The 869,901-nt window shown below is 42.4% G+C and overlaps 10 protein-coding genes, 9 long non-coding RNA genes, 3 other non-coding genes and 4 pseudogenes across 102 annotated transcripts, besides 108 other annotated features; 18 read left to right on the plus strand and 8 right to left on the minus strand.

Moving 5' to 3' along the window:
* Positions 1-23,056: 23,056 nt before the first annotated feature.
* Positions 23,057-202,503, plus strand: STAB2 (stabilin 2). Of its 9 annotated transcripts, NM_017564.10 has the most exons (69): positions 23,057-23,341; positions 26,681-26,814; positions 30,179-30,294; positions 56,252-56,337; positions 57,826-57,895; positions 67,382-67,477; positions 72,895-73,020; positions 73,800-73,996; positions 75,907-76,040; positions 84,474-84,607; positions 86,280-86,362; positions 88,340-88,489; positions 90,339-90,482; positions 91,035-91,091; positions 91,240-91,365; positions 96,115-96,168; positions 96,467-96,547; positions 98,630-98,782; positions 102,075-102,137; positions 104,427-104,513; positions 105,325-105,411; positions 106,480-106,591; positions 109,691-109,871; positions 111,712-111,805; positions 113,237-113,395; positions 118,989-119,084; positions 120,773-120,868; positions 123,952-123,999; positions 125,630-125,766; positions 126,208-126,322; positions 128,596-128,673; positions 131,334-131,432; positions 131,521-131,628; positions 134,880-135,011; positions 138,932-139,060; positions 140,342-140,398; positions 141,416-141,511; positions 142,576-142,771; positions 144,225-144,320; positions 147,255-147,300; positions 148,151-148,227; positions 149,427-149,552; positions 151,599-151,672; positions 153,554-153,625; positions 160,759-160,878; positions 161,900-161,947; positions 163,051-163,134; positions 164,633-164,779; positions 165,900-166,040; positions 167,360-167,419; positions 168,790-168,966; positions 171,275-171,364; positions 173,418-173,564; positions 175,196-175,252; positions 176,414-176,540; positions 178,189-178,338; positions 180,957-181,061; positions 182,381-182,488; positions 184,747-184,940; positions 186,363-186,504; positions 189,004-189,137; positions 191,086-191,251; positions 191,396-191,502; positions 193,954-194,073; positions 194,917-195,057; positions 197,084-197,194; positions 198,058-198,186; positions 199,276-199,392; positions 202,070-202,503. In NM_017564.10, the coding sequence occupies exons 1-69, from the start codon at positions 23,261-23,263 to the stop codon at positions 202,118-202,120; spliced, it is 7,656 nt and encodes a 2,551-aa protein (NP_060034.9). In that variant the 5' UTR covers positions 23,057-23,260; the 3' UTR covers positions 202,121-202,503. The 9 variants fall into 9 exon arrangements, 8 of the variants coding, with proteins under 8 accessions (NP_060034.9, XP_011536839.1, XP_011536840.1 ...); XR_007063104.1 differs by lacking the exons at positions 191,396-191,502; positions 197,084-197,194; positions 198,058-198,186; positions 199,276-199,392; positions 202,070-202,503 and having other exon boundaries at positions 194,917-195,004; XM_011538537.3 differs by lacking the exons at positions 191,396-191,502; positions 193,954-194,073; positions 194,917-195,057; ... (2 more) ...; positions 199,276-199,392; positions 202,070-202,503 and adding an exon at positions 190,834-190,976 and having other exon boundaries at positions 191,086-191,178.
* LOC124900318 (U8 small nucleolar RNA) lies at positions 27,896-28,027 on the plus strand. Its single transcript, XR_007063621.1, has one exon. It is a non-coding gene; the product is annotated as a U8 small nucleolar RNA (small nucleolar RNA).
* On the minus strand, positions 102,990-106,194 carry LOC105369946 (uncharacterized). Its single transcript, NR_188417.1, has 3 exons — positions 106,105-106,194; positions 104,996-105,188; positions 102,990-104,631 (listed from the first exon to the last, which is right to left on the minus strand). It is a non-coding gene; the product is annotated as an uncharacterized LOC105369946 (long non-coding RNA).
* On the minus strand, positions 156,726-156,828 carry LOC124903106 (small nucleolar RNA U13). Its single transcript, XR_007063643.1, has one exon. It is a non-coding gene; the product is annotated as a small nucleolar RNA U13 (small nucleolar RNA).
* On the minus strand, positions 182,099-277,018 carry NT5DC3 (5'-nucleotidase domain containing 3). Of its 14 annotated transcripts, none has more exons than XR_007063093.1 (20): positions 276,733-277,018; positions 250,721-250,905; positions 242,639-242,713; positions 242,106-242,161; positions 234,371-234,461; positions 232,678-232,815; positions 229,721-229,781; positions 229,194-229,296; positions 228,948-229,049; positions 224,622-224,703; positions 223,225-223,311; positions 221,119-221,259; positions 216,084-216,148; positions 212,828-213,865; positions 211,273-211,414; positions 206,925-207,113; positions 204,591-205,941; positions 202,519-202,697; positions 199,207-199,602; positions 182,099-182,423 (listed from the first exon to the last, which is right to left on the minus strand). XR_007063093.1 is itself a non-coding variant. In NM_001031701.3 (14 exons), the coding sequence occupies exons 1-14, from the start codon at positions 276,938-276,940 to the stop codon at positions 213,613-213,615; spliced, it is 1,647 nt and encodes a 548-aa protein (NP_001026871.1). In that variant the 5' UTR covers positions 276,941-277,018; the 3' UTR covers positions 208,094-213,612. The 14 variants fall into 14 exon arrangements, 5 of the variants coding, with proteins under 5 accessions (NP_001026871.1, XP_011536778.1, XP_047284932.1 ...); XR_007063092.1 differs by having other exon boundaries at positions 204,591-204,665; positions 205,703-205,941; positions 211,273-213,865; XR_007063091.1 differs by having other exon boundaries at positions 204,591-204,781; positions 205,703-205,941; positions 211,273-213,865.
* Positions 193,942-194,442: an enhancer, noted in NCBI's record as "H3K4me1 hESC enhancer chr12:104151936-104152436 (GRCh37/hg19 assembly coordinates)". NCBI's record gives its function as "activates a minimal SCP1, AML or CMV promoter by ChIP-STARR-seq in primed H9 embryonic stem cells {active_cell/tissue: H9 hESC(primed)}" and the evidence as "EXISTENCE:reporter gene assay evidence [ECO:0000049][PMID:30033119]".
* Positions 205,281-205,790: an enhancer, noted in NCBI's record as "H3K4me1 hESC enhancer chr12:104163275-104163784 (GRCh37/hg19 assembly coordinates)". NCBI's record gives its function as "activates a minimal SCP1, AML or CMV promoter by ChIP-STARR-seq in naive H9 embryonic stem cells {active_cell/tissue: H9 hESC(naive)}" and the evidence as "EXISTENCE:reporter gene assay evidence [ECO:0000049][PMID:30033119]".
* Positions 227,085-227,254: an enhancer, noted in NCBI's record as "experimental_23254 CRE fragment used in MPRA reporter constructs". NCBI's record gives its function as "activates a minimal promoter by MPRAs in K562 erythroleukemia cells, with activity observed for the non-introgressed 12:104185164 variant allele {active_cell/tissue: K562}" and the evidence as "EXISTENCE:reporter gene assay evidence [ECO:0000049][PMID:34662402]".
* Positions 232,790-232,959: an enhancer, noted in NCBI's record as "experimental_23277 CRE fragment used in MPRA reporter constructs". NCBI's record gives its function as "activates a minimal promoter by MPRAs in K562 erythroleukemia cells, with activity observed for both the introgressed and non-introgressed 12:104190869 variant alleles {active_cell/tissue: K562}" and the evidence as "EXISTENCE:reporter gene assay evidence [ECO:0000049][PMID:34662402]".
* Positions 234,079-235,278: an enhancer, noted in NCBI's record as "MED14-independent group 3 enhancer chr12:104192073-104193272 (GRCh37/hg19 assembly coordinates)". NCBI's record gives its function as "activates an origin of replication core promoter dependent on BRD2, BRD4, P300/CBP and CDK7 cofactors, and independent of MED14, by STARR-seq in HCT116 cells {active_cell/tissue: HCT116}" and the evidence as "EXISTENCE:reporter gene assay evidence [ECO:0000049][PMID:35650434]".
* On the plus strand, positions 238,478-250,808 carry LOC124903000 (uncharacterized). Its single transcript, XR_007063429.1, has 2 exons — positions 238,478-238,818; positions 249,949-250,808. It is a non-coding gene; the product is annotated as an uncharacterized LOC124903000 (long non-coding RNA).
* Positions 247,021-247,190: an enhancer, noted in NCBI's record as "experimental_23314 CRE fragment used in MPRA reporter constructs". NCBI's record gives its function as "activates a minimal promoter by MPRAs in K562 erythroleukemia cells, with activity observed for both the introgressed and non-introgressed 12:104205100 variant alleles {active_cell/tissue: K562}" and the evidence as "EXISTENCE:reporter gene assay evidence [ECO:0000049][PMID:34662402]".
* Positions 256,943-257,112: an enhancer, noted in NCBI's record as "experimental_23365 CRE fragment used in MPRA reporter constructs". NCBI's record gives its function as "activates a minimal promoter by MPRAs in K562 erythroleukemia cells, with activity observed for both the introgressed and non-introgressed 12:104215022 variant alleles {active_cell/tissue: K562}" and the evidence as "EXISTENCE:reporter gene assay evidence [ECO:0000049][PMID:34662402]".
* Positions 268,127-268,296: an enhancer, noted in NCBI's record as "experimental_23460 CRE fragment used in MPRA reporter constructs". NCBI's record gives its function as "activates a minimal promoter by MPRAs in K562 erythroleukemia cells, with activity observed for the introgressed 12:104226206 variant allele {active_cell/tissue: K562}" and the evidence as "EXISTENCE:reporter gene assay evidence [ECO:0000049][PMID:34662402]".
* Positions 276,585-277,094: a silencer, noted in NCBI's record as "silent region_4781". NCBI's record gives its function as "represses an Ori minimal core promoter by ATAC-STARR-seq in GM12878 lymphoblastoid cells {active_cell/tissue: GM12878}" and the evidence as "EXISTENCE:reporter gene assay evidence [ECO:0000049][PMID:35858748]".
* Positions 277,125-277,394: a silencer, noted in NCBI's record as "silent region_4782". NCBI's record gives its function as "represses an Ori minimal core promoter by ATAC-STARR-seq in GM12878 lymphoblastoid cells {active_cell/tissue: GM12878}" and the evidence as "EXISTENCE:reporter gene assay evidence [ECO:0000049][PMID:35858748]".
* Positions 277,166-284,583, plus strand: LOC107984433 (uncharacterized). The gene is made up of 2 exons (XR_001749292.2): positions 277,166-277,291; positions 279,959-284,583. It is a non-coding gene; the product is annotated as an uncharacterized LOC107984433 (long non-coding RNA).
* Positions 279,533-365,995, minus strand: TTC41P (tetratricopeptide repeat domain 41, pseudogene; annotated as a pseudogene). Its single transcript, NR_027249.1, has 16 exons — positions 365,666-365,995; positions 350,862-351,867; positions 347,102-347,282; positions 341,914-342,136; positions 332,755-332,907; positions 328,735-329,180; positions 325,185-325,414; positions 319,388-319,598; positions 318,316-318,494; positions 306,055-306,194; positions 302,164-302,335; positions 297,928-298,075; positions 296,902-297,054; positions 292,894-293,027; positions 280,295-280,433; positions 279,533-280,203 (listed from the first exon to the last, which is right to left on the minus strand). The product of NR_027249.1 is annotated as a tetratricopeptide repeat domain 41, pseudogene (transcript).
* Positions 294,393-295,592: an enhancer, noted in NCBI's record as "BRD4-independent group 4 enhancer chr12:104252387-104253586 (GRCh37/hg19 assembly coordinates)". NCBI's record gives its function as "activates an origin of replication core promoter dependent on BRD2, P300/CBP, MED14 and CDK7 cofactors, and independent of BRD4, by STARR-seq in HCT116 cells {active_cell/tissue: HCT116}" and the evidence as "EXISTENCE:reporter gene assay evidence [ECO:0000049][PMID:35650434]".
* Positions 312,976-313,145: an enhancer, noted in NCBI's record as "experimental_23502 CRE fragment used in MPRA reporter constructs". NCBI's record gives its function as "activates a minimal promoter by MPRAs in K562 erythroleukemia cells, with activity observed for both the introgressed and non-introgressed 12:104271055 variant alleles {active_cell/tissue: K562}" and the evidence as "EXISTENCE:reporter gene assay evidence [ECO:0000049][PMID:34662402]".
* Positions 316,439-316,688: an enhancer, noted in NCBI's record as "active region_6896". NCBI's record gives its function as "activates an Ori minimal core promoter by ATAC-STARR-seq in GM12878 lymphoblastoid cells {active_cell/tissue: GM12878}" and the evidence as "EXISTENCE:reporter gene assay evidence [ECO:0000049][PMID:35858748]".
* Positions 337,149-337,650: an enhancer, noted in NCBI's record as "H3K27ac hESC enhancer chr12:104295143-104295644 (GRCh37/hg19 assembly coordinates)". NCBI's record gives its function as "activates a minimal SCP1, AML or CMV promoter by ChIP-STARR-seq in naive H9 embryonic stem cells {active_cell/tissue: H9 hESC(naive)}" and the evidence as "EXISTENCE:reporter gene assay evidence [ECO:0000049][PMID:30033119]".
* Positions 352,788-352,957: an enhancer, noted in NCBI's record as "experimental_23539 CRE fragment used in MPRA reporter constructs". NCBI's record gives its function as "activates a minimal promoter by MPRAs in K562 erythroleukemia cells, with activity observed for both the introgressed and non-introgressed 12:104310867 variant alleles {active_cell/tissue: K562}" and the evidence as "EXISTENCE:reporter gene assay evidence [ECO:0000049][PMID:34662402]".
* Positions 360,172-360,241: an enhancer, noted in NCBI's record as "active region_6897". NCBI's record gives its function as "activates an Ori minimal core promoter by ATAC-STARR-seq in GM12878 lymphoblastoid cells {active_cell/tissue: GM12878}" and the evidence as "EXISTENCE:reporter gene assay evidence [ECO:0000049][PMID:35858748]".
* Positions 360,890-360,949: an enhancer, noted in NCBI's record as "active region_6898". NCBI's record gives its function as "activates an Ori minimal core promoter by ATAC-STARR-seq in GM12878 lymphoblastoid cells {active_cell/tissue: GM12878}" and the evidence as "EXISTENCE:reporter gene assay evidence [ECO:0000049][PMID:35858748]".
* Positions 361,257-362,075, plus strand: LOC124903001 (uncharacterized). The gene is made up of 2 exons (XR_007063430.1): positions 361,257-361,522; positions 361,857-362,075. It is a non-coding gene; the product is annotated as an uncharacterized LOC124903001 (long non-coding RNA).
* Positions 361,400-361,449: an enhancer, noted in NCBI's record as "active region_6899". NCBI's record gives its function as "activates an Ori minimal core promoter by ATAC-STARR-seq in GM12878 lymphoblastoid cells {active_cell/tissue: GM12878}" and the evidence as "EXISTENCE:reporter gene assay evidence [ECO:0000049][PMID:35858748]".
* Positions 361,490-361,549: an enhancer, noted in NCBI's record as "active region_6900". NCBI's record gives its function as "activates an Ori minimal core promoter by ATAC-STARR-seq in GM12878 lymphoblastoid cells {active_cell/tissue: GM12878}" and the evidence as "EXISTENCE:reporter gene assay evidence [ECO:0000049][PMID:35858748]".
* Positions 363,027-363,196: an enhancer, noted in NCBI's record as "experimental_23563 CRE fragment used in MPRA reporter constructs". NCBI's record gives its function as "activates a minimal promoter by MPRAs in K562 erythroleukemia cells, with activity observed for both the introgressed and non-introgressed 12:104321106 variant alleles {active_cell/tissue: K562}" and the evidence as "EXISTENCE:reporter gene assay evidence [ECO:0000049][PMID:34662402]".
* Positions 363,941-364,123: a silencer, noted in NCBI's record as "fragment chr12:104321935-104322117 (GRCh37/hg19 assembly coordinates)". NCBI's record gives its function as "represses an EF-1alpha promoter that drives an FKBP-Casp9 reporter gene in an ReSE screen in K562 erythroleukemia cells {active_cell/tissue: K562}" and the evidence as "EXISTENCE:reporter gene assay evidence [ECO:0000049][PMID:32094911]".
* Positions 365,390-365,609: an enhancer, noted in NCBI's record as "active region_6901". NCBI's record gives its function as "activates an Ori minimal core promoter by ATAC-STARR-seq in GM12878 lymphoblastoid cells {active_cell/tissue: GM12878}" and the evidence as "EXISTENCE:reporter gene assay evidence [ECO:0000049][PMID:35858748]".
* Positions 365,660-365,919: an enhancer, noted in NCBI's record as "active region_6902". NCBI's record gives its function as "activates an Ori minimal core promoter by ATAC-STARR-seq in GM12878 lymphoblastoid cells {active_cell/tissue: GM12878}" and the evidence as "EXISTENCE:reporter gene assay evidence [ECO:0000049][PMID:35858748]".
* Positions 366,194-383,710, plus strand: HSP90B1 (heat shock protein 90 beta family member 1). Its single transcript, NM_003299.3, has 18 exons — positions 366,194-366,348; positions 367,305-367,407; positions 368,061-368,202; positions 368,610-368,726; positions 369,740-370,071; positions 373,479-373,590; positions 374,124-374,243; positions 375,293-375,409; positions 377,194-377,331; positions 377,413-377,490; positions 377,616-377,681; positions 378,311-378,580; positions 378,858-379,103; positions 379,522-379,658; positions 382,402-382,480; positions 382,570-382,725; positions 383,095-383,214; positions 383,417-383,710. The coding sequence occupies exons 1-18, from the start codon at positions 366,300-366,302 to the stop codon at positions 383,444-383,446; spliced, it is 2,412 nt and encodes an 803-aa protein (NP_003290.1). The 5' UTR covers positions 366,194-366,299; the 3' UTR covers positions 383,447-383,710.
* MIR3652 (microRNA 3652) lies at positions 366,209-366,339 on the plus strand. Its single transcript, NR_037425.1, has one exon. It is a non-coding gene; the product is annotated as a microRNA 3652 (primary transcript).
* Positions 371,354-371,523: an enhancer, noted in NCBI's record as "experimental_23584 CRE fragment used in MPRA reporter constructs". NCBI's record gives its function as "activates a minimal promoter by MPRAs in K562 erythroleukemia cells, with activity observed for the introgressed 12:104329433 variant allele {active_cell/tissue: K562}" and the evidence as "EXISTENCE:reporter gene assay evidence [ECO:0000049][PMID:34662402]".
* Positions 373,078-373,247: an enhancer, noted in NCBI's record as "experimental_23591 CRE fragment used in MPRA reporter constructs". NCBI's record gives its function as "activates a minimal promoter by MPRAs in K562 erythroleukemia cells, with activity observed for both the introgressed and non-introgressed 12:104331157 variant alleles {active_cell/tissue: K562}" and the evidence as "EXISTENCE:reporter gene assay evidence [ECO:0000049][PMID:34662402]".
* Positions 383,711-385,977: 2,267 nt separating the features above from the next.
* On the minus strand, positions 385,978-401,491 carry UQCC6 (ubiquinol-cytochrome c reductase complex assembly factor 6). 4 transcript variants are annotated; one of them, XM_011538718.4, is made up of 5 exons: positions 392,853-392,999; positions 391,490-392,532; positions 390,659-390,752; positions 389,198-389,318; positions 385,978-387,414 (listed from the first exon to the last, which is right to left on the minus strand). In XM_011538718.4, the coding sequence occupies exons 2-5, from the start codon at positions 391,593-391,595 to the stop codon at positions 387,307-387,309; spliced, it is 429 nt and encodes a 142-aa protein (XP_011537020.1). In that variant the 5' UTR covers positions 391,596-392,532; positions 392,853-392,999; the 3' UTR covers positions 385,978-387,306. The 4 variants fall into 4 exon arrangements, with proteins under 4 accessions (XP_011537020.1, XP_016875406.1, XP_016875405.1 ...); XM_017019917.3 differs by lacking the exons at positions 389,198-389,318; positions 390,659-390,752; positions 392,853-392,999 and adding an exon at positions 401,300-401,491 and having other exon boundaries at positions 392,415-392,532; XM_017019916.3 differs by lacking the exons at positions 389,198-389,318; positions 390,659-390,752 and having other exon boundaries at positions 392,415-392,532; positions 392,924-392,999.
* Positions 392,315-392,828: an enhancer, noted in NCBI's record as "NANOG-H3K27ac-H3K4me1 hESC enhancer chr12:104350309-104350822 (GRCh37/hg19 assembly coordinates)". NCBI's record gives its function as "activates a minimal SCP1, AML or CMV promoter by ChIP-STARR-seq in naive H9 embryonic stem cells {active_cell/tissue: H9 hESC(naive)}" and the evidence as "EXISTENCE:reporter gene assay evidence [ECO:0000049][PMID:30033119]".
* Positions 392,315-392,867: a biological region, named in NCBI's record as "NANOG-H3K27ac-H3K4me1 hESC enhancer GRCh37_chr12:104350309-104350822".
* Positions 392,738-392,867: a silencer, noted in NCBI's record as "silent region_4783". NCBI's record gives its function as "represses an Ori minimal core promoter by ATAC-STARR-seq in GM12878 lymphoblastoid cells {active_cell/tissue: GM12878}" and the evidence as "EXISTENCE:reporter gene assay evidence [ECO:0000049][PMID:35858748]".
* Positions 393,008-393,147: an enhancer, noted in NCBI's record as "active region_6903". NCBI's record gives its function as "activates an Ori minimal core promoter by ATAC-STARR-seq in GM12878 lymphoblastoid cells {active_cell/tissue: GM12878}" and the evidence as "EXISTENCE:reporter gene assay evidence [ECO:0000049][PMID:35858748]".
* Positions 401,447-401,776: an enhancer, noted in NCBI's record as "active region_6904". NCBI's record gives its function as "activates an Ori minimal core promoter by ATAC-STARR-seq in GM12878 lymphoblastoid cells {active_cell/tissue: GM12878}" and the evidence as "EXISTENCE:reporter gene assay evidence [ECO:0000049][PMID:35858748]".
* Positions 401,656-424,658, plus strand: TDG (thymine DNA glycosylase). Of its 6 annotated transcripts, none has more exons than NM_003211.6 (10): positions 401,656-401,844; positions 412,702-412,844; positions 415,615-415,856; positions 416,677-416,746; positions 418,583-418,718; positions 418,920-419,002; positions 419,079-419,173; positions 420,533-420,704; positions 421,387-421,512; positions 422,732-424,658. In NM_003211.6, the coding sequence occupies exons 1-10, from the start codon at positions 401,822-401,824 to the stop codon at positions 422,872-422,874; spliced, it is 1,233 nt and encodes a 410-aa protein (NP_003202.3). In that variant the 5' UTR covers positions 401,656-401,821; the 3' UTR covers positions 422,875-424,658. The 6 variants fall into 6 exon arrangements, with proteins under 6 accessions (NP_003202.3, NP_001350541.1, XP_047285442.1 ...); XM_047429486.1 differs by lacking the exon at positions 401,656-401,844 and adding an exon at positions 408,144-408,817; NM_001363612.2 differs by lacking the exon at positions 412,702-412,844.
* Positions 402,127-402,196: an enhancer, noted in NCBI's record as "active region_6905". NCBI's record gives its function as "activates an Ori minimal core promoter by ATAC-STARR-seq in GM12878 lymphoblastoid cells {active_cell/tissue: GM12878}" and the evidence as "EXISTENCE:reporter gene assay evidence [ECO:0000049][PMID:35858748]".
* Positions 411,208-411,377: an enhancer, noted in NCBI's record as "experimental_23620 CRE fragment used in MPRA reporter constructs". NCBI's record gives its function as "activates a minimal promoter by MPRAs in K562 erythroleukemia cells, with activity observed for both the introgressed and non-introgressed 12:104369287 or rs4135082 variant alleles {active_cell/tissue: K562}" and the evidence as "EXISTENCE:reporter gene assay evidence [ECO:0000049][PMID:34662402]".
* Position 411,293: a transcriptional cis regulatory region, noted in NCBI's record as "Neanderthal adaptively introgressed variant 12:104369287 (GRCh37/hg19 assembly coordinates) or rs4135082 in the experimental_23620 CRE". NCBI's record gives its function as "modulates activity of the experimental_23620 enhancer by MPRAs in K562 erythroleukemia cells {active_cell/tissue: K562}" and the evidence as "EXISTENCE:reporter gene assay evidence [ECO:0000049][PMID:34662402]".
* A 112-nt stretch (positions 424,659-424,770) lies between the features above and the next one.
* Positions 424,771-500,221, minus strand: GLT8D2 (glycosyltransferase 8 domain containing 2). Of its 22 annotated transcripts, none has more exons than XM_017019999.2 (13): positions 499,733-500,221; positions 485,679-486,339; positions 485,207-485,276; positions 457,141-457,275; positions 455,414-455,460; positions 450,797-450,889; positions 438,919-439,090; positions 435,181-435,298; positions 433,235-433,319; positions 432,519-432,631; positions 430,119-430,285; positions 429,176-429,288; positions 424,771-425,361 (listed from the first exon to the last, which is right to left on the minus strand). In XM_017019999.2, exons 5-13 carry the CDS (start codon positions 455,430-455,432, stop codon positions 425,192-425,194), a joined length of 1,050 nt encoding a protein of 349 aa, XP_016875488.1. In that variant the 5' UTR covers positions 455,433-455,460; positions 457,141-457,275; positions 485,207-485,276; positions 485,679-486,339; positions 499,733-500,221; the 3' UTR covers positions 424,771-425,191. The 22 variants fall into 22 exon arrangements, 18 of the variants coding, with proteins under 18 accessions (XP_016875488.1, NP_001371650.1, XP_047285586.1 ...); NM_001384721.1 differs by lacking the exon at positions 485,207-485,276 and adding an exon at positions 488,807-489,152 and having other exon boundaries at positions 485,679-486,072; XM_047429630.1 differs by having other exon boundaries at positions 485,679-489,152.
* Positions 432,962-433,131: an enhancer, noted in NCBI's record as "experimental_23681 CRE fragment used in MPRA reporter constructs". NCBI's record gives its function as "activates a minimal promoter by MPRAs in K562 erythroleukemia cells, with activity observed for the non-introgressed 12:104391041 variant allele {active_cell/tissue: K562}" and the evidence as "EXISTENCE:reporter gene assay evidence [ECO:0000049][PMID:34662402]".
* Positions 450,151-450,373: a silencer, noted in NCBI's record as "fragment chr12:104408145-104408367 (GRCh37/hg19 assembly coordinates)". NCBI's record gives its function as "represses an EF-1alpha promoter that drives an FKBP-Casp9 reporter gene in an ReSE screen in phorbol 12-myristate 13-acetate-treated (for megakaryocytic differentiation) K562 erythroleukemia cells {active_cell/tissue: K562(+PMA)}" and the evidence as "EXISTENCE:reporter gene assay evidence [ECO:0000049][PMID:32094911]".
* Positions 466,513-468,250, plus strand: LOC643576 (phosphoglycerate mutase 1 (brain) pseudogene; annotated as a pseudogene).
* Positions 478,647-478,816: an enhancer, noted in NCBI's record as "experimental_23711 CRE fragment used in MPRA reporter constructs". NCBI's record gives its function as "activates a minimal promoter by MPRAs in K562 erythroleukemia cells, with activity observed for the introgressed 12:104436726 or rs77340806 variant allele {active_cell/tissue: K562}" and the evidence as "EXISTENCE:reporter gene assay evidence [ECO:0000049][PMID:34662402]".
* Position 478,732: a transcriptional cis regulatory region, noted in NCBI's record as "Neanderthal adaptively introgressed variant 12:104436726 (GRCh37/hg19 assembly coordinates) or rs77340806 in the experimental_23711 CRE". NCBI's record gives its function as "modulates activity of the experimental_23711 enhancer by MPRAs in K562 erythroleukemia cells {active_cell/tissue: K562}" and the evidence as "EXISTENCE:reporter gene assay evidence [ECO:0000049][PMID:34662402]".
* Positions 498,349-498,518: an enhancer, noted in NCBI's record as "experimental_23714 CRE fragment used in MPRA reporter constructs". NCBI's record gives its function as "activates a minimal promoter by MPRAs in K562 erythroleukemia cells, with activity observed for the non-introgressed 12:104456428 or rs4340124 variant allele {active_cell/tissue: K562}" and the evidence as "EXISTENCE:reporter gene assay evidence [ECO:0000049][PMID:34662402]".
* Position 498,434: a transcriptional cis regulatory region, noted in NCBI's record as "Neanderthal adaptively introgressed variant 12:104456428 (GRCh37/hg19 assembly coordinates) or rs4340124 in the experimental_23714 CRE". NCBI's record gives its function as "modulates activity of the experimental_23714 enhancer by MPRAs in K562 erythroleukemia cells {active_cell/tissue: K562}" and the evidence as "EXISTENCE:reporter gene assay evidence [ECO:0000049][PMID:34662402]".
* Positions 499,842-500,001: a silencer, noted in NCBI's record as "silent region_4784". NCBI's record gives its function as "represses an Ori minimal core promoter by ATAC-STARR-seq in GM12878 lymphoblastoid cells {active_cell/tissue: GM12878}" and the evidence as "EXISTENCE:reporter gene assay evidence [ECO:0000049][PMID:35858748]".
* Positions 500,011-500,180: a silencer, noted in NCBI's record as "fragment chr12:104458005-104458174 (GRCh37/hg19 assembly coordinates)". NCBI's record gives its function as "represses an EF-1alpha promoter that drives an FKBP-Casp9 reporter gene in an ReSE screen in HepG2 liver carcinoma cells {active_cell/tissue: HepG2}" and the evidence as "EXISTENCE:reporter gene assay evidence [ECO:0000049][PMID:32094911]".
* Positions 500,162-500,331: a silencer, noted in NCBI's record as "silent region_4785". NCBI's record gives its function as "represses an Ori minimal core promoter by ATAC-STARR-seq in GM12878 lymphoblastoid cells {active_cell/tissue: GM12878}" and the evidence as "EXISTENCE:reporter gene assay evidence [ECO:0000049][PMID:35858748]".
* On the plus strand, positions 500,315-542,308 carry HCFC2 (host cell factor C2). Of its 4 annotated transcripts, NM_013320.3 has the most exons (15): positions 500,315-500,507; positions 501,951-502,099; positions 503,731-503,891; positions 515,229-515,437; positions 516,530-516,614; positions 518,284-518,390; positions 518,497-518,685; positions 522,631-522,798; positions 523,770-523,822; positions 529,170-529,347; positions 531,144-531,347; positions 532,144-532,217; positions 534,127-534,264; positions 537,752-537,937; positions 538,743-542,308. In NM_013320.3, the coding sequence occupies exons 1-15, from the start codon at positions 500,345-500,347 to the stop codon at positions 539,055-539,057; spliced, it is 2,379 nt and encodes a 792-aa protein (NP_037452.1). In that variant the 5' UTR covers positions 500,315-500,344; the 3' UTR covers positions 539,058-542,308. The 4 variants fall into 4 exon arrangements, with proteins under 4 accessions (NP_037452.1, XP_047284709.1, XP_016874731.1 ...); XM_047428753.1 differs by lacking the exons at positions 537,752-537,937; positions 538,743-542,308 and adding an exon at positions 533,432-533,475 and having other exon boundaries at positions 534,127-534,203; XM_017019242.3 differs by lacking the exons at positions 537,752-537,937; positions 538,743-542,308 and having other exon boundaries at positions 533,652-534,203.
* Positions 500,552-500,691: a silencer, noted in NCBI's record as "silent region_4786". NCBI's record gives its function as "represses an Ori minimal core promoter by ATAC-STARR-seq in GM12878 lymphoblastoid cells {active_cell/tissue: GM12878}" and the evidence as "EXISTENCE:reporter gene assay evidence [ECO:0000049][PMID:35858748]".
* Positions 514,286-514,455: an enhancer, noted in NCBI's record as "experimental_23722 CRE fragment used in MPRA reporter constructs". NCBI's record gives its function as "activates a minimal promoter by MPRAs in K562 erythroleukemia cells, with activity observed for the introgressed 12:104472365 or rs17192854 variant allele {active_cell/tissue: K562}" and the evidence as "EXISTENCE:reporter gene assay evidence [ECO:0000049][PMID:34662402]".
* Position 514,371: a transcriptional cis regulatory region, noted in NCBI's record as "Neanderthal adaptively introgressed variant 12:104472365 (GRCh37/hg19 assembly coordinates) or rs17192854 in the experimental_23722 CRE". NCBI's record gives its function as "modulates activity of the experimental_23722 enhancer by MPRAs in K562 erythroleukemia cells {active_cell/tissue: K562}" and the evidence as "EXISTENCE:reporter gene assay evidence [ECO:0000049][PMID:34662402]".
* Positions 552,376-552,545: an enhancer, noted in NCBI's record as "experimental_23731 CRE fragment used in MPRA reporter constructs". NCBI's record gives its function as "activates a minimal promoter by MPRAs in K562 erythroleukemia cells, with activity observed for the introgressed 12:104510455 variant allele {active_cell/tissue: K562}" and the evidence as "EXISTENCE:reporter gene assay evidence [ECO:0000049][PMID:34662402]".
* NFYB (nuclear transcription factor Y subunit beta) lies at positions 552,870-573,994 on the minus strand. Of its 20 annotated transcripts, NM_001414523.1 has the most exons (10): positions 573,925-573,994; positions 571,232-571,316; positions 567,538-567,622; positions 566,595-566,673; positions 564,208-564,301; positions 561,898-562,028; positions 559,010-559,207; positions 557,024-557,105; positions 556,184-556,263; positions 552,870-555,553 (listed from the first exon to the last, which is right to left on the minus strand). In NM_001414523.1, the coding sequence occupies exons 5-10, from the start codon at positions 564,299-564,301 to the stop codon at positions 555,521-555,523; spliced, it is 618 nt and encodes a 205-aa protein (NP_001401452.1). In that variant the 5' UTR covers positions 566,595-566,673; positions 567,538-567,622; positions 571,232-571,316; positions 573,925-573,994; the 3' UTR covers positions 552,870-555,520. The 20 variants fall into 20 exon arrangements, 18 of the variants coding, with proteins under 18 accessions (NP_001401452.1, NP_001401455.1, NP_001401447.1 ...); NM_001414526.1 differs by lacking the exon at positions 567,538-567,622; NM_001414518.1 differs by lacking the exon at positions 566,595-566,673.
* Positions 561,020-561,109, plus strand: RNA5SP370 (RNA, 5S ribosomal pseudogene 370; annotated as a pseudogene).
* Positions 572,553-573,146: an enhancer, noted in NCBI's record as "H3K27ac hESC enhancer chr12:104530547-104531140 (GRCh37/hg19 assembly coordinates)". NCBI's record gives its function as "activates a minimal SCP1, AML or CMV promoter by ChIP-STARR-seq in primed H9 embryonic stem cells {active_cell/tissue: H9 hESC(primed)}" and the evidence as "EXISTENCE:reporter gene assay evidence [ECO:0000049][PMID:30033119]".
* Positions 573,147-573,738: an enhancer, noted in NCBI's record as "H3K27ac hESC enhancer chr12:104531141-104531732 (GRCh37/hg19 assembly coordinates)". NCBI's record gives its function as "activates a minimal SCP1, AML or CMV promoter by ChIP-STARR-seq in primed H9 embryonic stem cells {active_cell/tissue: H9 hESC(primed)}" and the evidence as "EXISTENCE:reporter gene assay evidence [ECO:0000049][PMID:30033119]".
* Positions 573,358-573,487: a silencer, noted in NCBI's record as "silent region_4787". NCBI's record gives its function as "represses an Ori minimal core promoter by ATAC-STARR-seq in GM12878 lymphoblastoid cells {active_cell/tissue: GM12878}" and the evidence as "EXISTENCE:reporter gene assay evidence [ECO:0000049][PMID:35858748]".
* Positions 573,548-573,627: a silencer, noted in NCBI's record as "silent region_4788". NCBI's record gives its function as "represses an Ori minimal core promoter by ATAC-STARR-seq in GM12878 lymphoblastoid cells {active_cell/tissue: GM12878}" and the evidence as "EXISTENCE:reporter gene assay evidence [ECO:0000049][PMID:35858748]".
* Positions 573,728-573,827: a silencer, noted in NCBI's record as "silent region_4789". NCBI's record gives its function as "represses an Ori minimal core promoter by ATAC-STARR-seq in GM12878 lymphoblastoid cells {active_cell/tissue: GM12878}" and the evidence as "EXISTENCE:reporter gene assay evidence [ECO:0000049][PMID:35858748]".
* Positions 573,878-574,177: a silencer, noted in NCBI's record as "silent region_4790". NCBI's record gives its function as "represses an Ori minimal core promoter by ATAC-STARR-seq in GM12878 lymphoblastoid cells {active_cell/tissue: GM12878}" and the evidence as "EXISTENCE:reporter gene assay evidence [ECO:0000049][PMID:35858748]".
* Positions 574,562-574,731: an enhancer, noted in NCBI's record as "experimental_23735 CRE fragment used in MPRA reporter constructs". NCBI's record gives its function as "activates a minimal promoter by MPRAs in K562 erythroleukemia cells, with activity observed for both the introgressed and non-introgressed 12:104532641 variant alleles {active_cell/tissue: K562}" and the evidence as "EXISTENCE:reporter gene assay evidence [ECO:0000049][PMID:34662402]".
* LOC105369947 (uncharacterized) lies at positions 576,015-584,369 on the plus strand. The gene is made up of 3 exons (XR_945286.2): positions 576,015-576,482; positions 582,174-582,278; positions 584,256-584,369. It is a non-coding gene; the product is annotated as an uncharacterized LOC105369947 (long non-coding RNA).
* Positions 590,332-590,501: an enhancer, noted in NCBI's record as "experimental_23741 CRE fragment used in MPRA reporter constructs". NCBI's record gives its function as "activates a minimal promoter by MPRAs in K562 erythroleukemia cells, with activity observed for both the introgressed and non-introgressed 12:104548411 variant alleles {active_cell/tissue: K562}" and the evidence as "EXISTENCE:reporter gene assay evidence [ECO:0000049][PMID:34662402]".
* Positions 590,569-590,738: an enhancer, noted in NCBI's record as "experimental_23744 CRE fragment used in MPRA reporter constructs". NCBI's record gives its function as "activates a minimal promoter by MPRAs in K562 erythroleukemia cells, with activity observed for the introgressed 12:104548648 variant allele {active_cell/tissue: K562}" and the evidence as "EXISTENCE:reporter gene assay evidence [ECO:0000049][PMID:34662402]".
* Positions 591,581-591,750: an enhancer, noted in NCBI's record as "experimental_23747 CRE fragment used in MPRA reporter constructs". NCBI's record gives its function as "activates a minimal promoter by MPRAs in K562 erythroleukemia cells, with activity observed for the non-introgressed 12:104549660 or rs61939200 variant allele {active_cell/tissue: K562}" and the evidence as "EXISTENCE:reporter gene assay evidence [ECO:0000049][PMID:34662402]".
* Position 591,666: a transcriptional cis regulatory region, noted in NCBI's record as "Neanderthal adaptively introgressed variant 12:104549660 (GRCh37/hg19 assembly coordinates) or rs61939200 in the experimental_23747 CRE". NCBI's record gives its function as "modulates activity of the experimental_23747 enhancer by MPRAs in K562 erythroleukemia cells {active_cell/tissue: K562}" and the evidence as "EXISTENCE:reporter gene assay evidence [ECO:0000049][PMID:34662402]".
* Positions 596,337-596,506: an enhancer, noted in NCBI's record as "experimental_23754 CRE fragment used in MPRA reporter constructs". NCBI's record gives its function as "activates a minimal promoter by MPRAs in K562 erythroleukemia cells, with activity observed for both the introgressed and non-introgressed 12:104554416 variant alleles {active_cell/tissue: K562}" and the evidence as "EXISTENCE:reporter gene assay evidence [ECO:0000049][PMID:34662402]".
* Positions 599,661-599,830: an enhancer, noted in NCBI's record as "experimental_23756 CRE fragment used in MPRA reporter constructs". NCBI's record gives its function as "activates a minimal promoter by MPRAs in K562 erythroleukemia cells, with activity observed for both the introgressed and non-introgressed 12:104557740 variant alleles {active_cell/tissue: K562}" and the evidence as "EXISTENCE:reporter gene assay evidence [ECO:0000049][PMID:34662402]".
* LINC02385 (long intergenic non-protein coding RNA 2385) lies at positions 605,756-613,445 on the plus strand. Its single transcript, XR_945288.4, has 3 exons — positions 605,756-606,199; positions 607,557-607,820; positions 613,301-613,445. It is a non-coding gene; the product is annotated as a long intergenic non-protein coding RNA 2385 (long non-coding RNA).
* Positions 612,410-612,579: an enhancer, noted in NCBI's record as "experimental_23757 CRE fragment used in MPRA reporter constructs". NCBI's record gives its function as "activates a minimal promoter by MPRAs in K562 erythroleukemia cells, with activity observed for the introgressed 12:104570489 variant allele {active_cell/tissue: K562}" and the evidence as "EXISTENCE:reporter gene assay evidence [ECO:0000049][PMID:34662402]".
* Positions 636,975-637,269: a silencer, noted in NCBI's record as "tiled region #15351; HepG2 Repressive non-DNase unmatched - State 12:CtcfO". NCBI's record gives its function as "represses a minimal TATA promoter and a strong SV40 promoter by Sharpr-MPRA in HepG2 cells {active_cell/tissue: HepG2}" and the evidence as "EXISTENCE:reporter gene assay evidence [ECO:0000049][PMID:27701403]".
* Positions 645,512-645,681: an enhancer, noted in NCBI's record as "experimental_23771 CRE fragment used in MPRA reporter constructs". NCBI's record gives its function as "activates a minimal promoter by MPRAs in K562 erythroleukemia cells, with activity observed for both the introgressed and non-introgressed 12:104603591 variant alleles {active_cell/tissue: K562}" and the evidence as "EXISTENCE:reporter gene assay evidence [ECO:0000049][PMID:34662402]".
* Positions 651,339-651,955: an enhancer, noted in NCBI's record as "H3K27ac-H3K4me1 hESC enhancer chr12:104609333-104609949 (GRCh37/hg19 assembly coordinates)". NCBI's record gives its function as "activates a minimal SCP1, AML or CMV promoter by ChIP-STARR-seq in naive H9 embryonic stem cells {active_cell/tissue: H9 hESC(naive)}" and the evidence as "EXISTENCE:reporter gene assay evidence [ECO:0000049][PMID:30033119]".
* Positions 651,426-651,515: a silencer, noted in NCBI's record as "silent region_4791". NCBI's record gives its function as "represses an Ori minimal core promoter by ATAC-STARR-seq in GM12878 lymphoblastoid cells {active_cell/tissue: GM12878}" and the evidence as "EXISTENCE:reporter gene assay evidence [ECO:0000049][PMID:35858748]".
* Positions 651,563-786,091, plus strand: TXNRD1 (thioredoxin reductase 1). 7 transcript variants are annotated; one of them, NM_001093771.3, is made up of 17 exons: positions 651,563-651,677; positions 687,311-687,462; positions 693,803-693,863; positions 724,715-724,824; positions 747,074-747,196; positions 749,029-749,101; positions 751,561-751,680; positions 754,697-754,839; positions 755,254-755,369; positions 756,875-757,100; positions 761,121-761,213; positions 762,131-762,207; positions 763,299-763,455; positions 767,318-767,425; positions 770,021-770,116; positions 774,923-775,057; positions 784,137-786,091. In NM_001093771.3, exons 1-17 carry the CDS (start codon positions 651,587-651,589, stop codon positions 784,203-784,205), a joined length of 1,950 nt encoding a protein of 649 aa, NP_001087240.1. In that variant the 5' UTR covers positions 651,563-651,586; the 3' UTR covers positions 784,206-786,091. The 7 variants fall into 7 exon arrangements, with proteins under 7 accessions (NP_001087240.1, NP_001248374.1, NP_003321.3 ...); NM_001261445.2 differs by lacking the exons at positions 651,563-651,677; positions 687,311-687,462; positions 693,803-693,863 and adding an exon at positions 722,816-723,215; NM_003330.4 differs by lacking the exons at positions 651,563-651,677; positions 687,311-687,462; positions 693,803-693,863 and adding an exon at positions 722,816-723,130.
* Positions 651,956-652,571: an enhancer, noted in NCBI's record as "H3K27ac-H3K4me1 hESC enhancer chr12:104609950-104610565 (GRCh37/hg19 assembly coordinates)". NCBI's record gives its function as "activates a minimal SCP1, AML or CMV promoter by ChIP-STARR-seq in naive H9 embryonic stem cells {active_cell/tissue: H9 hESC(naive)}" and the evidence as "EXISTENCE:reporter gene assay evidence [ECO:0000049][PMID:30033119]".
* Positions 655,230-655,374: an enhancer, noted in NCBI's record as "145 bp enhancer 194 fragment used in the MPRA reporter construct; PK_construct_3446". NCBI's record gives its function as "activates an SV40 promoter by MPRA in HepG2 cells {active_cell/tissue: HepG2}" and the evidence as "EXISTENCE:reporter gene assay evidence [ECO:0000049][PMID:23512712]".
* Positions 655,297-655,307: a transcriptional cis regulatory region, noted in NCBI's record as "NFE2L2 motif; enhancer activity is reduced when this motif is scrambled". NCBI's record gives its function as "necessary for full MPRA enhancer 194 activity {active_cell/tissue: HepG2}" and the evidence as "EXISTENCE:site-directed mutagenesis evidence [ECO:0005528][PMID:23512712]".
* Positions 662,559-662,728: an enhancer, noted in NCBI's record as "experimental_23775 CRE fragment used in MPRA reporter constructs". NCBI's record gives its function as "activates a minimal promoter by MPRAs in K562 erythroleukemia cells, with activity observed for both the introgressed and non-introgressed 12:104620638 variant alleles {active_cell/tissue: K562}" and the evidence as "EXISTENCE:reporter gene assay evidence [ECO:0000049][PMID:34662402]".
* Positions 664,022-664,191: an enhancer, noted in NCBI's record as "experimental_23777 CRE fragment used in MPRA reporter constructs". NCBI's record gives its function as "activates a minimal promoter by MPRAs in K562 erythroleukemia cells, with activity observed for both the introgressed and non-introgressed 12:104622101 variant alleles {active_cell/tissue: K562}" and the evidence as "EXISTENCE:reporter gene assay evidence [ECO:0000049][PMID:34662402]".
* Positions 670,251-670,477: a silencer, noted in NCBI's record as "fragment chr12:104628245-104628471 (GRCh37/hg19 assembly coordinates)". NCBI's record gives its function as "represses an EF-1alpha promoter that drives an FKBP-Casp9 reporter gene in an ReSE screen in K562 erythroleukemia cells {active_cell/tissue: K562}" and the evidence as "EXISTENCE:reporter gene assay evidence [ECO:0000049][PMID:32094911]".
* Positions 677,269-677,438: an enhancer, noted in NCBI's record as "experimental_23786 CRE fragment used in MPRA reporter constructs". NCBI's record gives its function as "activates a minimal promoter by MPRAs in K562 erythroleukemia cells, with activity observed for both the introgressed and non-introgressed 12:104635348 variant alleles {active_cell/tissue: K562}" and the evidence as "EXISTENCE:reporter gene assay evidence [ECO:0000049][PMID:34662402]".
* Positions 677,744-677,913: an enhancer, noted in NCBI's record as "experimental_23788 CRE fragment used in MPRA reporter constructs". NCBI's record gives its function as "activates a minimal promoter by MPRAs in K562 erythroleukemia cells, with activity observed for both the introgressed and non-introgressed 12:104635823 variant alleles {active_cell/tissue: K562}" and the evidence as "EXISTENCE:reporter gene assay evidence [ECO:0000049][PMID:34662402]".
* Positions 679,664-679,833: an enhancer, noted in NCBI's record as "experimental_23792 CRE fragment used in MPRA reporter constructs". NCBI's record gives its function as "activates a minimal promoter by MPRAs in K562 erythroleukemia cells, with activity observed for the non-introgressed 12:104637743 variant allele {active_cell/tissue: K562}" and the evidence as "EXISTENCE:reporter gene assay evidence [ECO:0000049][PMID:34662402]".
* Positions 692,192-692,361: an enhancer, noted in NCBI's record as "experimental_23801 CRE fragment used in MPRA reporter constructs". NCBI's record gives its function as "activates a minimal promoter by MPRAs in K562 erythroleukemia cells, with activity observed for both the introgressed and non-introgressed 12:104650271 variant alleles {active_cell/tissue: K562}" and the evidence as "EXISTENCE:reporter gene assay evidence [ECO:0000049][PMID:34662402]".
* On the minus strand, positions 698,096-716,627 carry TXNRD1-AS1 (TXNRD1 antisense RNA 1). The gene is made up of 2 exons (XR_007063431.1): positions 716,068-716,627; positions 698,096-698,359 (listed from the first exon to the last, which is right to left on the minus strand). It is a non-coding gene; the product is annotated as a TXNRD1 antisense RNA 1 (long non-coding RNA).
* On the plus strand, positions 701,053-701,676 carry RPL18AP3 (ribosomal protein L18a pseudogene 3; annotated as a pseudogene).
* Positions 702,130-702,299: an enhancer, noted in NCBI's record as "experimental_23817 CRE fragment used in MPRA reporter constructs". NCBI's record gives its function as "activates a minimal promoter by MPRAs in K562 erythroleukemia cells, with activity observed for both the introgressed and non-introgressed 12:104660209 variant alleles {active_cell/tissue: K562}" and the evidence as "EXISTENCE:reporter gene assay evidence [ECO:0000049][PMID:34662402]".
* Positions 707,879-709,078: an enhancer, noted in NCBI's record as "CDK7 strongly-dependent group 2 enhancer chr12:104665873-104667072 (GRCh37/hg19 assembly coordinates)". NCBI's record gives its function as "activates an origin of replication core promoter dependent on BRD2, BRD4, P300/CBP, MED14 and CDK7 cofactors, with strong dependence on CDK7, by STARR-seq in HCT116 cells {active_cell/tissue: HCT116}" and the evidence as "EXISTENCE:reporter gene assay evidence [ECO:0000049][PMID:35650434]".
* Positions 710,121-710,290: an enhancer, noted in NCBI's record as "experimental_23822 CRE fragment used in MPRA reporter constructs". NCBI's record gives its function as "activates a minimal promoter by MPRAs in K562 erythroleukemia cells, with activity observed for the introgressed 12:104668200 variant allele {active_cell/tissue: K562}" and the evidence as "EXISTENCE:reporter gene assay evidence [ECO:0000049][PMID:34662402]".
* Positions 711,734-711,903: an enhancer, noted in NCBI's record as "experimental_23828 CRE fragment used in MPRA reporter constructs". NCBI's record gives its function as "activates a minimal promoter by MPRAs in K562 erythroleukemia cells, with activity observed for both the introgressed and non-introgressed 12:104669813 variant alleles {active_cell/tissue: K562}" and the evidence as "EXISTENCE:reporter gene assay evidence [ECO:0000049][PMID:34662402]".
* Positions 717,855-718,149: a silencer, noted in NCBI's record as "tiled region #5029; HepG2 Repressive non-DNase unmatched - State 23:Low, and K562 Repressive DNase matched - State 8:EnhW". NCBI's record gives its function as "represses a minimal TATA promoter and a strong SV40 promoter by Sharpr-MPRA in HepG2 and K562 cells {active_cell/tissue: HepG2 | K562}" and the evidence as "EXISTENCE:reporter gene assay evidence [ECO:0000049][PMID:27701403]".
* Positions 722,017-723,216: an enhancer, noted in NCBI's record as "P300/CBP strongly-dependent group 1 enhancer chr12:104680011-104681210 (GRCh37/hg19 assembly coordinates)". NCBI's record gives its function as "activates an origin of replication core promoter dependent on BRD2, BRD4, P300/CBP, MED14 and CDK7 cofactors, with strong dependence on P300/CBP, by STARR-seq in HCT116 cells {active_cell/tissue: HCT116}" and the evidence as "EXISTENCE:reporter gene assay evidence [ECO:0000049][PMID:35650434]".
* Positions 722,017-723,602: a biological region, named in NCBI's record as "P300/CBP strongly-dependent group 1 enhancer GRCh37_chr12:104680011-104681210".
* Positions 722,509-723,056: an enhancer, noted in NCBI's record as "NANOG-H3K27ac-H3K4me1 hESC enhancer chr12:104680503-104681050 (GRCh37/hg19 assembly coordinates)". NCBI's record gives its function as "activates a minimal SCP1, AML or CMV promoter by ChIP-STARR-seq in primed H9 embryonic stem cells {active_cell/tissue: H9 hESC(primed)}" and the evidence as "EXISTENCE:reporter gene assay evidence [ECO:0000049][PMID:30033119]".
* Positions 722,582-722,751: an enhancer, noted in NCBI's record as "experimental_23834 CRE fragment used in MPRA reporter constructs". NCBI's record gives its function as "activates a minimal promoter by MPRAs in K562 erythroleukemia cells, with activity observed for both the introgressed and non-introgressed 12:104680661 variant alleles {active_cell/tissue: K562}" and the evidence as "EXISTENCE:reporter gene assay evidence [ECO:0000049][PMID:34662402]".
* Positions 722,706-723,085: an enhancer, noted in NCBI's record as "active region_6906". NCBI's record gives its function as "activates an Ori minimal core promoter by ATAC-STARR-seq in GM12878 lymphoblastoid cells {active_cell/tissue: GM12878}" and the evidence as "EXISTENCE:reporter gene assay evidence [ECO:0000049][PMID:35858748]".
* Positions 723,057-723,602: an enhancer, noted in NCBI's record as "NANOG-H3K27ac-H3K4me1 hESC enhancer chr12:104681051-104681596 (GRCh37/hg19 assembly coordinates)". NCBI's record gives its function as "activates a minimal SCP1, AML or CMV promoter by ChIP-STARR-seq in primed H9 embryonic stem cells {active_cell/tissue: H9 hESC(primed)}" and the evidence as "EXISTENCE:reporter gene assay evidence [ECO:0000049][PMID:30033119]".
* Positions 723,196-723,265: an enhancer, noted in NCBI's record as "active region_6907". NCBI's record gives its function as "activates an Ori minimal core promoter by ATAC-STARR-seq in GM12878 lymphoblastoid cells {active_cell/tissue: GM12878}" and the evidence as "EXISTENCE:reporter gene assay evidence [ECO:0000049][PMID:35858748]".
* Positions 723,603-724,150: an enhancer, noted in NCBI's record as "H3K27ac hESC enhancer chr12:104681597-104682144 (GRCh37/hg19 assembly coordinates)". NCBI's record gives its function as "activates a minimal SCP1, AML or CMV promoter by ChIP-STARR-seq in primed H9 embryonic stem cells {active_cell/tissue: H9 hESC(primed)}" and the evidence as "EXISTENCE:reporter gene assay evidence [ECO:0000049][PMID:30033119]".
* Positions 724,151-724,696: an enhancer, noted in NCBI's record as "H3K27ac hESC enhancer chr12:104682145-104682690 (GRCh37/hg19 assembly coordinates)". NCBI's record gives its function as "activates a minimal SCP1, AML or CMV promoter by ChIP-STARR-seq in naive H9 embryonic stem cells {active_cell/tissue: H9 hESC(naive)}" and the evidence as "EXISTENCE:reporter gene assay evidence [ECO:0000049][PMID:30033119]".
* Positions 724,563-724,692: a silencer, noted in NCBI's record as "silent region_4792". NCBI's record gives its function as "represses an Ori minimal core promoter by ATAC-STARR-seq in GM12878 lymphoblastoid cells {active_cell/tissue: GM12878}" and the evidence as "EXISTENCE:reporter gene assay evidence [ECO:0000049][PMID:35858748]".
* Positions 736,782-736,951: an enhancer, noted in NCBI's record as "experimental_23836 CRE fragment used in MPRA reporter constructs". NCBI's record gives its function as "activates a minimal promoter by MPRAs in K562 erythroleukemia cells, with activity observed for the introgressed 12:104694861 variant allele {active_cell/tissue: K562}" and the evidence as "EXISTENCE:reporter gene assay evidence [ECO:0000049][PMID:34662402]".
* Positions 737,490-737,659: an enhancer, noted in NCBI's record as "experimental_23840 CRE fragment used in MPRA reporter constructs". NCBI's record gives its function as "activates a minimal promoter by MPRAs in K562 erythroleukemia cells, with activity observed for both the introgressed and non-introgressed 12:104695569 variant alleles {active_cell/tissue: K562}" and the evidence as "EXISTENCE:reporter gene assay evidence [ECO:0000049][PMID:34662402]".
* Positions 739,361-739,590: a silencer, noted in NCBI's record as "silent region_4793". NCBI's record gives its function as "represses an Ori minimal core promoter by ATAC-STARR-seq in GM12878 lymphoblastoid cells {active_cell/tissue: GM12878}" and the evidence as "EXISTENCE:reporter gene assay evidence [ECO:0000049][PMID:35858748]".
* Positions 739,361-740,323: a biological region, named in NCBI's record as "H3K27ac-H3K4me1 hESC enhancer GRCh37_chr12:104697445-104698317".
* Positions 739,451-740,323: an enhancer, noted in NCBI's record as "H3K27ac-H3K4me1 hESC enhancer chr12:104697445-104698317 (GRCh37/hg19 assembly coordinates)". NCBI's record gives its function as "activates a minimal SCP1, AML or CMV promoter by ChIP-STARR-seq in primed H9 embryonic stem cells {active_cell/tissue: H9 hESC(primed)}" and the evidence as "EXISTENCE:reporter gene assay evidence [ECO:0000049][PMID:30033119]".
* Positions 739,523-740,989, plus strand: EID3 (EP300 interacting inhibitor of differentiation 3). The gene has a single exon (NM_001008394.3). It carries the CDS (start codon positions 739,719-739,721, stop codon positions 740,718-740,720), a length of 1,002 nt encoding a protein of 333 aa, NP_001008395.1. The 5' UTR covers positions 739,523-739,718; the 3' UTR covers positions 740,721-740,989.
* Positions 739,631-739,870: an enhancer, noted in NCBI's record as "active region_6908". NCBI's record gives its function as "activates an Ori minimal core promoter by ATAC-STARR-seq in GM12878 lymphoblastoid cells {active_cell/tissue: GM12878}" and the evidence as "EXISTENCE:reporter gene assay evidence [ECO:0000049][PMID:35858748]".
* Positions 739,901-739,960: an enhancer, noted in NCBI's record as "active region_6909". NCBI's record gives its function as "activates an Ori minimal core promoter by ATAC-STARR-seq in GM12878 lymphoblastoid cells {active_cell/tissue: GM12878}" and the evidence as "EXISTENCE:reporter gene assay evidence [ECO:0000049][PMID:35858748]".
* Positions 776,600-776,769: an enhancer, noted in NCBI's record as "experimental_23854 CRE fragment used in MPRA reporter constructs". NCBI's record gives its function as "activates a minimal promoter by MPRAs in K562 erythroleukemia cells, with activity observed for both the introgressed and non-introgressed 12:104734679 variant alleles {active_cell/tissue: K562}" and the evidence as "EXISTENCE:reporter gene assay evidence [ECO:0000049][PMID:34662402]".
* Positions 778,860-779,104: a silencer, noted in NCBI's record as "fragment chr12:104736854-104737098 (GRCh37/hg19 assembly coordinates)". NCBI's record gives its function as "represses an EF-1alpha promoter that drives an FKBP-Casp9 reporter gene in an ReSE screen in phorbol 12-myristate 13-acetate-treated (for megakaryocytic differentiation) K562 erythroleukemia cells {active_cell/tissue: K562(+PMA)}" and the evidence as "EXISTENCE:reporter gene assay evidence [ECO:0000049][PMID:32094911]".
* Positions 779,369-779,538: an enhancer, noted in NCBI's record as "experimental_23864 CRE fragment used in MPRA reporter constructs". NCBI's record gives its function as "activates a minimal promoter by MPRAs in K562 erythroleukemia cells, with activity observed for the introgressed 12:104737448 variant allele {active_cell/tissue: K562}" and the evidence as "EXISTENCE:reporter gene assay evidence [ECO:0000049][PMID:34662402]".
* Positions 793,215-793,509: an enhancer, noted in NCBI's record as "tiled region #7710; HepG2 Activating DNase unmatched - State 9:DNaseU, and K562 Activating non-DNase unmatched - State 10:DNaseD". NCBI's record gives its function as "activates a minimal TATA promoter and a strong SV40 promoter by Sharpr-MPRA in HepG2 and K562 cells {active_cell/tissue: HepG2 | K562}" and the evidence as "EXISTENCE:reporter gene assay evidence [ECO:0000049][PMID:27701403]".
* Positions 803,076-803,781: an enhancer, noted in NCBI's record as "NANOG-H3K27ac-H3K4me1 hESC enhancer chr12:104761070-104761775 (GRCh37/hg19 assembly coordinates)". NCBI's record gives its function as "activates a minimal SCP1, AML or CMV promoter by ChIP-STARR-seq in naive H9 embryonic stem cells {active_cell/tissue: H9 hESC(naive)}" and the evidence as "EXISTENCE:reporter gene assay evidence [ECO:0000049][PMID:30033119]".
* Positions 807,066-807,822: an enhancer, noted in NCBI's record as "NANOG-H3K27ac-H3K4me1 hESC enhancer chr12:104765060-104765816 (GRCh37/hg19 assembly coordinates)". NCBI's record gives its function as "activates a minimal SCP1, AML or CMV promoter by ChIP-STARR-seq in primed H9 embryonic stem cells {active_cell/tissue: H9 hESC(primed)}" and the evidence as "EXISTENCE:reporter gene assay evidence [ECO:0000049][PMID:30033119]".
* Positions 807,823-808,580: an enhancer, noted in NCBI's record as "H3K27ac-H3K4me1 hESC enhancer chr12:104765817-104766574 (GRCh37/hg19 assembly coordinates)". NCBI's record gives its function as "activates a minimal SCP1, AML or CMV promoter by ChIP-STARR-seq in primed H9 embryonic stem cells {active_cell/tissue: H9 hESC(primed)}" and the evidence as "EXISTENCE:reporter gene assay evidence [ECO:0000049][PMID:30033119]".
* Positions 808,581-809,336: an enhancer, noted in NCBI's record as "H3K27ac-H3K4me1 hESC enhancer chr12:104766575-104767330 (GRCh37/hg19 assembly coordinates)". NCBI's record gives its function as "activates a minimal SCP1, AML or CMV promoter by ChIP-STARR-seq in naive H9 embryonic stem cells {active_cell/tissue: H9 hESC(naive)}" and the evidence as "EXISTENCE:reporter gene assay evidence [ECO:0000049][PMID:30033119]".
* Positions 810,899-811,410: an enhancer, noted in NCBI's record as "H3K4me1 hESC enhancer chr12:104768893-104769404 (GRCh37/hg19 assembly coordinates)". NCBI's record gives its function as "activates a minimal SCP1, AML or CMV promoter by ChIP-STARR-seq in naive H9 embryonic stem cells {active_cell/tissue: H9 hESC(naive)}" and the evidence as "EXISTENCE:reporter gene assay evidence [ECO:0000049][PMID:30033119]".
* On the plus strand, positions 812,903-834,383 carry LOC105369949 (uncharacterized). Of its 2 annotated transcripts, XR_007063432.1 has the most exons (4): positions 812,903-813,527; positions 817,570-817,736; positions 823,560-823,768; positions 833,963-834,383. It is a non-coding gene; the product is annotated as an uncharacterized LOC105369949 (long non-coding RNA). The 2 variants fall into 2 exon arrangements; XR_007063433.1 differs by lacking the exon at positions 812,903-813,527 and having other exon boundaries at positions 817,106-817,736; positions 823,560-833,441.
* Positions 820,201-820,401: a silencer, noted in NCBI's record as "peak1927 fragment used in MPRA reporter construct". NCBI's record gives its function as "represses an SCP1 promoter by STARR-seq MPRAs in K562 erythroleukemia cells {active_cell/tissue: K562}" and the evidence as "EXISTENCE:reporter gene assay evidence [ECO:0000049][PMID:32103011]".
* Positions 834,384-835,342: 959 nt separating the features above from the next.
* LOC124903003 (uncharacterized) lies at positions 835,343-837,677 on the plus strand. The gene is made up of 2 exons (XR_007063434.1): positions 835,343-836,447; positions 837,405-837,677. It is a non-coding gene; the product is annotated as an uncharacterized LOC124903003 (long non-coding RNA).
* Positions 848,080-848,139: an enhancer, noted in NCBI's record as "active region_6910". NCBI's record gives its function as "activates an Ori minimal core promoter by ATAC-STARR-seq in GM12878 lymphoblastoid cells {active_cell/tissue: GM12878}" and the evidence as "EXISTENCE:reporter gene assay evidence [ECO:0000049][PMID:35858748]".
* Positions 850,113-851,024: an enhancer, noted in NCBI's record as "OCT4-NANOG hESC enhancer chr12:104808107-104809018 (GRCh37/hg19 assembly coordinates)". NCBI's record gives its function as "activates a minimal SCP1, AML or CMV promoter by ChIP-STARR-seq in naive and primed H9 embryonic stem cells {active_cell/tissue: H9 hESC(naive and primed)}" and the evidence as "EXISTENCE:reporter gene assay evidence [ECO:0000049][PMID:30033119]".

Below are 869,901 nucleotides of genomic sequence, written 5' to 3' on the forward strand. Positions count from 1 at the left end.
TAGGGGGCAACACAACCTGCCAAAATGCCCCTTGGAACAAAAGAAACACAGGTGCAGTGCTCATCTCTGAAGGGGATGACACCAGTGTCTGGGAATGGAAATGGAGAGGAGGTTATCTCCTGCTCCCCCCAATCACTGTTGGGAACACAGCAGAGTCTTTCCCCACTGGGGGCTGGTGCAAAACCACACTTGGAGACAGCCTGCTTAATGTTTTTTCATGGTGGCTGCACCCCCACTGAAAGTGAGCTCATTGCTGCTCAGAATTGCACGAAGAAAGAGGCTCATCTCCCACTCCCTACACAGAGCAGCATACCAGCAACAGAGGGCAGACAAGCCACAGAGTTGTCTTGCTCTGGATTAGAAAAAGAGGCTCTGCCTTGAGGCTATTTCAATGGTAGCTGCCAGAAGGGCATTTTGCAGACCTCTGTTGCACAGCATTCAGGAGCCAAAGGACATTGATATAGTCTGTGTATTAGTCCCAACTCAAATCTCATGTTGAATTGTAATCCCCAGTATTGGAGATGGAACCTGGTGGGAGGTGACTGGATCATAGGGGTGGATTTCTCATGAACGGTTTAGCACCATCTGCTTGGTTCTGTCCTCATGATAGTGAGTGAGTTCTTGTGAGATCTGACTGTTTGTAGGTGTGTGGCACCTCCCTCTCTCACACTCTTGCTCCTATTCTGGCCATGTGACGTGCATCTTCCCTTTTTGCCTTCTACCATGAGTGGAAGCTTTCTGAGGCCTCTCCAGAAGCAGATGCCTCTATGCTTCCTGTACAGCCTGTAGAACTGTGAATGAATTAAACCTCAGTTCTTATAAATTACCCAGTCTCAGATATTTCTTTATAGCAGTGCAAGAACAGACTAACACAAAATGTCTATATATACTAAAGGTCACAAGCCCTGCAACAAGGGCATGATAGGAAAATGGATCACATTCCTGCCTAACCAGGATGAGGAGCCAGTACACCCTTGAGACCTCAGTGCATCTCAACAGGAACTCCCCCGACCAGCCCCCAGGGTGGGTGCCTCCACTCATCCTTGGGCTACCCAAGGGCAAGGAAGCTCTTACTCTTAAGCACCACCTACTGAACTGGAGATTGAACCTCACCACCAAATTATAAACCTGCTGTCCAAAGGACATAATGCTAGTGCATAAGATAAGCTTCCTTAGACACTCCCAGTCCAACAATAGATAGTGTGTTGCTCATTTGTCCAGTGCATTCCTATAACAAGCAGCACTTGAGAAAGCCACTGCCCTAAAGCTATCCATAACCAAGGAACATATACAGAGTGTTGGGTCCCCAAAACACCCAGAAATAAATCCAAATGATCATACACAACATACACCACAGTTATACCCTCAAGGGAAAAAAGAATTAAAAATTTAAAAGTCCCATCTAAATGACAGCAAACTCAAAAATAAGAAGTGAAAGCCCATTCAGATGAGAAAGAATCAGCATAAAAACTCTAGCATTACCAAAAAAAAGTGTTTTCACACCTCCAAAGGATCACACTAACTCTTTAGCAATGGACCCTAACTGAAATGACAATTCTCAAATGATAAAGAATTTGAAATATGGATAGTAAGGAGCTCAATGAGATCCAAGACAAAGTTGAAAACCAAAACCAATAAACCAGGTAAACAATTCAGGATATGAAAAACAAGATAGATAGATAGATAGATAGATAGATAGATAGATAGATAGATTTTAAACTCACACAGAGCTCCTGGAAAAGAAAAACTCACTAATGGAATTTCAAAATACAGTTGAAAACTTTAACAATAGACTAGACCAAGAAGAAGAAAGAATTTCAGAGCTTGAAGAATGGTCCTTCAAATTAACCCAGTCAGACAAAAATAAAGATAAAAGAATTTTTTAAAATGAACAAAGTCTTTGAGATATTTAGGATTACTTAAAGCAACCAAATCTACTACATATAGGCATTACTGCGAAAGAAGAAGAAAAAGTAAGCAATTTGGAAAACACATTTGAGGGAATAATTTAGGAAAATTTTATTGATCTTGCTAGAAATGTAGACATCCAGATACAAGGAATACAGAGAACACCTGGAAGATACTACACACACACAAAAAAAAAAATCAACAAGGTGTATAGTTGTCAGACTATCCAAGGTCAGCGCTAAAGAAAATATCTTAAAGGCAGCTAGAAAGAAGTGTCAAATCACCTATAAAGGACATCCTATCACACTAACAGCAGACATCTCAGCAGAAGCTTTACAAGCAAGAAGAGATTATTTTTAGCCTTTTAAAGAAGGAAACAAAAAATGCCAGCCAAGAATTTTATATCCTGCCAAATTTAGCTTCATGAATGAAGGACAAATAAAGTCTTTCCCAGACAAGCAAACACTAAAGGAATTCATCACCACTAGACCAACTACAAGAAATGCTCAAAGGAGGTCTAAACATGAAAACAAAAGGAAAATACTCATAAAAGCACACATAGGTACAACGTTCATAGATCTTATAAAGCAATTACAAAACTGAGACTACAAAGCAACTAGTTAATAACATTATGAGAGGAAAAAAAAACCTCACATATCAATATTAACCTCAAATATAAATGGCCTAAATGCTCTACTTAAAATATATAGATTGGTAAATTTGTTTTTAAAAATGAGCACTCACCTTCTGTCTACAAGAGACCCACTTATCAGGTAAAGACACCCACAGGCTCAAAGTAAAGGGATAGAAAAAGTTGTATCACACAAATGAAAAACGAAAAAGAGCAGGAGTTGATATTCTTACATCAGATAAAACAGATACCAACCAACAACAAAAAACAAAGAAGGACATTATATAATAATAAGGGACTCAATTCAACAAGATTTAACTATCCTAAATATATACACACCCAACACCGGAGCACCCAAATTTATAAAACAAATACTACTAGACCTAGGAAAAAGGGATAAATAGCCACACAATAGTGGGAGACGTCAGCACCCCACTGAGAGCACCAAACAGATCATCAATACAGAAAATCAGCAAACTCTGGACTTAAACTAGACTCTTGACCAAATGACCTAATACAGATATCTATAAAACATTCCACTGAATGACTGCAGGATATATATTTTTCTCACCTTTGCATGGAACACTCTCTACAATTGACCATATGTTTGACCATAAAGCAAGTCTCAATACATTCAAAAAATTCAAAATTATATCAAATATCGTCTCAAACCACAGTGGAATAAAATTAGAAATTGATACCAACAGAAAATCTCCAAACCACACAAGTACATGGAAACTAAATAATTTCTTCCTGAATGACTTCTGGGTAAACAATAATATAAAGGCAGAATTCTAAAAATTTTTTTGAAATAAATGAAAACAGAGTCACAACATACAAAAACCTCTGGGACAGAGGAAAAGCAGTATTAAGGGGAAAGTTTATAGCATTAAATGCCTACATCAAAAAGATAGAAAGATCTCAAATTATCAACCTAACATTTCATCTAAAGGAACCAGAGAAACAAGAACAAACCAAACCCAAAGTTAGCAGAAGAAAAGAAACGAACAAACGCCAAAGCAGAACTAAATAAAATTAAGATGAAAAAAATCATACAAAGGATCAACAAAATGAAAAGTTGGTTCTTTGAAAGGATTAACAAAGTTGATAGAACACTGGCTAGATTAACCAAAAAAGGAGAGAGAGAGAGAGAGAGGATTAAAAAAATCATAAATGATAAAGGTGACATTACAACTGATACCACAGAAATGCAAAATATCATTAGAGACTACTATGAACATCTCTATGCACACAAAGTAGAAAAACTAGAGAAACTAGATAATTTCTGGAAACATACAACCTCCCAAGATTGAACCAGGAAAAGTGGAAATCCTGAACAGACCAATAATGAGTAATGAAATTGGATCAGTAATTTAAAAATCTACCAATAAAAAAAATGAGGACCAGACAAATTCACAACTGAATTTTATCAGACATACTAAGGACTGGTACCAATCTTACTGAAACTATTCCAAAAAATCAAGGAAGAAGAATTCCTCCCAAACTCATTCTATGAAATCCATATTATCCTGATACCAAAATCTGGCAAGGACACAACTAAAAAAGAAAACTACAGGCAAATATCCCTGATAAACATAGATCCTAAGATCCTTAACAAAATACTAGCAAACTGAATCCAATAGCACATCAAAAAGATAATCTATTACAATCAAATAGATTTTATTCCAGGAATGCAAGGATGATTCAACATATACAAATCAATAAATATGACTTACCACATAAACAGAATTTAGAACAAAAACCATATGATTATCTTAATAAATGGAGAAAAAAGCATTTGATAAAATTCAACATCCACTCATGATGAAAACCCTAAAAAAACTAGGCATTGAAGGGATATACCTCAAAATAATAAGAGCCATATATGACAAACCCACAGCAAACATCATACTGAATGGATAAAAGCTGGAAGCATTCCCTCTAAGAACTGGAACAAGACAAGGATGTCCACTCTCACCACTCCTCTTCAACACACTACTGGAAGTCTCAGCCAGAACAATCAGGTAAGAGAAAGAAATAAAATGCATCCAATTGGAAAAAAGGAAGTAAAATTATCTATGTTCACTGATGACATGATCTTATACCTAGAAAAGCCACAGGTGTCCTCCAAAATACTCCTAGACTTGATAAACAAGTTCAGTAAAGTTTCAGTATATAAAATGAACATACAAAAATCAGTTGCATTTCTATATATCAGCAACATTCAGGAAGAGAACCAAAGCAAGAACTCAATCCCATTTATAATAGCCACATACAAAAAATACCTAGGAATATATTTAAACAAAGAAGTAAAAGACTTCTACAAGGCGAATGACAAAACACTGATGAAAGAAATTGTAGATGACACAAACAAATGAAAAAGCATCCCATGCTCTTGTATTGGAAGTCAATATCATTTAAAAATAACCATCCTGCCTAAAGCAATATACCAAATCAATGCAATTCCTATCAAATTACCAATATTATTTTTCACAAAATTAGAAAAAACAGTTCTATGACTCATATGAACCAAAAAACAGCCCAAATAGCCGATGCAATCCTAAGCAAAAGAACAAAGCTAGCATCATATTACCTGTTTTCAAACTATACTACAAGGTATAGTAACCAAAACAGCATGGTACTGGTGCAAAAATAGACAAATGGAACAGAATAGAGAACCTAGAAATAAAACCACATACCTACAACCAACTAATTTTCAACAAAGTCAGCAAAAATAAACAATGTGGAAAGGACACTGCCCTATTCAATAAACAATGCTGGGAAAACTGGCTAGCTATTTTCAAAAGAGTGAAACTAGATTCCTATCTCTCACCACATACAAAAATTAACTCAAGATAGATTAAAGAATTAATATAATACCTGAAACTATAAAAACCCTAGAAGAAAACCTAGGAAAAACTCTTCTGGACGTTGGTCAGCATTTAAAACCTAAGTGCAGCTGCTTTACGGAGGAATGCTGCCTCTAGGATGCAGAGCCTGCCCTTTATCAGGCTGAGCTGGGGTGGCTCTGGGCAGAGGGCACAAGATACTGCTCCACCCCTGAATGCAGCCCTCTCGCCAAATAATTTATGATTAAGACCTCAAAAGCAAATGCAACAGAACAAAAATAGATGAATGGGACCTAAACGAGCTTCACCACAGCTGAAGAAACAATCAATAGAGTAAACAAACAATCTACAGAATGGGAGACAATATTTGCAAACTATATATGCAGCAAAGGACTAATATTCTGAATCTATAAGGAACTCAAACAAATCAACAAGAAAAAAAAAAAACCTCATTAAACAGTAGGCAAAGGACATGAAGAGACACTTCTCTAAAAAAGACATGCAAGAGGCCTTGTTGGCATGAAAAAATGTTCAACATCACTAATCATAAGAAATGCTAATTAAAACCACAATGAGATACCATCTCACACCAATCAGAATGACTATTAATAAAAGTCAAAAAATAACAGATGTTAGAATGCAGAGAAAAGGGAATGCTTATACACTATTGGTGGGAATGTAAATTAGTACAACCCCTGTGGAAAACAGTATAGAGATTTCTCAAAGAACTAAAACTAAAACTACGATTTGACCAAGCAATCCCACTACTGAGTATCCACCGAAAGGAAAAGAAATTGTTATATCAAAAAGTTATCTGTACTTCCATGTGTATCATAATAGTATTCATAATAGCAGTCATGGAATCAATCTAAGTGTCCATCAACAGTTAAAGAAAATGTGGTGTGTATACTAGAATACTATGCAACCATGAAAAAGAATGAAATCACGTCCTTTGCAGCAACATAGATAGAGCTGGAGGCTATTATCCTAAGTGAAATAACTAAGACACAGAAAATCAAATACCACAAGTTCTCACTTGTAAGTGGAAGTTAAACACTGGGTATACATAAACATAAAGATGAAAATAATAGAAACTGGGGACCCCAAAAGGGTGGAGGGAGGAAGGAAGAGAAGGACTGAAAAATTACCTTTTGGGTAGAATGTTGACTGGGTGATGGATTCACCAGAAGCTCAAATTTCACCATTACACAATATATCCATGTAACAAACCTGCACGTGTACCCCTTGAATCTAAAACAAAATAGTTTTTTAAAAGCAGCTTAAGCATAAAATTTAGAACCAGGAGGAAAATTTAAGTAATCTCTATCAGCCTCATTATTTAACAGATAAAGGAGCTGGGACTCAAGTAACTGAAAAGACCAATTCAAGGTTATACAGTTTTTTGGGACAGAATTGAGTCTAAAACTCAGGTTTTCTAAAACCTAGTCATTAAAAAGTCCACTATTTCACTGATAATGTTTGCTATAGCATGCAGAAGAAAGTCATTTGGGGCCGACTTATGTTTGTAGCACTTTAAATTGAGATGAAAGAAGTCCCCTGCCATTCCATGTAGCACTAAATACATGCTCCACCAGAAAGGCAATGCGTTCACAGAACGATTTGCTTATTCAAGGCCAGGGATTTCCTCAAAACATGCCTATGACCCACTACAACCCTCATTTGCAAAATCCAGGAGAATTCATACTCAACATCCATGTTGAGGAGGGCGCACTTACGCCTCCCAAGGCAGCCTGCCCTGCTTCTGTTCAAATAGAGCTTCCTTTTGTTGACAGCAATTGCGCCAGCTGAGCGACTCTTTTGAGCCACACAACAAAAAGACACGAAAAGAGGCAGCTTTCAAGATATAATCTATGGGTAAGACCACCCCTTCCCAGGCAAGCGGGGAGGCTGTCAGCTGTCGGCCGGCCGCGGGACTGCATTCCAGGGTGGAGCAGCAGCGTGTGCCCTCTGCCCAGAGCCACCCCACCTCAGCCTGATAAAGGCCAGGCTCTGCGTCCTACAGGCGGCATTCCTCCGCGAGGCAGCTGCGCTTAGGTTTCAACGCGTCCCATTGTACTGTTGATTTAATGAGGCCTCTCAGGCACTGTGTTTGTAAATGACAGTCATCATAATGCCAAAGCCCCAGAGACACAGACATCTCGGTGTTCTGACCTCTGAGAAGCTTGAACCATTAAAAGAAATTTGTTTTAATTTAAAAATAAAATATAATCATAGTAACACCCACATTACCCTCTGGTGGATTTTATTAATTCTCCTCTGGTCCAGACAAGTCATTATGGCAAATAAGAGTATAAACTTTGGAGACAGAAACAAGTCCTGACTTCACACCTGCGATTTGTGACAAGTTATTAAGCCACTTTGAGCCTCTATTTTCTAAGTCATAAAAAGGATATTAAAATCATACCTTCCTCAAAGTGCTACTGGAAGGCTAAGATAATAAATGGACAACACTCAACATGGCTCCTGGTAAATATATGTGATACTGAAAAACAATAGCCCAAAACGATTTTATGTATCACTATTACCTAAACTTCCTCTTTGCCTTTCTGTACCAGGTCAGCGAAAATAAGTTGCTATTTGGAAAGTGTGATTAGAGCAGTGATTGGCACATGATAAATGATTTATAATTGTCAGCTATTATTGTTGTTGTTGTTATTATTATTGAACAAGAAACAAACTACAGAGCCTTTGGAATCAGAACTGAATTGATTTGACCCATTTGATTAACTAATGGAATTCTCGGTTCTGAAATTTTGAGAGGAAAAGGAAGATGAAACCTTACAAGGAATGGAGATGGAGTATGGTCAGCAATAAGCTAGACCAGAGACAGACAAACTAGCACCTAGAGGGCAAATCCTGCCCACTCCCTATTTTTGTAAATAAAGTTTTATTGAAGCTTTTTGCATTATAGTTACAGAGTTGAGTCATTGCAAAAAAGACTTATGACATACAAAGCCTGAAATATTTACTCTCTTACTGTTTACAGAGAAAGGTTCTTGAGCCCTAGGCTAGGAAGAAATAAACAGGCCTAAAACAGCATCTGGCACATAGTAGGTCATCAGTAACTATTTGTTTTTAAAAATTCACAAATTGAATAAATGACTAGGCAGGAAACAGCTGATTTATCATTGGTTCTGACCTATCCAGGTCTTCATGAAGTTACGACCACTTCATACTGATGTGTCAGCTCTATTATTGTCCTGGGGAATTCTTTGAGCCATTGTTGGGAGTGAATAGGGCATAAATATCACTTGTAAATCAGACACAATGGTACTGAGTTCCTGATAGTCGGCTCCAAGTGTTGCATGCTTTGCCTGATTCAAGCAGGAGAGGGAGAGAGGAAGCTAGTAATTGCAGAAAATACATTGAACTTTATATTGAGATAATATGAAGAGTAGAGAGCAAAGGGGACAGACCGTAGTCAAAGACTCTAAAATAGTACATTTGTCTCTAGTTGTCGCAAAGGAAACAGATATATCTGATCCCAATCCTGCTTAACTCTACAGAGTATAATTTTAAAAAGTGGACCTCTACATTCAGAGAGGTCAATCAATGAGCAAAGAACAAAAACAAGAAAAAAGCTGGAGTTCAGATTTGGTTAGGGTTTGGGTTGGACTATATTCTTAGAACATAATTGTCTGCTGAAACTTCTGCCAAAGTTCCTAGTTCAAACGTGAATGCCTGGCCATCTCCCTTTGATCTCTGTATCTACCCACAGAGCTTAACACATCGCCTAGTACACAGGGGGCCTTGAGCAAGACCAGATGAATGAGCAACTGGAATAAGTCCTCAAAGGCGTCAAAGAAGTGGTAGACCAGCTGTCCCAGATGACTACTGGGCAGTAAAGTCAATGTCTGATGATGTCTTTGCCTAAGTCTGCAGTTTGACTCCTGGCTTCATGACTTGCCCTAATAATTTGTCATTGACTTCCTAGCAACTCTCTCACCTTCTCTTATTAGTAACTTAAATTTTGTCTGATAATTAGCCCCTTTGCCATTCTCAGCTGTGTGGTTTGGCTAATCACTCCTTTCCAGTCCCAGAGATGGATCCCAATTGGTTTTCATATATCCCATCCCTCTAGTCACATTGGTAATCTATTTTACAAGAAAAACACCATAATCTGCATGGCTTTATTATCATAGGTGTTTATTTCTTATTCATATGAATGGATCCCAATTGAATGACCCTGTTCCATGCAGTGATTCTGGGACCCAGGCTCCGTCTATTCGGTTGATCCACCCATCTTAAACATGTGGTTATGGTTCCAAGTATGCCCTGGGAGTCATCTTCACTCCAGTCAGCCAGAAAGGAAAGAAAGCATCAGGATCATGTCACTTCTGCCCACATTTATTAGCCAGAATTTTGTCACATGGCCAAATCTAACTGCAAGGGAGGTTGGGAAATGCAGTCTAGCTTCTGCAGAAGGAAGGATAACTTGATTTGGTAAACAGTGAGTTAGTCTGTGCCACAGATGGGCATTAAACTTAATCAGAGCCAATAATGCATGAAGATAGGTTTGCTGGGGATTCTGGGGAAAATAATCATTGCATGAAAATATGTTTACTAGGGATTATTTTCCCCAGATTTGCAAACTCTCTTTTCCCATTGATTGGGTGAAGGGAGGAAGTGTCCCTTAAATCCTGAGGGCTATCGAGTAGCCTGAGCATGGAGCCAACCTGGAAGAAGCAGAGCTGAGACACAGATACTGAGGACATCATTCAAAGCCTGAGTCAAACCGTGCCTGAAGCCAGACCTATCTCTGAATTTTTCATTTGTGTGAATCAATAAATTCCCTTTTGGTTTATGCCAGTGACTTGGGTATTCTCTCTCTTGCTACTAAAATTGTCTGAGTTATATCATTATTGTCAGCCATCAATGAACTCTACCCTCCTCTCCTCCCAATTCTGTTGATGGCAAAGAGGCAGCAAAAGGAAAGATTAAGAGTTCAGAATCTGCAGCCAAAGAACCTAGATTTGAACCCCAAACTACAGCGCTTGTCCTTAGGCGTGTCATATCTTTGTGCCTCCATTTGTCCATAGATAAATGAGAAATAATAATAGTACCTACCTCATAGGATTGTTGAAGATGGATGAGGCAATTTATGTAAGTGCTGAGAATATGCATGACACTTAACACAACTATAGAAATACTTACGGTTGTTACTATGCAGATGAACCAGAGCTATGTTGCTTCTTTTGCCCTCACTTCAGCCAAAGAAGGCATCTCCCTTTTCAGCTCTGTGATGTTTCCCCTCACCTCTCTCCTCCTTCCCTCCTTCTCTTGCCTCTCAAACCCTCTTTTCCTCCACGCTTGCTCTTCCTCCTATCTTACTGGCATGGACTGTGGGGAGGAAATTATTATTTCACTACCCAAAACAAATTGGTTGGCTCACCCTGGATAAAATGAACTTTCTGGACCCTAGAGATGCCATGTATTAGCAACCAGAGAGACACACAAGCGTAGACAATCAAAGACCCAAAGCCACATTTCCCAGGTGTAACTGAAAACTCTCCCTTGGAAGGTGACAGGAGGGGACCCAAGTGCAAAGTTCAGAATGCCCTCTTCATGCTACTAAAATGTAACTGGCATGAACTGCTCCACAAACCAGAGGCAATTGTTTATTGTCTTAAATCACCTCCCTAGGCCCCATGAACCTTATTTGACAAGAAATTCAGTACCTCTTTTTAGACAAGTACACCTCACCCCACCTTTGGAGAGTTGACAAACCCTAAGGGATTGTACAGTCCGAAAGGGGTTTCAATACAGCTCCCCTGCAAAGGCTGAGAGAAAAACGGGGTGGAGTGCTGTCATTGCCCCTTGCCACCACACGAGGTCACTGTTAAGGACAGATGCTGCCATAGTGCCCTCTGGTCCCCGCTCCAGCACTGGAGGTTTCCTGGTTCTCTGAGGGAAGCCCGCCCTTGTGCCAAGTGTAACTAAGGGCGCCTGCTTTTCGGATGGGCGCTTTCAGTTCACATGCAGCGCCGCCTTCCAGAACGTCCGCCAACCCCAGGCTCACCAAATCAGGATTCACTCTTTCAACTAACTCTGCAGGAACAGAATCACCGTCCACCATTTCCCTGACAACTTTACCATTTTAAAAAGCGGTTGCATTCTAGCCCCCTTCCCCCCTGAGGGTGAAGTGCCCTTCGACGGGCCATTGCCCTCTGTGGTTCCAGGAGGCACCTGTCCCGCTACAGAGAAAGGAAAACAACACATTTAAAATCAGGCAGCTGGTCCCACCACATGGTAGTCAGTCTCCTGCTAACTCCTCCTGGGCAGAAAGGGAAGTGAGAGAGGACAGGGAATGAGGCATCTGCAGCGCGACTTCTGCTCCCCCAGCCACACCCATGGTTTTTGTCTGTGGGCTCTCACTCCAAGAAATTGTTCACTTTGGGAAGCCGAGGCAGGCGGATCACGAGGTCAGGAGATGGAGACCATCCTGGCTAACACGGTGAAACCCCGTCTCTACTAAAGATATTAAAAATTAGCGGGGTGTGGTGGCACACGCCTGTAGTCCCAGCTAGTCGGGAGGCTGAGGCAGGAGAATCGCTTGAACCAGGGAGGTGGAGGTTGCAGTGAGCCGAGATCGCACCACTGCACTCCAGCCTGGGCTACAGAGCGAGACTCCCTCCCCCACCCGCAACGCCCACAAAAAAAAAAAAAAAAAAAGATTGTTGTGCCTGCCGATAGAATCCCTTGGTTTAATTTTACTAAAAGTACAAGACGAGGAAGAAAATATAACTTTTGTGTTTATTTTTCCTAAAGTCTATTGACCTTCCTTTTTGGACTGCACAATCCCCTGGGGTGTGGACTATTAGGGGTGGCTCGTACGCCTTTAAGAGCAAAATCAGCCATTACTCAAAGACACTTCATCTTTTTTTAACTTTTGTTTTCTGCCTAATGTTTCCCAAAGCATGAAGTAAGTGCTTTTTCCCATTATATTTTTTTCAATAACCTCTATGCATACAAAATTTAGATAATCATTAAAATATGCAAGGTATTATATTAAATGCTTGAAATCAGTGTTGTTTTGTTTTGTTTTGTTTTGTTTTTTGAGACAGTCTTGCTCTGTCGTCCAGGCTGGAGTGCAGTAGCGCCATCTCAGCTCACTGCAACCTCCACCTCCCGGATTCAAGCAATTCTCCTGCCTCAGCCTCCCAAGTGTCTGGACTACAGGCACGTACCACCACATCTGGCTAGTTTTTTAGTAGATACAGGGTCTCATCATGTTGGCCAGGCTAGTCTCAAACTCCTGGCCTCAGGTGATCCACCCACCTCGGCCTCCCAAAGTGCTGGGATTACAGGCATGAGTCACTGCGCCTGGACCTTGAAGTAGATGTATTCTTTAAGAGTAGGATTGATTAATCAGATTTTTGCTTTTTCAGCTACCAGAGAGGGTTTTTTTCTTGTTTATCCTTCCCACAGTTTCTACTGTTCTGTCTTCCTCTCTCATTTTTTTACTCTTTTTACCCTCTTGATCCTTCAATTTTTTTGCTACTGTGATTGTTAGCCATATTAAACTGAAATGTTTTAATCAATGTATTTATTTAATAAAATGTAATATTGTCTGTTCTTTAAGAAATTGCTTTAGTGGAACTTTTTTCTACAGTAAAGACACAAAAAAAATACCAAAGTAATAAAATGTATGAGCTAAAACTATAAAACTTAGGCATAACATAACAGAAAAGTCTTGTGACATTAGATTTGGCAATGATTTCTTGAATACAATGCCAAAAGCAGAGGCAACAAAAGTAAAAATAAATTGTACTTCATCAAAATTAAATACTTCTGTGCAACACGGAACACTGTCAGCAGAGTGAAAAAGCAACCCACAAAATGGGAGAAAATATTTGTAAATCATATGCCTGATGAGGGATTAATTCACAGAATATATAAAGAATTCCCATAACAAAAAACAACCAGATTAAAAAATGGGCAAAGGATTTTATTAGACATTTTGCTGAAGAAGATATACAATAAGCACATAAAAAGATGTTCAGTATCATTGATCATTAGGGAAATGCAAATCAAAACCACAGTGAAATACCACTTCACATCCATTAGGATGGCTACTTTCAAAATACAAAAGGTTGGCAAGGATGTGGAGAAATTGGAACCCTTGTGCACTGTTGGTGAGAATGTAAAATGGTACAGCCACTGTGGAAAACAGTACAGTGGTTCCTCAAAAATCAAAACATATCCTTACCATGTGATCCAGCAATTCCATTTTCCAGGTATATACCCAAAATAATTGAAAACAGAAATGCAATGAGATATTTGTACACCAGTGTTCTAGCATTATTCACAAAACTAAAAAGACATTCTACTAAGTGAAGTAAAAGAACACAAAATCACATATATCATATGATTCCACTTACATGCAGTACCTCAAATAGTCAAATTCATAGACACAGAAAGTGGAATGGTGGTCGCCAGCATCTGGGGGAAGGGAGAAGAAGGACTTACTGTTTAACGAGTACAGAATTTCAGTTTGGAAAGATGAAAAAAACCTGGAGATGGATGGTGGCAATGGTTGCACAACAATGTGAATGTTTTTAATGCCATCAAACTGTACACTTACAAATAGTTAAAATAGTAAAATCTGTGTTGTATATATTTTACCACAATAGAAATAGAAAAGAAAATGAATTGCTTTTTGACTTATGTATCCTTAAATTATATTTTCTTAGGTTAATCGTCCTCGAAGAGAGAGAGAAACAAAAGAAAAATGAAAAAAGGAAAGAAATTTTCTCCACAAAGACTCAGAAAAGCTACAATCCTAAGAAGTCAAAACTATAATCGGCTTGAGTTGAAGAATCCAAGGATCTTTACAGTTTTGTGACCTGTCCAAGGTTACACAGCTCACCTTTTCATTTTGCACTGGGCCCAAGTTATGTAGCCAGCCTGCTTAGAGATCTCTACTTACCCCAGTTTTCTGATTTATAAAACAAAAATAATAATAATATTGTTAAATTAAATGAAGCCTAAAGCTGCCTCCCTATGTATTTTTAATTTGGCCTAAAGGTTTCTTCGTACAGAGTGAACTATAACCTGACTAGATGTGTGATCTACTCTTGTGCCAATCATCAAGTTTTAACCAATCGAAGGGAGCCAACTGCTTAAACCATGTTCAAATAAGGCAAATGTCCAGCTGTAACCACTTCAGCTGTTTCTGTGCCTCACTTCTGTCTTCTACACATCACTTTCCTTTTTCTATCCATAAATGTTTTTTGATCATGCAGCAGCATGAAGTTGATCTGAACCTACTTTGGTTTGGGAGACTGCCCAATTCGTGAATCAATTAAACTGTTAAATTTAATTTGTCTAAGGTTTTTCTTTTAGCAGTAGGTTCCCCATAGGAGATTTGAGAAGATTAAATAGTAAAATAGATGGAAACTGAAGAGCACATGACAATTACTTCTAAATTTACCCAACAACAATGTGTTGATTGGCTACTGTGGAGCAGGCACTGTTCTAAGCACTGGAGAAATGCTGTGGAAAGTTCCTCTCATGGACCTTACACTTCCGTTAGGGAAGATTGACAGTAACAAGATACCATTACATTCTATCACATAGAATACGTACTATGAGGAGAAAATGGAGGGGTGCAATGCAGCAGCTTAATGACCACATCAGCTTGAGTAATCAGGAGTGACTGGTCCATGAGGTGACACTTAAATGATAACTGATGCCAAGGAAGGAAGAATCAATCATGCAACAATCAGAAGGAAGAGCATTCCAGGCATAGGGAACAGCTAGTGAAAATGCCCAAAATGAGAATTAACTCTGCGTTTGAAAGACACAGAATAAAGGCAGGGTGGGTCTAGCAGAGTAGCTTATAAACTGTTTCAGGATGAAGCCAGAGAGAAGATTCAGGTTTGATAAAACCAAAAACCACAGACAAGGAGTTGGTGCTTGATTCCAAGCCATGGGAGAGTTTTAAGCTGGAAACACTTGGTCTGACATGTATCTTTAAAGATAATTCTGATGACTGTTTGCAGAATGAATTTTAGGAGGCAAAGTGGAAGCAGGCAGGTCAAGTAGGATGCTACTGCAATAATATAAGCAACAGATGATGGCTTAGACCAAGGGGGGAGGGGCAGGGATGTAGAGAAGTGGTTGGATTCATGATAGGATTCTACCTATTGAAGGTAAAATCAATAGGAATTTCTGATATTGGTGGTGAGAAAAATAGATCACTCTTGAGCAATTGGATGGATAAATGTTCACTATGACTATGTAAATACCAAATCATTAATCTCTGCCCACTATGAAATAACATCCTAACCGGAAAAGTGTCCTGGGTATGGTGAGCCCCCAGTACATGTTGATTGATTGAACAACTGAATGAATGGGGGAGGGAAGATGCTGAAAGGGAAGTTGAGCGGGGAGCTGAGGAGAAACTTTGCCTACTTTACAATTTTGCTTAGAGCCAGACCTGCTGACTGGTCTCCATAAAAAGGAAAAACAAAAATCACCAGAAAAGAAAGTTTGCTGTGTGGAAAGATTTAAACTAACAAAGGAAAAGGAAAGGGCCATGAGGGCAGGGAGACACATGTTTGGACACATCCCCTGCTTGGAAGGCTGACTCCTGAAAAGACCAGTATCTGATGAGTGTGCAGGAAACCCTATTGCCCTGTCAGTTCCTACTAACAACCGGGTGCATTTATGTCTCCTCTCAAAGCATGAAGCAGAGGAACCAGAGAGGGTGCCAGGGCCAAGTAAAGGCATGGACATATATTCATTGGCCCATCTGGCCCTCTCTGCAGGATGGGAAGCATTAAACAGAGGCAGCACACTGGCTCTGTGTACATCCTACCTAGAGACAGAAACATTTCAACTGAAACTGACAGTCTCTTGAAACCCGGTATCTGATTCTCACAATAATAACCCTCCTAAAAAATTCAGTCCCCAAGAAATGGCAATGGACTGAAAGAGTGCCTCTCTATGAAGATTAAAACTTTAGAATGTTTTCTAAAAATATTTTAAAAGTTTAGAAGATTTTCTAAAACTATTCTAAACGTTTAGAAGATTTTCTAAAAATCTTCTAAACGTTTAGAATATTTTTGTAATCATGAACAGTGCTAAACAGGTATGTGTTAGGGTAAACCATAGGAAGTTGCTAGGGTTAGTCCATTTTTTATCTAAAAGAGTAACTATTTCATGTGGTTCAACCTGATCTCTGTCTCTGCAGGCTGATGAAGTGCTTTGGACAAAATACCACCATAACAATAAATCTTACCTTGAATATATCCCCACTACTCCTTCTATCTCCAAATCCTAGAATGTTTCTATGTGTTCTTTGAGAAAGTAATTTTGGGGGATTGAAGCAATTTCTGATTGCCTGGGGGAGAAAATAACAACTATATTCCTCGATGATGTACCCAGCATTCAAACCAACCATCAGATGCTCAAAGCTTAAAGAAATTCAGAGGGGGAGAAATCCCCTTAGCATGGGAAGGATGAAAAGAGTATTTTACAATCCTGTAAATGTGGAAAGGCAGAGTGAAGCTTATGTTGTCCAACTCACTTGTTTTATCATACAAGCTAAGGGGCTTGCACAAGGTCAGGGCCAATAGTTCAAGGCAGAACTGGAGCCAGACCTATCATGTATATTGAACTAACCATTTTCTGAATCAACACACACCATGTATGGAAAGGTAAGAGGACTTTACAGGTGAAAATAATTTCATTTGTAAGATGTAGAAAAATGCTAAACACAAGTTACAAGAATTTGACTTCCCAGATATCAAAATAATAACCCAATAGAATAAGATGTGAAAAAAAAACTCACCAAGAAACACGGAGATTTTAGAATGGTGCATTTAGAAGAAGCTACTACGGCAGGACTGAATGGCAGGAGCAGAAAGAACTGATTTTATAAGCAGCTCGGGGAATTGAAAGAAAAAAGCAGCATGTTTAGATAAATGCTTTTTTGAGGATGGTGGTATTTTACCAGAATTATATAATCTGCTTATTTATGCAGCTGGGAAATTTTCACTTCCATGAGTTATTCTTTGAAACATTTGTAGTGAGTGCCTACTGTATCTCCAGCAGTCTTCCAGGTATCTGGATATATCGGTTAACAGACAAAAATCCCTGCTCTTAATGAGCATATATTCTAACTGGGGAGGTAGACAACAAACAATAAACATAAAACACAAGTGAATTGTATGGTCACTTAGAAAGTGATATGTACCGAGGGAAATAAAAGATCAGGATACTGGGAAGCTGGAGCCGTGAGCAAGGAGGGATGCATGTTGAGGTTTTTAGTAGTGTAGTCTGGGCAGGTCTCTTTGAGAGAGTGGATTTGAATAAGGGCTTGAAGAAAATGAAGGCTGTTTAGGGGAAGAGCGTTCGAGATCTTGACAGGTCACTAAGGCAGAGATGTGGCGGGCAGGTGTGTGTGTTACCACCTGCTCTGTAGAGCTGGTGTCATCCCAGTTTCTACAGCATGGCCAAGTCTTTTACATATAATAAGAAGCCTTGAGTGATCCAATGTGTCCACGTTATGTTACGCCAGAGACGACAAATCCATATAATGGAACTTTGAGAATTTGGTTGTGGTCCAAGTATGCTGTGGTTGTGTGAATCTCAGCTGTGGCCTTTATATTCACTCTTCAGAGCTTCTGTGGCCATGGCCACCTCTCAGTGTAACAACAAAGAGCCCCCAGCTCAGGTAAGGGTTTTAATGACTGAACCCAATGAACCACAGTTAATCCATTCATTAGCTTAGGTATCAAATATCAGAATGGTGGCTGCCACAGCAGGCAAAGCATAAGACTAGAGTAAGATTACTCATCATCTATTACTAGTTCAATCACATACTCACTTATCGACGCTGAATAAACGGCTCAATTTCTCTATGCCTCACTTTTCACATCTGCCAAATCAAGATAATACCCTTTGCTCAGTATATTTCACAAAAGCATAGTAATATTTAAGTTTAATGATATAATAAGTATGAAAGTATGCTGGAAGCTATAATGCACAAGGCAATATGGCTTAATTATCTCTATGCCCTCAGAGTACAGCATAATGAATGGCATTCCATAAGTGTTTTTTGAGTAAATAAGCAGACAAGTAAAACTTACTGTGTGATGACAACCAAGAAAAAAAGTCATCCCATCGGACATAACCTATGTCTACACAATCAAAATAAAGATAATATTTAGCATAGCTACCTTTATAAATCAAGCCAAATAATATATTATTCTAGATTTTCACTTGAAACTTTTTTTAAGCAGGAGTTATTTCAAAACATGATAGAAAACTATAGACTACTCTCAGTTTAGCTTGTTAAGTCCTTTGCCTTACCCAACCAGGAAGAAGAGAAGGACAAAGAAAAAAGAATTGCAATATTGCTCAGATGATCAGTATAAAAAAGACATCAAACAAGGAAGAGGAGGAGGAAGATAATTCCTTTTTAATAATTTCAATATTTGGAATATAAATAGCCATTAATAAGATGTAAAGGAGAGATAAAAAGTGTTTTGGCCTCTAGCCAAGATGTTTCAGGTGCCAGGAATTCTGCCCAATGAGTAGACAAAAGGAATGCTCAGCTGAATCTAACACCAAGCTATTTGTAGAATAAAGCTGGATTTCATTAAAAATGCCTACTCAGCAAGAAATCCACAGGGTGCAGCAGAAACACCTCTCTCTCCCACTGGGAGAGCATTTTTTTAACTACTAGAAATCATAAACGGGTATTTTGAAAGCTTGTTTTGTTAGTTCTGCTTGCTCCACCTTGGCCAGAATCAATTTTATCAAGGTCCCCCATTAGTCATGGCGGGGTCCATGGAGGCATTTCCAAATGGTTCTCACTGATTTATCCTACTGAAAGTTTTTAGGGACTTACTGTTGTTATCTCTTTTCTAAAATTGTCACTTCCCAAAGCACCACTTTCTGTTGGAAAAATTCTAGGAGTTGTTGGATCTGTTGAAACTATGATGCAAATTTTCAATTATCTAGATAGCTATTCAAGAAAGATCTATACCTAGCTGCCGTTTTGAGATCTTTTTCTTCTTCAGTTGGTCAAAAGCTGCCAAAAGAATTTTTTAAAAAACCTTTTTTAACCAGAAAATTGACCTCAGATTTGCAATTTCTAGTCTTTTTTCTCCTGCAAGTAAAAGATACGACGTAAACAGCTAAACTTGTTCTACTTCATAACAATAAACTCCAATCCCATTGGCCATCTCACAAGGTTCGGGAAGACCTTGTTCAAGGTTCATGAAAGACCAAAGCAAGTCAAGTGGATGTCTCAGCATCAACCTCTGGATCCACATTGCCTGGATTCAAATCCTTACCCACCACTCCCTAGCTTTGTGACCTCGGACAAGTTACTCATGGTCTTTCTGCCTCAGTCTTCTCACCTGAAAAATGGCAATAATAGTAATACTTATGTAATTAGTTACTCATCCTTTCTTTGTCTCAGTCTTCTCATCTGCAAGTTATAAATAATAGGAATACTTACACATTAGGCTTATGGTGAATATTCAATGTGTTAAAATTTAAATGTATTAAATCAATATGAAGATTTGGTGACATTTATTTAAAAGATTAAATAAGTTATCAGTTAAAGATCAGAAGAGTGCTGGGCACATGGTGAAAGCTATGTGTGAGTCTGCCATGATGTGATGGTGATCATGATGATGATGAAGGTGGTGACTCCTCTTTCTTGAATCCTTCTCAAAGCACACGTGAACCATGCTATTACCCAAACTGATCAATGACTAAAAACTCAGTGACAAGCATGACATAGAGAAAAGAGCAGTGAAACACTAACAAGTAACAGAATCCTACAGCCACAGAGGATATTCCACATTGTTACCCAGGAACTTTCCAACATTTCCCAATTTTTTTCCTTTTCCAATACAGGAAAAGTCTCTTCAGATTCCAATCAGAAAATTCCTCCTGTCACCCAAGAGGAAACTATAACCTCTCACATTGTCGCCACTGAGGACAGATCACAGGGGCAAAGGAGGTGAGTGCTAATCAAGGATGGCATGAAGAGGAGGCAGTGAGAGAGCAAACAGCAGTCCTGGGGAGAGGACAGCCGCACGCAGTCTTATGTGACTGTCCACAGCACAAGGAGGAAACTGGAGGGAGCACACTGCCCATGGAATATTGCTGATTAAAAACCACTTGAAATGAGACAGAAATTACAACAACCTTCAAAAGGAATATAGACGACAATAAAGAAAGTGACATTTCACCCAACACAGACACATGGATCAGCAAAACTGAGACAACCCAGGACAGGGGAAAATCCAGACCTACTTCAGAGCTACAGTGGGCTCAGGATAGAGGTCTGTATAGCTGCTGTCTGTTGCATATTTTAACTGTAGAGTAATAGTTAAGGGTGACTGAATACCTATTGTGTGCTAGGTACCAGTCTAAGCACTTTACTTGTCAATTGCAGGCACATTTTAGGGAGAGGGGACAGGGATTTAAAATAACATGAAGAATCCCTGTTTATAGCAATCAAAAGAGCCTAGCAGAAACAAAATTAATTAACACACCTATTCAAACAATTTCTAAAGGATGCCATGTGCGTTATAGGCATTTTTTAATGCAACTAATTGATAAACTCTATGCACAGGTCTCTGTGGCCACTGGCAGGCTAACCTCCACTTCTAGGAACTGAAAAATGAAATAATCTACCTGCTAAAGTCTAACATGGCATTTCCCTTAGAGACACTGATAGAACACAGAATCTGGAGGTTGCCAATATAAATTTGCAAAAACAGAAAGCAACCCTTAGTCTAAAAAGCTTGGGAAATGCTGCCTTAAGCAAAGTTGAACTGTTTTTTGTTTCATTTGGTTGCGTTGTTTTAAAGGACTTCTCAGAACTTTCAATGGACTAACAAACATGGCCAATCCATGAGAAAGGGACATGAGAGACAGGCGTCCCAAATTATCTGGCGAGAGAATTCTTCCCCACTACCCCTACAGCATTTTCCATAACTAAATTGTATTTAATAAAACATTATTTAGGAAATGCTAGTATGGGCTCATTTTATTATTTCACCTGGAATTGAGCCTGTTCCAAGCCCCAGATTTTTATCTACATCCTTTAGAAAGAAAAGAATCAGAAAGAAGCATCCAATTTATGTCCCTGTTATATTTTTTAAGGTAACACAGCTGCTGTAACAGATAAATATCAAAGTCTCACTGGCTTCACACAATCATAATCCATTTCTCCTCAAGCAACAGTCCAGCGCAAGTGAAATCACCCAGGAAGCTTTGGAAAATTCTCCTGTGCGCCACTCCCAGGCATTCTGATTTGGTTATTCTGGAGTGGAGCTAAGCATTAGGCCTTTTTTTTTTTTTTTTGAGCTCCCCACCCAGGTTTCTGGGCTGGCCTCTGAGGGGCCTATGTTGGAAAAGTTTCCTAGATTATCGGTCATTATAAATGTTGTTTCAAAAGTTGAAAGGAGTCGGGGGGAGAGAGAGAGAGAGAGAGAGAAACTTTGTAGAGAAATAAAGGATCATTTAACCAAAATTAGTATCTGTAAGTGCATGAATCTCCCATTTAATTTAGTGTCATGAGACATGCCCTGGTTTGTTAATAAGTCCAAACCTTATCCTTCCTGGTGCTGGGTCTGACACGTTTCCATCATGGTTTCCAATAGAATTGAGAATACCATCTATTATTTATTTATTCATTAAATATTGATTGTTTCAGCAGCAGAGGGCAGTGGTTGACAGTACTGGCTCTGGAGCCACATAGTTTGAATACTAGATTTACCACCTATTAGCTGTGTGGCCTTGGATAAATTCCTTAACCTCTCTGCCTCAGTTTCCTCCTCTGTAAAATGAGAAGAATCATCCTGTTTTACCAAGTACTGTGAGAATTAAACAACTAAATCCATGGAGAGGCCTAGAATAGTGACTAGCATGTAGTAAGTTTTCAAAAAGTGATGGCTACTATCCTTAACTGTTTTCATTATTTTGAAGTGCAGGTCTCTGCTCTAGGAATCAAGGGGTACAGAGAAGATGAGGCTATATTCTTCTGTCCTCAAGGCATTCATAGCTGGGCATGGGAGACAGACAGATAGATGTGACCTCGGCTTTCATGGCTTTATGTGCAAAATTGTGGGAGCATCTTCAGGGTCCTGTGGAGGGGCAGCACAGGAAGGCTTCCTGGAAGGGGTGGCTTTAGATCTGGAACTTAAAGGGTAAGATTGAACCTACAGGCTCAGTCACTTGTTACTGAAGTGGCATGGAAAAGAAGAAAGAATGAGTCAAAAACCCACCTGTCAGCATCTGCAAGGAGACTTTTTTTGCAGTAGAGGTTATCCAGGGTGAAGCCACCACCTCCTGCAAGGTTTCTGCAACATTCATTCCATACCTGGGACCGTGCTCACTTATGGGCACTCCCCCAACCCCGCTCGACAGCAAGCTTGGACCTTTGCATTGGCACCAAAAGGCCTGCAGTGTTCCATGGCGTGGTTGTGGAAACATTGACAGGGCCGCAGGGCAGCAGTAGGCAGGACTAGAGGAGGGGGCAGAGTAGAGGAGAGGCAGGACCGTTCTGAGAGCTTCGCAGGCACAAAAATCCCGGGCCAAGCCTCTGCCTCAGCCCCTGCAGGATATCCTGTCATTCAGCAGGATATATAGACCATTTACAGTGGCCAATTTCACCAAGACTCCTGGATTTGCCATTTTTCCTTTCTGAAGGCAGGTCTCACCTATCTCCTGGTTCGATCTAGGAAAAAGGAAAGGAAGGGATTTAAAAGTAAACAGTGAAATGAGAAAGAATTCACTGGGAGTTTATCAAACTAAGTTAAAATAGCTAAGTCAGCCTGACAGGTGCTTGGCACAGAGAAGGAGCAAATATTTCCTCATGATGCTACAACATTTAGTAATTTTTTGTCTTGGATTGGTTGTACAAAATTTCTGCTCCCCAGCTGAAACCACAGGGCAGGTAAGAGGAGACTTACATATTTTTTTCATTTGTTAATTGTCATGATATGTTCAAAAGCTTGTCGTTTTCCTCTGTTGTTATGGGTAAAGGGTGAAATCTGGACTTTATAAAATACAGAGAATGTTTTTGGAGACTAAGTCCTAATTGTGATGCACCATCTTTCCGAAGGTGTGCTAACCCACTTGTTGCTCTTCCTGTACTGAAGCGCCCCGCTGCTGTTGGGACCTCTAATCTTAGTGCTAACGATCCTCTTTCCAGTGCAGCTGTTGGCGTCTTGTTTTTCATTTGTTCTAGTAGTCTCATTACTGTGAATATCTACCATCCCATCTTCCTGACTAGAAAATAACTATGGCTGTGGAGAGATGGTCTGGGGAATTCCAGGGTGGATATCTCACTAAGGAACACAAGTATCAGAAATATTTCCAAAATCATCAGGCCTTCACCCTTTCATCTCTTCTGCCTTCCACAGAGCTGTAGTAAAAGTTCCCAGGGAGGTCTTACCAGTAGCCCCTATGAAGTACATCAGCACACCGAACCCTCAAGCAAGCTCACCGAGGTGTCATCACAGAGTGAGGCCAGCTGTCAGTGAGACACCATGTGATTTCTGATCCATCAAGAATGAATCTTAACCATGATTCTGCACCTGTGCCAGGCAAATTTTTATCAACACCAATTTTATTACAGTTGGCTGCATGCTCTGATAATGTTTTCATGAAAATATGGGAAGATGGCCTAATGGCTAAGTGCTCCAGCTTTGAAATTTGGTAGGGGTGAGTTTGAACTGTGGATCTCATTTTTCTGTTTAACAAATAGGTCTGAGGATCAGTCATGATCGTCCACAGCTGTTTGACCCTGAGCACGTTTTTTAATCTCTTCAAGCTTCAGTCTCGCCCCTGACAGTGCTCCACAAATGGTAGTAATTATCATCACCATCATCATCTTCTTAATCACCATCATCATCATCATCATTATCACCAAGTGTTTGCATTCACACAGAAATCAGACCTTAACTAATTTAAATAAGCTGAATTTACTTTTCAGAGAGGACAACTTTGTCAATACTGTATGAGACAGACAATGAGCCTTTTCATTTGAAAAGGGCAATTTGAAGGTCAAGATGTTTCTTAAGAAGAGGGTTTTAAATCTAGCCCACAAAGAAAGAAAAGACAAAGTACTGTAACCCCACATACTTATCCAAATGTGAAACCCTCATGTAAAGAAAAGCTTGCTTTCAAAAAAAATGTGAAGGTGTCCTGACAATTAAAGGAGGTTAATTCAAACTCTATCTAAGTGTAGCTTTTGTTATTACTCAATAAAGAACCTTCTAGTGCTATTTTGGTTCATGATGATCACCAAATGAAAACTCCTGGTAAAAATAGAAATTTCAGTTTTCTATACTCCACTCAGGTGCAGGAAAGAGAAAGGGCTAATCAAGGAATCACAAGACCAGTAACTCACAGGGTGACCTTGGGCAAGTCACTGCAACACCCCTCACCTCAGTTTTCTTCCAGCTAAAATGAGGATGATGATACCTGCCCTACTTATCTTCAGAGCAGTGAAGATCAAATAAGATAATACCTTTGAATGGATGCATAACCAATAATCGTTCTGAAGATGTAAAGTTTCTTTTTATGCAGGCTTTATATATTTCAATGAACTTAGAAGCAGTGGTGACATTTCCACCACGACCAACCTATTATTAGGCCCGTGGATGAGCTGTGGGATAATACAGAAGCATGAGACACAATCCTGCCCAAGAAGAAGCCTACCTCTTTCTGCTCTGTCCTATGGCCTAGAGCAAACCTGTTCAAAAAGCAGGGCCTCAAAATGTGTTGGTAATGTCTTTTTTGATTGGCAGGTCCTTTCTGCCTTCCCAGGAAATGCCTGGATTAGACTCCTTGCCCTGGAAAGGTCAAGGTTTGGGGTTCAAGAGATCCTACCCCTTCTCTCTACTAACTGCTCTATGCTCAGTTTTACCTCAGCATGTTGGCACAGCATATTTCTAAGAGTTTAGCAAATAAGAATCAGGTGTCTTTTAATGGAGTGCAAAAACCAACAAAATGTGCTCCACTGGGCCAGCCACAGGAAGAGTAGAAGTTGAGAAAAGGAAGAAAAATGAATGTGGTTTTGTGAAAGAGGTGGTGTGAAACAGGGTCTTGAAGGATATGGTTCAGCAGCCCAGTGAGAACATGGCAGTTAGGAGAGGAAACAGGCACAAAGGTGAGTGAAGAGTTACAGCAGCCAGCATTCACCACCTGTGATACTTCAGACATTTTTGCCAGGAAATTTGCACCTGCTTAAGTGACCGTCATCATTTAAAGGTCTCAATAACCTCAAGAGTGGTTATTAATATCTCCTCTTTATAGGTGATGGCAAAGGGTAAGCAATTCATTCAAGATTGTACACTTAGCAAGATATAGAGTTTGACTCCAAACTTAGGTCTTTTGATCCCCAAGTTTAGTCTCTCTTTGTTGTACAAAGCTGCTCCATCTTAAGCTTGATGAGGAAATGAAGAAAAGTTGAGGAAAGGGAGGCATCTCTCGGGGAGGATCAGCCTCGGCATTATGAGCAACAGGGGATCCTAAAGAGTGCCAAATTGGGTCTGGATCATTCAATTTAGTAGTTACATATCCACCACCTTATGTTGCTAAATAACTGTTTCTAGCACATCTGATTTCCCCAATTCATTTGTTTAATCAACAAATATTCACTGAGCACTGCTATGCATCAGATACTATTTTAGGGCTTAGGTACAACAGTGGACAAAACAGAGAAAGATCCCTGCTCTCTGGAAGCCTACTTTTCAGTTGGATTGTAATCTAAAGATTGCAAATATCTCTGAAATAGTAACTGTATCCTCCACGGCACTGGCACAGTGCTGGCTCCAGAGCAGACATTCCTGTGGAATCAATGATGAAAGAACATCCTTGAGATCTGCTGATCTATGACCAATTGACCTTGAATAACCTGCTTTACAAATTTTTCACTTGAGAGTGTATTCTGCCATATATTTCAGGTTCCCCACTTGGATAAATGTGGGTAATAACATTATCTTACCTTGCTAGATTTCAGACTCTATCTCAGGTATGGCAAATGTATGGTACAAACAGTGGCTCTTATTTCACCTACAGCCATGGCAGACATTGCTTATTAATCTCAATACTCTTTCCAGATAAGATTGAAAGGAGCAAACCAGTCATTACCAATCAACCTTATCACCATCCCTGACGTTCCATTGAGATGATTGGAGACATTCCAGTGGAGAAGATTGGCCATGCTAGATGTTTTGCAAGACTCTGATAACAGGAATTAATGTTCTTTTTTTTAATATTTACACAGGCAAGAAGATGTGATAGGAAGTCTCTTCTTACAATTAGGACCGAGTGCCGATCCTGCGCTCTCAACCTTGGAGTCAAGTGCCCGGATGGTTACACCATGATTACCAGTGGCTCTGTAGGGGTTCGAGATTGCAGGTACTCATGAGAAAATAAACGTGATGGAACTATGAATCCAACTTGAAGCTCCCTGTCTCAAAAACTGCAAAGCATTTCCATGACTTTTCTCTTGCTCTAAGACAATAAGCCCAAACTTAGGTAACTCACAATTTATGAACTTAAGTCTAAAATATATAAAATATATATTGTTGGCCAGGTGTGGTGGTTCATGCCTGTAATCCCAGCACTCTGGGAGGCCGAGATGGGAGTATCACTTGAGATCAGGAGTTCGAGACCAACCTGTCCAACATGGTGAAAACTCATCTCTACTAAAAATACAAAAATTAGCCAGGCCTGGTGGCACCTGCCTGTAATCCCAGCTACTCAGGAGCTTGAGGCACGAGAATCGCTTGAACCCAGGAGGAGGAAGTTGCAGTGAGCCGAGATCAAGCCACTGCACTCCAGCCTGGGTGACAGAGTGAAACTATATCTCAAAAAATAAAATATATATTGTTATTCATTCACATTTTAATACAAAATTGACTTATTTTGTATTGCACATAAACATTCTCTTTTCATTTTGCCTGTATTTTGAAAATCTGGGTTTTATTTAATTTGGAAAGAATTCTAGTCTTGAATGTGTTAAAAGCCTTGAGTGTGATAGTCATCTCTTCAGCTATGGACCTTGATACTAATTAGAAGTCGAAGAAGGGGGAAAGATGAATTGCAGCATGGTTGCATTTTATGTAAACTTTGCATTCTTGAAGACCTCTTGGGATTCAAAACTCTGATAACTCAAGGCTAATTCTGGCAAAGGATGACAAGTGGTTCTGCTCACTAGCTAATGGGTGCAGCCATGGGGCTCAACTGCAAATGCAATTTGTATTTGCGCAGCCTGTTTCTTTAGAAATTAGATAGTACTCAATGAGTTTGCTTTTAATTCCGGATGGAAGGATTTTTTTTTTTATTTTGCATGAAATGAAATCTTAACACTATTATATCACACTATTTTAAATTCACATTTGCTTAATGTGACCACACTATATTCTAAAATCAAAATCATCATTTTAAATAAAAGTTTCCCAGCATTAACTAACCTAGAATTAGCAAGCAGTGGGTATCATCAGATGGGATAACTTTTACCTGTTCCTCCTTTTGGAGGTTAGATTCTAATACGATGATTGAAGTTCGTATGATACGTGATTAATGTCTCTGCATAATCAGGACTTGTAACACCTTGATTGCTTCTGATTCTTTCTGAAAAAAGAAAAGAAAAAAAAATTAGCAAGCATATGCAGCAGTTAACACTCAATTGCCAAAGCTGAAAACTTTTTTGTACTGGCTACTTTTTTGTTCATTGCCAAGGTGGACACTTGGTTATGTTCCAATACACAAACACACAAGCACACACACACATACACACACACACAGGATAAAACTTTTGCATTCAGAAATGTTTTAGATTTAATGACTTTGGTCTATCATTCATCTATGCTGGAACAAACTCAAGATTGGTTCTTTTGTTTTATGTTCTTTCGTTCTGTTTGAAAATCACTTTATTGAGATATTACTGACATACAAAAACCTGGACATTCTTGATGTACACAACTTGATGAGTTTGAAGATAAGTACAATCCATGAAACCAACACCACAATCAGTGTCATAAACATACTCATCATCTTCAAAAGTTTTCTCCCCCCTCTTTTTTGTGATAAGAACGCTTAACATAAGATCTCCTGTCTTTGCAATGTTTAAGCATATATTATGTTATTGTTTAGGCACTAAATCTCTAGAATGTTTTCATCTTTCATAACCAAAACTTTGTACCCTGCAAACAATACCTTCCCATTTTCTCATCCTTCCAACCCTTAACAACCACCATTCCACTCTATTTATATTCCTCATATAAGTGGGATCATATAGTATCTGTTCTTCTGTGTCTAGCTTATCTCACTTAGCATGATATCCTCTAGGTTCATCCATGTTGTCGCAAGTTACAAGATTTCCTTCTTGTTGAGGGCTGAGTAATATTTCAGTGTATGTATATACCACATTTTCTTTATCCATTCATCCATTGATGGATGTTTATGTTGCTTCCATGTCTTGGCTATTGTGAATAATGCTGCAGTGAACATGAGAGTGAAGAGATCTCTTTAAGATCCTAATTTCAATTTTTTTGGATATATAACCAGAAGTAGGATTAATGGATCATATGGTAGTTTTATTTTTAATTTTTGAAGGACCTCCATACTTTTTTCTACAGCAGTTATACCAATTTACATTCTCACCAACAGTGTACAGTTGTTCCCTTTTCTCCACATCCTTGCCAATACTTGTTGCCTTTTGTTTCATGCTTTTTATAATAACCATCGTAATAGTTGTGAGGACGTATCCCATTGTGGTTTTGATTTGCCTTTCCCTGGTGTTTAGTGATGTTGAGCACCTTTTTATACACCTATTGGCCACTTGTATTCTTTCAAAATTAGTTCCTGAAGGGATATTTGGTCCTGCCCTTGGACTCTCCTTCTGCCCACCTTCGTGAAGAAGTGTCCCTGCCAGTATTCTCAACCATTCAAAAAAAGTCAACTCTATCCCCAACTTGACTGTTCGTAAAGTATGTGACTGTGCTATTAATCAGCTGTATTTCAAGGATGGGTTTGAGAGGACAACCTTGAATTCATCATCATGTTATTCTTAACAGCAGCCCAGTTGAAAGAAATGGAAAGAAACAACATTTATGAAGGATTGTCTCTAGATACACTAAGTCTAATCCTAGAATAAGCCATGCCTGCAGAGATCCCTTTAAATAGACAATAGTGTTTAACCTCCATAGAATTGTTATTCCAGAACTATATCTCAGCTGGCACTAGAAACTCTTCTAAGGAACTCATCATTTTATCTCCTACAAGGATATTGTGGGAAATGTTCCTTGCTGCATTATACTGCCTTTGCCACAGGCATTTCTACATCTGCAATATCTCCAATAAATATGCTAAGCCTGAGCAATGGGTTTGCTTTAAATCCACACATACTGTGCATTTTGTAACTCATGATCTCTCCCTTCCTGCATTGACTGCTAGGATACTCAGTGATAAGTTTTAGGTATACTTCTAGCATGTGCCTAAGCCTTAATATTTATTTCATCTACTAACTTCACTTCTGATATCACTTTAGATATTTCCCCCGTATGTTCATTGTTCTCTGATTTTTTCATCCAGTTCTTACAATTAAAAATAATCATAATTAAGTTTTATGCTACCTAGAAAGCCAAATGTGTTCCATCTAGATATTTTTAACTGTAGATAAATATTAAGACCTAAATTGAAAGCTAAGGCAATTCTACCACCTAGAGTAACTGCATTGCTCTTATCGTGGGTTAATGTCCTCTCTTTACCCTCCAAGGTACACCTTTGAGGTCAGAACATACTCTCTGTCTCTCCCCGGATGCCGCCATATTTGTAGGAAGGACTATCTCCAACCTCGGTGTTGTCCTGGCCGCTGGGGCCCAGACTGTATAGGTAAGTGGCACAATGCTTGGACTTTGAGACTTGCTTCTTGGTATCTCATTTGGTAGAAAATTGAGATGAAGGAAGCCCAATAAAAAGAAGAATGTTAACATCCGTTTGTAGAAATTTCTGTGTTAGTCTATATGTAGAAAATCTTTCTTGCCCTGTTAGCTTTCACAAAGCAATCTGCTTTACTGCTGATAGAGATCTCTCTTTAAAAGAATTCCCTTATAAGCCAGAAAAAGGGACAATTGAAAGGATACCCATTTTTATTTTAAAAGATATTTGCAAAAGAAAGGAAGTCAAAACCTGGGCTATTAGGACCCCCAAATACAATTTTCTTTAAGAAGAAATTTTGTTACAATGTCTCAAAGACTGTAGTTATTGTTTGGCAACCAAAATAATAATTAAATATTCTAAAAATTTGTCTTAGGATGGAATATCAAACTTTCAAGTGGTAGATTTAAGACACATCAGGGTAAAGAAACTGTGTAAAGTTAATTGTGTAGAGATGCAAATACACATATACATAAAAATTAATTCTGACCAGGTTTTACTGTAAGCAAAACTACTAGCAAAGTCTGAATCAATGGTATAGTTAGATTTCTGCAATCAAGCATAGCATTTGATAGCTGAAATTGAACTTTTATCCTTAGTATAGATACTAACACTCAAATAGTGACTGAGTCATTTCTACCTGTGGAAATTATGTAAAGTCTTCTTTTTTTGGTAGGAAAAAATCAGGTATTTTAATTTATGAATTTGCAATTCATTCCCCATCTTCTTAGATGTAATGAAAACATCTCCTTAGGATCCACATAAAAGGAGAGATTGGTTCTCTTTTGCTTTGTTTTTTTTTCTGATTAAAGTAATACAAGCAAATTATATACACTTGTAAAGTTTACAAAGGTATAAAGAAAGAAAAAATATCAATTTGTATTCTGTCGCATATAGGAAACCTTAAATATTTTGGCATGTTTCAGTCTTGGGTTTTTTTCCATATAACTTGTAAATAGTTGAATCCATACTGTATGTATAATGTCTTTTGGGTTTTTTGTTTGTTTATTTGTGTTTTTAACTAACGATTAAATGAATAAATGCTTGTATTTACTCAATATTGCTGACATTAGGTACCAGAGAGGTACTCAGCTTATATTACCAGATGTAATTTTTAAAACAAATCTTTGAGTTAGACATTTTTATCCCCATTTTGCCTATGAGAAATCAGATTTTAAAATTATATTTTGCCAGTTTCCTTTGGACTGGTAAGTGATAAAGCAAATTCAAGTTCAAAGTTGCCTGGCACCAAAGCCTACCTCTTTCTGCTCTGTCCTACTGTCCAGAGCAAACCTGTTCAAAAAGCAGGGCCTCAAAATGTGTTGGTAATGTCTTTTTTGATTGGCAGGTCCTTTCTGCCTTCCCAGGAAATGCCTGGATTAGACTCCTTGCCCTGGAAAGGTCAAGGTTTGGGGTTCAAGAGATCCTGCCGCTTCTGTCTACTAGCTGCTCTATGCTCAGTTTTACCTCAGCATGTTGGCACAGCATGTTTCTAAGAGTTTAGCAAATAAGAATCAGGTGTCTTTTAAAGCAATTAACTCTGTTAATCAAATTCAGTGTCTTTTAAAGCAATTAACTCCGACTTCCAGATTTTAAGAACATTTTTTGTGCCAAATGTGGTCATGATCATGTCTAGTTCTCATAGACATTTTGATACAATAGAAAGAACTTTTAGATTTGCTTTTCTCTTTCTAACCCACAAAAACAAATCTGATGCTAAGTTACTAATCAGAAACATTGAAGACAAGGAACGGCTTTGTCAAAGATGCAGTACAAAAGTCAGCATGTCCGACATATGAATGTCAGAAAACAGCCAGGAGGGCAAAAGAACACTGGGCCAGCAGCTAGAACTTCATCCCACCATTTACTGGTTGGGGCAAGTGACTTTCTGCCTACTCCTTATTCTCCTCATCTGTCAAATGGGGGCTAAAAGTCCTACTTTACAAAACTGTAGTTGAGATTTTAAAACACTAACCTAGGTGATAAGACTTGGCAAAGTCTATGACAAAAAGAAGGAATTTTGTAAGTGTTTAATGAATAAATGAATGGGTGACTCAAAGTCAAAATAGACCTCTGATAATGAAAGATGAATAAAATGACACTCCTCTGAACCCTTTTTTAACAGTGGGTAACTCTTAAAGCATGAGCAGGCAAAAAGGATTCAAGATCTTTTAGCAGGTTTATGCCATCACACTGTGCTATGTGCAGACCAATGAGGCAAGGTCCACATCTACAACCAAAAGAGTCCAAAAAGGTAGCTGGGCATGGTGGCATGTGCCTCTAATCCCAGCTACTTGGGAGACTGAGGCTGGAGAATAACTTGGGAGGCAGAGGTTGCAATGAGCCAAGATCATGCCACTGCACTCCAGCCTGGGTAATAGAGTGAGACCCTATCTCAAAAAAAAAAAAAAAAAAAAAAAAAAGAGTCCAAAAGGGCTCTTTGAATGTTCAAACATTTCCTTCAAACAGGCCTCAAAGCCAGGGAAGCAAAACATGAAAACTGAGGCCTGGACATTATTTCTACTGTCCTTTCACTGGGGCAAAACGGTACTCCTCTTTATCTTCATCTTCCAAACACACTAGATGTCTCGAAAGGCTTCCTTCCTTTGGCTAGGGAAAAAGATAAAACCTCTACTTGGCAGTATATTTTACCTCTCACATTTTGTGGTGATGACAAGCAAAACCTTGACTATCACTTTACATTTCCGTAAGGATAAGGCCATTTCAGAGCTGCTGACGTGGGTCTATCCTTCTTTCTGAGGAAGCACATTCCCAAGCTCCAGAATGGCCTTGTTTCCAAAGCAAATGGAACATCCACTTCCTTTTTAATGCATTGACAAATACATTCATATGTAACACTTCTGGGTTATTTCAAAAATTAATATATCTCACTCAAATTGGGAAATCACCCTATGGTCAACGCTGAAAACTTGGAGAAGGTAAAGAAGCGCAATGAAAAAAATTACTATCATCTTCTAAAATTAAGAATAAAGCATGAATTCTCACTTGGGGAAAAAAATAATATTATCTTGACATAAGGAAGGTATTTCTACCTGAATGTAACCTGCTTCTCCCTAATTAAAATTTATACTACTTTATCAAATGTGCACATGGAGATCTTTCCTCATTAGCACAAAAATACATTTCTACTTTGAAACTTAATCATGTCTGAACAGCCGATATTCTATTTGGGATGAAATCGATTTTTTAATTTGAACATCTTACTTTTTTTTTTATTCTGCCATGAACGTTAATGGATTTGTGTAACAACTCAAAGTAATGGAAAATGAACATGTGCAAAGGAGTTACACCCAAACTCAGTTGTAGACAAAACAATCTGATTATTTCAAAAAGAAATAGTCTTGATTTTTCTTTTTTAGGTCAATGTCATCAAATTATCTAAATTTATTTTTTATATCATGTTATTTGCATTTCCAGGCCTCTTTTTCTTTCTCACTGCATTTTTCTTGCCATTCACTACCCAGGTTACAAATAATAGACCACAAGGATTTGAAACCATCCTTTTAGGCATTTCCTTTTTTGCTCTGAGTGACAAATAATGCGGAGTTCACTTAAAGAACATATTTCACTTCAGTTTCCCAGGCAGACAAATCCAACAAGAGCTATAAATGGAATATTGGGACATATTTTCTGCCTAGCACTGTTCACCAAGCTTTTAAACAAAGGTGGTGACATGGAATAGGCACCTCTAGAGTTTCTTAGGAGATAAAGTTACAGAGAAGTCCCTGGTCTCTTGTGGGGCAGGAAGTGTATTATCTTCCTTTAAAGAAATAGACCAGCTGATTTGCTGACAGCTTATAATGGTAAAGCCTCCTGCATTAGGAAAGTCAGGATGCAAGAGACCACCAGAGTAGTGGTGACCCAAGGAAATGTGATAATGACCTAGAATAGTCTTATCAGCTTCTTGAGCATCACAATGCATTGGAAACCTGCCCTTATAGCAAATTATATAATATGTCTTTCAAGCATCATTGCTAAGAATGTCAATTTTACCATAGTTTTCTCTAATGGGGGCCTGAGATGATAGAAGATGATATGAAAAGCAGGAAATAAATTACACTTTTTCGTTAAAAATTTTGTTTAAAAACCAAATGAGCTGTTTTCATAAATTGTTAAAACAATCTATCCAGGCCATAAAATGAGGATTCCTCATACCCCCACATTCCTGCTACCTTTTCTCCCAAGTTCCTTCCAGCGTTGGCCAGCTCATAAAAAATCAAGCATTTATTAAGCACCTACTATATGCTGCGTACAATCAGATATATGATAGACCCCATTCCCAATCACATGTATGATAAGTCCCTATCCCCAAGGAGCTCACAGACTAATGAGGGAAATTGACATGGGAGCAGAGGAGTAAAAACAATTGTACCTGTGAGCCCAGGTGAGGACACTGGGACTTTGAGGAGTTTTGCAGCCTGCCCAAAGAGAACCAGCTAACAAGTGTGGAGCCACACACCAGGAAACAGGGACTGTCTCACTGCAGACCCCAGTTCTAGTTCATTACTCTCTCCTGCTTTCCAAAATACCTGGAATATTGGGACATATTTTCTGCCTAGCACTGTGCACCAAGCTTTTAAACAAAGGTGGTGACATGGAATAGGCACCTCTAGAGTTTCTTAGGAGATAAAGTTACAGAGAAGTCCCTGGTCTCTTGTGGGGCAGGAAGTGTATTATCTTCCTTTAAAGAAACAGACCAGCTGATTTGCTGACAGCTTATAATGGTAAAGCCTCCTGCATTAGGAAAGTCAGGATGCCCAAAGCCCACCCCTGGAATTCTTGCTTCCACCATTAGCTGGGTGCCTGCTCTGCCTGGGGTTGGTTCCATGACACCTGAGCTCCCTTCTGAGAGGCAGCATGGTTTTACAGTAAGATTGCAGACTCCAGAGTCAGATTTCCTGGCTTCCATTCCCAGCTTTATTCTATTTCAGTTCTGAGACTTACTCCCTCTGCAGGGTTGCCAGATTTAGCAAATAATAATACAGGGCACCCAGTTCTATTTGAATTTCAGATAACTAACTAATCTGCAAACAATATTAGGGATGTACTTATGCTAAAACAATATTCATTGCCTATCTGAAATTTAAATCTAACTGGGTATCCTGTATTTTACCTGGTAACCCTATTCTTTGGTACTATCTTCCTCATGATGCTAACACACCCACCTTCCAAAGACTGCACTGAGGTGAGCTAGTATGTGGAAAGCACTTAAGATGTGCCTGGTGGATGGTAAGCCTCCAGAACATGTTGGTTAGCATTTCTGTCTTTTGTGTTTCTCAGATCACCAGTGGGCCTCTTTATTTCAGGGAGTGTTTACTGACTTGATTTTATATTCTAAAGTGCTGACCTGTTATACTCTGCCTTCAGGCTTAAGGACTCAAATTCTTAAGTTAGGCCTGATTGCAATGCCAGTTCCAACTCTTAACGACCATGTAATCTTGGGCAAATTACCTCGCTTCAGTATTCTTACCTATAATCTGAGTGATGAAGATAATAATACCTTCCTCATTTAGATGTGAAAATGAGAACCTACATGAAAAGTGGTTGGCAATAGTACATGCTCAATAAATTCTCTCATTAAGCTGATAACTAATTTCCTACATAGTTTCAGCACTTTGGTAAGGACATTTCTGTACATCTCATTTCTTTGTGTAGCTTATGGTCCCATATGTGTATTGTTTTTCTCATGATTGTCTGCCTTTCTATGGGTGGACCCAATGGGTCACACTGATGTCTCAGGCCACAGCAAAGGCCTGTGCTTGAGGAGTGTAAAGAAGGTGATCTCTTAGTCAGCTACAGTTTGCTACAACAAAATACTATAGACTGAGTGGCTGAAACAACAGATGTTTGTTGAATGAGAGAAAGAGAGACAGAGGGCACTCTAGTGCTCCGGTTTTCCTTATTTTTATAAGGATACTGATCCCATCACAGAGACTCCACCCTGATGGTTTCATCTGAACCTAAACACCTCCCAAAGGCCCCACCTGCAAACACTATCTCATTGGAGGTCAGGGGCTTCAACATATGAATTTAGGGAGACACAAACATTCAGGCCATAACAATAAGTATTCACCTTGGCCTTTCGTCCATTGGGTCACAAGCCACTAGGCAAGAGGGCTGGGCCAGGGTGAAGCACCTCCTATAGAGAAAACCTCACATCCATTGCAGAATATTTGATGTTGTGGCTCAAGAAAGCCCCCAGGAGATAGCATATCCAGCCAGCATATGCCTTCACCCTTTGCACAGCTACAGGCAGACACCTGAAGAACTGTGGAACTCCTGACCACAGCAAGAGACAGGCACATTCCTTCCTGTCCTGGCTAAATTTTATTTCACTTTCTTGTGAAAATATGAAGAGAAATTATTGCCAGCTTTGAAGATAATAGTAAGCATTCAACAAATGTTGAATGAATCAATTAAATGAATGTAAAATCTATGCAAAATATTATAAGTAGTCCATACAGAGAAACAAAATTACAAGCCAGAGCTGAATGGGAATCCTTATCTCTGAGCCTAGTGGCTGTGACCTTGTTACCAAACCTTGCTAGGCTTCAGTTTCCTCTTAGATAACAACTTCATAAGGCTATTGTGAGGATTAAATACTGAGATAGTGCACGTAATGTGCTTGGCATGCTACCCAGGGTCTACATTGCTAAAATAACAGCAACAACAATAAAGCAAGGGCAGCACAAAAGAGGAAAAAAAAAAGGGGGAGTCAAGAAACCTTTAAAGGGGCTGGGCGAGGTGGCTTGCGCCAGTAATCCCAGCACTTTGGGAGGCCAAGGAGGGCAGATATCTTGAGGTCAGGAGTTTGAGATCAGCCTGGCCAACATGGTAAAATTTCAGATCTACAAAAAATACAAAAATTAGCAGGGCATGGTCGTGGGTGCCTGTAATCCAAGCTACTCGGGAGGCTGAGGCACAAGAATTGCTTAAACCCGGGAGGCGGAAGTTGCAGTGACCCAAGATCGCGTCAATGCACTCCAGCCTGAGTGACAGAGCGAGACTCCATGTCAAAAAGAAAAGAAAAAGAAACCCTTAAAGACCAAGCTCTGGCTTCTGGAATGTGCTCAGCAATGCTTTGCTAGATGGCTATTTGAACCTGAAGAAATGCCTCCTGAACATTTATTTTCTTGCAACTATATTAAAACATTCAAATTGAAAGATTTCTCGATTGAAAGTAGGAAATTATATAACTTACCTTGTGTTTAAAAATAGACATTTATGAATCTAGTGTCTGAATTTGTTTTCCTTTCCAGTGAGAATAAACTATAGAAAAGGATGTTTCTAAGGTCTAAATAGAAATGGAATTTAATCAATCATTTTTTGGATATTAATTGCCTTTTCCACACCAGTCTTTGAGACACATGATCAGTGCTAATAGATTTTTTAAAATTTATTATCATGATTTGCATACAGTAAAACTCAACCTTTTAAGTATACAGCTATTCAAGCTTTGACAAACCTGAAGAGTTGTGTGGCAACCGCCACAATTAAGATAGGGAACAGTTGCATATCCCCCCAAATTCTGTGTTGTCAAGCCCTCCTTCAACTCCCAATCCCTGGAAAATACTAACCTGTTTTCTGTGTCTATAATTTTGCCTTTATGTCATATAATTGGAATCATACAGTATGTAACCAGTATGTACCTTTTTAAGTCTTGTTTCTTTCCCTTGGCATAATGAATCCGAGATGCATCCATGTCATTACCTGTATCAGTAGTTTCTTTCCTTTATAATCCTTTGCAGTACTCCATTCTGTGGCTAGACACAGTTTGTTTAGCTATTCACTAACTGAAAGACATCTGGGTTTGTTTCCAGTTTGGGGCAATTAAGAATAAAGCCACCACGGACAATCACACACAGGTTTTGGGGTGAATGTAAGTTTTCACTTCATTTTGGTAAATACCTGGGAGCGGGTGTCCTGGATTGTAGAGTAAAAATATGTTCAACTTTATTAGAAACTGCCAAACTGTTTTCCAAAGTATCTATATTATTTTTCATTTCTATCAACAATGTATGAGGAGTCCAGTTGTTTGGCATCCTTGCTAGCAATTGCTATAATCAGATTTTTTATAGCCACTCTAATGGATGTGTAGTGGACTTGCATTTTAACCCATTTTAATTTGCATTTTTTCATGCGCTTATTTGCTATTTATATATTTTTTGGGTTGTTTGTTTTCTTATTATTGAGTTTTGAGAGTTCTTTAAATATTTAAGATATTAGATGTGTGCTTTGTAAATACTTCTTCCCAGTCTGTGTCTTGTCTTTCCAGTCTCGTAACATTGCCTTTTGAAGAGAAAACATTCTTAATTTTGATGAGGTTCAAATGTATCATGCTTTTATAGATACTGCTTCTTGTATCATATCTAGAAATCTTTGACCAACCTCATATCACAAAGATTTTTTTCTATATTTTCTTCTCAAAGCTTTGTAGTTGGCTTTACATTCAGGTCTATCATCCATTCCAAGTTAATTCTTTTTTTTGTTTTTGTTTTGTTTTGTTTTGTTTGAGATGGAGTCTCGCTCTGTTGCCCAGGCTGGAGTGCAGTGGCGCGATCTCGGCTCACTGCAAGCTCTGCCTCCCGGGTTCACACCATTCTCCTGTCTCAGCCTCCCGAGTAGCTGGGACTACAGGCACCCGCAACCACGCCTGGCTAATTTTTTGTATTTTTAGTAGAGACGGGGTTTCATCATGTTAGCCAGGATGGTCTCGATCTCCTGACCTCGTGATCTGCCCACCTCAGCCTCCCAAAGTGCTGGGATTACAGGCGTGAGCCACCGCACCGGCCTATTCCAAGTTAATTCTTGTATATTGTTTGAAGTATGGATCAAGATTCATTTCTTTGCATATAGATAATTTCAAAAACTCCAGCAACATTTCTTGAAAAGATGATCCTCTCCTCATAAAATTGCCTTTGGACCATCGTAGAAAATTAATTGATTGTCTATGTACAGGTCTATTTCTGGACCCTCTATTCTGTTCCACTGATGTATATGTCTATCCTTCCATGAATACCACACTGTCTTGATTACTATGGTGTTACAGTAAGCCTTAAAATGAAGTAGTGTAAGTCCTCCAACTTGACCTTTTTCAAAATTATTTTGCTTATTCTAGTACCTTTGCTTTTCCATTCAAGTTTAGGATCAATTTGTCAATTTCTAACAACAAAATAAGTCCTCCTAAGATTTTAATTCGAATTCCATTAAATCAATAGATGCATTTAGGGAGAACTGACATCTAAAAATATTGCTTCCTCCTGTGCATAACGACCCCGTAGCTCTCCATTTACTTAGGACTTCTTTTATTTTGTTTATCACTGTTGTATAAATTTCAGCTTACAAATTTTGCAGAATTCTTATCAGATTCACACCTAAGTTCTTCATGGCTTTTGGTTCTACTTCTAACAGTTTTTTGAAATTTCAATCCCTAATTGTTCATTGCTAGTTTATGGAAATAGAATTGATTTTGTATATTGACCTCATATCCTGAGAAATTACTAAATTGATGTGTTCTAATAACTTTCTGGAGATACTTTGGAATTTTCTCCATAGACAATAATGTTGTCTGTGAATAGACAACTTTATTTATTTATTTCTAATCTGCATTCATTTTATGTCATTTTTTAACCTTACTGCTCTTACCATGATGTATTTATCAGTTTTGTATATTGCTAGGTTCAGTTGGCTATAATGTTGTTTAAAAATTTTGTGTCTGTACTCATTGGGGATGTTGGTGTATAGTTTTCTTTTCTTGTTATGTATTTGGTTTTGGAATCGGGATAATAATGCTCCCTATATTGAGTAAACTGAGGTATATTCCCTCTTCGATTACCTGGAAGAGTTTTTGTAAAACTGATATAACTTCTTCCTTACATGTGAGATAGTATTCACCAACAAAGCCATTTGGCATGGAATTTTCTTTGTGTAAAGGATTTTAACCTTAAATTCAATTTCTTGGATATAAGAACATTCAGGTTATCTATTTCCTTTGAGTGAGCTTTCCTAGTTTTTTACTTTCAATACATTTGTCCATTTTATCTACATTCTCAAATTTATTGGCATAAACTTGTTCATAATATTCATTTATTATCCCTTTAATGTCTACAAGATTTGTAGTGATGTCCCCTCTCTCATTTCTGTGATTGGTAATTTTCATCTTCTCTTTTTTTTCTTATTAGTCTGGCTATAAGTTCATCCATTTCATTCACCAGCTTTTGGTTTCATTTATTTACTCTATTGCTTTTCTAATTTTTATTTCATTAGCCACTGCACTTTATACCTCCTATCTTCTGCTTGCTTGGGTTTCATGTGCTATTATTTTTCTAACTTCTTTACCTTAAGTTGTAAGTTTGAGTCATTATTTAAAAACTTTCTTCTTTTCTCATATAGTATTTATTTAGTGCAATAAATTTCCTTGTAAGCACTGCTTTAAGTGCATCTCATAAATGTTGAAATGTTGTGTTTCAATTTTATTCAGTTCAAAGTAATTTTTAATTTCCATCTTGATTTATTCTTTGAAATCGGTTACTTTTATGTATAATATTTTACTTCCAAATAGAATAATTTTTCACATATATTCCTGCTATTGTTTCCAAATATGTTTCTTTTATTCAGTGAATGCAAATTAAGATATCAAATTTGTGAGGTTAAGCTAATACCATGCTTAGAAGGAAATTTATCATTTAATTCTATTGTGGTCAGAACACATACATTATTTGAATCCATTTAAATTTATTGACTTGTTTTATGACCTACAATATCTCCTGTCTTTGCAACTGTTTCATGTGCTCTTGAAAAATAGGTGTATTCTGCCACCTTTAGATGCCGTATTCTGTAAATGTCAGTTAGGTCAAATTGATTAATAATGCCATTCAAGTCTTTTCTATACTTAATAATTGTTTATTTTTATTTTTATAAGAAATATGATTCAATATCCTTAATAATTTTAAGACTACTTGTTCTATTGATTATTGAGAGAGAGGTACTGAAATCTCTACTCTAACTGTATATTTACCTATTTCTCCTTGCAGTTCAATGAGTTTTCGTTTCATGTACTTTGAAAATCTCTTATTAGGTCAATACATATTTATGATTTATGTTCTGTTGATGAATTGATTCCATTAACATTATGAAATGAACTTCTTTATACCTGGTAAAAATATGTTAATTTGAAATCTACTTCATCTAATATTAATATGAGCTACTTCAGCTTTCTTTTGACTAATGTTAGTGTGCTTTTTTCTCTCCTTTACCTTTAACATAATTGTATATTTAAAATATACAATTTTGTAGGCAGCATATAGTTAGGGTCTCTTGTAGGCAACATATAGTTAGTTATTGCCCTTTCAACTAATATGACAGCCCATGTCTTTTAATTAAGGTTGTTTAAACCATTTATATTTAATGCGTTAGGTTTACATCCATCATCTTGCTATTTATTTTGTTTGTTCTATCTGTTCTTTGTTCCTTTTGCCCTCTTTGTTTGCCTTCTTTTGTATTAATTAATTCTTTTTTAGGATCCTCTTTTGTCTCCTTTGTTGGCTTATTAGCTACACCCTTTGTTTTTGGCAATTTTTTAAATGTTTGCTTTAAGGTTTATGGAATAAATCTTTAACTTAATACAGTCTACATTTAACTGATATTACACCACTCTATGCACAAGAATCTTATAACAATATACTTCTATTTCTACACTCCTATCCTTGGTGCTATTATTGTTATGTATATTACTTCTATATATATTAGAAGCCCCACATTATATTGTTACCAATTTTTCCTTAAACAATGAACCATACTTTAAATGATTTAAAATATTGGAAAAATATATTTTACATTTAACCACATAATGACGATGTCCAGCATTCTTCATTCTTTTATGTGGATACAGATTTGTATCTGGTATTTTTTTTCTTCCTGACCAATTTTCTTTAACACTTCTTGTAGTGCAGGATATCTAGTGATTAATTCTTCTACCTTTCGTATGTCTGAAAAAGTCCTTATCTTGCCTTTGTTTTTGAAAGATATTGTTGTATATAGAATTTTAAGTTGACAATTTTTTTGGTTTTGGTAATTTAAAGATGTTTCCCTGTCTTTTCAGTTATATTGTTTCTAATAAGATCTGCTGGCCAGGCATGGTGGCTCATACCTGTAATCCCAGCACTTTGGGAGGATGAGACAGGTGGATCACGAGGTCAGGAGATCAAGACCATCCTGGCTAACATGGTGAAACCCTGTCTCTACTAAGAATACAAAAAATTGGCTGGGCGTGGTGGCACACACCTGTAGTCCCAGCTACTTGGGTGGCTGAGGCAGCAGAATTGCTTGAACTCGGGAGGTGGAGGGTGCCGTGAGCTGAGCTTATGCGACTGCACTCCAGCCTGGGCAACAGAGCAAGACTCTGTCTCAAAAACAAAACAAAAAACAAAAACAAAAACGAAAAAAAAGATCTGTTGTCATTGTTATCTTTGTTCCTCTCAGCATAATAAATCCTTTTTCCCTTTGGCTGCTTTTAATTTACTTTTTATCACTGGTTCTAAGGAATTTTATTATAGTGTGTAGTTTTCTTCATACTATTTGTGCTAGGTATTCTTTGAGCTCTTGGATCTATGGGTTTATACTTTTCATCAAATTTGGAAATTTTGGCCACATTTTTTTTTCAAATACATTTTCTCCCTTCCTCCTTTTCAGAGACTCCAGTTATACATATATTAAAATGTTTGAAGTTGTCCCACAACTCACTGATGGTCTGCTCATTATCTTTCAGTCTTTTTTCTCTCCATGCTTCATTTTGGTTTTTTGTTCTTTTTTCTGTTTTTTTTTAATTATACTTTAAGTTTTAGGGTACATGTGCGCAACGTGCAGGTTTGTTACATATGTATACGTGTGCCATGTTGGTGTGTTGCACCCATTAACTCGTCATTTACATTAGGTATATCTCCTAATGCTATCCCTCCCTCCTCCCCCCACCCCACAACAGGCCCCAGTGTGTGATGTTCCCCTTCCTGTGTCCAAGTGTTCTCATTGTTTAATTCACACCTATGAGTGAGAACATGTGGTGTTTGGTTTTTTGTCCTTGTGATAGTTTGCTGAGAGTGATGGTTTCCAGCTTCATCCATGTCCCTACAAAGGACATGAACTCATCCTTTTTTATCGCTGCATAGTATTCCATGGTATATATGTGCCACATTTTCTTAATCCAGTCTATCATTGATGGACATTTGGGTTGGTTCTAAGTCTTTGCTATTGTGAATAGTGCCGCAATAAACATACGTGTGCATGTGTCTTTATAGCAGCATGATTTATAATCCTTTGGGGATATACCTAGTAATGGGATGGCTGGGTCAAATGGTATTTCTAGTTCTAGATCCCTGAGGAATCGCCACACTGACTTCCACAATGGTTGAACTAGTTTACAGTCCCACCAACTGTGTAAAAATGTTCCTATTTCTCCACATCCTCTCCAGCACCTGTTGTTTCCTGACTTTTTAATGATCGCCATTCTAACTGGTGTGAGATGGTATCTCGTTGTGGTTTTGATTTGCATTTCTCTGATGGCCAGTGATGATGAGCAGTGATGATGAGCAGAGCCTCGCTCTGTCGCCCAGGCTGGAGTGCAGTGGTGCAATCTTGGCTCACTGCAAGCTCCGCCTCATGGGTTCACGCCATTCTCCTGCCTCAGCCTCCTGAGTAGCTAGGACTACAGGTGCCTGCCTCCAAGCCTAGCTAATTTTTTTTTTGTATTTTGAGTGGAGACAGGGTTTCACCGTGTTAGCCAGGATGGTCTCAATCTCCTGACCTCGTGATCCGCCCGCCTCCGCCTCCCAAAGTGCTGGGATTACAGGCATGAGCCACCGCGCCCAGCCTATGATAAGCATTTTTTCATGTGTCTTTTGGCTGCATAAATGTCTTCTTTTGAGGAGTGTCTGTTCATATCCTTTGTCCACTTGTTGATGGGGTTGTTTTGTTCTTGTAAATTTGTTTGAGTTCTTTGTAGATTCTGGATATTAGCCCTTTGTCAGATAAGTAGATTGCAAAAATGTTCTCCCATTCTGTAGGTTGCCTATTCACTCTGACGGTAGTTTCTTTTGCTGTGCAGAAGCTCTTTAGTTTAATTAGATCCCATTTGTCAATTTTGGCTTTTGTTGCCATTGCTTTTGGTGTTTTAGACATGAAGTACTTTCCCATGCCTATGTCCTGAATGGTATTGCCTAGGTTTTCTTCTAGGGTTTTTATGGTTTTAGGTCTAACATTTAAGTTTTTAATCCATCTTGAATTAATTTTTCTACAAGGTGTAAGGAAGAGATCCAGTTTCAGCTTTCTACATACGGCTAGCCAGTTTTCCCAGCACCATTTATTAAATAGGAAATCCTTTCCCCATTTCCTGCTTTCGTCAGATTTGTCAAAGATCAGATAGTTGTAGATGTGTGGCATTATTTCTGAGGGCTCTGTTCTGTTCCAATGGTCTATATCGCTGTTTTGGTACCAGTACCATGCTGTTTTGGTTACTGTAGCCTTGTAGTATAGTTTGAAGTCAGGTAGTGTGATGCCTCCGGCTTTGTTCTTTTGGCTTAGGATTGTCTTGGCAATGCGGGCTCTTTTTTGGTTCCATATGAACTTTAAAGTAGTTTTTTCCAATTCTGTGAAGAAAGTCATTGGTAGCTTGATGGGGATGGCATTGAATCTATAAATTACCTTGGGCAGTATATCCATTTTCATGATATTGATTCTTCCTACCCATGAGCATGGAATGTTCTTCCATTTGTTCGTATCCTCTTTTATTTCATTGAGCAGTGGTTTGTAGTTCTCCTTGAAGAGGTCCTTCACATCCCTTGTAAGTTGGATTGCTAGGTATTTTATTCTCTTTGAAGCAATTGTGAATGGGAGTTCACTCATGATTTGGCTCTCTGTTTGTCTGTTATTGGAGTATAAGAATGCTTGTGATTTTTGCACATTGATTTTGTATCCTGAGACTTTGCTGAAGTTGCTTATCAGCTTAAGGAGATTTTGGGCTGAGATGATGGGGTTTTCTAGATATACAATCATGTCATCTGCAAACAGGGACAATTTGACTTCCTCTTTTCCTAATTGAATACCCTTTATTTCCTTCTCCTGCCTGATTGCCCTGGCCAGAACTTCCAACACTATGTTGAATAGGAGTGGTGAGAGAGGACATCCCTGTCTTGTGCCAGTTTTCAAAGGGAATGCTTCCAGTTTTTGCCCATTCAGTATGATATTGGCTGTGGGTTTGTCATAAATAGCTCTTATTATTTTGAGATACGTCCCATCAATACCTAATTTATTAAGAGTTTTTGCATGAAGGGCTGTTGAATTTTCTCAAAGGCCTTTTCTGCATCTATTGTGATAATCATGCGGTTTTTGTCATTGGTTCTGTTTATATGCTGGATTATGATTATTGATTTGCGTATGTTGAACCAGCCTTGCATCCCAGGGATGAAGCCCACTTGATAATGCTGGGTAAGCTTTTTGATGTGTTGCTGGATTCGGTTTTCCAGTATTTTATTGAGGATTTTTGCATCGATGTTCATCAGGGATATTGGTCTAAAATTATCTTTTTTGGTTGTGTCTCTGCCAGGCTTTGGTATCAGGATGATGCTGGCCTCATAAAATGAGTTAGGGAGGATTCCCTCTTTTTCTATTGATTGGAATAGTTTCAGAAGGAATGGTACCAACTCCTCCTCGTACCTCTGGTAGACTTCGGCTGTGAATCCGTCTGGTCATGGACTTGTTTTGGTTGGTAAGCTATTAATTATTGCCTCAATTTCAGAGCCTGTTATTGGTCTATTCAAAGATTCAACTTCTTCCTGGTATAGTCTTGGGAGGGTGTATGTGTCGAGGAATTTATCCATTTCTTCTAGATTTTCTAGTTTATTTGCGTGGAGGTGTTTATAATATTATCTGATGGTAGTTTGTATTTCTGTGGGATCGGTGGTGATATCGCCTTTATCATTTTTTATTGCATCTATTTGATTCTTCTCTCTTTTCTTCTTTATTAATCTTGCTAGCGGTCTATCAATTTTGTTGATCTTTTCAAAAAACCAGCTCCTGGATTCATTAATTTTTTGAAGGGTTTTTTATGTCTCTATCTCCCTCAGTTCTGCTCTGATCTTAGTTATTTCTTGCCTTCTGCTAGCTTTTGAATGTGTTTGCTCTTGCTTTTCTAGTTCTTTTCATTGTGTTGTTAGGGTGTCAATTTTAGATCTTTCCTGCTTTCTCTTGTTGGCATTTAGTGCTATAAATTTCCCTCTACACACTGCTTTAAATGTGTCCCAGAGATTCTGGTATGTTGTGTCTTTGTTCTCATTGGTTTCAAAGAACATCTTTATTTCTGCCTTCATTTCATTATGTACCCAGTAGTCATTCAGGAGCAGGTTGTTCAGTTTCTATGTAGTGGAGCGGTTTTGAGTGAGTTTCTTAATCCCGAGTTCTAGTTTGATTGCACTGTGGTCTGAGAGACAGTTTGTTATAATTTCTGTTCTTTTACATTTGCTGAGGAGTGCTTTACTTCCAACTATGTGGTCAATTTTGGAATAAGTGCGGTGTGGTGCTGAGAAGAATGTATATTCTGTTGATTTGGGGTGGAGAGTTCTGTAGATGTCTATTAGGTCCGCATGGTGCAGAGCTGAGTTCAATTCCTGGATATCCTTGTTAACTTTCTGTCTCGTTGATCTGTCTAATGTTGACAGTGGGGTGTTAAAGTCTCCCATTATTATTGTGTGGGAGTCTGAGTCTCTTTGTAGGTCTCTAAGGACTTGGTTTATGAATCTGGGTGCTCCTGTATTGGGTGCATATATATTTAGGATAGTTAGCTCTTCTTGTTAAATTGATCCCTTTACCATTATGTAATGGCCTTCTTTGTCTCTTTTGATCTTTGTTGGTTTAAAGTCTGTTTTATCAGAGACTAGGATTGCAACCCCTGCCTTTTTTTGTTTTCCATTTGCTTGGTAGATCTTCCTCCATCCCTTTATTTTGAGGCTTTGTGTGTCTCTGCATGTGAGATGGGTTTCCTGAGTACAGCACACTGATGGGTCTTGACTCTTTATGCAATTTGCCAGTGTGTCTTTTAATTGGAGCATTTAGCCCATTTACATTTAAGGTTAATATTGTTATGTGTGAATTTGATCCTGTCATTATGATGTTAGCTGGTTATTTTGCTCGTTAGTTGATGCAGTTTCTTCCTAGCCTCGATGGTCTTTACGATTTGGCATGTTTTTGCAGTGGCTGGTACCGGTTGTTCCTTTCCATGTTTAGTGCTTCCTTCAGGAGCTCTTGTAAGGCAGGCCTGGTGGTGACAAAATCTCTCAGCATTTGCTTGTCTGTAAAGGATTTTATTTCTCCTTCACTTATGAAGCTTAGTATGGCTGGCTATGAAATTCTGGGTTGAAAATTCTTTTCTTTAAGAATGTTGAATATTGTCCCCCACTCTCTTCTGGCTTGTAGAGTTTCTGCTGAGATATCCACTGTTAGTCTGATGGGCTTCTCTTTGTGTAACCCGACCTTTCTCTCTGGCTGCCCTTAACATTTTTTCCTTCATTTCAACTTTGGTGAATCTGACAATTATGTGTCTTGGAGTTGCTCTTCTTGAGGAGTATCTTTGTGGCATTCTCTGTATTTCCTGAATTTGAATGTTGGCCTGCCTTGCTAGATTAGGGAAGTTCTCCTGGATAATATCCTGCAGAGTGTTTTCCAACTTAGTTCCATTCTCCCCATCACTTTCAGGTACACCAATCAGACGTAGATTTGGTCTTTTCACATAGTCCCATATTTCTTGGAGGCTTTGTTCATTTCTTTTTATTCTTTTTTCTCTAAACTTCTCTTCTCACTTCATTTCATTCATTTGATCTTCCAATCACTGATACCCTTTCTTCCAGTTGATCAAATTGGCTACTGAAGCTTGTGCATGCATCACGTAGTTCTTGTGCCATAGTTTTCAGCTCCGTCAGGTCCTTTAAGGACTTCTCTGCATTGGTTATTCTAGTTAGCCATTCATCTAGTCTTTTTTCAAGGTGTTTAACTTCTTTGCCATGGGTTCAAACTTCCTCCTTTAGCTCGGAGAAGTTTGATCATCTGAAGTCTTCTTCTCTCAACTCGTCAAAGTCATTCTCCATCCGGCTTTGTTCCATTGCTGGTGAGGAGCTGCATTCCTTTGGAGGGGGAGAGGTGCTCTGATTTTTAGAATTTTCAGTTTTTCTGCTCTGTTTTTTTCCCCATCTCTGTGGTTTTATCTACCTTTGGTCTTTGATGAAGGTGACGTACAGATGGGGTTTTGGTGTGGATGTCCTTTCTGTTTGTTAGTTTTCCTTCTAAGAATCAGGACCCTCAGCTGCAGGTCTGTTGGAGTTTGCTGGAGGTCCACTCCAGATCCTGTTTGCCTGGGCATCAGCAGCAGAGGCTGCAGAACAGCAAATATTGGTGAACAGCAAATGTTGCTGCCTGATTGTTCCTCTAGAAGTTTTGTCTCAGAGGGCTACCCGGCCGTGTGAGGTGTCAGTCTGCCCCTACTGGGTGGTGCCTCCCAGTTAGGCTACTTGGGGGTCAGGGACCCACTTGAGGAGGCAGTCTGTCCGTTCTCAGATCTCAAGCTGCGTGCTGGGAGAATCACTACTGTCTTCCAAGCTGTCAGACAGGGACATTTAAGTCTGCAGAGGTTTCTGCTGCCTTTTGTTTGGCTATGCCCTGCCCACAGAGGTGGAGTATACAGAGGTAGGCAGGCCTCCTTGAGCTGCAGTGGGCTCCACCCAGTTCGAGCTTCCCGGCCACTTTGTTTACCTGCTGAAGCCTCAGGAATGGCGGGAGCCTCTCCCCCAGCCTCGCTGCCGCCTTGCAGTTTGATCTCAGACTGCTGTGCTAGCAATGAGTGAGGCTCCGTGGACGTAGGACCCTCCAAGCCACGTGCGGGATATAATCTCCTGGTGTGCCGTTTGCTAAGACCACTGGAAAAGCGCAGTATCAGGGTGGGGGTGACCCGATTTTCAAGGTTCCATCTGTTACCCCTTTCCTTGGCTAGGAAAGGGAATTCCCTGACCCCTTGCACTTCCCGGGCGAGGCAATGCCTCGCCCTGCTTCAGCTCACACTAGGTGCACTGCACCCACTGTCCTGCACCCACTGTCTGACAATCCCCAGTGAGACAAACCTGGTACCTCAGTTGGAAATGCAGAAATCATCCGTCTTCTGCGTCGCTCATGCTGAGAGCTGTAGACTGGAGCTGTTCCTATTCGGCCATCTTGGAACCCTCTCCTCTTCATTTTGTATAGTTAATACTGCTTGTCTTTAAGTTCACTAATCTTTTATTTCTCAGTCTTTAAACTGCTGTTAATTCTATATCTTGTATTTTTATTTTGAACATTGTATTTTCATTGGTAGAAGTTCAATTTGGTTTTGTTTATATCTTTCTTCTTTTTTAACTTGCTTATTTCTCTACCTTCTTGAATACATAGAGTACAGTTATAATAACTATTTCTAAATCTTTGTCTACTAATAATATCATATATGTGATCTCTGGGTTGGTTTCAATTAACTGGTGTTTTCCCTCAGTATTTATGCCTAGTAAGTTTTATTGAATTCAGACATTGCAAATATTACTTTGTTGGGTGCTTCTTATTCTTGTACTTTAAAAAATTCTTGAACTTTTTTCTGTGTCCATTTTGAGGTGTACCCTGTGTTAGAGATTTGTTGCCATTGACAGAGGGCTGAAGGCATAGAGTGGAGCTCTTTGAGAATTTTAAGAAGAAATAATATGAATTTTAGCACCTGGTGGATAAGTTTACAGAATTTTCTTTCATTGCAACATACCTGGTGGTACAATTTAGGAGCTAAGTTTCCTGCTGACCTCTAGCCACTGGAGGCTATACCTTTTTACCAAAATAACCTAACTGCTGATTAGTCAAAGTGGCTTTAAGTCAGTGTACAAAATCTCCCTATGAACAGCACTGGCCTTCCACCAGCTGCCCAGTGCTACAGGTTTTTCTAGGCAACTAGAAAACAACTTCTGTTGTTTCTAGGCAAGTCTTGTTCCAGTTAAGTGTTCAGGAACTTTCTTCTTGCTAAGTTCATCCACATCAGAACCTTTCTGAAGCACCAGAAACATTGCCTAGTGTCCAGCTGATACACCACACAACCATCCCATGCAAAGGCACATCAACTCATAGGCATTGCTTCCCAGCAGCCTCCTAGGCATAAAAACCTTCACTTCCTCTCTGTTTAGGACATTCTACATAAATTTGTCGAGCACACCCAGTGGTTCTCAAATATTAATGTGTAGTGGAATTACCTGCCATGCCTATTAAAATGTTCTTTCCTGAGTCTTACACCAGGGAATCCCTATTTGGTAGGTGTTAAGTGTCAGGTTTTGCATAAAATTGTAGCAGGTTCTTATTGCCCAAGGGGATGAAATTGGACTGAAATTCAGCCCATTCTCAGCTTGCCAAACCGTACACTCTAGTGTGGGCCTGGTATACCAAGAGGAAGGGGCACCTTCAATTTATTTTAGTTTCATCTGCTTTCTAAGCCTAGTGTCTGTGGGGATATATCCACAAGAGCAGTGAGGGTAGGGATGATTTTTCTAATTTGCACAAAGGCTGTCTATGCCCTGGCATATTAGTCCAGGGCTTCCAAAAGGGAGATGTCAGACAGGGCTAGAGATACAAGAGATTACTTAGAGGAAACAGGTGTGATGAAAAAAATGAGAAGAAAGCCAGGAGAAGCAGAGGGAGACACCAATGCAGGTCTGACCCTTGTGAACAAGAGAGGGAGTCAAGGAAAGTTGGATGGAAAAGCTTTAGACTATATGTAGGTCTGAGAAAAATTGGTAAAGCTGATGGGGAGTCCTCTAGCCAAAATCACCCACAGAGGAAGCCTGCATCTTAAAGGAGTGGGCCTGCCCTGGCATCTCTACCATGCTCAGTCATGGACTAGAAGGAGTCATGAGAAGTGTAGTCTCATGAAAAAATAGTAGATTTCAAGGTAATTATGCTTCTGAAGTTGGAGATCTAAGAGGTGCTTGTTAATGGCTCGCATACTGTATTAGTCCATTCTCACACTGCTATGAAGAAATACCCAAGCCTGGGTAATTTATAAAGGAAAGAGGTTTAATTGGCTCACAGTTCTGCATTGCTGGGGAGGCCACAGAAACTTACAGTCATGGTGGAAGGCAAAGGAGAAGCAGGCACCTCTTCACAGGGTGGCAGAACAGAGTAAGTGCAAGCAGGGGAAATGCCAGACACTTATAAAGCCATCAGATCTCGTGAGACTCATTCACTATCACAAGAACAGCACGGGGGAAACTGCCCCATGATCCAATTACCTCCACAGGGTCTAGCCCTTGACACATGGGGATTATAATTCAAGATGAGATTTTAGGTGGGGACACAGCCAAACTATATCATATACCTAATGAGGAGGGCCTTGGAAATCTGCCTTTGTAAAAGTTCCCCACTCCCAAGGGATTCCAAACACCTTGTCCAGTGAATCACCCTTAGAGGAACACCTGCCTAAATTTTTTAAAAGAAAGGTATATTAACTGTCCCTAAGGAAGAAGAATGTCCAGACTTCCTAAACACAAGGTCACACTCTTGGGAGCTTGGATTGGGGAAGCTCTCCAATTCCTCTCTGATCAGTGTAGCCCAGAGCATGGTTATATTCTCAACAAATGACTCTGCCCCATGTTCTGCCACATGTGTTATAACAGGAATGAGCTGAGTGGAACAGGCACCAAGATGATGGAAGTCAAATCTGCCTCAGAGGCAGGGTCAGGGAAAGGGTCTTTGAAGGTGGGAAAAGCACAAGTAAGGAATGGAGAGAAAGGCCTGTCTAGAAGAGCAGGGAATAGTCTGTTTGGCTGCATGGAAAGAGTGCAAGATGGGGAGATAAGTTGGTTCCATGCTTGGAGGAACAGATTCAGTGGAATGTGAGTTTGGGAGACTGGGATTTAGGCATCATTGCCTGAAAATGTAAAAATACCTGGGAGGACATTTCTGCAAGGTGGCACTGATTGCTGAGTCTCAGGCTTCAGGAGGCCCTGTGTTGTTCTGAGCAAGCCCAGAAGGCAAACTGGGTGTCACCCAGAGAGCTCCTTGTACACCCATTTCTGGGGAGAGGTACAGGGAACAAGAGAGGGAAATAGTTGGGGAGCTGTCACTACCTTCCTAGCTCTGCACAGGGCTGGCCCTGGCTCCCAAAACACCATCTCAGCTCAAGAGGGGCCTCCTATAAAAAGCAAATAGAAGAACTATTTGATGGTGAACGATTTATGAAGATGCTCTCTTAGCACACTTTGCTCAACAATATGAGTGAACTCAAATGGCTGAGTTGGTTTTCAGATTGGCTCCCAAGTGTTTACCTGGTCCCTGCTTGATTCAGCTCTCTCCCTTCCTCTACATCCTCACCTCCTGCTGCTCATCCTTAGACAAAGACCAAAATCTTTAACAAGGCCCTTTCTTCATGATCTAGCTTTTGCCATCTGTTGAGATCAGATCTAAACCAACTGGGCCATTCAGAACTAGATTATTTTTGGTAAATATTGGTAAGTAACATCAAGTAGATGAAGTGATGAGAGCTCTAGATCTCTTCCCCTGACAACCCTTATCCCAGTCCATCAATCAGTATTACCGGAGTGTCTGTTAAATCCACAACTCTCTCCGCACTAGACTGGTAGGATCATGGAAATAAGAACCAAGTCTGTATGCTCACTGGTAAATATCAAAGATCTTAGATGGTCGGATTCAAACAAGTACGAGTAATTTATTTCCTGAGTGTTTTAACTGTTACAATACCAATCTGAAAAAACAAAACCTAAAGAAGATCCACTCTGAATAATAGCAACTATCATTCGTTAAGCACCTAATATTTCCAATCCCTACTACAACCTACCTAGAAGACAGTATGGTCCCCACATACACCTGAACTGAATCTCAGAGTCAGGCATTGACTTTGCCAAAAGCAAAGGGTTATAAGCAAAGAGTTTAGCTGGGATTTGAACCCAGAACATTCTGACTGCAATGTCCCAGCTCCTCCCATGACACAATCGCATCGCATTTCATGCCACTACTAGCCTAGTTGGTGAGAGCAACCCAAACCAATGTCTTGCTTTTCGAATACTTATGAATATTAGCTACCCATCAGTATTTCTCCCCCTTCCCTTGCCCCACAAACATGCCTGTTACCTGAGCTGTTGTCCTGGGGTGCATACCTGCCTGATAATGGTGGATGTTAGTGATAAATGGTGCAGTAGATTCTGGAGCATCTTTCCAGGTTTTGAGCCTGGCTCTGCCACTGCTGTGGAAATACCACAGATCAAAATGGGCAATTTAGACTGTGTCGTTTACTAATATTCTGGATGCAGGAAGGAAATGGAAGGAGCCCCAGAGAAAACCATCTACAGATGGATATGACTCCCACCTCCATAGTACCTGCATGTTATGAATGTTCTTCTAAAGAACTAGCCTAGTAACTTAATGGAGCCCCCAGGGTCTCTTTCAGAGAGCTGCATTTCTTAGTGCTTAGAAGTCTCTTTCTTCAAGAACTGCTGCTATGGTCTGAATGTTTGTGTCTCCCCAAAATTCATATGTTCATACCTAATCCCCAATGTGATTGTATTAAAAGGTAAAAGTCTTTGGGAGGTGATTAGGTCCTAAGAACAGGGCCCTTATGGATGGGATTAGTGCCCTCATAAAAGAGACCCCAGAGAGCTCCCTCACCCCTTCCACCAAGTGAAGATACAGTGAGAAGTCACCATCTATGAACCAGAAAACAGGCCCTCACCAGACACAGAATCTGCCAGAACCTCGATATTGGACTTCCCAGACTACAGGACTGTGAGAAATAAACTTCTGTTGTTTATAAGCCACCCAGTCTAAGACATTTTGTTATAGCAGCCTGAATTGACTAAGACAACTGCATTTTTATTTTCCACGGATGCTGATTTCACATGCCACAGGGAAGATGTATGGCAGAATGAGCTGTGGCACAGGAAAGCTTATGGCAAAGGTCTTATGTGATGGGGATGAGAGGGAAGGGACAGCAGGAAGGTGGTCACTTCAGTAGAGGAAAGCTAAGTGTGTCTATCATTACCCCTTGCCAGCTGGGTGACTTTGGCCAAGTCACTTAACCACTCTGTGCCTGTTTCCTCATCTAGAAAGTATGGCTAAAAATAAGATTTAACTTCAGAGGATTGCTGTGAGTTGTAAACAAATGCATCCTTTATTATTATTGATATGGCTTGGCTCTGTGTCCCCACCCAGTCTCACCTTAAATTGTAATAATTCTCACGTGTCATGGGAGGGACCCAGGGGGAGGTAATTGAATCATGGGGGCGGGCCTTTCCCATGCTGTTCTCATGATTGTGAATAAGTCTCACGACATCTGATGGTTTTATAAAGAGGAATTCCCCTGCACATGCCCTCTTGCCTGCTGCCGTGTAAGACGTCACTTTGCTCTTTCTTTGTCTTCTGCCATAATTTTGAGGCCTCCCCAGCCATGTGGAACAGTGAGTCCATTAAATCTCTTTCCTTTTTAAATTACCCGGTCTCAGGCATGTCTTTATTAGCAGCATGAGAATGGACTAATACAATTATCTAGAACTTCCCGTCTTGTGGGAGGCACTTACCTTGCTAACTTAAATGGGGGAACATTTCATCTTGCCTCATTCACACAGACACATTTCATGGTCATTGCATGGTTTCTGCTTGGTGCTTGCAGGTCCAGATTTCTAATTTAAACAGTCAGAGCTCATCCATATTGGCAATAAACCCAGGTCAACTCAGCACTCAAAGTGTAGAACAACAGCAAGTATAAAAAGAAATAGAATTTCTTTTCATCCTCATCACAATAGTACCTTAAACTTCTGTCACTTGCCATAATTTTTAATTCTCTATTTGATTGTGGGCATTGTAATTTCTGGCTTTCTAGCTAAATGTCCCCCTGCCCCACCATGAAATATAATGCTTGGCACATATTAGGATATTCCCTGAATGTTTAGTGAATGTCCTCTAATAAATGTCCATAAAAGCTACAATTCAGATCTAGAATATCACAGAAGTACAAAAATTTATGCACATTAGGAATCAGCTTCCGAATAAAATCTAAATTCCTTTGCTTACCATACTAGGCACTTCATTAATTGGCCCCAACTGTCCCATTTTACCTCATCAGCAACGCCCCCCGCCCCCGCCACCCCACAACTCTCACACCCAGCTCCCAAGTCCCCAGCCCCATAAAACTCTGTCATTCCCAGAACAGGTCATGCCCTTTTACAATTCCAAGACCTTGTACTTGCTATTGCCTCTTCCTGAAATATCCTTTCCTTTTAAGCATAGCCAATTCCTACTGCACCTTCAAAAGCCCCATTTAAATAACTCCTCCTCAGGGATGTCTCTCGGGCTCCCTAAGGCAGCATCAATACCTCCCTTCTCTGGACTCCCTCAATACCCTGTCTAGCACACCTATGAAGAGGCCTGGCCTTAGTCAAGCCAAGGGCTGAGCTTAAAGTCCTAGCTTTACAACTTACAAACTGTGAGACCTTGGGTGAGTATATGCAACCTCTCTGAAACTGTCTTTTCATCTGCTAACCAGCACCAATAGCAACCACCCCTGAAGGTTGCAATAGGAGTGATCTAATTTGATCATTGTGAAGTGTATAGCAAACTCTCAAGAAATGGTAGATAGTGTGATACTTTCTAATACAGCACATGACCACATTGCAATTCACCTGTGTTTACTCCTGCCTTTTCTGTAAAACCCTAGATGACACCAACAGGTTCTGCAATTATTTCTTATCCCTGGCAACTAGCACACTTAGTAGGTGTTTAAGCGCATCCTTGCAGAATGCTTGTGTGCAGTCACGAATGAATACATCTGAGCTGTTTGATTCCCTAGAGTGCCCAGGTGGAGCGGGGTCACCCTGCAATGGCAGAGGCAGTTGTGCTGAAGGCATGGAAGGAAATGGAACCTGCTCCTGCCAAGTAAGTTCAAAAATGTGTTCTTCCTTTCCTGGTTTCTGCTCCCCATCTTCTTACCTGTTGATCCTCCTTAAACACACACACACACACACACACACACACACGTGCACACACACATATACAGCGAAGTTCTTAAGCAGTGAAGGTATTAATTTTTTAAAAATGTGCAATTTGCAACAAAATGACCATTTATAGCCTGGGGGCCTTTAGGAGAGTCAATTAACTGCTCAGTCTTAAGCATATCCACTTGTAAAAATGGGTTTGAGGCTGGGAGCAGTGGCTTACGCCTGGAATCCCAGCACTTTAGGAGGCCGAGTGGGGGAGGATCACGAGGTCAGGAGATCGAGACCATCCTAGCCAGCATGGTGAAACCCCGTCTCCACTAAAAATACAAAAATTAGCTGGGTGTGGTGGTGGGCGCCTATAGTCCCAGCTACTCAGGAGGCTGAGGCAGGAGAATTGCTTGAACCCAGGAGGCAGAGGTTGCAGTGAGCTGAGATTGTGCCATTGCACTCCAGTCTGGGTGACAAGAGCAAGACTCTGTCCACCCCCACCCAAAAAAAAAAGTTTGAAACAGTATCTATGTAATAACATTTGTTGAAAAAGTAAAATGAGGCCATATATGTGAAAATACTTTATGACACTATATAGGACTATAGAAATTGCTGTCATTGTTAATATTAATAATCACTATTAGCAGACAAACCTTATGGTGCTATCCTCTGCATCCTTTGTGAACCGTTAGGCTTACCGGTTCAAGATTTTCTTTTACCAGTTGAAGAATTTCTTCGTTATCTCATGAAAGTGACTTTTTGCACATTTCAAGCCCTGGGGGATTTAAATACAAGGAAATCCTTCTGAAAAGGATTGAGCTCAACTGTCTTCAGAAATGCAAAACTGAGGTTGGGCAGGTGGCTCACGCCTGTAATCCCAGTACTTTGGGAGGCCAAGGTGAGCAGATCACTTGAGGCCAGGAGTTCGAGACCAACCTGGCCAACATGGTGAAACCTGTCTCTACTAAAAATACAAAAATTATCCGGGTGTGGTGGTGTGCACCTGTAATCCCAGCTACTCGGGAGGCTGAAGCAGGAGAACCTGGGAGGCGGAGGTTTCAGTGAGCCGAGATCGTGCCACTGCACTTCAGCCTGGGTGACGGAGCGAGACTCAGTCTCAAAACAAAAATGCAAAACTGAAAGCATTTTCCTTTCCCCCTTGGGCAAAGTTGGGATATGGCTGCTAGCACTTGCTATCTATTTATATCTTTGGACTGACAAAGCAGCTTTCTCCTGCAGAGCTTCAGACCCTTAGTACAAAATGACATGGGGATTAATGCATGCAATGATAACACAAATAAACAGAAAGAAGAAGCTCCAGGATAGGCACAGAGGGAAAATATATTTGAAAAACAAATGCTGAGTTGGAAATCCAAGGCCTTCCTTGGTACCATGGGTCACCTTGGGTCTAATGTCAACCACCTGGGGTGTTTTGCAGGAAGGGTTTGGTGGAACAGCCTGTGAAACCTGTGCTGACGACAACTTATTTGGACCCAGCTGTTCATCAGGTATGTCTGATTTTTGTGTAATCACCACATTTGTAAGGGTTGACAGTCCATGAGAAAGATTGCTCCTTGAGGAGAAAACACTGAATAGTTATGTGTGATAAAAAAGAAATTTCAGCAGAATTAAATTTAAAGGAGTTTAATCGGGCAATGAACAATTCATGAATCAGGCAGTTTCTGGAATCACAGCAGATTCACAGAGACTCAGTGAAGCCATGTGATGAAAGAAGATTTATAGACAAAAAAAGGGAAATGACATACAGCAATCGGAAGTGAGGTACAGAATGGCTGGATTGGTTACAGCTTGGCATTTGCCTTATTTGAACACGGTTTGAACACTCAGCAGTATATGAATGATCCAAGTATGGCTGCTGGGATTGGCCAAAACTCAGCTATTGTTACAGGTGCATACTCCTAAGTTAGGTTTTCAATCTCATCTACCTATTAAGCTAGGTTGCAATTCATCCACAAGGACTCAAATATGGAAGTACAGAGTCCTTATCAAGTCATGATTAGTTCACTTTAACATGTGTAACCAAGTCTACATAGAGAAAACAAAACAACAAAGCTGTTAAATGCAGTCATTGAAAACAGAGACAGTGTTTCCTGAGGTTCTCAGCCCTGGCATGTGCAGTCAGCTACTCCCCGGAAATGCTTCCACCCATCTTTATGATTCCCTCTCCCCAGGCTCTAGGATTCCACCACTGCCTGTTCTTTGCCTGCCCAGCTTTTCTCTGGGCTCTTTCTGGATCCTGGTCTCAGCATAGATCCATAGGCTTCCAATTAAACCGTGGGCCCCACCTAATTCTAATGGTTCCCTTCCTTTTGGGAGTTCACAAATAATTCCCTAAGGTGGTCAGTGATTGTTGCTCCAAATTAAAGAAACAAATTTGAGACTGGCTTGTTCACTCTCTTATTTTTGGCTGCCCCCAGAAGTAGACTCTGAGATAGAGATTTGAGTAACAAGTAGTTAGTTTATTTGAATGGTGATCCCAGGAAACACGAGGATGTGAGGAAGTAATATGGGGAAAATAAACAGGATGTTATTAAGCCAGGTGCCACTGTGAACCACTGGAGCCTGATGCCCCAGGGAGCTCTGGGGGTCGGTGCAGAACACACAGCTCAGTCATCTCACCTGAGGGGAAAGGAGCCATAGTGTGGTGGGCAGAATAACGGCTCCCTGAAGATGTCCACATCCACATCCAAATCCCTAGCACCTGGGAATATGGTACCTTACATGGCAAAGAGAAGTTAAGGTAGCAAATAGAATTAAGGTTGCTAATCAGCTGACCTTAGGATAAGAGATTATCCTGGGTTATCTGGGAAGGCCCAGTGTTAATCACAGGGGTCCTTAAGGATGGAGAAGGGAGGCAGAAGAGGAGTGTCAGAGTTACGAAATATGAGAAAGACTCGATCCGCCAATTTCTGGCTTTGAAGAAGGAAGAGCCATGAGCCAAGGAATGTGGGTGGCCTCTCGAGGCTGGAAAAGGCAAGGAAACATGTTCTCCCCAGAGTCTCCAAAAAGGAGCACAACACTGCCAACACCTTGATTTTAGCACAGTGATTTTGGATTTCTGAACTTCAGAAATGTAAGACAATAACTTTGTGTGGTTTTAAGACACTAGGTGTGTGGCAATGAGTTACAGCAGCAACAGGGAATTAATATACATAGTCAAGTGGGGAGAGTTTTTCACTCCCTGCCACTTAGAGTGTTTATAGGGAGCACCCAGGCCAAGCGCTCGTCCTAAGGTTCACACAAAACCCTCAGGCTAAGAGCTGTGGATCCTGGAAGTTAGCTGGAATGCTCACAATCGCAGTCAGTAAGGTCTAAAGAATGTGGGCATGGTAGAAACAGTGTCTGCTAGATCCACGTCTCCCAAAAAGGAATATATTGGGTAGCTTTTTGCCAACACCACTTGGGCCCTGACTTTCGTGGAAAAATTAAACTCAGTGGAAAACTGCTTCGATTCAAATATTTTTGGCAAGAAAACCTATGCACACACAACACATCCCACCCCCATAAGTTTGCAAACTCTGTAATAAGTTTTATCTGCAATTGCAGAGGCATTGCCTTGTTCTAATCCATAAGGTCCTCTTAGGCAGGTGCTGTGGTATCTTTATCTCCAGTACCTTCTACGTGCTGCCTGCCTGGTAGACACTCACTACACTGTTTTTGGATGAATACATGAGTGAGTGAGTATATGACTAGGTGAATCAATGAATGAATTATCTAGCTTGCTCCAGTGATGTTCTCCTGACCCAGAAGCATGGTTTTAGAACCCAGGCTTTAGACTCAGACAAGGTTTCAGCTCTAGGCCTGCTAATCATGGAGACATAGGTAAGTTTATGAAGCATGCTATCTGTGACTTCATCTGTAAAGATAGAAATAATATTGCCTCCTTTAGAGAGGATTTAATGGGATAAGTGCATAATAAATGTTATGATTATTATTCCCTAGCATCCCCTAATCATAGGTGTTTCTTCACCCACTGTCCCATAGAGATTATTTCATAAGACTGTTAGCAAAAGCAAATTTAAAACAGATATTGGAGCTGGGCTCAGTGGCTCACGCCTGTAATCCCAACACTTTGGGAGGCTAAAGCTGGATCCGTTGAGGTCAGGAGTTTGAGACCAGCCTGGCCAACATGGTGAAACCCCATCTCTACTAAAAATACAAAAATTAGCCGTGTGTGGTGGTGCGCACCTGAAATCCCAGCTACTTGGGAGGCTGAGGCAAGAGAATCACTTGAATCTAGGAGTCTGAGGTTGCAGTGAGCCGAGATCGTGCCACCACTGCACTCCAGCCTGGGTGACAGAGCAAGACTCCATCTCAAAAAAAAAAAAAAAAAAAAAGGATATTGGTGTCCCGTGTGTTTTTAAAGTTAAACATTACATTAAAGGACAGCAACTAAAATGTAATCAGTCAACTATATAGAAATAGCATGTCTCCTCCCAAATTTACCCTTCCCTGCCATTTAAGAATTTAAATCACATAGGCTAAATAAATATTGAAATGGGAAGGAGTAAATAAAGCATCCAGCGTTGCTTAGTTCCCAAGAAAGCCTAGTAATTGTCTGGAGATGACAAATTAGGAAGAAGACCCATGTTATCTCCAAGACACTGGTGTTGGTTACTGATGAGCACAGATGCGCAGGGAAATTCCCAACATTTCCAAATAAAGGAAGTATCCTCCCTTCACACTTAGTGTTGTGGAGAAAGGGCAAGTGAAAGGGAGAATGATGGTCTCAACACCTAAATTTTTTTTTTATACTTTAAGTTTTAGGGTACACGTGCACAACGTGCAGCTTAGTTACATATGTGTACATGTGCAATGTTGGTGTGCTGCCCCCAGTAACTTGTCATTTAACATTAGGTATATCTCCTAAAGCTATCCCTCCTCCTTCCCCCCACCCACAACAGGCCCCAGTGTGTGATGTTCCCCTTCCTGTGTCCATGTGTTCTCATTGTTCAGTTCCTACCTATGAGTGAGAACATGCGGTGTTTGGTTTTTTGTCCCTGCGATAGTTTGCTGAGAATGATGGTTTCCAGCTTCATCCATGTCCCTACAAAGGACATGAACTCATCATTTTTATGGCTGCATAGTATTCCATGGTATATATGTGCCACATTTTCTTAATCCAGTCTATCATTGTTGGACATTTGGGTTGGTTCCGAGTCTTTGCTATCGTGAATAGTGCCGCAATAAACATGTGTGTGCATGTGTCTTTATAGCAGCATGATTTATAATCCTCTGGGTATATACCCAGTAATGGGATGGCTGGGTCAAATGGTATTTCCAGTTCTAGATCCCTGAGGAATCGCCACACTGACTTCCACAATGGTTGAACTAGTTTACAGTCCCACCAACAGTGTAAAAGTGTTCCTATTTCTCCACATCCTCTCCAGCACCTGTTGTTTCCTGACTTTTTAATGATCGCCATTCTAACTGGACAATACCTAAATTTTTAAATAAGAAAACTGGAAACTTAAACTGAGACCCAAGAGAAAAACCTCCAAGCTCTGGATTCCAATAGAACTTTCTGTGATGATAGAAATATTGTCTGTTTGCACTGTCCCATACAGTAGCCACTAGCCACATATGACTATTGAGCACCTGAAATGGGGCTAGTGCAACTGAGGAGTTAAAATTCAAATTTCACTTAATATCATTTAATTCAAATTTAAATAGCCACATGTGGCTCGTGGCTACCAAATTAGACATCATAGTTCTAGGACGTAACAATTAAGAGAACAGGCTTTAAACTCAGCCTGACCATAGTTTGAAACAGACCCTAATTGCTGTGTTACCGAGGGCAAGCTATTTAAATTCCCTAAACCTTTCTCATCTATAAAACAGGAATAATAACATCTATTTCTTGGGATTGACAACACAGCAAAGCTCTTAGTATTATGTCACAAGCACTCAATCAATGGAAGTATTAAGTGAGGACAAAAGTAATCCAACAGCAAGCAAGTCACGGATGAATGAATGGATGAATGAATGACTCAGCGATGCCTGGTCATTTCCCACTGACAAGGACTATGGAGACTGCAAACCTTTTCATCCAGGCATCTACTGGGTGCCAGTGTTGTGTCATCCAATGAGATGTTGGTCCCGGGAGGTGGCCATTCTGCCTGTAAGTAGGACAGCTCTATTAGGTGCAGTTTATTTTTAACACTGGCTGTAATCTTCTGTGGGGGCACTCTCCTACCAGACTGCTTGTTGGTTTAGAGATAATTTCGAGCTGCACCAGCCAAAGATTTTCATCTCTGTGGCCAGTGCCCCAGCCTGCTCAGTGCCTCCTTCCCAGCTAGCCAGATTGCAAAGCCCGTTTTCTCTAACATGATCCCCAAATCAATCACACAACCATGTACTGTTAAGAAGAGTCACTAGTATTTGCTGGGCACCTGCTGTGTGTCAGACCATGTGCAGAGGGATTTCTTTGGATCCTCACTATGACTCTCCAAAGGAGGTGGGGGTTCTCCTTTTACGGATGAAGAAGCAGAGAGGGTTGCTCAAGGCCATGCAGCTATTATGGGGGCAGAGGCAGGATTTGACCCCACATATGTGACTCCAGAGCCTGGGCCCCTAAGCACTGCCCCAGTCTGCCTCTGGTGAGTGTCCATCATACATTACACACCAGACAGGTGAAGTGGATCCTAAGAGTGATGAGATTAGGTGCCCAGTCCCAAGGAGCTGGAAATGTGGGTGACAACTGTGATGATGCAGAGTGCACAGCCCAGACCAGATCCTATGGGAGCACAGGAGAGGGAGCAGCTTACTCTGCTATGGGGCATGTCACAGGAGCATACCATCCCTCTGACCAGCACGGCCATGGCTTTCACCACTTTAAAGTCACGCCACCCAAGTTTTATGTGTCTCTAGAGATTTGCTGAGACTGGTTAGCAAGTACCAAGGGCTCTTTCAATGATGATCTGGGAAACCCTCTGCCACTTACGTCTCCTTCCCAAGGGCATGTTCCTGGCAGCAGCTGGCAGCCTGCAATGCAGTGTCAGAGGCTTCCAAAAGCTGCCAGTGCCAGGCAGTCAATCCAGTATAGAGGCTGTAGTGGAAGATAGCATGAAGGGAGAGGCTCATGCCAGGGCCATGGGCCAATACCACACAGCCAGGAGGGCAATCTTAGTGACAAGGACAACACTTGTAATTTGCATCTGAGTTGGGAGCAGGAGCCCTCTGTGCCCCTCACCTTCCTCCACTGGGTGCATGACAACAATTAGGGCAGGAATCATCACTGTATCTCCTAGAGCCTGGCTTCCCACTACACTGTGAGCTCCTGGACTTTAGATATTATCAATTACTGACATGTTGTATACCTAGTGCCTAATACAGTGCCTGCTACTAGGTAGGAGCTGGGTAAATATTTTTGAATTGAATTGAATCTTCTCCACTGAGCCCATAGTACACTCCCTCCTCACCCCACTTATCTCCATAACCAACTTGACTGCTCTCCAGAACTTGTTTATTCCAAAAATCCACAGCCATAGGTAGATATCAAAGTGCTTGGCTAAAATAGAAACAATGTCAATTGAGTTTTGAAGAGAGGATGACACTGCAAATCCAATTTAATTCTTCAGTTATTTGAGGGACTACTTGAGCTAGTTATCTCCCATTTTTTCATGTGTGATACACTGGTAGTAATGATACCTACCTCAAAGGATGTGGTAAATTAGATAATGCATGACAACACACTTGGCAAAATGCCTGATAGATAGTAAGCACTCAATAAAGAGAAGTGTGGGGCCTTGGGTGCAAAATTTAAGGAGGCATCAAAAAAACTCAGTAATCAAGACCAATAACTGCACTGATTTCCTAGGGCAGCTGCAACAAAGTACTGCACACTGGGTGGCTTAAAACAACAGCAACTTATTGTCCCAGTTCTGGAAGCGAGAAGTCAAATATCAAGGTGTTGGCAGGGCCATGCTCCTTTTGAAGCTTCTAGAAGAAGGTCCTTCCTTGCTTCTTTCATCCTCTGGTAGCCCCAGCTGTTTTTGGTTGTGACAGTATCACTCCAATCTCGGCCTCCCTCTTCACATGCCTCTTCACCTAATGTCTGTGGCATCTCCCCTTCTTATGAGGACACCAGTCAAATTGAATTATGGGCTCACCTTACTCCAGTATGACCTCATCTTAACTCATTACATCTGCAATGACCCTATTTCCCAATAGGGGCATTCTGAAGTACTGGGGATGAGGACTCCACCATATTATTTTGGGAGACAAAACTCAACCCATGACAATAATACTTTAAAAATTATTGAACAAAACATCAAAATGCTAAATAACAGCAGGATGCAGCTCTGCACTTGCACAACCCTGTTTCACTCTCCTCACCCTAATCCTGGCCCTGCCAGACAATGTCTTTATCTAAAATTTAGTTGTGTAGTTGTTGGTATTGTTACAGGGCACCGTAAAAGATGTGGGGAAATACAGAGGTGGGGAGGTCATTCCAAGCAGTTCCAATCTAATAGGGGAGAAAAAATACACAGATTGAGAAAGAAAACAGCAGCCCTGACAGCTGTCCCCTGGCTGCTGGCCTAGTTGCTACCAGAGAGGCTGTGGTGTTCTGCTGCTGAGCATAAACGATGTCACAGAATATCACCATCAGAAAAAAGACTCACCATATCCATGGAGGAAAAGACAAAAACTAAGCCAGGGAATAATCATGTCTGAACAGAGACTCAACAACAATGGACAACCATGAGAATTACCCAGCAACTGCCTCTCCTGGCTGATATAAGAGCCTACTGCTACTTCTCCCAGAATGGCTCACCCTTGCTTCTGACTTGGTTTGACCATTGGTGCTCTCCTGGTGGTCTTCAGCTGTCAGGCATTAACAAACCTCTAGTTGTCGTAGGGTGCAATAGTGGACACGGAACAAAGAAAGTGCTGCTGGAGCCAGAGGAGCACAGATTGTTTGGAGACCACTGAGATGGCAACACAGAAGTGGGGGCTTTGGCTGGCCTTGAAGGATTCCAGTTAGCACACAAAAGGGAGCACAGCAGAGGAAAAGCCTGGAGGTGTGAACGTGCAAGATGCATTTCCTGCTGCTTCCACCTGGCATGGTCTTCCCTGGGCCAACCCCACTTTATCTTTTCCTGGCCAGCTCCCATTGGTTGGTCATGTCATAGCATTTATCCCAGTGCATTGTGATTGGCTGTTTTCTTCTGCCATTAGATTTTGATCTCTTTGATGGCAGAGACTTTGTCCTGTTTATTTTTGGGCATTAATCTCTAGTGCAGTACTCTGAACATAATATGTATTCCATAAGTGTTTTGAAGGAAGGAAGATGAATAGTGAATGAATCATCCCACATGCTAAGAATCTAAGATGTATAAAATAAAGTGGTGAAAGATGAAAATGAAATTTTATCAAGGTTAGAGTCAGGTTGGAGTGGCCATTGTTTACCAAACTGAGAAATCTAAATTTTATTTGGTTGGTAATTGAGAGTCATTGAGATATTTTGGGGAAGGTCACCCTGATGCCTTTGCTAATCAAATGAAATGAATGAAATGGAGAGGCAAGAAACTGGAAATAGCAAGACGAGGTATCATGCTACTGCAATAGTCCAGGCAAAACATGATAAAGGCCTCAACAAGAATGGCACCAGTGGAGATGAAGAGCAGAAGATCAAGGTGGGAGACAGAGACAGAGAAAACAAAGGATTTGATGGCTTATTAGATGTTTGGAATACTTTAAACTTTATTCATCCTTGCTTTGCTGGTATTTCTGGTTAAGTTTTTAAGCAGGTGCATCTTCTTAATTATGTTTCATTTGAGCTAACATTAAGTTGGCTTACGTGCACCGAAGACACGTGTAGTAGGCAGAAAAATGAGCCCCCAAAATGTCCTAATCCCTGGAACCTATGAATATGTTAGGTTATATGGCAAAGGAGAATTAAGGTTGCAGGTAGAATTAAGGTTGCTAACTGGCTGGCTTAAGATAGGGAGAGTATCCTGGATTATCCAGGTGAGTCCAATGTAATCACAAGAGTTGTTATAAGTGGATGAGAAAGACAGAAGAGAGAACCATAGAAATGGTAGCATGAGAAGGATTTGGCCTGCCATTGTTAGCCCTGAAGATGGAGAAAGGGTTTCATGAGCCCAGGAATAAAGATGGGCTCTAGAAGCTAGAAAAGACAAAAGAAAAGATTCTCCACTAAAGCCTCCAGAGGAATAGCAGCCCAACTGAAACATCAATTTTAGCTCAATGAGTACATTTTGGACTTCTCACCTCCAGAATTATAAGATAAATTTGTGTTGTTTTAAGCCACTAAGTTTGTGGAACTTGTTATGACAGTGATAGAAAACTAATACAACATGCTGCAGACAGGGCTGGCCATAGGATGACAATGGCCTAGCCTGATAGTAAATCTTGCTACAAACCAACCACAAACTAAAGAGTTGACCATTCACATTCATTTCAAATGCCCTTCATTTATCATCCCTGAAATGATCTGTCACTGGGCTAAAACATCAAGCTAGAAAATATGGCATGGTTATTCTAGACCCTTTGGAATATTTTCCTTTTTTTATCCTTGCATCACCCCATCAATAGGTAGGACTTATTTATATAGATATCTGCTACCAACAGTGACTGAGTTAGTAGTAGCTTTTCTCTTTTAAACGTAACAGGTGTATATAAGACACTAAATTAATTCTCTTGTTGAGGTATCCAAAGATGAAGTAAATAGTTTGAGAGCAGGGAAAAGAACTCCAATGCACATGATATGCCTCATATGCTTTATATACATTATGTTACTTGACTCTATAGAAATCCCAGGAAGTAGGCATTCCTATCCATATGTTAAACTTAAAAAAAAAAAAACCTGGTGCTGATAAAAGAGAGAGGAGCCAAAGTTCAAACAACATGCAGAGTCTCAGCAAAGATGATCTAAAAACACTAGCTTTCCAGAATGTTTAGCAACAGTCTATGTCAGGTAATAAAAATCCCCCACTTTCTGTCTCCAGTGTGCAACTGTGTGCATGGGGTGTGCAACAGTGGACTAGATGGCGATGGAACCTGTGAGTGCTACTCTGCGTACACTGGCCCCAAGTGTGACAAGCGTAAGTACTGCTAGTTCCCTTAATGCCACACCAGATCAAACAGGCACAAATGTATGCATTTCAATTTTGTATCTGTTACTGGTTCTCTGCAGGGGCAAGGTACTACCAAAAGTTTTCTGGAAAGAAACTAGAAATTAAAAAGAGAATATAGAAGAGAAAAGGAAAGAAGAGGAGGGAAAGGGAGGAGGAGGAAGAGAGAGAACAGAAGCAATGTGGTGTCAAGGCTATAGCTGTGTTTTAGGAAGGTTGAACTGGAGGCCAGGTGAAGGGTAGAATGGAGAGAGGGACACCGGGACTGGGAAGCCAACACAACCCATCTCAACAAGTGAGTCACCTAGTAAAGGAGATACAGCATCTTCTCAATTATGAGCCTCAAAGGCGGAACACATTAACAGCCCTAAGGAAGAGGAAAGGGTGCTTCACCAACGCTGAGTGATTCACCAAAGGCCACACAACTAGGAGAGCTGGGACTCAAGTCATTTGAATCCATGGGAAATTCTGAAAACAATCTATTATACTGGGTCCAATCAAGAGCTGGAAACCAAGGGGTGATTTAAACAAGGGAAGTTTAATAGGGATAATTAGTACGCTATGATAGGAGAGCAGCTGTAAAAATGCAAACACAACTCTAGAGAGGATGGAGCATAACAAAGGAAGGAGAAATTTGGAATGGGGTGGCCGTCCCCAAGGCTGGATTTAAACCTTGTTGGAGAGGGTGTGGTGGGTGGCCGAGAAGTTTGCTGTTTTATCCAGGCCAGCACTGGACCACAGTCACCTAGCAGGCATGGGGCAACCCTCCAGGGCCTTGGGGAGCTGAGGCTGGTGGGTGAGGCACAGGAAATCAGGGGCCTCTCAGGCAAAATCCTGGAATACACAATGTCTATGTCGAGAGGGCTGTGGGAAGGTAGTCGCTAGGTCCAGGCCAAGGATGCAAGGTCAGCCACTGAGGAACTCTGGGTGCACCGCTGGGGCAGAGCATCCCTGAACAGACCCTGCAGCAGCAGCAAAGGAACACGCAGCAGCAGCAGCACACTGCACCCTGGAGGCAGAAAGAGGAGTTCCCGCCTCCCACCGTGTCCCGCCAGCGCCCTCTACTGGCAAAACTTAACATCGACCTGTGAAGGAGAAACTCACAGGATGGCAGAGCCGGGGAGCTGAGATGTTAAGAAATCGACCATTCTGCCTCTGCCACTAGCCTCATTTAACTTATCCTCGGGACTTTAGTCTCCTGTAAAATGAAAGGGTTGGGTGAGATTGAAAGTCAGCAAATGCAAACTCATTTTATTGGAAGCGGTTGAGATGCCGTGAGCGGTGGTAGTAACAGGATGAATAAACTCAGCCTCTGCCTTCTTCCTGTAGCTGGGACAGCCATGAAAGCCTCCAGTCCAAATGCAAAGGCAAGTGGGTAGGACAGGCCTTCTGTGGTCCTCAGTCAGCCTCCTTCCTTGGCCACTCCTGCCAGTGTGCAGTGGACTCCTGGGCAGAGGCCTTCTCAGTAAGGCAGGAGACCCAGTCCAGAAGCCAGCCTAAGGGAAAACCCTAATAGATATGCTTCCAAGTAAAAAAATAATAATAATTCTGTCCAGCCAAATGACAAGAGACTAGGACAAAAATATTTAAAATTCACATGGCAGATACATTTTTATAACAAAAAATTGGATTCATGTAAAGTCCAAAATCTAAATTTCAGAATAAGAAATGAAAACAGGCCGGGCCTGGTGGTTCATGCCTGTAATTCCAGCACTTTGGGAGGCCGAGGCGGGTGGATCACCTGAGGTCAGGAGTTCAAGACCAGCCTGGCCAACATGGTGAAACCCTGTCTCTACAAAAATACAAAAATCATCCAGGCATGATGGCGGGCGCCTGTAATCCCAGCTACTCAGGAGGCTGACCCGGGAGAATCGCTCGAACCCGGGAGGTGGAGGTTGTGGTGAGCCGAGATCACACCATTGCACTCCAGCCTGGGTGACAGACTGAGACTCCGTCTCAAAAAGAAGAAATGAAAACCAGCAATAAACATGAAAAAGGTGCTAAGTCCACTAATCGTTACATACATACTTATTAAAATTCAGTCATATTTGGAGTCCTGGAGGTTTATTTTCATTTGTTTTTTTATTTTTGCCCACTATGTTACAAATTTTACCCATCTGTGGGTATGAGAAAAATGACAGTAAGAATGTGGATTCCTACAACCTACGGGAGAAATTTATTTACTAAATTTGAAGGTATGCTTATAGTATGCTTCTGTGTCCCCAATTCTAAGAATTTACCCCGGGAGAGGAGAGGAATTAGACAAAGGTAAGCATATATGATCAAATAAATTTATGGAAATGCTATTTGTAGGAGGATAACAAGCTGAAAACAACTTGAATTCCCACCAGTAGGAAATTGGTTGAATAAGTTGTGGTACATCCTATACTAGTTAGGATAATGCTAGTTGCTATAAAAAATAAACACAAAACTTCAGTGGCTTAACACTATGGTTTTAAAATTGTGCGCCAAGGTGTCCCAAGGTACTACAATCAAATTTACTGGCTACTATTGGTATTTTAAATTTCTGAGGGAAACACAGAGATACATCTGTCAGATACCACATGAACTGCTAGCTTGAGTTGGTTCACAATTTCAACATGAGGTCGCACTAATTCCTTGCAGTGACATCATATCTTTGCAAAGGTACATTTTCAGTGATTGCTATGATAAAAGGCAAGTACCGTGTGAAAATCAATGTGACTGAAATGAGGGTGCCAGTCTACAATCTGTATCAAACTTTAAAGTTTGAGAAGTTGTGCAGTGTCCAACACACTCACATATCTTATACGTAGGTCAATGTGGTTACTTAAGAATAGACATTTTTCTATTAAGCATGTCACTTTTTCAAATGGCTGCTAAGTGATTCTAACAACTAAATAAATGAATCTTTTCGGTGTTTCTTTTGATGTCGGGATACCATGAAAAAATTATTGGGAACCTCTGGCTTGACACTAAAGAAGTGTAGTTCTCACTCATGTAACAGTCCAATGTGGGTGTTCCTGGCTGGCGCCAGCTTCCCCCTACATGGTGATTAGGGATCCAGATCTTTCCATCTTGTGACTCTGTCATTCTCTAGTACCTCAGAGTTCTCTGCTTCCTGCCATCACAGATGGGAAAGAGAAGATGGAGAGGCACCTGCTTATGAAAGTCCAGGAAAAATATATAAAACCTCTACTCAATATTCCATCAGAGTGAACTAGTCACGTGATCTTTCCTGGACGTAAAGTGGGGTGGAAAATGTAATCCTGAAGGAGCAGCCACTTTCTGCCAAAACTTCGGGTTTATGGAAGGGGTGGGGGAATAGTCTCTGTGAACTATTTTACTCAACTAGCCACTGTTGGGAGACAATTCTCCATGCATCTCTCACATGTGTGCACATCTTGAGAGCAATACACTGACTGCTCTTTGTTCCAGATCATCTGTTCAAGGATGTTTGTATACTGAACAGACTTGGAAAACATAGTATCTCCCTCAGGAGCAAAGGGCAGGCATGCTCACTGCCAGTGCCTCTCAGCTCCAAAGCCACCCTTTTTGCCTGCTCGTGATAATGGAGCTGGGCTTTATAAATGATTCTCCTTCACTAGCTAGCAAAACGTGAAGCCTTATCAATGAAGAGTGCCAGAAGGACTGTAGAGGAGGAAGCCGGGGCTCTCTCCCTGTTTCTGGTTTGACTCACTCACCAGGCTCCCGAAAAACAGCTTTTCTCTGTTTCTTAGCCCCACATGGTTTCTCCAGTGCCGGGTTCCTGCAGAGCTCAGCTCCCTCCAGCATTTGGCCACTGCACACTGTCCAGTGCTTGACTCAGGAAGTGGCAGCACAGCCAGGAGCCCCAGACTGCGCAGGCCCATGCCTCAGCCCAGGGGAAGGCTGTTCGGTACTCCTCTCCTCAGCCCCATGCACAGCAAGGCCCCTGAAGAGCTGGTCATCTGGAGAGCTGGACACATCCCCTGAATCCCACACAGCTGGTCTGGAGCTGCCCAGGCCTGAACCACACACAGAGGTGCACTGCATGACAGAGAGGTGGCTTCTTAGCTGCTGCTGCCAGCAGCGCCCACTGGCTAACAGATTCCTTTGGCACCTAGTGAGTTCCAAGGCTTGTGACCTCCCCATGCATGACCTCCCAGCCACCCCAGAGAGCAGATTTCCAGCAAATATTGTCAAGGCATCTCTGCAACTTTGCTATCCAGTGACTAACGCCATGCTTTTTCCAGTGGTATTCAGATCTCAGCCTGGAGGGAAGAAGGTTATACGTTGGGTACTTGTCTCAGCCCTAGTACAGTAGTTGCTCTTTATAGACCTGCTATTTCTTTATTCTTTTTTTAATTTTATTATTATTATACTTTAAGTTTTAGGGTACATGTGCACAACGTGCAGGTTTGTTACATCTGTATACATGTGCCATGTTGGTGTGCTGCACCCATTAACTCGTCATTTAGCATTAGGTGTATCTCCTAATGCTATCCATCCCCCCTCCCCCCACCCCACAACAGTCCCCGGTGTGTGATGTTCCCCTTCCTGTGTCCATGCGTTCTCATTGTTCAATTCCCACCTATGAGTGAGAACATGCGGTGTTTGGTTTCTTTATTCTTTAGAATTATTTTATTTTAAACTCTCACTAGCTGATTTTTCATGATTTTAATTGTTCATAATCCTTTATAGTACAACTTTCCCTGTTCAAATAATTATGTGGTTTCTGTCTCCTGCTTGTCCCTAAATAATACATTGCCCATTTTTTAAAAAAAATAGGTACCCTAAGATCAGGGCTCACCTCCTATAATGAAACCCACTGCATGTACATGTCTCAGTCTAGTCCTCTTTGAATTGCCCCATGGGAATTGAGGTTTGGAAAAACTGGTGCCAAAATGCTGATACCCTGGCTGCTGCCCCTGCTGTAAGTATTAAGCTGTACTTCACTCTAACCCAGAAGTTTTGTATCTTCTACCAGCATCCATGAAACTTTATTAGCCCAACTTGTTCACTTTGCAAGTTGGCTGATGTCAGACTCTTCATAGCTTTTGACAGCCATCTACGTCACACCTACCTTTTGAAATACTATGCAGTTACTAGAGATCAAGGCAGATCCTTAAAGACTTTCATAATATATCGTTAAATTAAAAATTACATTGCTAAATATTTTAACAGGATTCTATTTTGTTACAAAATCAGACAAATAAATGTTATAAATTAATATATTTTATTGATTGATGATATCGGTAAATTTGGGAGACTAAGAAGAAGACAATTTTAACTTAACGTGTTCTGTATTTTTTAAATTATTACAATGAGTTTGTATTGCTTTTTAATAAAAGGGAATACTGCAGTTTGGGGGTCTTAAGAACTGGTTATTCTACTAATGCAAGTACTTCAACAATTTTCCTATGCAGCCATCCCTGAATGTGCAGCCTTGCTCTGCCCAGAAAATTCCAGATGTTCGCCTTCCACTGAAGATGAAAACAAACTGGAATGCAAATGCCTTCCCAATTACCGAGGCGATGGCAAATACTGCGACCGTGAGTAGAATTTAGATTCTGCTAGTTTATTCATTGAGATGTTTAGGTTATTTAACAGGAAAAAAAAATCTCACAACCTCCTTAACACAATGACCATTTCTATTTCTCGCTGTGTAGTTGAGTGAAACGTATATAAAAGGTGCCAAGCAAAATGCTCAATAAATGGCAGCTTCTCCTTCTCTTATGAAAGCACATATAGAGATTTTTATGTTTCCATATCACCTTAATCAATGTTAGAACATTTAATGCTTCTTATTTTATCTTTTTGATTTTATTCACTTTATAAAAAGCTGTATTATGTATCAGTTAAAAACATGGACTCTCAAGCCAGACCGTCTGGGTTCAGTCCCAGATCTGCCTTCTACTGACTACATGACCTTTAACCTGCCGTGTCTCAGTTTTTCTGTCTATGAAATGGGGATAATAATGGTACCTACTTTCAGGGATTATTGTAAAGATTAAATGAGTTAATACATAGCAAATTCTTAGAGCAGGGCTTAGTACATATTATAAATTCTGTAAGTGTTAATGTTTTCTTTCATGCTGTTTTATATTTAACTACACACACAAAATGGCCTACTAATATATCAACACAATATCTGTACAATTTCTGATGGCCATACATAAATCTGTCTGGTTCAGGGGGAAATGAAAGGAAATGTTTGTCTTTGAAAACTGTGAGTTGCCTTTGAGGTTTTGATCCACTGTTGCTCACGGTTCAGTTTTCCTTCTCCATCCCCGTTAACTAACTGCCTCTCATTTTGCTGTTGCCTCTCAAGCCATCAATCCATGTTTACGAAAAATCTGCCACCCTCATGCTCATTGTACGTACCTGGGACCAAATCGGCACAGTTGTACATGCCAAGAAGGCTACCGTGGGGATGGCCAAGTGTGCTTGCCTGTGGACCCCTGCCAAATTAACTTTGGAAACTGCCCTACAAAGTCTACAGTGTGCAAATATGATGGGCCTGGACAGGTGAGCAAATGATGCAGGGAACTGATGTATCTAGAAGTTTGACAAGCCACTATGTGTCACAGGTATCATTTGTCTTCTATGCCATCCCAATTCTCCCTTTCAATGTTCCGCTTGGTCTTCCCCTCCAGACAGTCCTCCATGTGCTCAGAGCCTGAAATCAGTGCCTGCTCACCCAGTCTATCCTTTAAACTCACACTTTCCCAGCTCCCCATCCAAACTTAATTGTCTTACGTTCTCTCCTGTCACAGTCCTATATGGTGTTTGGCAAAATATACACATAATTCAAAATTAGATTAACAAATTAACTGTTGAACATATGATTGACTTTTACCAGCAATCCTCCATTCTGCAATGGCTTTCTAATTTAAAAGGTGCTCTTAGAACCAAAAATACCCTGTTCCAAACGAATGAAACAGATAAAATGTCAGGCAGCACTGATAGATTATAGGGAGCAGTGGGAATATTCTGGGGAGAGACACTGTCCCTCTAAATGACATCAGGACCTTGACTGATAAAAAATCTGGTCAGGAGACCCTCACTGAGGAATCCAGTGGAAAGAGCCTTGGCCCTAATAGCACATTCGTCCATTGAGTATTTATTTAGTGGATGCCTTCTGTGTCCATAACTGCACATCAAGCCTTCAGTGAAGGAAATGTGTCCATACAGAAGGGTATTGCTGCACAGGTAGGAGGAAGGGCTCAGTGCCTGACCCAAACAGCCATGCAGTCTAATCACCTGGATGCTAGCTGATGGGAATATTCCTAGAATTCCCTGCAGAGAATCCACCCAACCTTGCCTCCAAAGAGAAAGGATATATTATGCAACATTTTTCTGCTATCGATTTCTGGGGAAGGATTGCAGAAAAATTCAAGGGGCTAAATTCCCATCTGCAAAATGAGGGTCTTTATGGGAAAATTAATGTTATGCCATGAATGTCAAGACCTCGCATGTGAGATAAAAGATATGCTTTATCTCTGAAAATGGGTTCCAAGACAGATTTTCAAGTCTTAGAAATTCTCCATTGTTCACACAGAAGCAGCACGTGCATGATTCCAAAGCAGGGTTTCTCTACCTCAGCATTTTTCACATTTTGGGCTGGATAATTCTTTGTGGGAAGGGGCTTTCTTGTGCATTGTGAGGTGTTTAACAGCATTCTTGACCTCTGGTAGCACCGCCTCCTCCCATCATGGCACTCAAAAATGTTTCCAGGCTGGGCATGGTGGCTCATTCCTGTAATCCCAACACTCCGGGAGGCTGAGGCAGATGGATTGCTTCAGTCCAGGAGTTCAAGACCAACCTGGGCAACATAGCGAAACCTCGTCTCTACTAAAAATACAAAAAATTAGCTGGGCATGATGGTCCACACCTGTAATCCCAGCTGTCCGGAAGACTGAGGTGGGAGAATCACATGAGCCTGGGAAGTAAAGGCTGCAATGAGCCAAAATTGCATCACTACACTCTAGCCTGGGCAACCAGAGTAAGACCCTGTCTCAAAAAAAAAAAAAAAAAAAAAACACTTGTTTCCAGATATTGTCCAGTGTGTCCTAGATTGAGACTCCTGGTTGGAAACCATTATTCTAAAGCAATAATACCTCCCATTTGGACATCAATTTCTGCTCACCTATAGACAATCTAAAACTGGGACTTATGGAGCTAGGGAGGTCAAGGGTTAGGAAACAAGAAAATTGAAGCTAAACTTTATAAGCAAGGAGTATAAGCTTTCCAGCAGGTGACATGTGTAAACATGATTTCTACTTTTAGATACTTTGACAAATTTTTAGTTTAAGTCCACACTTCAGACATACTCTGAGTGAGTTTTTATGGAAGAATAAAAATACAAATTAAAGAAGAATGCCAGCTGAAGTAACTAACTAGGATCCTATTTGTTTTTCTCTTCCTGTCTACTGAAGTCTCACTGCGAGTGTAAGGAGCATTACCAGAATTTCGTACCTGGAGTGGGGTGCAGTATGACTGATATATGTAAATCAGATAACCCGTGTCATAGGAATGCAAATTGCACCACCGTCGCACCAGGCCGAACTGAGTAAGTCTTTTCAATTCCTCCACCAACATTTCCAAGTGGTGAAAATGGTGTCCAGTCATTGCTGTAAGTTTCTTGAAGGGGAGGAAATGTGTCTTATTCAGCCTTGCATCCACCCCCACCCCACATAGTAGGAGCAAGGATTGTAGTAGGTACTCAATAAATCTTTAATTAATTAAACACTCAACAATTATTTCCTTTATATGACCATTAGAATACTCTGGAATATTGTTGTGGCCTGATAACTTGATATGAAGTGGTCAGAATGTGGGAGAAGGAAGCCACTGCGACTGGGGAAACAAATGGTTGTTGAGATTACAGGGTTATGACCTCTAATGTACATGCCTGTTTCCTCACTCATGACATATTGCTTGTTAGAGGTGCAAAACAAGACTAGGGAAAGTGAATAAGCACTAGTGGTGTTTCCTGGACTCTAGATTTCAAAAGAAGGGGTTTACTGTGAATAAAAACATTTGTGTGAAAGTTTCTGAGGCAAAGGCAGCTCACATGATAGAAAGAAGATGGTATTTGGACTAAAGATCTAGGTTTAAGTCTCAGCACTGATACCTACCAGATGCATGACCAAGGAAAGTGGCACCATATCTCTGGCCTCAGTTGCTCCATGTGTAAAAGGAGCACAATGATTTATACTTCATAAGGTTGTTGTGATGATTACATGAGAGAATGTTTCTAGAAACTATGACACCAGTGTAATGTGTTTTCATTAGTGACTGACCTGAAGCTAGAACCCAAGTCTTTGACTCGCAGACTGAGGTTTCTATCTCTGTTCCATTTTCAATTCTCGCTACCATCAGCATCTGAGAAAGACTCATAGTGCCATTGTGAGCTCAAAACCACAATCAACATCGAACCATAGCATGATAAAACAGTTTCTGTGATTCCAGAGCCCCCTTCATCTTTTGGGAAGTTCACGCCTTTTATAACTGGGTGGTCAGTGTGTAGATTTGCCCCAACAGGTTGTATTATCATCATGTCCTATCTGGACAAATAAATAGATCTGTACTTATTGTACATGGAGTGGAAAGAGCTGGGATATCAGAACACTTAGGTTCAAATCCCAAGTCTGCCCCTTACCTTACCCTCTCTGAACTGATGTTTCTTCAACCATAAAAGGGAGAGAACTATACCTCCCACCAGGGCTGTGCTGAAAGTTAAACAGGATTACATTCGTCAATCTCTGAGAAGAAGATGGCACCTAGAAATCCTTCAATACATGTGAATGCACACACAAATACACCACAGCCATGCATATAGGCACAGAGGCACCCAACACACATATGCATCCAGGCACACCCTCCCCTCAAACATATATTCTGGCAATACTGAGAACCAAACAAGCTGGTGTATGCATGTTTTACCACCCTCTGAGAAAGTCTAAATAGAATACCTTAAGCGAACTCTTTCCTTGTGTTTGAGAAGATAAAATCTAAAAATGAAATGAGAATATCAGAATAATATAAGCTGCTTCCAAATTTGTGTTTAGAATGTCAGATAACCTAACATTGTGATGTTAGGGGTACATGTATCACCCACAAACCTTCCCACACCTCAAATTGACTGTCTTCAGCCAAAAAAAGGCCTAAGTAAAAAAGCTAGCTAAGTTATATTGATAAAATATGAAGTCATCAGTCCTCAGGTAATTTAGTTCATCTGGGATAAAAATTTATTTCATTTATGCCTTCTCAATATGGCAAGTAGCTTATGCAGAATCTTCAAAATCAGACTGCATTTGTCACAGAAGACCACCTGATCGAGAAGGGTGGGTTGAAACATGAACTCTACCACTCCCCCTGGGGTGACCTTAGGCAAGACTAAACTTTTCTAAACCACAGTTCCCTCACCTGTCAAGTAGGTCTAGAGACCAGGAATCTCTGCCTGTGGAGAGCTAATGAGTTCATGTATATAATATGCTTTTAAACGCTAAGCTCCATTTTGATTCTTACTGAGAACAAATAACTTTATGCTTTGCCTTTTTACTTTTACTTATTAATAGATGTAGGAAGTAAGGGACAGTAGAAGAGATGAGCATTTCTCTCTCATTTAACTAAACTCAGCTGAAAAATAGCCAGGACACGGCTGAGTGGGCCTATTGTAATAAGCACAGTTTACATTCCAGTTGTGCAAAAGTACAAACAACAGTGAAGTGTAGGGACTCTTGGAATGCTAGTGACATTGATGATATTCAGTGTTTATATAAGATCTGTACAGGTTGGGATATCCTCAGTGTAAACAGTCTTCCCAAGAGTCCTTTCCAAGGCAACATGGTACAGTGGCAAGAGACATTCTCAGATGGATCTAGTTTTAAATCCCAGCTCAGCCACTGCCAGATGTGTTTCCAGCAGTTTGACCCTTAGACCTGGGCAACAGGAGCCCCTCCCCTGGGCACTGCATGTTAGAAGCTCCCATTCTGGCCCTCTGCTGGCTACTCCAGGGCAAGGAATCTGAACGTCCAAAGGGGCATGCTCCCCAAGAGCCTGGGCCCCCCACTAGACCACACTCGGGGTACTCAGAAGCCTGCAATTTCCTGCCCAAACAGCTCCAAACCAGCTTCCAGGGCCTGAGACCATTCCCAGGGTATGGAGGATATGGCCAAAAGTGGCTGTTCATAGCAGGTGCAGATAAGCCAGCATTATCTCCACCATACTTGTGAATATACCCTTGCCTCAGGTTCTGCTGAACTACTTATTATTTGTCTTGGTCTGTTTGGGTTGCTATAATAAAGTACCATAAACTGAGTGGCTTATAAACAACAGGAATTTATTTCTCACAGTTCTGGAGGCTGGGAAGTCCAAAATCAAGGTACCAGTAGTTTCAGGATCTGGTGAAGCCTGATTCATAGGTGGTGACTTCTTACTGTGTCCTCCCAAGGTGGATAGGGGTAGGGAGCTCTCTGGGACCTCTTTTCTAAGGGCACTCATTCCATTCATGAGGCCTTTACTTTCTTGATTTAATTATTATACCTCCCAAAGGCCATGCTTCCTAATAATACCATCACACTGTGGGTTAGGATTTCAACATATGAATTTTGAGGTGAACACAAACATCCAGTCCATCGCACTGTTCTTCAAACATGCCATGGTGCTCCCCACTCCTGGCCCTTGCACGTGCTCTTCCTTCCACTTAGGATGCCATCTCCGTGCTCCACCCACCTCCTGTGAGTCAGCCTAACACCCTGCTCCTTCAATGGCCAGCCTAAGTATCTCCACCTCTAGGATGCCTCCCTGTCCTCCCAGTGCTCTCTGATGCCCCTCCCTCTGGGCTCCCAGAGCACCCTGGAATGTGTCTATGAGAGAATTTAGGGTCCAGAACTGTGATAAGGATGTAGCACAGTGGCAGTGAGCATAGGCGCTGCCAGTTACAGGCTGTGTGATCTTGAGTGAGATACTTAACTTCTCTGTGCTTCAGTTTCCTTATCTAAAATGGGGCTAATAACAGGACCTACCTTATAGGGTTGTTGCATTAGAAAAGATACCACACTGAAGCCCTTATAAGACTATGTAGCATAAGAGCTATTAATAAATGCTGGCTATTAGCCGCCCCGACCGGGAGGGAGGTGGGGGGGTCAGCCCCCCACCCGGCCAGCCGCCCCGTCCGGGAGGTGAGGGGCGCCTCTGCCCGGCCGCCCCTACTGGGAAGTGAGGAGCCCCTCTGCCCGGCCAGCCGCCCCGTCCGGGAGGTGAGGGGCGCCTCTGCCTGGCCGCCCCTACTGGGAAGTGAGGAGCCCCTCTGCCCAGCCACCACCCCGTCTGGGAGGTGTACCCAACAGCTCATTGAGAACGGGCCATGATGACAGTGGCGGTTTTGTGGAATAGAAAGGGGGGAAAGGTGGGGAAAGGATTGAGAAATCGGATGGTTGCCATGTCTGTGTAGAAAGAGGTAGACACGGGAGACTTTTCATTTTGTTCTGTACTAAGAAAAATTCTTCTGCCTTGTGATCCTGTTGATCGGTGACCCTACCCCCAACCCTGTGCTCTCTGAAACATGTGCTGTGTCCACTCAGGGTTAAATGGATTAAGGGTGGTGCAAGATGTGCTTTGTTAAACAGATGCTTGAAGGCAGCATGCTAGTTAAGAGTCATCACCACTCCCTAATCTCAAGTACCCAGGGACACAAACACTGCGGAAGGCCGCAGGGTCCTCTGCATAGGAAAACCAGAGACCTTTGTTCACTTGTTTATCTGCTGACCCTCCCTCCACTATTGTCCTATGACCCTGCCAAATCCCCCTCTGTGAGAAACACCCAAGAATGATCAATAAAAATAAATAAATAAATAAATAAATAAATAAATAAATAAATAAAAATAAAATAAATGCTGGCTATTATTATAACTTATCTCAATCCCCAACTAGAATATAAGGTCCATGTCTTACTCATCTTTGCTGCAGCAATGCCTGTCACCAATTAACACAGTGAAATGATAGGTACAAAAAATATAAACAGATAGAATGAATAAGACCTAGCATTTGATAACACAACAGGGTGACTACAGTCAACAACAATTTATCGTACATTTTTAAATAACTGAAAGAGTATAATTGGGTTGTTTGTAGCACAAAGGATAAATGCTTGAAATGAGAGCTATCCCATTTGCCTTGATATGATTATTATGCATTGCATGTCTGTAACAAAATAGCTCGTGTATCCCATAAATGTATACACCTACTATGTACCCACAAATGTTAAACATAAAAATAAAATAAGAAATAAAAAACAGTGAAATGAGTGAGAATTTGGAGGAACAAATGAAACAATGAAGAAATGAAATGAACCAGTGAAGAAATAAAGGAAGCAACTGTACTAAGACTTTGAGACACCCTATATACTAACTAAATCTCAACCAGCATTAAGTGTAATTAATTTTAACCCATAACTGTAAAATGCAAATGGCTTCTGGGTGTTTTTAAAGCCTTAAGACAGCAAGAGACATTTACTCCTAATAAAAAGAAAACAATTTCCTAAAGAGGTGATGTTGTGAATGTTCCATGGCTCAACTGAGAACAGTTAAGTCAGAAACTGGTCTCATAACGTCTCAGACTTTGGACTGAGATTTGAAATAAAAATTTAAAATAGTGATGTCTCATGCATTCCATTAGCACTGAGGCCATAAAAATATGATTCTCCTGCAATCCTTAGGAAAGAAAGGCCAAGTCACTTGACACAAAACAGACCATTGGCCACCTAACAACTCAAGAAACTTTTACAGAGAAACATACTCAGTGGTTTGTAAAGGTTACATGTCTTGCTGTTAACAGTTGTCTTCAAATGAAGGAATGTAACTTATAGTAGGATTAATTTTTAAGAATGACTGTTGTCTTATGTCACTTCCCAGAGTTACCAGTCTCCTCCTTTCCATCATTAAATTAGCGTAGCACAGTGCTTGCAGAGGAGGTTGACATTTAAGTAGGAAACTATTATTTGATTGTATTAAATTGTTTCATGATTAGATCTACTTTACTAATTCCTTATAAAAAGGTTTCTCAGCCTCAGCTCTACTGACATTTTTGGCCAGACAGTTCTTTGTTGTGAGGGGCTGGGCTGTGTAAGTAGATCCCCATCTCGGTTGTAGCAACCAAGGATGTCTCTAGACATTGCCAAATGGCTTCTGGGCGGGGCTGGGGAGGGGGGGCAAAATTGCCTCTGGTTGAGAGCCAATTCTTCATAAAAACCCCAAAGGCTTCATCAGTAAATGATCCCCCAAGTGTTTGTCCAGCTAGAAAACTCATAGGCAGCCGAGCACGGTGGCTCACACCTGTAATCCCAGCACTTTGGGAGGCCAAAACTCCAGCTACTCAGGAGGCTGAGGCAGGAGAATCACTTGGATCCAGGAGGCAGAGGTTGCAGTGAGCTGAGATCACGCCATTGCACTCCAGCCTGGGCAACAAGAGGGAAAACTCCAGAAAGAAAAGAAAAGAGAAAGAAAGAACTCATATGCAACCTTCTAGAATTAAATATTACTTTCTCCTAGAAGCTGTCCCCTATTTCTCCAGGTAAAATCAGTTACTTCCTTCTCCATGCCCTATAGCATCCTATTCAATCTTCTATCATGGCACTTACAATGAAACTTCATTTATCTCTCTACGGGCTGTCCTGGTATATCCCAGCACCTCTAGGTCACTGTTGTCATTATAGTCACCTTCCTCATCATGTCAGCCTTGTCCTTGTCGTTATCATCTGCCAAGCATTGAGCTTTTTCTATATGTCTGTCACAGTGCTATTTTTCTTTCCTTATCTCTCTATCAACTATCCTAAAGGTATTATTAAACCCATTTTATAGAAGAGGAAACTGGGACTCAAGGAGGTCAAGTGGCCTTACCATGTTGCTATAATTATTTTGTTTTCAGGTCCATCCTTAGCATGTAAGACTCAAGAAGGGCAAAGTGTCTCTTATTATCATCTTTGTAGCTCTCTTACCTAGAAGGTTCCTAGAATTAAGAAGGTACTTAAATAATCAGTAAATAATCAGTTAAACAATCAGGCACTGCCCTAAGTGCTAGGATATAATGAGGAATTATTATAGTTGGGATCCATCTTCTAGGACAGTATACCATCTAGCAGAAGAGACAATGTCTCCAGAGGTAGTTCTGGTGGATAGGGTTGTGATAGAGGTATCGATGGGATGTGCTGGAAGTGCTCAACACAACTGGGGAGAGGTCACACCAGAGTGATAAGGTGAGGATGGGAAAGCATTCCTGGTGGGACAAACAGGCTGAGAAAGGCATAACAGCCTAAAAAAAGAAGTAGTTTAGCGCTGCTGGAATTTTCAGTGGACAGCAAAAAGAAGACAGAGCAGGATTCTCCTGTGTACACTTTCTCATGTGGATAAAAGGAGTCAGTGAGGGTTTTAAGCACACAGGTGCCAGAATTTTAAAGCGCAGTCAGGAGACTGCATGAAAAACAGATTTCAGGGTAGAACATATGGGCAAAAAGACCAGGTTGAGGCTGTGCAACAATCCAGGCAGAGGGTGGTAGGATTCTGAAGGTCTGCAGCAAACTTGTTGAACATGTAATCTATTTGCCATGGAAATATATTTAGAAACACACGTGGATTAACCATAAAAAAAAAAGAGTGCATAGTCTTTCTTTAGAATGCTTTCCTCAATGTGAGTCACAGCTGTGGTGTGGTGTGAGCACTGCAAAACTGTGATGTAGTCACAGCACATCTTTTGTTCCCTGCATCTCTCCTCTCTGGAATGTTCTTCCCTTACTTCGCTTTGGTTCCTGGCTCATCTCCAAGATGCTTGTGAAAGTCATCTTCCTCATCACCTTGTCAATTTCAGCCAGCTGTCAACTCCTCTATACTGCATAGTTGTGGTCTGCTATAGCCAGAGCTTATGGACTCACAAGAGCTGAGTTTTAAAGTTTCAGAAATTTCACAAGAGGGTTAGCATCATCTTATTAGTTTGAAATTGGTCAAGATTGGCATATTAACCATGGAAATTGGCAAATGCTACAAAGTAGGGCTTCCCCCTCCCCCAGAGAGTTGGTTGTTAAACATTTATCAGCATACCACTGATAGTACATTTTTAACTCTACTTCTGTCTTATGAAACTATTGTACAAAATCTCTGTGATTTTCATTGTTTACATATTTATTTCATAGTTTGTATATTTATTTTCATTGTTTATATACTTCATTGTTTGCTATTTATTTAATTCAATTACTACTTATTGTACAACTATTGAGCACCTATTATGGACCTACCCTGTGCTGGATTCTGGAGTTCACAACAGTGAACAAATACACACATAGCCCTTACCCTCACTCTTTTCTCAAATGTTATAGGGAAGCAGATATTAATCAAATAATCACACAAGTCAGGGTGAAATTGCACTATGATCGCTGCTATGGAGAAGAGGTATGTGGTTTCATGAGAGTATATATAATGGAGACACAGTGAGGGAGTGGAGAAAGAGACAGGCAATCAAGGAAGCCTTTCTGAAAGAAGTGGCAATTGAGCAGAGCTCTCAGCTAGGAAGGAGCAGGGGTGGGGGAAGCATTCTAAGTAGATCAATAATGCTGAATCTTTGCTGTCCTGCAGGCTGAATTCAGTAGCTTATTCTGATTCAGTCATGCAGTGGAGCCCTAGGGTCCACATTTATTATATTAAATATGTTATATTAAATATATTAAGCACTCCAAGTGATTCTGATGTGCATGGTTTCTTGATCACACTTTGAGAAATACTGAGACAAAGAGCATACAAAGATATCTAGTGTTGACAGATACATTTAATTTATTAGGCATCCATTTCTTGAGGAGCTACTAGATGTCAGATACCACACTAGGAATGCTCTCTTGTCCCTATTCAACCCTGGGCATCCTTTGCTCCATCTGTTCAATGAGGGGATTGGACTGTATGATCAAAATACTCAATGGCTCTAAAACCCTGAGGATGTCTTTTCCCCCTCTCTGTAGATGCATTTGCCAGAAAGGTTACGTGGGTGATGGCTTAACGTGTTATGGAAACATTATGGAGCGACTCAGAGAATTAAATACTGAACCCAGAGGAAAATGGCAAGGAAGGCTGACCTCTTTCATCTCACTCCTAGGTACGCAGCTATGGGTACAGATTTCCACACAAAAGTCCTCTTTCAGGAAAGGGCATCTGCAAGATACAATGATTCAGAAAGGGACAGGCGAGCCTTGTCTATTAGAATCAGCCTTTTTGGAGGGGTCATGCAGGTGAGAGGGAAAGGGCAGGCAGCTGTTTCAAAGAAGACAAGCAAAGAGATAGTGCCAAGAGATCTAGCAATGCAAGAATTAGCAGGCAGAGAGCTGAGGACAGGGTTTGGGGGTCGCCATAGACCAACAGAGCTGCAGTAACAGTAAGAACAGGACAGCTACTGATGTGAGGATACAAACTGTCCCCCTCGTCCTTGACCTTCTAGATCCTTCAGGTATGAACAAAGCTTGGCAGGTAAAACTGGGAATAGAGAGGGTGACTGAGACCCCAGGGCAGCATCCTTGTTCCTCAGTGGAGGGGCTGTTTGAATTTTGGAATAGTCTTGGTTGTATGCAACCATCTTAGCACCCTTGGTCCCCCAGTCACTAATTGCCTACAGTGACACATTCACCTCCAGCCCCCCAGGCAAGGTGAGAGCCTAAAACACCCTCATGTATTTGCAAATGACTTCTAAGGGCCATTACTCCACACTCTCTAGAGAATGAAATATTATAACTGATCACAGCATTGGACACAACTTCCAATAAAACACAAATCCAGCCGTTCTGAAAAAAGTAAAACACAGACTTGGCCAATCAACAGAAACTTTAAAAATATCAGCTTTTATGTTGGAATTTACCAGTTGCCAAAAATGATCTCCCAGCAAGAACATAGATAAACCAGTGTAATTGATGGGTCAATGCTGTGTTCTCTGCATAAATCTTAAGGTTAAATATCCCATTTAATGTCTCCTGCATAAACATCCCATTTTTCCCAAGGCATCCCATAGGGCATCAAGTATTAGTGGCATCCCTTGGGCTCAGGGGCAATCTACCAGTTTCCTCACAGCCTTACTCTAAGAACTCTTAGAATACCAAATGGGACCAGACAGGGGGGAGGTAGTGTTTTTTGCAGACCAGGCCCTCCAACATTTCCCTAGACAGAGTCCTGTTGACCTTTCACCTTCCCCATGACAAAGTCCTTATACACTGCCTCTGGGTGTGAGAACACAGAGCCTGTCCTGTCGTCCCAGCTTCCCCAGGTGATGGAAGCAGGATTACCTACATACTTTGCTGGGCCCACTGGAAAGTGAAAATGTAGGATTCTTTGTTCAAAATTTATTAAGCATTTCAACATGGCAACTGCAGAGCATTAAACCAATCATCGGGGCTCTTCTGAGCTGGCCCTGGATAAAAACAAGGGCTGCCTCTTTGCTCACCGAGACAGTGACAACTCAAAGTTAAGCGCAGGATCAGGGACCCTGGGGTTGTGGTAGGATTTTGTCATGCCTGAACTGCTCAGCCAGGGTATCTTTGAAGCTGAGGCTGTCTGCAGGAAAACTCTCACGGCATTATGTGGAATGTATTGAGGCCATGGCTTTAGGGTGCCTTACATTCTTAGAGAGATTCCCAGTTGACACAGGGCCTACACATGCCCATTAGAATAGAGAAGGGCATAAATGGACCGGTCGTGACCCAAGACCTGTTGCCTGATTTTACTCCTCCTGTACCACTGACTCATTTGGCGTTTTCTTTCTTTGTGTTATTTCGACTCCTAAGACAAAGCTTATGCCTGGCCACTGAGTAAGCTGGGACCCTTCACGGTGCTGTTACCTACAGACAAGGGACTGAAAGGATTCAATGTGAGTATTTAAAATGACCCTACACCAAGGGGCTAATATGAAAAGCCTTAGTAGGGAGTACCTTCTTTTATTTAAAGTGGGAAATCCCCATTAAAATTAAACCTACTGATGATAAGGATGGTGATTTTTTGATAAACTTCTTTTAGTGATATATAACATCCTTACAGAAAGTATACAAATTGTAAGTGTACAACTCAGTGAATTTTCCCAACGTGAACCTACTTGTGTAAACACCAAGTCCATTGCCAGCAACCTAGAAGGCCCCCTGGTCCCCCTTTCCAATCATTACCCTCTACAGGTAACCACTGAGTGTTCTTAACATATATCCAGGTGATAAAGAAGATTTGCTTAAAGCAAAACTGCTCACTTCCCACAGGAAGAATTAAATTAATGTATTAGCTAGATATGTGGGTTTTTTAAATCATTATAAATGGTACAAGCGATAAGGAAAAAATAAGAAGAAAATTTTAGTCTTCAGTGTGAGCAGCTGTTGTTTGAGATAATGTCATCCAGTGGGAATGAAACTTGTAGTGCCTGGTGGAGGCGTCCTATCGAGATGGCATCACTAATATAGTTATATTTGGTCTAATGTAAATAATGGACTTATCGATTTGTATACAACTTATTATCTTCACTGGCCTCCATTTTAATCATTGTGTAGGAACTGGTATTCTATATATCTTTCTCCCTCCCACCTTTACCATCTAACATGTGTTTTTATTTTTCCTGATCTTGATTTTTTTTTTTTTTTTTGAGACGGAGCCTTGCTCTGTCACCCAAGCTGGAGTGCAGTGGCGCAATCTCGGCTCACTGCAACCTCTGCCTTCCGGGTTCAAGCTATTCTCCTGCTTCAGCCTCCCAAGTAGCTGGGACTACAGGCACATGCTACCATGCCCAGCTAATGTTGATATTTTTAGTAGAGAAGGGGTTTCATCATGTTGACCAGGATGGTCTCCATCTCCTGACCTCGTGATCTGCCTGCCTCAGCCTCCCAAAGTGCTGAGATTATAGGCGTGAGCCACTGCACCTGGCCCAGATCTTGATTTTTATTGTGTGTTCTTGTCATCTGTCTTAAATGCTCTGTGAAACAGATCAGCCAGAAATAAATAAACATTTAAGTAAATGGATTAACAAATACACATAAAATGATGGAAGCCAATAAAAGATTGAAATCTGGGAAGTGGGAAAAAATAAAAATGAAAAAATAAAATTGAGTTATCTTAATCCAAGATATTTTGTGGTAATAATTTTTGTTGCAATGAATCAAAACCCAGTAAGTTGCCGGCTCTCTAACCCTCATATACCACCACGATTAACCTGTCTGATATTCATCTCTCTATTGTTCACCTTCAGAGATGTCCTCATACCACTCCTGTTGGAAAGAACCAGCAAACATTGTATGCCTCTAGGCTAGGCACTTTGCACGTGGTCTCTCATTTAACACATAGTTTACACAGAGTTAATATAAGCATCTGTTCAGTGTTGACTACGTAGTAATGACAAAAGTAGATTTGATCCCATGGATTTCAAAAATCTTAACTTTTCTATTCAAAAGTACAATCAGCTTACTTGCTTTACCTACTCTTTCCATGAAACTTCAAATTTTATTCCCATCTGCTTTCCATGTTCAAGATAGATTCCTTGTTCCTTGTTCCTCCTGGGGCCATTGCGATGCTGTGCTTTCCCCATGTCAGTTTCAATGCTAAAGCAACCTCCCCTGGTTTGAGAGTAGATTGTGCATTGCCTCCAACTCTCCAGGTTTCTACTCCCTGGAAGGCCTGGCCCAGGTTGATTGCACTGATGGTAATGTATAGCAAGTATAATTGTCAGTGCTTTCATGCATTTGTATTTGCAAAAGCCCAAACCCAAGTTAGGGTGCCCTGGCTTTGATGTCTTTGATAATAAGTAAGGCACAGCATGTGTTACAAAACTCATTTTCTTCTTCAAATAATAGTAAAATTGGCTCTTCTCTCTTAGGTAAATGAGCTTTTGGTGGATAATAAAGCTGCTCAATACTTTGTGAAACTCCACATAATTGCTGGTCAGATGAACATCGAATATATGAATAACACAGACATGTTCTACACCTTGACTGGAAAGTCGGGGGAAATCTTCAACAGCGATAAGGTAAGGGTTCCTCTGATTTTCACTCCCAGAACTAAATTATCCACCAAGCCAATGCCCATATCCTTCTCTCTCTTTTTGTTTGGGGTTTGTGAAAAATTACAAGGAAATTCTTTCCTCATGTATTATTTGTCAAACACCTTATATAGGAAGAAACAGACAGCAACACCAGGGAAGGCCATGGAGGAAGGGTGGAGTGTTATGCAAATGGGGTTACAAAGTGTTTGACTTTGGTCTGGTCTGATTTAGTTTTCAAGGCAACTGTCATTCAACTGCCAGCAGGAAGGAGAAACTTTGCTATAAACCTGTTTCCTGAAAGCATCAGCACAAAGCCAGATCAGCATTCCTCTTATAGAAGGAAATAGATTGTATTTGTTTTAGATTGCTGGAGTTGATCCATCTTCTCCAACCTAACATTCCTCTCTCCCAATGCCATTAGTTCTGTTTGTTTTTTATATAAACCCATCCTCCCCCACCCCACCCCCACTTCTTAACTCTTTCTGTGATTTTATTGAGCTGGGGAGCAGGTGATTAGTCAACAAAATGTGCATGTATATAGGCATAGGACCTATACTATTACATTTTACTGAACATCGATAGTTAATAGATCCTTGAGTGCTTGTTCTAAGCAAAGTATGGGGATAAATCTTTATCTTTGTTACATAAGGCTCACAATAACCCTGTAAAGGAGGGACTTCATAATCCCTGTTGCTCCAGTAAGAAAGAAGAGAGGCCACACAGTAAGTGCCAGAGCCAGGATTCAAATGTGGCTCCAAAGTCCACATTCTTAACCAATCTGCTGCAGTGCATGTGTGAAGATGGATGATGCATGGATGGATGGATGGATGGATGGATACATGGATAGGTCACTGGATGGATGGATGGATACATGGATAGGTCACTGGATGGATGGATGGATGGATGGATGGATGGATGGATACATGGATAGGTCACTGGATGGATGGATGGATGGATAGATACATGGATAGGTCACTGGATGGATGGATAGATGGATGGATGGATGGATGGATGGATGGATGGATGAATGGATGGATGGATGGACGGATGGATGGATGGATACATGGATAGGTCACTGAACAGATGGATGGGTAGATACATGGATAGGTCACCGGATGGGTGGATGGATGGATGGATGGATGGATGGATGGATGGATGGAGAGATGCATGGAGGATGCATGGATAGGTGGATGGATGGATGGACGGATGGAGAGATGCATGGAGGATGCATGGATAGGTGGATGGATGGATGGATGGATGGATGGGTGAATGGATGGATGGTTGGAGAGATGGATGGAGGATGCATGCATGGATGGATGAATGACAGATAGGAAGATGTGGCTTGCTTTCTCACAAGGATATGCATGTATTTACCTGTTCATTCATTCAACCAATATTTACTAAGTCTGTCACTTATTAGGAGTTATATGGGAGGAAGAAGGAATTAGCTTCAGTTATTTATTCCACAAATAATTTTATTGTGTGCTTTCTCTGTGCAAGACACTAAAGTGAGTGATGAATTTATAGTAAATTAAATAGTTTTGTCCTTATGAAGCTTGCAGTCTGCTGGAGAAGAGCTTGATAATACCTTGCCCAGGTTTAGCATATATAGTTGTCAGTGCTTTCACACATCATATCATTTGATCTTAATGAAAACCCTGTGAGGTTAACAAAGCAGACACTTTCATCCCCACTTTAGATTAAGTGACTTATCCAAAATCACATTGCCAATAAATATCAAAGCCCAAGGACTCAAGACTTCTGACTCTACTCCAGTGCTTGCTCCTTCCAGGACACCATAGTAATCTTATTTTATCTTTCTTTGGTGTTTTAGGACAATCAAATAAAGCTTAAACTCCATGGAGGCAAAAAGAAGGTAAAAATTATACAAGGGGACATCATTGCTTCCAATGGGCTTCTGCACATCCTTGACAGAGCCATGGACAAGTTAGAACCCACATTTGAGAGCAACAATGAGGTGAGTATTCAGATAAAAGTCACATCAGGCCAGGTCCATCTTCCTTTGTTCCCTGGAGAGTCACATCCAGAGCATGCCAGCACTCTGTGCTTGTGCTTCGTTTGTGCTAGGATCCCGAGCAGAGAGAAGAAGAGGTGGTTTGTCTGTTTCCAATAGAAACCTGGGAATCTCTGCAGAAAGAAAGCAAGACGTACAGTAACATATGTGGGAAAGATCTGGATTTTTTTTTACCTCTTTTATTACTGCATCAGGCAACTCAGTCCATGACCAATCATCATGAAAATATTTTATAGAGGGCAGTTATTGCTGCAATAAAACTTATTACTTCTGACCTAGATGATGAGGGCCAAAGGATACTTCAGAACATGCAGATCTGAACTACTGTTTCAACGACAGCGAACATTTATATAATGCATTGCAGTTGACCAGGTTCATTTATATAAATCCATACTGACACATAAACTCTGTCATCAGTCTTTAAATGTTAGAATTTGTATTTCCTAAATCACAATATTTTATTTCCTGATTTTTAAGCAAAATGTCTCTTTTTAGCAAACCATAATGACAATGCTACAACCAAGGTACAGCAAGTTCAGATCTTTGTTAGAGGTAAGCACTTTTCATAATTTTCTGAAAAATATTTATGTCAAGACTTTTGTAAAATTAGCAGGGGTGTCAATTATAAATTTCTGGCGAATTATGTTAAATATTTGTCCAAGGTAGGCTGCAGATACAAAATTTCATTTCCCAAATGCAGGAAACCAATTTGGGACATGCCTTAGATGAGGATGGAGTTGGTGGACCATACACCATTTTTGTTCCAAATAATGAAGCATTGAATAACATGAAGGACGGCACTCTCGATTACCTCCTTTCTCCAGAGGTACCGTATTCTGCTTGCTCTGATGGCATCGTGTCAGCAGCACTGCCTCAGTCTGTGTCTAAACAGGTTTTTCCTAAACTAGAGATAGTAAATAAGTTGTACATGTATCACCACCTACCCTCCAACAACCAAGGCAGGCATCACTAATCAATCACAACATTCTGGAACTAAGCCTGGATGTGGCTTCAGTCTCTTCGATAGAATTTCAAGTTGCCATGATCAATTAGACTTGATACAGGAAATGAAATGTATTTGCAATCCCAGGCCTAAATGGTTGGTTTGATTTGTCTTGACTCTTCTAATATTTCTCACTAGTAAAATCAACACTTCAAGTTCCCTACAACTCTAAAATCACCTAGAGAATGAAGCCTAAACTAGGCCATTCAGGGCCAGGTCTAGGCTAAACTTTAAAAAGAATACGTGTTATTTTTAGATGCTTCAGCCTTTCCTTTCCTTTCTATTGCTTTCATCTTTCTCCACCATGGGCTTTCAGTTCTCTCACATTCTCCTCTAAAAGGGCAATTATTGACTTCTTCATATCGGGGTGTCAATGACTGAAACCATTTAAAGTGTTTCCTTTCCCAGAAATAATAGCCTTAACTTGAAGAGGACAGCCTATTGTGGAATTTTGTTCGTTAGAATGTCAAATAGTGGAATTACATGAAAGGTCACATGCTTTCTTTCAGTGCCCTGAAACTATGCCACCATCTTGGTAATGGGGAGAGATGACCTATGACTTCATAAAGATCAGTGTTGATTATATAGAATGTGGAGAGAAGGAGGAAAGGATGTCCCAGTCTTTTAGGGTAGTGATTCCCAAAGTGTAGTGTAGACAGAAACCATCCATGGAGCTTGCTAACTAGGCAGATTCCAAAGCCCTACCTCAAGCATTCTGGTTTAGTGGTGCTGGGATGAGGCCCAGAAATAGACACGCTGGTAACCACCAACTTTCTAATTCAGATAGCCCCAGCCCACACTGTTTTGGGAATGCTGAAAGTTGTTGCCTGTTAGGTTTAGGAATTCACATAGATATATATCCCTTTTTAGAATGCTTTCAGGTATCTATAAGGATATCTTGCTGTCAAAAAACTTAGGATTTTTTTTTTTTTTTTTTTTGAGACGGAGTCTCGCTCTGTCGCCCAGGCCGGACTGCGGACTGCAGTGGCGCAATCTCGGCTCACTGCAAGCTCCGCTTCCCGGGTTCACGCCATTCTCCTGCCTCAGCCTCCCGAGTAGCTGGGACTACAGGCGCCCGCCACCGAGCCCGGCTAATTTTTTGTATTTTTAGTAGAGACGGGGTTTCACCTTGTTAGCCAGGATGGTCTCGATCTCCTGACCTCATGATCCACCCGCCTCGGCCTCCCAAAGTGCTGGGATTACAGGCGTGAGCCACCGCGCCCGGCCAGGATTTTTTTAAAACTTAACAAGGAGATAAATCAAAAGTAATCTCTTACATTGCAAACAGATGTTCAACATATGAAAAGATTAGTTATAAGTTTCCATAGAAAAAGTCAGATTTCCCAGGGTCTTCCAAAATAGAATGATATTTCAAAATATGATTCACACCCAAATTTTATGAAACCTAGCTATTGCAGAAAACTGCTAGACCTCTCTTTAGAACTCACATTCATACTTAAAGTGAGCTAAAAAAAAAAAAAAAAAAAAGGTAATGTTGTTCCCCTAAGAAATTATTAAAATCCTGAGATTATGTGGCCTCCCTGAGTACATAGCTTCTAATTTGATGCACATTTTAATAATAATAATAATAAAGGAGTTCTATGACACACTTAAAATTAAAATAAAACCTTTTAACTAGAATAGGAAAAAATCAACCTCATTGCTTAGTTCTGTCAGCCACCTTTGTTCCAAACATTCTTCTCTTTCTCCTCCCTTGTAACTCCTTCCAGTGGTATCTGGAAATGACTCATTTAAGCTCTCCAGAGTAGATTGTGTACATCTCTTCTGAGCTCTGTTCAATGAGATGACATTTATAGCTTGAAATAAGCCTTTGGTAAGAATACTTACACCACAAAAATGGTTAATGCACGCCACTGCTCCTGGCTCTCAATCTTGTTTCTCTCCAAGACGTATCTTTCTGCCTGCAAAGAACATGAAACTTCAGGTCTCTTTGTTCTGAGTTAAAAACTGCTTTTCCATTTCAATTTCTAGGTGAGAAGTACAATCATTTCTGCTTCTTTCTCAGGTACAGAGGGGTTAATTTTTCTCAACCTATAGGAAGCTCCTTCTGTCTCCATCCATCTTAACGGCTTTATCTTCAAGGAAGAGTGCAGGAAATTCCCCATCGGCTATGCCAATGAAATGGAAAATAAACAGTCCTCTTTAGAAGAAGGGCTTCTAATTCTGACTTTGGAATGCCATGTCTTCTTCCCAGTGTATCTTTCTACTTCTCTCTGAGGCAAAATTTCAGTCTGGAAACCCTCCCATTCCTGCAGAGACCACAGCTTCTGATTACAAGCCCCAGTTCAAGGTTTCATCACTGAACCAGACAGAAATAAAAGCAAAGAGAGCAAGACACCTGCCCTTGCCAATTCACAGACACCCTGCAAGTAAAGTGGGGAAAGGGACGTGAATTTATACAGTTCAAGGTCAAATTATCTCTTTCTGCCTCTGGCACCAAAGAACTTGAGTTTGGTTTTGTTTGATTTTGTTTTTACCTGAAACAGCAGGAAGGAAGTGAGTGCCCTCATAAAAGAAAGAATGTGTCGCACCAAAAGGCTCTTCAACAACGACAGCTCCTGGAAACCTACCCTGTTCGAGCCACACTGGAGTGAATTCGAACTGGGCAATGGCTCCAATAGATCTCAGCCAGATAAGACACAGGCACACACAGTAACGGGAGTGATGCGGATCAATTTCTTTGTCCCTCTCATTCTTCTGCTTCTTGTCAAAAGGATACAATAATTAATTCCTGAGGCTTTGAAAGTGGATTATCTCATTGCTAAATGCTTTCCTATAGAAGCATCAGAAGACTGGAAGGAATCCATACCAGTCCCCTTATTTTGCAGGTGAAACTGAGACTCATGGGTTAAGTGACTTGCAGAAGGTTACACACAAGCAGAACCAGGACTAGATCTCATGTTCCTGAAGGCCAGCTCAGTGCTCCTCCCAGGACCCCTACCCATGCCCTTTAATTTACTGGCACAAATGTTTATGGAAAACTTATTTTATGCCCCACACTGCACTTGCTGGGGACATGGTGATGGGTGGTTAGCAAACCAGACAGACCCAGCCCCTGCCTTCCAGGAGTTTGCAGTCCAGTTTGGTGGACGCAGTCAAGTTTGGGGGATGTTTCCCAACAGTCCCCACTTTGTCTGACTCCTTCAACCACTGGAGCATCAGAGCATGTAATAACATTGCTTCTGCCTGTAAGTCTCCATTTCTGAATACCATGCAGTAACTGAGACGTAAGTTGAAGATGTAAGTTGAGATGTAAAGGCTAGGTGACTTGCTCAAGGTCACATAGTAACAGAACCAGGGCTGCAGAAAGCATCACTTCCAGGGCTGGCTAACTGGTGGTCAATTTCAACATTTTTATTGACAACCCTGCCCTGCACATAATGCTATTGGCTAATAGATATGGTGGCCACATAACTTATCATCCATGCCAGGTCACTTCTGAAAGTGAATGGAGGTGCCAGGACAATAGGCATAGACCAGGATTGTACCAGACAAGCCAGGATAGGTGGTCCTGCTACTAACAGGTAACTCCCTTGGCACAGTGACCAAGGCCAAATGCAGAGAGGAGGCTGGGTGAGGAAACTCAGGTTCAGCAGGGCTTTCTCTTAGCCTGGGACTTCACGCTGTTGCAACCTGTTCTTAGAACATTCAACCTCTTGGCAGTTATTAGGATCTTGATTTGTGATCCTTCACTTTTCCAAGCCAGAGTGACTGTGGCTGTGCTACTTAAATAGCAGAACTTGAGGGCTGTGAAGCTTGTAACTCCCATCTCTGACTTAGCTGGCAGATTGCAGATAAATTACAGCAGACCACTGTGGTCACTGCCTTCTTCTCACAAAGAGTGTGGTCCCTGTGTTCCTCAACTCTGCAGCCTCTCTCCAGGGCACCCTATAGGGGCTGCTCATCCTGTCTATGGTCTCCTTTGTGGGGCTAGGACCCTCTTTTCTCCACTGCTGCTTCAGTTTTATGAAGCTTGAGAAACCTTGGAAAGGGCTTTGAAGGAGAGGGACAAACTTCTCATGGAAGGAAGAGGTGATCGCTATCCCTATGACTCTATAATCCTAAATGACCTGTATGTGGTCTGACAAACAGACGTTTATTTATGGAGCAAATGGAACAGAATAATAAATCAAGACTGTCTTAGAAAATCCAGAATATAGCCTTAGACATTCTGAGAAGTGATGGAGCAGAGTAACTGAGAGCCTGGGCTAATTCTTAGGCTCATATCCTGAGTTAGTTTTTTGACCTTGGACATGTCTTTGAATGTCGGTATTACCACACATAAAATGGGTCAATAGGAGTCCCCACCTCACACGGCTGTTGGGAGGATTAAATGAGACGTGCATATTATGCTTTCAAAACAGCCTCTTCCACAGAGTGGGAATTTGGTGAACGTTAGCTATTTGGAGGTGGGGTTTCTCTCACCCTGGATTTCCCAATAGATTATGGGTCATTTTTCTTGATTGTCTAACGTCATTTGAAGAGGATTCCACAAGAGTGGAAGTGTTGCATTTTCTTCTTTGACTAAAGAAGTATTTGGTTCCTTTGCAGGGATCTCGGAAGCTTCTGGAACTCGTCAGATACCACATTGTCCCATTTACCCAGGTTGGCCCCACTTTTCCTGCTGCTACTTTCTCTCTGCTTCCAAGATAGCTAACTTAGTCTTGAATTCCAATATTTTGACGCTAGAAAATGTCCTTTATCTGTAGCTCTGAATAAACCCTCAGCCATGAACAATGAGTCCATTATCAGAGCGATCTTCAAAGCCACAAAAACTCTTGAGATCAAAACTCCCTTTACTTATTTCACTTTGAAACCTATTTTTTCTAGTGAGGACTTTAAGAACTCAGGGCCCTGCGTGTGGTCCCAAATATCTCTGCCTTTTGTTCTCTTCTTATTGCAGCTTGAAGTGGCCACTCTCATCTCCACCCCTCACATCAGGAGCATGGCCAACCAGCTCATACAGTTCAACACCACCGACAATGTAAGTGAAAACTCAACCACCACCAGCATCACTTGAACACATCTTTGCTCGATAATGATTATTCATCAGGTTATCCTGCCTCTATGCTAACTCATGGGCTTAAAATCTTTATGATTATTTCATTCATTTGCTCACTTCTCTCAGCAGATATGTGCTGAGCAACTACATGCGTGAGAGTCTGCACTAGATGCCGAGAATAAAGGAGTGAAAAAGATAGACTTCTATCCCAGCAGGGAAGACAGACTTTAAATAACTCACTGGGCAATGAGTTAATTATTTAATTACAATGGTAATGAGTGTCCCCAAGAGGAAATTCAGGGGGCTGTGAGAGCACAGAACAGGAGGAGTCTGAGAGCATCTTCAGGCCAGGAGGTCCTCATTGAGGAGGTGATGCTTTGGCCATGCTATGAATAAAGTGAAATTGGACAGGGATCAGTAGAAAAGAGTTCCAGACAAAAAAAAAAAAAAAAAAAAGAGAGAGAGCATGTGCAAAGACCCTGAGGTCAGGGGAACACAATTCATTTTTAAAACTCCAAAGAAGGCTGCATTATTCATCTAACTCCCTGGGGTTGCAATATGAACAAACATCCAGCAGCACAGGGTTGATATAGAATCACTGTTGATGGTGATGATTATCTCATTCTTTCAACAAATATCTATTGAGTTCCTACTGTGCATCAGGCACTGTTGTAGGTCCTGAAGACAGACCAATGAACAAACAGACAAAAGTCCCTGGTTGTATGGAAATTTCATTCTAGTAAATAGGGGATAGAAAATAAGTTAAATGCATAAAATATATCATCTATTAGACAGCAGCAAGTGCTAAGGAGAAAAACAGCAAAGCAAGGAAGGGGGACAGAAGGTGGGGATGGAGCTGACATCTTAGATAAATACTCAAGAAGCCCTCATGGGGAAGAAACATCTGAACAAAACCTGAACCTGAAGGAATTAGGGGAACAAACAGTGTGAATATCCGGGGGACATTCCAGAGGGAACAGCAAGGGTGAAAAGCACAGAGCAGAAAGGAGCATGCTGGGCTGTGTGAGGAACAGCAAGGCCAGTGTGGCTAGAGCAGAGAGAGCAAAAGGGAGAAGAGTAGGAAAGGAGGCTGGGCAAGAGAGAGAGGAGGAGAGTGGGGGTCAGGTCATGCATGGCCTAAGAAGTCAGGGTAAGGATGCAGGCTCTTACTTGGAATGAGAGGAGAAGCAGTTGGAGGATTTTGAACTGAGGAATGACATGATCGGGCATACATTTTGAGAGGCTGGTGAGGAGATTTGATTGCAATAATCTGGAGAATACTGATGGTAACTCAGACCAGGGTGGTAGCAGGGACATGGTGAGGAATGGCTGAATTTTGAATGTATCTGGTTGGTGCAAAAGTAACTGCAGTCTTGCAATTTTTAAAAAATTGCAAAAACTGTGATTATTTTTGCACCAACCTAATATTCTGAAAGTAGATACAGCAGAATTTGCTGATGAGTTAAATGGGGGTGAAGACAGAGGAAGCCAGGATAACTCATGGAGCTTGACTTGAGCAACCAGAAGAATGAAGCTGTCATTAATACTGCAGGGGGTGGGTGGCAGGTTTATGAGGAAAGTGGAGATCAGAAATCTTTGCTAATTGGTTCATTTTCTGCTCCCTCCACTAAAACATAAGCAAGAACTCATCTATTTGTTCACAGATGTATACCCAGCTCCAAAGGCAGAGCATAAGTGAGGTCAATAAATGTATTCAAATGAATGGATCCCTATTTCACCAGAGAGAGGTCAAAGAATTTGCGCAAGGTCTCACAGCAAGTATATTGCAGAGCTTGAATAATTATAATTTGTACTTAGCCCTGCACCTGCAAGAACCATTTCTACAAGGGCATCCTTGCCTGGTGTTAGTCAAGAATTCACTGAACAGATTCAATCTTTCCCTGTCAGCCAAACCCTTATAATAGCAACCTACCCTCCAATGAAAAGTTAAGTGATGTTGAGGACTTTTTAGCAAAGTTGCCACCATTCAGTCTGCCTGAGGATCACTGGCAGTCCTGCAGTACAGAATAGTACAGAATTAGAGATGTCATTTTTTCTTTCCAGGGACAGATTCTGGCAAATGATGTGGCAATGGAAGAAATTGAGATCACTGCCAAAAATGGCCGAATTTACACACTGACAGGAGTTCTCATTCCTCCCTCCATTGTCCCGATTCTGCCCCATCGATGTGATGAAACAAAGAGAGAGATGAAACTGGTAAGAAAACTAGGAAAATAAGTAAGGGCCCCAAACAGCCCCTCAGAGCAGAGAGCATCCCACTCCTCACAATTCTGAGAAAGGTGTCAAAGAAAGTTGGACTTCCAGAACCTTGTCCCCAAAGGGCTTCCGTCTTCATGAAGATGCAGGTGGATCTGAAGTCCCACCTCATAAACTGTGAACCACAGTTCCTTGGGGAATTTCCGCAATGATAGATGCTGCCCAGGAATATTGGCTCCTCAGAGCTGCCATGATGAATTACCACAAACTGGGAGGCTTGCCACAACAGTAATTTATTCTCTCACAATTCTGGAGGTCAGAAGTCTGAAATCAAGATAGCAGAGCCATGCTCCCTCTGAAGGCTCTAGGGAAGAATGTTTCTTTCCTTGCCTCCTTCTGGATTCTGGGGGCTCCAACAATTCTTGGCATTCCGTGGCTTGTAGCTGCAGGGGTCTCACTGTGTTGCCCAGTCTGGAAATGACAGGTGCACACCACCACACCTGGCTAATTTTTTTTTCTAGTTTTTTATTGTAGAGATGGGGTTTCACCATCTTGCCCAAGCTGGTCTCAAACTCCTGGACTTAAGCGATCCTCTCATCTCGGCCTCCCAAAGTGCTGGGATTACAGGCCTGAGCCACTGTGTCCTACCCACCTCTCCTCTTTTTATAAGGACATCGATCATTATATTTAAGGCCCACACTAATTCAGCAGGGCCTCATGTTAGCTTAACGAATTACATCTGCAAAGACCTTATTTCCCAACAAGATCACATTCTGAGGTTCCAGGGGACACAAGTTTTTGGAAAGATATTATTTACCCACTATACCAGAGCTCTGGGATCCAATCAGGGTTTTCCAACCCAACCCCTGGGATTTAGGATCAGTCTCCTGCCTCTTCCTTCCCCTGTCCCTGTCATCTGGGACCACTTGCTCCAGGCTCACAGCTTTACTGTAAGAGGGACTTAAAATAGAATTTCTTCTCAGGTAGCTGCTCTAGCCTAGCCAATCAACCGTCTTTCTGCAGTACTTTTCAAAAAACCAAACTTTCTGTTTCCCTATGAGCTTCTGTACCCTCTAGCCTTTCCTATTTCCATAGCAACTTTTTGGCTCAGCCAGTTTTGTTTTGTTTTGTTTTTGTTTGTTTGTTTTGTTTTATTTTGTTTTGAGACAGAGTCTCGCTCTGTTGCCCAGGCTGGAGTGCAGTGGCAGGATCTCTGCTCACTGCAAGCTCTGCCTCCCGGGTTCATGCCATTCTCCTGCCTCAGCCTCCCGAGTAGCTGGGACTACAGGTGCCCTCCACCACGCCCGGCTAATTTTTTTGTATTTTTAGTAGAGACGGGGTTTCACTGTGTTCACCAGGATGGTCTCAATCTCCTGACCTCGTGATCTGCCCGCCTCGGCCTCCCAAAGTGGTGGGATTACAGGCGTGAGCCACCGCCCCTGGCCAGTTCAGCCGGTTTTAATCAAAGCACCTGAAATTCCAATACTGCTGTACATGCACTATTTCGGTTCCCATGGAAAACATAACCCCAAGTTTTAACAATAATAGGTCTGGGTCTTTCTTTTCAGGATGCTTCAATAATACATTAGTGATTGCTCTGACAATATCCTTGGAACATGAGCATTAAACAAGGAAAAATGGTCTCATTTTATTTATTGTTTTGTTTTACTGATTCCTCTTCTTGTTATGAAGGCTGGAAATAGCTGGCCAAGCACCTGGCACAGGATTGTGGCTGATTCTTTTAATTCTAGATATTTTAATTGATGTAATGACTCTGATATGATTTAGGCCACAGAGGACGGAGCTGATCCTCTGTGCCAGTCAGATGCCATCTGGAGAATTTGATTCCATGCTGAGAACCCCTTTTTTAAGAGAGGCAGAAACATGGTCACTTTCCTAGCCAGTCCCCAGCAGTGATTTATGTTTGGTTCATTCTGTAGAAACAAGGATTGGGCAGGTGCATCACCTGTTCGATTTCAGATTATTCAAAAGCTTATTCTCCACCTCCCTAAAGAACAGAATCAAGATGTGGGTTTGAGCTACAACCCAAAGAATTTTGGTTACATAAGGAAAAGAACTTCCTAATAGCTGCCTTAGAATGAACTCTTCCTTTACTAGTTTCTCTAGGTTTAAAGTCAAATCTATTTGCTCTACATGGTTTAGAATGGTTTTTGAGTGGGTTCATCAAAAGTCCAAATGCATTCTCTGGAAAGTATTTAGGACTAGCAAAGAGTAGAAGCAGCTGGTACCCTCTGGAAGTCTCAGTGTTTACCAGGCTGAATCTATAGCTGCCTTTGGCCATGTATGTTTGGATTTTAGAGGTTTAATAACAACACTGTACTAGTTATGGTCTCTGCAAGAAACAGAATCCATCTGAGATGATCCAAACGAAGAGATTCTGATGAAGGAGCTACTGCAGAGGTGTGGACAGGGCTAAGGAAACGAATAAGTTTTGCTGGAGCTTTGAGGGAGAAGCAGGAAACCACTGCAACTAGGGACCAAAGAGCCCAGGGACAGGACATAGAGTTACCTGAACCCAGTGAGAGCAGGAAGCGTGGAAGAGGTGACCTCCTTCAGGAGCCGTAGGGATGGTACCAAAGCAGAGAGGGAGCAGGGATGAAATCCTTGACCTTGTTGTCCTCCTACCCACCAAAATCCTGCTAGTGACTGGACGTTGGCCAACACCAATCAGAAGCTGGCAAGGGAGCTTGAGAACATCCTTCACGGTCTACCTTCTGGGGCACAGAGCCAGATGGAGAAGGTCAGAGAGGATCTGGAGAAATTGGAGGCACACTCCCAATTCCATCACCCTGAACCAGTAGAGGAGAATCCAGGAGACTGAAAGGCAGAGATTCAGTGTTCGGCTATATTGCTGCTAAGCTAATTGGAGGACATGGCCTTAAGTCTGTAACCAAAGCTAATACTTCATCCCTAGCACAGGTCAATAACTGCAATGTCCCCTCAGGGGCAGGTGCCTCCCTGCATGCAGAGAATTGATCAGAAGCTGGGAGCCCGTGGACAGGCTGGCTCTGAAAGAAGTAAAAAAGGGGGCTGCTCTGAGCAGGCTCAGTTTTCTCTCCTAAACTCCTCCCACCAGCCCCCACCCCCAGCGCTGACTTCACTCCTTCTCCCACGGTGGAGTCGGTGTGGGGAGGGGGTGGGTAGAGAGGCCAGGATCATGGCTCAGTGGGGTTTCCTTCACAGGGAGGGAAGCATGAAACCAGCCACAGGACCATCGCCACTGCTCCCTCTCATAGGGACACCTGCACTGACCTCCTGTCTCTCCCTCCAGGGCACTTGTGTGAGCTGTTCTCTGGTGTACTGGAGCAGATGTCCTGCTAACTCTGAGCCCACAGTGAGTGTGACAGCTTCATGAAAGCACAGATCACCCAAGCAGCCCCACTGGTGTGGTTTCTCAACCTATCTACCTTCCTTCTTTAGAAGATATTAATTGCAGCTGGGGTAATATAAGATGGGCTCGTAGCCTACTATATGGGGGATGGTAGAAAGCGATCCCACAGACCTGTGTTTGAATCCTTGTTCATTGACCCTAGAGAAGTCGTTTAACCCTTTTACTGTTTCTTCATCTGTAAATGATAATAACAAAAAGATTCACATAGATAAAAATTGAAGCACAATATCTAAATCAAGAAGGCACTCAGTTCCCATCTACTTTTTCCCTTTTGGGACTGTAATATTATAGATGTCCACTTTTGGGTGGTACTGGCATATTGTGCAGAACTGTCTGTAAACAAGTCCTAATATTTGTTCTTCCCAAGCACTCTTCTGCAGAGACATACAAGAAAATAATACTGGGACTATCAAAAGCTTCCAAGTTTAATTGAATTCTGTACACATTTATTGAGGATTGAGCATATATCAGACATAGTGCTTGCTTCCAGAGGCATGAGGATGAATAAGAAATCATTTCATTTTGCTTTTATCTGAGAAGCTCCATCTAAAAAGGAAAACAGTTGTGCAATGATCTATCATTCATATGCCAAGGACTCTATTGGTGGTAAAAAGCAAAGTGTTCTAAGGCAAAAATGATGATAGAAATTTTTGCCTATAAGTTTATCATAAGAAAGAACTTACCAATGAGAAGTGGCATTAAACACTAGAATAGATCATTAGGTAAGGTTATGAGCTCTTTAATGTGATTCTATTGTGAAGTATTTAGTAAAGCAAAACATTAAAATTAAATAGATGCAGGTGTTCAGATATTTATTTTGCTTAACAAAGGCATTACCCCTGAGTCCTTCAGGATGCTGTCAAGCAGGGAATGTGAGAGGGAGGAGAAGAGGAAATTGTGTTGGCTGGTGTCACAGTGATTGCTGTGTGCCAGACATTGTTCTAAATGCTTTATGCAGCAGCCCCACGAGGTGGGTATATTATCACCATAACCAATGTATGATTAGGGCACTAAGGCAAGGAAACGTAAACCACCTTGTACAAGGTCACACAGCTGATGTGGCAGAACCATGATTTGTTCTACATGTTTAATCACCATTCTATGATTGTCTCAGCCCAGGGAAAGAGAAGGAAGAGGGAAAAGAAAGGGAAATTAGACACATGGGTAGGAGCCAAAAGAAGCCCTCAAATCACCCATCCCGGGAATCCTGTGACCCACACCTGGTTAATTATCCTGAGATTCCCAAAAGGACTGTAGTGCTCCTTCCTCAGTGACCTCAGAATTCCTTCATATAGCTAATATTTTAGGATTTTATAGCCTAGGAAAGTCTCATTGCCCTCTTCTTGAGCAACAGCCTAAGATGAAGGGATAAGCTTGACATCAACAATTATCTAAAACAAAATTTGAACCAGAGACTAAATTCTCGTGACAAAACTTGAAATCAGCATTATTGTCTCATCAATATTTTCTTGATATTTTATAAATTAGGCAGCTGAGGCCCACAGAGGCTACATGACTGTGATCCTAAAGTCTGTACGTGATAAGACCCATTCTCTAGACCTTATACTTACTATCAGTGTTTCTTGGAAAAAATGATTTAACCTGTCTGGGCCTGTTTCCTTATCTATAAAAAATGGCATGAGAAACATCCACATAGAATTGAAGATTGATGAACTCATCTGTGCAATGTGTCTGGCCCATAAAATGTTCTCAGTAAACATGAGTTCTAGATAATTATGAGTGGGCATTGTTGGTTAGAATGGAAGGATGCATATAAATCTGCCCCACTCCTAAGAGAAAAACTCAGACTATCACAATTTTGTTTGGCAAACCTTTCAATGAAGTGTAGATAGACCCTTTGGGGGCTCCAAAATGTCTCTGTAGGAGATCTTAGGGATGGCTATAGATCGGAAGGGGAGACTAGACCGTATCCAGAATGAACAGAAAATATTTTCTGCTTAGAGACATCTGCTGTGGCATGGAAGAGGGAATAAAGATCTGTGGGCCATGGATGATGCAAACTCTGGCCTGTATTCCACCAACAAGGGAACAGGCCTAAAAAAGGGTGTCCAAGCTCTGATGTAGACCCAGGTCTGCTAGTGTGGTCCAGCACTCTCTCCTGACGTCAGTGGTGAAATGGAAGTACAATGGCAAGTGTCTGCAGAGGGTGTGCAGTGCCTGGAGGACCTAAACATGCTGACTGCCATGCTTTCCCTCCTTGGCTTTCTCCAGGCACTCTTCACACACAGATGTGTCTACAGTGGCAGGTTTGGGAGCCTGAAGAGCGGCTGTGCCCGGTACTGCAATGCCACTGTGAAGGTGAGGAGCGCGTGGCCGAGGCCCAGTCTAGGCCAGTAGGGCCAGGCAGCTCCAGGGCCATGCTCTTGGGTCCTAGGGTCCACGTGGTCACAGGTGGCCCGTGCTTGCTGTTGTCTTCCTGCAGAGGAATCAAAGGTAGATTCTTCATATGGTGGCCAGACTCTGTCCTTTCCTGCATCACAGCCTCCCATGGTTCCCTACCCTCTTAACACAGATCACACTCTTAACACTTCCCCACATGGCCCACCCTCTGCCTGTGGCTCTGACCTGCCTGTCACCCCCATTCCTACCTCAGAGCATGCACACTTGCCATTCCCTCCCTCTGAATGCTCTTCCAGATTTCCCTGAGGCTAACTCATCTTCAGTGTCTCCATTAACCAGCACTGTCACCACCAATCTGCAGTGGCCTCCCTAGTACCCACCTGACTTCTGGCCCTACCTGCCACCACTGGATGATAATACTTTGTTTTCCCAGCACTCACCGTTCTCTGAAATGATCTTGTTTTACTGTTTTTAAAATTCATACATTGACTCTTCCCCAACTTAGAACGTTGGCTCCACAAGCATGAGCCTTCCTCTGTCTGTTCGCACAGTGTTAGAGCCAGTCCAGCACCCAGGGGAGGGGCTCAGTAGAGTTGTGGTGACCAGATGACTGAGCACTAGCCATGCCATCAACTGCCAAAGAAAAGGGCAACCTCATAAGGAGAGGCGAATATGGCTTAGTATAATAATGGAAATTAAAATGCATCCCCTTTGAGGAATTGGTGCTCTACTTGGGGGTTCAAAGGGGAACACGCATTTTGTTTTTCAGATTCCAAAGTGCTGCAAAGGCTTCTATGGACCTGACTGCAACCAGTGTCCAGGAGGCTTCTCAAATCCATGCTCAGGAAATGGACAGGTGAATACTGAAGACTGGCCTTCCATAAGTCAAATCAAACAATAATTTTTAGAACTTCTAAACCAAAATGTGATATAATGCCAGCTACTCTTCCCAGGAAGCAAAAGAAATGACCCCTTACTAAAAGAACAGCAGGTGTCTGCAGTAGAAGGATCTGGGTCTGGGATGGGGGATGGGAGAGAGAGATTCCGGTAATGTTGCCTCTAGTCTGCTTCTCTATTGCGGGCTGCAGGACGTTGGGTAACTCAAGAAGGATCTCTGGGCCTCACGTTCCTCCTGTGGGAGATATCAGGGTTGACCTGCATTGATCTTCAAGACTCCTTCCAGAACTAAGATTTTATGATAGTTAAAAAATAGCTCTGCCTCCTGATTGCTTTTTTGAACCTATGAGCAAAACCTAGTGAAATGTAACAGCCGAAACTTAACTCATCTAGCTTGGAGGCAAAAGTAGCTGTGGTTCATACAGGGAAATTATACATCTGTGCATTTAATAAGCCCGCCTCTAAAACGTGGCTTTTTCAAGGGGAAAGTATCAGCCATGAGTGGGGACACCATGTGGACAAGGAGAATAGGGAGAGGCCAGTACAAATGACTGCGGCCAGGGGTTAGAAAGGGCCCACACCCAACACTGATGTCAATCAGCACACATATGACCTTGCCAGGGCTAGAGAGGTGGGAGGCAAATATGTTTACCACTGAAGAGAGAAAACACTGCAGTTTGGAGTCACAGAGCTGAGCAGGTGAGACTGTAAAGGGAGGCTAGTCACTCATTCTGGAGGCCCCTGTCTTATCACTTATCCCTTAAGCATTGTTGAAAGGTTCCCAGTTCAGCATTGTGATGCCCCCTTGAGTGACTTCCCTTAAAGTTCTAAATCCTGGCTTGGGATTCCCAAGCTCGGCACTGCTTTAGCAGCCTCCCTGATATCACATGACTCCACTTTCCACGAGGAGTCCCAGAGGGTCATGTCAAGTGGGATTTAATCTGAATTCAAAGAAGTCAGGCCATGAAATGAAAACACCTGAGAACTATGTGTCCTAATGGCCCATGGGCCCTGCCTTTGCTCCCAGTGTGCAGATAGCCTCGGCGGCAACGGGACATGCATTTGTGAGGAGGGCTTCCAAGGCTCCCAGTGTCAGTTCTGCTCTGATCCCAATAAATACGGACCTCGGTGTAACAAAAGTAAGTGGCACTTCCAGAGCTTCCTTCCACTCCTAAGCAAGGTTCCCTCTCGTGCTGCAGCAGGGTGCTGGTGCAGGGCTGGTGTCTCAGGACCCCTTTGCTTGGGTTACACCATCATCACAGAGCATTCATTAAGCTTTGGTTCTCAAACTGGAGCGTGTGTCAGAGGGCTGATCCCTGAGCCCCACCTGCAGAGTTTCTGATTCACTAGGCCCCAATGGGTCTTCAGAATTTGCATTTCTAACAAGTTCCGAGGGGGCACTAACACTGCTGGTCTGGGAAGCACACTTTGAAGACCACTCTCCAAAAGTTTCTCCACATTCTTGAAGTGATAGTGGGCTCTATATCAGGAAACAGATTCAGGCCAGACACAGTGGCTCACACCTGTAATCCCAGCACTTTGGGAGGCTGAGGTGGGTGGATCACTTGAGGTCAGGAGTTTGAGACCAGCCTGACCAACATAGCAAAACCCCATCTCTACTAAAAATACAAAAATTAGCAGGGTGTGGTGGCAGGTGCCTGTAATCCCAGCTACTCTGGAGGCTGAGGTAGGAGAATGGTTGAACTCAGGAGGCAGAGGTTGCAGTAAGCTGAGATTGAGCCACTGCACTCCAGCCTGGGTGACAGTGAGATTCCATCTGAAAAAAAAAAGAATCAGATTCACTCCCTACCTTTCAGGCAGACCTCTTCCATCAGCTCCTTTATTTGCAAGGCCTGTGGCCTTGGGCAAGTTACTCTACTTCTCTAGGCCTCAGTTTCTTCATCTGTAAAATGGGGATGATGAAAATAGCAAGTGTCTTTTAAAGTTAGTACAACTTATAAATGGAAACCGCTTGCCTTAGAACCATGCCTAGTACAAAACATGTGCCACAAATATTATTATCTCACTATTTTTATCTATTGTTGTTGCTGTTAGTCTAAGTACAGTGACATAAATATCAAGAAGCTTGTAGAACATGTAGAAAGTTCCACCACAATAGGCATTGAAAAAAATAAAGTTATGCAACCTCAGAAAATGCATTCCCTCATTCTGTTCTTTAAAATGACATCCTGTATATATTTAAATAAGCATATGTATATTTTTGACATATATTTCTAAGCTAACAGCTCGTTGTGGAGTCAGACCATCCTGAAGTCCCCACACTCCAGCCTACCAACCGTCTGATCTCAGAAAACGGCTATTTCTTCACCTATAAAATGAAGATAATAGTGGTACCTACATTATAGTTTGCTGACAGGATTAAATTAGACCATAATTTCGGGCTTTTGGCACAGAGCTTGCACTGAGCAAGTCATCAATAAGCAAAGCCGCTCCTCTTACTGTCGCTACTAACTCCACACATTTCCTATGAAACACACAACCCTTCCGCTCTCCTACCTTATTTGATCTTCACAAATAACTCTCAGGATGGATGGGAAAGCAGAGCACATCAGGGTCGAGGCTACTGAACCCTTTCCAATGTTCTTTTTGCCAAATTAGATTTTCATATTAGAGGAAGAAAAAAATCAGGGTTTATCCCAAGGCCTGACAATGTTGGCATTTGTCTGAGGCCAGCCGGGCAGGACACCAAGGCTGGGATGGGGCGGTGGCCTTCCAGCTGTCACACCTCTCAATCCAGGGCTACGGCTGTGCACAGTCTCATACAGGGGTCTCGTACCTTGCAAATTAAATGCTGACTTCCCTAAAATTGTATAACAATTCTTTTTTGCTTTAAGTCTGGCTGTGATTTTCCAGGCCCGCTCACTTGTGTTGTTCTCTTTCCTGGATGATGGCTCCAAGCACCCACACGAATTCCTCTCCCATGAGTCCCTTCTGGGGTGAAACTCCAGATTCCTTTATTTCTGATCATTTTCCAAGCCCCCCCAGTCCTTGCCAGGTGCCTTTGAAAATCTCCATGTCCTTCTTTCCACTTTCACATGCATAGGAACCTGAGTCTGATGAGGTGGCCCGTGTTACAATTTTTAAATACCTACAATTGAAAGCAAATTCAGCAGCTAAGGTTTAAAATGATAACGGTGATATGGAAATGCCAGTTCATATAATGATCTACGGTGTTTACACAGTCACGAACGGAAATGGACTTTGAATCCTGGTTTAAGTTTCTGCCTGGGAATTTAGCAGCAAGTTGGGCAACTTGCTTCCTCTCTCTGGGCCTCAGCTTCCTCATCTGAAAAATGGGGGATATAAAAGTACCTACCTTCTGGGCCTGGTGACTATTAATGAGATGGTGCATGTGGAAGGCTGACCTAGTGCCTTGAATGAAGTCAGTGCCCAAATATCGCCTATTGGTTATCATTGGTTTGATGTGATAGAGTGAAAAACAAACATATTAGCTACTTATCAGGAGTCCTGCCAGCATGGGAGATCACTTCTATTTATTCCAGAATATCTTCATGAAAGGTGAGAAATTTCCAGGCTAAACTCTCCAACCAGGAAGTAGTTGAAAATGGAGTTCCTTGGCCTCTTTCAAAGCGTCACATCCTCTTCCCCACACCCCACACACATATAGATAAAAAGGAGTTCTTTTTTCTTTTTTTTTTTATTTGTTTTGTTTTTGAGACAGGGTCTCACTCTGTTGACCAGGCTGGAGTACAGAGGTGCAGTCATAGCTCACTATAGCTTCAACCTCCTGGGCTCAAGTGATCCTCCCACCTCTCGGCCTCTGCAGTAACTGGGACCACAAGCACACACCATCATGCCCGGCTAATTTTTGTGTTTTTTGTAGAGACAGGGTTTCACCATGTTGCCCAGGCTTGTCTCAAACTCCTGGGCTCAAGCAATCCTCCCACGTCAGCTTCCCGGTGTGCTGGGATTACAGGCATGAGCCACCATGCTCAGCCTTAAAGGAGTTCTGAGACCAAGTTCTTCCCCTCCTGGGTGGGACAAGCAAGCTCTCCAGGGCTGTCCCAGGCACTCTGAGAACACTTGAGACTCCAAGAAATAGCAGCCTAAGTCTTCTCCCGGCTCAGCCCCGATTCTGCTTTGACAAGAGTGAGTGGGGGGTGAGAAGAGGTGGTCCCTGTCCTCCAGGGTGCTCTGCCTCAGTGCTTGGCTTGTCCCCAAGGCCTGGACGGATGTCCCTCCTCCTCCTCTTTCAGAATGCCTGTGCGTTCACGGAACATGCAATAACAGGATAGACAGCGATGGGGCCTGCCTCACTGGCACATGCAGAGACGGCTCTGCCGGGAGACTCTGTGATAAGCAGACCTCAGCCTGTGGGCCCTACGTGCAGTTCTGTCACATCCACGCCACCTGTGAATACAGCAATGGGACAGCCAGGTAGGTCTGTGAGGGAATGGCCCTTAATGACGCTGAGTCATTAAGTGTAAGGGGATGGCACTTAATGACGCTGTGTTACCTGTAGACGGAGCCAACCCATATCTGAACTCTGAACTGAGGCCTGTTATCTCCAGCTGACAGTGTGGTGTTTGTGAAAAGAACCTCAGTCTGAGCTGGGTTTCAATTGCAGCACTCCCTGCTTTGAAACTTACCAGGTGTGTGACTGTGGGCAAGTTACTTAACCTCTCTGAACCTCACTTTCCTCAACAGTACAGTGAGGATGATGATACCTACCAAGCAGGGCAGTTGTGGAGATTAGCAGAACTCAATGCAGAATCACCTAGCACCGGGGCTAGCACATCAAAGATGTTCCATTATGGAAAAGATAATTATTATCACCACATATGAAAGAAATGAAGATTTGTCCACCAACTTTCTAACCTTTGAAGACACCTTTACTTTTTAAGGCTGTTAATAATTGCTCCCCTGTTAAAGGCATCTTGCAGGAAATTGGGTCTTTAATCAGTAGGTTGCCATTTGTTTCCTTAATACTGTCTAGCATTCTGCAGTGGGTTTGAGGGGGAAAATGCCAGAGGAAATTTACCTCTCTGGAAATACCTAGCTCCAAGGCAGTAACCACCTAAATTATCCTGGGAAATGCAGAGGATGTCTGGAATTCTTGGTCCTCTCCTTGCACTGCTTTTCTTAATTTTTGTTTACATAGTTATTTGTTTTGGTCTGCCTCTCCCACTAGACTATAGGCTATATGAGACAAGAGACTGTCTCTTTTCCACAGTTGTACAATAGAAATGCCTTTTCCTAAGGAGTTAGGATCTATATCGGTGCATAAGGCAAAACTACATGTAATCAACATTACCGCTGAAACCTATGAAATCATCCACAGAGGACTGTCGGCATGGGTCTGTATGAACTATATTGTCTTAGGTAAATCAAACATTATTGGAACAGATCAACCTATTTCTTCATTTGGACACTAGATAATGTATTTTGTTCCTGTAGGAAGCTTGATACATGAAATATATATTTTTTTAATTTTTGTAAGGCATGTATGACTGAATTTGCAGTAAGACCTGGGGGTACAATGTCCCCAGCATCTATCATAGGCCACTCAACAAATATTGGTTGAATAGATGAATGAATGGGCCACCTTTAATAGTAAAAGTGTCATCACGGAACATTTTGAGAGGAGCGTCTGGAAAGGTAATGGGTCAAGAAACCAAGTCAGCTCACAGAAGAGGCACTTGAAAATGTGGTGTTGGGGGAAAAAACCTCTGAGGGGCCAGAGAATGGGAGAGGATAAGTCTCACCTGATTGTCATTTTCAAATATTTTAAGAGCTGTTGCATAGAAGACAGAGTAGAACTCTTCTTTGCTGAACCAGAGGTAATAATTAGTATTGAGCAGGAAGAGTTATAAAAAGGCAGGTTCTGGTAAAATAAGAGCAGAGACACTGTCAGGTGTTGAGATTTATGATCTGCAAGCGCTCTGCTAAACGCTCAGTGTGCATTTGCTCATTTAACCTTCAGCCTTATATGGGAGGTATTAGGCCCATTTTCCTCATGAGAAATAAGATCTCTCAGTTGTTAAGGGACTCGTGCAGTGTCACACAACTGCTAAGAAGTGGGCAGGCTTCATTTCCACCCAGGTGTATCTGATTACAGATCCCAGAAGTACCCCGACCACATTTGAGCGCTGGCTTCCTCCACAGGAGCAAAGGATGGAGCCATTTGGCCAGGAACTGGCTCATCTCTAGCTGGCTGGCTCTCTTCTGGGTCGTTGGTGCTTATTCTGGGGCTGATATTGCACACTCTCCTTTGCAGTTGTATTTGCAAAGCAGGATATGAAGGAGATGGAACTCTGTGTTCTGAGATGGACCCTTGCACAGGACTAACTCCAGGAGGCTGTAGCCGCAATGTGAGTACTGGTCTTCATTTCCACCCTGCCTGGTTTCTTTTTTTTTTTTTTTTTTTTTGAGACAGAGTCTCGCTCTGTCGCCCAGGCTGGAGTGCAATGGCACAATCTTGGCTCACTGCAACATCCGCCTCCCGGATTCAAGCGATTCTCCTGCCTCAGCCTCCCGAGTAGCTGGGATTACAGGCACGTGCCACCACCCCGGCTAATTTTTGTATTTTTAGTAGACAGGGTTTCACCATGTTGGTCAGGCTGGTCTGAAACTCCTGACCTCGTGATCTGCCCACCTTGGCCTCCCAAAGTGCTAGGACTACAGGCCTAAGCCACCGCGCCCAGCCCTGCCTGGTTTCTTGTTGGCTTTTTTCAGTTGATTGTTTGGGTTTTTTTAGGAAATCCTGAGGAAAGACATTCCATAGGTCAATGTCTGATCACTTTTCATATGCATGAAGCATTTGTGTTTAAACCTTGAATTTTTATTTTAACACAGGGTCTCACTCTGTTACCCAGGCTGGAGCACAGTGGTGAAATCATAGCTCACTGCAGCCTCAAACTCCTGGGCTCAAGTGATCATTTTACTTGATTAGGAAACTGGGATCTAGGGGAGTCAAGTGACCAAGTTCTGTTGTTGGTAGGGGTGTATCCAGAACCTACCATTGCTTTCACTAATTCCCTTCAATGATCGCCATCCCCACCTGACCCTAGTCACCTTCATTCCTTACCTATGGTTTAGTAACTGGTTTCTTTGCTTCCTCTTATCTACCCACAGTGCATTGTCCACTCACAGCCAGAGTGGCTTGAAGTGAATCAGATCATGTTTTTCAGGTTTAAGCCCCTTCAGTAATTTCCTCTGGCTCTGAGGATAAAATCTAGATGAAACCACCTGACCCCAGCCTACAGATTCCTTTGATTCCCTTTGAGTGAGCCCCATCCCAACCCCATCCCCCTCAGCCTCAGCTCCGTATCTTGTATCCCTCTCTCCTTCTCATTCTGTCCTCCAGCCTCCTGGTGAGGCTCCTCCTGAGAGGCCCGGGAGCTAGTATAGTGGAGTTTGGGTTGCCACATTATACAGGCCCGGGTTCATGTCTTTTTATAGCTGCATGACCTTGGGCAACACCTGTTTCCTTAGCTGTAAAATAGAGATAATAACAATACTTTCCTCAAGATGATGGTTTACACCTGCAAAACAATATAAACAGTCCCTGGCTTAATAACTAACACAGTGATGTCAGTGGCCATGAGCTGGCCAGTTCCAAGCAATTTTGTTCTTTAAATGACCTAATCTTTTCATGAATCTCAATGTAAATTAAGCATTTCCACCTCACTCAATGCAAATCTGTGTTTCTGGAACATATGTCTGGAAATTCTCTCTTATTTTTGGAATCATGTGGCTGGACTGAGGATTCAGAGGCTTTGCTTTTTCTTTTCCTCCTGCAGGCAGAATGCATCAAAACTGGCACGGGCACCCACACCTGCGTGTGTCAGCAGGGTTGGACAGGGAATGGGAGAGACTGCTCGGAGATCAACAACTGCCTGCTGCCCAGTGCAGGCGGCTGCCACGACAACGCATCCTGTTTGTATGTGGGTCCCGGGCAGGTAGGTTGGATGTCATGAGAGCAAAGAGAAAGCAGGAATCCTGCAGTGACTTTGCTTTCCCCTCAGGACACAGAAGTACTTTGGCTAGAACTTACTGCAGCTTTTTTCAGTCATTCGTGGCAGTGAACATGGGTTCATTGCCACAACAAACCTATGATGTATTATTATCCCATCTTATAGAAAAGGAAATTGAGGCAATGAGAAGCTATTTGCATAAATCACATAGAAAATAAATAATAGTGCAAGATTTGCATCCAGTCTGACTCCAGGGCCGCCCTCTTAGTCACCACCCTGGATCAACCTTATATTTCTATAGCTCTGCAGTGTATTGATCACTTTCACTCACTGTCATTTAATGGAGGACAACGCAGAGAAGGCTACTGCTTAAAAATTAAGGAGCTCCAGGGGAGGGACTACCAACTACACTAGGATTGTGGCAATGGAAAAAGAGACAACTGATAAGGCTCCCTTCCCCCATCCATCCCCACCTGCTTCCACCTCTTTCCACAGGTAGGACCAACAGGTGTGTTTATAATACAAGGCTAAGGAGGTCAGAACACACGGAAGATGGGAACCAGGATTTTAAATCAACCCCCTTATCTTTTGAATCTTGATACAGTTTCTCACTTTTATGTTTTAGGCTGAACTTTTTTAAAGACCTACAAATTATTTTCTGCTCTTTGAGAAATATATTTCTTCCCATGATGATGGCTCTGTTTGAGGAAAGCCTAACCTTGCTCACCATGATATCTCCCACTTGACCCCGAGCCTTTTGGTTCTCAGACCTCTCATTTCTGTGCACAAGTTAATAATCGGAGAAAGCCAGAGCTTGTAGTGGAACTTGATGAGATATTAAAGCCCACCTCCTACCTTCCCTTTCCTTCATGGAGGAATTTACCCAGACAAATGGAGATCTGCCCTATTTTATTTTTTGAGATGGAGTCTCGCTCTGTCGCCCAGGCTGGAGTGCAGTGGCACGATCTCGGCTCACTGCAAGCTCTGCCTTCTGGGTTCATGCCATTCTCCTGCCTCAGCCTCCCGAGTAGCTGGGACTACAGGCACCCACCACCACGCCTGGCTAATTTTGTTTTTGTATTTTTAGTAGAGACAGGGTTTTTCCATGTTGGTCAGGCTGGTCTCAAACTCCCGATCTCAGGTGATCCACCTGCCTCGGCCTCCCAAAGTGCTGGGATTACAGGTGTAAGCCACCATGCCCAGCCAATCTTCCTTATTTAAAAATATCCAAGAAGTTTTTAGGGCCTCCCTCTGTGGCTTTAGGCATCATTCCCACTCACTCCTCCATTCTGCTAGGAATGAGTGATGGAACATCGGTCCTGCGGGCCAGTGCAGGGCTGGACACTTGTGCAGAGACAGTCAGAAGTGTTGGAGCTCCTCTGGGAGCTCATAACTACCAAAGTTAGTGATCTGTACAGAACTCTTTCCAAAGAGACCCCCACAGGGGGTTAAAAGGTGGTCAACATGGGCCGGGCACTGTGGCTTACACCTGTAATCCCAGCACTTTGGGAGGCCAAGGCAGGAGGATCACCTGAGATTGGGAGTTCGAGCCCAGCCTGACCAACATGGAGAAACCCCATGTCTACTAAAAATTAGTCGGGCATTGTGGTGCATGCCTGTAATCCCAGCTACTCGGGAGGCTGAGGCAGGAGAATCGCTTGAACCTGGGAGGTGGAGGTTGCGGTGAACTGAGATCGTGCCATTGCATTCCAGCCTGGGCAACAAGAGCAAAACTCTGTATCAAAAAAGAAAAAAAAAAGGGGGGTCAACATGATTAGGAGCAAGGGTTAAAAAGTGGAACTGCTTAGCTAACAGCATGGCATGCTCTCACCCTAGCCCACCTCCCACTCTTGAAAACTGGTGGGAGATAGAAGCACACTACACCCAGGCAAATCCTCAACGTTGACATGTCTATTTACAGCTAGGGTAAACTATTTCAATAGACCACAGAAGGTGCTTCTCGGGGAGTGACAGTTGGCAATGGGACAGGGATAGAAAATCTGTGTCAGGGAGAAATCTTTCAGTTATAACAGAAAACTCAATTACTTGTGGAAGTGTAAAATGGTACAGCTGCTATGGAAAACAGCACAGCAATTCCCCCAAAAAATTAAAAATGGAATAAGCATATGCTCTAGCAGTTCCACTTCTGGGTATACACCCAAAAGAATCAAAAGTGGGACTCAAGCAGATATTTAAGCACCCGTATTCATAGCAGCATTATTCATAGTAGTCAAAAGATGAACACAACCCAATGGCCATTGGCAGATTAATGGATAATCAAAACGTGGTATATGTATACAATGGAATAGCAATCAGCCTTAAAAAGGAAGAAAATGCTGACACATGCTGCAACATGGGTGAACCTTGAAGCTGTGTTGCTAAGTGAAATAAGCCAGAGACAGAAGGACAAATACTGTGTGATTCCACTGCTCTGAGGTTCCTAGAATAGTCAGGTTCATAGAGACAGAAAGGAGAATGGTGGCTGCCGGGAGCTAGAGTAGGGAGAGGAACGAGGAGTTATTGTGTAACGGGTCTGGAGTTTCAGTCTGGGAAGATGAAAACAAGTTTGGAGAAGGATGGTAATGATGGTTGTACACGAATGTGAATGTATTTAATGCCCCTTAACTATACATTTTTAAATGGTTAAAATGATACATTTTCTCATACATATATTTACTTCAATTCTTAAGAAGAAAAAAAAACTGGTTTAAAAAGAAAAGAGAATGTTTTGGCCCACATGACTCTAAAGGCCATATATGGATCTAGCTGCTGGTACAACATGATTCAGGGCTCAGAAGGCAGCATAAAGGGTCTGTTTCTTGGCTCAGCTTCTTCCCAGGTTCCTGGGGTGAGGGATGACCTCCGGCCACTTCCAATTTATACCATTGCAACTCTTAAGCAGAATGGAGTACATTATCTGGTAACTTCCTCCAAAAAGCCAGGATTCATTCTTTCATTGACTCAGATTGAGTGCATCCACACCCATCCTCATTTCCTACCACTCCCATCAGCCCTTGTGCACAATTACAGAAATCAGGCTGGGGAGGCCCAGGGTGGAAGATGCAGTGATAAGCACAGGCCAAGGCCCTGCACCTCACCCTGGGGTGGAGGAATCAGCCACATTTTATCATGTGGACTAGGAGAGGGGGAGTGATGGTGTCCCCAGAGCCAAATGGCGTGTAGTTTCCAGAAAGTGAGAGAACAGATGCTAGCCAGACAAAATGAAACAGATGTTCCCTTATCTATTCATTTGCTCATTCATCCAACACTTCTCAAGTGCCTACACCCACTCAGCCACTAAGCTCAGTGGTGAGGATAAGAGATTACCGTGGCCAGGGCCCTCAGCCAGACTTGAAGAAATGCGATCTTGTGCGAGGCGACAGACAAACCTATGTATAACGCTAAAGTGATAAATGTTGTAAAAGCCACATAGGGTAAGTCCCATGGTCTGGTTGTTCCACAGCGTCTGAGGGCTGCTTTCCTATTTATCTTTTTGATTTCTCTGACAGCAGAGCCTGCTCATGGGTCTGGAGAAAATTAGCTTTAAAATGTGGCTCCAGGAGTCTTAATTGTGAAAAAGCTCACTGCAGTCTTATGTCTTGCCAAGCACTCAGTAAATAATTGCATTCATTTTTGACGCACTTGAGTTGGCAGATTGCACTTGAGAAAAGGAAAAAAAAAATGACTTGGTGTCTGTATTAGCTTTCTGGGGCTGCCATACAAAGTGCCACAAACTAGGTGGCATAGAACAACAAAAATGTATTGTTTCACAGTTGTAGAGGCTGGAGGTCTGAGATCAAGGTGTCATCAGGGTTGTTTCCATCTGAGAGCTGTGAAGAAGCTGTTCCATGCCTCTCTCCTAATTTCAGGTGCTTTGCTGAAAATCCTTGGTGTTTCTTGGCTTGTGGACACATCACCCTGATCTCTGCCTTCACGTTCAGATGTTGTTCTCCCTGTGGGTGTATCTGTCTCCAAATTCCCCCCTACTTTTTTTTTTTTTTTTTTTTTTTTTTTGAGACAGAGTCTCGCTCTGTTGCCAGGCTGGAGTGCAATGGTGCGATCTCGGCTCACTACAACCTCCACCTCCCGGGTTCAAGCGATTCTCCTGCCTCAGCCTCCCAAGTAGCTGGGACTACAGGTGTGTGCCACCACACCCAGCTAATTTTTGTATTTTTAGTAGAGACGGGGTTTCTCTGCATTGGCAGGATGGTCTCGATGTCTTCACCTCATGATCTGCTCGCCTTGGCCTCCCAAAGCCCCCTTTTTATTAATATAAGGATACTGGTCTTACTGGATTCAAGGCCCACCCTACTCCAGTATGACCTCATCTTAACTAATTATATCGTATCAACCCTATTTCCAAATAAGGTTGCATTCTGAGGTACTGGAGGTCAGGACTTCAACAAATGAATTTGGGAATAAGGGGACGCAGTTCAACCTATTACAGTATCTGTCTCCTCTTACAGTATCTGTCTCCTCTCTGCTCTGTCCTCCTTTCTGTAGACAAACTTGAAAAACATCCTGATGGGAAGATGGGAAGATGGGAAAAGAGGGGGGTCTCTTTGTGGTGTTCTATAAGAAACAGAATGGATCAAAAACCCAGGATTCATTCTCTTTCATTGACTCAGATTGAGTGTGTCCACATCCATCCTCGTTTTCTGATGCTCCCATCAGCCCTTGTGCACAATTACAGAAATCAGGCCAGGGGAGGATCGAGACTGCCCTCCTGTCTAGGATTGCCCTCAGCTGGGACTAGTTGGCTTGGAAACTTTTAGACTTTCCAAATGGACACAAACCTTAATTACGAGGAATGCTGCTTTAAAAAGACAAACCGTGCTGGAGCCAAATGTTTCTAAATTGAACAAAGTGCCTTACAGGCTAGCAATGGCCTCATGCATGCATCTCCACCAAGTGGATACCCCACAGCTTGCTTAACCTTTCTCATTAGGTAGAAGGGCCATCCAATATGATGCTTTTTAGGGCCCAAGTTCTCTCTGAGACTATCTCCATAGGACCCTCTGGAGTAAAGAATTCAGGAAGAGGCTGGGCGTGGTGGCTCATGCCTGTAATCCTAGCACTTTGGGAGGCCGAGGCAGGCGTATCACAAGGTCAGGAGTTTGAGACCAGCCTGACCAACATGGTGAAACCCCGTCTGTACTAAAAATACAAAAATTAGCCAGGCGTGGTGGCACGTGCCTGTAATCCCAACTACTCAGGAGGCTGAGGCAGGAGAATCGCTTGAACCTGGGAGGCAGAAGTTGCAGTGAGCCAAGATCATGCTATTGCACTCCATCCTGGGCGACAGAGTGAGACTCCATCTCAAAAAAAGATAAATAAATATATAAATAAATTCAGGAAGAGAGTACCAAGAAACTATCATATTGGAAAATGTAATGTAGAATATGGAGACTAATAACTCTAGAATCTGAAGTGTATCAAGCAAAAGGCATTAACACTGTTCTCTGGGACAGCCAAGCAGCTTCAGTTTCCATAGTACGTTTCTCAGTGCTGTGTGAGGGAAAGACATGGAAGGCACTTGCTTTCAATAATCCACTTGACTCTGTTCTTAAAATTATAGAATGAGTGTGAGTGCAAGAAAGGATTTCGAGGAAATGGGATTGACTGTGAACCAATAACTTCATGCTTGGAACAAACCGGGAAATGTCATCCATTGGTGAGTTATTTAACCTTGTTTTTCATTACTTAAAAAAAAAAAAAAAACAATGCTTGAGAAAGAAAGATTATTTCCTGTCTGGCCTAGTGATGAACAAAATCTCTTACCCCCAAAAGGGAATCTCTAAGCAGAATGCGAGTAGTTATTGCAACTTCTACTTCATTCCAAAGCTTGGAAGAACCAACATATGACTTCCAGGTAAAATACAGAAGTTCTGGTTAAATTTAATTTTGAAGTAAGTAACAAACAATCTTTAAGCACAAGTAAGTCCCAAATATGGTGTGGGATAAACTTATAATTACTCATTTTTCACCTAAAATTGAAATTTAACAAGTCATTCAATATTTTTATTTGCTAAACCTGGCACCTCTAAACCAACAGTTTAAAGGATAGTTTAAGAGGTAACCGGACTTCCATTTCGAATGTCACAACAGAGTTTTACAAGTTATCGGTGAAAATGCCCATTCAAGGGTAAATGGTGCCTTGCTTCTCAACTTTGAAAGATCAGGCACAGGTATTAGGGCTGGGGGTGGTTATGCTTTCAAAAGAACGCTAAGCACCAAACATAGGAATCAATGAAGTCTGATGCCTTAATCACAGTGTTTGGAGTTCCAGGTAACAGAGTCCATGCAGAAGATAAATTTGCTGGGAGGACCCCCAGGGTAGCTCTGGGAATCTAGAGGCAGGAAGTATAGCTAGACTTCCCAAGAGCCCAGAACCAGGACATGAAGAGAGCAGGATCACCAGAATCTAAGCAGTTTCTTTCCCCAGTCCTCTGAGACAATGTGACCTCTCGTTTGACTTCCCTCTGTGCATTTTCTTTCTCTCTGCCTCTGTCTCATTCCCCGAACTTGTAGTGCTTCTGTGTACATCTTGAGGTAAACGGTTCCCCCACCATCAGTGATGCCCTCTAATTTATTAGCACCCCATGTCCCCGTTCAAAATCATAGAGGAAAGGATCTAACTGGCCCAACTGGGTGCAGGTGTCTACATATGAGTCCGTCAATTGTGGCCAAGAAGTGGGGTTGTTATGAACATAGCTGCCAGGGCCCACCCCTAGTACATGTGCAGGGTGGGGCGTGGGGGACTAATTCTCTGATAGAAGAAAAATGAGGAGGGAGATGCCCCCAAGGTGTCTGTTACTCAAGAATCTCAAGAACATTTTGCAAAGCTGAAGGAGCTCTCACACTTCTGCTTGATTTAAGCCCAACCAAGCCCTGACATTCCAGATGTGAGTAGCTATTGCAAGTTTCATTCCATTGCAAAGCTTGGAAGAACCAACATATGATTGCCAGATAAAATGCAGGATACCCAATTGAATGTGAATTTCAGATGCACAAGTATGTGTTGAAAAATCTTTCAGCACAAGTATGCCCCAAATATTGCATGGGCAAACGTATACTCAAACTTACTCATTTATCTGAAACTCTCATTTAACTGTGCATCCTGTATTTTTTTATTTGCTAAATCTGGCAGGGATGAGAATAAATAATCGTGATTAATAGCTGCATCAAACATGCAGACAGGAGACTTTCACTGCAACACTAAAGGGTCTATGGGTTACTTCTACCATCTTTCAGCCCCAAATTTGCAGTTATCACCTTAGATGGAGCCTGTCGTCTCATAGATGTAACTCAGGTCTAACGTTTTTGTTGGGGTAACCATTTCTTTCATCTTGGTTTTCTCAGGCAAGCTGTCAATCTACTTCGTCTGGTGTCTGGAGCTGTGTTTGTCAAGAGGGCTATGAAGGAGATGGCTTTCTGTGCTATGGAAACGCAGCAGTGGTAAGTCATCGATGATGAACTCAATAATATAGACAAAACCCTTTAAAAACCTCTTAGCTAAGATGCCTTTAAAGTGATCTATTGACATATCTTTTGCTGCAGGAGATTTTACATGAAGCAAGCTGTTTCTCACAGATGACATACATGCTCTGTGGGTCACGTTTTCTACAGGCTGAAGGCAGCTGGCTTTTTGGCAGCTTCTGTGTACCAAGCAGTCCTTACTTCTCTTTCTTGATACTCTACCTGTTTCCATTCTCAGACTTCCTAAAGAGCAACTAACTGGCCTCTGCTGGGTTCACTGGGCTCTCCTGTCTGGGCTACCCTTTGCTTACCCATGCTGTGTGTGTGTGTGTGTGTGTGTGTGTGTGTGCGCGTGCGTGTGTGTGTGCGTGCGCGCATGTGTGTGTGTGTGTACACACTTCTTTATGCCAGGCGTCTTGCTCAGTCCTTACCAGGCAGTAGCACTCCATCTAAATCTCAACAACCTTCTGCTACTATTATGCCCATTTTACAGGCAGGTAAACTGAGAGGCTTAGCAAAACTTGCCCAACACCCTTCAGCTCCAGAGTGAGGAATCCAGCTGATAGCTCTGATAGCTGTCAAGTGCAGAGCCCAAATATTTAACCACCAGTGTAGAACATTCTATCTGTACAGCATGGGCCACACTAAATCAGCATTGCTCCTACATTTTTCTATTTTGACCATAAACTTTTTTTTAATTTATTGAGGTAAAATATACATATATAATTTACCATCTTTACCATTTCTATGTATATAGTTCAGCAGTAATAAATACATTTATATTCTTTATTTTCTTTTCATCCCCTCCCTCCCCTTCCCTTCCTGGTCTCTGGTAGCCACGAATCCACTCTCTGTCTTCATGAGATCCATGTTTTTAGCTCTTGCATATCAGTGAGAACTTGTGATATTTGTCCCTCTACAACCATAAACTCTTGAAAGATGATCTTTGTCTTGTTTCCTACGTCAGTCCTATTGCTTATAAATATTTGTCAAAATGAGAAAGTCAATTGACAAATTTCCTCATCACTTACTTTTTATTCAACTCCCTGCTGTTGAGTTCCTGCCCCTCCTCTCTGCTGAAATCACGAGCCTAACAATTCCCAGGACCCGCAGCCTGCACTAAGAGTCTCGCCCTAAGAACCTTGCCCTTGGGGGGCCCTTTCCACCCTTCCCCTCTCACTGTCAACTGTGCCTTCTACTCACCGAGTCAGGCCAAGGAGCTGTCTCCTGACATGCAGACCATGGCACATAAATCACAACATTTTCTCTGCACTAGCTACAGACCCTGGTTTCCTAAAATTCTAAAATCCTGCTTTCACGACGTCCCTCTCCTCCCACGAAAAGCAAAATTAAGTCCTCAGCTTGGCTCTCCAGGTATCTCCACACAGACTTCACTCTTGTTTTTGGTCTTTTTCTTGAGACAAGATCTCACTCTGTTGCCCAGGCTGAGGTACAGTGGCATGATTATGGCTCACTGCAGCCTTGACCTCCCCAGGTTCAGGTGATCCTCCTGTCTCAGCCTCCCAAGTAGCTGGGACTACAAGAATGTGTCACCACACTCAGCTAATTTTTGTATTTTTTATAGAGACAGGGTCTCGCCATGTGAGATACCTCAAACTCCAAGTGATTCACATACCTCGGCCTCTGAAAGTGCTGGGATGGCAGGCCTGAGCCACCATGCCCAGCCCACTTGTTTTTCTTCTAAACAGCTTTCCGCTGCAGTTTAGCCGCCACCTCCCCAGCTCCAGGTCTGCCATGTTCCTCTCTCTCCTCCCCAACTCTGGCCTTCCCACCAGCAGATCAGGTGCACCTCAGCCCTCCTCTCCCTTAAAATGTCCCCTCTAAGGGATTACTCAGGCATCTCTGCTCTTGTGTTTATTCACTTTCTTGCTAACTTACTTTTTTAACATGTGCTTATTGACTTGCTTAATAACCTCAACTACTAGATGGAATTGAGTCAGCACTGAGACTTATTGTATTCATGTAAATTTGCATAGGATCATGATATTGCCATTTTTCTGGTATTCAGTAGTTTAAAAAATATTTTCACATATATTAATGCACTTAATTTTCATAATCCCTGGAGCAAGGTTTCACCATATTCATTTTCAGATAAAGCACTTGAGTTCTCAGAGGTTAAGTGACTTGCCCAAGATCACACAGCTGGTAAATGGCAGATCCAAGAAGTGAACCCAGTCTTTTTTAATAACTCTGTGTTTAGAGACATTAAAAAAAAAAAACTATAACGCCTTCAAATGTCACTGCTCTGCCAGCAATATTGGTTATCTTTTCAAGGCCGAACTTCCCCTAAACAACTGTAAGTCATAGAGGAGCCAGGGCCATCTTTTCCCTTCAATATCTTACATCCTCTTTCATATCTTATAGCTTCCCTTCACCCCACCCCAGTACCAACTGGGGTGGCTCTATATATAGAGAGAGCCATATGGGTAAATTAAAGATAATAGGGGCTAAAACTTACTGAAATTACTGCATGCCAGCCTCTAATCACTTTAAAAACAACTCCTATTTCTCTTATCAAACTGTGAGTTGGAGCTTTTATTATGCCCATTTTACAGATAAGAAAATTGAGGTCCTTTAGGTAACTGGCCTAGGGAACTAGGAAATGGCAGAACCAACATGAAAACCCATGTGGTTTGCTTCCATTGTTCTGAGCCACTACTCACCAACGGCTCTGAAAGGGGGCTATTTGCTGAGCTCTGTGACCCCCACTTAGCGTCTAGGTAGCCGCGTTCTTACAGCCTAAATTCTGATTTGGAAGAACCTTGAGTTGTTGCTTCATTCGAAGTTCCTGGAATTACTTCCATAGAGAATAACCAAGCCACCTTAGTGTGAAAGAAATGTGCGGTTCTGTCAGCATGGAAATGCAGCTAGCTGGAGCACGCATTCACATCAGCATCAGGGAGGCAGGCCAGGACAACGAGCCTAGCCCCAGGAAGGCTGAGTGCAGGTGACCCAGAGATGCACTGTGATTGCACTTCTCATTGTTCTTTCTCTGTGTTCTCTCCCATCTCTTCTTCCCTCCCTTGCATGATATGAATAAGGAATTGTCATTTCTCTCCGAAGCAGCTATATTTAACCGATGGATAAATGTGAGTACCTTTATTGGGACTTAGGATTGGGAATGTATATATTTTAGAAACTTGGAATGCATACAATAGAAAACCGAAAATGCAGCTGGTAAGGAGTGTAGGCAATTGTGCTGAGCAGTGTTTCTCAACGCTGGCTGCACTGTGGAACCACATGGAACACATTTTTAAAAAATATTCCTGCATAGGTCCCACCCCTGAAGACTCTGATGTGATTGATCAGAGGTTTGCTCTGAGCATCAGTGTGTCGGGGCCAGAAAGGGGGCTTCATTCATCACAGGATTCTTTTTTGTAAGTTAACATGACTCATCATTGTAATTCACCAAGTTCGATTTGGGATTTATAGCTGCAATCTGACATACTTCATATGTGCTTAACTCTCAGCTCAACAAGAGCTGCCAAGCCCAGCCAGCCATTGCAACAAATGGTTTATCCCCTTAAAATAGACACATGCCAAATAGTCCATGCCTGGTCAGCACCCACCCCAGGACAGCTTCCTGTTGCTTCTGTATGGGGCCTCTCTGAACCCCCCATCCCAGCATAGGTGAAAGAAGAGACTGAGCGTGCTCTCTTGAGCATGCTGACTTTCATCTAGACTCTTCATTCTTGGTCTCACCCCACAGGCATGAGCTGGCCCAGTGGTGTGCTGAACCCTGTTCACACTCACTCACGAAAGCTGATTGTGCACATTTTTCCTAACTCCACTTTCGGTACAGTCATTTTGGTATCTTGAAATCAGCCCTGGTGGGAGTATTTACGCCATAGAAATCAGTAAATACTACAAACCAAGTCTTTTGGTTTTTTTTTTTCTTTTTCCTGGAGATCCAGTTGTTAAACATGCCACTGCTTCTACCAAAAACTGGCTCTCTAGGCAAGAATGAAATTTATGTAAGGTTTTATTTCAGCCCTCTACTTTCTCCCATGCTGAAACTGTTCCTGCAGTCTCCCCACCATCCTTACTTCAAAGACGTCCAAGAATACTCAAGGTGGCTGGGCGCAGTGGCTCATGCCTGTAATCCCAGCACTTTGGGAGGCTGAGGTGGGTGGATCAGGTGAGGTTAGGCGTTCAAGACTAGCCTGGCCAACATCGTGAAACCCCGTCTCTGCTACAAGTACAAAAATTAGCCAGGCATGGTGGTGTGTGCCTGTAATTCCAGCTACTCAGGAGGCAGAGACAGAAGAATTGCTTGAACCTGGGAGGCGGAGGTTGCAGTGAGCTGAGATCACACCACTGCACTCCAGCTTGGGTGACAGAGTGAGACTCCATCTCAAAAAAAAAAAGAAAAAAAAAAATGAATGCTCAAGGTTCTCTGCACACACACATACTCACAAGAACCTATTAAGGCTATTTCTTGGCTCTTCATTTAGACTAAAGTGTAAAGGACTTATAATGACTGAAAGTGTGATCTCATTATCAAAGGCAGATTTGCTTTGATAAGACTCATACATTGAATTAAGTGAGTCTCACAAGGGAAAATGAGGCAACAGCCAGTGGGTGGGGTGGATTTGGGAAAGGAGACCCTAGGACCCTTCCAGTATCTTATGGGAAATTGTCATCTCTTCCAAGCATTTAAGGCAGCTCTGTTTGTCCCCTAACATAAGCAGGTCACTTTATTTTCCTTCTGTGGTTCAGAATGCTTCTCTACAACCCACACTGTCAGCCACCTCAAACCTCACTGTCCTCGTGCCTTCCCAACAAGCTACTGAGGACATGGACCAGGATGAGAAAAGCTTCTGGTTGTCACAGAGCAATATTCCAGCCCTAATAAAGTAGGTGTTACTTATTTTATTTTACATCGTATCTGAATGGCATCTGTGTAAACATGTCTTTGAAGTTCAATGTAGGAAAACCACATGGTCCTTCAAATTCGTGGAGCTGAACATGTTCTAGGATTCTCCTTTCCTCCCACCCCAGGATAGTAATAGTCAACAATTGCTGACAGCCAACTCTGCCAAGCACTCTTTTACATATAACCCAGTTAATTCTCTCAACAACCCTATGATAGATATTGTAATGATTCCCATTTTACAGATATGGAAACCAAAGCACAGCGTGGTTGAGTAACTAACTCTAGCCAAGGCTGGTAACTGCAGGGGGAACTTGAATTTTGACTATGGCAATCTGGCTCCAGAGCCTATTCTCTTAACTATTCAATGATACAGCCCCATACATTTATATTGAATTATAGCCTTTGTGGACTATTGTTTCAGGTACCATATGCTACTAGGCACATACAGAGTGGCAGATCTGCAGACCCTGTCTTCTTCTGACATGTTGGCAACATCTTTGCAGGGCAACTTCCTTCACTTGGCAAAGGTGGATGGGGTAAGAGCTCTGGAATTTGTCTGTTTACTTGAAACATAACAGCTTTGTTTATATTGTACTTTTTAAATTTTCATGTTATGGGAACTTCCAAACATGCGCAAAACTACAGAGAACAGAATCCCTCATGTGGGCATCACCCAGCTGCAATAATTATCATCATATATCAATACATACACATATACACGTTACCCTATAGCAGTGATCCTCTAAAATGTGGCCTTCTGCCCACTGATTGGCCACAAGTCTTGCAACAGACCACAGACTAACCCAGAAAGGGTAAAGGATGTGCAATTCCACAACTTTTCTTTTGACGTATAGTTGATTAAGACCTGGTTATTAGTAATTGAATCTGTATAGAGAAATGAAATTGAATCTTTATAGAGTTGAGTCTATATATACTCAATCTTTATAGAATTAAATCTTTATTAGAGAAATGAAATTTTATATTAAGGTAGAGTTAATCAACCAACAACTATTGAGCACCTACTACTATGTACCAGGCACAGATCTAGGTGCTGGAGATAGGGCAATGCCCAAGGAAGAACCCAGCCCTAGAGAAGCTTATCATCTGGCACTTTCTACAGTGTGTCAAAGACTCAGATTCAGAATTCTGTGAGGGAGTCTGGCCGCCCTGCTGCACGGGCAGTGTTTCAGAGCTCTTCCTGTGAATTGCACAAGATGAGAATGAAGATTCCACTGCAAAATGAGAACTGCTACATCCATGAACCATGGGCTACAGTCAAAAATGTTTGAGAATTACTGCCCTAAAACATTTCTACCCTCCCACTCATCAGTGTGAGCACTATGAAAAAGATCTATGCGTAGTAATACCTACATATATGTGACTCATCAGATATTTTCTTTTAGAAAGCAGAAAACAGTGGTCCTATGGCTTTTTAATATCTTATGATAATTCTGGTGACATTGAAGTTATTTTCCATCAGGTTTTAAATTAAAATTGTATGTATTTAAAGTGTACAATATGATGTTTTGATATACAAATACATTGTAAGGTGATTCCTACAGTCATGCTAATTTATTGGTGTTTTAAATCATTGATTATCTTAGCAAGCATTAACTAAACACCCATCTGGGCAGGCATATCCCAGGCCCTACAGATTCAGAGGTAAATCAATCAAGGCCCTTGACCTAGAGGAGCTAACCATTAAAGACACATTTGTAATGAGTTCATTCCTATGTCCTATATAAATATCTCCTGCCAGGAGGGTTTTCTTCAGGTCCTCTGCAGATGTGACTTGGGAGTTGCTCAGAGTGAGACAAGACCAGGGTTTCCAGAAGGGATTTCAACTGGGGAGAAGAGGAGAGGAAACCAGAAAGAGTAGAGTCCAGTTGGTGTTGATTGGTGGCTGAGTGGGTGGGTGGGTGGGTTGGATTTTACTTAGCCCCATTTCTTATGCAATTCATAGCCTCAAAAAGTAGTTGGATTCTGATCAGGAAAGTCAATTACCATCTGTATTAGTTTGCCAACACTACCATAACAATGTACCACAGACTGGGAGGCTTAAACAACAGGCATTTATTTTCTCACAGTTCTGAAGGCCAGAAGTCCAAGATCAAGATGTGGGCAGGATTGGTTCCTTCTAAGGCTTTGAGGGAAGGGCCTGTCTTTGGCCTCTCTCCTTGGGTTGTAGATGGCATCTTCATGTTCACATGGCAGTCTCTGAGTGTAGCTGTCTCTGTACAAATTCCTGCTTCTTGTGAGAACACCAGTCAAATTGGATTAGGGTCCACCCTAAGGACCTCACTTTAACTTGATCATCTCTGTGAAGACCCTGTCTGTAAAGTCATCATCTGAGGTACTAGGGGTTAGGATTTCAGTATACAAATTGTGGGGGCAGGGGGGGACACAGCTCAACCCACAGTTCTGTCTCCAGGGTCAAACCACAGGGTCACTTTAATGAGCCTCGAACAGCACTTTTGTCAATGAAATAGCATGGAATAGAATAGACTTGATGATCACAGTACCTCCCACATAGGGGAAAGTATTATTTCTTTCTTTCTCTTTCTCTTTTTCTTTCTCTCTCTCTCTCTCTGTCTCTGTGTGTGTGTGTGTGCGTGTGCACGTGCACGTGTGTGAGAGAGAGAGAGAGAGGGGTCTATGGGACAACAAGTTAAAGGTATTTCTTACTGTGGGTCTTGGCCCAAAAGTATGAAGGTCACTGCTGCTCAAAAAGCAGAAACCCCAGAGATCATCTCAATCCCAAGGTGCGCTCTATAAAGACTCATCTTCCCACTGTGGTTTGCATTTACAGAATATCACAATTGAAGGGGCCTCCATTGTCGATGGGGACAACGCAGCCACAAATGGAGTGATACACATCATCAACAAGGTACAAGATTCCATTCTCCTGTGCGTGCAGCATCTCTTTTCCCTTTGTTGTTTATCGTCCTATACAGCATTTTTTTTTTTAAATAGAAAAATACTTAGCCTTATATGGAAGTAACCGGTACTGTGCCTCATGACTTTTATTTTAAAACCATCAAGAGAGTCTATTGATTCAATGAGACTCAGTTTCCATTTATCCAGCCTGTATTCTGCAATGGGCCCTTTATCAAGTGTGGTCACATATATTATCTTTCTTGTTTATGGAAACATCTCAAAAGACACTTGAGGCCAGGTGCTGTGGCTCACGCCTATAATCCTAGCATTTTGGGAGTCTGAGGTAGGAGGATTGCTTGAGCCCAGGAGTTCAAGACCAGTCTGGGCAACATAATGAGATCCTCTCTCTACCAAAAAAAAAAGCATGCACCTATGTGGTCCCAGCTACTAGGAAGGCTGAGGCAGGAGGATCACTTGAGCCCAGGAGGTCAAGACTGCAATGAGCTGTGTTCAAGCCACTGCACTCCAGCCTGGGCAACAGAGCGAGACTGTCTCACAAAAACAAAAAAAAAACACACTTGAGCTTAAGCACCCTGGCACTGTGAAGTCTGTACAACCAGATGGGATATAATCAAGAACTGGAGGGAGAGGCATGTGATTACATATCATTTTTCCACTCTCCTATCTGCATTAATGCATCCTAAAAAGATGAGGTAGGGAAGGCCCTAAGGAAAAAAGTGGAAAAGAATATAAAAAGCATGGTGACATTTTTATTTTCTTCTAATACCCAGTATAACAAAGGTATGACATAGGAAAAAAAGAATAATGAGAAATGGGATTGTAAGCTACCCTGCAATTTTCAGTTACCATATTAGGATCTTCATTTAAAATGAAAGTTGCAAGTTGGAATTTAGGGTACATTGGGAACTTTTGTAAGATGGAAGATCAGAAAAAAATAACAATTAATTGTGTTTTAATTAAAATTGTTCTCAGTTGGGCACGGTGGCTCACTCTTGTAATTCCAGCACTTTGGGAGGCCGAGGCGGGCGGATCACAAGGTCAAGAGATCGAAACCATCCTGGCCAACATGGTGAAGCCCCCTCTCTACTAAAAAAAAAAAAAAAGTACAAGATGGCTGTTAATTGATTCAGTTATCTGTGTAGCCTCTGGGCTGCAGGCGCTCCCTAAGGAGCTCCTTCTCTATCTGTCAATTGGCATCAAGGGCATCTTTGTCAGGGCCACCATTGTGCCCTGCATAAAGGTGCCTGGCCAGAGTGGAGGCTAGCTAAATCCCAGCCCACTTCACTCCCCATGCTGTGCACCCCTGTTTGGGGTTGCAAACTCCTAGAGAAAGGAGTGTCTTTTTCTTGATTTTCAGTGGCCCTCATCACTGCCTATTGTTATGTGACATAGACATAGAACCATCAAGTTCTATCAGGCCTTCTCCTCATAGCTCTTGAATCTGCCAAATCCCGTCTAATCACCTTAAGCCCCTCCTCCCCCTTCAGCTCCAACAACTCAGAAATGTGTCTGTCTTCCTCCAACACAGGGGTTGGTACAACGTTTCTGGAAAAAGCCAGATACAATTATTAGACTTTGCAGGTCACATGGTCTCCATCATAGCTGTTCAACTCTGCCACCGTAGTGCAAAAACAGACTTAGACAATATGTAAACAAATTTGCATGGCTGTATTCCAACAAAATTTTATTTTTAAGTACAAGCAGCAGACTGGATTGGGCTTTCTACTGTAGTATGCTGTGAGCTCATTTAGGGCAGAACCCAGACCTCAGTCACACTTGTATACCCACTGCCTGGCCTGTAGTAGGCAAGCAATAAATGTTGGAAAAATACTGATTAGATTAGAAAAACATTCCAGTGTTGAATTCTTCAATCTGACAAAGTTCTAGGTAGAATGCAAAGGTGAAAATAGTGATCTTGGCCAGAAGGTTAATTATGCAGAGCTTGCAAACTCAAATGCCCAGATAGATCAGATGGATAACAAAATGAGTAAGGAGTATGTCCCAAGTAGAAGACATTAGGGAGTGGTGGAGCCTATAATGAAAGTGGCTGCTGCTACTCTCTGCAGCTGTGTGTCTGCAGAAATTCAGACTGATTTTTTTTAAAGGCAATCTAAATTTATATGTAAAAATGTCCTATTATTACATAGCACAAGCCAAACAAAACATTTTTACAAGCCAGATTCAGGCCACTGGGTTGCAGTAGATTTGAGACTTCAGAGAAAATAAATGGAGAACCTAAAGAATAAACACACGAATAACAACCAAGAAGAAAGGATTAGATATTAGCTGCAACCTGCTGTGTTTCACCTCGATTTGGTCTAAGGTCTTCTCTGACAAGGTAGATTAATGCGAGCTGGAATTAATTACTTAGGAGAAGCTGAAAGTCTTTCGTGCAAGAAGAACTTTTCTCTAATCAAGGAGGTTTAACGGTAAGGCATAAAATTGAATGACTAACATCTCCAACTCTGCTCCAGCCTTGTCATGCTGTATCCTGGAATATTTTTATACTGTGAGTAATCTTCAAAAGGTTGTCAATGTCAATCCATTGAACTGTCTAAAGAGGTTAATGGCATTAGACTCTCCTATGTATCGAAAAGCAGTAGGTCCTACCAAAACATGCTAACAGGATTCTGGGGTTTCTTTTTTCAGGTGCTGGTCCCACAAAGACGTCTAACTGGCTCCTTACCAAACCTGCTCATGCGGCTGGAACAGATGCCTGACTATTCCATCTTCCGGGGCTACATCATTGCAAGTACCACATTCTCTGCCTGACCACCATGCTCAGGTTACCCAGGAACAGGAATCCCTCATGCACTCTTGTCTCTTTCCATCGCAGCAATATAATCTGGCGAATGCAATTGAGGCTGCCGATGCCTACACAGTGTTTGCTCCAAACAACAATGCCATCGAGAATTACATCAGGGAGAAGAAAGTCTTGTCTCTAGTAAGTGTCAAGAACTATAACTAGGGAAGTTATTTTGTGAAAATTCAAACACTCAGTGTTTGTAATCCATTAGTTGTGTGCCATTTCACTCCTTCATCCTTGTCCATAGCCACATACTTGACGTAGACTGGTGCAGAGACTCTCTCATACACAAACATCCCCTCGGTCAGAGCTGCTGGATGCTACTCACATGCCCCTGGAATTGCACACTTGAGCCTGTATACACAAGGATGCAGGTGTGGTGCATTAAGGGTGTGGTGTTGGTGTGTATATGTAAATATGAACAAAGGAAGCCCAAACCCACAGGTGCTTGGCCTGTTTAGGATCTATCTATAGAACCATCACTCTGGTTCTAGCCCGAGTGATGAAACCACATGGAGAAACCACATGGTTTCTCCAGAGCAGTGGTGGGAGAAAAGAGTGGGCTCAGGGGTGGCTTCTCGGGGCTTTCAGTGCCACCCCCATCTTATTAACATCCTCATCTCAGCCACCCAATATAAACATGGAAGTGAAAACAGTGTGCTTGCCGTGCAAATCCAGCTTCAAATGTGTCTTCTCATGTGGGGTTGGGGTGGGGTGGCCCTGGGCCCTTCCCGTATAAAAATTCTGGAGCCACTACTGAATATCGGATAAATTATGATCAGCTTATGGTAGTCTTAAATACCTGGAGAGGTCATTTGGACTTAGTCCTGTAAGAAACAGGATCCACAAAAGAGTTTTAAGTCAGATCGTGGCATGATTGAAGCTTTTGAATTAATTCACAAAATCCTTTGACAAACTTTGACTATTTACCCCTAGATGTTAGGAATCAGGGAAAATAGAGAAGGGGAGAAGAGGAGGAAGAAAGAGATAATCCACCCCTCTAGGTCCCTGCTGCTGACATCTTAGCTACTGGAACCAAGGAAAGGCCAGGGACGGGGGGAGGAGAGGAGGGGTGATCATGAGGATTCTTCCAGCTTCCTGGGACACCTGCATGCTTGTTCCTATGAGCTCAAGTGTGTAATTCCAGGGGTATGCATAAAACACACAGCAGCTCTGCTATGGGGGAGGATTGTATATGGGAGAGTCTCTGTGTGAGGCTGTATTAAGTATGTGGCTATGGACGAGAAGGTTTTGATGGAAAAGTGAAATGACACGATTGAACTGAAAACGGTGTTTGAATTTTCAGCAAATAGGGATTTTTCTTATTTAATAAGGAAATAAGGAAGGCTGCTCTTCTTCCTCACCACCTCCTAAATTATCCCTATCCACTCATCATGTCCAGTCCCACCTCCTCAGGGAAGCTGGCCCTGGCCACCTGAGGTGAGCTGCTCTCTCCCGCCTCTGAATTCACACCATGTGTACCCCCTTTCAGCATTTATTATGTATCCCCAATAGGATGAACTGTCTTCTCAAAGAAGCAAGTCTTAGCTCTCCAACTAGATTATAAGCTCTGAAGGCAGGGAGAGTGTCCTAAACTCCTGTAACAGGCATGTTGCACTCCTGGGATGGAACTGGAAATCTTCTACCTTGTCTTTTCCCTGCCCTCTAACCCAACCCATTTCTTTAACCTCTTCAGTGAGAAATGTTATTTTTCTGCCACAGAATGAAACTTCAGACAGTCCCATAGCCTCTCTGCCTTCCCAAAAAGTCCTATAATCACCTTGGAGACAAATGTACTTTAAGTCACAAACTCAGTCTCAGCTAAGTAAAAATAAAGAATCCAATTCCTTACAATAATTAACACTTTGAATTGGATTTAAAACTAGTTCTTCCTCCCTCCCTGCTCCACAGCAGAGCTTGGTGCAGAAAACATCTCGGTCCTTGAATCAAGGTCCACAGGAGATGGAAAACATACCAATTACATAAACTGAGAATTTGATAGAATGAATTGTTTATTGGATATAAAGCTGTATAAATGAAAGGTTAAAGTGAGAAAGAAATATCACAATGGTAGCAATCACAGGATTCACTTATGACCCCTAAAGCTAGGAGAACAATGGGAGGAGGTTGGAATTTCTAAAATGTATAAACCTAGAGCCTCTGAGAAGGGGTCACTATTCAGCTGGTGCTGGTGTCTTTGAGCTTGGATGAGTGGCGAGGGTCTCTGTGGGTCTGAGACCCAGACCTCCAGGAGCAGGCATTGCCTGGCTGGTGTCTTATGAGCGGAGAGGGCAGGATTAAGCTGGCTCTGCGAGTGACGGGAAACTGCCAACCAGATTCAGGTGCCACTGCAGGGAAGAGAAGTGAGGCTGGGTGATGCCAATAGGAACAGGGAGAGAACAGGAAGGACTGAGTTCCTCTTTCCCCTCCAGCCCTCTGACTGTCTAGAGCTTCTCATTGGCAGACCCTAATAGGGAGCCCCTTGCAAAGGAGAAATGTGGGAAACAGCCTCAGCCCCAGCATCATCAAGCAGAGTGTAGGAGGTGGATTTGGAGCTGACAGGCAATCACTTAGGAACCTTCTCCTCTCCTTCCCCACAGGATGTTTCTCTTCCCTTTCTGATCTCACTAAATTCCATTTTGGTTTCACTAGGTTTGAAGTAGCGGGGTAAGAAGGGTTAGTGGTTGGGAAGAGACATCAAGAGGGTAAGAAGGTTAAGAGGGGTGGAAGAGGGCAGGAAGGACCCTAAAACCACAGAGCCCACCCCTAGCTCTGCCCCGGGGAGCCTGCCCATCCAGGCTGACATAGGCTCTCTCAGACACTCCCCATGTCTGAGCCACAGCAAACACCCACATTCTTGTCCCAAGCCAACTATGCAAGTGCAAATCGGTCCCACGCAGCAACAACCCTCCTCACTTCACCAAGAGGCAGCTCACCAGCAGTCCCTGCCTTGGTCAGACCCCATCCAACATGCCACCCTATCTCCACGAGACACAGATCAAGGTCCTTGGAGCATCCTAGTGAAGCTCCTCTCGTGCCCCAGAGGTGAAAGGCAGGCTGGGGTGTGGGGACTCTAACTTCTCAGTAGTTCTGCCCAAAGAATTATCACCTTTAAAATCTACCCCCAGCTCTCATATCTTCAGTCTGGGTTTTAGAATCCTCTAATGAGTTCTTGACTGTGCTATCTGGAAAATTTGTAAGTTCTCTGAAGCCATCTGTTTCACAACTCACTTTCATATTGAATATTGTGTCTTAATACCTCTGTCAAAACTTCCACTTGGACAAGCTGTTGTTCCTCTTTGTAATCTCCACAGTGACAGCACATGGGAGAAGCTGGGTAACTGTCAGGCTGATCTCTTGACTGACTTCCAATTCTGTGTGTGATCCAGGAGGAGGACGTCCTCCGGTATCATGTGGTCCTGGAGGAGAAACTCCTGAAGAATGACCTGCACAATGGCATGCATCGTGAGACCATGCTGGGTTTCTCCTATTTCCTTAGCTTCTTTCTCCATAATGACCAGGTACGATCCTTTTATGTAAAACCCCAGCAATGCCACCGAGAATTACATCAGGGAGAGTATGAGGAATGAGTGTCTTGGCTCCTGTCATCCTTCATCACTTCTGTATTAGTCAGTTTTCACACTGCTGATAAAGACATAGCCAAGACTGGAAAGAAAAAGAGGTTTAACAGACTCAGTTCCCCGTGGCTGGGGAGGCCTCACAATCATAGTGGAAGGCAAGGAGGCACAAGTCACGTCTTTCATGGATGGCAGCAGGCAAAAAGACAGCTCGTGCAGGAAACTCCCCCTTATGAAACCATCAGATCTCATGAGACTTATTCACTATCACGAGAACAGCATGAGAAAGACCTGCCCCCATGATTAAATTACCTCCTACCAGGTCCCTCCCACAACACGTGGGAATTCAGGATGAGATTTGGGTGTGGGCACAGCCAAACCATGTCAACTTCCATATTGGGATCATCTCACCAGTGCTTCCTAAGCCTTACCAACACAAAACGGTTGTCTGTGTTTCACCATAAAGTAAAGCCTAAACCAGACTGTCAAGCTCCCACTCTCCTGCCCAGTTGCCAGCCTTCAGATGATCAGTGTAGCCTTACAAATTGTGGCATTGAATCTCTGCAGTCATAGGCGTCCTTCAGCGCTGGTACAACAAACCCAACAGATGGCCCCCAAGCCGTGCCTAGGATGGGAGGGAACCTGGGAGATCAACCTAATTCCCAGGAAGTGGTGTGGGCTCCAGGGCATAAGAGCCCCATGACATACACAGGAGCCAGCAGCCAAGTGTATTAATGTTATTATCATTGTATAACCATAGAGATAGATTGCAGTCCTAGGACTAACCGACCACCACACTGGTATTCTAGTGTTCATCTCACATGATACCTAAATATTTAAACGTGTTTACAATTCATAGAAAAGAATTCATGAGGCTCAATATTTAATATATTTCAGTTATAAAATTCTATTCACATATTTCAAATATCAAGTAAAAAGATCAGTTTGAAATTCAATAAGAAACTCATAATTTTAATGTAAATTATCACAAGAAAAATTAAAACAAATTATTTAAGAGACACTAAACACTATATTGAAATGAAGGTTTAATCACAGAACTTTTTAAGCGACAATATTTGAACCTTTCTAAAAAGTATAATTTTAAAAACAATTTCTTCAGTGGTGTCACTACTGAATAACAAGTAAATTTTTATGTAAAATGGTTTTTATCTGCTTATGGGGAAAAAAGTCTTTCTGACTCTTGATTGATTAAAGAATAATCTAACTTCAAATATTTTTCTCAGACTCCTACAGATAAGTCTACCTATTGTGTAATAACTTGGAAGAGGCCCTTTTAAATATACTTTTTATTTTTCCAGGATTGGTAATTATGGTATTGACAGAGCTTCGTTTTTGCTTCTGTATGTGTTTGTCACCTTTTATTTCATCATGTAGAGATTAATGCCCAATGCAGTTAGCTGAATCAATTTTAGAGCTGCAGCGTTCATTTTTCCATGTGTGCAGAAATTCTTTTATCTAGAGAAAGAATTCATACAATAGAGGCTTTTATTGATAATTTACTTTCTCTTATGACAATGGAAGTATAGAGAAATGCTTTCTTTTTTTTAATTATTATTATACTTTAAGTTTTAGGGTACATGTGCACAATGTGCAGGTTAGTTACATATGTATACATGTGCCATGCTGGTGCGCTGCACCCACTAACTCGTCATCTAGCATTAGGTATATCTCCCAATGCTATCCCTCCCCCCTCCCCCCTGCCCCCACCCCACAACAGTCCCCAGAGTGTGATGTTCCCCTTCCTGTGTCCATGTGTTCTCATTGTTCAATTCCCACCTATGAGTGAAAATATGCGGTGTTTGGTTTTTTGTTCTTGCGATAGTTTACTGACAATGATGATTTCCAATTTCATCCATGTCCCTACAAAGGACATGAACTCATCATTTTTTATGGCTGCATAGTATTCCATGGTGTATATGTGCCACATTTTCTTAATCCAGTCTATCATTGTTGGACATTTGGGTTGGTTCCAAGTCTTTGCTATTGTGAATAATGCTGCAATAAACATACGTGTGCATATGTCTTTAGAGCAGCATGATTTATAGTCCTTTGGGTATATACCCAGTAATGGGATGGCTGGGTCAAATGGTATTTCTAGTTCTAGATCCCTGAGGAAACGCCACACTGACTTCCACAATGGTTGAACTAGTTTACAGTCCCACCAACAGTGTAAAAGTGTTCCTAAGAGAAATGCTTTCTAAATGAGTAGACACAGTCAAGTCAAAATTTCAATGTGATCCATAATTCTCTGAATATACCTCAGAATGGAAATAATTTAGACTTTTTTAAATGCCAAATCAACAGTATTACAATATCAAATGTTCTTCTATTTTTAGTATTTAAAAATAGCTCAACATCTTAGAATTCTGGAAATTTATTACAATCACCATTTGAGACTAAGGTTTCCTCTTAATTTTCCAAATGTACACAGACCTTGGAACACCTCTGTGGAGTTCAGCCAGACTTATCCCAACATCCAAATGGAAGCTCATTTGACTGCAAGTAAATCATAAGGGACTTTAACATTCAGTGGAAGTTTGAATTAAGCACTTAGTACGGTCATTTTAATATTGCTGTAACATGGATTTCTGGGATAATATATGAATTTAAGAATTTTAAACCATTGTTGGATCCTAACTTGAGTTTTCCCCTCTCCCAACTTCAGCCCTGCTACACACACACACACACACACACACACACACACACACACACACACACCCCACCCCAATTTTTCAAAGAATGATTTGCTTCCAGTTATATATGTGTTATATTAATGAATGAATCCATGGCTTCATTTATTTTTCATTGATTACTCATTAAAGTGTTCTTCCCTAAAAAAAAAAAAAAAAATCAAAACAAATTGCAACTCAAAGTTGAATTTGACTTGGCGGCATTTAGATACAGACTTCATACCCATGCCTTGGTTGTTTATGGACACGCTAAACAAGGACAGATATAAATATACCATTTTTTAAAAAATTATCAGTTATTTTTTTTTTTTTTTGAGACGGAGTCTCGCTCTGTCGCCCAGGCCGGACTGCGGACTGCAGTGGTGCGATCTCGGCTCACTGCAAGCTCCGCTTCCCGGGTTCACGCCGTTCTCCTGCCTCAGCCTCCCGAGTAGCTGGGACTACAGGCGCCCGCCACCGCGCCCGGCTAATTTTTTTGTATTTTTAGTAGAGACGGGGTTTCACCTTGTTAGCCAGGATGGTCTCGATCTCCTGACCTCATGATCCACCCGCCTCGGCCTCCCAAAGTGCTGGGATTACAGGCGTGAGCCACCGCGCCCGGCCTATCAGTTATTTTTATTCTTGTATAACCATCATTAGCCTTTCTGAGGGTTGTTTGCACATTAACCATGAAGCGGAGACATACTGAAAGGAACAGTTGCATTCTTCGATTCTTGGTTATGGAAGGCACTACCACCTCCAGAACCACTGGTCTACAGCACAACTGAGCAAGTCCATGGAGCCGTCTTGCCGGTGGGCACTAACATAATGATCATGGGTGGTATTTTTCAAACAAACATAAGCCAATTAATTTGCTTCATGGAAGATACCTAGAAATTATGTAGAACAACTTCTTCCTTTTACAAAAGAGAAAATTAAAGTTCAGAAGAGGAAAGCAATTGGCCTAAGGTCACACAGCTAGATGGCGCCAGGACTGTTATTCAGACTTCCGCTCCTAAGTCAGAGCTCTTTCCAATACAAGTGACTATTATATCTCCAGGTGAATATTGTAATATCTCCTAGGCAATTGTCCTATTGCTAACCTCCACTTCCTATCTTTTCCATATCTCTTTAAATGTCATAAAAAGTGACATTTAACCCTGTTGTTCACAGCTCTATGTAAATGAGGCTCCAATAAACTACACCAATGTAGCCACTGATAAGGGAGTGATCCATGGCTTGGGAAAAGTTCTGGAAATTCAGAAGAACAGATGTGATAATAATGACACTACTATTATACGAGTAAGTTCTATGGGCCAGAGCCAGTGATGGAACTAATGAATATTGGCTTTTTTTTATATAATTTTGGGGGCATAAGGCTTTTCTATTAAGGTGTATCAATTCAGTCCATAAACCACTGAATGAGTATCTTTGATGTGCCAAGGAGCATACCAGGCTGTGGTTCTACAAAGATACATAAGACATGACCCCTGCCCTCAGTGGGCTTGTGATCTAGTGCAAGAGGTTGTACCTTGTGTGCCTGGGAAAGGCTGCCAGGTGTGTGGGGATGGTGGGGGGGAGTGGTGTGCTGTGTTGGGCAGGATTTTGGACCATGGCTTTCTTCAAAGGGAAAATGTGCCATATCTAGGACAGGCACAGGGTAGGAACCATGGTGCCCCTATGGCAGTTATGGGCCAAGCCTGCTCTACCAGTAGAGAAAATAAGGAAATGAATGATTTCAGTGTATTATGGAATATGATAATGGAGGCTTTTCATGCCAATTCATGGGGCTATGTAGGACCTTTCAACAATAATTATAACCACTGACGTTTATCGGACACTCGTTATATGCCGGGCACTGCTCTAAACATTTTACATGCACTAACCTGTGTAATCCTCACAATACTCTACCAAGTAGGTACTATTACTATCCCCATTTTACAGATGGGAAAAGTGAGCCAGAGAGGTTAACTAATACATGCAGGTTCATACACTACCAAGTGGCAGAGAAGGGGTTTAAATGTAGGCAGCCTGGCCCAGAACTGGAACCCTGAACAACCACATTATCCTGTCTGGTAGGCTTAAGGTTCAGAACTAGACACATTGACCACCTCCTGTTTTAGGGACAGGTTGAGCTTGAGGGTTTCTGTCATTGTGAACTTTTACTCTTTGTTTTGTAATAGCATGTATTATCTCTGGGGCATCTCCATGCTGAACCCCTCATCTTAGCAATGTGCTCCGAAGCTGGGCACTGGGTACAGTAACTTGTGAGTTTCTGAATCTGGCCCAATTCACTTAATAGTTGGTTTTTAATAAATAAAAGTTATTGTTAAAGAATTTGGACTTAAATGAGATAAGGTCACACTTTAAAGAGTTAGCAGAGTCAGAAGAGTGTTTTGGAGAAAAGTGATGCAAATGTGCAAGACCCAGAGGAGTTGAAGTGTTTGTCTCAGAACATTAAAGAGGCTGCCCAGATAATCTGCCTTGATTTTTAATTCAAAAACCTTCATTTCCAAGTTCTGGACATGCAGCTTCATTTTGTATTAAAGTTAATTACATTGATTGCTTTTGTGTTTTACCAAGGGAAGATGTAGGACATGCTCCTCAGAGCTGACCTGCCCATTCGGAACTAAATCTCTAGTAAGTACTTTGTCTGTTTTGATAAAATAGTTTCCAGATCCGAGGAGTCCCAATTAGAAAATGAACCTCAAGATTATGTGATTTGCACTTCCCTCATTCCTTCACTTAATTTGAATTACACTTTACCTCGTTATATTATATGCATCTTTGTAAAATCTTACATCTATTTTTTTGGACCAAGGCAAAATTTAATAAACATAAATGGGTTCATATGAATCAACAGACAGGACAGAAATTTTTTATGCTCTACGTCTTTCATATCCTAGTAGCCAGTTGAGGACCGCAGCAAGAAATCTTGTCAGAGAAGAGAGATTCCATATCCAAAACCATATCCAGCCTGGATATATTCCACCTGCCTGATTTCCTTTTATAGTTGAAGTTGCAACTAACTTTCTCAAAGAAACAGATGGCAGGTACGGGGGAGGTAGACAATCCATGTTTCTTGTTGCTATTTATTGTAAAAGATACTTCTGATTACATTACAAAGAATACTCATGTACCTTCAACAGCATAATAGTTTTTACTAAATATATGATAATTTTTAATTTATGATAAATTTTAATCTATAACAACCATACAGATGTTCTCATTTGAGGTTTAATTTAATCTTGTATATTATAATCTTTGTATGCAGCCTTAATCCTTTCCTGGACCAAAGCAGACTATAAATCAATAGAAACCAAAGTTCAGTTGAGTCAATGTACGGTGCTGGAAGGACATTTTTACCTGGTTTACTCTACAATTCTTGCAAACTTAAGTTGATATTCTAAAGAAATGTTCTTTTCATGGAGTACTACTTTAAAGTATAATTATTGGATTTTGCCACCTGGCATTCCGGCAACCAACATTGTGTTTTCATGTTTTCTTGCTTAAGAAGCAGTGCCAACAAGCCACCACCTTCTCTTCCCACAACACTTTAGTCAGAGAGACAGCAATGCATCACCCACCTACTTGCTTTCGGAGACTGGAAAACTTTTTCCTAACTTAGGAGCTGACGTAGTCATTAATATTTCACAGGGTAATGAGAAGAGGAGATGCATCTATACCTCCTATTTCATGGGAAGACGAACCCTGTTTATTGGGTGCCAGCCAAAATGTGTGAGAACCGTCATTGTGAGTACAATAATTGAATCATACTAACTACTGCAGCACCATTGGGAAAATCCATCATATGGTATCCTTTTCAAAATCCCTGTGCAGGTATGCTTTCTGCCATCTCCTCTTCCTTGTTACCTGCATTATCATTGTCATCCAATGTAGTAGTGGTAGCAGTAAAGCTCAGAACAGCTCTGTAATCCAGAAAATGGGTAAAAGCTGCAATTCAATTCAGTTTCATGATGAAAAAAACTGAGAGTCCGAGAGGCTAATGGGACCACCCTGTTCTCACAACAGGGTAGCTCTGTGAGCATGCTTGTAAGCAAAAGAGAGAAAGTGTCCACTCACATTGTGAAGATAAGGTGCACTTGGTCATTTAGAAAACAGGACCCCAAGGCTAACTACCTCTAGTGGTGCCTTTGGAATTTGCAGGAAAAGTCATGAGAACTTCCTGTGCTGCTCCTTTCCCAGATGACTAGACATAACCTCTGCCTAGCTGGGCAGAGGTGGGGTGATCTGGCCCTTAGGCTGCAGAGCATAGGGGTGGGGGAGATTTTGTGTTTTAATGCACTCAAGAATAAAGGCAAGGCAAACCCAAGCAGACACCCTACGGGGCTTCCCTGAACTGCAAAAGATTGGTTTGTAAAATGCCAAAAGCCTCACCTGCAGAGGCCTCCTCACCTTCAGTAGTAGACGAAATAACATCGATGTGAAGGGGCCCAGATCTGGGTTGGAGACGGCCCCTTGGTCCTCCCACTCTCCAGCATCACAGGCATTATTCTTTAGTTTCTTCTGCTGCCCCTCCTCCTTTCTCATTTTTCTTCATCCTCTTCTCTGACATGCCTTTTTCCTTTCCCTCTTTCCTACCTCCTTAGTGGAGCCCTTGGTCCTGTTCCTAGCACCCCTAGAAATTGCCAAGCCTCACCCAGTCCCCAGAGGGTCCTGCCCCCACCCCTCACCCACTCCATGTGAGGTCGAAGAAACAGGTGCACAAGAAGTCACCCACAGCAGGATTTCTACACCGAGGCTGGACAACACCAGAGGATAGAAGTGCGTTGTCAAGCTTTGTCCTTCTGTTTCAGACGAGAGAATGCTGTGCCGGCTTCTTTGGCCCCCAATGCCAGCCCTGCCCAGGGAATGCCCAGAATGTCTGCTTTGGTAATGGCATCTGTTTGGATGGAGTGAATGGCACAGGTGTGTGTGAGTGTGGGGAGGGCTTCAGCGGCACAGCCTGCGAGACCTGCACCGAGGGCAAGTACGGCATCCACTGTGACCAAGGTGAGCACCGTCCTCTCCACAGAGGATCTTGGGCTGCTGAAACCAACCAGGAATATGCAGGGAAAGAGTGATCCCACACGTGCTCTCTAGCTGGCCTGTCGCCCCAAGTGGGCTGGAATCCCACCTGCTACTATCACTGTGAATTATAAGAGCATCTGTGTTGTCATTTGCATTTGCAGTGTTCCCAAACATTTTCAGTCTCTAACTTGAACCTACCAACTCACTTCCAATTTGCTCATTGACATTCCCAGCCCAAATGCGTTTTTATATTTGCCTATGCACACTAATCATCACGGCTAAACTTTCCATTGTGGACATTGCTTGATAGTTTGAAAAACAGATTTGCACATGTTATTCATTTAATCCACACAGGAACCTTAGGTACATGAGTATTGCTATGCCCATTTTACAGATGAGGGTAGTAAGGCAAAGAGGTTGAATGACTTCCCCCAAGGCTACACCTGATGAGAGGCAGAACTGAGAACTGAATGTACACCTTTCTTGACTCCAAAGCTTGCTTTTAGATCATGCTGTTCTTTACCTGAGGGTTGCTCTATTGTTTCACCAGCAGCAAGACACATGCTTTAAGTAGTTTTTGCAAAAACAATGATCTGTTTGAGCCAAGTCATCTGTATTCTCACATCCAGATTTCCTTGTGTCCAGGAACACACAGCTGTGAGAGTGTTGACTCCAGAGTTTGGGTTTCCTAACAAAGCATTATTCTACCTAGTACTAAAAACCATACAGTTCACTTGGCTATCACTGTTTTCTCCTCAGCTGGTCTAAGCCAGACAAAATTAATGTACAATTGAATCATTATAATTGGGCCATATAATATTTACTTGGAATTACAGTGTTGATTTTTTCCCATGTTATTTGGAGTAATTATCTGCTTGCATTTGTGCATGAGTTCCTAAAATGGGATTTGTAGATGACCCTGATGGGATTCAGCAAACCGCTAAAGCTGAATACATTTTTCTGGGGAAGGCATCTGTAGCTTTCATCAAGTTCTCAGAGACTCATCTGTGTAATTGAGGAAGCAGTGCCACACCAGGCTTATACAAACCCAGTGTCAAATGGGCTTCTTCCTGAAGTCCATTCTTAAGGGGCAAACGTGGTTCCAATCAAAGGAGCCCTGCATAACCCTGGATCCTCAGGTAACCTTGACTGAGGACACTCTCACACTGCTTGGGTCACAGATCTTCAGTGCTACACTGTCTCAAAACTGCAGTCTGAGCCACTTCATTGAAGCTAGAGCTAGTTCACCTGTGAACTTGCTAGATTCTGTCTCCTGCACCCCTGCCCTTTTTGTGATTCAAGACCCCTGTTAAAGACTATGATTCCTAGAAGTAGGTTGGAGAATTAAGTGCAATAAAGCAAACCTAGTAAATGACAAATGAGTTATTGAACATGGGTTAGAATCTGACGATTTGCAGGTGATTTTCCCACTTAGCATGTTCTTGTGTCCATGGGAGATGCAACCAAGGACCCTTGGGAGATGGCTCCTGTGACTGTGATGTTGGCTGGCGAGGAGTGCATTGTGACAATGGTAAGAGTGAGGCCTCCAGTATTTATAATCTGCTCTAAGCTTTGCTTCTCAGCAGCTACATTTTTCTTTCTAAAATATAAATGACACCTTTTTTTACTTCTTCTGGCAATAAACATGATTCTTTCTTGCAGCAAAAAGTTTGTAAAATAAAGAAAAGCAGAAAGAAGAAAATAAAATCACTCATAACCTCAAGGCAGGAAAGAACTATTACTGATATTTTATATTAGGCTACCAACCTTTTTCTAGGTATATAAGCAAATGTGTAGGGAATCACACTTTACATATTGTCTAGTAACCTACTTTTCCACTTCACAATATATATATAGATATCTTTCCCTGTGATTAAAATAGAAAAATATTAATTTGTAATCTCCACAAAATGTTACAGTATGACCATGCTACACTTTTTTGAACCAATTTTCTGCTCTCTCAAACACTGCTACAATAACCATATTCATTTAGTCAAATTCCTAGAGATGAGATTTCTGAGTCAGGGGATGGCACTCTGGGGGAAAGGTCTTGCTACTTATTGCCAGGTTGTCCTCCGGAGGAAATAGCAATTTATTCTCCTGCCAATAGTGTCTGAGAGGCCCATTTCCTTCAATCCGACCACATCACATTGATTTTTCTTAATGTGCTTCAGGTGAGGGCGGTCAAAGAGAAGGGAATTTCAGGCAGAAAGAAGCACCTGGAATACCACAACGACATGGGAAAGCTCAACACATTTAGGGAATCAAAGGATTGCAGAATGAGAGGACTTTAAGGGCAAAGAGGAGGGTTGATGAGAAAAGGCAGGAGCAGTGGGCAGGCGCCGGGCCGTGAAACGCTAAGGAGGTTGGACTTCTCACTAAAGGCAACAGGAAGCCATTAAAGAGTTTTCAACAAGGGAGCAATATGATCGTATTTGGCACTTAAGAAAAATCATTCAGACTTTGGATTGAAGAGAATACCCCTGGAAGCAGGTATCAGAGACTCCCCCTCTTCCGGGTTGGGAGCTGGGGAGGAGATCACAAGTGATTGCTAGCCTAGTGGGGGCTCCATGGATGTGGCATTGACAGAGGGGGCGTCTTTGCCCAAAGCTCCAGGCAATGCAAAAATCAAGGGAATGCAGTTGCCTTTTAATGGTCAGCAACAAGGGGTCAGGGAGGAAGGTTAGTTGAAAAGCTGAATTGGGAAGTCTGAATGGTCCCAAGCCAAAGAAATATCCCAGAGCAGATGTCAAATGTCAGGGTACAGAGCCAGGCTTCTGAGAGCCTGGGAGAGGGAAGCAGGAAGCAATGGGGTCACATAAACAGTAGGACATTTTCGGTGAATCCCCAGAATAAATACAATAGGCTCTCTCCTCTTCTTGCTTTCTCTACTCTGAAGAAAGACCCCACCACCCATGCACCTGGTCACCCAATCTAGGAACCTCCCTACTCAGCTTCCATACCTCCTTGTCCCTCACTAACATACCTAACATATTCCATGTCTCCACATCTCTCAATCCATCTCTTCCTCCTGCTCCCCTCTCACCAGTAGCCTTGTGGTCTCTTTGTTTCCTGTCCTATCTTCCTCCACTCCGTACTCCCCACTACTGCCAGATAGAACTTACCAAAACATAGATCGTGTTTTTCACCCCAGCTCCTCCCCAGAACTTGACAAATTGCTGTGGTTCTTCATTGCCTACAGAAGAAAGTCCTAACTCCTTAGCAGGGTGGAGCACAAAGACTCTTCACCAATGAACACTCACCCAGTTTTCCAGACTTATCTCCCATCCCTGTCTCCAGTGCACATTCTACACAGGAAGTTTCCAGTCTAGAAAAGGAAATAAATGTTTAGTAAAAGGAAAAATTGTGGTATGGAGTACAAAGCAAAGAGCCTGTAGACTATAACAAAGAAGACAACTCCTTTGTGTGCAAACTCCTCGCTCCTAAGTCCACAGCAGACATCACTAATCAATCATGACACTCCCTCCCTCTGTGACCAGCCAGGGGCACCCAACCCTTCTCAAAGTAGCACACCATTAAGCTGCTACCAATTAATTGAAGTTGGCTCAAAGGTTTAGAGCAGGTTCCAGAGAAAAGGACATAAAACATGATTGAAATGCCAATAGGTAGAGAATAGAGAGAAAGGGATTGTTTAGGCTCAAGGAATAAGATACAGGCACAAAATTGCCTCCATTCCAGCCCATTTGAGTCTAAATTCCCTCCGACACAAAACAGACCACTTTTGCAGGCCTCTGTTTCAGGACCTCCTGTATGACTCAGCCAGGATTGGTAAGATTTCTATCCCAAAAGCTCTTAACATGAGCATCCTATCCAAGAGTATTCTTCCCTCATCTCTAATGATTTACTTCTGGATCTTGTCCTGTCAAGAAATAGGTAGGCATCCAAGAGCAATAACCTATGCTGTGTCCAGGAAATTTACATATTAATTCAACAAATATTGTGTACCTGCTGTGTGCAAAGCCCTGATTTTCTGCACATGCAAAAAAATCTTTTATAATTATAGTTTTGCTTGTTTACAGCACTCCATAATAAAATGATGAAAACCGGGAATAAAGTTAGGAATAAACTAGAAAGAATAGCATAGGAAATACAAATAAAAGTAGAAAATCAAAACCCAGAAGAGGGGTACACATCAACACCCAGACCATAAGAGCACATGGTCACATTCCAGGGAGAATTCTGTGTTTTATTCACTCTTGCATCCTCACTGCCTAGCACAGGGCCTGGCAAACAGAAGACACCATCAATGTATTTGACCTTCAGATTTGGCTTTGAGCTTCATGGCAGCCAGTATAAAAAAGGATTGACATGACCTCATAGTTTTATATCGCTCACATGATACATATCACTTCCAAAGAAGTAGCTTTTCTGAGCACAAAATACTAAAAATCCTCAGGTGAGATTTAGTAAGAGGGCTAAGACAGCAACTGGTTCTCTTTTTCAGCAACCACAGAAGACAACTGCAATGGGACATGCCATACCAGCGCCAAGTAGGTAGCCCTGGGCCACCTCTGGGGACAGTGTAAAGGGGATTTTTTCCCAATATTGTCTACCCTAGTCTCTATCCTCAGGGGATTTGTTTCCTGACACCATTTCTGAGGGCTTAGGATAAACTTGAGTATGAAACTAAAAATATCTCTGAAGAGGCCACTATCAAATAGCCAGATCCAGGCTTTCTAACAAGCTGCCATCTGACTTACCTGGCACATTGACGAAAATGCCCACTGTTACCCCAGTCCAAGCTACCAGGACTCATGGAGACTGAGGAAACCCAGTGGGCCTCAGTTTCCATAAACCTTGTTCCTGACTCACAGCAAGTCATAACTTGGCTTCATAATGCTAACTCCCAGAGAGGCTTAATGAATTAAGTACCTAGTAGTGGAGTTAGACATGAATTCAAAGTCAGCCTCTGTTATTTGCACTACCACATGATCTTGAGTCCAACGTTGAATCCCTCCAAAGCCTCAGATTCTTCATTTGTAAATGGGAATAATCCGACTTGCCAGGGCTATTGGATAGTGAGTAGATGACACAAAATAATACATGAAACATGGCTCCTAGCACATCAGTGGCTCTCTAAAGCTTGGCAGCTACCCATCTTATTCCTGAACTGACACCTATATCTATGCACGCTGTAGTTTGCCTGATAAATGAGTACAGTTTTAGCTGCTTGTGGTGGGGTTATGCCAGAATTAGACTCTTCTCCCAAGCCTTAGGCAGGACTTATGAGTGTCTCATGGGGGCAGGGGCCAGGATACTGAGGGTGAAGGGCATTTGTGAGTCATGTGGTGGGAGGTGGAGTATTTTTCTACAAACCCCATTTGTCCTTCCTTGTTGCAGCTGCCTCACCAACTCAGATGGTACAGCTTCATGCAAGTGTGCAGCAGGATTCCAAGGAAACGGGACCATCTGCACAGGCAAGCGAAGGAAGGAATTTGCTGGGGGGGCTGGCAAGGCTTGCACAGGCTATTGAGAGGTTCTTGTTCCTGCAGTCTGAATGGGCCTCAGCAGCTGGTGCCAACCACTGATGGTGAATTGTATGTAATGGGGCAGTTGATTGTGCCTGGGGACAGGAAACCAACTGTTCACAGCCTTGACCACAATTGGGATCACCTGGGAAGCTTTAAAAAACAGTGATTTGTGTTGAGAACCCACATAATGATCGATGTTTCAGATGATGGATATGCTAATTACCCTCATCTATACATTATGACAGCATTACTATATACCCTAGAAATATGTCCAATTATGTGTCCATTAAAAAAGAATTTAACTCACTGATTTGATTGGCCTAGGGTATGGCTGGAGCATCGAGGGTCTGGAGCAGACTAAAAAAGAATTTGAGCCCTGGTTCTTCCTCCAACTACCCAGGTGGCCTTGGATAGCTCATTTGTAAAGTAAACTTAAAACTACCTCCCTTGCAGAGTGGTTTTGAGGTTAAGTGAGCTCTCTGTGTTCAATGGCAGAATAATGCAGCTGTTGAAAACTCAGGTCAACTTAGACTCCCCAGGTTTGAACCTAAATACTTATTACTTACATTACCTTGGGAAAGTTTCTTGACTGCTCTTTGCATTATTATTTTTATCTGCAACTTGGGGATAATAAGAAGACCTCCCTCACTGAGTTGGACAATAACCTGAATTAATACCTGTGAAGTGCTTAGAACAGACCCAGCACATAGAATTCAATAAATGCAAGCTAATATTCTTATGGTGTCTGGTGCTAGAAAAAATGGAAAATCTTAAGGTCATTTTTCTCTTGAGCACTGTGTCCTGGCAGGCTTTGGTCCAGATTGTGGCAGCACTGGACAATGATCATGCCAATCTGCTTTCTAGACCATCTTACCCTGGGGATTCTCCCAGAGGGCCAAGTAGACTCACCTTCATCCCCAGGTGTGTCCTGCAGTAGGATGTGTACAGAATGCTAATAAAAGCAGCTAGAAAGGGCAAATCACAGATGTTTTACTTGCTCTCTGTTTTTGGGAATTGGCCATATTTAATCCAGTGCCTGCTCAAGTAGTTTTGCAGTATGTTCCATTTCTCAATGACTTGAGGAAAAATACATCAATGGCTTTTGCCCTTCCCTCTCCCCTTCTGCTCTGTGTCATCTTCTATAGCAATCAATGCCTGTGAGATCAGCAATGGAGGTTGCTCTGCCAAGGCTGACTGTAAGAGAACCACCCCAGGAAGGCGAGTGTGCACGTGCAAAGCAGGCTACACGGGTGATGGCATTGTGTGCCTGGGTAGGTGTCCTTCCCTCTTCCATCGGCGAAATGGTATAAGAGTCATAGCCCTATTAAATGATTCCAACGTGTGTGCCCTGATTATCAGGACACAAAACTGAGGTCAGTATTCCATTTGCCAGGGCAGGAAAGTATAAGGGCATGGAAAAGTGACCACAGGGTATGAAGGCATGTCATGTCCAAAAATTACTTCGGAAGGGTAAAAGGAGATACATTTTCCAATTAAACATCATGGCGATGACAGAACATTTAAACTTTTATTAGTTCCTTTTTATACAAGTAGCACATGCTCACTGTAGAAAAAGAAAGCACATGTACTGGAGAAAATACTCTGAAGATAGTGCTCTTATTATTGTCATTACCCCATTTTGCTATGCCTACATGTATTTTTTTTTAACAAAAATGGTATCTCAGGATATACAGCATTTACTATGCTTAGCAATATATCAAAGTAACTCTCCCTGAAAACAAGTATACCTCTAACATTATTTAAATATCCACACACTGTTCTACTATAAAGGTATGCCATAGTAAGTTGTCTGAATTTAACTGTTTAGTTAGAAAAAAATTGACATAGAAGAGTTATACAAATAGCACAAAAAAGACCCACTTGTTCTTTACCCACATTCACCTATTAACATTTAGCCCTGGCTGGGCGCAGTGGCTCACACCTCTAATCCCAGCACTTTGGGAGACCAAGGCAGGCAGATCATAAGGTCAGGAGTTCGAGACAAGCCTGGCCAACATGGTGAAACCACATCTCTACTAAAAATACAAAATTAGCCGGGTGTGGTGGCACACACAGCTACTTGGGAGGCTGAGGCAGGAGAATTGCTTGTACCCAGCAGGCAGAAGTTGCAGTGAGCTGAGATTGTGCCACTGCACTCCAGCCTGGGCGATGGAGTGAGACTCCATTTCCAAAAAAAAAAAAAAACCATTTAGCCCTGTTTATCATTTGCTCTCTTTGTATATATACATTTTTAAGCCATTTGAGAGTAATCTGTGTATATTGTATTCCCTTTGTTCCTAAATACTTGAGTGTATATTTCCTAAGAATAAGGATAGCCTCTTACGTAACCACAGCACAGTTATCAACTTCAGTAAATTTATTATTGATGTAATACTTTTGTCTAATTACCATTCATATTCTAATTTTGTCAGTTGTTCAATAATGTCCTTTTTGACAATTTTTCCTCCAGTGAGGGATCAAGTCTAGGGCTGGATATTGTGTTTCATTGTCATGTATCTTGAGTCCCCTTTAATCTGGGAGAGTTCCTCAGCTTTGCTTTGTGTCTTATGACATTAACACATGGGAATAATATCCTCCACCTCGCCAACTTTTTTTTAGTAGCATGTCCTTTATTTGGGGTTTGCCTGATGTTTTTCATTCTTAGATTCAGGTTATACATTCAAGGCCCAAATGTCACACAAGTGATATTGCATCTGTCTCAGGGAACCTTGAGCTCTCCTTCTGCCCTCTGTGTGTGATGTTAATTTTGACCACTCAGTGAAGGTGCTGTGATGTTTCCATTATACAGTTATTTTTTTTTTCTACTTTACTACTGATAAGCAGTCAGAGGAGACACACTTTAACACCAAGCAGATATGTTGTTCCCCCTCAAAATATGCTCCTTAGTTTAGCATCTTTTGATGATTCTTCCCTGAACCAATCTATATTGTGATGGTTGCAAATGATTGTTTTTAATTCCTAAGTCTCTTCATTCATAGCAGTCTTAGATTAGACTCCAAGATTCTATGGTTTCAAGTACTTTGCTACAAATGCTCAAATTTATTCCACGGACTGATTTAAGCCAGTAGACAATCCCTCTGCTGGAACTGGCCTATCCCAGAATAGTCAATCTTAAGAAACCATATACAGTACCCTCCTAGTTCAGTTATTTCTGTCTCAGAACTTCCAGAAAACTGAATCATGCTTTGACACCCGCTCCCTTCAGTCAGTTAGCCATCTTAGCTCATCCCTCAAGCTGGCTTCACTTGGAAACCAGACTGGATTTCCAGGCCAGATGTTGGCTTTTTGTTTTAAAGAAATCAACCCGTGTTTGGAGAACCATGGTGGCTGTGACAAGAATGCGGAGTGCACACAGACAGGACCCAACCAGGTGAGTGCCACCTCTCCCAGGCCCTTAGGTTTCCTAAAAGGGAACTCCTAGGTCTTTAGACACAGGCCTGAGAGAAAGAGGCTGAGAACGGACCTCTAAAGAGCTGCAGCTGAAAATAAATACTTTAGGGGAAATTCTGAAAGAATCAAGAGGCCCTTCTTTGGGAATGAGGTGAAATGGGGGAAAACCAAGGGTACTAGGACAAGGGGCTTCCCTAGAGTGCGGAGAAGTAGGTATCTGCAAATACCATGTGATTCCAGAAGCATCTAGACAGTCCCCTAAAATACTCCACTTTCTTTCAGCATTCTGATGCCCAGAATCCCACACTTTATCTTTGGCTTAAGGCTCTGAAGCACATGTGCCATGGTGGAAGATAATACTGTGGGCACTCTACCAGTCACATGGCCCTGAGTACCATGAGCTTGCAGCATCTGTCTGGAGAGCAGGCTGGGGGAGGTGGGGAAAACATGAGAGCAACCGCATCAGAGAATGGGGGTCACAGGGTGGAAAGATACAGGCAGGGAAGCTGGAGGCCTGGAGACCCAAGTTCGGCCTTCCTCAGTTTCTGCCACATGGTGAACAAGCAAAATGGCCAGACAGGAAATCACATATATCCAAAATTGGATGACAAAGTGAAGTCACCAGTGAATGCTCTATTGACCTAGTTGAGCCATCTGGAGACCTCAGTGCCAGGTCTCTCAATGGGCAGATCAAGCAAGTACCTAAAGTACGCAAAAATAAGGAAAAAAAATTGTCTTGAAAGAACTGTGTGAGCACACATGCACATGTGTGTGGACACATTTAGTCATGGGGGAATTCGGAACAGTCAATGCTGAGCTTTCTTAGACATCTTTTGAGGTTTGGTAGTTTTTATTTCAAACTACATATGAGGTAGGAGATAATCTATAAACTTTTTGGTGCTTGGGACCTCCAAGGGTGCCCATCCAGTCCTAGGGGGCAGTAAAGGAGGATGTGGAGTTGAACTTTGAGAACAAGACGTTAGCTGAGGAGGGACAGCTGGTGATGTCTTGGGAAAGGTTTGCACTGATATTGGGGCCCATTGTGAAGAAAGAGGAAGAGAAACGGGAAAACCTGCCCGTGTAGCCCTAGCTGGCACCAATGATGACTTAAAGTTCTAAGAAGCAGACGTCAACCCAGGGCCCTTGCTGCTACATAGGAGGCCCTTGTGTGAGTTAGAAAAGCTGCCTCCTGGGAGGGCACAGTGGGAGCAGGTGTCTCTTCCTTTGGGGACATCAGTGAATAGAGTGTGAGCTGGGCTTCAGCCCAGTGGCCGGGTGCTCCTGCGCAGACATGGGACATGGGACCTTGTCCCCAGCTTCTTCAGACAGTGTCCCCTCCCTCAACTTGAAGCTTCCACCCAACTTCCTGGGCCAACCAATGGGTTTGATAGATTGTTTCCATGTGCACACCTCAGTGGGCTATAAAGGTCTCTCCTTAGCATCTCCTAGCACTGGTGCCTTTCAGCTCAGCATGGGCGCAGATGAGCAAGATATGAGTATGAATGAGAGTGGGATATAGTTGGGCTTCTTCTCAACTGACCTTTACCAATCAAAGAAAAGAGGTGAATACCTGAAGGCAAGGGACCAAATGGAGTGAGAACATTAAAAAGAAAAAAAACGGTATCTTAGCAACAAAGATAGGATGTGCATGAGATCCCAGTGCTCAAGTGAAGTGTGTCAAGTGCTAAAATATTAAACATAGGGTGACAATTATCATTATAAAATAGATATTACCAACGTCAAATAGAGACTCTCCTAACATTACCATGACCATGATGGAGTTCAGGTCTGAGAGCCAGACCATGCGGCCAGTACAGAACCCACCTGCAAAATGACCCCATGTGCTTCTACTCCTGGACAGGCTGCCTGTAACTGTTTGCCAGCATACACTGGAGATGGAAAGGTCTGCACACTCATCAATGTCTGCTTAACTGTGAGTATGGCTCTAGGGTGGATATCCTTCAAGCCTCAGAGCCCAGGGTGCCTCCCACCCCACTTCTCGGGGATGCAGAGTTGAGGAACTCTTCCTCTGGAGGCCTCAGAGCTGTGTGTTGACCATGAGGCTTGTTTCTCTGGCACACTCCATTGTAATGTTGGGGAGAAAAGAGAGAAGGCACAGTCTGCTACCCCCAGCCTGCCCCTTTGGCTGCACCATATTGAGCTAAGTCTATCCACTTGCTTATCCCCTATCCATATTGCCAACTCTTATGAAAAAGATCCCTTTCCACCAAGCATGTCTCTCACCTCCTCTAGGAAGCCATCTTAGGTAAACCTCACAGCAACTTTCCACTCCTTATTCTCCTAGACTTACACGTAGGAATCCACAGCGAGCGCACTATGAGTCAACAATATAGTGTAGCATTCCAAAAGCTTGTTCTGTCATCACAGAGGCCTAGAGGACAGGCTAAGGAAGATGATTCTACTCTCACCCCACAACTACCCTCCATGGCCCCTACCACCCCCATTCTACATGATAACTCTACCTTAGAACAGAAGATCCAGTTCTAGATGCTCTGCATTGAGCAGGGGTTCATATGGGGATAGAAGCACTGTGTCTCCTATGTCCATGCACACATCATTAGTTCTCCCAGTTCTCTCTCTCTAAAGAGGAATTGGGATGTAGGGTGGAGGCTGCCACCAACATTTCAAGGATTGCCACAAAACAGAAGGGTTGTTCTTGTTCTGTGTAAGTCCAAGCAGTAGGACTAGGACCAGCGGATGGACATTAGAAGAAAACAGATTTCTTTCAACTTAACTCACTTATTTCATTAGAACTGTCCAGACATAGAGAGTTTTGAGAAGTAATGAGCTTATTATAACTCAAGGTATTTAACTATAGGAATGAAGCAACAGATGGGTTATCAACCCAGACAGCCATTTAGATTCCTCCCAGCCCTGATCCACATGACTCTAGGGTTTTCGGTTGGTTTGCTTCTTGGGACCTCAGTTTCCTTGGATGGTTATAAGTGTCCCTGGAATTCCTTTTACCACTAACATCTGGGCTTTGACTTTCTTCCTCCAGTCTGTAGGATATTGTTGACACACTTCTTGTCTCCGTTTGCATGTCGATCCTGGCAGGAGCAGGATCTTCTGATTTTCTTATAACCCTTGACTGCAGGCTGGACCCATGTTATGCAAACGAGGAGTTTACTCAGTCATTAATCACTGAGTCTCAAACTGGGCTAGTCGCCTACTGCTGCTCAGAGCCTAATTGTCCCAGGCCTGGTACCTGCAAAGGGATGAGATAAGCCTGCTGACCCAGCCTGTCACATCCGGAGCAGTTTGTGTGGTCAGCTAGGCCTCTGAAGTCCTGCATCAATGTCACATTCATATCCACTGCTTGCCAGGGGTCAGCCACTGTGCTTAGGGGTGCCCAATCATTCTTTCGTTTAATTTCTCTAACAGCCATATGAGGTAAGAACTGTTATTAACCCCATTTTACAGACAAAGAGACTCTAGCTGTGCCTCTTTCCTAGGACTGCTATAACAAACTGCCACAAACTGGGTGGGTGAAAACAATAGAAATGTATTTTCTCACAGTTCTAGAGGACCAAATCCAAAATTAAGGTGCCTGCAAGGATGTGCTCCCTCTGAAGGCTCTGTGGGAAAATCCTTCCTTTCCTCTTCCAGCTTCTGGTGACTCCAGGCATTCCTGGCCTGCGGCCGCATCACTCCAATCTTGCCTCCATCTTCACATGGCCTTCACTTCTGTATCTGTGTCTTCTCCTCTTGCAAGGACATTTGTGGCATTAAGTGGTTAATCTAGGATGATGTTATCTGGAGATCCTTAATTACATCTGTAAAGACTCTTTTTCTAAATAAGTTGCATCCACAGTTGCATCCAGTCCTTAGGACAGTTCAACCCACTAGGCTGTGAGGAGTGAAGGCCCTTGCCCAAGGCCACAGAGCTAGTATGTGGCATGGCCAGCACTTGAGCCTATCTCTGTCCTACTCAAGACCTGCACCCTTGACCACTTCTTGGGGTGCTTATTCTTCCTACAAGGCCCAATCCCAACACCTTGCTTTCCTGTTTATATTACTTCCCACCTGAGAGCCTCCAGCTGTTGACATGAGAACAGTGCAGACGCCCTGTAATTAAAGCCCTTCTTCTTCAATTGAGGCTCCCATTATCTCCTTGTGTTTGTCTGGCAAGCTCCTCAAGAGATCAATGTCCTCTACATGAAACAGTTATGTAAGGATAATAAAGAAGAAGCTACGGAAAAGATGGGGGCTGAGATGTGAAGCTATTACCACTAGAACTATGGCCAGCTTAATTTTCACAGCAATTCTTCCATGGGCCATTCATGTTTTGTAAAAAAAAATGGCCACCTTGTCTTGGACAAATGACTCCTGATACAGCTGACCTGGGAGATTCTGAAGGTCTTTTGCTACTCTATCTCAGCAGCATATTCCCATGGGAATTAACTCTATTGCAAGATTGTAAAATTATAGGCCATCAGGGGCCAGGCAGGGAATAATATCAACAGGAAGACCCAAATCATATTGCTGCTCTAATGGGGAAATATCTACTCCAACTGACTGGTGCTCTAAGCTATGTCAGCCCAGTGTTGACGGTACTCCTGACATTTTAAAAGATATGAAAATTTATGAATTTGTATGTAAATTTTACTAATTTGTAAATGATGGTAATTCATTCCAAAAAGCTCTTTTAAATACTGGGCTAAAGAAACAAAATAGTCCTGGTGCTAAATCTGGCCCAAGAACAATTATTTCTGCTCAAGTCCTACCAACAAGGACTGTGAAACATTGCCTTTCCTGAGTTAGTCCCCAGTCCAAACTGTTTTAGTTCATTTGTGCTGCTTTAACAGCACAGAGGATACCTGAGACTGGGTAGCTTATAAGCAACAGAAATTTATTTCTCACATTCTGGAGGCTGGGCAGTCCAAGATCAAGGCACTGGCTAGTTCTGTGTCTGCTGCAGGTCTGCTTCCTGGTTCACAGACGGTGCCTTCTTGCTCATTGGTAGAAGGGACAACTGAGTTCCCTTGGGTCTCTGTTTTCTTCTCTTTTCACATCAGAAGGGTAATGTGTCAATGTTGTAACAAGTTTTGAGGGAGGCACATCTCATAGAATAGTGTGAAAACCCAATATCAAGCTAATGAACCACAAAAGGATCTCTCTTTTATAAGGGCACTAATCCCATTTATAAAGGCTTTGCCCTCATGAACCTAATGACCTTCTAAAGGCCCCACCTCCTAATACCATAGTGAGGGTTAGGTGGGGGACACAAACATTTAGACTAGAGCAGGAGGCAAACATGTTGATGGAACAGAGACTGGGTGAGAGGGGAAGGGTCGTAGTGATCAGACAAGGCCTCTCTGCCGAGGTGACTCATTCCTGAATGTTAAGAAGCGGGCAGCCACATGAAAATCTTGGGGAAAATGTATAAGCAAAAGGAAGAGCAAGCCAGGGGTCCTGGGAAGAGGAAGAGCTTGGCATGTTCTGGGAACTGAAGAGAGAGCCAGTGTGAATGCAGTAAAGGGAATAAAAGGGAGGTGGTGAGAGGGGCCAGATCACCTTACCCCATGTAGGCTATGCTGTGGAGCTTATATTTTTTTCCAGTTGTGACTAGGAAGCCACTGGATGATCATGTAGGTCAATGTCAATGTCTGGCTTGGCTCTCAAATCTCATTCTGGCTGCTGTGATGACTATGCAGGATAGGGGTTCTAAAGCAGAAGCAAGAAGACCATGTAAAAGACTAATGATGCTGACCAAGAAAGACCAGGGTGGTATGACTAGAGCTATAGCAGTGGGTGTAATAAGAAGTCGCTTGGGCCAGGTGGACATAGTGGCTCATGCCTATAATCCCAGCACTTTGGGGCACTGAGGCAGGAAGTTCACTTGAGCTCAGGAGTTTGAGACCAGCTTGGAGAGAGAGGGAGATAAATCACTGGACAGGGGATGTATTTTGGAGATAACCAATAAGACCTGCTGATAGACTGGATATGGGAAATACAAGGAAAAGGAATCAAGGACACTATCTAGATTTTTTGTTGAGACATGTTGGTTCTACTCATGAAGATAAGGATGGCTTAGGAGGAAATGTTGAGTGAAATATCAACAGGTCTGTCTTTTTGTTGAGTTTGAGTTGCTTGGTAGCCATTCAAGTGAAGATTTCCAGTGAAATGTAAGCCTGAAGGAGAGATCATGACAGAGGTACAAACATAGCGGTCATTGGCACACAGATGGTATTTAAACACAGGGGACTGACTGAAGCACAAGATGAAAGGTAGAGGCAAAGACGGGGCAGGTGGAGGGGCCCTGGATATTAAGCCATTGAGCAGAGGAAGAAGTACTTACGGAGAAGCCTCAGTAAAAAAGCCCACAATGTGGAAGGAAAACCACTTATCAAGTATAGTGTCAACAGAGACCAAGAGAAGAAAATGTTTCAAGAGGAGTGATTGTACAGGCAAAGGATGTTGAGATGTCACCTATGTTGAGAGAAGAGAACTGACCACTGCCTTCTCAAGGTCTCAATTCTTGAAGACAAGATCAAGGTGGAGGCTTGTGTAAAAGTGGCACCAAGAGCCTGGAAGTAAGTTGAGAAGAAAATTGGAAGTAAGGAAAGTAGAAACATAGACATTTGCAAGGATCTTCCTGGGCAAATAAATGGGTAGTTAATGGAGAAGGATGTGGACTAAAGTAAGTAATGTTCCTAACACTTTACCCTGGAAAATTTTAAACCTACATGAAACTAGAGCAACTAATACATGAACCCATCTGTACCTGACACTCAGGTGAAAGAGTCAACTCATGGTCAGTCTTTGTTCATCTATACCTAGTACGTTCTCTTAAAGGAAAAAAAAAGGAGTTTGGCTTTTTTCAAGATGAGTAATATGAAGGCATGTTTTTGTGCTGGGGAGTATGATCTGATAGAGGGGAGGAAACCACTCCTGAAGGAGAGCAGGTTGTTGTTACAGGAGGGGGTGAGAGGGAGTGGGACCCAGACCCCAGGTGGAGACATCACCCTCAGATAGAAGCAGACGTAGTGTCGGTCAGTATATTAGTCAGTGATGAACTAGTGAGTCCATTAATGAGTCAGTCCATTAGTTAGTTAGTTGTTAGTACACTTGTTAAATAAGGAAAGCACAGTCCGTGAGTTCAGACCCAAACAAGTGGTGAAGCTCAGGATGGGGAGATGAGGTGGTTCTTGTTACCTGTGTCTCTTTTCTCCATGAGGCACAAGTGGGGCTCATCAACTAAGATGAGAGGACAGTAATTGAGAGTTGAGAAAGGTGAGGAGTGGAATGTCATCTGTATTAGTCAATTTTCACGCTGCTGATAAAGACATACTCCAGACTGGGCAACTTACAAAAGAAAGGTTTATTGGGCTTACAGTTCCCCATGGCTGGGGAGGTCTCATAATCATGGTGGAAGGTGACAAGCATGTCTCACATGGTGGCAGATAAGAGAAGGGAGCTTGTGCAGGGAAACTCCCATTTTTAAAACCATCAGATCTCCTGAGATTCATTCACTATTACAAGAAGAGCACAGGAAAGACCTGCCCCACAATTCAATCACTTCCTACCAGGTTCCTCCATGACACATGAGAATTGTGGGAGTTATAATTCAAAATGAGATTTGGGTGGGAACACAGGCAAACCGTAACATCATCTCTAGAGAGAGGGAAATTAAATGTACTGCAAAAGTGCAAGCATCTGTGTACATACCTTTGAAGGGAGTCCAGATAGCATGTATCGTGACTTTCTCAGGCAATGCACCGCCAGCCCGGCAGACCCAGAGAAGTTAGAGTGGGGCCCAGGAGGGCTAGGGATTTGCCAAGCCATAGTGATGGAGGGAGAGAAGAGCCAGGGAGGGTCACAGTGTTCCACCTTGCCAGCTGGCTGGGGTTCGAGGGGACTGAGTGGGTGGGCAGGAATGCTGGGGAGAAAGAAGTAAGCTCAAAGGAGGGGAGGTTCCTGTGGACCAAAGGAGGTTGGAGACTGCAGTATTAGAAGAGATAAGTTGAAATGATAAAAGTTGGTGGCCAGAGAGAGAGGGATGCTTGAAATGGAGCTCTCAGGAGCAGTCAGTGCACTTTAATGTTGACTGCAAAGCCAGGGGATGGGGACAGGGGTGGTAGAGGCCGTTGACAAGGGTATTGACACTGCCACGGACGGCAACATCAAGAATGAAGGGAAAGGCGGTGATCCAGGCAACACCATTAGGACCAAAGAGTAAAAATTGGTAAAGGATTATGGATACTATGTGTTTAAAGGATGAGGGTGTTTGGAAGTGACAATGTACAGTAAGAAAGACACTCTCCCAGCACAGCCAGGACATTGCCACTTCAATCCCTCACCAGTGTGGAGGTAGTGGAGGAAAACAGCTTCACTTGAGGGGCATAGGAAGGGCAATGTTTGCAGGAGACAAAGACCTCTGCAGGAAGAGGTGAAGGGAGCTTACTAAGGTGAGAATGTCAGAAAGTTGCTAATGGCAATGACTTTGAGAAAGCACGGGGAAGGGTTTGTGAGGAAGGGGCCTATGGGGTCAGGTGATGCGTGTGTAGAGGAACATGGGGTGAGTGTCCCTGCAGTGAGCGTTCCCATGGATGTTAGCTTTGAACCGTGCTTTGCTTTGTTTGTATTTTAGGTCTCTGCCCATCTTCCACAACTTATAAGCTCTTTGAGGGCTGGGACAATGTGTTCTATTTTGTACCACCTGCCTTCTCTCTGATAATGGTTACCTTTTCCTATGATCAGAGTTTAGCTTAAAGCTGGGAAGTATCAAACAGGTGGGGTCTTCCTAGTTAATACCTGGATGCTGAGAAATTTCCAATTTGGCAACTCTGGGCTTACCTGTACAGGGCTGGAGATCTGCTCAAAGGGACCTGTCATCTTAGGATACAAGGCCAGGTGAATAAGATGCCCCTATGAGCATAGGGAATTGGAAGGCAAGCTCAGGAAAAGGATAAACAATACAAATGAATCAAAGAGAGTGAGACAAAAAATGAATTCAAACGCAGAATTGCTTTGTAAATATCGGTAGAGCTGGCAAACTAACTGGTCTAATCCCCATCCCTTGCCCCTTGGCAATTTTACCAGAAAAATGGCGGCTGTAGTGAATTTGCCATCTGCAACCACACTGGGCAAGTAGAAAGGACTTGTACTTGCAAGCCAAACTACATTGGAGATGGATTTACCTGCCGCGGCAGCATTTATCAGGTAACGCGAGACATGTTTCCATCAAGTAAACTCTACTTCCCTAAAAATGCCAAGAATCCAGGTAGCTAAGGAGTATTTAAGAGCTTGGTGAAATGTAAAGCGCTATAAAAATATGAAAGGCAATTTTACATAAATCAGCAATGAAAAGAAATTTTGTCTTCCTCTGGGAATTCATTTGACCTGAGGAAGAGTGTAATGTAGGGATTAAGGTGGACCGACAGCTCTGGAGTCAGAAACACTTGGGTTTGAATTCAGTTCTCCTGGTTGGTAATGTGACTTTGAGCATATTATGTCACCTCTCTGTATATCAATTTTCCAATCTGTAAAAGAAAATAATGGTGGTACAAACTGCATCAGGTTGTTAAAATAAGGTAATATGTGCAAAGGACACAGAGTGCTCAATAGCTCAACCACATTACCATGGCGTGGATTGCAGTGTGTGCATGTGTGCGTGTGCATGTGTGCGTGCACGTGTTAATGTGTGTACACGTGTGTGTGCATGTGTGTACGTGTGTGTGCTTGTGTGTGCATGCAGGTGCATATGTGCATGTGTGTATGCACGTGTGTGTGCATGTGTGTGTGTACTGAGCATAGTGGTTGAGGCAAGGTGATATTTGCAGCTTTCTATTATAAAGTAAATGTTCAGTTATTTAAAGAGGGACAAAAATGTTCCGGCTGATCAAATATTGTTACTAGAGTAACCAAATCTGCCATAAACCTATAACTGATTTTTTTTAAATATTTGAAAGTCAGAAAATGCTCTTAAAGTTCAGATACTTCTGGAAATGGCTGAACCTTTCTTTCATAAATCAGATGGCGATTCCAGAAAGGTTATAGAATTCACACTATGTCCACATAGTCATTCTGAACGTTAATTGTCAGCCTACAGATGAAGCTCCAAAAAGGCCCGGTGTTACAGATTTCCAGCTGAAGGGATGGCAGAGAAATCATCCCATGACAACCCTGTATTGTTCTAATATATATTTCACAGGCATTAAGTGAAACTACTCTTTGTTTGCAGGAGCTTCCCAAGAACCCGAAAACTTCCCAGTATTTCTTCCAGTTGCAGGTAGGAAATATACATGTCTGTCTAGCCATAAGAGTTCAGCCTAGGCCAGGTGCAGTGGCTCACACCTGTAATTCCAACACTTTGGGAGGCCAAGGCGGGCAGATTGCCTGAGCTCAGGAGTTCGAGACCAGTCTGGGGAACATGGCAAAACCCCGTCTCTTTTAAAAATACAAAAAAGATTAGCTGGGCATGGTGGCGCAGGCCTGTAGTCCCAGCTACTTGGAAACTGAGGCGTGAGAATTGCTTGAACCTGTGAGGCAGAGGTTGCAGTGAGCTGAGATCATGCCACTGCACTCCAGCCTAGGTGACAGAGTGAGACACTGTCTCAAAAATAAATAAAGAGTTCAGCCTCAAGCCAAATACAGGATAAACTGGTGGCCTCTAGAGTTGGTGAGGGTAGAAGAAAGTCTGGGACCCTGGATTTCTAGAATTTTCTACATAAGAATGTAGTACATGAAAAGACTCCCATCACACTGGTAGAGAAAAAGGTGTGACTGGGACAGCTAGTTAACACTTGGGGTAAAAATTAAGTTTGATCTTTCTGCACATCATACATCTGAATGAGATTCAGATATAAGAATAAAATATAAAAAACTAAAATAAAATCATAAAAATGTAAGAAATAAGATTTTAATAAAATCATTAAAAACTAGAAGAAAATATGCTCATAGTAACCATATGATCTTAGAATTGCAAGAAGACAATTATAACAGTTAAGTATATCAACTCACGTTTTATGTTTGTATTATTATCCTAATGATATAAAATACTGATATGTGCAAGAGACATTGGAAAAAAATACCTGAAAATAGTAAGAGCTGCTTCTAGGTGGTGGGACTAGGGAGGCAGCTATTATTTTTTTCTTTGTGCTGTATTTTCAAAATCTTTAATACAATAAACGTGTTAATTTTATAATGAGAAGAAAACCACACACAATTTCAACGACGGAGAATCTGGGTTTCATTTGAATCCAAGACTGAAACAGAGGTCTCCTCATCCAGTCTTTGCTTCACCCAGGTGCCATCATCTCTGGTATTAGTTTGAGCCCCGGCATGTATTGATGTTAAGTGAGTGATGTGTGAGCCTCACCTTTCTTCCCACAGGAGCATTTCGTGAAAGATCTGGTCGGCCCAGGCCCCTTCACTGTTTTTGCACCTTTATCTGCAGCCTTTGATGAGGAAGCTCGGGTGAGCATGAGACTGTGGGCAGAAGGGGGAGGTCTGCGGCTGGAACATAGTCCTTGGGCCTCGCCCTGGAACCAAGACTGGAGATGTTTCTAAGCAGGAGCTCTGAGATCAGGTGGAACTCACCAGCAATAGAAGGGGCTGCCTCTTGGCACAGGGACCCCTGTCAGGGGAAACATTCAGGTGGATTTGGGGTAACCACTGGCCAGAGACTTTCTAAAGGACATTCCTGAACAAAGTATGAGGTTGGAGAAGATTAACAATTCTCAAGTGATTTAGACCTCCTATAGACAAAAAACAGGGGAGTGGAGGGAGAGATGCTGGGTTAAAGAGATTTAAATAGATTCTTTTCTTGCAGGATTTATCAGAGCCTTTACTGTTCTAATATTCACGGGGGCTCTTCATACTGGATTGCCCATTCATAATAATGATGGGTAACATTTACTGTGAGTGTCCAACACTGTTCTGAGTACCCGGCTTAGAATGACTCATTTGGTCCTCACAACAACCCTGTGAGTTCTGCTGTGATCCTCATTTTACAGCTGTGAATACTGAGGGAAGTAGCTTTCCCAAGATCACATGACTAGCAGGGGGTGGAGCAAAGACCCAAACCTGGGCCCGTGTACTTAACCACTGTACACCCAGCCTCTCCATGCCTGTATTTTGGACACCAGCAAAGCAGAGGCACAAAAATAGTTTTTGAAAGAACTTGACACTTTATAATTCAAAATAAAAAGCCATTAAAGGAGTTATGAAACAATGAGAATTTTGTGGGCTTTTGATTATTTACTTTATGTTAATATTGTTTGATTGTTTGTTTTTGAGACAGGGTCTTGCTCTGTCACCCAGGCTGGAGTGCAGTGCCATGATCTCGGCTCACTGCAGCCTCTACCTCCTGGGTTCAAGTGATTCTCATGCCTCAGCCTCCGGAGTAGTATTTTTAGTAGAGATGGTGTTTTACCATGTGGGCCAGGCTGGTCTCGAACTCCTGGCCTCAAGTGATCCACCCGCCTCGGCCTCCCAGAGTGCTGGGATTACAGGCATGAGCCACTGCACCCAGCCTTGTTTGTATTTTGAATTCCAAATGGAGATACGTCATGATCTTCCCACTACTAAAGGTTTAAATCTGGCACTGATACCTCTCCAAGAGGGCTATATACTATGCAGTGTTTCCCAGCATGTTTCACAAGAAAATTCTTTTTTGAGGATCATCTCACAGAACTTGGGATCTTTGCAACATGTATTGTGAAATCCAGGCCAGAGGAACCCCATGTTCCTTCCACACTGATATTCCACAATGGAGGCAAGAAAGGAGCTAGAGTCACTTCCTCCCTTTTGTCTGAACAGCCTCCACTCTATAATCCTGACCACAAAGCTTACTTCCCAGAGTCTGGGTGGGCCGAGAGGTGTGGAAGAGAGAATGGAGGACAGGAGAGCCAAATGGCACATTGCAGCAAAAGACTCCTGCCTCTGGCTGAAACCCTCTGATCTTCTGTTACAGGTTAAAGACTGGGACAAATACGGTTTAATGCCCCAGGTTCTTCGGTACCATGTGGTCGCCTGCCACCAGCTGCTTCTGGAAAACCTGAAATTGATCTCAAATGCTACTTCCCTCCAAGGAGAGCCAATAGTCATCTCCGTCTCTCAGGTAGATGCCAGTTATCCTTAGGTCCTCTCTCCCCTAGATCATGTCCTTTGCAGGAACCTGGATGGAGCTGGAGGCCATCATCCTCAGCAAACTAATGCAGGAACAGAAAACCCAATGCTGCATGTCCTCACTTACAAGTGGGAGCTAAATAATGAGAATTCACGGACACATAGAGGGGAACAATACACACTGGGGCCTAGTGGAGGGTGGAGAGTGGGAGGAGGGAGAGGATCATGAAAAATAACTAATAGGTACTAGGCTTAATACCTGGGTGATGAAATAATCTCTACAACAAACCCCCATGACACAAGTTTACCTGTGTAGCAAACCTGCATATGTTCCCCTGAACATAAAAGTTGTTTGCTTTTTTTTTAAACAAAGTAAGTGCCTTATCCTTAGGTCCTCTTTCTCTTTTTTTCCTTAAAGTAATATAAGAAATAATAATAACATACGTTAAGTGATTTCTGTATGCAGGCACTTAGTATTTGATGTGTACTAACTCATTTAATCTGCAAAATACTCCCTTGATATAGACAGTGTTAATCCTTAATTTCCGAATAAGAAAACTGAGCTCAGAAAGGTTAAGTAACTTGTCCAAGGTCACACAAAGAGCAAATATTAAAGCCAGGATTAAAACTCAAGGGCAGGCCTCTCCAAGTAGTAAATAGAACTGCTTTTGGTAGCATTAGTCAGAAGCTGGGAAGGTTTGAAAGCTTTTGATCCAAGCCACTTGACCAGACTGGTCCAGTCCCTCCCTACTACAGAGAAAAAAATGGTGACTGTAGAATTCCTTGCAGAAGGAAAAAAGCCAGGGGAGGAGGTATAGAACAAATATAAAAGAGAAGCCAATTTTGAGCTGCTTGCTTATTTCACATTGGAGAATCATATTGAAATTACTGTTTTAGATGATTCTATGTTATAATTAACTTCTCCAGGTGAAAGTTACATTTTTATCTCTGTTTTCACTTTATAATCATAATAAAAATACACTCAAGTATTAACTTGGATATTCAGTTTTTGCTCCTGATAATTTGACACATTGGTAAAGCATTCTGTGAGAAGCAATTTTGTGTCTATTTCACTTTGCACTCATTTCTTTTTTGTTTTTGGTTGATTTCAGAGCACGGTGTATATAAACAATAAGGCTAAGATCATATCCAGTGATATCATCAGTACTAATGGGATTGTTCATATCATAGACAAATTGCTATCTCCCAAAAATTTGCTTATCACTCCCAAAGACAACTCTGGAAGAATTCTGGTAGGTAAACTCTCTGTTATGTTTTCAGCCTGGAGTGACTCAATACATTATCATCTCTATTCTGATTCGAAGTCATCATTTTGAAACATTTTCTTTTTCTGCTTCAATCTCAAGCTATTATTAAAAGCCTAGTAAACATTATTCTTAGTAAGAAATAAATAAGTAAAAGACTATCTTAAATTGATAAGTGGGTTTTATATGTTTTTCTATAGCATCCACAAGGACAGGTAGTCTTACATAGGTTTAGAAAATGGAGAAGATAGATAAAATTAATTCTGGAGTAAAATTCCTTCTAAATTGACAGAAAATGTAATTTTAACTTTTATTTTTATTTATTAATATAGGTCAAGGTCTTCCACAGCAGAACACAGAATCCACTACACTTAGACAAAAAAAAGTTTCTTGAGATAGTAGATACATCATCAAATCTCTGGAAGGGTAGAGCCTAATTCGGATGCTACACAGCTGGGAGCAGAGCAGCCCAAGGAGGTCTACAAAGGGTAGACACCTGGCTAGGTGCAGTGGCTCAAACCTGTAATCCCAGCAATCCGGGAGGCCAAGATGAACAGATTGCTTGAGTCCAGGAGTTCAAGACCAGCCTGGGCAACATAGTGAAACCCTGTTTCTACTAAAAATACAAAAAACTAGCCAGGTGTGATGGTGCATGCCTATAATCCCAGCTACTTGGGAGGCTGAGGTGGGAGAATCACCTCATCCCAGGATCAGATGCTTGCAGTGAGCTGAGGGCAGTGACCTGAGATCATGCTACTGCACTCTAGTCTGGGCAACCAGAGTGAGATCCTGTCTAAAAAAGTTTTTTTTAATTAAACACACACACGAAGGGTGAACACCTAACCTGATAACCTTACCACCAACACCAGGCTGTTCTGGCTGTCCTGGCTGTCACAGCTCTGTGACTGCCACCTGTCTCCAGCCTCACCACCTTGGACACTAGACACTGGGCTATAGATGTCCCCATTGTGCTTGCCAGAGGGGTTGATCTCCCTTCTAGCAGCTGCTGCCACCTCATATTATTTCTTTCCACCAAGAAGCTTTGCACAAGTGCTTCTGCTTGGAGGACCTTATATATCACATTGGGGTTCTAGCTGCAAGGGAGTCTGGGAAAAAGTAGCGCTTAGCCTACTAGTCTCTAGAATGCAGAAAAGCGTGGTCAGAAGAGAGTTGGAGCAGGTGCTGATGAGCCCATCTATGTATCCGTCAGGTTATGTTACCTTTACTTTTTTTCACTTGAGCTCTTGTTAAATTCCTCTTAAACTGTATAAGGAAAAGTTTCATGCCCATTCTTATTATCTTTGCAGCAAAATCTTACGACTTTGGCAACAAACAATGGCTACATCAAATTTAGCAACTTAATACAGGTAAAAATTTAGGGGAAGTTGACTCAGAGGATAACCTGCCTAAAGAAGTTTTGTTTTGTTTGTTTTGTTGTTGTTTCTGTTTTGTTTTGACATTGGCCAGCTGTTGTGGGATCTGCATGGGGAAGTCTCAGTTTTCTGGAGAGCAAAGTCATTCTCTGCCACTCCCTTCTTAGAATGTTATATGGCTTGTTGAGCTATATAATGTACATTGGCTGAGTTAGAAATTGAGGATTTGAGGCTGGGGAGAGGGAAAGAAATTGGAATGTGGCAGTAGTGTACTAGGTGCTTCACATCTGGAATTATCAACTCCATTATAAAGATGGGGAATTTGCATGGGAGAGTTGGGAACTCTATGCCTGTGAGGCAGGTAGAAATTAAAACCGTATCTTTCTGGCAGGCACAGTGGCTCACACCTGTAATTTCAGCACTTTGGGAGGCCAAAGCAGGTGGATCACTTGAGGTCAGGAGTTTGATACCAGCCTGGCTAACATGGTGAAACTCTGTCTCTACTAAAAATACAAAAATTAGCTGGGCATGATGGCATTCACCTGTAGTTCCAGCTACTTAGGAGGGTGAGGCAGGAGAATCACTTGAACCCAGGAAGCAGAGGTTGCAGTAAGCTGAGATCGCACCACTGCACTCCAGCCGGGGTGACAGAGTGAGACTCCATCTCAAAAACAAAAAAGACATATCTTACTGACTCCAGAGATTGTTCCCATGAATTGAGTAGAAACTTCCAGTATGAACAAAAGATTGCAGAGGAGAATAGGGAGGAGCAGGCCAAGCATCTTTCTGAGGCTCCCTCTTCCCTGATACTCAACCCTGAGCAGTCACTGGGGACTCCAGAATTTGACTTTCTGATTTGCTGTCCAAGAAAATACAGGTCAGGATGGGCACAGTTGGCTCATGCCTGTAATCCTAGTACTTTGGGAGGCCAAGGCAGGAGGATTGCTTGAGCCCAGGAGTTTGAGACCAGCCTGGGCAACATGGCGAAACCCCATCTCTACAAAAATACCAAAATGTGCAGAGTGTGGTGGTGCATGCCAGTAGTCCCAGCTACTCAGGAGGTTGAGGTGGGAGGATCACTTGAACCCACGAGGTTGAAGCTGCATTGAGCTGTGACTGTGCTACTGCACTCCAGCCGGGGCAACAGAGTGAGACCCTGTCTCAAAAATAAGAAAAAAAATTGTAGGTCAGAATGGTTGGGGTGTGATGGGCTTCTAGTTTCTCTAGCTGCATCACCCTTGAACCATCCAGAGTCCCAGTAAGCCACGGGCTTGAGCATGGAGGAGAATCCTCAGAGACAGAACCCCTGCCCACATGTCTGGGCCTTGCTCAAGCCAGCAAGGGGCTGAATCCCTGTGTTTCAGGACTCAGGTTTGCTGAGTGTCATCACCGATCCCATCCACACCCCAGTCACTCTCTTCTGGCCCACCGACCAAGCCCTCCATGCCCTACCTGCTGAACAACAGGACTTCCTGTTCAACCAAGACAACAAGGACAAGCTGAAGGAGTATTTGAAGTTTCATGTGATACGAGATGCCAAGGTATTTAGTTTACATGCAGACATAAGTGCAAGAATGTCCCAGGGTGGTGATAAAATTCAGCACCAAGGCATTGTGGCCTAGGAACTGTCAGTGTGTCCCTGTCACCACTGTATGCAGGAAGCCACAGCATCCCCTGCCCCACTGTGTCCTCCTCTGACTGGCCGTGGTTGATTGGCTCCTGCAGTATACCACATTTGGTTCTGTTCCTTGGACCTGCCAATTTTTTTTTTACTTTAATCAATACCCAAGAGCATCATTCCTCTCTCTACTGCAGATCAGCGTTTCCTCCTTCCTAGTTCTCCTGGCAAAATGGCTGCTGAAAACAGTTCTCAAGTTTTTCCAGATGGACTCTTTCTCATCCAATTCCAAAATTTCTAGGCAAATGACTGATTGATCCAGCTTCAATCAATTGTGGCCCCTGAACTGATTAACTGTATCAGAGAAGCACGATCATATAGAAACTAGCATGATCATATAGGAACATGCATGATCACATAGGAACATATGTGATATAGGAATAAGCATGATATAGGAGCAAGCACAATCATATAGGAATAAGCATGATCATATAGGAACATACATGATCATATAGGAACATATATGATCATATAGGAGCAAGCATCATCATATAGGAGCAAGCACGATCACAGCAGCAAGCATGATCATATGAGAGCAGCATGATCATATAGGAGCAAGCACGATCATATAGGAGCAAGCACAATCACATAGGAGCAAACATCATAAAGGAGCAAGCATGATCACATAGGAGCAAGCACGATCATAGGGGAGCAGCACAGTCATATAGGAGCAAGCACGACCATATAGGAGCAAGCATGATCATATAGGAACAAGCGCGATCATATGGGAGCAAGCACGATCATATGGGAGCAAGCATGATCACATGGGAGCATGCAGTCTTATAGGAGCAAGCACGATCATATAGGAGTAAGCATGATCATATGGGAGCATGCACAGTCTCATAGGAGCAAGCACGATCATATAGGAGCAAGCACGATCATATAGGAGCAAGCACGATCACATAGGAGCAAACATCATAAAGGAGCAAGCATGATCACATAGGAGCAAGCAAGATCATATAGGAGCAAGCACGATCATATAGGAACAAGCGCGATCATATGGGAGCAAGCATGATCACATGGGAGCATGCACAGTCTCATAGGAACAAGAGCGATCATATAGGAGCAAGCACAATCATATGGGAGCAAGCATGATCACATGGGAGCATGCAGTCTTATAGGAGCAAGCACGATCATACAGGAGCAAGCATGATCATATAGGAGCATGCACAGTCTCATAGGAACAAGCATGATCATATGGGAGCAAACATGATCATATAGGAGCAAGCACAATCATATAGGAACATGGCAGCCATCCTGAGTCCTCATCCAGGACTCATGTTTCTCTCCAGGACCAAGTCTGCTCAGTTCAAGAATGCCAAATGCCCCAACTTTAGTTCATCCACAGCATCTAGATTAGTTTCCCAGGGCTGCCATCACAAATTACCACAAGCTGGGCAGCTTAAGCCACAGAAGTGGTTTTTTTTTGTAGTAAACAGTTCTGGAGGTGAGATGTCGGAGATGAAGGAGCTGGCAAGGTTGTTCCTTCTGGAGTTTCTGAGGGAGAATTTGCTCCATGCTTCTCTCTCCGCTTCTGGTGGCTTCTGGAAATCCTTGGTGCTCCTGGATTTGTAGTGTATCCCTCCAATCTGTCTCTGCCATCACAGGACTGTCTCTCCCTGTGTGTTTCTGTGCCTTCACGTAGCATTTGCCTCTTCTTTCTTATAAGAACACCATTCAAACTAGATTAAGAGTCCACTCTACTCCAGGATTACCTCATCCTAACTAGTTACATCAGCAATGACCTCATTTCCAAATAAGATCATATTCTGAGGAACTGGGGGTCAGGACTTCAACATAACTCTTTGAGGGGCACAGTGCCACCCATAACTGCATCCTATGTCATTTCCCAGCCTCACCCACTCATTCTTTCATTGGCTTCATACGCTAAGACTGCATCTTCAGAGACTCCCAAGCATAGATGGGAGATGGAAGGGTGATTGAAACCAGTCCACCTGGTCAACTCTTTCCCTCAAGAAGGAATTTCCAACCTCCCAGAGAGCCCCGATTATTCTTCCCATTGGTTATACCTACGGTCATTTGTAAAGCTAAAGTTATTATAACTCGTGGAAAAATTTGCATCTGAATTTGGTTTTTTGGTAAAGCTCCTTCGGGCCGTCCCTTCTTCGGCCCAAATTTGGGGCAGTCACGTGGTGCCATCACTCCTACAGGTTTTAGCTGTGGATCTTCCCACATCCACTGCCTGGAAGACCCTGCAAGGTTCAGAGCTGAGTGTGAAATGTGGAGCTGGCAGGGACATCGTGAGTATCATCATGAAGGGTGGGCAGGGAGGGGTTAACACATTCACAGCAAGCTATTCCCCAACAACTGCCCCTTCAAGGAGATGTTCATTTTTTCCCCTCCATTCATAGCGGGCTCATTTTTTTTCTCACTACCTTCAGAGGTATTTTTCCTGAGACTGCGTCATTGGATATGAAAAACCTGATAAATCCTGGCCAACCCAAGCCCTCCTAGCAGGTGGCAGGAAGCCTCTTACACTGTGGAGAGCAGCTTCCAGTTGATTTCATTTTTTGTGTAGAGCATTTTCCAATGTGAGATACTTTCCTGAAACAGGAAAGTATACAGTCATTCCTTTCTCTTCCTTCCCAGCCCCACCACTGTGACCTCACCTCCAACCCTCTCTTGTCAGTCAGGGCCAGCTCTGGGCTATACTTACCTAGATCAGCCAACTGAGAGGTTTGCAATTTTTACCTTCCCTGGCTAGTTCCTGAACAATTCTGTCTTCCTGTAATTCCATATGATGAATGGGTCTAATGGGATTATTTCAACTGCATATCATGGAAAAGCCAAAATCCTGTGACTTAAATATATAAGGATTTATTCTCTTTCATAAAAGAAATCTTTAGTATGATGGCTCAGTGGAGAGGTGCCTTCTCTTTCTGCTCTGCAGCACACGGTTCAAGCCTCTAAGGTCCAGCATGGTTGCTGGAGCTCCAGGCACCATGTCTACTTTCCAGGCAGTGGGAAGGAGGAAGGGCAAAAGGGATGCATCTCCCAATTGAGTTAATTCCCTTCAAGGAGGATTCCAACAAGTTCCATACAACATTCTGCATACATCTTATGACCAGTATCCCTTTGGTATTTGAATTAGAATTGCATTGAATTTATAACTGACTTTGAAGAGTATTCACATCTTTTCATTCCAGCTTCTGGTACGTTATCCCAGTGTGCACTCTTGGGATTGTCCTGTCTCCCTAGACCAAAATAGACAACTATCAGAGAAGGATAGTAAGAATGCCCTCTGCTTGTTCTGTGTGTTGATATAGCTTTCAGAGCACTTTGCAATGTATTATTTAGTCTGATCTGTATAACAACCCTATATTAGAAATCCTTTACTCTATTTACCTGGTGAAAAAAACAATGAACCTCAGAGAGGTTCAGTGACTTGCCCATAGTCACATAGTACATGAGTGAACACGCAAGGCTTTAACCACAGTTTTCTGGTGTTCCTTCCACTGAGTCACACTATCTCCATCCCATCCATAGATGCTGGGAGTTATCTTGTTTTCCTCTCAAAAGCTTTCTAAAAGCATTTTGTATATTGGAAGAATAATGTATCCATCAACTTACTAGCTGGGTGACCTCAGGAAAGGAAGCCCTGAGATTATTGCCAGCATTAAATGAAATAATATCTCCAAAGCCCAGTTGATTATGCCTGGTACATGTGAAAAAAGAAATTATCATTACAAAGTTAAAGCCTGTCACTTGTACACCCTGGAAAGAAAGCCAAACCGGGCACTTTGCTAGGTGCTGGCACTAAATAAGGAGACTCAGTTACTACACACAAAGAGGGCACATCAGCGAAGTTCATCCCTAACCACAGCAAGGTCATCCTTGCTCCAACCTATCACCCACTGCTGACGTTTCTCCTTTGGTAGAGGAAGTGAAGCAGAGGGTTCAAGGGGGCAGGCTTTGAGGCTGACTGCCTGGGTGCAAATGCCCACACCACCATTCACTGGGCAAGTCATTTAACCTCTCACTGCCTTAGTTCCCTCGTCTGTAAATGGGTACTAATAATAATAGCTACATCCATAGAGACACCTTGGATTTTTGTAAGAATTAAAAGAATTAGCACAGGTAAAGGACTTAGAACAGTATCTGGCACATAATACAAGCTGGGTATTTGATAAATATATGAATACATGGGGTTTTATTAAGTTCTTCCTGAGTCTTGCAGTTACTGGCCATGTTACATGGCTGGGAAAGAAGAGATGTGTGAAAGAGATTGACTGTTTCTCTCTCTCTCTCTCTCTCTCTCTCTTTCTCTTTTTTTTTTTTTTTTTTCTTTCTTAGGGTGACCTCTTTCTGAATGGCCAAACCTGCAGAATTGTGCAGCGGGAGCTCTTGTTTGACCTGGGTGTGGCCTACGGCATTGACTGTCTGCTGATTGATCCCACCCTGGGGGGCCGCTGTGACACCTTTACTACTTTCGATGCCTCGGTCAGTCCTAAAAACAACAGTGTAGTAAGAGAACCTTAAGCCAAAGAATGGCCCTCATGATCCAGTGTGGACCCTGTTGTGAAACCATTAAGGGCCTGTCCTCAGCAAGACTAGGACCCAGAAGACCTGAGGGCCAAATGATGTAGTTCTTTAGACTCAGAAGCAACAGGCATCTACTTAGCCCCACACAGCCTGGAATATTCTTGTTTATCCACCCATCTACTCACCCACTCATTCACTCCCTTATCATTGAGAAAACAGTTTTTGGATACCAACCATATGCCAACTGCCATTCGTTTTCAAACACATCCCTCTATTCAGTCACTCACTCATGCATTCAACAAATATTTGTTGAATGTCTGACAGATTACACCATATGAAATTGCCATATTTGACAGTCTGGAGCCTATGAAAAGGGCAATTTCACATAGTCAGTCTAATATGATATGCCACTCACACCTCTATTCACTTACCCATTGATTCATTCATTTGACAATATTGATTGAACTTCTATCCCAGGCCCTGCACTGTGTGAGGCATTTTTACATTCACTCATTCATCCATCCAGCACCTTTACTGAGTACTCCCCTGAAGCCAGCCATTGTGTTCAATGCTTAGCTTACCCCTACAATAATCCAATAATAGGAACAGTTATCATCTGCCCTATTGTGTAGATTTAGAAACTGAGTCTCAAAGAGGTAAAGTGACTTTACATGGCAAAGTTTGTCACCAGTTGATATCAGTACCTGGCATCCCCTAGGAATTTCAATAACTATCCCAAATTTTTTGGATCCCAGTCAGCCAAAGTAGGAGATGAAACCAGTTGTCCTTTCTACAACAGGGGTCTTCTTAATTTCCAAATTATATTCCACACATATTTTTCATTTAATCATTTTTCCTCATCAATCTTCTGAAGATCAAATAGCAAGAATTATTATCCCTATTTATTATAAAACTAAGGCTCAAATAGTATTTGTGATTGGCCAAAAGTATACCATTTAACTTAAAATGGAACTAACACTTGCACCCATATGTCCCACTGCTAATAGCATATGCCTGTAAGACACTGCCCTGGTCCAGCTCTGTATAACAGATTTTCCCTTCAGAGAACAAAACCACGGAGCTAATGCCCAAGACAGATCTTCAGAATTATCTGTGGCAAAGTTAGTGTGTGTGTGTTGATATTCTTTGTTGTTGTTGTTGTTGTCGTCTTGAGATAGGGCCTTGCTCTGTCATCCAGGCTGGGGTTCAGTGGTGCAATCACAGCTCACTGCAGCCTTGAACTCCTGGGCTCAAGTGATCCCCTCAACTCAGCCTCCAAAGTCGCTGGGACTACAGGTTCATGTGCCACCATGCCTGGCTAATTTTTTTTTTTTTTTACAGTTGGAGTCTTGCTGTGTTGCCTAGGCTGGTCTCAAACTTCTCGCCTCAAGCAATCTTTCTGCCTTGGCCTCCCAAAGTGCTAGGATTACAGGTGTCAGCCACCATGCCTGGCCTGTTTTCATATTCTTGATCATAGCCAGAGTCTTAAGATTAGTTAAGCCCTTAATCCATCCAGGTATTAATCAGGAACATTTCCTTGTGTTTTCTGATATTCTTGGTTTTCAAGTGTTTCTTTTCTTGCATACTAGGGGGAGTGTGGGAGCTGTGTCAATACTCCCAGCTGCCCAAGGTGGAGTAAACCAAAGGTAATTAAGACTGCAGTGATAATGTTTGGAGAGCCATAGGTCTGTTTCATTATCAGACCTGTGTGTGTGTGTGTGTGTGTGTGTGTGTGTGTGTGTGTGTGTGTGCCCGTGCACGTATGTTGCATAAATGTAATTTATGTCATTCTTTCAACAACAAAGCCAATGGGGTAAGATAGATATTCTCAGCCCAGGCAACCTGTCAACCCATGTTCTAGGACCTGTCTAGAAAAGTCATGGGATGGTAGACCTAGAAGGACTTAGAAGATAATTATGATTATAAAAATAGCTGCATTTTGTTGGCTGCTCTCCATGTCCCAGGCTCTGTGCTGAGCCTTTATATACTCATTACTCTATCCCTCTTTATAATACTCATAGGAAGCTATTATTACCTACACTTTACTTATGAGAAAAATGGGTCTCAGAGAGGGTAAGCAATCAGCCCAAGGCTACACAGCTAGTAAGGAGCAATGCTAGGATGAAAGTCCAGAGAGCAATGGAGAGTAATGTTTAAGTCAATGAAATTTGGAGTCCACAGGTATGGGGTCAAATTCCATAATCTTTGACAAATCTTATGACCTATCAGGTTTGCCTCTGTAAAATGGAGCTAATAATGGACTCTCTGTGCAGCTATTAGGAAAAGTAAATTTTAAAAATGTGGGTACACTGAAGTGCCTGGCACATAGTAAGTGCTCATTAAATGCTGTTTTGTATTACTTATTCCAAAGTCAAGCTCTTTCTAGTCTACTAGTAAAACCTATAACAAAAATATCTCTACAAAACAAAATCTAACTCATACCCTCCCTGCCTACAATTTGGGAGCCTTGCCCCACACCCCTTCCATGACAGCAAGCTACCTCCTTCCCACTCCCTCCCCAGGCAACCATGCCACTTGCAGAGCACTCTAAGGGTCTGAAAGTTCTTCCCCTTGAGACTGGGGAGAAATCTTCCCATGGACCCTAGATCTACTCCCTCCCCTATCTGCGTGTTTCTGTTGACTCCCATAGGAAAAATATCACCTTGGAAAAAAAAAGTTGGCTCACACTGGAAGTCCCATTTTTTATTTGGGCAGTACCTAAGACCTCCATGAGGGCACAGACTAGAGCCCCAGAGCCCTAGTCCCTGCAGTGGTAAGTGAAGGGATGGTCCACTCTCTTCCCTTAGGGTGTGAAGCAGAAGTGTCTCTACAACCTGCCCTTCAAGAGGAACCTGGAAGGCTGCCGGGAGCGGTGCAGCCTGGTGATACAGATCCCCAGGTGCTGCAAGGGCTACTTCGGGCGAGACTGTCAGGGTGAGGGTGCCTCTTCCCCCCTCGCAACTCTAAAAGTGGTAATATGCTCCTGCTCGTTGTCCAGTCTTTGAATGTACCAAAATTATAGGGGGATGGGGGAAACACTGCTAATAATGATTCCCAGACCCCAGAACTCTGAAGAGTTGTGTATCATTCCTTCTACTTTGGCATATTTTTTTTATCGAGTTGAGATCCTGCTGTGCATATATTGTAATTGTGTGTCTGCTTTTTCCCTTGACATTACAGCATAGACATTTATTATGGTGCTAAATACACCGTATTTCATTTTTGATGCTGTGCAACATGATTTCCATGATATTGATAAGCATGTTTAAAGACTTTGATGTGACTCTCCCTTGGCAGGTGATGTACTGACACAGTATGTATGGGCCATAATTTCCTGAGCGCACCCCTGTCCCTGGTAGAGGATGTATAGCATTGGCTCCCTCTGTTACCTCATCAGGAAAGGGCTCCTTGCCAAAGCACATTTGGGCCCATTCTGAAACCCCTGTGTTAACTTCTAGCCAACAATACATCAACAGGTGCACGTAACAAATGCCTCAAAAGCACTATCTGCTACATGTTGTTCTAAGTAGGCACATTTATTGAGTTTTATTGAGTGCTTTTTCCCATACATATCAAAACATTTAATCTGGGCAACAACCCCTAGGGAGTAGGTTCCATTGTTGTCTTCCCCTCCCCACTGACTTTTTTTGAGAGAGGGTCTCACTCTGTTACCCAGGCTGGAGTACAGTGGCAGGACCACAGCTCACTACAGTCTCAACCCTCTGGGCTCAAGTGATCTTCTCACCTCAGCCTCTCAAGTAGCTGGGACTACAGGCACATGCCACAAGACTCAGCTAATTTTTTTGTATTTTTCATAGGCTGGGTTTTCGCCATGTTGCCCAGGCTGGTCTCAAACTCCTGAGCTCAAGCAGTCCATCCATCTTGGCCTCCCAAAGTGCTAGGATTACAGGCGTGAGCCGCCGTGCCTGGCCTGTTGACCCCATTTTGTAAATGAGAAAACAGAGGCACAGAGAGGACAAGAAGTAAACCCAAGGTCCCACTGGTCTGTCTTCAGCAGCTGTGATTTTTACTAGCATGCATACTCCATTCATCATAATCTCACTGAGAATACTCTGGGTTGAGAGCCCCCATGACCACCCAGCTCCACCCTCCATCACTAAAGTGTGGACCATTCATGAAAATCAGTATCATTCTAATATTTGTTCAGTGCTTTATATTTTCAAAATGTTCTCAGTTATAATGCCTCATTTGATCTTCACAATAACAACATGGGTATAGGTCAAGCAGACACTGTATCATCATTATTATCATCATCATTTAGATCTAAGAAAACAAAAGCTCAGAGCAAGTTCATTACTCAACCCAGATATCCTCAAATCCAGTGCACAAACCCCCAAATACAGTGCACAGTTCAGTGTATCACCCTGCCAAGACAGAATCATATCAGATACCATAAAGTTCATGTCCCATAGGCCAGTGACGTGCCTTAAATATCCACTGACACTGAAGGCGATGGTCCCTCTGGGCTAACAGAAGTCAGATGCCACAGCACATTTACAAAGGTGCTGAGCTGCTCTGGCTTTGGGAGACTGTTGAGTCACTGCTGTTTCATCTCTTCCAGCCTGCCCTGGAGGACCAGATGCCCCGTGTAATAACCGGGGTGTCTGCCTTGATCAGTACTCGGCCACCGGAGAGTGTAAATGCAACACCGGCTTCAATGGGACGGCGTGTGAGATGTGCTGGCCGGGGAGATTCGGGCCTGATTGTCTGCGTATGTGGCGCCGCTTCTCCGTGCTAGAGCTTGTTTTTTGACTGTGTGCTCCCTGTCCTTGTTCATGCCATCTGCCTGACCTGGAGGCATCCTTTTGTCCTTTCTCTCAGCCACACCCCTCCAATCTGCCTGCCCTATGTGTTTATTTCCTCCTTGGATGCATTCCCAGTTTCCAATGAAAAAGCTTCGCCTCTAGAAGTGAAACTTGTCCCCAGCAGCCACTAAGGCAAGATGTGGCTGAACAATGTTCATTCGATCATTCAACCAATGTGGATTTACTAAGTCCTTACTAATAGTGAATGCTGACATTGATTAAGTGCCTACTATGTGCCAGGCACAAATGTTTTACAATTCAATCCTCTTAACCACCCTTTGAGATAGGTACTGTTATTATCTGCAAGTAGCAGATGAAGAAACCAAGGTACAAAGAGCTTAAGTGATTTGCTCAAGAGCCAGCAATTTTTTTTTCTTTTTTTTTTTTTTTTGAGACAGAGTTTCGCTCTTGTTGCCCAGGCTGGAGTGCAATGGCGCAATCTCAGCTCACTGCAACCTCTGCCTCCCAGGTTCAAGTGATTCTCCAGCCTCAGTCTCCTGAGTAGCTGGGATTACAGGCGCCCGCCACCACACCCGGCTAATTTTATATTTTTAGTAGAGACAGGGTTTCTCCATGTTGGTCAGGCTGGTCTCAAACTCCCGACCTCAGGTGATCCACCCGCCTCAGCCTCCCAACAGTGCTGGGATTACAGGTGTGAGCCACTGTGCCCGGCTGAATATTTCTAATGTCTAGGGATTTGTGGTTTAGGGACTGACAGGGACAAAATTCCAGCTCTCAAAAGGCTTACAGACACAAATTTTTCTAAAAAATAGTTATAAAGGATATAAAAGCAAAGAAGCAGGTAGAAGGGTGAAGAATGAAAGGAGACATTGTTTTAGAAGACACCTCACATAGGGAATATTTGAGTAGAGACCTAACAGACGCAAGGGGACCAAGCATGAGGTATGAAGAGCAGGCCAATCAAACTTTCGGCAGTGCGGGAAAGACTCCATGACTCCACTGGCCAGTATGGTAGCCACTAGGCACATGTGGCTATCGAGCACCCAAAACGTGTGGCTGAGGAAGCAAATGTTTAATTAAATTTAAATAGCCACGCGTAGATAGTGGACAGTGCAGACCAGAGGAACAGCTTTCCTCCAGGTGAGATGAGCAAGTGCAAAGGCCCTGGGACAGAAGCCAGCTTGGTGTGTACAGAACAGCAAGAAGACCAGGGTGGCTGAGCGGAGTGGGCAAAGAGGAGGAAGAGAGGAAGAGAATGCAATCTGAAGGTCACCAGGGGCCAGATCTTCTTGGCCAATGAAAAGTCTTTAGCTCTATGTGTGACAGGAGGCCAGCAAAGGGTTGTGAACAGAGGGATGTTGTGAAGAGATTAGAAAGGATGGCTCTGGGGAGGGTATCTGTAGGAGAACAGGCACAGAAGCAGGGCCCCTTGGAGAAAATAATGCAACAACCCAGGCCAGCGCTAATGGTGACTTGCACTAGTACGGTAGTGCTGGAGGTGGTGAGAGGTGGTGGAATTGGTACATATTTTTTAATGTTACTTTTTTTTTTTGAGACAAAATCTCACTCTATCACCCAGGCTGAAATACAGTGGCGGGATTATGGCTCACTGCAGCCTCAACCTCCTGGGCTCAAGCAATCCTCCCACCTCAGCCTTCTGAGTAGTTAGGACTACAGGCACATGCCACCATACCCAAATAATTTTTTATTTTTTAAATTTTTTGTAGAGATTGAGTCTCCCTATGTTCCCCAGACTGGTCTCAAACTCCTGGCCTCAAGCAATCCTCCTGCTTCAGCCTCCCAAAGCACTGGGATTACAGGCATGATCCACTGCACCTGGCCACAATTTTACTTTTTTTTTTTTTTTTTTTTTTTAAGACAGGGTCTCACTCTGTTACCCAGACTGGTATACAGTGGTGTGATCACAGCTTACTGTAGCCTCAACATCTTGGGCTCAAGCAGTCCTCCCATCCCAGCCTCCCAAGTAGCTGGGACTAAAGGCGTGTACCACGACATCTGGCTAATTTTTGTTTGTTGTTGTTGTTTTGTAGATACGGGGTTGCACCATGTTGCCCAGGCTGGTCTTGACCGGGCCTCAAGCAATCCTCCCACCTCAGCCGCCCAAAGTGCCGGGATTACAGACATGAGCCACCACACCCAGCCAAAATTTTACTTTTAAATAGATTTCTCCATCAGGAAGCCCCAGATGAGATGATCTCCCTAAATGTTCATTGCGTACCCCATGATACTCTCTACTGTGATTATAACATTCATCTCACTTATAATTATATGATCAACAGCTGGGCACTCTGAGACTGTAAGCCCCATGAGAACAGGGACCTTCTCTATTATGTTTTTCCCTGTAACCTTATCGCTTAGCAGTGCCTGGCCTGTGATAGTCCCTGAATAAGTTATTTTTTAGATGTTTCAATGAATGAATGAATGACTGTGACATAAGCATGGTGCCTCCCACAACTGAAAATGCATAGCAAACAAGGGGTCAGGGAGCTGGTTGATTGGGTCTCAACCCCTGATGACTGACCATATCCTAATTTGTTTACAGCCTGTGGCTGCTCAGACCACGGACAGTGCGATGATGGCATCACGGGCTCCGGGCAGTGCCTCTGTGAAACGGGGTGGACAGGCCCCTCGTGTGACACTCAGGCAGGTCAGTCATGGGAGTGGTCAGCTGCTGGCAGCCCAGGGCTGCAGTGGACACTGCCAAGAGCATACAAGTGAGGTTGGGAGTCTGAGTGACATCTGAAAAAAGTGACAAAGCAGGTCCATGTGGTAAAAGATAATTCAGATCTGTAGCCCCGGGCCTCAGGAGGATGGAGACTTGCAGTAAAACTAGATGAAAAGATTTAACTCAAACCTATGAAACTAGCATGTCATCCTGTATGATTATAGGACCCACCTCAAGCACAGAATCCCAGGTTCAAGCAAGGACTGTGCCTTGTCTTGGTGATTTTGGGGCCCAGATGGGTACTGACACAGAGGCTGAGTGGTTTCATGGAAATCACTTTGAAGGCCCGAGACCAGGGTCTGACCCCTGGTTCTGCTACTTACTAGATGAATGGCCTTAGAGAACCACACTCTCTGAGCCTTGACTTGCTTATCCTTAAAAAGAACTCCATGCTACACATTCTGCAACGCAAGGATTGCTGGCAGGGTCAGCGAGCATGGTTTTGAAGTTCCCAGTGTACGCAGATGCTCAAAACAAGCAGCTGCCATTATCACACTCATCATTTATAATCATTGCCATAGCTCGATCCTTACTAGGTGGTCAGTTTTCTGATGTCTCCTTTATACTCGAAGCCCTGTGTTCTGGTAGATCTGAAATGTGCTGGTTGAATTATCCATGTGAATGACTGTCATTTAATCCTCCCTGGGGTCACAGGGCATGGCGAGGCCCTACCTGTGGGCTTTAGCAACCTGAAGTTTCATGGGTTGCAGCAGTATGGCTAACTTGAGTTCCTCCTCCCTGTTCCTTCTGCCTCCTCCCTCCTCCCCTAAGCACTACATGGCCTCCTGCTGCCTGCATGCACTGTAACCCCAGCCAATACCAAAGCTCCAGGCTTCTCCCTAGCTCAGTGGTGCCCTCAGAAGGCCATGGAATTTCTCCTCCAATTTAACCATATCCATCGGGAACCCCTGTCCTTAGAGCCAGAGAGCTAATCTGCCAAGTTCATTCCTGCTAATAAGTTTTGTGGTATAAAGTTTTAATTGATAGCCCCTAAAGAACATTTTTTCTCATATAAATCTCAATGACATTGCAGAGATCATGTCTTACTATAAAAGAGTAATTCTAGAATCCCAGAATCTCCAAGGCTAGAAAAGACCTTAGCAAATCACCCCATCTTCCTGCTGTACAGGGGCACTTATGAACACAGTGGTCGTCCAGAGAGAGTCTTGGAAAGTCTCCTTAGATGGGTTTTAACTCTTCACACCATGGGTACAGAATGAAAGTGGCCCCTTTCTTTGCAGTTTTGCCTGCAGTGTGTACGCCTCCTTGTTCTGCTCATGCCACCTGTAAGGAGAACAACACGTGTGAGTGTAACCTGGATTATGAAGGTGACGGAATCACATGCACAGGTAAGCCACCTTTGTGCACAGGTGAAATAGCAGCATGGTGTGGGAGAGGAGCAGGACTTGCTCACAGTGCCTGGGCTTCATCCTAGCCCTCCTTCCTGTCTGGGCCACTTCAGCAGCACCTACCCTCTCTATGACTCAGTTTCTTTAATGGGTGTGCTCATGCTTGATCTGCTCACCCTCTAGGTCAGGGTTTCAAAATTGTTTTGCAAACTGGGATGCACTTTACTTTAGAATGTTTTTCTTTCTTTTTTTTTTTTTTTTTTTTTTCCGAGATGGACTTTCACGCTTGTTGCCCAGGCTGGAGTGCAATGGTGCAATCTTGGCTCACTGCAACCTCCGCTTCCCAGGTTCAAGCAATTCTCCTGCCTCAGCCTCCCAAGTAGCTGGGATTACAGGCATGCGCCACCGCACCTGGCTAACTTTAGAGTGTTTTTCTAACTCTACAAGTAATCCAGCCTTCAAAAAAAAATCAGAAAATACACAACACCATTTTTTTAAGTTAAACCTAAACATACTCTCACCACTAGGTGAGAACCACTGTGAACACTGCAATATCCCTCTATAGTAGTTAGGATATAGGTTCAGCCATACAGAGGCCCAAATGAACAGTGGCATAAATAAGGCAGATGTTTCCTATTGTCTCATATAACAGGTTGGAAGTATTCAGGGCTAATACAGTTTCACTCTGAAAGCTCATTTTGGGGGCTGAACTCCTTTTCTGAACTCCTTTTATCTTGTGGCTCTGCCATCGTTCACTCACCTCACCTGAGGTGGCCAATACCATAAGCCCAGCCTGGACAGCAAGATGGAAGGAGAGGAAGGAGGCAAACCTCCTTCCCTTTAAGAATGCAAACTAGGAATTGTTAAAAATCACATCTGCTCCCATCCCATTGGCTGGAATCTCATCATTGGTCATGCCTAGCTACAAGGGAACCTGGGAAATGTCGTCTTTTATTGGGCAACCATGAACCCACCTGAAAATCTATTATTACAGAAAAAAAGAGACTAGGCTGGGAGCAATGGCTCACACCTGTAATTCTAGCACTTTGGGAGGCCGGGGTGGGCAGATCACTTGAGGTCAGGAGTTTGAAACCAGCCTGGCCAACATGGTGAAACCCCATCTCTACTAAATCTACAAAAATTAGCCGGGCATGGTGACAGGTGCCTGTAATCCCAGCTACTTGGGAGGCTGAGGCAGGAGAATCACCTGAACCCAGGAGGCAGAGGTTGCAGTGAGCTGAGATCAGGCCACTCTACTCTAGCCTGGGCAACAGAACAAGACTCTGTCTCCAAAAAAAAAAAAAAAAAAAGGGAAGAAGAAGAAGAAAACAGAGACTAGGTATTGAGGAAAAATCAGCAGTCTCAGCCACATGTACTTTCTAATATTTTTCATGGATAAATATTCACAGAGATATATACTTTCTTTACACAAATTAGATCTTGCTATACCTGTTCTTTATTCAGCTACAAGGCATTCCAGAAGTGAGTCAGCATTCAACAATGGCAACAAAGACCTAGATTCTCTTTTCCCACCCTCCCATCCTTAGAATGAGTCTTCTTGTCCTTGTATTTATTCTTCCAGGGTCTCAAGTGGCTGCATAAATGCAGATGGCTTTTCAGCTACTCCTGAGGCTGGAGCTAATCTATCGTTGGGTCGATATTTGGGGGATCATAAAAACAAAGGTTCTAAGAGGCAGCACAGTGAGGAAAGCATGGATTTTTGGAGGCAAACCAACCTGGGTTTAAATCTTCAGCCAGGCCACATTTTAGCTGTTTTAGCTTTGTCAGGTCAGTTAAGCTGAGTCTCAGTTTGTTCATCTACAGAATGGGGACAACAATGTCTATCTCACAGGGTGCTCAATATTGTACTAACTCTACACCACACACACACACACACACATACACACACACACACACACACACACACACACACACACACACACACACACACACACTGTCCTAACATTAAAAATCCAAATTTATTCTGAAAACTGATACCAAAGTCAAGCCTGGAGGTATATGACAAAGGGGGCAGAAGCGGACAGATGTCATCAGGCTGCATCTATGAGGGTGTCACAAAAATATTCATGTTGCAAAGGCCAGCACAGAGGCCACAGGGCATGGAGAGAGAAGCACGAACACGCAGGGGCCCATTTACTCACCCAACACCACTAGTGCTGTGGTGCCCCATACCCTGACCTGAAGCCCTAGTTCCACAGAAGGTGGTAAGTTGAGCCCTCTCTCCTCTGCTCTTGCAGTTGTGGATTTCTGCAAACAGGACAACGGGGGCTGTGCAAAGGTGGCCAGATGCTCCCAGAAGGGCACGAAGGTCTCCTGCAGCTGCCAGAAGGGATACAAAGGGGACGGGCACAGCTGCACAGAGATAGACCCCTGTGCAGACGGCCTTAACGGAGGGTGTCACGAGCACGCCACCTGTAAGATGACAGGCCCGGTGAGTCGCTCTTTCCCAGGGAAATTTGGGAGCAGCGCCGTGGGCTTCGCTCCTCCTTGCCTTTCCACCTCCCATACTCTGCTTATCTCCTGGACTCTTCCTAAACATTTTTTCTAGCACAGTCTGTTTCTTGTTAAAAGTCATTGGGCTAAATGCAAGGTAGTCCCCTAGGCAGAAAAAGGACGTCCATGGAAAACTGGTTAAATTCTTAAGTGTATTGCTTAGTTAACAGTAATGTACCAACATTAATTTCTTAGCTCTGACTAATGTGCTATAGTTATGTTGGACATCAGGGGAAAGTGGGTAGAGAGTATAGGAGAGTTTGCTCTTTGGCCACCCTTCTATCTATCTAAAATTATCCTAAATAAAAGGCTTATTAAAACAAAAAGCTGGCCGGGCACGGTGGCTCACGCCTGTAATCCCAGTACTTTGGGAGGCCGAGGCAGATGGATCACGAGGTCAGGAGATCAAGACCATCCTGGCTAACACGGTGAAACCCCATGTCTACTAAAAAAATGCAAAAAAAAAAAAAAATTAGCCGGGCATGGTGGCGGGCACCTGTAGTCCCAGCTACTCGGGAGGCTGAGGCAGGAGAATGGCATGAACACAGGAGGCGGAGCTTGCAGTGAGCCGAGATCGTGCCACTGCACTCCAGCCTGGGTGACAGAGCAAGACTCTGTCTCACAAAAAAAAAAAAAAAAAAAAAAAAAAAAAAAGCTGGTAAGATGTGGCAGGAAAAGTGCCGAAAAGATGATGCAAGATAATGTCCGTTCCTGGTTATAAAGGTGGTTCTAGAGTCAGATTGCTTTTGCATCTTACCTCCTGGACTGACAAGCTGTGTGACCTGGAGGTGGCTAATTACTCTCTGAGCCCCAGTTTTCTCATTTGTAAAGTGGGCCTCATAATAATGCAGACATCATAGAGTTGTTGTGGGGATTAAAGGAGATCATTCATTGATTCAACCAGTGGTCATTGTGCACCTACTATGTGCTCTTGCAGGTCCCAGGGTTACAACAAAAAGACAGAGTCCCTGCTTTCCTGGTGCTTGTGCACAAGTAGAGAGAGGGGGCAATGCACTGTACAGAAACAAATGCATGGAATTTTTTCAGAGAGCACAAGGAGCCCTGTGAAGAACATAAATCAGGCCAATGTGATAGAAGGGAATGGAAAAGCTACTTATGTAGGGTGGTCAGGGAGGCTGTCTCTGAGGAAGTCACATTTGAACTGAGATGTAAAGGATGAGGTTTCATCATAAGCCTGCATAAAAGCAGGACGTAGCAGTTATTCCCACTGGACAGGAAAGGCACGTTCTCTTGGTCCATCTGAACACCTCCTAGGCTGGACATTGGTCCCATGGGCACTTGGGCATCCTGGGGTCCTAGAGAAGGAACTTTTTCATCTCTTCCCACTCTCCCTCCACAGGGCAAGCACAAGTGTGAGTGTAAAAGTCACTATGTCGGAGATGGGCTGAACTGTGAGCCGGAGCAGCTGCCCATTGACCGCTGCTTACAGGACAATGGGCAGTGCCATGCAGACGCCAAATGTGTCGACCTCCACTTCCAGGGTTAGTGTGACCAGGGCCTATGGCCCAAAGCACCCTCCTCTTCAGGCCTGGGGAAGGGACCCTCAAGGGAAAGAAGAAAAACAAAACAGGCCAAGCCTGGTGGCTCAAGCCTGTAATCCCAATACTTTGGGAGGCCAAGGCAGATGGATCACTTGAGGTCAGGAGTTGGAGACCAGCCCGGCCAACATGGCAAAACCCCATCTCTACTAAAAATACAAAAAATCAGCCGGTTGTGGCAGTGCGCGCCTGTAATCCCAGCTACTTGGGAGGCTGAGGAAAGCGAAAAGCCACATAGAAGTGCAGAGGCATGGGCAATAGGACATCTTGAAACCCAACGGAGGAAGCCAGAAAGGACCCACAAACATAGTTCCTAGCCAAGGCAGAGGGACTTCAGTGGTTCAGAAAGTGACTCAGGGCACTGCACTTTATGGCTAATCAGTATGTACTGGATCTCTCCAGGGTTGGGTTTGTTTGACAGATGTGGTCTCTGGTGGAGACTTCCTGGAGGCTTGAATTGGGCTAGAGGAGCTAGCAAGCCATTTCTGCTGGCCAGGACAGCATGGCCAGGAGAGAATGATCAAGGGTCAGCTGAGAAGGATGAAGCCATGAGGAAGACACATGAAGGCTGTGACCCCCTAGTGGCAGGGTCTGTACTGAGGAGTGAGATGAGGTTGAAAGAACTAACAATGGACACAGAATAGAGAAAAGGAAAGGCTCAGCCATGACATAAAGTTTCCATCCTGAGACCAAATGCAGTGGTGGTGCTGGGTTAAAGCAGCTGGGGAGGGAAGGTGACGAGAGGTTTGAAAGCTTGGTTGGGGATATTCTATGGTCTAGGTACAGGGGCACTTCCAAGCAGAAAGATTTTATGGGCAGTTGCTACTTAGCATGGGGATAAAAATGCACAGCTGGGACCAGCTGATTTGGAAGTTATTTGCCCCTGGGACTGTGAAGTCAAGAAGAGCTTGGCTTTTTCTTTAGGACACAGTTCATTCAGCCTGTCCCACCTGTTCCCAAAGCCCACTTCCAAGTGGAAATCTACCCAGACCATAGAGTGTGGTCCAGCTTCTCCCATGGGCTTTTCTCTTCTGTTTTCTTATGAATGCCAAGAAAATGTTGGCAGTGATACTAAGTGACTGTGCATCACGTTGGACCTCCCTTCTGTTGGAGCTGTGTGGTTACCATTAGCTTGGGAGAATGCCCCAGCTTTCCCTATAGGCACAGTTACAGAACCATCCCACATTCAGGAGGAAGCGCCTGCCCTCACACAGTTCATAGGAGGGCAAACTGCCTTCATGATTTGCAGCCGATTTGGTAATGTGTGCAGCAGACAGCCTTAAAATAACTCATACTGAGACCTGATGGTTCCGTTTCCAGGACCCCATCCTACAGAAATAATCTGAGAATTGAAAAAAGATAAGCATACCCATCCCACCATTATTTAACATCACAGAAAATTAGAAATAACATATATATCTAATAGTAAATGATGATAAAATATATTGATATACATCTACTCAAATTCATTGTAAGGTATTTTGTTGTCTCAATAAAGAGACAAGGAACACTTTTCCATACTTCTCCAAGCTGTTAAATTGGTGTTTGCATTTCAGATATGGCCAAGATCATTTGACTTACGCACTGTGCTACTGAAATATGTTCAAACGAGAAAAACTTAGTCTTCTTTGGTGTAGAAAGTATCATTTTTGTGGCATTATACAATGAACTTGACAATATAAAAATGTGACTTGCTTCTTGAACTATTGCTGGTGTCTGCACTGAATTGTTTGGTTAGGAAAGGTATCAGCTATGAACCAATGATAAAAATCTTCCAGTATCTTAGGGGGAAATGAATTTTTAAAACTTTTTTAAAAAGCACAGCAGGGGTCAGAAAACACACAGCCCTGGGCAGAAACTCACTTTAATGTGTTTTTTATAGCTGTAAAGGTCACAACAAATTTTTCAATTATAAATATGGGGAGGAGGAGAAAATCATGTTACCAGAGAAATTTTATAATTTTGGGATATAATTATGATTTAATGTTGTTTTAAAAAGATTTATGAAAACTACATCGGCAGTATGCTACCACATTTAGAGTATATATAACATGAATAAATAGGAAAGAAGATTGAAAGAATGTCAAATTATATCAAATTAAAAATTTACCAAAAAATAAAGTAAAATTCTAGAAGGAAATGCACCAAAATGTTAGCCATGGAGTAATGATTATTTCTGGAGAATAGAATTGTAGGTGGTTTTTGCTTATGTTTTTACTTTTCTGTATTGCCCTAATTTCTACAATGAACATATGCTAGTTTTATAGTTAGAAAAGAAATATTTTAAATGATGTACTTCAACATAACTTGAAGGGAAAGTGGCTTCTGGAGACACCCTGGGGTATAGCTGGCCTTCATTTTGAAAGTCCTTCAGAGTCCATTGTTGGAAACACTGCCAACCTGGTGGGCTGACCTGGGCGATTCCTCCTCTTCCTCATCCAGATACCACTGTTGGGGTGTTCCATCTACGCTCCCCACTGGGCCAGTATAAGCTGACCTTTGACAAAGCCAGAGAGGCCTGTGCCAACGAAGCTGCGACCATGGCAACCTACAACCAGCTCTCCTATGCCCAGAAGGTGGGTCTTCAGTTAGCAGATTCTGTGCAGACAGAGTCTGCAGGGGCGGAAGTGCAGCCCTTTCTTAAGATGGGGAAGACTTGAGCTGTTGCCTTCAAGCAAGGGAGTGCAGGTAGCTCCTGGAACAATGCTAACAGTCACCATGTCCATTTATTGGGCATCTATTATGTGTCAGGGACTGTGCAGGGTACTTCGTGGATATTATTGTTCATCCTTACAACATCTCTGAAGGCAGAGCAGGTGTTACTTACTATTCCCATTTTACAGATAGGGAAACTGAGGCTTAGAAAGTTTAAGTACAGTGCCTGATGTCACCCAGCCAAGAGGTGGCAGATCCAATATTTAAGGGTAGACCTGACTCTTAAAAGTCTATTTCAACCATGACATTCAACTGCCAAGGCAGAAGTGGAGACTGGAAGTGCATCCCTCACAGCTGGAAACCAGAAAGACAGCAATACCCACGAGCCTAGGGTGGATCTCCCCGAACCCACAAAACAGTGGAGTTTCCCTGGAATAGCTGGGGCTCTCTCTGGCTGGAGGGACTGTGAAAAGAAAAAAGAGACTGCACAAGCTTTCAGATATGGCAGGAAGGAAACGGAGCTCTTTGATCAGGTGCTGCTCTCTTAACCTCTAAAACTAGAAGTCCTACCCATTTGGAAAAGCTAGCAGGTTGGAGTTCCAGGCTGGTGGTTTATCACTGGGAGCAGAGGAGATGAATGCCTAGTACGTATGATTTTAAAGCCCCTTCTCCAACCTCCATCACTAACAAATCTCTACTTTTTCAGACCTGGTATTCCTTTACCAAGGAATAAAGCCTTTGATGCCAGGACCCAGACTCAAGGAGAATCTGAATCTCTGCTCTCCTGCTTGCTGGTCATGTGGCCTTGATATCAAGCCACTAAAATCTCTGACTTACCTGGAATGTTTGTGGAAGGACTAAATGTAATATGGCACACAGTAGGAACTCAATTTTTAAGATTATTAAAAGATCTGGAATAGTAGACCACCTGGGTTTGAATGCCAGTTGCCAGCTGTGTGACTTTGAGCAAGTTACTTCTCTTTGCCTCAATTTTCTCAATTGTATAAGGATTTAAAACGTTCCCACCTCATAGGGTTGATTGAGAGTTAAAGGTGTTGACACATGAAAAACTCTTGCAAGAGAACCTGACCCCAGATAAGCTCCCAATAAGTCTTATGATGATGATGGTGGTTGTGGTGATTATGATAATGGTGGTGGTGATGATGGGGAGGATGACAATAATTATAATAACGATGAGAGCAATGATGATATTATGATGAAGAATTAGAGTTCTAGGCCAGGCGTGGTGACTCACGCCTGTAATCCCAGCACTTTGGGAGCCAGAGGCGGGTGGATCACTTGAGGTCAGGAGTTTAAGACCAGCCTGATCATGGAGAAACCCAATCTCTACTAAAATACAAAAATTAGCTGCACATGGTGGTGCACACCTGTAATCCTAGCTACCCAGGAGGTTGAGACAGGAGAATTGCTTAAACTTGGGAAATGGAGGTTGCAATGAGCCAAGATCATGCCACTGCCCTTTAGCCTGGGTGACAGAGCAAGACTCCACCTCAAAAAAAAAAAAAAAATTTGAGTTCTATCATCAGAGTTCTACCAACCCATTAGCAGAAAAATTTGCACCTAGTATCAATGGATGACAGCAAATTCTTTCTCAAGAGCAGAGAGAAGAGAAATGAGTATGAAAGACCTGGGCACCTACAAGAAAGAGAGGACACTTTTGTTCACCCAGTGGCTCAATCAATCAGTCAACATCTAATGACCACCTACTGTGTGCCAGGCACAGAGGTGCAATAGGCAAAGTGAGACTTTATGGGTTTTATGGCCTAATAGGGGAATCAGACATTAACCAAGTGATGCCACAACACATGAACTTGCAGCTGACCCATGGCCCTGTCTGTATCCCTGCAGGCCAAGTACCACCTGTGCTCAGCAGGCTGGCTGGAGACCGGGCGGGTTGCCTACCCCACAGCCTTCGCCTCCCAGAACTGTGGCTCTGGTGTGGTTGGGATAGTGGACTATGGACCTAGACCCAACAAGAGTGAAATGTGGGATGTCTTCTGCTATCGGATGAAAGGTAACCGCCCCAGCTACACTTCAGGTTCTGGGCCACACAGCTGCTGAGCAATCCTCAGCCTGGCCAGTCACTCCCCAAGCAGAAGCAGTGCAGCCCTGGCCCCTGCCTTACTTGTGTGGGACCCTGTGTGCCTCTGCCCTCCAGATGTGAACTGCACCTGCAAGGTGGGCTATGTGGGAGATGGCTTCTCATGCAGTGGGAACCTGCTGCAGGTCCTGATGTCCTTCCCCTCACTCACAAACTTCCTGACGGTATGTACCATGTCTGCTTGGTTTGCCTCAGGCAGGGAGGGGTTGCCTCAAAGCAGGTATTAGAGGGGTGAGGCCTTAAGCTGAAGGCCACAGTCACAGTTAAGAGCATGGGTGCTGGACCACCTTGCCTGAATCTAAAGCCTAGTTTTGCCACTCACTTGTAAAACCTTAAAGAAGTTACTTTCCTCTCTGGGACTCAATTTCCTCATCTATAAAATGGAGATGGTAGTAGCATCAACCATGTAGGGTCATTGTGATCATTAAATGAGTTAATAGTTGTGAAGCATTTAGACCTGTGGTCTGTACATGGAAAATTCTATGTTCTTGTGAGCTGGTATTATCATCTCTGTTTGTATGTGGAACAGTTTAAGAGCATGGTCTACACAAATGAGACACTCTTTAATCCTCTTCATGGATGTAGTTAGCTAAGCCTGCCTGGTGATCACCCAGTGAGCCAAATTAACATGGAGTCAATTTGCGTCTTGCACTGCACTTAAAGTCACGTCAATATTCTACAAGTCATATCCAGCGAAGAGAAAGCCTCATCTGGAGAAAGGTTTGGTGCTGACTGATCAAAGAACTGACCTAACAGTAATAATGACAACAACAGTAATAACAGCTAACATTTCTTGAGCATTTAAGAGGACATTTCATTCAAGCCATAGAATGTAAGTTCCATAAGGGAAAGGATTTTCTTTGCCTTGACCACCATTGTCTCCCCAAACCCTCAGATAGCAGGTGGCACATGACAGGTGCTCCATAAATACTTGTTAGAAGGACTAAATCCTCCTGCAACTGTATAAGGCCACTTCTATATCCACGTTTTAGATGAAGAAACTGAGGCTTAGCAAGGCCAAGGACACAGCCTAACTCATCAGAGCTGGGCTCAATCTCAGACTGCCTGGTTCCAGCCTCCCCCTCATGCTTTCGAGTACGGAACAAGGACAGCCTGGGCCACTGTTCCGAGTAGAATCTACAGTCAGTGACCGCAGGAGGAAAGGGCACTGAGCATGAGTATAGGGCTTGTAGGATCCATGTGGAAGTTAGACCAAGGACCCCAAAATGGAGTCTCTGTCCACAGACCAAAGATATCCATCTCACTGGTGTAAAAATCAGGACCACCATTAAATACACTAGAGATGAACACCCACACTAATCTTTCTGCTGTGTGGGAGCCTGGCTTACAACAGCATTTCAAAGAAAAGACGGTGTCAGAACAAAACATTTTCAGCAAATTACCTACCTTCTCTGGGCCTCAGTAGCCCAGAAGGAGGGAAAATATATATATATATATATATATATATATATATATAAAATATATATATTAAAGTATGTAAATATATATTTTAAAAATTATATATTTATATATATTTTGTTTGTTTGTTTTCTTAAGAGAGTCTTGTTGTGTTGCCCAGGCTGGAGTACAGTGGCATGATCTCGGCTCATGGCAGCCTCAACCTCCTGGGCTCAAGGGCTCCTCCCACCCCAGCCTCCAGAGCAGCTGGGACTACAGGCACACACCACCACACTGGCTAATTTTTTAACTTTTTGTAGAGATGGACTCTTACTATGTTGCCCAGGCTGGTCTCAAACTCCTGTGCTCAAGCTGCTCTCTCACCTCAGCCTCCCAAAGTGCTGGGATTATAGGTGTGAGCCACCACACCCAGCCTGATCAGTGAATATTTAGCACTTACCATGTGCTTGAGATATATCAGTGAACAAGCAAGCAAACAATAAATGGAACAAACACGTCAATAGTATTGAGTGCTAGAAGATGATAGATCCAGATCCTATGGAAAAAGTGGAGCAGGGCTTGGGGGGCACCCCAGGGTCCCCCTTCTGTCTGAAGTGATGGGGGAAGGCTTTGGGGAGAAAGTGACATGTAAGCAAAGTGTAAACAGGGGAGAGGGAGTGAGCCATGCAGACTTAGGGGAAGAACATTCCAGGCAGAAGGAACAGTCCAACAAAGGATGAGCAGCAGGAGCGTGCCAGGCAAGTCTGAGGAAGAGCAGGGAGGCCCCATATGGCTGGAACAGAGTGAGCAAGAGAGGACAAGCTAGGCCTGGGGTCAGAGATGCAACAGCAGCCACATGCTTTGGGCCTCGTGAGCTGTTATGAAGACTTGGACTGTTCCTCTGAGTGAAGTGGGGGGCCACTGCAGGATTTTGAGAAGACTCGAGATTTGATGCACCTTTCAAAGGGCTGCTCAAGCAGCCACGTGGAGGATGGGCTGTGACGTGGCTGTGTCTTAAACCATAGGATTCACTGAGGAAAGGAAAAGTCCTCAAACTCTCCCACGGCGCAGGCAGAAGACACAGCAAAGGAGCAGCAGGCTGAGTTGGCTCACACCATGAATATTCACAGATGGGTGATGCCCTGGGACCTTCTTCAGCCACCCAGGTCCCTGCACACCAGGGCTGGCCCCTCTGATGACTTCCTTCTTCTCCCCAGGAAGTGCTGGCCTATTCCAACAGCTCAGCTCGAGGCCGTGCATTTCTAGAACACCTGACTGACCTGTCCATCCGCGGCACCCTCTTTGTGCCACAGAACAGTGGGCTGGGGGAGAATGAGGTGAGTTGAGTCCCTGGTGCCTTTGCTTTAGACTAGCATGTTATCTATCACCACAACAATGCTGTGTCACAAATTACCTGAAAACTCAGTGGCTACACATTTATTTAGCTCACAGATCATCTGCAGATCAGTTGGCCACTCCCTTGGTCTTGGCACACTCGGGTCTGAGACCAGCTGTCAGCTGCTCTAGCTGGGCCATCAATGGCTCTGCTCCATGGAACTCTCATCGTCCAACAGGCTAGCCCAGGCGAGTTCTCAGGGCAATGGCAGGGAGTGAGAGAGGCGAGAGTAGGCCCTGTCCCAACAGTGCTTTCTCAAGCCTCTGTTTGGTCACATTTGCTAATGTGCCCCTGGCCTGATAGGTCACATGACTGAGCCCAAAGTCAGCATGGGGGGCAAAGGGCCAGGGGTGCAGGGAGTGGGGAAGAACCAGGGCCACTGATGCAATCTGTGTTCCACACCAACCTTCTTCATATCACGGCACACAGAGGATTGGCGGTATTTATTCAATTCACGCACAGGTGGCTGACCTGAGGCTCCGACAGCCCCACCAGCCACCTGAGGGCTGAGGAAAGCAATACCTCTGCCTACCTCAAGACACCGCTGGAAAGCTCTGCTCTAGACAATACAAATGACATTCAATCCCCCATCCTAGCTATAGGTGGCCTCTGGCAGAGCCCAGACAACCAGAAGCCTAAGAAAACCTTGACATTTCCTGATCTCCACATGGAGGCAGGAAAGCCTAGGCCATGAGAAGCAATTTTCTTCGTCATCCCCATCATTAAAAAGACAAAATATTGCTTGGCCTTTGAAGAGCATTCTGTGTTTCTCCTTTTTTCTCAGACCTTGTCTGGGCGGGACATCGAGCACCACCTCGCCAATGTCAGCATGTTTTTCTACAATGACCTTGTCAATGGCACCACCCTGCAAACGAGGCTGGGAAGCAAGCTGCTCATCACTGCCAGCCAGGACCCACTCCAACCGGTACAAAGTCTTCTGGGCTTCTTGGGGGAACGGGAGATAATGCATGCAAAGTTCCTGGCATACAGTAGGTGCTTAATAGATGGCAACTATTATGCAAACATAAACTCTAAACCTGCAGATAGGGGACGGTGTTAACTGCCCACTACAGCATACCACACTGACAATTGGGCAGCCCCTACCCCTTGGGAAATAGGGCAGCCTCAGAAGCTGGTTATGGGGAAGGATAATGAACCCATTTTAAAGCTGATTCTCCGCCTTCATTTTGGTCAGCTTGTCAGACTATTCCAGGCATTAACATGAGCTCCAAAGTCAAATGACCCCAGTATGAATCCCAGTTCTGCCACTTGCTAACTGTAAGGACTTAAACAAGTTATCCAGCTTCCCTGTGTCTCAATTTCCCCATCTGAAAAATCAGGATGATGGTGATGGTGGTGATGATGATACAGGTCATTATTTTCATGATTGTGATACAAGGGAGGGAAAACTTATTCTACCCTCTTAGGGTCTGTGGCTGGGCCTGAGAATTAAATAGACATACGATAAATAGGAGAGAAGCATACACATTTTATTTAATCTTTTATGTGAATCAAGGGAACCCTCATATGGAGAATAGAGACCCAAAGAACAGTTGGGATCAAGAGCTTATTTACTTTTTAAAGAAATGATACATTTGTGGAAAATTGATCAAATAAAGAGCTTTAGGCTAAGGGCAGTAAATTGTGGCATGACTAAGAAATAGATGGTGGATATGAGTGGAAGATAAGGAGTATTTCAGTAGATTTGTTTGTACAGATCCATTTCGTCATCTACTCCCAGTCTCCAGTAAGGATGTTCTTCTCTTCTGGAACAGAAGGGGCACTTTCTCATGGGAAATTGTATTACCTGCTTTTAGGGAGACAGCAGGTCAGGGAACCCTTCCTGCAACTGCCGTTTCTCAAGTGACTTCTGCTCAAAATAACTAATAATGCCACAATGGTGTGTGGGGGGTGGTTTTTTGTTGTTTTTTAGACAGTCTCTCGCTCTGTCACCCAGGCTGGAGCACAGTGGCACAATCTCGGTTCACTGCAACCTCCCCCTCCTGGATTCAAGCGATCCTCCTGCCTCAGCCTCCCGCGTAGCTGGGACTACAGGTGCCCGCCACCACACTCAGCTGATTTTTGTATTTTTAATAGAGATGGGGTTTTGCCATGTTGGCCAGGCTGGTCTTGAACTCCTGGCTTCAAGTGACATGCCTGCCTCGGCCTTCCAAAGTGCTAGGATCACAGGGGTGAGCTACCATGCCCAGCCCAAAATGGTGTTATTTTGGGGTGACATGTCCTAAGCCCCTTCAGTGTGGATGATGGTGATGATACTGATGGAGATGACCGTGGGGGTAGCGGTGGAGGTGGTGATAACCATGATGTCGGATTCAGGTTCTGAGACATGCAGAGAGTAGTGCCTGACAGGTAGCAAGTGCTTAATAAATATTGGTTTTAAATATTTATCTCATTAAATGATTTCTATTTAAGAGCAGTTTAGACTAGTGTCTCTCAAAATTTAATGTGCATTTGAATCTGCTGGAGATTTGTTAAAATGAAGACGTGATTCAGCAGGGGAGAAGGCACAGGGCCTCAGCTTCTGCCCACACAAGCCAGGAAATCACACTGGGACATCACTTAAAATACAGCTTTTCTAACAGTGTGGTGCGATGTTCAGTGCATGGACGCAGCGTCCACAGGCATGGGGTTTGCTACTTCCTGGGTGATCTGGGTCAGGCCACTTTCCTTCTGATCACTCATCTGTCAGACAAGTGGGTTGGACAAATGACCCATAAGGTTCTCTGCAGCCCTCAGATCAGCTTGTTGGCACAGGACAATTAATGTGTTCTGGGCTGTCCAGAGGGTGAGGAGAAGTCCTGGGCTGCCTATCAGTGGAGACAAACCTGAAACATGGGCTCAGGGGCCTTGGGAAAATTGAACAACTTCCCTCCATGGAGGGCTGCCCACTCGGAGAGTAAAAGCCATCAACCCTCTTCTCATTTCCCTAGACGGAGACCAGGTTTGTTGATGGAAGAGCCATTCTGCAGTGGGACATCTTTGCCTCCAATGGGATCATTCATGTCATTTCCAGGCCTTTAAAAGCACCCCCTGCCCCCGTGGTGAGTATCTAGGGTCCCTGATAACGGGCCAGGAGGAGCCCCGGTGCCCACTCACCAACAGGCAAACCATTACCAGAAGCCCTGTCCTCCTCCCTCTTCCTCCAGAGACTGGAGGAGCCTCCAGCCTCCAACCTCCAAGGTAGCTGGCCAGGACCGCCCAACCCTGCTTCCTGCCATCCCCACTCCCAAGCATTAGCAACACAGCACCAGTCACCATTAATATCTGTTGAATGAAAGGGGGAGGATGGGCCACCAAAGGAAGCGCTGGAAGGGGAGTGAGAAATCCTAAGCTATGGTTTGGCCCCTCCACTTCGTAGCATCTCTGAGTCCCAATTTTCTCATCTGCAAAATGGGGCTCATAATGCCTCCCTCCTGGGTTTTGGGAAGGATTGTAAGTTAGAAATGGAAAACACTTAGAACAGCCCCTGACACACAGTACATGCTATATAAAAGTTGGTGATGGTGGTTGTTAGTATTCTTTTTTGCAAAAGCATGAGGGGAGAGGTGAGCTGCTGGAGAGTTCCACAGCATAGTGGTTAAGCACAGAAGCTCCAAAGCCAGACTGGGTTCAAAGCCCACTTCCACCACTGACTGGCTGTGTGATATCGGGCAAGTGCTTCACCTCTCTGTGCCCCAGTTCTCCCACAATAATAACTCTCCCTATCTCTTTGGGTTATTATCACACTTCAATGGGTTATTTCACAGAAGGGTATTAGACCCTGGCAGTAATAAGGGCCAGATACATGTTAACATGTCAGTATTTTTATCCCCACTGGCTCCAGAATGCCTCGGGCCACCAAGGGTTCCCCTTTTGGGGAGTCAGAAGTTTTAAGAATGGGCCCCTTTCCTTTCTTTGTGTTCAGACCTTGACCCACACTGGCTTGGGAGCAGGGATCTTCTTTGCCATCATCCTGGTGACTGGGGCTGTTGCCTTGGCTGCTTACTCCTACTTTCGGATAAACCGGAGAACAATCGGCTTCCAGCATTTTGAGGTAAGAGAGAAAAATGGGAACATGATGATGGGGTCCTCTCCAAAAACCCAGTCCCTGGACCTGGGCTGCTTCAGTCGGTGGCTGCGCCAGAGTCCTCACCCAGAAGCAGTGTGTCACACAGTAGCAGGGGCGGCCACCCACCCCACGCTTACTGCTGCTTGGATGGGGTCCCTGCTCTTAAGAGGAACAGCAGTGGTGGTTCCAAGCCCCTCCTTCTGGCTGAGACAGGGCTTGGCAAGGAGAGAACCCACCCTGAGCCTCTGTGCCAGGGGTTTGGCCTGGAGGCACATTCACTAGGACCTAGGAGTCTTGTTTACCTTGGAGGATTCACTGCACAAGCACACCCCATGACCTAGCTTGGGCTTCAAGACCGGCTCTGAGAACTGGGGGACAGGGCTAGGGACCCTACACAGCCAGAGGCTTTATGCTGCAGCCAGTGACACTCATTTCTATTTGAACAGTTGAGTCCACATCCCAATCAGCAGCCAGCTCTTGACTGGCTGTGTAAGAATATGGCCGGGGCAGCAGCACAGCGGTTGAGCATCTTTCCTTATGGACTTTGTCCTCCTCTCTGGCCCACCCTCTCCTCAAAACACTCCTGGTAAAGGCTGTGGTGCAGAGCCCCCAAGCAGCAGTTTGCTGCCTTCTGGCAGACAGCTTGTATATTTATAAGCTCCAGGGAAAATCTCAAAATCCCCATTTTTAGCAAAAGTGTATAGGCTGTATGACTGCATTTATATTAAGTTAAAGGATAGGCAACACCACTTCAGGGTGATGGGAGTCAGAACAGCAGTTACCCTGGGTGGCAGGCACCAGCAGGCTAAGAGCATGTGAACACATCCTGGGGTATGGAAATGCCCTATGTGCCGATTTGGTGGTGATCACAAATGGGCAGACATCGGTAAGATGTCACTGAGCTGAATCTAAAGGTTGGTAAATTTTATTATATGTGAATCATCTCTCAACAAAGTACTGTTAAAAAAGGAAAAGCTCCCAGAGGCAAAGGGTGGCTTGCTTTACCTGCCAACTTGGCTGAGACGCTCCTGCTTTGGGGATGCTCCTGGCTTTCATGCTTGTCTTTCCAAACAGTCGGAAGAGGACATTAATGTTGCAGCTCTTGGCAAGCAGCAGCCTGAGAATATCTCGAACCCCTTGTATGAGAGCACAACCTCAGCTCCCCCAGAACCTTCCTACGACCCCTTCACGGTGAGTTTGCATTCTTATCTAGGAATAGGTTCCCTTGGGGTACAGGGGAATGATGTCTTTTAGGAAATTTCAGTGGAGATCTTTGTACCAAAGAAGGTTCATTTCTAGAATGTATGTCAGGTAACAAGCCTAAAAGCCAGTTTTGCAAGCTGACTGAAGCCAGTGTGGTTGCTCAGAGTTCCTGGGTTCTCTTGGGTAGACAGCAGAATCCTTGAACAAACAGAGACAGGCGAGAACAAGAGGTTGTTATCCAAGCCCAATCTCATGACCAGGTGAGATGCCACAGTGAAAAAAAGTCTTGGGCTGAATTCTGCTGCAATCATTTATGAGGTAGCAGGTGCAAAACAAGATGGAAAAAGGATTTTTCCTTTAGATGTCCTTTTTTTTTTTTCTTTGAGATGGAGTCTCACTCTGTCACCCAGGCTGGAGTGCAGTGGCACGATCTCGGCTCATTGCAACCTCTGCCTCCCGAGTAGCTGGGATTACAGGCGCATACCACCATGCCCAGCTAACTTTGTATTGTTAATACAGACAGGGTTTCTCCATGTTGGTCAGGCTGGTCTCGAACTCCCAACCTCAGGTGATACGCCCACCTCGGCCTCCCAAAGTGCTGGGATTACAGGCGTGAGCCACTGCATCTGGCCTTAGATGTCCTTTAAACTTACTTACACTGACATTGTTGTCCAAGATTTTACTGCTTGTTGTCAGAGCTGCTGCTTTCTTGCTTTTGGAGCTACTTTTCTTTGATGAGGCCTTATAGTATATATGGGTGGGTGTTCTGCTCTGGTCTTTCAGAAGGGGACCATTTATCTCTAGAGTCAGTGATGCTTTAGCTTAGCTGGGGCCTCCACTGACATCAATCCAGGGGGACCCCTTGGCAGGGTACCCCATACATAACACATGTGGAAGTACATCCTGCCTGTAGTTTAATACCAGTTCTCGACTGAAAAAAATACATAGGAATAGAACTTAATTTTTCTTTTTATAAAAGGAGAGAAATGTTTTCTTCCACCATGTTGAAGTTTGTATAGTGTAACAGATATTATTTTTCCAAAGTAAATCAAGGTAAATATCTTGTGGTTCTTCATGCCTGTGGTAACAGATTTAATATAAATGCAATAGACTGAAAAATAACCAGATTGCAAATCATATTTTTTTAATCAAACCCATGTAAAGGCTTCTGGTTCACATTTCAAGGGTAAGTTCGGGCCGGGTGCAGTGGCTCATGCGTGTAATCCCAGCACTTTCGGAGGCCAAGGCAGGTGGATCACCTGAGGTCAAGAGTTCAAGACCAGCCTGGCCAACATGGTGAAATCCCATGTCTACTAAATTAGGCAGGAGCGGTGGTGCCTGCCTGTAATCCCAGCTACACGGGAGGCTGAGGCAACAGAATCGCTTGAACTGGGAGGCGGAGGTTGCAGTGAGCAGAGATTGCACCACTGCACTCCAGCTTGGGCAGCAGAGCAAGACTCTGTCTCAAAAAAAAAAAAAAAAAAAAAAAAAGGGAGGTGGTAAGTTCAGCTAAATTACATTTGTTAACTAAGTACTGTTATGCTGAAATCACCTTCATTTAAAAAGCAGAAACAAATGCATACATCCTCTCCAATGCACCCCATGCCTTCCCTGTTGTCTGTCCCCTTCTGAGGGCTCTATCAGCACCATGCATGAAAGATTTACCTGAGGCAGGTGAGAAAGTAGCCTAAATGCAGGATTCAGCTAAACCTACTATTCAGACTACATGGCAAAAACATTCCAGAATCCTAAGCATAAGGTACCAGCTTACAAAGTGACGTGCTACATTCTCACGCCTTTGACACTATTTTTAGTGACTCCAGACACATTTACCACCACTAGTTTTACCCATGAAAAGCCATTTCTAGCATCTATTATGCTAATTGACAAAGCCTGGGTGCCAGTCAGAGCTAAAGTCAGCAGAAGGCTTGGCATGGCCACCTCTAGAGTGTGGCCTTTTTTAGGCAGGGTCCTGGTGTGTCACGCAGGCTGGAGTGCAGCGGCACCATCAGGGCTCACTGCAAGCCTCAGGTGATCCTCCCACCTCAGCCTCCCGAGTAGCTGGGCCTACAGGCATGTGCCACCTAATTTTTGTATTTTTTGTAGAGATAAGGTTTCACCGTGTTGCTCAGGCTGATCTCGAACTCCTGAGCTCAAGTGATCCGCCTGCCTCAGCCTCCCGAAGTGCTGGGATTACAGGCGCGAGCCACCATGCCCGGCTGAGCGGGGTTTCTATTACACTCTCTCAGGCACTCAAGAGCCACCACTGGTTCAAGATGAATTTTCAAACCGAAAGGAGTTTTTATAATATTATTAGCCACCTTTTGTGAGGTGCTTATACCTTGCTAAATGTAGGCTCTAATTTAATCCTCCTACCTCCCTGTGAGGTATATTATGACCCTTTGTAGATGAAGAAACTGCAGCCGAGTTGGGATGATTTGTCTTGGGCCACCCAGCTTCAAGCAGGAGAGACTAAAACAGGTGGCCCTACCCCCAGCCCATCCTGCCTCCCAACACAAGGCAGCAGCACAAACAAACACGCCCAGCACATACGTGTTCACAGTGCTCAGGGAGAGTCATGCCTCAGACCAGTGGCCACCAGAAAGATTCAACTAGGACTCAACACACAGAATGCCCTGCCCCCTTACAACCCTCTCTTTTCCAGGACTCTGAAGAACGGCAGCTTGAGGGCAATGACCCCTTGAGGACACTGTGAGGGCCTGGACGGGAGATGCCAGCCATCACTCACTGCCACCTGGGCCATCAACTGTGAATTCTCAGCACCAGTTGCCTTTTAGGAACGTAAAGTCCTTTAAGCACTCAGAAGCCATACCTCATCTCTCTGGCTGATCTGGGGGTTGTTTCTGTGGGTGAGAGATGTGTTGCTGTGCCCACCCAGTACAGCTTCCTCCTCTGACCCTTTGGCTCTTCTTCCTTTGTACTCTTCAGCTGGCACCTGCTCCATTCTGCCCTACATGATGGGTAACTGTGATCTTTCTTCCCTGTTAGATTGTAAGCCTCCGTCTTTGTATCCCAGCCCCTAGCCCAGTGCCTGACACAGGAACTGTGCACAATAAAGGTTTATGGAACAGAAACAAAGTCAACAGAACAAACCTAGTGTTTTGGGACTGCACCAGAGGAGGAGTTGAACTCTGAAGGCAAAATCCACTTCCTGGGGCCTTTTCAATCAATCAGACACCAGCCTTATAAATTCTTCTGAATTTGGTTGTGTTTGCTTCTTTAAGAAGACATGATAATCATAATGAGATGTCACTTCACACCCACGAGGATGGCTAGAATCAAAACAGTAACACGTATTGGAAAGGATGTGGAGAAAATAGAACCCTCATACATTGCTGGTGGGAATCCAAAATAGTACAGCCACTGTAGAAAACAGTTTGGCAAAAAAATAAGTTAAACACAGAGTTACCATATGACCCAAAAATGCCACCCCTAGGTATATATCCAAGAGACAGAAATCAAGATATGTCCGTACAAAAACTTGTACATGCATCTTCACAGTAGCATTATTCATAAAAGCCAAAAAAATGGAAACAACTCGAATGTCCATCAGCTGAAAAATAAATGAAGCTGTGGTATTCCAAACAATAAAACATTTAGCCCTAAAAAATGAAGTACTGATACATGCAATAGTTCAGATGAACCTTGAAAACATTAAGAAGCCAGTCACAAAGGACCACATATCATATGATTCCATTTATATGAAATGGCTAAAATAGGCAAATTGATGATTGATAGAGACAGAAAGTAGGTTGATTGCCAGGGGAATGAGGAGTGACTGCTAATGGGTATGGGGTTTCTTTTTTGGATGATGAGGAATTCGATAGCAGTGACGGTCGTACTACCTTATGAATATACTAAGAAACACGAAATTGTACACTTTAAAACAGTGAATTTCATGGTATGCTGTTTGTTAGTTATATCTCAAAGAAGACATGATAACTAAATAATACATCATCTTTCCAAATATTACAGGTGAGCTGGCTTTGGGGTCTTTTAAATACAATTAACCTGCCAAAGAATGTTGAAGATGCCCCTCCCATTTGGACACACTGCAAGAGTGATTGATTTGCACCGAGACCCCTTCCTTCAGAAGGCAAAGGGAAACCTTGGCCTGGGTATTAGCCAGGTGTTAGGCACAGTTAAAATTAACACTTGAGGTCGGGCATGGTGGCTCATGCCTGTAATCCCAGCACTTTGGGAGGCTGAGATGGACGGATCACGAGGTCAGGAGTTCGAGACCAGCCTGACTAACATGGTGAAACCCCGTCTCTACTAAAAATACAAAAAAAAAATAATAGCTGGGCATGGTAGCACGGACCTGTAATTCCAGCTACTCACAAGGCTGAGGCAAGAGAATAGCTTGAACCCAGGAGGCAGAGGTTGCAGTGAGCTGAGATCACACCACTGCACTCCAGCCTGGGCAACAGAGCAAGACTCCTTCTCAAAAAAAAAAAAAAAAAAAAAATTTAACACTTGGGATACTACAGCCCATTAAAAAGTTTGAAAATGGCCAGGTGCAGTGGCTCATGCCTATAATCCCAGCACTCTGGGAGGCCCAGGCAGGTGAATCACCTGAGATCAGGAGTTCAAGACCAGCCTGGCCGACATGGTGAAACCCTGTCTCTACTAAAACTACAAAAATTAGCCTGGCGTGGTGGTGCACACCTGTAGTTCCAGCTACTCAGGAGGCTGAGGCAGGAGAATCGCTTGAACCTGAGAGGCGGAGGTTGCAGTGAGCCAAGATCCTGCCACTGCACTCCAGCCTGGGTGACAGAGTAAGACTCCATCCAAAAAAAGAAAGTTTGAAAAAATTGTGTTATCACAAGCAGGGTTTCATACAAACTTGGGGTAGGGAGGGGGAGGGAAAGATGGAGAGATGGGAGAGAGAGGGAGAGGGGGAGAGGGAGGGAGGCGGAGGGAGAGAGAGGGAGGGGGAGGGGGAGGGAGGGAGAGGGAAAGGGGGAGAGAGGGAGAGAGAGGGAGAGGGAGTGAGAGAGAGAGAGAGAGAGGGAAAGAGAGAGAATACCTTCTGTAGAAACACCTGAGATTTACAACCAGAAGAAACAGGTTCAACTGTAGGCTCCCTTACTTAATAGTTAAGGGAAAAACTTCAACATCACAAGTTTGTTGAGGATGAAGTATCAACTGTATGCAGGCCTTACCGTAGCAGACTGAGGACCCGAAAACACAACTCCACATTAGCTTAGACAGCACGGCAGGTTTACTGTTAGCTGTTACTGGAAGACCCAGAAGAGGGCAGCCTCAGGGTTGATTCCACTCAGAGCCTCGAAGACATCATCGAAGACCCAGTGTCTTCCCACGCTGCCCTCTGAGTGCACCTACAGCAGATTTCCTCGAGGGGATAAAGTGGCTTTGTCAGTTCCATAGAGTGTTACACTCAGGAGAGAGCCTCTCATAGGAGCTGGCTCAGAACAGTGAGGAACTTTCTTTCCTAGAAATGCCCTTCCCCCCAACACACACACACAAACTTGCCCTAGAGTCTGAAGATGCCACATTCCACTGGCACAGGCAAAGGGGATGGGGGATCACCCAGATGGGCTTAGCCTACTCAGGCCCACCCAACCAACTTCTCGCAATAACTGTGTGCCCTTGTTAGTGTTCCTGAAACTCCTGGGGCACAAATTATTTTGCACTGTAGCCTGTCACATGAGGTAATATGAGCCAATCCCCAGCAGGCCCTCAGCATGGGGTGCAGTGCACTAGTGTTGAATTACTTCCCCTTCCCACCTCTTGACAACTTGGTTCCCCACTCCTGAGCCCTGAGGCAAACACCAGCGGAAAACTCCGTCCCCAACACACGTGCCCTGCATGGAGCAGGGTCTTTGCTATGTCCAGTTCCAGAACAGCGCAGGGCACAGAGCAGGCCCTAGGCAAATGGAGCTTGGAGGAGTGCCGGGTCAGTGGGACCCATGCAGACAACTGCCCCTCTCATGGTCCAGGCTCCTTGTTACTGCCCAGCTGGTGGACCCAGGATGCAGGGTGGGAGGCTACAGCTGTTGGCCACCCCAGCTGACTGCCACTAACGCCAGAGGCGCAGCTATTCAGAAAGATATATGGACTGAGCCTCTACCCAACATCTCTTCTTGTCTTACGAGCAGGGAGGAAAAGATCACCTCACCCAACTACTTACAAAGAAATTCTGAAACATTTTTAACGACAAATGTGTTAGCTTGTTAATTGCTAGAATTACCTTAGAAGAAAAGGCATGTGAGAGGAGTGACCAGGGATGACAATTTGCCTCAACTTCCCATACCTGATATTTTTGCTGAGGAGGAAAGTAATGCGAAGGATTGGGGCAGGCAGGCTCAGCCTCTCGGCAGGACTTCCTGGAGGGGCCTGCATGGATGTGCAGCCACGAGGCAGTTTCTCTAAATCTGCAGTTCTTGACCCAGAGCACCTGCTCCTTGGCGACATGAAAAGTAATTCATAGAAAACATGGCCTATCCTCACACGATTTTTTTTAATCAGTGTAATATTCTACACTTCCATTCACTGAAAGAAAACAGTTTATAATGCATCTTTAAGGAAGTATGCTTAGATTTGCCTTTTAAAGCTATACATGTAAACCTGTCATTAAAAAATAAATGAGTGAAGAATTAGAAATGTATATATAATGTTCTATAACAGAAAGACAAAGTAACTTACAATAAAATACATACTTGGTAAAATCTCAGCTACAATTCCAATAGAAGACACAATGAAGACAATTATAATTGCTTAAAACAAATTTGGATCTTAGAAAATATTTGACTAATGAGTTTTTAAATAATTGACTTTTTTTTTTTTTGAGACAGGGTCTCACTCTGTCACCCAGACTGGATTGCAGTAGCTCAATCATGGCTCACTGAAGCCTCAACCTTCTGGGCTCAAGTGATCCTCCAGCCTCAGCCTCCCAAGTAGCTGCTGCTATAGGCACCCATCACCAAACCCAACTAATGTGGTTTATTTTTTGTAGAGATGGGGTTTCACTATGTTACCCAGGCTGGTCTCAAATTCCTGAGCTCAAGCAATCCTCCCACCTTGGCCTCCCTAAGTGCTAGGATTACAAGCATGAGCCACTGCACCTGGCTGACATTTTAAAATAAAGGTTAAGTGCTATGGTCTGAATGTTTGTGACCCCCAAAATTCCTGTGTTGAAATCTTTACCCCCAAGGTGATAACACTAGGAGGGTGGTAAGTGAGCCTGTAAGCCTTTGGGAGGTGATTAAGGGGGAGGGGCATCCTGAAAGGGATTAGTGCCCTTATAATAGAGGCCTCAGAGAGCTCCCTCAACCTATCTACCATGTAGAAGTCACCATCTGTGAACCAGGAAACAGGCCTCACCAGACACCAAATCTGCCGGCACCTTGATCTTGGACTTGCCAGCCTCCTGGGCAGTGAGAAGTAAATTTCTGTTGTTTATAAGCTAAATCAGCATATGGTATTTTGTTATAGCAGCATGAATGGACTCAGACAGTAAGTACAGTCTTACATACGTGTGTCTATATAATCTTCATGGAAATGACCAGTAGAAATGCAGACTGACACGGGTGTGATTCACGACTCAAATACCAGGAGTGGCCTCCTGTGGAGGATGTGCTCTTCTGAAATGACGAACAATTCCTTATAAAGCTCTGAATAAGATGAAGTCAAAATCTTCCTTTGGTTTACATATAGCTGCATTCCTGGAAAATTCAGTATGTTAAAATTATGTCACAAAAATTTTTTGTGGTTACCTATAAAAGAGTTTCTAGGCTTAGAAAATTATAAACATGTTTCCACCTACATGAATTGTATCACGTAGATTTATGTGTAGACAGGGGACCATGCTTCAGTGTACTGGGCTCTCCCTTACAATGCAGGGGGTCTAACATGCCTGGTCCCTGCCCTCAAAATACTAGACATCCCCTCCCCATCACTGCAAAACCCAAGCACCCTGCAACCCACCTCTCCCCACATCTCCAAATTGTCCCCAGGGGGCACTGCTGGCCAAGGTTGGGAATCACCACTGGGGACGGAGGGAAAGGCTGGGTTGAGCTGAGCTCAGGCTCTCCTCTCTGCTGCCTTCACTGCCCAAATAACTGCATTCCACATCGTCGGGATTTCTGCTGAGCCAAGCCCAAAGTTCTGGAAGCCCCAAGTGTCTTATAAGCTCATTCACAACTCCAGGAAAGAGAAGCAGCCCATATTTCAGGCAGAGGAGCAGGCTGTCATTTCCTCTTAGATGACATGCCAAGTTTCCAGAAAATCGCCCCCAAAAAATCAATATGGGACAGATTTGCTAGTGAGTCCACCAACACCCACCATCACAGGTACACAAAGGCAGGTGATCGAAGGGAGGAAAAAAAAGATATCCATGGGAGGAATGACAGTCTTCAAGCTCTGAAAACAAGTGGGTGTGCTTGCTGTGGGTGGGGGGAGATGGGGGTAGTGAGAAGAAACCTTTGAGCTTTCCCCAAAAAAGGTTATCCCTTCTCTCAGGGATAAACTTTTTGAAGTCCCTTAGAATTTTTTTTAATCCAAGATCTCCTTTATCTATTTTTGTAGAAATAACCTCAAGTCCTGGAAAAAAATGCCTTTTTAGAAAACGATACTGTGGATTCATCAGAATTTAACGTGGCAGACTTAAGCACACAAAATAGGTGACTGACAATAAACCAGATGATACAATTCAAACTTTTATTTGGCAATAAGTTCAGAGTCACATAACACATAAAATCAACATTTAAAATAAATAGCAAATTCACATCTAGAATAAATAGGTCTGCCTAATTTGCATTAATTGTGCCTGATATCATACAGGCACAATCTGTCATTCCACGAGATAACTGGAAAAGTCTCCAAAGTCAGAGTTCAAACCTGCAGGACTGAAAACACACAGAAGCACTGTCGCAGGTTGGGTTCCCCGAAAGCAGATACTGAGGTGGAGAATGGCGTGCAGGAAGGTTCATAGGACAGTGCTGTGGGCTGAGCCGGCTGGGTACAGGCTTGTCAGGGAGAGGCACTGGGCTGTAATGTGGCCACAATGAGGTCTCACTGACCCCACAAGGGGCTCTGGAGCTGGGATGGCCCCAGAGGGTTTCCCAAGTTGGGGTGAGGAGGCCAGCCCTTTGTACCCCATATGGAGCCGGTAAGGGTTACAGGCAGGAAGGGGGTATGATCTGGGGCAGGCAGGGCTCTTCAGCAGGGGAAACTCCTCATAAGGGCTGGAAGTAAATGGCCAGCCAGCAGCACTCCCAGCTGTTAGGGGAGTATGTCCTTCAGTCTGGAAAGGTCATCCGGGCAGCTGAGCTCAGCACCCAGCACTAGCACAATTACAAACTAATGCAATGAGAGGTATATTCAACAAGTGTCTGAGCCTGATGGCTCAAGTACACACACTGGCCATACATGTAACTATGCCCAGGAAGTAGCTCAGAGGGAATACAGTGCACTTATTACCTACAGAACTTTCTCCTCTCTGCATCCCAGCTATAAGGTTATTCATCTGCATGTTCTCAGCAAGGGAATCTTGCCATTGCCGCCAACACAATCCATTAGAGCAGGGGCTAGCAAGCCACAGCCTGAGGACCAAATACAGCCCACAGCTTGTCTTGGTAAATCAAGTTGTGCTGGAACACAGCCATGACCATGGTCATTCCCACAGTAGTAGTAGCAAAAGCAAACAGCCCAAAAAGCCAAAAATACTTCCTATCTGGCCTTTTACAGGAAAAGTTTGCTGACCCTGCATTAAGGGTACTTCATTCCCTACCCTTTCTTGAACGCACTAGCAGTGTCAAAGGTTAGCTGAACTTTGAGCTAAGCTCCTAAATGACACTAGTAGTGTCAAAGATTACTGTTACTAAATGACACTAGTAGTGTCAAAGGTTAGCTGAACTTTGAGCTAAGCTCCTAAGGCAAAAAAGAAAGAAAGAAAAACCTGGTACAAAAGAAAGTCGATATTAAGAAGGCAAAATGTAGGTTCTCTATTAGTTGAACAGAACAATCAAGGAACCCTGTGTCTGGCCAAATTTCGTCTTAGAGCATTCTAGACAAGGAGCCCCAAGTGGTCTTTGGCAGCAAATGAGCAGGCAGAAAAGTGGAATTCAGTTCCAGTATTTAGCCCAGTCTCTGCTGCTTAAAAGGCCTTTTGAGAAGAGGACAGAAGAAAAGCCACTTAGTTTGCCCAAAGCTAAATTAACTAGGACCACAAGACTACTTTTCAATTCTCCTTTGCAATAATTAAGAGTGCCAATGCATTCAAAGCAACTAGTAATTGTAGTCTGTAATATGCCCAAATCAGTAGCAAGTGGTTTATGTTACATAATATTAATGGGAATAGCAGAAAATAGTGCCGAAGGGTAAAATGTTTTAAAAAACAGACAGGCACTATGTTAGGGGGAAAGTGGGAGCTCTAAGCCAAACAACTAAAGTATTTCAAAAGCCACGTTTCACCCGTAAAAACAACACTGGAAAAAGAAAATCAGCTGTGCAAGTCCCTTCCAAAGGGACCTCCATGGGCCTTGCTGGACTGTCATATTTGTGATGGCTGCTGCCCTGGACTCATCATTGTTCACATAATTCTTAGAAAATCAGTCAAACAATATTAAACAGTAATTTTTAAATGTTCAAGCTATTTTTGTTTGCTTTACAACACAATTTTTTAAATGGCTGAAAACAGATTCATTTCCCTTGTACCAATATGCATTCATCAATGTGCACATCAGAGAACAAAACACCCAGTGCAGTGTGCCAGATCCCAGTTGAGTCATGATAGGCTGGGCACGGTGGCTCATGCCTGTAATCCCAGCACCTTGGGAGGCCAAGGCAGGTGGATTACCCAAGGTCAGGAGTTCGAGACCAGCCTGGCCAACATGGTGAAACCCCGTCTCTACTAAAAATACAAAAAAATTAGCTGGATGTGGTGGTGGGCACCTGTAATCCCAGCTACTCGGGAGGCTGAGGCAGGAGAATCACTTGAACCCAGGAGGCGGAGGTTGGAGTGAGCCAAGATCGTGCCATTGCACTCCGGCCTGGGCAAAAAGAGCAAAACTAAATCTCAAAAAAAAAAAAAAAAAAAAAGAGAAAAGAGTCATGACGAGGCCAGGCATGACAGTGGCTCACACCCAGAATCCCAGCACTTTGGAAGGCTGAGGTGGGCAGAACACTTGAGGCTAGGAGTTTGAGACCAGCCTGGCCAACATGGTGAAACCCCATCTCTATTAAAACTACAAAACTTGGCCAGGCCTGGTGGCATGTACCAGTAGTCCCAGCTACTCGGGAGGCTGAGGCACGAAAATTGCTTGAACCTGGGAGGCAAGAGGTTGCAGTGAGCCGAGATCACACCACTGCACTCCAGAATGGGCAACAGAGCGAGACCTTGCCTCAAAAAAAAAAAAAAAAAGTCATGACAGCGACAAGTTAAAATCTGTCCTGACTGAGTATATACAAGGATTAATAATAAAGTGGGATGTGCCTCCATCGTTCACATGGGAATGACTGTGTTCGGCCCCGTTACCGCCACGACATGGGTCTACAGTCTGCAAGGTACACAGTCAGTGAGCCTTGGTGGCCCAGATGTCAGGCTTCTGTCACATGGGAGATCTCAACACTGCCAAGCTCAATGGCCCAGAGACTGAAATTCTTCTAACTGGGAATTGATTACAAAACTCATTATTCATACCCAAAAATGTTTTTCTCCTTCAAAGCTTAGGTCACCTAACGTGAACACTCATGGAAACAGGTTTTAAAAATAGTTCTACTTCATTCTTGAGTAAACAAAACACCCTATAACTGGCACCTGGTAGGTAATCAATGAATATCTGATTAGATAAAAACCAAGAATTATTTTTAAGCAACACCTACTTCCTGAATCTGCTTCTCCAAAGCAGAAACTTGAAGCCAAGAACACCAGCGCATTCTTTTAGAACCCCGACACCGAGCAGTTCTGGGCGCAACACACACCCATTAAGTGTCAGCCTCCAATACACCCTGATGGCGAAAACACCTAGAAGCAAGCAAACAATAAACAAAATGCCTACCCTGTTCCAAAAAAAGAACATACTACTGTGCCTTACTGTGTTCATAACAAAATGTAGAAGATGGGGAGAAGCCTTATTGGATCTAAAGGGTCACCTTCACCATTATAGTTAAATACAGCCAAATATCACAAGTACATTCCAACTATAACAAGCAGCATTACAAAGGATGCTATATAACTCATTAAGTTTCTGCCATCTGGCAAGGAGCCCATGGAATGCCAGACTTGGATTTCATCAATAGATGGTTACATACATTTATCACAATAAAAATGTTGAATAAGCAAGCACTCTCCACAAGCTCCCCTCATGTTCCTGCCATCCTTTAGATTTAAGAATATATACAAGTTACCGCAAAAGCTTAAAATGAGTTTTAGCAATACTAGATTAGGCTAATCTGAACAGAAGTATTGATATAGCATATGCAATTAAAACAGTATTAGCAGCCCCATAACTAATAACAGCAGACATTCCCATAGCACTCAGAGAGTGCAGTAAATATGCACTTTACATTGAAGGATACTACAAATGCAGGTGCAATTAAGGATTCTTCCCTCCAACAAAAGGAATACATGCCACTTGCATTGCCCCTAGAAAGAAATGAAAAAAGCAGGCCAGGTGCGGTGGCTCACACCTGTAATCCCAGCAATTTGGGAGGCCAAGGCGGGCAGATTATCTGAGGTCGGGAGTTCGAGACCAGCCTGACCAACATGGAGAAACCCCATCTCTACTAGAAATACAAAATTAGCTGGGTGTGGTAGTGCATGCCTGTAATCCCAGCTACTTGGGAGGCTGAGGCAGGAGAATCGCTTGAACCCGGGAGGCAGAGGTTGCAGTGAGCTGAGATTGTGCCACTGCACTCCAGCCTGGGCAATAAGAGCAAAACTCCATCTCAACAAAACAAAACAGAAGGAAATGAGAAAAGCTTGGTTAGCTAGGTCATATCTATTCCTTAGCTTCAATGTCCTTCGCCCTTTCCCATCTTAGACATCTAAAAAAAAACAAAACAAAACAAAAAAAAAAAAAACAAACTACACAAACTCCCAAATAGTCGCACAAACATCACAGGAGTGAAATCTAAGAGAAGGCTGGACATGGCTAAGTTGTGGTGGCCATCTTCCTCCTCCCCTGGCCAATCCAAGCACCTCTCAGTTGGTAACTCATTAGAGAGAAGCCAGGATCTTGTTTGTTTCCATCTAGACAAAGGACTGTTTCTGGTAAATCTCATGTTTTAACAGGATTCCAATTCAACTGGGTGGGTGGCATGGCATAGCATTTCATGACAAAGATGCTTTTTCCTGGTTCATTTTCTTTCTTCCAATGAGCAGATGAAACCAACTCAGGTGGTGTTTCCAGGTTTAACAAGCTCCTGGGAGACCTACCACAAATGTTTTGGTTCTTCAAACCCACTCGTTTCTTGCAGAAGGCTCTACAGAAGGCTGTTCCACTAGCTGGCAGGTTTTGACCAGAGCTCTCATCTCCTCTCTCCTGCCCTCCTCCATGCTGGGGAAGGACGCAGGAACCACACACTGAGGACAAAAGGGTCCAGGAGTTGCAGCTTCTCTTGTTCTTTCTCACTTAAGTCCTTCCAGGGAGGCTGTGTTCTATTTGATGTGATGTGCCAGAATGTCAAAGCCTTAGTACCAAATGATTTGGGAACTGGCCATCACCTGGGGAACCTCTCTGCCACTCACAGCAGCGTTTTACCATTGTGGAGCCCACGAAATCAGCCTTCTGGAAGCAGCTAATCTTTGCCCATCACTGTGCCCCTGCAGTTCCCAATGCATAGCCCGTAAATGTTCAGGAAATGTTCCATGGAGGAGTCAAGAACCGTTTCAAGCTTGACCTGCTAGAATACAGACATGGCATCAAGTGGTCTCACCTATCCCAGGAAACCTGATGTTCCAGGACCTCAGTAAACAAAAAGGCAAAATCAGAGTTCCAATGTGAAGCTTGCCTTTCAGCCCTGCATGGGGGGAAAGGCTGGAGGGGTGGGCTGCTAGCTCCTGTCTTAACCATTGGGAGAATTATTCTCCGTAAGGTACAAAATAAATATCAAAAGGCTTATCTGTATCTTTTCCAAAAGCAACACTCAGACCCACATGAAGTCAACCCCATCATGCCTGCCCAATCAGGGGCAGTTACAGTTTCTAGTTTTTGCCCTTGGCTACTTGGCCTGGGCCTCCTGCAGGAGAGGGGTTCCGAAGGTGGGGGGCCTTTCTGACCAGGCGGGCAGTTCGTGCTGCAGTGGAGTCCTCCGGGGGTAGAAAGTGTGGCTGACGTCATAGTTCAGGAGGCAGCTCAGAGACGCCATGTAGATGTCAGCGAAGCGCGACAGGCGCCTTAGGAAGTAGGTTGGGTTCTGGTCTGTGCGGAACAGGCTTCCAAACTGGGCATTGAAGAAACTCTTGGTCATTTCTCTGAAGAGGCAATAAAAAAGCAAAGCAACAGAGAATGATTCAAAAATCCTTGTTTTTAAACTACTGAAATCAAAATCACTTCTTTTTTTAAAAAAAAAAAATAGGACTCATTTGAGAAACATGTTAGCCTAGAGCAGCCCCAAATATTAATTAAGAAAACAGCCTAGAGCCAGGTGTGGTGGCTCACATCTGTAATCCCAGCACTTGGGGAGGCCAAGGCAGGCAGATCACTTGAGGCCAGGAGTTCGAGACCAGCCTGGCCAACATGGTGAAACCCCGTCTCTATTAAAAATACAAAAATTGGCCAGGCGTGGTGGCGCACACCTGTAATCCCAGCTACACAGGAGGCTGAGGCACAAGAATCATTTGAACCAGGGAGGCAGAGGGTGCAGTAAGCAGAGATCATGCCACTGCACTCCAGCCTGGGCAACAGAGCGAAACTCCGTCTCACAAAAACAAAAACAAACAAACAAAAAAAACAGTCTGGCCTGGGCATGGCAGGTGGATCACTTGCGCCCTGGCCCACCAGCATGGGCAACATAGTGAGACCTTGTCTCTACAAAAATGCAAAAAATTTGACCAGGCATGGTGGCATATGTCTGTAGTTCCAGCTACTCAGGAGGCTGAAGTCGGAGAATCACTTGAGCCTGGGTGGTTGAGGCTGCAGTGAGCTGTGACTGTGCCACTGCACTCCAGCCTGGGTGACAGAATGAGACCCTATCTCAAAAAAAGAAAAGAAAAGAAAAGAAAACAGCCTGCCTATCCATCCATCAAAACGACTCTGGTCACATTTCCCCCTTAACTGTCTCAAGGCTCCAGATTCTTTTGCAAGCTTCTCTAAATACACACGCCCCATCTCCCAAACCTAAACACAGGATGCAACAGCTGCTCCCGATGGTACACAGAGGAATACGGAATGCTCTCAGGAGGCTCCACTTCCCTTACCGAAAGGATCAAGACCCCGTTTTACAAGGTTATTGTGAGAACTGAGTAAGGTAAGCAAAATAAAAGCATGTTGTAAACTCTCAAGTGCTCAGATGGAGGAATTAAAGATTGTTTTATGTGATGTAAATCTCCCCCAACCATTACATACTTCAATGCCTCCCAGCCTCCTCGGAAGTGAGGCTGTTCACCCCATCCAAGCCCCATAACCCCCTGCAGTCATCCTTACGGGCATGTATATCTATATCAACATCCCTATCATACAAACACAGGATGTGCACTCTCTCTGATGGCTGGGACCCTACACACAGAGTATTCCATTAAAATGAATGAATTCTATTTGACTGCTAATAAGTCATTTACAAACACAGCAAAAAATATAATCATTTACACAGCTGTGTGATAAAAGCCACTAGTTAGTTGGTAGCAGTTAGAATAAGACTCAGACAGCCAACACTCTGAGAGGGAGGAGGACAAACTAAATGCAATACAGCTTTGGCTTCTGCAGAATCTGAGGAATGGACTCACTGCCCCCTCTCCATGCCCCATCCACCCACCCACGCACACCACCACATGAACCCTGGAGTCAGGCTGCCCACTGCTGAGAGGCCAGAATCCCACAGTAACCACTGTTTCCAAAGCTCAGAGACGGCTATACCCAGCGGCTGAAGAAAGCCATGCACAAAGTCAGAAAAGTTCATGCAAGTGGTATAAAGCATCCTTCTAGGGAAGCATGATTGTCAGTATGGGTTCCCTTAAGACAGACACCCACCAAACTTTTCTTATGGCAGGCAGGCTTTCTTTATCAGTTAACATCCTGCTTACTGATTGCACATTCTTGAAATAGCTGTGGTTACAAATAAGCACCAGGGTCGTAGGAGCCCTAAGAATTCATTGAGGGTTCAGAGCCCAAATCCAGTGCTGCCCAGTAGCCACATGGTGCTGCCAGCATTATTAACAACTGGCCCACCAGCTGCCCAGATGGGAAGGTCAGGCAGGCAGGAAGGAGGAATGAGATGGGAAGGCTCCGTTCTCCAAAGGCCTTCGATGGCAAGGGCGGAGGAATGACAGGGGTGATGGCTGGCCTCAAGGAAATTTGTCACATGTTACCAACAGCAGGTAGCTGATTCTGGATCCTGGGGGAGGCAGACATACCTGGGAGCTAAAATAGGATGTTTCAACATTATGCCTCAGGCTGGCCCTGGGGAACACATGTGGGCTGAGCACAGCCAGAACAGGGTGGTGGACGCGCACATTCAATACAGGCCTCTCTTACCGCATCTCCTTCCTTTCCTTTTTCCACTCCTGCAAAACCAGCTGTGACTCAGCATCTCTGTGAACCTGTAGGACACAAGTCAATTATTACAACTGTTTTGATTTCAAATAAGCTCATTACGTAATGAGAATTTTTTAATGAGCAGTTTTTCTAGGAGAAATTTTATTCCCTTACATCTCAGAGGCTGGCACCTGAATGAAATAATACATTTTTCAGACCTTCCAGTTGAAACCCTGCCTTCTTCATGAATAAAAAATTGTTTTAAATGTCCAACATTAGAAATGTGGTTTAACAAATTAAGATGTATTATGAAGTTATTAACCTATCAGTAAAGATTACATATAAACATAATGCATGTGTATCCATGTATGTATAACACATGTATGTGATATATCCATTATGCACATGATACATCCATTACACATATATTATATACATGTGTACAAACTATAATGTACAAATACTTAGTACATGCTACCTATTATACATATTATATACATGTGTACAAACGTTATAGTTAAGTAGAAATGGCGTATATACCCACCAATTGCAAGCATGTCAAAGTATGTGCTTACATTTGGAAATTAACATAAAAATTTGTTTTAATTTGTACAGGGGTAGTAGAATTATAAATAAACCTTTTAATTTAATATTATATTAAGTGTTTAATTTAAAAAAACAATTATTTTTTTGCAAAAGGCAAGAAGGCAAATCACCTCAATGAGAAGGAAGAGCAGAGCATTTTCTGGTGGGCCAAAATATGGGCGAAAGGCAAAAAGAAAATGCCAATTGCCCATGATCTAACAAATGGAATCTCACAAGTCCCTCTCCAAGGTTCTTATGGCTAAACAGAAACACTGAGGCCAGAATCCAAGGTGCACATGATCGCAGGGAACAGGCCAGCTCCCTGCAATTCATGACCACAGGGGTAACCTTAGAACCTGGAGGAAAACACCAAGCGGGCAAACCATCTGCTTTTGACATGGGAGCCAAGAACCTTCTGTTTATCACATCTGCCCAGTTCAACAGCTTGACTCTGAACCCTGAGGCTGTTGAAGGGACATGTAAAGGAGAAAGACCCCAGGAATCAGAGGCCAGGGACGCATGCCCAGAGGGGGACCCTGAGCTCTGCGCCTTCACTCGGCCACCCTTCGGGCCTTACCTCCCACGAAGCACCCAGCAGCTGGCTGGGGCGCCCTGCTGGCTGCCCTGCCATGAACCTTTCCCACCATTTATCATCTCTCTCATAGGAACAGCCCTCTCGCCTGCATCCTTCCCATCAGCCATTAAACATGCTCAAGTCTCTCCCATTGAAAAAAGAAGATTTCTCCTGGTGCCCAACCCCCTTTCTCCAGCTCTGTCCCCCTACAAGGCCAAACTCCATAAAACAAGAGCCTCTGGTTCTGAAATCCACTTTAAAATATTTCAAAGACAGTGTGTGTTCATTAGCTATCATTAATCTTTCAAGTGAAACCATGCACTCTAGAGTGGGTACTTAACATTGGAAAAGACTAACCGAAGCCCCACAGAGAACTGATCCTACAGGCACTTCAGCCATCTCCATCTCCAGTGGTTGTTCATGGGCATAATCAGCTCTTTAGGGGCAAAACAGATTGGCTACATATCTTTGCCCTTGTTTGAGAAAGATATTACAATCTAGCCAGTGCAATAGCCTACATCAGTCCAGCCACCGGCCCATTTTTCTATCAGCCTATAAGCTTACAAATGGGTTTTTCTTTTTCAATGGTTGGGGGAAAAAAAACTCAAAAGAAGAATAATTTCATGACAGGCTGGGCGTGGTAGCTCACGCCTATAATCCCAGCATTTTGGGAGGCCAAGGCAGGTGGATCACTTGAGGCCAGGAGTTCGAGACCAGCCCGGCCAACATGGTGAAACCCAGTCTCTTCAAAAATACAAAAATTAGCTGGGCATGCTGGTGCACACCTGTAATCCTAGCTACTCAGGAGGGTAGGCATGAGAATCACTTGAGCCTGGGAGGCAGAGGCTGCAGTGAGCTGAGATCATGCCACTGCACTCCAGCCTGGGCAACAGAGTGAGACTGCCTCAAAAGAAAAAAAAGAGAAGAATTTCCTAACATGTAAAAATTACATGAAAGTCAAATTTCAGTGTCCACCAATAAAGTTTATTGGGACACAGCTACAACCATTCATTCACATACTGTCCACGGCTGCTTTTGTGCTACAAGTGCAGAGGTGGGTAGCTGCAACAGAGCCTACAGCCTGCACAGCCTAAAATATTTACCATGTGGCCCTTTGCAGAAGCTTGCTGACCTGTGGTCTAAATGTGGCCTCTGACTGGTTGGTTACCTGAGAAGCGGCTACCAATGCCAGCACCACCACCATGAACCACAGCCATTTTGGAATGCACTTCAAGGCTAACTAATGAAATTACAACCAAAATTTATATACTTCTATTTCATTCATGAGACTCGGCTCCAAATGACACTCTGTGAGGTCAGGAGTTTGAGACCAGCCTGGCTAACATGGTGAAACCCCATCTCTACTAAAAATACAAAATTAGCTGGGCGTGGTGGCACAAGCCTGTAGTCCCAGCTACTTGGGAGGCTGAGAGAGGAGAACTGCTTGAACCTGGGAGGTGAAGGCTGCAGTGAGCCAAGATCGCGCCACTGCACTCCAGCCTGGGCGACAGAGCAAGACTCCATCTCAAAAACAAACAAACAAACAAACAAAAAAATGACACTCTACTGGCTCTGAAAAAATCAAACCCAATCTCAGAGGACCAATTTTTCTCCTCAGAAAACTGTCCAAATAATGTGCTACATGCTCTGAAAATAATCCCCAAGGGGGAGTTCTAGAAACATCTACCACAGGCTCAGTGGAATAACTTATAACTTTCTAAGGGAACACTGAGGAAGAGGGTGACAGTGAGATAGGACACTGATTTGGATGTTTTTTTAGTTAGCAGCTATACACCTCTATATCCTAGTGAATCCAACCTGACAGAACTCTGTACAAAGTGCCAGAACCCAAGGCAATCAATATAGGTGCACAGAGGTTAAGGGTCTAGAGTCGGTCGGCCTGTGTGTAAACACCAGCATCACCCCTCACTAGAGCAAGTTATATCTCCTCTGCGCCTCAGGGTCTTCATCAGTAAAATGGCAGTGATGTTTCAGAACTACTTCAAAGAGTTTCTGTGAAGATGAAATGAACTTAAAGGTCTCAGTGTCCAGAACACGGTAAGTTCTTACGACATTTCTACATAGCCTGATTCTGCCAACCGAGAACTGTGATTCTAGAAAAGTCACCTATCTCGCTGTCTCAGTTTTCTCTCCTGCAAAATGGGGGCAGCTATGTAAACCTCAACTCCCTTTTCTTCCTTCCCTTACCCCACACCTCATATAATTAATTTTACAAACCACAGAAATATTTTCAGCACTTCCATTCTCTAAAACACACATTCCTTAGTAGTCAACTTTTTACACAGGTCAGAAAAAGGAAAACAAAATAAAACCAAAAAAAAAAAAAACCTCTTTCCAAAGCTAAAATATACTGATACCATCTACGTGCAGTTGTGTTTGTACCTATGACCAGCTGCCAGGGTCACAGAGATTTCACTGAGGGTGAGTCAAGCCTTGCCTATACCCGAATCCTCTAAACAGGAAGGCACATTAGAGCAGTGCTCTGAAGCATGGACTTGGGGACTTGGTTCAAGCCCTGCCCTGCCATTTTATGACCTCAGACATGAATGATACCTAACCTCTCAAAAACTGTTTCCTTATTCTAAAATGGGAAAATTGTACCTACCTGCAAGGGACAGCTGTGACTATTAAATGAGCAAAGTGTATAGAGCCAGCACTCAGCACAGTGTCCAGCACATAAAAAGTAACTATTAGTAGTGTATGACATGCACAGACTCTAAACTACACTAACTCAGAATTGACACTGTATATTTTTAGTAAATCATCTCACAGACAAGCATAGCGAGGGAAACAGAATAAATCCTCATCAGAGGATTCTCATCAGAGAAGAGCCAAGAACTAATGGAGCCCAGTGCATCCTGGAAACAAGGCCCAGGGGGACGTGCAGGGCCCCATGCTCTGGAATGCATGCACCTGGAGCCAGAATCTGGCCTGCCACTCATGGCCCTGCCTGATCTCACTGCTCAGCCACTCCCAAGCAGAGTGCCAGCTGGGGCAGGCAAGGCAATTCCCTGCCCATTTCCAAAGCCAGAGGGCAGGCATGGGCAATAGGCTGTGGCCACAGGTTGCAGGTGTGTTAGCCAAGAGAGCAAGCACCTGTGCCCAGATCCTAAAAATGTCAGCACCCATGCTGAGACGGCTGTAGCCCAGGCAAGCTGGAGCCAGGGAGAAAGCAAGGTGCCTCATGGAACTGGAAAGGAAAGGGGCACATGGAGAATTAAGGGGATACAGCTACAAAAGAGAGGCAGCTTCCATGGGCCAGGAAACGACTGATAAAACTGCCATTCCTCACTTACCAGCCAAAACTGGCTGCCTAACTTAACTTAAGGAAGTAACTGCCAGGGAACTCCAGTAAGCCAGCAAACTGCAGGTATTATCCTCAGAATCAACTGAGGCTGGACCCAGGGATCTTGACTCTTGCTTTGAGACTCTTTCCAGTAAGCCATGGTGCCTAGACTGAAGTTTTCGTTCCAGCGGCCCCTTTATTTCACAGATGGGGAAACTGAGGCCCAGAATGGAGAAGTCCCACCGTAGCAGGTGCAGACAGAACCAGCACAGACTCAAGCACTGGCAGGGCTTCCTGAATCCCAGCATCCCACAGGAGAGCTCCTAGCAGGCTTCAGTGTGGAAGTGAGGACACTGGATCTTCACTGACAGAGGAATGTGAGCAAACACCTGCATTAACAAAGGCCCCACAAACACTGTCTAGGCAAAAGAACCCCAATCGTTATTCTACAGTCTACTGAAAACAACTTAAGCCTCATATTTTATAACAATTAAGCAGAAAATACCTGAAGTAACTTTCTAACCTCAGGCTTAAAGAAAAAGTGAGAGAGAAAAATAATATATCCAAACCTGCATCTGTTCCAATAAGCCAGTCAAGGTCTGCAGCCAGGTCATGGTTTGAATGTATTGCTCCGTGTTCATGATTTTGAGCTCAGATCTCAACTCTGGGATGATTGCACCAGTCCTCCAGCCATGCTTTAGGGTCAAATCCTGATCACAAAGATCACGAAAAGTCAACGTCAGTCTCAACAGAATCTAAACTATGTCATTATTTTCCCAGACATGAGAGGCATTCATTTAATTACTTTTTGATGGTAATGGTTAGTTATTCACCAAGCTGAATTCAATGAATTACATTTAATTAAAACCTATTTGGCCCCAGCCTTTGATCATTTCATTCCAAGAAAGTTTCAGTTCTGGAAATAATTGCCGTGAGTCACAACCCCTGCAGAAACACTAGGTCTGGAATCATTAACCATGGTCTGTAAAAAAAAAAAAAAAAAAAAAAAAAAAAATGAGGTCAGGGGCAGAAAGGGGCTTGACCTAAATGCTACCAAAGGTCTTCATTCAATTCATCCACAGACCTGTGTGTGCCAGGCCCTCTGGGTTATGGAGAACCATGGAATCTCAGATTTGGAATGATCACATACAACATAAGCATGCATGATCACATTTTCCATTCCAAATGCTGTCACCCCATATTTGACAACAGGCCAGAATATCTAGTATCAGCTATGTCCTGGAAAATCTAAGACATATAGTCATCATACTAAATGTGCATTTTCTTATTTGGCAAATATTTATCAAGCACTACTATTTGCCAGGCCCTAAATACTGAGGATAAAACAATGCACAAAAAAACTGAGAAATCCCAGCCCTCGTGGAAAATACAGACAATAAATAAGTAAAATACACAATGGCAGGTGGGGATAAGTACAAGGGACAAAAATCAAGCAGAATAACAGGATAAGGAGAGGAAGCAAGGAGGTTTCCATTTTATACAGGGTAGTTAGGAAGACCAGGCTAATACAAGGACAAGGTGGGGGAAAGTATGAAAATATGTGGAAACAGAAAGATTCTGGCTGAAGAACAGCAAGTGCAAAGGCCCTGGGGCAGGAACATGCTGGAGGGTGGCATGTTAAGAAGCAACAAGTCAGGGAACCTAGAAGAGACAAAACAGGGGGCAGAGGCAGAGGATGTCTTCAGAGGTGGGCTGGGGAAGGGGAAATCCAGTGGGCAACCATAGGAACTCAGGCTTTTACTCAGAGAGAAAGAAAGGCTTTCAGGTTTTAAAAGAAGTGGTAGCTGATTTATAGTTTTAAAGGTTCAGTCTGGCTACTCAGCTAAAGCCAGAATCCTAAGTCCTATGCAAGAGTCTAAGAGGGCTTAGGATGCCCACCTTCCTCACTGGTTTGATTTTTTTTTTTTTTTTTTTGAGGCAGGGTCTCACTCTGTCGCCTAGGCTAGAGTGCAATGGCATGATCTCAGCTCACTGCAGTTTCCACCTCCCAGGTTCAAGCAATTCTCCTGCCTCAGCCTCCCCAGTAGCTGGGATTACAGGCGTGTGCTACCACGCCCAGATAATTTTTGTATTTTTAGTAGAGACAGGGTTTCACAACGCTGCCCAGGTTGATCTCAAACTCCTGAGCTTAAGTAATCCACCCACCTCGGCCTCCCAAAGTGCTAGGACTACAGGTGTGAGCCACCATGCCCAGCCCACTGGTTCAGTTTCTTGAAGCCTTTGAATATTTCTCTTCCTCCTAATAATACATGAAAACCTACAGCACATTCTTTTAAATATTCCCAACGGTGGCAAACTTTCAAAGGTGGATTTTATGTTTTTTGATGCATCGATGAAAGGAAAAAGAACAATGGCATTTATTTCTTATTATTTAAATGGAAAGATTATTCTGATAAACTCTGAGTGAACTTATTTCCATCATTTCCAAAAAATATTTATCTTTTTCACAACTCTGATCCATCCTGTTCTGTTAAAAAAAAAAAAAAGACATTAAAAAAATGCAGCCTACTTTTAGGTTTTATGAAAGCATAAAGATGACCTTAAATAAAAGATATATTCTTAAATAAAAGGTACATCCTTAAATAAAAGATACATTCTTTAGTAAGTGAGACTAACACATCTGTCCCCCAACAAAGGAAAAAAGGGCCCCTCACCGCCAGGTCACTGTATATATGGTCACCAAAATACAACACTCTGGATCCTCTCCATCCAGTAAGCTTCAAAAATTCATATAAATTACCCTGTAATCAGAGAAAACTATAGTTATTATTATTACAGATAGAGATCTGTCTAACCCACAGTACAAAATATAAAACTTTTAAAAATTGTTGTTTTTATAACTTATTTTAAATATCAAAATATAAAGATAAAAGCACCTTCATGGGAAATCTTTCTTCTATGTCAAATGCACTGTTCAAGAAGGATTTATATTATATACACCTCACTGTAACTATCTTTCCACACTTAACATGCTGTGGCCATCTTCCCATGTCAATAGTCTACCATGTAATGATAGCAGCTGGGAAGTACCATGATTCCTTTCGCCAATTCCCTGATGTTGGACAGCTGACATTATCTATTTTATAAGCAACTTCATGATAAACATTCTCATAGCCAAGTTGTATTAGCTATTATCTTCATAATTTTCTTAGGCTAACTTCCTAGAAGTAGAATGGCTTTATCAAAGCTAATTTTTCAAGGCCTAGAAAATACACTTATTGCCAAATCCATCAGATTGTTATATACCCACCAAGAATGTATTCATATTTTTAAAAAATGAACTTTAGTAACATAATAATGGTCACCGATGCAATAATTCATTCAAATATTTGAAAGCCTCATATGACACCAAAATATATTAGAACTGTGCACAGGCTAGGTGTGATGGTTATGCCTGTAATCCCAGCACTTTGGGAGGCCAAGGTGGGAGGACTGCTTGAGCCCAAGAGTTCAAGACCAGCTTGGGCAAAATGGCAAGACCCTGTCTCTACAAAAAATAAAAATTAAAAATTAGCTGGGTGTGGTGGTGCATGCCTATGATCCCAGCCACCTGGGAGGCTGAGATGGAAGGATCACTTCAACTCAGGAGGTTGAGGCTATAGTGAATCATGTTCATGCCACTGCACTCCAGCCTGGACAACAGGGCAAGACCTTGTCTTAATAAATTTTTTTTTAAACTCACAAAATTGTGTACAAAACATGTATTGTCAGAAAATAATTAGTAATTTGAGTGAATAATATGCCATGAGTAAGTGTTCCTTAAAGAGAAATTTCCAAGGTTTACTACTGGCATCTTATATGTTACACACTATGAAAGTCATGCCTTAAATTTTGTTTTTAAAAAAACATTCAATTTTGAGTTAGATACTAGCAATATATTGAAAATATATTGATTTAAACCTAAGTTTACCACCAAGTTATAATCAATCAGTTCATGGGAATCACTCAGAACTGTGCCAGGCATACAGTAAGCCACAATGAACATCAGCTATTAGCATTATTACCGACCACAAAGCAAAGCAACAAAAAGGATCAGCTGGTCATGAGATACCTGCTTGTATATCTGGCCTTTCTGCAACTTATGGATTTTATCCCAGAGTAAGACACCTTTCTCATTCATCTTTCGGAAAGGCCTAACAACAGAAATGGGAAACATTATGACATGGAGTAGTACAGGCTGTCTGCTCTATGAAATACCAGTTATTCACTATCACAGGAAGTAGCTCCCTGCAAAAACCTAAAAAAAACCCGAAACCAAAACTCCACCATCATATTCCCTGGCCTAATTCAATGCGTCCCAAATTGTGTGAAGCCCAGTATCCAAAGGTGTTCCACGAAAAAAAAGAATTCCAGGGGGCTGGGCGCAGTAGCTCACTCTTGTAAGCCCAGCACTTTGGGAAGCCAAGGCAGGTGAATCACCTGAGGTCAGGAGTTCGAGATCAGCCTGGCCAACATGATGAAACCCCATCTCTACTAAAAATACAAAAATTAGCTGAGCATGGTGGCGGGCACCTGTAATCCCAGCTACTCAACAGGCTGAGGCAGGAGAATCGCTTGAACCCAGGAGGCAGAGCTTGCAGTGAGTGGAGATTGTGCCACTGCACTTCAGCCTGGGCAACAAGAGAGAAACTCCATCTCAAAAACAAAAACAAAAACAAACAAAAAAAAGAATTCCAGGGTCATATAAATTTGGAAAACACCATGCACTAAACATGTCCCTCTTAAAAAGCTATTGATGGCTCTGAAAAGCCCTGCTGTAATCAACTTTCTTTCACCCAGATTTCCCGGATTTACTTGACCAGGCAGAAAACCTGTTTATGAAGAAAAGTTTATGGAAATACTGCCTTAGTATATTTTTCTGGCTTTGTACCTGAAATTAAGCCACTCCAGATAAAAAACAAATCAGAAGACCAGAAGCACTAGTTTATGGTGGAAATTGGGAAGTAAGGATAATGCCTCATGCCTCACCCTGGCAGTGTTAGCCCAAAGGACTCACAGTTTGTTTGCCTTAAGGTAAAAATAAGTGTCACCCTAAAAAAATAATTTTTTTACCTAATTGTAATACAGAAAAATACTATGAAAAAAAGGTACGCAACCCAGAATTCTAGACCCACCATGTACACTTAACATTTCAGTTCGTGTTTCAGTCTTTTTATGAAATTTATCTTTCTTTCATGACTATAAAATGAGGATCACTTTGTGTACACTAATTTATATCCTTTTTCTCTAATATTGCGAGCAATTTCCCAAGTGATTACATCTTCTTAAATACATCATGTTTTACAGTAATACAACATCATCTTTTTTTTTTCCCAAATACATTTTTGGTTTTTTTGGAGAAAGGGTCTCACTCTGTTCCCCAGGATGAAGTGCAATGGCACAATCGCGGCTCACTACAGTCTTGACCTCCTGGGTTCAGGTGACACTCCCACCTCAGTCTCTCAAATAGCTGGGACTGCAAGCATGCACTGCCATACCTAGTTTATTTTATTTTATTTTATTTTTTTGAGAGAGAGTCCCACTCTGTCGCCCAGGCTGGAGTGCAGTGGTGCAACCTTGGCTCACTGCAAGCTCTGCCTCCTGGGTTCAAGTGACTCTCCTGCCTCAGCCTACTGAGTAGCTGGGATTACAGTTGCATGCCACCATGACTGGCTAATTTTTGTATTTTTAGTAGAAATGGGATTTCACCATGTTGAACTCCTGACCTCAGGTGATCTGCCCACCTCAGTCTCCCAAAGTGCTGGGACTACAGGTGTGACCAACTAATTTTTTAATTATTTGTAGAGACAGTCTCCCTATGTAGCCCAGGGTGGTCTCAAACTCCTGGGCTCAAGCAATCCTCTGGCTTCAGCCTCCCAAAGTGCTGGGATTATAGGTGTGAGCCACGGCACCCCGGCCCAAGTACATCTTTTTTTTTTTTTTTTTTTTTTTTGAGATGGAGTCTCACTCTGTCGCCCAGGCTGGAGTGCAGTGGCATGACCTCGGCTCTGCCTCCCAGGTTCACGCCATTCTCCTGCCTCACCCTCCCGAGTAGCTGGGACTACAAGCGCCCACCACCATGCCGGGCTAATTTTTTGTATTTTTAGTAGAGAGGGGGTTTCACCATGTTAGCCAGGATGGTCTCCATCTCCTGACCTTGTGATCCGCCCGCCTCAGCCTCCCAAAGTGCTGGGATTATAGGCGTGAGCCACCGCACCCGGCCAAGTACATCATTTTTAATGACTGCATAATACCCCCTCACATGGCTATTCCAAATTTAACTAGGCATCTCCTACTGTAGGGCTGTTAGGTTGTTTCTGACCTCTCATTATTATGAATAACACAAGGATGAATACAGATGGAGAATTATTCAGCTCTTACCCTAGGCTTCAAGAACAAAGACAAAATAGATGTTTGGGGGAGAGGGCTGAGACACCCTGCCTGCGCCATCCAGGGAAACGAGTCCAGGACCCTGCCCCCTCACTTTTTATAAACATAACAAAGCAGAGGAGCTCTCTGGTGAAAAGAGAGACAGGGCCCTTCTCCTGACCACACCCCAGAATCCACTAAGAAAATGGTGAGGGCATCATATCAGCTACTGTAGGGCCCCCAACCTCCCCCACTTCTTCCTCTAGGACAGGAGTGCCTTTGACCACTCTGACCCAGCTAGGTGCATGTTTTCCTCTGCATGCTTCAAAACTCCCAGACACCGATAAAGGTTTTTATGATACTCCCCAAGACACTGGAAGAAACCAGCCCTGGCCTGGAGCCAAATTCCTTAAACCCTCAATAAACTCCACATCCTGACCCACTCCTGGTGGACACACCTAGGTAGAACATCCCTTTCTCTCCTGTCTGCCAGAGCAGGGGTCCCCAAACCCTGGGCCGCGGACCACAGACCAAAACCAGTCCAAGGTCTGTTAGGAACCGGGCCGCACAGCAGGAGGCGAGCGTCCAGTGGGTGAGAGAGCATTACCGCCTGAGCTCCAACTCCTGGCAAATCAGTGGTGGCATTAGATTCTCAAAGGAGCGGAACCCTATCGTGAGCTGCACAAGCAAGGGATCTAAGTTGTGTGCTCCTTATGAGAATCTAATGCCTGATGATCTCAGGTAGAACAGTTTCATCCTGACACCATCACCCTACCCCCACAAACCTGCTGGAAAAATTGTCGTCCATGAAACCGGCCCCTGGTGCCAAAAAGGTTGGGGACCCTGTGCCATAGGATGCACAGCAGCCCACTCTGTAAGTCGGTTCCTCTAATAAGCGCTTTGCACTGATCACCCCAGAGTTTAGTGCTTCTTTCTTTGGAATCCCAACCAGCCCCATCATGGGACGGTTTGCGGCTCTCCCATGTAGGAACTCCCTTGCCACTGTCTTTGGGATGACTCCAGCCGCCAGTCAGTGGGACAAAATAGTAACAAAGCAGCAAGCCACAGTTTATAGCTGTTTTTCATCACACTCATTTTCTTGAGTCCCACCAAGCATTTTTGAGTCCCTGCACATGGTTCTTGGTTTGCCTCTTCTTCCTGGAGTCACTGTGACACGTGGAAAACTGGGACAAGAGGAATTTAAAGCATTAACTGCAGGGCACCACACCCTGATGCTTCAAATCACCTAACAGAGAGGAACAGACTACCTGCTTACCAGCTGCAGAATAAACATGGGGGTAAAAGTGTTTCAAAACTTGCCCATTATTATACAAATACAAGTAATTTTTTTAGAACCCTAGTGCAGTGATTCTCAACACTGTGGGAATTTGTGGAGAACAGCTCTTGGTGAACAGGCCTGTCCCACAAGTTAAAAGATATTTTAGCGTTCCCTGATCCCTACCCACTAAATACTAACAGCACACTCTGTCCCTGTCACAACCTAAAACTTACCTGCTTCCCCATTCCCACGGCTACAGTGGCAGGAAGATATTAAGACGTAATAGAGATTTACTGCACGTGATGCAAAACCTGTGTTGCAGAGCAGCTCTGCAAAATCCAACTGCAATTTTAAACACACTAATGAGAGCTCTATTTACAGAGCTACCCAACAGGCAGTTTTGTTGCTGCTGTTGTTTTCTGATGCTTCACAATGTGTCTGCATCTAAAGATCTAATTTACTACGTGATAATAAGTTTGGCTTTCTCATCACTGCCAATCATTTTCTTCAAGCCTACCTCATGGGTCTGAAGTAGCTCAAGTTGAACTGAGAACCCTTTCAATGCATGCAAACTGTCTGTTACGTGCTCATGTCACTCTCCTCATGATTACTTGCTAGAAGGGTTAAAATTCAAAAGCTATAATCTCACATGCTTATGATTTTGCAACTGGATTTTACCAAGACACACCATCTATATATTCACAGCAGCAAAGGAATAAAATCTAGTCCCCTAGAAAAATAAACACTCACCTCCGCTTATCATTAAAGAAGTTTGGCTTCTCAGCCTGAACAATGACCACATCGAACAGGTCCCTCCAGTCTTTCCCAACGATATAACTCATCCCTTTGTCCCTAGGGCAACAAGTCAGCCAGGTTAGTCTAACATTAAAGAGATTAACTGTGTCTGTAACTTTTTCTTTCCAATTTCCAGCTGCTAAAACAAATGGGATACAAGGAGTGTGCCAGAAGCTAGCAATGAAACACAGAGCAACTTACACAAAGCTACTGGGGCTATTGGTGATGAGAAACATCTTCTTGCCATGATCAGCCAGTTTGGCCAACACTGCGCGGGTCTGCTCAGCATAGCAGATGTACTTTTCTAAGAGCAAGAGAAAAATTCACACACAGATTCAGCATGATATTTGTCAATCTGCAAGTACTTTCTAAATGGGGGTTTGGGTCCAGCACTGTCCTAGGCACAGGAAAGGGAATAAAGGCCCTAAGGAAGAAGCTTTGTCCGGTGGAACACGGGTACATCTGGTGCATCATTCACAAAGACCCTGCCTCCTCGGTCTAAGTGGAAACAACTAAGTGGCTATAGCTGCCAGTGCCTCTCCTTTTAAGTCAGAATTATGTCAAGTTCCAGGACAAAGAGGAGACGGCTAACATGCCAGGATGCCAGGTCCTTACAGAGCACTCATGCAGCCTCTGCTTAGCACCTGGAATGCAAAGTAAAATGCCGGCATGGTTGCAAAAGAAACAGAAAGGCTGAAACTCTCTTCGTGATACTGCTGAGCACATACCAATGTCTGCTTCAATTGCTCTGTACATTATTCCTTTGATGTGGACGTCTCGAATTGAATCCTGCCAAAAGATACATTTTTAATCAGCGAAAATACAACTGAGATAGCCTGAGTAACAGTACAAGTGAAATGGCAGTCATGGTAACTTCTGTCCCTAGAAAGTCTGACAATCCAGGCCCTACACAAAATCTAAATTCTGGTCCATTTTCTTCTTCTTTTTTTTTTTTTTTTGAGACAGAGTCTTGTTATATCACCCAGGCTGAAGTGCAGTGGTCCCATCTCAGCTCAATGCAGCCTCTGCCTCCTGGGTTCAAGTGATTCTTCTGCCTCAGCCTCCAGAGTAGTTGGGATTACAGGCGCCCGCCAGCACATCAGGCTAATTTTTGTGTTTTTAATAGAGACAGGGTTTCACCATGTTGGCCAGGCTGGTCTCCAACTCCTGGCCTCAAGTAATCCACCTGCCTCAGCCGCCCAAAGTGCTGGGATTGCAGGCATGAGCCACCACACCCAGCCAATTCTGGTCCATTTTCATAGGCAGCCCCTTGTGAAAGCCAAAGTTTCCATGGTGATGGTGGCAATTTCCAATGCAATTTTCAAAAGAGTGCTTGGAAGAGGTAATTTCTGTGAATAATTCTGAATAAAGTCCCACATGATAGACAGTAATTTATATCCAGTACTGTGAACAAATGATCCCTGGCCATCTGGACAAAGGGAGTTATTGCTCTTTTATCTTTGTGCCCTTTCTGTCCCTAGACCCCAACGGCAAATTCTATAACACAGAATGAGAGGCAGAGACAAATAGCTTACAAGTTCCTCCTTCTCTCTTTGGTACCACCAGCAGGGCAACGAACTGGCAATGAGATTGTAGCTCAGGCAGAGATGTGGTCCAGGGAGAGGAAGAGGAGGTGGTTAAACCCTTTGTGGGTTCAGGAGTATGGCAGCATGATAGCTGGCAGGTGTCAAAACAGGGTCCCACTGGCAGGTGACACTGCACAGGGCCTCTACGTGGTGACATTCCTAGAGGCCTATGGAAACTTTCTAGAGCCAGTAGCAGGAGACAGGGCTGCAGGCAAAATTGTGTCTAAGCCTTAGACTGTTGCTGGGAGATTTCTGTTAAGAGTGAGCACTTCTGGACTGCAATCTCAACCTCAATTACCTTTCAGCACAAGCCTGATTCAATTTCACACCAGCAGCAGAAGGCAGCAGTTAAATGCAAGTCAGACTGCCTGGCTTAAAATCAAGGCTCTGCTATTTACCAGCTGTGTGACCTTGGGCAAGCAACTCAACCTCACTGTGCCTCGATGTCCTTATTTGTAAAATGGTAAGAATAGTGCCTACCTTATATTATTATGAAGATTTAGTAAGTTAACATGCCTAAAGCACTCATAAGAACAGTGCCTAGGACCTACTAAGCTCTACACAAGTATTTGCTCTTGGTGGTAGCAACACTTGCAGTAAAAACTGAGCTTTCAAATCAACATCTCGCCTTATGAATGCACAAGGCTGCTACAAGTGATTCTTACAGATTTTTAAAGACAAAGTGTATACACAAAAAAGAGAACAGAAACTAAATACCTAAATTCAATTTGGATAATACCACACTGATATTGAGAAACTATAATTTATCCTCTATCTTCCTAAAACCCAGGATTCACGCTGCCAAAACTTACATTTACTTATAAATATATAACAAAAATATTTTAATGTGTAAATATGTATCTTTAAAAAATATATTTAAATAAACACATATTTTTATAAATATGTTATAACTATGTAAATACATACAAAATAATATAAACTTTTTTAGTACTAAAAAGTTCATACAGCTTAAAGAACATATATAAATATATAAACATGTGACCATAAAATACATAAATTTATAAATACAAATGATTTGTACAGTAAGTCCTTAACATCTTCAGTAGGTTCTTAGAAACTGCAACTCTATGTGAAACGACATAAAGCAAAATCAATTTTTTTCCTTGTCAAAACTAAAATGACATCGAATAAATTGGCGTTATTCAAGGACCTGTTGCACACGGTTTCACTTAAAGTCACGGATGCCAAGATCCTATGGGCAACAGTAAGTGAGGACTTTGTATATGCTCACGTAAACATTTACATTTGTCTACATCCCCCGTCCCCCAACTGGATTCTTGCATGACTTTTGCAGGACTTTAGAGAGCCACATGGAACCTTTGTAGGCAAAGGAAAAAGGCATCCCTTCTGGGCAACTACAGTGGCACAGGCCCCCCAGCCAGGAGCTTGAATGTAACCCATGTGACGAAGAGGCACCCTGGCCGGGCGTGGTGGCTCAAGCCTTTAATCCCAGTACTTTGGGAGGCTGAGGTGGGAGGATCACTTGAGGTTAGGAGTTGGAGACTAGCCTGGCCAACATGGTGAAACCTCGTCTCTATTAAAAATACAAAAATTAGCCAGGCGTGGTGGCAGGCGCCTGTAATCCCAGCTACTTGGGAGGCTGAGGCAGGAGAATCACTTGAACCCGGGAGGCCCGGGAGGCAGAGGTTGCAGTGAGCCAAGATCACGCCACTGCACTCCAGCCTGAGTGACAGAGCAAGACTCTGTTCAAAAAAAAAAGAAGAGGCACCCTTGCTCGGGCAGACTCATGGGTGAGTAGGTACAGGCTGGACTTCCATCCCCATCATCCCTTTGGCCAAGTGCACCGGCCCTGGCCTTGGCCTTCTGGTCAGAAAGGATCAAAAATTGAGATAACAGTGTCAGCACCATCTCGTTTTAACAAAACTTTTGACTGATTTCCAATTCTCCTGATGTAACAACATCTTTCTTGTAATGTTCAAGGTTAAACCACATATAAGAGTTCCCAGCTAAGAGACTATTTAAAACACCTAACCTAGAAAGGAGGTTCAAGACTCTGTGACTCCCACTGAAAAGGCTGAAACAGACTCAGCACTGTAATCTCTCACTGTGGATACAACCTTGACATCTTTGTACAGATGCACAGGCTCATAGTCGATGTTGTTCTTGAGGAAGTATTCATTCACGCAGGACAGGAGGGTCATCTCGGGCAGGGAGAAGATGTCCATGAACTGCTTCATCGTGTTTCCATGAGAGCTCTGCAGACAGGGTGGAAGGAATGCTTTAGAAACAGGGGCCCACGCAAGGGACAGAGCCACGAAGCACCAGGAACAGCAGGAAGCCTTTTCCGTGACTAAACGAGATCCCATCATCAACACAAAAAAGGAAAGTTCTAATAATAAAAAAGGACAATGGGCTGAGCGTGGTGGCTCAAGCCTGTAATCCCAGCACTTTGGGAGGCCAAGGCAGGTGGATCAGCTGAGGTCAGGAGTTCAAGATCAGCCTGGACAACATCGTGAAACCCCGTCTCTACTAAAAAATACAAAAATTTGCTGGGCATGGTGGTGGGTGCCTGAATCCCAGCTACTCAGGAGGCTGAGGCAGGAGAATCGCTTGAACCCAAGAGGTGGAGGTTGCAATGAGCGGAGATGGCGCCACTGCACACCAGCCTGGACAACAAGAGCAAAACTCTGCCTTAAAAAAAAAAAAAAAAAGTAAAATGTTCCCCTTGTTCCTTATCATTCACAGCAGAGCTGATGTCTCACTCTAAGTATAACTAGGATATCAAAAGAAATGCCCTGATTTCCCCCAGAGTCTAATCACCCTTCCCCTCCCAATTTCTCCTGTGCTCACTCCCATTTCCGGTTCACACTCAGGAAACACAGAGGAAAGCCAGCAAACAAATTATTGCCCATAATGACATTAAAACTCATGTAATTCTCCTGAACTGGAGCACGAACCTCACGGCCCACATTTGAGCTTAAAAAAGAGCCCTTCTCTGAATACTTGCGATTTACACTATAGATTCTCAACTTATGATGGGGTTACATTCTGATAAACCCACTGTAAAAGATGCATTTATACATCTAACCTACCAAACATCATGGCTCAGCCTAGCCTATCTTAAGCATTCTCAGAACATTTATATTAGCCTATGCAAAGCCTGTTTTATAATAAGGTGTTGAGTGTCTCATATAATTTATTGAATACTGTAATTTATGTTGAAATTGCGATGGTTTTACACCATTGTAAAGTCAAAAAATTCTAAGTAGAATCATTGTAAGTCAGGGGCTGTCTGTACTAAGTTTACTAGCTGACCGAGCATCGTCCATTTCATTTTGACAAAGCAAGTAAGTGAGTGCATCTAGTAAGACAAGAAGCAAAAATTCTGAGTGGAAAGAGAACCACAAAAGATAGAAAAGCAGAGGTTTCCCTGAAGGTAAAAAGGGTGGCTGTGTAGCCATCAACTCTGGCATTTCACAGCCATTCGTCAGGGGAAGCAGTAGCTGTCACACCGACAGCCCCAATCTGTTCTGGAGCCCCACTCCAGAAACTAGGGACATTCCTGGAGATGGGGTGGCAAATGGGGTAGGTATGTGGGAGGTGAAAAGAGCCTTCATCAGGTGGGGAGGAAGTGCTTCAGAAAGGAGAATCATGAAAGAATCTGGGGGTGTCCCCTTCAAACGCTAGTCTCTCTCAACACACAATCTCAAATTTCCCTGTCAATTCCATATAAGCAGTAGGTAAGTTCGACAAGGCCATGTTTCAAGAAGGAAAAAGGCTGCTTTAAATGAATAAAGTGCTTCTCATTACCTTTCCGTAAAAGTCACTCATCTGCTCCAAGGGCACGTGGGACCCCTCGTACATTTCAATGACTTCTTCATCAGGGACAACACTGAGGCCTCTGGAAAAACCAGATGGTGCAGTTAAAGAGCTCAACTAGAGAAACCAATGATTTTCACACCCCTGTGCAGTGCTGGGATTTTTCAATTGAGGTGCAAGGCACTGTCATCATGACGAGGCAAAATGTGCCACAAGTAAATGCCACAAATATCAGGTAAGATGCTACTATGTTTACTACTACTACTGTTCTATTGGTAACAAGAGCAGGAATAATAATAGTTAATATTACATGGCATGTACTATAGGCCAGATATGAATTACACCTAGTCATTCCTGTAATTCTCAACAATCCTAGGAGGGAGGCACCATTATTCTTCCCATTTCCAGCTGAGGTAACTGAAGCAAAGAAAGGTCATGTACCTGTTCAAGCACACCAAAGTAGGAAGTGGTAGGTCAAGATTAGAACCCAGGCTTTCTGGCTCTATGGTCCAGGCTCTCACACCACTAAAGCACAAGGCTTCCTAATGACTTGCTTTGGGGTGGGCTGGCTTTTGTTTTAATGTATTTAATACATTAGGGCAGAGAAAGATTGTTTTTGTCTCCATCAGACATCCTCCTGCCCTCCAATACTCTAGCCTGAGATAGGGGCTGACTTGGTTTGGCTGCGTCCCCACCTAAATCTCATCTTGAATTGTAGCTCCTATAATTCCCAGATTGTGGGAGGGACCTGGTGGGAGAACACTGAATCACCGGAGCTGTTTCCCCCATGCTATTCTCATGGCAGTGAATAAGTCTCACGAAATCTGATGATTTTATTAGGAGTTTCCCCTTTCACTTGGCTCTCATACTCTCTTGCCTGCCACCATGTAAAGCATGCCTTTCGCCTTCTGCCATGATTGTGAGGCCTCCCCCGCTATGTGGAACTATGAGTCCATTAAGCCTCTTTTTCTTTATAAATTACCCAGTCTCGGGTATGTGAGAACAGACTAATACAGGTGCTGAGAATGGGAATTGCCACACCCAACGCTCAGTGGACTAAACCCCGTGACATGAGGCAGGAAGCCCTGTGGCACCACCACCTTGGAGAGGAAATGACCCTGAATGCTTTGTGACACTGAAGGCCAGTTTCCTCATCTACCATCTGCCTGCCTCTGGAATCTGCAAATGAATCCACCTCCTCCACATACCAAAAAAAAAAAAAGATTTGTGAAGTCAGTGGCCAGGATTTCACTCCTGCTTCTGCCACCAGTGACTACAGCAGGTGCCTTCACCTATTCACCTGGACTCATCCACTCTCAAGCGTCAGGAGGGGAAACACCTGCTCCTCCACCCCTCCTGTGGAGGAGAAAGTGCTTGAGAAATAGACACCAATGATTACGAAACAACAGACTGAATAGTACAGGAAATGTCACGCTGTGCTACAACAGGAGTATAAATAATTCAAGAAGAATTTCAGTTACTAACACAACAGGTTGCTTAGCATACAAAACCACATGGTCCACAGTAAAACCTATGTACGATATCATTTATGTTTTGATATGTAACGTTAACAAAAAGATCACTTCAACCTCTTTCCTCCCGTCTCCATCACCCACATTACTTTAAAAAGTTATCTGAGTGGATTCATTAATATTTTGCCTCTCATCTTGATTAACCTGTTACAACTACTGGCCTTTGAAAAAACAGAAACACCGGACTCCCTTTATCTTTGCTCCAGAAATAAGATAAGACACTGGCACTAAGCCAGATCATTCGAGGCAGTGACCTTGGAAATCAGCCCTTGCTGAGTAGCAGCAGTCATGTGTCCACACTGCTAAGGCTCTAACACTGGAGAGAAAATATAAAAAGTCAAGTGATTCAGCCGGGTCAGAGTTATTTCCCTGCCCTTTGGAAGCCACTGCTGCCTCTAAGGCACAGGCACAGCCACCCAGGCTGCATCCACAAGAGCCAAGCAACCAAATGGCGGCTCAGAAGACGCAGTGAAATCTGCCAGCTGAATTCCCCAAGAAGCAGCTGCATCGAATGAAGAGCCAAACACAACTGCAGCAGGCATGGGCAGATTGCCCGGCCACATCTGAATGCAGCCTCAACCAGCGTTGAAATCGAAGTGGAAGCTCCTTTTCCCCAGCTCTGCATGAGAAACACGAGGTTAGGAGCACAGATCTGAATGAGTCTGCCAGGGCTTCCAATTCCCGCTCCCTTCATCACTAGGGATATTACCTTGATAAGTAATTTATCCCTTTTGGGTCTCAAAGTCTTCATTCTTAAAGCAGAGAACTATAAAAGTGCCTATTTCCTGATGTCACTGAGAAGATCACAGGAGCTACCACGTATAGAACAGTTGGTCTATGTAAGCACTATAGAGAGGCTTCACTAGTGTGGCTGTGAAAGGAACCACCCCAGCTTTTCACAAGGTTCCTAGTAAAAACTTAAACTATAGGTACAAAAATGAGGCTGCAGTACGGAACCCCCCTCCACTTCCCCAGCTGGCAGCACTCACTCCTGTGGGCCAAACATCATAAAATTCACCCTGGTGTAGGGACTGGGGACCTGCATCAGGGCTTAGAAACAAACTAGGCTGAGACACTTTGCTTAGAAACAAAGCGTCCCTTAGAAAGGGACACTTTCTTCCCACCTTCTCTCATTCATGGCCCCTTCTGGTGTGAAAGAGAAGAAAAGTGACATTTCTGCATGCCCAGGATCTTAATTAAACCACTAAGGTACAAGACTTCCTAATGACTTGCTTTGGGGTGGGCTTTTTTTTTTTTTTTTTTTTTTTTTTTTGAGACGGAGTCTTGCTCTGTCGCCCAGGCTGGAGTGCAGTGTCACGATCTCAGCTCACTGCAAGCTCCACCTCCCAGGTTCACGCCATTCTCCTGCCTCAGCCTCCCGAGTAGCTGGGACTACAGGCACCCACCACCACGCCCGGCTAATTTTTGCATTTTTAGGAGAGACGGGGTTTCACCATGTTAGCCAGGATGGTCTTGATCTCCTGACCTCGTGATCTACCTGCCTCAGCCTCCCAAAGTGCTGGGATTACAGGCACGAGCCACAGTGCCCAGACAGGCTGGCATTTTTTTTAAATGTATTTAACACATTAGGGCAGAGAAAGGCTGTTTTTGTCTCCATCAGACATCCTCCTGCCCTGTAATACTCTTCTCTGAGTGGTGCTAAGAATGGAAATGGCCACACGCAAGGCTCAGTGGACTAAACCCCGTGATGTGAGGCACGAAGCCCAGCAGCACCACCCTATATTCTGGGCCCTGTGCAGGTATGCTTCATCTTCACCAGCTGCCCCTTAGGCAGGCACTGGAATCATGCCTGCTTTACAGGAGGAAACCAAGGCTTTCAGAGGGTCCAGAGATTGCTCAAGACCACACACGTGTGAGCCATGGAGCTGGGGTTCGCACCCAGGAAGCGTGAGTGACTCGAGTCCACACACTCCCTCCAGAGTCCAGCTCACCTCAACACCCTTCTCAGCAGCGATGCAACAGTGAACTTCCCTACAGCCTCATTCTGAACGCTCCTTCTCCCTGAATGCCTCATACACTGTCCATACTCCTTGACACAATGGACAGTGTATATACAAGAAACAAGGCAATTCTTCTCCTGTGAACCCCAGGAGAAGAAAGAGGAGAAAGCATTTCAGGCTGAGAGGGTGAGCAGAGGACTCACCACAAGTTGGCCATGGAGGGTGGGTAGGATTTCAAGAAGCAGAGAGGAAGGAAAACTGCACGCTGGCAGAACACCAGCAGGAGCAAATGCCAGGTGGCAAGAAAGAAGATGTCAAGGGAAAAGAATCCCTGTGCTGTCTTTGCCTGCCCGGAATCCTGTCTCTCTTCATCATAATGGTTCAAGACCAAACACATGACTCAAGTCATTCTGATGAGATTCAGTCCTGAGACTCCAGTGGAATGTGGAGAAACAAAGCTCCTCTGTTCTTCTTGACCTGGAGCTGGGGGGATGTGGGCTTGGTAGTGCCAGGGGTCACCAAGGAGGGGCTTGCCTGAGAGTGAGCCAAGCCAGAGAGGAAGGCCAAGAGCTGGAAAGAGTTCTGACAATAGCAATTTGGCCCCTGGAGCCAGCCACACCTGCAAGCTCACTCTGTCTGTGGACTGTACCATTAGTTTCTGAGCCAGTTTGAGTTTCAGTCACTTTCAACCAAGAGTCTTGACCAATCTAGTAAGTCAAGGAGCTGTGTATGGAAGAAGAGGAAGCGAAGAGTTTAAAGCAGGTTGATAAAAATCTCAAACCTAAGCCTAAGCATATGGCTTAGCCTTTATTCTGTAGAGAGCAGGGAGCCATCCAGGCATTCAGAGGAGGGGATTATTGGGAGTAATGATTTAGGGAATCAGTCTGGCAAGAATGTCCAGGATGGAGTGCCCTGCAGCAAACCCCAAGAACCCAGGAGAGAAGGGGTAAGTGTCTATGGAGGGGGCCAACAGCAGAAACAGAGATGGAGAGACAGAATAGAGAGACCTGGTGAGGATTCTCATAAACATGCATAACCTTGCCTTCTTCGTTCTCTCCCCCACCCTCACCACTGCAACAATAATTCTGGGAAAACATTAGGAGCTATGAGTAGGGGAACAAATGAATGCTCATTTAAGAGGTTTAGAGAAAGAAAAACTAAAAATTGTAATATGTTAAATGTAGCAACAACTTTAAAATATAAGTTAAAAGTAAGTCTGTTGGGAATGGTACAATCTGGAGGTAAACTGAGCCATTTCAAAAGCCTTAAAATGAATGAACAACATTCACCTGGCAATTTCACTTATCCTAAGAAAATGAGACATGTGCACAAAAATGTATTAATTATATTTAATATACATGTTACTTACAAAATACATGAAAAGTTTTTTGTTTTAACTTTTAGGTTCAGGGGTACATGTGCAGGTTTGTTATATAGGTAAATTCATGTCATGGGGGTTTGTTGTAGATATTTCATTACCCATGTACTAAGCCCTAGTACCCTATCCATTAGTTATTTTTCCTGATCCTCTCCCTTCTCCCACCCTCCACCCTCCAGTAGATCCCAGAGTCTATTGTTCACCTCTATATGTCCATGAGTCCCCATCATTTAGCTTCCACTTGTGAGAACATGCAGTATTTGGCTTCCTGTTCCTGCGTTAGCTTGCTAAGGATAATGGCCTCCAGCTCCATCCATGTTTCACAGCAAGATGTGATCTTGCTGGAAAGATTATTTGTAATTGTCCATACTAAAATAGATTCATTCATTACCACCCCCCCCCCAAAAAAATGTGTTGAGGGACTCCAACTATCCCTTGTACCTTAAGAAAGGCCACACAGCATGGTGGCCAAGAGCACAGACTCTGGACCCAGGCTGCCTGGGTCTGAATTCTAGCCCAGGCAATTATTTGCTGTGTGACCTTGGGCAAGTTACTTAACACCTCTGGCACTAATAATAGTACCTACTTCATATAGTTATTTTGAGGATTGAATGAGTTAAACAAAACCCTTATAACAGTGCCTGTCCCATAGCAAGACTCAATATTTGCTAGTCGCTATTAGTAATATTATTACCATCATCACCACCACCTCCTCTCCATCCTGAAACACTATTAAAGTGACAGTAAAAACAGTCAAAGGAAATGAGAGCAAAGACATCAATAGACAAGACATTTCCACAAGACACTGGAAGACAAACACTGGATGCAAAGAAGGTATCTTGACTTAACACTGATAACAGAGGCCTGCAAGGGGTATACCCATGACAAGAACTGATTCCCCACCACAAGCTGCAGAAAGGCTCAGCACAAGGAGGCACCAGGAGGCTACTGGAGGATATACTCAAGCAAAGTGAGGGAGTAAAGCCAGAGAGAGGAAGAGAAGGGAATTTGAAACAGGGAAAGTAGCAAAGGGAAGTCCCAAGACAAGCAACCAAACCAGATCAGACCAGGAGGGGAGAGTCAATTTTTTTTTTAAAAAGTGACAAATTATTGAAAACATTTGAATTATTGGAAAATAAATACATGCCTAACATTTGTAATGGACTATTTGGAAAAAATCAGAGATACCTACACAGAAAACTAGGCAAACAAAAACTGAGATTATTGTTAAAATCTAAGAAAAACAAAATATTGTACAAGAAAGAAAATAATCGCACGGCACTACCTGGCTTAAGAGTGACCCAGCTGGATGCAGTGGCTCACGCCTATAATCCCAGCACTTTGGGAGACTGAGGCGGGCAGATCACCTGAAATCAGGAGTTCAAGACCAGCCTGGCCAACATGGTGAAACCCTGTCTCTTTTAAAAATACAAAACTAGCCGGGCGTGGCGGCACATGCCTGTAATCCCAGCTCTTTGGGAGGCTAAAGCAGGAGAATCACTTGAACCTGGGAGGCAGAGGTTGCAGTGAGCCGAGATCTCGCCACTGCACTCCAGCCTGGGCAACAAGAGGGAGACTCCATCTCAATAACAAAAAAAAAAAAAAAGAGTGAACCAGGCAAGACCTTCTGAGTCATAATGTAAACAGTGACCAGTACAACCACCAAAAACTGAGATCTGAATGAGATGAGAGGAATGAGACTGGAGAAGTGGGAGGAGGTGCCAGAAAGCTAAGTCCTTATCTACCACAGCAGGGACAATATCCAGAATTAATAAATTAGGAAATAGAAGAATGAGCACATTACTTAAAAAATCTAAAGACTTTAAAGGTTTTAGGGGCAGAGGGGAGCACAGAAGATTACTGCTGACCCCTGTGACATCTTTAATCCTGTTTGACTGTGTGACTCTATCCATGTTTCACTTTGATTTTAAAAATAAACAAGCATTAATTTTAACAAAGTTTGTGAGAGAAGAATGTAAGCTAAGACATACTTTTAAGTATAAGCTGTGCACCTAAATACAAATCACACTCCTAAATCCCCTCCCAAATTGGAGAATAAAAAAAGGCCAAGTTCTCCATTTTAAAAGTTACAAAGACGCCCGGGCGTGGTGACTCATGCCTGTAATCCCAGCACTTTGGAAGCCTGAGGCAGGCAGATCACTTGAGGTCAGGAGTTCAAGACCAGCCTGGCTAATATGGTGAAACCCTGTCTCTACTAAAAATATAAAAATTAGCCAGGCATGGTGGCATGTGCCTGTAGTCCCAGCTAATCGGGAGGCTGAGGCAGGAGAATCACTTGAATCTGGGAGGCAGAGGCTGCAGTGAGCCTAGATTGTGCCATTGCACTGCAGCCTGGGCATCACAGCGAGACTCCACCTCAAAAAAAAAAAAAAAAAAAAAAAAAGTCTCAATATCCAAACCACCCAAATACCATGGTGGGAAGGAGAACCCTATACCCTCACCCCCATAGCCCTCCTGCTCCAAGTCTCCTCATCAGGACCCTCCCTCAGCTTGCCAGCCAGCATCTCTGGAAAACCAGTCCTTCCTCCAGTCCTCCAGACTGCTCCCGACCTCTGAGCACATTTCTATCATCACCTCTGTCACTCTGAACTGCAGTCAAGTTTACTTACATGACTTCCCACCCACACTCTGAGCTCCTTGAGGACATCAAGGCACACCAAGCCCTTAGCACCTGGCATGGTAGCAGGCCTCAACAAATGCTCTTGAGTAAGTGAGTGAATGAATGAATCATATTCACACTGCAGCCCTCTTCATCATTAAACAGTCAGAGGGTCCTGAAACCCAAAGCACCTGGTTACTTCACGTAAATTAAATGTATCTCCTCTTACTCTTACCTGTAGACAGTTCCCAGCTGGATATAATGAAAAGCATCGATCTTCATTAATACTGCCTTTAAAAACATAAACATATGCACATGTAAATAATGTATGACTATTTGCATATTACATGAGCCATCCAGGTGTCATCATATATCCTATCAACATTAGGCTGCCCTAACAAGGAAGCACACTGTATATTCCTGAAAGGGTTGCTTGTTAATTAATGTGCTGTACAGCTCTTTAAAGAAATGGCCTATCTGCAAAAGACAGGGGAAAAAAATAGATATGGCAACTGGTTCCTCCTCCAAACACCAAAATGACTACTAGAAATAAACAGTACCTCCTAAATAGCTAAATGCATTTATGCTTTTCTAATACATAGTCTCTTCCAGAAGATTCTATCCAAATATATGTGAATAAATTTGGTTCTGCAGTCCCAAATAACATAATTTAAAACTAATTTGCCCGTTCAGTAAAGAAAAGTACCAACAGTACATTTCATTTCCAAACATCATTAAACCATAGAAAAACAGGAGAAGTAAACCTACCCGCTGTACATCATAATGAAGTCCACGAATTGCAAAATTTGGGTCATACTCATACTTCCTGATTTCTGCTGGATACTAAGAAAGAAGAAAGGAACTGGTTTTAGCCAACAATGTGCCAAGTGCAGGATCCTGTCCAGATCTGGCCCTTGTACAAAGGCTGAGGTAGTTGATACACCAGTGGGAGGTTGGGGTCAGAAGGGGCAGACCACAGCTTGTCCCTCTGCTTCCAATCCAAGCGCCTCCTAGCAAGCACGCTGGCCAGAGCCTTCCATCCTGCCCTGTACCCTGTCCATCTGCCCAAGCACAGGCTGGGCCTCATTCTCTCCCCTGCCAACTTCTCTCAACTCTCTCCTCTCTTTCCCTCCCCTACCTGTGTCCCTAGACTCCCAGATCCCTAAGACCCCAGGAACACATCGGCTTCAATCTCCACCCATCACTCCCTCCTTTTATCTTCAAGGCTGCTGCAGATAAAAGGAATGTTCCCCCTAATACTGGAAGCACAGCTTTACCCAAACTCATTGTCAACCATCCATTCAACTCATATGTGAGCACCTTGATGTGGCAGGCCCCTGGACGGCCCCATTACCAGGTTTCACGGAGAGCCTTAAGGTGAAAACTTCTCAGAGTGGAGCCTCTCCATAGAGCTTTCATTGCTTCTCTCATCTGGATAGCTGGCCACTGCCCACCCTCCAGCTGGGCAACCCCACGGCTGTCAGACACAGCATTCCCCACACTAGGCCTAGGGAGGCCCTTCCTTGGCACATGGATTACGGTTACTATCCAGCACTCTGTCTCAGAACAGTTGTGAAGGCAGCAGATATGGTTTGGCTCTATGTCCCCAGCCAAGTCTCATCTTGAATTGTAGTTCCCATAATTCCCACGTGTTGTGGGAGGAACCTGGTGGGAGACAACTGAATGATGGGGGCGGCTTCCCCCATACTCACGAGATCTGATGGTTTTATATTCACTTGGTTCTCATTCTCTCTCTTGCCTGCTGCCAATGTAAGATGTGCCTTTCACCTTCTGTCATGATTGTGAGGGCTCCCCAGACACATGGAACTGTGAGTCCATTAAACCTCTTTTTCTCTATAAATTACCCGGCCTTGGGTATGTCTTTATCAGCAGCATGAAAACGAAACTAATACAGCAGCCCAGTTCCCCGGGTATTTCCTATTATCAAGCCATTCCTCACACTATGCAAAATTGCTGGCTCCTCCTTATCTACTGCACCAGGTATCCAAGTCCTTACTTCTCTCCCTAAATCTCAGAATTAGGACACAAGCTACCCTGTGGATGGCACTGATCTGTGGGCACCATTTCTGCTGCTACTACACGGCAGGCCCTACCATCCCCATTTTATTCAGAGGGACATCAGAGGTTCTGAATGAAACAAACTAGGGTATGGTGGGCAGAGAATCAGGCTGGGGCCTTCTCCCCTGCTCTCCCCACTGCCCCTCTGCCCTCGGAGCATAGACCTGCAGGACAGAACATCTATTCCTGAGTCTAGAGAGGCAACATCACTAGGACCTTCCAACTGTGATGCAAGTTGCTTAAGTTAAAACCCAGACAACTATTAAGTGCCCAGGAAACCTCCTTCCATGGCTGAGCGGCTAATATTTCATAGCCAGGGTTCCATTTGTACAAAAACATTTCCTGGGACCAGCAGGCTGACCCGCATGTGGCAATTTTTCAAGTCAAGCTGCACAAAGCACTAACTCAAATGTCACATTTGGGATCATTTATCCACTACCTGCCATGTGTGCCAAGAAATCACCAAACTGACATTTCCATTCATGGGCGTTTCCAAGAATTGAGAACCCTGTGTATGGTCCTGCATTTTTGCAGACATAATTGACAAGCTGACACAGAACCCAACGCTTGGCACCCTGGATCTGCTTACTGAAGAGGGGCCAAGGGACTTCAGCAGCTCTGCAATCTCCTGTTAAACTCATGACTGATGGATAATAAGAGGGCAGACAGAAGAGAAATATTTTAATATGTCACTGAGAGCGGTGCCTTCACTGAGCATATGCTATGTGCCACACACTAGACACTTTCCATGACTTTCTTTATCTTTATCCCTCACTACATCAGCATGAAGGAAGCAGGCATCTCAAGCCTATTTTACTATTGAATAATCTGAAGATCAGGGGCAAGGAATTTGCCCAAGGTCACACAGCTAGATAGTGGTTGAGCCAGTATTTGAACCCAGGTCTGTGTCACACCCAAGTCCACCCCTAACCACCACATAATCAATTCTGAACCAACTCTGAGCCACTATATACTGGACACTCATCGCCTCCCTGTGACAGCAGCACCTGCCACCTCAGAGGGGTTCAACAAGTTTGCTGAAAGCATTTGCAGTTACGAGTGGAGCACCAACTATTTTAGTTGATTGCTGGCACTTAAATAAGAGAGTGTTTACTGCTGAAAAGTCTGGTGGTTCTTTCTTTGAATGAGGCTTATCTGGGCTCCCCAGCAGGACATGCCCTCCACACACTCACATTCCGCTTGCCTCTCACTCTCAATGTTATTCTTGGGGAGCCACTCCTGAGAAATACACAATGTTTATCTGGTCCAAAGACCACAGTGAGTGACTATATGAGTCCGTTCTCACGCTGCTGATAAACACATACCTGAAACTGGGTAATTTATAAAGGAAAGAGGTTTAATGGACTCAGTGTTCCACATGGCTGGGGAGACCTCACAATCATGGAGGAAAGTCACATCTTACATGGCAGCAGGCAAGAGAGCTTGTGCAGGAGAACTCGGCTTTATAACACCATTAGATTTCTTGGGACTTATTCACTATTGTGAGAACAGCACAGGAAAAACCCACCCCCATGATTCAATTGCCTCCCACCAGGTCCCTCCCATGACACGTGGGGATTATGGGAGCTACAATTCAAGATGAGATTTGGGTGGGGACACAGCCAAACCATATCAATGATCTTGAAAACTGACAGACGCAGCTGGAAAAGCGCCAACAGGACGATGTCATAATGAAGAATACAGGTTCCGGGGCTGAGAGACCAGGCATCAAATCCTGGTCCTGCTATGTGCTAGCTGGGTGACCCTGGGCAAGGTCGTCTGTCCCTCTAAGCCTTGGTTTTCTCATCTACAAAGAAAAGATAACAAGAATCCTATCCTTTTGGAATTGCAAAGGATTCAGCCCAAAAATGCGTGTGGCAAGTCAGGGCAGTGCCTGGCACATGGGAAGTGCTCAATAAAATTGAGTGGCTTCGCTGGATTGAGAACTGGCGGCCTGGGGTTTTAGGTCCACCCTACTAGCCCCTGCTACTCTCCTGTATGACTTTAGGTAAGTCTTCTCCAAGGCCTCTTCTAGTCGAACCATTTTGACTAGGGTGATTTCTGTGCTCTACTCCTGCCCCTAAATTGTAATCTCCCCATACAACCAGCCTAGTCAAAAACATCCTCGTGATTGGCCCATTTCCAACACACACACACACAGCATCAGTAGAACACCTGTTAACAGTGACATCCAGCCCAAGAACCAGAGCTGCTCACAGCAGCCAGTTGGTTACAGTCCTCTCCAACGGTCTCAGCTAGATTTTCAGGACTTTTCGTAGTTTAGAAACTTTTCACCACCCAAGGGGGAAAAAATAAAAAGACTCACCCAAGGTGAAGTATTATGGAGATAACTGGTATCCCTAAAAGCAGTCAGAAATATAAAAGATAAAGCCCTTGACTTAGGGTTTTTATTAAAATTCTAATTTAGGCCCAGTCTGGTTTCCTTTAGTACCTTGACTTTGTTCTAATCCCAGTTAAAATCTGGGCAAATTCCTGTGTGCTGATAAAGAGCAAAGTGTCCCCCTGAAAATGCTACAGAAACGTCCCTATAGCTTCAAGCAAAGTTAATACCAAAATGCAGCAGCGAACCCAGGACTTCTCCATGTGTGCCTATTTCCTACAGTCCTGGGTAATTACAGGTCTCAGATACAGCTAGTAACCTCTACGTTACAACACTGCTGTGGGTTCCTGAGGTCCAGAGGCCTATAAACATACCTGCTTTCCAGAGGTCTCAGTTTAATATTTAAAGTAGCCTAAATTACGCATCTAATTAGAGGCAACGCAGAAGGGAACAAAAACTAAGCTCTCTGAAATCCACACAAAACACTATGCTAGAGTAAAATGACCTCATCAGGACGCTGGCCCCACATGAAGCACAACTCTCTCCCTTACCTGCAGAACTCACGGATGCAGATGTCAAATGTTTACTGAGTACCTACTTTGTGCCAGGGCCTGGGAATACAGCAATGAACAGAACTGACAAAAGTGTCTGCCCCTGCAAAGTTCCCATTCTACCTGGGGGGGTAGACCATACACAAATACACACACAGAATATAACGCCTTGGAGTGTATGTTCTAAAAGAAAATGCAATACAAGCATTCACAAATCTGCGGGTGGGCGGGGGCGGGGAAGCAAGCCGGGAGCAAGCCTCATCTGGGGGAAGAAAGAGTGCTCCAAGGCAGAAGTAGGAAAGGGTTTGGAGGTTCAAGGAGCAGGAGGGGAGGAGAGGAGACGGCTGGAGGAGGCTGGGGAGGCCCTCACTATGATGGGATGAAAACCACACTTCACCTCGTGGTCTTCCTCCCCCAAACCCATAACCCAGGCTAATCATAAGGAAAACGCACATAGCACCTAACTGGCATGCTTCGAAACTGTCAGGGTCATTTAAAAAAGCAAGGAAAGTCAGAGAAGCTGTCAAAGCCAAGAGGCGCCTGAGAGACATGACAACTAACTGCAATGTGGTGTCCTGCAGGGGATCCTGGAGCAGGAAATGGACATTCGATAAAAACCAAAAATATGTGAAGGAAGTATGGACTTCAGTGAATAATAATGTATCAAGATTGGTTCTTTAGTTGTAACAAATGTACCTTAGTCAAGTGTTAACACTGGAGGAAACTGGGCATTGGGTGTATACATACAGGAACTCAGTATTTGCAACCTTTCCGTAAGCCTAAAACTATCCTAAAAGTTTATTTAAAGGAAAAAGAGAGCATAGCATTTGCTGAGAGATCAGACATGGACACGGAGTGCGAGCGGTCACAGCCAATGCTTTGGATATGAACAATCAGGTGATCAATGGTGCCAACTAAAGAGAAGAAATGCTGACTAAGGTGTGAAGCTGGGAGATGAAATCAAGAGCTCTCTACCCCTCCCTTTCTATTCCTCGGTGGACAAATAAAATCAAAATATAGACAGTTATTACTCAATTTTTAAAAAAATTTCCATTTTTGTAAAAATTGCTTATTTTTTAAAAAGGGTAATTACGAAGGAGCTGGAAGCTTTTATGTTTGCTTTTTGGAGAGATACTAAATTGCAAATTTACTGTTCTATGACTGTGCGTCTCAAAAGCGATGTCTTTCCATTTCTACAACTACACAAAGTGCATCGGTCTTGGCTGCAAAAATGGCCCTGAACTCAGTGCATCTTCGAAGAATTATTTTGTTTAATCAGAAGAGAAAAATTTGCGTAAGCATAACTGACTCTACTAATATGCCTGATATAATTAGTATTATAACTATAGTTTTATCAAAGCAACAAACAGACATAATGAGAATGAAATTTCAATGATCTTAAATCTAGAGGCTTTTCAAATAATAGTGATTGCAGCTTTTATTTTATCCATCTATTTCATCTCTCTTCCCCTCAAATTTCATAAACTTTTTATGTTCACAAATTTTTTATTTTCATGAATATTTTATTTGCATCTGAACAAAAAAAACCATAGGATGGAAAGGTGTTAGTAACCCCATAAGAGATGCAACATGGAGTCGAGGAGAGAATAGAGTCCTTTGGAAACAGACAGACTTGAGTTCAAATCCTGGTTCTGTCTCCTACTGGCCTGTGGCCTTGATCTAGTAGCTTAATTTTTTGAACCTCAGTTTCCTCAGCTGTAAACAGAGACAACATGTGTGTGCAGGGTTGTTGTACAGATTAGAAACAATAGTATTAGTATTAATAAATAGCTAACCTTTATTGAGTGTTTTCTATGTGCCATCTACTTTACATTTACTAATTCATTTACCACAGTGACTGTGAGGAAAGCACTGTTACTACGCCCATTTTACAGGGGAGAAAACTGAGGTCCAGAGGAATTGAGTGAGTCAATCAAGATTATGTAGGAACTAAGTGATAAAGGCAGAATTTGAACCCCAGCAGTGAGGCCTTAGAACCTGTGCTTTCAGCACCTAGTGGACAATCAATGAACACTGCCACTGGGATCATGGCTTGCTTTTTATAAATGACATCAAAGTCACAGAAAACACTGCAGCTGACCTGGAACTGAAATGCCAGCACCAATATAACACCCCTTTGGATCCACCTTTTAGGGGGTAGTGAACAGATGGCATGGGGTGGCAGGCAGGAACCAAGGTCAGAACCACCTCGTTCTTAGTTGGCTTTCATCTCATGATCCAGGCAAAGGACCGCAGTTTAGATGGAAGAGAGTAGTCCCTTGAACAAACGAGACCTGCTGCTGGATGCCAAGTGGCTAGGTGGTTTTACATCTAGTAAAGTGGCCATAACTAAAGAAAGCAGGCTGCTGGCATAGTGGCAGAAGGGAAGCTTCTTTTTGGCAAATGCCATGACTGCATTTTGGATATGGACAAAATGAGCTGCTTAAATCCACAGATAACTAAGAGCTGAGGGGGATCAGAAAATATGCTGAATCTAATGGTTAGGATCCAAAACTAAGGAGAACTTTGGCTGCATTAATAAAAGTACGGCATCCAGAACCAGGGAGGTGATGGTCTCCTTCTATTCCACTCTAGCCAGACCCCACCTGGGGTAACATCTTCAAGGCCTCACATTTGAGAGAAACAAACCAGAGCACACACAAAGGAAGATGACTAGGACGATGAAAAGAAAAGAGGACAAATGAGAACAGTTAAAAGAGCTAAGAACAATCAACTTGGGAAAAGTCTTAGAGGGCGTAATGGCTGGTCTATACAACACTAGCCCATTATATGTCTGGTACTCGAATGGTTAAATATAAAATAGTAGTTTGCATAATTTGGGTTTAGAAGTTACTCATACCCACCCTCAGCCCTCCTTTGCTGCCAACTCCTTCAAGATTTGGCTGAAATATCACCTTCTTCTTTGCTTCCCCAATTCCCTAAGGCAGAGAAAGTTGTTCTAACCATCACAGTCAGACACACTCAATGTCTAAGGAGACCTCCACTAGGAGGCTGCATAACTGATCTACCCACGTGACCGACGACCCCACTGGGCTGTTGGTTCTCCACGGGCAATGCCTGTCTCCTACTCATCTTTATCTTCCCAGCTTGTATTGCAGGGCTTGGCACAAGGAGGCTTAAGAAACATGTGAAGCAATAAATCAAGGAAGAAAAGAGGTCAATGGTAACAGCTGTATGAAGGCAAAATTGTTCAACCCATGGAAGAACTTCCCAAAAATCAGAACCACCTCCTATGTCAACATGCACCTGTCTGAGATGGAGAGCTGAGCTGTACTTCCCGGGAGGGGTCTCAAAGGGTACGGGCCCACAAGACTTCTGAGGACACTTCTTTTCCTGCTTCCTGAAATGTGTACTCAAATCAGACTACAGAAAAAAATGATAGGGTTGCATATTTTCTTTTTTTCCTTCCTCATTAAAAACTCTCAACAATACTACGTATCAGAAGAAAGACATTCAAATATGCTGTACTCAGCAATTCAAATTGGTGTTGAAGGTAAAACATCTCCTATCATTTGAGGAATTCCTCCTAACCAGAATTCAACAGGCAGGCTGCCAATTCATCAAGCTCCAGGAGACACCGTGTCATTCTGTGAAAGACGAGAGTGTAAATATCTACAGCCAAATCTCCACTAATGCACATCTTGGGAAGGTCTTTTGCCAAAAGACATCTAAAGACTTTTTTTAAAAAAACTATCATCTTCCAGATAAGAGTTACTTGGAAGGGAACAAAATCTACTTATTCATTTAGCAACAATTTATTAAATGACTTCTCTGTGGCAGACTTGGGGTCATGTCAGCTCAAGGCTGTTCTAAGAGGAAAAGGGGAGGGAGAAGCCTGAAATGTCCCTGTGATCTTACCCGGTGTTCATTGATGAGAAGGTCCCGTGCAGCATTAAATATCAGCGTGTGGAGGTGCTTTGAATAAAACACCAAGGTGTAATCATAATCGAAGCCATAGATTTCAATGTCTGACAGGCTCATTTCATTGTTTGAGAAAATGGCATCTGGATTCAACAAGTTGCTCATAATGGAAGGAACCAATTCTGGAAATAAAGAAAAAAAATACATTATACTACATAATAAATAAGGGTTAGTATGATTCCTAAAGAAAAAAAATGAGTAAACTAGACTATAAAAGAGATTTGCTTCACCTTGAAAATATGCTGGTGAAGGAAGCCAGCCACAAAAGACCACACGTTGCATGATCCTATTCATATGAAATGTCCAGAAATGACAAATCCATAGGCACAGAAAGGAGATTCATGGTTGCCTAGGACCGCTCACTGCTAATGGGCACAGAATTTCTTTTTGTGGTGATGAAAATGTTCTAAAATTGATGGTGGTGATGGTTTTGGGGGATTGAGATAAGGTCTCGCTCTGTTAACCAGACTGGAGTGCAGTGGCACAATCACAGCTCACTGCAGCCTCAATCTCTAGGGCTCAAGCAATCCACCCAACTCAGCTTCCTGAGTTGCTGGGACTACAGGCACACACCATCACACCCTACTAATTTTTGTAATTTTTGTAGAGACAGGGTCTCCCTGTGTTGCCAAGGCTGGTCTCAAACTCCTGGGCTCAAGCAACCCACCCACCTCAGCCTCCCAAAGTACTGGGATTACAGGCATGCACCTCTGTACCTGGCCAATGGTGATGGTTGAACACCTCTTGTGAACGTACTAAAAACCACTGGGAGACTTTAAAAGGGTGAATTGTATGGTATATAAATTATTCCTCAATAAAAGAACATTTGCTACCGAAAAGAACATTTGCTTCAACATCACAAAAAAGATTTGTTTAAAAAATATATTTGCAGATTTTAGAAAGTAAAAGTATAGTTAACAAAATCTAAATATCATACATCATCTCACCACCCAGAAAAAAACTACTGACATTTTATGTATTTGCTGCCAACATTCTTCTATGTATGTATTTTACATAGCTAACCTCACACTATATTTACAGGTTTGCATTGAGCTCACTAAATTTAATATTCAATCATGATCCTACACTTTTTGAGAACAAACTATTACATGAGACTTTCATATATATTGGTGTGCCATAATCAACCTACTACAGGTTGAGCATCCCTTATCCAAAACGTTTGGGAACAGGACCATTTTGGATATAGGATTTTTTCATATTTTGGAATATCTGCATTATACCTACCAATCGTGGCTCCCTAATCAAAAAGTCCGAAATTCAAAATGCTCCAATGAGTGATTGGACTATCATGTCAGCATGCAAAAGTTTGAGATTTTGGAGCATTGTGGATTTTAGATTTTCAGATCAGGTATGTCCAACCTGTACTCTATGTTACACATTTAAGTTTTTTCCTATTTAATAAAAATAACACTGCAATGAGCACCTTCATGTGTTAATCTTCACCTTTCAGATGATTTCCTTCAGATGGGTTTGTAGACGTGTGACTACCTTCTACCATCAGGGTCCACTGGATGTTAGGTTTGGGTTTCTTTTTTGAGCAGTTCTAACTATTTGTAAGGACTGCTACTTCATGATTTCTATTTTTTTCTTGGAAGCCTTTCAAAAATTCATTCTACTTTACAATTTCCATGAGTCCACTGGATGCTTTTAAAAAATCTAAGATGTGATAGAGGATGTTGGTGATCTTATTTTTCCAGTATGCTGAAATGCTTTATTATTAGAATTATTTCATCATTACCTCTCAATTATTGCCACCTATGATTTTTTAAAAGACTAAATTAAGAAAGCAGGAGAATAAGAAATTACTTAAGATAGTGCAGTAGTGAAATAAGTCATCACTATGACATCATCCTTCAGTTCTCATGGCACTGCGCAAAGAACTGCATCACTTTCAAGAAGGTATAAAAGAAGTCTGAAGATAACATCTTGGCAGTCTTTTCTTTTTTCTTTTTTTTTTTTTTGCTTTCATGGAACACTGTTGAGAAATCAGTTTTTCATTTTCCATCCATAACAGCAAAAAGAAAAAAAAAAGAAAGAAAGCTAACAGGGCAAGACATCTCACAGTTATCAGATGTGCCAGGAGGTGAATGCAGAGAGAGACAGCAGTTCTCTAGGCCTAATGATGATGGAGAAACTGATCATAAGGGTGACATCTCAGACGACGAGGCCTCCATGGCCATATCCTAGATGAAATTCAGGATCAAAGACTGAGCAATAGATTTCAAAAGACAAAAAAATGTGATATTCTCATCAGATTAATCATTTAACAGGACAAACACAATCATCCAATTTTTTATGACAAAAACACAGACTATCCTATTTTGCTAAAATTATATATGACAGTTTTTTTTTCACCTTTTATGATGTTTATGCACCAAAATTTTCTTGAAATGGCTCACAGGCAGACAAATGCTGAAGGCAGGTGACTTTTTGGAGATAGGTACATGTACATAAAACCTGAACTGTCCATATTTTACTACTTTTCACATTACTAAGGACAACCACCTGACTCTATTATAACAGCTAATATTTATTAAGCACTTACCATGTACCACATGCTATCAAGAAGACTTTACATTCTCTCATTAATCCTTCCCACAACCTTAGGAAGCAAATACTACTTTATCCCCATTTCACAAACGAAGACACTAGAGATGCATGGAAATTACTTTATTTGCTAAGGATACACCAGCACCAAATGGCAGGGCTGGGATTTGAACCTGGGAAGTTTGGCTCCAGAATCTATGTTCTTAACTCCCTTTCAGGTGCATTTTTTCCTAAAATAAAAGAAAGTCAATCCATCATTTCTGAGCTTCCCCTTTCCTTTCTACTCACTTCTTTCTGACTATGAATGGCACATAATATACTCATTCACTCTAAAAAGCCACCTGAAACGTTCAAGAAGCATTCCTCTTGCATAGTAACAGCTCCAGTCAGGGCACTGAGGCCCCAGTCAGGGACCAACCCAGCCACAGTGAGGTATTCTGAGCATTTCACAAGGCTCCTTAACAGCTTTGAGATCTGAATCCCTCTCAAAACCTAACAGAAGCTACGGAATCCTCTCCATGCATGTGCAGATTTTGCAGAAAATTTCATGGGATTCATCCCCTAAAGCCTATTCATGGCTCCCAATTAAGTTCCCACATTGCACCTAGTTTATTAAAACCAAGCCTTTATATCCCTACACAGAATTTCCAGGTCATTATGAAGGCACATGTATGAACCAATAAATTAATTTCACTCACACTGACAATCTAGATGTGACTGAGCCTACTGAAAACCCAAACAGTCAATTCACTGACAGTTCCATTTCTTTATTGGTTTTTCTTTCATCAAAATCAATGAGATAACGACCATGGCCTTTTTTTTTTTTTTAATGAAGTCTCGCTCTGTCACCCAGGCCAGAGTGCAGTGGTACAATGCCAGCTCACTGCAACCTCCACCTTCCAAGTTCAAGCAATTCTCCTGCCTCTGCCTCCCAAGTAGCTGAGATTACAGGTGTGCACCACCACGCCTGGCTAATTTTTGTATTTTTAGTAGAGACAGGGTTTCACCATGTTGGCCAGGCTAGTCTCAAACTCCTGACCTCAGGTGATCCGCCTGCCTCCATCTCCCAAAGTGCTGGGGTTACCAGCGTGAGCCACTGCACCCAGCCACAACAACCATGGCTTTCATTTTTATTTTGCCAATAAGACATATCTGTTACAGACATTTAAGAAACTTAGAGTCAGGTAGTTCACAAGAACTGGTTCTAGGGAAGAGGAGAAGCTGGCAGACCTAAGCTCTTTGATATCTAATACTGAAGATCCTCTGGCCTTATATAAATCAATGGGCCATTGCTGATGATATTTTCTGAATACGACCACGTGGCATCGTCCATATGATGCAAGTGAAGGGGAATCGCTTACAGAATGAGCAAAAGCTCCACTTTCACAAATGACCTTTCCAAAGGAGGTTCAAACAGCCTGCTTAATTAGAAGTTTATATTTAGAAATGGTGTTGGCAAGAAAGTCTCCCTCCCTTCCTGCTACCTCAGAAGACTATGTGAAGCCCTCAAGGAAAAACTACTATGATAAAAAATCGTGACTGGTCAGCACATCTCCAAAAGCTGCATGGGAATTCCCCTGTGGGAGTGAAAGCCTGAGACACGTACATCACATGACACCATCACCTGAAAGCCTGGATGTTTAAAGTGTCATCCTCGAACACGAGGAGCAGCATCTTAAAGGGATCTTGGCACCCCGTGCAAACTTTAGGAAGAAAAGTTAAGAACAAACATGAATAATTACAAAGCAAAAGAAAAAGAACGCCAACCACTCACAAAAACAGAAACAGTCTGGCTAAACTTTAGACTCTAAAGTATAAACTGAATGCCTCTTGACTAGTCACTTACACACTTTCTCAAAGGAGAAACAAGAGTGGGTACCAATTTAGAAAGTGAATTCCTTTGTACATAGTGGATGATGACAGCAAGACTATACAATCAGTACAAAGAAATGGAGAGACAGCTCTGTTGCTGTGGCCACAGCTTGAGCAAAACTCAGTTCCAATGCAAGCCACTCTGAGCTGGGAGCTGTGCACCCTCCAGCACACAGTGTGGCAAGCTGGAAAGCCCCTGGCACTTCCAGTTTTCAGCAGCTTCCAGCTTTTCGTCTGCTTATCCCACAGAGCACTGGGAAATGTGGTGAACAACCTATAGGAAAAACTGGTAAGCTTTCTGTTTTGGTTCTGGTTTTTTGTGTTTTTTATTGTGGCAAAATATACATTACATAAAGTTTACCATGTTAACCATTGCTAAGAGTGCAATTCAGTGGTATTAAGCACATTCACCTTGTGCAACCATCACCACCATCCAGCTCCAGAATTCTTTTCTTCTTGCAAAACTGAAACTCTGTACCCATTAAAAAACTCCTCATTCACCCCAGCTTTCCCAGCAACTACCGCTCCACTTTCTGTCTCTATGAATCTGACTATTCTAGGAACCTCATAGAAGTGGAGTCATATGGTCTTTGTCTTTTTGCATAATGACCTCAAGGTTCATCCATGGTGTAGCATATGTCAGCCTCTCCTTCCTAAGGCTGCACAGTCCATTGTAGACATAAACCACCTTTTGTTTATCCATTTGTCAATCAACAGGCCATTGGGTTGCTTCTACCTTCTGGCTGTTATGAATAATGCTGCTATGAACATACAAGTATCTGTTCAAATCCTCGTTTCCAATCTTTTTGGGTGCATACCTAGAAGGGGAATTCTTGAATCATATGGTAATCCTATTTTTCATTGTTTTAGGAACTGCCCTACTGTTTTCCATAGTGGCTGCTCCATTTTGTTTTGCTTTTTTAAGGCCATCACAGAAAAATACCATTTCTTGTCTAAATTTTATCATTACTGTTGACAGAGAGAGAATATGAAAGAAGGCAGAACCTCATTCTGGTACAGAAGTCAGACACTTTCCACTTATTCAAGGAAACATTTTTAAGCTGTGTAAAGATGTGAGCTTGGAAAGTACAATTTTTGCCAAGTACTTTGTCTTCTTTAATGCTCAGAAATGCTAAATGACTCTCCCTTAGTACAGGCCTAGAGCTTGGCAGAGCTGTCACAGAGCAGTGTGTGGAGACAACACCAAGCAGAAATTCATGGCCTGATTGATGTCAATGAATATTTATTCTTAATGTTTTAAAAAAATATGATGTGCCTGTCACTCAGGCCTTAGGCACACAGTACTGGAGAGCTCTAAAAGTTTACCAAATGCATTACTTGCTCTCATCGTTATCCCAGGAACCAGTCAGATAAAGACAGGAGGGTGCGAAGGATGGATCTGACAAACCGAGGTCCCAAAGGCTGCCTGTGGTAAGCGATGGCTGTGGGCACTGGGTGTCTGGGCCCCTCCAGTGTGGCTGTGCCATCTCATACTTGCTCCCATCCAGTTGGCTCCACTTTCCAGACACATGGGGAGGATCATAATCCTCCCTCCACTCCTCACCCCGACTCTGGCCAGCTCTGGTCACAACAGATCACAGGCAGAAGAGACATGTGTCACTTCTAGAGCTGGGCACACTCCCTTCTCCTACCGTGCCTATCATGGAGATATGATACAGGCACTACAACATGAAGTGGAGGCTGGAAGGCTAAGCCACCACGTGGAGCTGACTGCCCTGCAGAGTTGTGGGGGTCCCCCAGTAGACTCTGCAAGAGTGAGAAATAGGATTTGTTATAGCTGTCTGTAATAAGCCACTGGGATTTTGGTGTTGCTTGTCACTGCAGCATAACCTAGCCTAACCTGACTGATAAACCTTCAATACCATGATTTTGTTGGGAAACCTCTCCTCCCCAACATTCAAACTGTATGGTCTCATGGGGTTCCATTCCTGACTCCAGAAGGAGGGCATGTAACCCAGGCCTGGCCTAACAGAGCACCTGAATTCCCTTAAGAATGCTGACTAGTTTGAGGCAGACATGGGATCCCCTCCAGCCAATCATCATACTTTCTCTACAGCCAAAGTGAACCAATAAGTCCAATCAGGTCAATTTCTGGATTTGTAAGGGAATTTCAGGGAAGAGGCACTCTTTTCTTCCAAAGGTAGATTTAAGAGAACATAAATCTGGAGATGTGAGGGGCCACTGCTAGGAACCTGGAAAAGATGTCAACGGGAAAGAGTTAAGTTTTCTATTGCTTACATCCAAAGGAATTCTAAAAAAGTTTATTTTAAGAAAATTCAGCCACTCAAACTTCTGACGATAAATTTTTAACTTTTTAACCTGGTATCAAAGGCATTCCCTATGTATACTTTAATCCATTTCTCCAATCTTAAATTCTCCTTCCCATGCCCTACTTTCAACAAGATGGGTCATCCACTGCTCTGTGTTCTCCAACATATGCTGTAGCTGAATACTGACCAGAGTTACATCTGCCTGGAATATTCTGTCTCTGTCTAATGTCTATGCATAAACACCAATCAGCTATGTGAAAAGAATGTCAAGTAAGACTTTCCTTCAAATTATGCTATAAAACAAAACACCATGTGAGTCAGAGTTTAAAAATTTTAAACATTAAAAAGGTAGAAAAAGAAACATGCGAGTCAGAGTTTAAAATTTTTGAACATTAAAAACAAGAATATATACCATTTATTTCATCTCTGAATAAAACATAACTTTCCAAATGTTAAAAAAAAAAAAGCAACAGAATAAATCACGAAGAAAACTATTGACAGATTTGCAACATAAGATTTTTTAACACCTATGCATCTAAAAATATGAAAACAACAATTTGGGGAAAGAGGTGAGTATATTAGACCAAAAAATTGAAAAGACAAACAGCAATGGTCTAGTATTCTTAATATTTTAAAAATCCATACAAAAGGAAATTAAATAGCTGGTAAACTAAATGTTCAACCACTCGAATTACCAAAAAAAGCGAATTAAAACAAGTAAACACAGTTAACAGTAGATGTCTCAACAGGTGGAATTGCAAATGTCTCTACTGTCTTTATTTCATTTACATGGTTTTCTATAATAAGCATGTGTTATTTGGCTAAGAAATAAAGTAAGAAGTCATTTTCCTCTTGTCAGATTGCAGCAGTGTTTCTGCTGCTAGTGGTAGTGCTATCCGTGTGTGTTGTTTTGGGGGTGTTCTATTCTTGTTTTGTCTGTAATAACGGAATCTGGTGCCAGGACCTGGGCAGCTTCACTCCTTGCTGTTTAAGAATATAAATCAGAACAAGCTTTCTAGAAAACAGCTTGGCAATATGTATCAAGAGTCTGTTAAAAATATTCATACCCTTTGACCCAGTAATTCCCTTTCCAGGAATCTATGCTAAGGAAATAGAGATATAGGTAAAGATTTATATGCAAACATTTTGTTGCATTGATATTAATAAAGCAAAAACTGGGGGAAAACATGCTCCATTTGGAGGCCCAAACGTACATCTCAGATATTTGAACTCAGAAACCCTACTATGTTAGCAAGAATATGATCAGAGAAGGTGAGATACACTTGAAAATCCTTAAAAGTTCAATTGTATTGATAAAGTAAATCACAATCCCAGAGACACTAAGATGGCATTTTTCTTTAGTTATGATTTTTATTTTTGGTATATGTCCTAGATTTCAAGCTGTTTTTCTAGAAAAAAAGAATATACAGATCAGGAGTCCCTGAAGAAGAAATGGAAGAGGTGAAAAATTTCCCGGAGAATTTTAGAAGTTACAAAAAAAAAAAAACAGAAAAAGCCTCCATTCTCCACTACCCTCCATGTACCACGAGGCTTTCCGTGAATCTCCCCAGTGCTCAGTCAACCAAAAAGTTAATCTAGTGGATAATAATTATGTGCATTTACTATATACCAGGCACTAAGAAGTACACGACCTCACTTAATGCAAGACACTATTATACCCATTTCACAGAGGAAAATGAAGATGAAATTAACAGCTCGAGGTCACATTTTAAATATCTATTTCTATGTTCCTAAATCAACAAAACAGAGCATTTTTTTGGTTTGTTTTCTGGGTGTTTTTTAATTTGCTTTTCCCTAATTGGACCAAATCTCAACTTCTGTTTATATTTCATAATATTCATATACTTCAAGAATACTCCCAGATATTCCAAATACTTTAAGATTTCATATTTATTTAACATGGCTTCAAATTCTCCTTTAAAAGTTCACGTGTAGATTGAAAACATCAAGGTTTCAAAATTTCTTTTAAAAGTATACCTATGGATTGGAAATGTGAAAATAAGCATAGGCATTTTTTGTTTCTACACTGAGGCAGTATTTACCCTTTCCATTAACTCCACTACAGGTGAACTCAAGGTCCTATATCCAAATTTTAAACTTTTAAACTTCACATCCCTAACTGCCAGTGAAAATGACAAGAAAAAGACACCCTAATTCAGGTGTTTTATCTCCTAGTAACTTTCACCAAGTTCCAACTTCCTTCTGCCCAGTCAGGCTAGGCACAGGGCAGTAAAGTCAGTTCTGCTATTAATGGTTGAAACATGTGAACCTCTTCTAATATGCTAGGGAACAAGCTGATCATAATGCAATTTCACATTTGTTTATGTTTTGGTATGTTACACTCAGTGCCAACAAATGTTATTTGATATAGTTGTGTCCACTTAATATCCTTTCTGCTAATAATTCATTACAGTAAAGGAAACAGTTGAATAGAAAGTGTGACTTTGAAGGCCAAGGTTGAGATGACAATTCTTAAGAGTGTGTAACTGTTAGACCTTAAAGAGATTTAAATTTTTACCCAGAAACTGTTTTCTCCAGTATCTCTAATAACCACTCTGTTTTAAGTCATTTTTACTTCTGCAACAGTCCAATGGCAGATGTTGAGACGAAACAAAATGCCCAAGGTATCCTTTCCACGGTGAAAGTGAACACTGATAGGGTTACCTGCCCAGCATGCTCCAATCCTTATGTAAGAAGTGACTCTTCTCCAGTTTCTTCTGGGACCTGCCCCTCCAGTCACAGCTGCTGGTCCAGGGCAGAACACCTGACTCACGCTGGGCCACTCCTGAGGTGGGTACCAGATTCAAGCCAGGCTAAACTGGAGTCCTTCTCTTATTTCTGTATTTTCACTTTATAGTTTTATTGAGGTGCAATATAATAAATTGCACATAAAGTATACAGTTTGATGGGGTTTGACATATGCTGCAGAGACATCTGTGATGCCACCAACACAATAAAGGCAATGAGCACCTAACACCCCCTAGCCTTTCCTCACATTCCCTTAAATTCCAGCCCACCCTCCCTCCACCCCTGCCCAGCCCCAGGCCCTACTCATTTTCTTTTGGTAAGATTCCTTTGCATTTGCTAGAATTTTACATCAGTGAGATCATACAACCTGTAGTATCCTTGTAAATTGGTTTTCTCATTTACTAGATCCATAGGAAATCCTTTTCAATAAGCACTTACCATATCTACAATGTGCCAGACAGTGCACAGGGCACCACATGGGGATTATAAATACAGAGCAATATCACAGGCAGTGGGGAAGACCAACAAACATCACACTGATGCAAGACAGAGGAACTTGGCATGGGGCTGGGCATGCCCCCCCGGGAAGAGGCAATTCAAGAGTCAGTTTCATTGTGTCTGATAATCTAAGAAGAAACATTCATTTTTCCATTAGTTTATATATTTTGCATCGTCTCCGAGGAGAAGCAATCCATGACAAATACAATTACTCATCTGACTAACTAATAATGCACATGACATTTATACTACTCCCACCAAAAGTTAAAATTATACCTCTTATTACCCTGTAAGTAATATCTGTATTTTGACTACTCCACAGAAATCCATCACACTTCTTGAAGTTACAAAAATAAAACTACATACAACTACATTTGAAATAAAATTAAATATAGTAATGGTTTAATGACAACCTAATCTTTAAAAAAAATCTTTAAAAAAATCAACGGAACTGATCAAAAAGAAAAGTACATTCAGCTTCAGGGGAAAAAGTCCTTAGAAAAAGAAAATTGTGCATGGCACAGTGGCTCACACTTGTAATCCCAATGCTTTGGGAGGCCAAGGCAGAAGGATGGCTTGAAGCCAGGAGTTCAAGACCAGCCTGCGGAGCAAATCAAAACTCTGTCTCTAAAAAAAAATTTTAAAAGTAGCCAGGCACAGGTAGCTAATTGGGAGGCTGAGATAGAAGGATCCCTTGAGCCCAGGAGTTCAAGGCTGCAATGAGCTTGACTGTGCCACTGCACTGTAGCCTAGGAAACAGAGCAAGACCCTATCGAAGAGAAGAGAGCCATGTCGAATGATCAAAAAATAGGCAAACTCAAAAATTTTTCATTAGAATATACAGGAAGTAGAAAAGAAATATGTATGCCTATATAAATGCCATCCACATGCTGTGCACCGGGTTCTTCTCATTCATCACCTCAATTAATGTCCCAAGAACTCCATGAAGTAAATACTACAATCCCTCATATGCAGATGGGGAAAATAAGGCTAAGCAGCAGCTGGCCCAAAGTCACACAGCCATTAAACATTACAAGGTAGGTCAAATGTTTGGCACAGTGCTTGGCTCAAAGTAGGTGCTTCCTAACTGTCAGTCCCTTCTTTTTTCTATTCATTCATTCAACAAATAATTTTTCCTAGATCAGCAGTTACCAGCATAATCTGGGAAACCTCCCCAACCTCCTCTCCAGGGAATCTTTGAGATCAAAACTATTCTCATAGTAAGATGTGGCAGACAGAATAATGGCTCTCCAAAGATATCCACGTCCTAATCCCTAGAACCTGTGAATATGTTATCTTACATGGCAAGGGAGAATTAAGGTTGCAGATGGATTAAGATTGGTATCAGCTGACTTTCAAATAAAGTTATTAGCCTGGATTATCCAGGTGGACCCAATGTAATCACAAGGGTCCTTAAGTGTGGAAAAGGAGGGCAGAAGATTCAGTGTGAGAGGGATGTGATTTGAGAAAGACTCAGAAAGCCATTGCTGGCTTTGAAAATGCAAGGGGCTACAAACAATGTGGGGAGCCTCTAGAAACTGAAAAGCTTAAGAAAACTGTCTCCCCCAGAACCTCCAGAAAGAAATGCAGTCCTGCAACACCTTGATTTTACCCCAGTGAGATCTATGTCAGACTTTTAACTTCCAGAACTATGAAGACAATATATTGTACTGTTGTCAATCACTAATTTGTGGTAATTTGTTACAGAAGCAATGAAAATTAAATACAGAGACAATCTGCCTTTTTCACTCTCACCTCTTTTGCCAGAGGATACTGCAATAGACAGAATCAGATTTAAGAATCTGTCTATTAATCCAGACACCACAGAACTTTGCACAAATATAAAACCATGACATTCTTCTAAATTTCTTTTATTTTGGATAATAGTCATTTTTCATAAAAAGCATGTGATTTATGTTGACAGGTAACAGACTGGTATTTTAAATGAATCAATAAATACATATGCCTGGGCGCGGTGGCTCATGCCTGTAATCCCAGCACTTTGGGAGGCCAAGGTAGGCGGATCACCTGAGGTCAGGAGTTCGAGACCAGCCTGGCCAACATGGTGAAACCCTGTCTCTACTATAAATACAAAAAATTAGCTGGGTGTGGTAGAACACACATGTAATCCCAGCTACTCGGGAAGCTGAGGCAGGAGAATTGCTTGAACCCAGGAGATGGAGGTTACAGTGAGCTGTGATCATGCCATTGCACTTCAGCCTGGGAGTCAGAGTCAGAATTTTAAATAAATTCAGCCCGGGAATTTATTTAAAAAATAAATTAATTAAATGAATCAATAAATACATATCTTAAAATTCTCTGGGTTTTAATTTCTAATACAATCACTATCAACATAAGGGCAGAATACATTATTTAAAAGTCTACTTGAGACTAATCTATAAACCGAAACTCTAGGATCTTCAATAATTTAAAGTGTATAAAAGAGTACTGAGGGCAAAACATTTGAAAGGTCTGCTACCTTAGCTAAGGATTAATATTCACTAGTAGTGTTTCTCAAGTAGATTTTTCTGCTCGAATGAGAACAAAATATTACAGTCTATGCAGAGAGTTGCATCTCTACATACAAATTAAAATTATATTCAGGTTTATACATCATTATCTTATCAATTAACTTATCATGAAACAGTTCCTCAAAACCCTAGTGAAGTGAAAAAGAGTTACTCAAATTAAGGACCAATCCTTTAAAGTATAAAAATTTCCTATAAAACCCAGCTTGATCAATCAGCTAGCCTCTCTTTCTCTCTGCATTCTCCTAGATATAACATGTAGTATTTGACTTTTAAAAAATAATAGAATTCTATCATTGTCTTCTAAGTACTTATTTGCAAAGAAGATTTTTTTAAAGCTTTTGTTTTCCTTCTCTAAAATTACATCATGTCAATACAAGAAGGACAAAGTCAGGATTTGGCTGACCACAAACTGAACACGAATTAACTTTTAAAGTTACAGAAGTACAGTGTTTGTTCACCAAGGAAGAGCCAGTTGCTTCCCTCCACCATGAACCAGTCAGACCACACATGGTCAGGAACAAATGGTTCACTTTCAAAGGGATACTGACAAACTAGAGTGAAAGCAAAGTTGAGCTTCCAAAATGATCAAATCAAAGGTGAGTTGCAGTGATGATGCATGATCACCACCTTCATATTTAAGCGACTATCATATGGAAGGGGAATCAAAAGTACTCTCTGTGACTCAGCCATCCAAAATAAAATGGGCAGCCTTGTGATCACACAACAAGCTCAAACAGATGCCAGATGGCCACTAATAAAGTCTATGGAAAAAGGGATTCCTTCTTCCAGCAGAGGACTGAACTCTATGACCTCCAGAGGCCCCTCCACTGGCCAGAGTCTTAGGTTCTCCTATTTTAGGCATTTCTTTCCTATCTGAAAATGTGAAAGTTATGATGTGGCATGTTTCTCCCTTAAATCTTTTTACTACTTTCTTGTACGACCACAGGATCAACATCATATGCCTAAACTATGGGGAAGACTTTTAAAGAATATATCCTGCTATTTCTAAGACATAAAGAAAGGTCAAGATAATACAAAGAACACCCACATCCCTACCATCCAAGTGGGATATAAAATCCCTTCCACCCTCACCTGCAGGCTCCTCCTGCCTCTGACATTACCACTACCCAGATTTCGGTGTTTACCACTCTCCTGCATTTTTTCTTTCTTTTTATTTTTTTTTTTTGGAGACGGAGTCTCACTCTGTTGCCCAGGCTGGAGTGCAGTGGTGTGATCTCAGCTCACTGCAACACTCTGCCACACAGTTTCAAGTGATCCTCCTGCCTCGGCCTCCCAAGTAGCTGGGATTACAGGTATGCACCACCATGCCCAGTTAATTTTCGTATTTTTAGTAGAGACAGGGTTTCACCATGTTGGCCAGGCTGGTCTTGAACTCCTGGCCTCAAGTGATCTGCCCACTTTGGCCTTCCCAAGTGCTGGGATTACAAGCGTAAGCCACTGAACCCGGCCTCTCCTGCATTTCTCTAGACTTTTACCACATACATGTGTGTCCCTACAAGTAATCTATAGTATTTTTATGTGTTTTAAAACCTTTTGTAATTGGTATATGCCTGCAATACTTGCTTTTTCCTTTTTACTCAAAATTATTCTAGTGAGAGTCACCCATGTAGGTATATTTCTGTAGTTCTAGTTCAGCAGACAACACATGTTTTCTATAAAGGGTCAGTTAGTAAATATTTGGGGCTCTGCATATAGTCTCTGTTGCAACTGCTCAGCTCTGACATCCTAGCACAAAAGGAGAACCAGAAACAAATGGGTGTGGCTATGTTCCAATAAAACTTAACATACAAAAAGAGACATCAGGCTACAACTGGCCCATGAACTGTGGTTTGCAACCTTTCTTATAGTATGTATTTCCCTTTAATACCATTTCAATATTTGTTTGATATTTATAACTTGCTGGTTTTCTTTGGTTACCATTTACCCAAGATATCTTTTCCCATTCTATTAATCTCAACCTTTCTACATCTTTGTTTTGGAGTACATCTCTTATAAACAGCATCCAGCTGGAATGTTTCTTGTATCTGATCTGACAATCTGTCTTTTAATCTGAGTTTATCATGATTATTAATATATTTGGAAATATTTCCCCCATCACATTCTATGCTATTTCTTGCTTTTTCTGTGTCTTTTACCTTTTCTCCTACCCACTTTTGGACTGATTTCAACATTGTCAATATTTGTTTAGATTTATTCACATCTCTACCAATTTCTTTTTTCTCCATTTTCACTTCCATCTAAGACCTTTGGGATTTTTTTTCCTGACACATATACATCCTTTAAAAGTTCCTCCTTTAGTGAGTTCCTTGATGGTAAAGCTCTTAGCTTTTAATCAGAAAAAAAAAAAAGGTCTCTTTACACTCTTTCTTAAATGATTGAGCTAGATATACAATTCTAAATTGACATTTTTCTCTCAGCACTTTGAGGTGATCTACTGTCTTGAATGGTCTGCTATCACTGTTCAAAACTCTATCAGTCTCCTAGTCCTTTGTAGTAATAATACTATCAATAATCGTGGTTGACATTTACAAGGAACTTACTACGCAATAGGCGCTATTTTAAAAACTCTACATACATTTACTCATTTAAACCTACCAATCCTCGGAGACAGGTATTATTGTTAGCCCCATTTTACATATAAGGAAACTGAGACACACAGACATCATTTGCCTAAGGTCACATGGCTTATAAATGGTGAAGTTAAGATTTGATCCCAGGTATGTTGCTCCATGGTCTATACTATTAACTACTATGCCTTTGGGTCTTTGTGGCTACTTTTATGATATTCTCTTTGTCTTTTGTATATATTACTTCTTATTCATACTGCTTGGGATTTGCTTTGCATTCTAAATCTGAGGATTCTGTCTTTCATTTGTTTTGGAAAACTCTGAGCAATTTTTTCTTTGAGTGTTTTCTCTCCCCCATTTCCCAATCTCTCCTGCTGGAACTCCAATTAGACATATGTTTGACCTCTCACGCTATCAGTCTGTCAACTGTTTTCATAATATCCATCTCTTTGATTATATTATAGTCTGGGTAATGTTCTCAGAGTTATCCCCCAGACCACTAATTCTTTTTTCTTCTTTTTCTAATCTGCCAATTAAAATCATTCCACTAAACTTTTAATTTTAAAGATTGAAACTTTAATTTCTAAAATTTCTATTTGGTTCTTTTTAAAACCTGTCTGATCATTTTAGTAGTTTCATATTCTTTGCTCACATTTTCCATTTCATCTCTTATTTCTCCAAAAGTTTCAAACACTCATAGATAGCACTACATATATTCTTTACCTAAAAATTCCAATATCTTAAGTCCTATTCATATTAATTGTGCTGTCTGCTGAGTCTGCTGGTTCTCCCTTATGGTGGCTTATTTGTGTATTTTTAAATTTTGGATTGTAAGCTCAGATCTAATCTTGAGAATCCTAGGAGGCCTGGGTTTACGGTCTATTTATCCAGAGAGTTTGCACTGGCTTCTACCAGGAGTCCCAGATCACTATCACTCAGTTTCTCAGTTGGGATTGTGATATGGTTTGGCTCTGTGTCCCCACCCAAATCTCTCCTTGAATTGTAATCCCCATAACCCCCATGTGTCAAGGGCGGGAGCAGGTAACTGAATCATGGGGGCAGCTTCCCCCATGCTGTTCTTGTGATAGTGAGTGAGTCTCATGAGATCTGATGCTTTTATAGGCATCTGGCATTTCCCCTGCTGGCACTCATTCTCTCTCCTGATGCCCTGTGAAGAGGTGCCTTCTGCCACAATTCTAAGTTTCCCAAGGCCTCCCCAGCCATGTGGAACTGTGAGTCAATTAAACCACTTTCTTTATAAATTACCCAGTCTCCGGTATTTCTTCAAAGCAATGTAAAAGAATGGACTCATACAGATTGCCAGACAATACAAGAAGAATAAATTCAAACCCAAATCCATGTGAGGACGAGCTTGTGATTACAAGGTCACGGGACACTTCCAAAACCTGCCCCCCCACACACAGAAAAAATATCTAGAGCAAAGACCAAAAGAGAGAAGTTTCTCTATTGTCTCCCTGCACGGAAGGAAGCACTCTGTGGCCACCAGGTTTTATAGGAGAGTCTCCAACAGTGTGTGTGTGTGCGCCCAATGCCTAGTCTTCCCTCCCAGCAGGCACGACCAATAAAGGCCAACAAGTGTTCCCAGAACAGTCACACCTTCAAGGCTGGTCATCATTCGGGTTTCAGCATCCTCTTTTTTTTTTTTTTTTTTTTTTTGAGACAGAATCCCAATCTGTCACTCAGGCTGGAGTACAGCGGTGTGATCTCGGCTCACTGCAACCTTCACTTCCCGGGTTCAAGCCAATTCTCACGCCTCAGCCTCCCAAGTGGCTGGGATTACAGGCTCATGCCACCTCGTCCAGCTAATTTTTGTATTTTTAGTAGAGACAGGGTTTCACCATGTTGCCCAGGCTGGTCTCAAACTCCTGGCCCCAAGTGATCTGCCCACCTCGGCTTCCCAAAGCTCTGGGATTACAGGCCTGAGCCACCACGCCTGGCCTCGGCTTCCTCTTCATTATTAGTCCTTGAGATTTCTCCAGTTTCTCAGAGTTCAGTTATGACTTCAAGAGAAAGTCCTCTATATTTTTTTTCAGCGTGTGGGTATTCTATACAAAAAGGTTTTTAGACGATCTAGTCTGCCAGACTGCTGAAAGCCAAAGTCCAAAAGAACTCTTGACGGTTAGAGGACATCTGTTTCCACATGTCTTTAAGAGTTCAATAAAAGATTGGTTTCCAAACCCGGCCTGTAAAAATATAGATTCCCGGGTCTTACCTCCACATTTTAGGAATCAGAATCTCCAGGGTTAGGGCCTCAGAATTTCCATTTTTAAACAAGCTTCCCAGGTGATTCCGATGTGCCTATCAGTTTGAGGACCACTGAATTCTTTTTTTTAATTTGTCTTACCTTCAAAAGCTGGCAAAAAAATTATTTAATCTCCTTTTTGTATTTTTTCTCCTTTCACTTCCTCTTTACCCTACCCAGAATTTACACCCTAATGAAAGGGGAAAATGAACTCTAGCTTTCAACTGGTAGATCAGCGAGCCACCTCCACGGCAATTACAGAAAATCATAACACTCAGCAGCAAAAGTCAGGCCAAAAAATATCATTATTCCAGGCAGGCTTCTTGACCCAGCAGCAAATTTAAATCTAAAAAACAGTCCCCATGCTGAGTTCTGCCTCCATAAGGATCATTGAGCATAACAGCTCAATCCTTCAAACTTTCCTAAAGCGTAACAGAAGCACTAAATGAGCACTGGGTCACCAGAAGACACTAAGATTCCCCTGGAATCCCCTGAAGTTATATACAAAATCATTTGTGTGTGCTCAAGTATTATGTGTAATACTGCAAATGTGTCTTTTTATAAAGAAAAAACACACAGCTTTCTCCAGATTCTCAGTGGGTCCTATGACTCCATTACTCTATATCCCTGCTGCGTAGAAAAAGCACATTTCTGGTTGTAAGCATCTTTCAGTATTATCAACATATGTTCTTATTAGGCATATTATTATAACTTCCCAAGTATATTCTGTCAAGCCTCAAAATAGACTTATCACCTCAAAAAGGGGCCTCCACAGTCAAATTTACTTGGGAAGCACTAAACCTACTACCCCCGTCATTCATTTTAGAGATTCATTCATTTTAAAGGCTCTGACTCACTAGCTCCGAAGCTAGCTCTGAAAAGCCCAGCTACAAAGAAGCTTCTTTAACATGTATTTTCTACATCTCTTTAACCACATCTCTCAAAAGATTGTGAAACAGTCTGAGAAATATTGGTCTAATTTTAAAATTATCTCAAGAGTATCTTTAACCCAATGCAGTTGCTTGAGGAACTTATGCTTACTATTACTATTCACTGTATTTAATATTACATATTATATAGAATTATTATTATCCTTGTGTCTTATGCTTATACACGCTAAGCTTACATCATCATGTAGACACAGTCCTCACTAAATACAGCACATAATTTTTGACTGATTAGTAAATGGTCTCCACCCAGAACTTTGAATAAATCTTTCAACACCCTATAAAAGCTTCTAACTAATCCCCATACTTCTTTCCACAATTTAATACAGCCTATAACCCCAGCCAAGTAGTGAAACATTCTAAATAAACCAGGCTCCAAGATTAATTCTAATGAAAAAAAAAAAAAATCCGTGCGACTAACAAAATATAAGGTTGGAGCAACCCGTCTTGGAGGAGTAGGAAGGCTTCCATTCTGTACCTAACAGGACAGGCCAAGTATCTGATGAGCACACCTGGAAGGCCAGAGCTTGAGTTCAAAGAAGACACACGCAACATTAAAGCACAACAGAAAAGAAGAGACCACACATAGGCATATCCAGCCCTTTCAATTATGATCACACGAAGATTTCTTAGAATTCATTTTAGAACGAGGATTCTCAACCTTGGCACTACCAACAGTTGAGGCCAGATAATTCTTTGTTGTGGGATATTGCCCTGTGCACTGTAGGATGTTTAGCAGCAACCCTGGCCTCTAGAGGCCAGCAGCACCCCTCTCCCCTGGCTGTGACAAAAAGGTCTCCAGGCATTGCCAAACATCCCTTGGGGAACAAAACTGCCCCTCCAGCTCCCACTGAGAACCACTGCTCCAGGGGAAAACTGCAGCAGCTAATGTTTTTGCTACAGGTTTAAACCAGTTATTTCTTTTCCTAAAAATATAAAGAAGCTTTTCTTGAGCTGAGTTTGATACAGGATGCATAAACATTCACACATCCAAAAATCCCAAGTTAAAAAAGGAAAAAGGAAAACATTCCAATTGAGGGACATTCTGCAAAGTATGTAACCAGTACTCCTCAAAACTGTAGGTCATCAAAAACAGGAAAAAGTCTGAGAAACTGTTACAGCCTAAAGAAGCCGAACAGACACGACAACTAAATGTAGTGTGCTATCCTGGATGGCAGGCTGGAAGAAAAAAAGGAGGGTAGGTAAATACGAAGGAAAACTGAGTAAACAATGAATAATGTATCAGTATTGGTTCATTAATTGGAACAAATATAGGAATGTGAGAGATTAATAAGAGAAATGGGTGTAGGGCTTACAAAAACTATGTCATTTTTCTGTAAATCTAAAGCTGATCTAAAAAATAAAGTTTTTAAAAAAACTTTTTAATTAAAATGACAAGAAGGATGGGAGAGAAAGGATAAAACAAAGCTTTAAAAAGCATCCTTTCCCTGTGCAGGCTTCACTCTGGGAGCCTTTTAAAGGGAAGACACCTGAACAGATTGTTTGGATGAAAGAAACAGATCAAGTGGCCAGAAAGAAAGTAAGAAAATAAAATTATTTTGTCCTCTTGCAACTGGGGGTGGGGAGATCTACATGTTTTAAATGAATTCATCGGTACTTCTTCTGACTGTGCCTTCCTACAAGACAAAGCTCAAGGGTCAGCCTCAGAGACACATTTCCCGCATCCCTGAGCCCCTGGGCCTCGCTGCTTGCCTCCCCTGAGGTAGAATGTCACTCATCTGTTTACCAGAATCCTCATCCATGCAACACTGGTCCCCAGCTCTGTACAGGCAGTAACTCAGCCGCTGTTGAACCCTCCCTATCAGACTCATCCAACTGTGAACCAGCAGCCTTCAAACCCACTGCTGGGTGCTTAATAAATGCTTGTTGGATGAACTCAAGCTGGGCACATAAATTCACACAGACTTCAACAAGAGGAGAGAAGGAATGGTGCAGTTCTGGACAAGACAAAGAAGAAAAAGCCTCATGAATGACCCCACATTCTCAGGGGTAATAGGGACCACATGCATTTGTGCTGTGGGCATGAAGAGAAGATAGGGTCCACCGAATCCTGTACCTCTAACACGTGAATACTTCAAACACTTAAAAAGACTTGGATATTATTTAGTGCAGTGGCCTCATTTTACAGAGACAGAAACCAAAGCCAGGAGGGATTTGGTGACTTGCTCAAGGACACAAAGCTAGTTATGGCACCGCCCTAATCACAAGGAGACCCAGACTCTAGAGCTAAATAACCCACCTCCACCTCTTACTAAATGTGCTAAGACTGATAGTTATTTCATAATTAATAATAATAGCTACTATCTACTGAGCATCTGCTGGGTGCCAAGCACACACTAAAAATCTCCACCTTAATCCCATATCGCAATGGAGGAAACCAAGGTCAGAGAGGAAAGTAACACGGCTGTCATACTCCAAAATCCTCCTCGGACTGTCACACATCAAAGCCCAAACTCTGGTCCAACGGTATATCAGTCCATTTTCACGCTGCTGATAAAGACATAATTGAGACTGGGAAGAAAAAAGATGTTTAACTGGACTTACAGTTCCACATGGCTGGGGAGGCCTCAGAATCATGGCGGGAGGTGAAAGACACTTCTCACATGGCGGCAGCAACAGAAAAATGAAGCAGCAGCAAAAGCGGAAACCCCTGATAAGCCTATCAGATCTCGTGAGACTTATTCACTATCACGAGAATAGCATGGGAAAGACCAGCCCCCATGATTCAATTACCTCCCCCTGGGTCCCTCCCACAACATGTGGGAAATCTGGGAGATGGTATTCAAGATGAGATCTGGGTGGGGACACAGAGCCAAACCACATCATTCCGCCCCTGGTCCCTCCAATCTCATGTCCTCACATTTCAAAACCAATCATGCCTTCCCAACAGTACCCCAAAGTCTTAACTCATTTCAGCACTAACCATAACTCCACAGTCCAAAGTCTCATCTAAGACAAGATAAGTCCCTTCCGCCTATGAGCCTGTAAAATCAAAAGCAAGCTAGTTACTTCCCAGATACAATGGCGGTACGGGTATTGGGTAAATAGAGCCATTCCAAATGGGAGAAATTGGCCAAAACAAAGGGGTTACAGGCCCCATGCATGTCCAAAATCCAGCCAGGCAGTCAAATTTTAAAGCTCCAAAATGATCTCCTTTGACTCCAGGTCTCTACATGGACTACATTTAGTTGTCATGTCTGTTCAGCTTCTTTAGGCTAAAACAGTTTCTCAGACTTTTCCCCGTTTTTGATGACCTACAGTTTTGAGGAGTACTGGTTATATACTTTGTAGAAAGTCCCTCAATTGGAATGTTTTCCTTTTTCCTTTTTTAACTTGGGATTTTGGGACGTGTGAATGTTTATGCATCCTGTATCGGCATGACATCCAGGTCACACTGATGCAAGAGGTGGGTTCCCATGCTCTTGGGCCGCTTCGCTCCTGTGGCTTTGCAGGGTACAGCCTCCCTCCCAGCTGCTTTCACGGGTGGGCGTCGAATGTCTGTCTGTGGCTTCTGCAGGTGCAAGCTGTCGGTGGATCTACTATTCCGGGGTCTGGAGGAGAGTGGCCCTCTTCTCGCAGCTCCACTAGGCAGTACCCCAGTAGGGACTCTGTGTGGGGGCTCCCACCACACATTTCCCTTCCGCAATGCCCTAGCAGAAGTTCTACATGAGGGCCCCGTCTCTGCAGCAAACTTTTGCCCGGGCATCCAGGTGTTTCCATACATCTTCTGAAATCTAGGTAGAGGTTCCCAAACTCGATTCTTGACTTCGGTGCACCCGTAGGCTCAACACAATGTGGAAGCTGACGAGGCTTGGGGTTTCCACCCTCTGAAGCCACAGCCCAAGCTCTACATTGGCCTCTTCCAGCCACAGCTGGAGCAGCTAGGACACAGCGCACACAGCATGGGGCCTGGGCCCAGCCCACTAAACCACTTTTCCCTCCTGGGCCTCCAAGCATGTAATGGGAAAGACTGCCATGAAGGTCTCTGACATGGCCTAGAGACATTTTCCCCATGGTCTTGGGAATTAACATTAGGCTCTTTGCTACTTATGCAAATTTCTGCAGGCGGCTTAAAGTTCCCCTCAAAAAAAAATGGGTTTTTCTTTTCTACTGCATCGTCAGCCTGCAAATTTTCGGAGCTTTTATGCTCTGTTTCCCTTTTAAAACTGAATGCCTTTAATAGCACCCAAGTCACTTCTTGAATGCTTTGCTGCTTAGAAATTTCTTCCACCAGATACCCTAAATCATCTCTCTCAAGTTCAAAGTTCCACAAATCTCTAGGGCAGGGGCAAAATGCCGCCAACCTCTTTGCTAAAACATAACAAAAGTTACCTTTGCTCCAGTTCCCAACAAGTTCCTCACCTACATCTGAGACTACTTCAGCCTGGACCTTATTGTTCATATCACTATCAGCATTTTTGTCAAAGCCATTCAACAAGTCTCTAGGAGGTTCCAAACTTTCCCACATTTTCTTGTCTTCTTCTGAGTCCTCCAAACTGTTCCAACCTCTGCCTGTTACCCAGCTCCAAAGTCGCTTCCACATTTTCAGGTGTCTTTTCAGCAACACCCCACTCTACTGGTACCAATTTACTGTATCAGTCCATTTTCATGCTGCTAATAAAGACACACCTGGGACTGGGAAGAAAAAGAGGTTTACTTGGACTTATAGTTCCACATGGCCACAGAGGCCTCAGAATCATGGCGGGAGGTGAAAAGCACTTCTTACATGGCGGCAGCAAGAGAATAATGAGGAAGAAGCAAAAGCGGAAACCCCTGATAAACTCATCAGATCTCAAGACTTATTCACTATCATGAGAATAGCACAAGAAAGACTATCCCCCATAATTCAATTACCTCCCCCTGGGTCCCTCCCAAAGTACATGGGAATTCTGGGAGATATGATTCAAGTTGAGATTTTGGTGGGGACACAGCCAAACCATATCACAAGGTGATCTTCCCCATCCCATGCTTCAGCTGTCTCATGCGCCAGGCACTGTCCTAAATGCCTTTCATGGATGGACTCATCCATTGCTCACCTGAACCCTATGATGCTACTGCTACCTGCAGCCCCATTTTACAGATGAAGAAACTCAAGCCTATTTTGACCTCCCAGTTCTCACAGGCAGCAAGCAACAAACCTTATCCATAAATCAGGATGGCAAAAATTTTGCCTGCAGTTTCTTATAAAACTAAACATGCAATTGCCATTTGACCCAGCAATTGTACTCTTTGGCATTTAGAGAAATGAAAATGTATGTTCACACAAAAACCTGTACACAAATGTCTACAACATCTTTATTTGTAACAGCCAAAGACTGGGAGCAACCCAAATGTCCTTTGAACTATGGGTAAATGGTTCAATAGAGTTAATCTGTGGTTAAACAAACAATTAAACTGTTTTATGTACATACCATGAAATAACAGCAAAAAGGAATGCACTATTGATACAATACACATAACACTGGATAAAACTCCAGGAAATTATACTTGGTGAAAAAAAACAACTCCAAAAGGTTACATACTGTATGACTCCATCAGCCTAACATTTTTGAAATGACAAAATTTTAGAAATGGAGAACAAATAGTGCTCCAGGGATTGGGGACAAGGGAGAACATGATGGGGGAGATGGGTGGGGCTATAAAGACCGAATGAGGGATCTTTATGAGGAACTGTTCAGTCCCTTGACTGTGGTGGTGGATACATGAACCTACATGTGAGAAAACTGTACAGAAATACATCTGTGCTCTCATGCATGTGCACACACAAGTACAAATAAAATGACACTCTGATCTGTGGCCTGTATCAATATATACTGTTGTGATAATGTACTACTGTTCTGCAAAATGTTACCACTGGGAGAAATTGGATAAAGTGTATGCCAGATCTCCCTCTATTAGTCCTTTTCTGTTTATTTTTTACACAGGGTCTGGCTCTGCCAACCAGGCCGGAGTACAGTGTTGCAATCTCAACTCACTGCAGTCTCAACCTTCCAGGCTCAAGCGATCCTCCCCAACTCAAGCCTCCCAAGTAGCTGGGACCACAGGTGTGAGCCACGACGCCTGCCTAAATTTTGCATTTTTTTGTAGAGATTGGGTTTTCCTTTGTTGCCCAGGCTGGTCCTGGGCTCAAGAGATCTGCCTGCTTCAACCTCCCAAAGTGCTGGGATTACAGGCGTGAGCTCACACCTGGCCCCTCTATTAATTCTTAAACTGCATGTAAATATACAATTATCTCAATAAGAATTACAAGTTAAAAAAAAAACTTTCCTGCCCAAAAGCTGGGTTTGATAATCTTCTATATTCCTTTCATCTCTTAAGACCTGCAAAATTCCCAATGTCTCCAAAGCCAGTCTTCTTTCCACCATACCACACAACAGCTTCAAAAGCCAAAGCAAAATTAACTCTTGGCAAAGGGAAACTAAGAAAGTAAGCCACCATTTCATAGAATTCTGCATTGCTAGTCATTTTACGTCCCCTCTGAAAATCACTCCAATTTGCTTTTTTCATTAAACTGACTTCTGGCCAAAAAAAATGGAAAATGTGATCCTATAAAACGTTCTTGCTCACCAAATAATCTCTCCCTATCTATGTGCCACCTCCACAACAAGAAGTAACCAATATACAAATTTCGGTTCTGAATCCTCCTTGGAAGCAACAGCGACAATGGATTATTGGTTCCCAAATGGTCAACGGAGCACAGGAAACAGGACAGTGGGTTAGGAGCTGAGACAGTCCCTAAATTCAGGCGTCACCTTGGCCAGGTCATTTAAACCTGAGTCTCGCCTTTCCCATCTATAGAATGGGGATGTGGAACCTCCTTCGTAGATTACAGGAACGATTTAGAGATAATCTACGTGCCCGGCACTGGTATTTATTAGTTCATTAGTAGTAACAACCGAGCCAAGCTCATTTTATGTGCACCTGGCCATGAAGTTCCCATTCACAGCCTTAGAATCCCCTCCTCACCGAGGTTAATGGATAACCCAGAACCTTCCCCACCTGGACCTCTCCTCTTTCAAACACCGCACAGCTCATCTCATCTCATCTCATCTCATCTCATCTCATCTCATCTCATTCCATCCCATTCCATCCCATCCCATCCCATCCCATCCCAACCCACCCCCACCAAAAGGAAAACAGACCAGCCTCGGGATCGGCCACCTCCCCAGCAGCCCCGCTCTTGGGCATCTCTGCGCCAGCCCGACTCGGCTGTTACTATTATTACTATTGATGAGTAACAACACCTAACGGTGCGTGGGAGTGGCCGGCTCCCAAGGGAGGCCTGAGGAACCCCAGCCCCGCGCGGCCCAAAGCCCCTCAGATGCAGATTTCGGGCTAAAAATCCCAAGAATATATACAACAGCTTTCCCGACCGGGGAAAGGCGCGAGTTGTGAAGTTTCTAGAGCGCATTTTTCCCCGTTTCCCCGAGTCGCTCCGCAGGAGCGATGCTGCCTGCGGCTGGGGGTGTGGGCACCGGGGTTCGCGACTGGAGGCCCTGGAGGTCCGCAGCTGGGCTGGTCCGGGTCCTAGGGCGCCCGCTTCCCAGCTGAGCGCGCAGGAGGGGCCCCAGGCGCCGGGGCGGGGTCGCCGCCTCACTCACCTTCTGTGCTTCTCTTCGCCTCCCGGTAGCGCTCCCACAGGTAGCGCTTCATGTCCGGGGCGGTCCCGGGTGCAGTGCACAAGGGCCGGGCGGGGCCCGCACACGGCCGCCCCCGAGCCGCGGTCCCGCAGCCACCCCGCAAAGCCGCCGCTGTCGCTGCCCTCGCCCCGGCCCCGCGTGCCACCACCGCCGCCGCTGCCATGGTCATGCCTGCTGCCTGCTGCCGCCACCGCCGCCGCGCCGCTCTGCGACTGCTGCTGCCCGGCCCAAGATCTACCCGCGCTCTGCCCTGCAGGAGGGCAGCTCCTGCGTCGGAACACGTGGCGGCGCAGGCCTGCCCTCCCGCCGCTGCGGGGCGGGGAGTGGGCGGAGCCGGAGGCGGGGTCTAACGGGGGCGGGGTCGATGGGGAGTGGGCGGGTCTGGGACGGGGGCGGAGACGGGGCGGGGCGGGGCCGGGCCGGGGGCCCCACGCCCAGCCTGCTGCGGTCAATTTCAGGGTGGCGCGGGGGTGGCCGTGTGGTGTGGTGGCGCGCAGGCCACATGGGATGGAATGATGAGGTACGACCCCAGCGCCGCCCGCCCAGCTCCGCCGCACCTTCGTCCTGCCTTCTGGGACTGACCCCCAGCTCTGGCCACAAGGACAGCGCCCCTCCCACCCCAGCTGCTCTGGCCCCGGCCCTAGAAGGTGACCTCTCTCCGCATTAATGGCCTCTGGCAGTCTAATTAATGGCAGTCTGGACCTCCCCTGGATCGTGGGGCCCCTCTGAGACGTCCCCGATCCCCAGCTTAAATTTATCCAGGAGGACCTGTGAGTGGGTGGCTGGGCCGAGGTTCCACTCATGGGCTGATGTCGGCTGGAGGATCCCAGCCCCTTAAGACCTCAGTAAGTTTGAAGGGCCCTCCCATTACACAGCCTGGAAGGCCAATGCCCGCCCCCCGCCTAGGTTTCCGCCTGGCGGCAGAGGTCATTGGAACATGGTCACCCAGCTCCTGCCCCTGCCCACGCTAACGGCTCGGTGCACAGGTCTTCTCTCAAACCTGCTAGGCTCCACCCGTCCTGTGCCTGTGGTTCCACTAAAGCCAAATGAACCGCAACCTCCCTGCCTGGGGGCAATTCTGTGTGGACTGAGTCAGACAGAGCTTCTGCAGGAAAGACTGATGTGGCCCAGCCAGAACCCTGCTGAAAATCGCCGGGCAGCAAGGACTTCCCAAGCTGTCCTGTGGTTACTTAATTTTGAGCAGGTGGAGTAGGGGGAATGGCCCTCAAGGCTGGCACTCTGCCAAGGAGACCATACTGGCTTGTGTGAAATGGGTGGAACACAGTTTAAGACAAATAACCCAAGGCATTAGTGTATGCTCCAGTTGTGGGATGGAGGGGTCTGGAGGTGTTTCATGGAAAAAGGTGGCATCTGGGTTTAAACTACCATTTATTGAAGGCTTGCTGTATGCAGTATCTCATGTAATCCTCTCAGTAATCCTGAAAAGCAGACTCCATAATTTCTCCAATTTTATAATATAGTCAATCCCTCTATACCTGCCGAGAATCGGTTCCAGAACACCTGCCCCATACCTACATACCAAAATCTGCGATGCTCAAGTCCTTTATATAAAATGGCTAGTATTTGCGTTCACACATACTTCTATATATTTTAAACCATCTCGTTTACTTTTTTTTTTTTTAAGACAGAGTCTTTCTCTGTCACCCAGGCTGGTGTGCAGTGGTATGATCGCAGTGCACTGCAGCCTCGACCTCCTCTGCTTAAGCGATCCTCCCACCTCAGCCTCCTGAGTAGCTGACATTACAGGCGTGAACTACTATGACCAGCTAATTTTTGTATTTTTTTGTAGAGACGGGGTCTCGCCATGTTGCCCAGGCTTGTCTCGAACTCCTGGACTCAAGCAATCCGCCCACCTTGGCCTCCCAAAGTGCTGGGATTACAGGTGCAAGCCAATGCACCAGGCCTCAATTACTTTTCATACCTAATACAATATAAATGCTCTGTAAATAGTTGTGATACTGTATTTTCTATTTGTATTACTTTTCATTGTTGATTTTTTTTCTAATATTTTTATCCATGGTTGGTTGAATTCACGAATGCAAACCTGCAGATACAGAAGGCTGACAGTAATGAAACCGAGGCCAAGAAAGATGAAATAACTTTCCTAAAACCACACAACTGAACCCATTCTTCCATTTGGCCTGCTAACATATAGTATGTAGGATTTAGGTGGGTGACAGGGAAGAAAGTAGCCAATAAGTAATCCTTAACAGTTAATGGTTAATGTTTTACAAATCACTGATAAAATGAGACAATAAAATGTTTAAAACATATGATATCAAATACACGGGCTCTGGTACTTTAAACTTACTTTATGGTTTTAGTTTTATGCCAAATTATATATTTTTTAATTCATGTTTCATAAAAAGGGTTGGTGATAGCAATTGTAAATTTTGTTCACATGGAAAATTAATTCATAAATTCAAAATAGATAAACTACAGCAATGCAAAAATAATACAATTAGAATTTTAATAACATTGCTTCTGTATACTTTTGGATATGGAACACTATGAGATCAACATAGAAACATGGAACACTATGAGATCAACCTACCATAGAAATGTGAATCACCTAAAAATTGTTCTCCTTAAGTAAAATGAGCTACAGTGTTTAAGTGCCTAAATAATCATATTTCTAGACCTTGATTATTATCTTTCCTGTGTACTTCAGAACAAAATATCCAATAAAAGAGTTCTAATTAAAGACAAGTGGAAAAAACAGATGTCAAAAAGCCCATGATACATTTTTATTCTTTATTAATATCATTTGAGGTCTTCAACAGTTTTGTTTCAATGTGAAGTCTTCTCTGCAAAAAAGACTTCTGAGATATTGAAATATAATCTGGGCTATGAAAAAGCCACTTTTCTGATATGAACTCAGATTCCCCAGGGTTTTTTGTGCTAACAGGCCATGGCAGGGGATGGTGGTAAATGGTGGTGATTTCGCCTTCTCCACTCTCACTTTTAGCTAACAAAATTCTTTGCCTTGAAAGCTTTATTAAACCATTCATTTTACCCAAAGATAAAATGTTAGAGGAATAGTCTGTCTTTTTCTTTGAGGCTTCCTTTCCTGAGCCATTCCATATTTCAGCATTGTTTTGTGTCTTCCGTTGTATCTTTTCCTCGGCAGATATGCAAATAATGGGTTTCTTTTTCCCTTTTCCAGGAGCACATTTTGATTTATCTGAAATTGTCTGAGGTGCCAAGTCCATTCTTCTAGCCCTGTGTAATTTATCTGCATTCATGCACATTGCAGAGCTCACTGTATTAGAACTCTGAGCACTGTGGTAGTTTAATTTAACCAAGTGCTCCCATAATGAGAAGCCATTCCTAGAACCCTCAGAATGTTGCTGGCTCATACCTTGAGGCCAATATCTCCGGCTCCGGATCCACTCAATTTCTCTCAGAAGGCTGCAAAAGATCAAAAGTTGTCAAGAGGTCATATATATAGCATGAATAACCAGAAGCATATTTCTGTTTGGAACATGAAACAGAAACTCACTGCAGGATTCCATGGATTCCATGGATTGATGAATGAGAAGATCCCAGGTGGATCACCCTTAAATCAACTGATCTGTATAAATAGCCTACTGCCTCAATCATGACGTGATGACAAGAGTCACTTGCCAATAAATGACCTGCTAGATATTTGAAAATAAGATTATTAGACTTTTTATTATTCCTGGCTTCACACATTTAAAAGAGAAGGATAAGAAACATTTATAAAAGGTGGCATTGAAACATGACTTATTTGTAATATTCTGCCAAAAATATTTAACCTGAGTCTCATCATAAAGAAACAATCAGGCTGGGCACAGTGGCTCATGCCTGTAATCCCAGCACTTTGGAAGGCTGAGACATGTAGACTACTTGAGCCTAGGAGTTCAAGACCAACCTGGGCAACATGGCAAAACTCCATCTCTACAAAAAATACAAAAATTAGCTGGGCATGGTGGCATGTGACTATAGTCCTAGCTACTTGAGAGACTGAGGTGGGAGGATCGCTTGAGACCAGGAGGCCGAAGTTGCAGTGAGCCAAGATTGCACTGCTGCATTCCAGCCTGGACAACAGAGTGAGACCCTGTCTCAAAAAAATAGAAAGAAAGAATCAGACAGATACAAATTGAAGGACATTGCGATAGGGATGGGAGGATGGAACCTGACTTCAACTCTTCAAAATAGTCAATGTCATAATGACAAAACAAAGGTACTTAAATCTAGACTAAAAGAGACAAATGCAATGCAAGATCCTCAATAAGTTAACAGGTATAGAGGACATTACTAGATACTTGGGGAAATTTGAATATGGACTATAGTTAGATAATAGTCTTAGGTAATAGTTAAATTTCCTGGGTTTGATTATTGTGGTTATATGGGGGAATGTCCTTGTACTCAGAAGACATATGCTGAAGTACAGTATTTAGAGATAAAAGTGTCATGTTTGCAACTAACTTTCAAATAGTTCAGAAAAAAAAATATGTATATATGTGTCTGTGCCTGTATATGAAAGAGAGAACACAAATGTGGCAAAATATTAACAATTGGTGGGCCAGGTATGGTGGGTGGCTCATGCCTGTAATCCCAGCCCTCTGGGAGGCTGAGGAGGTAGGATTCCTTGAGCCCAGCAGTTTGAGACCAGCCTGGGAAACATAGGGAGACGCTGTCTCTATAAAAAATAATAATTACAATTTAAAAAAAATTGATGAAGATAGGTGAAGGTTATATGACCTTTCACTACACTATTCTTGAAATTTCTCTGAAGGTTTGAAATTTATCAAAATAAAAAAATTGAGAAAAAATTTTCAAACTGCCACAGTCAATAATTGAATTCTCAGCCTGGCACAGTGGCTCATGCCTGTAATCCCAGCACTTTGGGAGGCCAAGGCGGGCAGATCACTTGAGGTCAGGAATTCAAGACCAGCCTGGCCAACATGGCGAAACCCTGTCTCTACCAAAAACACAAAAATTAGCTGGGCGTGGTGGCACGCACCTGTAATCCCAGCTACTTGGGAGGCTGAGGCAGGAGAATCACTTGAATCCGGGAGCTGAAGGTTGCAGTGAGCCGAGATCGTGCCACTGCACTCCAGCCTGGGTGACAGAGCCAGACTCCATCTTAAAAAATAATAATAATAATAAAATTGAATTCTCTAAAATTTGTTAAAATAAAAACAATCCATTTTACAATCTAACTTGCAGATGGTACTTATTTATTCATTTTACCCATTTACAAGACTGCTTTTAAGGGGCTGAACTTATACCATTGATTATAAACATAACGTAAGGCTGCTGTGTGTAAGGCACTGCTTAGAAATGTGATAAAGAGACTGCTGCCTGTGTAAAGGCTAAAAACACTGACAGATGACCCAGTCAGTGTTCCTGTGTTAACAACAATAACAGCAAATATATATAAATACCATCTGTCAGGACTGTGTAATCTTATAAGGTATAAATTATCATCACCTGTCCACCTGGTTCAAAAATGAAAATGTATCAAACTGTAAAGTGAAAAGTGTCTTTCCCTTCTCTGTCTCCATCTGTGCAGTCTTCTAAAATGGAATCACTGACGTTAGTTTCTAATGTGTCCTTCCAGAGAATTTTTAGTGCCTGTTTCATTTTACTTGTCTTTTAAAGATGAGCATGCTGGATGAGCTTAAGGAACTTGTTCTAGTTCATGGAAGAACAGTCCTGGGTCAGCCTCATCCCCAAGTCCGTGCCCTGCACTGCTACACTAGGCTGCCTCTTCCCCATTCTGGACTGTGCTTCTGAATATCAGCCGTGGCTTCTGCTCGCAGAGATGTTCTCTCTCTGTGGCTCTGCTTCGTGGATCAGACTCTGTATCTCACATTGCCTGAAGCTTTCTCTGGAAATCCTATAGGAAATTTCAGCTGCTGTCTCTGCTTAGCGATCTGTGACTATGTTTCTTCTTTTTGAACTATTTTCATGACTCCCTGTGATGTTCCCAGGTGCCTCAGTCTAGCTCAGCAGAAGACACTTGTGAATTACCCTGTTCTTGACGACCAAGTTGCATTGGCCTTAAAAGGAAAAGTGGAGAAAAATAGAAACTGGATGTGTCATGTGGTGGCAAACACAGAACCCATCCTCAGAGATTCTCTGGGCACCAATAACCAGATTCACAGGTGTGACTGACTCTCTTCATTCTGCCCAAGTCCCCTGAAGAGAATCTGACTTGCTATGGGATTGAGATTTTCATGCGGACAAGTTTCTGGTGCCCTTTGCATACACTACTTCATGCCTTTGCTACCCGCCTCTCTCTTGGCCACACACAACTCCTCATGCCCCTTTTCCCTGGTGACCCATTCTAGACCTGACCTATAGCTTTGACCTCAGAACTTTCTTGGATGCAATCTGACTCAGGCGGCAAGCAAGCCAGGGAAAGGACATTCTTGCCTCATCCCCACCCCCAGTTTATTCCATTTTTCTTGGAGCTGGTACCAGTTGGGTCAACCCAGTCAGTTCTCCCAACCCAGGAAAAAGGAAAGACCAGAATGGGTGAATTTAAATTGGAGAGATGTCACTGAACCTCTTCCCACCTCAAACCTTTGCCCTGGATGGGGAGGGAACCTAACATTTAATTTTGTACTCTATTGGCTGTTCTGTGTATATTATATCATTAAATCTTCACAATTACCCTATAGGTAGACTATATTATAACCACTTGATTGGTAAGAAAATTGAGACTCAGAGAGTCTCAATTGTCCACAAGCCAAGAAGATAGCAGAACTGGGATTCCAACTCAGGTCCCTAGGATCCAGGACCATAACTTCTAGAAGTGAGAAAAGAGAACACTATTCTTCCTGTTTTGTTGGTTCCAGGGAAGATTTTCCATAAAAATACATCTAGAAAGAAAGCATCAGTTACCTTTTCTATGTTGTACTTCTGGACAGAGCCACACCCATCTTATTTCCAGTGGAATGTGAATTGGGGGTGGGGATGGGGGGAAGGTCCGAGGAACACTCTTACGAATCTGTTCTCAGATTTTAAGTAGTAAGTTTTCCTAGTCTCCCCACTTTATTTTCAGTGCTTAACATTAAAAAGATGGTGGAATATTTATTATTTCCTTAGAAAAACAAAACAAGATATTTCATCCAAAGATAGTCCTCTATCCTATTAAGTACTCTTCTAAAGCACAATTTTTCCTAATTTTTATTCTACTGAAATTAAAATTAAGTCCTGTTCCTCTTGCTTCACATAATATTTGCTGTCACCTAACAGGTGGATTTTTGCAATGCCAGTCCAGCGTGAGAGATGTTTACTTTTTTCCCAGGCCAACAGCAACAATCCAGGCAGTTGTCTCCAGGTGACAGTGAAATCTCTCCAGTGTTGACAGAGGTCTCAGGAAGTTTCCCTGAATGAATAACTCAGTGGATGAACCACCCCTGGGAGGGATAGTTCGTTACTGGGCAGCATCCACTGAGTTATTCTGTGCTGGGAGCGAATGGGATTAAGAAGTGAGGACAATCACAGCCCATAGTCTCTGTCTAGATTCTAGAAGATGGGCTGCAATTGTAAAGAGGAAGGAAGGCCTGGCACTATCTAAAGGCTCTTTGTTGAACGTTTCTTTTTGTTTGATAATTAGGCTGTGTCTAAAGTTTCCTTGTCCAAAATCCTTAAGTTTGAGAAACTAAGTGTTTGCTCATTCTTTTTTTTTTAAACTATGAACTTAACCTAGAAGTGTTTGCTTATTCTTTCCATAAATGTGTGTATCTATAAACAGGTTAGGGAAAAAGCTGTGTATCATTGTCCCAAATAAAGTAAAAGGTTGCAATTGGATGTCTCCATGGGCCCTCAATTTCTGCTCCAAAGAAAACAGTAAAAGAGGTTAAGGGGTCCTTTCCCCTACCCCACTCCACTGAAACCGTGGCCTAGTCTGGCCCAAAAGGACCTGGTTGCAGATGGCAAGTAGCGTCCTCTGTTGTCTTCCCCCAGTTCTGCATGAACTCACTGCACCAATTAAAGGAGACGGGCCTGTGCAGGAGCCCCACCTTTAAGCAGAGGGAACAGATTGTTCTCTCTTAAACAGGCTTTTGTCTCTACCACCAAAATTGAACATTCCCTGTGATCTCTGTGTTGCTAAACACAGCGGTCCGTACTCAATCTGGCAGTCAGTTCTCAACACTCTCCACTCTTGGCTTCATTGATTTGACTGCTTCTTGGCCTGCCTCTGGAGCCATTCTTCATCTTTTACTACAGCCCTTTCCTCTTCTCACCCCTTAAATACTGGCATTCTTCCAAGTTCTATCTCTGGCCATTGTCTTGTCTTACATTCTTCTTGCTTCTTTCAACCATTCTACTGAGTTGAGCCAGCAAGTGTACACTAAGGACTCCCAAATGTTTTCTCTGGCTCAGTCTTCAAGCTCTTAAGCACCAGACTCATATGTCCTACTGCCTACTGAATGTCTCTACTTAGATAGAAAATTCAAACTCAACAGGCCCCAAATTAGCTCACTGTGGCTCCCACCCCACCCTACCAAACTATGCTCCCTCTCTTGCAATGCCAACAGCATCATGAACCCAGGTGCACTGACCTATGATATAGTTGTAAACTGGGAAATGCTTTTGGCTTTCTCTCACCTCCCACATCCAATCAAGCACCAAGCCTGTTGGATTTACCTACTAAGTCTCAAATCTGACACTCTCTCTCTATTTCTACCATCCCCTCTTAGTTTACCAATTCCATCCCCCATTTGGTCACAAGATTGTTTTATCTTAAACACAAACTTACTCATGCCCCTTAGTGCTGGAAATCCTACAGCAGCTTCCCTGTCAAGCCCTTGAGCCTGGTAAACCTTGCTGATTCCTTCAGCATCATTCCCCAACTCTCCCCATTCCAGAGTTTCAAACCACCCAAGTTCTCCCTTCCTTGACATTGTTCATGCTGATTCTCCTTACCTAAAATGCTCCTCATGAACTTCTTCACCAGGCACCTGTCAGAACTCACAGCCCAAGCCACTGTCTCTGGAAAGCCTTCCTTCTTGCCTCGTTTCTGTGCATCCCTGTGCCCTCTCCAATGTCCGTCACAGTACATAACACATTGGATTGCACTTCTCTTCATGTGCTTGTCACCCCAACAAGACCACAAACTCCTAGAGTTCACAAACAGCGGGAAGGGCTTGGGACTGGGGTCAGAGAAATGGATGCCAAGTCTGAGATCTACTTACTAGCTGTGCCTGGTCTTTGTGAGCCTCGATGATTATAATATCTAATCCATAGAATTCTCTGATCAAATGTACTGGGGCAGGTCATGTGATGTATCTGCTATTCCCTCAGCTTTAAAATTAGTTCAGTGACCTCTAGAGCCCTTTCCAGGTTTAAAAGTTTTCTAAGTTTATGAGGCCTACTTGACATTTTTTTTGCACCCAATACGGTTTACAATATATAAACTATTAAAAATGATTAAGCCTACACAAATAAAAAGTAAGCTCTGTTAACACACATAAACTGGTTTTCTGGATTAACCAGGATTCTCCATTTCTTCTATAAAACATACTCCCCAATGTCCAGGTAACACTAAATGCCTGCAGCTAGCAGGCTTATCTCTACTTTGCTGGCATACTTCTATTCCCAACAGTTGGGTTCTGGTATACCCCAGAGTCAATTGAGTATGTCAATCTAATTAGGTAATTTAACTGACTGCAATACAGACTAATAAGATATGAGTATGAGATAAAAAGGAGTTGTTTTCTCTGAAAACCAGACTGAATTCTTGGGAAAGGCTCAATACCCTGAGCTGCTAAGAAAAATAAGTCCAAATTGTGAGTGGACAAGATAACTGCAAAAGATTGAGGGGGAAAAAGGCGGCAACTTAGAAGGATACTGCACACAGACTGCATCACAATTGTTGTCACCCTTCAGAAACCAAAACTAGAAATGGAGGGTGATGTATTTTGAGAAGATGACATCTAATTCCAATCAGAGGACCCATTAAAGAGAGAGAAAGAGAAAGAGAGAGAGATATTTTAATTACACATTTAAAAGTCTGGAGAAAGAATGGATTTATATTTAAGTTAAAATGTAAGGTTTGTCTGTATCATTTATCTGACTTGGATTAAGAGACCAACTGCTACAGTTGAAGAGGGTTCTGGCTGAGCTGGGAATTTTAAAATGAAATAAAGAGAAGGGACTGAGAGGGAATTTAAAAATGAAACAAAGAGAAGGGACTGACTCTCAGAGGGGCTAAGAGTCACCCACTAGACACTAGAGCCTTTGTTTAATTTCTTCTTTCTAAATTTGACTAAGACGGTTGGCATTTCTTTTAAACAGAATCCCAGGGAGAGAGAAGTAACATAATGTTCATCTACCACACTTCATCCAAAACAAACAGTTCAGTACAGAACACTCAGCTTGATATAATGGAACATGAAAAAGCCACATTTCTGTTCTTTTCTCCCACTTATGTGGTGTCTCAATAGCCAAATGTAAAACACTCATCAAAGGAGAGCAATGAGATTGCTCTGTGTCAGAGGTAGCTTGGAACATTAATCACAAAAATCTTCATTTTATAGTTAGGGCTCCCACTAAAATCTCTAGAATTAACAGTCTTATTAGGTTAACATTTGTACTTGAAACTGGATTTGTCACCCTCTCACAAATCTGTCATCTCAATATGTGCTTACTATAATCTCATATAAAAATGTGATTTTATAATTAAAATCTTAATTATCAAAAATTGCTGGAAGCCCACTATTTTCATACCCCTTGGAAGATTACACTGTATTATACATGTTGCTCAAATGTAATAATACAGCCTGGTCACATAGCGAGACCTCATTTCTACAAAAAATGTTTTAAAAATAGGCATAGTGGCGCATGCCTATAGTCCTAGCTGCTTGGGAGGCTGAGACCAGAGAATTACTTGAGCTTAGAAGTTTGAGATGACAGTGAGCTATGATCACGCCACTGCACTCCAGAGCCTATGTGACAGAGACTGTCTCAAAAAAAAAAAAGTAAAATAATAAAAGATCAAGAAAGGTGTCATGACATTCAAGCTAGCAATTTTCATTAACCTGAACTCTAAAATGAAATCTGAAAAGTCATCTGAAGATCATTGTTTTCCATAGACAAAAGTACAATTGGGTTGTTTCTTTCAATACTGTTAGCCTGGAGCAGAGCCATCATTTCTGCTGGATAACCCAAGACAAATTACCCAGAAAGAACCTGCTTATCCACTTCTCAGCCTACCTACAGTGACAGAGCCCCATCTACGTACAGCTAGCACTGTTTCTGATGTTTCGAAGATGCAAAGAATACATAATAAGGCCCCTGCCCTCAGGAGTTCACAGTCTGTTTGAGAGGTTAAAATATGCATCTCAGAAAGGAAGAGAAAATGAGTGTCACAAACATGTCCTTTGTGCTCTTTCATGGATTCTGGATTCACAAAATGATCTTAGAATACAATATTAGAAAGCTCTTGTGAAGATTATGCTAGAGGAAAGGCTCTGGGTTCCTCACACTTACCTACTTTGCAAAAATCCTGTACTGGTTTCAGTTGCTCTTATGGTAACACCCCAGATCTTTGACTGGGCCTGAGAGGGCTGTGACCCAGCCCTCCCAACACCTCTCCAATATCCTCCTTGTGCACCTCCTTCCCCACATTGCTCTCTGCACTCCGGGCCCTTAAAACTCCTCCCAGCCTCGAAAATTCTGTTCCTACTGCCTGGATGACTCTTCTCCTCCCTCTCTCCCACTACTAGTGAGCCACCTCTCATCCTGCAGATCCAATTTCAGCATCACTTCCTGAGATGCATCCCCAACCCACGCCCCTCCATCTGACAGATCAAGGTCACCTGTTAGTACTTGTATTTTCCCATGATAGCACTTTCCCCAACTGTAGTTAAGCCATTGTGTATTTAGTTGTCTAACTGCTGTCTCCATGGTAACACTTTCCACAATTGCAGTTAAATTGTGTATTTAAGTTGCCTGACAGCCTTCTCCCCCAATGTGAGCTCAGGGAAGGCAGTGTTGGTCTCTGTGGGTCTGGTTCATTGTTATACTCCCAGGAACTAACATAGAGATTGTCACTTAATAGGTGCAGTAAATATTATAATTAATAAATGAATGATAAGCATATAAGTAATTAACATTCAAATGCCCTTAATAATCAATACTTGCACTTCTAAAGTGGGAGGGTAAATCTGAATTAGCTAAGGCATTTCCTCTATCCTACATTCATTCACTTGGCAAGTGTTTATGAGTACCTGCTAAGTGCCACCCACTGTTCTAAGAGCATGGTATACAATGGTGGAGAAGACAGATCATGTCTCTTCTTTATAGCAAGAGAGATGAAAAAAAAACCCCTAGTGAACAGATAAATATATAATTTCAAGTAGTAAAGTACAAGTTGAGTATCCCTTATCCAAAATGCTTGGTACCAGAAGGGTTTCAGATTTCTGATTTTTTTAGATTTTGTAATATCTGCATCACGCTTACCAGTTGAGCATCCCTAATCCCAGAACTCCAAAATCTGAAAGGCTTCAATGAGCATTTCCTTTTTGCATCATGTCAGCACTCAAAAAGTTTTAGATTTTGGACTTTTGGATTAAGTATGCTCAACCTGTGCTACTTACTTTAGTACCTTAGAGGGTGACAAGGGTAAGGGTTAAATTCCATAAGATGGACAGGGAACTCTTCACTGCACATTTGTGGACAGACTTTAGACAGCCTTGATGAGCTGTAAACAATTTTCAAGAGTTTCCAAAACAATTTCCTAAATAGAACAAGCCCATTAGAGGATCACTGGCCCCCAAGCCTTCCTCAGTCTTAAGTCGCCACTTCCCTACAGGAGAGAATTTCCTTCAAATCAGCACACTGATTCAACTCTCCCACCACTGCCTGTTCTTCTTGTTTATCTCCCACTCCACACACCTCCTCTGTCCCGATGCTTCCTCATAGCCCCTCTTGACAGCTCTCAATTGATCCCCTTCACATCTTATGATGTGGGGCCAGGGACAGACTTGGGCCAGAGGCATTGTGACTTGCTGCAGGTCACACAGCTGATTATGGCCAAGATAAAACCAAAACTCAGTTCAATCCCCTCCAGCCAGGCTATGCTTTAAATCTTTAATGTGCTATATTTTTTATTATAGGTTTATATTGCCACCTAACAACAAAAAAAATAAGTTGCTTGAAGTTGAAGACAGAAGTTATCTTTTTTGTTTTTGTATCCTGCAGAGCAGTTAGTACAATCCTTTGAGCATGGGCAACCTAGTGTCTATTTGTCTCTTTATCTGCTACTGCATCCAGAAGAGACCAAGACAGATTTTTACCAAATTTAGAAGGCATGTTTGGGATGAATTAAAATACAAGCCACATGGCATTCATAAAAGTCACATTGGATAATCTAGGGGACCACTTCAAAGTGATGGGTATCTCCCCTGCAGGGCACCCAAGGATCTGCCCCACAGTGGAGACAAGCTACAAACAAAGGAAGCAAATATTAATAGTAGTTTCGCATATGAGCCACAATCCAAAGTCACAAAGGCAGATGCAAGCAATCATTTCAGTTGCCTTCAGGTGGGTGGCTTCATGCTATGAACATCAAGTGGGTGGTTGGGGGTCAGGGGTATAGATTGTTTTTCTTTTCTTTTTTTTTGAAACAGGATCTCACTCTGTCACTCAGGCTGGCATGCAATGGCAGGATCTTGGCTCACTGCAGCCTTGACCTCCCTAGCTCAAGTTATCCTCCCATCTTAGCCTCCTGAGTATCTAGGACTACAGGTGCGAGCCACCATGCCCAGCTAATGTTTTGTATTTGTTGTAGGGATGGGGATTTGCCATGTTGCTCAGAGGCCGGTCTCAACTCCTGGGCTCAAGCAGTTCTCCCACCTAGGCCTCCCAAAGTGCTGGGATTACAGGCGCGAGCCAGCACACCCAGCTGAATTGTTTTTCTTTATAGCGTAAATTATTCTCCCAAACCACCCCAGATCAACAATCTAGCTGGGTAAGATAATACCACCATATCATTCTGATATGCATTACAAGGTATAAAGTACTTAAAGACTTGCTGAATAAATGCAGCGTAATTATATGTATACCATAGTATGCATAATTATACATGTATATTATATTATACATAGTAAAATATAATCCAACTCCCATGAAAAATACATAGCTGTTGACCTCAAAGTGAACTGCTTTGAGGACTAATGTTTGGTAACACTTTTTACTGCAGCGGGCCTAAGACATGTTTAAAAATGATTAATGGTGAGAAGTCCCAACAATTTGCGGCTCTGGCTTACTTCTTATTTTATGGAGTCCACTCAGGCACATTTCCATTTAGATAGAAAATTTCCATTAAAGGTAGGAAAACTAAAAATACCTGTTACATGTTGAAGGACAGCTGGTTCAGAGGTCTCCATAAACAGACTACTTTCCCTCCCTCCACTCTTGCCTTTGTGTACCGAAGATATTGATTTGCTCTCACCATTCACCAATTGAAACCACAGCACACAAATCTCACATTAGCAGTTGGATTAACCATCTACAACGTTCCTGTGGGCCAGAAGTGGGCCTTATATTAAAGGAATCAACTTCAATCAACAGCAGGAGATAACGGCAAGAAATAGCAGCAAGAGATGACTCCTCACATAAAAATGCTTGGTCTAACCACCGTGAGTATAGACTGCAAAACTGAAATGTAGACTTATTTAAGAAGTCACAAAAAAAAAAAACAACACTGCAATCGCTACTATTACAGATGCCTTCATATCTGAAAGTAAATGAATATATTATCCTCCCATCACAGACCAGACACGAAAACTGTTACATAACAGAATATTATATGAAACGATCAGATTAAATATACTAGTTCTTTGTCCATAAACTTTCTCTAAATTTGTATCTGTATTTTCTGTTTGTAAAACTGCTTCAGCGTAGAAATATTTAGTGAAAAAAAAAATGCACATACACATTCCCAAATTTACACATTGAAAATATTCTTTCCTACAGGTATCAGGCATTTAAAGCTTTTTTCCTCCTCAGCAAGTGACTATCCTGAAAGCAATCATGTTTTCTTGTAAAACAGATGATAAGCACACAAGCTGGGAAAAGCAGCTGGTTTAGGTCAGGGTTTCTCAACCTCAGCACTACTGAGGGTGGATATTTGAGGGTGGATAATTTTTTGTTGTGAGGGGCTTTCCTGGGCATTGTAAAATGTTCAGCCACATCCCAGGCCTCCACCCACTAAATAACAGTAGCACTCCCATCTCCTAACCTCCCTCCCAGCTCCAGTCACGACAATCAGGAATTTCTCCAGACTTTCGTCCTGGGGGGCAAAATCACCCCGGTTGAAAATTACTTGTTTTGGTTGAAGAACAGATAATGCCCTGTGGCAATGAGACGACAGGACCCCTGATAGTGTTTTGTTTTGTTTTGTTTTGTTTTGTTTTGTTTGAGATGGAGTCTCACTCTGTTGCCCAGGATGGAGTGCAGTGGCGCAATCTCACCTCACCACAACCTCCACCTCCTGGTTCAAGCAATTCTCCCGCCTCAGCCTCCTGAGTAGCTGGGACTATAGCCGTGTGCCACCATGCCTGGCTAATTTTTGTATTTTTAGTAGAAACAGGGTTTCACCATGTTGGCCAGGCTGGTCTCAAACTCCTGGCCTCAAGTGACCTTGCCTTGGCCTCCCAAAGTGCTGGGATTATAGGCATGAGCCACTGCGCACAGCCGAGACTTATGTCTTACAGCTAAAATCAAGGGTGGGCCCTTGTGAAAAGCCATCTCGTTATTTCTGGTCACATGTTACTTTAGCATCACAGATGAAAAGGTATGGAAAGCTATTCATATACAGTAGAAACAATGTCTTAGGACAGAAGTGGAAGAAAGGTGGGAACCTACACTGACGGGGGAGGAGTGTGGTCAAGCAAGGAGCTCAGCCTACAAAAGAATGAAAAATGGGATGGAAACGATTTTAAGAGATACCTTTCCTACTAGGAGAACATAAGTAGGTAGCAAAAATAGTTTAAAGTCTGTGAAACAGGAGTTGCTTGGTTCAAAAATGGAGACTTTTTAAAAATAAGCGAAGTATGAGGTGAATCAAAGGGAAAAGTCACCTGCATATAACAAATAGAAGGGCGTGATTACCTAATTTACACAACGTATCGCTGAGGCTGATGCTCAGTTGCTTCCTGAGGAGTGAGGACTTGGCCAGAGTTTCTGCATTTTCCTTTATTTTTATCACTTGTTTATAATATTTAAGTACTTGCTTCCTTTGGGATCTAGAAAAGAGAAATTTAATTAAAGTTTGCATCAAAGAAGGCTGGCATGCATTCGTTCATTCATTCAACAAACATTTACTGAATGCTGGTGCTAGGGCTGGGGAGCAAAGATGAGTATGACTAACCCTTGCCCTCTGAGAATTTCTTTGAGGTAGGAGGGGAGACTGGAGAGCAAAGCAGGAGTCCACCCACAAAGGACCTTGAGTGCAAACCTAAGGATTTTGACTTTAACGTGAAGAGTTTTCATTAAGAACCTGATATGATCAAATGTACATTTTAGAATCTGCCTGGGCAGAAGTGTGGAGGACACACTGAAACAGGTGAGGCCACAGACAGGGAGACCAGTTAGGCCGGAGGAAGAAGATCGATGAAGGTCTGAGCTGACACAGTGGCCACAGGTGCGAAGGGAGATTTACTAGGGCGTGGTGTTGCACTGGATGTGGTGGTGCTGATGCTAGGGGTGCTGGGGGGCTGCTATTTGTGCAGAGAGTGATGTGGTTAAGAGCTCAAGCTCTAAAGTCAGGCAGATGTGGCAGTGGGCCACAGAGGTCAGGCTCAGCGGCTCTTCAATCAGACTTCCCAGGTGCTAACACTAGCCCCGCCACCTAAGAGCTGGGGAACAAGCATCTCAGCCTCCTAAGCCTCAACTTTCTCATGTTCAAAATGGGGATAATAGGCCAGGCGCAGTACTTCATGCCTGTAATCCCAACACTTTGGAAGGCCGAGGCGGGAAGATCACTTGAAGCCAGGAGTTCAAGGCTGCAGTGAGCTAGGATCACACCACCACACTCCCACCTGGATGAGAGAGCAAGACCCTGTCTCAAAAAAAAAAAAAAAAAAAATACAGATAACAGAGTTGTTATGGGGATTAAATGAGAAAATCAGTGTAATGTGTCAGCACAGTGACTGATGATAAACATTGCTAAGATGTATCGTTAAGATGATGCCATGGTGTCTGCACCAAGTGAGGTGGGAGAAGGAGAATTCCGTCAGGGGGTGAGGGTGTATGTGTCCAGTCTTGAGCACATTGACTCTGGGGTGCCAGTGGAATACTCAAGTGAGGATGTCCAGTAAACAGATGAAAGCATATGGCTGCTGCTGCTAACAGAGGCCTGAGAAGATGGAGACAAAGAGCACTCACCTTACGGAACAGCAGCTGAAGACCTGGGTCCTGGTGGGGCTGATGTGCTCCATCTGAGACTAGCATAGAGCCCAGGAACCAAACTCAAGAGGATGCTGATGTTTGGGCAAGAGGCAGGGAGAGAAAAGGAACCCACAAAAGAAGCTGAGCCGGCTTGATCACCCAGGAGAGTACAGTTTCAACTCTGTCAAATGCTTGCGAGGAGAGGGCCAACAAGGTCAAAAGTGCCGAGGACACTTTGGGGTTGTTTCTGATGACTTTCATAAGAGGAGACAAAACGGAGCTGGGTAAGGGAAGAAGTTCCTGGGCTCTATGCTCGTCTCAGATTGAGCGCATTAGCCCCACCGGGGCCCAGGGCTTCAGCTGCCATTCCATAAGGTGACTGTGCCAAGGATGCTGACCGAAGGATAACTACAGATGGATGGGCAAATGGTTGGGGGAAAGTAGATGACAATCATTTCACTAAGAATCTGTCACTGTTCCTCTTAAAACATTTTGTTCACTCTTCTCTGATCTGCTTTCTTAACTTTAATTTTTTAATTTGACCTCATTTGTCCAACCCTACCCAGACCCCTTCTACAAGGCCCTCAGGATCCCATGGATCACTTCTGTGGTGCATGAGTGCTGTCTCGAGGGCCCCTGGCCACCAGGGCAAAGGGTCTACACGTGCTTGAGAGGTGAGTCAAGTTACACAACAAAATGTCTCCTGGTTTGAACCAAAGTGAAAGACACAGTCACCTAAGGATAACCTTCAACAAGGAGATGGCTGGCTACTCCGTTGTTTCGAAGGTTGGCTGTTGACAGTGAGGCCTGGAGGAAGCCATCCATGTATGGTCATCAAGGCTGGCCGGGCAGTACTCGGTGTCTTGTGATTTGGGGTGGGGCAGCCAGGCAGGACAGATGACTCAGTCAGTATGCTACGTGTTTAGATTTTTCTTTTACGAGGCAACGGTTCTACAGTCAAGCTTTTTGCTTCTGTAAAGAAAGTCCTGTTCTCTGCTCACAGTGCTGGTCTTAACATGAGTAAGAGGAGGCGTATGTGGTATCAAGTGCCTCAAAAAACACCTGCTGGGGAGCAAAATAATAAAATATGAATGACTCAATTTATCAAACTCTTTTAGTGTGTGCCAGGTTTTCTGCTAAGCTCTTTACATATAGGATCTCTTAATCCTTACAAAGATCCTGCCAGGAAGACACTGTTACTTCCTTCATTTTACCAAGGAGAAAATGAATGAGATACCAAGATGTTAAGTGCTTGACCTTAACAGTAATTTCTCACTGTTACTAAGTGGCAGAAATGAAAGGTGAACTCAGGCAATCAGACTCCACAGCCCACCATCTCACCACTACTGTATAGCACCCACTGTTGTACCCTTAGGTCCTCCCTTAATTGGGCTACTCTTTAAAAGGTAGTTACCCTTTAAATGCCTTTTAGAAAGGGTTAATACTGATTTGCACTCAAGTGTTAAGAGATGACCAATATCCTAGTCTTCCTGGAAGCAAAAGCAACAAGAGGTCACCTGCCTGGTTGGAGGAAAATGACTTGGAGGAACGTGGGAAATGGAAATGGAAAAGCAAGCCAGGGAACAGGGAATCCTCACCTTATGGAATAGCAGCTGAAGCCCTGGGCCCTGGTGGGGCTGATGTGCTCCGTCTGAGACAAACATAGAGCCCAGGAAACGAACTCAGTGACAGTAGGAAAGAGGGGCTACCAAAACAAAACTTCCCAACTTCATAATGTAGCCTAGAGCATCCCTAACCATCCACACAGCTAAATCGGCTATGGAAGCAAGTGTGTGCATGGCTGTCTGTGGGTTCACAAAGAACCTTCTCTCATAGCAACCTGCCAAGAGAAGTAGCGGTCAGCCCTGGAAGATGCTCACACTCAGTCAGTCTGGAGGGTGGCACCTACAAGTGTATTTTAAACTGAGATGTCTTGTGTGAGGCACTGAGGGGAACCCCGCACATCACAGGAGAATAAGAGGACTCCCTGAGCAAGGAGAGGTGGCTGGTGAACATGACCTGAGGCATTGGAGGCTCTGGCCTAGGTCTTGCAGAATAGAGAGCAGGATGGTGTGGTACCACAGACAACGGCCATGGCTGAGGGCTGCATAGAGACCCAGAAGTAAGAGCATCTTCCTCACAAGGCCTATGAGTGGCACTGGGAACCACTCACAACCACATTGTACTCCTATGTCATTTCTCTACTGCCAGAACCTCCTCACCACTTGTGAGCCAAGAGCTCCTTTTACTATTTTTTTTTTTGAAACGGGAGTCTTGCTCTGTCGCCCAGGCTGGAGTGCAGTGGCACGATCTCAGCTCACTGCAACTCCACCTCCCAGGTACAAGTAATTCTCCTGCCTCAGCCTCCCAAGTAGCTGCGACCACAGGCACACGCCACCATGCCCAGCTAATTTTTGTATTTTTAGTAGAGATGGGATTTCATCATGTTGGCCAGGCTGGTCTCAAACTCCTGACCACAAGTGATCTGCCTGCATCAGCCTCACAAAGTGCTGGGATTAACAGGTGTGAGCCACCATGCCCAGCCCAAGAGCTCCTTTTGAATACATTATGGTGGGGTGAATCCCCAGGCTTCTGAGCAGGGCTGGAGCCAAAGAAGTATTACAAGAGTTACCCCTGATGAGTAACCCCAGACCTCCCTGCCACTGGTAGGGGCACTTTTGGCGGGGAGACAGGAAGACACACTTCTTGAAACATTTCATAAAAACTTACTTTTTACTATCTCTCTGGGGAAAAAATAGCAAATCCGCTAAAAATTCCATAACTTCTCCAACCAGCATGTTTTTCTTGCCAAACAAGCTTTTCCTGATATTTAAGCACTCTCGAAGTTTCATTTTTGCAAGAGAGGTATTTCCAGCAACGAACCTGAAAATAAAAACACATGTGCATTTTTTACTGGGCATGTTGGTTACATTCATTGTGCAATCAAACATAATTCTCATAAACATATTGGATTTTATATAAAAAATCTGTCCTGGAAAATATAAAAAAGAGCAATTTATAATAGCAGCGAGGCGAGAACTTCAAAGTGATTTATAAGAAATTTGCACATCTTTATAAAGAAACTAGAGAGCTGGGTGTGGTGGCTGCTGCCTGTAATCCCAGTTACTCAGGAAGCTGATGCAGGAGGATTGCTTGAGGCCAGGAGTTCAAGATCAGCCTGGGCAACATAGCAAGACCCCATCTCTAAAAAAATAATAAATCAATAAATAAGCCAGGCATGGTAGTGCATACCTGTAGTCCCAGCTACTTGGGAGGCTAAGGCAAGAGGATCGCTTGAGCCCTGTTCAGTGAGCTATGATTGCACCACTGCAAACAAGCCTGGGTGACAGAGCAAGATCCCTGACTCTTAAAAAAAAATTTAAACACTAGAGCACTATTTTCACCCTCAGCACTACTGACATTTAGGCTGGATAAATCTTTGTTGTGGGGGGCTGTCCTGTGCATTGTGTGATGTTTAGCAGCGTCCCTGGCCCCTACGTACTAGACGCCAATAATAATCCCCCAAGACATGACAACAAAAATGTCTGCAGGCATTGCCAAAAGTCCCCTAGGTGGGAAAGGGCCCAAAATTGCCCCTGGCTGAGAACCACTAAGCTAGAGAATAAAAACGTTAACCATCAGCATTTCTTAACTAAATCAGTTAGGAAATGGATGAACAGGTATAGGTTAAATATCTTAATTGAAAGAATAAAAGCTAGTACAGAAAACAAAAAAAAATTTTTAATACATGTTTACATTAGAACACCTTCGATGTATTTCATGGTAGCTTGATCACGGGGATTGTTATCCAGTAAGTTGGAAATTTCAGTTGCATATTCCAAAATGTGGTTTTCTTTTAAGTATTCTTCAGATGCTGACTTTGCCAGATTGTCCAAAACTCTGACTGCAGGGAATAAATTGGCAAAGAATATAATGCTTAAGGGTTTTCTTTTTTCCACAAAAGAATTAAGATGTCAATAGGCATGGCATTTAATATCATTTCATCACTGGCAATAGGCAGGTTTTTCTTAATAAATAAACTACTGACATATACTGCATGGAGGTTGGTTTTCACGTGACATGTTTGTGTATGCACAGCAGTTTAGAGCCAAGGAGCCAAGACAATAGATTGAAACCAAATTCTGAGTTTGTTTGCAAATGAACAGGTCAGAAATAGAGTGAAAATATGGATACAATGAAGCCAAGGTAACTGAGCCCTACAGAAGGCAGCCAGTACAGTCCTGCAATAAGACACAATAAAACTATACAGCCTTATAACAAGAAGCACACGAATGAGTCTCACAAACCCAATTAATAAATAATGGGTTGTACCTAGATATGCACTGCCTTGGGAATGCACTCTCTGCAAAGGCCCCGTAATTTTGTTCCTTTATTGAGAGTTAAATATTTTGACAATAATACAGACTCCTAAAGAGTAGAAAATGGTTTTTAAGCCACACTTTGTTATGGGAAGAGAAAAAAAAAATTGTTTGGGCTGAATTGAGTTCCCTCAAAATTTGTATGTTGAAGTCCTAACCCCTAGTATCTCAGAATGTGATAGTATTTGCAAATAAGGTCCTTAAAGAAGTAAGTTAAAATGAGGTCATTAGGGTGGGCCCTAATCCAATATGATGGGTATCCTTAGAAGAAAAGGAGATAAGGATGGACACACATACATACATATGCCGAGAAAAAACCATATGAGGACACAGGGAGAAGGCAGTCATCTGCAAACCAAAGAGAGAGGTCTCAGGAGAAAAACAAAACAAAACAAAAAAACCCTGCTGACACCTTGACCTTGGACTTCTGGCCTCCAGAACTTTGAGAAATGAGTTGCTATTGTTTATGCCACCCAGGCTGCAGTCCACTGATTGTTATGGCAGCTCTAGCAGACTCATAGAATAATGTTCCAAGAAGGTGTTATTAGAGCATTGCTGGCAGCACAGAAGAGCAGATTTAACTCCTTGTGCTATGGAATTCAGGCTTCATTAAGAAGGATTAGCATTAAGCTATCAAGTAGCATCTCTTGCCATCATCAGTAGTGCCTAATTCATTGCCCAATGCCCACTGTAGGCTTCTCTGTCTTCCTCCACCCAAGGCCTCATGCCTTGCACTTGGACACCAGGGCAGGACAGTCATGTAACTGGTCTCTCTGTGTCCACTCTTACCCAACATGTAATCCATTCTCCATGCAGCAGCAAAAGTGTTCTCAAGACAGAAATCAGAGGTGTCATCCCCACCCTAAGTCCCCGCAATGGCTTCCTTTTGCACTTAGAATAAAATCTAAATGCCTGCCTGAGGCCCGAAGCCCAAGACCCTGCACAATTGGGGTCCAGCTGCCTCCTGCTCTTTGCTCACTGAGGCTTCCTTCCACTTCTAGGACAGGCCCAGCCCTCCCCCATCTCATGCTCTTCCCTCTACCAGGACTGCCCCCTCTCTCACCACTTGTGGCTCCAATAGTCCACTGGGTCTCAGCTTCACTGTCTCCTCCCCAAAGAGGCATCTTGATCTGCCTTTCACAAATATTCCCCCCACCAACACACACACACACCAATGCTCTAGCTCTATTTCTTGTTTGCATTTATGACAGCTTGCAATCATTTCATGGGTTGGCTCACTTCTATTTTCTGTGGCACTTCCTTTAGAGGGTAGAGTTGGTGCTCCTGCCTAGACCACTTTTCTGGACTCAGCATAGCACCTGGTGCATGCAGGCACTCGGTAAACAGCTCTTGAGTGCGTGAATGCTGGTCAGGGTGGAATCCTCGGTCCCACCTCTTCATCTGCTTGCTCAAGCCATAAGCCCACACCTAACCCTTGTCAGGGGACCAGAACTACAGCATGCTCCTATCAAAGCTGCCACAAATGACTTCCTGGCATCCCATTTCACCAGGTCCCCACTCCCCTACCCCTGCTGATTTGGTCTCCTTGGAAAATTAACACATATATATACCAAGCCATGGTGGCCTGACCCCTTGAAACTCTGCATTTTGGACTCTTCAGCTGCCTCTGGAGGGCCAGGCCCAGCTCCCACATAAGTGGCCCTGATTGTCACTGTGCCATATAAGTGGCCCTGTTTGCCACCAAGGTCCCAGCATACCTGTGACCAGGCTTGCCTGCATTAGGACAACAACGTGGAAGCTAGACTCTATATACCAAGGATTAGAGCTTCATAAATGTCTAGAAGAAATTCTGTACAACAAGGAGTTGCCCAGACATGCTCTGATGTCAGACAGCCTAGCTTGGACTCTCAGCTTCAGATTGATAGCTTCAGGAGCTGATGTAGTTTAAGTTATTTAATCTCTCTGACATTCAGCTATACATGCTGTATGAGGTATGTTTGAGGATAAAAGAGATCATCAGCATAAAGCACACAGTAAGCACTCAATGAATGATAACTATCACTACCAAAGTGAACTTGCAGATGAGAAACTTAGAGAGGGTAAGTAGCTTGCCCAAGGCGACGTTTGATCTTCTAGCCATGGGACAGAATTGCCCGAGGCGACCTTTGATCTTCTAGCCATGGGGCAGATTTCAGAAACAGCTGCGATTCTCTACACTAGTCCTTACCCAACTACCTTTTGCCATGCTATGCTACTCTGTACTTCCTCCTATCAAGAGGTGGAAACAGCCTGGTGACTTGCTTTGGCCAAATGAATGCGGTGGTAAGAGGCATTGTACCAGTTCTGAGCCTAAGTCTAGGCTTCTGCTCTCCCTCTTGGAATCCTGTGAGCTGCCAAGTGAGGAGGACCAGGCTGTCCTCCTGGAGGATGAGGAACACATGGTCCAGCCACCACTGTCATCCCAGCCAGACAACCACCAGACAACTAAGTAAGGTTGGACCAGCCAGCCCCATCAGCCCTGCCAGCTGACCTCAGATGCTTGCCCGGGCCAAGCCCAAATCTGTTGAGCCCATCCTGGACCAGTGGAATCCCCCAGCTGACCTACAGGCTCATGGCAAATATAAACATTGTTTTAAGCCACAGAGTTTTGGGATGGTTTTTTATGCAACAAAATCTAATTGATACAGCCATGTAAGTGTGACACACGTCTAGAGACCTCTAGTATGACTGTAAATGAGTGAGTCAAAATTTCTTAATACCTTAATCCACTAAACATTCTTTGTCTCTGCTATATCAGTGGTATCACAGTGGCCTCAGGCATCAAATACTGGAGAATAAAACATTGGCTGCCATTCATCAATTAGTACCTACTTATGTGCCAGGCACCATTCTCTGTGCTTTCCAGCTTTTAGTCTCACAACATAGCATCCATATGTAATGTGGATGCTATTTTTATCCCTACCTTATAAATATAAAAACTGTGACCCAGAAAGTTTAAGTAACGTCTCTAAAGGCACAGAGAGCTAATAAGTGAAGAAAAGGGGTTTAAACCCAGAAAAGCTGGTTTCAGAGTTGAACCATGATGCCGCCACCTTACTGCTTGAAGCTTCCTTCTCTGAAGCTCACCCTAACAGACAATGACATTCTAATAGGGTGGTCCATCAGAATCAGGAACACTTTATGTTCAATCCTCACATACCCACCAGCCCTCCAAAAACACCAAGTAGACTGGGCACCGTGGCTCATGCCTGTAATCCCAGCACTTTGGGAGGCTGAGGCAGGCAGATCACCTGAGGACAGGAGTTCGAAACCAGCCTGGCCAACATGGCGAAACCCCATCTATACTAAAAATACAAAAATTAGCCGGGCATAGTGGTGAGCGCCGGTAATCCCAGCAACTTGGGAGGCTGAGGCAGGAGAATCTCTTGAACCCAGAAGGTGGAGGTTGCAGTGAGCCAAGATCGCACCACTGTGCTCCAGCCTGGGTGACAGAGCGAGACTCTGTCTCAAAAACTAGACAAAACAAGACAAAAACACCAAGTAAACAAAACACACACATCCATTTCCTTTTTCTCACAGGTGGGAATAGTCCAGGAGGAGATTGACTCTGTGACACATGAGAGGCTGTTCCCTCTGCATGTGCCCACCGTACCTTTCTGCTTCACCAAGTCCCGGCTGTCTTCTAAGTCACTGAGTGAAAGACGCAGCATGCTTGACCATGCTTTCTGGAAATACTGGAACCCTTCCTGAGTCATTCCAGTTTCAAGATACAGTTCTCCAATAGCATTCTGTACTTTGAGAAGCATGTCTGTCATGGACTGGCTCTGTACAAAATGAAAAGGGAACCACCCCTGAGAAAACACAGCATTAGGATACATACAGATACCAGATACCTACCCAACAAAGGCTTATTCATAATGACATTGAAAAAGACTGTATGCTTTACATCATTTCTTAGGAAATTCTAAATATATATATAAGATAATGGTTATGGTGAAAGATGTATTGGGAGGCATTGCAAACCCAGTTAATGTTTGTATTTTTAGTAGAGACAGGGTTTCACTGTGGTTGGCCAGGCTGGTATCGAACTCCTGACCTCAAGTGATCCGCCCGCCTCGGCCTCCCAAAGTGCTGGGATTACAGGCATGAGCCACCGTGCCCAGTGGAAATAAAAAATTTTAAAGAATAACGTGACAATGTCTTGCATGTGTTAAAGATTTCAGAGGAGGTGGTATCCAGAATTCAAATGAATAGCTGTGAACGCTGCTTGAATTCAAATGTGACCAGAGAGCAGCTAACTTTATGTTTGACACATTTGTGCACAGAGACTTGAATTTAAATTCCCCTTACTGGTCTAGCATATTTATTTCAGGATGTAGGGGCCAAGGAAAAACTTATCCTTTACCCTCTGAAGTTTCGCCGAAAAAATCAACTGACAAAAGGCAGATTAATAGGAGAAATGGCATACACATTTGTTAGCACGCACAGTGGGGAATTATAGAATACAGACATTTTTATACCCTGCCTCTCAGGAGAAGGGAGATGGGGAAGTAAAGATAATTTTAGGGGGGGTAGTAAATTATTTTTAGGTGAATTCAATGACCCAACGCACCACCATGCTCAGCTAATTTTTGTACTTTTAGTAGAGATGGGGTTTCACCATGTTGGCCAGGCTGGTCTTGAACTCCTGACCTCAAGTGATCCATCTACCTCAGCCTCCCTAAGTGCTGGGATTACAGGCATGAGCCACCACACCCAGCCCCAGAGATCAATTTTTAATAAACATATCACCTAAATCAGGGTTTCTCAACCTGGGCTCCACTGGCATTTTGGGCAGGATAACCCTGCACTGTGAGGAACTATGCTCTATGGGATGTTCAGCAGCACCTCTGGCCTACCCACTGGATGCCAGTAGCAACTCTCCCCCAAGCTATGACAACCAAAAATGTCTCCAGCCCTGCCAAATGTTCCCTGGGGACCAAAATTGTCCCCTAGTTGAAAACCACTGGATTAAATTTTAAAATGACCTTATCTGAAGAAATTATAAAAGCAGTACAGTACAGAATGCATATATCACAAATAACAAGATCTTTCCCCTCAAGAATGTTAGTTTGCTATAACAAGCGACGACCACACAAAAAGAATGTCAGGTACATAACAATGCATTTCTCAGAACAGATTTCTGTTGTTAAGTGATGTACGACTATATTTACATAGCATTAATATTCTTTACTAGCTCTTAAGACAGTTTGTAATTATATATTGATTTGAATAATCATTGGACTAATGTCTTATTAATAGTTATTTCTCCCAAATGACTGCAAGCTGCCTGAGGGGAGAAATCATGTTTGATTCTTGCTATTGTATCCCTGGAGCTGGGTTATGTATGATGAAGCCTCTATAAATATTTTGATCTCCATTTACGCAGCATTAGAGAGGTTCAGTTACCACTTCAAAAGCGAAGTAATGTTAAAAATGAAATATGCCAAACTTGATTTGTATTAAAAATAACCTGTTAGAAACCAAAAAAAAAAAAAAAAAGAATGTCAGGCACATATTTCAAATAAGTTGTTATTGCCCAAAATAGTCATAAAACCTCTTTTGGAAGTGCCTTCAGAGCCTAAAAACATTCTTTTAATAGTCTTCATGGTGGCTAGTCCCAAAGAACTGCTGCAAAAATATTTTGAAGATAGAATCATAAGATTGATGCCTCCAGAAGGAGCACTCTGAAGTGGGAAGTTCTCTTAAAAGCTTAAATCAAACTCCCTTATATTTCTCACCTAGGCCTCATTTGCTTCATTACTCAAAGACAGTAACAACAAAATAGCTACCATACTTAAGATCTTACTGTGTGCCAGACATTATGTGAAGTGCTTTATGCACCTTCTTACTTGACCATGTTAACAGTCCCTTGAGATAGATATTAGAATCCTCAAAAATGAGAACTCACCAAAGCGCAGGTTAAAATTCCTACCAAGATCACACAAGCAGAAAGTGGCAAAACTGGGATTGAAATCTGGGTCAGTATGAAAACAGCCCATGCTCTGTTCACAATTGCATGCCACCTTCTAAGGGCATGGAGGAACCTGCCAGTTCAAATTGATTTATAGATTCACTTCTGACAGTTATTAAGCACCCACAGGCTATAATATGCCATGGAGGAACAAAAATTGATAAACAAACATGGTCTCTGCCATAAAAGGACTTTCATTGCTGAGTCTTTTAAGTCTCTTTACTAGAACTCCTTCTAGAAAGACATATGTTGATGGCGACGAGGGCAGTGTTTTACGAAAGTTTAAATGTCTTTGTTTTAAAATAAAAACAGCTTTGTCTTGAGTTAGACTACCCTAAATCCACAAATTCTACTAAAATCAGTGAAAGTTAATACTTAAAAAAAAAAAATAGCAGTTAGGCCAGGAGTGGTGACTCACACCTATAATCCTAGCACTTTGGAAGGCCAAGATGGGAGGATCGCTTGAGTTCAGAAGTTTGAGACCAGCCTAAGCAACGTAGCAAAATCCTGTCTCTCCAAAAAATTGAAAAACTAGCCAGGCGTGGTAGGGCACCCCTGTGGTCCCAGATACTTGGGAGACTGAGGTGGGATGATTGATTGAGCCGGGAAGGTTGAGGCTGCAGTGAGCCATGATCACACCATTGCACTCCAGCCTGGATGACAGAGCAAGACCCTGTCCCCCCAAAAAATAAACTTACATTAAATAAAATAGTAGCTAAATGTCATCATAAGCATATAGTTGTTATGAGTTATGTTATGTTATGAGTTATGTTATGAGTGATGCTTTCATTGTAGTCAACAAAGCCAAAAGTTCATATTTCAGAAAAAGCAAATCAATATAGGGCCAAGACATCAATCAACCTTCCCCAATCTCTCTCTCTCTTTTTTTTTTTTTAGATGGAGTCTTCCTCTGTCACCAGGCTGGAGTGCAGTGGAGCGATCTTGGCTCACTGCAACCTCCGCCTCCCAGGTTCAGGTTCAAGCGATTCTCCTTGCTTCAGCCTCCCAAGTAACTGGGACTACAGGTGCGCGCCACCATGCCCAGCTAATTTTTGTATTTTTAGTAGAGATGGGGTTTCACCATGTTGGCCAGGATGGTCTCAATCTCTTGACCTCATGATCCGCCTGCCTTGGCCCCCCAAAATGCTGGGATTACAAGCGTGAGCCACTGTGCCTGGCCTCCCAACATCTTTATGAAACTTATAACCAAGTCTTTGGCTAGTCTTTTATTAATTCATTTCAATCTACCAGTGTATTCCCATTTTTGCTTCATGAACATTTCTTTTTTTTTTCCGAAGTGTCAACTATCAGTACTCATTCATTCTATAATGATTCCTATCTACTTATTGTTTGTTGTCATTAATGTGCAGTTTGGGCATGGGTTAAAATCATAGCTTCCTCATTGGCGAACAAAATGGATTCCTCTATGGCATTAAATTAATTTTACATGAACAAAGGTAAATAATATCTGAAAATATCTAACACAAAAGGAATAAAGTTTGAAGGATTTAAAATATACTCTCAGTTTACCTGTACTAACATGTCCTCAACACTCAAGAACAACTCTTCTGCTTCATTGGTCTTGCCCATAAACTTCAAAAAACTCCCAATAAAGAACATTAATCGACATTTGTCAAGGACAGTAAGTTCAATAAGCCTGCACTGCAGCACTAGAATGGAAAGAAAAGTAAATAATCCCACAGCATGTTTGGAAAAGAACAAAGAGTACCCATTGCTTAATCTTAATATTGATATAGAAGTTAAATGCATTAGCCATAGTTCAGGTTCTCTCTCAAGGGTTCAGCACTTTGCTTGTATTAAGATTTACATATAATGCCAAACAGTTTATACTATGACATGAAAAATAACTAATAATCTTTGTATGTAAATGTTGAAAACTAGTCAATAAAGAGTATTTATAGCTCAATCCATGCATTGCTCTAATTTGTATTTTGGGGTGATTTTCAGATAAGAAGAAAAAGATATTTAAATTTCTTACACCATTCTGCCCTCTGTTGCAACTATCTTGAACTGCTGGCTTTAACAGAAAGAAAATCCTAAAAGAACAAAATAAGGAGACATACAGTGTGTGTGTGTGTGTGTGTGTGTGTGTGTGTGTGTGTGTGTGTGTGTGTGTGTGTGTGTAGTTATACCTTATACACATATGAAAACAGAATTTTTTAACTTAAAGACCCAATTAAATACATGGTGCTGCAAAGCTTCATTTTTAGAATTTCCTTTTCCATATGTTCCAGTATCTAAATGTCTACATTTGTTCATTTGTTAAAATTATGGCATTTAATATGTTTGACATAAATATATTCTTTGCTCCTCATCTGTTCCTTTGCTCACGTTGAAGTCACCTCAGCCTTGACTGTTCTCCTGCTTTCTTTCTGCCTGTTTTTCCATGGATCACATTCCACAACCCTCAGCTTTGTAGGGAGGCTGGAGCTATGGTGCTTCAAGTCAAAAAGCAAAAACTAAAACACAGACAAGGGAGACAGAATGCTGAGAGCCAGAGTCCAGGACGTTTGTGCAAAGTGGCCGTTCAAGCAATGGGGCCTGGGGTGGGAATGAGAACTTAGAGGAAGAAGCAAGAGACAGGGAGCCTCCGAGTCAGGAGGAGCTGCTTGGAGCAGGCAAACAAGGATGCCTAGACAAACAGTGCAGGGATGGGCTCCTGCCCAGGGTGAGGCTTCTGCACATCCAGGAGGACTTTGCTTCCAGATTCCTGACAAGGGCTCAGGTTGAAATGGATGATGTCCATCACTGCATTTAATACTCAATTCAACAATCTCCTTTGCCTTAAGAAACCCTTATTCATAAACCCTTCCTGTTACCCTACCACATGCTCACATTCACTGACTTAGCACCAATGTAGAGTCTGAGAAGACAAACATAATTTTTCTCATTATAAAACTAATATATGTTTATTATAGAAAACTTAGAAAATATAGAAAACTATAATTAAGAAATTTAAAAACCTATAATTGCATCAAAGGTAATCTTTAAGATATTGCTATATGACTTCTAATCTTTTGTGTGTACCATATAACACAAACACACACACACATATACACCTTTTTAAAATTAAAATTGGGATCATCCTACACCTAATGTAGATGTGCTAGATACTGGATATATATCAAACATAATACAATCAATCATTTCTGCTCTCATGGTACTTAAAATCTATCATAAACATAATGTGAACAATTTTCCATATCCTTAAATATTCTTTGAGAGCATACATACTTAAGACCAGATTTTATTCCATTTACAGATTATCATTAGTCAATTTTTCACTATTATAAGATGCTACCTAATGAGAATTATTCACAGAAATGTATGTAAACACCCGATTATTTCCTTAGAACAATTTTTAGAAATTGAAAATCACAGTAGATTCATATTTTTAAGGCTTTGATACATATTGCCAAATTACTCCCCAGAAAGATTGTCCCAATATAAATTCTTACCTGTATCATGTAAAAGTACCTATTTTCTCACATCTTTACCAATATTATTATTGTTTATAAAAATCCTTGCAAAAAATAATTGCCAGTTTGGTACCTGAAATTATAGCATCCTACTGTTGTTGGGTTTTTGTTTGTTTGTTTGTTTGTTTTTTGGAGATGGAGTCTCACTGTGTTGCCCAGGCTGGAGTGCAGTGGCATGATCTCAGCTCATTGCAACCTCCGCCTCCTGGGTTCAAGCAATTCTCCTGCCTCAACCTCCTGAGTAGCTGGGACTACAGGTGCACACCGCCATGCCCAGCTAATTTTTTGTATTTTAGTAGAGACGGGGTTTCACCACGTTGCCCAGGCTGGTCTCGAACTCCTGAGCTCAGGGAATCCGCCCACCTGGGCCTCCCAAAGTGCTAGGATTACAGACGTGAGCCACTGCGCCTGGCCCCTACTGTTGTTTTAATTTGCATTTATTTGATTACTAGTGAAATAGAATATTTTAACATATTTATTAACAATTTATACTGTTTTTCATCGACTCTAACATGCCTCAATTGCAAGATGCATCCTTACTTCAGAAATGTTTAGTTTGAGAAAGTATGCATCTTAGAACCAATAGAATCTGGTATTTCTTCTTTAGTGAATTCATTTCTTCAGCAATCATTTCCTGAGCACCATGGGCACTTGTCAAGGACCAGGCAGAGTCCTGGGGGGAGTAGACAAAGGAGGAGTCAAAGCAGGCCCAGGCCCTGCCTTTTGGGCTGTCAAAATAATAAGGAAGACAGACCATCTCATAATCATACAAGTAGATACAAAATTAAAACTATGAAAATAATCATGAATGAGACGGTAATATAAACTGGGGAAGGTTTCTCCAGAAAAGTGACACTTCAACTGAGCATTAAAGAAAGAACAGAAAGTTTTGAAGCAAAATGGTGAGGGAGAATGTGGGAAATTCTGGGCAGAGAGAACAGCATGTCCAAAGGCTCTAGGGCAGGAAAAAGTGTGGAGTCTAGAAAATTGAAAGGAGAAGACTGAAGAGTAGAGACAACAAGGGCATTTGATTCAAGGGAAGGATAGAGATATAGAAAGATGCCAGTCAGCACCCACCCCATGCCCAGTGCTGCTCCAGACACAGGAGACATGGCGATAAACCCGAGAGGAAGGGGCCTACTCTCAAGGACCTGACTGCCAGTGGCTGGAAGGCCTACGGGCAGGGAAGCAGGAGCAGATTTTTTTAAAGTAAAGCAGACAATGTCAGGTAGCAGTAAAACTTACACAAAAAATTAAGATACATTAGCATGATCAAGAATGGCTAAACGTAACATTATATTGAGGAAGCCACTGTGAGAAAGTCATGCTTCAGCTCAGATCTGAATAACCAGAAAAAACTGGTGCTACAAATATCAATAATACAAAGAGCATTTTTGGCGGAAGTTAACAGTGGGTGCCAAGGCCCAAAGGGAAATGTACTTGAAGGACAAAAAGAAGGCCAATGTGGCTGGCATCTAGAGGTTAAGAAGAAAAATCATAAAAGGTGATGTTACCCAGGCATGCAGGGGCCAAGTTATATAAGGTATTGTAGGTTAGGCTGAGAAGTTAAATTGTATCATAAGCACAACTGCAGCCCATTGGAGTGGCCTTAATCTGGGAAGTGACATGATTTGGTCTATATTCTTAAAACCTAATTCTGGCTATTGCACAGACAATACACTTCACAGGAACAAAAACTAAAGTAGGAAGACCAGTAAGTAGGCTATTACAATAGGCCAGGTGAGAGATAATAATGGTGGCATGGGCTCACTAGAGTGATGCCAGTGAAAGGGATATCCCTTCTCACCACTTCTATTTAATATCATACTAGGAGTACTACCTAGTACAATAAGACAAGAAAAGGAAATAAAAGGTATACATAGTGAGAAGGAAGAAATAAAACTGTCTTTGTTCACAAATGCTGTAATTGTTTATGTAGAAAATCCCAAAGAATCAACAACTCCTGGAAATAACAAGTAATGTATAGTAGGGTTGCAAGATTCAAGGTTAACACACAAGTCAATTGCTTTCCAATACACCAGCAATAAACATTAGAATTAGAAATTAAAAACACAATGCCATTTGTAATAGCACCGAAAGCAAATAAAATGGGCATAAATCTAACAAATTTAGAATCTATATGCAGAAAACCACAAAACTGTAATGAAAGAAGCCAAAGAAGATCTAAATAAATGAATAAGTATTCCACGGTGATGGACTGGAACACTCAATATTGTTTAGATGACAATTCAGTACTTGACCTATAGATTCAATGCACTTCCAATCAAAATCCCAGCAAGCTATTATGTAAATACTGACAAATTAATTCTAATGTCTATATGAAAAGGCAAAAGACCCCTAATAGCTATGTTAGCTCCCTAGGACTGCTATAAGAAATTACCACAAACAGGTGGCTTAAAATAACAGATTATTCTCTTACAGTTCTGGAGGCTAAGTCCAAAACCAAGGTATTAGCAAGGCCATGCTCTCTCTGAAGGCTTCAGGGAAGAATCCTTCCTTGCCTCTCTCCAGCTTCTGGTGACTCTGTGAAATCCTTGGTGTTCCTCGGCTTGTAGATGCATTATTCCAATCTCCGCCCTTGTCTTAATGTGGTGCTCTCTTCTCTGTGTGCCTATGTTCAAAATTCTCTCTCTTATAAGAACTCTAGTCATTGGATTAGGGACCATCATAACCCAGTATGATTTAATCTTAACTTGATTAGATCTGAAAATACCCTATTTCCAAGTAAGGTTAGATTCCAAATAAGGTTAAATAAGGAGTTTAGGAATTGAACATATCTTTTTTGGAAGACACAATTGTATCCACTACAATAGCCAGCATGGTACTGAAAAAGAACAAAATTAAAACATGACTACTATCCAACTTCAAAACTTACTACATAGCTACATTAATAAAGATAGCATGGTATTAGTGTAAAAAATAGACACATCAACCAATGGAACAGACTAGAGAGCCCAGAAATAAAGCCACACACCTACCACCATCTGATCTTCGACAAAGTTGACAAAAACATGCAATGGGAAAAGGATTCCCTATTCAATAAATGGTGCTGGGATAACTGGCTAGCCATATGCAGAAGATTGAAACTAGACCCCTTCTGTATAACATATATAAAAATCAACTCAAAATAGACTAAAGACTTAAATGTAAAACCTGAAACTATAAAAGCCCTAGAAGATAACCTAGGAAATACCTTTCTGGACATAGGCTCTGGCAAAGATTTCATGATGAAGACACCAAAAGCAATTGTAACAAAAACAAAAATTGACAGTGGGAACTAATTAAACTAAAGATCTCTTGCACAGCAAAAGAAACCATCAACAGAATAAAGAGACAACATATAGAAGAGAAAATATTTGCAAACTATCCATCTGACAAAGGTCCAATATCCAGAATCTATAAGGCACTTAAACAAATTAACAAGCAAAAAACAAACAACCCCAATAAAAAGTGGGCAAAGGACCTGCACAGACACTTTTCAAAAGAAGACATACATGCAGCCAACAAACATATGAATAAATGCTCATCATCAGTAATCACTAGAGAAATGCAAATCAAAACCACAACGAGATATCATCTTACACCAGTCAGAATGGCTATAAAAGTCAAAAAATAACAGATGGTGGCAAGGTTGCAGAGAAAAGGGAAGGCTCATACATTGCTGGTGGGAGTGTATATTAGTTCAGCCATTGTGGAAAGCAGTTTGGCAATTTCTCAAAGAACTTAGAATTACCATTTGACCCAGCAATCCCATTATTGAGTATATCCCAAAGGAATATAAATCATTCTACATAAAGACACATGCACGTGTATGTTCACTGCAGCACTATTCACAATAGCAAAGACATGAAATCAACCTAAATGCCCATCAGTGGTAGGTTAGATAAAGAAAATATGGGTCTGGATACAGTAGCTCATCCCTGTAATCCCAGCACTTTGGGAGGCTGATGCAGGTGGGTCACTTGAGGTCAGGAATTCGAGACCACCCTGGCCAACATGGCAAAACCCCAACTCTACTAAAAATACAAAAATTAGCCGAGTGTGGTGGTGCACACCTATAGTCCCAGCTACTCAGGAGGCTGAGGCATGAGAATCACTTGAACCCAGGAGGGAGAGGTTCCAGTGAGCCAAGATCACGCCACTGCACTCCAGCCTGGGCAACAGAGCAAGATGCTGTCTCAAAAAGAAAAAGAAAATATGGTATATTCACAATTTGGAATATAATGCAGCCATAAAAAAAGAATAAGATCGTGTCCTTTGCAGGAACAGGGAGGGAACTGGAGTTCATTATGCTAAGCAAACTAATGCAGGAACGGAAAACCAAATACTGCATGTTCTCACTTATAAGTGGGAGCTAAACATTGAGTACACATGAACACAACAAATGCACACACAACGAACAACAGACACTGGGGCCTACCTGAAGCTGGAGTGTAGGAGGAGGGTGAAGATCAAAAAACTACCTATTAAGTACTATGCTTATTACCTAGGGGATGAAATAATCTGTACACCAAACCCCCATGATATGCAATTTACCTATATAGTGAACTGCGCATGTACCTCTGAACTTAAAATAAAGTTTATTTAAAAATGGTAAAAAGATTTGAACAGACAATTCACCAAAGAAGATGTACAGGTAGCAAGTAAGTATACATAAAGATGCTCAACATCATTTGTTACTAGGCAATTGCATATTAAACCAGTAATGAGATACCACTATACACCTATTAGAATGGCCCAAATCCAAAAAACTGACAAAACCAAATGCTGGTGAGGATGCAGAGCAACAGGAACTCCCATTCATTGCTGGAGAAAATGTAAAATTTTGCAGCCATTGTGAAAGACAATTTGACAGTTTCTTACAAAACAAAGTATGTTCTTACCATACGATCCAGCAAGTGTACTCCCAGATATTTACGCAATTGATTTGAAAACTTGTGGCCACACAAAAACTTGGATGTAAATGTTTATAGCAGGTTTATTCATAATCACCAATAACTGAAATTATCCAAAATGTCCTTCAACAAGTGAATGAATAAACAAACTGTGGTAAATCCATACAATGGAATATTATTCAACAATAAAAATGAATGAAGTCTAAACCATGAAAAGACACAGAGGAACCTAAATGCATATTAGTAATCTTCCCAACTGTATATGGCTGCCCTGATGATAGCTTAGAGAAGGACAGTGGTGGCAGAGATGGAGAAGTGAACAACTTTGAAAAACAGGAAGTAAAGAACGTCAGGGCTCATTGATGAAATAGACTTGGAGATGAGGTAAAGGAGAGGAAGGTGACTAGGATGACTCCAAGGTGGGAATTTCAGAGACAGTTCCTGGGAAAGAACCTGCTTTTGGAAGGATGTTCACAAGTTCAGTTTTAGGTATCTTAGGTCTAAGATGTTTTGGAGACCATATCCAAGTGCAGACTTACGTAGGCAGTTGGATACATAGGCATCATGTCTCTGAGTACCTCCATCGCTTGCTTGCACATGCCATATCTGCTCCTAGTCTGTCTCTTCTTGTCTTTGACAGAGTCCAGAACTGCAACTTCAGCTAGAATTGGATTTTCTTCACCTTGATGTGGCCCAGGGCTCCCACCAAAAACAAGAGTATTATGCCACAGGAAATCTATAAAAACTGACCCAAGCCTAGAAGCTGTCCTCTAGGCTCAAAGCCCTCCCTACCGGTCATCAATCAGAGATGCAACTTCCCTAGATGAGTGCCGCAAGGAAGGACAAACCTAGGCACCAAGTAGACTGGGCAAGAAGCACCCAAGGAGATACAAATTCAAGACTCCAAACTGCACATCATTTCCCATCAACCTGTTAGGTTTGTCATTCTCAAACCACCAGAGGGAGCCAAACTTCACGGTCCAGAGGGAAAAACTAGGAGAGAGGTGTGCACTCCATCCCCCAGCAGCAGCAACGAGGAGCGAGGAGCAAGAGAGACATCAGACACTCTTCCAGTCCCCCAGCCAACTAATGAAACTGAGGCACCCTTAGAAAACTCTGGGATTTTAAAGAACTTTCCAGAAGTAGGCAGCAGTCAAAAGTATAAGTAGCCTATTTATCTCTCAAAGCAGCAGGGGATAATGAAGAATGAGACCCTAAAAGGGGATCCTCAGTCATTTCCTGCATGGGGAGAGAAGCTAGGCAAGGAATTGGAGCTCTCTTTCTACTTTGAAGCATGCCTGCCTGGAAAGTTCTTCTCCACCCAATAGTGGGATCTGGCCCTCCCCTCCTCAAGCCTCTTCTTCCCACTGGTGGGTTTGGGGGAAAGGAGTTTTTGTCCTACATCCCCTTCCCCATCTGTCTGGCATCAGTGGTGATGCCTGACTCTACCTGATGCTCCAGACCCTAAACTCCTGCCCCCACCTGGGCCCCAAAGTCCCAGCTGGGTTTGCACTTCCTGAGGCTGCTTGCTGTCCCCTCTCTGATCCACAGTCTTCAAATGTAGAACACAATGGATTCTCCTTTATTTTCCCCAAACCATTTGTTTGTAACAGACTTTTACTAAAAATGTCAAGTATCAGAGTAGGGCTTCAACACAGCATAGAGAAGATGGTAACTCAAAATGGAATCTGAAGATATTTAATTAAATTAATTCAGTTGACATCCATCCTCCCTTGGGGGAATTTCGAACTGTCAGTCCCAGTTTTCCTCCTGACCCTCTAACTCCTCCTTCTTCCCCTTGCTGCTTCCTTCTCCCCTGCTTACCCCTTGGAATTTTGTCCCAGGCCCACCTCTCTTCTCCCCTTCCCTGACAATCTCCTTCCCTCTCCTGGCTTCCATCCAGAAACAGGTATGCATCTCTGGCCTGGCTCTTTTTCTGAGCCCAGTGATTACCCCCTCCTGGCTTTCTACAGTGACTCCAAACTCCACATGGGTTCTGTCCCCCAACCCCCTCCTTTGGGAGTGTGTCCTGTTTGGGTCCATGGCCGTGTCATCTACCCAGTCATTCACGTCAGAGCCGTGGGAGTCATCTCTGACTCCTCCATTTCTTTGCACCCAATTGATGATTGCGTCCTGTGGATTCTATTTTCAAACCTTCCACCCCACCTTCTAAGCCAACATTGTCTGCCATCTGGGTTATTACTACTAGAAGCTCTTCGTGACACCACACTTGTCCCTTTTCGTTTCATTCTTTACATAATACCCAAGGTGACCTTTTAAAACCAAACCTGTTACCATCTTGCTTAAATCCCCTCATAGCCGCCCACGGCTGTTTGGATAAGGGCTGACTCCTTAGCATGACCTTGGTACTTGGGCTCCTGCCTGCCTCTGCAGCCTCAGGGCTCCCTTCACTGTCCACCTTCTCTTGTAGCCATGCTGGACTCTTCAGTTCTTCAGACTCACTACGCTCCCTCTCAACTCTGGATCTTCAACCCTGCTGTTCCCTCTCCCTGGAATTCTTTCCCCTTGTCACTCTGTCAGATTGAAGACAAGGAGCCACCTCCCTGCTCTATGTTCTATGCCACCACCACTTTGAACGTCTTTTCTCGGGCCAAATTGCTTTTTAATGTCTGTCATTTACACCTGACCATAAGCTGCCTTAAGGCAGGAACCGTGTCTGTCTTATTGCTGTATCCTTGGCATCTAGCACCACGCATGGCACAAGCAGGCCCTCAGTTAGTAGTGTCAAATTAGTTTGGAGGAATGTCAGCATTTGCCCAGACCTCTTTATTACAAAAGGAGGGCAGGGTTGAACTGGCAGGCAGCTCCCAGGATGGCACACGATAAAACAGGATTTCTCCCAGAATTCTTTGAAAAAAAAAAATAGTCCAGTTAAGGGTCTTACCTCCAGCAGCACCCCAGGAGGGCGAATTGATTCAGGGCTGTGTGTGGCTACATAATCATGATAAGAAAACATGTTTGGGGAGGCCCAGACAGCTAACCAGACCACTGTAATACCTCCTATGGCTATGATATGAGATTCCTGCTGTAATTAAACCTTGTTCTGATGAATCTAACAAATTTTTCTCTTACTTTGGTGATAAGTACTTAAGCTTGTGACTTCTACTTTTAGCAACTCACAGAGAAAAGTAGGCCCACACAGTCCTGGAAGGACTTTGGGGAAAACTCCCCCAAATGGCCATGGGCTGACTCTCCCAGCCAGGGTGGGAGGTAAGGTAAGACAGTGAACAGCTACAATAAGTAGAGTGGCTAGATCATAGCCTTGCTTTATGAAACTGGTCCAGACAGACAAAAGGAAGCCCTGGCGGAGATGAGAGAATGGATGCCAGAGGCTTCATGGAAGTAAATTTTACAGGACTTGGGCATGATTTAATCTGATGTATGTGAGAGGCAATTATGGAGGCCAGGACTACTTGCTGAGAGGCCCCTGGGGGTCCAGAATAATACAGATACTAACCAGCAGGATCTTAGATGTTGATACAGGTGACATCATGTTTACAGAATCACCAGGAGAGCTCTACGATGTTCCCCACCTAATTCTAACTCGGCTCATTTACATCCAGGAAATCTTCACACGCTGAAATATTAGGTGATTTCCTACCAGTTTCAACTCTCATCCCCTCGCCCCTTACATCACCATAACAACCATGCTATGAAAAGCAGTTGTGGCATTGTCTGGAAGGACTTTTACCCCCTGTTGGAGGTTTAGTCTTCCTCTGGTTAGTGTTCAGCTTCCTGTGAAAAACAGAAACGTCCCCTCCTGCCCCCTTCCCTCCACTCCCCTGCCCCGCATCCCTAAGCACTGACACACTTCCAGATAGATCCATGTCCAGACAGATCCTGGCTGCATTCCACACACAAGTATCTTTATGAGGAGTGCCTGGGTTCTTCCACCTGGATGATTGCTGGGTCAGACAAATTCTGAAATTAAGTCATACGTGACAATAAGGATCAAGGCAAAGTCTAGATGTTCAAGGATCAAAAGGGGTACAAATGTGGTAAAGCCCAAATCTATTCCTAACTATCTGGCAGACCTCAAGCAACTTACCTGTCTGAGACTCAGTTTCCTTAAATTCAATCAAGATATTACTAGTATTATAGCAATTTTATGAGAATTAAACAAAGTGACACATATAAAGTACTTAACTCAAAGCCAGGCATATAACAAATGCTCAAAATCTGTTATGATCACTGAACTGTAAAGCCCAGAAGGATTTCATTTCCTTGTTCATTGCTGTGTCAGTGAGTCCATGAGTTCACGGTCCAGGGAAGGTGCTGAGTTAATACTCGTTGAAAGAATGAATGAAGGTTATTATTCTGTTTAATAAGCCAGGAAATGCAGGATGAAAGAGAGTGAGAGGAGAGAGGGCAGGCAAAGGGGCTTGCTTATGGAGAACAAAGGGAAGAAATATTAACCAAAGTGCTGTCCAAACCCAAGCCACAGAAGCAGAAGGTCAAAGAATAGCTGCCTTCATTTTGATTGAGGCCACCTTGAAATAGTGTTTTCAATACTGAGTGATGGAAAAAGTTGCTGCTACCATCAGCAGGCAGAGGGATCACGGGAAAAACAATTTGGGAGAGAAAATCCTGAAATAATGTAGGTTTTCACCTATTTAATTTGAAATGTTAACTGCTCACTCAGGAAAGTTGTTAATCAAGCAATAATACTCTTACTAGCTCTCATAAAAGAGGGGATGTAGCTGGTACTCCAAAAAGAGGTTCAAGCTGGAAAGACAGAAGGTATTAAGGCTGTGGTTGAAGCCACGAAAAAGTGGAGAGACAGAAAGAATGTTAAGGACAAACCCCTAAAAAAGAGTCATTGTGGCCGGGCGCACTGGCTCACGGCTGTAATCCCAGCACTTTGGAAGGCTGAGGCAGGTGGATCATGAGGTCAAGAGATCGAGACCATCCTGGCCAATACGGTGAAACCCCACCTCTACTAAAAATACAAAAATTAGCTGGGTGTGGTGGCACTTGCCTGTAGTCCCAGCTACTCGGGAGGCTGAGGCAGGAGAATCACTTGAACCCAGGAGGCGGAGGTTGCAGTGAGCCGAGATCTCACCGCTGCACTCCAGCCTGATGACAGAGCAAGACACCGTCTCAAAAAAAAAATAAAATAAAAAATAGAAAATAGAAAAAAAGAGTCACTGCAAGAAGATAAAGAGAAGCCATTTCAAAATTAACACTTTTTCCTGATTTCTTGTCTTCAAAACTTGTTGGCTTCAATTGTAGAAAGGAGTAATCAGGGAGGTCTGTTGGATTGATCAGAATTATGTGAGGAAACAGGAGAATCATAACTTTGGCCACTCTATATCCCAGCAAAATGGACTACTGAAACATTGCAACTCACATACCTGAGAGTGTACCGCTCTTCCTCATTGTATGGCACTGATCTGCTTTAATCTTGGCCACTGAAAGTAAATAGGCCTCAGAGACATCATAGCCGGCCTCCAATAATACATTCCAGAAGTGAATGAGGTGCAGCCTTGTCCAGAAGCCCAGGCTTTGGATTTTTGATATAAAGTCTGTGATACTTGTGACACAATGTATTAATAGATATCATTTTAGTATTTCAGGCCTTAAAGGAAGCTCTTCTACTTACCACATTTCAGTAGCCTATTCATAAACATCTTACCTAACATATCTTTTGGAGATCACCAGATAAATATGAGCCTTTCACTCTTCAGCAGTCAAAGCCAATTCTCCTGATCCACCCAGGAAGCCCCCTCCTCTGAGAAGGCTCCCTGGGTCTACCAGGCAGAGCACCAGCCCCTCCCTCTTCTGTGCTTGCAAAAGTTCATTGCAACATTGCTCTAGCGAGGCATTATCACCACGTACAGTAATTCTCTGGCTCCACATCTTCCCCCACTAGATGGAAAGCACCTACAGGCTTAGAGCTGTATCTATTCACTTCTGCACCCTCAGGGCCTAGCAGGTTGTGGGAGACAGGATGGGTCATAAATAGATGTTTGCTGAATTAATGAGTCAGAGGAAAAGAAGAAAGAGACAAGGAAGGGAAGGGAGGTGGGTGGGAGGGAGTAAGAGGGAAGGGGAAGTAGCATAGGGAAAAGAAGGGAATGGAAGGGAAGCAGATAGGAGGGTCTAGCAGAGCTTGCCCAATCTTCTACCTTTTCCAGCTCTCATCCTTGCCCTCCTCTCTCTGGAATGCCACTTAACTTTGAGAGGACTCCACATAGAGTGAAGAGGAGAAATGAACACTCTGCAGGGCCAGACAGACCAAGGGGAGTAACCCTGGAGATCCAGCAACTACAGAAGTTGATGCCAGAGGATGGTTCCATCTGAATGAATGATGAGTGCTTGAATGGATAAATGAATGACACAACTTGTTCAAGGGAACATGGGTATCTAAACATAGCACTGGTAAAAGGGAAAGCTAAATCTGCCTAAATACAATGATATAAAAACGGCAAGACTCATGTAGGGCTTGAGAGAAAGCCGCACAACCCCCGCAAGCATCCACTCATTTTCATATGCCATGGCAATTCTTGATACACTCTCCAGAAAGAGGTTTGCCGCTGGAAGTATCTGATCAACACTTGGTGAAAATGTGTTTTCTTGTGGTTCATTGGGGTCTGAAATGAACATGGACTGCTTTCTCAGACAGGAGTGATTACACCTATTTTAAAATCAATTATAGTTTAATGCCTCTGACTTTTTAGTACTTGAAAATACTGCAGCAAAAATATGACAACTCTGTGGCTGTAATTAGAGAAATAAAAGTCAGTGTAACTGGAAAAAAATTGTGTCTTACACATCAGTCTGAATTTACCAAAGAATTTATTCCAGTTACGCTCGCTGACCTAGAATTGGAGAAGTTTGTGGACATGTTGATTTTCCATGTTAAGTCTTTCCCCTCCCCCAAGGAAACATTTGTAACCTACTTTTCTATTTTAAATATACACTATGGTTACTGCTTAAATAAGCACTTTTGAACATTTCATAGTGTGTATTTTGGAGAAGTTAAGCCATTGCCTGGATCTCATATGAGCCAAGGGGTAGCTGGCAAACAAATGGCAAATTTAATATTGGAGCCAGGACTACTATATCTTCATTTCCAAAGAGATATGGTTCTAGTAGATCATACTACCCAGACATAAGCTTCTCAAAAACAAAAGGGTTTGTTTAACTAAATCCTGGTGATTTCTGTCCTTGAAAACTAAAATAGAAGTATTTTTTAACTTTTCTGCTTGTCACTTTTTCTTGCAAGATAATGGAACACACAGCTAGGTGGCACACCAAGCCCAGCTCTTCGTAAGAACTCTAACAAAAGGGGAACTCATTGTTTAAACAACTGTTCTTCATTTCCACTTACATGATTTCCAGGTCACCCACCCATATGGAGAGACCCCATGCTATCTCGTCTAAAGCGTGCAGATGTGTCCAGATGGCAAGTGCAGTCCCTAACAGGCCCCTGCAGGAAAAAAACTCCCCTCCTCCACTGTGTATGGCAAAACTATGTGTGTGGTTATAAATCGGGAAAGTGGGGTGGGAATGAGGGAGAAAAAGAACTGGCATAAATAGTACCTGGGTTCAAGATCTGGAGAGTTAAACACTATACGTAAAGTATGCAAAACATTTTCATAGAAAATGCAGCATTTAATTTAAAATAACCTCATGAGGAGGATATAGATATGCATCACCATTTGACAAAATCAGAGAGACAGGTGACTTACCCCTGGTCAGTACATGACCAGTAAATACAGAAGTAGCATTCCAACCTTCTGGTTTAATGCCACTGCTCCTCCAACTACACATATGATGTGAGGAATGGTTTGACCCCAGCATCATCTTTATACACATTGCCGCACTCAATGATAGACTAAATGGCCAATGTTTATGTAGTGCTAGATTGGTGGGCTAGATTATGCTGTACTGAAAGACAACCCCCAAATCTCAGTAGCTTAAAAAAGCAAAGGTTTATTATGTCCATCACAGGTTGGAGACTGGGAACTCCAATCCAGGTCTCCTTCCTGTGGGACTGACAGAGTAGCCGCCATCTTGAATGTTGCCAGTGGCCACTTAGTCACAAGGCCCCACCCAACAAGGGGGCCAGGAAGTGTTTTCCATGGTGGGAGGGGGAGGGTGGGCTAGAAATTTTGGCATTTGGCTCAAATGGCCACCACTAGTGCTTATTGTAGTGCCAGATGCTATACCTTACACGAATTAGCATTTTATTACCCTCAAGGCAAATACTGTTATCCCTACATTGCAGGTGAAAAACTGAGTCTTAGGGAGGTAAGTAAGCACCTCGCGTCAGGTCACACCAGTTCTATACAAACCCAAAGCCATTGCTCTCCACGAGAAATCATTTCTAGTAAGATGCCATGGTGATTTCCAGAAGGAGGGAAGATGGTTCTGTTTGCCAAACAGCATGCAGACCTGAGCATGAGATGAGGACAGGGACAGGGAGCAATGAGGCTGTTCATGTTCCAAAGACCATGGTGCTGTGTACAGGTGGCTCACACCTTCTCTCTTGTGCTCAGCCCTCCAGCTCCTGATTCCAGGCAGATACTGGAGGCTGAGGTTTAGTACTGACCCTCAAAACAATAGAGATGGAAGCTGCTAGAAACAGCAGATCCAAAAAACCAGCAGCCAAGCATACCTGCACATTCATTCAGCAAACATCTATTCAATGAAACTAGAATGGGTCTCAGGGAATTCAGACTTACTTGAGGGTGCCTGATGAAACAGAATAATCTTTAGGCCCACAGAAGTCAAGATCACCAGTTGATTTGCATGGGCCATCTGGGAAAAGTGGTGGGTAGGAGGCCATAGAGAAGATTCATGAGGAAAACGAAGAAGGAGTTAATAGTGGCTGACATTTCTTGAGACTTTACTATGCGCCAGGCACTATGCTAAGTGCTTTACAGAACTTACATTACTGAATGCTCACAAGTAAGAACTGTATGAAGGTGGTACTTTATTTTATTAATGAGGCATCTGGGACACAAAGTGGTAAAATAATGTGGCCAAGGTCATTAACTAGCAAGTGGGAAATCCAGGGCTCATCCTGAGTCCGGCATTGGGATCCCAGTTTTAACCACTATGCTATATAAACTCCTTCTACTCAACAGAGGTGGAAAAAATGGGCTCCATAGACTGGGGTTTTTTGGGAACTCTTACAGGGTGCAGCATTACAAGAAGAAATGAAAGAGGCTCTTTCCAGGAAGGGCTCCCTGAGAGCCTGAGAAGGGTGGGGTTTGCCGGAGAAGGGCATGCAGTGTGCTCAGATCTCCCAGGAGATGCCCGCCCCTACTTCTGATGGAAACCAGCACTAACCCAGCACCACCCCAGCACCTCAAGATCTGGCTGCTTTAAGACCAAAGGAGAGGGAGGGACCCCTAGCATGAAGTCTGGTTTTCTCATAGTGAAAAACACAAGCAGGGACAGTCGTGAGGCACCTACATTGCTAAGCAGAAACCAGAAGAGACTCTCTGGTGACTACAGCCAACAAACAGATGAGTGAGCACAGGTGACACTGCCATGGACTCAGGAACATCTGAGGCAGGTGAGGACTTTCCAGGGTGCTGGTGGGAAATGACCTAGCCTAGTCTGAGAATGTTCTGGTTGCATGAGAAATAAGTAAAATAATATATAAGTGCCTGGCACAGTGAAAGCACTGAAAAAAAAAATGTGGCTGTCTTTAATTTAATTATTGGTGATTACACTATCTTTCTCCTAAGCTTTTGTACTGAACTATGTCCAGAATCAAGTTCAGGTAGATCCTGAACAATGTTAGGAAAACATGACTGGTATTTATCACATTTATTTAAACATTTGCAGCCGGGCGAGGTGGCTCATGCCTGTAATCCTAACACTTTGGGAGGCCAAGGCAGGTGGATTACCTGAGGTCAGGAGTTCGAGACCAGCCTGACCAACATGGAGAAACTCCATCTCTACTAAAAATACAAAATTAGCCAGGAGTGGTGGTACATGCCTGTAATCCCAGCTACTCAGGAGGCTAAGGCAGGAGAATCACTTGAACCCAGGAGGCGGAGGTTGCGGTGAGCCGAGATCGCGCCATTGCACTCCAGCCTGGGTGACAAAAGTGAAACTCTGTCTCAAAAAAAAAAAAAAGAAAAGATTTGCATCTGAACACTTCAAAGCTGGCAATGTGGATTGGTTTGACAAATAACCACTGCTTGATCCTTACAATTAAATTTTGTAACTAAAAACAAATGTGGCTATCATGATCAGTATTAACAAGACGTAATGGCCTATAGGCAACAGAGGAGCATTTCTCAGCTTTACAGCTCTCCTTTGCCCTATTCCTTTGAAGCCACACTAATATGCATGCATATGTGTATGCACACACATGTGTGCAACATACAAAGTATATAAGACCAAACGATCCTCAGTTTTAGTAACAGAAGAGAAAAGAGGTTGCTCCATCACAGCCTAGAGGTCAAAGGGTCTCTCTAGGTTAGCCAATTTATGGTAGGAGTAATTTAGGTTACAAATTGAATATAATGCTAGATAGGGCATTAATTTCACAGGCAAGATGCATGCAGATGTATGTGACTAAGAGAGACCAGCTTACCTCAAAATGATTGATATGACATTTGGACAAGAGTCAAGAAAGAGAGCCCTTTACAACAACAACAAAAAGGAAAAAAAAAATCCAACATAGTGGATTCAAGTACTACAGCTCTGGCTTTTGGATCTTTCCCATCCTTGGAGGATGGGCTTATTTCTCCTGCCCAGGCCACATGGAGGTGAATTACTGCTATTACAATTCCTGATGCTACTCACAGCTTGATTCTGCAGCATGACATTTTTTTTTCCTGACAGTAGTGAATACTGTCAGCAGTGCTTTATGTGTGGGTAGACAGTGCAGCAAATGGGGTGCAATACACACCCAGAATTTTAACAGCCACACCATGACACTTTAGTCCCTGCACGACCAAGGGTATTAATGCTCTCAGGGAAATGGAGAAATTGAATGCATTGCAAACCATCACACAGCAAGTGAACAGAGGACCATACATAAATCTAAGAGCATCCTCATTCTTAGGCCTTCTCTCTCCTCCACATCACATAACTTGAGACAGTGGGAATGATTACAATGTAGGAGGGAAACAGTATAAAGGATTTATCTTGTTAAAAAGGAAAGTAAAAAAGAACATAGTAAAGTTAAAAGGAAATTTGCAGAGCTTGGAATCTTTCCGGTGACTGTGATTTAAAGACTTTTCAAGTCCTCAGACCTGAAGCGCTCTATGCAAGTAACTGACAAACAGTGCTCTGCTCCTAGGTCAGGTGTCTGTGACTGCCAAAGTTTCCTAGGTGCAGCCCTGCAGTCCTTTTCAGTAGGGGATACGAATTTGATTTCAGAATTAGAGAAGAGTTGAGAGGCTGAGGCGGGCAGATCACCTGAGGTCAGGAGTTCAAGACCAGCCTGGCCAACATGGTGAAACCCAGTCTCTACTAAAAAAATACAAAAGTTAGCCAGGCATTGTGGTGGGTGCCTGTAATCCCAGCTACTGGGGAAGCTGAAGCGGGAGAACTGTTTGAACCCAGGAGGCGGAGGTTGCAGTGAGCCGAGATCACAACATTGTACTCCAGCTTGGGAAACAAGAGCGAGACTCAAAAAAAAAAAAAAAAAGCAAACAATTGGAGCAGAGACAGAATCTATTTACCTCTTCTTTGTTAGTGTCAGAACACCACCTTGGTTTGGGGTAGCAATGCACCAAGTCGAAACCTCCATCCCCAGCTTCCCTCATATCTAGCTGTAGCCAACTAATGAAGTTCTGAGTCAAAGACTCTTAAGTGGAAATGTTGGTATGGAAATTCCAGAAAAGCTCCTTAAAAGAAAGTGGGGAGCCCTTCTTCCTCCCTTTCTCCTTCCTGATGGCTGGAGCTCCAGCAGCCATCCGATGAAGTGGCCTTGAGAATGCACGCAGTGTAGTGAATCAGGGACACAGAAGGAGCTGGGACCCAGGTGACTCTGTGGAGCCAACAGAGCAGCTCGGGACTGCCTGTTCCCAGAAGTCTATTATAGGCGAGAACAAACCCCAGCCATTGAAGTCAGGTCTCAGTTACTCATAATCAAGTACAAACCCTAACATATAACCATTTTTATATATGTCTGTGGATTTGTTTCTATGGGAAAAATCCCAACTACAAGGCTTCCCTTGTATGTGGCTCCTGCTTTCCCTTAACCCCTTAACCAGCAGGTATTTCCACAGACTCAAGCCTTACTTACCAAGAAGCTTGTGCTCCACTGCACTTCACAGGGACTGGTGCCAGAAATACAGGAGGCCATTGGGCTTCTCCTGGACCCACTGTTTGGTGGCGTTGCGGAAGGCAGCCCAGTGCAAGGCGGTCACTTTGTAATGATTCCTGTAGCCCAGCATGTCCAAAAGCTGGAGTAGCTCATCCTCAGCCAAGCCACCATGCGACAGGCACAGTAAGCACAGAGCGTCGGCCACCCAGCTGTCCAGTCCTGCACAGGCAACATGATGATGACAAGAATCAGAGCTAACATGAGCCAGGTATCTTTCTAAATGTTTTATATGATTCAACAACCTTCTTTTTCAATCATCCTATAGGAAATACTATTATAGCCCTTGTCAAATGAGGAAACGGAGCACAGAGAAGTGAAATAACTTACCCAAGGTCACACAGAAATAAATGCAGAACTGGGATTTGAACCCAGATAGCCTGGCTCCAGAGCCCATACATACTGTTAACCATTAAGCTATCATCCACAGTCACAACGAACACATCCAGAGCTCTGGTTACACACTGGAAAGCTTGCTGATGATTACACCAAGCATTTCTGCCTAGCAGTCTTTATTAAGGTTTTCCAACACCTAATTTGCATTTATGGCTGTGAGTGGTTTTTCTGTATGATTGTTCTCCTGTCGCACAGTCACAGACACCACTTAAGCCAGCTCTTCATTACCCACCTTACCCTTAGATTTTTCCACCATAGCTGGACCTCCTTCTGGCTTTATGATCAGCCGACTACAAAGAGATCCTTCAGACCATTCAGAGAAATGGTAACACACAGTCTACCACTCTGACTTTATCTCCTATGCTAGGACTAGGGAATGAGCCCAAATTACCTGCAATCTTGAAGCAAAGGCAGAGCTGTGCAACCCCAGTCAGCCAAGCTTCCCTGATGTTGGCCTTAGCATTTTTTTTTTTTTTTTAGACAGGGTCTCACTCTGTCACCCAGGCTAGAGTGCAGTGGCACAATTACAGTTCACTGCAACCTCGACCTCCTGGTCTCAGGCAATCCTCCCACCTCAGCCTCCCTAGTAGCTGGGACTATAGGTGCATGCCACTACATCTGACTGGTATTTTGTATATTTTGTAGAGACAGGGTTTCACCATGTTGCCCAGGCTGGTCTCAAACTCCTGGGCTCAAGTGGTCCACCCACCACGGCCTCCCAAAATGCTGGAATTAGAGGTGTGAGCCACTGCACCCAGCTGGCCTCAGCTTAACCAAGCTCTTCCTGCACCTGTGGCTGAGCTCCCTGGGCCTCAGTGGCAGTGGCTGGGCAGAGCTGGGGGGTGGAGCAGTCTTTGGTGGGGAGGAGACCTGGGCTTTCCTGCACAAACCTGGAGATGGAGGGCAACACAGCCACAGGCCACTTTGCCTGAGTGACTCTTCTAAGGGCACAGAGAACTAGTTTCCACCTCCTTGTAGGTGCAGCAGGGCGCAGTAAATTTGAAGTCAATTTTCTTTACAGAAATGCAAACTGTAGAACAAAAAAACAGGGCAGGACGATATGTTGCACCAATCAATGTGTCTTTCTTTCTTTCTTTTTTTTTTTTTTTTAAGAAGGAGTCTCACTCTGTGGCCCAGGCTGGAGTGCAGTGGCACTATCTTGGCTTACTACCACCTCCACCTCCCGGGTTAAAGTGATTCTCCTGCCTCAGCCTCCCAGGTAACTGAGATTACAGGCACGTGCCACCACACTCAGCTAATTTTTGTATTTTCAGTAGAGACAGGGTTTTGCCATGTTGCCTAAACTGGTCTCAAACTCCTGACCTCAAGTGATCAACCCACTTCAGAATCCCAAAGTGTTGGAATTACAGGCATGAACCACTGTGCCCAGCTGTGTCTTTCATTCCAAGTATTTTCTGCTTCTCACCCCCACTTCCCCATCCCTGCTCCATTTTAAATTCACTGCCCTTAAGAGAAGACTGTTATAGCAGAGAAAAACAGAGAAAAACTCAAGTTTCAAAATAGACTTTTGAAGTTCATGGTAGGAACAATGGCTTGAGGGAACAAATTTTGACTCTCAAAAGCCTGATTGTTGAATATCATAAAACACATTCCTGCAGCCAGGTGAGGTGGTGGCACACCTGTAATCTCAGCTACTCAGGAGGCTGAGACAGGAGGATCCCTTAAGTTGGAGGCCAGCCTAGGCAACATAGTGAGACCCTAGCTTAAAACAAAACAGACAAACAAAAAAAAAACTCTTGACTAACACATGGAATAAATTTTTTTTATGACAAACAATAAACTCAGATAAGTTCAGGGTGATCTAAAGAGGATTTTTCCCCCACTCAGGAGGAAAAGCATTTGTGGAACTGAGAAAGTACAGGAGAGAATCAGAGAGGAGAACAAGACTCAAGCAGAGCACAGAAGTTGGCTGAGGAGAGAGGACCCTCTGTTAGGATGTGGCCCCCATCAGACGGGAGCCACATAGATCCAGCAACCTAGAACAGATGGGCACACAGGTGTCCTAGAGGAAGCCAGAAGTGCAGATAAGTCAACATCTGTGGACCATGGAGACCATGGCCACCTAGGTGGAAGACGGCAGGGACAGAGAACAACCAAGGCCACCCAGCACCCAGGCCCTTGGATCTCAGATCAACCCAAAGGAGATATGGGAAGGCCACAAATCCTTGCCTGACTGAGAAAATCCTGAGCTCACTGAAAACAAACCATATTGATGGAATTAACCTGAAATGACTTGATGAGGTGTCTGCCATCAGCAGGCCTGTGGGCTCAGAAGAGAGATACATTGACTTATAGAAATAAGAAAGCTCCATTTCTTAGATTCTTGAAAAATGTGACTGAAATTTATGTCTAATACAGTTCTACTTACAGCCAACACACAGAGTCCTTTAGAGGAGCCAAATTTAGCAAATAAAAATACAGGATGCTCAGTAAAATATAAATTTCAGATAAACAATAAATTAATTTTTAGTGTTGAGTATGTCCTGTGTAATATTTGGGACATTCTTATACTGATAATTATTATTTATCTCTAATTCAAATAATTGTTAGCATAGGTATGTCCCATGCAATATCTCAGACATATTTCCACTAAAGATCATTTGTTGCTTATCTGAAATTCAAATTTCATTGGGCAGGCTGGGCATGGTGGCTCATGCCTGTAATCCCAGCACTTTGGGAGGGCGAGGTGGGTGGATCACCCGAGGTCAGGAGTATGAGACCAGACTGGCTAACATGGTGAAACTCTGTCTCTACTAAAAATACAAAAACTTAGCTGGATGTGGTGGCGGGTGCCTGTAATCCCAGCTACTCAGGAGGCTGGGACAGGAGAATCTCTTGAACCCAGGAGGCGGAGATTGCAGAGAACCAAGATCGTGCCACTGCACTCCACCCTGGGCGACAGATGAGACTCTGCCTCAAAAAAAAGAAAAATTTCACTGGGCATCCTGTGTTTTCCCTGACAACCCTGTCCCTAGAGCCCCCTTCCCTGTGCAGGAATCTACCACTCATCTTTCTCCCTGTGGACTCCCACTAAACTGTCAACAGTGGCCAAGGCCTACCTTCTCCTGAAGCCACAGTGTCTGAATTTGCCCTTTTGGGTTGAAACGTCCAACTGTAGTCTTCAATCCAGCGTTTGAGAACCAATTCCCAGAGCTCCTGAACAGAGACAGCCTCCAAGTACTCCTTCATACACTGAAACTCATTGTGGTTGATTCTATATTCTTTCAATTCATTGGCTAGGATTGTGAGTTTTAAAGGACTCAGGTCTGGTTTTTTCCTCAACGCCTGTGTGCTCTGTTCGAAGGGGTCCATCATGGGAATGGAGAGATGCTTTCTAAAGATGTTTAATTTTGTTTCTTCATCTCCTGTGCTAATGAGTTCCACTGTCCTCACATCCGGGCGGGCACACAACGACTTGTAGGACAGGCTGGAAGAGACAGTGCTCATGATAAATTTGCAATGAGGGGAGAGTGAGTGTGGCAGCCAGGAAAAATCTTTCACCTGATGGAGAGAATCAAAGACATTTGAAAACATTAAAGACTTTAAAATTACTTTGTTGATGGTTTTTCAACTTAGAGTAGGTACAATATGGGGAGTAAGTAGAGAATAAGGGTTGGATTGAAGGTTATTAATAGTAACTTGAATTGTAGGCATTATGGTGCTAAGAAAATATCAGGTCACACTCAATAGAACCGTATTTGACTCATGTGTCAGTTATGAATTTGATTGTGCAAATGCAAACTCTAAAAAGAGGAGGTTCCTAGGAGCAAGTAATTTAATAAAATCACGTAATTCTGAAGAATGACCTACAGGAATAACCAGAGGAAACTGGAGAGTGCAATTGGAACCATTCAGTTGAAAAAGAGGATGTTATTTTATGCTGAGAAGTTGTCACTTTGTGCAGCAATACTATCATGAGTTAAATCATTTTATTTTGGAACAAAATAAATACTTAATAAGATCAATCTTTTCTCAATTCCTTTAATAGCCTTTCCCACAATACCTCTTTGCCTAATAACACCAACCATCACATACTCACTCTGAGCCAGGCACTGTGTTGAATGTGTCTGTAGGTACTAACTGTATTAATTATGGTTTTTAATTTCTGCATCTTAGGATGATTTAACATTCCTCAGGACCTTACAGACCCAGCCCTTCCCAAGGCTAGCTAACTACTGGAGGTGGTGGACAGCCTGCCTGGAATCTGCCTTTAGCGTGCAGATCTAACTCACACAACAACCCTGCCCTAAATCAACCCAGGGCCAAATACCAGACAACTAGAGGCAGCCTCTGTGCCCAAAGCCCATCAGAATTATTCAAATTAAGCCTGGGCAACATACGGAGAACTCATCTCCACAAAAACATTTTTTTTTAGTTAGCTGGGCATGATGGCTCATACCCACAGCCTGCAGTCCCAGCTACTTAGGAGGCTGAGGTGGGAGGATGGCCTGAACCCGGGAGGTAAAGGCTATGATTGCCATGATTGCGCCACTGCACTCCAGCCTTAACTACAGAGCAAGATGCTGTCTCAAAAAAAAAAATTCAAATTAGCCAATCCTAAACTGTTTACCCTGCCCTGCCTTGCCATGCCTATAGAAACCCCAGTAAAGGCTCTGGCTTCAGTTTCCCCTTGCTCCTGTCCTCTGCCTCCTGACCACCCTTTCCCTGGGTCCCTGCACAGCGTGTCCCCTTCTCTCAGGAAACATAAGTAATGACTTCATCTTTCAGTGGTACCGGGCTCTCCATGTGGTCGCCCGACCATACCTCTATAAATTAAATCCTGGGCATAATTTTAATACATGAACTCATTCTATCCTCATGACAACACTCTAGAAAGGCAGAGAAAGAAACTCAAGGATAGAGGAGCTACATGCCTTATCTAATTCATTCTGCTAGCTTAAGTGGCAGAGCTGGGATTCAAACCAAGGGTCTGGCACCAGAGGCAGGCTCCTAATCGCTGCCCTAAACTGCTTCAGGTAACTGTCTGGCCATCCTTCCTCCTTCTAAAGAGCTCTGCCTCAGGCCATTCTTCTAGAAAGCCATCCCTTCATGAGAGGCTGTCACAATACTACATACCAATCTGTAGCAGCACATGTCACAGTTGCAATTTTATATTTATTTGAGTGATATGACTTCATTAATGTCTGCCATTCCCCACTAGAATGAAAGCTCCATTTCTTTGCAGGGATTATGTCTGTCTGTCCTTGCTAATAGTGCTTTGCCTATAGTAAGTGCTCATGGTATATATACAATTTTTTTTTGAGATGGAGTCTCACTCTGTCACCTAGGCTGGAGTGCCGTGGTGTCATCTCAGCTCACTGCAACCTCCACCTCCTGAGTTAAAGCAATTCTCCTGTCTCAGCCTCCCAAGTAGCTGAGATTACAGTTGTGCACCACCATGCCTAGCTAATTTTTTGTATTTTTTTTTTTAGTAGAGATGGGGTTTCACCATGTTGGTCAGGCTAGTTTCAAAATCCTGGCCTCAAGTGATCTGCCTGCCTTGGCCTCCTAAAGTGCTGGGATTACAGGCATGAGCTACCGACCCCAGCATTATGATATATTAAATTAAAAAGCAGGTTAGGAAACAATGTGGTGTGTAACTTCTTTACATAAATATGTATATGTATATGTATATATATATATATAGATATAGATATCCATAGGAAAAAGGGTATACAGCAGCAAAATAGTTACCAGTGGTGAGACTATGAGTGTATTTAATTTCCTATTTTCTTCTTTTTTATCATATTTTCTATGAGAAACAGATCTTATTCACATAACTGATTGATTACATAGAGTTTTAAGTTTTAAAGAAGCTGCTTCCCAAAGTAATAACTAGTGCCAAGTATTAGTAGAGGTTCCACTGATCCAATATTATTTCAAACAGGAGAAAAACTGAAGATGACAACTCATGAATGTGATTTTGTATGTGTAAAACCAGTGAAGATGAGGTAGGCCAAACTATAAAACACAAAAAACAGTAAGACTGATCAAAGTATAAAATAGGGGGCAGATATGTGCATGGGGAAAGGCCCCAGTGGCTGGAACCAGAATGCCCATGTCTGAATTCTGAGTCCACCACTTAACCATCTTAGGACCTTAGACAAGCCACCTACCATCTCTGTGCTCAGTTCGCCTTGTGTAAATGGGGAAGATGAGCACAGTCTCTTCCTCATATGGTTGTTGTGCGAATTAAATGCATTAATATTCTTTTTTGTTTTTGTTTTTGTTTTTTTGGAGATGGAGTTTCACTCCTGTTGCCCAGACTGGAGTGCAATGGTACAACCTTGGCTCACTGCAACCTCTGCCTCTCGGGTTCAAGCAATTCTCCTGCCTCAGCCTCCCAAGTAGCTGGGATTACAGGCGCCTGCCACCAAGCCCGGCTAATTTTTGTATTTTTAGTAGAGATGGGGTTTCACTATGTTGGCCAGGCTGGTCTTGAACTCCTGACCTCAGGTGATCCGCCCTCCTCGGCCTCCCAAAGTGCTGGGATTACGGGCGTGACCCACCATGCCCAGCCAAATGCATTAATGTTCTTAAAGTTCCTAAAATGGTGCCTGGCCCATTGTAAATACATTATAGAAGTATTTGTTCAATAAAATATAGAGCAGGGCTGGGTGCGGCGGCTCACACCTGTAATCCCAGCACTTTGGAAGGCAGGCTGGGAAGCTTGCTTGAGCCCAGGAGTTCAGGATCAGACTGGGCAACATAGCAAAACCTCATCTCTACAAAAAGTTGAAAAAATTAGCCAGGCATGGTGGTGTGCACCTGCAGTCTGGAAGCTGAGGCAAGAGGATGGCTTGAGCCCAGGAGTTGGAGGTTACAGTGAGCTATGATCATCCCACTGCACTCCAGCTTGGGCAACACAGCAAGACCCTGTCTCTTAATTAATTAAAATATAAAGCAGTAACTAAAAGCAGTGTTGGCTAAAACCAGAGATGTGTGATACAATGGAAAGGTGTTATATATAATACATCCTAAATAATGAAGTTTTTATTCTTTTTATTTCTTTTTTTAAATTGTTTTATTTTTATAAAGTTGTGATAAAATAGGGGTTATTTTAAAAAGACATTACCTTCTGACCTGAAATCCCATAAATGCCAATCAGTTCTTCAATTCCATCTAGTACAAGTATGCATGGCTTTAAACTGATGGAAGCAATGAATACTTCCACAAGAAATGAGAAGACCAAGCCATCTGAGTCTTCGTTGAGAATATCTGTTTCAAGCTGAGTACCTACAGCATAGAAATTTGTTCAAATTAGGTAGAAATGATTCCGTCATTGCTAAAACATGTTTATGGGCTGGGGAAGCAGAAGAGGTTGGGAAAAATGAGTGCTACTCACAGCTGTACGTCTAACACACATATGTATACATGTGATTACCATCTTCAAAATATTCAGCCCAGAAGAGATAATAGCGATGTTTACCACCAGATTGTCTCCAATACATTTTCAGGATTTGATATAAAAAAATTTTTGTGTGATCCAAAACATTACTCTCATCTTCCAGAATGCAAAAACAGGTCATGTTACAAAGAGTTGGATACGAAGAGAAGCCCTGTGATCTGTGAAGTTTCTGACACTCCTTAACATTGGGTGCGTGCTTAGGGTCACAGCCACCACCCTGGGCTCTTCCAGTAATGCTCAAATATAGAAGCTCCCACCCACTGTCTCGTTTCCTTGGCCCTAGCCCATCTTCAACTTAACAGAAATAATCCTAAACTCTAGCCACACTATTGGGCCCTAGACTTTGGATTCTGGAAAGTATACATTCTTAGAAAGAACTAAGCTATGAACCCCCAAAAGGCAAAGGAAGTCATTAGAGATGATTGACTTTCAGACTGTGATAAAGTGACCTAGCAGCAACCCCAAGTTGTCATCAACTACCTAATACCCTAAGAACATTTTACTGCAAATTCCGTCTTGCTTTTATTTTTCACAAGCAATATTTTCCACAGAAATTTAAGCACATTGAGGTCTGGAAAATACAGTCACATGTAGAACCTTTAATGGATTAGGTCTCTCAGATGCATTAAGATTTTGTTAGAGTCGTTGAGAGTAATTATGTTTAGCAAATATTTATCAGTTGCCTATTATGTGACGGTTCCATGCTAGATGCCGAGAGGAGATAAAATGATTCATATATGAAGTCAACCACCTAAAGGAAGTGGAAATTGGTTCTGTATACAAATAGCCAAATTTCAAGGCAGAATATGAGTCTGGAGGCTGCTGAAGCTTGATGTAGAACCATCACAATAAAGAACCATCACAATAAAGAAAAGCTCTGTGTGAAAGACACTTCAAATAAGCCTTTAAGGGTACATAGGCAGAGACGAGGAGAAGGGCATATCATCAAGACAGCACAGCCAAAGGCTGGGACATAGGAAGGTACCATGAACAGTTGAAAAACAGGACATTGCTTAGAGCAGTAGTTCTTAACAGGAGAGGTTCCAGGGTTTTGAGACATCCTACAACACAGGACAGCCACACCCAATGAAGCTTTGCCCCCAGGTCTACCTGACGTTCAGATATTTCGACAATCACGTAAGGGGGAGAAAAAAATTGATAATGACCTAACCTAGAAACCAACTCCATTTTACATATAAACACAAACTATTTTTTTGTATGGTTTTAAAACACACTGAATTTTCTAGAATGTAACACCACATAAATTGATGGAAGATTATACATTGTTTTGTCTAAAATGACACCAAGATTTAGTCACCATTTCAGAAAATCACCACCCAATAGCAATATTGCCTATGATGTTTGGTCTTTTTTTTTCCTTTTTCTTTCTTTTTTTTTTTTTTTTTTTTTGAAATGGAGTCTCACTCTGTCACCCAGGCTGGAGTACAGTGGCATGATCTTGGCTCACTGCAACCTCTGCCTCCCAGGTTCAAGCGATTCTCCTGCCTCAGCCTCTCGAGTAGCTGGTACTACAGGCACACGCCACCAAGCCTGGCTAATTTTTTGCATTTTTAGTAGAGACGTATTTTCACCATGTTGGCCAAGCTGGTCTCGAACTCCCAACCTCAGATGATCCTGCCTGCCTCGGCCTCCCAAAGTGCTAGGATTACAGACGTCAGCCACCATGCCCGGCCAATATTTGAGTCTTTAATATGACACACCCACATCAACCTATATTTATAGACTGAAACTTATTGCTTTTATGGTGATTTCCTATACAGAGGCACTACGTCTTTGATTCAAGTCTGCGCATTTACATGTTCAAATACACATTGTTTTATAATAAGTTACTTTCTCTATATTCATCTTTTTATAGTATAGTAGAGTTGTGTTAACTTTTAAAGAGATTTTTATAACACAAAGCGATCATAAAATCGATTACTTGAAACTTTTTTTATGAATGTGGGACATTAAGAAAGTGAAGGTGTCAGAAAAGATAGAGATTGAGCTTATGTCAAACAATGAAAAATGATTTTCAAGAAAGGGAAGAGAAAGAAATTCAGCTGATGATTCATCCCTTGAGTTTTTATTTAAAAACCTTTAAAATTATGGGCATCGTTGAGATTTCAGAACTGAAACGACAGAATTTTAGAGCAGAAGGGGTTCTTGGAAATCATCTAGGCTAGTCCAGACCCTTCATTTTGTAGATGAGGAAACTGAGGCCCAGAGAAGTGAAGGGAATGTGAACACACAGATCATCAGGAGCTTTTAAAATACTATTTTTTCTAATGATTTGTTTTCAAGCCATGTGTGGCCCCCATTTCTTTTTTTTTTTTTTTTTTTTTTTTATTTTTTTTTTTTTGAGACGGAGTCTCGCTCTGTCGCTCAGGCTGGAGTGCAGTGGCGGGATCTCGGCTCACTGCAAGCTCCGCCTCCCGGGTTCACGCCATTCTCCTGCCTCAGCCTCCCAAGTAGCTGGGACTACAGGCGCCCGCCACTACGCCCGGCTAATTTTTTGTATTTTTAGTAGAGACGGGGTTTCACCGTTTTAGCCGGGATGGTCTCGATCTCCTGACCTCGTGATCCGCCCGCCTCGGCCTCCCAAAGTGCTGGGATTACAGGCGTGAGCCACCGCGCCCGGCCCCCCATTTCTTAGTGTAGATGGCTCACAAGCAGCCCCTGTCAGAGCCCACAGAGGTGTGGATCCTCTGCCTCTTCCACACGGTTGGCATAGAGTGTAAATGACAAGGTGAATGTGAATGAACCTCAGGAAGTATATACTGCCTGACAGTCACAGAGCATAGAGCACTAATATAATCAGCAAAAATTAATTCTAAGCAAAAAAAAAAATACTCATGGCTGATGCTTATAGATATATATCTTTATATATGAAGGAAAATATATATGTTGAGTGGTTTTAAAATCACATTTTTGGTGACTATAATTATTTTTTCTGAAAATAATGTTGACAATAAAGTCAGTGTTACTAGTATTGGAAAATGATTCTAAACATTTCTCCTTATTTTGGCAAGAACAATCTGTCTCTACTAAATGACAATGGCCAATTACCTCATTTAAATGGTAATAGCTCACGTGTTTAAACAGCCACTTTTTAGCAGTGTTATCTCTCATCATTCAACATAGGTTTATTGAGAAGCTTCTGTGTCTGTGTCAGGCACTGGGTATGACAATGGCCAATAAAATAGATATGATCCCTGCACTCACAGAACTTACACAGGGAGACAAACAATAAGACAGATCACAGGACCATTTATAATTCACCTGAGGGATCTAGGGAGGCAAGCTCACAGTGTCTGGAGGGAGACACTTGTGAAAACTAAGACGCAGTGGGACTGGGGGTCCTGTGCCACGTGGTCAAAGTTAGGGCTGAGGGACAGAGGTACCCATCAGTCCCTCTTATGGAGGGGGTGACCTTCGAATAGGGCCATAAAGGATGAGAAGGATTCCACTGCCCTGAGACAAGGGAAGGGGCATTTTAGGAGAAGAGAACTGCATGGGCAAAGGCATGGAGGGATGGAAGTGACTGGAGTGCTCCAAGATCAAACCTGTAGGGCAAAGGGAAAGAGATCAGGCTGGGAAGTCAACAGGGCCCAGGGTGAAAAGCTTGGCAAGCTCTGCCAAGGATTTCTGTCCATTCCACATCACCAACTTGAGCAGAGACTTTCCCGATGCTAGGAGAGGAGACTGATAAAAAGCATCCACAGGAGGGAAATTTTCCTTTGCTGGCTCAAGGAGGATGGCAGTGTAGTGATGAGGACTAGGGGCTTAGATCCCAACAGAGACCTGAGTTTGCACTCCCTGCTATGCCCTTGCTTAGCTGTGTGGCTCTGACATTCTGAGCCCCATTCTTCCTATGTGGGATGATAATTCTATGGGTGGACCATTAAGAGCATTAAATGAGATGCTGATAAAGCCCTTAGCGCCGCTACATAGAAAGCCTTCAATAAATGGAACTTATTCAAACCTGCCCCCAGATTCCATGTGGTCACATGGTAAGGAAACATGCAAATATGAAAATCAGTGACCATGCTGAGCATGGTAGCACACGCCTGTAATTACAGCACTTTGGGAAGCTGAGTTTGGATGATTGCTTGAGCCCAGGAGTTCAAGACCCTGTCTGTACAAAAAATTAAAAAATTAGCCAGGCATGGTGGCACACTCCTGAGGTTCCAGCTACCAGGAGGGCTGAGGTGGGAAGATCACTTGAGCCCAGGAGGTCAAGGCTGTAGTGAGCCGTGATCACACCACTGCACTCTAGCCTGGATAACAGAGGAAGACCCTGTCTCAAAAGAGAAAAACGAAAGAAAAAAGTCAGTGACTACTCTGACCTTCCGTGAAGCATGTCTTCTGTGACACCAGTTGCCTGCAAGGCAGGCAAAGGGTGTGGGAGTCGGTAGAGCTGGCTACAGGCAGGTCCCATCTACAAGATCCCTTTATCCTGACAAGCAGGGATTGAGGACCGAAGAGTAGAAACATGAGTGTCACTGGGTGTGATTAGGTGCCCCAGATAGAAAGGGTCCCTGGCTCACAGCCCACGCAGGATCTGCAGCTTCAGACAGCTGAGGTGGGGTGCAGAAAAATGCTCTCTGCAAAGAGGCTGAATCTGCTCTGAGCACCTGGCCTCTCAGGCTGGCTGTGTTCACAGCAGCAGCTCTTCCTCCTCTGCCCACATCCACCTCACCCAGGTGAAACCAGGTCTCAGCAAAGGCAGCCACAATAAATGACTCTGGGGCCAGCCTTCTCCGCTCACCTGCAGGCTTTCTGGGCTGCAGAGATGACAGCTGCAAACTCTTGTTTTTGCAGTCCTTCCTCTCCCTACTCAGCTAATGAACAAGAATGTCTTGTTTCCCCTAGCAGCCCCTACACCCTGCTTCTTTCTCTAGCTCAGAAAGGAATAATAACAATAACAATAATAAATAATAACAACAACAATAATCGCAGCTGCGTGCCATGTACTACTTTAAATTCCTTACTTGTATTTTGTATTATGTTTTTTGGGTTTTTTTAACGCAGCTTTTTTAAATTTTGTATTATGTTTTAATTCTCACACAGCCTTATGAGGTTAGTACTGTGAACCCCATTCTCATTTTACAGATGAGAAATTGGGGAACAGAGAGCTTAAGCAAACTGCCCAAGATCACACAGTTAATAAGTGACAGAGCCAGAATTGTGGGCCAAGTCCAGGACCAGCCCTTCCTCTTGTTAATGAGGAGGGGTGTTCTCTCAGGGTTAGAAAGTGTCAAGTATTCGTAGGCTGTTCCTGAACTTATTCTACTGTTGTCAGCTTAAAAATCTGGTTTTTTTTGAAAGACAGCAGCTGTTTTTATTAGGAGTTCTTTGCATCCAAACACACGTTCATTAAAATAACAATTCACTTTGGGAATAAAATCGTAATTGAGTGTGTAGCACGGAGTTTACATCATCAGCCTGGCCAGACTGAACACCTTTGGGATGTGCCAGAATAGGATTAGTTGCTGTGTAGACACAGTCACACCTGCTTCTACTGATTTTGACTTTATCCATTTTATATGCCCTGAGAAATGCAACCATAAAGACCTCATCCACACGTGTTCTTCCCTCTGTTTACTCACAGACACCCACCACATGCACAGAAAGAAGCTCAAATCCCTGTACCCTTTTATAGAGATAAGATGCACCCATCAAAATTCACCCTGGGCACCCACATACTCACTTAGGGCCCAAAGGCACACACGGGTACGTGTCCCTGCATGACAAGAGATGAATTCCCAAAAGCAAGCAAAGTCAGACACATACAAACATGGAAATACACAGCAGGCGCCTAACAATAGTAATAGCTAAGATTTATCAATGCTTACTCTATGCCAATGCTTACTAAGAGCCTTGGTCTTTCATACTTTATCTCAGTTAATCTTGTCAACTACCTGTAAGGCACATTTTAAAAATAATTATTATTACCCACTTTTTACAAATAGGAAAACTGAGCCACAGAGGGTTAAAATAACTCACCCAGGGTCACACAGCTAATAGGTAGTGAGACAAGGTTTGAACGCAAGTGGTCAGACTCCCTAGCTGCTCCTAGCACAGTCAGGCACAATACAGGTCCCACACGATTGTGATTACACGTTGGCCCACACCTGGCAACTTAAATATCACGTGCCCAAAGCAGAACTCCATTTCCCTCAAAACCTGCTTCCCCTCCACCGCCCCACCAACGCTGGCCCATCTCAGTCAACAGCCCTCGCCACCCATGTAGCTTCTTAAAGCCAAAAGCTAGGAGTTCTCAATTCCTCCCTTTCCTCCAAACCACACATTCAATTCATCAGCAAATCCTCAATCCACCCAAAACCCTCCACCTCCACTGCTATTGTCCTCTCTGAGCCACTGTCATCTCTGGCTTGGACTATTGCAGTAGCCTCTAACACCTGTCTCTGCCTCATGCTTGTCTCCTTACACACATTTTCCACACACCAGATTGATTTTGGTCTTTTAAAAATATTAATCGAATCATGTCATTCCCCTGCTTAAAACCCTCCACTGGCCTCCCACTGCACTTAATAGAATCCAAACCTAATGTTATGGCCTGCAAAGCCCAGAGTGGCCCCACCTGGAGTCCATCGCCGCCCAGCCACACCGGTTCTCTTTCCCTCTCTAAGTCATTCAACTTGCTTTCCAGCTGAGGAGCTGTATGACCTGAGCTGTTTTCTTTGCCTGGAATGTTCTTTCTCCTGGTTTCCACATGGCTGCCTACCTTCGTGTCCATGAGATCTCCACAAAGAAAGTAGTAGAGAGGATGGCTACCTGTTCCACAAAAGCCCATGCTCCCCCTTCCACAGGGTGGGGTTACTGTTCTATCCCTGCTCAGTTCCCAGTGTGGCCATGTGGGCCCAGTGTGGCCAAGTGCTTGTCAAAAGAATGGGTGTGGAGGTGGCTATGAATCCCTTCCAGTCTGAGACTTCTGAGGAACAGATGTGTTTTTCCACTCTTTCCCCTCCCCCTAACACAAGTGGAGGGCTCTGAGGCCCCAGGGGATGACATAGCCTTAATATGGAAAGAAAGCCTGTGTCTCCAAGTCACCACATGGAGGAAAGTGACTTGTTACCTAACTAGGGACCCCATATTATACTGTTTATATGAGTAAGAAATAAGCTTCCCTTTGAGAAGCCACTGAAATGAGATTCAGTTGATATGGCAGCTAGAGTTGCCCTAAGACAGAGACATAGTCCCTGACTGCTCAAATAGCCACCCTGGCACCTTATCACATCACACTGCATGGCACTAATAATTATTTGACATGTTTCCTATTTATTTGTTATCTACTGTTGTCAACTAGGACATAACATCTATGGGGGCTATGACCTTATTTGCCTGACTTACTCTTCTATTCCCAGAACTGGGAAGAGTGTCTAGCACAGAACAGGCAACCGATAAATATTCTGTAATGCATGAGTGAGTAAATGAGAGAATGAACCTGCTCAATACATGGTTATTGAATTGAGTAGGGCAGCAGTAGTAGAGAGGCATGTCCCACCCAGGGCCTGGCACTTGCTTCCTCCAACAGTGCTGTTCCCGAGACACCCGCCTGGTTCCCTCCCTCCTCTCTTTCAGTGATGTATTTAATTGTCCCTTCCTCAATGAGATTCCCCAGAATACTCTATTTAAAATCCTAAGAGTTCCTACACATCCTGCCTACCTCTTTCTCTGCTTTGGGTTTCTTCATAGAACTCACCATTATCAAAAAGTCTCTTATTTAGTGACAGTTAATTCTTTGTCCTCCTCCCTCCCCTAATAACATGAAAACTCCATGAGGTAAAAACTGGTGTCCATTTTGTTCACTATTGTATCTCCACTGCCTAGAATAGTGCCCTGGCACAGAAAGGTACTCAAGTAATGTTTGGTGAAAGAAATAAAAAAGAAAGAGAGAGGAGGAGGGGGATGGAGGAGAAGGGGGGGAGGGAGAGGGAGGAAGGGAGGAAGGGGAGAAGGAAGGGAAGGAGAGAGGGAAGAAGAAAGGGACAGAGGGAGGGAAGGAAGGAAGGAGGGAGGGAAGGAAGGAGGGAGGGAGGGAAGGAGGGAGGGAGGGAAGGAGGGAGGGAGGGAAGGAGGGAGGGAAGGAAGGAGGGAGGGAGAAGAAAGGAAGGAAGGAGGGGAGGAAGGAAAGAAGGAAGGAGGGAGGGAGGGAAGGAGGGAGGGAGGGAAGGAGGGAGGGAGGGAAGGAGGGAGGGAGGGAAGGAGGGAGGGAAGGAAGGAGGGAGGGAGAAGAAAGGAAGGAAGGAGGGGAAGAAGGAAAGAAGGAAGGAGGGAGGGAGAAGAAAGGAAGGAAGGAGGGGAGGGAGGGAAGGAGGGAGGGAGGGAGGGAAGGAGGGAGGGAGGGAGAAGAAAGGAAGGAAGGAGGGGAGGAAGGAAAGAAGGAAGGAAGGAGGGAGGGAGGGAAGGAAGGGAGGAAGGAAGGAAGAAAGGAGGGAAGGAAGGAAAGAAGGAAGGAGGGAAGAAACGAGGGGAGGAAAGAAAGAAGGAAGGAAGGAGGAAGGGAAGGAAGGGAGGAAGGAAGGAAGAAAGGAGGGAAGGAAGGAAGGCAGGCAAGCAGGAAGGAAGGGAGGAAGGAAGGAAGGAGGAAGGAAGGAAGGAGGAAGGAAGGAAGGCAAGCAGGAAGGAAGGAGACAGGCAGGAGGAAGGAAGCCTAGCTCTGTGAGGGAAGTGGTGGGTAGATGTGGGAGGCAATACAGGGTTTAGATCAGAGCAAAGGAACAACAGCCACATGAGCAGAAGAGAGAGCCACCCATTTCTAACTGCCCTGACATGTCCTGAATGAATGGTAAGTCTGACTCTCTTACCGTAGTTTCTGTACTGTAATTCTGTGATGAAGTAATGGATCACAGACATGATGTAGCTGCTTTCACAGGTGCTGCCCACAAAATGAGGAATCAACAACATGCTCGGATGTTTCTTTTTGAAGTAATTAACCCAGTTGGCAATCAGAGTGGACTTCCCACAACCGTGTTCTCTAGACAAGAGCAAAATAGACTTGTAAGTTGGAGTAGGATTTATTCTGAAAAATAAAAGGGTAATAAAATGTAAAGAATATTTACCAAGGAAGGGAAGAAGGGAGAGAGGAAGGAAGGAAGGAAAAGAAAATTTTCCTGCATACATTTTCCTTCTAAAAGATAAAGTTCTAGTTTCAATTTTGGCCTCAGCCAGCTTCAAAGAAGTCATTCACCCTCTGGGCTTTAGCTTTGTCCTGTGTAAAACTAGAAGAGTAAAGACAGCAACTTTGGAAGGCCCTTCCAGCTAGACAAATCCTAGGTCTGTCCAGTAAGAACCAGGGTTACATAAAGGTCCCAAGGCCTGGGGAGGGAAACGACCACATTAGTCCACTGCCCTTGCATCTGGCTTGCTCCTCCTCCCTTGGGTTACCACCACCAATGCCAGGCTGGTCCTACGTGTAACATCATCTTGGAAGAGCATCAGAAATTGAAGCACTGCCAGGCGCAGTGGCTCATGCCTGTCATCCTGGCACTTTGGGAGGCCTAGGTGGGCAGATCAGTTGAAGTCAGGAGTTTGAGACCACCCTGGCCAACATGGTAAAACCCCGTCTCTACTAAAAATACAAAAATTAGCTGGGTGTGGTGGTGTGTGCCTGTAATCCCAGCTACTTGGGAGGCAGAGGCAGGAGAATTGCTTGAATCGGGAGATGGAGGTTGCAGTGAGCCAAGATCATGCCACTGTACTCCAGCCTGGACAACAGAGCAAGACTCTGTTGGAAGGGAGGAAGGAAGGAAGACAAGAAGGGAGGGAGGGAGGGAAGAAGGAAGAAGAAAGAAAGGAAAGAAAGGGAGAGAGAAAGAAAGAGAGAGAGAGAGAGGGAGGGAGGGAGGGAAGGAGGGAGGGAAAGAAGAAGGAAGGAAGGAAGGAAGGGGGAGGGGGAGGGGAGGAGACAGAGGGAAGGAGACAGAGGGGAGGGGAAGGGGGAGAGGAGCAGATGGAGGGGAGGGGGAGGGGAGGGGCAAGGGGAGGGAGGGGAAAAGGAGGGGAGGGGGAAGAGGAGGGGAGGGGAGGGCAGGGGAGAGGAGGTGAAGAGTAGGGAGTGGAGGGGAGGGGAGAGGAGGGGAGGGAAGCACTCATATGCCAAGAATTCCCTTCAATCCTGATGACCACCAAATTAGAAATCAACTAAATTATTATCATTGTTAGTGACTCACTGAGAGTCTTCTACTGGGTTAGCTGGTAATACTGCATGAATATGATTTCTTTGAACTGCCAGGAGCATAACACAACTTGTTCTGTGGCTTTCTTTTTCACTGAAAAGCTTCTGAATATGCAAAGTATTCTCAGGTCCATGAAATTCACTCTGGCCTTGTACCTTACACAGTTATCATTCAATAAATACGTGTCTAGTGACTTTTCACTGATGTTAAGTTCCATGAGGAGGATAGTTTCCAGGCTCACCTTATTCACCATTGAATATTTAGTGACTTGCACAACACCTGACCATAACTTGTTCAGTGAGTGAATGAAATAAGTAAACCTGACATTCAGTTTCAGCAAAGAAGAAAATCAGCCTGAAAATTCGTTAAAAAAGAAAACCTAAAACAGTGTCATTAGAAGTTGCTTCATAAGAATTCCATCTCCATGGCTGGGCATAGTGGCTCCTGCCTGTAAGCCCAGCGCTTTGGGAGGCTGAGGCGGGTGGATCACGAGGTCAGGAGATCAAGACCATCCTGGTGAAACCCCGTCTCTACTAAAAATACAAAAACAAAATTAGCTGGGCGTGGTGGCAGGCGCCTGTAGTCCCAGCTACTCGGGAGGCTGAGGCAGGAGAATGGCACAAACCCGGGAGGCAGAGCTGTCAGTGAGCCAAGATTGCACCACTGCACTCCAGCCTGGGCAACAGAGCGAGACTCCATCTCAAATAATAATAATAATGATAATAATAATAAAATAATAATTCCATCTCCATTAGTATGAGTTTGGAATCAATGCCTTATTGCTGAAATGATTTCACCATCAAATCTGAATGGTCAGGTTTGATTTTGTGCCCTACTTCCACTTTTGCTCTCTTTCAGTCTCAACCAAGCAGTGTGAGTGAGTCCATCAAAATATGTCATAGAGGCCAGGCATGGTAGCTCATGCCTGTCATCCCAGCACTTTGGGAGGCCAAGACAGAAGGATTGCTTGATCCCAGGAGTCTGACAGCAGACTGGGCAACATAACTTTTGTCTCAAAAAAAATATTGTTTTTAAATTTAGCCAGGCATGGTGGCATGCACCTGTAGTTCCAGCTGCTGGGGAGTCTGAGGTGGGACGGTCCCTTGAGCCCAGGAGTTTGAGGCTGCAGTGAGCTAGGATCGTGCCACTGCACTCTGGACTCAGAGACAGAGCAAGACCCTGTCCCCCTTCCCCGCAAAAAAAGGAGTCATGTAAGCAGGTTATTGCTCTGCTCAAAAGTAGTACAGTAAAAGCCAAGTCCTTGCAAAGACCTGTAAGACCAAACAAGATCCACATCCTCCCCACTGTCCATTGCATCTCCAACCTCATCCCCTACTACCAACCCTACAGCTGACTTTCTTCTAGCCGCCTGGCCTCTTTGCTATTTCTCCAGCCTCCAGGCCTCCACATTTGCTATGACCTCTGTCTGGAATGCTCTTCCAATCCATATGTACATAGCTTGCTCCCTCACCTATCTCTGGTAGTTACCCCAATGTCACCGTCTCAGTGAGGGCTTCCCTCACCCTACCAGATGGCCTAATTCCTTCCAGTGTTTCCTTTTCCTCCACAGCACTTGAAGGCATCTCACGAATACTACATATTTCACATAGTTATCATGCCTGTCTCCACAATGCAAGCTCTGTAGAGGCAGAGATTTGTTTCTTCTGTTCACTGCCATATCCCATCTCTAGAACAGTTCTTGTATCTAGCAGGTAAAATAAATGAAGGAAAGCTGCAATAAGAGACATCCACATAATCAGGGGTAGGGTCTTAAATTTCTTCTCAAGAACAAAAAGAACATTTCATTTTGCAAAGTAATCTGTGGTTCCTTTCGAAATGAGAAAAAAAAGGATCCTATTGATCTATATAGTTGGTTATTAAGACAATGCTTTGAAACCTGAAAAGAACTTTCCTTTTCTATTGACCTACACACACTATTCAGGAACTTAAGGTAGAGAGCGTTGTTTCCAAATGGCAAAGCAAACAAGGCCCTGAATGTTTTCATGTATCTAATATAAAAGGGCTTATTTGTTATATTTTTACTGAGCACAACAATTTGACTTGTTCAATTGCAATAAAATTTATTACATTTCTCATCCACTCTGAAACACTTAAAATTATAACCTAAGTGAGAAATAATTCACATACTAAAAAATTCACCATTTTAAAGTCTACCCTTCCATGGTTTTCAATATATTCACAAGGTTGTACAAGCATCACTGCTATCTAATTCCAGAACATTTTTCAGCACCCCCAAAAAGAAACTGTACCCACTAAGAATCATTCTCCATTTCTTTCACCACCCTCTTCCCCCAATAGGCACTAAACAACTTTCTGTCTCTATGAATTTGTCTACTTAAATCTAATATTCTTAACACATGACCTATATGTTTCTCCTGTAGTCTGAAAATATTGACTGAGCACCATGCTGTATTAACTGAATAAATTGTCTTCCTCTTGGCATGGGTTCCCAGAACCACAAGAATGTTGGTAGCCCTGTCCCTGAGTGAACTAAACCAGTAGGTTCTGAACCTGGGACAGCAACGGTGAAAAACAGCCCTTAGCCATCCCAGCACTGCAGTTTTATTTCAAAGCACAAATCTTTCACAGGACACATGAGATGCAAGGTTTAAGAGCTGGAAAATGAGAATGGAAAAAATAAAGCTATCCTAAGAACCTCCCCACTTCCAAGGATGAGACTGGGAGGGATACCATGGGTAACCCCAGCTCTCTCACTGCTGGCCTCAGCTTCCTAATGCCTGTGGGTGGTGAACACAGTATTTCACCACCCAGGGTGAGAAAGATATGGAGGTTTTATTGTAGAGTATACTGGATAAAACAATGAAGGAGTGCATATGTTGAGTAAGATAACCTGTTTTTTTCTTTAGAGATGGAGTCCCACTATGTTACCCAGGCTGGGCTCAAACTCTTGGGCACAAGGGATCCTCCCGCCTCACCTGATTAGCTGGGATTACAGGCATACACCACCGTGCCCAGCTCAAGATAACCTGATTCTTTACAAACAAACAGAAATAATATGGTCCATATCATTTTCATAAGTGCTAGCTGAATATCTGAATGTAATTAATAATGAGCTGATGATACATGTGGAAGCTCTTTGTAAATTATATAATATTATGCAGATGCGTTATTCATATTTCCTAATCTAATTTTTTTTTTTTTTTGAGACGGAGTCTCGCTCTGTCACCCAGGCTGGAGTGCAGTGGCATGATCTCGGCTCACTGCAAGCTCCGCCTCCTGGGTTCACACCATTCTCTCACCTCAGCCTCCCAAGTAGCTGGGACTACAGGCGCCCGCCACCACGTCCAGCTAATTTTTTGTGTGTATTTTTAGTAGAGACGGGGTTTCACCGTGTTAGCCAGGATGGTCTCAATCTCCTGACCTCGTGATCCACCTGCCTCCGCCTCCCAAAGTGCTGGGATTACAGGTGTGAGCCACCACACCTGGCCTAATTTCTTCTCTTTAAAGTCACTCCATCATTCTCAAAAATTACTTAGACCACCTTTGATGTATGGGAGAAAAAAGAAGGTGGTTCCCTGCACTCTGGAAGTGTCTAATCTTCTTGAGGACACTGGAGGAAACTACATGAAACATCAGAAAAATTTTGCAAGTGCAGAGTGATATCTGATAAGAAAATTCTAACCCCGGGTTGGCTTTTAGGGGGTCTCTCTTGCTTGAAGGGATGAGCATAGAATGGGGAAAGTTGGAAAAGGCATTCCAAGTTTGGGGGATTGCGTTTACCAAAGTCAGGCTGTTCTGCCTGAGCTTAGAATTTCTTGACATCTTACCTGGGGACAGAATCTAAACTGGAATCTGCTGCCACATTGTTAAAATCAAGTTCCACATCCTTTAAGGCAAATTTTTCCAAGATTTCAAAGGTCCTATCTGACTCCTTGGAAATAACACACATTTGCTTGCACTTCTCAGTAAACTCTTCGTGATAGAAACGTTCAAAACTGTGCTTGTAGTCTTGATAGTGAAAAAGATAAGTTTTAATAACTTAGATTAGTAGTTTCACATTTTCGATTCTACATGTTATTACAAATGCCCAGGAAGGTATCTCTCTGTATCTATATCACCTTCTATTTGTGAAATATTCCAGATTTCACAGCCCATTCAATATACTAATGAAAGAAAACTACAGGAAAACAATTGAACCTTTCTTCTGCTATTTGTACATAGAATCCTACTTACGATTCCAAGTTATTTCATGACCTCAGAATGACAAGGGCAAAAAAATTAGGTTTGCTATATAATGCAGGTCATTTTTTCAAACTGTTAGTGAAGTAGGAAGTTATCTAATCCAGTCTTGTGAGGTATGTATGTGTGTCTATCTATGACAGAGGTTGAGCAAGTGGGGTATATTTTTAGGACAAATGCCCTAATAAGGATAACAACCATGGGTACAGCTGCAGCTCTGCCATTGGGCAAGTTTTTTAAACTCTCTGATAAAATAAGGGGGAGGGGCCAGACAATGGATAATTTCTAAAGTTTCTTCCAGTTTTAATTTACTGCAATTCTAAATTCATTGCCTAATAAAAGTCAGGGTGTTCTGGGCTCCCAAAATGCCCTCCTGTCTCTGGAGACACCCATATTCCCTATGTTTGTTTGTTTAGGAGTAAAGGCTGTTATCAACACATGCAGGAAAAGGAACACCAGATAGTTTAGCCTGGTAAGTTCCCAAAATACTCACATTGTACCTTCATAGTTAACAGGGCTGCCCCAGGGCTCAGACAGGACCAGAATAGACCTGGAGGATCCACAAGCTGGCCAAGGTCAGCTTCAAGTTTCAAGATCTTAGACAGAATCTGGATGACCTCACAGTCTAACAGTCCTCTTGCACGAACCCTGAACCTCATCCAATAGTCTCAGGGATCTTCAAGGACCTCAGAATTACTTCTATGGGTCAAGAGTGTAAACTGATAGTTCTACATTGTCTTACAATAACTACCAGCTGCCCAAATGGCCTATCACTACCCTAACTGTGGACTATGAGATTTTGGAGCTACCTAGGTGATTAAAGAGCATTGAAGATCCAAAAGAGAAAGAATTTAAGGCTTCCGTCTAAAGCAAGGAAGGATTATTTTTTAAATAATCCATCCATTCCATGCCTTCTAATTCAGACATTTAGACCACATATATACATTCAAGAATAAAGTCTAAAACAAGCTAACCTTTCAGTAATATCCAAAATCAAAGGCTAAGGAGAATACTATGGAGAAATAATATGACCTTAACCCCAAAACACAGAAAGGCTATATTCTTGAACACATTAGTGAATATTAATCAATAGATGCAGTTCAGGTTAAGATTAGTAAAAGAATATTAATATTAACCACATTTCTGACTTTAACCAAATGTATATATTCTTATCGAACCCATTTGTTTTTATTCATTCTCACTAGTTATTAACTCTGTGCCTGATATGTGTCTGGTGTTGTTTTTGGTGGTTTACATAATTACTCTCAAAGTGGTTAATGTTAACCAATTTTACGGAAGAAAAAACAACGGTTTACCAACACTAAGTAATGCACTCAAGGTCACATAACTAGGAGCTGAAAAATACAAGATCCAACGACCTGTCTGTCAGATTCTAAAACCCCAAGCCTGTCATAAATATGTGGGTTCTTTTTAGCTGCTCAACATCCAACCACCCTACCCTAGTTTCAGTAACAGCCCTGGATTATCATTGTGGAGCCACCCATCCCAACTCTCAGTTCATATTATTCCAAGGAGTCTAACTCCACTTGCAGCTCCAGAAGTGGCATGTGACCCGGAATTAGCCAATCAGAGCATCACATTCCCTTGACACCCAGTGATTGAATCAAATGCAAGCATATGGCCCAGGTCAGGCTAATCAGAGCCAGAAAGACTCAATGCTAGGAATGCTAGGACTTTGAGCCATTTCTGCTGGACTTGAACCTGGAGCTGCTATGGCCCATCTTCCTCTTCCTTCACGATAGAGAAGCTAAGGAGCTGAGCTAACATCAGGACAGCAGGGCCAGGCTGAGAAGTAGTCAGAGACAAGGGTCTGGTAACATCATTTGAGCAACTGAATGAAGCCTGAGCTGAGTCAGACTTAATCCTGGCCTTTTTAGTTATATAAGCTAATAAATTCCCTTTTCGTTAAAATCAGTTTGAGTCACCTGCAACCAAAAGAGTTGGAACTGATACAATGTTCTTTTTCCAGGGTCCAGATGATTTGGCTTCTAGGCAGAGTTTTGTCTAGCCTGCAGAGGTTTGTCTTCACCACCACCACCCACACTGAATTCAAATGACTCTCCTGTTCAGTACAGATCCATCTGCTCCCTATCACATTACAAGGACTATTGTGTGCCTGGTCCCTGAAAGCATTTGAGAATGTACCACCTGCCACCATTTTCCATCCCCATGTTAATTGGGCCCTTTCATCAGTAATTTATAATCTTTTGGGGTCATTAAGCCTTTTGAGAATCTGATCAAAGACACAGGCCATCCTCCTACCCCCAGGACACACATAGGCATATAAACATTATATTTTCATACAATTTTACATAATTTTCATATAGTCTATCTTTCATATTATCATCACAGATCCCTCCTGAAGTCTGTCTAGGTGACAGACTCTTCCCTTTTTAATCTGGTACATGTCCACAGGACATTATTTCCAAAAATAATGGTAATCATTTCATTTAGAGGCAATATGATGTCAGGCAATGCTTCTCAAACTTTAACATACATGTAAAGCCCCTAGTCATCTTGTTAAACTGCAAATTTTAATTCAGTTGACCTGGAATGGAGCTCAAGATTCTACCTTTCTAACAAGCTACTAGGTGATGCTGAGGCTGCCAATCCATGAATCATACTTTTAAAAAAAAAGGTGAAAAAGAGCAGGCATAGATTTTAGAGTCAGAGAGACCTGAGTTCAAATCCTGAATTTGTCCCTCACTAGTTATGTGACATTGGTAAGTCATTTCACTGCTACACAGCAGCTTTCATTTGCTCATTTACAGAATCGGAATTATAATACCTACCTAGCAGGGTTAAACCTTGAAGATTAAATGTAATAGCATAACCAAAGCACTAGAAAATTAATAAAAGTTGATTCTCTTCCTCTTGGCTCAGTATTTCTGAATTTTGGGTAATTATTTATTATGGGGGTTGTCCTGTGCACTGTAGGATGCTTGTCAGTATCGCTGATGCCAGTAGCTCTCCCCAAATCATGACAATCATAAATGTTTTCAGACTTGGCCAAATGTCCCTTGAAGGAGCAAAATCGGCCCTGGTTGAGAACCACTGCTCTAGACTCACTTAACGGCCAGATATTTTGGGTCTTCTCTGAGCTCCTTAACCCCCTAAACAATCTTCCATGACTGACTCATTACTTGCTCTTATTTTCAGTTGCAAAAATCTTCAAAGTGGAAAAATACATGTCACAAGAACACAATAATAATTTTTAAATGCTTAAGGAACATTTGCAATCATTTAAAAATTCCTTTCACAAGGAAGACCTATAAAAACATTACCTTTATGTTGATAATGGACTTAGTTATCTCTATATTTACTAACCTATATTTTCAATCATTAAAGTGGCTGGATGAAGTTTTTCTATCACAACTGACCAGTCCTTAAAAACCAGCTCACCCAACTCGTGGAGATCACTATAAAATCTCACAGGGAGCCCTTTACTAATAATCTTGGCCTTAAGCTTTCCAATCCTCAATGTTTCCTCTTCGTTGGTTGAAGAACTTGAGGGCAGCCTCTCTCCCTTTTTCTCATCATCTAAAGCCTTCAGCAGTGTGGTTCCAGTCCTAAAGTAAAAATACTGAAATTGAGATTCATTCAGAAATGCTGCTTGGATTATCTCAAACTCCGTCAGACTGCAGCTGGGGTTCTCCAGAACCCAAGGATAACCGTTTTTGGCAGCAACATAGAGATTCTATTCTACTTTGGATAAGCTTGACAAGCGAGTCACTTTGGAGGTCATGAAATGTGAGTAGTCAGGGAGGAAGTCTCCATACGTCTGACCCAGCATGCAGATGAAAAAGGGAAAGCAGCTGTTCACATAGTCAAGGCAGAGCTTCAGACGTTGGGAGCGAAGACAAGAATACTGTCTAAACAGGTGGGTGGGTAAGGATTTCGGGGCCTTTAATGCTGACCAACTCAGGTCCACGGCTTTGAAATATGTGCCCCAGGAATTGCAGAGTTCATTAAGCTGAGGGAAGATGTTGTTTGCCAAAAAGTCTCTCTCTTCTTGAAAATCATTCAGAGTCGAGCAGATGTAAGGCTGAATGGGTTTCTGGGGCTTTTGAAGGAATTGGGTATACCTTTCTACATTCTCATTTGTCTTCTGGCTCATTTCTCTTTGCTTGGGGACAACACTATGCATAAAATATCACAATTTTCATCCTAGCACAGCCACCGACCCCCACTGCTTCTAATCTTCCTCCCAATTATGTTTGCTATGAACAGGTGGAAATCTTTCTTGAAAATTGTTTCTTATTGGTATTGGAAGGTGAGAGATGCCAACCAGGGGACAGATCAGAGTTGAAAAACAATCCAGTTTAAGTTAGGACTGAAAAAGAAAAAAAACATTCATTTTAGGATTACAGGCAGTGCATGTCTCCCCTGTTCTTCCAAAGCTTTTGCTGAAGAACTGAGAACCAGAAGGCAAGTGGGCACAGGCCAGAGGCCTCCCCATCTTTCCCCGAGCCTCCCATTCTACCTTCTCAGTGTCCCTGTGGCCAGCTGCTACTTCTGTCCCCTATGATTTTGGACGTTATGCAAGGGCACTTGCTGATAGCGTGAAAAAGAAAACAAACCCAGAAAAGGAACTCAATGTCTTTAAGAGCAGAACAAGCCAAGGAAGACCTATGACTGTGACCAGAAGCAAGAATGAAAGCAGGTATGAAGATGAAGTCAGGACAGGAGGAACAAAGGCTGTAGACTGAAAGCAGCTGGCAGCTGAGAGGCAAGGAAGTCTGGATCTAAGAACCTGGGAGAGTTCAGGGAATTTTTTTAGTCTTATATTGTGCAGGCTCATACAACACTCCACTCACCTCCATGAATTAAATTCCACTGAGCTAATGGAAAAACATACACCCTCCGACAATGTCATAGCTATGCTTGCAAGAGCTCAGAAAAAAAAAACTATGGTAACAACCTAGTTCTATGAGGTTTTTCTTGATACAACTCATTTCCATGCCAAATGTAGCTTTTCTTTGGTTATGTTTATTGCTTTCACTTGTAGAAAAACATATCACATTATACAGCAATTTTTCATCAAGATCACCTGACAACAATATAATAATGCAGTACCTTTTTAAAAAGTGTTAACCCTTTGCATGGAATTGTCCTGACAATCCTATGATAGCTAGGATTACCACCCTACTTTACGAATGAAGAAACACAAGTGCAGACAGGATAAACAGGACATCCAAAGTCAGTTAGCTGGGAAGTGGAGAGCCAGGATCTAAACGTGGGTCAGTCTTACTCCAGAACACATACAGTATGATGCCACCATAGTATAAAGATAAGACCCTAGGTCATGCAGACACTATAAAATTGGTGGGTGGGAAACACCTATGCAATAAGCAGTACTGTAATAAATAGGTGGCAATTTAGAAAAGAGTAATTTAAACCACAATCTCACACTATTTAAAAAAAAAAATTCTGAAAGATGGCAGAATAGACACTAGGAGGGTTTTATAAATAGACGCCTCACCAGCCATGTCGGAGGCTCAAGATAGATTACTGGCCCTTGCAGATTCTACCTTCTCCTATTCCCCTGTGATCAAAGGTCATTCCTATTTTACTCACTACCAGTCCTTTATCAATAGATATATAAACAGAACCACACTCAGAGATGAGTCAAATAATGGAAACTTCAGATAAGTTTTAAATAGCTATGAATAATAGGTTAAAAAAAGCTAGTGGAGGGCCGGGCATAGGTGGCTCACACCTATAATCCCAGGAGTTTGAGACCAGCCTGGCCAACATGGTGAAACCCATCTCTACTAAAAATACAAAATTAGCTGGGTGAGGAGGTGGCGCGTGCCTGTAATCCCAGCTACTTAGGAGGTTGAGGCAGGAGAATTGCTTGAACCCAGGAGGTGGAGGCTGTAGTGAGCCAAGATCGCACCATGGCACTCCAGCCTGGGCAACAAGAGCAAAACTCCATCTCAAAAAAAAAGAAAGAAAAAAAAAAAGCTAGTGGAAAATGTGTAAAACATGCATAAATAGATGTAAAGTTTCAGCAAACAGATGAAAACTATGAGAAAGACTCAAATGAAAACATTACAAAGAAAAAACATGGTATCAGAGATGAATTCCTTCATCAGGCTTTCTAGAAAACTAAACACAGCAGAAGAATCAGAAAACGTGAAGATGGGACAACAGAAATCCAAACTAAAATGCAAAGAGGAAAAGAAAGAGAGAGGAAAACAACCACCAAACTCCCAAGAACTATGGGAACAACTTCATCTACTCCAAATAGATATAATTGAAGTACTGGAAGGAGAAAAGAGGGAATGAGGCAGAAGACATAGCTGGGCGGGGAGGGAAATGGCTTGAATGTTCAAAAATAATGAAAGACATCAAACCACAAATCCAAGAAAGTCAGATTAAACCCAAGCAGCATAAATACAAAAAAAAAAAAAAGATAAAAAGAAAAATAATAATAAAACACGTAGACACATCACACAGAGAAACAAGGAAGATAATTGAGTGAATTCTTTGTTTTATAATCTGTTTTTTGTTTTTTGTTTTTTTTTTTTTGTAGAGACAGGGTCTCGCTTTGTTGCCCAGGCTAGTCTCAAACTCTTGGCTTCAAGCAATCCTACCACCTTGGTCTCCAAAGTGTTGAGATTACAATTGTGAGCCACTGCACCAGCCAAGTGAATTCTTTCAAGTACCAACTGGGAGAAAAAAATGGTCAACCCAGAATTATATATCAGGTGAAATGTCTACAAAAATGAAGGAAAACTGAAGACTTTTTCAGACAAACAAAACTGAGTAAATTGACTTCCAGAAGGCCTGTGCAATAAGAAATGTTAAAAGAAGTTCTTCAGAGGCCAGGCGCAGTAGCTCACGCCTGTAATCCCAGCACTTTGGGAGGTCGAGGCAGGCAGATCACAAGGTCAGAAGTTTGAGACAGGCCTGGCTAACATGGTGAAACCCCGTCTCTGCTAAAAATACAAAAATTAGCTGCGTGTGGTGGTGCGCACCTGCAATCCCAGCTACTTGGGAGGCTGAGGCAGGAGAATTGCTTGAACCCAGGAGGTGGAGGTTGCAGTGACCCAGGATGGCACGACTGCACTCCAGCCTGGGTAACAGAGCAAGACTCCATCTCGGGGAAAAAAAAAGGGGGGGTAAACACTGTAAACTCTATAGCAACTAATACAAATTTTAAGAAGAAACATAACTAATAAGTCAATAGGAGAGATCAATTGGAATCATTGAAAATAATCAATTAGTGCAAAAGAATGCCGAGAAAGAGAAAAATAACCAGATGGGACAAATAAAAAACAAATAGCAAGATGGCAGATTGAAATCCCATAACATCAATAATTAAACTAGATGTAAATCCCTCCCTTAAAGGGAGAGATTAGGAGATAAGATTTAAAAAGAAAGACCCCACTACATGCTGCCTAGAAGAAATCTACTGTAAATATAAAGAGATAGACAAAATAAAAGTAAAAGGTTGGAAAAAGATATACCATGCAAACACTATTTAAAAGTAAACTAAAGGGCCTATATTATTATTCAGAAAAAAAGCAGACTGCAGAATAAGGACTACTATTAGGAATAGAGAGTGACATTACATTACATAATAACGCATATAAAAATAACTCATAGGTCAAAGAGAAAGTAAAAAAAAAATGATGACAGAAGGCAGCTCATTTGTTAGCTGGAGAAGGTTTGGGGAGGAAATACTATAAATGGAAAGGAGCACAAGGAAACTCTTTGGAATGATGGAAATGTTCTATATCCTAATTATAGTGGTGGTTACACAGGTGTAGATATTCATCAAAGTTTATCAGTTGAACACTTCAAACGGGTGCATTTTATTTAATGTAAATTATATCAAAATAAAGTTGATTATTTGTAAAAATCCAAGAACTATATAGCAAGAGGAAAATGTTTAAGTGAAAAAAGAAAAAAAGTAGTTATAGACCATAATAATAGCAATGTGAATAAAACACCGCTAAATATGGGAGACAGCATAGTATACAGATCGAAGGTCCAAGCTCAGACCAATTCACTGCAAAAATACAAAAAAACTTAGCCGGGTATGGTGGCACATGCCTGTAGTCCCAGCTACTTGGGAGGCTGAGGCAGGAGAATCGCTTGAACCCGAGAGGTAGAAGTTAGAGTGAGCTGAGATCACGCCACTGCACTCCAGCCTGGGCAACAGAGCAAGACTCCGTTTCAAAAAAAAAAAAATTACTAGAAATATTTCATTATTACTGTAAGTGGAGGAAAAAACACCTATATGGCACAAATTGACAGTAGCTATAAAAATAAATGCATTAAGGCCAGGAGTTATGGCTCACGCCTGTAATCCCAATACTTCGGGAGGCCAAAGAGGGAGGACTGCTTGAGCCCAGGGGTGTCCAGGCTGCAGTGAGTTATGATGGAACCACTGGGCTCTAGCCTGGGTGACACAGCGAGGCCCTGTCTCTAAATAAATAAATAAATAAATGCATTAAAAAGAAAAGAATGTAATTAAATTCTAGTTAGACACAGTTCTTTTCATTAGAAAGGGAAAGATGAACGTGTACTTAGACAGACTTGTACCAAACTGACTTTCTCTTCTCATAATCAGTAAGACTGAAACAGAATTGAAAGGGTTCAACTTTTGCACGAGGGAGTCAATGTTATTTAATATTTTGACCCTGGCCCACCTGATAGCAGCAACTGGCATCACAGTGGCACCTCCTACTTTGTTGGGTACACTCCCAGAGGTTGAGCATGGACTTCGGAGTCATGTAAACCTTGCCGCAGGGTCTGCCTCTGACACAGTTTCTACAGCTGTAAATCCGGAATACTGACCTTACCTGTGAGATGGGAATAAATGAGGCCTTGTATAATAAGCACCTCATAAGCCTTTGTCTTTAAAATTTTTTTTAACACTGTGAAGGTAGACTTCTCATTAAGAAATATCCTTCCCGACAGATTTCTCAATCAAGCTATCACTGTTTAATATACATTTTACTTAATTTTTTTATTTTTTGAGACAGTCTCGCTCTGTCGCCCAGGCAGGAGTGCAGTGGCGTGATCCTGGCTCACTGCAACCTCTGCCTCCTGGGTTCAAGTAACTCTCCTGCCTCAGCCTCCTGAGTAGCTGGGATTACAGGCACGCGCCACCACACCTGGCACACCTGGCTAATTTTTGTATTTTTAGTAGAGATGGGGTTTCACCATGTTGGTCAGGCTGCTCTCGAACTCCTGACCTTGTGATCTGCCCGCCTCGGCCTCTCAAAGTGCTGAGATTACAGGCGTCAGCCACTGCACCCGGCCTAATATACATTTTAGAATCTGCAAGATCTACACAAAGTCCTCAATAAATGTTTGCTATTCCTATTATTGTTGTTAATATTATTTCTGGTGCAAATGTCTGAATTCATATTTTGCGATGAAGCAGCCTCAGTAATATCACTGTATTTATCGTAGCTCTTTATAACTAAAAGTTATAAGAAAATCTATTACCTGGTCAAAAATGCCTCTGACCTTTTTCAGGAATTTCTTACAACATTTTAAGGCTTAGAAACTTCTATATTCAAATCCCACCTCACCCCCACGCCACAATCATTTTAGTATCATTTTAGTAATTTTACCCCTGACAGCCCCAAGTTGTATTTTTTCTTTTTTAAAAAGCTCCTTATATCCTGGCTAACAAGGCGAAACCCCGTGTCTACCAAAGAATAGAAAGATTAGCCAGGCCTCGTGGCGCGTGCCTATAGTCCCAGCTACTCAGGAGGCTGAGATGGAAAAACTGCTTGAACCCAGGAGGCAGAGGCTGCAGTGAGCCAAGATTATGCCACTGCACTCCAGCGTGGGCAGCAGAGTGAGACCCAACCTCAAAAAAAAAAAAAATTCTTATGCTTAAAATGTAAATTGATGAGAATGCAAGTTTGTACAACTTTCCTAGGGGCAATCTGTCAGTGTATAGCCAAAGCCTTGTAAAACAAATCATGTATTTTTAGCAAGCATTCCAATTTTAGGAAGTTATTCTATTTGTCTATAAGCATTTACCTCTAAGGATTTTCATTGCAGCGATATTTACAATGGTTTTAAAACTGCTAACAAACTAAAGGTCTAACAATAATAAATTGGATATCTTGTGGAAAATGTTTATCATATATTGGTCAGTGAAAAAGACAGTTATAAAACAGTATTATTGTGTGATCCCATTTTTAACTTAAAATGTGTTAAATATTAATAAAGACATCAAGATGCTAATAGTGATATATCTGATTACAGCATATGGGTTATTTTAATTTTTTTCCTTGATTGTTTTCTTTTTTTTTTTTTTGAGAGGGAGTCTCACTCTGTCACCCAGGCTGGAGTACAGTGGCATGATCTCAGCTCATTGTTCAAGGGATTCTCCTGCCTCAGTCTCCCAAGTAGCCGGGATTACTGGCACCTGCCACCATGCCCAGCTAATTTTTGTATTTTAGTAGAGACGGGGTTTCACCATGTTGGCCAGACTGGTCTCGAACTCCTGACCTCAAGTGATCCACCCACCTTGGCCTCCCAAAGTGATCCACCTGCCTTAACCTCCCAAAGTGCCAGGATTACAGGCGTGAGCCACCGCGTCTGGTTGACTTTTTCCTTTAATTTCCAAATGTTCTACGACAAACATTTTGTTTAAATAAATTTTCTTTAAAAGAAAAAAACCCTCTCAAACTGTTCAAGTAGTGGTTAAGAGGTATGCAGTAGCTAGAACAATGTAGGATATTTTAAAAATATGAGTTTGTTAGCTCTGCCATTACCTAACTCTCGGACAGCATTTAATTTCTCTGGAACTCAAATTTTCTAAGCTTTAAAAAAAAGGTGGAGAAGGCTTGAGACAGGAGCATAAATTGATATAGCCTTTTTTGTAGGAAAATTGGTAAATATCCATGAAAATTTGAATGCACATACTCTTTCACCTAACTGTTCCAAAACTAACAATTTATTCTCCAGATAAACTTGCACAAATATAAAAAGTTGTGCAAAAACATTCCTTGATTATAATAGCAACAAACTGTAGACCATCCAAAGGCCTATCAAATAGGAGGGCAGATAAAAAGGAGTAAGACATTTAAGATCTATTAAATGAAATAACCTAGTGTGGATTGTTCTATTTAATCTATTTAAGATTTCTAATTTTATTACGCATACATATATGTACACACACACACATATACATACACACTACAAAATTTCTGGAAGCACACATAAAAAAACTTTATCAGAGGAAACCTCTAGAGATTAAGAACAGTAGAGTAGGGGAAGCCTGGAATGTTTACCTTTGTTTTTTTGTTTTTTTTGAGATGGAGTCTCACTCTGTAGCTTAGGCTGGAGTGCAATGGTATAATCTCAGCTCACTGCAACCTCCGCCTCCTGAGTTCAAGCAATTCTCCTGCCTCTGCCTCCCAGGTAGCTGGGATTACAGGCACCCGCCACCACGGCTGGCAAATTTTTTTATTTTATTTTTTTAGTAGAGACAGGGTTTCGTCATGTTGGCCAGGCCGGTCTCAAACTCCTGACCTCAGGTGACCCGCCTCAGCCTCCCAAAGTGCTGGGATTACAGGTGTGAGCCACCGTGCCCAGCCATGTTTACCTTTGAACTTGTATTTTTCTGTGCCAATTAATTTTTAATCATGAAACTCTATTAGTTTTATAATTTAAAACCAAAAGCAGGAATTGTGGAATTCCATAATTTCTAAGATTCCTTCCAGTGCTAAAATTCCAGTAAGTCCTTAATATAAATTATTATCAACATGGCTGATTTGATCACTCAAAATACTGAATTTATTTACCAAATTTTTAAATTTAACAAATCCCTGTTTGAAATTCAGTTCTTCTTGCGCTCTGCTAGGATCCAGAATTGACAGGGGATAACTGGATACATATTTTTAAATTGATCTGTTTTTGTAAGGCAGACTCTAGGGAGATGTTTATTTCCTATTAAGGAAATGAAATGTAAGCTACAAGACTATGAATGAATTTAATTTATGACAGGTTGAAACTTTCTGATTGTATGTAAGAGAGTCAGAGTACCCAGGGGTTTTTATTAGCAGATGCAAGTAACCATTTTATAAATTCAAAGTCAGTTCTCAAGGAGGGTAATATGGTGTGAGCTGGGGTAACAGGGTCTGGGGAAAAGATCACAAGTAACTCAAAATTGCAGTTAAAACTTTTCAAAAAGAGAACATAATGTAAATATAGTTGTAATTACATCTAATATTTAGAAACACACTTATTGCTCTATAGCCAAAAATAATACAAGTTCCATAGTTTGGAAATATTGAACATCATATAAATTGCTTGATGAGAAACAACCAAAAGGATAATATGAGAAAATAATTATGGTTGCTTAACATCTTAGGTGAAATCTGGTGTTTTGGAAACATGACAATGGGACCAAGGACTTCAACATCTACTATGCAAATCTACATCTACGCCTACATTCAACTACGACAGACAATTTCAAGCAGAACGGCCCTCCCCGCAGAACCACTAGAGAAGCTGAAGGAGATACCTGAGAAACTATTTAAAGACATCAGATAGATACCCAGCAACCAGGATTTCAAGAGGCAAGATTCCAGAGAGAAGGGAAGCTTTGAGAAGTGAACCCTACCTTCTCCTGTTGCCTTTCCCCCTTAAAGTGTTTGCTAATTCTTATGCCACTCAGAACCAATATTCTTAGAAGGCACAATGCTGAGAAGCTCAGCAAAGCTCAGAGGCTACATGGTGCTTGCTAGTGCTAGACAGACAAAAATTGGAGCTCAGAGCCTGTCCAGGAGGAAGAGGCGTGGGAAACACCCTAGGCTGTTAAATTGTCTGGATACTCATTCTTGGTTAAAAAAGTCTCTCCCATCCCTGCCTTGTATACTCACAGGCTCTCTTAGTTTCTTATAAGCAAGAATTTATTTTTTATATGGTGCAAGATAGGAGTTTAACTTTATTTTGCTTGAGATGGATAACCAGTCAAGGCTAGTATCATTTATGATATTAACTATCCTTTCCCCTCTGAACTGAAATATCACTTTTTGTCTTATCTTAAATTGAAACAATCTATTTTTGGATTATTTGGTTGCACTGATTTTTTTTTTCTTTTTTCTTTTTTCTTTTGTCGTTTTTTTGAAGTGGAGTCTTGCTCTGTTGCCCAGGCTGGAGTGCAGTGGCACAATCTCCACTCACCGCAACCTCCACCTCCCAGATTCAAGAGATTCTCCCGCCTCAGCCTCCCCAGTAGCTGGAATTACAGGTGCACACCACCACGCCTGGCTAATTCTTGTATTTTTAGTAGAGATGGGGTTTCACCACGCTGACCAGACTGGTCTTGAACTCCCAACCTCAAGTGATCCACCCACCTCAGCCTCCCAAAATGCTGGGATTACAGGTGTTGAGCCACCATGCCCGACTGGTTGCACTGATCTGTTTGTATATTCAAATATGTAGAGGACACATCATTCTTTTTCACTTCGCAGCATCTGAATCTCATTGTTACATGAGGAAAACCCCCACCTTATGATTCTGAGCCTCCCATGAGAGAAGCTGAAAATGCCATGTAAATCCTTTCCCAGCTTGCCTTGCAACTAAGGTATAATAAGTAGCCTCCAAACAGGCCCCAGTGCTCTCTGGCTGCTGGTATTTACAGCCTCATATAATCTCATTGAGTAGGGTTGTTTCCGAAATGATGGTGTGTGATTTCTGAGGTTGGTTATGAGTCATTGTGCCTCCTGCTTTGTTCTCTGTCTTGGATCACTCACTCCAGGGGAGGCCAGCTGCCATGCTGTGAGCACACTTAAGCAGCCCTATGGAGAGGTCCATGTGATGATGAACTGAGGCCCCAGCCAACAGCCATGTGAAGGAGCCATCGTGGAAGCAGATCCTCCAGCTCCTCTTGAGCCTCCAGATGATTTCAGCCTCAGCCAACATCTTGACTGCAAGCTCATGAGAGACCCGAGCCAGAACTACCCAGTTAGGTGCTTCTGGATTCCTGACCTACAGATACTGTATGAGAGAATAAATGTTTACTATTTTAAGCTGCTAAATTTAGGGGTAGTTTGTTATACAACAATAGATAATATAAGGGTTATGGGACCTGACCCAAGTTCTTCATTTGTTTTATATTCCTCAATATTTTATAGTTTTCTTCATGTTGCAACTATGTCTTTCTTAAGTTTATTTCTAAGTATTTTATGGTTTTTGTCTCTGAGTGACACTTTTTAAAATTTTCACTTCGATGTGTTTTTTAAAAGATTAGAGCAAAACTAGTGATTTTTATATATTTATCTGATAGCCAATAATTTACCAGATTCTCATATTATTCTATACTTTTTTTTTAAGGGGCTGGGCAGTGGCTCAACTCGAGGCAGATCACCCACCCACTTCCAAGATCCAACTATAAGCTTTTTAACTGCAGCAACTTAAGTATACGCTACTAGAACTGGAATTAATCATTCTATACTTAAAACAAAAAACCCTAGGGTCTCCTGGATTTCTGGGACATGCAATTGTCATCAGTAAGAAGGAATTTCAAAATAAAGGACTCCACCTTTTCTAAAATTTATGCCAATTACTTGATTTCCTTGTCTTGTTAAATCCTCCTAAATTGTGTGGGACATTACTAACCACAGCAAGCATCTGTGTCTGGTTCTTGATTTTTAGTGAAATGGCTTTTAGTGTTTTGTTGTTTAGAATGATAGTTGCTGTTAGTTTTCTTTAGTTGAGGTATACATAATAAAATTTAACCTTTTAAAGTGTACAGTTTGATGAGTTTTAACAACTACTGATATCAAGATCAAGAGCATTTCTGTCACCCCAAAAAGTTCCCTGGTACTCCTTTGCAGACATTCTTTTATATCTTTACTTCAGTTTAAATAAGATACTTGCACTTATGCTGTAACTCCATTGTTAATATTTGCACAAGGCTGGGCACAGGGGCTCACGCCTGTCATCCCAGCACTTTGGGAGGCGGAGGCAGGCTTGAGCCCAGGAGTTTGAGAACAGCCTGGACAACATAGGGAGACCCCATCTTTACAAAAGAAAAAAACCTCAACTTTGTTCATAATAAGCTCAAAGTATCCCTTTTTTTTTTCTTTTTTTTTTTTCTGAGACCGAGTCTCGCTGTCACCCAGGCTGGAGTGCAGTGGTGTGATCTCGGTTCACTGCAACTTCCACCTCCAGAGTTCAAGTGATTCTCCTGCCTCAGCCTCCTGTGCAGCTGGAATTACAGGTGCTTACCACCACACCTGGCTAACTTTTGTATTTTTTAAGTAGAGATGGTGTTTCACCATGTTGGCCAAGCTGGTCTCAAACTCCTGACCTCAAGTGATCAGCCCACCTCGGTCTCCCAAAGTGCTGGGATTACATGCCACTGTGCCAGGCCTACAAAAAAAAGTTTTAAGTTAGCCAGATGTTGGTGGCACATGCCTGCGGTCCAGCTACTCAAGAGGCTGAGATGGGAGGACTGCTTGAGCCCAGAAGGTCGGGCCTACAGTAAGCCATGATCCTGCCACTGCATTCCAGCCTGGGTAACAGAGCAAGACCCTGGCTCAAAAAAATATATTTTTAAAATTTAAATTTAAAAATTAAAAAAAACACATTTGCACAAGTTCTATATAAACAGAAACCATATCTATATTACTCACCCCTGTATTTCTAGCACCTAGCATAATTCCTGGCACATACTAGGCCCTCAACATTTGCTGAAATGATGAGTTAATTAATGAATAAACCAATCAACCAACCAACCAATTCACCTTGGAGCTTGGCTCTATTCCTTAATGTTCCCTGATGCCAATTGCTTTCTTGCCTTGGTCTCCCCAGTCTGCCTTCCCCCTGACTCCCCACTGCTGGACTACACCTGCCTACTAGAGAGCTATCCAGTGCCCTTAACTGCATTCCTTTACCTATTGGTTTTTCCTTCCGAGTTTAACTACAAAGTGGGGTGCTATCTAGTGGGGTTAGCTTTGCTCAAGGAGAAGCTTAACAACAACAACAACAACAGTAGCTGTTTCCAGCAATACATAGAGAAAAGCTAAAATTAGGACAAGGGAATCCGATACAAAGGCAGGAAACTTAATAACTATCTGGAGTGTTAGTTCTGGAGGAGCTAGGCCAAGATGGGAACTAGGTCAAAAGTCAGAAGAGGTGAAGAGACCACAGCGAGAAACAACAAAGCTGGGAATTAACTAAGCGGCCTATTCTCTTTACAAGGTACTCAGCCGGAGAGCCAATCTTTTTTTTTTTTTTTTTGAGATGGAATTTTTGCTCTTGTTACCCAGGCTGGAGTGCAGTGGCGTGATCTGGGCTCACTGCAACCGCCGCCTCCTGGGTTCAAGCGATTCTCCAGCCTCAGCCTCCAGAGTAGCTGGGATTACCGGCATGCGGCACCACGCCCAGCTAATTTTTGTGTTTTTAGTAGAGACGGGGTTTCGCCATGTTGGCCAGGCTGGTATTGAACCCCTGACCTCAGGTGATCCGCCCACCTCAGCCTCCCAAAGTGCTGGGATTACAGGCATGAGCCACCGCTCCCAGCCCAGAGAGCCAATCTTCAAGGGACAGAGTTGATCAGACAACGGCCCGCCATCTTATGCCAGCCTACCATCTTGTGCTCTGTCTGCCTCATGAATTCCCATCATCATCTGCAGAAACGTCTACCCACAAGCAGTGGCTCTGTTTTGAAGGATATGTCTCTGTCTCAGTTCTCTCCAGGTGCAGCACCAACTCCCCACCACTCACTAGTTAAGGTGGCATTTGCAGTTTCAGAACTGGTTGCTTACTTATTCAGAATTGGAGGAAAAGGTCAAGAAGTTGAGCTGTGAAATGCAGAAAAAAAAGTGAAGAAACTCAGTTTTCTCTCAAAACAAAAAATAAAGGAGTTAAAATATACAAAAATGCAACTGAAATCTCTGAATGTAATTCACACTCTAGTATGCTCTTTTAAAAAAAGATGAAAGCACAGAAGCATACATAAAGCATTCTTTGTAAGCTACTCTTTGCTTACTAATAACAAATGTAGGTAAATTGGGCAGATGTAAATAAGGCACCACCACAACACGTGAGCGCCAACCACAGAGCCAAGATCCGCACACTAAATACGGGAAGTTGTAAAAGACTGTGACAGACTGTCACTAAAAAACTTGTCTTCAGGAATTCGGACGATTATCTGAAAAGATATTCAAAGTTCAATTTTGTTGGAGGAAGCAATAAGGAAGTGGGGTGTCTATGTCAGAGACGGGCGCGGGTATGCGAGGGGGTAACGTATAGAGTAGGTTAAAGAGACGTAGAAAATATTTCCAAAGGCACAAGTTTAGCATGAGGGACTTCCCTCACAGGAAAGACACCTGGTGTTTTATATGTCCTTCTGAGCACAGACAGGGTATTTCTATGAAGTTACAAAGCTGCAATCCCGTTCTCATGTGCAGCACCACAGGTTTTGCTTTCAAATATCTGCAGGTGCATCCTCCTGCACTCGTTAAACTAAGGGTTTTCCTTTTCTGTGCTAGACCCGCTTTTACGACCACGCTCTCCACCTGATTCACAGAAAGGGTTCTACGACCGTCAGGTCACCGCCGCCTTTGTACTTTATTGGGGAGTCGAAGGCCTCAGCGCTGCTCGCGATTTCCCTAAGGTGGTCGGGAAGGTCCCAACCACGTTCTTCTGTAAACCAGATAAGGAAGGCCTGGGGATTCCGGCCGCGGAAAGGCACAGAGGAGGTGAACGCTCCGGCTGCCCAAGTGACGCACTTGTAGGCGGATTCGGAAACTCGTGCTCTTGAGCCGGAGGCGGAGCCCCCAGACTCAGACCGACCCCCCAGAACCGGGCGGCCTTGCCCGAGGCATGAAGGCTTTCTAGGCCCGCTTCTAAAAGCTGTGTACAATGGAGACTCCTGGAATAGGCACATATCTCTACTGTAATCAGAACGAGATGTAACATCTAAGACGCAGGGCAGGGCTCTGGCAAAGACACGCTGGGGGAACGTGAAAGAAAGGGCCAAAACTACGCAGCTGGTCCTCAGAGACCAAAGACTACGACCCCCAGCATTCAATGCAGTGAACCCCTAGGACGTTGCATGCCGGGAGCTGTAGTTTCTCACCACCGCCACCCCCCCGCCCCCCCGCCATCTGAAAGGGTTCTAGGGGATTTGCAACCTCTCTCGTGTGTTTCTTCTTTCCGAGAAGCGCCGCCACACGAGAAAGCTGGCCGCGAAAGTCGTGCTGGAATCACTTCCAACGAAACCCCAGGCATAGATGGGAAAGGGTGAAGAACACGTTGCCATGGCTACCGTTTCCCCGGTCACGGAATAAACGCTCTCTAGGATCCGGAAGTAGTTCCGCCGCGACCTCTCTAAAAGGATGGATGTGTTCTCTGCTTACATTCATTGGACGTTTTCCCTTAGAGGCCAAGGCCGCCCAGGCAAAGGGGCGGTCCCACGTGTGAGGGGCCCGCGGAGCCATTTGATTGGAGAAAAGCTGCAAACCCTGACCAATCGGAAGGAGCCACGCTTCGGGCATCGGTCACCGCACCTGGACAGCTCCGATTGGTGGACTTCCGCCCCCCCTCACGAATCCTCATTGGGTGCCGTGGGTGCGTGGTGCGGCGCGATTGGTGGGTTCATGTTTCCCGTCCCCCGCCCGCGGGAAGTGGGGGTGAAAAGCGGCCCGACCTGCTTGCGGTGTAGTGGGCGGACCGCGCGGCTGGAGGTGTGAGGATCCGAACCCAGGGGTGGGGGGTGGAGGCGGCTCCTGCGATCGAAGGGGACTTGAGACTCACCGGCCGCACGCCATGAGGGCCCTGTGGGTGCTGGGCCTCTGCTGCGTCCTGCTGACCTTCGGTGAGTGATTCTGGAGGAGCAGACGTCCCCCCTCCACACACGCGGCCGCTTCTCGAAGGTCCTGGGGGCGTTGAACGTGGGAGGGGGGATCCCGGGGCCTGCGGTGGGCCAAGGGACGTCACCATTCCTCGAAAGAGGGCAAGGGAATTACGTTTATTCTCTTCTTCCTCTGGAAATAAAAAAAGAGAGCAACATCATCTAACTGCCCTACAGATCTAATAGTATCTCGCCCGGAGGTCTCAGCGACCTCGGGGTGGGGCCTCTCTGAGGCTCTGGCTCCCCCGGGAGCTGTGCGAGTCCCTCCCCCCTCCCCGCCCGGAGGACTTTTTCGGCCACCGCAACCTTCGGCCATCCCAGCTTTCCCGTCCCCTAATTCCCCAGACTCCGACTCCTCGCAAGCCCGTGTCCCTTCTTAGATGCTGGCCTCGGGAGCGTGAGGCCTGGGGCCAGCGGAATGGCAGTGTCAGCGTGTTTGATTCAGTTTTGCTGGAGTTCGGTTCTTAACATTTCTCCCCCTTCTCATGCCTCTGGGCTCAATTTCAGTTCCCCTCGCCAGAGGTTGCATAAATCCTATTTGCATTCTGACCTGTGCTAACGAAGGCCGAAGTTTTGGCTTGATCAGTTGGGAGGCCTTGGCTCGGCCTGCGCGCAACACGTGTGGGTGTAGAAGAGGCCTGGTATCAGTCTGCTTAACGTTATTTATAAATGATCGGAGACACACTGTTTAGAAGTGGTGACTGCCTCCGTATTTCAGGATCTACTGGAGACTTCAGCATCTGAACTTAAATAGATGTTCTGTCTTGGCTTTACCTTTGGTATTTAAACCAGGGAATGCACTCTTTCATCCCCACCTCCCTTAGTTACCAACTGAATTTTGCAACCCCTACCCTTCCCTATTTGATCATCCTCCTTGGAGAAGTGTGATGTTGAAGAGTTTGCCCGTGTTAAATCTTCAGGGTCGGTCAGAGCTGACGATGAAGTTGATGTGGATGGTACAGTAGAAGAGGATCTGGGTAAAAGTAGAGAAGGATCAAGGACGGATGATGAAGTAGTACAGAGGTTTGTGTTCATTTGAACTTACGTATACAGATAAGCCGTGTGAACCTTGTGAGTTACGGTCACTTCTTATGTATCTCTTCTCCAAAGGTCCAGATAAAGTCTAACACCCTGTATTTAAATACCCGGTGAGTTGTGTGCATACATACCTCCTAACTTGTCCCTAGGAGTGATGAAAACTGAGTGAATTCCTTTGAAAACTATATTGCAGAATACTAGCACCATAAACTTTGTAAGACTTTATAGAAGATACTTTCAGTTGGATTTGTATTCATTAACTGTGTACACCGAGTAAGTTTAAAAATGGGATTTCTGTCAGTTGAACAATATTTTAAAATTTGGCCTCTTGGGACTTATTGACAGTTTTGAAGTCCTCACTGTGGAGCATAAATGAGTATGACTTTGCTTTTTAGTAGAGGAAAGTTGGGATTTTTTTTTTTCTGGCAATTTTAAGAACCGAGTATTTCCAGTGTAATGTTAAAGGTAGCCTACTGCTGTGCTAACATAATGAGACGGTATATCAGTTATATTTTATAAAGGTTTCCATTTTAACCCCCAAGACAATATTCAGAGGCCCCTGTGCTTTCATCATAATTCCTCTAGTTTTGAAGGGAACTATGCCATGCAATATTTGCTTACCTAACTGATTTCCTTAGAGAGGAAGAAGCTATTCAGTTGGATGGATTAAATGCATCACAAATAAGAGAACTTAGAGAGAAGTCGGAAAAGTTTGCCTTCCAAGCCGAAGTTAACAGAATGATGAAACTTATCATCAATTCATTGTATAAAAATAAAGAGGTAAGCAACATGTGGTTAGAATATTTTATCTCTGTATGGTGGCATACTTGTTTACTTAAATTTGCTTAATTTACTGCAAAAGTAATGTAGTATCCAAGTAAGTAGGTAACAACCTTTAAATACCTAATATGTCCAAGAATTGCTACCAGATATCTGGGAAGAAAGGGAGTGTCAGACATTTTCCTTTTCCTTTACCTCTAAATAGGTTCACGGCCTGATAATAGTTGTGAGTCTAAGGGCAGTCACATAAACTAAACTTCTTGCATTGCATACCTGAAGATCACTGTTAGGTGAATAAGAGTGCTTTTATAAGGTACAGAGAAGAAATAAATGGGTTTGGCATAAAATCGAATATCTTAATGCATCTTGAGGATAGTCTAAGTGTATTCCCTCTGGCTTCCATTTAGATTTTCCTGAGAGAACTGATTTCAAATGCTTCTGATGCTTTAGATAAGATAAGGCTAATATCACTGACTGATGAAAATGCTCTTTCTGGAAATGAGGAACTAACAGTCAAAATTAAGGTAAGTGTAAGGCAGTTTTTCTTTCTTTTAAAGGAAAAGGAATCCTTAAAGGTAGAGGATCCCTATCAGTCAAGATAGGCTAGATTATTTTGCAGTGGCAAAAAAACCCCAAGTCTCAGTGGCTTGAAAGTCATCAAACTATGGCCAAATCTAACTTGACTTGTTTTTCTAAGTAGTTTTATTGGAATGCAGCCATGCCCATTTGTTTATTATCTGTGACTGCTTCTGTGCTTCAACAGCAGAGTCAAGTTGTTTTAACAGAGAACATAAATCTCCCAAAGCCTAAAATATTTACTGTGTGGCCCTTTACAGAAAAAGTTTGCCAGCCCCTGGCTTAAATCATTGATCACAGGCTGCCTGTGGTCTTTGCTCTGCCTCATCCTCAGGCTGGGACAGAGGCGTGGGCAGCCACCTGGAGTGTGTAGCCGGTTGCCATGGTGCAGAGCAAGCTTAGAGGGTCTCATACTATTATAATTAAAGGCTCAGCCTGAAAACAGAGCTCTCCTTTACAACTCATTGGCCATTTATAACTCATTGGCCAAAACTAGTCACATGGCCTTAGCCATTCTTAAATGGAAAGTAGAGTACTCCTAAGTTTCTGGAAGGCAGACAGCCAGGAATATTGAGTGAAGAATATTAATGATCCATCACAGATTCCAAATAGAGGAATCATTCAAGTTGTTTTGTATTCTAGTAAAGAAATAGGCAAGACATAAAATTTTATTTTTCTTGAATTGTTTTCCTTCAAAGGTAACTTGTTTTATTTAGGTCAGCCTCTAACCTTTGACATTTAGGCCAGTCTGCCCATTTGATATTAATACTTTCTCAAATACATAAATTACTTTAAGATGTACACTTTCAGAAAAGGCCATAAAAAACTATGTGGAGGAAAATATCTCAGTTTAGTTTTCTGTATTGGAATTGATGGGACCCAAAGCTGGTTAGTTCCTCAATATTTGTTTGGCATAATGTAAATATTAAATACAACTATCTGGTTCTTGTCTTGCATTTAGTGTGATAAGGAGAAGAACCTGCTGCATGTCACAGACACCGGTGTAGGAATGACCAGAGAAGAGTTGGTTAAAAACCTTGGTACCATAGCCAAATCTGGGACAAGCGAGTTTTTAAACAAAATGACTGAAGCACAGGAAGATGGCCAGTCAACTTCTGAATTGATTGGCCAGTTTGGTGTCGGTTTCTATTCCGCCTTCCTTGTAGCAGATAAGGTTATTGTCACTTCAAAACACAACAACGATACCCAGCACATCTGGGAGTCTGACTCCAATGAATTTTCTGTAATTGCTGACCCAAGAGGAAACACTCTAGGACGGGGAACGACAATTACGTGAGTATGACCAATTCCTTATAAGAATTAATAGTCATGGTGAGGATCTTGACTCTCCAGTTCTATTCTCTGAGCAAATGACTTATTCTGGGCCTTAATTTTCCTGCCTTATAAAATGAGGAAACAGAACTGTTGTCACTTGAAGAAATGTTTGAGGACCTGCAAAGGGCCAGGCACAAAGGTTTGTGATTGCTGTTGTACATGGAGGGTATAAAGTAGGAAATAGCAGCAGCTTCCCCAAGGGAGAAGGCTTCTTGGGTACCCACAGAGGAGGCACTGCTTGGTCAGTTTCCCAGGTTAGAAGAGTAATTTGTCTGTGGAGCATCCTGAATAAAGGCATGGAGGCATAGCATGCTCACTAGATGAACAGAGTTCTTTTCGGTGGCAGTTATGGATAGAATGTGATGAACTTTTATTTATTTATTTATTTTGAGACGGAGTCTCACTCTTGTTGCCCAGGCTGGAGTGCAATGGCACAATCTTGGCTCACCACAACCTCCGCTTCCTGGGTTCAAGCAATTCTCCTGCCTCAGCCTCCCAAGTAGCTGGGATTACAGGCATGTGCCACCACGCCCAGCTAATTTTGTATTTTTAGTAGAGATGGGGTGTCTCCATGTTGGCCAGGCTGGTCTCGAACTCCCGACCTCACGTGATCCACCCACCTCGGCCTCCCAAAGTGCTGGGATTACAAGCATGAGCTACCGTGCCCAGCCAGAATGTGATGAACTTTTTAAGATTCTCAAGGTGGTGTGGAGGATGTGAGGAGTGGACAAGGGGAGACTCTTTGGGGGAAATATTCCTCTTGAAAATATTCAAGATGAGTGGTAGCAACCAGGGCTGGGGCTGGCTTGTAGAGATAAAGGGCTTAAAGAAAGTTCATGAAAGTTGTGAAAGCTGTGGAATAAAATACGTCATTTAAGGATAGTTACAAGTTTTTAAATTTGAATTAAGATCCCTCTTAAGCCAGTAACTGTTGTTTGTATGGGTGAGACAGAGCCAGTGCCCTACAGTAGCTCTCGTTGCTTATAGCACTGTGACGTAGACAGGGCAGCTTTTTGCCTTTTTAAAATTTTACCATCTTGGAGATGAGGAAATTCTATTTCAGAGGTCAGTTGGCTTGCCAACTCCTGCTAAGTGAGTAACAGAATGTGCCCACAGCTTCAATTTTTTTTTCTTAATTCAGTTTTAAGTTTTCTTAACATTAAGGGAAAGAAGCACATACTTATCATTGTGACCAACTTTCTTCATCCTAGAAAGTAACATTTCCTGTTTTTACTGCAGCAGATGTTCTTTTAATGAAGACTAATTAGATGACTGCATTTTAGTACTTTTTTAACTTGTGTTCCCAATTTACCTTCCCCTGCCTTCGTCACTAACATTGATGTCTCCAGGTTTCATTTGGAGGCATCACTAAGAGTTATGCCCCAGTGCCCTCTCTTTTTAAGCACTGGGCTAGATGTTGGAGAAGGATAGGGCAATCATTCCCAAGGAAAGATAGAAAGTGATGTCCCAAGAGATGTTAATGTCAGGTTGCTAAGAAGCAGGTGAAATTATCTGGATATAAGCTCCATGAAGGCAAACATTTTGTTGGAAGCTCCATTCCCAAAGCTTAACACTTAATTGGCAGCCATTTGTATGAATAAGTGAGGTTAAACAGGACAGTTCCATGCAGGGAACGATGGCTGCTAACACCTATCCAGGACCTAGTTTCCATGACCATGCATATCTTTTTAAAAATTTCCTTTGCCCACTTCTTAAATGTTAACATACATTTTCTCCAAGTTAAGTTTCAGCCCTTTTCTCATTGTCCATGTGATCTTTATGTAGTCTTATCCACTGCCACGGCCTCAGGTTCCATCTCTAGTTCTCAAATTTATATTCTTAGCCTAGATCAGGAGTTAGCAAACTTTTTCTTAAAAGAGCCAGCTAGTAGAAAAAAAGATAAAAGAAAACAACAAGAAAGAAAGAGCCAGCTAGTAAATATTTTTAGCTTGTGAGCTATATGGTCTGTCACATGTCCCAACTCTGTTTAGCTTGAAAGCAGGCATAGACAATACATAAGGATGTGTCCCAGCCAAGTGTGGTGGCTCATCCCTATAATCCCAGCACCTCGGGAGGCTGAGGTGGGAGGATCACTTGAACCCAGGAGTTTGAGGTCAGCCTGGACAACATAATGGGATCCCATCTCCACAAAAATAAAAAATAAAAAATTAGCTTGGCACAGTGGTGCATGCCTGTAGTCCCAGCTACTCAGGAGGCTGAGGTAGGAGGATTGCTTGAGCCTGGCAGGTCAAGGCTGCAGTGAGCCATCATCACGCCTGGGTGACAGAGGTCCAAAAAAAAAAAAAAAAAAAAAAGTGTCCCAATAAAATTTCTAATGGGTGCCAGCTGTACAGCTATAGCTTGCCAGCCCCTTGTCTAGGTCTCACTACTGGGCTCTGTGTTCATGTGTTTAATTGCCTTTTAAATGCTTCTACCTAAGATATCTAACCAGCAGCTTCTACTTGCATCCAAAACTGAACTCTTAATCCCCAAATCACTAGAACATGTGCTCTGAGACCAGGGGCCTAGTCACTCACTAGGCTTTGTCATATCATGGCTACTTATTGGCCAGGTACCACTAAACTAATGAGCCTTTTGAGACAGGGAGGGAACCATAGATAGACCATTTCCCATACTTAATTGGGAACACAAGTATCAAGATATGGACTACCTACTGTGCTTAAGAGTAGGTTCTAGGCCGGGCACAGTGGCTCACACCTGTAATCCCCGCACTGCCCGGTAGAATTTTATATAATAGTAGAAATGTTCTATATCTGCACTTTTCCATTTTGGCGATCACCAGCCACATGTGACTGTTGAGTACTTGGAATGTGGCAGCATAACTGGAACTGAACTGTACATTTTATTTAAATAAGTCACATGTGCCCAGTGGCTGCCATTTTGGATAGTGCAGATATAAATATAAACCAGATTAATTTTCTAGCTTTTTTAAGGAAAATGTTTTCATTAATTAGGAATAGTTATCTACAATAATCATTAGGTTTCTGGAATAACAGTAAGAGCTATGAGAGTGCATGATTCCATTTCTCTCCAGAATATTTCAGTGCTTTCTCACCTTGAAAAATGAAAACAATCTATTCAGACGGTTGGGAATATTTTAATTTTCTACTTAAAACTAAGGTTATTCTCCACTTGAGGTAATGTAGAGGAGATTCTTCTCTTTACTGTATCTACATGTGTTACATTTTAGCTCACAAACCCTTGTTGGTGATGGAGAGTTAACATGAATAATTAGGACATCTTGGATTATACTGAACTGCTGGCTATTACCATGGTATTTAAATGAATTTATAATCAGATCTTCTAAATGTTAGGTGTCTCTAAACATCGAATTTTTCTTGCAGCCTTGTCTTAAAAGAAGAAGCATCTGATTACCTTGAATTGGATACAATTAAAAATCTCGTCAAAAAATATTCACAGTTCATAAACTTTCCTATTTATGTATGGAGCAGCAAGGTAAATCTATATTGATTAAAAACTTATATGTATTACCTTGGCACGTATTTAAATATTCAACACTAAAAGAATGAAGGCAGGCCGGCGCGGTGGCTCATGCTTGTAATCCCCGCACTTTGGGAGGCCGAGACAGGTGGATCACCTGAGGTCAGGAGTTCGAGACCAGCCTGGCCAACATGGCGAAACCCTGTCTCTACTAAAAATACAAAAATGTTAGCTGGGTGTGTGGTAGCACACGCCTGTAATCCCAGCTACTCGGGAGGCTGAAGCAGGAGAATTGCTTGAACCCGGGAGACGGAGGTTGCAGTGAGCCAAGATCGCCCCACTGCACTCCAGCCTAGGTGACAAAGCAAGACTCTGTCTCAAAAAAAAAAAAAAAGAATGAAGGCAAAATGTGGTCTATTAGTTAAGGATACTCTCAGGGTTTTCTTACAAAAACCTATTTTTTGACCTGTAATGTTATATCATATTCTGTAGACAAAATCAGAATTGTTAAACAAATGAGTTTAACCATAATTCTCTTATTTCAACAGACTGAAACTGTTGAGGAGCCCATGGAGGAAGAAGAAGCAGCCAAAGAAGAGAAAGAAGAATCTGATGATGAAGCTGCAGTAGAGGAAGAAGAAGAAGAAAAGAAACCAAAGACTAAAAAAGTAAGTCTGGTTTATCTCCCTGCATAAGATATTGTTTAACATGTATAGGCAAAACCAGGAAAACCTAAGTATGCACTGGCTGATTTGAAGTCAGCTTCAGTTCAGGTGCTAAGTCCATGGAGCCAGCTTTTAAAATAAGGCCTTTGTTTGTATGTTGAATACATTGTCCTGTAGAAAGTTTTAAGTATCAAACCCAGGTCATTTTTATGAAGAGTTTTCTAACTTTTATATATTGCCTAGGACTGGTGGCTTATATGTTTGGAATTTTAAAATCTTAAAAAGCCTTCTGAGTCCTCTTTTGTCTTTTTATCATGCAGAGATTAACCATAAAAATGGTTCTCTGGCTTGCTTAGGTAGCAGACTAAGAAGTATTGATCATGGTGGTTGAGAAATATTTTTGTAAAATGTTGGATTTCTTTAAGTCATGAAATGGGAATATATAATATGTATTTCCTTCTAACCTCAAAACAAATATTTTCAAGAAACATTTTTGCTAGTTAAAAAATAACAATGAAGAAAAACTTAAGTGGCTTTTCATCAGTTAACAATTGTCTTTTTGAATTAAATATTGAGAAAAATACTTTGCTTTTGATACAGTTGGCAGAAACCTTACTAGATAACAGGTATCCTTTGGTGCCCTTTTTTTTTTTTTCTTTAATTTGGAGACAGAGTCTCTGCCACCCAGGCTGGAGTGTGGTAGCACGATCATAGCTCCCTTCATCCTTGAACTCCTAGGCTTAAGCAGTCCTTTCACCTCAGCCTCCCAAGTAGCTAGGACCACAGACACACGCCACCATGACTGGCTAAGTTTTAAAAATTTTTTGTATAGTTGGAGGTCTTGCTATGTTGCCTGGACTGGTCTTGAACTCCTAGGCTCAAACAGTTCTCCTACCCTAACCTCCCAAAGTGCTAGGATTACAGGCGTGAGCCACCACACCAGTCCTCTGGGTCTTTACATAGTCTTTTGAAATCTACTGAAGCCATGGTTACTGCTAGGATAACCTTGGTGAGTGCTGAGAGAGACTAATCAAATACTATAATAACTTCAGGTTGAAAAAACTGTCTGGGACTGGGAACTTATGAATGATATCAAACCAATATGGCAGAGACCATCAAAAGAAGTAGAAGAAGATGAATACAAAGCTTTCTACAAATCATTTTCAAAGGTAAATATTTATAATTCCCTAGTTTCTGGTTATTAATGAATAGACAAAATATCACCCTCTTAGTTTAATTGTATATGGTATGTGACCATGAATATGAGATGGTCCATTCCCATTTTTTCCCAGTGAGAAAATTCAAAAAAAGACCTTTAGGCCAACTATAATATGTCTACTTCTGGTTTATTGACCTAGTCACAATTAAAATCACATTTATGAACCTTTGAGATTGACACCTCAGTAGAGATGGTCTTTGAGAGTAATTGGTTTCCAGAACACACCATTTTTACTTAAGTTGAATTATTATACTCATCACTACTTCAAAATTGCAGCAGTTATTAAAATTAGTCCTAGCTCTTAGTGAATAGTGAAACTACAAAATCAAGAATGTTTGAAACAGTTTTATGGCTGTTTAAACACAATTGGTTTCCTTTTTATTCCTGTGTATTTTGTAATATGTGATTTTTTTAAAAAAATTATTTTGAGAAGGCATCTGTAGCCTTCACCAGCTTGCCAAGGGTTTTGTGTGACAAAAAAAGATTAAGAACCACCTACATAGGTAGATGTGTGATTTCCACCACAAAACCCGTAAAACATGAAATCATGTTGTTAAGTGGCTTTTAATATAATCTTTAAAGAGCTTGCTTATGACATCAAACACTTATTGTGAGATCCTATGCCTGGGAATAATTACTAAATTTATGTTTCCTTGCCTGTTTTTTTTTTTCTTCTTCTTTTATTGATCCCTTCTTGTAACTCTTAAGGATGCAAAACTAGCATTGATAAAGTTTGTTTAAAGTTAATGTTTCCCCAGCAGCATTTAGTACAAGCAGTAGAATGCTCTAGTGGACTTAACCATAGCTAAATAAAACTTAATATTCTGTGTCTGTATTTGTTCTTTTCTCTATTCCATATCCTTTAAATTTCAACTCTTAAAACACTGTTGGTTCTGCCTTCACTTTTATTTCCATAAACTCTAAAGTCCTAGTGTCTATAAACTTACTTCATATAAAGCAGCTGTATTAGAAATATAATTAATGTGAGCCACACATGATTTGAAATTTTTTAGAAGCCATACAAAAAAAGGAACCATGAAATGTTAATAGTATAATTTATTTAACCCAGCATACCCCAAATAGTATTATTTCAACATAATCAATATAAAAACTAATAATGAGACATTTTATATCCTTTTTAAAATTTGTACTGTGCCTTCAAAATGTATTTTACACTTTAATAGCACATCTGAATTTGAACTAGCTACATTTCAGTGCTTAACAGCCATATACAGTAATAGATAATGCAGATCAAGAGAATTTCCAACTTTGTTTTACAGGTATTTACATACATCTTTGTAGCCACTCTTAGAGCTAAGTTCCATGGAAGAAACATGTTCTTGAGTACTTACTGTAGTTCAAGGGCACACTGAAGTGTTGTATGTAATTTTGTCATTTAGGCAGGGTGGTGGTTTTCCTATTCACTTCTCTCATACGTAAGAAGTATAAACTCATCCTTCCTTCTGAGAGTTTAGGAAATAATGTTATTGACAATCATCATCAAAACAACCATGTCTAGTGAATTAGAATTGCAATTCTAGATATTTCTTCACTCCACCCTTTTCTTTCTCTTCCCCCCACCCTTTTCTTTCTCTTCCCCACCTCCCGCCAGTAAAGGAAAATTTTTTGTTAGTTAATTGCTAAACTGAATATGTACCACATAGTACATTGCTTAGTTCTTGCACTGCTTTTCTCCTGTGTCGTTTGAATGACTAAGATACCAACTTTCCACAGGAAAGTGATGACCCCATGGCTTATATTCACTTTACTGCTGAAGGGGAAGTTACCTTCAAATCAATTTTATTTGTACCCACATCTGCTCCACGTGGTCTGTTTGACGAATATGGATCTAAAAAGAGCGATTACATTAAGGTGAGTTTTTAAGTAGTACATGCTGCGTTTAAAATTTGAAAGTTTAATTTCCAGAAAGTGACTTTTTTTTGGTCTCTTTAGCTCTATGTGCGCCGTGTATTCATCACAGACGACTTCCATGATATGATGCCTAAATACCTCAATTTTGTCAAGGGTGTGGTAAGTATCTGAAGTTTGGGAGAAGGGGTGATTGTTGTGGGGGTCTGGCAGTGTAGAGTGTTTGTTTGGCTTTGCTTTCTTCCAGTGGTTTTATTGCTCACTGAACTTTCTTTTGCCATCTGAAGGTGGACTCAGATGATCTCCCCTTGAATGTTTCCCGCGAGACTCTTCAGCAACATAAACTGCTTAAGGTAAGTGTCTCTGGGAAGAAACTCTCCACTTTGCTGTTTGATTGGGGTTCAGAGGACAGGCTCCATTTGTGGAGTAAAACCAGATTTTGGGTCTGGTCCATGATTCTTCAGATGAATTTCCTTTCTTTCTGGAGTTATCAGATCCTAAGAATCTGATTCTTTTTCTCCCAACATTTAATAATGAAGTTTCAAACATCTAGAAAAAAATTAAAGAATTGTACAGGTCCAGGATTAACATTTTGTCATCTAGACACATAGCCACCTTTTTATCAAGCCTTTCATTAAACCTTTCCCCTCCAATACTTCCATAATTAGAAGACTCTTTAGTTTTTGAATTTAAAAGTATTTGAAAGTAGCATATTTGTTCACTTCATTTAGATGCTAGAGAGAGAGTATCACTGAGTCCTAAGGTTAGAATATAAACATTAAGGCAATCTTGTGGCTATTTGCACGGACAGCTGAATTTCAGCCCAATCTGAATGAATTGGAGTGCTTCACCATTTCCTGCCCCTCAATAAATGGCAATAACGATATCGTCTTTGTGTTTTTCACACTCCTGCCTGGGTACCTTACATTCTCAAAAGTTGGAGATTAACTTCTCTAATCAGTTATTCTTTCATTGTGTTTAGGTGATTAGGAAGAAGCTTGTTCGTAAAACGCTGGACATGATCAAGAAGATTGCTGATGATAAATACAATGATACTTTTTGGAAAGAATTTGGTACCAACATCAAGCTTGGTGTGATTGAAGACCACTCGAATCGAACACGTCTTGCTAAACTTCTTAGGTTCCAGTCTTCTCATCATCCAACTGACATTACTAGCCTAGACCAGTATGTGGAAAGAATGAAGGAAAAACAAGACAAAATCTACTTCATGGCTGGGTCCAGCAGAAAAGAGGTGAGATGAACTCATAAGTGTTGTCAGCCATTCTGGAAGGTAGCTAGGGATTTATAGCCAACTCTTGAGGGGGAGAAAAGGAAAACTTAATTGTGTAACTGGAGTAGTTATAAGGCCTGGTCAGTCACTGACAGGAAGGTCATTTATATTCTCTGAACCTCTTAATTCTTCACCTGTAAAATGGAGTTTTTAATAATGTATAAACATAGCAGCTGCTAGGATAAACAAATACACCAGGGCCAGACTTGGAAAACTTTGTGACTTCTTAATTTTGTAGGCTGAATCTTCTCCATTTGTTGAGCGACTTCTGAAAAAGGGCTATGAAGTTATTTACCTCACAGAACCTGTGGATGAATACTGTATTCAGGCCCTTCCCGAATTTGATGGGAAGAGGTTCCAGAATGTTGCCAAGGAAGGAGTGAAGTTCGATGAAAGTGAGAAAACTAAGGAGAGTCGTGAAGCAGTTGAGAAAGAATTTGAGCCTCTGCTGAATTGGATGAAAGATAAAGCCCTTAAGGACAAGGTACTGTGGAAATTACAAATTGTGGAAATATTAGTATCAGCATTTAAGAGAAAGTTATTTTGTGAACAAATTAAGCTGCAGCTGGTTACTTTGTAACCATTAGAATGGTAAAAATTTAATTAATGTAATTAAATTATTGGGAGAAAGCTTAAAACTTTCGACAATACTGCTTTGTTAATAACTTGTTACAAATTAAATTTTATGTTTTTAAAAGGTGGTATTTAAACTTCTGACTAGAAAATTCAGATTATCAAGTAAGTGCCCCTACAAATTCTCCTAAACCTTAAGAAAAGCTATTTTTATGACCTGCTTCTGTGTTTATGATCTTAAGTGATAAAGTCTTAGACAGTTGAAAGACAATTGCTCAATGACCTTACCTGTTGATATTAATTTATATGACTTGATTTCTTTCCCTAAGATTGAAAAGGCTGTGGTGTCTCAGCGCCTGACAGAATCTCCGTGTGCTTTGGTGGCCAGCCAGTACGGATGGTCTGGCAACATGGAGAGAATCATGAAAGCACAAGCGTACCAAACGGGCAAGGACATCTCTACAAAGTAAGCATCCTCGGGAAAGTCCCTGCCAGGGCGTTGCCCCTTACCCAATCTTTGTTTTGGAGATAATACCAGCTTCAATACAAAGAGTAAAATTGCCTTAAATGTCTACCACTGTCTACTATAAGGTAGACAACAAGTTTACGAAGGGATTTCTCCTACATTTGATTGAGAAAGAAAAGGTCTTTGACTCATGATTTTCTGATTTTATTGTATTTGATATGTAAATGGGAATTTTCTTAATGTGTTATGCATAGTCTTTACTTTTGCATTGGATTATATGCTTAGCCTAATATCTGAATTTATTTTACATTTTTAAATGTAATAGCTGCACGAGGTTAATGACAACATTCCTCAAGTGAGTTAAGTCCATTTCAAATCACGTCCCCCACACCCCCAAGCATTAAATTATGGGTATCCAGATAGAATGTCTCATAAAGTAGACGGTACAGGACCTGTGAATTAACAGTATTTGAACTCAAGGGCCTATACCTGGAGGTATAGTGAGTCTTTGGTACTCTTTATTTTCAAGAAATATAGTATTTCAAGTTTATGTTTTAATGTCACAGCAATGATCTTGAAAATGACTTCTCCCCTACTTTTATTCTCTCTTCTTTCACCTGGAGTATGTTTCTGATATGCTATCTAGTCATCATCCTTTTTTCCCAAGGCCTAGCTTAAGGATTCTTTTTTTTTTTCCCCCGAGACAGAGTCTTGCTCTGTCACCCAGGCTGGAGTACAGTGGCGCAATCTCTGCTCACTGCAACCTCCGCCTCCTGGGTTCAAGTAATTCTCCTGTCTTAGCCTCCTGAGTAGCTGGGATTACAGGCACCTGTCAGCACACCCGCTAATTTTTGTATTTTTAGTAGAGACGGTGTTTCACCATGTTGGCCAGGCTGGTCTCGAACTCCTGACCTCATGATCCGCCCTCTGCGGCCTCCCAAAGTGCTGGGATTACAGGCGTGGGCCACTGCGCCTGGCCAGGATTATTATTCTTAAAGCCTTTTCTCACAAATGTAGTCTCCATTGTTGTCACAATTCTAAAATTCCATATATGTCTTTTAACTATAAATTTCATGCAGAGAATAGTGTTCTGTTTATCTGATATCCCATTGCAATAGTACAAGGGCCATTTAAAACATGTCCACCTATTAATTTCAGGAAATGATTAATAGGAAGTTACCTTGCATCCAACAAACATGAAGACTTACTATGTCCATGCACTGATGGTCACAGGTAGACATAACTCCTGTCTTTTCTAACATTTAGACTAGTGAAAATGACAAATCAAAGCCAGGCATGGTGACTCACTCCTGTTGTCACTCAGGAGGCTGATGCAGGAGTATCAGTTGATTCCAAGAGTTCGAGGCTGTAGTGTGCTGTAATGGCATTGCACTCTAGCTCTAGCCTGGGTAACATAGCCAGACTCCGTCTCTTTTTTATTTAAAAAAGAGGAAAAAAAGCAAGTCATAATCCGAGCCCTACATAGATAATGGGTACACCAGGATAGGGAAGGATGTGGTTCCTCCCTGTCCTCAGAGCTTTAAACTAGAGAAGAGAGAATAATCACAACCAACAGTAAAAAGCTAAGGATTTTGAAGGTATATTCAAAATGCATTTGGAACTGAGCTCAGATAAAGTTAATTTTTCTTGGAATCATTGGCGAAGGCATCGTGGAGAAGGTATTATTATTGGAGCACAATCCAGAGGCTACATAGATTTTTCTGAACTTGGGGAGGCAGAGCTACAATTACGGTAGTAAGAATAAACTAAGAGGGAACAAACAGGACATTAAATCAGTTCGTCTGTTCAGCAGTGCTCCAGGTACTTGGGACTCATCAGTAAATAAAATAGTTCCCTTCATTTCATTTTTCATCTAACCGTGTCCACTTGCTCCCCACCCCACCTCCCCGTTAAAAGGGAGCAATACAGGCTGGGCACATGGCTCACGTGTGTAATCTCAACACTTTGGGAGGCTGAGGTGAGAGGATCACTTGAGGCCAAGAGTTCAAGACTAGCCTGTGCAATATAGTGATACCCTGTCTCTATAAAAACTAAATAAGGAAACAGTGCAGTCATCCCTTTTTGTCCATGGGGTGTTGGTTCCAGAACATCCCATGGATACCAAAATCCACACATAGTCAAGTCCCTTAGGTAAAGTCGTGCCGTATTTGCATATAACCTATGCACATCTTCCCATGTACTTTAAATAATCTATAGATTACTTTTAATACCTAATGCAATTTAAGTGCTATGTAAATAGCTATTATACTGTATTGGGTTTTTTATTTTTTTCTTGTTTTGCCCTTTCTAATATTTTCAATCCGAGGTTGATTGACTCTGCAGATAAAGTAGACTGGAAAAGTACAGTCGTCCTTAGGTGTATGAGGGAGATTGGTTCTAGGACCCCTGCCAAAATCCACAAATATTCTAGTCCCCCAGTCTGCCCTGTGGAACCCGTGTATATGAAGAGTGGGAGCTCTGTGTGTGTGGATTCCACATCCCAAGAATACGGTATTTTCTATCTGAGTTTGGTTGCTGAACCTGCACATACGGAGGGCGGACTGTATTTATTGGAAAAAAAATAGCATATAAGTTCAAACCTGTGGTGTTCAAGTGTCAATAGTACATTTTGATTTTTTTTTTTTACCAAGAGTTGTTCTGTGTAATTATGAAAGAATAAGGGAAACGTATGAACCCTAAAATTGGATATGTTTTGTTAATGTTCATTTTTATCTCTTAACAGTTACTATGCGAGTCAGAAGAAAACATTTGAAATTAATCCCAGACACCCGCTGATCAGAGACATGCTTCGACGAATTAAGGTAGTATTAAAGCAGTCCTCTTGCTTGTCTTTTAATTTGAGTACTTTGTATCTTTTAATATTAATCTAGTGCATCTTCTTGCATTTCAGGAAGATGAAGATGATAAAACAGTTTTGGATCTTGCTGTGGTTTTGTTTGAAACAGCAACGCTTCGGTCAGGGTATCTTTTACCAGACACTAAAGCATATGGAGATAGAATAGAAAGAATGCTTCGCCTCAGTTTGAACATTGACCCTGATGCAAAGGTTTGTATCCCCAACCTTCCCGCAAAGGCTGGCTGGCTTTCTTTGTTTCTGTTCTTTCAGAATAGGCCTCTCATGATTGAGGGATGTAGCTTTGCGACATTTGCCTAATTTCTACCTTTTGAAAGAATTTTATTGAATGTTTGAATCCCTGTAGTGTCAGGCACTGCACTAGAAACTAAGTCCTCCTTTTACGTCCTCTTTCCTTTTTGCCTGCCTCCTTTTGTTAGCTTGGCTGTTCATTCTAGTTAAGAGGATTTAGTCTGTGGTTCTGAATAAACAGAAGTGACATTAATTATGATTTTATACATATAAATGAGCAAAGTGGAAATAAATCCAAGGCATTAATGGGCCCATAAATGTTGTGTTTAGGTGGAAGAAGAGCCCGAAGAAGAACCTGAAGAGACAGCAGAAGACACAACAGAAGACACAGAGCAAGACGAAGATGAAGAAATGGATGTGGGAACAGATGAAGAAGAAGAAACAGCAAAGGTATGGCAAATCAAGAATGTGACTTGCATTTTCAGTTCTGGCAAAGTTAGGACAGAGTTTTAGTTCTGGCAAAGTTAAGACTGTGTAACTTACAGAAGTCAGACTGAGCATTTAAATTGTTTATTTCATGCACAAACCTGTGAGCTAGGTTTTTTTTCTGCTAACTTTTAATACCTTCTGGGTTTTTTTTATTTATTTACAGGAATCTACAGCTGAAAAAGATGAATTGTAAATTATACTCTCACCATTTGGATCCTGTGTGGAGAGGGAATGTGAAATTTACATCATTTCTTTTTGGGAGAGACTTGTTTTGGATGCCCCCTAATCCCCTTCTCCCCTGCACTGTAAAATGTGGGATTATGGGTCACAGGAAAAAGTGGGTTTTTTAGTTGAATTTTTTTTAACATTCCTCATGAATGTAAATTTGTACTATTTAACTGACTATTCTTGATGTAAAATCTTGTCATGTGTATAAAAATAAAAAAGATCCCAAATACTCAGTGTCTTGACTGTCTTGCAGAGAACTACCTAATACTTGGCTGAATTTTTTTTTTTTTTAATCATGTGTCTTGGGTTCTTTTTCTTAGAAAAGTGACTCAGGCTTATGACCTTTTTTTTTTTTGAGACCAAGTCTCACTTTTGCCCAGGCTGGAGTGTGGTGGCGCAATCTCTGCTCACTGCAACCTCCGCCTTCCGGGTTCAAGCAATTCTCTGCCTCAGCCTCCTGAGTAGCTGGGATTACAGGTGCCCGTCACCACACCCGGCTAATTTTTTGTATTTTTAGTAGAGACAGGGTTTCACCATCTTGGCCAGGCTGGTCTTTGAACTCCTGACCTCGTGATCCACCCACCTCCGCCTCCCAAGAAAAGATTTTTTTAAAAAATCAAAGGTTGAGCCAGTCATGGTGACACACACCTGTGGTCCCAACTCCTGAGGAAGCTGAGGCAGGAGGATTATTTGAACTCAGGAGCTTGGGACTGTTGAAAAACCAAAGAGTTTAAAAAGTCTTCCACAGGGAGAAGAGAGAATTTCCTTAAAGATTTCCAAATATATGTAGATATTCCCCCTTTCATAGGGTGGAGCTTAATCTTCTCCTTTTTGAATGTGGGCTAGATTAAGTGACTCCTAAAGAACAGAGTATGGAAAGGGAAAAAGTAACTTTGCAGTGGAGAAACCTGGCAGACTTAACCAAGTGATCAATGTTAATATCACCAGTGATGTGTACCCCCGATAGGATGTGAAGTGAATTGTACTGCTGTGGTTTCCAAAAACCTGTAATCTCAATCTAATGAGAAAAACAGACATATTTAGAATATGTGAACAGTATTCTTCAAAATTTCCAGAAAATTTTTCTCAGAAAAACAGGCTGAGAAGTAACCATGGACGGCAGAAGACTAAAGATACATGACAACTATTAATAAATGCAATGTGGTACCCTGGAAACAAAAGGATGTTAAATGGAAAAACGTGAAATCTAAAGTCCGGAGTCTAGAGTACAGTTGAGAGTATTGTACCAATATTGGGTTTTGTTTTGAGACGGTGTCACTGTCTCCTAGGCTGGAGTGCAGTGGTACGATCTTGGCTCACTGCAACCTCCACCTGGATTCAAGCGATTCTCCTGCCTCAGCCTCCTGAGTAGCTGGGATTATAGGCACCCGCCACCACGCCTGGCTAATTTATTTTTAGTAGAGATGGGGTTTCACCATGTTGGCCAGGCTGGTCTTGAACTTGACCTCAAATGATCTGCCCACCTCGGCCTCCCAAAATGTTGGGATTACAGGCATGAAACACCACGCCTGACCCCAATACTGGTTTCTTAACTGACGTACCATGGTAGCTTAAGATGACAACATTCATAGAAACAGCGTGGCGTATATGGGAACTCTACTAGATGTGGTTTTTCTGTAAATCTAAACTTAAAAAAAAAAAAAAGCTATCTTTGAAAAAAATCACCCATAATCCTACCAGAGATAACTATTGGCACTGAGTGAAAATCCACATTGACCTATATTTTGAAATGTACTCTTGTTTATGAAACAATTTTTAATTTCACTAGTCTGTTACAGCCAACTGAAATGGTAGTCTTAAGTTTTTGTTGTTTTTACTGTGGGCTAGAGAGAGATGTCTTAACTGTACATTTAAGGATCATGTGTGTATTAGAAAATTTTACACAATTTATGTGCTACAAAGTTTCATTAGAGACTTTACAGTTTTTCTGATGATCTAGTACTTCTCTATGGACTTCTTTTTCTGTTGATGCTTCCCTACCCCCTCCCTACCTTAAGGTATTTTTCTAGAATTAGTTTGCAATAATCATTACCAGCTTCCCTACTTGAGCGTACGTCTTCTGAAAACCACCCTGCTTTTCCCTTTGTGGTAGAATGGCAGCTCAGTTACAGAAACATGCTATAATTAAGGTATATATAGCTTCCTTTTATGATACAGGCTTATATTAATTGCTACTTGAAATGTTTCCCATTTTGGGGCCACTATGCATTACCATTGTTAATACTGCTATGATATACTCATAGAAATCAAAGCCATCAGATCACATTGAATTAGTGATATCTGACACTTTAGCTCCTCAGAATCCTACAATTTCTAAATTTCTGCTGTTCCTAGCAGGAAAGCATCATACTCCTTCAGTTTTTGATAAACAGCTCAATCATACCTGTCTTGCATAAAAACTGTTTAACTGGCCTAATTTAATTACCAAACAGGTTGCAACTGGTCTATCTTGGCCTTTTAAGTTAAAAAACATTATTAGGGGATAATATAGTACTGCCTTTAATTTTTAATGCATATATGTTACAGATTTGGTTCTCCAAGAAACACTGAGGTGCAGTTTAGCAGGGGGTCTATGAAGGCACACCCTTCGATCAACACCTGAGAAAGGAAACAGGACTGAGCAGAGGTATAAGTTGAGTTGCAATGCAGATCCAAAGACAGTGTCCCTAAACCCCATAGGGAGTTGTGGTGGGCCCAGCAGAGTTGCCCACCACTCACGTGCTGAAGTGGCCAGGCCTTTCTATTCTCACCTCCAACAGTCACTGGATTTGGGCCCCTTCAGGAGGCATGGCTTTGAGCAAGGCCACCATAGCCGAGGCAATCCTTCTAGAAGCTGACCATTGAAAGCTGCTGGCATGCTTGATACTAGGGCAACAAGCCTGCCTTAGGGAGTATGGATGGCGCATTTCCATGACCACTACAATGTATATTTTTCACAATGGGGATCAACTTCAAAACAGGAAGAAAATGTATCTTATTGGAAGTCACTTAGAACCAGTACTTAATGAAATAAAGATGGCATTTTTACCCAAGGTAAATTTTTACTTTAATAACCATAAAACTGATTTTTCACCTTCATGAAGTCATTGTCTTACAGAAGACTCGGATTCAAATCATGACTCTTTCCCTCAGTAGCCAGACCACTTACTCTGTACCTGTAAAAGGAGGTATGCGGTGCTTCTAAAGCATGCACTGCATCCATTCATTCACGTGGTCCACTGGGTGACGACGGTCTGTCCTCCCCTTAAGCAAAAACTGGCTCTAAGGGACAGGTCTTTTCTTCACGCAAAAGGTGAGCAATGCCCCCAGCCTTTCATTCTAGAAAGTGATGAGGCGATGATTTTGTATCCACAAAATGCATTATCAAAGCTCACCACTTTAGTGTTCATTTACTAAAGTTAGCAGAGATCTAGAATTTGAAAAAAAACAGTTTAGCAATGAGAAATAACTCCACTTAGCAAATTCAATTAATGAAACTAGTTCATAGTTTTAAATAATTTCTTAATTTATATGAAATAAAGACAACCCATATAGTAGACTTACAAATATTCTATTTCGCGTTATATTCAAGACTAAACATCTTCCAAACCATATTCATGAAATGGTTTGATGATATGTGCTTTGGCAGTTTTCAAGAAATATCAATCAAACCGTAATTAAATTTCAACGTATCGGCTAAACATCCACTGAGCACCTCCTCTTGCAGTTAGCATTAGACTAAGTGCTTAAGGACAAGTAGTTTGATGCAATAAATTAAGAAATACATATTTAAGACTTATATTATTCACAGAATTCTTGGCATAGTTATTTAAGTTCCTCCTGTTGAGAAACTTGAGGTTTGTGTTTTCTTTCTTTCAGTCCCAAAAGCTCCGTTTTGAGTTCTCCACGCTTTGGTGGAATTTCAGGTATTGTCTGCAAAAAAAACAAAACAAAAAACATAAATGTCTAACCCTTAATAAGGCTGTAATTCAATGTAACCTAGAAGACTTTAAAGAGTAAAAAATAACAAAAAGTTCCCTTGCTTGCTACTCAATGATAACTCTTTATTATGAGAAGCTCTGGTTGATCTAAGTCCCTTTCTAACCCTGTGTTTATATGAGTCTATCATCCTGGCAAGGTCTTCAGCATTACGTACTGCAGGACTCACAAAGGATAGCTGGCATCAGAATCAATTGACAGGTTCACAGCTTTGAATAAAACTTTCCACATCTGGAAATTCATTCCTGCACCATCTACTGACTCTCTACCATGTGCCTGGCATAGAAAATAGGCGTTAGGAATTAATTTATTAATTCAAAAATATTAAGTGCCTATTATATGCAAAGCAGAAAGCAGTATGCAAAAAAATACAAAATCCCTGCATTCCAGGAAGGTATTCACAGAGTTCTGCATCTATCACCACAATAAATTTTAGAAAATTTTCATCACCCCAAAAAGAAACCCCATACTTATTAGCAGTCACTTTCATTTCCATACAACCCTCCCCCACATAGCCATAGATAACTATTAGTCTTCTTTTTGTCTATATAGATTTGCCTATTCTGGATATTTTCTATAAATGGAATCATATAATATGTGGTCCTCTGTGTTCTTTCAGGTAGAATAATGTTTTCAAGGTTCATCCATGTTGTAGCTTGTATCAGTATTTCATTTTTTATTACTGAATAATGCTCCATTGTATGGATATACAATTTATCCATTCATCAGCTAATAGGCATTTGGATTTTCCACCTTTTGGATATTATGAATAATACTGCTCTGAACATTCATATACAAGTTTTTGTGTGAATATGTGTTTTCATGTCTATTGGGCATAAACCTAAAAGTGGCATTGCTGGGTCATATGGAAACTGTTTAACTGCTTGAGGAACTACCAGGCTTTTCTGAAGCCACTGCACTATTTTATATTCCCATCAACAATGCGTGAGGCTTTCAATTTCTCCACATCCTTGACAATACTTGTTACTCTCTGTTTTACTACAGCCATTGTAGTGGGTATGAAGTGGTATTTCACTGTGGTTTTGATTTGCCTTTCTCTGGTGGCTAATGATGCTGAGCATCTTTCTGTGTGCTTACTGGTGTTCAGAAGATGACTGCTGAACAAAGACATGGAGGAGGATGAGGGAGGCAGCCATGCAGTTACCTAGGAGCATTTCAGGCAGATGGAACCACAAGTGCAGAGGACCTAAGGCAGGAGTGTGGCTTCAGGTTCAAGAAGAAGCAAGGTTGTCAGTATAGCTGGTACAAAGTATTCACAGAGAGGTTAAGAGGAGACAAGGGCAGAGGAAAAAGGGAGTGGGGAGATAAAGTCTCCAGTGTTTTTCACTCTGAAATGGGAAGACACTGGAGAGTTCTGAGAAGAGTGGCATGTCCTCACTCAAGTGTACAGAGATGATAATGGTAGCTTTGCTGAGAATAGACCACAGGAGAGCAAGAGTCGAAGGCAGAAGACAGGTCAGGAAGCTATTACAATAACAGGTGAAAGTGACTGACAGTGGATTGAACTGGGTAGTAGCAAAAGAGGTGGTGAGAAGCAGGCAGCATCTGGATGTACCTTTCAAGTTAATCCAATGGGATCTGCTCATATGTACAGTATGAGAGAGGAATTAAGGATGACTCCTAGCTTTCAACCTGAACTACAACAGAGTCATCTCCTTTGCTATTCAGATGAGCTGAGCTGGACAACTAAAAGCACCTGTAGCAGTTCTCCCCAACACAGCACTGAGCACAAGTCTAGGCAGTCATCATGGTCTCCTCTGCTCGACTCTGCCCAGACCTTCCAGTTCTCCGACCGAAAGACTTGTGATCCAGTTTTGCTACAAAGAACAAAGTGGTTGACAACAGTGACAGTAATTGCTGGAGCAAAACCAAAAGACATAGGTAAAGAACATATAAATGTTAATAAAGCACACTGCTTTCAACACACAGCCAGCCACCTGGGCCTTCAAGTTCCTACAGAGATACCCCATTGCCAATGTCACCACCCAATCAAACTGAGGTGAGTTTAGACCCTTCAATATGGCCCTTCTAAAGGCTGTGGCTTCATTCTATCTCCTCCCAAGGTACAGGTAGCTGCTGTAACAACCCTTGCACATTCCCAATTATAATGAAATGGGTGAATCAAAGGTCAACTTCCCAGGGTCAAATCCCAGGCATTCCTTCTTTTGCAAGGCCTGCCTGATGTCTATTCCTGCACAAGCTATAGACTAAACTGCATTACTGTGGAAGGTTCTTGTCACTTTGTCTCCACTAGGTATTCTTGCTGCTCAATAGAACCCTTTTTAAAAGAGAAGCACTCTGAAGTTGTAAGAAAGAGCTCTTGCAGCATTGTTTGTACAAAAACTACATACTACCTAAATGTCAATAAGGGATTGATCAAATAATATGTCACAGCTATATTATGAAATACTATGCAATAGTTAAAAAGATTTAATATACACAAATGTCTATTTATGTAGATGTTAACCAAAACAAGGAAGTTGCAGAGAAATGTGTACGTGAACTCCTATTCACATGAAGGAAAAACACTCCACAAACTGTGTGTGTACACATGCATGCACAGGTGTATTTGTCCATTTTGCATTGCCTGAGGCTGGGTAATTTATAAAGAAGTTTATTTGGCTCTTGGTTCTGCAGGCTGTACAAGCATGGCACCAACATCAGTCCAGCTTCCGGTGAGGCCTCAGAAAGCTTTTAACTCATGGCAGAAGGCAAAGTGGGAGCATGTGTAACACAAGGCAAGAGAGGGAGTGAGAGAGAGAGCCAGGTTCTTTTAAACAACCAGCTCTCATGAACTAATAAAGTGAGAACTCACTCTTCACCACAGGGAGGGCACCAAGCCATTCATGAGGGATTCGTCCCCATGACCCAAACACCTCCCGCCAGGTCCTACTTCCAACATTGGGGATCACATTTCGGCGTGAAATTTGGAGGAGACAAATATCCAACCCGTATCAGTGGACATTCAACAACAGTGAGAAGTAGTAAAGGATATTCACCAAACAAGAAACAGTAGTTAACGTGTCGTGAGCAGACAGGAGAAAGGAGGTTATAAGAGGGGGGATTTTCACTTTTTACTCTACATACTTGAACTCAATTTGAATGTTTTACAAGAGTATTGGATTATTTTATGAACAGGAGCAAAAAAGAGACATACCAAACAGAAAGCTTGGGCTTCAGATCCTCAAATCGTCTCACTAAGCTATGTGACTTTGAGAAATCAACTTCACTCTTCTCAACCTGTTTCTCATCTGAAAACAGAAATAACACCTTCAAAATTGTAGTGACAATTAACTGATGTTAAAAATACAAATGGGCCAGGCACAGTGGCTCATGCCTGTAACCCCAGCACTTTGGGAGGCAGAGGCGGGCGGATCACTTGAGGCCAGGAGTTCAAGACCAGCCTGGCCAACACAGTGAAACACCATATCTACTAAAAAATAGAAAAACTTAGCCACGCATGGTGGTGTATGCCTGTAATCCCAGCTACTCAGGAGGCTGAAGCATGAGATTTGCTTGAACCCGGAAGGCAGAGGTTGCAGTGAGCTCAGATTGTGCCACTGCACTCCAGCCTGGGTGACAGAGTGAGACTGTGTCTCAAAAAATAAAAATAAAACATAAGTGCAAATACAAATGGAGCCAGGCACAGTGGCTCACACCTGTAATCCCAACACTTTCAGAGGCCAAGGTGGGAGGACTACTTGAAGCCAGGAGTTGGAGACCAGCCTGAGCAACATTTTGAGACCTTGTCTCTACAAAAAATTTAAAAATTAGCTGGGTGTGATGGTACACAGTCATCTCAGCTACTTAGGAGGCTGAGGCAGGAGGACTGATTGAACCCAGAAATGTGAGGCTGCGGTGAGCTGATTGCACCACTGCACTCCAACCTGGGCAACAGAATGAGACCTGTCTAATTTTTTTAAAATTATTTTTCAATAAAAATTTCTAAAAAAAGAAACACTAATGGTTGACTCTCTGAAAGTGTTACCTGTCCAGGCAGAGTCCAAACAGAAATGACTGCTCCCAACATTGTGCTCCAAACCACTATTCACACCTATAGCATAACAGCACATTCTTGTAATTATTTGTGCCATACTTTCTCATCTCCACCTCCCCAAGACTCTAATTCCTGAAAAGAACCTTTAATTCTAGTTCCTAATGAATGCTTATTAAAATTAATTTAAATTTCTCCTTCCTTTGAATGCCTATAGTCACTCATCCTTCATTCAACAAATACTTATTGAGTGTCTGCTACATTCCAAGCAGTTGAGATACAAGACTGAACCAGACAGACATAGTCTGGAGCTTACATTCTACTGAAGCAAACTGACAAAGAACAAATAAATAGACAAAGAACTGCAGACAAGTGCTCTATGGAAACAAAAGATGAGACGGAATCGCAGAGGAGGAATTCTTTGGGAGCTAACCCAAGGACCCTCATTGCTGGAGGAGAGACTTGTGCTAAGACTTGAAGTTTTGAAGAAGGAAACCAAGCCAAGTTGTTGGGGGGGTGGTGGGGGGAGGAGGACATGCCAAGGATAATGAAAAGAATGGCCTCGAAATGGGGACAGGTTTGATGAGTTGGAGAAACAGCAAGGAAGCAGGCGTGAATGTTAACAGGGGAAAGAACTGGTAAAATGGTGGCAGATAGGCCACAGGTAGGCAGCGGCCAGACTGTGTAAGACCTCACAGGCCATGCATTGCCCTAGATGCAATGGGATGCCATCCAAAGGTTTTGGGCCCAGGGCAAATGTGATCCTAATTTCGTTCAAGATCACTTTTGCTGCCACGAGGAGAATGGAGTGGTCCAGGAGCATCTGCATTGCTATAAAGGAATGCCTAAGGCTGGGTAATTTACAAAGAAATGAGGTATATTTAGCTCAAAAATAAAATAGTAGCCCTCCCGCACTCACCAGGTCCGGTCGGTAGTACCTGTGCACCACTTCTGCCCCTGCGCACATGGCCAGGAGACTGGCTGCGAACATTTTCAGGTAGGTGGACATGGGCACGCCCGCGGGCATGGTCGGCAGGCTGGACGGGGAAGGAAGGGGCAGTGTCAGAAGTTCCAGCTCACGACTACACCGCGCCAGGGCTGAGGCGCTCCAGCCAGCGCTGGACACGAGACACACGGCGGCGGGGGTGCAGGAGGACCCCTGGGTTCTCGCCCAACCCCACGCCTCGGTTTCCTCCTTTACGAGCTGAGGGCACTGAGAGGACGAACGCCCTCCAGGCCGAGGCCCAGCCCCAATCGTTTATCAGTGAGGGGCGCCGGCCTGCGTGCGGCATTAAAGGGAGCTCTTGATCAGCAAGCGGAAAACCGATACCAGGTCGTTTCCCCGCGCCCCTTCTACCTCTTGGAGGAGAGGAACTGTGGACTTCACTCCTCTCTGCCTCTATACACGCGCTCTACTAGAGACTGTACCGCGAACTGCAGGGATGCTGGGCAACAGGTCTAAGGGCGGACGGAGCGGACGGCGAGCAGGCCGGACCCAAAATACAGGGACCCGGGGCCGCACCGGACAGGAAAGTGGGAGCGCTGCCGGCGCAGGCACGTGACGCAGAGGAGGTGGGGCGCTGGGAGAAAGCCAGTGACTTTTTTTTTTTTTAAACCAATTCCGACACTTTCTCAGCCCCAGGCTCCCAGCACCTCCATCACTCTCCCTATAGTTAAATTTTCCTGGCAGATGTGGAATCTAAGGCCAGGCCGTGGACTATTATTACATCGTTTGTTCTTTCGTGCACACAAAGGAAACCACGCCTTTACCACTTTTTTAGGAGGGGTGGAGTCACACATTGAGCATTTGCGTGCTTTTATGGGAGGTCACCCTCCTGTGACCTCTTAAGAGTGAAGTTAAAGGCACTCACTGTCCCTGTGTCTGGCGTCTTTTGATACCCGAAATAGAGCCACATCCAGACAGCTGTGGCCTTATGACCTGGTGCTACTGGGAAAGGGGAAATTTGAAATCGACATAACTTAATCCAGGAATTTTTCCATTGTTTTGATTATTGGTTGTTTTTTAAGTAAAAGGTTAGTGCAAGGGCCGGGGGCGGTGGCTTACGCCTGTAATCCCAGCCAGCACTTTGGGAGGCCAAGGCGGGCGGATCACTTGAGGCCTGAAATTTGAGACCAGCCTGGCCAACATGGCAAGATGGCAAGACTCCATCTCTACTAAAAATATATATATATAATATATATTTTTAAATATATATTTTATACATATTTTATATTATATATTTTTAATATATATTATATATTTTTAATATATATTTATATATTTATAATATATATTTATTTTTAATATATATTTATATATTTTTAAATATATATGTATATATATACACACAAAATTTAGCCGGGCGTGGTGGCAGATGACTATAATCCCAGCTACTCGGGAGGCTGAGGCAGGGGAATCGCTTGAACCCAGGAGATGGAGGTTGCAGTGAGCTGAGATCGCGCCATTGCACTCCAGCCTGGGCAACAGAGCAAGACTCCGTCTCAAAAAAAAAAAAAAGTTAGTGCAAGGCTAAATTCTGAAGGATTAAAGTTGTATGTATGACAAATCATAATACTCATATTTGTAAAGAGTCTTATGGAGGTATATTTGACATACAATAAACTGCACATATTTAAAGTATACAATATGATGTTTGACATATGTGAGACCATTACCACAATCAAGATAATGAACATACCCAAGACCCTCAAAAGTTTCTTAGTGCTTCTTTCTACTCCCTCCCTCCTCCATGGCCTCATTTCCCTAGGTAATCACAGATCTGCTTTCTGTCACTATAAGTTAGTTTGCATTTTCTGGAATGTTACATAAATAGAATTATACCGTATGTACTATTTTTTGTGTTGCTTATTTCATGCAGCTCAGTTATTTTGAGATTCATCCACATTGTTGCATGTCTTAGTAGTTCACTCCTTATTGCTAGGTGGGTTTAGACTACAATTGGTTTATCTATTCACTTATTGATGAACATTTTGGTTGTTTCTAGTTGTTGGTGTGTAAATAAATAAAATTTTAAAAATGTTGGAACCTAAAAAAAACACTGTAAGCCTTGAGAGAGATGTGACTAATCTGAGTCACATACGGTTACAACTTCTGTTCTCAGATTATATATTAACTCACTTTTTCTTGTTCTATACAATCACTAGAGAAAATTAAATGCCAGTGACAAAAACCTCCTTTCTTAATGACCCTTGATTAATTTGCCCTTTATTGTCCTGCTTTGCTGAGACCAGATAACAGAAAACCCATGAGTATTACACCCTCTGTAAAAAGTGTTAAATGCACCTTCCCAAAAAGAAACACTGCGTATAACCAACCAAATTGCTGTAACTTTGTGCCAATCTTGTATGAAAAGTGTTGCAATCCTGCTAAAAACTCCTGTCTCTGCCATACAAATGAAATCTTAACTTTCTTACTTCAGAACGCTGACTCCATTCCTTTGGAGCTGGTGTTTCCAGGTGGTCCATTCTTACTCTTTGTGCTTGAATAAACCCTCTTTAAGTTAGATTCTGACCCTTTTGGTTATTTTAGGTTGACATCGGTTGATAGATATAAAGCTACTATGACCAGTAAAATATATGAGAAAGACTGGTATAGAAGTCTTTCTGAGAACATGGGCTTCCATTTTTATTAGGTACATCTCTAGAGGAATTACTAGAGCATATGGAAGGTGTATATTTAACTTTTTAAGAAATTGCCAGGCCGGGTGCAGTGGCTCATGCCTAAAATCCTAGCATTTTGGGAGGCCGAGGCAGGCGGATTGTCTGAGCTCAGGAGTTTGAGACCAGCCTGGGCAACACAGTAAAACCCCATCTCTACTAAAATACAAAAATTGGCCAGGTGTGGTGGTGTGCGCCTGTAGTCCCAGCTACTCGGGAGGCTGAGGCAGGAGAATTGCTTGAATCCAGGAGGTGGAGGTTGCAGTGAGCTGAGATCGTGCCACTGTACTCCAGCCTGGGTGACAAAGCAAGAGTCCGTCTCAAAAAATAATAATAATAATTAACTTTTTTAAAAAAGAAATTGCCAAACGAATTTCCAAAGCAGCTATACAAATTTATTATTTATTTTTACTTTTTTTTTTTTTTTTTTTTTGAGATGGAGTCTTGCTCTGTCACCAGGCTGGAGTGCAGAGGCACAATCTTGGCTCACTGCACCCTCCGCCTCCCAAGTAGCTGAGATTACAGGCACACGCCACCATGCCCAGCTAATTTTTTTTGTATTTTTAGTAGAGATGGGGTTTCACCATGTTGTCCAGGCTGGTCACAAATTCCTGACCACAGGTGATCCGCCTGCCTCGGCCTCCCAAAGTGCTGGGATTATAGGCATGAGTCACCATGCCTGGCTATTTATTTATTTATTCTTTCATTCATTCATTCTGAAACAGTCTCGCTCTGTCGCCCAGGATGGAGTGTAGTGGCGTGACCTTGACTCCTGAGTTCAAGCAATTCTTCTGCCTCAGCCTCCCGAGTAGCTTGAATTACAGGCAGGCGCCACCACGCCTGGCTAATTTGTATATTTTTTTAGTAGAGACGGGGTTTCACCACGTTGGCCAGGGTGGTCTCAGAACTCCTGACCTCATGTGATCCATCCACCTAAGCTTCCCAAAGTGCTGAGATTACAGGCATGAGCCACCGCACCCGGCCAATCTGTACCATTTTACATTCCCATCAGCAGTGTATGAGACATATGAGACATCCCCAACCAGTTCCTTCAAATCCTCTCCAACATTTGCTCTGGTCAGGCTTTTTTATTTTAGCTATTCTAATATGTGGGTAATGGTTCCTCATTTTGGTTTTAATATACATCTCCCTCATGACTAATGATTCAGATATTTTTATATGTGGAAAAAAACACAAAAACATAAAAATCCTTGGACACATACCCCACACCATATTAAAAATTTTAAATGGGTCACAGACATTCATGTGCTGATACAGTCATATGCTGCATAACAACATTTCAGTCAATGGACCACATACACGACAGGTGGCCCCATAAGATTACAACGAACCTGAAAAAATCCTATAGCCTAATGACATCATAACTGTCAAACACCATGTGTCCGTGGTGATGCTGGTGTAAACACACCATGCTGCCAGTCATCTAAAAGTATACCACATACAATTATGTACACTACATAATACTTGATAATAAAATGTTACTAATATATCTATTTACTATACTTTTATGGTTCTTACAGTATACTCCTTTTATTCTTTTTTAAAAAAAAAAGGAAAGTTAACTGTAAAACAGCCTCGGCCGGATCCTTCACAAGGTACTCCAGAAAGCATTGTTATCATAGGAGATGACGACTCCCTGTGGGTTATTGCCCTTGAAGACCTTCCAGGATGTGGAGGTGGAAGACAGTGATACTGACGATCTTGACCCTGTGTAGGCCTAGGCTAATGTGTGTGTTTGTGTCTTAAGTTTTTCACAAAATTTTTAAAAGTAAAAAAAAAAAATTAAAAACAGAAAAAAGGCTTATAGAATAAGGATATAAGAAATTGTTTATAGCTGTACAATGTGTGTTTTAAGCTAAGTGTTATTACAAAAAGGTCAAAAGTTTAAAAAATTAAAAAGTCTATAAAGTTACAGAAAGCTAAGGTTAATATATTATTGAACAAAGAAAATTACTTTTTAATAAACTTAGTGTAGCCTAGGTGTACAGTGTTTATAAAGTCTACAGTAGCGTACAGCAATGTCCTAGACCTTCGCACTCACTGACTCACCCAGAGCAACAAGGAGTTCTGCAAACTCCATTCATGGTAAGTGCCTGCTACATTTTTTATCTTTAATACTGTTTGGTTTTGTTGTTGTTGTTGTTGTTGTTGTTGTTGTTGTTTTGAGACAGAGTCTCGCTCTGTTGCCCAGGCTAGAGTGCAGTGGCTCAATCTCGGCTCATTGCAACCTCTGCTTGCCAGGTTCAAGCGATTTTCCTGCCTCAGCCTCCCGAGTAGCTGGGACTACAGGTGCCCGCCACTACGCCCAGCTAAGTTTTCTTTGTATTTTAGTAAAGATAGGGTTTCACCATGTTGCCCAGGGTGTTCTTGAACTCCTGAGCTCAGGTGATCCACATGCCTCGGCCTCCCAAAGTGCTGGGATTACAGGCGTGAGCCACCGTGCTGGGCCTAATACTGTATTTTTACTGTACCTTTCCTATGTTTAGATACATACTTACCATTGTGTTACAATTGCCTACAGTATTCACTATAGTAACATGCTGAACAGGTTTGTAGCCTAGGAACCACAGGCCATACAATATAGCCTAGGTATACAGTAGGCTGTACCATCTAGATTTGTGGAAGTACACTCTGTAACATTGTCACAATGAAAAAATCACCTAGTGACATTTCTCAGAATATGACAAATGACCATATTTTCTTGTGCTTCTATTTTCTTTGGTGATGTATCTGTTCAAATCTTTTGCTCATTTATAAAACTGAGTTGTTTTCTTATGGGTTTTGAGTGTTCTTTTATATGTTCTGGACACAAGTCCTTTATCAGATATGATCTGCAAATATTTTCTCCCAGTTTATTGCTTTTCATTAATTTTTTAAGAGAAGTTTTTAATTTTAATAAAGTATAATTTATCAATTTTTCCTTTTGTATTATATTTAAAAAATATAACCCAGGGTCATAAATATTGTCTTCTATATTTTCTTCTAGAAATTTTACAGCTTTGGGTTTTACATTTAAGTCCATGATCCATTTTGTTTTTTTATATGGTGTGAGGCAGGAGGTGCGACTTGACTCCCAAGGTGGAGCTTGGACACAGGACCAGATTGAGGACCAGCTAAAACAGGGAAGAGGTGGAAGCTCTTCTCCATAAAACACACCAACTAATGTGCCCTGTCAGTTTAGCTTTGCCATGGCAACACCCAGATGCTACCACTCCTTTCCATGGTAATGACCCACTGACCCAAAAGTTACCTCCCTTTTTCTAGAAATTTCTGCACACTCAGCCCCTTGATTTGCATATAATTAGAAGTGGGTATAAATATGACTGCAGAACTGCGTCTGAGCTGCTACTCTGAGCACACTGCCTATGGGGCAGCCTTGCTCTGCAGGAGCAGTCTTGGAGTTGTAACACTGCTGCCTGAATAAAACTGTTTTCAGCTCACTCTTGATTTATTTCCTGGGTGAAGCCAAGAACACTCCTGGGCTAAGGGCTTGCCTGCCCTGTGTCATGCATACAACTTTGTTTTGTTTTTGCATATAGATATCTGAACTACCTTTGAAGCTTAGTTGAAAATCAGTTCATCACTTGTCCATGTATGTGTCTATTTCTGGACTCTATTCTGTTGCACTGATATATATTTCTCTCTCTTGATGCTAATACTACACTTTTTTTTTTTTTTTTTGAGACAGGGAATCATTCTGTTGCCCAGGCTAGAATGCAGTGGCATGATCTCAGCTCACTGCAACCTCCACCTCCTGGGTTCAAGCGATTCTCCCATCCCAGCCTCCTGAGTAGCTGGGACTACAGGCATGTGCCACCACATCTGGCTAATTTTTGTAGTTTTTTAGCAGAGACGGGGTTTCACCATGCTGGCCAGGCCGTTCTCGAACTTCTGGCCTTGGGTGATCTGCCCGCCTCGGCCTCCCAAAGTGCTGGGGTTACAGGCATGAGCCACTGCGCCCGGCTAACACTGTCTTGATTACTGTAGCCTTATAATAATTCTTAAGTCAGGCAGTATTAGCTCTCCCAGCTTTGGCTATTCTAGATCTTTGCATTTCCATATAAATTTTAGAATCATTTTGTCAATTTCTACCCAAAAACGCTTACCTGGATTTTGGTTAGCATTATATTGAATCTTTAAACATCTTCACAATATTTGGTCTTCTGATCCATGAATACAACATATCCGTGTACTTATTTAGTTCTTACCCAATTTCTACCAGCAATGCTTTTCACTTTTTATGATAGAAATCTTGCGTCTTTTGTCAGCTCTATCCTTAAATATTTCATATTTTTGATGCTATTGTGAATGGTATTTTTTCTAATTGTTTGTTGTTAGTACATAAATTACAATTGATCTTCCTATATTGATATTTTATCTTGCAACCTTGCGAATCTCACCTATTAGCTGTACTAGGTTTTTTGTAGGTTCCACAGGATTTTCTACATAAACCAGCACCAGAGCAATGAACAAAGACAAATTGTTTTTTTTTTTATAGATGTCATTTATCAATCTTCAGGAAGTTTACAAGGAAGTTCCCAGTTCTGTTTCCAGATTGCTAAAAGCTCTGGTGGGCCAGGTTCACAAGCAGAAAAAGTTTGTCTTCCAGACTCAGATGCAGGATGTTGAGAGAGAGACACTGATGGGATAAAAGCCAGTTTGCTGCAACTGCTTCACCATTTTTAGGTTCAGTGTCCTCACCGACAACTCCTCCCATAAGCTTTTTTTTTTTTTTTTTTTTTTTTTTTTTTTTTTTTTTTGAGACGGAGTCTCACTCTGTAGCCCAGGCTGGAGGGCAGTGGTTCGATCTCAGCTCACTGCAACCTCTGCCTCCCTGGTTCAAGCGATTCTCCCACCTCAGCCTCCCGAGTAGCTGGGACTACAGGTGACAGAGATGGGGTTTCGACATGTTGGCCAGGTGGGTCTCCAACTCCTGACCTCAGGTGATCCACCCGCCTCGGCCTCCCAAAGTGCTGGGATTACAGGCATGAGCCACCACGCCCGGCCTCCTCACGTTAACTTTCTTTTGCCATGCAAGATTGGGCAGAGGACCCTGGTCTCTTGAGGTTATGAATGGAGCTGGCAGGACCCAGCACAGCAACCCACAGTGAGAGAAGCCCTTGCTGCCAAGGGTAATTCCCCGAGTGCAGACATCCTGAGAAAAGTTTACTCTCTTCACACACATTTTCAGTCACCAGAATTCTCTCCCAAAGCATTCAGCAGTCTTTGGTTAATGTGTCTTTCTGGATGCCCTGAAATAACTGAGGCAAGCCACCTGCTGTAAGACTTTTCTAGACGATGGTCCTGAGCCATTGGCAAAATCAGAGAGGATGGGCTTTTTTCATTCACTCAACATATATTCATTGAATATTTACCATGTGCCAGGTTCTGAGTAGTGTCTACTAATGGACAGGGTATTCATAAAAGTTCTGTACTGTTTTAAACGTTTCACTCAAACTTTAAACAGTTGATATATTACAAAAATCTTTCTGTATTTACTCACGAAAGCCTGGATCCTAGAATGAAGAAAATACATGGAGCACAGAGCCACAGCCATCTCCCAGCTCACAGATCACGTGAGTGAGAAATAAACTTCTGTGGCTGTAAACCACTGAAGGTTTGGAGTTACCTGTTACTATATGAATAAACTCAGGAAAGCCAACAAATACAGCAGCCATGTTTTTCATCATCCTGCAAACTAGAAAAACCCAAAAGCCTATTCCATTAAGAGTTCCTTAATAAAGTACAAACACCAGTGACAGAAATTGAGAACTAATGAAACAAAAGCCAGCTGCAAGAACCACTGAGACATAAAAGAGGGGTTAGTCTGTAAGATTACGAACCACTGAGATTTAAAAGAGGGGTTAGTCTGTAAGGTTATGGGAGGTGATGCTCGAATGGGATCTAGTCTCGTAGACGTCAAACGTTAATATTCTCATATATCCAAAGTAATGCGGAGAGTGGTTTATGTAGAGCTTTACATTTTACATAGCAGCTTTACATTCACCCTCATTTCACAGATAAGGAAACTGAGGCCCAAGATGGCACAGTGGCCTCGACGCCCAGGTTTTCCACTTTCAAAGACCCTCCCTCACATCTCATTACCTGATAATGCAACACAGTCTTTAATCGGGGCGAATTTCGGGGTGGAAAGGACTAGATAATGCTGATAAGCGTCATCATCCCATATACACAGCACCCCAAGGACAGCACCCTATCGCCCACGCGTCCACCAGCCCCCGAAAATACTGGAGACAAAAGCTGACGTCGGCAGAGCGCTCCTAGTCCCCGTCTTCTGGTCCTCCACCCTTCCCGAAAGGCCAAGCGGCGGAGCTGGGGCGCCAACGAGAAGGGGGTGAGCGTGATTGGGCTGTCCTACATCACGTGACGGCCAGTACGCGTGGGATTTGGCTCCGAGGAGGCGGAAGTGCAGCACAGAAAGGGGGTCCGTGGGGGACGGTAGAAGCCTGGAGGAGGAGCTTGAGTCCAGCCACTGTCTGGGTACTGCCAGCCATCGGGCCCAGGTCTCTGGGGTTGTCTTACCGCAGTGAGTACCACGCGGTACTACAGAGACCGGCTGCCCGTGTGCCCGGCAGGTGGAGCCGCCCGCATCAGCGGCCTCGGGGAATGGAAGCGGAGAACGCGGGCAGGTAATACCGGGGCCAGCGCCGCCCCTCCCTTGCGCCCCTCACTGCTGGGCAGGCTGGCTGGCGCGCGCGCGCGCACGCAGGGGTCTTTTAAATCCCGGCCGGAATACAAAGGCCGGGGCCGCGCGTGCGCACTGTGGCCTGGTCGGCCTTTCCTTCCCTGGCTGCGGCGGTGGTGGTGGAGGTCGGGGCTGCTCTGAGGGTTACCTGGTGCACCTGGACCCTTCTTTGGTTCCCCGCGATAACCAGTTGACTATAAAATATATTAGTAAGCATTCAGCAGTCTTTGGTTAATGTGTCTTTCTGGATGCCATTCTTGGCTAGAAGGGTTTTCCGTCACCCTCCATTACCACGCAGAGAGCTGTAAAGATGAGTGTCGAACATTTCCAGCTCCAGGAGTTTTCATTTTAAAGTTGGTTGATTTGTTGCGGCTTCCCCCCACCCCAAAGGCCTACTGAAAGCAACTTTAAGGGTCACGGGTTAGATAATTTTGTTGTGGGCATATGTATACACTCTCGAGTAGTCAATCTAAAAATGACCTTTGAGTTTTCCAGTGGCCTTGGGGACGATCTTAAGAATCCGTTTTTAAAAAGTCCTTTGGGGGAGTCAAGAGAAAAATTTGCAAAAGCAGGAGATTTAGGGACTTGAACTCCTGGCGGAAGACTAAATTTTTAAAAAATGGATATGGTGACAGTTTTTTAAAAGATAAAGAGTGATGATTTACATTGAAATTAAAAGGAAAAAAACCTATGCCTAATGAAGAATTATCCTGACTCTCAGTGGCTAATGGGAGCTGAATTTAGGCAATACAAGGGACTTATATGGGCCTGTTCATGTCTGTAAAGTTGGCATGTCTGGAATCTGATTCTGACATGCCGAGAATTGGTGTTACATGAAAGGGCACACTAACCAAAATAAATTAGAGCTTAGGAAAAGAGATATATGTAGACAAAGTGTGGACTTTATCTTGACTTTGTGGATCAAGTCCTGGAATAAATTACTCCACTTCTTTCCCAGAAGAACTTTACAAATAAGAGAATTCACCAGAATTTGTGGAAATCTCTCTCTCATAACCTCACTTAAGAGCAGAATTGAAACTTGGGCCAAGAATAAATTACACATTGTAAGACTTTATTCAGGGTCTTACAGCAAAATAGTAGGACTTCAATACACTGTTTAGCTCAAAGCTGTGATATGTCGGCCTGACTTCATCCAAAAGGCTATAGACCAGATTTTATTTTGCCTTGAAAAGCTTTCACCTTCAGGAACTGTGGAAAATTCTGTGTAATCTTCTGAAATGACTCAGACCCCAGGTAATCCTTAAGAGAGTAGTTCTCTGTCACCCTTGACTGTGCTAATCAAGAAATGTAATGTGGGATGTGAAAAAAAATAAATTTACTTTTTTTTTTTTTTTTTTTGAGACAGAGCCTTGCTCTGTTGCCCAGGCTGGAGTGCAGTGGCGGATCTTGGCTCACTGCAACCTCCATCACCCGGGTTCAAGCGATTCTCCCGCTGCAGCCTCCCAAGTAGCTGGGATTACAGGCACCTGCCACCAGGCCTGGCTAATTTTTGTATTTTTAGTAGAGACAGGGTTTCACCATGTTGGCCAGGCTGGTCTTGAACTCTTGCCCTCAAGTGATCCACCTGCCTCGGCCTCCCAAAGTGCTAGGATTACAAATGTGAGCCACCGGGCCCAGCCGACTTTTTTAGAAGACTAATTTCAGATATTCAAAGAAGAAAATTCAAATTCCATGAATACAGACTTTTTTTTTTGTTTTTTTTTTTTTTTGAGACAGAGTTTCACTCTGTTGCCCAAGATGGAGTACAGTGGTGCGATCACCGTTCACTGCAACCTCTGCTTCCCGAGTTTAAGCGATTCTCATGCCTCAGCCTCCCAAGCATCTGGGACTACAGGTACCCAACACCACGCCCAGCTAATTTTTTGTATATTTAGCAGAGACGAGGTTTCACCATTTTGGCCAGGCGGGTCTTGAACTCCTGGCTTCAAGTGATCACTTTGGCCTCCCAAAGTGCTGGGATTACAAGCATGAGCCAAAGCGCCCAGCCTAGACTTTATTTCAATGGCAAAATAGTTCAGGAGTCTTAGAAAGTGCTTACAGTCAATCAACCAGAGAGGAATAAAGGAGGAATTTTCTAAGGGTACTGGGGAGTTTCCCGTGACCTCAGGCGTGAAAAAGACATTTACCGAAGATGGAAAATAGGATGCCAAATCAAAAGTAACTGGAAGAGAGTAGCATGGACCACTAAGAATACCAACAGGAAAGATTAACCCTTGCATGAGAGTAGACTTTATAGAAATGTTAAGGAGACCAGGAAGGACTGTTTTGGTTAGATGTTGACAACAAGAAGAATAAAAAAGATTTGGGTTTTCTCCCCAGTCTACTGGCATGGTGGCAGCAGACAACAGAACACCTAAGTACTTTGTTCTGATTTGGATTTTACATCTCCTATGTTAGCAAAATGATTGTCTGACTGGAAATGGCAGAATGAATATCTGTAAGACTTAAAGCTCAAGACCAGTGAAGGCATTTAGGAGAAGTTTCAGGTGTTCTAACAGAATCATATGCCTTGGCCTGCGTGTGTTGTGTTTCAAGGGAGAGGCCAGATTAAAGCAGTGTTAGAGGATTTGTAGCAAATGTAAGGGACCTGGAAATAAACACGTGGGTTCCTGTTCTTCCAGAGGTGGAGTCTGTCCTCTGTTGACATTGATCCTGAACAAAATTTTTACTTAATCAATGGTTACTGAGCATTTTTAAAAGAAACTAATTGACCGGGCACAGTGGCTGACGCCTGTAATCCCAGCACTTTGGGAGGCCAAGGCAAGTGGATCACCTGAAGTCAGGAGTTCAAGACCAGCCTGGCCAATATGGTGAAACCCCGTCTCTACTAAAAATACAAAATTAGCTGGGCATGGTGGCATAACTAGTGACCACTACACTACAGTATCAGTTCAGAAAGAAAGCAAGACCTATACTAGACAGGCAGCATCAGAAGGATGCTGGCAGGAGGTACCTACAGTAGTCATTATTATAGCAAATTTATTATATACCAGGTACTGTTTTGGATGTTTTACATAGGCCAACTAGCTTAATGCTCCTAACCAATTATTAGGTACTATTCCCATTTTACAGATGTGGAAGCATGGGCATAAAGAGATTAAGGAACTTGCCCACAGAGCTAGTAAATGGGAGAGCTGAAATTTGAATCCAGATGACCTAGCTTCAAAGTCTGCTTCTCTAGCTAGCAAATGTGCTTTACTGCCTCTCTTAGTGAGCAAGATGGAGATGGACTGATGGCAATCCAGTTAGGTGAAATAAAAACCTGACTTACTACTGAAAGAATCAGGCAGACTGAAGAGAGGTCTGTACTTATATGCCATGTATCTCTATCCCTAACTTTGTTCCTTTCAGTACCTTAACGTCAGGGTGCTGATGGCATGGTGATAAAATTTGTGAGTGACCCAAGCCTGGGAGGAATTTGTGGAATTAACTGATTGATTTAATCAGAGTCCAGATAAATCCTGACTGACTGGAATGGTGAATCATCTTTTACAAAGAAGAGGCACAATCCTATACTCAGCTGCAGAAAAATCAGTGATAAAGTGTGGAATGAGGGAGAAGTGATACAAGGACAGTGTTCGTTGATGGGAAACTCAGTGTGAATCAACAGTATAATGTGGGTGCCAGTATAGCTAGTGTCATGGGTTCTGCAGTTTGTCTCCAAAATGAGCAAGTTGGTAGCCCTGCTCATTTTCGGGCTGATGAGGCTTTATCTGGAGTTTTGTTTGATTCCGAGCACCAAAAAATGAAGAAATTTGAAATCATACTACATGAGGAATTATACTATTTGAGGAATACTGTATGAGGACTGGCTTATTCTAAATCTTTATATTTACAGTTTCTAGTAGACTGTACATATGGTGAATACACAGACCTCCATCTAGCAATACCAAATGGAATAATAGTTATGGTGCTATCGCATCATAATTTACATAACCAGACCCCTTTAGTTGAGCATTTGGATTATTTAGCCTTGTTCATTATTTTGTAAGTATTCAGTATGGTATATGCTTTTTTTAAGTGAAGATAATAAAATGTATTTAGAAAATAGCAACTTAGGCTGGGTGCAGTGGCTCACACCTGTAATCCCAGCACTTTGGGAGGCCAAGGTGGGAGGATCACTTGAGACCAGAAGTTCAAGACTAGCCTGGGCAACATAGTGAAGCCCCATCTCTACAAAAAATTTAAAATTTAGCCAGGCATAGATGCATGTACCTGTAGTCCCAGCTGCTCAGGAGACTGAGGTGAGAGGATTGTCTGAGCCCAGGTGTGTGTGGTTACTGTGAGCTATGATAGCACCACTGCACTCCAGCCTGGGTGGCAGCCAGACCCTGTCTCTTAAAAAAGAAAAAAGCAACTTAAATCCCTAAAATAGTGTAAAATAATTGAAGATAAAAGAAGTTGGAGTCATTAATTTTAGAGAAAACCTTAAAAATTTAGTTTTTTGAAATACAGCAAATCTAGCTAGGCATGGTGGTGTGTGCCTGTAGTCCTAGCTACTCAGGAGGCTGAGGCAGGAGGATCACTTGAGCCCAGGAGTTGGAGGCTGCAGCCAACTATGATCATGCCACTGCACTCCAGCATGGGTGACAGAGTGAGACCCCATCTCTTAAAAAAAAAATAATTAAAAAAATAAAAAAATAGCAAATCTGAATTAACTGGACTTCTTAATGAACTCTATGCGTGGAGTGTGTGTATGTGTGTTTTGAGAAAGACTATCAGAAAATATAGTCGACCTTCCATATCTATGGATTCTGCATCTAAGAATTCAACCAACTGTGGATTGAAATTATTTGGGAAAAAAAAAGACAAATAACAACATTAAAAAATGATACAGATAAAAAGAATGCAGGATGACAGCTACTTACATAGCATTTACATTGTATTAGGTATTATAAATAATGTAAAGATTATCTAAAGTATATGGGAGGATCTGCATAGGTTATATACAAATACTATGCCATTTTATATCAAGCGACTTGAGCATCCTTAGATATTGGTGTCTGTGAGGGGTTCTACAACCAGTCCCCCATGTATGCAAAACTAGGTACATACCACAGTCCATTTTTAGAAAGATTGATTAGTAACTAAAGGATGACTGTACACAATTCATCAGTTCCAGGCAGCTATAAGAAAACAATCTAGCCGGACACAGTGGCTCACACCTGTAATCCCAGCACTTTGGGGAAGCTAAGGCGGGCAGATCGTGAGGTCAGGAGTTTGACACCAGCCTGACCAACATGGTGAAACCCTGTCTCTACTAAAAATACAAAAATTAGCCCGGTGTAGGTGCCTGTAATCCCAGCTACTCAGGAGGCTGAGGCAGGAGAATCACTTGAACCCAGGAGGCAGAGGTTGCAGTGAGCCGAGATCATGCCATTGCACTCCAGCCTGGGTGACAGAGCGAGACTCTGTCTCAAAAACCAAACAAACAAAAAACAACAGAAAAACAATCTATGAGCGCTGCAGTTCAACAGAAGGTAAGTGCAAATGGAGGCTAGCAGAGAAAAAGGGGTAAACAGGAAAATGAGGGAGAGTGAGAGGTAGTGAAGAATATTTGAGACTAAGATAAATGATGGGGGAAGAAAAGTGAACGAAGAGAAATAAAATCAATCGTGCTTGTAAGTTTAACATCAGGAAGTTATACAAAGTAGAAAGTCTTTGGGGTCTGTTTTGAGTCTAGACAGATCTAGTCCTATTTCCTATACATTGTCCACATATGTAGAAATCACTGAATCTAATTCCTCATTTTCATGGTGAGGGAATGGATACCCCGAGAGGATAAATGACTAAATGCTCTTTGTTACTGTCCTTCTCATAGAGTTATTGCTCAGAAACATTGCAGAGTTCTGGATTATAAAGTAGCAACGATCATTATGCATACACAAATGTATTTAAGAAATATCCTCACACTGAGGTTGAAACAGGTTTATGCTGCTTATACATTTAGTTGTTATTATAATAGAAGATAAAATTATCCAGAACCCCCCTTTTTTTTTTAGACAGAGTCTTGCTCTGTCGCCCAGGCTGGAGTACAGTGGTACGATCTTGGCTTACTGCAGCCTCCGCCTCCCTAGTTCAAGCAATTCTCCTGCCTCAGCCTTCCCTGTATTTAGGATTACAGGCGCATGCCACGACGCCTGACTAAGTTTTGTATTTTTAGTAGAGATGGGGTTTCACCATGTTGGCCAGGCCGGTCTCGAACTCCTAACCTCGTGATCCAACCCCCTCGGCCTCCCAAAGTGCTGGGATTACAGGCGTGAGCCACTGTTTCCGGCCAGTTATCCAGAACTGTTTAGTTAACTAGCATTCAAGTTTATGAAGATTTTTGTGTAGATGTAATGCTTGCTTCTGCCAAGGAATAAGAATGTTGTAATCCACCATCTTTTATTCTGGCTTTTAGGCAGCTGTTGAGGTAAACAAACTAAGTTTAATGCTCGAAGATAGTGTATTCCTCAGAACTAACACATTTGATTTTCCATAGGTTTATTTTCCTTTACCTGTTCTAATTTAACTTTTTGTAAAATGCCACAGTCCATTTTTAGAAAGATTAAGGGATATTTCATTATTATAGATAAGTTTCTAGGTTTCTTTCAAACTTGATATACCTAATATAAAAGTTCAGATTATTTTTCCTCTTTATTTTTCACTTTTTATTCAGCCAACTGTGATTTCTAGAATTTTGATTTTCAGCTTCTGAACCCCAGAATTTCTGAAGATGATTAATGACCTCCGACTATACTAAAAGTTTTGAAAAATTTTTTTAAAGTAAAGAATCCTGTTGTAATGTGAACGGTGTCTCCCTAATTTATGTATTTTCAGTTTGCATTTTCATGAAGTGCTCAAAATGGGACATGTGAAATTCTGAGAGTAGTAGTAAGAAACATGGGAGAGTGGTAGGTAGATTGCCTTCCTGACCATGTGACAGAGTAAAAACACGTTTCATACATTTTTTTTTTTTTTTGAGACGGAGTTTCGCTCTTGTTGTCCAGGCTGGAGTGCAATGGCATCATCTCGGCTCACCACAACCTCCACCTCCTGGGTTCAAGCGATTCTCCTACCTCAGCATCCTGAACTAGCTGGGATTACAGGCATGCGCCACCACACCCAGCTAATTTTGTGTTTTTAGTAGAGACAGGGTTTCTGCATGTTGGTCGGGCTGGTCTTGAACTCCTGACCTCAGGTGATCCGCCCGCCTTGACCTCCCAAAGCGCCGAGATTACAGGCGTGAGCCACTGCACCCAGCCACATCTCATGCATTCTTTTGCTCGCTCATTTATTGTCACCATATGCCTTTGTTTCTATATATTCAAGCTAAATCAAGGTGCTATTAGAATCTCGGGAAGCTGCCGCTGACCACAGTCAGAACTTGCAGTTTCTTTAGTTAGAATTGCCATAGGACCACTGCTCAAGACTTCCAGATCTAACCTAGCCATATCCAACTCATCATTAGAATATTTAAATCATGAATGTTGAACAACCAATATTTTAACAATTTATTGCATAGAGCTACTAATAATATTAAATAAAACTATGGAAAAAAAGGACATTTTACTTTGTGCCAGGTATGCTTCTAAGCATAGTTCTACATCTTAACTTCTAGTCCCTGTCTACATATTTTCCCTTATGTGTAGCCTTAGTTATACTATTTTGTATTCTTTTCTGTTTTAAAATATATATAAACTCTTTCCTGTTCTTTTACATAAGATAAATAAACTTAATTTTTTAGCTGCATAGTATTTTCTCATGTTAATGTATTGTAGTTTACTAAGTCATAACTTTATTTTTATTTAATTTGTGAACAATAAAAGAAATAAAACTCTTATGATACAGGTTAATCTCTTTCTCACTCATTCTTAATCTTTGCTTTACCAACCTACCCTTAAAGATAGCTGGAAGTGGAAATGCCTCTCCAGTGGTTTGTCCATTGGGATTGGGCTTCTGTTTATCTTGAGCTGCCAACATTTAGCCCAGCCGCTGGGGGTGGTCTGTTATCCTTTGTTTCCCCAGGCCATTTAAGCTTATCCAGGAAATGCTTTAGTTTGCCTTTTTTTTTTCCTGTTAACCATTTTATTGAGATATGATTTACATACTACATAGTTCATCCATTTAAAGTGTACTCATTTGCCCTCTTTTGTTGTTGTTGTTGTTGTTATTGAGGCAGAGTCTCGTTCTGTCCCCCAGGCTGGGGTGCAGCAGTGTGATCATCGCTCACTGTAACCTTGAACTCCTAGACTCAGGCAATCCTCCTGCCTCACCCTCCTGAGCAGCTGGGGCTGTCAGCATGTACCACCATGCCCAGCTAATGTTTTAAAATTTTTTTGTGGAGGTGGCGATCTTGCTATATTGCCCCGGCCACTCTTGAATTCCTGGCCTCAAGTGATCCTCCCGCCTTGCCCTCCCAAAGCACTAGGATTACAGACATAAGCCACCGTGCCTGGCCTCATTTCCCTTTTTAATCTGCTTTCTGAGCTTCCTGTTCTCTTTCAATGAATATCATAGAGAATGAAAACTGATTAGTATAGTATCTTGCAGTAGAAAACATGACTTTCGCTGGGCGCGGTGGCTCATGCCTATAATCCCAGCACTTTGGGAGGCTGAGGCGGGTGGATCGCGAGGTCAGGAGATTGAGACCATCCTGGCTAACACGGTGAAACCCTGTCTCTACTAAAAATATAAAAAAAAATTAGCTGGGTGTGGTGGTGGGGGCGCCTGTAGTCCCAGCTACTCGGGAGGCTGAGGCAGGAGAATGGCGTGAACCCGGGAGGCGGAGCTTGCAGTGAGCCAAGATCGCGCCACCACACTCCAGCCTGGGCGACAGGGCGAGACTCCGTCTCAAAAAAAAAAAAAAAAAAAGAAAAAGAAAAAGAAAACATGACTTTCCTCTCCAAATAGTAAAGCAAACTTTTCCATTTTATTTTCTACTGTTTTTCTTCTCCTGCCTATTTAATGGCATTATTTGGCATTTGCTGTAACTTGAGTTTCATCAAATATGTGTTTACTTCTCTGGTTTTATGCTAACAGCAACACCATGAGATAGTGGTTTAAGGCCATGAGAAGTATTTTTTTTAATTGTTTTCTTTGAAAGCCCACATTGTTTCCTTTGAACAGAATACTTTGAACAAAATTTAAATCGTGTTCAGAAGAGAGGTTTAGAGGTTTTTTCCTTCATAAATTCAACACATGTTTACAAAATATCCATTTCATGTTTCTCTTTAGTGACTGAATCTATTTTGTGTTGCTGTTTCAGAATGCCATAGACTGGGCAATTAATAAACAGTAGAGGTTTTTTTGGCTCCTACTTCTGGAGCCTGGGAAGTCCAAGATGGAGGGGCTACATCTGATGAGGGGCTTCTTGCTGCGTCATAAAATGGCAGAAGGAATCACACAGTGAGGCAGCACTTGTGACAGAGAGATAGGAAAGGGAGTTGAACTCATCCACTCATCGTGTTATCAGGAACCCTCTCCTGTGATAATAGCATTAACCCACTCCTGAAGGCAGAGCCCTCCTCTTGACCTAATCACCATTTTTTTTTTCTTTTGAGACAGAATCTTGCTCTGTCACCCAGGCTGGAGTGCAGTGGTACAATCTCAGCTCACTTAAACCTCCACCTTCCAGGCTCAAACAGTTCTCCTGCCTCAGCCTCCCAAGTATCTGGGACTTCAGGTGCATGCCACTGTGCCCGGCTAATTTTTATATTTTTAGTAGAGGCGGGGTTTTGCCATGTTGGTCAGGCTGGTTATAAACTCCTGACCTCAGGTGATCTACCCTCCTCGGCCTCCCAAAGTGCTGGGTTTACAGGTGTGAGCCACTGTGCCCGGCCTTGTCACCTCATAAAGGTCCTACCTCTCAACACTTGCATTGGGGATTTAGTTTTCAACACGTGAACTTTGGGGGACACATTCAAACCATAGCAGTGGCAAAAAAAAAAAGCCCTAGCCCCAACAAAACAAAAATACCACCATCAATAAAAATCAAATATAGGCCTGGGTGCAGTGGCTCACATCTGTAATCCTAGCACTTGGGGAAACTGAGATGGGCAGATCTCTTGAGCTCAGAAGTTCAAGACCAGCCTGGCCAACATGGCAAAACCCTGTCTAGACAAAAATTACAAAAATTAGCCAGGCATTGGGGCTCGCTCCTGTAGTCCCAGCTACTTGGGAGGCTGAGGTGGGAGGATCACTTGAGATCTCCCACCTCAGAAGTAACAGTGAACCAAGATCACACTACTGCACTCCAACCTGGGTGACAGAGGGAGACCCTGTCTCCCCACACACACACACACACACACACACACAAACTAATGAAAAAATAAGTAAACAGGCAAATAAAAATAAACTAAAAGAGAATCTTAATTAGATTGGAGGGGATCTTCAGGTGATTAAATACTGAAGGAAAGTAGGGGCACAAATTGTATTTGGGGACATCTTAACCCTGTATGGGTTGATAGACCTTTCAAGTCTGTCTACTAGAAAACTCCCTCAAATCTTATTTCAGAGAAAGTATGGGCTGACTTGACAGGACTGATCAGTTTTATCAGTGACACATCTTATCATTTAAACAGTGCAAGAGTTAATGGTTGGTTATTAAGCACTCAGTAAAGGTTGGTGAACATGTACATACAGGACTAGATCTCTCCTCTGTAATCCACTCTAAATAAATACTTCAGTCTGGTTACAAAATACTTAATACTGTACTGAAGATTTTTGTACAGCTGATCATTTGGATTTACATTTGGGTAATTTTATCATTACATCTCATGCTTCATTATTCTTTCAGCTATTCCCTTCAGCAAGCTCAAGCTTTTTATACGTTTCCATTTCAACAACTGATGGCTGAAGCTCCTAATATGGCAGTTGTGAATGAACAGCAAATGCCAGAAGAAGTTCCAGCCCCAGCTCCTGCTCAGGAACCAGTGCAAGGTAGTTTCACCATGAGAGCTTAGAAAGTTCAACATCGGATCAGCCAGCTTATTTGAGAAAGGGTTTCATGGTGAATTTTAGCTCTATTTTAGTGTTAAAAAGTCAAATCCACTTTTTAAGTACTTAGTATGTGCTAAGCACTGATAGGTTCTGGGGAATAAAAGAACATGGGTCCTGCCCAAAAATATCTCATAATCTAGTAGAGAAAAGTAATAAGTAAATACACGTTACAGCTCAGCACAGTTTGTAGTGAAGAGGGGCATAGAATGAATGCCCTGAAAGCTTATGGGGTTGGCTTCTAACTCAGACTGATGGCTCAGAGGCTGCTTCCCAGAGCAGAGAAATAACACCAGGGCTCTGAAACTCCAACAATGTGGAGGCTTCATCCCGATAAAGATCAGAGTAGGGACATGTCCAGGCTGAGGGAGCTATACAGGCTGGGTACAGACACACACAAGCATGGCATGGCCAGAAACAGAGCAATTCTGTGTCCTTGGAGTCTGGGATATAACAAGGAAATGGTGAGAGGTGAGGCTGGATGGGGACAGTTGAAACTTGTTTTTTAATCCCAAAGAATTTATATTCTATCATGAAGGCAATAGGGAGCTGTTGAGAGAATGTAAGCAAGGGATGACTTACTTGACTGGTGCTTTACAAATTAGCCTGGAAATATTAGAGAAGATAGATTGGTTGGTAGACAACAAGTCGGAACTTGGAGGCAGGCCGGGCACAGTGGCTCATACCTGTAATCCCTGCACTTTGGAAGGCTGAGGCGGGTAGATCACCTGAGGTCAGGAGTTCATGACCAGCCTGGCGAACATGGCAAAACCCTGCCTCACACAAATTAGCCGGGCATGGTGGCGCACACCTGTGATTCCAGCTACTGGGGAGGCTGAGGCACGAGAATTGCTTGAATCCTGGAGGCGGAGGCTGAGAGGCTGCAGTGAGCCAAGATTGCACCACTGCACTCCAGCTGGGCAATAGTGCGAGACTCTGTCTCAAAAACAAAAACAAAAACAAAAACAAAAACAAAACTTGGAGTCAAGGAGTGGATTAGATGGATTAGAGACACTGTTTGAATAATCTAGGGGAGCACTGAGGAGGACCTGAAGGGGTGGAGAAAGAATTAGGAAACACTTAGGAGGTAGAATTACCTAGCCATGGCTAATGGGTTTCATGTGTTTGGGGGGAGCATGGCAGGATAGTGGGGGAGAAAGGGGAGTCCAGAAGTAACTACCAGGTTTCTGGCATTGGCATTTGGTTGGAGGAGGTGCCACTCACCAAGACAGAGAATTAGAAGAAAATAATAGGTTCCAGGGGTGGGAGAGTGGTTGGAGAGAAGTTAATGATTTTCTCCAGTGTAACAGTATTTTATGAGAAATGTGCTCAGGGTTTTGGTTTATGATTGCAGGAACACATCTAATAACTCTGCCTCCGCATTAGGACTTCCCCAGCTACATGCCAGTGATGGTGGATCTGTTGGCATAGGGAGTGGCTAAGACAATGTGAGGCAGAAGAGAGGAGGGACTGACTGCCTGTATCCTGCGAGGCTTGATTGGGGAAACGCCAAAGAGGAGTAGAATAGGGTAGAAGCCTGAGTAGTTAGGAGAAATGTTAAATAATTAAGGGTAAGAAAATCAGGGCTTCCTGTTGGGTAACTATAGGTCAGTGGTTTTCAATCAAGGGTGATTTTGCCCTCCCAAGGGACATTTGACATTGTCTGAAGACACTTTTGATGATCAAGACTGGCAGGTTACTACTGGCATCTAGTGGGTAGAGATCAGGGGTGCTATTAAACATTCTGTAATGTGCAGTACAGCCACCCACAACAAAAAATTATGCAACCTAAAATGTCAATAGTGTGGAGGCTGAGAAACTGCTTTACGTCCTGAGGTTGGATCCCTCCTCTTGCCTTTTGAAAAATACTGCCAGCCCAGAGATGTCATCCTGGGCACCCCTAAATTCCCCTCTTCAACTATGTATGGAACAGAATATACACCTCATCTCTAAAACAAGCCCACAAGCCATTGTGTTTTTCTTTTTTCTTTCTTTTTTTTTTTTGGACAGAGTCTTGCTCTGTTGCCCAGGCTGGAATGCAGAGGCATGATCTCAGCTCACTGCAACCTCCACCTCTTGGGTTCAAGCAATTCTCCTGCCTCAGCTTCCCGAGTAGTTGGAATTACAGGTGCACGACACCATGCCTGGCTAATTTTTGTATTTTTAGTAAAGACGGGGGTTTCACCATGTTGGCCAGGCTGGTCTTGAACTCCTGACGTCAGGTGATCTGCCTGCCTTGGCCTCCCAAAGTGCTGGGATTACAGACATGAGCCACCATACCTGGCCCATTTGTGGTTTTCTACTGGGGAAGTTGAGTTAAAATGTTTCCCTTCCTTCCTGTTTCTCTATTTTTCTGTTCTTATTTAATTATTTATGTATTTACATTTAGAATTTATATAAAATGATATGTAGATACTTTGTATCCTTGAGGAGGTTAAGATGCCAAGTAATACTGTGTCGAAAATAATAGTCTATGATTATTCTTCCCACGAACAGCTAGCAGGGGAAGGAGAGTGGCATGGGGGGTTGCACGAACCCAGTTCTAGGGAGAAAGAAAGGGAAGATATTGCAGAGGAGACTCATGTTGGGACTGTAAGAGCTTAATTTTGGGGAGACAGGTACAAAAGGTGCTAGTTGGGTAACTTTTCTGGGAAAGCTGCTAAAGTTTCTAAGTTAAGATTTTCTGCATTTCTGGAAATTATTTGTATTTCAGAGGCTCCAAAAGGAAGAAAAAGAAAACCCAGAACAACAGAACCAAAACAACCAGTGGAACCCAAAAAACCTGTTGAGTCAAAAAAATCTGGCAAGTCTGCAAAATCAAAAGAAAAACAAGAAAAAATTACAGACACATTTAAAGTAAAAAGAAAAGTAGACCGTTTTAATGGTGTTTCAGAAGCTGAACTTCTGACCAAGACTCTCCCCGATATTTTGACCTTCAATCTGGACATTGTCATTGTAAGATCTTTGTCCTCGTTGGATTTTATAAGTAGTATTGGGGGATCAGCTTTACTTAACAGTTGTCCTTGCAAATAGCATTTTGCTGAAAAGGACCATTTCTAAGAATCCTTTTGGTGGTAAATGGTGTCAGCTTCATGAGGTTGTGTTATATGAGAGTGTTTAAGAGGGTGGGCTCCAAATTTAGACTGTCTGGGTTCAAATCCTGTCACAAGTATAATCTTGGATAAGTCTTATTAACCTTTCTAAACACCGGTTTTCTCATTGATAAACCAGGGGTGATAATACCACCCCCCGATAGGGTTGCAAGTAAATGAGAGAATCCATGTGAATCACTTCAACTGAATGATGCCTGTGGAGACCTGATACATGGCAGCACTAATTTTAAGCTCTTATTTTTCTCAGTAACTGTAAGAAACATCAGCATGTGAACAATTGTGTAGGTGATGTGGAGCGAGCTTCTTGTTGAAAGTTGAGAATCAGAATTGTGGCTGGACATGGGCTCAGATTGATTGTTCCAGGACCTGTCTTTCCAGACTCAAAGCAGCCCAGTTGGTGAGGGTGCGAGGCCTGGGATCATAAAGGAGTCAAACTGGTTTTTTAAAATAACAGCAAAACTTTTAAAATAAAGAAAATCTCTTTCCCATATATGAAATACTTTGTTCAGATCAAGAGTAGTAATTGATAAATGATATTGCTTATGATGCTGAATTAAATTTGTATTTTAATCAACTCAATTTTGTCCACCACTCCTCCATAGAAACGCTAAGGCTTAGGTCCTGCTTTTTAAGATGAAATGTCTAATTGTTTTGTTTTATAGATTGGCATAAACCCGGGACTAATGGCTGCTTACAAAGGGCATCATTACCCTGGACCTGGAAACCATTTTTGTAAGTGGTTACCTTTTAAATTAATTTACTTTTAAATTAGGTATCTTTGTTAACAGGTTTTTTCAGAAAAACCAATTGTGTTTTTAAAAAGAAAGAGACTGTAAATACACATTCGTGTTTCATGTTCTGTGTGTGTGTCTGTACGTGAAAATAAGAGAGTTTGAAATGATATGTTACTGTTAACATTTTAGTCTATGAGAATGGAGGGATGTGAATAAGAGTACTTTCTCTTTTGTTTGAATTGTTTCTAATGAGTTGTACTACTTTTTTTTTTTTTTTTTTTTTTTTTTGAGATGGAGTTTCGCTCTTTTTGCGCAGACTGGAGTGCAATGGCGCGATCTCGGCTCACCACAATCTCCACCTCCCAGGTTCAAGTGATTCTCCTGCCTCAGCCTCCCTAGTAGCTGGGATTACAGGCATGTACCACCACGCCTGGTTAATTTTGTATTTTTAGTAGAGACGGGGTGTCTCCATGTTGGTCAGGCTGGTCTCGAACTCCCGGCCTCAGGTGATCTGCCCACCTCAGCCTCCCAAAGTGCTGGGATTACAGGCGTGAGCTACAACGCCCAGCCAAGTTGTATTACTTTTTAAAAATGATTTTTTAAAAGTTGTTATCTATAGGCATAGTAACGATAGTATAGTACATCTTTGTGGCAGTGCAGACATAATACTAACTTTCCCAGATTTCTGGTGATTATTTTCTAGCAGAGCATAAAATAGTAGTAAAGACTCATATTTTTAGAGTAAGTTTTAAAACCAAGTGTTGGCTGGATCTGGTGGCTCACACCTGTAATCCCAACACTTTGGGAGGCCAAAGCAGGAGGATCACTTGAGGCCAGGAGTTTGAGACTAGCCTGTACAACATACCAAGATCTCATTTCTACAAAAAAATAAATAAAAAATTAGCTGAGTGCTGTGGTGCACACCTGTAGTTCCAGCTACTACGGAGGCTGGGTTGGGAAAATTGCTTGAGCCTGAGAGGTTGAGGCTGCAGTTAGCCATAATTACTCCACTGCACTCCAGCCTAGGTGACAGAACTAGACCCTGTATCACAAAAACAAACAAGAAAACAAACAAAAAACAAGCGTAACTACTGTTGCATTGCCTTCTCTATATAAGTTGTCTTGTATATAAATCATCTTATTTTATACTGCCTAATAGATCAGTGTATGCAGTATACGCTCAGGAAATTGATTATCTAATAGTAACATTCAAAACATTTAGGGCAACTGATAGTAATGTGGTTTTGGAACTAATAATAACATATTGTCCCTATTATTTTAAAAAATTCCTTTTTAAGGGAAGTTTGGACTTTTGACTTTCTTCACTGTCAAGGTGTTTGAATGTTGTTAGTCTAGTGCTGTATGTTTACGTGTGAGGTGGTGGTATCACCAATTGTAAAGCAAAATAGTCTCAAAGTTTCCTAAACTGAGTTGCTATATATTCTTGGGCAGGCATTTGCCTCAACCCCCTGTGAAAAGGAGATAATAATAGTATCTTGCAAGATAATTATGATGATTAAATCCAAGCGCTGTGGCTCACACCTGTAATCCCAGCAATTTTGGAGGCTGAGGTGGGAAGATCACTTGAGCCCAGGAATTCAAGACCAGCCTGGGCAACATGGTGAAACCCTGTCTACAAACAATACAAAAATTAGCTGGGCGTGGTGGTGTGCATCTGGGGTTCCAGCCACTCAGGAGGCTGAAGTGGGAGGATTGCTTGAGCCTCGGTGGTCGAGGCTGCACTGAGCCATGATCGTGCCACTACACTCTAGCCTGGGTGACAGAGCGAGACCCTGTCTAAAAAAAAATAAATAACTGAATTTTCATTTTACAGGGAAGTGTTTGTTTATGTCAGGGCTCAGTGAGGTCCAGCTGAACCATATGGATGATCACACTCTACCAGGGAAGTATGGTATTGGATTTACCAACATGGTGGAAAGGACCACGCCCGGCAGCAAAGATCTCTCCAGGTAAGTACACAGCATTTGCTTTTATGGGTTGGAACCTTGAGTATGCTGGTGCCCCAAATATTCTAGGAACATCATATGTATCTAGTTCAAGCTGAGCTCAACAAATGTACAATATGCTCTTTCATTGAAAGCTGTCTGAATTTAGCATATTATAAATATTGTCATATTTATATTTTTGACTACTTTTTAATTCAATTTTAGTAAAGAATTTCGTGAAGGAGGACGTATTCTAGTACAGAAATTACAGAAATATCAGCCACGAATAGCAGTGTTTAATGGAAAATGTAAGATTTACTTTTAAATTTTTTTTTTCTTTGCTAACATTATGGGCAATGTAAATATGTTTGTATTTCATTTTAGGTATTTATGAAATTTTTAGTAAAGAAGTTTTTGGAGTAAAGGTTAAGAACTTGGAATTTGGGCTTCAGCCCCATAAGATTCCAGACACAGAAACTGTAAGTCCCTAAAATTGAATTTGTAAATCAGCTAAATGTGAATTTTTTTCTAGATAATTTCCTTATTTGTCCTATCCATTGTGATTTATACCATGCAAAACAATTACACTGTATTTTGTTGAATAATACCTATACATCAGCTTTAACTAATAGTTGTAAATTAATTCAAATACTATTAGGGTTTATTAGAAAGAAAAACATTTGTCAGCTAAATGTCTTGATGTTGTTATTCAGTGAAAATATTGAGAGGAACTGGCTCATATACTACATTCAGAATACATTTAATGGCATGTAGTTGTCAAATTCAAATGGTTTAGCCCTCGTACTGTTGTGAAACAAACATGGAAACACAGACATGATCCTGATTAGGAAAACCAGTTGCCCCATTTATATATCTTAGCTCAACTTCATTTTAGAGCCATATAAATAATACAACCCAGACAAGCCTCCAGCCAACCTAACTGGCATTCAATACTGTTGTCTTATACACAAAGTCATCATGAAATAACAGTGTTTTTCAAATTGTCCTCTCTACAGAGCTTCTGCAGGCATTTGGTTCCAATTTTGCTTCTTAGTTTTAGGTTTTATTTACAACTTTTAAAGAACAACACAGTGCACAGATTTACATGTTGTATATACAACATCTTAACTGATGGAGAAGCTAATTTGCTGCCAGGTTTTTGTGGAAACCTAAAAATGTTTCTGCCACCTAAATATATTTAAATTTCTCCTTTAAAATTGTTTTTGTTCATAATTTCTTATAAATATGCAATTGATGAGTTTTATTATAGCATTGGTTTTTGCTTAAATAAAGGCCCACCTTTGTCTGCTTGGTTAAAATGGTACAAATTCACTACCTGTAGTGAATTGTAGAGAAATTCCTGTAGAGTACTGTGTCATTCTCTGTTACATGCCATTTGGAGGCCGGGCGTGGTGGCTCATGCCTATAATCCCAGCACTTTGGGAGGCCGAGGCAGGCGGATCACCTGAGGTTAGGAGTTCGAGACCAGCCTGGCCAACATGGTGAAACCCCATCTCCACTAAAAAATACAAAAATTAGCCAGGCATGGTGGCATGCGCTGTAATCCCAGCTACGTAGGAGGCTGAGGCAGAAGAATCGCTTGAACCCAGGAGGCAGCTCATTAGGCGGAGGCTCATTATTTTTCACTTCCTGACTTGGTAATAAGTCAGTATTACAAATTCAACCTTAAAAGCAACTACTTTTATTGATTTTTACATATATTTATATGTAGTTAAGTATCAAGTTATTAACCCAAATAAAGACAAATATTCTAATCTCAATGAGTGAATTCAATAGAATTATAAGATTTCTGAAATTATAAAATGTTGTGATTCTAGCTCTGCTATGTTATGCCATCATCCAGTGCAAGATGTGCTCAGTTTCCTCGAGCCCAAGACAAAGTTCATTACTACATAAAACTGAAGGACTTAAGAGATCAGTTGAAAGGCATTGAACGAAATATGGACGTTCAAGAGGTGCAATATACATTTGACCTACAGCTTGCCCAAGGTATGTTACTGTCCTCATTCCTTTTATTCATTTTGTGTGTGTATATATACACATATATACTTACATATATATACACATATACATATATACATATACACATATACATATGTGTGCACATATATGCACACGTGTATATATACATGTGTATATATACATATATACACATAAGTATGTATGTCTATATACATATATGTGTGTATACACTTGTGTGCGTATACATATGTGTGTGTCTATATATAGACACATACACACACACACACACACACACACACACACACACACACACACATTACAGAAAGTATCTTATGGATTTAAAAGCAGGAAAAAAGAAAACAATTATATTCGCAGCCAGAGTGCTCTGATAATGAATATTAGTCACTGTTAAAATCTCCTTTTACCAAGGTCTTCCCTCTACTCTGGCACTTCTGCAGATAATTCACCTGCAGAGTGCCAGAGCAGAGGGATGTAAGAAATATTGTACCCTACGTAAAGTTGAATGTAAGCGGTTTTTACAGTTCTTATGTGTTTATTTAGTACATGCTATAAGTTTAAAAGATTAATAGAGATGTATCTCAGTGTATATGAATATTCAAGAAAAAGAATTGTTCATGATTTCTGAATAAAGCTACTTTTAAAATTGTTGTACAAAATCAGATTTAAATCCTTTTTACCTTCCTCACAGAGGATGCAAAGAAGATGGCTGTTAAGGAAGAAAAATATGATCCAGGTTATGAGGCAGCATATGGTGGTGCTTACGGAGAAAATCCATGCAGCAGTGAACCTTGTGGCTTCTCTTCAAATGGGCTAAGTATGGTTCCCTCCACATGTGTATTCCTTTCAAAGACGGTTTGGTCAGGATTGGGGGGAAAATTTTAATAGAAGGAGAGTAAATTATTGAAGAATGGGAATGATAATATGAAATTTTATTTAGTGACTAATAGTGAAAAATTGATGGTTATTTCACGTTGAATTACACAGACTTTTACAGTACATTTTCTTTTTTGTTTGTTTGTTTTTGAGACAGATTCTCGCTGTGTCACCCAGGCTAGAGTGCAGTGGCTCGATCTTGGCTCACTGCAAGCTCCCCCTCCTGGGTTCACACCATTCTCCTGCCTCAGCCTCCCGAGTAGCTGGGACTACAGGCATCCGCCACGATGCCTGGCTAATTTTTTTTGTATTTTTAATAGAGACAGGGTTTCACCGTGTTAGCCAGGTTGGTCTCGATCTCCTGACCTCGTGATCTGCCCACCTTGGCCTCCAAAAGTGCTGGGATTACAGGCATGAGCCACCGCACCCGGCCTACAGTGCATTTTCTTTAAGTCATGAACTCTAGGCCATCCTAGTTGCATTTTCCTCCTTTAATAACAAATGAGTCCTGTATCTGAAGAACAGAAACTTAACAGTTGTATTCCGGAAGCTTGCTTAACTATTTTAATAATAATTCTCCTTCACTAGACTGTTAAAATCTCCTACTTTGATCATTTAAAACTTCCAGGCCGGGCATGGTGGTTCACGCCTGTAATCCCAGCAGTTTGAGAGGCTGAGGTGGGTGGATCATTTGAGGTCAGGAGTTCGAGACCAGCCTGGCCAACATGGTGAAACCCCATCTCTACTAAAATATACAAAAATTAGCATGGTGGCAGGTATAATCCTAGCTACTTGGGAGGCTGAGGCAGGAGTATCATTATATATAATATATATGCCTCTCCTCGATCCCGGGAGGCAGAGGCTGTAGTGAGCCGAAATCACACCACTGGACTCCAGCCTGGGTGACAGAATGAGACACCGTCTCAAAAAGAAAAAAAAAAACTTCAAATAAGCTGATACGGTGGCTCACACCTGTAATCCCAGTGCTTTGAGAGGCTAGGATGGGAGGATCACTCAAGCCCAGGAGTTTGAGGCTGCAAAGAGCTGTGATCATGCCACTGCATTCCAGCCTGGGCGATAGAGTAAGACCCAGTCTCTACTTTAAAAAAAGCAAATATTTCTAAATGGCATAAACTAACTTTGTTTTTCTTTTCTGGCAGTTGAGAGCGTGGAGTTAAGAGGAGAATCAGCTTTCAGTGGCATTCCTAATGGGCAGTGGATGACCCAGTCATTTACAGACCAAATTCCTTCCTTTAGTAATCACTGTGGAACACAAGAACAGGAAGAAGAAAGCCATGCTTAAGAATGGTGCTTCTCAGCTCTGCTTAAATGCTGCAGTTTTAATGCAGTTGTCAACAAGTAGAACCTCAGTTTGCTAACTGAAGTGTTTTATTAGTATTTTACTCTAGTGGTGTAATTGTAATGTAGAACAGTTGTGTGGTAGTGTGAACCGTATGAACCTAAGTAGTTTGGAAGAAAAAGTAGGGTTTTTGTATACTAGCTTTTGTATTTGAATTAATTATCATTCCAGCTTTTTATATACTATATTTCATTTATGAAGAAATTGATTTTCTTTTGGGAGTCACTTTTAATCTGTAATTTTAAAATACAAGTCTGAATATTTATAGTTGATTCTTAACTGCATAAACCTAGATATACCATTATCCCTTTTATACCTAAGAAGGGCATGCTAATAATTACCACTGTCAAAGAGGCAAAGGTGTTGATTTTTGTATATGAAGTTAAGCCTCAGTGGAGTCTCATTTGTTAGTTTTTAGTGGTAACTAAGGGTAAACTCAGGGTTCCCTGAGCTATATGCACACTCAGACCTCTTTGCTTTACCAGTGGTGTTTGTGAGTTGCTCAGTAGTAAAAACTGGCCCTTACCTGACAGAGCCCTGGCTTTGACCTGCTCAGCCCTGTGTGTTAATCCTCTAGTAGCCAATTAACTACTCTGGGGTGGCAGGTTCCAGAGAATGCAGTAGACCTTTTGCCACTCATCTGTGTTTTACTTGAGACATGTAAATATGATAGGGAAGGAACTGAATTTCTCCATTCATATTTATAACCATTCTAGTTTTATCTTCCTTGGCTTTAAGAGTGTGCCATGGAAAGTGATAAGAAATGAACTTCTAGGCTAAGCAAAAAGATGCTGGAGATATTTGATACTCTCATTTAAACTGGTGCTTTATGTACATGAGATGTACTAAAATAAGTAATATAGAATTTTTCTTGCTAGGTAAATCCAGTAAGCCAATAATTTTAAAGATTCTTTATCTGCATCATTGCTGTTTGTTACTATAAATTAAATGAACCTCATGGAAAGGTTGAGGTGTATACCTTTGTGATTTTCTAATGAGTTTTCCATGGTGCTACAAATAATCCAGACTACCAGGTCTGGTAGATATTAAAGCTGGGTACTAAGAAATGTTATTTGCATCCTCTCAGTTACTCCTGAATATTCTGATTTCATACGTACCCAGGGAGCATGCTGTTTTGTCAATCAATATAAAATATTTATGAGGTCTCCCCCACCCCCAGGAGGTTATATGATTGCTCTTCTCTTTATAATAAGAGAAACAAATTCTTATTGTGAATCTTAACATGCTTTTTAGCTGTGGCTATGATGGATTTTATTTTTTCCTAGGTCAAGCTGTGTAAAAGTCATTTATGTTATTTAAATGATGTACTGTACTGCTGTTTACATGGACGTTTTGTGCGGGTGCTTTGAAGTGCCTTGCATCAGGGATTAGGAGCAATTAAATTATTTTTTCACGGGACTGTGTAAAGCATGTAACTAGGTATTGCTTTGGTATATAACTATTGTAGCTTTACAAGAGATTGTTTTATTTGAATGGGGAAAATACCCTTTAAATTATGACGGACATCCACTAGAGATGGGTTTGAGGATTTTCCAAGCGTGTAATAATGATGTTTTTCCTAACATGACAGATGAGTAGTAAATGTTGATATATCCTATACATGACAGTGTGAGACTTTTTCATTAAATAATATTGAAAGATTTTAAAATTCATTTGAAAGTCTGATGGCTTTTACAATAAAAGATATTAAGAATTGTTATCCTTAACTTACGGGCTTTTTCTATAGCAAGACTGAGTGGTATTCTTTCCCCTTTAAACCTGAGGTCAGTTTACCTTCTATTATATTTAACATGTAGAATAGTAACATGATAAAAATCATAAAAATGATGAATATTTTATTTTTCAGACGTCCATATTTTAAATGTAATAGTTTTATAAAAGAAAAGGTTGGCAACCTGTTAAGGAGATCTTCATGTGAAAAATACATGTAGAAGTTTTAAAAATTTGTGGATATAATTGTCATTCAGAATTAAGCAGGTTGATTGCTGTTATCTAGATGGGTCTCTTCCTTTATGTTTTTCAGTCACATAATCTTGATTTCCATAGTTATCACATGTACTTAAAGAAGTTAATCAATGCCTATATGGTCCAAGGTATAATTTGCACACAGTAGTTTTTGGTTTTTATATTGTGGATCATATGTATCAAAGGTAATATTCATAAAGAACAATGTTATAGTTGGCTACAAAGGGACAATTCCACATTTCTATACAGGGAATATTTTAAGGGTAGAGTTATATCAGCTATGGTGATTGAGTTTAAATATCCCTGCAGGGTCAGGAACAAACCAGCTTTCCCATAAGTCGTTGTGAACACTAGGGAAGTCCCAAGGTTTATGTCTTCCATTCCAGTGGAGTAATTTAGCTTCCTGCAGAAAATGCTCCGAATATCTGGCATCTGGATTCCAGCCTTCATTGTGTATAGAGAAAAAATAATAGGCTTGTTAGAGAATAACATTTTTGTATTATAAATTGAATACAAGTTCATAGTTTAAAAAAAGGTAAACAAATAAAAAGGTTATACAGTGAATTTTCTACCCACCCCAGGTCTCCAAATCAACCACTGTTAGTCTCTTGTGAATCCTTCTAGTAGTGTTATAGCATTGTTTGACCTGTATGCATGTATATGTATATTTAAAGACAGAAGACAAAATAGAGCATACTGCTACCTTGCCTTTAAAAAAAAATTATTTTGTTTCTTTATGTGGACATTGCCTTTTAAAATTACTGTCTTGGGAAACTTTCCACAGCAGTACATGTGGATTTACCAAATTATTTTTAGTGACTGTATAGAATGATACTATTTATTGACCAAGTTCCTTATTAAGGACATTTAGATTGTTTCTATCCTATTATTAGCATAAACACAGCAATGAGCAGCCCTCTATGTATGTCTAGTGTATGTGTACAAATATATATATATATATATATATATATATATATATATATATATATATATATATATATGTAGGATAAAATATTGTAGGTGGAATTGCTAGATTGAAGGTTGTGTGCCTTTTCAATTTTGATAGAGATTGCCGCATTGTCCCCCAAGAAGTTCTATTAATTTCCCTCCCACCCAAGAGTTTATAGGGGTTCTTTTTTCTCTGCATTTCACCTCCTTAATGAAAAATGGCAACATTTGCTTTTGAACAGTCTTGTCTAAATATAAAATGTGACTAAGATCTACTTTTTAAACAAACAGCTATCTATCTCCACCTGAACATTACTCCCCTCATAAGTCATGACTTCGAGAGACTATGCATTTACCCTAACAGTGCCATTGCTTAGAATACTCTTTAGAATACCTATTCTAGAACTACATTAAGGTGGCGTGAATGTACAATTTTTTAAAAATCTCTATAGTGTTCGACTTTCTTTCCATGAAAAGGAATTTGATATATATATTCTTTAAACAGCTGAAAGTCCATTGAATTACGAGAGGGTTGATTTGCTAGGGTTATGTTATTCTATTGTATGACGTTAACAACAACACAACCTGGCTTCTGTTACTAATAAACATAGCTGTGACGGCAGCTGCAGAAGAGAAACTAGTTGTTTGAAACTATCGCAGCATAACTGGAATAATTATCAATCATCAGAGTCTATGCAAAGGAAATATTCATTTGGGAAGAGGCACCTTCCCATGAAAAGTCTCTACTAAGTAGGACATCCTCACCTCTCAGCTTCGTAACTGAAGGGCTATGCAGAACTACCTCAGAGGGGCTTGCAGTTTGGGTGATGAAATTGCTTTTAGCTAAATATATTTTGTAAATTTAAAAAATCTTAAGCCTGCCTGTTTAGACCCAAACTTAATGCCCATTAGTGTTATGTTGCCCTTCTGCCTCCAGAACATCCTGAAACCTCATTTTTCAAATGATTTTTGTGTAGATTTACTTTGCACACCATCCCTGATTCCAAAACCTTCAGCACAGATGGAAGCTCTGTCCTACAAAGAAAAACGACATCTTTCCTTTGGGAAGAGTATGTCCCTTCCTACTTGTCAGTAAAGTGGATATTTCTCTTTTTTTTCTTTTGAGATGGAGTCTAGCTCTGTCACCCAGACTGGAGTGCAGTGGCATGATTTCTGCTCAGTTCAATCTCTGCCTCCCAGGTTTAGGCTATTCTCCTGCATCAGCCTCCCGAATAACTGGGATTACAGGTGTGTGCCACCATGCCCAGCTAATTTTTCATATTTTTAGTAGAGATGGGGTTTCACCATGTTGGCCAGGCTGGTCTTGAACTCCTGACCTCAAGTGATCCACCCGCTTCAACCTCCCAAAGTACTGGGATTATAGGCATGAGCCATCATGCCTGGCCTAAGTTGCATGTTTCATAAAATGTAATTCTGAGTCTGTCTCAAGATCATAAAATGCCGTAACCTTATTGATCTAAGCTCTGCATAACTGTTCCTACACATATTTAAAAATAGACCTTCTACTTTGATGGGATCTGCACATGGAAAGGTTGATATTTGACCTAATGTTGAACCCAACATGACTATAAATCAAATCAGACACAACACTAACTTCCCTGTGGCACTCTTTTGTGCATATACATGCTCAGGAAAATCAGAGGATTCTGGGAATGATGCAGAAGCAACCCACAGAATCATCGAGAGCATACAGGAACTCAGCCTCCACAATTACGTCCTTTAAAAAAAAAAAAAAAAAAAAAAGATTATGGGACATAACACCTTGCAGGGTTGTTGTGAGAATTAGAAATAATATTCACCTTCCTTAACAGAACCTAGTCCAGTTCTTGGCAATGTAATGGACACTTGGTAAATATAAGTGCATATCCATTGCCTACAATTCTAAGATAATCCCCAAAGGTCTGAAAACAAAAGGTTTTTTAATAACTTCTTTGGCAGTAAAACCTAGATCCCACTCAGCACCACATTACCTTTTTAAAATCCAAACCCTTTCTAAACTTCCAAACATGTCTGGCCCAGCGGTTTTGGATCAGGGATTGTGGCCATGTGTTAGAGTGGATGTGAATGTGTCCTCTATGCTAGGCTCTATGCTAAGCAATTTACATGTATTCCGTAACCTGCCCCAAATCATAGTTGGGATTCCAGTTCATACTCTAAACCCTACACTTGTGTAGTGAGTAAAAGACTTAGAGAACTCACAGAGTACAGAGTCAACTGCTTTTTAAAGGATAAATTTTAATGGCAGCTTTCTGAATTCATCCTAAGCCATTATGCTAATTTATTTGGTTTTGTCCACTGTAAGTTACTGCAAGAGAAAATAAAAGTGTGGCTTGACAGTTCAATAAGGTTTTGAAGTTTTGACAGTGAAAGTTCTCTCTCTCTCTCTCTCTTTTTTTTTTTTTTTTTTGAGATAGAGTTTCGGTCCTGTCGCCCAGGCTGGAGTGCAGTGGCGCAATCGTAGCTCACTGCAACCTCTGCCTTCCAGGTCCAAGCGATTCTCCTGCCTCAGCCTCCCGAGTAGCTGGGATTGCAGGTGCCTGCCCCCATGCCCAGCGAATTTTTATATTTTTAGCAGAGACGGGTTTCACCACGTTGGTCAGGTTGGTCTTGAACTCCTAACCTCAGGTTATCCACCCTCCTCAGCCTCCCAAAGTGCTGGGATTACAAGCGTGAGCCACCACGCCCGGCCGAAAGTTCTCTTTATAATAGTTCATGTTTACTAAGCACATACTATATGCTAAGCATGAATTTGATGGCTTTCCATAAATCTCCAGAAACACGCTCCTCAGGTAGCTCAGAATATCAGCTGCACTTGCTGAATCTGAGCACTGAGGGTCAAGTCATTTGTCCAAGGTCACCTGGAGGATTTCAATTGAACAACCTGGTGCTGTATGTAGCACCCTCTCCTCGCTATGGTGCTCACTGGGTCTATAAAATGCACATTTGCGGCCGGGCATGGTGGCTTATGCCGTAATCCTAGCACTTTGGGAGGCCGAAATGGGTGGATCACCTAAGGTCAGGAGTTTGAGACCAGCCTGGCCAACATGGTGAAACCCCATCTGTACTAAAAATACAGAAATTAGCTGGGCGTGATGGCACATGCCTGTAATCCCAGCTACTCGAGATGCTGAGGCAGGTGAATTGCTTGAACCCAGGAAGCGGAGGTTCCAGTGAGCCGAGATCACGCCATTGCACTCCAGCCTGGGCAGCAGAGCGAGACTCTGTCTCAAAAATACAAAAATAAAATGGACATTTGCGTTTTTCTAAACAGTTTTTCTGAAATACTTACCCAGGTGCCTTATGTGCCACAGGGGGTTAATTGTGGAATATTTCCCATGAAACACAATCAGCATTGGGGAGGTGGCCACCCCTCCTCCCAGGGAGCTGCTATAGAGGTTTTCCCTAAGAAATGAAATAGAAAAACAACATTTGGCCTGGAGCCCCCACAAACTCAGATAAAGTCGAATCTGATATTGTAAATGATGTAAGACATTATCTCACTATGTACTAAGACTTATGGCCTTTCATTCTCCCCCAAATTTTCATTTTGAAAATTGTCAAACATACACAAAATAGTAAGAATACCATGAACTCCTATATACATCACCTAGAGTAACAGTGTTAATATTTTGCCATTTTAACTCCCAGGGTTTTAAATAGTAGACACAGGAGATCAAATTCGAATCCTACATTATTTAGAATAACTTTACTTGCAAATTCAAGGTTATGATGGTATTAAAATATCCAGATACACAAGACTGCTAGGCAATACAATGATGGGATAATAGTGCTTGTATTAGACTTATTTTTATCTTCTCTATTTTAAAACTCCGATAACGAAAAATTATAAATTATAAAAATAAACCTTAAAAAGCAAAATTGACTTTATATAATAATCCTTAATAAAAAAATCTATGTTAGGAGGGGAAACTCAACTAAGATAAATGAAGATTGTTTGGTGGAAAAGATTCAAGTCACATTTTTCAACAGCTTACTAGGAAAATGTATAATCAGGGACTCCTCGCTCCACAGGATCTTGATTCCTCTGATTTATATCTTTTGAGGAAAGGTTTTAATTGACTGCCCCCTTTTCTTTCTTAACATTGCCTCTGTAAGAAAATCTGACCTGAGATGACTGTGAAATATTTCTAACCCTTGAACTATGTGTGGAAAATTAATTGAATGATTTTGTTTCCAAGCATGGAAAAAATGGTAGAGAAGCCTTCACGTACTCCACATTCTTTTGCATCCATTTCTCCAATTGCTTGGTGATGCGCTGGTGCTTCCATTCTGTCATGTTGGCAACAATCACACCAGGATTGAAAGAGCAGGTGCTGGGGCTGATGCCAAGGTCCTTGATGGCCTTCTTCCGGTAGTCCAGATAGCCCATATATGTGTTCTGTAAGGGAACAGGATGTGCATGCTTTTGACCAGCGAATCTTTTGTTTCTGGAAAATGATCATTTTCTTGAAACCCTTGTGCAGTATCTTTGGGTTTCCTCCTGTGTCACTGGCCACTGGGTAGTTTGTTGTTTTTGTTTTGTTTTGCTGGTTTCCCTCATTTCTCCAACCTCTAAATGCTGAATGCCCTAAGTCTGAGTGCAGCACTAGTGCCTTTCTCTAGCAATAACTCCATAAACAGCCTTGTCCAGTCTCATGGCTCTAAATACCACCCATCTGACAGCCCTGACCTCTCCTCTGGACTTCCAACTCCTGCTACATCTGCCATCCAAATGTCTCCTTTCAGATGCTTAGTAAAGGCAGCTCCAACTTACATCCCAAAATTGATCCCAATCCTATCCCAAACCTGCTTCCCTGCACCTGCCCCACCTCAGTCAGTGGCAACTCTATCCTTCTAGTTACTTGGGCAAAAAACCTGGGGTCATTAGGTCCTCCTTGACTCCTTTTTTCTCACTCTCTTCTCATCCAAATATTTCAGCAAATGGTGTAGGTCCCATCTTCAAAATGCTGGAAGCCAACCACTTCTCTTGCCACTACTACCACACTGCTACCTTCCTGTTCAGGCCATAATTGCCACTCAATGGATTTCTGCAAGTTCCTCCTAACCAGTATCCTTGCTTCCACTATTTTCCACCCCACTCTGTCTCTAGGTCACTCATCTCCTCTAAGCTCCTCCAATAGCTTCCCATCTCATTCACAGAAACAGCCAGATTTCCTAAAATGGCCTGCCATACCCTATATCATCTGACCCTCCAATACCTTTCCAACTCCTGTTATTCTCCTCTTGATCCCTCAGCAACAGCGACCACCTTTAATGAACCAGACTCACCCCTGCCTCAAGATCTTTACACTTGTTCTTCCCGCTTCCTGGAGGGTTTCCCCTCTAACCATCTGCACAGGTGGTTCCCTCAATTCTTTCAAGTTTAGGTTCAAACAGCACAATCTCAGTGGAGCCTTCCCTGATTACTGTATTTAAAATACAGCCCTGCCTCCACCCCAATCCTCTGTTAAATATTTTACTTGTTTACTGTCTGTCTGTTCCCACTAGAATGTGAAATACACAAAAGCAGGAGTTTTCGTTTTGCTCACTATATTACTAGTACCTAAAACAGTGTCAGGCACAGAGTAAGCACTCAATAAGTCATTGTTGAATGAATGTTGTACAGGGCAGGACATACACATTCTTTCACCCATATAGACTGTTATCATCTATAATTCCTTAATGTGATGCTCTCAAACCTCACACAGGAGTCATGGAAATACTTGAGTACTTTCTATACACCAGGCCCTTTTCTAAGAACTTTACATGTACTACCTCATTACTCTCATGTAATAGCTTTATATGTGTTAACTAATTTAATTCTCACGATAACTACAAAGGAAGTACTATTATTACCTCTGTTTGGCAAATGAGGTAGAAACAACTGGCTAAGTAACTTGCCCGAGGTCATAAAACTACCAAGTGATAGTGCCCAGATTTTGACAAAATTGAATCTGGTCCCAGAGCCTATGCCTTGAAGTGCCTTAAAATGCCACATACATAAAATTATTTGCTAGAAGCTTTTTTGAAAAACAGCATTTAACTCTTAATAACACCTCATATTTCAAAGCTACCCCTTCGGTTTCAGCATTGCATGTAGGTTCAACTTTCCTCAGTTCCATCAGGGTAAGGAGATCTTTACCCTTAACAAAATCAATATTTTCTTCTACTGGAAGGGGGATAAAAGTGATGGTCAAAACTCTGAAAATAGAACCAATGGTTCAGCAAGTCTCTTTTACAGAAAACATCATCTCTGACAGAGAGCATGGTGATGAGCAACCTAGGTAACAATGATCATTTCTGGAGCTTTTATTTCATGCTGGACACTTGGACACCATGTTATTTCATTACTGCTCACAAAGACACAACAAAGTAGACATGATTGTTCCCATGTTTCAGGTAAGGAAGGTGGGACCTTGCAGGGCTAAAGAAAGTTGCCCCAGAGTTGGTAAGGCATGGAGCTAAGATATGAACCAAAGTCCCAGACCCCTGTACTGTTCCACCTCCCTGCAGTCCAGACTGGCCCATAAGGTTTTTGAGGTGGAGGTTACACTCATTTTGACTTGCAGAGGGGGGAGAAGGGGCCAGAGTTGTAGAGTGAAGGGAGGATTTCTGAGACAGCATATGCCCACCTGAAGTCCCACGAGTCTGTTTATGTCCTGAGCAGAGGGCAAATCGCAGTCATCTGAGAAAGCCGCCGCGTGGCCCAGGGCCAAGGTGGTGTCATACAGTTCTTGGATATCACCTGAATTTAGAAACACCACCAAGTAAAACATTATAGCATTTGTTTTTGGGCTAGATAGAGCCTTAGAGCTTAAACAGCTCTTGATTTTGCTATGGGAGAAGAGTATTGGATCCCTGATTTCAAGTGGCTTGACTATTTATTTATTAAGAGTCTTGCCTACAGATTTAGAAAGCCACTGGATGATGAGTTCAAACTGGCACTGATCTAATTTCTTTATTTCTGTTGCTAAGTAGATACCACACCAATGCGTATCCTGTTTGTAGTGGAAGAGATAGAACACAACATTTAAACACCAAAACTTAGCTCACTCCTAAGAATGTCATCCGTGACACTTTATTTCCGTACATTATAGGCATACAGGGAAAGGAAAGGCTACCAAGCTATTTATTGCTGGTTTTGACAATCAGAGTGTCAACTGGATTGTCTCAGTAAGTATCAACCCGTTTCCAAAATACTTCCACATTTACAACAATACTGTACTCACAACTTAAATAAGCAGTCAAAACTTGCTGCACAATTAGTTATTTGAAAAATGAAGAGAGACAGTTATTCTACTTATCAGCTGCTTCTTTTCCAAGTGTTCTTGGCAGTTAGCGAGAGTACCTTGTACAATTACATCATCGTCCAAATAGATGACTTTCTCGTGTTGGTGGATAAGTAGAGGGAGATAAAATCGAACAAAGTTCAGCTGTTAAAACGACAAAAGAAATGATGGTGGGGGAGAGGCATATGGCTTAGTGTCTTCTGGGGGTACTGGAGAGTCGGCTTTGACCATGGCCTCAGCTCAGCTCCAGGTTTGGAGCGGAATAAAACAGGAGCTAGCAAGATGTCTCATCTGAGCTTCCCAGTGCCCAACTTATCTGAGGCCTGGGGCTGAAGCCAGCGCTGACGGATCGGCCGTTCTCCTAGATACAAACCCCCTAGTGCCGAGGCTGTTGCCACTTTCATCTCTGCGAACTGCTGTAGTGGGAGTCACAGAGGCTCGTTAGTCACTTTTAGGGCACAAATCGCCTGCCTTTCTCTGTATTCAGTAATTTTGATAATTGTCAATTAAATCAGCCTTAAATACACACACACACACACACACACACACACACACACACACACACGTGTGTCATTCCAACAGCAAGCTCAACCTTTTAGCTCCTTGAACCAGAAAAAGGAGCAGCATGACCTGTGGGTAGGAACTTCGAAGTTTCATTACTGACAACATTGCTTCCTCCGAAGTCATGGCTTGTACTCTGACAACATCTGGAATTGGGGGAAGATCATATCACAGACAGAGGGCTCAGAATTAAGTAAATTTTCAGGGATGAATTTAAGTAACAATCATATGTAGAAGGTGGCTGCAGTTTCTGTAGAACTGCTATCAAAAACACCACTCTTTTTTTTTTTTTTCTTTTTTGAGACAGGGTCTCTCTCTGTTGCCCAGGCTGGAGTGCAGTGGCATGATCACAGCTCACTACAGCCTCGAACTCCCAGACTCAAACAATCCTCCCACCTCAGCCTCCTGAGTAGGTAGCTAGGACTACAGGGGTATGCCACCATGCCTAGCTAATTAAAAAAAAATTTTTTTTTTTGAGACGGAGTCTCACTCTGTTGCCTAGGCTGGAGTGCAATAGTGCAATCTTGGCTCACTGCAACCTCCACCTCCCGGGTTCAAGCGATTATCCTGCCTCAGACTCCCGAGTAGCCGGGGCTACAGGTGCCTGCCACCATGCCCAGCTAATTTTTGTATTTTTAGTAGAGATGGGGTTTCACTATGTTGGCCAGGCTGGTCTCGAACTCCTGACCTCACGATCCGCCTGCCTCGGCCTCCCAAAGTGTTGGGATTACAGGCATGAGCAACCACGCTTGGCCACTAAATAAAACTTTTTTAAGTATAAACAGGGTCTCAATATGTTGCCCAAGCTGGTCTCAAACTTCTGAGCTCAAGCAATCCTCCCCGCTCAGCCTCCCAAAGTGCTGGGATTACAAGCACGAGCCAGCACGTCCAGCCAAAAACACCACTTTTTATGCAGGAGAGGGTCCCTTTTGTAAGAACTCTTGCAGTAAAATACCTTAAGATTTCCAATGCTAGGAAAAGAGATGGTGTCTCCTGAATATATTATCTTAGTCAATACTATGAAGTATATAATCCATCATACTACTGTTTTTTCTTAGCTGTCGGACACTCCGAGGCAGCTTTAACGTACAATCACAGTTAAATATCCCAACAGCTGGTGGGTTTGGGACTCTTTTTCCTGGCCTCAGCTACCTGGCCCTCCTCCAGCTCCCACCCCCACAGACATATTCACACCCATAAATGCATTCTACATTTTTTTAATGCTTCACTTCTTCTTTAATAACTTCATTGTGCTTCTATAAACCATCTTAAATCCTTTCTGTAGCAGCTGGCTTATAAATTATACATAAGCGGAGTTTGGTGGAGATCAACTCCACATGGCTTCAAAAATAATATTCCACATGCATCCCGGTGACTAGCACTCCTTTACTGAACAAAGGTCTCACCAAGGACTGTCCCCAGCACCTGTGTGGTCCCTACTTACAGGCTGGAGCAATTCAGGCCTCGATGAGTCTGGTCTGATCTTCCCTTTGAGGACCATCGGGTTGAATTCCACGATTTTAAAGTTTATTTCTCTCAGTTTGGAATGTTCAATCCATTTTCTAAAAAGATGACCAAAAAAACCTCTAGTATACCCTTCAATTCTTTCCTCCATTTGCCTATTGCCCCAAGGTCAATCTGTTGCCTCCCTAGAAAGTTAAAATTAAAATGTGCGTAAATTTAGTAGAGTTTAGTCCAATAAATCCCTCTGACTTTTCTCCCCATCTGGTCTGACTTTAAATCTTTTTTTCCCCTCAATCACGTAACTCTTTCTGCAAAGGAAATGAAGCAAAATAGTAATAACCAAATCTCTCCCCAGATCCAAATAATTTCCCCAGGAAACAGGAAGAATGAAAAGTATTCTTTCTTATATAGCAGCATCTGTGGTTGCTGGTACTATCTTCGCCACGTGGTAACAGCTCTGAAATATTATGAAACAGGACATTCTGAACCTTCAGCTTTGATCGAAGTCATTTTTACTCTGCTGTTTTGACTCCAAGGCTGATTTGAATTTACCTTTGTCTCTTTGATTTGGTCCCTTGATCTTCCCCATCTGTCTTCGTTCCCCTTCTTCTCTTCCCCCTCCCTCTCCCCTTCTGTTTTCTTGGTCTTGCAGAATTTTTATCTTGTATCCAATTCATAATGAGGTTCTTGGTAGAAATAATCTCAAAATAAAATGTCGAATGACTAAAGCCACCTAGGGTAGTATTTGTTGTTGACTAAAAATCAACAAAAGAATTAAATGTGAACAAAATTTAGATCTGCAAAATCTGAAAAAATAATTGGTCATATCAATTAAAAAAAGATAGACTAACAGCAAAATAGGCAAGAGACTTGAACACTTACTTCCAAATGGTTACAAAGTGTGTGGGAAAAGTGTTCAATGACATTAGAAATAATGAAACTTCAAATTTCTAGATACCACTGGACACTAATCAAAATGGCAAACTTAAAAAGATTGATTTTATACTAAGTGTTAGTGAGAACATGCTGGATGTTACATGAGTGTGTTTACTTTGTGATGATCCAGTAAACTGCACACTGGATTTATACAATTTTCTGTTTTGGGATTCTACTTCAATGAAAAAAAAAACTTTAAAGTATGTAAAAGGGGGCAGGGAGTAGACTGGACAGCAAGAACTGGGAAATAGCCCCTGGCCAAAGTCAGAAAGTCATGAGGTTCATGCCTTTTGTTAAGGACAAACCCTTGCCCAGAAACCTTATACATGCCATCCTTTTGGATTTGGTTATCTAGTTTTCATACCCATGGATAGTTAATGGGCTGTTAACAACAGGCTAAGTGAATGATGAGCAATAGTATGATAAGGAGAGTGAGAAATGAGACAGAAAATCCAGAAAGCATACACAAGACATCAAAACCCAGGGCAGCCAAGGGCCATTTAGATTATAGGCAAACACCTTTACAGATCTCAGTACCTCCTGATGGCACCACTACAAAAACATTTAATTATAAAAGCAGTATGCAAATATATTCTCCTTTTGAATGATCAAATAATACTGAAACACCCTGAACTTCCTTTCATCAGCACCCTCCCTGATTCCTCTGTCCTCCCAAGAGATAGTGTTAACAATCTGATAGCTTTCCAGTTCTTTTTCTTCACAGAAACACATACATGTACATGTACACACTTACAGTTAGGGGTTTTGAATTTCCTAAAGTAGATCATACTATACGAGTTATACTGCAGCTAGTTTTTTCCACTTAACAATATGCCTTGGGAATCTCCTATGTCTGCTTAGACAGAGTGCCTTCTTTCGTTAACATCTGGATCATATTTCACAGTTCATTTAAATATTCTTCCATTGGTGGACATTTCAGCACTTTGAAATGTTTTCACTAATTCACATAATGCTGAAACTAGCATTGTTGTACACGTATTTTGGTAATATGTACTAGAATTTTTGTAGCACAGATTCCTGGAAGAGGAAAAGGCATGTGAATCAAATTATATATGCATACAACCTTTTGATAGATATTGCCATGTTGACCTTGCCAAATGTCTTACCAACTTAGAAAATGCACATTGTATAAATAAGGAATAAGCATGCCCATTTTCCTGCACTGGGTAATGTTGTTCTGTTTAATTTTTGCCAACCTGATGAGTGAAGATTGTCACTGAAGTGACATATATGTTTTCATTTTTATTTTCATTTTCAACAATGCAAAAATGTTTCAATTCACATTTTCCTATTAATAACACAGAAAAACTTTATTTATTTATTTTTTATTTATTATTTTTTATTTTTGGAGATGCAGTCTCACTCTGTCACCCAGGCTGAAGCGCAGTGGCACGATCTCAGCTCACTGCAACCTCCACCTCCTGGGTTTAAGCCATTCTCTGGCCTCAGCCTCCCCAGTAGCTAGGATTACAGGAATGTGCTAACATGCTCAGCAAATTTTTGTATCTTTAGTAGAGACGGGGTTTCGCCATATTGACCAGGCTGGTCTCAAATTCTTGACTTCAGGTAGGATTACAGGAGTTAGCCACTGCGCCCAGCCTTATTTATTTATTTTTAGCTGAAACAAGGTCTCACTCTGTTGCCCAGGCTGGAGTTAAGTGATGCGATCATAGCTTACAGCAGCCTCAAACTCCTGGGCTCAAGGGATCCTCCCACCTCAGCCTCCCGCTATGTATCACCACCCTCAGCTAATTTCTAAAATTTTTAGTAGAGACAGAGGTCTTGTTATGTTGCCCAGGCTGGTCTCGAGCCTGATCCCAAGTCATCCTTTTTCCTTGGCTTCCCAAAGTGTTGGAAATATAGGAGTGAGCCACCTCACCCAGCCTACAACACCTTTTCATGTTTATTGGCCATTTGTATTTTTTTCCTCTGTGAATTATCTGGTTATATCCTATGCCCATTTTTTAACCATGTTTTTAAAATTTTTGTAACAATTCTATATTTTGGATGGTAATTTTTTGTCTATAATACATGTTAAAAATACTTGGTCCTAATCTATTGTATGAATAGCTTCACTTGTATTTTTCATCATTGTAAAGTTTTTAAATGTGATGCAGTCAAATCTGTCCATTTTTCTGGATGATTTCTGGGCTCAGAGAGACACTCTCCAAACCAAGATTTTACAATTATCTTTCATTTTTATAATATGTTCAAATTTTAATTTTCTGTTTATTTTTTCTTAATCCAAAAAGAAAGGAAATCTATTTAAGGAAATATAAGAAAGTAGAGGCCAGGTGTGGTGGCTCACACCTGTAATCCCAGCATTTTGGGAGGCTGAGGAGGGAGGATTGCTTGAACCCAGGATTTCAAGACAAACCTAAGCAACAAAGAGAGACTCGCTCTCCACAAAAAAATTAGAAAATGAGCTGGGTGTGGTAGCATGCACTTGTAGTCTCAGCTACTTGGGAGGTGGAAACAGAAGGATTGCTTGAGCCAGGGAGGTCAAGGCTGCAGTGAGCTGTGATTGCGCCACCGCACAATCCAGTCTGAGCAACAGAGCAAGATCCTATCAGAAAGAAAGAGAGAAAGAGAGAAAGACAGAGAGAGAGAGAGAGACAGAAAGAGAGAGGGAGAGAAAGAGAGAAAGGGAGAGAAGGCAAGAAAGAAAGAAAAGAAGAAGAAGAGGTAGGGAGGGAGGGAGGGAGGGAAGGAGAGAGGGGAAGGAAACAGAAAGTGCCAAAGTCTGTAAGACATAACTTACCGTATTCGAGTCAGAGTATTCCGGAGTCCCACTACATAGAACAAGATGTTGGCGTCAGTGTTGCTGTAGATGCTATTGATGGCAGCCATAGTGGCACCCATCCTCCCTGCTGCAGCACAAATCACCACAGGAATCTCTTCTTCCAGTTCTTCAGGAGTCTCGGATTCATCATCTGGAAACATAAAAACTGGTGTCTTGGAACATGAAAGAATTTCACAGTAGAGCCAGTTTAATGCATCTTCCATACTCCTGGGGGAAGATGGCATAGTGTGGAAGAGACTGCTGATTGTTCTCCAATATCTAGTCATTCTGTCTTCCCTTAGAAAAGAACTTTGGAATTTTAGCTGGTACATAGCCAACCACAAAGACTATTTTACCAACTCCCGTGCAGCTCTATATGATCAAGTTCTGACCAATGGGATGTTGGTTTAAGTAATGTGTGCCACTGCTGGGTCTACCCTTCAAAGGAATGCTCACTCACCCCCTTGCCTTTCCCCTTTCCCATTAGCTGGACTGTTGATATGATGGTGGGAGTTAGAGTTGCCAGCTTAGACCACAAGATGGAAGCTACTTGTTGAGGTCACCAAAACCATAATATAGAAGGAATCTTGATCTGGATAATTGTGGAACTGATACATCAGACTTATACTTGAGAGAGGAAATAAACTTCTATTTTGTTTATGTCGCTATTGAAACCATACCCCCAAAGAGTTAAAGAAACCAATGACTAATAGAAATTCTCGAGTTTGCAGGATGATAGATTAGAAGAATAAAATGCTGAAATGATGAAACTCTTTCTGCTTCTGAGATTATATCCCTGATGAACACTGATGCAAAAATCCTCAAAAAAATACTGGCAAACTGAATCCAGCAGCACATCAAAAAGCTTATTCACCATAATCAAGTGCGCTTCATCCCTGGGATGCAAGGCTGGTTCAACATACACAAATCAATAAATGTAATCCAGCATATAAATAGAACCAAAGACAAAAACCCCATGATTATATCAATAGAAGCAGAAAAGGCCTTTGACAAAATTCGACAGCCCTTCATGCTAAAAATTCTCAATAAATTAGGCATTGATGGGACGTATCTCAAAATAATAAGACCTATTTATGACAAACCCACAGCCAATATCATACTGAATGGGCAAAAGCTGAAAGCATTCCCTTTGAAAACTGGCACAAGACAGGGATGCCCTCTCTCACCACTCCTATTCAACACAGTGTTGGAAGTTCTGGCCAGGGCAATCAGGCAGGAGAAAGAAATAAAGGGTATTCATTTAGGAAAAGAGGAAGTCAAACTGTCCCTGTTTGCAGATGACATGATTGTATATTTAGAAAACCCGACCGTCTCAGCCCATAATCTCCTCAAGCTGATAAGCAACTTCAGCAAAGTCTCAGGATATAAAATCAATGTGCAAAAATCACAAGCATTCTTATACACCAATAACAGACAAACAGAGAGCCAAATCATGAGTGAACTCCCATTCACAATTGCTTCAAAGAGAATAAAATACCTAGGAATCCAACTTACGAGAGATGTGAAGGATCTCTTCAAGGAGAACTACAAACCACTGCCTCATCGAAATAAAAGAGGACACAAACAAATGGAAGAACATTCCATGCTCATGGATAGGAAGAATCAATATCGTGAAAATGGCCACACTGCCCAAGGTAATTTATAGATTCAATGCCATCCCCATCAAGCTACCAATGACTTTCTTCACAGAATTGGAAAAAAATACTTTAAAGTTCATATGGAACCAAAAAAGAGCCCGCATCGCCAAGTCAATCCTAAGCCAAAAGAACAAAGCTGGAGGCATCACGCTACCTGACTTCAAACTATACTACAAGGCTACAGTAATCAAAATAGCATGGTACTGGTACCAAAACAGAGATATAGACCAATGGAACAGAACAGAGGCCCCAGAAATAACACCACACATCTACAACCATCTGATCTTTGACAAACCTGACAAAAACAAGAAACAGGGAAAGGACTCCCTATTTAATAAATGGTGATGGGAAAACTGGCTAGCCATATGTAGAAAGCTAAAACTGGACCCCTTCCTTACACCTTATACAAAAATTAATTCAAGATGTATTAAAGACTGAAATGTTAGACCTAAAACCATAAAAACCCTAGAAGAAAACCTAGGCAATACCATTCAGGACATAGGCATGGGCAAGGACTTCATGTCTAATACACTAAAAGCAATGGCAACAAAAGCCAAAATTGACAAATGGGATCTAATTAAACTAAAGAGCTTCTGCACGGCAAAAGAAACTACCATCAGAGTGAACAGGCAACCTACAGAATGGGAGAAAATTTTTGCAATCTACTCATCTGACAAAGGGCTAATAGCCAGAATCGACAAAGAACTCAAACAAATTTACAAGAAAAAAACAAACAACCCCATCAACAAGTGGGAGAAGGATATGAACAGACACTTCTCAAAAGAAGACATTTATGCAACCAACAGACACATGAAAAAATGCTCACCATCACTGGCCATCAGAGAAATGCAAATCAAAACCACAATGAGATACCATCTCACACCAGTTAGAATGGTGATCATTAAAAGGTCAGGAAACAACAGGTCCTGGAGAGGATGTGGAGAAATAGGAACACTTTTACACTGTTGGTGGAACTGTAAACTGGTTCAACCATTGTGGAAGACAGTGTGGTGATTCCTCAAGGATCTAGAACTAGAAATACCATTTGACCCAGCCATCCCATTACTGGGTATATACCCAGAGGATTATAAATCATGCTGCTTTAAAGACACATGCACACGTATGTTTACTGCAGCACTAATCACAATAGCAAAGACTTGGAACCAACCCAAATGTCCATCAATGATAGACTGGATTAAGAAAATGTGGCACATATACACCATGGAACACTATGCAGCCATAAAAAAGGATGAGTTCATGTCCTTTGTAGGGACATGGATGAAGCTGGAAACCATCATTCTCAGCAAACTATCGCAGGGATAAAAAACCAAACACTGCATGTTCTCATTCATAGGTGGGAATTGAACAATGAGAACACTTGGACACAGGAAGGGGAACATCACATACCAGGTGTGGGGTGGGGGGAGGGGGAAGGGATAGCATTAGGAGATATACCTGATGTAAATGACGAGTTAATGTGTACAGCACACCAACATGGCACGTGTATACATATGTAACAAACCTGCACATTGTGCACATGTACCCTAAAACTTAAAGTATAATAAATAGATAAATAAATAAATAAAAGAAACTGGCTGAAATCAGTTGGAACCAATCTGGTCAACTGAAGTTTGTGCAGAACAAGCTTGCTGATGTCACAGCTTGGATTTCCACCCTGTATTTCAAACTAACTCCTCCCAGATTTGCACATGAGACCCATGAGGTGGCATGAAGAGATAACTGTGCATGCCTCAGGACCTTTTAGACCTCCTCTCCTCTTCCATCAATCACCTACTAATCCCAGAATCCACCCCTGAGCCTTTTCTAATAAAATTACTGCCTTAAAGCCAGCACAGGGAGACAGATTTGAGCTGGGCTCCTGTGTCCTTGTTAGACGATTTACAAGAAAAAGCTTTGCTTTTCTCAAAATCTGGGGTCATAGTGTTGGATTCTAGCACATAAGGCTGTGAGCCCTTTTGATCATAACACAAAATCTATTATTTTGGAGCTATCTTACAGGAGCCAGTTGGCTAGCCTAAAACACACACACACTTAAAAAACATACAAAGAACTGAAAAGCCTCATTTGTCCAACAGTCCTCAACTCTTCCCTGAATCAGAATATTTACTTTGCCTACACTGCTATAAGATACTGGTTGTGATTTTCCCTCTCCTATCCCCATTCTAGTCAAGTTTCTCAAACGTTGACAGCAAGAGGAAGGAGGTAAATGAAAGAACATGACTAATGCACAAGATAAATAATTAATTATTCTTTTGAGCCTGGCTATGCTATAAAATACCAAAGCCATAACATCATACTTTAGTACCGCAATACAACTTTCAGCCATGGAGAAGAATAATGATCCATAAGCAGAGTATTCAGTATCCACTATAAAGTACTCATCTGATTTATACTTAAAGCTCTCTCTCTCTCTCTCTCTCTCTCTCTCTCTCCCCCCGCTCTCTCCACCTGCTCTCTCCCCCTCCCCCTTCTCTTTCCAGATCCTTTTTGGAAAACCTCTATCCCTGAGGTCCAGGGTAGTTCTAGCTGATATTTCATTCAATAAGCATTTCTTGAAATTAACTACCAGGTACTGCATTTTGTGTAATTTAAGACACATTGAATGGCCTCCTCTTTCTCCTTCTATGTCTTTTCTACCAGCTTGCTACTGCATCTGAAATTTCCACCACTAGAATAATTTTGTTTTCACAATATATTTACTGACATGAGAGAATGCTCATAAAACACTGTTAAGGAGGAAAAGAATACAAAATTCTCTCTAGTATTTGATCACTATTTGATACATACATATTTGCAAATGGACCTATGTCTATTTATGGAATTAGGAGTGATTTTGATTTTATTTGTATTTCTTATACTTTCCAAATTGACTAAAGTAACCATGATATGGTATGGCTCTGTGTCCTCACCAAAATCTCATCATGAATTATACTCCCATAATTCCCACATGTTGTGGGAGGGACCCAGTGGGAGATAATCTGAATCATGGGGGTGGTTTTCCCCATACTGTTCTCATGGTAGTGAATAAGTCTCATGAGATCTGGTAGTTTTATCAGGGGTTTCTGCTTTTGCATCTCTCACTTTCTCTTGCTGCTGCCATGTAAGAAGTGCCTTTCGCCTCCTGCCATGATTCTGAGGCTTCTCCAGCCATGTGGAACTGTAAGTCCGATTAAAACTCTTTTTCTTCCCAGTCTCAGGTATGTCTTTATCAGCAGCATGAAAACGGACTAATACAGTAAATTGGTACCAGTAGAGTGGGACGTTGTTGAAAAGATACCAACAAATATGGAAGCAACTTTGGAACTGGGTGACAAACAGAGGTTGGAAGAGTTTGGAGGGGTCAGAAGAAGACAGGAAAATGTAGGAAAGGTTGGAACTTCCTAGAGACTTGTTGAATGGCTTTGACCAAAAGCCAGTTAGAGACATGGACAATAAGGTTCAGGGTGAGGTGGCCTCAGATGTAGATGAGGAACTTGTTGGGAACTGGAACAAAGGTGACTTTTGTTATGTTTTAGCAAAAAGACCAGGGGCATTTTGCCCTGCCCTAGGGATTTGTGGAACTTTGAACTTGAGAGAGATAATTTAGGATATCTGGCAGAAGAAATTTCTAAGCAGCAAAGCATTCAAGAGGTGGCTTGGGTGCTGTTAAAGGCATTCAGTTTTATAAGGGAAGCAGAGCATAAGAGTTCAGAAAATTTGCAGCCTGACAATGTGATAGAAAAAAAAAATAACATTTTCTAAGGAAAAATTCAAGCTGGCTGCAGAAATTTGCATAAGTAACAAGGAGCCAAACATTAATCCCCAAGACAATGGGGAAAATGTCTCCAGGGCATATCAGAGGGCTTCACAGCTGCCCCTGCCATCACAGGCCCGGAGGCCTAGGAGAAAATGGTTTTGTGGTCTGGGCCCAGGGTCCTGTGCTGCATGCAGCCTAGGGACGTGGTGCCCTGTGTCCCAGCCACTCCAGCCATGGCTGAAAGGGGCCAACATAGGGCTTGCGCCATGGCTTCAGAGGGTGCAAGCCCCAAGCCTTGGCAGCTTCCACGTGGTGTTGAGCCTGTGAGTGCACAGAAGTAAAAAATTGGGGTTTGGGAACCTCCACCTACATTTCAGAAGATGTATGGAAATGTCTGGATGCCCAGGCAGAAGTTTGCTGCAGGGGCGGGGGCCTCATGGAGGACCTCTGCTAGGGCAGTGCAGAAGGGAAATGTGGGGTCAGAGCCCCCACGCAGAGTCCCTACTGGGGCACTGCCTAGTGGAGCTGTGAGAAGAGGGCCACCATCCTCCAGACCCCAGAATGGTAGATCCACTGACAGCTTGCACCGTTGCTGGAAAAGCTACAGACACTCAATGCCAGCCCATGAAAGCAGCTGGGAGGGAGGCTGTATCCTGCAAAGCCACAGGGTAGAGCTGCCCAAGACCATGGGAACCCACGTCTTGCATCAGCATGACCTGGATGCGAGACCTGGAGTCAAAGGAGATCATTTTGGAGCTTTAAAATTTGACTGCCCCGCTGGATTTTGGACAAGCACAGGGGTAACCCCTTTGTTTTGGCCAATTTCTCCCATTTGGAATGGCTGTATTTACCAAATACCTGTACCCCCACTGTATCTAGGAAGAGGAAGTAACTAGCTTGCTTTTGATTTTACAGGCTCATAGGCAGAAGGAACTTGCCTTGTTTCAGATGGGACTTTGGATTGTGGAGTTTTGAGTTAATGCTGAAATGAGTCAAGACTTTGGGGGACTGTTGAGAAGGCATGATTGGTTTTGAAATGTGAGGACATGAGATTTGGAGGGACCAGGGGCAGAATGATATGGTTTGGCTCTGTGTCCCCACCCAAATCTCATCTTGAATTGTACTCCCATATTTCCCACATGTTGTGGGAGGGACCCAGTGGGAGATGATGTGAATCATGGGGATGGTTTCTCCCATACTGTTCTCATGGTAGTGAATAAGTCTCATGAGATCTGATGGTTTTATCAAGGATTTTCACTTTTGTATCTCTCATTTTCTTTTGCTGCTGCCATGTAAGAAGTGCCTTTCACCTCCCACATGATTCTGAGGCCTCCCCAGCCATGTGGAACTGTAAGTCCAATTAAACCTCTTTTTTTCCTCAGTCTTAGGTATGTCTTTATCAGCAGCATGAAAACGGACTAATACAAACCATGAATTATTTTTATAAACAAACCAAAAAAAAAGTTTCTTAAGGATTATTCCTTTTGGACTAAGTTGTAATCTTATGGAGGTATCATGTGATATGTTACCTGCTGGCTGTGAACTGATCTGCCAAAAAATGAGAATTTGACGTTTCTTTGCTGCTGAAAGTTCCTCATTGGTTCCTAAAAGGTAAAGCCACATTTCTTTGCCTGGCACACAAGACCCCTCATGATCCAGCCCCTGCTCACTTCTCCAGCCTCACCTCCTTCTATTTTAGCAACACCAAAGCCCTCGTGGTTCCCTGAACACTACTCTTATCTCAGTGCCTTTGCACATGATGTTCCTTCCCAATGCCTGGAATGATTTCAATATCCTTTTCTGCATGGCTAACCCTTACATATTCATTCCAAATGCAGTACTGACATCAGATCCTCTGGGAAGCCTTTAATACCTCCCTACACATAAATTAACACGCACCTTCTCTATGCTGTGGCCTTGCCTATGGTTGAATTTATTAATTGCGTTGGAATTTATTTGGTTGCATGTCTTTCCTCTTTCTCCTATTACACTAGGAGCTCTGTGAGGGCAGGTATTTTGTTCATCTCTGTATCCTCTGCAGCTGTCCCAGTGCCTGGCACATAGTAGATTTTCAATACGATCTGAATAGATGGGTGAATATTAGATATCTCTATTTGAGCACTTGCCACAATGCCTGGAAGAATCTATTTATGTGTCTGTCTCCTCCACTAGACTGTAAGCTCATTATATTATCCCCACTGAGTCTGGCACTTTGGAAGTGCTTAATGAAAGTTTGCTGGAATGAACTAAATGGAATTGATGAATGAGTCTCAGAAAACAGGGCCCTTGAGGAATAAGAGGGAAGGGTAAAAAAGCTGGGGCTGTGCCTGGCTGCCAGAGTCAGACGGAGGCCTTCAGCAGACTGTGGGAAGCACAAGGTAAAAGGAAAGTGTCCTCATAAAAGAGGGGACACTCCAGAAAAAGGTCAAACATTGAGTGTCCAGCTCTGCTGCCAACACATGACACTGCCACACTCCTTAGGGGCCTCTGCCAGGTAGAGAAACTGAGCACTAACTTAAGCCAAAAATACTGCTCTCTGCCAAAAAGTTCCCCCTGGACAGAATGAAGGACAAATGCACACTGGAGAAATGTGGCAGAAAGGCTTATCAACTGTACCTTCTTCATCAATGCTCCATCCTTGCAGTTTCTTTAGGAATTATCTGCTCCATTATTTGGATTCATTGTACCAACTGGTGCCTGAGCCAAAGCATTAAAATGTTGGCTATGGGAAACTATTTGGTGCCTAACAAAAATAGTAAACATCACAATGCTGGCAGAATGGAACAGAAATGATACTGCCTTCGTCCATTCCATAAGCAGCTCTGATCAAGCCACGCCTATTCCTAGAAGAAAGGAAATGTCTGCTTTCCTAATGCCATGACTCAGAATTCCATTTCAAATAAGGATTGTTTTAGCCAAGTGTATCAGCTTACCTCTCCCCAAGTGGGACAGCTGCGAGTGACCAGCACACTAGTCACAAGAGAAGTATCGGGAGATTACATGGAGTGTCACAATGGGGATATTACAGAGAATACCGCCATGTTTTACTTGAACGTAGGACTTCACAGGGCCTCTGGACATCAACTTAGAACACTAGTTCTTTGAATTAATGTTTTTCAAATTATAAAAAATAATACATAATTATTGAAAAAATTTCAGCCCAAACAGAAGAGTATTTGGTAAATTGTGACTGTTTTCTGCAGACCTCTCACTCCCACTCCAAAAGTAGACCTCTGCTTTATAACAATATATAACACAACCAGTGTGGTGTGTGCCCCTTAAACCCTTCTTAATGGTAATACTAAAGAATATATACCTGGGCCGGGCGCAGTGGCTCACATCTGTAATCCCAGCACTTTGGGACACTAAGGTGGGCAGATCATCTGAGGTCAGGCGTTTGAGACCAGCTTGACCAACATGGAGAAACCCCATCTCTCCTAAAAATACAAAATTAGCCAGGCATGGTGGCGCATGCCTGTAATCCCAGCCACTCGGGAGGCTGAGGCAGGAGAATCACTTGAACCCAGAGGCAGAGGTAGTGGTGAGCCGAGATGGCACCATTGCACTCCAGCCTGGGCAACAAGAGCGAAACTCTGTCTCAAAAAAAAAAAAAAAAAAAATATATATATATATATATATATACCTTAAACACTTATTATTTAAAAACCAAAATGGAATCATACTTTTCAGTCTCTTCTGCAACTTGCTTTTCCCATTTAACATACCACAAGCATTCTTCCATGCCAATGCTACATTCGTTTGAATGGTATTTTATAACATCGATTTTAAAAAATTTTAACACTGAATGGATAAACATGTGATAATGGATCCATTCATGCGGTCCAAATGCTTTGTTTCTCTGTATAGGTCTGATTAGGCAGTCAGGATGTGCATTTCTTTGGAGCTGTTTTAACAGCTGTTTTAAAACCTATCCACTTATTTTCCTGAAGAAGGGAGTCTGTGGTGGGATTAGCTGAGTGAATGTGTTGGTTTATGAGCAGGGATTGAAGCATGAAGAGTGGAGTCAGTTCAGATGACATTTGTCTTTATGTGACTTCCTTCTCTCTCTCTCTCTTTTAGAACAGTTTATTGAGGTGTAGATACTGCTATGGACTGAATTGTGTCCTCCAGAGTCCGTTTGTTAACGTCTTAGCTTCCAGCATCTCAGGATGTCCATGCACTTAATTGCCTTTAAAAAGGCAAATAAGTTAAAATGAAGCCATTTGGTAGGCCTTATCCCAGTAAGACTGGTATCCTAATAAAAGGAGGAAAAGAGGAGAATCACACAGAGGGTCACAGCCAGGAATGCAGCACAGAGAAAAGGCCACGTGAGGACACAGCAAGAAGGCGGCCATCTGCATGCCAAGGAGAGAGGCCTCAGGAGAAACAAAACCTGCTCACACCTTGATCCTGGACTTCCAGCCTCCAGAACCAGAGAAAATACATTTCTATGGTCTAGCCACCTAGTCTGTGCTATTTTGTTATGGCAGCCCAAGCAAACGAATACAGATTTTTAAAAATTTACCCATTGTAAGCGTACAGTACAATGATGTTTAGTAAATTTATAGAATTGCACAACCATCACCAAGATCCAATTTTAGAAAGTTCCATTGAGCTGCCTGGTCTGCAGTCAGTCCATTCCCACTCCCAGCTCTAGGCAACCACTGATCTGCTCTGTGTCTCCATAGATTTTCCTTTTCTAGAAATTTCATATAGATGGAATCATACAATATATGGTCTTTCAGGTCTGACTTCTTTTATTTAGCATAGTTTTTTTTCAGGTTCATCCATATTGCAGCTTGTATCAGTCATTTGTTCCTTTTTACTGTCGAAAAGTATTTCATTGTGTGAGATAAATTACATTTTTTGTATCCCTCACGAGTTGATGTACATGTGAATTGTTTCCAGTTTGGGGCTACTATGAATTATACCCTAAGAACATTTGTATATATGTCTTTGTATGAAAATCATTCTCTTTGCAGATTCCATGTTCATTTAGATCAGATTATACATGTTTTTAATTATTTTTAAATGAATTTTTAAATTACAAAATATAATCAGAAAGAAATGCCAGCTTCCTGGGAATAGGGATATTGTTTTGTTCACTGTTGTGTTTCCAGTCCCTAAGTGTCTGACTGAAAAAAAAAACAAAACTGTGGAATAAATGTATGTAACACACCAAATAACTGTATTCAGAGTCTCACTCTGTCATCCAAGCTGGAGTGCAGTGGCACTATCAGGGCTCACTGCTGCTTAGACCTCCTAGGCTCAAGTGATCCTCTCATTCCAGCTCCCAAGTAGCTGGGACTATAGGCATGCCCCACCATGCCCAGGTAATTTTTTGTGTGCATGCAGATGGGGTCTTGCTTTGTTGCCTAGGCTGGGCTGGTCTCAAACACCTGGACTCAAGTGATCCTCCCGCCTCAGCCTCCCAAAGTGCTGGATTACAAGTATGAGCCACCATCGCCAGCCCGTAAGTGTGTATTTGCTTGATTTATATAAAAAGTAAATTAGCTGGGCATGGAGCTCATGCCTGTAATCCCAGCACTTTGGGAGGCCAAGGTAGGAGGACAGCTTGAGCCCAGGAGTTCAAGATGAACCTGAGCAGCATGGCAAAACCCATTTCTACAAAAAATTAGCTGGGCGTGGTGGCACACACCTGTAGTTCCAACTTCCTGGGGTGCTGAGGCCGGAGGATTGCTTGAGCCCTGGAGGTCGAGGCTGCAGGGAGCTGCTATTGTGCCACTGTATTTGAGCTGGGGCAACAGAGTGAGATTCTGTCTCAAAAAAAAAAGTAAATTAATTAAAAATGTAATAAACAGTGCTTCCTGATTTTTATGGAGGTTGACTTTGTGTGTGCATTGGAGTTTTGAAGGTGCCATCTCAGGCAATTCACCCCCGAGGAGGGAAACATGGTTCTCAGTGCAGCTGGGAGAGACCACAGGGCCAATGAAGGGCCATTTTCAAGTTGAGAGTTATGAGGCTGACTTGCACTGATGGGAATGAACCAGCAGGGAGAGGAGAAAGAGGGTGGTTTCCATAAGCAAAGTCATTGAGAAGCTCCAAAGAGATGGAGTGTGGAGCAGTGCACTCACCCTGTGGTCCAAGAACCTACAGCATCAGCCTCAACCAGGAGCTTATCGGAAATGCAAGTCTTGAGGCCCCACACCATACCTACTGATCCTACACCTCACGGGTGGGCCCAGTGCTGTGTTTTAACAAGCTCTCCATGTGACTCTCACACATGCTAAAGTTTGAATAGCACCGACCATCCTAGGGCACGACTGAAAAGGTGGTCTAGGGCGGATATTCTACTAGCAGGTCCTTGGGAGTTGACCAAACTGTCACTTGTCCCTGAACCCAGCTATTGAAAGGACCTAGAGGAACATATTCAAACCACATTCCTGGGTATCCCAACTCAATGAATTCCATGTCTGCTCACCTGCGTCATTCTTGGGCACAGTCCCCTTATGAACTTTCTTATACAGAATCACACAGAGGGTCACGATCAGAAGGAACAGCAGCACCTGATTAACTGAAATAGAAATGGAAACACATTAACATTGAACCTATGAACCTGAAATCACGTGACAAAGTTTAGAATGGTAGTGCGAGTAGGTGCCTTCCATGACACAGAGGAGTGGTATCTGAGACCTTTCTATAAGCAGACAGCATATAGAATAAAGAATTAACCTGGCCAGGTGTGGTAGCTCATGCCTGTAATCCCAGTACTTTGGGAGGCCAAGGCAGGTGGATCACCTGAGCTCAGGAGTTTCGAGACCAGCCTGGGCAACAGAGTGGGACCCTGTCTCAACAACAACAAACACACACACACACACACACACACACACACACACACACACACAAATTAGCTGGGCGTGGTGGCATGCACCTGTAGTCTCAGCTACTAAGGAGGCTGAGATAGGAGGATGGCTTGAGCCTGGGAGGTGGAGGCTGCAGTGAGCCAAAATTACTCCAGCCTGGGTGACAGAGCCAGACCCTGTCTCAAATACAAAAACAAACAAACAGAAAGAATTAACCTGGAACACTATTGTTGCTCAGGGGTCTTGCATCTTTACTGAATTTGTATATCAGTTCTAATAGTTTTTTGCTGGAGTCTTTAGAATTTTCCAAATATAAGATTATATTGGCCAGTTGTAGTGGCTCACACCTGTAATCCCAGCACTTTGGGAGGCTGAGGTGGGCAGATCACATGAGGCCAGGAGTTCAAGGCCAGCCTGGGCAATATGGTGAAACCCTATCTCTACTAAATTATACAAAAATTAGCTGGGCGTGATGGTGCATGCCTGTAATCCCAGCTATTTGGGAGGCTGAGGCATGAGAATTGCTTGAACCTGGGAGGTGGAGGTTGCAGTGAGCCAAGATCACACCACTGGGCAATAGAGCAAGACCTTCCTTCCAAAACAAAACAAAACAAAAACGTATCATCTGCAAACAGGATAATTTGAGTTCTTCCTTTCCAATTTGGATGCCCTTTATTTTTTTTGCTTGTCTGATTGCTCTAGCTAGGGCTTCCACTACTATGTTGAATAACAGTGGTGAAACGCAGCCATCCTTGTCGTGTTCCAGATGTAAGAGGAAAGGCTTTCAGTTTTTCCCCATTTAGTATGATACTAGCTGTGGGTCTGCCGTATGTGGCTTTTATTTTGTTGAATTTATGTGATTCTTCTTATGAGCCAGTAGTAATTATAAATACATGTTCTTAGCCATTATGACACAGCTGCTTTTCAGTTAATTCAACCCTTGGTCAAGGATGATGTGCAGGCCGGGTGTGGTGGCTCACACCTGTAATCCCAGCACTTTGGGAGGCCAAGGCAGGTGGATCACTGGAGGCCAGGAGTTTGAGACCAGCCTGGCCAACATAGCAAAACCCCATCTCTACTAAAAATACAAAAATTAGCCAGGTGTTGCGCATGCCTGTAGTCCCAGCTATTCAGGAGGTTGAGGCAAGAGAATCACTTAAACCTGGGAGGCAGAGGTTGCAGTGAGCCGAGATCATGCCACTGCACTCCAGTCTGGGTGACAAAGGGAGACTCTGTCAAAAAAGAAAGAAGGAGAGAAAGAAAGAAAGAAAGAGAGAGAGAGAGAAAGAAAAGAAAGAAAGAAAGAAAGGGAGAGAGAAAGAAAGAAAGAAAGAAAGAAAGAAAGAAAGAAAGAAAGAAAGAAAGAAAGAAAGAAAGAAAGAAGGAAGGAAGGAAGGAAGGAAGGAAGGAAGGAAAGAAAGAAAGAGAAAGAAAAGAAAGAAAGAAAGAAAGAAAGAAAGAAAGAAAGAAAGAAAGAAAGAAAGAAAGAAAAATAAAGAGAGAAAGAAAGAAAGGAAGAAAGAAAGAAATTCTTGCCCTGGTAAACAGAAGACCTCAATGCCTCCAAGCCTCCAGCTCTGTTTGTTCCAGTGATGTTGGCCCTTGAGATCTGTTGAGAAGTAGAGTGGTGTAAAACAGTGTTTTCTTGAGTATGGAACATATAGCACTGGTTGTGCATGAAATGACTGAGGAAGTTCATGTTCATAGCATTAATATTTAATCAGCATATGAGAAAGTCAATCTTTCTGATTTTATGTGCAGGAACACAACAAAAGCTACCCAGAGTTGAATCACATTCTCCTAATTGTATATGTGTTTAAAGCTACCTTTTTTTTTTAATGATAGGAAATCATTCTGTTTTCATTTGCAGTAAGGATAAAAACTTTCTATTATGAAGTACACTTATAAATTTTTAAAATTAGTCAAAGAAAACAAAATTGGTTTTGAGATGGAGTTTCACTCTTGTTGTCCAGGCTGGAGTGCAATGGCACAGCCTTGGCTCACTGCAACCTCTGCCTCCTGGATTCAAGCGATTCTCCTGCCTCAGCCTCCCGAGTAGCTGGGATTACAGGCCCCCACCACCATGCCTGGCTAATTTTTGTATTTTTAGTAGAGACAGGGTTTCACCATGTTGGCCAGGCTGATCTTGAACTTCTGACCACAAGTGATCCTCCCACCTTGGTCTCCCAAAGTGCTGGAATTACAGGCATGAGCCACTGTGCCTGGCCTAAAGAAAATATTAAGAAATGTTTAGGACAGAAGGAACACAGCTGATGAAAAATTGAGAAGATGGCATGTTGGCATGTGTAGTGCACACCTACCTAAAGTTTGGGAAAAGTTGGTAGAAGGGAAGAGGGTGTGAATTTGAAGTCAGACTCAAATCTCTTTTCTACCACCTCCTAGCTGTATGGCCGAGGGGTATCTTAACCTCTCTGAGCTTGGTGTGCTTATCTGCTGAATGAAGATTGTAATAATAAGCATTACCTCGCACTACTGTTTTGAGAGTTAACCAAGGCAATGCAGGCCCAATAAAGACTTTACAAATGGTTATGCATCATTGTTATTATTATTTTATCTTTTTTTTTCTTTTTTGAGACAGGGTCTCACCTCAGTTGCCCTGGCTGGAGTGCAGCAGTGTGATCTCAGCTCACTGTAACCTCAACCTTGCAGGCTCAGGTGATTCTCCTACCTCAGCCTCCGAAGTAGCTGGGACTATAGACACATATCACCACACCTGGCTAATTTTTTGTATTTTTTAGTAGAAACGGGGTTTCACCATGTTGCTAAGGCTGGTCTCGAACTCCTGGACTCAAGCAATCCACCTGCCTCGGCCTCCCAAAGTGCTGGGAATACAGGCATGAGCCACCGCACCTGGCCTGTATTATTTTTTATTATTTTTATGCATCAAGAGACTTAATCTATTGACTTCATATGCATCTATTTTTTGGCCTCTATGCCTTTGTCTTCCCATTTGTAAAAGAGTCTTCGTGGATGCCCTCCAAAGCTACATCCTGAGGCTGTGATTCTATTTTGCTGACACCCAGTTCCTCCCTGCCTTAATGGATTATCAGATTCAGCCAGGGACAATCAGATACTAGACTCCATTTAAAACAAAACTACAGAGAAGCAGAAAATGGACAGAAAATGGACAAAATTCTACAGTTTATCAACAGGCCCGATTAATATTCACCTGCCACGGCCGGGCGCAGTGCCTCACACCTGTAATCCCAGCACTTTGGGAGGCTGAGGCGGGTGGATCACTTGAGGTCAGGAGTTCAAGACTAGCCTGGCTAACATGGTGAAAACCCATCTCTACTAAAAATACAAAAATTACCCAGGCAAGTATGTCTCATGCAATATTTGGGACATACTTATACTAAAAAATTATTTGTTGTTTATCTGAAGTTCAAATTTAACTGGTTGTCCTGTTCTGAGTCTTTGTTTGCTGAATCTGGCAACTCTACCCTGAGGGTCACAGAATTAGGTTACTATGTTTCTCCTCAAATTCACAAACTACTGGATCTAAAATCAGAGGCAAATCCAGGTTCTGATGGGTATGAAGATTCGAGATGACTCTTTAAGACTAAGAACGCAAAATTACAAATTACAAATGCTAAATTAGCTATGAACATGAATATTTATTCCGAACGAGAAAATGCATTATTTTTGCAAGTTTTATAGAAATATATGATCCCTGCTGTAAGTTCACTTCCACTTCTTCTTCTTTTTTTTTTTTTTTTTTTGTGTGTTTGAGACAGGGTCTCACTCTGTCTCCCAGGCTGGCATGCAGTGGTGCAATCTCAGCTCACTGCAGCCTCTGCCTCCCAGGCTCAAGTGATCCCCCTGCCTCAGCCTCCCGAGTAGCTGAGACTACAGGTGTCCGCCACCATGCCTGGCTAATTTTTGTATTTTTTGTAGAGATGGGGTCTCTCCATGTTACCCAGGCTGGTCTCGAACTCCCGAGCTCAACTGACCCGCCCACCTCAGCCTCCCAAAGTGCTAGGATTACAGGCGTGAGCCAGTGCGCCCAGCCGATAAGTCCACTTCTGACTAAAATACTGAACAACTCTCCATGGGAATCATCTGGAAATGATGATGCCAAAAAGTGCCTGTGGGAAAACTATCCATGAAAATCAAACACAATCCAAGAAAGAAGAAAAGAGCCAAGCCCCAGCCTCAAAACCATCCTCCCAAATATGTTTTTAAATCATTATTTTCAAAAGTTGAAATCTTACTTTTTCGTAACAGAGCCATGTGTATTCACGCGGATAAGAACTGTAACCTGTGGATTAAAGGAAAAAAAATCTGTTTAAAGGAGAATCAACTTAAAACTCATCAACAAGTGTTAAGGACTATGCCTTCCCTGAAAGACTGATATATCGTGAAGTGTGTGATCATTTTTTACTGCTCCAAATCTAAAATTTTGGAAACAAAATAAATACTAGCCCATGTCTTCAAAAGCAATGCCTCTGGTTGAACAAACCTTACTAAGGGTCCTCAAAAGCTAATCTTTTGTCTTCAGAAGTTCTTTCTTTCTTTTTTGGTGATAGAGTCTCGCTCCATCACCCAGGCTGGAATGCAGTGGTGCGATCTTGGCTCACTGCAATCTCCCCCTCCCAGGTTCAAGCGATCTTCCTTCCTCAGCCTCCCAAGTAGCTGGACCTACAGGCATGCACCACCACACCCAGCTAAATTTTTTTTGTTTTTAGTAGAGATGGGGTTTTGCCATGTTGCCCAGGCTGGTCTCGAACTCCTAGCCTCAAGCAATCCATCCATCTTAGCCTCCCAAAGTGCTGGGATTATAGATGTGAGCCACAGTGCCCAGCCCAGAATTTTTTTTAACCTCTTGTAAAAAGAGCTCTGTCAGCCTTCTGGGTCAGCAGAGCAGATGGCAGAAACTGGAAGTATCACACTAGATCTCCCTGATCTAAAATATCAACCCTATGCCATCTTTCTACTATCATAACTTCGTTCCTCGATAAGGCAGATTTTACATCTTCAAGAATCCCTTGGAGGGGCATGCATTATACTCAATTCAATCATTCATTCAGTATTTACATATTGAGATCCTACTAAAAGCCCAGCACTGTGCCACTTCCCAGTGATGCACCGAAAAACAAAACAGTACTGGTCCCTATCCTCCTGAAGCTTTTGGTCCAGTGGGGGAAACAGATATTAAAATGTGACACATAAAAGTATTAGATTATGGTAAGTGCTATGAAGGAAGCAAAGGAGATGTTGGGATAAAGACGAACAAGGGTAGGGAGTGCATCAGGAGGAGAAATCAGGAAAAACTTCATTGAGGAGATGGCATTGGAGGGAAAGAAGAGCAAGAGCCAGTCAAGGGCAGAACATGCAGAGGAGCATCCCAGGCAGAGGGAACAGCAAGTGCAAAGGCCCTGGGGCTGGAAAGAGCTCTAAGTATTCTAGGAACTGCAAGAAACTCAAACTGGCTGGATCATAGTGGACCAAAGGAGAGACTGGATGGAAGAGGTCAGAGAGGTACCAAGGGGCCGGATACTACTGTGCCTGAAGAGGAGTTTGGATTTTATTTTAAGTGCATTAAACCCCCTCCATCAGTGTTTAACTTTGTTAAAGCCCTAAAGCACTGTTTTTCAAACATTCCCAAGGGAATTCTGATGGTAAAGGAGAGTGAATACTCAACATTGCTCACAATGAGCTCAAAGTATCTTTCATGTTTTTTGTTTTACCTTCAAATTCATGGGAACTGTGCAAGAATGTAGTGGAAAGGAATCACTCCTTTAACTGCTGGCAGAGTTCCCCCCTCAGGGAGAAAGCTATCTGTTATGAAAGCAAGGTCTTCTGTGCCTAGGTGGGATGGCTAGGTGAGAGCAGGGAAAAGCTAACCTGGTCTGAATAAGGGATGAACCGAATCCTAAGGTTCGGCCACAGCCCAAGAAAAAATGTTATTAGAGGAAAAGGAAAAGTCCAAGTCACTTACCCTGGAGAACTTCCTTTCCTATGGCAGGCCCAGGGACTATTCAAGAACAGATGTCCAATACTCAGCTCACAATCTTCTTCCACGCTCTGCACCTTCTAACCTCAGCCCACCTCCACGCTGCTCTTCCCACAGGACCTAAAGTGACATTTTAAGTGTTTTACTGGGCGTGGTGGCTCACTTTTGGAGGCCGAGGTGGGCAGATGCTTGAGCCCAGGAGTTGGAGACAAGCCTGGGCAACATTATAAGACCCCCCCTGCAACAATCTCTACAAAAAAATACAAAAATTAGCAGGCATCATGGTGCATGCCTGTAGTCCCAGCTACTCGGGAGGTTGAGGAAGGAGGATCACTTGAGCCCAGGAGGTTGAGGCTGCAGTGAGCCATGGCTGCTGCACTCCAGCTGGGAGACAGAGCAAAACCCTGTTTTAAAAAAGAAAAAGAAAGAAGACAGAGAAGAAAGAAAAGAAAAGAAAGAGAGAAAGGAAGGAAGGAGAAGGAGAAGGAGAAGAAGAAAGAAGAAGAAGAAGAAGAAGAAGAAGAAGAAGAAGAAGAAGAAGAAGAAGAAGAAGAAGAAGAAGAAGAAGAAGAAGAAGAAGAAGAGGAAGAAGAGGAAGAGGAAGAGGAAGAGGAAGAAGAAGAAGAAGAAGAAGAAGAAGAAGAAGAAGAAAAAGAAGAAGAAGAAGAAGAAGAAGAAGAAGAAGGGAAAGAAAGAAAGAAAGAAAAAAAAAGAAAGAAAGAAAGAAGAAAAGAAAAGAAAAAAAGAAAAACTGCTCCTTTCAGAAGAGCTGCCATATTTGTCGTGTGTCTTTTTGTAGCCCCAAGTCACAGCAATAATATTCCAGGGGATGGTCACTGTGGGATGAGAAAGTTTATCTCATCCCACAGTAGGATGTTTATCTGGTCCCAGATAAATATCAGGAGAGGGCAGGCTTTCAGAGTGACTGCAAGGAGAAGGGAACACAAATGGAAAGAAAGAGATCCCTGGAAGAAAGGCTGGAGGACTGTCAGGGACAGATTTGCGATGAGATATGCCTGTTTCACATTGTTATACACGATTAAAGTAATTAAAATACACACCTCTACCCAACTTCAAGTAACCCAATATTAAAAGGCCTTTTTGTCTCTGTGTTGAAGATTACAGAAAATATAGAGGTCAGCTGGTAGAAAAAGGGAGATTTTTTTCAGTTGATAGTCTTACAGGACTTATATTGAACATATTTAATAACTCATATGGCCCTTGGCACTGATCAATCAAAATGGGTACCAGCTATAAATGGCTGGCACAGCCCCACACGAGTGTTCTGACTAATAAATAGCAGCTTTGGCATCTACAGAATGTCAAATCATACTAATGTATTATCTATTCATATATATAAGTAAGCACAGGAGATTCTACACACACACACACACACACATGCACACACACACACACATGCACACACACACACGATGCATTATATTTTGCTAAGCAGCAAGAACTATAACTGTCACATCATCAACCATTCTCATGTTCTATCAGGCCAACTTTTTACATAAAGTCCTTTGCATAAGAAAAATGCAGGGCAAATTCTAAGAGGCATATTAACTAGATGTATTCCAAGAACAACTTCTTTTAACAAAAGAGACCAGCTGCTGCTTCAGAGCATAAAGAATTGGCCCATGAGAACTATTTTTCTGCCAAGGTATTTGATACATGTTGACAAGCAAATTTTTTTCCAGTCTTCTGGATTTACACGTATTTCCTACTGTGAGTTTCTTTCTTGATGTTCTTAAAAATTGCTATGCATCAGGGGGAGGGAGAGCATCAGGATAAATAGCTAATGCACGTGGGGCTTAATACCTAGGTGATGGGTTGATAGATGCAGCAAACCACCATGGCACACACTTAACTATGTAACAAACCTGCACATTCTGCACATGTATCCCAAAACTTAAAATAAAATAAAATTTTAAAAAATTGCTATGCATACTATTTCTTTTTTATTAGGTAGTATTTTCTAAATTCTTTAGACTGCATTGAAGAATCAGAAAGAGTGCTTCACCCAGGGGAACACAAATGGTTCTGTATAATAAACATTCAGTATGTCTGTTTTCATTTTAAATAGGCTTCTTTTCCATGACACATTTACTAAAGGAATATTACCATGTCAGCTTCAAAATTTGACAAGCTGATTTTTAAGTTTTTAAAAATTTACATACATTAGAATTTCCTTTTTTTTCTATAGTTCTATGGACTTTTACACATGCATAGATTCTTGTAACGACCACCACAAATGGGGTAGAGAACAATGCCAACACTCAAAGAATTCCCTTGCACCGCCACTTTGTAGTCAGGCCCTGCCCAACACCCAGCCCTTGGCAACCACTGATAGGTTCTCTGTCTCTGTAGTTTTGTCTTTTCCAGAATGTCATATAAATGGAATCCTACAGGATGTAATATTTTGCGAGACTTTCTTCTTTCAATTAGCATAATGTTTTTGAGATTCATACTAGCTATTGCCTTTACCAATAGTTTGTACCTTTTTATTGCTGAATGGTATTCCGTTGAATGGATATACCACAGTTTATCCATTCACCCACTGAAGGACATTTGGGTTGTTTCCATTGTTTTGTGATTATGAATAATACTTCTGTAAACACTTGTTTACAGGTTTTTGTGTGAATAGAGGGTAACTACCTAGAAGTGGTATTGCTGGGTCTTTTGGGTAGATATATATTTAACTCTATAAGAAATTGCCAATCTAGGCTGGCTGCCGTGGCTCATGCCTATAATCCCTGCACTTTGGGAAGCCAAGATGGGAGGACCACTTGAGCTCAGGAGTTCGAGACCAGCCCTGGCAACATAGTGAGACCCCTGTCTGTATGAAAGCAAAACAAAACAAACAAAAAAACCCTCAAAAAACAAATGTGGGGAGTTAGAGAAAAAAATTTAGCCAGACATGGTGGTGGGCACCTGTGGTCCCAGCTATTCAGGAGGCTGAGGTGGGAGGATTGTTTGAGCCTGGAGGTCGAGGCTGCAGTGAGCCATGGTCGCACCACTGCACTCCAGCCCCGGTGACAGAGAGAGACCTTGTCTGAAAAAAAAGGAAAAGAAAAAGAAAGAAACTGACAATCTTTTTTCCTGAGTGGAAACATTTTCATTTTGTATTCCCACTAGCATGGTGAGAAAGTTCCAGTTGCTCTGTGTTCTTGTCAGCACTTGGTATTGCCGGTATTTTTTTTATTTTAGCTGTTATAATGGGTGAATTGCATTGTGATTTTAATTTGCATTTCCCTAATGATTACTCACGTTGAGCATCTTTTTGTGTGTTTATTTACCATCCACATGTGGCGAAATGTCTGTTTAAATCTTTTGTGCATTTTTATAGAATTATTTTCTTATTTTTGAGTTTTGGGAGTTGTTTATATATTCCGCATACAAGTCCTGTGTTAGGCCTCAGTGCTGTGGCTCATGCCTGTAATCCCAGCACTTTGAGAGGTTGAGGCTGGCAGATCACTTGATGTCAGGAGTGTAAGACCAGCCTGGCCAACATGGTGAAACCCTTTCTCTACTAAAACACAAAAATTAACCAGGCGTGGTGGTGCAGGTCTGCAATCCCAGCTACTCGGGAGGCTGAGGCAGGAGAATTGCCTGAACCTGGGAGGTGGAGGTTGCAGTGAGCCGAGATTGTGCCACTGCACTCCAGCCTAGACAACAGAGTGAGACTTTGTCAAAAAAAAAAAAAAAAAAAAAAGCCCTGTGTTACGCGATTTGCAAATACTTTCCCCTGGTATGTGACTTGTCTTTTCAGTCTCTTAACAATAAATTTTGCAGAGCAAAAGTATTTAATTTTGATGATGTCAAATTCATTTTATTTTTTTCTTTTTTTTTGAAACAGGGTTTTACTCCATCACCCAGGCTCAAGTACAGTGGTATAATCTTGGCCCACTGCAACCTCCACCTCCCAGGCTCAAACGATTCTCCTACCTCAGCCTCCCAAGCAGCTGGGACTACAGGTGCACACCACTGCACCTGGCTAATTTTTGTATTTTTTGTAGAGATGGGGTTTTGCCATGTTGCCCAGGCTGGTCTTGAACTCCTGAGCTCAAGTGATCTGCCTGCCTTGACTTCTCAAAGTGCTGGGATTACAGGCATCAGCCACCACACCTGGCCTTTTTTTCTTTTATAGATCATGCTTTTGGTATCATATCTAATAAATTTTGGCCTAACCTAAGGTCATGATGACTTTCTCCTATGTTTTCTGGGAGAATTTTATAGTTTTGGACTTAATATTTACATTCAGAGTTAATTTTTGTATATATCATGAAATGTAGATTAAACTTAATCTTTTAGCATATGGTTATCCAGTTGTTCCAAGACCATTTGTTGAGAAAGCCATTTGTTGAGACCATTTGTTATTCCTTCTGTGGAACTGATTTTTTTCTTTAATATTTTGTTCCAATTTCAGGGTATTCAAAGGGGACTTCAAATCTGGCAAGGAGTTTGAACCTAGAGGATGACATGTGTCCCAAAGAAGGGAGCAAGTGATCCACACAGGTTTTTTATTATCTCCTATACTTTCTACAGGAAGAATTACAGATATGATTAGTCATCAGTGACTAAAAAGTGAGCTACATCATCAAATAAAGATTCAATAATGTGGCCAGGTATGGTGGCTCACAACTGTAATTCCAGCACTTTGGGAGGCTGAGGCTGGCGGATCACTTCAGGCCAGGAATGCAAGACCAGCCTGGACAATATGGTGAAACCCCATCTCTACTAAAAATTCAAAAATTGGCTGGACGTGGTGGGCCACACCTGTAATCTCAGCTACTCGGGAGGCTGAGGCACAAGAATCACTTGAACCTGCGAGAAGGGGGTTGCAGTGAGCCGAGATCACACCACTGCCCTCCAGCTTGGGCGACAGAGCAAGACTCTGTCTCAAAAAAAAAAAAAAAAAATTCAATAATGTTCTCAGAGTACTATCAGGACCAAGCAGGCAAGAAAAGGGTTGATCTACCATGAAAAACTTTCAACCAAACATTTCCCCAAATTCTAATTCGATCTTTGCTTTATATTCTGGAGTATTTTATTTGTGCTCTGAAATCAAGAAGGCTAAGACACCCTCCCTCTATTCTCGAAATATACCTGTTAAGACTTTGTTTCCCGGTTTTCCCAATTTACAATGTATCTATCTATATGCTTAATACAATACCTTGGATATTCATTAGGAGAAGTGGTAGGCATTAAGCAAAGCATAGGATAGGACAGGTTTGATGAAAAAATAAAATTTAACCATTAGATAAGGATTTTAGATGACAACATTCATTTTACTGTAAAATCTAAAGTTAAATATTGTCACATTTTTATGGTCATTCACTTGTTTGTGACATTTTGCCAATTACCCCAGGAGTTGGCAACTGACTTCCTCTATCTCACACAAAAAAAGTTAATTTGCCATGAAAAACAATTTGTCTTGAAAACTCAAAGTTTGTTTTAAAATTAAGTTGATCCTTCTTAACTATGGTCTTTAAAAGGAACTTCTGAACTTGACATTTGACGGGAGGCTGCAGACTGCAAACCAGGAATAATAACCTTTAGAAACTAACAACATGACAGAGATAGCCCGAGGAGGTAATTGAGAAAGGAAGGATATCATAGGTCCCCACAGTTTCATGAACCAAAGTGTTATGAGAATTTGCTGGCAGTCATCTAGGAAAACTCTTCAACAGAGATTTGATTCAACTCTTTAATTCACTGTAAACAACCAGCTACAATGTTCCTTTTATTTTCCCGGGCTATAGACTGAACACCCAAGAGCTTTGAGTGCATGGCAATGACCCTTCTCCTCTTCCCCTTTTGCACCTGGAAAAGAAATGGGTCAAAACAGCACACTACTTAGGATTTTTCTGAGATAGGGTTTCAGGTACCTTTTATCCATTTAGGATTTTAGGTGATATGTATGCATCTAACTTTCGGGGATGATGGAAGCCTAGAATGGTCTTTGGCCATGTGGCTCCTCCTCCCACTCCATGAAAGAAGCCATCTGGTATCACAGGAGAGAACGGGGCAAAGACCAGAAGGAAGCTGAGCTCTAAGTCCCTCAGGCCATCCACTTCCTGGACATCCTAGTTATGAAAACCAGTAACTTCACAATTTTTCCTTAAACTGTTTTGAAATGAGGTTCAGTTTCTTACAAACAAAAGTCTTTACAAATAAATTTGCTGTGGCCAGAATGGTGTGTGAATATGGGGAGCAGTTTGTAGGGGTCAGATAATAATCATAGCTATCATTTATTGCGAATTTAATTTGCACGCAGCTCCAGGCTATTTAGGTACATTATCTCCTTTAATTCTAACACCTTTCAAGTGGATGTATTACTATCTCCATTTTTCAAATGAGGACATTGTGGCTCGGAGAGGTTCAGTAACTTGCTCAAAATCATAAATCTTGTAAATGATGGGGCTGGGATTAAAAATTAGAGCTCTCTGACTTCAAAGCCCTTAACCACAAAGTGCTGAGCTCTCAAAGGGCCCTTGCGGCTACACCAGAGGTTAGGAGAATTGGGGTCCAGATAACAGATTTCACCGTGTGTTGATGAAGCTTTACAGCTCACAGGCAATGCTGGTCAGCTCTTTCCTGAGTGCTCGGTTACTGTAACTATGAGACCACTCCAGAGGCAGAGGAATAGTAAATGCTGATTCATCTGAACAGGGGGTTCATCTTTCCCCGTCCAGTGTGTTGCCAACTCTGAAATCTCTTTAAGATGAAACAAGAAGCTTTAGGATGCAGATAATCGCATGCCAATTGCAAGGCACAGCAGTAATGAGCCAAGAAGGTAAGTTCCCGAAGCTGATTATTGTAGGAAACCTTAAGCCATATGGCAGGAGTGGTGTCCTTGAGAAGCATGCAGTTTCAACAGAAAGTTTGCTTTAAAAAATGATGTGTGTGTGTGCATGTGCGTGTGTGTGTGTGTATAATTGCATAAAGATTTGGCATGCCTGAATTTCATCCTATCCTTCCTTTTTACAATTTCATCTCATCTCTGATGGTGGCACTTCCTGGGTTTCAAAAAACAAAAAAATCCCAAGTGGACAAGACACAGTTTCTGACTGAGGGCACTAAAGTCAAGTGGAAAATCATGTGGAAATCCTTTTCCAGTACAATTAGTGTATTAAACTGTGGGCCTTGGAGTCAGACCACCTGGGTTCAAATCCTAGCTGCACAATGTATAAGAACCATATAAGAACCCCTTCCCTTGGAAACTTAAGATTCCTCACTTATAAAATGTCTGTAATACCATTTTACAATCAACATGTTAATAAGTAATTCAGGCAAAAAACCTCAATGAATGCTAAAGTGATAGGGGGTAAAATGTTGTTGGGGTACAGAAAATTCACATTCTCAAAGTAATCACACTTAAGATCAACAAAATGAAACAAATTGAAATCCTGTGCCTTGAGGTGTGACAAATATCAATATGTTCCTGCCAGTGATATTTAACCTGATTCTATCATGGATAACGTCATGGTCAAATCCAAATCATGGATCATTCTGAAGACGAACTGCCCTGGTCTCTTCAAATATGTCAATATCATGAAAGGAAAAAAAAAAACCACGTTGGGAACTCTATAAGCTTGATAATGTAACAATGAAATGGAAAGTGTGAACCTTGGCTGGGCTCAGTGGCTCACGCCTGTAATCCCAGCACTTTGGGAGGCTGAGGCAGGTGGATCATGAGGTCAAGAGATCGAGACCATCCTGGCCAACATAGTGAAACACCATCTCTACTAAAAACACAAAAATTAGCTGGGCATGGTGGCGTGCACCTGTAGTCCCAGCTACTTCGGAGGCTGAGGCAGGAGAATCGCTTGAACCTGGAAGGCTGAGGTTGCAGTGAGCCGAGATTGCACCACTGTACTCCAGCCTGGTGACAGAGTGAGACTCCATCTCAAAAAAAAAAGTGTAAACCTTGACTGCATCCTGAACCAAATGTTTAAAAAGAGCTACAAAGTTTATTTTTGGGAAATTGGGGAAATATTATGGCATTAATGTTAAATTTCCTGAGAGAATAAATGTGGTATGGTTATGTAGGAGTATATCATTGATAGTAGGAGACACATACATTAATTTAGGGGTGAAAGGTCAAGAGGTTCAGGGTTGTTTGTGTGTAGAAAGAGAGAGAGTGAGAGGTACTGAGACAATGCTAATGTGGCTAAATTGGTTGAGCCATTATACTCTTCTTGCAACTTTTCTATAAATTAAAACAATTTCTAAATAAAAAGTTGAGGAAATGAAGGTAATATAAGGCTTTATGAGGATTAAATGCAGTAATACATTTACATGCATTAAGTACTTACAACAGTACTTGGCAAACAGTTGGAACCCCACTTATACAAGCCATTATGATCGTGTGATTCTAGGGAAATAACTCCATCTCTCTCCGTCTCAGTTTCCTCATTATTATGACTGAAGCAGACAATTCTATTAGATCTAACATTCTAGAACTTTATATAGTTATGCCCTCAAAAAAGTGATGGGGGTTGAAAGAATCAACATTGTCAAAATGTCTATAACACCCAAAGCAATCTACAGATTTAATGTAGTCCCTTTCAAAATTCCAATGACATTTTTCACAAAAATAGAAAAAAAAAATCCTAAAATGCATATGGAACCGCAAAAGCCCCCAAATAACTGAAGCAATTTTGAGCAGGAACAAAACTGAAGGCATCACATTTCCTAATTTTAAATTATATTTACAAAGTTATAGTAATCCAAAAAGTATGGTACTGACATAAAAACAGACACATAGATCAATGGAACATAGACCAATGGGACAGAATAGAGGGCCCAGAAATAAATCCACGCATATATGGTCAACTATTCTTCCATAAGGCACAAAGAATACACAATGGGGAAAGGATAGTCTCTTTAGTAAGTGGTGCTGGGAAAACTGGATATTAACAACAAAAAAATTGGATCTTTATCATACACAAAACCAGCTCAAAATGAATTACATATTAAATAAGTAATTATTCATTTTTATTATTTATTAATTTAATAATAACATAATTAAATGTGTAAGATGTGAAACTGTAAAACTAGAAGAAAACAGGGGGAAAGCTCTGTGGCATTGGTCTTGGCAATGATTTTTTGAATATGACACCAAAAGCACAGTTAACAAAAACAAAAACAAACAAGTGGGACTACATCAAACTAAAAAGTTTCTGCACTGCAAAGGAGCAATCAATAAAATAAAAAAGCAACCTGTGGAATGGGAGCGATTATTTACAAACCATATACCTGATAAGAAGTTAATATCCAAAATATATAAGAAACTCATACAACTCAATAGCAAAAAAACAAATAACTTGATTTAAAAATAGGCAAAGGACTCCGGAATCTGCTAATCCCAGTCGGTGCCGCATCCCCAGCCCGCCGCCATGGCCGCCTACAAACTGGTGCTGATCCGGCACGGCGAGAGCGCATGGAACCTGGAGAACCGCTTCAGCGGCTGGTACGACGCCGACCTGAGCCCGGCGGGCCACGAGGAGGCGAAGCGCGGCGGGCAGGCGCTACGAGATGCTGGCTATGAGTTTGACATCTGCTTCACCTCAGTGCAGAAGAGAGCGATCCGGACCCTCTGGACAGTGCTAGATGCCATTGATCAGATGTGGCTGCCAGTGGTGAGGACTTGGCGCCTCAATGAGCGGCACTATGGGGGTCTAACCGGTCTCAATAAAGCAGAAACTGCTGCAAAGCATTGTGAGGCCCAGGTGAAGATCTGGAGGCGCTCCTATGATGTCCCACCACCTCCGATGGAGCCCGACCATCCTTTCTACAGCAACATCAGTAAGGATCGCAGGTATGCAGACCTCACAGAAGATCAGCTACCCTCCTGTGAGAGTCTGAAGGATACTATTGCCAGAGCTCTGCCCTTCTGGAATGAAGAAATAGTTCCCCAGATCAAGGAGGGGAAACGTGTACTGATTGCAGCCCATGGCAACAGCCTCCGGGGCATTGTCAAGCATCTGGAGGGTCTCTCTGAAGAGGCTATCATGGAGCTGAACCTGCCGACTGGTATTCCCATTGTCTATGAATTGGACAAGAACTTGAAGCCTATCAAGCCCATGCAGTTTCTGGGGGATGAGGAGACGGTGCGCAAAGCCATGGAAGCTGTGGCTGCCCAGGGCAAGGCCAAGAAGTGAAGGCCGGCGGGGAAGATACTGTCCCCAGGAGCACCCTCCCTGCCCATCTTGTCCCTCTGCCCCTCCCACCTGCACATGTCACACTGACCACATCTGTAGACATCTTGAGTTGTAGCTGCAGATGGGGACCAGTGGCTCCCATTTTCATTTTAGCCATTTTGTCGCCTGCACCCACTCCCTTCATACAATCTAGTCAGAATAGCAGTTCTAGAGCACAGGTTCTCAGTCTAAGCTATGGAAAAGCTCCCCTTATCCAACAGAGTTTAAAAGTAGTGACTTGGGTTTTTGCGAGTGCTTTGTTTACTAAGGACTTTGGGGAGGAACCATGCTAAGCCATGACCAGTGAGGAGAAGCAACAGAGCCTGTCTGTCCCCATGAGCGGAGTCTGTCCTCTGCTCTTCTGCAGTCAGGTCACTGCCTACTGCCTGGGGGCTCTAGTCATTCCAGTGGAAGACGAATGTAACCTGCGTGGTGATGTGACAACTGTTTCCTCCCTGACCCCAGAGGATCTGGCTCTAGGTTGGGATCAATCCTGAATTTCGTTATGTGTTAATTTACTTTTATTAAAAAAGTATAGTATATATAAATAATACAAAACAATAACCCTTCTGGGGTTTCTTGTGGCGGTTGAAATAGTCCCACATGTGGTCATCAGAAAATAAGCCATTCCTCATACCAATATAGGATCAGCTCCTTGACCTCTGAGGGGCAGGAGTGCTTCCTGGTTTGTGTATTAGAATCCCTTCCTGCCTTGTTTCATGGCAGTGAAATGCCTCTTGGTCCTGTCCAAGTGTATCTTTCACTGATTTCTGAATCATGTTCTAGTTGCTTGACCCTGCCACATGGGTCCAGTGTTCATCTGAGCATAACTGTACTAAATCCTTTTTCCATATCAGTATAATAAAGGAGTGATGTGCAATAGCAAAAAAAAAAAAAAAAAAAAAAAAATAGGCAAAGGACCAGAATAGACATTTCTCTAAAGAAAGCACACAAATGGCCAAGAGGTATATGAAAAGATACTAAACATCACTAATAATCAGGGATATTCAAATCCAAACCACAATAGGATATCACTTCACATCTGTTAGAATGGCTATTATCAAAAAGTCAAAAGATAACAAGTGTTGGTGATGATGCAGAGAAAAGGGAACCCTTGTACATTGCTAGTGGGAATGTAATTTGGAACAGCCATTATGGAAAACAATATGGAGGTCTCTCAAAAAATTCAAAATAGAGCTACCATATGATGCAGCTATCCTACTTTAGGGTATATATCCAAAGGAAAGAAAATCAGTATCAAAGCTAGATCTACACTCTCAGGTTCATTGCAGCACTATTTTTTTTTTTTTTTGAGACAGTGATTCGTTATATCGTCACCTGGGCTGGAATGCAGTGGCACAATCTTGGCTCACTGCAACCTCCGCTTCCGGGGTTCAAGCGATTCTCCTGCCTCAGCCTCCCAAGTAGCTAGAAATACAGGTGCACATCACCATGCCCGGCTAATTTTTGTATATTTTTAGTAGAGACAGGGTTTCACCATGTTGGCCAGGCTGGTCTCCAACTCCTGACCTCAGGTGATCTGCCCACCTCAGCCTCCCAAAGTGCTGGGATTACAGGTGTGAGCCACCGCACCCAGCCCGCAGCACTATTCAGAATAGCCAAGATATGGAATTAACCTGTGTCCATAAATGGATGAGTGGATAAAGAAATGTGGTATATATATGAGTATGTGTGTGTATGTAGACATATATATGCACAAAATAAAATATTATTTCACCTTAGAAAAGAAGAAAATCATGCCATTTGTGACAATATGGGTGAGCCTGGAGGACATTATGCTAAGTGAAATAAGCCAGGTAAAGAAAAATGAATACAGCATGTTCACTTATATGAGAAATCTACAAAGTTGAACTTACAGAAACAGAGAGTAGAAGGGTGGTTACCAGGGACAGAGAGGTGGGGAAATGGGGAAATGTCGGTCAAAGGGTACAAGCTTGCCGTTATAAGATGAGCAAGTTCTGGAGACCTAATGCACAGCATGGTGACTGTTATTACTAATAATGTATTGTATACTTGAAATCTACTAAGAGGGTAGATCTTAAGAGTTCTCACTGCACATACGCAAAAGGCAACTACGTGAGGGTGATGGATTTGTTAATTAGCTTGATTGTGGTAATCATTTCACAATGTGTATATTAAAACATTGTACTCCTTGAAAATATATATATATGTGTGTGTGTGTGTATATATGTGTGTGTGTGTGTATATATATATATATATATGTATATATTTTTTTTCAGAGACAGGATTGTCACCCAGGCTGGAGTGTAGTAGTGCAATCATAGCTCATTGTAACCTTGAGCTCCTGGGTTCTATCAATCCTCCCACCTTGGTCTCCCAAAGCACTGAGATTACAGGCTTGAGCTACCAGGGTTGGCTGAATATATACATTTTTTATTTGTTAATTATACCTCAATAAAGCTGAAGAAAGCAAACAAAAAACTCTTATTTGAGAACTAATATTTGATAAAATGTTCTTATCAATAACTTTATGTCATTTTAATTATTCAGACAATATTTACAAGAACATGCTTACTTCCTTAAAAATTATGTATGCCTGGATTCCATTCCAAGATGGCTGAATAGGAACAGCTCTGGTCTGCAGCTCCCAGCGTGATTGATGCAGAAGATGGGTGATTTCTGCATTTCCAACTGAGGTACCTCGTTCATCTCATTGGGACTGGTTGGACAGTGGGTGCAGCCCACAGAGGGTGAGCCGAAGCAGGGCAGGGCATTGCCTCACCTGAGAAGCCCAAAGGGTCGGGGGATTTCCCTTTCCTAGCCAAGGGAAGCTGTGACAGACTTTACCTGGAAAAACGGGACACTCCCACCCAAATACTGCACTTTTCCAGTGGTCTTAGCAAACAGCACACCAGGAGATTACATCCTGTGCATGGCTTGGTGGGGCCCATGCCCATGGAGCCTTGCTCACTGCTAGCGCAGCAGTCTGAGATCGACCTGCGAGGCAGCAGCCTGGCAGGTGGAAGGGCGTCCACCATTGCTGAGGTTTGAGTGGGTAAACAAAGTGGGTGGGGAAGCTTGAACTGGGCAGAGCCCACCACAGCTCCGCAAAGCCAGCTGCCTCTGTAGACTCCACTTCTGGGGGCAGGGCATAGCTGAACAAAAGGCAGCAGAAACTTCTGCAGACTTAAACATCCCTGTCTGACAGCTCTGAAGAGAGCAGTGGTTCTCCCAGCATGGTGTTTGAGCTCTGAGAACAGACAGACTGCTTCCCTCAGTGGGTCCCTGACCCCCATGTAGCCTAACTGGGAGACACCTCCCAGTAGGGGCCAACTGATACATCATACAGGTGGGTGCCCCTCTGGGACGAAGCTTCCAGAGGAAGGATCAGGCAGCAATATTTGCTGTTCTGCAATATTTGCTGTTCTGCAGCCTCCGCTGGTGATACCGAGGCAAACAGGGTCTGGAGTGGACCTCCAGCAAACTCCAACAGACCTACAGCTAAGGGACCTGACTGTTAGAAGGAAAACTAACAAACAATAAAGAATAGCATCAACACCAACAAAAAGGACATCCACACCAAAATCTCAGTTGTAGGTCACCAACATCAAAGACCAAAGGTAGATAAAATCACAAAGATGGGGAGAAACCAGAGCAGAAAAGCTGAAAATTCTAAAAACCAGAGCGCCTCTTCTCCTCCAAAGGATCACAGCTCCTCGCCAGCAATGGAACAAAGCTGGACGGAGAATGACTTTGACGAGCTGACAGAAGTAGGCTTCAGAAGGTTGGTAATAACAAACTTCTCCAAGCTACAGGAGGATGTTTGAACCCATTATAAGGAAGCTAAAAACCTTGAAAAAAGATTATACAAATGGCAAACTAGAACAAACAGTGTACAGAGGACCTTAAATGACCTGATGGAGCTGAAAACCATGGCACGAGAACTATGTGATGCATGCACAAGCTTCAATAGCCAATTCGATCAGGTGGAAGAAAGGGTATCAGCAATTGGAGATCAAATTAATGAAATAAAGTGAGAAGAGAAGTTAAAAGAAAAAAGAGTAAAAAGAAATGAACAAAACCTACAAGAAATATGGGACTATGTGAAAAGACCAAATCTACATTTGATTGGTGTACCTGAAAGTGACGGGGAGAATAGAATCAAGTTGGAAAACACTCTTCAGGATATTATCCAGGAGAACTTCCCCAACCTAGCAAGGCAGGCCAACATTCAAATTCAGGAAATACAGAGAGCACCGCAAAGATATTCCTCGAGAGGAGCAACCCCAAGATATATAATTGTCAGATTCACCAAGGTTGAAATGAAGGAAAAAATGTTAAGGGCAGCCACAAAGAAAGGTCAGGTTACCCACAAAGGGAAGCCCATCAGACTAACAGCAGATCTCTCAGCAGAAACTCTACAAGCTAGAAGAGAGTGGGGGGCAATATTCAACATTCTTAAAGAAAAGAATTTTCAACCAAGAATTTCATATCCAGCCAAACTAAGTGAAGGAGAAATAAAATCCTTTACAGACAAGCAGATGCTGAGAGATTTTGTCACCACCAGGCTTGCCTTACAAGAGCTCCTGAAGGGAGCACTAAACATGGAAAGGAAAAACCAGTATCAACCACTGCAAAAACATGCCAAATTGTAAAGACCATCGATGCTAGGAAAACACTGCATCAACTAATGGGCAAAATAACCAACTAACATCATAATGACAGGATCAAATTCACACATAACAATATTAACCTTAAATGTAAATGGACTATATGTCCCAATTAAAAGACACAGACTGGCAAATTGGATAAAGAGTCAAGACCCATCAGTGTGCTGTATTCAGGAGACCCATCTCATGTGCAGAGACACATACAGGCTCAAAATAAAGGGATGGAGGAAGATCTACCAAGCAAATGGAAAGCAAAAAAAAAGCAGGGGCTGCAATCCTAGTCTCGGATAAAACAGATTTTAAACCAACAAAGATCAAAACAGACAAAGAAGGCCATTACGTCATGGTAAAGGGATCAATTCAACAAGAAGAGCTAACTTTCCTAAGTATATATGCACCCAATACAGGAGCACCCAGATTCATAAAGCAAGTCCTTAGAGACCTACAAAGAGACTTAGACTCCCACACAATAATAATGGGAGACTTTAACACCCCACTGTCAATATTAGACAAATCAATGAGACAGAAGGTTAACAAGAATATCCAAGACTTGAGCTCAGCTCTGCACCAAGTGGACCTCAATAGACATCTACAGAACTCTCCACCACAAATCAACAGAATATACATTTTTCTCAGCACCACACTGCACTTATTCCAAAACTGACCACAGAGTTGGAAGTAAAACACTCTTCAGCAAATGTAAAAGAACAGAAATCACAACAAACTGTCTCTCAGACCACATTGCAATCAAATTAGAACTCAGGATTAAGAAACTCACTCAAAACCGCACAACTACATGGAAACCGAACAACCTGCTCCTGAAGGACTACTGGGTAAATAGCGAAATGAAGGCAGAAATAAAGATGTTCTTTGAAACCAATGAGAACAAAGACACAACATACCAGAATCTCTGGGACACATTTAAAGCAGTGTGTAGAGGGAAATTTATAGCACTAAATGCCCACAAGAGAAAACAGGAAAGATCTAAAATCGACACCCTAACATCACAATTAAAATAACTAGAGAAGCAAGAGCAAACACATTCAAAAGCTAACAGAAGGCAAGAAATAACTAAGATCAGAGCAGAACTGAAGGAGATAGAGACACAAAAAACCCTTCAAAAAATCAATGAATCCAGGAGCTGGTTTTTTGAAAAGGTCAACAAAATAGACTGCTAGCAAGAATAATAAAGAAGAAAAGGGAGAAGAATCAAACAGACGCAATAAAAAATGACAAAGGAGATATCACCACCGATAGTACCATCAGAGAATACTATGAACACCTCTATGCAAATAAACTAGAAAATATAGAAGAAATGGATAAATTCCTGGATGCATACACCCTCCCAAGACTATACCAGGAAGAAGTTGAATCTCTGAATAGACCAATAACAGGCTCTGAAATTGAGGCAATAATTAATAGTCTACCAACCAAAAAATGTCCAGGACCAGATGGATTCACAGCCAAATTCTACCAGAAGTACAAAAAGGAGCTGGTACCATTCCTTCTGAAACTATTCCAATCAATAGAGGAAGAGGGAATCCTCCCTAACTCATTTTATGAGGCCAGCATCATCCTGATACCAAAGTCTGGCAGAGACACAGCACAAAAAGAGAATTTTAGACCAATATCCCTTATGAACATCAGTGCGAAATCCTCAATAAAATACTGGCAAACTGAATCCAGCAGCACATCAAAAAGCTTATCCACCACGATCAAGTTGGCCTCATCCCTGGGATACAAGGCTGGTTCAACACATGCAAATCAATAAACGTAATCCATCACATAAACAGAACCAACAACAAAAACCACATGATTATTTCAATAGATGCAGAAAAGGCCTTCCACAAAATTCAACAGCCTTTCATGCTAAAAACTCTCAATAAACTAGGTACTGATGGAACGTGTCTCAAAATAATAAGAGCTATTTATGACAAACCCACAGCCAATATCATACTGAATGGGCAAAAACTGAAAGCATTCCCTTTGAAAACTGGCACAAGACAGGGATGCCCTCTCTCACCACTCCTATTCAACATAGTGTTGGAAGTTCTGGCCAGGGCAATCAGGCAGGAGAAAGAAATAAAGGGTATTCATTTAGGAAAAGAGGAAGTCAAACTGTCCCTGTTTGCAGATGACATGATTGTGCATTTAGAAAACCCCATCGTCTCAGCCCATAATCTCCTTAAGCTGATAAGCAACTTCAGCAAAGTCTCAGGATACAAAATCAATGTGCAAAAATCACAAGCATTCCTATACACCAATAACAGACAAACAGAGAGCCAAATCATGAGTGAACTCCCATTCACAATTGCTTCAAAGAGAATAAAATACCTAGGAATCCAACTTACAAGGGATGTGAAGGATCTCTTCAAGGAGAACTACAAACCACTGCTCAACGAAATAAAAGAGGACACAAACAAATGGAAGAACATTCCATGTTCGTGAATAGGAAGAATTAATATCGTGAAAATGGCCATACTGCCCAAGGTAACTTATAGATTCAATGCCATCCCCATCAAGCTACCAATGACTTTCTTCACAGAATTGGAAAAAAATACTTTAAAGTTCATATGAATCAAAAAAGAGCCCACATCGCCAAGACAATCCTAAGCCAAAAGAACAAAGCTGGAGGCATCACGCTACCTGACTTCAAACTATACTAAAAGGCTACAGTAACCAAAATAGCATGGTACTGATGCCAAAACAGAGATACAGACCAATGCAACAGAACAGAGGCCTCAGAAATATCACCACACATCTACAATAATCTGATATTTGACAAATCTGACAAAAACAAGAAATAGGGAAAGGATTCCCTATTTATTAAATGGTGATGGGAAAACTGGCTAGCCATACATAGAAAGCTGAAACTGGATCCCTTCCTTACACCTTATACAAAAATTAATTCAAGATGGATTAAAGACTTAAATGTTAGACCTAAAACCATAAAAACTCTAGAAGAAAACCTAGGCAATACCATTCAGGACATAGGCATGGGCAAGGACTTCATGTCTGAAACACCAAAAGCAATGGCAACAAAAGCCAAAATACACAAATGGGATCTAATTAAACTAAAGAGCTTCTGCACAGCAAAAGAAACTACCATCAGAGTGAATAGGCAACCTACACAATGGGAGAAAATTTTTGCAATCTACCCATCTGACAAAGGGCTGATATCCAGAATCTACAAAGAACTTAAACAAATTTACAAGAAAAAAACAAACAACCCCATCAAAAAGTGGGCGAAGGATATGAACAGACACTTCTCAAAAGAAGACATTTATGCAGCCAACAGACACATGAAAAAATGCTCATCGTCACTGGCCATCAGAGAAATGCAAATCAAAACCACAATGAGATACCATCTCACACCAGTTAGAATGGCGATCATTAAAAAGTCAGGAAACAACAGATGCTGGAGAGGATGTGGAGAAATAGGAATGCTTTAACACTGTTGGTGGGAGTGTAAACTGGTTCAACCATTGTGGAAGACAGTGTGGTGATGCCTCAAGGATCTAGAACTAGAAATACCATTTGACCCAGCCATCCTATTACTGGGTATATACCCAAAGGATTATAAATCATGCTGCTTTAAAGACACATGCACACGTATGTTTATTGCTGCACTATTCACAATAGCAAAGACTTGGAACCAACCCAAATGTCCATCAATGATAGACTGAATTAAGAAAATGTGGCACATATACACCATGGAATACTATGCAGCCATAAAAAAGGTGAGCTCACATCCTTTGCAGGGACATGGATGAAGCTGGAAATCATCATTCTGAGCAAACTATCACAAGGACAGAAAACCAAACACTGCATGTTCTCTCACTCATGGGTGGGAATTAAACAATAAGAACACTAGGACATAGGACAGGGAACATCAGACACCAGGGCCTGTCATGGGGTGGGAGCAGGGGGAGGGATAGCATTAAGAGAAATAGCTAATGTAAATGACAAGTTAATGGGTGCAGCAAACTAACATGGCCCATGTATACCTATGTAACAAACCTGCACGTTGTGCACATGTACCCTAGAACTTAAAGTATAATAATAAAAAAATTATTTATGCCTGTAGAATTGCTATCTTTGATAACAGTATCTGCAATTCACTCACTGTTATTCAAATGAGTCAGATTAACTATACATCTCTTTGAAATAAAAAACAACAAATTGAAAAAAAAATGTTTTTTTTCTTTTGGGACGAAGTCTTGTTCTGTCGCCCAGGCTGGAGTGCAGTCGCTTGATCTTGGCTCACTGTAACCTCTGGCACCCGGGTTTACGCGATTCTCCTGCCTCAGCCTCCAAAGTAGCTGGGATTACAGACGCGTGCCACCATGCCCAACTAATTTTTGCATATTTAGTAGAGATGGGGTTTCAGCATCTTGGCCAGGCTGGTCTTGAACTCCTGACCTCGTGATCCACCCGCCTCAGCCTCCCAAAGTGCTGGGATTACAGGCGTGAGCCACCACGCCCAGCCTAACAAATTGAAAAATTAAGCATCCCATTTTCTAAGTACTATGAGACTCGAGTATATAGGTACTTTTAGCTTTTTAGATGCTGTGTTGTGACTTTACTGGGTGTAAATTTGTAAGTTCAGAGTTCTACTGAATGTGAGAATAAATAAATTTATTTTTAACATTACAAAAGTGATTGGGGAGTCAGCACTGTTTTCTGGCAAGGTGTTAGAGATTTTGCTATTAGAATGTAAATATGAGTTAACTAGCTAAAAATGCTAAGGGGCTGGGCACGGTGGCTCACGCCTGTAATCCCAGCACCTTGGGAGGCCTAGGTGGGCAGATCACTTGAGGTCAGGAGTTCGAGACCAGCCTGGCCAACATGGTGAAACCCCGTCTCTACTAAAAATACAAAAATTAGCTGGGTGTGGGGCCAGGCGTGGTGGCTCACCCCTGTAATCCCAGCACTTTGGGAGGCTGAGGTGGGTGGATCATCTGGGGTCAGGAGTTCGAGACCAGCCTGGCCAACATGGTAAAACGCTGTCTCTACTAAAAATACAAAAATTAGCTGGGCGTGGTGACAGGCGCCTGTAATCCCAGCTAGTCAGGAGGCTGAGGTAGGAGAATCGCTTGAACCTGCGAGACAGAGGTTGCAGTCGGCCAAGATCGCACCATTGCACTCCAGCCTGGGCGACAGAAAGAGACTCTGTCTCAAAAAAGAAAAAATTAGTTGGATGTGGTGGCACGCACCTGTGATCCCAGCTCCTTGGGAGGCTGAGACAGGGGAATTGCTTGAACCAGGGAGGCGGAGGTTGCAGTAAACACAGATCGCACCACTGCACTCCAGCCTGGGTGACAAAGCAAGGCTCTTTCTCAACAACAACAGCAACAACAACAAAGCTAAGATGGGATAAGGGCCCAACCCAGGACAAGAAGGTAATTAGGGGGTTCCCTTGACATTTCTTTGATTCATTCAACAAACATTTACTCAACCTCTACGAATATACCAGGCACCCAGGCACTAGAGATTCAAAGATAAGTCCCCAGTTAGTCCACATTTGGGGGAAGGGAGGGGAAGACACCAGTAAATATATAATGGCAATACAGTGTGCTTAGATGCCTTGGTAGATGTAAGCATGGGATATTGTTTTAGCATCAAGGAGGGGCACCTGACCAGATCATGGGGGTCAGGGAAGGCTCCTGGTCTCCACCAAACCAAACCAAGATACTCCGTTCATTCTTATGTTTCCTTACTAGAACGCAAGCTCCAGGGACAGGACGGGTACTACGTTAATCATTTCTGTATTTCCAGTTCATGGCAAGCATTTGGCACTTGGTAGTGTGGCAGCCTTGATAGCTGGCTGATCCAACAGCTCTTCCCATCCTTTTCTCCTTTGCCTGTTTCCATATGAGAGAGAGGAAAATCCAAATAAAGATTTTACCAGCCTTCTTTGCAGCTAGTAGTAGCCACATAATATAGATCTGATGCACAGAGACTTAAGTGGAAATCTACTGGGAATATCTGAGAAAGCTTTTCCTTTCTGGATGAAGTGTCAACTCCCCCTTCCTCCTGCCTTGCATGGGGCCATAATGGCTGGAGCTAGGCAGCCACCTTGAGACCATGAGGGAGAGGTCAAGAGCTACACAGAATGGTCAGCTCTTATGTCATCGAACTGCTGAATCAATGCCATCAATACCTACCTCCTCCAAACTTCTTATGTGACAGAATCAACCCATGTGTTTAAGCTGCCGTAAATCAGTGTTTCTGGTATTTGAAGTCAAAGACATTCCAGTAGATTAAGTAGGTTCTCAAGAAATTTTTGCAGAACTGAAGTCCTGGGGATAAGCTGATTGTGGGGAATTAAGAGAGGGATCAGAGTTATAAAGAGGTAGAAAACTGATAGGAAGTCAGGGATAGAGAACTGGAGAACCAAGGAAGTGATGCTGGACAGCTTAAGAATGTGTAGGGTGGGGTGTCCTATCTTCTGGCTTCCCTGGACCACACTGAAAGAAGAATTGTCTTGGGCCACACATAAAATACACTAACATGAAACATAGCTGATGAGCTAAACAAAAAAAATCACACACACACAAAAATCTCATTATGTTTTAAGAAAGTTGATGAATTTGTGTTGGGCTGCATCCAAAGCTGTCCAGCACTGCCTGTGGCCTGTGGGCTACGGGTTGGACAAGCTTGAGGTAGAGTAAAAGGCAGAGATCTGGAACCAAGAGAAACTGGAATGGGGCAGAGTCTGAGAGAACATCTTCTGGCTAACAAGGTCCCGGCATGCAAAGAACTGCACCACAGGACTTGTTCCTCACTAGGGTTGAGGCATGGGTGCGTGAGATGCAGACTATGTGCCCGCTCTCTCCTCCTTACATGCTTCCTGCACGTGGCCCGGGGGACTCGGCTCACCTGCTTTTCCTCCACCTTTCTGATGGCTCATTCTCAGTCTCTTTCACTGGTTGCTCCTACCTCCTGAATATCTAAATGTTGGAACACCTTAGCGATTTCTTCTCTTCTTTCTCTAAACTCCCTCCTTAGGAGACTTCATCCTGACTCATGGCTTTAAATATAATTTATATGCTGAAAACTCCCAAATTTCTATCTCCAGGCCAGCCATCTCACATGGATTCCAGACTCCAGATGCCATTTGGCATCTGCACTTATAGTAATCCACGTGTCCAAAACTGAGCTTCTGGTATTTCCCCCGAAACATGCCCTTCCCATAATCTTCCCCAAATCAGTTCGGGTGACTCCATTTAGTTTTTATTTTTATTTTTGAGATGGAGTTTTGTTCTGTCTCTCAAGCTGGAATGCAGTGGCACAATCTTGGCTCACTGCAACCTCCGCCTCCTGGGTTAGAGCAATTCTCCTGCCTCAGCCTCCCTAGTAGCTGGGATTACATGTGTGCACCACCACGCCCAGCTAGTTTTTGTATTTTTAGTAGAGAGGCAGTTTCGCCATGCTGGCCAGGCTGTTCTTGAACTCCTGACCTCAGGTGATCCACTCACCTTGGTCTCCCAAAGTGCTGGGATTACAGGTGTGAGCCACTGTGCCCGGCTGTGACTCCGTTTTTTAAATTGCTCCACAAAAAAATCAGCTTGGTGTTTCCTTAACCCCTCTCTGTTCCTTATTCCCATGTGCACTGACAGCAAATCTTGTCAGTTCCACTTTCAAAATAGATCCAGAATTTTTACCACCTTCTGTGGCTCCACCCTGGCACATTAGCCTTTGACTATATTATTCTGCCTTTGTCTCCCTTCAGCTGATTTTCAACAAAGCAGCCAGAATGAACCTGTGAAAATAGGAGTCGCATTGTGCTGTGCTCTGTTCAAAACCTTCCAAGGCCTTCCTGTCTCTCTCAGAGCAAAAACCAAAGTCATTACAGCATCCTTCCATAAGGTATCGCGTGATCACACCGGCCTCCTTGCCAGACAGCCTCCTGCCTCAGAGCCTTGGCCACGTGCTATTCCTGCTGCCTGGAATCCTCTTCCCAGATATCTACATGGCTTGCCCCCTCATGTCTCTCAGTCTCTTAGTCAAAAGCCTCTAACCCCAACAATGCACAAATTGCATCCCCTCAGCAATTACCATCTTCCAACAGACTGCCTCGTCATCACCGGTGTACTGGCTGCCATCCAAATGACAGACTATAAGCCCCATGAAGGCAGGAAATTTTGTTTCATTCATTGCCATACACCCAGCATCTAGACAAGTGCCTGGCAATATAAGCCCTCAGAAAACATTTATGGACCAAAGGGATGAATGTGCAACTGTCTCCTCAGGGTGCTGCACAAGTATCTCAAAGCCCCTACATTCACAACTGAAATTAGCACCTCCCCTACAGAAACTCCTTCTCTGGGGTTCTCAGATTCCTCTTCAACTTCTCCCTCCTAATTCCTCCTTCAATCACCGAGTCCTACTAATTACACCTCTGCAATAACCTCCCACCTGGCCTTCCTGCCTTTAGAATTTCTGTACACTGCCCTTCCTCAATCCATCACTGGCCTAACGGCCATAGTAACTTTTTTGTTGTTCGATAATCATATCAAGTTCATTTGAAACACAAATGCAGCTTGAGTAGCCTTAATTTTTTGTTTGATTTCCTTTTTCTTTTTTTCGCTTGAAACATTTCAAGACCGCTGAAAAGTCTGAAGAATAAATACTCATATACCTTTCACCAGATCCACCAGTTGCTAACATGTTGACATATTTACTTAATTGAACTTCATATGTACATATATATTTTTGGAAGTTGTAAACATCATGACACTTCTCCCCCTAAATATTTCAGCATATCTATCTTTAAAAGAAGGACCAGACAGACCACTGAGGACAGCGACTGTGGCTTCCTCACTTCCATCTGCCTGTCCTGCCCCAAGGTGGGAACTCAATAAATGTGTGTTGAATCAATGAGAATCAGGAGAGAGAAAGAAAAGGCGAGAGGCTCTTGTTGCTCTGCTCTTCAGCCCCAGAAAGAAAGGACTCAGCCAGAAGGAGGGGAACTGCTGATGATCCCACTCCAGGAATAAAAGCAGAGGGCTCTGGTCATCTCATCAGCCTTCCTGCTACTGTCACAACAAAGAGCCCCAGAACTGTGCCCCTTACACCTCTGTGAGCTTTCCTAGCCCTAGTGACTTCCGTGTGTGTGGTTTCTCTGTGGTAATAAATAGCCAAGCCTTTAACAAGAAATTGCCTGCAGGCCTGTCTTCAGGACAGACAGAGAGGTGGAGCTGGGAGCCACTGCAGGGCAGGCAAGGCACTGGGCAGTAGCATCTTCAAAGAGGGGAGAAAAGAAGGTTGAGGTTCTAGGGCCTGTGAGTAGGAAGAAAAGGAGAGTACAGAGAGTTGTTCTGGGCATGAGAAGAGGCCTGTAAGTTTAAAAATAAGCCCCTGAAGACCTTGCATGGGGAGCCATTTTACCAGATGCCAAAGAGTTTAGGCATGTGGCCAAACCTGGAAAGAATGTTTTGAGACCTGGCAGTGGCTAAGGGAATTTGCTCTGCCTTGGAACAAAAAGCAAAGTGGGAAAGGCTCTTCAGAAAAATACTCCAAAAATCAGTGCCCCTGTGTTTCATTTTACATGCCAGCTCTGATTGGCTATGGTATGGGCTGTTGGGATTGCTAGATTGAGAAGAAATCTGAAGCCATCACTAGATTCAGTTAAAAAAGAAAAGAAAAGAAAGATAAGAAAGAAAGAAAGAAAGAAAGAAAGAAAGAAAGAAAGAAAGAAAAAGAAAGAAAGAAAGAAAATAAGAAAGAAAGAAAGAAAGAAAGTGATTGATTAATCATGTCTGCCATGGTTATAGTATGGTAGGGAGTAATAGGAAATGACTGGGAATCAAAAAGCAAGATAAAAGAGGGGGTTCCTAAAAGTACTGTTGAATGACTTAAATATGAGAGCTGTGTAGGTTAGTGGAAATATGGGCTTTATCCTTAGACAGAGCTGACTGTGAATCCTAATTAGCTGTGTAATCATGGGGTGACTTACAAAACCCTATGTGTAAAACGGGATAGTTCTGCATATTACAAAGCTATTGCTACATAAGTATTAACTATTATTATTTTAACACTTACGTAGCAATTCTATGTGCTAGGCATTGTTCTACGACTTTTACAAATATTCATTCACGGATTATCACAACAACTCCTTAAAGTTATTATTCCAATACACAGGTGAGAAAACTGAGGCTCAGAGAATTAAGAGGTCTGCTAAGGGTCACACAACTAATAAGTGGCAGAGCTAATATTTACACGCAGGCATCCTGGCTCTGAGTTCACATTCTTAACCACCTTGATAGTTACTACAGCCAACCACTTTCCATCGCTATGGTTGCTATCACTGTGTCAAGCAACTGACATAAGCTCTGTGAGTTAACTCTGCAAGACTTGCACCCTGAAGTTCTCAAATGCATAGACACATTTAACAGAGCACTTCATTTTAAGCTATGCAAGCTACAAAGTCATTAACAGGACAAGAGTAAGAATTCACTAAAGGAAAGAGAAAGGACAAGATCAGGACTCAGGAGTCTGTCCTCTAACAAAATATCTCTTGCCTTTTAACTTTTTGCTATAATGAAAGGTTTACTCAAGATTCACCAAGATACATAGAACAGGTGTCTTACTCCATTTTTTTTTTTGACAGGGTCTTACTCTATCACCTAGGCTGGAGTGTGGTGGCATGATCGTAGCTTACTATAGCCTCGAATTCCTGGGCTCAAGCTGTCCTCTCACCTCAGTCTCCCAAATAGCTGGGACAATAGGCATGCACCACCACCACATCCAGCTAATTAAAAATTTTTTTTGTAGAGACAGAGTCTTGCTATGTTGCCTAGTCTGGTTTAGAACTCTGGGCCTCAAGAGATCCTCCCACCTTACCCTCCCAAAGTGCTGTGATTACAGGCATGAGCCACCATGCCAGCCTGAACTGGGTGGCTTCTAAACAACAAAACTTTATTTCTTATAGTTCTGGAAGCTGAGAAGCCCAAGATCAAGGTGCTGGCAGATTCAGTGCCTGGTGGGGGCCTACTTTCTGGCTCATAGATAGCACGTTCTAGCTGTGTCCTCCATGGTGGAAGGGGTGAACCAGCTCTCTTAGGCCTTTTTTTTTTTTTTTTGAGATGGAGTTTCGCTCTCGTTGCCCAGGCTGGAGTGCAATGGTGCAATCTCAGCTCACCACAACCTCCACCTCCTGGGTTCAAGTGATTCTCCTATCTCAGCCTTCCAAATAGCTGGGATTACAGGCATGCACCACCACGCCTGGCTAATTTTTTGTATTTTCAGTAGGGACGGGGTTTCTCCATGTTGGTCAGTCTGGTCTCAAACTCCCGACCTCAAGTGATCCACCTGCCTCAGCCTCCCAAAGTGCTGGGATTACAGGTGTGAGCCGCTGTGCCCAGCCTCTTAGGCCTATTTTACAAGGGCACTAATCCCATTGGTGATGGTGCTGCCCTCATGACCCAACCACCTCCCAAAAGGCCCCACTTTCTAGTAGCATCACCTTGGGGGTTAGAGTTTCAACATATGAATTTTGGGGGGACACAAACCTTCAGACCATAGCACTAGGGGTGCAGGACAAGAGAGTCTTCAGTTTATAGAGAATTTGTCTTGCTTTCTCCTGTGCTAGCATGAGAAATTCTTTCACAAAAAGCCTTTAGAGTAGGGGTCAGCAAACTATGACCCCTGGTCAAATCCTGCCTGACACTAGTTTTTGTAAATAAAGTTTTGTTAGAACGTAGCCATGCTTATTTTTTGTTTCTCTGCTGTTTTAATACTGCAACAGCAGAGTTGAACAGTTGCAACAGAAACCATATGGCTTATTATCAGGCCCGTTGCAGAAAAAGTTTGCTGACTTCTGATCTCCAATTTAGGCCAGATTTTCTATATACCAGTACAACACACATGATAATCTTATGTCCTTAACTTGAGAAGGAAAAACAAGGCATCCCCTTGGATGAGCTCCAGGGAAGGTGGAGAATAGGATGTCCAAAAGAGGAACCAAAATGAAAACAAGTGTGTCCAGAATAGCACACCGCAGAGTGTGCTCCTAGAAATGTTAACCTACATTATGTGATAAGGTGGTTCAGCGATCAACTGTTTGGGAATCATTGCGTTAAACAACCTTAAGAGGATTTCTCTACTACAGGACTTCTCAGGACCTTTAAAATGCTATTATGCCTTGCGATCTCTAAGAGGGTAATATAGTTCACAGAGTTTCCCATGGGACTATGTTTTCTCAGAACTTTCTTTGGAAAATGCTGAAATTAAAAAGGATTTAGAATCATTTTCCTCGGGAACTAGAAATGAAAACTATGAGGGCTGTGCCTTAATGAACCTCACATTTTCTCAGCAAGGAAAGAGGAAGCACAAAGAAGAAATAATGAAAGACAGAATGGGAAATAAAAGAAAGAGAGGTGTCTGAAGGAAGAAAGGAAGAAAGCAAAGTGCTGGAGAGATGACATATTAGGGTATGAGGAACACTTGGACCACTGGACTGTCAGAGGGAACCATGGTCAAAAGCAGAGGTGTTGCCAAAAACAGGATGCATGATCACTTTTGTCACCACTGCCATCATCAGCACCATCAGAGAAGCTAACCTTTCCTGAGGCCTAACTACTTTGCAGGTCCTGTATTATGTCCTCTATAGACATTAGGTCATGTAATTTCCATTTTACAGATGAGGAACTAGGGTGCATGCAGTTAAACAATTCACCCGGAGTCGAGCTTAGAAGGTGTGTAAGTGGCAGCATGTAGATTCAGTCCTGTAAGCCTGACCCCAGAGCCTATGTTCTTACCACTGCATTGCACAGTCTACTTCCAAGTGCATTAAAGGGAGAACTGGAATTCCATTATGTAATATAGAAAGGATATTACACAGAAGTGCCACACCAGAACATTTGGAGGAAAAGGAAAAGACAAAAACCAACCAATATCACTTTGGATATTTGGCTGCACAGGGGCCAAACAACGAGAGGACTGATTTTTTTTTTCAAAGCACATCCAGACATTCAGATATCATCATGTTTTCTTTCTCTCACTCTCTCTCAGGTTTTTTTTTTTTTACTCTCATGTTAACTATCCTTCTTATTTCATAAATTATATACCAGGCTTGTCCAATGTGTGACACTTGCTTATAAAGTAAACATAAGATCTTTTTTAATGTTTAAAAAGCATTTTCAACCCAAACACCACGACTACTGTATTTACAATAAGCCTCACTTGGGTTTCCACAACGGCCAGTTCTTTCTGGGGGGATGGAGATCCTCAGAACAGCTTCCTAAGGCAGATTCTGAAAACATGAATCATGCTCAGTTAAATAATTTGTGGCTCAGGACATACCTTCATTAAATAATAGCATTCATCCACATCCTAACTGCTGATTTTTATGTTTAAAATCTGATACAAATAGTAAATTATCATATTTGTGGAGAGAAGGAGGAGAAACCCAGGTCTGGAAAAGCAGCCCAGGATGTGAAAAACATTGCACACTGGATTTGCTGGAAATGGCCGAAAAGGGTTCCGCTGGAATGCTACCAGTTCGGACTGGGAAGTTTCTGAAGGCAAAGTTTGTGTGGGGCAATCTGACACCTCTGATTTACTTTCTTGGGTCTGTAGCAGAATAAAGAACTGCTGCAGACCGGCCAGGATAAAACGGAACGACTGCACACTGCTCGTAAATTTCTCTATTTACCTGGTGAATGGTGAGGGTAGGGCTTTGGGCTCCTCGGTCCAGAAGAGCTGCAAGGCAGAGCGTTCAAATCGTGGCTGGCCCTGGGCTGCCGCCCTCACGCTGCTTCGGCTGCTTCTAAGATCCCATTGGAAGTCCCAAAGGGCTGGAGAGCCCCAAGGCCAATATTACGTTTCCAAAAGAATATTCCTCCCCGACCCGCACTCCCCTTTGCTTGCGTTGACTTCGGAACGTCTCGGGTTTCTTCCACCTCTGCGCGAAGCCGCTGGGAACCCAGGAGTTGCGCTGGCAGAGAGGGGCGGCCCCAGAAACCACTTCCAGATGTGCTCGGCTGGCCGGCTCGGATGCGCCAGACTTCCTCTGGCTAAGTGCAAAACATGCAAAAAACAACGCTGTTCTGGAGGAAAAGACACAAAACCAGAGAAGAGCAAATGCTTTCAGGGTGAATTTCTACCACACGTTGAGTCGAAGGCAAACTTTGAAAGAACACCAGTGAAAAATAAAGTTCATGCTGATTTTGAGAATCTTCATGGCCACTAGCTTCTCCTGAAATCTCCTAGTCATTGAAATGCTGTTGTCCCCAAATCAAAACCCAGGTAACAACTGTGGTCTTCTTCTACCAAGGCAATAATGACAAAAGTTTCAGGATGGAGTGTTTTTGTGCCTGAACAAAAGAGGAATCAGAGAGGAATGAGGCAGGGAGCTGGGAGCTGACCTCAACAGCAATCTGCGCTGTTCTGTATCTCTGCGGTGTGTTCTCAAACCCGGGAGATGGTGCCAGCACTTTGTCTGGGATCACAGAATTTATTTCTGCAATGGCTCCTCTTCCTATTTCCTATAAGGATATAAGGATCTCCCTGCTCACTGTCTCTTTCTAAAGTGGTGCTCTCCAACAGAAATAAAATGCAAGCCACCCTGTAATTTTACTTTTTTTTTTTTTTGAGACGGAGTCTCCCTCTGTCTCCCAGGCTAGAGTGCAGTGATGAGATCTCGGCTCACTGCAACCTCCGCCTCCCCGGTTCAAATGATTCTCCTGCCTCAGCCTCCCGAGTAGCTGGGATTACAGGCGCCCACCACTACACCCAGCTAATTTTTGTATTTTTAGTAGAGATGGGGTTTCGCCATGTTGGCCAGGCTGGTCTCAAACACCTGACCTCAGGTGATCCGCCGCCTCAGCCTCCCAAAGTGCTGGGATTACAGGCGTGAGCCACCTCATCCGGCCAATTTTACTTTTTTTTTTTTTTAAAGAGACAGGGTCTTGCTCTGTTACTCAGGCTGGAGTGCAGTGGCGTGATCACAGCTCACTGCAGCCGTGAACTTCAAGGTTCAGGCGATCCTCCCGTCTCAGCCTCCTGAGTAGCTGAGATTACAGGTGCACATCACTACACCTGGCTATAATTTAAAATTTTCTAGTAGCCACATTAAGAAAAAAGTACAAAGAGGTAAAATTTATCTTAATGATATATTTTACTTTACCCAATATATACAAGATGTTATCATTTCAACACATAATATAAAACATTATTAAGAAGATGTTTTATGTTCTTTGTTTTGTCTTTAAATTTAATTTGTTTTGATACATATTCATGTAATAATTGTACATATTCATGGGGTACATATTGATGTTTCAATATACAATGTATAGTGATCAGAACACTGTAATTAGCATATCTATAATCTCAAATATTGATGCTTATGTTGGAAACATTCAATATCCTCCTTCTAGCTCTTTGAAGCTATATATTATTGTTAACTATGGCCATACTACACTAGAACCTATTCCTCCTATCTAGCTATAATTTTATATCCTTTAACAAATCTCTCCCTATCTCTCCCTTCCTCCTGCCCTTCCCAGTGTTTTTTTTTTAACTAAGTCTTTGAAATTTGGTGTGTGTTGTACACTTGGAGCACATCTCAATTCAAACACTAAATTTAAGCAGAAACACTTCACATATATTTAGATTTTATAAATACCATTTAAAAAGTAGATTCATTTAAGGTAATGGATATCCCAGTTACACTGATTTGATCTTTACAAATTATATGAATGTATTAATATTAAATGTTTGAATACACACTCAAAATATGTATATCTATTATGTTATCAATAAAAAAATAGAAAAAAACACTGGGAACAAAAGTAAATTCACGAGTCCAGGTTGGTCCAAATGTACTTAAAAGTTTTCCAGTAATTGAATAGAGTATCAGTTTTTCAATTAAAATTAGTTACAGTTAAATAAAATTAAAAATTCAGTTCCTCAGTTGCACTAGTCACATTTAAGTACTCAGTAGTCAATGTGGCTAGTGGCTACTATATTGAGCAGTTCCATTCTAAAGGATTTAGTAGGGGTTTTCTTAGATATGAACTTTGAAGGTGGGAGGATCCTGAATATCTTCCATGTATATAGAACTTTGAATATAGCCAAAGCATTTTCATATCTTCTATTTCTTTTTAGCCACACAACATTTCTGGTAGGTAAGTTGAACAGATGTTATTTGCCCCAATTTACAGATGAGCAAACTGAGGCTTTGAGCAAATTAAAGCCCAAGTTCCCAAAGCAAGTTAGCGATGAAGCCAGGATTGGAATTCTTATTCAGCACTTCTTAAGTGTTTCCTTCTTGAGGCATATTTCAAATACTAGGATCTGCGGCTGCAACAGTAGCGTTAAGTGGCATGGCATCCACATTGGTCATCCTTCAGCATCAAATTTGCTGCCTGTGTAGAATTATTGACTGCCCTGTGTTCCCTTATATGCCCCTATTCTAAATCCCTCACACAATCCAGCAGGTGTGTCCTTTCTCCTGGAGAGGCTTGACATGATGCCCCTCCTCTTCTCTCTTTACCCCCAGCATCTTGTACCTTATTTTATGTATTAATTATTATTATTATTATGTAGAGACGTGTCTTGCTATGTTGCCCAGGCTGGACTTGAATTCCTGGGCCTTTCTCCTCAGCCTCCCGAGTAGCTGGGACTGTAGTCATGCACCACCATGCTCAGCAAGTTGTACCTTATTTTAAAGCACAATTCCATTCAAACATTTAGCTAAATGTTTTTAGCTAAAACGTTGGTCACCTCTGGGAAGTCATAAGGTTCAGGGGCAGCACAATATCCTATGCTCTAAATACTCACTGCACACACATGAGCGAAAATAAGAACCACTTCTGGCTCAGGGTTTCCCACCGCCCTTCCAGAATTATGTGCTGTTAACTTGCAGCAGGCTAGTCCCTCAGACATGTCCCAGGCATCATGTGGACAGCAGCCTGAGCTGACACCTGCCCAGTGCAATTTCCTTCACAGATCATGTCATCTCCTTTGAATCTCTCATCCACCTAGCAGAATGTTATAGATCTTCTCCCTGACCCCCACTGTCTGATTCCAGCTTCTTTCTCCTTTATTCCTGCTGTGCCATGCTCCAAGGATGCGATAGGCTTGTTATGTATGACTTAGATGTCCACACTGTATGCACAGATTTTCCCTGGGGAAGAAATGAGAAAAGAAACAGAGGATATGCATGACACCAGAGTGGCCTTTGGAGACAGACATACCTAGTGTGAGCACAGGTCTTACCTCCAGTTTCCTCATCTGTTAAGTGGGGACTACTAATAGGACTCTTGTGTGGGTTAAAAGACATCATGCATGTAAGGCACTCAATAAGGACTCAAGAAATGGAAGTTATTATTGCTGTTGTTTTTAAACAAAAGTAATATTTAGCCGGGCGCGGTGGCTCACACCTGTAATCCCAGCACTTTGGGAGGCCAAGGTGGGTGGATCACGAGGTCAGGAGATCAAGACCATCCTGGCTAACACAGTGAAACCCTGTCTCTACTAAAAATATAAAAAATTAGCTGGGCACAGTGGCAGGCGCCTGTAGTCCCAACTACTCGGGAGGCTGAGGCAGGAGAATGGCTTGAACCCGGGAGGCGGAGTTTGCAGTGAGCTGAGATTGCGCCACTGCACTCCAGCCTGGGCAACAGAGCAAGACTCCGTCTCAAAAAAAAAAAGTAATATTTAATTGAAATTGAACTATAACATGTAATTGATTTTATTGAATAATATATAATTGAATATTTAATTTTAAATTTAAATATTTAACTGAGAAAGACTGAATACATTCAAGATGTACGGTGTTGACTTGATATGCATGTACACTGTGTAATGATTACCAAAATCAAATTAATTAACACATCCAACACCACCCATTTTCTACACTAGATCCCCAGAATTTGCTCATCTGATAACTGAAAGTTTATACTGTTTGACTAACATCTCCCCATTTTCCCCATCCCCTCACCCTAGCAACCACCATTCCACCTACTCCCTGCTTCTATGAGTTTGACTTTCTTAGATTACAAATATAAGTAAAATTGTATGTATTTGTTTTTCTGTATCTGGCTTATTTCACTTAGCATAATGCCCTCAAGTTTCATCCACGTTGTCAAAAATAGCAGGATTTCCTTTATATGGCTGAATAATATTCTATTGCATATATGTACCACAATATATTTATCCATTCACCCATCAATGGATACTTAAGTTGATTCCATATCTTGACTATGATAAATAATGCTGCAATGAACATGGGGAGGCAGATATCCAAAGGAAATAAAATCAGTATTTCAAAGAGATATCTGCCTCCCCATTGAAATACTGATTTTATTTCCTTTGGATACCTGCCTCCCCATGTTCATTGCTCTGCTTCCTCCCTTCTAATAGAAACACGATTTCATATGGACAGCAAAATGCCTATTTGAAAAGATTCTCCTCCTTGGATGTCCTGCAGCTAGAGTGGCACGTGAGCAGACATCTGCTGTCTAGTACTTCCTTGAAAGCTAGTGTTTTCCTGGCAAAGAGCTCTTTGGTGTCTTTTGCCCTTTCTTCCTGTTTAAAATCCAACCTTGAAGCTTGCGTGTGAAGTAGCCACCTTGCAGCCATGGGGATAAGAGGCCTGCACTGTGCTGCTGCATATGGCCACACTGGTTGTGCACAGTGACTATAGAGTTGAATCAGTCAGGGTCCTGGCAGGATACAGACAGCTCCCTCCAATAGGGTAATGGTGGAGACTTTTTAAAAAGGCACTAATTGAAAAGGTGTAATCACTGTCAGGGAAACATGGTTAAGAGATGATGCAGTACCCTGGGGCTAGCAATAGCAGGGAGTTATTACCACCCCAAACTCTGAAGGGCAACAAGAGAGAGTGGTTTCCAGGACCTGGAGAGAGGATATGGAGAGGGTGGCCAGCAAGAGCGGCCCTCCCACTGGGATACAGCCAACCTGTGGTGCTCTGCACAAAAGGGACGAGGGGCTGATTACCCCAGCCTCACAGTCTCCTGTTGGTAGTGTCTCCCATTGACCAAATCCAACTAGAAGTCAGAGGGCAAGAAGCTCAAGTGCTATAATCCATTCAGGTCAGCCTCTCAGGACACTGAACAGGTTGAAGGGTGGAGAGTAGATCTGTAGAAGTAAATGGAAAATATCCTTGCATTATATGAATGGGGTCCCTGGCACTCTGTCATTCTGCAGCCTGGCATATGCTAAAGATGGCAGAGAATCACCACAGCAGCCCTGAACTAACTACTCATGGAAAATCTTGCTATGTGAGGAAAATAAACCCTTAAGTGGTCAACTAAGTTTGGTTAGATTTAGTTACATGCCTGAGTGCAACCCCATGCAATATGTATGCATTTCACATGCATTTTATATTTGTGGTATCACTTGTCAACAAAACATGTATCTTAGTCTCTATTATTCCATGTTTATTTCTTACTAGTTGAAGGTCAGATGTTCATCATTTCTTCTTGCTAACTGGGTCTGCCTTTACTGAGTATATAACTTTTAGATAAGGTCCTAGATAAAATCTATTAAAGCTGATAAGTTTGCCTGGGAGGAAAGGAATAAGTCTTCTGTAGTAGTACATGAATTACCACATTGGGTCAGGCTGACAAGCCTCTTTGCCACGTTTGTCTCCCATGGCTGGGCTCCAAGATCACACATATGGGGCAGGAATTACCATAGCAGCCTCAATTCCCTCTCTTTTGCCTGGTGTGGTTCAGTTGCAGGTCATCTTCCTGTTGCCCTGAGCTTCGGTGCTCTTGCTTTCCCCTGCTACTCCCTGAACTGCAGCAATTGCTCCAGCACCTGAGTCTCACACTTGAGTTCCCTCTCTCCCGCATGCGGTAACTGTTTTTCTTCCTTGGCCCAGTTCCCTGTTCTGGCAATTAAGTTAGGTTCTATCTAGCCTGGAGCCCTGCCTTGCTCTTGCCAGCTGCCCTCTCTATGCTTTGGACATAGCTTCAGCCAAGATCCATGGCTGGAGCCCTGCAATCTGTAAACAGACCTCTCAGACACCATCTGTTTCCCTCACCTTGGCAACAGTCCCTGCCCAGGATCTCTGCTATCGAGTTCTGCCCACTTGCTAGCACTCCCCAGAACCTCTTCTCAGACCTCTGGCAATAAGCCTTTGGCCCTTGGCCTGAGTCCTCAATTGAGATTAAAGACATTGCAATTTACACTCTTGGCTGAAAACACAGGACTGTCTGCCACCTCCAGCACCAGATTCTCACTCTAGGGTTGACTTTTTGGCCTGCAGCTCAGGAGGAGGAATAGAAAGTGTAGAAATATAATAAAATCATGATAATGATAGAAATAAAACAATCTACTACTTATTAAATGCTAACTACATGTCAGACATTGCGTAAGTATAGCACAGTCCTTGCTTGGCATGGTAACAGCACAGATTTCAATTAGCACCGTTTAGTTATATAACACAAGTCCCCCAATAATACAGTTCAAATTTCAGTTACCACAGTATATTCACTGTAAGTAATTGCATAAATACAAGCTTTGCTGCCAGGTTTTCAGTCCACAAAATTACTATGTAAATAACAGATGCACGCCATGGTCAGTGACCACAGCACATCACTTCATTTCTAGTCTGCTGGTGACTGGTCACTGGACATCTGTTATTTAGTTATGCACAGACAGCAAAGCATGTAGTTGTGTTGCCTCTTTATCTCCAAGTAACATTGTAAAAAATGGACGATAGAATTTGCCAATAAAGATAAAAGTGAAGCAAAGAAACAAAAAGTGATTATTGTGGCAGTGAAGTTCAAATCAAAGATCACTGGAGTTACAGAAGAAATTGGTGGCCATGGGAATGTTGACATTGCCACTGTTCAACTCCAGATGGGCATCCAGAGAGACTTAGTAAAGGTAAACTTATGAACACAAATAAGGAAGGAAGTTGTAAGGAAAAGGATAAAGATGTTCCAGAAAGTGACATGGGCAAAAAATTCACATTAAAGGAATGCTGAAAGATATCTCACAACATTGAAAGCACAAAGGAAAACTTAGAAAGGAGGCTGGGCATGGTGGCTCACACCTGTAATCCCAGCACTTTGGAAGGCTGAGGCTTGAGCTCAGGAGTTCAAGACCAGCCTGAGCAACATAGGGAGACCCCGTCTCTACAAAAAATAAAAAAGTTAGCCAGGTGTGGTGTTATGTACCTATGGTCCCAACTACTCAGAAGGCTGAGGTGGGAGGATCGCTTTAGCCTGGGAGGTCAAGGTTGTGGTGAGCTGTGATCATGCCACTGTACTTCAGCTCAGGTGACAAAGACCCTGTCTCAAAAAAAAAAAAGCAAAACACATTAATTCTCAATATTTCTGTTTTAAATTATGGCATAATAAAGAAATATTAGGTTTACAATTTTTTCATTTCTCTATATATTTATATCCAACAGTAAGAAAGTTTTTAATATTTTGACAAAAGTTTTTAAACATCACAAAACAATTGTAATTTTTCCCACTGATAATTGAGATCACTTTGAAGGGTGTTGGCTTGCATATCATGTTTACAGAACAGTGTTATCATGCAAAGTGAAGACTGCCTGTACTTTACATGTATTATTTCATTTACCTATTTCTTTCTTTCTTTTTTTCCCCCCTTGCTAGGTCACTGCCCCATTTTCAGCACTAGATGGTGCTGAAACCCACGTTTGCCTCCATTCTAATAAATAATCAGTGCCCCTCATCCTTAATGGGGGATATCCCAGTAGTTTGGGAAGGCTAGCTAGGGGTTCAGTGTCCAAGGGACCTATGGACCCAACCTCCTACAGTGTGGTGCTGCTGAACAGCCACTATGATTTGGTGTCTCCATCTCTTTTTGTCAAGTTACACAGCAGAGTTTCCAGAGCTGGGATGGTAGTCTCACCTCTCCCCTTTGTCTCTGGCTGTTCTCAGGGATATTTCTCCTCTAGGGACTGCTGATGCTTCTAGTGGTTGAGGCTGGGACAAGTCTCCTGCAAGGGAACCCAAGATTGTGGAGAAGCTGGTTGTCTATGCCTTGATCTCACTTTTTACAGTGTACAGACTGTGAGTTGGGGGAAATTTTCATGCAGTTGGTGCCTGGCAGATTGTGGGGAGGGGATTACAGATATGGAAGTCTGATTCTCTTACCATCTGCTCAGAGTTTTTTAAACTTCTCTGTGGCCCCAGCAAATGTCTCATCCTCATATTTGAGTTCTCGGATATTGCTGGTGATAATTTCAGTGTTGAATATTAGTTTTGGGTTTTCCATTGGGGGGTGTGAAGCCAGATTGCTTCCTTGCTGCCACTTTGGAACCATATTATCTCATTTAATCCTTTGACTAACCCTAAGAAGCAGATGCTCTTATTATTCCCATTTTATAGACAAAGAATCTGAGGTTCAAAGAGGATAAATAATTTGACCAAGGCCATACAACTAGTTAAGTAGCTACAACCTATTGGGTCTTAAAGCCCTTGATCTTAACCCCAAATGAAACAGTCCAGGTAAATGACTCTGGTGGGTGTTTGATACGGAGGAGTGGGCAGAGAGGAGAGGAAGTAGTGAGAGATGAAAGTACCTTCTCTAACATATGCCTAAAAAGTCTAGAGCAGCACTGTCCAATAGAGCTTTCTATAACACAACAGATGCTCCCTTACCCAAGGGGGATACATTCAAAGACCCCCAGAGATGCCTAAAACCACGGATAGCACCAAATCCTATATACCTCTAACTAAGACAGCTACTCAATTACGAATGGGCAGGTGGCACATACAGTGTGGAAACACTGGACAAAGGATGATTCACATCCCAGGCAGGTAAGAGCGGGACAGCGCAAGACTTCATCATGTGACTCAGGATGTTACACAATTTAAAACTTACAAATTGCTTATTTCTGGAATTTTCCATTTAATATTCTCAGACTGCATTGACTGTGGGTAAGTGAAACCATGGCTAAAGAGGGATTCCTGTACATGTATAGAATACATAATATTTATATAATCTATAATAGAGAATTAATGTATCTATTCAACCCTGGTATACATGTAGGTATACATGGACTTCAGGATCCATCTTTTCTTGATCCTCCAGGACTTTGATCCACCAAATCCCAGCTCTTTCTGAACAGATCTACTTGCCCTATGGGATGTAATTTCCAGTGGAGCTGCTCTACTTCACTAAGTACTCAGGAAATTAGGCTTCTTCCAGCTCATGGTCCAAGATGGCTGCTCCAGTTCTAGCCATTACATCTACATTCCAGACAGCAGGAAAGAGTAAGAGAAAGGAAGCTTCCCTCCTCTAGAACACATTCTGGAATTATATATATTACTTTTGCTTACAACCCATAGGTCAATATTTAGCCACAGGCCACAACAAGTTGAGGGAAGCTTGGGAAATTAGTTTTTATTTAGAATGGTCATGTGCCCAGCTCAGAGTCCAGATTCTGTTACTGAAAAGAAAAGGAGAGCAGATCTTGAAGGAGAGTGGGTACAGTAGTCTGGGAAAGTTCTTATTTGTTTGTATTTTGTTTGTTTGTTTTTTTCCTTCCCAGCCTCAATAATGAGAGGCAGGCAAGGAGAAGGTTGGAAATGATTGCTGGTTGTGCTCTTCCGACCTTTTGTTTGCAACTGGATCCTTCTTCTGGGCCCACAAGTCTCACCATCCAAAATAATAACAATTTACACAGTACCTCTCTCTCCTTGCCAGCCATTGTTCTTTCTTTCCTTACATGGCCAAGTCTCTGTAAAGAATAGACTACACATGTTATCCGCATTTTCTAACTCATGCTTCAGTTCTCTCTGGCTTCTTTCCCTCCCACTCCATTGAAAACATTTTAATTCTAGGCCACTACTAACCTCCTAATTTGCAAATCCAACAGTTGCTTCTTCGTCCTCTTCTTCCCTGACCTCTCTGTGGCTTTTGGCTTTCCTTACCACTTCTGCCTCTATGAAACCCTCTTTGCCTGTGGCTTCTTTGACATCACCCTCACCCAGTTCCCTTTTAACTTCTCTGGCTACCTATTCTCTATTTCCTTCATGAGTGCCTCCTCTTGTCTTTACCCCATCAATGCTGGCTTCTTCAGGGTGCTATTTTCCATCCCTCTTCTCCAAACTCTCCTCCTAGGTTGTTGTTTCCAAACTACATTCTTGAAGTTTCAGAGATTGAAGGTACTTTACTGTGAAATGGGGACCTATTTTAGATGCCTCCCTCAAGGACAGATTACTCAAAACTGCTCTACTAAAACATCTTTCCCATTGGATTATGTACTTTGTCATAGATTGAATTGTATCTCCCCCAAAAGACATGCTGAAGCCTTAACCCGCTGTACCTATGAATATGACTTTATTTGGATATGGGATCCTTGCTGATATAATCAAGTTAAGATGAGATCACAGGATGAGCCCTAATCCAATATAACTAGTGAATTTATAATAAGAGGAGAAGAGGCTGGGCGCAGTGGCTCACATCTGTAATCCCAGCACTTTGGGAGGCTGATGCAGGAGGATTGCTTGAGCTCAGGAGTTCAAGACCAGCATGGGAAACATGGTAAAACCTCATCTCTAGAAAAAATTTAAAAACTAGCCAGGCATGGTAGTGCACACCTATAATCTCAGCTACTCCAAAAGCTGAGGTGGGAGGATCACTTAAGCCTGGGAGGTGGAGGCTGCAGCAAGCTGAGATCGCACCATTGCACTCCAACCTGGATGACAGAGCCAGACCTTGTCTCAAAAAGAAAAAAAAAAAAGAAGAGACAGACACACAGGGAGAACACCACGTGATGATGTGATGGAGTCAGAGACTGGAGTGATTCATTGACAAGTCAAGGGCTGCCATGGATTGACAGCTGCCACCAGAAGCTAGAAAGAGGCATGGAAGCATTCTTTCCTACAGGTTTTGCAGGGATCACAGCCCTACTGACACTTTGATTTCAGACTTATATATCCTTCAGAACTGTGAAACAAAACATTCCTATTGTTTCACAGCAGCCCTAGGAAACTAGTACACATTTCCTCATCACCCTGCAGCTCCCTATCTAAGCCACCAGTTATAGCTTGCAATCTCTTTTGTCTTAAAAATATTTTGCCTTAATTTTTCTCCTAGTTCAAGGGTACTTGGGCTTTCAAATATCATAGACTAGTTTTTTTAAATTTGAAGTTCAACATTAGGGTTGGAACGTTTGATTTTTTCCTTTAACCTTGTGCTATAAGGGCATTAGAAAAAAACTACCATCTAGGCACAAAACTCTCAGAACAAAGTACAGTTCTTTAAATTAAACACTTTGGGTTTTATGAAAAACTCACTGCTTTATTCCAACTCTTCCAGTTTTATTTCAAATCCATAAAAACTTTATTATGGCAACATTTAAGAGCCTCCTATGTTATGTATGTGACATAGAAAAATATTAATAGATAAATATTCATAACCTCTTTTCTGTTCGCAGACATCTTATTTCTCCCTCCCTTTCCAAATTCTCTTTGGACATATTATGAAATTGGGCTGGCCAGGCGCAGTGGTTCATGCCTGTAACCCCAGAACCTTAGGAGACCAAGGTGGGCAGATCACCTGAGGTTGGGAGTTCAAGACTAGCCTGACCAACATGGAGAAACCTCATCCCTACTAAAAATACAGAATTAGCCAGGCGTGGTGGTGCATGCCTGTAATCCCAGCTACTCAGGAGGCTGAGGCAGGAGAATTGCTTGAACCTAGGAGGTGGAGGTTGCAGTGAGCCAATATCGGCGCCATTACACCCCAGCCTGGGCAACAAGAGCAAAACTCCATCTCAAAAAAAAAAAAAAAAATGGGTTAATACTCAGTGAGAGGGAGAATTTAAGAAGCAGAAGCTAAAAAAAATAGTGAGAATTCCTTTTGGGGTTTTTGTTTGTTTGTTTGTTTTTTAGACTGAGTTTTGTTCTTGTTGCCCAGGCTGGAGTGCAATGGCACCATCTTGGCTCACTGCAACCTCTGCCTCCCAGGTTCAAGTGATTCTCCTACCTCAGCCTCCCAAGTAGCTGGGATTACAGGCATGCACCACCACGCCCGGCTAATTTTTGTATTTTTGGTAGAGATGGGTTTCACCATGTTGGCCAGGCTGGTCTCGAACTCCTGACCTCAGGTAATCTGCCCTCCTCGGCCTCTCAAAGTGCTGGGATTACAGGTGTGAGCCACCGCACCCGTCCTGAGAATTCCTTTTTAAAACATAGAGAGTTATCTCTCAAAAAAAGCTTAGATAGATGAGAAGGTGGAGAAGCATGCTGAGGTTTAAGGGAGTTGGGTGAATGAGGCATATAAGAGAAATTGAAAATGGTAAAATAAGAGGAAAAAAGAGTTTTAGGAAATTTACTATACAGTGTCTGTGTTCTCCTTTGAGTACCTCTTGAGAATCTGAGGTAGGGATTTAAATTGCTTTCAATTTTTTCTTCCACTGGACTTGTATCTCTTATTTATCTCTCTTTAATAAAAATAGAGATGGGATCTCACCATCTTGACCGAGCTGGTCTCAAACTCCTGGGATCAGTGGATCCTTCTGTCTCAGCCTCCAAAAGTGCTGGGATTACAGGTGTGAGTCACCATGCCCAGTCCTTTTTCAATTAAAATTTTAAAAAATAACTTGTATTGTGGATATTTAAGATATACAATATGAAGTTGATATCATATAGACCAGGGGTCCCCAGTCCCCAGCAACCAGTCCTCGGCCTGTTCGGAACCCCCATGACCTTCCTGAGCTCTGCCTCCTGTCAGATCAACCGCGCATTAGATTCTCATAGGAGCTCGAACCCTACTGTGAACTGCCCATAGGAGGGATCTAAATTGTGTACTCCCTATGAGAATCTTATGCCTGATGATCTGAGGTGGAACAGTTTCATGCCAAAACCATAGCCCCCATCCCCTTGCCAAGTCCATACCACCCACTCCCCTGCCAAGTCCGTGGAAAAATTGTCTTCCATGAAACCGGTCCCTAGTGCCAAAAAGGTTGGGGACAGCTGAAACAGGCAGTCACAAGGTTACTATAGTGAAGCATATTAACATATCCATCATCTCATATAGTTACCACCAACCCTTTTTGTGTCTCTGTGGCAAGAGTGGCTAAAATCTACTCATTTGGCATGAATCCCATATGCAGTGCAGTTTTATTCCTAATGGACTTGTGTGATTATGTGTAGGACCAAATCACAGGGCAGCTAGGCCTTATTAAGTGTTGCATTGGCTGGGTGCGGTGGCTCATGCCTGTAGTTCCAGCACTTTGGGAGGCCAAGGCAGGAGGATCACTGGAGCCCAGGAGCTCGAGCTTGCAGTGAGCTCTGATCGCGCCACTGCATTCCGGCAACAGAGCCAGACCCTATCTAAAATAAATAAATAAAAATAAAGAGTTGCGTATGACTGCTACCAGAGGCAGTATGGTATAATGGTTGGATATGACTGCTATCAGAGGCAGTATGGTATATGATATAAGGGCTTGGGGGTTCTGGAATCAGAAGCCCTGTGTTGGAATCCTGGCCCCAGTCTTTTTTTTCAACACCTCTCCTTTGTGTCCATCAGAAAATTACCTTACTGCACTGTGCCTCATTTCCCCGTCCATGAAAGGGAGATAACAGGAGCCACCACACTGGATTGCTGGATGGATTACATGAGTTAATACACATGAGGCACTTAGGGCATGCCAGGCTGTGGACAGCCCTCACTTGTTAGCTAGCAATGAAACAGAAACCTAGAAAACCATCTCTCCTCTGCTTAAGCCAAACAAACCAAAAATACCTCTTGTGGCTCACGGTTCCCAAGCTTCCTGGCATGGCTCCGCACAAAGCTGCCTTCGGTTCGCCCGGCAGGCTTTGTAGCGACCTTCCCTGCCCGGGTCCCAGTCACGGTCGGGAGCAGCCGCCGTGGCCCGGGCTCGCGAGGCAGGCTCCCGCCCGCACCCTCCCGTGCGAGGTCCCCGCCCTGCGCTCCCAGCTCTTCGAACCTCTACCCGAGCTTCTCTCACGTTGCTTGTGAGACTGCCTCGCCCACACATCCTAGATGCTCAATTAAAGTGGACGTAAAGGAAGATGCTGTGGCTTCTTCCCAAAATACCGAACGGGAGGCTCTGGGTGGGGATGGGAGACGTGGTCAGTGGGAAGCGTCCTTCCACCCTAAGGTGCGTTGCTCCGGGTGGCCGCTGGCCAAGTCGCCTGGGGTGGGGGCGGGGCTCCCCTGTCAGGACCCCCCTTCCCCAGCGTCTCTCCACTGCCCGCGGGCCTCCAGCCTGGCCGCCGGCGCCCGCGGCCACGTGACCCCAGCACAGCTGGAGGCGGGTCCCCGCCCTCCCCAGGGAGCAGCCGGTTGAGGCGGGAGCGGTGCATTGTGGGCAGAGGGGCGGGGGTTGGGAAGATGGCGGCTCCCAGCCTCCTCAACTGGAGGCGAGTTTCTTCCTTCACGGGGCCGGTCCCCCGCGCCCGGCACGGACACCGAGCGGTGGCCATCCGGGAGCTGATGATCATCTTTGGAGGGGGAAATGAGGGCATCGCGGATGAGCTGCACGTCTACAACACGGGTAGGCGCGGCGGCGGCTCGTCGGCCCCGCCTGCTGGAGCTGCGGAGGGGGAGGGGAGGCGAGGCGGCGGCCGCGGCCCTGACAGCTGTCACCGCCCGGTCACTGCTTCCTTGGGCGGGCGGCGGGGAGCGCGGCTCAGCCGGGCAGCCCGGGTCCGGCAGCTCTGTCCCGGACCGCAGCTCAGGATCTCCGGGGCCCTTGGGGCGCAACGGACCCCGAGCGGGGCGCACCGGCCTTCAGGCGGGGGATCCCGGACGCCCCCACCCCAGCCCGACAGGCGGACGCAGGCGACAGAAGACCATGTCCAACCGCCTGGGCCACTCCCCGAAATCTCGCCTCTGTCAAAAAACAAAACCCACTCCAAACCAAAGTTCCTTAGGGCCTTTCCCGTCTTTGCCTGCCTTCCTTCCTTAGGAGGAAGACCATCTAGGGGGTGAGGAGGGAAAACGAGAGGCCTTCTGGCACTCTCGCCTCAAATACAACCCGGTGTTTGGCAGGTAACGGTCAAGAGCCCCTCCGTGAGCCGCGCTCTAAAGCGGCGGGGACGTGGTGAGGCGGCCTTGTGTCTGCATACTCGGTGTGGACGCCCTTCTGGACTGGCCCTCGGAAAGAGGACTGTCATAACTTGAGCACCACTGCAGATCACAAGTGCCCCTGGGCAGGGAGCCCCTATCTTTGAGGACCTCTGTGGAATAGAAAGGAAACTGGATTTAATTTTTTTTTCCCCTTGTAAATGCTCAGGCTGTCACAAGAAATCTGTTTGGTGTAAAGACAGTGATGGAATTTTGGGTCTACTTCATGACCGATAACTTTTCTTTGATCAAACAACTTAATCACAGGAATAATTTGAAGGTTAACAAAATAGTGGAGTCTGAGAAGTTTTATTTTTTTCACCCTCTCCTCCTCCCAGCGCCCCAGCATATGAAGGTAAAAAGTTACTGACACTTTGGTCTTAGTGTAAAATCCCTGGCTTTGGAACAAATTAGACCTGATTTGAATCTTGCTCTGCCGGTTGCCCAGGATCAGCGCTAAAGTTACCAAACCTTTTTAAGCCTCACAATTTTCAGTTGTAAAATAGAGATTTTTATACTCACCCAGCAGGGCGTTTTGTAAGAATTAAATGATACAGATCAGGGTTTTTCAACAGCAGCACTCTCGACCTTTTGGGCCAGGTAATTCTTTGTTGAGGTTGGGGGAAGCTGCCCTGTATTGCCCTGTACATTGTAAGATGTTTGGCAGCATCCCTGCCTCTACCTACTAGATGCCAGTAACAGCCCCCTCCAGTTGTGACAACTAAAAATGTCACCAGACATTACCAAATGTCTTCTGGGGGGCAGAATCATCCCCAGTTGAGACCCACTGATATTGATGATATATATTTGCTGATAGTATATGATAACCGTTGTTTGTTATAATCGGTTTTCATTTTATTTTGGCAACTAGCTACGAATCAGTGGTTTCTGCCAGCTGTTAGAGGAGATATCCCTCCAGGCTGTGCTGCCCATGGATTTGTCTGTGATGGTACCAGAATATTAGTATTTGGGGGAATGGTTGAATATGGAAGATACAGCAATGAGTTATATGAGTTACAAGTAAGTGTATTTAATATTGTTTCATTCTGAGGCTTTAATAATGATATTGTTCATAATTTTTCAAAAGATTGCAACATTACTAACATTGTTTAACACATTTTAATATTATTCAAGTAATGTATTATTCAAGTAAACTATTATTCAAGTAATATTATTCAAGTAATGTAAACTTCACATTTTATAGCTTTATAGAAAATGTTTCCACTTCACTTAAAACCCAAAGTTTCCTGGCAAGTCTTTTTCCCATACCCAGTGCAACATTTATAACATCAAGATATCTGTTACGTAGCATCAGTTGTACATGTTATATATTTAGGTTTTTGTATCTTAATGCAGTAGAAACTTTAGCCTGCAACAGGAGCGCCTGGAGAACCTGTGAAAACACAGATTGCTGGGTCCTACCCAGAGAGTTTCTGAGTCAGAGGAAGGCCATGAGCATTTGCATTTCTACCAGGTTCCCAGCTGCTGATGCTCCTGGTTTGTTTGTTTAGAGACAGAGTCTTGCTCTGTCACCCAGGCTGGACTGCAGCCGCGCAATCTCGGCTCACTGCAACCTCCGTCTCCTGGGTTCAAGCAATTCTCCTGCCTCAGCCTCCTGAGTAGCTGTGACTACAGGCACGCGCCACCATGCCCAGCTAATTTTTGTATTTTTAGTAGAGACGGGTTTTCACCATGTTGGCCAGGCTGGTCTTGAACTCCTGACCTCAGGTGATCCACCCACCTGGGCCTCCCAAAGTGCTGGGATTAGCCGACGTGAGCCACCGTGCTGTGCCGCAAATTCTTAAGTATTAAGTACTGCAGGACTCACAGAGGGATAGTTGGCATTGGTATCAACTGACATATTCACAACTTTGAATAAAACTTTCCACATTTGGAAAATCACCATGCCTGGCCCCTAGGCTATACTTTGAAAACCACTGCTTTAGTGTTTTAGAAATTGTTACCCTCATACTAATATTTACTACACCCCCCACCTTGACAATACATACAAAAGAGGAGTAACAGTTTCCCATAACCTTTCTAAATTTGAGTCTTATTAAACCAGACTCATAGCCCTTGTTGACTTTTCTTCCTGATCTGTGCCTTATCCCTAGGGCGGTGATCATGCGGGTATCTGCTAATTGGCAGATGTGAGTGGTTATACCTATTTACAAGCAACTCATTGCAAAAATAATTTTAGCTAAAGAAAACATCCATGGCCAGAGAATAAGTTTTGGAATTTGATATGTTAAATGAGCTTTATGTTTACCTTTAAAAGGTTAAAATATTTACCATTCATGGATTACCTTTTTTCAGAAAGTAAGAATATATAAATTACATTTAATCTTGAAGCTATGTATAATACTTTATTTTTCATTTGGAAACTACTTTAGAACAGTTAGTGTTTATTATTATATGCTGAGTTTGCCATGGAAATCTGTGAATATGGAAGAGTAACTTGAATGTCTACTGGAACATATATTTTAATTCCAGAAGTTAGCTGGTTATTTGTCATTTGTCCCAAAAGTAGTTTTTTAGTGCCTTCTGATGGGATTTAGATTAAAATGTATTGATATGATGTTGCACTATTGACAATATAGGAGTGCTTTCTTGATTTTGTCTGACTGTATTTGTGCCCTTTTTTTTTTTAGGCAAGTCGTTGGTTATGGAAAAAAGTGAAACCCCATCCCCCTCCTTCTGGTTTACCTCCTTGTCCTCGGCTTGGACATAGCTTCTCTTTATATGGTAACAAATGCTATTTGTTTGGTGGCCTGGCAAACGAAAGCGAAGATTCAAACAATAATGTTCCCAGGTATGCTGACTCTTTCAGACCAAATGCTTATTTTATGATTTAGAGTAGGAACATTTTATTTTTTCCATCTTTAATTTTTAAAAGGGATGATGCTTAGCTTTTTGCATTTCAACCTAACAGTGGACAGATTTGTGTGTGTTTGTGTTTTCCTTAGTACCTGGAGCATACTTGTTTTCAAAACTGTGTCTTTTCTTCAGAAAGCATTGGAGCTAAAAACAAAAAAACTGTGTCTTTCTAATGAGAAATCATCTTATTAAATTAATATTAATGTAACTGCTTGTATCAATATATTTGTATATATTGAGCCATAATGCATTTTAGCTGCCTCATAAATGATAATGAAAAGTAACAGATGGTTATTTTAAAATTAGATTTCTCTGGGAATTTGGCGACAAAACTCTGACTATAAAATGAAAGCTATCATTTCCATGTTTTATACAGGAAGCTATTAGAGTAGTTCACGCTAGCATATACTTTTACAATCAATTATTTCCTCCTTTTTCCCAAACAGAATTAATTCACTACCTCTTTTCTTTTCACATCATGTTTTGTTTGTTTGTTTGTATGTTGAGTTCCAATAAGCCTTTATGAAGCAGCTCATAGGCAGGTTTGGTCCACAGGGTGTAGTTTGCTGGCACAGATTGTAAATAATGGGGCTATCTACATTGTTGACCCCTATTATAGCTAATGTTGGTTTTGTCTGCAAAGAATTCCTCTTTCCTTTGGGGAACTATACTGTTCCATGTAGTTTTTTTTTTTAATAAATTTTATTTGTGTAAATTTAAGGTATATAACATGATGGTATAAGATAGATATTTTGTATATATATTAAAATGGTTACTATAGTGGTAATATATCCGTCATTTCATATAGTTACCCATTTTTTTCTGCCTGGGGCATGAGCAGCTGTAGTCACCACCAGGCGTTGTGGCTCATGCCTATAATCCCAGCACTTTGGGAAGCCGAGGTGGGTGGATCGCTTGAGCCCAGCAGTTCAAGATCAGCCTGGGCAACATGGCAAAACCCCATCTCTACCAAAAATACAAAAAATTAGCTGGGCATGGTGGCACGCGCCTGTGGTCACAGCTACTCAGAGGCTGAGGTGAGAGGATTTCTTGAGCCTGGGAGGTGGAGGTTGCAGTGAGCCGAGATCGTGCTGCTGCACTCCAGCCTGGGTGACAGAGTTAGACCTTATCTTAAAAAAACAAACAAACAAACAAACAAAAATCCTGAATACAATGCATTATTATTAACTGTAGTCCTCATGTTGTACATTAGATCTCTCAATTTGTTTATCCTAGGTATTTGCTACTTTGTATCTTTTGACCTACATTTCCCCATTTCCTTCCCTTCCTGTCACTCTGACCCTGGTAACCACTGTTTTATTCTCTATTTCTATATGTTTTACCTTTTTTGTTAAAAAAAAAAAAAAAGATTTCACATATGAGATCATGCAATATTGTTCTTTGTGTCTGTCTTATTTCGCTTACCATAATGTCCTGCTGCTCCATCCATGCTGTGGCAAATGGTAGTATATTTTTTTCTTTCTTTTTTTTAGACTTTCTCTTTTTTTATTTTTTTATTTTTATTTTACTTTAAGTTCTGGAGTGCATGTGCAGAATGTGCAGGTTTGTTACATAGGTATACATGTGCCATGGTGGTTTGCTGCACCTATCAACCCATCATCTAGGTTTTAAGCCCCGCATGCATTAGGTATTTGTCCTAATGCTCTCCCTCCCCTTGCCCTGCAACCCCCGATATGCCCTGGTGTGTGATGTTCCCTTCCCTCTGTCCATGTTTTCTCATTGTTCAGCTCCCTCTTATGAGTGAGAACATGCAGTGTTTGGTTTTCTGTTTCTGTGTTAGTTTGCTGAGAATGATGGTTTCCAGCTTCATCCATGTCCCTGCAAAGGACATGAACTCTTTTTTTTTTGAGACAGAATCTCGCTCTGTCTCCCAGGCTGAAGTGCAGTGGCGCAATCCCGTCTCACTGCAAGCTCCGCCTCCTGGGTTCACGCCATTCTCCTGCCTCAGCCACCCGAGTAGCTGGGACTACAGGCGCCCACCACCACGCCCTGCTAATTTTTTGTATTTTTAATAGAGACTAACATGGGGTTTCACCGCGTTAGCCAGGATGGTCTCGATCTCCTGACCTCGTGATCTGCCCACCTTGGCCTCCCAAAGTGCTGGGATTACAGGCGTGAGCCACTGCGCCCGGCCAAATTTATTCTTTTTTATGGCTGCAATATTTTTTTCTTTTTAAGCCCGAATAATATTCACATAGTGTTTTGATCACATTGTCATTCTAGCACTCAAGCTTTGGAGATTTAGAGTCCAAAGGGCTGTTTTCTGATTCAGGTCTTATCATGTGTGTCCTTTAGAGCAAATAATCTAAGCCTGTTTCCTTCACTGTGAAATGGGAGTGATTAAATACCTGTTTTACAGTGTCATTGTGATAGTGAAATAAGATCATTGGTATAATTTTCAAAGCACTTTCAGGTTGCCATAGCATATAATACAGTAGAGTTATCAACCATTATGATGTCTTTTTACCTGCATTAGATTGATGGTAGGATCTTAACTTTTTTTCCAAACTTTTTTAAAATATAGAAATACTAAAATATCATGGAAAATGTGGAAACTACAGAAAAGGAAAAAAAATTATCCCACCACAGTAATCCGGATACTTTTTACTTTTTTTTTTTTTTTTTTTTTGAGACGGAGTCTCACTCTGTCGCCCAGGCTGGAGTATAGTGGCGCGATCTCAGCTCACTGCAAGCTCCGCCTCCCGGGTTCACGCCATTCTCCTGCCTCAGCCTCCCGAGTAGCTGGGACTACAGGCGTCTGCCACCATGCCTGGCTAATTTTTTTGTGTTTTTTAGTAGAGACGAGGTTTCACCGTGTTAGCCAGGATGGTCTTGATCTCCTGACCTCATCATCCGCCTGCCTCAGCCTACCAAAGTGCTGGGATTACAGGCTTGAGCCACCACGCCCGGCCAATACTTTTACTTTCAACACATGTCTTTTAAAAAACTTTTTCCATTAAACAGATTTTTAAAATAACACTGGTAAAAAGTCAAATCAGAAAGTGTACAGTATTCTTTCAACAGCACTATCCCCCAACATAGGCAAATACACATAATTCAGTTTGATGTACATCTTTTGGAACCTTTTTCATGTAACACTTTTCATGTACCCTTTTTCATGTATTAGCTTTTGTTAGGTTATTGTTTATAATGGGGCAAGCTTCTCAAGGGTATTCTACTTCAGAGGGCCAGTAGGTGCATGCGGTTACATACAATGCTTTTTAAAGCCTATGTTTAAAGCACACATTCATTTCTGGTCACATTCCATTGGTCAAACCAGCCATATGGCCAAGGCCAGAGTCAGTGGTCTAAGGATATATACTGTGCCTACGGGGAAAGAAGAGTTGGGAACACATTAATACGATCCTCCACACAGACCTAACTATTTTATTTTATTTTATTTTATTTTTTTGAGAAAGGGTCTCACTCTGTTATCCAGGCTGGAGTGCAATGGCACAATGTCAGCTCACTGGAGCCTCCACCTCCCAGGCACAAGTGATCCTCCCACCTCAACCTGTTTAACTTCTTAAGAAATTCTACCAAATTGTTTTCCAAACTGACTACACTATTTTACATTCCCACCAGCAATATATAAGGGTTTTACTTTCTCCACCTTGGCTAATATTCATTATTGTCTGTCTTTTTTATTGTCGCCATCCTAGCGGGAGTAAAGTAGTATCTCATTGTGGTTTTAATTTGCATTTCTCTAATGACTAATAGTGTTGGACATCTTTTCATGGGCTTTTTAGCCATTCATATATCTTTGGTGAAATTTCTATTCAAATATTGTGCCCGTTTTGAAATTGATAGTTTTCTTATTATTGAGTTGTAACAATTCTTTATATATTCTGGATATGTTTTATGTTTTATTTTATTTTTTAATCAGAAATGTGATTTGGCCAGGCATAGTGGCTCACGCCCATAATCCCAGTACTTTGGGAGGCTGAGGCCAGCAGATCACTTGACCCAGAAGTATGAGACCAGCCTGGGCAACATGGCAAGACCCTGTCTCTGCAAAACATTAGAAAATTAGCCGGGTGTAGTGGTATGTGCCTGTGGTCCCATCTACATGGGGGGCCAGAGCAGGAGGATTGCTTGAGCACAGGAGGCCAGGACTACAGTGAGCCATGTTTACATCAGTGCATTCCAGCCAGGGCAACAGAACAAGACTGTTTAAAAAAAAAAAAAAAAAGTAAAATTTGTACAAAAAGGCTTACTGGGATTTTGATAGGGATTTCACTGATTATATATCAGTTTGAGGAGAATCACCATCTTAATAATATTGGGTCTGCCAATTCATGAACATGGGATGTTTCTCCATTTATTTAAATCTTTTAAATTTTCTCTCAGCAATATTTTGTAGTTTTCAATGTATGTGTTGCTCTTTCTAATTTTGGTAAATGTATTCCTAAGTTTTTTATTCTTTTTGAGGATATTATGAATCCATTTGGTTTCTTTTTTTTTTTTGAGATGGAGTCTCGCTCTGTCGCCCAGGCTGGAGTGCAGTGGCGCAATCTCAGCTCACTGCAAGCTCCGCCTCCTGGGTTCACGCCATTCTCCTGCCTCAGCCTCCCGAGTAGCTGGGACTACAGGCGCCCGCCACCATGCCCAGCTAATTTTTTTTGTATTTTTAGTAGAGACTGGGTTTCACCATGTTAGCCAGGATGGTCTCGATCTCCTGACCTCGTGATCCGCCCACCTCAGCCTCCCAAAGTGCTGGGATTACAGGTGTGAGCCACCGCACCCGGCCGATTTGGTTTCTTAATTTCATTTCTGGATTGTTCATTGCTAGTATATAGAAACACAACCTTGGTTTTGTTATTTATCTTGTATCCTGTGACCTTGTTGAATTCATTTATTATTTCTAATATTTAAATGGATTTCAATTTTTTTATTATTGTTGATTCTTAGGAGTTCTTTACATATATATATTTTTATATGTTCCAAATATGTTTTCTAAGTCTTCTGTTTGCCTTTTTTTTTTTTTTTGAGACGGAGTCTAGCTGCATCGCCGAGGCTGGAGTGCAGTGGAGCGATCTCGGCTCACTGCAGCCTCCACCTCATGGGTTCAAGCGATTCTCCTGCCTCAGCCTCCCAGGTAGCTGGGATTACAGGCTCCCACCACCATGCCTAGCTAATTTTTGTATTTTTAGTAGAGGCAGGGTTTCACTTTGTTGGCCAGGCTGGTCTCGAACTCCTGACCTCATGATCCGCCCGCCTCAGCCTCCCAAAGTGCTGGGATTACAAGCATAAGCCACCATGCCCAGCCCGCTTTGCCTTTTTTAAAAAGGGTTTTCTGTTTAGTTTCATCATGTTTGACAATATTTTCTTCTATGGCTTTCTGGTTTTGAATCTTGCTTTGAAAGACTCTCCTTCAGGAAAATTATAAAAATAAATTTTCTATATTTTCTTCTAGTTCATTCAAACTTTTGTTTCTGTTTAGAACATTAATGCATTTGTGATATACTTTTGTGACTAGTGTAAGGCTTTTTACTTCTTTTCCTAGTTGATTTTCAATTTTCCCAACACCATTTATTAAATAAGCCATGTTTTCTATTGGTTTGAAATTCCATCTCTGTCATATCTTAATTCTTGTATAAATGTGTCTCTCTAGGCTTTCTATACCAGGGGTTGCAAACTATATCCTGTGGGCCAAATGTGGCCTGCTGTCTTTTTTTATTAATAAAGTTTTATTGGAACACAGCCATCCCCATTCATTTTGTGTTGCTGTTGGTAGCTTTCATGTTGAAACAGCACAGTTGAGTAGTTGCAATAGATTTTATGGCCTATGAAGCCTAAAATATTTACTATCGGACCCTTTACAGGAAACATTTGTTGATTCCTGCTCTAGACTCTATTCTGTTTCATTAATATATTTACCTTTCTATCATTAATTGTGGCATTTGCTATAGGTTGTTGGTATGTGATTTTAATAACATTAAGGACGTTTTCTTTTCTTTTTGAGACAGAGCCTCACTCTGTCACCTGGGGCTGGAGTACAGTGGCATGATCACAGCTCTCTGCACCCTCGACCTCCTAGGCTCAGACAGTCCCCCTGCCTCAGCCTCTTGAGTAGCCAGCTGGGACCACAGGTGTATGCCACCATGCCCAGCTAATTTTAAAACTTTTTTTTTCTTTTTCTTTTTCATAGAGACAAGGTCTTTCCGTGTTGCCCAGGCTGGTCTTGAACTCTTGGGCTCAAGTGATCCTCCCACCTTGGCCTCCCAAAGTGTTGGGATTACAGGCGTGAGCCGCCATGCCTGGCCAAAATGTTCTTAAATTTCCAGCTTACTAGTTTTATTTTTCTCTCTTTTGAAAAAGAAATGTATATTGAGGTAGTTTAAATTCATTTTGGAGCTTACTGTGTCTCTCCTTTAATCCATGAATTTTGTGAATTATTTTAATTAATTAATTGAGGTTCTGAAATATGAGCCACCTTTTTATTCCTAGTTAAATCTCACTTTACTGTGTTACAGAATTCTTTTCTTTGCTGAATCACATTTCTAACATTTATTTATAATACCTATATTTATTAGCGATTTTGCCTGTATTGTCTTTATATGGGGGAGTAGGGTGCTATTGTAATCTGATTTGAGTATCAGGATTATGTTATCCTTGAAAATGTAATCAGGGTTATGTTCTGAGGTCATGGAAAGCCCTCCATCTTTTATTATATTTAAATAACTTAATTCCTTGAATATTTAGAAGAAATTTTCCATATTTACCTGGGATTGGTATATGATCTTTTATTGCCTTTTCAATTTCTTCTATAAGTATTGATCTATTTAGGTTTTCAACCTTTCATAATTTTTAGTAATTTTTTTTGAGAAGTTACCCATTTATCTAGATTTTTAAATTTATTTCTAAAAGTTATAAGACAGCCAGGTGTGGTGGTACGCACCTATAGTCCCAGCTGCTTGGGAGTCTGAGGCAGGAGGATCATCTGAACCCAGGAGTTTAAATCTAGCCTGGGCAATATAATGAGCCCCTGTCTGTGAAAATAAAAAAAAAAAATTATTTATTTAAAAATGTTTTAAAGTTATAAAGACAATTCTCTCTATCTTTAAAATCTCTATATCCATTTTTATATCTCATTTCTTATTCCTAAATATTAGTTTTGTCTAATCAGACTTGCTAGTGATTTGTTATTTTATTTATTTCAAAGAGCCATTTTTTAGTTTTATTGACTGTCTGTTTTTCTTTTTAGTTTATTTTCTTTGACTCTTTAACTCTATTCCATTTCTTTCAACTTTTGTTCCTAACCTTTTTTTTTTTTTTTTTTAGAGGCAGAATCTCATTCTGTCACCCAGGCTAGAGGGTGGTGACACAATCATAGCTTACTGCAGCCTTGAACTCTTGGGTTCAAGCTATACTCCCACCTCAGCCTTCTGAGTAGCTAGGACTAGAGGCACATGCAGCCATGCCTGGCTAAATTTTTAAGTTTTTTGTTGAGACAGGATCTTGCCATGTTGTCCAGGCTGGTCTTGAACTCCTGGCCTCAAGCAGTCCTCCTACCTCAGTCTCCCAAGGTGCTGGGATTACCCGCTTGAGCCATCATGCCCAGCATCTTTTAAACTTCTAGTAGTTTGAATGCTTTTTCTAACTTCTAATAATTTGAATGCTCATTAGTTCATTTTTTTTTCAGTGTTATTTTCCTGTGATTATATCTTTGGCCGTATGCCGTAGGGTTTGATACATACTGCTTTTATTGTCATTGATTTCTATTTTCTCTTTAAAAGTAATTTGCTACAATTTTTTAAAGATCTCCAAGTGGAAAGTTTTGTTATTATTGCCAATATCTAGTTTTATTATATTGTGGTCAGGAAATGTGGTCTATAAAGATGTGTTTGTGCCTATTTCACAGTCAATTTTTGTGATTCCATAGGTGCTCATTAAGACCATGAGTTCTTGACTGTGTACAAGGTTCTTTGTCTATTAAATCAATGTTTTATGTATTTATTATTATTGCTTTTAGAGATGTGTTCTTGCTATGTTGCTCAGGCTGGATAACTCCTAGGCTCAAGTAATCTTCCCACCTCAGCCTCCTGAGTAGCTGGGAGTACAGGCATGTGCCATTGCACCTGGCTCTATTAAATGAATGTTCGAAGCTTTTTTATTTTGTGAGTCTAGGTCTTATCAACTTTTGAGTGACATGCTCAAGTCTCCCACTGTGATTGTGGATCTGTGTTTTGTTTCTTGTGTATCTAATTTTCAACTTGTGTACATCGTTTTGTTGCAGATTGTCTTTTGTAAATGGGGCTAATAGCCAATATGAACTGGATAGCATACTGGCTGATATCCATTCTCAACAGTTTAAGCCTATGCCACATTAGTTTTAGATAGTTTTAATATTATCCTTGATTTTCATAGCTTATACTTAGATTTGGGGTTCTTGTATTTTGTTTCCCCTGCATTCCTGCCCCCACCACCAACCCTGACCAGATTTTGTATTATAATAGGGTAGTTTTATTCTGCCCTTATATTTTGTATTTTGTTTCCTCTGCATTCCTGCCCCCACCACCAACCCTGACCAGATTTTGTCTTATAATAGGGCAGTTTTATTCTGCGCTTGTATTTTGTATTTTGTTTCCCCTGCATTCCTGCCCCCACCACCAACCCTGATCAGATTTTGTCTTATAATAGGGCAGTTTTATTCTGCCCTTGTATTTTGTGTTTTCCATCCACTCTGCTTCGTTGCCTTTCCTCCCTTTTCTTGCCTATGCCAGATTTTTTTAAGTTGTGATGAGGGAAAACATTTGCATATGTATATGTATATGTGTGTTCGTGTACGTGCGTGTTTATACATCTGTGTCTGTGTCTGTGTGTATATATATATGTTTGTATAATTTTTATTTCCTGTTCTGTGAACTGTCAGTTTATATCTTTTTATCTGTGTCTGTTGTGTGAGCGGTCATTATCTGGATTTTTAGGAAAATTTGACCTTTTTTTCTCCAACGTGTACTAAACTTTTTAAGTTTGTATTTTCTTCTTTTGACATTGTTTATGCTGGGGCTTTTTTGTTTTTTGTTTGTTTGTTTGTTTGTTTTTTGTTTTTTGTTTTTTTTTTGAGACGGAGTCTCGTTGTGTCACCCAGGCTGGACTGCAGCCATGCGATCTCGGCTCACCGCAACCTCCACCTCCCAGGTTCAAGTGATTCTCTTGCCTCAGCCTCCTGAGTAGCTGGGATTACAGGCACCCACCACCACGCCCAGCTAATTTTTTGTATTTTTAGTAGAGACGGGGTTTCACCATGTTGGCCAGGCTGGTCTTGAACTCCTGACCTCAGGTGATCTGCCCGCCTCGGCCTCCCAAACTGCTGAGATTGGGCATGAGCCACCGTGCCTGGCCCCTGGCCTGTTTTTTTTTTTTTTTTTAAACTATCTTATTAACTGCTTTCTATATACTATACTTTGCTTTTTTTTCCCATTTCTTTACTTTTTCCCTATTTATTATTTTTCTTTGACTGTTTCCCTCTAGTGATTTGAGAATTATATGTGCTAATTTTGTGCATACCTTAGTTGCTTGGAAATTAACACATGTTTACAATGAAAATATCCTGTCATCCTTGGGAATAAATTACTGTCTTTTTTTAAACATTCTTTTGCCTACCTCCTTTTTCTGTATGTTCCATATATTTTTGAATCTTATTCCAGGTTATGATAAATATTAAAAATTAACTTTGTAGTAAGTTCTTCTTAGTGGTTATTTAGATCTCATAACCATATATTTGAACATCAGTTTAGATGTAATCATAAATTACTACCATTTCTCTTATTCAAAGTATTATTTCTTTATTATTTATTTATGTATTTATTTTTGTTTTGAGACGGAGTCTCACTCTGTCTCCCAGGCTGGAGTGCAGTGGCACGATCTTGGCTCACTGCAAGCTCTGCCTCCCGGGTTCATGCCATTCTCCTGCCTCAGCCTCCCGAGTAGCTGGGACTACAAGTGCCCACCACCACACCCAGCTAATTTTTTGTATTTTTGTTAGTAGAGACAGAGTTTCACCGTGTTAGCTAGGATGGTCTCGATCTCCTGACTTCGTGTTCCGCCCGCCTCAGCCTCCCAAAGTGCTGGGATTACAGGCGTGAGTCACCGCGCCAGGCCTATTCAAAGTATTCTTAGATTTATTTTTCTTTTTCCTAGATAACATCCTAGAATTATTTTCCGCAAAACAATTATGTAGCTAAACTTTGAAGTTTTATATGTCCTGAAATGTTACAATTTTTGCCCTTACACTTGAATAATAATTTTGTAGGAAATAGATTTCTACAAAAGTCATTTTGCTCAAAACTTCAAAACATCCATGAAACTTAGTGCCACTTTCTAAAGTTAAAAAGCTATGTAGGACATTGCTATGACATTATAGTGAAAATTTTAAAAGTTACAAAGCAGCATTTTTAGTATGCCTCATTTATCCATATGTGTTTATCCATAGACAGAGGTGTCTTAAGGGATATTTATCAAAATATTTTCAATAGTGATTGTTCTGGTTATCTAGTGCCATACAGTAAACTGCCCCAAAATTTAATGATGCAGAATAATAACCATTTGATTATGTTCATGGATTCTGTGGGTCAGGAATTCAAATAGGCCACAGGAGGGATGGCTGGGCAGTCAGCTGAGAAGGCTTGAAGGGGTTACTTCTATGTCTGATGCCTCAACTGCAACGCTGAAGGACAAACTCAGCTGGTTCTGTCACCCTACATAGCTGCATATGGCCACCCAGATGGTAGTTTTATGGGAGTTGAACTTCTTACATGGTGGCTCAGGATTCCAAGAGTGAGTGTTCTAGTTAAGCCATTTAGGCCTTCTGTGACCCAGCCTCAGAAGTCACGTAGTGTGCTTTCACCATACCCTATTAATCAAAGCAGTCACAAACCAGTCCAGAATCAAGGGAAGGGAACATAGACCCAACTTCCTGATGGGAAGATTGTCAGAGGATTTGTAGCTATGTTTTAACACCAACAGTTGGCAAGTTGTCATTGATAAGAGTGTTGGCTAAATGATGACAGGAATTATTTTTAATCTCTTCTGCTCACTACTGAGCCCCAGAAGAGTGCCTGGTACATAGTAGTGTTTGATAAGTATGTATTGTATGAATGAGGTTTGGGGTTTCTGCTCTCCTAATGCCTTTCTGTACTATATGAACTTTTCACAGTAAGCACATTTTATCTTTATAAATAGAAATAAAATGCAAATAAAGGGTATATATTATCTGAATGTTTTAATTTTTTCTATGATATCCTAGATATTTAAATGATTTTTATGAGTTGGAGCTACAGCATGGCTCTGGTGTTGTGGGTTGGAGCATTCCAGTGACTAAAGGGGTTGTGCCTTCTCCAAGAGAATCCCACACAGCTGTTATATATTGCAAAAAAGATTCTGGAAGTCCTAAAATGTATGTTTTTGGTGGAATGTGTGGTGCTCGCCTGGATGACCTATGGCAGCTTGACTTAGGTAAGTTTAACTTGATTCAGGCTCAGGAATAGGGCAAATTAAAAAATGCTTTGAAAAATATTATTGATTGCAGTATTTATTGAGTTGTACTTAGATTTATAACCAGCACTTGTAGCCCCAGGGACAGTGTATGTGTGATATGAATGGTTGCTGATAAATCAGATTGAGAAAATGAATGTTTGGTTTATGACAGTAACTCTCTTGTGCATTCTATAAATAGGGTTACCTTATGTCCTGGTTTACCTGGGATGATTCTGGTTTATGCTTATTGTCTTGTGTAATTATCAATAGTACAATACTCCCTTTCACTCTGAAAAATGTCCTGTTGGGGATGATAACTTTATATGGTTACCCTATCTACAGGAAATGTAGCATTAACAATGTTATTCGTGGTCAGTAAAAAACCCTTAGGTAGTTCTCTCTAAAGGGATCCTAGGAATGAATGATTGGAGGGTAGTGTGCCTCTCACCTTTGACTATCTTCTGTCCAGTGTACTCTTACTTAAAGTGGTAAAATCTCTAATATTGTTTTTAATTCACAATTGGTGGCACCCTAAGCACACTTATTTATTACAAATACAGTCATCCCTCGGTATCTGTGGAAGATTTATTTAGGACCTCCCCTAATACCAAAATCCATGGATGCTCAAGTCCCTGATATAAAATGGTGTAGTATTTGCATATTCTCCCATATACTTTAAGTCATCTCCATTTGAGATTACTTGTAACACCTAATACAGTGTAAATACTATATAAATGGTTGTTATACTGTATTATTTAGGGAATAATGACAAAAAGAAGACATGTGCAGTGCAGCCAAAGATTTTGTGAATATTTTCAGTCTGTGGTTAGTTGAATCCATGGATGCAGCACCCATAGATATGGAGGGCTAACTGTACTAACATTAAGTGTAAATAAATTTCTGATTGGCAGTTTATGTAAGCTGGAAATGTTTAAGATAATGTTCAAATAACTGTTCTAAAATACTTTGTTTCATTTTGGTAAGTCCTTGTTTTATTTTTTAAAATTATGGAAGTTGAGGTAATTTACTCTTGTTAGATCAAGTTGCTAATATAATTATTTTTACTTTTAGAAACTATGTCATGGTCAAAACCAGAAACTAAAGGGACAGTGCCACTTCCACGAAGCCTTCATACAGCCAGTGTTATAGGAAACAAGTATGGTGGTTTTTTGTATTTTGCTTCTGTTTTTTTTAAAAAAACAACTTAAGAAGCACACAAAGAAAGTAATGCTAGTAGTTTCTTGGAAATAGATTATGAAACTTAACAAAGTTTGATTGTGCTGACTGAAGCTAAAATAATTTGTCTGTAGAAGTTAAAATACTTAATGTGCCATTTTCTTATGCTCTCTCTTTTACTTCTTTGCATTCCTTATAATGCCCTGCCCAGTGTAGGCTTTATGTAAGTGTTAACCTGGGTGTTGCCAAACTAATCACCTAACTCACTTTTCCTTTTTCATATTTTTGGTAGTGCTTCATTTGTACTGAGGCACATGCTCTTAATGATTATGCTTTAGATTGCAATATAGAGTTGATGGTTAGAATACAAACTCTGTGACCAGATTGCCTAAATTCAAGACTCAGCTTTGGCACTTGTCCTGTTTGACCTGGGGCAAGAAAATTTAATCTGTTTGTACCTCACTTTCCTTAAGTATACAATGTGGATTAAAGTAAAACTTACTTGACAAGGCTGTAATGAAGACTAAATGGATTAATACATATGAAATGCTTAGAACAGTTTCTGGTATGAAGTGAGCACTCCATAAATGTTGACTGTTACTACCATCAACAAATTCCCTTATTTGTGCAACATTGTGCCACAATTAGAAGTACTGTTTAATTAGAATTTAATGAAATATTTACTATTGCAGTAATATTAAATATTAAATGTAATAGTTTAGGAAATGACTGTTGTAATTTAGAACCTAGTTTTTTTTTTTTTTTTAAATAAACTCAAAACCAAACAGGATGGTCTTTACATTTAAACAAAATCTTATACATTTTTTTAACTGAAGAGGCATTTTATAAAATGAAATTTTCCATTGAAACCCCAACATATAAAATGGATTTTAAAAAATAGAGCTGTAGCCAGGCGTGGTGGCTCATGCCTATAATCCCAGCACTTTGGGAGGCCAAGGTGGAAGGATGGCCTGAGCCCAGGAGGTTGAGTTTGCAGTGGACCGTTATCATGCCACTGTACTCTAGCCTGGGCAACAGAACAAGATCCTGTCTCAAAAAAAAAAAAAAAAAAAAATCTCTGGTTGGCATAAAAAAAAAAATAGATCTGGTTGACATCAGGTCAAATGGGCCCTGATTTCTGCCTAATGAGCCTTTCTCTTCCAGCAGCCATCAGGCTTGTCTTAAGAACTCCTAGGGCCCTAAAGGAACACAGTTTAAAGTTTTTTGTTTAAGTGATATCAATGACCAAAGTTATATGAAATTTAATCCTCTTCGGTTACTATATGCATACAATTTTAAATTTGACTTTGGATGTCATAGATCAATTGAGTGTCTCTCTGACTGAGGTACCCTTAGTATATTATAGGCAATATTGATTTTTAAGTATATTATAGTTGAAATATTCTTCACTTTAAGTAACTTGCCAGAGAGAAATAATTGTGATTCTGTACTGCTTCATAAAATTGTAAACTCTTGAAAAAAGACCACTTTATTCATCTTCTTATTCCCATTACCTTGACAATGGTAAGCGAATGAATAGTTCTGAAGCTCTGAGTCAACTGATAGGAAATTTTTCTATTCTTAGCACTTCAAATCCAAGAAGTAAAATGAAATAAGCTACTTTATGTTTTTGTTTTGTTGTTGCTCAGGATGTACATTTTTGGTGGATGGGTCCCACATAAGGGGGAAAATACTGAGACTTCACCTCATGATTGTGAATGGAGATGTACCAGTTCATTTTCTTACCTAAATCTGGGTGAGTCTTTTAAGAGTTACTCATTGAATTAATCTTTATTAATAAGATAATTTTTGTAATTTTGTTAAGAACAAAAGATTAGTCATGGATATTTCTATCTTTTCAGATACAACAGAGTGGACCACCCTAGTATCAGATTCTCAGGAAGATAAAAAAAATTCAAGACCAAGACCAAGAGCTGGCCACTGTGCTGTTGCAATCGGCACTCGATTGTATTTTTGGAGTGGAAGAGATGGCTACAAAAAAGCACTGAATAGTCAAGTTTGCTGCAAGGATCTTTGGTATCTTGATACTGGTAGGTAAGAATATTTAACAAATAAACTTTTTCCTTTAGGTAAGCACTCAAATGTCTGCCTTTTGAGACTTACTGTAAATGCTACTACCTCTTGTTTCCCATAATTAAGTATGAATGGAAGAAACAATATGTATAGTTATTCTCCACTCCTGAGAAGTATATAATTATCCTCTCCTTGAGTGTAGGCTGGATTTAAAGACTCCTTTGCAAAGAATAAAGTATGGAAAGGGAAAATAGTAGCTTTACAGAAACCTGGCAAGCACGAGAAACCTGGCAAGCATGAGAAACCTGGCAAGCACTACCTTAATCAAGTGATCAAGGTTAATATCACTAGTGATAAGTTAGTATCATTTACTCCCTAATATCATGTGATAAGTGAAAGTACCTCGGTGGTATTCCCAAATCCATAACCTCAGCCTAACTATGAGAAAACATCAACAAGCCCAAACTGAGGGACATTCTAGATCTTCTACAAAGAATATGTGAGCAGTACTATTCAGAAGTTTCAAAGTGAAGGAAAACAAGGGAAGACTAAGAAATAATCAAAAACTGGAGGAGACAAAGGAGACATTACAACTGAATGTGATGTTGTGTTCCGGATTGGATCCTGGAACAAAAAAAGACATTAATTGAAAAACTGGTGAAATCTGAGTTGTCTATAGTTGAGTTAATAGTATTACACCAATAATTTCTTAGTTTTAACAAATGTGGTAATATTAGGGGAAGCTGGAGAAAAGGGAAAGCTGGGGTCAGGGGGTTATGGCAATGCTGTACTATCTTTGCAACTTTTCTGTAAATCTAAAATTATTTTAAAATAAAAGATTTTAAAAAAATATATTAGAGGCTGGGTGCAGTGGCTCACACCTGTAATCCTAGCACTTTGGGAAGCTGAGGCAGGAGGATTGCTTGGGGCCATGAGTTCAAGACAAGCCCAGGCAACATAGTGAGACCCTCATCTCTACCAAACAAAAAATTAGCCAGGCACAGTGGCTCATGCCTATAGTCCCAGCTTCTTGGGAGGCTGAGGCAAGAGGTTCACTTGAGCCCAGGAGTCTGAGTCTACCTACAGTGAGCTCTGATTGCTCCACTGCACTCCAGCCTGGGTATCAGAGCAAGACCCCATCTCGAAAGGGGGAAAATAATTATTAAAGCACCAAAATTTTTAAAAATGTGTACCTCACATCGATTTTGAATAAATACTGATTGACAGCTGCGTAGCAGGAATTGTTCTAAATGCTGAGAATATAGCAGCGAACAAGACTGATAGTGCGCCTGCTCTCACAAAGAACTTACATTCTGAGGGGGTACGACAGCAAGGAGATAATGAGCAATAGTGAAACAGGTTAACAAAATAAGTTCAGTTTCTGTTAATCATATGAATACATGAGATAGTGGTGTTAGGTATTGGGCGTGGGAGTGGTGGCTGCTTCAGGGTGGGTAGTCAAAAAAGGCTTCTGTGATGAGATGACATGGGATGTGATTCGAATGGTGAGAAGGAGCTACCCACATAAAAAGGCCAGAGAAACCACTGCAGGAGGAGGGAACAGCACATACAAGGAGTCTGAGATGGGAATACTTGGTGTGTTTGGCAACAGATTTGAGCTGGGTAAACAAAGAGGAAAGTGTAGGAATGGAGGTTAGAGAGATGACCACAGGATATAGGGCCTTGAATGTGGTGTTAGAATTTCTAAGTTATTTTTAAAGTACAGTGGGAAGTTTTGTGTAAGTTTGAAGGAGAGATGTGACACATTCTGATGTACATTTTGGAATGGTCACTGGCAGTTGTATGGAAAAAATTGTAGGTGCACACTGCAAGACAAGTTAGAAATCTCTTGCAGTAGTCAAAAAAGCGTTTTAGACTATAGTGGTGACAATGGAGGAGGGGAGGACTGGATAAATTCAGGATATATTTTGGAGTTCTTGTTGACAGAACTGGTTGATAATTTGTGTGGCAAGTGAAAGAAAGGGAAGAATGGAGGATGAAGTTTTTAGCTTGAATTTTACTGAGACAGGGAAGATTGAGAGAAAACAGCATTGTGGAGAAAATCAAGAGTTCCATTTAGACCATGCTAAGTTTGAAATAAGATCAAGCAGGCATTTGAATGAATAGATGAATCTAGAGGCCATTAGAGAAATTAGATCTGGAGATGTAATATGTGATGTTATATGAGAAAAACAGATTATAAAACGTATAATGACTCCAGTGTTTTCAAAATTATAAATAGAAAACTTGGAAGGACACACACCAAAGCATTATCTGAGAGCTGAGATTATACATTTTCTTCAAAGCTTTTCTGTCATTACTTGTCTGTATTTTCTACAGTAGCATGTATTGTTTTTGTAATGTAAAAAGAGTTTAATTTTAAAATTAAGATAGTTGAAAAAATAATGAAACAAGAGAGTAAATGCTTTCTGTGGAAGAAGCATATACTAGCAAGCAAGAAAAAAATATAGAAAATTCAACTTACTAGTTTATCTTTGAAATTGGAAATTATTAACTAAAGTCTAAGGATAAGCTTCAGTCTCTGAAATTGGATGAAAAAAATGTGTATGACTGAATTTTTCTCTGTAGGGATTATATCACTTTGCACAGATTCTCTAAGGGATCTGTGACTTAAAAAGATTTTTAAAAATTGGATTTGAATGGCCTGTTTTTCTATAAACCTTTTCATAATGAGCTTTAGATATCAGTATTCTTCTAAAAGTAATCATGGCTATGATCATAAGGGCAAAATATAGATTTTGCTTTTCCTCTTGATAAGTTAGCATCAGTTTTGGTGGAAGAGGGGGCTCATCTTGTTTTTTTTTTTCTTTTTTTCACTTTTAGTTAAACTTTGCATTTGATAGCATGTAAAAGAGTAATAGAATTCCATGAGGCTTTCTATGAAAAATCACGTTCTTTGCTCGCACCTTTCCTCATTTTACTTGCTTTACAAGCATTTATTTGTTCTTAACTCTGTTAAATGATTCTTTACTTCCATATCTCTATATCACATGCATATATTGTTACTTTGATGTATTTTTTTTTTCATTTAGGCAATAATGTGCTCACTTTCTGCTATGGAAGTTAAGGATTTATCTCTTCCTCCCACCATTTTTTTTTTTTTTTTTTTTGAGGCGGAGTCTCACTCTGCCGCCCAGGCTGGAGTGCAGTGTTGCGACCTCGGCTCACTGCAACCTCCACCTCCCAGATTCAAGTGATTCTTCTGCCTTAGCCTTCCGAGTACCTGGAATTACAGGCGCCAGCCACAACGCCTGGCTAATTTTCGTATTTTTAGTAGAGATGGGGTTTCACCATGTTGGCCAGGCTGCCTTGGCCTCCCAAAGTGCAGGGATTACAGGTGTGAACCACCATGCCCAGCTGGTAGTACAAGTCTTGATAAGGGAGTATTAACTTCAGAGAAGTTATGCTTTTGTAAAATATCATGTCCAAGTTATCTTTGCTAACATTAACAGAATTGCTAAAATGTACGCTGTTGGCTGAAAATTGGCTCATAAAATTAAAGAATATTAGAACTTCTAAGAAAGATAAAATAATGTAGCTTTAATACTTGGCTCCCCTTGCCTCTCCCCAGCCTCCCCCCAAAAACCTTCTAGGATTCCCAGCTTCCCCCAGAAAAACTCCTTCTAGGATTAAACACATTTCCAAATCTGAAGACTCATATAGTTTGGTAGTTTCGTACTGGATTGTTTTGTTTATAGATATATTTGTCTAAGAAAATAAATAAATAAATAAATAAATAAATAAATAAATAGAATAAGAACCCCAAACTATTTTTATTTGACCTACTGTAGCTGTGTTTATCTGAGTAAACTTTCCCTGTCTTGGTAAGCAGATGAAATGTTCATTGCTGATGTTTTCAAAGCTCTGGTCCACACAAATTATATCAGCAAACCATTTATACACTGGAAACTTAAATGTATAATATCATGATTGTTCTATAGAGAAACCACCGGCACCATCTCAAGTACAGCTGATCAAAGCCACTACCAACTCCTTTCATGTCAAGTGGGATGAAGTGTCTACAGTTGAGGGCTATCTTTTGCAGTTGAGTACAGACTTGCCATACCAAGCTGCATCATCAGATTCTTCAGCAGCACCAAATATGCAAGGTAACATAATTTTCATGCTTAAAGTATGTGTGCTCACATGCTTTTAAAAATATATACTGGCCGGGCGCGGTGGCTCACGCCTGTAATCCCAGCACTTTGGGAGGCTGAGGCAGGTGGATCACCTGAGGTCAGGAGTTTGAGACCAGCCTGGTCAACATGGTAAAACCCCATCTCTACTAAAAATGCAAAAATTAGCGGGTATGGTGGTGCATACCTGTAATCCCAGCTACTTGGGAGGCTGAAGCAAAAGTATCACTTGAACCCAGGTAGTGGAGGTTGCAGTGAGCTGAGATCATGCCACTGCACTCCAGCCTGGGCAACAAGCAAGACTCTGTCTTAAAAAAAAAAAAAAAAATTCACACACACACGCACACAAGCACACATATACTGCAGTACGTGTGTGTGTGTGTGTGTGTGTGTGTGTGTGTATGTGTGTGTGTATATATATATACATATATATATATATATATGTATATATATATACACACATACACTGCAGAAAAGTCTGTGATTAGGTTTGGTTTAAGAAATTTTATGACATTAGGTCCATGCCTGATAATTCAAATACATTGTATTTCAGTTCTAAAACTTGGATGTCTTACCATTATGATGTAGTAGAACACATAGACACGTAGGATAGATTGTGTTTTCTGCAGTTCATTTTTATGTACTTTCCTAAATTGACATATTAGTTGACTTCAGCAGATGGCTTTAATTTGCTTTCATAAATATCTTAGCTTTTTTCAAAAGTATTTTTAACTAAATAGGCCTTGGAAGTAAAAGCAAACACAAATTTTGCACATTTTTCCAGAGAGGATTTCAGTCAACTTAAGCAAACTATTAAGAAAACATATAACCTTTGGTAAAGATACTACTTTTTAAACTTTAATATGTAACTTTAAAAATATTTAATTATATTTTATTGAAGCTAGTTAAGAGCATATCAGTCTGAACCTTTCTCATTCCTTCAGGAGTCAGGATGGACCCTCACAGACAAGGCAGTAATAACATCGTTCCTAACAGTGTAAGTAAAAAAGTGTATGAAGGTAATTGGATGTTTATGGTTATAGTCTCAATTTTTATTCAGATATTTAGCATACTACTACTCTAGAAGAGGGGTCCTTAATCCTGCCTGCACTTGAGAGTTATCTCTGAGGTAAACAAACAAACAAACACAGATTCCCAAGCTCTTCCTCAAATCTAGTGAAGCAGAATCTTTAGGAAAATGCCCAGGTAGCTCTGTTTTTGAAGAAAGCTTCACAGATCGCTGTGACAGAAGCCTGAATTGAAAACCCAGGCCAAGGGAAGCCTAGCTGCATTACACAGAGCATCAGACTAATTGAATGTAATGTGTACTTATGTGTTTATTATTTTGCCATTTCTAAATGTCACACAAACAAACATCTAAAGATGTACTTTAAAAATATGTATAAAATATTTTCTTTACTGTGTATTTTGTTTACTGAAGAATATCAGTTACTAAATTGAACACTTGTGAGGTTCTTTCTTGTTTATGAAGTGCATCACAGTAGGTCTTGGTAGAGACTAACGAATATGCTTACTAAGATTCATTATTTTTATTTGGTAAACTGCCATCTACCTCAGTAGACTGTTTTCAAGGAAATTGATGTAGGTATTGGCTCATACGTTCTGAGTATGACTGAAGACCAGTAAAGGCATAGGTCCAGAAGTATATCATGTCATACTTATAGTATGTCAGGAAGGGGTTATTACAAGTAAAGCTCATACAGTTTGTAAGTAGCCTGTCATATTAGACATAATATTTCTATTATATATATTCCTATGTTATATGTTGATTATATACTATATATGTGTATGTGTGTGTATCACAAATTTAGATGATACTGTAAAGCTTATGATGAAGAGCAGTAGTTTCCTACCCTGTCCCTACCTGCTCTTGATTTCTGTTCCCTAGAAGCAACTACTTTAAACTATCGTAGCTTTCTTTTGGTATCTAACTATGCACAGTTGTCCTTCTGTATCTGCAGGGCTTTGGTTTCAGGACCCACCCCCCACAGTCCCCTCGATATTCAAGTCTCACAGTTGGCCCTGTGGAACCTGCAAATGCGGAAACTCGACCCTCTGTATCCACAGTTTTTGCATCCTGCGAATACTGTATTTTCCATATGTGTTTGGTTGAGGTTGTGGAACCCACAGATATGGAGGACCAACTGTATTTATTAAAAATAATCCACGGCCAGGCGTGGTGGCTCACACCTGTAATCCCAGCACTTTGGGAGGCCAAGGCGGGCAGATCACGAGGTCAGAAGATCGAGACTATCCTGACTAACATGGTGAAACCCTGTCTCTCCTTAAAAAAAATGCAAAAAATTAGCCGGGCATGGTGGCGGGTGCCTGTAGTCCCAGCTACTTGGGAGGCTGAGGCAGGAGAATGGTGTGAACCCAAGAGACGGAGCTTGTAGTGAGCCGAGATTGTGCCACTGCACTCCAGCCTGGGTGACCGAGCAAGACTCCGTCTCAAAAAATAAATAAATAAATAGTCACACAGAAATGAACCCTTACAGTTCAAACTCATGTTGTTGAAGGGTCTACTTTTAGATCAATTGTCTTCAATAATGAAAGATGACAATTTAATGATCTCTTACAATTTTGCCTCATCCCCTCCTTTCCTGTTCCCACATCCTTCACATATTTTTAGTAGAATTATGACTTGATGTTTACACTGTGATGGTGAAATAGTTGCAGGTGAGCCATGTAGTGTGCTATGATAATTACTCCTTTTTCATGCAACTTTGTTTTTCCTGGCATTAACGGCCTCACTTTTTCACTTGCTTAGTTTTCTTCTTGTCTATCATTAATTCATACTCAAATTTTCTAAAAAATTATAAAACTTAAGATATTTGGACATAAAGGTAGTTTCTTTTTTCCCCCCTTGGAACCATTCCTCCTGGAGCCCCCTGTCCTTATGTACTGGTTCTTCTCTAGGCCTGCTGCACAGCTGTCACCTTAGAACTAACTTCTCTCTGTTTCATAATAGGAATTTATCTCTTTCCTGTGTTACAGCCCATATTTCTTGACCTTATTTCTTCCTCTTTCTTTGTATTTTCCTTTATTTCGTTGCAACCCCCTGAGAAGTGGGCTTTTGAAAGGTAAATTTTTTGAGATCTTGCATATCTGAAAATATCTTTAGCCTATTTAACTAATAGTTTGGCTGGCTTATAGAATCCTATATTGGAAGTTTTTCCCTCAGAAATTTATAGGCATTTTTTCTAGTGTCTTTTAGCATTCGGTGTTGGTATTGAAAAGTGTGATGCCATTTGGATTCCTGATCCTTTATATATGACCTAATTTTTTATCTTTTTATCCCCAGTATGCTGAAATTTCAACAATGGTGTGCCTTAGAGTGCATGTCTTCATTTGGTGTGCCTCACCCAGTGGATCCCATTGTTCGGGAAACTCATGACCTTCATTACTGATGATTTCTTCCCTCAATTTCTTTTCTTTTTTTTTTATAAACTAGTCCTCTGATTTTGCTTTTTATCTTCTGTTTTCTCTGTGTATTCCAATTTTTACATTTTAAATATATCCAACCACATTTTTAATTTCTAAAAGCCTCATTTTATTCTTTATTTCTGTTAATAGCACCCTATTCTTGTTTCATAAATATAATATCTTTCCTTCTCTCTTGAAGAATTATACTTCAAAAATTTTGGAGTTTTAGTCTGCTCTTTGTTATGTTTCTTTTTTTCAAGCTCCTTTTTATTTTTCAATGTGTTTTAACCTTGGACTTCCACATTAGAGGTTGTCATCAAGTGTCTGGTGATACTTGGCTGTCCCTTTTTGTTTAAAGTGAGGCTTTAAAAAAGCCTGGAAGGCCTATGCATGTGGGTGTGGCTTGTTGCTTAGTAAACCTTAACAAGAGTAAGTGGGCGGGGACCAACAAATGTAAGTATCAGTGGGTCTTTTTTCTTAGACCAATTAGTTTCCCCTAAGAATTCTCCAACCTCTTGCTTAGGGGTTATGAGCCTGGCTATCAGAATTCTGGGAGCTTAGTAAGGGGATTGGAGGGAAGGTATCTTTTTGTTCAGCATTTAGACTTTCATTTAATTCCTATTTTCAGTAGGGGTGCCTCTCCCCATACTTGTATCATCCTCATACTTGTATCACTTGAGCGATACCGTAGCGTAGTCTAGAGACTCACATTTCAACCTTTCTGCCTATTTCCCATCTTCAGCTAGAATGGAGGAGAGGAATTTCTCTGGCTTGGTATGCTGGGAGAGCAGAACTAGGGCTACAGCCCTTCTTAAACAGGCTTCTGTGTGACAGGCCTCCAGCGTTTTCTTGTACTCTGCACCTCTGCCACCACTGACTGCACTGGGCCCTGGGGCACAAATGGGCCACATCTCAGTGACTTTCCACTTAGGAGAAGGCTCTTAGCTCCAGCTTTTCTGTCTTACATCTTATCTACTATTTTCTCTTCTGCCATTCTCTTTTTCCTTAAAAGGTTATAGCTTCATACTTTCAAAAATTCCTTTTTTGTCATTTGAATTGGGTTTTGGAGAAATCTCCTGAAGAGCAAATGTGTTTAATCTATCGTGTTTAATGAAAATTCTCAAGATTTATTTATACTTATTTTATAAAATTCCAGTTAGACTGAGTGTCTGATTTTAAGCAAAAAGCACATTCCAGATGTAAGGATTTTGGAATGAAATAAACCAAATTCGAATTCTAGCTGTTACTTACTGGCTACCTGGCTGTAGGTGTATTACTTAAGTTCTCTGAGTATCATTTTCTTCATCTATAAAAAAAGGGTCAAGTTATCTTACTGATAGGATTCTTGTGAAGATTAAGTAAGATACAGAGTTTATGGATATATATAGTACACTGCCTGCCATAATGCCTGGCATAGTTGTGGCTATCATTATCATCATCACTTATAAACAGTAGCACCACCAATTAAGGGCAAGCACAGGGCATATTATAGACAAGTATCCTCAGAGCTATGAGAAATTATGAGCCAACAATAAAAATAGAGAGAGAACAGTAACAAAAAACAGGTAATTAGAAAGAACAACAATATTAGGGTATTTGAATGAAGCCAGGTCACTTTTATGGTTAGGTAGACCTATAGGTTTAATAACTGATATTCACATTGATGACTTGAATTATCAAAAGATTTTAAATGTGGCGGCTGGGTTCTGTGGCTCACAGCTATAATCCCAACATTTTGGGAGGCCAAGGTGGTAGATCCTTCAGCTCAGGAGTTCAAGACCAGCCTTGACAACATGGCAAAACCTCATCTCTACAAAATATAGAAAAATTAGCTGGGCATGCTGGTGTGTGCCTGTAGCCCCAGCTACTTGGGAGGCTGAGGCAGGAGGATTGCTTGGCAGGCAGTGACTGCCATGAACTGTGATTGTGCCACTGCAATCCAGCCTGGGCAACAGAGCAAGATCCTGTCTCAAAAAAAATAAAAATAAAAATAATTTTTTTAGGCCAGGCGCTGTGGCTCACTCCTGTAATCTCAGCACTTTGGGAGGCTGAGGTGGGTGGACCACCTGAGGTCAGGAGTTCAAGACCAGCCTGGCCAACATGGTGAAACCCTGTCTCTACTAAAAATATAAAAAATTAGCCAGGCATGGTGGTGGGCACCTGTAATCCCAGCTACTTGGGAGACTGAGGCAGCAGAATTGCTTGAACACAGGAGGTGCAGGTTGCAGTGAGCTGAGATCACACCATTGTACTCCAGCCTGGGCAACAAGAGCAAAACTCCATCTCAAAAATAATAATAGTAGTAATAATTTTTTTTAAAAAGTGTGAATGTGTTTATTATAGTGTGTTTAAGAAGGTTAAGAAAAATGTAATTAGGGAGATTCTTATCCAAAATACTTCATGGTATAGGATAATGATATGTATATGTATGAAATCTTTATATGGAAAACTCAGTCATATAAAATAGTTTATTTGCTTGAAGATTCCATATAGCTGAGATTTTACTTTTGTAGTTATCATATTTTTAGGATACATGTCTGCCCTTTAAGAAAATTTGACCAGACCCAGTAGCTTTGTTCTCTCCTGTGTTATATATGTATTTGCTTGTGATACTAGCTATCACTTACTAAAATGTAGTTTTTTTTCCTCAAAATATACTCTCCCTTTCCTCTTCAAAACTGATCTTTTGAGCATGGAGATTAAGTGAAAAGAAATTGTTTTCTTAGAAACTATTATAAAATTGAAGAATAATCCTGTAGAAATTAATAATGTAATTTTTAGGTGTTTTCTATTTTGATAAAAAGTATTTAAATTGTAACTTATTTTGCTTGTTTTTTACATGTATTTGTATTTCATTGAATATTGCTTACTACAGTAATCTGTTATATTTCTTGTAGATCAATGATACAATAAACAGCACAAAAACTGAACAGCCAGCCACAAAAGAAACTTCAATGAAAAACAAACCAGACTTTAAAGCACTGACGGATTCTAATGCCATTTTATATCCATCTTTGGCATCAAATGCTTCTAATCATAATAGTCATGTGGTGGATATGCTAAGGAAAAATGAAGGTATATGGATGACATTTTAAACTAAAGCTTTTTATAAAATCGGTGGGGAATTTAATAGTCATTGAAAAAGTAAATGTTGTACAGTTTTGATCCATTTTCCTAATAGCAAAAAACTGCCATATTCAACCTGGTTAGAATAATGTTAAAATACCAAGTAAGCACTTACCTGAACAGTAATGATTAGTTATGAACTATGGAATTTAAATGAGGCAATTTTTTTTTTTTTTAAAGAATAGCCTCTCCATCAGGAAGAACTATAGTAGAAAATGATTAGGAGATTTGTTAGGGATTCTTTTAGGACTCCAGGAGATGCATAGAGACTAAAGCAGTGGCTGACTCCAGGAGATACACAGAGACTAAAGCAGTGGCTGAAATGGAGAGGCGAGAATTCATCATTTAAGAGACGTTTAGAAGGTTTCATCTATTAGACTTGACAACTGGTTGTATATGAGAAATAAAAATGAGTTGAATATGACTCCCAGTTTTTTGGGTTGGACAATAGAATAGATAATGATACTCTTCACCAAAATAGGAAATATAGGAGCAAGAACAGATTTTGGAAAAGATAGGTTCAACTTTGAACTCTGTTTTTGAGGCACTTCAGCAATATACTGGTAAAGATTTCTAATGGGCAGTCGGATACTTAGGCCTGGAGTCTAGAAGGCAGTACTAGGCTAGAAACATAAATTTAGAAATTAAGAGTATTTAAATGTAATCTCCAAAAGAGCAAGGATCTTGTTGACTTGTTCACTGCTAGATTCCTAGCACCTGGTACAGTGTCCAGGACATATGTATGGATTTGGGAATGGTATTTAACGCACAGAAAAATATGTAAAGGGCGACAAGAAGAAGGCTTAAGTTTGTGAGGCATGATCTATGCCTGCCTTATTTCACCATTATAAAAACAAATACAATGTCTCATACATGGTAGACTTCACTGTTGTGGAATGAATAAATATACGTCATAGGAAAAAAAATAGCTTCAAAAAGGAGTATGTGGTCAGCATTGTTTACAGTGCAGAAAAGTCAAGTAAATGAAAATTGAAAAATATCCCCTAGAAATCATTGATGTTTGCCAGAATTATTTTATTAAAGTAGTGTGCTAGAAATCAAATTTTGGGGAGATCAAGGAAGTATAAACTGTTCTAAAGGGAATTAGTAAGGGGAGAGGGTAATTGGTGGGAATTGTTGGGTAAACAAAGAGGTGCGTTGTTTGCTTCAGGGATTTGATGATGTTTACGAGCCAAGGACCAAAACCTACTGACAAAGAATCTGAAAACCCTGAAGAGAGAGGAATGATTGATGAGGGTCCCAACATATAGGGGAAGGAATGGGACCAAGAGTACAGGAAGATACATTCAGATTTTTTAGGAGAGAGGTCAGCAAATCTTCTGCAATGGAAGACAGGGAGGATGAGCACAATTATTAGTACAATTCTAGTTTGCAGCCAGAGAAGGCAGAAAATTGAGATAATTCATGCTTAATGACCTCTAATATTTTTTTCCTGAAATGAAGGGCAGAGCCATTTGATCTATGATTTAGTGGAAAGTCAAGAACAATGGTTCGGTGTTTAGAATGAACGAGGAAGGTAAAAAGTTGGATATCCATTATGGATATAATGCACTTTATTTTTCTAAACATTTTATGCCTAATGGATAATTCATACTAATACCATTTGTGGTGCTCATGTATGATTTTAAAACTGAAAGTACCAAGAATCATATGACAAGAACGATAAGACACAACAATTATCTGCAGATATCATATTAATAATTACCTTTTCCCTTTTATTTTAGGTCCTCACACTTCAGCAAATGTAGGTGTTCTAAGTAGTTGCCTGGATGTAAGAACAGTAATTCCTGAAACATCTGTATCCAGTACTGTTTCCAGCACACAAACTATGGTAACCCAGCAGACCATTAAAACTGAATCATCCAGTACAAATGGGGCAGTTGTTAAAGATGAAACTTCACTAACAACATTCAGTACCAAATCTGAAGGTTTGAAATGTGTTTCACATACTGTATTTTGAACCATTTATGTATATAAATTCATCAAACTTACTTGTCTTAGATGGGAGTTGCATTTCATCTTGGAATTTTGTTATTAGTCATTTTAACTTAATTTCTGTGAGCAAGAGTTTTCATTTGACCTAAATTTAACTTTTAGAATCTTTAAGAATTCTTTTTAGTTTTTGTTTTCTTTCTATCATGACTTTATGGATTTTGACCATATATTTACCTTTATCAGCTTTCATCTTTCCAGAATGTAATGTAAACAGATAAAGCATTTCATTTAAAATTATTTTATAAAATATTCTCTGCATAAAATATTTAGATTAGCACACACTATTGAAATACAATCAGAATGTGTCTTTCCTACCATGAATAAATTTAGCAAACTTTTTTTTAGACAAGATTGGTTCTAGACTGTGTATTAACAATTCTTCCAACTTGCTTGATTTCTAATTTGATAAATTCTTTATTCTTTTGAAATAGGAATTGTATTGCATCTTTAGTGAACATTCTCTGAAGTTTTAGCTAGTCATCAAACCCTTGAAAAATGAAGTTTATGAATTGTTTTGAGTTAAAGGGTCAATATTACTACTTATTGTAAATAATAGTACAATACCCTCTGGCTGTTTTTTATTGTGATAAAATACATGTAACATAAAATTTGCTGTCTTAGCCATTTTTAAGTTTACAGTTGGTGGCATTAAATATATATTTAAAAATTATATTTTAATGTATCTGATAAGTTATGTAAATCTTATCTGATAAATTGTTTAATTTTTAGTTGATGAAACATATGCACTGCCTGCAACGAAGATCAGCCGTGTAGAGACACATGCTACAGCAACGCCGTTTTCTGTAAGTACATGACCTGGTGATGATGCATGTTTACACATGATTATGTACTTTTAAATGCTGAGCAACTTCTAAATAATTTCATAAAAAGATTCTCAGGTCTCAGTAATGAACTGACATAAATTTAGAAATAAATGATTGAATAGGAAAATGTTCACAGTATAATGTTTAGTGAAACAGCTGGATAAAAAATAACATATGTGTTGTGTTCCCAATTTTATTAAAAAATACATGCAGTTCATACATTTATACTCTCACATGTACCCACACATAACCACTCTGAAATCCAGGTGGGGGGCCACAGATACTTTTGACTTTCTTCTTTATGCTTTTTATATTTTTCTATAATGCAATGTTATTTTTATAATCAGAAATGTGTGTATGTATATATACATACATATATGTGTATATATGTGTAAATTACATTAATGGTTAAAAGATAAGGTGTGTTATGGAACATAAAACTTGAATGGCTGTATTGCTAGCTGCTTAATAGGAGCACAACAGAATATTGCAATAGTGGATTGACATAAATGTAGGGTAGCCCAATAATCTCTGATATTTGGTTGTCTTACATAGGCCAAATTTGGTATGCATGGCACCAAACTTTAAATGCCAGGAAAGTGCCTTACAAATATACCAAGATTGTCTTACTTAGATAAATACAAGGATAATACATACATATATGTACTTTTGAGGTTTTTTTTTGTTATTAGTCATTTCAACTTAATTTCTGTGAGCAAGAGTTTTCATTTGACCTAAATTTAACCTTTAGAATCTTTAAGAATTCTCTTTAGTTTTTATTTTCTTTCAATCATGACTTTATGGGTTATGACCATATATTTACCTTTATCAGCTTTCATCTTTCCAGAATGTTAAGTTCTAGTGTTTTTAGACTCTTCTTAGGGAAGGATTACTAAAATGAATTTTTTTTCTCTTGAGTCTGTTTTGCCATGCATCAGCCAGAATTGTATTTGTTATTTGAGTTGGAGCCAGTTGTTTTATAAAAGTTGTTGAAGAGAGTTTTTACAACTTTATAGAATGAAAACAAGTTTAAAGCTATTACTTTTTTTTTTAACTTTAAAGACTCTTCTAGTTAGCTCACTTTGTCATGTGTGATAGCCTAAATATTAAAAAAATGTGAATTATAAGCATGTACCTCTGCTGTTATATATTTAAGACAGAAATAAATAACTGAAGTGCACATTTGTTTTGAGCTTCTGGAAACAGTGTCTCATTTATAAGAAGATGGCTTTAAAAGGTTAGTTCCAGGGATAAGTATAATTCACTTACCACTAAAAGTAGCTTAAGGTAGAGGAAGTTTATTTGTTTTAAAACAGGATAAAAAATGTAAAACTGTTTAATATACTCCTCTTTAGTATATACCAAAGTATATTCAAATTGCATTTTAGTTTTGAACATTTTTTCTCCTTTTAGGTTTGGAGAATCACAGGTATTTCAAGTGCAAAGATCACTGAATTTTTGCTAGTTGTTTTTGGATCTAGAAATGAGCCAGCTTGGAATGAATTTTTCTGTATTTGCTCCTTTGGAGCAAGTTGTAATGTTACGCTAAAGGAATTACATTTTCTGAGAGAGTCTCTGAAATGACAATGTTCTATAAAATAGCTGGCATTTTAACATATCACTGATTGGAAAGCATGCTAACTCCAGCTAGGTTGATAGTACAGAGCTACTGACTTGGAGAATGCCTGTCACTCCTGTGTTTGAATTGGCATCCCTGTTTCACTGTCAGTTGACCTAATCTGTTAAGACTTTATTTACTTATGAGTTGTTAATGTTGTGGTGTTTATCCAAATACCTACTTGTAGATCACTGCATGGACTTATTAAATCTTGAAATTTTTCGTATATTCAATAAGAGTCTTCATAAATTTTTTTTTCTCTGAAATTAGAAAGAGACTCCTTCAAATCCAGTGGCCACAGTGAAAGCGGGAGAACGACAATGGTGTGATGTGGGAATTTTTAAAAATAATACAGCTTTGGTGAGCCAGTTTTATTTGCTGCCAAAAGGGAAGCAAAGCATCTCAAAGGTAGCTATTGATATATTTTCTACATTGTAAATTATAAGCCTCAAGGATGAGATTTTTCTCTACCAATAACTTAGGGAAAGGAAAAAAAAATTAAGAATGAGATTTCTTTTTTAGAACCCTGATTCAGGTCACTTGAATGAGTAAAATTGGGATCCATCCACAATCTATATAATTGAGAATTCTGTATACCAAATGTATTAGGCCATTCTCGCATTGCTGTAAAGAAATACCTGAGACTGGCCGGGCGCAGTGGCTCACGCCTGTAATCCCAGCACTTTGGGAGGCCAAGGCAGGCAGATCACGAGGTCAGGAGATCAAGACCATCCTGGCTAACACGGTGAAACCCCGTCCCTACTAAAAGTACAGAAACTTAGCCAGGCGTGGTGACGAGCATCTGTAGTCCCAGCTACTCAGGAGGCTGAGGCAGGAGAATGGCATGAACCCGGGAGGTGGAGCTTGCAGTGAGCCGAGATGGTGCCACTGCACTCCAGCCTGGGTGACAGTGTAAGACTCCATCTAAAAAGAAAAAAAAAAAAGAAATATCTGAGACTGGATGGCTCAAGGTTCCACAGGCTGTACAGGAAGCATGATGCTGGCATCTGCTCAGCTTCTGGGGAGGCCTCAGAAAACTTCCAATCATGGCAGAAGGTGAAGGGAAAGCAGGCATGTCTTACATGGCATGAACAGGAGCAATGCGTGGAGTGGGGAGGTGCCACACACTTTTAAACAACCAGATCTCATGAGAACTCACTATACAATACTAAGGGGGGATGGTGCTAAACCATTCATGAGAACTCTGCCCCTACGATCCAATCACCTCCCATCAGGTCCTACCTCCAACACTAAGGATTACAATTCTACATGAGATTTGGTGGGAAAACAGATCCAAATCATATCACCAAGTTACATTGTATTCTGTGTTAAGGCCCTTTGTATGGACTACATCACAAGCATGTCATTTAAAAAATCTTTGAACCAGGTGTGGTGGAGCATGCCTGCAGTCCCAGCTACTCAGGAGGCTGAGTCAGGAGGATTGCTTGAGCCCAGGAGTTTGAGACTGCAGTGCAGTATGATAGCACCTGTGAATAGCCACTACATTCCAAACTGGGCAACATGGCAATACCTATCTCTAAATTTAAAAAAAAAAAAAAACTTATACAATCACTGAGGTGGAGAGTTTTTTGTTTGTTTGTTTGTTTATTTGAGACAGGGTCTTGCTCTGTCACCCAAGCTGGAGTGCAGTGGTACAATCTGAGCTCACTGCAGCCTCAACCTCCTGGGCTTAAGTTATCCTCACACCTTGGCTTCCTGAGTAGCTAGGACTACAGGGACAAGCCACCATGACCAGCTAATTTTTGTAGAGACTGGGTTTCACCATGTTGCCCAGGTTGGTCTCAAACTCCTGGGCTCAAGTGATCCTTCCATCCCGGCTTCCCAAAGTGCTGGGATTACAGGCATGAGCCACCACACCCAGCCAATGAGCTGGGTTTTAAGTCATAAATAATCTAGTCTGACTAGCACAAATAAGAGTTTTTTGAAATAGCTCTAATTTTGTTAACCGGTGTGTCTAGAGAATGGAACTTTTTTTTTCCTATTGAAAAAGAATTTTTTTATTCCTCATTTTACAATTAAAAGAAATCTAAAAACCCTGATATGCTATTAAATACAATCTAATGTTCCCTTGATTCTGAAACCCCTTAAAGAGGACCTCATATACATATATGAGATATTTTATGTATATATGTAAATTAGACATTTAAGCTTCTAAGAATTATTAAATAGATAACAGCTCCAAAGCACATTGGAAAAATTTATGAAGGCCAGGTGCAGTGACTCATGCCTGTAATCCCAGTACTTTGGAAGTCCAAGGTGGGAGGAGCTTGAGCCCAGGAGTTCGAGACCAGCCTGGGCAACATGGCAAGATCCTGTCTTACAAAAAATAAAGAAGTTTTCTGGGCAAGGTACGTGCCTCTGCTCCCAACTACTTGGGAGGCTGAGGTGGGAGGATCACTTGAGCCAGGAGGTCAAGGCTGCAGTGAGCCATGTTCAGGCCACTGCACTCCAGCCTGGATGACAGAGTGAGATGCTGTCTCAAAAAAAAAAATTATTAAATGGACAATTTCTGAGAGAGAATTGCCAAGGAAATAGATGTTCATTTTGAATCTCCCGAAGATATGCACAAATGAGGATTATATCCTATATATTTATATATATTTTAGTTGCTCTACTATTACTCCTCATATCCCTCTTTTTCATACAGAATTTTTCTAATTCTTGACAAAAATAGAAATTCTAGTTAATAATTAGTATTATGCCCAGTGAAATTTCTCACTGTAGTTTGATTTCATATATAAAGACGTGTCTGTGTCTAGGGGCCTAGTAGCTACCTGATTTTTCCTAAAAGAAAAAAATAGCCTAAAATTTAGAGCTAGTAAACTTAGGTTTAAATCACTAGCTCCAGCATTCAGCAGTGTGATCTTGGCAAGTCAACTTGTTTAATCTCTCTTAGATTCAGTTTCCTCATCTGTAAAATAGAGATGACATGGCTCCCTTAAAGTACGAGAACACAGTGGCACTCTGTCTAACTGGGAGAGTTAGGGAGAATATGTAAAAATTGTTTGAAAGTTGTAAATGTTATTATCTTCCTACCTAGAGTATATAATCTAATTATTTAACATTTATTTGGTGTCTGTTGAATTTTAATTTAAAAAATGCTCTATAGGCTGAGCATGGTGGCTCACGCCTGTAATCCCAGCACTTTGGGAGGCCGACGCAGGTGGATCACATTTGGTCAGGAGTTCGAGACCAGCCTGGCCAGCATGGCGAAACCCCGTCTCTACTGAAAAATACAAAAATTAGTTGGGTGTGGTGGCAGGCATCGGTAATCTCAGCTACTCGGGAGGCTGAGGCAGGAGAATCGCTTGAACCCGGGAAGCGGAGGTTGCAGTGAGCCGATTGTGCCACTGCACTCCAGCCTGGGAGACAGAGTGAGACTCCGTCTCCAAAAAAAAAAAAAAAATTCTCTGTACTACATGCTAGTCACTCCTTTTCTATGAAGCTTGCTTGCCTGTCTCTAAAGGGTATTGTTCCTGGGCAGACTATTATTTGACGGTATATCTTCTGAGATTTCTGCTTCAAGATAAGTTTACATGATGATGGGATAGTTGTGTTTATGGCAGTTGTCAGCTTTTTTTCTACCTTCACATTGTTCACGTGCAGAATGCTCTTACATTTCTCTGTGTAATCAGTGATTCTCAACTGGAAAGAGTGCTCACCTCTGGATAAGGAGCACAGATTTATGGACTTAGTTGCTTGTCTATTGGAGGGTTCATTCCATGTGAGAGAGAGGGAGATAAATGTGAACCAGAACCTTAAAACATAATTTATTCTTTAAAAGTTTTTTTGTTTAATAAAAATTGAATAATTTTTAAAATTTTAATATATTAGTTGTACCTTTTCTTTGACTTTTGCATATACTACATTTTAGGTAGGAAATGCAGATGTACCTGACTACAGCTTGCTTAAGAAACAAGATCTTGTTCCAGGCACAGGATACAGATTCAGGGTTGCTGCAATCAATGGTTGTGGGATAGGTCCTTTCAGCAAAATCAGTGAATTTAAAACTTGTATTCCTGGTTTTCCTGGAGCTCCTTCTGCAGTCAGAATTTCAAAGGTGAGACATCGGGTCAAGACTTGTTGGTGATTTTAAATTATTTGAAATTTCACATGTGAAGTAAACTGTCAGTTTAGAAATTCTTGTTACCATCTAATGAAATGAGAGATACCTAAAAGGATGGATTTAAAGTTTAAAAAATAATTTTAGCTAATCATTCATTTTTTTTAACTTTTATTTTAAGTTCAGGGGTACATGTGCAGGTTTGTTACAAAGGTAAATGAGTGTCATGGGGGTTTGTTGTGCACATTATTTCATCACCCAGGTATTAAGCCTAGTACCCATTAGTTATTTTTCCTGATCCTCTCCCTCTTCCCACCCTCCACTCTCTGATAGGCCCCAATGTGTGTTGTCTCCCTCTATGTGTCCATGTGATTTCAAGCAAAATTACAGCATCCAAATCACAGAAAGGCAGGGAAATCTGGTATGCTTCTAAATTTGTTCTTGTTATTATGGAACGAAAACATTTGGCTGGAGAATTTTAATAGAGCACTCGAAACTGGATTATATTTTATCCTAATGTCCTGTCCCTCCCTAGAGATTGTTTAGGAAATAAAAATCCCTGTTTTGGGATATTACAGGCAGACATTTAAACTTAGTTGTGTTTTTGAAAAGCAAGCATGAAATTAAACATTGTAGATCCAAATGAGGTAGGTTTTAAAAATCAACAATAAAAGATGTAACATCTAATGCAATTATTTTAGTAAAAATGAACATTTTGTATTCTAAAGATAGACTCAACATAATAAGTGATAACAGAGGAAACTTAAGAACCTTTAACCTGTTTTTTCCCCCCCCCTTCAAGAATGTTGAAGGTATCCACCTTTCCTGGGAACCTCCAACCTCACCTTCTGGAAATATTTTGGAATATTCAGCCTACTTGGCTATCCGCACAGCACAGATACAAGATAATCCAAGTCAACTTGTGTTCATGAGGATTTATTGTGGTCTTAAGACATCATGTATAGTAACTGCTGGGCAACTTGCAAATGCACATATTGATTATACATCCAGGCCTGCCATTGTGTTCAGGATATCAGCAAAGAATGAAAAGGGATATGGACCAGCTACACAAGTTCGGTGGCTTCAAGGTAACAATAAGAAAGCACCTTTAAATTGAATTGGTTTTTTTACTGAAGCTATTGTGATGATGATTATTTATTAGTAACTGGTTATGAAGATTTGTCATTTAAAAGAGTATTCTCTGGCTGTATTTCCAGCAGTTATGAACTTGAGTTTGTAAATTGTTCTTAAAATGTATTTGCTGAATTATAGATCCAAATAAAAGAAAAGAAGCAAAGACTCTCTGAAAATTAGTATATGAGTTCTTCCTTACAGATATAGCTCTTTTATAAAGAAAAACAGTGAAATTAAGATAAAAGCTAGAAAGCTTTATTACCCCAATATCTTTTATAAGGGCTGTGTAACCCAGTCATCCTAGAGTTATTGAGATGATTCTGGTAACTGGCTGTTGTATACTATGCTGTCTTATATAGTAAATGTTCTCTACATTGTAAATGTCCTACCTTTGAGTACTCCTTCTATCTTTATTCTATATGAGCAGTGTTCCTCTAACAACTGTCTTCTATTGGATAATATGTGTGATACTATAATAATTCTAATAGTTATTTGATTCCTTTCTTTGTTTACAGTTAGCACAGAGCTTAAGAAATTAAAAAAGAGGCAAGTTTAGAAACTGCTTTTGAACTTTTATTATTTTCCAAGAATCATGGTAAAATACAACAAGAACAATGAGTTTTCTTGATTCTTACCAGGCCAATATATTTGAATATATTTTTGGCCAAAGCACTTAACTTATCTGGCCCTCATTTTCCTCATAACAGATGAGGGAGTTAAAGCAGTTTATCTTTTAGGTCCCTTTCAGCACTAAGGTTTTGTGTTTTTAGTAGAAGTGAAGTATGTCCCTGAACATTTTCATCTGTCTTAATGGCTCTAATTTTGCTTTTGCTAAAATTAAAATCTTCATAATTGAATTCAAAATTAAAGTATATGTCCTCCTATTGGAGAAAAAAACAAGCACCTTAACAGGACACAAGTTTTAAAATAGTGTTTTAAACATTTGTAAGATTTTTGTAAATGCTCTAAATGTTTTATTTTTGCATTGTTTTTACCTTGAAATTGTATAAACTTTTTTACTATGAAAATATAAGCATTAGACAGCTAACTCAGGTTCCATTACAACCTTAAAGATACAGATAGGCATTATAAACACTCTGCTACAGGTAACTTGTTTTAAACCTTTTAGGAATTTCATGGTTCCACTGCCTATTTAAATCTGGAATTAATATACAGAGCAATAATTGCAGAAAAGATATTTCAAACTAAGAGCTTCAATAACTGCAGGGGCACAGGTCTATCTTTTTTTATACCACATAACCTTATGCCAGTTTAGGTTGACTGAGTAGCTATGTCCTCAAATTTCATGTATGATACCCCCCAGCAAAGATGGATTTAATTGTGCAGAATTGATATATATGTGTGTTCCAGTTACTAATTTAAAGTGTATAGAATATTTTAATATATAATTTTTGTAAAGAACTGGGATTTTTATACTACAGTATTTGTAATTAATGTGTCTCACTAATTAAGTTTCTCTTGAAGAAAATATGCAAATTGTTAGACACATAATGAGTGGTTTCCAAACTCTAAAGATAAAATAAATGCACTACTATGGTGTTGTTAGAATACCTTTTTTGTGGCTGTATGAATCTTTACTCTTTAAATGTGTACTTTACAATGTTTACAAGGAGCTTCTCTGGTTTGTTATCCCAGCAATGCCCTTGGTGAGAGCTTCATTCTGCATTTGTTTAATTCATATGCTTTGCTTTTGGCATATGCTTGCTTTTTGCACTAGTAGAATTTTAACTTACCTCATTATTATGTTTGTAATCATTTGTCTAGCTTCTGTAATGTATCTGATATAGGCTAAACAAATACTTAACCAAAGTTAAAATACATGGTAAGCAATTTTGCACATATTAAATATTAGGGTTTGTTGTGTATATGTGTATACTTAATTATAAAAGAATATGAATGGAAAGTTATACTAAAAGTATATGTTTCAAGCCCAGTTATTTTAAAGATCTATTGCTTTAATAGAAAAAGTTTGGCTTTTAACCCTTTCTTCTCTGCATTAATTAACAACGTGCATCTTGAAGCCCTTCTCCTGATAACAAGGAATAAGTTGATTTTAAGCAAAGGATAGAATATTTGTTTGAGTGTGCACATTTATACCTGTTTAGTATTTGATTCAGTTAAGCCTCCACTCTTCTGGATCAGGAGGTGATTCTGAACCTGTGGTTCTAACATATGACTTAACTGTTTAGAGGGAAGAGAAGTCTTTCTATACTGAGGGATTTGTTAAAATCATAAATGTTTTTGCCCTGAGACTTAGCCCAGATTCTATTTTTTTTTTTTTTTTGGCATTTGTACATTAAGCACCAGTCATATTTATCTCTGTGATAAGGGATTGCTGACTAAAAAATGCCATTAAGAAATCTCTGTGGCTTTGACATTAGTAGTTAATAAGAGATCTTAGAGCTGTGTGCTGATGAATAGAATGAATTGGAGCAAATAGCAAGAGAAGTGCATTTAGCTTCTTATGATTTGCACATTTTCTAAATGAAGATCCCTTTGTGTAGCAGTAGGCTGTATCATGCAGATATTTTTCATAGGATTTGCACTGAGTTAAATGACTTTCTTTACTCTTCCCAGTCAGGTAAGCAGTTCAAATATAACAAGACTTTGTGCCAGTCCTCTTCTGTGTTCTGCAACTCTGGCTCTCATAAGTAGTAAAAATATTTTTGATGTTGCATGCTCTCAGAATTATGTTTTCTAAAATATCATATTGGCTTCATTTTAGTTTAATAAACTTCTTTGGCAACTTAATTAGACATAGGGTATATATAAACTCAATTTTATCTGCATTTTTTAAAAAATTGAAATAATCTGATTGCATGTATGAAGGACTCCTGCCTCATTACCCAATTACATAAATACAATTATCTATAGGAAGGTGAAATTGTTGATCTATTATTTCAAAGACTTGTAGACTAGCAAAGATTCATTCTGATTAGAAATAAGGTCTATAGCTAAAGATATTTTTATTTTAAAAAATTACAGCCCTTGTAACAAAAATCATTTGTAACATTGGATATGAAGACATTATTAGTATTTAAAATTATTGTAGTCATTTGATCATAAATGAAGTAGCTTGCAAAATAGACTTGGTCTTTGACCCTTTAAGGTGTAACTGACTGACTGTTGTGTTTTTCAAGACTGATTTTAGGCAGTTTTATGTATCGTGTACCAATGATATGTAAAATAAAGCACCTTTTCTACTATAAACAATTACAGGTGTTATTTATTTTGAAGGATATGAAAGAAAAGTTAGTGATGGCAGAGTAAATCTGTAGAAATGTTGATTTTATATTTAAAATAACATTATGTAAACATATTAAACATATATTAACATGTTTAATAATTAATATTTAATAATTAACAAGTTTAATAATTGTTAAACATATATTTAAAAGGCTGCCTGTATTGTTTGAAATAATATAGGCAGCCTTTAAATTAAGAATGGATTGTGTTTAAAAACTTGTTTTTAAGTTTTTAAGATGGCAGTTGGGAGTCGTTTTCTCATAGAAATGTAAATCCTATGTAAGTAACCCTTGTCACACCTGAACTAGTATGCTTGAAAGTAAAAAGGCAAATGGCTCCAAGAAATAGTCTAAACTTGTTGTCACCTTTTTTTTGTCTTTCATTTACTCTAAAATATTTTTCTTTATTCTTTTCATCCTTTTAAATTCATAGCAGCCAGACTTCTGACCTGCTGCTCCATTGAAATGGCTCTAGCAAAGTTCAAGGATAACCTCCCATTTCCCAAATCCAGGGAACTCTTTTATCGTATTTAATCTTGTCATTTGAAACTTTTGTCCACTGTCTCGGCACTTCCTCATTTTTGTAGTGTCTATCATACCATGCTTTCTGTCCATCTTTACACACCTCCTCCTGTCTATGGTTCCCTTTTTTACTCCCACCTGTCCCCATTCATTTTTTTTCCTAGATTCAGGCCAAATTGCCAATCTGAAGAAGTCTTTCCTGACATACTCCACCACCAGGTAGATTTAACCCCTTCTTTTTGTTCTCCCACTGTCCTTTGTTAAATCTTCTGTCATAGCAGTCTAAAAACTTAGCGCCCCTATTTGTTAGCATGTCCCTCTCCATCTGCTAGATGGTAGGTCTTCAAGGCAGAGACTGGGTCTTTATACCCGTTCCATGTTGGCTGGCTAGTTAACTGGTACTTAAATATTTTAACAAGCGGGTAAAGAAAATTGTCACCTTTACACTTCTTCATATTCCCACTCCTCCTAAATAGAGGTCAAAATGGGAGGGAAGCTTTGAAAGGGAAAGAGATTTTTTGCAGATTTGCCAAGTATCTGGAGGAAATGCAAACTCTTTAGCTTTGTCTTACCCTGCCCTGCTATTAGGTTAAAAGAAGTTCTGGGATAAGAGATTTAGTATAGGAGGTCTTTGATTGGAAAAGGTCCTTCTACCAGATCAGGTTTGTTTTTTTTCTTAAAGGAAAGAAAGAAGAAAGATCTTTCATGAGGTTATGGGCATTGCTGGATTATGATTTTTAACACTGGATGATCAAAATAAGCTAAAACTGTCAAAAGTTAATCTCTGACACTAGAAATTACCTACCTATATAAGTTCAGGGAACTGCTGAAGGACATGGTTACCAGGATTGGAACTGCATTGGATTCTGTTAATATCAAGTCAGGTCACTGTTATCACCTCTAAACTTGTAGGACAAAAGATTCTTACACTCAGGAAAATGAGATGACATTGGCAAAACTCCCTTCTAAGTTTTCTAGTTATAGTTAGTCCCTAGACTTATGTATTTCTGTGACTCCAGAAAAAAACTTACTTTGATCATTCCTGGAAAAACATGAACTACAAAATTCTGGGGGAAAAATCAATAAATTCTGTAAACCGAATGAAGGGCTTATGTCTGTAATCCCAGGCCAAGGCGGGTGGATCACCTGAGGATTGACCAGCCTGGCCAATATGGTGAAACCCCGTCTCTACTAAAAATACAAAAATTAGCTTGGCATGGTGGCGGGCGTCTGTAATCCCGGCTACTCAGGAGGCTGAGGCAGGAGAATCGCTTGAACCCTGGAGGCGGAGGTTGCAGTGAGCTGAGATCGCGCCATTGCACTCCAGCCTGAGCGACAAGAGTGAAACCCCATCTCAAAAAAAAAGGCCATAAAATCTGAGAACACCAGCTTCCTTGTTCAAAATAGTGTCCACTTGTGGGCCTATTAATCTCAGCAGAGGGGATCTGGAACTGAGCATGAGGTTCTTTTGTTTTATATATTTGGTATTTTGGATAAATTAGGTTGAGCAAAGGCCTGCTACTTAATCGTCAAATTCACAATCTGGCTACCACTCCTGCCAGTACCTCACATTCAAAAAAGTTATGAGAATGCAAGGTTATAAAGCCTTTGGTCTTGGATAGAGAGAATGCTGGGAAGTCATAGAGATGAGGTTGTGAAGGTTACAGAAGTATTCCTTATTTACTGATTTTAATTTGCTTGTTCAAAAGATATTTGAAGAGTGCCTAGAGATGTCAGGGTGTTTACCTATAAAAGAGAAGAAAGTATGAATTGGTGGCATATCAGATATGGAAGATGTCACAGAGAAGGAAACGTCCCCCCCCACCACCACCATTCTACCCACTTCCCCTTCATGGTCTTCTTACCCCCGCAAAGATACGAAGCTAAAAGATCCATCATTCCTGAGCATGAGAATTGAGGAAGGCACAAGATGAGCCCTTTGGTATGAGCACATACAGGTTAAAAATAAAAGGTAGCAGCTAGTGTTTGTTTTTGAACATAGAAAAACCATGTCCACTAGTAAATTATACTCCAACAAATGTCCAGCTCCAACCAAAAAGATTATCCATTCCTCCTACTGAGAAGATAGAGTAGACGTTCTCTGAGAATTTAAGAAGAGTTACCTCCTTTTCTCTTTCCATATTGGGGAAGGGGCAAAAAGCTACAGCCATAATGTTTATCATCCGCTGTAACAAAGCATAGCATGTAAGAGAGTGGGCAGAGATCTGAAGATAAAACTGCTTGATTCACAATCATCCTGCCAGTTGCGATTTAGCACCCCCTGGTGGCATTGTCCAGCCCAGCTTACATGTGGATAAGATTCTAGGTCTTGTAGCTGCCTAGGATTTTAAAAATAGCTACAGCAATACCTGGAGCTTTCTGGTGAGTTGGCAATCCTGTGTTAGACCCAGTTGGAGAGAATGGACCTGGAGAATATACTTTCTACTTTCCTGCAACTTCCTAACCCAAGATAATAACTTTAACCTGCCCTGTTTAGATACAGGGACACACTGATTATTTCAAGATCCATTTAATTTTTGAGGATTTTTAGATTGTTTATCAAAATTTCTAGCTAGTTTTCTGAATCAGGAGAAATTGCATCTTAACTATGTCTTTTTAAGTCTACATAATGGCACTGACATTGATAACCTTGGTAAAGACGTGATTGCAAAATTGTTATAACATTTGTGTGATCAGCAAGGCACCTGTTATTGAGCAATGTGGAGAAACGGTCAGTTGCTGCCATACACTTTCCATATTTTTGGAATACTTAATACATAAATCATTATTAGGAGAATGTGTGAGAGGATATTTGTACTTTTGAAAGTCAACATAATTCAGTAAAGAGGTGGTTTCTTTGTCAATTTATTTGGAATTTATATCACCTATCATTTCATTGTCTGCTTTATATAAATAATTATACCCAGAGAACAAAGTAACCAATTAACCAGAGTCATGCCAGTGAGTCCAAGCCAACTTGGAAGAACAGTGCTATAATATTGCCATCTCATTGGATCTTGACCCTGTGGGAATCTAGTTAACTTCCGTGAGGAATAGTCCATACTCATTTCCTTTTCATATTATCATGTATTGCTTCCCCCATTATTATAATTGACTGATTTGCATAGCACAGTAGTGGCTGAAATATCAGAAGATATTCTCCCTTTGTTGATGAAAGTACGTATTGCATAACCTTGTATCTTTTTTCTTTTAAAATGTTTGTTGTGAAATAATACAAAAGTATATTGTGTATGTATGGTTTAAAAAATAACATGATCACACGTACTCAGCCTTCAGCTTAAGAACTAGAACATTCTCAGCTGCCTAGAATCCCCCATTTGTTCTCCCTCCATAGATTATATGAGGTAAACATTCTTCTGGATTTTTTGTTAATAATTTCCCATGTTTTTATTTGTGACTCTACCATCTATGTATGTATTCCTAGTAATATATTGTTTAAATTTGTTTTTGAACTTTTATGTAAATGGAATCATGCTGTATGTATTCTTCTGTGACCTCTTTTTTCTGACATTGTTTTTGAGATTCCCATCCATGTTTATGCATGTAACTGTATTTCATGTTTTCACAGCTATATGGTATTCGATTGTATGACTATTTCACAATTTATTTATCCATTCTTCTATTTATGGAGATTTGGATTGTTTTCAGCATTTTGCAATTACAAACAATGCTGCTATGAACATTCTGCCCAATTACAATGTAAGCTGTGTGTGGGCAGAAGTTTTGTCTGTTCTGTACTCTACCATATTCCCAATGTCAGAACAATGCCTGGCACCAGGTAGATGCTCAATAAATATTTGAGGAATGAATGACTTCTTGTATTGTCTCCTGGTGCACTTTTACAGCAGTTGCTCTAGGACAGTTGTTGTCAAAGTGTGGTTCAGGGACGCCTGGGGGTCCCTGAGACCTTTTTGGGAGGGGTCTGTGAGGACAAAACTATTTTCATAATAATACTAAGGCATTATTTGTTCATTTCATTCTCGATTTTTTCACATTTTCCAGATGTATGATAACATCATCACTCTGGCAGCTAATCAAGTATACTTGTATATTTCTGTTTTAAGAAGTCTGAATTTTAATTTCTAATATGGTAAATATTGATAGATATAACCCACATGAACAACAGCTCTTTGAGGCCGTCAATAGTTTTTAAGGATAGAAAGAGGTTCTGAGACCAAAACTGAGAACTGCTGCTCTAAGGAGTGGGTTTTACTTGGTAATTGTTTTCTAAAACATTTGTACCAACTTATACTCCCACTGGCAGTGGTTGAGAGTTCCCATGGCTTCACATCTTGGCTAACACTTGGTCTTGACTATCTTTGTATGTGCCAACTGGATGGCTATTATGTGGTTTCTTAGTGTGGGTTTAATTTGCATTTCCCTGATTACTAATGAAATTGAGTGTCTCTTCATATATGGGTCCATCATGATTCCTCTTCTGTGAAATATTCCTGTCTTTTGCCCATTTTTCTATTAGGTTGTCTGTCTTTTTTTCATTGATTCATATGATGGATACCAATCCTTGGTCAGTTAAATATATTGCATATATCTTCTCTCAGTTTGTGTATTGTCTTTGTAATTGTAAATAATCTGTTGATCCACTTGGAGAAAACTGACATCTTTTCAGTAATGAGTCTTTCCAGCCAAAACCATTGTGTAGCTTTCCATTTATTAGGTCTTCTTTCATGTCTCAATGAACTTTAAAAATGTTCTCCATAAAGGCCTTTACATCTTGTATTAGATTTCATCCTAGTGGTTTTATAGTTTTTAATGCTGTAAACTGAATTTTTATCTTTTTAAAATTTGTTTTTATCTTAAAATTTTTCTCATTATTTTTATTGACTTTGTTAATTTCATTCAAAATGCATAACAATATTTCTATATAATCAGCAATAACCAGAATGGAAAGTATAATTTTAAAAATTCAGTTTAATTAAATTCAGTTTACCTGTTATGGATGGTAACTGAATTTTACTGAATTACTGAATTTTTAAAATTATACTTTCCATTCTGATTGTTGCTGATTTTTAAAATTCAGTTTAATTAAATTTAGTTTACCTGTTTCTATCTGGTAACAGATAAAATTATACCTGTTAAAATTATACTTTCCATTGTGATTATTGCTGATTATATAGAAATAATGTTGGCATGTATTGATTTTAGATCCAACAACTATGCTAAACTTTTATTAGTTCTAACAATTATCTAGATGTCCTTTGAGTTTTTTAAATTAACATTTGCAAATAGTGGCAATTTTTGTCCTTTCTGATCCTTACAACTTTTTAAAAATTTCTTGTATTTCTGTGCTAGCTAGCACCTATAGAACAATGTTGAAGGGAACTGATAGTGAATCTTGTCTTAACCCTGATTTAAAGATTTTTTTTTTAACATTTCACTGTTTAGTGGCTTTTTTTTTGTAAATGGCCTTTATCAGTTTAAGGAAGTTTTTTGTTTTTTGGTTTGGTTTTTTGTTTCTGTTAATCCAGGCTGGAGTGCATGGCATGATCACAGCTCACTGCAGCCTTGATCTGCTGGGCTCAAGTGATCCTCCTGCCTCAGTATCCCAAGTAGCTGGGACTACAGGCATGTGCCACCATGCCCAGCTTATGTTTAAATTTTTTGTAAAGGTGAGGTCTCATTATGTTGCTCAGGCTAGTCTCCAGTTCCTGGGCTCAAGCAATCCTCCTGCCTCAGCCTTCCAAAGTGCTAAGATGGCCAGTGCTGCACTGCACCTGGCCAAGGAAGTTATCCTCTTTATCTAGTTTGCCAATAGTTGTATTATGAATGGATTTTTTTTTTTTTTTTTTTTGAGATGGAGTCTGGCTCTGTCGCCCAGGCTGGAGTGCAGTGGCGCAATCTTGGCTCACTCCAAGCTCCGCCTCCCGGGTTCACGCCATTCTCCTGCCTCAGCCTCCAGAGTAGCTGGGACTACAGGTGCCCACCACTAAGACCGGCTAATTTTTTTTTTTTTTTAGTAGAAACGGGGTTTCACCGTGTTAGCTAGGATGGTCTCGATCTCCTGACCTTGTGTTCTGCCTGCCTAGGCCTCCCAAAGTGCTGGGATTACAGACGTGAGCCACCGCGCCCGGCCTGGATATTGAATTTTATTCAAGGCTTTTTTTCTGTCTCTCCTTTAATGTGTTAATATATAAATTATGGTAACTGACTTTTTAATATTAAACCAGCCTTTAATTCCAATTATAAACCCAACTTGGTCATGGGGTGTGTGTTTTAATATTTTGCTGGACTCAATTTGCCGATATTTTGTTTAGTTTTGGTCCTATAGGCCAGACACGGTGGCTCACGCCTGTAATCCCAGCAATTTGGGAGGCCGAGGCGGGCAGATCACTTGAGGTCAGGAGTTCGAGACCAGCCTGGCCAATATGGTGAAACCCCATCTCTACTAAATATACAAAATAGCTGGGCGTGGTGGTGTGCACCTGTAGTCTCAGCTATTCAGGAGGCTGAGGCACCAGAATCACTTGGGCCTGGGAGGTGGAGATTGCAGTGAGCCCAGATCACACCACTGCAGTCCAACCTGGGCAACTGAGCAAGACAATATCTCAAAAATAAATGAATAAAAACAAATAGTTTTGCCCCTATGTTCATGAGTAAAATCAGTCTATAATACTTTCATGTCCTATCATTGTCTGATTTTGGTATCAACATTATACTAGCCTCATGAAATGGTGAGTTTTTCAATTTTCTGGAAATGTTTAAGATCAGAACAGTCTTTAAAACTATTTGGTCATTAATGGAAGATTTGTATTCAATGTCTTTAAAGGTTATAAGAACATTAGGATTTTATTCTTATCAGTGTTTTCTTTTTTTTTTTTTTGAGACGGAATCTCGCTTTGTCGCCCAGGCTGGAGTACAGTGGCATGATCTCTGCTCACTGCAAGCTCCGCCTCCTGGGTTCATGCCATTCTCCTGCCTCAGCCTCCCGAGTAGCTGGGACTACAGTCACCCACCACCACGCCCGGCTAATTTTTTGTATTTTTAGTAGAGACGGGGTTTCACTGTGTTAAGCCAGGATGGTCTCAATCTCCTGACCTCGTGGTCCACCCGCCTCAGCCTCCCAAAGTGCTGGGATTACAGGCGTGAGTCACTACACCCGGCCTCTTTTCAGTTTATTATTTTTTTCTAGGGATTTATCCATTTCATCTTAGTTTAAGATTTTTCCTATATGAAGTTGTCTATATTATTCTTGTATCATTTTAGTCTCCACAGCATCTGTTAGTTGACCTTCATTCCTGTTTATTTGTGCTTTCTCATTTTTCTTGGTTAATCCTTCAAGAGGTTTAAATGTTTAACACATTAGTTTCTTTAAAAGCGTATTTCCAAATGTCAGGGATAGGTTATAGTAGCTTGTCTAAATCCCTGCTTTCATGATACACTTTAAAAATGCATTATTCAATTAATTTGCTGATAGTTCACATTATTTTATGTTATAAAGCATTTGGGGGTTTTTAACTGGGAGTTGTTAGGTTATCTAGGCTGTCTTACTCTTGGAACTGAAGTCTGGATTAATAGTTTGCCCATATTTATGTGAGTAGAATACATGGTACTTCCAAGATGTCTGGTTCTCTCTGTACAGTTCTGTAAGATAGCACTTTTACGGTGTGGAGACTGCTACTTGCAAGGTTGGGAATGTGCAGAAAGAAACTATTTTTTAAAGATAGACTCTTCCTCCAAAGTAAGGAATGGCTCTGCCATTTCCTTAAATGTCCCAAACATTGTTCTTTGATTAATGATTGCTTTGATCTGAAAAAAGAATTTGGATTTGGTTTCTTGTAAACCTAATATTGGGGATTATATATGCATGAATGAGCCTCCTTGGCATACCTGTCCTGGCTGAAAGGCACTTTCTGTTATGACTTTTCCTTGCCCAGTAACCTGTTTTCAACAACTGCCTAGTGTTCAAAGTTCAGAAATATCTTTCATTCAGATGTACTCTGAAATTGAGCCCTGGAAAACAGTTGCAAAAGTATGACACAAACCTGTTACTGCTTGCTTTTAGAGGACAATCAAGGAAGATCTAAATTATACCTTAAAAGAGGCAAGAATTTATGCCATGGATCAGAATTTTATAATCTCAGTATATTTTTGTGGAAGAAAAAAGAATTACCTATTAACGTAATTTGCTCCCCTAAAACTAGTACATGGCCTTTAAGACAGTGCCAGTGGCCGGGCGCAGTGGCTCACGCCTGTAATCCCAGCACTTAGGGAGGTCAAGGTGGGCGGATTGCTGAGCTCAGGAGTTGGCGACCAGCCTGGGCAACACGGTGAAACCCCGTCTCTACTGAAATACAAAAAATTAGCCGGGCATAGCAGCATGCGCCTGTAGTCCCACCTACTCGGGAGGCTGAGGCAGGAGAATTGCTTAAACCCAGGAGGCGGAAGTTGCAGTGAGCTGAGATCACGCCACTGCACTCCAGCCTGGGCAACAGAGTGAGACTCCGTCTTAAAAAAAAAAAAAGGGGGGGGGGCCAGCACATATTTTAATGACTTTATTCTTACCTGACACACTTGCTCAGATTAATTTTGGTAAAGGAGTTCTTATAATAAGTTGTCTTGCACAGGTATCCCTTTAATATGCAGTGGAAAAAGAAACAGTCTGGAGTAAGATCAGGGAAAACTGTAACTTTACTATTAGGCAAGTGTCTCTCTTTAAAGGCAATGGCCAGAAGCCAGAGAAATGAATCCATGCCAGTGCCATCTGTGGCCCAAGATTTGAAGGGATTCTGCCTTATGGTTTCACAAATCCTTAAAATCAGGTACAAAAAGCAGCAGTCTTGAAACAAATTTCTAAGGGGCTGTACAGCAGCCAGTATAAAAGGCTGTATTACACATCTCCTCAGTTTTGGGTGGTGCTGTTTGTTTTCTGTTTTTGGTGATTAGTACAAAGGTTTTACAAATGTTTGAGGACCTTTTCTGATGAAGTTAAGACCTGAAGAATGAGTGGGACTAGGCAGAGGGAAGTCTATGTGTTTAAGGTCATGGCAGGTGGGTGGGGGAGGCAAAGAACTTGGCATAAGGAGCCTAGACGAGATCAGGGGTGACTGGAGCTCCCCAGTCAAGAGAGAGCTAAACTTGGTGAAGTAACATTTCTAGCTCTAAAAGAAAACATAAATTAAAACTGAATATTTTTCAGGCAGTGTAGTATAGTTCCTTAAAAAACAAAGTTAGAGTTCCATTTTTTAACTCACAAGCACATTATATGACTTAATAGGAGTTTAAGGTCAATATATACAAATTATTAACTTATGTAAATTAATTTATCAGCTGCCTAATTCAGGGAAACCAAAAAATACATTTAAAATAGACTAGTAAAATAGATTTCACCCAGTATCACTTTCTTTTGAAGCCCTCTAAGAAGCTGCCTAATTATTACTTATTTGAATGACTTAAAGTGTATTTTATCACATAAAGCAACAAACATCATCTTGTTTATATTGTTGATAAAATAACAATTTTCCTTAAGAGAAAATATTTTTTAAAAATCTTGCATTGCAAGATTTCATTCTTAGCAAATGGGAGAAACTATTCTTTCCACTTTTCATGCCTAATTTCTACTGCTGTAGAAGTCCTTTTAATTGGGCCCTCATAACTATATTCAATTAGAATTATTAAAGTTAATTGGTACTCCTTTAACTCACTAAGACAACCCAGAAAACAGGCAATAAGGCATGTTTTTGAAGAAAGGAAAACACTGCACACATAATACAGTGTAGGAGGGGAAAAAAAATACAAATAGCTTCAAACACTGTCATATCTAAGTATGTGACATTTGGAAGGCAGCATTTAAAAAACAATCCTCATTGGACTCAAGAGGATTTTAAAGCATCTCCGTTAGAGTGAGGTAGTGAGGGGATAGATAGAAGCTATCTAAGATAGAAGCTACCTAAGTCCCCTTCTACTACCTGGAACTCACTCACGGAAACCCATTTCTCTCTTAGATACTCAAGAAAGCAATGTTTACAAAATTATAAAAAACATTTTTATGATAGGTTAACATGGGAGCTTGCATACATAAGAAGTTCCAGAGGAGAAAACATGACATTCAGTTAAATGCAACATGGGCCAAGGAAGACAGAGACCCCAGCTCTGACAAGCATAAATTAGGATATTATGCACCTGACACATTCAGAATGTCCATTTTCTTTCCCATCAGAGTATGAAGTCCAACAATGAAGTCAATACATAAAAAAGGTGACCTGATTTTACCTGGTGTAAAATTTTAGTTAGCACTACTAGCAAATTATGAAGTTTGGAAATTTGTTGTAGTATATACTAATTTAAAATTTACTCAAATTCCTGTTTGTTTGAGACAAGAGTCTTGCTGTGTCACCCAGGCTGGAGTGCAGTGGCGCGATCTCGGCTCACTTTAGGCTCTGCCTCCCAGGTTCAAGGGATAATGCCTCAGCCACCAGGGAGTAAGGGACTACAGGTGTGCACCACCACACCCTGCTAATTTTGTATTTTTTGTAGAGACGGGGGGTTCTCCATGTTGGCCAGGCTGGTCTCAAACTCCTGACCTCAAAGTGATCTGCCTGCCTTGGCCTCCCAAAGTGCTGGAATTATAGGCATGAGACACCCCATACCTGGCCTCAAATTCCTTTTTTATCTTCATTCTCTACTTGAACAAATATTAATCTTTAAAATAATTTTAGAGACAGTATCTGATAATCAAAGACCAAGTGCTTTTATCAGTTATATAGTGACACACTGCTTGGATCAAGTGGAAAATATCTCAAAAATACACTCATAACGAAGTATCAAAAGCCTTAAAATTTTGCATATTTGGTAACCCAGCAATTCAAAGAATTTAAGAAAACAGTCATGGATGTACATGGGATTCAGTGAAGTGCTGTTTATAACTGTGAAAAGATGTAAATAGTCAAAATATCCAATAGAAGATTAAATGAATTATGATTGAGTCATACAGCAGAATAATAAACCAATAAAAATGATGCAGAAGACTATGCATGACCTGGAAAAGATGTTCCCAATATATTGTTAAGTGAAAAAAGCAGGTTACAAAATGGTATGCACAATATGAGCCCATTTTTATAAAAATATACATATTTAGCAAAGTAAAAGGACAAATGATATTTATCAAAATATTAACATTGGTTCTTTCAACATAGTAGGATGACTGTTGATTTTGCTTAACTACTCCCCCATTTTTTCCTATTTGAATTTACTACAATGAAGTTTGTTTTTTAAATGGAGAGTAGGAGATGAGGACATTATTAACCTCTGATTAGCCCACATATACTCCTAAAGGCTCCTTCTGGCAAAGTAAATGTTTCTGTTCAGCCTATATCTGGGAAATTGCTTCTACCTTATAAATTTGAGTGTCCTTCAAAGATGATATTCACTCCAACTTCCTTTTAGGCAAACTATACAATAGCAATTTTTGATATTAAAAACTTAAAAAAGAAATCCCTCAAGTTAATTAACACCAAAAAGAATAGATGAGAAAATACAAATCCTCACTTTTCAAAAAGAAACAATCCAAGTACATACTACTAAATTATACAAAGTTACATTATTTACGTTTAGTTTATTGCAGAGATGAAGACAGCATACTAGAAGTTGGCTTCTATTTCACACCGTTCACAGCACTCACTCTGTTCTCCATTTCATCCACTCACCCATGCAAAAGGTCTGTACACGCAATGATGTCTGATGTTTCTTGGTTTCCATAGTGTAACAGGAAACTTGACATTTCAATTAAAAAGGTAAAATGAAGACATTTACCATCAGACTATAAAACTCCTCTTCTGTAAGAGAATACTATAGTACTTGAAGATATGATTTGAAAAAAAATCATGTACCAAATGAAAGGGGCACCATTTCAAGAGCACTAGGACTACATTAAACTTAAATATATTCCCACATTCTTAAAAATGTAACTCAAAACCAAATCTAGTCTTAAAAAAGCTCCAGTAACTAAAACTACATTAACAGGCACGATGAACAGTGTAAACACTGTTAATGGGCACCAAGTTTAACAGGGCAGACAATATTTGCTTCTGCATTCACACTTATTCAATTACATTTTTTAAAAAAATGATGCTGCTTAAACTATTAATGTTTTACCAAAAAAATAATAATTTTAATAAATACAGCAAATGCTAGAAATCTAGCTAGGTTATCATGCAAGGTATAACCAAGACAAACTCAAATTTATAATAAAGGCAACTTGCATTCAAAATGAACTCTACCCTTATATTTTATTAAAAGGGCAAACATCATGAATTAACCCAGCCGCTTACTTGAATTACAAAAGTAACATGATTCAATATGAAAATAAGAAACTGTCTACAAATCTCTGACAGTAATAAATTGCAATATACAATGCATACAGGAGTCATACAGAGCAACAAACTCTCGTACAAAACAAAAATATTTTAATACCTTTAAAATCCAAATTTTTCTTTAAAATCATTCATGAAAAAGATTCTCAAGTCAGAATTAACACCTCAATTAGTCAAGCATCAGGAAGCTACATTACAGCTATTAATATACAAAGATACATCTTTTCACCAGTCTTTCCTTCTGATGTCTCTGTTCCAGAATCATACAGACTCTCATTTCTCTACACTCCCCATTCCATCATTTCTTCAGATCATGAAAACTGAATTTGCTGAACACCAGAAATCTAAGATTAGAAAATTTAAATTGAGCAGAATTAAAGAAAAGGAGATTAAAAGTACCATATGCATATTATAAAAATTCAGTGAATAAAAAGACAATAACAAGTCTAATTCCCATTTCTTGTGTATCTTTCTAGAAATCTCCTATGCAAATATGAACATATGCTTATTTTTAACTATTAAGAGAACACTATATACTGTTATCTACATTGAGAAAACACAATTTTAATAACCTTCTTTATCAGGTCCTTAATAGCATGTTGAAATTAACTATATCAATAGATATAATAAAAAAAAAATTTTTTTTTTGAGACAGAGTCTCACTCTATTGCCCAGGCTGGAGTGCAGTGGTGTGATCTCAGCTCACTGCAACCTCCACCTCCAGGGTTCAAGTGATTCTCCTGCCTCAGCCTCCAAGCAGAGGGGATTACAGGTACACGCCATGACGCCCAGCTAATTTTTGTATTTTTAGTAGAGACAGGGTTTCACCATGTTGGCCAGGCTGGTCTTGAACTCCTGACCTCAGGTGATCCACCCACCTCGGCCTCCCAAGGTGCTGGGATTACAGGCATGAGCCATGGGGCCCTGTCGATACAATCAAATTTTTTAAGCATTTAAAATACAAAGGACTGTACCTGTTGATATGATGTTGTGTAAACCATAACATTTTGTTGTTGACCGTCTGTGGTTATTAAGCCAGCTGGTAACTGGTTAGCTAAAAGAAAAAAAATTAGTTAAAGAGGGAAATGAACTATATCTACTTTCTTGGGTTGTATCTTAAGGTTGTACCATTAATGTCTCATTACAATTCTGCCCGGTATCAATGATGTAGTCTTGGACAAAATAATAAATCCTCCAATTTTCCATTTTAAAAAATGTTCCCTAAAAACCACATTATTTTATATTGCGTTTTTCAATTTTCCTATCTCTAACATGTACCTTAGCTAACTGCCCATGTGTACAAATCTGTAGACAGACTGGATGAAGTTTCTGATTCATGATTAAACTACACTACACCATGAGGTTTGGCTAGGAGCAACATATAACTGAGCAGCATATAGTTTACATATGAGAAATATATATAATGAGAAATTTACTCAACATAGCCCTTTTATTTCACCAATATGACAACATGATACTCAATTTAAAAAAAACTGAGTTGAAATTTATTTAAATCATAAGATTTTATATTACAAACTTTTCCTTAATATTCCTATCTCATATGAATCTTCACCAAAAACTAGGGGCTACAGAACTCAGTCAGAACTATCAGTGAAAGGTTATAATGTCTACAGAATTAAACTTTTCTACACTTATCACTCACTGACTTCAAATAAAAGGGCATGAACTGATAAGAACTATTTAAAATAGTGCTTTGTCAAAATACTCACTGCTGACATTCCAAAAATACCATTAGATACTTAGTATGAATCATTGCTAACAATCTACATGACTTGTATTATAACAATGCTTACTAAATGCCTCCTCTGTAAGCTCTTCACTTAGTCCATCTGTAGCTGTGACTGCTCCACCAATTCCCTTTTCTCCTTTCATAGCCTGAGGAAGGAAAAAAAAAAAGTCACTGATATTCAAATGAAATTGTCTTCCAAATGCAAATGCTTACTTATTGCCTAAAATTAGGAGCTTCTATTATTACAAACTCTAAGCAGAGTATTTATTAACACTTCTGGTTAATTACATATGAAGAAGGCTTTCAGAAGGCTAACTTTTAATATAAGCTGTAATCATTAACAAGACAGAGTTAGTAATGACCTAGAAAGCAAAGTATTTACAGATAAAAATAAATTATTCTAATTCCACATCATATCAAAGGGGTAACTCTACTTACAGATGAAGAAGTCTGCAAAACACCACCAATATTGAGCTTATAAATCTACAAATGATCCAAGTGATCACTTAAGTATATATATGTCTCTCAGCCAACTGGGCAGTACTGTAGCAAGCTGAGAGTTAAAAATTCCTAAATTAATTTGGCCAAATACTTCTAGGTTCCTATGATACTGAAGATCTGTAAAAATAATGTCAGGAATTTACACATTCTTTTCCTACTTCAATTATTCCATGCAAATATCACTAATTTAATGGGATTCAAACACTAAAGATATTAAGAATATATTTTGAAAGTAATGTGAATCTGACACCTAAGCTGGCATGTGGAAATAAATATGCTGAACTCAACTGCTTTTCACAAAATCCATTCCTACAGGCAAAGATAAACCTAAGAAATATAGAAGAATTCAATCAATAATAAGACATATGATTATACCTTCCTCTTTTTATTATCTAAAAGACTCCAACCTTACTACTTTTAATGCTACTTCTTTGAAATTAACAATAGCAGCAAGAAGTAACATTAATGAGCACTGAACATTATTTAGTACCATCCATAATTCTATGATATAGGTACTATTAGCCTCATTTTACAGATGAGGAAACCAAGGCCTAAAGTAATTAAATAATCTGTCCAAGGCCACAGAATTTGCATGTGGCAGAGCTGGGATTCAGCCTCCTGGTAGTCTGAATACAAAGTCTGTGCCCTTAAATCATTATATAACTATGCTATAGTTAGTAATAAACAAAGGGAAAAAGAAAGGACTTTCTATTTAAGTACTGTAATATAAGTCAGTGATCCCCAACCCCCAGGCTGCAGACTGATGAGTGTCCGTGGCCTGTTAAGAACCCAGCCACACAGCAGGAGGTGAGGGTCTGGTAATCCAGCATTACCACCTGAGCTCCGCCTTCGGTCAGATCAGCGGCCACGTGAGATTCTCATAGGCGCTGGAACCCTATTGTGAACTGCGCATGCAAGGGATCTAGGCTGTGCGTTCCTTATGAGAATCTAACTAATGCCTGATGATCTGAGGTGGAACAGTTTCATCCTGAAGCCATCTACCCCTCGCACCCCTCCCCTGACCCCAGAGCGTGGAAAAATTGCTTTCCACAAAACAGGTCCCTGGTGCCAAAAATGTTGAGGACTGCTGATATAAGCAATTAAATACTTCTGAGAAATGTTACATAATTTACTACAAAATGAATTTTTAAAACAAGTAATACATTTACAAAGTTAAAATAAATAATGTCTCTTATTTTCTTAAAAGCACAATGGGGGCCGGGCATGGTGGCTCACACCTGTAATCCCAGCACTTTGGGAGGCCGAGGCAGGTGGATCACCTGAGGTCAGGAGTTTGAGACCAGCCTGGCCAACATGGTGTAACCCCCGTCTCTACTAAAAATACAAAACTTAGCCAGGCATGGTGGTGCACGCCTGTAATCCCAGCTACTCAGGAGGCTGAGGCAGGAGAGTTGCTTGAACCCAGGAGGCAGAGGTTGCAGTGAGCCGAGATCTTGCCACTGTACTCCAGCCTGGGCAACAGAGCGATACTCCACCTCAAAAAAAAAAAGAAGAAAAAAAAAAGCACAATGGGAGATATTTTATTTACCTCTCTGAATTTCTGAAGGTATAATTTCAGAGGTTCCACATAACTGTCAAAGCCTAAAGTAGACATAGCAAAGAGAATATCTTCTCCATTGATTGTTTTCCGTTTCTCTTGATGGCACCTTTCACTTGCTTCAGATGTTATAAAACTGATGAACTCACTTACACATTCTTGAACACATTCTTTGGCATCTTTTGCAATCTGAAGAGAAAATCATAGGTAAATTACAGAAACTATAACCATCACCTTCCTAACAACCTACAAAAATGAAAGCCTATTCAGAAGAACACATCTTCACTTTATGACTATTTAATCTCTTAAATATATGTTATAACATTAACACAATGTGTGCTATCAAAAGTCCACACCTCAGAGTCAGAATAAAAGCTCAAATACAAGTGAGAGAAGCCTTGACAACTATTTACAGAAACAAATCTAATTTAGATGTAAAAGAGTGCCTGGCAGGGTGACTCATGCCTGTAATCCCAGCACTTTGGGAGGCCGAGGCGGGCGGATGACCTGAGGTCAGGAGTTCAAGACCAGCCTGGCCAACATGGCGAAACCCCATCTCTACTAAAAGTACAAAAAATTAGCTGGGCGTGGTGGCAGGTGCCTGTAATTGCTGCTACTCAGGAGGATGAGGCAGGAGAATTGCTTGAACCCAGGAGGCGGAGGTTGCAGTGAGCCGAGATTGAGCCACTGTACTCCAGGCCTGGGCAAAAAGAGCGAGACTCCGTCTCAAAAAAAAAATTAAAAAAATTTTAAAAAGATATAAAACAGCAATCACTGGATGTTCCTACCACCCCACAGAGGATGAAAACTCTTAATAACCCAGTGCCCCTGGAAAATCCATTCCACCATGCATATTTTGTGGGCGACATAAGTACCACTTCTCTGCCCTAGCATTTCCATGAATAAAGACACCAGAAAACAAAAAGCAAAACAGGAACTAAAAAACTGAATTCACATAAGGCTTGGAAAAGAGAGAAATGATAACATACGGTGACTTTGACTTTTTTATTATTTGGGATACACAGTGTCAGATACAGGTTTTGAGTTTACTAAAAAGCCTGCCTAAAGAAGCACACATCTGCCACTTCATTATAAAAACAATTTTTCCCTTAAGGGTCTGGGGTCTAAAAATGAAACTCCAATGGATTAATCAAGCAATTGCAAAGCCACTTGTAACAGCAATACCACTCAAACTCCCTGCCGAAACACACTGTCTTTCACCGCCATGCCTATTTTCCATACTGGAGAAAGTAAACAAGAACTGCATAAATGCAGTCAAGCAAGATAATATAATGTGAGCCACATATGTCAGTTTAGATTCTCTAGTAGCCATATAAAATAAAATAAAATTAATTTTAATATATTTAATTTAACCCAATATAGCCAAATTCTTACCATTTAAACATAGAATCAATTTTTAAATGAGAAATTTTAATTCTTTTCTTCATACTAAGTCTTCAAAATCTGGTGTTTCAAATTTACAACACATCTCCATTCAGACCAGCCACATTTCAGGTGCTCCTGAGCACATGGCTTGTGGCTATGGTACTGACCAGCGGCATAGCTGGTCATACATAGCCTATGTAAGCAATAATCAGCATTTGTGCTTTTTTTTCCTTAAAACATAAGGACAAAATTCTCAAACTGTAAGTTCTAAGCTTAGTGATGTATTTTAATAGCATATTTATTTGTAAGCTTTATTACTTCCATAAGTCTTTTTAAACTATAAAATGACAGAAAAATTACCAATAGAAAATGATATAAAACGTGTGAATTTTAATTCAGACCAAGTGATGAGCAATGACAATGAGTTTTAAAAGTTCTAAGAAGACAAAACTACTTAAGAAAAAAAAATATCAATTTAAATGTATCTTAGTATCTATAATTATGTAAAAATAGCTGTTTCCAAATACCAGGATTTGTTTTGGAAAATTCTTATTACACCTATATCAGACCAATACGACCTAAATTTACTGCAACATTATAGAAGTTACAGCTTCAGTCTACGGCCATACCACCCTGAACGCGCCCGATCTCGTCTGATCTCGGAAGCTAAGCAGGGTCGGGCCTGGTTAGTACTTGGATGGGAGAAGTTACAGCTTCAGGCCGGGCACAGTGGCTCGTGCCTGTAATCCCAGCTACCAGGGGAGGCTGAGGCAGGAGAATCGCTTGAACCTGGGAGGTGGAGGTTGCAATGAGCCGAGATCACGCCACTGCACTCCAGCCTGGGCAACAAGAGCGAAACTCCGTCTCAAAAAAAAAAAAAAAAGTTACAGCTTCATACACCCAAACCTGATAGTTCTGACAACGTACCTATTTTTTAAAACAGTCGGGCCAGGCACAGTGGCTCATGTCTATAATCCCAGCACTTTGGTAGGCCAAGGCGGATGGATCACCTGAGGTCGAGAGTTCAAGACCAGCCTGACCAACATGGAGAAACCCCATTTCTACCAAAAATACAAAATTAGCTGGGCATGGTGGTGCACGCCTGTAATCCCAGCTACTCGGGAGGCTGAGGCAGGAGAATTGCTTGAACCTGGGAGGCGGAGGTTGCAGTGAGCGGAGATTGTACCATTGCACTCCAGCCTGGCCAATAAGAGTGAAACTCTGTCCCCAAAAAAAAAAAAAAAAAAAAAAAACAGTCTAAATTCTATTTTATCTGCCTCCAATAAGTGGGAGAGAGGAGAACATTTAGGGACATGACAGAATTGAAAATGGGACACTGTTCAGTAACTGTGTATGTAGACATGAAAGAAATATTTGATTTGCTGAAAGCCTGAATGATTGAAATCAACAGCTAACTGTACCCATGACCTATGAATTCATGTAGTTTCGTGTTTCCCTTGAAAAAACCTAGTTAAATTTCTCCTCTACGTTACCTTTCCCGTTTGAGGTATGGCATTTTTCATTATCCTAGCCACGTTTGCTATTGGAAGATATATATCTTGTTCTCTGAAACTTTCTTTTGAACCATTTGTGTCTTCATGATCATTCATGCTGTCCTCAGTATCTAAAGAAATAAAAATATTTAGGTGTAAAGCTTCTTATTATTTCTATTTCAAGATAGAAAAAACTACCAAAGTGATCCAGAATAAAATCATTCTGGTTCACCTCTTAACCATTATTTAGGGATTAGGATAGCAAGTCTCTTCATAATTTTTACAGAGCCAGAACTGAACTTTTTTTTTATTAATTTCAGACTCACTGCCTAGAACACTTTTTATCCTCAAATATACCTGCTAAAATCCTACTTGCCCATTCTCCAAAAATCTCAAATAACATCTCCATACCACCTTCAAAAATGATCTTTTCTTTCATAAAATGTAAGTGCTTCTCTATGCCTTTTCTCTTACACATTTTTAGAATTTTTATTATTCCTCATTTCTCCTATTAGATTTTTGCTACTTAATGTCACGAATCAGCTTTGTGTTTCCTACAGCTTGGTACAGCACCTTCCACAGAGTAGGTACTCATAAATATTTATTATACGACTTAGCTATAAAACTTACAGACCGTAACCTATGGCTCCTTCAATACTGCTAGATTAAGAGGTTGTATGTTTCTCCAAACCCAAGTTTATATAAACTCATTTATGTAAAAGTCTATATAAAACTTTTAAAGTTGATATAAAGTTGTCTTGTCTGTATAAAGTTTATATAAAATTCTTTAAAGAATGGAAAAACTGGACTTGATTATTACTGATCCAGTTGGCTTACTAATGTAACTAGTTTTTGAACAAAGCTAGAGCAGTGATCCAACTGTTCATACAAAAAGGGACTTTTCAAATTATATAAATTTAGCTATAACTGAAGCTTGCGCAGTACCAATAACATCCTTTTATGACTAAATGCAGTATCCTGTAAGTAAACTGCCCACTCTTCATATGTACTAAGTAAGGAGGCAAGGCACTTAAGTTGATTCAATTTACGTTTTTATGTGTTTAAAATGATGTTATCAGAATTAATTTATTTGAATATCCGTTTCAGGATGAAATTAATCCCTCTGGCAAGTTTCTTCTAAAAATATATCTCAATTTTTAAAAATTTTACAAATCAGGCCAGGCGTGGTGGCTCATGACTATAATCCCAGCACTTTGGGAGGCTGAAGCAGGCAGATCATCTGAGGTCACGAGTTTGAGACCAGCCTGACCAACACAGCGAAACCCTGTCTCTACTAAAAAAAAATTAGCTGGGCATGGTGCTGGGCGCCTGTGATCTCAGCTAACGGGCAGGCTGAGGCAGGAGAATTGCTTGAACCCAGGAGGCGGAGGTTGCAGTGAGCCAAGATTGTGCCACTGCACTCCAGCCTGGGCGACAGAGCAAGACTCCATCTCAAAAAAAATAAAAAATAAAAAAAAAAAAAAAATTTTTTTTACAAACCAAAATGCCACAAAAGTAAATTATTTCTGATAGGCCAACATAACACTGCCTTTTTTTTTTTTTTTTTTTTTGGAGACAGGGTCTCACTTTGCACTTTGTCACCCAGGCTGGAGTGTGCAGTGGTGCAAACATGGCTCACTGAAGCCTCTACCTCCCAGATTCAAGCAATCCTCCCACCTCAGCCCCCAGCCCCCTAAGTAGCTGGGACTACAGGTACATGCCACCAAGCACAGCTAATTTTTTAATTTTTTTGTAGAGGTGGGGTTTCACCATGTTGCCCAGGCTGGTCTCGAACTCCTGAGCTCAAGTGATCTGCCCACCTTGCCCTCCCAAACTGCTGGGATTATAGGTGTGAGCACCACACTGAGCCAACACTACCATTCTAATACCTGACATAGTTCAAAGTTAATATTGAATGAAAACCAAAAATAAATCATAAGTGCAAGAAATATAATAGCTAGAAATTTAACTCACCCTCTAAATAATTATTTTAGTTACCCTATCAATTGATTATAAATTTCTTATTTAACATTTAAACAGGAAGTCGATAACAAATTTTAAAAGAAACTGTACAGATTTTAGACAAGGTGTATTTTTATAGTAAAAGTCTTTTCAAGGACTCATTCTTTTGAAGACTATTTCTAATAAAAATAGCATGGTACGCCTTTTTAGACTTTCTCATTGAACCGTAACACAAGATTGTAAATTTTCCTATAAAGACACAAGTAGCCTAGAACACCATATTAATGAAATGTCCACTTTCTAACTTGCTTCAACTTGAGAATTTGGTTCTAATTGTGGCTTGCTTACCATCATGAGGCTGTATAACATAATGACTTCCTCCAATATAGTCTGCAGAGATTCCTAGTTGAGAAGCATCTGTTGTAGAACTGTCACCATCCATCTATGAGGAGAAAAACAGTTTTTCAATACTTTTCAAAGTACTAACAAACGTAACAGATTCAACACTTATAAACTGTCACAGGATGATGCATCAATTATACTTTTCATAGCCTTAAGCTTACTAAAAGAGAATTTATATTTCTTTTTTAAAAAATTAATTATTTTTTTGAGACAGGGTCTTACTCTGTGGCCCAGGCTGGAGTGCAGTGGCGTGATCACAGCTCACTGCAGAATCCACCTCCCAGGCTGAAGCAATCCTCCCACCTCAGCCTCCTGAGTAGCTGGACTACAGGCATGCACCACCATGCCTGGCCAATTTTTTTGTATTTTTAGCAGAGACAGGGTTTTGCTATGTTGCCCAGGCTGGTCTGGAACTCCTGGGCTCAAACAAACCACCTACCTCAGCCTCCCAAAATGCTGAGATTACAGGCATCAGCCACCGCAACCAGCCTATATTTCTTGATTTGGAAACTTTCCCACAATTTGTCCACGATTCAAGATTTCCCTATCCATCTTCCATAAGTGATATAAGCATAAGGCCAATAGCGACAAGGAAATGAATCTAAAGCATATGCCTCTTTCTTTTTAAGTGCATAATCTTCAAATATAGTACCACAGGCAACCCTGACTTACAACCTAATTTATCCCTGGAATGATGATCAGCTTAGTAAAGCTGTACACAGTGTCATGTACCTGTAGCCCCAACTGCTCAGAAGCTGAAGCAGGAGGACTGCTTGAGCTCAAGAGTTCCAGACCAGCCTGGTCAATGTAGTGAGAACCTGTCTCTTAAAAAAAAAAATCAGCTTAAGTCATCAACTGGAATTCACCTGTATCCATCACTTCCAGCTCTCCTGCTAAACCCTGATTTTCCTTTTGCTCCTGCTTGCGAACTTTCTTTGCTTTCTCATAGAAGTTCCAAAATAGACAATGTCTCCGTTCAAACTGTTACTTGGTATAAGAAGCATGCGGATTCTCTGCACAATTCTGTACCCAGGCAAGCCAAAAGTACACCCATGTTTTGAATGAACCCATAAACTCCTGATTCTAGTCAAAGGTTAATTTTCTCTCCCCCTGCCAAATCAGGGCCAGGTGTGGCTCATGCCTGTAATCCCAGAACTTTGGGAAGCCAAGGTGGGAGGATCACTTGGGCCCAGAAGTTCAAGATCAGCCTGGGCAACACAGTGAGACCCTGTCTCTAAAAAAAAACAAAAATTAAGAAATTAGCCAGGCGTTGTGGCATGTGCCTGTAGTCCTAACTACTTGAGAGGCTGAGGTGGGAAGATCACTTGAGCCTAGGAGGTTGAGGCTGCAGTGAGCTGTGATCACACCACTGCACTCCAGCCTCAGTGACAGAGTGGGGTCAGGAGGAGGGGTCAGGAAGATCTATGTATAAAGATAGGAAAATTACCTGCACAGACAAGAATAAGAGTTAAAATTCCTATTTTAAAAAAAGCCTGCTTAATTAATTTTGCTGAGAGCTAAAAGAATTCCAAGAGGGAAAGTCTGGAAAAAAGTAAATCATAAGCCCTGAGCTGGCTCCATTCAATTTCACCAACATGGCAGATCCTAGAAGGCTTTCTGTTTTGCAAATACTACTACTCAAAATAAGATATCTGTGAGTGAAAAAATGTTAAATGCATTATCTGAATAAAAAGTATAGCAAAAATCAAGTGTAATTCATACATACTTTCAGGCTGAACAAAGAAATTTGACCCTTCATTAAGGCCCAGGACCCAGTATAAACTTAATGTTATTAATTGCAAAATTTTAGTCCTTGTATAACACATGTCTTCTCCATCTCTGTTGAATTTTTATTTAATATTAAAATACTGGGCTAGTTTCCAGGTCTTCAATAACACGGCATTTCTTTCATGCATCTGTTGACTGTGATGCCTAATATAACTGTAGATAGAGACACATTTCTATAATTTATATAGTTGTTGTAAGGGGGTAGAAAATAGAATTTACAGACCTTTAATAATCTGTGAACATAGGGTACCTATTTGATACTTTTAGTAGCCTCTAAGAAGTAAACAACAAAGTCAGTGACCTGATTCTGACTCTCCTACTGATCCCCTGAAAATAAGCATCCCTGCCAATTAAATGTATTTCCATATAAAATGTAAATAACAATACCACCCTCCCCATCTTAAACTAACACAAATAAATGTGAAACAGTGCCCAAAAATCAAATGCTATTTTGATCTTAAAATGCTAACATACTAGGAGAGTATCCTTTAATAGACATGATGGATTTTTTTTTACAGCCATAAAAGAATGATCAATTATGATACCTGTGAGTTGACTAGCTTTTACAATAACCTAAGGAAGATCAAGGTGCAGGAGACAGGACCAAAGTGGTTGTTTCAGAGCCTACAATTGGAAACAAACTTTGGTTGGGGGTGGGGAGGGCAGGCGGTGGGTTGGGAAGAATAACAGAAATTCTTTCCTGAATGAGTGTTTACATGATACCATTAAGTCTTTTAAAATTGGCTATGAGCAAGACACTGTTCAAATAACCAGGCGGATCTGGGAGATGAATTAATTTAGAAATATAACACAAACAAAAGTATTAAAGGAAAAAAGTTTAAATCATATTATCTTGTCATGCACTGGAATTAGCAACATGATTATCATTTGGACTAACAGCATTAGCCTCGCTAAACCTCAGTCTTCTAAAAGTGAAGATAAAAGTATTTCCTAGAGTTGTCAGAATTAAATAAAGACTAGAAAGCTGCTAAAGACAGTGTTTGGCACGTAGTGTACCCCACAGACATTCGATCTCATCCTCCCTCCTTTGAAGAGAAGCCGCACATCATCTGCTTAACTGTATGTGTCTTCAGTTCTGCAAGTTTTAGCTTTCTATCATTTCACGCCTTCTGTCTTCCTTTCCTCTGTCTTTCTACCATTAAAATCCTGCCCCAGACTTTAATCCCAGTGTTCTCTATCCTCCTTTAATCTTTCTGATTTATCCTTTCTGCAATTCAAAAACAAATGTTCTGTTCTTTAAAGCTCTATGGCACTTAGTACCTTTCACTCAATAAGTCAACCTAATCTTTGATGCTTAGAATATGCCAGCCATTCGCCTATATATAAGAATGATGGAAAAAAACTTGCTAGATGCATCCCAAAGGTTTTTTCTAGGTCTAAAACATCCTATAAAAACTTATAAAACAGACTGTAGATTGTCAGTAAGCCAGCCAACAAATATTTACTGAGTGAGCGCTTAGTATTTACCAGGTTCATGCTATGTGCTGGTCACGTAGCTGTCAACAACAGACAAGGTCTCTGTCCTCAGCTTGCAGGACAAATGTTACATAACCTGGGAGGCAGGGTGAAGGGGTAGAGAACAGAGCCTATTAGTCCTTCCAGGACACAGGCTCTGGAATCGAATCACCTAGTTTGAATTCCCTGCCACTTACCATGAGACCGTGAACAAACTGGATGAGAACAAGACTTAACCTCCCAGGCTCCTGTACAGGTTAGGAGCTAATCCATGTAAAGACAGCATAGTACAATGGGCATACTCAGTAAGTGGTATATATAGCTATTAAAATAATTACAAATAATTAAGTAATTGCTAGTGCCAAGTACGAAGAAAAACAAAGATGTTTTGTTATGTGCTATGTGAGTTTACTCCAAAAGGGACCTCACTAGTCTGAGGGGTCAAGAAAGGCTATCTTAGGAAATGACATTGAAAATGAGACTGACAGATAAACAGAAATCAGTCAGGCAAAAAGAAAGGTGGGAAACGAATGTTCTAGGCAGAGAAAACCAAGAAATACAGTACTGGTGGATTGGAAGGCGCTAAGGAGGGGCTAGATCAAGCAGTGTCCGGTGGACAAGAGGAAATCAAAGAGTTTTAAGCAGAAGAGCACAAATCACATTAAAAAAAAAAATCCCTCTGGCTACAGTTCAGTACAGAAACCGACCTGGAGGGGAGCACAAATAGGCACAGAAGACCAGTGAGGACTGCAATGCTGCAGTCAGGGCATGACTTCAAGCAAGATAATGATCATTTTAGCATCAGGTCTGGGTGAGAGCGCTGGAGATCAAGAGAAGCAGAACAACTAGACAGCTTTTTAGTAGGTGACTTGGTGACTGACTGATAGAGATACAGGAAGACCAAGGATAATGCTGGGATTCTTGCAGCTGGAGAGACAGACAGCTGTCACCGCAGAGAATGGGAAAGGAAAGGGAGGGGAGTGCTGGACAGTGTAAGCCTAGCTGAAGCTAATGACCGTGAGTTTACAGTGGTGCCAGTATGTCCAGTGTGACACTTGAAAGGCCTGATATGAGACTACAAAAGCCAAAGTGTTGGATTTCATCCAGGTAATGAGGCTGGAAGAGCACAGCATGTAGGATAATGACAAGGGGACACGGACAGTGATGAATCGTTAGACTCAAGGAACTGATAAATATGGACAAAGAGTGGTTAAATCCCAATAAATTCATTTTAATGACTATTCTCATTATTTAGTTGAATTGACAGAATTATTCTTGAAAATATTATTTGAAATAAACAGGTAGTGGGCTAATAAATCTTTATTTTTTTGATGTAGCCGTATTTAAACTATGCTAATAATTTGTTCCACAAACAAATACTGCCCTCTTTAATGTTTACATTTATTGAACACTTTCTAAATATCTCATGCAATGTTCACAAGCCTGTGACGCAGGTGAGAAAACTGAGGTACATGAGGCTAATGATTTGCCTGAGGTGACACAGTAAATGGGACTGAAATCCAGGGCCTCAGATGCCAACTACTCTCTACAGCATTCCTGCCTGGTAGTTTTTCATACAGTCTTTACACCTACTTCTTTAATTTGTCCCTTTTACATTCTAAGGCTACTGATTATACACTGAAAACACTGAAATTAGCTTCTCAAACCAGGATGGTGTTTGTGAGATGGTTAAGAAGTGCACCCTGGACGACGGTGAGGAGCACTGGCTCTTAGGACCGATTTCGTGGGTTTGAAGCTTGGCTCCCCATTTATGAGCTCTCTTTGTGTTTTCAGCTTCCCCATTTTTAAAGTGATGTTGCTATGAGGAAGCTATTGTATAAAAAGCACCTAGCAAAGTGCAAGATACATAGTAAGAACTTAACAAATGTAATCTTAGTATTGCCCCCTCAAATACGGTTCTCATTATTCTTCCAGGCAGAGATTCTTCTCTCTCTTAATTTACCCTTTTACCTGTTTTCTGGGTTACATTCCTTTTATCTATCTGAGGATAAGAAATAATACAAAGATTCCTCTTCTATAATGTATCTTCAATCCTCCTTACCAGCTCCTTCACTCTTCCTTAAACATGCTTAGTCTCCCTCATTAAGCATACAGAAGTACACAGAGATATATAAAATCTTAATTCTGCCCCATACCCTTGCCTAGCTACCATTCTTGCCCTGACAGTTGTTAAGACACCTCTTCATTCCTATTTAAACTCCTGAACATGTACTTTTTAACCCCAACCCAGAATGAAACCACTCTTAAAAGCTGCCAGTGATCTTGTCCTCATCCTACTTGACTGTTCTTTGTAGTGCTGGCTACTACTCGCCACACATTTATGCTTGGAATTCTCTCCTACTCTGATTTCCAAAGCAATATCCTTTCCTCCCCACCCCCTAATTGTTTCACCCAAGGTTATCCTTCTCTTTCTTCCCTTATTTTCTTAATGAACTCACTAAATATCACTTCTATGCTTATAAATGCCAAATCTACAACCAATATTCTGCTTGCCACTCAAGCAACCCATGCCTGTAGGGCATGTCTAATATCTCATCACGGCAAATTTAAGATATTGGGAAATGAAATTCACCTTGCCCCATTCCCTGCAACGGGGAAAGGAGGGAGATTTCCCTTTCCACTACTGTAATTCTACTAAGAAGAATACCAGCCCTTCACTCTGCCCAGCCAAATATACCAGCATCATCTTAGGTTCTTCCATCTCCTTCAAGCTCTACCTCATCTATTACCTCTTTAAAAATGTCTCCTAGATATGCTTTCCCTTTCCTATTTCCACTGGATTACCACCCAGCCCATCTTAACATATTGTTATAAGACTAATCTCACCACAACACCAGTTCTATACTCTTGAACCTATTCTCAAAGGTTCCTAAAGGCTTCCTGTGTCAAATCCAAACCTCATTTTCATGACTTCACATGAGCAGATCGCACATTTAACCTAACCAAACTTGTTTCCTACTTTTCTCTATCTTCATGGTTAATAAAAATCTTTGTGCTAGAATGTGCTTTATTTAGGGATCACTGAGTGCACTTCTTTCATTTTAGGAGTGAAGCGACCACAGCTCAAAGAAGCTGTAACACACCCGAGGTTACAGATATAGTAGCACATCCAGAATTAAATATCCAGAGGGGACAAGTGCTTTCTCTTTCCTACATTATCCTTTGAGATCTACCCTGGACCATGCACCTCTACTCCCGATCCCCTAAACTTAAGTTGCCCATCCTGCCATCAGGCTTTTGCTTTTGGTGACACCCTTCACCAATCCACTCCCACCCTCTATTTCAAGGCTCAGTTCAAGGTCTGCAGGATCCCTCTGTGACATTCCCAAGTACCCAGGCTCACCATGCCTCTCTTCTTCCCATATCTACTGCACTTAAGAGTTAGCATTTTCCATTCTGGGCATAACTGTCCCCTAAGTATTCAATTAATTGGCTAAACAGACAGCCCCTTTACAGCTGGGACAGGCTACCCTGTAGCCTCAACAGCACTTAGGGACCCATGGGAAATAATATATGCAAGAAGCTGAAAATAAGGAAGCAACAGGAATGAGCAGAGGTACTGTCTGTCTAGACTTGAAATGCATTCATTCTACCAGGCACCTCCAGTATAAATTGGTTACAATTTTATTTCCAGCCAATTACTATTCAAATCTAATTAACAACCAAAATGGTAAAATATACTTACTGTCATGAAATACTGTCAGAACCGTGTTGTCAGTGGTGCTGAAGAACACCTATCTAAAAAGGTGTCTAATCTTTGTGATTTCAACCTAAAAGATAAACATCTATTAGGACCTAACATCTATCAATAGTAAAAATACATCAAATGTATCACTTATAGGCTTTTTTTCTCATAAAATTAAAGAGGGCTTGTATAATTTTGACTACTATTCTTAATCAATGGAGTACATGGTATAAAATAGTATAAAAAGGCACCCAATAAATGTTTGTTGACTTGAAAGATTTATTTTGGAGAACTTAAAAACAAGTTAATTCCATGGGGAAAGGAGAAAATGGATTTTCCAACATAACCCTGAATTTAGCCATATTCATCATAAACATTCATTACAATACACCAAAAAGGGACCAAATTATATAATATGCAAGAGACCAAAAATTATACATCTAAATTACTTAAAACATTAACACTCAAGATGCAAACACACCCCTTATCATCTTAATTTTTTGGTGATGGTTTTCTTAAATGTTTCAGAGTAACATTTAGACATTCTATAGCTCAAGAGGAGGAAAAAATTATCTGAGAATATAATGCTTTTCAATTAAGAATCTCAGATTATACTGTAATGAAGATACATTCTGCACTGAGAAGATATCAAAAAAGCAACACAATCAAGACCCTTATTTATAATTTTGAAGCACCACCATTTTTGACTAAAATTGCATCGAAATAGCACTTCAGTCTCACTGTAAGGCATAAATAGCTGAACAAATTAGTACCAATTGCTGTGTTACAAGTTTCATTTCTCATTTGCTCCATTCTTTCTCAAAGGAAACAATTAAATGGGGGAGGGGTAGGATGCCAAAACAAAAACACATCCTTTCAGTGTTAATTTTAAAGGGAGAAGATATACTGATACGCATCCAAGCATGAAATCTAGCAAATAGCAGAAAAAATTGTAGCCACTGAATTGAAAGTTTTTAATGCCACTAAAAAGGTCCAGGTAGCAAAAACTGCTTGACGTTTGCTATAATATTAAAAGTAATTTATAATTTCTTTTCAAATATTAATAGTATCCTCTAACCCCAAAACTGCTCAGAAAAGTCCTTCCTTGTAACGAGAAATGTTATTTTTTAAAGAGTGTCTTTGAAAAAATAAGCCCTCAGAACACTTAAAACATGGGAGCTATATTTATGTATTTTGCTTGGAATGGGAGAGGGGGGTGTGGGCAGGGAGTCATACCACACCACACTCACTCACCCAAATAGTTGATTCAGTATATATTTAGACTCAGTACATTAAAGAAAAACACTGTCACCTCATATGGTGTATATTTTCTTAAGGGCAGGTTGATATATGTAAAAGCTCAAGGGAATGCATACATCTGTTTAATGTTTTAAGAAATGCAAATTTGTATCCAAGAAAAGCAGTAGTCCCTTCCTCCACCCTCCATTCTTTGGCATCAACAACCAGAGTTTTGCATCAATATACAGTAATCCTTAAATTAAGATACAAGAGCAATGCAGGGAAGGAATAATTTGCCTTTTAAGGAATTTTGGTTAAACTTTCAATACTTTACAAATAAACCCCCCACTGATTAGTGCCACTGATATTGATCCGTTTGCTTTCATCACTTTATGTTGCTGATTAGTTTCCATACTAAGAGAGATGAAACCACCCCAGTGATTTGTAGCACGAACCACGCAACTATGGGGTCCATGCGGGTTAGTGGGATGCCATTTTTTTAAAGGTCGCAGGCTACCTAACCTTGTTTAAATTATCCTGTTAGAGTGCTTTGGGCGAGATTACGATTTGTGGGTGCTCTGTAATTCTTTGTTCTCTAAGACTACCGTTCTTTAAGGCCCTGCATATCCTCCCGCCTCCCACCACTAATGATTAAAACCTTAGTCCAATCCGAAGGGCTTCCTTCCCACCTTCGGGGCAAGTACAGGGACCGCAAACCGCCAGATGGCTGCATTCTTTACGCGCAAACCAGGCTGCGGGGAAGCTAAAGCCATGCCTTCCTCCCCACGCAGGTGCCTGGGTGGCCCCGGCCCCACGGCCTGGTCCCGGCGACCTGTCAGCCCTGCGAGTGCCAGGAGGCCGCCCCCAGAGCGCATCCCCTGACTCGCCCGGCCGCCCCGGCCCCGCGCCCAACGCCTGCCTCCCACCCGCCGCGCGGCCCCCGGGATGTGCGGGCAGACAAAGCGCCGGGCCCCGCCACAGCCCCGCGGGCGGGAGGAGGGCGCCCCCGGGGACTCGCGCCGCCGCCGGGGCTACGGGGCCAGGGCCCGGGCCGCGTCTCCCGCCCCTCGGCCGGCTCCCCGCACAAAATGGAGCCGGCCCGGGACGCCGTCGAGAGCGGGGCCCCGACGCAGCCCCGCGGCCCCTCCTCGGCCCCGGGCCCGGAGCTCAACGGCGGCGAGGGTGAGGTGGCCTGGCCCGCGTCCCGCCGCTCCTCAGCCCGGCGCACAAAGAGCCGCGCCGCGGCCCCGCGCCCGCTCCCCGGCCCGGCCCGCTGCGGGAGCGGCCTCGCAGGCGCGGGGCCCGGCCTCGGCCCGCGCGGGAGGGCGGGAGGCTAGTGCCCCCGGCCGCGGCGGCGTTGGCGGCGGGGACGGCGCCGGGAGGAGACGGACATTTCATTCGAGCTAAAGTGGAGTCGGTTTAGGAGCGATCATTGGCCGAAGCGAGACACAAACCTCCAATGCAGCCCTGGTTGGCTCCCGTCTCCAATCGGCTGTTTGGTTGGACAGAAAATGGCTGCGAAGGAACCAGTCCCAGCGCGGAGCTCCGCTTCCAGGACTCGGCCTCCCCTCCCTCCGCCGCGGGCCGCTTCCCTCGGCGCGACACCCTCCCTCCGCGCCGCCCGCGCGCCCGCCCGCCGCGGCCCCGCCCCGCCCCGCCCCGCCCCCGGCCCCGCCCCGCCCCCGGCCCAGTCCCGCGTTCCTGTGAGGCCTCCGCGCCGCTCCGGATGCCGCTCCTCTAGGCGCGAGGTCTTCCAGGGCCCTGCCCGGGCGCGCCGTTCGGGTCTAGGCGGGCCTCCTTCCCGGTGCTGACCCGGGCCTGTGCGAAGCGGGATCTCTCGGGCGTCCCTCTCTTTGTCACCCCTTCCCCCGCCACGTGGAGGTGCCTCAGCCGCCTGAGCTCAGCCTGCCTGCGCCTGGATTTTTAAGAAGGGGAAACCAAGGACAGAAGCCGCCCCCTAGGACGACGCGCCCGAGCCACCGGGAGGGTCTGAACGGCGGGGGCCTCCTGGAGCGCCTTCAGCGCCTCGTGTTTTCTTTCCTTGGGTCCCTGTTAGCGTCGCCGCATGCACAGCGCTCCCTGTCATTTGGTCCCTGAGCTTGGGTGTTTTTCACATTTCATCTAAAGATGCAGACCCCTGCTAAGTCTAGCCAGCCTTCACCCTGAATCTTGAACTTAAGATGCTGCATTTTCCACCCACCCCCACCCCTCTAGTAGCTGCAGATTGACAAGCGGCTTTTCCCAACCAGATGACATTTTGGCTGCAAGAATCCGTGGCCCGTTCTTGCCTCTGTGCAGCCAAGCTCCTTCGCTGTCTTTCTCAAACTGCAGTCCTGAGTTCAGCTTCGCTTAGCAGTGACCATCCCAGAGGTGGGTAATCCAACACTGGATCCACTCACTGCAACCGGAGCTGGGGATGGCATGCCCTCTGCTTCCACTAACCGAGTGGCCTGCACCACATTAAACTCTCCAGCTTTGATTATGTAAAAATACAGAGATCTTTTATTTATAGAGTTCCTACTGTTTCTCAGAGTATTTAAACATTTCTGCGGCAAGTATGGAAGAAAAGACAAATGAAAGCCCCAAATTGTGACAAGAGGAGTAAGTAGCAATGCCACTGTCATCAGACAACCTGACTTGAATTCCAACTCCCCTTCTTACAGGCTTGTGATCTTGGCCAAATGTCTGCTTCTCAGGGTTGTTTGGGATAATGTATACATAGAAAGCCCTTTAAAAAAAAAAAGTTATCCCAGCACTTTGGGAGGCCGAAGCAGGCCGATCACCTGAGGTCAGGAGTTCGAGACCAGCCTGACCAACATGGCGAAACCCCGTCTCTACTAAAAATACAAAAATTAGCCGGGCGTGGTGGTGGGCGCCTGTAATCCCAACTACTCAGGAGGCTGAGGCAGGAGAATCGCTTGAACCCGGGAGGCAGAGGTTGCAGTGAGCCGAGATCACACCATTGCACTCCAGCCTAGGCGACAGAGCAAGACTCCATCTCAAAAAAAAAAAAAAAAAAAGTTATCCTAAGATCTTTATATAGCATGAATTTCTTCAATCTCCATCAAACATTTAAAAGGTGTTATTTGCTTAGAAAAAAAAAAGGAAAAATTGGCCTGAGTTTAATTTCTCCCTTTCTCTATGCTTACCCATAAAGTGGAGATTAAGGAGTGAAATGATGTGTTCAAAGGTTCAAAGGCAGGAAATATAAAGTAATAGAATTGGGAGAAGGGGCTGGGCATGGTGGCTCACGCCTGTAATCCCAGCACTTTGGGAAGCCAAGGCAGGCCGATCACCTGAGGTCAGGAATTCGAGACCAGCCTGACCAACATGGAGAAACCCCGTCTGTACTAAAAAATACAAAATTAGCCGGGCGTGGTGGCGCATGCCTGTAATCCCAGCTACTCGAGAGGCTGAGACAGGAGAATCACTTGAACCCAGGAGGCGGAGGTTGCGGTGAGCTGAGATCGCGCCATTGCACTCCAGCCTGGGCGACAAGAATGAAACTCTGTCTCAAAAAAGGAAAAAAAAAAAAAAAAAAGAATTGGGAGAAAGATGACTAATCCTTCTCCCAATTCTGGATGGTGAACCAAAAGATGCGAAGATGACTACTTTTCTGAGTTAATAGTTTATCATTTCAGTACTGTGGATCTAAACTATGTGCTTAATTCAAATTCCACTAAAAGGTAATATCAGCTCCTACATTCTGCAGGCATTGTACTAGGAGCCCAAGGGCTACAAAGGTGAATGAATCACTCTCCTTACCCTGAGGAGCCAGAACTCTAGGAGAAATGGAACCCGGTCCACATCCCCTCTGCAGTTGGATCCTAGGTCATCCTGCCTTAACAACCAACCTGTGTTCTCTGTTTCTTCTGTATCTATTTCAGGAAGCCCCCAATAAATGTTAACCACTTTTCTGATGACTTGGTGAAAGAGGAAGGCCAAGATCATAATTTAGTCTTGGAAAAAACACTGCAGCTAACCTAGTCTTTGCATTCAAAGTCAGAGACAGGTAATTGAGTGTCTTTATTTCGAGTCTGTACACCACAGCTGCCAGTTAGTTCATATCGCCATTTCTCTAGGCGTCATAATTAAGCAAACAATGAAACAGAATCCCTGGCCCCATGAAGACTTCACAGTTTTTACTTCATCACTTCAATGAGGTCTCGTAAAATTCCCATGAGGACAGGGTCTAGTAGAATATTGTCTCCACTTCCACCTTCCTGATTCTTCTCTTGCTCCACTCTTCTCAATCCATTCTATGCACTGAGGCCTAGAAGGATCTGGCTTCAGCTTCCCTCTCCCACCCGGCTTGTGGCTCTTCCTCAACCCTGACCTCACCACCTTCTAGACCCACTGGCCTATGCATTGCTCCTCACACACGCACCAGCCTTAAGATCCTCACTGGCTTCTTTTCATCACTGAGGTCTTGCCCCTTCAATGAGGGACTTCCCTGATCCCTTCTTCTTAAGTAGCCCCGCCCAGTTACTCTCTATCCTGTCATCCAGCTATATTATTCTATGTAAAAGTAAATATGATATTTGCTCCAATACCCTTAGCCTAACTGGATTATCTTGTTTATTTGTTGGCTATAAGTACATATATCTAAAATGGAAACAGGCCAGGCTCAGTGGCTTATGCCTGTAATCCAAGCATTTTGGGAGGCTGAGGAGGGTGGACTGCTTGAGCTCAGGAGTTTGAGACCCGCCTGGCCAACATGGTGAAACCCTGTCTCTACAAAAAGTACAAAAATTATCTGGGCATGGTGCTGCATGCTGGTAGTCCCAGCTACTCAGGAGGCTGAGATGGGAGAATCACTTGAACCCGGGAAGTGGACGCTGCAGTGAGCTGAGATTGCATCACTGCACTCCAGCCTGAGTGACAGAGCAAGACTCTGTCTCAAAAAAAAAAAAGGGAGAAAACACTTCTCATTGCCCATACTACTACCACCATGGTTCAAGTCACATCTCCTGAAAGGATTTGGATGTTCTAGCCAAATCTCATGTTGAAATGTAATCCCCGGTGTTGGAGGTGTGGCCTGGTGGGAGATAATTGGATCATGGGGGTAGCTTTCTCATGAATGGTTGAGCATCATCCCCTGGATGCTGTCCTCGAGATACTGAGTGAGTTCTCTTGGGATGTGGTGGTTTAAAAGTGTGTAGCACCTCCCCCTCTCCCTCTTGCTCCTGATTTTGCCTTGTGAAGTTCCTGCTCCCATTCTGCCTTCCACCATGATTGGAAGCTTCCTGAGGCCTCCCCAGAAGCAGATGCCAGCCTTATGGTTCCTATACAGCCTGGAGAACCGTGAGCCAATTAAACCTCTTTTTGTATAAATTACATAGTCTCAGGTATTTCTTTACAGGAATGCAACAACAACCTAATACATCTCTCATCAGGGTGACTGCAGTGACTTGTCTCCCCTCTTCCACTCTGGTACACAGCAGCCAAGATTTCAGATCCTCTGAAAATATAAGTCAAATCCTGTCACTCCACTGCTCAAAAATCCCCTATTAACTCCTCATTTCTCTCAAAGTAAAAGACAAAGACTTTCCAGTGGCCTTGTAAGACAGAGTGGCAAGTTCCTTCATTCCAAATTGAGCAACAAAAAGATACTGATTGTTCTTTGGTCATAGTGACAAGAAACAACCAGAATCTGTTTTAATCAATCAATAACAATCTCCTGATCAGTGACTTGCTTCTGAAAATTAGCCAATCAGCAACAGCCACACTCTAGTAATCCTTCTTCCACATCTAAAGTTCAACTCATCTCTAAACAGTCCAGCTTCTAAGAGTTCCCCAACCTCCGAACCCCATGCTTCCCAAAACACTGTATAAGATTCACAGATTCCTTTGTTCAGAGACACTGTCTTACAAGTACTGCTGTCCTCTGGTTAGCAAGAAATATGTTCAGCACTTAATTGTTGCAGACGTGAATGGTGGCCTCTTCACTGGGCAACAACCTATGGGATCTTTGATCTATTCCCTTTCCGCTCCCCCTCTACCCTCATCTCCTCCTACCTTTTCCTTTGCTAATTGCACTCCTTGCAGTCCTTATTTCTGCCAGGAATGCTCCTGCCTCAGGGGCTCTGCACTGGCTGTTCCATCTGCCTAGTACATTCTCCCTCAGATAGCCACATAGCTCACTCCCTCACCTCCTTCCATGTCTTAATGGGGCCAGCCCTGATCACTTATCTAAAAATTGCAATTCCAACTCCCTACCCCCACTCAGCTATAACCCTCTAACATATTATATAGTTTCCTTATTTGTTATGTTTATGATTTATTGTCTGTCTCTTCCCACTAAAATGTAAGCCCTATGAGGACAAGGAATTTGGCTTGTTTTGTTTACCAATGCATCCCACACATCTAAAATAGTGTCCAGCATTCAGTTGGTACTCAATATTTGTTGAATGAATGGACTTTGAATGTTTCACCTTTTTAGAATATAAACTCCTTTAGTGCAAAGACCTTGTGTTCACCATTGTATTCTCAGAGCCTAAAACAGTGCCTGGCACATAGTAGGGGCTTCATAAGTATGTACTAAATGAATGCATGCACAGGTATGGTATAAAATTGTTTTAATTGATAATATAAATGACCCTGAGATTACCAAAGCCTTATGTGCCATCTTCCTCCACAGAAACACAGTTAATGAACACATTTAAAATTCCTCACATTATTATGATGTGTTAATCAAAAAATCCAAAACATATTCATCACTATTTCCCCAGGTATTGGGTAAGTTAATATACAAAGATGACTAAAAAATCCTTGATCAGCTTGAAAAAGCAGCAAGATCACTCTCGTTTCTAGGGCTGCTGAGGCTGAGGACAGGAGGAAATCCTTGTCTCTGATAGGAAAGAAGGGCAGAGAACATTCTTTTCTCATTTCCTTTATTTTTTTGCTTAAACTCTTGGGTCATTTCCAAACTGGTGTCCCTGTCCATTTAATATAACATGGCCATATTAATCTTCCTGAAAACTTGTTTTCTTAATCCTACATATGAATGCCAGGTCATAGAAAACATAGTTCTTATTGTGTTGTTACCTTTTAAAAAAATCATGAAAACAGCTCTCATCTATTATATAGTTACTACATATCAGGAACTCTGCTAAATGCTACCTGCATGTTTTCTCATTTCAGCCACACAATGACCTTATGAAATAGGTGTTATTTGCCCAACTCAAAAGACATGAAAACAAGCTCATAGTTTAAGAAACCAAGAAGTCACACAGCTGGAAACCAAGCCTCAAACCTGGCCCCAGTCCCTCTTATAAAAAAAAAAAAAAACTATTTATTCAAAGGGTCCCCATAGACTTTTCTCTAAAGAAGATACACAGATGGCCAACAAGCATATGCCAAGATGTTCAACATCATTAGTCATAAGGGAAATTCAAATCAAACCACAGTGAGATATCACTGCACACCCACCTAGATGGCCAGAATCAGAAAGATCGATAGTAACAAGTGTTGTCAAGGATATGGTGAAACTGGAACCTTCACACACTGCTGGTGGGAATGTAAAGTGGTACAGCCACTGTGGAAAACAGTCTGGTTGTTCCTCAAATAGCTAAACATAAAAGTTACCATTTGACCCAGCAATTCCACTCCTGGTGTATGCCCAAGATAAATGAAAATATATATCCATACAAAAACATATACATTTATGGCAGCTTTCTTCTTTTATTTTTATTTATTTATTTATTTCGAGACAGAGTTTCGCTCTTGTTGCCTAGGCTGAAGTGCAATGGCACGGTCTCAGCTCACTGCAACCTCCACCTCACAGCTTCAAGTGATTCACCTGCCTCAGCCTCCCAAGTAGCTGGGCAAATATGATATATCAATGCAATGGAATATCATTTGGCCATAAAAACAAATGAAGCTCTAATATATGCTACAACATGGATTAACCTTGAAATCATTATCTAAGTAAAAGGAGTCAGACACAAAGGACCACAGATTATATGATTTCATTTATATTAAATATCTAGAATAGTCAAATCCATAGAGAGAGAAGGCAGATTATTCTTTGGTGGGGGGCTAAGGGAGGAGATGGGAGAGCCCGAGGTGTGATAGCTAAAAGGTATAGAGTTTCTCTGTGAGGTGATGAAAATGTTCTAAAATTGTGAGGGCCGGGCACAATGGCTCACACCTGTAATGCCAACATTTTGGGAGGCTGAGGCAGGCAGATCACTTGAGGTCAGGAGTTCGAGACCAGCCTGGCCAACATGGTGAAATCTGATCTCTACTAAAAATACACAGATTAGACGGGTATGGCAGCAGGTGCCTGTAATCCCAGCTACTTAGGAGGCTAAGTCAGGAGAATTGCTTGAGCCTGGGAGGTGGAGGTTGCAGTGAGCCAAGATTGCACCACTGCACTCCAGCCTGGGCAACAGAATGAGACTCCATCTCAAAAAATAATAAGAAAATTTTTAAAAAATTGTGAGGATGGTTGCACAAATCTGCGAGTATACTAAAAAACAGTAAATTGTACACTTTAAATTTGAAAATTGTGTGGTATGTAAATTATATTTCAATAAAGCTTTTACCAAAAGGATCCTACCTTTTCGTATATGTTCATATCTTTTTATATGTGAAGCACACACAAATTGATAAGCAAAACACTAAATTCTAAGCAAAACACTAAATTCCCAATAGAAAAATGAGCAAAGCACATAAAATAGAAAACTCATAAAAGAAAAAATACAAATGGCTAATGAACATGTGGGCAGGGAAAAAGGTTCACCTCAAAGACAAATTAAAATGGGGAAACCTAACACATAAGCAAATAATTTTACAGCAGAGATGAAGATGAAGATGTGATAAGATGGATGTTCTTTTTTTTTTTTTTTTGTAGGCATGAGGTTTCACCATGTTGCCCAGGCTGGTCTTGAACTCCTGGACTTAAGCAATCCTCCTTTCTCAGCTTCCCAAAGTTCTGGGATTACAGGCATGAGCCACTTCACCCAGCCTGAGATAGGTGCTCTTATATGCTGATAATGGGAGAGCTTTCTAGAAAGCAGTGTGTGCTTTGGCAGCTTTTAAGGCATTTATATTCGTCTGTTCTCACGCTGCTGATAAAGACATACTGAAGACTGGGTAATTTATAAAGGAAAGAGGTTTAATGGACTTACAGTTCCACATGGCTGGGGATGCCTCACAATCGTGGCACAAGGCAAATGAACAAAGTCTCGTCTTACTTGGCGGGAGGTGAGAGAGCATGTGCAGGGGAACTCCCCTTTAAAAAACCATCAGATCTCGTGAGACTTATTCACTATCATGAGAGCAACACAGGAAAGCCCCACCCCTATGATTCAATGACCTCCCACTGGGTCCCTCCCATGACACATGGGAATTATGGGAGCTACAATTCAAGATGAGATTTGGGTGGGGACACAGCCAAACCCTATCAGTGTTCTTACACACCTAGTCAAAAAAATCTATCACAGGAAATCATTTGTAATACAGGTAATAAGTAATAAGATATTCATAACAACGCTGTTAACAATAGAAACAATTGGGGGAAAACTATGTGGTAAGCAAACTAAAATGGCCCGAAGGCTCTGCACCTCCTAGTATTCACACCTTTGTGTATTGTCCTCCCCTGGGGTATGGGCTGGACTTATCGACTCACATCTTTTTTTTTTTCCATTTTTATCTATTTATTTATTTTGCTTTTCTCTATTTTTCTTCTATTATATAGGTATTTTAGGCTTTTCCTTTTTAAAATTCTCTACAACTATTATGATTTTAAGAAGGGGAAGAGTTAGAAGCATTTACAGACTTTTCACAACAATGACCCTGCCTGGTAAGTCCCTTTTTTCCCCTCCTTGTTTTCTCACACTTTGCAGTTAATGAGTTTTAAGATTTGTGTTGCTTTCCCCAAATATCCACCAATTTGTTCATCTTAACAGCTCCATCCAGACATAGAATACAAAAAACCATAGGAAAGTGTCACAGCACCTCTCAAAGTTCATCAAAGCGCCTCTCAAATTATCAAAGAACTATTATCTTGCTGTTTGAAAGGCAGTGACAGGTTGTTTTTCCTTTTTTTAAATTTTTTTATTACTTTTTTTGTAGAATCGCTCTAAGCTGTGTCAAGAACAGCCACGAGACAGGAAGGAGGTTGTCCTCCATTCCCCCTCCATTTGACACAGGGCTACACATAGAGCTGCCATAAAAAGTCTGGTCCTTTGGTCCCTAAATAGCTGAAAGAACGACAGATAGAGATGCTCAGTGGCCTCCCAGCTATCCCCTGTGGACCAGGCCTGCTTCAGGTGCTTGTAGGCTGGAAAAGCAGCCTCTCCTACCAGTTCCCAGCCCTTCAGCCTCACGTCTGGTCTCGTGTTATTTTGTTTTAAAGTTGCTATGTGTGTGTGCGTGTGGGTTTTTTTTCATTTTTCTTCATCTTCTTATTTATGTCATACATATTCCCCCAAATATGTGACCTCTTAACTCCATAAATGCTCTTTTTCTTGAAGAAATGTTAGAGTCACACAGACAGTGTCTGGAGTCTTCAGCTTGATTGATATCGGCTAATATGTCAAGGGTGTCATCCAACAGTTCTCATTTATAAATAGAGAGAGATTTGTTTATTTATTTAATTTGGTTTGAAGTTCCGATATACATGTGCAGGTTTTTAAAGGGAGCCCGTTCAGCATCCTGCCCTGTTCGAGTCCTGCTCTCCCGCGGGAGATGCTCCCACGGGTGCTCAGTCCAGGCAACTGGTGCCTTTGGGCCGCTTCAGCTGCACCTGGAGCCTCTTCATGCTGACCTGGAAGCCGTTCATGGCCTGGATGGCGGTCTGCACGCTGGCCGGGTTGTCGAAGCTCAGGAAGCCTGTGGGTGGAGGAGTTTATTGGACACTGTCCTCCCTGACAGGAGGGGGCCTGGCAGCTTGAGGGCACAGGGTGTCGGGCTGGGGAGAGAGAGGAGTGCCAGGGCAACTCACTCCTAGTGAATGAAATTCAGCAGGCAAAATGGGAGGTCACTTCTAATATTAGATTACAAAATAACCATGAATTCCATCTTGGGTCACCTTTCTCTCTCTCTCATTCTGTCTCACTGTGTGTGTGTGTGTGTGTGTGTGTGTGTGTGTGTGTGTATCTCTATATCTATTGATCTATCTGTAGATAGATCTATATATTTATATATTTATATCTATAGTCATATAGAGGGATATAGATATGTATAGATATAGATAAATAGAATAAGGAACTGATGTCTCCAGCCAACAGCCAGCAAGAAGCTGAATTCTGCCAACAGCCAAGTGAGCGAGCTTGGAAGTGGGTCTTCCTCTGCCTGAGTGTTGAGATAGCCACAGCCCAGCTGATAGCTTGATTGCAGCACTAAAAATCCCTGAGCCAGAGCCACTCCCAAATTCTTGGCCCGCTGAAACTGAGATAGTATTACTAAATGTTTGGTGTTTTAAGCCATTGAGTTTTGGGGTAATTTGTTACACAGCAATAAATAACAAATACAACTTCATTGTCTAACAATTTGAAATGATTAGAAAACATGTCATAAAATAGAATATTGTCCTGCTATAAAAATATTTTCAAAGAATTTTTTAAAACATGGGAAGATGTTGAGAATAAAGCAAACTATAAAGAGATACAATATGATCCCAATTCATATATATAGGAATACTTACAGAGAAAAACTGCAAGCAAATATGTTGAAGGTCAACAGTTTTCTCTGTAAAACAGAATAGGTGCTCAATGCATTCTTGTTGATTTCAGTTAAGAACTCATTCATTTGGTCCATTTTTATTGAAAATCTGCAGTGTGTCAGCCAGGCCCTGGGGAGACAACGGAGACAAAAAACCAAGTCCCTGCACTCATGGAACTTACTTCTTGGTGAGCTCTCCTGATGGTTTCTTCTATAGCAGTGGGGATGGAGGTGGAAAGATGGAGTGCAGTGAATGGATTGATGATACATTTCAGGGGTAGAACATTTTGGTGCAAAAAAGGAATAAGGCCAGGTGGCTCACACCTGTAACCCCAGCATTTGGGGAGGCTGAGACAGGCAGATCGCTTAAGCCCAGAAGTTCAAGACCAGCCTGGGCAATATGGCAAGACCCTGTCTCTACGAAAAATTTAAAAATTAGCTGGGCATAGTGGCACGTGCCAGTAGTCCCAGCTACTTAGGAGGCTGAGGTGGAAGGATCACTTGAGCCTGGGAGGTTGAGGCTGCAGTGAGCCATGTTCACATCAGCCTGGGCAAAAGAGCAAGACTTTATCTCAACAAAAAAACAAACAAACAACAACAACAACAACAACCAAAAAGGGAATAGTGAAGAAATGGGGTTTACTCTTAGGTGGTTGGTTTGGGTAATTTGAGTGGATGATAGGATGGGCTGTGGAGTAGACTGTTTGGTTTTGTGAAAGTTGTCAAAATCAAAATGGAGTCACTAATTTTAAGAAAACCCTAAGAAGTTATCTCTTTCTTCATGGCAAAGTCCATGAAGAAAGGATCTCCTGCTTGTGTACCTGATAACAAAAAAGACTCCACAAAAACTACAACCTTGCCCAAAAAGTGTTTCTGCAAGATCATCTGTCCAGCAGCTGCCTGTCCAACCTTGGACCAGTATCACCCTTGTTATTGATCTTTGTAGCCAAAGACAATTATTTCAAAACAATTTTGTAATCCTTCTCATTTTTTTCTTTAGAAACCTTTGTCTTCCTTTACCTCCCTGAACACTCACATAGTTTACAATGGCATGTGTTTTCCCATTGCAGTGCTCTATTCCCAAACATCATCTTCTTTTAGAGGGCCCCTCTCTGTTTGTTATTTAGGTTGATAAATTAAAATCCTGCTGCTACTAATTACCAGCTGAGTGATCTTGGGTCCACAGGCTACATAATTTGTGTGCCTCAATTTCCTCTGCAAATTGATGACCTTCCTCATCCACTTTGCAGATAACAAGGTAATTCACAGAGTTGTTGAGAGGCATGAGTTAGTATAAAGATCTTCAAAGAGAGCCTCGCACATTGAAAAATAGCTAAGATTATTAGCCATTATTATTATTGCTTTACAACTGTTGAGATGAGGATTACTAAAAAAGAAATCAAAATTAAGAATGTGAGTATTTAAAAAGTGTAGTTATTAATTTTTCTCTATTACAGTAGAATCATGCCACCTATTAAAGTTTACCTAGTTTAGCAGTTATGGGAGTAATTGATATACTATGTGATAATTAACACTGTGGATTAGAGGTGCCCAAAGGAAGGAATAAAAGAGCAGTAAATTTTAATAAGGACTGTAGGAAATACCCTAGAAGGAAAGGGTGCTGAGGCAGGCTGAGCCTGGAGGGGAAGAAACTGCAGAGGGAAGTGGAGGAGAGAAAATGGGGGGCCAGAGACATCCCTTCCACCTCTGAAGCCAGGGTGACTCCTCAGGCTGTTCAGTGGCTCCAAGCACTGAAAAGGTGACGATGCCATATCTACCCCTATGTAATTCAAAATAAAAAGGATGCTTCACTGTAGAGTATGTGGATAGAAGTCCCACAAAGCTCTGGCTTTTCTCATGATGGACAATTTTCTATGTTTCTCAATATCAAATTCTTTTTTAAAAAAATTCCTTGCTTTGCTGATCCCCAAGCACATTCTTGGTTTGCTTAATCTGTAATCCCACCCAGAAAGTTGTGGCAACTGACTCCTCAGCCCTTGCCATTTGCTTGGCTGACTCCTATACACCCCTCAGATAATTTAGCTTAGCTATCACCTCATCCAGGAAGCCTTCCCTGATCCTCCAAGACAAGGTCTTGTAGTTATCTCCATCTGTCTCACTAAAGCAGGGGTCCCCAACCCCTAGGCCATGGACTGTTAGCGGTCCATGGCCTGCTAGGAACCAGGCTGCACTGCAGGAGGTGAGTAGCGAGTAGGTAAGCAAGCGAAGCTTCATCTGTATTTACAGCTGCTCCCCGTCGTTCACATTACTGCCTGAGCCTCGCCTTCTGTCAGATCAGCAGCAGCATTAAATTCTCATAGGAGCGTGAATCCTATTGGAACTGCTTATGCGAAGGATCTAAGTTGTATGCTCCTTATGAGAACCTAATACCTGATGATCTGTCACTATCTCCCATCACCCCCAGATGAGACTGCCTAGTTGCAGGAAAACAAGCTCAGGGCTCCCACTGATTCTACATTATGGTGATAATTATTTCGTTATATATTACAATGTAACAATAATAGAAATAAAGTGTACAATAACTGTAATGCATTTGAATCATCCTGAAACCAACTCCCCTCCCCAACCACCACCATCCGTGGAAAAATTGTCTTCCATGAACCTGGTCTCTGGTGCCAAAAAGGTTGGGGACTGCTGCACTAAAGCACATTTCCCTGTGAAATTAAATTCTTTTTTTTTTTTGAGACAGGGTCTCTCTCTGTCTCCCAGGTTGGAGTCTAGTAGTACGATCATGGTTCACTGCAGGCTCAAGTGATCCTCTCACCTCAGCCTCCAGAGTAGCTGGCACTACAGGCATGTACCACCATGCCTGGTTAATTTTTTTTTAATTATTTTTTGTAGAGACAGAGTCTCCCTATATTCCCCAAGCTGGTCTTGAACTCGTGGACTCAAGTGATCCTTCCACCTTGCCTTCCCAAAATGCTGGGATTACAGGTGTGAGTCACTGTGCCTGGCCTGGAATGTAAATTTGTGGAGAGCCAGACCATATCTGTCTTTTTCATCCTTGCACCCCCTGTGCCTAGAACAGTGCCTGGCTCAAAGCTGAATAAAAGTGTACTAAATGAATAAATCATTGAAAGAGTAATCCCACTCCACCCCACCTCCCCTGATTCCTTCACCTCCAACAAACACCTAGACAGAGTTATCCCACAGGCTCGGTGTAGGTCACTCCCACCTGTCTCCAGAGCCCTTACACTTCTGCTGCCTCAAAATCAGAGATCTTCCCACCTGTATGCCTCCAGTTCCACACTGATTGAGTTTAATGAGAACCCATTCAAAGGATAAAAAATTATAAGCACAGACAGAATTTCCACAACTGAATTTTCTGAGCCTAGGTGATAAAGTTGAAAAAACAAAGCATTTACGACCTCACTCTGAGGGGGTCTCTGAGTTTTATGAACTATTAAGTAAAGGATTTTCTGCAAACTGCGTCTTCCCAACTTGGCACAATCCTGTCTTAATCACTTTCCCAAATAGGGTTTTCCTGGCTGGAAATGCTCCCCCCACTTTGTTTGCCTATAATCAGTCACAGATTCAACAACAGAATTGCTAAGAAATTATTATTATTATTATTTTTTTGAGATGGAGTCTCACTCTGTCGCTCAGGCTGGAGTGCACTGGCATGATCTCAGCTCACTGCAACCTCCGCCTCCCGGGCTCAAACAATTCTCATGCATCAGCCTCCTGAGTAGCTGGGATTACAGGTGTCCGCCACCATGTCCGGCTAATTTTTATGTTTTTAGTAGAGACGGGGTTTCACCACGTTGGCCAGGCTGGTCTCAAACTCCTGACCTCAAGTGATCTGCCCACCTTGGCCTCCCAAAGTGCTGGGATTACAGGCGTGAACCACTGCACCCAGCAGGAATTGCTAAAAAATTCTTGAGACCATCTAGCTCAAAGGTTACAAACTCCTATCCAGTTGCCTTTGTAGGCAGCATACTTATTTTTATTTCACCTATACAAGTCTGGGGGGTTTCTACCCCAAACTTTGAGAGGGATTTAAATGTATTTTGGGGAAAGCCATGGCTTCTTTCCTTTCCCCCAAGCCCCACCACCAACCCCTGGCTTCTACCAGGCTATTTCTCAGTTTATGTTACCAACCTGGCCTCTGATGACAGATCTGAGTTTTGGCCACTGAGGCGGGTTCAACCTCCAACCCATTCCAAAAATTCCTTCCCCAGCTGTCTCATGTAGGGATGTCCTTGCCTTCCAAGCCCAGTTCAAGTCCCAGACCTCCTCTGGGAGACCCATCTCTATTCCCAGCCCCACCTTGCCTTTTCCTGCCTTTCCCTTCCGTTTTTCATGTTGTTACTGGTGCCCACATCACAGGTGCAGAGACAGTAAACTCTGAAGAGGCCTGCTGCTGTTTTTCATCCAGAATAGGCTTCCCCCTTCTTCTGGGAAATGTACATTTCCCTGACTCTAATTGTGAGGTTCCCATGGGAACAGAGAGCAGACCACTCTCTTCTGACAGATCCCATCCCCTTGGCCCCTGGTGATTGGTGTAGGATTGGGCACCTGATTCAAGCCAGGGCAGACATGAGCCTCTACTGCCCCACTGGATACAGTCTTTGAACCAGGCCAGAACCCTTACCCAGGGTTTGTAAACTTGACCCCAGGGAGAGCAAGAGTCAGTCCCTTTCTGGTATCAAAGCTGGGTGGAGCTGCCCTGGTGGCTGTTGCTTGACTTGCCACCAGTCCTGGGGAAAAAGCCAAAACACTAAGAGAATAGCAGAAAGGAGAAACAGAGGAGAGACTCTGCAGAATTCAATCTCTAGTTCTCCATTTTGTCTAAGCTAGTACTGGTTGTATCCCATGTCAGGTATGGTCCCAGACATAATAACTAAAAGAGAAGTTAGTTTCATTCATTGTGATACTGCTTGACATCTCCTGTCATCTGAGTTAACATATATCACCTCTGGCCGGGTGCAGTGGCTCACACCTGCAATCTCAGCACTTTGGGAGGCTGAGGTGGGTGGATCACCTGAGGTCAAGAGTTCGAGACCAGCCTGGCCAACATGTGAAACCCCATCTCTAATAAAAATACAAAAATTAGCCAGGTGTGGTGGCACACTCCTGTAATCCCAGTGGAGGCTGAGGCAGGAGAATTGCTTGAACCTGGGAGATGGAGGTTGCAGCGAGCCGAGATCGTGCAACTGCACTTCAGTCTGGGTGACAGAGCGAGACTCCGTTTCAAAAAAAACAAACAAACAAACACATATCACCTCTTAGATAATATGCAGTGCAAAATAAATTATTGCAAGGCTTATAGTTAGTGACACAAGCCTAGGATCCCAGAGAGAACCCAGGATGAGAAGTACGCAGAACTTGAGGGACACAAAAGAGGACTTCAAAAAGGGGAGACACTTCTGAACTAGGCTTTACATTTTTAAGATATTCAGCTAAAAAAAATGGTTTTTTACATTTTATGGCACTAAAATAGAGCTTTTACAGGACACCTGATCATTTAGAAAACTATTAGGTAGGTGGGGCATGGTAGCTCATGCCTGTAATCCCAGCACTTTGGGAGGCCATGGTGGGAGGATTTCTTGAGCCCAAGAGGTCGAGGCCACAGTGAGCCAAGATTGTGCCACTGCACTCCAGCCTTGGCAACCAGAGTGAGACCCTGTCTCAAAAAAATCAAAAAAGGCCAGGTGTGGTGGCTCATGCCTGTAATCCCAGCACTTTGGGAGGTTGAGGCAGGCAGATCAAATGAGGCCAGGAGTTCAAGACCAGCCTGGCCAACACAGTGAAACTCCATCTCTACTAAAAATACAAAAATTAGGTGGGTGTGATGGCACATGTTTGTAGTCCCAGCTACTCGGGAGGCTGAGGCACAGGAATCTCTTGAGCCTGGGAGATGGAGGTTGCAGTGAGCTGAGATCACGCCACTGGTGACAGAGGGAAACTGTCTCAAAAAAAAAAAGAAAGAAAACTATTATGTAGAAACCCTACCTAATATGAAAAATGAAAGAAAAATGAAGGTGAGTAGCAGGGCAAGAGCAGGAAATGCTGGGTGGGGAACAAGAAGGACTGTGATTTGGACCACGATAAGGTTGCTCACTGAGCAGCGGAAAGTTCTCTAATGGGCAGATCCAAGGGGCGGTTCAGCTTGGAAGGGCTTCTATGAGCAGAAGTGGCCTAAAGACTGTTGTGCTGGCTCTCCACTTCCTCATATTTCAATTGTTGCTCTAGACCAGAGGGCAGCAAACCTTCTTTCAGGGGCAGATAGTAAATACTGTAAACTTTGCATTGCGACAACTCTGGGCATGGTGGTGTGCACCTGTATTCCCACATCTTACACTAAATTGATTCCAAATGCCCTATTCATGGCCCTCTTGCCTGACAGCTGCCTCCACTACCTCCAACAGTGGCAGAAGTCAGTGGCCATGTTTGTTTAAGGATCTTAGCACTGTAATCATAGCAGGCACTTATAAAAATAATTGTCAATATAGTCAATAGAGTAGAATTCTCTTGTGAATACAGCACACACCTGTCTGCCCAGCATGCCTTTTCACTCTTCTTTCGGTGACATTGCTCTCCTTCTTTGGGGATAATTGCTTTTCCCCCACCTCCAACTACATGATCCTAGAGGGTGCAGCCAATCCTATTACACGGTACTTGACACAAGCCAGGCTGATTACAGTACCTCACCTCCCCCAGCCACAGGGATTAGCTTGAGGAGTGGGCCAAATCAGGCCAAATAGGATCATTCTATTGGGTTTTAAAATCTAGATCTAGTGGAAGAAAAAGCAAACATTTACTTTGCTCCTAGGTGACAAAGTCATGATGTGACCCAGAATTCCCAACAGATACCTCCCTTGAGATATAGAAAATACTTGTCTACATAGGAAAGGTAATTGAGAGAAATGATGGCAGGGGGAAAGGGGGAGGTGGGGGGAGTTGAGGAAGGGGCACTTAATCCCTGAATATCCCTGAGCTTCTCTAGTTCCTCTTTACCTAAGGCTGAATTGTTGAGCTTCAATTCTGAGAACTACTCTAGTATCCAATAAGTCACTCTTATCTTTCTTTTTCTTCCCTTCTGTAAGTTTGAATTCAGTTTCTGTTGCTTGCAATCAGAGTCTCAGTGAATATATAAATTGTCTGGGATCTATTTTGGTTTTGCTTGAAGAGCATTTCGGGAATGAAAAGCCTGCAGTTTGGGAACAAACTTCAAGAACCAGTCATTTTCAAGAGGACAGTAGAAGAGAGAAAAAGTTTTAAGTAAGAAAGAGTGTATTTGTTATCCCTTATAATAATAATGGCCTGTCATTACCTATGAGGTGGGTATTATCTCTATTTTACAGGAGAGAAAACTGGCTCAGCAAACCAAACAGCTAGAAAATGACAGGTTGTGAATTCGGACATGTCTGATTTCTTAAACATTTCACCAGGCTAAAATATGTTCCTGGTATGAAAGGAAAACTATCCTTTAATCTAATATATTTTCAGAAAATACCTTAAATCTAATGTTGGAACTGGAAATTCCTGCTCCATATCCCTCATTAATAGTTAGTTAACTACACATGCATTCATTCGGAGACATCCGTAGGAATTACAGCAGAATCTACTGACTCATTCATTCCTGGTACTCTGAAAGAAGTTCAGATAATTTATCTGGCAGGAGCCAGACCTGGGAAAAGGCCCATTCAAAAGTCTATCTGAAGATGTATACACCTACTATGCACCCACAACAATTAAAATTTAAAAAAAATTTTTTAAGTGTACCTGAAGGCAAAACAATGAAAAAATTCTTACCTGTCTAGGGCAGGGGTTGGCAAACTACGGCCTGCAGCCCCGCTGCCTGTTTTTGTAAAGAAAGTGGTATTGGAACACAGCTACATCTTTCATTTATGTATTGTCTTTGCTGCTTTCCTGCTACAATGGCAGCAGAGTTGTTGCAATGCAAAGTTTACAATATTTACTATCTGCCCCTGACAGAAAAGGTTTGCTGCCCTCTGGTCTAGGGCAACAATTGAAATATAAGGAAGTGGAGAGCCAGCACAACAGTCTTTAAGCCACTTCTGTTCCTAGAAGCCCTTCCAAGCTGAACCGCCCCTTGGATCTGCCCATCAGAGAACTTTCTGCTGCTCAGTGAGCAACCTTATCGTGGTCCAAATCACAGTCCTTCTTGTTCCCCACCCGATGTTTCTTGCTGTTGCCCTGCTACTCACCTCCATTTTTCTTTTTCCATGTCCATAGCCCAGGTGTAAATCTTACCTCTGCCTCCTACTCCCTAAGGCGGTGGTCCCTAACCTTTATGGCACCAGGGACCAGTTTCATGAAAGACCATTTTTTCCATGGACAAGGGATGGGAGGGATGGTTTTGTGATGATTCAAGTGCATTACAGATATTGTGCTCTTTATTTCTATTATGATTACATTATAATATATGATGAAATAATTATACAACTCACCATAATGTAAAATCAGTGGGAGTCCTGACCTTGTTTTCCTGAAACTAGGTGGTCACATCTGGGGATGATGGGAGACAGTGACTGATCATCAGACATTAGATTCTCATAAGGAGCCCACAACCTGGATCCCTCACATGCGTAGTTCACAACAGGGTTTGTGCTTCTGAGAGAATCTACAGCCCCGCTGATCTGACAGGAGGTGGAGCTCAGATAGTTCCTAACAGGCCACAGGCTGGTACCAGCCAGTGGCCCAGGTATTTGGGAACCCTGCCCTAAGGCATCTATTCACCTCTGCCCAGCCCTGTGGCCTCCTCCTTCTTCCAGCTGCAGAACTCAAGCCCTACCTACTCTTGAGTTTGGCCAGTGAGGAGAGGTACCAACAGAACAAAGAAGAGAAGAAATCAAGGTTGGGTGTTTATTTCCCTGGCTTCTTCCTGCTGGGCTGCTGCCTCCCCCTACCCAAGCCTGTAGCCCTGGTGGGGCCACCCCCAACTCCCCTACTCTCCATAGACTCTGAAATGCATCCTTCCCTTTGCTTTCTCACACTTGGGTGTCAAGTGGTTTCTGGCTGTTGTTACCGTAAGGAACTACACTGGCTCTTACTGGTTTTCCTAAACCTGGTCACATCTGTGTAATAGTCCCTCTATTAGTTATCAATTGTTGTGTAAAGTATTACTCCCAAAACTTAGTGCCTTAAAACAGCAAACATTGGCTGGGTGCCGTGGCTCATGCCTGTAATCCCAGCACTTCAGGAGGCCGAGACGGGTGGATCACCTAAGGTCAGGAGTTTGAGACCAGCCTGACCAATATTGAGAAACCCCATCTCTACTAAAAATACAAAAAATTAGCTGGTTGTGGTGGCGGGTGCCTGTAATCCCAGCTACTCTGGAGGCTGAGGCAGGAGAATCGCTTGAACCCGGGAGGTGGAGGTTGCAGTGAGCCAAGAATGCTCCACTGCACTCCAGCCTGGGCAACAAGAGTGAAACTCCATCTCAAAAACAAAAACAACAACAACAAAAAAAACAGCAAACATTTATTATCTCACACAGTTTCTCAGGGGCAAGAATCTAATAGCAACTTTGCTGAGAGGTTCTGGTTCCAACTCTGTCATGAGGTTTTGGTCAAACTGTTTGCCGAGGATGCAGTCATCTGAAGGCTTGAGTGAGGCTGGGGGATTCACTTCCAAGTTTTCTCGCATGATTGTTGGGATCTTCCCAGTACCATGACAGTACCTTCTCAGTACCTTGACACAGGGGGCTCTCCAAAGGGTTTCTCACAGTGCAGCTGGCATGAGACAGAGTAACCAAGACGTATTTTATAGCCTCATCTTGCAAGTAGCATTGACAAGGTAAAAAAATCAGTTATTCTTATATGTGTGGGTCTGTTTCTGGACTCTCTATTCTGTTCTATTGCAGTATTTTTCTGTCTTTATGCTGATACCACACTGTCTTTTTTCTTTTAACTTTTCTTTTCTTTTATTGAGACAGGGTCTCACTTTGTCATCCAGGCTGGAGTACAGTGGCAAAATCACAGCTCACTGCAGCCTCAGCTTCCTGGGCTCAAGCAATCCTCCTACCTTAGCCTCCAGGGTAGCTGGGAATATAGGTGCACACCACCATACCCAGCTAATTTTTTTGTATTTTTTGTAGAGATGGGGTTCTGCCATGTTGCCCAGGCTGGTCTCGAACTCCTGGGCTCAAGTGATCCTCCTGCCTCAGCCTCCCAAAGTGCTAGGATTACAGGCATGAGTGACCACACCCAGCCTTCTTCTTCAACTTTTATTTTAGAATCAGAAGGTACATGTGCACATTTGTTACAAAGGTACAGTTCATGATACTAAGGTTTGGGGTATGATTGAACCCATCACACAGGTAACAAGCATAGTACCCTACAAGTAATTTTTCAGCCCTTACCCCTTTCCTTTTCTCCCCTCTCTAGTAGACATCAGCGTCTATTGTTCCCATCTTTTTTGTTTGTTTGTTTGTTTGAGAGAGTCTTGCTCCATCACCCAGGCTGGAGTGCAGTGGTGTGATTTTGGCTCACTGCAACCTCCACCTTCTGGGTTCAAGCGATTCTCCTGCCTCAGCCTCTCGAGTAGCTAGGACTACAGGCATGTGCCACCAGGCCCAGTTAATTTTTGTACTTTTAGTAGAGACAGGGTTTCACCATGTTGGCCAGGCTGGTCTTAACTACTGGCCTCAAGTGAACCACCCGCCTCAACCTCCCAAAGTACTCAGATTGCAGGTGTGAGCCACCACGCCAGGCCTCTGCATGAATTTTAGAATCACTTTGTCTTTTTTTTTTCTTTACAAATAGCCTGCACTAATTTTCATTAGCATTAAATTAACAGCAATTTGGAGAGAATTGACATCTTAATAATACTGAGCCTTCTGACCTATGAACATAGTATATCTCTCCATTTGTTAAAATCATCTTTATCTCAGCAATGTTTTATAGTTTTCACTGTTTAGGTCTTGCAATTCTTTGTCAGATTTTCATAATTAAAAAAATAATTGGAGTTTATAAGGAGAACTAGCTGGAATGATCATTTTAATTTTGAAGTAGGTGAAGAACATTTCTATTTGGTAGGCACATTTATTTTTATATTTTCCTCTTATATCAAAAATTTAAATACAGGCCAGGCACAGTGGCTCATGCCTGTAATCCCAGCACTTTGGGAGGCCGAGATGGGCAGATCACTTGAGATCAGGAGTTTGAGAACAGCCTGGCCAACATGGCAAAACTCTGTCTCTACTAAAAAGAATACAAAAATACCCTGTCTCAAAACAAAAATTTTTTTTGATTAAATACAGATTCAAGGGCAACTGTAGGTCTTATTTTGCAAAGTATATGAACATTCACATTCTGAATGCAAGGAAGGACAATGACATCTACAACAAAATTGTTCATTTTCTCAAAGTGCAAAAGCAGCTCACATGGTTAAAAATTCCATTTTTTTCCATGAACATTGCTGCTGCATTTTACACATGAATAACTGGAATTATGGTTCCTTAGCTTAAGAAGACTGTATTTCTTGATGAATGTAATATTTTTCTTTGCTCACTCAAATTTTATACATGAGAGGATTAAATATTAACATACTACCATTCTTCTAAATAAAACATTTTAAATGTATTTAAATTAGGTATACAGGAGAGTGGGATTACAAGACCGAATGTTTAATGTGAAAATTGTAGCTATCTGTTTTTACTTAATTGAGTGAGTTTAGAATAGCAGTGGCCGGGCATGGTGGCTCACGACTGTAATCCCAGCACTTTCAGAGGCTCAGGCGGGCGGGTCACCTGAGGTCTGGAGTTCGAGACCAGCCTGACCGACATGGAGAAACCCTGTCTCTAAAAATACAAAATCAGCTGGGTGTGGTGGCAGATGCCTGTAATCCCAGCTATTTAGGAGGCTGAGGCAGGAGAATTGCTTGAGCCTGGGAGGTGGAGGTTGTGGTGAGCCGAGGTCATGCCATTGCACTCCAACCTGGGCAGCAAGAGCGAAACTCTGTCTCAAAAAAAAAAAAAGATTAGTAATATCACTCATTCTTTGTAAAGTTTTTGTTGTTGTTGTCTTGGGTTTTTTGTTCATTTGTTTGTTTGTTTTACTGTAACTTATTTTGCTTCAGCCATTAGGATCACAGAAAATTACCAGGGTCTTGGGCTGTCCTGAGATTTGAAAGTCCAGAAGACTTAAATTTTCATAATTTTTTAATCTATTGAAAATGGTATTGTTTTTCTAATTTTAGTGTCTGATTGTTCATTGCTAGTACATAGGAATTTTTGTAGAAATAGCTTGTATCCTGCAATTTCACTTATTTTAGTAGCTTTTTTTGTAGACGCCATTGGGTTTTCTACAAGAATGATCATGTTATCTGTGAATCAACACAATTTTACTTCATCCTTTTTGATATAAATACCTTTTATTTCTTTTCCTTGGCTAGAGTCTTCAGTATAATGTTAAGTAGAAGTGGTAAGAGCAGACATTCTCCCCTTATAACTAATCTTAGGGGGAAAACATTTAGTTGGTAGCCATTAAGTTTGATGTTACCTGTAGGTTTTTGATAAACACCCTAGAGCAAGTTGAGAAGTTCCCTTCTACTCCTACTTTGGGGAGATTTTGTTTTTGTTTTTATTTTTAGACAGGAACCTCCCTTACCCAGGCTGGAATGCCTTGGCACAATTACAGTTCACTGCAGCCTCCACCTTCCAGGCTGAAGCAGTCCTCCCACCTCAGCCTCCAGGGTAGCTGACTACAGGTTCACACCACCACACCCAGCTAATTTTTGTATTTTTTATAGAGATGAGGTCTTGCCATGTTGCCGTGGCCAGTCTCAAACTCCTGGGCTCAAGCAATCTGCCTGCCTCAGCCTCCCAAAGTGCTGGGATTACAGAATTGAGCTACTGTGTCCAGCCTAGAATTTTTTTTTTTTTTTTTTTTTTGAGACAGAGTCTTGCTCTGTTGCCCACGCTGGAGTGCAATGGCATGATCTCGGCTCACTGCAACCTCCACCTCCCGGGTTCATGCCATTCTCCTTCCTCAACCTCCCGAGTAGCTGGGACTACAGGCGCCCGCCACCACGCCCGGCTAATTTTTTTGTATTTTTAGTAGAGACAGGGGTTCACTGTGTTAGCCAGGATGGTCTCGGTCTCCTGACCTTGTGATCCGCCCACCTCAGCCTCCCAAAGTGCTGGGATGACAGGCATAAGCCACCGCGCCTGGCTAATTTTTTTTTTTTTAATCATGAATCTGTCAGATTCATCATATCTTTGGTAGTTTGTGCTTTCAAGGAATTTGTCTATTTCACCTAAATTGTTGAATTTATTGGCATAAAGTTGATAATAATATTCCCTTATCCTTTTAATAAATATCATGATGTTACCTCTATTATTATTATTATTATTATTATTATTATTATTATTATTACTATTTTGAGATGGAGTTTTGCTCTTGTTGCCCATGCTGGAGTACAATGGTACAATCTCAGCTCACCGCAACTTCCGCCTCCTGGGTTCAAGCAATTCTCCTGCCTCAGCCTCCCAAATAGCTGGGATTACAGGCATCCGCCACCATGCCTGGCTAACTTTGTATTTTTTGTAGGGATGGGGTTTCTCCGTGTTGGTCAGGCTGGTCTCAAACTCAAGACCTCAGGTGATCTGCCTGCCTGGGCCTCCCAAAGTGCTGGGATTACAGGTGTGAGCCAACCGCGCCCATCCCTACCTCTATTATTCTTAATACTAATAATTTGTTTTAGGCTGGGTGCAGTGCCTCGTGCCTACAATCTCAGCACTTTGGGAGGCCAAGGCAGGAGGATTGCTTGAGCCAGGGGTTCAAGACCAGTCTGGGCAACATGGCGAAATCCCGTCTCTACAAAAAATACAAAAATTAGCCAGGCATGGTGGTGCCCACCTGTGGTCCCAGCTAATTGGGAGGCTGAGGCAGGAGGACTGCTTGAGCCCAGGAGGCTGAGGTTGTAGTGAACTGAGATCATGCCACTGCACTCCTGCCTGGGTGACAGAGTGAGACCCTGTCTCGAAAAAAAAAATTATTTTATTACTTTTCTTCCTGATCATTCAGCTAGAGATGTATTAATGTTATGGCTTTTCTCAAGGAATCAGCTTTTGATTGTATTAATGTTTATTGTTTTCCTGTTTTCCATTTTACCGATTTTGGCTTTGATCTTTATGGATCCTTCTACTTACTCAAGGTTTAATTTGCTTCTACTTACTCAAGGTTTAATTTGCTTTTCTTTTTCTAGTTTCTTAATATGAAAACTGAGTCATTGATTTCACACCTTTCTTCTTTTATAATGTAAATATTTATTATTCCAAAATTCCTTCTAAATTCTGCTGCACTATACAAACTTTGATATGTTGCATTTTCATTTTTATTTAGTTTGAAATACTTTCCTATTTCCATTTTGATTTATTCTTTGATCCAAGGGTAAGGGTGCTTTATTTAGTTTCCAAATATTGATATTGATTGCTAATTTAATTTCATGTGTTCAGAAAATGCACTTTGTAGGAAGTGAATTCTTTTAAATTTGTTGAGACTTGTTTTATGGCCCAGAATATGCTCTATCTTGGTAAATGTTCTGTGTGCACTTGAAAAGAATTTGCATTCTGCTCTTGTTGGGTGGAATGTTGTATAAATGGCAATTAGGCCAAGTTGATTGATAATGCTATGTCAGTAAACAAAATTAAAGGAACTGTATTAGTCCATTTTTACACTGTTGATAAAGCCATACCCGAGTCTGGGTAATTTATAAAGAAAAAGAGGTTTAATGGATTCACAGTCCCACATGGCTGGGGAGGCCTTACAATTATGGCAGAAGGTGAAAGGCATGTCTTACATCATGGCAGGCAAGAGAGAATGACAGCCAAGTGAAAGGGGAAACCCCTTATAAAACCATCAGATCTCGTGAGACTTGTTCACTGCCACAAGAACAGCATGGGGAAAACCGCCCCTATGATTCAATTATCTCTCACTGGCTCCTTCCTACAACACATGGGAATTATGGGAGCTACAATTCAAGATGAGATTTGGGTGGGGACACAGCCAACCACATCAGGAATCTCTAAAAAAGTATTGAATATGGAGAATGCCAAAAAGCCTGATGAAGGATACAATTTTTGTATGTTAGAATTATTTCGTATTTCAAGTTAAACTGTTTTCCCCAGCCATATTTGTTCCTACTCTTTTTTTTTACCTTCAGCCTGTTGTTGACATAAAGAAATAAACTGAGGCAAAAACAGGTAAATATTTATATGGGCCAAGGTTGAGGACTGCAGCCTGGGAAACACTTCCAAATTACCTTGGGAAGTGCTCTGGAGAATAAAAAAGTGGCTCGAGGTTTTAAAGAAAAAAGGATGAATCAGGAGAGGGGGCAATTACAAAAGTTATTTGTCAGGAATTCTCATTGGTTTAGAGAAATAACATTGGTTAGTGATTGGCTGTATATTACTGGACTATATATAGGGTATGAGTTATGGTGTCCAGCCTGTGGCATCGTTAGGTTAATTTATAGCCATTTATGGTGACACTCAGTCTAGAGTCTATACATAACAGGAGGATTCAAGAGATGATTACTCAGTTACTCAGCTGGAGGTGGGGAAATGGGACTTGACTGCTGCCTCACTCCTATGCCTCTCTGGGCCTGATCACCTTCCTCAGATAAAAAGTTTTCTTTTTGGCTGGGCGCAGTGGCTCATGCGTGTAATCCCAGCATTTTGGGAGGCTGAGGCGGGTGGATCACCTGAGGTCAGGGGTTCGAGACCAGCCTGACCAACATGGAGAAACCCTATCTCTACTAATAATGCAATATTAGCTGGGCATGGTGGCAAATGCCTGTAATCCCAGCTACTTGGAAGGCTGAGGCAGGAGAATTACTTGAACCTGGGAGGCGGAGGTTGCCATGAGCCTAGATCGCACCATTGCCCTCCAGCCTGGGCAGTAAGAGCAAAACTCCATCTAAAAAAAAAAAAAAAAAGTTTTATTTTCTTTCTCACTAGCATGATTTCCTGCTGGATGTGAGGAAGCACAGAAGAGCCTACTCCCAGCTAAGGTTGTGGGCTTGCTTTTCAGGTCTAGGTCTCTGTCATGTTTTCCCAAAGGCCCCCAATCATTTGGCTAGCTTTCCTCTTTTCTTCTGAGCTGACTAGGGGTAACAGAATCACAAAAGTGAGAACATTGTAAGGGTTTCAGAAATCTTATCAAAGTCTAATCATAAATTACAAATTCCCTTTCGGTTCTGCTTACCCAACATTGATGTTGCAGGAGGCTCGAAGTATAGAGAGAAGTAAGATATAGCCCTTGCTATAAAGAAAGGATCATCAAATTTCTTCTGTAAAGGGCCAGATAGTAAATGTTTTAGGCTCTGGGATATAAAGCCTATTTCTTGCGATATAATAAGAAACATATATTTGGTCTTTGCCCCTAGTTCCTGGCACATAGCTCTTGGAACCTTGGAACCTCTGAAAGGATAAATGTCTATTTATATGCTAATGAGATGACTGAAGGCTAGGGCTTCCTAAGCAGTCTCAGGACCAAGGCTGGTTGCCAGGGGAAGCAATCATGTAAGTAGAGGTTGGAACTTTTAGTCCCACCCCACCAACCTCTAGGGAGAAGAAAGAAGCCAAATGTTGAGTTGATCATCAGTGGCCAATGATTTAATCAATTGTACCTATGTAATGAAGCCTCCATAAAAACACCAAAGGACTGGGTTTGAAAATATTTTTTTTTTAGACAGGGTCTCACTGTCACCCAGGCTGGATTGCAGTGATACAATCACGTCTCACTACAGCCTCTACCTCCTGGGCTCAAGTGATTCTCCCACCTCAGCCTCCTGAGTAGCTGGGACTACAGGTGCCCGCCACCAGGCCCGGCTAATTTTGTATGTTTTGTAGAGACAGGGTTTTGCCATGTTGCCCGGACTGGTCTCAAACTCCTGGGCTCAAGTGATCCGCCCGCCTCAGCCTCCCAAAGTGCTGGAATTACAAGGGTGAGCCACCGTACCTGGCCTGAAGAGCTTCTTGATAGCCAAACACATGGAGGTACCTGGATGGTAGAGCACCCAGAGAGGGCATGGAAGCTCCGTGCCCTTTCTCATAAGCCTTCTGATGCATCTCTTCCATCCATCTGTTCATTATATCTTTTATAAGAAATGGATAAACATAAGTAAAGTGTTTCCCTGAGTTCTATGAGCTGTCCTAGCAATTTAGTTGAACCCAAGGAGGAGGTCATGGTAACTCCAGTTTATAGTGTTGCCAAACTGAGCTGGGGCCTGCTTGCCTGGCACAGTAAGGCCAAACATCCATGCTGAGATTTTGCAGTGAGAGAAAGGAGGGCATTTATTTGCAGTGTGCCATGCAAGGAGAATCTGGCAGTTCATGCTCAAGATCTGACCTCTGCAAGCCAAGGGTTTTTAAAGGTACAGGTAAATTTCAGGAAAGCAGAAGTTACAGGCAAAATTGTAAACCAATACTTGGAGGTTAAACATCAGTTTGGCCTAAAAAGGCAGGATATCCTCAACCAAGGGCTTACAGGTCATGGGTCAATTAAAAGATTTTCTGATTTGCAATTGGTTAGGGAAGGAAAGCTTCATCTAAAGACTTGGGGTCATCAGAAAACAATGTTAGGTCTGGCCCATGGGCGTGACTTCCTCCTGGCCCCTGAGGAAGAAATTTAGAACAAAGAATGGCAGCCAGAGTTCAGTCCTCAGTGTTCTCCCCTTATCTGAGGTCCGTGTGCCAGTGGATCCATTTGGCAGGGGTCTGGATTTCTAAAGAACAACTCAGGGCTATTTGTTAACATGTTATCTTTAGTTTCTATAGAGAACCAAACATCTCATGACTCTAACTTCCTTGGCTATTGTTTTAAGCTACTATTACCTTTTTGCTTATTAAGTTGCTCATTTACTTCTCAGGGCTAGCTAGGTTCCCAGGATTTCCCTTAAATGAACTCAAGATTTGCCTTTATTTCCATGCTTGAGGGTGCCTAGCAGGGACCTCTGTTCCTTCTCAATAGCTGATTGGCTGGAAGCACTAATCACAACCTTGGGCTTGCAACTGGCATCTAAAGCAGTCTTATGGGACTGGGTCCTCAACCCATGGGATCTGATGCTATCTCTAGATAGTGTCAGAATCGAATGGAATTATAGGATGCAAAGCTGGTGCCTGACGAGAATTCCTTGGTGTATGGAGAAAAACCCACACACATCTGGTGTCAGAAGTGAAGTATTAAGTGGTGTGAGTAGAGAGAAAAACCACTGAGTAGACAAAGTGGTTTAGGCTGCTGGGAGAGGACTGCTTGTCTGTCGGCCAGGACATTTCTCAGCTGGACTAGTGAGATGATTACTTTATTCTCTTAAACCTCCAAGGCTCAGATGATGCCGTGCATGACTCCAGGGAGCACCATTCACTTAGACTATAGTGAATAGCACCCCCTGCAGCTGTGCAACATGGTGGCTCAGGCCAGTTTATACACCTGTCATATTCTCTCTCTCCACTTTATCCCCACCACCACCCCGTACGACCACCACCATGCTCAGAAAACCCTTGCCTAGCACGCTCCTGGACTATTCATGTCAAAACAACTGTGGGAAATGATGCAAATAGCAACATTAATATCCACAAGCTAAAATACAGCATGGCTTCATTTTCTTCTTGTTTCCTTTCTCCGTGATATCAAGTTGTGTTTCTGCCTGTGAGAAAGACACTCACCCATCCAGTCCCAAAGAATGGACTTACAGGCACGAAGAACAGCAAAAGTGAGACTTTTTTTTTTTTTTTTTTTTGAGATGGAGTTTCACTCTTGTCACCCAGGCTGGAGTGAGTGCAGTGGCACAATCTTGGCTCACTGCAACCTCTGCCTCCCGGTTCAAGCAATTCTCCTGCCTCACCCACCCGAGTAGCTGTGATTACAGGCACCTGTCACCACGCCCAGCTAATTTTTGTATTTTTAGTAGAGATGGGGTTTCACCATGTTGGCCAGGCTGGTCTCGAGCTCCTGACCTCAGGTGATCCACCTGCCTCAGCCTCCCAAAGTGCTGGGATTACAGGCGTGAGCCACCATGCCCGGCCTCCAGTGGTATTTCTGGATCCAGCTTCTGTGTGGTGACCAACTGGGTGTGACAATAGCTCAGTTAGTGAGCAATAGAAAATAATGGAAAGACTCACACACAGTCAGCCCACAAATTCCTGCAACACCAGAGGCAGACAGGTTATAGGATACTGGGTTCCCTTATGTTCCTAAGTCATCTTATTGTGTGTCTTATTTTCCACTTGAGGCTGTTCTTTGTGGTAATTTTAATATGACTTATCTTGCCTTAAACATTTAGAGTTGGAAGGAAGGGACAGAATGTATTTTGCCCTGGGCCCTCACCTGCTGGGGAGGACTACTAGCCACAAACCCTCCCTAAAGATAACTGTGAGCACAGGGTAAGCATGCATTCCAAGCGTGACTTAATGAGAACTCTGTAATGTACCAAGAAATAAAAAGATAAGCATAGACTGACACAAAGATCAAAAGGGCAGATGAACTGTCAACTTCCAAATCAGTTTTTCCTCCAAAACATATGTTTAAAAATCTTTACTGGTAACAAGCCTGAAGGATTTTGATTTTGTGATCTCATATGTAAGCTTATCACCAACTCTGAAGGCTTAGGTCTGCTGGCATGGGTTCCATCCTTCCTTAGTGAATAAAGTACCACTTGTTGAATTGCCTCTATTGGTTCCTGGAGTGCCTCTGAGTTCTTGGAGGTCTCTGGAATTCAAGAGTCTGTTCAGTCCAATACAGCTTAGGGCAGGGGACCCCAACCACTGGGCCATGGACCAGTACTGGTTCACAGCCTGTTAGGAACCGAGAAGCACAGCAGGAGCCGAGCAGCACAGCAGGAGGTGTACAGCAGGCAAGTGAGCAAAGCTCACCTGTATTTACAACTGCTCCCTAATGCACACATTACCACCTGAGCTCTGCCTCCTGTCGGATCAGCAGTGGCATTAGATTCTCATAGGAATATGAACTTTATTGTGAACTGTGCATGTGAGGGATCTGGGCTGCATCTAAGTTGCATGCTCCTTAGGAGAATCTAATGACTGATGAAACCATCCCCCCATCCTGCTCCCATCTGTGGAAGAATTATCTTCCACAGAACCGATCACTGGTGCAAAAAGGCTGGGAACCTCTAGTTTAGGGAATTAAAAAATGGCCCAAGACAAGTAAGTTGTAGAGCCATGTGAGAAAACATTTTAAATGGTCCATTTTCAAGGCATGATAAATCTAAGTACATGGTGAAACCCCATCTCTACTAAAAACACAAAAATTAGTCAGGTGTGGTGGCTCACGCCTGTAGTCCCAGCTACTCAGGAGGCTGAGGCATGAGAATCACTCAAACCCAGAGGCAGAGGTTGCAATGAGCTGAGATCACGCCACTGCACTCCAGCCTGGGCAACAGATTGACGCTTGGTCTCAAAAAACAAACAAACAAACAAACAAAAACCAGAAATACCATTGGAGAGAATGTTTCCAAGTCCTCAGGACAGGCTGAACTGATAAAGTGGAGGTTGAGAAAAAAAATTTGAGGTGAGACTCGCCCTGCCCATCTCATGGAATTTCTGTAGGCCAGATCCTGTCGGTTCTGACCAAAGTGTGGCCAACCAAACTTGGAGCTGGGGGAAACTGGGAAAGCTGAGACATTCCCTAGGGCAAACAGATACCAGTTGCTCAAGGTAGAAGAACTAAGGGTCAAAATGGACCAGGGTCCACTCAAGAAGATGGGCTGTGGAGGTACTGAAGACAGCAGACAGAAACGATCAGTGGGGGTATGGTATTAGCGTTTTCCTGAGAAGCAGAACCAATAGGAGATAGAGAGAAATGAGGAGTTTTTTTTAATTTTTTAATTTTTATTTTTTATAAGTTTTATTTTGATCTTTTCCACTTCTATGTCACTACTGAAACATTTTAAATGCTTCCTATACCTTCTTGAACTTATGTATTAAAATCATTTTTTATTTTTATTTTTTCATATATTGGATTTATTTATTTATTATTTATTTATTTTATACTTTAAGTTCTAGGGTACATGTGCACAACGTGCAGGTTTGTTACATATGTATACATGTGCCATGTTGGTGTACTGCACCCATCAACTCGTCATTTACATTAGGTATATCTCCTAATGCTCTCCCTCCCCTCTTCCCCCGACCCCACAACAGGCCCTGGTACGTGATGTTCCCCACCCTGTGTCCAAGTGTTCGAAATGAGGAGATTTATTATGAAAATTGGCTCACACAATTATGGAGGCCTTCAAGAAGTCCCACAATATCGGCCGGGCGCGGTGGCTCACACCTGTAATCCCAGCACTTTGGGAGGCCAAGGCGGGCGGATCACCTGAGTTCAAGAGTTCCAGACCAGCCTGGCCAACATGGTGAAACCTTGTCTCTACTAAAAATACAAAAAAAAAAAAAAAAAAAAAAAATTAGCTGGGCGTGGTAGCATGCGCCTGTAGTCCCAGTTACTCAGGGAGGCTGAGCAATTCAAGGAGAATTGCTTGAACCCAGGAGGCAGAGGTTGCAGTGAGCCAAGATCGTACCACTGCACTCCAGCTTGGGTGACAGAGGAAGACTCTATCTCAAAAAAAAAAAAAAAAAAGAAGAAGAAAGAAGAAGTCCCACAATATGCCATCTGCAAGCTGGAGAAACAGCAAAGCTGATGATGTAATTCAGTCCCAGTATGAAGGCCTGAGAACCAGGAATTCTGATATCTGAGGGCAGGAGAAGATGGATATCCCAGCTGAAGAAGAGAGAGGGAGAAAGAAAGTGAGGGAGACAGAGAGAGAGAATTTGCCCTTCCTCCACTTTTCTTGTTCTATTTGGCCCTCAAAACATTGGATGATGCCACCCACACAGGGGAGAGTGGATCTGCTTTACTCAGTCTACTGAGTCAAATGCTAATCTCTTCCAGAAACACCCTCACAAACACACCCAGGAATAACGTTTACCAGCTACCTGGGCATCCCTTAGCCCAGTCAAGTTGACACCTAACATTAACCATCACAGACATGGAAAGTGGCAAACCCTGGAGATCTGCAGGATATGTCAGAATCCAAAACCTCAGCAAGGTTGGTAAAAGAGGGCAGAGGCAAAGAGAATCAGACTTAAGTATTGCCAGAGAGCTCATCAATTTTCTGCTTTAGATCTCAGGGCAGGAAAGGCCCAGGGCTTGTGAAATATTTGGAGCCTGTAAAAATATCTGGGACCTTGAAAAACAGTATTGCTCTAAAATACAGCTCAAGACCAGCCTGGGCAACATGGCAAAAACCACCATCTCTACAAAAAGTACAAAAATTAGCTGGGCGTGGTAGCTTGCACTTGTCCCAGCTACTCAGGAGGCTGAGGTGGAAGGATTGCTGGTCTGGGAGGCAGAGGTTGCAGTGAGCTGAGATCACACCACTGCCCTCTAGCCTGGGTGACAGAGCTGTCTCAAAAAAAAAAAAATTAATAAAATATAAAGAGAAAATTTCAAAATATAAGTTAATAAATGTGAAACAAGTGTGTATAAAGCACTTCATTCTTGTCAACTTCATTAATTGTTCAATATTGCATTCATAAAAATTTCCTTATATTGGGAAATAAATTGCAAATTAGCATACTGGTGAAGGGCATGAACTGTGAAGCCAAATTGCCTGTGTCCAAATTCTGGCTCCACTCTTTACTGTGTAACTTGCAGCAAGTTACTCAACATCTCTGAGCTTCAGTGTCCTCATTCTTTCTAATCCCATAAATAAATTATATCACTAACCTCATAGATTTTTTTATTTTTTTTGAGACAGAGTCTCGCTCTGTCACCCAGACTGGAGTGCAATGGCATGATCTCGGCTCACTGCAACCTCTGCCTGCTGGGTTCAAGTGATGCTCCTGTCTTAGCCTCCCAAGTAGCTGGGACTACAGGCGCCCACCACCACGCCAGCTAATTTCTGTATTTTTAGTAGTGACAGGGTTTCACCATATTGGTCAGGCTGGTCTCCCAACTCCTGACCTTAGGTGATCCACCCGCCTTGGCCTCCCAAAGTGCTGGGATTACAGGCATGAGCCACCACACCCAGCCACTAACCTCATAGATTTTTAAGAGGATTAAATGGGCAAAAGACTTGGAACAGTGCATGGCACATTCTCTGTACTAGACGTGTACTAATTGTTGTTATTATTTTCTCACTTGGAAAGATTCCAAAACATGAACTGATATGTAAGAAATCATAACCAAATTAAATGAGTTATTCAAACATAAGTAATTTTAAAAGCAAAATTATACTCTTTCCAAAGAATTTCTTATATTTTATCAATGAAAATTTCAAGCAAATACAGATGTAAAAATAAAGATGCAAAGAGAGGCTGGGCGCAGTGGCTCATGCCTGTAATCCCAGCAGTTACAGTTGATGTGTAATATAGCCGGTGCTATTTTAATGTTTGCTACAATAGGTAGGCAAGCTGAAAAAGCTCCGAAAAAGCCAAGCAAGCTGCTTTTATCTTCCGACCCAGACAAAATCCCTCTCCAAACTGGGCCAGTTTAAGGTCAATAAGTGATTGCAATCAGCTGGCTCAAGTGGGTGCTTCCTGGAATGGCGAAGCTAGGCAGTTTTGCCAGAAGTCGTTGCTGTGAGCATCAGGGTTCAGAGTTGAGTCTTCAACACCAGACCTCTGCGATGGGCTTCCGGATTCGAGGCCCCGTCCCTTTCTCAGAAGGTAAGGCTTGCGTCAGGTGAACCACATTGGTCGTTTGGCTCTAACAATAACGGCGCCTTAGAATGAACACTTCAGCCTCGTTTTGTCTCTTTACACTCATAATAACCCCTTGCAGAGTAAGGAAGGCGAGTGACTTCTAGTCCTGGAGACGGGGCCTGCAAGAGCCAGAGGTCAGTGCTCCTGGAGGGGAGCAGGGGGCGGGGACAGGGCAGGCGGAGGGCGGAGCTAGGGGGGAAGGGCGGGGCCTGTGGAAAGGGGGCGGGGCCCAAGGGCTGGAGGCTGGCCGGCTGGGGTGCGGCGGTGGACCTGCAGGTCTCCCCAGTCACCTGAGCCCAACCAGCGCAGCAGAGACTCTTTCTGCAGCAAAAAGATCCCTCCAACCAAGTCAACTTGTTCTTCCTTCCCTCACGGTCTCCATAACCCCAGCCAAGAAGGAGGCGACGCCATGGAGTGGAAGAGTAAGGAAGGCAGAAGGGAAGGGCCAGAGGAGGCCCAGTGGGTGGAATAGGCTGGAATACTCGGTCTTCTTCCACACGTACTCTTAGGCTGCTCCTCTGCAACCAGGCCTCTCTGGGAGATCTTGTCTTCTACAAAATGTGTGCCGTGCCTTGTTACTAAGTCTGATTAATTTGCTGTAATTGGGAATTAAATTAACTTAGGAAGCCTAGATGCATTAGGGGTAATTGGATCCCGGGATGGCAGCACTCAACCCCTCCCCGCAACAAGGCAAGGTGGGCGTGGTTATCATACAGAACAGCAGAGTCAAAGCTGCAATCAGAATAGCTTGACAGATGCAAACCTAGGGCGTTGGCTGATTGCTGATGGTGTTCCTACAAGTGAAATAGATGGGAAGCCTACTAAATTCTTCCTGGATCTGCATAAGCAGAAAACTTCTAGGTCAAGTGAACAAAAGCCTAAGCTGAATCATAAAAAGTAGAATCATGGTGCTCAACCAATTTTCAGACTTGAGCCTGTGTACAGACCTTGAACCCCTTGAATAAAGGAAAGGTCAGATCCCCTTGAGGAAGGACCTGGATACACCACTGGAAATACGTATACTGTTAATCTTTCTCCCAGTCTAGGGGAGGGACCTACAGCCTTTTACCAGTATAACTGTACACTGGGGAAGAGATAACTCTACAATTCCTTTCGGGACTTCTTGACATTTGCTCTAAACTGATGTTGGTTTCAGGAGACCTAAAACATCACTGTGGTCCACCAGAGTAGGGGCTTATGGAGGTCAGGTGCTCAATGAAGTTTTAACTCACAGTGGGCCCAGTGGGTCTCCAAAACCACCTGCAGTTATTTCCCCAGTTTAAGAATACATAATTGGGGCCGGGCACAGTGGCTCATGCCTGTTATTCCAGCACTTTGGGAGGCCGAGGCGGGTGGATCACCTGAGGTCAGGAGTTCGAGACCAGCCTTGCCAACGTGGCGAAACCCTGTCTCTACTAAAAAATACAAAAATTAGCTGGGTGCAGTGGCAGGCACCTGTAATCCCAGCTACTCAGGAGGCTGAGGCAGGAGAATCGCTTGAACCCGGGAGGTGGAGGTTGCAGTGAGCCAAGATTGCACCATTGCACTCAAGCCTGGGAGACAGAGCAACACTCTGTGGCAAAAATAAATAAATAAATAAATAAGAATACATAATTGGAATAGACATACTAAGCAGCAGCTGGCAGAGTCCTCACATTGCTTTCCTGAACTGTGGAGAGGGCTACTAGGTGGGAAAGGCCAAGTGGAAGCCATTAGAACTGCCTCTGACTAGGAAAATTGTAAACCAAAAGCAAAAACAATTCCTGGAGAGATTGCAGATATTAGTGTCACCATCAAGGACTTGAAAGATGCAGAAGTGGTGATTCCCACCACACTCCCATTAAACTCCTGTTTGATCTGCACAAAAGACAGATAGGTCTTGGAGAATGACAGTGGATGACTGTAAGCCAAATTATGTACAATTTTTTTGATTTACTTGCTTTTGATGTTTATTTAAAAGTATATTGCCCCAGGCTGGGAGGGGTGACTCATGCCTGTAATCCCAGCACTTTGGGAGGCCAAGGTGGGCAGATCACGAGGTCAAGAGATCGAGACCATCCTGGCTAACGCCGTGAAACCCCATCTCTACTAAAAATACAAAAAAATTAGTCAGAAGTGGTGGCACGTGCCTGTAGTCCCAGCTACTAGGGAGGCTGAGGCAGGAGTATCGCTTGAACCCGGGAGGTGGAGGTTGCCGTGAGCCGAGATCACACCACTGCACTCCAGCCTGGGCAACAAAGTGAGACTCTGTCTCAAAAAAAAAAAAAAAAAAAAAAAAAATATATATATATATATATATATATTGTCCCAGCATTAAGGGAGGCCCCATTTTAGGGATGGAGAAAGGAAGAACATAGTAATTTTCCCTTGAGGGAAGCCTTTTTCAGTGGTTCTCTCCTCATGTCTCTTAAGGTAGACAAAGGGCACAACATAAGTGGTCACTGATATGTACCAACTGTTCTATACCAAAAATAATAATAATAAAATAAATGATCATTGATAGAGGCACAAAGATTAGGGCACATCCCTCTATAGAATGCTATGTGGCCATGAAAAAGACTGAGGTAGATCTATATGTACTGATATGGAAAAATGTATTAATACATAATATATTGATGACTACAAAGTAAATGAAGTTGCAAAGTATGAATGTTTGTAAATGTGTTGGAAAATTTCATAGTAAATGTTATCAGAGGTTTCTTCTGGGAAGTGGGGTTGGAGAGTAACTATATCAGTGACAAAGCTTTCTGTTGCCAGTAAAACAAAACAAAACAAAACAAAAAAACCCACTCAGCCGGGGTTTAATATACAATAAGAAAGTGTCTTATCTTGCAAAATAAGAAGTCCATGGAAACAGGGACCCTGGGGTTGGTGAACACAGCAGCTCTTCTTTCCATCTTTCTGCTTTCCATGTACTTCTACGCAAAGTTCAGCAATGCTGTTGTGGAGTCCTCTAGCCAAAGTCACCTGTCAAAGGAGTCCCATATCTGCTCAGTAATGAGGCTTTGTTCTCAGGTGGCTCCTGTTGTGAGGGGTAGGTGCAGAGGTTTCAGGAGTCACCTCCAAACCTAACAGCATTCATAGCAGAGAAAGCATTGTGCTAATCTAGGTCCTATGAAAAGCAGACACCAAAACAGGATTAAATGTGCTAGAAATTTATTAGGGGAAATGCCTTTAAGAGAAATTGAGGAGGGAGGTGATGGAGGCTGGGAGAGCCATCAGAGATTGATGAAGGTCTGAACACAAGAGGAGAGGAGGAAGTTAGGGTGGAAGGTTGGAGGAAAGTGTCTTAGCCATGTACTTCTAAGGAAAATTCAGCAATGCTGTTGCTGAGTTCTCTAGCCAAAGTCACCTGTCAGAGGAGTCCCACATCTCTCAGAAACAAGCTGTCTTAATATCCCTGACACACTCTGTCACTGGCTGGAAGCAGCCGCTGAGAATTGTGGCCTCAGATGTTCAGACACTACAGCAGCCATCCATCAGCAGTGCTCCCAGCAGCTGGAGATCTGAGAGGACATTCTCATGGCGTTCATGGGCATTCTTTTTTTTTTTTTTTTTTTGAGAAGGAATCTTGCTCTGTCGCCGGGGCTGGGGGAGTGCAGTGGCGCGATCTCAGCTCACTGCAACCTCTGCCTCCCAGGTTCAAGCAATTCTCTGCCCCAGCCTCCCAAGTAGCTGGGATTACAGGGACACGCCACCACGCCCAGCTAATTTTTTTGTATTTTTAGTAGAGATGGGGTTTCGCCATATTGGCCAGGCTGGTCTTGAATTCCTCACCTCGTGATCCACCTGCCTCGGCCTCCCAAAGGGCTGGGATTACAGGCGTGAGTCCCTGCGCCCGGCCATTGCATTCTTGTTTTTTAAGAACAATTGCCCTAGCTAACGCCCCCTATTTGTCACATATCCTGATTTAAACCAATTACTAGCAAGGGGAAGTGAGACCAATCAGGACCACAGGACCACACTTTCAGTCTCAGCTAGTGCCCACCTCCCCAGAAGCATGTGGCTGTTGTGGCTGTTGAGGGGAAGGTGGGAAACTGCAAAAAACCTGGGTTCTGTTAGGAATACGGAAGTGGTGGATGAATGTCAGGTAAGTAAGCAACAGGGCCTACTACAGTGATGGAGGGACCTTTTGAACCTGTATGTTTCTGTATAATTTGGATTTTTTATTTTTTATTTTTATTTTTTAGACAGAGTCTTGCTCTGTCGCCCAGGCTGGAGTGCAATGGCACAATCTCGGCTCACTGCAACCCCCGCCACCCTGGTTCAAGTGATTCTCCCACCTCAGCCTCCTGAGTAGCTGGGATTACAGGCACGCGCCACCAAGACCAGCTAATTTTTGTATTTTCAGTAGAGTCGGGGTTTCACCATGTTGGTCAGACTGGTCTTGAACTCCTGACCTCAGGTGATCCACCCGCCTCGGTCTCCCAAAGTGCTAGGATTACAGGCATGAGCCACCGTGCCTGGCCATAATTTGGATTTTTATGAGCATATATTATTTGTATAATAGTAGTTTTTCCAGTTAGGGATGTCAAAAGAGTGGAACTTGGCAGAACAGTATTCAATTCCATCACTAAGATTTATAATCTGTAGTCGTGGGCCCATAACATAACATCTTCAAGTCTTTATTATTAAGAAATTTAAAGTGATTCTCAGGCTGGAAAAAGGAAAACACAAAAAACATTAAAGAGATGTGGGTTTCTCTTGCGTCCTGGGAAAAAATTATTTTCTATCTATAAAAAGTCTGAAATGTGTTAGATTACACAACTTTAGGTTTATTGTGTTCATATTTTGAAGAAATGGAAAAAAATGGTTTTTTCTGTTCCTTTTCTGTAAGCACATTACAGAAAGTCACAATAATTTATTTTTAACAGGTTGAGCAAATTGTTCTTTTAGTTTCTTTCAACTCTGTTGGTTGAAATGATAGAACAACATATTTCCCAGCAAGTTATGAGGGTGGATTATGAGATTATGCAGTTATTTTGAAAATGATCAGTTTAGTTCTCCTTATTCATACAATTATATGTAATCTTGGGTCTTAACTACTTAAATATGAATCAAAGCCCAATATCTTAATGTCACTTTAAAAGCTGAAAAAAGATTCTTGGTAACAAAACTGTAAACTTGGGGAACTATCATTAATTAGTGGATTTAAGTTTGGGTGTTTTCCAAGAGATACAGGTAGTTGCAGAATGAGGTGGTCTTCAGTGTCAAGTAACATATAGTTGACTGGCAAGTGCCCTCAGTGCCCTCCCCAGGTGAAAAGTGATGTGAAGTCCCCCTCAGAACCCAACCTTACCTTGACCACTCATTTTAGGAAGTTCCCTGCCCCCTATCCCATCACTTCTTTTCATTGCACCCAGAATCAATTGCCTTCATACACTTAATACAGTTCATTCATTTTACTTAGATATACATTTGTTTGTTGTCTGTCTCCTATACAGTATATAGAAAGCTGCATGGTGAAATGAATGGTGTCTGTTCCACTTCACAGTTTATACCCAGCATCTAACTCAGGACTTGGCACATCACAGGAGCCTAATAAATATCTGTTGAAAAGTGAACGAAATAAAAGCTACACTTACGCAACAAGACCTCCTGACATTGTTTTCCAGCAGCCAGCATCTTCTGTTCTGAGAATGTGGTGAACTTTCCTGTATCTTAATGGATGATTCATTCTGTGGCCAATTGGCCGGGGGAGGGCAGTAGCTCCTTGTTTCAAGCTCCTGCCTCCCTGTGCCTCTTCTGTTTATCATTTCTGCCCTGATCTGTTGGCAGTGGCCAAACCCCATGGACTCTCCCTGGGTTTTGCCTCCAGAATCCCACCCTCCTGTTACAGCCCTGGTGGCCTTCGAAGTTTCTTGCCAGGATTCCCACCCTGACCTCCTCACTGGGCTGCTTGCCAGCAGTCTTGCCCAATTCCACCCCCATGTTCCCCTCAACTGCCAGAGATAGTATCGTTAAGATATTTGAAAAATTGACTCTAGAGTCTAAAGACTCCCCTGCTCTTCAAAACCCAGAGATAAGATCAAGTCCAAACATTTTGGCGTGAGGTTCAAGGCATTTCACAATCTGCCGGGAGGTCCCTCTCCCAGCTCCTCTCTAATTACCCAGCCCACTTCCTCCCAGCCTGGGTTCCAGCCACAGAGAACCTTCTGGCATTCAGTGAATGCGTCTGACAGCCAGAATGCCAGCATTTGGTGCCAGCTATGCCTTTTGCCTGGCCTGGCTTTGCCTCCCCTCCTTCACCTTGAAATTCTCCTTCTCATCATCCATCTGACCTGACTTGAAATTATGCTCTCAGGAAGGGAGGCCTGCCCAGCCTGGGTTATTCGTATCTCTACTAAAGCTCTCATCACTTCATGCCATAAGTCCGCAGTCTCAGCCTCTGCTGCTATGGTTTCCAGCACCAAGGAGACTTACTAGAAGAGATGAAGGAAGAAAAGAAGAAATTGAAAATGAAAAAAAAAAATGAAGTCTATGCCACCCTACCCCAACTTCTTATTTTCTTCTGCTTCTCTCTTCCATTGACTAGTTACTTTGAAAGGCCTTTTATGGGGAACATCTGTTGTGCTTGTCTGCCTGACAGTCCTTCCCTTTTCTGGAAACAGCACTCTTCTTTCCTATGGGAAAACTTGCCCCATGTATTTTGAGTGGGTTTGATTATATCCACCCTGCCATAGACCCAGACTGCCCCTACCAAAGGACCCCATGCCCTTGAACATAATAAATGATTCAGGACTGGGCACATGACCTGAATAAGGTCATTTAAAATCCTCCATAGATTTTCTTGCCAGGGGGATTTGGGAAGATACTCTCCTTCCCTTGAAGATGCTTAACTAGTAAGTTTGGGCTGCTAGTGATCGTTATAATCCCTAGTAAAGAAAACCTGCTTAAGAGAAAGGGAATGTGATTTGACAACATCATTTGAGCTCCTAGATCAAGCTGTGCCTGAAGGCAACTGACTTTCCTTTATATGAGCCAATAAATTCTCTTTTCATTTATTCTAGTTAGTTTCTGCCAGTTGTACCTCAGAGTCTCCAGCTACTATACTTTTTTTTTTTTTTTGAGACGGAGTCTTGCTCTGTCACCCAAGCTGGAGTGCAGTGGTGCTATCTTGGCTCACTGCAACTTCCGCCTCCTGGGTTCAAGTGACTCTCCTGCCTCAGCCTCTCAAATAGCTGGGATTACAGGTTCACGCCACCATGCCTGGCTAATTTTTATTTTTTTAGTAGAGACAGTGTTTCACCATGTTGGCCAGGCTGGTTTTGAACTCCTGACCTCAAGTGATCCACCTGCCTCAGCTTCCCAAAGTGCTGGGATTACAGACGTGAGCCACCATGCCCAGCCTATACTTTTAAAATAAAAATACTTCATTATGATCTCCACTTTACTCAGAGAGGGTGTGGGTTAGATATAAAAATGTGTTAGGCCATTCTTGCATTGCTATAAATACCTGAGACTGGGCAATTTATAAGAAAACAGGTTTAATTGGCTCAGAGTTCTTCAGGCTGTACAGGAAGCATAGTGGCATCTGCCTCTCGGGATGCGCTAAGAAGATTTTACTCAAGATGGAAGGCAAAGTGGGAGCAGGCATGTCCCACGGCGAAAGCAGGAGCAAGGGGTGGAGAGGTGCCACACACTTTTAAACCACCAGATCGCGTGTCAACTCAGAGCGAGAGGTCACTCATCACCAAGGGGATGGCCGAAGCCATTCATGAGGCCCCCATGTTCCAAATTCCTCCCCACAGGCCCACCTATAACATTGAGGATTACCTTTCAACATGAGATTTGGTTGGGGACAAATATCCAAACTATATCAGTTAGTGAACCCAGGGCTCATTTTCTGGGTACTAAAGTCAACGGCAAATCCACTTTTTTTTCCTCCACTGATTTCAATGAACCATTGAGTTCATTCTCATTAATGCTCAGAAGAACCTGAAATAGAATACTTACTCCTAGACCCTCTGTCAAAGCCTATCTCTGGCACAAAAGTAGTTTCATGGCTACTGAATAGAAATAATATGGAACTCGAGAAAGGCCTCACACATTTTGGGGGGCCACTTTGTGCTTAAGAAGATGAAAAGAGAGAAGCCCAATACATGATAGGACTTTAAGATCTCTCTATATACAGGACTTCTAACTACTTTTTTTTTTTTTAAGAGGGGAATTCCTCTATTTAGAAGTTTTTAGGGCAAAGCAAAATTAGAGGTCATTTTTGGAAAGGGAAATTGTAGAAGAGGCAGACTTGATAAGAATAAAAGAGTACAAAAAAAGCTGCTTTTAAATCATCATTGGCAGTTTTAAAAAGTTGATGAACTCCTGGGGTGATGTAGAGAGAGGAGCGTGGGTAAAATATCTGCAAAAATAAAATCAGCTGGATCCTCTCACTTCAGAACAATTTCTCTAAAGGATCCACGAGAAGCTGTCCTTAAATGGGGGTGTCCGGGAGTCCTGACGAAAGATGAGCTGTATGTAGCTGTCTCGTTGGCCTTCCTTTCTTTTGCCCTGTGGCTCCTTGAGATCACTGCCAAGTCTGGGTAAATAGAACATGCATTCCTTCTTTCATTTACTTATGCATTTGAGACACAGTTACTGAGCAGCTCTCAAGGGTTAGACATTGAAGGGCATCAGTGAAGCTAGATTGCAAGATGCCTGCCTCAGCTCTCCACTCTTCACCATTGCTAGGATGAACCATTCAACAAATATTCCCGATAATGCATATTTTTTGCTAAGCCCTATATTAGGCACTGGGATACCATTGAACCAGTCATCCCTGCCCTGCAGTAATGGCGGCAGTTAGACAGGGTTTGATTCTTAAAGAAGACTCATAGGACCCAAAATGACAATCTTGCAGGGAAAGGATACAATCACACAACAGCATAAAGTAAGGCAATGAATAGGAAGTAGCCAAAGACTGCATCACAGCAAAGGATCTGGAGAGGCCAGATGCAGGCTCCAATCCTACTCTTTCTGCAAGGCTGAATGGATGCACTTTCTCTTTTAGATCAGGAATCACTAACGTGTGCACTGAACACCTTGCAACCAGGGTGTCCGAAAGGGAGGACAGGCTGAATTTCTTATCCCCTGCTGGTCACATAGGTATATTCTTGCTATGTAACTGCCCCAGTGGCAGAGCTCCCCAGGGGTCTCACTGAGACCAAGTGCAAATTACCAATCTCACAGTTATCATTAAAGTCTCACAATTTTCAGCAAACTGTCCTGAAACTTGCCTTGAATCCATGATTACAAAGTAACATTATTAGTCAGAAGGTTTCATGTCTTGACCAGGGATCAGAGATCAGTGCTGGCAGGTACGTGTTTCACTTCAGTGGCTCATCTCAGGCCAATTCCAGGCCTACAGGAGTTAATCCTGGAACCTCTCCAAACCGTTCTCCACACTGCCTCCACCAACGACAAAAACAACACAACTCAATCAGATGATGTCACTCTCCTGCTTAAAAATCTTCCATGGCTCCTCATTCCCTCTGGATTAAATCTGTATTCCTGGATGCAACGTGCAAAGCCAGTTAGCATCTGTCCCCTGACTCCCTTTACAAATTTACTTTCTTCCCAACACAGGCTCTTCAGTGCAGTCTGCATTGAGAAGCAACCCTTCCCAGCACTTTCCACACTTTTGAAGTGCCCTTGGCTTTCATTTCATTGCCTGGCCAACTTCCACTCAGCATGGGTATCACCTCCAGGAAGTCCTCCCTGGTACCCAGTCTACTATAGGTCTACTTTAGTACTTATAATCAGTTTTTTTTTTTTTTTTTTGAGAGGAAATCTCGCTCTTGTCATACAGCCTGGAGTGCAGTGGCACGATCTTGGCTCACTGAAACCTCCTCTTCCTGGGTTCAAGCGATTCTCCTGCCTCAGCCTCCCAAGTAGCTGGGATTACAGGTGCCTGCCACCATGCCTAGCTAATTTTTGTATTTTTAGTAGAGACGGGGTTTTACCATATTGGCCAGGCTGGTCTTGAACTCCCGACCTCAGGCAATCGCCTGCCTTGGCCTCCCAAAGTGCTGGGATTATAGGCGTGAGCCACTGAGCCAGGCCGATCACTGTTGTCTATAATTGTTTTACTTATCCACCCTTCTCTGTAGATTAGTGGCTTGTTGAGGACAGGATATGTAGGGTCCTCCAGCGTCTCCCTACCCGCTTTCTTTCTCAGCCTGCCTGAGAGTGCCTTTGGCCTCTCTGCGACCCAGCCAGCTGCATGTTTTCCCTGCAGGCTTGAACCCAAGCCAAGGCCTTGAACATTCCCAGGCACTGATGAAGTTGCCTAGTTTGGTTTAGGTTGTTGCTCAAGACACTGACCTGAGCCAAATTCTTTAAACCCTCATGTAAACTCCACATTCTGACCCCGTCATGGTGGACACACCTAGGTAGAACATTGCTTTCTCTCTTGACCACTGGGGGATACATGGCAGCCCACTCTGTAAGTCTGTCCCACTAATAAACACTTTGGACTGATCATCCTTGTGTTTAGTGCTTCTTTCTCTAGAATCCCATCCAGCCCCATCTCAAGACCATTTGGGGCTCTCTCTTGTGGGAACTTCCCTGCCACTGCTTTGGGGGCAACTCCAGCCACAAGTTTGGTTGGAAGGAACAATGTCTTTTATTTCTGATTCCTAGTTATCTATCACAGTTCCCTGCAGACATAAGCCATTCAATGAGTAAATGATTCTAGTGAATTGCTTTCTAGCGAAATGTATGCAGGTAGATGCCATGCAGGTCAAAGGTGGCATCAACACCAGCTGGCTGCTCATGGCATGTCCTCCTCAGGCCCAGCTGCACTCTCCACTGCAAATTCCATGAGATATATCTATATCTTTACAATAATTTTCCCACCCGTCCCCCCATTAAGCCACTTCAAATAGGTTCCTGTTGTTTGCAACTGGAAATGTCCTAAGCAAAACATTACCTCATAGCCTTATTGAATTGGATCATTGTATTGATTTGTGCATCTCGCTGTAAATTTTATCTTAAAAAAAACACAGGAGAAAAATTACCCCATGGGGTTGCCAGGAGGCAGACATGAGATAATGCTTGCACAATGCTGTGTCAGTCAGGAATATTTTGGAAACAAGTGACCTAAACACAAAACACAAACCAGGTTAAGTAAAAAATGGAATGCACAGGCTCACAGAACTGGAAAACCTAGAGGTAGGTCTGTGTGTTTGTTCTCTATTGCTGCATACCAAATTGCCGTAGCACCAATTTAGCAGCTCACACCACCACCCACGTATTGTCTCACAGTTCAAGACTGAAATCTTGGGGTCAGCTGGGCTGAGTTCTCATCTGGAGGCTCTGTGGATAATCTGCTTTCAACCCCATTCTTCTTGTTGGCAGCATTCAGTTGCTCGCAGTTGTAGGACTGAAGTCCCATTTCCTCCCCAGCTGTGCTGCTCTCAGTTCCTAGAGGTTACCCATGGTTCCTTCCCATGTCCCTGCCACAGGCAGATCACAGCATGAATGTTTGTTTTCTTCCAGATTAATTAGAGCGTCTCTCTCTGACTTCCTCTTCTCACCTCAGATGATGAGGCACCCAGATCATCTCCCAATCCTACCCACAACTGATTTTAGGCCTTCATAATGAAACTGGAGAGTTTCCTTGACCCCTTTGCAGGACTTGCAACAGGGGTGGCTAATTTACTCTGCTGTCACGCTCAACCCTTTATGGAAGGGAGCACATGAGCAGGATGGGTACGGGAACCAGAGCAAAAGAATGCTGGAACCTCCAGCAGCTTCTCTCCCATGGGAGCAAGCCCTGTGTGGGCCCTGCGGCAGCATCCCAAGAGTGTTACAATGCTCTTTTAGCTCTGCTGTCCTGGTGAGGGGGGTGCCTGTTATACCCCTGAGCCCCAGAAGGCATGTTACCAGCTCAGTGGGCCTTTTGTCTCATTGTGTGGGGTGGCTGCCCTCTGCCAGCAAGGGCAAAGGGCCGGTGTGACAGCCTTTTTGGGATCCTGCACCCAGTGCATCCCAAATTCTTGTCCCATGCCCAAGAGGAATGAGGTCACCCAGACTTGAAGGATGGCAAATGTAGAGATTTTACTGAGCAGTGGAGGTAGCTCTCAGCAGGATGGGAGCTGGGAAGGGGATGGAGTGGGAAGGTGGTCTTCCCTAATGGCGGAACTCCTCTCCACCGTCCCACCCGAACTTCTCTCCACCATCCCATCCAAACTCCTCTCCAACCAGAGTCTCCAATGTCCAGCTGCTTCTTCTTCTCTCCACGTTCAGATGCTTCTGTCCTTGTCCTTCTCTGCCGTGCTGCTCTGCTCCTCTGCCAGTGGAGCTTGGAGTTTTTATGGGCATATGATGGGGGTGTGGGGGGCAACATTTGGGCAGGAAAACAGAGATATGAAGTTCTCATTTAGGGCCTCAGGTCCAGGCTTGAGGGTGGAACCCTCACCAGGGACCCCACCCTTTTCTACCTCGTATTTCCCTGCCTCCTGTTCATATCAATAGCATCAGTAAAATCTCTCCACAGCAGCACTTAGAGTTTTAGTGTTTGAATAACGGCTAGAAGGTGTGTGTAAACCAGGAACTGAGAATCTTGGGAGGGCCATCTTAGAATTCTTCCCACCACAGGCTGACTTCAGGCATGGCTGGATCCAGGGGCTCAGAATTGGTGGGGGAGGGGCATTATTCCAGCAGCTTCATCTTGCCTACTTGGGTGCACTTGAGGCACAGTGCTTATTCTCTCACCAACCCTGTTAGAAAGGCATGTCTTTCCTGATTACCATTATGGGATTGACTGTGGGCCAACTTGAGCTGATGCCCATCTTTGAACTACACTGTAGTCAGAGGGTGCAAATGCTCTGGTTGTCCAGGTCTGAGTTATGTGCCCTTTCTTAAACCTGGAGACTTGTATTGGTTTGGCATAAACCATATAGAACAGTAGTTTTCAAGAGGAAGGGGGGTGATTTTGAACCTTAGGAGACATTTGGCAATATCTAGAGTAATTCTTAGTTGTCATAAAACTGGGGGATAGGGATGTTACCAGCATTTCATGGGTAGAGGCCAGGGGTGCTGCCATTTATCCTACAAAGCACATGACAGTCCCCCACAACAAAGAATTGCCTGATCCCAAATGTTAATAGTGTCAAGGTTGCAAAACCCTGATGCAGATGAAGAAAAGGGGTGCTTAAGGAAAATTAGAGTGCTGTTATCAGAAAGGGACCTGGATGTTGGCAAAACCCACAGATCCCACGGTAAGTACTTTACCTGGCACAGAATCAGTTTTCTAGAGTTTTAATATTTCTTCTTTCTGTTCTTTTTCTAATTTGTTTTCCCTCCCTACTCCTGACTCCAACCTTTTTACACACATCTTTTAGAAATAAACCTTCTTCCACCTGGTCTGCCAAGATTAGTTCTCACAGTCTCTCCTTTTCCTAAATCCCTCTAGGAGTTCCATGTGCTCTGTGATGCCTGAAACACAGAGGGGTGGCTTCTTCTTCCTGACTCCAGGCCACACTCACCTGCCAGTCCAAACACATCTCTAGTGTAAGGCCCATAATGGTAAACGAAAGGTGATTCTCTTGTATTTGCAAATTTTTTCAGACCTACACACCCACACATTCATATACACTTTTTTGGCTCATATTTCTCCCAAGATATCAATAATAATGCCAAATTTCTACAACAGTTGATTTTCTGTTTCCTTTCTCCTATCTCTGCCTCCTTTCATCATGACTTTACCCTGGCTACATTTTTCTAAAGTTTTGTCCTATTTTTAAATAGGTAATGCATTTGTATGGTTCAAAATTTAAAAGGTTCAAAAGGATATATGCAGCAAAAGTCACTTCCACCTCTATTTCCAGCTCCCTAAAAACCTCACTGGAGGCAGTGAATGTTAGTAGTTTGTTTATAAATCCTTCCAGAGATATTATTGTACTTATAAGCAAGTATGTATATAAATCCTTCTTCTCTTTTCTTCTTTTTTATTTTAAACAAATGGTAGTATGCTATTCACACAGCTATGTAACTTGTTCTGGTTTATTTTATTTAAAAATTATTTTGGAGATTGTGCATATCAGTGCATAAGAGCTTGCTCATTCCTTTTACAGAGGCTCAGCGTCCATTTTATGAATGTGTCATAATTTATCTAACCAGTCCTCTCTCACTGGACTTTTAGATTATTTCCAATCTTCTGTTTTATAAAAAAAGAAATACACTTCCACTGGGCATGGCGATGCCCACCTGTAGTCCCAGCTATTTGAGAGGTTAAGGCAGGAGGATCACTTGAACCCAGGAGTTCAAGGCTGCAATGAGTTATGATCATGCCACTGCACTCTAGCCCGGGAGTCTGGAGGCTGGTCTCATGACAGAATGAGACCTCATCTCTAAAGAAAAAAAGAAAGAAAGAAAAGAAAAAGAGGCCAGGTGTGGTGGCTCACGCCTGTAATCCCAGCACTTTGGGAGGCTGAAGCGGGCCAGTCACCAGAGGCCAGGAGTTCAAGAGTAGCCTAGCCAACATGGTGAAACCTCATCTCTACTAAAAATACAAAAATTAGCCAGGCGTGGTGGCGCAGGCCTGTGATCCCAGCTACTCGGGACGCAGAGGCAGGAGAATTGCTTGAACTCGGGAGGTGGAGGTTGCAGTGAGCCGAGATTGCACCACTGCACTCCAGCCTGGACGACAAGAGCGAGACTCCATTTCAAAAAAAAAAGAAAAGAAAAAAAAAGAAAATGACCAGGTTGACGTAGCTAGAAAGAATGAATCTGGTTTCAGACAATTTGACGATAGAGCCACTCCCCCACTCTCTCGCTCTCTCTTTTTTTTTTTTTTTTTTTTTTTGAGACAAGGCCTCACTCTGTCACCCAGGCTGGAGTACAGTGGCTCGATCACAGCTCACTGCAGCCTCAACCTCCTGGGCTCAAGCAATCCTCCCTCCTTTGCCTCCTGAGTAGCTACAACTACAGGCGTGTGCCATCAGACCCAGCTACATTTTTTTATTTTTTATTTTTTTTCCGTAGAGACAAGGTCTCACTATGTTGCCCGGGCTGGTCTTGAACCCTTGGCCTCAAGCAGTCCTCCCACTTCAGCCTCCTAAAGCACTGGGACTGCAGGCATGAGCCACCATGCTTGGCCAGAGCTACTCTCTTATACAGGAAGTACATTTGAAAGGAGTTTTTACATTTTTTCTTGTCTCTTATTGTGGATTGAAAAGCATTAACCTCTGTTAAAGAAATTTGGGCCACTGAAAGTAGATTAGAAAGAGAGATTGAGGAATTTTCAATGTTCTGGTGTGCCCTTAAATGATACCAGTTCCACTGAAAGTAAAGGCCCACCACAAAGAAATTGATGATTCTGGGAACTTCCTTGCTACATTAAATTTTAAAACATTGCACTCAACAATTACCTATAAACTCTTTTACAACCTATTTGATATTCCTGGTATTTCCACAAATAGTTTAGAAAAACAATGTGGAGTAAGTAGTGAGACAGGATTGTTCCCTTGACCTTGACCCCCTTCGTGGGCGGGAACTGGAGTGGCTCATTTCGCTCAGCCTGCGGCTGGCCACTCCTCACAAGAGAGAGTGTGCAAGCAAGTGAGTGAGGGAACAGGAGGGAATGAAGGCTGGAACTGGCCGGTCACTCCTCTCTGGCGGGAGCAGGCTCTGTGCGGGCCCCGCAGCAGCATTCGAGCTCTTGCCCTCTTGGCACCCGGGTTCTTGTCCAGCATCCAGGAAGAATCAGGTCACACGAATGTATTGAAGGGTAGTGTATGCGGAGGATTTTACTGGGCGATGGATGTGGCTCTCCTTGGAATGGGGAGTTGGAAAGGGGATGGTGCAGGAAAGAGGTGATCTTTCCCTGAAGCCGCACTGTCTGAAGTTTGCAGTGTCTATCCGCAGTCCCCAGTGCTCAGCCACTTGTATCCCTGACGATCAGTCACTTGTCTGCTCACCACTTACAATGCTCTGCCAGCTGAAGTCTTTTTACGGGCACAAGATAGGTGGAGTGGCAGGCCAAAAAATCAATATTTGGTTGGAAAAACTGGGTCAGCTGTTTTCACTTAGGGCCACAGTTCCAGGCCTAAGGGTGAGGTTTAGCCAGGAGCCCAGCCGTTCTGTATCAGTAAGATCCAATAATTTCATATAACGAAGCAGAATGGTGAAACATTATCATAGAAAAAGAGTAGACTCACCTTCAATTTCACAAAAGTGTTGGTTCAAATGTCACCTTCTCATTGAGGCCTGCTCTAATGATCTAGTTAAAATTTTACTCCTGGCCAGGCGCCCTGGCTCACGCCTGTAATCCCAGCACTTTGGGAGGCCGAGGCGGGTGGATCACGAGGTCAGGAGATGGAGACCATCCTGGCTAACACGGTGAAACCCCGTCTCTATTAAATATGCAAAAAATTAGCCGGGCGTAGTGGTGGGTGCCTGTATTCCCAGCTACTCGGGAGGCTGAGGCAGGAGAATGGTGTGAATCCGGGAGGCAGAGCTTGCAGTGAGCCGAGATGGCACCACTGCACTCCAGCCTGGGCAACAGAGCAAGACTCCGTCTCAAAAAAAAAAAAAAATTTTACTCCTTTATCACTCCCAAATCCCCATTAGCAATCTCAAACCCCCTTTTTGTTCCATCTTTGTTCAAATCTTTTTGTTTTATTCAGGCCTTCAACTGATTGGATGAGGCCCACTTACATTTTGGAGGTCAATCTACTTTACTCAAAATTCACAAATTTAAATGTTAATCCCATCTAAAAACACCTTCCATATTGGCACATTAAATTAATTATTAAATCTCACTCAATTATTTTCATTTATAGCTTTTAACACTAACTTACAATATATTTTACCTATTTATTATTACTTGTTTTTTCTTTACTGTCTTCCCACGCTAGAATTTAAATTTCATGTGAGCAGGGATTGTCTTTGTTTTGTTCACTGCTGTGTTCCCAGTACCCAGTAGGCTCTAGGTAATACTTCTTGAATATTTTTCTTCAGGGACTTATTTGTTGTATCCTAAGTTAAAGTGCCCAGCCCCCAAAAAGTTTAGAGGAAATAAAGGCAAAAATTATTTGTTTTCCTTTGAAATTTCTTTTTGAATAGATACTATACTGTGGTTCAAAATATAAAAATCATTCAAAATGCAAAAGTTACACAAGGATAGATGGAAAAAAAATAGAATATCCACCCTGTTTCCCCTACCATTCAAGTGTCCCCCTCCCTGAAGACGACCAATGTCATCAGTTTCTTTTGTAAATTTCCAGAGAAACTTCATAGATATGCAAGCAAATATCAATATATTTTCCCCTATCTTTTTTCTTTTTCTTTTTTTTTTTTGAGATGGAGTTTCACTCTTGTCACCCAGGCTGGAGTGCAATGGTACAATCTCGGGTCACTGCAACCTCCGCCTCCTGAGTTCAAGTGATTCTCCTGCCTCAGCCTCCCGAGTAGCTGGGATTACAGGAACCCACCACCATCCCTGGCTAATTTTTTGTATTTCTTTCTTTTTTTTTTCTTTCAGTAGAGACAGGGTTTCACCATGTTAGCCAGGCTGGTCTCAAACACCTGACCTCAGGTGATCTGCCCACCTCCGCCTCCCAAAGTGCTGGGATTACAGGCATGAACCACCATGCCCAGCCTCCCCTATCTTTTTTTACGCAAATATTATACCATATTCATATGTCCATACTGCAGTGCACATGTCTTTTTTTTTTTTTTTAAGACAGAGTCTTGCTCTGTCACCCAGGCTGGAATGCAGTGGTGTGATCCTGGCTCACTAAAACCTCTGCCACCTGGATTCAAGCAATTCTCCTGCCTCAACCTCCCGAGTAGCTGGGATTACAGGCACCCACCACCCAGCTAATTTTTGTACTTTTAGTAGAGACGGGGTTTCATCATATTGTCTAGGCTGGTCTTGAACTCCTGACCTCAGGTGATCTGCCCACCTCAGCCTCCCAAAGCATTGGAATTACAGGCGTGAGCCATTGTGCCCAGCCACATGTGGCTTTTAAAAAATATTTAGCAATACAGAGTGATTAAAGAAGAACTGAATGCTTTCAAGAATGTATTATTCAGTAACCTGATTATGTATGAACATTTAGTATGCACATGGGGACACATCAATAATCTTGTGTTTATTTTGTTTCTTTTTGCCTTGTGGAAATGAAGTAACACACCATCCTGCCATTTCAGCCTTCATTCTGTTGTGCCACAAAGGGGCTGGGATAAATTAGCCTACAGGATTTATAGGTGGTGGGTGGCATGCTAGGGTGGCATACTAAGCATTTCTAAAATTACAACCAATCTTCCAGATTGGCTTTGAATGCACATTCATACATAATGTTGTATTAGTCAGAGCTCTACAGAGAAGCAGAGCCAATAGGCTATGTAGATAAATAGATATAGAAAGAGATTTAAAGAATGTATGAGGAATTGGCTTACATTCTTGTATGAGGAATTGGCTTACATGATCATGGGGTCTGACAAGTCCAAAATTTGCAGTGTGAGTTGGCAAGTGGAGACCGAGGAGACCCTTTGGCAGATGAAGTCCAAAGGCAGTCTGGGCTGGGCACAGTAGCTCACATCTGTAATCCCAGCACTTTTGGAGGCTGGGGTGGGAGGTTTGCTTCAGCCCAGAAGTTGAAGACCAGCCTGAGTAACACAGGGAGGCCCTGCCTCTACCAATAATTTAAAAATTAGCCAGATGTGGTGGTGCACACCTGTAGTCCCAGCTACTTGGGAGGCTGAGGTGAGAGGATCACTTAAGCCTGGGAGATTGAGGCTGCAGTGAGCTATAATTATCCCACTGCACTCCAGCCTGGGCAACAGAGCAAGACCCTGTCTCACAAAATAAATAAATAAACAAACAAACAAAAAAGCAAAAGTAGTCTGCAGGAAAACCCCCTCTTGCTTGAGGAGGCTTATCTGTTTGTTCTATTCAGTCCTTCAACTGATTGGGTGAGGCCCACCCACATTTTGGAGGTCAATCTGCTTTAGTCAAAATACACCAATTTAAATGTTGTTGTTTTGTTTTGTTTCTGTTTTTGTTTTTGTTTTTTGAGATGAAATCTCGCTCTGTCACCCAGGCTGGATTGCAATGGCACAATCTCGGCTCACTACAACCGCTGCCTCCTGGGTTCAAGTGATTCTCCTGTCTCAGCCTCCTGAGTAGCTGGGATTACAGGCGTGTGCCACCACACCCAGCTAATTTTTTTGTATTTTTGTAGAGACAGGGTTTCACCATGTTGATCAGGCTGGTCTCGAACTCCTGACCACAAGTGATCCACTTGCCTTGGACTCCCAAAGTGCTGGGATTACAGGCCTGAGCCACTGAGCCTGGCTTAAATGTTAATCTCATCTAAAAACACCCTCCATGTCGACACATTAAATTAACACAAATAGGGATACAAAATAATACATTTTTGAAGTGTTCTCTTTTTTTATAACTCGCTTTTTTTTTTTTTTGAGACAAAGTCTCAGTCTATTGCCCAGGCTGGAGTGCAGTAGCACAATCATGGCTCACTGCAGCCTCACCCTCCCAGGCTCAGGTGATCCTCCCACCTCACCCTCCTGAGTAGCTGAGACTACAGATGTGTGCCACCATGCCTGGCTAATTTTTGTATTTTTTGTAGAGATAGGGTTCCGCCGTGTTGCCCAGGCTTGTCTTGAATGTCTGGGCTCAAGTCATATGCCCACCTCAGCCTCCCAAAATGCTGGGATTATAGGTGTGAGCCACCATACCTAGCCTTGCCTCACCTTATATATCTTAGAAAGGAAGTATGTATTGAGACTGTTATTACCATTCTTTTTAAAAAATATATTATTCTTATCAGCATTGCCTTAGCAAAAATTTCACCAGCAGGAAAAACAAAAGACATATGATTCTGATCTGAAACTTGTCTTCCCCACTGTTCTTAAAGTTTGTGCCACAGAGCCACCTTATACTCTAATTCTATTTCAGTAAACACATCCTGAGCCTCTATACAATTCTCTAGAGAGATATAAAGGCCCCTTTCTTCCACAGGTTCATAATTCCTTTGAGGAGATGGACACATACTCAAGTGTTGCTGCTACAATACAGATTAGGGCTGGGCTCAGGGCTACAGCAGGGGCTCAGGGGAGGCTAGAAAAAATGTTGGAGGCCAGACGCCTTAGCTCATGCCTGTAATCCCAGCACTTTGGGAGGTTGAGGCAGACAGATCACTTGAGGCCAAGAGTTTGAGACCAACCTGGCCAACATGACAAAAACCCATCTGTACTAAAAATACAAAAATTAGCTGGATTTGGGGGCGTGCACCTATGATCCCAGCTACTTGGGAAGCTGAGGCACAGAATCGCTTGAACCTGGGAGGTGGAGGTCACCGTGAGCTGAGATTGCACTACTGCACTCCAGCCTGGGCGACAGAGCGAGACTTTATCTAAGTAAGTAAGTAAGTAAGTAAGTAAATAAATAAATAAATAGTTACTATTATTATTATTATTATTATTTTGAGACAGAGTTTTGCTCTTGTTGCTCAGGCTAGAGTGCAATGGTGTGATCTCAGCTCACTGCAACCTCCACCTCCCGGGTTCAAGCAATTCTCTTGCCTCCGCCTCCCCAGTAGCTGGGATTACAGGCACGCACCACCATGCCCAGCTAATTTTTGTATTTTCAGTAGAGACGGGGTTTTACCATGTTGGTGAGACTAGTCTTGAACTCCTGACCTCAGGTGATCCACCCGCCTTGGCCTCCCAAAGTGCTGGGATTACAGGCGTGAGCCACCACGCCCAGCCAATAAATGGTTAATAATATTAAAAAGAATGTTGGAGAGATGACTCCGGCTGATAAATCTGAATGACTAAGAGATGTGAGCAGGGCCTTGAAGGTTGTTGAGGCTTTAAGGAGCTACAATGGGATAAGGTACAGGGGCTGGAAAACACAGATGTCTGGAGGAGGAACAAGTGGAGTGGGATAGATCCATTCACTCCCAAATTTATTGAGGACATGCTTTCATATAAAAGATTATATTTTCTATAGGATAAACCAAATGGGAGTTGAGAGTGTCTAAATGGGTGAAAAATTTTTTTTGTATTTTTTACATTAATTAATTAAATGAAAAAATAAAATATAAAAAGAAGGTATTCAATATTAAATTTGTACCACATTCCACAAATTTTTTTTTAATTTTATGAGAAACTAGAGCTTATTTCTAGGAACATAATGTTTAAAAATTGATATATAATGATTGTACACATTTCTGGAGCACATGTGGTATTTTGATATATGCATACAACATGTAATGATCAAATCAGGGTAATTGGGATATCCATCACCTCAAATATTTATTATTTCTTTGTATTGGGAACATTCCAAATCTTTTCTTCTGGCTATTTTGAAATATACAATAAATTATTGTCATCTGTAGTCACCCTATTGTATTACCGAATATTAGAAGTTATTTCTTCTAACTTTTTTTTTTTTTAAGACGGAGTCTCACTTTTTTTGTCCAGGCTAGAGTGCAATGGTACAATCTTGGCTCACTGCAACCTCCGCACCTCCCGGGTACAAGCGATTTTCTTGCCTCATCCTCCCGAGTAGCTGGTATTACAGGCACCCACCACCACACCCGGCTAATATTTTTGTATTTTTAGTAGAGACAGGGTTTCACCATGTTGGCCAGGCTGGTCTCAACTCCTGATCTCAAGTGATCCGCCCGCCTTGGCCCCCCAAAGTGATGGGATCACAGGTGTGAGCCACTGTGCCTGGCTCTTCTAACTATTTTTGTACCTATTAACCAACCTCTTTTCATCCTCCTCTACCCTCTACCTTCTCAGCCTCTGGTAACCACCATTCTACTCTCTACCTCCATGAGATCAACTTTTTACAGCTCCCACATGTGAGTGAGAACATGCAATATTTGTCTTTCTGTGCCTGGCTTATTGCACTTAATGTCCTCCAGTCTATCCATGTTACTGCAAATGACAGAATTTCACTCATTTTTATGGCTGAATAGTATTCCACTGTACATATATACCACATTTTTTAAAATCCATTCATCCACTGATGGACACTTTGGTTGATCCCGTATCTTGGTTATTGTGAATAGTGCTGCAATAAACATGGAAGTGCAGATATCTCTTCAATATAGTGATTTCCTTTCTTTTGGATATTTACCCAGCAGTTGGATTGCTGGATCATATGGTAGGTCTATTTTTAGTTTTTAGAACCTCCATCCTATTTTCCATAATGACTGTACTAATTTACATTCCCAGCAACAATGTATAAGAGTCCCCCTTTCTCCACATCCTCATCAACACTTATCTTTTGTCTTTTTGACAATAGTCATTCTAACTGGGGTGAGATGATATCTCATTGTGGTTTTGATTTACATTTTCCTGATTAGTAATGTTGAATATTTTCTCATATACCTATTGGCAATTTGTATGTCTTCTTTTGAGAAATGTCTACTCAGATCATTTGCCCTTTTTAAAATTTGATTATTTGGGTTTTTTTGTTTTTGAGTTGTTTGAGTTCCTTATATATTTTAGTTATTAACCCCTTGTATGATGAATAGTTTACAGTTATTTTCTCCCGTTCTGTAGGTTGTCTCTTCACTCTGTTGATGTTCCTCTTGCTATGCAGAAGCATTTTAGCTTGATATAATCCTGTTTGTCATTTTTGCTTTTGTTGCCTGTGTTTTTGAGGTCTTACCCCAAAATCTTTGCTCAGACCAATGTCCTAAAGCATTTTCTCAATGTTTTTTCTAGTACTTTCAGGTTTTACATTTAAGTATTTAATCCATTTTGATTTGATTCTTGTATATGGTGAGAAATAGGGGTCTAGCTTCATTGTTATGCATATGATTATCCAGTTTTCCCAGCACCATTTATTGAAGATACTGTTCTTTCTCCAAATAAGTTCTTGGTGCCTTTGTCAAAAATGAGTTTGCTGAAGATGTGTGGATTTATTTCTGGGTTCTCTTTTCTGTTCCACTGGTCTATGTGTCTGCTTTTATGCCAGTACTATGTTGTTTTGGTTAGTATGGCTTTGTAGTATATTTTAAAGTCAGGTAGTGTGATGCCTCCAGTTTTGTTTCTTGTTCAGGATTCCTTTGGCTATGTGGGGTCTTTTGTGGTTCTATACAAATTTTAGGATTTTTTTTAATATTTGTGTAAAGAATGTCATCGGTATTTTGATAGGGATTGCACTGAATCTTTAGATTAGGTAACATGGACTTTTTTTTTTTTTTTTTTGAGACAGAGTCTTGCTCTGTTGCCCAGGCTGGAGTGCAGTGGTGTGATCTCAGTTCACTGCAAGCTCTGCCTCCTGGGTTCCCACCATTCTCCTGCCTCAGCCTCCTGAGTAGCTGGGACTACAGGCACTCACCACCACGCCCGACTAATTTTTTGTATTTTTGTTAGTAGAGGTGGGGTTTCACCATGTTAGCCAGGATGGTCTCAATCTCCTGACCTCATGATCCGCCTGCCTCAGCCTCCCAAAGTGCTGGGATTACAGGCATGAGCCACCGTGCCTGGCCAACATGGACATTTTAACAATATTATTTCTTTCAATCCATGAGCATGGGATTTTTTAATGTTTTTGAAATAACTCTTCAATTTCTTTTATGAGTGTTGTACAGATTTCTTTGTAGAGCTCTTTCACCTCTTTGGTTAAATTTATTCCTAGATATCTTATTTATTTTGTAGGTATTGTAAATGGGATTGCTTTCTTGATTTATTTTTCTGATTATTTGCCATCAGTGTATAAAAGTGTTACTGATTTTTCTATGTTGATTTTGTGTCCTGAAACTTTTCTGAATTCATTTATCAATTCTAACAGTTTTTTGGTGGCATCTTTAGGTTTCTCTAAATACTAGATCATGTTGTCTGCTAACAAGGATAATTTCACTTCTTCCTTTCCAATTTGGATGCCCTTTATTTCTTCCTCTTGCCTAATTGCTCAGAATAAAAATGGTGAAAGTGGGCATCCTTGTGTTGTTCCAGATCTTAGAGGAAAGGCTTTCAATTTTTCCCTGTTCAGTGTGACATTAGCTGTGGGTTTGTGTTTTATGGCCTTTGTTGTTTTGCAGTATGTTCCTTCTATACCAAATTTGTTGAGAGTTTTATCATGGAGGCACGTTGGATTTTGTCAAATACTTTTCCAGAATCTACTAAAATGATCATATGGTTTTCGTCCTTGGTTCTGTTATGTCATAAATGTGATATATAACATTTATTGATTTGTGGTCAATTCATATGTTGAACCACCCTTGCATGTCAGGGATGAATACCACTTAATCATGGTGAATGATCTTTATAATGTGTTATTGAATTTGGTGTATTTTATTGAGAATTTTTGCACGTATGTTCATTAGGGATATTGGCTTGTAGTTTTATTTTATTGTTGTGTTCTTGTCTGGTTTTGGTATCAAGGTAACACTAGCCTTATAGAATGAGTTTGGAAGTATTTCCTCCTCTTACATTTTTTGAAGTAGTTTGAGAGAACCGATGTTAGTTTTTCTTTAAATGTTTGGTATAATTCAGCAATAAAGCCATCCAGTCCTGAGCGGTTTCTGCTTGATATTATTGCTTGTTATTGGTCTGTTCAGGCTTTCTATTTCTTCATGGTTCAATCTGGCTAAGTTGTATGTGTCCAGTAATTTATTCATTTCTTCTAGATTTTGCAATTTGTTGGTGTATAGTTGTTCATCATAGTCTCTAATAATCCTTTGTATTTCTGTGATATCTGTCGTAATGTCTTTTTTTCATTTCTGATTTTATTTATTTGGGCCTTCTCTCTTTTTCATAGTCTAGTTAAAGGTTTGTCAATTGTGTTTATGTTTTTTAAAAAACAATCTTTCGTTTATTTAATCTTTCAAATAGTTTTTTAGTCTCAATTTCATTTATTTTGGCTCCAATCTTTTTTTTTTCCTTCTACTTATTTTGGGTTTGGTTGGTCCTTGCTTTTTCAGTTCTTTGAGTTTCAACATTAGGTTATTTATTTGAAGTCTTTTTATTTTTTTGACAAAGCATTTATTGCTATAAACTTTTCTCTTAGCACTGTTTATGCTGTATCCCATAGGTTTTGGTATGTTGTGTTTCCATTTTCATTATTTTCAATAAATTTTAAAATGTCATTCTTAATTTCTTCATTGACCTGTTGGTTGTTTAGGAGCATATTGTTTAATTTCCATGCACTTATGCAGTTTCCAATGTGCCTCTTGTTATTGACTTCTAGTTTTATTCATTTTGGTCAGAAAAGATCCTTGATATGATTTTTATACTTTTGAATTTGTTGAGACTTGTTTTGTGATCCAACATATGATCTGCCCTGCAGAATGTTCCATGTGTTAATGAAAAAAAAAGTGTATTCTGCAAGAGTTGGATACAGTGCTCTCTAAACATCAGTTAGGGACATTTGGTCTAGAGTTTGGTTTAACTCCAGTGTTTCTTGGCTCATTTTCTGCCTCGATAATCTGTTAACTACTGGAACTGGGATGTTGAAATCCCTTACTCATTGTATTGCAGTCTATCTCTCCCTTTAGTTCTATTAATATTTGCTTTATATATTTTGCTCCTCCAATGTTGGGTACATACGTATTTACAGTTATTATATCCTCCTGCTAAATTGACCCCTTTATCATTATATAACGACTTTTTTGTCTTTTTAAATAGTTTTAGTCTTGAAGTCTATTTTATCAGATATAAGTAGGCTGACTCTTGCTCCTTTTTGATTTTCATTTGCATGTAATATCTGTTTGCATGCCTTCACTTCCAGTCTATTTTGTCTTTACAGGTAAAGTCTTCCTTCCTTCCTTCCTCCCTTCCTTCCTTGCTTCCTCCCTCCCTTCCTTCTTTACTTCCTTCCTTCTTTCCATCTCTCTCTCTTTTTTTTTTCTTTCTTTCTTTTTATTTGAAATGAAGTCTTCCTATGTTTCCCAGGTCTCAAACTCCTGGGCTCAAGCAATCATCCCACCTCAGCGTCACAAGTGGATAATACTACAGGTTTGCCACACCAAGCCTGACAAAATTAGTTATTGTAGGTAGCAGATAGTCTTGTTTTCTTAAAAAAAATCTATTCAGCCACTCTATGCCTTTTAATTGAAGAATTTAGTCCAGTTTTGCATTCAGTGTGACTATTGATAGGTAAGAACTTGCTGCTGCCATTTTATTACTTGTTTTCTGGTTGTTTTGTAACTCCCGTCTTTCGTTCTTACTGTCTTCCTTTGTGGTTAGGTGATTTTCTCTAGTAGTATGTTTTAATTCTTTGCTTTTTATTTTTAATGTATTTATTATAGATTTATACGTTGGGTTACCATGAGGCTTACCAAAACATCTAATACATATAACAAGTTACTTTGAACAGATGACAACTTAACTTTGATCAAAATGAAAAGATGGGGAGGTGGGGATTGTTAATGGGTTTAAAAAAATAGAAAGAATAAATAAGACCTACTATTTGGTAGCACAATAGGACGACTATAGTCAATAATAACTTGATTGTATATTTTAAAATAACTAAGAGAGTTTAACTGGATAGTTTGTAACATAAAGGATAAATGCTTGAAGCTATGGATACCCCATTTTCCATGCTGAGATATTATATATTGCATGCCTATATCAGAGCATCTAATGTATGTCTATAAATATATATACCTACTATGTACCTGAAAAATCAAAAAGAAGGCCAGGCGTGGGGGCTCACGCCTGTAATCCCAGCACTTTGGGAGGCCGAGGAAGGCAGATCACGAGGTCAAGAGATCGAGACCAGCCTGGCCAACATGGTGAAACCCCGTCTCTACTAAAAATACAAAAATTAGCTGCGCATGGTGGCATGCACCAGTAGTCCCAGCTACTCAGGAGGCTGAGGCAGGAGAATCGCTTGAACCCAGGAGTTGGAGGTTGCAGTGAGCCGAGATCGCGCCACTGCACTCCAGCCTAGCAACAGAGCAAGACTCCATCAAAAAAATAAATAAATAAAAAGAAAAAGTTTAAAGAAAAAAGAAAAGAAAACAAACAAACAAAAGTACTTTAAGGCCAGGTGTAGTGGCTCAAATCTTTAATCCCAGTACTTTGGGAGGGCAAGGTGGGCAGATCACTTAAGCTCAGGAGCTCAAGACCAGCCTGGGTAACATGGCATCTCCACACACACACACACACAAAAATTAGCCGGGTGTGGTGGTGTATGCTTGTAGTCCCAGCTACTCAGGGGGCTGAGATGGGAGGATTACTTGAGCCCAGGGGGTCGAGGCTGCAGTGAGCCGAGATCATGCCACTACACTCCAGCCTGGGTGATAAACTGAGACCCTGTTACACACACATACAGAAAAAAAACTTGAAAAGTTTTAAACTCAAACTCCAATTCTCCTCTCCACATTCTGACTTTTTGTTGTCTCAATTTATATCTTTTTATATTTCCTATCTCCTAATAAATTATTATAGTTATTTGTGTAATATTTGTCTTTCAGTCTTCATACTAGAGCTATGAGTGATTTATATACCACAATTACAGTATTACAATATTCTAAATTTGTCTGCATACTGAATTTTACCAGTGAATTTTATATTAGCTTTGTGCAAAATTAATTGCAGTTTTGGCCATTGAAAGTAATGGCTGGGCATGGTGGCTCACACCTGTAATCCCAGCACTTTGGGAGGCTGAGGCAGGCGGATCACCTGAAGTCAGGAGTTCAAGACCAGCCTGACTAACATGGTGAAACCCCATCTTTACTAAAAATACAAAAATTAACCAGGCATAGTGGCAGTCACCTGTAATCCCAACTACTCGGGAGGCTGAGGCAGGATAATTGCTTGAACCCAGGAGGCGGAGGTTGCAGTGAGCTGAGATTGCTCTCCAGCATGGGTGACACAGTGAGACTCTATCCAAAAAAAAAAAAAAAAAAAAATTAATGGCAAAAACTGTGATTACTTTTGCACCAACATAATACCTTCAGATGATTTTCTTGTTGCATGTTAGGATCCTTTTCTCTCAGATGGAAGGACTCCTTTTAGCATTTCTTGTAAGACAGGTCTGGTGGTGATGAATTTCCTGAGCTTCTGTTTGCCTAAAAAAGTCTTTATCTTTCCTTCGTGTTTGAAGGATAGTTTTGCTGGGTATCACATTCTCAGTTGGCAGGGGTTTTTTCGTTTTTTGGTTTTTTTTCCTCCTTCAGCACTTTGTGTATGTCATCTCACTCTCTCCTGGCTGGTATGGTCTTTGCTGAGAAGTCTGTTGCCAGATAAATTGAAGCTCCTTTATGTGTATGTTATTTGCTTCTTTCTCTTGCTACTTTTTGGATCCACTTTTTGTCCATGACTTTTGAAAGTTTGATTATTATATGCCTTGGAGCAGTCTTATTTGGGTTGAATATGTTTGTTGATCTTTGGCCTTCCTGTATATGGGTATTTATATTTTTCACTAAGTTTGGAAAGTTTTCTGTTATTATTTTGTGGGAGCTTTCTATGTCTTGCTCTTTCTCAACTCCCTCTTGAAAACCAATGACACTTAGATTTGCTCTTTTGAGGTTATTTTCTAGATCCTGTAGTTGTTCTTTATCTTTTTAATTTTTTTTCTCCTCTGATTGCGTATTTTTAAAGCTCATTTATTTTTTTCTTCTTCATGATCGATTCTGCTGTTGAGACTCCGGTGCATTTTTCAGTTCAGCAAATGTGTGTCTCAGTTCCAGGATTTCTGTTTGATTTGTTTTTATTATTTAAATCTCTTTCTTAAATTTCTCTGATAAATTTCTAAATTGTGGGCCAGGCACGGTGGCTCACGTCTGTAATCCCAGCACTTTGGGAGGCCAAGGTGGGTGGATCACGAGGTCAGGAGATCGAGACCAGCCTGATCAACATGGCAAAACCCCGTCTCTACTAAAAATACAAAAAAATTAGCCAGGCGTGGTGGCACGCGCCTGTAGTCCCAGCTACTCAGGAGGCTGAGGCAAGAGAATCAATTGAACCCAGGAGGCAGAGGTTGCAGTGAGCTGAGACGGCACCACTGCACTCCAGCCTGGGCAACAGAGTGAGACTCTGTCTCAAAAAAAAAAAAAAAAAAATTCAAATTGTTCCTCTGTGTTATCTTGGAGTTTGCTGAGTTTTCTCAAGGTTGCTATTTTGAATTTCTGATCTGAAAGTTCACATATTGCCATCTTATTGGGGTTAATCACTGGTTACTTCTTGCTTCATCCATTTGGGAGGTCATGGTTCCCTGTTTGCTGTTGTTTTTATGCATATATGTCTAGGTCTTTCCAATGATGGATTGTTTATTTTGCTGTCTAGGTTAGTGTTTCTAGCATACGTGTTTTTAGAGGTTTTGTGCAGGCTGCCTGTTGATTCCCTTAGCCCTAGATCACTGCCTCCTTTTTGGCACTAGATGGCACCATAAGCCTAGATTTGCTGCAGTTCTCATGAAAGTTTGAAGTGCTGCCTGTCCTGAATTCAGGGGGAGGGTCCCAAAGAGAATGCCCCAGCTGTCTGGGGAGGCTGGCTAGGGGTTCATGCCCAGAGGACCTATGGCTCACACCTCCTACAGCATCATGCTCCTGAAATACGTCTCTGATTCAGTATCTGCTTTGTCTGAATGGAGACCAGCCCCCGTTTCACACACTGGGTTTCACTGTGTCCCCAACTGCCCTCAAGGGTCCTTCTCTCTATAGGCACTTGCAATGCTTCCCCTGGATTGAGGCAGGAATGGCTTTTGTGCATAGGAATCCAAGATAATGGGGAAGCAGAGTGTCCACTGAAATCTCAGTTTTCCCAGTGTAGAAGCCTTGAGTCCAGGATAACTTTTCCACATGGTGCCTGGCTGTTTGCAGAAATGGGCATCACAGAGAAAGAAATCTGTTTCTCCTACCTTCTGCTCACAGTTTTTCACTTCTCTGTGGCTCCAGGGATTATCACAGCTTCAGTTTTGAGTTCTGGGATATCTGTGGTGATAATCTTTTCTTTCTTTTAATAGGTTTTTGGGAAACAGGTAGTGTTTGGTTACATGGATAAGTTCTTCAGTGGTGATTTCTGAGATTTTGGTGCATCCAACAGTTGAGCAGTGTGCGCTGTAGCCAATATATAGTCTTTTATCCCTCACCCCACTCCCACCCTTTCTCCAAGTCTCCAAAGTCGATTGCCTTTGTGTCCTCATAGCTTAGCTCCCACTTATAAGTGAGAACATATGATGTTTGGTTTTCCATTCCTGAGTGACTTCACTTAGAATAATGGTCTCCAGCTCCATCCAGGTGAATGCCATTATTTCATTCCTTTTTATGGCTGAGTAATATTCCATGGGGGTGTGTGTGTGTGTGTGTGTGTGTGTGTGTGTGTGTGTGTGTAATTTTCTTTATCCACTCATTGATTGATGGGCATTTGGGCTGGTTGAAATGTTTTTGCAATTGCAAATTATGCTGCTATAAACATGCATGGGCCAGGGTGCGGTGGCTCACGCCTGTAATCCCAGCACCTCAGGAGGCTGAAGCGGGTGGATCACGAGGTCAGGAGTTCAAGACCAGCCTGACCAATATGGTAAAACACTGTCTCTACTAAAAATACAAAAATTAGACAGGGGTGGTGGTGCATGCCTGTAATCCCAGCTACTCAGGAGGCTGAGGCTGGAGAATTACTTGAACCAGGAAGGCGGAGGTTGGAGTAAGCTGGATCTCACCATTATGCTCCAGCCTGGGCAAGAGTGGGACTCTGACTCAAAAAAAAAAAAAAAGTTCCCACTCTGCCATGTGTCCTCTGCATGTCTTTAGGCAAGTCATTTCACCTCTCTGGACCTCATGGGGTTTCTGGGAGACACATGTGAAATAATAAATACAAAATGGCTGGAAAAACAGATAAAGAGTGAAGCAGGAATAATAATTGTATAGTTGCTTGACTCCTTTTCCCCATCCCTGGCATGAGGGAGGCATGGGACATCGTAAATGCTCAATAAATATCTGCTAAATAAATGGATTCTAGAGTCAACCGAAGGTAAAATACATGCTATTGTATGGAATTAGATTTGTTCTCACTCGGTGCACACCATGTTCTTCATTAGATGAATCAAATTTAAATACCACATTGAAAATTCTAGAGTCAACTTATTCCTCGATTGAGTTGATTCATTTCTTAAATTGCTTTCTTTGTAAGAGCATCATTAAATTGTGAACACTCTTATGTCCCATCTTTTTCCTTTTATTGCTGTGTAGATAAAGATTTCTCAGGACTGTTTTTCAGATAGCAGACAATATTGTTTTTAATATAGAATCCAGTCACAGGAGTATCTTTCCATAGGACACCTAGCTCCAGAAACTCAGAGTGGAAAGCCCATTTTAATAAAATAAAAATCAAATTTGTCCCCAAGCTGGTTGTCCTTTAGTCATTCTTAATCCTCAGTGTTTTTTTAGGCTAATCTGATTTTCACCCCTAGAAGCTGACTGATTTGTTATATCATTGAAACTAAATCCTCATTTGCATGACACAAGAAAAGCATCCTAATTTTCATCTTAAAGCTGTCTTCTGATTGTAAATGTAAAGATTCTCTCTAGAAAGATCCATAAGAACATGCTAACAGTAGTTGCCTCCAGGTAGAGGAATTTGGGGCATGGGGTAAGGTGGAAGAGAGAGATTTTTTAGTGTAAACTCGTGTGTGTGTGTGTGTGTTTGACAGAGTCTTGCTCTGTTGCCCAGGCTGGAGTGCAGTGGCACAATCTTGGCTTACTGCAGCCTCCGCCTCTGGGGTTCAAGTGATACTCATGCCCCAGCCTCCCAAGTAGTGTGATTACAGGCATGTGCCAGCATGCCCAGCTAATTTTTGTATTTTTAGTAGAGACGGGGTTTCACCATGTTGGCCAAGCTGGTCTCGAAGTGATCTGCATGCCTCGGCCTCCCAAAGTGTTGGGATTACAGGCGTGAGCCACCACGCTCGGCCTCTTTTGTATATTTTGGGGGAAAAAATTATGTATGTATTACTTTTTTTAAAAACCCACTATTCTTTAGGCAAGAACCAGTAGTAACCGTGTGTTTAACCAACTCTTAGTCACTGGGGGGAAAAAATTAAAATGGCAGAGAAAATTGTTCTTGTATTGGAAGACAAAGCCAGGCCCTAAGAAAATTATAAACTAGATGAAGTTTCTTTACAGGGACTAATGTGTAGGATTTCTCAACACTGTGGGACTCAGAAAAAATTGAAAGCAATTTATAGTTTTGCTTTTTTTTTTTTTTTTTTTTGAGACAGAGTCTTGCTCTGGTGCCCAGGCTGGAGTGTAAAATGGTATGATCTTGGCTCACTGCAACCTCTGCCTCTCGGGTTCAAGCAATTCTCCTGTCTCAGCCTCCTGAGTAGCTGGGACTACAGGTGCCCACCACCATTCCTGACTACTTTTTGTATTTTTAGTAGAAACCGGGTTTCACCATGTTGGCCAGGCTTGTCTTGAACTCCTGGACTCAGGTGATCCACCTGCCTTGGCCTCCCAAAGTGCCAGGATTACAGGTGTCAGTCAACGCACCTGGCCTCATTTTGTATAAAGGAAAACATGTGGTATCTCGGTTGTTAATGTTTAGAGATTAAATCAACCAAGTAATTGCGGAACCCTTTTTTAGGAGCAAAATGTTTTGTCACCGTTTAGACTTGAGGCCTCAATTTCCTCACTTGCCAAAATGGGGGTAATGAAGTAGGAGAAGCTCCCTTATCCCCCTCTCAGGGCGTGGGACAGGGATGTGGCTTGCTTCTTTGGTGTCCCACTGCTCAAAGCCCTAGGGGGAGCATGCAAATGGGCAGATCATGGGGAATGTTTTTTGGGCTCGATCCTACAGCAGCATCCAGGGTTGAGTGTTTACAGCTCCTCAAGCCCTAGTTGGCGCGCGTTACAGTGCGCTCTTTCAGCTTTGCTGTCTGTAGGTGGCTTGTGTTAATCAGCTCAGTTAGACTCTTTCCTTATCCCAAGGACAGAGGGCTTTCTGTATCCCAGGTCCTTGCTCTAATGTACTGGAAAAATCGGATCACACGGGGCCTTGGAGGATGAGTGCAAGATTTTATTGGGTGGTGGAGGTAGCTCCCAGCGAGATGGGTGGGAAGCCAGAAGGGGGAAGATGGATGGGAAGCCAGAGTGTGAAGGTTGTTTTCCCCTGAAGCCAGGCCGCCCAGCGGACTCTCCTCCGACTGCCCCTGGCCGAATTCCCCTTGGTGTCCATGTCGTTCTGCTGTCACTGGCCTGCTGGTGTCTGCTGGTGTCTGTTGGTATGCTCCTCTGTTCCTCTTGATGTCCAGCCACTTGTGTGTGTGCGCACTATGGTCCTGGGTTTTTATGGGCACAGGATTGGGAGGCGTGGTGGGCCAAAAGGCAACCTTTTGGGCGTGAAAACAGAATGCCTGTCCTCATCTAGGCCTGTGGGCACAGGCCTGAGGGTGGAGCCCTCGCCAGGGACCCTGTCTTTTCTACCCAGCATTTCCCTGCCCTCCTACCATATCAGCAATAACGCCAAATCCTATAAGTTTTTGGAGTTTTTCACAGGAGACGTTTGTAGAACACAGCCAACAGGGAAAGGCAGAAAACATTCGTTTCTTGAGTGTCTACTGTGTGCCACTTACCATGCTGATTGTTTGCTTTTATTTTATATCTTCAGAGCTATCATGCCACATAGGTATTATAATAGTTTCGATTTTATTTTAGAGGCAGGGTCTGGCTCTGTCATGCAGGCTGGAGTACAGTGGTGCCATCATAGCTCACTCCAGCCTTGAACTCCTGGGCTCAAACTGGTTGGCTTTTAATCACCTCCAGAGTAGCTGGGACTACAGGTATGTGCCACCACGCCTGGTGAATTGCTTTTTTTGTTTTTTTGTAAAGACAGGGTCTTGCTATGTTGCCCAAACTGGTCTCAAACTCCTGGCCTCAAGCAATCCTTTTGCTTTGGCCTCCCAAAGTGTTCAGATTACAGGTATGAGCTACCATGCCTAGCCTATAGTTCTCATTTTATAAAGAAGATGGAACCTCAAAGAAGTTCAGTAACTTACTCAAAATCACAAGCTAATGAATGCAAGAAGTAAGACTCCAATTTAGGTCTGTATGATAAAAAAAAAAAAAAAGCCTGGCAAAATCCTGGCTTCCCGGGGCTGGGTGTGGTGGCTAATGTCTGAAATTCCAGCACTTTGAGAGGCAGAGGTGGATGGATCGCTTGAGACCAGGAGTTGGAGACCAGCTTGGACAACATGGTGAAACCCTGTCTCTACTAAAAATACAAAAATTAGCCAGGAATGGTGGCACGTGTCTGTAATCCCAGGTACTCAGAAGGCTGAGGCAAGAGAATCACTTGAACCCAGGAGGTGGAGGTTGCAATGAGCCGAGATCATGCCACTATACTCCAGCCTGGGCAACAGAGTGAGACTTCGTCTCAAAAAAAGGAGAAAAAAAGAGCCTGGCTTCGTACTCTGCTTGCCTAGGATTTCAGTGGTGCCCGTTCAGGCACCTTTTGAGGCACAGACTGATCCTGACTGGACTGCATTAGGTGCAACAAACCCTTCAGGTTTGTCTTCCAGTGACCCACCACAGGTGGTTTGGAGGCCACCTTCCCATCCATCACAACTACAATAAAAGAAACCAACATTCATTTCATCTTTATGTTGTCTGCATATTTGGTTGTTTTGAGTGACTAGACCACAGATGGTCTTACAAATAGGTGACTGAGTATTACAATCACTTTTAAAATGTAACACAGTTTGTGTGTGACTCAAGCAAAAAGTTTGAATATTAGGGAAATTAGATCTAGGGAAATGGCCCTAAAGTCTAAATTTCAGTGCAAAATTCAAACAACCAGAAAGTTAAAATAACTAGAACGTTTTCCTTTTCTTTTTTTCCTTTTCTTTTCTTTTCAGACAGAGCCTTGCTCTGTCCCCCAGGATGGGGTGCAGTGGTGCGATCTTGGCTCACTTCAGTCTCCACCTTCCAGGTTCAAGCGATTCTCCTGCCTCAGCCTCCCGAGTGGATGGGATTACAGGTGCGCACCACTACACCCAGCTAATTTTTTTACTTTTAGTTTGTTTGTTTTGTTTTTGAGACGGAGTTTCACTCTGTTGCCCAGCTCGGAGTGCAACGGCGCGATCTTGGCTCAATGCAAACTCCACCTCCCACATTCAAGCGATTCTCCTGCCTCAGCCTCCCGAGTGTCTGGGATTACAGGCGTGGACCACCACGCCTGGCTAATTTTGTATTTTTAGTAGAGACAGGGTTTCTCCATGTTGGCCAGGCTGGTTTTGAACTCCTGACCTCAGGAGATCCAACTGCCTTGGCCTCCCAAAGTGCTGGGATAGCAGGCATGTGCCACCATGCCCGGCCTAGAATTATTTTCAGTATATAATTGGTGATTGATGTTTTGCTGTAGGCTATTTACATAATTCTCCTAGGCACTTAGCTGGGCCCCAGGGACACAAGGTGAATTAGACACAGGCTGCCCTTCACAAGTTCACAATCTTGTAGGTAAAACAGTGGTGGTATCACAGGGTAGCTTGGGGGAACTTTAGTTATTCCCTCCTCCCAGCCTCCCAGCCACAGCTATTTCTTGATATAGTTAGAGTTTTCATGATCTCATGTGAAGTACTTGGTCAACCCAGCTTCAAATTCTTTCTCTATCCAGTCTCTGCCCTTTGAAGTCCTCTGTAAGAGACATTCTGCAGCTGCTCTGAGGAATAAATACCATGCAGCCCAAGTGCAATGATAGGAGGACAGAATGTTCTGGAAGCACCTGGCCCAGCAAGCCCATTGCTGAATGAGGGGTAGAGATAAGTCAGCCCAGGAAGGGTGGCCCACAGGTGATGTGGCTTCACGGTGCACTTCGCTTTGGGGAAAGCAGCGGGAGACACAGACTAATGAAGGGCCAACTCCTGTGCCATGCTCAGGAATTTGCATGTTGATTTGCGTGTCTCTCCTCTCTTCCAACCACACTGAGATGGCAGGAAGCTTGTTTTGTTTTGTTCTCCTTTGGAGTCCTGGCTCCTCCCACCGTGATTTATTGGCCTGGAACAGGTGTTGAGTGTGTGTGCTGAATGGATGCAGATTTTGGGAACCGCATGAGGCAGAAATGTCACAGAAGGACTTGCGGGCAGCCACGCAGAGGAAGGATATGATGGGGACAAGACTGAAGGTGGAGAAGACACTGTGGCTAGGACTAATCATCAAGGTGGGGTGTGGGGAATGAGGGGTGGGGAGACCAAGACACTGGCTGTAGGGCTGGGGAGCAGCAGAAGGATTAGAAAGATATTTAGGTGGTAGAATGAGCAGAACTTGGCTGGCTAGGGATAACTGTAACCATGAATGATGGTACGAGGAGCAGGCAGGGGGAGGAAAGTCCATGTAAGGCCAACAGATTTAACTAGAACAGAGTATTCCTCCAACCCATTCCAGAAATGCACTGTATCTGAATTGCCAGCATTTAAAGATTCACCACGTAATCATGGAACCTAATCTTGTTGAGACTTCTAGGGTTTTGCTGATAAACTCCAACTGTGGAGAGGTCCTCTGAGGTGGACTGATGGTTTATTTTAAATGGGATGTTCTGAATATGGTTTGATGGTGGCTTTTCCATCAATCATCTCATACTGAAAATTATGGCAGAGGTGGAAGGAGGGTGGTGAGTTCTATAAATTATTATCCTGTGGCAACTAGAATAGTGGCCTGCACACAGCAAGGGCTCCATAAGTAACTTTTTTTTTTTTTTTTTTTTTTTTTTCTGAGAGACAGGGTCTCACTTTGTCACCCAGGCTGGAGTGTAGGGGTGTGATCACGGTTCACTGCAGCTTTGAAATCCCGGGCTCAAGTGATCCTTACACCTCAGCCTCCCAAGTAGTAGCTGGGACTACAGGCGGGCACCACCATGCCCACCTAAGTTTTTTTTTTAATTTTTTTGTAGAGATAGAGTCTTATTATGTTGCCTAGGCTGGTCTTGAATGCCTGGGCTCAAGCGACCCTCCCACCTCAGCCTCCCAAAGTACGGGATTACAGTCGTGAGCCAATGCTCCCAGCCCACAAGTAATTTTTGAGTGAATGAATGCTGTCCCAAGATCATCAGCTTGTAAATTGCATTGATGTTCCTTCTTGCCTCCTTCAGCAATGCTGTTCTTGGTGCTGAGGATACAGTAGTAAACATAAAGACAGAAGTTCCTGCCCTGATGAGTGTCCATTATTTTGGGGAGGGCAGACAATAACCAAGATAGTTATGTAAAATGTCTACAGCATAGCATATCAAATTATTATGCTATATTATAGGTTACCTTATGTTGTTATATTATTATTACCATTTTGCATTATATAGAAGGTGATTCCTTTCTCTCTTTCTTCCTTCCTTCCTTTCTTTCTTTCTTTCTTTCTCTTTCTTTCTCTCTCTCTCTCTCTCTCTCTCTCTCTCTCTCTCTCTCTCTCTCTTCCTTCCTTCCTTCCTTCCTTGATATAGTTTTGCTCTTGTTGCCTAGGCTGGAATGCAATGGCACGATGCCGGCTTACCACAAGCTCCGCCTCCTGGATTCAAGTGATTCTCCTCCCTCAGCCTCCGGAGTAGCTGGGATTACAGGCATGCACCACCATGCCCGGCTAAATTTTTTTTGTATTTTTAGTAGAGACGGGGTTTCACCATGTTGGATAGGCTGGTCTCGAACTCCTGACCTCAAGTGATCCACCTGCCTTGGGCTTCCAAAGTGCTGGGATTACAGTCTTGAGCCACCACACCTGGCCTATTAGATTTTTTTTTTTTAATCCCAGATACATAATAATTTCAGTTGCGACTATTTCAGGATGTATCTCTAAAAGAAAAGTACTTTTTAAAAACCTTACTACACAAATAGAATCACAAATAAAACATTAACAATCTTAAGTATCCAGTCCATATTCAAAATGTTTTCATATATAAATAATTTTTTTTTTTTTAAAGACAGAGTCTTGCTCTTGTCACCCAGGCTGGAGTGCAATGGTGTGATTTCGGCTCACTGCAACCTCCGACTTCTGGGTTCAAGCGATTCTTCTGCCTCAGCCTCCCAAGTAGCTGGGATTACAGGCGCGCACCACCACGCCTAGCTAATTTTTGTATTTTTAGTAGAGATGGGGTTTCAACATGTTGGCCAGGCTGCTCTCGAACTCCTGACCTCAGGGGATCCACCTGCCTTGCCTCCCAAAGTGCTGGGATTGTAGGCGTGAGCCACCACGCCCGGCCACAATTTTTTTAAAAATTAATTTGTTGATTTTTTTTGACATCAGAACCCAAAGTGCACTGCATTTGGTTGATGTGTCTCCTGTCTCTCTCTCTCTCTCCCTCTTTATATTGTAGTAAAATATACATGAGAAATTGACAATTTTAAGCATTTTAAAGTATACAGCTTAGTGGCATTAAGCACATTTACACTGTGTGGAACCATCACACCATCCGTCTCCAGAACTACTTCTATCTTACCAAATTAAAACTCTGTACCCATTAAATTAAACTCCTAATTTCCCCCTCCCCCAAATCCCTGGCAACCACTATTCTACCTTCTGTCTTTGCGAATTTGACAACTCTGGGTACTTCATATATCCTAAGTCTCTTTTCATCAATAAGTTCCCACTTCCTCTTTTTCTTCCCTTGCAATTACTGTATTTGTGGATGAAATTGGCAGATTCTGGATTTTGCCATTTACATCCCCATAGTGTTGTTTAACTTGTTCCTTTATCTTCTTTTTCCTATAAGCTGGATGTAGGGAATTTATTTATTTATTTATTTATTTATTTATTTATTTATTTAAGACGGAGTCTCGCTCTGCCGCCCAGGCTGGAGTGCAGTAGCGGGATCTCGGCTCACTGCAAGCTCCGCCCCCCGGGTTCACGCCATTCTCCTGCCTCAGCCTCCCGAGTAGCTGGGACTACAGGCGCCTGCCACCACGCCTGGCTAATTTTTTTGTATTTTTTTAGTAGAGAGGGGATTTCACCATGTTAGCCAGGATGGTCTCGATCTGACTTCGTGATCCACCTGCCTCGGCCTCCCAAAGAGCTGGGATTACAGGCGTGAGCCACCGCTCCCGGCCAATTTATTCATTTTTAAATATCATTTGAAGGTAGAGTGGACAGGACTTGCCGGCCAATTGAAGGTGGAGTATGAGAGAGAAGAATCAAGGATGACGCCAAGGTTTTTGGCCTGAGCAAGTGGAAGAATGGAGTTGCCATTTTCTGAGATGGGGAAGACCGTGGGAATAGGTTTGGGAGGGGACAATCTGCTTGGACATTTTAGGCTTGAGATGTTTATTAGACACTCAAGTGGAGATGCCAGGTGCCAGGTGAATATGTGAGCCTGGAGTTAATGAAAGTGGCTGCAGCAGGAGACATAAGTTTGGGAGTTGTCAGCAGATAGATGACATTTAAAGCTCTGAGACTAAAGGAGATCACCAGAGAAGCAAATGCAGATTATAAGAGAGAGAGGAGGGGAGAAGTTCGAGGACTGAGCTTTAGTACTTCAATATTAAGTGCCAGGAAAATTGAGGAGGAACCAGCAAAGGAGACTGAGTAGGGGCATCCAGCACAATAGGAGAAAATCTAGGTTAGTGTGGTACCCTGGAAGCCAATCATTCTAAGGAGGAGATTATGAAACATGGGTCATATGTCATGGATAGGCCAAGTAAGATGAGGACTGGGAATTAATTATTATTGGGTAGAAAAGAGATGCCCTCCCCCAGGCATGGTGGCTCACGCCTGTAATCCCAGCACTTTGGGAGGCCGAGGTGGGTGGATCATCTGAGGTCAGGAGTTTGAGACCAGCCTGGCCAACATGATGAAACCCCGTCTCTACCAAAAATATAAAAAATTAGCTGGGTGTGGTGGCATGCACCTGTAATCCTAGCTACTCAGGAGGCTGAGGCAGGAGAATTGCTTGAACCCGGGAGATGGAGGTTGCAGTGAGCTGAAAGTGTGCCTCTGCACTCCAGCCTGGGCGACAGAGTGAGACTCTGTCTCAAAAAAAGAAAAGAGATGCCCTCCCTTTTGATGCTCTTTAAACAAATCATGTATAATTAAATTAAAACTCAATGGCCAGGTGCAGTGGCTCACGCCACTTTGGGAGGCCAAGGCGGGTGGATCACCTAAGGTCAGGAGTTCAAGACCAGCCTGGCCAACATGGTGAAACCCTATCTCTACTAAAAATACAAAAAAGTAGCCAGGTGTGGTGGCGTGCACCTATAGTCCCAGCTACTCAGGAGGCTAGGCAGGAGAACTGCTTGAACCCGGGAGGTGGAGGTTGCAGTGAGCCAAGACGGCACCACTGCACTCCAGCCTGGGTGACAGAGTGAGACTCCATCTCAAAAAAAAAAAAAAAATTAGGCCGGGTGCGATGGCTCAAGCCTGTAATCCCAGCACTTTGGGAGGCCAAGGCGGGGGGATCACGAGGTCAGGAGATCGAGACCATCCTGGCTAACACGGTGAAACCCGTCTCTACTAAAAATAAAAAAAAATTAGCTGGGTGTGGTGGCGGGCGCCTGTAGTCCCAGCTACTCAGGAGGCTGAGGCAGGAGAATGGCGTGAACCCGGGAGGAGCTTGCAGTGAGCCAAGATCTCACCACTGCACTCCAGCCTGGGCGACATAGTGAGACTCCATCTCATAAAAAAAAAAAAAATTAAAAAAATTAAATCTCAAAACAAAGTTCCCAGGGAAACATTCTTTTCATGTATAGGAATTAGTGGAGTGTGATGTCATAGTAATAAGAGAGGTTAGTGGTTAAGAGCAGAGGCTTGGAAATTAGGAAACCTGGATTTCAGTATCAAGCTGTGTGATCCTGTGCAATTAATCCCCTAAGCATCAGGATTCTCCTCTGTAAAATAGGAATAATAAGAGACCCTTCTAAATGTGGCTCTTGCAGGAAAAACATGAGATAAGCATACTTTTATGCCAGTAAAGGACTTAGCAGGATGCCTGGCTCGCCGTAAGTACCCAACAAATTGTTGGCTATTATAAATATGATAGGATGACACAGGTAGGCACATGACTCTCAGATACTTTTGCCTAGGTGTTTAAAATAACAGGAAAGCCATCATCTTAGTTAAATACATGTACTAAATAGAGAAAAATACATGACAGCCACAGTTGGAATTTTGATGATAAAATGGTAATTTTAACATAAATTGAATAGCATATTTAAAAAAAAAATCTCTGAAACAGTCATTCCAGTGGAACCAAGGAACTGTAGACCTGGCTCGCAGAGGGAGGGAACTTTGCTTTTAAAGGGTCCTGGCTTAGTTGCATTAGTTACTACAGACACCAAACACTTGGATGAAGTTGTTATTAGGATTTACTTTAGGGCCGGGCACGGTGGCTCACACTTGTAATACGAGCACTTTGGGAGACTGATGCAGGTGGATCACCTGAGGTCAGGAGTTTGATACCAGATTGACCAACATGGTGATACCCTTTTTCTACTAAATACAAAAAATTAGGCAGGCATGGTGGCTGATGCCTGTAATCCCAGCTACTTGGGAGGCTGAGGCAGGAGAATCACTTGAACCTGGGAGGTGGAGGTTGCAGTGAGCCAAGATTGTGCCATTGCACTCTAGCTTGGGCAACAAGAGCAAAACTCCATCTCAAAAAAAAAAAAAAAAAAAGAAAGAGAGAGAGAGAGATTTACTTTAGCTTTGTGCAATGTCTGTTATTAAAAGCCTTTGGTGGCCGGGCACGGTGGCTCATGCCTGTAATCCCAGCACTTTGGGAGGCTGAGGTGGGTGGATCACAAGGTCAGGAGATTGAGAACATCCTGGCTAACATGGTGAAACCCCGTCTCTACTAAAAATACCAAAAAAAATTAGCGTGGTGGTGGACGCCTGTAGTCCCAGCTACTAGGGAGGCTGAGGCAGAAGAATAGCGTGAACCCGGGAGGCGGAGCTTGCAGTGAGCCGAGATCGTGCCACTGCACTCCAGTCTGGGCAACAGAGCGAGACTCCATCTCCAAAAAAAAAAAAAAAAAAAGCCTTTGGTTCAGTTTTATTTGTTTTCTGTGTTTAAGCAAATAAACACCCAGTGTTTTCCAAGAGCATTTTGACTCTGGGCTGCTCTCCAGAGAAGCAGGATATAAGCTTGTCCACAAACCCAAATGAAAACAAAGGGCCCACACAATTGCCACGCATCTGGTGACCAGACAAGTTCACTAAATCTCAGCTGGGGTGGAAGTTCCTTGAGACCAGGGAATTTGAGTCACCTTGTAACCCTAAACAAAGCCAGGCATAAGTTGGATGCTTACCATATGTTAGTTAATTGAAAGAAGGAAAAACAGAGCACTGCACTGATAGAGAACAGTGACTGTGCACCTGATGTGCCGCAATGTGGTTTGGTGTTAAAAAAAATCACTCTCATTCATTACTAGTAGGAGTTCAAATGGGAACCACAGTTCCAAAAAAGCAATTTTGGCAACGTGTAATGACAGCCTTAAAACTATAAACACAAAGATGTTCCCTGCAGCCTTATTCATAATTTTTAAAAATAAAAAACAAACTAAACATCTAATAATAGGCTATGTAATCGTCCAGTAGCTCTAGTGGATGGACTATTACATTATTATAATTATTCAAATTAATATTTTCCCGCTTCTTCCCTGCTTTCCTTCAAGAGGTGGGGGAGGCCACCTGGCCCAAGCTGAAGGCCAAGATACAAGAAAAAAATGCAAAGGTTCTATTTTGGCAGCGTTTACATGGGCAGGGTGTCGTGGGGAGGCTGGCGGAGGGAGTGGGAGCAGGTGACAGAGAATATAGGGTAAGTTAGAAGGCTCTCAGTGCTGGTAAAAATAAAATAGAGTAAAGTAAAGGGTGGGGGTAGAGTTGAGGGGGGCGTGATCAGATTTCTGTTCAAATAGGATGGTCTTTTTGCTGTGAACTTAAGACTGCTCTAAGGCCAGGCGCAGTGGCTGACGCCTGTAATCCCAGCACTTTGGGAGGCCGAGGCGGGCGGATCACAAGGTCAGGAGATCGAGACCATCCTGCCTAACACGGTGAAACCCCGTCTCTACTAAAAATACAAAAAATTAGCTGGGCATGGTGGCACACGCCTGTAGTCCCAGCTACTCGGGAGGCTGAGGCAGGAGAATCGCTTGAACTTGGGAGGCAGAGGTTGCAGTGGGCTGAGATCGCGCCACTGCACTCCAGCCTGGGTGACAGAGTGAGACTCCGTCTCAAAAAAAAAAAAAAAAAAAGACTGCTCTAAAAAATAAAGTGTATTAAAAAGAAACTACGATGTTCAGTGTATGCTTCATCTACGGTCAAAGAGGCAAAGACTGAAGTGACAGTGGAAGCCAGGTGGTTATCTGGGAGGCTTACAAGACTATGTGATAGTATGGAAAATACTAGTATTAAGTGAAATGCTGGATGCAAAACTATGCATAGAGGGGAAAAACTGGAAAGAAATAGTAAACACAGCAAAAGTAGTTTGTGTGAAGGATAAATTTTTTAAAATTATTTTTTGTAGAAACAGGGTTTCTCTACATTGCCCAGGATGGTCTCAAACTCCTGGGCTCAAGCGATCAATCCTCCCACCTCGGCCTCCCAAAGTGCACAGGTGTAAGCCACCGCGCCCAGCCGAAGGATAAGGATTTTGGGTGGTGCGCTCTTTTCTCCTTTCCATTTCTGCATTTTCCAATTTACCTTTAGCGACCGTTCTTTCCTGTTAAAAAAAAAAAATTCACGACCTTGAAGAAGATACACGGGCTATGACTTCGCTGTTGTCACCGAGCGCCCCGCCCACCGCGTTCTCCGACCCGCGGCCGGCAGGGGGCTCGCGGCCTCCGCCAGGCGTCCTTCGGCTCCGTCAGTTCCCACAGGGCCTTGTGCGACATGGGCTGCGCCGAGGGCAAGGCAGTGGCGGCGGCCGCCCCAACGGAGCTGCAGACGAAAGGCAAGAACGGCGATGGCCGCCGTAGGTCAGGTACGACCGAGGGCGAAGGCCTGGTCCCCAGGTCGACGGGCCGAAGCGGGCCTTCCGGCCGGGGTTGGGGATAAAGTGCCCCGGAGCCCTGGCCTTGAAGCCCCTCACTGGAGTCAGTGACTGACCGCGCGCCACGCTGGAGACCCCAGAAACGCTCCCCCAGGTCACCCCGGGAGACGGAGGCCGGCGGCCGGCCGAGGGCTGCCCCGCCCGCTGGCTGTGAGAGAGGTGGGAGGTGGAAGGAGGAGCGGGCCCGCCGCGAGGACCTGCCCGGAAACCTGTCGGAAACCGAACCGAGATCTCGGCAGCGACCCGCCTGATTTCGCTCAGGGCCCGTTAGGGCGTCCTCTTCCTACAAGCACCGTGTTTCCAATGAAAGGTTACGGGGGAAGCGACCAAACCGACAGCCGAGTCCGGGGGTGCCCCTTCACCTCTCCAGAAGCCCCCGGCCCACTCCCAGCATCCTCCTCCATCGAGAATCTTGTCCGACACGCCTTCCCGGCCCCCTTTCTCCATCCCCTTGAATTTTGGGCACATTTCTCCCACCATCATCCCGCTTTATCCTTTCACTTGTTCTTCCAGAAGAGAAAGCTCCCAGTCTCTTCTCCATTGTCCGGATAATGCCAATAATGGCTAGTGGTTACTAAGCACTGACATGAGAGGGGCCTTTGGAAGCACTAGACATGGGTAATAATCTTGGTTCATGTTTCCAGCCATACTGAGAGATTTATCATAAACCCCATTATACAGATGAAGAAACTGAGAAGCAAAGAGGTTATAAAACTTACCCAAAGCACACAACTAGTAAGTGGAAGAGCTGGGATACCAGTTGAGGCCATCTGACTCAAAAGCCCTGGTCATAGTCATATGGCCGCCTCCACCTTTTTTATAGGCTTGAGAAAGTGAGGCTCCAAAAAGTGCCTTGCCCAATGGCTAGAATTATTAAATGCTGTAGGATCTGCCTCTTTCAAAGGCTTACAGTTTAGTTACAAGGCAGCATATGGTGAAGGGCTAAAAGGAGTGGTAAAAACAGCCAAGTGGGGATGGCAGCTCCCATAGATGAGGTAGGATTTGGTAGAGGTGTCTGAAGGGAGAACATTCTTGTTAGGGGAAGCAGCCGGTGAGACCATGCTAGAGATAGGGAGGCCTGTATATCCTGCTGGAGTTAAGGACTTGGATTAGGGGAAGGGAAGAATAAAGGAACAGGGTAGGAGCAAGGTCAGGCAAGGTCCAGGTCAGGCAGCTAATTTGTGGCCATTAGTACAATGAAGGAGTTTGAGCAGGTGCATCCCAAATTGACGTTTCATGTGCCATCCTCAGGATCTTCTTGATATCTATGTCCTTCCATTTATTTACTGTTTTTCTTTAGCTACATTCTTTTTGTGTGTGGTTAAAAAAAAAAAATTTACCATCTTAACAATTTTGTTTTTTTTTTTTTTTTAGTTTCGCTCTCGTTGCCCAGGCTGGGGTGCAATGGCGCCATCTTGGCTCACCTCAGCCTCCACCTCCCAGGTTGAAGCGATTCTCCTGCCTCAGCCTCCCAAGTAGCTGGGATTACAGGCATGCACCACCACGCCTGGCTAATTTTGTATTTTTAATAGAGACAGGTTTTCACCATGTTGGTCAGGCTGGTCTTGAACTCCTGACCTCAGGTGATCTGCCCACCTCAGCTCCCCAAAGTGCTGGGATTACAGGCATGAGCCACTGCACCCAGCTGACCCTAACCGTTTTTAAGTATACAGTTTTCAGCAGTATTAAGTATATTCACATTGTTGTGAAGCAGATCCCCTGAACTTTTTCATCTTGCAAATCTGAAACTCCATGCCAACTCGTTAACTTTTCATTTGCCGTTTCCCCCAGCCCCTGGTATCCATCATTCTACTTTCTGTTTCTGTGAAATTTGGCTACTTTAGATTGCTTATATAAGTTGGTATCATACAGTGTCTGTCTTTTTGTGACTGGCTTGTTTCACTTAGCATACTTGTCTTCGAGTTTCATCTGTATTGTAGCATGCGACAGGATTTCCTTACTTTTTAAGGCTGAATAATATTCCATTGTGTGTGTGTATATGTACATACACACACACATATATACACACACACACACACAAAATGGAATATATATACACACACACACCACATTTTTTTTTTCCCGAGATGGAGTCTTGCTCTATCGCCAGGCTGGAGTGCCGTGGCATGATCTTGGCTCACCACAATCTCCGCCTCCTGGGTTCAAGCAATTCTCCTCCCTCAGTCTCCCAAATAGCTGGGATTACAGGCCCGCCACCATGCCCAGCTAATCTTTGTATTTTTAGTAGTGACGGGGTTTCACCATGTTGGCCAGGCTGGTCTTGAACTCTTGACCTCGTGATCTTCCCGCCTCAGCCTCCCAAAGTGCTGGGATTACAGGCTTGAGCCACCACGCCCGGCCTGAACTATTTTATAATACAGAAAAGCTCACTCGTTATAATACAACTTGCTAAATTTTTACAAACGAAGTATATGCATGCAGCCCACACTCAGCTGAGGAAATAAACGTTTCCAGTACCCCAGGAGCCCCTCTAATGTCTCTTACCCCCATACCAAGGGCAAACACTACTCTGATTTCTAACAGCATAGAAGAATTTCACCTATTTACATTTACTTTTTGAAACTTAAATTTAGGCATATTTTAAGCATTAATCTATTAAAGCACGGCTTTATACTAGGTATTTTTCTTTTTCTTTTCTTTCTTTTTTTTTTTGAAATAGGGTCTTGCTCTGTTGCCCAGGCTGGAGTGCAGTGGCCCAATCATAGCTCATTGCAGCCTCAACCGCCTGGTCTTAAACAATCCTCCCACCTCAGCCTCCTGTGTGGTAAAGTGTGCCACCAAGCCCAGCTAATTTTTTTACATTTTGTAGAGATGAGGTCTTGCCATGTTGCCCAGGCTGGTCTCAAACTTCTGGGCTCAAGTGATCTTCCCACCTTGGCCTCCCAGAGTGCTGGGATTACAGGTGTGAGCCACTGTACCCAGCCTAGATATTTTTCTATACACATACATATATACATAATGATGATTATTATTTTTCTAGAGATGGGTCTCACTCTGTTGCCTAGATTAGAGTGCAGTGGCATGAATCATAGCTCACTGAAACTGAACTGCTGGGCTCAAGTAATCCTCCTGCCTCAGCTTCCTGAGTAGCTAGGATTACAGGGACACACCACCATGCCTAGCCTCAATTTTAAATTTTTTGTAGAGATAGGTCTCACTAAGCAACAGCCCCATCTGATCTCGAACACCTGGCCTCAAGTGATCCTCCTGCCTCAGCCTCCCAAAGTATACTGCACCAGGCCCATATTATACATAACTATTGACATTAAAAATGTTCTTTTGTGTGTCACCTACAAACACTCTAGAAGCCACCTTCCTTAAGTACCATATGATCTCTAAGTTCCTTCTCAAATTAAAATTATGTGGTTAAGTTTCAAGAAACTAATTTCTTAATGATGCAGAAGGTTTTGCTTGAATGACTCTTCAACCGAGCATCTATTATTTATCAGGCACTGGGAACTCAGGGATAAACAAGGCATGATCTCAGTCCTTGAACATAGAGTCTCGTGGAGAAGAATGGCGTAGAAAATGCAGTGTCATGATGTGTAATCATAAAAGTAGATGGGTACACACCACTTCAGGAGAATGGCAGAGGGAGTTAACATCTTGGCACTTAGCATTTAGTATTTCTTCTGTAACACACATTCCATTCTATTTTAATGAGCTTGCAAACATTTTTCCTGCTGGATTTTTGAGGATCAGGAATGTGTTTTGTTCACTATCTTATCTCCTACAGTCCTTGGCATACTGCCCTACAAATCAGTAAATGTGTTTATATGACTCATATGGCAAAAGGCAATTTTTTTTTTTTTAATAAGTGAGGAATGTTCCAAAAGCCAATGCTATTAACATTGACCAGCTTCTTCTAGTAAGGAGAGGAGACAGTATTTTTTCAAAGTGCGGTCCTAAGACCACCTGCAAGAGAATTAATTACATGCTGGGAATGTGTAGATTAAAAACTCATTTTCCTGTTCTCCATTTCAGACCTACTAAATCAGCCTCAGAGTGAAGGAAGCTTCATTTTTGGTGTCTCAAGTGATTCTATTTGAACCAAGGCCTGAGAACACTGCAGTGAGGTGTTTAGGCCAGCGTCAAATCACCTATTTCTGGGCAGAGGTGCCTATCCTTAGCAATGGGGCTGAGGCTGGGGTGGAGGTTGCTACTGCAGATCACTGAGGCTGATAAGGGTGAGTCAGATGCCCCAAGAGGAAATTGAAAGCTTTGGAATGGAACCAAAGATCGTGACTGACATGCAGTCATGCAATCTGCAATCAGAAGTTAGTATTACACGATGCGCTAGATAATTGTAGAGTAATCTTGCTTTTTGTTGATTTTAACCAGGTAATTTAAAGTCATTACTCATTATTTGGATTTTCACATTTGAATGTTTACTCTTTGTATTAATGTGTACTGAGTATTTAAAGCTTTTAAATTAGCTTTTTTAAAAAGTGTATTTTAGGCCAGGTGCGGTAGATCATGCCTGTAATCCCAGCACTTTGGGAGGCCAAGGCGGGTGGATCATCTGAGGTCAGGAGTTCGAGACCAGTCTGGCCAACATGGTGAAACCCCATCTCTACTAAAAAAATACAAAATTAGCTGGGCGTGGTAGCACACACCTGTAATCCCAGCTACTCAGGAGGCTGAGGCAGGAGAATTGCTTTAATCCAGGAGGCAGAGGTTGCAGTGAGCTGAGGTCGTGCCATTGCACTCCAGCCTGGGTGATGAGAACGAAACTCCGTCTCCAAAAAAAAAAAAACGGTGGGGGGGAGGCGGTATTTTAGATTTACAGTTGGATTAAATCCTTGAAAGAACTCAAAAGAAGGAATTAATCTGTTAATGCCTTTTCTTTACCTTCATAAAACATCAGGGAATATTTCATGAATATTCCTTATATCCTACTTTCTAGCTCTGAGCATTACTTTGCTGGTAGAAACTAGTCTACATGTATATAACTATAAATGACTATCACAAATCACTCTTTGATGTTAAAAACAAACTATCTGGCTGGTTGTGGTGGCTCATGCCTGTATTCCTGGCACTTTGGGAGGCCCAGCTGGGAGGATTGCTTGACACCAGGAGTTCAAGACCAGCCTGGGCAACAAAGTGAGCCTCAGTCTCTGCAAAAACAAATAGCTGGGCATGGTGGCGTGCGCCTGTTAGTCACACCTGCTCAGGAGGTTAAGGTGGGAGGATCGCATGAGCGTGGGAGGTCGAGGCTGCAGTGAGCCATGATCAGGCTACTGCACTCCAGCCTGGGTAACAGAGGGAGACCCTGTCTCAGAAAAACAGCAACAAATCTACCTGTTGGGTTTTTCGTTTGTTTGGATTTTTATTTTATTTTATTTTATTTTGAGACGGAGTTTCACTCTTGTTGCCCAGGCTGGAGTGCATTGGCATGATCTTGGCTCACTGCAAACTCCATCTCCTGGGTTCAAGCGATTCTCCTGCCTCAGCCTCCCAAGTAGCTGGGATTACAGGCATGCACCACAACGCCCGACTAATTTTGTATTTTTTGTAAAGACAAGGGTTTCTCCATGTTGGTCAGGTTGGTCTCCAACTCCTGACCTCAGGTGATCTGCCCACCTCAGCCTCCCAAAGTGCTGAGATTATAGGCATGAGCCACCGCTCCCGGCCACCTGTTGGTTTTAGTGGTAGTGCAGTGGTTTTCAGCTTTCAACATTCAAGTACGCTCCCAACTTTGACAAATATAGAAAAGTTATTTTTGCCACAATTTAGTGTGTTTATGGAAGGTGTATACAGAAACTTCAGATGACAGTGTCTGTTAGATGAAAAACTGAGCTGGGCAGGTGGTGGGAAGTTGTATAGACCCAGAAATAACTTGTTATGGGAAGAATTAAGAGGCCACAATTAATGGGTTGAAAATTAAAAATCTGCAGGGACAGGCAGGTCATATAAATGAGTGACCCAGGCAGGTAGTAAACAGCAGGGAGTGGTGGAGACTGGGGTGGACTGAGGAGAGAATGCTGTACAGACAGGGCAATTTCTACTGAGCTTCCCTTTCTTTGGGTGGGAAAATGAGTGTAGTGTGGCCAGACCTGCTTTTTTTCAAGAGAAACTAGAAATCTCTATTTATCATTTTTGTGACTTCCCCAGCTTGTGAATGTCAGCAGTAATGCAATTAAGCAAAATACTGAGGGTCAAACAAGATGTGATTGCAGGTAAATATGGTCTGTGAATGTGTAGAATAATGTCAAGCTGGCACACATTTAAAAAATGAGAAAAAGATGGTGTCTTTTGAATGTATAGAAGTGGCTGGGACAGAAAACAGTTTTTCTTAGATAGTAACACAGTGCAGAGAAGTGTCTGAGTGAACAGTGTAAATGACCGCTGTCAAAGTATGGTTTTCGAAACGTTAAAAATATGATCTTGTACAGAAAAAAAAACAGGTATCAAAACTTAGTCATTAATTAAACCAATAAATGAAAGAACCAATAAAATGGTAAAGCTAATTTAAAGGCAAATTCAAGGACTAGGGACATATAATCAAAGAAATGATGAATTGAATTTGCTAGTACAGTAGTTACAAAGCTGGTTAATGTCTCACAGAGCAATAAAACTAACTTTTGGGCCAGATGCAGTGGCTCATGCCTGTAATCCCAGCACTTTGGGAGACTGAGGCAGGCAGATCACTTGAGGTCAGGAGTTCGAGACCAGTCTGGCGAACATGGTGAAACCTCATCTGTACTAAAAGTACAAAAATTAGCCAGGTGGTGGCATGCGCATGTAATCCCAGCTACTCAGGAAGCTGAGGCAGGAGAATCACTTGAACCTGAGAGGCGGAGGTTGCAGTGAGCCGAGATTGCACTGCTGCACTCCAGCCTGGGTGAAATAGTGAGACTCTGTCTCAAAAAACAAACAAACAAACAAAACTAACTTTTGGGATTATTGAGCAGAAATGTACGAGTTAACATGAAACTTCAGTGTCTAGGCTGTAATAAAATAGTAAACAGCAAAGTCAAGTACAGATACACTCTCTTAAGAAAATTAAATGATCCTTGGGTGGGCTTGTTAAACATGGTCCAGTATGACATTGAAAGGACATTTAGTCAACTTCTTTCTTTACTTCCAAGTTTGGACATTTTTCTTAAGATTGTGGATATTACAGTGTAGCTATGGCTGCCTTGAGATTATTGCTCACTTATATAGTGGCATTTTAAGCTGCTTAATCCCCTCAAATGTGCTGCCAAAATTCTACTTTTTCAAGTATGTGCAGCAGCTTTTCTCAAGTATGTGCATTTAAACTTTTAAAAATGTTTAAAACAACTGTGAGCAAATCGAAGGCTTGCTGCACTCTATATAGGGTCAATGTTTCATTAAGTGCTTTATCACAAAGATTTGTTTAGAAGTGGGCACAAGGCTCTTGGTCATCAAATTCGTTTTAGGTTTAGAGAAGTAATCTTACCTCTTGGAGCAAGAGCTAGATTTCACTCTTTTATGTATAGAGTGAGATCAAGGAAGAAGGGGAATAGAAGGAATAGAACTTAGCAAACAGCTCCCCACTCCCAAGTCAAGTTTGTTAGAAATGTAACACTGGACTACCATTGTTGGGAGACCAAGGAGCATGGTTTCGCTGTACCATTCCTTTCACGGGATTCCATGGGATCTTTCTAGATGTGCTGGACTGGTAAAAATCCTTACCTGTGGGAAGGGAGGGTGTGTCCAGTTGAAGCAGAATAAAAGGAAAGCTAAACCGGGAGGTGACCCTTGATCAAGCACTGGGAAAAAGTGGTAAAAGCTCTTGAATCACTCACTGAGAGGCAGCTGAAGGTGGGGACTGGTGAGGAGGGAGCATGAACTGCTGCATCTGGCAGCCAGCTTTGGGGACCAGTGGCTGGTGCAGACTTGCTAAGGAGTGCTAATGGTGTTTATTAAAACAACAACAAAAGCAATTTAGTTACTCTGGCCCTGGGTGTGGGCAGAGTAGTGTGGGAAGGGGAGAGGGCAGATTGCAAAGGAAATATATGTGAGATTGTTTCTTTTTGCATAGGCACTGATGCATAACCATTCGCACTGGATTAGTCAAAGCTGTAACTCCTGATGAAATTTCTTTAAGGATGAAGGACGTGTGACAAGTTTAGGTCTCCTTTTAAGCTTGTGGCACAAGTTTTTTTTCCCCTGTTCCCTGACCTTGCCAGACTCCCTCACTCATCTGTTCATGAATGGTTGTTCTCTTTTACCTAAAATATCCTTCCTTCTCTTTGCTGGGCAAACTCTCCTCACACATCAAGACCCAGTCCAAATGACAGTTTTGTAATTCCCCAAGTAGAGATAGTTTTGCCCTTTCTGGACATCTGTGGCTCTTCTCATTTTTTTTGTAGGACATATAGTGTATTGTGTAGCATTCTATTAGACTGGGCTCCTGGGGGTAAGGATGTCTTGTTTATTTTTTATTTATGTTTTTTTGAAACAGAGTCTTGCTCTGTCCCCAGGCTAGAGTGCAGTGGCGCAATCTCGGCTCACTGCAACCTCTGCCTCCCAGGTTGAGGCAATTCTTCTGCCTCAGCCTCCCGAGTAGCTGGGATTACAGGTGGCCACCACACCCAGCTAATTTTTGTTTTTTTAGTAAAGACGGGGTTTCACCATGTTGGCCAGGTTGGTCTCAAACTCCTGACCTTGTGATCTGCCTGCCTTGGACTCCCAAAGTGCTGGGATTATAGGCATGAGCCACCGCACCTATAGCTGTCTTGTTTAGAGTTGAATTTCCTGTTTGGGATAGTTCATGGCACATAGTAGATGCTCGGTAAATGTTCAAATATAGTTGTGTCAAGTTATTCCCTCCTGATTTTCTCCCCCACTGTTTGATCAACCCAGGAATCTCTTTCCCCCTTGGAAACTTCTTTTATCTACCTCTCTGCCCCTGACTCACTGGAATCCTACAAATGGGACATCTCAGGCAGGTAAAATTGCCATTGTTATGAGGGTGAGAGAATGCAGATTTTTTACAGTGTATTTCCAATGTCCCATATGGAACATTGTATTTCCCAGTAATACAGTTTTTTTGAAAGAGGGGATAACACCAAAGTAGTCTTGTTAATTAGATAATATTTATTCATTTAATACTTACTAACCATCTTCCATATGTTAGGCATTGTTGTAGGTGCTGGGGATCTGTGAGTAAATATGCCCATATGGAGTTGTTTTCTAGAGTAATGTAGAACTTCTGAGAGCTTTAATAAAAAGGAGTAACATTTATTGAATGCTTATTATGATCCAGGTACTGTGCTGAGTGCTTTATATGTATTAACACATTTAATCACTGCAAGAGGCAAATGAGGAAAGTGAGGCCCAGAGAGGTAACAAGCATACAACTATTAAGTAGTGGAGCGAGGATTCTCATGCTGGAAGCTAGTGTACTTAACCACTGTGCTCTACTGCCTTGCTTAATAGAGTGATTGGGCACGTCTAATGAAACCTTGGTGATATGGTTTAGCTCTGTGTCCCCACCCAAATCTCACCTTGAATTGTAATGATCCGCATGTGTCAAGGGCAGTACCAGATGGAGATAACTGAATCATGGGGGTGGTTTCTGCCATGCCTGTTCTCATGATAGTGAGTGAGTTCTCATGAGATATGATGGTTTTATAAAGGGCTTCCCCCTTCACTTGGCACTCATTCTCTCTCCTGCCACCATGTGAAGAGGTGCCTTCTGCCATGACTAAAAGTTTCCTGAGGCCTCCCCAGCCATGCAGAACTATGAATCAATTAAACCTCTTTTTTTTTTTTTTTTTATAAATTACCTAGTCTCAGATATGTCCTTATAGCAGCGTGAGAATGGACTAATACACCTGGATTCCTCCATCCCTTCATAAGACCTGAACAGGAAGCACTGTTTCCCATTAAAATAAGCAGTTGAAATAAAATCAAACTTTTTAGTGGATTACCAGTATCTGGAAACAATAGAAAAAGGAGCTTATGCCGGGCACAGTGTCTCACGCCTGTAATCCCAGCACTTCGGGAGGCCAAGGTGGGCGGATCACCTGAGGTCAGGAGTTCAAGACCAGCCTGACCAACATGGAGAAACCCCATCTCTACTAAAAATGCAAAAAATTAGCTGGGCGTGTGGTGGGCACCTGTAATCCCAGCTACTTGGGAGGCTGAGGCAGGGGAATCATTTGAACCCTGGAGGTGGAAGTTGCAGTGAACCAAGATGGCACCATTGCACTCAAGCCTGGGCAACAAGAGTGAAACTCTGTCTCAAAAAAAACAAAAAAAGAAAAAGAAAAAGGAGCTTATTCATAACAGTTTAACCTTATATTTAGGGACAGGTAGACAGTTATACGGATGCTGAAGACAGCCAAAAATGTCTAGCTTAGGTTGTAGATGCTGAACGCTGTGGGCTCACTGACCCTTGCCTATGAAGCACTGTAGAATACCTTTATCACTTCATTTCCATAAGTTCAGTTATGTCCCTGGAATATAATCTTGAAGCAGAAGAGCCTGATATAATAACAGTGTAGCCTCTAAGGTTGATCCCCAATATAAGATGATCTTTACAGAGATCTCCTGTTATATTTCAGGCTACTTATTTAGATTATGGCTCCACAAGTCATTTGAGGCAAAGTGGAAAGAGAATTAGAGTGAAGAGAACGGAATTCTAGTTTCTGTTATATCCTTAAATAGCTGTGTGATTTTAGACAAGTTCCAAAGCACCTATGCGCCTTAGTTCCCTCATTTGCAAAATGAAGTGAATGGATGAATATTAAGTCCTCTCAAGCTGTAAAATTCTGTAGGTCTGTCTCCCATAAAATTAAAATTAGGCCCGTAAATGCGTAGAAAATGTAATAATTCCAAATAAAAATACCTAGCATTTTTGGATTCCACAATAGCAAGGTAATTTCCCATGTATTATCTAAGATGTGTCTTTTTTTCCGGTCTTGGCTCCTGGAATGCATGCCTGAATGACTACTAAGGTTTTAACTCATTCACTTTATTTTATATGGTAAGTCAGTAGCTCAAGATAGTAAGGAATAACTTGCTTTAAAGTAATAAATATGTTAAGACCCAAAAGACTGTCAATTATATTTGGAAAAGATTTGGGTAGAGGAATTTGCTACATTCAAGTACATTTCTGGAACCAGTTATCTGAAAGTAGTGATCCTTAAATTCATGTCCTCCTCCTAAGATCTCTAGTGCAGTGTTTTATAACAACTGCTGAGTAACAAATATATCTAGTAGGATATCTTTTTAATTTTATTTTTAAAATTGGTATACAAATAAAATAGATTTTTGGTGTCCTTTTAATTTTTTATTATTTATTTTAATTTATTTCTTTTTGGAGAAAGGGTCTTGCTCTGTCACCCAGGCTCAAGTGCAATGGTGTAATTATAGCTCACAGCAGCTTCAAACTCCTGGGCTCAGGTAATCCTCCTGCTTGAGCCTCCTGAGTAGCTATGACCACAGGTGAGTGGTACCATGCCTGGCTAACTTTTTTATTTTTATTTTTATAGAAATGAAGTCTTCTTATGATGGCCAGGCTGGTCTCAAACTCCTGGCATCAAGCCATCCTCCCTCCTGGGCCTCCCAAAGTGCTGTGATTACAGGTGGGAGCCACCGTGTCTGGCCTTTGGTGTTCATTTTATGAATTTTAACATATGTATACATGATCGGGTTACATAACAGTTCCGTTACCCCACAAAATTTCACCCATGCTATCCCTTTGTGGTTACAGCCTCCCCAGTTGATTAGGATACAACTGTATTCCAATCTCTGGAGCCACTGACCTGTTCTCCATCAATATAGTTTTGTCTTTTCAGGAATGCGATATAAATGGAATCACAAAATAACATTTTGAGATTGATTTTTTCACACAGCATAATACTTTTGAGATTCATCTAATTTGTCATGTGTATCTATAGTTTACTTCATTTTATTACTGAGTGGTATTACATTATACAAGTGTACCATAATTTTTTTGTCCTTTCATTCATTGAAGGATATTTAGATTTTTTCCATTTTTTAGTGATTATAGAGTTGCTATAAGCATTGGTATATAAGTTTTTTAAAAATTGATATATAAGGCTGGGTGCAGTGGCTCACACCCGTAATCCCGGCACTTTGGGAAGCCGAGCGGGGCAGATCACCTGAGGTCAGGAGTTAGAGACCAGTCTGACCAACATGGAGAAACCCCATCTCTACTAAAAATATAAAATTAGCTGGGTGTGGTGTTGCATGCCTGTAATCCCAGCTACTCGGGAGGCTGAGGCAGGAGAATCACCTGAACCCAGAAGGCGGAGGTTGCAGTGAGCCGAGATTGTGCCACTGCACTTCAGCCTGGCAACAAGAGCAAAACTCCATCTCAAAAAAAAAAAAAAAAAAATCTGTATTTGATTAACATACCATAAATATAGGCCGGTTGTGGTGGCTTACTCCTGTAATCCCAGCACTTTGGAGGCTGAGGCAGGTGGATCACCTGAGGTTGGGAGTTTGAGACCAGCCTGACCAACATGGAGAAACCCCGTCTCTACTAAAAATACAAAATTAGTCGGGCGTGGTGGCACATGCCTGTAATCCCAGCTACTTGGGAGGCTGAGGCAGGAGAATCGCTTGAACCCAGGAGGCAGAGATTGTGGTGAGCCAAGATTGCACCATTGCATTCCAGCCTGGGCAACAAGAGTGAAACTCTCTCTCAAAATAAAGTGGGGGCGGCAGGGGAATAACCATTTAAAAGTGCACAGTTTAGAGTGCAACCTTCACCACTATTGAATTTGAGAACATTTTCTTTTCTTTTTTTTTTGAGACGGAGTCTCGCTCTGTTGCCCAGGCTGGAGTGTAATGATTTGATCTCGGCTCACTGCAACCTCCGCCTCCCGGGTTCACGCCATTCTCCTGCCTTAGCCTCCTGAGTAGCTGGGACTACAGGCGCCCGCCACCACACCTGGCTAATTTTTGGTATTTTTAGTAGAGATGGGGTTTCACTGTGTTAGCCAGGCTGGTCTCGATCTCCTGACCTGGTGATCCCCCCGCCTCGGCCTCCCAAAGTAGTGGGATTACAGGCGTGAGCCACCGTGCCCAGCCTAGAACATTTTCATTACTCCAAAAAGAAACCCCATACCCATTAGCAGTAAATTTTCACTCTTTCCCTAGCAATTGCTAGCCTACTTTCTGTCTCTATAGATTTGCCTATTCCGAGCATTACTTTTCTTTTTTTTTTTTTTTTTTTTTGAGACAGGGTCTCACTTTGTCACCCAGGCTGGAGTGTAGTGGTGTCATCTTGGCTCATTGCAACTTCTACCTCCTGGGCTCAAGCAATCCTCCCACCTCAGCCTCCTCAGTAGCTGGGACTACGGGCACACACCACCATGTCTGGCTAATTTTTGTACGTTTTGTAGAGTCAGGGTTTCACCGTGTTGCCCAGGCTGGTCTTGAACTCCTGAGCTCAAGTGATTTGCCTGCCTTGGCCTATTCTGGGCATTTCTTATAAGTGGAATCATACAATCTATGGTCTTTTATGAGTGGCTTCTTTCACTTAGCATAATATTTTCAAGGTTTATTCACATTGCAGCATGTATTAGTACTTCTTTTTATTGTTGAATAACAGTGCATTGTATGAATATACAACATTTTATTTTATTTTATTTTATTTTATTTTATTTTATTTATTTTTTTTGAGATGGAGTCTCACCCTGTCGCCCAGGCTGGAGTGCAATGGCGAGATCTCAGCTCACTGCATCCTCTGCCTCCCGGGTTCAACCGATTCTTCTGCCTCAGCCTCCTGAGTAGCTGGGATTATAGGCGCACGCTACCACGCCTGGCTAATTTTTGTATTTTTAGTAGAGATGGGGTTGCACCATGTTGGTCAGGCTGGTCTTGAACTCCTGACCTCGTGATCCACCTGCCTCGGCCTCTCAAAGTGCTGGGATTACAGGTGTGAGCCACTGTGCCCGGGCAATTTTTATTTCTATTTTAACCACTTCTTGGACATTTGGGTTGTTTCCACTTTTTGGCTGTTATGAATAATGCTGAGAACCATCATGTACAAGTTTCATGTACACATGTATTTTTTATTTATCTTAGGCATATACTTTGAAATAGAATTGTTGGACCATATGGTAACTATATGTTTAACATTTTTTTCATTTTTTTTGAGACAGATTCTTGCTCTGTCACCCAGGCTGGAGTGCAGTGGTGTGATCTTGGCTCACTGCAACCTCCACCTCCCGGTTCAAGCAATTCTTCTGCTTGAGCCTCCTGAGTAGCTGGGACTACAGGTGCATGCCACCACGCCCGGCTAATTTTTGTATTTTCAGTAGAGATGGGGTTTCACCATGTTGGCCAGGATGGTCTCGAACTCCCAACCTCAGGTGATCCACCCACCGCAGCCTCCCAAAGTGTTGAGATTACAGGCATGAGCCACTGTGCCCAGCCATGTTTAACTTTTTGAGGAATTTCTAAACTGTTTCCCAAAGTGTCTATACTATTTTACATTTCTGCCAGCAATGTATTAGAGTTCCAAATTTTCCACATCCTTGTTAACACTAGTTATTGTCTATCTTTTTTATTCTAGCCATCCTAGTGGTGTGAAGTGGTATCTCACTGTGGTTTGATTTGCATTTCCGTAATGAATAATGATGTTGAGCATATTTTCATGTGCTTACTGTTTATCTTCTTTGGATAAATGTCTGTTCAAAGTCTTTTTCCATTTTTTAATTGGGTTTTGTTTTGTTTTGTTTTAAGGAGCAGAAAGTTTAATAGGCAAGAAAGAAGGAAGAAGCTCCCCCATACAGAGACAGAGGGAAAGTCAAGAGGAAACCCTGTGTGGGGCAGAAAAGTGGCTACTTATATGAGGAGGCTGGAGGAGGTGGTGTCTGATTTGCATAGTGCTCAGTGGATTGGTTTGATCAGCATGTCATTCACGAAGCCCCTGAAAAATCTGGCCCTCACACCCTAGCCTTTTAATATGCAAATGCAGGGCGCCATGATGTTTTACACACGTGAGGATGTGTGGGGGTGACCATGTTGCCAGGCACATGTCGGGGCAAGGGCAAGAAAAAGAGGGTGGGAATCACCATGTTTGGGTGGACTCAGTTTCTAATGGCTTGCATTTTCATATCAAAGGTTGCCTGCCCGGCTCTAAGAGCCCGGTCTTCCCTGCTAGACAAGAAACATTTCTGGAGCTGCTTTAAAAGAAACGAAAACTTCCCAAGGACCCCTTTTCCTGTCTCTCTGCCTAAAATAATTTATTAATAACTCCTATAACATTCTCCCCTGTGGAGAGGTCACCCTAACTGCTGTTAGGGGGTTTTGGGCAACAACTATTTCTGGCTACTTCCTGCTGAAAAGGGGTGTCGAATGGGGAACAGCAGCTAGGGCCCCTCCTGGGGTCGATAAGGGTCCTCAGAAGAATGGCATGTCCATGCATGGTTCAGTTTGCAGCAGCATTTGGAGTTGGATTGCTTCTAGGCGAGAGGAAACAATTTGATTTATAGTATTGAGAATACAGGGTTCAAATATTAATACAAGACATATAAGCAAGAGAGGGCTTAATAAAGGGGTTAACCAATTCCATAAAGAAGACTGGAATGCATTAAAGAGGGATTGTAGCCACCCGGGGCTGAAGCCTCCATTTTTCCGTCAGCCTGTCAATAGTTTTGATTTGATCTTTAAGTACCTGGTGTAGTAAATAATTTTCATCTAAAATTTTACTTGCCAAGATATAGAATTTCCCTCTGGGGGGTGTCTATGAAGTTCCTTGATTTTATTTTCCCAAACAAAGAAACCTCTGGGTTATGGGCACCCTACTCACTTTCATTACCTGGCAGAATTTGCAGGATAATTGCTCAGAACTACCATATTGATCTGGATTTTTACGTTACCCATCCCTTTTTGTTTCTTCCAAGCTGCAGGTGATCACCACTTGGTCCACAGGAATAAGCAGGGTTAGTTTAAAATGTAGGCAAAAAGCTTAAAAACAATTAATGAGACTAGGATTTAATGACAAATGTATGATAAGCTTTGGAGAACAATTTCTCTCTCCAGTCCTTATTTTTGGTAAAAACAAATTATTATAGGACTGTGTGTGTTGTTCATAGAATAAACTTTAGTCTTATACTTGGCCTGATTATTTGCATAAAGTGCAGCAAGAATGGTTATTTCTGCATAGGACTTTTGGATTGGCTTTGATGAAACACTATTCCACAAGGAATTTCAGATAAGACCTTTAAAGCCAAGCCCAGCCATGGGATTGTATCCTCAAATATCTGTAAGTTGGGTGATCCTCTTCTCCTTGAGGTCCCAAGATAAACTTGGAGCTCCTGGCCTATTAGAAAGTGACATTCTTAGGCTGGCACGGTGGCTCATGCCTATAATCCCAACACTTTGGGAGGCCGAGGTGGGCAGATCATGAGGTGAAGAGATCAAGACTATCCTGGCCAACATGGTGAAACCCCTCATCTCTACTAAAAATACAAAAATTAGCTGGGTGTGGTGGTACACAACTGTAATCCCAGCTACTTGGGAGGCTAAGGCAGGAGAATTCCTTGAACCTGGGAGGTGGAGATTGCAGTGAGCCGATGGAGCCACTGCACTCCAGCGTAGGTGACAGAGCGAGACACCACCTGAAAAAAAAAAGTGACGTTCTTTACTGACCACAGGTTAGGAACCCTGTGCGGGGACTGGGTAGACAAGACATGAGGCCAGTGCTCCCCAAGGGCTTTTATTGGCTCTGCATGTCAAGTTTGATTCCTTAAAGAGAAACACACCCTTTTAGTCAAAGCCTTGATCTTGTTAGACATAAATTTTCGGTGCTGCAAAGGAAATAGCGCTCGAATATGAATTTTCTCAGCAAGGCAACTTTACTTTTCTGCAGAAAAGATGCTTCTAAGAAGCCTGATTGTCATGAGAGCATACCAAACAAAGAAAAGCAGAGGTTTTTATCCCTGACACATTGGGTCCTTACTGCAGTGTCCTATCTCCATTGGCTGGAGCTGGACCGCACAATCTAGACTGATCCTGATTGGCTAAAAACTTAAAACTTTCCTAAATAGGTAAATGCACAATGGAGAACAAAGGAAGGAAGGGGGTTGTTTACAAACTAGGAGAATAATAACATTTCCAAATAAGGAAGAGATGTATGCTGTAAGCTGGGAATGCCTGGGCATTTTCAGACATGTCTGAGCAGGTTATAAGCCAGAACAAATAACTTGGTTAAAGTACAAGGACATAGAATGTACTTATTCCCTTACTATATTTAACAGCTACATAGGGCTTAACAAAGAGTTACTAGCAAAAAGCAAGGAAGCTTGACGGAAGTTAGTTTTTAAAAGAAACTATTATTTCTAACATTTATTATTTATTCTTTAACAAAAAGGGAAACTTTTGAAGAGGAACTTTTTACTTTTCACGGTAAAATAACCAGTTTTTCCAATTGTGTCCTGTTGACAAAGAAAAATGGATTTTTATTGCACTGATGCAAACAATTATATTGCCATAAGTTAAGAGTACTCACAGAGAGTTTCCAAATTCTAGAGGAACCAGACAGAGAAAAATAAAAATGCTCCAAATTTTGTTCACAGGAGTATACCTTACTCATTTTTTTCTGGATGGAGTTTCGCTCTTGTTGCCCAGGCTGGAGTGCAATGGCACAATCTCGGCTCACTGCAACCTCTGCCTCCCAGGATCAAGTGATTCTCCTGCCTCAGCCTCCCGAGTAGCTGGGATTACAGGTGCCAGCCACTACGCCTGGCTAATTTTCGTATTTTTAGTAGAGATGGGGTTTCACCATTTTGGCCAGGCTGGTCTTGAACTCCTGACCTCAGGTGATCTGCCTGCCTCGGCCTCCCAAAGTGCTGGGATTACAGGTGTGAGCCACCGCACCTGGCCCCCTTACTGAATTATTTAGGGCCGTAAATATATCAAAATAAGTTTCCTTAACTCTGAAAATCAAAACAAGGATCAGCAATATTTCAAGCAAAAGTCAAAAGGGTTGCTTTAACTTTCTGAGTGCAGTCCATTTAGTTAACTCTTATTTTGCTTGATATTTGTGAATATGTCAGTTCTGTATGAGTCCCATACATTCTTCTTCTATTTCAATATTACAATCTTCAAAGCTATTAAAAACCTGTGTTTGAGAATACCTGTTAAAGTCCTTAATATAGCTTGATTATAAACTGTCTTCGAGAAGGAACAAAGCAAGACAATTTGTTTGCAAATGACAAAATATGTAGGAGTTACAGTTAAAAACATGGCTGTAGACTACCTATTTGCATTTTGATGATACTTGCATTTTGCCAATAATCTTTGAGACTGTTTTTATTTCTTAAAGTCACATGAACTAAAAAGTATTTGATTTAAGCACATCTTTTTCTTTTTTTGAGACGAAGTCTCACTCTGTCACCCAGGCTGGAGTGCAGTGGCATGATCTCAGCTCACTGCAACCTCTGCCTCCTGGGTTCAAGTGATTCTTCTGCCTCAGCCTCCCAAGTAGCTGAGACTACAAGCACGCACCACCATGCCTGGCAAATTTTTGTATTATTGGTGGAGAAGGGGTTTCACCATATTGGCCAGGCTGGTCTTGAACTCCTGACCTCATGATCCACCCACCTCAGCCTCCCAAAAGTTCTGGGATTACAGGTGTGAGCCACCGTGCCTGGCCAAAAAGCAACTAATTTTTTAAAAAATAAACATTTTAAAGTCAGGGAAAAAAAAAAAAAAAAAAGAAGCCTTCCAAAATTTAACTCAGGTATTTGACCTCTCATGAAGGAATGTTATGCTGCTTCTGAGCCAAACTCTAACTGCAGCTAGAACAGGCAGCTCTGCAAGCAGAAGAAAATTTTGGAGATGAGCAATATATCTCCTATAGTAGGCCAGAAGGGAAAAGAAAAAATAGGGAAGGCAAAGAAATAGGGGGAACACCATTCCCAATAGGAAAAGAGGCAATACCTCTTGATGACCCTCAATTGGAACTCCTTTCTATGGTGTTTTTCCTTCATTTGCAGTTTAAAATGGCTTCTATCTCTTATGTAATGTTCTTCTAACCTGGGAAAAGTTAATTTTCCAAATCTTAAAATGCTTGGCTTAGAGTTGAGCTGGGGGAAGGTGTTGGATATAAGAGCTCGGAGTCGCAAAGAAAATGAGCACTCAAAGAATTTCTCAGCAAGGCAAATTTACTTCTGCAGAAAGGTGCTGCTCATTCTTCTGGTCACTGTGAGAGCACACTGAACAAAGGAGGGAAGGGTTTTTATCCCTAATGCAGTCAGTCCTTGCTACTGTGTCCGATCCCCATTGGTTGGGGTTGGACCGCACAATCTAAGCTGATCCTGATTTGCTACTTGAAATGGAGCAGGGGTGGGGGCTACAAAAGTAAGGGTGCCAAATAAGGAACAGATGTGGGTTGTTACAGATTGGGAACGGATGTGCGTTACAGATTGGGAATGGCTGGAAGGTTGTTTACCGTACCTAGGGGCAAGGAGGCAAGGAAGTTAGGCTTTGAAAATAGAGGACAAGCAGAACCTTTAAAGAAGAACTCACTGTTTCCAGCAAAGGGAACCCAGAAGCCTGATATGACATCAAGAGGGTAAAAAGGTTTACCAGTCGGGCTTTTGGCTTCTCTCTCCTTGTGCAAACCAGTAAAAGGGATAATAAGGATCATTGTTTATATTCTCTGTAAATTTATAGTTAATGAAAAAGGATTTGTGAGGTTAGTCTTAAGCTGTAGACAATCTGGTGTGCTTTGCATGTCTTTCTGTGTGGTTCTGTTGAGGAAAGGGTATCTTAGGTTAGAATGCAGGCCCAGAAACCCATAAGCCTGCTGTTTGAGCCACCCCAACAAAATGGTCAGTAACAAACTTAGCTACAAGCTTCCATGTTGTTTCATGTCCTTGGGAACATAACCTGTAGCCACGTGGCAATACTTTATTTTAGTCCCTGCAATTTTACAATGGTGGCTGTCTTCTTGTGCTAAGTCAGTTCCTGGGTGAGGGCCACAAAATCAAGTAAACCAGTTTGTTAATCTGGGTGGTGCCAGCTGATCCATCAAGGGCAGGGTTTACAAAATATCTTAAGTGCTAACCTTAAGAGCGGTTTAGGGAGGGTGAAAATCTTGTAGCCTCCAGCTGCAGGCTCCTGGGCCATGGTTTCTAATCTTGTGGCTAGTTTCTTGGTCTGTTCCCAGGCAAGAGGGAAGTATATCTTGGGAAATACTGTTATCATCTTTGTTTTAGACTATAGACTGTAAATCCGACTCCTCCCAAAGTTGGTTCGGCCTAAACCAGGGATGGGCAAGGACAGCTTGGGGGCTGAAAACAAAATGGAATTGTTTGGGTCAGATCTCTTTCACTGTCTCAGTCACAATTTTGCAATGACAGTTTCAAAAGCTTCCTATCACTCCTTTGAAAATACCTTGTACACTTGCATTAAGTCATAACCTAATTAAGGCTCATTGGTTTCACCTGTGAGGTTACTGTTTGTAAAGTTCAAAAGCCAAAAATCTTAACTGCTTGGCATGGCTAAAGTCGAGTAACAAGGGATTTTAAAGGATTTTCTTAAAGAGCACTGAGCTTAATTAAAAGTTCAGGCATGGTGGCTCACACCTGTAATCCCAGCACTTTGGGAGGCTGAGATGGGAGGATCACCTGAGGTCGGGAGTTTGAGACCAACCTGACCAACATGGAGAAACCCTGTCTCTACTAAAAATACAAAATTAGCCGGGTGTGGTGGTGCATGCCTGTAATCCCAGCTACTTGGGAGGCTGAGGCTGGAGAATCGCTTGAACCCAGGAGGCAGAGCTGTGGTAAGCTGAGATTGCACCACTGCATGCCAGCCTGGGCAACAAGAGTGAAAACTGTCTCAAAAAAAAAAAAAAAAAAAAAGTGGATATTCAAGTTACAGGGTTATAGGTATATTTAAGGCCTTTATGTTTTTCTCTTCTTGGATCTTGTTTTTCTGGAAAAAGGCTCTTTTCTTCTCAGTTGACTGAATTATTTTTCTCCATTTTTTGTCTTACCACTCTTAATGCATGCATGAGAGGCCCTAAGATAACTTCTGGTAACATGGGACTGCTGGAGAAAAACAGAGGAGGCATCACAGACTCCGTTCTGGGGGGGTTGGGAGGGAACAAGAAACAAATCAAAAAAACCTCTGTTTTCCTCATGAAACTCTCCAAATTAAAAGCAGATAGTTCCCTCAAAATCAAAGGCTCTGTACTGTTATGTATTGTGTTATCTACCGCTTTTGAGTTTTGGGGTATCAAATTACTTCACATTGTGGGAGAGCTTTGGTGTGTAATAACTTACAGTGTAGAAAATACACTGTAAGGGGTGGCTAATAGTAGTTATAAATCAGAGAAGCATGCTCTGCGCCATCTGAAAGATATGGAGACATCCCCATACCCCAATAAGAGATGAGACTCCCTTGAGGGATGGGCTAATTACAAATTAAGCCAATTAGCTTGGAGTTGCCTTGCAATGAAATGCATGGTAGAAGCACTACACTGTCTTCTCCCATAGTATCTTCCTCCTTTTGGGGACCCAAAATCCAGTATAAAATGGCACCGTTAATTTTAGGGATCTCTCTTTGCCTTCAGTTGTGCCTGCTTATTAGGCCCTAAAAAACGCATACTACCCGGCCCTGTTCCTCCAAGGGTTTCACCCTAAAGCCAGTAATACAATTAAGAAACTGGCAAATGAAAAATCTTAACAAGTGCTGAATATTCTGTCTGTGTTGTTATAGATGTGTTGTGTGTAATGTCTATAAAAACAGCTCTAATTGATTGGCTTAAAGAAAAATAAGCACTAGGCCAGACGTGGTGGCTCATGCCTGTAATCCCAGCACTTTGGGAGGCTGAGGCAGGCGGATCATGAGATCAGAAGTTCGAGACCAGCCTGGCCAATATGGTAAAACCGTCTCTACTAATAATACAAAAATTAGCTGGGTGTGGTGGCGCATACCTGTAGTCCCGGCTACTCGGGAGGCTGAGGCAGAAGAATCGCTTGAACCCACGAGGCTGAGGTTGCAGTGAGCTGAGATCACGCCACTGCGCTCCAGCCTGGGTGACAGAGCAAGACTTCATCTCAAAAAAAAAAGAAAAAAAGAAAAAAGAAAAATAAACGCTTAAATAAAAAATTTTCTAGTTCACATGACTTTAAGAAATAAAAATAGTCTCAAGGATTATTGGTAAAATGCAAGCGTCATCAAAATGCAAATAGGTGGTCTACAGTCATGTTTTTAACTAACCTGCAAATTTTGTCATTCGCAGACAATTGTTGTCTTGCTTTGTTCTTTCTCAAAAGACGGTTTATAATCAAGCTATATTAAGGACGTTAACAGGTGTTCTCAAATGCAGGTTTTTAATAGCTTTTAATATTGTAACATTGACATAGAGAAAGAATGTATGGGACTCATAAAGAACTGACATGTTCACAAATATCAAGCAAAACACAAGTTAACTAAATGGATTGCACTCAGAAAGTTAAAGCACCCTTTTTGACTTTTGCTTGAAATGTTGCTGATCCTTGTTTTGTTTTTCAGAGTCAAGGAAACTTATTTTGAACTATTTACAGCCTTAAAAAAAAAGATGTTGTGGGTTTTTCATAGATGACCTTTATCAGGTAGAAAAGTTTCCTTTTATTCCTAGTTTGTTGAGTGTTTTTTATCATGAAAGGGTGTTAGACTCTGTCAAATGTTTGTATCTGTTGAAATAACTGTGTGGTTTTCATTCTTTATTCTATTAATATGATGTATTGCATTGATTGATTCTCATATGTTTAATCAACCTGTGCAAGGTTTATCCTGGGATAAATTTCACTCAGTTGTGGTGTATAAAATTTTTATATATTGCTGGATTTGGTTTGTTAATGTTTTGTGGATAATTTTTTTTGTCTATATTTACAAAGGGCATTGGTCTGTGGTTTTCTTTTCTTTTTTTTTGCGACAGAGTCTTGCACTGTTGCCCAGGCTAGAGTGCAATGGTGTGATCTCAGCTCACTGCAACCTTTGCCTCCCGGGTTCAAGTGATTCTCCTGTCTCAGCCTCCCAAGTAGCTGGGATTACAGATGCCCGCCACCACACCCTTTTCATGTGATGCCCTTGTCTGGTTTTGGAATCAGGGTAATACCAATCTCATAGAATGAATTGGAAAGTATCCCCTCCTCTTCTGTTTTTGGAAAGAGTGTGAAAAATTGCTGATAATTCTGTGTTAGACGTTTGGGAGAATTTATCAGCAACAATCATCTGAGCCTGGGCTTTTCTTTGTGGGAATTTTTTTTTTTTTTTTGAGACGGAGTTTCGCTCTTGCTCCACAGGCTGGAGTACAATGGCGCGATCTCGGCTCACTGCAACCTCTGCCTCCTGGGTTCAAGCGATTCTTCTGTCTCAGCCTCCTGGGTAGCTGGGATTACAGGCGTGTGCCACTACAACCGGCTAATTTTTTGTCTTTTTAGTAGAGACAGGGTTTCACCATATTGGTCAGGCTGGTCTCAAACTCCTGACCTCAGATGATCCTCCTGCCTCGGCCTCACGAAGTACTGGGATTACACGTGTGAGCCACTGCACCTGGCCAAGAGTTTTTATTGCTAATTCAATCTCTTGTCTATTCAAGATTATAAGTCTATTTAGCTTCTCATTCCTTTTTTTTCCCTAGACTCAAGTGATTCTCATGCCTCAGCCTCCCAAGTAACTGGGATTACAGGTATGTGCCACCATGCCTGGCTAAATTTTGTATTTTTAGTAGAGTCAGGGGTTTCACCTTGTTGGCCATGCTGGTCTCCAACTCCTAGCCTCAGGTGATCCACCCACCTTGGCCTCCCAAAGTGCTAGGATTACAGGCATGAGCCACCACACCCAGCCTCATTTCTTCTTGACTCAGTTTGGGTAATCATGTCTTTCTAGGAATTTGTTCATTTCATGTAGATTATCTAATTCGTTGGCATATAATTGAATTTTTTATACTGTTAATATGAGCAGTCTAAACCAGCCTTGCATTCCCAGGACAAACCCCACTAGCTCGTGGAATATTATTATTCCTTTTATATATTGCTGGATTCAATTTGCCATTATTTTGTTGAAGAATTTTGCATCTTTGTTTATGAGGGATATTGATTTACAGTTTCCTTTTCTTGTACTGTCTCTGTCTAGTTTGAGTATCAGGATGCTACTGACCTCATAAAATAAGTTTGAAAATGGCCCCTCCCCTTGTATTTTCTGGACAAGATTGTATAGATTGGTAGGGTATCTTTTATTAAGTTTTATTTTCCTCCAGATATCCTGTTTGTAGGTGTGTGTGAGAAACAGAAAATGTTACTGAATCAGAGAGAGTCTAAGTACCATTGTTTTCTGCAGTTTTCTCTTAAACCTTGGGGTTAAAAGAAATCTGTTGAAATACAGTGTAACCACATGTCTTATTTCTCAGCTTTTTGTGAGAGATCTCAACTGGGAAGATTGAGGTAGTTTCTTTTAAGCCCTGTTGTTGGTCACATTGACTGAACATTTTAGTGAACTAGGATTACTCCACTTACTGGATATTCTTAATACTAAGGTAACAATATGAAAAAAGAACATATTTTCTGTATATATGTATAAAGCATATTTAGTGAAATTGTGAGAGTTATTGGTCTAGTATAGGCAAGAGAACTTTTTAGCTTAATTGAGTTCTCAACTGGTATATAGTATGTGTTTATATGAAGGATCAGTTTAGTAATTGTCCACAGATTCCTTTTATATTTTAATGACTGTAATTCAGGTTTTACAATCAGAAAAAGCACCTACATTGTCTTCTGTGTATATGTTTTTTGTCCAGAAAAGGTATCTTTGTGGAATTTTTTTTTTTTTTTGGAGTGTTGCTCTGTCACCCAGGCTGGAGTGCAATGGCACTATCTCGACTCACTGCAACTTCTGCCTCCTGGGTTCAAGCGATTCTCTTGCCTCAGCCTCCTGAGTAGCTGGGACTACAGGCGCCCGCCACCATGCCTGGCTAATTTTTGCATTTTTAGTAGAGATGGGGTTTCACCGTGTTAGCCAGGATGGTCTCGATCTCCTGACTTCGTGATCCGCCCGCCTCGGCCTCTCAAAGTGTTGGGATTACAGGCATGAGTCACTGCGCCCAGTTTTTTTTTTTCTTTTTTTGAGACAGAGTCTCACTCTGTCGCCCAGGCTGGAGTGCAGTGGCATGGTCTCGGCTCACTGCAACCTCTGCCTCACAGGTTCAAGTGATTCTCCTGCCTCAGCCTCCCAAGTAGCTGGGACTACGGGCTCACGCCAACATGCCTGGCTAATTTTTGTATTTTTCAGTAGAGATGGGGTTTCACCATGTTGGCCAGGCTGGTGTCAAACTCCTGACCTGGTGATCCGCCCGCCTCAGCATCCCAAAGTGCTGAGATTACAGACGTGAGCCACTGTGCCCGGCTGCCAATGGTATTTCTCTCACAGATGAGAAAAGTCTGATTTCTTTTTTTTTGAGATGGAGTTTTGCTGTTGTTGCCCAGGCTGGAGAGCAATGGCAAATCTCGGCTCACCGCAAACTTCGCCTCCCACGTTGAAGCGATTCTCCTGACTCAGCCTCCCAAGTAGCTGGGATTATAGGCATGTGCCACCACGACCGGCTAATTTTGTATTTTTAGTAGAGACGGACTCTCCACTTTGGTCAGGCTGGTCTCGAACTCCTGACCTCAGGTGATTTGCCCGCCTCAGCCTCCCAAAGTGCTGGGTTTACAGGCGTGAACCACCACACCCAGCCAGTCTGATTTCTTTTTAAATTTTACTTTTATTTATTTATTTATTTATTTATTTTGTAGAGATGGGTTCTCACTGTGTTGCCCAGGCTAGTCTTGAACTCCTAGGCTCAAGTGATGCTCCTTCCTCAGCCTCCCTGTTGGGATTACAGGCGTGAGCCACCATGCTCAGTGAAAAGTCTGATTTCTTAAGTCAGTTTTAAAAGGTGATATGCTAAGAAAAACTTTAACATTTTATTTTTTCATTTAACATCTTTTATTTTTTATACTAATGATTTTTTTTTTTTTTTTTTTTTGAGATGGAGTCTCACTGTCGCCCAGACTAGAGTGCAGGGCACGATCTCAGCTCACTGCAACCTCCACCTCCCTGGTTCAAGCAATTTCCCTGCCTCAGCCTCCTGAGTAGCTGGGATTACAGGCGCACGCCACCACACCTGGCTATTTTTTTGTATTTTTAGTAGAGATGGGGTTTCACCAAGTTGGCCAGAGTGGTCTTGAACACCTGACCTCAGGTGATCCACCCACCTTGGCCTCCCAAAGTCCTGGGATTACAGGCATGAGCCACTGTGTCCGGCCTACTAATGATTTTTTAAAAGCTCTGTAGTGTCTGGGTGCGGCGGCTCACGCCTGTAATCCCAGCACTTTGGGAGGCCAAGGCGGGTGGATCATGAGGTCAGGAGTTCGAGACCAGCCTGGCCAAGATGGTGAAACCCCGTCTGTACTAAAAACACAACAATTAGCCAGGCATGGTGGCGCACGCCTGTAGTCCCAGCTACTTGGGAGGCTGAGGCAGGAGAATCGCTTGAACCTGGGAGGTGGAGGTTGCAGTGAGCTGAGGTTGTGCCATTGCAATCCAGCATGGGCGACAAGAGTGAAACTCCGTCTAAAAAAAAAAAAGCTCTGTAGTATTGCTTTTAAAATGATTTTCTTATCTTATTAACAGCATCAATATTAAATTTACAGCTAGGTGAAAGAAAGGATATGTTTTTCTTCTTCCATTTGGTCCTTCAGTACCTCTTCCACGTTCCCTGTGGTAGAGCCCAACCCTGACAGGAGACTCTTGGTGCTGAGTGATCCAGTAAACCAAGACTAACCCCCACCCTCTCCTACCTCAAACACACAGTGTCTAGTTACAGTGGTAGCCTACATGGATTTCTGGCGTAATTTCTCTTATCATGAACCATTCCATAAACCAGTCCTCTGCAGAAAAGAGAGTTCCTTTCAAATGTGTATTCTCAGGCTCACGCAGCCACTGAATCCTGGACCTGGCATATAATCATATTAGAATACAACTGTGGAGTGAGGCAAGTGGGAATTCTTGGCTAGGACCCCAACATAACTAAGGTTTAATCTTAACCTTAAATAAGACTCCTTTGAAGGAGGTACAAGCACAAGAGCTATAAACAGGATATTGTAGTCCTTTTTATAGCACTTAAGTTCTTCTTATGACATTTATTTGTAAAAACTAAAAATCCTTTTAAGGCTAAAAAACCTACCTAGGGTTTTATTTCAATTTGGTAAATAAATAATACTAATAACTACAATGTACTTATTATTAATTTCAACACTAGAAATTCATTATCATGTCCTTTTAGGGAGTCTTTAGTCTTCCTTCCGTGTGTTTCCATAAAGACTTCTGTTTTATTTTTCCAGCTTGTCTCATATCCTACAGACTTTCAGAAACACATATAACTACTTTCTTGTCTTCACTTGATTTATAGACACTGTAATGGGTATAGCTTACCCATTTAAGCTTCCCCACTCTTGGGTCTCTTATGGAGTAACTTCTTTACTTGATGGGGTCTTGTCAGACCCAAGAGTAATATTTGTGTGTCTTGTGGGTTGAATATAATATTGTAATAATTCTTACTTTGTTAAAAGGAATCTTCTGAGAGTGGTGGTGTGTTTGCCATACTCCTTGAGCTTGAACTGAATGAGTTTTGTTAAGAGGTCTGGGGTTCTGTGGAAATCCTTGATTTCTTCTGACTTGCAGTCCAGATGCTTTTAACCACAGGCAACGAGTAAAAATATGTGCATGACAAACCTGTAAACCAGAAAGTGAAGACAGCAGGCAGAGTGGCGTGCTATAAAATTTTTATCATCACACTTGAAGTGATCGTGTTGCTCATTAATGGCGAAAACTCAAGTTCTAACACATGGCAGTTTTAGTCTGTGTTTAGCCTTGCCATGTGCTTTCATCTGCCAGGCTCCTCTTTGCTTTCCCCTTTGTTTCCCTGCTTTGAAGTTCATTCATTGTCCTGGTTTACTGTGAAATGCCACTTGGGGATAACTCAAAATAGGACAGTGGCTTTATTACCTGTGCTTTTCATATTTCATGCTACCTTTCTGTTTTCCAGTTTCCCCCAGTTAAGTTGCATTCCTTATGTACCGTGATGTTCCTCTGTTGTCAAACTAGAGCTTCTTCCCACAGCTAAGTGGCTGATCAAGGTTTCTCCAAAGAGATAAGTATCAGTTATATAGCTCTCTAAGCAATGTGTAGACTGAGAGCCACTCAAAACCTGGCTCTCTGCAGGCTTTCAGGTGGCAGTAGTCATGGGTGAGAGTCAGTGGTTTTGGCAGGTACAAACACATATGAATTGTATGAAGATGTTTCTTGAGGAGGAGTGTCCTGGAGTGGAAGTGTTTTCCTTTAGTAATCCCTTTACTAATCCCACAGTTCAAATATCTTGCTTTATATCCCTAAGAGTACAAAGATTTCAATGAATTTCTCTGTTTAGTGAAGTCAGAGACAGGAACAAATGCAATAGGCTGGTATGCAACTTTAATTTTTTTTTTAAGTTTGGGAAATACAGGAAAGAAAAGTCATGGATAATTCTGTCACGCCAATATAACTAATATGACCATTTTGCACATTCTTTTTCAGGATTCCTATATGTCGAGTTTCACAGAATTGTAAAACTATGGTACATAGGACTTGGTATTCTAGGTTTTTAAAAAACTAACAATTGTGTCAAACTATTTCTACATTATTTTGAATCTTGAATAGTATGCAGCCACTAAATAAGGTTAGAACAAGAGAGCTACTGTAATTTAGCCATTCCTCTAATGTCAGACATTTGTTGTTTCTAATTTTTTGCAATAGCTAATGATGTTACAATGAAATCATTGGTAATAATTGGATAAAAAGAAGGGATTGAAGACAGGGAAAAGAAAGGGGTGTAGGCTGTAGAGCAGGGAGAGAACCTCTTTGCAGCTTAGGCTTGGGAGAGAGAAAAGCTGTGGCAAGGTATAACTTTGTCCCTGTATCTAGAAAGGTTATGGACATGTTCAGGAGGTCCGGAATGGTGAGTATTGATAGGCCTGTGGCCTGTTTTGTTCCACTGGGTTTTACAGGAAGTTAACATGATTGATCCTAAAGCTATAGCACTTTTATTGAAAGGGAATTTGGGACTATCCCCATTTAACTAGGTGATAATAGCTATGTTAATAAAAACTACTGAAAGCTTTTCCTAAGAGAAGGCTAGGAGGTAGGGGTCTTTCAATGTTTTCATTATTTTAGATTTTTTTTTTTAAAGCTAGTCGTCACAAATAAGAATACTGAGTTAAGGCTCGGCGCGGTGGCTCACGCCTGTAATCCCAGCACTTTGGGAGGCTGCGGCAGGCGGGTCACCTGAGGTTGGGAGTTCCAGACCAGCCTGACCAACATAGTGAAACCCCGTCTCTACTAAAAATACAAAATTAGCTGGGCATGGTGGCACAGGCACATGTCGGTAATCCCAGCTACTCAGGAGGCTGAGGCAGGAGAATCACTTGAACCTGGGAGGCAGAGGTTGCGGTGAGCCGAGATCACACCATTGCACTCCAGCCTGGGCAACAAGAGCGAAACTCCATCTCAAAAAAAAAAAAAAAAAAAAAAAAAGAATACTGAGTTAAAAGGTATGGCCATCTCAGGAGGTTGCAGTGAGCCGAGATCCGAGATGGAGCCACTGCACTGCAGCCTGGGTGTTGGAGCAAGACCCTGTCTCAAAAAAAAAAAAAAAAAAAAAAGTATGGCCATTTGAGTAGTTTTTGACCCACACTGTCAAATTGTTTTTCAAAAGAATAGTATTAGCTTGTGTTACACAGCCCTGTGGACTCACTTCAGTGTACATTTATCAGCACTGGGAGTTTTCATTTTTTTTGTATGTAAGAAATGACATTTCGGGGCCGGGCGCGGTGGCTCACGCCTGTAATCCCAGCACTTTGGGAGGCCGAGGCGGGCGTATCACGAGGTCAGGAGTTCGAGACCAGCCTGGCTAACATGGTGAAACCCCGTCTCTACTAAACAAAATACAAAAAAATTAGCCAGGCGTGGTGGCGGGCTCCTGTAGTCCCAGCTACTCGGGAGGTCAAGGCAGGAGAATGGCGTGAACTCGGGAGGCGGAGCTTGCAGTGAGCTGAGATCGCGCCGCTGCACTCCAGCCTGGAGCCTGGGCGATACAGCGAGACTCTGTCTCAAAAAAAAAAAAAAAAAACTTTTCCCAGCTGGGCACAGTGGCTCACACCTGTAATCCCAGCGCTTTGGGAGGCCGAGGCGGGTGGATCATGAGGTCAGGAGATCGAGACCATCTTGGCTAACACGGTGAAACCCCGTCTCTACTAAAAATACAAAAAAATTAGCCAGGCATGGTGGCGGGCGCCTGTAGTCCCAGCTACTCGGGAGGCTGAGGCAGGAGAATGGCATGAACCTGGGAGGCGGAACTTGCAGTGAGCCAAGATCGCGCCACTGCACTCCAGCCTGGGCGACAGTGCGAGACTCCATCTCAAAAAAACAAAAAAACAAAAAAACAAAAAACTTTTCCCCAAATTATCAAGTCATCATTGCCATACTATTTTGAAAGTACATTTTATTGCTTTGTGATGGTTTTTTTTTTTTTTTGAGATGCAGTCTCGCTCTGTCACCAGGCTGGAGTGCAGTGGTGCGATCTCGGTTCACTGCAACCTCTGCCTCCCAGGTTCAAGCCATTCTCCTGCCTCAGCCTCCTGAGTAGCTGGGATTACAGGCGTGCACCACCATACCCAGCTAATTTTTGTATTTTTAGTAGAGACTGGGTTTCACCATGTTGACCAGGATGGTCTCGATCTCCTGACTTTGTGATCCGCCCGCCTCGGTCTCCCAAAGTGCTGGGATTACAGGTGTGAGCCACTGTACCCGGCCACATGATGGCTTTTTAAAAATCATAAATGATTCTGTATTTGTCTCTTTCTGGTCTATCTAATCTCTTTTACTGATCTCTGTTTACTTTTATAAATACAAGTAGGGAGACTATTTTATTATTACTCTTTAGTTTCAGTTGTTACAAGTGGATAGTAAGTACTTCATGGATCCAAATATTAGGAATTGATCTTAGGCAAAAAAGTTGGGGCAAAATGAAAGCAACTTATCATTACAGTTTTTTGTTTGTTTGTTTGTTTGTTTGTTTTTGAGACAGAGTCTCACGGTCGCCCAGGCTGCAGTGCAATGGCGCAACCTCAGCTCACTGCAAACTATGCCTCCCGGGTTCAAGTGATTCTCCCTCCTCAGCCTCCCAAGTAGCTGGGAATACAGGCACCCGCCATTATGCCTGGCTAATTTTTGTATTTTTCATTGTGACAGGGTTTCACCATGTTGGCCAGGGTGGTCTCAAACTCGTGACCTCAGGCAATCTGCCTGCCTTAGCCTCCCAAAGTGCTGGGATTACAGGTGTGAGCCACCACGCCTGGCCCATTACAGTTTTATCTGCATTTTTCTGACTGCCTGGTTCTGTGCTGTTCCTGCAACATTTACTTAACATATTTCTTTGAATGCTGCTTCAAATTTTATTTCAAAATTGAGGGGGAAAAATAAGCAAATGATAAACATAAACAAAATTTTATTTTCCTTTTTTGTTAGAGGCAGAATTTAAGGAAAAATTCTGATGATTTTGATTACAGTTAGTGGCTAACCTCTTATGATTTATTTACCTATCTATTTATCTTTCCATCTATTTGTACATTTTTTTGTTTGTTTGTTTTTTTGGTAAACAGTCTCTCCCCAGTAAGAATGCAGTTCTTCTTAATCACAGAAGTTATTCCTTTCCTTGTAATGGCCTTCTCTGTTCTGTGTCTTGGCAAATATCTGAGCCTAATAGTTGGGTGGTGCCCTTGGCATAGATGTTATGTAAGGAATTGTCACCTGCTTTTAGAGTCAGTCATCCCATGAAATCGAAGGAGTCAGTAAGGCGTTATGGAATCAGGAGGCTTGTGTGACAGCTCTGACGCTGATACCAATTAATGACCTGACTGGACCTCAGTTTCCTCATCAGTGGAATGAACACAGTTGGCCTAGTGACCCCAGATGTCTCTCCCAAGCTAACATTCTGTGATTCTCATTCTCTGAAATGTTACCACGAGGAATGTTTACTTATACGTTACTTTTTAAAATAAGAAAAATGGAGAACAGAAAATGAGAACTAGAGTTTAATTTTAAAATTTTGAAGTGTCATGGATGAGGCTATCGTCATGTGTCATGTTGCTTTAGTCCAATAGTTCTTAATTAACAGTATGCATTAGAACTACCAGTGAACATTTAAAGTATATGCATATATGTGTGTGAACATATATGAATATATACACACATAAATATGTTTGTTTATTTATTTATTTACTTATTTATTTATTGGAGACAGAGTCTCACTCTGTTGCCCAGGCTGGAGTGCAGTGGTGCGATCTTGGCTCACTGCAACCTCCACCTCCTGGGTTCAAGCAGTTCTCCTGCCTCAACCTCCCAAGTAGCTGGGATTACAGGCGCGTGCCACAACACCCAGCTAATTTTCGTATTTTAAGTAGAGATGGGGTTTCACCATGTTGGTCGGGCTGGTCTCAAACTCCTAACCTCAGGTGATCCAACTGCATCGCCTCCCAAAGTGCAGGAATTACGGGCGGGTGTGAGCCACGCGCCTGGCCACACACACAAATATGCATGCTTAGGCCCATGCCTTGCAAGTCTGATTCAGTAGGTTAGGGACAAGGATGAGACCTAGGAAGTCTTGGTTATTCAGATGCAAATAAGGGTTGAAAGGCCTCCCTTCCACTTACGGCAGATACTGCAGGTATAGATTGGTCTGGTATACTCTGCAACAAATAAGTCCCATTGCTCTTCTGGGATCCTATAATTAATTGGCACAGATGTTAGTTTTTCTTTTCTTTTTTTTTCTTTTTTTGAGATAGTCTCTCGCACTCTCACCTGGGCTGGAGTGCACGATCTCGGCTCACTGCAACCTCCCCCGCCCAGGTTCAAGTGATTCTCCTGCCTAGCCTCCCAGTGCTGGGATTACAGGCATGAGCCACCGCCCCGGGCCCAGAGAAATTACAAGCGAGAAATTACAACAAGCTAGTTTTTCTTTAAGAAGAACCCACTTCTCATTTTCTTATCTGTTCAGGCTGGTAAAACAAAATAACATAAACTAGGAGGCTTATCAACAACAGAAAACAATTTCTTACAGTTCTGTGGCCTAGGAAGTCCAAGATCAAGGTGCCAGTAGATTCCACGTCTGGTGAGGGCCCACTTCCTGATTCTCAGTAGGTACCTTCTTGCTGTGTCCTCACATGGTGGAAGGGGAGATGGGCTCTCTGGAGTTTCTTTCATAACTGCGCTAATCCCATTCTTGAGGGCTCCTAATCACCTCCCAAAGGCCCCTCCTTCTAATGCTGTCACTTTGAGAATTAAGATTTTGACAGAGAAATTTTAGAGGTATAGAAGCATTCAGATCATAGCGCTTATATCTCAAAGATAAGGAGATTTCTATGTTCCTCTTCACTTTTCTATCCATATGTTAAGTATTAGTAACATTTGATTGTCTGGTATATAATGAAACAGTCTCTTGGTTGTTGACCCTGTCTTGACATTGTATGATAGGGGTTATTTAAAAATTTCTTAAATTAACTATCTTTCTAAAAACTATTTTTATAAAATAATACATGTTCATGGTTTAAAAACACATAGTACCAAAAGTACGATGAAAGTGAAAGCTTGCCAGGCGCGGTGGTTCACGCCTGTAATCTTAGCACTTTGGGAGGCCAAGGTGGGCAGATCACGAGGTCAGGAGATCAAGACCATCCTGGCTAACATGGTGAAACCCCGTCTCTACTAAAAATACAAAAAATTAGCCGGGCGTGGTGGCAGGCGCCTGTAGTCCCAGCTACTCGCGAGGCTGAGGCAAGAGAATGGCGTGAACCCGGGAGGCGGAGCTTGCAGTGAGGCCGAGATCGTGCCACTGTACTCCAGCCTTGGCAACAGAGCGAGACGCCGTCTCAAAAAAAAAAAAAAAAAAAAGTGAAAGCTTACTAGACATAATGATTAATAATAATAATGATTAATAATAAACATTTTGGGGATTTAGCTGATTTTATTAACACCATTTAAATATCAGTCTAGGTGTAGTGACAGTATAACATACTGGTTAAAAGCATGGGCGCTACCTTTACATTTATGGTCAATTGATTTTTGACAAGGTTGGCAAGATACATCAATAGGGAAAGATTAGTCTTTTCAACAAATGGTGCTGAGACAGCAGGTTATCCACATGCAAAAGAAGAAAGTGGATGCCTGCCTCATAGAACACATGCAAATTAACTTAAAATGGATCATAGTCCTAAAGTAAGAACTAAAACTATAAGACTCTTACAAAAAAAATAAAATCCTTGTGACTTTGGAATAGGCAATAGTTTCTTAGATATGACACCAAAAGTATAAGCAAAAAAGAAAAAGATAAATTTGACTTGATCAAAATTTAAAACTATATTTCAAAAAGACTTCTATATTTTAAAGCTGTTTTTTTTAAAGTGTAGGTTCTAGAGAATGATAACCTAAGTTTGAATTTTAGCTCCATTACTTATTGTAAGCTGTGCAACCCTGAGGAAGTTGCATAACCTCTCTGAGTCTGTGTCCTTGTTTGTAAAATGGGGATGATGGTAGCAGTGCCCACCTAACGATATTGCTGGAAGGATTAAATGAAAGGAGGCATATAAACATTAACCCTCTGTCTAGTTCTGGATAAATACAAATATCAACTATGAAGATGATAAGGAGATTGAAGAAGGATGAATGGCTTACTTGGATCAGCAGAAATGAGAAGAAATCACCTAAGGAACAAGTAGTAAGGGTGGGCTTGAACTTGGTTTATTCATGGGCCCTGAAGAAGATGGATAGTTTAAACATTTTTACAAGTTGGAGGTAGCAATCTCTTGGTGGTTTTGACTGGTGATGATGCCCAGGATGACAGTGCTGTCATGTGGGAATAACATACCACTAAGCTGGATCATGTTTGTTTTGATGCCTGATTGGGCCAGCACAAAATCCTGAGGAGAAAATAATTCGCAGTAAGTATTTTTATTGCAGTCTTGCTGCATCTTGCCTGAAGATCCTGTGTCTGCTTATCCAGGAGTTAACCTGGGAGAAAACATGTAAGCCTTGGTTTGAGTGGTCTGCCCCTATGTCTGTAAGCAGGGTTGTGTTGGAAGGGGACATCTGTCTGACATTTGGCCTCTCTGCATTTAAACCATGGTTGGGAATAGAGATGGCATAAAATGTGGCCTCAGTATTTCCAACCTGTTACTTATTTTCCTGTGTCCAGGGAAGGTTCTGATTATGGCTTGTTGGCAGGATCCCCTGAGAACATATCTTGACTGTGATCTGAGTTAGGAATATTGAATAATATGTCAGAGGTTCCAGTCAGATGAAAGAAGTAAATCTATAATCTTCATTAGAGTCCTTCCTTCCTCAGATTCCTTATTTTGGCCTGTGGGACTTAAATGGTAATGCTTTTAGAGTGAACCTAATATTAGAAAATGCATCATCATGTTTTCCTTTGTGATAATTACCATCCTTACTTCCATTACTTCTAGCTAAAGATCATCACCCTGGTAAAACTTTGCCAGAGAACCCAGCAGGATTCACCAGCACGGCCACTGCAGACTCCAGAGCCCTGCTTCAGGCCTATATAGATGGTCACTCTGTGGTCATCTTCAGTAGGTCCACATGCACACGCTGTACTGAGGTAAGGCTTTAAACTCAAGGGGTTTAAATGGAATTGAAGGAATTTGACAGACTTTTGAGCTCAAATGTAAACAACTGGATTTTACCTTTAGGAAGAGTGTATGTAGGCTGGGCGCGGTGGCTCACACCTGTAATCCCAGCACTTTGGGAGGCCAAGGTGAGTGGATCACAAGGTCAAGAGATCAAGACCATCCTGGCCAACATGATGAAACCCCATCTCTACTAAAAATACAAAAATTAGCCCAACGTGGTGTCATGTGCCTGTAGTCGCAGCTACTCGGGAGGCTGAGACAGGAGAATCACTTGAACCCAGGAGGCAGAGGTTGCAGTGAGCCGAGATAGTGCCACTGCACTCCAGCTTGGGGGACAGAGTCAGACTCCATCTCAAAAAAAAAAAAAAAAAAAGGAAAAGTATATGTAGGTGTAACTTGCTTCAGAGTAATTGTAAAATGTGGATTTGATAACAAAATATTGTTTGAATAATCTTTCTGAGCTTTTGGGAAGTATGAGACATATTCAGGTAGTCGAGGTCAGGGAAGGTTAGGGTGGGGGAGTTACCAAACCGGTTGATTTGCGGCCCTTTCAGATATGTCTGTAGGGAATATTTCATAAGGAATGGTTACTTAGGGTACTACCAAATTTTGATAAATATCTCTTCATGCTTTGGTTTATTATGGGGAAAATAACTTCACAAAGAATAAACTGTTTCCTACTTGGTTCTTAATCTTAGATTATCAGAGAGAAAAGGTCAGTGGTTACAGCCAAGGGGAGGATTAGTTTAGTCCACCCTGAATAAACCAGGGTGGACTTAACCATTAACGAAGGTGAGAATTGAAAGGCAAACCTGATCTGTCTGGTGCTTCATAGGAAGGCTGAGGGCATTTAAATGTCACTGAAGTTTAGCTCTAGGCCTACACAATGGAGTCTTAGGTAAATATAACTGGCCATCTGTCCAGGTTCACTGAGAGGTTAATTTATTATTTTTTATATATATATATATATATATATATATATTTTTTTTTTTTTTTTTTTTTTTTTTTTTTGAGACGGAGTCTCGCTCTGTTGCCAAGGCTGGAGTGCAGTGGCGCGATCTCAGCTCACTGCAAGCTCCGTCTCCCGGGTTCATGCCATTTTCCTGCCTCAGCCTCCTGAGTAGCTGGGACTACAGGTGCCCGCCACCACACCCCGCTAATTTTTTGTATTTTTAGTACAGACGGGTTTTCACTGTGTTAGCCAAGATGGCCTCGATCTCCTGACCTTGTGATCCACCTGCCTCGGCCTCCCAAAGTGCTGGGATTACAGGCGTGAGCCACCGCGCCCGGCCGATTTTATTATTAAGTTTAATTTTCTCTCAACTTGTCTGCCCCATGACTTACTTTCCAGATCTCAAGGAGTTTGAATTCAGAAGTCTTTTTATTCTGGAAGCCTTACATAGAAATAAATGGGCTTATGGGCTTTTTGGACTCTCTCTCTCTGTTTCTCTCTCTCGTTCTGCATGTGTGTGTGTCTGTGCACACGTGCACTTTTTTCCCAAGTAAAGAAAAAGGAAGGTGGGCGGCAAAAACACTGAGGTACGGAGACCCTTTCATCCTTGTGTCTCTCCTGAACACATTCTGCATCGATGCCACCTTAGGCTTCATCCCTATCAATATGATAGTGATGCCTTTCATGTAGGACATCATATTGGGAGTAGGATTGCAAAGAGGCAGAAGACACAGTCCCATCCCTGGGGGTTTAGCTCAACTGAGGGCAGAACATAGGCTTAAGAAGAAAAATGATCTCAGATAACCCATGCTAAATTCTACATGATTGGACAGGCAGCAAGTGCTAGAGAATTTAGAAGAGGGCTGGGCATTAGAAATCTGCTATGTAATTCTTGGCCTCTAGGGGCTTAATTATGTAGCTCTGCAATTCTTATCTGCTTTTGGGACCTACTGCCCCTCCCCCGCACCGCCTGCCACTTCCTTTTTTTTAATCTTTAAAATGAAGGGCTTGAACTAGTTGCTTATTGAGGGTTTTTTTGTTTTTGTTTTTGAGACAGAGTCTCGCTCTGTTGCCCAGGCTGGAGTGCAGTGGTGTGATCTCGGCTCGCTGCAACCTCCGCCTCCTGGTTCAAGTGATTCTCCTGCCTCAGCCTCCCAAGTAGCTGGGACTACAGGTGCACACCACCATGCCTGGCTAATTTTTGTATTTTTAGTAGAGATGGGGTTTCACTATGTGGCCAGGCTGGTCTCGAACTCCTGAGCTTGTCGTGATCCTCCCACCCCAGCCTCCAAAAGTGCTGGGATTATAGGCGTGAGCCACTGCGCCCAGCCTGAGGGTTTTCTTAGTTCTGAAATTACGTGCTTGTCTAGTCTTTTTCGTTACCAAACAGGTTAAGAGCCTGGACTCTAAAGTCAGAGTGTGGATCTTGGCTCTGTGATTTATCAGCCATGTGACTTTAGTTATTTACCTGTGGTGCCACAGTTTCCCCATCTGTAAAATGTGGATGATAATAGTATCTATATCGTAAGTTTGTTATGAGGATTAAATTAATTAATATTTATAAAAGCCATAGAACATACCTGAGACATAGTAAACACTATATCAGTGTTTGTTAAATAAAAGAACTACTTGCATTTTTCCTTTTCCTATCAGGACTTAAAACCTTGGGTGGTTAATCTTCCTTCTGTCAGTACTGAGGCTAGATTAAATGGTAATCAACAAATACCTGACATAATGCTAAGTACAATTAATCCTATCAGTGGGTAAATAGCTACCATTTGAGTGCCAACTATGTGCCAGGCATTCGGTCACTCTACTCATATTTTCAAACATTATTAAAGAATCGGGAGCTGGGCACAGTGGCTTATGCCTGTAATCTCAATGCTTTGGGAGGCCAAGGCAAGAGGTTCACCTGAAGCCAGGAGTTCGAGACCAGTCTGGGCAGCATAACAAGACTCTATGTCTATGGAAAAAAAAAAAAAAATATATATATATATATATATATCAGCATGGTTTGCATGTGCCTGTAGTCCTAGCTTCTCAGGAGGCTGAGGTGAGAGGATCACTTGAGCCCAGGAGTTAAAGGTTACAGTGAGCTATGATTATACCACTGCACGCCAGCCTTGGTGACAGAGTGAGACCCTGTCTCTAAAATAAATACATATGGGCGCAGTGGCTCACACCTGTAATCCCAGCACTTTGGGAGGCTGAGACAGGCAGATCACTTGAGGCCAGGAGTTCAAGACCAGCCTAGGCAACATGGTGAAACCCTGTCTCTTCTAAAACTACAAAAATTAGCCAGGCATGGTGGTGAATGCCTGTAATCCCAGCTACTCAGGAGGCACAGGCATGAGAATCACTTAAAACTCAGGAAGCTGAGGGGGCAGTGAGCCAAGATCGTGCCTCTAAGCTACAGCCTGGGTGACAGAGCAAGACTCTATCTAAATAAATAAATAAAAAAAATAAAAATTAAGAAATAAATAAATAAACAGAAAATTCCAATTTTAACCCTGCTGTAGTTCTGGAATGAAAAGTTGGGCTAGCGGTCAGGATTGCTACTAGTGGTAGATAGTCAGTATGCTCCTTGCAATCCCAGATCTCTTTGACCTATCATTGTTCTTTTTTTCTTTTCTTTTTTTTAGTCCCTATTATGCCCCAGAATGTTCTTATTCTTACTGTTATCTCTGAAATCTACTAACTCCCTCATTTCCCAGCTCTCCTGCCTATCCCTGAAAATGTAAAGCCTTGCCTATATTTCCCCCAGTTTTACTTAATTAAAACTAGCCTGGGAATGAAGAACTTTTCCTATAACATTTGTTGGTTAGTTATTTGCATGCTTATTTAAACATACAGTTGCCCGAGCGCAGTGACTCACACCTGTACTCCCAGCACTTTGGGAGGCCGAGGCGGGCGGATCACCTGAGGTCAGGAGACCAGCCTGACCAACATGGAGAAACCCCGTCTCTACTAAAAATACAAAAATTAGCCGGGCTTGGTGATGCATGCCTGTAATCCCAGCTACTAGGGAGGCTGAGGCAGGAGAATTGCTTGAACCCGGGAGGCAGAGGTTGCAGTGAGCCAAGATCGCACCATTGCACTCCAGCCTGGGCAACAAAAGTGAAACTGTCTCAACAACAACAACAACATATAGTCATCCTGGCAAATTTATTTAATATCATTATCCAAACAATCCCTGGGTATGTCAAGTCTTCTAGATAAACATCCCCTGGTTTTACCTTGTTGATTTCAGATTGTTTTCAGATTGGTGCCAGTTAATTTGGAAATTAATTTTCGATGTCTTTGGCCATGAAAGATGATTAGGTGCTTTTCCTGGTAAAGTGGTGAATTTCTTCTGAGGGTGTACAACTCATATACTTAGCTGTTCACATTTATTTATTTATTTAAATTACCTTGAAGTAGAATTTTCCCAGGTTATTTTCTTTAGTTTTTATTTAATCATCTCATTTAACAACTGGGATATGAGTAAATCAGAATAGAGAAACTTTGTTTTTATATTTGTACTTGGTCTGATGAATGTGTATTTCTCTATGGGATGAGTAATGTCATTTGCATTAATTCAAGGTGGGAAGTGCCCATAAGGAAACTAACGTCTACGTAAAGGTAGCTTTCCGCTCTTGCATAACACATTAGTTACCATATGTGTTTTGCGTGCATCTTGCTGTGAAGAGGTTTTAAAGTGCAAAGATAATCCCTCTCCACCTTTTCAGAATTGCAATATTTATTTCTTATAGCTATTTCAGAGTGGTGGGGGGAACTGAATTCAGATTCAGACTGGGGCTTAGGTGACATCTAAAAGAGTTTAAGAAAAAGGCTACTGGCTGCGTATGGTGGCTCATGCCTGTAATCCCAGCACTTTGGGAGGCCGAGGTGGGCAGATCACGAGGTCAGGAGATAGAGACCATCCTGGCCAACATGGTGAAACCGCGTCTCTACTAAAAATACAAAAATTGGCTGGGTGTGGTGGCGCATGCCTGTAACCCCACCTAATTGGGTGGCTGAGGCAGGAGACTCGCCTGAACCCGGGGAGGCAGAGATTGCAGTGAGCCGAGATAGTGCCACTGCACTCCACTGGTGACAAAGTGAGACTCTGTCTCAAAAAAAAAAAAAAAGAAAAAGAAAAAGAAAGAAAAAGAAGACTAATGAGGTTGTATGAATGAACATATTTTCCCATTTTATCAAAATGTTGAATTTGGTCCTATAGAAATGATAGAAATCTCCGAGTGTACTTCCATACAATAGGAAGTACTGTTTTAGTAGTTAAGTTTAGAATGAGATGAGAATATATTTTCTTTTCTTTTTTTTTTTTTTTCAAGAATCATTTTCCTCATTGATCATCTCTGTGAACTTCAGGCTACTCTGGCCTTTTAAATTTTATTGTATAACTGGAGGAATATGGTTCTAAACTTTCCTAAATTATTGACAGGCTGTTTGTGTCTTGTACATAAAAGTCTCTTGTGTCAGTAGTTTAAATGTTATCTAGTAGTATAAGTAACTTTTAAATAAAATTTTGTTTTTTACCAGTATAATTTGTATAACCATGAGCATAAGATTTTTTGTTTGTTTGTTTTATTTAATAGTCTCAGAGCATAATAGGTTTTTTGTAACTGATTTATTGGTTGAGGGTTACTCAGCCAAAAAAGAAATAATACTTTAACTATTGTAGAATATATTTTTCCCAGGTTTGCCACATAATGCTTTGGAAACATTAAGTGTTCCAATGCTTTTTTTTTTTTTTTTTTTTTGAAACAGAGTCTTACTCTGTCGCCCAGGCTGGAGTGCAGTGGTACAATCCTGGCTCACTGCAACCTCCGCCTCCTGAGTTCAAGTGATTCTCCTGCCTCAGCCTCCCGAGTAGCTGAGATTACAGGTGCCCACCACCACGCCCGGCTAATTTTTTTGTATATTTAATAGAGACGGGGTTTCCCCATGTTGGCCAGGCTGGTCTTGAACTCCTGACCTCAGGTGATCCACCCGTCTCAGCCTCCCAAAGTGCTGGGATTACAGACGTGAGCCACCGCACCCGGCCTGCTTTTTTAAACATAGTATTAAACCCATTTTATAATGAGGTAGACTGAGTCACTAAACATATAAAATGTATCTTATGAAGCGATACAGATGAATCATTGACAATTGAATAGAATCAACAGACTTCAGATACTCTTGTAAATATCATTTCTGTCAACAGGGAGAATCTTATGGGTTACATAAAAGTGAATTGGAAAGTTTTCAAAGGTGAAGGCTGGTTGAGGAAGGAAGTAACAAAGCTGGATAAGAGATTCTCTTGTTGGTTATAACCTCATTTTTCATTTTCCTCCTTGTTTTTCAACTTCTTCCAGGTAAAGAAGTTATTTAAATCTCTGTGTGTTCCTTATTTTGTGCTTGAACTTGATCAAACAGGTAAGTTTCTGTTTAATATGTAAATCATAGCTGCTGACTGTACATTTTATCTCATTTATTCTATCTGGCTTTAATTTGTCTTCCTTGAGGTTTTTATTGTTTAGTGAGCACTTGCTAGCTGATTCTTCTTTTTGGTCTTTTAGACAGGGTACTCTCCTGGAGCTAATCATATTCACCTTTAGCCTTTACCTAGTGTATAGCCTTGGTATTACCCAGAGTTTCCTCTTATTGAAATTATTCTTCTTATTACTCATGAATCTAGTTACAGATACAGTATTTGCTGGTTTTATGGTAACTTTACTTTTGCAAATTTGTCTCCTTTCTGATAAGTAATACAAATAGTATTTGAATTAAATATAAACTGAGATGCATTCAGAAATTTTGGCAGGGACATACAAAGATCAGTAAAGGTGAAAGATCCATGAAAAGTGCTACTGGGAAATCCCAGGGAGAGAAAGATTGGTGGAGTAAAATGGAAAGCTTCTTTCTAGGACCATGGTGCTCCTTTTTTGTGGGTCAGAAAATCCCAAGGGCTCACAGACAAACATTATTAAGAATCTAATCTAGGCCTGTTGGTGACTCATGCCTCTAATCCCAACACACTGGGAGGCCAGGGTAGTAGGATCGCTTGAGGCCAGGAGTTTGAGTCCAGCCTGGGCAAGAGTGAGAGCTTGTCTCTACAAAAATAAAGAATTAAAAAGTTAACCAGGCACAGTGGCATGAGCCCATAGTTCTAGCTACTCAGGAGGCTGAGGCAGGAGGTTTGCTTGAGCCAAGGAGTTCAAGGTTACAGTGAGCTATGATTGCACCATTGCACTCTAGCCTGGATTACTGAGTGAGACCTTGTATCGAAAAACAAAAAGGATCTGCTAGTGGCCAGCACCATCATTTCTATTAGGAAAAGTGGGCTCTTCCAGATTAGGAAGAGGAGGTAAACTTCATGCCTAGTAGCTTTAAGGAAGCAGAGTCCTGGGCATTGACAGCTTCTGCTCAGTCTCCAAAGGAATACAAAGAAAGGGCCTGGCATGGTGGCTCGCTTCTGTAGTCCCAGCACTTGGGGAGGCTGTGGTGGCTGGATTCCCTGAGGTAAAGAGTTTGAGACCAGCCTGGCCAATATGGTGAAACCCTGTCTCTACTAAATAATAAAAAAAATTAGCTGGGTGTGGTGGTGTGCACCTGTAGTCCCAGCTACCTGGGAGGCTGAGGCAGGAGAATTGCTGGAACCCAGGAGGCAGAGGTTACACTGAGCCAAGATCGCACCACAGCATTCCAGCCTGGGTGACAGAGTGAGACTCTGTCTCAGAACCACAACAACAACAACAACAGCAACAACAAAGAAAGGATTCAACTAGACAGAGAAAGATATATGGCAATTGGGAGATATGAACAATTGGCATATAAGTTTCATTTCTTTTTTTTTTTTTTTTTTGAGATGGAGTTTCGCTCTTGTTGCCCAGGCTGGAGTGCAATGGTGCGATCTCAGCTCACCGCAACCTCCGCCTCCCAGGTTCAAGCAATTCTCCTGCCTCAGCCTCCTGAGTAGCTGAGATTACAGGCATGCACCACTACGCCTGGCTAATTTTGTATTTTTAGTAGAGATGGGGTTTCTCCATGTTGAGGCTGGTCTCGAACTCCTGACCTCAGGTGAGCCGCCCGCCTCAGCCTCCCAAAGTGCTGAGATTACAGGTGTGAGCCACCACGCCCGGCCATAAGTTTCATTTCTAGGGTCAGGAGGAAGGAGGTAGTTGTGTGGCAAGACATATTACTTGATGTTTCTAAAGACAGGTTCTCTAACACAGAGAGCATCACATAATAACTACCATATATAGAGTGTTAGTCCCTGTTTTACATGGACTATGCTGGGTTAAGTATAGTCACCTATCCTCACATGAACTCAGCAAGGGAGATATTCTCTATATTTTATAAATGAGGAAATTGAATCCCAGAGAAGTCAATTAACTTCCTTAACATTGACCCGGTGCAGTGGCTCACGCCTGTAATCCCAGCACTTTGGGAGGTGGAGGTGGGAGGATTGCCTGAGGTCAGGAGTTCAAGACCAGCCTGACCAGTATGGAGAAACCCCGTCTGTACTAAAAATACAAAATTAGCCGGGCATGGTGGCTCATGCCTCTAATCCCAGCACTTTGGGAGGCAGAGGCGGGAGGATTACCTGAGGTCGGGAGTTCAAGACCAGCCTGACCAGTATGGAGAAACCCCGTCTGTACTAAAAATACAAAATTAGCCGGGCATGGTGGCTCATGCCTGTAATCCCAGCTATTCGGGAGGTTGAGGCAGGAGAATTGCTTGGACCCGGGAGGCAGAGGTTGCGGTGAGCCAAGATCACACCATTGCACTCCAGCCTGGGCAACAAGAGCACAACTCCATCTCACAAAACAAACAAAAAAAAAACACAAAAAACAACAACAACAGAAAACTTCCCTAACTTCATATAAATACTGGATCTATAATTTGAACACAGGCCCATGTAATTCTGAAGCCTGTGTTATTTCCATAATACCATGTTGTCTGGCTCCTCTACGGTGACCCTTCTATTCCTTCATCAAGGAAGGCTCTTGCCCCTAAATACTCCATAGTATGAAAGGTAATCTCAATAAATAAAATTTCTTCTGGGTCCAAAAGTAGCCTTTTATAAAAATATAAATTTTCCTGGGAAACTTAAGTCACTTGCAACTTGCTGTGAATTAGGGAAAAATAACCAAACGGAACAATAACCAAACAAGCAAATTAAACTAATATAAGATAAAGCAAATGAACATGTCCTTCAAGGATGGGAAAGGTAAAGGAGGTAACATCGGAAGAGATGGGCAGGATGAATGCACTAAGTGCTTGGGGAGCATGATTTGTAAGGATTTACTCTCTGAATGTGGAAAACTTGTGTTTTTTGGTAACAAATGGCAGATGTTTTATTTCTAAATCTGTTAGTAAGTGGCTAAGGAAGTTTTAAGAGTCTGTGATTTAATACATGTATGAACTTTATTTTCAGTCCCAGAAAATAAGCATTGGATTATGAATTGACTTTTGTCCCGGTGGTTCCCCAGTTATACTTCCCTTGCTCTTTCTTTCTTTTTTTTTTTTTAATTGAGATGGAGTTTTGCTCTTGTTGCCCAGGTTGGAGTGCGATGGCACGATCTGGGCTTGCCACAACCTCCACCTCTAGGGTTCGAGCGATTCTCCTGCCTCAGCCCCCAGAGTAGCTGGGATCACAGGCATGCGCCACCACGGCCAATTTATTTTGTATTTTTGGTAGAGACAGAGTTTCTCCATGTTGGTCAGGCTGGTCTTGAACTCCTGACCTCAGGTGATCCATCCACCTCGGCCTCCCAAAGTTCTGGGATTACAGGCGTGAGCCACCATGCCCGTCCCCCTTGTTCTTTCTTAAATGTCCTCTTTACTTTCTCTATCATTTTTCAGACTATTCTTATCTTTTTTAAATGTGTGTTGCCAGTGGGGAGGTGCGGTGACTGAAAAATCTATTAAATTTCTCCTTTTCCAACTACTTTTCTGTGTGAGACTGGATTTTTCATTTACTTCTGCCAAAACAACGTATATTGCAACAAATTAATCCAGAAGCAAATATGGGAATCTAGTTGTTTTTTATTAGGACCAATGCTAAAAAAATTCAAAAAAATGTGAAACAATGCCAGTCTTCTCACTATGTTTATTTATTTTGAGACGAAATAAGTGCATTCTCAGCTCAGTGAGCAAAGGTGCAATCTCAGCTCACTGCAACCTCTGCCTCCTGGATTCAAGCAATTCTCCTGCCTCAGCCTCCCAAGTAGATGGGATTACAGGCATGTGCCACCATGCCTGGCTAATTTTGTGTTTTTAGTAGAGACAGGTTTTCACCGTGTTGGTCAGGCTGGTCTCAAACTCCTGATGTCAGGTGATCCACCTGCCTCGGCCTCACAAACTTTTGGGATTACAGGCGCGAGACCAGCTTGGCCAACATGGCAAAATCCTGTCTCTACTAAAAATACAAAAATTAGCCAGGCATGGTGGTGGGCGCCTATTATCCCAGCGACTCAGGAGGCTGAGGCAGGAGAATTGCTTGAACGCAGGAGGCGGAGGTTGCAGTGCGCTGAGATTGTGCCATTGCACTTCAGCCTGGGCAACAAGAGCAAGACTCTGTATTAAAAAAAAAAAAAAAAAAAAAAAAGACCAAGTTTGACACCCCGTTCTAAGGCAAGTAGGAAGCATGAATATTAACACAGTTTTGATTTTGTGAGATTTATTTGTCCCAAGCATAGGAGGAACACCGTTCTACATGTGCAGTTGGCCTTAGCCACACAGGAGAGGTGTGATCTGGTTCATGTCTTCGAGGAGCTTGTAATCATGGAGCTGGAACTGCTGATGCAGTCTTCTAAGTGCTGGTTTCATGAATAAACACCTCCTTTATCTGTTTCTTCTGGGTTCCAAAAGAACCCTCCATAGGCATGATTTTCACACCAGTGTTGGCTACGTAATCTTCCCAGGGCCTGGATCATAGTGGGTATTTAAAAAGTCAGAAGATCAATTGGTAGACAGGAGTATTTGGCATAGAATCACATGGGTGCATTTATTCATTCAGCATATTTATTGAGTGCCTGCTGTGCACTAGGCTCTGTATACTAAGCACTGGGAATACAGTAGTATACTAGGCAGGTGTGCTTCCTGTCTAAAGGAATTAGACTTGTTTGTGTTTTTTTTTTCTTTTTTTTCCCAGCAAATTCCTTTTATTTTCCTTTAGAGTTGAGGGCCTGTGTACTGCCTAACTGGATTGGTAATGGAGTGAGTGCCCCATGAATTCCTGTGTTTGCAATAGTATCACCTCTCACAGAAAATCAAGAAGAGAAGTTGTGCTACCAGGGGATCCTCTCTCTTCACCCTAACATTTTCTTCTTCCTTCTTTTGGCTGTATTTTGGCCAGTCTACATAAATTAAGGTTATTATTTGAAAACAACCATCAGGGTCCACTGAGTTCTACTGAGATTGGTATTGGAGAGAGAAACTCAGAACCGGGAGGCCTGGCATTCATGTCCTGTGTGTAGGTAGTGGTAGTAGTCATACATGCTATCCTCCTTGTGCCAGAGGCTCATGCATGTTCTCCTATTTAATCTTCAGAATACCACCAATCAGGTAGGTGGTGATATCACCTTCTTATGATGAGGAAATAAAAACATAGTAAAGTATTAGTATACAGGGTGGCTGGCTTTCTAGTGAACCTACTGGCAATTCGTGGCCCCTCCCACTACTTCCTGAGACTATCTCGTAGAACCTTCCATGACTTGCCCCCAGTGTCTTATGTATAATGTTCATGGTGTCGATATCATGATAGGTGTTCCTAGATGTGATGGTGTCTGTTGCACACACATGTGGTGGTGTGTTTGGTGGCAGAGGTTGTACAATCTGCCACCATGCCAGCTACACACATCTTGGCTATCCCTGTGGATGAGCTGCCACTCACAGGGCCTGTTGATTTACAAAGACTTGTATCTATACTTCAGGTGTCTTCCTAGGAGCTTTGATCTAAGGAACAGACAACATCAGTGTAATCATCTTAATTTGGTCTGGCAGCTGCTGACATTCTATAGCTATAAATGTGGAAAACAGACATAAGATTTCAGGAGTTTGCCAAAAGTGTGCATCTGGATGCCACATGTCACTAGCTTAGGGGTTCTGATGTGTATTATTCATGTCTCCTGGCTGCTTATGGAGGACATGGCTTTAATGCCTTCAGCAAGAGGGAGAGGAACTAATATTTGAGTTTCTTTTTATGGCAGTGTCTCATATCTCTCTTACTTAATCCTCACAACAGCTTTGTGTGGTTGTTGGAATTAATTCTGTTGTTGTGAGGAAGCAGATGCTCAGCATTTGAATAACTTGCTCAATGTTGCTGTGTCAAGCCCAGGCCTGTCTGCTTCCCTAGTTGCCTCTTTGGCATTGTTTTCCTTGAACAAATAAAAACCCCTCACAAGCAGAGGTACCCTAGCTAGCTCAGTTCTCACCACTTTGGTATTGATACTTACTCATTCAACAGATTTGCTTTGGGCACCTATTTATATGCCAAGCACTGGCAGGAGAGAAAAGATGAGTAAGGCACAACCTCATTCTTTAAGATCATTTTACTTGTTTGCCTCTGCCTCACTTCCAATTTCAGTGTAATCTGGTATCTCTAAAGGCTGTAGGATCACGGGTGGACAAAGGTAGTGGGTAAGACATTTAAAGCTGTAAACAAAAGCAACTTAGAAAACATCATGGCATGTTCATTTAGAGCAAAACTGGCAAGGCCTGGGGCAGAGAACGATGAGAGGTTAAGAGTTGAAAAGTAAAGAGGCTTTCTCCCATAGCGAATGAGGAGACATGGGAGGTTGTTCTATTTATTTTATGAATGAGGCTCAAAATATTCTTTAAGCATTTTGGTTTTGTCTATAAAAATGTTAATTTTTTTAAATTTGGAGACCACAGTATAATAAAATACAAAAAATCACATATAATTGCATCCAGAGATAGCCACTATTAATATTTTATGTCTTTTTTGTAAACTCTGTTCTGTTTTATTATTTAATATTTTACATGTTATATAAGTTCTTAATTTTCTCAATGACTACAAAATAGTCCATGTATTTACTTAGCCATTCTACTATATTTGGACAGTCTATTGCCAATTTTTTGCTATTGTGGAATAATAGGTTAGAAATGTTTTTCTTTGTACGTGAAGTTTTTGCTGTATTTAGAATTATTTTCTTAGGATAGATTACTGGAATGGATTTATGGGTCAGAGTATGAACAATTCTAAGGTTCTAGAGCCCTTTAAATGGTGTGTACTAATTAATAACTTCATAAGCTCAAAGAGTTCCCTGTACTTAGTAGTAAGAAATAATAATAGGTTTTGGGCCAGGTGCAGTGGCTCCTGCCTGTAATTCCAGTGTTTTGGGAGGCTGAGGCAGGCAGATCATGAGGTCAAGAGATCAATACTAGCCTGGCCAACATGGTGAAACCCCGTCTCTACTAAAAATACAAAAATTAGCTGGGCGTGGTGGCATGCGCCTGTAGTCCCAACTACTTGGGAGGCTGAGGCAGGAGAATCGCTTGAACCCGGGAGGTGGAGGTTGCAGTGAGCTGAGATCACACCACTGCACTCCAGCCTGGTGACAGAGTGAGACTCCGTCTTAAAAAAAAAAAAAAAAAAACTTCCTTTTGCGGGTGGCGGCGAACGCGGAGAGCACGCCATGAAGGCCTCGGGCACGCTACGAGAGTACAAGGTAGTGGGTCGCTGCCTGCCCACCCCCAAATGCCACACGCCGCCCCTCTACCGCATGCGAATCTTTGCGCCTAATCATGTCGTCGCCAAGTCCCGCTTCTGGTACTTTGTATCTCAGTTAAAGAAGATGAAGAAGTCTTCAGGGGAGATTGTCTACTGTGGGCAGGTGTTTGAGAAGTCCCCCCTGCGGGTGAAGAACTTCAGGATCTGGCTGCGCTATGACTCCCGGAGCGGCACCCACAACATGTACCGGGAATACCGGGACCTGACCACCGCAGGCGCTGTCACCCAGTGCTACCGAGACATGGGTGCCCGGCACCGCGCCCGAGCCCACTCCATTCAGATCATGAAGGTGGAGGAGATCGCGGCCAGCAAGTGCCGCCGGCCGGCTGTCAAGCAGTTCCACGACTCCAAGATCAAGTTCCCGCTGCCCCACCGGGTCCTGCGCCGTCAGCACAAGCCACGCTTCACCACCAAGAGGCCCAACACCTTCTTCTAGGTGCAGGGCCCTCGTCCGGGTGTGCCCCAAATAAACTCAGGAACGCCCCGGTGGAAAAAAAAAAAAAAAAAAAGTGATCTGGCTGGACAAACTGAGCCAGTCCCACACAAAATCTTAAAAAAAAAAAAAGAAAAGAAATAATAATAGGTTTTTAAAAATCATTATTTGCCTATTGGAGAGGTAAAAACAGATTTCTTTATCTTAATTTGTATCACTTTGATTATTAATGAGGCACAATATTTTTTCCTGTATGTTGTATTTCCTATGTGTACCTTGCTGGGCTCAGGTGGTCCTCCCACCTTAGCCTTCCAAGTAGCTGGGACTATCTAAATTGTAGTCACTGTGTTGTATTTCATTATCTGAATTGCCTGTTCATTTTCCTCATGGGATAATAATACTAGGAAGAGCCCCGGTGCGGTGGCTTACGCCTGTAATCCCAGTACTTTGGGAGGCTAAGGTGAGTGGATCACGAGGTGGGGAGATCGAGACCATCCTGGCCAACATGGTAAAACCCTGTCTCTACTAAGAATACAAAAATTAGCTGGGCATGGTGACGCATGCTTGTAGTCCTACCTACTAGGGAGGCTGAGGTAGGAGAATCGCTTGAACCCGGGAGGTGGAGGTTGCAGTGAGTTGAGATCACGCCACTGCACTCCAGTCTGGTGACAGAGCGAGAATTCATCTCAAAAAAAAAAAAAAAAAAAATTAGTTGGCTGGGCGTGGCGGCTCACGACTGTAATCCCAGCACTTTGTGAGGCCGAGGCAAGCGGATCACAAGGTCAGGAGATCAAGACCATCCTGGCTAACACGGTGAAACCCTGTCTCTACTAAAAATACAACAGGGCCGGGCGCGGTGGCTCACGCCTGTACTCCTAGCACTTTGGGAGGCCGAGGCGAGCGGATCACGAGGTCAGGAGATCAAGACCATCTGGCTAACAGGGTGAAACCCCGTCTCTACTAAAAACACAAAAAATTAGCCGGGCGTGTTGGCGGGCACCTGTAGTCCCAGCAACTCGGGAGGTTGAGGCAGGAGAATGGTGTGAACCCGGGAGGCGGAGCTTGCAATAAGCCAAGATCGAGCCACTGCACTCCAGCCCAGGCGACAGAGCGAGACTCCGTCTCAAAAATAAATAAATAAAATAAAATAAAATAAAAATAAAAAATAAAAATACAACAAATTAGCCAGGCCTGGTGGCGGGCACCTGTAGTCCAGCTACTTGGGAGGCTGAGGCAGGAGAATGGCCTGAACCCGGGAGGCAGAACTTGCAGTGAGCCGAGATCGCGCCACTGCACTCTAGCCTGGGCAACAGAGTGAGACTCCCTCTCAAAAAAAAAAAAAAATAATATAATAATTAATAATAATAGGAAGAAACCTTTATATATAGCTCTTTATTTTCTTTTCTCTTTCTTTCTTTCTTTCTTTCTTTCTTTCTTTCTTTCTTTCCTCTTTCTGTCTGTCTGTCTGTCTTGCTCTATTGCCCAGGCTATAGTGCAGTGGTATGATCTTGGCTCACTGCAGCCTTGAACTCCTGGCTTCATGCAATCCTCCCACCTCAGCCTCCCGAGTAGATGGGAGTACAGGTATGTGCCACCATACCCAGCTAATTTTTGTATTTTCTGTAGAGCTGGAGTCTCATGAGCCACCATGCCCAGCCTGCCTTACTTCTTCCTTTCCTTCTTTCCTTTCCTTTCCTTTCTTTCTTTTTTCTGAGACTATCCCGTAGAACCTTCCATGACCTGCCCCACCTGTCTTATGTATAATGTTCATGGTGTTGATATCATGATAGGTGTTCCTAGATGTGATGGTATCTTTCTTTCTTTCTTTCTTTCTTTCTTTCTTTCTTTCTTTCTTTCTTTCTTTCTCTCTTTCTTTCTTTCTTTCTCTTTCTTTCTTTCCTTTCTTCCTTCCTTCCTTCCTCCCTCCCTTCCCTTTCCTTCCCTTCCCTCCTTCCTTCCTTCTTTCCTTCCTTCCTTCCTTCCCTCCCTCCCTCCTTCCCTCCTTCCTTCCTCTCTCTCTTTTTTTTTTTGAGACTGAGTTTTGCTCTTGTTGCCCTGGCTGGAGTGCAATGGCGTAATCTGGGCTCACTGCAACCTCCATCTCCCGGGTTCAAACAATTCTCCTGCCTCAGCCTCCTGAGTAGCTGGGATTACAGGCACCTGCCACCACGCCAGGCTAATTTTTTATATTTTTAGTAGAGACAGGGTTTCATCATGTTGTCCAGGCTGGTCTCAAACTCCTGACCTCAGGTAATCCACCTACCTACCTTGGCCTCCCAAAGTGCTGGGATTACAGGTGTGAGCCACTTGGACCCGGCCCCTTCCTCTTTCTCTCTGTCTCTCTCTTTCTTTCTTTTATTTTTTATTTTTATTTTTTGAAATGGAGTATCACTGGCTGGGTGCGGTGGCTCACGCCTGTAATCCCAGCACTTTGGGAGGCTGAGGTGGGCTGATCACGAGGTCAGGAGATGGAGACCATCCTGGCTAACATGGTAAAACCCCGTCTCTACTAAAAATACAAAAAAAAAACCCACCCATATTAGCCGGGCATGGTGGCAGGCGCCTGTAGTCCCAGCTACTCCGGAGGGTGAGGCAGGAGAGTGGCGTGAACCCGAGAGGCTGAGCTTGCAGAGAGCTGAGATCGCGCCACTGCACTCTAGCCTGGGTGACAGAGCGAGACTCCGTCTCAAAAAAAAAGAAAGAAAGAGAGTATCACTCTGTCCCCAGGCTGGAGTACAGTGGCACGATCTCGGCTCACTGCAAACTCTGCCTCCCAGGTTCAAGCAATTATCCTGCCTCAGCCTCCTGAGTAGCTGAGACTACAGGCTGCACTACCACGCCTGGCTAATTTTGTATTTTTAGTAGAGACGGAGTTTCACCACATTGGCCAGGCTGGTCTCGAACTCCTGACCTCATGTAATCCACCCGCCTTGGCCTCTCAAAGTGATGGGATTACAGTCGTGAGCCACCGCACCTGGCGTACAGTAGAGCTTCTTTCAAAACTGGAACCAATCCTCTCAAACCCTGCCACTGCTTATCAATTAAATTTATGTCATATTATAAATCCGTTGTTGTCATTTCTTTTTTTTTTTTTTTTTTGAGATAGAGTCTCACTCTTTTTGCCCAGGCACTATCTCAACTCACTGCAACCTCTGCCTCTCGGGTTCAAGTGATTCTCCTGCCTCAGCCTACTGGGTAGCTGGGATTACAGGCGCCTGCCACCATGCCTGGCTAATTTTTGTATTTTTAGTAGAGATGGGGTTTCTCCATGTTGGCCAGGCTGGTCTCAAACTCCTGACCTGAGGTAATCTGGCCCGCCTGGCCTCCCAAAGTGCTGGGATTATAGGCGTGAACCACTGTGCCCAGCCCTTGTTGTCATTTCAACAATGTTCACAGCATCTTCATCAGGAGTAGATTCTATTTCTAGAAAAACATTATTTGCTCATCCATAAAAAGCAGCTCCTCATCCATTCAAATTTTACATGAGATTACATTAATTCAGTCATGTCATCAGACTCTATTTTTTGTGGGTTCTTTTTTTCTTCTTTTTCTGTGTTTCTTTCTTTTTTTTTTTTTTTTTTGAGACAGGGTTTCACTCTGCCACCCAGGCTGTGCTGCAGTGATGTAGTCATGGCTCACTGTGGCCTCAACCTCCCGGGCTCAAGTGATCCTCCTGCCTCAGCCTCTCAAGTACTTGGGACTACAGGCACATGCTACCACACCTAGCTAATTTTTGTTGTTGTTGTTGTTGAGATGGAGTCTTGCTCTGTCCCCAGGCTGGAGTGCAGTGGCGCGATCTCGGCTCACAGTAACCTCTGCCTCCCAGGTTCAAGCAATTCTCCTGCCTCAACCTCCCAAGTAGCTGGGACTACAGGCACGCGACACCATGCCCAGCTAATTTTTTTTGTATTTTTAGTAGAGACAGGGTTTTATCATGTTGGCCAGGATGGTCTCGATCTCCTGACCTCGTGATCCGCCTGCCTTGTCCTCCCAAAGTGCTGGGATGACAGGTGTGAGCCCCCGCGCCCAGCCCACCCAGCTAATTTTTAATTTTTTTTGTAGAGACAGGGTCCCACTATGTTGCCCAGGCTAGTCTTGAATTCCTGAGCTCAAGCAATCCTACGTTGGCCTCCCAAAGTGCTAGGATTATAGATGTGCACCACCATGCCTGGCCTTCTCTTCTAATTCTATTTCTCTTGTTATTTCCACCATATCTTCAGTTACTTCCTCCACTGAAGTCTTGAATTCATCAAAGTTACTCATAAGGGTTGGAATCACCTTCTTCCAAACTCCTGTTAATGTTGATATATTATTGACTTCTTCCCATGAATCATGAATGTTCTGAATGGCATCTAGAATAGTGAATCTTTTCCAGAAGGTTTTCAGCTTACTTTGCCCAGATCTGTCAGAGGAATCACTGTCTATGGCAGCTATAGCCTTATAAAATATATTTCTTAAATAATAAGACTTGAAAGTCAAAATTAATCCTTTATCCCTGGGCTGCAGAATGGATTTTGTTAGTAGTCATGAAAACAACATTCATCTCCTTGTACATCTCCATCAGATCTCTTGAGTGACCACATGCACTGTCAATGAGCAGTAATATTTTCAAAAGTCTTCTTTTCTGAGCAATAGGTCTCAACAGTGGGCTTAAAATAAACCAAGTTGTAAACAGATGTGCTGTCATTCAGGCTTTGTTGTTCCATTTCTAAAGCAAAGGCAGAGTAGATTTATCATAATTCTTAAGGGCCCTAGGATTTTCATTGTAAGTCCATTTGTCTCCTGTTTAAATCATAAGTATAGAAACACCTTAATATGGCCATTATTTGATAGTAGTGACATGGAAAATACTTTGCCATCTTAGAAAGGGCAATGACTAAATACTGGCCTAATGTATGTTTTTCCTCCGAGAAGGAGGAAAGCCACTTAATGGTCAACATTGAATCCTGTCAAGCAGAGTAGGAGGCAATATAGCCTCCTTTATAGCAATACAGCCTCAGGATATTCCTGAGATTATTGAAAGATTAACTAGCCGGGTGTGGTGGCTCACGCCTATAATCCCAGTACTTTGGGAGGCCGAGGGGGGTGGATCACCTGAGGTCAGGAGTTTGAGACCAGCCTGGCCAACATGGTGAAACCCTGTCTCTGCTAAAAATACAAAAAAATTAGCCGGGTGTGGTGGTGCAAGCCTGTAATCTCAGCTACTCAGTTTCACGTGCATCCGTGTGAAAAGACCACCAAACAGGCTTTGTGTGAGCAACAAGCCTGTTTATTTCACCTGGGTGCAGGCAGGCTGAGTCAGAAAAGAGAGTCAGCAAAGGGTGGTGGGATTATCATTAGTTCTTTCTTTTTTTTTTTTTTTTTTGTGAGACGGAGTCTCGCTCTGTCGCCCAGGCTAGAGTGCAGTGGTGCGATCTGGGCTCACTGCAAGCTCCGCCTCCCAGGTTCATGCCATTCTCCTGCCTCAGCCTCCTGAGTTTCTGGGACTACAGGTGCCCGCCACTAATTTTTTGTGTTTTTTTAGTAGAGACGGGGTTTCACCGTGTTAGCCAGGATGGTCTCGATCTCCTGACCTCGTGATCTGCCCGCCTTAGCCTCCCAAAGTGCTGGGATTACAGGCATGAGCCACCACACCTGGCCATATCATTAAATGTTCTTATAGGTTTTGGGATAGGCGGTGGAGTTAGGAGCAATGTTTTGTGGGCAGGGGATGGATCTCACAAAGTACATTCTCAAGGGTGGGGAGAATTACAAAGAACCTTCTTAAGGGTCAGGGAGATTACAAAGTACATTGATCAGTCAGGGTGGGGCAGAAACAAATCACAATGGTGGAATGTCATCAGTTAAGGCTATTTTCACTTCTTTTGTGGATCTTCAGTTGCTTCAGGCCATCTGGATGTATACGTGCAGGTCACAGGGGATATGATGGTTTAGCTTGGGCTCAGAGGCCTGACACTCATGAGGCAGAGGTTGCAGTAAGCCAAGATCACATCAATGCACTCCAGCCTGAGCAACAGAGCGAGACTCCATCTCAAAAAAAAAAAAAGTAGAAGAAAGAAAGATGTATTTGGATTCACTTTAAGAAAGAGCAAATAAGCATTTAGGGCCAGGCGCGGTGACTCACCCCTGTAATCCCAGTGGCCAACATGGTGAATCCCTGTCTCTACTAAAAATACAAAAATTAGCCAGGCATGGTGGCGAGTGCCTGTAATCCCAGCTACTCTGGAGGCTGATGTTATAAGTAAAGTTTCGGTGCCGCAAAAGAAATAGCACTGGAATATAAAGTTTTCTTTTGAATTCTCAGCAAGGCAAGTTACTTCTATAGAAGGGTGCGCCCTTACAGACGGAGCAATGGTGAGCACACACTTCGATAAGGGAGAGGAAGGGGTTCTTATCCCTGACACACGTGGCCCCTGCTGCTGTGTCTTTCCCCTATTGGCTAAGGTTAGATCGCAAAGGCTAAACATTCCAATTCACTAATTTAAAGAGAGGGACAGGGTGAGTGGTTTGGTGGGAAAAATCATTATGACAGAGCAGGTAATCGGAATGAGTCAGGGTGGGGTAGGTAATCGGAATGACTTAAGGGTGGAGCAGATAATCGGAATGAGTCAGAGTGGAGTAGGTACTCGAAAAGGTTGCTTTACGAGGAAGTTAAGTTTAAAAGTAGAAGGCAAAAGTCCCGGCGCTGTGGCTCACGCCTGCAATCCCAGTACTTTGGGAGGCCAAGGCGAGCAGATCACGAGGTCAGGAGATCAAGACCATCCTGGCTATGGTGAAACCCAGTCTCTACTAAAAATACAAAAAAATTAGCTGGGCGTGGTGGCGGGCGCCTGTAGTCCCAGCTACTCGGGAGGCTGAGGCAGGAGAATGGCATGAACCTGGGAGGCGGAGCTTGCAGTGAGCCCAGATCGCACCACTGCACTCTAGCCTGGGCAACAGAGTGAGACTCCACCTAAAAAAAAAAAAAGAAAAGAAAAAAAAGTAGAAGGCAAAGAATTGAACATACTGACATATTGATTCTTTGAAAAGAAATTTAGAACTCATATCTAACACTGAGGCAGGAGAATTGCTTGAACCTGGGAGGCAGAGGTTGCAGTGAGCCAAGATCACATCATTGCACTCCAGCCTGGGTGACAAGAGTGAGACTCCATCTCAAAAAAAAAAGCATTTAAAATCTATAGATAATTTTCAGTCTCCGGCTGCGGCTGCGAAAGAAGCCGCCATGTCTGCATATCTGCAACGGGTGGTTGGCACTGCTCCAGTTTCCTGATCAAGAGGAATAAGCAGACCTACAGCACCATGCCCAATAACTTGAAGGCCTGCAACTGCTTCCACTACAATGGGCTTATTCAACGCAAGACTGTGGGCGTGGAGCCGGCAGCCCACGGCAAAGGTTTCATAGTTGTGAAGCAGAGATCCAGCCAGTGGAAGCCTGCCACCTTCTACATGCAGACCACCATTAACAAGAATGCTCGGGCAGGGCGGGGTGGCTCAGGCCTGTAATCCCAGCACTAATGGGAGGCGGAGGTGGGTGGATCACAAGGTCAGGAGTTCGAGACCAGCCTGGCCAACGTAGTGAAACCCCGTCTGTAATAAAAATACAAAAATTAGCCAGGCATGGTGGTGCGCGCCTATAGTCCCAGCTACTCAGGAGGCTGAGGCAGGAGAATCGCTTGAACCCAGGAGGCAGAGGTTGTGGTGAGCCGAGATTGCGTCACTGCACTCCAGTCTGGGCAACAGAGTGAGAATCCATCTCAAAAGAACAAACATACAAACAACAGAAAAAAACAAGAATGCTCGCGCCACCCTCAGCAGCATCAGACACAGGATCCTCAAGAGCAAGTACCGCCCCGACCTGCGCGTGGCAGCCTTCTGCAGGCCAGCGCCATCCTGCACATCCAGAAGCCTGTGATGGTGAAGAAAGAGGAAGAGGATTAGAAAACCTGCCCCCAAAGCAATAGTCAGCTGGCTTTCTCAAAAACAAAAACATGAATCAAGAGGTCAGGAGATCCAGACCATCCTGGCTAACACGGTGCAACCCTGTCTCTACTAAAAATACAAAATGTAGCCAGGCGTGGTGGCGGGCACCTGTAGTCCCAGCTACTTGGGAGGCTAAGACAGGAGAATGGTGTGAGTTCTCCGGGAGGTGGAGTTGCAGTGAGCCGAGATAGTGACACTGCACTCCAGCCTGGGCGACAGAGCGAGACTCCATCTCAAAAACAAAACAAAACAAAACAAACAAAAAACAAAAAATCTATAGATAAAGGAATTCAGATATATACTGGTGGAGAACTATAAGGTTCTCATCTGTCTTTGGGGTGGAGAAATTGGTCTGAATGCCTCTTAATGAGACATAGGTCACTCTCAATTCAAACCAGGGCCTAGAGCATTAGAAAGATCCAAGGCTCCTTCAGGCCCAGCTCCATGAAGTGACCATAGCTTTCCATTAACGACTGGTAGCCATCAACTGTCTCGGGCTTCTGGGATTTTGGCTCTCAGAGAAATTAGAGGGGGATGTTCTTCTCAAGATCAACTATCTAATAGTGTTTAAGAATTTAGAGGTTAATAATAATAAGCTGCCGGGCACGGTGGCTCACGCCTGTAATCCTAGCACTTTGGGAGGCCGAGGCGGGTGGATCGCCTGAGTTCAGGAGTTCGAGAACAGCCTGGGCAACACGGTGAAACCCTGTCTCTAATAAAATACAAAAAAAAATTAGCTGGGCGTGGCAGCGTGCACCTGTAGTCCCAGCTACTCGGTAGGCTGAGGCAGGAGAATTGCTTGAACCCGGGAGGCAGAGGTTGCAGTGAGCCAAGATCATGCCACTGCACTCCAGCCTGGGTAACAGAGTGAGACTCCATCTCAAAAAAAAAAAATTAATAATAAAAAAAATAATAATAATAAGCTATATGGCACTTCTTTCATCTTAGGTTCTAATAGCTGTTTACCACTACTAATTAGTATGTAACTCCTTGGCTGGTGGTGAGGGTGGTTGATCTGCACTTTTATGAGATGAAACATCTGAGAGTTGACTGGAATGGAGCCTGTACCTCTTGAGGTACTTCTGGTCAGTGGTTTTCTACCTGAAAACTTTTTCTTTCCTCTAAGATTGAAATGGGACACTGAGCGACCAAAAGCAAATGGATTGCAGAAGGGAAATATTCTGCATGTACTAGCATGTGCATATTACGCATGTGTGTACATGTAATGCAGAATGCAGGCACTAATTTTTAAAGAGGTTTTTCATGTTCCTTTCACTCCTTTTAGCAAGTTGTTTAAGAAAATTATGTTTTTCTAGCCAGGTGTGGTGGCGCATGCCTGTAATCCCAGCTACTCGGGTGGCTGAGGCAGGAGAACCACTTGAACCCAGGAGGCAGAGGTTGCAGTGAGCTGAGATCGCACCATTGCACTCCAGCCTGGGCAACAAGAGCCAAACTCCATCTCAAAAAAAAAAGAAAATTATGTTTTTCTTCTTCTGGCAAGAAAAGACAAGCTCTGGGTAATGAGAATATATGCACTGCGGAAAATGGCATGCTTAGCCACAGACTGCTTGCTAATTAAAAGTAAAATGAAAAAATGAATGTGCTACTCCAGGCTGGAGTGCAATGGTGCAATCTCGGCTCACTGCAACCTCTGCCTCCCAGGTTCAAGCGATTCTCCTGCCTCAGCCTCCTGAGTAGCTGGGATTACAGGCATGCACCACCATGCCTGGCTAATTTTGTATTTTTAGTAGAGAAGGGGTTTCTCCGTGTTGGTCAGGCTGGTCTCGAACTCCTGACCTCAGGTAATCCACCGGCCTTAGCCTCCCAAAATGCTGGGATTACAGGCATGAGCCACTGCACCCAGCCTTGAGTTAAGTTTTGATCGGTGTCCACTGTAATGCTTTGTTGACAGTTACTGTGAATGACCAACCTGTAAAAGGGGAAAATCCAAACTTCTAACCACACTGAGGTCATCATGGATTTATACCATGCATGAGGACATAATGATTATAATAACTAAGCTATTGAGTCTTTTACATCTATTTACATCCTTTACATCTATTTACTCATCTCGTTTTCCACAATCACCACATGAAGTGTAGATACTGTATTTATCACCATTTTATAGATGAGTAAACAAAGGCACAGAGAGGTAACAGAAGTTGCCTAAGGGCACACAGTTTGCCAGCAGAAAAGCCAGGTTACGTGATTTCATTGCGGGCTCTTATAACTATTGAGCTATACTGCTTGTTAGTAGAACGCCAGATGATGCTATGGGATTAGCCCAGAGATTTACAAAAGAGGAGACCTGGGCACATTTGAAGGCGGAATGGCTTAAACGGCCCTGAATACAAGATAGGAAGAGGATGTTGAAGAAAGGTGGGGTCCCCTAAGACCACTTGGAATTGGGATAGGTTATAGGTTGTAGTGCTCTGGTAAAGGCGAGCTTTAGCAGAGGTAGAACAATCCTTATTCTTCTGAGGTTGCAGTGACATGTAAGTATAGAGAGCTGCTGGGAAGAGAAGACAGAGAAGTGAAAGTAACTTGTACCTGACGACTTGAGCCTTTGGGCAGTGTGCTGGAGCTGGCTCGTACCAGCTCAAGAGACCCCTTGTTAAACATCAAGGAATTTTGCAAGTAGGTTGGTAGCTTGAAATTAGCCAAAGTGGGAGTATTCAACTCCAGAAATTAGCAAATACTACAAATCAGGGCCTCCCCACCACCACTCAGAACTGGTTTACCAGAACACCTTACACTCCCTTTCTTCTCTTTTCCACTTCACTAACAGTCAAAAGCCTGCTGAAGTGCCAGTTGAATTTGAAGCTTGAGTGAGTGCCCATTATGGGAAAGGCACTGTGCCAGATGCCAGGGTAAGAAAGACCAACCCCTCAAGTAAATAATACTGTGGTGGAGAGTGAAGAGCATGCAGGCGTAAATCCTGGACTAGCTGTCGGCTCTTGGGACAGTCACTTAAACTTGGGTTACTCATCTGTAAATGGAGATAATAATATATATCCCAAAGGGTTATTGAGATGACTGAGAACATGTAAAGTTCCTGGCACAGAGGTGTTCATTAAGTGATGGTTCTAAGAGTGGGGACATGTAAACAGATGTCTTTCATATAGCTTGATATAAGAAATAAAGATGGGAGCCGGGCACAGTGGCTCATGCCTATAATCCCAGCACTTTGGGAGGCTGAGGTGAGAGGACTGCTTGAGCCCAGGAGTTTGATACCAGCCTGGGCAACAAAGCGAGACCCTGTCTCTACAAAACATTTTTTTAAATGAAGCATAGGCCGGGTGCGGTGGCTCATGACTGTAATCCCAGCACTTGGGGAGGCCGAGGCGGGTGGATCACAAGATCGGGAGATCAAGACCATCCTGGCTAATGCGGTGAAACCCCGTCTCTACTAAAAATACAAAAAAAAAAAAAAATTAGCTGGGTGTGGTGGCGGGCGCCTATAGTACCAGCTACTAGGGAGGCTGAGGCAGGAGAATGACATGAACCCGGGAGGCGGAGCTTGCAGTGAGCTGAGATCGCGCCACTGCACTCCAGCCTGGGCAACAAAGTAAGACTCTGTCTCAAAAAAAAAAAAAAAATTAGTCAGGCACGGTAGTGTGTGCCTCTGGCCAGCTACTTGGGAAGCTGAGGCATGAGGATCATTTAAACCCAGGAGTTTGAGGCTGTGGTGAGCTATGATTGTGCCACTGCACTCCAGCCTGGATGACAGAGCAAGATTCTGTCTCCAAAAAACAAACAAATAAACAAAAGAAATAAAGACAGAATGACTACAGGTCATAGTCCCCTCAGTAGATTCCAGAGTTTTCAGGGTGGATGATTCATGGATGATTTTCCTTGTTTGTTATCAGAAGGTTACCGGGGTTTTTTTTTTGTCCCTACAAATCAAGTTTACCGGATTTACTTGTTGTTTTTACCGGTTTTTAGCCTGTTCCTCACTCTATATTATTTAATTGTAAGACAAACAATGGATTTGGAGGTAGGCACAGTTGGATTTATATACCAGCTCCAACACTTACCTGGTTTGTGACCTTTGGCAAGATTCTTTTTTTTTTTTTTTGAGACGAAGTCTCACTCTGTCACCCAGGCTGGAGTGCAGTGGCGTGATCTTGGTTCACTGCAACCTCCGCCTCCCGGGTTCACTCCATTCTCCTGCCTCACCCTCCCGAGTAGCTGAGACTACAGGCGCCTACAACCACGCCCGGCTAATTTTTTTGTATTTTTAGTAGAGAGGGGGTTTCATCGTGTTAGCTGGGATGGTCTTGATCTCCTGACCTTCTGATCCACCCGCCTCAGCCTCCCAAAGTGCTGGGATTACAGGTGTGAGCCACCATGCCTGGCCTCTGATCAAATTCTTTTTTTTTTTTTTTTTTTTTTTTTTTTTGAGACGGAGTCTTGCTCTGTCGCCCAGGCTGGAGTGCAGTGGCGTGATCTCGGCTCACTGCAAGCTCCACCTCCCCGGTCCACGCCTTTTTCCTGCCTCAGCCTCCCGAGTAGCTGGGACTACAGGCGCCCACCCCCAAGCCTGGCTAATTTTTTGCGTTTTTAGTAGAGACGGGTTTCACCATTTTAGCCAGGACGGTCTCGATCTCCTGACCTCGTGATCCGCCCGCCTTGGCCTCCCAAAGTGCTGGGATTACAGGCTTGAGCCATTGCGCCCAGCCTAATTTTTTTTTTTTTTTTTTGAGATGGAGTCTCACTCTGTCACCCAGGCTGGAGTGCAGTGGTGCCGTCTTGGCTCACTGCAACCTCCACCTCCCGGGTTCAAGCAGTTCTCCTGCCTCAGCCTCCTGAGTAGCTGGGACTATAGGTGCACGCCACCACACCTGGCTACTTTTTTGTATTTTTAGTAGAGACAGGGTTTCACCACGTTGGCCAGGCTGGTCTTGATCTCCTGACCTCGTGATCCGCCCGCCTCGGCCTCCCAAAGTGTTGGGATTACAGGCGTGAGCCACCGCACCCAGCCTCTGATCAAATTCTTAAAGGCCAAATTACCTTTATAAAACTGAGGACCCCCTAACATTTACCTTGTAAAAGCTTTTTTTTCTCCTTTTCTCTGTGAAAAAGATGGAATATACAAATTAACTAAGTAATATCTGCATTTTTACAGATTTAATCTCTCAACAATTATTTATTGATCAATTACTATGTGTGCATACTATATTAAGTGCTGGGAACATGATGGTGAGCATAACTAATCCTGGTCCCTGCTCACATGTGGCTATGTACATCTATATTAATTAAACTTAAATAACATTAGAACTTCACATCCACACCTGTACTAGCCATCTTTTATGTACTTAATAGTCACATGTGGTGAGTGGCTATTGGGTTGGACAGTGTAGATTTAGAATATTTTCATCACCACAGAAAGTCCTCTTGGACTGTGCTATTCTAGAGTGAGGGAGGTGGACATTGATCAAATACTCATAAAAGTATGATTGCAATTGTAGTAAGTACTAGGCAGAAAGAATAGATGGTAACATGAGAACATTTCATAGGGGGATTTGACTTCTCTGTTGGTTTTCCCAAGGAAAACCTGTTCAAACTAGATTTGCTCAATGCTTGGAAGTTAGCAAAGCCCTGTGGTGGGAGGGAGGACAGTAATTACAGGGACTGAAAGCAAGCTAATGACTGAATCATGGGGATTGAGGAGAAGTTTGGGTGAGATGAAGGGGTGGAAGGACCACAAAGGGCCTTGTAGAAAGAAGATGAAGAAGCAGAGAGGCTTAGTAACTTGGCTTTGCAGTTAGTAATAGAACCTGGATTTGACTTCAAAGTCTACACTGCATAATAAGGGTATATTCAACAGACTTTGGTTCTGCAATTATCTCTTTTTGCTCCTTCTTTGGAAATTGCCAAAGTTCCCTCTACTGGATTATTCCTTTAGCATAAAAACATGCTGTAATAATTTCCTTCTTAGACAAACCAAAAAAACCAAAAAGTCTGGCCAGGCACGGTGGCTCACCCCTGTAATCCCAGCACTTTGGGAGGCCGAGGAGGGTGGATCACGAAGTCAGGAGTTGAAGACCAGCCTGGCCAACATGGTGAAACCCTCTCTCTACTGAAAATACAAAAATTAGCTGGGTGTGGTGGCATGCACCTGTAGTCCCAGCTACTCGAGAGGCTGAGGCAGGAGAATTGCTTGAACCCAGGAGGCAGAGGTTGCAATGAGCTGAGATCGTGCCTCTGCACTCCAGCCTGGGTGACAGAGTGAGACTCTGTCTCAAAAAAAAAAAAAAAAAAAAATTCCTCTATCCTACATCCCTCTTTAGCTCCTTTCCTATTGTTGTTTTGTTTTGTTTTGTTTTTATAGCAAAACCCCTTTAAGAGTTGCCTATACTTACTCCCTCCATTTCCTTATTTTCTGTTTCTTGCTGAACTTCTTCTAATTAGGATTTCTTACCTACCACCATTTTCATAAGTGACCTCCATGACTCAGCCCTTACCTTATAGGATTTCTTGGCAGTGCTTGAAATAGTTGATCTTCCTTTTTGGAGCACTTCTTCATTGGCTTCTGAGACACCACACAGTCTTGGTTTTCCTCCTACCTCCTGCCAGCTCCTTCTTAGGCTCCATTGCTGGGTTCTTTTCCCCTTTTGCAGTTTGAGCGTGCCAGGGCTCTGTCCTGGGCCATCTTTATTTCTCTAAATACATTAACTCCTGGGTAATTTCATCTAGTCCCATGGAGTGACAGTTAATTTTATGTGTCAACTTGGCTAGCATACGGTGCCCAGTTGTTTGGCAGATAAAAGCATAGATGTTGCTGTGAAGGTATTTTTTAGATGTGACTTACAATGAAATCAGTAGGCTTTGAGTAAAGCTAGTGACCCTCCATAATGTGGATGGGCTTCATCCAATTAGTTGAAGACCTTAGAGAAAAGATGGAGGTTTCCCAAAGAGGAAGCAATTCTGCACCCAGACCACCGTTAGTCTCAAGATTGCCACATCAATGCCTGCTTGAATTTCCAGCCTATCAGCCAGCCTTGGAGTTTTCAGACTTATCAGCCCTCACAACTGTGTGAGTCAATTCTTTAAAAAAAAGAAAAGAAAAAAATCTCTCTATATATACATGTATCCTATTGGTTCTGTTTCTCTGAAGAGCTGTGACTAATACACATGGTATTAAATATCTTTTATGTTTGACACCAAATGTTTATTTCTAGCCTTGACTTCTCCCTTGAACTCCATACTTACATATCCAACTGCTTAGTCAACCTCTCCATTTGGATAATAATAGATCTGTTAACCCATACTATGGATTTGTCCCAAACTATTGTTTTCCCCCACCTCCCATCTTTCTTCCTCCTCTCTGGGTGTTCCTGCTTTTCATTGAAGAGTGCTATTATTTACCCCATTGCTAAAGCCAGAAATCTAGCGTTATCATTGATTCTCTTTCTCTTACATCTCTTATTCCATCCATCTGTACAACTGTACAACATATATCTGTGCAATTAGCTTTACCTTCAAATGTATTTTTTAACCTCACTAATCAGCCTTTATCATCTCTAGCTTGGACCAGGACAGTAACTTCCTAGCAGGTCTGTATATCTCCATATCTCCACTTTTTTTTTTTTTTTTTTTCTTTTTGAGATGGAGTCTCACTGTGTCGCCCGGGCTGGAGTGCAGTGGTGGGATCTCGGCTCACTGCAAACTCCGCCTCCCGGGTTCACGCCATTCTCCTGCCTCAGCCTCCCCAGTAGCTGGGACTACAGGCGCCTGCTACCACGCCCGGTTAATTTTTTGTATTTTTAGTAGAGATGGGGTTTCACTGTGTTAGCCAGGCTCATCTCAATCTCCTGACCTCGTGATCCGCCCGCCTCAGCCTCCTGAAGTGCTGGGATTACAGACATGAGCCACCGAGCCCGGCCATATCTCCACTTTTAAGTCCCTGCCCTCCTTAGCCTATTTTCCACACAACTGAGCAATTATTTTATCATACAACAATCATTTCCTTCTCTTCTCTTCACACTCTGGCATCTTACCACATTTAAAATGAAATCCAAAATCCTGACTATGGCCTGATGATGGATGTGACCCCTGGCTATTCCTCTGACCTCACTTCCTACCACTTTTTTTCTCACTCATTAGGCTTTAGACATACTGGTTACTTTGTGGATTCTTGGATAAGTCAAGCAGACTCCTAGCTTAGGGCTTTAGTATGTTGAAGCCAGAATAAAAATGTGAGACAAGTCTCTAAATTAAAATTTTTTATTTGGAAAGAAAGAATAGCAATTTGGGGCATATATGCAGACAGGGTGGTCTTCAGTATGTCTGAAGAACAAAGAGAAGGTTAGAGGTTTTAGAAACAGGAGAGCTGTTACATATTGCTCTTCAAGAAAGTTCTTTGGGACTAGTTAGGGTTTGGGGAGCTAGCAAGCTCTGGTGAGTGATGGCAGTGGGCAAAATTAGTCCTAGAGTTTCAGCAAGTTCTCTTAGCATTTATAGATAAAGCTGGTCTCAGGTTACAACAGGCAGTTTCAGCAGTCAGGCTTGCAGAGAATTACATTCTTGGAGCAATGTTTTGTACCCTGAGTGCTTTTCCCCCTAGCCCCTTGGCTCTGATTTAATTGGGAATGACAAGAATGACCCAATTTTATGATCAGCTTTCACAAGTACCTCCTCTTTCCTCTGCTTAGAAAGATTTCTTCCCTAGGTACTCTCATGGCCTGTTCCCTCATAGCACTGTGGGCTCTGCTCAAGCATCACATTCTGAGATCTTTCCTGACTTCCCTACCCTACTTTATTCTTCTTCAAGGTACAAAGAACTCTTTCAGAAAAGCTTTGTGTGTGTGTGTGAAGGAGAGCAATGAAATGGGGTGGTGGTAACTGCAAGGGTTGGGGCACATGGGATCATGAGAGCCTTTTCTTTCTTTTTGGGAACAGTTTTGCTCTGTCATCCAGGCTGAAGAGCAGTGGCATGATCATGGCTTACTGCAGCCTCAAACTCCTGGGCTCAAGTGATCCTCCCACCTCAGCTTTCCAAGTAGCTAGGACTACAGGCAGGTACCACCACACCTGGCTGACTTTTATAATTTTTTTTGTAGAGACAAGGTCTTGCTATGTTGTACACACTAGTCTTGAACTGCTGGCCTGAAGCAATCCTCCTGCCTCAGCCTCCCAACATGCTGGGATTACAAGTGTAAGTTACTGCACCAGGTCGGGAGGCTTTTTTAAAATGGTAAAACAACAATGCATTTGTATGATGATGTAAATGATCAGGTAGAGAACAAGCAATTGATGATGCCAGAGAGGGAGGCTAACTTCAAGAGTGATGTTCATTAATATTAAGAAGGAAATAAAAGATGAGAATCCATACACAAGTGAAGTTGGACTTCACTATTCTCCACATAACAGCAATTCTTTGAATGTACAACAATCATTTCCTTCTCTTCTCTTCACACTGTCTTTTTTGTTTTTGTTTTTGTTTTTTTGAGACGGAGTCTTGCTCTTGTTGTCCAGGCTGGAGTACAATGGCATGATCTCGGCTCACCGCAACTTCCGTCTCCTGGGTTCAAGCGATTCTCCTGCCTCAACCTCCTGAGTAGCTGAGATTACAGGCGCCCACCACCATGCCCAGCTAATTTTTGTATTTTTAGTAGAGACGGGGTTTCACCATGTTGGCCAGGCTGGCCTCGCACTCCTGACCTCGTAATCCACCTGCCTCCGCCTCCCAAAGTGTTGGGATTTCAGCCGTGAGCCATTGCACCCGGCCTCACACTCTGGCTTCTTAACACATTTAAAATGAAATCCAGGCTGGGTGCAGTGGCTCACACCTGTAATCCCAGCACTTTGGGAGGCCGAGGCAGGCGGATCACCTGTAGTTGGGAGTTGGAGGCCAGCCTGACCAACATGGAGAAACCCCGTCTATACTAAAAATACAAAATTAGCCAGGCGTGGTGGCACATGCCTATAATCCCATCTACTCAGGAGGCTGAGGCAGGAGAATCACTGGAACCTGAGAGGCGGAGGCTGCGGTGAGCCGAGATAGTGCCATTGCCCTCCAGCCAGGGCAACAAGAACAAAACTCTCTCTCTCAAAATAAATAAATAAATAAAAATAAAATGAAATCCAAAATCCTGACTGTGGCCTGATAATGGGTCTGACCTCTGGCTACTCCTGACTTCACTACCTACCACTTTTTTTCTCATCAGGAAATAATAAGAGTGAAGGCAGAGAATATGGCAGCTTGCTGGTTAAGGGAGTTCTGTCTGATTGATGCTATTTTCTTAAAGTAGAAAGTAGGTCATGAGCTAATGCAAGGTGTAGGGGCATTAGAAGTTTGAGGAAAGAGGGATACGTGTGAAATGGTCATTTTGGATCCTGAGAAAACAAATATTCCAGGGATGCAAAGGATTGCTGGGCAACCTTGAGGATACATTTGAAGTTTGTGGTCTTAACTTTAAAGTGAAATCACTTTTAATTTCTGTGTTTCCTTCAGCAATGTTTCCTGCTTTAAGTGGAGTACAGAATATGTGGACAGCTAGGTTCAGCAAGGGTGGGCCTTGCCATGTCAACGCGACTGAGAAGCTTGGACTTCATATTGAGGGCCCTAGAGAGCTACTGAAGGTTTGAGTAAAGAAGATTTAGGTGTTAGAAAGATCATTCTAGCTCAGTATGGTGTGTGTGTGTGTATGAGAGAAAGGCTTATTATAGGTAGAACAGTAGTTTAATACAATAGGAGCCTTTATCAAACACCTGCATAAATTTGTTATAGCTTAGATGACAGTTCAGGAACATAGAGAGGTCTATTTCCAGCATTTTCTGAGTACCTACTATATACCAGATTCTGTAAAGACAAAATAAACAAGGGTTTGCCTATCCAAAGCTCTTGTAGAAGATTTGTAATTATTATTAGGTATTTGGGGGACAAAGAAGAGGGAAGGAGCAATTAACACTGGGTGAAAATCCAGGAAGACTCCCAGAGGAGGTGACATTTCAGATGAGCTTTGAAGGACTAGGCCCTTAGGGAGGGAAGATAATTCTGAAAAGGAAGAATGAGCCCAGTCAAGAGATGCGAAATGTATGATTAAAACATTTTATGTTTATGATTTGCTACGGCCAGGCACAGTGGCTCACACCTGTAATCCCAGCACTTTGGGAGGCTGAAGCAGACGGATCCCTTGAGGCTAGGAGTTTGACCATCCTGGCCAACGTGTTGAAACCCCATTTCTACTAAAAATACAAAAAATTAGCCAGGTGTGGTGGTGCATGCCTGTAGTCCCAGCTACTTGGGAGGCTGAGGCATGAGAATCGCTGGAAGCAGGGAGGTGGAGGTTGCAGTGAGCTGAGATGCGCCACTGCACTCCAGCCAGAGCAACAGAGCAAGAGACTGTCAAACAAACAAACAAACAAACAAATAAATAAATAAATTGCTGCATGATGAGAAATGGTGGAAGAAGATGAGGTTCTTCTTCCATTAACCAGCAACTAAATAGAACTAAGGAGTTTTTCCTCTAGAATTCACGACAAGGGTAAGGCATCTGGGCTCTTAACAGCAGCAAGAAGGATTTGAAAGAAAAGAAGATGGTTTTAAAATGGTGATTTTAATTTAAAGAAAAATAACTACATGGTGCTACTCTGGGCATCTTTGCTATAATTTGCTCACTTAGGAACAATGTGAAGTTAAAATGCCTTATCTAGCCTGTTTTGGAATGCCGTTAGAAAATATTAATTATAATCACTCTGAGCTGTCTATACAAGATGCTTTTAATGGCAAGCCTCTTCAAATCAATCCTTATTACTTGCTTTTAGTACATTATTTCAAGTTAAATGATCCTTCTGTGTCCTAAGTCATGCTTTTGAAATAAGGTGTATTTTCAATATATTTCTAAGAATGAGGAGTTTATGACCCTGGTTCATGGGTCATTCGGTAGACTAAATGAGATAAAGGCATATAAAATTATTAATACAGAACTTGGCTTGGGAGCCAGGAGTAAATGTTTTTTGTTCTCCCTTAGACCCAGTCTTTTCATGTTTTTCCTTCTTTCCTCCTTAAATCACATTGTTTCCTCAACACCCACGTACTAGATCCATTCTCTGTTCTAGGGACTCCAGAATCAGGTGAAACACTCATGTCAATAATCAAACACTCATGTCAATAATCACCTTACAGGGGAAGTGTCAAGTTAGTGTGTGTAGTGTGTGTGTGTGCCCATTTAGAGGGTGAAGAAGCTAAATCAAGCCTCTGAGTTTCACCTTGGAAGGGCCTGGCAGGACCTGGCAGTGGTTGCCTGTTTGTTTAGAGGGAGTGTGGCTTCTGCTGGCTGTTAGGAGCCCGCAACGCTCTCAGCTGAGAGTGCTTCAATCTGGCATTATCCAAAGAAGTGGGAAAGACATTCCTTCCTTCCTTCCTTCATTCAGTTATTATGTATTTATTCAGCAAATATTCATAGCCTGCTAGTGCACAGTGCTGAATAAGAACATGAGTAAGAGCAGGGAAGCATGAGAGAGCATGGCTCACCTTAGTAGCTGCAGGTGGCTGGGTGCAGCTGGAGTTAAAAGACACTCTGAGTTTTTCTTAAAAAAAACAATAAATACCAAACTTAGAATCTAATAAGGAAGAGGTGCTCTCAGGGGAAGTTAGGTGTGTTCCTAAGAATTTGTCATTTCTTTTCAGGATTAGTCAGGATGAACTAGACATTTCTTTTCAAAAGCCTAATAACTTCCTTTAGGGAACTGCCAAACTGACTAATCCATGACCTTAAGGCAGTGGGTCCCAAACTTTGCTGCCAACTCAATCACCTTTGGAGTTTTTTTTTTTTTTTTAAACGCAGAGGCCCAGGTCACACTCCACACCAATGACATCAGAATGTCTAGGGGTGGGAGCCAGGCACCAGGATTCTAAAGACCCTCACGTGATGACAACAGCTAGCAAAGTTCTGTAGCTACTGCCTTAGGGCATAGTCTAATTTCTTCAGTAAAAACACACTTATTCCAAATTTGGTTCCAGAATTGCCTTAAATTGTTTTTGCTCTGTTCTTAGGTTGGGGGCGGCTATGAGCAGGCAGAGGATGTGGTGTCACCCAATTAGGAGCTCTCAGCTTACGAGGCAATTAGCATAGGTTGCCAGGGCTGCACGAGGAGTGGATTTCTGCTTTGTCATTCTGACTCTGGCAGTTAGCCCGCCCGCTCGGCGCAGGGCGTGGCTTCTCGTAGCCATTAGGAAACAGCAACCCTTTCACCTCAGTTTTCTTCACTCCGGCATTTGCAGCAGAGCGAAAGGTGGTCGAGTCCTGAAGGAGGGCCTGATGTCTTCATCATTCTCAAATTCTTGTAAGCTCTGCGTCGGGTGAAACCAGACAAAGCCGCGAGCCCAGGGATGGGAGCACGCGGGGGACGGCCTGCCGGCGGGGACGACAGCATTGCGCCTGGGTGCAGCAGTGTGCGTCTCGGGGAAGGGAAGATATTTTAAGGCGTGTCTGAGCAGACGGGGAGGCTTTTCCAAACCCAGGCAGCTTCGTGGCGTGTGCGGTTTCGACCCGGTCACACAAAGCTTCAGCATGTCATGTGGTAGGTGAGGCCGGCGCCTGTAGGCTGGCGGTTTCCTTCCTCTTGGTCTTTGTAGAGACAGTTTGCAGAACAGCGGAGAAAATGGGTATTGTATCGTTTCTTACAGAGTCCGAGTCTTGAAATGTAGATGACAATGTGTTGAGTGGACTGACAGATCCTTGAGAATATTAAGAAAGTATAACTATGTAAGAATGCTTCTCTAGGAATTTTCACACCATTTAATCCTCAGAAATCCTGAGACGTTGGCAAAACACATGGGGTCTCCATGTTTTTACAAGTAGGGAAAGCAAGGCTCAGAAAGATCAAGTGGCGTGCCCAGCTGGACACAGACTATTAAATGGGGCGGCGACGACGACCCCAGGGCTTCCTCACTCTCTCAGGCAGTACAGGACAGTGATTAAACGCGTCGACCACATTGCCTGGGTTTGAATCCTGCCGCTGCTTTTGAGTAGCTCCTTGAGCTTGGACAAGTTTCTTAGCTTTTCTGTACCTGTTTCCCTGTCTGTAAGTTGGGCCTGGTAATACTTACTTGTAGAGTGGTTGTGAAGTTGAAATGTAAATATATGTGAAGCAGTATAGACATGTTAGCTACTATTATTACAATTAAGCAGCTATACTTTGTTTTTTGTTTTTTGTTGGTTTTTTTTGTTTGTTTGTTTTTTGAGACGGAGTCTCATTCTGTCGCCCAGGCTGGAGTGCAGTGGCACGATCTGGGCTCACTGCAACCTTCGCCCCCTGGGTTCAAGCGATTCTCCTGCCTCAGCCTCCTGAGTAGCTGGGATTACAGGCACCTGCCACCGCGCCCGACTAATTTTTGTATTTTTAGTAGAGACAGGGTTTCACCATCTTGGCCAGGCTGGTCTTGAACTCCTGACCTCATGATCCACCCGCCTCGGCCTCCCAAATAAGCAGCTATACTTTTGAATGTTGGCGTGATTTATGTCTAATGAATAGGCCTCATGTCAGTGTAACTGTGGAATCTGTATGTTCCACTGAGTTCACCCCTTTGTGAAATTTTACCATTAGTGCCTAGTTTCATCTGTAGCGTTGTGTATTGCTTCAGGATTCTTTTTAAGAATGCACCAGGTAGGCAGAGTGTTCTTAATTTTGCTCCACGGTTTCAAATGTCAAGGAAACGTTGGAAGTTGGATTTTGGCATTCAGTATAGATGCAGAGTTGAAAGCAAGATCAAACTGGGAGGTGTTTTGTGAAAGTTGAGATAAACGTGTATTAAGCTTCTTTTTTGAAGCTTTTCTGAATTCGGGATTTACCGGGAAAGTAGGACGTTTAATTTTAGCGGAGTAGTGCAATGATTTAACCCTGACTAGAACTCTGACGTTTACAGCTAGCCTTGAGGCCATGTTTTCAGCCAGTGTGCGGATTTGCCGGGGTCAGACTCCAAGCTTGATTGTGAGTTCTAGCCTTTGTCAGAAATGCAGCAAGTCATGCTAACTTGCAAGGGAGTCAACAGAGGGCACGCGGTGCCTGCGGGGCCGGGACGGAAGCCCCGCCCCCGGCGCAGTTCCCGCCTGTTAGCGGGGGAGAAGCACCTTACACGCTCCGCTCTGCTTTTGTGCCACACAGAGGACGGTCGGGCCCTGGAAGGAACGCTCTCGGAATTGGCCGCGGAAACCGATCTGCCCGTTGTGTTTGTGAAACAGAGAAAGATAGGCGGCCATGGTCCAACCTTGAAGGTAGGAGAGAGTAACGTATCTTTTTAAACGGGGGATGAGCTCGTTGAGCTCAGCGTGGTCACAGCCTGCCTTTTAAAGCCAGCGTGGATGTGACCCTCCAAACGGGACGCAGCGCTGGGAAATGACGAAAAACGCTCGTGGGCTAGCGCATGTGTTAATCGAAGTTGATGAGACGTTGGACAAATTTCACATCTCGGGAAACTTGAAATTTCTAACGCTTTTTATCTTTTAAAATAGCTTTTTAAAAATGTCCTTTTTCTCCTATTTCCCCTTCCTCTTTCCCTCCCAGTTGTAAATAACATTTTTTAGCAGCAATGTAATCTGCTAAATGTTAGTTGTTTAGGGAAGTCCTGAGAAAAGGGGATCAGGAAATGCTTATCTTTGTCATCAAGGTGGCCCTGTAATCTTCCTCTTAATTCTCTCAGGGGTAGGGGACCCGGAAACCCCAGGGTCTGGAGGAGAGCAACCAGGAAGCTCTTGGGGTGACTTCGTTTTCCTTCAGGTGTGTCTTTTTAGCCCAGAGTTAATAGTTGGGTGAAGGGAAAGGAAGAAGTCTTCCCTTTGGCTGGTAGCAAACGCAGTAGAAATCCTTCCTTAGACCTATGCTACTGAGGAGTTATAGCCACTGAGGGATTTATAGCCTACAGTGTTAGAAAAATGCTTGGAGGCTGGGTGTATGTATGTTTTATTTATGTATTTAAAAAAAAAAAACAGTCTTGCTCTGTCACCCAGAGTGCACTGGAGTGCAGTGGCGTGATCTTGTATCACTGCAACCTCCACCTCCTGGGTTCAAGCAATTCTCCTGCCTCAGCCTCCCGAGTAGCTGAGATTACAGGTGCCCGCCACTACACCCAGCTTCACCATGCTGGCCAGGCTGGTCTCAAACTCCTGACCTCAGATGATCCACGGCTGGGTGCATGTTTAAGGGAACAGGACACCTGGGTGATGTTCTATCTCACCTGTGGTAGATTACCAGGTTAGAAAACTTCCCGTAGTCCCATCACCACGATCCATGTGATTTTTGTCCTTATCCATTTATATCTCTGTAATTTTTAAGAAATGAAAACATTGCCTTCTTAGAAGTAAACCTAACGCCTGCGTTAAATGTAAAAATATATTTAGATGTGTTGCAGCCTTAGGAAAAATACTAATAATTTGAATTTTTATTTATTACCTTTTCTTTTAAAAGTATTTTATTTATTTTTGACAAATGGTTATAGGGAATGGATCTAGACTTCAAACAGCAAATTAATGGAAAATTAATGGAAATACAGAGGCTTTTAGCTTTAGTTAAAATATATTGTGTTACTCAGACCTTTAGTTTGCAGGTAAAAAGAGATAACGGTCTATTATATTAATATTCCTTCCTGGCCGGGTGCGGTGGCTCACACTTGTAATCCCAGCACCTTGGGAGGCCGAGGCAGGCGGATTGCTTTGAGCTCAGGAGTTCCAGATCAGCCTGGGCAACACGGTGAAACCCCGTCTCTACTAGAAATAAAAAAATTAGCCAGGGCTTGGTGGCACATGCCTCTGGTCCCAGCTACTCTGGGACTGAGGCTGAGGCTGGGGAATCAACTTGAACCTGGAGGTGGAGGTTGCAATGAGCTGAGATTGCGCCACTGCACCCTGGCCTAGGTGACAGTGAGACCCTGTCTCAAAAAAAAAAAAAAAGAAATATACATATATATATATATATATATATATATATATATATATATGTATATTTCTTCCTGTCTGATTATTCTATTATTTTCACCTGTGCCATAAGTTTACATTTACAAAGTTATATAGTAATTTGATCTTTATGTAATTCTACTGATACTCCTGGTTTTAATGGCAATGGGAGTAAAAAGAGTCACTCTTTTTATAAGCTTTGGAACTCACTTAATTGATTTGGTCTGATGTTCTGATGTTTTTTCTTTTTTTTTAATTGAAAACTTTTTTTTCTTTAGAGATGGAGGTCTCATTATGTTGTCCAGGCTGGTCTTGAACTCCTGGGCTCAAGCGATCATCCGGCCTCGGCCTCCTAAAGTGCTGGGACTGCAGGTCACGACATTTAGTGAGGTATAGTGCCATGAATGAAAAGCATACCATCAAGAACACTTAAAAGAAATCATTTAGCATATTTCTTAAGTAAACTTATTCTACTTTGTGTCTTTTTTTTTTTTTTTTTTTTTTGAGACAAAGTCTCGCTCTGTTGCTCAGGCTGGAGTGCAGTGGCATGATCTTGGCTTACCGCAACCTCTACCTCCCAGGTTCAAGCGATTTTCCTGCCTCAGCCTCCCGAGTAGCTGGGATTACAGGCACACGCCACCACACCCTGCTAATTTTTGTATTTTTAGTAGAGATGGGGTTTCACCATGTTGGTCAGGCTGGTCTCGAACTCCTGACCTTGTAGTCCAAAGCGCTGGGATTACAAGTGTGACCCACCGCACCCAGCTTTTTTTTTTTTTTTTTTTTTGAGAAGGAGTCTCACTCTGTTGCCCAGGCTGGAGTTCAGTGGCGCGATCTTGGCTCACTGCAACCTCTGCCCCTCGGGTTCAAGTGATTCTCCTGCCTCAGCCTCCCGAGTAGCTGGGATTACAGGCGCCTGCCACCGTGCCTAGCTAATTTTTGTATTTTTAGTAGAGACAAGGTTTCACCATCTTGGCCAGGCTGGTCTTGAACTTTTGACGCCGTGATCCACCCACTTCGGCCTTCCAAAGTGCTGGGATTATGGGCGTGAGCCACCGGGCCCAGCCCTATTTTTGTTTTTTAATGAGTGCTAAAAAATGAAAGGAGAAACAGCAAGGTAAGGACTATTGGTTTGAAAGATCTGTGAACTTTTCAGCCAATTATTGCCCACATTTGGGGCTAAATGGTAGGTTTTGAAACCCTTAAGGGAGCTTTGGGTTTCAGTGGAGAAAGGCATTTATTTAGTGGAGAATTGAGTGCTTATAGTCCTAAAGGCCACACCTTTAAAAAGAAGGTTAAGATTTCATACTTTAATTGCAACATAAATAATGGAGGGAGCTCTTCAAAATGTCCACTTTTCCTTTCTCCTTTTAATATTGTTTCTTCCTCATCCCCTTTTCCCTGAATAAACAACAGCAGCAAAACCTACCCTGCTTTCACAGTGAGTGTACTATAGAAGACAAGGGAGAAAGAATCCTGCTGGAAGAAGTTGGTGAGCCTAGGTGACTCCCTTGATAAAGGATGAAAGCTTTGCAGAAGAGTGTTCCAAAAAAGTGTAGTCTCCAGACCACCTGCTCAGAATCCCCTGGAGTACTCGTTAATTATGCATGCCCAGGCTTTACCCGAGTTCTTTTGAAGTAGACTCGGGAAAGAGCTAGGAATCTACCCCCGCCCCCCCGCCTTTTTTTTTTGAGATGGAGTTCTGCTCTTGTTGCCTGGGCTGGAGTGCAGTGGCATGAACTCAGCTCACTGCAACCTCCACCTCCTGGGTTCAAGTGGTGTGGTTCTCCTGCCTCAGCCTCTCAAGTAGCTGGGATTATAGGCATGCACCACCATGCCTGGCTAATTTTGTATTTTTTTAGTAGAGATGTGGTTTTGCCATGTTGGTCGGGCTGGTCTCGATCTCCTGACCACAGGTGATCCACCCACCTCGGCCTCCCAAAGTGCTGGGATTACAGTGTGAGCCACCACGCCCGGCTTGCCTTATTGTTTTTGTTTTGTTTTAAATAAGCTCCCTCCAATAATTTTTAGGATAAATGTCAAGTTTGAGACGCTTTAATATTATTGTACATAGGGTAGTTTGATCAAGATCATTTGATGAGATAATTAGAATTGCGGAAAACAAAGGACTAGTCTTTAATACCCAAAACATATTTGTTAGAAAACAGCAAATAGGAACCCAATGGGGGAGGAACACTTTTTGTTGAACACTTTAACAATGAATAGAAAAATAGGGAACCAAGCTGTTTGCAGCCAGGGCTTTTGTATGTCCATGTATAAAGTTGGAACTAGGGACCTCCAAGATGGTTAAGAACTATGAATAGAGTTCCTACTGCTCAAAGATGTGGCTTTCATAAACATCTTGGTTTTTAAAGCAAAGTTCCAGTATTCTTATAGGGAACCTCTTTTGTATGTAAATCAGCATCTCCCTCAGGATTCCAGGGTTTTGAAATCACTTGTAGAGAGGCCTATTGGTGGTACTGAGAGGAGAAGCAGAGTGAGTGAAAAAGTATTTACTGGAATAATACCAAGTGTCAGACATAGTTAAGACTTTAGTAGTTTGAGGTAATCCTGGGAGATAAGACTAAAACTGACAACTCAGGGCTTAAATAATTTCTTCAGGGCAATATTAGGAGAGATGACAGGCACCAAGCAATGCGGGATTAATATCCAGGTGAATTTTGCAGACAGTTGCGGTGGCCCCATGTTCCAGTCTTGGGGGGTAGATGCTGAGACAAAGGCAGGTCTCCTTTTATGTTTTGAGACAAGGTCTGGCTCTATTGCCCAGTGCAGTGGCTTGATATTGGCTCATTGCAACCTTCGCCTCCTGGGCTTAACCCATCCTCCCACCTCAGCCTCCCGAATAGCTGGAACTACAAGCGCACACCACCTCACCCAGCTTATTTTTGTATTTTTTGTATATTGGGGGTTTCACCATGTTGTCCAGTGTAGGGACCAGCCCCACAGGGTCGGTGGGTCTCTCCCTGTGTGCGGCGACGAGAGAGTGTAGAAATAAAGACACAAGACAAAGAGATAAGAGAAAAGGCAGCTGGGCCCGGGGGACCGCTACCACCAATGCGCGGAGACCGGTAGTGGCCCCGAATGTCGGGCTGCACTATTATTTATTGGATACAAGGCAGAAGGGGCAGGGTAAAGAATGTGAGTCACCTCCAATGATAGGTAAGGTCACGTGGGTCATGTGTCCACTGGACAGGGGGCCCTTCCCTGCCTGGCAGCCGAGGCAGAGAGGGAGAGGAGACAAAGAGAAAGACAGCTTACGCCATTATTTCTACACATCAGGGACTATTAGTATTTTCACTAATTTACTACTGCTGTCTGGAAGGCAGAGCCAGGTGTACAGGATGGAACATGAAGGCGGACTAGGAGTGTGACCACTGAAGCACAGCATCACAGGGAGACGGTTAGGCCTCCGGATAACTGCGGGCGAGCCTGACTGATGTCAGGCCCTCCACAAGAGGTGGAGGAGCAGAGTCTTCTCTAAACTCCCCCGGGGAAAGGCCCCCCCCCCCGCCGCCGGCTTTCCCGGTCTGCTAAGTAGCGGGTGTTGTTTCTTGACACCTTTTGCTACTGCTGGACCACGATCCTCTTGGTGACGGGCGTCTTCCCAGATGCTGGCATCACCGCTAGACCAAGGAGCCCTCCGGTGGCCCTGTTCGGGCATAACAGAAGGCTCGCACTCTTGTCTTCTGGTCACTTCTCACTATGTCCCCTCAGCTCCTATCTCTGTATGGCCTGGTTTTTCCTAGGCTATGATTATTGAGTGAGGATTATCATAATATTGGAATAAGAAGTAATTGCTACCAACTAATGATTAATGATACTCATATATAATCACATCTAAGATCTATATCTGGTATAACAATTCTTGTTTTATATTATACTGGAACAGCTCGTGTCCTCTGTCTCTTGCCTCGGTGCCTGGGTGGCTTGCCACCCACAGTCCAGGCTGGTCTCAAAACTCGTGAGTTTAAGCCATCTGCCTACCTTGGCCTCCCAAAGTGCTGAGATTACAGGTGTGAGCCACTGCACCCAGCCAGGTCTCCTTTCAAGTCTAACTTCTAAAGTTACCAGAAACCAGAATCTTAAGTGAATAGACATCAGGACATGAGTGGTAATTGAATAACTCTCCAACCATCCCCTTTCTTAACTATTCTTAACTGCAGAGGCTACCAGAACTTGACAGAAAACACAATTTATTTTGTTTCTATCCTCTTAAATAATCCCTTCTTTTTGGAGGCATTAGTAATGTATCTGCTTTTGGCTTGATTAAAGTTGAGGCCTGAGGAGGACTGGAGGATTGCTTTGAAGATGAGGGAAGTGACAGATTCTCTGGCGTACATTAAAAGGAAGTAAGGGTTGAGGACTACCAAGATTTATTAGAGTCTTAGACTGTTAGAACTGCAAATAAACGTAGAAATTTACTGGTTGTAGAGTCGTGTTGAGCTCCTCCTACTTCTACCAGGTGTAAACACAAATCTCTTTTTTTGCTGTGTATCTGTTCTTTAATAGTAGCGTCAAAATTCTGGTGGTATAGACTTCAGATTTCCGGTCACTTCTCCTGTTTACTCACCAGCGCCTGACTATTCTAGGCATCACCTTCTTGCCCCTATTTACTTTTGCCTGGACCATTTCATCAGTCTTTAACTGGCCTCCCACTTCTGATCTCCCTTCTCTTCCAGCTCATATTGCCAGTCATCTTCCTGATTGCTACTCGCTGGCCCCAGATCTGCATCCAGAACGAAATGGGAGCTCCTTAGCTTGGTATTCAATGCCCTCCAGGGTCTAGCCCCAACCTGCTTTTCTGGTTATCTCCTGCTCTGCTCCCTCACTTACTGGAGGCTCCCGGGACTATCATTGCAGCTAAAATATTTCTCCCTACAGTTTTCCTCCTCACTTCTATTCTTTATTTCAACACCTGTCTTCTCTTCCTACCACAACCCACTTTTCCAACTGCCTACCCGTTCAGAATACAAGACCAAAGTTTTCCATTCCTTTCCTCCTCTGTTCCCACGACAATCCCATAAGTCTTTATTTTTGGAAAAGGAGGAATCCTGCCAATGATAACTTTTTGGCTTACATATCGAGGTCAGAGAGCTAGTCTTATTCTTTATGCCTGTGGTCCCAGGCATATGTTAGAGCCCAGCAGATACCTAAGCAAATATGCCTGTTAATGATTATAACATTTATTTGTTGAATACCTATTATGTGTTAGACTCTAAATGTTGTTAATACTTAGTGATTAAATCCCCACAACAGTCCTGTGAAGGAGGTGATATTATCCAGGTTTACAGAAGAGAAAATAAAAGCCTTGAGAATTTAAGGAGCATGCCCAGATTACAAGCTAGTTAAGTGGCAGAGTCAGGACTAGAACCCAGGCCTGTTTGCCTGCAAAGCTCACTCTCATGTACTCATACTTCTGGCACTTGGCCTTATGTTATTGCTATTGAGATACATGCTTGTGTCCTTGATGAGATGCTGTGGTGTGCTCATGATTCGAGGTCAGGCCCATGCAAATCTTGGTATTCCTAGCATAGTGCTGGCATATGGTAGGTGTTCATTCATTACATGCTTGCTGAATGGAACTTCATTCTTCTGTGCCTACTTGTACTTTCTTTAAGAGAACAATGAGGCTGGGCTTCTAAAAAAAAATATACATTTTAATATCTTCCATATATTGAAAAAAATTTCTTTAGAGGCAAGGTCTTGCTCTAACCCAGGCTGGAGTGCGGTGGCACTATCATGGCTCGCTGCAGCCTCAACCCCCCTGGGCTCAAGCAATCCTCTTGCCTCAGCCGCCTGAGTATCTGGGAATACAGGCATGTACCACCACACCTGGCCAATTTTTAAATTTTTTGTAAGATAAGGTCTTTACAAAAGGCTTTTTGTTGGCTTAGGCTTATTTTTTAATACCTAGTGTGCATTCAGTAAATATGTATTGAGTGAATAGATCGTGGTAGGGCCAGAAGAGACTCACTTAAAGGATTTAGCTCTAAGGTATCTGGTTTTATTGAAGATGGGCTATCAGGAACCAAGCTCTAGGTTGTTCAGAAGAGATTCTAGGCAGCATATTGGAAAGCAGTTCAGAATTAAAAGCTGTATGACAGCAACATTGTCTGCCTTCAGCATTCTATGCAGGTGTGTCCAGGTCAGTTGGGAACAAAGTCACTTCACATCTATTTAGCTAGTATTTACTGAGCACCTGTGTTGACATCGGGCTAGGCACTATCTTTGTAATCTCTAACGCAAGTCTGTAGAGCAATGTACTTATTTAAAAATTCATTTGTCAGGCTGGGTGTGGTGGCTCATGCCTGTAATCCCAGCACTTTGAGAGGCCGAGGCGGGTGGATCACTTGAGGTCAGGAGTTTGAGACTGACCTGGCCAACATGGTGAAACCCCTTCCCTACTAAAAATACAAAAAATTAGCCGGGTGTGTTGGCGGGCGCCTGTAATCCCAGCTACTCAGGAGGCTGAGGCAGGAGAATCGCTTGAACCTGGGAGGTGGAGGTTGCGGTGAGCGGAGATCCTGCCATTGCACTCCAGCCTGGGCAACAAGAGTGAAACTCCATCTCAAAAAAAAAAAAAAAAAGTAATATACAAACACTTGTTGACAAATAAATTTATATTTATTTATTTATTTATTTAGTTTTTGAAATGGAGTCTTGCTCTGTTGCCCAGGCTGGAGTGCACTGTGTGATCTCAGTTCACTGCAATCTCCGCCTCCTGAGTTCAAGCAATTCTCCTGCCTCAGTCTCCCGAGTAGCTGGGATTGCAGGCATGCGCCACCACGTCTGGCTAATTTTGTATTTTTAGTAGAGACAAGATTTCTCTATGTTGGTCAGGCTGGTCTCGAACTCCTGACCTCAGGTGATCCGCCTGCGTCAGCCTCCAAAAGTGCTGAGATTACAGGTGTAAGCTACCATGCCCGGCCTGATTTTGTTTTTAATGATGACAACCACTCTGTATGGCAGAGTGAGACATCTGATAGACTTCTGTTACAATTTTCGAAGAAAGTAAGTGGAAACTAATAATGCAGATATTTTTCATTTGATCCCTGAGTGGAGTTCCTAGAATGCTGCATCCTTTAGTAGCCACATACCCAGTCCTTCTTACCCTCCCTGTCTATCAAAATAACACTCCTAGTCATTGCTGCCTTTTGAGGTGTTGTGGAGGCTCTCGTAACCTGAAAGGTTGTTCTTTTCATCTCACGCCCTTATTTATATTCTTGAGGCTTGGCAAGTCAGCCAGCACTGGGTTTTTAAAGTGTCATTAAGTATATGATTTGACCACAGAGCAAGGGTGGAGATTTTATCTACTCCAAAGTATTTCAAATGAGTGAGTCCAGATTATTTAGTGAGACTCTTTTACTTCTCCAATAATAATGCCATCTTATTTGAATAAAGCAGTTATTCAAAGCCTCTTTTAGATACTAGACTTAAGAATCTGCTGAAATCTAAGGAGCTATTCCTGAGAAAAATGCACATAAATAATTTTGCATATAAACTCAGACTATTTGTGGATCTGCTTCAGAATATCTGGTACAGAGAATTACCCTTCAAAGTGTTACTGTACACACTTTGAATAGTTGAAGCCTTCGTAGGTTTTTAAAATTTTGTTATATGGCAAATTTCTTTTCACTGGTATTTGTTATAGTGGAATATATTCCTGTGTTCCTCCTTACTGATTTAACCTTTAAAAATATTTTTCTGGGGCCGGGCGCAGTGGCTCACACCTGTAATCCCAGCACTTTGGGAGGCTGAGGCAGGTGGATCACGAGATGAGGAGTTTGAGACTAGCCTGGCCAACATGGAGAAACCCCATCTCTACTAAAAATACAAAACTTAGCTGGGCGCGGTGGCACACACGTGTAATCCCAGCTACTCGGGAGGCTGAGTCAGGAGAATCACTTGAACCCGGGAGGCGGAGGTTGTAGTGAGCTGAGATCACACCATTGCACTCTAGCTTGGGCAACCAAGCGAGACTCTATCTAAAATAAAAATAAAAAATAAAAAAAATTAAATTTTTTTCTGTTCCTAAAGCAACATTCAGAAGTGAAACTACTGGTTTGTATACAGTTTTTTTTTTTACATTTGCTATCTTTGGGATTGTTTGATTTATTAAGTACCTACTCAGTAGTTGAAAACACTGTCAGATATATTACATAATTTTCATTCACTGTAGTAATTATATGGTATAAATACAGTTGTCCCTCGGTATCTTCAGGGGATTGGTTCCAGGACCCTTGTGTATACCCAAATTCATACATACTCAAGTCCCAAAGTCCACCCTGTGGAACCAGCATATATGGAAAGTCAGCTCTCTGTATTCACCGGATGTGAAACATCACATCTCACAAATACAGTATTTATTTCTTTATTTCTCACAAGCTTTTTCCTCTTTAAGGAGCAGGCAGACCTGTATTTTTTATTGCTTTTGGTATAAGTGGATCTGTGCAATTCAAAGCTGTTTCCTTCAAGGGTCAACTGCAGTAGTATTCCCGTCTTATAAATAAAGACACTGGAGGCTGAGAGGTTAAGCAAGCTGGCTAAGATAATACTAATAGGTAATAGGTCAAGATTGGAACCCAGATCGTCCCCTCCCACAGTCTGTGGTCTTTTCAGAAACTAATTTTCATTAAAAAAAAAAATACAGATATCTGTCTTATCATAGCAAAGTTCACCTTTAATAATAACAAAACACAAAATATATACACACAAACATAACTTTAAAGAAAATTACGATGAAAGAGAAACTGCCAGGCACAGTGGCTCACGCATGTAATCCCAGCATTTTGGGAGGCTGAGGCGGGCGGATCACGAGGTCAGGAGTTCGAGACCAGCCTGGTCAACATGCTGAAACCCTGTCTCTACTAAGAATACAAAAATTAGCCAGGCGTGGTGACTCGTGCCTGTAATCCCAGCTACTCGGGAGGCTGAGGCAGGAGAATCACTTGAGTCCGGGGGGTGTAGGTTGCAGTGAGCCGAGATCGTGCCATTGCACTCCAGCCTGGGTGACAAGAACAAGACTCCGTCTCAAAAAAAAAAAAAAAAAAGTTAAGATGAAAGAGAAACTATACCTAATGTCCTGCTAATTCTGGCAAATCAAACTAGGAATTTTACCACATTTCTTCACAACTCAATATTAAACAGAAGCCATGGTGGTATGAAGGGAGAAAAGCTGCTATGAAAGAAGGAACAGAAAAGTTTAGGGAGGTAGCTATTAGGATAAGTGTATATGTTAGAGTGTGGGACTCAAACCTGACTGATTCCTGGCTTTGGCTCCAAAAAGTCTCTTAAAAATCCATTTGTTATAGGTAAGTGTTAACAGCAAAACCTCACTGGAGAAAAATAGTGGACTCGTGACTTCTTCCTTTATTTGGTTACAGGGAGACATGTGACCTTTGTCATCCACCCTATCACGTTTGTGTTGAGCAGTATGGGTTGTGGGAAAGAGCTCAAGAATGCTTGGAATTAACCTAAACTCCTAGAAAAGGAACTGAAAATATAGGAGAAAAGGGTGAAGAAAAGAGGAAAGGAAATGGAGGTCTGTATTGAACCCTGGGTAGCAACTCTTGAGCGAAGAAAGAGGAAAAAGGGGAAAGAGGGGAGCTAAATTATCTCTGAGGCAACTCAGTCTCATGGTTGCCTGAACTAGTCTATACTGCGGGAATAAGGTAGACGCCACTGGTTTCTTTGAAGTACCAGTGCGCTTCTTGCTTTCTATTCCTGGTCACAGACAAATTTATCAGTAGTGCAGTTTCTTCTTTTTAAGCTTCATTTAAATAATTATTAGTAGCACTTGGACCTTAGGTTAGGAAATCACTGTTTAATGACTTAAAGATTAACCGGCATGGAAATCCCATTCTTTATATGATTGGGGAGAGTTATTGAACTTGAGATTGTTTTACTTTGTAGCAATGTCTAAAGGCAGATTTGTTTTGTTTTGTTTTGTTTTTGAGGCGGGGTTTCGCTCTTGTTGCCCAGGCTGGAGTGCAATGGTGCAATCTTGTCTCACCCGCAACCTCTGCCTCCCAGGTTGAAGTAGCAGGGATTACAGGCATGTGCCACCACGCCCAGCTAATTTTCTATTTTTAGTAGAGACGTGGTTTCTCCATATTGATCAGGCTGGTCTCAAACTCCTGACCTCAGGTGAGCCACCCACCTCGGCCTCCCAAAGTGCTGGGATTACAGGTGTCAGCCACCGCACCTGGCCTAAAGGCAGATTTTTAAAGGTGGAACATAATGCAAGTCTGCCTTTCTTAGGATGATCTAAGTTACATGTTAATAAAGTTCTTGGAGATCTAGCATAGAATGCATTCAGCACTGTAAATCACAACTTAATGTTTGCCTCGATATGCTCTGTTGCTCTGAGCAAGTTGTGTGGGCTGTTATCTCCTGAGAAATCCCTGTAAATGGTATTAGTAATACTTTATAAGCAGGTTGGGAGAATATAGTTTTCTAAGGCATTTTGAAATTCTTAGATGAAAGGGTCTTTATGTAGCAAATTGGTGTCAGCCTATTTTCCTTCCTCTGAGCCAGAAGAAAATAGGCACCATAGGGTGGGAAGGGTTGGCTTATCTGTTAGAGTTCTTTTGTAAGTAGCTTTTGTTGAATTTTTTTTTTGAGATGGAGTCTCGCTCTGTCGCCCAGGCTGGAGTGCAGTGGCGCGATCTTGGCTCACTGCAAGCTCCGTCTCCTGGGTTCAGGCTAGTCTCCTGCCTCAGCCTCCAGAGTAGCTGGGACTACAGGCGCCTGCAACCACGCCCGGCTAATTTTTTGTATTTTTAGTAGAGACGGGGTTTCACCGTGTTAGCCAGGACGGTCTTGATCTCCTGACCTCGTGATCCGCCCGCCTCAGCCTCCCAAAGTGCTGGGATTACAGGCGTGAGCCACCGTGCCCGGCTGCTTTTGTTGAATTTAAAGTGGATGTGAGAAGCTCCTAAGAATATCGTTCACTGTAAAAGCAGACTTTTTTGGATTTGGGTCTTGGAATTCTTAACTGTATTTTCACCTAAGATTTAAAACAAGTTCAAATACTAGTTTGTAATTGGCCAGACTAGGGACAGATACGATCCTTGAATGATCCTGGGTCTCAACTTACCTTTCTTTCATTTTTCCTTTATTTTAGAAGAGGGATAAGAACTTTTTCTGAAGAGCAGTCAACTTTTCCTTTCAGTGTGTAGGATTAATTCCACGAATCTGTGAACTTAAATCTTTGCTGCCAAATAACTTGCAGTAGATGCTGGGATAGTTTTAAATCTATTTTAAGTTATACATTCAGTACATAAGTGCATCTCCGTGTAAAAACAGCTATGTTTGGAAGATCTAAAACGCAGCTTTTGTTTTTGAGAAGCCAACAATCTAATAGGGTAGGATCATATATATGTACAACTAACCGTAATGCATGGTGTTTTGAAAAATGCACGTATCTCCCTGAATTACCCCTAGTTAATAAAATAATTGGGAGCAAATGGTAATATAAGGATTTTGGAGTAACTTAATACTACTAGATTTTGCTGTTTATACATTTACAAAAAACTTTCTGCTAATGCTAAAGAAATAGAACAAGTCTATATGCATAAAGGAAGGTAGGGCTAATTTACTTCCTGGTGCTATGAAACTGGCAATTGGACAGGTGCAATTGTGGGTGTCTTTTTTTTTTTAAGGTGTACCTGTTGCAGGTTTGAAAAGCTGTTGATGCTCATGGGTTGTTTGTGTGCATGTTCTCTTTAAAAACCAGATGTATTCATTCCCTTTTTTTTTTTTTTTTTTTTTGAGACGGAGTCTCGCTCTATAGCCCAGGCTGGAGTGCAGTGGCCCGATCTCGGCTCACTGCAAACTCCGCCTCCTGGGTTCACGCCATTCTTCTGCCTCAGCCTACCGAGTAGCTGGGACTATAGGCGCCTGCCACCGCGCCCGGCTAATTTTTTGTAGTTTTAGTAGAGACGGGGTTTCACCGGGTTAGCCAAGATGGTCTCGATCTCCTGACCTCGTGATCCGCCCGCCTCGGCCTCCCAAAGTGCTGGGATTGCAGGCGTGAGCCACCGCGCCCGGCCATTCCCATTGTTATGTATACTTTGCTATTTGCTGCTGGTGAGACAGATAAGGAGTCACGTCTTTAACTGCACTTGAGTTTCCAGTGACCCCATTAAATCCAATGGGTAAATTTTCCCACGCAGATTACTCACCCAGTTTACAGATTAAGCTTTCATATCCTTAGACTGTATCTGAAATTTTCATAGCTTTGCCCACCTTTTAGGGTTCAGAGTTACTACCCATTCAGTGTCGGTGGCCTTTAGCTGTTGGCAAGCTTCCAAGTAAATAGCTCTTTTGCAGAGATCTCTACCCATTCTATTCTTCCACTCCTGGGTAGTGGAGAACCAAAGTTCACCTGAGTAATGCCCGTGCCCAGCACCCAGTTTCCTGCAGGGGTTAGCACGGATATTGGAGGCTCCCCCGATCCCACAGATACTCAGGATGGGTATTGGAGGGGGCTTGGTTTTTAAGAGGACATGTGAAAGTAATTAACCCGATTTACATTTGTATAATGAGTCCAAACACCACCTTGCAAAAGAACTGAGAGTTTAGCCTGCTTAATGGAGTTTCTGCTTTTCACGGTCCTTGGCCTTACCGACGGTTTACAGTCCAGCCAGATTTAGTTCACAAAAAACCAAAACCAGGTCGACCTCACTGCAGTATATGATGGCAGCGAGCGTTTTAAAGCGCAGGACCTTTAGTCTCCTCAATAGTTTTGTGTAAAGTTGTCCAAAAGTGTTTTTTTTTAAAGTGAGGTGATCCAGTCGGTAAACGCTTTGAAAAAGAATAGCTGTCCCCTGAGCGGGCATTAGTCGCGTGTGAGGTCAGGGCCCATCATTGCGCGTGTTGGGAGCGCCGCGCTGGTCTATGAGCGAGCGCCTCGGCTTGTGGCTGGGCCGGGCCGGGGCGGGGCTGTCTTCCCGCGGAGCGTGCTGGGGGCGGGTCGCGCCGGGCCGGGCCGCTAGTGCGCATGGGCGGGCGTCCTCGGCTCTAACTGCCGCCACTTTCCACACGCTGGGAGGGCCGTTACCTCAGAGATACCCGTGGCCGGCATGTTGGTTGAAAAAGCTTCCCGGAAGGGAGACGAAGAGAAAGGAGAGGAGCAGCTCGTGATCATCCCCGGTAGCGAGTACGCGGCGAAGTAGGCGGCGGCGGAGGGAGCGCTGATGAAGATGGATGTGTCAGTGAGGGCCGCGGGCTGCTCCGACGACCTCAGCTCTGGGGAGGCCGACGTAGACCCAAAGCTCCTGGAGCTCACCGCTGACGAGGAGAAGTGCCGCAGCATCCGCAGGCAGTACCGGCAGCTCATGTACTGCGTGCGGCAGAACCGGGAGGACATCGTGAGCTCGGCGAACAACTCCTTAACCGAGGCTCTGGAGGAAGCCAACGTCCTCTTTGATGGCGTGAGCCGAACCAGAGAAGCAGCCCTCGACGCCCGGTTTCTTGTTATGGCTTCTGATTTGGGTAAAGAAAAGGCAAAGCAGTTAAACTCAGATATGAACTTCTTTAATCAGTTAGCATTTTGTGACTTTCTGTTTCTGTTCGTGGGTCTGAATTGGATGGAAGGCGATCCTGACAAGTTGAGTGATTGTGATGATAGCATAGCTCTTTCCTTCTGGAAGGCAATAGAAAAGGAAGCAACATCCTGGATGGTAAAAGCTGAGACATTCCATTTTGTTTTTGGTTCATTCAAGCTAGAACGTTCTGCACCAAAGCCCCGACTTGAACACCAGAAAAAAGTTCGCAAGATGGAAGAAAATGGCAACATGCCTACAAAGTTGCAGAAGTTGGACCTGAGTAGTTATCCAGAAGCGACAGAAAAAAACGTAGAAAGGATTTTGGGATTGTTGCAAACCTACTTTCGAAAGTATCCTGATACTCCTGTGTCCTATTTTGAGTTTGTGATTGATCCAAACTCTTTTTCTCGTACTGTGGAGAATATATTTTATGTTTCTTTTATTGTAAGAGATGGTTTTGCAAGAATAAGGCTTGATGAAGACAGGCTGCCAATATTAGAGCCGATGAATGTTAACCAAATGGGTGAGGGAAATGATTCCAGTTGCCATGGCAGGAAACAGGGAGTTATATCTTTGACTTTACAGGAGTGGAAAAACATTGTGGCAGCTTTTGAAATTTCTGAGGCTATGATTACATACTCCTCATACTAAAGATTTCTTAGTATAGCATCCTTTTTGTGTTTTTTTTCTGAAGTTAGATGGAGAGTAAAATGTAAACTGAAGCACATATTGTATCTCTTGTAAAGTGAAAAAGTATTTTCAAGAACATCAGACATTGTTTTACTGTGCAGCATATTTTTCTTAGTAATTTATAAGGTCATGATCTTCTGTTATTAAAACAAATTCACTGGCATATTTATGGGAACGTTTTATTGAATGCCCTTTAAGACTATTAATAAAAACAAGTTTTGGATACCAAATTAAGGGATATTTGATAATTTGCAAAACATAATAATTTACGAAAATCAGTGATGATGCTCTGTGATGCGTTGCTTTCTCTGTCATAGGGAACCAAGAGAATCCCAGAAAGGGTTCCTAACCAGGTTGGGCAAAGAGTGGGTAAAAAACAAAAGTTAAAAAAAAAAACCTGTCTGTAAGGCAGTGAATATGCAACATTAAGACTAAAAAAGTCATTGCAAGGAAGACTTAGGATTTATGAGTGAGTATCCATATTCTAAACAATTTCTGTTATTGTACTCAGCAAAAGTAGTGTCTCTGCTGTAGTAGTTGAGGTATCAGCTAAGGGTGAAAGGTGAGTAGAAACACGAAGAAGGAAAAGGCATTCTAGGCAAGAGAATAGCAAGGTCAAATGCATGGAATTGTTAGAAGTTAGGCACGAGAGGACCATTAGATTTATGGAAAAACTATTATATTTGATAAGCTGGGCAACAATTGAATAACTTCATCTATTAATATCCTGAGAAGATGTTTTTGTCAAACTATTATACATTGAACACAAGATCTTGCTATCCAGTTGTAGTTTTTATCTACTGAATTTCTTCTCTGGCCCCTAGTGTCCCTTTGTGGTCTTTGCTAGTACATAGAATGTCCTTCACAATCTACGCTTTTTCATCATGTAACAACTTTGAATATTTGTCCCACTTTAATTTTGCATTTCTATCTTTTTTTTTCCCCCTCGAGACAGAGTATCACTCTTGCCCAGGCTGGGGTGCAGTGGTGCAATCTCGGCCCACTGCAACCTCTGCCTGCGGGGTTCAGGCGATTCTTGTGCCTCAGCCTCCCAAGTAGCCGGGATTACAGGTGTGTGCCATCACACCCAGCAAATACTTGTATTTTTAGTAGGAACAGAGTTTCGCCATGGTAGCCAGGCTGGTCTCGAACACCTGGCCCCAAGTGATCCACCCGCCTCGGCCTCCGGAAATGCTGGGATTACAAGTGTGAGCCAAATTTTGCATTTCTTAATAGGGCTTTAAATGCCAGGAAACTGACCTTGCTGAAACTAAAACATGTTAGTTTATCTGGATGTTCTTCACTTAGTGTAAAGCCATAAAGGCTTTTTTCTTTCCGTTGCATAAATTACAACCTTATTTGGAGATTATTGCCAAAAGTTTGGGTCATTAAGAAAGTAACTTGAGAAGGTGCAGTAAGCATACCCATAAGCTTTCTTCCCCTTGATCCCTATAGGAGCTTAATTTTTGGTAGTCGTGGAATTTTGCCATTAAACAATACTTTGGCAAATGTTTAGGTATCTGTTATGCATAGCAGTGGCAAACTTTCCTAGTAAGTCTAGTGGTACAGGAAAGGGAAATCCAAAGACTCAACAAATGACACCAAGACTGAGAGGAAGGATTTTTCATGTATGGAGATGAGGTTCTTCACCAATAATAGAGTAGAGGTTTTAGCAAAAATAGAACTTTCTCATGAAACTTGGCAAATTATTTTCTAAATTAGTTACTCCTTTCACATATGAAAGAGCGCTGACCCTTGCTAGTGTCTAGTATCCTTTGATTTATAGTAGCAGTCATGGAAGCACCATTTGATCTCACTCATCCTCATTTCCAGCATGTCTCTACCAACCAAGTTCCTTGGGTTTTGCAGAGATCTGCTGTTGGAAGAAAAAGTACTCTTAATGACAGCAAAAAGATCCCGCCCCAGTACTTTACTGACATTCAGTTGCTCTGTTGAATGTCTCATGTCTTTACTAGGAGTATTTGACAGTGATGATTTAAAAGCATTAATAGAGAATCTGGAGGCTTAGGAGAGGTAATTTTTTTGGTCTTCTCTAAAGTTAATAGCTGTTAAAATATAAAGTTGACCACTTCTGTTTCTATTTTTACTGGTTGGCATGACACCAACCAGTAAAATGATGAGGATGATGGATTGCCTCATCATTTTTGAAATTTTGAAATTAAACTGACTGCTTACCTTGAAGAAAAAAGGAGATTAAAAATTTATAGAGGTTAAGAATCAAACTGCAAATCTGCTTGTTTCTTGCTAATACGTTTGTATACTGAATAGAAATAACATTATGCTAGTCTGTCTATATACTGGATCAAGATTTGTTAGGAAGAGGGCATTTCAAAATAGTGGAGATTGACGCAGGGAAGCTCAGCGGAGGACACCAGTGTAAATACATTCCAGCACTTCTTGACTTAGTTCCAGGCAATTTCCCTTCTTCAGGAGATGGAGAATTAGTAACTTAAAGGGATTAATTCCTACCAGCCACTATGCTAACATGCATTATCTTTCTTAAACTCAGCCATTTGATGAGGTCAGGAACCTGTTAGCTTCGTTAAGGATTAGGTGATTGGTCGAAGTCACCTGGCCTTGTGAGTGGTAGAGCAAGTATTTTAACGCAGGTTATTTCTGCATCAGAGCCATCTATAATGGTAGGGGAAATAAAAGTACAAATCTGGCAAAGGATAGAAACTATGTTTAGGGGAAAAGTCAGGATTGCTTATTCCAATTTTAAAAGACTGCCACAGTTGAATTGCTTTCTGTTTTGTGCCCTTTTTGGGGGAGCCTGGAGCAGTGTTTTACTAGGAGTGGGTCTGGGGAAAGGGATTACTATGACAGGCAGGTGGATGAAAAGGAAGGCTATCTAATGTGTAAGCCTTGCCAACAAGTGACAGTTGCCTGCAGGTCATCTCATATTCTATAGCATTGGTTCTCAAAGTGTATGAGGCCCTTTTGGCATACTTTAAGGTCAGAATTATTTTCATAATAGTAAGATGCTGTTTGCCCTTTTCTTTCTTTTTTTTTTTTTTGAGATGGAGTCTCACTCTGTAGCCCAGGCTGGAGTGCAGTGGCATGATCTTGGCTCACTGTGAGCTCCGCCTCCCGGGTTCACGCCATTCTCCTGCCTCAGCCTCTCGAGTAGCTGGGACTACAGGCGCCTGCCACCACGCCCAGCTAATTTTTTATATTTGTAGTAGAGACGGGGTTTCACCGTGTTAGCCAGGATGGTCTCGATCTCCAGACCTCATGATCCACCCGCCTTGGCCTCTCAAAGTGCTGGGATTACAGGCGTGAGCCACCACGCCTCGCTGCCCTTTTCACTCTTAATTCTCTTGCATGTAAACTGTGAAGTTTTCCAGAGGTTATATGACAGGTGATGTGGCAACAGATTGAATGGAGAAACAGATATGAGCTGTCTTTTGTTGTCAGACATTAAAGAGAATCGCAAAGATACAAAACAGTGCCATTCTTCTAATTAAAAAATTTTTTAAAATAAAAATACGTTAACATTTAATAAATATATTATTTTTAATTTGTTAATGAATATTTTAAGTTTCTTCTTAGTTTTAATTTCTAATATAGTAAATAGATAAAACCCACATTAACAAGCTCTTTGGAGTCTCAATTTTAAAGCTCTGTTTAAGATTGTAAAGGAGTCCTGAGATGAAAGAGTTTGAGAACCTCTGTAGCAGCCACCACAGTCAGCGGACATAATTTCAAGCAGTTGTAGTTGGAGGAGGATGGGGGAATTTTTCTCCTTTCCTTATCCCATCTCTGTGCTACCTTCTACTGTTTGGGGCAGCTGTTTTCTACTGTCTGTCTTATTTATATTTCAGGTGAAGTACCACTTAAATGGAACTGAATGATAGCACTTTCAATTTTAAGTTTGGTTAAAATTTTAAAAACAATGTTTCTTTTTTTTTTTTTTTTTGAGACGGAGTCTTGCTCTGTCACCCAGGCTGGAGTGCAGTGCCATGATCTTGGCTCACTGCAATCTCCGCCTCCTGGGTTCAAGCAGTTCTCCTGCCTCAGCCTCCCGAATAGCTGGGACTACAGGTGCACGCCTCCACGCCCGGCTAATTTTTTTTGTATTTTGGTAGAGACGGGGTTTCACCGTGTTGCCCAGGCTGATTGTGAACTCCTGAGCTCAGGCAGCCCTCCCGCTTCGGCCTCCCAAAGTGCTGGGATTACAGGCATGAGCCACCTCACTCAGTCTCATAATGTTTCATTCTAAGGTCAACTGAATGCTTCAATTGCCTGTGTCTTGCCAATTGGTAAATTTTACCTACAGTGCTTAAAAATGGTGAGGTTCATTCAGAGCTTTTTTGGTAAAATCTGTGCACTGGTTGATACAATTTGACTTGAAGCTTGAACCAGGAGAAGCCAGGTTACATACAGAATTTCAGTAAGGAACGGATTGTAAACATTGGTGAAGGGAATATGTGACTTTTCAGCATGAGGATACATTTTCTGGTATTTGTTCTAGTAGGTATGTTGGAGGAGGGGGATTCCTAGAACCATGGTTTTCATTTAGACAGCCAGTTATTGTGTTCTGTCACCATCTTTGCTAATTTCATGCAGATAAAATGAGGTTGAGATAAAAAATGATTGTATGTTATTTTTCCAGCAGAACATCTAACTGGATTTATTAGTTAACTCTTAAACCAGGAAGTCATGCTCTTTGAGACCCAGTAGGGAGTCACACTAGTTACTTGAAGCATAATTGATCCTTTGATCGAATGGCTATTATTACCAAATTGTTTTTCCCCCACAGTGCTTTGTATTGAAGGAGGAACCTTGGCCATAATGCCAGTTGATGACTACTGGCTGTGTTTACCAGCCTCTTGTGCTAGACCTTTTGTGCAGACTGTCAGAGTGGTGCAGTCTTGCCCCCACTGTTGCTGGTTTCCAGGTGTTCTCCCTTCAGTCCCTGAGCCACTACGTATGCCCGCCATGCTGCCAACAGGTAGCCACAGTGCTGTGCTTCCTCCTTCACATTGCTCCACCGCACCCCCTTCCACATCCCAAGAACCTTCTTCTTCCGCTGACCCCAAGCTCTGCCTTTCACCCCCTACATCTGATAGTAGGCAAGAGAGAAATGTGCAGTTTGGGCTGGTAAGTTTGGGGGCTTTTTTTTGTTATTAAAGTTAAGGCTTTTTGTTTGTTTGTTTTTTAAAATGAGATGGAGTCTCACTCTGTGAGACTCCCAGGCTGGAGTGCAGTGGCGCAATCTTGGCTCACTGCAACGTCTGCCTCCCGGGTTCAAGCGCTTCTCCTGCCTCAGCCTCCGGAGTAGCTGAGATTACAGGCACCCGCCACTACACCTGGCTAATTTTTGTATTTTTAGTAGAGACAGGGTTCACCCCGTTGGCCAGGCTGATCTCAAACTCCTGACTTCAAGTGATCCTCCCGCCTTGGCCTCCCGAAGTGCTGGGATTACAGGCGTGAGCCACTGTGCCTGGCCTACTTGATTTTTTGAAAACATTTTATTGTGCTTGTTAACAACTTTCTCAGTCATTATCTCTTGTTAACATAGATTTTTATTTTAGTAAGCGATAATATTAAATATATCACCAAAATATTGTATGAAACGAATATGAAATATAATTAATGTGTATCAGAATTATATTAGTGGAATGAAATGATTTTTTAAAAATTAAGTCTAACACCTAAATTATAAAAGTCTGTTACTTGCTAAGTATATGGAAAGTAAATATTAAATATGGGAGACTTCATGCATATGCAAATTAAAGGAATGAGCTTTGCAGAGTTGTGCCTATTTAAAATATCCTACAAAAGCAGCAACTTTCACGTTTAACTTTTCATGCAGGTCAGTATCAATTGACAGTTTTGTTCTGAATTTTTAGATGTTATGCCCCAGCCAAACAGTATAGAAATGTCTTAAATAAATATTTGGCTGGTCTTTTAAAATTGTTATATTGAGATTAAGCTATGCCCATATTTACCAAGCCCCTATCTTTAAAACCTAGTTTAAAAATTCTAGGAAAAAAAGGCTAATGATTAAACCTGATTTAGACCTAAGTTGGTTTACTTATGTAGAGGTACTATACGAACACTTCAAAGTAGTTAGCAGTGACCGTCTTTGGGGTTAATAAACTAAGATAAAGCAAGCAGTTCACAACTTTAAGGAAGGTTGAATATTTCCATCTGTATGCTGTAATTAAACAGCATCTTCCCTTTGAAAATTCCTTTTGTTTTTCTTTAAGAAAAGATTTTCTTACAAAGCTTTTTGGACATTGCTGATTTTAAGTTAAATTATTTTCTCTTCTGTTATTTTTCTTTAGGCTTATCAGGAGGGCAGACTTCAAAAGCTACTAAAAATGAACGGCCCTGAAGATCTTCCCAAGTCCTATGACTATGACCTTATCATCATTGGAGGTGGCTCAGGAGGTCTGGCAGCTGCTAAGGCAAGGCTCCTTGTGTTGTCTGTTGTCTGTTGTCTGGGTGGTGATTAGAATATTAACATCCCTGACAGGGTTCTCTCCTCTCTCTGTGGAATTTATTTGATCCACTCCTGTGACATTTTGCACATTAACTTGGGCAGGACATGGACATCGTAAGGGACCACTTTATAAATCATTTTTCCAGATTAAAATATACATTCCTTATATTAAAGTATAGGGCCCAGTATTTTGGAACACGTTTCCGTTCACTTTAAGTTTAATTGATTTTTCAGAGATAATAAGGGTGTTGTGCCTGGTGTGGTGACTCACGCCTGTAATCCCAGCACTTTGGGAGTCCGAGGTGGGCGGATCACCTGAGGTCAGGAGTTCAAGACCAGCCTGGCCAATGTGGTGAAACTCCATCTCTACTAAAAATACAAAAATTAGCCAGGCGTGGTGGTGGGCACCTGTAATCCCAGTTACTTGGGAGGCTGAGGCAGGAGAATGGCTTGAACCTTGGAGGCCGAGTTTGCAGTGAGCTGAGATCGCACCATTGCACTCCAGCCTGGTCAACAGGAGCAAAACTCTGTCTTTAAAAAATATATATATATATGTGTATATATATGTATATATACACACATATATATGGGTATTGTGTGGAAATGGTCTGAAATTAAGCAAATATATTTCTTAGTTAATATTTCTTAGTTAATATTTGTCTTTTTCACTTGAATGATTTCCCTGTTCATAACCCCTTCTCTCCAATATAAAAAAAGATGGGGAGCAATTGGGTTTCTTAAACCCATTTATTAAAAATGATTTGCTTTTTGTATATGTGAGGTTATCTAATAACCACTAACTCTGTGGTCTGAGGGTGATTGGGAAGAGGATGTATAAATAAAGAAGGTTAGGAGTGAGGCTCCTGGTTCTGAATCAAGATAAATTTCCCATGTGAGGACCCCTTGGGCCTGTCATCCTTACCCAACAGGTTCCTTTAAAAGATGAAGTGGTTATAATTCCCTAAGGTATAGCTTGTGCTGAATCAGTAATGGGTAGAAGCTGCCCAAATACTGCAGACCAGTATGTAGCATGAAGCAATGCTTTACTGAAAGTAATTGAGGAATAATACCTGATGTATTTTACTCCAGTGGTGGTGTGTTTGAAAGACGTGTAGACTCAGTCCTTTCAAATAACCTTTGGAGGTCTAGTTGCCAATATTCAAAGCTTATTCTCTGAGAATGATAAAAGATATTCTGCAAAACAAACTTCTAACTCTTGTTTCCCTCCCTAAAAATATATTTGGAAATATCATAGATGTTGTCAACTTTTTCATGAGCGCCTCATGTGAAAATTTTAGGAAATCTTGTAATACAGAAGAAAAACTTCTTCAGTATTCTGCCTTAGAAACCAAATTAGATTAAACTTTAAAATGATTTTTAAAATATCACCTTATAGGATACAGGTTGCATTAAGGGCTGTAGACTATCAGTAAACCTGCTTTTTCAGCTACTTGGCAACTTGCTTGGAAATGGCCACTTTCTTTTTTCAGGTTATTGCTGAATCTGTTATTGTTTGAGTGGAATTATGTGAGAGAAGTCTAAGGTTTCCAGCTGATTCTAACAATTTTACTACTCTATTCTGCATAATTTTAAAATCTACTCTCAGAACTATCTGAATATCTGTTAATTTTTATCCTGGAGTTTAACTAATCATCATGGTGTGTGAAGTACCCAGGTATTAATTATTCGTTATGCTTTAAGCTCTATAGCTTAAAAAAAAATCATGGATTTTTAACAGCCCATTTCCAATCTGTCATGTTAACCTTTCCAACTCACTTTAATAATTTTATTTTCCAGGAGGCAGCCCAATATGGCAAGAAGGTGATGGTCCTGGACTTTGTCACTCCCACCCCTCTTGGAACTAGATGGGGTAAGCTTTTAAGATACTCTAGAAGTGATGTTGCCGAAGTAGTTTTCCCCTGGCAATAATCTAACTGGTTCCTAAAGCCTAATTAAAAAAATCAAAAACTAAGTTAAAGAAAAAACAGCCCCAAAACATATATATCTTTTATTTGAGCCAAGTTAAAATGGATCAGGTTAAATGCTAAAAATTTAGGTTCTTTGGCACAGAGTCAAGAAGTAAGAACCCTGTCTACAAGCTATGATTTAAAGGTAAATATTTGAGTAATCTAGCATATATAGGGGCTTAATAACTGAAAATTTAAACTTTTCATATGTGGATTTGTTTTAAATCTACCTCCTACATTCAACAAGAGTTGGAATCAGATACCCTACTGTATAGCCCTTGCTGCTTCTGAGTCTTGATGAATTATATGTTCATAATATTTACTGAACATTTATTATGAACCAAGGCAATGACGATATAGCAGTGAACTCGGCATATTCAAAGTTCATGCCCTTGTGAAGCTTATATTCTAAGTGGGGAGACAAAAGATACCTAAGAACTTTAGGAGTTGTGGTAAGCGGTATTGAAAAAATTAATATAGTGGCATAGAGAGGAAGTGGATAAAGGAGAATTTAACTTCGAGAAGATTATCAAGGAAGACATCTGAAGAGGTGACATTTAGAAGAGGCCAAAGAATGAGAATGAGCCAGCTGTCAAAAGGTGAGGCAGAACCTTCCAGGCAGCTTCTCTTTCTTTGAGGATAGCACATACAAAGGCCCTGAGGTAGGTAAAAGTCCTTCATGGTTGTGGCATGGATAATGGGAGCTGGAGGTGGTAGTGTGAGATGAGACCAGAGAGGAAGGCAGGTGTCACTATTGAGGGCTTTGTAGGCCAAGATGAGGAATTTGGACTAATCAAAGCATATAATTTGGACTAAATTGGACTAATCAGAGCATATAAATGAGCCTTTGAAGACTCTAAGGCAGGGGAGCCATGTGATAATATAAGATTTTTTAAAGATTACTTGGCTGCTTGCATTAGAAGGAACCAAGAAGCAGGAAGTCCAGATAAGGCGATGTCACAATTTCTGATTCATCCATTCAGCAGATATTTAATGTGTCAATCTGTGTCAGACACTGCTCTTGGTACTAGGTATATCCCTTCTGACCTGTGGAGCATATACTCCAGAGTGACAACTGGTAGTATTCTACTCAGAGGACTTACTTTGAGCTGTGAAGTCTGTTGCCATCTTTCACTCTTATGTCATTTTGGTCACCTGCCTGTGTTTTGTTCTAATGGAAACAAGCTGTCACCATATTCTTTAAGCTTAGGGATACTAAACCTATTTTTAGGGAGCAAGGGAAGTCATGCATCCTTTAAAAAACCAAGTGAATGCTGTAGGCCACCTCCTTAAAAAAATGCACATATACACCAAAATTTTTTTCTTTTTTTTTTTTTTTTTTTTTGAGATGGAGTCTCGCTCTGTCGCCCGGGCTGGAGTGCAGTGGCGCTATCTCGGCTCACTGCAACCTCCACCTCCTGGGTACAAGCAGTTCTCCTGCCTCAGCCTCCTTAGTAGCTGGGATTACAGACACGTACCACCATGCCCAGCTAATTTTCTGTGCTTTTAGTAGAGACAGGGTTTCACCGTTTTGGCCAGGCTGGTCTCGAACTCCTGACCTCAAATGATCCACCCGCCTCGGCCTCCCAAAGTGCTGGGATTACAGGCGTGAGCCACCACGCCCAGCCAATATACACCAAATTTTATATGCAGTTTAAGACCCACTGCACTCTAATCATCCCCAGCATAGCAACCCCTTTATCAGTTACCTCTGCATAGATTCAATGGCAAGTGCAGATGCTGCTTGAATTACAATGGGGGACTACATCCTGATAAAATCCTTTGTAAGTTGAAAACAAGTCAAAAATGCATTTAATACACCTAACCTCCCGAACATCATAGCTTAGCCTGGTCTACCTTAAACATGCTCCGAAAACTTACATTAACCTACAGTTGGGCAAAATCATCTAACACAAAGCCTATTTTATAATAAAGTGTTGAATATCTCATATAATTTACTGAATACTGAACTGAAAGTGAAACACAGTATGGGTGTATGGGTATCAACATAAAGAGAAAAATCGTAAGTCGGGTCGTCTGTATAGGGTTGTGTACATAGTAAGATTTCAATTTCTGGCATCTTTATCAGCAGTCAGTTAATTTTGTATCTTTGAAGTATACGGAAATTGTGGAAATCTGCCCCTCTTTTTGTTTTGTTTTAGGATGATGTTACCGTGTTTGGTATGTAAGGGTCTCTGAACTTATGGATGTTGTAAGAGTTAGGAATAAACTTTATTACTGACCACATTAAGCAAATATAATACAATATTTCTTAGAGTTGTAATAATTGTTGACTTTGTTCTTTGAATGTTTGTAAGGCTTGGAAAGCAGGTTATAAACTGATTTCTCAATGTTGTTGTAGGTCTCGGAGGAACATGTGTGAATGTGGGTTGCATACCTAAAAAACTGATGCATCAAGCAGCTTTGTTAGGACAAGCCCTGCAAGACTCTCGAAATTATGGATGGAAAGTCGAGGAGACAGGTATGAGAGGGAAAAGCTACTCTTCTGTTTGTGCTTTTGGGGGTTTGAGCTGCAATTTTTGTGATGCGTCGTCCATTTTCATGAAGATAGCAAATAGCCTAGTTGTTTTTATTGTTTACATTTTTGATGGATATAATCACTGGAGTTATCCTTTGTCAAGTATTTACATAGTTGTTATGGTAACAACAGATACTGCATTTGGACTATGGTATTTCTGTAATATAAAATTAGAGTTCTTTTGAATATATTGTCATGTAGTATTTGTGAGAAATCATACAATGTTTATAATTTGTAAGGAAGTACTAATTGCATTTGCTTTCTTTCATGTTGCATTTTTCTCCCTCCAAAGAAGTCTGTTTCATGAGCTGATGTTTGTGGGGGGTGGGGGTTGTTTGTTCAGGAGGGGGTGGTTAGGCTTTGTTGGATTAAAACTATTTAGAGTACCCTAGAAACCCTAGATGAGTTTAAGAGATTGGAATTGTTAATTTTATTTTTATTTATTTATTTATTTGAGACGGAGTCTCACTCTGTCGCCCAGGCTGGAGTGCAGTGGCACGATCTCAGCTCACTGCAAGCTCCGCCTCCCGGGTTCACACCATTCTCCTGCCTCAGCCTCCCGAGTAGCTGGGATTACGGGCGCCTGCCACCACGCCTGGCTAATTTTTTGCATTTTTAGTAGAGGTGGGGTTTTACCATGTTAGCCAGGATGGTCTCGATCTCCTGACCTCATGATCCACCTGCCTCAGCCTCCCAAAGTGCTGGGATTACAGGTGTGAGCCACCGTGCCTGGTGGAATTGTTAATTTTAGAAAGTAGATTGCATTATTTAGTAGAAGAATAAAATGAGATCTGGCATAGCTTCCTGGCTAATTTATGACATATGTCACTCTGTTGTGAAGAGTGAAACTCCAACCCCTATGTGATTTGAGGTTTGAGACCTATGCATTATGGAGCATTTGAGGGAAAATATTCCAGCCAGTAGCCAGGATAAACATTTTGTGGCTTTTTTGGGGTTTTAATTGTTTATTAAATGTAAAGATAAGGCATAAATGTATACTTGGAAAAATTTTGCTCTCACTCAAACTAGTTATGCTTCTCTTGTTGATGCTTTTACTTCCTACTTAAAATAATAGTACCTTTTCCAAGTCTGGAATCTTAGAAAATCACTAACTTTTAAAGTTTTATAATGTTGGGGTCACATTGTTTGCTCAGACCCTTAAGAGAGAGAGGGATATAGGAGGAAATTTTGTAAAACATTGATAATTACTGCAGCTTAGATGATTAGCACATGTGGGTGAGCTATATACTATTCTATTCCACTCCTAGCAGAGAAACAGCAAGTCCTGAGCCTTTTGTAGTGGTGGTAGACAGAGGCCAGGCAGGGAGGTTAGTCCAAGCTTCCTGCAGCCTTCCCTACCCACAAGCTACCTGGTCCTCTAGAACCATAACCGCAGTGGCATCTGCAGTTACTTTTTTTTTTTTTTTTTTTTTCAGTTGAACCAATTTCTTAAGGTTTGCTCTAATTCTAACATTATGATCATATGAATTCAATATCCATGATCTATCTGTTCTCTTAGAGGCTATAAATCAATTTTTTGTGCTGTCATTCCCACTTCCAGAGGCTGGCCAGTAAGTGTTATAAGCCTATTTTCAAAACTTACTGTATAGCCAGCCAGGATCATGCCTGTAATCCCAACAGTTTAGGAGGCCAAGGGGAAAGGATCAGTTTGAGACCAGAAGTTCGAGACTACCTTGGACAACAAAGCAAGAGCCTGTCTCTACAAAGAATAATTAGTCGGGCCTGGAAGCCCTCTCCTATAGTCCCAGCTTCTCAGGAGGCTGAAGCAGGGGGATAATTTGAGCCCAGGAGTTCAAGGCTGCAGTGAGCTGTGATTGATTGCACCACTGCACTCCAGCCTGGGCAACAGAGTGAGACCCTGTCTCTAAAGAAGAGATTATTGAGGCTGGGTGCAATGACTCATGCCTGTAATCCCAGCACTTTGGGAGGCTGAAGTCGGCAGAGCACTTGAGGTCGGGAGTTTGAGACCAGCCTGGCCAACATGGCAAAACTGCGTCTCTACTAAAAATATAAACAATTAGCTGGGCATGATGGCCCACACTTGTAGTCCCAGCTACTCTTGAGGCTGAGGCACGAGAATAGCTTGAACCCTGGGTTGAGGGGTACGGAGGTTGCAGTGAGCCCAGATTGAGCCACTGCATTCCAGTCTGGGCAGTCTGGGCAACCAAAGGGTTGATTTTTATCCTTTGAAATTTAATATTACTTTAGTGTCCTGACTTAAAGGATTAATTTAATTATGACAGAATCAAAAAGAATAAAAAAGTTTTCTCTTTGATAAGATATGGGAGTTTGGAGGAAATGTGATAAGACTCTTAAAATCCTGTCTAAATGAATAGTCAGTGAATTTTTTCCGTAAAAGGCCATATGGTAAATATTTTAGGATTCTTGGGGCATAGGGTCTCTAGTAGCTACTTAACTCTGCTTATGTAGTGTGAAAGTAGCACTAGAAAATATCGAAATAAATAAGCATGGCTGTATTTTAATAAAGCTTTATTTACAAAAAGCTGATGGGCTGGATTGGCCCATGGTGCAGTTTGCCAGCCCCTGACATAAACACTGTTACTAGTGTAGTAACTCCATACTCGGCTACATCAGAATCTCTTGGATTTTCTTACAAACACAGAATCCTAAGCCTTAATATATCCCAGAAATCAGTAAAATTCAAGTTCGTTTCTAGATAAAGAAGGAAAAAGTTTGTGTATTGTTATTTTAGTTTAAAATTGTCAGGGGATCTGTCTTGTATTATTTAATTGTATTAGTCTTATAAGAGAATACTTGAAGATGAAAAAGTGGCATATGTGCTCAAAATGGAGGATTTGCCCTTTCAGATTGCCTTTTAGAGCTCTGCTCCCTGTATTTCACTTGAGTGGTTATTGAGAAATGATCTTTGCCAGCAGTTGAAAAGCCAAACAAGATTTTGTTTTATTTTCTTATACAGTTAAGCATGATTGGGACAGAATGATAGAAGCTGTACAGAATCACATTGGCTCTTTGAATTGGGGCTACCGAGTAGCTCTGCGGGAGAAAAAAGTCGTCTATGAGAATGCTTATGGGCAATTTATTGGTCCTCACAGGATTAAGGTAATTGTGTGACATCCTGACTAGCTTTTTTTTTTTCTTTTTTCTCTTTTTAAAAGCTTTGGTTAGAAAATGTTAAAGTATTATAATAAAAGTAATAGCCACTGTGACCCAGACTATCCAGTTTGGTGATTTTGCTATCATATCATCCTATGGGGCCTTGTGTGGAGGTATGGTAAAGTGTAAGTATGCTGGACCAGACCGCCTGGTTTTGAGGCTTGGCTCCAGCACTTACTAACATTGTGACTTTGAGTAAGTCTGTTAACTACTCAGTCTTAATTTATCCTTTTTACTATATTATTGTCCTCATTATGAGGATGAAATGAGACAATGTAGTGAATGGCCTTTGTTAACTATGAAGTTTACAATTCTGAGGAATGATTACTTAATAAGGTTTTCATATTGGTTCCTTTGTAGGCAACAAATAATAAAGGCAAAGAAAAAATTTATTCAGCAGAGAGATTTCTCATTGCCACTGGTGAAAGACCACGTTACTTGGGCATCCCTGGTGACAAAGAATACTGCATCAGCAGGTAAAGGAAAAAAGCAGGGTGGAAAAGAAAAACCCATTGTGGATATTGCTTTCGCATTTTTCTTCAAACCCACTGCGTCAATTTCTTGGGCTTCAGACAGATTTCTTTGCCACATTGTGCCCTCTCTGGGGGCAGGGGTTTGGGAGAAAGAGAAAAAGGAAAAATGATTTTAAAGGAGAACATTTTAAATATTGAAAACTTCAAACATTGGTCATCTTGCTACACAGAGTATCACTAACATACTAGTATAGATTTACATTTGTATTCGAAATTTATTTATGCATGTATGAGTATGAAAGTATGTAATAAAACCAAATGGATATTCACAAACATTTTGTAAAATAGGTATGATACATATATACATTTAGATTTTGTAAAATGAGGATCATGTATTACCCTTTAACACTTGCAGAGTGGCTGCTAAAAGAATTAGAGGCTGTCAGGCCATTTAGATTTATCAGAATCTAGACCCTACTCAATGCTGTTTGAATGGTTGCAGTGTCAGTGTAGAAGGACCTCCTGAAACAAGTCAAGCAAGGAGATGTTTTGCTGTGTGGTTTATTTTTGCCCGTCAAATGGTAACACTGCTGACATTGTTCAGGAGCTTTCAATTATGAAGTCATTAAGACAGAGTGTTGGTAAATGTGTCTTCTTGGATGCTTTTTGCTCAGGAGTTTCTGATTGTGTTATAAATTACTCTACTCCTTCAGGCTCTTTTTGGTATATGCTTTTATCCTTTCTCACATGGTGGGAGAGGGAGAGGCAGGTCTCTGGGGCCTTTTTTATGAGGACAGTAGCCCCATTCATGAGTGCTCTGCCCTCATGGCCTAATCACCTCCCAAAAGCCCAACCCCTAATATCATTGCCTTGGGGTTTAGGATGTTAATGTGTGCATTTTGGGGATACATAAACATTCAGACAATAGCAGGCTCCCTTCCAATATTTTTTAAAAACTCATTCTCTAACATGCTTTTATGATCTCTGTGTCCCTAGCTCAACTAGAAGACTTTTGTCAGGTTCTACTCCTTATAGTTGGCTTTTATATTATAAGATATTGAAAGTTTTTTTTTTTTTCTGCATCCTAGTCCACATTCTTGATAATAATTGGTGTTTCAGCTGAGGACAAGCAACACAGGTTTTTCCACCTCAGAGCTGAGTGGTGGCATGAGGATGGAGGTTAGGGTTTGCAAATCTATAATTTGTTCCAAACAGTTCAAAATCATTTAGTGTGAAGATGAATTGGACTAACTGACTAATATCAGAAGTTACACAGTTTGCTGTGTTTAGCTATGGGTAGCTTGAGCTACTCCCAAAGCAACTGAGTGGCAAGAAAGGGTATCTAAGAATTATAAAAACTTCTCATGTATTATGTGTGTAGCTAGTAGAATGTTTATCATCTTGAAAGTATGTTCTTGTCAAAGTAAAAATGTGTACTTGGATTTAGTAATTATTTATATAGGAACTTTCTTTTTCTTCTTTCTTCCTTTTTTTTTTTTTTCCCCCAGTGATGATCTTTTCTCCTTGCCTTACTGCCCGGGTAAGACCCTGGTTGTTGGAGCATCCTATGTCGCTTTGGAGTGCGCTGGATTTCTTGCTGGTATTGGTTTAGACGTCACTGTTATGGTTAGGTCCATTCTTCTTAGAGGATTTGACCAGGACATGGCCAACAAAATTGGTGAACACATGGAAGAACATGGCATCAAGTTTATAAGACAGTTCGTACCAATTAAAGTAAGTGGGTTTGCCTGTAGGTTTCTTGATTCTACATTCACAGTAAAAGGCAAAAAGAGAGTTGAGTTGGTGGTAGAAGCATCCTTTCAGCATTATAAACCATCAGGAATGCTGATTCCCCTACTGTTGTATACTGGTATATAAACTTGTACCTCCCTACCATCTAAACACCTATATAGCTTTGTTCTTATTTGTAGATTAATAATCTCTTCCTTTGTCAACTTTCTAAATTTTGGTTTTCTTCTCTTCTGTTTAATGCTTTCCTTTATGCATTCCTTTGTCATCTTTGGTCTCTTAATACTTTGTTTCTTCATATGTACCAGAGATTTAAATAAGAGTTCAACACTAGGCCCCACCTGCACTCCCTGGCTCCCCACAGGACATTTCCCCTTGGTATATGATAACATAAACACTACATAAACACTACATACTTCTGGCATCCCTGAAAGTGATTATCTCATTTATTTATGTGTGCTAACCTTTTTCGCTCTTTTAATCTTTTGAAAGGAGCTAATACTATGCCAAGTCACACCTGGGATTTGTTACCATTATCACAAATGTTTTCATATATGAGTGACAAAATTGAACACTTAGTGTGTGTCTCAGACTAATAGATAATTTTCTCTAGTGCAGGGAAAATGGTGGGACTATTTTGTTAAAGTTAAGGAATTATAGTTGTCTTTTTTTTTTTTTTCATCTCTCAGTGGGTTGACTTGAGTTGTGTATGTGACTATGGATCTCCTAATGCTGATAGATAAGAATATGAACTTTGGGATCAGAATGACCTGAATTCAGATAATATTCTGCCAGTTTCTTGCTCTATGACTTTGGAAGAGTTACCTCTCTGAACCCGTTTCTTCTGTAAAATGAGGTTGAAAATAGCATCTAACAATTCTTGTGAGGATTGCATTAGCCAACACTTATAAAGTAATTAGAAAAGTACCTGGTAGAGAGTAAGTTTAAAGTGAATCATCTCATAATATTGTTATGAAGATTAAGGCACAAATTTCCTGGAAGCTGTCAGTGCTTGATTACTGTAGCTGTTTTTTATTTTTACCTTTTTTTTTTTTTTTTTTTTTTTTGAGACGGAGTTTTGCTTTGTCACCCAGGCTGGAGTGCAGTAGCCCAATCTCAGCTGACTGCAACCTCTGCCTCCCAAGTTCAAGCGATTCTGGTGCCTCAGCCTCCTGAGTAACTGGGGCCACAGGTGCGTGCCACCACACCCGGCTAATTTTTATATTTTCAGTAGAGAGGGCTTTCACCATGTTGGCCAGGCTGGTCTTGAACTCCTGACCTCAAGTGGTCCTCCCAGTGCAGTGTCCCAAAGTGCTGAGATTACAGGCCTGAGCCACTGCGCCTGGCCTGTAGCTGTTTTTTAGAGTAGAGGTATATATGCTATATTTGCATTAGAGCTATGATTCATAAACAACAGTTGTATGTATATGCTGTACTGATAGAAAGTAACATCTTCCTATATACAATTTTTTTTTTTTAATTTATTTTTTTATTGATAATTCTTGGGTGTTTCTCACAGAGGGGGATTTGGCAGGGTCATGGGACAATAGTGGAGGGAAGGTCAGCAGATAAACAAGTGAACAAAGGTCTCTGGTTTTCCTAGGCAGAGGACCCTGCGGCCTTCCGCGGTGTTTGTGTCCCTGATTACTTGAGATTAGGGAGTGGTGATGACTCTTAACGAGCATGCTGCCTTCAAGCATCTGTTTAACAAAGCACATCTTGCACTGCCCTTAATCCATTTAACCCTGAGTGGACACAGCACATGTTTCAGAGAGCACAGGGTTGGGGGTAAGGTCACAGATCAACAGGATCCCAAGGCAGAGGAATTTTTCTTAGTGCAGAACAAAATGAAAAGTCTCCCATGTCTACTTCTTTCTACACAGACACGGCAACCATCCGATTTCTCAATCTTTTCCCCACCTTTCCCGCCTTTCTATTCCACAAAGCCGCCATTGTCATCCTGGCCCGTTCTCAATGAGCTGTTGGGCACACCTCCCAGAAGGGGTGGTGGCCGGGCAGAGGGGCTCCTCACTTCCCAGTAGGGGCGGCCGGGGCGGCTGGCCGGGCGGGGGGCTGACCCCCCACCTCCCTCCCGGACGGGGCGGCTGGCCGGGCAGAGGGGCTCCTCACTTCCCAGTAGGGGCGGCCGGGCAGAGGCGCCCCTCACCTCCCGGACGGGGCGGCTGGCCGGGCGGGGGGCTGACACCCCCACCTCCCTCCCGGACGGGGCGGCTGGCCGGGCGGGGGGCTGACACCCCCACCTCCCTCCCAGACGGGGCGGCTGGCCGGGCAGGGGGGCTGACCCCCCCACCTCCCTCCCGGACGGGGCGGCTGGCCGGGCGGGGGGCTGACACCCCCACCTCCCTCCCGGACGGGGCGGCTGGCCGGGCAGAGGGGCTCCTCACTTCCCAGTAGGGGCGGCCGGGCAGAGGCGCCCCTCACCTCCCGGACGGGGCGGCTGGCCGGGCGGGGGGGCTGACCCCCCCCCACCTCCCTCCCGGACGGGGACCTATATACAATTTTTTAACATTTGGGGAGTTGTGGACCCTTTTGAAAACCTGGTGGACTATTCCTAGTAAAATAGGGTTACCAGAGTATCTGATTCCCACAGCTGGGTATTAAACTCTTGCTGTATTATAAAGTGACCGAATGGAAGGAACCTTCTGTGGAGAGTGGGGAGAGGGTACATTTTGGACAGAGAATGTAGTATGTGTACAAAGGCTCTGTGGGGAGAAATATTGTTCTAGATACCAAAAAGGCCTGATTGAAGTACAAAAGTGAATAAGGGTGGAGGTGGGATGAGGCCCTTATCATTTCCAAACAAATCTTAAGCAATGGACCAATTAAGCTCTTTTCCAAGGATTAGAACATTTTGATTAAAATTAAACAAGAAAGACTTCTCCAGTATGTTCAGAGAGGCTCATTTAACTATATAAGAAGGAAAGGGAATTCAGGAAGGAAATTTTTATTATTTATTGATGTCAAATAAAATAACCCTGGATAGTTTCCCAGGTGGGTTTCGTTTTTTTTTTTTTTTTGAGATGGAGTCTTGCTCTGTCACCTAGGTTGGAGTGCAGTGGCGTGATCTTGGCTCACTGCAAGCTCCGCCTCCCGGGTTCACGCCATTCTTCTGCCTCAGCCTCCCAAGTAGCTGGGACTACAGGCGCCCGCCACCACGCCCGGCTAATTTTTGTATTTTTAGTAGAGACGGGGTTTCACTATGTTGGTCAGGCTGGTCTCGATCTCCTGACCTCATGATCCTCCCGCCTCGGCCTCCCAAAGTGCTGGGATTACAGGCGTGAGCCACCGCACCCGACCCCAGGTGGGTTTCTAAGTCATTATACCTAGTCTGTAGGTTGTTGTTGACATCTATTTGTAGTAGGTTGGTATATTTATTCTCCTCTGCCATCACTCAAGTATCAGGGCTTGCTCATTTCTTTCTGCATCCTTAACAACTGAAAACACCCCCTGGTTCTGATAAACACCCACATCTCCTTGCCCACTCCGATTTTTAAGACTTTGTAACTGTTACCCATATCACTATGGACCTGCTGTAATGTAATCTATCCTTTGTTGTCAATGAAAGCTGAGCATCTGTAGTCAAAAGAGAATCTCTGAATTTGGGCAACAGTTGCCCTCCATGGGATTAATGATTCTGGGTGAATCACAAGATAGAAACCTGGGAAAAGCAGTAAGTCATTGGTTTGATTTTAGGGATGGTAGTGTGCTTTCTGTAGCTTGCTTTTCCCCCCCATTTTTCTCTGAATTTTATTGTTTGAGAACTCTTTCAAAGAAAGCCCCTCTAGCAGACAACATTGAGCAGCGAAAAAGAAGGAAATAATCATTTATCATCCTAATAATGTTAAGTGAGGGAGATGGGACATAAAAGACTTTTCAAGCACGATTTTATATTTTAACTTTGGGTTAACCAGATGGAAGGGGAAGGTAGAGAATCCAACTTGATAAATGTCTTTATTTCACAGTAAAACTTTATCACTCTTACAGGTTGAACAAATTGAAGCAGGGACACCAGGCCGACTCAGAGTAGTAGCTCAGTCCACCAATAGTGAGGAAATCATTGAAGGAGAATATAATACGGTAAGGAATGGGCCCAGGTTAATACTTTATCAGAAAGCAAATAACATGCTTATTGGGTATCTTATAGGAACTTAAAATGGCTCTTAGTGATTTCCAAATGTACTGGTTCTATGCCAATTCTTAGACATCTCAATAACTTATGATATTAAAATTTGTTTTGGTGGCCAGGTGTGTTAGCTCACGCCTGTAATCCCAGCACTTTGGGAGGCCAAGGCGGGCAGATCACGAGGTCAAGGGATCGGGACCATCCTGGCCAACGTGGTGAAACCCCGACTCTACTAAAAATACAAAAATTAGCCGGGCGTGGTGGCGTGCGCCTGTAGTCCCAGCTATTCGGGACGTTGAGGCAGGAGAATCGCTTGAACCCAGGAGACCTAGGTTGCAGTGAGCCGAGATTGTGCCACTGCACTCCAGCCTGGGTGACAGAGCGAGACTCCATCTCAAAAAAAAAAAAAAAAAGTTGTTTTGGTAAACGGATGGCTTCAGATTTTTTCCACTGTAACTTAAAGTATTATTAGTCAAATGGCTATACAAAGGCAACAGAATTTTTAAATGAGCCAGAATTTCTGTCCCGTGTTCTTTCCTTTCATCTCCCCACGCAACCACTTAAAAAATAATTTAGTTACAGACTATGATGTCATTGTCTTTAAACTTGGATAGGTTTATTAAGGCATTATGAATTCTCTTTTTCCTAATCAGAAGTGGAAAATAATTTCTACTATATCATATATGTTCAAAGGATTTTTTTCTGAAGATTTTAATTTATTTAAACTCTTGCATTACTTTCTTACTGAAATATTTATTTCCAAGTTTGAAAAATGAAATCAGATTAGCTTAATAAGCAGAGAAAAATATGATTAGGTAATAAATGCAAAGCCTTTTTGTTATTAGTCACTAATATATTAATAATTTTTCAGGTGATGCTGGCAATAGGAAGAGATGCTTGCACAAGAAAAATTGGCTTAGAAACCGTAGGGGTGAAGATAAATGAAAAGTAAGAAAAAAATCTTTATTATGTCATATTTGTGGGATTTTTTTTTTTTTTTTTTTTTTGAGATGGAGTTTCTCTCTTGTCTCCCAGGCTGGAGTACAATGGCACGATCTCGGCTCACTGCAACCTCCGTCCCCTGGGATCAAGCCATTCTCCTGCCTCAGCCTCCCATGTAGCTGGGATTACAGGCATGCACCACCACACCTGGCTAATTTTTGTATTTTTAGTAGAGATGGGGTTTCGCCATGTTGGTCAGGCTGGTGTCGAACTCCTGACCTCAGGTGATCCACCTGCCTTGGCCTCCCAAAGTGCTGGGATTACATGTGTGAGCCACTGTGCCTGGCCCATTATGTCATATTTAATACTATTTCAGTTATTTACAGCATTGGTCAATTATAGAATTTTAGTTTTTTGTTGGTATGTTTGTTTTTTTGAGACAGAGTCTCGCTCTGTCACCCAGGCTGGAGTGCAGTAGTGCAATCTCATGTCACTGCCACCTCTGCTTCCTGTGTTCAAGTGATTCTTGTGCCTCAGCCTCCCTGGTAGCTGGATTACAGGCGCCTGCCATCACACCTATAATCATGCTGGCCAGGCTGGTCTCCATCTTTTGGCCTCTAGTGATCTACCCACATCAGCCTCCCAAAGTGTTGGGATTACAGGTGTGAGCCACTGTGCCTGGCCGAATTTTAGATTTTTTAAACCTAATTTTTACCATAGTTGAGCTCTTCAACTATGAAGAAATGAAACTTTTCTTCCAGTGCCATTCACATTAGTGTTTCCTGTTTGTTTTCTTTTATCCATTTTGAGGGGAGTTATAATTTAGAATCCTCACTCTTAACCACTGTGTTGGAGTTCTTCCATTCTCAGATTTCTTAGAGTTTTCTTATTTCTTTGATTTTCAGAACCGTGGACAGAATTGTCATTATCTGATAAGATTTTTGTTCCTTTGAGCTGTTTTGTTTTATTTTTAACACATTAGAACATTGCCCTCAGCTAGAGTCACAATTTTGGGCTTCCCTGAAAAAACGGAAGATTTTGTTCTCCTTAATTAATAATGGTAATTAATGATGATTTTTAACTGAATAAAATTGCAGGACTGGAAAAATACCTGTCACAGATGAAGAACAGACCAATGTGCCTTACATCTATGCCATTGGCGATATATTGGAGGATAAGGTGGAGCTCACCCCAGTTGCAATCCAGGCAGGAAGATTGCTGGCTCAGAGGCTCTATGCAGGTTCCACTGTCAAGGTGAGTGTTGTGCTTGTTGCCCATTAGATACTGTTGTCAGTAATACTCCCAGTTCCTTATTTAGGGGGCAGTTGGGAAGTTTCGCAGATCTTGAATAATTTAGTTATTTTGGTGATGGCATCCTAGATGTCCTTTATTAGTTGTATTCCAGACAAGATATTATTAAGGCTGCTGTACATTGTGACTTTATTATGAAGATCGACACTCCGCCGGGCACAGTGGCTCATGCCTGTAATCCCAATACTTTGGGAGGCTGAGGCAGGCAGATCACCAGGTCAGGAGTTCAAGACCAGCCTGGCCAACATGGCGAAACCCCATCTCTACTAAAAATACAAAAATTAGCTGGGCATGGTGGCGCATGCCTGTAATCCCAGCTACTCAGGAGGCTGAGGCAGGAGAATTGCTTGAACGGGGAACTGGGAGGCAGAGGTTGCAGTGAGCCAAGATTGTGCCACTCTACTCCTGCCATGGCTACAGAGCGAGACTCCATCTAAAAAAAAAAATTAAAAAAAAAAAAAAGAAAATTGACATCTTGGATTCACATTATGAATAAAAAGAGCTTGATTAATCAAGTTTTCAGCACTGTTGTTGAATAGTGTACTTTATATCCATATACTCTAAACAGTTGTATTTTATGTCAATTTCATCATTACCAGTATAAATAAAATGTTCTGAGTCTTTTTATGGCACTTATCTAGGCTATAAAAGGACTTGAGGATTTAGGTAATGGTGTCAGTGTACAAAGTAGCTTAAACCACTATTCAGGCCTTATTACCCAGTCCTTAGAAAATATCTGTCTTAGAGGCCAGGTGCGTTGGCTCATGCCTGTAATCCCAGCACTTTGGGAGGCTGATGCAGGCAGATCACGAGGTCAGGAGATTGAGACCATTCTGGCTAACATGGTGAAACCCTGTGTCTACTAAAAATACAAAAAATTAGCCGGCCGTGGTGGTGGCGGGCGCCTGTAGTCCCACCTACTCTGGAGGCTGAGGCAGGAGAATGGCCTGAACCCGGGAGGCGGAGCTTGCCGTGAGCCGAGATTGCACCACTGCACTCCAGCCTGGGTGACAGAGTGAGACTCTGCCTCAAAAAAAAAAAAAAAAAAAAAGGAAAATATCTGTTTTAGGATGTTGAATATGTTAAATGTTATATTGAATTTTAAAATGATTTTTTAAAAGTCAGTATAGGATGTTAAAACTCTTCAGTATGTTTCATGGGACTAGATGGCCAGAAAAGAATAAAGACAGCTGTTTTTTAAAAAGGTTTCCAGAAACATTAGTTGTAAAGAATTTTGGCATTACCCATTTTCCTTACATTGGTTTCAGTTGGTTACAGTAATGGGAATCTCAAAAAGTGATGCTAGCAAAATTTGTGACCTGGGGTTATTTGGGATGTAGCATAATAAAATCTCATATTTTGAATTAATGGATTGAGGGTTAAAAAAGATTTTGAATGCCAGATTGACTGATTATTGAGGGAATAGCAGTTGGTTCGTATTACTATTTAGAATAAATTTAACAAGACTACCTCTTTGAATTACATCTTGTATGCATTGTTGCAGTTGTTGAGTATCTGGTACCTCAATATAGCTTGAGATTGGATGCACTTAATTTATTCTTAAATTCATGTCTCAGTGGTTTCCTTAAAAAAAAAAGGCTAAAACATTGAATGGAGTTGTACTTTAAAGTAAGGGGTACAGCTGGGCACAGTGGCTCACACCTGTAACCCAGCACATTGGGAGGCTGAGGCAGGAGGATCACTTGCCCAGGAATTCGAAACCAGCCTGGGCAACATGGTGAAACCCTATCTCTACAAAATATACAAAAAATGAGATCGGTGAGGTGGTGCGTGCCTCTAGTCCCAGCTACACAGAGCGCTGAGGTGGAAGAATCACCCGAACTTGGGAGGTGAAGGCTGCAGTGAGCTGTGATCACACACTGCAGTCCAGCCTGGGCATCAGAGTAAGACCCTGTCTCCAAAAAAAAAAATAAATAAATAAAATAAATTCATGGATCTTTTTGTTTCTGTTGGACATACTCTTCTCTGTCTCAGCCGTAATCTAGGAAGACCTCTACAGACCTCAAGAACTCTCTTTATGCGTGCAATTCCATCCTTTCTGGTTTTCTGCCTTGCAACTTGAAACCACCTTGGCTTCCAGGAAAGACCCTGGGCTCTGTTTGAGCTCTCCCTCTCTGCACTGAGGCTTAGAAACTGTCTCTGAGCAGTAAGCTGGAGCAGTCACAGGACTCATCTCATTTGTTTCCCTTCCCGCAGGGATCACAGGCTTGCACTGCCTCTTGGTCGATGTCTTAAAATGTGTTGCTTCATCCCTGTCTGGTTTCCTAGTTGTTTAAAGCAGGAGGGTAAATGTGGTCCCTGATACACCACTGTGGTATAAGTGGTTGTCTGCCTTTACTTTTAAATTAGAATTCCAAGGTTCTATGTATTTTTTTTTAGAGAAAATGGATTATATTTATTGTTTCTAGAGGGGAGCATATTTTAAAGATTTTATCTCCCTGTTTTAGAGAGTGAGAATTGTACTTCTCTTATTTTAAATGCAGAATGTTACTTTGGATCGCCTCTGTGTATAAGTATAACTGCTAGGCTTTTACCAGATGGCATTATAAACCCTTGGCATTTACATAATATATTTTTTCACAATTCACAGCATATTAAAAGTTCTGAGAAATCTGATAGAGGAACTCATTTATTTGCTTAATCCAGTTCTTTACAAGTTCATTTGACTATGGAATCCCCTTGTCATCTATACCTGTTAACATCATACAGTATGCTTTGAAAAATAGTCCTAAGAGTTAACCTTTTTTTCCCCATGGTCTTCTTTACCATTTTAATGGCTGCATAGTGCAGTTTTACATTAAGGGTGTGAACTATAGAACCATTTCCTAATTGGGATTTTTTTTTACTTTTTTTTGAGACGAAGACTCACTCTTGTCCCCCAGGCTGGAGTGCAATGGCGTGATCTTGGCTCACTGCAACCTCTGCCTCCCGGGTTCAAGCGATTCTCCTGCCTCAGCCTCCCGAGTAGCTGAGATTACAGGCGCCTGCCACCACGCCCAGCTAATTTTTGTATTTTTTAGTAGAGATGGGGTTTCACCATGTTAGCCAGGCTGGTCTCGAACTCCTGACCTCAGGTGATCCACTAGCCTCAGCCTCCCAAAGTGCTCGGATTACAGGTGTGAGCCACTGCGCCCGGCCCTAATTGGGATTTTTAAGCCATTCCAACATTGCCACTATTGAGTACTACAGCAATGTTCAGTTAATACATGTAGCCTTTTCTGTATATCAAACTATTACTATGTTAGTATTGTATATTATAGTAAAATATAGTAATATATCGTACTATATATCTATATGTTAAATTATAATATCTATAATCTTATTATAGATTTCTAAAGGTGGGATTATTGGGCCAAAAGGATAAAATGTTTTATGGCTGTTAATATTACCTAATTGATGTTTTAAAGAAATCTTTTAATTTTTTATCACTGATAATCCAAAACTATCAGATTTGGGTACACCAGTATTATTTTTGGCTGCTTTATTAAGGGGAAAAAAGTGTGTCATTGTTGATAACATCAGTTGGTTGATGGATGGAGAAGCTGCATGAATCTTTTTCTCATAGTCTTACCAGACTTCACACTTCTATCCACTAAACTTTTCAAATAAGTTAATGGTTCTCAATGTAGTAGATTAATTAATTAATATCTCGGATTGAGACTTCACATACTTTGGTAGAAATTTATTACTCTTATATCCTTTGTCAATTTTGACTTTTTTGAATACCTTTTTTTTTAAGTTATAACTTTGCCTATTATAACTCCTTACCTCCATTTTTAAACAGTGTGACTATGAAAATGTTCCAACCACTGTATTTACTCCTTTGGAATATGGTGCTTGTGGCCTTTCTGAGGAGAAAGCTGTGGAGAAGTTTGGGGAAGAAAATATTGAGGTAAGTTCTTTTCCTCTTTTCTCCTATGTTATATCACTACTTTTTTTTCTTCAGAATTTAAAATATATAGAAGACTTAAAAAATAGTACAAAGCATTTTCATATACCCGTTATCCAGATTCATATATTACTAACATTGTGCCAATTTATTTTATACACTTTTAGTAGTCTCTCATTCTGTGTGTGTGTGTGTGTGTTTCTGTGAATCATTTGAGAGTAAGTTGAATTCTCCTTTACCCCTAAATACTTTATTGTGTATTTCTATGAACGAGGGCATTTTCTTATATAGCCGTAGTGTAGTTACCACTTTCAGGAAATTTGGTATTGGTGTAATATTTTTATCTGATTTAATTTTCATTTTCTAATTCTGTCAGTTGACCCAATCGTATTTCCTTTTACTTTTTAAAATCACATTTATTGATTTCTCTGGGTTAATTATAGGAAAATGAAAAGAAAAAATAAAAATTTTTCACTGCTCCTACCATTAGTACTACTTGTTTCTAGCATTACTCTCTAATTTGTACTAACTTTTCTGCTCACATTTTATCATGGAGTCAAAGAAAATGCACATGAAATACACTGTTTCTGTATACACAAATAATGCCACCCAAAAGGACTGCTGTTTTAAATCATTTTAGGGAAAATTTCCAATAAAACCTTTTGAAAGACCAAATTTGTGAATAAGTCAATTTTTAAAAATAAAAAGCCTATTTTAAATCTCTTAATAATCTTTTTCTTTATTACATGCACTGGTAGTAGCATGTAATATGTTGGTCTATTAGTAACACATTATTAACCTTTTTTTCTGATTATAAGAATAGTATATCTGGCTGGCATGGTGGCTCATGCCTGTAATCTCAGCACTTTGGGAGGCCGAGGTGGGTGGATCACCTGAGGCCAGGAGTTTGAGACCAGCCTGACCAACGTGGAGAAACCCCATCTCTACTAAAAATATGAAATTAGCCAGGAGTGGTGGTGCATGCCTGTAATCCCAGCTACTTGGGAAGCTGAGGCAGGAGAATCGCTTGAACCCGGGAGGCGGAGGTTGCAGTGAGCCAAGATTGCGCCATTGCACTCCAGCCTGGGCAACAAGAGAGAAACTCCGTCTCAAAAAAAAAAAAAAAAAAAAAAGAATAGTATATCTTTATTATAGGAAGTTTCAAAATTAGGAAAATATCAAAAAGGAAATTTTAATTCATGAAGAGATAACTGCTATTAATATTTTTGTGTATTTCCTTCCAGTTTCTTTTTCTCTAAATATTTTGATGCGTTTTTATATTTTATGTATATATATATGTGTGTGTGATTTTGTGTGAGTATGTATGTCTTAATGTTTTTCAAAGTTTGATGAAGTTACAGTTTTAGGTCCAAGCTTAATATTAATGTTATGTCATGAACATTTCCTGTCTTTAATTCTCTAAAATCTCCATTTAAAAAAAATGTGTAATTCTTCTTTTAAGGGGTGCTATACTGTAATTTGTTAAGCCATTCTTTGATTAGGTTGTTTACAGTTTTTCATTATTATAAATAGAATTGACATCTTCATAATTCATTGTTTCTCAGTTTATTTTTTGAAGATAGATTTCCTGTGTGAGTGTGTATATACATGACATACATATATAATTAAAATTTGAAATTTTTAATATATATTTCATATTTCTTGATAGACAATATTTAAGTTTTTTAAAATTTGCTTTGTTATTATAGAAGTATAACGTGTTTGAGTTGAAGAAACTTTGAAAAATGTAAGGGAAAGAGGAAACAATTACTTATGGAGTTAGAGCTGTAACAGCAATTGTTAGCAATTTGGGGTGATTCCTTTAATTTTTTTCCTATATAATTGTGATACTATGATACTGTACATTAAATTTTGTAACCCATGTTTATTTTTAAAATTATATTATTTATCACAACATCGAAGAACACTTGTTATGTCTTCATAATCAGTTTGCTCGTAAAAGGTAGCGAATCATGTTTTGAACTGAGGCTAGCAGCTGGAGGAAAAAAAAAATCCATTTAGTCAACCAGCAATTAAATTAGTAAGGATGCTGTCGTTCCACCCTTCCTTCCTCCTTTCCTTCCCTATCTCCTTCCTTCTTTCCTTCCCTATCTCCTTCCTTCATTGCTTTTAGTGAATAATGCCAAAGGAGGAAATGTCTTTTGGAAGCATTTAGCAAGAGAACTAGATAATTACCTTAATTGATCCTGGCACCTTATTTGTTTCTTGCCCAAGTTGTCATTCACAGTGGATAACAAGATAGTATTGAGTTTGGGTGTGTGTGTGTTTTCAATGTATGACAGCAGGTAATTAAATGGCTTATTTCTGTCATTCCCTTGCTCTTTTTTGTTATTAGTTAGGGTGTACTATTTTGAGGTAGAGATATACATAATTAAGGGATGAGCTTATAGCAAAAGTGCCTGACAGCAAGGAGTTGAAAGTCATTTACCTTTTGACCAGATTCCTATTTATTCCATGAATTTTATTATTTAATGAAAGTCTACTTATTAAAGAGTCTCTACTGTCTTTCACCATATATGTTTGACAGACTTAATGTTTAAAATAATGGGTCTAAATTTTGCTTTTGTATCTTCTTAGGTTTACCATAGTTACTTTTGGCCATTGGAATGGACGATTCCGTCAAGAGATAACAACAAATGTTATGCAAAAATAATCTGTAATACTAAAGACAATGTAAGTTTAATTCTCAATCCTTTCCAGTAATTTTATTTAGTTGTTGTTTTTTGTTGTTGTTTTTTTTTTAGATGGAGTCTTGCTCTGTTGCCCAGGCTGGAGTGCAGTGGCGCTATCTCTGCTCACTGCAACCTCCGCCTCCCGGGTTCAAGTGATTCTCCTGCCTCAGCCTCCCAACTAACTGGGATTACAGACTTGCGCCACCACACTGGCTAATTTTTGTAGACGGGGGTTTCACCATGTTGGCCAGGCTGGTCTTGAACACCTGACCTCGTAATCTGCCTGTCTCGGCCTCCCAAGGTGCTGGAATGTACAGGCGTGAGCCACCATACCCGGCTTTAGTTTTTAATATATAGCTTAGTTGGTCACATGGTGCAGATGGCATTCCTTCAGTATTTCGCGTGCCAGTTGTCTCAGCTGATAGATATCAGCAGCTGGCAAGGACCTTGGCTGCACTGCCTGCTGCCCCCTCATCTTCACTGGCACAGGGCCCTACACTTAGTCAACAGGCAGCCAAAACTTACTGAGTGAAGGAACCAAAGGCACAACTTGAGAACTGTCTATGTTTGTGTTTATAGAAGAGGAACAATAAAGTCATCGACTATCTAAATATAATGAATAACAAAAAAGAACAGGAGCAATGCACGTTTGATCCTCAGCAGCTGGCACTACTAAGAAAGAGCTCTTAATTGAGTTCTAAGATTTCATTGCCTGATGCTACATGTAATGCTAGTCTGGTGTTATTACGTGTAAATCTAATGTATTTTAAGTGCTTTTTAGTAGTCCTCCCACAGATATACTTTATTCATACCATAAACCCCCAACTGTCCAGGTGAATAAGAGTACAATATGCAATATATTACAGTCCTTTTTTTTTTTTTTTTTTTGAGACGGAGTCTTGCTCTGTTGCCCAGGCTGGAGTGCAGTGGCGTGATCTTGGTTCACTGCAACCTTCGCCTCCCAGGTTCAAGTGATTTTCCTGCCTCAGCCTCCCAAGTAGCTGGGATTACAGGCACCCACCACCATGCCCAGCTATTCTGTATTTTTAGTAGAGACGGGGTTTCACCATGTTGGCCAGGCTGGTCTCGAACTCCTGACCTCAGGTGATCCGTCTGCCTTGGTCTCCCAAAGTGCTGGGATTACAGGTGTGAGCCACCGCGCCCGGCCTATTACAGTACTTTTTTAGCAGAAACCTGTGAAAGCCTGTGAGCAAACTCTATACCTCACAGGGTTTTTTTCCATATATATGAAATGAGGGATTGGATAATTCATATTTTTTAAAGTTTTTTGACTGTGGGACACTGGTATATTCATATACACACACTCTCTTTAATATTGACTCTTAAGAAAACTGATCTTTTTAACTTAGCTAACACTTTTTAAAGAAACGACCTCAGTAAAAATATAAATGATGTTAAAGAATCTGTATGTTAAAAGCCTAGTAAACTGATAATGTTTTAATCTTGAAATTTGAATATAATTAAGCCATGTATCCTATTTGGAAACTACTGCTTTAGGCAGTAGGACAGTTACAGGTTGGTTTTTTGGTAAAACCAAGGGTTTTAGAAAACATTTTCTTGAATCCTCTGCAAAAAAGATTCAAATGAATATACTAGGATAACCCATAATGAGCTACACAGCTAACATAAATAACAATTGTATATATAGTTGTCTTTTTCTTTTTAGGCAAATTTTCTCAAAAGTTTATTTATATGAGTATACATTAGATATCACTTTTACTGCAGACAAAAGGAGAAAATGTCAGCCATTCTCACTGGCAGTATATTAACTGCCCCTGTCTCACTGAGAGAGACTTCAATTGCTCATAGCAGTCAGTGAAACCTTGAAGGTTTCCTTCCTACCAAGCAAATCCATTTTAACCATATGTATTTTGCTCTTTTTTCAATGTTACATTTGTTCAAATGGCATTGCTAGAATAATGTGGAAAATAATTTTCCTACCAATAAACCTGTCAGTAGTTGAGGTCATAAGTAGGGTGACAGTGTTTTCGGTTATTTTCATAGATAAAGATAGTAATAGAGAAGATGAATATCTGTTACTGCTCTTTTGTCATGAGTAATCTGAGGTAAAAGCTTGTAGAACTTCACTATCCCTGGGGCGTGCTTTATTCATTTTGAATCAGTCACTTGACTTCAGTGTCTAAATGTCCTTGATTCTAAATTGTACTTACAATGTTTATTATCTGCTGGCTTTTGTTCTCTGCTATTTTATTTTTTTTTACATAAAATATTTATAATAAAGATGAAGAAGGTACTCACCATCCAAAGTCAAGGAATGTTAACATTTTTGCTGTATTTGTTTCAGGGCTTTTTTCTTATAAGAGATAAACCATCATATATGCAGTTTATAACAGCTTATATTTATTGAGCACTTACTGTGTACCAGGCACTATAGAGCTCTACAGGTATTAACTTATTTAATCCTTACACAGTCCTGTGAGGTATATATGCTATTGTTTCCCCCTTTTTATAGATGAGGAAACTGAAGCACATGGAAGTTAAGTAACTGTGCTCAAATCATTTACCTAGGGAAGGGCAGATCTGTACATTTATTCTCACACAATGTAGATACCATGCTATTAACTATTATCTTATGCCTATGCAGTCTTCTGTCTTCCTTCACTTCAAAAGGTAAAACTTTGAAGTCGAAGGGTCTCATGCTTACGTTCTTATGTTTGCCACCTATTTATGAATGCATACACATTATACAGTGTTCGTGGTTTAATTGCAGGTGGCATCCTCATTATGTAGAGCTCTGCAACTTTTTAATAATCTCTTGTTTTTTGAGACCCTTTCCACATTATTACATGGAAATCTATTTTAAGTGCTTTTTAGTAGTTCCTCCTATGGATACGCTTTATTCATACCATAAACCCGGAATCGTCAGGGCGAATATGTGTAAGAGTACCATATGCAATATATTACAGTCCTTTTGTCAACAGAACAACCTCCTGATTGTTTCCAGGGAGTGATGGAACCTTAGACAAGCTCTGCACCCCACAGCCTGAGTTGCCTCATCTGTTATGACGAGATTGCACTAGATAGTCTAGTCAGAGTCTGCGCTGAAAATCTATCAGCTCAACAGTAGAGTGCATCAGATTTCTCTGCTTTTGGCAGAGGTAGCCAGAGTTTGAGATTTCAAATTTATCCAAAATAATTTCTACACAGGTATTTTAGAGTGCCAGACATTTTTCTTTTGCTTTCAAAAATGTTTTCAGACTTTGCTGGGCACAGTGGCTCACGCCTGTAATCCCAGCACTTTGGGAGGCCGAGGTGGGTGAACTGCTTAAGCTCACAAGTTCGGGACCAGCCTAGACAACATGGCAAAACCCCATGTCTATTAAAAACAAAACAAAACAAAAATGTTTTCAGACTTTAATGGTCTTGCACTATTTATCCTCAAAACCTTATTTAAAATTACTTTTAAAATTTTATTTGTATTTTATTTTTTAGAGACAGGGTCTTACTTTATCACCCAGGATAGAGTGCAGTGGTGTGATCATAGCTCACTGCAGCCTCGACCTCCTGGGCTCAAGCATTCCTCCCACCTCAGCCTCCCAAGTAGCTGGGACTACAGATGTGAGCCACTGTGCCCAGCTAATTTTTTTTTTTTTTTTTTTTTCCTGTAGGGACAGAGTCTCCCTATGTTGCCAGGCTGGTCTTGAATGCCTGGCCTCAGGTGATTCTCCTGCCTCAGCCTCCCAAAGTGCTGGGATTACAGGCTTGAGCTATGATGCCCAGTCAAAATTTTAATTTGAATGACTACTCTTAAGGGTCCCAGCTATTACAGATAGCCTCTGTGGAGCTGAGATGATCAAATACAGGACGTGAGGACACCCTGCCCTTTGATAATATTTTCCAGAACATTTTGGTGATTAAAGACTTGTAGGCATCTTTGCCTTTTGTATTTTTTCTCATAAAATTGAGTAAACACTTGTAGCTGTCCCTTGTCTCTTTGTTCCTGTTTGAAGTGAACATCATACTCTATGTTTTGGTTCATGTTGGGGAGTCTTTAGCCTAAGTAGCTGTTAGCAGCAGTCATTAAAGTCTCTGGCCATTTTTCCAGGTGCGGTGGCTCACACCTGTAATCCCAGCACTTTGGGAGGCCGAGGTGCGTGGATCACCTGAGATCAGGCATTCGAGACCAGCCTGGCCAACATGGCGAAACCCCGTCTCTACTAAAAATACAAAAAAATTAGCCGGGCATGGTAGCGCCTGCCTGTAGTCCCAGCTACTCGGGAGGCTGAGGCAAGAGAATCGCTTGAATCCAGGAGGCGGAGGTTGCGGTGAGTGGAGATCGCGCCATTGCACTCCAGCCTGGGCAAGAAGAGCAATACTCCATCTCAAAAAAAAAAAAAAGTCTCTGGTCATTTTCTTTTTTTGAGATGGAGTCTCGCTCTGTCGTCTAGGCTGGAGTGCAGTGGCACGATCTCGGCTCACTGCAAGCTCTGCCTCCTGGGTTCACGCCATTCTCCTGCCTCAGCCTCTCAAGTAGCTGGAACTACAGGCACCCGCCACCACGCCCGGCTAATTTTTTGTATTTTTAGTAGAGACGGGGTTTCACCGTGTTAACCAGGATGGTCTCGACCTCCTGACCTCGTGATCCACCTGCCTCGGCCTCCCAAAGTGCTGGGATTACAGGCGTGAGCCACTGCGCCCGGCCAGTCTCTGGTCATTTTTGAGTTGGATTTTTAAGAAACAGACTGGAGAAATGCTCTAAGCTGTGTAGGAAGAGGAGGGGAGAAAAATCAGCTTAATTGCATTATTGTATTTTTTTTTGCCTTAGGAACGTGTTGTGGGCTTTCACGTACTGGGTCCAAATGCTGGAGAAGTTACACAAGGCTTTGCAGCTGCGCTCAAATGTGGACTGACCAAAAAGCAGCTGGACAGCACAATTGGAATCCACCCTGTCTGTGCAGAGGTGGGTCATCTACACTTATACAGTTTAAAATGTTTAAAATGTGCCACATAGAAGCACACCACCCAGCTTATACATGGCAGATGTAGGACCCTGAGTTTGATGATGATTCCTCAAAAGAGGGCTTTGTCTCTAAAAATTAGTTTTTGTCTTTCAATACTGATTGCTCATGGTATGAACTGGAGGCTTCCGTCATGTCGTTAAGTGGTAAAAATTATGAGAGTGATTTATAGAGCTGTGCCTTAAATATTTTATTTATCATATCTTCTAAATTATTTTCATGGCAATCAGTTAATAATGGAAGAGCTTCAATCTTAGTTATTCCACAGCTATCTTGAGGCTAATTGATACTGTCTGCCTCTTCAGCTTATGGTATCAGTGAATGAGATTTGAAAATGATGCTTTCAAAAGATCAAATGACAGTAGAACTAGAAATTGACCAATCTAGGCCTCTGGGTGTCAGTGTTTCTTCGCTACCAGTGATCATCCAAGAGTTGAATATTGTAATACTTAACTGCATAGGAATGGTAAGCCAAAAATGTGTTTATATTGGAGAACTTGGGAAGGTGTGGGAGGAGGCACGTCATACTATACCAGCTTATATATGGAGTTGAAAATTGCAGTGATTATCTGTTGTAGCCAGTGGCTTCCAAGGTGTACATTGCACTTGCAAACACGCACACACACACATATGCACATTGTTGCCAGATTTCATCCAGCAGCTCCATGACTGGTTGTTCTGTCTGTTCATGGTTGCTTTTGTACAACTGAACTCATTGCTGAGTATGTGGAATGTCAGCTTTAAGACCTGGAAAAACATTTTAGCTTTCTTTTGCTTTGTCTTCTCTGTGATCGAGAATCCTCCTCTATTAATAGGCACCTGGCTGGGATATAAGCCTAAAATATTAACATGTTGAGAGATTAGGGCATCATTTATTTCTTTCATTTATAGAAAGCTGCTGTTTTTGTGACGGAAATAGAATTAAGCTTCAAAAAAATATAAAAACTGAAGTCTTGATTAATGCCTTTAATGTGCAATAGATCTTTTATTCAGTGTAATGACTCAAACTGCCTGTGTTGGGAAGGAGCCAATTAACTTTGCTTTCTTGAGTACATTAGTTTCCCAGGGCTATTGTAACAAAGTACCACAAACTGGGTGGCTTAAAAATAGCAGATATTTCCTCCCTCTCAGTTCTGGAGGCAAAAAAGTCCAAACTCAAGATGTCAGCAGGGCCAAGCTCCCTCCAAAGGCACTAGGGAAGAATCCTCCCTTGCCTCTTCTTCTGTCTTCTAGTAGCAATGGCAATCCTTGGCGTTCCTTGGCTTGCAGATGTATCACTTTAATCTCTGCCCCCCTCTTCACATGGCCTCATCCCTTGTGTGTCTGTGTCCAAATTTCCCTCCTCTTTCTTATAAAGAAACTCCAGTCATTGGATTAGGGCCCACTCTAATCCAACATGATCTCATTTTCACTTGATTACATCTGCAAATACCCTATTTCCAAATTCACAAATACTGGGGGTTACGACTTGATCATGCCTTTTAGGGTTATGGGGACACAATTCAACCCACAATAGTGAGTATATTTAAAAATGTAGATGCCATTTCAAGATACTCACAAGCTTCAATAGCCATTTTTGATAGGGACGAAGGAAAAGACGATTTTATTGTCTTTTGTATATGAGTGTCTAATTTTTTGTCTGAATTCAGCTCTCAGTGGGCTTGTTGAAAGACTGCTGTGTGCTGGCCTCTGACCCCCTCAGGAGGCTATTGTGCTGTGATCCAGCAGCAGCGTACATGGCAGCATCTGGCAGGGTGACTGCCAGCTGAGCAGAAGGATGCAGTGAGGACACAGGACGTCTCCTGAAGCCCATGGCTGTGGGGAGGTCAGCCAAAGGCCTGTTCTCCTTGGTATGCCTGGCACATTTGAGGCTGTGCATCTCCATCTGTTGGTCCTCTTATGATGTTGAAGCTCAGAGGCTGAATGTTCTGGTGCTTTGATAGGACTCTGATACTTTGTTTTCCCCAAGCTGTTGGCTGATTAAGAAGATAAAAAAAATTGGGTGAAATCGCACTCTGTGAACACACTTCTCAAGCTGTGTACACAGTGCCGTGCTGGACACTGGGGACACAGCAGGGATTTGAGATAAGCTTAGGAGGAGAGGAGGCAGCTAGGTGATGTGCCAGTTAACAATTCTGCCTGACGGGTCCTAGGATCAGGGTAGATATAAAGTGCTGGAGGCACTGGGGTGCCACATTTGTGGTCTTTGCCTCAGGGATTCTTGTGATCTGTTTTTTTACTCACAGAGCACTTCTGACCCCAGATTTGTGGGGGTTTTGCTCACACGACCAATTCTCCAGCTTTCTAGACACCAGCTGGGTGTCTAGAAACAACCAATTGTCTAGAACAACCAATTCTCCAGCTTTCTAGACACCAGCTGGGTGACCTCTAATGTAACTCAATTCTGATACCAGCTGCCTGGAGTTAGCATCAGATCCTGCAAGGGCTCATTCCCATAAGACTGCCTCCACTGCAGAGGCCAGTGTCAAGCCCAGGCCTCCTGTACTTCTGACCTACCAGCTATAAAGTCAAGGGGTTCCCATGATAAATTGCTAGCATGGCTCACAGAACTCAGGAATAAACTTTACTTATATTTACTTGTTTATTATAAAGGTTGCAACTCAGGAACAGCCAAATGGAAGAGATACACAGGGCAAGGTGGTTGTGGGGAGGCGGGGGACAACAGAGCTTCCATGTCCTCTCTAGGTGTGGCATCTTCCCAGCACCTTGATATTCACCAACCTGGAAGTTCTCCAAACCCCTTATTTAGGGGTGTTTATAGAGGTCCCATTATGTAGGCATGATTGATTAATCATTGGCCATTGGTAATTACCCAATCTCCTGCTCCCTCCCCAGATGTAGGGGACCAGAACTGGGGCTAAAAATTCTACCTCTGATGACATGGTTGGTTCCTCTGGCAACCAGCTGCCATCTTGAAGCTATCTAGGGCCCCACCAAGAGTCACATCATTAGCATAAGCTCAGGTGTGGTTGAAAGGGGCTCATTATGAATAGCAAAAGATGCTCATCTCACTAGTGTCACTCGGGAAATTCCAAGGGTTTTAGAAGCTCCCTTGCCAGGAACCAGGGACAGGATGGAAGACCAAATACATATTTCTTCTCATTTCACAATATCGTAGGATGTTGGGGCAGGATGATTCTGGAGGGAGTTCTTACCTAAGACTAGAACAATGTGTGAGTGTTAGCTAGTGAGAGAACACTGTACAAAAGGCCTGGGTGGGAAAGCGGATGGCTCATTCAAGGAACTGAAGAAGACCCTCAATATTGGCATAGCTTAAAGAGCTTAGAGAGTTAAAAATATATATTTATTTTTTATTTTTTTGTATATATATGCTGGAGAAACAGGTGGGTAAGTGATGGTCTTGTAAACTAAGGAAGGGTATTTTGACTGCCTTTGGGGCATTGTGATTCAGCCAAAAGGTCTAAAGCAGGGAGTAATATGATCAGGTACATTGTTCAGAAACATTCCTCCAGCTGCACCGTGGAAGCGGGACTGAGCGAGCAAGTGAAGTGGCAGATCCAGTTATGTGGCTGGTGAGGTGCATGAGAGGAGATGATAGTGGCCGGAGGTGTGGCAGTGGAAATGGAGTGACACGGTTATATTTGAGGGCAGAGTTGATAGTACTTGGCAGCTGGCTGGGAATGGGAAGAGGGAGAGCTGAAGACCACTCAGGTTTGTGTCCTGCAGCAGGAAGTAATAGCAAGAGCAGACTCGAGGTGACAGCGAGGACGAAACCACTGATGTGTGTGAGGGCCTGCTGTGTGCTGGGTACTGTGTCCCTGCCTGTTGACTAACTTAGTCGTTGTGAGCACCCCATGCGGTGGATGCGGTAGTATATCTATTTGACAGACGAGGAAACCAAGGACAAAGAGGTTGAGTAACTTGCCCATGGTAACCCAGCCTGGTCATGGCCGAGCTGGGATTCAAACCCAGGCAGCCCAGACCCCAAAGCACCACATTGTGCAGCTGATACTTCATCTCCACAGACTGTCCTACCATATTTGGCATAGAATTTAAAAATGGAAATGATTCTTGGTAGCAACACGAATGTAGTGGAGACACACAGACCTGGGTTGTAATCTCACTCAGCCAATTCCTCTTAGTGAGACCTGGCCATACCACCCAGGTTTTCAGAAGCTTAGTTTCCACATTAAATAAAGTAAGAGGCCAGGCGTGGTGGCTCACTCCTATAATCCCAGCACTTTGGGAGCCTGAGGCGAGTGGATCACTTGAAGCCCGGAGTTTGAGACCAGCCTGGCCACATAGCAAAACCCAATCTCTACCAAAAATAACAAAAAAATAACTGTGCATTGTGGCGTATGCCTGTAATCCCAGCTATGTTGGAGACCGAGGCACAAGAATCACTTGAACCCAGGAGGCAGAGGTTGTACTGAGCCAAGATCACGCCACTGCACTCCAGCCTGGGCGACAGTGAGACCCTGTCTCAAAAAAAAAAAATAAAACAAAATGGCCTGGCTCAGTGGCTCACGCCTGTAATCCCAGCACTTTAGGAGGCCAAGGTGGGCAGATCATCTGAGGTCAGGAGTTCAAGACCAGCCTGGCCAACATGGCAAAACCTTGTCTCTACTAAAAATACGAAAATGGCCTGATGTGGTGGTGCATACCTGTAGTCCCAGCTACTCAGGAGGCTGAGGCATGAGAATTGCTTGAATCTGGGAGGTGGAGGTTTCAGTGAGCCGAGATCACGACACTGCACTCCAGCCTGGAGCGAGACTCTATCTCAAATAAAAAAAAAAGTAAAATAAAATAAGGGAATATCTAACTGTAGGGTTGATTAAAATGCAACCTGTAAAGTGTGTAGGAGAGTTCCTGGCATTTAATAGATGCCGAATAGCTGCACCTGTTAGCTGTTTTTTCCCCAGGATATTATAGATGTGGCTGTGGCTTGGGAGGGGAGACGATGTGGCTGGACTGAAAGGTCATCATGCCAGTATTTTTAATGGGGGTTGGAGAGAGATACATATTGTGAAAAAGCTCCAGTGATTTTTTTTTTTTTTAAACCCTGGTTGTGAACTACTTGCGTTGATACTGGATTTTGAAAAACCAAAGGCTTTAAACTCCTGGTTATGGACATTTTAAAAAATTATTTTTAATTGACACAATAATTGTACATATTTATGGGGTGCATAGTGATGTTTTGAAACACAGAGTTTATAGTGATCAGATTAGGGTAATTAGCCTATCAATCATCTCAAACATTGACCATTTCTTTGTGTTGAGAACATTCCATATCCTTCTAGCTATTTGAAAGTATGCATTATTGTTTAACTGTAGTTATCCTAAGGTGCTATAGAACATATTCCTCCTATCTAGCTGTAGTTTTATATCCTTTAACAAATCTCTCCCTATCTCCTTCTCCCAACCCTTACCAGCCTCTAGTAATCTCTGTTCTACTTTTTACTTCTGTGAGTAAGCTAGCACAGCCACTGTGGTCAACAGTATGGAGGTTCCTCAAAAATCTGCAAATAGAGCTACCATATGATCCAGCAATCCCACTACTTAACTGGGCATTTATCCCAAGGAAGTCTTTTAGGGGTTCATAGGAGGAACTCTTTTCTCTGCCAAATGCTGGGTTCTGACTTGGATAGTATTTGGATTTGCTACTGGACCCACTGTTTTTATCGTCCAGACATATTCTGTGGGGAATGTGATATTCTGTGGGGAATGCGGTTCAGAAGTGGTCCACAGAATGTTTGTTATTAGTCCATAATGATAGAAGGCTAGAAACGAAGAAGAAAGTTTAGAAATTTTAACAATAATTTGACAGTGACTGATCTAGTAATAAACAATGGTGTTTTAATTTTACATGCCTTTTAAAATTTCATTTCCCCAGTACATTGTCAGTGAATTTCACAAGTGTTAGTCCAGTGGATGAATTAGAAATAATAATAATTTTTAAACCAGTCCTGAGTACTACTTTAAACTGAGTGCTCAAAAATAGCTGCAGCTCCAGAGCCAGCTGTGGTAGGCTGGCACAGTGACTCACTTTGGTAAAAATCCTGGGCAATTGAGAGCAGTCTTTGACTCTGAGGAGTAATTACTTACAAAAGTTGACAAATTCCTTAGCAAAGTAATTTCCAAAGGGAATTACTAGAATTCTAGAATTGCTGTAAGAGGAGAGGCTACTCTTGTTTGTCCTGTGTGAGAGGGATTCTCAGCGCCTGGGGCATTAGCAATGCATTTGCCGTATTCAGTGTGAGATGGGGTTGGTGGTCATTTATTCTGAACACCTGAGCCGCAGTCATTGAGTAGGAAACGGATTACACATAGTTATGAAGTTCACTTGTAGAGGAGAAAAACAATAGTTCAAGAGGAAAACATTTGAAAATACTTCCTTGTAATGTCTTAAATGAATTTTAGTGCCAAATATTAAAAGTTTTTGTGTTTTTTGTTTGTTTTTAATTTAATAGTCAATATAATCCCACTCTAAAGTGAGGGAGCCTTCTGCGGCTGGAAGTGGTGGGGACAGATAAGAGTATGTGAGGTGGAAAGCCTCCAGCAGCTCCTGACCCTTGTACGAGTCCTGTGTGTTGGGATGGAAGGGCATGGAGGCTGCCCCTTCTGCTCATTTTTTAAAAATACATGTTTTTATAAAAATTCTAAAACAGTTGTGTACGAATGAAATCTGTCAATTGACCCAAGCAGTTTTTTTCATTTATTTGAGATAGGGTTCCTGTCACCCAGGCTGGAGTGCAGTGGTGTGATCTCAGTTCACTGCAGCCTTGACCTTTCAAGCTCAAGCGATGTTCCTGCCTCAGTCTCCTGAGTAGCTGGGACCACAGGTACATGCCACTGTTTCCAGCTAATATATATATATATATTTGAGACAGGGTCGCATTATGTTGCCCAGGCTGGTCTCAAACTCCTGGGCTCAAGCAATCCTCCCGCCTTGGCTTCCCAAAGTGCTGGGATTGCAGGCGTGAGCCACGGTGCCTGGCCAGTTTTTTATTTAGACTGATCAACGATGGCAGTTTGGCTTCCTCCATCTTTTTAACATAAGAACAACATCAATATGAGAAAAAACAGATAAGAGCTCATTTTGGTGGATTTAGTTTTGTATCCACATCTCCTACAAGTTCTATTTCTAAATCAGTTTCTGAGAAATAGAACCCAGGCTTGCAAATTGATAAGCCTGGAATTTGTTTAAATGTATTCTTTGGCTCTTTATTTTTTTCCTCATTATAAAAATGGAAAAGAAAGCATGTTTGAATTGCCCTTAATACCCCTTTCTAACACAGTTATTTTTATTATCATGTATTGTTTCCCCGTCCTCATCTGTACTCCTACATTTTTTTTAAACAAAGGAATTTTATTGCCTTTCCAAAAAAGTTGTACTAGTTTATAATGTCACCAGCATTGCATATAAGAGTGCTAATTAAAATGTTGCAAAATTCAGTGTCAATGTTTTTTCTATAATGAGTATAAAAAGGATAACTATTGGCCAGGCACAGTGGCTCATGCCTGTAATCTAAGCACTTTGGGAGGCCGAGGCAGGTGGGTCACCTGAGGTCAGGAGTTTGAGACAAGCCTGGTCAACGTGGTGAAACCCTGTCTCTACTAAAAATCCAAAAATTATCCGAGCATGGTGGCAGGTGCCTGTAATCCCACCTACTCGGGAGGCTGAGGCAGGAGAATCGCTTGAACCTAGGAGGCAGAGGTTGCAGTGAGCCAAGATTGTGCCGCTGCACTCCAGCCTGGGTGACAGAGTGAGACTGTCTCAAAAATAAAAATAATAATAAAATAACGATTTCAAGGATTTTAGCATATCTTTGCTAACAATGATGAGCCTCTTTCTTCTTATAATGATTTTTTTTTTTGGATATGAATTATCCATATTTTCTAATGCATTTGTATTTTAAAACTTTTTAAGATACTGGCCATTAGTATTTGGTCTGGATTTTTTTGAGAAGTAAAGGCTTTGTCACCCTCTGAGGCTAAAACAGACTAAAGACTTTTCTCAGTATTGTTCCTCCCTTACACAAAACTGTTTTCCCCCTTATTCACAAGTATTTTTGTTTTTACGTACAGGCAATCTTGAGCAGTAGCAAGTAAAGATTGTCTAAAACTGTCAAGTCCACAACCATCAAATGTTTGCAAGGATATGAAACAAGGAGAACTTGTTAGTCACTGCAAATGAGAGTATAGGTTGGTTCAGGTACCTTGAAAATCTAGTCAAGCCAAAGTTTCACCTGCCCTCTGACTCAGCAGTTGTACTCCAGCTCTGTGTGCAAGGAGATGTGCTGGAATGTCACAGCATCGTATTGCAAAGAGCATATTGGCAACAGCTTGGATGGCCAGCAGAAGGAGCCCAAATGTGTGATTCATATTCACTAGTCGAATAATTGAATACTACAATATACACCATATATACTACACTGTATGTGTTGTTCTATACTATAGTGATTGACTCGAACTCCATTCAGTGAAAAAAATGGAAGAATTAGCTATTTGTATCCATATGGGATACAAAAAAGCAGGGTAACAAAAGAATCTACATCATCTTGCCATTTGCAGGTAAAGCTTCTTAAAAAAACAAGAGAAATGCAGGAAGAAATGCCTAGGAATGATAAGACCAACTCGGTGGAGGGAAAGGAGGAAAAGGCCAATGGGGTGGCACACACAGGGCTAACTGGGCACTTTATACCCTTCTTTATATCCAAAATATTTTATGGTGAATTTCTTTTAGAGGGTTGACAAGCACCTGTGGGTACCTGATCTGTTTTAATCATCCTCATGCTAACAAAATTCTTCAGTAGATATAACCTAAATTTTTTTTCTCTTTCATCTTGGTTTTAAAATGTCTTCCCCCTTTTATTCTCTGGAGAAATAGAAGATATCCTTGATCATACTACTTCTCTGTTTTATTCATTTTGGTAGTCGCCTAAGATGGTTTTAATGCATATGGCATTATCTGAACTGTTCCCTGTTACCTCATTTGCTCAGGCATCTGAAGATGTTGTGCTTTCTCTTCCCCTGCAGGTATTCACAACATTGTCTGTGACCAAGCGCTCTGGGGCAAGCATCCTCCAGGCTGGCTGCTGAGGTTAAGCCCCAGTGTGGATGCTGTTGCCAAGACTGCAAACCACTGGCTCGTTTCCGTGCCCAAATCCAAGGCGAAGTTTTCTAGAGGGTTCTTGGGCTCTTGGCACCTGCGTGTCCTGTGCTTACCACCGCCCAAGGCCCCCTTGGATCTCTTGGATAGGAGTTGGTGAATAGAAGGCAGGCAGCATCACACTGGGGTCACTGACAGACTTGAAGCTGACATTTGGCAGGGCATCGAAGGGATGCATCCATGAAGTCACCAGTCTCAAGCCCATGTGGTAGGCGGTGATGGAACAACTGTCAAATCAGTTTTAGCATGACCTTTCCTTGTGGATTTTCTTATTCTCGTTGTCAAGTTTTCTAGGGTTGAATTTTTTTCTTTTTTCTCCATGGTGTTAATGATATTAGAGATGAAAAACGTTAGCAGTTGATTTTTGTCCAAAAGCAAGTCATGGCTAGAGTATCCATGCAAGGTGTCTTGTTGCATGGAAGGGATAGTTTGGCTCCCTTGGAGGCTATGTAGGCTTGTCCCGGGAAAGAGAACTGTCCTGCAGCTGAAATGGACTGTTCTTTACTGACCTGCTCAGCAGTTTCTTCTCTCATATATTCCCAAAACAAGTACATCTGCGATCAACTCTAGCCAAATTTGCCCCTGTGTGCTACATGATGGATGATTATTATTTTAAGGTCTGTTTAGGAAGGGAAATGGCTACTTGGCCAGCCATTGCCTGGCATTTGGTAGTATAGTATGATTCTCACCATTATTTGTCATGGAGGCAGACATACACCAGAAATGGGGGAGAAACAGTACATATCTTTCTGTCTTTAGTTTATTGTGTGCTGGTCTAAGCAAGCTGAGATCATTTGCAATGGAAAACACGTAACTTGTTTAAAAGTTTTTCTGGTAGCTTTAGCTTTATGCTAAAAAAAATAATGACATTGGGTATCTATTTCTTTCTAAGACTACATTAGTAGGAAAATAAGTCTTTTCATGCTTATGATTTAGCTGTTTTGTGGTAATTGCTTTTTAAAGGAAGTTATTAATATCATAAGTTATTATTAATATTTTGAACACAGGTGGATGTGAAGGATTTTCATTTAAAAACCAAGTGGTTTTGACTTTTTCTGTTGAATGAACAACTGTGCCTTGTGGAATTTTTGCAGAAGTGTTTATGCTTTGTTAGCATTTCAACTTGCATTATTATAAAGAGGTATTAATGCCTCAGTTATGTGTTTGTCAATGTACTGGCTGAGGATTCTATCTCAGCTGTCTTTTCTAACTGTGTAGGTTGAGTTTTGAACACGTGCTTGTGGACATCAGGCCTCCTGCCAGCAGTTCTTGAAGCTTCTTTTTCATTCCTGCTACTCTACCTGTATTTCTCAGTTGCAGCACTGAGTGGTCAAAATACATTTCTGGGCCACCTCAGGGAACCCATGCATCTGCCTGGCATTTAGGCAGCAGAGCCCCTGACCGTCCCCCACAGGGCTCTGCCTCACGTCCTCATCTCATTTGGCTGTGTAAAGAAATGGGAAAAGGGAAAAGGAGAGAGCAATTGAGGCAGTTGACCATATTCAGTTTTATTTATTTATTTTTAATTTGTTTTTTTCTCCAAGTCCACCAGTCTCTGAAATTAGAACAGTAGGCGGTATGAGATAATCAGGCCTAATCATGTTGTGATTCTCTTTTCTTAGTGGAGTGGAATGTTCTATCCCCACAAGAAGGATTATATCTTATAGACTTGTCTTGTTCAGATTCTGTATTTACCCATTTTATTGAAACATATACTAAGTTCCATGTATTTTTGTTACAAATCTTCTGAAAAAAAACAAAACAATGTGAAACATTAAAATTAAAAGGCATTAATAATATCCACGTGTGCCTTCTTACTGAATGATGGTCTTGGGAGTCTTTGCAAGAGTATTGAGTAGATCTCTGATATTGTGTTGAAAAGCTAGCTGCTGAGTAGGCTCCAATGATGCTATGCTGATTTAAGTATAGAAGAACTAATCAGTTCATTGCCATTTCCCATCTTCTGGCAGTATCAGGCACATAGATGGTCAATAAATGTTTCCAGAAATGTTGATTACCATGTTCAGATTATGCATTCACATGCACTTAATCTTCTTAGGTATCACTTTTTAAGCAGAAACTCCTCTTTTATGTAATCTTTACCAAAAACCTTCCCAGTTTGTACTTGTTTTTGTGGTAAGTAGTTGCAGGGTGCTAGTAATAACAACAGCTAAATGAGTGTTTACTGCAACACGTGCAGGCACTGTGCTTGACACACCCTGGCTGATGTGATCCTTACAACAATCCTATTAGAGAAGGTGCTTTTGTACCCATTTATAGATGGAGAAACAGGCTCAGAAGTGTAAGTCACTTTCTTAGGATTACACAGCCAGTTAATGCATCACGTTTTTGAGGCCAGAGTTGGGTCTGTGACCTCAAAGGCGCTACCTCTTAGTTACCTCGCAGTGCAGCCTCCCATTCATCTCTGACAAATGGAAGCTTTTAGGTCTGCTGCATCAATTCCTGGGACTTCACATTTTCACATGCCGTCAAGCAATGCTGTCTACACGCTTAATAAATACCTTGTCTTGAGATGTTCTAACACTTTCCTAACTGGACTTTCCACCGCCAGTTTACTTCCCACTAGAGCCAGGCTCTTATTGCCTGAACTTCCCTGTCTCAAGCCTTTGAGGTTTTCCCAAGGCCTGTAACTAGACCCACAGTCCCCTGCCAGACCCTGAACCTGTTATCTGCAGCTCTAGCCTGCGCTTTCCCTTGCCTGTTCTGGCTACACCTGCTCTATGTCCCCATATAACTACTAGCCTCCCTCAAAGGTCACCTGCTCTGCGTAACTTCCAGCTGGTTCTCTACCTCTACTCCCAGGGTACTCTGTATTGTCTCTAGAGCTCTTTGAATTACTCTGCATGGAGTGTAGTGTGTGTTTCTGTCACCACCACTAGATAATGAGGGTTCTTTACCTCTGTGTGCCCCACAGCTTCTAGCACAAGGTCTGGCACTACAGAAGCACTTAGAACATTGGTGTAATTGGATTGACAGGTAGAGCCATAACTATCAGAGATGGCCATATAGGAAGCCTTTTAATTTCTTCCTGTTATGTCAGGAGCCATTGATTTAAATGTTAATGAAAGTAGAAAGGGCCTAAACAGAAAAAAAGTCAGCCTCACTAGTGAGGGGGAATGCAAATTAAATTGCAGTGAAATGCAAATCAAGCTGAAGTGAGATACCATTTTATACCCACTGTGAGTGGCTACTTTTTTTTTTTCTTTGAGACAGGGTCTTGTTCTGTTTCCCAGGCTGGAGTGCAGTGGTGCGAACACAGCTCGCTGCAGCCTCTGACCTTCTGGGCTCAAGCCATCCTCCTACCTCAGCCTCCCAAGTAGCTGGGACTACAGGCATGCACCACCATGCCCAGCTAATTTTTTAAGTTTTTGTGGAGATTGGGTTTTTTGCTCTATTGCCCAGGCTGGTCTTGAACTCCTGGGCTCAAGTGATCACCCTGCCTTGGCTTCCCAAAGTGCTAGGATTACAGGCATGAGCCACTGTCCTAGCCTGGATGGTTAATTTTATGTGTCAACTTGACTGGGCTAAGGGATGCCCAGAGAGCTGGTAAAATATTCCTGGATGTTTCTGTGAGGGTGTTTCTGAAAGAGATTAACACTGATTCGAATCAGGAGACAGTAAAGAGGGTCACCCTCACCAATGTGGGTAGGCATTGTCTAATCCTTGAGGCCCAAATCAAACAAAAGGCAGAAAGGTGAATTTACTCTTTGCCCTTGAGCTTGGAGATCCATCTTCTCCTGCCCTCAGACCTTGCTGCTCTGGTTCTTGGGACTTTAGACTCAGATTAGGACTTGCACCCTTGGTTCCCTGGTCTCAGGCCTTCAGGTTTGGACTGAAACTCCATGACTCACTCTCCTGGGCCTCCAGCCTGCAGATGGGACTGTGGGACTTTTCAGGCTCCATAATCACATGAGCCAATCCCTCCTAAAAATCTCTTTCCATATTTTATGTACACACATATGTATAAAATCCATTGTTTCTGTGGAGAGCCCTCATGCACCCATTGTATGGCAGATTTAAGAGTGCCAGTATCCAGTGTTGTCAAAGACATGGAGCAACTGGAACACTTATTATTATTGCTGGTGGGGATGTAAATTATTCAATCACTTCGGAAAACAGTGAAGATCAGCATATCAAACATTTCGAAAATGATTTGAAATTTTTTTACATGTTTTAACAAAGCCAGTTTATTTTGTAGTTTTAATAAAAAAGGTGCCCTTTTTGTCCCTGGATTCACTTAGCATTCATAATTTTTTTTAATACAATGAATTTAAATTGCTAAAAGATCATGGACTGGCTTTCTGGTTGGATTTCAGGTAAGATGTGTTTAAGGCCAGAGCTCTTCCTCAATATTTGTTTTTTTCCCAATATTTGATTTTTAAAATATACACATAGATGCTACATTTATAGCTTCTGGCTTAAAATTCTGTCATATGTCACGTCTAGCCTTTTAGTATGGTAAATCATGTTTTACTTCTACTTAAACATTAATAATTTGGAGTATCTGTTACTAGTAATAGTAATTCTATAATTGTATAATTGAGTTTTGTACTTAACACACATAGGTCATTCCTCATCTATCATTTGCACCCAGTGCAGTTTCATTTTTCAGATACCATGATGCAAAATAGAGTTTTTCATCATTTAGGTGTAAGCAAAAACCCCCCAAACCAAAAAATGATACTGGCCGTTACCCAGTAGAATTAAACGCATGGATAGCTCATGACCCAGCTGTTACACGCTTAGGTGAATACCCAGCACAAATGCACTGTCTACGTACCTAAAGACTTGTACAGGAGTGTTCATAACACTGTTATTAATTGCAAAACAAAATAAATCCCAAAAACAAACGTGGAAGCAGCCCAAATATCCATCACCATGAGAATGGGCAAATGAGTTGTGGTGTGTCCATGTAACAGAAGACTAACAGCAGGATATATGTAACAAAATAGATCTAAGAAACAGTATTGAGTGAAAAAGTCAAAGGAGTATGTGCAATATGATTTCATTATGTGTACAGAGAGGCAAAGCTAAGAAATACAGTGTTTAGAGATAAAATTGTAATACCCTAAGGGAAAGCAAGAGAATTCAAAATGATGATCATAAAATAGAAGCTAGTAGTTACCAATGAAGGGGTAGAACAGTGGATGGTGTATTAGTCTGTTTTCATGCTGCCGATAAAGACATACCCGAGACTGGGTAATTTATAAAGAAAAAAGGTTTAATGGACTCACAGTTCCACGTGGCGGGGGAGGCTTCACAATCATGGCAGAAGGCAAAAGGCACGTCTTACGTGGCAGCAGACAAGACAGAATGAGAACCAAGTGAAGGGGATCTACCCTTATAAAACCATCAGGCCTCGTAAGACTTACTCACTGCCACGAGAACGGTATGAGGGAAGCTGCCCATGATTCAATTATCTCCCACCAGGTCCCTCCCGCAACGCGTGGGAATTAGGGGAGCTACAATTAAGATGAGATTTGGGTGGGGCCAAACAATAGAAGATGGGATTAGGAAGGGGCAACCATGACTGAAAGGTCGCTCAGGACTTGGGCATTTGTTTATCAGTATTATCTATCTATCTATATATTTTTTATTTGGTTCTACCTTAAACTATTAAGGGATAATATCTATATTTTTAATAAACTTTTTAAAACAAGCAGCTTAGAAGAGGTGGGGGTGGAGGGTGCAGCTTGGAGTACTGGCAGAATACTAGGTAATAGGAATATGTCCATCAAGTTTTCACATACAGAAATAGACCAGACTAGAAAGAAAGATGCTACAGCAGAAGGCCCTTCCTGACCATCACCTACCATGGTTCCAACATCAGTCTGAAGTCGAGGAATGGGTTAAACATGCACTAAATTTTGGGGTAATTTCTGACACAGCAATAGATAATTAATACGTGGGAGTTGGAGAGGGAGGTTACAGAACAAGTAGGCCAGGCCTTATACCCCCTTTATATCACAGCACTCAACTTTTAACATTTTACAAGATTTTATTTAGGAAAGGAAAAGGGATGCATTAAGTTTTTAAATGTGAGGTTCCGTAGCAAGGAAGCAGGGTTTCCCTGCAGTACCCTTCCTGCTAATACACTTCACTGATGCGTTGACACATTGCCTTCTGGGCACTTTTTTTGTGCCACAAGATCTCACAAGGAGCTGAGCAGAGCAGACTAGGATGCTTCTGTGTCCCTTGGCCCTCAAAGTGAGCATGGTCTTACCAGTGAACGTCCTTTAGTACAGTTGTTCATCTATCCAGCACTATTTCATAGTATTTGAGATTGGAAAGGGAGGTCAGCTCCTCCAAGTCTGTTTGCAGATGCAGAAACTGAGAGCTAAATAGGCAAAGCTACCGAGTCAACATCAAGTTCAAGGTTAAACAGCCAAACACAGAAGCCAGTTTTAACTTCCAGTTATCTATTTTTCCACGCCACCATCCTGCCCATCATCATCTTTGTAGATTCTCCTACATTCTTAAACACACCCAGCCACGTAAGCACACTTTTGATTGCAGTGCAATTGAAGAGCGTGAAGAAAGCATACATTGCTTATAAAAAAAAAAAAGCCGACAGGTCCTTGGCCCTGCAGTCCACATGTGGTAGGTATGCGGGAAACACATCCTACAGACCTCAAGTGAGGCATCAGAAGTCCTTGCCATTGGCTTCCTTTTGTGTATGATGGTGATACCCTCTTGTATGTCGGGAAAATGAGGTAGAACCTGCCTAATAATTGCAAAAGCAAACAGTCTGGGTGAGTGTGTGCTAAGTCAGCAGAGTCAAGGAAGAAAATTATGGACTATCCTTTATGTCCAGAGCACAGCGGACACAAAATGAAGAAACACAATCTAGGGTGAGTGTGGTCAGGTAAGGTGGGTGAGTGTAAAAGAATTGTTATTCCTTCATTTCTTCAACAAATACTATGCACCAGGCACCTTTCTAGGCAGTAGAGCTGAGCAGTGAACAAACATCAGACATCCTCATCCTGAAAGGCTTATGTTATAGTGGAGGTAAACAGGCAAAACTAACACAAATAAGTAAACTATATAGAAGTTAGTGCCATGGAGAAAAATCTAAGCAGAGGCGGGGTTAGGGCTGTGGGGCATAGGCAGTGGAATTTTAATTAAGGTGGTCAGGGAAGACCTCAGTGAGAAGGTGACATTTGGCTTCTTCTATCAAGCAGATATCTGGGGAAAAGCGCATTCCAGGCACAGAGGTCAGCAAGTGCAAAGGCCTGAGGCAGCACATGTCTGGGAGGTTGGAGGAATGTCCAGTACGGTGGAGTTGAGTGGGGAAAGGAGTCAAGGTTGGAGACAGAACAGGGAGAGAGGGGCAGGTGGTTGGGATCTTGTTGCACTGGCACCATTGGGAGCCACTGGAGGGCTCTGAGCAGAGGAGGGGTGTGCTTCTAACTTACAGGTTCTCAGGAGCACTCTGGGGCTGGGCTGAGGGCAGCCTGAGGGTGAGGAAAGGGTGGAAGGTGGGAGCCCAGCAGGGAGGCCGCTGTAGTAATCTAAGGGAGAGAAGATGATGCCTAAGCCATGGTAGTAGCAGTGGATGGACATTCTGACCTAATTTGAGAGTAGAATTTATGGTTAAATTGGATGTGGGGTGGGGGAGAGAGAGGAGTTAAGGATGACTCCAGAGTTTTGGACTTGAAGAATTGGAAGGACTGAGGTTGGAGGTGTCATTTCACTGAGGTGGGGAAACTATAGGAAGATGGGTGGGAATTATCAGATGCTTGGGTTTTGGGCACTGAGTTTGAGATGCTTATGAGACGTCTGAGTAGAGATGGTGAGTGGGCAGTTGGACATGAGTCGGGAGTTCCAGAATGAAGTCCAGGATACAGTTAAACAAATGTCACAGCATCAGCCCAGAAGGGTGTTTAAGGTCTCAAGAATGATGAAGTGTACCACAGGGCATGAATGCTTATAGAAAAGAGATAAGCTCTGCTGGGAACCTGCAGCTATAGGAGGGGCCCACACTGGAACAGAGCTGCCTGAGGATTCCCTGGGGATCCTGGGGACCCTGTCCATGATGAGGGATGGTGAGGTTTAGATCTAGAAACACAGGGGCGAGGAAAGGACGCTCCAGGCAGACCCCTGGCAAGCGAAAGCATGGATGTAGTCCAGGTTCGGGGCTTGGAGGGGCATGGAGACAGAAAGAGAAGCGCTCAAACGCAGGCCAACGCTGGGCACCGTTCTGGGGCAGTGGGAAGCAGAGAAGGCACACGGGGACAGGGCTGGGATGAGATTGAGGCTTCCGGCCGCAAAATCCAAGGAGGCACACGCTCTCCCAGAGCAAGATCGGTCCTTTAACAGCACTGAGAGTTCAGTTTCCTATTCCCTCACCCTAAGCCTGGCCCTGCAGAACCAATAAACAGCTGGGCTCTGAGCAGATTAAATTCCCAAGCCACACAGGTTTGAATCCCAGCAGCGCAGTTTTTGCCAAGTTATCTGTGCTTAACCTCACTTGGCCTCAGTTTCCTCTTCTGTAAAATAGGAGCAGTAATTGTATGCTTCAGGCCAACAGATAAGCCACTTTTTAGGCTTCTGTTGTTGAACTGCCTGTCCCGAGCTTGGGGGTGGGGAGACCAAAGCTTTGTGTGGAGGCTGCTGTCTTCCCACCTCCTCTTGCCCCCTTGGACTCTTCTTTGGAAGACTAGACTTTCCCTTGCTTTCCCATCAACCCAGCTCTCAGAGCAGCTCCAAGTACACTGTTGGTACTTTGTACATCATTGGAATGAAAGAACACTGTGAAGTCCCACAGGTTTCATTCTCTTTGGTCTCGTCTTTTCCATGGCAACCACCTTTTTAAAGGCTTCCTTTATCTTTTGCTCTGATTTGCAATTGCCTCCTAAATTGTCTCTTTAACCTTCCTTTCCACTCTCCATTCTGACCAAATCGTGTAATAATAGTCACATTTTCCTCATATGCTTACTTCCTGCATATTAGGGTTATGTTGTAAGTGCTATGCACATAGCAACATTTAATCCTCATGGCCACTACTCATTCTCAATTGGAAGTCCTGGCCAGGCACTCAGTGGGGTCCACCAATGAGAAGACAGGAAGGTGGGTCTGGGGCTCAGGAGGGAGGAGAGTGGAGGACTCTGAGTCAATATCCACACACAAAAAAGAATGACATCCACAAGATCTGTTAGTGTTGCTAAGGTAGAGAAGGCGAGGCTGTTTCATCCCCACTAAGTGCCATGAGCAAAAGGCCCAGTGTTTACAAAAGCCTTTGAAACCATTTTGAAAATGCTCCAGAATATGAAGGAAAATAACTCAACAGAAGAAAATTACAATGGACAAATCTTTAAATGCCTACATACTTGCCTTATGCCAATCAAATGCAATTAGATCTGATTCCTGTATGTCTGTAAATGAAGTACATTGAAAGTGGGAAAGTGATGCATTTCATTATATCTGGAATGATGTGGGCTCTGGAAGTACAAGTGCGTAGAGGAATAAAGGCCTTAAAATGGCCCAGAGAAGAAATGAAAAGAGAAGAGGCGTTATACTGAGGAGAGCTGCAGGCAGAGAAAGAACTGCACATCCAAAACGCCCTCCACGCAGTGACTCCACTAATCTTATAAGAACTTTAGAACTAGTGTTACACTCACTTTTCTTTTTTCTTTCTTTTTTTTTTTTTTTTTTTTTTTTTGAGATGGAGTTTCACTCTTGTTGCCCAGGCTGGAGAGCAATGGCACAATCTCGGCTCACTGCAACCTCCGCCTCCTGGGTTCAAACAATTCTCCTGCCTCAGCCTCCCAAGTAGCTGGGATCACAGGCGTGTGCCACCATGCCCGGCTAATTCTGTATTTTTAGTAGAGATGGAGTTTCACCATGTTTGTCAGGCTGGTCTTGAACTCCTGACCTCAAGTGATCCACCCGCCTCAGCCTCCCAAAGTGCTGGGATTATAGGCATGAGCCACTGCGCCCGGCCCTACACCCACTTTTTAGATGAAAAAAGGGAAGTTCAGAGTCAGTCACTTGCCCAGGCTCACACTGTGTGGCTTCTGTGGCATGGGGTGACTCCAAAGCAAAAGAGAAGGTGTGCCTCCTAGTGTCCATCCCTGTGAACAGCAGGCTTCCACTTTGGTGTTCAGTTTTACTGGAACACACTTTGTTTATGGGCTTGAGTGAATAAGGTCACATAGCTAAAAAATTTTATAGGGCTTGCAAATCAAGGGGGATGGGCAAACAGTTTAGCAGATAATTCTGGGAAAACTTGTTTGCTATGTGTGTAGCTATAAAACTGGATCCCTACCTAACACTGGATGACAAAGACAGACTTGAAACATATTGAAGACCTAAATGTATGTGGTACAGCCGTAAAATTTATATGGTACATATAGGAAAATACCTCTGTGACCTAGAGGTGGGTGAGGGTTTCTTAAACCATGGTCTCAAGCACAAACCAAAAGGCAAAGCACTGATGTGCCAGTTGCCCCAGAAGTTCTGATTCACGAAGACCATCATGGAAAAAGTTTAATAGAGAGATGACCATGTGGGAAGGGACTGTTCTGTGTCTGAAACTGATAAGGAATTTAGACCCAGGTGACTTCAAGGAACTCTGGCGAATCAACAAGAAGACAGGAACCACAAAAGAAAATGGGCAAAGGACATTGAACTGCTTATTCACCAAAGATAAAACCCAAAAGTCAACCAGGATAGGAGAGCTGTACAAACTTGCGAGTCATTAAGAAAGGCAAATTAAAATAATGAGAGATTGCTTTACAGCCATCAGATTTGCACACATCAGAAAGCTGGTTAATGCCAAATGATGAGCTAGGCGAGGGGACCGTCAGGCCCTGCTGGTTGGAGAGGAGACTGTTTGCTGCTCAGTGTTTAGACCTCAAGCACTGTGTAGCCCATGACCCAGCAATACGGCTCTTGGCTCTCAACCCCAGAGAAATTCTGTGTATCCCCAAGGTAACGTGCACGAAGACACCCGTTATGGCACCGTGTGCAGTGTGGGGAAATTGAACTCCATCCTGATGACCCTCACTGGGGAATAGATGAGTAGGCTGCGGCAGATGCAAGATGATGGAGCGGTACTTGGGGAGTACTCATGACATGGGTAGAGGCGAGTGGAAAGAAAAAGAGACCGAGCCCCCTATAACCGCTTCTGTGTACTAAAAATGTATGCCCATGAAACCATGGTACATGTTTTACGAGCAGAATAGCACACATGCACCGCATGAGAGGGGCCGTCTATGGAGAGGGAAATAGGAAGTGAATGGAAATAAAGAGGTGTTGAAGAGAAAGAGCACTGACCCAGGCAGGCTTTCCTACAAGCAGTGGTTACAAGCCCAGCCCCTGCAGCAGGGTAACTTAGCCCCCAGTACCTCTGTTTTCTTAGCATAAAATAGAGATAATAATTGTGCTCACCTCCCAGAGTTGCTGTGAGGATCAAGTTAACACACACATGAAGTGCTTAGAATAGTGTGGCTGGCACAAAGGGGGTGCTAGGTGTATAAGGGTGTTCACAGTGCTTATATTAGTGAAAAATGAAAAATAATTGAAATATCCAACTGTGGGAGACAGTTTATCCAAATGATTGGAAAGATCTAATTGTTCTTCTGTCCTTCTTCCCTTTGTCTTTTTGGTAGTACAACCTCCCCCCGCCCCCCCCCCAACCTCTACACATACATAGATTTTAGCAATGTGCTTGGGCACCTAGCTATGTACTGAATTTCCCAGCCTCCATGATACTAAGTTGCTCTGTGGTTAAGCTCTGGGATAGAATGGATGTGAAAGTGTTATGTTCCGTGTAAGAAAAACACTTGCTCTCCACTTTCTCTTTCCCCTGCATCTGTGAATGACCTGACACCCACTGGAGGGCTGGAGGCCAGCCATGAGCAAGCAGATGAGTCAAGAAGCAAGCAGATGCTGAGCAACAAGTTGGAAGGAACCAGGGCCCTGATGACCCACACCCTGTAGCATCCTCCACCCCCACCTCCATCTGCTGGGTGGGAAAGAACAAACGTCTTACGTAGACTACTCTTTGAAGACACTGAATTTTGGGTCTCTGACATAGCTGCTTAGTCTGTACTCCAACTAATATAGCCATTTAAATCTTGTTTTTCAGAAAGTAGTTAATGATATGAGAAAAAAGCTTATAGTGTATACCTCAGTGGAAAAAAATTGGTATATAAAAACTAGATTTTTTTAGGGCAGCGAAACTACTCTGTGTGATACTCCAATGGGGGATCCATGTCATTACACATTTGCGCAAACGCATAGAATGTGCAGCACCAGGAGTGGCCCCTAATGTAAACTCTGGACTTTGGGTGATAGTGATGTATCAGTGTAGGTTTGTCAATTGTAACAAATAGACCACTTTGATAGGTGAAGTTGATAGTGGGGGAGGCTGTGCATGTATGTGGGCAGGGAGTATATAGAAGTCTCCGTACCTTCTGCTCAGTATTGCTGTGGTCTTAAAACTTCTCTAAAAAAGAAAGTCTATTTTAAAAACTACATAGGTGTCTACCAAATGTATAAGACTCACATTTTTTCTGTGGTGTGGCCTCAGCCTTCTCAAGGCTTGCTGAGAAGCAAGGCACACATTTATTTGAAGGTAGTGCCTGGAACTTGGAGCTTTTATCTCCCAGTGAACATCTCTCTGCCAGATGCTCGGGTAGGTTTCTCCAAAGTTCAACTGGGTAGGAGAGTCACATGATCCTTCCAACCAATGAATGAGCAGGAATCCAGTGGCTTTAGGAAAATCAAACCTGTTATTATGTAAGTGACGATCAGTGGTATATACAGTGACTATTTGTGGCAGTTGCATGCATTTCTGAGTGTGTTTTTATTTTGCCCTTTTGAAATTAATCTCAGAATTGTTCTGTGCCATGGTAAAGTTGTCTCATCATTTTGGAATTCAACACAGCTCCTAAAGCTGTTGATAAGAATTGTACGTGCTTCTGAGTTATGTGGGCTGATTTCGACGGTCTGCTTATGAGGTAGGAGGTGGGACTCTATTCTAGAGGCAGGGCTCAAACTCCAGACCAGATTGGAGACTGGCTGAAACAGGGGAGGGGCAAAAGCACCTCTCCATATGACACACCCACCAGTGCCATGCCAGTTTACCATTGCCATGGCAACACCTGGAAGTTACCATTCCTTTTCTAGAAATTTCTGAATAACCTGCCTCTTAATTTGCATGTAATAAAAAGTGGGTATAAATATGACTGCAGAACGACCTCTGAGCTTCTACTCTGAGCACACTGCCTGTGGGGTAGCCTGCTCTGTGGGAGCAGACATGGAGCTGTAACATTGCTGCCTCAGTAAAGCTGTTTTCTTCTACCACTGGCTTGCTCTTGAATTCTTTCCTGAGTGAAGCCAAGAACCTTCCTGGGCTAAGCCCCAATTTCAGGGCTTGCCTGTCCTGCCTCACACACTCTCCTGAAATCTGAATTTAGTTATAGAGAGTGATATGTGACTCTCTGTAAACTTTGTTCATTAGATTCATGAGGTGTTGTATCTGAGAACGATATCATTAATTGTATTTATAATGAAATTCATTCATGCATAAGTGTTCATGTTTTATGCATAACTATTAAATGCTGCTGCTGGAGAGATCAGTGCTGTGCTGAGACAGGGAGTTTTGAGTCACTGCTTTGTTTCTGCAGCTTCTCCTCTCCTTTACTGAGGCTCACACCCTGGGCTCACAGGCACACACGTATGTGTGTTGTACACACCTGCACCCACGCCCCCCATGCAGCATGGGGAGGGACGGCATCCAGGTGATACGTTCTTTCTGGATGCAAATACACATCAGTTATGACCTGACCTGAACCGCCATTCCCTTGGATGTAGCAATAGAGACAGAGAGGCCCCAAACGCTTCTGAGCCTTTTTGGTCAGGGTCTCTGCCTCCAACTGGGTCTTTCTGTCCTTCCTAGGTGAAGAAGGGAAATTGTCAGGGGCTGCTCTTAAGCAGGGGGCCTGGATCTAAACGGAAGACCTTCCAACCTCCCCCACTGCGGAGAGCAGAACTGGGAGCAGATGCCCGTGGGCTTCGCAGCTCTTGGTCTGTGTCATCACGTGCCTCGGTCATACATTTTGTCATCACTGTATTTACTAACACTGCACATCAAAGCGATTCCTACTTCTTTTAAATGGAAACACATTTATTTTAAAAGACACCCATAGATTGAAACCATAAATGGAAACCAGTCTGATTTGCCATACAGACTAATTTTTAAAATAAATGCAAAAACACCTATTTCTGTAGCTTGCATACGCATAAGGTATTTCTGGAAGGACATAGAAGAGGTGCATAGTGATTACCTGTGGGGAGAAGAACCCACGGCTAGGGGCAGGGGTGGGGCCCACTTTTAAGGAACATTCCTGTGTATTTCCATTTATACTTTTTTTGGCTTTTGGAATTCAATCAAAACAAAGAATTTGGGGAAGAAAAGATGTGAAAACAAAACATTGGCATTAGATTCTGGCCAGACGCTGTTGCCAGCTGAAGTTGCTAAACCTGAGGCTTCTCTCTGCTGCGGAGCATTCGTCAGCAGAGGGAGATGGTAAAGGGGCTTTCGCATCCAGTTGAGGTAACAGAAAAGCTGACAGCTCGTGAGGGACTCTTTCCCACCCTGCGATGGTGCTATTCATGCCGTCTCAGTTTCCATCTTCAGTTGCCCTCTCTCCCAGGTCTCCGACTCAGGGTTTCCCCCACGAGGCCACCATTGCTCCAGGAACAGAAGTTGGAACTGAAAGCAGTCTTAGAGGCCTCCAGCCAAATATTCCTCACCTGGTTCGCTCACTCCCAAAGGGGTCCCCTGTGAAGCCTCTGAAACCTTATGCAAAATCCTGTGCTCAAGTATATTTTCCAGGGAGATGGTGGCTGATCTCTATCAGAGCTCCAAAGAGGGCCATGATGCCTAAAAGTCCCTATGGGATTCAGAAAGGAGTGACATCTCCAAGGATGCCTGGCTCGTGGTATCGCTCAGCATATTGTTTCTAGATGCACTTGTGCATTCATGATGAGGAGGAGGATGGATCTTGGAGCTGGAGGAAAGATGCCACAAGGACCCATTCTGTCCAGCACAAAAGGAGAAGCCTTCCCAGCCTTAATGTCCAAAGGGAGGCATAGAGGCTCAGGGAAGCTAAGTGACTTCAAGGATGCTAAGGCTCCAGTATTTATACAGTGATCAAATATCACACTTGTACAAAGCAATCTCAGGTGGAAAGACCCACTCCTGACCATGGGGATGTGGGACTTTCTGGCATTGCTAACTGCTCGGGGACAGCCAAGATGGCAATAGTGGCTCATGTTCCAGGGCCCCTGTTTCATTGAGGGTGTTTGGATTGTGCTCTTGCCCAAGTGTTCAGATGACTTAAAGATTAGAATGTGCAGCCAGGTGCAGTGGCTCACGCCTGTAATTCCAGCACTTTGGGAGGCTGAGGTGGGCAGATCACAAGGTCAGAAGTTCGAGACCAGCCTGGCCAACATGGTGAAACCCCATCTCTACTAAAAAAATACAAAAATTAGCCAGGCATGGTGATGTGTGCCTGTAATCCCAACTACTTCGGAGGCTGAGGTGGGAGAATTGCTTGAACCTAGGAGGCAGAGGTTGCAGTGAGCTGAGATTGCGCCACTGCACTCCAGCATGGGTGACAGAGCAAGACTTCATCTTAAAAAAAAAAAAAAAAAAGATTAGAATGTGCACCAGATCTAATTTCTCCATCTTTTTTTTTTTTTTTTTTTTTTTAGATGGAGTTTCACTCTTGTTGCCCAGGTCGGAGTGCAATGGCACGATCTCGGCTCACCGCAACCTCCGCCTCCCAGGTTCAAGCAATTCTCCTGCCTCAGCCTCCCGAGTAGCTGGGATTACAGGCATGCACCACCACGCCCGGCTAATTTTTTGTATTTTTAGTAGAGACAGGATTTCTCCATGTTGAGGCTGGTCTCGAACTCCTGACCTCAGGTGATCCGCCCGCCTTGGCCTCCCAAAGTGCTGGGATTACAGGCGTGAGCCACCGCGCCCAGCTTCTCCATCATTTTTAAGGTTGTTTCTCCACTAGAAAGTGGAAACCTGGGACTGTGTTTTGGCCAACATGTTTGTTCACAGCCCCAGTTCAAGTGGGAGGTTGAAGGATCCCTTCTTTGATTAATTGACATATTAACTGTATTGGAATTTCTCACCTTACTGTACCAGAGCAGTGATCCTCAACCAGGGCAATTTTGCCTGGCAGGGGACATTTAGTGATGTCTGGAGGCATGTTTGGTTGTCACAACTGGGCACAGGAATTGGGTGTTTCTCCCAGCATCTAATGCGTGGAGGCCAGGATGCTGCTAAACATCCTGCATGGCACAGGACAGCTCCAGCAACAAAGACTTTTCCAGTCCAGGCCCAGCACGGTGGCTCATGCCCGTGATCCCACCACTTTGGGCGGCCAAGGCAGGAGGATTGCTTGAGCCCAGGGGTTTGCAACGAGCCTAGGCAACATACTGAGACCCCGTCTCCACAAAAAAATTAAAAATTAACTGGGCATGGTGATGTACACCAATAGTCCCAGCTACTTGGGAGGGTGAGATGAGAGGATTGCTTGAGCCCAGGAGGTTGAGGCTGCAGTGAGCCATAATCATGCCACTGCACTCCAGCCTGGGTGACAGAGTGAGACCTTGTCTAAAAAACAAAAACAAACACAAAAAAAGACTTGTCCAGTCCAAATGAGAAGCAGTGCTGAGGCTGAGAAATGCTGCTGTCAAGTTGTTTTTTTTTTTTTTTTTGAGACGGAGTCTCGACCTGTCACTGTCACCCAGGCTGGAGTGTAGTGGCGCGATCTCGGCTCACTGCAACCTCCACCTCCCGGGTTCAAGCAGTTCCTTGCCTCAGCCTCCCGAGTAGCTGAGATTACAGGCGTCCCCCACCATGCCCGGCATATTTTTGAATTTTACTAGAGACGGGGTTTCTCCATGTTGGTCAGGCTGGTCTCGAACTCCTGACCTCATGATCCACCCGCCTCGGCCTCCCAAAGTGCTGGGATTACAGGCATGAGCCACTGCGCCCGGCCTCTGTCAAGTATTAAGAACTTAGACTGTCAAAGCTGTTTCTAAAGCTATACACAAAACCCCCCATGGAATTCTAAAAGGACCCACACCTATGGTATTGGGTTGAGTGTACAATAATTAGGTGATTTTTGGTAGGTTAACAGAGGCTACTAGCTGTCAGAGGTAGTGAGGTAAGTTACTCCCCTACCTTGCTACTTGGTTAAAATGTCACTACTCAATTGACACATACCAGCAAGAAGGCCCAAAGCAGTCATTCAACCTGTTTGATAAACCCAGAGGAGGCCCAATTCTTTGCCCTATTAGGTGCTCCACCTGGACCTTGGATAAAGGGCTCACCGAGGCAAATGTCCCCACATCTTCTGAACCGGCAGCTGGACTCAGGCCCTTTCATGAACCGGATATATGGCACAAGCCTTAACACCAGATCTATACCGTGTTCCCACAGGGATGGGGACTGGCTCTAGAATATTTTAGCTTATCCGCATACCTGAAAATCACAAATTTTACTAAAGAGAGCCCATTTTTAGATTCCATTCTAGTCATTAAAAAGGCACTAGTTTATCAACAAAACCCACTTCTAACATTTATTCTTGCTAAACAGCAAAATCTCCAGTGTAGATCAGAGAGGAAGACAGCTGAAGCACGCAGCCACCCCTCTAGGGTGTGGACCTTGATGAAATGTATGCTCCTGGTTAGGACAGCTGACCACCCTGAGGGCAGCTTAGATCTAAGTCACCTTTACATCTCCCTATGTGGGAAGAGTCTTCTTTTTTTCTTTTTTTTTTTTTTTTTTTTGTTGAGACAGAGTTTTGCTGCTGTTACCCAGGCTGGAGTGCAATGGCGTGATCTTGGCTCACCACAACCTCTGCCTCCCAGGTTCAAGCAATTCTCCTGCCTCAGCCTCCAGAGTAGCTGGGATTACAGGCATGCGTCACCACGCCTGGCTAATTTTGTATTTTTAGTAGAGATGGGGTTTCTCCATGTTGGTCAGGCTGGTCTCGAACTCCTGACCTCAGGTGATCTGCCCGCCTTGGCCTCCCAAAGTGCTGGGATTACAGGCATGAGCCACCGCACCTGGCTTTTTTTTTTTTTTTTTTTTTTGAGATGGAGTCTTGCTCGGTCGACCTGGCTGGAATGCAGTGGCACGATCTCAGCTCACTGCAATGTCCACCTCCCGGTTCAAGTGATTCTTATGCCTCAGCCTCCAAAGTAGCTGGGATTACAGGCGCCCACCACCACGCCTGGCTAATTTTTGTATATATATATTTTTTTTTTTTTGAGACAGTGTCTCACCTCTCGCCCAGGCTGGAGTGCAGTGGCGCAATCTCGGCTCACAGCAACCTCCGCCTCCCAGGTTCAAATGATTCTCCTGCTTCAGTCTCCCAAGTAGCTGAGATTACAGGCACCCGCCACCATGCCCAGCTAATTTTTTGTATTTTTAGTAGAGACAGGGTTTCACTATGTTGGCCAGGCTGGTCTCAAACTCCTGACCTTGTGATCCACCCACCTTGGCCTCCCAAAGTGCTGGGATTACAGGCATGAGCCACCGCGCCCGGCCTAATTTTTGTATTTTTAGTAGAGACGGAGTTTCACCATATTGGCCAGGCTGGTCCCAAACTCCTGACCTCAGGTGATCTGCCTGCCTCGGCCTCCCAAAGTGCTGGGATTACAGGCGTGAGCCACTATGCCCGGCACTATGTGGGAAGATTCTAAAGTGCATTCCAGAGGACAGGGCTCCTGGCTGGTCTGCGTCTTGTCTAGAGGCAGCCTGGGAATCCGGATGAAGACGAGTGGGCAGGGCCTGCAGAGAATCCAAGTGCATGAGGGCTTGGGCGAAAGCAGCGTCCGGGAAGGGAGGCCAGGCGGAGCATTGCAGCATCTTCCAGCCCTACAGGCATGCGTTCCAGGGATTGTGAACCTAAGCCAGGGACATAGTCATGAAGAGCTATTCCCTGCATCCACTGTGGCTTCACCCCAGGAGGGCACCGAAGGAGTAACACTGGTGCTCAGCAGGCTCTCCCCATGTCACAGAGGATTTGGTGATCAAAGCCAGTGTCCCTCAGAATTTTTCTTCACAGTGCTGATCATGGTGGGTGTGATGGTTAATTTTAGGTGTCAGCCTGACTGGGCTCAGGGATGCCGAGGTAGCTGATAAAACATGATGCCTGGGTGTGTCTGTGAGGGTGTTTCTGGAGGAGATTAGCATTTTTTCTTTTTTCATCTCTTAAATTCCTTTACCAAGACATTAGCATTTGAATTAATCTGGGTGAAGATCCACCCTCACCAATGCAGGAGGCACCATCCCATCTGTTGAGGGCCTGAATAGAAGAAAAAGGTGGAGGAAGGGCGAATTTGTTCTCTCTTTGGGGCCTGGGATATCCATCATCTTGTCCTACCTTGGACATTGGAGCTCCTGATTCGTAGAACTTCAGGCTCTGGACTTACACCAGTGACCTCCCCTGCCCACTTGCCATGGGCTTCCCTGGTTCTGAAGCTCTCAGACTTGGCCTGAATTACACCACCAGCTTTCCTGGCTCTCCAGCTGGCAGGTGGAAGATGGTGGGACGTCTCAGCTTCCATAACCATCTGAGCCAATTCCCATAGTAAATCTCCTATCTATCATCTATATATCTATCTATCTATCATCTATCTGCCTATCTGTCTATCTATCTATCATCATCTATCTATCTATTTACCTGTCATCTATCATCTATCTCCTGTTTCTCTGGGGAACCCTGCCTAATACAGTGGGATTATTTGAGTAACAACTTTCTCCTCAACCTGGCTGGACGATCCAAAATGATCAGGGCCACGTCTGTTGGACAGTGAGAGCATTTAGGGGAGCATGCAGCCCGGAGTCCAGGTTGAATCCTGGATCTGCCACTTACTAGCTGTGTGACCTTGAAAAAAAAGACTGAGCTTCACTGTGCCCCGAATCCTCCATAAAATGAAAATAATAGTAGCATCTGCTTTAGAGAGTGGGTATGTAGATTAGATGAGATCATACTTACAAAGCACTTAGCACAGTGCTTGGCCATACTAAGAACTTGAAAATGCTAATTGTTATTATTATTATTTACCTCTATGCATATCTCAAGGTCCAAAACAAAAGCTAAGTCAGAAAAGGAGGAAAAAATGCCAGATGCCGGGAGAACATGCCAGCTTCTGGAGTGAGATGCGGAGATTGGGGGATTAGCAGGAAGAAGAAAGAGCCACTGAAACCACCCAGTTATCCCTGCATTTATTTATCCAAAGACCATCACTGAAGGTCTTCTACTTCCAAGCCCCACCTGGGCTTCCAGCCTAATAGGAGAAACAAACCTTAAACAAACAATGGTGCATAAATCATGATTTCATTACAATTGTGATGAGTGAGGCAACATACGGTACAGAGGACTTAAGAATATTTTAACAGGAAAATCACCATAGCCCAGGGCTGGAGGTTGGGAACTGGGGAACTGGGGATAAGAATCCAGAAAACCACCCTGCCCAGCATGCAGAAGGGAGTTAATGGAGAAGTCTTGCTGGGTCGGCCTGTAAGGGATGAGTCCACACAAGCATTTACACAGGCAGAAGGAGGGCAAGGTCATTACATCCCTTTTGGACACAGTAAATGTCCAGTTGTCCTTTTCCCTGCCACTGTATAGTAAGATGGTGGTCAGGACCTGGGGGTGCCAATGACTGATCTCAACCATACCTCTAAGCTGAGAAGGGAAAGGTCACTGATTATTACTTAAGCCAGACTTAAAGAACAGTCCCAAAGCTTCTGACAGCCAAGACAATGTCCTCTTCGCTTTCAATGACAAAGGCCCAACTGAGTAACATATGAACATTGAGGGAGCCAACTGCACACAGACACTTGGACCACTGACCCAGGGAAACTCCTTAACTGCTTGAATGAAGTACCAGTCATTCATGGTCAATAGATTCTTCTGCTGCATGGAATTTCTGCTGGGCTGGTGGAGGCAGCTGAGAAATAATGGGGAGAGGCCAGGACAAAGCATGGAAAAACTTCAGTTACGTTTTGTTGGTTAACAATGGGACCTTCAACAAGACACTCATTGGCTTGGGTCTCACTTTCTTCATCTGAATAATGGAGATAATAACACCTAAGTAGGCACGTTCCTGGCTTTAAGTAACAAACACCCACTAACAGGGGCTTAAACAAATATATGTTCATTTTTCTGACATAAGGAGTCGCAGCCAGTTGGGTGTGGACATTGGAGAAGCATCTCAGTAATGTCAGAGGTTTTGGATCTGCTTCTTTGCAATTTTCTCATTCTTTCCCTCATGGTCACAAAATGGCTGCTGTAGTTCCAGCCATCAAGTCTGTATTTAGTAAGGCAGTAAGAAGAGGGGGTGAAAGATAGGACTGCCTCTCTACCCTTTACACAGCCATCCTGGTGTTGCCTGACACACTTTTGCTTTTAACTCATTGGCCAGATCTCTGTCCTGGGCCATCCCTAGCTGCAAGGGAAGCTGACAAAGTGAGTTTTAGCTTTTCTTTTCTTTTTTTTTGAGACAGAGTCTCACTCTGTTGCCCAAGCTGGAGTGCAGTGGCGTGATCTCAGCTCACTGCAAGCTCCGCCTCCTGGGTTCATGCCATTCCCCTGCCTCAGCCTCCCGAATAGCTGGGACTACAGGCGTGTGCCACCTCACCCAGCTAATTTTTTGTGTTTTTAGTAGAGACGGGGTTTCACCATGTTAGCCAGGATGGTCTTGATCTCCTGACCTCGTGATCCGCCTGCCTTGGCCTCCCAAAGTGCTGGGATTACAGGCGTGAGCCACTGCGCCTGGCCGAGTTTTAGCTTTTCTAATCTATAGAGCACATGAAGAGTGTCTATCTCAGCATATAAAGCAGAGACTCCACTAGGCAGTGAAGGAAGGTAGGCAAAATGGATGTGTGTTTCATATCTGTGCCCCACACCCCATCCAGGGTCCGTCTCTCCCCAGCAGTTGTCATAAGGACTCATTATCATTTAGCCATCATGCAGAATATCAGAGCTGCCAAAAGGGAAAGCAAAGTGAATCGTCCTAAAGCAGCCTGCTTTTTCTTTTTTCTTTTTCTTTTCTTTTCTTTTTTTTTTCCTATTTGGAAGGTTTGGATTTGAAGTAAATCATCATTAAGCAGTCTAAGTATTTCCTTTATTTATTTATTTATTTGTTTATTTATTTATTGAGACAGGATCTCACTCTGCCATCCAGGCTCAAATGCAGTGGTGCAATCTAGGCTCACTGCAGACTCAGCCTCCTCAGCTCAAGTGATCCTCCCACCTCGGCCTCCTAAGTAGCTGGGGCTGCAGGCACACACCACCACACTGGCTAATTTTTGTATTTTTTTGTAGAGAGAGGGTTTCACCACATTGCCCAGGCTGGTCTTGAACTCCTGGGCTCAGGTGATCCTCCTGCTTCAGCCTCCCAAAGTGCTGGGATTACAGGCATGAGCCACCACACATTTTGCTTTTTAAAGCATTTACTTTAAAAATCTCACCTCTTTCAATCCTCGTTCTGTTCATTGTTTGCTCCAAGTTCGAGGGGCCTGTCAGTTCTTCCTGCAAATAAAATCAGTGAACAACCCTGTAGGTACACTTCAAGGTATACAGGGGAGCAGAGAATGCCGCCTGGGTAGGGGCGAGTGTTACTTCAGCGGCAGGGAAAGCCTCTGTCAATATTTGCGAGGAAGAGACGTCTCCAGAAGTAAGAAAGGCCACATTATGGAAATGGCATGTTTTATGCAGGGAGACACTTGAGAATCAGGGAGAGTCAATAAAGGGGCTAAGAAGGGTCAAGAACTTGGGTTTGAGAATAAGGCGAGTCTACTAGTTGAGAAGGAGAATAAGGCTTCGGTAAGCCAGCCCCACCTGCCACCTTGCCACCCCTTTTTAGGAAATAAGGGACAGTTGCCAGGGGCTGTTTTGTGACATAATCTAGAGGTATTTATGCCAAAAGGACTGACGGAAATACCACCACTGCCAACCACGACAGCATCCTGGTTCCCTAAACGGATGGGCTTCTTTGTTTTCCTTTGTCACAAGGAATTAGAGGAATGTGGCTACACCCGCAGCTTCTAACACCAGCTAGCCTGGGTTCACATCCTGGATGAATCACTTACTGTGTAACCTCAGGCATATTGTTTAACCTCTCTGTGCCTCAGCATCCTCAGCTGGAAAATGGGGGTGGCAATAGCAGCACCTCCCTTGTGTGGTTGTCAGGACAAAATAAGTTAACTCAGGGAAGTAAGGAAAGTTAATTAGTAAATAAGTTAACTCTGGGTAAGTAAGGTATCGAGGACGGGGGCTGGCCTCTAGAACGTGCTGTGTTAGTGTTGGTGATTCTTACGTGTGAACCAGCAGCAGATGGAAGGTCTGGCCGTTGAGGGATGCTACTTTTTTCCTGACGATGACTATGAACGTCTTGTGTGGTCTAAGACAGCAGTCCTTTTTGGCATCAGGGACCGGTTTCATGGAGGACGATTTTTTCCACGGTCGGGGGGTGAGGGGGGTCAGGATGGTTTTGGGATGAAACTGTTCCACCTCAGATCATCAGACATTAGTTGGATTCTCATAAGCAGTACACAACTTAGATCCCTCGCATGCCCAGTTCACGATAAGGTTCATGGTCCCATGAGAATCTAATGCCACCACTGATCTGACAGGAGGCGGGGCTCAGACGATGATGCCAGGGATAAGGGGCGGCTGTAAATACAGATGAAGCTTCGCTCACTTGCCCGCAGTGACTCGCCCCACTTCCTGCTGTGGGGCCCAGTTCCTAACAGGCCACAGAGCGGATGAGTACCGGTCCACAGCCCAGAGGCTGGGGACCCCTTGTCTCAGAGACATCTTGAGAACCTCTTTATTTCCTCTTTGTTAATGCAAGAAGTGGTTTTGAAAGCAATTCATGCATTTTCAGGAAAGAAGGCAAAAGAGACTAGGGAAGGGGGTGGGGAAGGCTTACCAGGTGCTGTATACACGACAAAGCAGAAAGGCTGGGAACTACAACTCTGGAGTCAGACACATTTTGGGTTGAACTCAGTCACTGCCCATTAGCATAGTGATCCTGGAGAAGTCATCTACCCTCATGTGTGAAGGAGAAACAATGAATGCTCCTGGACCCTAGAGCTGCTCAGAGGATCCAATAGAGCAAAGATGTCAAAAGGCCAGCGCCATGCCTGGCACAGAGGAAGGATTCAATCAGTTAATTCAGCCATGCTGAAGCCACCATGATGTGACAGAAAATCAGCTTGCAGCTGGGGGAGCGGGATTTGCCTCCTGATCATCTGCCCCGGAATCCACCACCTTCCTGAATGGCAGTCCCAGCAGCGCCAGGGTGGAAGCAGATGCTGGCTGAGGAGAGAATCCTGCCCTTCCCCGTCCAGCCACTTCCAGCCGTCTCCCAGCCCCTGGGTGCTGCACGGGCAGTACCAAGACTTCCCTGGCCCGGAAGGACCTCTGACAAGGCCCTGGAAGCCCAGCAGGGCCAGGCTGGGCTTTGAGAGGAGATGAGTGTTAGGAGTGCGTGTCAGGTGGGGGAAGGGAGCTGTAAGCAGCAGAGACTGGCCAACCTTGCCCATGAGCTTTAGGTCTCCATCTATGTGTCCATGCAGAAGGGCCCCCAGAGGAGAGCAGCATCCCGGCCTCTGTCAGGAGAGGAGAGAGTTACCCGATTTAAGGAGCTCAGGAGAAAGAGTGAGTGTGCTCAGCTCATCCCTCCCCTGTGGGAGCCAGCTCCCACCAAGGGTGAAGAGGGTCAGGCCCTGGGGTTGGGGGTGGATGGAGGTCTGCAGAGGTCCCCCAGCAGCCCCTGTGAAGGATGGGCAAATTCGTTTGTGCACTGCAGTCTTGGCAGCCTTGCACATTGTCCCCAGCTTCCCGTTCCCCAGCCTACCTCTTTTTTTTTTTGTTTTTGAGACAGGGTCTCACTCTGTCGCCCAGGCTGGAGTGCAGTGGCGCTGTCTCGGCTCACTGCAAGCTCCGCCTCCCGGGTTCACACCGTTCTCCTGCCTCAGCCTCCCGAGTAGCTGGGACTACAGGCGCCCGCCACCATGCCCGGCTAATTTTTTTGAGTTTTTAGTAGAAATGAGGTTTCACCGTGTTAGCCAGGATGGTCTCGATCTCCTGACCTCATGATCTGCCCGCCTTGGCCTCCCAAAGTGCTGGGATTACAGGCATGAGCCACCACGCCCGGCCTCATCCCCAGCCTACCTCTTGTAAAAATGAGCTGCCACTTTGCTGTCCATCCCTGGGACCCTGGCAGGCTCCATGAGTAGGCAAGAGAGGGGTGTGGTTCACCAGCCCCACCTCCAACAATGTCGGGAAACTCTGTGTTCCATCTCCTCCTGAAGCTGGCAGCCCTCAGTGTATACTTTCTCAGCTGCAAATGCTACCATTTTAAACTCAGAGGATTTTAAAAAATATATTTGAGCCTCACACAGGAAGACCCAAAAATTATTAAAATATAGAACATTTAGACTGTGGGGCAGAGACTGCATCTGTTCTGTTCACTTACCCCTAGGTCCTAACATACATAGTAGGTACCCAATAAACATAAGCTTAGCAAATGACTGAAAATTAATTTAAGCAGCTCATATGTGAAAAGAGCATATACACAAAGATGTTCATTGCAGCATTGTTTATAATGGTAGAAAATTATTTTGTACAATCTGGTTAAGAAATCTGTGGTATATGAATGCAATGAAATGGCATGCTATTATTAGAATTAACAAGAGGACTATCAAACCAGGAGAACAGGTTTACGGGATGTTGCTAAATGAAATTTAATAATACTGTGATTTAAAGAATGTAAACGTGTATATCTACATAGATGAAGATTGAAAGGCCCATTTAGAGATAAAGTCATTGCTGTGTAAAATTAGCAGCAATTAAGAAACACCTTTGGTAATGTTTTACAGTGGATTCTAGAATATGTTTTAAACTCTTTTAAAGAAACCCCTGCAGTATTTTCTAAACAGATGAGATGGTGGTTTGCTATTTTCCAGAGTCCATTGAGTGAGCTGTGAAAGGCCCCATTGGATAGGGGGCTTCTGGAAATTTCCATCTCCCCACCTCCTGGTGGGTAGCAACTCAGAGCTGGCAAAATTATTCTTGGCAAAGGCAATCTCATGTCAGAAAGAGTTCTCAGTGCAAAGAGCCTTTAGCAACAGAGGTGCTAGAATCTGTGTCGGTGAAGCTTTGCAAACAGCAGGGATTCCACAGAGGCCTTTTCAGGCCTTTATTTCCCACTCTGTACCTTCTCCTCCTTCTTTTTTTTTTTTTTTCCCAAGTTTTGTAAACATCCCAGGGATGATTTTTGTACTCCCCCAGGTCTGTGGGAGTCGGATGAGATGGAAAGAGGCCTCGCATTGTCCCTGCAGACCTGTATCCCTTCCGGCCACCCCTGCTGCCCTCACACTCCCCTCCCACCACAGCACCCACCTGTGGTCTGACAGAGGACACCACACCTTTGCCCATTCTCACACCCCCTCCCGCTGGACAGCCCCTGTCCTTAATGAGGCAGCTTGATGTTTTGTGGGACCTGCTGGTGTCCTGCCCAGGGAGGGGTGTGAGGGGTGGTGGGCTGGCCTGCTCCTGGAACTGTAGCATCAAACTGTTCAGGCTTTCATTTGCAACAGCCACACACTGGGACACCAAAATAGGTCCCGGCGGAGATGTGGGTGGGGCTGGCCTGGGCTTGGCCCCACCCAAGTAGGGCGCCAGGGAGACAGAGTGCCCCAGCACCACCAAGGTGGGCAGAAGCCATGTGGGGCCACTGAGAGAAATTCCACTGAGGTTCCTGTTGGGCCTTCCTTCCACCCAAAGTTTTGGACCTTCTGCTTGAGTGAATTATAGTGGGAATTCTGGGCTTTGGCTTTGGGGGCTGCCAGATGAGAAGGGTCTTAGTGTTCAACTGGTCCCACCTGGCACTGCGGGAAAAGCAGAAGCTGTCACCTCCCAGCTCTGCCATTTACTAGCGCAAGTTGTTGAAGGCCATCGATTCAACGCCATTTAGGTGTGTGCTAAGCGTTACATACACCTTATCCTTTGTCATCTCCACAGCTCTGGCATGGGTGTACTCTTCAGAGATGACAAAACTGAGGCCCAGAAAGGGTGAGTCACTGGCCCAGGGTCACCCAGCTTATCGTAGGTGAAGCTAGGATTTAAACCCAGATCTAATTTTCCTCCCAAGCAGGTGACTTAATCTTTCTCCTGAGCTACCTTCTCGTGTCTTCCCGAAGCCAATTTCCCTTGCAAAGCAGCAGAGCAACTTGACATTGGTGCACATGTTCCCCTCCAGAAATCCCGCCTGCAAAAACTCTGAAAATGGAAAGTTTATTCATGGGAAAACTTGCCCTGAGCTGCCACAAGGCTCATTGTGGTCTTGATTTATCTCACTTATTGTGGACGTTCACATGATTTCCTGAAGAAATATGAATGAGTTAGACTGTGGATCTGTTAGACGTTGCTGGGAATCTGACAGGGTATGCAGAAATCACACTGTGTTTCTCTAGGAAATCCTGAATTCTCAAACACATCAGGTCCCAAGGGATTCAGACAAGGGCTGTGGATCTGTATAAAATGGTCCACTAATGCTCACGGCAGGTGGGGGGCTGCTCATACATTCCTCATAGAAAATCTTTCTGTAAGGCAATAACTATCAGCAGTGGTTAGCATGCACCCGCTCTTTGACTCAGCAATTCCTCTTCTAGGAATTTTTCCTAAGGATTTGAGGATAAGAATATTCATTACAGCAGAAATCTGGTACCGCCCTAAAATCTCAAAGCAGGGAAATAGTTAAGTAAAGGGTAATATACCTTCCTTAGATGGAACATTATGTAACCATTAAAAAGGGTGCTTAAGGCTGACGTGGTGGCTCACGCCTATAATCCTAGTGCTTTGGGAGGCCAAGGTGGGAAGATTGCTTGAGCCTAGGAGTGCAAGGATTCAGTGAGCTGTGAGTGCACCACTGCGCCCCTGCCTGGATGGGAGAACAAGACCCTGTCTCAGAAAAAAATAAAAAAGGTGCTTAATGTGTAAGTTTAGTAATCTGGAAAAAGTATTCATTATAGCTAGTAAGTGCTGGGGGGTGGGGGAAGACACAAAGTTACCAAATAGCATGTACTATGTGACCCAATTTTTGTTAAAAGGGAAAAAAATAAAATGACAACAAAGAACACTGTGACACTGTGAATCCGCTTCCACTGCTGAAAACAGGTCTCGGTTTTGCAGGTCTCTCTTCCACAAAAGGCAGGACCGGGCTAAGAACAGTAGCTGGCTGCACTGCTATTGCTCTGCCCTGTAAAGGATACCTTCAGTCCTTATGTGACTCAAAGCTGGCCTGTCCCCATCGCTGCCCCTCTGCGAGGGCAGGGGCGGGAAGGAGGCCTAGATTGCCACAGCAGTGCTACAATGGATTTTAGTTACGGCCCCTTCCATAGCCTGATTTGGGGTCATTTAGGGATATTCATCCACTTATTTAACAAACATGTGTCTTATTTACCAGACACTGTGTTAAATGCCAAGGAGGCAGAGATGAGTAAGACAGGAGGTGGCTAGTTATAAATTCCTCGGCTGTGTCTTATTCATCTCTGCTTGCCTTATTTAGGGTAGTACCAGGCACCTCCTAGGTAGGGGTTCCCTAAACAAATGATGAATGAACAGGGTCCCTGTCCTTCGAAAACTCACGGGCTAGGAAAGGGAAACTGATGAGCAAGTTTGTTATAGCGTTGGTAGTGGCATGTCCCGGAGGGACACACAGGAAGGATAATCCATTCCAGAGGGCAGGGTGAGGGGAAGAGTGGAGTGAATTCAGCCTTCATTGCTTTCACAAGCACTCTCTTCTGGACGGACGCTCCCATTAAGTCTAACAACCAGGCTATTTAGCGCCTCAGAGCCGAGAGAATATGTGCAATGCCATTGAGGAGCCAGGACACAGGGCTCTTGTGTTAGGTTCCTAATGACGGTGATAAAGAAGACGATTTAGGCATCTGACTATTGCATCCAGTATGTTCTCTTTCCCTTTGCTATCTCTCAAGTCGAGGCGGCGAATGGGGAGAGGACCCCTGGGGGATTCCCAGGTGCAGCCATTTTGTGTATGGCCATTCTGCTTCCTGGTTCATGACCCAACAGGAAGGACACAGCTGGGAGGGTCTTGATCAAGGGCAGGACCAGAGATGAGGCAGATCTGGGCACTGATAGATGACGATAATTAAAAAGGTATGTAGGTCGGGCACAGTGGTTCATGCCTGTCATTCCAGGACTGTGGGAGGCTGAGGAGTGAGGATTGCTTGAGCCAAGGAGTTCAAGACCAGCATGGGCAACATAGTGAGACCCCCATCTCTAAAAAGAAAAAAAATACAATAATTAGCTGGGCATGTTAGTACACATCTGTAGTCCTGGCTACTTGGGAAGCTGAGGTGTGAGGATTGTTTGAAACCAGGAGGTTGAGGTTGCAGTGAGTGGAGATTGTGCCACTGCACTCCAGCCTTAGTGACAGAGAGAGACCCTATCAAAAAAAACAAAAACAAAAATAAAAACAAAGAAAACAAAATTGACTCATTAAAATTAATCATTTAACAAATAGTTACAAAGTACCTACCCTGTGCTAGAAGCTCAGTCCTGGTTCCTCAACAATGAACAGAAGCATCCACCCTCCTGGGGTGGCCTCTCCAGTGAGAGCCCCGGGCCTCCTCAAGTGAGAATTCAATGGAAAGTGTAGTTTTAGGCCGGGATCCCTGAGGACCCCAGGCACTGGGGAGTCTGTCTAAGGGAAAATGAGTAGGGGACCCAGAAAGGGGAAGGCCAGGGGCAGCCTGCGGCCCCCCTGTGTCATCTTCCTCACCCTGAAAAGTTCCCTCTTGACCCTTTGGAGGTAGCCAGAGACTGCTGTCTATCCACCATCCAGAAAATCCAGCCACCTACAGCTTCTGTAACCACCATGCGATTACTTCCAATCTCTCAAATGGGGTTTGCGGGCTCCCCTCCTTTCATAATTGTAGCTAACATCATCGAGCACTTTCTATATGCCCAGCACTATTCTAAGTGGGTCACATGCAGTAACTCATGTTCAATTCTCACAATATCCCCATGAGATCAGTCCTGTGTCATTCTTATCATACCCATTTTTCAGATGAGAACACTGAGGTACAGAAAGTAGAAATAGCTTGTTCAAGGTCTTACAGCTGATAATCTGTGGAGTTAGGACTTGAAGCCAGACAGACCGAACTCAGCACTCATTCTCCTCCCCTCTAGACTCTGATGCCTTTGAGAAGGCTATAATACAAGACACACAGGGTCCTGTCCCTATGGATTACAGTCCAATGGGGACAACAGAGAGTAAACCATAGTGATACCAATCTGATGAGTCTTGTATGGAAGGACCAACTGGTCCTGGCTTGCAGAGACTTTCTGGCTTTAGCACAGAAAACCTCAAATTCTGGGAACCTCAGTCCTTGGCAAACTAGATGGTTGTACTAACCTAGTTGTGTGAAAAGGGAATCATGAAGTACTATTATTTCTTTGCCTGATTTTGAAATTTACTAATTTGACAGGTGTCACATGGGATTTCACTGCTGTTTTTACATTGCCTTTCTTTTGATCACCACGGAGGCTGAACAATGTTCTCGATGCTTTTTAACCAGATTTAGTTTGTAGTTTGTGAATCAGTTTCTCCTAGAATTCGTCTGCTGAGGCAGAGGTTCTCAGCCTTGAGTGGGCATCAGAATCAGAGGAGGGCTTCTGAAAAAGCAGATCTCTGGGTCGTATCCTCAGAGTTTCTCATTCAGTAGGTCTGGGGTGGGGTCTGGGGTTGGGCATTTCTTTCTTTCTTTCTTTCTTTTTTTTTTGAGACATAGTCTCACTCTTTTACCCAGGCTGGAGTGCAGTGATGTGATCTCGGCTCACTGCAATTTCCACCTCCTGGGTCCAAGTGATTCTCTCACCTCAGCCTCCCAAGCAGCTGGGATTACAGGCACATGCCACCATGCCCAGCTAATTTTTGTATTTTTAGTAGAGACAGGGCTTCACCAAGTTGACCAGGCTGGTCTTGAACTCCTGAAATCAGGTGATCCTCCCACCTCAGCTTCCCAAAGTGCTGGGGTTACAGGCGTGAACCAACGCGCCCGGCCTGGGGCTGGGCATTTCTAACAAGCTCCCAGGTGACACTGAGGCTGCCAACTGGTCAGGAACCAAACCTGGAGATGCGCTGTATTTGGGTGTTTTTTGGAAGCTCTCCCTTTAGTAAAGTGGTTCTCACATTTGCTAAATGTGCACCTTAGAATCACCTGGGCAGTGTTACAAAATTCAGATGCTCAGGCCCTACCCTGGACCAGAGGAAGCCAGTCATGGGGAGTGGAACTTGGGCTTTGCTAGTTCATTACAAAATTTCTCAAGTGATTTCCTCATCTCTGTAGTGTTAAAATAAATTAAGATGAAGACCAGTGTGAAGAATCCCTGAGCAGACAAAGCCCGTTATGCTTCATAAGTGACCTTAATCTTCTTGATTTGCAAACATAAGCAAAACTGTATGCCTTTTTCTTTTTTCTAGCCTGACTTCACTAGCTATAACTTCTGGCACTATGCTGAATAAGGGTGGACCTCCTGGCTGGGCGTGGTGGCTCACGCCTGTAATCCCAGCACTTTGGGAGGCAGAGGCAGGTGGATCACAAGGTCAGGAAATCGAGACCATCCTGGCTAAAACGGTGAAATCCCGTCTCTACTAAAAATACAAAAAAAAAAAAAAATTAGCCGGGCGTGGTGGCGGGCGCCTGTAGTCCCAGCTACTCGGGAGGCTGAGGCAGGAGAACGGTGTGAACCCGGGAGGTGGAGCTTGCAGTGAGCCGAGATCATGCCACTGCACTCCAGCCTGGGTGACAGAGTGAGACTCTGTCTCAAAAAAAAAAAAAAAAAAAAAAAGAATGGACCTCCTGGCCTTGTCACTAATTTTGTGGGGGAAAGCATTTAGTCTTTCAAGCATTAAGTGTGTTAGCTATAGTTTTGTAAGTTTTTTTTTTTACAAATGGGTGCTGAATTTTGTCAAATGCTTTTTCTGCATTAATTTATATGATCATATTATTTCTCTTCTTTCACCTGTTAATATGGTGGATTGCATTGATTGATTTTCAAATATTCAACTACCCTTTCATCTGTGGAATAAACTCCAGTTGGTCATCCTGTACAATCCTTGAGATATATTGCTGAATTCTATTTGCTAATATTTTGTTAAGGATTTTCATGTATATATTCATGAGGGATATTGATCTGTAGGTTTTTTTTACTACCTTGGTTTTATTTATTTGTTTGTTTGTTTTTGAGACAGAGTCTCTCTCTGTTGCTCAGGCTGGAGTTCAGTGGCGCGATCTTGGCTCAGTGTAACCTCTGCCTCCCAGGTTCAAGTGATGCTTCTGCCTCAGCCTCCTGAGTAACTGGGATTACAGGCATGTGCCGCCATGCCTGGCTAATTTTTGTATTTTTAGTAGAGACAGGATTTCGGCATCTTGGCCAGGCTGGTCTCGAACTGCTGACCTCAAGTGATCCGCCCACCTCGGCCTCCCAAAGTGCTGGAATTACAGGTGTGAGCCACCGTGCCCAGCCAGCAGCCTCAACCTCTTAAGCTCAAGCAGTCCTCTGGCCTCAGCTTCCCGAGTAGCTGGGACTACAGGCACATGCTACCATGCCTGGTTAATTTTTGTAATTTTTATAGAGACAGTGTCTCACTTTGTTGCCCAGGCTGGTCTTGAACCCCTGGGCTCAAGTCATCCTCCCACTTTGACCTCCCAAAATGCTAGGATTACAGATGTGAGCCACTGTACTCATTCCTATCTGTGGTTTTAATATCAGGGAAATACTATCTTCATAAAATGAATTGGAAAGTGTTCCCTCCTCTTCTATTTTCTGAAAGAGAATGTAGAGAGATGGTGTGAATTCCTCTTTAAACATTTGGTAGAATTCTTCAGTGAAACCATCTGGATCTGGAGACTTCTTTTTTGGGAGTTTTAAAATTGCAAATTCGATTTCCTTAACAGTTGTAGGCATACTCAAATTATCTAGTTCACATTGGGTGAGTTGTAGTCATTTGTATTTTTCAAGGAATCGGTCCTTTTTAACTAAGTTGTCAAATGAATGTGTGTTCTCACTAGCTTTAAAAAATTCTCTTCCCTCCATTAGTTTCTCTCACATTGAAATGAGATGCTGATTCCTCCACATGCCTTCCCTCCCTCCAGATCAATGACAAAACGCATTCTCCTGTGCCCTAATCCAGGACAGCATTCTTGACAGGCAGAGCCCAGGATGGGGCAGTCCCGATGTAAACCCACAGTTTCGAGGAACCAGTTGGCCTTGGACCTCTCTGAAGAGCTCTGGAACCAGAAGGGGCTGGCGGTCCTCTAAGTCACCTTAGCCTACCTGGAGAGACCTCCGAGGCGGGAGGTAGGAGCTCCGTCCTTAAGGGCAGGTTTGAGAAGTCAAAAACGCTGGGGGCCCTGGGTACCACTAGGTGGCGCTCAAAACATACAGTTGCTCTTGGAGGCCAACAGTGGACCGAAGAACCTCTGTTTAGCTAGATTTGGTCTGTGGGGCATTTGTTCTTTAAGTGAGATGCACTTTAGAGTCTAGAAGCTGCAAGGACCCCACGAGCTCTGGGTTGGTGGACTTGGTAATACTTTCTCTGACTTCCCTACTGACAAAGGAGGGAAGGCTTGAGAGGTGGTGCTGGTTGGAGGCTCCTGCGAGATGTCAGAAGCACCTACCTCCGTGTGGGCTGCTGAGACAAGCATGCCCACGCGGAGCCTCTGTGTGGTTATGAAGTGTCAACACCCCGGCCAGGCCTGTAAAGAATCTTAAAGAATCTACCCTGGGCTCCACGTCCCTTCCAGGCTGGCTCAATGCCCACACCCCTTCCAGATCCTGCCCCCTGCAGATACTTTGATCTACCCCACCACGTTAAGTATACTTTAGGGAAAGAGTCCTCTGGAGTCAGTTGGGAGGCTCAAGGTTTTGTCCTGCCTCTGCCGCTAGCAGTGTGCCTTGGGCAAGACTTGTACACATCTTTGCTAGATTCTGGACTGAGTCCAAATCCTGTCTTGACCACCCACAGCTATGGTGCCCTCTTAGGAATGTTACTTAATGTTACTTAACCTTCGTGAGCCTCAGGTTCACAACTGTCATCTGGAGATAATAAAGACACTCATCTCATCTCATAGTGTAGTGAAGTTTTATTTTTTATTTTTTTAGAGACAGGATCTTGCTCTGTTGTCCAGGCTGGAGTGCAGTGATACGATCATAGCTCACTGTAACCTTCAACTTTTGGGCTCAGGTGATCCTCCCACCTTGGCCTCCCAAAGCACTGAGATTACGGGCAGGGAGCCACCATGCCAGCCCCAGCATCGAGTAAGTGCTTGATGGACATTGGCAGTTATTATTTTATCACATTTATTTATTTATTTATTTTGAGATGGAATCGCATTCTGTCACCCAGGCTGGAGTGCAGTGGCACGATCTTGGCTCACTGCAACCTCGGCCTCCCAGGTTCAGGTGATTCTTCTGCCTCAGCCTCCTGAGTAGCTGGGACTACAGGTGCACACCACCATGTCCAGCTAATTTTTATATTTTTAATAGAGATGGGGTTTCACCATATTGGCCAGGCTGGTCTCAAACTACTGACCTTGTGATCCACCCGCCTTGGCCTCCCAAAGTGCTGGGATTACAGGCGTGAGCCATCACGCCCGGCCATTATTATTATTATTATTGTTTTTGAGACATAGTCTCACTCTGTTACCCAGGCTGGAGTGCAGTGGCATGATCACAGTGCACTGCAACATCTGCCTCTGGGGCTCAAGTGATCCTCTCACCTCATCTTCCTAAGTAGCTGGGATTATAGGTGTGCACTGCCACATCTGGCTAATTTTTTTTGGAGGGGGGTGTTTTTAGTAGAGACAGGGTTTCACCATGTTGCCTAGGCTGGGTCTTAAACTCCTAAGCTCAGGTGATCCCGCCACCTCAGCCTCCCAAAGTGCTGGGATTACAGACGTGAGCCACCATGCCCTGCCATTCCTATTGTCACTAATTTTTGTACCTCTCCCATCCCAGCCCTAGCATAGGTTTACTTGTTTTCAATTGCTGCTCTAACACATTACTACTAATAGAATGGCTAAAAACAGCACAAATTTATTCTCTTACAGTTCTAGAGGTCAGAAGTCTATAACCAAGATGTTGGCAGAGCTGTGTTCTCTCCGGAGACCTCAGGGGAAAATCCATTCCCTTGCTTTACCCAGCTTCCAGAGGCCATCCACGTTGCTGGCCTTGTGACCCCTTCTTACATCTCTCCAACCTCTTTCTTCTGTCACCCCATCTTCTGCTACTAATTTGATCCTCTTGCATCCTTTTAAGGATTTGTACCTTGGACCCATACAGATAATCCAGGATAGTTTTCTCATCTCAAGATCCTTAATAACCTGTCTGCAAATTTTCTTTTACCATGGGCAGTAACATATTCGCAGGTTTCAAAGATTAGGATATGGATGTCTTTGGGGGCCATTATTCAGTGTAGCACTCTGCGAAAACAGATTCAGTTCAAAATAAATAAGGATTGGGAAAGGGCTTCATGTGGTTTTATCTTTATATCCCCAGTGCTATGATTTGAATGTTTGTGTTTCCTCAAAATTCATATGCTGAAAACTTAACCCCCAAGGTGATGGTATGAGGAGGTGGGGCCTTTGGGAGGTGATTAGGTTTAGACGAGGTCATGAGGATTGGGCTGTTATGATGGGATTGGTGCCCTTATAAAAACAGCCACAGAGAGACCTTTGCCCCTTCCACCACGTGAGGACACAGTGAGAAGGCACCGTCTAGGAGCCAGGAAGTAGGCTCTTACCAGACACTGAATCTGTTGGCATCTTGATCTTGGACATCCAGCCTCCAGAACTGGGAGAAATAAATTTCTGTTGTGTATAAGCCACCTCGTCTGTGGTATTTTGTTATAGCAGCCTGAATGGATTAAAACACCCAGAGTCTAGCACATTGCCTGTTTGGCCTGGAAGGTACTTACTTACTGAATGAGTGAGTATGGTGAACATTACTGGTGCTCATCAATACCCAGCTCTCCTCTCCTTCTTTGGGTGGGGGCACATGACTAATGACTAGCTTTGGCCAATGAAAGTGAGCACAAGTGAGGTGTGTTACTTCCAGGCTGAGTCAGTGGAAGCCTCCATGTGACACTTCAGCCTCTGTCCTTCCCTGCCATGATAAATGTAGAGGCCTTCTCTCGAGATGGACTGAAGCAGCCTGGATTGTGTGTCACTGCATGGAGAACAGGCACCCTGGATTGTTACCCGCACCTACCTGCTTATATAACCAAGAAACAAACTTAGGAAATTTGGGGAATGCTTGTCACTGTAGCATAGCCTATCTGAATCTATCCAATGCAATGAGTTAATGGAACTGCCCAATCTTTAAGGTCCAAATCAAAACTATGTTATAGGTAGAAGAATCAGCCACACAACATACCTAACTAGTGGTCTTTGGCATGCCCAGGTGGGTGGGTAGTTCCCTCTGCTTCCATGTTTTGCCCAGTATCTAATACTGTATAGCCTCTCTGCTTTGGTTTCCTCATCTGTAAAATCAGGAAAATAATAGTACCTACTTGAGACAACTGTTGAGAGATTATATGATTTAATGCATATAAAGCATTTTAAACAGTGCCTGACATGTGGTTTGGTTGTTGTTGTTGTTGTTGTTTGTTTGTCTTTTTGAGGTGGAGTTTTTGCCCTTGTTGCCCAGACTGAAGTGCAATGGCTCACTGCAACCCCTGCCTCCCAGGTTCAAGTGATTCTCCTGCCTTAGCATCCTGAGTAGCTGGGATTACAGGCGCCTGCCACCAAGCCCGGCTAATTTTGTATTTTTAGTAGAGACAGGGTTTCACCATGTTAGCCAGGCTGGTCTCGAACTCCTGACCTCAGGTGATCTGCCCGCCTCGGCCTCCCAAAGTGCTGGGATTACAGGCATCAGCCACCATGCCCAGCCATGGTAAGTCTTAATATATGTTTGTTATTGTCATCACCACCATCATCACCACTCCCATCACCACTCCCATCACCACCACCACCACCACCATCAACATCACCGTCACCACCCCCATCACCACCACCATCACCACCACCATCACCACCACCATCATCACCACCAACATCACCATCACCACCACCATCATCACCATCATCATCACCATTGTTATCAGGAGGAGGAGCAGGAGAAGGAAGAAATGTTACTTGCACTTCCAGTGTGCAAAGGAGAGAATAAATTTGATCAAATTCAGTAAAGATAAATGCTAGTAATAGCAATCTCACCTTGTCAACTTTAACAAATGAAGCCAATAGAAATTAATTTTAAGGCTAGGCTTGGGGGTTCACGCCCATAATCCCAGCACTTTGGGAGGCCAAGGTGGAAGGATTGCTTCATCCCAAAAGTTTGAGGCCAACCTGGGCAACATAACAAGACCCTGTCTCTACAAAAAAAAAAAAAAAAAGTCAGGTGTGGTGGCCTGTGCCTGTAGTCTCAGCTACTTGGGAGGCTGAGGTGGGAGGATAACTTCCCAGGAGGTCAAGGCTGCAGCGAGCTGTTATCGTGCCACTGCACTCCAAAGCAAGATCTTGTCTCAAAAACAGAAAGAAAGAAAAGAAAAGAAAAGAAATTCATTTAAAAAGTCTTACACATTGTCATGTTTGTTTCTTCCTCTGAGACCATCAAAGTTTCTCGTCCTCCTCCTCCTCCTCTAACTCCTTAATAGACTTATGACTAATTAGAAATCTTTCTTGGAAAAGTAAGAGAAGCTGGGAAGTGAGGAAGATAGCCTATAATGAGACTTTATAAATAAATTTCTACATAATCAATATAGTTCAATGATTTCCCAGAGACACTGGCTTCTCTGCCATGCTATCAGTCATAGTTTCAGCCAGTGAAAGCAAGGAGTGTGTTAGAAGCCCAGGTGGCAACTTTAGGACTCTCAGCTGCTTTGATGTAGTTGCTCACTGAAGCTGGACTGTCCATTTAAGAAATCATTCATTCATTCGCCACATATTTGTTGAGCACTGCTGAGGGCCAGGCACTGTTCTGGGCAGCTCTGGGGTGGGACTGGCGGGTATTAGGACACTCCCCACCCCCTTCTGATGATTGGTTCAGGAACAGACATGTGACCCATGCAGCTGAGGAACTGTTTGCTGGAGGTCCTGAGAAAGTTCCTTTCTTTTCCACAGGGCAAGAAAGAAAATGAAAATTATTTATGCAGTAGGTGTATAAAAGTGCCATATGCAAAAAATTTTCATCACAGCACGGCCTGCAACAGTGAATCACTGGAAGAAATCATAGAGTTTCGTTAAGCAAGCTGTGGTATCTCAATAAAAAGCAATGCCATGCTGTTATTTAAAATAACGCAATGACTATAAAACATGAAGAAATGTTTACATAAAGATACTAAGAGAAAAAATTATACACAAAACTATATAGATATGCTGTGAGGAATTAAAATGAGAAAGTCATAATTAACAAATGGAAGTAAGGTCTTTGTAAGACTGCTGGGATTATGAGTATTTAAAAACATCCTTTGAATTATTTTACAGTAGTCTCTATATTTTATTTCTTCTAAAGAACCCTCACAGTAATTTCTAAACAGGTGAATCAGTTGGTTGCCATTTCCTAGGGCCTCCTCAGTGAGCACATTACTCCGATTTTCCTGGAAGTCACTCTACAGTCGTGAGGGTTCCAGCCTTCTGATGAAGCCAACGCTGAGTGTGGCAGAGAGGAGGGACGGAAAGGGACAAGCTCCCTCAGGATCTCAGCGAGCTGCTTGACCACGCTGCTGGACTCTTCCTGGGTAGCTGGCAAACTGCCAAATTATTTCATCTGGCTGGGGTTGGACTTGTGATTGAGGCAGACAGCATTGTAACCTAAACCCTCCCCATAGCTGCGTTCACTTCTTTCATCACATGTTAACACCCCTACAAAATCAATGTATTACCTTGCAAAAGTTGTTGAAAAAGAGCCACTTTTGGAGAAGGTGTTCTGTGGAAGCAACCATTCCTTATGCTCTTTGTCACTAAGCTCTCCAGGGCACTGTACTGCTGCCAGATTTGAGAACCACTGCTCAGGTGCAACTCTATTTCAGAGTGTGCCCAGGAATCACAGGCAAGGCAGCCCAGCGCAGATAAAGAGAAGTTGATTGAAGGGAATCAACATCATGTGTGTTTCTTATTCCTACAGATGCATAATCAAATATATAAGTAAAAATTGACATTTCCTTTGAGAACTACTTGGACAGTGACCTGAACATCTCAAGAAAAACCTTGGTGGAATTGCATGAACCTGATTTGGGTCAAAATTAAGCACCACGCTGAAAATCATGCCTTTGTGAAATGACAAATTGAAAGTGTTCAGAAATTGCATTTGAACTAGTTGAGATCCTGATACAGGTTAGTGGTTCTTTACCTTACCATTTGATGAAGGGGTGACATTGATGATTCAAGCATTTTAGCAAGCTTTATTTGCTCTATCTGTAATGAAAATGTAATAATAGTAACATTTCATTGGTTCTAAGCTGCAATTCTACGGCCCCCCACCCCCTAACCCACATACATTTTTAGCAGCTGTGTAATTAGGATGGGTCTTAAGATCAGTGTCTTACAGTCATTGACACAAGGTCATAACATGGTTGTCATTGCCGACACCTTCTGGTGAGATCCAGAAAGACCCGGGAACAAAATTTGCAGAATGAGTGAGTGTCAGCAGCCTGGGAGAAACCTCTGAGACCTCACCATAGCATCTTTGTAAGAACTGCTTCCTCATCAACGCTCTTGATGGCAAAGGGTGATTTTGTATTGAAAGATACACACAATGACAAGATTGAGCTGAAAATCACAAACAAGATTTAGACTCTCTGAAAAAGTTTGGGAATAACTTAACCAACCTTTTTCACTTGTTTTCCTATTTTGAGTGCCCAAGGGTGACACATGAGATGTCTAAATAAGTCTAAAAAATTACTTTCAATAAGTCTTTTTTAAAAATTATTATACTTTAAGTTTTAGGGTACATGTGCACAATGTGCAGGTTTGTTACATATGTATGCATGTGCCATGTTGGTGTGCTGCACCCATTAACTTGTCATTTACATTAGGTATATCTCCTAATGCTGTCCCTCCCCCCTACCCCCACCCCACAACAGGCCCCGGTGTGTGATGTTCCCCCTCCCGTGTCCATGTGTTCTCATTGTTCAGTTCCCACCTATGAGTGAGAACATGCAGTGTTTGGTTTTTTGTCCTTGCGATAGTTTGCTGAGAATGATGGTTTCCAGCTTCATCCATGTCCCTACAAAGGACATGAACTCATCATTTTTTATGACTCCATAGTATTCCATGGTGTATATGTGCCACATTTTCTTAATCCAGTCTATCATTGATGGACATTTGGGTTGGTTCCAAGTCTTTGCTATTGCAAATAGTGCTGTAATAAACATACGTGTGCATGTGTCTTTATAGCAGCATGTTTTATAATCCTTTGGGTATATACCCAGTAATGGGATGGCTGGGTCAAGTGGTATTTCTAGTTCTAGATCCCTGAGGAATCACCACACTGACCTCCACAATGGTTGAACTAGTTTACAGTCCCACCAACAGTGTAAAAGTGTTCCTATTTCTCCACATCCTCTCCAGCACCTGTTGTTTCCTGACTTTTTAATGATCGCCATTCTAACTGGTGTGAGATGGTATCTCACTGTGGTTTTGATTTGCATTTCTCTGCTGGCCAGTGATGATGAGCATTTTTTCATGTGTCTTTTGGCTGCATAAATGTCTTCTTTTGAGAAGTGTCTGTTCATATCCTTCGCCCACTTGTTGACGGGGTTGTTTTTTTCTTGTAAATTTTTTGGAGTTCATTGTAGATTCTGGCTATTAGCCCTTTGTCAGATGAGTAGATTGCAAAAATTTTCTCCCATTCTGTAGGTTGCCTGTTCACACTGATGGTAGTTTCTTTTGCTGTGCAGAAGCTCTTTAGTTTCATTAGATTCCATTTGTCAATTTTGGCTTTTGTTGCCATTGCTTTTGGTGTTTTAGACATGAAGTCCTTGCTCAAGCCTATGTCCTGAATGGTATTGCCTAGGTTTTCTTCTAGGGTTTTTATGGTTTTAGGTCTAACATTTAAGTCTTTAATCCATCTTGAATTAATTTTTGTATAAGGTGTTAAGGAAGGGGTCCAGTTTTAGCTTTCTACATATGGCTAGCCAGTTTTCCCAGCACCATTTATTAAATAGGGAATCCTTTCCCCATTTCTTGTTTTTGTCAGGTTTGTCAAAGATCAGATAGTTGTAGATATGCGGCATTATTTCTGAGGGCTCCATTCTGTTCCATTGGTCTATATATCTGTTTTGGTACCAGCACCATGCTGTTTTGGTTACTGTAGCCTTATAGTATAGTTTGAAGTCAGGTAGCATGATGCCTCCAGCTTTGTTCTTTTGGCTTAGGATTGACTTGGCAATGCGGGCTCTTTTTTGGTTCCATATGAACTTTAAAGTAGTTTTTTCCAATTCTGTGAAGAAAGTCATTGGTAGCTTGATGGGGATGGCACTGAATCTATAAATTACCTTGGGCAGTATGGCCATTTTCATGATATTGATTCTTCCTACCCATGAGCATGGAACGTTCTTCCATTTGTTTGTATCCTCTTTTATTTCATTGAGCAGTGGTTTGTAGTTCTCCTTGAAGAGGTCCTTCACGTCCCTTGTAAGTTGGATTCCTAGGTATTTTATTCTGTTTGAAGCAGTTGTGAATGGGAGTTCACTCATGATTTGGCTCTCTGTTTGTCTGTTATTGGTGTATAAGAATGCCTGTGATTTTTGCACATTGATTTTGTATCCTGAGACTTTGCTGAAGTTCCTATCAGCTTAAGGAGATTTTGGGCTGAGACGATGGGGTTTTCTAGATATACAATCATGTCATCTGCAAACAGGGACAATTTGACTTCCTCTTTTCCTAATTGAATACCCTTTATTTCCTTCTCCTGCCTGATTGCCCTGGCCAGAACTTCCAACACTATGTTGAATAGGAGTGGTGAGAGAGGGCATCCCTGTCTTGTGCCAGTTTTCAAAGGGAATGCTTCCAGTTTTTGCCCATTCGGTATGATATTGGCTGTGGGTTTGTCATAGATAGCTCCTATTATTTTGAGATATGTCCCATCAATAGCCAATTTATTGAGAGTTTTTAGCATGAAGCATTGTTGAATTTTGTCAAAGGCCTTTTCTGCATCTATTGAGATAATCATGTGGTTTTTGTCGTTGGTTCTGTTTATATGCTGGATTATGTTTATTGATTTGTGTATGTTGAACCAGCCTTGCATCCCAGGGATGAAGCCCACTTGATCATGGTGGATAAGCTTTTTGATGTGCTGCTGGATTCAGTTTGCCAGTATTTTACTGAGGATTTTTGCATCGATGTTCATCAGGGATATTGGTCTAAAATTCTCTTTTTTTTGTTGTGTCTCTGCCAGGCTTTGGTATCAGGATGATGCTGGCCTCATAAAATGAGTTAGGGAGGATTCCCTCTTTTTCTATTGATTGGAATAGTTTCAGAAGGAATGGTACCAGCTCCTCCTTGTACCTCTGGTAGAATTTGGCTGTGAATCCATCTGGTCCTGGACTTTTTTTGGTTGGTAAGCTATTAATTATTGCCTCAATTTCAGAGCCTGTTATTGGTCTATTCAGAGATTCAACTTCTTCCTGGTTTAGTCTTGGGAGGGTGTATGTGTCGAGGAATTTATCCATTTCTTCTAGATTTTCTGGTTTATTTGTGTAGAGGTGTTTATAGTATTCTCTGATGGTAGTTTGTATTTCTGTGGGATTGGTGGTGATATCCCCTTTATCATTTTTTATTGCGTCTATTTGATTCTTCTCTCTTTTCTTCTTTATTAGTCTTGCTAGCGGTCCATCAATTTTGTTGATCTTTTCAAAAAACCAGCTCCTGGATCCATTGATTTTTTGAATGGTTTTTTGTGTCTCTAGCTCTTCCATTTCTGCTCTGATCTTAGTTATTTCTTGCCTTCTGCTAGCTTTTGAATGTGTTTGCTCTTGCTTCTCTAGTTCTTTTAATTGTGATGTTAGGGTGTCAATTTTAGATCTTTCCTGCTTTCTCTTGTGGGCATTTAGTGCTATAAATTTCCCTCTACACACTGCTTTTAATGTGTCCCAGAGATTCTGGTATGTTGTGTCTTTGTTCTCTTTGGTTTCAAAGAACATCTTTATTTCTGCCTTCATTTTGTTATGTACACAGTAGTCATCCAGGAGCAGGTTGTTCAGTTTCCATGTAGTTGAGCAGTTTTGAGTGAGTTTCTTAATCCTGTGTTCTAGTTTGATTGCACTGTGGTCTGAGAGACAGTTTGTTATAATTTCTATTCTTTTACATTTGCTGAGGAGTGCTTTACTTCCAAATATGTGGTCAATTTTGGAATAGGTGTAGTGTGTGCTGAAAAGAATGTATATTCTGTTGATTTGGGGTGGAGAGTTCTGTAGATGTCTATTAGGTCTGCTTGGTGCAGAGCTGAGTTCAGTTCCTGGGTATCCTTGTTAACTTTCTGTCTCATTGATCTGTCTAATGTTGACAGTGGAGTGTTAAAGTCTCCCATTATTATTGTGTGGGGGTCTAAGACTCTTTGTAGGTCTCTAAGGACTTGCTTTATGAATCTGGGTGCTCCTGTATTGGGTGCATATATATTTAGGATAGATAGCTCTTCTTGTTGAATTGATCCCTTTACCATTATGTAATGGCCTTCTTTGTCTCTTTTGATCTTTGTTGGTTTAAAGTCTGTTTTATCAGAGACTAGGATTGCAACCCCTGCTTTTTTTGTTTTCCATTTCCTTGGTAGATCTTCCTCCATCCCTTTATTTTGAGCCTATGTGTGTCTCTGCACTTGAGATGGTTTTCCTGAATACAGCACACTGATGGGTCTTGACTCTTTATCCAGTTTGCCAGTCTGTGTCTTTTAATTGGAGCATTTAGCCCATTTACATTTACGGTTAATATTGTTAAGTGTGAATTTGATCCTGTCATTATGATGTTAGCTGGTTATTTTGCTCGTTAATTGATGCAGTTTCTTCCTAGCCTCTCTGGTCTTTACAATTTGGCATGTTTTTGCAGTGGCTGGTACCAGTTGTTCCTTTCCATGTTTAGTGCTTCCTTCAGGAGCTCTTTTAGGGCAGGCCTGGTGGTGACAAAATCTCTCAGCATTTGCTTGTCTGTAAAGGATTTTATTTCTCCTTCACTTATGAAGCTTAGTTTGGCTGGATATGAAATTCTGGGTTGAAAACTCTTTTCTTTAAGAATGTTGAATATTGGCCTCCACTCTCTTCTGGCTTGTAGAGTTTCTGCCAGGAGATCAGCTGTTAGCCTGATGGGCTTCCCTTTGTGGGTAACCTGACCTTTCTCTCTGGCTTCCCTTAACATTTTTTCCTTCATTTCAACTTTGGTGAATCTGACAATTATGTGTCTTGGAGTTGCTCTTCTCGAGGAGTATCTTTGTGGCATTCTCTGTATTTCCTGAATTTGAATGTTGGCCTGCCTTGCTAGATTGGGGAAGTTCTCCTGGATAATATCCTGCAGACTGTTTTCCAACTTGGTTCCATTCTCCCCGTCACTTTCAGGTACACCAATCAGATGTAGATTTGGTCTTTTCACATAGTCCCATATTTCTTGGAGGCTTTGTTCATTTCTTTTTATTCGTTTTCCTCTAAACTTCTCTTCTTGCTTCATTTCATTCGATTTTCCATCACTGATACCCTTTCTTCCAGTTGATCGAATCAGCTACTGAGGCTTGTGCATTCATCACATAGTTCTCGTGCCATGGTTTTCAGCTCCTTCAGGTCCTTTAAGGACTTCTCTGCATTGGTTATTCTAGTTAGCCATTTGTCTAATTTTTTTTCAAGGTTTTTAACTTCTTTGCCGTGGGTTTGAACTTCCTCCTTTAGCTCAGAGTAGTTTGATCGTCTGAAGCCTTCTTCTCTCAACTCGCCAAAGTCATTCTCCGTCCAGCTTTGTTCTGTTGCTGGTGAGGAGCTGTGTTCCTTTGGAAGAGGAGAGGTGCTCTGATTTTTAGTTTCCAGTTTTTCTGCTCTGTTTTTTCCCCATCTTTGGGGTTTAATCTACCTTTGGTCTTTGATGATGGTGACATACAGATGGGGTTTTGGTGTGGATGTCCTTTCTGTTTGTTAGTTTTCCTTCTAACAGTCAGGACTCTCAGCTGCAGGTCTGTTGGAGTTTGCTGGAGGTCCACTCCAGACCTTGTTAGCCTGGATATCAGCAGCAGAGGCTGCAGAACAGCGGATATTGGTGAACAGCAAATGCTACTGCCTGATCGTTCCTCTGGAAGTTTTGTCTCAGAGGAGTACCCAGCCGTGTGAGGTGTCAGTCTGCCCCTACTCGGGGGTGCCTCCCAGTTAGGCTACTCGGGGGTCAGGGACCCACTTGAGGAGGCAGTCCGTCCTTTCTCAGATCTCCAGCTGCGTCCTGGGAGAGCCACTACTGTCTTCCAAGCTGTCAGACAGGGACATTTAAGTCTGCAGAGGTTTCTGCTGCCTTTTGTTTGGCTATGCCCTGCCCCCAGAGGTGGAGTCTGCAGAGGCAGGCAGGCCTCCTTGAGCTGCGGTGGGCTCCACCCAGTTCGAGCTTCCCAGCTGCTTTGTTTACCTACTCAAGCCTCGGCAATAGCGAGCGCCCCTGCCCCAGCCTCGCTGACGCCTTGCAGTTTGATCTCAGACTGCTGTGCTAGCAGGGAGCAAGGCTCCGTGGGTGCAGGACCCTCCGAGCCAGGCACGGGATATAATCTCCTGGTGTGCCATTTGCTAAGACCATTGGAAAAGCGCAGTATTAGGGTGGGAGTGACCCAGTTTTCCAGGTGCCATCTGTCACCCCTTTCTTTGACTAGGAAAGGGAATTCCCTGACTCCTTGCACTTCCCAGGTGAGGGGATGCCTCACCCTGCTTTGTCTCATGCTGGGTGCCCTGCACCCACTGTCCTGCACCCACTTTCCGACACTCCCCAGTGAGATGAACCGGTACCTCAGTTGGAAATGCAGAAATCACCCGTCTTCTGTGTCGCTCACGCTGGGAGCTGTAGACTGGAGCTGTTCCTATTCAGCCATCTTGGCTCCACCCCCTCAATAAGTCTTAAAAATTTTGAGAGATCTAAGAAAGTATTATGTCATAATTTAATTAGTAGCGTCTTCTGTTTGCTTCCTCAGTGATATATAAAATAATGGTGCATGTTATAATTAACAACATATTGCATACAATGAAATACAGTAACAGTTCACACATATAGAACTTCTGATCTGCCATGGGTCAGTGCTCCATTCATGTTAACTCATTCAAGAGCCATTTTATAGATAAGGAAACTGAGGCACTTAGAAGATACAACCACACAGCCAGAGATTGGTAGAGCTAGATGGGATTCCAACCCAGGCAGTCAGCCCCAGGGTCTGTATGATAGCATCTCACTGAGAGAGGTGCTACTTTGCAATGTGTCAGATAATAACTGGTGAATTGTTGACCAGATTTGTATTTTAACAAGCATAACACTGATTAAGAAAAAAAAAAGTGCAAATATGTTGTGAAAACGAGGCCAATTGTGTGATTGGTAAAAAAGCAGCAGAAGAAACTTGCATCAACGCTATTTATCACCCCGAACATTCCAGAAGGTGCTGCTTCCTTTACGTATGGCCTCTCACACCAGAGTGTTTCTCATTGTGTTCCATGGAGTGTTGAAAAGAGTAGAAATAAAAGTAGTTTGGGTACTTATCTCTTCTCATAACTTATATTGAAATGGGGAGTGACTTTGATGACTTCTACACAGATGTTTGCAGCCTTTGTCAAGGGAAGAAGCAATCTCAGTTGTCGAGGACTGAATTCAGGCCTGAGTTATTTTTGTTTGCCAAGTTTTAAGTAGACATTAGGACAAAGGGTAAACCTGTGAATTTAGTGTTTGACCTAATAGGAAAGCCTAGCCCTCAATACTGTATTTAGCAGATTTTTTAAAAAGGCTGAATTAGTTCAAATTTTATTTTATTTTATTGCTTTTATTGTATTTTACAAGATTGATAGGATGACAATGAAATTTGAGATATCAATGGCTATAATTGATTATGGAGACTGAGTCTTTGGAGGCTTAATTCATTTTCAGGTGACAAAAGTTACAGCCTTGGTGATAAAATAGAACACAAAAAAAATCAGTCATCTTTGTTCATGGAAATAACTTTCATCTTAGTTCATGGAAATATCTTTTGAAAACTGTTTTCTAAGGAGGGGAAGAGAGAGAGAGAAAAAAAAAGAGAGAAAGAGCAACTGGGATCAGAGACTGCTAAATTCCACCATCTGATACCAGCTTCTTGCTGTCTAAGAGGATGTTTATGGAATTAATATGGTTTGGCTGTATCCCCACCCAAATCCATCTTATCTTGAATTGTAGCTCCCATAATCTCTATATGTTGTGGGAGGGACCCAGTGGGAGGTAATTGAATCATGGTGGCAGGTCTTTCCCATGCTATTCTCGTGATAGTGAATACATATCACGTGATCTGATGGTTTTATAAAGGGGAATTCCCCTGCACACTCTCTCTTGCCTGCCACCATATAAAACGTGCCTTTACTCCTCCTTCACCTTACACCATGATTGTGAGGCCTCCCTAGGAACGTGGAACTGAGTCCATTAAACCTCTTTTTCTTTATAAATAAGCCAGTCTTGGATATGTCTTTATTAGCAGTGTGAGAATGGTCTAATACAGAATGTCCATGGATAGGAGCCTCAAAGAGGTGCATGGTACTTCCTCCCTGACAGTACTTTCTCCCCTGAGACTTCCTTGCTGTCTGCCATCTGCCTTCTGCACCCAAATGTTTATGAGCATCTGAATTTTCCAGCTATCATGAAAAGAAATTGCCCTGAATCTGCTTGCAGTATGCACTCACTTCAATTCAGTACAAATTTTCCAGAATTTCTTGGTACTTTAGCATTGCATTCATTGACTGAAAAAAAAGGTAGAATTTTTTGAAAAAATGTGTAAGTAATTTAAAGCATTATTGTTGCATTAAATTCAATGCAGCTACATTACTGGGGAATATATGAAATCCAGGTGAATCTTAAAGTGAAAACTAAGATGAGCAGATACATTTCTAACTTCCTGGTCAGCTTCAGTCTAGACCTCCAAGCCCCCAGGGTTCAGTGATCATTTTTGCTGCCCCAAACGATACTGGTGTGGAAAAGTTTGAGGCGCTCTAGGTTACAAAGAGTCCCTTGAGCCTCTTGGCCATTGGTCATTAAGCAGAAAAATACACCCGGTTCCTTCTGTCCTTGGCTGCCTCCCATTGCTGTTTACCCATGACCATGGTCTGCCCATTGGCAGGCAGGGTCTTTTGGAGTTAAGGGCTTCCTTGGCAGAGTGTCCCCTGTAGTTTTAGACCAGGAGGTCCATGGAGTGTGGTTTTCAAGGCTAAGTCAGAGACCACCCCAGAATTTTGAGGCTGAAATGGAGCCTGTTCCTTTGGCCAATCTCACCTGGTTTTGGTATAGGAGGGGTTAGGAATGGGTAGTAGGTGGCTAGAGCTGTGATGGTCTCCATTTAGGAGCCTAGTGAAACCAACAGAGTCTATACTTATGTGTGTATAGATGATGGAATCTTTGACATTCTTTGAATAAGGTGTTCCCTTAGGTTTTTTTTTAAAAAAGAGAACATATTTCCATGTATTTTAACATTTATTCATTCCACAATATTTGTTTTGTGTGTGCTGCACTAGGCCTGGGGAATACAGCAGCAAACAAAACAGGTAAAAACCACTGCCCTCACAGAGCTTACATGCTAAGGTGGAGAGAGAGCAAATTTAAAAGACGATTAAATATCTGGAATGTCTGATGGTGATTGCTGCTATAAAGAAAAATGAGGGAAGAGGAGTGGGAATATGTGTGTCTGTGGGTGAGTTGCAATTTTAAGTAAGATGGTTAAATGCCACTGAACAGGTGACATTTGAGCAAACCATCAGCAAACTGATGCTGAGTCAATTGCTTTGAAGTTGCAGCCTGCTGGACTGCCTGAAGTATTGGATAGAGGATATGAGAGAAGGTGAGAAATTGAGGATGACTCCAATGCGGTAGGCAGTTTATGACACAGCTCACAGTTACCCCCACCTCCTGGTATTCATGCTCTTGTATAACTTTCTTCTTGAGTCTGTGATGGACCTAGTGACTTTTTTTTTTTGAGACAGAGTCTCACTCTGTTGCCCAGGCTGGAGTGCAGTGGCGTAATCTGGGCTCACTGCAATCTCCACCCTCTGAGTTCAAGCAATTCTTCTGCCTCAGCCTCCCGAGTAGCTGGGATTACAGGCGTGCGCCACCACGCCTGGCTAATTTTTTGTATTTTTAGTAGAGACAGGTTTCACCATCTTGGCCAGGCTGGTCTTGAACTCCTGACCTCATGATCCACCCACCTTGGCCTCCCAAAGTGCCGGGATTACAGGCGTGAGCCACCGCACCCTGCCCGCCCTTTTTTTTTTTTTTTTAATCATGAATAGATTACGGCAAAGTTGATGGGATCTCATTTCTGTGGATATATCACCAAGATTGTGACTTCTGTCTTGCTGGCAGATTCTCTCCATTGCTTTCTTGGCTTTAACACTTCAGTGAAGCAATCTGCCTTGTTGAGAGGCCCACATGGCAAGGAACTGAGGGCAGCCCCTGACCAACAGCCAGCCAGGAACTGAAGATGTCAGTCCAACTACCCCTGATGAACTGAATCTTGAACCACGTGAGCTTGGAGTGCATCCTTCCCAGTTGTGCCATGAGATGAGAGCACGGCACCAGTCAACAGTGTGACTGTTCTTTGAGAAAGACACCAAAGCAGAGGGGACAGCTAAGCCATATCCAGATTTTTCACCCACAAAACTGAGATAATACATGTGTGCTTTTTAAACTGTTAAATTTTGGGACAATTTGTTATGCCACAATATATAATTAATACACAAGGTTTTTGGCAACTGGAAGAATAAAAATAGTATTTATGATATCACAAGATGAGTGTAGGTAGAGGGTTTCTTTACAGGGAGATTTCAGGGTTTCTTTTTTTTTTTGGTGATGGAGTCTCGCCCTGTTGCCCAGGCTGGAGTGAATTGGCTCAATCTCGGCTCACTGCAACCTCCACTTCCTGGGTTCAGGTGATTCTCCCACCTTAGCCTCCTGAGTAGCTGAGATTACAGGCACCTGCCATCATGCCTGGCTAATTTTTATAGAGACGGGGTTTCACCATGTTGGCCAGGCTGGTCTCGAACTCCTGACCTCAGATGATCCACCCAGGCTGGAGTGAACTGGCGCAATCTCGGCTCACTGCAACCTCCACTTCCTGGGTTCAGGTGATTCTCCCACCTTAGCCTCCTGAGTAGCTGAGATTACAGGCACCTGCCATCATGCCTGGCTAATTTTTATAGAGACGGGGTTTCACCATGTTGGCCAGGCTGGTCTCGAACTCCTGACCTCAGATGATCCGCCTGCCTCGGCCTCCCAAAGTGTTGGGATTACAGGCGTGAGCCTCTGCACCCAGCTGATTGCAAGTTTTGGATATGTACAATGCACATAAGTATCTATTTTTGTGATAATACTTCTCACTAATTTTTCAAATGGTAGTTAGCTACCAATATATAGAATCTAAATACTCTCCATGAGCCACCTTAAAACAAAGTTATTTAAGGCATCTTCAAAAATCAGATTCTAGGCCGGGTATGATGGCTCACACCTGTAATCCCAGCACTTTAAGAGGCCGAGGCAGGTGGATGGCTTGAGCCCAGGAGTTCAAGACCAGCCTGAGCAACATACAGAAACCCCGTCTCTATTAAAAACACAAAAATTAGCTGTGCGTGGTGGTGCTTGCCTGTAGTCCTAGCTACTTGGGAGGCTAAAGTGGGAGGATCACTTGAGCCCAGGAAGTTGAGGCTGCAGCGAGCCGTGATCACGCCGCCGCACTCCAGTGTGGGTGATGGGAGTGAGACCCTGTCTAAAAAAAAAAAAAAAATCAGATGTTATAATAATTTTAGTCATAATTATTTCTGGAAATGGAAAACATCAAATACAGTACCAACCCATGAATTCTGATGTCTCACTTTTAGAATTTCTCTATTCTTTGCTTTCAATTTGCACAAAAACCAGAATAAAATTTATCTTTGTATGTCTGTGACGAAAAGATTATTTGCTGGAGCAACTGGACAGGACAAACCATTTAAGAGAATGTGCTTTTTAGCATTTAAGGACTTATATGTTAATGAAGTAATTCACTGTTAAAAGTTTGCCCAACTTCCTGAGGTTTTGAATGATGATAGCTTAAATGGAGATCAAAAGTAAGATATGGAACCAAGAGAAATGAAGGAGGTGAAATCAGCAGGCTGTGGTGATTGGCTAGAAGTTGGAGTAAGGAAGAGGGTAGTGTACAGATATTGTATGGTGCTCATCGTCTCTTGGCAGGAAAGGTGCTCATCCTTTATAAAACCAAAGGATTGTTGTGGAGAACAGCTGCTAGGTCTCCACACAAAATCCAACCGTTATTAATCTCAGCCATTCTGATCATTCCATGGGAAGCCCCTGCCCACGACTTGTTTAGGAATGGGCATGTGACACAATCCTGGCAAAAGACTATTAAGTAGAAACTTTCCTTTCTGTGTGTGTTGCCTGGAACCAGGCAGCCATCTTGGGACTACAGTGGAGTTCCATGAAGAGATCAGGAAGAGATCAAGCCAAGGGCTGAGGGCGGTCAAGTGGGAAGACAGAGGGACTTGGGTCCTTAGATTGTGTGGTTGAACCACCACATTTGCCAATCCTGAAACCCCCACATGTGGGGACTTGTTTTTATAGGAAGTGGGACATTTTCTAGTGGTTTAAGTCATTTTGAGTTGGGTTTTCTGTTACTTGCAGCTAAATGCACTCTGAGACAGGGACATTCTAGAAGAAGCTCCAGTTTTCTGGCTTTATGAGTGGATCCATTTTCTATAACAGCACATTCAGAAGGAGAAGGCAACAGGCCTTGGGAAGTGGGGAGAAAGGATGACCTTGGTTCAGGACATGCTTAGCAGTGCTGGAGGGACACCAGGTGAGGACATCTGCTGAAGGTTTGAGGTGCAGATCTGGAGGTCAGGAGTGAGTTCACAGGAGATAGCACTATGGCAATCCTTGAGGGGCACAGAGAGAGGGAGGTTGAAACATAGGCTTTGGCTTGGATCCAGCCTTACTTCTTAATACCTGTGTCACCTGGGGAAAGGCACTTCTTTTTTTTTTTTTTTTTTTTTTTTTGAGATGGAGTTTTGCTCTTGTTGCCTCTAGGCTGGAGTGCAATGGTGCGATCTCAGCTCACCGCAACCTCTGCCTCCCGGGTTCAAGCAATTCTCCTGCCTCAGCCTCCCGAGTAGCTGGGATTACAGGCATGCGCCACCACACCCGGCTAATTGTGTATTTTTAGTCGAGACAGGGTTTCTCCATGTTAGTCAGGCTTGTCTCAAACTCCCAATCTCAGGTGATCCGCCCACCTCAGCCTCCCAAAGTACTGGGATTACATGCATGAGCCACTGTGCCCAGCCTTTTTAAATTTTTTTTTTTAATTTTTGTTGTTGTTGTTTTTGTTGTTGTTGAGACAGAGTCTCACTCTGTCACCCAGGCTGGAGTGCAGTGGCATGATCTCGGCTCACTGCAACCTCGGCCTGCTGGGCTCAAGTGATTCTCATGCCTCAGCCTCCTGAGTAGCTGGGATTACAGGCGCCCGCCACCATGCCAGGCTAATTTTTGTATTTTCAGTAGAGACGGGGTTTCACCATGTTGGCCAGGCTGTTCTCAAACTCCTGACCTCAGGTGATCCTCTCGCCTCGGCCTCCCAAAGTGCTGGGATTACAGGCATGAGTTACCACACTCAGCAGCACTTCGCTTTTTAAAGCCTCTATTTCCTCCCTTGTAAAATGGAAATTCTTGCCTTAGTGTTTCCAAAGTAGAAATTCTTATCTGTGTGTGGCAGAGACCATGCTAGATCTTCAGCAAAACTTGTTTTTCTTTCCTCCAGGGCCCATGGACAAACCACACATGCCAGTGTCCCCACTGTTAGGGAGGGGTCATATTGATGGACTCTGACCAATAGCATGTGATGAATTCTCTTCCTACACCTGTCAGCTGGGAGCTGAGAATCCAGGGGGAAGCTTCTAAGGCTCCAGGAGGATGAGCTTTTAGATGGAAGGAACCTGAGTCCCTGAGTGACTTGGTGGAGAACCTCCACCCCCTAATCAGCTACACTGGACGTGACATGATTGAAAAATAAACATTGGGCATGTTGCTTTTATAGCAGCTAGCATTCCTTACCCAGGCCCATCTACCCAGCATTTCCCAGTGTCTGATACACAAGATGATTTCAGTATACCCAAACAGTTTAAAATGTTCACTTCTTACACATTTGTTTTATAGGTATGCTTTCTTGATGTATTACATATTTGTTTTATAGGTATTTCTTTATTAACAAAGAACCATAGACTGGGTGGCTTAAGCAACATTTATTTCTCACAGTCCTGGAGGCTGGAAGTCCAAAATCAGGGTGCCAGCAGGGTTGGGTTCTGGTGAGGGCCCTCTCCCAGATTGTAGACTGTCAACTTCCTGTTGCATCCTCACATGATGGAAAGATGGCTAGAGAGCTCTCTGGGGTCTCTTTTTTGAAAAAATTTTGTTTATTTATTTATTTATTTATTTTTATTTTACTTTACATTCTGGGATACATGTGCAGAGCGTGCAGGTTTGTTGCATAGGAATACATGTGCCATGGTGGTTTGCTGCATCTATCAACCCATCATCTAGGTTTTAAGCCCTACATGCATTAGGTATGTGTCCTAATGCTCTCCCTCTGCTTGCCCCCCTTCCCCCAACAGGACCTGGTGTGTGATGTTCCCCTCCCTGTGCCCATGTGTTCTCATTTTTCAACTCCCACTTATGAGTGAGAACATGTGGTATTTGGTTTTCTGTTGCTGTGTTAGTTTGCTGAGAAGGATGGCTTCCAGCTTCATCCATGTCTCTGCAAAGGACATGAACTCATTCTTTTTTATGGTATGGTATAGTATTGGTATAGTATGGTATAATATGGTATAGTATTCCATCACGTATGTGTGTCTGGGGTTCGTTTTATAAGGACACCAATTCTATTCATGAGGGCTCCACCCTCCTGACCTAATCAACTCCTAAAGGCCCTACCTCCTAATACCATCCCGTTGAGGTTTAGGGTTTTGACACATGAATTTGAGGGGTCACACACATTCAGACCACAACAAAGTATTAAATACACACACACAAAAACCTCATCAGCCTTATGATTTCAGAGATATTATCACTTAGGACAAGGATTGGTTTAATTATGCAAGTTGGTTAAAGAAAAATGTCAAGTAAATAACAAAAGGTAGCAGGTGGAAATGGCAAAAATTGTGACAGTGACACACAGGCTGGCTTACTCCATGTGGTTATTGTGAGGCTCAAATGACATCGTGTATGTGAAGTCCCTCTCGTGAGCTGGCCTAGGGGGCCAAGGCAGGTGGATCGATTGAGCCCAGGAGTTTGAGACAAGCCTTGGCAACGTGGCAACACCCCATCTCTACAAAAAGTACAAAAAATTAGCCAGGCATGGTGATGTGCACCTGTAGTCCCAGCTACCCAGGAGGCTGAGGTGGGAGGACTGCTTGAGCCCGGAAGGTGGAGGCTGCAGTGATCTGTGATTGTGCCACTGCACTCCAGCCTGGATGATAGAGTAAGACCTTGTCTCTACAGCAACAACAAAAGTCCCTCTCCTGGTCCGGCGCATAGTAAGTATGTGACAAATAGTAGCTCTCATCTTGTAATATGCAACCTGCATTACAGGATGGATTCCACCACCTCTGGTTTGCTGTTTACTTGCCTACTGCCCTTCATCTCTGAATCTCTAGTAGTAGCTCCATGCCCAGCACCTAATGGGGCCACATAAATAGAGACTGAGTGTTAATTATTAAAGGGGCATAACATCCTTTCCAGAATCACAGATTTGAGTACACTGGGCTATGAGCCCTGTGCAGACAAGAACTACATGTGTCTGACTGAGTGCTGTATCCCCAGCATCCAACCCAGAACCCAGTGCTTGGTTGGTGCTCAAGAAATATTTGTTATGAATGAACATACTTATCTGAATTCCTCTCATAGACTCCTACACTGCCCAACCTGGCCTGAGCCTTGAGAACAATACTTCTTAGCTAAAGAAGAGGAAAGTAGTCTGGGCACGGTGGGTCACACCTGTAATCCCAGCACTTTGGGAGGCCGAGGCGGGCGGATTACCTGAGGTCGGGAGTTCGAGACCAGCCTAACCAACATGGAGAAACCCCATCTCTACTAAAAATACAAAATTAGCCGGGTGTGGTGGCACATGCCTGTAATCCCAGCTACTTGGGAGGCTGAGGCAGGAAAATCGCTCGAACTCAGGAGGCAGAGGTAGCAGTGAGCCGAGTTCGTGCCATTGCACTCCAGCCTGGGCAACGAGAGCGAAACTCCATCTCAAAAAAAAAAGAGGAAAGTAAAAGTATGAAGAAGCAAAGTGACTTCACAAAGTCACACAGGTATGGGAATGTGCAGTGGGGTTTTTGAAAGTCACATGGGACATGAAGCAGTTCTTTGCTGTGCAAGACTGTCCCAGGCATTGCCTGCCAATGCCCATGAAAGCCAATGGTGTCTCTAATCATTGTGATAATCAGAGATGCTCTGGAAGATCTCCAAAACACCTCATAGGGACAGTACCCCCCTGGGAACTGCAGATCCAGCCTGTCCTTCCAAATGGATGAAGAAACTAAGACCCATGGAGGAAGACAGGCTTCCTCAAATGATGAAGCCAGCATTTGGAACAAATTCCTGACACTGGATTATGAATCTTTCTCTAGGGCCAGGCAGGTGGCTCATATCTGTAATCCCAGCATCTTGGAAGGCTGAACTGGGAGGATTGCTTGAGCCTAGGAGTTCAAGACCAGCCTGGGCAATAGAGCAAGACCCTGTCTCTATAAAAAATTAAAAAATTAGCCAGACATGGTGGCTTATGCCTGTAGTCCCAGTCACTTGGGAGGCTGAGGTGGGAGGATGACTTGAGCCAAGGAGGTCACGATCAGGCCACTGGACTCCAGCCTAGACAACAGAGTGAGACCTTGTCTCAAATTTAAAAAAAAAACAAAAAACTTTTTCTCCAATCATTGAGAGTAGGACTTGTTCAGATCATAAAGGAAGCTCCTGGAGGGACAGGGGCTTGGGGCCCATCAGGACTCAGCACCGCAGGGTGGTACTAAGGCAACTCCCATGAGCTGATGAGGAGGGAAGCCCCTGGGATGCTCTGGCCTCTGCCCCTGTCCCTTCTCCGCTGCGGCTCAGCCCTGCCTGGGGAGGAGAGCAGCAAGGGGGTGGGAGGGTGTGGGCAGAGATAAATCTGCTCCCAGGCAAAAGCTGGCTCTGACTCCTAATAGAACTGAGATGAGTGCGTGTATTTTAAAGCAAATAAATGTTTCAAGACCTGAGAAGGGAGACGTTAATGGCTCCATTCGAATTCAGCAGAATTTATTTTCCATTAGGGTTGGGCTTTCTGAGAAGCTTGGTTCAATCAAGGTTAGACATGAAAACAGCACTGTGGCTGAGTGGACACCAAGTTCCCCTCCACCCACTGCACCTTGCTTAATTAGAGCTCCTGACCTGCAGCCGCCCTTGGCTGGCCCACAGACAGATGCGCTAGTCTTTTTTGCTCTTTTTGTTTTTTTCTTTTTTTTTTTTTGAGACAGAGTCTTGCTCTGTCGCCCAGGCTGGAGTGCAGTGGCGCGATCTCGGCTCACTGCAAACTCTGCCTCCCGGGTTCACACCATTCTCCTGCTTCAGCCTCCCAAGTAGCTGGGACTACAGGCGCCTGCCACCATGCCCGGCTATTTTTTTGTATTTTTAGTAGAGACGGGGTTTCACCGTGTTATCCAGGATGGTCTTGGTCTCCTGACCTCGTGATCTGCCCACCTCGGCCTCCCAAAGTACTGGGATTACAGGCGTGAGCCACCGCGCCCGGCCACTCTTTTTGTTTTTTTCTATGTTGGATAAGATTATCTTTTCAAACTTATTTTCACAATCAGCACTGAGATGACCAACTAGCCAAGCTGCCCCGTGTGCCTGCCACCTCTCCATCCACGGGTGCCTGCCAGCCGGTAATGAGAAGTTTGCCTTGCCCTTTAGAACCATTATTTTAAACAATGAATGGTGTTTGCAGAAGTGAGATTGCGAATAGAGATTCATAATGAATAGCTTCAGCAATAATTACTTATTTTCTATATTTATCGAAAATGACTACATACAGTATTGCTGTTTTCTCTGAAGAGAAAAATGCAGTAATTATCATCGCTATTTATCTACTTTCCTATTTTAATAACTAGCAATTGCCATTTTTTAATTACTAGGGCAAAAAAAATGGTTGCCTCTTAGCTGAGATGGCTCTAGTGTCACGAAGAATGCACTTCCACACTAATATCAGTAACGTTGTGTGCAGAGAATAAATATAAGGTGTTTGGGTTTCTTGCCATTCAACCAGTTTGTTAGGCCTGTGACAGAAGCAGCAACTTGGGGTTGAAATGGTTTGTCTTCAGAGCTGTAGGGGAACCACGTCTCTTAACAAAGGTGATATAGTCCAGTAGCATATGTTTATTTATGTCCAATGATGTACTGATAAATGTATAACAACCAGCTTTCCAGTGGGAGAAGGAGCTCTGACATGTAGCATTGGCCAATTACTGTGGTGTAAATACTCCCATCATGGCAGATTTTAAGATACCAACCCTACATCATGAAATACACATTTGGGACCAGAGGCATGCAATTGACTCTCTCATGCTGGAGTCAGCCAGCTCTAGCACATCACTGGATATTAATTCTATGGTATATTTATTTATTTATTTATTTATTTGAGACAGGGTCTGGCTCTGTTGCCCAGGCTGAAGTGCAGTGATCTTGGCTCACTGTAACCTCCACTTCCTGGGCTCAAGTGATCCTCCCATCTCAGCTTCCCAAGTAGCTGAGATTATAAGTGCACACCACCACACCAGGCTAATGTTTATATTTTTGTAGAGATAGGGTTTTGCTATGTTGCCCAGGCTGGTCTTGAACTCCTGAGCTCAAGCAATCTGCCCACCTCAGCCTCCCAAAGTGTTGGGATTACAGATGTGAGCCACAGTACCCAGAACATACACATATTTATTGAGGGCCTCTTGTGTGCCAGGCAGTGTCCCAATTGCTGATGTGACAGCAATGAATGAAACAGGTGGCCCCTGCTCTAGTGAAATTTAGATTGAGTAGGAGAGACAAGACAACCACCAAAGGAACTGGTAAATACATAACACAATGTTGAGGAGTGGTGAGTGACAACTGGAGTGGAGTAGGAGGGCAGGCTGGGATGGGGTGAGGGTGGGAGCTCTTTTGCATATAGTGGACATGAATGTCCTCCCTAAAGGGTGTCATGAGCATAAATTTGAATGAAGTGAAGGAGAGAGTTTGTGAGGATTCCTGGGCAAAGAGCATTCTAGGGAGAAGGAAAAACCAACATCAATTCTATGAGGTGGGAGGCAGGAGGATGCCTGGGGGTTGCTTTTAATCTGTGTTTCTGAAGGTCTCAAGATCTGGGAAGTCTGGGGTATCTTCTAAGATGACACAGATATATTTCTTTTCTTGCTCTGCTCCAGTGAAGCATTCTTGCTCTAAATTTCAGCAGGGCTTGAGACCTGGGGGTGACCCATGACTCTCCCTCCCTCCATTTCCTGCAGGATATGATATTCTCACATTTCTTCTCATGTCCTTGCATACCTGCAGCTCATTTGATTTCCTTGTAGACACTGGCTCCTGACCTCCTCATTCCTCTTACATTGAAACTTATGCCCCCGCCTGGAATGGCAACCCGGGGGGGAAAGGGTTTGTTCACTCCTGACTTTCCGTCCCCTAGAACAGTGCCTGCCTCACAGTCAACACTTGGTAAATATTCATTGAATTCATTAACACAGGAGATGCAAGCATCTAATTATTTCATTAGGACTTCCAGTAAGGTCTTGCCTGAGCTAGGAGCCCACGCCCTCAATGCTGTATCCCCCTTCCTGACAGTTTTCTTTGCTGTTCTGCACTGACACCCTTGCCTGGAGGTAGACACTCATAAACACTGTGGAATGATTGACAGCATGGATATTGTTTTATTCTACATTACGTCTGTTTTTATCCTAAATTACTTTTATTCCTTCTTCATAGTATAGATAGGACATTCTATTGATTTTTTTTAAATTGTGTGTGCAGGAAGGTAAAATTATCTGTAAATTTCATTTCCACATAGTGAAGGAAGCATGGAAATCTTTTGTTCTCTAAAGGGGCTGCCATATCTGAGAGGCATAAGAATGATAGGCTGGACAGAATGATTTTCATTAATGGACTATTTCAATAGGCCCTAGGGGTCACCTTGAGCATTCCTGAAGCCACAAGAGAACTACCTGGATAGTTGACCACCAGGGGAAGTGTTGGGGACATTGGGAAACTCAAGGAAGACTGCTGATGACGTCAATGAGACACATCCCAGACAATGGCAGGGCTTCCTTTCTGGGCATGTCCAGTGCACACGGGCTGGAATCATGAGAGGGGACTTTCAGCTCCAGTGCTTTTAGAACCTGTTCAACGATTCGGAGTGGGGGTTTGAAGTGAGTTTCTCACTTCATGCCACATTTGATCTTCAGTGCACAAAGAAAGTACAAAGCCAGAGAGGTGAGCCAAGAGGCAAAGGCCCTTTACTCTGGGAGCTAAGTCTTGTTGGGTTTAAGCATGGATCAGTCTTCTCAGTGCTAATGATGAGATCGGGAAGTGTATTGATATTGCAGGTGTTTTAAGCATGAAGATGAAACAGACGTTTCTTTTTATCTATTCATCAGTGACTAGAAAAGTCTCTCGGCTCGGGAGATTTTGTTGTTTTATTCTATTTTTTTTTTCCACACTGACTTCTTGTGTAAAGAAACTCATGGCAGCACCTAATCTTCAGAAATAAGTGACTGGCAGCTCAGTGTTGAGAAATTATACTAAGGACGGGCACTGTGGGACTATCACTGGCCCTGTCTGGGCCATTTGGCAGTCAGTCAAGGCTGGAATAGTGAGTCACCCTCGGGGTTAGAGATAAGGAAGCTAGGCTCAGGGAAGAATGGAGTTGCCTGGGACCAACCTTCTGGTAAGAGACAGCCCCGGGCTGGGACACAAGCTTCCTGACTGCTGTTATCTTCTTCGCGGAGTTGATAGAAGGCAGGAGCTGGATTGTGTGAGTGTTCTCTCCAGAGAGACAGAACCAACAGGGAGTGTGTGTGTGTGTGTGTGTGTGTGTGTGTGTGTGTGTGTGTGTAGAGAGAGACTTTAAGAAATTGGCTTTCACAATTGTGGAGGCTCGATAAGTCCAAAATCTGATGGGATAGGCCAGCAGGCTGGAGACTCCGTGAAAAGTTGCAGTTCAAGTCCAAGGTCAGCCGGCTGGAAGAATTCCTTCTTGCTCCGAAGGTTGGTCTTTGTTTTATTCAGGCCTTCAACTGATTGGATGAGGGCCACTCACATTATAGGTGGCAATCTGCTTTACTCAAAGTCCACCAATTTTAATGTTAATCTCATAAAAAAAAATACCCACCTTCACAGAAACATCCAGAATGATTGACCAAATATTTGGGCACCATAGCCCAGCCATGTTGACACATAAAATCAATCCTCACACACACCTTAATTTTAAAATGTGTTTTAAATAATAGTAAATGCAATAGATATTCAGTATAGAAATTTTAAAATTGCAAACAAATATAAAAAAGAAAACTTTCCACTTCACCAGGGTGCATTGGGATATTGCCTTAAGAATTAATTCTAGGCATACTTACACTATAATATTTTCATACCTCGGAATGGTGTCATTTCACAGTAGTGTTTTGCAGCTTACTTTTTTCACTTAGCAAGACTCTATGAATTTTTCCCCAGGTTAACAGATGTCATTCCACATCCTGATTTTTAATGTTGGCACAGCATCTGTCTGATGCCAGCTGTAGTGAATGGCTTTGCTCCCTGCTCGACATCCTTCCTCCTTTTTCTGCTAACAGCATCAGATTTTCTTTTAGGGATCTCCCCTGCCCCAACTCCCAGGCCATGTGGTTCAGGTGGGGCTAAATCCTACCTCCTGAGCCCTCTTTGGCCTAGGACCAAAGTCCTCAATATTGAGAAAGAGGGCCGGGCACAGTGGCTCACACCTGTACTCCCAGCACTTTGGGAGGCTGAGGCGGGTCGATCACCTGAGGTCAGGAGTTTGAGACCAGTCTGGCCAAAGTGGTGAAACCCCATCTCTACTAAAAACACAAAAATCAGCCTGGCGTGGTGGCGCCTGCCTATAATCCCAGCTACTCAGGAGGCTGAGGCACAAGTATCACTTGAACCTGAGAGGCAGAGGTTGTGATGAGCCAAGATCACGCCACTGCACTCCAGCCTGGGAGACAGAGTGAGATTATCTCAAAAAAAAAAAAATTGAGAAAGAGGGTTCTTTTTTCCAGGTTGTTAGGCTGGTTCACTATAGGTCTGGAACTGCTGGAGGCCATTTTTGTCAATACGTGGACTTGGTCCTAAAGATGAAGCCAGAATGGAGGAAAGCAAATAAGAGAACTGGAGAGAAACAGATTCCTGATTACATATTATAGTTTGAACACCTGGATCCAGCCATGCCTGAAGCTATTCTCCTACACTTTTCCATTATGGGAGATAAGTTCTCCCTTTCTTTGCTTAAGCCAGTAGAGTTGGATTCTGTCACTTTACCTGCAAAGAGTTCAGAGTCTTATTTGAATATGGTATCACTCTACCTGACATATCCCAGTACATGACTGTATTATTTTCTGTTTTTGTTTTTTTCTTCCTGGCAATTTACCCACTATGAGCAAGATGTTACAAGGGGATTTGGAGATTATAAAAATGACTAAGAGGCCAGGCATAGTGGCTCATGCCTGTAATCCCAACAATTTGGGAGGCTGAGGCAGGAGGATTGTTTGAGCCCAGTAGTTTGAGACCAGCCTGGGCAACATAGTGAGACCCTGTCTCTGTAAAAAATAGAAAAACTAGCTGGCTGTGGAGGCATGCACTTGTAGTCCCAGCTACTTAGGAGGCTGAGGTGGGAGGATTGCTTGAGCCCACAAGGTCAAGGCTACAGTGAGCTGTGATCGTGCCACCATACTCTAGCCTGTGCCACAGAGTGAGACCCTGTCTCAAATAAAACAAAACAAACAAAAAATAAAAAACTAAAGTAAAAATGACTAAGACATACTCTTGGACCTCAAATAGTTTGATTCAGTAACTAGGGCCAAGTACATATTAGTCACCTAAAAGATTGTAAATTTCAACAGCTTATAAGGATCAAGACAGGCTTCCTAGAGGAATAAGCACTAGGCATTGACCTCAAAAAGAGGGAGAGATCATTTAAAATTCCTTTTCATGGCCTATAAGGCCCTATGTGGCCTTGTCCTGGCCACAGTTGTAATGTGCATATGTATTGCCTGGGATCTTACTAAAATGCAAATTCTGGGTGTGGTGGCTCACGCTTGTAATCCTAGCACTCTGGGAGGCTGAGGCGGGAGGATCACTTGAGGTCAGGAGTCCAAAACCAGCCTGGCCAACATGGTGAAACCCCGTCTCTACTAAAAATATAAAAAATTAGCAGGGCCTGGTGTCGGGTGCCTGCAATCCCAGCTACTTGGGAGGCTGAGGCAGGAGAATTGCTTGAACCCCAGAAGCAGAGGTTGCAGTGAGCCGAGATGGCACCAGTGCATTCCAGCCTGGGCAATAGAGCAAGACTCTGTCTAAAAATAATAATAATAATAATGAAATAAAATAAAATAAAATGCAAATTCTGATTCAGTAGTCCTCTGGTGGTGCCAAATTTCTGCATTTCTAGCAAGTTCCAGGTGAGGTGGGTCTGTAGGCTGCACTATGAATGGGAGGATCTGGCCCTTCCTCCTCCTGCATCATCTCCCACCCCGACCCCTCTGCTCAGCCCCAGGGACTCCTTTCTGCTTTCGCTGCACCTGCAGCTCTGCCACACCTGCTGGCCTCCATGCCTGGATTGCTCTTCCCTGAACCTTCTTACCTGGGGCTTCTCTTCCATCTCAGCTCAAACGCCAAGGCAGCAGCCAGGCCACTGGCGGCGCCCATTTCACATGGGACTTCCCCAGCACTCATGCTTTTCAAGCCTTTTTCACATTATGGCAGAGGCAGAAACAGTACTCTGTGTGGCTTGCTGGCCTGAATGGATAAGCCAGAGGGGGTAGCGGAAACTTCCAGGGGCTCCCCATTTTGCACATCTGTAATCCACTCACAGCGCATGATCAGGAAGGTCAGCTGAACCTGTTTTACCACTTTCATAGCAATTGCTGGGATCTGTGATGATGGCGTTGATTGACTTGTTCACTGCCTGCCTTTTCCAGTAAAGAATAAAGCCCTGTAACACACAACCCCGTTCCATTGCTCTCTCTTCAGTGGTGTCTGGCATGGCAGGCACTCAACAGACCCTCCTCCTGAGAATTTCCAGCAAAAGGAATATCATGAGCAAAAGTGGGGAATGGAGTGAGTCACACAGATCAGCTGCAGCCTGAGCACAGCATGTGTGGGAGGTGATAGGCAGTGAGGAAGGCGGTGATGAAGACCCGATGCTTAATCTGGGAGGTGATGGGGAGCTATGACCAGATGTGATTGGGGCTACCGAGGCGTGTCCGTCTGGCTGGTGGGGACAGGGAGAGGGAGAAAGTAGGCCAGTCATATGGTTTGGCTGTGTCCCCACCCAAATCTCATTTTGAATAGTAGTTCCTATAATCCCACGTGTTGTGGGAGGGATTGGGTGTGAGGTAATTGAGCCATGGGGGCGGTTACCTCCATGCTGTTCTCGTGACACTGAGTGTGTTCTCGCAAGATCTGATGGTTTTATAAGGGGCTTTTCCCGCCTTCGCTCTGCCTTTCTCCTTGCTGTCGCCATGTGAAGAAGGATATATTTGCTTCCCCCTTCTGCCATGATTATAAGTTTCCTGGGTTCTTCCCAGCCCTGTGAAACTATGAGTCAATTAAACCTCTTTCCTTTATAAATTACCCAGTCTGGGGTATGTCTTTATCAGCAGCATGAGAACAGGCTAATACAGCTGGGAACAGGGCGCCAGTAGCCACCAGACAGCTCTTCAGGCTCCTGAGGTGAAAGTGGGTGTGGCCGTGGAAAGGGAAGGACGGAATGCATGCGAAGGGTGGGGGCACCGGGAGCGAGGAGGATGGTGGGAGGCACGATTTGGTGGTGGAGTGGGGAAGAGACCAGGGCTGTGGACTTAAATAGGGAGGTTTCAGACCAGAAACAGGAGGTGTTAGGGAGACGCAAGTTCTGAGGGGAAACTTGAGTGAAAACAGAAGAATTCTTCAGCTCACTGATTCTCATTTGGAGAACTGGTTGAGTTGTATCACCTGCAGTCTCAGATTTAAGAGAAGGGTCAGCTGGCGACACTGACCCCCCCATACGCAGAGGGGACCCGGGAGCCCAGCAGACCTCAGAGTCGCCCAGGTGAGCCCCTCCCAGCTGCGCTTCACTGAGGCATCACCTACTGGCTCCGAACTTCAGTTTCTCAGATGTAAAATGGGGTGATAAGTGGGCCTTGCAGAACAGTTGTGCAGTAGAGAGAGCTTGTGCAGGTGGGTGACTCATAGCAGGACGCGGTGTGGGGTAGGTGTCCTGGATGTCATGTTGGGCTGCCCAGGCCCCTCCAGGACCAAATCACTTATTGTCCCAGTTGTTGGACTTGTTGGTAGCTGATGGCTAATAGCTGCATCCCCACACGACCTTGCCTCACCCCAGGACATCTCCTTCCCTGGGGTCAGCCACTTTGGATGGGCTAGGCCCTCTGCTGTGATTGCGCCATCATCCAGCCTCTCCCTCTTTCCAATCCTGTATCCTTGACTCCCCTTACAGGACAGGTTTTGTGTAGTCCCCAATAAATGTCCTGCATGCAAATCTCAATCTCAGAGTCCACTTTCCCGGGAACCCAACGGATAGTAGTATCTTGGCAGAATGATTCTAAGCCACTGGAATAGATATTTCTGGTTGGCCAGAATCTTAAAGACTGTACTGCAAATTTTCAGTCCAGAAGCTGAGAAGGGAAGCAATGTGTTGGAGGACTAGCCTATGAGGCAAAAGGTTCTCAGACATGTCCAAAATTCTTTTTTTGTATTATGGACCCCTTCTTAAATTAATGTTTGTAAATGCCTAAAATAAAAGACATAGGATTGTAAAGGAAACCCACTCTATTGCAATATAGTTATCAAACCATTATGAAATGGATTTATTACATATTAATATATGACATAGCAATATAGAAATTACTATGATACAGTAATATAGTTAATGAAAGATCCATCAGTGGGATGAATCATCTAGAAGAGACAATGAATATTAATGATATCTCAAGATATGCACAGCAGTTATACCGGGATATGAAAATATCTGACTTCCGTTGATGACAAAATCACAGGTTTTGCAAATACTGAGGTCAATGAAAATAAAGAAGTAATTTTTCCCCACCCAAAATCTAGATTCCCTGAATTATATGCAAGGACTCCCTGGGAGTCTGTGGACCTCAGGTTATAAAAAAATAAAAAATAAATAAATAAATAAATAAAAAACAACAAAAAAAACCCCTTAGCGTTATAAGGTCTGCAATCTACTGTAAGATACGTAGTTCTAGGTGGCATGGCGTGATATACCTGTGTGTGTTTGTGCTGTGAATTAAATATATATGTCCCCGTAAAATTCCTGTGTTGAAGCCTAATCCCCAGTGTGATATTAGGAGGTGGGGCCTTTGGGAGGTGATTAGGTCATGAAAGTGGAGCCCTCATGAATGGAATTGGTGCCCTGATGAGAAGAGGTCAGAGCGGTAGCTTGCTCTCTTTCTGGCATGTGAGGATACAAGAAGAAGATAGCCATCTGCATGCCAGAAAGCTGGTCCCCACCAGGCGTTCAGATCTGCCGGCACCTTGATCTTGGGCTTCCCAGCTTCCAGAACTGTGAGAGATCAATGTTTGTTGTTTAAACCACCCAGTGAATGGTAATCTGTTATAGCAGCTCAACTGACTAAGCCAGTTAGGAATCTACACCCCAGGGGTGATTAATTAACATTCACGCAGAAGGGTCACACCTCAGGACACCTGCTGCTAGCTCTTCTGTTTTCCATATCACTGACCAACACCAGGTGTCTTACTAATTAGCACAGAGAATAGCAGAAGTAGGTTTTTATTGGTAAAACTTGTGGCTAACAACCTAATAGATGTAAGAAATGGGCTCTTGTTCATAAAATTAGTGGTGTTCAAAATTAGGGAATTGGCTGAAATGTTTTTGAGACACCACATGCTGGGACGATTGGGGTATAAGAATCCAACAAGGCTTGTCCTTCTTCCATAGGGACGTTGCCTGAGGCTTAATTCCTATCTGCCCTGTGTCTAATCATGGGGCTGGAGGATATCTGGTTGCCTAATATCAATCCTATGCATAACAGGATCTTGCCTCTGAAATTTTGTTTTCTAATCCTCAAGAAAATGTTCCCTGTAGGGTATTACCAGGAATAGGTCATAGTCCAAACTAATCCTTTTTACCAGTAATCCCTTTATATAAAATCAAGTAGCAATCACAAGACTGGGGTGAAAGAAAATAATACTCTGACGTATTCATCAAGTTATAGGAAAGGAAGTGGGGAGAGGTGAGCGGGAACCCAGCCCACATCATCCTGATAAACACTTTATTTATCCAAAATGTAAGTGAAGGACAAAGTGCTTATCTATCCATGCATCCACTCACTCATTCATTCAACACATGATTTTCAACCACCTACTGTGTGTCAGTCACTGTGCTAGGCGCTGGGGGATAGTAAAGTACAGGAGAATGAAGGTCTCTTGGATCATAGACTGGTGGGAGAGATGGACATCAAATATGTAATTCCACAAATGATTATATAATTCTAATTGTGATAAGTGTTAAGGAGGAAAATGGAGGATAGCCTGAGAATATAAAATGCGGGGAGGGATGGTATCTAACCTAGCCTGGGAGATTAGGGAAGAACTCCCTGAGGAGGTGACATTAAGCTGAGGCCTGAAGATTGAATCTAACAGGCATGGTGGCTGGGTGCGGTAGCTCACGTCTGTAATCTCAGCACTTCGGGAGGCCAAGGCGGGCAGATCACTTTGAGGTCATGAGTTTGAGATCAGCCTGGCCAATGTGGTGAAACCTCATCTCTACTAAAAATACAAAAATCAGCCGGGTGTGGTGGCACACGTCTGTAATCCCAGGTACTCAGGAGGCTGAGGCAAAAGAATTGCTTGAACCTGGGAGGTGAAGGTTGCATTAAGCCGAGATCACGCCACTGCACTCCAGCCTGGGCTACAGTGTGAGACTCCATCTCAAAAAAAAAAAAAAAAGCATGGCATTGAGCAGGTGAAGGGTGTGCGTGTGTGTGAAGAGCATTCTGTGTAGAGCTAATGCAAATGCCTTCAGGTTGGATGGTTCGGCCAAGTTCAGAAGTAGAAAGAAGCCAGCGGGACTAGTGTGGGTCATAAAGGCAGACAGGTGGGAGAAGAGCCAGGGATTGTGCTGAGAATATAGATATGAATTAGACACAGCCACTGTCTTTGAGGCTCATAATCAAGTGAGAGATCACTGTGCACCTGGGTGAGGCACAGCATGGTAGATCTACCACGGGGCTGGGAAACTTCAGAGAACAAAGTGGCTGATACTGCCTGGAGGAGTGAGGGAAGGCTGCCGAGAGGAGGTGGTATTTGATCTGGGTCTGAGCAATTGCACAGGAGTTTATTAAGCCAAAAGAAAGAGAGAAAAGCGTATGTGAAGGCCAGGGTAGCAGAGCGAATGGAGCATAGGGGATGGTACAGAAAATATCCAAAAATGAGGAGAGACAGAGGAGGGTTGTAGGAGATTGTATTCATTAGTTAATTCATCAACCCAACAAATTGGAGAATGCTAGGCACTGGGAACACAACAATAAGAAGACAAAATTTGCTGCCCACATGTAACTCATATTCTATTCAGGGGAGAGAGTCAATAAACATTTTTTAAAAAGCATAATATGTGCATTCTAAGTGGCAGTGAAGTTCTATTAAGATAAAGTTGGAAATGGGGAGAGAAGTGCAGCCATGTATGAAGGGCTTGCAATTTGATATCTGAATGGTCAGGGAAGACGCACTGAGAAGTGGACCCTGGAGCAAAGGCCTGAAGGAGTAAGGGAGAGAGGCATGCAGATATTTGGGAACAGCAAGTGCAAAGACCCCAAGGTGGGAACATGCCCAGAGTGTCTAAGACAGCAAGAAGGTCAGTGTGGTTGGCGCAGGGTACGCAGAGTGAATAGTTAGAAGTAAGGTCAGTTAGGTGAGAGGGCCTGATCGTGGAGACCTTGTTGACCAGTGGAAAGACTGGGTTTCCTGTAGAGCGACTTGGGAAGGTGCAGAGAGCTTTGTTCAGAGGAGAGGTAAGATATGACTTACATTTTAAAAGAACCATTTTGGCTGCTACATTGAGAACAGATTATGAAGGGACAAGGCAAACACAGAAGGCCATCAGAGAATCTATTGCAATAATCTGGGGGAAGAATGATAGTTAGTTGAGTCAGGGTGGTATCTGTGGAGGTGGTGAGAAGGACTTGAATATATTTTGAAGACAGAGCCAACGGGTCTTGCTGATAAATGTGAAGTGTGAGAGCAAGAAAAGACTCAAGAATGATGCCAAGGTTTTTTGCCTGTCCAACTGAAATGATGGGATTGCTGTTAACTAATGAGAAAGATGGTGAGAGAACAGGTTTTGGGTGGGTTGGTATTCATAGCTTAGTTTTATAATTTGAATGTCATACGAAGATGTCAAATACACAGTTGGATACACAAACTGAACATACATATACAGGAGTTCTTCATGTATTCTTAATACTAATCCTGTCAGATACATGTGTTGCAAATTTCTCCTCTTAGTTTGTAAATCGTGTTTTCATTTTAAGGTGTTCTTTAATTAATTGATGCTCAATTTTAATGTAATCATATTTATCAACTTTTCATTTATAGTTGATGCTTTATGTGTCTTAAGAAAAATCTTTTCTTACCCTGAAATTAAAATGTTAACCTATTTTTTTCTTAAAAGTTTTCAAGTTTTGTTTGTTTTGCTTTTTTGGGACAGAGTCCCACTCTGTTGCTCAGGCTGGAGTGCAGTGGCGTGATCTTGGCTCACTGCAACCTCCACCCCCGGGTTCAAGTTATTCTCCTGACTCGGCCTCCAGAATAGCTGGGATTACAGGTGTGTGCCACCACACCTGGCTGATTTTTGTATTTTTAGTAGAGATGGGGTTTCATCATGTTGGCCAGGCTGGTCTCAAACTCCTGACCTCAGATGATCTGCCTGCCTCAGCCTCCCAAAGTGCTAGGATTACAGGTGTGAGCCACCGCACCTAGCCAAGTTTTGTTTTTTACATTTAAATTCTTTTTTTTTTTTTTTGAGATGGAGTTTTGCTCTTGTTGCCCAAGTTGGAGTGCACAGTAGCACGATCTCAGCTCACTGCAACCTCCGCCTCCCGGGAGCAAGTGATTCTCTTGCCTCAGCCTCCTAAGTAGCTGAGATTACAGGCACATGCCACAGTGCCTAGCTAATTTTTTGTATTTTTAGTAGAGATGGGGTTTCATTATGTTGGCCAGGCTGGTCTAGAACTCCTGACCTCAGGTGATCCACCCACCTTAGCCTCCCAAAGTGCAGAGATTACAGGCATGAGCCACTGCACCTCGCCTTACATTTAAATTCTTAATACTAAAATAAATTATTTAAGTAAAAGAGAGCCTTTCATGGATCAATGATGGGAAGGTGTCATAAACCAAGGACTCTGTGCCCTTGAGGTTAAGAACAACAATGACAGAAAGGAATAGGAAGATAATTGGACTACTAATTCCTCTTTTAATGAAGCAGTCCTACCTCTTCACCTAGTTTGCTGAAATAAATAGTATGTTGTCTTTCTACCACAAAGCCAAGTGTTGTTCATAGTCCTCAACAGTTCAATAAATATTTATTGACTGACAAGGCAAAGGTTTGCAGGTACAAGAAGGGAAAGGTTAACAATTAGATATAACCGTTTCTAGGGACCCTGGATTTGGTCTTCCTTAAACCCTCCAGGGTAATGATTCTCTAAGTGTGGCCTTTGACTACCTGCATTAGAATCACATAAGGTACTTTATTAAAAATAAAGATTCCTGGGCTGGGCACGGTGGCTCATGCCTATAATCCCAGCACTTTGGGAGGCCAAGGCAGGTGGATCATGAGGTCAGGAGATCGAGACCATCCTGGCTAACACGGTGAAACCCCGTCTCTACTAAAAATACAAAAAGTTAGCCGGGCGTGGTGGCGGGTGCTTGTAGTCCCAGCTACTTGGGAGGCTGAGGCAGGAGAATCGCACGAACCTGGGAGGCAGGGGTTGCAGTGAGCCGAGATTGCACCACTGCACTCCAGCCCAGGCAACAGTGCAAGACTCCATCTCAAAAATAAATAAATAAATAAATAAATATTCCTGGGCCTCACCCAGGTCCATTGAATCAGGATCTTTGGAAATGCAGCCCAGGATCTGTTTTTTTTTTGCTTTAAAAATCAATTTTATTCATGTATAATTTACATGCAATAAAAGGTGTCCTTTTTAAGCTTACAGTTCTGTGAGTTTTGACAAATGTATACAACCATGTAATCACTACCGTAATCAAAACATAAAACTTTTTCCTCACCCCACGCGATCCCCTTGTATCCATTTGCAGTCAGTTTCCCTTCTAACCTCCCCACCCCAGCCCAAGATACGCGCTGATCTGCCTGCTATCACCATAGATTAGTTCACCTGTTGTAGAATTTCACATAAGTGATATCACATAGGATGCATCTTTTCATATCTGGGTTTTTTGGCATGGCCTAATGTTGTTGTGATTTATCCATACTGTTGTGTAGATTCCAAGTTTGTTCTTTCTATCGCTCAGGAGTACTCTAGCATGTACCACAGTTGGTCTATTTATTAGACATGTGGGTGTTTCCAGTTTATGACTATTATGAATAAAGTTACTATAAATGTTCACGTACAAGTCTTGGTAAAGATACGTGATTTCCAGAAATCTGTGTTTAATCAGCATCTCCAAGAGACTTGTGCATGCTGGAGTGTGATACCTGCTGCCCTAAGTGACCAGCAGGCCCTGGGTTAGAGGGAGCTCAATGCTGGACAAGAAGCACTGGACCTTTGTCCAAGAAGACAAAGGTCAAATAATTGAGTAGTTGGCTACATCCATCTACCTTATTGGGACACTGATTGTTTTATCCCCTGGAAGGGGTTTTGCTGCTTAAAAACTATTATCATTATCATGGTTTGGGGATATTGAAAATGCCAAACTATTTCTCTCATTACTTATATGTGCTTTTTCTCTCTTTTCTTTCAGATTTTAGAAGGAGCCAAAATTATTTCTTCTCTCAGAGTAGTAGAGGGAATTATGGAAAGTAATTTTTTTCCATTTTTATTGTGTTAAAATACATGTTACATAAAATTTATCATCTTAACCATTTTTAAATGTGCATTTCAGTGGTATTAAATACATTCATAGTATTGTAAAAATATCACCACCATCTAGCTCCATAACTCTTTTCATCCTGTAAAACTGAAACTCTATACTCGTTAAACAATGGAAGGTAAATTCTTATCCAGAATCTAAGGTCTTCAGTTCAGCTTCTGGATCTTTCCTCAGAAAGGCCTGTTTGGAATGGAGAGGTATGGGATGCGACAGAGCTGGGCTTGAATTTTTTGGTTGCCTCCCAGCTCTGTACCTAGCTCCTAGCTCTCTAGAAGTCAGTTCTCTCATCTGTAAAAAGGAGTGATTTGATTTCTACCTCTTGGCATTGTATTAAGAATTAGAAATAATACAAATAAACCTCCTGGCCTGTAATCCCAGCACTTTGGGAGGCCGAGGTAGATGGATCACAAGGTCAGGAGTTCGAGATCAGCCAAAATGGTGAAACCCCATCTCTACTAAAAATACAAAAATTAGCTGGGCATGGTGGCATGCACCTGTAATCCCAGCTACTCAGGAGGCTGAGGCAGGAGAATTGCTTGAACCTGGGGAGTGGAGGTTGTAGTGAGCTGAGATCACGCCATTGCACTCCAGCCTGGGTGACAGAGCAAGACTGTCTCAAAAAATAAAATACATAAATAAATAAATAATAATAAAAAAACTTCCTGCAGTGTAACAGGCCTTGATAAATAATTACCATTAACTAACATTTGTAAATGTGAAAGAAAAATAGACTCTCAGGACCCCAAACTCACCATGCCAAAGGGAAAGTTAAGCCTAGGAACTGAGTCACCAACGCTGTCTTCCTTTTGTTCTCAAACAGATAGCTGTAATTTCACAACCCCTGTCATAGCCACATTTCCTGTCCTCTCACCTTTCACATGTTTACTTTACCTTAGGTAAAATATAGATTTACTGAGCACAAGACAATGCATAAATGATTTTTTCCTCTATTCTCTTTTAGCATGTAAAATGTAGATTTATGGAGGCTAACCAGAGCCTTATAAAAATGTAACCGTCTGCCTCACTGTCTACCCTCCCTCCCTTTTTTCCCCTCCTGCTTGTTCTCTCCCCTGTAAACACTGTAGTTCCCAAAGCTTCTTTTGGGAAAAGCATAGGTCACACGTACCTTGGTGACTTGTGTGTTTTTCCCTGGTGTGTCCTCAACCTTGGCTAAATAAACCTCTAAATGATTAAGACAGCTGCCTCAGTCACTTTTTGGTTCTGTAAGTTATCTACAGTTTATAGGATAGAGGTTAGATTCACAGCTGTGTGACCCTGGAGAACTCACTTAACATCTCTGTGCTTCAGTTTCCTTATCAGTGCAAGGGAGATCATAACAGCACTTACCATAGTGGGTTGTGAGGATTAAATGAGCTGGTCCATGTAAACCACTCGAGATGGTGCATGTGCCTGGTAAGTGCTCAAATGTTAACTATTATTAATTTTATCTTCACCAGCCTTTAGGATATTGTTATTGTCCCCTAAGGCTCAGAGAAATGATGGCCTCTAAGCCATTAGGTGAGGACTCAAGCCCGGCTTTGTCTGATTCTGATCCAATAGTTGTTACACCTTTGCTTCTGGCAACATATTTGTTTACTCTCCCAATTGCCACCAGGGAAAATAATTTCATGGGCCATGATAAAAGCGTGAATGAGATAGTTGCTTTAGATTCAGGCATTTCTAGTACCCAGAAGCCTTAGGCAAATATATCTTCTGGAAATTCTACCTTCATCACCAATTCTTCCACACCTGGGAGGCAGCAGAATTTATCAGGGGCAGCCCAAGGGTTATCATTGACTTTCTCCAATTTCCTTTCCATCCACAATTTGGTTTATCACTCAGTTCATACTCTGTCCAAAAATATGTCCTGGAATCTGTCTTCTCCTTTGAACTCTTATCTGCCTAATTAGGCTTCAGGTTTCCAAGGCCCCCAAGTCCGCCTAGTCAGTGTTGATGAAAAAAGTCAAACTCTGTAAAATATTTGAAGAGATTTATTCTGAGCCAAATATGACTGACCAGTGGCTCATCACACAGTCCCAGGGGATCTTGAGAACATGTGTCCAAGGTGGTCAGTCTACAGCTTGGTTTTATGCATTTTACAGAGACGTAAGACATCAAGCAATCAATACGCATAAGATCAGTCTGGAAAAGGGGGGCAACTCTGGGGGGAGTGGGCTTCCAGGTCATAGACAGATTCAAGAATTTTCTAGTTGGCAATTGGTTGAAAGAGTTATTATCTAAAGACCTAGAATCAGTGGAAGGGAATGTCTGGGTTAAGATAAGGGGTTGTGGTGACCAAGTTTCCCATTATGCAGATAAAATCAACAGAAGAGAATATTTCTGATCAGACGTAAAAGAGTCTATCTGTATTAAGGTCTCTCTTTTTATGTTAATGCTAGTCAGCTGTGCCTAAATTCCAATGGGAGGAGGGTATAATGAGGCATGTCTGAACCTCACTTCACATCATGGCTTGAACTAGCTTTTCAGGTTAACTTTGGAATGCCCTTGGCCAAGAGGGTGGGGTCCATTGGCCAGTTGTGGACTTAGAATTTTATTTTTGGTTTATGTTAGTATTAGTCACACCCAGCTCTTTTGATTTTACTCTTTTTCCCTTTTCCCCCTCTTTCTGGTTCCAAAGACAGCTTTCCTGCAGCACTTCCCTTATTTTGAAATTATTTTTACAAGTCTGTGTTTCCTACAAGGGTAAACTCCTGAAAGACATGGTCTTTTTTTCTTTTAACCTGGAAATGGCTCCTAGGCACAATTAAGACAAGACTAACTCATTAATATGCCTAAAGGAAGAGTCCAGAAGGGGTGTAAGGGGCATAGATATTCACAGAAAGCAGAGACAGAGAAAACACACAAAAAAATGTTGACCCTCTCAGATGAGGAGAGGTTCTTTCTGACTACCTCAAGCTACCTTATTACTTTTTTAATTTGTAGAGATGAGGTTTCACTACATTGCCCAGGCTGGTTGAACTTCTGGGCTCAAGCGATCCTCCCACCTCAGCCTCCCAAGTAGCTGGGATTATAGTAAGTGTGCACCACAAACACATGGCTAATTGTTTAATTTTTTTTTTGTGGAGGTGAGGGTCTCACCGTGTTGCCCAGGCTGGTCTTGAACTCCTGGGGTCAAGTAATCCTCTCACCTCAGCCTCCCAAAGTGCTGGGATTTACAGGCATGAGTCACTGCACCTGGCCTTAGAATAGGAATGTTTCTCAAGAACCACAGATCCCTGCCACTTCAATCATTTGATGACTGAGCGAATGTCTCTCAAATTTAGAGCCTCCTTTGAAGACCTGCCTGGGAGAAACGAATGGGTCTACTTTGCAAAAAGGAGCTATGATTCCTGTGGTGAATAGGAAAATCAATCAGCATTTCTGTTTGTACACTGGCTTAGGGAAAGGCAACTGAGTCCCTACAAGTTGGTTCTGCCCACCTTCTGTTGACATACACCAGTCTGTGAGTCTTCAATGACTTCAGTAACCTCACTGAGGGAGCTGGCCCCATGTCACTATCATGACAGTTAGCAGATCTTTCTAAAAAAAAAAAAAAAAAACAAAACCATGCTGGATCTGATTTTTCCACTCAAGAAGTGCTTTTGGGGCCTTATCAGTCTTTCCATTTCTCCAGAAAGCACTACAAACAATAGTAGCAGTTTCCTTTTTTTGAAAATTTACTCTGTGCCAGGCACATAGTTTTGTTCCTGCCCAGAATACCCTATCAGTCTATTTCAACCCTAGCCATCCTTTAAAGCCAACCATTTGTTTACTTACTCAACATTTACCCAGCACTTTCTAGACGCCAATATATGTGGCAATGTTGAGTTGAGTGAGACGCAGCTACAGTCCTCAGGAGCTCACCGTGTAATGAGGCAGAAACAGAAACTCTCTAATGAAATAGTGCATAATGATAGAGAGACGAACGGGATCCTGTGGGATACAGAGGGTCATATAACCCAGCTTTGCAAGGGAGGCTGATTCGAGAGGCTTCGTGGAGGAGGTGACACATGAGCTGAATAGGAGAGAGACTGTGGAGAAAGGCATCCTTGATCAAGTTAGCAAGTGGAAAACCACAGTGTGTGCAGGGTAAAATGAGCAGTGGTTCCACATGTTTATGGAGGACAGGTAAAAAGCCAGAGTCTACATCCCAGAGGGAGAGAAGAGATTCAACTGTTCCCCCAGTCTTACTTTCCATGCAACTTGTGTGGTGTGAGCATCCTGCCTCTGCACTTAAAGTGCCTAAAAGATACATCATTATATGAAATATCTTCCAAGTACAAGCCTGCTGTTTCATCTTTGGGGACAACCAAAGAAACAGAAATCTGCCCCAGTATTGGAGGGAAAACTAATCATGCTAGCCCTTTGTAGAGATGCAGGAGGAAGACTGTGTACCTGATGAGCATTTAAAGGATTTTCTCAGGTAATTTAAATGTTGCACATCTTTGCTTAGACTTCAGAGCCAACCTCCTCCCGCTGCCATGCAGTTCAAGGGCTTGTCGATGTGTTCACCTGCATTTTGAAATTTTTCCCAATGAGACTGTTAATTGTATTGAGGATGGGTCCTATCCCTGAGACAATGCACTTGCATTTTTTCTGTAGAAGAAATCCTCTAGAATGCACAGTAGGCTGACTGGTTTTGATGAGATACCAGTGAGGGTGGCTTTAATTTAAGCAACATGTATACAATAACATATTCCACCAGAACTAGCAATATTGTCAGGTTACAGGTTTTCAGGGCTCAGGATACCACTAGTGGCCCACTTGCAGGGTCAGAACACACACTGGAAGTTCCCAATTGCTTCTTCATTTACACAAGTTCTGTAGAAGAAACTATCAATGACAAAGCAGTGACATATGGTGGTGAAGACACTCCCTGCACCAGACTAAAAGTTTCAGTACCACGGCCAGGTGGGGAATTAAAAGAAGGAAAAACCTTGTAAACTTGATGTTAGAGTCAGAGAAGGGATGATCCAATGCCTACAATATGAGCTGAGGGCCAAGAATATTTATTATTTCTTTTACTGTTAGTTCAAATGTGAATTTCCTCTGCTCAACTCCAGACACTCAACTCCAATTTTCTGACAGTAACCATTGTAAAAAAATATTGCCACCATCTTTGTCTTTTGGGCTTATAAGTGGACTAAGTTCTTATGCTTGGTTAGGTAGAATCTTTTCAGTGACCTGAAAATGAAGGCATATGCAAATATCTTTAAAATAGTCTTTTTGAAGCTGCACAGAAAGGAAGAGTCGAGAGATCCTTCTGCGGTAGTATTGATTCCTCCCTCCCTCCCAACCAAGCCAGATCTTCAGCAGGGAGCTGGAATTGGGTTTCCAGAATAAGAGGATTGTATCCTAACAGTTCTGGAACTACATGGGGTGACATTCTCATTCAGGTGCCACCCAAGGTTTGATGACATCTGTAACAAGTCTGCTGAGAGGACAGCACAGAAGTCCCTTCAGAGGAAAAAGGCAATAAGAATGCAGCATCAAGATCCTGATTTATCGTGTTCGCATTTACCTGCCAGTCTCCTTGGATACGCCTCTCTGTTGCAGGGTAGGGGTTTTGGTTAGAAATTCTGCTCACATGCCGGGGTTGGTAGCTGCATAATTGAACAGCACAGAACTACCCAGGGAAGCTGGAGAATGTTGATTGCTCCCAGATGGATGGCCAGGGGGGCACCTGGAGGACCACAGGGTCTTAAAGGGCACTCAAAGCAAGCTACTGTTCTTCCTCACTTCTCACTGGAGCACAAGGTGTTTTGCTGCCTGCAGAAGGCAGAGATTTGTCAGAACTCCCTTCTGACCTTTATTATTGATGAAGCGATAGCAGATGGGTGGCCTACGTCTGACCCAACAGCTTACTAATCCATATGTGCCCACTCTGCTTACTAATCCATACGTGCCTGCCTTCACTCTGCATTAGGCCAATTCACCCACCCAGGCCTGGGTGAATGCAGGTCTAGACCATTGTTTTGGATTATAGTATCCCCCCAAATTCACATCAACCTGGGCCTCAGAATGTGACCTTATTTGGAAATAGGGTCTTTGTAGATGTGATTAGTTAAGACGGGGCCATTCTGGATCAGGGTGAGCCTCAGATTCAATGACTAGTGTCTTTAAGAGATAGCAGAGAGACATTCATGGAGAAGAAGCCATGCCAAGATGAGAGAAGATTGGAGGGATGTAGCTATGAGCCAAGGAAGGCCAAAGCTTGCCAGGAGCCCCCAGAAGCCAGGGGAGAGGCATGGAATAGATTCTCCCAGAATCTTCCAGAAGGAATCAACTCTGCTGACAACCTTGATTTCGGACTTACAGCCTCCAGGACTGTGAGAGAATGCATTTCTTAGTTTTAGGCCATCCAGTTTGTGGTAACTTGTTTTGGCAATCCTAGGACACTAATGCAACAGTCAAGGACAATGATGCTGCCAGGGGCTACAGAGTGAAAATAAAGGGAAGGACAGAGCCAGGGACGCCCTGGTCCGCTCTAAACTCACCAGGAAGATAAATTACTTTTGAAGGGGATCGGGGTGGGAACTTCATGGAGCTCACTGAGGGGGAGACTTGAAGCAGGCCTTCCCCCAATATTATCACTAATAAAAATCACACTGGAAGAGGAAAGCTTTCATGAAAGCTTTAATTTTGACTAAGCTAGAGTCCCTATGGAATGAACATTCACTCGTACCTCTCTCCTCACTTGTTGGAAAATAGGTAAATGAGCTTATCTCAAGTCCTTAATTAGAACATAACCACGTGCAAGGGAGATCTCTTATCAGCATAGATGTTTTTACCCACAGTTTAATGTTTGTACTGTTAGTTTTGAGAAGACGACCACAACTATTCAAAAGGACATGCCAGACACCTTAGTAAGTCACATGCAAATTGGCTAAAATTACTAAGGCAGGAAAGACCACTAATAAATGTTGCATCTTCAACCACAAGTCTAGGTATGGCCTAGTAAGTAGGATTACTCAATTAAGCAGAGCAAATATTTGCCTTGAAAATTGTAGTTAATCAAATTCCACTTCTGTCCAAGCCAAACTGAGGGTAGAACCAATTCCAGATGACACAGAGCAGAGAGACGGAGTCTGGTGGCATTGCCTGAGGCCTGAGTGAAGCTGTGCCTGAACCCATCTCTGCCTACTGCCTTTTTAAAGAACTAGACATCTGTGCAGAAGGCTGAGTTCATCATCATCCTCAGATCATGGCACTGTATGCAAAATCTCTTCATCTCTGATTAACTCTTACCCTTCTCCCCTTTCCCCATTTCTTCCTACGGGCAATCACTCTAATATGGTTAATATGGGACTTTGTCTGCAGTGGTTGTAAGCATTTCTAATTTATTCAAATAATTTTATCATATCTTCTTTCTTTTACTTTTGTCACTGAGCACCATGTCTCTGAGGTCTTTCCATGATGCTACTGTGGTTAACAGCTTTCTAACTGCTTCTCATTACTGCATACTTCTCCATGGTGTGTATTCACTGTGTTTTTTCATATCTATACCCCGCAACCACCATCACAAAATCCCCTGACAGCAATGAACATGCTGTATGTGTCTCCTGTGGAGCTATGTAACAGTTTCCTTGGGTCATAACATTAGCAGTGGGATTGCTGGGTCTGAGGAGACACTTGATTTGACTAAGTGATGGCTAATTTCTCTGGGTAATGGATGTCAGTCTACTTTTCCAATGGCGAGGGTTCTTGTATCTGTATTTGCCACCCAAGGGTTCTTGTATCTCTGTTTGCCACTAGCACTTAACATTATTGAGGTTTCTAATTTTTGCTGGTCAAATTTTAAAAAGGTAATATGTCATGTTTTTATTTATTTTTTTGAGACAGGGTCACACTCTGGAGTACAGTAGTATGAATATGGTTCACTGCGGCCTTGACCCCCAGGGCTCAAGTGTTCCTCCCACCACAGCCTCCCCAGTAGCTGGGACCACAGGTGTGCACCACCACATTCAGCTAAGTTTTAAAATTTTTGTAGAGATGGGGGTCTCAATATGTTGCCCAGGCAGGTCTCCAGCTCCTGGACTCAGACAGTCCTCCTGCCTATGCCTCCCAAAGTACTGGGATTAGAGGTGTGGGCCACCGCACCTAGTCTCATATTTTTTTAATTGGCATTTCATTAATTACGAATAACTTGCAACATCTCTCCATATACCTGTAAGTATTTGGGGTTACCCCTTCTATAAACTGCCTGTTCATATTCATCACCCATTTTTCTACTGGGGCTGCTTTCTTCTTGTTGGTTCACAAGTGTTCCATATGTAGTATGGTATTTAACCCCTTGTTGGTTTTAGAAATTGAAGATATTTCCCTTTTTCTTTAATCTACCCATTAGCTTTGTCCACAGTGTCCTTTGTGGATCAGAGATCCTTAATTTTAATGGAATTCTGGCCTGCAGAATTCTATTTTTTTTTCTTTTGGTCTGCAGAATTCTAAAGATGTCATCCCAAGATTTCGTTTCTCTGATTATCTAATCAAACACTAACCTAGGTACTGCAGAGAAGAAACTTTGCTGATTTATATAAGGTTAGGACTTTAAAATGGAGATTATCCTGGATAATTTGGGTAAGCCCAATCTCATCACTTGAGTCCTTAAAAGCAGTGAAATGTCTCCAGCTGGCATCCAAGAGTTGTAGGAGGACAGATGGAGAAGGAGCAAACAGAGGTGTGAATCATGAGAAGGGCTTGCCTGAATGTTGCCGGCTTGAAAGACTGAGGAAGGAGGCCACGAACCAAGCATTGGCTATGGCCTCTAGAAGCTGGGAAGGGCCCCTGGGCTGGTAGCCAGCAAGGAAACAGGGGCCTTAGTCCCACAGTTGCCGGGAACTGAATTTGGCCAACAACCGGAAGGAGCCCGGAAGCAGATTCTCTTCCAGAGCTTCCAGATAAGAGCCCATACCAGCTGGCACCTTGATATTAGCCTGGTGAGAGCCTAAGAAAAGTGCCCAGCTGAGCCCACTGGGTTTGACCTGCAAAACTGTGAGATAGTAAATGAGAGTCAATCAATTTGTGATAATTTGTATGGCAGCAAGAGGAAACTAATAGAGAAATCATACTTGTCAATCTTTTGCCTTATGGTTTATGTGTCTGGATTTTTTTTTCAAGTTTTTTCTTACCCCTGTGCATGCATGAATTTTCAGCCTTGTAGGGTGTTATTGCCCCTGCCATGAGGGTGAAAATTGGTTCTTGGGAGGTGAAAAAAACCCAACTCTTTAAAGCACAGATATCTATATCTATATATCTATATCTATATATGCACAATATATATATAAATAGGAAACCAACATAACTGGCATTAACATCCCCCCTGGAGGGTTACATTTAGGAAGAAAAAGTCTTAAATAAATAAAATGTAGAAGAATATCACTGTGACATGGGGCCAGTGTTTTGCAACCTTCTTTTAATTATCACCTAAAACTCATAAAAACTCCTAAGAAGTTTTTTTTAAGACTTTTTTTAATCCCAGGAGAGTAGCTGGGATTACAGGCGTGTGCCACCATGCCCGGCTAATTTTTGTGTTTTTACGAGAGACAGGGTTTCACCACGTTGGCCAGGCTGGTCTCGAACTCCCAACCTCAGGCTTTCCACCCGCCTCGGCCTCCCAAACTCCTGGGATTACAGGTGTGAGCCATGGCACTCGGACTTCTTGTGCTTTTTATTTTGTATTTTATTAACATTTGTGTTTACAATTTCTTTTGAGGGTCAAGTGGTGAGTTGTGAAGATGATGTATGATGTGATGGAGGAAAGTTCCAGGTCTAGACCTACAGACAGTCCTGGTAAAATCAGTGATGGAAAATCACACATAGGACCTGAAACTGAAGTCATCAATGAGGAATTACAGTTTCTATGGACTGAATGCCTGTATCTCTGGCCAAAATTCACATATGAAGCCCTACCTAACCCCAGTGTAATAGTATCTGGAGGTGGGGGCTTTGGGAGGTGATTAGGTCATGAGGGTGGACCCCTCATGAACGGGATTCGTGTCCTTATAAAAATGGACACTGAGAGAGATAATCTCTCTCCCTCTGTTACAAGCGAATACAGCAAGAAGGCAGCCATTTGCAAACTCGGAAAAGAGTTCTTACCATCTATGCTGGCATCCTGATCTCAGACTTCCAGCCTCAAGAACTCTGAGGAATAAATGCTGTTTAAGCCACCCAATCTATGGTATTTTTGTTATAGCAGCCAGAAGTGACTAAGGCGACAGTCTTCAGGACACAGAGAAGCTGCTCCTTGTGATGAAAGCCACTCTTCAATGAGCTTTGTGCAGGCTGGTGATCCACGTGGTCCTACCCCCCCTCCACCTGCCCCACCGTGTGTCTCTGTGGCAAACAACTCACAAGTGCAACAGTGGCCTGGCAGACTGAAAACACACTGACCTACAGGCCACTGCTATTGGTAAGGTAAGAGGCTATTTTAAATGGCAATTGGAATCTCAAAGAGTGGAAAGCTTTTGTTAAAAATCCACCCTCAGGCACAGGAAGCAAGATCTAGTAGCAGAACTTATTGGCCAGAAAAGGGAAGGCCACACAGGTAGTGAGAACCTAATAATGCCTGTAAAATTTCAGTGAGTAAATTGCCAGGACAAGATGCAGTATGAGGGATTGGAAAGGTTTCACTCTCAGGGAATACAATATCAATCAATGTATTGATGGGATGTCGCATGATGCTGAAGAGGTTCATGCAATAAACTGAAAAGCAGTATCTTCTCTGTCTAGGTTGATGTGTCAACAGATTTTGCCAATACACGTCTTAGTATTTGTAAGGCTTATAAATGATGAAACTCAAGAATACATTTTCTGCTGCAAAGAGCTGCCCAAAACAAATATATATACTTGTTTTGGGCAGCTCTTTGCAGTAGAAAACATATTTTCAATATATATTTTCTATGTTTTGCATATTATTATTTTTCTATTAAAGCTTTATTGAGGTATAACTGATATACAATAAACTGCATAATTTGATGAGTTTTGATATAATCGTACATCTGCAAAACCATCACCACAGTCAAGATAATGAACATACTTATCACCTCCAAAAGCTTCCTCATGCCCTTGTATATATAATCCATTTCTCTCTACACCCCACCCTTGTTCCCAGTCATTGATCTGCTTTCTGCTACTATAGATTAGTTTGCATTTTCTAGAATTTAATATAATGCAATCATATGTACAGTCATGCATCACATAATGACATTTCAATCAATGATGGACTGCATATATATGACAGTGGTTCCATAAGATTTTAATACTGTATTTTTCCTGTGCCTTTTCTATGTTTAGATATGTTTAGATACACAAATACTTACCATTGTGTTAAAATTGCCTACTGTATTCAGTAGTCACGTGCTGTACAGTTTTGTAGTCTGGGAGCAGTAGACTGTCTCAGATAGCCTAGGTGTAGTAGGCTGTATCACGTAGCCTAGGTCTACACCTAGGTCTACACCTAGGCTGCGTGATACAGCCTATTGCTCCCAGGCTAGACCATCTTGGTTTGTGTAAGTACACTCTATGATGTTCATACAATAATGAAATTGCCTAACTATACACTTCTTAGAATGTATCCCTGTCATTGAGTGACCCATGACTGTATCCTTTTGTATCTGGGGTGAGGAAGTAGGACTTCTTGTGGAATGCTCACTCTTGAGACCCAGCTGCCATGCAAAGCCCAAGTTAGCTGTGTGGAGCGGTCACGTGGAGAGAGCCAAGCCCAGGTTAGCTGTGTGGAGAAGGCACGTGGAGAGAGCCTTCCAACCATCCCCACCATGGTGCCAGACATATGAGCAAAGCCATGCTGAATGTTCCAGCCCTGGCTGCCACCTCACTGAAGCCATACAAAACACTTTGGGTAAGAGCAGCAGAAATGAGCCAGCTGGTCAACCCACAGAATTGTGAGATGTAATACAATGGTTGTCATTTTAGCCATTACATTTTGGAATGGTTGGTTATCCAGCGACAGATAACTGAGCAATCTAATATTCAACCCCTGTCGGAAGTTCCCAGGATAATGAAAGTAACCTTATTGTAGAGCTACATCTGCCCTTTTCTGGTCTTTGGGCACTTTGTTCCCACGACTGAAGAGGAAAAAGTGAGCCTCTGCCTCGCTCTCTAGTCCTGCAGCCAATAGCCAGACTCTTCTGAGCCCAGCCAGACCCATCTCCGTTATGCCTAGAGCAGAGTTGGGGGCTTCTGTGGCTCAGGGGTGTGGACTCACATTCGCCTCTGCACCCCTACCTCAGAAGCATTTGGTGCCTGCACCCTGTCACCCCCTCCTGCCTTTTCTCCTGCTCTCAGGTTCATTGTAAAAACCACCCGTGACTTGTTAAGCTACAGATTCCTGGGCTATGCTGCCACAGATGCTGTTTCAGTCAGTCTAGGGCTTGGCTGAGGAGGATATGAAGTTTTCCACTGCAGATGACTGTGACATAGGACAATGATGGGATGATGTTCAGACCGTGTTTTCAGAAACTCTGCCCCGGATTCACAAGGCTTTTCTGGTGTTCAAGGGACATTTCTTTGTTGTGAGTTGTTCTTGATAAGTGAGAGTGAGCATGCATGAGAATGTGTGTGAGCACGTGTATGTGTAAGCATGGGGTGGAAGTGAATATGAGTGTGACTGAGCATGTGTGTGCATGTATGAACATATGACTATAGTGTATGAGGAGGAGGTGGGACAGGGCAGCAGTCCTGGGGTAGGACACAGGGTTGGGTGTCATTGGCAGGAAGACACAAGCCCAGGATGGGGTGTAGGTGCCTGGCGAGGACGAGAAGGGCTGGGGGGATTGCACCAAATGACAAGGGAACTGAGAAGGGAGTCGGTGAGCTATAGGACAATGTGTTCCCCACAACTGTGGCCAGCAGCTCCAAGCAGCTGCTCCGCCTTCCTTCCCTAAAAACACAAGCGCCTGTGGTCAGTCTGAGTCCAGGAGCCTCATGTTATGAAAAGGTATCCTGTGCAGGGTAATGGAAAAAAAGGGCAAAGAAAGACAGATGGACCTGGGAAAGGATCTGGGCCGCGCTGGAGCTTGGCAGGCAGCTTGGCCCTCCCATGGCATATGGCCATGCGGGCAAACTGCATTAGCTTTGGTGCTGGATGGGCCCAGCGGTGGGGGATTTTGCCCTTATTTTTCTACTGCCCCTGTTTAAGGTGGACTCCTGGTGCTTGAGGTGCACCTGTGTTGCGGCGTGCTTTAAAAAATTATCCGCTCCCGTTTGGAAAGTGAAAGACATAATAATAGTAATAATAACAACTGTTAGTGTTTATGGAGGAGAGTCCACCATTCCAGACATCATGCTAAGTGCTTTTGGGGCATTCGCTCATTTAAATTTCAACCTGGGTGATCACAGACATCTTCTGGAATACTGATCCTGAAACCAATTTTAAAGCAAAGTATAGACATCCCCACTTAAAATATAAAACTTTTAAACAGAAATATAACATAGAGAAAAATGCACGAACCGTAAGTGTGCCCCTCAATGAGTTATCACAGGGGAGCACACCTGTGTGACCAGGTGAGCCTGCTCAGCTCCCTGGAAGCCACCCTGGGATCCTGCACAACCTCTAACCCCCTCCTCCTTCCCAAAGGTAATTGCTGACTTGGTACATCATGGGTTAGATTTGCCTGTTTATGGCCGGGCACAGTGGCTCAGGCCTGTAATCCCAGCACTTTGGGAGGCTGAGACAAGTAGATCACTTGAGGTCAGGAGTTCGAGACCAGCCTGGCCAACATGGTGAAATCCCATCTCTACTAAAAATACAAAAATTAACCAGGCATGGTGGCGCATGCCTGTAATCCCAGCTACTTGGGAGGTTGGGCAGGAGAATTGCTTGAACCTGGGAGGGAGAGGTTGCAGTGAGCCAA

This window comes from Homo sapiens, chromosome 12 (assembly GCF_000001405.40).
Source record: "Homo sapiens chromosome 12, GRCh38.p14 Primary Assembly".
Classification (NCBI taxonomy): domain Eukaryota; kingdom Metazoa; phylum Chordata; class Mammalia; order Primates; family Hominidae; genus Homo; species Homo sapiens.

Excerpts from the sequence above, each read along its gene's own strand:
- NFYB (NM_001414518.1), bottom strand. Across the intron at positions 556,264-557,023 it reads GCTTACAGAGGAGGCATTTA|CTAACCAGTTACCAGCTGGC; the intron begins GTAAGCATTGTT and ends TTTTTCTTTTAG. Across the intron at positions 555,554-556,183 it reads ACACAACATCATATCAACAG|ATTTCTGGTGTTCAGCAAAT; the intron begins GTACAGTCCTTT and ends TTCTAATCTTAG.
- EID3 (NM_001008394.3), top strand. The coding sequence starts at position 739,719 with ATGAAGATGGATGTGTCAGTGAGGGCCGCGGGCTGCTCCGACGACCTC.
- STAB2 (NM_017564.10), top strand. The coding sequence starts at position 23,261 with ATGATGCTACAACATTTAGTAATTTTTTGTCTTGGATTGGTTGTACAA. Across the intron at positions 168,967-171,274 it reads ATGTGATACGAGATGCCAAG|GTTTTAGCTGTGGATCTTCC; the intron begins GTATTTAGTTTA and ends TCACTCCTACAG. Across the intron at positions 178,339-180,956 it reads ATTCGGGCCTGATTGTCTGC|CCTGTGGCTGCTCAGACCAC; the intron begins GTATGTGGCGCC and ends ATTTGTTTACAG.
- HSP90B1 (NM_003299.3), top strand. The coding sequence starts at position 366,300 with ATGAGGGCCCTGTGGGTGCTGGGCCTCTGCTGCGTCCTGCTGACCTTC. Across the intron at positions 367,408-368,060 it reads GATGATGAAGTAGTACAGAG|AGAGGAAGAAGCTATTCAGT; the intron begins GTTTGTGTTCAT and ends TGATTTCCTTAG. Across the intron at positions 373,591-374,123 it reads TTTATGTATGGAGCAGCAAG|ACTGAAACTGTTGAGGAGCC; the intron begins GTAAATCTATAT and ends TTATTTCAACAG.
- HCFC2 (NM_013320.3), top strand. The coding sequence starts at position 500,345 with ATGGCGGCTCCCAGCCTCCTCAACTGGAGGCGAGTTTCTTCCTTCACG. Across the intron at positions 515,438-516,529 it reads CCTATGGCAGCTTGACTTAG|AAACTATGTCATGGTCAAAA; the intron begins GTAAGTTTAACT and ends TTTTACTTTTAG. Across the intron at positions 531,348-532,143 it reads ATTCAGTACCAAATCTGAAG|TTGATGAAACATATGCACTG; the intron begins GTTTGAAATGTG and ends TTTAATTTTTAG.
- NT5DC3 (NM_001031701.3), bottom strand. The coding sequence starts at position 276,940 with ATGACCATGGCAGCGGCGGCGGTGGTGGCACGCGGGGCCGGGGCGAGG. Across the intron at positions 229,050-229,193 it reads AATAGCCCCAGTAGCTTTGT|GGACAAAGGGATGAGTTATA; the intron begins GTAAGTTGCTCT and ends TTGTTGCCCTAG. Across the intron at positions 216,149-221,118 it reads GCTTATTGGAACAGATGCAG|GTTCACAGAGATGCTGAGTC; the intron begins GTTTGGATATAT and ends TGTGTCCTACAG.
- TDG (NM_003211.6), top strand. The coding sequence starts at position 401,822 with ATGGAAGCGGAGAACGCGGGCAG. Across the intron at positions 401,845-412,701 it reads GAAGCGGAGAACGCGGGCAG|CTATTCCCTTCAGCAAGCTC; the intron begins GTAATACCGGGG and ends TTATTCTTTCAG. Across the intron at positions 419,003-419,078 it reads AGCAGTGTTTAATGGAAAAT|GTATTTATGAAATTTTTAGT; the intron begins GTAAGATTTACT and ends ATTTCATTTTAG.
- GLT8D2 (NM_001384712.1), bottom strand. Across the intron at positions 433,320-435,180 it reads GGCCTGAATTGCTCCAGCCT|CTGAACTTTGTTCGATTTTA; the intron begins GTAAGTAGGGAC and ends TCGTTTTAACAG. Across the intron at positions 430,286-432,518 it reads ACAGACTCGTGGGACTTCAG|AACACATATATGGGCTATCT; the intron begins GTGGGCATATGC and ends GTTCCCTTACAG.
- UQCC6 (XM_011538718.4), bottom strand. The coding sequence starts at position 391,595 with ATGGCACAAATAATTACAAGAATGTGCTGTTATGCTATAGGTGTGAAT. Across the intron at positions 390,753-391,489 it reads TTTGGACTCTGCCTGGACAG|ATGAGAAACAGGTTGAGAAG; the intron begins GTAACACTTTCA and ends TTCTGTTTTCAG. Across the intron at positions 389,319-390,658 it reads AAGCCCAAGCTTTCTGTTTG|CAAAACTGGATCACAAGTCT; the intron begins GTATGTCTCTTT and ends TGTTCTTTGTAG.